This window comes from Macaca thibetana, chromosome 7, assembly GCF_024542745.1.
Source record: "Macaca thibetana thibetana isolate TM-01 chromosome 7, ASM2454274v1, whole genome shotgun sequence".
Classification (NCBI taxonomy): Eukaryota; Metazoa; Chordata; class Mammalia; order Primates; family Cercopithecidae; genus Macaca; species Macaca thibetana.
This window is the reverse complement of record NC_065584.1, coordinates 51,684,299-52,837,731: the sequence shown is the minus strand read 5'-3', so window position 1 is coordinate 52,837,731 and position 1,153,433 is coordinate 51,684,299. Positions and strand designations below refer to the sequence as shown.

At 40.9% G+C, this 1,153,433-nt stretch overlaps 14 protein-coding genes and 5 pseudogenes across 53 annotated transcripts; 8 read left to right on the top strand and 11 right to left on the bottom strand.

Moving 5' to 3' along the window:
* The first annotated feature begins 39,307 nt into the window (after nucleotides 1-39,307).
* Nucleotides 39,308-165,477, top strand: MAPK1IP1L (mitogen-activated protein kinase 1 interacting protein 1 like). The gene is made up of 5 exons (XM_050798272.1): nucleotides 39,308-39,311; nucleotides 150,701-150,804; nucleotides 160,952-160,973; nucleotides 161,887-162,594; nucleotides 163,893-165,477. Exons 3-5 carry the CDS (start codon nucleotides 160,956-160,958, stop codon nucleotides 163,902-163,904), a joined length of 738 nt encoding a protein of 245 aa, XP_050654229.1. The 5' UTR covers nucleotides 39,308-39,311; nucleotides 150,701-150,804; nucleotides 160,952-160,955; the 3' UTR covers nucleotides 163,905-165,477.
* On the bottom strand, nucleotides 39,414-126,016 carry WDHD1 (WD repeat and HMG-box DNA binding protein 1). 6 transcript variants are annotated; one of them, XM_050798232.1, is made up of 26 exons: nucleotides 125,937-126,016; nucleotides 125,618-125,710; nucleotides 110,799-110,910; nucleotides 107,070-107,221; nucleotides 105,099-105,210; nucleotides 104,810-104,860; nucleotides 103,789-103,884; nucleotides 98,037-98,129; nucleotides 96,332-96,438; nucleotides 95,953-96,094; nucleotides 91,063-91,270; nucleotides 86,167-86,354; nucleotides 83,654-83,838; nucleotides 81,790-82,031; nucleotides 79,375-79,512; nucleotides 76,166-76,322; nucleotides 60,278-60,392; nucleotides 59,479-59,610; nucleotides 55,950-56,170; nucleotides 55,736-55,851; nucleotides 55,496-55,549; nucleotides 50,827-50,870; nucleotides 50,272-50,442; nucleotides 48,646-48,776; nucleotides 44,436-44,574; nucleotides 39,414-42,093 (listed from the first exon to the last, which is right to left on the bottom strand). In XM_050798232.1, the coding sequence occupies exons 2-26, from the start codon at nucleotides 125,692-125,694 to the stop codon at nucleotides 41,893-41,895; spliced, it is 3,384 nt and encodes a 1,127-aa protein (XP_050654189.1). In that variant the 5' UTR covers nucleotides 125,695-125,710; nucleotides 125,937-126,016; the 3' UTR covers nucleotides 39,414-41,892. The 6 variants fall into 6 exon arrangements, with proteins under 6 accessions (XP_050654189.1, XP_050654190.1, XP_050654194.1 ...); XM_050798233.1 differs by having other exon boundaries at nucleotides 50,827-50,864; XM_050798237.1 differs by lacking the exon at nucleotides 125,937-126,016 and adding an exon at nucleotides 124,401-124,536 and having other exon boundaries at nucleotides 125,618-125,701.
* Nucleotides 96,474-97,133, bottom strand: LOC126959359 (60S ribosomal protein L31-like). The gene has a single exon (XM_050798285.1). The coding sequence runs from the start codon at nucleotides 97,064-97,066 to the stop codon at nucleotides 96,653-96,655; it is 414 nt and encodes a 137-aa protein (XP_050654242.1). The 5' UTR covers nucleotides 97,067-97,133; the 3' UTR covers nucleotides 96,474-96,652.
* On the top strand, nucleotides 126,040-148,500 carry SOCS4 (suppressor of cytokine signaling 4). Its single transcript, XM_050798258.1, has 3 exons — nucleotides 126,040-126,380; nucleotides 131,106-131,234; nucleotides 141,655-148,500. Exon 3 carries the CDS (start codon nucleotides 141,747-141,749, stop codon nucleotides 143,067-143,069), a length of 1,323 nt encoding a protein of 440 aa, XP_050654215.1. The 5' UTR covers nucleotides 126,040-126,380; nucleotides 131,106-131,234; nucleotides 141,655-141,746; the 3' UTR covers nucleotides 143,070-148,500.
* A 24,482-nt stretch (nucleotides 165,478-189,959) lies between the features above and the next one.
* LOC126960490 (uncharacterized) lies at nucleotides 189,960-190,053 on the bottom strand (annotated as a pseudogene).
* Nucleotides 190,054-214,891: 24,838 nt separating this feature from the next.
* LOC126959355 (interferon-induced transmembrane protein 3) lies at nucleotides 214,892-215,533 on the bottom strand. The gene has a single exon (XM_050798280.1). It carries the CDS (start codon nucleotides 215,453-215,455, stop codon nucleotides 215,057-215,059), a length of 399 nt encoding a protein of 132 aa, XP_050654237.1. The 5' UTR covers nucleotides 215,456-215,533; the 3' UTR covers nucleotides 214,892-215,056.
* A 17,573-nt stretch (nucleotides 215,534-233,106) lies between these two features.
* LGALS3 (galectin 3) lies at nucleotides 233,107-249,461 on the top strand. Its single transcript, XM_050798270.1, has 6 exons — nucleotides 233,107-233,282; nucleotides 241,532-241,553; nucleotides 242,207-242,524; nucleotides 244,418-244,506; nucleotides 246,721-246,886; nucleotides 249,170-249,461. The coding sequence occupies exons 2-6, from the start codon at nucleotides 241,536-241,538 to the stop codon at nucleotides 249,323-249,325; spliced, it is 747 nt and encodes a 248-aa protein (XP_050654227.1). The 5' UTR covers nucleotides 233,107-233,282; nucleotides 241,532-241,535; the 3' UTR covers nucleotides 249,326-249,461.
* Nucleotides 249,462-252,221: 2,760 nt separating this feature from the next.
* Nucleotides 252,222-294,241, bottom strand: DLGAP5 (DLG associated protein 5). Of its 5 annotated transcripts, none has more exons than XM_050798243.1 (20): nucleotides 294,089-294,241; nucleotides 291,571-291,809; nucleotides 286,127-286,320; nucleotides 284,940-285,002; nucleotides 283,482-283,566; nucleotides 282,930-283,052; nucleotides 281,902-281,975; nucleotides 279,324-279,598; nucleotides 278,161-278,288; nucleotides 277,598-277,724; nucleotides 273,812-273,897; nucleotides 272,525-272,685; nucleotides 266,495-266,599; nucleotides 262,593-262,812; nucleotides 259,028-259,217; nucleotides 256,630-256,690; nucleotides 255,741-255,987; nucleotides 254,825-254,871; nucleotides 252,681-252,771; nucleotides 252,222-252,559 (listed from the first exon to the last, which is right to left on the bottom strand). In XM_050798243.1, exons 2-20 carry the CDS (start codon nucleotides 291,806-291,808, stop codon nucleotides 252,540-252,542), a joined length of 2,535 nt encoding a protein of 844 aa, XP_050654200.1. In that variant the 5' UTR covers nucleotide 291,809; nucleotides 294,089-294,241; the 3' UTR covers nucleotides 252,222-252,539. The 5 variants fall into 5 exon arrangements, with proteins under 5 accessions (XP_050654200.1, XP_050654197.1, XP_050654198.1 ...); XM_050798240.1 differs by lacking the exon at nucleotides 294,089-294,241 and adding an exon at nucleotides 293,353-293,650; XM_050798241.1 differs by lacking the exon at nucleotides 252,681-252,771.
* Nucleotides 294,242-330,801: 36,560 nt separating this feature from the next.
* LOC126959356 (ATP synthase subunit f, mitochondrial-like) lies at nucleotides 330,802-343,798 on the bottom strand. 3 transcript variants are annotated; one of them, XM_050798282.1, is made up of 3 exons: nucleotides 343,699-343,798; nucleotides 334,436-334,488; nucleotides 330,802-331,272 (listed from the first exon to the last, which is right to left on the bottom strand). In XM_050798282.1, the coding sequence occupies exon 3, from the start codon at nucleotides 331,233-331,235 to the stop codon at nucleotides 330,969-330,971; it is 267 nt and encodes an 88-aa protein (XP_050654239.1). In that variant the 5' UTR covers nucleotides 331,236-331,272; nucleotides 334,436-334,488; nucleotides 343,699-343,798; the 3' UTR covers nucleotides 330,802-330,968. The 3 variants fall into 3 exon arrangements, with proteins under 3 accessions (XP_050654239.1, XP_050654240.1, XP_050654238.1); XM_050798283.1 differs by lacking the exon at nucleotides 334,436-334,488; XM_050798281.1 differs by lacking the exons at nucleotides 334,436-334,488; nucleotides 343,699-343,798 and adding an exon at nucleotides 343,403-343,684.
* Nucleotides 343,799-343,902: 104 nt separating this feature from the next.
* LOC126959142 (cytochrome c oxidase subunit 5A, mitochondrial-like) lies at nucleotides 343,903-353,413 on the bottom strand. Its single transcript, XM_050798080.1, is given in 2 exon segments — nucleotides 343,903-344,612; nucleotides 353,327-353,413. Coding segments are annotated over 2 exon segments (630 nt in total). The 3' UTR covers nucleotides 343,903-344,069.
* Nucleotides 353,414-367,030: 13,617 nt separating this feature from the next.
* Nucleotides 367,031-457,835, top strand: FBXO34 (F-box protein 34). Of its 5 annotated transcripts, none has more exons than XM_050798248.1 (2): nucleotides 367,031-367,086; nucleotides 454,619-457,835. In XM_050798248.1, exon 2 carries the CDS (start codon nucleotides 454,629-454,631, stop codon nucleotides 456,756-456,758), a length of 2,130 nt encoding a protein of 709 aa, XP_050654205.1. In that variant the 5' UTR covers nucleotides 367,031-367,086; nucleotides 454,619-454,628; the 3' UTR covers nucleotides 456,759-457,835. The 5 variants fall into 5 exon arrangements, with proteins under 5 accessions (XP_050654205.1, XP_050654206.1, XP_050654204.1 ...); XM_050798249.1 differs by lacking the exon at nucleotides 367,031-367,086 and adding an exon at nucleotides 376,830-376,999; XM_050798247.1 differs by lacking the exon at nucleotides 367,031-367,086 and adding an exon at nucleotides 377,370-377,451.
* On the top strand, nucleotides 406,129-407,212 carry LOC126958228 (charged multivesicular body protein 4b-like; annotated as a pseudogene).
* Nucleotides 457,836-470,858: 13,023 nt separating the features above from the next.
* On the bottom strand, nucleotides 470,859-928,563 carry ATG14 (autophagy related 14). Its single transcript, XM_050798257.1, has 11 exons — nucleotides 928,560-928,563; nucleotides 517,210-517,438; nucleotides 502,417-502,479; nucleotides 500,676-500,718; nucleotides 495,531-495,612; nucleotides 490,696-490,933; nucleotides 486,837-487,066; nucleotides 485,483-485,600; nucleotides 482,902-482,992; nucleotides 482,736-482,821; nucleotides 470,859-474,384 (listed from the first exon to the last, which is right to left on the bottom strand). Exons 2-11 carry the CDS (start codon nucleotides 517,428-517,430, stop codon nucleotides 474,078-474,080), a joined length of 1,479 nt encoding a protein of 492 aa, XP_050654214.1. The 5' UTR covers nucleotides 517,431-517,438; nucleotides 928,560-928,563; the 3' UTR covers nucleotides 470,859-474,077.
* Nucleotides 519,137-519,627, bottom strand: LOC126959141 (60S ribosomal protein L21-like; annotated as a pseudogene).
* On the bottom strand, nucleotides 519,782-545,251 carry TBPL2 (TATA-box binding protein like 2). The gene is made up of 7 exons (XM_050798266.1): nucleotides 545,031-545,251; nucleotides 541,399-541,859; nucleotides 540,328-540,415; nucleotides 538,372-538,463; nucleotides 533,563-533,730; nucleotides 529,789-529,883; nucleotides 519,782-520,026 (listed from the first exon to the last, which is right to left on the bottom strand). Exons 1-7 carry the CDS (start codon nucleotides 545,178-545,180, stop codon nucleotides 519,950-519,952), a joined length of 1,131 nt encoding a protein of 376 aa, XP_050654223.1. The 5' UTR covers nucleotides 545,181-545,251; the 3' UTR covers nucleotides 519,782-519,949.
* Nucleotides 648,347-649,814, top strand: LOC126959349 (abl interactor 1-like; annotated as a pseudogene).
* On the top strand, nucleotides 680,188-840,974 carry KTN1 (kinectin 1). Of its 25 annotated transcripts, none has more exons than XM_050798206.1 (45): nucleotides 680,188-680,359; nucleotides 712,084-712,636; nucleotides 716,626-716,763; nucleotides 718,082-718,252; nucleotides 719,298-719,428; nucleotides 728,321-728,437; nucleotides 730,349-730,489; nucleotides 733,589-733,695; nucleotides 735,197-735,329; nucleotides 737,149-737,236; nucleotides 737,898-738,064; nucleotides 738,470-738,538; nucleotides 739,875-739,912; nucleotides 740,602-740,692; nucleotides 741,063-741,131; nucleotides 741,577-741,614; nucleotides 741,773-741,854; nucleotides 742,339-742,407; nucleotides 747,481-747,515; nucleotides 748,221-748,311; nucleotides 748,991-749,059; nucleotides 749,986-750,023; nucleotides 750,544-750,634; nucleotides 750,783-750,851; nucleotides 752,102-752,139; nucleotides 753,137-753,227; nucleotides 753,304-753,372; nucleotides 753,843-753,880; nucleotides 756,324-756,414; nucleotides 758,802-758,870; nucleotides 759,918-759,955; nucleotides 761,747-761,837; nucleotides 764,183-764,269; nucleotides 767,499-767,588; nucleotides 770,969-771,049; nucleotides 771,808-771,897; nucleotides 772,028-772,120; nucleotides 772,890-772,961; nucleotides 773,189-773,272; nucleotides 773,432-773,515; nucleotides 776,059-776,142; nucleotides 778,582-778,674; nucleotides 779,781-779,901; nucleotides 826,570-826,648; nucleotides 840,887-840,974. In XM_050798206.1, exons 2-45 carry the CDS (start codon nucleotides 712,114-712,116, stop codon nucleotides 840,957-840,959), a joined length of 4,221 nt encoding a protein of 1,406 aa, XP_050654163.1. In that variant the 5' UTR covers nucleotides 680,188-680,359; nucleotides 712,084-712,113; the 3' UTR covers nucleotides 840,960-840,974. The 25 variants fall into 25 exon arrangements, with proteins under 25 accessions (XP_050654163.1, XP_050654168.1, XP_050654165.1 ...); XM_050798207.1 differs by lacking the exon at nucleotides 680,188-680,359 and adding an exon at nucleotides 701,193-701,317; XM_050798211.1 differs by lacking the exon at nucleotides 730,349-730,489.
* LOC126959347 (60S ribosomal protein L13a-like) lies at nucleotides 877,774-879,330 on the top strand (annotated as a pseudogene).
* Nucleotides 928,564-958,972: 30,409 nt separating the features above from the next.
* LOC126959357 (40S ribosomal protein S27-like) lies at nucleotides 958,973-959,327 on the bottom strand. The gene has a single exon (XM_050798284.1). It carries the CDS (start codon nucleotides 959,296-959,298, stop codon nucleotides 959,044-959,046), a length of 255 nt encoding a protein of 84 aa, XP_050654241.1. The 5' UTR covers nucleotides 959,299-959,327; the 3' UTR covers nucleotides 958,973-959,043.
* Nucleotides 959,328-1,153,433: the final 194,106 nt, after the last annotated feature.

The following is a 1,153,433-nucleotide window of genomic DNA, read 5'->3' as shown; positions in this document are numbered from 1 at the left end:
CTTTCACTTAAAATCCATTTCGGGTGGTGGCTCACGCCTGTAAACCCAGCGCTTCGGGAGACCGAGGCTGGAGGATCGCTTGAGGCCAGGAGTTCGAGTCCATCCTGGAAAACATAGCAAGACCTCATCTCTATAAAACCCATTGCATTTTCTAGAAACGCAGTTGTGCAGATTTAGTGCTCAGTTGTTTTACAGTTCCATGCAAAGCTTCTTTCCCTAGATGTTAGTACAAATTGTGAAATGCTATTCATCAACTGAACTCTTAACCAATGACATCTGCTGTAACTGTTTTCTTTGAGATTAAAAAATGGACCTTTTTCCTCACTTGAGGGATTATCTCATAATGCCAAAGATGAGCTTTAAAACATGTATCAAAATTTTTATATATATATATATATATATATTTTTTTTTTTTTTTAGGCTTACTTCAGCCTCCACCTCCTGGGTTCAGACGATTCTCCTGCCTCAGCCTCCTGAGTAGCTGGTATTACAGGCACATGCCACCACAACAGGCTGATTATTGTATTTTTAGTAGAGATGGGGTTTCACCATGTTGGCCAGGTTGGTCTTGAACTCTTGACCTCGGGTGATCCAACCGCCTCGGCCTCCCAAAGTGCTAGGATTACAGGCGTGAGCCACCTCACCCGGCCATTAATATTTTGTTTCAGAGTTTTTTGTTTTGTTTTTTTCTTTTTTTGAGATGGAATTTTGCTCTTGCTGCCCAGGCTGGAGTGCAATGGCGCGATCTCGGCTCACCGCAACCTCCGCCTCCCGGGTTCAAGCTTTTCTTCTGCCTCAGCCTCCCATATTACTGGGATTACAGGCGCCTGCTACCATGCCCGGCTAATTTTTTTGTATTTTTTGTAGAGACAGGGTTTTGCCATGTTGGTCAGGCTGGTCTGGAACTCCTGATCTCAGGAAATCCACCTGCCTCAGCCTCCCAAAATGCTGGGATTACAGGCGTGAGCCACCATGCCTGGCCTGTTTCAGAGTCTAATGTCGATTTTCTTTTTCTTTTTTTCTCTTTTTTTTTTCTTTTTTGAGACGGAGTTTCACTCTTGTTACCCAGGCTGGAGTGTAGTGGCACGATCTCGGCTCACTGCAACCTCTGCCTCCCGGGTTCAAGCGATTCTCCTGCCTTAGCCTCCTGAGTACGAGAGGTGGGGTTTTGCCATGTTGGCCAGGCTGGTCTCGAACTCCTGACCTCAGGTGATCTGCCTGCCTAGGCCTCCCAAAGTGCTGGGATTACAGGCGTCCGCCTGACCTAATGTAGATTTTCTGACATATAAGCGGGTATTAATAGGCTTAGGATCAGACAAACCAATAGGGAAGCCTGTGGAATTATTCTATACTAACAATGTAGCTTGGTCATTATAAGAAGTAATTAGTATTTATGATATGTCTGCTCCAGGCGCAGCCCCATTGGAAACATTCAGGAAAGAAATATGGACATTGCCTAACCTTGTAGGCACCTTTACTCTAAAATGGAAGAAATGTTCATATCAGTGGGGTTTTTTATTTATTTATTTTTAAATTTTAATATATGTATTTAACAGCAGGTTATGAGACTGGCTAATTTTTGTATTTTTGGTAGAGATAGTGTTTCACCATGGTGCCAAAGCTGGTCTTGAACTCCAGGGCTCAAGAGATCCACCCACCCTCGCCTCCCAAAATGCTGGGATCATAGGCCTGAGCCACCATACCCGGCCCAGTGGGATTTTTAAATAGAGAATGTGAATATCCTTTGGAAAACCTCTTTGTCATATTCCTCTTTATTGAAATTTTTGAATTTTTTATTGTAGGGTTTTTTTTGGGAATGGAGCCCTGCAACATTTTTTTCCTCTAACTGTACTGCCCACTGTCTGCTGATACCACCTGGTCAGAATTATCTGCTGGGTCTCAAACTATTTCAAGCATAGTTGAAGACGACATTCAAAGGATGACCTTGCATTTCACAAATGAAAACAAAGATAACATGTGAGGTACTTTAAAAATGGAGAGAGTAGAGAGAGATGCTTTCAGTAAGAATTTATTTTTACTGGCAATCTTTTGCCTTCCTTTAAAAACATGTGTAAACATTAACTAATATTGTATTCCCCAAAGACAGTTTCTAATAAAATTTTTACCCTAAAAATTAACATTTTCTTAGACATATTGCCACTGAGTCACTTGCACTTTTGTTGCAGAACAGGGCCTCTGGATACATGCTAACTTGTAAAATGGAGGCAGTGCCTTTTGACCAAATGACCAAAAATAATACAAGAAGACTTTGAAATCACCAACATTATATGAATAATTTAATAGTAAAATGTAGATAGTTGACAAGGATGGTTATAAGTAGCAACAGGAGAAAAAAGAGGAATAAACCAAAAGGGAAGAATGTCCAGAGAATGTATTAGCATAAAATGGTTCAACAGTAATACTACGAGCATTTACACCCAGGAACTGTAACCGCATCCATGTTTTTCACCCAGTAAGGGATTCATTTTCAGCTTGGACCCAGTCTGGGAGTTTCTTTCTACCAAAAAGCCAAGGAATTTTTTTTTAATTCTCTAATTTCTAGGACAGCAGCAGAACAAAGAGGCAGATGAGGGAGACACACCAAGTCAGAGAATGAACACTGCAGGGCTACAGAAATGTACAAAGAGTTGCTTGCCAAGTGTGATATGATGATACATGTATATGTAGGTTCTCAGCCATGGTACCTGGTTCATAACTCACAGTCTTTTGTTATAATGTTGGGGCACTTTAGGCCTCAGAAAACAAAATCAGTCTCTCTCTCTCTCACTCTCTCTCTCTCTCTCTCTCTCACTTACCTTCTGCTCTCCTTCCACTCATCAAAGGTATGACTCTAATCATCCCCCGCCTTTCTGATTACGGATCATTAACCCTCATTGCAAACAGGGTCCTGCCTCATACCCTGGAGGAAGAACAGCTGCACAGAGAAGTCAATCACACCTTGACACGGCTGTCCATGCTTCAATCATGCCTACACAATGAACATAAAAGGGCCAGATGACAGGGCTCAGGGAGCTTTTGGACAGCAGAATATGTGAAGATTCCTGGAGGGTGGTGTACCCAGGGAGGGCATGGAAACTCCATACCTCTTACCCCATACCTCACCCTATGCATCTTTTCATCTGTATCTTTTGCAATATTCTTCATAATAAACTGGTCCACATCAGTGTTTCCTGAGTTCTTTGAGTCACTCCAGCAAATTAATTGAACCCAAAGAGGGAGTTTTGGAAACCCCAACTTGAAGCCGATCAGTCAAAAGTTCCCGAGGCCCAGACTTGTGAGTGGTGGAAAGGAGGGGCCAGTGTTGGGGACTGAGCCTTCAACTTGTGGGATCTACAGCAATCTCCAGGTAGGCAGCATCAGAATTGAATTGAATAAGAGGGAGGACACCTAGCTGGCGTCCCCTGCTTGGTGTGTGGGAGAAAACCCCCACCCATTTGGTCACAGAGTCTTCTGTGTCGATTGTTGTTGTGGTGTCACAGCAGAAGAAAACCAGTTTCAATTTTTCCAAACACCAAGGGTAATAGACAAACTAATATTGGGTATTTGGCAACAGTGATTGGAAAAAAGCAAATGTAAGTGAACTTGGTGGAGGCTCTATACTTGAAATTCAAACTCTGGAGGAGATTTTGGATCAAGGTAGAAAGGTACAAAGACGGCCGGGCGCGGTGGCTCAAGCCTGTAATCCCAAGCACTTTGGGAGGCCGAGACGGGCGGATCACGAGGTCAGGAGATCGAGACCATCCTGGCTAACACGGTGAAACCCCGTCTCTACTAAAAAATACAAAAAACTAGCCGGGCGACGAGGCGGGCGCCTGTAGTCCCAGCTACTTGGGAGGCTGAGGCAGGAGAATGGCGTAAATCCTGGAGGCGGCGCTTGCAGTGAGCTGAGATCCGGCCACTGCACTCCAGCCTGGGCGGCAAAGCGAGACTCTGTCTCAAAAAAAAAAAAAAAGGTACAAAGACAAGGTGGCCAGGCGCAGTGGCTGAAGCCCGTAATCCCAGCACTTTGGGAGGCCAAGGCAGGTGAATCATTTGAGGTCAGTAGTTCGAGACTAGCCTGGCCAACGTGGTGAAACCCATCTCTACCAAAAAACACAAAAATTAGCCAGGCATGATGGTAGACACCTGTAGTCCCAGCTACTTAGCAGGCTGAGGCAGGAGAATCGCTTGAACCTGGGAAGCGGAGGTTGCAGGGAGCCAAGATCATGTCACTGCACTCCAGCCTGGGTGACACCTTAAGGCTCTGTCTCAAGAAAAAAAAAAGTATACTTATCCCACCCCAGCCTCCCAGAAGCAGGACTGTGGGAGAATCCTGAGATGTCTCACTAAATTCACCAGATATAGGCAGAAGCAAACTGAATGGGGGCTCTTACCTTTCTTCTCTTCTGCCTGAGGAGGAAAGGAACAACTTTTGGAGACAAAATGGAAGAATATGAACACTAAGCTGATTCTCTTAGATAAAAGAGAAGACTCGGCTGGGTGCGGTGGCTCACGCCTGTAATCCCAGCACTTTGGGAGGCCGAGATGGGTGGATCATGAGGTCAGGAGTTCAAGACCAGCCTGGCCACTATGGTGAAACCCTTTCTCTATTTAAAAAAAAAAAAAAAAATACAAAGATTAGCTGGGCATGGTGGCGCACGCTTGTACTGCCAGCTACTCAGGAGGCTGAGGCAGAAGAATCATTTGAATCCAGGAGGCGGAGGTTCCAGTGAGCCGAGATCACGCCACTGCACTCCAGCCTGGGTGACAGAGCGAGACTCTGTCTCAAAAAAAAAAAAAAAAAAAAAAAAAGAGCCTCATATTGAGTATAATAAGCCATCCAAAGCCTAAAGGTACCCATAAAGGATATCCTAACAGACATGTGTCCCTGGTAGACAATCTACAATAGCATCTCAGAAGAACAGGCAGATGCTAAGAGAGATGCTAATAGAGAGTGCACCTCAGCGCAGCTGAACTCTGTCCCTACCTCCACATTACCTCAGAAGAAGTGATGCAACACAGCTCCTCAAGCTTCAGACTGCAGCAGAGTAAGGAAAACAAATGGGCTTCTGTTATCATGGAAAACCTGAAGATGTCTCAACAATATCAGAGATACACAGTGTCAGGAAACAGCCACCCAAGCATGGGCAGGGGGCAGAGAAGCAGCATGGTAACCATGCAAACATACACCAGCCAAACAAAACAAAAGAAAACCAAGGGGGAACATCATAAGGCATGCAGGAGACATAAAGGCAAAGAATGCAACTAAGAAGAAAGCAAAGCTCATGGAACAGAAGAAAATTCCTCACGAATGTTTGATGCCAGAGACTCACTCAATAAAAGTATAAATTCAGGCTGGGTGCAGTGGCTCATGCCTGTAATCCCAGCACTTTGGGAGGCTGAGCAGGAAGATCACCTGAGGTCAGGAGTTTGAGACCAGCCTGGCAAACATGGTGAAAGACTGTCTCTATTAAAAATACAAAAATTAGCCAGTGTGGTGGTGGGCACCTGTAATCTCAGCTACTTGGGAGGCTGAGGCAGGAGAATGACTTGAATTCGGAAGGCAGAAGTTGCAGTGAGCTGAGATCACACCACTGCACTCCAGCCTGGGCAACAGAGCAAGACTCAGTCTAAAAAAACCAAACAAACAAAAATCATGGATTTAGGCCGGGCGCGGTGGATCAAGCCTGTAATCCCAGCACTTTGGGAGGCTGAGATGGGCGGATCACGAGGTCAGGAGATCGAGACCATCCTGGCGAACACGGTGAAACCCTGTCTCTACTAAAAGATACAAAAAAAGAGCCGGCGAGGTGGCGGGCACCTGTAGTCCCAGCTACTCGGGAGGCTGAGGCAGGAGAATGGCGTAAACCCGGGAGGCGGAGCTTGCAGTGAGCTGAGATCCGGCCACTGCACTCCAGCCTGGGTGACAGAGCGAGACTCCGTCTCAAAAAAAAAAAAAAAAAAAAAAATCATGGATTTAATAGGACAAAAGCCAAAATAATAGAATTGAAAGGGGAGCTATGGATCAAAATATATTGAGGACCATCATTATTATAGAATCAATTAGAAAGAACCATGTACAAAGTAGATACTGTTGAAACTGTAATTGCTGACATGAGGAAAGGCATGAGAGTGAACACAGAACAAAAGACAAACATGAAAGCTATTGGAGAACACAAAGATGATCCAGTGTAAGGATAATTAGGGTTCCTGAGGTAGAGAACTCAATGAATGTGAGGGAATGTAATCAAAGATATCATACAAGTGTATTTCTTTCCCAGAAATAAATCCTTACATTTACGTTTGATTGATTTTTGACAAGGATGCCAAGACAATTTAATGGAGAAAGAAGAATCTTTTCAACAATTGATACTAGGACGACTGGATATCTACATACAAGAGGAAGAAGTTGGGCCTCTATCTCACAATATATACAAAAATAAACTCATCAGGTAGGTGCAGTAACAGGCACCTGTAGTCCCAGCTATGCTGGAGGCTGAGGCTGGAGAAGTCTTAAGCCCAGGAGTTTGAGGCCAGCCTGGGCAACATAGCGAGATCTTATCTTAAAAAAACCAAAAGAAAATAAGAATACAAGAGGTAAAATTATTAAACTCTTGGAAGAAAATATAGGCATAAATCTTCAAGACCTTGAATTAGGCAATTGGATTTCTTAGAAATGAAACCAAAAGTAGAAGCAACAAAAGGAAAAATGTAGAAAAAAACAAACAGCCATGTGATACGGTGGTAAAGAAACAAGCTTCAGTTTCACTGTCTGGGTTCATGGCCTGGCTCCATCAATTATCTTTGTTGTCAATGGGCAAGTTTCTTCACTTCTTCAAGCCTGGTTCTTCCTCTGTAAAATGAGCATCATGGCCGGGTGCGGTGGCTCAAGCCTGTAATCCCAGCACTTTGGGAGGCCGAGACAGGTGGATCACGAGGTCAGGAGATCGAGACCATCCTGGTGAACACAGTGAAACCCCGTCTCTACTAAAACTACAAAAAACTAGCCGGGCGAGGTGGCGGGCGCCTGTAGTCCCAGCTACTCGGGAGGCTGAGGCAGGAGAATGGCGTGAACCCGGGAGGCGGAGCTTGCAGTGAGCTGCGATCCGGCCACTGCACTCCAGCCTGGGCGACAGAGCGAGACTCTGTCTCAAAAAAAAAAAAAAAAAAAAAAAAAAAGAGCATCATAATTATAGAGTCTTTGTCATAGGCTTATTGTGAGAGTTTGAGAGATCAACAGTATTAGACATATACAATTTGAAAAATAAGTGTTGGCCATTATTAATGGCAAAAAATGTCTTTATACAAAAGCAATATTTTAATTCTAGCAAGGCCCCCTAGATCCTATTGTTGCTACAATTAGTGAAGACAGAAAAAATTTAAAAAATTTTAAAAGGGCAGATCCCTTGGCGAAAAAAAAAATAAGTATTTGGTGCTGATTTACTTAAGAGTCTAAGTATAGACAGGAAACTTCAAGTGTTATTTCCTTTTTTTTTTTTTTTTGAGATGGAGTCTCGCAGTTGCCTAGGCTGGCCTTGAACTCCTGGGCTCAAGAAGTGATCCTCGGCCAGGGGTGGTGGCTCACGCCTGCAATCTCAGCACTTTGGGAGACTGAGGTGGGCAGATCACGTGAGGTCAGGAGTTCGAGACCAGCCTGGCCAACATGGTAAAACCCCTAAAAAGACAAAAATTAGCCGGGCGTAGTGGCACACACCTGTAATCCCAGTTACTGGGGAGGCTGAGGCAGGAGAACCCCTTGAGCCCAGGAGGCGGAAGCCTGGGAGACAAAGTAAGACTCTGTCTCAAAAAGAAAAAAAAAAAAAAAAAAAAGAAGTGATCTTTCCACCTCAGCCTGCTGAGTAGCTGGGATCACAGGCTGGTGCCACCACGCCCAGTTTAAAGAGCTGTTTCTTATCATTAACTGAAAATTAATCAAAAGTTGAAATAAAACATTTCTGTTCCTTGGTTAATGGAAATAGAAAAAAAAATTTTTGAAATTATAATGTGAGTCAATAGGATACAGTTTGTTTCAAAATTTTCAGCAATAGATTGTATTAACTGAGGTAAAACTGTATTGTAAATACTACAAGTTTGGTATTTATTTATTTATTTATTTTAAAGAAAGGGTCTTGCTCTTTTGCACAGGCTGGAGTGCCATGGCATGATCATGGCTCACTGCAGCCTTGAACTCCTGGGCTAAATAATCCTGCTAGCTCAGCCTCCCCAGTAGCTGGGACTACAGGAGTGAGCCACCATCTAATACTGTTGCTCTCTCAAACTCTCACGCCTAAACTCCACCACCCAGCTGGATTTGGTTTTTCTGTTGTTGTTTTTTTTAGAGATGGGGGTCTCACTTTGTTGCCCAGGCTGGTCTCAAACTCCAGGCCTCAAGAGATTGGATACCTTGGCCTCCCAAAATACTGGGATTACAGGAGTGAGCCACCGTGCTGGGCCAATATTTTTTTTAATGTACTTAGTGCAACACCTGACAATGGAATTATGAAATGATACCTCAAGAGATGCATTTCACTGAATACAATTTACTATTAAATGCCCATATGCTGAGTTCCCAACTAGGCATTGTGAAATGACACCATCCAAGAAGGCTTTCGAACTTATGTATTATGAGAACACTGGGGCAGGGCTTTATCACCTGAGGAAAGGACGACCTAGACATGGATCAATATCCATCTGTAGAGCGTTATCGCCAACACAACAGTGTCCGATGGCAGGGCTGTATGTCTCATCTGCACATTTCCACTGCTCCTGCTTCTCCTGAGCTCCTCTATTGGTAGTAGTTATTTTGGGAGGAGGCCTAATTTATCCAAAGCAGAGGATTTGTTTTCTAGTCAGCAGATGCTTTCAAGATGTAATTTAACTGTCAATGAAAAATAAATAAAAGGTGTTGCAAATTCTGTAAGATCTTAGCAATTCATAGAAGCTCTGTTGTTATTGAATGTATCTCCCTTTCAGTTGCCTGGGGAACTGCATTTTAATGTCACACATCAAGCAGCTCTTTCCAGAATGTAATTGTAGTTTTTCTGATGCCATGGTTAAAGCTGTTCAAATGTTTGGCTTCTGGCAAATATTTTCTAACATCATTCATGACACTGATGGATCTGAAGCAATTTTAATACATTTTTAAATCTCACTAACTTATTAAATAACCAGAGAAAGAATCCTATATAAATTGAAAATATCTTCATTACCAGAAGAAGTGTCTAGGAAGATACATGTGAGTCTGTAATGATATGAGGTTTTCATGACTATGATTGCTTCATTGCAGGATAGCCTATTAGAGGCCAGTCACGATGTCTCATCAGGGTATGCCATATACCAAGATGAAGCCCTATACCAGATGGACCGTTGGTTTCTAGAAGTCACTGCTAGATGCTTATCCCAATATCATTTCTCCCCTTCTTTTACTAAAGGATCTCCAACTTAGTTCAGAGAGGCCTGGACTTAGTTCAGTACACTTGGACTTGACTTTAAAAAAACACACACACATTTTCCAAGTTCCCTGCAGTTACAATGACCACATGACATAGTTCTGTCCAATCAGTTATCAGTAGAAATTGCTGGATGGCACTTCTGGGAAAGGCCCTTAAAAGGGGGCAGATTGTGCTCAGCTGATAGGTCCCCTTACGCCCTTCACATCCTTCTCTTGCCAGGAGCACAGAGGCCATGCTAGAAGTGGATTTGCCATCTCGAGGCGAGGAAGTCACAAGAACATGCTCAGGATGACTGAGCAGAAATATGGAAATATGCCGAGCCCCTGACGACACAGCAAAGCCTCCATCCAGCCCTGGGCCACCTCGGTCCAGACTTCTCATCACTCGAGAAAAATAAAGCAATTTGTTGTGCCAGTTTATTGAGTGTTTGAATCCCTGTCATTCGCAGCCAAACACAATCACTAACTGATACAAAATGAAATTAAACCAGATAACAATGGATATAATTAGCAAGTCAAATTTTTATTGATAACTCTACTGTATCAGTAGTCATACACCCACCACTAACGTGACAGTTTGAGTAAGAATTCCCTGATATAATACAAAATATAACAACATCATTCTAGATAATTGAAAAGTAAATTATCAGGCAACCTTTGGCCATATTCCACTCTAGCCCCACTTGGGTCCCGCCAGAGGCTGGGTCCCTCTCAAATCAATTCCCTCTTCTCAAGGTTAGCCCTATTTGTCTAAGTCCTTCCTACCAACGCAACGACCGTAATTCCTGTCCATTTGTTGTATAAATTAGTTCATCGGTCACTCTGGCCCCAGCCTACCTCAGCCCTGAAGGTCATGTACTTTCCACCCTCTAAAAGATATTTTGCTTATTACAGATAGTTCTCTCCTGCACCACTGCTGCAGAATTCTGTATTAATTCAGACTACCATTTTACCTCTACTGCATATGTTATCTCAAAATCTTGAAGCTTCCTCAACCAACTTTTGGCTATTTGTTGAAGTTCTATATCACCTAATATCTGTGAAAAAGCTTGATCCATCACAGAAACTATTGACTAAAAATGTACGGATCGAGTTTATTTAAAGTCCTAACAATTTCTCAATCCTCCATCTGTATAATATATGTTGCTTTTCTATGTCTAAGGAATACGATAATTAATACTGATATAATATCTATTTGTTTATACCCATCTCATCCCATGAGAAAATTCTGAGTTAATGTGCAGTTCTGCTCAGGTATTAGATTAACATTTTCATAAGGAATGCTAGTGACAAAAACAGTTGAATTTTAGGCTGGTAGGGAGGTATTTTTGAGCAGGAAAGCCTGAGCGACCCTCAGTTTCCAACATATTAAGAAGTCCTGGGCCAGGCATGGTGGCTCATGCCTGTAATCCCAGCACTTTGGAAGGCTGAGGTGGGCAGGCCACTTGAGCTCAGGAGTTTGAGACTAGCCTGGGCAACGTGGTGAAACCCAGTCTTTACAAAAAAAATACAAAAAAATTAGCTGGGCATGGTGGCGCATGCCTGTAGTCCCAGCTCCTGTTCAGTCATTGAATGGAGCTGACTTTGCCTTTCATGAACAATGAGGTGTGGGGAGGATGAGATTTGGAATGAGAGGATGAGATTTGGAGGATGAGATTTGTCTAATTTTATGGAATTAGACAAAGCGGCACATTCCAGCACAGCAGTAAGTCCTAGGCCTTGGGAAATAGCATCCTGTAGGTCTGCATATTTGCAAAGTTGTGGAGAATCTAAAAGGAAAATTGTGTAAACTGTCTTCTCCAAGGCTACCTCATTTTCTTTAACTCACTGGTTTATTTGACCTGTTTCATTCCTTTTGACTTCTTTCACACCTGTCCAAATCTGCTTGTCTCACTTTTATTATATATATAATATTATTATTTTAAAAAATAAAAAATACTTCCAAATTGGTGTGCTTTTATAAATATGCATATATAAATATGCAAAATGTTCTGATTGCTCTACATAGGCAGTTATAAATTTTATTTTATTTATTTATTTTTTGAGATGGAGTCTCGCTCTCTCCCCCAGGCTGGAGTACAGTGGTGTGATCTTGGCTCATTGCAACCTCTGCCTCCCGAGTTCAAGTGATTCTCCTGCCTCAGCCTCCTGAGTAGCTGGGATTACAGGTGCATGCCATCACGTCCAGCTAATTTTTTGTATTTTTAGTAGAGATTGGGTTTCACTATGTTAGCCAGGCTGGTCTGGAACTCCTGACCTCAAGTGATCTGCCTGCCTCAGCCTCTCAAAGTGCAGGAATTACAGGGGTGAGCTACCACACCCGGCTATAAATTTTAATAAATGGGTTTGGAAGATATAGTTTAATTAGAAGATTAATGAGACCTTCCAGAATGTTAACACAATAGGAGCGTGTGTTTGAACAGTATATGCCAAACTTCAGTCATTCAAGTACCATCTGGCTCTCTGATTGTGCCTATTTCTGAGGATATTTTAAAAGCTCCAGGATGTACAACATACAACCAAAACCTTGGAGGGAAGAACAGAAATGTTCCCAGCCTTGTATGTTGTAATCACCAACCTTAAATACACTCAAACTGTGAAAGAGAACAGGCCTTTTTGTGGCCAGGCTGGGGAATGGCATCCAACTGAACATAGATCAGATGGAAATCAAGAAATGATCAGAAAGCAAAGAAACTCAACCCTCACCCCATTGTCCCCTCATCACACTTCCTCAAGCCAAGTGAGAAAGACACAGTAAGCGCTGGGCTAATCCTGTCCTTAAATGGAAATCTGAGCAGTGGCAGACAGTGAAAAGAAAGGGGGCCTTTGTAAAGAGACTCTGAAAGTCACCCGTTCTGATTTTGGCAAAGGTGCAGAGAAGGAAAACAATTTGGCATTTATACAGGCCTGGGTGGAATCCTAGTTTAGTCACTTATTAGAAGCTATTTTACCATGGACAGATCCCTTAACTACTCTGTACATAATTTTCATCCTCTAGAAAATAAGAGCAATCTGCTGAGTGCAGTGACTCATGCCTGTAATCCCAGCACTTTGGGAGGCTGAGGGAGGAGGATCACATGAACTCAGGAGTTCAAAACCAGCCTGGGCAACATAGCGAGACCCCTGTCTCTAGTAAAAATAAAATAAAATAAAATAATATATAGCCAGGCATGGTGGCAGCTGCCTTGAGCTGTGATCACACCACTGCACTCCAGCCTGGGTGACAGAGTGAGACCCTGTCTCAAAAAGGAAGGAAGCAAGGAAGGAAGGAAGGGAGGGAGGGAAGGAGGGAGGCAGGCCACTGGGCGCTGTGGCTCATACCTGTAATCCCAGAGGTTTTGGGAGGCCAAAGCAGGTGGATCGCTTGAGGTCAGGAGTTCAAGACCAGCCTGGCCAATGTGGTGAAACCTCATCTCTACTCTCCACTAAAAATACAAAAATTAGCTGGGTGTGGTGGCATGCACCTGTTAATCCCAGCTACACAGGAGACTGAGGCAGGTGTGGTGGTACACGCCTGTTAATCCCAGCTACACAGGAGACTGAGGCAGGAGAATTGCTTGAACCTGGGAGGCAGAGGTTGCAGTGAGCCAAGATCACACCACTGCACTCCAGCCTGAGCGACACAGCGAGACTCCATCTCAAAACACAAAAAGAAAAAGAAAAATGGGACTAATAATACAATAATACCCTCCTTGCAAAGTTGTTAAATGCAAAGTTGTTAACGTGATTTCTAAAAATACAATGTATGTTATATGATTCCATTTATATAAATTTCACAAACACTTTGGGAAGCCAAGGCAAGAGGATTGCTTGAGTCCAGAAGTTCAAGACCAGCCTGGGCAACATAGTGAGACCCCATCTCTATAAAAATTTTAAAAATAAATAAATTGTCAAAAACAGGGATATTAGTCTGTGATGTTGCAAGTTAGGATAGTGCCTATGTCTGAGGGGAGAGGAGGGTCTTGCTTGGGAGAGGCACCTTGTGAACTTCTGAAGTATGGGCAGGGACTTGGAAGGAAGGGATACGGGGCTTCACTTTGTGATAGTTCACTGAGATTTACATTTATGTTGTGGACAATTTTCTGTATACAAATATGCTTGAATTTTGTTGATGTTGGAAGAAATAACACATATAATGGCTTAGCACTGTGCCCAACATATTCTAGGTGCTTGGTGAATGACACTTGTTATTTGTCATTCATTCTAGATGGCAAAGCCTGTTGAAAGATGTGTAATTGATAAATCAATAAGAACGAAATCCAATTTTAAAATTTCCAATAGTTTGTGCTTCTGTAACATGTCATTGACAGCCCACATGGAAATTTGAGAAGTATTGTTATGAGCATCAGAGAGGGGTGTAACTGGAAGCTGTGAAAATTCACATCTGAGGGCAGAGAGAAGAGGCTCCATTTTGCTATTATGTAGCCCTCCTAGTTCCTGTGTCCCATTGGAGTTGCTCTGAAACCTTCATCTCTAGTCTGTGATCCACCCACCATTTAGGTCTGCATGTGTCCATTTTAAATTAAATTTGAGTTCCCACTATGTAATTTTCCCATTGAGAAGCTGGGGCATGCAAAACCCTGTCTATCTCATCAAATCCTCATTAGTGGTCTGTTTCTTGCAAATCATGGAAGAAGGCATTTACAATGAAATTCTCATTTTCTTTTTTTTTTTTTTTTTTTTTTATTGTTCCAGCTTTTTTTTTTTTTTTTTTTTTTTTTTTTTTTTTTTGAGATGGAGGAGATGGAGTCGTGCTCTGTTGCTAAGGCTGGAGTGCAGTAGGGCATCTCAGCTCACTGCAACCTCCACCTCCCAGGTTCAAGCGATTCTCCTACCTCAGCCTCCCAAGCAGCTGGGACTACAGACATGAGCCACCACGCCCAGCTAGTTTTTGTATTTTTAGTAGAGACAGGGTTTCACCATACTGGCCAGGCTGGTCTCGAACTCCTGACCTAGTGATCCACCCGCCTCGGCCCCCCAAAGTGCTGGAATTACAGGCGTGAGCCACCACTCCTGGCCATTTGGATGATAGTAATTGGAGGATTCCACAAAATGGGGTAGAGAATACCCAGAAACATACTTACCTTTGACTCTTAACTGTCCTTACCCTCCCATCCAAGCTTCTCAGACTGACTCCTTCTAATGTGTCTAGACTAAACTGAAACTTTACCTGTTGAAAATAAAGTAGACAGTTATCAAGGAGCAAAAACACATGTTTAAACAAGTTTTGAAGATTATCTTAATGGGGCTTAGTTTATACCCCAGGGTAAAAGTGGATCTGATCTTTGTTATCAGCTGAAAGGAACAGATTGGTGTAAGTCGTCCAGCTTAATTTTTTTTTTTTTTTTTTTTTTTTTGAGATGAAGTTTTACTCTTGTTGCCCAGGCTGGAGTACAATGGCACGCTATCTTGGCTCACCGCAACCTCCGCCTCCTGGGTTTAAGTGATTCTCCTGCCTTGGCCTCTGGAGTAGCTGGGATTACAGGCACCCGCCACAACGCCCACTAATTTTTTGTATTTTTAGTAGAGATGGGGTTTCACCATGTTGGTCAGGCTAGTCTCGAACTCCTGACCTCAGGTGATCCACCCGCCTTGGCTTCCCAAAGTGCTGGGATTACAGGCGTGAGCCACCCACCGAGCCCGGCCCCAATTTAAATAAATAAAAATAAATAAATATGATTCGTGGGGAGAGGGACAAGACAAATTATCAGGAAACTAGTGGGAAATTGCATTTATAATCATGGCGTCTGGGAAATTTCCTAAACCCCTTGGGAGGTAAGGGTTGATATTTCCATTTTGAAGAGGAAGAAACTGGTTTTTACTTGGAAAGTATCAATAATTTGTTCAGTCAAAGGCTGCCCTCCAAAGCCCCAGCTGGACCAAGCCACCATTCTGGCCCCCAGGGGATAAAAGGAGGGTGAAATCAACAACAATATCTCTTTCCAGAGCTCCCTTCTGACCTCCGATTGGCTCTGGCAGATCCAGGATTGACAACCAGGAGCCCAGATGTTCACCTGGAGCTTTCTTTCACACAGTCGGCCTACTCCCTCTTGTCTTTTTCCAAGATCCCAGCATCAAGCCAAATTCTAGCGGGTGTCCACCCATTTCCATATATATCATCAATATCCACCTATACTTTTGTCCAGACAGATCGACTTGTGGCAAATCTCTTCCATCTCCCCTTTTACAATTGGCCTGCTCTGTCTTTACCAAAAGAAAGTCATCGGCTTCAGGCATCCCATATCTATCTATGATACACTGCCCCAGGCACCCTGCGAAAGTAGCAGTTCAGAATGTTGCTATCTGCTTGGGGAGTAACAATAACAACTGAGTAATGTATTCATTTGCAAGTTAAGCTGCTCTCAATTCTTTGCTTTCACCAAAACCAAAAGAGCATCTAATCATGTTGTCAGCTAATAGATCATGTAAGATAATTTTTAATATATTATGTAATTTTTACAGATATATACAATTTTTCATAGAAGCAAGGTAAATAATAACTCCTGCTGTTCCCATCTATTCAGTACTTTTGTCTTTAAATACAAAAATTGGAACAGAATTGATTATGAATATTTTCTCATTCTAGCAATAAACAATATTTATCCATGGCTTCATGAATGAAGTGGGAGGCAAGACCAGTTCTTTTTGTTAAGAAATGGGTTTCCAAAAGAATTGTACTGTTCAGTAAATATAAAAATTTGTGATATGTTTATTTTGTTTTGATGCAATATATACTACTAATAATGAAAAGATAATCCAGAATAACTTCAGTAACACTTTAGAGCCTTATGGTCACAGTAACTAGTTTAAATTTAAATTTATGCATAAATACTTTTTGCAGAGAGGGTCATCTGAGACAATAAGAGAAATTTAGATAAAGTTAGGTAGAGGAAAGAGAAATAGAAATACAAATTTAAGAAGAAAAATGAAAAAAAGCAAGAGCTTACTCAATGATTTGTATAACTGGATGATGGTAGGGAACAAAGTGCTATAGTATTTACATTCCATTGACTATTCTAAAAATGTGTTATAATTTTGCTTTAAAGTCAGTATTTAGAAGACACTGCAAATTATACCTTTAACAATTATTTAATCTTATAGAACTTTCAGTTATCAATCTAACAACGAGTGTGTGAGGCAGAGGAGGGTAGGCAGAGGACACATAGGTTTCTATAATAATTCTTTTTTTTTTTTTTTTGAGACAGAGTCTCCCTCAGTTGTCCAGGCTGGAGTGCAGTGGCCCAATCTCGGCTCACCGCAAGCTCTGCCTCCTGGGTTCACGCCATTCTCCTTCCTCAGCCTCCCGAGTAGCTGGGACTACAGGTGACCGCTACCATGCCCGGTTAATTTTTTGTACCTTTAGTAGAGATGGGTTTTCACCGTGTTAGCCAGGATGGTCTCGATCTCCTGACCTCGTAATCTGCCCACCTCAGCCTCCCAAAGTGCTGGGATTATAGGCGTGAGCCACTGCGCCCGGCCATGGTTTCTATAATTCTTTTGGAGGTACCTGAGCAAAAAAATGTTTGGCGATAGCCACTGTGGGATTTGGAGACTCAGGTGTCAGAATGTATCCTCACTTCCCTAGACTCGCATGCCGCAGTACTGTAGCCACTAGCCATGTGTGCCTGTTGAGTGCCTGGGAAATGGTTAGCCTGAATGAGATGTGCACAGTATGTATAAAACCTATCCCAGGTTTCAAAGACTTTGTATTAAGGAACAAAGAATGCAAAACATCTCAGATAATTTTTATACTGATTACATATTAAATGATAATATTTTGGATATATTGGGTTAAATAAAATGTATTATCAAAATTAATGTCACTTATTTCTTTTTTATGTGACTAACAGACAATTTTAAATTACATACCTATAGGTGGTTTCCATCTGTGGTTCATGTGATATTGCTTTCTTTTTTTTTTTGAGATGGAGACTTGCTGTGTCATCCAGGTTGGAGTGCAGAGGTGCAATCTTGGCTCACTGCAACCTCCGCCTCCTGGGTTCAAGCGATTCTCCTGCATCATCCTCTTGAGTAGCTGGGACTACTGGCGCCCGCCACCACGCCCAGCTAATTTTTTGTAATTTTAGTAGAGACAGAGTTTCACCATGTTGACCAGGCTGGTCTTGAACTCCCAACTTCAAGTGATCTGCCCGCCTTGGCCTCCCAAAGTGCTGGGATTACAGGCATGAGCCACCATGCCTGGCCTCATGTGATATTTCTGTTGCACAGTACTGTGTCTAGACAAATGTTTCTCAGACCTCAGAAATTACTGTAGCTCTTCAAGATTTTTGCAATATCTGCTTTACTGATGGTAATACTATGGAATTATGAAGTTATTATTTTTCACTTTACGTTGACTGTCATTTTAAATTAAAGTTATTTTAAAAGGAAGCTATAGATCATGGACTTAATATATTAGCTCAAGTTGTTAATACACATTAAATATATAACTCTTGAAGTTTTAAAAAAGTCTGTCTCTCAATGTATCTCTGAAACCATGACATGCTGCAGGAGTAACACGCCAACCGTACATTGGGAAACCTTGCCCTGGACAGAAGAAGAGGGATTTAGGGGGAATTTCCTTGGGTGGTGGAAGCTCTTGGCCTACTCCTAAGCAGTGCTATTCCTGGCCACCAGAGAACTGGCCACCCACAGCTATGACCTTGGCAGCAGCTGTGAGACAGAGCAGAATCTGAGCTTCAAAGGAGGGATGGAATTGCATGCCTTACAGAGACCCTAAGACAACTCTAAGAGACACTTAGACAACGAGCATTTCAGTGGCAATCAGATGGACTGAATAATAAAGATCTTTCTCTGTTTTCCATACATCCCAAAAGCAGCCCCCCAACTCCTCATTCTGGTGTTGTCCTCAAAGGAAAGATTGCCCTACCCTGACACATAGGGTTTGAAGTCAGGTTAAATTTGATTTAGAAAAATAATGTGAGTCTTACCCCCCAAGATTGTGGAATAAAATTCATATCTGCAACATGGGTGCCATGATCCCCATATATATATAAATGAAGCTCAGATGGCTTAAGTGACTTCCCAGCATCATTACAGTTAACAAGCGACAGCCTGCTGGCTCCAAATCTGGAAGCCTTGTTATACCCATTTGCTCCTGCTTTTTTACAATAGGCATCATGGACACAACAGAGACATGGCTCTGCCCTCCACACACTTGAAATCTAATTGGGACCCCAAATATTTTTCCCTATTATGTATTAGGAAAACACCAGAAAATGTTTTCACTGGCAAACATAAATCCAGTTCCCACAAATGGAATCTAAGGACATGTTCAGCATCCTTCCATTCCCCACAAATTCCTTGTTGTTATTTATTTTAATTTAATATTTAATAGAGACAGGGTCTCATCATGTGGCCCAGGCTGGTCTCAAACTCCTGGCCTCAAGGGATCCTCCCAACCCAGCCTCCCAAAGTGCTGGGACTACAGGCAAAAGTGACCATGCCCAGCCATTTATTTTATTTTAATATTTTCCTCTGACCACAAGGAAATGATCATTTGGCAGCTGTGGTAACAAAAGCCCAGGCCAAAGTCTGAGAGACCTGGCGTCCAAATCCCAGCTCTGCCCTTTACTGTGTGACTTTGGGGAAATCTTTAATCTCTCTGGGCTGCAATTTCCTCACTTGCAAGAAGAAAAAAGTTGTTTTAAAAAATTAGAAATAATGTATGCAGGCCAGGCACTGTGGCTACCCCTGTAATCCCAGCACTTTGGGAGGCCGAGGCGGGCAGATCACTCGAGGTCAGGAGTTTGAGACCAGCCTGGCCATCATGGCAAAATACTGTCTCTACTAAAATTACAAAAATTAGCCAGGCGTGGTGATGCACCCTTGTAGTCCCAGTTACTCAGGAGGCTGAGGCACAAGAATTACTTGAACCCAGGAAGCGGAGGCTGCAGTGAGCCAAGATGGTGCCACTGCACTCTAGCCTGGGTGACAGCGAGACTCTGTCTGAAAAGAAAAAAAAAGAAATAATGTATGCAAAAGGCCTTGGTAAATATACCTAAGTGATAATATGATGATCATAGCAAATAATCATCCCTTATTCTTTTTTCTCAAAATCTTCCATCAGCTTTAATACAAAACAGGAGCAAGCCTTTCATCTAAGGAAGAATAAAAAAGGCTAAATGGCGTGTGTCTGGCTGCACCTGTCTGTTCACTTACTTAGTGTCACCATTTTCCTAGAATCAATAAGACTATTTGCCCCTGGACATAGTTTCCCAGCAACACACATCTTGAACCAATTCAGGTGAATTTCCTCTGTCATTTATAGTCACCTGGCTTCTGCATCAAGTGGCTCTTTGCAGACCTCCATAAATATTAGTATTATGCCTGCTTAAGGGAAACGAGCAAATGTTAGGTTTATACACTGCCTTTCTCTTGGGATTTTATAATACTAAGCAAAGAGCCATCAGCTGAGGCTGCCACATTCTCTTTGAAGGCTGTTGGGTGGGTTTTTTTGTGCCTTGAAAACAGAGCAGAAGAACAGATTTATCTCCAGGGTTTTCTGATCCTATGGGAAAGGAGTAGTCCTTACTCAACAACCATTGTTAATAATCAGGAGAGAGACCTAGGAAATAATACGATTTTCCCACACAAGGGTCTAACCTGACATTTTCTTTCTTCCCACTGAGAGCAGGCCGGCAAGCACCTTTAAGGCAAAATGACAGTCAAGTTATTGCCAAACCTTTTAGCAAATAGTGTATGAATTTTTTGTTTTAAGTGTAAATATTATTTATTTTAAATTCTCTTTATCCTTCCAAGCCTGATTTTTAAAAAAATTTATGTTGTTTGAATCCCCACAGGCGGGACATTCACTTTGATATTCATTAAGTGGGTTTTTGTGATTGCTAAGCAAGCTTTTCATATGTTTAACAACAATAAAGTGTTTTTAATTAGAAAAATAATGACAATTATTTTAAATTGAATTAAAATGTTATAATCATTGTGCTGTATTTTTAAAAATCAGTTTTCTTTTGTACAGTTATATTTTATTTTACCTTTTTTTTTTTCTTTTTGAGACAGGGTCTCTTTTTGTCACCCAGGCTGCAGTGCAGTGGCACAATCACAGCTCACTGAAGCCTTGACCTCCCAGGCTCAAGCAATCCTCCCGCCTCAGCCTCTTGAGTAGCTAGGACCACAGGCACATGCCACCATGCCCAGCTAATTTTTTAACTTTTTTTAGAAATGGGATCTCATTATATTGCCCAGGCTTGTCTCAAACTCCTGGGCTGAAGCGATCCGCCCACCTCAGCTTCCCAAAGCGGTGGGATTACAGGCATGAGCCACCATGCCTGGCCTTATTTTACATCTTTACATTTCACTGGTAACCTCCTTTTTTCTTTTATTGTCATTATTAGCACTATATTAATTTTTCCATGTTACAACAAAATTTTCATAGTTTACAAAAAGAGCTTCTTATTAAAATCTCTTATTCACAAGAGAGGTCTTCATCGTTGGCTATCACTCAAGGACAATAAGATGACCTTTGTCAGGGTCTTAAATCTGTACCAGTTATAGATAAACAAATTCTGTTTTTAAGATACTTTTAAAGATACTATTCTTCTTAGATAAAAATCTGAAGTACAGAGATATCACAAGCATGTGACCTTCGGTAAATTATTTAGCCTCTCTTAACTCCTTTATCTGTAAAGCAGGGATAATAATGAAACCCAGTTCAAACAGACCTGAGATCAGGACCTCTCACATGCTGAGCAATCAATAAAGGAATATAGGAAATGTATTTTGTTGTTGTTGTTTTTGTTTTTTTGAGACAAAGTTTCACTCTTGTTGCCCAGGCTGGAATGCAATGGTGCGATCTTGGCTCACTGCAACCTCCACCTCCTGGGTTCAAGCGATTCTCCTGCCTCAGCCTCCCAAGTAGCTGGGATTACAGGCATGCACCACCACACCCGGCTAATTTTGTGTTTTTAGTAGAGACGGGGTTTCTCCATGTTGGTCAGGCTGGTCTCGAACTCCCGACCTCAGGTGATCCGCCTGCCTCAGCCTCCCAAATTGCTAGGATTACTGGCATGAGCCACTGCACCTGGCCAGGAAATATATGTTTTAAACAAGAACTATTTCCTGTCAAAACAAATGAAAAAGAAAGCGTTGGACTTTCACTGCCAGTTACCAAATTAGAGGCCATGTGTAGGGGGCAGCCTAAAGAAATATAAGTTGACTGGGTGCAGTGGCCCATGCCTATAATCCCAGCACTTTGGGTGGATCACTTGAGCTCTGGAGTTCAAGATCAGCCTGGGCAACATGTTGAAACCCTTTCTCTATAATAAAAAAAGAAGAAAAAAAAAAAAAAAGGAAAGAAATATAAGTCATGGTACAATCCATGGAAAATGTTATCTCTTGATTCAGCAGTGCCAAGCTTGCCTTTGTCAGGAACTGCCAGCCTCCCTCTCTGGCAGAGCCACGGTCAGACAACACAGCAGCTCTCTTCCCCCACCTCGGTCAGCTCAGTGCCTCCAGGCAAGCTTGGCTGGCCTGCACCTCTCAATCGCCAGCACATCTTAAAAACTCTGTAAGACAACACACAGCTGGTTTTCTACAAAGAGCAGGACATGTTATTTTCCTTTAGCCCTCAAATGTCTAAATATTATTCCAAACAAAATTTTGTAATGAATCCCACATTTCTAATTCACTGTAAGCTGCTTTTCAAACATGCTGAAATGCCTAATGCAAAAGGGAAGAAATACTACTAGATTTTCCAGGGTTTAAAAAAAATTTCCATTTTATAATTTCAGATTTAAAGAAAATTTTCAAAAAGTCAAAGAATTCCCATATGCCCTTCAACCAGACCCTCTAGATATTAATTCCTGCTTCATCATTTGCTCTCTCATTGCCTTGAGTCAACCAATACTGTGTACAAGTTCAACATGTTTTCTTTACAGCCACTTCTCCCTGTGAACTGGGGTGCTCTCTACTGTCCTTATTTCCTATAAATTATAACCTCACATAAGCTTTAAAATATATATGTATATAAATGTTTATAGATACACACTTTTTTTTTTTTTTTTTGAGACAGGGTCTTGCCCTATCACCCAGGTTGAAGTGCAGTGGCACAATCTCAGCTCACTGCAGCCTAGACCACCCAGGCTCAAGTGATCCTCTCTCCTCAGCCTCCTGAGGAGCTGGTGCTACAGGTACATACCACCAGATCCCGCTAATTTTTAAATTATTTGTAGAGATGGGGTCTCACTATGTTGCCCACTCTGGTTAATTATAAATGTGTCACATACTGCTCAAGTATCAACCAAAGTGATACACACATATAGTTTAGAAAATCAAATAGAAAAAGATGAGCTAGGCTGGGTGCAGTGGCTCACACCTGTAATCCCAGCACTCTGGGAGGCCAGGGCGGGCAAGCTGCTCAGGCGGGTGTTGTCAGGAGTTCAACACCAGCCTGGGCAACATGGCAAAACCCCATCTCTGCAAAAAAACAAAACAAAACAAAACGAAACAAAAAGCCAGGCATAGTGGCACATGCCTGTGGTCCCAGCTACTAGGGAGGCTGAGGTGGAAGGATCGCTTGAGCCCAGGAGGTCCAGGCTGCAGTGAGCTGTGATCACACCACTGCACTCCAGCCTGGGCAACAGAGCAAGGCCCTATCGGAGAAAAAAAAAAAACAAACTTATAATGGAAAGCCATAATTCCACCCTCAGCTCTGCTCCTGAAAGGCAATATCTTTTTTTTTTTTTTTTTGAGACAGAGTCTTGCTCAGTCGCCCAGGCTGGAGTGCAGTGGCGCGATCTCGGCTCACTGTAAGCTCCGCTTCCCGGGTTCACGCCATTCTCCTGCCTCAGCCTCCCGAGTAGCTGGGACTACAGGCGCCCGCCACTATGTCCGGCTAATTTTTTGTATTTTTTAGTAGAGACAGGGTTTCACTGCGTTAGCCAGGATGGTCTCGATCTCCTGACCTCGTAATCTGCCCACCTCGGCCTCCCAAAGTGCTGGGATTACAGGTGTGAGCCACCACTCCCAGCCGAGAGGCAATATCTTTTAACCAATGCTTTCTGCTTTGATTCTTCGAGTGGTGACCACCACAACATCCTTTTTTTTTTTTTGAGACAGAGCCTTGCTCTGTCACCCAGGCTGCAGTGCAGTGGCATGATTTTGGCTTACTGCAACCTCTGCCTCCTGCATTCAAGCGATTCTTCCTGCCTCAGCCTCCCCAGTGGCTGGAATTACAGGTGCGCACCACCACGCCTAGATAATTCTTGTATTTTTAGTAGTAGTAGAGACGGGGTTTCACCTTGTTGGCCAGGCTGGTCTCAAACTCCTGACCTCATGATCCACCCGCCTCAGCCTCCCAAAGTGCTGGGACTACAGGAGTGAGCCACTGCGCCTGGCACAACATCTTTAAATCATGTGTTTCAGCTGCTATTTTTTTTTTTCCAGGTGGAGTCTCCCTCTGTTGCCTAGGCTGGAGTGCAGTGGAGCAGTCTCGGTTCACTGCAATCTCCACCTTCCAGGTAGAAGTGATTCTTCCACCTCAGCCTCCCAAGTAGCTGGGACCACAGGCACGTGCCACCACACCCAGCTAATTTTTGTATTTTTTGGTAGAGACGGGGTTTCACCATGATGGCCAGGTTGGTCTCAACTCCTGAACTCGGGTGATCCACCTGCCTCAGCCTCCCAAAGTGCTGGGATTACAGGCATGAGCCACCATGCCCTCAACTGCTATTTCTTACTAGTCAGCTTTGGACATTTACTTTTAACTTACTGCTATGAAAGACAAGAATTTAGCTCTCCCCCATAGTGCCATCACTATTCTTAGTTCTTCTACTGGTCACCTCTGTATCTTCAACCAACATGCTCACATTTTGTCCCAGCCACCGTAGAAAGTCTCACATTTTGTCCCAGCCACCGTAGAAAGCGAATTGACTTCCCACTTTGTAAGCAGAGAACATTAGCACATTAATTCCTTACCTTGTCCCTTCTAAAGACTTCCCCTCATAGGCCGGGCACGATGCCTCACACCTGTAATCCCAGCACTTTGGGAGGCCGAAGCAGGCGGATCACGAGGTTTAGACATAGAGACCATCCTGGCTAACATGGTGAAACTCCGTCTCTACTAAAAATACAAAAATTAGCTGGTTGTGGTGGCGCGTGCCTGTAGTCCCAACCATTCGGGAGGCTGAGGCAGGAGAATTTCTTGAACCCAGGAGGTGAAGGTTGCAGTGAGCCGAGATTGTGCCACCGCACTCCAGCCTGGCTCCAGAGCGAGACTCTGTCAAAAAAACAAAAACAAAAAACAAAAAAACACAGACTGCCCCTCTTTCTTCACATTGTCAAAAATGTATAACATTTTCATTCTGTTCTGTAACCACCATTGAAATGTCCATAATCTGTTCACTCCACAAGGTGGAAAACTAATAGGGAGAATTTACCTTTCTGGGACTATGTGCCCCCAGGTCACTACAGAGCAAGTGGCATGTAAGGATTCCTTCTCCCCGGGGCCAGGAGCATGATCATGTGTCACTCAGGGAGAATGTTCCTGGAGTGAAATTGAAATGGGGATTCTACTTCCACTAGACCCCTTGGTCATCCCTCATGTTTTCTGAGTTCTTAGTACTACCTGGTCATTCATTATCCTGGCATCTGTGTTTCATCTTGGCTTGCACCCTCCTTGTTGGGCTTTGTAAGTGTGCAGGACCCTGAAATGCCAGAATATGCTGCTCTGGTTCTCCTTAGAAAATGTGCTCCTGTTCTTTAGCACAGAAGCTTTCCATTTTAATTAGTTGCCAACAATGAAACAAAATCGAGATATTTCACACAAATTCTAGATTTCTGTCTTTTTAAAAATTATGATTGGTGGCCAGGTGCAGTGGCTCATGCCTGTAATCCCAGCACTTTGGGAGGCTGAGGTGGGCGGATCACCTGAGGTGGGGAGTTCGAGACCAGCCTGACCAATATGGAGAAATCCCATCTCTACTAAAAATACAAAATTAGCTGGGCGTGGTGGCTCATGCCTGTAATCTCAGCTACTCGGGAGGCTGAGGCAGGAGAATCGCTTGAACCTGGGAGGCAGAGGTTGCAGTGAGCTGAGATTGCTCCACTGCACTCCAGCCTAGGCAACAGAGTGAGACTCTGTCTCAAAAAAAAAAAAAAAAAATTATGATTGGGTAACTATGGACTTGAATTCCGTGGCGATATGCTGAGGTACAATAGTACCAGCTCTCTTCCTTCTGCCTGTGTGGACTCTGTTGGTGCTGGGTCTGCAACCCCTGAAGTTAATCTTGGCTCCAGCCCCATATCTTACTCCTGCCCTCAGTCTACATCCCTTCTCAGGGGCCGCAGGGCACACCCTGCTTTTCCTGGACCATAGCCCCGCCCTATGTATTCTTCCTTGCTACTTCCTCAACATGTGGTTCATGGTCCAGAACAGACTCAGTGGCATCCCCCGAGAACTTGTTAGAAATGCAGAATTTCGGCCAGGCGCGGTGGCTCACGCCTGTAATCCCAGCACTTTGGGAGGCCAAGGCGGGAGGATCACCTGAGTTCACAAGTCTGGCCAACATGGTGAAATCCCGTCTCTACTGAAAGAAATACAAAATTAGCCGGGCATGGTGGCAGGCGCCTGTAATCATAGCTACTTGGGAGGCTGAGGCAGGAGAATCAATTGAACCCGGGAGGTGGAGGTTGCAGTGCACTGAGACCGCGCCATTGCACTGCAGCCTGGGCAACAAGAGTGAAACTCTGTCTCAAAAAAAGAAAAAAAAAAAGGCAGAATTTCATGCCCTTCCCTAGAACTGGTACTGAATTGTAATCTGCATTGTAACAAAATCCCAGGTGACTCATGTGCCCATTAACATTTTTCTTTTCTTCTTGTTTTTTGAGAAAGGGTCTGGCTTTGTTGCCCAGGCTGGAGTGCAGTGTGATGATCTCCGCTCCCTACAACCTCTGCCTGCAGGGCTCAAGCGATCCTCCCACCTCAACCTCCTGAGTAGCTGGAACTACAGGCACATGCCACCACACCCAGCTAATTCTTTAACTTTGTAGAGGCAGGGTCTCGTCATCTGCCCTTTCTTCCTCCCTCCGTCCCTCCCCTCCCTCCCTCCCTCCCTCCCTCCCTCCTTCCTTCCTTCCTTCCTTCCTTCCTTTCTCTCTCTCTCCCCCCTCCTTTCTCTTTCTTGTTTTCCTAAATTTGTTGAATTCTCTCATGCATGGATATCCCCATCCCTTTCACTTCATCACTGATCATTGATTTTGTGGATTTACTTCTTATTTTCATTTCATTTATATTATTTAATGGCATCTCTAGAAAGGCAAAGCAAAAATTTTGTGTGATCAGGATTCAGAAGTGATTTGCCAGTTTTCAGAGACAGGTCTTAAAACACTGGAGTAATAGAAGATTTTACCAAGCTCTGTTTTTGTTTTGTTTTGTTTTGTTTGCTTCCTTGTTTGTATTTTGCAGTTCGCCTCTCAATAAGAACACAAATGTGAGAGGGGATGACAGATGCTTATGATCTTAATGGAACAATTCCTCATGTGGATGCAGGAGTCTCCTAATGCTCTTTAGTTGATTATGTTACACCTGGAAAATTCAGAAATGCTGCTGCCTGTAAGACCAGATCAGGGGCCACCATTTTGCTAGAAATACTGGAAATTTCTAGCAAACCGAAAACATTAAAAAGCATTAAAAAACCAAACTGGAAATTACAGTAAAGACAAAGGGAATGGAAGAGCTCAGCAGAGAGGTGCAGAACCATGTTTCTTTGTTGTTCTAGCTATATTTTTATTTTTAGCACCACAACTGCTACTGTACATTTGTCCCAGCCAGTCATCCAAGTATTTGTAGAAATTAACTGCAATGTTATGAATGTTTCACAGATGGATGAGCTAAAGCTGATGAGAAAACAAAGGGGTTCTGATCTTGTCACCATTTGGGGGCTCTGAGTTTTATCTAGCTAAAAATAAATATGTTTTCAATCAGAAACTACTGTGGAGACATAAGATATATATATATCTTATGTGTTTTAAGACCTGTCTCTGAAAACTAGCAAATCACTTGCTGAATCCTGACCACACAAAATTTTTCCTTTGCCTTTCTAGAGATGTCATTAAATAATATAAATATATATATTTATATATATATATGTATTTTTTTTTCTGCTAGAAACATAATGCCCAACTAAAAGTGGCTTAAACCAATGGTTCTTAAAATTGACTGCATGTCAGAATCACCCAGAAGGCGTGGCTCCCACCTGGTGAGACCTGATTTCATTGGCATGGATATTGTCCTGGGAATTAAGAGTGATTCTCATGTGCAGCCAAGGCTGAGAACCACTGGCTTAAACACTACATTTACTGTTTCACTTCACCAGAAGTCTGGAGGCGGTATTATAGGCATGGACTCAAGCACTTTCTAACTTTCTCCTTAGTCATTCTCAGCCTGTTGTCAATGTCTCCACATTGGCACAGATGACTTCTAGAGCGCTGAACATAAAGGGTTCAAATACAGCAGGCAAAGTGAGGTCAAAAGCACTTCCTCTGCTGGGTGTGGTGGCTCACACCTTTAATCCCAGCACTTTGGGAGGCTGATGCTGGAGGATTACTTGAAGCCAGGAGTTTGAGACTGCAGTGAGCTAGGATCACACCACCACACTCCAGCAGCCTAGGCAACAGAGTGAGACCCTGACAAAAAAAAAAAAAAAAAAAAAAGAAAAAGAAAAAAAAAAAAAGAAAGAGAGAGAGAGAGAGACGGAAAAAACGGTACTTACTTTTCATACTTGTCTTTCTAGGTCAGCAAGCAAGAAAAACCTTCTTAAAAGCCCTGATTGCTCCTTATTTCATTGGCTAGAACACTGTCACCCATAGACCAATTACTGGCAAAAAGCAATGGGATTGCCATAATTGGCTTATATCAGTTACTTTGTTGCTGTTAGGAAACAAAAGGAGGGTTCCATTAAACTAAGAACAGAAAAATAACTATTAGGTGGACAACCAACAATGTATCTCTGTTACCTTGTTATCTGAAATAAATGAGCAAAAACTCATCATTAACCATCAGTCTCCACTGAAACCAATTTTAGTTTTTTATTTTCATTTTAGAGCATTTTTATTTGTTTTTTGTTTGTTTGTTTGTTTGAGATGGAATCTCGAGTGCAGTGGTCCCATCTTGGCTCACTTCAACCTTCACCTCCTGGGTTCAAGTGATTGTCCTGCCTCAGCCTCCCGAGTAGCTGGGATTACAGGCACCCACCACCATGCCTGGCTAATTTTTGTATTTTTAGTAGAGACAAGTTTTCACCATGTTGACCAGGCTGGTCTTGAACTCCTGACTTTAAGTGATCCACCCATCTTGGCCTCCCAAAGTGCTGGGATTACAGGCAGGAGCCACCACACCTAGCCTCTGTTTGTAAGAACTAGTTTTTTATGGCTCTAATTCTTTCTTGGAGTTCTTCCAAAGAACAAGAGAAATTTACTTAAACAGCTAGAAAAAAAATACTGTCTTGAGATTGCCTTATGGATTCATTGATGCTTTTATAAATCCAAGATACATTATGGGATCTTACTGATCTTGTTTTTCATATTTCATATTTTGCTATTTCATGATTTAAGGAATTATTTTATCATATGTTTTAATCTTTTCCATATATATCTGGAATATATATTATATATATTATATGTGTGTGTGTGTGTGTGTATGTGTGTGTGTGTGTGTGTGTGTATATATATATATATATATATTTTTTTTTTTTTAAACAGAGTCTCTCTCGTCAACCAGGCTGGAGTGCAATGGTGCACGATCTTGGCTCACTGCAACCTCTGCCTCCTGGGTTCAAGCGATTCTTCCTGCCTCAGCCTCCTGAGTAGCTGGGATTACAGGCACCCGCCACTGTGCCTGGCTAATTTTTGTATTTTTAGTAGAGGCGGGGTTTTGCCATGTTGGCCAGGTCCCAGTCATATTTTTAACGTGACTGAATTATAAGAAAATATAAAATAATGGAATCACCTAAAAGGGTGATATGATGGCAAAAAATAAAAATAAATTGCTATCCTTTTGTTTTCTTTTTTCATTGCCCAAGTATTACATCATTTTCCAAGAAAGTATAAAAGAAGACTAGAGAAACCATCTTTATAGTTTGCCTTACAATTTCATAGAAGTTGAGAATTCAGAATTTTTATTTTCCATCCACAGTGGCAAAGAGAACTGACTGAGGAAGACATTTTGATATTATTAGATAAATCAGAAGATGAGCGTAAAGAGACAGCAGCACTCTGGACTCAATGATGATGGTGATCTCAGATTACCAGAGACAGGAATGGTCTCAAACTCAAGAATAAATAAGTGACTTACATATTTCTAAGGACAAAAAGGAAATGTACTTTCAGCCAATTAGTTATTCAACAGAAAGCACTTCATCATGTAATGTTTTGAGACAAGATCCTGAAACATCCTGTTTTGCTAAAAGGATCTCCTTCCTTCCTTCCTTCCTTCCTTCCTTCCTTCCTTCCTTCCTTCCTTCCTTCCTTCCTTCCTTCCTTCCTTCCTTCCTTCCTTCCTTCCTTCCTTCCTTCCTTCCTCCCTCCCTCCCTCCCTCCCTCCCTCCTTCTCTCCCTCTCTCTTTCTTTCTTTCTTTCTTTCTTTTTGAGACAGGGTCTGGCTCTGTTGCCCAGGCTAGAGTGCAGTGGCAAGATCACAGCTCACTGCAACCTCTGCCTCCTGAGCTGAAGCGATTCTCCTGCCTCAGCCTCCCAAAGTGCTGGGATTACAGGCGTGTAATCTTTTAAAATGTTTGTGGACCAGCATTTACTTGAAACAAAGGTGTACTGTTTAAATTCTTGTTAACATTTCTATTACAGTTTTTTTTTTTAACTGTCCTTTTATTATTCCAAAAATTAAGCATAAAATGACTACAAAACAGTGATGACTATTTTCCTTGGTATACTGACAAAGATTACTCAGATTATCAGTTGTGGGCTCAGAATCCTTTATCAGTGTCCACAGGAGAAATATACTGATGACCTTGTTTAGGATATGTACTGTGGCAGGTTCTGAAGATACAAAAAAAATACATCTGTTCCTGAAGAGCTTTTGCCCATGCTGGGGAGTCAGGAATACAAATTATCTCCCAGTAGCTACAAATGCCACATTAGGGTTTTATTTATTTTATTTTAATTTTATGTTTTATTTTATTATATTTTATTTTATGAGTGTCTCTGTCTAAGGTAGGTGGATCACTTGAGGCCAGGAGTTCAAGACCAGCCTGGCCAACATGGTGAAACCTCATCTCTACTAAAAATACAAAAATTAGCCGGGTGTGGTGGCACACGCTTATAATCCCAGTTACTCAGGAGGCTGAGGTAGGAGAATTGCTTGAACCTGGGAGGTGGAGGTTGCAGGGAGCGGAGATCGTACCACTGCACTCCAGCCCAGGCAACAGGGCGAGACTCTATATGAAGAGAAAAAGAAAAAAAAAAATTTTTTTTTTTTAAATAGAGACACTCTGCTGTCCAAGCTGGAATGTGGTAGCACATTAGGGCTCACTGCAGCCTTAACTTCCAGAACTCAATCAGTCCTCTCACCTCAGCCTCCCAAGAAGCTGGGACTACAGATATATGCCACCACACCTGGCTAATTTTTCATTTTTGGTAGAGATAGGGTCTCATTATGTTGTCCAAGTTGTTCTCAAACTCCTGGGCTCACATCAGCCTCCCAAAGTGCTGGGATTACAGGTGTGAGCCACTATGCCTGGCCTTCATCTTTAACTTTGATAACTAGTAATCTGCTCTTTATCTCTATAATTATTTCATGAATGTTATGTGAATTAAATTCTGTAGTTTATATTCCTTTGAGATTGGCTTTTTTCACTCAGCATAATGTCTTTGAGGTTAATCCAAGTTGTGGAGTGTATCAACAGTTTATTTCTTTTTGTTACTGAACAGTATACCATGATATGAATGTACTATAGTTTGTTTAACCATTAACACATTGAGGGACATTTGAGTAGTTTTCAGTTTGGTACTATTACAAATAAAGCTGATATGAACAGTCATGTACAAGTCCCTGTGTAAAAATAAGTTTTCATTTCTCTGGGATAAATACCCAAGAGGGCAATTGCTGGGTTGTATGTTAAATGCATTCTAGTTTTGAAAGAAACTGCCAGACTATTTCCTAGAGAGGCTGTACAGTTTTACATTCCTGCCAGCCATATATAAGCGATCCCGTTTCTCTGCATCCTCACTTGTATCAACAGCATTTGGTATCACGATTTTTCATTTTGGCTTTTCTGAAAGGCCTATAGTAATATCTCCCTGTAGATTCAATTTGCATTTCTGTAATGGCTAGTGATATTGAACATCTTTTCACGTGTTTATTTGCCAGTTGTATAACCTTTTACTGAATGACTGTGCATGTCTTTTCCTTAGCTTCTAATTGGATTATGTTTTGGTTTTGTTTTTTAATGTTGAGTTTGAGAGTTCTTCATATACTTTAGATACACCCAGCTACTATTTTTAATCAGCTGCTATAACATTTCATATGTGGGGTAAATGATGTCATATAGAGGCTCTATCTCACCAAACCACATTACTACTCCTCCCTCTTTGGAAACACCGTCTATATCAATTCCAATCCAGTCTTCAGAGAAGAACACTCTTTTTGAGGGGCCAGTTCCAATCTTGGCCAAATGTTTCATTTGCCATTAATCTGCTCCAAGAATAGAATGCCAACTCTTCATCCTTCTTTCTCTAGGTTTTTTTGTTATCAGAGCCACAAAAGCAGCTGCGACAATATTGAGGTGATAATTTTTCAGTTTGTTTTTATTTTTTTTCCCCACTTTTCCAACTTTCACTGGATTGGTTTTCTCTGCCTTTATATGACCATGCAGTTTAGTTCTGCAGATGAATGAATTTGGCTTCTGTGTCCAAATTCCAGACAAATGGGAGAGATATTAGAACCCCCAATATTGTGGTCAATTGCACTTCTACTAGCACAGCTGTGGCCAGAGGAAGTGATGGCAAGAGATATGTAGGCTATCCTTCTGGAGATGTGGACTGTGCAGGTTGTCTGAGGAGGTCTGAGTAGGAAATTATTGTCCCTTTTATTACAAGGATCATAAATAATGGGAAGTCAGAGAGGTTAAGTGGTCCCCTGAGGCCACATATCCCCAGTGGTAGAGCCAAATATAAACCCTAAGCCTATCAAACTCCAAAGCTTGTACTGTATCGATTAAGCCAATCAACTCACCAGCATGGTTTTTTTTGCTCTCAAAAACCTGGGTCTCTTGGTGAGATAAGCAAGTATCCACAATTACAAAAGAGACACATAAATTCTGACAGAAATATGTAAGGAGAAAGCAGAAGATAGAGATCTATTAAATTAATTTGCAGGGCTGGAAATTTTTTTTTTTTTTTTTTTTTTTTTTGAGACGGAGTCTCACTCTGTCACTCAGGCTGGAGTGCAGTGGCGCAATCTCGGCTCACTGCAAGCTCTGCTTCCTGGGTTCACGCCATTCTCCTGCCTCAGCCTCCAGAGTAGCTGGGACTACAGGCGCCCACCACTATGCCCAACTAATTTTTTTTGTATTTTTAGTAGAGACAGGGTTTCACCGTGTTAGCCAGGATGGTCTCAATCTCCCGAACTCGTGATCCGCCCACCTTGGCCTCCCAAAGTGCTGGGATTACAGGCATGAGCCACCGCATCTGGTCTGGAAAATTTTTTTTAAAGGAAAAATAGAAGATAGAGATCTATTAAATTAATTATAGGACTGGACTTTTTTTAAAAGGAAAAATAATAAATAAATACAATTTACGGCCAGACGTGGTGGTTCACACCTGTAATCCCAACACTTTGGGAGGCCAAGGTGGGAGGATTGATCGAGCCCAGGAGTTCGAGACCAGCCTGGGCAAGACGGCGAGACTCTGTCCAAAAATTTTAAAAAATCAAGACATTAAAAAAAATCAGCTGTGGCTGGTTCACGCCTGTAATCCCAGCACTTTGTGAGGCCGAGACAGGTGGACCATGAGGTCAGGAGATCAAGACCGTCCTGGCTAACACGGTGAAACCCCGTCTATACTAAAAAATACAAAAAAAATTAGCCGGGTGTGGTGGCAGGCGCCTGTAGTCCCAGCTACTCTGGAGACTGAGGCAGGAGAATGGCGTGAACCCAGGAGACAGAGCTTGCAGTGAGCCGAGATCACGACACTGCACTCCAGCCTGGGTGACAGAGAGAAATTCTAAGAAACAAAAAAAAAAATCAGCTGGGCATGGTGGCAAATTCTTGTAGTCCCAGCTCCTCGGGAAGCTGAGGTGAGAGAATCCCTTGAGCCTAAGAATTTGAGGCTACAGTGAGCTATGATTGCACCACTGCACTCCAGCCTGGGTGACAGAGTGACACCCTATGTCTAAAATAAGCACAGATAAGTAAAATACAACTTACAAGTAAAGAAACAGCATTATTCCCTTTCTAACAAGTGTTGGAATATTTTAAATTTATGCTTATATTACTATCCTCTTTATCAAAATACTTCAGTGTGTTTATAAGCCCTTGGGACATATGGTCTAGTGCCATACAAAATTAATTCCATAGTGACATAAATAAACCAGATGGCACAAATCTCTTTGAACAAGATATATGTTTTTGTGAAAGAACACTTTAATTTTGTGCTTTAATTAGCATTAACTGACTTTCTAATGTTAAACCAATTTTGTGTCTTTAGGATTAAGCCAATTGGGTAGCTGAATAGTATTTTTTAATACATTGTTGGATCTGGCCTACTAAAACTTTCACTTAGGATTTTTCATCCCATGTTCATGAATGAGATTGGTTTATAATTTTTCTTTCTTGAACCTTGTCAAATTTTATATCAAGATTATGACTGTCATTATACTCCATAATTATATAAGACTGTAAATTTTACTTCATTATGTGATAGAATTTTAAATTCACCTAGCCTGGTGGTTTTCTTTTTGAAAAGAATTCTAAGTATAGACTGATTTTAAAAACTGGTTATAGACTATTCAGATTTTCTATTTTTTCTTGAGTTAGTTTTACTATAACAACTTTATTGAGCCATAATTCATATACCATACTTTCACTCATGTAAAGTATACAATTCATTTTTTTTGTTGTTATTATTTTTTTTTTTGAGATGGAGTGTTGCTCTGTCGCCCAGGCTGGAGTGCAATGGCGTGATCTCGGCTCACTGCAAGCTCCGCCTCCTGGGTTCACACCATTCTCCTGCTTCAGCCTCACAAGTAGCTGGGACTACAGGCACACACCACTACGCCCAGCTAATTTTTGTATTTTTAGTAGAGATGGGGTTTCACCATGTTGGCCAGGGTGGTATCGATCTGTTAACCTCGTGATCCGCCCGCCTCAGCCTCCCGAAGTGCTGGGATTACAGGTGTGAGTCACCGCACCAGGCTTTTAGTAAATTCATATAATTATGCAACAACTACCACTATCTAAAACCAGATTCCAGAAAATTTTCATCATTCCAAAAAGAAACCCTGTATTCATTATCAGTCACTCCCACTTTCCCCCTAACTCCCAGTCCTAGGCAACCACCAATCTACTTTGTCTCTATAGATTTGCCCATTCTGAATATTTCATAAAAGTGGAATCAAAATATGTGGTCCTCTGTTTGAAGGTATCCTCACTAGCCGTCCTGCCTCAAGATAGCCTGCCAGCCCACCCTGCTGATTTCACTCTACATCAACTCTGACCTTAATTTCCTGGTTTCTACCCTGCTTGTCAGCCCTATGAAAACTTTCAGGCTGCCAGCCCCCACAAGCTTAAATTGGTATTTCAAAAATCAGACTAGTATATTCTGGACTGAAGAGGGCAGGATCCTGGGCCTCAAGATGAACAAGCCCTGGTCTGCCCACGCCTGAGCAGGACAGGAAAGGCTTCGTGGATAAGGAGAGTCTTGTCTTTAAAGGGAATTATTTTGAGGCTCTTCCCCTGAACTAGTAGACTAACATCTATATAAGGCCGATTTGGGCTTGAGAGTATGGCCTGGAGTGCTTCTCCCTACTATAGGGACAATGACATATTCTCAATATATTCCTTTTTTTTTTTTTTTTTGAGACAGAGTCTTGCTCTGTCGCAGTGGCGCGATCTCCACTCACTGCAACCTCCACCTCCCAGGTTCAAGCAATTCTCATGCCTCAGCCTCCCGAGTAGATGGAACCACAGGTGCGTGCCACCATGCCCAGCTAACTTTTTATATTTTAGTAAAGAAGGGGTTTCACCATGTTGCCCAGGTGGTCTCGAACTCCTAAGCTCAGGCAATCCGCCCACCTCGGCCTCCCAAAGGGCTAGGATTACAGGCATGCGCCACCTCGCCCAGCTTCCCAACTCTTAAATAGCTTACCAGGTTGTTTTCATGTCCTGGTCTGGCACTCAGTATTTACTCAAGCTTTGAACATGAACACCCTATGTTGGAAAATTACTGTCAGTCCTAACCCCATGGGTTTCTGACAAGTTTCAGTACTCCCGTAAGTTATTGAAAAATCACTTCTCTGAACCAGAAGTTTATATTCCATTAGGAACACCACTCTATAAATTGCCCTAATTACTTGCTTACTAGTATTTTGTGTTTCTTTTTTCCTCCCCCCGTTATTAAAATATCCCTCTTAATAAGTTCATTTTTATTTTTAGAAAAATAGGGTAAAATATGTGGTTCTTTGTGAGGTTTCTTTCACTTATAGTGTTTTTATGGTTTATTCATGTTATAACATGTATCAGTACTTCACTTCTTTTTGTTATCAAGTAATATTTATCCACTCATCTGTTGATTGACATTTGGGTTGTTTCTACTTTTTAGCTATCAGGGAAAACGATGTATGAATATTCATCTATGTTTTCATGTGGATACACAGTTTCATTGATTTTGGGCTTATAGCTAGCTGTGGAATTGCCAGTTAACCTTTTGAGGAACTGGTAATGGCACCATTTTACATTCCTACCAGCAACTTATAAGGGTTCCTGTTTCTCCATATCCTCACTAACATTTGTTATTGTCCATCTTTCTGATTATGGCCTTATAGCCATCCTAGTGGTAGTAGGTGTGAAGTGTTATCTGTTTTTTTTTTTTTTTTTTTTCCTTAGACAGTCTCACTATGTTGCCCGGGCTAGAACACAACAACTGTTCACAGGTGCAATCATAGTACACTGAGGCCTTGAACTCCACACTTCCAGTAATCTTCCCACCTCAGTGGCCTGAGTAGCTGGGACTACAGGTATGTACCTGTGTGCCCAGCTTCTTTGTGGTTTTTGATTTGCATTTTCCTGATGACTAAACATACTGAGCATCTTTTCATGTGCTTATTGGCCACTGGAATGCAATGGTGCAATCATAGCTTACTGCCGCCTCGAATTCCTGGGCTTTAGGCATTCTCCTGCCTCAGTCTCCTGAGTAGCTGGGACTACAGGCATGCACCACCATGCCCAGATAATTTTTACAATTTTTTTGTGGAGACGAAGTCGAACTTCTGGGCTCACACAATCTCCTACCTCAGAGTTCTCAAAGTGCTGGGATTATGGGTGTGAGCCACTGTACTTGGCTATCACTTTCTTGATGGTGTTCCCTGAAACATCAAAATTTTTAATTTTGATGTTGACTTCATCTTTTCTCTTGTTGACTGTACTTCTGGTGTCATATTTAAAGTCACAAAGATTTACATCTGTTTTCTTCTAAGGGTCTTAATAGTTTCAGCTCTTACATTTAGGTCTTGATTCACTATATGGTGTGAGGTACGGCTCCAACTTCTTTGGGATGTGTCTAGATGTCCAACATCATTTGTGGAAAAGACTATCCTTTTTCCATTAAATTTTCCTGGCACTCTTGTTAAAAATCAATTAATTGTAAATGAGAGGGTCTATTTCTGGATTCTCCATTCTATTCCATTAATCTTTATGTCTATTCTATGCCAGTACCACACTGTCTTTATAGTAAGTTTTAAAAGTGGAAAGTGTGAATCCTCCAACTTACTCTACTTTTTCAAGAGTGTTTTGGCTATTCTGGGTCCCTTGAATTTCCTTATCAATTTTAGGACCAGCTTGTCAATTTCTGCAAAGAAGCCAGCTGTGGTTTTGATAGGGATTTCATTAAATCTATAAATAAGTTTAGGGAGTATTATCATGTTAACAGTATTAAGTCTTCTGGTCCATAACTGTGAGATGGCTTTCAATTTATTTAGTTCTTCTTTTATGTCTTTCAACAATGTTTTATAGTTTTCAAAGTGTAAGTTTTGCATTTATTTTGTTAAATTTATTCCTAAATGTTTTATTATCATAAATGTCTCAATTTTAATAAGCTTTGCTTTTGTAGGTACCTGTTCATTTCATTAAAGTTTTCCAATTTGTTGTCATAAAATTGTTTGTAATACCTTGAGTCAGTGTTCAACCAAAAAATAGAACTGGTAGGAAATATATGTAAGATTTCTTGCAATGAACTGGCTCACATAATTATGGGGGCTGGCACAGCAAGTCTAAAACCCTAAATCCACAGGCCAGATCTTCAGGATTGGCAGGCTAGAAGCCTTGGGCATGAGCTGAAGTTGCTACCTACAGGTATAATTTCCTCTTTTTTCTCAGGGGAGCCTCAGTTTTGCTCTTATGGCCTTTGAACTGATTAAATCAGGCCCATACAGATGATCTAGGATATTCTCTCTTCCTCAAATTCAACTGATCATGAACTTTAATATCCATAAAATAAGTCAGTATTTGATTGAATATTGGTGACTCTCGCTTAGCCAATTTGACACACAAAACTGACTACAAGCTTCTTTTTCATATCTGTATCATTTGTAGTTAATAAATCTCTTTTCATTCCTAAGATCATTTTTGTGCTTTTCTCTCACCATGATCAATGTAATATGAATATTAACAAGTGTAACTCTGTCCTCCTTACTTTATATAATAGATATCAAAGACTTATGATTGATTACTAACTTAAAATCATAAGGTACTTTAAACTGTGTCTTAAGTATAAAATGTTTTCACATAATTGTGATTTTAGGCCAAAGACCAGGTTCCAGATGTGGCTAGAATATAAGTAATATTTTGTCTGACAATCCTGACTTTTCAGATGAAGCAGACATAATTTTTCTAATTCATTAATCTATCAAAAGACCAACTTTTGGCTTTTTTTATTCCATTATGTTTATTTCCTATTCCATCAGTTTTTGTCCTTTATAATACAGTCCCAAAGTGGGTAGAAATTAGTGTCAATCCCAGAATACTACCTTCTACCCATTCTGGCACAGGCCATCCTTCAAATTTTAACCTTGGGGCTACGTGCGGTGGCTCACGCCTGTAATCCCAGCACTCTGGAAGGCTGAGGTGGGCAGACCATTTGAGGTCAGGAGTTTGAAACCAGCCTGGCCTACAGGGGGAAACCCTGTCTCTATGAAAAATACAAAAATTAGCTGGGCGTGGTGGCGCGCACCTGTAATCCAAGCTACTCAGGAAGTTGAGGCCAGAGAATCACTTGAACCCGAAAGGCAGAGGCTGCAGCGAACCAAGATCATGCCACTGTACTTCAGCCTGGGCAACAGAGAGACTGTCTCAAACAAACAAACACAGGAGTTTGAGACCAGCCTGGGCAACATGGTGAAACCCCATCTATTTAAAAAAATACAAAAACTAGCCAGGTGTGGTGGCATGCACCTACACTCCCAGCTACTTGGGGCTGAAGCAGGAGGATCACCTGAGCCCAGGGAGGTCAAGGCTACAATGAGTTGTGATTGTGTCACTGCACTTCAGCCTGGGTGACAGAGAGAGGCTCTGTCTGAAAAAAACAAAAACCAAAAAAACCCCGTACCTCTAATAATTAAAAACAATGCATGATTCTTGAATGGATCCTAAACTGGGGGTAAAAATGGCTAACAGCACTTTGAGGGAAATTTTATTATAAAATACAGGCTATGTAATAACATCATCTGTTAAATTTCTTTGGAGTAATTATGGTATTGTAATTATGCAGAAGAAAATCTTTGTTCTTAGGGTACGTGCTGAGTACTGAGGGATGAAGTATATGCATATTTCAAATGGTTCAGAAAAAATCCTGTCTATAAAACATACATGGTAAAAATGTCAACAATAAGACGAACTAGAGGAAGGATATACGGGTGTTTACTGTCAAATTTCAAATTTTCTGTAGGTTTGAGAGATTCAAGATGAAAACCTGGGGGAAAATTATATATTCTAATAATAAAACAGATGGGAAACAAAGAGGGCCCATAAGACCAACAGTCACTGATTAAGATGCTTTCTATATGAATGGGCCTCATCCTTTTGTCCAAAGGGACTACCTGGCATCTGTTCCATGTTAGTGACAGTGACTCACTCCAGGCTGCTAAACAGACATGGGAGGCTACAGATCATAGCACAGTCCCCAGAGTTGCACATAACCCCAGTGCCTATTCACTTGCTCTCCGAAATAAATCTGTAAAGTAACCTCCTCCAAGGAGTTTTTGCTTTTGGAGAATAAAATTAAGATTATGTCAATTTTCTATAGTATACAATAAGCTCAAGTAGGCAGTATTATTGATACGATGATTAATATATTAATTTATTTCCATTTTCACTTTCATACTATTCAGTCCCAATTCTCTGAAAAAAAAAAAAAAAAAAAACACTGGAAAAGAACAGGTTTACTATTATATAGCAGAGAAACAAGGATGTTTCTTGGTTTCAAAGTTCGATTTGTAAGTTAAACCGAGTCAACACAAAAACCTTCCTTCAGCCAAATAAAAGTAGGAAATTAAAAACCCTTTTGCAAATTCTTGGTATTATCAGGTTGCTATGAATCTGAAATACACACAGATTATAACCTTAAGCATTAGGCTGGCACAAAAGTAATCGCGGTTTTTGCCACTGAAATGGCAAAACTGCATTTACTTTTGTACCAACCTGGTATTATAAACTATATACAAAGCAAGTTGAGAAACCAAAAACAAAATAAATGTCTACAAACATGCTTTCCAATGTACTATAAACAAACCTTTACTTAAGATCTTGAAATCAAAATTAGTTTGTATAGTATTCAGACCTAATAACAAAGCAAGATGAAATAACAGCATCCTCATTATCAGAATAGTAACTTTTATATAAAAGATTACTATATGTCAGAAACTAAGTGCTTTCATTTCATTTAATTCTGGTAACAAGGAGGGAACAAAGGCTAGAAATTGGGTCACCAGCCCAACATGACCCAACTATTAGTAGTAGGTAGAGAAGTGAGTCTTTGAACCTAGGTAGTCTGGCTTTGGAATCTGTGCTCACAACCACTGTGCTATCATGTCTCTGATATCAGCTACTAATTAAAAAATCAAAAATGTGTGTCTTCCTAACCTTAATCATCATGGGATAAGGAATATTCTTGGCTCCTTTATGTCTAAATTTTCAACATACTTTTTCCCTTTCAACCTATTACTACCCTCAATTTTGAGTCAGCTGATTTTATGTGATTCTTTCCCTCCCACCCTCAGTACACTGCCTTTATGTGGCTGTATTTGTATTAGTCTCTGCTTAGAATAACCAAAAATGTATGAAATGATGAAACCTTGTTTGTTTGATATAAAAGAAGAGTTAAATACTTTCCGTAACTTTGGTCTCTTATCAAGCCTTCAAAGACTTGCTCAGGAAAGTACTGTTGATGTTGATAACCAGAGTATCCCACCAGGAGCACATGATGCCTTGGACTGCAATATTGTCACAGCAGTGTCTTCAGTTCTTCTCTACTATGTATAATGCAGAGCAAGATGAGGGTGGTGGCAGAAATTATGGTAGTAAATATAAGATATATTTTCTAGAAATATATACATTTCATGGAAAGAAAACATTAAGACCATATCAAGACAAATATACAAATGAGAAAGTTACATTTATCTCAAAAAAATCCAGGCTATACAAACAGACAACTGAAAGCCACACAGGAAGAAATTTCCGGGAAAAAAAGTCTCACCTACAAGATTATTTACATGTTTAGGGCCAATATTATTAAAAGACGTGGTCCCCTAGGTCTAGTAGAAACATATAGTCTATGCTAACACACTTGGGAAGAAGACTATTGTCCTTCCTTGTACACGACAAAAAACAAATGAACCAAACCCCTAGAAGGTATCAATGCACAGAGGTTTTAATACCTTGGCTTTAATGATTTTTCAAGGTAAGAAACAAATTCAAATTGGTTGTGGCTTCAACTCAGTAATTACAATCACAATGCATCTCTGAAAGGCCCTGCATTTGGAGGCAGAGTAATCTGCAAATATGATAGTTTTTACATATGCCCTGTTACCTACACCGATATAATTACTACATTATCTTATAAAGACAAACAGTTGCTTCAAACTCTTTAAAAAATATATAATGAGTTTTCCAAAGACTCAAGTCTATATTCAAACCAAGATGAGTAAAAAAAATCCATTACTTTCCTAGGGTCACTTTCTTCCTTTACTCCTGCTTAAATGCAAAAGCTGATAGTTTCTGATTTGTAGAAAAATCTAAAGGTTTCTGCTTTTTAGGCAAATTCAGATTCTCTTTTGTTTTTTCTTCCTGGTTTTCTGTTTCATCGCTTTCATCAACCACACGGTTTCGCTTCTTTGCTTCAGCTCCATCACTTGCCTTTTCTCCTTTGGCTTTGTTAGCCCATGCCTTTGTAAAATAGCAGGGGTGAAAAGAAAATATTTTTAGGAAATAACAAATAAGAAGTAAATGATTTATTTACTTTTCCAGGTAATATTTTTATATATAAAGCAGAATAATTAGCACTTGAATTAAGTGTTCTCATTGTTAACAAATCTTTTATTACTTAAATGCAGAGCACATTAAACATTTGTATTACTTTTATATCTCAATCTAAGCTTTGCTTATATTAATCATATAGTTGCAAAATACTATAATTACAGTACTATTTAAAAAGGAAACTTTTTATTCTAAGATAATTGCAGTTTCACATGCAGCTGTATGAAATAATACAGAAAGATCCTGTGTAGCCTTGACCCAGTTTTCCCCAGTGGTAACATTTTGCAAAACTATAGCCCAACAATCACAACTATAGGGAACTGACATTGAAACAATCCCATTTTACTTCTATCATTTGGGTGTATGTATGTATTTAATTTTATTGTAGGTTTATTTGTTTACCACCACAGTCAAAATACAGAACCGCTTCCCCAAGCCCCAACTCCGACTCCAACCCCGGGCAACCACTACTCTATTCTCCATCCTGATCACGTTATCATTTCAGGAATGTTATATAAAGGAGTATATATTCTTTGGGGTTTGGTTTTTATTCACTTAGCAAGAGCCAGATAAAGTCCACTCATTTCATCTGTCTCTTAAATCTCTTTTAATCTATAAGAGTTCCCCGCTCCTACTTTATTTCCCTGGCCATTTCAAGGGCTCTTCAAGCTGTAGAATTTCTCACATTAACAAACTGGATTTAAGTAAATGTTTATGGTTTACCTTAAGAACATTGATTACATTTTTAAGTATTCAAAAACACAATCACAGCCTTTGCCAAGTCTCTTCCTTTTTTGCGGTGTAAGGTCTTATTTATTTAGATGCCATTTTATCGAACAACAAATGAGAAACATAAAATTGTAAATGAGGTTCTAAATGATGCTAAAGGTGTTTAGACCAGTTTCTGGCTTCTTCATTACACAACACCATTTTCATAAAACCCAATTTACCAAAGCAAGTATCTATGTTACTAGGTGCCTGTGCTGTGCCCTGCCATTCCTGGGGAAGTGAAACCTGAGGATTTAACTGGTACACCACACACATTCCTTCCACATCTAACACAGAAATTGCTCCTTCCTTCCTTCACATGGCAGAAGTTCATGAGAAGCAAGCCAGACACCTGTCCTAATTTCCATGTCAAAGGCTGGAACAGAACACCAGTCTTTTTCCCAAAAGGAATAGTCTCATGGAGTATCCAATGTGTAAGTAGATAGAATTTCTAAAAATTCTGCTTGCAAGAACCCTAAAGTAGTATTCAAAAAATGTGAATTCATTTTTACTTATTAATTTTTTTCCCCCTTGAGACATGGTCTCACTCTGTCACCCATGCTGGAGTGCAGTGGCACAATCACGGCTCACTGCAGCCTTGACCTCCTGGGCTCAAGTAAGTGATCTTCCCACCTCAGCCTCCTGAGTAACTGGGACTACAGGTGTGTGCCACCATGCCAGGCTAATTTTTAAATTTGTTGTAGAGATGGGGTATCACTATGTTGTCTAGGCTGGTCTCAAACTCCTGGGCTCAACAGATCCTCCTGCCTTGGCCTCCCAAAGTGCTAGGATTATAGGCTTGAGCCAATGAACTCAGCTTGACACTTTTGATTTTTAACAAATGTATCTTTTCTTGGGGTAGCCTCCTAACTTAAAACATACAGGAACTTAAAGAAATTAAAACGGTAAACTGTCAAAAAATTAATCATCCAGGCTGGGCAACACAGTGAGAGCTTATCTCTACAGAAAAAAAAAAAAAAGAGGACAATTGCTTGAGCCCAGGAGGTCGAGGTAGTAGTGAGCCGTGATCACACCAAGACACTCCTGCCTGGATGAAAAAACAAGACCTGCCTCAAACAAAAACAAAACAAAAAACCCATCACCATTACATAATAATTACTACCTATCCATATTACGACATATATGACAAACTCTTTCAAAATAAGTTTGGTGGATGTATTCAATTTCCAAAAACAGAAAAAGGTTTTTCCTTTTTTTTTTTTAAAGTTATCATGATTGTTATTATCATCGTTGTTATTATTATTAGAGATTATTATTATTATTATTATTGTTAGAGATGAGGTCTCATTATGTTGCCCAGGCTGGTCACAAACTGCTGAGCTGAAGTGATCCTCCCGCCTTGGCCTCCCAATGTGCTAGGATTACAGGCGTAAGACACCACACCCGGCCAAAAGGCATTTCTATAATAATTTTTTAAATCTGGGAATTCACTAAGATCTCAACCTTGGCACAATTATCCTTACCTTTCTTTCTTCAGTTGACAATACTCTAAACCGAATCATTCCTTCTTTTATTATGTCTGCTTCATCTGAAAAGTCAGGATTGTCAGACAAAATGTTACTTCTATTTTCTTCTAGCCACATCTGGAACCCAGTCTTTGGCCTAAAATCACAATTATGTGAAAATATTTTATACTTAATACAGAGTTAAATCTTTGACATCTATTATGTAAAATAAGGAAGACACAGTTACACTTGTTAATATTCATATTACTTTTTTTTTTTGAGACGGAGTCTCACTCTGTCACCCAGGCTGGAGCGCAATGGTGCGATCTCAGCTCACTGCAACCTCTGCCTCCTGAGTTCAAGCGATTCTCCTGCCTCAGCCTCCCAAGTAGCTGGGATTACAGGCATGCGCCACCACATCCGGCAAATTTTTTGTATGGGGTTTCACCATGTTGGTCAGGCTGGTCTCAAACTCCTGACCTCAAGCGATCTGCCCACCTTGGCTTCCCAAAGTGCTGGGATCACAGGCATAAGCCACTGTGACTGGCCTCATATTACTTTAAACTGCCTAGAGACTGCAGGATCAATGAACTGGAAAATGCTTTGTAAGGTAAATTCAAAAGGATCACTCACATTTGTATTTTCCAAGTGTAGCAACCATGAACTCTGTACTTTCAACTTTTTAATGAATGTAGACAGGCTCAAGGTCTCTAACCTCACTTAGCCCTTGTGGCCTGGTAAAATTCTTCCACATGTCCTTGGTACGCTCTTTTTCTATTTCCCCAAACCAGCTATTTGAATTCCTCACTACTTTTCTCAAGTCCCTTTCCCATCGCCTCACCCTTGCTCTCAGAGCTGACCTGCATCAGCATTAGGTGAAGCATGGACACAGCACATTTGTACATTTCATTAGATTCCACTCATGACATAAATTGTCTTTAAGTTACACAAGTGAAGGTTTAATGCAAATATTTAACATTTACTGATCACTTACTATCTACTAGGCACTATTCTAAAAGCTTTATGCATAATACCTTATTTAAATGACAATAACACTATGAGATAGATACAATTATTATCTCCATTCCATAAGTGAGGAAAGGGAGGCTGAGAGAGGTGAAATAACTTATCCCAGGTTACACAAACAGTAAAACTCAGACCTGGGATTCAACTACCAGGCAATTTGACTCCAGAGTCTATGGTTTTGTTTTTTTACATAGACAGAGTCTCGCTCTTTCCCCCAGGCTGGAGTGCAGTGGCTCCATTTCAGCTCACTGCAACCTCCACCTTCTGGGTTCATGTGATTCTCCTGCCTCAGCCTCCCGAACAGCTGGGACTACAGGCACGCACCACCACACCTAGCTAATTTTTGTATTTTTAGTAGAAACAGGGTTTCACCATATTGGCCAGGCAGGTCTCGAACTCCTGACCTTGTGATCCGCCCGCCTCAGCCTCCCAAAGTGCTAGGATTACAGGTGTGAGCCGCTGTGCCCGGCCCAGAGTCTCTTATGTTTAACTCACCAGTTATACGCCCCTCACTAGGATGAACCTAAACGAATCCTAAATAACAAGTCTAAACGTTTTTTTAATTTTATTTATTTATTTATTTGAGACAGAGTCCCGCTCTCTTGCCCAGGCTGGAGTGCAGTGGCGTGATCTCGGCTTACTGCAAGCTCCACCTTCCGGGTTCACGCCATTCTCCTGCCTCAGCCTCCTGAGTAGTTGGGACTACAGGCTCCCGCCACCACTCCCAGCTAATTTTTTGTATTTTTAGTAGAGATGGGGTTTCACCGTGTTAGCCAGGATGGTCTCCATCTCCTGACCTCGTGATCCGCCCATCTCGGCCTCCCAAAGTGCTAGGATTACAGGCTTGAGCCATCGCACGTGGCCTAAACTTTTTAAGGTTAAAAAAATTTTATTAAAAAATTACTAGTATGACCATAACCACTTGCTCTAATTTCTGAAAATAAGCAAATTTTAAGTAATCTTAACGTAAACCGATTTCCAGAAAAATAACAGATCAAAACAAGTAAAAATCAAGGTATAACAAAGGTTCTTGAATTTCCAAAAATTAATGAAGACCCATTTTAATGAAACTTGGAGCAACGTCACAAATCTACCTAACAGCCTGCAATCTTCTGCTTCTAAACAGCTATTTTTAAAAACAAAACCAAACTTGAACATTTCTTTCTTTTTTTGTTTTTTAAAGAGATGTGAGTCTCACTATGTTGCCCAGGCTGGCTGCAAACTTCTGGGCTTAAGCAACCCTTCTGCCTCAACCTTCTAAGTAGCTGGGACTAAAAGAGTGCACAGCCACCTGGCTAAAATTGGACATTTCTGATTTAGTATATCAACATCTGTGAAAAATATTAGTTTTAATAGTCGTAATTCCTTAAAATTTCAAAAAGTAAGTTTTATGTATAACCGATAGTATGAAAAATTAAATTATCAATCTTCTTTGTTGTTGTTTCAAGAGACAGGGTCTTGCTTTGTCGCCCAGGCTGGAGTGCAGTGGTATAATCAGCTCACTGCCACCTCAAATTCCTGGGCTCAAGCAATCCTCCCACCTCAGACTCCCAAGTAGCTGGGACTACAGGCACGTGCCACCACACCTGGCTGATTTTAAAACTTTTGGTAGAGACGGGGTCTCCCTACATTGCCCAGGCTGGTTTCAATCTCCTGGGCTGAAGCTATCTGACCACATTGGCCTTCCAAAGTGTTAGGCTTGGCCAGGTATGGTGGCTCACACCTGTAATCCCAGCACTTTGGGAAGCTGAGGTGGGCAGATCACTTGAGGCCAAGAGTTTGAGACCAGCCTGGTCAATGTGGCAAAACTCCATCTCTGCCAAAAAATAACAAAATTAGCAGGCATGGTGGCACACACCTGTAATCCCAGCTACTCAGGAGGCTGAGGCATGATAATCGCTTGAACCCAGAAGATGGCGGTTGCAGTGAGCTGAGATTGCACCAGTGCACTCCAGCCCTGGTGACAGAGCAAGACTGTCTCAAAAAAAGCATTAGGCGGGTGGGGCATGGTGACTCACAACTGTAATTCCTGTGCTTTGGAAGGCCAAGGCGGGTGGATCCCCTGAGGTCAGGAGTTCAAGACCAGCCTGACCAACATGGAGAAACCACGTCTCTACTAAAAATACAAAATTAGAAGGGCGTAGAGGCACATGCCTGTAATCCCAGCTACTCAGGAGGCTGAGGCAAGAGAATCACTTGAACCCGGAGGCAGAGGTTGTGGTGAGCCGAGATGGTGCCACTGCACTGCAGTCTGGGCAACAAGAGCGAAAAAAAAAGTTAGGCTGAAAAAAAAGCATGAGCCACTACGCTCGGCCTATCAATTTTCTTAAATAAAATTTTCATTGTTTAAGACCTAAATTAAATTCAGAACAAAACAGGAAATGTGAAAACCACAGCCACTCCCTCAAATTAAACTGGTTCACATAAAGTTATTAGGAAAATAAGATATACTTTATTTTATTATTATTTTTCTCCCTGGACTGCTCAGCATGAGAAAAATAAGATATATTATGGCAAAAATGAAATTGTGACTATTCTTTTCTTCTTGTTTTTTCTGAGAAGGAGTCTCACTCTGTCGCGTAGACTGGAGTGCAGTGGCGCAATCTTGGCTCACTGCAGCCTCCATCTCCTGGGTTCAAGCAATTCTCCTGCCTCAGCCTCCTGAGTGCCCAGCCACTATAAAGAAGTTCTTTATGTAGTAATAGAAAATAAGCTGCAAAAGCTATTGTTAAGTGAAAAAAGTAAGGTACAGAATAATGTGTGAAACAAAAAATAGACAAATAGGTATTTGCACATAAACAGAATAATTTTGGAAAGTTCTACAAGAAACTTGTTGCAGTGGTTGTTTTTGGAGACAGAAACTAGTTGGATGAAACTACTTATTAATACACTTCTTTTTGTATCTTGTTGTTTCTTCCCATTAAACTATTTAAAAACAAACAAAAAAAATTATAAAATATATCCCAATAAAATATATCTACAATTTAAAAATATACAATTTACTAAAGCATATTTTAATAAATATTGTAAATAGACATTAATATCTGTGGCTTCCTTAAAGCCACAAGTGTCCAGAATGCCCACTACCAATGCCAATGTATTATTTGTATTAAGGAATAACAGCACTGCATAATTTTGTATTGCTGCTACTGTATACTTTTTATACTTGGTCACTGCATGCTAAATTTCTCTATGTACTGACCTTTGGTTTTCAGTGTTTTGAGGACATATAGCTGGGGTTTCAGATAATACATTTTTAGGATTTTCTTCTTTCACTTCCTCAGTTTTATTAGTTTGAGAATTTCTTTTCTGGAAATAGGATGCTGCAGATGCCTATAAAAACAAATGTGAACACTGCAATAACATCTAGTATAATTTTATATGTTTTATAAGCAAGTTCTGAAAAATGTGAAGAAACATCTATAATTACTGAGAATTCTTACATGAAATCTTGTCTTAGTTGTAAATAAATAGGCAAACACATGCAAAACCAAAAAAGTATACTTCAGATTCCATGTTTTCTTTTTTTCTTTTTTTTTTTTTTTTTGAGACGGAGTCTCACTCTGTTGCCCAGGCTGGAGTGCAGTGGCGCGAACTCGGCTCACTGCAACCTCCGCCCTGAGTTCAAGTGGTTCTCCTGCCTCAGCCTCCCGAGTAGCTGGAATTACAGGCGCCTGCCACCCGCCCGGCTAATTTTTTGTATTTGTAGTATAGACAAGAGTTTCACCATCTTGGCCAGGCTGGTCTTCAACTCCTGACCTCGTGTGATCCATCCGCCTCGGCCTCTCAAAGTGCTGGGATTACAGGCGTGAGCCACTACGCCTGGCCTAAATTCCATATTTTCTAAGTGAATACAATTATATGAAATAGAAAAGATAAACAATAGATCTATTTTACTGATGACAAATCCGGGATCAAATACTTATGAGAGTGGAAAAATCAGGATTCAGAACAAGGAAAAATTAGGGCCATGTACAGTATCAGTCACTATTAAATAATAGTAAATAATAGTAAATATTTATTATGAATAATAGTAAATAAGAATATACATCAGAACTATCTGGGTGATTTTAATAAAAATACAGATAAATGTCTGAGCTTCTGGGGTCTGAGTATATACATTTTTAAAAAGTGATTCTATAAAAGCAAGGAGCGGGGCAGGACAGGCTGGGTGTGGTGGCTCATGCCTGTAATCCCAGCACTTTGGGAGGCTGAGGTAGGTGGATCACTTGAGGCCAGGAGTTCGAGACCAGTCTGGCCATCATGCTGAAACCCCATCTCTACTAAAAATACCAAAATTAGCTGGGCGTGGTGGCAGGCCCCTGTAATCCCAGCTACTCAGGAGGCTGAGGCATGAGAATTGCTTGAACCCAGGAGCGAGCTGAGATCCTGACACTGCACTACAGCCAGCCTGGGTAACAGAGTGAGCCTCTGTCTCAAAAAAGACAGGGAGAGCAGGATAGTGGTCATGGAAGTCAGAATCTGCTACAAAGTGTGTAACAACTCATGAGGCAGAAGAGGGAGTGATTCTGAAGCAAAAACACAAGTTTTGGGGTTTGTTTTTTTCAGATGGGGTATCTCTTATAGTTTCCCAGACTGGACTCAAACTCCTGGGCTCAAGTGATCCTCCCACCTCAGCCTCCTGAGTAGCTGGGACTACAGGTGTGTGCCACTGTGCCCAGGTGCAAAAACAGAATTGAACCCACTTCCCTTACAAGACAATTGTAAACAGTCATAACCTCCTATCCTATATCTGAAACAGTGAACAAAATTGAAGACAAACAGATCCCATGCTGCTTACTGCAGAGGAGGGTAGCTGAAACAGTACCTGCTTAGGCTTCGGCTTTGGAATCAGAGGCTTTATAATGGGAGACTTTTCATTATTTGTAGTTCGATTAAGTGCAGTGGATTTCTTGGATGATTTGCCCATATTGTCTAAAATATTAGTTGAACGTGCTGAATTCATTGACATGGCTGGTTCTTTGGAACTGGCTGATACCTAAAGAGCAAACTAGTGTTAGCACTTTATGTTTAAAGAAGAAAAATATCCCAAGAGACTTATTTTTTCTTAAAATTTCTGTTAAGTTTGTATTGCCATCTCATCTTTAGAACTAAATACATTTGGTACAATCCAAATTAAGAAGGATACATATATTCCCAAATATCACATCCCCAAGAAAGACAGAGGTATCTTTCAAAACCATAGGTACTTAGAAGGTAGGTGGAAAAGACAACTCTCAGCCCAAGTGCTGCTTTCTTCTGTTTCCACACAGATCAGTCTTTCATGCCTCCAAGTCTGGGGAGAGTCATCTCATCACTTGGAAATACTTCTTTGTATAGAAATGTATTTAAATAATATAAAACATCACTTGGAAGACTTTACCTTAAAGGGATTTACTCGTCCTTGGCTGCTAAAGGTAACTGCACCTTTCACAAAAAAGAAACCCTTGCTTAATAATGGTAGAAAATAGATGACTTCTGACATCTATAATACTACACAGAATATTGTAATCCCCATTAAATGAAAACAAATGTATTTTGCAACTTTTAAAAACTATTAACAGACATCCTTTTTCCTGTTTCTAAGCCAAAATAAAAGCTATTAAATGTGAACTATCCCAATATGTACATACTGAAACATATTCAGTATGTACAGATCTTTTTCTCCTGTTACTGCGGAAGAGGCAGTGGCTAGTCTGAGCTAAGGTTAGTAATCCCTTTACATGTGTTCTGTATCCCATGCCCTCCTGCTTTGTCAGAAAACCTGACCTATCAAGTTTCTTGACAGCCTACATCTTTGACTTTTCCCTATTTATTGGCCCCTAAAGTTTCCCAACTTAAAAAGAAACAAAAACCAAACCTTCTCTACCCTACATTCCTTCCAGTCATCATTTTCTCTCGTCTCCTCCATCCAGCCATTTTTTTTTTTTTTTTTTTTTTTTTGAGACAGAGTCTCACTCTTGTTGCCCAAGCGATCTTGGCTCACTGCAACGTCCACCTCTCAGGTTCAGGCAATTCTACTGTCTCAGCATCCCGAGTAGCTGAGATTATAGGCGCCTGCTACCACACCTGGCTAATTTTTGTATTTTTAGTAAAGACAGGGTTTCACCATGTTGGCCAGGCTGGTCTTGAACTCCTGACCTCAGGTGATCCGTCTGCCTTGGCCTCCCACAGTGCTGGGATTACAAGCATGAGCCACTGTGCCCGGTCATCCAGCCAAATTTTTCCAAGAGCTGTTGACACTATTATCATTTCCTCACCACCCATACATTCCTCCATACAATATAGCACTTCCAGCCCTACTACCCTACAGAATCTCCTCTTGCTAAGGTCCTCAATGATCTCTACATGGTCAAATCTGGTGGATACCTGTCAGTCACCTTATTGGCTCTATCAATGGCATCCCACATAGCTGACTGTTCCTTTCTTCTTGATACTTTGTCCTCTCTTGACTTCTGAGATACTGCATTCCCTGACTTAGTTCCTTCCTCTCTGGACCTGTGGACTCATTGTCTTCCAATAGTTGGTTCCTCCTCTTCCTCTACCCGATGCTCAAATGTTGGAGATTCCCTAGTCCTAAGCTCATTTTTCTTCTTGCTTTACATTCTCCCCCAATGCTTGCTTCCCCATGCCCATGGTTTAAATTGCTATACTTATGCCAGTGATTTTCACTTTGTATCTCTTGACCAGAATACTTTCCTGAGCTCCTGATTCAAATATCTGTCTTCATGACATTCTACTTACCTTACAGTAATTCATCATCTTCCTCTCTAAATCTGCTTTTCCCTAGTGTTTCCTGACTTAGGAAATGGCACCATCATTCACTCAAGTACTCAAGCCAGTGTTAACAAACTAATCTCTAATTAAGAGCTTTCCTGGCATGGTGGCTCATGCCTGTAATCCCAGCACTTTGTGAGGCTGAGGAGGGAGGACTGCTTGAGCCCAGTTTAAGACCAGCCTGGGTAACATAGGGAGAGACCCTGTCTCTACAAAAACAAAAAACATAACGAAACAAAAAACCCAAACCAAAACAAAACTAGACAGACATGGTGACACACGCCTATGGTCCCAGCTACTTGGGAGGCTGAAGTGGAAAGATCGCTTGGGTCTGGGAGGTTGAGGCTACAGTGAGTCATAATCATGCTACTGCACTCTAACCTGGGTGACGAGTCAGACCCTGGGGGAAAAAAAAGAGGAGGGAAGGAGGGAAGAAGGGACAGATGGAGGGAGGGAGGAAAGGAGAGAGGGAGAGAGGGAGGGAGGGAGGGAGTGAAGGAGGAAAGGAGAGAGGGAGGGAGGGAGGGAGGAAGGAAGGAAGGAAGGAAGGAAAGGAGAGAGGGAGGGAGGGAGGGAGGAACTAACTAACTTTCCAGCTGAGCATGGCCACTTGTGCCTATAATCCCAGAACTTTGGGAGGCTAAGGCAGGAGAGTTGCTTAAGCCCAGGAGTTCCAGACCAGCCTCAGCAACAAAGCGAGCCCCTCTCTCTACAAAAAGTACACACCAAAAATTAACCAAGCATGGTGATGCACAACTGTAGTCATAGCTACTCAGTAGGGTGAGGCAGGAGGATCACTTGAGCACACAATTTCAAGGCTGTAGTGAGTTAGGACTGCATCAGTGCATTCCAACTCTACTCCAGTCTGAGTGACAAAGCAAGATACCCTGTATCCCCCCATCCCCACAAAACAACAACAACAAAAAAAACTTTCCATCTAGCCAATAAAAATTGTTTTATTTATCTTGTTTCTGAAAATACTTTATAGAAGTTTCCCCTTTTTTCTCTCCTGACAGAGTGCTAGCCCCTTGCGGTTTGGTGCCTCCCTGATTCATGAATCACGGAACGCTCAAATTAATCCTGTAAGATTTAAATGTGCTTAAGTTTTTCTTCTATTACAAGAAACTGAGTCATTCTTTATGCCCTGAACTCCTACATGCTCTTCATCATCTTCAGAAATAGCTCTCCAATTCTGCCCATTCTTTCTAACATCACCATCATCACCTTAGCTCAGGCCCTTATTCAGTCTCATTTGGACTGCCACTGTAGTCTATTTATTTTTTAATTTTTATTTACTTACTCTTCTTCTTATTTTTTTAGATGAAGTCTCACTCTGCCACCCAGGGTGGAGTGCAGTGGCATTATCTCCGCTTACTGCAACCCCCACCTCGTGGATTCAAGCAATTCTGCCTCAGCCTCCCAAGTAGCTGGGATTACAGGCATGATTTTTTTTTTTTAATTTTTTTTTTATTTTTAAGAGAGATATGGTTTCACCATTTTGGCCAGGCTGGTCTTGAACTCCTGACCTCAAGTGCTCCACCTGCCTTGGCCTCCCAAAGTGCTGAGATTACAGGCGTGAGCCCCCATGCCTGGCCTATTTACTTATTTTTTGATACAGGGTCTTGCTCTGTCACCCAGGCTGGAGTGCAGTGGTGCAACCATAGCCTACTGCACTCTCAAACTCCTAGGCTCAAGATATCCTCCTGCACCAGCCTCCCAAATACCTGGGACTACCGGCGTGCACTACCATGCCTGGCTAATATTTTTATTTTTTACTTTTTGTAGAGATAGGGTTTCGTTGTTCCCTAGGCTGGTCTCAAACGTCTGGCCTCAAGTGATCATTCAACCTTGGCCTCCCAAAATGCTGAGTTTACAGACGTGAGCCATCATGCCTGGGTATATCTATTCTTCTTCAGCACAGTGTGCCATGCTATATCTCTGCTTAAAACCTACAACAGTCTCTCAGTGACCTTAGAATAAAGAGCAAAATCCTGACTGGGTGTGGTGGCTCACACCTGTAGGTCCAACACTTTGGGATGTGGAGGTGAGCAAATTGCTTGAGTTTGAGACCAGCCTGGACAACAGAGTGACACCCCATATCTCTATTAAAAAAAAAAAAAAGACCAAAATCCTCAATATGGCCTATACAGATCTGCATGACTTGGCTCCTGCCCATCACTCTAAAACCCTTCAGCACCACTTTCTCTTTGCTCTCTGAGCTTTTCACACCATCCTTTTGCAGTCTTCACTTCACACATACTGTTCCTTAAGTCCAATGCTTCTCTTCGGCTCCTGTTCCCATACATCTTTGCCTCGCTGACTATTATTCATCCTTCAGGTCTCTGCTGTAAATACTCCATGAGGTCTGCCTTGGAGTCCCTACCCATTCTCCACCGACTAGATGACAGCTATGTGTTATACGCTCTTTTCATATTCTATATGTTTTTTAAGTTAATTTTTTAAATGAAAGTAACATATGTCCACAGTTTAAAAAGTCAAATGGTATTATAAGGTTTATGCTCCCCACTGACAAAAGGCCAGCAGGGCCCTACTCCAACCTTCTCTATCCCGCAGGCCCACTCCCTGAACGCAACTATTTTCAACTCCTTTTTTTTTTCTTTTCTTTTCTTTCTTTTTTTTTTTTTTTGAGATAGAGTCTTACTCCATTGCCTAGGCTGGAGTGCAATGGCACGATCTCAGCTCACTGCAGCCTCTGCCTCCTGAGTTCAAGTGATTCTCCTGCTTCAGCCTCCCGAGTAGCTGGGATTACAGGCACACACCACCACACCCAGCTAATTTTTGTATTTTTAGTAGAGATGGGGTTTCACCATGTTGGCCAGGCTAGTCTAGAACTCCTGGCCTCGTTATCCGCCCGCCTTGGCCTCCCAAAGTGCTGGGATTACAGGCGTGAGCCACTGCACCTGGCCTTCAATTCCTTTTAACTATTTCTCCAGTATCCTGCATGTTTCCTCAGTGATATCCAGATCTGTCTTCCCAGCTGGGCTAAAATAGCATTAAAACAGAGATCAACCATGCATGTCTGTTTGACTTCTGTATCCACCATTAAGTAAAATGCCTGACACACAATAGGCAGTTTATAAACATTTGTTAAATGACCATAGCTTCACAAACAACATCTGAGATTAAAAAACAAAAATATAAACACACACACACAAAAATGGCCTTAAGGGGTAAGGTGTATTTGCGTAGATGTGCCACTTTACAGACAACTTTCAAAATTTCCTTGATATTACAAATTTATAAATATTTCTCACCTGACTTAGCTGAAATATCGGAGGAATTTGTACTTTTGGAAAATGAGTTCTGTCCTACAGATTAAAATAAAGCAATATAATGTAAATAGGGAAAATAAAGTCATCCTCAATATAAAACAACCTGACAGCAAAGAGGTCTGAAAAAAAGTATGAGTATTCAATTTCCCTCAGTTAAGTAAAATGGGAAAAGCCACATCCATGATAGTTCTCATCATTTATGGGCTTGCAAATGTATCTCACCAGGCTTATGTATTTCTGGTTTTTCTTCATCATCAGCTTCTCCACTGTCCTCGGCATCTTCTTCAACTTGATTTCTGAACCTTGGTTGGCTCCACTCTGTAGCAGTATTGCTGTAACTAAGAGAAAATAAGATTATTCAATAAAGAGCTATGTAAAGACCAACTTAACAATCAAGACAGTAAAGGAAAATTCAAACAACTGAATTATTTCTTACCCAGCATTCAGCTTTTTTCTGAAATCTTCTTCTTCTTCTCCCTCTTCCACCTGGGTTGCTGTCAATTCAGCTGCCTTCTCTACAGCCAGTTCACTAAGTTTTTGAGCTAGTATTAATTTCCGAGAGCGAGAAGCATATTTAATGGCTAAATTCACAGCATTTTGAGTCATTAGATCAGCAAGTTCCACACAACGGAATTCCCGCTCCAGTTTACAAGAAAGCTAATCCAAAAAGGGGGGGGGGAAAAAAAGATCAAATCACATCAAGTAAAACTTTTTAAAGATACTGACACTATTAGTAAAACTGAGAAAATAGTTTTCTAGCTACTGTAACTCCCTGATTCTAAGATGCACATTTTTACAAGCTTTAACATCTTTGAAATTGGAATTACAATTAATTACAATTAATGGTGGGTCAGTTTGGCAGCATTTTTGTGTCTCCATGGCTTAAATGAATAAAGTAATGGTGCATTATGCCATAAATAGTGGCTTAGATTTGATGAAATATTACATAGCACTTTAAGCTACTAATTGCAAGAAAATTAAGAAATTCATTTAAAAAATTCAAGGGGGAGGCTGGGCATGGTGGCTCACACCTGTAATACCAGTGCCTTGGGAGGCCCAGGTGGGTGGATCATGAGGTCAGGAGTTCGAGATCAGCCTGGCCAACATGACAAAACCCCGTCTCTACTAAAAACACAAAAATTAGCCAGGCGTGCTGGCGTGCGCCTGTAATCCCAGCTATTCAGGAGGCTGAGGCAGAAGAATCGCTTGAACCCGGGAGGTGGAGGTTGCAGTGAGCCGAGATTACACCACTACACTCCAGCCTGGGCGACAAAGCAAGACTCTGTCTCAAAAAAAAACAAAAAACAAAAAAAGCCAAGGGGACCAGGCATGGTGGCTCACACCTGTAATCCCAGCACTTTGGAAGGCCAAAGCAGAGGGATCGCTAGAGGCCAGGAGTTTGAGACTAGCCTGGGCAACACGGTGAGACCCTGTAACTACAAAAAATAAATTTGCTGGGCGTGGTGGCATGCACTTGTAGTCTCAGCTACTCAGGAGCCTGAGACAGGAGGTTCACTTGAGCCCAGGAGTTTGAGGCTGCAGTGAGTCACAATCTTGCCACTGTACTCTAGCCTGGGTGACAGTGAGACTCTGTCTCTAAAAAATACAAAAAAGAAAACCAACAAACTGAGAAAAATTGGTACTTTGAAGATTACTAAGGGTCTCCTAATTCATAGCATATTAGAACTGTTTTCTTACTTATATATTCCATGTCTGATCCATCAGCACAGAAGCTTTAGATATTCACCTGGATGTCCTTTTCAAGATTTTTAGTATCATTTATCTATAATCAGTACTTCTTAATCGGGATGGTACACTGCCTCCACTGCCTCAGGGGGCATTTAGAAATAAAAAGGAGGCTGGGCGTGGTGGCTCATGCCTATAATCCCAGCACTCTGGGAGGCCGAGGCGGGTGAATCACAAGGTCAGGAGATCGAGACCATCCTGGCTAACATGGTGAAACCCGTCTCTAGTAAAAATACAAAAGATTAGCCGGGCGTGGTGGCAGGCGCCTGTGGTCCCAGCTACACAGGAGGCTAAGGCAGGAGAATGGCGTGAACCCGGGAGGCAGAGCTTACAGTGAACCGAGATCGCACCACTGCACTCCAGCCTGGGCAACAGAGCGAGACTCCATCTCAAAAAAAAAAGAAAAGAAAAAGGAATAGTTTGGTTTCCACAGTGACTATGCTGAACTAAAGGCATTTGCCCGGGGGCCAGGAATGCTAAAGAACTCACCAATCCCCTCGAAATCCTGGGCTCAAGATATCCTCCTGCCCTGGTATCTTTGATATGAGTCCCCTGGTATTTTTGATATGAGAAACACTGCCACAAGGAAAAGCTCCTCTAAGGCTAAATAGCAAATACATGAAACATATTTCCTTACATGTGTTGTACAAAGTAAAAAGGCTGCTAGTTCCTGGACCACAAGTAACACTTTATCAAAGGAATAAAGCTTATTCTACAATAAAGTTTTCTTACTACCAAAATGAGTTTTCTTAATACCAAACTTAAGGCCATGTTGCATAAAGGTGACAGTAGTGAGTACTACTTTTTAGAGACAAGAGTGGCAATTTGCTCTGTGGTCTCATATACCACTTTGCTCTAAGAACCTTGTTTCTTCAACTTTAAAATTAAAAGTCTGGACCATTCACTCTGTCAACAAATATTAAGGTCTACTATGTGTTAAGCCACCACATCATTGCCTGGCATACAGCAGTGAGCAGGTCTCTGCTCTCAGGGGCGTAAAGTCTGGTGTAAAACAAATAGAGAAGAAATAATACTATACTCCTCTCCATAAACCAACCACGAGTGGGGACACAAGCACAGGAACTTTAAGACACCCTGCTCCAGAGATAAATGTACTTAAATATTCTAGACATCAAACCTGGCCACTGGTCACAAATAAATTTTCATCACACACAGCTGCCTAATTCAAAGAGGATGACAAAAGGCAGGCATATCTAAAAGCCTGATCGAAGTTCTTAAGATTGCCCAGCCCTGGATATTAAAAAAAAGTATACACTCAAACTTTGTAAAACAGTAACAGAAACTAGAGCAGTAGTTCTCAGTTACTTTGAGGGCCTGTTAAAACACAGACTGATGGGCAAAAGCAAAAGGGCAGTAGCCCCAGAGATGTTTATTCCTGCACATGATCTTAGCTACAAGGTAATGTTGTATTCATTCTAGGCTGGGCACAGTGGCTCATGCCTGTGATCCCAGCACTTTCGGAGGCCGAGGCAGGTGAATTACCTGAGGTCAGGAGTTCAAGACCAGCCTGACCAACATGGTGAAACGCTGTTTCTACTAAAAATACAAAAATTAGCCAGGTGTGGTGGCACACGCCTGTAGTCCCAGCTACTCAGGAGGTTGAGGCAGGAGAATCACTTGAACCCGGGAGGTGGAAGTTGCAGCGAGCCAAGACTGCACGAATGCACTCCAGCTTGAGAAACAAGAGTGAAACTCTGTCTAAAAAAAAAAAAAAAATTTAACTGCAAGACCAACCAGAAAATAGAACTTTATAGGGGAAAATGCCATCAGATAAAACTTAAGAATGGCCAGGCACGGTGGCTCATGCCTGCAATCCCAGCACTTTGGGAGGCTGAGGCGGGCGGATCATGAGGTCAGGAATTCGAGACTAGTCTGGCCAACATAGTGAAACCCCGTTTCTACTAAAAACACACACAAAAAAATAGCTGGGCGTGGTGGTGGGCGCCTGTAATCCTAGCTACTCGGGAGGCCGAGGCAAGAGAATTGTGTGAATCCAGGAGGCAGAGGTTGCAGTGAGCTGAGATCACACCACTGCACTCCAGCCTGGGTGACAGAACGAGACTCCGTCGCAACAACAACAACAACAAACTTAAGAATCTTAGGTTGTGGGACTTAGTCCTAATGCACAGACCTTTAAGAAATTCAACCTATAGAAAAGCATTTAACTTTAACATCTTCAGTATATTTATTTTACTCACCGCAAGCATTTTCATTAAAAGTTCCTGTTGCTCTTTTGTTGCTTGCTTTTTAGTGCTCTCTTCGTATTCATAACCATTTTTAGCTAAATAATCAAGGTGGTTGTGAAATATAACTGAACGCCAAAACTGCTCCTACAAAAGTGAACAAAATTGCTTAATGACAACTATCACCTTAGTATGAGACAAGTGTTAAATATTTCTCTCAAGACACCAGTTTTTGAATAAAATATGTTCTGAAGCCCTCCTTTCTATAAGTTTATTTTACAATTCAAATTCTAGTGTGATACTACAGCTTAACTTTTTCCCCTATCCTTAAAAAAGGCAGTTGGGGAGGAATATAGCATTTAAAACAGTTTCCTAGCTATCATAATGAATGCTCAGAGAACTTGGTAAACAAACTTTTTAAAAGCTAATTTGTTTCTTATTTAGAGTAACTAATTGCAGATTTCAAATGACTTTTGATGACACAGGGCTAGGACTAGGGTCAGGTAAGCCAGGTGCCTACGGCACAAAATGATGGAGGCACTTCTTCTCAGGGACATGCCCTATCCTGAGAGTAAGTCTTTCCCCAGTGGGTCTCTGATAGTCACACCCGTTTACTTTGTAGACAAAGTCCCTGGAAGCAGTGATGGCAATCAGGTGGCCTGGTGATCCTAAGCAGTCCTCCTCCCTCCCTGCTACCCCTATTCATGTAATTATACAGTAATGAATATAGTGGCCATCACGACAATTTTAAAGTGTATGTATCACAGGTGCTGTATTATCAAATTCAAAGTGTCAAGGTAAGACTTCCACATACCTCCATTTGTCCTTTCTCTGTTGCAATCTGACAATAAGGAAGCTTAAAGGATAATATAGCAACGGCAGGGCGTGGAAGGGTTGGGGGAAACCGAGAACCTTTACAAGGAATGCACCTGTCAGTAAAGAAAAGTTCCACCATAAAAATTTGCTAACATGTCATAAAAACTGCAAAATTAAAAAAGTTTTCAAAAGTTAATAACTTAGAATAGTATTATTATAATAGCTGCCTTAATTATATGTAACAAATATCTCTTTTTTAAAAAGTGTTTTAGGCTTGACTAGGCATAAAGACTATCCCTACAAGCATTTCAAGAATAGAAAAATTTCTTCTCATATCTCACTTATTTTTTTTGAGACAGGGTCTCACTGTGTTGCCCAGGCTAAAGTACAGTGGTGTGATCACGGTTCACTGAAGCCCCAACCTCCCAAGTTCAAGCGATCCTCCCACCTCAGCCTCCCAAGTAGCTAGGACTACAGACATGTGCCACCATGCCTGGCTAACTTTTGTATTTTTAGTAGAGATGGGGTTTTGCCATGTTGCCCAGGATAGACTCGAACTCCTGGGCTAAAGTGTGCCTCCTGCCTTTGCCTCCCAAAGTGCTGAGATTACAGGCGTGAGCTACCCTGCCCAGCCTCACATATCACTTTATAAAATGACAACCACTAAAAGTCAAATCAGCCCTCTTCATATTTTCCTTAGCAAACTACCCACTTTTAAAACATAAAAACTATACTATTAACACCTGTCATAGAATCCATGTTATCACCAAGATAAATGCTGATGATGCTGCACGTGGAACATACTACTCTAAGGTCAACCACATGCTTGGCTGTAAAGCAAGTCTCAAAATTTTTTAATTGAAATCATACCATGCATATATTCTGAGACCACAGTAAAATGAAAATAGAAATCAATACTGAGGATCTCTCAGAACCACACAAATTACATGGGAAGTAAACAACATACTCCAGAATGACTTTTGAATAAACAATGAAATTAGCAGAAATCAAAACATTCTTTAAAATAAATGAAAACAGACACAACATATCAAAATATATGGGATGCAGCAAAAGCAATGTTAAGAGGAAAGTTTATAGCACCAAACACCTAAATCAAGTTAGAAAGATCTCAAATTAATAATCTAATATGGCATCTAGGGAAACTAGATAACTGAGAACAAACAAACCCGAAAGCTAGCAGAAAAAAAGAAATAACTAAAATCACAGCAGAACTAAACAAAATTGAGACTCAAAAATCCATACAAGGGATCAATAAAACAAAAAAATTGGTTTTTTGAAAGGATAAACAAGATTGATAAACTCCTAGCTAGATTAACAAAGAAAAGAAGAGAGAAGCTCCATATAGGCACAACTAGAAAATGGCAAAGGTGACATTACAACTGATTCCACAGAAATACAAAAGATCCTCACAGACTATTATGAACACTTCTACGTGCACAAACCAGAAAATCTAGAGGCAATGGGCTCACACCTGTAATACAAATACTTTTGGAGGCAAACATGGGAGAATCACTTGAGGTCAGAAGTTTGAGACCAGCCTGGGTAAAATTTTAAAGATTAGCCAGGTGTGATGGTGTGTATCTGTAGTTCTAGCTGCGCAGGAGACAGATAGGAGGATTAATTGAGCCTGGGAGGTTGCAGTGAGCCATGATCATGCCACTGCACTCCGGCCTGGGTGAGACCCTGTTTCAAGAAAAAAAAAAGAGAGAGAGAAAGAAAGAGAAAGTCCTCAAAAGCAATTGTAATAAAAACAAAAATTGACAAGTGGGACCTAATTAGACTAAAGAGCTTCTGCACAGCAAAGAAAATCTAGAGGAAACGGATAAATTCCCGGAAACATAACACTTCCCAAGACTGACTCAGAAAAAAAAGAAATTGTGAACAAGCCAATAATGAGTTCCAAAACTGAATCAGTAATAAATAAAAAACCTATCAACCAAAAAAAGCCCTGGACCAGAGAGATCACAGCTGAATTCTAGATGCACAAAGAACTGGCACCAGTCCTACTAAAATATTCCAAAAAGTCAACTCCTCTCCAAATCACTCTATAAGGCCAGCATTATCCTCATGCCAAAATCTGGCAAAGACACAACAAAAAAAGAAACTACAGGTCAATATCCTTGATGAACAGAGATACAAAAATCTTCAACAAAACACTAGCAAACCAGATCCAGCAGTACTTCAGGAAGTTAACACACCACAACCAGTAGGTTTTATTCCTGGGATGCAAGGTTGGTTCAACATATGCAAATCAATATACACAATTCACTACATCAACAGAATTAAAAACAAAAACCACATGATCATCTCAATAGATGCAGAAAAAGCTTTCAATAAAATTCAACATCCTTTCATAATAAAGACCTTCAACAAACTAGGCATGGAAGGAACATAACTCAAAATAATAAGAGCCATCTATGGCAAACCCACAGACAACATCATATGAATGGGCAAAAGCTGGAAGCATTGCCCTTAAGAACTGGAATAAGACAAGGATGACTGCTCTTTTCACTCATATTCAACAGAGTACCGAAAATCTTAGCCAGAACAATCAAGTAAGACAACAAAATAGGAAAAGAAGTCAAATTATCTCTCTGCTGACTATATGACTCTATAGAATTGCTAAAGGTAAGACTTTGGTAAAGTTTCAGGATACAAAATCAATATACAAAAATCAGTAGCATTTTTATACACCAATAATGTTCGAGCTGAGAGTAAAATCAAGTATGCAATCCCATTTACAATAGTCATACACATACATAAAATACCTAGGAATATATCTAACCAAGGAGGTGAAAGATCTCTACAAGAACTACAAAACACTGTTGAAAGAAATCACGGATAACACAAACAAATGGAAACACATTCCATGCTCATGGATTAGAAGAATCAATATCATTAAAATGACCATACCGTGTCTGCAGCAACCTTGGTTCGCATCGAAGTCCCAGCACCAAGAAAAGAAAAGAAAAGAAACTATACTCTCCAAAGCAATCTATAGATTCAACACTATTCCTATCAAATTATCAATGTCATTTTTCACAGAATTAGAAAAAACTATTCTAAAATTCATATGGAACCAAAAAAGAGCCCAAATAGCCAAAGCTATCTAAAACAAAAAGAACAAAACTGGAGGCATCACATTACCCAACATCAACATCAAACTGTACTTCAAGGCTGGAGAAAAGGAACATGGCACTTGTGCACAAACAGAAACACAGACCAATTGAACAGAATAGGGAACCCAGAAATAAAGCCACACACCTACAACCAACTGATTGATCTTTGAGAAAGCTGACAAAAATAAGCAACTGGGAAACGAATCCCTACTCAATAAATTGTGCTGAGGTAACTGGCTATCCACATGCAGAATGAAACTGGACCCTTACCTATCACCATATGCAAAAATTAACTCAAGATGGATTAAACACTTAAATGTAAGACCTAAGACTATAAAAATCCCAAAAGAAACCTTAGCAAATACCCTTCAGGATATTGGCCTTGGTAAATATTTCATGACTAAGTCCTCAAAAGCAATTGCAACAAAAACAAAAACTGACAAGTGGGACCTAATTAAACTACAGAGCTTCTGCACAGCAAACGAAACTACCAAGAGTAAACAGGTCGGGTGCACTGGCTCACATCTGTAATCCCGGCACCTTGGGAGGCCAAGGCAGGAGGATTACTTGAGCCCAGGAGTTTGAGACCAGCCTGGGCAACAAAGGGAGACCTGTCTCTACAAAAACATTTAAAAATTAGCCAGGTGTGGTGGCATGTGCCTGTAGTCCTGCACAATCCCATTTATAATAGCCATATGCACACACACAAAATACCTAGGATATATCCAACCAAGGAAGTGAAAGATCTCTACAAGAACTACAAAACACTGTTGAAAGAAATCATAGATGACACAACCAAACGGAAAGACATTTGCAGATCCTGAAGTGGGAGGATCACTGAGCCCAGAAAGTTGAGGCTACAGTGAGCCATGATCACACCACTGCACTGTAGCTTGGGTGACAGAGTGAGACTATGCCTCAAAAAAAAAAAAAAAAAAAAAAAAAAGAATGTTAAGAAAATATTCGCAAGCTATGCATCCAACAAAGATCTGATATCCAGAGTCTATAAGGAACTTAAAAAAAAAAAATCAACAGCAAAAAAACAAATATCCCCATTAAAAAGTGGGCAAAGGACATGAACAGACACTTCAAAAGAAGACATACAAGGCTGGGAATGGTGGGTCACACCCATAATCCCAGAACTTCGGGAGGCTGAGGCAGGTGGATCACTTGAACCCAGTAGTTTCAGAACAGCCTGGGCAACATGGCAAGACCCTATCTCTACAAAAAATACAAAAATTAGCCAGGCATGGTGACGCACACCTGTAGTCCCAGCTACTCAAGAGGCTGAGATGGAAGGATCCCTTGAGCCTGGGAGGCTGAGGCGGCAGTGAGCGGTAATTGTACCACTGTACTCCAGCTTAGGTGACAGAGTGAGACCCTGCCTCAAAAAACAAACAAAATAAAAAACCGCAATGAGTTACACCATCTCACACCAGTAAGAATGGTTACTAAAAAGTCGAGGCTGGGCATGGTGACTCAAGCCTATAATCCCAACACTTTGGGGAGCCTGAGGTGGGAGGACTGTAGGAGTTTGAGACCAGCCTGGGCAATATAGCAAGACGCTATCTCTATGGAAAAAATAATTAGCCAGACGTGGTGGCATGTGTCTGTAGTCCTACCTACTCAGGAGGCTGAGGTGGGAGGATCACTGAGCCCAAAAATTCAAGGTTACAGTGAGCTATGTTTGTGCTATTCCACTTCAGCCTGGGCAACAGAGCGAGACCCTGTCTCAAAAAAATGTGGGGAAAAAAAAAAGTCAGAAGAGGAAAAGCTTAAACATTGTGGTGGGGATGTAAATTAGTTCAGCCACTGTGGAAACCACTTTGGAGATTTCTGAAAGAACTAAAAATAGAATTACCATCTGATCCAGCAATCCCGTTATTGAATATATATCCAAAGGAAAATAAATCATTCTACCAAAAAGACACATGCACTCGTATGTTCACTGAAGCACTATTCACAATAGCAAAGACATGGAATCAACCTATGCGCCCATCAAGAGTAGGTTGGATAAAGAAAATGTGGTACACAACACACCATGGATGCCGCCACACAGGTTTTACTTAAAAAAGTAAGATTACGTACTTTGCAGCAACATGGATGCAGCTGGAGGCCATTATCCTAATCAAATTAATGCAGAAACAGAAAACTATATCCTGCATGTTCTCACTTACAAGTGGGAGCTAAACACTGGGTACACATGGACATAAAGACCAAAAAAACAGATACCATGGACTATAAGGAGGGGAGAGAGGGAGGGTGGCAAGGGATGAAAAACTACCTATTGGGTACTATACTCACTACCTGAATGACAGCTTCAATTGTACCCCAGACCTCAGCATCATGCAATATACCCTTGTCACAAACCTGCACATGCACCCCATGAATCTAAAATAAAAGTTAAAATTTTTAAAAAATGTTGGCCAGGCATGGTGGCTCACGCCTGTAATCCCAGTACTTTGGGAGGCTGAGGCGGGCGGATCACGAAGTCAGGAGATGGAGACCATTCTGGCTAACACAGTGAAACCCCATCTCTACTAAAAATATAACAAAAAAATTAGCCGGGCGTGGTGGTGGGCGCCTATAGTACCAGCTACTTGAGAAGCTGAGGCAGGAGAACGGCGTGAACCTGGGAGGCGGAGCTTGCATTGAGCCGAGATCGCGCCACTGCACTCCAGCCTGGGTGACAGAGAGAGACTCAGTCTCAAAAAAAAAAAAAAAAAAAAAGTTGGCCAGGTATGGTGGTGCATGTCTGTAATCCCAGCACTTTGGGGGGTAAGGCAGGCAGATCATTTGAGGCCAGGAGCTTGAGACCAGCCTGGCCAACATGGCAAAAATCCATCTCTACTAAAAATACAAAAATTAGCTGGGTGTGGTGGTGAACGCCTGTAATCCCAGCTACTCGGGAGGGTGAAGCACCAGAATCTCTTGAACCTGGGAAACTGCACTACTGCACTCCAACCTGGGCAACAGAGCAAGACTGTCACCAAAAAAAAAAAAAAAAAGACAATGAAGCATACTCACATTCATCAGTTGAGAATTCTTAGTACTGTTGGTATAAGTTGTCAAAAAAGAGAAAAAAGTCAGGCATGGTAGTGGGCACCTGTAATCCCAGCTATTCAGGAGGCTGAGACAGAAGGATATTGCTTAAGCCAGGAGACCAGCCTGGGCAACACAGCAAAACTCCATTCCAAAAAACAAAGAAAGATGGTGAAATGCCTAATACAGGTTAAGTGTTTATTAGACATTGGTCAGAGTGAAGCAGAACATCCACTATCATTAGAAAGACTATAATCTATATCTACTCTGATAAATGAAAGGTTGCCTTATATGGTAATAGGTCAATGGGTAAGGACTGTCTAAACCTGTTCTGAGTAGGCTATATAAGGCATTCAAACACACCCATCATGAGTAGTACTCTTGCAACTGATTAAAAAACTTTCATTAATCACAGAATGATTTACATATATAGAACTCTTTCAACTTATGTACTCCAATTTATTTATTAGAAAAGCACTGGAAAACCATGACTGCACACTATAAATACCACTGGCAAATTTTATATTTTCATAAAGTCATTTAAAAAGACGAAATCTCTTGTTGAATGCTTACTAATAGTCATCCACTTAATTTATAGTATAGCCTTTTAATCAGGACATTCTTGAAGGGAGATACTAAGTAGAAGCTAGACCCTTGGGCTTAAAAATTTTATAAATATCTTCCAGTATTATCAAATGCCCACTAGAGTAATTAGAAAACAAGTAAGTGACAATATCTAGTATTCTTTTTCAAACTACTCAGGCCCCTTTCTTGTGAGATTCAAATATCTTCCCTTCTTTTTTTTCTGACTATACAATAAAAATACAAATGTTTTTAGAGTTCCAATTTTTTTTGAACATACAATCTCATTTCTTTCTTCCTTCTCTCCTTTTATGATTTTATAAAAAATCTAGTTTTCACCACACAGTATGAGGTGGCAGTGCGTATACCTCAAATTTCAAATAATCTTGTGGCAATTCTGTCATAAATCTCTATTTACAAGAATCACTACTTTACTAGTCATGCAAAATGAAAAAGAGCACGTACGTTCACAAAAGATGAGTCCAAGTACATATATATGTACATTAACAAAATTAGAAGGAACACTGGGAGTAATGTTAATTGCCTAAACATTTTTTTCTAAAATATCATTTTACATGTTTAAATGTTTACATGTTTAAAAACATTTTACAGCTCACTTTATTGATTTACACATAGTAAGCAATTATCACAAAGAAAAAGGAAATATTGAGTAGGATTTTATTAACAGTTACTTTCTAAGCCACATTTACAACAAAGCAGAGCACCAGTCTGCATTTTTTTATCCTTTCCTTAGCTTTAAAGACTTGAACTATAAAAGATGTTTTCTCTGTTAAATATCCCCGCCATAGAAGAATTCAAGGGAAAAACAAATACACTTAAACTGCTAATTTGGTGGGTTTTGGAATTCGACCGGAGTTTCCTGGAAACTATGTGCATAAACCATCTGGAAGAGGAATGTTAAAAAAAAAACAAAACAAACAAACAAAAAAAAAACCTGGTTTACTAAGAAAAACCAACCTGGTTTACAAAAGTGGCTGGGCACAGTGGCTCATGCTTGTAATCCCAGTACATAGGGAGGCTGCGGTAGGCAGATTGCTTGAGCTCAGAAGCTCAAGACCAGCTTGGGCAACACAGTAAAACCTTGTCTCTACAGAAAATACAAAAAATTTGCTAGGCATGGCAGCATGCACCTGTAGCTTTAGTTACTCGGAAGGAAGGCTGAGGATGGAGGATCGCTTGAGCCCAGGAGGCAGAAGTTGCCCAGACTGGAGTGCAGTGGTGTGACTGTAGCCCCCTGCAACTTCTGTCTCAAAAAAAAAAAAAAAAATTACTTCAGTTTGTTTTCAAATTGACCACAAGACCCATATTTTAATTAAAGAAAGAGGTTAAAAATGCCAAAATAATCAGGTGTGGTGGCTCACACCTGTAATATCCCAGCACTTTGAGAGCCAAGGCCGGCAGATCACCTGAGCTCTGGAGATCGAGACTGGGCAACCTGGCAAAACGCTGTCTCTACTAAAAATACAAAAAATTAGCTGGGCATGGTGGCACACGCCTGTAATCCCAGCTACTTGGGAGGCTGAGGCACGAGAATCACTTGAACCCGGGAAGTGGAGGTTGCAGTGAGCTGAGATTGTACCACTGCACCCTAGCCTGGGCAACAGAATGAGACTCTGTCTGGAAAAAAGAAAAGAAAATTAAATTAAATTGAATTAAAAAATGCTAAACTGGAGAAAACTAGGTCCAGTGTCCAAATTAATCTTGCCCCAGCCAGCAAATTTTGTTTTTTCTTCTCTGTTGGACAGAACTCTCTTCTGCATTTGAGGGAACTTTGCTCACATCTCTTTTAAATCACTTATTTGGGAGTAGCATAATGACTTTACAAGCCTACCTCTTCCAGGCCACAGCCTCATTTATCTTTGTGTGGTATAGCACATCTAGTCGGTACTGTAATAAATGCTAATTCAGTGAACGCAACTAGGAAAAAAGTCTAGTTTTCAAGCACATTAAATAACTCTAAACATAAAAAGAAAAACTAAACATAAAAAGAAAGGTCTTTGTTGGTAGAGAGCAAATTAGACTGTAACACAGCAAAATTTATTAACTCTCAGTTATGTATTAACCAGTAGTGTCATGAAAAAACCTTTAGAAGAAACAATACTTGGTAAACTGAAGTTCAATTCAAAAGGGGGTAGGGATGGCACCAATACAGATCAGTAATTTCTCATATTCATAATTTTTTTTTTTTTTGAGACAGAGTTTCGCTCTGTTGCCCAGGCTGGAGTACAGTGACGCAAACTTGGCTCACTGCAACCTCCACCTCCTGAGTTGAAGCGATTCTCTTGCCTCAGCCTCCCAAGTAGCTGGGATTACAGGCATCTGCCACCATGCCTGGCTAATTTTTGTAATTTTAGTAGTGACAGGGTTTCACCATGTTGGCCAGGCTAGTCTCGAACTCCTGACCTCAGGTGATCTGTCTGCCTTGCCCTCCCAAGGTGCTGGGATTACAGGTGCGAGTCACCGCACCCAGGCTCATATTCATAATTAAAGGAAAATAGGAAAATTTTATATTGACAGACAGGGTTTTGCTGTTGCCCAGGCTGTCTGCAAACTTCTGGACTCAAGTGATCCTCCTGCCCGTGTCTTTTTTTTTTTTTTTTTTTTTTTTTTTTTTTTTTTTTTTTTTTTTGAGACGGAGTCTCACGCTGTTGCCCAGGCTGGAGTGCAGTGGCGCGATCTCGGCTCACTGCAAGCTCCGCCTCCCGGGTTCCCGCCATTCTCCTGCCTCAGCCTCCTGAGTAGCTGGGACTACAGGCGCCCGCCACCGCACCCGGCTAATTTTTTGTATTTTTAGTAGAGACGGGGTTTCACTGTGGTCTCGATCTCCTGACCTTGTGATCCGCCCGCCTCGGCCTCCCAAAGTGCTGGGATTACAGGCTTGAGCCACCGCGCCCGGCCGCCCGTGTCTTTTAAGTAGCTGGGATTCAGGTGTGCACCACTGAGGCAGGCTCTCAAATGAAATTTTAAAAATTATTTTTCACAAAATGTACTCTCTTTTAAAGGATCTCTGAACAAAAAGAAAGCATAAATACTACTGAGTTGGGTTAGAAAATGCATTTAAAGTTAAAAGAATAAAGAAAGAGGTATCACTAAGTCACTTGATCTTCACAGAAATTCTGTGAAATGAGTACACTCTGATTTTAGAGATGAGGAAACAGTGGCACAGAGGGTTTAAAGTGTAAATAATACACCAGGGCTACTGAGCGAGGATTTCAGCCAGGATACCACAAGCAGGCAGTGTGACTTGAAAGCTCGAGCTCTGGACCACTAGGCCACATTGCCTTTACAGAGAAGCATGTGATTCGCTATCTTTAAAACAAACAATGAGAGCAAACAGAAGCATTAAAAATGCAAATAAATACGAAGATGAATTTATTTCTTTTTTATTTTAGAGACCAGGTCTCCTTATGTCACACAGGTTGGGGTGCAGGGGCTGTATAACCTTGAACTCCTGGGTTCAAGTCATACCCTTACCTCAGCCTCCCGAGCAGCTGGGACTATAGGCATGTACCACCATGCCTGGCAGGGTCTCTCTATGTTGCCCAGGCTAGTCTCAAATTCCTGGCCTCAAGTGATCCCTCTGCTTTGGCCTCCCAGTGTGTTGGGATTACAGCTGTGAGCCACGAAGCCTGGCCAAAGATGAATTTCTTGCTAGCCAGAATAAGTAAGTTTCTTTAAACAACAGCAGGCTACTAAAAAGTGATTGCAGAATTTTATTCCCTGAACTTCCATGTACCAATATCCACAAAAAGGAAGTAAATCATCTCTAAATATGCCTACATATCAGCAAAACTGGTGTGAAAAGTACAGTAAGCCATACTGAGAAGTGTGGCTTCCAATCTTTGAAAAATATTTAAGGCTAAATACCAAAAAATAATAAATAAATAAATAAATGTTCTACCAAAAAAAGAAAGAAAAATATTCTTATTCAAGTTTATTATTCCAGAATAAAGCCAGGAAAATATAAAAACATTCTGCAGTTATCAATTTATCACATAATATACAAATAAATACATTTCTATCAACAGGACTTTTTAATCTTCTCAGTGCTTCAAATGCCTGTGTAAGATTCCCCTCAGTAATTCAATTATTCTACAAGTTGGTCTTTACAGGAGTATTTATTCTTTCAATCTACTTATCAACTAACTCCCTTTGTTCCTATATTTTAATACAAAAAAATAAGCTTTTTTTTTTTTTTTTTGCCAATAAATAGATGTGTACTCTCTACCAAATTACTTTAATCTTTTTGGACCATAGTTTTCTCATATGTAAAAACTGGAGAGAAGTGCTGAGGGTGAAGAGAGGCAGCAAATAGACCAAAAGAACTTGGTACTTCCCATTCTTTTATTCCTGTAGGGCTGCTGAGCTATTATAAAGGGTCTAGGAATGCACACAAACACCATGAATTGTCTGTAGACCAAATACAAAACTAGTTTCCACTTTACATACTAAAATATTCACATGTATGCAGATAATGTGATTTGTAAATACAATTTTATATTAAAATAAAATTTTTAGGTCTACAGAAGCTTACGTTATCATGCCTGTAATCCCAGCACTTTGGGAGGCCAAGGTGGGAGGATCACTCGAGGTTAGTTCAAGAAAAGCCTAGGGAACATAGCAAGACTGTCTCAATAAAGAAATATTATTTATTAGCTGATACTAAATGTAGAGTTACTAGAGCTACTATCATTTGCAGGCATGAATTGTTCAACATTTAAAAAGGACTCTTGTTCAAGTCCAGCCTGGATAACGTAGGGAGATCCTGTTTCTAAATAAATAAACAAAAGGGGCTCTTATATTTGAAAATGTCAGGAGCTACTAGTAGAGATGGGTTCTAAAATCCTTCTAAATCTAAAAGCTGTAATTTAGAGTCCATTATTTCTTTACCCATCATTGAATATAACAGTTTGTTACTAGCTGTAATTATCGTAGTTTTTAACAAGTTAAAATTCTTTACAAATCTTAAATAAAAAGCAGGTAAAAAATGTGTCCCAAAGGGTTGTGCGAAAAAAAAAAAAAAGCATATAAGAAAAAAAAGCCAGCTGGATAAATTACTAAGGATGTGAAAACTGCAACTGATGAAATATTTGTAATATTAAATTAAATGAAAAAGCAAAATTATTCATTGCAGATGACTAATTTCATATATTGCAAATAAATAATTTCATATACCTCCTTAAGATAATGACATTCACTAACAAAATGAATAATCTTACTTGAATAAGCATTAGGCAGAATAGTAAAAATCCTCATAGGTTCAAACCTTAACCTACTATTAAGACAGACTGTGAATTCTTTAATTCAAATTACTAAACTAATTAGATTCCTGAAAACGGACTTGCAAGAAATCCCTGAGAACAACCTACACTATAAGAACTATTAAAAATAGTGGATGTGGCTTGGCACAAGGCTTATACCTATAATCCCAGCACTTTGGAAGGCTGATGCAAGACGGTCAGTTGAGGCCAGGAATTTGAGATCAATCTGGGCAAGATGGTGAGACCTCATCTTTACAAAGTATTTTTAAAAATTAGCCAGGTGTGGTAGCCTGTGCCTGTAGCTCCACCTACTCAGGAGACTGAGGTGCGAGGATCACTTGAGCCCAGGAGTTCAAGGCTGCAGTGAGCTATGACTCAACCACTGCAATCGTAGAGCCAGTGACACCCTGGCTCTAAAATAAAAAGAAAAAAAGAAGTTAATGAATATACATCTTCTAATACTAAATATGTCAATTTTAGAATGTAATATTCAGTGATTACAACTATAAAGGCAAAACACACAGAAATAACCAGCAATTCCTCTGTAGTTCTCTACTAATTCAATTCTGCATTCTCTGAGACTATATGTCTTTTCTTCTCAAACATCCCACAATGCCAACCACTGTCTCTAGAAATAACTGAATTCTGCTTCTGCTCCATGATCTGCCAACAAAACAGAAGCCAAAAACAGAAGATAGGAATTTGTTACCTTTCAGCTACCAAATCTATCTGCATTTGTGCCTCTTTTTTTCCCTTCCACAACTGATAAAATGTCTATTTTCCTATTTTAGACAGCTCATCTAAAAACTACTACTTTTTTTTCTTTTTAAGATTTCATTCCTGGCCGGGCGCGGTGGCTCAAGCCTGTAATCCCAGCACTTTGGGAGGCCGAGGCGGGCGGATCACAAGGTCTGGAGATCGAGACCATCCTGGCTAACACGGTGAAACCCCGTCTCTACTAAAAAATACAAAAAACTAGCCGGGCGAGGTGGCGGGCGCCTGTAGTCCCAGCTACTCGGGAGGCTGAGGCAGGAGAATGGCGTGAACCCGGGAGGCGGAGGCTGCAGTGAGCTGAGATCCGGCCACTGCACTCCAGCCTGGGTGACAGAGCAACACTCCGTCTCAAAAAAAAAAAAAAAAAAAAAAAAAAAAAAGATTTCATTCCTTTCATTGGATCCTTCTTTTAAATTGCCAATCTTATCTTCTTTACTAAATTCATTGCCAAAAGATTACAAAAACGCTGTAGAGCCACCTAAGCTAAAAAATCTCTTCAAAGACTTTTTATCCTCCCTTAGGTGCCACCCCAAATCTTTGCTTCTCTTCACGCCAAAGTTCCTTTTTTTTTTTTGAGATAGGTTCTCTGTCGCCTAGGCAGGAGTGCAGAGGCGTGATCATGGCTCACTGTAACCTCAAACCTCCTGGGCTCAAGTGATCCTCCCCTCTCAGCCTCTCAAGTAACAGAGACTATAGGCGTGTGCCATCATGCCTGGGTAATTAAAAAAACATTTTTTGTAGAAACTGGGTCTCACTATGTTGCCCAGGCTAGTCTCGAACTCCTCCCGCCTTGGGCTCCCAAAGTGTTGGGATTACAGGCGTGAGCCACCTCGCCTGGCCCAATAGTCAAATTTCTTGATAAGAGTTATCCACATATTCTACTTTCATTTCTGTACCTCCCATGCCCACCCCAATCTGGAATTTAACATTTTATCACTTTGTATCAGAGTCACCGTTAACCTCCATGTAGCCAAATTAAGAAGTCTTTCTTGGGTGCAGCACGCCAACATGGCACATGTATACATATGTAACAAACCTGCACGTTGTGCACATGTACCCTAGAACTTAAAGCATAATAAAAAATAAATAAATTAATTAATTAATTAAAAAAAAAAACAAGTCTTCTTGAACTTCTGGCCTTATCTGATTTAGTTTATTGAATTGCTGCTTTGTTTAAAAATTCAATTTATTTAACTTTTGAACTAGTAATTCAAAGTTACATGCTCAATTTACATGCTTAAAAAGTATAAAAATGAATACAGAGAAAAGTCTCCTATACTATCCACTGAGTTTCTTTCTGTGAGGTAACTATCATTGTTAGTTTCCTTTTTATTCTTCTAGGAATTCTTTTGCATATGTAAAGCAAATACAATTACATATTCTTATTCTTTCCCCACTTTTACACAAATGGTATTTCTCTTAATACATCTTGTAGATTTTTCTGTATCATTACATAGTGTCCTCATCCTTTTTAACAGCTTTGTCAAGATATGATTCACATATTGAATTCACAGAGAATGTACCAGCCATATCATATGGTAAGTATACAATTCAGCCAGGCACGGTGGCTCATGCCTGTAATCCCAACACTTTGGGAGGCTGAGGCGGGAAGATCCCTTGAGCCCATGAATTTGAGAACAGCCTAGGCAACATGGTGAAACCCTGCCTCTACAAAAAGTAGCTGGGTGTAGTGGTGCGAGCCTGTAGTCCCAGCTACTTGGGAAGCTAAGGTGGGAGGATTGCTTGAGCCTAGGATGTCACTGCTGAAGTGAGCCTGAAGTGAGCCATAATCAGGCCACTGTGCTCTAGCCTGGGTGACAGAGTGAGACTCTGTCTCAAAAAAAAAAAAAAAAAAACCAGTATGTAATTCAGTGGTTTTTTGTATATTCACAGAATTGTGCATCTATCACCACTAATTTCTGAACATTTTCATCACCCCAAAAAGAAATCCCATGCCATGCCCAACCAATGTATTATTTCTTACATGTGCCAGCAGCAGTACTTCCCAAACTTTAATGTGCGCACGAATCAACATAAAATACTATTAGTCCAGGGCCAGGTGTGATGGCTCACGCCTGTAATCCCAACACTTTGGGTGGATCACTTGAGGTCAAGAGATCAAGACCAGCCTGGCCAACATGGTGAAATCCTGTCTCTACAAAAAATACAAAAATTAGCTGGGCATGGTGGCACATGCCTATGTAATCTCAGCTACTGGGGAGGCTGAGGTAGAAGAATCGCTTGAACTCAAGAAGTGGAGGTTGTAGTGAACTGAGATCACACCACTGCACTCCAGCCTAGGTGACAGAGACTCAAAAAAAAAAGAATTCGGCTGGGTGCGGTGGCTCATGCCTGTAATTCCAGCACTTTGGGAGACTGAGGTGGGCGGATCACGAGGTCAGGAGATTGAGACCATCCTGGCTAACACAGTGAAACCCCCTCTCTACTAAAAATACAAAAAAAATTAACCAGGCGTTGTGGTGCGTGCCTATAATCCCAGCTACTGGGGAGGCTGAGGCAGGAGAATGGCGTGATCCTGGGAGGTGGAGCTTGCAGTGAGCCGCGATCATGCCACTGCACTCCAGCCTGGGCAACAGGGCAAGACTCTGTCTCAAAAAAAAAAAAATTCTATTAGTCCTTCCTCCTATTATAATAATTAAGCAAAACATCTCAAAAAGCAGCTTCATTATATATTTCAACTCTCAATTGAATATATATTCAGTTTTATCAGTTTTATTTTCCATTTCTACTTTTATATTGATTATTTTATTAAAATAAAAGACAATAATAAAAGGTGAAATGCCATGTTTAACCAGAATTCCTCTCCCTGTGTGGCTGAAATGATGGTAAGGTCACCCTAATTATTTCTATTTCATTCAACATGTTTCAAGTAAAGCAAGTGACTAAAAACTTCAGAGTGAATATGAACAAATTCCTAATTTAGTGACTATAGAAAGCAAATAATTGGACTAAGATAAAAGACAAATACACTTAAAGAGCCTGACAAAAAGAAATTCAAAATACTTTTAAAAAAGAGTCAACTTCAGACTTCTTTTAATAGCCTACCTTAGTTGCTGGGGATTTTCATGGATACCAACCACCCAGTAGTGATCAGATTTTCCTTTGCAGTGCTCTCTTGTATTACATACAGGAGTCCATGTATTACCAAGTCCTCTGTTAAGCATTCGAACAATTCCTTCTGAATCCACGTAACAAGGGGTACCTAAACACCAACAGAAAAAGAAATCACTTGGAGACATAGCTACATGTTGTTAAAGAAACCCTATTTCAAATATATTATACATACCAAGGATTCAACTTTGCTTTCAAAAGCAAAACACAAAACAGAAGCAAATAATCTAAGATTATTTACTGTAAAATTTCATTAACCATATAGAGTAAGACCTAACAGAAAAAAGAAAAAAAATTGTATTTGATATGACTAAAATTTACACAAATAATGTGAAAAAACTGAGTTTCAGTGAAAACTATGCCACCTGCTGGAAGATAATAATAATTTTATTTATTTCTTTATTTATTTATTTATTATTATTTTTTTTCGAGATGGAGTCTCGCTCTGTTGCCCAGGCTGGAGTGCAGTGGCATGATCTCGGCTCACTGCAAGCTCCGCCTCCTGGGTTCATGCCATTCTCCTGCCTCAGCCTCCAGAGTAGCTGGAGTACAGGCACCCGCCACCACACCTGGCTAATTTTTTTTTGTATTTTTAGTAGAGACAGGGTTTCACCGTGTTAACCAAGTTGGTCTCGATTTCCTGACCTCGTGATCCGCCTGCCTCGGACTCCCGAAGTGCTGGGATTACAGGCGTGAGCCACTGTGCCTGACCGATAATAATTTTAAAGCCAATTTTAGCAAAATATTAAACATGAATGAGAAGGTTCCCGGTTGAGAAATATTTAGAAAAATGATCAAAACCTGATACAAGGTGATCTTTATGAAATTTATCTTTAGTACTCTTCTTCCTCTCTCTTCTTTTTGTTGGCCTTGTTACTATTCTGTCCCCAACTACTGGGTAAGCAATTCTTACCTAGTAAAACAGAAGCATTCTTGTTTTCCACCTATTCTGCTTCCAACTCAGGAAATCTGTGGCAAATTGCCTGATCCTCCCTTTTCTTATCTGTGGCTTCATACCCCCCTTACTCTGCAAACATCAGTTTCCTCAGGGTCTGGATCTAATTGGTACTTGGGAGAAAAAAATCTATACAAATGGAAGTTATCAATGGTTCATATTATTAAAGCCTGAGTGACTAACATCAAAACAGAAAACACATCTAGAAATGGTTGATATTTTAAACAGAAAGTGGAGTTTCCAGCAATGTAAATGAAGAATGAATATCTCCAAAAAGAGAAATACCTAAGTCCCCATGAGATAGAGTTGACTGGTGATTTAAAATAAGGTACTCCTGGGCCAGGTGCAGTGGCTCACTCCTGTAATCCCAGCACTTTGAGAGGCCAAGGCAGGTGGATCACCTCAGGCCAGGAGTTCGAAACCAGCCTAGCCAACATGTTGAAATCCCATCTCTACTAAAAATGCAAAATTAGCCAGGCGTGGTGGCACGTGCCTGTAGTCACAGCTACTTGGGAGGCTGAGGCATGAGAATCACTTGAACCCAGAAGACAGAGGTGGTAGTGATCTGAGATCGCATCACTGCAGTCCAGCCTGGGTGACAGAGTGAGACTCTGCATAGAAAAAAATGCAAACACAAAAACAAATAAAATAAGGTACTCCTCAGTGTGTTTCAGATCATCTGTCATAAGCCTCTAGAATTTGGTCTAAAATAGCACTTATCCAAAATAAATACCATGTGAGCCAAAAGTGTAATTTTTAATTTCCTAGTGCCACATTAAAAAAGAAAAATGGCTACATACCATGTATCTGAACAACAAAAAAATTAAATGAAAAAATTTAGGCTGGGGGTAGTGGCTCATGCCTGTAATCCCAGCACTTTAGGAAGTCAAGGCAGGTGGATCACCTGAGGTCAGGAGTTCAAGACCAGCCTGGCCAGCATGGTGAAACCCTGTCTCTATTAAAAATACAAAAATTAGCCGGGTGTGGTGATGCAAGCCTATAATCCCAGCTACTCAGAAGGCTGAGGCAGGAGAACTGCTTGAACCCAGGAGGCAGAGGTTGCAGTAAGCTGATATTGCATCATTGCACTCCAGCCTGGGCAACAGAGCAAGACTCCTAATTTATTCCTTAAAAAAAAAATATATATATATATATATATTTAAATAGAGATGGGATCTCAGTATATTGTCCAGTCTGGTCTTGAACTCCTGGGCTCAAGTGATCCTGCTGCCTCGGCCTCCCAGAGTGCTGGGATTGTAGGCATGAGCCATCATGCCCAGCCAAAAAAAAAATTTTTTTAAAGAAAAAAGGTGAAATTAATGTTAATAATACATTTTATTTCATTGAAGGTATCTCAAATATTATCATTTAACAGGTAATCAATGTTAAAAAATTGTTGATTTTTATATTTTTTTCATGGTAAGTCTTCAAAATCCAGAGAGTATTTTATACATACAAGCACATCTCAGCCATATTTCAAGTGCTCAATAGACATACATACTAGTTATTGTAATAAACAGTGAAGTTCTAGAAAATTCTGTTTTGTGTATGATCTGCTGGAAAAGACACAATTTATTATTGATTTGTATCACCTCCTTGCTATTTAATAAACTTTCAGAAAAATATATTTTCCTCTTTGTAAGTTTTCTAATGAGAATTATCATGAAGAGAGATCTTAGCCGGGTGCAGTTCCTCACGCCTGTAATCCCAGCACTTTAGGAGGCCAAGGTGGGCGGATCACTTGAGCCTAGGAGTTTGAGACCAGCCTGGACAACATGGCAAAACCCTATCTCTACAAAAAATACAAAAATTAGCTGGGCACGGTGGCATACACCTGAAGTCCCAGCTACTAAGGAGGCTGAGGTAGGAAGATGGCTTGAGCCCAGGAGGTGGAGGTTGCAGTGAGCTGAGATCATTCTACTGCACTCCAGCCTGGACAACAGAGCCAGACCCTCTCGCAAAAGAACATAAAAATAAAAGCAAGATCTAGTACATAAAATAATGGCTACCTTGCCTAAAGATTGCAGTTCCCAATTCTGCCAACATATTAAAATAGAAATTTAAAATATAAAATAGCGATAATTTATCCTTAAAGAAATTAGGAATAAAACAATGAAATAATTTTCTTCTTGAAGAATATCTTAACACTTTCTATTATACTTGTTTTTTTTAAACAAATTTATCTTGCCTTCAGCTGAAAACCCAATCCATGCAAGGTAGGATTTCCTTGTAAGAGGAAGAGAGTCACCATGCACAATTTGTTTTTTCTTTTTCCCCAGCTCTAGCAGTTGAACTCCAAGGCACTGATCCCCATCAAATCCTGTACCTAATGAGAAAATGTAAATATAAATCAGGCATTAAAGGTTATCCAACTATAATGCAGTCTACATTATTTTCTGTGAATTGATTTTGTGGTAAATTACTAGACTGACTAGCGCTACTTTTTATGAATAACCCATCTAACTGAGGCATCATTCAGGTATTAGAAACAGAGTAAGATGTTACACGGACTATTCAGACAAAGTCCTTATAAGTGGGCATTTATTCACTCAAGAAATATTTACAGAAAGCTTACTACATGCCAGCATTGGCCTAGATCCTAGAGCTACAGCAATAAACAAAGTCACTGCTCTCATTAAATTCAAATTTCAGGTAGAAGACAAATTAAAAAACACAAAATGAACAAAAAAAGTTATCAAAAAGTTAAAATAATGTGATACAGAATGTCAGAGTGGTTTGTTAGACTGGTTAGTCAGAAGTGGCCTCTCAGAAAGTAAAGTTTAAGTTAAGACATGAACTGCAAGCTGGAGCCTGCCATGCAAACATTAGGGAAGGAACATGAAAGTGGATGGAGGGAACAGCTAATGCAAAGTCCTAAGGCAGGAAGAATAGAGGGCTCAAAGAACACAAAGAGGCAGTATGGCCAGAACATGGTAATGAGAAACAATGGTAAGACATGAGGTTGAAGAGGCAGGCAAAGGTCAGATTATACGGGATCAGTAGATCACCTTGACAGCTATCAGAAGTTTGAGTTTGATTCTAAAAGTGAAGGAAAGTCCGACAGATTTGAGAAGAGGAGCATGATCTATGTTTTTAAAAGATTACCTAGGCTGCTGTGTGGAGAATGGACTGTGGAAGGCAAGAATTGAAGCTAAAAGACTAGTTAGGAGACTACTATGACAGTCTAAGAGATGACATCTAGGTTGCATTAGCGGAAGAAATGAAAAGAGACAAATTTAGAATGTGTTATTCCATAGAATTGACATGATGATATAATTTTACCGTTGGAGTTGATGCAGGGGAAATGGAAAGAGAAGAATCAAAGATAATTTTCAGATTTTTGGCTTCAGCCACTAGATTGCTAGTAGGCCATTTACTAAGATGGGGAAACTACGTAAGAAGCAAGTTTGGAAGGAAAAAAATCATTTTTTATTGTGAGTAAATTAAGTCTGAAATGTCTGTCCAAACTCTAAATAGATTTCAAGTGGGTAACTGGATGTGTAAGTCTGGAGACACAGGAGAGGGTAGGGTTGGTGCTATCAACTTAAAAGTCATAGACACTGAGATGTATTTAAAGCCATGGATTATGATAAAATCCCCCAGGGTGGTTTCTCAAACTGCATTTTTTTGACCTATGAGTCATGGAATCAAGTTTAAGTTGCAACTAGCATTTAAAAAAATGAAATAAAAAAATTTAAACTGAAATCAAAGAGTAAACATTGTCTATGAGACTTTTATTTCAGTTACATTTGCAGATATTTATAGAACAGTTATACAGAATATATTTCTTTTCTTCTTTTTTTTCTTTTTAAAATAGAAACAGTGGCTTGCTATTGTTATCCACGCTGGTCTTGAACTCCTGGGCTCAAGTAACCCTCCCGTCTCGGCCTCCCAAAGTGCTGAGATTACAGGTGTGAGCCACCACACCTGGTCCAGAATCTATGAATCTATGTCTTACTGTGGCAAAGCAGACAAAAAGACTGAAAGACCCCTGACCTAGAGAGTAGTAGAGAAAAAGGGGATACACTCCAGCTAAAAGGTAGAGACAACAAAAAAGTAAAGAGGGAGTTGCCAGTGAGGAAAAACATTGAAAGTATGATGTCACAGAAGTCATGAGAAGAAGGTATTTTCAATGGAATTATTTTTTTAAAAAGCACAGAGATTATCAGTTACCTTGATAAGACCGTCTTAGCATAATGATGGGGACTGAAGAAAGACATGAGGGGAGGAAAAGGAGGCAGCAGCTTTTAAAAAGTGTCACATTCAGAGTTTTTTGGCCCTTCCTACTAGGAGTTATTTTTATGGAATTTCAATGCTGAAAGTTCTCTGGTCGTGCTTGCCAAATGGTAAGATTTAGACATGGAAGTAATTAACCAAATTCCACCTTGGAATTCTCTCTATAATATAGTTCTATTAAGAAAACATTTTCATTTTTATTGATACTAGTAAACACAACAAAATTCTCTACATGTAAAGATCACACTGATTCAAAAGGAAGTATATAATCCAAGACAAAAAGAGTAACAAAAATGCAAAAAAGCTCAAGTGATTTCCATTTTACTTCAAGTCATAGTAAAATCATAAAAGACTGAAAAAAATCTACCTCTGTGATAAACAATGAAAAGCTGTTCTCCATGTCCTGCCATTGACACCACAGGTCCAGCAAGGCTGAATACCTCTTTCTGAACCCCTCCAATAGTAAACAATCGAAGAAGCAGGGCACTAGTTGCGGCAGCAGCCCATCCTTGACCGAGACATATGGCTTCGATATCCTCATTCTGAGGCAAGTCTATTATCCACTCTTTGCTTGAATCCCAAGAACTAAAGTGCAGGCAGTGAAGCTTGCTAAAAATTAAAACAAGACAAAAACAATCAAACTTTCATATGAGAGAGAGATATATATATAAAATAAGTAATCATGATATTCAACTACAAAACTAAATAGTTTACTTTCTATTACACACGGCATAAGAAGTTGCTTTAAAAAAGTAATTATGAAATACCCTTAAAATGAAATATATTATCTTTCCAGCCTTTTTTCTTTGCACATACATATATGTAAGTTATTATTATATGAAATGGAGTTTTGCTCTGTCACTCAGGCTGGAGTACAATGGCATGATTTCTGCTCACTGCAACCTCCAACTCCCGGGTTTAAGCAATTCTCCTGTCTCTTGCCTCAGCCTCCCAAATAGCTAGGACTACAGGTGGGTGCCACCACATCTGGTTAATTTTTGTATTTTTAGTAGAGACACAGTTTCACCATGTTAGTCAGGCTGGTCTCAAACTCTTGACTTCAGGTCATCTGTCTGCCTTGGCCTCCGAAAGTGCTGGGATTACAGGCATAAGACACCGTGCCCAGCCTGAAGGATACGAATTTCAAGTCACATAGAAGATAGAGTAAAATCCATGAAGTGTATCAGTACTATAATCAGCTGAAGAAGGGATCAAGAGAGGGCAATCTCTTCATTAACAAAAAGCTGAAAAAATATTTTCTTTTCTTTTAAAAAGAAAAACATTCTGCACCCATTGCTTTCCCATCATAATTTTTTTCTTGACATCTATCTACCTATTTATTTACCTACCTACTTATCAAAACATGTAAACATCCAAAACACATTAAGTAGAAAAAGCAAACGGGTGACTAGTACATTTTTTGGTTTGTTTTTCCGGTTTTTTTTTTTTTCCTTTCTCGAAGAGAGATTTTAAATCTAATCCATAGTGACAGAAATGTAGATTAACAGTTGGCCAAGGCTAGGGTTGAATTAAGTGCAAAGGGATATAAGAAAACAATTTCAGGTGATAAAGACACAATGACAAATATCTAGACTAATAGTTGGCCAAGGCTAGGGTTGAACTAACTGCAAAGGGATATAAGAAAACATTTTCAAGTGATAAAGAACATTCTATATTTGATTGTGGTAGGCGTTATGTGTATATACACCTTTGTGAACTCATCAAATGGGTGCATTTTATTGTAAATAAATTACATTTCAATAAAGTAAATTAAAATAAGGGAGGTTCAAATAGAAAGAAATCTGGAAGGATACATATCAAATTGTTAATAACAGTTATATCTGAGAGTAGAATTCTGAGAGGAGCTTTCATTTTCTGAAACTTCTATACTGTATACTGTTTTTTTTTCCTCTACAATGTATGTATATTACTCTTACAATAGCAAAAAAAAAAAAAGCACTTAACAATGTAAAAAAAATCCCATCTCTTGCATTACTAACCATGCCATGTCATTTTGCTATGTAGTTAGAGCGTGTAATGAGGGAACCATTAGGGCAAAAACAGACATATGTTCTGAGGTATTTTGGGTGTGCTGGTGTTTGTACCAAACTCTTCTGAAATTTCATACTACAAAAAATAAATTTTGTTTTATTAACTTTTTGTCTTTAATTTCAACAACTTTATCTAACAGTTTAACAGTGCCAAATTCTTCCTAAAAATCTTGAGTTTACCTTGCTAGTTCATCAGTGCTTTCACATGCCAACAAAATAGCTTCGTGAGAAAGATCTGCTATTGTATAATTCAAAGTGTTTGATAAGTGTGTTGCATGGTGTATGGAGGAATCATGGAACTCCACATCTATGGCATTGTCTTGCTCATCATTATAGCAGCGAATAATTCCAATAGAGTTCCACACCTACAAACAGGTAAGATTAAATATAAGTCTGAGAAAAACTAAAGCTCCTAGAATCAGTAAGCCACAGTAGTACAAATTAACAAATATTATAATTAAATCTGTATTAAGATTTAGGTTTTGGGAGCTACTACATCTCATCTATCTCTAAATAGTTTCTGATAGGAGTCATAATACCGGAGCTACAATTACTTATTATTTTCTTCATGAGAATAAGATACATATATACTTATTAATTAGCAAATGGAGTATTTAATAATATTTAAAAATAAATTACATGACTGTTCCTTTAAAAGTACATTAGAGTTGGTCTTTGAACAACCAAACCATTAAATTCCTCAAAAGAAACATTTCAAAAATTGAGTTTTCTTACAAATATGAATGCAAATAACAACAGACTTTTTTCCTATTCTAACTAGTTATTCTATGATAAAATAAATATATACATTTTAAGAAAACATAATTTTTTTTTTTTTGAGACAGAGTTTCGCTGTCACCCAAGCTGGAGTGCAGTGGCATGATCTCGACTCACTGCAACCTCTGCCTCCTGGATTCAAGCGATTCTCCTCCCTCAGCCTCCTGTGTAGCTGTAGTTACAAGTGCGTGCCACCACATCCAGCTAATTTCTGTATTTTTTTAAATAGAGATAGGGTGTTTCACCATGTTGGCCAGGCTGGTCTCCAACTCCTACCCTCAAGTGACTCGCCCACCTTGGCCTCCCAAAGTGCTGGGATTACAGGCGTGAGCCACCACGCCTGGCAGAGGCAACATAAATTGATACCACTTGGAAATCTTATCTTGCACTGATGTCCATTATAGGCTCATACTTGGCCCTAGAGTTTCTAATAAAATTAGTGCCAATATTTTATTTAATATAACTATAAATAAAATAAAATTTTATTTAATATAACTATAAATAAAATATTGACACTAATAAAAAAATTAAGACCTATCACTTGATGACTACTGATAACAATAAAAGGTTTTATTAATATTAATCACCACCCTCAATCTTTACATAAAAATTTATGCCAGGCCTATACTTTTAAAAAGGCAAAATCCTCAGAGTAGAAAACATCATATAACCAACACAGAAATACTAAACTTTTTTTTTTTTTTTTTTTGAGACGGAGTCTCGCTCTGTCGCCCAGGCTGGAGTGCAGTGGCCGGATCTCAGCTCACTGCAAACTCCGCCTCCCGGGTTCGGGCCATTCTCCTGTCTCGGCCTCCTGAGTAGCTGGGACTACAGGCGCCCACCACCTCGCCCGGCTAGTTTTTTGTATTTTTTAGTAGAGACGGGGTTTCACCGTGTTAGCCAGGATGGTCTCGATCTCCTGACCTAGTGATCCGCCCGTCTCGGCCTCCCAAAGTGCTGGGATTACAGGCGTGAGCCACCGCGCCCGGCCCAGAAATACTAAACTTTTTAAGAGCTCAGGCCAGGCGCGGTGGCTCATGCCTGTAATGCCAGCACTTTGGGAGGCCAAGGCGGGTGGATCACAAGGTCAGGAGATCGAGACCATCTGGCGAACAAGGTGAAACCTCATCTCTACTAAAAATACAAAAATTAGCCAGGCATGGTGGCGGGCACCTGTAGTCCCAGCTACTCGGGAGGCTGAGGCAGGAGAATGGTGTGAAACTGGGAGGCAGAGCTTGCAATGAGCCAAGATTGCACCACTGCACTCCAGCCTGGGCAACAGAGCGAGACTCCATCTCAAAAACAAAACAAAACAAAAAGAGCTCAAACCTAAGGCAAAAAGCCAATATATTCATTTTGTCTATTCATGAAATATATATTTAATGTGTACTGTAGCATACCTTGTTCCAAATCCTAAGAACATATCAGTACACAAAACAAAAATCTTTATCTTTGTGTAGCTTACATTCTAGTGGGTGGTGGGGTGAGGAAAAGGGGCAGATATTTTCCCCCATAGTACTTACCACCTTCTAATATACTATTAGTTGCCTTCTAAGAAAACACCTCCTTACTAGAGTTTTGGAGTCAGTATAATCTTCTATATAACAATGACTATGAAGAATAAGGTTTGAAAGTATTGCCAAGAAACAGTGCAAGATAGTAATATTTACTTATGTTCATTTAATGTCATTTTGGAAAGCAGAATTTTATTTAACGTCATTTTCAATAAGGTTGAAACAAGATTAAAACTGTGAACTAACCATAAAATAAACTAACCACAAAACTATAATCAACCAAAGTGCTCCAGGCTACTTAATCAAAGTTTTAAAAAATATGTTTTATCCAAAAAAATTACCTATAGTAAGAAAAAAGTGCTGAAAACCTTCTAATAAGTTAAGTGTAGATCCAAGGCTTACCATGAATCTGTGAGTGAGATGCAAGGGTGTAGAACCTGACTGAAATGGCTTTTGCCTGGGAGTTGGCATGGGTCCATCATAAAATGGCCTTTGGGATGTTACAAGTGGTAGATTGTGAATGCTGCTTTCCTGACCATCTTCCTCCTCCTCTTTGAGAAGACTAGAACCAGTTTTTAGCATTGAAATATCTACAACACAAAGGATCATAATTAAGGGAATCACGAATACCAATGATTTGTAAAAAGGAAAGCATATGGAATCTAGTAACTTTTTCATTCATATGCAATGACACTGACATGCTATTTGCCTCTTTCACTGTGTTAAAGAGATGCAGTGATGGTGCAAAAGCAATGGTGGGTAAAATTCCTAGTGCCCTGGCACCAATCAAGGCAGGGGCACCTAACTGTATTAGTCATTACCGCATTGTTAACCGCTACTCACTTGCAGTAAAAATATTAATTTTATTAAATCTTGACACTTACACAGTTTTTTTTTAAAGTTGTGTGCTAAAATGAGAAGTGTGATGGCTGTCTTAAAAAAGTACTTATGCAATTATTTGAGTTGTAAGCTGAACTAAGTAATTTTTTTTCACAGAACACTACTTTTACTTGAAAAACAAATGCCAAATAAACTATGGTTATGCAGAATTGGATCTTTGGCAAACATTTTCTCAGAAATGAATGAAGTGAGCCTGTCAATTAAGAAAAAATAACTGGCAGGATTTGTTGCCAATGACAACATTTGAGCTTTCAGGCCAGGCGCAGTGGCTCACACCTGTAATCCCAGCACTTTGGGAGGCCGAGGCGGGCAGATCACTTAAGGTCGGGAGTTTCATGTTGACCAGCCAGGCTGGTCAAATATAAAATTTTGTATTTTAGTCTCTACTAAAAATACAAAAATTGTATTTTACGCCTGTAATCCCAGCACTTTGGGAGGCCGAGGTGGGCGGATCACGAGGTCAGGAGATCGAGACCATCCTGGCTAACACGGTGAAACCCGTCTCTACTAGAAATACAAAAAATTAGCCGGGTGAGGCGGTGGGCGCCTGTACTCCCAGCTAGTCGGGAGGCTGAGGCAGGAGGATGGTGTGAACCTGGGAGGCGGAGCTTGCAGTGAGCGGAGATCGCGCCACTGCACTCCAGCCTGGGCGACTGAGCGAGACTCCGTCTAAAAAAAAAAAAAAAAAAAAAAAAGGCCGGGCGCGGTGGCTCAAGCCTGTAATCCCAGCACTTTGGGAGGCCGAGACGGGCGGATCACGAGGTCAGGAGTTCGAGACCATCCTGGCTAACACGGTGAAACCCCGTCTCTACTAAAAAATACAAAAAACTAGCCGGGCGAGGTGGCGGGCGCCTGTAGTCCCGGCTACTCGGGAAGCTGAGGCAGGAGAATGGCGTAAAAACCCGGGAGGCAGAGCTTGCAGCGAGCTGAGATCCGGCCACTGCACTCCAGCCTGGGCGACACAGCGAGACTCCGTCTCAAAAAAAAAAAAAAAAAAAAATATTAGCCAGGCATGGTGGCACATGCCTGTAATCCCAGCTACTCAGAAGGCTGAGACACGAGAATCGCTTAAACCCGGGAGACTCTGTCTCAAAAAAAAAAAAAAAAAAAAAAAAAAAGAGCTGGGCACAGTGGCTCATGCCTGTAATCCCAGCACTTTGGGAGGCCAAGGAGAGTGGATCATTTGAGGTCAGGAGTTTGAGACCAGATTGACCTACATAGTGAAACCCTGTCTTTACTAAAATACAAAAATTAGCCGGGCATGGTGGCGGGCACCTATAATCCCAGCTACTCAGGAGGTTGAGGCAGGAGAATCACTTGTACCCAGGGGACAGAGGTTGCAGTGAACTGAGATCACGCCACTGCCTTCTAGCCTGGGTGACAGAGCAAGACTCCCTCTCAAAAAATAAAAAAAAGAAATTTGAGCTTTCAATTAAAAATTAAGATATTGGAAAGCCTCTATTTGCCATTATGAGCTTCACAACTTTCTAATACTTAGAAACTGCTGATGAGATTGGTAACAACACTAGCAGATATAATTTATAGGCAGGTGCTATGACTCATGCTTGTAATTCCAGCACTTTCGGAGGCTGGGGAGGGAAGATCACCTGAGGCCAGAATTTCAAGACCAGCCTGGGCAACAAAGCAAGATTCCATCTCTATAAAAAATAAAAAATTAGATGGGCATGGTGGCATGCATCTGTAGTCCTAGCTACCCAGAAGGCTGAGTGGGAGAACTGCTTGAGCCCAGGAGTTCAAGGTTATACTGAGGTGCATACCACTGCACTCCAGTCTAGGTGACAGAGCAAGACGCTATCTCTAAAAACAAAAATTAATTAATTAAAAACAACATATAATAAAAAACAAAAACAAATACTTTATATTAGATAATAAAAAGTGTCAAAATAAAGATCTATAAACTTCAGTGAACCAATATTATCAATTCATATGTTACAAAATTAAACATGATTTTAAAAAATCCATTCAACATTCAAGTCAGATCAATGAATTTTTTAATTTTGTTTTATTTTTTTCTGAGACAGGGTCTTGCTCTGTTGTCCTGCCTGGAGCTCATTGTTGCAATCATGGCTCACTGCAGCCTTCACCTCTCAGCCTCGAGAGATCCTCCTACCTTAGCCTCCCAAGTAGGTGGGACTACAGGCACACACTACCACACCTGGCTAATTTTTAAAGTTTTTTCTAGAAAGAAGGTCTCACTATGTTGCCCTGGCTGGTCTTGAACTCCCGGCCTCAAGCAATCCTCCTGCCTGGGCCTCGCAAAGTCCTGGGATTACAGGTGTGAGCCACCATTCCCAGCCAGACCAATGAATTTTAACATAATAGAGCCGTAAGAGTTCACTGAAGTTTTCAGATTACCTTTGCAAGTAATCTTTAGGAAATGATCATCTTCTGAGTCTTGGTGCAACATCAAAGAATATCCACAATTAGTTGAATGTGCTATTAAAAGATTTCTTAAAATACTTCTCTCTTTTCATATTACATATTTATGTGAGGCCAAATTTTCTTCATACACTTGAAACAAAAATGTATGGCAATAGACTTAATCCAGAAGATGAGAGAATTCAGCTGTCCTCTATGACAGACATTACAAAGATTGCAATGCCACTCTTCTCACTAAATTTTTTTTGTTCTTAATAAAAAAGTATTCATGTTTACGTGAGTTTATTGTTATTTTTAAGTGAATAAATATTTTTAAATTTCTGAATTTTAATTTCTAATATGTAAATGACAATAGACATAACTCTATATAAATAAATGCTCTCTGAAGGGTCCTCAAAATTTTTTAGAGTATAAAGGCTACTGAGACCAAAACATTTGAGGACTGTTGTTCTATAAACTCTATATGACTATGACTTTAAACAGCACAACATAGCACTGCACATTGGCATTTTACTTGATAATGTTCAAGTGTTATTTTAGCATGTGAGTTGTTACAATAAGCACTCTATTCAAAGATTTTAAATTACCATCTCAATTTCTTTAACAATACAATACTATTCAGGTTATCTATTACTTCTTGAGTTAGCGAGGTAGTTTGTGTCTTTCAGAAAATTCGTCCATTTCATTTACGTTGTTAAATTTATGGGCATAGTTATTCATAATATTTCCATTATGCCTCTGATATTAATAGTAGCGCTGCCATACAGACAAATAATGTGAGTTACAGCTGTAATTTTAAATTTTCTAATAGCTATGTTTAAAAAGTAAAAAGAAAACAGCCATAATTTTAATAATATAGTGCATTTAAAATACATATTATCATTTCGACATGTACTATGTATACAAAATTTTCCAGGAGTTTTACATTCTTTTTTTCATATTGTCTTCAAAATCTGGCTGCACTCCATGGTAAAACCCCATCTCTACTAAAAATACAAAAATTAGCCAGGTATGTTGGCGTGTGCCTATAATCCCAGCTAGTCAGGAGGCTGAGGCATGAGAATCACTTGAATCCCGGAGGCAGAGGTTGCAGTGAGCCAAAATCACACCACTGCACTCCAGTCTGGGTGACAGAGAGAGATTCCGCCTCAAAAAAAAAAAAAAAGTCTGGTTGCACTCATAACATATCTCAATTTGAACTAACCACGTTTCAAGTGCTCAACAGCTACATGTGGCTAGTGGCTACTACATATTAGATAGCACAAATCTACAGATCTATAGTGATGGCCCACCCCTCTTTCATTCTCTATGTTAGTAATTTGTGTCTTCTCTTTACTGATCAACCACGATAGATATTTATTAATTTTATTGATCTTTTCTTTTGAGATGGAGTCTTGCTCTGTTGCCCAGGAGGGCATGCAGTGACATGATCTCAGCTCACTGCAACCTCCGCTTCCTGGGTTCAAGTGAGCCTCTTGCCTCAGTCTCCTGAGTAGCTGGGATTACAGGCATGCATCACCACACCCAGCTAATTTTTGTATTTTTGTAGAGACAGGGTTTTACCATGTTGGCCAGGCTGGTCTTGAACTCCTAACCTCAAGTGATCTGCCCATTTCAGCCTCCCAAAGTGCTGGGATTATAGGCATGAGCCACCATGCCCAGCCTTATTGATCTTCTCAAAGAACCAGCTTTTGGTCTCATTGACTTTCTCTATAGTTTGTTGTCTTTTTCTGTTGTCAATTTTGTTGAATTTTGCTCTGCATTATTTCCTTCCTTCTATTTGCTTGGGGTTTAGTTTTCTCTTTTTCTAGTCTGCCACAACAGAAGCTTGGATTATAGATTTGAAACCTTTTTAAACAAAGTCCTAATGCTATAAAGTTTCCTCTAAGCACCATTTTAGCTACATTCTACAAATTCAATAATGACTTTAACAGTGTTAATAAAAAATCCAAAATATTAATCAACAGGATAATCACATGCACAAAGTCAAATTCTTACCAACTGAGTTTTCATCATCTTCTAGGATGTGACTTCGTTGTCTAAGACGACCTGAAGCCATCATGAGGTCATCATCTTCATCATCATTTATAATCCCTTTTGAAAAAGAAGGGATCTCGACTGCATTGTCATTTAGAAAATCACCAGTATTACTCATATCATCACCATCAAAAAGATCATTGTAATCCTTTTCCACTCTGCTAGATACCTTGAACAAATTAACACAAATTATAAAAGTGAATGATTTAGAAAAACTCAATTACTAAAAAGGTAATCTTTTAATATGCACCTATAAATTCTACCAAGTAGCAAACTCACTGAACAGATAAGAATAATTAGTAAATGTATTTATAAGAATTGTATTTATATTTACACGATAAGACCCAGTTCTTATTTCAAATGTCTTATAGTCTGGGGATGGGATAGGAGTATAGGGACTGACATGTAAACAAATATGGTATATGCCAAAATATAAAATAAGATTTTATTCCTCAGAAGTCATTTCCCAGCAAAGTCACATTAATATGATAAAGTTCCTATAGTCTCTCATATTGTAAGACATGCTCTCATTTACTTTTATTTTGAACAAGATACTGCATAAGATACATTTTCTTTATATTATCTCAGTTAAAGTTACTGTTTTGATACTTATAAAAATAAAGTGATAGAACCAATAGAAAAACAAAGAAGGCAAAGAAATTCTACATAAAGCCCCGGCATGGTGATTCACACCTGTAATCTCAGAACTTTGGGAAGCCGAAGCACGTGGATGGCTTGAGCCCAGGAATCCAAGACCAGCCTGGACAACATGATGAAATCTCATCTCCACAAAAAATTAGCCAGGCATGGTGGCATGGGTCTACAGTCCCAGCTACCTGGGAGGCTGAGGTGGGAGGATCACCTGAGCCTGGAAGGTCGAGGCTACAGTGAGCCATGATCTCACCACTGCACTCCAGCATGAGTGACAGAGTGAGACCCTGTCTCAAAATAAACAAATTTTTAGATCACTTTAAAAAGTGAAATGGTAAGCAGATACACTGGAAAGATCTCAAGTTACTCCTATAGGATGAATAAAAACTGTACAAATGTTAAGCCAAAGGAAATTTATAGTTTGGTATAAAAGTCTAATAAGAACACCATTAACAGATTAAAAAATATTACATCATAAACCTTTTATTTTCATTTATTTATTTATTTATTTATTGACAGAGTGGAGCCTCGCTCTGTTGCCAGGCTGGAGTGTAGTGGTGCGATCTCGGCTCACTGCAACCTCTGCCTCCTGGGTTCAAGCTATTCTCCTGCTTCAGTTTCCCAAGTAGCTGGGACTACAGGCGCGCGCCACCACGTCCAGCTAATTTTTGTATTTTTAGTAGAGATGGGGTTTCACCATGTTGGCCAGGATGGTCTCGATCTCTTGTCCTTGTGATCCGCCCGTCTTGGCTTCCCAAAGTGCTGGGATTGCGGGCATGAGCCACTACGCCCGGCCTTTTTTTTCTTTTTTGACACAGAGTCTCACTTTGTCACCCAGGCTGGAGTGCAGTGGCATGATCTTGGCTAACTGCAAACTCCATCTCCCAGGTTCAGGTGATTCTCCTGCCTCCGCCTCCTGAGTATCTAGGATTACAGGCCTACACAACCACACCTGGCTAAGCTTTGTATTTTCTGTAGAGATAGGGTTTCACTATGTTCGCCAGGCTATTCTTGAACTCCTGACCTCAGGTGATAAATCCACCTCGGCCTCCAAAAGTGCTGGAATTATAGGCGTGATCCACCATACCCAGACCGTCATAAACCTTTTAAATGGAAGTAAACATAATTGTGCTCTGAAAACTGATGTTTAATAAAATGAGATGAAAAGTATTTCTAAATCCATAAATTGAAAAATACTTCATATGAGTAAATTAATAACTAAGTGCTATAAGAAGATATTTAACCAATCCATTTATAATCCTAAAAGTTTACGTACTCAAGTTGGTAAAAAACTGTTTTTAGATTTTCTTATTAAAAAAACGGGGAGGAGGCCGGGCGCGGTGGCTCAAGCCTGTAATCTCAGCACTTTGGGAGGCCGAGACGGGCGGATCACGAGGTCAGGAGATCGAGACCATCCTGGCTAACACGGTGAAACCCCGTCTCTACTAAAAAATACAAAAAACTAGCCGGGCGAGGTGGCGGGCGTCTGTGTTCCCAGCTACTCGGGAGGCTGAGGCAGGAGAATGGCGTAAACCCGGAAGGCGGAGCTTGCAGTGAGCTGAGATCCGGCCACTGTACTCCAGCCCGGGAGACAGAGCCAGACTCCTTCTCAAAAAAAAAAAAAAAAAAAAAAAAAAAAACGGGGAGGTCAGGCGTAGTGGCCCATGCCTGTAATCGTAGCACTTTGGGAGGCTGAGGTAAGTGGATCACCTGAGGTCAGGAATTTAAGAACAGCCTGGCCAACATGGTGAAACCCCATCTCTACTAAAAATACAAAAAATTAGCCGGGCGTGGTGGCAGGTGCCTGTTATCCTACCTACTTGGGAGGCTGAGGCAGGAGAATCGCTTGAACCCAGGAGGTGGAGGTTGCAGGGAGCCGCCATCGCACTCCAGCCTAGGCAACAGAGGAGACTCTGTCTCAAAGAAACAAAATTTTTTTAATGGGGGACTGTGCCTCATATTTATGATGAAGGCGATAAAATGTTCACAAGTGTGAAATTAGCCCAGCTAATTTTTGTATTTTTAGTAGAGTTGGGGTTTCGTCATGTTGGCCAGGCTGGTCTTGAACTCCTGACCTCAGATGATCCACCGGCCTCGGCCTCCCAAAGTGCTGGGATTGCAGCTATGAGCTACCGCGCCCAGCCAAGAATTTTTTTCTGAATTCACTTTTTGTGTTTACCAATGTTACACATACATATATATTAGTTGAAAAGTTTTACAAGGTGTGCCATGAAAATAGCCCTCTCCACAGCCCCAACTTACTTCTCTACAGAATAAATCTTTCCAGCTCTTTTAGTTGTTTCTTTGCTACTTCTTCCATACCTGTAAATCATATTCTAGCAGAATTTTTTTTTTCACTTTTAATCACTGTGTTTAATAGATCCTATTAACTTCTATCTATGGAAGATGAGGATTTGGTACCCTTTCATAACCACCCCAACTGCCATGCTTGCATGTACACTATTCTCCGACCCCAATTCTCCCAATATAGATAGATACATCCTCCTTGTGGTTCAATCAATATACAGTATTTAGGTTAGTAAGATCATGCAAATGTTATTCATAGCTGAATAAAAATAATAGCCAATACTTTTAAAGTACGTCAAACTTATGAAGTGTGCTAGACACTGTTCTAACTATATGTAATTCACTTAATCCTCCCAATAACCTCAAGTGGCTGGCATTATTCCTATCTTTTAACAGATATAGTATACTATGATCACTTGTCCTTTCTTTTACAACTTTTTGTTTTCCCTGGAGTTAAACTCTCTCTTTACATCTTTTCTCTTAGACAAATTTGCCAAAGATGATTTTCCCAATCTCCTGCCTGAAACGCATAACGCTGGCTGACAATGTTCTGAGAACCTAGTAGAACTGAGATGGTCATTTCAACACTCAAGTATCTAATCTTTCATTTAATCCTCTGTTTTCAGTACAGTATTTCCCCCTTACCCAAGACCATTCAACTGTAACCAGTGTCCCTAGACCAAGGACAGTCTATTTCATCTTTTCTAAAAAAACAAATCTCCAACATTCTGCCAGAATGCATGTGAAGACAGGGGAGGGCAGGTACTCAGCTTTGAACACATATGTTGAAACTAGAGGACTCTACTTGTTTATTAAATCACCTCTCCTGTTTTCGGCCCCACTTTTAGAAGTACCTAGTGTTACCAAATTCTGAATCTCTGGGGATTCAGTGAGGCAAACTGAGTAGCACCTCAGCTTCCAGAAACTAGTTTTAGAATTCAACTTTTTGAGAAGTTGAAGTGAGTTTCCAATCATCCTTCTATTCTCTAGCCTCCCTTTTTTAATTTTTATTTTTTAGATGGGGTCTCACTGCCATCCAGGCTGGAGTGCAGTGGCATAATCATAGCTTGCTGTAGCCTCAACCTCCTAAGCTCTAGTGATCCTCCCACCTCAGCCTCCTGAGTAGGAGCATAAGACTACAAGCACACACCACCATACTTGCCTAATTTTTATTTTTTGTAGAGATGGGGTCCCACCATGTTGCCCAGGCTGATCTCAAACTCCTGGGCTCAAGATATCCTCCCAAAGTGTTGAGATTACAGGTGTGAGCCACTGCAGCAGGGCTCAAAATTATTTTTATAATCATCCCTTCAACTGTCTTCTTAAACCTTATGGGATTATGCATTCAAAAAAATGCCTTTAGAATAGTCTTTGTGGGAGTTCCAGGAGGGACAGATATAAAGGCATGTATTAAGTCTGCAATCTGTAATCAGAAGTCTAAACTAAGACTTGAATATAAATAGATACATCTACTAGGCAGGGTGAATAATGAACAAAAGCAAGAAGGTATAAAACAAGGTGCCTGTTTAAAGTTGCTCAGTAAAGCTGTTTGGCTAAGCACAGGAGGTGTATGAGTAGTTCTAAGAGTTAAGGCTAATTCAGAGTAGATATAGTTTGCAGGCCAAACTGAGATCTGATACAAAATAGTATTTAATGAAAGGTATTCCTTGGAAAGGCATTATATACAGAGAAAAAAGTTTCTTAGTAAAATACACTTGGGAGACATCGGGTTGAACAAGTAAGAAGTTTTCTTACTATAGATTACTACTCAGAATCTACTATAGTAACATGAAAAGTAATTTTCCAAGAAAATAAGGCAGTTTGTGGTGTCTTCCAAATCCATATGATCACAGAAACATTTTGGAGAAACCGTTGTACCATACTTCTTTTTACCTTACTGCTTGATGTCTTTCCACTGGGGTCACAAACATTCTCTAGAAGCCCTAGATTTCCTTCTGCATCAGTATATGATATTCGACCACAAGTAGGATGCCATGCCAGACCACAAATTGCATAACCTTTCTCATGTTTCACCCTAAAAATTAAAAAGTAGTTTCTAAAAATACTGTCAAGAAAAATATAAACTGTACATTTCTTTAGGTAAATTTTAGTAAAGATTAAATGACTTTTGACAATAATTTATAAATAATATAAATTTAATTATATTTTCATTCTGACAATCTGATGGCAAATTTGAAATGTTTCGAAATAAAACAAATACAAAACTAATAAAGATGAGCAAAGAAGAGACAAAAGATATACTAAATCATACCTTTCCATGCAGTCTTTGGTTTCCACATTCCAAACTATAATTAGACCATTAATACTACCTGCAGCTAAATATTGCCCACAGGGAGACCAGGTTACTATATTGAGGGTCTGTAAAGAAAAACAGTCAATAAATAATGATTTTATAAAATTTCAAACTAAATACTCATTTTATTACCAAATTCAATTTTCTTTACATTTTTTTTTCAAGAATTTGGAGAGCAATCAACCAAATTCAAATGTTTATATCCCTGTTCTATATTATTTCTAATTATATTTGATACACAAATGACAAGACAAAGTTTGCTTTTTTTTTTTTTCAATTTTATAACTTTATTTGATGTATTTGACGATCAGCGATCAGTTTCTCACCCACACTGACTGTCTGTAGATTTTTGAAAGTGGTAACAGGTACATAGGTAACCAAAGTATAGAGCTTATTTGGTGAATCTTCATCTTCATTACGTTTTCTGGACAGCCGCACACGGATTCGGTATGGGACATTCCTTATTCCTCTGGCCCAGACAGCTTTGTTGAGCCTAGTATCAATGCGCACATCTGGAGTTCCCATCTCCTTCATGGCAAATTTCCGAATCTCTTTGAGTGCCCGAGGGGCACGCTTCTTGAAAACCACCCCATGGATGCGCTTGTGAATGTTGATGGTGTATTCTCGGGTCACCATCTCGTTGATGGCAGAACGGCCCTTTTCCTTCTTGCCACCCTTCCTTGCGGGAGCCATTCTGCTGGGTCCAAGTTGGAAAGGAAGAGCCGCGAGGTATTGTAGAGTTTGCTTATTTTCTAACCTTATTTTTCAATAATATTCAAGTATCACTATCAGCTATTACTTTATCATGAAAAAGTTATACTGGAACAATTTTATTTTATTTTTAGAGTCAGGATCTTGCTCTGTCACTGAGGCTGCAGTGCAGTGGCAGTGGCACCATCATTATTCACTGCAACTTCCAACTCTTGAAGCTCAAGTGATCCTCCTGCCTCGGCCTCCCAGGTAGCTAGGACTACAGGCACGCACCACTACACTTGGCTAATTTTTTAGTATTTTTTTGTAGAAATGGAGTCTTGTTTTGTTGCCCAGGTTGGTTTCGGATTCCTGGCCTCAAGCAATCCTCCTGCCTCAGTCTCTCAAAGTGCTGGGATTACAGGCCTGAGCCACTGTGTCCAGCCACTGGCACAAGTTTCAAAGCAAAACCTAAAACCTAAAAAATGTTATTATCCTAGAGAGACAATTCAAGACATTCTCTTAGCATTCACAACCAAGATGAAGAAAACTAGTAAGTGAACTTTAATAAGCCATTGATGACCTACTGGGCTTACATTTCCTTAACTGTAAATATCTGTGCATGTAAAAGAAAGAGAAAACAGACCAACAACCTTTCTTGCTCTAAAATTTCAGAGTCCATGATCACAAGTCTCAGTGAAACTTACTTAACAATAAAGGCTAACTACTGATAGCTTTAGAATAACTTGTGCAAATACGATGCAAGGGTTAAATTTGACTTCTTATAATAAAGACCTATTTCATATCCAGTTATGATTAAATGAAGAAAGGATGAGTTGTTAGAAGATGGACCACATACAACAGCCAGGAGTTGTTTTCCAATTCAATAATATTTAACTGCAACTGTATTCAGGCAAACTATGCATTAACTGCTCCTTATAGCCCACTGAAAGTGTCACTTTATAAAACCTACCTGAGAGATGAAATTATCTGAAAGATCAAATTGATGACTCCAAGTTTCTCTTCTATATAGCTTAACAGATTTTTCCACAGGAATTGCCAGTAACTATTAGAAAAGATAAACAACTTAAACAAAAGTTTACATTAAACTGAACTTGAAGACGGAAAAAGACACAAAATTCATTCAGATAAATTTACAAGACATAAAAGCAAATTAGTTTTTATTGTTTCTGTTTTTAAGAGACGGTGTCTCACTGTGTTGCCCAGGTTGGTCTTCAACTCCTGGGTTCAAGGGATCTTCCTGGCTCAGCCTTCTAAGTAGCTGGGACTACAGGCATACACCACTGTGCCAGGCACAAACCTGTATTTTAACTGGCAACTAATGAAACTCAGAATATTACTTAAAACTTCATTAAGCAAAAAATAGGTGATAATTTGTCATGGGAAGAGAAAAAAATAAAGGTGATCACTCTATTGCTTGCACCAAAAAATGGAGAACTTGTAATTACTAGTACTTTTAGTAAGATCACTTTTTCCCCCCACCAAAAAATGGAGAACTTGTAATTACTAGTACTTTTAATACAATTACTTTTTTCCCCCACCAAAAAATGGAGAACTTGTAATTACTAGTACTTTTAATAAGATAACTTTCTGCCCCCACCAAAAAATGGAGAACTTGTAATTACTAGTACTTTTAATACGATTACTTTTTTCCCCCACCAAAAAATGAAGAACTTGTAATTACTAGCACTTTTAATACGATTACTTTTTTCCCCTCCAAAAGATAGTCTTGCTCTGTCACCCACGCTGGAGTGCAGTGGTGTGATCATAATTCACTGAGCCTCAAACTCCTGGGGTCAAAGGATCTTCCTGCTTCAGCCTCCCAAATAGCTAGGACTACAGCCCAACTAATTTTTTTCCTGGTGTGTGTGTGTGTGTGTGTGTCTTTTTTTTTTTTTTTTTTTTTTTAGAGATGGGGTCTCGCTGTGTTGCTCAAGCTGGTACTGAACTCTGGCCTCAAGTGATCCTCCTGCCTCAGCCTCCCAAAGTGTTGAGATTACAGCGTGAGACACCGTGCCTGACCTTCAATACTACTTCTTAAGGAATCTAGGCCCTTCTAATTTAAAAATTCCTCCCATTTGTTGGCGGAAAATAAAGACAGAATCCTTCAAATATCTTGAAAAACAAGAAATGTATCTTCTTATGCATTCTTCTAAAGAAACTGATTAGTAGAAAAAACTGTGTATTCATTCCATGATTATCCAAAAAACAATTAGTAATATATAATAAAATCTTTATTTTAAATAATTTTCAATTAGATTTTTTTGTAAGCAAAGAAAAAAATACACACTACATTTCCTTGAGCTCAATTATCACTTTACTCTAGAATGTACATTGTTAAAAGTTCACATGGGCTAGGTGTGGTAGCTCAGGCCTATAATCTCAGCACTTTGGGAGGCTGAGACAGGCAGATCACTTGAGCTCAGGAGTTTGAGACCAGCCTGAGTAACATAATGAGACCCTGTCTCTACAAAAAATAAAAAAATTAGCCAGCCATTGTGGGCGCGTGCCTCTAGTCCCAGCTACTCGGGTGGGGGACTGAGGTGGGAGGATGTAACTGAGTCCAGGAGGCAGAGGTTTCAGTGAATCATGATCATGCCACCGCATTCCAGCCTGGGCAACAGAGTGAGACCATGTCTCAAAAAAAGGAAAGAAAAAATAATTTAAAAAGCCAATTGTGTGTGTGTGTATATATCTACAAAAGAAAGAAAAACAAACTGTATATTTATATATATATATATTGCCCAGGCTGGAGAGAAGTAGTGCCATCTCAGCTCACTGCAACCACTGTCTCCCAGGTTCAAGCAATTCTCCTGCCTCAGCCTCCTGAGTAGCTGGGACTACAGGTGCACACCACCACGCCTGGCTAATTTTTGTATTTTCAGTAGAGGCAGGGTTTTATCACGTTGGCCAGGCTGGTCTCGAACTCCTGACCTCAGTTGATGCACACACCTCAGTCTCTCAAAGTGCTGGGATTATAGGCGTGAGCCACTGTGCCCGGCCACCAACTGTATACTTTTTATGTACACTGTCTGCTCATGTCTTTGCTTATCTTTCTAATGGGTTTTTACCGATTTGTAAGAATACTTTGCGTACTATGGAAATTAGCTGTGTTTTATTGTTTCAAACTTTCTTCCCCAGTTTGTCATTTGTACTGTGACTATAATATTTTGTATCATGCAAAATTATTTACTTTTTGTATGATCTACTTTTATTTTCTGAAAAATTTCGAAAGAATAGAAAAGTTGAAATAATAGTAAATACCTATATACAAACTCATCATGTGGAAGAAAGCTTCCAAGATGGTCCTCAAAGATTCCCACTTCCTGGTATTCATATCCTTGTGCTAATACGTTTGCTAAATCTCCTTTTCTCTACCTTTATATACACTAACTTTCCATATACATTTGGGTCTATTTATCTCTTTAACAGGTATGTGTCTATTCATAACTCAATAGCAAACTTTTAACTCTCATAACTTTGTTTTATTATCTGATTGAATTAGATTATTTGCAACACTTCTTTTTCAAAATTTTTCATTTTCCACATGGATTTTCTCATTTTTTTAAGAAACCAATTGTTTATTTTCTTTTTTGAGATAGAGTCTTGCTCTGTCACCGGGGCTAGAGTGCAGTATTGTAATCTCGTCTCACTGCAACCTCCGCCTCCCGGGTTCAAGCAGTTCTTATGCCCGAGACTCCCAAGTAGCTGGGATTACAGGTGTGTGCCACCACGCCCAGCTAATTTCTGTATTTTTAGTAGAGACAGGGTTTCGCCATGTTGCCCAGGCTGGTCTTGAACTTGTGGCCTCAAGTGATCCACCTGCCTCAGCCTCCCAAAGTGCTGGGATTATAGGCATGAGCCATCAAACCCGACCCAATGTTTATTTTCCATCAACTTTATTTCCATGTCGCTTCAGAGCCTGTGCAAGAACAGCTTAAGATCACACAGTGGTTGTTCCTATGCATTCAGTGGTCTGAGCAGTGGGGAGCCACAAACCAGTCCTCCGTGGCAGGCTGAGCACACCAGTTTTCAGGAGGAAATTGCTAAATAGGCACAGAGGGCACCTGCACACCTTCAGACCAGTCTGCAACCTCAGGTTGAGGAGTACCGAACTCAGGAGTTGGAGCAGTCCATTCACCCTGAAATTCCTCCTGGGTCACAGCCTTTTTAGCAGCAGCCTGCCCTTCTTTTTCAATCTCTTCGGGAACTCTATAGAAGTAGAGATCAGGCATGACCTCCCACAGGAAATGGTGCCACGCATGTGAACTTCCTGGATCAGCATCCACCACATCAATCCCACTGAGTGAGCTCCCTTGCTGTTGCATGGGATGGTAGTGTCCACACAGCACAGAGGAAAATCTGTGCGACACAGAGCAATAGTAGGTAGGTTAACATAAGTTGCCTCTGTGAGAGGCTGGTATTCAGCCCTGGGATTAGTCATTATAAGAAGCTGTGGCGGGCCGGGCACGGTGGCTCAAGCCTGTAATCCCAGCACTTTGGGAGGCCGAGACGGGCGAATCATGAGTTCAGGAGATCGAGACCATCCTGGCTAACACGGTGAAACCCCGTCTCTACTAAAATACAAAAAAAAATTAGCCGGGCGAGGTGGCGGGCGCCTGTACTCCCAGCTACTCGGGAGGCCGAGGCAGGAGAATGGCGTGAACCCGGGAGGCGGGGCTTGCAGTGAGCTGAGATCCGGCCACTGCACTCCAGCCTGGGCAACAGAGCCAGACTCCGTCTCAAAAAAAAAAAAAAAAAGAAAAAAGAAAAAAGAAGCTGTGGCTCCTAAAAGACTGCCTGGATCTGGTTAGTGAAAGTTCCAGGAGTGAAGCAGCCAGCAATTGAAGTGACTCCAGTGGCAGCAGCAAACTTTAGCATGGCCCTCTGGCCAGTATTCCCGGATGATATGAGACTGACATCGGTAGGGTTTTCAACAGCAACAGTGGCACAAGCTCCCAGCAGAAGCTTCTCCCAGGTCCTCTTCAGATTAATGATGTAGATGCCGTCACTTTTTATTTTATAGATGTACTGTTCCATCTGGAAGACAAAGCTGGTGCTACCTAAGTGGGTTCCTGCTGCAAGGAACTTAAGGACATCCTCCTCCTTCATTTGCAGGACATCGAGGGTTCTAGACATTGTGAAAGTTTCCCTTTAAATTATGATGAGAATCCAGAATATCATATGGACCCTTCTCTGGGTAGCGTGGAAAGCCCACATGGGCTTTAGAATCAGCTCAATTTGGTCCTCCCAGACATCTTATTGGTACTTTTATTTTATTTTATTATGTTTTTTTTTTTTTTTCTAAGAGCCTTCAGATAAGATATTTTTATTTTTGAGGCAGGGTTTTGCTCCATTGCCCAGGCTGGAGTACAGTGACAAGATCATAGCCTACTGCAGCTTTAATCTTCTGGGCTTAAGTGATCCTCCTGCCTCAGTCTCCCAAGTAGATGGGACTACAGGAATATGCCACCACACCTGGCTAATCTTCATTTTTTTGTGTAGATAAGGTCTATGTTGCCCAGGCTGGTGTCAAACTCCCTCAGCTTCCCAACGTGCTGGGATTACAGGCATGAGCCACCACACACAGCCTGGTATTTTATATGTGAATGTTATCAAAACTATAGATTAATTTAGGGAAAAACTGACATCTTTATTTATATCAAAAATTCCTTTCTAAGAGTATATGTTTCTATTTATCCAAGTCTTCTTTTACTTCTCTTGGTAGCATGTTAAAATTTTCTTTATATAGATCTTTCACATTTCTTATACATTTAACCTGTTACTGTATCTTTTTCAGTGTAACAGTAAATGCATTATTTTTCCTACATACTTTCTAAATGGCTATTGTTTGTATACAGGATAATAATCCTGTATTTGTATAACAATCCTGTATGCAAACAATTTTGCTTCTAGTTATCTTACTAAATTTTCTTATTATTAGTAATGATTTTCTTCCCCAGTTGATTTTCTTGGGATTTACTCATATATAAACATTTCATTTGCAAATAATGAACATTCTCTTTCTTCCTTTCAAATTTCTCATATTTTTCTGTTGTCTAACTGTATCAGTTAGTACCTCCAAAATGTTAGGTACTAACAGTGAGAGTGGACATAATAAAACTGTCTCCAGAGTTGTTCCATTAAGTATGAATGTGAAGGAAAATATAAAATTCATTAATTCATGCAAAATTTATACTTTAAAATGAATCCTGATAAAGTTCAAATGTTTCTTAAAGCATTTCAATACTAATTATTTGGCTTGGTACTCTAAAATTTATAATCCAAATTTTTAAAGTTTTTTGACAATTAAAAAAACTATTTTTACATTCAAAGTTGAAAAGGACTGAATAAAACAAAGGTTAAAAAATAAGAATCATGCCGGGCACGGTGGCTCACGTCTGTAATCCTAGCACTTTGGGAGGCCAAGGCGAGTGAACTGCCTGAGCTCAGGAGATCGAGACCACCCCGGGCAACACGATGAAACCTCCTCTCTACTAAAAATACAAAAAATTAGCCGGGCATGGCAGTTTGCGCCTGTAATCCCAGCTACTCGGGAGGCTGAGGCAGGAGAACTGCTAGAACCTGGGAGGCAGAGGTTGCAGTGAACCAAGATCGCGCCACTGCACTCCAGCGTGGGCGACAGAGTAAGACTCTGTTTCTAATAAAAAATAAAAATAAAAATAAAAATAAGAATCTCTTACCTTCCCACTTTTTGGCTGCCAAGCAAGTCTGCAGATTGATTTTGCATTTATCACATCGTTGCATTTTTGTAGCAGTGGCCAACTAATAGCACATGTCTAATTGGTAAAAAAAGAAAATGTCTTTCCCTTTATGAAAATTCCTCCCCCAAAATATATGCAGAACTGAATATATTTAAATGCTTCAAATTAATATATATCTCAGAAAAATGCAACTTAATGTACCTTAATTATAATACTACCTGATAAACCTAAACTGCTTTAAGTCCTTCAAAGATATGAAAAGTACAAATCTTAAATAACTAGAGTATTTTCTGTGCAGAATAAACAAATGATATACTTACTGAATAATCATACACACATACACAAAACCCCAATATGTGAAATTCTTAGAATGACTACAAAAAAAAAAAAATTCAAAGGTCTACTATAAAATGTTAAAGTGTCAAAGTCGGTTCTTTTAAATAGCTCAAGAATGAAGGGAAGGAACTGTGGATATTAAGGCATTATTTGTGGAAGATATTTCTTTAGTCAATTACATTCATATTCTCCCTAGAAATGCCAAGCCATCTCTGACTGTCTTGGGAAGACTTAACTGTTCCCTCTGTCAATCTGGAGAACACCTCATTTCGTACCTCCTTTAAAACCTTTATTAGGCTGCATTGGAACAAATTGTATATGTGACTCTCCAAATCAAGTGTGACCCATAATTTTTTATCCCTAACTGTCTAACCCAAGGCCCAACGCATGGTCATTACATTACAAATATAAAATAACTGAATTTATTCCCTTCATTTACAAAACTTAGAAAGTTAAATATAAGATTATCATTCCCCTTGTGATTAGGTACAAATACAATTTACTTTGACACTAGATTACTGTGGACTTCGATCACAAAAAGTATTTAATGGTACCAAAGAAAACTCTAAAGAAAAGCAATTATTAATTTGGTCCAGTAATATGACATATAACAATTTATTACAGGAATGGGCAAAAAACTTTAAATTTAAATTGCTGAGTTTACCTGATCTGAAATTTGCCACACTCTGACAGATCCATCACAACTAGCTGATGCCTGCAGGAATAAACAACACATTTCTCTATAGTCATAGCCATAATACCACACGGAAAGTGGTTCAATTAATTAAATCAAAAAGCCCTTTTATCAACTGGGTGAAATTTCCTGCTAACTCTCTTCCTGAATAAAACAAAGCTTGAAAAGTTAGAGTTAGCAGAAAATTTTTTAGATAGTAGGAAATATATTTTTAAACATATTCAGGAAAAACACAAAAAGAGAAGGAAAAAAGAATTACCAGAAAGATGTCCTTAGGATCAAAGGAAAGACTTAAAACAGGGGCATCATGTCCTCGAAATGTTTTCTGTTGGCTGCTATCCATCACATCCACAATTTTGACTAGAAAATCACTAAGAACAAAAAGAGTAACGCAAATGAATAAATGCTAATACAAAGGCCTCTCCTAGGCCGGGCGCGGTGGCTCACGCCTGTAATCCCAGCACTTTGGGAGGCCGAGGTAGGCGGATCACGAGGTCAGGAGATGGAGACCATCCTGGCTAACACAGTGAAACCCCGTCTCTACTAAAAATACAAAAAATTAGCCAGGCGTGGTGGCAGGCGCCTGTAGTCCCAGCTACTCAGGAGGCTGAGACAGGAGAATTGCTTGAACCCAGGAGGCGGAGCTTGCAGTGAGCCGAGATCGCGCCACTGCACTCCAGCCTGAGAGCAAGACTCTGTCTCAAAAAACAAACAAACAAAAGAAAAAAAACACCTCTCCTAAAAGCTATGATCCAAATATTTCTTCCTCTTCTTTTTTTTTTGAGATGGAATCTTGCTCTATCACCCAGGCTGGAGTGCAGTGGTGCGATCTCAATTGCAACCTCCGCCTCCCGGGTTCAAGCGATTCTCCTGCCTCAGCCTCCCAAGTAGCTAGGGTTACAGGTGCACATTACCACGCCCAGCTAATTTTTGTATTTTAAATAGAGACGGGGTTTCACCATGTTGGTCAGGCTGGTCTTGAACTCCCTACCTCATGATCTGCCCACCTCAGCCTCCCAAAGTGCTAGGATTACAGGCATAAGCCTGTCCAAGTATTTCAAAATCACAAGAGTAAATGCTGTAATTTCTTTATAGCAGCTTATAAAATTTGGCACCCAAATTTAATGACTTACCTTTTAGTTTTGCTCTATAAATATGCTGAAAACACAAGTCAAGATTTCCCATTATGCTAAAATACAAACACTTCCTAAATGGCTTCTTTAGTTACATCTTAAACTTCTATTATTTGCTAACCTAATTATAGCTATAACCATTTTTAAAAGTACTATACCTTTCACTTCACCTCAGCAATGCAACCAATTATATTGTTTTCCTATGACAAAGAAGCATCAAGAGAAACTCCAAAATATTCTGACTATATAGTCCAAGTTCTAACTAAAATATTTTTTTTTTTTTTTGAGATGAAGTTTCACTCTTGTCGCCCAGGCTGGAGTGCAATGGCATGATCTCAGCTCACTGCAACCTCTGTCTCCCGGGTTCAAGCAATGCTCTTGCCTCAGTCTCCCGAGTAGCCAGGATTACAGGTGCCCGCTATCACGCCCAGTTCATTTTTGTCTTTTTAATAAAGAAGAGGTTTCACTGTGTTGGCCAGGCTGGTCTTGAACTCCTGAACTCAGGTGATCTGCCCGCCTTGGCCTCCCAAAGGGCTAAGATTACAGGCATGAGTCACCACGCAAGCCCTAAAATAATTTTTTAAAATTTTGCATCAAGCTATGCTTTCGGTATTATAAAATAGGCCATCTGCAGAGCAGTACATTTCTTTTCTTTTCTTTCTTTTTTTTTGGGCGGGGGACAGTGTCTTATTCTGTCACCTAGGCTGGAGTGCAGTGGCACCATCTTGGCCCACTGCAACCTCTGCCTCCTGGCCAGCTCTGCTGCCACACCCAGCTGATTTTTTGTATTAGTAGAGACAGGGTTTTGCCATGTTGGTCAGGCTGGTCTTGACCTCCTGAGCTCAGGTGATCCGCCCGCCTTGGCCTCCCAAAGTGCTGGGATTACAGGCGTGAGCCACCACACCTGGCCAAAGCAACATATTTCAATTCAAAAAGAAGCCCAAGTTTATCCTCAAAAACCTTTACTAGATAAAAAAATATATGAGGAAACAAAAAACAAAAAAGTAAGTCACAGTCCTGAAAACATTACCCTGAAACAAATAAACAAGGCCTTTTGTTCTAACATTATTTCCTTTTCTGATGTCAAAGAGCCTTACCTAGATCCAGCAGCAATTTTAGCACCATCCCCATTAAAGACCACATGGTTTGCATTTGTAGTGAAGCGAGTCAATATACCATCTGGAACGCCTTCAGGAAATGTGTGGACTTGAATAGTATTATTAGAAACTGCAGTGACCAATTTTCCATTCTAAAAGAAAAATTAAGGTAAGAAACATTAGCAAAACAAATCCAAATGACTGGGAGTCTCTCCATAGATAAAAATCTGGCAAAAAAAAAAACCCAAAAAACCTTAAAAATGTAGTTCATATCGGCCGGGCGCGGTGGCTCAAGCCTGTAATCCCAGCACTTTGGGAGGCCGAGACGGGCGGATCACGAGGTCAGGAGATCGAGACCATCCTGGCTAACACAATGAAACCCCGTCTCCACTAAAAATACAAAAAAAAATTAGCCGGGCGTGGTGGCGGCGCCTGTAGTCCCAGCTACTCGGGAGGCTGAGGCAGGAGAATGGCGGGAACCCGGGAGGCGGAGCTTGCAGTGAGCCGAGATCGCGCCACTGCACTCCAGCCTGGGCGACAGAGCGAGACTCCGCCTCAAAAAAAAAAAAAAAAAAAAAAAAAAAATGTAGTTCATATCAAGAGAAAAATTATCACTAAATATACAACTTTGCTGGAATGTGCATTAGCAAGAAAAATTTGCTAGCTTTAGAAAAATTAATTCTACCTTCAGCAACCAATCTTATAGCCTCTAATTTTTCTTTTATTCTGGTAAGAAAAATATTTGAATAGTACTTCTATGGATCCTAAGTGTTATAAAAATGAAGGAGACTCGAGAGAGCTTTTCAGAGAAAACACAGCTAGTCTCAAAATGAGAAGGCATCAGAAGGCATGGCCACAATAGTCATTGCCCTATGTTTCCACAACAAAATCATTACATGTCTTTTTAGAGTAAAGCCTAAATGCAGAATCCATGCCAGAGACTGGAGTGATATACCTATAAGGCAAGGAATGTTAAGAATTGCCACACCACCAGAACCCAGAAGACAGGAATGGAACATATCCTCCCCCAGAGCCTTGGGAAGAGCCAATCATGACGACACCTTAATTTCTGACTTCCTGCCTTCTGAACTGTGAGATAATTTTCTGTTGTTTTAAGCCACCAAATTTGTGGCAATTTGTTATAGCAGCCTTAGTAAACTAATATATGTTCACTGATCGGAAAAAAAATGACAATATCAAAGTATTGGAGCTGGGTGTGGTGGTTCACACCTGTAATCCCAGCACTTTGGGAGGCTGAGGCGGGTGGATCACGTGAGGTCAGGAGTTTGAGACCAGTCTAGCCAACATGGTGAAACACCGTCTCTACTAAAATTACAAAAAAATTAGCCAGGCATGGTGGTGGGCACCTAGCTGGGTGGGAGGCTGCGAACCCGGGAGGTGGCAGTTGCAGTGAGCTGACCCCGCACCATATTACGCCAGCCTAGGCAACAAGCATGAAACTCCGTCTCAAAAAAAAAAAAAAAAGGTCGGGTGCGGTGGCTCACGCCTGTAATCCTGAGGCCAAGGCAGGCGGATCATGAGGTCAGGGGATTGAGACCATCCTGGCGAACACGGTGAAACCCCGTCTCTACTAAAAATACAAAAAATTAGCCAGGCGTGGTGGCTGGCGCCTGTAGTCCCAGCTACTGGGGAGGCTGAGGCAGGAAAATGGCGTGAACCTGGGAGGCGGAACTTGCAGTGAGCCGAGATCTGCCACTGTACTTCAGCCTGGGTGACAGAGTAGAGACTCGTCTCAAAAAAAAAAAAAAGTATCCTGAGCAGAGGGTAAGTTCCTTATTTTATGAAGTAATCTCCATTAACATTTAGGGGTTAAGTCTTCTTAATTTTGTTATATTCGTGTGTGTTTGTGTGTGTGTGTATGTGTATATATATGTATTTATTTATTTTAACAAACGTAAGACTACACTATATTAACTGTTCTGAATCTCATTCTTTTTCGACTTATTGTAAACTTATTTTCAACTTATTATAAATATCTTTTCAGATGAAAATAAATAGAGATACCCTATTTTTATAGTGGCTGCATAGTATTCCATTATATGGCTCTACCAAAATTTATAAAATAACTTCTCAATTGAAAGACCCTTCAATTGTTTGTAACGTTTGCTATTATTATGAATTGCGCTTTTACTAATATCCTTTTCCACATAAACTTGAAAATAGCCAAAAATGACTGTGTCCATTCCAATTTTAATATATGGTATCAATTTGCTCTAAAAAAAAAAGTTTCTCACTTATATATCCAGACACTGTGTGTGATAATATTTACTTCTCAAAGCCCTCACTATTACTGGGATTAGCAATATTTTTCGTCCTTGCCAATTTTATGGGGAAAAAAATCCAATTTTAAAATTTGCACTTCTTTGCTTACTAGTAAGATTTAGCTTATATTTAATGTATGTTGGTCATTTATGTTTTTTCTTCTGGGAATGTATTTTCCAATTATATATGATCATTTTAAAAAGAATATCTAAACACCATCTAATCTACCTTAAATGCGCCTGGGTTTGGAAAAAATATGAATTCTGTGGAAAGATTTTTCTACCTAAACACAATACACTCAAATTAAAAGTCATCATGAATGAAAAGTTTAGGGGTTTATAGAAATTTAATTTCCAAAGTCCTTCTGAATAAGTCTTCATTCTCCAAGTAACCTACATCTCATTCCCATATTTGCCTTACACAAAACATCAGAAACATATATGAACATATATTGGGAAAGTTAATGAAACATTCCCTTTTCTAGAACAATTCCTTAAGTTATCTGAATCAGTAGGTGTTTTAGTCTGTTCTGTACTGCTATAAGAATACCACGGATTGGGTAATTTATAATGAACAGAAATTTATTGTCTCTTGATTCTGAAGGCTGGACACTACAAGACTGAGGGGTTGGCATCTGGCAAGGGTCTTCTTATTGCATCATCCCATCTTGGAAGAGTAAAAAGAGGGCAAGAGGGAGAGCAAGAGGATCAAACTCACCATTTTATGATGAACCCACTCCTGAGATAGTGGCATCAATCCAATCATGAGGCCAGAGCCCTCATAGTCTCAATACTTCTCAGTAGACCCCACCTCCCACCACTGTTATGTTGGGGATTAAGTTTCCAACACATGCTTTTGGGGTAACACATTCAAACCACAGCAGTGAGCTAAAACCACTACTGAGTTTTCCCTTAAAGGAAAAAAGGGAACATTTAAACTGTTCTTGAAAGTATTATTTTCCTGCATTTATTTTAATTGGTTCACCATTCATGTCCATTAATCTCTTCTAATAAACCACTCAGAGTTTACCTTTAAAATTTTGGGGTGGTTAGGTATGGTGGCATGCACCTACAGTCCTAGCTACCTGGGAGGCTCAACTGGGAGGACTGCTTGAGCCCAGGAGTTTGAGACCAGTCTGAGCAACATGGCAATATCCCATTTCAAAAAAAAAAAAAAATTGGTGTGGCAAGTTACGGCATTATCATGCATTTAAAAATATTATTTCATGAGATAAAAAAAGCAAAGGTATATCTATATTCAAAAATGTTTTTTCACATCCCTCAAAAAAAAATTGGTAGGGCAAGTTATGGCATTATCATGCATTTAAAAATATTATTTCATGAGATAAACAAGGTATATCTATATTCAAAAATATTTTTTTCACTCAAGCATAAGAATCACATGCCAGTATCATTTCATATCAATTGATATAACTGTTTTTACTACCTTCAAAGCACATGAATATGCCTTTTCTCCAACATTAATGAACTTAGGATCATCATCATCCAAGTCTTCCCAAATCCTCACATCACCATCACTTCCACAAGTCACAATAAAACTGTGAAGAAAAGACACAAATTAAAGTCATCGGGCATGGTGTCTCATGCCTATAACGCTAGCACTTTGGGAATACAAGGTGGGAGGAATGCTTGAGGCCAGGAGTTCGAGACTAGCCTCGAAAATACAGAGAGTCTCTATAAAATATTTAAAAATTAGCTAGGCATGGTTACGTGTACTTGTATTATCAGCTACTTGGGAGGCTGGGAAGATCACTTGAGCCTGGGAGGTCAAGGCTGCAGTGAACCATGATGGCACAACTGCACTCCAGCCTGGGCAACAGAGCAAGACTCTCTCTCAAGGGGGAAAAAAAAAAAAAAAAAACAAGTCACCTAGTTTCATACATATTAGTTTTTTGGAATGCTACCTCTATATTTACCACTTTTTCATAAAATGAAGACATTAGCCAGTATTTTTTCTCATTTTATACACATAAACCTTAAAAATAAAGTGCTAATTTTCTTCTATAAAATAAAATATGAGTTTAATACTCTAGTTCTTCTTTGGCATAAAATTTTAAAATTGTGAGGCAGAGTCTCATTCTGTTGCCTAGGAAGTAGCACGATTACAGCTCTCTACACCCTCCGCCTCCCAGGCTCAAGCGATCAACCCACCTCAGCTCCCCAAGTAGCTGGGACTACAGGCGCATGCCACCAGGCTGGTTAATTTGTTTATTTTTTGTAGGGACAGAGTCTCCCTACATTGCCCAGGCTGGTCTCGAGCTCCTGGGCTCAAGGGATCTGCCTGCCTTGACCTCTCCAAGTCAAGGGATTACCGACATGAGTCACCATGCTTGGCCAGCATAAAATCATTTATTTGTAAGAATGTAAGATAGATGGGCATATAATCTCTGCAACAATACGGACCGTATCTTCCTTGCCCACCATTGTATCCCTAGCACCAGTCAGTCTCTGACAGAAACCTTAATAAATATTGGTTGAATTAATAAATGAATAGATGTGTGAGCTCAACTATCCAAATATGTTTCAAATAGCCATCTGTATCTATCTTATTTTAAACTTCTCATCTTCCAAATGCTTTTACTCATTTAGTATGTGCCCTATCTATATATATACAAAAAAGTAAAAACAAAATATAACTTATGTAATAAAATAGAAAAATAACATATAATAAATAGAAAAAAAAAAAAACTATACAAAGAGTTGTGGATGTTCCAAAGAAAAAGATTAATTCTCACCTGGGAAAACCAAAAAGGTTCATAAGAAAGATGGTATTTACACTGGGAAGTCAAAGAACAAGTAGGACTAGATATGCTAAGACTGGTGACAAGGGCAGTTCCAGAGAAAATCACATGAACCAAAATAGAGTTAACACAGCACGGGGGAGTTTACCTGGAGCACACAAGCCAGGAAAGGAAAAAGAAAATGAAGTCTAGGTCACTTATTTAGAATAATCTTAATGCCAGAGTAAGGTGGTTAGGCTGCCTTCTATAGGGAGTAGACAGGAGGACCACAAGTCTCATTTTGCCTGGAATGCTCCTGGTTTATCTGTCCAATCGGCCTGGCATTTGTCCAGGAATTTTCACTTTAAAACATATTGCGTCTGGAATTAGTTGGTTCTTGGTCTCGCTGACTTGAAGAATGAAACCGCAGACCCTCACGGTGTTAGTTTTTATTTAAAGATGGTGTGTCCGGAGTTTGTTCCTTCAGACATGTCTGGAGCTTCTTCCTCCTGGTGGGTTCGTCATCTCGCTATCAGAAGTGAAACTGCAGATCTTCACGGTGAGTGTTACAGCTCTTAAAAGCAGCATGGATCCAAAGAGTGAAACAACAAAACTTCCACAACGTGGAAAGGAACCGAACCAGGTTGCCACTGCTGGCGCCAGCAACCTGCTTTTATTCCCTTATCTGACCCCACCCCCATCCTGCTGATTGGTCCATTTTACAGAGAGCTGATTGGTCTAGTTTACAGAGAGCTGATTGGTCTGTTTTGACAGAGTGCTGATTGGTGCATTTACAATCCTTGAGCTAGACGGAGTGCTAAAAGGAAAAGTTCTCCAAGTCCCCACTAGGTTAGCTATATAGAGAGTACCAATTGGTGTATTTACAAACCCTGAGCTAGACACAGAGTGCTGACTGGTGCGTTTACAATCCTTGAGCTAGACACAGAGTGCTAGACAGAAAAGTTCTCCAAGTCCCTACTAAGTTAGCTAGATACAGAGTACCAATTGGTGTATTTACAAACCTTAAGCTAGACAGAGTGCTGATTGGTGTATTTACAAACCCTGAGCTAGACACAAGGGTTCTCCAAGTCCCCACTAGACTCAGGAGCCCAGCTGGCTTCTCCTAGTGGATCCTGCACTTGGGCTGCAGGCGGAGCTGCTCACCAGTCCCAAGCCTCGCCTGCATTCCTCAGCCCTTGGGCGGTGGATGGGACCGGGTACCAAGCAGCACGGGGCAGCATCCGTCGGGGAGAGTCGGGCCGAGCTGGAGCCCTCCATGGATGGGGGGCTCGGACATGGCGGGCTGCAGGTCCCGAGCCCTGTCCCACGGGAAGGCGGCTGAGGCCCAGAGACAATTCTAGCGTGCTGCATGCAGGCCGGCAGTGCGGGGGGACCCCGCGCAACCTCCGCAACTGCTGGCCCGGGTGCTAAGCCCCTCACTGCCCTGGGCCGGCGGCCCCGGCCGGCCACTCCGTTTGTGAGACCCAGGCCGGGGCCACGCCCGCCAGAACTCGCACTGGCCCCTGAGCGCAGTGCACAGCCCTGGTTCCTGCCCACGCCTCTCCCTCCACACCTCCCCACAAGCAATCAGAAGGAGGCGGCTCCAGCCTCGGCCAGCCCATTGAGGGGCTCCCAGAGTGCCGTGGCGGGCTGAAGGGCTCCTCAAGCGCCACCAGAGTGGACACTGAGGCTGAGGAGGCACGGAGAGTGAGGGCTGCTAGCACACTGTCACCTCTCAATATTAGTATTAGTTGCATCAAAATTGGCTAGGGTGGAGCCTGACCAACATGGCGAAACCCCAACTCTACTAAAAATACTAACATCAGTCAGGCATGGTGGTGTGCACACCTGTAATGCCAGCTACTCCGGAGGCTGCGGCATGAGAACTGTTTGAACCCAGGAGGCACAGGATGCAGTGAGCCGAGATCGCACTACTGTAGCCTGGGAAACAGAGCGCAACAGTGTCTCAGAAAAAAAAAAAAAAAAAAAGGCTAGGGTGGGTTTGGCAGACCCCTTCTTTGTACTTCCAGCTTCTGCCATGGTCTCATTTAGTAATATAACACACATAACACATGGTTAAATCTGTAAAATGACTAGTGATAAACTATCTCCCCTTTCCCTACACTTTCCTGATGCAATGTAACTAACAAATCCTTTCAGTGCCAATATGTCAGTAAAAAACGGAATGAATTGAGACATAAGACCCTAGGGATAGCTACTTCTTTCAGTCCCAATGGTGATGAGAGAAGTATTTCACGTTTCTGTTCCGATGGACTTTTTTTTCTTTTTTGAGACAGAGTTTTACTCTGTCTCCCAGGCTGAAGTGCAGTGGTGCTATCAAAGCTCACTGTAACCTCCACCTCCTGGGTTCAAGTGATTCTCCTGCCTCAGCCTCCCAAGTAGCTGGGACTGCAGGCGTGCGCGACCACACCCAACTAATCTTTGTGTTTTTAGTAGAGACAGGGTTTCACCATCTTGGCCAGGCTGGTCTCAAACTCCTGACCTCAGGTGATCCACCCACCTCGGCCTCTCAAAGTGCTGGGATTATAGGCATGAGCCACCACACCCAGCCTCGATGGGCTTCTTGGTGTATCAGCAGGTGCACTGGAGGAGATGTACAAAGTTATAGGTGCCAGTTGGTGGGACCAATGGAAAATTATAGTGAAATATAGTGAAATTAATAAGAAATAAAGGCAGAAAATAGAGTTAAGCAGTCTTCTAAAGAGCTTTTAGAGTAGTCTGAATGTTTTTCTAAATGGTTTTGTCCTTTATTGTATCAAATAACTACATATTAATTTTATTGATTGCTATGCTTTTTAAATTTTGGGAAAAAAATAAAAACCAACACAACCCTTTCAGTGGCAACGAGCTAAAAAGTATATCAAGTACATATTTAATAAAAGATTAAATACTAAATTTCTGCTCAGGAAAGTTGATAATGAAAATATAACTTGAATAAAATGTTAGTTGACATTTACCATGGGGCTATAGTGACACTATAGTGATAATACCAACCACAGGAAAATTAGAAGAGAAAAAAGTCCCAAAGAAGAATCAGTATCTATTCAAGCTAGTAGTTATCTTAAGAAGGCTGCCTGAAAACTGTGATTCTACTCCTGCAGAAGGTGAGTTTATATCTTGTGAAGCATGATTCTTCCTAAGAACTTAGTGCTCCCCAAAACAACTTTCTGAGGTGATGAAAATGGTCTATACCTGGTTACTGAGCAATTGTGGCTAATGTGACAGAGGAACTGAATTTTTAATGAAGTTAACCTTAATTGATTTAAATCTACATAGCTGCATGTGTCTAGTAGCTACTGTATTGGACAATGCAGCATGAAAAGAAATGTCAGTTGTTCTAAAATAATTTTGTTCACTTTTCATTCCAAGTTTTCTGGTCCTAGCATAAAAAGCGAAGTGGGGAGGCTGAGGCGGGCGGATCACGAGGTCAGGAGATTGAGACCATCCTGGCTAACACGGTGAAACCCCATCTCTACTAAAAATACAAAATTAGCCGGGTGTTGTGGCGGCACCTGTAGTCCCAGCTACTGGGGAGGCTGAGGCAGGAGAATGGCGTGAACCCGTGAGGCAGAGTTTGCAGTGAGCCGAGAATGCGCCACTGCACTCCAGCCTGGGCAACAGAGCGAGACTCCATCTCAAAAAAAAGAAAAAGAAAAAAGAAAAAAAGCAAAGTGACTGTTAATGGGTTGTCTCCATTATCAAAAGAAATTTCGGATGAGATCAGGTGCATTCAGGGTGGTATGGCCATGGACAGCAAAAGAACTTTCAAACAGTTAAATGATAAAAGTATTATATCAATGTCATCAGGAGTTTTAAATAGAAAATCACCCATATTAATTCCAATAATAGTTTAGTTTACTCTTCAGTTCATGGAAACAAAGTAAACCTGGAAGTTCATTCTGCTGAAAGTGAAATATCTGACATCATTGGGGATTCTATGTAAATTTATTTGAAAAGTTTAACACCAGTGATAAAATTCTTAATTTTTACAGTAATACAAATACAAACTTTGGCAGGAAATAGAGTTAAGCAGTCCTGTGAAAGAAGTGCTTTCGCCGGGCGCGGTGGCTCAAGCCTGTAATCCCAGCACTTTGGGAGGCCGAAACAGGTGGATCACGAGGTCAGGAGATCGAGACCATCCTGGCGAACACGGTGAAACCCCGTCTCTACTAAAAAATACAAAAAACTAGCCAGGCGAGGTGGCGGGCGCCTGTAGTCCCAGCTACTTGGGAGGCTGAGGCAGGAGAATGGCGTGAACCCGGGAGGTGGAGCTTGCAGTGAGCTGAGATCCGGCCACTGCACTCCAGCCTGGGCCACAGAGCGAGACTCCGTCTCAAAAAAAAAAAAAAAAAAAAAAAAAAAAAAAAAAAAGAAGTGCTTTCAGAGTAGTCTAAATTTTCTTCTAAATGGTTTTATCCTTTATTGTATCAAATAACTACATACTAATTTTATTGTTTTCTACAATGCTGTAGGAAAAATCAATATTCCTTTTTTTTTCCTTTTTGAAACAGGATCTTGCTCTGTTGCCTAGGCTGGAGTGCAGTGGCACCATCTCGGGTCACTGCAATTCCACTTCCCAGGTTCAAGTGATTCTCCTGCCTCAGCCTCCCAAGTAGCTGGTATTACAGGCACGTGCCACCCACACCTGGCTAATTTTTGTATTTTCACTAGAGATGGGGTTTCACCATCTCTGGTCTCTGGCCAGGCTGGTCTTGAACTCCTGACCTCAAGTGATACGCCTACCTCAGCCTTCTGAAGTGCTGGAATTACAGACGTAAGCCACTGCACCCAGCCAGAAAAATCAATGTTTTTACTATATTAGGAAACCTGTGAAACACAAAAGTACTTGAATTTGGAATTACAATTCATGATTCTGTCCAAATTAGCTGCAAGATAACATATCAACAAAAAAGAAGCCATACTTGTCAAATTTTCAGATTTTATTTATATCTAGAATTGCAGAACAACAGAATTTTTGAAAAAAACATGTTTTGTTTCTGATTTTGTTGCTCAGGCTGGAGTGCAGTGGCCCTAACCACGGCTCACTGCAGCCTTGACCTCCTGGGCTCAAGCAATCCTCCCACCTCAGTTGCACACAAATCAATGTTAAATACACAAAAACTACTAGACCTCCTGGCCTCAAGCAATCCTCCCACCTCAGCAGCGCACAAACCAATGTTAATTAAATACACTAAAAATACTAGCATTGCAGGACATACTTTCTCCCTCTGCTTGGAATGATTAGGTTTTAAAATCTGTAAGCCTTTGAAGAGCGACCCTGTAAAACAACCTAAGGGTCCTACTGTAATAATGGTATTATTATTATCAGAAACAAGTCCTCTAAATCTTAGTTGCATTTAGTTGAAAACAGACATCTTTAATCAAAGCATTCAACTTAAGCTTTTGAAGCTTTTAGTGAAATGCAATTCATGAAAACAAAACTTATGCACAAGAAGACACTGAAATTTATCCCTACAAAAGCAAATAAGAATTGAACAAATTGCACATGAAAAGCTGGAATGGTGAATGATTTCATTTTAAAATTCTGGAACTGTACTTTGAAATATCTTGACTTGTGGGAAGAATCTTTTGATAGAACTCCTATTTTTAATTGTATAAATTTACGTTCTCTGCCAGAATGAAATAAAAGAATAGGCTTAAAATCTGTGAAACATCCAAAAGAATCATAGACAACTTGATGAATTTTGTCCTTAAAAATAGTGAAGACCCTATTATTGAAGAAGGGTACCATGAATGGAGATAAAGACAGAACCTATAAAAATACTGAGACTGAAGTATTTACTCATTTCAATTAAAACAAATTCTTAAAAATTATGACTCTCCCAGCTAGTAGAATTTGCTCTGAGCCTGCCAAGTACCTTAGAACCTAACATTTTTCTCTTTAAAAAATGTTATAGTCTAGGCCAGGCATGGTGGCTTATGCCTGTAATCCCAGCACTTTGGGAGGCTGAGGTGGGCGGATCACCTGAGGTTGGAGTTCGAGACCAGCCTGACCAACATGGAGAAACCCCATCTCTATTAAAAATACAAAATTAGCCGGGCATGGTGGCGCGTGCCTGTAATCCGAGCTACTTGGGAGGCTGAGGCAGGAGAACTGCTTGAACCCGGAGGCAGAGGTTGCAGTGGGCCGAGATGGTGCCACTGTACTCCAGCCTGGGCAACAAGAGTAAAACTCTGACTCAAAAAAAAAAAAAAAAAAAGAATTGAAGATCTAACTTCAAATTTATAAGGCATAAAATGCAACTCTAAACAAGACTAGAGCTAATTTTATGAGAAAAATTAAAATAACACTGTATTAAAAATATTTTTTTCAGAAAGATATCAGTAATACCATGGGACAGGCTAAAAAACTGATTAAAGCACATAAATATGTACCAGAAATGATTATCCTACATATATTAACATTGAGATCATATGTTTAATGTTTGGATAATCAATGTAAATAAATATTTTTAATTTTTCTTGGGTAAACTGGGTAAGTTGTTAATTTACATATTCCTAGAAAATTGTACCTTTGCTTCTAATTTTCAAAACTATTAGCATAAGGGTGTCAATGTATTCACATATTTTGAAGCCTTTATTGTACCTTTTTTATCTCTAATATTATTTTATTTGTGCCTTCTCTTTTTTGATTCATGACTCTTGCTAAAGCTTTGTTCTACCAGGTTCAACCCCCAAGAAACCAGATTTTAGTTATAAGATGTATGGGATTTACTTTAAAATAATAAAGAGTAAGGCTGGGTGTGGTGGTTCATGCCTGTAACCCCAGCACTTTGGGAGGCCAAGGCCGGCGGATGAATTGAGGTCAGGAATTCAAGACTAGCCTGGCCAACATGGCGAAACCTTGTCTCTACTAAAAATACAGAAATTAGCCAGCTGTTGTGGAGGGCATCTGTGATCCCAGCTACTTGGGAGGCTGAGCCAGGAGAATCGCTTGAACCCAGGAGGTGTAGGTTACAGTGAGTAGAGGTCGTGCCATTGCACGATCTGGAGTGCCAGACACTCCAGCCTGGGTGACAGAGCTAGACTCCGTCTCAAAAAAAGAAATCCACTATCAGTGTCTGGGCATGAAGATTAATTATATCAAGACTTCATCCACTGTATGACATAACCTCAAGGAGTCAATGATTACCAATGCATTTCTTACTACCTCGACTCTATCCTCAGAGAGCAACATTCCTTCCCTAATCTGACCACCTCTCCTTGACTCCTTCATTGAGTCTCATGAGGTTCATGGTGAGGCACCAGCAAAATCTCTATCTACTCAGCTTTCTTTCTGGTCATTCTTCTGGAGTCAGTGTTTCCTCTTCAGCCCTCTTAAGTAGTGACTGATTTCTTTCTATACCCCTCTGCTACTAGAGACAAAATCAAAACCACATAGTATCAACCTCACTAATTCAAATTCCTTCCCTTCTATTATCTTGAACCCACTTCAAGGTTTTCATTCTTACTGCTTTATAAAACTTGCCAATGGCCTCCACATTGCTAAATCTAATGGTGAATTCCCAGTCTTCAACCTGACCCACCAGGAGCATCTGACAGAGTTTATTATTTCCTGTTCCTCAAACACTTCATTTGGCTTCTAAACATCCTTCTTGTCTTTCAGTCCTCTACTTTTCTAGCTACTCTTTCTTAGTCTCCTTAGCTGGATCCTCTTTAACTTGATCTCTAAATATTTTGGAGTACCCTTGAACGTCTTTTCTTATCTATATTTACTCCTTCCCTAAGTGATTTCGTCCAAGTTCACAGTAATAAATACTATATATATAAGGACATTTCCCACATTTATATTATTAGCCAGGACCTCAATCCTGAACTCTGGAAATTATCAGCTAAAGGTGTAAAGGTAACCCTTGAACGACATGGGCGTTATGGGTTCTGACCCCGCAACAGTCAAAAATCCACATATAAGTTTTGATTCTCCCAAAACTTTACTAATAGCCTGCTGTTGATTAGAAGCCTTACTGATAACATAAACAGTCAATTAACACATATTTTGTGTATGTATTATATACTATATCTGTATAATATAGTAATATAGAGAAAAAATATATCAGGAAAATCATAAAGAGGAGAAAATATATTTACTATTCACTAAGCGGAAGTAGAGCATCATAAAGGTCTTCATCCTTATTATCTTCACATTGAGAAGGCTGATGGGGAACAGGAAGAGGAGTTGGTCTTGCTGTCTCAGAGGTGGAAGCAGGGAGGAAGTAGAGGAGGAGGCAGGAGAGGCAGGCATACTTGGTATGACTTTATAAAAACACATCATAATTTCCGTCTGACTCTTTTCCTTTTTAATTTCTCTAAAAATGTTTCCATACAGTACCAATCTTTCTTCCACCATTTCCTTCAGTTTCAGTGCTCATATCATAGAAGGGTCTATGTTATAAAATAAGTCAAAAGCAGTCTTGAATAATCGGAACCCTTCTGCCAGATTGCCTAAAGTCAATTTGTTTTCTGGCACTGCTTCTTCTACATCTTCTTCCTTATCACTTGGCACTAGTTTGGAAGCACTCATTTCTATCAAATTGTCTTCTGCTAACTCTTGGGTTTAGTGTCTATTAGCCTTTTTTTTTTTTGAGACAGAGTTTTGCTCTGTCGGCCAGCCTGGAATCGTGCAGCGGCACAATCTCAGCTCACTGTAACCTCCACCTCCCAAGAGAAGGTAGCATGTGGGATTACAGGTGCATGCCACCACACCCAGCCAATTTTTTTAAGTTTTTGGTAGAGATTGGGGGGGGGTCTCATCATGTTGGCCAGGTTGGTCTCGAACTCCTGACCTCAAGTGATCCATCTGCCTGGGCTTCCCAAAGTGTTGGGATTACAGGTGTGAGCCACCGCGTCCAGTCGTGTCTGCTAGCTCTTGAATGTCTCCAAGCACCGTATCTTGAAATTACTTCGCTCCCTATCTTTTTTGCCATACCCACAATCTCGTTCATGATTTCCTTGACTGGCTCTGCTGTCAATCTTAAGTCATGCACAACATCTGGACACAGTTTCCTCCAGCAGGAATTTATTGTTTTGGGCTTGATGGCCTTCAGAGCTTTTTCTATAACAATGATGGCATCTTCTATGATGTTCTCTCTACTGGGGTTCTCTTCCATAGCAATGACAATCCTTTCCATAGATTAGCTTATGTAATGAGCCTGTAAAGGTCTGTATGAACTCCTGATTTGGAGGCTGAATTCGAGGCATTGTGTTTGGGGGCAAGTATACCACTTGGACACCTTTAGTATTGAACTTACGGGGTTCTGGGTGGCCAGGGGCATTGCCCAACATTAAAAGAATTTTAAAGGCAGTCCCTTACTAGCAAGGTACTTTCTGACTTCAGGCACAAAGCATCAGTGAAACCAATCCAGAAAAAAAGGTTCTCATTGTCTAGGTCTTCTTGTTATACAATTAAGAGACTGGTAGCTGGTGTTTATCTTTTCCCTTCAAGGCCTGGGGGTTAGTAGCTTTATAAATAATGGCAGTTCTGATCATATATCTGACTGTATTTGCACCAAACATTAGAGTTAGCCTTCCTGCCTTAAATCTTGGTGCTCATTTCCCTTCCTTACTAATAAATGTCCTTTGTGGCATTTCAACCCGCCCCCCCGCCGCCCAAGAACAGGGCACTTTAATCTACATTAAAAACCTGTTCAGGCCGGGCGCGGTGGCTCACGCCTGTAATCCCAGCACTTTGGGAGGCCGAGATGGGCGGATCACGAGGTCAGGAGATCAAGACCATCCTGGCTAACACGGTGAAACCCCGTCTCTACTAAAAATACGAAAAATTAGCCAGGCGTGGTGGCGGGCGCCTGTAGTCCCAGCTACTTGGGAGGCTGAGGCGGGAGAATGGTGTGAACCCGGGAGGCGGAGCTTGCAGTGAGCCAAGATCGTGCCACTGCACTCCAGCCTGGGCAACAGAGCAAGACTGCCTCTCAAAAAAAAAAAAAAAAACCTGTTCAACAGCCTGGCCAACATGACAAAGCCCCGTCTCTACTAAAAATCTAAAAATTAGCTGGGTGTGGTGGCGCATGCCTATAATCCCAGCTACTTGGGAGGCTGAGGTAGGAGAATCACTTGAACCCAGGAGGTGGAGGCTGCAGTGAACCAAGGTTGCACCACTGCACTCCAGCCGGGGAGACAGAGCCCGACTCCATCTCAAAAAAACAAAACAAACAAACAAAAAACCTGTTCAGGCAGATGTTTCTCCTCAATGATTTTTTTTTTTTTTTTTTTTTTTTTTTTTTTTTTTTTTTTTTTTTTGAGACGGAGTCTCGCTCTGTCACCCAGGCTGGAGTGCAGTGGTGCAATCTCGGCTCACTGCAAGCTCCGTCTCCCGGGTTCACGCCATTCTCCTGCCTCAGCCTCCCGAGTAGCTGGGACTACAGGCGCCGCCACCTCGCCCGGCTAGTTTTTTGTATTTTTTAGTAGAGACGGGGTTTCACCGTGTTAACCAGGATGGTCTCGATCTCCCGACCTCGTGATCCGCCCGTCTCGGCCTCCCAAAGTGCTGGGATTACAGGCTTGAGCCACCGCGCCCGGCTCCTCAATGATTTTCTTAATGGTGTCTGGGAATCTGTCTGCTGCTGTCTCTTGGTCAGCAGAAGCTGACTCTACTGTCATCTTGCCTTTTCTTTTTTTTTTTTTTTTTTTGGAGATGGAGTTTCTCTCTTGTTCCCCAGGCTGGAGTGCAATGGCATAATCTTGGCTCACTGCAACCTCTACCTCCCAGGTTCAAGTGATTCTCCTGCCTCAGCCTCCTGAGTAGCTGGAATTACAGGTGCCCGCCACTGTCCCTGGCTAATTTTTTGCATTTTTAGTAGAGACAGGGTTTCACCATGTTGGGCATGCTCATCTCAAACTCCTGACCTCAGGTGATCCACCCACCTCGGCCTCCCAAAATGTTGGGATTACAGGCGTGAGCCATTGCGCCCAGCCATCTTGACATTTCCTAAGCCAAATCTCTTTCTGACGTTATCAAACCATCCTCTGTTGGTATTAAACTTTCCAGCTTTAGATCCTCCACCTTCCTTTTGCTTTGAGTTGTCAGATAATGACTTCACCTTTTCTGGAACCACATTAGAGTCTATAGCTATGCCTTTCTATTGCAATCCCATACCCACATAAAAGCTGCATTTTCAATACAAGATGAATTTATTTCACAAAAAGTGCAAGGTTTTCAAGCCTGATGGCATAGTTGCAGTAACAGTGTCTCAAATTTCCTTTTCACAGTGGTCCTTACACTGGATTCATTTATCTTGAAACAGTGAGCAACCGCAGCTGCAGACCTCAATCTACAGTACATATCAGGCAATTCAACTTTCTCTCTTAATGTCATGACTTTTGTCTGCTTCTTAGGATCCAGCATCACTAGTGGCACTTCATATGATTCTCATGGTGTTACTCAGGGTTATGGTGTTGCACTAAACATGATGAAAAATATGTGAGAACCACCAGAGATATCTTTTTACTGGGATAGGCAAGTTACTGGAGAGATAAACTGCTCATGAGCATCATACAGTGTTTTAAGCAGATACAACATCATAGAGTGTTTTAAGCAGATACAACACTTGAGCTTACCAAAATAGCAACAGGAGGTGGCCATGAAATTATTACAGTAATACGGTATATACTACCATTAATTTTATGTAGTTATGATTTAACACTGCATCTTTATGTTTGTTTACATTTCTCTTGACTGTGGATGGTCTGGAAATGTTTGTCTGTGTAAGTTTTAGTACATTTTAACTTTTTATAATAGATTTGTGTATATTTTATGGTAGTAAATGATAAAATACACTAGTATCTACATATATTTTATGCACTCATGACATACTTGTGTATTGAAAAAAATCCGTGTATAAGTAGACATACACAGTTCAAATTCACGTTGTTTAAGAGTCAATTGTATATTTCTACCTCTAGCTCACATTTTTCTCTGAGCTTGAGACCCACTTATCCAACTGTCTACTTTATCCCTCTAGTTGAGTATCTCTAAGAAATCCTACAATAATCATATCCAAATGCAAACTCAATCTCCACCCACAGCTCTACCTGTGAAATATGCCCTTCTTCAAGTGTCCCTATTATCTGCAAGTGGAAGCATCACTTTCTCAACTGTAACATCCAGAAATGTAGACGTTATCCCTGTTGCCTCTTTCTCCATCCTTAGTATCTGATCCATCCTGTTGACTTTATCTTTCTGAATATTTCCTGAATGTATCCTCTTTTCTAATACCCATGTTTACTCTAATCCAAGCTTCTATCACACTTACCCAAACTAATACAGGTATCTTCTAACAGTCTTTCTGCATCCATGAGTGCTCCTTTTCCAATTCATCCTCCATGCATTTTCTCAAAAACAAATCTGATCACATCTCTCTGCTTCAAGCCTTTAATACCTTCTCAGTGCTTTTAGGATAAAACAAGATTCCTTAATAAAGTCCAGAAGGTCTTGGATAGGACATCCATTGCCTAACTTCACAGATTAATCTCTCATCAAACTCTGCATCACTCTCCACATTTTAGCAAGGCTAGTTTTCTTTTAGGTCTTTGAGCATACCATGATCCCCGGCCCCGTTGGGCCTTTACACACAGTATTGCCTCCGCTTACTATGCCAACACCACCACCCCACCGCCACCACCACTCATCTCTTTATACTGCTCAATGCCTGCTCCGTCTTCAGACGGCGTCTCAAGAAACCTCTCAAAGAAGCCTTCCCTGACTCCTTTAACTAGATGAGCTTCTCCTCATACACATTTATGACTGCACATCTTACTTACTATTTCTAAATACACATTTATTTTTGTGATTAATTTGTGCTCAATGCCTGTCAATCCAAAACGACCTTAAGCTCAACGGAGGAAAAGACTGTGTCTGGTTCACTCTATTCTATCGCTGGTCCCCAGGAAAAGAGACACTCAAATATTTTTTCAACGAATCAATCAACATAGGAGCGACACTGGAAGCCGTCCAATCGAGCAGTAGTAGTGCATAAGAATGGGACTTGGAAAGCTAAAAGGGACCAGAATAACCCTAGGAAAATATTAACGTTTAGGAATCAAACAGAGGAAAATTTTTTTAAGCCGTCAAAAAGTTAAAAAAAAAAAAAAAAAAAAAAGCAAAAAAGGAAATAGCATCACTAGAGCCATGGAAGGATACCATTCCAAACAGAACAGGCCACCGAAGTTGACAAGTAGGTAGTATCTAGTGATCTGACAAAATTAATAATGTAAGACGCAGAGAAGGGGAAAATACATGGGGAGAAGCTCCATCTTTCCAGTGCCTCTGTAAGTACGATTATAACTTTGTTGATAAACTACCACGACGGCCCGAATCAAACAATAAATCTAAAGAAATATGTGTGCCATTTTAGATTTCAACATTATTCCTCTCTATCTGCAAGTCATTTTCAGCTGACGGCATATATAATGTTTAAGGATAAATGTTTTAACATTTGCACCTGAAACGTTGTTTCTCAAAGAACCTTACCTCCCAGAATCATCAAAACAGACCTCCGTGTGTCCCTCTGTATGTCCATATCTCATTGGCTTCCGTGTGGCCGGCATCTTTTCCTTTATCTACCTGAAAATGTTTTATAAAAGCCAGTCTTATTATTACAAATGAGAGAAAAGCAGCGAGGCTGGGGATAGGAAGAGAGGTTAGTCTCCTCCAGAGCACGTTCTCCGCAGCCCGGTTTCCCCCACCCGAGTGACAGCAGCAGGATAAGGCGCAGGGTCTGTCAGACAACAAGCAGGAGAGGGAACACGCATCTCCTTGGTGGGCGCGGGCAGCCAGAGTGGGGACTCACCCGGGTGACCGAGCCTCCGCGACTGAGGCTCCGCAAGAGCAGCTTCCCGCGCTTCGGCTCGCTCACCACACTGCGCCTGCGTCGACCCGCCCACGCCCAGCGCGGGTCCCGACAGAGGTCGCGGGGTGGTGGCGTCAGCGGCGGCGCCCTCCGCGTGGAAATTAGCCGGTTGCCCCGGCAAGTGAGGGAGGAAGGGAGGGAGCTGAACACGGAAGTGGTGGCGGCGCCCAGGGAACCGGCGGAGGCGTAGACCTTGACGGCTGGGATGGGACCGGAACGCCGAAGCGGGATTGGGGGTGGCAGAAAAGCATCTGCTTTGTAAGACCTACACGAGGTGCAGGAGTGGTTGGGCCTCCCTTCTCCACTTAAGCAAGCGCCCAGAGTGATGGCGAGGGTGATGGCAGCAGTTACTCGGGCAACCCCATTTAAGCTGTGCTGCGGAAGGTGAGTGGGGGAAGGGTGACCGCTGCCTGGCCTCGCAGGCGGGGGTCTTTTTCCTGCCCTCCAGGCTCTACTCTCAGGAAACAATATCCGGATCCCTAAAAGGATCCGATCTCTTCTTGGGGCCCAGTTAGCCGACAGATCTTTGAGCATCTTCTCTAGAAAAGAAGGCGAGATCTTTAAGAGCCTCTAATCTTGGCATCCTTCGTGCCCTCACCTTGTCGCTTCTGTAGAGATAAAGGAGGAATGATTTAATTTCTGTTCCGGTTGGTTCTCTTGGTCCCTGGAGGTATGGGGTATAAATTAATGCTTATTCTTTGCGACTCTATCTATACATCCCTTATGAAGAAAGTAACTTATATTCTCTATTCAGATCCCACCTAAAGTTTACTGAAGTGAATGTTTATAACCAAAAGAAGAGTTACAACTTAACAGCCTTGAGTACTTACATTTGATCCATGCAACATCTGCTAAAGTCTTGGCCACTAAGTTTAAGTTTATGCTTTTCTTGTATCTTCACATTCTTCAAATTGGTACACCAGCCTCTGATGAAAACCTTCAGAATGATATTCTTTCTTTTTTACTTATCTTTGAGAATTTTTCTGCGTTTTTGTGATACCTTCCAGTATCAATCACGTTTATTTTGTTACCTGAGACGTTTTTCTGTTGAAGAGGTTTCCCTATTGTTTTTTCAATCTAGTTCCATTGTGAAAAGTTGCAAGAACACAGGCAAACCGTCGTGTTCTTACCGTGGGTGGCATTGTGTGAGGCGTTGTTTTTAGTACTAGAGCTCCAGATAGCCTTGCTAGACGCTGAGGTTTGTATATGAATGGAGAGGAAGAATGATTGGCTTAAAAACAACTTGGGATTTGTGGAAAAATAACCCACTGTTGATCTCCCGAAAGAGAAGTGGTACCTGAGATGATGCTTTCTGAGTGACCTAATTTTTTTTGGAGATCATTTGTTTTTTCAATAGACTGACTGATAAATTTTTTTGTTCAAGTAACTTAATATCATTCGCTAGAGTACATAGAGTTCAAGATGAACTCTCATAATATTCGTCTCTATGTTGAATAAAGCGTGGTGAGATTTCTGGTTAATACTATTCAGAGCTCAGCATAAGAAGAATCTGCAAATTGGAACAAGTTATAGCTACAAAATGCCTTCACTATAATATCTATAATACCTATGTGACTTTAAGACTATGATTGGTGTCCACACATCTTTTTCTCTTATCAATCAAGTCGTTTGATTCATAGGTTAAAGAACAATTTTCATTGCAGATTTCGCATGTATGGTAAAAGCTTGAGCCTCCGACTTCAACAGTCCTGGGTTTTAATTCTAACTGACAGATTGTATGACCTTGAATATGTTCCTTTACTGAAAATCGAATTCCTCATCTCTAAAATGGAGATGACACCTACCTCCGTCGCATTGTTAGAGTATATTGGAGATACTCATGGATATATAAAAGTAATTGTTATTAATGTCTCATGTTATTAAAAGGGTACTTTGGGTGGATATTTAGTGGTTTTTGTTTAAAGTGGGATTTGTTTAAATAATTATCCAGTAAATTTTTCAAACATTAAAAAATGTATTCTTGTTTTTGCTTGTATCATGTTTTCACAATTCCATTTGTTTCAGTCAAATGGCTACAAATTGTAATACCTTCAGTGAGTTTATGGTCTTGCTGAGGGAAATAGACATTCAAACAATATGGTCAAGATGATAGTGCAGTAATGAAAGATGTATAACTTAAATATTAGCAAAATTGTCTAGTTAGTTAAAATAACATAGTTTTTTAAAAAAGAAATCAGTGTAACTGTGTCACAGATATGAGTATCAAAAATTTTCCAAATGTAGTTATTTATCATTAACAGTGCTTATCCATAGGTGTGGGTGGCTAAATGAACTGACTGAAAATGATGCCAAAGTCACAGATTCAATTGCAGTGACGGTTAGTTAGCTTTGCTGTGTTGTAACCACTCATACTACCCTTAAGCTCACAAATATTTTTGCTCCCAAGGGCAATTGAGCGAGAAAACATGGGTACACTGCCATTCTACAGATGATGGTATTACCTATATAAAATCATGTGATCTTACAGGGTTTATCTAAGAGGATTTATCAGTATTGGCTTATGGAAGGAGTTTAAAAAATGATTTTCTAGTAAAATATGTACTTGGTGTAAAAATGATTAATCTTGTGAAAGGTAAGGCTAGAAGAGTGTAAAATAGCCAAGGAGACCAAAGTACTGAAAAAAGAAACATTGAAGGCACTTTAGAAATGTGAAGATTTGTATATTTCCAAATGTGTCCTGAAATTTACTAGCCTATTTCATAATTTGGGGATAAATAGTACTTGTCTGTAGGTATACTTAGTATGATATAAAAGACAATACAGTAAAAGTCCCCCTCCTACTCATACTCCCAGCCACCCAATTCCCCTGACTAAACACAGCCAGTATTTGATTCTTGTATTACATTAACACTAGATCCTTACTACAGCAAGATGAGATAATCAGTGTTTTATAGATAGAAAAACTAAGAAAAGTTGTAATTTATCTGGTGTTTATCTAGTCACACACCTGCGAAATGTCGGAGCTAGAAATAGAACCCAGGTCTTTCACCTAGTCCAAGGTAGTCTACCACACTGATTCTCCAAATCATAGCAGTTGCCACAAAACTTAGAATTTAGTAAAACATAAAGTCTAGAGTCACCTTTTACTAATTTGTACATAAAACTTGTTACCCAACCTTAAATGTAACCATATGTAATTGTTATAAGGCAGTGAAGAAAATATAATACAATCTTATAAAATCTTTGCTTGTTTCTATTTAAATCTATTTACTAAGTTAGCCTCTAAAAAACTACAATTTTTGTTTTAAAGAATTTAAAACTTTTTAAAAATAATATATTTAACATCAGGAATAATATAAAGTGCTTTGTGATATTTCAGAAATGGAAAAGCCTCCTTGACTTCAGATTTCTGAGGCACGTTTTTGTGCAGATTTTCTAGCCTTAACATGTAGCCTTTGTTTCCCCTCTCCTTTTTCTGGATTTTGCCACTTTCCCACCTCTCATTCTTAGAAATGTACTTCTTCTAACATGAAAAGTTCTGAGTAATACTAGGAAGCAGTTAATACTTGTTTTCCTTAAGTTCAGTGTATGTTATTTTCATACATTTTACTCCTGGCAGTAAAAACATGAGGTAGCTGGCATTATCCAGATTTTACAGTGGGAGAACTTAAGCTAAATTAGATTTCTTTTTTTTTTTCTTTTTTTTTTGAGATGGAGTCTTGCTCTGTTGCCCAGGCTGGAGTGCAGTGGTGCCATCTCGGCTCACTGCAAGCTCTACCTCCCGGGTTCACGCCATTCTCCTGCCTCAGCCTCCCGAGTAGCTGGGACTATAGGTACCCGCCACCACGCCCGGCTAATTTTTTTATATTTTTTAGTAGAGACGGGGTTTCACCATGTTAGCCAGGATGGCGTGATCCGCCCGCCTTGGCCTTCCAAAGTGCTGGGATTACAGGCGTGAGCCACTGCGCCTGGCCAAAATTAGATTTTTTTAAACCAGGTAACATATGTAGTGAGTGGCAAAGTCTGAATTGTAGCCCACATTTGACAGTTTAGCAGCTCATGCTATTTCATCTTTACCATGTTTATTTTTAAATATGGTATAGAGAAAAACGGTATAGGTTGTTAATTTTTTACAGATCTTTAAAACTTTAAAATTTTCTTTATATGCTTAATTGGTCTCACAAGAAAAAAGAATTCAAGGAAATAGGCCAAAATGTCAAAATTGCTTGCTTTTAGGTAATGGAATTATAGCTTTTTTCCCCTCCTTTTTAAACTTTTCTGAATGGTCCATGTATTACACAATGAGCATATATTGTTTTTATCATAACAAATTACAGATTGGAAGAAAAAATAAATCTGTTCAATCTAATTTATTCCATAAAATGGTTCAGTATTATATCTTAAATATTATGTTTCTTAAATTCTCTTAATCTTCCTTCTGCTTTTAGAAGTTCAGGTACTGCCAGCTCGTAGTTTTCTGCTTTCTTCACTGTAGATTAGCCTCTTCAGTGATGGGTTCCTAGACCTCTCTCCTTTAGCTAATAACCTTAGGGAATGTACACTCACGTTAACAGATTAGCCCATTAATGTTTCCCCAAACTTTCTTCCACAAAAGGCTTTGTGGCAAAGTAAACACAGGAAGCTATGGCTTATGCTTTATTCTTTTTCTATTCTTTCTATTTCTATTCTTTATTCTATTGCTTATTTATTTCTTTACTGAAGGATCTCCTGGGAACGTTTGCTAAATATGCACTGTAATCTTTGAGAGGAGAAGCATTTCCCAAACTTACTTGACAAGAGAACCTTTTTTTCTCCAGAATATGTGTTAACATCTTTCAGAACTAGTATCCACAAGAGTATAGAGTGGGGAAAAGTGACATAAGGAAACTATAATTAGGAAAGCGTGGAAAAAGTGGGGAGAAAGGGTAAGGAGGGTGTAGTGCTACCAAATCAATGATTCTTTTTTTAAAAATTACCGTTAAGTCCCATGAGCCCTGGCTCAGTAGCATGAAAAAAGGAGCTACTTTAAAATATTTACTGGAAAATGAACCTGTATTGCTTCTGTAATGAGAAAAACATTTGTTTTTTAGGTCAGATATTTTCCATACAGACAAACCCGTTTTCACATCTTTTTCTTAACATTCCAAGGAGTTCATCTGTTGTCTGCTCTCCAGTGACTTCCGTTTGTGGAGCCTAAGTGTTTCTACAGAATCCAACTCGAGTATCGCGGACTATGATCAGAATGCTTTCAAGGAGTTTTTGGGCACATGATGGCAGGTAAACTTTGGAATCATGAATTTGGTAGGGAAAGTCCCCAGGCTTAATTACTACCAGAATAATAATATATTTGTGAATTATTAATGTAGTATACTGAATTATTCTTTATAGGATCAAATTTATTTCAATTTAATATTTACATTAATTGTGGTCTTAGATGTATGTAAGCATTGTAGACATAAGTAGCTCAATGAATAATTAATGTATACAATAATGCTGTTATCCTACATCATAGAGGAAACTAATGAATTTCCAGATGAATGAAGCTTATCCTTTTAATTATTAGATTTTAATTGTTTTCTGTAGAAATTTTGAATTAAATTCACCTTCTCAGTCTTATTCAGTATTACTAAATGTTATTTAAATAGTTTGTAGTGAAAATAGACATAATGGGCACTCATTCTGTTATTGTTGTCATTGTAATTTGTGGTAGAGCCTGGGACCAAATAGTGGCAGAATCTGGAAACTTGTTTTCTTGAGAAGGCTTTTATATAAACTTACTTTTTAAACATTTGCTTTTTGCTCATCAAGAAATATGACTTAAAAAAAAAAAAAAAAGATGTCATTCTGTACTCCCCAGGGCAATGTAACATAGCAGCCTTCATAAAAAATTAATTATTGAATCAAGAACCAAAGCAGCCTTTTCCCAAGTGATTCTTTCACCTTCTTTTTAAAAAGCTTCTTTGCAGCTACAGTCAAATATCTTTGATTTGTCAGCATCTTTCAAACTATCATCTTTGATTTCTGTGTCACATAAAATTGTTGGTAAAGCCACCTTATCATTTCCTCTGCTACCTCATTTATACAAAGTTTTTATAAAATTTTAAGAATTAATGATAGGCTATCTGGAATAACTTGCTCAGATTCAGAACCTACACTTTTTTTTACATTCAGATTTTACATGTATGGACAAGATACCAAAGCACATTTTTAAAAAAACTCATCTTTAGTCTTCATAACAATAAAAATAAGTTTTCTCTCACCAAAATTAAGTTATTTTTATTGAAAGCAAAATGATTTTTTTTTAATATTTTAGAATTTTGGTTCAAAGAAGCTTCTGGAAGAGATTAGAAAATTCTCTTTATATATGTCAGGATAAAGATATGATAGTTTGATATACTTCTCTCATTTTTTTATAACAGAATCAAATAATGGTGAAAGAAATTCTAAGTGTCTTTTTTCTAATAAGATTATCTCCATAGCACAGGGTTATTTTTTAAACAGTTACTTCCTCAGTAATTGTTAAGATGTTACCTATGCCAAAAAGTGAATGATTAAATGTATGTGTTTTAAAAAAATATATCTATCTGCTAAGTAGTTTCTGAGAGCCACTTGTTGTTTCAGTAATGGTTATGAAATTTAGAACACTTGTTATTTTGTAAAAGAAAAATGCGTAACTCCTCTTAAAAGTTCAACAACTTATTTAAGTACTTTGCCTTGAGATAATTAGCAAACCCTGCATGTTATAAAATTTCTATGGTCATGTCTCATTACAAAGTATTTTAAAGATTCTCTTATTTAAAATGATACAATCCACGAACTATTCTAGTAAGATATAAACAGTAAGGCCAGGCACGGTGGCTTGTGCCTGTAATCCCAACACTTTGGGAGGCCAAGGCAGGTGGATCACTTGAGGTCAAGGAGTTCGACACCAGCCTGGCCAACATGGTGAAACCCTGTCTCTACTAAAAATATAAAAATTAGCTGGGAGTGGTGGCACATGTCAGTAATCCCAGCTACTCGGGAGGCTGAGGCAGGAGAATCACTTGAACCTGGGAGGCAGAGGTTGCGGTGAGCCGGATCGCACCACTGCACTCCAGCCTGGGTGACAGTGAGACCCTGTCTCAAAAACAAGCAAACAAACAAAAAGATATAAACAGTACACCGAAAGTTAATAAAGAAATGGAGAGGGCTGGCTGCCATAACTTGTCAGCTTTTTGGAACTCCCATTCTTCTCTTAGGAATAGCACAGACAAATGACCATCTGACAATGCATGATGGTAACATTTATCAACCATATTTAGTACTAATATTAGTTTTTGTAATTTTTAGACAAATATAAGTTGAAAAATTTTCTTCCGACTTTGAAGACTAAAATATCTGATGACATTCTGTACCGTATATCGATGGGGCAAAAGATAACAGTTTATAAAAGTAGGGCTTCTTGAGCATGAACTTACAGTTCTCTAGCAAAAGAATAGCCATGCGAAATTTATGTGAAGCTCTAATTCTGAGAGAGATACAAAACAGTAACTAATCAGAAAATTTTCAGGCCGGGCACGGTGACTCATGCCTGTAATCCAGCCGAGGCAGGTGGATCACGAGGTCAGGAGTTCAAGGCCAGCCTGGCCAAGATGGCGAAACCCCGTCTCTACTGAAAAAAACTACAAAAATTAACCAGGCACGGTGGCAGTTGCCTGTAATCCCAGCTACTCGGGAGGCTGAGGCAGGAGAATCACTTGCACCCAGGCAGCAGAGGTTGTGCCACTGCACTCCAGCCTGGGCGACAGAGTGAGACTTCGTCTCAAAAAATAAAAAGTTTAAAAAAAAAAAAAAAAAATTTCATTGCATTAACTATTTTTTTTTCCTTGAGATGGAGTCTTGCTCTGTCGCCCAGGCTGGAGTGCAATGGCGCAATCTTGGCTCACTGCAACTGCCGCCCCCCAGACTCAAGCCATTCTCCTGCCTTAGCCTCCCATGTAGCTGGGACTACAGGCGCACACCACCATGCCAACTAATTTTTGTGTTTTTAGTAGAGACAGGGTTTTACCATGTTGGCCAGACTGGTCTCAAACTCCTGACCTCAAGTGATCCACCCATCTGGGTCTCCCAAAGTACTGGGATTACAGGCGTGAGCCACCGCGCGCGCCTGTCCTGCATTAGCTCTTTAAATACAAGTAAATGTGTGGAAAACTCGAGTAGGGCAGTGATATTTTTCACTTTATTTTATGGACATCTGCAGCATTAGCACACGTAAAAACAGTTAACCTAAAATCCAAACACACTTGATTGACTGGTACCTGTAACATACAAGTTGGTAAGCCTTGCCAAAGAAAACCAAACTAGCGTATAAAGTTGTTCTTTGGGGAAAGACATCAAATTGTTCTGTAATTTCATGGTCTATTGAGTTTCACCTGTATCTGACATATAGATCCTTTTTCACTTTGAAGCATTAGTTTTCCTCCTGAAAGTTATATTTGCTCATGAAAATCTCTTTTCTTTGTAGTAACACTGCACTAGAAACAGAGGTATTCTGTAATTTCTTCATTATGAAGAAAACTGTAAAGCCAATAAGACTGGCCACCATGCCTGGCCTAACAATCGTATTTTTAATTCCCAAAATTTGTGCTTTAACAAAACAACATATGTAATCTTTGTTTCTTTTTAAAACAAAAAGAAAAAAATGAACATATATGTTAACATATATTGAGTACTTAATACATTTAGGACCTGAACTGAGTACATGCATTATTTTATTTAATCCCCAACAGCCCAATGAAATAGATAGCATTAGTACCTCCATTTTACATGTAAATGAACTGATGTTTCAAGGTTATATGGCTAGCACAAAACAGAAACTGGACTCAAACCATGTTTCTTTTTTTTTTTTCCTTCCAGAAATATTTTAATAAAAATTGGCCATTTCCAAGAAACACCCACTGCATGCCCATCAATAAAAGAGAACCATAACAAAATAGAAAATTTACCATATGGCTATGATTTAAAGAAAAAAGACACAAACACATTAGCAAAATATTAAAGTCACATTCCTTCTTAGGGACTCAAACCGTGTTTCTAATGCCTGCCACCACTATGCTGTGGGAATGCATCCTTGCCATCCATATACATGTATAGAGATACTGAGAATGTTAAAGTGGTTACTGTTGGGTGGTGGGATTATGGATATGTTTACTTTTTTCCTTATAACTTTATGCCTGGTTTGGGTTTTCCATGGTGAGCATGAATTTTCCCTCTTAGAAAGACTTAGTATCTCCTCTTTATCGCTAGGCTTCTAAAATTCGAATAATGTACTTTGATGCTGAGTGGGCTCTTTCAATATAGAGGTGCCTGTCCTTTAGTCCTAGGAAATTTTCTAATCTTTTTTTGTTTGTTTTTGTTTTTGAGACGAAAACACTCTTGTCCCCCAGGCTGGAGTGCAATGGCGTGATCTTGGCTCACTGCAACCTCCGCCTCCGGGGTTCAAGTGATTCTCTGGCCTCAGCACCCTGAGTAGCTGGGATTACAGGCGCCTGCCACCACGCCCAGCTAATTTTTGTATTTTTAGTAGAAATGGGGTTTTACGATATTAGCCAGGCTGGTCTAGAACTGTAACCTCAGGTGATCCACCCGCCTGGGCCTCCCAAAGTGCTGGGATTATAGGCGTGAGTTATCACACCTGGCCATTCCTGGGAAATTTTCTAATATAGTTTCTTTAATAATTTCTCCCGTCCATTTTGTTGTTTTCTGTGAAATGCCTGTATTAATCTCTAATTTTCTTGTCTTTTCTGTCTAGTTAACCATTTTTTCCTATTTGCTGTATTAGTTCCTAAGCATACCCACCAACTTTTCTATTGCATATTTCATTTCAGGCTAGGTGCAGTGGCTCACACCTGAAATCCAAGCACTTTGGGAGCCAAGGTGGGCAGATCACTTGAGCCCTGGAGTTCGAGACCAGCCTAGGTAACATGGCAAGACCCCATCTCTATAAAAAAATACAAAAATTAGCTGAGCATGGTGGCATGCACCTGTAGTCCCAGCTACTTGGGACGCTGAGGCAGGAGGATCACTTGAACCCTGGGAGACAGAGGTTGCAGTGAGCTGAGGTCATGCCACTGTACTTCAGCCTGGATGACAAAGTAAGACCCTGTCTCAATTAAAAATATATATATATTTCAGCAATTTTTTTTTTTTTTTTTTTTTTTGAGATGGAGTCTCACTCTGTCGCCCAGGCTGGAGTGCAGTGGCATGATCTTGGCTCACCACAGCCTCCGCCACCTGGGTTCAAGTGATTCTCCTGACTCAGCCTCCCGAGTAGCTGGGACTACAGGTGCCTGCCAGTGTGCCCAGCTAATTTTTGTAGTTTTAGTAGAGATAGGGTTTCACCATCTTGGCCAGGCTGGTTGAACTCCTGACCTCATGGTCCACCTGCCTCCCAAAGTGCTGGGATCACAGGCGTGAGCCACCATGCCTGGTCTAACAGTCATATTTTTAATTTCCAAAAAAATTCTTACTCTAGTAGTCCCCAGCTCTTTTTTTTTAATTTATTTATTTTTTATTTTTTTTTTAGAAGGAGTTTCGCTTTTGTCACCCAGGCTGGAGTGCAATCTCAGCTCACTGCAACCTCCACCTCCCAGATTCAAGTGATTCTCCTGCCTCAGCATCCCCAGTAGCTGGGATTACAGGCGCCTGCCACCACACCCAGCTAATTTTTGTATTTTTAGTACAGACGGTTTCACCATGTTGACCAAGCTGGTCTTGAACTCCTGATCTCAAGTGATCCTCCCACCTCGGTCTCCCAGAGTGCTGGGATTACAGGCATGAGCCACTGTGCCTGGCCCCCACCTCCTTTTTTATAGCATCTTACTTATTCATAGTTGTAATATCTTTTCTTGAAATAAGTCAATTTTGGTTTCTACTCTTTCCATAGTTATTGCTTTCTCCAAATTCTGTATATTTTTTTATTTCATATATGTTAGAAGTTTTCCTCAAAAGTCTTATATTAGTCTGTTCTCATGCAGCTAATACAGACATACCCAAGACTGGGTAATTTACAAAGGAAAGAGATTTAATTGACTCACAGTTCCACATGGCTGGGGAGGCCTCACAATCATGGCAGAAGGTGAATGAGGAGCAAAGTCACATCTTACATAGTGGCAAGCAAGAGAGCTTATGCAGGGGAACTCCCATTTATAAAACCATCAGATCTCGAGAGACTTATTACCATGAGAACAGTATGGGGGAAACTGCCCTCATGATTCAATTATCTCCACCTGGCTGCACCATAGGAATTATTGCAATTCAAAGTGAGATTTGGGTGGGACACAGGCAAACCATATCAAGTCTGATGACCCAGGAGTGTTCTTTCATAGTTCAGAGTGTACAGCTATGCTGCCTGGAAACTGTGTGTGAGTAACCAGGGCCTGTGGATGTGTGTGCTTCACTGTATGCTAGGGTGGTGGTCTAGCTTTTTATTGGAGGATTCCCAGCTATCAGCTTCGACAGGTCTTTTCTCTTTGGCCATTCTCTTTCTCCAGGAAAGTATCTGCCACTCTTCTATTAGGAAGGTATAAAAATCTAGCTGCTGGAGTTCTGGGAGCTGGATGGCAGAAGAGAGCAAGGAACTTTTACTTTGTTACTGTTTTTTAGGCCCAGTCTTCCCCTCTACCCTCTGCTGTGTCTGGTATTTAAAGTCCTGAGCCCACCTGGTTCAGTTTCTCCAAATAATAAATGTCCCATCTCCTCTAAATGTGGGATAAGAAACTGAGAAATCTACCTGCTCTTAGGCAGAATTTCAACTCATCTCCTCATGTTCCACCCTGTTCTCCACCCATACTTTCTGTAGCACCCAGTGCTTGTGGGTCCTGAATTTTACCTGCTCTGTTGGCTTGCGTCTTATCTGTGTTACCTCTGTGCCTGATGTCTGTCACCTGCATCTCTGCTGCTGAGTCATTTATTGTTCATTCATTTTCTGTACTTCTACTTTATGACTCAGGTTATAGATATCTGTTCATTTCATTGAAGAAGAGGTTTGTGATTTTATTTCTCATATTTTCTTGTTGTTTGTACTGACTTCTGAGAGAAGGATGGGGCAAAAAGATTTTTACTCGGCCATTTTCTGACTGGAGTAATTTTTGTTTTATAATGAGAAAAAAACAAGCGGTTTTCATCTTTAGAGGAAATTAAGTTACACTACTCATTGAGAAATTTAGGGCCGGGCTTAGTGGCACATGCCTGTAATCCCAGCACTTTCACTTGAGCTCAGGAGTTCAAGACCAGCCTGGGCAACCTAGGGAGACTCTGTCTCTACAAAAAAGTTTTTAAAAATTAGTCTGGCATGGTGGTGTGTGCCTGTAGTCCCTGCTACTCCAGAGGCTGAGGCAGGAAAGTCACTTGAGCTTGGGAGGTCGAGGCTTCAGTGAGTCATGATCGCACCACTGCACTCCAGCCTGGGCGAAAGAGACCCTGTCTTAAAAAAATAAAATAAATTTAGTAGAAATGGAAACAGTTATGACTAAGAAAACATTATAATAATCACTGAAACATTTTATAAGCAGACTTAGTTGTTTTTGAAGGTAGCAAGGAGTTTGAGAGAGAAATTGAAGTAGGGCCCTGGTAAAGGTCAGAATGTCATCAAGAACACAGGTAGAGAGCTTAGCTCTCATATGGAAGTGAAGGAAGAAATGCCACAATTTAGAGGTAGCAAGGAGACAAGACTAGAGGTCACACTCAGAAGTGAAGTTCATTTAGTAAATAAAAGTGCCAAGCATTTCAAACCTTATTAATAACTTATTAAATGACTTTTCGGCCGGGCGCGGTGGCTCAAGCCTGTAATCTCAGCACTTTGGGAGGCCGAGACGGGCGGATCACGAGGTCAGGAGATCGAGACCATCCTGGCTAACACGGTGAAACCCCGTCTCTACTAAAAAATACAAAAAACTAGCCGGGCGAGGTGGCGGGCACCTGTAGTCCCAGCTACTCGGGAGGCTGAGGCAGGAGAATGGCGTAAAAACCCAGGAGGCGGAGCTTGCAATGAGCTGAGATCTGGCCACTGCACTCCAGCCTGGGCGACACAGCGAGACTCCGTCTCAAAAAAAAAAAAAAAAAAAAAAAAAAAATAAGTGACTTTTCATATTCTTCAGCCCACTTTGTTGCTTCTAATTTTTGTTCAGTGGAATTTAGTCAATGAACAGCCAAAGCATGCAGTTGAATACAATTCAATACAATTTGAAGTTTCTTTCAAAATTAGATAGTTTTCCCCAAAGATCTTAAATGGTTATAGATCATTGAGCACACTAAATCAAAATACAGTTGTCTCTGCATATCCATGGGACATTGGTTCTAGGACCTCTGCAGATACCAAAGTCAAAATGGAGTAATATTAGCACATAACCTACACATGTCCTCCCAAATACTTCTAATCATTTCTAGATTACTTGTAATAATACAATGTAAATGCTATATAAAGAGTTATTATACTGTGTTGCTTTTAATTTATTGGGGATTTTTTCCTCGAATATTTTTGATCCACAATTGGTTGAATCTGAGGATGGAGAACCCATGGATATGGAGGGCTGACCATAATAACTCTAATCACCAGATGGTTTTTGCTTTTTTTTTGGAACTGGGGTCTTACTCTGTCACTCAGACTGTAGTGCAGTGACAAGATCACGGCTCTCTGCAACCTCTGCCTCCCAGGCTCATGCGATCCTCCCACTTCAGGCTCCTGTGCTGAAAACACAGGCGTGCGCCACCACACCCAGCTAATTTTTTTGTATTTTTGTTAGAGACAGGGTTTCGCCATGTTGCCCAGGCTGGTCTCAGACTCCTCAGCACAGGTGATCCCTCACCTTAGCCTCCCAAAGGGCCGAGATTACAGGCATGAACCACTGCATCTGGCCTTAGAAATGGAATTCTTTATCTAGCAAGTCTTTATTATTAGTTCACACTTTTAAACACTTGCCAATCATATTTTCTAATATAGATACTTGTTTAAAATCCCACTACTTTGAAAATGGATTCAAGTGTCTGTAGACATTTACTTGACTGTTGGGATTTTTAAATTTTCCTCTGATATAGACAATCATATCAGACTGTTGAGTAGGACTGATTTTTTTTTTTAGTTACAAAATTTATTTATTTTTTTAGTTACAAAATTTATTTTTCATTTGTAAAATATTTGAGATTATAGGACCCCTTCCCCCAGTTCCTGGCCTAAATCTTTTTTTTTTTTTTTCCCCAAGACGGAGTCGTGCTTTGTCACCCAGGCTGGAGTGCAGTGGTGTGATCTCAGCCCACTGCAACCTCTGCCTCCTGGGTTCAAGCAATTCAAGCAATTCTCCTGCCTCAGCCTCCCAAGCAGCTGGGATTACAGGCATCCACCACCGTACCTGGCTAATTTTTGTATTTTTAGTAGAGACAGGGTTTCACCATGTTGGCCGGGCTGGTCTCGACCTCCTGATCTCATGATCCACCCGCCTCAGCCTCCCAAAGTGCTGGGATTACAGATGTGAGCCACTGTGCCCAGCCAACCCTAAATCTGTTTTGTTTGTTTTTTGAGACGAAGTCTCACTTCTGTCCCCCAGGCTGGAGTGCAGTGGCGCCATCTTGGTTCACCACAACCTCCGCCTTCTGGGTTCAAGCGATTCTCCTGCCTCAGCCTCCTGAGTAGCTGGGATTACAGTTGTGTGCCACTGCACCTGGCTAATTTTTTGTATTTTTAGTAGAGATGGGGTTTCACTGTGTTGGCCAGGCTGGTTTTGAACTCTTGACCTCAGGTAATCTGCCCGCCTCGGCCTCCCAAAGTGCTGGTATTTATAGGTGTGAGCCATTGCACCCGGCAACCCTAAATCTTATTCCACATAAGAATACTTAAGTAAATTCTATTTACAGGCAATCATTATCATAAGTCTTCATGAAACTCGATATTTTACATTGCAAATTCTAGTATGTTTTACCAACTTCAGAGGAAAGGCAGTGCCTTATAGAAATTAATCTGCTTGTTTTCAAATGATCAAGAATACAAAGGATTATGTGTTTAAAATGGCAAATTTTTATTCAATTTTATATTTTCTAAAAATTGCCTAGACTAATGGTAGAGTTGACCAATTATTGAAGTGAGTTTAAAACACTGTATTGGGAATGCTTACTGGGCATTTCTGCTGTTCAATGGTGATTGCTTATTTAATAAATTCTTACAGCTTTACAACTTAAAATTGTTCATATTTTAATCAGTAGGGAAGGAAATAGGGAGAAGAAGGTGAAGGAACTATGTAAGGTAGTAGTTCTCAAACACCAGCTTATAGATTTGTGTCTGTCTCCTACAAAGAATTCACTGGTCTGCTGTGAAATAACAAAACTATGGTATGGAGAGATGAGCTTAAGATATACTTCAAGACTAGAAACTATTCACATTTGAGCATATATTATGGTCGATAGAGGAGGCTTGGCTTTTTCTGATCCACACTGAAAATAAGCTATGAGAAAGGAACTCACTCTTCACTCTATGGCACTATTAAGTTATGTATATTATATAATATATAGCATTTTATTTAAGTGATAACAAAGTGTCTTGGGACTCCCTTCCAACATCTCTTTTTCATGTACTAACTGTGCTTTTTCCTCGTGTCTAATTGAAGCTTAATATGTGTAAACTAGACAAGGTAGATGACAAATGGTTAATGACTTTTTTTGTTTTCTTTAGATACATCCAGAAAGTGCCCAGAAGAAACTTTCTGCTGGAAAAATTGAAAAAGCAGTATTTATAACATTAGAATTTGTGGATAATTTGTTAAAATGGCAGAAAATAATGAAAATAATAGTAAAAATGTAGATGTAAGGCCCAAGACTAGTCGGAGCAGAAGTGCCGACAGAAAAGATGGTTATGTGTGGAGTGGAAAGAAGTTATCTTGGTCAAAAAAGAGTGAGAGTTATTCAGATGCTGAAACGGTGAATGGTATAGAGAAAACTGAAGTGTCTTTAAGGAACCGAGAAAGGAAGCACAGCTGTTCATCCATTGAGTTGGACTTAGATCATTCCTGTGGGCATAGATTTTTAGGCCGATCTCTTAAACAAAAACTGCAAGATGCCGTGGGGCAGTGTTTTCCAATAAAGAATTGTAGTAGTCGGCACTCTTCAGGGCTTCCATCTAAAAGGAAAATTCATATCAGTGAACTCATGTTAGATAAGTGTCCTTTCCCACCTCGATCAGATTTAGCCTTTAGGTGGCATTTTATTAAACGACACACTGCTCCTATAAATTCCAAATCAGATGAATGGGTAAGCACAGACTTGTCTCAGACTGAATTGAGGGATGGTCAGCTAAAACTAAGAAATATGGAAGAAAATATAAACTGTTTCTCACATACCAATGTTCAGCCCTGTGTCATAACCACCGACAATGCTTTGTGTAGAGAAGATCCTATGACTGGCTCTGTGATGAACCTGGTTTCAAATAACAGTATAGAAGATAGTGATATGGATTCCGATGATGAAATTCTAACACTTTGCACAAGTTCCAGAAAAAGAAACAAACCCAAATGGGAATTGGATGATGAAATCCTGCAGTTGGAAACACCTCCTAAATACCACACGCAGATTGATTATGTCCACTGTCTTGTACCAGACCTCCTTCAGATCAATAACAACCCATGTTACTGGGGAGTAATGGATAAATATGCAGCCGAAGCACTACTGGAAGGAAAACCAGAGGGTACCTTTTTACTTCGAGACTCAGCACAGGAAGACTATTTATTCTCTGTTAGCTTTAGACGCTATAGTCGTTCTCTTCATGCTAGAATTGAACAGTGGAATCACAACTTTAGCTTTGATGCACATGACCCCTGTGTCTTTCATTCTCCTGACATTACTGGGCTCCTAGAACATTATAAGGACCCAAGCGCCTGTATGTTCTTTGAACCACTGCTGTCCACTCCTTTAATTCGGACTTTCCCCTTTTCCCTGCAGCATATATGCAGAACAGTTATTTGTAACTGTACAACTTATGATGGCATCAATGCCCTTCCAATTCCTTCTTCTATGAAATTATATCTGAAGGAATATCATTATAAATCAAAAGTTAGAGTACTCAGGATTGATGCACCAGAACAGCAATGCTAGTAACAGGATAGGAGCATGGGAATGATATATATATTTTCTTTTAATATTTTGTTTTTCTTATTATGCCACTTTGAATTTTTCTGCGAAGGCAGTGGTATCCAAAATAAATCTCTGCCCTAAATTTTACTTACAAATCCATTTTTTTAATGATACACAAATTGTTTAAGGTTTTACACTAGAGCTTAAATAGATACTTTTAACCAGGTGTTTGGTTTTTGTTTTTACCTTGTAGGTTGTATACTTACATTTTTTCTTTCCTTAATTTACACATGATCCAGGCATATTTGAAATTTGGTAGGCATTGCAAACACATTTGAATATTTTATATTTCATACTTTTCTTTAAAAAGTAATCTTACATCCCTTCCTACATGTGAAATATTTTGTTAATCTATGCCATTAGTAGTAGTATATGTAAACTATAGTTACCCATCCCCCTTTTCATTGAGTTTGACATTCTTCAGTAAAGCTGAATGTTGTAATTCACCATTCATACTAATGTTATTGACTTTTGTAACTTACTAGTAGGGATGTTAAAGGTAACAAAACCAAGTCAAACTTGATGTGTTTTTATTTTAAATATTAACTCTAAAGCGGGATTACTAAATTTGATTAATCTGGTCAATGAGAATCAAATGAAAACATAATGTTCTGGAGGGGCACTTACTTTTCTACAATGTGGCCGGATCATTTGTCATTTCTGAATAGGTCTTTCTCTCAACCTGCAAGAGCTAAACCATCTTCAAAACATAAATCTTGTTCCTTTCTCATTGGAAGCTTTGAAAATAATGATAACACTATTAGTAGCTATTAGTTACTGAAGTGCTAAAGTAATTGTGGGGTTTTTCTGTATTAGCTTATGAACTGTTGCTTCTACTTAGCCCTTTTATAGAAACTCTGAGCTGTTACTTTGGGGAAATTCCGCAATGTATAAGCAGCCACAAATTTCCACTGGTAACCAAAGAGTACCTAAGTATTTTTTATTATTTTAAGTTGAACTTGAATAAAGATTCAAGAAATAAACATGGAGCTCAGTATTCAGGAAGCTTAATATTGTTTTTGATCTACAAGATCCAAATAATTATCTCTATCTTCAGAATTAACTTAGTCTTTAATGTGGCTTCAAAAAAAGGGAAGCCTTTTGACAGCGGCATGACTTATGGCATACAAAGCAGTACTGGACAAAAGGGGTGATATTTTAAATTTACTGTCCCAGAAACAGGGCAACGTTTTTAGAAACATCTTTATCCCAAGGTAACTAGTACAAATAAATGGAGTGGTATCCTATCTAACTTCTTTTTTTTAAAGAATCAATGAATAATAAATGTAGACCGACAATTTTTCTTTTTTTTTTTTTTTTTTTTGAGATGGAGTCTCGCTCAGTCGCCCAGGCTGGAGTGCAGTGGCCGGATCTCAGCTCACTGCAAGCTCCGCCTCCCGGGTTTACACCATTCTCCTGCCTCAGCCTCCCGAGTAGCTGGGACTACAGGCGCCCGCCACATCGCCCGGCTCGTTTTTTGTATTTTTTTAGTAGAGATGGGGTTTCACTGTGTTAGCCAGGATGGTCTCAATCTCCTGACCTTGTGATCCGCCCGTCTCGGCCTCCCAAAGTGCTGGGATTACAGGCTTGAGCCACCGCGCCCGGCCGACAGACAATTTTTCTTCTGGTGAGCTGTCTAACCCTTTGTACAGATTGACATTTTTAATGTCGTAATGGATTTCTTGATGCTAGTTTAGCTATATTAGGAAACGGCTTCTACCTGGATTGAAAGAAATTTGACTCAAACTTCCAAGTTAGAACAAATATTTCTTCATTATTGTTGCTTTTATGTGAGTAGCATTTCCCTATCTTGCAGTTCTGTTAAAATGAAAATGGCATTTTTCCATAATAGCTTTAAAACAATTTTTTAGTAATTATTACAAAATTAAATAAGGAAAATCTCTATTACTGTTATCTTTCAGCATTTTTTTTTCTCAGTGATCTCAAGATTGTCTTAGTCTCAATGAGATGTAGCTACAAAAATGGCACCTCTCAGCAGTGATGAGGCTCCGGATATCATAACACCAATGCCAGGATAAATATCTCTTCTAAAGACGGTATTTACCTTTTACAAGGTTAGAAAAGTCTCATACTACCTCATCTTTATTGTGGCGCTTTTGTAGATCACTGAGAAGCTTATCTTATTAACAAATATACCACTTCTTAAATATCCATCTTTGGTGAAATAAAATAGTGTGGTAAGACTACCCATGATTATAGTTTTTTATCAGAATTTGATAAGATTTTCTGTTTCTGTGAAACAATTATTTTAAATATTTTTCTTTTAAAAATAACTTTTTATCAGTACAGAAAAACCTAAGGGATGACTAGCTTACAAATATTCTGTTACGGGGTAGTTTTATAAAGAAAAATGATATATAATTATGTTGTCTTTTATAGTGTTAAAATTAGTATTTATATGAAAGTCAAGATCTAAGTACCTTTTCATATAATTCAAACTGATTGCTTGTGATATGTTTTCTCTGGCTTTTTTTATTTTTTCAACTTCAAGGTATTAACAGCTGTTAACACTTAAAAGTACTGCCACATATGTAGCCTTGAAGTAGATGATCTAATAAATGAGAGCAGGGAAGAGATTCATTGACTCTGAAATGATTTTTATTTTTCCTTTGGTATTTGCTACAGTGAAAAGAAGTTTGGAAAGTAGATATATAAAGACTTGAGAAGGGAATTGTTTAATGGAAAAGAAAAGAGTAAGAATTGTTTTTAAAATATTAACGAATTGGAATTCAGAAAGGTTACCCCCTTCCTCTGTGTCTTGTGAGGATACATTTGGAAGAACATACAGTATTCAGAAACTAACCTATATAAAATGTAAACAGTATATTGATTGCACTATATAAATGAGTAAATTTTAAGAGGAACAATGTGGGAATATATAAATTTGTCTAAAATTTTGTAACTCTGTTGAACAAAGGGAAGATTTGAAAAGTGTAAATTCCAGAGTTGAGAAAGTATTTAGCATGGTGGAAATGTGGAGAGCTTATTGGTGAGAGAGGATGGAGCTAAGAGAAATAAGATCAAATATTAAAATTAGGAATTTAGGCATTACCTCAGGGAAAAGCCTTGACAGTGAAAAGAAACTACTTAATCGCTAATAGCTAGTCTGGACCAGACACTTAACTGCGCTTTGGGAATCATCCTGGGCTAATCAGGAAATAAACTTGACTTTTCTATTTTTCTCTGAAGCTTTACAGGACATACTCCCACTCCCATTTTTTTCGAAGCCTACAGCATCTTGATTCATAGTATAATTCCTGAAGTATGCTGAATGGACTTTAAGGTTCCTTTAGCATTGCTGTATAGAGTTATATGTGATCTTTCTATAACCATGCCATTCACTTAAATAATTCATGAAGGGAATGGTTTAATTTAAAGGAAGACCTAATAGGAAGAAGATTAAAGGAAGCTTTTAGTCAGCCTGTGGCTAGATTTATTGATTTGGTGATCAAACCTGTGTTCTTTCCTGAATTTCAGCTAATGGCCAACTGTGGTCAAAGAATGGCTTTCAGTTAAAGTTTTGACTTCTTATTATAAATAATATAAAGAATGTCTTAGTAATTAGAAATCCCTTAATAAGTAGAACAAATGTGGCAAGTAGGACTCCTGTCAGTACACAAATTCCATTTCTTTTTATAAGAAAAACACATAAACCATTATCATTTATTCATGAGCCAAAGCCATTAAGAAGATAAATCCAGTTATCAGCTTCCTGTCTCTGAAGTTTGGATCATTTTATAGATCCACGCAATAGAGAGCTTCCTTCCTATGAAACAAAAACCTTGAGATCTCTCTTTTTTTTTTTTTTTTTTTTTTTTTTGAGACGGAGTCTCGCTGTTGTCGGCCCAGGCTGGAGTGCAATGGTGCAATCTTGGTTCACTGCAACCTCTGCCTTCCAGGTTCTAGCAATTCTCCTACCTCAGCTCCTGAGTAGCTGAGATGACAGGCGTGTGCCACCATGCCTGGCTAATTTTTGTATTTTTAGCAGAGACGGGGTTTCACCATGTTGGCCAGGCTGGTCTCGAACTCCTGACCTCAGGTGACCACCCGCCTCTGCCTCCCAAAGTGCTAGGATTACAGGCATGAGCCACCATGCCTGGCAGAGATCTAACTCTTATACTTAACTTTTCTTTAAAATATTTCTTGTCACTTTTACCTATAATCAAAATCCAATTAACAGCTTACACATTCATTTTGGTAAAGCAAATTTCACAGAAAAGTAGACAAAATTATAAGAGTTTCCTGGAGACAACACAAGGAAAACAATGTTTAAATGTAAAATAGCCTGTGTAATGTTAGGTGATGTAATGCCCAAGTGAATAAAAGATTTTTAGCCAAGCAAACTACTGTTTCTACTTTAGAGGAAAAAAAGTCAGTTTTCCATTTGTATTTTAAGGAAAGAACAGAAAGCACAAAGGTTTTTCTTTATTAGTGGCCTACTAGAAATGAGCAGTGCAAGAGTCTACCTGTACTATTCTAATACAGTAAGATACTGGACACAAAATGGAGGTAACTTTTTAAAATAGATTGGCTTGGAAGTTGAAATGTAGATTAATGGATATAACCCAATAGAAAGGGATTTTAAAATAAAGCCAAAGTCTATTTTTTAATTTACTTTCTAATTTTGAACAGGTTACTCAGTCTAAATCTTCTTTGCCTTTATTTCCTATAAAATGTAGGTGATACTTGTCACTCGACTTCCTGGAGGTTAATTCTTCAGCAAGAGGTGACCCTGAGAGCATACTTTAAAATAATTGCTGTACAGCCATTGAGTACTAACGTGATGATAGGTTTTCAAAATATCTCTGTAGTGGACCCTGCATAATTACATTCACTTCTCTTAGACTGTAAAATACTTTCTTGACTTGTTTTAACAGTAGAGATAGCAGTACAATTTGAATTTATGGTTTAGGCTCTGCAATTAGAGGAACAACTGCAGTTTCCTCCTACCCTTCAGAATATGGTCTGTGTAAAACTGATGTTTGCCTAACTTATTTTAAAAGTTGGGTACGTTTTCAGAAAATAAAGATAATCACTTTTGCCATGGTTATAATCAAATCTAAGCTTTCAGACTTGAGAGCCATGGTGTAAAACTCAAGGAGGTTTACTTAAATTATGCTGACTTTGCTAGAATTGGATAAATTCTATATAAGCCAAGTATGAGTTCACATGTACTCAAATATGCAGTTTTCACAAAGCTATTACTCTTGTTAATCAGGCTTGTATGATTTATTCCTTACCACGAAAGAAGTAGACAATTGCCACTTTTATTTCTAATCCTTAAGTTGAATGTTTCTTCTTGGATGTAAGTTCAAATAAACTGATCTGGATAAATTTTCATTTCTTCTTAATTAAAACTTCCTATGTAAAATCCAAAGGCTTTGTGTTTTATTTTAAAAACATATGTCTTCACACATTCAACTTAGAATCTGAAAAAGATAGAGAAATCCACATTCTTACACATTTTCTAATTTATAATACACTCCTTTTAGTTTTTTGTGTTTGGATCTTCCAGAAGCAGGTGCCAAGAGGTGCAAGAGATTTATTTGGAGTGAAATACCTAGAAAGATAAAGGAGAAGGGAGCAGAAGGTGGGGAATTCTTCATACCACTCTGAAAGTCTGACACCTGGAAGGAAGGATTGGGTAGGGGAGCTTTGGACTTCAGTGCACCTTCAAACTGCTAGATGAGGACTTAGTTCCCAAGCAAAGGTTCCCTGTAGACAAGTCCACAGGGACAGGAATGGCCTAGATCTAGACCCCTCCAATGTGCTCAGCTACTGGCTGATTGCAGGCAAGGAAAAGTTGGAGGCTATCCATTACTGGTACAGTGCCAGGACTAGGGTATGGTGAGGCACTTGGGCACAAATATTTGACTAATAGACTAAGGAAGACAATGTTTTGGTGCAATATTGTAAAATCAGAATTGATGCCAAAAAAAGCCTATGATGAGCAAGATACCAAATTTCAAATCAAACATGACTGGATTGCTGATTTCTTGTTGCTTCAGGCTTCACCATGGCTCCACAAAGCACTGCTTATTCACTGTCTCCAGTGAGGACAGGCTAGGTCCACACTAGTCGTGTAATTTTCCATAGGCCTGTGTGCCCTTATCCAAAAATAAGACTCTGGGCTTAGATATTTTAAGTTCCTCTGTTGCCCCTTTTTCAGTGTGAGAATTGTGTTTGCTGTGGAATACATCCAGGGATGTCTTCCTTTAAACAAGTTCACAGTTTTAAATGGCCACCCCCTGACTCACTAATGCCTTACACAAAGCAAGATGCAAGTGTACCACATGCTTTTAGGATATTTTTATACGTTAAAAAAATGTATATTGGCCGGGCGCAGTGGCTCACGTCTGTAATCCCAGCACTTTGGGAGGCCGAGGCAGGCGGATCACAAGGTCAAGAGATCGAGACCATCCTGGCCAACATGGTGAAACCTCGTCTCTAAATTAGCTGGGCAACGTAGAGCGCGCCTGTAGTCCCAGCTACTTGGGAGGCTGAGGCAGGAGAATCGTTTGAACCCGGGAAGCGGAGGTTGCAGTGAGCTGAGATAGCGCCGCGCCACTGCACTCCAGCCTGGCAACAGAGCGAGACTCCGTCTAAAAAAATACATATATTGCATATATGTGTCTATTTTGCACACCATATAATTGTCACGACATCTTTATTGCTAGTTAGTAGGTTCCTTGACTGGGGTCATGTCATCTGTGCCTGACACAGGAGGTAATGTTTATTCAGAAATGAAGATCGCGGCTGGGCGCGGTGGCTCACGCCTGTAATACCAGCACTTTGGGAGGCCGAAGAGGGCGGATCGCTTGAGGCTAGCAAGGTGAGACCCCATCTCTACTAAAAACACAAAAATCAGCGGGTGTGGTGACACACGCCTGTAGTCCCAGCTACTAGGAGGCTAAGATGGGAGGATAGCTTGGGACCACCAGGCAGAGGTTGCAGTGAGCCGAGATCGCGCCACTGCATTCCAGTCTGGGTGACAGATGCCTCGTCTCAAAAACCACAAAAAAGAACATAGGAGAAGAGGCATTGATGAGGAAAACTCAGCAAAGACAGCAAATATCAATTTGTTAAGCTATTTGCAAAGGTTTTCTCTTTCCTGTATTAATCTTTTCCCTCTCCCCACTTTTGGCCCGAGGATCTGAATCGTTCGGTCAGGCAGAAATCAGACCGCGTCCATACCCAGCCTCCTTCGAGGCCTAGCTGTAAAAACCGCTGAGCAAAGGGAATCCAGAATCAGCCCTCAAGCAACTCAAGACAAGTTAGCAATTTCCGCCGGTATGCCGTGAACACCGGCGACCACTGGCGTTTCCTCTGAGTCCTCGGAACTCCGGAAACTCTGGGAGCTTTCAGCCAGCCCATCAGGGGAAAGCGGCCCGGGGCCGGCGCCAGGTGGAGCCCATCCCCCTGCGTCTGGCGGGCCGCAGTACCGCCAGGGGCCTGCGGGAGGCGCACGCGGCGCGGCCTGAGGGGAGGGGGAGGGCGGGCGGAGGCGGTGCGCTCGGCGCTTCCTGTTCCGGCGCCAGGAGGAGCCGCGCGCTGCTGGTGCTGTTGCCGCCGCTGCTTTCCCTGCCGTCAGTCAGGCTGCGCCCGCTTCTTCAGGGCCCAGTCCCTCGGACCCATCGCCGCTTCTAGACCCTACTGCGGTCTCGGATATTGCCGGGTGAGGCTGCTTCGGTACTAGTGGGAGTCGTGAAGGGGAATCGGGGGGCTGGGGTTGCGGAGCCCGCGGGCGCGGCCAAGCGGGAAGCGGGCGCGGTAACTGAGGTGCATCGAGTCACGTCCAGTGCTCGGGCCGTGGTCGCCTGCCTGGGACCGGGGCTAAGCGTTTCTCTCGGTCGCCTTCCTCCACGCTGCGGGCTGCCTGGGGATCGCCCCCCAGGGAGAAGGTGTAGGAGGCCGCTGACGTCGCGCCCGACGGGTTTCTGGGCGCCTGACGTCAGGCCTGGCTGCGGGGCGGGGCGGGCGCGGGCCGGCCCCTCCCCCACCCTTTCCCGGCGGGCGCGACCCGCTCGGAGGCCGGTTCGCTCCGGTTGATCCCGGACTCCCTTTGTTCGTGCGTCCCTAAAAGGCTGCCGGCCTCGCGCCTTTTGGCCCCGATTTCCCCTCTACCCCCACCCCATTGCACCCATTCATTAATTTCTAATAAAAAGGGAAAAGCCTGAAAAGATTATTACAGGAATCTCGGGCGCTTGTTAATCCGCAGTGTGACAACGCTCTGGTTATGACTCACTAGAGGAATTGCCCACGGATACGTTAGATGAATACCCAGGGCAAACCACGAGAAGGGCAGAATTTAGGGATCTCCTTTTTAGGACTGAAGAGCGCATACCTACGATAGCTTATATATAGGGGGATCGTTTTCCTCTTTACCTTGAAAAGCAAGAGTACAGCTTTTAATAGGTAAAGATTGCAGTGTTAAAGCATGAAGCCGGACTCGCTCGACCGAAAAAATTTTTTTTAGTTTTACTGCTAGAGAAATACACACCTGGGGGTTGTAAAGGTCTGTTTTGAAAAGGAACCCTCATTACAGGCAAAGGTAGCCTTCAGAAACATTTTGTAAGTTCTTTGTTCACTGGTGTTCTTTGAGGGAAGAATAGAAATTTTTCATGCTGGCATCTCTGAGCCCACAATGCAAAGCGAGTTTGCTTCAGAAACTTGGAGTGAATTGCAAATATTGGAATGTTCTTTTCCTCTCTCCAGGAGGAATGGGTAATATCCATCCCCAGTCTCTTAGCTGAAACTTTTGAAGCTAGTGTGTTTTGAATTCAAAAATACTTGGATTTTATCTTCATCTTTTTAGAAAGACGACATGTTAGACGAGAGATAACACCCCCAGCAGAATGGGGCACCGCATCATCCAACATTAATATTTGCAGCAATAGATGTGAGCATTCATTCTAAGTGGGGGCGAATAGAAACTATAAATAGCTTCAGGTCACATTTTGCCACCATGTAAGATTTGTGCCAAACTTGGGAAAGTTTATTTTTTCGGAAGTCTCTGGATTGAGAAGGGCAGATAAAGATTTATGGACCTAAAAGTAGGCATCGTAAAAGCTAATATTTGTTGAGGTTTTGCTATATTCCAGGCAGTGACTAAGAGATTTGTTTATTATATAAGTCTTAGAGCAAATCTATGATGTGGATACGATTCTGATCTCCCTTTGCCTCGAGTTTGGAGAGTTGGACTTGTCAACTCTGGCCAGTCCAACCAGTGAAGAGCTGCAGTTGTAGCTGGATGGTCATACTTTAGCGTTTACTCTTTTACCTATAAGCTAGATGTCCACATACAAGGGAAAGAGAATTTGGTACCTGTTTTCCACCCAAGCACTATTTTAGGCACTTGATTGGACAGAGTCCAATTTAGTTCATCGCAGCATTACTGGTCTGGTTGTTTTTTGTTTTTTGTTTTTAACTGCGTGCTTTTTACAAACAGTATGGCCTGTTCTTTATAGTTCAGGTTCATTCAGATGAGCCGACTCTTACTGAAATAATTCAAACCCTCATCTAAGGTCTCTCTGCTAAGACTTTCCCCTTCCCTTGCTATATTCTAACCCATCTGAACTTCTTATACCTCCTCACAGATTCTCCCAATTTTTACACCAACTGCTCTTCTTTCCCTAGGACCCATGTCACCGCCCTCTACTCCCAGCTCTTTCCTTATCGTCCTTATGGACTGCAAAAGACAGCACATCTCAGGAATCTCCATGTAATACTAAAATTTCTCTAAAGCCCAACACATTGTTTGGCACATATGTTCCAATAAATATATAACTAAATGCCAAGAAATATTGCAGGTTGCATATCCCTTATCCCAAATGCTTGGAACCAGAAGTGTTTCAGATTTTGGATTTTTTTTTTTATATTACACCAGTTGAGCATCCGAAATCCAGAATGCTCTAATGAGCATTTTCTTTGAGCGGCATGTTGGCACTCAAAAAGTTTCAGATTTTTGAGCATTTCAAAACCCCCGTTTTTGAGTTGCCCAAATGTAAAAAATGGAACATAATCAGATAAATGAGCCAATGCTGAAAACTAGCATGTATTCTAATTTATAACTTTTTATTTTTGGAGACAGTCACTCACTGCAAGTTCCGCCTCCTGGGTTCAAGCGATTCTCCTGCCTCAGCCTACCGAAGTAGCTGGGATTACAGGTGTCTGCCACCGTGCCCAGCTAATTTTTTGTATTTTTGGTTGAGATGGGGTTTCACCATGTTGGCAAGGCTGGTCTTGAACTCCTGATCTCACGTGATCCACCCCCCTGGGCCTCCCAAAGTGCCGGGATTACAGGCTTGAGACACTGTGCCCAGCCATTAATTTATATTTTCAGTATGATACATATCATCCCCTGCATACTAAACAAATCAACCCCAAAATTTTGATTTTATTTAATTTCGCCTAATAAATATCTAACATGTATATAGCACTTTATAGATTAAGTGTGTTACTATTTTCTGTGCAGTGGGCAGGAGCTATAACTTCTACAGATGGAAAATGGTCTCTTATTGAGAAGTTTATTTTTGTCAAAAGATACCGTCAAAAAGGATTGATGTCTGGGTTTCATCACTGTGTAGTCCCATACTGTTTATTACTCCGTCACAATTTGAAGGCTCTGTGAAATATCCATGAACTCCACTAGTAATTCATGGAGTTCAACTCTCTTAACCACCCTCCTCCCTGACCCATGATTGAATTGTCATTTTTACCCTAACAGCCATGAGAGTTTCCAAAATGTTATGTTTTACTTTTCTAGTGTATGTCAAAAGAAATTTTGTACTGTTTTAAAATTACTATTCTTGCTGCTCAGAGAATAAAAATTATTATTTTTCAGACGATGGGTGGATCGGACGATGCTATAAAATGGTAACAAAGTTTTGGAAATAATCGCTTTAGATTATTCCAAAAAGGAAAAAGAAATGAAAGCCTTTCTTAAGTATACATTTTTTTTTATGAGTTCAAGGTTACATTGGCCTCATCTTAATAATCAGCAGTGAATCAGATATTTTGGAATAGCTTTATATTTTTATTTATTTTTCTTTTTGAGACAGAGTCTCACTATATTGCCCAGGCTGGTCTTTAACTACTGGCCTCAAGCGGTCTTCCCACCTCAGCCTCCTGAGAAGCTGGGATTACAGGTGCACACGACTAAGCACGGCTTAGAATAGCTTTTTAGAAAACCTAAACTTTTTACGTTCTGCAACTTTCCTCATATTGAAACGTTCATGTCCAACTCTGTTTTTCACCTTTTCTAATGAAAGTATTCTCCAAAGAGCAAATTGGAATGCTTCCAATTACAGTTGTTCCCCCTTATCCTAGGGGGACACATTGCAAGACTCCCCAATGAATCCCTGAAACTGAAGTCTATACACTGCGGAAGCCTAAGTGTACTGTGTTTTTTATATCTAATAACCAAGATGGGCTGATAGCATATACAGCATGGATACACTGGACAAAGGGATGATTCACGTCCTAGGCAGGAGGGTGCAAACTTTCATTTTGCTACTCGGAACATGCTCTTGCCCCATTTACTTAAGAACTGGCCAGGTGCAGTGGTTCATGCCTGTAATCCCAGCACTTTGGGAGACCGAGGCAGGCGGATTACTTGAAGCCAGGAGTTCAAGACCAGCTGGCCAACATGATGAAACCCCATCTCTACCAAAAATTAAAAATTAGCTGGGCGTGGTGTCATGTGCCTGTAATCCCAGCTACTCGGGAGACTCAGGTAGGAGAATCACTTAAACCTGGGAGACTGAGGTTGCAGTGAGTCGAGATCACATCACTGCACTTTAGCCTGGATGGCAGAACGAGACTCCATCCCAAAAACAAAACTTAATTGTTTATTTCTGGAATTTTCCATTTAATACGTTCGGACCTCAGGTAACTAAAACCATGGATGAGGGGGGATTACCCTAACATGAACGCTGATTATTCTAGTAATGGAGAACTGGTTACTTTACTAAGACAGTGCCATAGAACAGAACTTGTTATTAATTCCTATGCTTAGGGCTTTGTTTTTTAATCACGAGATTCTAGCACCTCCCCTATCTTCCAAACTTGGATTTTGAACTTTAAAATTTTGAAGTAGTATTGTGAATCAGTTGAATATTATTAACTTGTAGAATAATTTATGTAATTCTGTGACTAGGTAACTGTGTAATTCTGAAAACCTGAACAGTCAAGACCATTTGGTTCACTTTGATTCTCAACTCCAGAATTAATATGAACTTTGATACAGAATCATTTTCTATTTCAGAAAGGCTAATCCTGTTTAAAAAGCATGTTAGTCTTACAACTTACCATATATTTTCTACACTGTTAGTCGTAAAAATTTTATTGTGTGATATGATTGATGTTAAACCTTAACATGGAAATGGGTTGTATGTGTTTTTTGATATTCTGAATAAAAAGGATATAGCAGTTGGGATAGGCTTGGGTTCTTGTCCTTCATGTTCTTGTCCTTTCATTCCTCATGATAACCAAATCATAATTAGAAATAAGATGCTAAGGGGCCAGGCGCAGTGGCTCACACCTGTAATCCCAACACTTTGGGAGGCCGAGGCGGGCAGATCACCTGAGGTCAGGAGTTCAAGATCAGCTTGACCAACATGGGAAAACCCTGTCTCTACAAAAAATCAGCCGGGCGTGGTGGCGCATGCCTGTAATCCCAGCTACTCGGGAGGCTGAGGCAGGAGAATCACTTGGACCCAGGAGGCAGAAGTTGCGGGGAGCCAAGATCGCACCATTGCACTCCAGCCTGGGCAACAAGAACGAAACTCTGTCTAGAAAAAAAAATAGTAAGATGCTAGGAATATAAGAATACAAAGGTGACTCTATATTAATACTGTATTGATAGGTCAAAGGAGAAAAACCATGAGATCCATTCATTAGAGACTGAAAAGTCTTTTGAGGGAATTTAGTGTCTTCTTGCTTTCTTTATTAACTAACAAAATAGGAATAAATAAATAATAGCATAGGCATAAATTAAAAACTTAATGTAATTTTTTAAAATCTCAAACTAAAAATGGGAATCATACTTAAACATTAGAAGCAGTCCCAGGAGAGTTGGAACAAGACTGCTGTGCCCACTATCACTACTTAATATTTCATTATTTAAGTCCTAGCAGGTGCAAAAGAGAAAATATGCATAATTATTAGAGAAGGAAAATTATTTTTTGCAAATGGCATATTTTTTAAATCTGGAAATCCCAGAGAATCAAGTGAGAAACTTTGAAGAATAATTCAGTAATGTTGCTTCCTACCCTAGGTTAATTAATATAAAGAAGAGTTAAATTCCTATGGCATATTTCTGGTCATAAAAACATCACTAAACTTTTAAATAAAACCCAAAACACTTCTAGTGTTAAACATTTAAATGGACTGGGCACAGTGGCTCACACCTGTAATCCCAGCACTTTGGGAGGCCAAGGTGGGCGGATCACAAGGTCAAGAGATCGAGACCATTCTTGTCAACATGGTGAAACCCCGTCTCTACTAAAAGTACAAAAATTAGCTGGGCGTAGTGGCACGCACCTGTAGTTCCAGCTACTCAGGAGGCTGAGGCATGAGAATCGCCTGAACCGAGGAGGCAGAGGTTGCAGTGAGCCGAGATCACACCACTGCGCTCCAGCCTGGCGACAGAGCGAGACTCCATCTCAAAAAAAAAAAAAAGATTTCTGCTAAAAATTTTTAAAATTAGCTGGTTGTGGTGGTGCATGCCTGTGGTCCCAGCTATTCAAAGGCTAAGGTGGGAGGATCACTTGAGCGTGGGAGGTCGAGGTTGCAGTGAACTGTAATCACACCACTGCACTCCAGCTTGGGTGACAGAGCAAGACCCTGTCTCAAAAAAAAAATTGAAATGAATGTGAGCTGTGTATACATTTGAGAAAGATTAATAAAAAGATAATTATTTGCCTCCCTCTTCCAGTTCAGGGTCTCAATGGCTGGAGCCTTTCCTGGCAATTCAGAGCCCAAGATGGGAACCAGCCCTGAACTGGATGTCATCCCAGCGCAGGGTGCTCTCGCCCACACCCCCACCCATGGAGACTGGGCCGTGTAGACACATCCATTCATGTGCATCTTTGGGATATGGGAGGCAATTGGAGTACTTGGAGAAGACCCATAAAGATGGGAGAATGAGCTAGCTTCACACAGACAGTGACCTCAGCTGAGACTTTTTTTTTCTTCTCCTCATCAACATTATAACAAAACAAAGTTGAATGAAACGTCTTTTGAGGACCTGCTGTAGACTAAAATTTAAAAAGCTGTCCCATATTTGAACGATCAATTAGAAAGTACAGTGGAAGAAAAGAGCCTATTTGCAACCACAGGAAAAAGTTTAACAGAAATCCCTTAAAAGAAATGTATATACGAGATCTGATCAAGAATATGATCTACATGAAAAGGACGGGAACTAAACAGTCCTCTGTGTCTGCATTTGCGGGTAGAAAATATTCAAGGAGCCGGGTGAGGTGGTTCTCGCCTGTAATCCGAGCACTTTGGGAGGCCGAGGTGGGCGGATCACTTGAGGCCAGGAGTTGAAGAGTAACCTGGCCAACGTGGTGAAACGCTATCTCTTAAACATAAGAAAAATTAACCGGGTATGGTGGCGCTTGCCTATAATCTCAGTTACTCAGGAGGCTGAGGCAGGAGAATCTCTTGAACCAAGGAGATGGAGGTTGCAGTGAGCTGAGATCATGCTGTTGCACTCCAACTTGAGCAACAGAGTGAGACCCTGTCTCAAAAAAAAAAAAAATACTTGGGGGAAACATAATAAAAAATATAAGTTAATATAATATAGTACTCACACTTTTAAGTGTTATAAATAATATAGAGATGATTTATACAGGAGGATGTGCATGGGTTATATGCAAATACCACACCATTTTATATCAGGTACTTGAGCATCCTGGGATTTGAGTATCTGCGGGGGTCCTAGAACCAATCTCCCTCAGGTACTGAGGGACTACTATACCTTGTTCTTGAATGAGATGATTCGACATTTTAAGTAGATGTTCCCCAGATTCATCTGTAAATTTAATACATTTCCAACCAGAATGCTAACAGATTTTTTTTTAACGAAATGGAAAAAAAAGGTAGGAAAATCTGGGGGGGAAAAAAGACAGTAGGGTGACTCACATTAATGTTTATTTAAAATATAAAGCTTTTGTAATTAAAATGGGATGGTACAGTTGCAGACCAGTAGAAAAGAATAAAGTCAGCCTGGCGCAGTGGCTCACGCCTGTAATCCCAACACTTTGGGAGTCCAGGGCAGGCAGATCACTTGAGCTCTGGAGTTCAAGACCAGCCTGGCAACATGGTGAAACCCTGTCTCTACAAAACACTAGCTGGGCAGGATCGATTGAGCCCAGAAGGTAGAGTCTGCAATGAGCTTATGATGCTCTGGCCAGGGAACAAAGCAAGACTCTGTCTCAAAAAGAAAAGAAGAAAGTCCACAATATCAGTTGGAAATGAAGGAGGCTGTGTAGCCTGCTTGTTAAGGGCCTAAGCTCTGGAGTCATACTGGGTTTGAACTGCTTCTCTCCTTGTCATTAGCTCTGGGACCTTAAACAAGTTAACTTGCCAAGCTTCCTCTTCTCCAGCTGTTTGGGGGTGAAAATAAAATTTGTATCATAAGGTTCTGGAGCTACCAAGTGAGATGGTACACAGTGCACCACCATGTTCCATGGTAAATATTGGATAAATGCTAGTTATAAATGGCAGCAGTAGAGTGTAGTAAAGGTAGCTTGTCCAATTAGTTGAGAAAAGATAGATAGTTGATAATTATTGTTTGGAAGAATTCAAAGATTTTAAACAAGTTAAACCATGAAAATACTATATGAAAGCAAGGCAGAGTGGGAAAGGCCTTTGTAAATATATCATAAAATCCAGAAGCCACATATAGGAAGAGATTGATAGATTTGATGACATGAAATTTAAAACTTTTGTATTACCAGAATATGCCATTTAAGAGATCTACAGATAAAATGAATTTGGGAGAAAATTTTTTTTTTTTTTTGAAGACAGAAGTCTGGCTCTGTCTCCCAGGCTGGAGTGCAGTGGTGCAATCTTGGCTCACTGCAAGCTCCGCCTCCCGAGTTCATGCCGTTCTCCTGCCTCAGCCTCCCGAGTAGCTGGGACTACAGGCGCCTGCCACCATACCCAGCTAATTTTTTTTTGTATTTTTAGTAGAGGCGAGGTTTCACTGTGTTAGCCAGGATAGTCTCCATCTCCTGAGCTCGTGATCCACGCCTTGGCCTCCCAAAGTGCTGGGATTACAGGCATGAGCCACTGTACCCAGCCAAAAAATGTTAATCTCATATATGAGAGCTAGTCTCCTTAGTATCTTACAAAACAGTGAGAGGAAAAGATGTGCTACTGAGTAGTAAAATGATCAAAGGCAAAGAGTACATACAGTCTTTTATTTATATAAAGTCAAAGAACCAGCAAAATTAAGTCAAAAATTGACTGCCATGTGGCATGGCAGTTGATTGGAAAAGAGCATGAGTAAACTTTCTGGAGTGAGAAATGTTCTGTATCTTGGGGTGGTTACAGGGGCGTATACAATTATCAGAGCTTGTTAATCTGAACACGTAAGATCTCTGCATTTTGTTGAGTGCTAATTATACTTCAATTTAAAAATTGGTAAAAGTACTGCAGGACATGAACAAATTTAAATTTGGGGGTACACACAGTGGCTCATGCCTGTAATCCCAATACTTTGGGAGGCTGAGGCAGGAGGGTTCCTTGAGCCCAAGAGTTTGAGACCAGGTCTGGGCAACATAGTGAGACACCTGTCTCTACAAAAAAATATTTTTAATTTTAAGAAATTTGCGGCCGGGCGCGGTGGCTCAAGCCTGTAATCCCAGCACTTTGGGAGGCCGAGGCGGTTGGATCACGAGGTCAGGAGATCGAGACTATCCTGGCTAACATGGTGAAACCCCGTCTCTACTAAAAATACAAAAAACTAGCCGGGCGTGGTGGCGGGCGCCTGTAGTCTCAGCTACTTGGGAGGCTGAGGCAGGAGAATGGCGTGAACCCGGGAGGCGGAGCTTGCAGTGAGCCGAGATCACGCCACTGCACTCCAGCCTGGGAGACACAGCGAGACTCCGTCTCAAAAAAAAAAAAAAAAAAAAAAAAAATTTGCTGGGCATGATGGCACACACCTGTAGTACCAGCTGTTAGGGAGACTGAGGCAAAAAGATGACTTGAGCCCAGGAGGTCAAGGTTGCAGTGAGCTGTGATCTCGCCACTGCACTCCAGCGGGGGTGACAGAATGAGACCCTGTCTCCAAAAAAAAAGACAAGGAAGTGTAAGTTAAAATAAGATGCTACTTTTTAATACCTATTGTCATTATAAACAATAAATTTAGTAATATCCAATGGTAAAAGAGGAGTTAGAGAAATGAGTGACTAAATTGGCATGGACTTTTCAAATGGATTTTAGATAAATTTATTTGTTGACTCTAAATTCCATGTCCAGTGCTTTTTCCCAGTGATAGATTCTCACAAAGATGTGTTCAGAGGTGTTCACTGTGTCATACCTAAAACAACTTATACTGCTACAAAAAGAAGGTAAATTAAATTGCAAATCATTTTTGTATGATGTGCAGCCATTAAGAGGGATGAAGTTGATAGAGCTGTATGAACTATTATGGAAAACTTTCCTATGTAAAGAAAAACACATTACATAAATGATTAAGATTCTGTTTAAGTAATAATAATGTATGCATAGAAAGTTCCTTAAGGAATATTTAAGAAATGGTGAACACTGATTTTGAACTTTTTCTTCCTTCATTTCTTTTGTTCTTTTAGGAAAATGTCTGATGAATTTTCGGTAAGTTGATGAGTTTATCTGTGATAAGTTTTTCATCTCTTAAGAAAAACAACGTGGTCCTAACTGGCCTTCGTAAATCTTTTCACTTAAAAGAGATGCTTTAACCAGGCGCGATGGTGTGCACCTGTAGTCCTAGCTACTTGGGAGGATCCCTTGACCCCACGATTTCCAGGCTGCAGTGAGCCATGATCGTGCCATTGCACTACTGCCTGGGCGATAGAGTGAGACTCTGTTTATAAATAAATAAAAGAGATGCTTTTTGTGATTCTTGGCTTTGGGGGTAGGAGAGGGATTTTGATAGGTGATTTGCCTTGGTTTACTGAGATAATAGCATGTTTGGAAATGTTTCCTATATTTCTTTATGAATCCTTAAATGAAAATTTAAGATGTTACTTCTATTCTCTTTTACCCTGATAGTATTAGTAGCCAACATTTATTGGAAATTATTATATACCAGGCACTGTGTTAAGTGTACTACATGAACTATCATATTTAAGCCTCAAATTAACCCTAAAATAGTTTTTGAAACTGAAGAAGCTCTATCTCAGAGTATGTAGCTCCTTTGAGGTTAAGCCAGGATTCAAATCCATACCTTGACTGTTAGTTCTATCTTCTTAATTACTGTACTTTGTTATATTAATACAGCAGAGAAATGAAGCACAATATGATTAGTTGTATTTAGAAAACGAGCTTCTCTGAAGAACTTGCACTGTAAAGTTGATATTCAAAGTAACACCTCAAGTTTTATGTTAAATCGAGTATGTTTTAAATGACTAGCTTAGCTTTTGAAGATGTTCTTGAGGTTTATAATCCCTGGCCCTGTAGGTTACTGTTCTTTGTGGGTTTATAATGGTGTTTGGTATAACTTTTCTCTTGATAAGATAGATAAGATGTTATCTGTTTTGTGTTCCAGTTGGCAGATGCACTACCTGAACACTCCCCTGCCAAAACCTCTGCTGTGAGCAATACAAAACCTGGCCAACCTCCTCAAGGCTGGCCAGGCTCCAGCCCTTGGAATAATCCGAGTGCTCCACCTTCGGTGCCATCTGGACTCCCACCAAGTGCAACGCCCTCCACTGTGCCTTTTGGACCAGCACCAACAGGAATGTATCCCTCCGTGCCTCCCACCGGACCACCTCCAGGACCCCCAGCACCCTTTCCTCCTTCTGGACCATCATGCCCCCCACCCGGTGGTCCTTACCCAGCCCCAACAGTGCCAGGCCCTGGCCCCACAGGGCCATATCCTACACCAAATATGCCCTTTCCAGAGCTACCCAGACCATATGGTGCACCCACAGATCCAGCTGCAGCTGGTCCTTTAGGTCCATGGGGATCCATGTCTTCTGGACCTTGGGCGCCAGGAATGGGAGGGCAGTATCCTACCCCTAATATGCCATATCCATCTCCAGGGCCATATCCCGCTCCTCCTCCTCCCCAAGCCCCTGGGGCAGCACCACCTGTTCCATGGGGCACCGTTCCACCAGGAGCCTGGGGACCACCAGCACCATATCCTGCCCCTACAGGATCGTATCCCACACCAGGACTCTATCCTACTCCCAGTAATCCTTTCCAAGTGCCTTCAGGACCTTCTGGTGCTCCACCAATGCCTGGTGGCCCCCATGTGAGTGTTCAATTTGTTATTTAAAGTGTACTAATTGTACATAGCACAACTGAAAGATTGTTTCTCCCCAGTTTTGGATGGAAGATTAAGAAGGCTTTTAAGTTTTTAAAAGAGGGTGTGTGTATATTAAATGAGTAAATTTCAAACCTTCAGGTAAAGCATTTAAAAGGATGAAAGCAGTATTTTAAGTATCCCTTGTGCTAAAAAGAAAAATTTTCCAAAGATCCCCAAAGACTTTGTAATGTAGTAAGCAGTGTCCCTCAATAGCATCCTTTAGTTAAACTCTGAGATTCACTGGGCTTTTTGTTTTTTTATTATTATTTCTCAGTATCGTTTCATAGCATCACACCAAAGTATAGTTCAGTAAAAGCAGTCTCTACCTGTCTAGCTTGATAGAGGTAGATTTTTAGAGAATCCAAGCCAGTGAGTAGGTAATGTTGCCCATCTTTCAAGCAATTCTCGAGCTCGGGATTGTACCCCTATTCTTTATTGTCAGTTACATGTAATGCTTTATGCTTTACTGTCAGACAAGCCAGAGTGGGGTTAACATCTTAGTTGAGGAGCCTGCCTTGGTCATATAACCGAATGGAAAAGTACCCCATTTCCCCTGTGAGGTAAGCCAAGCGAGTATCCAAACGCAGAAGATTTTCCTTAGGAAAAAAAAGTCTGTTAACTGGTTTGTTTTTTTTTTTTGTTTTTTTTTTTTTTTTTTTTTTTTGAGACAGTCTTGCTCTGTCATCCAGGCAGCAGTGCAGTGGTGCGGTCTCTTGGTTCGCTGCAATATCTACCTCCCAGGTTCAAGCAGTTCTCTTGAGTAGCTGGGATTACAGGCGTGCGCCACCACACTGGCTCATTTTTTAATTTTTAGTAGAGATGGAGTTTCACCATGTTGGCCAGGCTGGTCTTGAACTCCTGAGCTCAAGTGATCCGCCCGCTTCAGCCTCCCAAAGTGCTGGGATTACTGAGCCCACCGTGCACGACCAGAAAAAAAAAAATCTGTTAACTCTTAATACACAAATAACTAGTCAGATCTCTGATTAGATTAGTCAAACATCCACTCCAGCTATAAAGGAAAAGAAATCTTTAAAGTACCCCCAAAACTTCCTCCTTGCATTAGTGTAATTTCTTGCTATATATATTATCTAAAAATATTTGTTTTGCAAAGTGTATGCCAGAGTAAGTGATGTGACTTGCTGTTTGGATTTATTAAGCAATAAATTTACTTTAAGCCACAGTAAGGAGTTAATAAACTCCATTTGCAAAATCTAGAAGTTGACTTTTTCTTTTTTCTATTGCAGTCTTACCATTAAGTTAACAATGGACGAAGAGATGACGCTTTGCTTTTTGAAGTACATATATATGCACATGAATGCATATATAAAAATTGCTGGTTTCACTATTAGAGGGCATTCATGAAAGAACAACTCTTGCACCTCTCAGAGAAGATAACTGCCTCTTGTACTTGGATGTGTAGTACATCATATGTATACAATCAGATAAAAGCATAGAAGTAAATCATTCAGATGTGATTTTTATTTGGTTTTCATGGAAAGTTAAAGTGATAAAGTATATTGAATAGCTCTTTGACAGAATTTGTTTAAATTATGAAACTACACACTTAAAAATCTAAGATGTGGATTATTGTTAGAATCTGCAACTTCATTGGTAAATTATTTCAAGTATTTTTCTATAATCACTTTCCCCTTCTAAATAAATAAACTTTGAGAATAACCCGTCATAATCCAAACAAATAATGCCTCAGCATTTTGAGCTACTCTGTCGGACAAATAAACCTGTTCCTCTTGAGGTTATATTTTGGATATACATTTTTAAACTGTCAGTAATTATTGTCAGATGTGGAGTTCAATAGCCAGCCAGTGTTCATTTTTATCCTTGAGCTTTCAGTAAAAACTTCCTGGTTTTATTTTTAGTCATTGGGTCATACAGCACTAAAGTCTGCTATTTATGGAAACTAACTTTTTTGTTTTTAATCCAGGATAACATGTATGTAAATTAAATTTTTAGATAATTGATTATCTCTTTGTACTACTTGAGATTTGATTATGAGATGTGCATATTGCTTTGTGAAGAGCTTGAGGAAGGAAATAATTCTCTCCTTTGTTTTGAACCTCAAACTAGATAAACCCTAGGCATTGCTTAATTGCAACAGGTAATTTTCATTCCCACAAAAACCTGAGGCAGCTCTTCTGCCCAGAGCTTTCCCTGTAGCCATCCCCCCACTTGCCCTTGGTTCTTTAGAAGGAGCACATCCCTTGATTCCTCCCTGATGTGGTAAACTGGCACACTCTAGGGGTCTAAAACATAAAACAGTTGTGTTTAGAGAACCTTAAGTCATGCAGACATGACTGTTCTCTTTGTACAAGTGTGAATCAAAATATGTATCTGTTTTTCAGAGTCTGGTTAAGCTATGTCATTGTCTACTGCATAGTTTCCTGAGTCTATTTGTAAAGTGCTTATGGCTAACAGTTCAGTTCTGTATTTGTTGACAGGTAAATAAGTGGAGTTGAGTGCCATCTTTGAAAAATTTACCCTCTAGCTCTAACACTGAAAATAATAATAAATTGTAGATCTCTGCAACTAAGTTTAAAGCAGTGTGACTGTGTTGCTTAAATATTACTGTTTATAACCACCAAAAAAGTCCTAGTAGTTTTTTGGCACCTTATGTTTAAACCAGATTCTTAGATTTAGGGTAGACCTGACCTTGTTATTTATTAGATAACATTTTGAATGTATCCATTGGATTTCTAAAATGTATTGTGAATTTCTCAGACAAACAGGATTTATGCTGGAGCTCTGTTTTGCTTAGAAATAAAATATTTAGTGGTTTATTTCTGCTCTAATTAAAATGTCAAGAATGCCAAATGCTGCCAGTTTTTTGGTTTGATAGCTACCTCCTTTTAAGAAAGCAAAATGGTTACCTTTCAGAGGAACATTCAGTGTTTAATTCTCCCTTATGTTAACTAGATGATAAATGAAAGCTTTTAGAAATGAGAAAGTAGAAACTAATTTGTTAAGATATTTTCGGACTGCGGAATGTTGTTAGCTTTTTGTTTCACTTCTCTGCAAGGACAGGTGTTAGCTATCTACAATACTATTGGACTCTGTTGTCAAAGTAGCCCCCAATCTACAAGGCAGGTAGCCTTGGCTTGAATTATCAATATCAAAATGTCAGTTAACCATGGAGGGATAAAGTAATGTGAAAAGTGAGATGACTGCAAAGATATCTCTCCTTACAGTTATTTTGGCTGTCCTACATTGGGATAAACTGACAAATTAGCAGTATTTAGTTTAACACTAGAGCAAATACAATTTGACTAGGAAGAAGAGATAGCAGGTTTGGGAATCTATAATTATGAAGTCCATTGATTTTGGGAGAAAATCCGTTGCTAAAGGATTCGAAGGGCCATGAACACAATTTGGGATTACTACTCCCAATAAATATAATAATTTTGCTAGTGACCGATACTGCCCAGTGTGCCCTAAATCATACTGCCATTGTACTCCCTTTGTTTTCAAGGACTTTACAAGTGGTATTTTGGGGAGTTTTTTTTTTTTAATATAAGAATGGAGATAAAAGGGATAATAGAATTTGCTTTTATATTTGTTACTTTTGTAAAGCATCTTTTCTTCGATTCTTGTTGGCATTCTGGGCCAAAAAGTATTTCAGGTTGGTTCAGTGTGGAGTTAAGAAAAGCAGGAGTTTTAGTGGAGAAATGGGGAGCAGCATCGAGAAAGGCTTTTCTCCTTTTTGCTTTTTTTTTTTTTTTTTTTTTTTTTTTTGAGAGAGTCTTGCCCTGTCACCCAGGCTGGAGTGCAATGGCATGATCTCGGCTCGCTGCAACCTCTGCCTCCCGGGTTCAAACGATTCTCCTGCCTCAGCCTCCCAGGTAGCTGGGATTACAGGCGCCTGCCACCATGCCCATTTTTGTATTTTTAGTAGAGATGGGGGTTTCACCATGTTGGCCAGGCTGGTCTCAAACTCCTGACCCTGTGATCCACCTGCCTCGGCCTCCCAAAGTGCTGAGATTACAGGCATGAGCCACCACGCGACCTTTTTTTCCTTTTTAAAATGGAATAATGTTGCTTTCAAAACAAGACATGTTAGGCTGAAATTGGTTTATGGAAAAGACTGCTTGTTAGCAAGTATATTTGGTCTTAGGCGAGGAATACAGATTATAGAATATGCTGACATTTGAGCTTTGGAGGAAGAATTTTCAAATAAATCTAATGGAAGTAGTTGAGATATGTTCAGGAATACTGTTTCTGGAGTTGGAATCTTAAGTTTTGAAATGTTGAAACCAAAAAGACAAAAATTAAAACATAGACCTTAGGTCCTCATTCACACCCAGTTCTCAAGAAGCAAGTGGAGCACTTCAAATACCTTGGCTTGTCTGTCCCATCCTGCCGCCTTCTCATCTTTTCATGCTTTTGAAGACACCATTTACAGCTCTGACTCAGCCCTATTTTGTATAAAGTAATATATTGATTATTCAGAAATAGACAGTACATTTTTTAATTACCCAAGGACTGACTGCTTTGTTCATTTTACTGTTGGTTATCTTCAGTAGAGAATAGTAATAGGGCAGAGAAGAAAAGTATGTATTTTGCCTTAGTCCCACCACCACAATGGACTATTGGGATATTTTCTAAAAAACCAATCAATTTGCCCATGATCTATTACCTCACAAATAATTAGTGCCACCTATGGTACTCAAATGCACAGCTTTTGAAACTTTGTGTAGATGACAAAAGCTCTACTCGAGTTTTTGTTAAGACTGCCTAGTTTGAGTATCAGTCAATTGCCTACACCTCTAAACAATAAGTGCCAATGTCTCAATTTTCTCACCCTGAATGATAGAACCCTTTATCAAATGCCAGGGTTAGAAAGCCTGGAAATAAAACTTAAGCACAGACCTTCAAGTTTTTGAAAAGCATAAGCCTAAATTCAGATAAATCACACTGATATATTGTACTGTGCGTAGAAAGTTGTAGGTGGCGTTCAGGGAAGACTTTGATTTTAATAAAGCAGTATTTAGTATTGAAGACAAACACTTTATTTTCAGAATTCTGCCAAGTAAAACAAAAACTGCCAGTAAAATAATATTTTGTAAATGCCAGGCAAGCTTCTGGCTATCGAAAACATCTGAGTCATTTATTCAGTAGACAATGTTATCCTTGATCCAGGTTTTTTGCCAGCTATAAGGGAATCCCTGTCCTTGAGAGGCTTATAGTCTATAAGTAACATTACAGAATTCGTTAGCACACCCATTCATTGTTAATTTTACCTAGATAAACGTTGATTGCTACTGGTGGAAACTGTAACCAGCCTTTGGGCATTTTAAAGGGCGACATGTGGCATACCTTTTTTTTTTTTTTTTAAGAATTTAATGTTTTTCAAGATTGTAGTGTTGATCAGCGCAACAATTCAAGTGTGCAAAGTAACAGGATAGTTTGCCTCTTCACTTTACCCCTGGATAAAGGCACTTGAACTGCCTGTCACTGATTAGCAGATACTGACTTGTTGCCATTAAGTAAACTTCTGTGTGCTCTATGAAAGTTTTTTGTAATTTTCTTGAAATTGTGATTTTTCACTGACAGTAATGACAACTTTAATGTATGTAATTGTCTATGCATTTTAAGTTAAACTGCCTAAAATGTGATTTGAGACATATACATTTGTTTGTATTATAAATTGTAAGCAATCAGTTTGAGATACTAGGTTTTATCACCTGCTGCTGTATTTGTAAACAAAGACAAATGTTGCTTTAAGAAGTAATTATAATTAGGAATAGGCTATGGATGTGATACTTGATATTTTTTAAGATAAACTTGTTTGCTTTTGTGTATTATACCTGGAAACTTTTTTTAAAAAATGTATTTTCATGGTTTCACAGATATTTCATGTTATTTTATTCTTTAGGCCCAATTCTGGGCTTCTCTGAGCAAGTCCAGAGCCTGATTAACTGCAAATTTGTTGTCAAAAAGGAAGAAAAAAGGGCCTGAGATACCTCTTTGCATGTGACCTGCATTCACTAAGGATGTCTGGAAACCACCCTTCCTCCGCAAACCCTCTCAGCAACATGGTGTCCGTTGTGATTTTCTCTTCTTTCAAGGCTAGGCTACTCTTTGTAACCAGATTATCTGTATATGCGATAATATGAAGTCAGGGAACTTTCTCTGCCCGTCCCTACTCCCCTCACTCCCCCACTTTCTGTTATGAAAGATAGTTGTACTTTTATCATTAACTGCTACGCATTTAGTGAGGGTCACATTATTAAACCTGGTGGAGTTCACCATTTTCCCACAGGAGGTTTTGCTGGCATTCCTTGGAACTCCCAATTTCAGTAGGGCAGTGAATGAATGAATACTTTGCAGTACTACTTTTGGAAGGAGTTTCTGCTTTTTGCCTTATAATCGGACAAAATGCAGCTGTAAAATTTTAAATTGTTTTTGATGTGTTATTCAATATCCCATGAAAGTATTCACCTAAAGTGGAGTTATGAAATGTATGGTGATATAATAAGACCATTCTGGAGCAGAGCCAGTTTCTTTTTTTCCTGTTGTGAGATGACATGGCTCTGACAAACATGTTATTGTGGGTTACCTGACCCAGGCAAGTCCTTTTTTTTTTTTTTTTTAATCACCGTATTAATACTCTTAGCAGCAATCCTTTTGCAACCGATCTCTAAAGCGAAATAGAATTCTAAATATTAGCTCACTTATTTTAAATAAGGCATGCAATAGAATACTAGTGCCAGAAGAGGATTTGGGTCATCTCATAGAGCTTATTCCTGTGGCTTTTGTTTTTGACAGTCTCACTCTTGTCAGCCAGGCTGGAGTGCAGTGGTACAATCTCAGCTCACTGCAACCTCTGCCTCCTGGGTTCAAGAGATTGTCCTGCCTCAGCCTCCTGAGTAGTTGGAATTAACAGGTGCACGCCACCAGTCCTAGCTAGTTTTTGTATTTTTACTGGGGGTGGGGTTTTGCCATGTAGGCCAGACTGGTCTCAAAACTCCTGACCTCAGGTGATCCGCCTGCCTCAGCCTCCCAAAGTGTTGGGATTACAGACTTGAGCCACCATCCCTGGCCCTCCTGTGGCACTTAAAGTTTTTTCTCTCATTTGGGAAAATTGATTTTCCCAGAGCTGAGGAGAGGATCAAGTAAGTAGAGCTTATAGCGCTTAGTCTCTCCTTGCTTTCCCTAGAGTAGTTCCACTCTGCACTTTATGTATTTTCCGTACTGATAAGTTGTTTCAGTACAGGGAGAGATTTGCTGCTTTTAAGTTTCAAAAAAACTGCCATTATAAATGACCATGTCTCTTACTTGAGGCTTATTTAGATCATAGTCAAAGGTTCCCAAGTATAATGGAATCAGGTCATCTGGGATTCTAAGCCATACTTAGTTTTACATAAGAAAAAAGGACATAGAACCTTTTAAGTTTTACTCTGATTATGTTTTATGTCAGAGCTTCTCATTTTATTTAATGGTCATTTAGTCTAGCTTTCCTTAAAGATACGTAGATTTAAAAGCCTCTCTAGAGATAAGGAAACCAAGTTTAAAAGAGAGATGCAGTGACTCATGCCTGTGTAAACCCAACACTTTGAAAGGCCAGGGCAGGAGGATCATTTGAAGCCAGAAGTTTGAGACCAGCCTGGACGACATAGCAAGACCCCATCTCCACAAGCCAAAATTGAAGGATTAGCCGGGTGCGGTGGCGTGTGCTTCTAGTCCCAGCTACTCAGGAGGCCAAGGCGGCAGGATCACTTGAGCCCCGGAGTTAGAGCTACACTGCACTCCAGCCTGGACGACAGAGCAAGACCCTGTCTCTTAAAAAAAAAAAAAAAGGTTAAGTTCCCAGAGTCATACCACATAAATAATGAACCAGCTCTTCTGTTATCAAGGCTTCGAGTTTATCCACTAGGTTGTATTTTTTTGTTCAGGCATCTAGTACTGCAGTTCTCCTTACAAAACTATATCTGGACAATCAAATATATCTAAATTGAATGTTATGTAGCAGAGCTCACACATGTAGTGAGTTTCATTGGATATTCAGTTAAAAAAAAGAAAAAAGCTAATGGTTATGTTTGAAATGCTTTGTTTTGTGAATAATCACAGTTCTTAAAATGCTAACCTAGAACTTGTGTTTTCATAAAGGCAAATGTTCAAAGGTGTAGCAGTTAAGACTGGGTTTAAAATGTGAATGTGAGAATTAAGGTAGTAGATGATCAAACCACATTGGAGACATGGGTATCCAGCTACCCTGCAGTGGTGCACACTAGGCCAAGGCTGTCAGAGCAGCTGAGACAGAAGAGGTCTCTGTTAGCAGTGGATGGGCAGCCAAGATGTACAGGAACTGCACAGAGTGTGGAAGAGTCAGAGTGAGGTTCTGCCAAGCACGGCGTGACAGTTCTTTTTTTAAACGTGCCAATGCAGGACATGCTAAGTTAAAATATCTTAACTGTTGCTTAGTTACTGCAACACACAAAAACCCCAAGTACTAAGCTTAATGAATCACCTGCATCCTTTCTTGAATGCTCAAATCTACAAAAAGACCAAACTGCATGACTAATGATTAGAATTCTTACTTGGGCTTTTTATAGAAGTGGGATGAAGAGGACTTGTGCTAACTAGGAAAAGCAGCTTCCCAACATAAGATTTCTCGTCTGAAAGGTGTTAGTAAGTCTCCACCTCCAATGCATCTGTGATCAGATTCTAAAGGGCAGCCCTTCATGGTTCAGCAAGCAACACAATTGCTGGGGATTCACAGGGCAGAGTTTGTATTTTTATTTGTTACTTTTCTTTTTAAATCAGTGTTGGGTTGTGAATTTATTTTTTAGAGTTTTTATTTTGAGCTTTGAGCTCAGCTCTGGTGTGTGATTTAGGGCAATTGATTAGCTTCCTGTGCTCACTTCCCTTAGCTATAAAAATAATAATGCTCAAAGTACCATGAGGGAAAAAACATTCTTCATTCCCTCTAGTCAGAGATCCACTGGGTATGTTAGCATACCCCAAACAATGCACATCTAATATAGTATCTCTATATGAATATTCCTTTTTTAAAAATCAGATTATCACCCAGGCGTGGTGGCTTATGCCTATAATCCCAGCTACTTGGGAGGCTGAGGCAGTAGGATCACATGAGCTCAAGAAGCAGAGGTAGCAATGAGCCATGATGGCACCACACCTGAGTGACAGAGTAAGACCCTGTCTCAAAAAAATAAAAATTAGATGATCACCTTTAAGGATTAAATGTTGCACAATGTGATTAGTGTTATGCGTGTCCGTGTGAAGAGACCACCAAACAATCTTTGTGTGAGCCATAGGCTGTTTATTTCACCTGGGTGCAGGCCGGCTGAGGAAAAGAGTGAAGGGAGACAGGGGTGGGGTCGTTTTACAGGGTTTGGGTAGGTAAAGGAAAATTACAGTAAAAGGGGGTTGTTCTTCGGCGGGCAGGGGTGGGGGGGGTCACAAGGTGCTCAGTGGGGGAGCTTTTGAGCCAGGATGAGCCAGGAAAAGGAATTTCACAAGGTAATGTCAACAGTTAAGGCAGAACAGGCCATTTTCACTTCTTTTGTGGTGGAATGTCATCAGTTAAGGCAGGAACCAACCATCTGAATGTGTACCTGCAGGTCGCAGGGAATATGATGGCTTAGCTTTGGCTCAGAGGCCTGACAATTAGCTCTTACTTCATATGGCAGGGGAAGCAGGGAGTACACGATGTGATCCTAATATTTATCAACCACCAACCTTGTGCTCTAAGCAAGTGGTTATACATCCCAGTTGGATATATGGCCTGGAATCATTCTTGTTTGTTTGCCAGGTATAATTTTTTTTATTTTTATTTATTTTTTTTTTTTTTGAGATGGAGTTTTGCTTTTGTCCCCCAGGCTGAAGTGCAGTAGTAGCGTGATCTCGGCTCACTGCGACCTCCACCTCCTGGGTTCAAGCAATTCTCCTGCCTGAGCCTCCCAAGCAGCTGGGTTGACAAGTGCCCGCCACCACACCCAGCTGATTTTTATATTTTTAGTAGAGACGGGGTTTCACCATGTTGGCCAGGCTGGTCTCAAACTCCTGACCTCAGGTGATCCACCTACCTTGGCCTCCCAAAGTGCTGGGATTACAGGTGTGAGCCACCACACCTGGCCTCCAGGTATAATTATTAAAGCACCTTCTTTGCATCCACAAAAGTGTCCTGATGTTTGTGATAAGTTACATGGTTGTCCTAAATACAACAACAACAACAAAAGAGTACCAGTGAAGATTTTGTTTATTTCCTCAGAGAAAAAACTTGTGCTAAAAAACGTGTTTTACCACAGAAGTTACCCCTTCATTCACATACAGTCAGCCGCTTGTATCTGTGGGTTCTGCATCTGGGGATTCAACCAACCTCAGGTGGAAAATATTCCAAAGAAAAACAACAAATAATACAAAATGAAAAATACAGTATAACAACTATGTGCTAGCATTTACATTGTATTAGGTATTCTAAGTAATCTAGATATGATTTAAAGTATAAGGGAGGATGTGCGTAGTTTACAGGCAAATACTACATCATTTAATATCAGCAACCTGAGCATCTGTGGATTTTGGTATCTGAGGAGGGTCCTGGAACCAATCCCCTGTGGATACTGAGAGATGACTATATTATTTAGGGTGTTGCTCATACTGCATCCTATAAAGGTGAAGAACCATATCCAAGTCACTGAATTGTAGCTACATTATCTTCAGTAAGTCCCAATGGCAAGAAGCAAGCACGTTTCAGTCCTGGAACAGGGAGTCATGTCTTCTAAGATACAGGAGCTAGATAAAGAAAGAGCGTTGGAACAGGGCTTTCTACTTTTCTGGGCATCTCTCCAAAGGTTTCTACCACATAGCCACAATTATGTCTTTTTCCTTCCCAAGTCAGAAAACAATTTCCCTTAAAGCCCCAAGTTTTTTCCCCAACTTAATCCCCTTAGAAACTGAGTAGTACCAAAAATTATGTCCATTTTATTTTATTTTAGAGATGGGTTCTTGCTATGTTTCCCAGGCTGGTCTTGAACTCCTGGGCTCAAGCAATCCTCCTGCCTCAGCCTCCCAACGTTCTGGGATTACAGGCATGAGCCACTGCGCCTGGCTTATGTCCAATTTTGGAGGATCTCGCTGCTGCATACAAGTATTACCAAATATGTAATAGAATTACATTTCATTTCCTCCAACCCGGGGGTGACATACACGTTTCGTTTCTAATTCACAGTAAAGAGGGACTAGGGAACAGTGAAATTATTATTTCATATGGTACTTGAATGGCAGGGAAATGGCGAAAACTTGTTAAATCATTTCAGAAATATCTAGTGGCTGATATTTTGTCAACAAGTGGTTGATATTTGTCAACTTTTTGGTGCTTGAGGTGCATTTTTGAATACTAGAACTTGTGGTTCTCCTGTAAGGATTAAATGCTTCAGGCGTTACCACGCTAGTATTCATCAGGGTGTTTGAGGAGAGCATCTGCTGCCATGGCCAAGTTCTCTCACATAGTTACACAGCAAAGTTCTTACGTGTTGCAGGAAACAATCTGTCTGTGGCCCTGGCTTCATGTCACAGTCACCTCTTCACTCCTGCCGTTTGCATCTGCTCTTCCCCATCTGCAGCACTGGTCATCTTAACATTCTGGCAGTCACTGCCACAGAAGTACATGTCCCCTATTTGTGGCAAAATTTTGCACATCAACACTTTAATGACACATCTGCTCTCAGCACACTATTAGGCTGCAGCACTGTGGTTGCAAAGTTAGAATAGAAAGCAGCTCACTGAGAGTATCAGTTCATATTGAAAATGAAACTTCAAAATACAAGTTTGAATATTCATTTGCTGCTAGCACCTTTTATAACATAAAGTACTTAGGAATTACATCTGATATACAGTAGTCATCAGAAAAATTATCGCTTTCAAACAACTAATACTTTATAATGAAAAGCATGTTAGCATTGCCGGGGGAGGAGTGGGAGAAGGACGTAGTGGGGAGAGGATAGATTCTGGATATATATACACATATATATATACACATACACATATACACATACACACACACACACATATATATACACACACATACACACACACACACACACATATATATATATACACACACACACACTTTTCTTTTTTTCTTTTTTTTTTTTGAGATAGAGTCTCGCCCTGTCACCCAGGTTGGAGTGCAGCGGCGCAATGACGGCTTACTGCAGGCTTGACCTCCCCTCAAGCAATCCTCCCACCTCAGCCTCTCTGGTAGCTAGGACTACAGGCATGCTCCACTAGGCCCAGCTAATTTTTTTGTAGAGACGGGTTTTCACCATGTGGTCCAGGCTGGTCTCGAACTCCTGGGCTCAAGCGATCCACCCAACTCGGCCTCCCAAAGTGCTGGGATATTGCAGGCGTGAGCCACCGTGCTTAGGCTGAGATTCTGGTAATATTCTATTGAGTTGAGTGGGGTAGTAGCTATACATGAGTATTCATTTGACTTATTTAACTCCAAAGGTATATCATTCTCTTGCATATATAATTTACATGTTTTTAAAAGTATATGGGACCTGAGCACCTAATATTGAAAGAAAACTCCAGTTTTACTTAGACTGCCTTTGAGAGAGGCAGACAGGCCTAACTTCAGTGGTGACTGATGTCTGAGGCATGTAACAGTAGCACGAGGCTGTGCCTAGCATCCATGGTTTCCTTTTATGCTGATAGCTGAAAATCTCAATTACTTTAGGAAACAGAGCTGTCATTTAGAACACAAGAGCATAAAAGGGTCTTCCCAGTAGTCCACTCAGTCTAGTGTCCTGTCTGACAATGGCATCCAGAAATGTTTTTGTGAAAGAGCATAATTTGGTCATAAACCCAGCATGCCAGACCCAGCTCTGCACCAATGGGGAGGTGATTGTCAAGCATTCGATTGTGTAAGGCATTGTGTTGAGTCAGTACAATGAGAACTGTAGAATAAAGATAGCCCCACAAATACAGAAGACAATAGGGATAGTATTTTTCATTGTGCTATTAGGGAGAAAAATGAGAAAAACGTAATTAGAGTGAGGACTGAGGCAGCATAGTACAGAGGTAGACAGCAGGCTGAGCATGGTGTCTCATGCCTGTAATTCCAGCATTTTGGGAGGCTGAAGCGGGTGGATCACTTGAAGTCAGGAGTTTGAGACCAGCCTGGCCAACATGGTGAAACCTCATCTCTACTAAAAATACAAAACTTAGCTGGGCGTGGTGGTGCGTGCCTGTAGTGCCAGCTACTTGGGAGGCTGAGACAGAAGAATCTCCTGAACCTGGGAGGCGGAGGTTGCAGTGAGCCAAGGTAGTGCTACTGCACTCCAGCATGGGCAACACAGTGAGACACTATCTCAAAAAAAAAAAAGAAAAAAAAAAGAAAAGAAAACAAACAAACAAAAACAGAGGTAAAGAGCACAGGTTTTGGAACCTGGCCAGCTGTGTTTAAATCCTGACTTCACTGCTTACTATATAGTTCACACTGGCTGAATTACTTAACCTTGCGGTGCCTTCGCTTATTCAGCTATAAAATGAGGGCCAAGCGTGGTGGCTCATGCCTGTAATCCCAGCACTTTGGGAGGCTGAGGCAGGCGGATCACCTGAGGTTAGGAGTTTGACACCAGTCTGGCCAACATGGTGAAACCCCGTCTCTGTTAAAAAATACAAAAGTTAGCCAGGCATGGTGGTGGGCGCCTGTAATCCCAGCTACTCGGGAGGGTGAGGCAGGAGAATTACTTGAACCTGGAAGTTGGAGGTTGCAGTGAGCCAAGATCGTGCCATTGCACTCCAGCTTGGGCAACAAGAATGAAACTCCACACACAAAAAATAAAAAATAAAATAAAATAAAATGAGGATTACACTCATGCCTAACTCCACAGGGTTACAAGAATTAAATGAAGTCATCCATGTGAAGCAGTTGGCACCTGACATCAGATAACGAGCTTATCATGGGAGCTGAAAGGCATTTTTCTAGGTATTGGGCCTACAAGAGTGTTACAGTTTAGCAGAAGAAACAGAAAAATGAGCAGGCCATTTTCATCTGGTGTGATGTTACTGATGCAGGAGGCACGGATTGCTCTGAGTACACCCGAGGAGCACCTAATAGTTAAACAGCTACCATTTGTTGAACACTAATGTTTCAGACAGTCACCCACGTGCTTTGTTTTCTGTTTTCTCCCTTAGCAATGCCGTATAAGCCCCGCCCCTTATCCAAGGCCTTTACTCACACTCACTGTGTCCTCACAACCACGTAAACAAGGGGTAAAAGTCACAGCCTGTGGAGTGCAGAGCCATGCTCTTTCCCCTTTATCATGCAGGGCACCATTAATATTTTAAGGCACTTCAGAAAAAGACCTGTCTCGGAGAAAGAGTCCAAAAGAACGTCTGTCTCCTCACCTCACACTACTTTGCGCCTGGCCATATTTCCAAATCAATTCCACACCGTTTGAAAGCAGCTCACCCTGGGGATGGATTAGGAAAATCATCGCAAGCCCAAGACCTGGGTATGTGAGTGAGTTTCGGCAAGCGATGAAGGGCAGGCAGGCGCCCTGTCTGGGGAGAAAGTCCAGTGTCACAATTGTACCTCTGAGTAGCCGTGTTCCCAACATTCCAGAGAACAGCTCCACCCTGGAACAGCTTTCATGAGTTATCCGCACTGACGTCAGCCACATACCTGTGAACACGACTTGCTTCTTGGCTGCCCACAGCTGCACTGTTCCTTCTTGCTGGGTTTTGGGAGTACACATGAGCTATTCATTACAGAGTTTCAGGCCCACTAGCAACTCTGAACACCTCATATTCTAAAAGAGCACGGCTTTTCCCAGCTCATTTGGGATTACACGAGAGATTAGCCTGTGTCCACAAAGGCCAAAAACTACTCTGACTGGGGAATTGGCAAGAGAAGCCTTCCTCGAATGAGTCTTGAGGGATTTGAGCTTTGGACAAAGGAGTTGATAAGATTTTCTCCTAGGGCAAAGGAAGATAGAATAGGCCTGAGATAAATGAGCAAAGATATTTTAGCACCTAGGTTTCAGTCATTCAACTTACTAGTATGTATGTATTTATTATTTATTTTTATTTATTTTTTTGAGATGGAGTCTCACTTTGTCACCCAGGATGGAGTGCAGTGGCACAATCTCAGCTCACTGCAACCTCTGCCTCCTGGATTCAAGCAGGTCTCCTGCCTCAGCATCCCAAGTAACTGGGATTACACAGGCGCCTGCCACCACACCTGGCTAATTTTTGTATTTTTAGTAGAGAGGGGGTTTCACCATGCTGGGCAGGCTGGTCTCAAACCCCTGACCTCAGGTGATCTGCCCGCCTTGGCCTCCCAAAGTGTTGGGATTACAGGTGTGAGTCACTGTGCCCAGCCTATTTATTTATTTTTTATTTATTTATTTTATTTTTTTAGATGGAGTCTTGCTCTGTCGCCAGGCTGGAGTACAGTGGCACAACCTCAGCTCACTGCAACCTCCGCCTCCCGGGTTCAAGCAATTTTCCTGCCTCAGCCTCCCGAGTAGCTGGGACTACAAGTGCATACCACCATGCCCAGCTAATTTCTGTAATTTTAGTAGAGATGGGGTTTCACCACCCAGCTGGTCTCAATCTCTTGACCTCGTAATCTGCCTGCCTCGGCCTCCCAAAGTGCTGGGATTACAGGTGTGAGCCACTGTGCCTGGCCTATTTATTTTATTATTATTTTTTTGGGGGTGGGGACAAGGTCTTGCCCTGTTACCCAGGCTGGAGTGCAGTGGCTGAATCATAGCTCACTGCAGCCTCAAACTCCCTGGCTCAAGTGATCCTCCCCCCAACCTCAGCCTCCTGAGTAGCTGGGGCTACTGGTGTGAGCCACTAACTGATATTTTTTGACTACTTACTCTGTGCCACGTGCTGGAAATTCAATACTGAATAAGTTAAATGGTTTCTGCCCTTGTGAAATTTACAGGCTAGTGGAAGAGACAATCACTAAATAATATAAATTACATTTGTAGTAAACAATGGGGAAATAAAGTATAACCCAGTATTCTGGAGTCAAGGAAAGCTCACCAGAAGAAATGACATTTGAGTTGCAATTTGAAGGCTGAGCAGGATTCAGGCTGGAGCTATGCTTAGGGAAGTGTGCAAGAAGAGACTGCAAAAAGACCGAGGGGGAGAGATAATCCTGTGTGCGGGACGGTACAGGTCAGGCGCAACGACACCTGCCTAAATGTAGATAGTGTTGGGGCCAGAGGACGTGAAATGGAGCATGACAGGGCGGGAGACCTATGATTGGCTCTGTTTCTGCCCCTATATTCTGTCTACCAGATTAAGTTACAGAGAGCTCCAGTAAACTCAGTTTTAAGTTTTAGGATCCCTTGGCTCTCCAGGCTAACCATACAAGGGAGAGGCTTCGCACAGATATTTGGGTTCCCTGGTGTTCTATTTTTCCAGCCAGGTGGAAGAGGAAGAGTCTTTCTTTCTTTTTTTTTTTTTTTTTTTTTTTTGAGACAGAGTTTCACTCTTGTCACCCAGGCTGGAGTGCAATGGCGTGATCTCGCCTCACTGCAACCTCTGGCTCCCGGGTCCAAGTGATTCTTCTGCCTCAGCCTCCTGAGTAGCTGGGATTACAGACATGTGCCACCACATCCGGCTTTTTTTTTTTTTTTTTTTTTTTTTTTTTTTTTTTTTTTTTTGAGACGGAGTCTCGCTCTGTCGCCCAGGCTGGAGTGCAGTGGCCGGATCTCAGCTCACTGCAAGCTCCGCCTCCCGGGTTTACGCCATTCTCCTGCCTCAGCCTCCCGAGTAGCTGGGACTACAGGCGCCCGCCACCTCGCCCGGCTAGTTTTTTGTATTTTTAGTAGAGACGGGGTTTCACCATGTTAGCCAGGATGGTCTCGATCTCCTGACCTTGTGATCCACCCGTCTCGGCCTCCCAAAGTGCTGGGATTACAGGCTTGAGCCACCGTGCCCGGCCTTCTTTTTTTTTTTTGAGACGGAGTCTTGCTCTTGTTGCCCAGGCTGGAGTGCGGTGGTGCATTCTCAGCTCACTGCAACCTTCACCTCCCGGGTTCAAGCGATTCTCCTGTGCCTCAGTCTCCTGAGTAGCTGGGATTACAAGCATGTGCCACCACAGCTGGCTACTTTTGTATTTTTACTAGAGACGGGGTTTCACCATGTTGGTCAGGCTGGTCTCAAACTTCTGACCTTAGGCAATCCACCCGCCTCAGCCTCCCAAAGTGCTGGAATTACAGGCGTGAGCCACTGCGCCCGGCCACATCCGGCTAATTTTTATATTTTTAATAGAGACAGGGTTTCACCATGTTGGCCAGGCTGGTCTCAAACTCCTGACCTCAGGTGATGCACCCACCTCAGCCTCCCAAAGTGGTGGGATTACAGGCGTGAGCCACCACGCCTCACCTGAAGTGTCCTTTTTATGAACATAATATCTTTCAACGTGCCTAATATTTGTCAAAGAATTACTCTCAGCACTGTGCTGTTTAGGAGGTAGGACATTATTCCCGTATTTACTCAAAAGGAGAAATAAGAAAAACCCTTGACTGCATAATTTAGTCAGCTCATACCCCAAGTCATTTCAGTTTCCCTGTCTTGCTTCTTGTTGCCGTTTTAAAAAACAGGCTGGGCGCGGTGGCTCATGCCTGTAATCCTAGCACTTTGGGAGGCCGAGGTGGGTGCATCACCTGAGGTCAGGAGTTCGAGAGCAGCCTGGGCAACATGGTGAAACCCCGTCTCTACTAAAATACAAAAAGTTAGTCAGGCATGGTGGTGTGTGCCTGTGGTCCCAGCTACTTGGGAGGCTGAGGCAGGAGAATTGCTTGAACCTGGGAGGTGGAGGTTGCAGTGAGCCAAGATCGTACCACTGCACTCCAGCCTGGATGACAGAGTGAGACTCCGTCTCAAAAAAAAGAAAAAAAAAAAAACACACACAAAAAAACAAAAAAACAGAAAACAAAAAAACAAAACCAGAAAAGTGGGATGTTTATACTTTATAAAAGGTACCCAGAGGAATTTCAGTTCAGCTCTTCAGTCTATGTCTGCTGTAGTAAACAGCTATACTTCCAAGGCCTCGCACAGAGCAATCCCCAAGGCAGCATTTCCCAAGGTGTGTTTTATACAACACCGATTTCTAGAGCTGCACCTTGAGTAAAGGATTCCATGGATCAGTAAGTTTGAGAACGCTGAATGTAAAATCCATTCATGAAGAAGTACCACCACATCAGTACATTAAGGGACTAGCAAGTCCTATAGTAAAAAAACAAAAACAAAAACAAAACAAAACAAAACAAACACAGTATTTCCCACGTACTTAATCACAGGAACCCTTTGTTTGAATAACTGCTTATTTCTATGGCAAGATTACCTGAGATTATTGCTCGTTTTTATTTTATTATTTTTTTGAGACAAGGTCTTACTCTGTCGCCTAGGCTGGAGTGCAGTGGCGCAATCTCGGCTCACTGCAACCTCTGCCTCCCGGGCTTGGGTGATCCTCCCACCTCAGCTTCCCAAGTGGCTGGGACCACAGATGTTTGCCACCATCTCCAGCTAATTTTTTTATTTTTAGTAGAGATGGGTTTTTGTCACATTGCCCAGGCTAGTCTCAAACTCTTGGGCTCAAGCAATCTTCCTGCCTCAGCCTCCCAAAGTGCTGGGATTACAGGTCCATCCCTGCTTATTTTTTATTTAACATTTATTCAGCATTGTATGCAAAGTAAGTGTGGTGTCATAGAGAAATGAATAACAGAAGGGAAGGGTTTAATATACATTTGATATATAGTTTCAAAATATTCAATTCTTTTGTAGAAGAAAAGAAATGGGATGAACTCATAAGATATCAAGTATAGGCCGGGCGCGGTGGCTCAAGCCTGTAATCCCAGCACTTTGGGAGGCCGAGATGGGCGGATCACGAGGTCAGGAGATCGAGACCATCCTGGCTAACACGGTGAAACCCCGTCTCTACTAAGAAATACAAAAAATAGCCGGGCGAGGTGGCAGCGCCTGTAGTCCCAGCTACTTGGGAGGCTGAGGCCGGAGAATGGCGTGAACCCGGGAGGCGGAGCTTGCAGTGAGCTGAGATCCGGCCACTGCACTCCAGCCTGGGCTACAGAGCGAGACTCGGTCTCAAAAAAAAAAAAAAAAAAAAGATATCAAGTATAAATCAGTAATTAGCATATAGAAAATGTGTGGGTTAAACATAGATGAAAAGAGCTTGGAGAACCAAGAGTACACGTGGTAATAAACATACATAAGGGGGACCTGGGCACTAAATAGTGATACATTAAATACCAATACTCACAAGTCTTTAATATAGTCACCCATTGGTGATACCTAGCCTGGCTTCATGTGTTCTCTGCCCAAGTAACAAAAATCCATGGCTGTTCAACAGACTAATGACAAGCTACAATTTTGGCCAATTGCTTCTCTCCAATAGAGCAAATATGTACCATTAACCCAGCACCTCCTTCTTCCCTTGCTTGAACCTCACCATTGGCCTGGAAGTCCCTCACAAGGTTAAACATAAAGTTACTGTATGACCAGCAATTCTACTCCTAAGGATATATACCCAAGAAAAATGAAAATATATGTCCACACAAACACCTGTGCACAAATATTGATAGCAGCATTGTCCATAACAGCCAAAAAGTAGAAACAACCTAAATGTCCATCAACTGATGGGTAAACAAAATGTGGTATTCCCATCAATGGAATATTATCTAGCCATAAATGGACATGAAATTCTGATACATGCCATAACTTGATGCACCTTGTAAACATTATGCTAAGTGAAAGAAACCAGTCACAAAAGGCTGCATATAGTGTGATTCTATGTATATAAAATGTTCAGAACAGTCAAATCTATAGAGGTGGGTTGGTGGCTGCCAGGGCATGGGGAGAGAGAAACAATGAGAAATGACTTCTAATGGGTACAGAGTTTCTTCCAGGGAAATGAAAATGTTATGGGATTTGATAGTGATGATATATGCACAACTCTGTGACTTGTATACAAACCACTGAATTATATACTTTAAAAGGGTGAACTTTACGCTACATGTGTTATATCTTAATAAAGTTGTTATTAAATCAATCTATACAGTTCACCATATTACAGACTAAAAAAGAAAACATGATGATCTCAACAGATGCAGGAAAACATTTGAAAAAAATCCAACATCAATTACTGATTTATAAAAAACCCAAAAACCAACCAACCAAAAAACCTCTTAGCAAACTAGAAACAGAAGGATATTTCTTCAACCAGTTATAGGATATCTAAAGCTAACATCATACTAAATGGTGAAAGTCAATGCTTTCCCTGTAGAATTAGGAACAAGGCAAGGATGTCTGCTTTCGTCACCTCTACTCAACAATGTGCTGGTTTGAGCCAGTGCAATAAGGCAAGAAAAAGAAACAACAGACAACCTGACTGGAATGGAAGGAGTAAAGCTATCTATTCATACAGATGACATGATTATTTAGAAAATCCCATGGCATCTACAAAAATAGCTACCAGAACCAAAAAGTGAGTTTAGCAAGGTTGCTGGATATAAGTTCAATATAAAAAAAACAGTTGTATTTCTTTTCTTTTCTTTTCTTTTTTTTTTTTTTGAAATGGAGTGTCACTCTGTCACCCACACTGGAGTGCAGTGGTACAATCTTGGTTCACTGAAACCTCTGCCTCCGGGGTTCAAAGGACGCTCATGCCTCAGTCTCAGGAGTAGCTGGGATTACCAGGGTGTGCCACAATGCCTGGCTAGTTTTTATATTTTTAGTGGGGACAGGCATTTCACCATGTTGGCCAGACTGGTCTCGAACTCCTGACCTCAGATGATCCGTCCACCTTGGCCTCCCAAAGTTCTGGAATTACAGGCGTGAGCCACTGCGCCTAGCAGTTGTATTTCTATATACTAGCAAACAATTGGAAATTGAAATTTAAAACAATGCCACTTACACTAATACCAAAAATGTCAAATGCATAGCAATAAAACTAACAAATGACATGCAAGTTCTGTACATTGAAAACTATAAAACATAGCTGTGAGAAATTTAAAAGATCTCATTAAATGAAGAGATAGTCCATATTCATGAATCAGAAGATTCAACATGGTTAAAATGTCATTTCTCCCCAAATTTGCATCTGGATTCAATGTTATGCTAATCAAAACCTCAGCAGATTTTTAGTGTAAAAATCAACAAGCTGATTTTAAAATTATTAATAATTTGGAAATGCAAAAGATCTGGAATAGCTAAACAACTTTGGAAAAGAAGAAAAGTTTTAAAATACATTTCCTGGCTTCAAAACTTATTATAAAGTTACAGTTATCAAGACATTATGGTATTGGTATGAAGATAGACAAATGAATCATTGGGGAAAAAAAGAGTGTAAAGGTAAATTGATTTTCAACAAAAGTGCAACAGTGATTTTATAAAGGATAGTCTTTTTTAACAAATACTAAAACACAGGCTATCCATAGGCAAAAATATTAACTTTGATCCATACCTCATACCATGTACAAAAACTAAAAATGTATTATAGACCTAAATGTAAAACCTAAAACTATAAAACTTCTAGAAGAAAATACAGGAGAAAATCTTTATGACCTTAGATTAGAACAACAAAAGCACAATCGATAAAAAAAAAAATGATAAATTGCACTTCACTGCAATTGAGAATTTTTGTTCTTTGAAAGACACTGTCGGCAGGGCGCGGTGGCTCACGCCTGTAATCCCAGCACTTTGGGAGGCCGAGGCAGGTGGATCACAAGGTCAGGAGATCGAGACCATCCTGGCGAACACGGTGAAACCCCATCTCTACTAAAAATACAAAAAATTAGCCGGGCGAGGTGGCGGGCGCTTGTAGTCCCAGCTACTTGGGAGGCTGAGGCAGGAGAACGGCGTAAACCCGGGAGGCGGAGCTTGCAGCGAGCTGAGATCCGGCCACTGCACTCCAGCCTGGGCAACAGAGGGAGACTCCGCCTCAAAACAAAACAAAACAAAACAAAACAAAGAAAGACACTGTCAAGAGAATGATAAAGTTACAGACTGGAGGGGAGTATTGGCAAACCACATATCTAATAAAGGACTTGTATAGAATATGGAATGAAGTCATAAAACAACAATAAGAAAAAAAATTTCCCCAATTAAAAAATGTGCAAATGATTAGGGCAGACATTACGTCAAAAAGGCACATTGGTGAATAAGCATATTAAAATCGCTCAGCATCATTAGTCATGAGAGAAATTCAAATTAAAAACACAAAGAGATACCACTACACACTTACTAGAATGTAAACAATTAAAAACAGGACTAGGCGTGGTAGTTCATGCCTGTAATCTCAGCACTTTGGGAGGCCAAGGTGGGAGGATCACTTGAGCCCAAAATTTCGAGACCAGCTGGGCAACATAGTGAGATCTTGTGTCTACAAAAAATAGAAAAACTTAGTCTGATGTAGTGGCATTTGCCTGTAGTTCCAGCTACGTGGGAGGCTGAGGTTGGAAGATCATTTGAGACCGGGAAGTTGAGGCTGCAGTGACCCATGATCACACCACTGCACTCCAGCCTGGGTGACAGAGCAAGACTCCTGTCTCAAAAAAATAAAAATAAATAAAAATAAATAAATAAATAAAAATAATTTAATTAAAAATGCTGACTGTACCAACTGTTGGTGAGGATGAATGGAATTCTCATACACTACTGGTGGGAATGTAAAATGGTACAACCAATTGGAAAACTAAAAAGTTGAACATATACCTACCTAATGACCCACTCATTCTACTCCCAGGAGAAATATAAGTAGAGATGGTCTTCGACTTACAGTGTGGTTACATCCCAATAAACCCATCATAAGTTGAAAATATCGTAAGTGGAAAATGCATTTAATACACCTAACCTACCAAACACCATAGCTTAGTCTTGCCTACCTTAAATGTGCTTAGAACACTTACATTAGCCTACAGTTGGGCAAAATCATCTAATAAAAAGCCTATTTCATAATAAAATGTTGAATATCTCATGTGAATTATTGAATACTGTACTGAAAGTAAAAACCAGAATGAATGTATGGGTACTTGAAGTACAGTTTCTACTGAATGCATATTGCTTTTACACCATTGTAAAGCTGAAAAATCATAAGTCGAATCAACGTTAAGTCAGAGATCATTTGTATATGTCCATACAAAGACTTATATATAAATGTTTATAGAAATTTTATATCTGATATCTCCAAACTGGAAACAGCCCAAAATGTCCATTAATAGGTAAATGGGCAAACAAATTTTGATATAGCCAAACAATGGAATACTACTTAGTAACTGATACCCTAAACAACATGAATGAATCTCACAACATAGCTGAATAAAGAAAGCCAAAAGAAAGGTATATACTATAGTATTCCAATTATACAAGTAAGATTCTAGGAAATGCAAGCTAATCTGTAGACAGATAATAGATAGTGTTACCTGAGGACAAAGAAGGAGATTATAAACAGGTGTAAGAAAACTTTGGCCAGGTGCAGTGGCTCACACCTGTAATCCCAGAACTTTCGGAGGTCGAGGTGGGTGGATCACCTGAGGTCAGGAGTTCAAGACCAGCCTGACCAACATAGCGAAACCCCATCTCTACTAAAAATACAAAATTAGGGCCAGGCGCAGTGGCTCACGCCTGTAATCCCAGCACTTTGGGAGACTGAGGCAGGCAGATCATGAGGTCAGGAGATCGAGACCATCTGGACTAACATGGTGAAACCCCGTCTCTACTAAAAATACAAAAAAATTAGCCAGGTGGTGGTGGCAGGCACCTGTAGTCCCAGCTACTTGGGAGGCTGAGGCAGGAGAATGGTATGAAACTGGGAGGCAGAGCTTGCAGTGAGCCAAGATCACGCCACTGCACTCCAGCCTGGGCGACAGAGCGAGACTCCATCTCAAAATTAAAAAAAAAAATTTGCCAGGCATGGTGGCAGGCACCTGTAATCCCAGCTACTTGGGAGGCTGAGGCAGGAGAATCACTTGAACCCGGGAGGTGGAAGTTGCAGTGTGCCAAGATCGTACCACTGCACTTCAACCTGGGCAACATAGTGAGACTCCATCTCAAAAAAAAAAAAAAGAAAAGAAAAGAAAAAGAAAAATTTTTAGGGGTTACGGATATGTTCATTAACTTGATTATAGTGATAGTTTCATGGGTGTATACACGTCAAAACATGATATTCTATACTTTAAATATGTTCAGTTTATACTACATGTCAATTACTTCAATAAAATGGTTTTAAAAATCAGAGAATAGAGTTTTCCAAAATAAATGGAGCATCTATTAAAAAATAATAGCTAATATTTATTGAACATTTACTATATGCCAAGCCCTATGCTAGTCGAGAGTTACTACATGAAAGACATTCCTTTCCTCTTCCCAGTAACCTTAGGAGGGAAGTACTACTATTTTTATTAAGTAACTTCCCCAAACATAAGCCAAATCATACAAGTAGATGCAAAAACAGAATTCAAACCCTGGACCATTTGACTTTACTACCTGCAGTCACAACCACCGTAAGACCTGGTCTGGGAGACCTAAAAGGAATTTGCATTGTAGTAGAGACATGGACAACTCCCTGCAACTTACAAGAGAGTAAATGAAGGTGAGAGAAAAGGAAAATTTAGTGAAGATGAACCTATCCTCTTGCTAGAATCCAAGCTGGAACACTGACCCAATAGCGTCGGCAATGCTCTAGACGTGGGATCCTGTCTGGCCACTGGGGCAGCGGGAGGAAGGGAAGTCACTATTCAGACTGAAGGAGGACAAACTATGTGTGCTCGGTCCAGGTGAGCTCATCATTCAGGGCTCCAGCTTTTTCTGCCCATGGTAAAGACATTCAGAAGCAACTGAGCAAACATTTCAGCAATTCCAAGAAAGGTTTTTAGTTGAAAACCCTAAGGTTTAGAACCTGGAGAGAGTCCTTTCACTGTTCAGAATTCCCATTTCCTCGTCTCGAAGATGGGGAAGTGGAACTAGATGTTGCTGTGGTTCCTCCTAGGTTTTACATGCTCTTTCATGCCTGTTTTTATGGTTTTCCTAAAGCATATAAACGCTCTAATGGGCATCTATGAAATGTCTAGTAGGGTGACTATACTCTTTTAGCAGCTCTGCTGACTACAGGAAAAAGTACTGAGCTTACAAAGCAGCATCATTAAATAACTAAAAAGAAAATCATTATGTTTGGATGCCTTTATGTTAATAGCTACTTTTCTGATTATAAAAGTAGTATATGTTAATTACAGACATTTTAGAAAATATAGACTGTGAGGAAAGAGTTAACATAGCAGGTCAGGTTGCATAACCTTGCCGGTTTCCAAGGGATCCATGATTAGCCCTTGGCCAATCACTGGGAATATAATCCTTAGAGAGTTCTTTGTATTATTGATTGGTGATTTTGTTATACACAGCTGGAGCAATGAACCATGCCATACTGGTTTGTCAGGTTGCTTTCCATAAACATCAAGATTGAGGTTTCATTGTTAGGGTCCTGAGTTTTGCTTGCCATGGCTAATTGCATAGCAGGATATACTTACATTACCAGCTCCTCATAAAAGCCTTAGACTCTGAGATTCAGACAGTCTTTCACAGGCAAAGACATTCCACACATGTCCCTGCCGTTAACTGCTCAAGACAGTGAGTATTCCTGTGAGGCCTCAGACAACAAAAGACATTGGAAACCTGTGTTGAACCTCTCTGGACCCTGCTGATGCATGTCTTTTTCCTACTGCTTTTGCTATGTATATGTTGCTATAATAAACCTTAGTAGTGAGTACATAACCTGCCATTTATTCTTTTTTTAAATTTATTTTTTTGAAATAGGGTCTTGCTCTGCTACTCGGGCTGGAGTACAGTGGCACGATCTTGGCTCACTGCAGCCTCAACCTCCCAGGTTCTCGTGAGCCTGTTACCTCAGCCTCCCGAGTAGCTGGGACCACAGGTGTGTGCCACCACGCCTAATTTTTTGTAGAGACAGGATTTTGCCATGTTGCTCAGCCTGGTCTCCAACTTCTGGGCTCAAGCAATCCACCCTGCTTGGCTTCCTGAAGTACTGGGATTTCAGGCATGAGTCACTCACCACGCCTAGCCAACCAGTGAGTCTCGTCAGTCCTTCTGGTGCATTGCTGAACTAAACTCAAAGAAAAAAGAAAACATAAATGAACCCAAATCCCTCCATCTAGAAATAACTATTTGGCTAAACGTAAAAATAGGTTTTGACCAGCCAAATTTTCTTAAAGTCCTTCAAAATTGTTAGGAAGCAAACAAACCTGCCAATTTAATTGATTATAAAAAGTTGCATTGTGGAGTATGGATTAAGTTTTATGGAAATCCCATTATTAAGACTTAAAAGCTGGGTGAGGTGGCTCACACCTGTAATCCCAGCACTTTGGGAAGCCGAGGCAGGTGGATTACAAGGTCAGGAGATCGAGACCATCCTGGCTTAACATGGTGAAACCCCCCTCTGTACTAAAAATACAAAAAATTAGCCGGGCATGGCGGCGGGCGCCTGTAGTCTCAGCTACTCCGGAGGCTGAGGCAAGAGAATGGCGTGAACCCAGTGTGTCCAAACTTGGTTCCTTCCCGTGGATTCTCGCTGCAGACCCTCACAGTAAGTGTTACAGTTCTTAAAGATGGTGTGTCCAGAGTTTATTCCTTCAGATGTTCAGATATGTCTGGAATTTCTTCTTTCTAGTAGGTTCGTGGTCTTGCTGACTTCACGAGTCAAGCCTCAGACCTTCCCAGTGAGTGTTACAGCTCACAACGGTAGTGCAGACCCAGAGTGAGCAGCAGCAAAATTTATTGTGAAAAGTGAAAAGAACAAGGCATGCATGGCATCAAAAACAACCCAACCAGGTTGCCATTGCTGGCGGTGGTGGCCAGTTTTTATTCCCTGATTTGGCCACGTCCACATCCTGATGATTGATCCATTTTACAGAGCGCTGACTGGTCCATTTACAGAGCGCTGATTGGTCCATTTTACAGAGTGCTGATTGGTCCATCTTACAATCCTTTAGCTAGACACAGAGCACTGATTGGTGCATTTACAATCCTTTAGCTAGACACAAAAGTTCTACAAGTCTCTACCTGACACAGAAGCTCAACTGGCTTCACCTCTCACCAGGAGGCAGAGCTTGCTGTGAGCCGAGATGGCGCCACTGCAGTCCAGCCTGGGTGACAGAGTGAGACTCCGTCTCAAAAAAAAAAAAAAAAAAAAGACTTAAAAAATAACTTTACTGTTTTAAATGACTACCAAGATGTACTGAAGTTGGCTTTGTGATGTAATAATGCTTTCACTGATGATTTTGTTCTCAATTTGGATTTGGAATCTTCTTGCTCTACACCTTCAGAGAAACTTCTCTAGTAACAAACTATAGAAATGATCCCTGAAAGTATAGTCTTGGAACCCAGCTTTTAAATTTGATTGATTCCTATAGGAAGAGATAGGGCATTTCAGAAGAAATGTATGATAATTTATAATATACGCCAGGAATAGGTTGTAGTGAAAGGTCTGTGCCTGAGAGATTTGGGAGAGAAATGTTGGGGAGGAAAGGGAACTAAACTAGCTAGCTTTCCTCACTTTGTAAATTACCATTCTGTGACAGCTTCCCACAATAATTTTAGTAACTACTAACTTTTATTGAGTACTTACTCTGAGTGAGATACTATCTCAAGTGCACATGTTTTCTTGTCTAATCTTTACAACAGCCTATTCAGCAAATACTACTATTTTTTAAGACAGGGTCTCACTTTGTCTCCCAGGCTGGAGTGCTGTAGCACAAAAAATGGCTCACTGCAGCCTCCACCTCCTGGTCTCAAGTGGTTCTCCCGCCTCAGTCTCCTGAGTAGCTGGGACTACAGGCATGTGCCACCATGCGTGGCTAATTTTTGTAGAAACGGGGTTTCACCATGTTGCCCAGGCAGGTCTGGAACTCCTGAGCTCAAGCGATCTGCCTGCCTCAGCCTCCCAAAGTGTTGGGATTACAGGTGTGAGCCACTGCGCTGGCCAAATACTACCATTTTCTCCCGTACGTAAATGAAGAAACCAAGACTAAGCATAATTAAATAAAAGCTCATGAAACTAGTAAGTGGGGTGGGACCGGGACTTAAACTGGAACCCAGAAGGTGAACTACTATACTTCAGGTCCCTTGATAGTTATTTAAATATGATGTCACTGCCACAAAATAGGTTTTGGAGTTGTGTTTTGTATCAGGGTTCTCCAGAGAAACTGAACACATAGGGATACACACACACACACACACACACACACTCAGATTTATTTTAAGGAATTGACTAACCCAGTTGTGGAAACTGGTAAGTCTGGAATCTGCAGAGCAGGCCAGCTTGCCAGAAATTCAGGTGTAGCAGGACAAGCTGCAGACAAAACTCCTCAGACACCGGATTAAAGAAGGAAGAGGTTTTTCATTCGGCTGGGAGCTTGGCTCTTAAGACTCGAGTCTGCTGAGGCTCCCGGCCGAATAAAAAACTTCTTCCTTCTTTAATCCGGTGTCTGAGGAGTTTTGTCTGTGGCTCATCCTGCTACACAGGGAAGAGTTAGTGTTGCCATCTTAAATTCAAAATCTGCCCTCTGGAAACTCAGGTAGGGTTTCTATATTACGGTCTTGAGGCAGAATGGATTTTTTTCCAGGAAACCTCAGTCTTTGTTCTTACGGCCTTCAACTGAGTGGATGAGGCCAACCCACGTTATGAAGGGTAATTTGCTTTACTCAGAGTCTACTGATTTAAATATTCATCACATCTAAAACAATATCTTCAGCCAGGTACGGTGGCTCATGCCTGTAATCCCAGCACTTCGCGAGGCCAAGGCAGGTGTATCACGAGGTCAAGAGATCCAGACCATCCTGGCCAACAGGGCTAACCTGGGTGAAACCCCGTCTCTACTAAGAATACAAAAATTATCTGGACGTGGTGGCGCACGCCTGTAGTCCCAGCTACTTGGGAGGCTGAGGCAGGAGAATCTCTTGAATCCAGGAGGCCGAGGTTGCAGTGAGCCAAGATCACGCTGTTGCGCTCCAGCCTGGTGACAGAACGAGACTCCATCTCAAAACAAACAAACGACAACAACAACAACAAAAAACAAATAGGCCGGGATTGGTAGCTCACGCCTGTAATCCCAGCACTTTGGGAGGCCAAGGTGGGCAGATCACGAGGTCAAGAGATTGAGACCATCCTGGCCAACATGGTGAAACCCCGTCTCTACTAAAAAAAAAAAAAAAAAAAAAAAAAAAGAAATTAGGCAGGTGTGATGGCACATCCTGTAGACCCAGCTACTCGGGAGGCTGAGGCAGGAGAATTGCTTGAACCAAGGAGGTGGAGGTTGCAGTGAGCCGAGATCGTGCCACTGCACCCCAACCTGGTGACAGAGCGAGACTCCGTCTCAAAAAAACAAACAAAAAACAGTCTTCCCAGCAACATCTAGACTACTGTTTGACCAAACGACTGGGTACCCTAGCCTAGCCACGTTGATGCATAAAATCAGTCATCATTTTCATTTTTTTCTTGGAAGAGAAAGGGGAGGATGAATCCTCAAATGTGATTCACTCAAGACTGATGATAACCCCAAGATGAGCCTGCCACAGGTGAAAAACCAGTCTCATGAGTTGGCAATCCTTTAGCCACAGCCATGCAAGTGTAGCATTGGCCAGAAGAGGGCACTTCCTCATACTCGTATTACTATGTACGTGGAAACCAATAGGATGGATGAGATTTGGACACTACTTTCAATTAATTACTTTTTTTTTTTCTTTTTTTGAGACGGAGTTTCGTTCTTGTCGCCCAGGCTGGAGTGCAATGATGCAATCTTGGCTCACTGCAACCTCTGCCTCCCGGGTTCAAGCAGTTCTCCTGCTTCAGCCTCCCTAGTAGCTGGAATTACAGGCATGCACCACCATGCCCAGCTAATTTTGTATTTTTAGTAGAGACGGGGTTTCTCCATGTTAGTTAGGCTGGTCTCAAACTCCTGACCTCAGTTGATCCGCCTGCCTCAGCCTAACTATTTTTTACAGCCTCTGATTTAGCTTAGCACAACCTTTGATAGAATAAACGCCTGTGAAATTTTAGTATCACTGTGGGACCAAAGCACCTCATTGGCAGTACTTAATGTTTATGTTCAATAATGCAAGAAGGGCAGGGTGCAGTGGCTCACACCTGTAATCCATGCACTTTGGGAGGCCAAGGTGGAAGGACTGCTTGAGCCTAGGAGTTCGAGACCAGCCTGAGCAACATAGTGAGACCCCATCTTTTAAAAAAAGTTAAACACAATAATAAGAAGACATGGGATGATTTTATCCTTTGGCTTTTCTAGTGTATTATAGCTGCCAAAAAGGCAGAGCCCAGTTTTTCCAGATCAGGCAAACACAGGCTGATGCTGGGGGAAGGAGGAAGTTGGGGTATTTAGAGATTGAGAGAAGAAACTGAGAGGAACCCTGGACCTCCAGATAGCTGAGGAATCTTGTAACAAAATAGAGAGGACAGGTTTGGAAGGTTGCACTTCATGTGGTTTGAGAGAATAAATCTGCAGGCCCCTCTGGCAATACAATGCTGCCTACCAGAGCAGTTCATCTAATCTGTGGATTCTTAATTGGAGGTGGAAATTCACATAAGTATAGTTATTCTTTAGTTCTCATTAATCATTAAAATTTCCTTCCTCCTCTGCTTCTGTTTTAATGACAGCCTACATTTGTGCAGTGCAAGTCTTTGCGGAAAGTTGTCCCATCCCACAAGGAACAGAGCAGGTACTAATTATTTCCAATTTACAGTTGAGGAGACACAGAGGGTAGTGGTTTGCTTTGGCTTCCCTGTAAGCCAACCTTGGGAGGGGACCAGAAGCCTGGGGCCTGATTTTAGCCTTGTGTTCTTTCTCCTATCAAAAACATGTTCCTAACTCTCATACACTGCGATTTCCAGTGTCCACCAACTGACTGTATGCCTACACTGTGACACAGATATTCTACTTTTAGGAATCTGGCTGACATAAATGCATGCACACGGGCACCAAAAGATAGGTGCAAGATAGTTCATAATTTGTAATAGCCAAACTGAAGAAAACCTCAAATTCCATCCACATAGAATGGATAAATACATGGTATATTTATATAATGGAATGCCATATAGTAATGAGAATAAATAACAAGATCTTTGTGCAATGTGAATAAATTCCACAAAATTAATATAAAGTTTTAGAATTTACACTTTTGGAGGCCGAGGTGGGTGGATCACCTGAGGTCAGGAGTTCAAGACCAGCCCGGCCAACATGGCGAAATCCCGTCTCTACTAACAATACAAAACTTAGCTGGATGTGGTGGCATGTGCCAATAGTCCCAGCTACTTGGGAGGCTGAGGCAGGAGAATCGCTTGAACCCAGGAGGCAGAGGTTGCAGTGAGCCGGGATTGTGCCACTGCACTCCAGTCTGGGCGACAGAGCAAGGCTTCGTCTTTTTAAGTGGGCAGGCCAGATGCAGCAAACATCTTACACAAATGGCAAAGCTCAGAACTCACTACAGTCTCAACCGCCTGCACTCTTGAATAGCTGGGACAACAGATGCATGCCACCACACCTGGCTAAGTCATACATTTTTTTGTAGACACAAGGTTGCACTATGTTGCCCAGGCTGGTCTTGAACTTCTGGGCTCAAGCAGTCCTTCCGTGTCGGCCGCCCAAAGTGTTGGATTACAGGTGTGAGCCACCTCGCCTGGCCCATATCCCACTTTTTTTTTTTTTTTTTTTTTGAGACGGAGTCTCGCTCTGTCGCCCAGGCTGAAGTGCAGTGGCCGGATCTCAGCTCACTGCAAGCTCCGCCTCCCGGGTTTACGCCATTCTCCTGCCTCAGCCTCCCGAGTAGCTGGGACTACAGGCGCCCGCCACCTCGCCCGGCTAGTTTCTTTGTATTTTTTAGTAGAGACGGGGTTTCACCGGGTTAGCCAGGATAGTCTCAATCTCCTGACCTCGTGATCCGCCCGTCTCGGCCTCCCAAAGTGCTAGGATTACAGGCTTGAGCCACGCGCCCGGCCCCCATATCCCACTTTTAACAGCCAATGACACTAGTACTATTTTCAGGAAAAGCAAGAAACCCAACTCCTGCATCCTAACGGTACAGATGGTACCTCCAAAGAAGAGAGAGATGAGAAATGGAGCAGCAAAGTAAAGCTGCTCAAAACTCCATGCCAGTGAAGTCGTAAATGGAACCAGATTTCCTGTTTCCCCAAGTACACCTGCTCCTCATTAGCTCTTATTGCTTCTTGCAAGACCAGCAGGCTTGAAAATATTAAAGGACAAAAGTACAACATGTTCCTTCAGGGGCTGGCTGTCTCTGTTCATGGCTACACACTACACACACACACACAAAAACACATACACACATATACACACACACGCACACACATACACACGTATACACACATGCACATGCGCACATGCACATATACGTAGACATTCACACACACGCACACTCATGCACACATACACACATAATACACACACATGCACATATACACAAAACATACACACGTTCACACACACACTCCCTTATTCCCTCTGCTGGCTTGGACTGCTACTGCCACTTGAGCTCCTCGTATCCTCCATCTCGCTGATTCTCTCCCATTCCACAAGCAGAAGAGTAAAAATCCTGAAAAACATTGCTAGAAATCCACTTGCACACTTTCTCCAGCTAGATTGCTTTCAGAGGAACTGACCCTCTTTCTTTCCTCCCAGTGGCCAGAGGGGCACGGGATATGTGTCTGTAATTCTTGCACCGCTCCATGATGGGGCGAGGGGCGGTTTTCAGAACTCTCTGCCAGGCTGTGCCACAGGTGCGTTTTCAACCACAAGTGCAGGTTCATAGTGTGGGAACTGAGGCAGGCTGCTGTTCTGCCAGAGTCTAAAGGAGTCCTGCGGGCAGCAGAGATACCTTGGGGTCTGCTTGCTTAATTGGGGCCCAACATCAGGAATTTTCTGGCGGTGGCAATACTCAAAGCCAGGTAGATGGCACAAAGACATATACAAAGGTGTTCATTATAGCATTGTCATCAAAGAGAAAAAGAGAAACAACGAAAACATCCAGCAACAGGAAGTGTTAAATTATACATAATGGGCTGGGCGTGGTGGCTCACGCCTGTAATCCCAGCACTTCAGGAGGCTGAGACAGGTGGATCACTTGAGGTCAGGAGTTCGAGACCAACCTGGCCAACATGGTGAAACCCTGTCTCTACTAAAATACAAAAATTAGCTGGGCACGGTGGCATGCACCTGTAGTCCCAACTACTCTGGAGGCTGAGGCAGGAGGAGAATCACTTGAACCTGGGAGGTGGAGGTTGCAGTGAGCCGAGATTGCACCACTGCACTCCAGCTTGGACAACAAAGTGAGACTCTGTCTCAAAAAAAAAAAAAAAAAATACACACACACACACACAAACATATATATATATACACACACACACACACATATATATATATAAAATCATATACCATGGATTATCACACAGCCATGAAAAGGAATGAGGCAGCTCTATATTAACCACCATGGAAAGAAGTTTATGCTATGTTGTTAATGATAAAAGCAAGTTGGAGAAAACTACATATAGCATGATCCCACGTATGGATTAAAACAATTTGTATGCACACACACATACACACTATTTCACATGTTAGACTTGATAAACTTATAGAAAAACGTCTAGGAAGAAGGAGGAGGAGGGGGAGAAAGGTCTTGAAGGATACACACTAAACTATTATCAGGTTATTTCTGGGCAAGGGAGTGGAAGTGGGGGTCAGTGAGGGGAACTTTCCAATTTTGCCATATTTATTTCTGTTATTTAGGATGCACCAATAGTGCTTCCCCATAAAAATTATGGGGATGGAGTATGGAGGAGGCATGGAAGCACATTTGATGGGGATGTTAGCACAGCCAGAGGCTTCTGGGAGTCAGGGCCAAGGGCTGGGAAACAGACTGCGAGCTGGGGTGGAGGATCTAAGCTCCTGACTATGCACCGCATGTCCTTTTCTTGTTTTGTTTTCCCTTTCCTGGGTCTCTTTCCAAACCCAGGCGGCTAGAGAAGAACCCCTTCCCAGTAAAACTCAGAGAGGATGGCTTGGCTTGACCCTAGGCCTTAAGAAGAAACCTCTTGGCCCGGCACGGTGGCTCACGCCTATAATCCCAGCACTTTGGGAGGCCGAGGCGGGTGGATCACGAGGTCAGGAGATCGAGACCATCCTGGCTAACAAGGTGAAACCCCGTCTCTACTAAAAACACAAAAATTAGCCAGGCATGGTGGCGGGCGCCTGTAGTCCCAGCTACTCAGGAGGCTGAGGCAGGAGAATGGCGTGAACCCAGGAGGCAGAGCTTGCAGTGAGTCGAGATCCTGCCACTGCACTCCAGCCTGGGTGACAGAGCGAGACTCCATCTCAAAAAAAAAAAAAAAAAAGAAACCTCATCTTTCCCTTAGTGCCCATTTCCTTGTTCTTGTTTTTGTTTTCTTTTTTCTTTCTTTCTTTTTTTTTTTTTTTTTTTTTGAGATACTCACAGACTGAGTACAGTGGTGCAATCACGGCCCACTGCCGCCTCCACCTCCTGGGCTCAACAGATCCTCCCACCTCAGTCTCCTGAGTAGCTGGCACTACGAGCACACAGTGAGACCCTATCTCTACAAAAAATAAAAAATTAGCCAGGTGAAGTGGTACGTGGTAACGTGTTGTGCTACTATATTACAATAGCTATGATATCACTAGGCAACATAGTGAGACCTCAGACTCCTGGATGCAAATGATCCTCCTTCCTCAGCCTCCCAAAATGTTGGGATTACAGGCATATGCCACCTTGCCCAGCCTTCCTTGTGGTTCTTTTCCTGGGCCTTTTGCTATCAGAGCAAAAGGTCTCCAGGAGCTGAGGAAAAGAGGGTACAATAATTTGGCTGACTTCCAGTGAAGACTACTGCTGTTTTCTACCGAGACTCCTCCTTAGAATTGCCTGGGGAGCTTTTAAAGAATACGTAAGCCTCACGTATAGTCATGCATCACTTATAAGAGACAGGGATGTGTTTTGAGAAATGCATTGTTAGATGATTTTGTCATTAGATGAACATCACAGAGTTTATTTACACAAACTTAGATGATATAGCCTACTACACAGCTAGGATATACTATAAAGCCTATTCTTGCTCCTAAGCTATAAACCTATATGGCATGTTACTGTACTGAACACTGTAGGCAATCCTAACACAATGGTATTTGTGTATCTAAACACATCTAAACATAGAAAAGGTAATGTGCTGTGCTACTACATTACAATAACTATGATGACACTAGGCAATAGGAATTTTTCAGCTCCATTATAATCTTATGAGACAACCATCATATATGCAGTTCATTGTTAACCGAGATGTCATTTATGCTGCTTAGTGTATAGACATATACGCTGAAGTATAGAATAAATGTTTTGTTATTTTAGCAAATAATATCCAATGCTAGATAAATAGAACATTTCTTTTATCCTGGAATGAGTGTAAATTGGTTAAGAACCCTTTGAAAAGCAATTTGACAATACCAAAGTCTAAAATGTTTTTTAATTTTTTTTTTTTTTTTTTGAGATAGGGTCTAGCTCTGTCACTTGGGCTGATCATGGCTCACTGCAGCCTCGACCTCCCAGGGTCAAGCGACCCTCCCAACTCAGCCTCCTGAGTATCTGGGACTGCAGTCACACGCCATGATGCCCTGCTAATTTTTTTTTTTTTTTGTAGGGATGAGGTTCACCACATTGGGCCAGGCTGGTCTTGGACTCCCGGCCTCAAGCGATCCTTCCACCTCAACCTCCCAAAGTGCTGGGATTATAGGCATGAGCCCCTTGCCCAGCCAAAAATATTTTCATACCATTTTGTTCAGCAATAAAACTTCAGAGAATTTTTCCTAAGGAAGTATTTTTTAAAGAAAATGTATGTGACAGTTGCTCTCATTATGATTTCTTTTATAATTGCTAAAAATTGGAGACAAACCTTCAACAAATGGCAGGTGCTTGCTACATTGGACATTTTGCAGCAATTAAAACTGTAATGGAAATTTGTAATCATATGTAAAACATACTGATAATGAACTTGTAACTTTTTTTTTTTTTTTGGACTTAAGTGCTTTTGTGCTTTTATGAAAGTTCATTTCAAAGGAAAGAATAGGCCAGGCGTGGTGGCTCACACCTGTAATCCCAGCACTTTGGGAGGCCAAGAGGGCAGATCACGAAGTCAGGAGTTTGAGACCAGCGAGGCCAACATAGTGAAATCCTGTCTCTACTAAAAATACAAAAATTAGCTGGGCATGGTGGCATGTGCCTGTAGTCCCAGCTACTCAGGAGGCAGAGGCAGGAGAATTGCTTGAAACCAGGAGGCAGAGGTTGCAGTGAGCCGAGATTGAGCCACTGCACTCCATCTTGGGCAACAGAGTGAGATTGTCTCAAAAAAAAAAAAAGAATAAGCATGCTTAGACCTCATCCCAGTCTAATCTAATTAAGTCAAAACTTGGGGAGTAGGGGCTGGTCATTGGTATTTATTATTTATTTATTTTTTTAAAAATTTTATTGTTTTGAGATGGAGTCTCACTCTGTCACCCAGGCTGGAGTGCAATGGCATGATCTCAGCTCACTGCAACCTCCGCCTCCTGGGTTCAAGTGATTCTCGTGCCTCAGCCTCCAGAGTAGCTGGGATTACAGGTGCCCACCACCATGTCATGCTAATTTGTTTTGTATTTTTAGTAGAGATGGAGTTTCACCATGTTGGCCAGCTGGTCTCGAACTCCTGACCTCAAGTAATCTGCCTGCCTCAGCCTCTCAAAGTGCTGGGATTACAGGCGTGAGCCACCACACCCAGCCTATTTATTTTGTTTTTTAAAAGATTTGTTTTAACACAGCAACATTTCATCATGAAACGTTGGTAGTTTTTAAATTTCCCCAGATGATTCTAATTGAAGCCAAGATTGCGAGACAACCATTAGCCTTGGATCCAAACAAGACCCCCCAACAAGTTCAGCTGTGGCCCAGTCTAGCTTGTTTGGATGAAGTTCTAAGTGGTCTGTTTCCGTAGACTTGTCACCTGCACATACCTCTCAAGGAGTAGTGGGCCAGTGGTGGCCCCAGTAGGAGGCTAATCGTAAATTTGGGTTCATGGCCGAATAGTTTTACATCTTACCACAGCCAGCAGCAGGTAGACTCATTAGGAAGTAGGTGTTAAAATAATCTAGGTAAGAGTCAGTGAGGGCTATACCAGGGTCAGGGCAGCAGAGGAAGGCAGGCAGAGGCAGAACTGGCACCACTGAGCACCTGAGCAAATCTAGGATCTACAGAGTTGGAACCAAATTCCAGAATGAATCTGGCCTGTGGTGGAGGGGACCCAGCCCTACAGAGGCCCTGGTTGCCTGTCTGCTAGTGTCTGCACAGTCTTGCTAGAGGGGATGAAAGCAGAACGCTTACAGGGTTTGCACTAGGTGATCCTGGCAAGAGATGCTGGAGTCTACAGGGCTCTTTAGAAGAAGGTGCTACAGCCAATTTGCTGTTGGACTAGAGGAAGTAAACTAAAATTGAATAGGAAAGAGAAGAGTCAGGAGAGCAAAGGAGATCCATCAGAAAACGATAATGATCCCTTTATGGCCCAACATTCTGACGACCTCAGGGAAGAGTGACACAGGGGATGTGGCATGACTGGTGAGGCAGCAAGGAGCCCCCTGCTCTTCAAAGTCCTTCTCCCCCCAGCTCCCTATTGCCTGTAATTCCACTTTGGGGTCAATTCTACTTGGATTACTAAGCATTGCCCATTCATTATTGTCATCTCCTAAAATACAGATTCCTGAAATGGCTAACAATTTGATTAGCCACCATTTAGTGGAATTGGTTTATGATGTATTCAGCCAGTGTGAGTGCCTACTCACTAGGAAGTCAGATACAATAGAAACAAGAACTTGTCAAGGTGACTAAGAAGACTCAATTCAATTCAGAAGTATCCACTAGACATTTCCTGGTCACCTGACAAGATAGGAAAACAGAAAAATGCATGACACTGTCACCTCCCTTGAGGAGCTTTTAGCCTTGTTGGGAGGAATTCAAGCACACCAAAGCCACAGACAGAACAAGCAACTGCTTATTAAACTGTTAACATAGTCAAGGGCCAACATGAGGAGCAGAGCTAAGTGCCTTCGTGTCAAAGAGCCTCTTCAGAAGCTCTCATGATTGAACCACACTGACTCTTTTCATTAGGGAGCCTGGAAAATAAGGTATTACAACCCCACTGTTATCTAAATATTAATCTGGGCCTAACTTCCTGGTTCTAAGGAACTTTAGTTTCTACCCTGCACCATAGAGGTCCTGCCTTTGCACTGCTGGGAGTCATTCGTAAGCATTTCAGGGTGCGTAGGAGCCCACCTACCTTCTCTCTGTCCTCCCAACTCTGGCCACGTGCCACATCTTCTGGGTGGGCTGAGTGGTTTCACATTTAGTAATCACCCACAAGACACATGGTTCCTGTCTATCTCAGTCATGCTCACAAGGAACCCTTGTGAGGTACCCTCACCAGCTGCTGTCTCAGGCTCCTGTCTCCTCTGTCACTGGAAGAGAAGACTAACAATCATGAAATTGGAAAAAAAGAAGCAAGATGTAGGCAGAGCATGGTGGCTACTGCCTGTCACCCCAGCACTTTGGGAAGCTGAGGCAGGAAGGATTGCTTGAGTTTAGAAGTTCGAGACCAGCCTGGGCAACATAGCATGAACCCATCTCTACAAAAAAAAAAAAAAAAAAAAAAGAAAGAAAAGGAAGAAGGAAGAAGCAACAGAAGAAGCAGAAAAAGAAAGAGAAGAAGAAGCAGACGCAGAAGAAAGGAAAGAAGTATGGGCCAGGTATGATGGCTCATGTCTGTAGTCCCAGTACTTTGGGAGGCCAAGGCAGGCATACTGCTTAAGCCTAGGAGTTTGAAACCAGTCTGGGCAACGTGGTGAAACCCCATCTTTACAAAAAATACAAAAACTAGCTGGGTGTGGTGGTGTGCTCCTGTAGTCCTCGCTACTCAGGAGGCTGAGGTGAGAGGATCACTTGAGCCTAGAAGGTGGTGACTGCAGTGAGCCACGGTCAACCACTACACTCCAGCCTGGGCACAGAATGAGACCTTGTCTCAAAAAAGAAAAAAAAAGTATAAGTCACAAGGGTGTATCTATTTATAAAACATTGTTGAATTGTATACTTAGGACTTGTGCATTTCTATATATATAATTTTACCTTTAAAAATGTGAGCAGGTGGCCGGGCACGGTGGCTCAAGCCTGTAATCCCAGCACTTTGGGAGGCCAAGACGGGCGGATCACGAGGTCAGGAGATCAAGACCATCCTGGTTAACACGGTGAAACCCCGTCTCTACTAAAAATTACAAAAAGCTAGCCGGGCGAGGTGGTGGGGGCCTGTAGTCCCAGCTACTCGGGAGGCTGAGGCAGGAGAATGGCGTAAACCCGGGAGGCGGAGCTTGCAGTGAGCTGAGATCCGGCCACTGCACTTCAGCCTGGGCGACAGAGCGAGACTCCGTCTCAAAAAAAAAAAAAAAAAAAAAGTGAGCAGGCCAGGCACGATGGCTCAGGCCTGTAGTCCCAGCACTTTGGGAGGCCAAGGCAGGCAGATCACCTGAGGTCAGGAGTTTGAGACCAGCCTAGCCAACATGGTGAAACCCCATCTGTACTAAAAATACAAAAAATTAGCCGGGCGTGGTGGCAGGCGCCTGTAATCCCAGCTACTCAGGAGGCTGAGGCAGGAGAATTGCTTGAACTCAGGAGGCAGAGGTTGCGGTGAACCGAGATCCCACCATTGCACTCCAGCCTGGGCGACAAGAGCGAGACTTCGTCTCAAAAAAAAAAAAAAAAGTTAGCAAATTGAATTCTGGTTAGGTTTACTTTTAGCAGAGCTATGGACTAGCAATTCTGAAACTACATTCTGTGTATTCTTAAGGCTTAGGTGAACCAGATTTTTCATTGTTGGGGAAAGAAGTTACCAATATGGAAAGTTTATTGCATTGGAACTGGAGTTAGTCAGTAGGAATTCATGTTTTCTAATATACATCTATGTCTCTGTAGCTATTTCTGTGTGTATATATGTGTGTGTATAATCTATTGCCTAATCCTGTCTGCTGCCAGGGCCTACAAGCAATGACACACCAATAGGAATGAGCGTGTTAAGCAGCCAGGTCTTGGTTTCTAAAATACCATGCTTCACTAAAGGAACCAGGGATCTTTGAGAAATGGTTTATTCCAAAGCTGGAGCAGGAAAAGCTGGAGAGGATTAGCCTGAAACATCTTGTGCCAAAATGTAAGGAAGTGCTCCAAGAAAAATGGGATGTTGTAAGGACTCAGAAGCCAGTTTGGAGAGGCTCCTACTAGCCAAATCGGAAACAATCGGTAATGGGATAAATATTATTTGTAATGGGCCTTATCCCATTGAAGAAAATAAGAATCCATATAGATATAAATAAATGAATGCATTTTTTAAAAATGGAAGTGAGGGGAAATCTCTCTTTTTTTCTTTTCTTTTTTTTTTTTTTTTTTTTTTTTGAGACGGAGTCTCGCTCTGTCGCCCAGGCTGGAGTGCAGTGGCGCAATCTCGGCTCACTGCAAGCTCCGCCTCCCGGGTTCACGCCATTCTCCTGCCTCAGCCTCCCGAGTAGCTGGGACTACAGGCGCCCGCCACTGCGCCCGGCTAATTTTTTCTATTTTTAGTAGAGACGGGGTTTCACCATGGTCTCGATCTCCTGACCTTGTGATCCGCCCGCCTCGGCCTCCCAAAGTGCTGGGATTACAGGCGTGAGCCACCGCGCCCGGCCTTTTTTTTTTTTTTTTTTTTTTTTTTTTTTGAGACAGGGTCTCATTCTGTTGCCCAGGTTGGAGTGCAGTGGCGCAACCATAGCTCACTGCAGCATTGGTCTCCTGGGTTCAAGCATTCCTCCCACTTTAGCCTCCTGAGTAGCTGGGACTACTGGCATGTACCACCATGCTTGGCTAATTTTTGTTTTAAATTATTTGTAGAGATAGGGTCTCACTATGTTGCCTAGGCTGGTCTCAACATCCTGAGCTCAAGTGATCCTCCTGCCTTGGCCTTTCAAGGTGCTAGAATTACAGGTGTGAGCCACTATGCCTGGCGGAAATCTCTTCATTACAGTAGAATGCCAACTAATAAATATAGAAGGAATGATGAAGAGAGAAAATCATCAATGAATGCTAAACTGGTGAGTACATGTTTGATAAGAAATAGGATAATTATACAGTTGCAAAGTATGCTGCCACAAATTACTGATTTGTTACAAAGGAAAAATAATAACTCCACAGTGGCAGACACCACTTTAATCAAGTCATCAAACCTTACATCACTATATTGGCATAAACCAATATCCAATATCCAATATCATGTGCCTTCCACTAAGATGCTTGGAGAAGGAAAATAAATAGACCTGGCAACAAAATGCTATTGTGTGATCTTGGACACAGGAAAAAAAAGTAAGAGCTTTGTTAGGGCAATGGATGAGACAGATAGTGGTACTGTATTAATGCTTAATTTCCTGATTGTGTTAACTGTACCATGTAAGAAAATGTAAGGGAATATAAGAGAGTGTCTTTATTCTTGGAAAATGCACACCGAAGGCCAAAGTGGGAGGATTGTTTAAGGCCAGGAGTTTGAGACCAGCTTGGGCAACATAATGAGACCCCATCTCTGGAAAAAAAATGTAAAACTTTACCAGGCACGGTGGTAAGTGCCTGTAGTTCCAGCTACTTGGGAGGCAGAGGCAGGAGGATCACTTGAGCCCAGGAGTTTGAGGTTACAGTGAGCTAGGACTGTGTTACTACACTCCAGCCTGGGCAACAGAGTGAGACCCTGTCCCAGCACCCCCTTCCCTTTTTTTTTTTTTTAGAGACAGGGTCTCTACAAAACAGTAGAAGGAATTCCTATAATCCTCTATCCAGAGTCACTGATGGTTTGCTTTTTTGTCTTTTTTGTCCCAGCATTTTGGGAGGCTGAGAAGGGCGGATCACGAGGTCAGGTGATCGAGACCATCCTGGCTAACACGGTGAAACCCTGTCTGTACTAAAAATACAAAAAATTAGCCGGGCATGGTGGCATGCGCCTGTAATCCCAGCTGCTCGGGAGGCTGAGGTGGGAGAGTCACTCGAACCCGGGAAGCAGAGGTTGCAGTGAGCCGAGATTGCACCACTGCACTCCCGCCTGGGCAACAGAGTGAGACTCCATCTCAGAAAAAAAAAAAAAGCACACTGAAATTTTCAAGTTACTCTTTCTTTTTTTTTTGAGACAGGTCTGGCTCCGTTGCCCAGGCTGGCGTACAGTGGCATGATCATGGCTCACTCTGCAATGCAACCTCAACCTCCTGGGCTTAAGTGATCCTCCCACCTCAGCCTCCTGAATAGCTGGGACCACAGGCACATGCCACCACATCCAGCTAACTTTTTTATTTTTGGTGGAGACGGGTCTCCCTATGTTGCCCAGGCTGGTCTCGAACTCATGACCTCAAGCAATCCTCCTGCCTTGACCTCCCAAAGTGCTGGAATTACAGCCATGAGCCACTGCGCCCAACCAACAATTTAGTCTTAAATGGTTCAGTGAGCGATATATATATATATATATATATGCATAAACATATATAATAAATATATATAAATATATAGTGTATATATACATACATATTTATGGATAGAGAATGATAAGACAAAAATGCAAACCATCAGTGACTGTGGATAAAGGATTGTAGGAATTCCTTCTATTGTTCTTGTAATTTTTCTGCAAGATTGAAATTATATCAAATTAAAAGGCCCTCCTCCAACAAAGCAAACAAACCTATGAGTGTGGCCAGGAATCAGGCAACACTTTGGCACGAGCAGCCAGGAGGCCTGTGCTTCCTGCTGGGGCCAGAGCCTGCCCAAAATATGTCCACTCCAGGGCCTGCAGGAGGGCATGAATAGCCACCCTGCAGGATAGGCCTGGTTGGCAACAGCACGTATTACGCAAATTCTGTCAGGAACTAGACCACAAGCTGGGTTGCAGTTCCTGGCAGAACTCATTATGTCCTTAGAGCAGAGAGGGCTTACAGCTGTTTCATGTTAGATGATTCACAGATAACATGCAGCAAACCGAAGTATCATTGGTGAATGTGTGACTTGCACTTGCATTTCATCTCTTTTCATAAAAGTAATCATTGTTTAAGTCTGCTTTTGTTACAGCTCACTAATAAATGGAATGTATTTGCATTATTGCATCACTAATAAATGGAATGTATTTGGAGGCCTGAACTTTTAACATCTAATCATCTTTACCAAAGAGCAAGAATCGGTTAAAGTTTTCCCATTTAGTAAGAGTAGTAATTAAGACATACACCTTCCCTAAGCAATTCCTTTTCAAAGAGGAGCACACGTTTAAAGATAATTCATTAATGTCTCTTCTGAGGCTGTTTATCCAGTTTGGTCATGGCTCTAGAGCACAGGAATCTCTTTTTCTCCTCCATCTCTTGTTTAGCCAGTCTCTGAGAATCTCTGCATTGCTAAGTACTATTTATTTCTTCCATTTTATCCCCAGGAGCTTAACAATTTTTTATTTTTTGGCTTTGTTTTTCGAGCAACTTGAATGTCCCACACATCAAAGGCCAATTAGCTAAAAGACAGGCTTCTTCACACAACCCCTAGTTGATATCAACTGTCTTTTTCTCAAAGCAACAGGAAGCCAGGTGGCCAGCTCTAAAACCAATCCCACCATGTACGTTTTTCCTAACCTCTGACTTATACCTCTGGGTTGTGCCTGGTTAACCTTCTTGTTTTCCTCCTGGGGTCAAGAGGGAGCTGCTGAGGAATGAAACAGACAAAGATCCACGTTCCTCTCTGGCCTCCTATGGGGAGCAGTTTCCAAACTCCCAACCTGGCTCACGCAGGGGCAGGGCAGTGCTGGCCTGGGGAGCACCTGGCTGACATGACTGAAGAGGCCCTGCCCCAGAAAGGCCTGAAAAACACTCATGAAAGCTAGGGCTGAGTCATCTGGGTGTGGAGGCTGTTGGGTCACATTCTTGAAACATAACAGGCCAACAGGACAGGCAGAGAACATCTAGAGTGTGGATTCTGTAAAACTTTTTCAAGGCCGGTTCACAAAAGCATTCCCTACTCTGTGAGCGTGAAATAAAAGGTGAATGCAGCCCCAGTGCCAGAACACAAGACCAGTCAGTGCTTTACATTTCAGCTTAGCCCTGGGCTGACCCTTAAGATCAGGAAAAGGTGATGGGGCGGTGACTTCTCAGCAAGTCTTTCTCAAGTTTCTGGTGTCTTCAAATTCCTAGTTGAACAGAATTTATCAAAGCAGAAGGTAGCCGTTCATACCCCGGTTTACCCAGGCAAAGAGGAATGCTTTGGAATTGAGATATTTTCAGGGCATGAGTGGTTTAGACCTCTGAAACTAGAAGACGAAAGTCCAGGTTATTAGAGATCAGCAGCACCTGAGAGGCAAGGCTTCCTGGCACCTGAAGACTCACAGACAAGTCTTGGTAGCCTGGCTTGTTTTCCTTGCAGCTCAAAACCATTTCTTTGAGGTCATGATCTGAAGGGGGACGCTGGGCCCTGAGACCTAAATTCTAGTCCCTATGAGTAAATGCTTCTGATAGATCAAGTTGGGGAGCTTCTGCTGAAGAACACTGAGACTAACACCCTGGTGTGACGGCCACACCTGTCTCCAAAGTGTACACATCACCCCGCCAGGACATCACCAACCTGACATGTAATTAGCAATGAGACACTTGTTTTCACTCTTGTGGTCAAAGTATGGGGAAATAGATGCTTTCTGTCTTCTTGCCTTTGGTTATTTTTCTCCTGCTTCCTGAACTGGGCTGAGAGCGACAGAAAAGAGAAGGAAGGAGAAACCCAGCAAGGCAAGAGCAGCTCCTTCCATTCTTTGACACATTTATGTTCCGCTCCTACAGTGGTGGAAACAGGAAGTAGGGTAACTGGCTTGCTCCACTCACACTCTGATCATTTTCTCTACAAGGCAAGGATGGCTGGCACCTCCAGTTGTGTGGAATGTTACTATCAGGGGCCTGTGTACGGTATCATTGACATCTGGAATGTCTCATTCAAGCAAGGAGGGCCAGGTGTGGTTGTGGATGGTGAGACGAAAATTCATCTCTGCCTCTGGAAAACAGTCAGAAGGCATGCCTTCCTGAAGGCAGGCATATCCTCTCTAAATCCAGCATATTGTATAGCATTATGGAATAGAGCAGAAAAGAAACCTAACATTTGGCTGGGGGCTGGCTAACTGTACTGGACATTTTAGCTATCTTCTCAATCCGCCTCCAACTCTGAGGCAGATGGCCTTGTACCCGTTTTACAGACAAGGCAACTGGGGCTGTGAATTTGACAAGGCGCTAGTTGCAGGACCTCAGGTAACTGGCAGACTTAGGATGTGAACCTAGCCTGGTACCTACTCTTCAAGCCTGTGTGCTCTGGGACCAGGCATGCTGTGCTTGACTTTTCCACTGGTTTGACATTCAGGCCATTTGTTCATCCCTGGTCACCTACCACTTCTTCAGTTTTCCATGATTTCTTGAAGACTGCCAGGAGTGATTGTGAGGTCACTAGTGATTTGAATTTCATCTTTTATATATATTTGATTTGAATTTTATATTTAAATATACTTGGATTTCATTTAAAAAAAATTTTTAACTATAATTAAAAACAACCTGGGTATGGTGGCCCATGCCTATAATCCCAATACTTTGGGAGGCTGAGGTGAGAGGATTACTTGAGCCCAGGAGTTCAGGACCAGCCTGAGCAATGTAGGGAGTCCTTATCTCTATTATTTTTATTATTTTATTATTTTTATTTTTTAAAACTAGAGATGGGGGTCTTACTATATTGGCCAGGCTGATCTCGAACTCTTGGACTCAACTGATCCTCCTGCCTCAGTCTCCCAAAGTGCTGGGATTATAGGAGTGAGGCACTGCACCCAGTCTCCATTAAAAAAAATTTTTTTTTCTTTACCTGGTGATTCATGCCTATAATCCCAGTACTTGGGGACGCCAAGGCGGGTGGATCACTTGAGGTCAGGAATTCGACACCAGCCTGCCAACATGGTGAAATCCCTCTCTACTAAAAACAAAATACAAAAATTAGCCAGGCATGGTGGCAGACACCTGTAATCCCAGCTACTTGGGAGGCTGAGGCAGGAGAATCACTTGAACCTGGGAGGCTTAAGAGACTCCGTCTCAAGAAAAAAACAAATAAAACAAAAATGAAAATAAAAAATGTAAAAACCTACAATTAAAAACACAATATGTAGCTGTGCTAGGTACTAAATAATAATAATGCTGGCACATAACTTTTGCTGGCAGTCTTTTGAGCAAATCTTGGATTGAAACTTTCTGGGCCCTTCCTTGTTTCCTCCCTGCCTCTCTCTCTGTCCCTCTCTCTTTCACTGACTCTTTCAGCTAATAGGACATTCAAGTATAATTAATCTACAGCAGAATGCACAATTCTTAAGTGTATAGCTCATGAATTTTCCCACATATATACTCCATATAATCACTACCCATATCAAGATACAGACAGTGTCCAACACTCTGGAAAGTTTCCTCGTGTCCCTTCCAAGTCACAAGCATCGCCTCTTGTTACCATTCTGACTTCTATCACCAAAAATTACCGAGCTGTGCCACTGATTAGGAAGGTTATGGGTCTGCCCTGGTCTTTTCTATCTGTTCCTGCAACAATGTTCCCAAGAAGACAACTGCTGCACAAGGCTCAGGATTTTTGGTTCATATTCTTGTCATGCCTCAGTTGTGCATTCACGAGCGATGCACCCGCCCTGAGGCTCTACCGCTTATGAAAAGTTTTGGGTATTTTGTGTCCAGCTTTTTATTTAGGACAGGAAATTCAATAGTCTTTTTTTTTTTTTTTTTTGAGACAAGGTCTTCCTTGGTCACCCAGGTTGGAATGCAGTGGCACGATCTAGGCTCACTGCAGCCTTGACCTCCCAGACTTAAGTGAGGTCAAGTACCTCACCCTCCCAAGTACCACATCCAGCTAATTTATAAACTTTTTGCACAGACAAAGTCTCACTACGTTGCCCAGGCTGATCTCAAACTTCTGGACTCAAGTGATTCACTTGCCTTGGCCTCCCAAAGTGTTGGGATTATAGGCATAAGCCATGGCATCCAGCTTCAATAGTCTTAATAATTCACTTTCAAAGTTAAAAAATGTTCTGGTATTCCTTTTCCAAATTGAATCAGTTTAAAGATGAGACAGATGATAAGGCAAGCTGTTTTTAAATATTTGTTTATGTTTTGCAACTAAAACAATAGATGGAAGTAAATTAAATGCTGAGCTTGATAAAAGATTGCAATGATTATGCCTATATTATTTCAAATTTTTGTGTTCATCAAAATGGAATTTTTTTCATAGACTGACTTTATGAGAAGTGAATGCTAAATGAATTTTAATTTAAATGTAGATTCATAAATTATTTCATGTTTTTATCTTTTATTGATTTTTGAGACAGAGTCTCACTCTGTTGCCTAGGCTGGAGTGCAGTGGCTTGATCTTGGCTCACTACAACCTCTGCCTCCTAATTCAAGTGATTCTCCTGTCTCAGCCTCCCCAGTAACTGGGATTACAAGCGCCCACTACTACAACCAGCTAATTCTTGTGTTTTTGTAGAGGTGGGGTCTTGCCATGTGGTCCAAGCTGGTCTTGAACTCCTCACCTCAAGCAATCTACCCGCCTCAGCCTCCCAAAGTGCTGGGATTACAGGTGTGAGCCACTGCGCCCAGCCTCTTTGGTATTTTTTCTTTTTTAGATGGAGTGCAGTGGCACGATCGGCTCATCGCAACCTCCGTCTTGCGGGTTCAAGCGATTCTCCTGCCTCAGCCTCCTGAGTAGCTGGGATTACAGACGTGCCTCACCATGCCCGGCTAAGTTTTGTATTTTTAGTAGAGACAGGGTTTCACCATGTTGGCCAGGCTGGTCTTGAACTCCCTACCTCAGGTCATCCACCCACCTCGGCCTCCCAAAGTGCTGGGATTACAGGCGTGAGCAACCGCGCCGGGCTGGCAATTTTTAATTAGAGTTCTTCTAAGATTTACATACTACTAAAATATTTGCAACCCACACCCAAGGACAATTTGTCTGGGCATAGAGACTTGATGGCGCTTAAAGTAGCTGGATGAGCTTTTCTTAACATGCGATTTCTCTCAGGTTTACATACTTCTTGACTGCCCTTGTTCCTTTCCTATCCTATTTGAAGCAAAATGGTTAACAGTCTTCCACTTTCACCAGGACAGCCCTATTTGCCCCTTCCTTGTCCTTGTTAGCCTGGTTTTATAAAGCCTCTTTTGGAGGGGTGGGGGCAGTTAATAGCATTGGGGATTGTCGCTTGTTCCCTGTAGGTGAAAAGTATTTTTCTGTTGTTTTTAAAAAAAAAATCGAGACCATTCTTGAAAGTCATTTCCTGAAATAAAGCGTGGGAGGAAGTCATGGGCATGAGGGTGAGTCATCAGGCAGCATCACGGGGCTGCAGGCGTGAGCCGGGGAGGCCTGGCTCAATCCTCCACAGGCTTGGATTCCTGAGTGGAGCAGGCCACTGGGGCTGAGAGAAGAGACCTACTGAGAGGCGGGGAGGGGGGGAGGGGGGAGGGGGGGTGGAGGGGGTGGGAGTGGTTGCTTCTGACCTATAGGGCGGTGGTCAGCGTGGGCGTGTGGACAGGCAAAGGCGGACAGGCCCTGGGTCCTAGGGCCACTCAGCTGCTGGAAAATGAGGTTCAGAGTTGTTTGGACTGTCTGAAGTAGGATAAAACCAGTCTTAGCCCTGGTTAGGTAACATATGCCAGAGGCACCTAAGCAGAGACGTGAGCTGGACCATGGGCTTCCTGGCAGGACTTCCACAGAGGAGGGCGAGGGGAGAGGAGCGAGGGAACAGAGGGCAGCTTGCCATCCACGCAGCCTCCTGAGGCCCCAGATGAGTCACCAGACAGCAGCCTGCCTTAATTAAAGCAACTGCTGAGGAGAAGAGTCCCTAACCACGTGAACACTGGGGAGGAGGTTCTGAAAGAGGCTGCTGGGTGCAAGGTCCACAACTAGGGTAATCCAATTTCACCCCAGACTAACATGAGAAATTACGACTCTAGCAGCCAATCTGTGCGCAATGAGAGAGTGGGAGAAGGATTTTCCAGATATAAGTCCCACTAGAGTTTTTTTTTTTTCTTTTTTGTTTTTTGAGACGGAGTCTCATTCTGTTACCCATGCTGGAGTGCAATGGCACCATCTTGGCTCACTGCAACCTCTACCTCCAGGGTTCAAGTGATTCTGTTGCCTCAGCCTCCTGAGCAGATGAGACTACAGGCGCGCGCCACCACGCCCAGCTAATTTTTGTATTTTTAGTAGAGACAGGGTTTCACTATGTTGGCCAGGCTGGCCTCGAATTCCTGACCTCATGATCTGCCCGCCGCGGCCTCCCAAAGTGTTGGGATTACAGGCATGAGCCACCGCTCCCGGCCGAGTCCCACTAGAGCTTCTAAGAAGAAATGAGGGAAGCGGGATTATGAGAGGCTGGGTCCCACTCGCAGTGTGCGACATCGCTGATGACTATGCTTGGTTATCTGCCTTGTTATGTGCTACCTTTGTTATTGTCTATTTCTTGGGAATTAGTAGTATACTATAGTGATTAGGAGTGATCAAGAAGATGCCTGGCTTCATATTCCAACTTTGTCATTTACTAACTGTGAACTTGGCCAAGTGTGTGTGTTTTGTTTGTTTGTTTCTTTCTTGTTTGTTTTGTTTTGAGACAGGATCTCACTCTGTCACCCAGGCTAGAGTGCAGTGGCGTGATCTCAGCTAACTGCAACCTCCACCTCCTGGAATCAAGGGATCCTCCCACCTTAGCCTCCCAAGTAGCTGAGATACATGTGTGCACCATCACACCTGGCTAATTTTTGTATTTTTTGTAGAGATGGTGTTTCACCATGTTGCCCAGGCTGGTCTTAAACCCCTGGACTCAAGCCATCGCCCACCTTGGCCTCCCAAAGTGCTGGGATTACAGGCATGAGCCACCTCCTGACCTCAGGTGATCCACCTGCCTCAGCCTCCCAAAGTGTTGGGATTACAGGCATGAGCCACTGTGCCCAGTCCAATTTCGATTTCTTTATTTGTAAAGTTGTAATAATGACAGGACCAGCTCTTCGCCAGAAGCAGTGGCTCTTGCCTGTAATCCCAGCACTTTGGGAGGTTGAGGTAGATGGATCACTTGAGGCCAAGAGTTTGAGATCAGCCTCAGCAACATGGCGAGACCCCCTTTCTCTACAAAAAATATAAAAAATTATCCAGGTGTGGTGGCACACACCTGTGGTCCTAGCTACTTAGGAGGCTGATATGGGAAGATCGCCTGAGCCCAGGAATTCAAGGCTGCAGTGAGCTATGATCACGCCACTGCACTCCAGCCTGGGTGAAAGAGCAAAAAAAAAAAAAAAAGATAGGACCAACTATATGGTAGACACATGGGAGACACGCCTGACAGCAATAACCTAACCATTCCCTGAGAGTCAGCCTGTATGGCAGATGCACCTGAATGTGTGTTTTCAGTGCCAAACACGCCAACTCAGAGATTAATTCCTTATCTATAAGGAACATCTGAACTCTTGTCCTGCCCACGGAAGGCTGTAGAGGGAATCAAGGCCCTTTGTGTTGGTTTAAGTGAAGGTTGCCAGGTGGTGGTTGTTAGGGGGAGGGTGTTAAGTGAAAATGCTATAAACTGCATGCATTTTTACAAGCAGTGGCAATTCTCCTGTCCAGTTCACCTCCATCAGACCACTCTGTATGTAAGCGCAATAAACTTGTGCAGTGGCTCCTGCTTATAATCCCAGCATGCTGGGAGGCTGAGGCAGGAGGATCCCTTGAGCCCAGGAGATTGAAAGTAGCCTGGGCAATATAGCGAGGCCCATCTCTAGTGAAAAGTAAAAAGAAAAAGAACAACAACAAAAAAAACCTATGTCTCATTCTCTGGGTCTCTTCTTTGACCTCTCAGACATGGTACTACCCCTACCAGAAGTTTTTTTTTTTTTTTTAATTTTTAAAATATTTTAAATTTTTGTCTAGGCACAGTGGCTCATGCCTATAATCCCAGCACTTTGGGAGGCTGAGGCAGTTGGATCACTTGAGGTCGAGAGTTCAAGACCAGCCTGACCAACATAGAGAAACCCCGTCTCTACTAGAAATACAAAAAATTAGCCGGACGTGGTGGCGGGCGCCTGTAATCCCAGCTGCTCGGGAGGCTGAGGCAGAAGAATTGCGTGAACCCAGGAAGCGGAGGTTGTAGTGAGCCGAGATTGCCACTGCACTCCAGCCTGGGTGACAGAGCGAGACTCCGTCTCCAAAAAAAAAAAAGGATTTTTAATTTTTAATTTTTTTCTAGTCCCAAAAGTAACATCCTGACCTACTGGAGTTAATGGGGTCCAGCATGATAGTTGGTGGACCCAGCAGGAGATGGGAGAAAAGCCCCAGATGAAGAGGTTAGGAAGGGCAGACCCGCGGGGAGAAGTCCCAGGTTGGCTGTCCGTGTCTATATGGGGCCCGAGAGCCGCTATGCTTGATGGATCGGGCCTGATGTGTGAGTACAGAGATGCCCTGAAAACGCTGAAAGGTCTGGAAGGGTAGTTGCAAGGGGTGGATCTGACTGAGCAAGGCTCAGATTCCTGAGCTGTGGCGGCTGTAGTTGGCTGGCCGCTTCTGACCATGCTCCAAGCAGCCCTAGAGGCTGAGCTCACAGCACAAGCAAGGGTCCAACTAGGCACAGATGGTGGCTTCTCTTCAGGACAAGACGGATTGTTGAGCCTACAAAGAGCCGCCCCTCTCCTCCACCAGGGGCCTGCTGTGGCACATCCAAGATGAGCTCCCAAGAGCTTGGGAGAACCTTCTATCGTATTCGTTGCTCTTTTTGTTGCAGTGGTTTGTGTTGCTGCTGCGCTGGTGCCAGTGCTCCTCTGTATACCTGGCCCCAGGGAATGTGATGAGACTGAGAGCCATTCAAGGGCGTGCCGGGGTGGGGTGTATGGTAGACGCACCTGTGCGTGGCAGATGCACCTGACAGTAATATCTTAAGCCTACCCTGAGAATGACCCTGTATGGCAGATGCACCTGAATGTGTGTTCAGAGTTCCCAGTGCAGCCAGCCCAAAGATTCTTTGTATCTTCTTTTTTTTTTAACCAGAAACATGTGCACTTTATTGAATGCCATTGTAGAAAAGTGTGTGAGGATAAAGGGCTGATACAGGACTCCTCTCCGGGGGCAGGGTGAGGAATGGAAGGTGGAGCACGTGGGATACAGGTTATGGGCAGAGCTCCTGGCCTGCATGATGTCTCCTGATCTGTCAGTAGGCTTGGAAGATCAATACTGGGATGACGATGAGCAGAATGGTCATGAGGATGCCGAAAATCAGGGCCCAGATATTCAGGCACTTGACGGTAGAGGCGTAGGCCTGGGCCCCAGTCAGGTCACCAACCATCTTCCTGTCCCTAGACTTCACGGAGTAGGCAAACACTATGAAGCCCAGGCAGCAGGGGTTCATGAAGAGGGTGTTGAATAGGGACCAGACGACATGGTCGGGCACAGAGGTCTCGCTGCGGATGTGGATCACGGTGGATGTCGGGGGAGCAGGGTTGTGGGGCGCCCCCAGCACAGCCACCTCATGCTCCTCCTTGAGCATCTCATAGTTGGGGGGCTGGCCGCTATTGACAGGAGAGAAGAAGGTTTGGACCGTGTGGTTCATGGTGTCCTGCGAAGGCCAGCGGTGGTCGGGTTAGTGGGATGGTTCTCAGTGTGCCCTCCCTTTCCCCAGTAGTTTTGATTTCTCCAAGATTCATTTTATCTTTTTTTTTTTTTGAGACAGAGTCTTACTCTGTCAGCCAGGCTGCAACTTCGGCCTCCTGGGTTCAAGCCATTCTCCTGCCTCAGCCTCCTCAGTAACTGGGGCTATAGGTGTGCACCACCACGTCTGGCTAATTTTTGTTTTTTTAGTAGAGACAGGGTTTTGCCATGTTGGCCAGGCTGGTCTCGAACTCCTGACCTCAAGTGATCTGCCTGCCTCGGCCTCCCAAAGTGCTGGGATTACAGGTGTGAGCCACTGCGCCTGGCATCATTATATTTTATTTATGAGGAACATCTGAGAGCCTGTGCCATCCTGTGGAATGGGCTGTGCAGGGGATCAAGGCCCTTTGTTTTAGGTTAAATGAAGGTTGCCAGGTGGAGGTTGTTAGGGGAAGGGTACTAAATGAAAACACTATAGAAACTGCCTACTTTCTGTAGGTGCTGGTGCTTCTCTGGCCCAGCCTGCTGCCACCCGGCCATCCTGTATAAGTTCCTCTCAATAAACCCCATGTTTCATCTGTCGGCTTTGGGTCTCTTCTTCAGCCTCTTGAACCTGATGCCATCCCTACTGGAGTTAATAGGGGTCTGGCATGACACCAACTCTTTTTTTTTTTTTTTTTTTTTTTGAGATGGAATCTCACTGTGTCACCCAGGTTGGAGTGCAGTGGCACCATCTTGGCTCACTGCAACCTCTGCCTCCCAGACAAGCGATTCTCCTGCCTCAGCCTCCGGAGTACCTGGGACCACAGGCATGCACCACAGCGCCTGGCTAACTTTTGTATTTTTGTAGAGACGGGGTTTCATCATGTTGGCCAGGCTGGTCTTGAACTCCTGACCTCAAGTGATCCACCTGCCTCGGCCTCCCAAAGTGCTGGGATTACAGGCATGAGCCACCACTCCCAGCCCAACACCAACTCTTGAGGTAAAAATGTTTAAATGAGAATGTGTATAAAGCCCTTGGCATGGGTAAGGGTGATGGTGAGGATAGAAATAATAGTAGCAAGAGAAACAGTGATGGTGACAAGCCAAATAGCAGTTGTGTACTGGTTTGGGGATGGGGGAGTGGACGGGAAGGGCTGTCCTGCAAGCTTGGGGCCCAAGGGAATCTGAGAGGAAGAGCTTCCTACTGTGGTTAACCTCTGAGGGCCTCATGATCCCAGGCTGGTTCCCTTCAACCTGCCTACAGCTCTGGAAATCCTCCCTTCACTCAGGACTCTTTTATTTTGTTTTGTTTTTTTAAAAATTTTTATTTATTTATTTATTTTTAGATGGAGTCTCGCTTTGTCGACCAGGCTGGAGTGTAGTGGCGTGATCTCAGCTCACTGCAACCTCTGCCTCCCGGGTTCAAGTGATTCTTCTCCTGCCTCAGCCTCCCAAGTAGCTGGGATTACAGGCACCCACCACCACACCCGGCTAATTTTTGTATTTTTAGTAGAGGTGGGGTTTCACCATATTGGCCAGACTGGTCTCGAACTCCTGACCTCAGGTGATGTGCCCACCTCAGCGTCCCAAAGTGCTGGGATTACAGGTGTGAGCCACCGTGCCCCGCCCACTTGGGACTCTTCATTGAAGCCATCTGAGTGGATTCTGTTGGGACCTCAACTGATCCAATACTTGACGATTGCTGTGTGTCCTTCTGTCGGTCTTTTGAGATGGTCCTCAAATCAGCGCCTTCTCTGAACTTCCCTTGGCTTCTTCCCTTGGCTGTAGACACTAACATTTCCTCAAGCACCCAGGTGTGACTTTTAGTCATGCCTGATTGATGCTTCCCTCTCCCTGAGCCCCCACATCCTGACACTCTTACCCCCGCCAATCCCTCATGCCCACTCCTTCCTTTCCCTTCGCCTGGCTTCTCCTTCCCATTCAGACCTTACTTCCTCCCGCTTGGGCTGTGACAGGAGTCTCCTTCTATACCCTCATTCAGATGAATCTCTCTAAAGCTGGGGCTTTCTTGTTTCTTTCTTTTTCTTTTTTGAGACTTTTTTAGACAAGGTCTCACTCTGTCACCTGGGCTGGGGTGCAGTGGCACGGCTCACTGCAGCCTCGACCTCCCAGGCTCAAGCCATTCTCCAGACTCAGCCTCCCAAGTAGCTGGGACTACAGGCACATACCACCATGCCCGGCTAATTTTTTGTAGAGACAGGATTTCGCCATGTTGCTCAGGGTGGTCCGGAACTCCTGAGCTCAAGTGATCTGCCCACCTTGGCCTCCCAAAGTGCTGAGACTTATAGGCATGGACCACCATGCCTGGCTAAAACTGGAGCTGTCAAGCTTTTTTGACCATGACTCATAATAAGAAATATATACATATACTTGAGACAGGGTCTCGCTCTGTTGCCTCGGATGGAGTGCAGTGGCATGATCATGGCTCACAATCACAGCTCACTGCAGCCTTGACCTCCCAGGCTCAAGTGATCCCCCCAGTTGCTGTGTACCACCACACCTGGCTAATTTTTTATTTTTATTTTTAGTAGAGATGAGGTCTTGCTATGTTGCCCAGGCTGGTCTCAAACTCTTGAACTCAAGCGATCCTCCCAAAGTGCCGGGATTACAGACATGAGCCACTGTTCCCAGCCAAGAAGTATGTTTTACCTTACAACCCAATACACACACACAAAACTCACAAAGCAATACTGCATTCTGTTTTATTCATGATCCACTAAATTGACTTTGTGGCTCAATAATGGGTCATATCCCACAGTCTGAAAACACTGCCCCAAAGCATAGCTCCGATTATGTCACTGCTCCAGGGAAAGCTTTCAATTATCTCTAGCACCCACTGAATTGAGTACAAGTTTAACCTGGCATTAAAGGTCTTGTATAGGATGACTCCAAGCTGTCTGTCTAAACATTTCTCTCCCTACCTCCAATTATGCCATTTAAACTGTCGGGGTCTTAGTGGTCTAATATATTGCATGGGAATAAAAATACTTCCCTAGGCTGGAAGCTAGGGGTAGACCAGATGGTCCGTTTACTTTCCTTTATCTATAAGAGCTATGACTCTGGGATTGTAAGGACCCAATATCAATGACCAAGCACATCTCCTCTCTGGTGTCTGTGCATTCTCATGTCTTTATCTGTGTTCATGTTGTTCCCTTTAGTCACTGTCCTCCATCTCCCTCTATCTTCCTGTGTTGAAATCCCAACAAAGTCCAACAAGAGCAAAGGACACAGGAAGGAAAGGTAGGAACTTACCTGAGGAATGAAATTAGCACTGAGGCTGGAGACACGAAGGCTGGCATGTTACCTGAGATGGGCTGGGCTACATCACACCAAACCAAGAGCCTCAGGCTGAGATTTTATCTTAAATTGAAGTCATAGGGAGTCAGGGCTAGCTTCTGGGCAGGTGTGACATGTTCAAAGGTGAGGTTGAGCCAGGGTCGGTGGCTCATGCCTGTAATCCCAGCACTTTGGGAGGCTGAGGAGGGTGAATCATTTGAAGTCAGGAGTTTGAGACCAGCCTGGCCAATGTGGTGAAACCCTGTCTCTACTAAAAATACAAAAATTAGCTGGGTGTGGCAGTGGGCGCCTGTAATCCCAGTTACTCGGGAGGCTGAGGCAGGAGAATTGCTTGAACCGGGGAGGCAGAGGTTGCCGTGAGCCAAGATCACGCCACTGCACTGCAGCCTGGGCGACAGAGTGAGACGCTGTCTCAAAACAAAAACAAAAACAAGAAAACATGGTGAGGTTGAAGGCTGATTTACGTGGAGCTGGGGACATAAGAGTTTACTTCAATAGTACAATGGACACAGCCGGGATATAATTAGTATCAGGCCAGACCACGGATGAATCCTAGAAATCTAGGCAAGCAGCATCTGGGAGCTTTGGCTACAGATGAGCGTGCTGGAAAGCAGGAGGGACACTGTGTCAAGGTAAAAGAGACAGGCCTGAGCAGTGAGTGCCTGGCTGGAACATAGTGCAGGGACACAGGCGGGGACTGGGACTTGGGAGCAGGAGGCCATCCCTGGGAGGGCTGATGAGAGCTGAGCTTCTGACAGCAAATAAAATGTGTTCCTGCTGTGACGGGATACCTAGAAAGCACTCTAAGGGGGGCGGGGGAGGGGGGAGGGATAGCATTAGGAGAAATACCTAATGCAAATGACGAATTAATGGGTGCAGCAAACCAACATGGCACATGTATAAATATATAACAAACCTGGATGTTGTGCACAGGTACCCTAGAACTTAAAGTATAATAAATTAAAAAAAAAAAAAAGAAGAAGAAAGTACTCTAGGGAACCCATTGCTTGTCAACCATCTGGCACCAAAACCTAAGCTCTGAATGATGCCAAATTACCACCAAAGTCTCTAAGGGACAGATGCAAATTCTCTCTCCTGGGACCTAGCACAGTGCTTGCACAGAGCAAGTCCTGACAGGTTTTTGTTGAGTAGAATTGCAAAGGGATTATCATCGTTATCATCCCATGGATAACACTGTTTGCTTCTTTGCCTTCATGGGTTGACTTTTTTTGTGTCCTGGGCCTGAATTGTCTTCTAAATACTAGAGCTCTGTGGCCGATTATGTTAACATTCTGATTTCATTAACCTAAATGCATTTCTAGATGAAAGCTTTGATATGCAGCTTCAACAACTGGTGCCGGTGTGAACTGGCAAGGCCCCAGCGTTACTGTGCTGTCGTCGTCTTTCATCCCAAAGCCCTTGAGGAGCAGTGAGAACTCAGCGCTGTGGTGAAACATTTCCTATGAATAGTCATGAGACTTGCTTCCTTCTGGTGCAGAAGAAACTGTTACCAAGCAAGGGCTGGAGAAGCCAATACTATGGCAATGGCTTCTGAGATAAGAAAAAACCTTATCACCAGTTGACTGGCAAAGACACAGGAGGCAACATTCAACTTGATTGCCAGGATCTGGGTGGTTGGGTCAAACTTTTGTGGCATTTCTAACTAGGCCCAGTCCCCCATGGCAGCCAGTCTGCTATGCTGGCAGTGCTAACAATGAGGAGGTTAAACTCATCCTATGGCACGTACCAGGGCAATTTTGTCTGTGTGACATAGTCAAAGGTGAGGCTGAACACCCTAACAGCTGTTCAGCTGAGGCTGTAACAACTTAGGCAATGGTTAATTGGTTTGAGCCGGTCCCATGGTTACAAAACCAGCACTATTATTTTTCTTTTCATATACTCTCTTCCAGATATGCCATAAACATTCCGGTCCCTCTCACCAACGTGTCAAGGGACTCAGTTGCTGAGTGCGTCCACTCAAGGAGCAGTGTCAGGAGGAAGCTGAGTCCTGGGCTGGAGCTGCTGCATCTGTGTGGCTCCCACTGTCATTTCGGCAGCCCCGACACAGGTGGGGGAAGCTGGCTGGGGTCTGTTTGGAGCAGCATACTCTTGGGGTGAACAGGGAACATTTGACTGCCAGGAAAAGGGTGTAAAACACTTTCCCTTGGTAATTTCTCCATGAGCACGGGTTAGTCAGAATCCATGAGTCCTGCTTATTCATTCACACTCGCTAGAAGCTCCTTTGCTAACACAGAAGCAGAGGGAAGGCTGGCCCATTCCACTTTTGAGGCAAATAGTATACTAAAAAAAGAAAAAGTACAAATGGGCCAGGCACGGTAGCTCATGCCTGTACTGCCAGCACTTTGGAAGGCTGGGGCGGGTGGATCACTTGAAGTCAGGAGTTCAAGACCAGCCTGGTCAACGTGGTGAAATGCCATCTCTACTAAAAATAAAAATTAAAAAAAATAGCCGGGCATGATGGCACATGCCTGCAATCCCCGCTACTCGGGAGGCTGAGGCAAGAGAATTGCTTGAACCTGGGAGGCGGAGGTTGCAGTGAGCCAAGATCACACCACTGTACTTCAGCCTGGGCCATCTCAAAAAAAGTTTTTTTAAAAAGTACAAATGACGAAACAACCTTTTTAAATTGTGGTACATTTTAACGTTTATTTTTAAAATTAAAACTGTATAATGAATATTGCCTTTCCCTCCTATAGGTATACCTCTGTGTCTGAGTTCATAACCTCACTTGCAGATAGCTCAAAAGCCCGTATTAGAGGCCCTTTATGAATCTGGTGACTGGATCTATCCCCACCCATGGCTGGTCCCTTGTTCCCATCCCCATCATGTCCCTGCCATGTCATGATGGTCAGAGGGCTGAACTGTGGCTTATTACATATATCTTAGACTAATGCCAGACTATCCACTTCCTGCGCAACCACAGAGGAGACTCCCTTTGACTTCAAATTGAGCCTGGAGCTTTGATCTGCCCTGAGAGGCTCACACTCAGCTGCAGGACTCTGTTCTGGTCTGAAGCAACTCTTCCGGGTTGGGAAAGTCTTTCCTACCCAGCCGACAGTAAACCACGCTATTTGGCTTGAGTTATATCTATGGTTTCCCCACATGCACTAGGATTGTGGGGAACACCCTCTATGTATATGCTTGGACATGCTCATCTGCAGCAATAGGGAAAGAAGAGATTCCCCAGGGAGCCTCTTTGGCTTGGACACGTGATAAACTCCTCTAAAGCCACAGAGTCAGGAGTAGGAGGTGCCGTGATGTCCAAACACAGAAGCACATGATTTGATTTTCATTGTGATAATATGAGGAACTGCCAGCGCCCTTTTTTTAAAACAACAGAGACCACAATACGAATACATTTACCAGATTTTGGTTTTAGAGAACAATGGACCTGAGGGACTCATTTCTTTGGAATCTGCTTCTTCTACAGCTTGGAGTTTTGGGGGGACCCAAACTGGGGCCTCCCATAAGGCCAACCGATGTCTGAGGCAAAACCTTGCTGGATTTCCTTTCTAAGACCTTTTCTCTAAGAATTTCAAATTTGTTTTGAGAGAGTTAAGGAGTTAGCACTTCCCTGACAACACTGAAGAAAAAAAGGGCTTCCATTTCTTCTGGAAGTGGAAGATCTGAGCCCTGTGGCCTGTTCTGCATCCTTGGTGGTGGACTGATTCCTACCCCAGCGTTAACAGACAGCTGAAAATGTGAAGCGATGCTGAGGAACAGGGAGTGACGCAGTTAGAGCTCGCTAAAGAACTCGGTAACCCAGAAATTCTTCATGTGTAAAAATGCCTACCCGTTCAGAAACAGCAGATGAGAAGGAGCAGGCAAAATAACATAGAGTCTCTAATATTGCTAAAGGAATAAAAATACTTTTTTCACATCAATTTCATCTTAATTACAAAGATGCATGAATGTGATGATGTAGCTGTTGCTATTGTGTTTTCTGGCACTCAGCTATGTTATTTTGTTTCCTCATGGGCTTGTAGCAAAGGAAAAAAATTTAAAAAAAATTTTAAGTCTAAAGGGGAAAAAAGACACAAGTGGAAGGAACATTTTTTTCTTCAGACCAGATCACACTTGCATTTGAAAAAGTAGCACATCTCTTAACATATTTATCTTAGGAAGCTTCCACCCCCCAGGAGAAATGCTAGAAATTATGGCGAGTTACTTTGTATTTATCTTGGGTGTTAGCTATTGAAAGAAGAGAAAATTATAATGGAAGTACCTGTCTGTTATTAATTACTGAGCTTCAGAAATCCTGTCACATGGCTTCTAGTGTCTCCTTCTAAAGGAAATAATGACCGTGGCCTCCCCTTCCTTACTTTGCCTTTAAGAATGAAAATTCTGGTATAGCTTTTATATTAATTCTGGGGAATTTGATCATGACTATAGCAGTTCCTTCACTGCTGTTCCCATCACCCTCTTTCTCACCAGCTAAGGTGATTTTCTCCATCTCCCACCATCAAGGACATTGGCAGACTGGGCAAAGTGGTGCACCCTGTAATCCCAGCACTTTGGGAGGCTGAGGCAGGAGGATCGCTTGAGCCCAGGAGTTTGAGGCTGCAGTGGGCTGTGATTGCACTCCAGCCTGGGCCACAGAGAAAGACCCTGTCTCTAAATAAATGGAACACTGGCCCTGGTGACTCCTTCATATCTAGGAAAAAGAGATGTTCTGGCATTTATTCACTTTATTTGGCATGTATAAATTCAGTGCCTGGTATTCTGCTAGGCACTGGGGATAAAAGAGTGACCAAAAAAGGACAGAGCCCTATTGTTAAGTGGTAAGAATCATACCAATAAATATGACATGAAACTCTGACAAATCCTATTCTTTCCAAGGAGAAATCCTCCTTATTCTTAACTCATCCCTTCCTAACCCCCTTGTCCCTCTGCAACTGCAGTCTTAACCTGTTCACCTTTTCCTTCCTCCCAGTCAGCAACATGCTCCAGTTTCCCCTTTTAACCCTGCGTCTGAATAGTCTTATCTTCCTCACCTTTTTAGCCAATAAACCGTTAAGTTGGTGCCCACTGACTTTCTCCAACCTACTGGAAATGGCCACAAAGGCCTCCGCGTTACTGAATCCTCACTGCAGCCTTCATTATTGCTCCCGATCTCTCCGCAGTGTCTGACGCCCTGACTACCTCCACCTGGAAACGTTCTTCCCCCATCACACAAGCCTCTCTTCTTTCTCCTTACACCACATGTGGACTGGTGTTCCCCCACGTTCTAGTCTTGACCCTCTTCTATCTTCTGTCCATTCTGGGAGATGGCACTGAGTTTCAAGCCTTCAATGACACTCTCTCCTACACCTCCAATTTGAGTTTCTCCTGAACTCAGACCCATGTTTTCATGTCAGCCTTTACACTTGAATGCCCTGTTGGGCTTCAGACCTGAAGACGTGCAAAACAAGCCTCATGGTTTTCCCTCCCAACCCACTATTTCTCTGTTCTCCATCACCATCCACAGCATGGCTTTCCATTGAGGGACCCACGGCAGAAACCTCCAAGGTATCTGTGACTACATTTTTTTTCACCTTATTGGGACATTCTATCTGCCATCGTGTCCACCGAAAATGTCTGTCACAATGAGAGATGACAAATAGGTTTCATCTAATGTACCAGCTGTGACTGATTGGCAGTGGCTGCCCGGAGCACTGTGTTGAGAAAGATTCTGAGGCAGCATCCGACCTCAGCAAGAAAAAGTAGTGTGATTTGTTATCGACATCTGTCTTGGGTGGTAGAAGGCATGCCAGGTATTTGCCATCTGGCTGCGAACTTAACCAGTAAGCAAATAGAGATAAGCTTCTGTAGGTCCCATCTCCGCTGCCCTGGGTTCTCTCTTAGAGTGTTGCTCCTTTCTTGGTCTCCTCCTTTCTGTCTCTCTTCCCCTCCACCCATCCAGCCCTTGCATTATTCCTCTAGAGCAAATTTATCATACTAGGTTAAAGTACATGGCATTAAAGGCCATTGTGAATCTGACTACAGCACCCCTCCCTTCCTCCATATGTCCCGTGTGCTCCCGGATCAGGTAGTAGAGCATCATGGTTCACATCATGGACTCGAGGCCTTCCTGCCTGGTTTCAAACCCCAAATCTTACACTTACCAGTTGTGTGACTCTGATTAAGTTATTTGACTCTCTGTGCTTCTGTTTTCTCAGCAGCAAAATGAAAATATCTACCTCATAGGGTTGTTGTGAGCATTAAATGAGTTAAAGTATAGACAACGCCCAGAATATCTGCGGGCATATGATAAACCCAGTGTCAATGTTCAGTCTTATTGCTACCACACCCGCACCCTAATCCTCATTGGCTTTGGTCAGGCTGTTTCCATGGGCCCTGCCCCACCTTTCCTCATGCCTAGGAAGAATGAAGTGTTCCTTGTGTTGTCCTTCTATAGCAGGGGTCATATTCCTCTACTCCAGCAGTTACTGCATTGCACTGGGGTTAGTTGTTCTTGTGTGTGTCTGATCCAACAGTTGGGGGATCCTCGAGGGCAGGGAACATGTCTTTCCTACTTTTGTGTCCTCTACTTCTTTTTTTTCTTTTTTGAGACGGAGTCTCACTCTGTTGCCAGGCTAGAGTGCAGTGGCACAGTCTTGGCTCACTGCAAACTCTGCCTCCCAGGTTCAAGGGATTCTCCTGCCTCAGTCTCCCTAGTAGCTGGGACTACAGGCACTTGTCACCACACCTGGCTTTTTTTTTTTTTTTTTTTTTTGTATTTTTAGTAGAGACGGGGTTTCACTATGTTGGCCAGGCTGGTCTCGAACACCTGACCTCGTGATCCGCCCGCCTCAGCCTCCCAAAATGCTGGGATTATAGGCGTAAGCCACCGCGCCCAGCCTGTGTCCTCTACTTCTACCAGAGTAGAAGTCTGGAGGACAGTAGATATGACAATGTGTGAATGATGACATGATAAGTAACTGAATGAATGAATGAATGAATTGGCAGCAGAGGCAGAACGAGCACTGGGTGCTAATAATGGTTATAGTGGAAACTTGTTTATCTCTTAAGTGAGATAATAAACAAAAGTTTACTTCCTGGAATACTATCTCCATGGTAGATAAATTCTTTCTTGAATACCAGTACATCTCCAGTAATCAGTTACCCAGCTCTGACTTTTCCTTTGCCCCTAGAAAGGGCTTTCGTTAACTAAAATGTAATCGTGCTCATTCTCATCTCTATAAACATAAATTGTGCTTTTTGTGGCCTAGTTCCTCCCCCACCTGTAATTCTATGCTAGGTATAGAACAAACAGGAACTTCTAACTTGATTGTAAGATCTCTGCCCTTTACTCTCAATGGCACCACGGGCCAGTAGTGCTGAGGATTTCATGATTGCTGCTAATGATAATGAGGCATTTGGAGAGCTCTGACTTGCAACCTGGATGAGAAAGAATTAGCTCTTTTCTGAAAACTACCTGCCACCGTTTGCTGCTCCATGCTCTTGATATGATTTAGATTGTGCATTTGTAGTCAATAGACTTCCACAGCTTATAGTAAACAGCCAGACTTAACTAAACATCTAACTTCTCTGTGAGGTTTGCAACCTTGGTTCTGCCCTTGGCAGAAGCACGTGGCACGCTCTTCAAAAGTGCAGAGAGGGGCAAATCCTCCTCCATGTTCCCTGATTTTCTGCACAAACCAGATCTCCCCAGCTCATTCCACAGAGATATTTATGGTTGCTGGCTAGCAGACATATTGAAAATATGCATGGCACGTTGCCAATGTGCAGATCTGGAAGAAACAGGAGCCTGTCAGTCCTGTTCCACCCCACCCTGCCACAGCCCTGGCAAGCCCCATGGGTCAGTTTGCGCTGTGAACCCTCCCACTCCATTGCAGGCGATGCTTATCAATAGCAACCGTGGCCTCCTCCCTCTGCTCTCTATAACATAACAGGCCGGCAGTGCCCAGAGGATTTTGACTATTCCAGTTTTAGTAAAAGTCTGGGGGAAACCCACGTAAGCAAGTCTATTGTTCTTGAGGAGAAAAAGAGTATGACTTTGGTGTAGAGAAAAGAGGAGGACAGAATCTGCAGAGGGGTAGGAGGCAGGATGACAGTCTTGGAGAATGGCACAGGTGGAGGCCAGAATATGGTGGATCCAGGCAAATCTGAACTGACAGTGGGCCAGGATGCGCTGCCTCGCAGGGAAGGTGCAGCCCAACCCCAGCTTCCCAGGAAAGACTTCCCCCTGAGTTGTAAGCCGGCAGTGTGGGATTCAGTGGGTGGACAGTGTGGGATTCAGTGGGGGAAATACTACAACATGAGTCAAACAGCAGTAACCATGGTGACAACACTGAAAGCCAGCTCTCTCTGGCTCATGTCTCCACCAGCACACACACAGGACCCAGCCCTCCACATTTAGGTGGCCTGCAGTGAGGCCCCATTCGGGTCTATATTCTGTATGAGGGCTCCTTGGTGGCAAGTGACAGAGATCAGCGTCAGCAAGCCTGAGCAGAAAAAGGATGCGAAAAAGGGAGGTGGGCCGGGCGCGGTGGCTCACACCTGTAGTCCCAGCACTTTGGGAGCTGAGGTGGATGGATTGCTTGAGCCCAGGAGTTCAAGACCAGCCTGGATAACATGGCGAAACCTCATCTCTACAAAAAATACAAAAATTAACCCGGCAGGGTGGTACGCACCTGTAGTTCCAGCTACTTGGGAGGCAGAGATGGGAGATTCACTTGAGCCCAGGAGGTCAAGGCTGCAGTGAGCCATGATCGTGACACTGCACTCTAGCCTGGGCAGCAGAGTGAGACCCTGTCTCCAAAAAAAAAAAAAAAAAAAGTGTTGGGGGAAGTTGGGGTTGGATTCCTTGGATTTAGAATCTGAGGAAAAAAGAGGAAGGGTGTGGGGGCAAGAGCAATACACAAAATCCAAATGCAGACGTGAGACCAGGCCTCAGGAATTTAAATACTACAGGACTCTCTTTGTCTTGTCCCTTCCGTCTGTACAGCTTCTCAACTTACCTCTGCAGACCGGCTTTCTCTACTCTTCCTTTCTCATGGCAGAATGTGCATGGCTCCCAGGCCGACACGCTGCAGATGCAGCCACACATACCAACTGACTCACAATCCATCAGGGGCCCAGACTCAAGCTTTCAGGCGAGAGAAACCAAATACTCAGCTGCGTTCGGAGTTCCTTTTTATTCTTGTTGCAGGTGAGCCGTGACTATCAGGGGCCAGTGGCGTGAGGGTAAAAGGAATTTATCAAGACAGTTGTAGGTAAAGAAAGGCAGATTTATTAGAGAAAGTATAAAAATATGTTGCAAGGAAGCAATGGGCAGGCTGGCAAAAGAGAAGCTGAATGAAAGGAGACAAAGGCTTGGTGGGGATTTTATAGGATAGAGCTCGTGCTGTGTGCTGAAGAGGGTTTCGTGCAGTACTGATGATGTCAAGGTTGCAGTGAGCTAACTTGCATTCTTTCTATCAGCCGAGGATCTGGAGATAGCTGGGAGCAGGAAGATTGTGTGTTATTTACGCAAGAGGGCTATGTGTCCTGGACCATGAAGAAAGGCAGACTTATAGCTTATCTGCTTTTTTTTTTTTTTTTTTCTTTTAGACAGAGTCTCACTCTGTTGCCCAGGCTGCAGTGCAGAAGCACGATCTTGGCTCACTGAAGCCTCTGCCTCCCTGGCACAAACGATTCTCCTGCCTCAGCCTCCCGAGTAGCTGGGACTACAGGCACCTGCCACCATGCCTGGTTAATTTTTGTATTTTTAGTAGTGATGAGGTTTCACCTTGTCATCCAGGCTGTTCTCGAACTCCTGACCTCAAGTGATCCACCCATCTCCACCTCCCAAAGTGCCGGGATTACAGGTGTGAGCCACCGCGCCTTGTCTGCTTTCTCTTTTTGCTTTCCCTTGATCCCACCAACCCAATTCTCCACTTCCCTCAGCCCCCAGTTAGGACTCCACAATTCTCCCAACTCCATTTAAGGTGAGAGGTCATGAAGTACTAGCTTGGCTGCTGGGCCACTTTATGAGGATGGCAGGGAGGGGATTCTGAGGAGGTGCCCCATGGGTGTCTATGCTGGCACAGGTCCCTGTTGCCACTCACAGTGTTATTCTTGCCATTCCCACTTTCTCAGATCTCTACAAGCCTGCCCCTACTCCTTATTTAGGTCTCAGCTCAAATACCACCTCCTTGGAGAAATCTCTGCTGACCACACTTGCTGAACTGACAATCGGCTCCTCCCCTGCCCTTTTCTGATATGGAATGAATTGTGTCCCTCTCTCTTTGCAAAAAAATTCATATTGGTACCATCCTAGCCCCGGGCACCCAAAATGTGACTGTATTTGGAGATAGGGCCTTTAAGGGGGCAATTAACTTAAAATGAGGTCTTAATCCAATACGAATGTGTCCTTCTAAGAAGAGGAGATTAGGACACAGACAGGCATGTAAGAAAGACCATGTGAAGATATAGAGAGACGTACAAGCCAAGGAGAGAGGCCTCAGAAGAAACCCACCCTCCCAACATCTGATCTTGGACTTCTGGCCTGCAGAATTGGGAGAAAATACATTTCTGTTATTTAAGTCACTCAGTTCCTGGTGCTTTGTTACAGCAGCCTTAGCAAGCTCGAACACTCTCTATCCCTTTCCCTGGTTTTATATTTCCTCAAGAGGCAGGTGTTTCAGATCAGGCAGCGTGGTTAAGATCATAGCCCTATAGCGTGGTTAAGAGCATAGCCCTGGGCGTGGCTGCAATAAGGGCAGTAGTAGTGGCAGCAGCCACTTCCTGTGTGTAGACAGGAGAAGTGACTGGTAGGAATGTGGGTGTGGTGGTGGCTAGTGCTGAAGACAGGCCTGGGTTAGGCTTGAGGGACAAACAAGGAAGGTTAGGCTGAGGTGGCCAGGGCTGAGCCTGGGCTGGAGAAGGGGCTTTGCACCTGCGGTGGCACCTGGGACACCTCTTCTCCCTGATGCTGTTGGCCTGCCCATCCAAGGCAGGAGGGGCTGACTCCCTTCTAAGCAGGTTCTGGCTCTCACTCTGTTCCCAAGGGGCTCTGGTTGCAACCTAGTTGGTAAGACCTCATAAACCATCATTGGGCACATTACTGCCACCAACCCTATTTCATTTGTTGACCAGGTTTTGGTGAGCCTGTTCATTCAGCGAGCTAGAAGGGGTGGATTTTGCAAAATAGTTGAGGCATATATTAGGCCCCCACTAAAGGCCTTGGATATGAGTAAGTACATGCAGATAACTGGGACTAGAAACAGCAGACAGCTACAGTCATTTCGTTCTAGAATTGGAAATTGCTTTGTCTTCAAGGCATAAATGGTTCCCCAGAACACTCAGCCTCTCTTTCAGTCCCTAAGTCTGCCAGCCACCCAGAATCCAGTTGTTGACACCAGAAAGACCAAATGCCCTGAGGCCTGACCCAACTCTTCACTTGTCACCCAGATGCATTAACACCATGTCGACACAGAATTGCCAAACTTGCCTGGGCTCCCCGGGGTCCAAATGTGAAAACTGGAAAGCTGCTGCTTTGCTCTTTTCTGGCTCTTCCTGTATTCTGCTGTCTACAAGACTTAATACCAACATTTCTGTTTACATTTCATAATGTAAACATTCATAATGTCTACATTGTGAGACATTCTTTCCCTATTTGGCCCACTGTAGTGCTAATTTCTGGGAAATTTCTCTCCTCTTTTCTGGCTTGTTTCAGGTTCACTCACTTTTTATATTTTCATAGTTCTTCTATTCTCCTCTTTCTTTCCTTTCTCTCTGGTTCTATTTTCCTATTTAAAAGGTGACTTTAAAAAATTGGCTCTGCTGCCGGGCATGGTGGCTCACGCCTGCAATCCCAGCACTTTGGGAGGCTGAGGTGGGTGGATCACCTGAGATCGGGAGTTGGAGACCAGCCTGACCAACATGGAGAAACCCCGTCTCTAATGAAAATACAAAATTGGCCGGGTGTGGTGGTGCATGCCTGTAATCCCAGCTACTCAGGAGGTTGAGGCAGGAGAATCGTTTGAACCCAGGAGGCGGAGGTAGAGGTGAGTTGAGATTGCGCCATTGCACTCCAGCCTGAGCAACAAGAGCGAAACTCCGTCTCAAAAAAAAAAAAAAAAAAAAAAAAAAAATATATATATATATATATATATATATAGGCTCTGTTTTCTCCTCCAATTACTGTCTTTCTTTCTCTTTTCTGCTCATCCTTAAAGACTTTCCCTTTTTGTTCTCATCTTCATCTCCTACTCTTCTGGCTCTAACTGAAGTTCTTACCCAGTTTCCCTCCTGACCTTCTGGACCGCCACCTGCTTTCCCAAGGTTCCTCCTTTCCCTCCTGTGGAGATGCCTCTCTTAGAACCCTTGCTTTTATCAGGGGCCTACAATCTCTGCATCAGTAGAAACCAGCCAGCCTATTTGTTTGAGGGCTAACACTGCCTTGTGCCTTATTTCAAATAACACAGTGATCTGTACATAGAAGTTACTCAATGATATTTTAATTGATTTTATTAGGTTCCTTTTTACGCTTATCTTAGAAGAGGTATATGACTTTGGATTGGGTAATAAAGAGCTGTTTATTGCATGTGTACAAATTATAAATTCCCAGGCACACCTTGATCATATCAGGATCCTTTTGTTAGCTTTATGGGGCATGAAGTTGGCACCAAAGTATTCATGGGGATGCACAAGTAAGGAAGTGAAGCCAAAAGGATGTCTGATCATACAATCAGGTGTAAGCAAGCCCCCTAAGTAGCCAGGGCATGAACTTCGTCTATCTCCGAAATGACCAGAAGAAAAGGCAAGAGTGTGTTTCTTCCTTTGCCTCCACAGCAATTCATTTGGCTATCTACTTTTTTTTTTTTTTTATTACCAATGGCTAACCCTCACGCCTGGCCATAAGGCCTCATGACTCAAAGTCTTAAGATTTATAGCATTTTCCTTGGAGACCAAGGGCATTCCTGTGGGTGACATCTTTTTATTACCCAGAGGTTAGTCATTTACTATGGTGATCTATTCAAATAAATTGGTTGCCAGGCCACGTCTTCAGGTAAGAGTTCACATTTTCATTAAATAATCCCCAGCCACACTGTGACTTCTATGTGCAAGCCTAGAGGGGACAATGTTGCAGGAACAGTGCCAGCCACTAAGACACTTTCAAATTTATCCTAGAGAATGCCAAGACAGCTTCTCAATTCCATCAAGTGAGTCCCTTACAGGAACATATCCCTAAGCTGAAAAACTGCAGGAAATAATTTATCTTTATGTTATTAATTGGTTACTATAAGGGCTACAGGAATTATTTAGGAACCAGATGATAACTGGTTTTCTCCATAGGTTACATAAGCCGGTTCCTGCAAAGATTCTTCCCTTACCCCCCTTAATTTTTTTTTTTTCCTCAGAGATCCTTGTTTTGACCTGCAAGGATTCTTTGACCTGGTGCTTTTCCAGATAAAGTTTAAGAGTCAGGATTTCTGGATTTTGTTCCTAGACATGAGTGAGCTTGGATAAGTAAATCATTTTCTCTTTTAGTCTGTTTGGGCTTCTGTAACAAAATATCATAAACTGGGTAGCTTATAGATAATATACATTTATTTCCCACAGTTCTGAAGGTCGGGAAATCCCCAGGCCAGCAGATTTGGTGTCTGGTGAGGGCCTGCTTTCTGGTTCACAGAGGGCGCCTTCCGGCTGTGTCTTCACATGGTGGAAGTGGCAAGGGGTCTCTCTCCGGCCTCTTTTATTAGGGCACCGATCTCATTCATAAGGACCCTGCCCGTATGACCCAATCACTTCGCAAGGCCTCCACCTCCTAACACATCACCATGAGGGTTAGGATTTCAACATATGAACTTTGGCGGGATATAAACATTCAGACTATAGCACCCTGAGAGTAAAACTGAGATAATAATACTTATCTCTTTCTTCCAACGAAAAGATAAGGTGAAGTTAAAAGGAGGATATATATATAATGTGAATTTCCTGTGCAAAATGTGTTAAAGAGTTGTCTAATTGCTTCATAAGGGAATTGCTTTGAGACTAGGCCTATTGATCTAGAATAAGTAGTCAATTTGTAGTCAGTTCCCTAGGCAATAGACATTGAAAAGGTTTTTGGTTTCGTATTCTACAAATAAAGCAACCTATTAATTGAATTCCCCTCAGTGAATTCTTCACTCAGGTGATTCTGGAGAGGGCGGGGGAGAGACGCGGCCGCAGCCCAGGCCCCCGGAGCGCCACGGAACCGAACGGTGGTGGCGGAGGGCGCGCCCCTCAGCCCGCGCCCCTCAGCCCGCGCTCTGCCCGTCGGGAGCTTCCTGGTCGCCCCTGCGGCGGCGGCGCGGGGTGTCAGGCGGACGCGGGGCTCGCCCAGCATGGTCCGGGGAGAGGCTGGGCTGGGCAGGGGAGCCGCCCCGCCTCGGGAGAGGCGGGCCGGGCGGCGCTGGGAGTATTTGAGGCTCGAAGCCACCGCCCCGCCGGCGCCCGCACCTCCTCGTTAGCAGCCGTCCGGAACCAGCGAATGAGCGGTGAGCGGCGCGGGGCGCTGGGGACGCGGCTCCGGCCGGGCAGGGGTGAGGGCGCCCGGGCGCTGCTTGGGGCGCGGCTCGGAGGGGTTCGGCTCCCCGGGACCAGGCCGGGACGCGCGCGGAGAGCCCCACAGCCTGTGCTCTGCCCTCCGGGTGCGGGGCGGCGGGCCCGGGGCGGTCGCCTTTGATTCTTGAGGGCGCTGGCGCTCGGGAAAGGTTGGCAGCGCCTTCCGAGACCCACACACGTCCCCGCGGCGGCACGGGCCACCTTCTGCGGAGCCTCGGGGGCTTCACCGCCGTCGCACCTCCGCCGGCTGCGCTCTGCGGCCCCGGAGTAAGCCCCATCCGGTGAAGAGCCGCGGTCTGGTCACCCCAGTCCTGCCAGGTCCCGCTGCGAGGGGAGGCGGAGGGACTCGCTCAGCAAACCGGACGGCCGCTCCAGTTTCTCTAACTGGGGTTGGGGCCGGGTAACCCTTCCCCAGAGCTCGGCCGCGGGGGAGCGAAGGGACTTCTGAGGACTGCATAGGGCGCCTCCCGGAACCCACAGCTTGGCTCGCCCGGCCCCTTTTGAGCATCAGCTGAGGCTGGACTCGGAGGAGATCTCTCTGTGGGGCGCGAATGAGTTCTTCCACGAGGACCAGCTGCGGCCGGGCTGCAGCCGCTCTCTGGTTGCTAATCCCACAGAAATGGTGCTTGCCCCATGGCCTGAGTGGGCATGACCCGGCTTAGCGAAGACTGCAAACTCTAAGCTTTTCCGAATCAAATGCCCCTCCCTGCCCAGACTGTCTGTGCCGAGGAAGTGTTGGGTGTGGCAGAATGTTGGTCCTAGTGTGCAGAGCCCTAGCGGGGGACTCCCAAAACATGTTTGAGAGTTTATTCTGAATTATTGGGTGCTCAAATAGAAACACTAAAACGATTGCCCTCTGAGAAGTAGGCGCTAAGGGCCAGGGAATCGGGGACGCATGGTGGAGGCTGGGACTTAGGCCTCAGTCTTACCCTTCAAGTTAGCCATGCCGATTCCAGAGACTGCGGAATGTTTGTAAAGTGACTCTGGGAGTTGGGTTGCTGCACAATGAGGACACCTGGACCTCAGTGACCCAGGCTGTTTCTAGGATTGTGGGAAAGGAATGGGAGAAGGCTCAGTTAATTCTGAAGAAAATGAGGCTGATACAATGAACCACTTGGGCACAGAGCTTGAGAAGAAAAAGCTGTCGTCAGCTTCCAAAGTTCTGATTTGTTTACTTCAAGGTTTTTGTTTTTTGTGTTTTTTGTTTGTTTTTTTGAGACGCAGTTTCACTCTTGTTGCCCAGGCAATGGCACGATCTCGGCTCACTGCAACCTCCGCCTACTGGATTCAAGCAATTCTCCTGCCTCAGCCTCCCGAGTAGCTGGGATTACAGGCATGCGCCACCATGCCCGGCTAATTTTGTATTTTTAGTGATGGTGGTGGTGGTGATGGGGGTGTCTCTCCATGTTGATCAGGCTGGTCTCGAACTCCTGACCTCAGGTGACCCACCCGCCTCGGCCTCCTAAAGTGCTGGGATTACAGGCCTGAGCCACTGCGCCTGGCCTACCTCAAGTTTATAAACATTTCATGCTAGGAAATTGTGTGTTTCCATGAAAGGTAAAGTTGAATAATGATCATTTTCTTTTCACCAACAATGGTCTCCCTTTTAGACATTGACTCTAAATCCTTAGGGTAGGGTCTCTCATTCTAGGGATGATCATACCACATCCTTGATCTTTGGGGGATTTAAGCAGCTTCCTAAATTCATATTTAGAGGTGACATTTAAAATCAGCACTTAGTCCAGATTCTGGGGAGAAGTTTGATGATGGTCCTTGAATATTTAGCACTTAGAAGTGCTAGGAGGATGCCTCAAAAGTTACGTAAGAAGCACAAGAGGACGAGTACCGCCTGATGGATTGACCCTGAAAACTAGTTGTGTCCAAGTAGAATAGGTGTCTTGCTCTGTTAAGAGGTCTTTAATCTATGATAGTTCGCTGTGCTACAAATATGCATAGGTGCTTTATAAAGACTTTTCACTTAGTGAGGTCAAGAGGCTAATGCTGGTCTCATGTATAATTTAGGTACCTTTTTACATAGAACTTTCATTAGCCAGACTATAAACCTTAACTGCAGCCGAGACCTATGTTCATGTAGTATGCCTTCAGAATCTCGTGTTGACCTTAAATGCCAAGTGACTTGTAAACTTATGTACTTGATACTTGCGGTAACTGATCTCAAACATAGCTCTTCTTTCCTGTCGTTTGGGACACAGGCTCCCACTCAAGGGTAGCTCCTTGTGTCTGGTGCCTGAACTGATCTTCTCATTAAATTCTGAGTGGGTAACTTGAGAGCCAGGCTAGGCAGTGCTTGCTGTATACTTCCAGTTCGCTATTGACTAAGTGTCATGTGTTCTCTTTTGACCCCTGTTCAGCTTTTCCATAGCGGGAAAAAATCAGTCACTGAGAAGCAGAAAGTAACTCTACCTTCCTTGATGCCAGGGAGCTATGATGAGAAAGAAATCCTAGGAAAGGACCAGTTCTCTTTATTCCAACTTAGCATCACTGAATTTGTCTTTGGAAAATGGGCTTTCCTCAAGTCCTGCTCTGTGTTTCAGCAAGGACAGAAAGTAGACTGCCTCTTGTGCTACTTGAGGAGCAGTGTGGGGCAGTGCCTAGGGGCTCAGGAAACAGTCTTCTTCCGTTACAGCTTGCGTACAGGTCAGGGACCTTTATGAGCAGAAATTTCAGAAGTGTTCCTGGGAACCCAGACAACCAGACTGATTGCTGGGTGGGCCTAGAATAGCATAGCGCAGCTACGCTTTGTTAAAGGGAAAAGCTACCAGTTAACTGATTAAAATGGTCTGTATTCTAACTCATGTTTAAATTCCTTAATCCAAAGCTACACTGAACTGCTTACTGTAGGTGTTTACAAATGTGGAGACCCAGCTAGTATTTCTCTACTTTTATTTTTCGAAGTGTTTTTTTTTTTTTTTCCCTCTGACTCTTCAAAATTCTCTGATCCTGGAAACACCAGGATGGGGTTCACATATCTATAGTGTCTGTAGAGTGGGAGGATTTCTGACATTTGATTGTATGTCTCTCTCTGTAAACTACTCATCTGAAAAGAAAAACGAAAAAAATTTTCAGGCAAGTAAGGATGATATTTATCTGAATAGATGTCTTTTTTGTTTTCCTGGAAGTTTTGAGGTTAATAATCTTGATTTCAAAAGAGCATCATTTATAATGCTTTTTTTTTTTTCCTTTTTTTCTTGAGATGGAGCCTTGCACTGTCTTCCAGGCTGGAGTGCAGTGGTGCCATCTTGGCTCACTGCAACCTCTGCCTCCCGGGTTCAAGCAATTCTCCTGCCTCAGCCTCCCTAGTAGCTGGGATTACAGGTGCCTGCCACCACAGCTGGCTAATTCTTTGTATTTTTAGTAGAGATGGGGTTTCACTATGTTGGCTAGGCTGGTCTCGAACTCCTGACCTCATGATCCTCCCGCCTTGGCCTCCCAAAGTGCTGGGATTACAGGTGTGAGCCACTGCGTCCGGCCTATAATGCTTTTCAAAAAAGAAATCTCATGGTTGGAAGTTGACATAATCAAAACCGTACATACCCAATTTTTGGAAAGTACACTTTATTGGTTAAAATATGGTTATAATTAGCAAAGTGACTACACAAAATGGCATTCTTGTATTAAATATTCAATATTATTTTGTGCTTGAATGAATCACCCAGTTAGTTTTCTGACCAAAACACAATCCTTTTTAAATTTTGTTTACAATTTCAGTGTGTTATGTAGTTACAGATGAGTTAGTCAGAGAATTAATTTCCCAGTGAAGTAATTAACACTTTCAAAGGACTGTACTTTAAAATTTTAAAGTGTGATATTTTCTATTGGTGTAGAATGAGCCTAAATAAGGAGTAAAAAGACACGAGCCCTACTCCTTGATCTGCCAATGACAGATGACTTTGGGCCACCATGTTATCTCTCTGAGCCTGTTTCCTTATGGTGAGAACACAGGAGTCTCCCCCTTATTTTCAGGGGATGCATTCCAAGACCCCCTGTGGATGCCTCAAACCATGGATAGTACCAAACCCTATATATACTGTTTTTTTGATCTGATAACCAAGCCTGCTACTAAGTAACTTGTGGGTGGGTAGCATCTGCAGTGTGGATAGGCTGGACAAAGGGATGATTCATGTCCCAGGCTGGACAGCGAGATGGCAGGACAGTACAAGATTTCACCACAAAGATTGTCATTATAACTAAAATAGATAAGGTATGTGAACATGCTTTATAAGCTGAAAAGCACCACACAAATGCCAGGTTTTGTTCTAGTGGCCTTGTCTAATATGTCGAGACAGAATCTATACTGCTCTCCAAGGTGGTGTTGAAACAGTGGAAATGCAGTGAGAGCTGCTTTGTTTCCCAAACTGGATTTGGTTAGATTGGAAAATAAACTAAACATGCTTGAGCGGAGGCTTTGAAAAGAATAAATATTAAATTATGGAAATGCCTTCTTTATTTGACTTTCTGGTTGGAATCAGCCTTTAAACACATCTTAATTTGAATAGAGTGATGTTAGGACCCTTTATAAAGCAAATTCAGGCTAGTTTGAACAATTGAAACTACCTTTTTGGTTTTGTGGAACCACGTGTGTACATTCATGTAGGGATACACTGCTAACTAGCTAGATTGGTGGTCCTCAACTAGCCATGATTTTGCTCGCAGGGGATATTGGCAATGTCTGAAGACATTTTTTTTTCCTTTTTTTGGTAGATACTGGGGTTTCGCTATATTGCCCAGGCTGGTCTTGAACTCCTGGGCTCAAGCAGTATTCCCGCCTCAGCCTCCCAAATGACTGGGATTACAGGTGTGAGCCACCACACCCGGCCTGAAGACACTTGGTTGTCACAAGTTGGAGTGTGGTGTGCTGGAGTTCTGGCAGCATATGTAATGAAGCCAGCAATGCTGCTGAACATCCTACAGCGCACAGGACAGTGCCCCACAGCAAAGCATCTGACCTGAAGTGTCAGTGGTCCTGAGGTTTACAATAAGCTCCTATGCAATGAGGACATTTAAAAGAAATCAAAATGTTGATAACATTATTGCTGGGTCTTTGATATGTTGCCTTAGGCTGGAAGAAGTATGTGTAATTAAAGGAACTAAGCTTTCTGCCCACCTTGAAGTTCAAGATTGTTTCCTACTGGCATCCAAAATGAGGGAGACTTTCTTTTCCTGAATTAAAAATTTTCATTTATTTTCCTTTTCTGTAACAACTCTTCTCTCAAGTTCCCCCTCCTCTAGCAACACAGTTTCTTATACAATAGTGTGGCAGCCTTTTGGGGAAGGAGGCACATGCAGAGGAGCTCACAAATTTTGCTTTAAAAAGCCAAGCACTACAGGATGTAAAAAGTAAATGAAAGATGCAGTAACCGCTGGAGTCACCGTGACTTCCCTGTCAAGCTGCCAGCAGTTCCCTAGGTTGGAAAATGGGCATGGTCATAACCTAACCACTTCTGAATAGGTTTCAGAATGACCATGTTCAAAAAGAGATGTGTGGCTGGATGTAGTGGCTCATGCCTGTAATCCCAGCACGGTGGGAGGCTGAGGTGGGAAGATCACTTGAACCCAGGAGTTTGAGACCAGCCTGGGCAACATAGTGAGACCCGGTGTCTACGAAAAAAATAACTCAGCTGGGTGTGGTGTTGTGTGCCTGTAGTCCCAGTTACTTGGGAGGCTGAGGTGGGAGGATCACATGAGCTTGGGAGGTGGAGGCTGCAGTGAGCCCTGAAATCATGTCACTGCACTCCAGCCTGTGCAACAGAACAAGACCCTGTCTCAAAAAAAAAAAAAAAAAAAAAAAAAGGTGCAAAAATATTTTAGTCAAAGGTAATGTCTGACTATAATATAAATAATAGCAGTATAGTACAGGATGAGCATCCCCAGAGCAGAAATCTGAAATGCTCCAAAATCCCAAACTTTTTGCATGTCTGCATGATGCTCAGAGGTAATGCTCTAAAGAAATGCTCACTGGAGGTCTTGGATTTTGGCTCTTCAGATTAGGGATGCCTAACTGGGTATATGGACATATTCCAAAATCTAAAAAAAAAAAAAAGGAAATCAGAAACACTTCTGGTCCTATTTCAAATAAGGGATACTCAACCTGTATAAAATATCCAGTGTGTATAAATGAAGCATGTTAAGCTCTAGGAGGAGCTCTGCCTGTTTGAGTTTTACCACAAAAATGTAATATTTTGTGCTTTTCTTTCTTTTTTTTTTTTTGAGACGGGGTCTCGCTTTGTCACCCAGGCTGGAGTGCAGTGGTGCAATCACAGCTCAGTGCAGCCTTGACCTCCTAGGCTGAAATGATCTTCTCACCTCAGCCCCTCAAGTAGCTGGGACCACAGGCTGCACCACCACACCTGGCTAATTTTTGTATTTTTCATAGAGACAGGGTTTTGCCATATTGTCCAGGCTAGTCTTGAACTCTTGGGCTCAAGCAATCCGCCCACCTTAGCCTCCCAACGTGCTGGGGATTACAGGCATGAGCCACGCCCAGCCAATATCTTGCATTTGAATCAAGTAGTGGACATTTATTGAATCCCTTGGGGCGATGTCATTTCTAAAAGTGATTGAGTAAATATCACAGGTAGGCAATCAAGGATATTCTGGTTGTTTCAAGGTCTACGTAATTCAGGCCATGGCACAGGTGATCCTGAGCTTAGGAAGAACTCACCCATGCCTCAGGGGCCCAGCTGCCCTCCTCCCCTCACAGCTGGAGCACCTGCAACAGCTGTGAAGCATCTTGTGCTTTAGGAGCCTTGACATGGGAAGGAACAGGAGAAAGCAGGATTGATGTCTCCAGACCACCCCTTGTGGCAGCTTTGGGCAAGGCAAACCCTCTTTGGTAGCATCTTACACCCAAATATTTTTTTCTTTCACGTTGCCTGAATTTTTTCACCTTAGTTTGCTGTACTGCCAAAGATTTTATTTGGAATAACAAGTACCTTTAAAAAAAGAAAGCACATACAAACTTCAGCTGCCCTTTGAGGCTTAGCTCCAACAGCACTTTTCCTTTCCTTCTTAGAAGTAAGCTTTCTGCGTTTGAATTCCTACAGCACACATTCTAACTCATAGCATTCGTGACTTGTTATTTCACATTTCCATGGATGCATCTCATCTGCCTTGCTGGACTGTGGGCCCTTTGGCTTTTTTTTAAAATTCTTAATCTTTATGGGTACATAGCAGGTATATATATTTATGGGCTACATAAAGATGTTTTGACACAGGTATGTAGTGCATGATAATCACATCATGGAAAATGGGGCATTCATATTCTCATTTATTTGTGTTACAAACAATCCAAGTATACTTTTAGTTATTTTCAAATGTACAATGAAATTATTGACTATATTCACCCTGTTGTGCTGTCAAATATCAGGCCTTATTCATTCATTATAACTATTTTTGTCACCCATTAACTATCCTCACCTCCCTCCCACTCACCCACCCCCACTACCTTTCCCAGCCTCTGGTAACCATCCTTCTACTCTATACCTCTGTGGGCTCAATCGTTTTGAGTTTTAGATCCCATGGCCCCTTTGACCATGCAGATCATGGCCTATTCATCTTCGCACCTAGACAGGAGCCTGCGCAGTGCCTGACCAAGAGCAGGCATAAGTGTGTGCAAATAGAGGAATAAATAACAGGGCAGCAACTATGTCTGGAGGTCATTGTCTTTCCTGTCTCAGTAGGAATCAATCACTGCTGATCTTCAAAAACCCAGAGGAGGGGATGGGGCAGTTAGTGGGGACAGAGGGCAGATGGGCAAGATGAACACACCAAACCCTTTATAAGGAGTAAGGAAGGAAGGTGAAGAAGAACCAAAGAGAAACCATGACTGTTTACATTTTTCACCTGGAAAAGGGACAGGACCTTTTCTTCCTCCCTGCCTCCTCCTCCCTCATGCATTGTATGGCCTCTTGGTCTCAGGATTCAGAGCACAGGCTAGTGTGATGGAAGTTTAAACTTGTGAGTTATATTTAACTCACAATCTAGCTGGAAAGCATCCCTGCCCCTTGAGGAGATGTTGTGTGGTCCCACACTACTGACTTAGGCATAATGCCTAGAGATTGACTAGAACTGCACAATGAACTAGTGGTGAGGTTCAATTTAATGGAAATCGGTGAAAGCTTTCAGGATCAAATGATAACCTTTGTCTCTTTCTTTCTCTCAGGAAAATGGCAGACAATTTTTCGGTAAGTGTTTTATGCCTGTTTCTTACCCTCGATCAACTCCACATGGTTGAGGGTTGGGGGTTTTGTTTTTACCATGACTTTCCCTTTTCACTCTCCCACTGTGTGGCTTCCCCTAGACTCATTTGTCCAACGAGGGCTTGTGAGCTGGAGCCTTGTTTTTCCAGCAGCAGATTGGGAAGAAAGCCAGGCAGAGCAAGGCCTGGGACTCACTCACAGTAACCCTTTCACCAAAAGGCCCAGGGCGGAAGGGAGTGGACTCTGCTGGCAGGAGCTGAGAAATCCTCTGAGTAGCGGGAAGCGCGGTACAGTCTGGGCATTCTGATGTTTGTGATTGTTTTTCTCACAGTGATTAAAAAATATGTGCTGTAAATAGAGAAGCGCTAGCTCCTGACTTGGGCTAATTATGAAAATGCAGCCCTCCCTGATTTGAGACCTTGGGAGGCAAGAACAAAGTGAAAAAGCATATGTAACCCCAACGTCTAATTTTAGTCTTAGACACTCAAAACTATTAACAAGTGGAAAAAGTATAATGATATGCATGTAATGCCTTTGCTATATTCCTCTCCTTCTTAGATCACATATTCCTATTTCACTGAAAATTCTGCTTTTGAGAATGCTTTCTGTCCTGTAATTGTTTATGTCTTTCTTTACAGCTCCATGATGCCTTATCTGGGTCTGGAAACCCAAACCCTCAAGGATGGCCTGGCCCATGGGGGAACCAGCCTGCTGGGGCAGGGGGCTACCCAGGGGCCTCCTATCCTGGGGCCTACCCCGGGCAGGCACCCCCAGGGGTTTATCCTGGACAGGCACCTCCAGGTGCCTACCCTGGAGCACCTGGAGCTTATTCCGGAGCATCTGGAGTCTACCCAGGGCCACCCAGTGGCGCTGGAGCCTACCCATCTCCTGGACAGCCAAGTGCTCCTGGAGCCTACCCTGCCACTGGCCCCTATGGCGCCCCTGCTGGGCCACTGGTGAGATGGCATTCCTCCTTTCATGTACTTGGCATGCAGAGGGCTTCAGGGAGACCCTGAGCTTTAAACCTGCTGTGACAGCCACTTCTCAAGGGCCAGCCATGGGCATATGTTCGTAGAATCGAAAAATTAAGTGTTCATGTTGAGCTTATTGTGTGTGGTTAGTATAAACAGAAGGTAATGAATATTTTGAAGGCACTGATAAAGCTGCTTATGAATATAAACCAAAATTGTAGTAATGGAGAACATTTTGGTTATTATTAACACTTACTGAGTACATGTCAATAATATGCATCTACCTGGATGATCTAATTTAACCCCATTACCACCCTATACGATACTGTTAATAACCCCATTTCACATGTGGGGAAATGGGGCAATACAGAAGTGATATAATTTGTCCAGGGTCATTGAGCAAACAGGTAGAGGAACCAGGGTAATCTGGTTTTGAAAAACCTTCTAAAGATAATTTTGTGATCTAAGGGTTGAATTTTCATGCAAATTAAAATATGTCGTAGCAAGTGAATTCTAAATGTAAAACATAACTCCGTGGGGGATCCAGATACATCTCAGCCACAGGATCCTTCCTTTCCAGATTTATAGTCTAGTTAGATGATAAAACATATAATAAATATGAGGAAAGAGCTAAGTACCAGTGTGGGATTAGACCATTTCAGAACTATGCAGAAGATGGCACAAGATAGCATTGTCTCCTTTTAGGTCGGTTCAGAGTAGAAAGACTTGGGGGAGTGGGTGGCATTGAGATGGGCCTATACCAGAGATGGTTAGTCAGTTGCAGAGAGAGGGGGACATGAAGGCTGTGGAAAGGAACAGGCAGATGTAAGAGAGATGACAGAGGAAGAACCCCCAGAACCTACTGATTATGTCTTAGAAGACATAGAAGACTGACTTTTCAAGGCTGAGCAATTAGAGCCATCAGCAAAGCTTTAGCCCAAACTGGGAATTCATGAAGGGGAACTGATGGGGGAGGGGGAGGGAAGACCATTCTAGTTCACACTTGTTGAATTTGAGGCACTAGCAGCAAATCCAGGTGGGAAGAAGTACAGGACTAATACACATCAGGACTAGAAAGAAAAGATTTGGATAGGCTGGCTGTGGTGGCTCATGCCTATAATCCCACCACTGTGGGAGGCTGAGGCAGGAGGATCACTTGAGTCCAAGAGGTCGGGGCTGCAGTGAGCTATGATCACACCACTGCACTCCATCCTCAACAACAGAGACCTGGATTTTTGAAACCTTGTCTCAAAAAATGAAAAGGCTGGGGTGATAGTTAAACCCAGAGGGAAGCCTTAAAAAGGGAAAGAAAAGAGGCCATAAATAAATAGAGCTTTGGGGATATTCACAGTACCTTGAATGTAGATGGTCAATAAACATTTGTGGAATGAACCTCAGTTTTAACAGTGTTCATTCTATAAATATTGAGTATCTGCCACGTGCAAAGCACTCTGCTGGAGCCATGTGAGTACAGACCATGTGAGAACCCACAAGCCCAGTATGTGATATGCTGCTTGCCCCCAGGAAGCAGAATAACCACAGTGAAGCAAGTGACATGACAGGGCCTTAAGAGTGATACAAAAATGTTAATGTTGATCACAAGATCTAGCTTAAGCCTTTCCAAAAAATAGCCAACATGAATGAGTAGATTGGGATGGCCATAGTAATGAGACTTACTGATGGCTTTCTTTTCAATTATTTGTACATGTAAGGAGCCTTATCTCTTTGGCCCCTGGGCAAAGTGGCCTGAGAGTCTGGACAGATGGCATATACTAGAGTTATGTGTTTTTCACACATATTAATAGTAATGGAACTTCAGCAACATCGTTTTCTTTCCCTAAAGAAACATGACTCCCATATGTACTTGTTCATTCCCAGTCTGTGCCTTATAACCTGCCTTTGCCTGGAGGAGTGGTGCCTCGCATGCTGATAACAATTCTGGGCACGGTGAAGCCTAATGCAAACAGGTAAGGAGAGCAAAATTAACAAGCCTACCCTATTTGTAGATTGGTTTTTGAATAAAGAATGGCCTATTTTGATTTTTTTTTTCTTGCCCTGTCTTACGGTGCTATTTTGAATTTTAATAAAATTTAAAAAAACTACATATTTAGAATCTTGGCTATACCATCATATAGGATTATCCCATAAATCCGTACATATTCTCATATAATTTTGCTAAGCATCGGGGCACTCATAGTAAATGGTAACACACCTTATTCTATACTTTGATAGGTATTATGTCAGCTAATCTCCATGGTTGAAGGCAGGATAAGGAATATTGCTTTCCCCTTTTTATAGACAAAACTGAGGCTCAGGTTCTACAGATGATCAGTGGTAGGCCTGGGAACCCGTCTTTTGAGTAGATACTATTTGCTTATGGGTTTGAAGAGATTCTTCAAGTTAAAAACTTCATCATAATAAATCAACCTTTGCTATTGGAAGTGGTTTGATTGATGAGGTAGGCTAGGATGGGGTGAGGCTTTATTTAGGAAAATACATGCTAATTATGGCTGTCCTGGGCCACTTGGCCCTGGTTGTCACCACTGGTTATGTAGTATTTACATATTATACAAAGAAGCTGGCCATGTCCTGAAACCATCCGGGATGCTTGCGCCTGAGGTTAGTGGAAGAATCTCTAGGTCTTATGAACAGTACCTAAATGGTACAGATTCAAGCCATGTACACAGGTTTATGCAAGAATCCATAAACAGTCTCAGTGTCTGTCACCTTGCTCCACATCCTGCCATCAAGAGATGGACTTCACTTCTGATCTGATAATTTCACATTGAAATGCTCATTCGCTCCACCTCAGCCAGCCTCCCCTGTTTCTGCAATGGTAGTCACTATCCTAAGCCAACCCATCTTTCCACACAGCCTAGACAATTTCTGTAAGCACAGAACTTCCCCATACAATAATGCCCGTCTCATAGCAAATTACAAAATATATATATCCTCTATGTCCTTATCCGTATTTCCTCCCAACATCACATAGAACCTAGCACACCTTATCCTGTGCACACAGCACTCATGATTTATTAAATATCTGCTCTCCTCCTCCCACAACCCCTAATGCACACTGAATACCCAGTGTGGTATCCTTGTCTTGTTAGAGTCATTTCACTGGAAAGTTTAGCTCTAATGCTAGAGATGTAGATTGAGACTGGCAGATCAAAACTAATTCTGGTTGAAATGGTTAATGGTAGTAAACTAAAAAAACTGTTGCTTAGTCCTACAAATTCTATATGACGAACTGCATAGAAAAAAAAAGTACTTAAGGTGACAGAGATGACAACATTGTATATTTAGTCAAATACAAATTCTATTGCTGTTTTTTCCTTACAAGTTTAATCACTGGAAGATCATTTGTGGTTGAATGTGACTTTTACTGGGTGAATCAAAATACAGAGAATCTTTGTTAGTTGGTCTCGAGTGCAGACCTGGCTTTAAAATAAGAATACCTACTGATGATTCTGGTGTTACTGCTCTATAGAGCACACTTTGAGAAACTCAGGGATGGGGTTAGTCAAAGAGGACTTGTGTTTGCATTAACATCCAGGGAGAAGGAACAGGGTCAAAAAGCTAAACTAGCAATTTCATTGGTTCCAGCTCACATCATAGAATGTTTACCACATTTACTATCATGACTTTACAACTTAGCAACAAGATACTGAATATTAACTACCTTATCTCATCCTTGCTGTTTTAGAGGAACTAGGGCTTCTGGTTAATTACGAGGAAGCCAGGCATTTGATGGCTGTTAACTATATAGCTGGCTTGCCTTTACCAGGTATTGAAAGCAAACTGGAAGAGCAGGAAACATTATCTATAGTAAGGGATAAAGTATCCTCAGAGTGGCTCTAAACCTCTGTAAGAAAACCTCGAAGGGTTTTCATGAGTCTGTAAAGGAGGCATTACAGATGAATGGAAATATGATCGAAGACAATGAGGCAAAAAAAATTCAACATATATTGTCTTGCTTACCTTTAGATTTTATGATAGTACATAGAATATCAGGTGTAGGATACTTTCCAGTTTGAACCCATTCTGATTTGCTTTCTGTTCAGAAAAATTTCCTAGGTACTGTATTATGAAATTATTTGCTTTTTAGAAAATTATATTCTTTACTTCGTGTAGATATACAGTTTTAATCATTTTAATAACTGGTCTTTGGTTTAAAACAGAATTGCTTTAGATTTCAAGAGAAGGAATGATGTTGCCTTCCACTTTAACCCACGCTTCAATGAGAACAACAGGAGAGTCATTGTTTGCAATACAAAGCTGGATAATAACTGGGGAAGGGAAGAAAGACAGTCAGTTTTCCCATTTGAAAGTGGGAAACCATTCAAAGTAAGTTATTGCTACTATTATATATTGATAATGTGCATTTCTCATGAGGAATCACTCTAAAACCACAAAGCACTTGAAATGAGTTTTTATCACCTGTCCTAAGGTGCCTAACCAGTGTATCTTCTCCCTGCCCAGGGGACCAGGCTCAGCAGGCTGAGAACATGGCCAGGAGTGGCACACTCCACACTTCTTTCAGGCACCTCACCAGCATCACTGCTGCCACCCTTCTGAGTTTAAGCCTTTCTAGAGATGAAAATAATATAATCTTTAACAAAAAAGGCAAAAGTCTTTATGGTACAGTTGTACTGCAACTTTGTTGCTTAAAACAACACAGTTGGGCTGGGCGCTGTGGCTCACGCCTATAATCCCAGCACTTTGGGAGGCTGAGGTGGGTGGATCACAAGGTCAGGAGATCGAGACCATCCTGGCTAACACGGTGACATCCCGTCTCTACTGAAAATACAAAAAATTAGCCGGGCGTGGTGGCGGGCACCTGTGGTCCCAGCTACTCAGGAGGCTGAGTCAGGAGAATGGTGCAAACCCAGGAGGCGGAGCTTACAGTGAGCCGAGATCAGATTGTGCCACTGCACTCCAGCCTGGGTGACAGAGCAAAAAAAAAAAAAAAAAGTTGGCATAGAGATCAAAACTACATGTTTTTTATTCTAAAATTAAAGTTTTATGAAAAGTTTATAAATTTTAAAATTAACAAGGTTTCCTTTCCTTTACTCCTTCCCCCATCCTCACAAAAGATTGCAATTTGATGAGTATCTTCCTAGTGTTTTCTGACATACAGCACGCTTTTTATTTGTAAGCACTGCTTCAACAAATATTAGGTCCACAGCATTGAGTTAGGGTTGACTATAGAGTGGTAAATAAAACAGCTGGACTGTAAACTCTTCAACAACAGGGACAAATAAGGACCATAGTCTACATTTGGTGGACATCTTTTCATATCAGAATATTGTTACTTAATAGCATTTTTTTTTTTTTTTTTGAGATGGAGTCTCGCTCTGTCGCCAGGCTAGAGTACAGTGGCATGATCTTAGCTCACTGCAACTTCTGCCTCTCGGGTTCAAGTGATTCTCCTGACTCAGCCTCCCGAGTAGTTGGGATTATAGGTGTGTGCTACCATGCCCAGCTAACTTTTGTATTTTTAGTAGCGATGGAGTTTCACCGTGTTGGCCAGGATGGTCTTGACCTCTTGACCTCGTGATCCACCCACCTCGGCTTCCCAAAGTGCTGGGATTACGGGCATGAGCCACCACGCCCGGCCAATAGTATTTCATTTTTAGATGTGATAATTTAACTAGTACCCTACTGATATAAATTTACAGAATAGAAACACTCCAACCTGGAAATGTTTTACTAAAATACTGTAATAACTATCCTTACAAATATTTTCTTCCTAGAAGCAAATCTTCTAGAAATCTTTGCTTTAAATATGTATGTTTACAATTTAGATATTATCATATTGCTGCTTCCAAAAAGATGTAGGAATGAACATCCACTAACTATTGGAAGAGTAGATTTCTCCTACCCTTGCCAAAACTGATTATCACCAATCTTTACAACATTTGCCAAAAGAATCCTACTTTTGTGTTTTTCTTTCAGGTGTTTTAGGCCATACCAGAACTTTTGGTTGTTTTGAGACAGTCTCACACTGCCACTCAGTCTGGAGTACAGTGGCAAGATCACAGCTCATTGCAGCCTGTCAACCTCCCAGGCTCAAACGATACTCCCACTTGAGCCTCCTTAGTAGCCGAGACCACAGATGTATGCCACCCACGCCTGGCTAATTTTTTTATTTTTATTTTTGTAGAGATGGGATTTCACCATGTTGCCTGGGCTGTTCTCAAACTCCTGGGCTCAAGAGATCTGCCTGTGTCTTTGCCTCTCAAAGTGTTGGGATTACAGGCGTGAGCCACCACACCCAGGCTCTTTTAAGTTTTTATGCAGGCAAATCCTTAGCCTTCACCTTTATGGCTTCACTTATATATCCTTGTAATAAATTTGTTGCTTTAAAAAAAAATCTGAATAACTTGGAATTTTTGCTGTAAAGTTACTTTCCCTGGATCTTAACTGGTCCCGCGAATGATAAGGATGAAATGTTGGACATCCTGAGTTCAGGCCAGACTGGTTTGAAATTAATGGACTTTTTTTTCCTTTCAGTTGACAAAAAATTGTTTCTATCATGTACATGAAACATGTATATATTGTGGAATGGCTAAATCCAGCTGACATATGCATTACCTCATGTAATAGTTTATGTATATGCCATTTCAGATACAAGTACTGGTTGAATCTGACCACTTCAAGGTTGCGGTGAATGATGCTCACTTGTTGCAGTACAATCATCGGGTTAAACAGCTCAATGAAATCAGCCAACTGGGAATTTCTGGTGACATAGACCTCACCAACGCTTCATACACCATGATATAATCTGAAAGGGGCAGACTAAAAAAAAAATCTAAACCTTACATGTGTAAAGGCTTTATGTTCACTGTGAGTGAAAATTTTTACATTCATCAATATCCTTCTTGTAACAAGTCATCTACTTAATAAATATTATAGTGAATTACCTGTCTCAATATGTCATTTAATTGGAGTGGTTTATTCTCGATAATGTGCAATGGAAAAAATATGCAGCAATATTAATACTGCATTGGGGCCTCAAGGTTTCCTATACTTGTTAAAATCTTTTTCTTAAGGAAAGAAAGTAAATACTACCTCAAGATTCTCTCTTCCAGAATTTCATTAAAATCAGGAGATGTTCCAAGGAAATTATTCTGTCATTTTCTTAAGGAAATATGTTCAGGAAATGAGAATAGCATTAAGAAAAAGTTTACCTATAGATGACCTATAGACAATTATTGTTAGGATTCTGGTATATTTCTTGACTGCTTTTTAATCTCATTTCTCCTTCTAAACTATAGTTTGCTGCTTTCAGATCAGTAATTTGATATCAATAAAGGAACATCTCCCTGGTTTTTATGAAATCTCTTACAGAGAAAAAAGGTATCTTATATAGTCAGCTTTCAAAATTTAATTGTTCCCATCGTCAAGATTCTTACCCATGCCTTTCTACCCTTATTAGCAGCAAGCCCAAAGATTAATAAAATTCCAAAACTAGGATGTGGCAAAACCACTTCATCTTATAGAAGACCAAATTTTTTTTTTTTTTTTTTTTTTGAGATTGAGTCTCGCTGTCACCCAGGCTGTAGTGGCGTGATCTCAGCTCACTGCAAACTCCGCCTCCTGAGTTCAAGCAATTCTCTGCCTCAGCCTCCTGAGTAGCTGGGATTACAGGTGCCCGCCACCATGCCCCGCTAAGTTTTGTATTTTTAGTAGAGACGGGGTTTCACCATTTTGGCCAGGCTGATCTTGAACTCCTGACATCATGATCCACCTGCCTTGGCCTCCCAAAGTGCTGGGATTACAGGCGTGAGCCACCACACCAGGCCCAAAATATTTTATACAATACTACCTTTTCACATCTGTTAAATTAGTAATTGTCACAGGTTGGGTTTCCCAGGAAGCAGAGAGATTAGATCTCAAGAGGCTTGTGAGGGAGTGTACTTGCAATCAGTACATGTGGGGATGGGAAAGACATGATTGGGTTGAGGGAGAAGTTGAGCAATAACTTAGCCTACCCTATGGGAGTTCTGAAGCTGGGATTCTTCAGAGCTGCAAGGGGGCCAGGCCTTTTTATACCCCCACTTTAATCAGTCACTGACTATAGGACAGCTGGGAAAGAATGTGACCTGAGATAACATGGCTCTCTTCAGCTGACACAGCACAGTCCTCACAAGGGATGTCAGCTGAGGGCTGCTGCCAGCAGCACTTCCTGCACCTCAAGGAGTAAGTCCTCTATTGCTAAAGAGGGATGTGGGCAGCATATCATAGCATATTTCAAAAAATTCCTTACCCCAACATTTGGGTCTTGACTTCTACTCTTATTAAATAAATGGAAGAACATAGCTTTGGAGAAAAGAGAGAACTTGGTTTACACAAAATTACTTAAATCCTCTGAGCCTTGGTTCCTTTGTCTATCAAATGCACAGGTCTTATAGAGTTACTGTAACATTAAGTAAAATATTGTTTGCAAAGGGACTGTCAAATAGTAGGTCCTCAATAAATAGCAATTCCCATTCTATTTTGGTAGAAAAGAACTTTTTTTTTCCTCTGACAATACACTGCATTAAGAACTCTTGCTCTGTCCGAAACAGTTTTCTTTCATTTTGTCTCTAAAAATTTTCCTAATACCTCATAATTCTAGACTCCAATAGCCAAGCACGTTATCTAGTAGGGGACACTGATGGTTGCCTACCCAATATCTATTCCTTGTTTCCTAAGAGCCAAGGTTTTATTCAGGTGTGATCCCAGATTCAACAGGGAATTCTGATTCATTTAAGTCAATCCCCTGCTGGCTTACTGATCTGCAGATGGGGATGTGGCATTAGTTGGTCTAATCAGGCCAAAGGGAAGAACATAACTCTAACTGCCAATAGCAGCCATCTTATGACCCCAAAAAGACCCAGCCGTAGAGGAGAAGCCGACATCAAGGATAACAGAATGAACTAGGAACAGAAAGTTGGACCTTGATGTGATCACTGAGCTATTGATTATAAAGTACCTGGAATCACTTTGATAACTTGTGAAATAATAAATTTCCTTACTGTTAAGCCAGTTCGAGTCCATTCCTTGTTTGAGTAATTCAAACAAGCCATGTAGGAAAAAGAAATATACATAAACTAGGGTTTTCTAATGGCCCAGGGCCATGAACAGCTAAAAGCTTTCTAAACAACTCAGTGATACATCTTATTAAAGATCACATTTACTGACATTGTCTTATTCTGATCTGCTTTATTTTTGAGAGCAAAATATTGTTGTGTCGCATATTGCTTTGTATTAACTGTAAATCTTGGGTTTCTTTGTACCAGTTTTTTAAATGTTCATGTGACTGATATATGATTGACATGATTTTTTTCAAAAGTAAAAAGCATCTCCTCAATGTCTCTTGGGCATGCCAATGGGAAAATGAAAACAAAAAGGCAAGGACTTAATGGGTACCTCTAATGATTGAACTGTTTGAAACCGCAGCATGTCAAACTGACTTCGGAATCCAGAAAGCTCATGTAAAGAAACTCAGAATACTATGGAAAACTGTAATACCCAAAGCTGTTCAATGTCAACAAATTTAGGATTTCAAACTAAGAATAAAGTGTAAAAAGATGCAAATACTTCTGTCACAGGTTAATATTTCAATTAAACTAAAGAATGTTTATAAGCGCTAAGTATACTTAGCCTTAAGCTTATTCCTTTCAAACAAGAGAGGCAAGGCACAGTATATTTTTTATTCTGTGTTGAAAATGTACAAAATATCCCCACTTCCCTTGAGAAAGAGTATATCTAAAATACACTTTGATAAACAGAGTATTAAAACATTATATGATACTATAGAAGTGAACACAAATACATTTTCTCCAAAATTTCAATAGTCTAAAGAATATATAAGCATTGATAATGTGAAGGAAAATGGATTTATTTTTAAATTCAAAATTCTCCTTGTAGAGGTGAAAAAGTAATCAAGTTACCACCAAAAGAAATGTGTCTGGCATGCTCCTGATGTCTCCTCTCCAGCTGAGTAAATGGATTACTGCACTGTAGACCTGGCTGGAGAACAAATCCAGAGAAGTCAGTAAAGTATCCATCACGAGTTTCACCAAGTAATTCTTCAACATTGCTATAGTAAATTAATAAATAACATAAATAAACCGGGTGCGGTGGTGCACACCTGTAGTCCCAGCTACTCGGGAGGCTGAGGTGGTAGGATCACTTGAACCCAGGACTTCAAGACCAGCCCGAGCAACATAGCAAGATCCCATCTCAAAAACAAACAAAAAGAAACATGTAAATATTTTCCCTATATAACAATAAAATTATAAACAACAATGATTATGCTACTTTCCAGCAGATCTTATTTCAAATGTATATTAGTTATTTTTAAATTGGAAAGGTATATTCAGAATATATGTATAAAAATGTGAATAATATGTAAATGGACTCAACCAGTGTATGCAGAATGAATAAAACTGAGGCCATATCTTAAGCCACTTACACAGATTCCATAAATCCTAAACCATATAATAGCACTTAATAGCCCTTTTACTACTGTGTGATCCTGCTGAGATCTTTTTACTCCCTCAAGCCCTGCTTCAAGTTCAAATTATGCTACTGGGGCAAGCAATAATTTGGGTCTAAAATAGACATCTAAATATTAATATTTACAGAAGTGAAAAAAATCAGACTAAATGATAAGGTACTAAGATCTGTCAATGAGAAAACATAATTGTGATGTACTTTTAATCACATTACTAATATATTAAAATATTATGATTTGGTAATCTCTGGATTTACTTATAACAACATATATTCTCAGAATCAATCATTCAGAGTTGATCTGGGAACAGGGTTAAATCAGGTTTACATAAGTTGGCCTTATTCTAAAAGCCCTGATCCTCTAGGTCTCAGTGTATGATTAAAGAAGGCTAAAACCAAGAAAGAATGGTATGCGGGTCACAGTAACACATTTTATTCTGCTCCTGAGACACAGGACAGCCCAGGGCCTGACCACAAAAAAGGCAGCTTTGAAAAATAATGAAAGCCAAGATACACAAGGGTCTTTAAGGAATTCATGGCTTATGGAAGCTAAGTATTTGCCAGGTTTCATGAAGTTAACAAAAACTGTGGTTGTTTGATCCTATATTTGCTTTATGAATGAATTTCTTACATTCTCAGATTAAAGAAGAATAAAACCAAGGCCATTTTCTGATCTACTGTAGTAGTTAGTCCTGGAAAATTCCAAGGTAAGGCTGTAAACCAGAGGTGTAAACCATAAGAATCATTGATGAAGAAAAAAATGACAAATCCCTACTCCAGATCTTTGAAATAAAAATATCGGCCAGGCACGGTGGCTCACCTGAGGTCAGGAGTTCAAGACAAGCCTGGCCAACATGGTGAAACCCCGCATCTCTACTAAAAAATACAAAAATTAGCCAGGCACGGTAGCAGGCACCTGTAATCCCAGCTACTCGGGAGGCTGAGGCAGGAGAACTGCTTGAACCCGGGAGGCAGAGGTTGCAGTGAGCCAAGATCACACCATTGCACTCCAGCCTGGGTGCAAGAGTGAAACTGTATGCAAACAACAAAACAAAAAAATGTCTGGGATGGGGCTGAAACCAATGCTATATATAAACAGCAGGAAAGAGAGCACTTTTAATTTGTGCCATATCAAAGGTATGAATCGGACAGCTCTACTTAATGTGGAATTTACAGTTAATAAGGAATTAGATTCCTGAAGTTATATTTTTGGAATGCATTCATATTATACCCTGAATAAGAGATGAAATGTAAACACTGTATGCCTATGTGCATCTGTAGCTATATATAAATTAACATGGGAGAGATAAGAGCTTTTACAGAATGCTTCACAAAAGGGCTGTCTGAACTAGATTTAGAGGCAAGAGGTCACCAGAAGTAAAAGCAGGGAAGTAGTCACTTAAAATAGCAGGACATAAATAACCAATGACGACTGAAGGTGGGATAGACATGATTTCCCCAGAAGGGCAGAAACTGCCTTATATTTTTCTTGAATCACCTAGAAATATATTCAGACATTCAAGTATCCAGTTTATCAGAGCAAATTTGATAGAAAAACCACATAGAGAAACATATCTTCAGGGTTTAATATTAAAACATATTATATTTTAAAGTATATAAACACCAAATTTTTTCTTCATTCTGTGAAAAATAGTGAGTGAGCAAAACAATGACAAGATATACATTTTAAGCCTTGTACACAAATAGAAAAGCAATATTCATTTTATAAAACAAATCTAGAGTATAAAGGGACTTGTCAAATTAAGTTGGAAAACTTACCGAATCAAGAAGGTGGCATTCAGTAGTGAGACTTTTATCAAATAGTACTGAAAAACAACAAAAAAAATTAACTTTTTAAAGAATATTCTCACGTTCGAGGGTCTTAGAAATGGACAAAACCTTGAAAAATATGAAAAGTTCCACATATCAAATGCTAAGACAAAAATATAGACCATCTTATGCTATACTTTTTGAAAGTAGTTAAATTTCTTGGTTAAATTCTTATCCTTAACTTTGGTATAAAAGGAGTCTTCTGTAAACAAATCTCATACTTGTAATATTAAAAGTACCCAGAAGATGCTGATGAAGAACAGCTGGAAGACATTAAATGTCTGGCCAAGGTTATAACCTTTTGTTTTACCATAGGCCCCAGTTAGATCAGCTACAGAGTAACTGATGAAGATAGCAGGTGGAACTGGCACACATTATAACAAAAATACAGGAGCCATTTCCTATTGCAGAACCATCACAACAATATAGGTAGAACTAGGCAGTAGGGAAGAAAAATAGGATATTTTGAAGAAAGACTTGGGGATATGTGTTGAAAAGAAGGAGAACTGAAAAAAAGCCCAGCCTGACCAATGTGGTGAAACTCTGTCTCTACTAAAAATACAAAAATTAGCCAGGTGCAGTGGCACGTGGGGAGGCTGAGGCAGGAGAATCGCTTCAACCTAGGAGGCGGAGGTTACAGTGAGCTGAGATCATGCGACTGCACTCCAGGTCTGGGCGACAAAGTGAGATTTTGTCTCAAAAAAAAAAGCTTGAGGGAATTTTTCTAATTCATGGTCTTCACTAACAGTGAAGGTTCCTAAATAGTTAGCTCTAATGTAAAATGGACCTTATAGGATAATTTATACCTTAATCCAAGTTCATTTCTTTAATAAAGGCTCATTTAAATTTATTTTAAATATCTCACCTGACTGAGAAATTTTAGTTTCCCCTTCTTCTAAGATGCTATTTTGTGAAGCTGTATTTTTTTCAGGGCTACTCATCAAAACATCCTGTGATGTAATCAAAGAATTCAGTTCCATGCCTTCCACAACATCTGAAATTCCTTCTTTTTTGTTAGTATTAATATCATCTGCTACTCCACCAGCAAGAAGAGGCAAACTCATTCCCTCACTGGGTAAACAATCCACCTTCAAGTTTGTCTTATTTACATCCTAGAAGTAAAAATGGCATTAAATTTAATTATCAATTACTTGGAACAAATTTTAAAAGTCTTGTTGCTATTAAATGTAAGAAAAACAGAAGGATGATATCCTGGACACAGGCTTAAGAACATTATAAATCCTACTATCCTGCTTCTTCAACAATTAGTTCAGATAAAATAGAAATAGTATGATTGAAGGCAAGTTTCTCAGCAAGTACCTATACTCTAGCTCAGGGACTGGCAAACATTTTCTGTAAAGGACCAAATAGTAAATATTTTAGGTTTGTGAGCCACAGGGTCTCTGTGATAAGTACTCAACTCTACCACTGTATTGCAAAAGCAGCCAGATAGAATACATAAACAAATATGTGGCTACGGCAATAAAATATGATTTGTAAAAATAGGGGCCAAAGTTTGCTGATTTCTGCTCCAGTTCACTGGTTCCATATTCATCCTGATATGAGTTGAAGAATACAAAATGACACTATGGTTTTAAACGACCCAAATGTCATTGAAACAAGAACCACCATTCTATATGACTGATCTAGATTTCCAATGGAAATTTTGGGGATGGTTTATGAAGTTACATTCTATAATGATATAAACATATGACATACTGGGGGCTATCTAATCACACTGGAATTGTACTTACATGGTTTTCTTCAATTAAATCTGGTAATCCAGGACACCGAGCATCTTCCACTATGCTGTTCCTAAAGAAGAAAAAAAAAACAGCATTACACTCATAATTAAACATATTGTTATTGTTTCACTTGTGTTTTGAGTCCATCCTTTATAATGGCAATTAATTTAGGGAATGGATCAAACATGGAGCCTGGCGCAAGATCAGGCCTGATCCAGATAGATTAGTTTTGGACTACAGCTACTGTGGGATGGCCTTATAAACTAAATGCATTCTTCTGCAGAAAGCTCACAAGTCTGTTACCATGGTGGTCAGTCAGGCTCAGGTGGCTCTATCAGCAATACTCTGAATCTCAGCCAAATCCAGAGCTATATACTAAAGAAAAGTCAAAAGGAAGGTGACTTCTGGAGAGAGAAGCAACAACTCAATTATTGTCTAGCTGGAGTTAGCTACATTTACTTGTTACTTGTTAATCCATGAGCTGGAGTAAAGGTACCTGCTAAGAAACTTGCCTTCAATCATACTATTTCTATAATTTTATCTGAACTAATTGTTCAAAAAGCAGAACAGGAGTTACAATGTTCTTAAGTCTGTTGCTTGTTAACAAGTAAATGTAGCTAACTCCAGCTAGGCAATAATTGAGTTAGAATACAAGGTATTCTAATCCTGAAGTTACTAGCTTGTATCTTATTAGAAAGACCTGTCTTGGCCAGGCGCCTTGGCTCATGCCTGTAATCCCAGCACTTTGGGAGGCCGCGGCAGGTGGATCATGAGGTCAGGAGATTGAGACCATCCTGGCTAACATGGTGAAACCCCGTCTCTACTAAAACTACAACAAAAAATTAGCTGAGCGTGGTGACACGTGCATGTAGTCCTAGCTACTTGGGAGGCTGAGGCAAGAGAATCACTTGAACCTGGGAGGTGGAGGTTGCAGTGAGCCGAGATCATGCCACTGCACTCCAGCCTCGGCAACAGAGTGACACTCTGTCTGCAAAAAAAAAAAAAAAAAAAAAAAAAAAAAAAAAATCTATCTCCGTTTCTTCCAAGTTACTTTTTAAAAAAGATATTCTCCATTTTTCTAGTGTCCAGCTTTACTTTGCCTTTATTGCACAAAGTTGCTTATTTGTATGATGCCCTTTGAGGGCGTTTTGGGGAATCCAAAACATTTTTAAAGAGTACTTATGGCCGGACACAGTGGCTCAAGCCTGTAATCCCAGCACTTTGGGAGGCCGAGACGGGCGGATCATGAGGTCAGGAGATCAAGACCATCCTGGCTAACATGGTGAAACCCCCGTCTCTACTAAAAAAAAAAATACAAAAAACTAGCCGGGCGAGGTGGCGGGCGCCTGTAGTCCCAGCTACTCTGGAGGCTGAGGCAGGAGAATGGCGTAAACCCGGGAGGCGGAGCTTGCAGTGAGCTGAGATCTGGCCACTGCACTCCAGCCTGGGCGACAGAGCGAGACTCCGTCTCAAAAAAACAAAAAAAAAAAAAAAAAAAAAGGGGGGGGGTACTTATAATATGACTCAAATGCAATTATGAAGCTTATTAGCAAACAATAGTAAACTACAAGATATACAAAGTAGGCCGGGCGCGGTGGCTCATGCCTGTAATTCCAGCACTTTGGGAGGCCAAGGCTGGCGGATCATGAGGTCAAGAGATCGACACCATCCTGGCTAACATGGTGAAACCCCGTCTCTACTAAAAATAGAAAAATTAGCTGGGCATGGTGGCACGTGCCTGTAGTCCTAGCTACTTGGGAGGCTGAGGCAGAAGAATCGCTTGAACCTGGGAGGCAGAGGTTGCAGTGAGCCGAGATCGTACCACTGCACTCCAGCCTAGGTAACAGAGTGACACGCAGCCTCCAAAAAACAAACAAAACCTAGAATCATATCTAGCCAATAATAATCGTTCAGTACACATTAACTCCCCTTTCAACATGCTCTGCCATCTGTCAAGACAACAATCTCAAGGTACTTTCTACAAAGGCAGGTAAAAAGTGCCTATCTCTCAACCACCTTGGGGAGGCATTAGCATTGCTGCTTTGTAGATGATGAAAGTGAAGCTAAAGAGAATTAATTATTCGCCCCAAAGTTGCATAGCTAGTAAGTCACAGAGCTCTTCTCAGCTCAGAACTGTTGAGCAGTACGTTTAGCACCAAAGGATACCATATTGTTTCTTTTCTTCTTAGTGCCACAGAATTTATCGATCTAAATGTAACCATTTAGTATCCTGAAATCTTAAGCTTTAGTTTTCTCATTTATAAAAAGGGAGTACTGCCTATATGTTGCAGAGTCATTATGAAACTTATTAACAATATATGTCTGGCACCTTTTACCATCTTAACAATCTGAAATGGCATTTAATATCAGCAACTGTTAAACTCTTATTAACATGTTAAAGAAATACCTGCTTTCAGGAATATTCAAAAACAAAGTCTTCTTCACATGTTCACTTTTAGTATTCTGAGGACCGGCACTTTCTGGTGACGTAGTTTGTTGTGGAAGGCCCATCTCATTTCTACTCTGAGATACAGCTTTGCTGACAGACTTAGGTGTTCTAAGTCTTTGAGAAGGGCCTTCAGAAGAGACAGAAATTCCTAGAAGATGAGAGAAATCGCCTCAATACCAAATAGTTCTTTTACTTTTCATAACTAGGAATACACTGAAAATCCTATCAGCCTCTTTCTCCTGTCAAATAATGTCTGTTGAAGACAAATGCCTGGGACTTTCTGTTTAAGACAGTATTGAAATGCATATCAGATGCTGCTTCCATTTGACATCCCACTACTTTTACATGAACAGAGATAATTTTTTTGTTGTTGTTGTTGAGACAGAGTCTCACTCTGTCACCCCGGCTGGACAGGCTAGAGTGCAGTGGTGTGATCTCTCGGCTCACTGCAACCTCTGCCTCCCAGCTTCAAGCGATTCTCCTGTCTCAGTCTCCCCAGTAGCTGGGACTACAGATGCATGCCAATATGACTGGCTAATTTTTGTATTTTTAGTAGAGATGAGGTTTCGCCATGTTGGCCAGGCTGATCTTGAACTCCTGACCTCAGGTGATCCACCTGCCTCGGACTCCCAAAGTGCTGGGATTATAGGTGTGACCCACTGCGCCGGGCCTGAACAGAGATAATTTTTTTTTTTTTGGAGATAGAGTTTCATTCTTGTCGCCCAGGCTGGAGTGCAATGGCACGATCTTGGCTCACTGCAACCTCCGCCTCCTGGGTTCAAGCAATTCTCCTGTCTCAGCCTCCCGAGTAGCTGGGATTACAGGCACCTGCCACCATGCCCAGCTAATTTTTTGTATTTTTAGTAGAGATGAGGTTTCATTCACCATGTTGGTCAGGCTCGTCTCGAACTCCTGACTTCAGGTGATCCATCCACCTCAGTCTCCCAAAGTACTGGGATTACAGGCGTGAGCCACCGTGCCTGGCCAGATAACCTTAAAAAGCAGAACTCTACAAGGACAAAGGAAACTAAAGAAGAGACAGCAACAATAACAACATTTTGGAAGCTATAATGTAGATTGTTGAGTGGGACTTAGACTCAAGAAAACAAATTCTAAGCCACCAATCAAGAAAAAAGAGAATCAATCCAATTTCTAGCACATAACCCCTCAAAATAACTGGTGGCTCTAAGTACCTTTGCAAGTGGAGATGAAAATGGAGCTAAACACAGAAGGAATGGCTCAAAGTCAGTTTAAACAAGGAGAGCTCAGATTCCTTTCCTCATTCTGCACAGCAAAGCAACTGTCATTACCCACCCCCATCACCAAAAACAGAAGGGTCTCTAGTTTAGAGGATACCAGATACAGTTGAGAGACAGGGTACTGCATGGAAAATAAGGGAAATAGGTGAATATTTACACATAAAATGTTGAGACACTTAGCTTTCTTCCCCCACATGGCTCCTGAAAGACTGGCAGCCAGAATGATACCTTCCAGGAAGCAGATGGAAAGCATCTTCTCTGGGGAATCTGAATAGACTATGAGAAAAGTCTTAAATGCAGTGACGTGTAGGTTCCCAGCATAATGGCCCCGCTAACAGTAGGGCCCCCACAGTAAAGGTCCTACCCATGTGCAGAGAGTTTCCAGTCAGCTTTTTAGTGCCCTATTCTTAACCATGTGCAGGCAGTGAGAGATCACCAGATTCCTGAGGAAAGCCTCTAATACAAGAGACAGAAACCAAAAACAACTAGACGAAAGTACCCTGAAACAAACACTGTCTATAGTGGATGAAGAAAACATAAAAGCTATCATTAATATCCTTGGAAAGATAAAACAATGCACTTACGAAACAAGTGCAGAATGCTATAAAATGAACATTTGGAGAGTAAGAAAGGGCTCTTGGGAATTAAAAACATGATAGCCAGCATGAAAATTGAGGAAATCTCCAGGAAATAGAAGAAAACAGTAAGTACATGAAAGAAAGATTAAAAAGTCTACCAGAAGAAAAATGTGTTTTCAAAAAAGATCAAACCTTGTCAAGAGAGATGGTGGTAAACAACAAAAGACTCCAGTAAGAATTGAAAGTAGTTGCTTCTAGGGGCTGGCAAATGGAATGAAAAGGGCTTCCTCAGGGACTACTGTTTTGTAATTAGCCTCATATAAACTATGTGTTCTGTAACAATTTTAAAAGACCAATTTTTGCCATAAACCTTAATCTCCCTATCTATAAGGACTGAGTTGAGTATGCGAAAGAACAGAATGATGAGCTCATGGCTGTAAAAACCACGAAGATCCTTGACAGGTAGTAGAATGGGGCCACGTTATTAGCAGCAGTGAGAGATTCCTGGGTATCCAGGGAGTATAGCTGCTTAAGGAAACAAACAAAAGTGCAACAGATTTGATACCTAAACCAACAAGAAAGTTATAATATACTTGAGGATCACTGTAAATATCAGATAGCAGGTATTAGAGAACAATTTAGGTTTATTTTGAAAAAACTTCCTGGTGGACATCTATGGCTTATAAATAATTTCAATTGAGATAAATTCAATTCAAGAAAAATAGTCTGTGAAAGAAAGCTATTGACAAATACAATTAGAAAGTCATAAAAAAATGATTTCCTGAAGTATTAAAAACTGCTTTTACTGGAATATTTTTAAATTAGAAAATTAGTACATTTATTGCCTCTCAAAAAGATTTGAGCAAAAGTTTTAATACAAATGCAAACAAAACCAAACCCACTTTGCATAAACTTCCTTCTGTTTTTAGAGATAGACTCTTGCTCTGTCACTGAGGCTAGAGTGCAGGGGCACAATCATAACTCGCTGTAACCTTGAACTCCTGGGCTCAAGTGATCCTCCTGCCCCCGCCTCCCGAGTATGTGGGACTACAGGCATGTACCGCCAGGCTCGGTTAATTTTTTATTTTTCTGTAGAGAGGGGCTCTCACTAAATTGCCCAGGCTGGTCTCAAACTCTTAGACCTGCCTTGGTCTCAAATGATCCTCCTGCCTTGGTCTCTCAAAGTACTGGGATTATAGGCATGAACCAACACACACAGCACATAAGCTTCATTTTAAAGCACAGCTAGAGAATTGTGATAGCTGGATGCTCAAGTTTCCTTTGCAGTTTAAACTCTAACCAAACTTCTAACTGACCTGAAGAAAATCACTTTACTTCTTCATGCTTCTGTCACTTCTCTTACCTCTTGGGATCCTGTGACCTTTCTCATAGACTGTAGGGTTACATGGTAATTACATTACAGATGTGAAATTACTTAGAAAGTAGAAAAGCAATCTTAGAAGACATATCGCACTTAAACTAATCTGATCATATCCATCAAAATGTGATTTACATGTGTTTGTGAGTGAGCGTAGTCTATTTTCTAAAAATCACAGAAAAACTTACGTCTCTTAATGTAAAAACTATTTTTCACCTTACACAAGCCCCCATCTATCCCAAATATTTCTCTTAAGTAGTCTCAGGAAAAAACAACAACAACAACAAAAACCAAAAACAACAACTAACCTGAGAATGATTTAATAGGACTTTCAACCCTGAAAAATCCAGCATCAAATACTATTTTATCAACTTCCTTTGGTATCACAGAGGCTGCTGTTTCAGCATGTTCTTCCTGCTTAATTCTCTCTCTCATTGCATTTTTTATGGCAGCTAGGCGATTTCTCGCTGCAATTCTTCCAGCATCATCCTGTTTTGGTTTACTCGCTATACCTGAGACAACTTTTTTCTGCAAAGAGAAACTGACATATAGTAAAGCTGCCCATTACCATCTTATAAGAAAAACACACAACAAAAACAAATTATCACTTAAAAATTTAATTTTTAAAAATAAAGTATACATAAAATATTTCACATTCATCATGTATTTATCAAGTTCCTAGTATGTGCTAAAAGGGTGAAAAGGTAAAGGACACAGTGGCTGCCCTCAAGGAGTTTGCAGCTTAGTGGAAGATCTGGGAAGTAAAGTAAGAAGGATAAATGTCCTGTTAGAAATAAATGTAGGGGCATCCTTCAGATTACAACCATGACACCCCCCCTCCAAAAAAAAAAAAGAAAAAACAAAAAAAAAAGTAAAGAAAGAAAAAAAGTAAAACATTAAAAGAAAATAAATAAGGATGACATCTAAACCAATCTTCAGACATCAGGAAAGGTTGTAGGAAGTAGCACCTATGCTGAAACCACATTTCATCAAACTAAAAGATGGGGTGAGGCAAGGGCTAGAGAGATGTTTCCAAAGCCAGAAATGAAAGAAAGCAAAGTGGAGTTAAACAATAGCTAGATTATAAAATCACCTGCATGTAAGTTTTAAGAAAATCACATTTACACAAAGGACAAAGGAATAGAGAGTTATTAGTGATTTTTAAGCAGAAGATTAACATTATCAAGCTGGTGTTTTAGAAAGATCACTCAGACTAAGGAGTAAGAGATGAAAAAAGTGGATAGATTCAACAGATATTTGAAAGGTAGAATTGAGAGGACTTACTCATCTATTGGATGTCTGTGGGGTGGAGATGGTGAAATAAAGAAAGCAAAGGACCAAAAGAGATACTGAGACTTCTATCTTGAACACCTGGTGGGATGGCAACAGCATTATGAGACAAGGCAACATTGGTGTGTGTGGAGATGCTGTCAGTTTGGGATATATTGATTTTTAAGGTATATTGAGTCATGATATATAGAATTAGAGCTTAGTAAGTATGGTCTGCAATACAGACTTGGGAATCATCACAGGTTGGGTAAGATTGCACAGAAAAATTATGGAAGGAAAGAAGAGAGTAGAGGTAGGAATTCTAAGTATCAAAAACATTTAAGGGATAAATGGAAAACGAATATGCAAACATGACTGAAGAATAGACAAAGAAGTAGAAAGGAAATATAATTTCAAAAACAAGGAAGTAGGTCAGGTGTGGTGACTCACGCCCGTAATCCCAGCACTTTGGGAGGCTGAGGCGGGTGGATCACTTGAGGACAGGAGTTCCAGACCAGCCTGGCCAACATAGAGAAACACCAGCTCCACTAAAAATACAAAAAATTAGCTGGGCATGGTGGCACATGCCTGTAGTCCCAGCTACTGAGGAGGCTGAGATGGGAGATCGCTTGAACCTGGGAGGCAGAGGTTGCAGTGAGTCGAGATGGCGCTACTGTACTCCAGCCTGGGCAACACAGCAAGACTATCTCAAAAAAGTAGACCATATTTAATACTGCAGAAAGGTTAGATTTATTTATTTACTTATTTATTTATTTTATTTTTGAGACAGAGTCTTGATCTGTCGCCCAGGCTGAAGTGCAGGGGCATGATCTCGGTTCACCATAACCTCTGCCTCCTGGGTTCAAGTGATTCTCCTACCTCAAACTCCTGAGTAGCTGGGATTATTGGCGCCCGCCACCATGCCTGGTTAATTTTTTATTTTTAGTAGAGATAGGGTTTCACCATGTTGGCCAGGCTAATCTCGAACTGACCTCAGGTGATCTGCCTCCCTCAGCCTCCCAAAGTGCTGCGATTACAGCCTTGAGCCACCACGCCTGGCCTAGAAAGGTTAGATTTTAAAATTAAGTACCTAATAACTTAAGCAACTAGTGGATTAATAATTTAGATAACTATTCTAAAGTTATAGAGGGGGTAAAACTGAATTGCAATGAGTTGGAGAAATAAAGGAACAAAAATAATTGAGTATAGACAACAGTCAGCTTGTCAGTGACTGGGAAGAAAGAAAAATGGGGGTATACAAGCAATTAAAGGGAGAAGCAGACACCACAGGTTTCTTTGTTTTAATGTAAACAATGATAAGACACTTAAACATGTTTAAAAACTGATGGAAAAAAGGGGGAAGGGAAAACAAGACTAACTGATGGAATTGATGGAATGAGGGATTAATAAATAAGAGGTAGTAGGGAGTGGTATCCAAGTATAGTATAAAAGATTAGCTTTACTTTGTTTGATTATCTTAACAGTAGCCTATAAAATAAAGTAGGAGAGAGACACCTGGTGATAACAGGCAGAATTACAAATCTCTCTAGGACACAGCCATGATCTGCATCACTGATGATATTAATATTTCCAGGACTAAATCCTTAATAAGAAATGCCCACAGTAGCTTTAATAATGAAGTAGCATCCTTCACTATTTATAGTTTTGAAATCCATTCAATCAATTTAGTTACTGTCCTCAGGGTCCTTGTCGTGAGACTTTATTAGTAAAAAAAATTTTTTTGAGACGGAGTTTTGCTCGTTGCCCAGGCTGGAGTGCAACGGTGTGATCTCAGCTCACCACAACCTCCGCCTCCCAGGGTCAAGCGATTCTCCTGCCTCAGCCTCCCGAGTTGCTGGGATTATAGGCATGAGCCACCATGCCCAGCTAATTTTTGTATTTTTGGTAGAGACAGGGTTTCTCTGTGATGGTCAAGCTGGTCTTGAACTCCAAACCTCAGGTGATCTGCCCACCTCAGCTGCCCAAAGTGCTGGGATTACAGATGTGAGCCACTGCGCCTGGCCTAGTAAAATATTTTTTAAGGCCGAGCACAGTGGCTTATGCCTGTAATCCCAGCACTTTGGAGGCTGAGGCAGGAGAATCACTTGAACTCAGGAGGTGGAGGTTGTGGTGAACCAAGGTCATGCCACTGCACTACAGCCTGTGCAACAAGAGCGAAACTGTCTCAAAAAAAAAAAAAAAGTTTAAACATAAGGTTTAAAAAAAAAACACTTTAATAAGTTAAACTCCTAAGATAGGATTCAAGAGAGTTTTTATTTGGATTACATAGTATAATAAAATACCAATCTAGACAAGCTGAATTTATAACTACAAGCATTTTTCTCATATCACAAAAAAAAACTGAATGCTTAGTTTGAAAAGTGTCCACCCAAACCAAAAACTTTGAATTCAAAAACATTACTAGAAAGATAATTACTAGAAACAAGAACAAAATCTATCATGTTAACAAAGCAACAAGGATAACAGCTTCCATTTCATATAACTGTTGTAAGGATTAAGTTAATATATATAAAGTACTTGGAATATTTGGCACATACTAAGCATTATATAAATTACCTACTACTACTATAACAAAATGTGTAAGTACAGTTTAAAGAATAAAACCAACACTCATATATCACTATGTGGTAACTTAGAAGCCCTCTGGGTACCCCAATTCAATCACAGCCCCTCCTTCTCTCTAGACATAACTATCCTAAATTTTATGTTGATCGATTTGCTTGCTCTTTCTTCAAAGGCAATCAATACACTGTAAGCAATATACAGACTTAACTTTGTAAAATGATGAGAAATCTGAAGTTAAATGTTTTTAAAACTTAAAAACAACAAATAGAAGAATCTATATTAGAAATCTGGATGTATGTAGAACAGTTCCTTAACTAGAAAAAAAAAAATTTGGATATAAAACCCACAAACTTACCCTAAAGACATTTTTGTTCATATTATTATTCATATTATTATTGACTTGCCACCCAGATTCCTCAAGTTTGATCAGATTGTTGAATTTGTGGATTACATCTTCTATCTGTTAATAGATAAAGCACAAATTTAACAGATTAATGATAGCCATATTAAAGTTATAAACTAATGAGTTGAAGACTAAAAAATAAAAATGGCGATTCAGAAATCGCCAGTTATTAAGTCCAGTTATTACAACTGGACTGAGTCATTCTCAATTTAGTGTTCAAATCAAGAATTTTTATGGTAAAGTTTTTCATTATCTTTCGTCTTACAAACCTCCAAAATCTACATAAAGAATATCATATATGAATAACTCTCCTAGATTATTTTTTACTAAAATGCTAAAATGGTAGAAAATACATCCTAAATGTTTTTGTTTCTTAATTACACAATGTGAACACAATCCAATTTCTTTTTATTTATCCATTCCTCCACTGAAGGACATCTTGGTTGCTTCCATGTTTTGGCAATTATGAATAAAGCTGCTATACTGCTAAAAACATCCGTGTGCAGGTTTTTATATGGACATAAGTTTTCAACTCATTTGGAGCGCAATTGCTGGATCGTATGGTAGGAGTATGTTTAGTTTTGCAAGTGACTGCCAAACTGTCTTCTAAAGTGGATATAACATTTTGCATTCCCATAGGCAATGAATGGAAAGTTCGTATTGCTCCATACCCTCCCCAGCATTTGCTGTTGGCAGTGTTTTAAATTTTCACTGTTCCCTAGTAGGTATGTGGTAGTATCTGTTGTTTTGATTTGTAGTTCCCTAATGACATATGATGTTGAGCATCTTTTCATATGCGTATTTGCCATCTGTATATCTTCTATGGTGAGTTAACAGTTCAGGTCTTTTGCCCATTTTTAATTGAGTTGTTCATTTCCTTATTCCTGGGTTTTAAGAGCTCTTTGTATCTTTTGAATAATAGTCTTATCAGATACATCTTTTGCAAATATTTTCTCCCAATCTGTGCCATTTCCCATTTTCTTGACATAATCTCATTTTAAAAGATACAAGTATATTTAATAGGATGGAAATATAATCTCCATCTTTCTGATACTTCCAGTCTCCTACAAAGAGTTAGTTACTGTCAACAGTTTGGTAACCATGCTTTGAGTTTCCACGTTATGCACTTATATACACACATCCTCTCAGCTTTGCTCTCCCTTAAAAATATGTAAATGTCTGTAGGCACTGTGGCACATGCCTATAATCCAAGCTACTTGGGAGGGTGAGGCAGGGGGATTGCTTGAACCCAGAAGGTCAAGACTAGCCTGGGCAACAAGTGAGACCCCATCTCAAAGGGGAAAAAAAAAAAAAAGTAAATGTCAAAATGACTCAGATTTACACTCATGACCAACTGATTTTCAACAAAGATGCCAATACAATTCAATGGGGAAAAGACAGTCTTTTCAACCAGCAGTGCTTGGAAAATTGGTTATCCACAAGCAAAAAGACGAATTTAGACTCACAATCTCGTACCATATACAAAAACTAACCAAATGGATCATAGAATGAACTGTAAGTACTAAAATCATAAGACTGTTAGAAAAAAACACAGGAGAAAATCTTTATGACTTGTGGTTAGGTAAGAGTTCTTAGACATGGTGTCAAAATCACAACATAAAAGAAAAAAAAAAATCTGGCCGGATGCAGTGGCACAACCCTGTAATCCCAGCACTTTGGGAGGCCAAGGCAGGTGGATCAGTTGAGGTCAAGGGTTCAAGACCAGCTCGGCCAACATGGTGAAATCCCATCTCTACTAAAAATATAAAAATTAGCCGGGCATGGTGGCATATGCCTGTAATCCCAGCTACCTGGGAGGCTGAGGCATGAGAATTGCTTGAACCTGGAAGGCAGAGGCTGCAGTGAGCCGAGATCACACCACTGCACTCCAGCCTGGGTAACAGAGTAAGACTCCATCTCAAAAAAAAAAAAAAAAAAAAAAAAAAGAAAAAAAAAGAAAAAATTTGAAAAATTTAACTTTAACCAAAAAAAAAAAAAATGGCACTTCAAAAGATACCATTAAGAGGATTAAAAGTCGAGCTATAAACTCAAAGAATATTTGCAAATAATATTTCTCATAAGGGACTTGTATCTAGAATATACAAAGAATACTTAAAACTCAATAATAAAGACAATCAAATTTAAAAATGGGTGCAAAAGATTTACACAGACATTTCAGTAGAAGATACATGAATGGTGAATAAGCTCACAAAAAGATACTTAATATCATTACTCATTAGAGAAATTCAAATCAAAACTACAATGAGGTCAGGCATGGTGACACCTGTAATCCGAGCACTTTGGGAGGCAGAGGAGGGTGGATTGCTTGAGCTCAAGAGTAAGACCTGGGCACCTGGGTAACATGGTGAGACCCTACCTCTACAAAAAAATATGCACTCCTGCCTAGGTGACAGAGTGAGACCGACTCAAAAAACAAACAAAAAACAAAAAACCCTACAATGAGATACCTCATACCCACTAGGATGGCTATGCAACAGTTCCCCCTTATCTTCAAGTAATCTGTTCCGAGGGGATGCCTGAAATGCAGATAGTACTGAACCCTATATATACTATGTTTTTTTCTATACATACATACCTATGATAAAGTTTCATTTCTAAATTAGGCATAGAGATTAGCAATGATAATCAACAATAAAATAGAACAATTATAACAATATTCTGTAATAAGTTATGTGAATGTGGTCTCTCCTCCCTGCCAAATATCTTATTGTACTATACCTCAGGTAACTAAAACCACAGAAAGCAAGACTGCTGATAAGAGGGGACTACTATAATAAAAAAGACTGACAATAACAAGTATTAATGAGGATATAGAAAAACAGAACACTCATACATTGTTGGTGGGACTGAAAATGGTATAATCACTTTGGAAAATAGTTTGGGCAGTTTCTTAAAAAGTTAAACATAAATTTACAATATGACCTAGCAATATCTAGGTATCTGCCCAAGAGAAATTTAAAAAGATATGTCTACACTAAGATTTGTGTGGAAATATTCACAGATTCTTAATAATCACCAAAAAGTGGAAGCAATCTAAATGTCCATCAACTGGTAAATAGTGATATATCCATACAATGGAATACTACTCAGCAATAAAAAGGCATGAAGAACACAGGGCAAGCTACAATATGGATAAAACTCAAAAACATGGTAAGTGAAAGAAGCCAGATGCAAAAGACCACATAATGTATGATTCTATTTATATGAAATATCCCAAAAAAGGCAAATCTACAGAGACAGTAAATAGATTAGTGGTTGCCTGGGTCTAGGAATAGAAATGGGGATTGACTGCAAACAGGCAGGAGGGATCTTTTTATACTGATGAAAATGTTCTGACTGGGTGTGGTGGCTCACATCTGTAATCCCAGCACTTTGGGAGGCCAAGGCAGGTGGATCACTTGAGGTCAGGAGTTCAAGACCAGCCTGACCAACATGGTGAAACCCCGTCTCTACTAAAAATACAAAATTAGCCAGGCGCAGTGGCACATTACTGTAATCCCAACTACTTGGGAGACTGAGGCAGGAGAATCGCTTGAACCTGGGAGGTGGAGGTTGCAGTAAACTGAGATCGCGCCATTGTGCTCCAGTCTGGGCAACAAGAGTGAAGCTCCATCTCAGAAAAAAAAAAAGTTCTACATTTGGATTGTGGTGATGGTTGCACAACTCTGTAAATTTACTAAAAATGATTGAACTGTACATTTCAAATGAATAAATTTTATATGTAAATTATACCTTAATATAGTTCCTTTGTGTTTAAAAAAAAAAAAAAAAAAAAGTGCCCCAACTTGAAGTGGCTCCCACTAAGCCAAAGCTGGGAAATGAGCATCGATCAAGATAATGACTATAGGCTGGTGTGGTGGCTCACACCTGTAATCCCAGCACTTTGGAGGCCGAGGCAGGCAGATCACTTGAGGTCAGGAGTTTGAGACAAGCCTGACCAACATGGTGAACCCCATCTCTACTAAAAATACAAAAATTAGCCCGGCGTGGTGGTGGGCACCTGTAATCCCAGTTACTCGGGAGGCTGAGGCAGGAGAACTGCTTGAATCTGGGAGGCAGAGGTTACAGTGAGCCAAGATCACGCCACCGCTCTCCAGCCCGGGTGACAAAGTGAGACTCTATCTCAAAAAAAAAAAGACTATAAACAATGAAAACACATCATACTTTTAAATCCACAACTAATAATGATACAAAAATCGCCACAGAATCATATAATCAGAATTGAAGGGTGCTAGTGAAACCAACTATTATGAAAACTGGTGAATATATAAAAACTGATCATAAAGTAATGCTTAATTATAACTACATAAACACTATTCATGTCTGAGCCATACAGTTGCTGAGATTCCATTTCTTTCCTCACAATGTTTTCTTTAGACTTAATAAATGTTTTGCCTTTTGTTTGCTCAGGGTTTTCATTTGGTTTTTTTGAGACAGGGTCTTGCCTCTTTCTAGGAATGGAGCCCACTCCTCTTTTCTTGGGTAACTCCCTCATCTTTGTGAGGGACATTCTCAGTTTCCTGAGAAAGGGTACATGGAAGGAGGTGAACTTTGAGATCTTGCGTGTCTGAAAAGTGCCTTTCCACCCTCATACTTGATTGGTTCAAATAGAACTCCAGGCTAGAAGTTAATTTCCCTCAGAATTTTCAGAGTATTGTTCTAGCTCATAATATTGCTGTTGAGAGATCAATGCTACTCTAACCCTTGATGCTTTGTATAAAATTTGTTTTCTTTCCCTGGATGCTTTAGCCTACCCTCTTTATCCCAAGAATTATATCACGGTATTTAATGATGTAAGTTGCTGTGGGTCTACTCTGATTCTCAGTGCTAAACACTCAACGGGCTCCTTCATTGTTCACTTCCTCCCCAGTTTTTTTTTTTTTCTGTTCTCTTTTTCTGGACTTTCTATAATTTGGCTATATTTCCTGGACTGGTCCCTGTAATTTTCTTATCTAAGCTCTTCTGTCTTACAGCTTGTACTACAGGCATGTGCAACCATACCTGGCTAAATTTATTTTCTGTAGAGACGGGCTCTCACTATGTTGCGCAGGTTGGTCGTGAACTCCTGGGCTCAAGTGATCCTCCCACCTCAGCCTCCCAAAGTACTAGGATTACAGGCTTGAGCCACTGTGCCTGGCTGAGATTTCCTTAACTTCATATTCTACCTATTGTATCTTACATTTCTGTTCTCATATTGCTTAACTTCAAAAAGCTATTTATTCTCTGAATGTTCTTTAACAGGTATTTTTACTTGACAGATGAAATGTCTGGTCTCTTTGAGAATATGAATACTTGCATTTAAAAGTCCATCCAAATAGCTTTCTTCCTAGATGTTTGCTTTGGCCTTTTTCTTTTAGCTTTGAAGCTTGGTTCGATGTCTATTGTTGACTGTTGGTTCTTGAAATGCTATTTTATATGCTTATTTCTAAAATAAGTTCAAAAAGCTAGAGTCATCTTCCCCCATACCTTTAAGGATCTTCCTAGTAATTTCTTTTATCACAGCAACTTTCTACATTAGAATTATATTTTGTATCTCAGTCACTAATCAAATTACAAACTCCTCTGGGATAGGGAATGAACTCTTTTATCAACTCCTAATACAATACTCCTAATACAATAACAGATTAATACAATATGGGCACACAACAGGAACTCAGTAACTGCTAGCTGAACTCAACTACCAAAGGCCAGTTGACTCATTTCTCACGGGTGGAATCATTACAGACTATTCAAGAATTGAAAATAACTTCAGTTTTCAACCTATATAGAAATTATCCTGAGAATATATGGGAGAAGAGTACATCAGTCATAAAATTTAGATGTTTTACAGTTTATAAAGGTGCTTTATAACATCTCATTTCATATTACAGGTACCTAAGCAGCGACTATTACCCCATTTCACTCCTGCTACTTAAAAAAAAAAGTCCAAAGTTAATATATTTAAAATATTGAACCACATACCTGAAAACTAATCATATCCCAAAATCCATCCAGATCTGTACAGGTAGTTTCCTTTACACCTCGTTTATATTCACAATCACCAACCAGTCCTTCAAACTGTTTGAACCTTTCCTTCATAAGGAGTCTTGTTTGACCAACTGCTGTGCGAATAAGATCTTTAGCTGAAGGAAATAAGAGGTTTTTCAAAATTAAAAGACAAAACAGAACATTCATTGCAAGTCAGCCCAGTGATAAGACTTCACTCCAAACATCCTAAGGCTTACAGGTTGTTAAAGCAAAACAAAAAATATCTACCACAAAACTTTGTCATACAAATAACTGAGTATTAACTATTTGCTTCAATTCCCGCTCAAAATTAACAATATATTATCATACCTATTGCTATATACTAAATAGCATTCTACTTTTTCTTGTACTTTATAAGAAGTCAATGTCAGCCGGGCACGATGGCTCACACCTGTGGGCACGGTGGCTCATGCCTATAATCCCAGCACTTTGGGAGGCCAAGGTGGGTGGCTCACCTGAGGTCAGGAGTTCGAGACCAGCCTGGCCAATGTGGTGAAACCCCATTCCTACTAAAAATACAAAAATTAGCTGGACGTGGTGGCAGGCACCTATAATCCCAGCCAACTGGGAGGCTGAGGCAGGAGAATCACTTGAATCCAGGAGGCAGAGATTGCAGGGAACCGAAATGGTGCCACTACACTCCAGCCTGGGCAACAAGAGCAACGCTCATTTTAAATTAATTAATTAAAAAAAAAAAAAAAAAAAAAGGTCAAACAACTCACTGCAAATAATTATCTAAGAAGGACTTCATACTGAGAGCACATAATTTTTTCTAAACAGCTTCCCCAAATAAATCAGATTAAGGAACTCTTCAGAAAATCTTTCCCATATTGATTTAGGTAATTTTCATTCGGAATATATTTTTGTGTAAACAGTATCAGATATTGATATCACCCATAAAGTCTTATTAAAAAAGCTAATAATATTCAGTGTTACTTGCTTGGTTAGAAAAATGTCTAAGTCAAAGGAATGATAGTCAATATTCTAATTTCTTAAATCTTTTAAGTTATATACCATTTCAGCACGGATGTTAGGGAACATATGTTGAGATATGAAAAACACTTGCTACTTTATTGTAGACATCAGGTTAAAGAAGAAAAATTCTTGCTACTTTGAATAATAATGAAACTATAAAGTTAGGCAATGCTATATTTTTATGCTTCAGATAAACGTAACCATAGTAAAAGAAAGCAAACACAAAAAATATAAATGTTGCCTCACCATCATCTGGAATGTCCAATTCAAGCTTCCTGTCCCACTCGAGGCAATGTGAAGTTAATTTCTCAGTTTCTGATTGGAGGATATTTCTAAAATGATGACATACATTTCAGTTCTACAAGTAGTTTTTACACTACTGTCTAAGTATTAGCATAACATCATGATACATCATATTAGGAAGTTATAAAAGGGAGCCATGATATTTTCCCATAGTTGATACTGAATATTTATAAACTGTGATATATTAAAATCCATAAATACAAGTTGATACCCTGTGTATGTACATCCTTTTACACCTAAAACTTATGTGGATGGATAATACCAAGAACCTACTTTTTAAGCTAACATTTCTAGTTTGTTCTGTTCTTTTTCAGAGGCTGATCAAAGTCAGACATTTCTAAATGTGCATCAGATTATCTGCATTGTCTATGAAACTAAAGCCAACTCAACTGTCAAGAGTAAATTAAAGCTAAAACTGTTAATTCCAGGACTACAGTGATACGGCCTCACAGATCCTAATTATTAGGCTTTGCTTGTTTAAAGGCAGTGGTTCTCAACTGGGTCAATTTTGCCCCACTCTAGGGAACATTTGGTGATGTTTGGAAATATTTTTGATTGTCATGACTGGAGGAGTGCTACTGGCCAGGGATGCTACAAAACAGCCTATGATGTATAGGATATATACCCACAACAAGTATACAATCTAAAATGTCAATAGGGCCAAGGTTGAGAAACCCAGGCCTAAAAGAAGTTTAATTTGTGTCTACATAAAAAGTATCCAAGTATGTAGAGGGAAACTGGAACCCTTGTAAGCTGTTGGTGGGAATGTAAAATGGCAAAGCCACTATAGAAAACAGTATGGCAGCTCCTCAAAAAATTAAAAATAGACTTACCATATGACCCAGCAATTCTGCTTCTGGATATACTCCCAAAAGAATTTAGAGCAGGGTCTCAAAGGGATATTTGTACACCCATGTTCATAGCTGTTCACAACAGTTAAAATATGGAAGCAACCCAAGTGTCCATTGACAGACAAATGGATAAGCAAAATGTGTTATATACATACAATGAAATATTATTCGGCCTTAAAAAGGAAAGTCTGACACATGCTACAATGGATGAACCTCAAGGATATTATGCTAAATGAAGTAAGCCAGTAACAAAAAGACAAATACTACATAATTCTACTCAAATAAGATACTTAGCTGAGTCAAAATCATAGAAACAGAAAGTAGAATGGTATTTACCAGGGGCTGGGAGGGAATGGCTGAGGAATGGGGAGTTACTTTTAGTAGGTACAGAGTTTCAGGCACCTACCACCGCTCCCAGCTAATTTTTGTATTTTTGGTAGAGATGGGGTTTCACCATGTTGGCCAAGCTGGTCTTGAACTCCTGACCTCAGGTGATCTGCCTGCCTCAGCCTCCCAAAGTGCTGAGTTATAGGCGGCAGCCACCGCACCTGGCAGGTTTTGTTTCTTTTTTTTTTTTTTTTTTTTTTTTTGAGACGGAGTCTCGATCTGCCGCCCAGGCTGGAGTGCAGTGGCCGGATCTCAGCTCACTGCAAGCTCCGCCTCCCGGGTTCCCGCCATTCTCCTGCCTCAGCCTCCCGAGTAGTTGGGACTACAGGCGCCCGCCACCGCGCCCGGCTAGTTTTTTGTATTTTTTAGTAGAGACCGGGTTTCACCGTGTTAGCCAGGATGGTCTCGATCTCCTGGCCTCGTGATCCGCCCGTCTCGGCCTCCCAAAGTGCTGGGATTACAGGCTTGAGCCACCGCGCCCGGCCTGGGTTTTGTTTCTTTTTAAAAAAAAAAAAAAAAAAAAAAAATTAGGGCCAGGCTCAGTGGCTCATGCCTGTAATTCCAGCCTGCACTTTGTGAGGCAGAGGCAGAGGCAGGCAGATCACTTGAGCCTAAGAGTTCCAGATCAGCCTGGGAAACATGGTGAAAACCAATCTCTACTTAAAAAAATTTAGCCAGGCATGGTGGTACTCTCCTGTTATTAAAAAAAAAAAAAATTTAAATTTAAAAGATAAATGAAAATCACCTAACATCAGTTTCCCTCCACTATATTAAGGTTATAAATATTTTAGTTTGGGTTTTAAATGTCTAGATATTAATACAAAATTCTTACGCTAGAAACAGACATAGTCCCAGCTCCTCAGGAGGCTGAGGTGGGAGGTCGGGAGGTCAAGGTTGCAGTGAGCTAAGATCGAGACACTGCACTCCAGATTGGGTGACAGAGTGAGACCCTGTCTCAAAAAAACCAAACCCAAAAAATTTGAGTTGTTTATATTCAATGACACACATGATGATTAATGAGGAAGCAGAGGGTCGGGCATGGTGGCTCTTGCCTGTAATCCCAGCACTTTGGGAGACTGAGGCAGGTGGATCACGAGGTCAGGAATTCGAGACCAGCCTGACCAACATGGTGAAATCCTGTCTCTACTAAAAATACAAACATCAGCCAGGTGTGGTGACACGCGCCTGTAATCCCGGCTACTCAGGAGGCTGAGGCAGGAGAACTGCTTGAACCCGGGAGGCAGAGGTTGCACACAGCCAAGATCAAGCCATTGCACTCCAGCCTGGGTGACAGAGCGAGACTCCGTCTCAAAAAACAAAAATCAAACAAAAAAAGAGACAGCAAAAATGATTTAGCCCTCACATTGTGTAGTTAGGTAGACTGCTTAATATTTCAATAACTCAGTGGAACGACAATGGATTAGCTACCTCTAAAATCCCTTATAATTCTAAAACCCAGTGCTCTGAAAAAGAAATCAAGCCAGACATAGTGGCTCATGCCTGTAATCCTAACAGTATGGGAGGCCGAGGCAAAAGGATCGCTTGAGCTTGCGAGTTCGAGACCAGCTTGGGCAGTATCGTAAGACCCTGTCCTACAAAAAAACAAAAAACAAAAAACCACCAAAATTAGCCAAAATTAGTAGGAGGATGGCTTGAGCTCAGGACAGAGAGGCTGCAATGAGCTGAGATCACGTCACTGTACTCCAGCCTGGGCAACAGAGTGCGACCATTTCAAAACAAAAAAAGAAATGAAGTCACTCAAAAAAAATATTCATAATAGAACAAATGAATAGTAAAACTATAGTGAGATACTTATCTATTTTGATTTGCAAACAGAATAGTGTATATTGTATGATATTGTCTAGATATATATATATTTTCTTTTTTTTGAGATGGAGTCTCACTCTGTTGCCAGGCTGGAGTGCAGTGTGCTATCTCGGCTCACTGCAACCCCCACCTCCCGGGTTCACGCCATTCTCCTGCCTCAGCCTCCCCAGTAGCTGCGACTACAGGCGTGTGCCATTATATTTTTAGTAGAGATGGGGTTTCACCATGTTGGCCAGGATGGTCTCAATATCTTGACCTTGTGATCCTCCCACCTCGGCCTCTCAAAGTGCTGGGATTACAGGTGTGAGCCACCGTGCCCAGCCTATTGTATTTTTTAAAAAAGAAAAAAATGTGTATGCCTATATTTGTCTACATAAGCATTAACTATCCATGGAAGTATTCACAAGAAATGAGTAACACTTGCCTTCATGAAACGTTCAGACTATGCGGTTGGGTCACAGTGCTGAGAAGACTTCTCACTTGTACCTTTTCCTACCCTTTGAATTAGGAACCACATGAATGTACAAAAGAAACTAAAATTTAAACGTGAAAATCACCTAATATCAGTTTCCCCCCACTATATTAAGGTTAAAACTTTTTAGTTTGGGTTTTAAATGTCTAGATATTAATACAACATTCTTACACTAGAAACACACAGACATACCTGAAATATGGCACATCATGGTGGGGCTGAGTTATTTGACCTTCATTTCTTTCAAGTGGTGGGACTTCTTTTATTGGAAGGCCATTTGAATTTTTAGTAGTAGCTTCGTTTTTATTTAAAACATGTTCTATAAATTAAAGAAAATCTTACATGTAAATTTCAAAGCCACAATTCCTAAAATGAAAGCCCCTAAAAAGACATTTTAAATATCCTTCAATTCTTTCCAATGTTTAAAATTTTATTTCTGCCTCAATCACTTAACTCACATTTCCTCTAAAGTAGCTCTCAATATTTTTTTTATTTAAATTTACATTTATTTCCCCTCTCCTGTCTGTATTCTTCATTCCAATGATCTCTTCAGGTATCTTTACCCATGCTTTCCTGTCTTTTCTGACCCTGAGTTCATATCCCCAAATGATATGGTGAAAAAGAGCTCCAAACAAATCTGACAAGTAATAATCCAGAAAAGTAAAAATTTAATTACTATACCTGAAAGCAAAATATTTTTTGTATTATTGATAAACATTATTCTAAAAAATGAATAAATTAATTAAATACTATACCTTCATGCCAAACTGTTAGAGGACCCAAAGGACATTGCAATTTATTTGAATCTTGCTGTATTGTCTTGGTAGAGTAAGTTTTACATTTTTGTGCCAATATTTCTTTTGTTGCTTCTTGAGACTCATCACTAAAAACAATAGCAAAAATATACTTCATGAAACATGAACTCCATATATCTAATATAAAGGGTTTCAAAATTGTGTCACTTTTTATAGATCTGGGCTAAAATAGAAATGTTTCTATTTTTAAAAAATGTGTATTCTGGAGGGGAGAAAATGTAAACACCTATGGTGTGAATGTCCATCTTTAGTAATTAATTGTAATGAGATTCAAAGATTTTGAAGATTTCTTAACAGAACATAAACACTTAATAGTCTTAGATGATGCTGAGTAGTTTTTAGTATATTTGCTGCCAGCCAGTCTTTGCAAAATGATCTTGCCTTTTCTTTTAAAGGTTCCAACTGATTTTTCCATTGTTTTGCAAATTAATCATGTTTGTCTTCAGAGGCAGTTTCTCTAAATACTAAGCCAGAAGAAAATAAGGAAAAAGTCGTATCTGAGTTAAATTAGTATAGCAATTTTCTTCTTTTGAAAAATGTATTTGTGTTATAATTAAGTCACTTATTAAAAACAAAAAAACCCAAATTGTATAGTGAAAATAACAATGCATAAGAAATATAAAAACTGTCAATTACATTACTGTACCTTCTGAAGAATTTTTTTTAAAGAAAAAATTTCATGATTCCTAATTAACATAGTTCACTAATAACTTTTTAAGAGCATAGACCAAATATAAGAAAGGCATTTATGGCCAGGCACGGTGGCTCATGTCTGTAATCCCAGCACTTTGGGAGGCCAAGGTGGGCGGATCACGAGATCCGGTGATCGAGATCATCCTGGCTAACACGGTGAAACCCCGTCTCTACTGAAAATACAAAAAATTAGCCAGGCGTGGTGGCAGGCGCCTGTAGTCCCAGCTACTCGGGAGGCTGAGGCAGGAGAACGGCATAAACCCGGGAGGTGGAGCTTGCAGTGAGCAGAGATCTCGCCACTGCACTCCAGCCTGGGCGACAGAGCAAGATTCCGTCTCAAAAAGAAAAAAACAGAAAGGCATTTATTACCCATTTTATCAAGGGACTTATCATTAAGATCATATTCTTACACTTCTGTTTTTAAAGGAGTCCAGGTGTAACTGGGTGTCAAAAAAGCATTAGCACTTCCGGGAGTCATAGGTGTTACTTGATAGGTCTTCAGACCATCCAGTGGCTGAAACATAAAATCTTTAGGTGCGAAGGAATTCTTCCCTTTTATTTTTGCAGTATTCATCTCAGGTAAGTTTTCCATTTTTGATAAGACTCCATCTGGATCCATTCCACTTGTTGCACTAGTTTGTGAATTCAAAGTATTTTCTTCACTATTGGCTTTACAAGAAATACCCTAGGATGTGAGTTAACAAAGTAGAGTAAGATTTCTCTCTTGTGAGGATATATTCAACCAATTTTTATAGGTCTGAAAATATGACAACAGAAATATATGTCCTATGTACATAATTTGAGAGATAAAAACAGATACAATTAAGTGTATACATGGAATCAGAAGACCAGTTATGCTAAACCCATTGCTATTCCCCGGGAATATAATCAATTATTTATTTATTTATTTATTTTTTTGAGAGGGAGTCTCCCCTCTGTCGCCCAGGCTAGAGTGCAGTGGCGCCATCTCGGCTCACTGCAAGCTCTGCCTCCTGGGTTCACACCATTCTCCTGCCTCAGCCTCCCAGAGTGGGTGGGACTACAGGTGCCTGCCACCATGCCCAGCTAAGTTTTTGTATTTTTAGTAGAGACAGGGTTTCACTGTGTTATCCAGGATGGTCTCGATCTCCTGACCTCATGATCCGCCCGCCTCAGCCTCCCAAAGTGCTGGGATTACAGGCGTGAGTCACTGCGCCCAGCCCAAATCAATTCTTATTAAAAGACTAATACCTTTCAGGTATTACAAGAAATTAAAAGATAATGGAAAATTAATATGGAAAAACTTATTCAACAAATATGTATCTTTTTACTTAAATTGATAATCATGGCCAGCACAGAGGCTCACGCCTGTAATCCCAGCACTGAGAGGCCAAGGCGGGTGGATCACGAGGTTAGGAGATCAAGACCATCCTGGCTAATACAGTGAAACCCCATCTCTACTAAAAATACAAAAAATTAGTGGCAGGAGCCTGTAGTCCCAGCTACTTGGGAGGCTGAGGAAGGAGAATGGTGTGAACCCAGGAGGTGGAGCTTGCAGTGAGCCAAGATCGTGCCACTGCACTCCAGCCTGGGTGACAGAGCAAGACTCTGTCTCGAAAAAAAAAAAAAAAAAAATTATGTTGATATTTACAATGGTTTAAAATCAGAAATCTAACATTATGGAATGACTATTAAGGACCAAATCCTTAAATAACCTTAGATTATAAATAGTCTTATCACAACAGCAATACTTTCAATGTGACACAGAAGATTAACCATATAAAATACAAAGCATATTTACTATTTCAAGTCAATGTGTTACTTGGTATTTAAATAATTTCTAGAGATTTCTAGGTTTCTGATTTTTAGTAAGATATGAACTCAAACTCAGGTATTTCAACCTGGACAAGAGTTTAAGTGGTAACACTGTTGAAGCCAGCATGGTAGTCAAAGCAAAAACTAGTGATAATCCTTAAGGGTTCATCTTAAGGGAGGACCTATAAGGTCCAGATGCTTTATCTGTGAAGATTCACTGTATATTTCCTTTCTCAATCTGTGTTTGATTTTTTACTAAGAATCTAGCCAGGTTACTTAATCTTTGATACTTTTTTTAAATTAAGAAATTATTCTGGCCAGGTGCAGTGGCTGCTCACGCCTGTAATCCCAGCACTTTGGGAGGCCGAGGCAGGTGGATCACCTGAGGTCAGGAGTTCAAGACCAGCCTGGCCAACATGGTGAAACCTCATCTCTACTAAAAGTACAAAAATCAGATGGGTGTGGTGGCGTGTGCCTATAATCCCAACTACTCAAGAGGCTGAGGCAGGAGGATCACTTGAACCTGGGAAGTGGAAGGTGCAGTGAGCCAAGATTGCGCCATTGCACTTGAGCCTGGGCGACAGAGTAAGACTGTCTCAAAAAAAAAAAAAAAAAAAAAAAAAAAAACCAGAAATAAATTATACCATAGATTATAAGCCAAGGGGTTGGGTCCTCAAATGGGGCATCTTTTTTGAAGACCTTATTAGAAACCATGCTAGACACAGGCAGAAATTTTAGTTTATTTAATTCTTACAACTACTCTATGTAGGTATTCCATGTTAGGAATAAGAAAACAACCTCATAAATTACATAACTTGCCCAGGGTTATGCAGCTAATTGGAAGCAGAGAGAGTATTCAAACCCAGGCCTAAATGAATCCAAAGTCAATGCATTTCACCCCACTTCACCCTATGTCTTGGCTAATTCCCACATACAGGTTTCTCTCAGCTGTGTTTTTATTATTTTTCTCCATCTTCTAACCAAATTATGCTCTCTCTACCTATAAAGCTCTGAAAATAAGATACCTGAAAAACAACAAGAGTAAATCCTCTTGATGCTTTCTTATGGTTCAGGAAGTTTTAACACACATGTAGGTTAACCTCTTGAAGCAGTTCTTTATGTTTAATTTCAACTTTATGAAAGCAGCAATGAGATTTTCAAAGCATCTAGAAGTAAAAAGATTTTATTCTCTACCTTGTCAGGTTTTGTTCCTACATTTTTGGCAGGTCTTCCTTTATTACTTGGCACCTTTCTTTCTGGTTCATTTTCTAAAACAATAAAATATTTATTTTACTAGATAGAAATGCTATATTAAAATACTAGGTAACTTGGGAAAGGAAAAGAAGCAACAGTGGGAATATATGTCTTGAAGGATTTTTATGATTAAAAGCCATATTATAAAAGGGGTTATGGAATTTCCTGCCAAATACAAACCATCTGTTTTCAAAACCAGAGTGTTTTATCTTTTTCCTCTGAATACCAAATACAGATTGAGTATCCCTTATCCAAAATGCTTGAGACCAGAGATATTTTAGATTCCAGATTTTGGAATATTTACATTATACTTACAGGTTCAGCATACCTGATACAAAAATCTGAAATGCTCCAGTGAGCATTTCCTTTCAGCATATGACCTTTGAATGTCATGTCATGTTGGTGCTCAGGATTTTGGATGTTTTGATTAGGGTTGCTCAGCCTGTACATATTTATTACAGACAATTAGAAAAATACAGAAAACTATAAACAACAACAATGACAAATCACCCAGGATTCCATTACTCAGTTGTCACTTCGGGGTATGGTTTTCCAGTCCTATGTCCACATATTCACAAACTGCTTTTTAGAATTGCGATCCTACTGTTCAGAGTTTGACATGCTCTTCTTTGCCCACATAATATATCATGAACCACATCACTGAGTGTTCTTTAATAATACTGTTCTTAATGGCTACATTATATTGCACCAAATAAATGAACTGTGATTTATTCGGAGCATTAATTTTTCACTTTGAAACACTGCTTATACTAATTAAGTTCTTCAATGTTTGGGCACCCATTGTGTGCCAACCAGAAGTCAGGGCACAGAATCTATTTTCAGGTATTAGAATTTCCCGTTTCCTTCTCTCCTACTCAAAGAAGTACTTGTTGATTTTTGAAATGGAACACAAAAACCTCAAGGACCAAACATTCTAGTTCAGTCACTGATCAAGGAATAGTTTTTACCATTAGCAGCTCTTGTGACTGGCTTTCTTGCTGTGGTAGATGAGACCATTCTGGGAACCTGCTTTGCCGCTTGAGTAGCTGATCGAGTCATTCTCAACGACATGGGCATTACAGGCTGCACGACTGTGGGGAAAAAAAAAATAACCAAATTGAATGTCCCTTGTAGTTATTAAATTACGGCTGTGAAGCCAGGCACGGTAGTGCATGCCTGTAGTCCCAGCTACTTGGGAGGCAGGAGGATCACTTCAGCCCAGCAGTTCGAAACCAGTCTGGGTAACATAGTGAAACCCCGTCTCTACAAAAAATATAAAAATCAGCTGGGCATGGTGGCAAACCTGTAGTTTCAGCTACTCAGGAAGCTGAGGTGGGAGGATCACTTGAGCCCAGGAGGTGGAGGCTCCAGTGAGCTATGATTGCGCCACTGCACTCCAACCTCGGCGACAAAGCAAGACTGTCGCAAACAAATAAATTCCAGTTGACCTTCTGGACACTTAAAAAAAATTATGGCCATGGTAGCCTCAGAGGATTTATAGTAATTGCTAATATTCCTACCTTTTTTCTCTTTGTTTGACACTTTCTTTTCAGAAGTTTGTCTTTGACCAGGTTGGATTGCTCGAACATCACTCTCATTATCAATCTATTTAAGAGATTAGGTGCTACATGATTTAATTGCATAATGAATCAAACCATCATATTTTTAATCTGTAAATTGATTCCTCATCTGAAATCTGATCACTGTAAATAACCCAACAACAAAAAACTACCCCAAATAAAATGAGAAAGAAAAGCTTAGGCCGGGCGCGGTGGCTCAAGCCTGTAATCCCAGCACTTTGGGAGGCCGAGACGGGCGGATCACGAGTTTAGGAGATCGAGACCATCCTGGCTAACACGGTGAAACCCCGTCTCTACTAAAATACAAAACAAATTAGCCGGGCGAGGTGGCGGGCGCCTGTACTCCCAGCTACTCGGGAGGCTGAGGCAGGAGAATAGCGTGAACCCGGGAGGCAGGGCTTGCAGTGAGCTGAGATCCGGCCACTGCACTCCAGCCTGGGCAACAGAGCCAGACTCCGTCTCAAAAAAAAAAAAAAAAAAAAAAAAAAAAGAAAAGCTTTCCATTAAGCTTCCAAAAAAGGTTACATCCTTTTTCAGAATCACAGAACTAAGAAAATGCGAATAACCCAAGCTTTTAAAAACAGCTAACTATAACTTGCCTTCTGAAGGTCCTTAAACACTCCTAGACATGTTTTCACTTCAAGACCTTCTAATTTTGCCTAGGAAATGCTTCTCCTGGATAAAAAGCTCTTTCCCATGGTCTCTCCTCCACTTCCATAATGACTTCACTCAAAAGGCTTTCATCTCAGGGAGGCCTTCCTTAACTGCCCAATCAAAATTCTACCCCACACCTACTTCTAGTACACCCCATCTCCCCATCTCTTCCATAATACTTATCATCTTCTGACATATTATGTATTTATTTTTTCTTAAAGCCTTACATGTAAGTTCCACAAAGGGAATTTAGTTTATTATATCCAAAAGCCTACAACACCAGGAACATCATAGCAATGCAAAATATATATGCATATATGGAACTTAGCTTCCTCACCTGATAAAGACGTATACTATTTCCCTTCTTGCCCACTTCACTTTGTTTTAGTAACCCTCCTAATATCTCTATTACAGTATTTTGAAGACCCATAAGTTTATAACACCTACCCTGTGTGCTTTCCTCCCCATCTGCATTTCATGCAGGTAACTTGGAATGCATAATAGGAGCCCAGTAAACAAGAGTGTGACACAAAGACAGTTTGCCATGGATCTTATAAGGAATGTCGGAGCAAATATTTTAAGTGAAATTGCTCTACGTCACCATACCAAGAACAGTGACTTTGGTACCTGTTAACTAGTAAATTAATCATTATGTTTGAATCTGATACTAGATTGAAAATGAATTTACTTACTAAAAAAGTACACTTTATCATTTTAGTAACAATTATCTGCTATCAACTATACCTTAGTCTGCTCCATTTGGTCTTTGGCCTTTGACCTTGTAATCCGTACAGAAGATGGAATAGCCTTAGAATAGTCAAAAGAAGATAAACTTAAAAAAAAAAATGAACTGGTAAAGGTTTACTTGCATAACTTATTACAAAATAAAGTTCCCATTTTAAAGTTAAATTTTATCCTTAATCTCTTATAGCAAAAAGATACTTAAATTCCTTTTTCTGGTTCTAGCTTGATTTAAATTAAGTTAGTAACTTCAAAAATTACTCATATTTCTCAGTGAGAAAGAAATTTCAAACCATATTTTCCAGGTATTGGAATCATCATTAATATGAGCTTCTATCCTCTCTTTTAGTTCTCCTGCCTCTCTGACCAGTCCTCAGCCTGGTATTGGACTTCTGCCTACCTAAAGGTGCTCCCTAGAGCCCACTTTTTCATAATTTTATATATCCTTATTGGAATGGTCTCATTTAGTCCTACAGCTTAAACACCCATCCATACTCCCAATATTATATCCTAAATCAACATCTTAGCACCGATTTCCATTCTGCTTTCCAAATGTTTGCTAATATCTAGGTGGCCCACACAAGTTTAAGATTTTTTAAAAGGTTATTAACATGCACCCACTTAAGCCTGTTCCTTTTCTTGTCTTATCTCTTCTCTCTGCTTTTTCAATTTCCTTTACCCCTCACCATCTACTTGGCCACCAGTCCTGTCAAATGCCTTTATTTAGATGTCTTACACCTATTTTTTCCTTTTAAAACCCACTGCCCCTTTCCATCTATTCTATTACAATAGTCTCACAATTGGTCTCCCTATCTATAAATGTTTCCCTTTCCAGACCAAAATCTTTAGGGCTATGGTATTTTCCTGAATTATTAATTTGACAATGGCACTACCCTCATTTATAAACTTCTCTTGATTCTGCATAACCTACAGGATAAACACCAAATCCTTTGCATAACATTGTTTTAGCCTGGTTCTACCCATTTTCCTAGTTTTATCCTATCTCAGCTTACCTACAGCTATCTTCAGGGACCTGATTTTCATTCTTGTGAGCTACTATTATGTCATTCCCACCTTCTACCAACCAGTTAATAACGAGACTAAGGGAAAGGGGTTATTTTAGTCACTTAATGTCTTGAAGAAAATTCCAAATAAAAAACTATTCCTTTATATTAAGACACTAAATTTACCTTTTTTGGCTCAGCTTTCACAGCATTCTGGTTTGATAAAAGAAAACAAGGCATATCAGGTCTATAACGACCCACTTTAAATATTCCTCGTTTAGCTTTCTCTCTCTGCTCTTTCAATTTTTGAAGCTGCTTTTCTTCTTTGTATTTTTGGAGCATCTGTTTTCGTTGATCACCTAGAATAGTTTTCATTGCCCCTAGGCAGAAAAAAACCAAAACCACACAGTATATAACACATTTCAGATGAAAAGTTATGCAAACGTATAAACAATTATTTTTGTGTCATTTCAACTGGTGCTAAAAAATGCTTTCAGGCCGGGCGCAGTGGCTCACGCCTGTAATCCCGGCACTTTGGGAGGCCAAGGAGGGCGGATCACCTGAGGTCAGGAGATCGAGACCAGCCTGGTCAACGTGGTGAAGCCCCATCTCTACTAAAAATGCAAAAATTAGCTGGGCGTGGTGGCAGGCACCTGGAATCCCAGCTACTTGGGAGGTTGAGGTAGGAGAATTGCTTGAACCCAGGAGATGGAGGTTGCAGTGAGCCAAGATCGCGCCTTTGCACTCTAACCTCGGCGACAGAGCAAGACTCCATCTCAAAAAAAAAAAAAATGTTTTCAATAAGCCAGGCACAGTGACACATCTGTAGTCCCATCTACTGGGGAGGCTGAGGCGGAAGGATCATTTGAGCCCAGGAGTTCAAGTTCAACTTCAGTAACACAGCAAGACCTCTCTGCACAAAGGAAATGCTTTTAATATTTCTTGTTAATTCTTTAGCACTCTAACCCCAAGTTTTTTCAACCCCTAGTCTTTTAAAATTTGTATTCATTTTGCCTTCATGTGTTCAAATATTAACTGCTTGCTATGCTTCACTTTTAAATTAACTAACTTGTATGATAGCCAGCAACCAAGCTGCCCTCTACTGATCCTCACTTCCTGGTAGTCTTGCCCTGTGTCATCCCCTCTCACACTGAATAGGGCTGACTTGTGTGACCAAGACAGTATCACAGGAATAATGGAATATGACTTCTAAAACCAGGTAGTGTTTGCCTTGCTCTCTCTTGAAGAGTCGCTTGCTCTGGGAGAAGCCAGGTGCCATGTGGGGCCTTAAGAAGACTCAAGTAGTCCTATGGAGGTGTCCACATGACAAAGAACTACGGCCTCCTGCCAAAAGCCAGCATCAACTTACTGCTCATGTGAGTCAGTCATCTTGGAGGCACATCCTCCAGTCTCAGTTAAGGCTTCAGATATATCTCTGGATGACATCTTGGCTGTTACCTTCAGAATCACCCAGCTCAGCCATACCCAAGTTCCTGACCCACAAAAATTGTATGAAATAATCAATGTTTATTGTTTTAAGCTGCTAAGTTTTGGGATAACTAATACAATTATAGGTGCTATTTATTATAATAGATGTACTCCCTTCCTTCTCACCTATTCAAGGACATTCTTCCAGCAATTTATCCTCTCACTCATCTATTTTTTCCTCTACTGAATTGTTGCCATTATGAAGTTACAAACATGCAATAATTTCTCCCAACCTACATCCTCATCTAGCACTTATTTCTCTAGTCCCATTTAAGGCAAAATTCTTCAAGAGAGTTACCTGTATCTCTACTATCAACACTTTTATTTATTTATTTGAGACAGAGTCTCGCACTGTTGCCTGGGCTGGAATGCAGCGGCATGATCTCAGCTCACTGCATCCTCGGCCTCCCAGGTTCAAGTGATTCTCCTGCCTCAGCCTCCCGAGTAGCTGGGATTACAGGCACCCACCACCATGCCCAGCTAATTTTTTGTATTTTGGGTAGAGACGGGGTTTCACCATTTTGGCCAGGCTGGTCTCGAACTCCTGACCTCGTGATTCACCCGCCTCAGCCTCCCAAAGTGCTGGGATTACAGGCATGAGCCACTGCGCCTGGCCTGTTTTGAGACAGAGTCTCACTCTGTTGTCCAGGCTGGAGTGCAGTGGTGCAATCTTGGCTCACTGCAACCTCCACCTCCTGGGTTCAAGCAATTCTCCTGCCTCAGCCTCCCTAGTAGCTAGGATTACAGGCATGTGCCACTGCGTCTGGCTAATTTTTGTATTTTGAGTAGAGATGGGGTTTCATCATGTTGGCCAGGCTGGTCTTGAACTCCTGACCTCAGGTGATTCACCTACCTTGGCCTCCCAAAGTGCTGGAATTACAGGTGTGAGCCACCACGCCCAGCCTATTTCCAACACTCTTTATATTCCCTCTCTTAATTTTTCAAAATTATGAAAAACCTCTAATATACACACAAACAGAATTCTGATGAACCCCATATACCTATTACCCAGATTCAATATTTATGAACATTTTGCTGCAGTTGTTTAAAACAAATTATGCTTAGAAGATTTCATCTCTAAATACTTTAGTATATACTTCTAAAAAATAAAGACATTTCCGGCTAGGCGTGGTAGCTCACGCCTGTAATCCTGGCACTTTGGGAGACCGAGGTGGGTGGATCACCTGAGGTCGGGAGTTCAACACCAGCCTGACCAACATGGAGAAACCCTGTCTCTACTAAAACTACAAAATTAGCCAAGCGTGATGGTGCATGCCTGTAATCCCAGCTACTCGGGAAGGCTGAGGCAGGAGAATCACTTGAAACCGGGAGGCAGAGGTTGCGGTGAGCTGAGATCACACCACTGCACTCCAGCCTGAGCAAGAAGAGCAAAACTCCGTCTCAAAAAATAAAACAAATAAAAAAATAAAATGAAGACATTTCCTTTCACAGCCACAATATCATCATCACACTTAACAAAATCAGCAGTAATTCCTTGTTATCTATTACAGGATCCAGATTTAAACTTCTCTGTTTGTTTCAAAGAGGTCTTTTAAACCATCTATTTATTTAAATCAAGAACCAAGATCAACGCATTTTATTTGGATGTCTTTTTAAATCTCTTCATCTAAAACAGATCTGTCTGACAAAACAGATTTTGTCTTACTGACAAAAGGTAGTCAGTTTTCCTACTGAATGCCCTTGCAAGCTATATTTGTTTATTTACTCATTCCTCTAGGCCCCATGTTTTCTATAGACTATAAATTATATCTAAAGGTTTGATTATACTCACCCATTCCAATCTGACTTTCACTCCCTGAATCTCACTCCACCAAAACTATTCAAGATCACCAGTGACCTCCACAGTGGTGAAGTCCAAATTCTCACCTCTATTATACTTGATCTAACAAGCAGTACTGACTAACATAGTTAATTGGTCTCTCCTTGATATGCACTTTTCTATTCGGTTTCTAGGATAGCATGTTCTTCTGGTTATCCTCTTACATTACTTTGCACTGTTCCTTGGTTCTTTACTAGTTTTCCCTTTTTCTTCTTTTTCGAGACAGAGTCTTGCTCCGTCACCAAGCTGGAGTGCAGTGGCATGATCTCGGCTCACTGCAACCTCCACCTCCTGGGTTCAGGTGATTCTCCTACCTTAGCCTCCCAAGTAGCTGAGACTACAGGTGCATACCACCATGCCCAGCTGATTTTTGTATTTTTAGTAGAGATGAGGTTTCACCAGGTTGGCTAGGATGGTGTTGATATCTTGACCTCATGATCCACGGGCCTCAGCCTCCCAAAGAACTGGGATTACAGGTATGAGCCACCACGACCAGCCCCTTGTCTTTTAATACTTAATATCAACTAAATTATTGCAATAGTCTACTTACTGCTCTCCCTGATGTCATACATACTACCCTACAATCTATTCTCAACACAGCAGCCAAAGTGATCCTTTTTTTTTTGAGATGGAGTCTCACTCTGTCACCCAGGCTGGAGTACAACAGTGTGATCTCAGTTCACTGCAACCTCCACCTCCCGGGTTCAAGCGATTCTCCTGCCTCAGCCTCCTGAGTAGCTAGGATTACAGGTGCATGTCACCACACCCAGCTAATTTTTGTATTTTTAGTAGAGACAGGGTTTCACCATGTTGGTCAGGCTGGTCTTGAACTCCTGACCTCATGATCCACCCGCCTCGGCCTCCCAAAGTGCTGGGATTACAGGCATGAGCCACCGCGCCCGATCTGATCCTTTTTTTTCTTATTTTTATTTTTTTAGGGGACAGGATCTCCATGTGTTGCCCAGGCCAGAGTGCAGTGGCCTTTCACAGGCACCATCGTAGCACACTAAGCTTCAAACTCCTGAGCTCCAGATTTCCTGCCTCAGCCTCTGGAGTAGCTAGGGCTACAGGCCTGACTCCAAAGTGATCCTTTTAAAATATAAATCAGATTACATAAACACTCATTAATGGCTTCTCATTTCAGAGTAAAAGTCAATGTCCTTATAATGATGGTCCTTAGGATTCTATGCAATCTATCACCCTTGCTCATTCTTTTATACCCAGTTACCTACTTGCATTCACTAAAACATATCAGGCACACTCCTATCTCTAAGCCTTTGCAAATGGGAAATAAAGGATATTTTAATAGCATACTGACATAGTTCATAGCATACTGACAGTAGTCATACTGACAAAAGTCATACTGACTGACTTTTATTTGAAATATTTTTGGTTAAGAAATGGAGCATTTGAGAGGACAAGAGTAAAGGCAAGAAGATGACTTAGGAGGTAACACTACCACCCTTTCTCAAATAAAAAATGTTTGGTTCTTTCTGCCATTCCCCATTTATCCTAGCGTTATTCAATGCCATCTAGCTCCTAATGCCTGCTATATGAACACAACAAATAGGAGTAGGGTGACTCCTGACTAAACACAAGTCATTTCTCAGTTCCCTTTCTCTTCTCTGTAGCATCCTTTGCCTTCTAAGATGCTCTATTTTCATCTTTTTCTGAGATTATTCCTTTCTTCTTTAGTTGGTTCCCTCCATCCTAATGGTCCCAATCCTTCTGGGCAAGCTGCAAGGATGGATTCTTTGCTCTTCTTAGTAATGTTTCCATTGACAAAGTACTCTCATTTCATGGATACTTTAATTATTCTATTTTTACATTGCTTATCAGTTTATCTTATTAACACTTACCCTACCCAAGCTCCATAAGAACTTTAGGATTTCTATAAGGCAATATAGATAAAGTGTTATAATACTCCATAGGTAAATGGCTTTGCCTTAAAGACAGTAGTTAGTTGTAGAAAACAGGTTAAGGGGCCAGGCGTGGTGGTTCATGCCTGTAATCCCTACGCTTTGGGAGGCTGAGGCAAGAGAATTCCTTGAGCCCAGGAATTTGAGGTTACAGTGAGTACGCCACTGCATTCCTGCCCAGGTGACAGTGAGACCCTGTCTCTTGTAATTAAAAAAAAAAAAAAAAGAAAGAAAGAAAAAAAGATAAAAGACCAAAAAAGAAAAGTTATTTATAGAATGATATTTCAAAATTCTTCTGGCCAGGGTTTTTTACTCACACAGGCATTAAACCAACTATTATTCACTCTTCAAAGTACTTAAAATTACAACAGACCTTTACTTACTTGGCTTAACGATGGCCTTTTCTGGAATAAGCTCTTGAGAAGTCTCATCTAATTCAACAAGAATTCTACCTTCCAAGGTTGGAATGTTTACATCTTTCAAACCAAAGTGTCTATTTCGTTCGTATTCCTTATGCCTGTTTTCTTTCTGAGACAGTGATTTCCTATGAGCAATTTTAGTTCTAATCATTTCAGTACTTAAATCCTTCCTGTGTCGACTGGCAAAATGTGATGAAGACATCCTGTCAAGGAAAAGGACAAAACCCAACTTACATGAATTTTCATTATTTAAAAAATTAAGATTATAGTTCATCTCCTGTCCCACTTCAGGGCCTTCTGAAATAAAAATATAAAATGTGCAATGAAAGAAATATGTAACACTGAAAAGTGGGAAGATGATTATCAGAGCATAAGAAGCTACCTATTTGGGGGGTTTTAAATAGGAACTTGCTTGACCGATGAAGAGAAAGCCAGGAAGCTATAGTCCAGAATAAAAGAGGCTCTGGGCTTAGAGAACACTGCAAAAAGAAAAGCGTGAACTAAAGGTGAAAATAGGTTAAGTGAAGGACCATGTACAGAATGGTTTCCTTACCCATGACGGTAGTCTAACATTTCCTCTAAAGCCAAAAAAAAGCAAAAAAAAACAAACAAAAACCCCACACCAGGTACCTATTAGTCATGTAGAGATAATCAATAGGCAGCCAGATACAGATAGAGTTGGATAGAGAGGCACAGGGCAAAGTATGTGGAAAGGAACAAGGAGCTTCCATGCTCTCTCAGGTAGCACCACCGTTTAGGAACCTTCATGTGTTCACCTAAGAAGCTCTCCAAACACAGGTGGTTTTTTTTTTTGTGGTTTTTATGGCAGCTTCATTACATAAGCATGAGTGATTAAATCATTGGCCACTGGTGATCCAGTCAACCTTCAGCTCCTCTCCCCTCCCCAGAGGTTGTGAGGTGGGGCTGAAAATCCCAACTCTGTAATCCTGCCTTGGTCTGTCTAGTGACCAGCCTCAATCCAGAAGCTACTGAGAGGCATCCAGCTATCAGTCAATCATTAGCATACAAAAAGATACCACTTAGAAGACTCCAAGGATTTTAGTAGTAGTTTACCAGAAAACAGAACAAGACCAAATACATAGTTCACAATAACCCTATCAGTTTGCTCCATTATTTTCATCCATACAAGAAATCATACAGTTTAGGCTGGCAGGGTGGCTTAGGCCTATAATCCTACCACTTTGGGAGGCCAAGGCAGGAGGATTGCTTGAGCCCAGGAGTTTGAGACCAGCCTGGGCAACATAACACGACTCCATCTCTATAAATTTTAAGAAAGAAAAGCCATACACACATACACACACACACATACACACGCACGAAATCATATAGTTTACTTGGCACATGCCTTTTTCTTGGAAAGATCTTTGAGAATGTATTCAAGCAAAACAAAAGAGGACAATAAAGACGATGCCAGTGGGTCCAACTGGGGAGAACAAAGAAAACTGGAAAGTTTGAGGGGGTCACCTGGGTAGCTGGTATAGAGAACTACCAAGCCAAACTGGAGAAAGGATACTGATTCTCAGAAGTCTTGGCAGTTAAAAAACAAAAAACAAAAAAAAGGTAAGGGGGGAGGCTCTGTGATAGGCACACTATGGTATACTCTTCAACAAGAATTAACTAAATCCACTAGAAAACTCCAGACAATAGGAAAATTGGCACAAGTAATGCAATAAATTGTTACATGATTCTTAGCAATCGACAAAATATAAAAAATGAGAATCTGACCTGCACGCTAATAACATTCTCCTCTAAGACCCAAGGAAAGTGACAATGGACTGTGCTTTTCATAAAGAACTCTTTTCCACTATTTATCTCCTGCAGTATTAATTCGCTGAAGATTGAAGAAAAATTAAGACTTATGTATTAAATACAGGACAGCACTATCCACAGCAAGAGAAAGAGCGAGGGAGGACAACATTAAAGGTATAATTATCAGAATAACCCTGAAAGATAGTTACTATTATCGCTCTCATACAGATGAGGTCAATTAACAGCTCACATCAGCATATCTAAAAGGTGGTGAAGCCGGGATCCCAAGCCAGGCACCCTGACTCTTCACACACACCTAAATTTTGTTTGGCTGAGTGGCGTTTCCTCCAGCTTGAAAGTCTAGAATGCGTTAATCTTGCTTGACTAGAGGTTCTCAACCGGGCGTTTTTAGTTGCCATGGGACCTGGGAAGAGCTACGGAAATTTAATGTCGGAGCTAGTGAAGAACAGTTTCACCCCAAAGGCCAATTACGCCCCGGTGGTGAAACACTGACTTCTACAGAGGTCACGACAAACATACGGACTCTTCTAAAGGTTCGCGTTATCAGCTTCAGGAAGAGCAGGTAACACCCTCCTAAAGGAGCCTGCCTCTGACTGGCTCCGACGCTCGCAGTCCCCGGTCCTCAGACCCTTCTAGACCTTCAACGGAAGCGGGCCAGCGTTCTCCGTCCAGCTCTTCAGCACCCACCTACCTGAGGCACCTTCTAGCGTGAAACCTCAACCAAACAAAAAGTAAAAAACACTCGTTCTGGACGACCACCGCCGACTCCGAAGCAGGAACCCTCACAACCCGAGCCTCCACGAAATTCAAACTTTCCGCACGGAGCCGCTGATTGGAGGGGCTTTAACCAACACTTCCGTGGAAGATCCCGCCCCTTCCACTCAACTAGGCTTGCGATTGGTTTGCTCCTTGCGATATTTGAATTGATTGAAAGGTGAAGGGACGGTTCAAAAGATGGGTGTGAGAGGGAAAATAGGCGGGACGGCGACGCGGGATGAGAAGGAGTGGAGCGGTGAGGGCGCTCACCTCAGGTGAAGGGCAGGAGTGGGCGGCGGAGCCCAGGGGGTGATGCTGGGCCCCTGGCGAAACTGGGCTGCGGGAAATCTCCCCCAGAACTCCTGCGGCTTTTTTTGGTTTTGTTTTTGTTTTTTGAGACAAGGTATCAGTCTCACTCAGGCTGGAGTGCAGTGGGCACCGACCACTGCTCACTGCTCACTGCTGCCTCGACCTACTGGGTTCAAACCATCCTCCCACCTCAGCCTCCCGAGTAGCTGGGACTATAGGCGCGCACCACCACGCCTGGCTAACTTTAAAAAAATTCTGTAGAGACAGGGCTTCACTACGTTGCCCAAACTGGATTCAGGGCTTTTTGATATCTTTGTTTAGTCACGGAACCCAGCAGACCTTCTTGAAATGTTTTCTTTACAATGTTGAGGTGAAGTTTTCGTACAGTGAAAATAATAGTTTTTTGCCGGGCGCAGTGGCTCACGCCTGCAATCCCAGCACTTTGAGAGGCCGAGGCTGGCAGATCACAAGGTCAGGAGATCGAGACCATCCTGGCTAACACGGTGAAACCCCGTCTCTACTAAAAATACAAAAAATTAGCCGGGCGTGGTGGCGGGCGCCTGTAGTCCCTGCTACTCGGGAGGCTGAGGCAGGAGAATGGCGTGACCCTGGGAGACAGAGCTTGCAGTGAAAGGAGATCGCACCATGGCACTCCAGCCTGGGCTACAGAGCGAGACTCTGTCTCAAAAAAAATAAATAAATAAAAAATAATAGTTTTTTCCCCCCAGTGGACAATTTGATGAGTTTTGGTAAATGTACACAGCTGTGTAACTACCACCCAATCAGGACGTAGAGCATTTCCATCACTCAGAAGAGTGGCCTGTTTCTTTCCAGTCCATCTCCCACCGCATCAGCAACCACTCCTCTTATTTCTGACACTATAAAAATGAAGGTGATAGGTACTCTGTTGGGTCTGCGTGAACCAGAAGTTAGTAGTGTTTGTTATTGAGAGGCATTCCATTGAATACTTTATGCATTCGCCAGTTGATTGATATGTATTGCTTTCAATTTTTGGCTATTATGAGCAAAGTTGCTATAACCATTCTTGAACAAGTCCTTGTGGGCATGTTTTATTTCCCTTGAGGAAATACAGGAGTGGAATTTCTGGGTCGTTCTGGGTATGTTTAACTTAATTTTTTTTTTTTTTTTTTTTTTTTTTAGAAGCAAGGTCTCTCTGTCCCCCAGGCTATACAGTGGCACAATCATAACTCACTGCAGCCTTGGCCTCTTGAATAGCTGGGACTATAAGCGGGTGCTGTCACCCTTGGCTATGGGTATGTCTAACTTTATAAGGAATTGCCAAGCAGTTTTCCAAAGTGGTTGTACCATTTTACAATTCCCACCGGTCACGTATAAGAGTTCCACTTGTTTCACATGCTTTCCAGCATGTGGGGTTGTCAGTCTTTAATGTTCACCCTTCTAGTCAGGCACTGTGGCTCACGCTTGTAATCCCAGCACTTTGGGAGGTTGAGGCGGGTGGATCACAAGGTCAAGAGATCAAGACCAGCCTGGCCACTATGGTGAAACCCCGTCTCTGCTAAAAATACAAAAATTAGCCGGGCGTGGTGGCACACACCTGTAGTCCCAGCTACTCAGGAGGCTGAGGCAGGAGAATCAGTTGAATCCAGGAGGTGGAGGTTGCAGTGAGCTGAGATCGCACCATTCCACTCTGGCCTGGCCTGGGTGACAGAGCAAGACTCAGTCTCAAAAAAAAAAAAAAAAAAAAAAAAAAAGAGGCTGAGAATGGTGGCTCATAATTTCAGCACTTTGGGAGACCAAGATGGGAGGAGAATCACTTGAGTCTAGGAGTTCAAGTCCAGCACTGGCAACATAGCAAGACCCTATCTCTACCAAATAATAATAAAATATTAGCTGGGCATGGTGGCACACATCTCTAGTCTCACTACTTGGGAGGCTGAAGTGGGAACATCACTGGAGCCCAGGAGTTTGAGGTTATCGTGAGCTATGATGGCACCACTGTACCCTAGCCTGGACAAAAAAGTGGGACCCTGTCTCAAACAACAACAACAACAAAACAGAAACAAAACTATTCTGCCATTAAGAAACTTGGATGCATTCTTCAGCATGTCAGTTATATATATATATATTTTTTTTTATTTTTATTATTATTTTTTTTTGAGACGGAGTCTGGCTCTGTCGCCCAGGCTGGAGTGCAGTGGCGCGATCTCGGCTCACTGCAAGCTCCGCCTCCCGGGTTCACGCCATTCTCCTGCCTCAGCCTCCCGAGTAGCTGGGACTACAGGCGCCCACAACTGCGCCCGGCTAATTTTTTTGTATTTTTAGTAGAGATGGGGTTTCACCGTGGTCTCGATCTCCTGACCTTGTGATCCGCCCGCCTCGGCCTCCCAAAGTGCTGGGATTACAGGCGTGAGCCACTGCGCCCGGCCTTCAGTTATATTTTTTGACCCTAGAATTTCTGCTGCTTTTAAATTATTTCAGCTTCTTTGTTAAATTTATCTGATAGAATTCTGAATTCCTTTTCTGTGTTATATTGAATTTCTTTGAGTTTCCTCAAAACAGCTGCTTTGAATTCTCTGCCTGAAAGTTCATATATCTATGAACTTCCATAGATATATGAAATAGGATAGAAAGTTCATATATCTATGTTTCTCCAGGGTTGGTCCCTGGTTCCTTATTTAGTTCATTTCGTGAGATCATGTTTCCTGGATGGTGTTAATGCTTGTAGATGTTCATTGGTAAAGCTTGTAGATGTTCATTGGTGTCTGAGCATTGAAAAATTAAGTATTTATTGTAGTCTTCACAATCTGGGCTTTCCAATCTCTTACTTCCTTTCCCCTCATTACTTATTTATTTAATCATTTGCCTATATCACGATGGAGTCTTAGAATATTTATTTTATACTTTGGGTTATACTCCCATACTACTTTATTTTATTGCTCAAATTGTTCCAGCTACAGCCATTGGCAGCTCTTTCCGTTTGTTCCTCTATCACTTTGACATATTCCCATCATTGTACAGGTTTTTTTGTCTCTGTTTATTTGATTTAGCACTTCCTTACTCTTTGATACCACAAGAGGCTCATAACTCATCTTTTATATGTTTTCCTGCCACAGTGCTAAAATCAGCATTTTTCCAAGTAGCATTAATTTGTATTTTATTTACTTGTATTTTTAAAATTAGAGAACCTGTGAAACTTAGATAAGTGGTTAAATCATTTAAATCATTCTATAGAGCTTAATTCAACATGCATTGAGCCCTACTACGTACCAAATGCTGTATTTAAGCACAATTGAAGAAGATACAGTTCCTGCCCTCACACAGTTCTAATGGTGAAGTTGTAAGCAATTTTTTTGTTTCAAGTCCACAGGAGCCATGATAACGCCATTCACTGTTAATCAACTCTGTTACCTGAGCAGTCACATGATCAGCCAACTAGCAATTGCTTATTGAATGCCTAATATTAATGACAAACATAAAATTAGTGACATTTTAATGAACACTGATAATCTCTGAACAATGTACAATTTTAAATCTTTCAAATCTTAGCAGTCTTTTATACTGTATACTAAACATTTTAAAAATGAGTACAGTTTCATTAGGATGCCAGTGAATTGTATGCTCCATAAAAATCCCCAAATAATTATTCCCAGAAGAGGATTCTGCTGCTGTCTGGAATGGTGGCAGTATTCACAAGTCCTTTATTTATTTATTTATATTTTTTTATTTATTGTTTGAGACACAGTCTTGCTCTGTCACCCAGGCTGCAGTGTAATGGCATGATCTCGGCTCACTGCAACCTCCCCCTCCTGGGTTCAAGTGATTCTCCTGCCTCGGCCTCCAGAGTAGCTGGGACTACAGGTGCACACCACCAAGCCTGGCAAGAAACTTGCCTTAAAGTAACCTACTCAAGATCACACAAGGAAAGTAGACAAATAAAAAATATTGGATTAATTCTTAGATCCAGAGAGTATAATTTTATCATTTATATTTTCCTCTTCTTATGATTACATATTTTCCTAGTTTTTCGATATGCACCTAATATATTTTGTAGTTATAGCATTGTTTAACAACACAACATCCAAGTTTTATGATCAGTAATATTGCCCAATAAAATAGGAGTAAATGGAGTGCTGTGTGCCAGCATATTTCAATACAAGCATACAGTTCTTTACTGTTGAGCATGCAAAGAGCATTTGTATTGACTATTTGATGACATTTTCTTGCAGCTTTGAATAGGGAAATGAAATGACTTAGGAGGCGCATTGGTAAAGTTAGAATGCTCCTTTTTGAGTGTGAAAATCCTTGGGCTTGCGTTTTTTTTCTCCCCGTGGGAATACATGCTATATAAAAAAAAGTAACTTTACACAAAAGTTCTACAGAATGAATCTAATATATACATATTAATCCAATCATAATCTAATGAAACAGGGCAATGCAGAGTCAGCAGTGCTGCTATAGTAACTGGTTTTTAACTGCAGCTCCCGCTTTAAACAGTGACCCTAGCTACATCTTGGTGTCTTGACTACTTGGCTCCTAATTTGAATCCACATCTCTCTGAAGAGAGATAACTCTTCAGTGTTTATGCTCTTTCTAGAACAACAAGCTCTCTTTTAAAATGATTATATCACTTTACTTCTCTTTGATTTTTTTATTCTTAAAAAAAAATTTTTTTTTTTGAGACAGAGTCTTGCTCTGTTGCCTAGGTTGGAGTGCAGTGGTGCAATCCTGCCTCACTGAAACTTCTGTCTCCCAGGCTCAAGCAATCCTCCCACCTCAGCCTCCCAAGTAGCTGGGACTATACGTCACCATGCTTGGCTGATTTTTTAAAACTTTTTTTTTTAGAGATGAGGTCCCACTACATTACCCAGGCTGGTCTCAAACTCTTGGGCTCAAGCAATCCTCCTGCCTTGGCCTCCCAAAGTGCTGGGATTATGGGTGTGAGCCACCATGCCTGGCCAGATTTCTTTTACTCTATAGATTAAAAATGCTCTCACAATACTGAAGCAAGTATCAGTGTACACCTTGGAAAACTTACTGATTTAAATTATTTACCCATTGATTCATAATTAGTTAATGGCAGAACTGAATCATGAATATGGGTACACTTTTCCCTTTATTAGATCATCATTGGGCACAAACATGTTTTGTCTCTGGAACTAGGCACACAGAACCCTATTTTAAAGTATTGATGCAGGCAGGAACATTGTCTGCAGTCTGCCAAAGTTCTTTACGATTAACTCGAGGAACCTCATTATTTTTATATCAAGAAACTTGTAATGTATCTTACTTGTCATGGCATCTGATTTCAGGGAAGAGCTCTGAAAAACTCTGTAATTCCTTTGTGCCATTATGTATGTACTTGGAAGTCACAGAACATTATATCCTTGTTTCACAATGATGATACAATCCCTTGACGGGGGAGTGGACAGGGCTGGACAGTAACGCTAAGCTTCAAACTGAAAAGAAAAAATGAAATATAATAAAATTGAGAATTCATGTAATGTGGCAGAGAATTTATGGCTACAAAAAAGGTAAGGTAGGAGAAAAATAACTAAAGATAGTATGGACATGCAAAGTCTGGTTTTCAGACATCAAGGGCAGTTGATGAGAAAACTTGTTCTCTAAAATCATAGACCTGAGTCATCCAACATGGTTGCCACCAGCCACACAGCTATTAAGCACCTGAATTGTGCCTAGAGTGACTGAGGAACTGAATTTTAAATTTTACTGTCAGTACAGTTTACCTTGAACAATACGAAGATGAGAGGCGTTTCAAGCAGTAGAAAATTCGAGTATAACTCATGACTTCCCTAAAACTTAACTACTAATTGCCTACTGTTGACCAGAAGCCTTACTGATAACATAAACAGTGAATTGACACATATTTCCTATGTTTTATTTCTTTACTTATTTATTTTAGAGACAGGGTCTTGCTCCATAGCCCAGCCTGCAATGCAGTGATGTGATCATAGCTTGCTGCAGCCTCAATCTCCTGGGCTTAACCGATCATGCTGCCTTAACCTCCCCTGTTACAAGTATTTTTTGCTGTATTCTTTCAGTTAAGTAAGCTAGAGAAAGAAAATGTTATTAAGAAAATATATTTAGTATTCATTAAGTGGAAGTGGATCATCGTAAAGATCTTCATCCTTTTCATCTTCGCATTGAGTAGGCTAAAAAGGAGGGGTTGGTCTTGCTGTTCAGGGGTGCCAAAGCAGAAGACAATCCATGTATAAGAGGATGGGGCAGTTCAAACCCATGTTATCTAAGGGTCAGCTGTTATTTAAATTTAAATATAAAACTGGTATGTGTTTTAAATTCAGTTATTGGAAAACTCTTGAGTATGCTGGAACAACTGGAGTATGTAAATCTACATTTCCAACTGTAAATTCACTTTTTCTTTTTTTCTTTCTTCTTTGAGACGGAGTCTCCCTCTGTCACCCAGGCTGGAATGCAGTGGTGCGATCTCAGCTCACTGTAAGCTCCGCCTCCCGGGTTCATGCTGTTCTCCTGCTTCAGCCTTCCGAGTAGCTGGGACTACAGGTGCCTGCCACCAAGCCCGGCTAATTTTTTTTTTTTTTTTTTGGTATTTTTAGTAGAGACAGGGTTTCACTGTGTTAGCCACGATGGTCTCGATCTCCTGACTTCATGATCCGCCCACCTCGGCCCCCCCAAGTGCTGGGACTACAGGCGTGAGCCACCGTGCCGGCCCTTGTAAATTCACTTTTTCAACTACAAATTTTCTAAATACAAAGCAAGTATTTCCAGTGAAACTCTAAAGCCCAAATTGATATCTACTATACTGGATTTATTTTTTTTCTTTTTCTTTCTTTTTTTCTGTTTTTAGAAACAAAGTCATGCTAACCAAAGTCAGCCCAGGCTGGTCTTGAACTCCTAGCCTCGATCCTCCTGCTTCAGCTTCCCAAAGTGCTGAGATTACAAGCATGAGCCACTGTGCCCAGCTGTATACTGGATATCTGAGACTTGGTACAAAAAAAAAAGAAAGTAATTTAATATTTTCATATTGATTTCAGGTTGAATATTGTGAATATATTGAGTTAAAATGTATTACTAAAATTAGTTTCACCTGTTTCTATTTACTTTTTAATGTGACTATTAGAAACATTTAAATTACGTGGATAGTTCACATTACATTTCTATTGGAAAACATCATAATTTATGAGAAACTTTCCTGTTTGAAATTATATCAATGAGAATGGAATGTCTCACTCCTACTTGAAAGATCTGAGCCGTGTGTGTCACTGAGGTAGCCATGTGTGACATAGGAGAGCTACCTCAGTTTCCAACCCAGAGCTTCAGATAAAAGATTTTTAAATTGTAGTTTCCAAGGAAACCGGTAATCAGACTAGCATGTTCCTAACAGAACCTTAAAAAGAAAATGTTTCTAATGAGAGGCGGCTAAGGCCATGTAAACAGTGTTTCTTCTTGTGCTATACAGCCCCTCCCCTTTCTTTTTCCTTTGAAAAAGAAAAAAATAATTAAAAAATAACTCATTCTGTATCTCTTAGCAAATGGGGGTAGTCGGTTATACTTTTGGCTCCAACTTCAAGATTTTAAGACAAGTACCAGTTTTAGTCCATTTCAGTATGTTTACAGATAGAATCCATCAGATGAACACCACCAGGAACACACTTGTAGTTAACGTTTGGTTTGTTTATTTGCTGTCCTGGGGTTTCTGGGCAAGAGAGACTTGGGAGAGGCTTATCACAGGGTTTGGGCTTGTGCCGAATGATTCTGAGGAGGGACCGGGAGAAGCAGGGATCAGCTCTGGAATAGTGCTGTCAGGAAGCAGGGGCAGTTTAGCAATTGAGAGTTCTCAATAATCTTTGTTTTGGAGCTGACAGGAACAAAGCAGAACTGGGGGTGTCACTGGTAAAAGATCCAAAGTACAATCCAAAGTATGCCTACTATGAAACTCTCTCCCACCTGGAGAGTTTCAGCCATTTTCACAACCTAGTTCTGCCCACAAAAGGCACCAGCTCCACTGCCCATAGATAAGGCACCAAATCAAGTTATGCAGGTTCCCATCTGCGTTTTCCTCTCTGCATGCCATTCATACCAAGTCCCCCTTTAAAAGTGCCTGCTTTCGGCTGGGCGCAGTGGCTCAAGCCTGTAATCCCAGCATTTTGGCAGGCCAAGGCAGGCGGATCACCTGAGGTCAGGAGTTCAAGACCAGCCTGACTAATATGGTGAAACCCCGTCTGTACTAAAAATACAATAATTTGCCGGGCGTGGTGGTGGGCGCCTGTAGTCCCAGCTACTCGGGAGGCGGAGACAGAAGAAGTGCTTGAACCCGGGTGGCAGAGGTTGCAGTGAGCCGAGATCGTCCATTGCACTCCAGCCTTGGCGACAAAAGCAAGACTCCATCTCAAAAAAAAAAAAAAAAAAAAGTGCCTGCTTTCTGCTCCACAAGCAAATTGGTACCCTTAAAAGCAAGAGCCTGTGCTTCTTCCACTAAGCTAGCTTTGGAACAAAAGTCACTTTCTTTACACCAGGCCTCACTTTTAATTGTACTCTGCAAGTGGTGAGTGACTGAATCTGTCTTTTGGTTACAAAAGGAGCAAAAGGAATCATTCGTTCATTCAAGAAATACTGATAACATAAAGGTTGAGAGTGGAGTTTAAGTTTGTCCACCCTGAGCTATAGTCGTGGAGCTGCTCAAATCCTGTTCTCAAACTTCATCTGTAAGGTGCAGATCATATCAACATCTACTTTGTCAGATTGTTGTGAAAATTAGTGTGGAGAGGGTGTGGGCTTGGGCCCCACAGACTGGTTCAAATATCAATCTTGCCACTTTTTAATCTATGTGGCCTTGGGCAGGTAACTTAATCTTTCCTGAGCCTTGGTTTCCTCATCTGGAAAATAAAGATTTTCAACAACAACAGTAACAACAATGTCCTTGAATTGTTACCAACAGAAACTCTGTGTTGTTTTGTGAGTTAACAGGAGAGTAGGAAAAAAAAAATAAAGACGAAAGAAATAAAGAAAAAGAAAAGAAACCATATGCGTTTTTAATTAAAATGTTGAAAAATAAAGAGAAGTTTTGCTGTCAACAATTAGTAAGAATGGCTGGGCATGGTGGTGCATCCCTGTAATCCCAGCACTTTGGGAGGCCAAGGCAGGAGGATCACTTGAGCTCAGGGGTTCAAGACCAGCCTGGGCAACATGGCAAAATGCCATCTACACACACACAGGCGCGCACACACACACACACACACTTAGTATGAATGAAAAATTTTAATGTTAGCTGATCACAACTATAAACTGGTGGAGTCTATCTAGAAAACAAAAGATGTTTCCCACCAGGCATGGCGGCTCATGCCTATAATCCCAGCACTTTGGGAGCTCAAGGCGGCTTGAGCCAAGAGTTCAAGACCAGTCTGGGCAACATGGCGAAACCTCGTCTCTACAAAAAAAATTGCAAAAAACTTAGTCAGTCTTGTCGGCGTGCATCTATAGTCCCAGCTACTCAGGAGGCTGAGGTGGGAGGATGGCTTGAGCCCAGGAGGTTGAGGGTGCAGAGAGCCATGATTACACCACTGCACCCCAGCCTGGGTGACAGAGCGAGATCCTGTCTCAAAAAAAAAAAAAAAAAAAAGATGTTTCCTGATCAGTACCACTTGTTTAAAACATGGATAAGATTTGACTTAATTCACAGCATTGTGAGAAATTGCTTTGGATCAGCTTTTCTCCCCTACATGTTCATTTTGAGATTTTAACGAAGTGGAACTCTTCCAAACTTTTCTTTATTCATCCACTTATTGCTGCTTTCTTCTACCAATCATCAAAGGCTGTTAATAATTCTTCCCTTAGGAACCATCTGAGAAAGCATAGCAGAAATGCAATAAATATACTGATTGATATTTTTATTATGTAGATGTTTTACATAAAGTGACATATTTTTATGATGCTGTAAACTCGTAATATGATTGAAAACACTTCTTAATTGAAAATCTCTAAAATTTAGGCACACACCTCCTAAAACACCTCTGAAAATATGTAAGCACAAAGTTGTTAAATGACAATTATTTAAAAGTTATGTGCATGTGTTGACAAAGCCTGGCACTTACCATGTGATGTGACAAGACTGTGTGAACCTTTCTTGCATTTTAATTTCTACTTTGTGTTTTAATAATGGTTTTTGTACAATAAATAATAGCTTTAAAATGACTGCAAATAGCTGAATCTAATTATAAGTCCCTGATGAACAAATTAAATAGTTATTTTTTCCAGTTATTAAAAAAATATATTTTTAAATTATTTTCTTTAACAACTGTCCAATTTGTTGTTTTAAACATATTATATATTACAAATCAATCTCTTTTTGTTGGCTATTTAAAATTTTCCTATTATAAATAAACCTCTAATTAACATATTTTAAAATGTTGATTTTTGTTCAGACTTCTTTTTTATATCTCTAAAATATTTCCTCATTTTAAAGTCTTTATAACAAGGGACAGAAGTAGTATAATTTTTTTATTTTTTATTTTTTTATTTTTTTTTGAGACGGAGTCTCGCTCTGTCACCCAGGCTGGAGTGCAGTGGCGCGATCTCGGCTCACTGCAAGCTCCGCCTCCCGGGTTCACGCCATTCTCCTGCCTCAGCCTCCCGAGTAGCTGGGACTACAGGCGCCCACAACCGCACCCGGCTAATTTTTTGTATTTTTAGTAGAGACGGGGTTTCACCGTGGTCTCGATCTCCTGACCTTGTGATCCGCCCGCCTCGGCCTCCCAAAGTGCTGGGATTACAGGCGTGTGAGCCACCGCGCCCGGCCATAATTTTTTTTAAAAACTATTTTTAGGTTGGGCATGGTGGCTTACCCCTATAATCCCAGCACTTTGGGAGGCCAAGGTGGGAAGATTGCTTGAGTCTTGGAGTTCGAGACTAGCCTGGGCAACATGGCAAAATCTTCTCTCTACAAAAAATACAAAAATTAGCGAGACATGGTGGCATGCACCTGTAGTCCCAGCTACTCAGGAAGCTGAGGTGGGAGGATCACTTGAGCCAGGAAGTTGAGGCTGCAGTGAGCTGTGATTAAGCCACTGCACTCCAGCCTGAGTGATGAGAGTAAGACCCTGTCTCAAAAAAAACCCAAAAAACAAAAAACAATTTTTTAAAACTGAAAGAAGCAAAAATACCTGTCAATGCAAAATGTATGCTTTAGAAAGTAAATCCCCACTTCCCACCTCACCACTACCATCTCCACCTAACTGTGATCCCTTTCAGGGTGTCCAAGTTTCTAATCATTTTTCAAGAGGGAATCCCAGATGGGCAATTATTGAGTAATAAGGAATCAGGTAATTTAGAAATTATAAAAACATTAAAGAAAATCATTGATGACAAAATAGAAAAAAATCAAACTGTATATATATTTATATAAAATAAGAAAAATGGCTGGGCATGGTGGCTCATGCCTGTAATCCCAGCACTTTGGGAGGCTGAGGTGGATCACTTGAGGTCAGGAGTTCGAGACCATCCTGGCCAACATGGTGAAAACCCATCTCTACAAAAAACACAAAAATTAGGTGTGTTGGCACACACCTGTAATCCCAGCTATTCTGGAGGCTGAGGCAGGAGAATCACTTGAACCCAGGAGGCAGAGATTGCAGTAAGCTGAGATCATGCCACTGCACTCCAGCCTGGGCAATGCAGTGAGACTCTGTCTCAAAAAAAAAAAAAAAAAAGAGGGAAACATTTGCAGAAAAGAAAGATAAAAAAGAACACCAACGGAGTGGGGAAATGAGAGAGCGCAGTTAATATTCCGGACGGAAGTTTGGTATCTAATAAAGATAACTGAGATACATTTCTTTGGAACATAACTAGTATTCAATGGATAAGTAAATATTTTACAACGGAGAAGAATGAGAGCTAGGGATGAAATGTATCCTGCCATGAGTCTGCTAGGCCTATGTGGTTAATGATTATAGTATCTTATATATTCTTTTATTCAAGATTTATGATTTATGCAAATTTGCTACATAAAGTTCAGATTACATGTAATATACATGGATAGAGATTACACATAGGAATCATGATTTCTTTTAGCAAAATGTTGGAATATATTATTATTGTTATTATTTTCAAGACAGGGTCTCACTCTGTCATCCGGGCTGAGTGCAGTGGTGCAATCATAGCTCACTGCAGCCTCAAACCTCTGGGCTCAAGTGATCCTCCCACCTCAGCCTACTGAGTAGTGGAGACTATAGGCAAGTGCCACCACTCCTGGCTAATTAAAAAAAAAAAAATCTATAGAGATGGGATCTCACTATGTTGCCCAGACTGGTCTGAAACTCCCGGGCTCAAGTGATCTTCCCACCTTAACATCCAAAAATGGTGGGATTATAGGTGTGAACCACTGTGCCCAGCCTGGAATATATTCCTAAAAATAGTTTTACTAGATCAAATGACATGATTATTTTTGTGATTCTGATAATGAAAGGTTTGAATAATTTCCTTTTCTGAAAAAATTCATGCTCGTTACTATTGCTTCTTCAGGATAAGTACAGTGGCTCATACTTGTAATCACAGAACCTTGGGAGGCTGAGGCAGGAGGATCACTTGAGCCCAGGAGTTCAAGACCAGCCTGGGCAATGTTGTGAGACCCCCATCTCTATGAAAATTAAAATTTAGCCAGGTGTGGTGGTGGGAGAATCACTTGAGCCCAGGAGATGGAGGCTGCAGTGATCCAGCACGAATGACAGAGTGAGACCTGTCTCAAAAAAAAAAAAAAAAAAAAGAAGTGACATAACAATATATATATTGCTTTGTCACTAGTTATTTTTTGTTACTGTTTCCTTCTAGTTATTTTGCAAGTGTTTCTTCTTGGGTAAATTACTTGTTCATCTGTATAAAGCTAAGGATTTGTTTAAAATGCGAACATTTTAGCAGATGCTTATAATATGGAAAGGAATTTAATAACAAATTTTAAAATTGTAAAATTAAGACAAGTCAGACCCTTAAAGAGTTAAAGTCAGTTTTATTCAGAAGTCTTACTGAGGATTACAACCCGGGAGAGTTTCCTAGAGAATGTCTGTCATACTACTACAATACAGCATTTCAGTTCAGTTTTTATACAAGCAGTGAAGATACAGTGTAAAAAAAAATTGCAGTAAAGCTTGAGTGCAAGAGTACCTTTGGTTCCAGTTTGCAGGCGCATAATCTTGCAACCTTGGCAGGCTTTGTCTTATGTGTCAGAAAAGGCAAGGACCAAGGTCATTTATCTTTGAAGGAGTGTAGTATCTCAGGCGAGAGACTGGGGAGCTATGTGCTCTATCCTGTTTATCATCTTTAAGGCATTCTTTGGAGAGCTGCAAAATTATGCTGGCAAGCAAACATGGCTTCTTATGTTTGCTACTCTGTTTCACAAAAGCCAAGATCTAGTGCCCACGGGCATATTTTAACATGAAATCTTTATTAACTATATCTTATAAATATTTATGAGGTAGTGTGTTGGAAAGGAGGTAGTGTTGTTTATTTTTAATTAAACTAATTTTTGTTAGAAAAGGATTACATTTGCATAATATAAAGATAAGGATAAAAAACTCGAAGTGAAAAATAAAATCTTCCTCCTCTGCTCAACCATGTCCTCCCCAATCCTGAATTCACTTCCCAGAAATCACCCCTGTTAAGTTTCTGCTTTTAGTTTAACCATACTTATCTACTTCAAGTTTTATCAAGTTTACACAAAATCTATTGATTTTCTACTATGAAAGATTAAGAATTTATCATGACCTACCTACCCCTCCACCTCTGGACTTATTTATAGTTTATATTTTTCTTCTTCTTCTTCTTTTTTTTTTTTTTCAGAGACAGGTCTAGCTTTGTCACCCAGGCTGAAGTACAGTGGCACAGTCATGGCTCACTGCAGCCTCAAACTCCTGGGCTCAAGTGATCCTTCCAACTCAGCCTCCTAAGTAGCTGGGACTACAGGTACGTACCACCACACCCAGCTAATTTGTAATTTTTTTGTTAAGACAGAGTCTTACTATGTTGCCTGGGCTGGTCTCGAACTCCTGGCCCCAGCAATCCTGCCTCAGCCTCCCGAAGCACTGAGATTACAGGTGTGAGCCACTGTGTGTGGCTTTATTCACTTTAAACAATGTGTTTAAATGTTGCTTTATTCACTTTAAACAATGTATTTAAATGTTTAATTCTTCATTTATCAAATTTAACATGGATTGAATAACCACAATGAAAGATAAGAATACTATCCTTTCTACTTCTCTTCTATCTGCTTCTCAATTTTTCTTAGTTATATTAATATGTGTCTGAATAATATTTATGATATTTGTATTTCTCCCTTTCCATTTCTCCACTGAAGCAAGTAACAGCCTCTGAATTTTATCATATCAGGGAGGTATGGGACACGGAGGAAAGCAGAATTAGTCTGTACAATTTTTCCTGGATTTTGTTTTCTGTAAAACTAAATTCACTGAGGAGTGCAGGATTGAAGGGAGGCAGTGTGGTGACTGGGAGATACAGGAGGTGGGGAGAAGCTTCTCCCCTAGAGATTCCATGAGAGTGGGTGGTGGTGAAAAGGTATGCAGGATTCAAACATTGCTCCATGGTGGAGCTCCAAGGAGGAGGCTCAGAAGGGTTAGATGTGTCAGATATCTGGGGAAGGAAGGACCCTAGCACAGGGTTCCCCAGCTTAGCTAAAACTCATGCCTCACATAGGGCCCCAAAAGTCCCAAAAGAGCAGAGACTTGCAGCATGGGAAACAATCATTCATCAAGGCTCTGTTACCTGGGTATAGAGATCACTCATGATGGGAGGGTCTCCCTTTTCTCTGATGCTTTTTTTTTTTTTTTTTTTTTTTTTTTTTTTTTGAGACGGAGTCTCACGCTGTTGCCCAGGCTGGAGTGCAGTGGCGCGATCTCGGCTCACTGCAAGCTCCGCCTCCTGGGTTCACGCCATTCTCCTGCCTCAGCCTCCTGAGTAGCTGGGACTACAGGCGCCCGCCACCGCGCCCGGCTAATTTTTTGTATTTTTAGTAGAGACGGGGTTTCACTGTGGTCTCGATCTCCTGACCTTGTGATCCGCCCGCCTCGGCCTCCCAAAGTGCTGGGATTACAGGCTTGAGCCACCGCGCCCGGCCTCTCTGATGCTTTTGTAACTGTGTGCCATTGACCAGACCAAGGGAGGGCAGAGTAACCCCAGAAATGTCTGTGATTACATTTCCCATCAAGCCGGACCTATGAGGGAGGTATGGGGAGAAAGAGGATATTTCCTAGATACAGAAATTAAGTTGAAGTGTAAAAAATAAGGTGATATTTCTTGCATACTTGAATTCGTTGAGATTTTTCATGTGATTCTTTAATATAATTATTAAATATACTGTGATTTGGGTATTGTTATACCTGAAATTGAAAAATCAATAGCTAACACTTATGATAATATGATTGCATAAGTATTATTCACTATAAACAAATATTGTGATTGGACTAAGCTAGAAGGAAACTTAATCTTACGACATTAAAACTTTGCTGCTGAAATCTTTCCTTCATTTGTTTCTGGTTCTACTTAGCTGCCACCATAATCGCATAACCTGATACCTTAGATTCCTTCTTTTGTGCTGAAGAACTTCCTCAAGTCATGCTTTTTCATATAGGGAGCTTGAATGGTAATTTTTTTTACTTCCCAAATGTCTTTGTTTTGTCCTCATGCTTAGTTAATAATAATGCTGACTTCCAAAAATTTTTTCCTTAGACCTTTGAAGATATTACTCTTTTTTTTTTTTCCTGTATTCTCACTTACTTTTTGTCCACTGCTGTAACATTGATTAAGGGGGGTTAATTGAAGTCTACCTCTAGAGTATTTCTAGTTCTCCTTGTAACTCCTACAGTTTTTGCTTTGAGTGTTGATGCTATGTTATTTCGTGTATAGATGCTACAACTTCATTATGACTATCTAGTTTAATGCTTTTTTCTTTTCTTTTCTTTTCTTTTCTTTCTTTCTTTTCTTTTTTTTTTTTTTTTTTTTCTGAGATAGAGTCTCCTTCTGTTGCCCAGGCTGGAGTGCAGTGGCGCAATCTCAGCTCACTGCAACCTCCGCCTCGCGGATTCAAGCGATTCTCGTGCCTCAGCCTCCTGAGTAGCTGGGACTACAGGCCCACACCACCACACCTGGCTAATTTCTTGTATTTTTAGTAGAGACAGGGTTTCACCATGTTGGCCGAGCTGGTCTTGAATTCCTGACCTCAAATGATCTGCCTGCCTTGGCCTCCCAAAGTGCTGGGATTACAGGTGTGAGCCACTGTGCCTGGCCTCTAGTTTAATTAGTTTAATTCTTTTTTTTTTTTTTTTTTGGCCCAGATTCTGTGATTATTCCAAGTCTGGCTTTCATTTTTCTCTCAGGCCCCAGTTCTCTCACCAGGAAGCATCTTTAGTGAACTACTCTGATGGTTGCTCCACAGCCCATTCCTCTCTTTGAATTTGCTAATGCTGAACCTGGAGCTTATCTGAGGCTTTCTTGGAAAGAACCTGGCTTGTCTTTGGTGTTCTGAGATGCAATTTTCTCTCTGTTGATTTTTCTGGAAATTCAAACCTATCTGTGTTTTACTTTCCACATAGTTATCAACATTTCTGATATATTGATGATACTCTAATTGTTTTCCACTGTTATGTGTCTGTGCTTTAAAAAAAAAAAAAACCTGTCTTGGTTACTTAATGTGATTTTTAACCCTTAAAAAAGTGGAGATGTATACATTTGTTAAAAATACCTTGAAAGCATTTTCTTTCTCCTGAGGAAAAGTGAATTTCTTGTCAGAATATCTGACTGATCCTGTAATTTAAATTAAAAGAAAATTTTGGAGAAACAGCAAAACAAACAAACAAACAAAAACTGTCTTGAAGTTGCTGTGGGAGGTATAGAATTAATCGTGTGCATATAGTCTATTGCAGCTTGACCTAGAACCTTTCCTATGAGAGATTCTTAATAATAAGCTCTGCATCCATAAGAATAAAACTTCATTTAGTGGCCCATCCATTTATTTCTTCCCTCTCTGGGTCTTCAACATGCATCATATGTGCACACTAAATCATTTAATCATTTTTACACTTTTCCTTAATATTCATTAAGCTGGCTGGGCGTAGTGGTGGGCGCCTGTAGTCCCAGCTACTCGGAGGCTGAGGCAGGAGAATCTCTTGAACTGGGGAGGCAGACGTTGCAGTGAGCCAAGATCGCGCCATTGCACTCCAGCCTATGTAAAATAGTGAGACTCCATCTCAAAAAAAAAAAAAAAAAAAAAAAAAAAAAAATATATATATATATATATATATATATATTCATTAAGCTATCAATGCTTGGGTTCTCTTTTTTCCCTATCCTGAAAATGTAAAATACTGGAAAGACCTATTTGAATAATGTGTCCCTAATAAGCATTAAAAAATTTCAGTGTACAATTTAAGATATACTGTTATTGTTATGTAGCTGTTATAGGTCACCATAATTCTAAAGGGAATTATAGTAATTTACGGTCGGGATAAGTTTAAAATAAAAATATATCAATAAGTGCGAAGATTTGAATAAACTAGTTGCATGTAATTTTCTTCCCCTCCCTCCCTCCCTCCCTCCCTCCCTCCCTTCCTTCCTTCCTTCCTTCCTTCCTTTTTTTGAGTTGGGGTTTCACCATGTTGTCCAGGCTGATCTTGAACTCCTGAGCTCAGGCAATCCACTCACCTTGGCCTCCCAAAGTGATGGGGCTACAGGCGTGAGCCAGCCCATCCGGCCTATTCTCATACTTTCTATACATTACCAGCCTCAAGACATTTTACAGCTAGTGGCTGATAATACTTGAAATATCTGCCAACCTAAAATGCAAGGAAAATTAACATAGGCTGTTGTATAGTAGACCATGATATATAAAGGGAGACGCAAACCCAGTGCTGAAGCTGTGTCTAAAACAGAATAATAAGATACTCGTGGATTTCTGAAGCTATTTAACTATCCCATTCTCTTCACAAAGCAAAAAGGAAAATAATACTGACAGATGGTAGCCAGTGCTACAAAAGACAACAATACTGTCTATTCTAAACACATAAAAAGTAGTGATTTTGCATTTTTAAAACACCAAGAACAGTTTTCTCCATTGCTTTTGACCAACTCCTTCTTAAGTCAAAGGATCCCCCTTGTCTGCCCTTCAGGATGATACCCAAATTCCAGCTCATGGAAGGGCGGTAGTAATCTGGACTCCATCTTCCTCTTAAGCTTTATTTCCTAGTAGTTACTCTCCTGTTGGCCACATTCTAACCACATTGAGCTGCTTTCTCTCTGCTTATGGACAAGTCAAGTTTCCATTCCCCATACCTTTGTCATTATGTTCCTTCTGCTTGAAGAGTCATTCCTCGCTCTTACTGCCTTATACGCACTTATTCTTTTTTCAAGACTGAATCCAAATAATATCTTTTTGGGGAAAGTCTTACACAAAGAATCAACATTGACCTTTCTAGTGTTTATGAAATATGTTGTGCTTTTATTACCATTGGATTGTACCATATTTCAGAGATTAAAGTTGGCCTGCTGAGCTTGAACACCTTGACTTTTACAAAAATCCAGTGTTTAAATAAAATTCATATTGATACAGGATTTTTTACTCCTTAGCTCAGCTAGATCCAAGTTATTGTCTCATGACCAGGAAAAATTAGGCATGGGAACATCAAAGAGTGAGTGGAATAGAATTTATTAAGCGAAAAGGAGAGCTCTCAGCAAAAAGAGGGGTCCTGAAAGCAGGTTGCTGGTTGTCTTCCTTCACAGTTAAGTATAGTTGCTTCTACATCCGCTGATGGGGCTGGGTTCCCTATTTGTATAGGGCACCAATTCCTGGTGGCTCCACCCCATCCTTCCAGTGTGCATGCTGGTCCTTAGTCTGAGCTGCTCCACATTGATTTATTTCCTTTCTACGGATGTGTTAACGGATGGAATTTTTCATCGCGGGCTGTGGGGAAAAGAAAGACCAGACTGTTACTGTGTCTATATAGAAAGAAGTAGACATGAGAGACTCCATTTTGTTCTGTATTTGAGATGCTGTTAATCTGTGACCCTACCCCCAACCTTGTCCTCGCAAGAGACATGTGCTGTGGTGACTCAAGATTTAAAGGATTTTGGGCTGTGCAGGGTGTGCTTTGTTAAAGAAGTGCCTGAAGGCAGCTTGCTGGTTAAAAGTCGTCACCATTCTCTTAATCTCAAGTACCCAGGGATGAGTACACTGCCAAAGGGGCAGGGACCTCTGCCTAGGAAAGCTAGGTATTGTCCAAGGTTTCTCCCCATGTGATAGTCTGAAATATGGCCTCGTGGGAAGGGAAAGACCTAACCGTCCCCCAGCCTGACACCCGTGAAGGGTCTGTGCTGAGGAGGACTAGTATTAGAGAAAAGAAGGCCTCTTGGCAGTTGAGATAGAGAAAAGCATCTGTCTCCTGCCCATCCCTGGGCAATGGAACATCTCGGTGTAAAACCCGATTGTATGTTCTGTTTACTGAGAAAGGAGAAAACCGCCATAGGGTGAAAGGTGGGACTTGCTAGCGCAGTGCTGCTCTTCATGCACTAAAAAGGTTTATGGAGATGTTTACATATGCATATCAAGGCACAGCACTTTTCCTTAAACTTATGTCACAGAGATCTTTATTCACATGTCTTACTGCTGACCTTCTCCCTATGATGATCCTATTATCCTGCCCCTTCCCTTTTTCTAAGATGGCAAAGATAATGATCAATAAATACTGAGGGAACTCAGAGACAGGTGCCGGCGTGGGTCCTCTGTATGCTAAGCACCAGTCCCCTGGGCCCACTTTTTTTCTCTATACTTTGTCTCTGTGTCTCATTTCTTTTCTCAAGTCTCTCGTTCCACCTAACGAGAAACGCCCACAGGTGTGGAGGGGCAGGCCACCCCTTCAGCGGGCATGTTTAAGCAGGCCCCCTGTGCACAATGACCTTGGCAGGTCGGGGGTTCTCCAGGGACCCTCCCCTATCTGCCTAGGAGAGTTCTCTGCCTCCTGCCTCTATCAGTATTCTCTTGTCAATGCCAGGCTGCAATCTTTTTTTCTTTATACGCTAAATATACAAGTAGAAAGTTATATGATCAATTTAACTGTGAACATGTAATGTCATTATGTACATGATCTTAAATTATCCTTTTGGAAGATAAGTCTTTTTCTTTTTTAGTGGAAATATTAGGTCCTCTGTTTTCATTGTTAACCACATCAGAATCTGTATTATTACTTTTTAGTTTGGAAATCTGTTGCAGTACAGCAGGCTTACCATATGGTGGCACCCAAAAGCCCAGAAACCAACATCCTGCGGCCCAGTATTAGACATGTGTTCAAAAATGGGGGCAGTCAGCTTTCTAGCAGGTAACAACAGGAAATAAAGAGTCGTAAGACAGTCATCTTAAAAGGGTGCTGGAAATATTCTACATTGCACAGGTGTATATGTAAAAATTCATAAAGCTATATTCTTAAGATTTGTTCATTTTATTCTTTGTATGTTGCACAACAATAAAAAATTTAGGCCAGGCGCAGTGGTTCACACCTGCAATCCCAGCACTTTGGGAGGCCAAGGTGGGCGGATCACTTGAGTCAGGAGTTTGAGACCAGCCTGGCCAACATGGTGAAACCCCGTCTCCACTAAAAATACAAAAATTAGCCAGGCGTGGTGGCACCTGCCTGTAATCCCAGCTAGTCGGTAGGCTGAGGCACTAGAATCGCTTCAACCCAGGAGGCAGAGGTTGCAGTGAGCCGAGATCCTGCCACTGCAGTCCAGCCTGGGCGACAGAGCAAGACTCTGTCTCAAAAAAAAAAAAAAAAAATTAAATGACTATAAATGAGAACCATTTTATATAAGCCATCTTAAATATTTCCCTATTATTGAAAACAACAACAAATTTTAGAGAGTACTAAATATTAGCAATTTTCCTGCATAGGTATGAAACTATTTTATGATAGTTATTTTATTTTATTTTTTCTTTTATTATTCCCATTTTACACATGATCTAGTTATTTGGGCTTATTTCTATACATTTAAAACATTTAAAAAAATTGTCAGTTTGAGTTAAAATTGTACCATCAGCAGCACAACAGTACAATGAATGAATAAATTATGGGCACAATCACATATTGGAACAATATACAAAAGAAGAATTAAAGAACCACAACTGCATGCATTGACATGGATAAACTCCCAGGCACGGTGGCCCATGCATGTAATCCCAACACTTTGGGTGGCTGAGATGGGAGGATTGCTTGAACCTGGGGGTTCAAGACCACCCTGGGCAACCTAGTGAGACCCTGTCTCTAAAAGAAAAAAAATTAGCCAGATGTGGTGGCATGTGCCTGTGGTTCCAGCTACTCTGTAGGCTGAGATGGTAGGATCACTTGAGCCTGGGAGGTTGAGGCTGCAGTAAATGGTAATCATACCACAGTACTCCAGCCTGGGCGACAGAGTGAAACCACATCTCAAAAAAAAAAAAAAAAAAAGGATACATTTTATAAACACAGTGAAAGAAACAAGTCATAAAGATCACTTACATAGAAACTTTTGTATAAAGTTCAAAAGCAGTCAAAATAAACTATATTGTTTATGGATACCTAAACCTAAGAAACACCAGACAGAATGATTATCATAAAAGTCAGGATAGTGGTTACCCATTGAGGGAAAGGAGAAGGATGCCACCCGAGGAGAGGAACACAGATAGCTTCTAAGGTACTGGCATAGTCCTACTATTACTATATTTCTGACTGGGTGCAGTGGCTTATGCCTGTAATCCCAGCACTTTGGGAGGCCAAGGCAGGTGGATCACGAGGTCAGGAGTTTGAGAACAGCCTGCCCAATATGGTGAAACCCCGTCTCTACTAAAAATACAAAAATTAGCTGGGCATGGCAGTGCGTGCCTGTACTCCCAACTACTCGGGAGGCGGAAGCAGAAGACTCACTTGAATCCAGGAGGTGGAGGTTGCAGTGAGCTGAGATCATGCCACTGCACTCCAGCCTGGGTGACAGAGCGAGACCCTGTCTCAAAAAAATAAATAAAAATAAAATAAAAGTGTATATATATTTCTTAACCTGAGTGGTGGTTACACAGGGTCTTACTTTATAAAAGAGGCAGATCTAAAAGTAAAATTCCAGCAATCAGGTATTTTGTAGTCCAGAAAGTCCATGGTTTTACCCTTTAGTAAACTAAAAATTGTCACTGTGAGAGGTGAAGCCAGCTGGGCTTCTGGGTTGGGTGGGGACTTGGAGAACTTTTCTGTCTAGCTAAAGGATTGTAAATGCACCAATCAGCGCTCTGTAAAAACGCACCAATCAGCACTCTGTGTCTAGCTAAAGAGTTGTAAACGCACCAATCAGCACTCTGTAAAAACGGACAAATCAGAACTCTGTAAAATGGACCAATCAGCAGGATGTGGGTGGGGCCAAATAAGGGAATAAAAGCTGGCCACCTGAGCCAGCAGCCACAACCCGCTGGAGTGCACTTCTATGCCGTGGAAGGTCTGTTCTTTTGCTGTCATAATAAATCTTGCTGCTGCTCACTTTTTGGGTCTGCACTACCTTTATGAGCCATAACACTCACTGCAAAGGTCTGCGGCTTCACTCCTGGAATCAGCAAGACCACGAACCTACCAGAAGGAAGAAACTCCAGACACATCTGAACATCTGAAGGAACAAACTCCGGACACACCATCTTTAAGAACTGTAATACTCACTGCGAGGGTCTGTGGCTTCATTCTTGAAGTCGGTGAGACTAAGAACCCACCGGAAGGAACCAATTCCGGACACAACAGGCCCTTAGAATTACGTGTAAGGTTGCCAGATTTAGCAAATAAAAATACAGAACTACAGCTAATAAATATTCAGGGCTGTGAGTTGAATGTTAACTTCAGATAAATAACAAGTTTCTAGTATAAGCATATCCCCATGCGATATCTGAGACATACTTATGATAAAAAACAAATTATTGTTTATCTGAAATTCACATGTAACTGGGTATTCTGTATTTTATCTGGCGACACTATTTGTATGGCCAGTTGCACAAGCAGAAGCAGTTCACAGTGGCCCAGGGTAAGGAGTACCCAGAGGAGGCTGAAGGAAAGGGAAGAGGAGGAAGAAGAAAAATCTTAAAGTAAGTTAGCCTGACCCTAAGTTCCTATTTGAATAATGGTGTAAATGAATTTGCTGACCAGACGTGGCGGCTCACGCCTGTAATCCCAGCACTTTGGGAGGCCCAGGCAGGTAGACCTGAGGTCGGGAGTTCGAGACCAGCCTGACCAACATGGAGAAACCCTGTCTCTACTAAAAATACAAAATTAGCGGGGTGTGATGGCGCATGCCTGTAATCCCAGCTACTTGGGAGGCTGAGGCAGGAGAATTGCTTGAACTCGGGGGGTGGAGGTTGCGGTAAGCTGAGATTGTGCCATTGCACTCCAGCCTGGGCAAAAGAGTGAAACTCTGTCTCAAAAAAAAAAAAAAAAAAAAAAAAAAAATTTACTGAGTTCAACCATTATTGCAATAGTTTATGGGAATGAATCTCCATAATGCATTGAATAATTTCTATCAACAAAAAGCAAATGTTTAAAAGAGCCATCATTGTTTCTCCTTAAAAAAATCTCTCTCTCTCTCACTGCATCAGCCTTTCTTCTATTTACTTTGGATGAAGATAGTATAGATGATAGTCTTGACGATACTCTTCTATAACTAATTTTTTTTCTAATTTGTAGCCAATGCTTAGAAGTGAAGTTTCAAGGTAGGTTGTTTTGTTTTTTTTCTACTAATACATGTATTCTCCTGACCATGTACCAGGATCTGACTTAGGCCCAAAGGACAGGACAATGTATGATACCGACACAGTCCCTTCCTATGGAGCTCAGATTCTAGGCCCTAGAAGACTGTAACGTGTGTGTGTGTGTGTATGTGTGGGTGTGGGTGTGATGCACTTGGTAAAGCATTATCTAGCAACAGTGAATATCTGTTGTTCGTTGCATAGCATCCCACCTTCTTTTGGGAAACCATCCAGACCCCATTCTGTTACTTGGTTTGGGTGAAATTGACCCCAAATCAGTCACTACCTTTGATGATAATTGATTCAAGAATGGTCATATAATCCAGTAAGATCTGATGAACACCTGGGAGCCAATAAATAGAGACTTCTGGAAAAGAGAGGCTTTCATTCTTGCCTTTCAGCTTTGCAAGGTGGTAAAGCTTGGTAACAGTCACCATATAGCTAACTTGAGTGGAGTCATCCAGATAACCAGGGCTGTCAGATACCCCCAGAGAGAACCATTCATATGTGCAAAGGACGAACTCAACACCCAGAAGAAGCATCCTAGTGACACACTGGGCAGCCCTGATTCAAGAGGAACCTGAAAGTACTCACAGATTTCATTTAAACTGAGCCAATAAATTAATTCATTTCTTAGGGCAGTTTCAGTTTTCTGTCATTTGAAGCCTAAAGATCTGGTGTAATAAAAGTCTAGGAGGAAATAAAAGATTTCTTTCCTATTCTCAACCTCCAGTATCATCTCCTAGAGATGATCACTGTTTCTTACAGACATACGTTTGCAAACATGTATCTAATGTATGTCTTTTAATGCAAATAGGATTGTATTAAATATATAGTTCCACCACTTGCGTTTTTAAAACTTACGTTGTATTATCGGCATCTTCCTTTGTCAACATATAGATCTACCACTTTTTCTTTATAGTTGCATAAAATTCTATAAATTAGATGTATCATCAATTTAATCTCTTCCATTGATAGAAATTTAGTTTTTCCTCAATTTTTTACTTTGACAAACATTACCTTTGTACATATATCTTTGTGCATTTGTGTAGCTATAAAAGGAAAAAAAATCCTAAAAGTGAAAGTGCTCAAAGAGAATGTGCACTTAAAATTTTTGGCCTCCAGAATTATTACAGCAATTTACACTCTTTTCAGAAACATGAAGCTATGTTTCCTCAGCACTGATAAAACTGATAAACTTTAGAAAAGTTTGCCAGTGCGATAATGAAAAGCAGTATTGTTTTCTTGATTTGCATTTGTTTAGTGAGTGCATATATATATATATATATATATACACACACACACGCAGACATACATGGAGAGACACATGCATATTTAGGCTATTTTATAACTTCATTAACTATTTTAATGTAAATTTTTTATTCATCTCCTTAGCTGATTTTTCTATTGGGTCATTTATCTTTTCCTTATTGATTTGTCTTTACATATTAAGAAAATAGATTCTTTTCTCCTACATGTTTTGAATACTCTTCAGTTTTGTTATTTGTCCTTTTGGTAATTTATTTCTGAATTTCTTTTTCTATTAAATGTTCTAAGTAGAGAGAAAACAGGAGAGGATTATATAATGAGCACTCATACAGCTACTACCTAGTTTTAACATGTTGTCATTTTGTAATATTTGCTTCAGTCTTCTTTTTTTAAAAGAAAAAATGTTACAGATACAACTGAAGTTCTTTCATACCCTCTCCAATTCCATTCCTTTCCACCCCTCACCAGAATAACTAGCATCCTGAAGGAAATGTGCCTGTGTTTTTGGAGACCCTTTATACCTCTCAAACCCCCATCACATGAAACAAATATTTAAATATTTTCCTTTGTCTTTCAGGAAAAAAAAAAAGAAAATGTTAAAAAGACAGAAATAACAATTGGGGCCAGGCGCAGTGGCTTACACCTGTAATCCCAGCACTTTGGGGGGCCAAGGTGGGAGGATCACCTAAGGTCAGGAGTTCAAGACCAGCCTGACCAACATGGCGAAACCCTATCTTTATTAAAAAATACAAAAATTAGCCAGGCGTGGTGGCGGGTACCTGTAATCCCAGCTACTCGGGAGACTAAGACAGAGAGAATGGCTTGAACCTAGGAGGTGGAGGTTGCAGTGAGCCAAGATTGTGCCACTGCACTCCAGTCTGGGTGACAGAGTGAGACCCCATTGCAAGAAAAAAAAAAAAGAAAAAGAAAGAAAGAACAAATGGATTGTTAACAGTTGTTCTTCAGTAAGTTACAACAGGATCTTCAAGCATCTTTCTAAGAGAGATTAATTTCACAGTATTGCAATAGTAACACTTGCATAGTTCCCATGAGAAGCTATTCTCAAAGTGTGCTAGCCTCTTGACAGATGTTGCTAATAAAGAACAGAGAAGGATCTGCCCATGAAACTTGGCTCAAATGAGGTCACTGAGTTATGATCAGATGGCATCATTATAATTTATTTCAACCTCAGGAGAGATTATTTTTTTAAGGTCATAAGATCTGTTTCTGTCCACTTTGAAGCACATATTAGTTGGCATCAAAGCCCTCCATGTCTGCTTCTGCAAAAGGTCATGGTTGAGAGAGTTGGGGGTGTTCAGGCTTGCTTGGACATATGAAAAATGAAGAAACTTCATAAGCACTGTAGTGCTTATGAAACCAATGTGGTCATGTCTGAACATTTTTGAAGAATGAATTTTAAAACAGCTTAAAAAAACCCACAAACCTTTTGAATGGTCTCCAGTTATTTGGTATACTGAAACTTCTACCTCATTGCTTTATTTTTCTATTAAAGTTTTGTTTGTTTGTTTATTTTTAGAACTAGGGTCTCACCCTGATGCCCAGGCTGATCTCAAACTCCTGGGCTCAAGCAATCCTCCTCCCAAAGTACTTGGATTACAGGCATGAGCCACCATGCCCGGCTGCGTTTTTTTTTTTTTTTTTTTTTTAAGGACCCAAATTAGGCCTAGCCTAAACAAGTGAGTCACCTCCAATTTTGACAAGTACCTTAAGCATTATAGCAAGGGCCTTCAAAAAGATTTTGGAAAGTGCCTTTTATGAAAAAAACTAAGAATGGATTTCAAAATTTTTTGGCACCAAAGGAAACTCGCATTATCTTTTCATAACATGTCTGAACAGAATCTAGTTTGAGACACTAAGAAGAATAAGACATCAGTTTGAAAAGAGCCCCTCTTGGAGCAACATAAATTCTGCTAAAATTGAAGCAAAAGCCAACATCATATTTATGGTGCAGCTTGAGTGGAAGAATGATTAAATCACTGATGCTTTATGAAAAGTTTATGGGGACAATGTGCCAAAGAAATCAGCAGTTTACAAATGGATAGTTCATTTTAAGAAAGGACAAGATGGTGTTGAATATGAAGCTTGCAGTGGCAGACCATCCACATCAATTTGCAAGGAAAACATTATACTTTAAGAGCACCAGTGATGAACAACAGAAACAAAAACCAACACCACAGACATCTCAATTGGTTCAGTATACACAATGCTGACTGAAAAATTAAAGTTGAGCAGTCTTTCCACTTGATGGGTGCTCATACAATTGCTCCCGGATCAGCTGCAGACAAGAACAGAGCTTTCAGTGGAGATTTTAAGTAAATGGGATCAAGATCCTGATGCCTTTCTTTGAAGAATTGTAACGGGAGATGAAACATGGCTTTAGCAGTATGATCCTGAAAACAAAGCACAATCAAAACAATGGATACCAAGAGGTGGAAGTAGGCCAGTCAAAGCAAAAGTGAACTGGTCAAGAGCAAAGGTCACAGTAACAGTTTGGGGGAATACTTAAAGGCATTTTGCTGGTTGAGTTTCTGCTGACCGTGAGAGTATTTTGAGAAAGTTAGCAATGCTTTAGCAGAAAAATGGCTGGGAAAGCTTCACCAGAGAGTCTTTCTCCGCCATGACAATGCTCCTGCTCATTCCTCTTTCAGACAAGGCAATCTTGTCACTGTTTCCATGGGAAACCATTAGACATCCACTTCACAGTCCTTACTTGGCTCTTTCTGACTTTTTTTGTTTCCTAATCTTAAAAAATATCTTTAATGGGCCGCCATTTTTCTTCAGTTAATAATGTAAAAAAGACTGCACACATTTCCAGAATGCTCAGTTCTTTAGGGATGGACTAAATGACTAGTATTATCTCTTACAGAAGTGTTTTGAACTTGATGGAACTTATGTTGAAAAATAAGCTTTATATTTTTTATTTTTATGTTTTAATTCCATTGTTTTCATGAACTATTTGAAATCCTCCAATACTTCTGTGGTTTTATGCTTCTTCCACAGAGCCATGTTTTTTAAATTTTGAATTATTTATTACTTGAGACAAGGTCTTGCTCTGTCCACCCAAGCTGGAGTGCAGTGGCACCATCATGACTCACTGCAGCCTCGACCTCCCAGGCTCAAGGGATCCTCCCACCTCAGCCTCCCAAGTAGCTGGGATGACAGATGCACACTACCACACCCAGCTAATTATTTTTATTTTTGTAGATATGGAGTCTCACCATGTTGCCCAGGCTGGTCTCAAATGTCTAGGCTCAAGTGATCCTCCTGCTTCGACTTCCCAAAGTGCTGGGGTTCCAGGTGTGAGTCATGATGGCTGACCCTAACATTTTTAAATAATATATTTTTGTAAAATGTTAACATTTATATAAATTGCATCTACTTTGCCTATCATTCTGGAATTCACCATTGTTATTCAACATGACCTCAAAACTTATTTATGATGAAACATGTAGATGGAGTTTATTTATTTTAAATAATGAATAGTATTACATTTTATGAATTTGTCTTTCTATTCTAAAATTAATAAACATTTAGATTATTTCTCCTTTTTTTCACTAGTAAAAACAATGCTGCTTTGAACATACCTCCTTATGCAAATGTCTGATTTCTCTAGGTTATCTATTTACAAATGAAACTGATGGGTTATAAGGTTTGCACACCTCTTTACTGGATATTGCCAAATCGCTCTTCAAAACAGTTACATCAGGCCTGGCACGGTGGCTCATGCCTGTAATCCCAGGACTTTGAAAGGTCAGGGTGGGCAGATCACTTGAGGTCAGGAGTTGGAGACCAGCCTGGCCAACGTGGTGAAAACCTGTCTCTACTAAAAATAAAAAAATTAGCCGGGCATGATGTTGTGCGCCTGTGATCCCAGCTCCTCAGGAGGCTGAGGCACGAGAGTTGCTTGAACCCGGGAGACAGAGGTTGCAGATCACAATAGCCTGGCTGACAGAAGGAAACTCAGTTTCAAAAAAAAAAAAGGCTACATCATATAATTCTTGCTCAGTCAGCAGTGAAGATCACTGTTTACTCACATCCTTTCTGCCTCTGGTATTTTTGTTTTGAGGTTGTGTTTTTGATAGTAGTTTAATTTATCAAACTTTGCTTTATGACTCCTAGCCTGTGTGTGTTGTAGTGGGGAGTGTGTGTGTGTGTGTGTGTGTGTGTGTGTGGTCATATTTAGAGATTATTTTTGTCTTGTTTAGTTTTGGTAGCATATTTACTAATGGCATTTGGTAGCCAGCTACTAATGGCTATTCCAGTTTAAGTTGCAAGTATAGTTTGTTTCACAATGATGAAATAAAAAGAGAATAGCGCTAATAGTCCAGAAATCTGGTAATCCTACAACAGGATTTTATTTATATTGTACTTTGCCTGCCAAGTATTAAGAGGGGCCAAAAGCTAAATCAAATTCAGAAAACTGTGTTTGGGAAACTGCACTAAATACTGTATGTAATAGCCAGACATTTTTCATTGACAGTTTTTGCTCATTGCACAGAACTGGGTTATCTAATGCAGCATTAATTATTGTATCAGGTCCAGGGTACACAGATAATCTGGTAGGTCCAAAACTGTTGTTTCTTTCCCCCATCTTCCTCCTCCTCCTTTTGAAATAGTATTGACTTTTTCTTCCTTATCAGGTCAGTCTTAAAGTCTCAGGAAAATCTTAGATGTAACATAGTTCAGGCTAAAAATGTTTGCAGTGTAAGCTTATCCAAGGCATTAAACTCTGTCATGCCATCCAGCTAAAAACAAACTAAAACTCCAATCTGTAGGATTCCCAGATGTGACGTCTGCTGAATCATCCTGTATTTAAAAAAAACAATAAATTACAGAGTGAGGAAGGAATGTAGCAGGTGTGGTAAATCAGGAATGGCTTCTTGACATAAACTGATGATGTGCTTACTTCTGAAACAAAGAGGTGTTTTATCTTACACATTCAACCCTTTTTGTAAAAGATATTTCATAACAGTATAAGATCTAACAGTAGTTTTCTATACTATTCCTGACTATGAGGGTAAGGATTACTTTACTTCATCATGTATATGTACCTAAATGGAGAATTTTTGCCTTGAGTATTTCCCCAATTTATGTGTGAATTTTTTTCTTCTTCTTTTTTCTTTTAGAAAAAAGAAGAAGAAAAAAAGAAGTTTGTCCTGCATAGGAATAGTGATTTTGTTTTTCAGTTTTCACAATTTTTAGAAGATAGGAAAATCTTTAAACCCTTTTCGCCAGACCTCAGTTTTTAAATAAAATGCATTTAAAGAAAACACATAAGTCTTCACTCAAGACACATGGAAAGACATTCCTAGTTGATGAAGCCTTCTCAGACCCTTATGATAAAGTATTCATATCCTGTTCTTTCCAAGGAAACTCCAGGGCACTCTTGGTTGCAACTTGTGCTGCAACATCTCTCATTTGTGTTTTGTTCTTTAATTATTGGCACTCAGTGTTCCAGAAATCGGTGTGTGCCATTTAGCCTCTACCTGACTCCCTGATCCCTGATTCCTGCCTTCCGCCAACTTCACCTCTCAGGCGAAATGGGTAAACTCAGGTGTGAAGCAGGAAATGACCACTGATCTTGATGATGGAGATGTTGGATTTAAAGCAGCTGCTTGGGAAGCAGACATTTGTGCTAGACAAGAAGGCTAAGGTTCTTCAAGGCCGTTACTATCTTGGCCTAGAAATAACATTCTACAGGACATTTGGTTTGTTTCAGGATTGACTTCACAAGCTTTTTTTCTTACTATTTATGTCTCGTCATTAATGGTCCATTGTTTTTTGTCTCTTTTATTATATTCTGACATAGAACTGGTTAAAGCTTTGCAAATCTTTTCAGAGGATATGAAGCTACATGTGGGCCGGGCGCGGTGGCTCAAGCCTGTAATCCCAGCACTTTGGGAGGCCGAGACGGGCGGATCACGAGGTCAGGAGATCGAGACCATCCTGGCTAACACGGTGAAACCCCGTCTCTACTAAAAAATACAAAAATCTAGCCGGGCGAGGTGGCGAGCGCCTGTAGTCCCAGCTACTCAGGAGGCTGAGGCAGGAGAATGGCGTGAACCCGGGAGGCGGAGGTTGCAGTGAGCTGAGATCCGGCCACTGCAGTCCAGCCTGGGTAACAGAGCGAGACTCCGTCTCAAAAAAAAAAAAAAAAAAAAGAAGCTACATGTAATTTTTCATTCAATTGCTGAGTTTGACTATTATAATGGTCTCGATCTCCTGACCTCGTGATCCGCCCGTCTCGGCCTCCCAAAGTGCTGGGATACAGGCTTGAGCCACCGCGCCCGGCCCACATGTAGCTTCATATCCTCTGAAAAGATTTGCAAAGCTTTAACCAGTTCTATGTCAGAATATAATAAAAGAGAGACAAAAAACAATGGACCATTAATGACGAGACATAAATAGTAAGAAAAAAAGCTTGTGAAGTCAATCCTGAAAGATACAAACCAAATGTCCTGTAAGTAGTGAGACCTAAGACCAAAGATCTAGATACAAAGAGTAATACTTAGTATTACTATTAATATACCTTGTTTGTATTTCCTACAAGATATTTAGTGGTAAATTTATTCGCTTAAGAAAAATACTTCATTGTATTATAATTGTCAAGGAGTGAAAATCTTTGCTAAAAGCATTGGCAAAGTTATACTTTGCAAAATCTTTTATGTATGAAATGTAAACATACATCATATCCCAATAGGCATAGGCCTTTTAGGAAATCATAAGTGATCTAAGGACAAAAAAATTTAATTAATTAATTAATTAATTAATGTATTTATTTATTTAGAGATGGGGTCTTGCTCTGTTGCCCAGGCTGGAGTGCAGTGGTACAATCACAGCTCACTGCAGCCTTGACCTCTCAGGTTCAAGCAATCCTCCCACCTCAGTATCCTAAGTAGCTGGGACTACAGGCACACACCAGCGCACCTGGCTAATTAAAAAAAAAAAAAAAGAATTGTAGATATAAGGTCTCACTATGTTGCCTAGGCTGGTCTCAAATTCCTGGGCTCAAGTAATTCTTCTGCCTTGGCCTTTTAAAGTGCTGGGATTCCAGGTGTGAGCCACTGCATCTGGCCAAAAGTCATTTAATTTTACAATAGATGTATTAACAAGATTCAAGTATTAGTTAATTATTCATCCCTGTTTCAGATGTTATCCTGGTAAAAAAAATTTTCTCAGCACCTATTGACTATATTTGGAAGGAAAAGGAAGATAATAAAAGCTTTTAGTCCTGCAAAGAGCAATTTCAGTCAATGAATTTAATAGCATAAATTATTTTTACTATCGTCTTTGATGGTATATGGAAAAAACTTAATAGATCCTCTCTTTTCACATCTGGAACTTATAAATCAATCCTCGTTAGTAGCATGCTTTCTCCATGCTTGATGATAACTCATAGCAGCTGGGGGTTGGTATTAATCTCTTCCTTATTAGAGAAGCACATGCCACAAATTCATCATTCTGCATGAGAGCAAAGGTGTTAAATCCATTCCTCTGATTCTTCTCACCTTATTCTCCATGAAGCAATCCATAATGACTCTAGTGTTCATCATACAAAGTACGGGTTGATAGAAGAATGAAAGTTTGAGGTGGAGAGCCTGGATTTGAATCCAGCCTCTAACTAGCTGTGTGATCCTAGCCATGTAACTTAATCTCTCTGAGCCTTAGATTATTAGTCTGCACATAGTCATTCTAGTTACCTCACAAGACAGTGGTGATGATTAAATGATGTAATGCATGGGAAAAGCATCACTCAAATGCCTTTTGAAAAAAACTTTTAATTATTGAAAATTTTAATTCTTAGGTCAAGAGAAAATTATTTTGTACCATCATGTGCCCATCACCCAGCCTCAACAATCATCCATTCATGGCCAATCCTGTTACATCTATACTCCACCCAGTTTCCCTTCCTTCCTCAAAAGGAATATAAAACAAATTCCAGACATCATGTCATTTCCCTGCTTAAATATTTTAGTATGTGTTTCTAAAAGGTAAAGTCTTTTTTTAGGCATAACTATGAAACCATTATCACACTTTAAAAAGTCAACAAATATCCACTAAGTATCTATTTCCCTAATAGTGTCATAAAAAAAGTTTTAATAATTATTTTACTTCCAGCCTGGGCAACATATGAGACCCAGTCTCCACAGATTTTTTTTTTTTTTTTTTTTTTAATTCGCCACAGGTGAGGCACTGTGGCTCATGCCTGTAGTCCCAGCAACTTGGGAGGCCAAGGCAGAAAGATCGCTTGAGCTCAGGAGTTTGAAACCAGCCTGGGTAATACAGCGAGACCTCATCTCTACTAATAAACAATTTTAAAAAATTAGCCAAGGGTGGTGGCATGCACCTGTAGTCCCAGCTACTCAGGCGACTGAGGTGGGAGAATTGCTTGAGCCCAGGAGGTTGAGGCTGCAGTGAGCTGTGATCACGCCACTGCACTGCAGCCTGGGTGAGACAGCAAGATCCTGTCTCAAAAAATAAATAAATAAATAAAAATTATCTGGGCATGGTGGTGTGTTCCTGTAGTCCCAGCTACTCTGGAGGCTGAGGCAGGAGGATCACTTGAGCCTAGGAGCTGAGGCTGCAGCGAGCTGTGATTACGCCACTGCATTCCAGCCTGGGCAACAGAGCCAGACCCTGCCTCAAAAAAAAAAAAAAAGAAAAAAAAAGAAAAGAAAAACATTATTTTGTGTGACTCAGGATTTAAATAAGGTCTACATGGAGCTTTTGGCTGATCTGTCTTTTTAGTTTAATCTGTAACTGCACTGTCCAACATTGTAGCCACTAGCCACCTATAACTATTTAAATTCAAACATTAATTAAAATTAAATCAAATTAAATATTCCATTTCTGCAGTAGCCATGTTTCCAGTGCCAAATAGCCACATGGATAGTACAGATACAGAACATCTCTATCATTGTAGAAAGCACTATAGGACAGTGCTAATCTACAAGTCTCTCCCTTCTTCTATTTTATTCCTTTCAATTCAATTGTTGAAAAAAGCCAAGTCATTTGTCTTATAGAATTTCCAACATTCTGGATTTTACTGATTGATTCCTGTGGTGTCATTAAACATGTTCTTCTGCCCCATGCATTTTCTATAAACTGGTGGTTAGAGTTAGAGACTAAAAAGCTTTACCCTTTTTGTGATCTCAAGTTCAACCATGTGATCTTGAGCGTGTAACTTGGATTATCAGTTCTCTCATATGTAAAATGGGAATAATAGTGTACCTATTTGTTGTAAAAACCAAATTATATAATTGATACAAGTGGTTAGCTTTGCACATAGATTCAGTATATATTAGTTATCATTTGCATCATTATAATTGTTATTAGGCAGTGATTCTTAAATCCCAGTTCAATTATATTTTCTGGATACATAAAAAAATTAAGTTTTCTGGAGACTCTAATTCAGTAGGTTTGTGGCCCCCCCAAAATCTACCTACCAGGTGAGGTAGCATGAGTTGTAGCTACTCAGGAGCCTGAGGTAGGAGGATGGCTTGAACCTAGGAGTTGAAAGCCAGCTTGGGTAACACAGAGAGAATCTCTTAAAAAAAATAATTCTCAGATGATTCTAATGCATTTGTGGGTTTGGAAATTGATGGCTTTGTGATGTATAAACTTGACTAGGCTGAACTACAGTCCCCAGAAGTCCCTTTCTAGTATATTTCCCGTTTGAGTGAATGGCAACAGATCTCTTGCAAAAGTTGGGAGATGAAAGGGAGGCAGCAGATGTTTTGTCCTATTATAGTATACACATACTTTCCTTCAGTTATTCAATCAAACATAATCTGAGTGCTATCATGAAGGGATTTTGCAGTTGTAGTTAAAGTCCCTAATTAGTTGACTTTAAGTTGATAAAAGGGAGATTATCCAGGGTGGTTAATTCAATCAGTTAGAAGGCCTTTAAAATAGGGCTCTTCCCAGGCCAGGGCTTGCTAGTGAATTCTGTCAAATACTTAAAGAAGAACCAATTCTTCACACATTCTTCCAAAATGTAAAAGAGGAGAAAACACTTCCCAAATTATTCTATAAGGCCCGATGCCAAAATGAAAGACAGCACAAGAAAAAAAACTAAACACCAATATCTGTTTTGAATATAGATGCAACAATTCTCAATAAAATATTAGCAAACTGGATCTAGCAGCATATAAAAAAGGATTATACACCATGACTAACTAAAATTTATCCCAGGAATGCAAGGCTGGTTTAACACCTGAAATCAATTAATGTAATAAACTATATAGTAGAATAAGGGACAAAAACCACATGATCATTTCAATAGGTGAAGAAAAAGTATTTGACAAAATTCAGCAACTCTTCATAATAAAATAAATCAACAAATAAGGAATAGAAGGAAACTTCCTCAACCTAATAAAAGGCATTTATGAAAAACCATGTTGGGTGCAGTGGCTCATGCCTATAATCCCAGCACTTTGGGAGGCTGAGGCGGGCAGATCACGAGGTCAAGAGATCGAGACCATCCTGGCCAACATGGTGAAACCCTGTCTCTACTAAAAAAAAATACAAAAATTAGCTGGATGTGGTGGTGCACACTTGAAGTCCCAGCTACTTGGGGGTCTGAGGCAGGAGCATTGCTTGAATCTGGGATGCGGAGGTTGCAAGTGAGCCAAGATCGTGCCACTGAACTCTAGCCTGGTGACAGAGTGAGACTCAGTCTAAAAAAAAAAAAAAAAGAAAGAAAGAAAGGAAAGAAAAACCAACAGCTAACATCATACTTAGTGGTCAAAGGTTGAATGTTTTCTTCCTAAGATTAGGAACAAGACAAAAATGTCTTGTCTCACCACTTCTAATCAACATTTTACTGGAGGTTATATCCAGGGCAACTGGACAAGAACATTAAATAAAAGACATCCAGATTGAGTAGAAACAAGTAAAAATTGGCCAGGTGTGGTGGCTCACGCCTGTAATCCCAGCACTTTGGGAGATTCAGGCAGGCAGATCACCTGAGGTCAGGAGTTCAAGACCAGCCTGGCCAACATGGTGAAACCCTATCTCTACTAAAACTACAAAAATTAGCTGGGCATGGTGGTGTGCACCTGTAATCCCAGCTACTTGGGAGGCTGAGGCAGGAGAATTGCTTGAGCCTGGGAGGCAGAGGTTGCAGTGAGCTGAGATCATGCTATTGCACTCCAGCCTGGGCGACAAGAGCGAGACTCTGTCTTAAAAAAAAAAAAAAAATTCTAGCTGCCTTTGTTACAGAAATTAACAAGCTAGTCCTAAAACTTACATGAAAATGCAAGGGACCCAGAACAATCAAAACAATCTTTTTTTTTTTTTTTTTTTTTTTTTTTACCAGTCATCTTTTATTTGGAGGTTAATTCCCATTAGGACATGAAAGGATTCAGCAACGATCGAGATTGTGTTCCTCACGGAGGGGCTCAGGCCAAGGTCGTGGGGTCAGGGGGTGGTGCATAGTGTGTCCTCTTCAGTGGTATTTGCGGAGCCGCTCGTGCTTGAGATGCTTGTAGGAAATGCTGTAGTCGAAGAGCACGTAGCATGTCAGCACCATGGTAATCCCTGAGATTCTCCCCTTCTTCACGTTAATGTACTTGTTGTAGTACCGGTAGTAACCTCTTCGAAATGCTCCGAGAATGCCACTAGGGCTGAAGTCCCGCATCAAGATCCAGTTTGGCAGCTCCCCCAGTTTGACTTCCAGAAGTTTCTTGTCCTTCACTGGTACGACTGACGCCATCTTGGAGTCCTGGTGTCCGCTGTGCCTCCAAAACAATCTTTAAAATGAACAAAGTTGGAGAACTTACACTTCCTGATTGCAATACTTACTACAAAGCTATAGTAATAAAGATATTGTGGTGCTGACAGAAGACAGAAATATACATCAATGGAACAGAATTGAGAGTCCAGAAATAAACCCTCTTACATTTATGGTCAACTGATTTTCAATAAGGGTGCCGAGATAATTAACGAGGGACAGAATACTCTTTCCAACACATGTGATTGAGACAACTGGATATTCACATATACAAGAATGAAGTTAAACCTTCAATCTCACATTGTACACAAAAATTATTTCTAAGGGGATTATGGATCTAAATATAAAAGCTAAACCTATAAAACACGTAGAAGAAAACATAGGAGTAAATCTTCTTGATCTAGGATTAGGGAATGATTTGTTAAATATGACACTAGCAACCAAAGTGACAAAAGAAAAATATATCTATATAAATTGGACTTCACCAAAATTTAAAATGTTTGTGCTTCAAAGAATATCATCCAGACAGTGAAAAGACAGCTTACTAAATGGGAGAAAATATTTGCAAATTATGTAGTTGATAAGGGACTTGTATTTAAAATATATAAATAACTCTTACAATTCAACAATAAAAAGACAACCCCATTTGCAAAATGAACACAGGATTTGAATAGACGTTTTCCAAAAAAGATATATGAATGGGCAGTTAGCACATGAAAAGGTGTTCAACATCATTAGTCATTAGGGAAATGCATATTAAAACCACAACGAGATACTGTTTCACATCCATTAGAATGGCTAAAAAAAGTTTTTAAAATATACAATAACAAGCCAGGCATGGTGGCTTATACCTGTAATCCTGGCACTTTGGGAGGCTGAGGCATGTGGATCACTTGAGGTCAAGAGTACGAGACCAACGTCGCCAACATGGTGAAACCCCATCTTTACTAAAAATATTTGAAAAATTAGCCAGGTGTGGTGGCAAGCACCTGTAATCTCAGTTACTCGAGAGGCTGAGGCAGGAGAATTGCTTGAACCCAAGAGGCGGAGGTTGCAGTGAGCCAAGATTGAGCCACTACACTCCCGCCTGGGCGACAGGGGGAGACTCTGTCTCAAAAATAAAATAAAAATAAAATAAACAGTAACAAGTGTTGATGAAGATGTGAAGAAATTGGAATCCTTATTAGTTGCTGGTGGGAATGTAAAATAGTGTTGCTATTTTGGAAAACACGTTGGCACTTCCTCAAAAATTAAACATAGAGTTACCATATGACCCAGCAATTCCACTCCTAGGTATACACCCAAGAGACATGAAAATATATGTCCACACAAAAACCTTTACACAAAAGTTCAGAGCAGCATTATTTATAGTAGTCCAGGAGTGAAAACAACTCAAATGATGAATAAATACTATTTTATTTTTTTTTTATTTTTTTATTTTTTTTGAGACGGAGTCTTGCTCTGTCACCCAGGCTGGAGTGCAGTGGCCGGATCTCAGCTCACTGCAAGCTCCTCCTCTCGGGTTCACGCCATTCTCCTGCCTCAGCCTCCCGAGTAGCTGGGACTACAGGCACCCGCCACTTCGCCCGGCTAGTTTTTTGTATTTTTTAGTAGAGACGGGGTTTCACCGTATTAGCCAGGATGGTCTCGATCTCCTGACCTCATGATCCACCCGTCTCGGCCTCCCAAAGTGCTGGGATTACAGGCTTGAGCCACCGCGCCCGGCCTAAATACTATTTTAAATGTGATATATTTACACAATAGAATATTCAACAATGAAAAAGAATGAAGCACTGATACATGCTACATCATAGATGAACTTTGAAAACATTTTGCTAAGTAAAAGAAGTCAGATGCAAACATATTCTATGAGTTCATTTATATGAGTTGTCCAGAACAGGCAAATCTACAGAGACAGAAAGTAGTTGTCTATGGCTGGTGGTGTGGGGGTTGGATGGATACAGGACTTTTTCCTGGGGTGATGAAAATGTTCTAAAATTGATTGTTATGATGGTTGCACAACTTTTGTAATATACTGTCATCAACTGAATACTTTAAATAGGTGCATTATATGGTATGTGAATTTTATTCCAATAAAGCCGTTATTTAAAAAGCAGGGAGGGAAGGGTTACATCTCCCCTGAACTCAGAGACTCCAAACAGCAGCTGGACTTGCAATTGCACTCCCTTCCTCCTGGATCTTCCTTCCTGACTGCCTGTGGACAACAGACTTTAGCCTGTTCCCATAGGGTTCCAGCCTGCTCATGATCTTCCCTTCCTGACTGCCCACTCTGTGGATTTCAGGCTTGCTTAGCCAGCCCCACAACTGTGTAAGCCAATTCCTTGTAACAAACTTGTTCTGCCTACTGGTTGAAACCTGTTATGGAAACCAGTGGTCAAGAGTTTCTCTAAATATGTATCTCAAGAACCTGGGGTAGTTATCTGGTTGAGGATTTAGGGGTCATGGATTCTGCCAAATATCAAATCACCATTCACTTTTAGAATGATTGTTGACAAGGCTTTGGTCAGAGGGAATAGCAGTAGTTGGGACTGGAAAAGCAGCCTCCAGTGAAATCATAGTGATTCTTTCTTTGTCCAAGGCGAAGAGCTCTCTCTTCTTGACCATGAGCTTAATTTTTAAGCTCAATGGGTAAAGCGAACAAAAAGCTGAGTATTTTGGGAGGCCAGAGAACATTTATTGCTTAACTTGATGTTTCCCCTGCTGTGGAGAATCACGCATTTTTTTTAACACTCTTGGTTCTATGCATGCTCTCACTCCTCTCACACACTGTAATTGATTAATGAGTTTGCAGAAGATAGTGGGCAGGCACAGCCTAGCTACATCCTCTTTCTTTCTCTGGGAACTGAGCTTTCTGCAGGGAGCCCACACTTCCCTTTGCTCTTCCATTCTATAAATTGTACTTATATAGTAAGTCCTCACATAACATTGTTGATAAGTTCTTGGAAACTGACTTTAAGCGAAATGATACATAATGAAACCAGTTTTACCATGGGCTAATTGATATAACAAGAGTTAAGTTTCTATGGCATATTGCTGTCACAAAACATCACCAAACTTCTAAATAAAGACCCAAAATACTACTAACATTAAACATTAAAATAAATGTGAAGTTACCATATATTAAAGAAAGATTAACAAAGATAAACAAGGTAATTATTTACCCAATTTTTGATGAATCAGTGAGCAATGGCAGTCATTGTGGTGGAGGTGAAATCTAGGAAGAAATGTTTACAAAGTGAAGACTTTAAGGAGCACCTACTACCACCACAAAGTTCAAAAACAGTACGCCAGGCATGATGGCTTATGACAGTAACCCCAGCACTTTGGGAGGCTGAGGCGAGTGGATCACCTGAGGCCAGGAGTTCAACACCAGCCTGGCCAACATGGAGAAACCTCATCCTACTAAAAATACAAAAATCAGCCAGGTGCGGTGGCACGCTCCTGTAATCCCAGCTACTCGAGTGGCTGAGGCATGAGAATCGCTTGAACCCAGAAGGCAGAGGTTGCAGTGAGCTGAGATCACTCCGCTGTACTCCAGCCTGCCTCGAAATAAATAAATAAATAACAGATATGGTGGGCTTGCCAAGTGCTTTTATGTGGCATTATTGTCAGGCATTTGTATGATTGCATGACAATCATACAAATTTGCAGACTTTATAGATTTTTACTTGACAATGATTTGTATTATTCATTCATTCCTTTTCCAACCGTCTTGTTCCAGTTCAGGGTAATGAGTGACTGGAACCTCTCCCAGTAGCTCAGGGCACCAGGCAGAAACCCACCCTGGCCAGCATGCCATCCAATCGCGGGGCACACTCACACCCACACTCACTGAGATTGGGACCATATAGCATGCCAATGAACTTCACTCACATCTTTGGGATGCAAGAGAAAATCCATGCAGATGTGGGGAGAACACACAAACTCCACACAGACAGCGGCCCCACTAGGAATTGATTTTTTTTCATAATCAACCTTATAACAAAATGATACTAAATGAAAGGACATTATTCAAGGACCTGCTGTACTTGACCCCATGAGAAGAGGGCTAGGTTAGGCCAGAAATATCTGAACCTACACATGCAAGACTGTCTTGTAAGTGTGAAGTTGTTTTAAGAAGTCAATCTGCCTACAGGTAAATGTCATATTATCTGTTCAAGTCTTTATTAATAATGAAGATGATATGTGGCCTCCACTCAATCCCTAATGTCTTAGACTTTATTTTTTTTTTTGCAGGGGATTGGCGGGGTGGGTGGCAGGACAGAGTCTTGCAGCTAGAGTGCAGTGGTGTGACCATAGCTAATGGCAACCTCAAACTCCTGGGCTCAAGTGATCCTCCTACCTCAGCCTCCCAAGTAGCTGGGACTACACGTGCACACCACCATGCCTGGCTAATTTTTAAATTAGTAATTTTTTGGTTGTGATGGGGTCTCACTAGGTTGCCCAGGATGCTCTTGAGCTCCTGGCCTCAAGTGATCCTTCCACCTCAGCCTCCCCAAGTTTTGAGATTGTAGGCATGAAACACTGCATCCAGGCTAGATTTTATCTCATACTTTATCATTTGATTCAGAATTTGAAAGGGATGGTAGTTATTGGCCCCCACAAAGACTTCAGCATGAGACAGTAGAAGAAGCAATTTACAAAAAAGTTTTGGATATGTGCAGTAGTAATGCCCAAAGTAATAATTAAATTCTTAGACTTTTTTAAGAGTCAGAAGGTGGCCGGGCGTGGTGGCTCAAGCCTGTAATCCCAGCACTTTGGGAGGCCGAGACGGGCGGATCACGAGGTCAGGAGATCGAGACCATCCTGGCTAACACGGTGAAACCCTGTCTCTACTAAAAAATACAAAAAACTAGCCGGGCGAGGTGGCGGGCGCCTGTAGTCCCAGCTACTTGGGAGGCTGAGGCAGGAGAATGGCGGGAACCTGGGAGGCGGAGCTTGCAGTGAGCTGAGATCCGGCCACTGCACTCCAGTCTGGGCGACAGAGCAAGACTCCGTCTCAAAAAAAAAAAAAAAAAAGAGTCAGAAGGTATCCTGGAGATAACCTAGCAGCTAGATTCCAACCCATAGAGGTTAAGTAATGTGTCCAAAGCTACCGAGCCTTCTAGTGACATATCAGAACTACAATCCAAATTTTCTTTTGGCCCACTGCACTTTCCACCATGCCCTGCTGCTTCCTTAATATGCTGAGATTTTAAAAATATCACATTATGCTATTTTGTTCTCATTTTATCTGTTTCCCTGAGTATCAGACTTTTGTCATTGTTATAAACAAAGGAATAAATGCGCTTCAGGTTAAATAATTTTCCCATGGCAATAGGGCTTATCAGAGGTAGCACTGGAAATGAAATATAGTACTCTAATTTTAGTCCAAGGTTGTACTCATGAGATTTATTTTTTCTGTCAAAATGCCAACCTGAAATAAATAGAAGAGTGGGACACCATGGAAGTGGAGTTGCTGTGGTGGAGGCTGTGGTTCATATATTAATTCAGCCAACGATCTCTGGTTCCTTTTCTGCCATGATGTCACAGTATGTTGTGGGATTAAAATTTCCTCCAAAAGAATAGAAGGAAATAAGTAGAATGGGGTGTCACTACCTAACTCCCAAAGCCTGTGATATTAATTAACTCTAACATTGACTGCCTCCCCAGATCTATAAGGTGCAAAGGTAAACTTTCAGACAGTACAATAAAAGTTTGAGCAAATTTCTAGAAGCAGTTTACTTATACATTATTCATCAGAGTAATATAATTTAGCACTTGTATATTATAGGTTTCTTTAAATAACCATCCCTGCAGTTTTATTGCTGGAAATGCAGTGAAGATACACATTAGGCTGCAATTAGGACAGCATGGAGAATTACTTAACAGACTGGCAATCTGTTAATGAAGCCATTACTCCGAGTTTCTACAAAATCTACAACTGAATTTCATTTGATTTCTGACCAAAGGTCTTTAATCTTACCTGCTTTCCAGGCTGAGAATTAAATCATTCATTCTTTCACAAAATAGTTTTAATCTACTGTGAATCAGGCACTTCAACAAAGTTTCTGACCTGATTGAACAGAATATGTTACAAAATAATAAGCATAATAGAACCCCTTATTTGCTGCTGTTACAGATAGGCATACATCTTGTTTAATAAAGATATTACACTTGTGTTCTTAAAAAAGGAAAAACTATGGTCAAATAAATTTGGGAAATAATGCAATTATAGTCCCTTTTTAATGCTTTAAAATACACATTAGCTTATTAAAGACTTTAAGATATTACACAATAAAGAAATCTGTTTGACTTATTTGACTACCTAAACTTCATTTTTCTCTTTTGGAATAGTCGTCTTCTTCTTCTTCTTCTTCTTCTTCTTCTTCTTCTTCTTCTTCTTCTTCTTCTTCTTCTTCCTCTTCCTCTTCCTCCTCTTCCTCTTCCTCTTCCTCTTCCTCTTCTTCTTCTGCGACAGAGTTTTGCTCTGTCACCCAGGCTGGAGTGCAATGGCGCGATCTCGGCTCACCGCAACCTCTGCCTCCCAGGTTCAAGCAATTCTCTGCCACAGCCTCCTGAGTAGCTGGGACTACAGACACTCGCCACCACGCCTGGCTAATTTTTGTATTTTTAGTAGAGACAGGTTTCACCATGTTGGCCAGGCTGTTCTTGAACTCCTGACCTTGTGATCCACCTGCCTCGGCCTCCCGAAGTGCTGGAATTACAGGCGTGAGCCACCATGCCCAGCCAGAATAGTGCTTCTTAACCTCCTGTGAATGCATGTTTCAAGAAGTCATTTTTAGAAATACTAAGCTGTAAGAACTCATTATTATACATGAGATAAGGAGTTAATATCCAAAATATACAAGGACCTGAGACTATTCAATAACAAGAAATCAAGTAACCCTATTAAAAATGGGCAAAGGACTTCAATAGCTATTTCTCAAAAGAAGACATACAAATGGCCAATAGCTATATGAAAAGATGTTTAACATCTCTAATTATCAGAGCAATGCAAATGAAAACCACAATGAGATGTCACCTCGCACCTGTTAGATTGTATATTATTGAAAAGATGAAAGATAGCAAGTGTTGGTGAGGATGTGCAGTAAAAGGAAACTTGTACACTGTTAGTGGGAATGTAAATTACTACAGCCATTTTGGAAAATAGTATAGAGGTTCCTCAAAAAACCAAAAATAGAATTACCATAAAATCCAGCAATCCCACTATGGGGCGTGTGGACAAAGGGAATGAAATGAGTATGCTGAAAGAATGTCTATACTCCCACGTCCATTGCAGCAGTATGCATGTTAGCTAAGATATAGAAACAATCTAAATGTTCATCAACAGATGAATGGGTTTTTAAAATTTGATGTATATACACATTGGAGTACTATTTAGCCTTTAAAAAAATAGGGAATTCTATCATTTGTGACAACAAGGATGAACCTAGCGGATATTATGTTAAGTGAAATAAGTCAGGCATGGAGAGACAAATACAGTATGATCCACTTATATGTGGAATCTAAAAAAGCCAGACTTCTAGAAGTAGAGAGTAAAATGGTGGTTACCAGAGCCTTAGGGACAGGGTGGGGGTGAACCAGAAAGGAGAGAGAATTTGTCAATGGGTGCGAACTTACAGCTAGATAGGAGGAGTAAGTCCTGGTGTTCTACTGCACGGCAAGGTGACTATAGCTAATAATGTATTGTATATTTCAAACGAGCTAAAAAGAGAGGGTTTTTAATGTTCTCACCACAAAGAAACAATAAATATTTGAGATGGTGGATATGCTAATTACTCTGATGTAATCATGCCACAATTTATACACGAATTGAAATATCACTTTGGGGCCAGGCACGGTGGCTCACGCCTGTAATCCCAGCACTATGGGAGGCCAAGGCAGGCGGATCATGAGGCCAGCCTGATCGACATGGTGAAACCCCATCTCTACTAAAAATGCGAAGATTAGCCTGGCGTGGTGGTGCATGCCTGTAATCCCAGCTACTCAGGAGGCTGAGGCAGTGAGCCAAGATCGGGCCACGGCACCATCTCAGCTCACTGCAACCTCTGCCTCCCAGGTTCAAGCGATTGCAGAGGTTGCAGTGAGCCAAGATCGGGCCACAGCACTCCAGCCTGGGCGACAGAGTGAACCTCCTGCTGAGGCATGAGAATCACTTGAACCCGGGAGATGGAGGCTGCAGTGAGCTGAGATGGTGCCACTGCACTCCAGCCTGGGTGACAAAGTGAGACTCAAAAAAAAAAAAAAAGAGAGAATATCACTTTGTGTTCCATAAATATGTACAATTATTATTTGTCAATTAAAAATAAAATAAATTAAAACCAATGACCAAAAACCAAACCCTGGAATTTTGGAATCAGCCATTTCTCCAAGAAACCCTGGTTTCTTCTAATGGGAAATGATACTTCAAGACCACAATGGAGTGACTGTTTCTAAGTCTTTTCAGTGGAAAGAACTACATATAGTAGGTATAATGTCTTATGAGTTGTGAACTTCAAAAATCTGAGACAGTTCACAGTTAATTTGGAAAGTGTATTTTGCCAAGGCTGAGGACCCGCACCTGTGACACAGCCTCAGGAGTCCTGACAACATAGCCCAAGGTGGTAGGGGCACAGCTTGCTTTTGTAATTTTTTTTTTTTTTTGAGACTCACTCTGTCATCCAGGCTGGAGTGCAGTGGCGCCATCTCAGCTTACTGAAACCTCCGCCTCCTGGGTTCAAATGATTCTCCTGTCTCAGCCTCCCAAGTAGCTGGGATTACAGGTGTGCACCACCACACCTGGCTAATTTTTGTACTTTATTAGTAGAGACAGGGTTTTGCCATGTTGGCCAGGCTGATCTTGAACTCTTGACCTCAAGTGATCCTTCTGCCTTGGCCTCCCAAAGTGCTGGGATTGCAGGCTTGAGCCACCGTGCCTGGCCTGGTTTTGTACGTTGTAGGGAGACATGAGACATCAACGTGTGTAAGATGTACATTGGTTCAGTCTGGAAAGGTGGGATGGACAACTTGAGGCAAAAGCAGGACAACTGGAAGCAGGGAGGAGCCTTCCAGGTCATAGGTAGATAAGATTTAAATGGCTGCATTCTTTTGAGCTTCAGATTAGCCTCTCCGAATGAGGCAATCAGATATGCATTTATCTCAGGGAGCAGAGGAGTGACTTTGAATAGAAGGGGAGGCAGATTTGCCCTAAGCAGTTCCCAGCTTGAGTGATTTTTGGGGCCCAAAGATTTATTTCCTTTCCAGAGTTTATGCTAACATTTCCATTTTAAATTATAACTACAAGGTTTTTAGTTAACTTCTGTATTACATCTGTATCTCCTTTCCTCCACGCCAAGAACCCTAGTTCTCAAGGTAACAGGGGATGATAGAATTGGAAAATTTCATGACTTTCATTTACTTTTTCCCACATAAAACCAGCAGTCATAGAATAATAGTAGTAGTTATTTTAGAATAACAACATGTTACTACTGGCAATTAATATTCATAATATAATCACCGCCAACTACTGAAAATGGTAAACAATTTTCCATGTTATCCCCATTCTTACCCCAGTTTTAAATTGTTGTATCATAGCTACCCTGTCAGATCATATAACCTTTATATTCTATCATCTGCCTCCCTTTTAAGTTTTATTTTGTCTTAGTTCTACAGGCAACTTCCTCCTTTCATCTACTACTTCTCTTAAGGCATTTTGTGTATGTATGTGAGTGTGTTTCCCTTTTTTCTTCTAGTTTATTTATGTATTTATTTATCTATTTTTTGAGACAGAGTCTCACTCTGTAGCCCAGGCTGGAGTGCAGTGGCACGATCTTGGCTCACGGCAAGCTCCACCTCCCGGGTTCAGGCTGTTCTCCTGCCTCAGCCTCCCGAGTAGCTGGGACTACAGATGCCCGCCACCATGCCCAGCTAATTTTTTTGTATTTTTAGTAGAGATGGGGTTTCACCATGTTAGCCAGGATGGTCTCAATCTCCTGATCTTGTGATCCACCCGCCTCGGCCTCCCAAAGTGCTGGGATTACAGGCGTGATCCACTGCGCCCTGCCTTTTGTTCTAGTTTAGTGTTAATTATTACTATAATTTTTTTTCTTTCTCCTTTTTTTAGAGATGGGGTTTCCCTATGTTGCCCAGGTTGGTCTCGAACTGCTGGGCTCAAGCAATCCTTCTGGTTCAGCCCCGCGAGAAAATGGAACCACAGGCGTGCACCACCACACCCAGCTAATTTTTTGTAGAGACAGGGTTTCGCCATGTTGCCCAGGCTGTCTGGAACTCCTGGGCTCAAATGATCCACCCGCTTTGGCCTCCCAAAGTGCTGGGGTTACAGGCATGAGCCATATGAGTCATTCCGTCTGGCCACGTTATAGTGGGTTTTATTTATTTGGGTTTTTTTTTTTTTCTTTTTCCACATTATAGTTTTGAACTGCTTCTTGAGTATGTCTTTATGCTGTACTTTTATTTTTTGTAGCAATGTTATTCTGCCCCTTATTTTCTCTTTTTTTCTTTTAGTAAATTTGGAATTTGACCTTAGTATTTTTCTATTGTTCGTTCTTAAGTAAAATTAGTTTTTCTGAACATTTTTTTTTTTTTTTTTTTGAGACGGAGTCTCGCTCTGTCGCCCAGGCTGGAGTGCAGTGGCGCGATCTCGGCTCACTGCAAGCTCCGCCTCCCGGGTTTACGCCATTCTCCTGCCTCAGCCTCCCGAGTAGCTGGGACTACAGACGCCCGCGACCTTGCCCGGGTAGTTTTTTGTATTTTTTAGTAGAGACGGGGTTTCACCGTGTTAGCCAGGATGGTCTCGATCTCCTGACCTCGTGATCCGCCCGTGTCGGCCTCCCAAAGTGCTGGGATTACAGGCTTGAGCCACTGCGCCCGGCCTTTCTGAACTTTTAAATCGTGGCTAGGTTCAGATAGATTTTGCTAACATCACTGAGGTACTTCTTTGCTTTTGTGTAAAGTTTTAAATATATAGCTGTCTGCACTTTTGAGATTTCCTGGCTCTGCTCTCCTTATTTACTTTTTATCTGGATCTCCTTTTTTTTGTTGTTGTTGAGATGGAGTTTCACTCTTGTTGCCCAGGCTGGAGTGCAATGGCATGATCTCGGCTCACTGCAACCTCTGCCTCCCGGGTTCAAGCAATTCTCTTGCTTCAGCCTCCCGAGTAGCTGGGATTACAGCCATGCACCACCATACCTGGCTAATTTTGTATTTTTAGTAGAGACAGGGTTTCTCCATATTGGTCAGGCTGGTCTCGAACTCCCGACCTCAGGTGATCCACCCGCCTCGGCCTCCCAAAGTGCTGGGATTACAGGTATGAGCCACTGCGCCCGGCCTGGATCTCCTTTTTATGTGTTGTCCCTATCTTGATCGATTTTGATCACACACCCAGCAGTTTCTTTCCGAGCTGTGTCCTGGAAGTGAGATTTGGACAGATAGTATTGGAAATTCAGAGGGGCTAGAATGTCTAGAATGTCCCCACCCCTTTAGGTCTTACTGGGTTTCCTTGTGCTCATCTGCAATTAAAATGGGCAAAACCCCTTCCAGTTTCAGTTGCCACTCACGGATCGATCCATTGTGCTTTCCAGTGAATGCCTGTTGCTCTTTGGAATCTCCTGTTCTCAGTCTATCAAATGTCCCATGGGCTCCCTTTCCTATCTCTTACATACACTGCGCCATCATGCAGGTCCTGTGCTTGATGGTGATGTGTCCCCATATGCTTGTATTCTGTGGTTTGGGGAAATGCCTTGCCATCTTCTTTTGCTGCAAATGTGACCCGTGAGTTTTAATTTTGTTGTCTAGTTTCTCTGTTTATATGTAGGGGTTTGAGAAGATCCAAAACCATGCTCTCACTGTCACGTTTCTAGAAGCCCTATAACTTTCAGGGAACTGAAATTTAATATATTTTATATGATACATTATGCTTTTAAAAAATAATTCTTCTAAAGTAATTTCAATCTTACAGAAAATTGCAAGAATAATTTGGAGACTTCTTTGTATCCTTTACTTAGGTTTCCTAATCAATTGTTAACATTTTACCACATTATCTTTTTCTCTCTCATTTTGTATATAAAACATATAAAAGTCCAGTAAAATCATTATAATCAGTAAATTAAAATTGATACAATACTAACATCGAAGCTGCAAACTGCATTCAAATTTCACTGATTGTCTCCATAATGTGCTTTATAATCACCCTTTCCTTTCTGACCCAGGAACCAATAGAAGATCATGTGTTGAATTTAATTGCTATGTCTCTTTAACCTCCTTCAACTTGGAGATTCCTCAGTTTTTCCATGTCTTTCATGTTGACAGTTTAAAAGAGAACAGGCAATTAATTTGTAGACTGTCCTTACACTTGAGTTTGCCTTAAGTTTCTCATGGTTAGATTCAGGTTATTTGTTGGTAGTGGGTTTTTGTGGAGACGTACCACAGAAGTGATGCTATGTTCTTCTCAATGCGGCATCAGAAGGCAACAATGTAATTTGTTCTGTTTCTATCAGTGTTGACTTTTATCACTTGGTTAAGATGGTGTCTGCCGAATTTCTTCACTGTAAAATTAATTAAGTATTTTGTACTTACTAGGTTAAAAGTTATGAATAAGTATTTTGTGGAGAGCTACTTTTTTTTTTTAAGTTCAAACTCATTTCCCTTTTATTAAAGTCCAAGTTACCATTACATGGCTTGGTACTTAATAAAGGAAAACTTTTTCAAATAAGGTAATATGTTATCATCAGTATTTCCAGGTAACTGTTTACACTCAAGTAGCAATATCAATAAATCCTTGGGAAGCCATGGAGTTTACATTTTGTCAAGGCCCAGTTCCTCCGGAGTGGAGATTCCGAGTTCATTTAAAGTTGATCTAAGTTCCTGGATGACATAGGGGTAGATTTCCTTATGAGGTCCTGCTTTGTCCTAAACGACCTCTAGGATGCGAACTGCACTAGCAAAATCGTTTAACCGTCTGCATGGCCACAAAGCAACATCAATGATTTTGGGCTCTGGAACCAGATCATAGCTAACAAGTGTGTTGTTCATCCCTTTATGCAATTCCCAGGCATCTATATCTGGCTTGTTGGTGTATGTTACCCAGCGAGCATCAAACTCCTCATTTGTCTCGTGTGACCCATGGGAATAGCAGTGAACTGACTGGATAGCCGCAGCGGGGCCGGGGGTTGGGGCAGAATGCAGGAGGCCTCGAGGGCCGGCCCGGGCGGTTGCGGTCACCGCGCAGCGGCGGAGAGCGGCGCCAGCATGACGGCGATGGTGGCGCGCAGGCTGAGGATGGAGAGAAACCGGTGTGAGTTCGCGGGTTGCTCCGCATTTGGTGGGGGCCGGCGAGAGCTACTTTTATGTTATATAAATATCGCGTTCTTCATCACATTCCCCAGTCCCCACTCCCCCACTGGCTTTAGCATCCATTATTGGTTTTTTCCTAAATCAATTATTACTATAATGGTTGACAAATGATGCTATTCTAATCCCATTATTCTTTCTACATTTATTAGTTGGCTTTCTATTATAAGGTAAAGTTTTCCTTGGCCTAGCACAGTGGCTCATGCCTGTAATTCCAGCACTTTGGGAGGCAAAGGCAGGTGCACTTGAGGCCAGGAGTTCGAAACTAACCTGGTCAACATAGTGAGACCTCATCTCTACAAAAGAAAAAAAAAAAATCAAAAGATTAGCCCGGCATGGTGGTGCATACCTGTAGCATCACCTACAGGGGAGGCTGAGGAATGAGAATCACTTGAGCTCAGGAGTTTGAGGTTGCAGTGAGCCATGCTTGTGCCACTGCACTCCAGCCTGGGTGACGGGGTGAGACTGTCTCTTAAAAAAAAAAAAAAAAAAAAAAAAAGCTTTTCCTTCTCCCTTATCTATTTTATTCAATGGATAATCTGTTGCTATCATTTATTTTGATATTCAAATTGTTCCAGATTTAGCTAATGGAAGCCCTTCAAACTAGGACTTCTTCTTCTAACATGTCCTCATCATTCTTTGACTGCTTTCCTACTTTCGTGATAAACAAGATGTTCCAGGAACATTTTGTACTGTCCTTGTTCCAGTCCTAAAATCAACCATTTCTTCAAGGATTTCTGGATTCTGTTAGTGGAGAATGGTATTCAGAAGCCTCCATCTGGGTGCTGGGTGTGATCATTGCTACTAGGAGATCACTGCTTCCAGGTTTAGTCTTCTCCCTTTCTGAACTGTTAATTCCCTTTTGTGACAGAGAAAAACCCAGCTCTCATCTCAATACGCTCACTTAATTAATCTACCTGTATGTAACCAATCTCCTGACCTTATGGCTGCCTTGCAGACCAAGATATTACTTTGCAGTGAGGCCATTGTGTAGTAGAAATGAGGCTAGCCCCTTTGCTCTTCCCACTATAACTTGTAAATGCACTACACAAAGCCAGTGAGATCCTTTTCTAAACTAATTCCTATTCTTTATGCAAAAGAGAGTACGTGTAAAATTTGGGACTCCATTTATTGAATTTATTATAATTTTGTGAAATTTATTTTGCTATAAAAATGAATGTATAAATATTATAATATTAGAATCAAAATTTATTTTTAATCTGAAGTTTCTGGCTTTGGGTTCATGAGTTTGTTATGATACAATGAGAATATTTGCTCAACTGCTTTTTGGATACACAATTTAACAAATGAGACCTGACCAGTAGGGGAAGAAATAGTGAGAATTAAAAAAAAAAATTAACTACAAGTTCAATATGTTTTTAAAAAGTGATTTTAAAAGATAACAAGTCTCATATCACTTTTAATCAATGTTTTCTAAAATATTTACTACATCATTGTAAGCTTTGTTATTACTAATAATAACTGTGATCTGTCTGAGCATTATTGCTTACAAAGCACCTAACAAATATTATCTCAATCTTTTCCCAGCTCTGTAGAGTAGATGATGTTATCTCCATTTTACAGACAGATCATATACTTATTGAGGCTATGCAACTTGTTAAAGATTGCCCAACTGTTAGATGGCAGAAACTGTATATAAACAGAGTTATTTTAACTTACCATTTATTCTTCCCTTTTCATTATTTCATTCCTCTGAATTGGGAATTGTCTTTTTTTCTTTTTCTTTTTCTTTTTTTTTTTGAGATGGAGTCTCGCTCTGCCAGGCTGGAGTGCAGTGGTGAGATCTTGGCTCACTGCAAGCTCCGCCTCCCGGGTTCATGCCGTTCTCCTGCCTCAGCCTCCCGAGTAGCTGGGACTACAGGTGTCTGCCACCATGCCCGGCTAATTTTTTTGTATTTTTTTTAGTAGAGACGGGGTTTCACTGTGTTAGCCAGGATGGTCTTTATCTCCTGACCTTGTGATCCGCCCGTCTCGGCCTCCCAAACTGCTGGGATTACAGGTATGAGCCACCGCGCCCGGCCTGAATTGGGAATTTTCTCTCATCTTGCCTGTCCTGTTTGACAGATTATAAATGAATAACTACTCTCCATGTAATTTACTAATTTTGTCACCTAGGCTTAGATCAATCAACTCTAATAGGTTCATTTATTCAAGTTCCCGAAAGTGCCTATTGTCCCCCAGTATTTATTTCCCCTGCGTTGCACAGTAATAGAATGTTTAGCCAGACAAATGGCCACCTCAGAAAAAAGTTCATTTCTGGCTGGGAGCAGTGGCTCACACCTGTAATCCCAGCACTTTGGGAGGCCGAGGTAGGCGAATCACTTGAAGTCAGGAGTTCAAGAACAGCCTCGCCAACATGGTGAAACCCTGTCTCTACTAAAAATACAAAAATTAGCCAGGTGGTAGTGGTGTACACCTGTAATCCCATCTACTTGGGAGGCTGAGGCAGGAGAATCACTTGAACCTAGGAGACAGAGGTTGCAGTAAGCTGAAATCGCGCCACCATACTCCAGCCTGGGCGACAGAATGAGACTCCGTCTCAAAAAAAAAAAAAAAAAAAAGAAAAGAAAAGAAAAAAGAAAAAAGTTCATTTCCTAGCCTACTTGTTAGGTGGGTATGGCCATGTGATAAGGGTAGTGATGCTAACAGCTCCTAGGAACCTTCCTTCAAATGTGCCCCTGTACTTCTTTTTTGTCACTTCTTCCATCCTGTTTCCTGGAGCAGAAATCCTGCCTTGTATAATGAGAATTAGGGCTCTACCCCAAGAATGTCATCAGGGTGGTGAGCTAGAAGGAGACCCCTGGGTCCAAATAACTTTATGGGGCAGAGCTACCATATCTATCGGGACTGCAAAATTCCAGACTTCAGAAAACTCAAAAGCCACTCGATGTTTTTGTTTAAGAGCATGTCGCTTTGTCACCCAGGCTGGAGAGCAGTGGCTATTCACAGGCACAATCTTAGAACTTTGCAGCCTCCACCTCCCAAGAGATCTCCCCTAAGCCTCCCGAGTAGCTGGAACCACAAGTGCAGGCCACCATGCCCAGCTAAGCCACTGATATTTTGACTTGGCCAATCACAACCTAATGTATACATTCAGTATCTATCTGCAGATCCTACCTAACCAGTCCCAAAGTTGAGTGAGACTGACCATTCACCCCACATCCAGAGGCAGGCCCTGATTGCTTTAGGGCCCCTCAGGGTGATTTCAATGTAGGGCATAGGGCCATAGTGGTTGGTTCAGTAATGAGTGCATAAGTCAGTCAGCTTACAGCCTTCCCCTGGCCCCAGTGGCTGGTTCCCTAAGACACGAATCATGGGAGGTTTGGGAGAGGTGCCCTCTCTTAGGGAAGGATGTAGCCCAGGTGTAAACATGGAGGCACATAGCTTTAGAGAAATCAGGCTGAGGATGTGACTGGCTGGTGGAGGAAGGTAGAAATGAAAGAATTGTGGATGTTTTCCTTCAGATTCGACCAACCCTAAAACCTGCCTGACTTGTGGTCTTTTCAGAGAATGAGCCAACAATCATCCAGTTATATTGTTTAAGCTAATTTGAATTGAGTTTTCTGTTCATTGTATTCAAGGTCATATAACTGATATACCTTCCAGTGTCTTCAGGATTACATCAATGTTTAATAATGTAGATTGACATTTTTAGGGTAGTGTTTCTTGATATTTTTTTTGACCAGTTTGAACACAACTGTAATGGATTCCTATTTTATTCAGTATGTGATCACCTTTTGCTATTGTATGTGTGTGTGTATGTGTGTGTGGTCTCACTCTGTCACCCAGGCTGGAGTGCAGTGGTGCAATCATGGCTCACTGCAATCTTGACCTCCTAGACTCAAGGGCCCATCTCAGCCTCCCAAGTAGCTGGGACTACAGGCATGTGCCACTATATCTGGCTAATTTTTTAAATAATTTTTTGTAGAGATGGGGTCTCACTGTGTGGTCTAGGCTGGTCTTGAACTCCTGGGCTCAAGTGATCCCCCTGCCTTGGCCTCCCAAAGTGCTGGAATTTACAGGTGTGAGCCACCACACCCAGTCTTATTTATTTTCATGTTCAAATTTTCCCAATTTAACACAACTTTTTTCACACAGTTTGTCCCGTTGCTTTATTCTCTGATTTTATTTTTCAAACCTTGAAAGATGGTTTTGTAAAGGCTGCAATGGATGTGTTAAAATTCGAATGTGAAGCTTACCCTTTCTGGAAAATCACTCCTTGGTTTTCTTATGCTGTCTCATTTCTCTACTGCCTCGTTTCTCTACCTCTTCCTTTGCTCATTTTTCAAATTGTTTCTGTACTGACTCCCTTCACAAATCTGTTTTCTTCTCCAGCTCCTGAAAAGTGCTAGTTTTTTGGTTTTGTTTTTTACATCTTACTTTTAAAATTCATTTTTAAAAATCTTTTATATTCTTCCAATGAAAAAATTATTTCTTTAATTGACAAATTAAAATTGTATATATTTATGGTGTACATTGTGATGTTTTGAAATATGTATACATTGTGGAATGGCTAAATTGGGCTAATTAATACATGCATTACCTCATGCACATCATTCTCTTGTGGTAAGAACTCTGAAAATCTACTTTCTTAGCAATATTCAATTATGGAATAGAGTATGATTAATTATAGTCACTGTGCTCTACAGTAGATTCCCCAAACGTTTTCACCTTGCAATTGAAAGTTTGTGTCCTCTGACCAACATCTCCCCATTTCCCTCCCCAGCTCTGGCAATCATCAGTCTACACTCTTGCTTCTCAGTGTTCCAATTTTTTAGAATCCACATATGAATGAGATCATGTGGTATTTCTTTTTGTGCCTGGCTTATTTCACTTAATATAATGTCCTCCAGGTAAATCCATGCTGTTGCAAATGACAAAGCTTAGTTCTTGACCCACAGATTTAATGTGAAATCTTTCTCAGAGGTGTCACTTACTCATAACTTCAGATAATCACCTTTGCAATTGTCTCCAATCCTCACTGTGTTTCAGGCCTCGATTTCCAACTCCACTAGGAGGCACAGTAGCCATCTAAAGGCAGTATACCTCAAACTGAAATCTTTCATCCTAAACTATTAATAGCTGTCTGCAAGTTTTTCTATTCTTACCAAGCATGCCTTTCTTTCAGTCTCTCAATTTTAAAACTTTGAGGTCATTCTTATCTTCTACTTTTCCTTTTCTACCACATTTAGTCCATAAGCAAAGTGTTGTTTCTTCTATAAAGTTTTCAAGGACCACTACTAGGGCATAGCCCTTCACAATCTCACATCTGAATAAGTGTGTTTATTTTTTAACTTGTCATTTTCTCTACCCTTACAACTCAATTTATATGTGAATTATGAAAAACTGCCCTGCTTTAAAGACTCCTCAAAACTCTTATCCTAGCACTTAAGGCCCCCAAATTGGTTCTTTACTTGGCTCTCCAAACCCATCTCCCCCTACTTGTTTACATCAACTGGACAAAGTGGTGTACCAATTTCTTCCCAAATGCTACATTTGCCTATCTTCTTCTTCTTTTTTTTTTTTTTTTTGAGACGGAGTCTTGCTCTGTCGCCTAGGCTGGGGTGCAGTGGCCGGATCTCAGCTCACTGCAAGATCCGCCTCCCAGGTTTAGGCCATTCTCCTGCCTCAGCCTCCCGAGTAGCTGGGACTACAGGCGCCCGCCACCTCACCTGGCTAGTTTTTTGTATTTTTTAGTAGAGACGGGGTTTCACCGTGTTAGCCAGGATGGTCTCGATCTCCTGACCTCGTGATCCGCCCGTCTCGGCCTCCCAAAGTGCTGGGATTACAGGCTTGAGCCACCGCACCTGGCCATTTGCCCATCTTCTTTGTTCCATCATTCTGAAATGCCCTCTGTCTTCTTACATGTTTAATCTTATCTCTTTTTCAGTTATTATTATTTTTTGAGACAAGGTCTCATGTCTTGCTCTGTCGCCCAGGCTGGGGTGCAGTGGTGTGATCTCAGCTCATTATAACCTCTGCCTCCCAGGCTCAAGCCGTCTTTCCACCTCAGCCTCTTGAGTAGGCTGGGACAACAGGACTGTGCCTTGCTAATTTTCATGCCTGGCTAATTTTTGTATTTTTTGTAGAAATGGAATTTCACCATGTTGCTCAGGCCGGTCTCAAACTCCTGAACTCAAGTGATCTGCCCATCCCAACCTCCCAAAGTGCTGGAATTACAGGTGTGAACCACCACACCCAGACTAATTTTATCTCTTTTTCAAAGCTCAAGTCAGTTTCTTTGTTTTCCCTTTGGCTTTTTGTTTTCTTTTTTGAGACAGAGTCTCACTGCCACGCCCAGGCTGGAGCACAGTGGCGTCATCTGGCTCACTGCAACATCTGCTTCCCGGGTTCAAGCGATTCTCCTGCCTCAGCCTCCCAAATAGCTGGGATTACAGGTACACACCACCATGCCCAGCTAATTTTTAAATTTTTAGTAGAGGCAGCGTTTCACCACATTGGCAAGGCTGATCTCAAACTCCTGACCTTGTGATCCGCCTGCCTCAGCCTCCCAAAGTGCTGGGATTATAGGCATGAGCCACTGCACCCAGCCTCAAAGAAATAGTTCCTAAGGTGGTAAGATGGAGGTCCGATCTCCACTTTTTCGCTTTCTCTTCCTAGAGTCAACCTAATCGAAGACACCCAGCCATCTAGCACACCTTCCAGCAAATGCAGAAAACACCTACAGGATGTTTAATCTTACCTGTTAAAACAGTCTGATTATTTCATAGACACCACAACCTGAGGGCAGACCACCAAGGCCTCTTTTTTCTCCTTCTACCTTGAGCTTCCAGTATTGGAAACCCCAACCCCATCTGGAAAAACCAGACTGGATCCAAAGACTGACAGTCAGCCCCAGGAGCAGTGGGTCCCTGGAGTCAAGAGAAAGAGAGATTAAAGAGAGAGAGAGAGGAGGGAGGGAGAGAGAGAGAGAGAGAGAGACAGAGAGAGGGAGAGAGAGAGACAGAGACTACAGGAGAGGAGGCTTCTCTGTGAAGGGGATGGGAGAAGGAGAGGCTGAGACTTGGCCCCAGTGAGAGAATCTGAGGGAGTAGAAACTGCTAGAAGAAACAGAGGAATCACTCCTGTATCTCCAGTGCTAGAAGCAAAAGGCTGTTTTGTACATTCTTTCAGACTGTGTGAACTTGCCCTCCTGGGTAAGGTCAGGTAGTAAGACTACTTGGGGACAAGTACAGAATTATTCCCTCCTTTTTGGAATATGAATGCAATGTACTAGTCAGGGTGCTGGCTAGAAATAGATGACACATTTACTGGGTTTCACTGAAGAATTTAATAAAGGGACTGTTTTCAGAGGGGTGGGCAGGATTGAGGGACCCATCAAAGGCTAGTAAAGCACCCAGGGATTAAATCTATTACCACCGCAGGCCTGAAGAGACAAGGGAAAGGCGCAGTATCACCATAGACTGGGCAGTCAGAACCGTGGAAAAGAGACAACCTGGCAGTAGCTGTGGCCACAGAGGGTGGTAGGAAACCAATTCCTCTTTCCCTCTTCTCATTACCAGGAGTAGTGCTTCTCTTTGGCCATTCCCAACAAGAAGCCACAGAATAAGGGAGGGCAGTGCATACAGTCCTTGGAAATCATCCTTGTAAGATACAGAGGAGGGCAGAGGAAAGGCAGATTATGGATCTGTGGTGAGAGGATAAACCCAGCATATATAATGCACCACAGTTATAACAGTGATTGTTCTCTACTCTGAATCCCGTAGCACTTATTGCTAAAACCCTCATTTCAATTTTCAACGACCATCTCCTGCGTGCTTCCCAAAAGTACTAGATGCTTGGGCATGATACACAAATTAACCACACATGGCCCCTTTAGGAGCTCAAATCTGGTGGGCCACCTTTGGACACAGAATTTGCTGCTTTATATTGTGTTTTGTCTTTTCTATGGGTGCGGTGGGTGGGTTGGATTTTTATAGATGAAAAGAGCAGAGATGTTTTCAAGTCTGATGTGATGGGAGTTCTACATCAGGCTCCACACAAAATTAGAATCTCAGTCCAGATACTGTGGCAAATGTACTGACACCATAACAGGTTTTGTAACTATCGCATCTGACTCAGATGACGGTGTCGCTCTGCTTCCTACTTTTGTCTGACTCCCATTCTTGTAACCTGACTTTCTCTGCCTGCTCACTGCTGACCCTCTTTGTATGTCTCACTTTCAGATTCCCTGAAAGAGGATGAAATTGGGCCAGTTTATCCTTCTCTGTTCTTACTGGGCAGAGTGCTTCTACAAGCCATTTTAAGTGGCAATGCTTTGCTTTATGTCCGGTCTATAGATGAGCAGCTTTGTCCTGAGTAGCCAGATCACGAGACAAATACGGCAACTGTCATGAACATCTGTCATTCGCAGCTGCCCGAAATCTTCCAAATAGTCTCTCCTTGTTATCACAGTTCCTCAGTAGAAATCCTGCCTTCTCAATGTGGAACCCCAAACTCCCTTTCTAAGATTTCCTTCTTGTCAGGGTGCATACGAGTGACGTAGATTCTGCTAACTAGATTCAAGCATTTGTTTCAAGATAGAGTTACATGGGGAAGGAGGGAGAGTACAGGGCCTGCATTTTGCAGGTGCAGATCCTGGCAAAGATGGTGTGGTTCTGGAGCTGGTGAAGTGAACCATAGAAACAAAAGAAGCAATGGAGATTCACATCTGCACTTACTCTATATCCCAGTTCTAGGTAACTTTTTGTTTCCCTGAGGATGAGGACTTCATGGAGAGAAAACGCTGTCAAAATAGTTGCTGACATCCTGCAGCCAGAGAAAATGTTTCAAAATACAGATTGGATCATTACCCTCCAAAGGTTTTCTTGTGCCTCTGCTATAGCTGAGGGAAGACAAGAGTGAGCTCTCCTGTTGTTCTAGGAAGAGGATGAGAGACAGGTAAGGCAGGTCCCAGTGCATAGTTAGGGGCAGCCTACATCAGCTGACTCCCAGCTGACCCAGAGATACATTGAGCTTGCCCTGCCCAGCCCACATCAGCTGACCCCCTGCTGACCCCAAAACACATGAGCAAGTCCAGCTGAGATTAGAAGAGCTGCCCAGTTTAGCCCAGATCAGCTGACCCCCAGGTAACCCTGGGACATATGAGCAAGGCCAGCTGAGGTCAGCAAACCTACTCATCCCTACCCAGTTAAAATCAACCAATCCCCAGCTGAGCCACAGTTTCATTGTTAAGATAGAGCTACTCATTGAACTGGACCAGTCCTGGCTCCAGGACTGGAGACTGTGGCACTTTTCAGGTGCTACATTGAAAAGATACTCAGGTGGCCCAATACTCTTGCCTTTGTGAGAGAGAGGAGATCCCTCCAGCACTCAATACCCCCTCAGATTATTATTTTGAATAGTAGCAGCCTGAAGGGCTTTTGTGCCATCAAACATTTCACTACCACATGCAGGAATCATGCAAGAATAATTATTTCCTTGATCACAGTTGGACTCCACATTCTAGAAACATGAAGACTTTGAAAGTACCACTTGCTTCCTCCTTGGCTTTTTTTTTTTTGAGATGGGATCTTGCTCTGTCGCCCAGGTTGGAGTGCAGTGGCGAGATCTTGGCTAACTGCAACCTCCGCCTCCTGGGTTCAAGCAATTCTCCGGCCCAGCCTCCCGAGTAGCTGTGATTACAGGCTTGCACCACCACGCCCAGCTAATTTTTTTTTGTATATTTAGTAGAGGTGGAGTCTCGCTCCGTCGCCCAGGTTGGAGTGCAGTGGCGAGATCTTGGCTAACTGCAACCTCCGCCTCCTGGGTTCAAGCAATTCTCCGGCCCAGCCTCCCGAGTAGCTGTGATTACAGGCTTGCACCACCACGCCCAGCTAATTTTTTTTTGTATTTTTAGTAGAGATGGGGTTTCACCATATTGGCCAGGCTGGTCTCAAACTCCTGACCTTGTGAGCCGCCCTCCTCGGCCTCCCAAAGTGCTGGGATTATAGGCATGAGCCACCGTGCCCGGCCTCGTCCTTAGCTTTTTAATGTTAAAAGTAGTGAAGTAAGTTGAAATCATTTGTATGACTCCTCCAGTAAATTGCCCCATTCACATTCAAAGGCTAGACAAAAATCAAGGAGGGAGCTGAGAATGGGGAGTTTTCTTTGACCTTTGTGCAGAATAAAGCCCTCATGGCCTTGGAATGAAATATGAACTCAGGGAAGGAGAAGCTTTTGGCCAGCATTTTATGGGCTTCCCTCCCCTGCTTCCACTGAGGTCTGTGCCTGTTGCCAGCTGCTGGTTTGGTTCTAGGTGCAATGCTCGCTGGTGCTCTCTGCATCTGATGTGGCTGGCAGTGTCCTGGCAACCTGAGGGATTCAGAGTGATAATGATGATGCTCTGTGTCACACCTGTCCTAGGGATACTGTGCCAGGTGGTGGCGGCATAACCAGGTGCCTCATCCCAGGCCCACGTCCTCATGGATTGCTGTGGAAAATGGTGGTATTCATAGTCATATTTCTAATTATTAAAAGTCTACTTTATGCAAGTAGAGACAAATGACTGGCCACTTTTGCCCTTCTGGAGAAAGACATTAAATATTTTACAATTTTAACCTCATTCAGAAGAATTTTAAAAAGGCTACTATGGCTGGGCGCGTTAGCTCCCAGGTGGCTCACACCTGTAATCCCAGCACATTGGGAGGCTGAGGTGGCGGGTCACCTGAGGTCAGGAGTTCGAGACCAGCCTGGCCAGCATGGTGAAACCTCATCTCTACTAAAAATACAAAAATTAGCCAGGCATGGTGGTGGGTGCCTGTAATTTCACCTACTTGGGAGACTGAGACAGGAGAATTGCTTGAACCCGGGAGGTGGACGTTGCAGTGAGCCAAGATTGTACCACTGCACTCCAGCCTGGGTGACAGAGACTGTCTAAAAAAAAAAAAAAAAAAAGGAAAGAAAAGGCTAAATACTGTATGATTTCAAGTATCTGACATTCTAGAAAATGCAAAATTATGGAGATGGTAAAAAGATGAGTGGTTACCAGGGACTGGGGGACGGGGTGTGAATAGTCAGTGCACAGAGGAATTTTAGGGCAGTGAGACTATTCTGTACAATACTGCAACAGTGGATACATTCCATTAAACATTTTTCAAAACCCAAAGAATATATAACACCAAGAGTGAGACCTAATGTAAACGATGGACCTTGGGTGATAATGATGTATCAATGTAGGTTCATCAGTTGTAACAAATGTATCGCTGTAGTGTGGGATCTTGATCGTGATCGAGGTTGTGCATATGTGGGAATGGGGATATATGGGAACTCTCTGTGCTTTCTGCTTAATTTTGCTGTGAACCTAAAAACTGCACTAAAAAATAAGGTCATTATTTTCTTTTAACCTGAAACTTACACTAAAGTTGCAAGTGCAGTACAGAACCTTTTTTTTTTTTAGACAGAGTCTCTCTCTGTTGCCCAGGCTGGAGTACAGTAGCCCGATCTCTGCTCACTGCAAGCTCCGCCTCCTGGGTTCAAGCGATTTTCCTGCCTCAGCCTCCTGAGTAGCTGGGACTACAGGCGCCTGCCGCCATACCCGGCTAATTTGTATTTTTAGTAGAGATGGAGTTTCACTGTGTTAGCCAGGATGGTCTTGATCTTCTGACCTTGTGATCCGCTTACCTCGGCCTCCCAAAGTGCTGGGATTACAGGCGTGAGCCACCGCGCCTGGCCAGAAACCTTTTTTAAAAAAATATTGGCTGGGTGCAGTGGCTCATGCCTGTAATCCCAGCACTTTGGGAGGCTGAGGCAGGCGGATCACAAGGTCAGAAGATCAAGACCATCCTGGCTAACACAGTGAAACTCCATCTCTACTAAAAATACAAAAATTAGCTGGGTATGGTGGCACACACCTGTAATCCCAGCTACTCGGGAGGCTGAGACAGGAGAATCCCTTGAGCCTGGGAGGCGGAAGTTTCAGTGAGCCGAGATTGCATCACTGCAGTCCAGCCTGGGTGACAGAGCAAGACTCTGTCTCAAAAACAAATCAAACAAAAAAAACAAAAAACATAATCTTAAACTGTTTGGGAGTAATCACTATTTGTGATGCCCTATCACCCACCCCCAGATATTTTCAGGAGTTTACGTAGAACACTCTCTTATTTAATCACACAAAAAAATCAGGGAATTAACATTGGTAATTAGTGGTATCTAATCCTGAAACCTCATTAAATTTCATCAGTGGTCCCAGTAATAAGGCAAAATAAAGAATCCACTTCAAGAAGAAGAAGAAGAAAAAAAAGGAATTGAGAGACCTTGAATAATTTTAACGGAAGTCACATTTGAGAACAAATGATCAAAAACAGAAAAACTGGAGACCATTAATAAAGAGCTGGAAATTTTCAACTCTTTTCTTGGGCTCAAAATAAAGAGTTTGAGAAAAGGACTGATAGAAGAGAAATCTGAACATTTAAAACAAGTTGAGGTATGATTGATTTAAAAGAAAGATTCAGTCTTTAGAAGATGCATCAAAACACATACAACTTTAAGTAGCTGCAACCAAAACAGCTTTCAAAATACATGACAAGAATGAAAACAAATTCGGAAGCACTAAAAGATGCTTTGGATGAAAATTCTGGTTTTCAAGAAAACATAAAGGGCTGGACGTGGTGGCGTCCATTGTTAACAGTGTAATCCCATAATCCCAGCACTTTGAGAGGCTGAGGCGGGAGGATCACTTCAGCCCAGCAGTTCGAGACCAACCTGGCCAACATAGCAAAACCCCATCTCTACTAAAAAAAAAAAAAAAAAAAATACAAAAAATTAGCCAAGCCTGGTGGCGCACGCCTGTAATCCCAGCTACTTGGGAGGCTGAGGCAGAAGAATGACTTAAACTTGGGAGGCGGAGGTTGCAGTGAGCCAAGATTGCACCACTGCACTCCAGCCTGGGCGACAGAGCTGGACTCTGTCTCAAACAAAACAAAAAAAAAGGAAACATAAAGCGAAAAGTGGAATGGGAGTATAAATTACCTCATCTAACAGAAAAAAAAGTTAGAAACTCTAAATTGCACATGGGACAAGGCTTTTTGTTTGTGTTTGAGACACGGTCTTGCTCTGTTGCACAGGCTCGAGTGCAATGGCGCAATCTTAGCTCACTGCAGCCTCGACTTCCCCAGTTCAAGTGATCCTCCCACTTAAGCCTCCCAAGTAGCTGGGACTACAGCTGTGTACCAACACGCCCGGCTCATTTTTTAATTTTTTGTAGAGACATGGTCTCCCTATGTTGCCCAGGCTGGTGTACGAACTCCTGGGCTCAAGTGATCCTCCTGCCTCAGCCTCCCAAAGTGCTGGGATTACAGGCATGAGCCACTGCTCCCAGCCACAAGGGACAAGCTCTAAATGATAAAAGCAAGCCTCTGGGTGAACATGTGCTAAAAGTGGGAGATTAGGCTGCCATTCTTGAAGAAGCGAGCCTAGATGATGGGAACTTACATTTGGATATAATGAAGATAAATCAGAAGGAGCTTGAATAAATGGATTGGTACTGATAAGTTAATTATTTAAAACCTCTTGAAAAAAAGAAACAAATGTCACTAACTGACAGAAGGTAAATTAATTAACACACTTAAAGATAATCTTGAAAGTCTCCAAATGAGTACAGGTCATTGCAGGAAACAAACAAACAAACAAAAACCAACAACAACAACAAAACAGGAAGGGAGAGGCCAAAGCTTTGGCAGAAACTTTAAGTTCTTTCAGAAATGCTTCAAGGAAAAAAATGAATTTTCACTGAAAAAACAATTCAGAGGAAGTTTGCGCTATAACTACAGAGAAGAATCTTTTGAAAGCAGATGTAAAGATCAGTCATGCATGTAAAGAGCTGAACACCTATAAAATAGAAACCAAATTCTTTCAGAAAAATTTGAAAAAAAAAGCTGGCTATTATCAAAGCTATCTTATTACCTATAAAAGAAAGGCTTATGATAATGAGCTGGGAGCTGTGTTGGTTGAGAGAAACCCTGATAATTTAAGAGGAGAAAATGCATGCATTCGGATGTCTGGAAAAGAATCCTTGTATTCCAAATGGAATATTTGGCAGAGGCCCAAGAGGATCACTAGGGAATCCTCTGGATGACCAGATCCCCAGGGAAAAAGGAACATTCAACTGTACTGTCATGGAGATCCAGGGCTCCGCGTCTTGTATGAATCATATGCTGCCTTCGTTGGGTCAGGATCCCAGAGAAAGGCTCCCTTCATCAGGAGGCCAACTCCATCTCAACGTGGATCTTCTACAGGAGCAAGAGAGACCTTGTCTTAGTGTCCTTCACACTAACAGATACTTGGGATCTTCTTTTGGCTCACCTTCCTACCTGACCCAGGAGTCACTGGTTCCAGTTGATTCTTCTCTTATCTTCCTGTCAGGGGTGAGATGTTATAGAGGGGACAGAAAAGCCCCAGGACACACTATGTTGCCTTTCCATCCCTTACCGTAACTTCATCATCAAAAGCTCTTAACTGTGGTGTGGTGGAGCTAGCACTCAGGTGCTAGTGAGAGCAGATTGTGCGCATCTCTTCCCAGCTTCACATTAGTAGCTTGAAACTGGCCACGATGGGAATATTTACACCATGAAATAGGCAAACGTGATAGAAATCAAGCTTCCCTGCATAGCCCACCCCCCTCCCCAAAACCAGCACTTTGGCCAGCAGTCCCTGTCCCTTTGGCAGTAATTCTTCATTATTCATCAAAATCATGCATGCCGGGGCTCCTCCTCCCAGAGATTCTAATTCAGTTGCTCTGGGGCTGTCACTATGCATTGTACTTTTCCAAAGCTCCCTAGGTGATTCTAAAGTGCAACTAAGATTGTAAACCACTGCCTGTAAATGCTTTCAATGAGCCTTTGATCTGTTTGTTGTAGAAGAGGCCTTTAGATGTTACCTTAACATTTCTTTAAGGAAAAATAAATCTACCTTGAGTTCTAAGTTGCCATCTACTCCCCTGAGGCAAGTAAAGACCAGCATGGGAAAAGGTTGTAGAATGCCTTGCACAGAACCCAGGGTGTTCTCAGCTAGCAAAAGCCCTCTGAGTGTACTTTGCTGCTACTAGCTCTCCTTCTCATCAGGTACCCAATATTATCCCAGAATGATTTCTTTATGTTGGGTGGAGCTTTTGACATAGGTCTCTGGCACTAGCTCCTTTAAAATAAGTGCTGCCTTTTCTTTTTTTTTAACAAGACTTTTATACTTTTTAGGCAAAAGTAAAAGGTTTTAATAATTATTCAGCTTTTTGTTTAGAGTCTGCTGAGGCTTCATTAGCCCTAACAATATATTTGCAATTTATTTTGCATGAAGCATATGGATCAAGAATTTGGGCATGTGATGCAGTGTGACCATAGACTTTGCCGTATCTCCATAAAGACAAGGCTGGGATCCTGTGCATTTCTCCTTATGTATTTCTTGGCTCCCTGGGCCCTCCACTGTGCTTGGTCATTGAATGGTACTGTTTTGTAACAGGTTAGCCACGAATCTCTTTGTTTTGTGTACACACTCTGAGAAGGATACGGGCAGGAGCCAGGGAAATAATGGGTAGAAGAGGGAAGTTCCCTGGCAAAGGCCCCACCCCCAAGCCTGGAAACCCATGGCCTTAAATGAAAACAGGCATTCCTCTTTTCGTGCCCAAATGTTGCCTTTTGGCCTGCCACGCCCCCCATCCTGTCCCCATATAAATCGCAAACCTCAGGCTCCATGGGCAGATGAACAGAAGAGCAGAGGAATAAAAGAGTGACATGGCACGGAAGAAAAGGAGAGAAGAGAAGAAGCGTTTAAACATCGAGAGAGTTTGGCTGGGGATGGTTGGATAGGAGATAAGCCGCAGGATGGCTGAACTCCAGGGGAAGATCATCTTCCCACTGCATCCTCTTTCCAGCTCTCCATTCGTTCTGCTGAGAGCCACTTCCATCTGGCAATAAAATCCCCCGCATTTACCATCCCTCGATTTGTCCATGCGACCTGATTATTCCTGGATGCCAGACAAGAACTCAGGTACCAAGAAGGCATTGAGCTGGTTAACACTTAAGCTATCTGTGGATGGCAGAGTTAAAAGAGCACTGTAACATGCCCACTGGGGCTTCAGGAGTTGCAGGCACCCATCCCTAGATGCTACCATGGGGCTGGAGCCCAAAAGTGCTCACCCCAGCTCCTGCACCTGCCTGTCTGCGTGCTCCCCCTCCCATAAGGACCCACACCCCTGTCGCACATCCCATGAGGGAGGTCACGGAACTCCTCTTTCAAGAGTATGGAACCAACTAGAAAAGAAACTGACAGAAGGATGATTTAGGGGTAAAAGGAGAACTTTGATATCTGTCTCATTGCCATTTCCATGTGTGCTCTTCCCAGCATTACAGAAGCATTTGCCTGCCCCTAGACTTCAAATTCCACGTGTCTTATAAATGCCTAGGATCTGTTATTGTCTTCTCAGTGGAAAAATAGAGCAGTTATGCCCATAAATAGTAGTAGAAACAATAGCTTCACTTTTTCCACTTAACAAAGAATTATGTTTTATATAGTAAGGCTTTTAAACATTTAGCTAATAGTGTCTATGTTTCTTTTTTTTTTTTTTTTTTTTTTTTTTTTTTTTTTTTTTTTTTTTTTTGAGACGGAGTCTCGCTCTGTAGCCCAGGCTAGAGTGCAGTGGCCAGATCTCAGCTCACTGCAAGCTCCACCTCCCGGGTTCACGCCATTCTCCGGCCTCAGCCTCCCGAGTAGCTGGGACTATAGGCGCCCGCCACCTCGCCCGGCTAGTTTTTTGTATTTCTTAGTAGAGACGGGGTTTCACCGTGTTAGCCATGATGGTCTCGATCTCCTGACCTCGTGATCCACCCGTCTCGGCCTCCCAAAGTGCTGGGATTACAGGCTTGAGCCACCGCACCCGGCCGTGTCTATGTTTCATAAATGTTTTGGGATAAGAACAGAAAATAAGAATGAATCTAAGGTTTTTTTTTGTTTCATTTCAATATTACCCAGAGGTAATTAATAAGTTTATTGGTTTTCTTCTCAAAGGTATTCATATCACAACTTCTAAATTTTTCAAGTGAAAAATCTGCACTTAATTGTTACTTTTTTTTTTTTTTTTTTTTTTTTTTTTTGAGACGGAGTCTCGCTCTGCCGCCCAGGCTGGAGTGCAGTGGCCGGATCTCAGCTCACTGCAAGCTCCGCCTCCCGGGTTCACGCCATTCTCCTGCCTCAGCCTCCCGAGTAGTTGGGACTACAGGCGCCCGCCACCGCGCCCGGCTAGTTTTTTGTATTTTTTTAGTAGAGACGGGGTTTCACCGTGTTAGCCAGGATGGTCTCGGTCTCGATCTCCTGACCTCGTGATACGCCCGTCTCGGCCTCCCAAAGTGCTGGGATTACAGGCTTGAGCCACCGCGCCCGGCCAATTGTTACTTTTATGAAATATATCTAAGATGCAAAAAAGGTCAGAGTAATTTTACAAACATCCACAGATTCACCATATTTTGTTCACATATTTTCTTTCTTAAATATGATGTTATGGATAAAATTGAAGCTCTTTTGTGCTCCATTCCAATTCTTTCCCCCTTCCTTTCTCCCCAGGGGTAACTATTATTCTGAAGTTGTTTTGGATATTTTTTACGCATGTCTTTAAGCTTTTATTGCAATTGTAGCTGTCCGTAAGCAATACCAAGTATTGTTGTGTGTGTGTGTGTGATTTGTATGTTTTTAAGATTTGTATAAATGGTAGCATACTGTGTATGTTATTTTGCAATTTGCTTTTATCACATGAACAAAATGTTTTCTGGCCCTTTCTCTATTTTTTACCCCAATGAATAGGGGAAAATAATATACAGGAAAGAAATAGTTTGCATTCTCTTAAGTATTTGAAAACAGCTTTTAAAAAAGAATTAGGTACTTCTGAGTCTGGCTCTGGATTTAGATTTTACTGACAGTTCCATAAGACTGACAGGGAATCAAATAAAAGGGTACTCGGACTGGACTAAAATGTTGTCAGCTTTTTACTTTGATCTCTATTGCTAAAAAAAAAAAAAAAATTGTCAGATTCAATTGTCACTTAGATGAATATTAAATTGTGTTTTTATTTATTTATTTATTTTGAAACAGGGTCTCACTCTGTCACCTAGGCTAAAGTGCAGTGGCATGAACATGGCTCACTGCAGCCTCAGCCTTCTGGGCTCAAGTGATCCTCCCACCTCAGCCTCCCAAGTGACTGGGAACACAGGTACATGACCTCATGCCTGGCTAATTTTTTTTTTTTTTTTAGACAGAATCTCGTTCTGTCACCCAGGCTGCATTGCAGCTCACTGCAGCCTTGGCCTCCCAGGCTCAAGTGACCCACCCACTTCAGCCTCCCTAGTAGCTGAGACTATAGGCACGTGCCACTATGCCTGGCTAAGTTTTGAATTTTTTGTAGAGATGGGATTTCGCTGTGTTGCCCAGGCTGGTCTGCAACTCCTGGGCTCAGGAAGTCCTCTCCCTCAGCCTTCCAAGTAGCTCAGGGTGTGCTAACATGCCCCACTACTTTAAAAAAGTTTTTGTAGGCCGGGTGCGGTGGCTCACGCCTGTAATCCCAGCACTTTGGGAGGCCGAGGTGGGCGGATCATGAGGTCAGGAGATCAAGACCATCCTGGCTAACATGGTGAAACCCTGTCTCTACTAAAAATATGGAACATTAGCTAGGCGTGGCGGTGGGTACCTGTAGTCTCAGCTACTCGGGAGGCTGAGTCAAGAGAATGGTGTGAACTTGGGAGGCAGAGCTTGCAGTGAGCCAAGATCGCACCACTGCACTCCAGCTTGGGCAACAGAGTGAGACTGTCTCAAAAAAAAAAAATTTTTTTTTTAGAGACAGGATCTTGCTATGTTGTCCAGACTGGTCTCAAACTCCTGGCCTACAGTGATCTTCCTGCCTTGGCCTTCTAAAGCATTGGGATTACAGGCATGAGCCACTGTGCCTGGACTCAGATTCATATAATTTATCTTTGACAACAATGTGCAAATTTTAGTCTCATCCATGATAATAAGGTTCAATCTGCCAACATTTGAAATCAAACTCCCTGAAAAGAACATGTAAGTCATCTTACTCTCGAAAAGGCACCAAGAAAAATGTCAGCCTTTGGAAAGGTCAGTAAGATTCATTCCAGCACATTCAGGTAATGAAGACTAGTTAACGATTCAGGAAAGGATCCCAAAGCTATGGCCTTTAGGGAGGGTCATACTCTTTAATTTTGTTCCATTTATGTAAAATCGACAAATGTGGCAATTTAAATATCACTGCACTTAATGAAGAAGTATTTTTATCTCTGAATAGTGTGATGTAGTAAATGAAATTGTTCTCATTGATTATTCATCCACTCACTGATTCAATAAATCAGTAGCGTATGCCCTTAAAGAGCTCACGGAGGGAAAGGGGTAGCTCTATGCATAAATTACATTAAAGTGTTTTAAATGAAATAGCAAACATGGAAACAAAGTATACCACACGATCATAGATCTTGGGAATAACTAATTTGTTTAGAGAGGTAGGGAAGAAGTCACGGGGAATGACATTGCAGTAAGTGGATAGGAACATGTTGATGTGGGTCACAGTGCTTGTGTCTTCTCTGGGCGGCTTGACAGCCACCCAGGAGAAGCACAAGGGTGGAATTAAAAGAGGCGATGAATACCAGCTTTACTCATTTTATACTTTGTATGGGCTCTTGAAAGAAGGATGGCTCAGCCGATAATTTTGGAGCTTGAAAAACTCCATGTTTCTTTTTTTTTCCTGTGATGTTCCAATTGGGCTTTTATTTATCAGAACACAATTTCCTCCTTAAAGCAGGAAATTAAGAATTAGATGTGCCGGCTGGCCGCAGTGGCTCATGCCTGTAATCCCAATACTTTGGGGGGCCGAGGCAGGCAGATCACAAGGTCAAGGGGTTTGAGACCAGCCTGGTCAACATAGTGAAAGCCCGTCTCTACTAAAAATACAAAAATTAGCCAGGCATGGCGGTGCATGCCTGTAGTCCCAGCTGCTCAGGAGGCTGAGGCAGAAGAATCGCTTGAACCCGGGGGGTGGAGGTTGTGGTGAGCCGAGATTATGCCACTGCACTCCAGCCTGGGCAACAGAGTGAGACTCTGTCTCAAAAACAAAAACAACAACAACAACAACAACAACAACCAGATTTCGATGTGCCAACACACAGAATCACGCAGATGTGAAAACATATTTAGGGTATTTTTTTAGAAGGATTTAATGAACTTCAAAATGGAGCTAGTGACCACACTGTTTTTTTTAGAAACAGGGTCTCAATCTGTCACCCAAGCTTGAGTGCAGTGGCACAATTGTAGCTCACTGCAGCTCCGAACTCCTGGGTACAAGCAATCCTCCAACCTCAGCCTCCCAAGTATCTGGGTCTATAGGCACATACCACCATGCCCAGCTAACTTTTTCTATTTTTTGTAGAGACGGGATCTCCTTATGTTGCCCAGGCTGGTCTTGAACTCCTGGGCTCAAGCAGTCCTTCCTGCTAGACCTCCCAAAGTGCTGGGATTACAGGCATAAGCGCCGGTGCTCAGCCATTACCACACATATTAGCATTTTTCAGAGTACAGAACTCTAGAGTTTTGCCAGTACTGAAAAATGTAAAAAAGAAAATGCATGCATCCATGCAAAAGCAGCCCCTGAGTAGCAAGGAATGGAGGAAAGAGTTGAGAAAGGGAGAGGATTCAGATCTACACTCCACACGCAGAGACTAGAGGGATATCATGCGCAGATCAACAGGAGTCTTCTTGGCTAGTGATGACTATAGATGTCAAGCCTATTGGAAAGAAAGTAAAAATATATAGGAGATATGGTAGGGACAGAGGCAGGAGAGAGAAAGAAATACAGAAAGCTAGAAAAGTGCAGCAATAGTAAAAGTAACAGATGGCAGAAACCACAGGAGCAATGGGGCATTAAGGAGCATAAAATCTGGGTGTGAAAATGTCAGCTCCAAGATAAGCAAACCAGAATAGATCTGAACCAGGAGGAGCAATGAGATGCTCACAACTTCAGTAATTTTCTAAGGTCGTCTTTATGCTACTTTGAAGGTACACTTTGGCTTTGCTGAGGGGAGGGACATCAAGAGAAAGGACAAAAAGACTCAACTGACTTTAGTGATACATGTAGGCATTACTGTTCAGAGTGAGTCTTGCTGAAGGCACACAAAAATACATATAGCTCAGCAGTCTTAAGAAGGGCCAAGGCATGAGTTGCTGTGAAAGGTCAGTGGGATTCTCTGTCAGTGACAGTGAACTGTAATACAGTGGCATGATCGAGCCTATATAATGGTACATTTTTAAAAAAGCCAAATTGACTGGGCACAGTGGCTCACGCCTGTAATCCCAGAAATTTTGTGAGGCAGAGGCGGGTGGATCATCAGGTCAGGAGTTCAAGACCAGCCTGGCCAAGATGGTGAAACCCCATCTTTATTAAAACTACAAAAATTAGCCAGGCGTGGTAGCAGGCATCTGTAATCCTAGCTACTTGGGAGGCTGAGGCAGGAGAATCGCTTGAACCCGGGCAGCAGAGGTTGCAGTGAGCCAAGATCATGCCGCTGCACTCCAACCTGGGTGACAGACAAAAAAAGAAAAAAAAAATGCCAACTCGCCATAAACTTTTCCAAGGAAAGTATCTGATGGCACCCCTATTCAGGTTCAATACTAATTAACAAAACAAATGCTTTTTTTTGGTAAGGAAATGTTGATATCCAAGCCCTGTGCTTTTTGAAAAGTTGTCTTTGGTATTTCAAAGTAAGACTTGGCAATAAAAGCATAGTTATGCCTGATAAGAAAATGTCAGCAAACCCTAAAACTGCAGAATAAGTTGCTGGGGTTTTTTTTGTTGTTGTTCAAATAACTCAATGCTGAGCAAAATCTATCCACAGGACCATTTTTAGCAGGCTGATGTAACTAGGTTATTTTAACCAGGCAGCTCCTCCTTTGCTGTAGCAGGTGCCTGTGAATTAGGTGTGCTAGAAGAATAAGGACAGGCTGGCTGGTCTTATGCTAATGCTGCAGGCTCCCTCAAATTAAATTTCAATGACTGGAAAATGTCATTTTCTTGAAGATTTCAAAATGTCACATGAGTGCCTACTCATTTACTTAAATAACACAGACTTATGTATTAATAGATAGACTGTTTCCCCCACTGATTTTATCAACTTCTGGTATCATTAGTTTAAGATCATTCTGGAAGCACAGCAAAGCAAAATTATTTTATCGCTGGACAACTGTAGAGCTTGTCTCCAAAGGAGGTTAGTGTCTTTCCTCCCACATTTTATTTTCTCTCCCACATATCAAATAAAAATATAAAATGTATATCAGGATATTTTCAGCTATAATATTTTTTAAAGCCCTGTACATGACTTAAATAGCAATGGAATTTATTATCTCATATAACAAGAAGTCTCAAGGATTGGTTAAAGCAGAGGTGCACTGATGTCCTCAGCCTCAGGTAACTTCCATCCTTCCTCTTTGCCATCCTCCTGTTTCTCCAGCTAACTCCTCTCATGGTTCCAGGATGACAGCCATAGTTCTAGACACCACATTGCAGACACAATGGCATCTAGCAGCAGATAAGAGACGGTTTATTGCATGTTTCTCTTTTTCTCATTGTGGGTAATTATGATTTTATTTAAGAAAGTAATGCATTTCAACAGAAAATGAATGTCTCTTTTTAGGAATGAGAGAGGATTTTTTTCAGAAGTATCTCAGCCAACTTCCCATTGCATTTTATTGGCTAGAATTACCTCACACTCCCATAAGACTATTATGTGAGTTGAATCAGTCACTGACAGGGAGATTAGGACCACACTGATTACCCTAGAGCAGGTTCTCTCAACCTTGGCACTGCTGACATTTTTGGTGGGATAACTCGTTGTCGTAGAAGCTGTTCTGTGCATTATAGGATATTGAGCAGTAGCAGCCCTGGTCTCTCCCTTCTAGATGCAGATCGTGCTTCCTCTCAAGTAGTGACAACTGGAAATGTCTCCAGACACATTGATGATGTCCTCTGGGAGGCAAAATCAATCACTCCATGAGAACCATTAGCTGAGGTCGATCATTATTCACACAATGGTTCTGGGCCCGCCTCCCCAGAAGCACAGATAGGGTAGCAGATCAGGATTCTGTTAACAAGCAAGAAAAGGGGAAATTGCTGTTCAGTCGGCAGCCAGAGGGCAGTGACTCCCACACCCCCACCATTTTCTTTCTTGCTATTTTCAACAAACAGACCAGGGGCTTATTAAAAATATAAAATATTTTAACATTAAGTTATTTGGCATTACCTAATGAATACTAGTCATTATCTAAATGCCAACTGGTTATGCAAATATCCGGTAATCAATGGGTGATCTTGGTAATTAAATCACAGATAATTTGTGTTGAAGCATCAAAATCATGACTGGCTGGTTGGCTAGGTTCTGTAGGGTTCAGAGGTTTCTACTTTTGGTCACATATTTGCAGCAATGACTTAGATTTTGCCTTTATTCAGGTCCTATTTTTAATGTACAAGTCTCTCTACTCATGTTACTTTTATTAGTCATCCACTGTAACATTTGTGGCCTGGATTAAATATTTTAGGAAAAGAAAGTATAAATATTTTTATTAATTCAACAGATATTCATTGGGTGCCTATTATGTGCCAGGTAGGAGGCACTGTAAAGGAAAACAAGGCTGAAATACTACACAGGATGGTCAGGGAAGGCTTTCCGAGGGGATGACATTTTAGCTGAGACAAGTTGGGAGAATAAAGAGAGTTGATAAAAGGAACATGTCTGATTATGCGGGGCCACAGTAAAGGGTTCTGATTTTATTCTAAGGGCGGGGAGAAGAATCAAAGGGCTTGAAGATTGTGTGTGTGTGTGTGTGTGTGTGTGTGTGTGTATGTGTGTGTGTGTGATGAGCTACTTCCCTTTGCCTGTTATATTTTTGTAGTTGAAGTGCAGCTGGGTTTAATTCCTTCTGTGCTATTATAATTAGTGGGATATGCAAACCTGCGTTCTCCTTTTGTGATTTTTTTTTGCCTTCTATTTCTTAAGGCAATGTTACTCTTTTGGCTTCTAGTCTCCTATGCACAGCTCTTCCATCTCCTGGTTCTTTAAAAGGTCCAAACCTCCAGGTTCAAGCTCCAGGGTCTATGGCTTTATCTGGATCATGTCTTTTTTAAAATTTTTATTTATTTATTTATTTTTTTGAGACAGGGTCTTGCTCTGTCACCCAGGCTGGAGTGCAATGGCGTGATCTTGGCTCACTGCAACCTCCACGTCCCAGGTTCAAGCGATTCTCCTGCCTCAGCCTCCCGAGTAGCTGGGATTATAGGCACCCACCACCACGCCGAGCTAATTTTTGTATTTTTAGTAGAGATGGGGGGGGGGTTTCACCATGTTGGCCAGGCTGATCTCGAACTACTGACCTCAAGTGATCCACCCGCCTTAACCTCCCAAAGTGCTGGGATTACAAAAGTGAGCCACCGTGCCCGGCCTGGATCATGTCTTTTAATCTGACTCCATTGGCTGTGGAGAGAACCCTGCCTGGGGAACATCCCACTTTCCTAAGGAGCAAGGTTCCCTCATTTTCTTCCCTCTCCCTTTCAAAAACTTCTTCCATCTTTCATAACTGCAAGGGTTAAATGATTCTAAATATAGATCACTGTTGTCCTTGCAGAAAATCGTTCTAGCATTTAAACATAAATTATTCTACCGTTGTAGAATCCCAAAAGCCAGATTCAAGTACCTGGTGTGCAGTCAGCCGAACACAGATACGTCAGCCTTAGGAGCAGAGAAAGCTTATTCAATTTGGCCAAAGTGTGAGGGTAGGAGAGGCAAACTGTCAAATCCAACCTGCCTTTGTGCATAACTGAGTGTTTTTATGAGAAAGGTAGCTATGTGGAAGGTGAGATCCTTAGGCCGATCAAACTTCTGAATGCCATCAAGGAGGTCTGAATGACCCGGGAACAATTTTTCTTTTAAAGAAAAACAAGTTCATTAATCTCGTGGGCAGCCCCTGAGGGTTAGGATATGAAGTTAATCAATTATTAGTGACCACCCTCTACTGAAATGACTATGTGCGAGCAATCACGCATGGGGGAAGAAAAGAACAAAGAAAAAAGGAAAACAAGTTTTAAATCAAGTTTAGTCTAAAGCTGCCTCCTTACGTATTTTAAGTTCAGCCTAAAAATTTATCCATGTGTAGTAAACTGAAACCTAACTGAATGTGCAAACAGACTAACCTACCTCTCAGTACTAAACCCCCTGGCTGGTACCAGCCTCCTGGGTTTTGGCCAGTAGGTGGCCAACTATTTCAAACTGTGCTCAAATAAGGCAAATGCTGAGCTGTATCCAATCTGGCTGTTTCTGTACCTCACTTCCGTTTCCTGTATGTCACTTTCCATTTTCTGTCCATAAATCTTATTCCACCACTTGGCTGTGCTGGAGTCTCTCTGAGCCTACTCTGACTCAGGAGGCTCCTTGAGTCGTGAATCTTTCTTTGGTCAGTTAAACTCTGTTAAATTTAACTTGTCTAAAGTTTTTCTTTTATGACAAGTAAGACAAACACCTTATGATGTGGTTGTTTTTTAAAAAAATAATATAGGCTTGGCCAGGCATGGTGGCTCACGCCTGTAATTCCAGAACTTTGGGAGGCCGATGGCGGTGAATCAGCTGAGGTCAGGAGTTTGAGACCAGCCTGGTCAACATGGTGAAACACTATCTGTACTAAAAACACAAAAATTTGCTGGGCGTGGTGGTGTATCCTTATAATCCCAGCTACTCGGAAGGTTGAGGCACGAGAATCACTTGAACCTGGAAGGCAGAGGTTGCAGCGAGCTGAGATTGTGCCACTGTACTCCAGCCTGGGCGACAAGAGCGAGACTCCATCTAAAATATATATATATATATATATATATATAAAAAATATATATATAGATTTTAAATGTAGGGACATCAGGAATGCAGATTGTTTCTTGTGCCTAGAATTCTAGTAAAAATTCAAACATTAAGGTGGGACTTGGAGACCATTGTGGCCTGTTATCTAATCTGCCCAAGTGTTAATTTTGATGAAAAGAATGTGAAGATTTCAGTCTAAGCCTTGCTTATAACTTTAGCAAGAGAAGGACTTTCTCCTTTTTTTTTCTTTTGAGACAGACTCTCACTCTGTTGCCAGGCGGGTATGTAGTGGCGTGATCTTGGCTCACTGCAACCTCCGACTCCCGGGTTCAAGCTATTCTCCCGCCTCAGCCTCCTGAGCAGCTGGGACTACAGGTGTGTGCCATCACATCTAGCTAATTTTTCTTATTTTTTTATTTTTAGTAGAGGTGGGGGGGGTCTCACCATGTTAGCCAGGATGGTCTTGATCTTTTGACCTTGTGATTCGCCTGCCTCAGCCTCCCAATTTGCTAGGATTACAGTTGTGAGCCACAGAGCCTGGCTAGAATTTGTCCTTTTTTTTTTTTTCTTTGAGATGCAGTCTCACTCTGTTGCCCAGGCTAGAATGCACTGGTGCAATCTTGGTTCACTGCAAGCTCCACCCCCCGGGTTCACGCCATTCTCCTGCCTCAGCCTCCCAAGTAGCTGGGACTACAGGCACCCACAACCACCCATGGCTCATTTTTTGTGTTTTTGGCAGAGACAGGGTTTCACCATGTTAGCCAGGATAGTCTCGATCTCCTGACTTCGTGGTCTGCCTGCCTCGGCCTCCCAAAGTGCTGTGATTACAGGCGTGAGCCACCGCGTCCGGCCGGAATTTCTCCTTTTATATGCTATCAGAAGTGAGATGTGGGCACAGTGACTCACACCTGTAATCCTGGCATGTTGGGAGACTGAGTTGGGAGGATCATGTAAGCCTGGGAGTTTGAGACCAGCCTGGGCAACACAGGGAGATCCCATCTCAACAACAACAAAAAATTAGCCAGGCACAGTGACGGGCATCTGTGGTCCAAGCTACTTATAAGGATGAGGTGGGAGGATCACTTGAACCCGGGAGGTCAAGGCTACAGTGAGCCAAGCTGGTGCCACTGCTAGCCTTAGTGACAGAGCAAAATCCTGTCTCAAAAAAAAAAAAAAAAAAGGTACCTATGGAAATTGTGTGGCTCACTGTATTGATAGTGTAGAAACCATCTTCTGAATGTTCTCAGGGCAATACCGTGGGGATAGGGGGATCTGGGACCTTGATTTGTTTCCCATCCATTTTACTAGAAGGGCTGTCCTTGCTCTACATGTCTCTTACACTCCCCATGGGAGTGCAGATCACTATAAGGCAAGTTGATCTAAGGGACTTTTTGAGACAATTAAAATTATCTTCGAAACTGTGTGTGTATATCAGGGTGTGCTTTTTTACTTCTGCCAAAAGTCTCCAAAGAGACTCTTGGTTTTTAGCTCTTATCAGATTTTCACAGGGGCACAAGATCCAAAAAGAAGGATTATAACTATGATTTCCTAGTTTTAATACTTATTCAACTTTATGTCACCATCCACATCTTAATTATAAGATATACCCATATCTGTTAGATAGTCTGCTGCCTTGGTCTTCTAATTTTTCCTGAGTTGTTCTATTCATTGTGGATAATATTTATATTCTCATGCCTGAGTAGCTCCTGCCCATCCCCCCATCATCACCAATGAGCTTCACACATGCATAAACCTGGGCATAAGCTCAGGGCTTGAAGCATGCTCCAACAGCCACATTCCAGGCATATTTTTAAGTGCAGGCTTTACCTTTGCAAAGTTGAAACTTTTAAAAGCACTTTTGCTTCTCTTTTCTTATTAGGTCTTTATAATAACACCGTCAAGTAGGTAGGGAAAGGCATTATCACGCCCAGTAGCCTAGGTTCTGCAGCAAAGATGGGTCTAGATGCAAAGTCTAATGGAGACTGCCTCTTGGTTTCCTTTCTCCAGCAGTGGGGGAAGTAAGTTTGATAAGGAGGGGCTGGGGGTGAGAGGGAGAAGATGAAATGGTGGGTGTCCTAGTCGGTTTTGTGCTACTATAACAGAACACTTGAGACTGGGTCATGTATAAAGAACAGAGATCTATTTCTTACAGTTCTGGAGGCTGGGAAGTCCAATGTCAAGGGGTTCATATCTCCTGAGGGGCTTCTTGCTACGTCATCCCACGGTATAAGGTGGAAGAGCAAGAGAACACCTGACAGAGCAAGAGATAGAGACGACCAAGCTTGCTTTTATAGTAACTCACTCTCTTGATAAGTAATCCACTCCCTTGATAATAGCATTAATCCATTCATGAGGCTGGAGCCCTCATGACCTAATTGCTTCTTAAAGGCCCCGCCTCTTAACACTGTTGCATTGAGGATTAAGTTTCTAACACATAAACTTTGGGGGACACGTTCAAACCATAGCAATGGGTGCTTTTCTTTGGAGGTTGGAGTAAGCTCATTGAGGAATAAACAGTAAGTTCCTAGTTTTTGTTTTTTGTTTTTTTCTGAGCAGAGAACAGAAATGAAACCAAGTCTATACAAGACAAGCCCCTTGTACTGAGTTTTAATTTAATATGATGTTTGCTGGCTTGAGACAACTAAGTTTTAATTACTAATGGAATAACCTAATTTATATACTATATACATTTAGAACTTTTCTGCTGCTGTGCCACCTCAGACTTGTCCTTCTTTTGGCTCTTACCAGTCCCATGGCCTCAGTGTGCCACCCCATGCTCACCTGGGGAGCACCTTCCTGAGGACCTACCACAGGGCCTGTGGGTTGATAAACTATACTGGCTCTTCTGACTTTGCTTCTAGGGGATCACTGCTATTATACAAATGGAGAAACAGAATCAAGGGAAGGTCTTGCCTAACATGGGTACACTCTCTCCTAGTTCTTTCTCCTAGACTGGGGCTATTCAAAGTGTGGTCCACTGGCCAATCTGAGACAAGAAGCGAAATTGAGATTAAGATTTTAGAAACTTTACTAGCAATTTGATGGAATAATTTTATGTCTGTGGACTTTAATAATCAATAATTCATAGACTAGGCATGGTGGCCCACTCCTGTAATCCTAGCTACTTGGGAGGTTGACAAAGGAGGATTGCTTGAGGCCATGAGTTTGAGACCACCCTGGGCAACATAGTGAGATCCCATCTCAAGAAAAAGATAAAAAAAAACCAATTAATAGTTTGGGCTTTCATTATGTTTTTTAAAATTAATTTCATTTTTATAGTGGTTTTCAGTTTTATGACATTTTACAAAACAATCAGTTCACAGTGTCCTAAATACTTAGAAACAAAGCAAAATGACAGCAAAACTAATCTAACTACAAATTGTTTGAGAAGCACTGCTCTAGAACACATGAACTCTGATGGAACTTTTGACAATGATGTGCTATTCATATGGAAACCACTGTCATTTCAGTTCAATGATATCTGCATTATGCTTTGTAGTTTCAATGTCTTTGACCCATTTGAAGCTCCTAATAACAATATAGTGACATGGTCAGGGCTCTGGAATCTTTGCTAAGTTTGACTCTATACCCTGGGCCAAACAGCTTAATGCTTTAAGCCCCACTCTCCTCTTCTGAAATAACAATAGTCCTTACCTCACAGAGGTGTTTTTCTGATTAAATGAAACAAAGTATGCAAAGTACTTAGAACAATGTCCGGATGATGCATCATAAATGTAATAACATCATAAATGTAATGTTGGATACTAACACACTGCAGTAAAGACATATATATATATATATGCATATATATGTGCATTATATATATATTTTGAGACAGGGTCTCCTTCTGTTGCCCAGGGTGGAGTGCAGTGGTGTGATCTCCGCTAACTGTAGCCTCAAGCCCCTGGGCCTGGCCAATACCATTATAAAACAGACATCATACTCATCTACTGTCATGAGAAAAGTGTACATCACTAATATGCTTGTAATTATTCATTAAACATTTAAGCAATGTTAAGTGCAATACTCTTTAGTGAATACTAGGATATAATCTTTCCCCTAGCAATTTAGAATCTAGCAGGGGCTATTAAATACACATATGGAAGATGTGTGTGGAGTAATATAGGGGCCATAAAGGAAGAGAAAAAATTAGAGGAATCAACTTTTTGATTCCTCTGATCAACAGGAATCAAGTTTGTTTGTTTGTTTTTTAGATGGAGTCTCACCCTTGTTGCCCAGGTGGGAGTGCAGTGGTGTGGTCTCAGCTCACTGCAACCTCCGCCTCCCAGGTTCAAGCAATTCTGCCTCAGCCTCCCAAGTAGCTGGGACTACAGGCGTGCACTACCACGCTGGGCTAACTTTTGTATTTTTAGTAGAGATAAGGTTTCACCATGTTGGCAAGGCTGGTCTTGATCTCCTCACCTCAAGTGATCTGCCTGCCTCGGCCTCCCAAAGTGCTGGGATTACAGGCGTGAGCCACCATGCCCAGACGGAATCAAGAGGTTTTAAGAAGGACAGTGTTTAAGATGAATCTGAAAGGATAGATTGAAGTTTTACAATTTTGAGCTAACTATGACATAAGGAACCTTCAAATGATAATGATATATTGAGCTAATATTGATCATATATTAAATCAGACATACAGTTTGATGCCAAGGTATACCATATAACACCCCTCCTTAATTTTTTTTTTCTTTTTGAGATGTGAGCCACCGTGCCTGGCCTTCCCCTCTCCAATTTTTATTAAAAATATGTGTATAGATAAAGGTCTAGATGGAGATATTAAGTGGTTATTTCTTGGTGGTGAGATTATGGGAAATATTTATATTTATTTTGCTTTTATGTTTTAATATTTAAGATTTTACACATATATTTTACAAGAGTAGTTTTATAATTGGACAAAAGCACTTTTGTTAAGGACTGGCTAAAATCAAAGTTGCTGGTTTAAGTGTAACTTGGTACAACTTTTAAAAAATAATTTGGCAGTTTGTATTAGTAACTGTGAAAGTGTTGATAGTCTTTTTCACCTAGTAATTTCACTTTTGGGTGTCTTTAAAAATCTACATTCATGAAGATGTTCTATGATTTCTTTATAATGGCAAAAAGTGAAGGAAACAATTTATGTCCAAAACTAGAGAATTAATGCAGTAAATTTTATGTCCACTTAATGTATTTTTATGCAGCTGTTAAACTGGTTATGAAGCTTATGTAGAAATATGAGAAATGCTTATAAAAGTGAAAAGAGGATGCAATATCGCATACAACTACTATTACACAGTGTAGTAAAATATATGTGATGGGGCAAAAGGTCTAAAAGAAAATACATTGTCCTCATGTTTTTCAATGTGGTTAATATTACTTTCACAATGAAAACAATAATAAGTTTAAAGGTTGGGGATCAAAAGTTCCTCACTGACCCTCTGATTTGAATGTAAAGTATTAAAAATTTATGTCCATCATTGGCCGGGCGCGGTGGCTCAAGCCTGTAATCCCAGCACTTTGGGAGGCCGAGACGGGTGGATCACGAGGTCAGCAGATCGAGACCATCCTGGCTAACACGGTGAAACCCCGTCTCTACTAAAAAATACAAAAAAAAAAAAAAAAAAAAACTAGCCAGGCGAAGTGGCGGGCGCCTGTAGTCCCAGCTACTCGGGAGGCTGAGACAGGAGAATGGCTAAACCCGGGAGGCGGAGCTTGCAGTAAGCTGAGATCCGGCCACTGCACTCCAGCCTGGGTGACAGAGCAAGACTCCGTCTCAAAAAAAAAAAAAAAAAAAAAAATTTATGTCCATCATTAACCAGTCCTTAAGCTTCTACAGACTTTAACAGTTTGGTGTCAACCTCAACGTTTATCTACTTTCTGACAGGTATCCCTGCCATGATTTGCATGGGAAAGAGAGTCAGAAGGGACCCTTCCAATTTCGTCATTTCACAAATTGAAACTTGAACCCCAGCCTTCCAAGCTAGCAGCAGAACCAAGATGGGGATCCAGGTCTACTAGGTTATCTAATAGTATCTGAGACCATTTATAGCTTCAGGTCTACCCACGAATATTCATAAACTTGACATGTCTGCTGACTGAACCCTGGCATCACTACCCTTCTGGCTGGCCTGGGGGGTTTGATTCCCCACAGTAGTGCTCAAACTTATTTTCTACCACTTGGGGGCCGCAGACGCGTCATCCAGGTCTCCCTTTTCACTTTCCCCCTTCCCGCCCCCAGTGGCCGGCAGGGGGCGCCGTGACACCCTGGTTCCGTGGCCCCTCCTCCGGCCAACCGTCGATTGGGCCGGCGCGTGACGTCACTCCGTTTTAGCCAAACAAATGGGTTTCGGGGCGAGCGTTGGGCGCCGCCGCGCCGTGCTGGGTGCTCGGTCCGCCTCAGCGGTGGGGAGCGAGCCAGGCCTCCCGCCACCGCTGCCGCCGCCGCCACTGCGTCGGGCTGGTACAGCCCCGGTCCAGGCCGTGGCCGGGGCAGGAGCGCAGGTGAGTCCGGGCCGGGGTGGGGCGTGGCGCAAGGGCCGCGCGGCTGGGGTTCGGCGGCGGCCACCGTGGCCGCTCCCCGCCCCCTCCCGCCGCCTGCCTGCGCTCCCGGGGCGCCGGGCGGGTGGGGGTGGGGGCGGGGGCGGGGGCGGGGGCGCCGCCCGCGGGTCCGGGGCAGGGACCCGGCTGCCTGCGCCTCCTCCGGGGCGGCCCTCCCCGCGCGCACGCACGGCCAGGGCGCTGAGCGCCCCCGCGGGCCACGGAGGGTCGGGCGGGTAGGGAGCCGGGTCCCGGGTCCCGGCTGAAGCCGAGGAGATCACAGATAGGCCGTGAGCGGGCACCGGACCGGCGCTCCCACCTACGGGACCCCGGGCGGTGAGGAAGTCAGCCTTTGGACTTGGGTCGCCTCGCCCCTGTCGCGCTCGGCCACTCTGCCCTTCCCTGCCCCAGCACAGGTGAGCTGGCGCTTGTCCTTAACCTTCCTCGGCGACGAGGCGGGACGGAGGCTCGGACGCCTCCCCAGCCTCTGGGCTGGCGCAAGCCGACTGCGATTCGTCCCCGGTCCGCGGTGAAGTCATAGAGCTGTGGGTCCGCATGTCTGTGACGTCAGTAGATGGGTCCTGGGATGTCACCGCAGGCCCGGGCGGGGACCTGGGCTCGCGGAAGGGCCGGGGGGACCCGCAGGGGAGAAAAAGGAAGTTGTGTTCCACGAACGCCTGGAATCGCAGTGAATTTGAATCGAAAGTTGTTCGATATCAGCATTTTGCAGTTTTAATGTAATAGTTGTCAATTTCTTTAACTTCTTGTCCAGCAAGCGTTTCGAGTACAGCTTAGTATAAGACATTTGATTTAGAAAAATTTAAGTCAAGGTAGGAGGTTTTTTGGAGGGTGTAATGTAAAAAGCCTTTTAGGAAGCTAAATTCATAGTTTGATGGTTTGTGATCAGAATTACTGAAAAAAAGAGAACCGCTTCTAGTGCTGATAAATCAGTTTGCTTTACTTTTGTTTTTTTTTTTTTAAACTGGACATCTATCTGCTTGTTAGCATTTTTTGTTAGCAAATGGCTAGGAGGAGGAAGAGTGGATCTTACATGATTTTTTTCTTTTTTTTCTGTTGTAAAGGGAGGGAGGAGTTTGAATTAATCCAACATTTGTCTTAAATAATAATTACCTGAGGAATTAATTTATCCAGGTTGTCCCTATCCTACCCTGTGCTACCATGCTACCACCCCTTGCTACCATGGTTTAGAAGTCAGCAACAAACCTTTTTCTTGCTTTCTTACTAAGACCCGGCTGTAACTTAATATAATAACATATTCCAGGACCGCTTGTCTAGATAGTTAACTAACATTTTGTCTTTAGTGCTTTTAAATATGAAATTACAGAATTAAAAAAAAATGATTTGTCAATGAATGCTGTTTTTCTTCCAAAGCTTTCAAAAGAGATCTAAACTGGAAGAGAAGCTAGTCACTTGTCGTAGTAACTGACCCTCTTCAGGTATTCCAGCATATCAGTACTTTTCATTTCCTCCTCTTTGTAGAATAATGTAAATGGAATCTAGTTCAAAAGGTAGATGGCTTAAAATTGAAGCATAGGTACAATTGGTGTCTTTAGCAGGAAGCTTGAGTAGAAGTCCTTAGTCCTTCCTCACTGACCTTGACTTGTAATGGTAGGGTTTTTTTTTTCTCTCTCTCTCTCTCAATACTTCCTGCTCCCCATTTGTCTTTTAAAGGTGATTGATAACATATTGTCTCTCTGGGTTTTACATCAACATGCAGGTGGAAGTTATGCCCATTTTCAGGCAGGAAATAAAAGCAAAAATTTACCCCTGTTAGGTACTATTGGATTTGACTGGAAGTTCACAAAACAAGGCTTTTCTGTACATCTTATTTTGATCCTCACCACAACCTTGGGAATTTGACAGCATTGTGTGCACTACTGAAAGTTGTTCTGTTTTTTTCTTCCTTCTTTTAAGAAATTAGGAATTTTATGCTGACAGTGTTGAGTGAAGTCTCTAAAGATACAATTCTGTGTACAAATTATTTTTTGTATATACAAACTTTGTATACAAAATTTTGTATAAAAGATACAAATTTGAGCCTTTGGATAACCAGAGACTTGAGAGGCACCTGAATTAATATGAAACTGCTGATATTGAGAGTTAGTCAACCTTCTCTTGAAGATGAAAGAGTCTTGGCAAGATACTATGTAATGCAACTGAAGGGGATCCAAAATGGAACTTGCATGTGTTTTTCCCAAGTGGTAGCCATTCTGGGGCCGGCTACATGGCTCTCTGTAAGTTAGGTGTACTCGTTTGTTTGTTTGTTTTTTTGAAACGGAGTCTCGCTCTGTCGCCCAGGCTGGAGTGCAGTGGCGCGATCTCGGCTCACTGCAACCTCTGCCTCCCGGGTTCAGGCGATTCTCCTGGCTCAGCCTCCCGAGTAGCTGGGACTATAGGCGCGTGCCACCATTTCCAGCTAATTTTTGTATTTAGTTTTACTGTGTTGGCCAGGCTGGTTGTGAACTCCTGACCTCGTGATCCGCACACCTCAGCCTCCCAAAGTGCTGGGATTACAGGTGTGAGCCACTGTTCCCGGCCAGGTGTACTAGTATTAATGGGAAAGGATGAAAGTCAGACTAAACCAGAAAGACCTACAGCTGATAAGGAGACACCTGCTCTTTGGCAGTGCTTTTTTCCCCTCTGTTTTGCTTAGCAATTGCGAAGTTTTACTTTTTCCTCATGGAAAATGAGTTAATAGGTGAAGAATACATGTCGTAGGGCATACTGATGTGACTGAGGAACAATGACAGATATTTAAAAAGTCAGCTAGTGAGTGTTGTTGTGCAGTTATCTAACAAGCCATAACTCGTGTGAAACATTTTTACAGTCTGTTTCTATTTTTGGCAGGATATTTTTCACCCGTGCTTTCCAGTTTTGGGTCTGGGAAGCAGCTTTTACTTCATATAGATGGTTTTATGGAAATTAATTTTGAGATTGGTTTATTATTTTAAGTCATCCACTTATGTAATTTGAAGGCACTAAATTAAACAGTCATTTGTTATGTGGCATCTTTCTGATGGATAAAAGCAAGTGTCAAGAATGAGAGTGCTGTATTGTAGAAATTCCTCAGGATATGTTTATTGGATCAATTATTTTATTAACATTTAGGATTTAAATTCTTACAAAATTTTTACTTTATTTTTTAAACTTAATTTATGTTCAGCTTAATTTGACAGTTTTTATATTCTAGTAAATTTTAATCTTGTTTTAGTATTTGTTTGGGAGAGAACGTACTTATCTTTAGAGACATCATTTAGTTTTATCTTCCAAAATTTGCAGCTGTTTAGAACCAGATACTTGAGGGAAGCTACTATGGTATGATGAATGCCTTCCTTGTTAGGTCATGTGTGACAAAGGCAAAATTCAGCAAGTGCATAATCTGCAGTCCTTTGGAAGCAACAAAAACAAAAAAGAGCAGATTAACTTGAAATGCATTTAGGTCATCTGGAAATTGAATTCCTGTCAGTTCTTATCTTTGCATAATTTATCTTCTCCCCTTTAGTTAATGCTTATGGTATTTTGAAGCTGATGACATACTGTATTTTCCAGGAGAGCATTAATACAGTGTAGTTGTTTCTTAGTGTTGGTTAAAAGAACTTATCAACCTTTCATTCCAACCTCCATCTTCTAGTTAATGCTCCACAGAAGAGGCTCTCATTAGTCCCTTTAAAAATATTCAGCTTCAGAAACCTAACATGTACATTTCCTACCCTCCATATAGTATAGTTGTAAATATGAAACTAAGTGCTATGTAAGTGTGGTTATTGCATTTTTAGGTATGGATTTCATTCATCCAGCAAACATTTTTTTGAGGATTTCTGTGCCGCATACTCAGGATCTGTGACACGGGGATGAATTGTCCTTGCTGCAAGGACCCTTAAAACAAATTAACATTGCCCTGGTGGGTCTTGGGTATGAGAGGCTAGAGTTGGGTCAAGAGGATGAACTATTGGCTGGGCGCGGTGGCTGACACCTGTAATCCCAGCACTTTGGGAGACTGAGGCGGGCGGATCACGAGGTCAGGAGATCGAGAGCATCCTGGCTAACATGGTGAAACCCCATCTCTACTAAAAAAAAAATACAAAAAATTAGTCAGGCGTGGTGGCGGGTGCCTGTAGTCCTAGCTACTTGGGAGGCTGAGGCAGGAGAATGGTGTGAACCCGGGAGTTGGAGCTTACAGTGAGCCGAGATCGCGCCACTGCATTCCAGCCTGGGTGACTGAGCGAGACTCTGTCTCAGGAAAAAAAAAAAAAAAAAAAGGATAAACTATTTATGTTATGCTAGATTGGCCAGAGGTGTTAGTTAAAGGTCAGTTTAAGGAGATATTAGAAACTCAGTTAAAAAGAATAGGGAATAGCTTATTATAGCCCAAGACAAAGGATCTAGATACCACAGATTGAGATTGTGCTAGAATGAATGGAACTTAGTGAGTTCGGGCTTCCTCAGAGGCAAGAACAAGTGCTCAAGGCCAGAACTAGTCTGTATAGGCAGTCTAAAATTAGAAGCAGAGACAACCCGAATACCTGTTCTCCTTTCGCATTTACCTTCTTTTCCTTTAAAGTCAATCCTTTTCTTTAATTGATGAACTTGGGAAATACGCAAGCCTCTCACAGCCTTCATTTCCAGTGTTTGCTTTCTTTCTGGAGGATTTTATAGTGAAACATTTCATTCATTACAGAAAAGTGGAAAGAATTGTTTGTACATTGCATACCTAAATACTCACCATCCCTATATCGTTAGTCATATTTTGCTATATTTGCTTTATTGCCTATCTATCGGTCTATCCATTCATCAATCCTTTTGTTTTTGTTGTATTTCAAAGTATACTTTACACCTAGACATTTCCCGATGCCTATTATTAAATTTGTTTACTTGTTTTTAGGCAAAACTTGTATATAGTAAAATGTACAAATCTTATAACATTCTGTTAGTTTGAACAAGTTCATACATCTGTGTAACCCATATATCCCTGTCAAAATATAGAACATTCTGTCACCACAAAAAGTTCCTTCCGGCACCTTGTAGGTTAATTTCATTAGCTGTTTAATCTCCTGCAGTCTTATTTCTACTACTTTCTTCTGAAACTACTTGTTCAAATGATCTGCTTTGTTAGAAGTACATTAGGGTAGCATTGTGATTGGTGTTCAGAGTATAAAGAAATGAAGAATATAGCCCTTGCTCTCTCTGTGATTCAATTTTTTGTTTTGTTTTGTTTTTTTGAGACAGTCTCGCTTTGTTGCCCAGGCTGAAGTACAGTGGTGCAGTTGTAGCTTACTGTAACATTGAGCTCCTGAGCTCAAGCCATCCTCCTTCCTCAGTCTCTTGAGTAGTTGGGTCTACAGGTATGTGCCACCATGCCTGGCTGCCTTTTTTTTTTTTTTTTTTTAAAGAGACTAGATATTGCCCAGTCTGGAGTGCAGTGGCTGTTCAGAGGCCTGATTATAGTGTACTGCAGCCTTGAACTTTTGGACTCAAGCGATCCTCAGCCTTCTGAGTAACTGGCATGTACCATGGGCTTAGTTTGGGTTTTAATTAGGTATCTGAAGAGAGGTAAGTAAATGTTACATGAATTCAGAGGAGGAAAGTTTCTTAGGAGTGGGTCTTGCTAAGGTCTGAGTGTTGGTGTCCCTCCAAAATTTAAATGTTGGAACTTAATCTCCAGTGTGATAGTGTTAAGAGCTGGGGCCTTTAGGAGGTGATTAAGTCATGAGTGGGATTAATGCCCTTGTAAAAGAGGCTTGAGGAGCTCTTTGTCCCTTCCATCCTGTAAGGTGCCATATCTGAGTAACAGGGCCTCACCAGACACTGAATCTGCCAGTGCACTCATCTTGGACTTCTCAGTCTCCAGAACTGTCAGCAGTAAATTTCTGTTGTATAAAAGTTACACAACGTAAGGTATTTTATAGCAGCCTGACTGAACAAGACAGGCCTTTATTTAAGGATCCAGAGAAGAATTTTTTATTTTTATTTTTTTAAAGACTGACTAGAAGCTTTTGCATAAAGGAACAGTAGCAGGCAAGGTGGTTGGGTCCAGGCTTTGGAAGGAGTTTGAGTATTATTTTGTACCCAGTGATAGTTTTTGAGGAAGGAAGTAATGTTTTTCACAGATCTTTCTGTTAAATCTTTATCCTGTTTGTCATCTTTGGTACTTAGTTGTATAGAAGACTTCGTGTTTTGAGTTCTCTCTTCTCTTAGTTCTTTGCTTATCTCTTAATTTCTCAGCTTTTCTGACGGTTCTTTCTCTTCCAGATCCAGACTCTCTAACGCTCTGTTCTTGAACCTTTATTCCTTCTTATAATCCAGCCCTTACCTTTTGGGTAATTATAACTTCTCAGTTATAATTCTATCCAAGTCATGCCTACATTTTTATTCATAAACTGTTAACTCTTGTTGGGTTTTTGACTACTAAGAAGATGCTTCTTTTGTATATCCCTTTTTACTTTGACTTATTCAGGATCATGTAGCAAGAGCATTTGCTTTAAGCAGTTATAGCAAACAGGATTTATTGAGAGAAAGAGATTGTAAACTTTGAGTGGGCTGCATGAACAGATTAGTCTGAACTTCTAGAAACAAACCCCTGAATGACACTGCAGAGCTTGCCTGCCAAGGGGGCTACTGCCACCACACGACTGAGAACCATGTTGTTGAATCAGAAAGCTGCCATCAGAACTTTAACTTCCTTGGGTAGGACTGTACTTTCTGTTCTCTGTGTCTTATGCGGTATGTCTGCTTGCCCATACTTAGGTCATATGTGAAACCTTAGCATTGCCTATATATAAAACAGGAAGTGCATGTGAGAGCTTGATTGGAGTGTTGAGTCTGAAGTACATTCAGTTTGTGAGGAACTGAACTCATTTTCCCCAGATTGCCTCATTGTGACAAAGTTAAGCCTTTTCTAAGTTTTCTTTTTCAGTCCAAAGGCATGGGTATTGTTCTAGTTTTTGGAGGTAGAAACTATTGAAAACTGTATCATTTAGATTTTTTAATGCTGATATAACAGAAAACCAACTCAAACTCACTGGCTCACAATATTAAAAGTTCCAAAGGTGAAGCTTGATTCGGTTACACTTATGTGATCAGACTTCATCTTTCTCTTCCTTTATTTAATGAGCTCAGCTTCCGTGGTTTTGTCCCTTTGTATTCACGTTTGTTGCAGCTCAAGCGCTACATCCTCATGCTGTCAAGTCCAGAGGAAAATATATAGGACTACTGTACAAAGAAAACTAGTTACATTAAAATATAGTTATAAAAGTATTTTTAAAAATTGTTGGTAATATCTGTTTCTTTTTTTTGAGACAGGTTCTTGATCTGTTGCCTAAGCTGGAGTACAGTGGTGCTAACACGGCTCACTGCAGCCTCAACCTTGTAGGCTCAAGTAATCTTCTCAGCCTTCTAAGTAGCTGGGACCACAGGTGCACACCACAACACCCAGCTAACTTTTAAGTTTTTTTGTAGAGATGAGGTCTCGCCATGTTGCCCAGGCTGGTCTCAAGTTCTTGGGCTCAAGCCATCCTCCTGCCTTGGCCTCCCAAAATGCCAGGATTATAGGCATGAGCCACCATGTTCACACTGTTTCTTTATAAAAAGATTCAGTGAAGGCCAGGCGTGGTGGCTCACGCCTGTAATCCCAGCACTTTAGGAGGCTGAGGCAGGTGGATCATGAGGTCAGGAGACCAGCGTGGCCAAGGTGGTGAAACCTCATCTACTAAAAATACAAAAATTAGCTGGGCATGGTGGTGAGTGCCTGTGATCCCAGCTACTTGGGAGGCTGAGGCAGAGAATTGCTTGAACCTGGGAGATGGAGGTTGCAGTGAGCCGAGGTTGTGCCATTGCACTCCAGCCTGGGTGACCGTCAAAAAAAAAAAAAAAAAAATATATATATATATATATATATGTGTGTATATATATATAAATACATATAAATATATGTATATTTGTATATACATATATATATAATATGTATATATTTAGTGGGGTCTAATAATTTCCAAGTGGTGATGAGTATTATCACTATTTGGAGGTATCTGCAACCAAAGATCATGTGATAGGAAAATAAATATCTGTGATTTCTACTGGTGACAAAATGAACAGATATTGCTAATATGATACTATTGTGATGTGTTGGCCGAATTCACAGTAAAAGGAAATGCTAAATTTCAGTTGGAGGTTAAAGATGTAACTTGTTTTTCTCATCTGAGTTTAAAGACACCCTGAATTCTGTATATAAACCCTTGGAGTGTCTGTGAGCCTCAGCTTAAGAACCACTGCTAGAAGAGAGTTTCTCTTTCTGGAAGCTCAAGAAATGTATTCTTGTGTCTCATTGACTTTGGGTTATGTTGTCATTTCTGAATCAATGATTAAAGCAAGAGAAATAGGATTTGCTAATTAGTTGAGCGAGCCTGGGCCTACCTCTGGAGCTGGGGGTCATTCCCTCCTAAGTAGCATCATGGGAGAGGAAGTGGATTTCCAAGGGAAAATTGAGAAGCAGCGGATGGCAGGATCTGGAAGATTTGCTAAGTGCCCCTCCCCTTCAAAAAAAAAAAAAGAGCCAGTAGATACTGAGTAGCAAATAGCATTATGTCCATCTTCTCCCTTTACTTCCATGGTCAACCAGTCATTAAGTTTTAGTGAAACTTTCATTTGCATTTGCCTTTTTTTGTTTAGTCTCTTTGATAGTATCTTAAACCTCCAGTGTGGTAGTGTGTGGATTAGTCCATTGGATTGTGGAAAGAAAAATATTGAAACTTCTGTTTGTTCTTCTCATTCTACTAGTATTTATGTGCATTTTATATGTATGTAAAATATGTTAGTACATGATATATATACATGTACTACTGTATATATATCATGTAAAAAGTGGTATGTAGATATATACACAGTGGTACATGTGTATATATCATGTGTATATATATATATCATGTACAGTGGTACATGTATATCATATTTCATATTTGTGGGTACATGTTAAAAATGTTTTAAAAAATGGAGATGGGAGAATCAGAAAAGTTGAGATAACTATGTAGAGCAGTGCTGTTGTGTAGAAATAGCCCTCTATCTGTGGGTTTAGCATCCATGGATACAACCAACCTCAGATGGAAAATACTTGAGGAAAAGAAATTACATCTGTATTGAACATGTACAGATATTTTTTCTTGTCATGGCAGTACAGTGTAACTCTTTACATAGCATTTACATTGTATTAGGTATTTTAAGTAATCTAGAGTTTATTTAAAGTATGCGGTAGAATGTGCATAGGTTATATGCAAATACTACACTATTTTATATCAGGAACTTGAGCATCCACGGAGTTTGGTGTCCATGGGAGGTCCTGGAACCAATCCCCCATGGATACTGAGGGATGACTATAATATGGACCTTGTATGTATGTAATTTAACATTTTCTAGTTAGCCACATTAAAAAAGAAAAAAAGAAACAGATGAAAAATATTTTAAAAATATGTTAACACAATATATGCAAAACATGATTTCACATTGTAATCAATATAAAAATTACTGAAATAGTTTAGTCTTTTTTTTCATATAACATCTTTGAAATCTGGTGTGCATTTTACACTTAAAGCATATCCCTCTGGGCATGATAGCCCATGCCTATAGTCCTAGCTGCTTGGGAGGCTGAGCCAGGAGAATCTCTTGAACACAGGAGTTTGAGGTTATGGTGAGCAATGATTGTGCCACTGAACTGCAGCCTGGATGACAGAACGAGACCCACCTCCTTAAAAAAAAAAAAAACACACACATCTCAGTTCAGACTACTAATATTTCAGCTGCCAAATGCAACATGTGGCTAGTGGCTGCTGTATTGGATAGCACAGATCTAGACTAATGATCATTGTGAATTTAGATTTCTGTAATTGTGTCTGTGATGGTTTTTTATAGTTCTATATTTGCCCCCTTCAGTCTTATACACAGTTGGCAGGTTAGTTGGACAAAAATTCCAGTGGGATGATGATATTACTCTCCAAATGAAAACCTGCCTAGGTTTAGATGTCATAAGATAGGCCCACCCTTCCTCTCCCTTTTCTGGGACTCCCTGCCATAAACCTGGTATTCAGGCAGTTTCCTCAGCCTTGCTTTCTCCTTTCATTTCTCCAAATATGACATCTGTTTTGGGAAGTCTGTTCCCATGAAACCTTGTTGGACTCACCAATCCTTCTGTAACATCCTTACCATTTCCCACATTCCTATGGTGTGTGTATTGAGTACTTAGCCACTCAGCACGTTGGCATTTCATTGTATGCTGTTGCTTGTTGCTCCTTGTTTAACACAAAATGAGCCTTATCTCCCCTAATAAATTCTAAGCTTCATATATTATCCCTGAATTATAGGCACATATTGAAGACTTGGCTTTTCCTTATCTTTAGAAAGGACATAGCTGGGCTATGTAAATTTGTAGCTTTATGTTTTTTTGAAATTAATTGTTTACTCCAAAAAGTTTCATTTTTAAATTTAGCTTTTTTTAAATTTAAATTTTTATTTTATTTTATTTATTTTAGTTTAGTTTAGTTTAGGTTTTTGAAACAGAGTCTTATTCTGTTACCAGGCCAGAGTGCAGTGGTTCGATCTCGGTTCACTGCAATCTCTGCCTCCTGGGTTCAAGAGATTCCACTGGCTCAGCCTCCCGAGTAGCTGGGACTACAGGCGTGTGCCACCATGCCTGGCTAATTTTTTGTATTTTAGTAGAGAGAGGGTTTCTCCATGTTGGCCAGGATGGTCTTGATCTCCTCGGCCTCCCAAAGTGCTGGGATTACAGGCGTGAGCCTCTGCACCCGGCCAAATTTAGCTTTTTGACTGTGTACTTTCAACAGTTTCACAATGATTTTCTGCTTCTTGATAAGGAAGACACCCTTGATCCTGTCATGGACTCATTTAGCACACATCGGACCACGATAGGCCCTGCTGACATGTTTTTTTCCTTGTAGACAACCTTATAAGAACTTTAAATCTCAGAGCACAAGCGCTTCGAAGTCTGGCTGGGCACATGCCACATGCCGATTTTGTGTCTTTCTCAACCTTCTTGGTGGGTAGACAGTTCTATTGCCAGGGCCTTGGGTCGCCCTATTTCTGTTGAAGGCTGTATTGTAGGAAAGCTGATGATTGTATGTCATACACTGGACCATGTCTCTAGACAATGAGTGACTCTAGACAATGTCTCTGGAAAAAAAAGCAGTTGCTGTGTTTTGTACTCTGCTTGTTTACTTAGACGCTTTTTAGCAGATTCATTTGTAGGAGTTGGTGTTCATTTGCTTTATGACAATTAAAAAGATTTTGTTTATAGAATAGTTTATTTGAAACTGTAGAATCATTCTTGGAACTACAGAATAGGGAATTATTGATTAGCTGGAGTTTCTGAAGATGAAATTTGAGTTTCATAAGGTAGTCTCAGAGGACACTTTTTCTTTATTGTCCAGAAACCAGGAGAGGCAAACTTGTTTCCAAAGTAGGGCAAGAGGTTTTATTTCAAGTTCAGTCATCAGGATTATTCTCTGGAGGTTGTCAGTACTTTTTACAAACTCCAGTCACTTTAACCCTAGGGAATAGGTTTCTCTTGTTCAGACTGTCTTCTTTCTTGGATGAAGAGCTCTACCATCATCACTATATTTTAGCTCATTTGTGGAACAAAGGACTATCGAAATATTTCCTGAAAAAAAGTCCAGAGAGGGCCGTAGAGCTTTATGCTTTAAGGAATCGTCTTTCATTTAACATTTTCTTTGCTGTATTTTGCTTAACATAGGCTATGATTAGATTGATGAAAAGCTAAAAAAATACACCAACATTTTTTTTTTAAATTTATTTATTATTATTATACTTTAAGTTGTAGGGTACATGTGCATAACATGCAGGTTTGTTACATATGTATACTTGTGCCATGTTGGTGTGCTGCACCCATCAACTCGTCATTTACATCAGGTATAACTCCCAATGCAATCCCTCCCCCCCTCCCCCCTCCCCATGATAGGCCCCGGTGTGTGATGTTCCCCTTCCCGAGTCCAAGTGATCTCATTGTTCAGTTCCCACCTATGAGTGAGAACATGCGGTGTTTGGTTTTCTGCACACCAACATTTTTAACTTGTGGAATTTCACAGCCGATTTATTACAGCATATTTTATATGCCAGGTATTAAGCGCATTAGTTAATTTCTGTCACTTTTTCTTTTAGCATAATTTTACAGATATATTATTTATATTCTTTGGCAAATAGCAGTCTTTAAGAATTTATTTATTTATTTATTTATTCATTCATTTATTTTTGAGACAGAGTCTCGCTCTGTCGCCTAGGCTGGAGTGCAGTGGTGCGATCTTGGCTCACTGTAACCTCCACCCCCTGGGTTCAAGCGATTCTCCTGCCTCGGTCTCCTGAGTAGCTGGGATTACAGGCGCCTGCCACTACGCCTGACTAATGTATTTTTAGTAGAGATGGGGTTTCACCATGTTGGTTAGGCTGGTCTTGAACTCCTAACCTCGTGATCTGCCTGCCTTGGCCTCCCAAAGTGCTGGGATTACAGGTGCATGAGCCACTGCGCCCGGCCAAGAATTTATTCTTTTTATTTAACACTTTGTGTTTTCCCCCCTTTAGGTAAATATAATAAAATTGGTTATTAAAGTCCAAAAAAATTAACTTTACTGGAGAGTTCACATTTTTGTTTTATTAGCTGGTAGGAAGTTACAACTTTTCCTAAAATTAAAATGTAACTTTACATTCTAAGTGTGTGTGGTTTTTTTTTTTAGAGATAGGGTCTCATTCTTTTGCCCAGACTGGAGTGCAGTGGCACAGTCATAGCTTACTGCAGCCTCAGACTCCTGGGCTCAAGCAGTCCTCTTGCTTTAGCCTCTCGAGTAGCTAGGACTTACAAGCGTGCACCACCATGCCTAGTGCTAATTGCATATATTTTTAAGACTGTAGGGTATACAATTTTTTTACACTTAAAAATTACAGTATATGGGTTGGGCGTGGTGGCTCACGCTTGCAATCCCAGCACTTTGGGAGGTCGACAGGGGTAGATCACCTGAGGTCAGGAGTTTGAGACCAGCCTGACCAACATGGTGAAACCCCGTCTCTACTAAAAATACAAAATTAGCCGGGTGTGGTGGTGCATGCCTGTAATCCCAGCTACTCGGGATGCTAAGGCAGGAGAATCTCTTGAACTCAGGGGTTGGAGGTTGCAGTGAGCTGAGATTGTGCCATTGCACTCCAGCCTGGGCAACAAGAGTGAAACTCCATCTCAAAAAAAAAAAAAAAAAGCAAATGATTTATTTTCTTCTCTTTTTATTTGATTCAGGGATGTAGCCTCTGGATTTCGAGTGTTTGTGGTTACCTAAAATGTTGTTTATGTTACTTTTTTTTTGTTTGAGACAGGTTCTCTGTCACCCAGGCTAGAGTGTAGTGGTGCATTCTCAGCTCACTGCACCTCAACCACCCAGGCTTAAGCAATCTTTCCACCTCATCCTCCTGAGTAGCTGGCACTACAGGCATGTGCCACCATGTCCAGCTAATTTTTGTATCTTTTGTAGAGATAGGGTTTCACGCCGTTGCTCAGGCTGGTCTTGAACTCCTGGGCTCAAGTGATCCTCCCGCCTCAGCCTCCCAAAGTGCTGAGATTACAGGCTTGAGCACCATATCTGGCCTCACCTTGGTTCTTATTGCAGTTGTCTTGTTTTATTTTGTGAATCTTTACCATGTTTATCTTGCTTTTAATGGTCCTATTTTAAAATGCAGAGAACATTCTTTCTGGCCAAATGAGGTTAAAAGAAAAAAAATTGCAAAGATGAGGGGTTGTAAAGCTTCTTTTAAGAATTGTTCCGGCTGGGTGCAGTGGCTCACACCTGTAATCCCAGCACTTTGGGAGGTCAAGGTGGGCGGATCATGTGAGTTTGGGAGTTTGAGACCAGCCTGACCAACATGGAGAAACCCCGACTCTAATAAAAATACAAAATTAGCCAGGCATGGTGGCGCGTGCCTGGAATCCCAGCTACTTGGGCTGATTCAGGAGAATTGCTTGAACCCAGGAGGCAGAGGTTGCGGTGAGCTGAGATTGTGCCATTGCACGCCACCCTGGGCAACAAGAGCGAAACTCCATCTCAAAAGAAAAAAAAAATTGTTCCTTCTCCCGGGAGTTTAGGAACAGCAGGTTACCTAAGGAGGGGTGAAGGGAGGTCTCCAGGTCGGAAACGGAGCAGGTCAAAACTCCCATGCTGATCAGTAGTGGGATTGTGCCTGTGAATAACCACTGCTGTCCAGCATTGGCAACATAGTGAGACCCTATCTCTTAAAAAAAAAAAAATTCCTTTATGAACATTTCATGGGATTTCTGCCATCCCCTTTTAAGGGACGTAACAAGAAGGAGAACATGCCTCTTTAAAAGATAACAGTTTTAGCAATTAAAATCTTCCTGCCAGCTCATTTGTTGGTCTACTTAAACATTCCAGTTTTATTTCATTAAAGGTCTTTTCAGGTGTTTCAAGTTTTCCTTTAAGTGAACACTTGTTGAACTGAACACTTGTTCATGTTTCTCATGTTTAATGGCTATGATTTAAATACATGTTGGTGTTACTGAAGTCATAATCCAGTGAGAATTCCTGTTAAAAGTGTTAAGATTTTGGACTCTTGCATAAGTTCAGTCTTGCATAAGTCAGATATTCAGTCAAAATTGGTTAGAATTGAATTTGAGTAACGCCTGTGCTTGTATTTATACTGCTTATTTAGTATTCATGGATAATACTGTATGAAAATTTGATTAGTTCATTTTTTTCCCTTCCAAATTGATAACTTAGAAGAGAAAATTAATCTCTACCTCTTTCCCTTCCCAATTTGTAAAAAATGAGTGTAATTTCCCATCTTTCTACTTTTAAAGGATGTTAGACTTCTTGGTTTGTTAAAGTAGCAGTGATACTCTTTTTTTTTTTTTTTTTTTTTTTTTGAGACGGAGTCTCGCTCTGCCGCCCAGGCTGGAGTGCAGTGGCCGGATCTCAGCTCACTGCAAGCTCCGCCTCCCGGGTTCACGCCATTCTCCTGCCTCAGCCTCCGAAGTGGCTGGGACTACAGGCGCCCGCCACCGCGCCCGGCTAGTTTTTTTGTATTTTTTAGTAGAGACGGGGTTTCACCGTGTTAGCCAGGATGGTCTCGATCTCCTGACCTCATGATCCGCCCGTCTCGGCCTCCCAAAGTGCTGGGATTACAGGCTTGAGCCACCGCGCCCGGCCAGCAGTGATATTCTTGAAGATTCAACGTGAATTCAATTTAGTGTTCTTGGCAGACACAAACTTAGTTTTTTTCCCTTTAGAAGAAAACCATATCAAGCCTTCATTAATGAACCTCGGTGTAATTTTTGGCCTTCTTCAAGACATTTGTCATTTGCATTGTACGGCTGTAGTGTAGATATCTTGAAATAATGCTTAATTTTATTTCCTTGTGCATTGTATTTGTTTTTAAACTCCTGTTCAGTTTACTTACCAAATATTAATAGTGTGCCTACTTTGAGTCTTCTACATTTGAATATTCCTTTAGTCTATGTTGCTGAAATTCTGCTTTATAGAATAATACACATAACTGTATTGGAAAGTGTAGTCTTTGCCGTCAGGAGCATTTACTCTGATAGGGTTAATGATTGTAAGCCCCTCACGAATTTTCCACACTAGTTACTAAGGATTTTTAAAGGATAAGTGATTTTGTTTGTTCCAACCCTGTTCAAAACAATTTGATGTTTGTACTACATGTTGAATATCTCTTATCTTACATGCTTGGGACCAGAAGTGGTTTGGATTTTGGATTTTTTTTGGAATTTGGAATATTCACATATACACAATGAGATATCTTGGAGATAGGACCCATGTTGAAACAATTCATTTATGTTTCATTTACCCTTTTTTTTTTTTTTCGAGACAGTGTCTCGCTCTGTCGCCCAGGCTGAAGTGCAGTGGCTTGATCTTGGCTCACTGCAACCTCCGCCTCCAGGGTTCAAGCGATTCTCCTGTCTCAGCCTCCCAAGTAGCTGAGATTACAGGTGTGCCATCACACCTGGCTAGTTTTTGTATTTTAGTAGAGATGGGGTTTCACCATGTTGGCCAGGCTGGTCTTGAACTCCTGACCTCAGGTGATCCACCTCTTTCCCAAAGTCCTGGGGTTACAGGCACGAGCCACTGTACCCAGCATCATTTACATCTTATACACATAGCCTGAAGGTAGTTTTATACAACATTTTAAATAATTTTGTTCAGGAAACAAAGTTTGTGTACACTGAACTGTTAGCAAAGGTGTCACAATCTTAGTCACTTACGTGCATAGTCTGTAGTTATTTGGCATCACCATCACACTCAACTGAATTTATATGCTACTGATAAGCGGTCATTTTCTTTTACTTATTCACACGTAAGTATAAGAAAAAAGTAAAAAATAACAGTAAAAAGAATGACATACCATTAATATAGTGGAATAATAATGTGTTCAGGGTAACTAAGCACAATAGCATCACCAGAATATCTGTAGCTGCTGTTAAGCAACAGCATCAGCAAATAAGGTTAGGCTTTCAGTCTCCACCTATGATGTTATTTTTTGATTAAAAGGTTTCTGGACATTTTTTGTTTGTTTGTTTGTTTTATTAAGGCCGGAAGAAACATCAGAATCAATTGAGGGACCAGGAAATGGGGCCTCTAGGGAAGACAAGGCATTCTGCTACATGGCTTTTAAAAATATTTCCTCCGGAGTCACTTGTCTCATTAACAACAGTTTTTGTCTTACAAGTCTCTCTTTGATTTTATAAACCAGCATGATTTGTTTTGTTATGAATGCATGCTGCTCTAGTTCTCTAATAAGCCCATCATGCTTTTGCATCATGTCGGCAATAAGCACTTTTTTTGCTGTGTTAACATTGTCATCTTCATTGTTGTGTGCCTGTGTTTTGACTGTGACCTGTCACATGAGGTTGGGTGTGGAATTTTCCACTTGTGGCATCATGTTGGAGCTCAAAAAGTTTGGATTTTGAACCAGTTTGGATTTCAGATTTTTGGATTAGGGATTCTCAACCTGTACTATCAGCCAGGAGGTATAAATGATGTTTCCTTTGTGGGTTTAAATATAATTTATTGCTTAAGAAGTTACTTGTAATTGGTATGGATCAATAATTTATGCTTCATGACTTCTACCTTATGATGTGGTTAGTCATCTTTTGGCATTGGTGTGAGAAACAAGGTTTTCCAAAAGGAAAATCAAAATTTTTTTTGTGGAAATTTCTAAAGTAAAGGATTTTTTTTTTTTATTTTGTGTATTTAAATTATAATCATTACATAGAAATAAGTACAAAAAAATGGAATATAAAATTACATACACTAATCATAGCTGGGAAAAAAATAGTCCAAGACTTGGGCTACTGCAAAATTAAATGGTTTAATTAAGAGTAGTTAGATTTTGAATAACTCTTGTCATGTTATTTATGCCATGAAAAAGGCACGAATTTATATTCACATATTTTAGAATAGTGTTGAAAAGAAAACCATGTACGGCCTGTTTGATACATTTTTCAGAAATCCTCATTTTATTTCAATCTGATTCATAGACTTTCAAATGATCCTACTTGTAACGGTTGAGAAACTGTATTCCTCTAGCAAGAAAGAACCTTTTGTAATGATTTCTTCAGTTAATCAGAGAAAAGGCTTGTTGGACGATTTGATTTAGCTAGCTGCTTTGTTTGTTTTACCCTAAGAGCAAATGATGAGAAATTAAAAAAAAAATATAGGGCTGGGCATGGTGGCTCACGCCTGTAATCCCAGCACTTTGGGAGGCTGAGGTGGGTGCATCACTTGAGGTCAGGAGTTTGAGACCAGCTTGGCCAACGTGGTGAAACTCCATCTCTACTAAAAATACAAAAATTAGCCAGGCATGGTGGCGCATGCCTGTAATCCCAGCTACTCGAGAGGCTGAGGCAGGAGAATCGCTTGAACCTGGGAGGTGAAGGTTGCAGTGAACTGAGATCGAGCCACTGCACTCCAGCCTGGGCGACAGAGCGAGACTCTGTCTCAAAAAACAAAACAGAAAAAGGATATATAATACATATTTCAAGCAGCAAAATGACCCCAAAGCTTCTCTTTTTGGTTAAAATGTTTTCTTGCCCTTTTCTCTCAAACGATTCAGAGTTCTTGCCCTCTCTTTTTTCCCCCCCTTCCAACATTTTTAAATTTTGTTATTTTTGTATCTAGTAGTTCTTGGGTAATTACTTTAGTGTGGAAGTATTTCAAAACCAAAATCTAATACAGACCTTCAAATCGTTGAAATCTCCATATATCAAAATTTCAAGAAAGTTTATATTTTAGTAGGATGGAAGAACATTTACTTTTTGAATAATATGTTCTTGTGATTCAAACACAAAAAGTGCCAAAAATGACGAGTTTTCTTCCTTCCCCTGTCTGTTGGGCACACTTTACCCCTCTCTGGAAGCAACCAATGTTACCAGTTTCTTATCTGTTCTTCCAGTATACGATTCTTTCTTTCGACATATGTACGTATGTATGTATATATGACAGAAAGAAAGAGGTCTCACTCTGTGCCCCAGGCTAGAGTGTAGTGGCATGATCACCGCTCAGTGTAGCCACAACATCCTGGGCTCAAGAAATCCTCCCACCTCAGCCTCTCAAGTAGTTGGGAATACAGGCATGCACCACTATGTCCAGCTAGTTTTTTTTTTTTTTTTTTTTTTTGTAGAGACAGAATTTCACTTTGTTGCCCAGGTTGGTCTCGAACTCCTGGACTCAAGGATTATTCTGCCTTGGACTCCCAAAGTGCTGGGATTACAGGAGTGAGTCCCCAGGCCCAGCCACTGTCTACCTTTTTAAAAGAAACAAGTTTGGTAGCATACTCTATATACTCTTAGCTTGGTTTTTTTTTACCTAACAGTAAAAAAAAATTCTTTACATATTGGTATATGAAGAGTGTATTTGTGATAGAAAACTTAACAGCGACTCAAACAACAACAAAATGTTTTTCTCTTGAAGGTTCAGGTAGGTGATTTAGGGCTCATCTGGCACTCATGGTGTGCTGTTTTTCTCTTACTCTGCTTTTTTTAAATTGAGGCATAATTTGGCCAGACACGGTGGCTCATGCCTGTAGTCCCAGCACTTTGGGAGGTGGAGACGGGCAGATCACCTGAGGTCAGGAGTTTGAGACCAGCCTGGCCAACATGGTGAAACCCCCTGTCTACTAAAAAATACAAAATTAACTGGGTGTGGTAGCAGGCACCTTAATCCCAGCTACTTGGGAGGCAGAGGCAGGAGAATCGTTTGAACCTGGGAGGCGGAGGTTGCAGTGAGCCGAGATTGAGCCATTGCACTCAAGCCTGGGGGACAAGAGTGAGACTTCTTTCAAAAAAAATAAAACAAAACAAAACAAAAAATAAATAAATAAATAAAATAAATGGAGGCATAATGGATACAGTAACATGCACAGATACTAAGTGCATGGTTCAGTGAGGTCATCACCCCCTACTATCACTTTTCTCATTGGCCTTTTTCTATACTAATACTGCTCTGTGTATGCTGCCTGTGTCCTCATTGACTTAGCAAGATCTCCAGCTATTGCAGCCCATTCTGAGCAGCAGGATGCATGAAAGGGCAGAGGTTCTATGTTACCCTTTTAAAGGAAGGTTTGTAGAAGTTGTCACTTCATAGCAGTTTGAATTATGTTTCATTAGTTAGAACGTAGTGTCATAGCCACATCTGAATGCAAAGGAGGTTGAGAAATGCAGTCTTTATTATCTTTTTTTCCCATTATAAACAATGCTGCAGTGAATAACCTTGTTCAGATTTATTTTTATTTATTTATTTATTTTGAGACAGAATCTCTGTTGCCCAGGCTGGAGTGCAGTGGCACTATCTCAGCTCACTGCAACCTCCACCTCCCGAGTTCATGATTCTCCTGCTTCTGCCTCCTGAGTAGCTGGGATTACAGGTACCTGCCACCACGCCCGGCTAGTTTTTTTTGTATTTTTAGTAGAGACAGGAGGTTTCACCATGTTGGCCATGCTGGTCTTGAACTCCTGACCTTAAGTGATCCTCCTCCCTTGGCCTCCCAAAGTGCTATGATTATAGGCATGAGCCACCATACCTGGCCTCAGATGGTGTTTTGTGGGATAAATTTTTAGAAGGGGAACTACTGGATCAAAGAGTATTTGCAGTTGGACAATACACTTATTTTCTCATATCCTTGCTGACACAATTTTTGTATTTGCTAATTTCACAGGTAAAAAAGTGACAGAGGGTAGCTCTAATTTGCCTGATAGGACATGTAGGTAGAGAAAATACTTCTACCCTTACATACTGATGATACCTAGAAAGCATGGATTGCACAGCTAGTTAATGTAATGCTAGTTGGGTGAAGCATATGCAGCATGTTTTCATTTTATGTAGGCCAATTGTAACAGAAGACTGATGGTTAAAGGTCGATGAGAAACCCTTCTACTCATAAACATGTCACAGTAAACTGACAGGAAAACGGGAATAATGTATTTTTTAGGAGTTTTTTAATTAAAAAGTAAATTAGGGCTGAGCATAGTGGCTCGTGCCTCCTCACTTCAGGAGGTGAGGTGGGGAGGATTGCTTGAGGCCAAGAATTGGATATCAGCCTGGACAACATAGCAAGAACCCATCTCTAATAAAAACCCCAACAAATTAGGTGTTGTGACATGCACCTGTAATCCCAGTGCTTTGGGAGGCCAAGGCAGGAGAATTGCTTGGGCCCAGAAGTTTGAGATCACCCTAGGCAACATAGGGAGACCCCATCTTTAGAAAAAATATTAGCTGGGCATAGTGGTGTGCACCTGTATTCCCAGCTGTATGGGGGTGGCTGAGATGGGAGGATTGCTTGAGCCCAGGAGTTGAAGGTTACAGTGTGCTGTCATTGCACCACCGCTCTCCAGCCTGCGTAACAAAGTAATACCTCATTTCTTTAAAAAAGAAAAAAAAAATCAATTCATGTATAAGGTTAATTTAGCATTAATTTTCTTTGGTCCTGTTTTCTATCACATACATTTCTTAACATTCAGAAACATATTTTTAACTGATCTTAAAGTACCCTTTAACCTAATGGGGAAAAAGAAAGTAATATATATTTTTGGTTCTTTTCATGTAATATTTTTTGTTGTATTTTCTTTTTATTCTCCGATTGCTAAATGGGTTCAGATACATTGCATAATATGTATTCTGCTTAAACTGTAATTTTTAAAACTAGAATGTTAGGTGTCCTTAATTATATTTTCAACTCTGTGAGCTTTTGGTTGGGACTTAAGGAAAAACTTCATAGTAATTTTCTATGCCACTGGGTAGTATTATAAGCTGTATTTACCTTTTTTTTTTTTTTTTTTTTTTTTTTTTGAGACAGCGTCTTGCTCTGTCATTCAGGCTGGAGTGTGGTGGTACCAACACGGCTCACTGCAGCCTCCATCTCCTAGGCTCAAGTGATCCTTACACCTCAGCCTCCAGAGTATCTGGGACTACAGGCGTACGCCACCATGCCTGGCTAATTTTTGTATTTTTCTTGGTAGAGATACGGGTTTGCCATTTTGCACAGGCTGGTCTTGAACTGTTGGGACTCAAGACCCTTCTGCCTCCCAAAGTGTTGGTGTTACAGGCGTGAGCCACTGTGCTTGGCCTGTACTTACTTTTAAAGTAGGAAATGGGAACATTAAAAGAAAGGATATATATGCATGTTTTCCCCATACCACCTGATGAAGTCTTAGATAGCAGAGACCTCTTAGTTAGCTACCATAGGTACTGTGGCATAGTAGATTGGACTCCCAATAGCAATGTTTTGGCTCTTCTGCTCTTCTGGGTGAGAGGGAGGGTAGATGTTAGTACTTTTAAAATGTCAGTTCTTTTTTTTTTTTTTTTTCTGAGACGGAGTCTCGCTGTGTCTCCCAGACTGGAGTGCAGTGGCGCGATCTCGGCTCACTGCAAGCTCCACCTCCCGGGTTTACGCCATTCTCCTGCCTCAGCCTCCCGAGTAGCTGGGACTACAGGCGCCCGCCACCACCCCCAGCTAATTTTTTGTATTTTTAGTAGAGACAGGGTTTCACCGTGTTAGCCAGGATGGTCTCGATCTCCTGACCTCGTGATCCACCCACCTCGGCCTCCCAAAGTGCTGGGATTACAGGCGTGAGCCACCATGCCGGGCTAAAATGTCAGTTCTTTAGGTAAAGAAACTTTTCTTTTTTTTTTTTGAAATGGAGTCTCACTCTGTCACCGAGGCTGAAGTGCAGTGGCACAATCTTACCTTACTGCAGCCTCTGTCTCCCAGGTTCAAGCAATTCTCCTGCCTCAGCCTCCCAAGTAGCTGGGATTACAGGCGTGTGCCACCACACCTGGCTAATTTTTGTATTGGTAGTAGAGATGGGGTTTCACCATGTTGGCCAGCCTGGTATTGAACTTCTGACTTCAGGTGATCCACCCCCCTTGACCTCCCAAAGTGCTGGGATTACAGATGTGAGCCACCCTGCACCAGCCCTTTTTTTTTTTTTTTTTTTTGAGACAGGGTCTCATTCTGCCACCCAGGCTGGGGTGCATTGGCATGATCTCAGCTCACTGAAACCTCTGCTCCTGGGTTCAGATGATTCTTGTGCCTGAGCCACTCTAGTAGTTGGGATTACAGGCGTGCGCCACCACACCCAGCTAATTTTTGTGTTTTTAGTAGAGATGGGGTTAACCCTTGCCATGTTGGCCAGGCTGGTCTTGAACTTTGACCTCAAGGGATCTTCCCACCTTGGACTTCCAAAGCACTGGGATTACAGGCGTGAGCCACTGTGCGTGGCACTAGGTAAAGAAACTTCATAAGGGCCCGATATCTATAATCTGAAGATAGAGACTTTGAGATACTTTGAGTACAGTATCATCTCACTTATCTGGAGATCAGATTTCTGTAAATCTCCGCCTTTTTTTTTTTTTTTTTAAATCAATGAAGGCTTAATAAGGAGTAAGAAAAAAGTATTCCTTAGTAAATGACCCTTTGCTAAGGTTCCTGTGACCGAATAGAAAGTATTGCCTGTCATGTTCTTTTCTGTATCCTTAGCACGGAAAGTGGGACCTAGCACGTGGGTGTTATTCAGTAAACATTTGTTGAATGAATGAATTTTTATGAATTGAGATATTTTTTGTTTGTTTGTTTTTTCCTAGCACAGGTTTGTGTGTGTATGGAGGGAGGGATATAGAAACTTAACAGCAATGACTGATATTTTTGCTTATTTGTTAGGTCTTGGTGGTGGTGGTAATCAGGTACGCATATGCTTTCCTTAGGATTTGCATTTGCTGTTCCCTGTGTCTAGAATGCTATTCCTGAGCTAAATCTTCATTCCTTACCTCCTTAAAATGTTTTCTCATCTATCACCTTCTTAAGGAAGTCTGTACTGATCACCCTACTTAAAATTATAACTGCCCCTCTTTGATTGCACTTCTAAGCTTCCTTATCCTAGTCTGTTTAGGATAGGATACCTATCCTTGAAAGGAGGTAACTGTAGAATTTACTTATTTCTACAGAGCTCTGTAGAATTTACTTATTATGACTGTTGTCTCTCTTACTATCAGAATGTTAGTTCCTTGAGGGCTTTGTCTATTAGTTCATTGTATTCCAGGTGCCTAATAGATGCTAAAAAAAATTATTATTTTTTGAGACAGGATCTGACTCTGTCTCCCAGGCTGGAGTGCAGTGGTGTGAACACTGCAGTCTTGACCTCCCAGGTTCAAGTGATCCTCTGACCTCAACCTCCCAAGTAGCTGGGAGTACACACACACACCACAGGGTTTTGCCACATTGCCCAGGCTGGTCTTGAACTCCTGGGCTCAAGTGAGCCACCTGCCTCGGCCTCCCAGAGTGTTGGGATTATGGACATGAGCCACCATGCCTGGCCTTAAAAAAACATTTGCTATATGTGTGAAGAGAGGAAAGGGTATAACGTAAGAAAGTTAGCTGTAAAATAGTTTACATTTTAAATACTTATATTTAAAAGTATTATTTCCATTATTTAAAAAGGAATTTTAAAATTTTGCTTTTGGAGACTAGTGTGTTCCATAATTATACCAGGGCAAACACAGCTGTGCTAAGTTTAAGGACTGTGTATTCTGTTGGTGGAAAAGGACTGAGTATTGGTTTGCTCAGTACATCACCTGCCTCAGTCTTCTAGTGGTTTTGTGGTAAAGTTGCTTTCAGTGGCGGTTTAGTTAATGCTCTTTGACTTATGTCCCGATAAATCAGTTGAAAACAAACGCATTTAATATATTTAACCTCCCAAATATCATAGCTTAGCCTAGCCTACCTTAAACATTCTTAGAATATGTACATTAGTCAACAGTTGGATAAAATCATCTAACACAGAGCCTACCTTGTAATAAAGTGCTGAATATCTCATTTACTTTATTGAATACTGAAAGTGAAAAACAGATCAAAATTTGAAGTGCAGTTTCTACTGAATGTATATCACTTTTGCACCATCATAAAGTCAAAAAGTCATAAGTTGAACCATCCTAAATTGGGAACCTTCTGTAATAGAAAAAACCTCTAGGTTTGAATGTGTTCCCTAGTGTCCAGATGGAACATCCCTTTCCTACTGGAGGTAGCTTTCTGCACAGTGAGGTATGACAATGTTAATATTAATAGTTAGCCTTATTTCTTAATGTGGACTAGGCCTTATGCTAAGCATTTTATGAATATTATCTATTCTATATAATAGATCTATGAGGTAAATATTCTTTTTTTTTTGAGACAGAGTCTCTTCTCTGTTGCCCAGGCTGGAGTGTAGTGGCCTGATCTTGATTCACTGCATCTTCTACCTTCTGGGCTCAAGCGATTCTCCACCCTCAGCCCCCCGAGTAGCTGGGATTACAGGCATGCGCCACCATGCCCAGCTAGTTTTTTGTAGTTTTAGTAGAGATGGGGTTTTGCAATGTTGGCCAGGCTGGTCTCGAATTCCTGGCCTCGAGTGATCTGCCTACCTCGGCCTCCCAAAGTGCCACTGCGCCCGGCTGAGGTAAATATTCTTGGCCATTTTTTCTTGCAGAAAATTGATTCTTCGTTAAACACCTTGTCTAGCTAGTAAGTGTTGAAACTGGAATTCAAATCCAGCCAGTCTTACAGAGGAACTTCACTGCACAAAACACTTTCCTATTATAGTAAAGAATATTTTGCTGAGGCAGGAGAATGGCGTGAACCCGGGAGGCGGAGCTTGCAGTGAGCTGAGATCCAGCCACTGCACTCCAGCCTGGGCGACAGAGCGAGACTCCGTCTCAAAAAAAAAAAAATTTTTTTTTTGAAGTAAAAAAGAAATTAGGAACAGCTTAGTGGAATACTAATGTCACAAAGAGACCATTATCTTTTATTTGCTCTACCTTCCAATGATTTACTAGATTGATTGAGACTGCTGTGACTGAAGCAGTGATGTTACATTAAAGTTAACTAATGCTGCCAGGCACAGTGGCTTGCACCTGTAATCCCAGCTACTTGTGAGGCTGAGGTGGGAGGATCTTTTAATGCCAGTAGTTTAAGATCAGCCTTAGCAAGTCCCCCCTCCTTTTTTTTTTTTTTTTTTAAAGTTAACCAATGCTAATTTTAATAAAGTAAGTATATTTTAAATAAAGCCATAGTTGGCTCCTAATTATCTCTTCTACTACTTAGACTTAGTTCAGGAAGAGTTTAGCTTCTTTTTGGAGCAGAATTTGTATGTTCTGCCTTTATCCCTAAAATTAGATTCAGCAAGGCAAAAGTTTTAACTGTATAGCTGGACAGGAAGTATAATTTAGTGAAGGAGTAGAGGGGTAGACAGTGGGTAGGTTTTGCTATTCTTTTTTTTTTTTGAGACGGAGTCTAGCTGTGTCGCCCAGGCTGGAGTACAGTGGCTCGATCTCGGTTTACTGCAACCTCTGCCTCCCAGGTTCAAGCAATTATCCTGCCTTAGCCTCCCGAGTAGCTGGAATTACAGGCGCCCGCTACCACACCTGGCTAATTTTTTTTTTTTTTTTTGTAGTTTTAGGGGAGATGGAGTTTCACCATATTGCCCAGGCTGATCTTGAACTCCTGACCTTTCTTGACCTTGTGATCTGCCTGCCTGGGGCTCCCAAAGTGCTGGGATTACAGGCATGAGCCACGGTGTCCAGCCACTGTTCTTGATTTTTAAAAGAAAAACTTGCCCATAATTTATACAAAATTATAGTAATGGAAACAGTCTTCCTCTGCCTACCATAGAAAACAATTTTTAATTTAAAATTTTGACTAGAATATTCTGATTCTTCAATGTGAATTACTTTTGAACCTTAATTAGCCATTTGTCTTCTACAAAATATGTATTTTATTCCCCACCATACATATATTTCTGTTCTGTTCTAAGGAGCTTCAGACTATACCTGGTTATCTCCAGTACATAAATCAGTTTTAATTTGTTTTAAAACAGTAGTTTAGGGGAGTAAATTAGAATCTACAGTTGTAGGGAGACCCACCCTAATCTTATTATGCAAATGTTCTTTCCCCTTGACCGGTGCCATTTTGGCTGCTCTTTACAGTACACGTGGCTGGCAGAGAGAAGGGAAGATGGAGCCGCCATTTTGAACCTGATTGGCACAACTGCCAGCTTCCATGTCTGCAGCTCTATTTTACAGGATGCTTTGTTAGGAAAATGATTTGGGGCTGCTTTTCATTAAAAGGAAAACCTTACCGAGGACTCGCGTACCCTATCTGCCTAAGTAATTTCTGTTTTTTTTTCTTTTTTCTTTTTCTTTTTTTTTTTTTTTTGAGACGGAGTCTTGCTCTGTCGCCCAGGCTGGGGTGCAGTGGCCGGATCTCAGCTCACTGCAAGCGCCACCTCCCGGGTTTACGCCATTCTCCTGCCTCAGCCTCCCAAGTAGCTGGGACTACAGGCGCCCGCCACCTCGCCCGGCTAGTTTTTTGTATTTTTTAGTACAGATGGGGTTTTGGCCGGGCGCGGTGGCTCACGCCTGTAATCCCAGCACTTTGGGAGGCCGAGACGGGCGGATCACGAGGTCAGGAGATCGAGACCAGCCTGGCTAACACGGTGAAACCCCGTCTCTACCAAAAAAATACAAAAAACTATCCGGGCGAGGTAGCGGGCGCCTGTAGTCCCAGCTACTCGGGAGGCTGAGGCAGGAGAATGGCGTGAACCCGGGAGGTGGAGCTTCCAGTGAGCTGAGATCCGGCCACTGCACTCCAGCCTGGGCGACACAGCGAGACTCCGTCTCAAAAAAAAAAAAAAAAAAAAAAAAAAGAGATGGGGTTTCACCGTGTTAGCCAGGATGGTCTCGATCTCTTGACCTTGTGATCCACCCGTCTCGGCCTCCCAAAGTGCTGGGATTACAGGCTTGAGCCACCGCGCCCGGCCCTGTTTTTTTTTTCTTTTGTTTTGTTTTTGTTTTTGAGATGGAGTCTCGCTCTGTCGCCCAGGCTGGAGTGCAGTGGCGCGATCTCGGCTCACTGTAAGCTCCGCCTCTCAGGTTCACGCCATTCTCCTGCCTCAGCCCCCTGAGTAGCTGGGCCTACAGGCGCCCACCACCACGCCCGGCTAATTTTTTGTATTTTTAGTAGAGACGGGGTTTCACCGTGTTAGCCAGGATGGTCTCATCTCTTGACCTCGTGATCTGCCTGCCTCGGCCTCCCAAAGTGCTGGGATTACAGGCATGAGCCACCGTGCCCGGCCAGTAATTTCTTTTTAACTCCTATGTCAATATTAACATAGAGTAGTTCAAATGTTGCAGTCAGACTGCTAGGGTTCAGTCCTGGTTCTGCTATTTACTGTTTGGTGCCCTAAGTTACTTAACACCTTACTAGCCTCTTGGTGCCCCAGTTTTCTCATCTGTAATATTTGGACAATAATAGTACCCACCTATTAGGGTTGTTAGGAAGATTTGGTTTAAAATACATATTAAATGCCTAACATATAGTAAGTGCTGAGAGCATGTTAATTTTCCTTTCTCTTTACTAGCAAAAACGATTATGTGATTTACATATGGTAGTGATAGCCTCTGTTGGAAATTTTGACAGGATTAGGTAATTTTAGATTGTTTTTCTTTTTAGAACCTCAAAGAACACTTGGTATCATTACATGAAATGCTAAAATGTATATGTGCAAATATTTTCATAAAAGTCTTTGAAAAACCCTCTACTTCTTCCCAAGAAAGGATCTCACTGAAGATTACTTGATTAAAAAAAAAAAAAAAAAAAAACACCTTGGAGCACAGCCAAAAAACCGGGAATGAAAAAATAACTGTTTTCACACCCAGAAACTGTGTATGTATAATCAGAATTGTACGTCTTAGGATGTTAGGGAAGCTTTCTTTGTTCCATAGAAAACAAACACTGGCCGTCCACTTCTTGGACTTGAGAAATGTTGAAAGTTTCTTTGTAAATAGATGTCTAGGGCAGGACTGGCAGGAGGAAATAATTCTTTTCCCAAAACATTTTTTTTGCTTCCAGTAAGTGAAGGAACATTGTTGAAACTTCCCTCACCACACCCTCTGCTGATTATTTGTGAAACTCAGGTGAGTTAAATGTGTAGTGCAAGCTTGTCCAACCCGCAGCTTGTGGTGGCTTTGAATGCGGCCCAACACAAATTTGTAAACTTTCTTAAAACACTATGAGTTTTTTTTTTTTTTTGAGATTTTTTTTTTAAGCTCACCAAATATCGTTAGTGTATTTTCCGTGTGGCCCAACACAGTTCTGCCATTGTGGCCCAGGGAAGCCAAAAGATTGGACACCCCTGGTGTAGTGGTTCCTCCCCCTTCTCCCATACTTGACCCTTATTTGAACTAGGATTATTTCTCTTTTTTTACCCTCCTGGATGAGTGGAGGAAGTCCTTGAAATCTATTTTACTGCTACTGTTATTACTACTTTTAAAAATGGAAACATACACAGTAGTAGAGTCAGTGAGCCCTTATGTTTGTAGCAGTTAGTTTTATCCCACCCCTACATTTGACCTACTTGTTCTTGTCCTCAGCTTTTAAAAAAAGCAAATTGGGAAGGGCAGAGGCGGAGGAGAGGCCTGCGGCAGCAGGGAGCGACGGGACTGGGAGCGAGCTGAGCTGGAGGGGGTGGCGAAGGCTGGCGCGGCGAGCAGCAACCGTGTAGGTGTTTCGGACACTGTTCGGGACTGGAGGCGGGTAAGGCCGGCAAGGGCGGCCCAATCCCCCAGGAGGCCATCCAGCGGCTGCAGGACACGGAGGAGATGTTAAGCAAGAAACAGGAGTTCCTGGAGAAGAAAATCGAGCAGGAGCTGACTGCCGCCAAGAAGCAGGGCACCAAAAACAAGCGCGCGGCCCTCCAGGCACTGAAGCGTAAGAAGAGGTATGAGAAGCGGCTGGCGCAGATCGACGGCACATTATCAGCCATCGAGTTCCAGCGGCAGGCCCTGGAGAATGCCAACACCAACAACGAGGTGCTCAAGAACGTGGGCTGTGCCGCCAAGGCCATGAAGGCGGCACATGACGACATGGACATCGATAAAGTTGATGAGTTAACGCAGGACATTGCTGACCAGCAAGAACTTGCGGAGGAGATTTCAACAGCAATTTGGAAACCTGTAGGGTTTGGAGAGAAGTTTGACGAGGATGAGCTCATGGTGGAATTAAGAACTAGAACAGGAGGAACTAGACAAAAATTTGCTGGAAATCAGTGGACCCGAAACAGTCCCTCTACCAAGTGTTCCCTCTATAGCCCTACCATCAAAACCCGCCAAGAAGAAAGAAGAGGAAGACAACGACATGAAGGATTTGGAGAAGTGGGCTGGGTCCAGCGCGGGCTGGGCCAGGTTTCTGGTGGCCTGCGCAGCGAGCTGGCGTGTGCATGTGCGCGGCAGGCAGGATGGATGTGGTGCAGGCAGGTTCCATCGCTCTCGACTCTCCAAAGCAGTGGGACCGCATTGCTGCTCACTCTCTGCATAGCATGATCTGCACCTGGTGGGACGGGCGGAGGCGGATGGAGGAGAGGGGCAGTGGGGGGAAGTGCCTGCTGTTTATAATGTTGAATTTCTGTAAAATAAACTGTTTGCAAATCCAAAAAAAGCAAATTCTAGAGATGTCATGTTGGCTCTAATTACGTTGGTATGTGTCTTTTGAAAAGATATTTTCCCCCCATAACCACAGTGCCATTATCCCCACCTAACAAAACCGATCTGTTGCCTTAGATTGATCTGAGTCTTAGTGTCGTCAGATTCCTTTTTGTTATCTAAAATATTAAAATATATTAGATAAATATTGAAAATATTAAAATAGATATATTAAATATTGAAAATATTAAAATATATTCAAGTTTGTGGTTATCACTTTTAAATGACCCATTTTTCATTTACGTATATTTTGTAAATGTTTGACTTTCTAACTTGCTAGGGAAATTTTCAAACAAAAGTAGGTGGAATCCATATAAGAAACCCTCATGTACTTATCACTCAGCTTCAACAGTTATCAACCACTCTACTCATGTAGGAGGGGAAATTATCAAATGCCCAAGTTTGTTTGATCTATTTCCCTCCAACTTCCTCCTCCTGAATTATTCTCAGGCAAATTCCAGAGTGGATATTATTTTATTGGCAGTCTAGTCTGTATCTTTGAAAGAGGGAAAGGATTATTTAAAATGAGTGTGTGTGTATATTTATATATGGATAAGGATTCTTTAACATGAGTTACATATACATATATAACATATATAACTGATGTTAAAGAATCCTTGTCTTTTAAAGATACAGACTATATCTGCATATGTATATATCCACAATACCATTATCACCCCTTCATTCTTTAATATCTTCAAGTATCTAGTATTCAAATATCCATTTGTCTCAGATGTCATAGTTATTTTGGTAATGGTTTGAATCAGGATCCATATAAAGTCTCTACCTTGCAGTTGGTTGATAATGACCTTTAAGTCTAACCTTTTAGTCTATAGTCCATTTTACTACCTCTCTTTGGTAATTTTTTTTTTTGTTCAAGAAACCATGTTGTGGCCGGGGGCGGTGGCTCGCGCCTGTAATCCCAGCACTTTGGGAGGCCGAGGTGGGTGGATCACGAGGTCAGGAATTTGAGACTAGCCTGGCCAATATGGTGAAACCCCATCTCTACTGAAAAAAAAAATACAAAAATTAGCGGGACCTTGGTGGCACGTGTCTGTAGTCCCAGCTGCTCAGGAGGCTGAGGCGGAAGAATCACTTGAATCTGGGAGGCAGAGGTTGCAGTGAGCTGAGATTGTGCCACTGCACTCCAGCCTGGGTGACAGAGCAAGACTCCATCTCAAAAAAGAAGAAACTATGTTGTTCTAGTGTTTCTCAGAGTCTGGATTTTAATGATTACATCTGTGGCTCAGTTCAACACTTTTTTTTGTATGTCCTGTATTTCCTGTAAATTGGTAATTGAATCTATAGGTATACTTAGTTTTAGAATATATAATATATGCACATAGTAAAATTTAAAACAGTTCAAAAGCCTTTGTAATGAAATGTCGGTCATTTTCCCACACAGTATTTTAGGTATCTTCCCCAGAAGGAATTATTTTGTCTAGGATGAATGATGTGTTTTTATTAAGCTTTATATCCCATTGAGCACACTAAATATTCTTGTAATTTTGAATATACTAAAGTTATTTTGTAAATTTTAGGATTTGATTTAAATGCTACAAAAGCACATGGTGCCAGTCACTAAGGTGTAGCCTTTTTATTTTTGGTAAAGGAGAATTTGTAAGGTGAAATGATAGTGAATTAGAAGTTGTAAACCAGATTCCTTGTTACTACACTGGACTGCTTTTCATATAATGAACAAGGAAAATCAGCTCTGTAGGGCAATGTTAAAAAGAGTCGTGTTGGCTGGGCATGGTGGCTCATGCCTGTACTTTGGGAGGCCGAGATGAGAGGATTGGTTGTCTCCAGAAGTTTGAGACCAGCCTGGGCAGTATAGTGAGACCCCCATCTCAACAGAAATTCAGAAATTAGCCAGATGTGGTGGCATGTGCCTGTAGTCCTAGCTACTCGGGAGGCTGAGGTGGGAGGATCACCTGAGCCCAGGAGGTGCAGGCTCCCATGAACTGTGATTGTGCCACTGCACTCTAGCCTAGGTGACAGAGTGAGACACTGTCTCAAAAAAAAAAAAAAACAAGAGAAACTTCTTTGTTAACATTATACAGTATCTAGTATTGTTAGTTTTACTTTCTTAAATGTGAAGATAGTGAAGTACCATAGTTTTCTCGTCTGTAAAATAAGGGCATTGCTGTGTTTACATCGGTGGCCTTTGGTAGGTCTTGAGTGAGAAAGTATCTAGGGAGGAGACTTGAATGTTAATTTCCTTTTCTGTAAGTATGGCCATAATTAATTGTGAAACTCTGCTATTTTCAGTAGGAAGTTTTAGGGACAAGGCCCATGGCCAGGAATGTCATGCCCAGTGTAATGGGTTAGGTTGGGATCAAGAACAAGTCTTTCAAAGTGAGCCAGGCAGTATTATCTGAGCCACTTGGTCAGGACAGGTTATGGAACAGTTAGAACAGGTGAGTCATGTCACGTGTACCATACCACAGTCTGCTTTTCCTTGGCTCCCCTCCCCATGCCTACTCTGGTCCCTGTCTGGCAAATAGTACAGTTCAGAAGATAGGCATTAGATCAGTTTTAAGCATATAGGAAGAATGATAATTGGATTACCAGCAAGGCAGAGCAGCAGATCAGAGGCCATAGGGAACTGGGACCAAATAAGGAGACTCTCCAAAAGATGCAGATACAGCCCTAGCAGCAAGGAAACACAAACTGGTTGCAAAATTACATGTGTAAAGTCGATTGAGAACAAAAATAAAGCAGCAGTCCTGGCTCCTTAAGTGATAGTTTCTTTTATGAGACCTCAAGACAGTTTACTGATAGGAGTATTCCAACTAAACTTCTAGGTTTGAATAGCAGGACATTACATGGAGGTAATTTTTTGGAATATATGTCTCTTCAGCTGTATAGAGATAAGCAGATAGGTAGATTTGGACCTGGGATAATTGTCATCTGTTAGTTTGCCTCGCCTGGTTGTGTAGAAAGTTTGTATGATGTTAGGCAGTTAACAGGATAGAAATTTTTAAATAGCTTTGCTCTCATCAAGTGACTGTGTAGTCTTTTTTTTTTTTTTTTTTTTTTTTTTTTTTTTTGAGGCAAGGTCTCACCATGTTGCCCAGGTTGGTCTGGAATGCCTGGCCTCAAGCAGTCCTCCTGCCTTGGTCTCCCAAAGTGCTAGGATTACTGGTGTGAGCCACTAAACTTGGCCTGTATTATCTTGTTTGGGGGCAGGGAAGTATGGAGATATAGGAGTCTTTTCAAGTCTTTTAAACTCCTTTAGTAGCTATTTTACTCATAGACTCTGTGGCTAGAGTAGGCTTTATAATTAGAAAGTAGTGCTAAGTGCTTCTTTACTAGATACAGAAACAAGTTTTATGATGTTTCCTGGGTTTAGAGAAGAATTGGTTAAAGACTAAGAAATTTTGTTTTCTTTGGAAAATCTTTTAAAATCTAATGTAAGTAGTTTTGGGGCAAATGCAGGAAAGAATTAGGGACTTGCTTTTGGTTTGCACTAGATGTGTTTCCTTTTTTTGGTGAATAGTGGAAGTAGTAAAGAGGCTAATAGTTGTCAGGGCTTGTCAGCCGATACGGGATTGAATACTGCTGAGGTGAGCAAGTCTTGCCACCAGTGTTTTGCGCCCTAAAGATCTTTAATTTAGGCAAAGATAGTTTCTCTTCTGGAATAAATTCTGAAAACAGAATAGTATGTTTTAATGTGCATTAATTTCTCTCTACAGGCTTTTTTTTTTAAGCATGGGCTATTTAAATTTTGAGTACTTCACTGTGTTAGCACCATTATAAGAACTGTCAGCTGTGAAAAAAGATGATGCAAGAGTGAGCATTAATTTTGATTTGCTTTGAACAAAGTACACAGGGTGAACCTGCGTAATTATAGTATCAGCTGGATACTGTGCTAAGTAATCTAACCCTCATCACAGCTCTATGAAATGTCAGACTCAGAAATAGTGACATGCCCAAGGCCATAGAACTAAGATGTAGCTTCTCTTAGGGCAGAATCCAGGCTTTATAGGAGGAATTAAGATGCTATTTTGCCTTAAAAATTTGGGGAGGAGAGAGAGTCTTATATGTGTAAATGGGCATATCTAAGGTCATGATATCATAATTTACTAAGTAGACCAGCTTTTATCGGGTATCACAAAGTAGAATTTGGTAGCTAGGACAACTCCCCCCCTCCCATTCTTATCTTTTTTTTTTTTTTTTTTTAAATAGTTGTAAAGTTTCTGGGAATTTATGGGAACATGCTTTTCTTTCTTTATATTCTTTCTTTAAAAAAACCCTTAATTTTCGTCCTCATTTTGCTTCCCACTCCCTCTTAATAAAAAGAATAACTTTTGTGAAAGGGAGAATGATGTTGTGAATTCAGTGGGTTCAGACAAGTGTTGTGAGTGTGGAGGCCAGGAAGCCATGTGTACCAGGACCATGTTACTGCCTAAGAAGAAATGAGAGAGTTCAGATGCAAGGGAGGTGAATAGAGAGTCAGTTTCAGTTCCCGTTGGTTACTGTGATTTATATGGATCTTCTGGGACTGATGTAAAGAAGAGTTGTTTCACCAGACTTACTGGGAAGCCCTCTGTTTTGTGTCCCTTGTGATAGTGATTTTAAATCAGAAATAAGCCATCTGATACGGGGAAAGAATAGCATTTGGATTTATTGCTTAGTTACAGTGACATGTATGCTGTTAAAGTGATGAAATTGTTTAGTGTGAGTTAGCATATATCTTAATTCTAGTGAAACTAGCTCTAAGTCTATGTTTATGCTTGTGATTTTAGCTTTTACTATGGTAACCTCATTTCTATCATTAAAAACAGTAAAAACTCTACCATGTATTGAGTGCTGTACTTTTTATGTTAGGAATAGCAGATTATTTTCAGTACTTGAAACACCAGCTCTTCAACTCATTAACATCATCGTGGTTATTCTCATCCTTGAAAATCTTTCTCTTTTACTTTTTTTTTTAATTTTTAAAATTTTTTGTAGAGACAGGATCTCACTGTGTGGCTCAGGCTGGTATCAAACTCCTGGCCTCAAACAGTCCTCTTCAGCCTCAGAATGCTGGGATTATAGGCATGAGCTAGCTGTAGCACCCAGCCAGTCCCCCACCCCGCTTTTCCTTTTTTGAGACAAGGTCTTGCTCTGTCACTCAGGCTGGAGTGCAGTGGCATGATCTTGGCTCATTGCAAGGTCAAACTCCGGGGCTCAGGTGATCCTCTGCCTCAGCCTCTGGAGTAACTGGGACCGCAAGTGCATACCACCGTGTCCTGCTAATTTTTACATTTTTAGTAGAGACGAGGTCTTGCTGTGTTTTCCAGGCTGGTCTTGAACTCCTGGCCTTAAGTGATCCTCCCACCTGTCTCCCAAAGTGTTGATTATAGGCTTGAGCCATTGTGCCCAACCCAACCTAGCCCATTTTTATTGTAATAATCTTTCTAGGTTTGGAGCTCTATAAGACAGGTTTGGTTTTTCAAAATCTTTTTAAAAAAGATTTATTTAAAATGTGTTTTTAACCTATTTTGTTTTTGTACTTTTTGGTGAAAATTATCATAGTCCGTTCCTATTCTTGAGTACATTAGGGCAGGAGTTGCCGAACTCCGCTTTCAATCAACTTCCCTTTCAGTTTAGTTTGAGCAATAGATTTCTCTCACACCAGCATTTAACCTCAAATAAACATCCTAATTAGTGCATTAGAATTGCAACTGAAAAAGACTATTTCAAAAACGAGTGTTGGCTGGGCCTTGTGGCTCATGCCTATAATCCCAACGCTTTGGGAGGTCAAGGGGGGGTGGATCACGAGGTCAGGAGATCGAGACCATCCTGGCCAACGTGGTGAAACCCTGTCTCTACTAAAATACAAAAAATTAACCTGGCATGGTGGTGCGCGCCTGTAGTCCCAGCTACTCAGGAGGCTGAGGCAGGGGGAAGTAATGGCTTGAACCCAGGAGGTGGAGGTTGTAGTGAGCCGAGATCGCCCCACTACACTCCAGCCTGATGACAGAGCAAGACTCCATCCCAAAAAAAAAAAAAAAAAAAAAAGAAGGAGTCTTAGTTCGGGCACAGTGAGTGGTGTGGCTGAGGTGAGTGGATCACTTGAGGTCAGGAGTTAGAGACCAGCTATATAGTGAAACTCCATTTCCACCAAAAAACACACCAATTAGCCAGGTGTGATAGTGCATGTCTGTAGTCCCCAGCTACTTAGGAGGCTGAGGCAGAATAGCTTGAACCCAGGAGGCAGAGGTTGTGAGCCAAGATAGTGCCACTGCATTCCTTAAAAAAAAAAAAAAAAAAAGCCTTAAAAGAAGCCTCTACAATAGGAGTCGTACAGGGGAGGGGGAAAGTCAGCAATAAAATTACATTACAAAAATTTTTACTGAATCAGCTTCAATAGCAGGATTTTTCCTGATCTGAATTTTATCCCCTATATTTATCCCCATTACTGCAAGTACTGTATCTATGTATAAGGCTACATTGATTTGGCTGTAAAGTCGTAATTTATCAATTTTGAGGCTGGTTTTTCATCTCCTTTCTGATTTTTGCCCTGAAGCCTGTCAGCAGAGCCACAATGACAAAGTATCACATTTTAAACCTGTGTGGTCTAGTAGTAAAGTAGTTAGTTCAATGTTTGATCAACTGAACTTTACATTCTAGCTTAAAGGGCTACTTAAGTATGTGTGCATGTATGTAATACATAGTCCTCCTCTTTTCCCAATCATTAAAAAAAAAAAACAACAATTTGAGTTTATGCTCAGCTCGTAGTAAGCCATGGAGTTGAGTTATGTGAACACTAAACTTCCAAAAAGTTGCTTAATTGCTTAATGTTTTGGACTTCATTATGATTAGGGAAAATGGAGTCAGGGAAACCATATGGGAGAATAATTTGTTTCCTAAGGAATAAAAGCAGTAGAAACCCACAACAAATCACACATTAGACTTTATGTTGTTACTTGTTGGCTTCATTCAGTTTGCACTTTGTGAAACAAGTGGTTTTCTTTAGAGTCACAATGATTACATGTTTTTAAAGGTTTCCACTAAAGTCATTTCTACACAGCATCATTTTGAAATTACATGATGTCAAATCCAGCATCCAGTGCATATATTTTAACAGATTATACAAGGAAATGGTACGTGGTCTTTCAAACCTTTGTTTAAAAACAGGCTGGCTGGGTGTGGTGGCTCACTCGTGTAATCCCAACACTTTGGGAGGCTGAGGGGGCAGATCACTTGAGGTCAGGAGATGAGACCAGCCTGGCCAACATGGTGAAACCCCGTCTCTACTAAAAATACAAAAATTAGCCAGACATGGTGGCACATGTCTGTAATCCCAGCTGCTTGGGAGGCTGAGGCAGGAGAATTAGTTGAACCTGGGAGGTGGAGGTTGCAGTGAGCTGAGATTGCACCACTGCAGTTCAGCCTGGGTGACAAAGTGAGACTCCATCTCAAAAACAAAAACAAAAACAGGCCATATTTAGGTCTTAGTAAATGGAAACCTTTCTCAAGTAGTGCTTTTCAAATAGTAAAAAATTTTATTGTGTAAAGGAGGAAGGGAACTTAGCATCTGCATTGGAATAATTTTTTCCTATATCCTATTAGTTAATTCTGAGATTGTTTAATATGGTATCCACCCATTTCATTTGGCTGCACCCTTTGCTCTCATGAAAGCAAGACTGATTGTTCTGAATTGCTGTGTATGTGTACTTTGGCACAGCATGAAGGTACCCTTCATCCATTGCCATTGTCTTTAAAACAGCTTGCAGTTATGGCTACAAATAAAAGGGTGTGACAGGAGGGCATGACAGATAATGGTTCTTTTTTCCGTCCCTCTGTTTAGCAGATCTGCTTTGTACTACTAGCCTTTTGTGTTATCTGGACTACCTACTATATTTTCTGTATGTTTTTTCTGGTCAACTAAAATGTGTTTGCATATTTGTCACTGTAACTTGCCTAGAGTGGACCTCTTTGAATTCTTTTCTTGGAGGCAGGCAAAACGATGTGTGGGAAGAAGGTGAGTGGCCTTGCTGCTGTTGGCATTTTTTCCCCCCACTTCTGTGATTAAACACATAAGCTGTTAAATTATTTTGTGTGACTCTTGTCCTCCAAATGTTTATTTACTTCTGTCTGGTTTAGAAATTTGGTTATTATCCCTTTCCTTCACTGCACATCTTTACTGTGTAATTTCTTTATAAACCAGGTAGAAAGAATGACCGGCGGTTTGAGTGTTTAAGTTGCTGAGAGATAACGTACTGACATGAGCAAAGGTTTTTTTGTGTCCTACTTTATTCTGATTTAAAATAACTTTATCAAGTGATGGAGGAAAAAGTAAATATAATGCAGAAATTAGAAAAGTTTCCTTGTTGCTTTAGGAGGTTACCTCTAAATTATATTATTTCTCATGGATACCTTTAAGAGAAGGGGACTGGCATTTAATGACCTTCATGGCAATCTCATATGACTGTTAGCATTTATTCCCATTTTACTGATTCAGAAATGGAGGATGAGATGGTTTGGCTGTGCCCCCACCCAAATCTCACCTTGAATTGTAATAATCCCCATGTGTCAAGGGTAGGGCCAGGTGGAGATAATTGAATCATGAGGGCAGGTTTCTCCCATACTGTTCTCCTCGTGGTAGTGAGTAAGTCTCACGAGATCTGATGGTTTTATAAATGGGATTCCCCTGCACAAGCTCTCTTGCCTGCTGCCATGTAAGATGTGACTTTGCACCTCATTCACCTTCTGCTATGATTGTGATTAGTAGTGCGAGAACAGGCTAATACAGAGGGTCAGAGAAAACAAGCATTTTGCTTAGAATAGCAGGCATATATCTTATTACAGGCACATATCTAACTCCAAAGCTAGTTTTTTGTTCTAAACATATTTTTCATTTGAAGAAGCTTATTACTAAAGTCAGTTTGTTTTTCAGGAGATCTACTAGATAGTTTTAAAGATATTTAATGTATGAAATAGTATTTGATGATACTTAAAGTACACTAAGGAAAAAGAATAACTTATCCAATTTCTCATGTAATTCATTGCCTCGCTGTAGTACTTAACATGGATTTTAAAATTTGGTTTTCATGTTAAGGTTCTTCCATAGTCAGTTATCTTTATTTTACAGATGATGAAACTGAGTTGCACATAGAAACTATAATAGATTTTCTTACCTTGAAGTATATTGTTCTTTACTCTCTATTGTAACTGCCAAGTATTGCTAGATTTGAGGTTCAGGTTTTCAGAAGAAAACACTGGTTTACTGTAAACAATACCCAGTGATTCCTGATTTGGAATCAAGATACTCTAGGCAAGCAATATCATCAAATTCCTCCTTAATTCCCTCATCTTTAAAATGAAGAGTTTGAACCAAGAGATCTCAGTACCTCTTTAAATGCTTGAGAATGATTATGGTTTAAAAGCTTCAGAGGTCTGTGAATTTGAGAAAAAAGTTACTTATTTTTGCTAGTCTCTGACTGAAATGTAGCATTTCTAACCACTGCAGTACTACCATACCTGTGATTTTGTCATCAACAGAAATCACAGCTATTTTCTTACTACATTGTAGTTCTTGCAGACATCATGAAAATACCATTTGTGTTGATTACCATTTGGAAATTATGGTAACTAGTAGACCTGTTATTAGAGCTTGTTATTTAATATGTTTAAAAAACAAACATGTATTTACTTAATATCATTAGTTTTTGAAACTATTTTAACTGTATTTTAATATAATTGGTATTCTGTGTGTGTGTGTGTGTGGGTATACACACTTTTTGCTTCAAAAAAGTATTATGAGAGTTTATAGTCTTTACACACTTCCAGAGGAGTTTATGGAACAAAGTTAAATATTCCTGTGAATACAAAATGGCCAAGGTTGATGTGAAAAAAACTTTCTGGACACTGCTGTTTTTTTTGCAGGAGTGTGGCGGTGTGTGGGTGGGGGAGATGCCTCTACAGCAGTATCATGGTTTCCAGAACGATGGACTATGATTGTGTCACATTCCTCTAGTACAGAGCAAGCTAGATAGAGCAAAATGATGATAAAAATAAATTTATGATTATTTGGATATCCTTTTTGCAAGAATTAAGCTTCTAAACAGTTGTTCCATTTGAGGGGTTAGGAAGAAGACCTCTTATTTAAACTTAGATCTGATTTTTTAAGCAGGAGGACTAGCTTGCCAAGAACAAAAGTTACCCACACAACACATGTACCGCATAAAATTATTTCTGAAACAGCAAATCAGTTGGAAGGCTGCATTACTTTAAAAATATTAGCACATTCACTGCTGAGTTTTTGTGTTTCTGTTTTTTATTTTTTTGTTTGCTTGGCTGTTAGTAATTTACATACTAACTGGTTATGAGGGAGGAAATGGTAACAAATTCTTCATATTTGTAATAATTAGAAATCCATACAAAACTCAGTAGCTTCATTGTGACACAAAGACTGCTGGAGTTCTGTCCTTTGTTGAGCCTGTTATTCCATTCGTAATGCATTTATCTTTAGATTGGGTAGGGTGAGATTTGCATTGAGTTGCAATGAGTTTTCTGATCCTTATCAGTCAGTATTAGGAGTGACTGTTTTTAATAGTGATAATGAGGCAGCTATTCCCGGGAGAAGACTTAGTCACTGGTAGAATTGTCAGAACCCTCAAATAGTTTGGGAAAACTCAGGATGGAAAAAGTAAGCTGTTTCAAAAACAGAACAAAAAACTTGAGTTGCTTTTTTGGGAAGGTTGAGATGGGGATGGATGGAGGTAGCAAGAAACCAGATGAACTTCCTTGAAGCCTGTGAGCTATCTGGAATGGACAAGAGATTAGTACTGTTTACCTAAAGTACTGGAGTGTGAACATAAAGGTTTGAATAAGACCAAGTTGGTAATAGCTATTAATGTGGAAGTATGTTTGTTCTCTGTATAAATTGGCAAAATCTAATTTGGCTTTGAGAAAAAGAGAAATGCTAGTAATAGGTTACTTTTGTTGCCAGTTGAGAGAAAAATTCAAGTAGCATTTCATGCCAATAGAGTATTTTACTGTTGTTAGAGTGGAAGTGGGGAGTGCTCATGGACCTGCAGGTCACACCACCAAACCAGGGTTTACGATTAATAATGGAGACAGGATAATTTTTGGCCTCATTAGGAAGAATGAAGATAAGAAATGTAGACTATGCCTTCAGGTATGTCTATCCTACCTCAATTTTAAGTGTAAAAGGAATCTTTTAGATTAGGGTTTCTTCATGGCTGCCTGCCTGCCAACATAACAAGCTGTAAAACCTTGTTTAGTTTTCTTTAAATCCAGAAATGATTTTATACCAAATCCATACAAACCAAATCACTCTTAAGGGAATAAGTGAAAACATGTTTATCTGCCTTGGCTGGACTATATCTATCTGCAGATTGCTTCTATTCTCTTTGCTAAGCAAATTTCTTAAACATCCTGTGATAACCATCATCAAGTTTGGAGGTAAATACAAGAGGTGTTAGTGTTTTCTTATCTGAACTGTTTTATAAACTCTGACTACACTAACTTTTCTAGCTAGATAAGAGTCAACCTATCACTGCAAGAAAAAAAAAAAAATCCAACCTGACATATATAAAGACAAAATAAGAACAAATGCAGTTTGATTGCATTAAAACAATATACTGCATGTTGCAATTTACATATTGTATTAGTCCATTCTCACACTGCTGTAAAAAACTGCCCGAGACTGTAATTTATAAAGGAAAGAGGTTTAATTGACTCACAGTTCCACATGACTTGGAAGGACTCAGAAAACTTAATGATGGAGGGTGAAGCAGTACCTTCTTCACAATGTGGCAGGAGGGAGAGGGAACACAGGAGGAACTAGCAGACACTTGCAAAACCATCAGATCTTGTGAGAATTCATTCACTATCACGAGAACAGCATGGGGGAAACTGCCCCATGTTTGTTACCTGCACCTGCTCTCTCCCTTGACATGTGGGGATTATGCAGATTATAATTCAAGATGAGAGTTGGGTGGGAACACAAAGCCCAGCCATATCATTGTGTTCTGGCCCCTCCTAATCTCATGTCCCTTTCACATTTCAAAGCCAATCATGCCTTCCCAGCAGCCCCCCCAAAATCTTAATTCATTCCAGCATTAACTCTGAAGTCCAACTCCAAAGTGTCATGTGAGACGAAGCAAGTCCCTTCTGCCTAGCAGCCTGTAAAATCAAAAGCAAGTTAGTTACTTCCAAGATACAGTGGATCAGATACAGGCATTGGGTAAATGTTCCTGTTCCAAATGAGAGAAATTAGCCAAAACAAAGGGCCTGCAGGTCCCATGTAAGTCCAAAATTTGGCTGGGCAGTCATTAGATCTTTTTTTTATTTTGTTGTTTGTTTTTTTTTAGAGGGATTTTTGGTCTTATTGTCCAGGCTGGAGTGCAGTGGCGTAATCTCAGCTCACTGCAACCTCCGCCTCCTGAGTTCAAGTGATTCTCCTGCCTTAGCCTCCCAAGTAGCTGAGATTACAGGTGCCCACCACCACACCCAGCTAATTGTTCATTAAATCTTAAAGTTTTGGCCAGGTATGGTGGCTAACGCCTGTAATCCCAGCACTTTGGGAGGCTGAGGCAGGCAGATCACGAGGTCAGGAGTTCGAGACCAGCCTGACCAACATGGTGAAACTCCGTCTCTACTAAAAATACAAAAATTAGCTGGGCGTGGTGGCATGTGCTTGTAATCCCAGCTACTCGGGAGACTGAGTCAGGAGAATCACTTGAACCTGGGAGGCAGAGGTTGCAGTGAGCTGAGATCACATCTCTGCACTCCAGCCTGGGAGATAGAGTGAGACTCTTGACTTTTGTCTCAAAAAAAGAAAAAAAAAAAAAAAAAACTTCCAAAATGATCTCCATGTCTCACCTCTATGTCACACTGTTGCAAGATTTAGGCTCCCATGGCCTTGGGCAGCTCCACCCCTGTGGCTCTGCAGGGTACAGCCCCCTTTCCAGAGGCTTTCACGGGCTGGCATTGAGTATCTGTGGCTTTCCTAGAAGCACGCTGCAAGCTGTCAGTGGCCCTACCATTCTGGGGTCTGGAGGATGGTGGCCCTCTTCTCACAACTCCACTAGGCAGTACTCCAGTGGGGACTCTGTGTGGGGGCTTTGACCCCACATTTCCCTTCCACACTGCCCTAGCAGAGGTTCTCCATGAGGGCTCCACCCTGCAGCAGACTTCTGCATGATCTTCCAGATGTTTCCATACATCCTCTGAAATCTAGACAGAGGTTCTCAAACCTCAGTTTTTGACTTGTATGCACCCACAGGCCCAATACCATGTGTAAGCTGCCAAGGCTTGGGGCTTGCACCCTCTGAAGCAATGGCCTGAGCTGTACGTTGCCCCATTTTCACCCCAGTGGGGATGCAGGGCACCAAGTCTTGAGACTGCACAAAGCAACAAGGCTGTGGGCCTGGCCCAGGAAACCATTTTTTCTCCTGGGCCTCCAGGCCTGTGATGGGATGGGGCTGCTGTGAAGACCTCTGGCATGCCCTGGAAACATTTTCCCCATCATCTTGGCAATTAACATTTGGCTTCTTGTTACTTATGCAAATTTTTGTAGCTGGCTTGAATTTCTCCTCAGAAAATGGATTTTTCTTTTCTGTCACATCACCAGGCTGCAAATTTTCCAAACTTTTATGCTCTACTTCCTTTTTAACCATAAGTTCCAATTCCAAACCATCTCTTTGTGAATGCATAGAACTGAATGCTTTTAAGAGCATCCAAGTCACCTCTTAAGCTTTGCTGCTTAAACATTTTTTCCACGAGATACCCTAAATCATCTGTCTCAAGTTCAGAGTTCCACAGATCTCTAAGGTAGGGGCAAAATGTTACCAATTTCTTTGCTAAAATATAGCAAGAGTCACCTTTATTCCAGTTCCTAATAAGTCCTCCTCTTCATCTGAGACCACCTCATCCTGGACTTCATTGTCCATATCACTATCAGCATTTTGGTCAGAGCAAGTTTCTAGGAAGTTCCAAACTTTCCCACATCTTCCTGTCTTCTTCTGAGTCCTCCAAACTGTTCTAACCTTTGCCTATTACCCAGTTCCAAAGTTGCTTCCACTTTGTCAGGTATTTTTGTAGCGGTGCCCCACTCTTGATATCAATGTACTATATTAGTCTGTTCTTACACTGCTATAAAAAAACTCCGTGAGACTGGGTAATTTATAAAGGAAAGAGGTTTAGTTGACTCACAGTTCCACTTGGCTGGGAGACCACAGGAAACTTACAGTCATGGCACAAGGTGAAGAAGCAGACACCTTCTTCACAATGTGGCAGGAGGGAGAATGAATGCAGGAGGAACTACCAAACACTTGTAAAACCATCAGATCTCATGAGAACTGACCTCACTGTCTTGAGAACAGCATGGGGGAAACCACCCCCATCATGATTCATTTACCTCCATCTGCTCTCTCCCTTGACATGCAGGGATTATGGGGGTTATAATTCAAGATGAGATTTGGGTGGGGACACAAAGCCTAACCATATCACATATACTGGAAACTGTGTGTGTATGAGACAGGGTCTTGCTCTGCCACGCAGGCTGGAGTGCAATGGCATGATCACAACTTACTGCAGGCTTGACCTTCCAGGCTCAAAGTGATCCTCCCAACTCAGCCTCACAGGCAGCTAAGACCACAGGCATGCCACCATCCCTGGCAATTTTTTTTATTTTAATTTTTTATTGAGAGCTGAGGTCTCCCTTTTTTGCTCAGGCTGGTCTGGAACTTCTAGGCTCAAGTGATCCTTCCAGTTAGGCCTCCCAAAGTGTTGGGATTACAGTCATGAGCCACCATGCCCAGCCCTGAAAACCTGTAATTTAGTGTTGGGAATAATAAAGATATGAAAAAAAAAAAAAAAAAAAAAAGGATTTTGTTGCCACCTTAGGGCACATTCTAGAGTTTATCGTGTTTATCAGTTTCTCACAACTTAAGTGGAAACAGATGATCTTACAGTGCTTTGACAGACTGTAGCCTTGTGGAGGGAAACCTAATGTGAAATAAAGAGTTACCTAAGTACACACCTTGGTATAAACTACCGAGCTACCTCCTGGAAGGGAAGCTGCTATCTTCCTGAGGTGTGCCAGATTGGGTATCACATAAATGTTTGTCTTCCCTTGAGTCTATTCCCTGGGAATGGATTGGGTATCATATGACATAGGAACAGCTGAAAATGGAGTTACAGATGATTGCGAATATCAGACAGTAGTAACAGGTATGTATAAAATGATAGTAAGATGATAATAAGTTTTGATTATATAAGCGTTAAATTTTTGTTGTAGAAAAATTGGAGAATACAACAAATGAAAGAAAACCTTGTTGGAAAAATTTAATCTGAAAAAAAAAAAGAACTAAAACGTTTTGAACTTTTATCACTATTCTTATGCTTTTACATTGTGTTTTTGATTGAAATATTAAATGTAAATAGTTTAGTTGATAGCTGTTTAAGACTTGTTTTGAAAAGCATCAGTCTTTCTCCCACTTCATCCCCCGCACTTCTTCCTCCTGGAGGCTTTCTTTTAGCTTACTATTTTTGCATTTACCTCCATGTTCTTAACAGCATTCTTGTATTCTGATTTCTTGATTTCTCAGCTTCAGATATTGTCTTTTGATTTTCCATTGTGGCACATGAGGATTTAGTTCTTTTTTCTCAGCCCCAGGAATATTTTTGTCCACCCATTTCCCTGATATATAGGTATTTATAACATTGCTTAGACTAGTATTCAGTGTTGACACATTAAGACTGAAAGTGCTATTCACAGGTAGGCCATATAGTAATCATGACTACTTTTACTTTATTACTTTTGGTTTTCCATGAAATTTGTATTTTTCTTTATTGTTTACTTTTCTGTTAACTTCTCACTAATTTATTTTAAATTGTAACTTGGCCTTATTTACTTTCAGGAAGGTCAGACACTTCAAGTATTCTATTAGCTTCATATTCCTGAAGATGTGTTCCCATCTGGACTGGTTGCCTACTGGGTTTATGCATACCTGTTATCCTGGGACTTCCTTTTACCAGCACCTTAGAGATACTCATTACCTCTTTGCATTGCATTACCTGTTTTTTAGATGTCATGTCTTCTTTCTTGGTTTAGTCTTTCGTCTTGGTAGAACAGGTTCTCCAAGTAGCTGCCTGTGAAAGGGTTTATGTAAGTTAAACTTTGAGATCCTAATAGGCTGAAAATGTCTTACTCTGTTCTTACTCTTAATCAATTGTATGGCTGGGCATAGAATTTTAGCTTGAAATTTTTCCTTTGGAATATTAAAGGGAAGCTCCATTGTTTTCTAGTTTCTTCTATGCTTTCTGCATTGCTCCTGAAGACCTAAGCCATTCTGATTCCTGATTTTTCATGTTATCAGTTCTTTTCTTTGTCCGTCAGCATTAGAAATTTCACAATAATGTGCCTTAATGCTTGTACTTAATGCTGTACTTGATGCTGAGTACTTAATGAATCCTTTCCATCATTGTGAGTAATTATGAACCCTTGCAGTCTGGGAACTACTTTTGCATTATTTTGTTGATGACTTTCTCTCCTCCTTTTTCTTCCTTAGTTTTCTCTTGAACCTTGTTACTCAGATATTGAACATTTTGGACTGGTTTTCCAATGTTTTCCTCCTTTTCTATTGAGTTTTTCATTTCTACTGAGAAAGCATGCTTGTGCTTGCCCTGTATCTTCTTTTAGTCTTCTTCTTTTTTTTTTTTTTTTTTTTGGTAGCATACTGCTCTTCTTATTTGAATATTTTCTCTTATATTTCTGAAAATAATGATTTGTTTTTCTCCAGAAGTTTCTTCTGGCTGCATGGTCTCTATCAGGAATTGACTACATAATTTGCAGGGCTGAGTACAGGATGAAAATGTGGAGTCCCTTGTTCAGCATTTATCAAACAATTCCACTACAGGCTGGGTACAATGGCTCACGCCTGTAATCCCAGCACTTTGGGAGGCCAAGGCGGGTCGATTGCTTGAGCTTAGGAGTTCGAAACCAGACTGGGCAAAATGGTGAAACCCCGTCTCTACAAAAATAAAAAAAAAAGTTAGCTAGGGCAGTGATTCACACCTGTAATCCCAGCACTTTGGGAGGTAGAGGTGGGTGAATCCCTTGAGCTCAGAAGTTCGAGACCAGCCTGGGCAACATGGCAAAACCCTGTTTCTACAAAAAAAAAAACAACAAAAAAAAAAGCCGAGCACAGTGGCACATGCCTATAGTCCTAGCTACTCAGGTGGCTGAGGTGGGAGGATCACTTGAACCTGGGTGGTTGAGGCGCATTGAGCTGAGATCATGCCACTGCCCTACAGCCTGGGCAACAGAGCAGGACCATCTCCAAAAAAAAAATCGTAGAAGAATTTCAAGACGGCAACAGCAGAGCATTAAACCAATTATCAGACTCAAAGTCCATGGCTCTGCACGACTGCCCAAGTCACACGCCTATAAAGTTGATCCTGCTCTCTCTTTTTTCCAACTTTTTTTTCTTGTTTTTATCTCTTTTATGCTAGAGATGTCTAGCTGTTTGCTCATATTCAATAGTGAGATTCTTAAAAAATTGATTAGAAGCTCTGAATATGCAAGTATGGCTTATCAACGAAGCTTCACTGGGGGATGATCTGGCTGGCAAATTTAGACTGTGGAATTTTTCAGTATCTGTGTGTTTCTCCTTTTAGAATAATGGCTGATCAGATTTCCCACAGAAGTCTCTTCCAGTTTCCCCTCCCTGGAAATCAAGGCCTTACTGTGTCAGCCTTTTGGAAAGGGGTAGAGGGGGCTCTGGTCAGTGGTGTGTTAGAGCTGGTTCATACTAGCTTATCAGAGCCAATTGTTAAATTTTCAGAAATTTTGCAAGCCAGTTGCTAAATATAACAATTATTTAAAATTATACAAATTTGTAGTTAAGTAAGTTATATAAAAAACCAAGGCAAATATAAAAAATTAGCTGGGTGAGGTCGTGCATGCCTGTAGTCCCAGCTACTTGAGAGGCTGAGGTGGGAGAAGCCCTTGAGCCTGGGAAGGCAGAGGTTGCAGTGACCCGAGATTGTGCCACCGCACTCCAGCCCGGGTGACAGAGTGAGACCCTGTCTCAAAAAAGCAAGGTAATAAATACTAAAAACTCATCACTTTCTAATTGTTTTTATTACATTTTGTTATTATGGATGCTCTCCTATTCTGTTTATATGGTGAAATACCGTATAGTAATATATACTGTGCATCTCTTCTGAACTGTGTTCAGTGACATCATTTAGTAGCTTGAAGCTGCCATGGTAAGATATTTATACCCCAGAATCAGCAAATACTACAAACAACTGCCCTCATTCTCCCCATTCCCCCTTCCTTTAGCCAGCTGATAAACATTTACCCACCCACCATAGAGTGGGATCTGCCTTGCACATGTTCACTTAAGCTGGCCCATCTTACATGGTGATCCCTAGTCCAGATAATCCTCTGTTTTAACCCTCTGCAAAGATCATCTTCAGCCTTTTGCAGGGGTGGGCATTTGCCCTCCTGCCTAAGAGTAAGAAAGGGGATATGGGAATTGGATTGCATTTCAGAAAAATTTTCTGTTAATCCTTCCTGTTTTATCTTCTACTTCTAATTTCGGAACCTTTTGTAGGAGAATGTTCCCTGATGCTTACCTTAGGGTTTGGTTTTATTGGAGGTTATCTGAGTCCTTTAACTCTTACTCATTTATTTTTTAGCTTTTAAAGTTTGTGGCTATAGTCTCCAGTTCCCTTTGACCTGTGAGTTTATGTCTTTAAATTTCCCTATGTCTTTGGGGAAGAATCAACAAAGAGCTGTGTGTTTAGTCTACCATCCTTAACCATAAGTCTGGGACATAATTCTTTATGAAAATAGGTAAATAACTTAAACAGTTTAAGTTCTAAATAGGCATAGCCAATCCCCCATTGGTTTGCTAGTCATATATATATATATATGCAGTCAGTAAGTTTTTTTTTTTGTTTTTTTTGTTTTTTTTTTACTGATTCCGGGGTATTTTTCATTTCCTTAAAGAAGTAACCATCTATATGTAGTTGTTCAACCACATGACTTGTATTTGTTTTTTTGTTTTTATTTTTAGAGACAGGGTCTTGCTATGTTACCCAGGGCTGGTCTCAAACTCCTGGCCTCAAGTGATCCTCTTGCCTTGTCCTCACAAAGTTTTGGGATTATAAGGGTGAACTACTGTACTGGGCTTTATCAGTTTTTTATATGGATGTATGAGGAGATAAGAAAACACACAAAATAGTTTCAGGTCATATTGTTTGGTCTTGAGAATTGGAACAATTGGTATTCTATTGTCTCTAATTCTTCAGCAATTCCAGTTACCCATCAGTAGCTGGATATGGTGACCTGGTCATCTCACTTGCTCTTAAGTAGGCATTTATTGCTCTGTTATCCAAGACTGGAAGATTGAGTCTTCCAGTCTTGTGACTGTCTCCGTGGGATTTGATGTTATTGAGTTGGTTAGACTCTCATTGTGCTTACTTTCACACTAGGTCATCTCATAGTCCACTAAGTTCTCCTTTGTCTATTTGTTGATGATTTTGTTGTTGTTGATGGCCAGTGTAGAAGGGTCGTAGGATATGAAAGTGGCAATTTAAGTAGAAAAATTTCCCTATTATTCCTAGGGATTAAGAAGGGGGAATGTAGGTCTGTTAGGCACTTAAGAAACTCCTGGATTCCTTTATTGAGGGATGCACATATTTACACTTCTTTTAAAAAAAGATTTTTGTGGTTCAGGACAATGACAGCTATATCTAAAAGAAATAAATACCTGGTCAAGTTTCTTTTGACACTGTACCTGTGATACAGTGTACATGTGATCGATTTTTAGGTGAACCTTCTCTTTCAAAGTTGTGAAGGTGGTAATTATTTTTAAAAATCCAGTATACAGAAATATCCAGTTGCCAAATTTTATTAAGCATTTATATAGAAAGGACTTCTAGCAACAACTTTTTGTTGTTGTTCTTTCCATTCTCTTCTTCTTCTCTCACTATGATTTGTGTTCGAGTTGTTTTCAGTTTATACGATTACTCTGTATGGGTTAATGGCTGTTTTGTTTTTAATCCTTTGTAATTTTTGGTGATAACCCTGGGAAGAAATGCTTTTCTTTTCCTGGATGGGTGGCAGGAGAATTCGTCCAGGTTTTTTCATGTGATTATATGCACAGGACCAACATTCATTTTAGTGTGTGAAAGGATTTATTTTTCCTGAACTTTCTTTTTTTAGATGGAGTCTGGCTCTGTTGCCAGGCTGGAGTGCAGTAGCGCAATCTTGGCTCACTGCAAGCTCCGCCTCCCGGGTTTATGCCATTCTCCTGCTGCAGCCTCCCAAGTAGCTGGGACTACAGGCGCCCACCACCACCCCCAGCTAATTTTTTGTATTTTTAGTAGAGACAGGGTTTCACCATGTTAGCCAGGATGGTCTCTATCTCCTGACTTGTGATCCACCCACCTCAGCCTCCCAAAGTGTGTGTGAGCCACTGTGCCCGGCCAATTTTTCCTGAACTTTCATAGGAAACTATTTTAAGAGTACAACTGTTATATCACCTTGAAAGGCATATTTAACAAATCACTTTAAGTGAAAAAAAAATGTATGCAATTGGACCGTCTCCAGTTATCTAGGTCCTTTAACTGCCATGCTTGCCACAATCTTTGCTCAAAACAGACCTGCACCTACCTTGGCATTGCCTGAAGCATGCATTTGAAAGAGGAAATCTACCAAGGAGGGACCTCGTTGGCGTGGTTTGGGGAGAATTATGACAGGTTTACGATAAACTTGCTCAGGCAGTTGTCTTTGTCAAGGTGGTGATGATTGTGTGCTTGACCAGCAGCCTCAGACAAGCTCCTTTTCTCAGCCTAGATGGGATAGTGGTTAGCTGCCCAAAGCTAAATGGTGGGGTGAATTTTTTGCCAAACTTATCAGCAGATTCTTTTTTCTTGTCTCTTTGCTAATACTGGGTGCTTTTAAAAAAATAAGTTTTAAGGTGAGAAAGTTGAATACTTTTAATGTATAGTCAGTCTTTGTTAAAACTTTTGTTAAATCTGGGATACTGTTGAGATAGCAGATGGCTGTTATAAAATGGGAACATGTCAGCTGTAAAAGGAAACCAGTGTGGATTAAATCATAATTTAAAATATCTCTGATTCACTAAAATATTTTTCCTTTGGGTTAAATATTAATGTTGTTATAGTTTTCTTTTTATTCATCTTTTGAGAAAACCAAAAAATAAACAGTGGACACAAAGAAAATGACCAAGGGTAGCTTTGAAATTCCTTCATTTGGAGATTTTTTAGGACATGGACTTTCCAAAGTCAAAGAATCTTAAAAATAAGAGAGTTACTTGTAAAAGCAAGGCTGATATGGGCTCTTTTTTGTATTCAGTGAGTTATCAAAAAATAGATTATGTTATCAGGAATACTTGGCCATCTTGTAATATAAGGAATATCAGAAGGATATTGTCCACAAATGCCTTAAAATGGCAAGTGCTTTACACATTCCACACCCGCTACCTGCAAAGAACACATGCCTTCTATTCCCTGGCTTCCTTGCATGGTTGCCCAAAGTAGTTACATATGACCTTTTACTGAGACAACTTGCAGTGTGTGTTTTTTTGTTTGTTTGTTTGTTTTTTTGAGGCAGGGTCTCACTCTGTTGCTTAGGCTGGAGTGATTTCAGCTCACTGCAACCTCTACCTCCTGGGTTCCAGTGATCCTCCCACCTCAGCCTCCTGAGTAGTTGGGATTACAGGTGAATGCCACCACCCCGGCTAAGTTTTGTATTTTTTGTATAGAGGGGATTTCACCATGTTGGCCAGACTGGTTTCAAACTGCTGACATCAAATGATCTGCCCGCCTCAGCCTCCCGAAGTGTTGGGATTACAGGCGTGAGCCACTGCACCCAGCCAGCTTGCAGTGTCTCTGACTGGTCCCAGTGCTTAGCTCAGTACCAAGGCACAGTAGGTTTTCATCATCTGTTGAATGGAGAAAGCGAATCAATACCTATATGCCTCTTATGTCCATTATCTGTAAAGCTGCTGGAGGGATCTGTCAAAAATACTCATCTTTAGTGGCCGTCAGATGCCTACAGTTTTGCCTTTCAGACTTTTTGCATCCAAAATTGTTTTTGAAATTATGTAATTTAACATGTATTTGTGATCAGAAATTCAAACCACGTTGAAATAGATGCAAAAAAATCTCTAACTTGCCTCCCCAAATATTCAGTTTGCCAGTTATTATATAAGACATCTCTCTGTGTTATTTACAAACTATATACAGTCTTTTCAGTTTTTACACCGATAGTATTATGCTAAAATATTGTCTCTGTCCTCCCCCACCATTGGCTTCAGTAAATGATTTAATGTGGTGGACAATTTAAGAAACAATTTATATATTTTTAATGAGTTGGGGTCTCGCTCTGTTCCCTAGGCTAGTCTGGAATTCCTGGGCTCAAGTGATCCTCTCACCTGGGCCTCCCATAGTGCTGGGACTATAGGCATGAGCCACCATGCCTGGCCAGTGTCATGGAAATTAATCTTTTGTGCATATTGCAAATATTATTGTCCCATTCTTTTGCTTGTGTTTTAACTTTATGGTGTCTTTTTTCCAAATAAAAGTTTAACGTTTAGATTTAGATATGTCAGTAATTTATGTCTTTAGAAGGAGGAAGTTACCCAACTAAGATTATAAAGCATTCTCCCATATATGACAGTATTGGATTTTACATTTTACTCAATCTTCCATTAAAATTTTTTTTATTAAAATTATTTTTTTGGCTGAGCACGATAGCTCACGCCTGTAATGCCAGCACTTTGGGAGGCCGAGGCGGGCGGATCACGAGGTCAGGAGATCGAGACCATCCCAGCTAAAAATACAAAAAAAAAAAAAAACAAAAAAAAATTAACCAGGCATAGTGGTGGGCGCCTGTAGTCCCAGCTACTCGGGAGGCTGAGGCAGGAGAATGGCGTGAACCCAGGAGGCAGAGCTTGCAGTGAGCCGAGATTGCGCCACTGCATGCCAGCCTGGGTGACAGAGCGAGACTCCATCTTAAAAAAAAAAATTATTTTGTTTTAGATACAGGGTCTCACTTACGTTGCACAAGCTAGTCTCAAGCTCCTGGCCTCAATTGATCTTCCCTTTTTGGCCTCCCAAAGTACTGGGATTACAGGCATAAGCCACCCCTCAACCTGGGCCATTTTAAAATTTTTTATTTTTTATTTTTTATTTTTTTGAGATGGAATATCGCTCTTTCGCCACGCTTGAGTGCTATAGCGTGATCTTGGCTCGCTGCAGTCTTTGACTCTCTGGTTCAAGTGATTCTCCTGCTTCAGTCTCCCGAGTAGCTGGGATTACAGGCATGTGCCACCACGCCCAGCTAATTTTTGCATTTTTAGTAGAGACACAGTTTCACCATGTTGGCCAGGATGGTCTCGATCTCTTGACCTCATGATCCACCTGCCTCAGCCTCCCAAAGTGCTGGGATTAAATGCGTGAGCCACTGCGCCTGGCCAAAAATTTTTGTTTATGTTGTAGGCCTGTATCTTTTCACTCAGAGATCCAGTTTTCTCAATTTATTCAGACGTCTTGCATTTCCCATTTACTTGATGTCTTCTTAATCATTTGGGGTGCAGTTTATTGAACCACTTATTTCTGTACTGCTGCCATACTGTCTTGATTACTATAGCCATTTTGGGAGTTGTTACATTTTTCCCACTGCTGATCTTATTGACTTATTTAAAAATTTAGGTATTAATCGCATACCACAAAATTCACCCTTTGAAAGTGTACAGTTCACTGGTGTTTGGTGTATTCACAAAGTTGTGCAGTTATCACCACTGTTCAATCATAGAACATTTTTGTCACCCCCAGAAAAACTCCATACCCATTAGCAGTTACCCTCCATTCTCTCCTCTCCCCAGTGGTTGCCCTAGACTACCCCTGGTCTTTCTGTCTATAGAATTGCTTCTTCGGGACATTTCATACAAATAGAATCGTATAGTATATGCCTTTTGTGTCTGGCTTCTTTCACTTAGCATGATTTCTTCAAGGTTTATCCATGTTGTAGTGGATATCAGTACTTAATTCCTTTTGATGGCTAAATTAATATTCCATTGTATGCTTGTACCACAGTTTGTTTACCCATTTATCTCTTGGTAGACAGAAGGGTTATTACCACCTTTTAGCTATTCTGAGTAGTGCTGCTATAAATATTTGTGTATAATTATTGGTTTGAGATCTTTGGGGTATATACCTAGCAGTGGAATTGCCGGGTCATGTGGTAATTCTTTAAGTTTTTTTTTTTAATGTTGATCTTTTATTTGTTAAGTGTATTGAGGTTACTATTAGACTAGTCTAAATAATTTTTAATTTGTTGGTTTAACTTGAAAGCCCTACATAACATGTAGTTTGCAAGTAATGATAGTTTTTTTTCTCAGTAATATGATAGCTGGCATAATATTTTTTCTCAGTAATATTATTTCTGGCTCTATATGGGACTGTTTTTTTAAATATTTTGCCATTGTGTATATGCTATTTTCTGTAAGTTTCTGATGAGTGCCTTTTATTAAAGGAAAAGAAGTTTTCCTCTATCCCTAGTTTGCTAAGAATTTTTATCAGGAATAAGTGCTTGTCTTAGTCTGTTTAGGCTGCTATTATAGAACACCATACACTGGGTGGCTTATATACAACAGAAATTTATTAGAACAGTTCTGGAGGCTGAGAAGTCTCAGATCAAGGCAGCAGCAGATTCGGAGTCTGGTGAGGGCCTGTATCCTGGCACTTAGATGATCATCTCAGAAAGGACAAGTGAACTCTTTGGGTCTCATAAGGGCACTAATGCTATTCACAAAGACTCCATCCTTATGACCCAGTCGTCTCCCACAGGCCCCACCTCCAAATACCTTCACATTGCGAATTAAGTTTTAACATGTGAATTTTGGCCAGGGTGTCGGGGAATGAACATTCAGTCTATTAATAGTGCTGAATATTATTATTTCCCTATAAGAATTTGTTGAGATATGGCTTCTTTAATCTGTTATATTTTAGCAGCATTGGGCTTGCACAGTACTATTTGCCTTAGTTGGTTCTTACTTTAGTGGATTTTTCTTCCCAACCAGACTGTTGCGTAGGAACGTTCTAGACTTATGAATATTTTAATGTGTTTCGTGTATTTATGGGCAATCTGAAAACCTCTGTTCTGAAAGATCTGCAGTGCTGAGTTGTGATAGTGTAGAGCTGTACATGTTAGAATACAGTCTAACATGTTTATTTTCTTTGGTCTTCTTTCTTCTTTTTTCTCGTAAACTAAATTATTATTTTTTTGAGATGGAGTTTCACTCTTGTTGCCCAGGCTGGAGTGCAATGGCGTGATCTCAGTTCATTGCAACCTCCGCCTCCCGGCTTCAAGCGTTTCTCTTGCCTCAGCCTCCTGAGTAGCTGGGATTACAGGCATGCGCCACCACGCCCAGCTAATTTTACAGTTTTAGTAGAGATGGGTTTTCTCCATGTTGGTCAGGCTGGTCTCGAACTCCCAGCCTAAGGTGATCCACCCACCTCGGCCTCCTAGAGTGCTGGGATTACAGGCATGAGCCCCCATGCCCAGCCGTAAACTAAACAATTTAAAATCTTGTTATTCAGAATCAAGAAACACACTCCTTTACATGTTACTTAAATATACTCTATAATTGGTTCTGCTGCTCCTCCCACATCATTTCTGATGTTACAAAACCAAAACTGTAGAATGCTTGAATTTTCAGCAAAGTGGCAAATTATCCCCATTCATGGGGCGCTTATTACCATGGTAACAAGGAGTCAACTCATTCTTGAAGTGGGGCAGGATTCTGGTCCATTGGTTTCAGGATCTGAAACAATCCAAATACCTTTTTTTGTACACTTGACAGCATGGCCTATTCAAGGTGTTTCTAAACATTCTTAGCATACACAAAGCACAGCTGAGACAGTTTGTAGAGGAAGTAAAATCCCCCGAGTTGAGGTTCTCGGTCATATTACAAAGCTCTAAAACAAATCCAGTCTTTATTTCTGAAGATAATCACACAGCTTCCTGTTAAGGTCCATTCCTCTCCCTCTGTCTCCTCCCCCTTCTCCACATTCACATTGAAGACAACTAGTAGGGAAGATCTGGGGGACTAGATAATTAAATGAGGCAGAAGTAAAATGTGATTTTTTTAGACTTGGGCCAGGTTGCCTAGGTGAGGGCTACAGGTAATCTTTTGTCTAAATATGTTGTGTTAGATTTTCAAGTGCCTTTTCTTAGGTCTTGCTGTGGGACAACGTTGTTTGGGCCTACATCTTAGAGATTTTCCTTAGCAGTTGTGTTTGAAGCTAAAATCTGGAGGAGCAGGTTTGGTGAGGAGAAAAAAATAATAGATCAAGATGTGAGACTTTCTGTCCAAAAATGATTTTTAGAGAGTGTAAGAAATAAAAGTAAATTTCCCAGTAGCTCGTAATAGAGGACAATCTAGTTTCTTAGCTTATGAATAGAATTTAAGAGTCCAGGAAAAGCAAAGTATAATTCGTTTTGGATTAGTCAGATCTCTTGTTTATGGATATGATGATGAAAAAGAGCATTTTATTTTATTTTTAGGAGAAGGAGAGAATTTCAAATGCAGGATAGAAAACTCCCAATAATATGAACTTTTAGGGATGTTTTGATGTTAATGCAGACAAAACAGTTAGTATAATTTTACCTCCTAAAACAGCTGGCATAATTTTTATTCTGCATTTGAGTGTCTATAACGTTATTATTTTGGGCCCGTTAAATATGGCAGTGAACAAAACTAAGTCTGTCCTCTTAGAACAGATGATCTAGTGGAGAGAGATGTACCATGGACACATGTTGGAAAGGGGAAAAAAGTGCTGCAGACAATGTATAGCAAGAGAAAAGGGGAATAGGGAGTGTGGGGAATAGTACTATATGAGGACAGAATAGGGAGTGCCTCTCTAAGATGACATTGAGCAAAAACCTGCAGGATGCAAAAGAGTGACATGGGTAAATATCTGGGGGAAGGAGCAGAGGGAACGACAACACGTAAAGGCTCTGAGGTGGGATTGTGCTTTGTGTTCCAGAAGCAGCAAGATATCTCATTGGAGCAGAGTAAGCAAAGTGGAGAGATTTGAGTTGAACATGAAAAAGAGAGGGGGCATCTTAGAAACCATTGAAGGGTGTGGTACAGAAAATGAGATGATGGAACTTCCCCTTTTATAAGATCACTCTGGCTGCTGAGTTTGACAGTAGAAGCAAAATGCAGGTGAGAAATGGTAGTGGCTTAGAACAGGGTAGTAGTAGTGGAGGTGGTGAGTAGTAGTTGTATTCTGAATATATTTTGAAGGTAGAGCCAACAGGATTTGCATATGTGGTTTGTGAGAGAAAAATGGAGTCATTTGCCAATAGCATTAGCTATTGGGAAAAAAATGTTGCTGTTTACTAAAATAGGGAAGATTTTGGAGAGTAGTGGCGGAAAGTGCACAGGGAATCCCAGGGTTTTTACTTTGGACGTGTTGAGTTTAAGGTGCTTGACATCCAAGTGGAGATTTTGAATAGACAACAGTCCCTCTTATCCTTGGAGGATATGTTCCATGGCCTCCCATGGATAGTACCAAACCCTATATATATTATGCACGAATTCTTTTTTTATTCACAATTTTATGGACAGAAGATTCATCCTTACCACAAATCTTAGCGACCTCATCATATGATTTTCTTTGTTGTTGTTGGTTTTTTTTTTTTTGAGACAGAGTCCCACTCCATCACCCAGGCTGGAGTGTGGTGGTGGTCTCAGCTTACTGGAGCCTCCACTTCCCGGGTTCAAGCAATTCTCCTGCCTCTGCCTCCTGAGTTTCACATCCTGCCTCAGCCTCCTGAGTAGAGTAGCTGGGATTATAGGTATGTCCCACCATGCTTGGCTAATTTTTTTGTATTTTTAGTAGAGACGGGGTTTTGCCATGTTGGCCAGGCTGGTCTCGAACTCCTGACCTCAAGTGATCCACCTGCCTTGGCCTTCCAGAGTGCTGGGATTAAGGCATGCGCCACCAAACCTTGCCGATGTTATGTTGTTTATTAAGTCGAGAACTTTCATCTTTTCACTTGAAGGAAACACTATAAGGCTTCTCTTTGGCATGTGTGAATTGGCCAGCATCGCTACTCTTGCACTTTAGGGCCATTATTAAGTAAAACAAGGGTTACCTGAACACAAGGGTTACCTGAACACAAGCACGGAAACAATAGAGCTGGTCCGTAGAGGTGGCTACTGAGTGACTAATACATTGGGAAGCCTAGACAGGTGGATGCCCTGGACAAAGGGATGATTCTCATCCTGCATGGGATGGAGCAGAGATTTCATCACACTTCTACAAATGGGGTGTAATTTAGAACGTAATTGTTTCTGGAATTTTCCATTTACTATTTTTGGACCACGGTTGACCTTGGGTAACCAAAACCACGGATAAGGAGAGACTACTGTATACAAACTTGTAGCCCTGGAGAGAAGTTTGGGTTAGCCACTTGGAGAAACACGTAGGTAACACTTAGAGCTGTGAGATTCAGTTGGTGTATTCATTCCCAAACTGTTTGAGGTGCCCTGGAGCATTGCAGTGAACTCACAGGATATTTTAAAATTTCCAGGAAAACAGTATGATAGGATGTGTATTTGATGCCTGTGTTTTCAAAATGATGTTTAGGATGTAAGCATGTGTGCATTTTGTATTCCCATGGGGTTGGGTCCAGTTGTATGCCTTTGTGTGTGTACACCTAGTAGTCTTCTTCACTGAAGGTATAGTACATTAGCAAATAGTTCCCATTTTACTCAAATTGTTCCCCCAATGTATCAATCCTGTTATAGCAGAACTGATTGTAGAGAATGGAGTAGCCTAGAGGCCCAGGAAAGGGCTGAGGGAGATTTGTGAAAAATGTCTTTAAAATGTGGTTTATTTCTAAAATTGATGCAGCTGAGTTCTTTTCTCCTGTATTGTCCCAATCTTAAAATTGTTTCAATTTAATTTTATAGAATGTTTGTTGCAGGAATGAACGTGTCGGTAGACTCCTCTTCTTAAGACATGTACTAGTTAACTTTGAGATGACTCTTAGAAAAGTAGGGAGAATTAGGTGGTAAAGGATGAGATCAGATATCTTTAGAAGGAACATAATGCAGTAAATCAGCATCTAGAAAGCTTTAGAACAGTCAAGGAAACTAGTTCAGACTTAGAATATGAACACTTACGAAGTTAAAAATCCATTCAATTGTTTCACCTGAAGAAAGTGTATAATAAACCGATTTGGTGATCTTAAAGGATGTTTCACCAGGTTTTATGTTTCTTGACACTTGAATCACTCCTTTTCTAAAGGTTTAACTTTCTATTCAATAGTATTTTTGAAGAGTCACTTGAGTTTTCTTTGTTTCTGAGATTTGCAGGAATTGGGTAGAAATGGTGGAATAGGATTAAAATATCTGTGGACCTGTTTTTTAAAAATGTCATTTTGGCTTGAAGTCCTTTTTTTAAGACCAGAAAGAAAATTTCACAGTAATTTGATTTATCTGATTAAATTTGACTAGCATATTGAGTATTTTCTCTTAGCCTCTTTAAGCCTTACTATTCCTCTTTTCCTAATTCCATGCCAAGAAAACTATCAGCTTTCAGTGGTGTTTTCTTTTCCTGCTGGCTAGCATTTTTACAATAAGATAGATTTTTTTTTTTTTTAACTGCTTGACTGGCCTGTTTTTTGTTTCTCTGCTACTGGTGTTCCTGTTCCTCCTTTTCTGTCTTCCCACATGAGGACCTGTGGAGGGCATTTATCTGTAGTTTTAGATTTGTGCGTTTCTGTAATTGTGCAAGGAATTTAGAGTTCAGTGGCATCAGATAGCCATGATGTCACTTTTCTCTTCCATCCAAATTTAGTTTTAGTATTGTAAACTTGGGAAATACTACACTTACTTGCTAACAAAGAGTGACTTTAAAATCTGACATTTTAACCTGATTGGTGGGTGTTCTTTCCACACATTCTTTCCCTTTTAAGTTTTTTTGCCTCCATAAATGTTCTTCTAAAATTTGTTTCAAATCTGTTTTAGGAATGGTTTGAGCACACACCAGGATCAGATTCAGTTTCAAAAAGACCTTGCTTTTAGTGCCATTTTGTTTCGGTTACCCTGATGTTCTCATCCCATTCTGGATTTGTCATATAAGTGGGCACTCATACTATATTCTTTTTGTGGGTTTTATTTTTCAAAACTTTTGTTCTGTGATCTGCATGACTGTAAAACAGCTTTCCAAAATCTTGTGACTAAATAAGTTATTTGTGGTGGCTCACACCTGTAATCCCAGCACTCTAGGAGGCCAAGGTGGGAGGATTGAGACCAGGAGTTCAAGACCAGCCTGGGTAACGTAGCGAGACCTTGTCTCTACAAAAAATTAAAGTTAAAAAAAAATTAGTTGGGAATGGTGGTGTATGCTTGTGGTCCCAGCTACTTGGGAGGCTGCGGTGGGAGGATGGCTTGAGGCTGGGAGTTTGAGGCTGCAGTGAGCAGTGATCACGCCACTGCACTCTGGCCTGGACAACAGAGTGAGAGAGACCCTGGTTCAATCAGTCAATAATTTGTGTATGGCACACACATACCTTGCTGCCTTTTTTCTCCATAGCCTTTTGTATACTGTGTACCTTATTAATCTGTCTCTCAGCTAGAACATAACTTTGTTGAGGATGGAGATTTTGTGCTTTATTCACTTCTGTATCCCCAGTCTCTGAAAGAGTGCTTGGTACATAGCAGATGCTCAGTATATATTGAGTGAATAAAAGATCTTTTTGATAATTTAGCTCCCAAACTGTGGGATTTGAATAGGAGAAATGATTTGCTTGAACACTGAAATTAGAGACAGGAAATTTTTTTAGACTTGTTACGTGAAACAGAAGAAAATTCACCAAGGTTACAGTTTGGGCTTCTATTATAATAACCCTGATCTCTTTAGGCCCCACTAGGTAGTTTCAATTTGAGCACAATTCCAGTGTTGTGTATCTGGAGGAGACTGGCTAGAAATTTCTCCCTCTTTGTGGTTTTCATTAAATTTTTCTGGTAAAAATATATTAATGGCTTTTCCTATGCTGCTCTCATTCTCTCCTGCACTGAATAGTTTCTGTTCTAGAGTAGTAGTTTGTAAATTTGAGTATGAATTCTATACAAAAGAAGACATGTATTGAGGTTCTTAAATGTAGATGTAATTTTCTAATTTCTGTGTTACAAATATATATGCAGCTATAAAGAGCAGATAAATACATAACACCTCAATATTATTTTGATATTAATTTGGTTAGAGTTTGGAAAACTAAATTGATGCATTGCGTATATATATATATACACACACAGACACACACACACAGACACACACACACACACACACACACACCCCAACACCCACTTTGCTGATTCTTTTGTGTTTGTCATTTTTTAAAGATACTGTAGTAACTCATTCTCACTACTTTTCTCCACTTGAACTGCTGCTGGAACCTTTGATCACACATTGGTTTTCATTTTCATTCATTAAATCAGGGTTTCTAGCACATTGGAGCATATCTGTAGGTGTTAAATTGTTAGTAAATTCACAAGCTCTAAAGTACATCTTTTTTGATTATCCTTGGTCATTTTTCCCACCTATACATTCCATACGTAGTAGCAATAATTATGGCAAATGTTACTCTCCTTAAAAGTGTTGTTATGTAAAAATCAACTGATTTTTAAAAGGTCTGCCTAAGTGTGAACCGAGGTCTCGTGCTATCACCTCTTCATAAGATCCCAGGTAATGCAGATTAACTTCTGTTTTCCATCTGGGTAATGTTTAGTTATTTGTTGATTATTGTAGAAGTCTTTTTGGATAAAAAGCTCTTTCTCAGATTGTGTTTTACTTTGCTTCTAAAACTAGGAGGGAAGTATAATACATGATGGAACTGAGTGTTAGTATGGACATACTGTCAAATGTTTTCATAGGGAGAACTTGGTGTACCTCATTATCTAGATTTTTAAAATATAACTTTAAATGTGGTATGTTTTGAGCTTTTAGTGTATCAGAAAATGTTGACTTTTGATGTAATGGCTACTTCTGTAGCTACTGTGATCTTCAGCGAGTTTGACTTTCTGAACTTTTTATCTTTTCTGTGCAGTGGTTGCAGGTTGTGAGGTATGGAGATACTGAGGGGTATGAGGCACTGTTTGTGGTGACATGAGAGCCACTAGTGGACAGAGACTGGGGAGAAGGATTGATCAGCTGGCGCATTAGCTGCAAGATGCATATGAGTTTGGGAACAGAAAGAGGGCCAGATGAGATGTTTGTGAAAATAGTTTGTAGATTTAAAACATTCCTTCCAGCTCAGGTGCTGTTGTGTTTAAGGCAGATGTGCGTGTTTTCTCTTTTCTAGTGTGCTGTTAGCTACAAGGTGACCTTGCCTAGGGCGTAGGATCCTGCTTTGAGGGAAAAGGAAAAAGTTGGATCCATAAGACACAAATCCCAGCAGTTTGTGGTTACTGCTGGAATGATTACTGTTTTTATTTGTACTAATAGTCGTTGTCTTTAAGATTGGTAACAGGAGAGTGAAAATAAGTTTACTCTCAGAAATCGTTGTTGAGGGAGTTTTGTATAATTTCTGACTCTTACCACATTGCCCTTGACTTCATCCCTCTTGGTTTTGCTGTTTGCTGTGCTCTAGTTTTACCATCTAACAACCCAGCATTAAAATCTGATCTTGGGGCCGGGCGCGGTGGCTCAAGCCTGTAATCCCAGCACTTTGGGAGGCCGAGACGGGCGGATCATGAGGTCAGGAGATCGAGACCATCCTGGCTAACACGGTGAAACCCCGTCTCTACTAAAAAATACAAAAAACTAGCCGGGCGAGGCGGTGGAGCTACTCGGGAGGCTGAGGCAGGAGAATGGCGTAAACCCGAGAGGCGGAGCTTGCAGTGAGTTGAGATCCGGCCACTGCACTCCAGCCTGGGCGACAGAGCAAGACTCCGTCTCCAAAAAAAAATAAAATCTGATCTTGGGTATCAGATTCTCCTTTGTGGTTTGGTTTGTTAATAATTCAAATACCTAATGGTTCTGGGTGTGAACTGTGCATACTTTACAATTAATCTAGAACCAGGGAAGTGAGTTTCCTATTGAAGTAATAATAAAACCTTGTGGCTCTTAAAAATATATAAAAACTGTTATACAGAAATAACCAAAATGTAACAGGATATAGTTTAATTAATTATGTTTTTATAACATAAACCTTAAAGATAGAAGTATTTTTAAGCTTGTTGGTGTCCTGTTCCTTTCTAGTTTGGGTGTGTAGGAGTCTGTTTATCAGGAATTTTTGTTAGTGCTAATGCTGGGGTGGCTGTTTTTTTTTTTTTTTTTAAATCTACGTAAACATGACCCTGTTAGACAGCTGTGTTTAATGTAGTGAAGAATCATGGGGAGACTTTACAGTGTTTCTTGTTGGGACTTAGTGTCTGTATATTTTAGTATTTAAAGGATGTGGTTTGGTGCTTTGAAAATGAGAGGGAGGTCACCTGACTCATAGCTGAATGCCTGCATGTCTAGATTGTTCCATCCTGGAGGTTATTAACAACATGAAAGTTGTTTTTATTCTAGTTAAACTGATAGTATTAAGTTAAATAACTTTATTGTGGAAGTGTTTGTTTACACATGGCTGCTGAGTAGAATTTTCCTTAAAATCTGATTACATAGGAATGTTTTAGTAACTAGAGCGCTGGAAAAAAGCTGCTACACTAGCCAAAGCCTGTTGTGCTTTGCAGAACAGTAACCAAGATGAAGTGTCCTCTTTTTCTCCACCTTCTCCGCCGCTCATCTTAGAGAAAGCAGGGCACTGATCAGGTGGAGTTGCTTAATTGCATTAAGTTCGTGGGCTGCTCAAGGATTGATTAGTCAGACTCTCACAAACTTACACTTAACGAGATTCTTGCTGACTGGCTGGTTTAAGTCCTTAAGTTTGATGCATATTCACTCTAATTAGTACTTACCATGTACAGGGGACTGTCCTGTGTGCCCTATGATGGACACAGAAAAGAATAAGATTACTTCTATCTTGAAGACAGGGTGGAACCTGGGAAGTGTCCCAGGGAAGGCACAGTTCTGGGAATTCAACAAGGCATATAGTTAGTAGCCATTGGGTAATATTGATGGGGTTGGGGTGGGGCAGTAGATGTGATCTGGGCAACGAGTGGCTAGTTGGAGAAGTGGTTTCAGTAGTTGCCATGGGTAAAATGTGATAAAGATGCTCACAAAGCAGAGAGGAAAGGTAAAATTGACAGGATCAGGCCACTGTGAACATGGAGGGCAAAGTTAGAGGAACTCAGGCAGGAGCTCTTAATCAGGAGCCCTGAGTTTTTCCCCAAATCCTACCAAAATCACTTATGTGTGTGCTTTGATGTTTTTGGGCAGCAGAGAACTTAGACCTTTTCTCAGATGTTAGGAAGGGTCCAGCATCCAAAAAAGATTGACACTGCTGCACTGAGTTTTCATCCATTGGTGACAAGATGGTGAGACTTGTGGGGAAATAAGGTAGTTTTGTGGTAGAACACACTCTTCCTTGTGGGAGGTATAGTGGGATTTGGGGAATAGGGTTTATGAAATGGTCCCCAGAGGGGGATAGCTTGCCTTTTCAAACGGAGTTTCCCCACCCGGCAAGTTAGGTTGACCCATTGCAGTGGATTGAGTGGAGGGCAGGTGACGGGCTTGTGTTTTCAAGTCAAAGGAGTTCAGGTGAAGGGCAGGTGCTTTTAGTCAAAGGAGTTCCTCCTTTATTTGGAGATCAGATTGAAGACGTAGGGGATTAGAATGCAGTTGTAGTTTCTGGTGTTTACTTTGTATGGAAAAGTGCCTCGTATGTGAAAAGTGTTCTGTGCTTGATCCTAGGGGTGTAGGGGGTTATAAAAATGTCACACTTGGGATCCTGCCCTTGAGGAGTTGATGGTAGATAACACTTTCCTTTGGCTTTTTGTTCATCTTGGGTCTGTGTATGTTCAGTTATCTTCAGCCATTTCCTGGGCAATGGGAAACATTTCTGTTAAAACAAACTTCTGACTTTGATCTGTGACTTATATTTCCTTTTAGATAATGAAGAACTGGGATTAGAGGGTGTATAAAATACAATAATAAATATACTGTATGTAGGAACTTCTGTACAACCAATTTGGTGACTTTTAGGCAACTAATTTGACTATTTGACTGTTAGATGTGTGTGCATATAGCTTTGTTTAAAATACCATAAAGCATGTTTTAAAAAATGACCCAGTACTTAGTATTCTACGATGAACTGCCATTTGTATAATTGATCATTTGAAAATGCTTATTACAATTTTTTTTTTTTTTTTTTTTTTGGAGACAGAGTCTCGCTCTGTCGCCCAGGCTAGAGTGCAGTGGTGTGATCGCAGCTTACTGCAAGCTCCGCCTCCCGGATTCATGCCATTCTCCTGCCTCAGCCTCCTGAGTAGCTGGGACTACAGGTGCCCACCACCACACCCAGCTAATTTTTTTGTATTTTTAGTAGAAACGGGGTTTCACCGTGGATGAATGGATCTCCTAACCTTGTGATCCGCCCGCCTCGGCCTCCCAAAGTGCTGGGATTACAGGCGTGAGCCACCGCGCCTGGCCTAAAATTCTTATTACACTTTTAATCAATCAGTTTCTGTGTTTATGAAATGGGAATAATAGTTATATCTAGCTCATAGAGTTGTCTTGAAGATGAAATTTGAAGCTCTTTAGAGCAGTGTATAACTACATGCCAACTGTTCAAAAAATATTAATGGCTACATCATTAATATTTTAAAATTAGTACTGTCATTTTCCCTTCCTACATGACTGAATGTGGGAGGTGACTATTTTTGTTACAAAAGGATTTAGAATGAGATACCTTGGAATGGTAAAATTTCCTATGCGTTTATTTAAATGTTCATATATGTATGTCTTTAACGTGTGAAAGTTAAGTGCACTTATACAAGGCAGATTCAGGTACTAATTAAACTGCTCATTTAGATTACAGAATGAGGAACTGAAAATTATATGTATTTAATTAGGAATTGGATTGATTGGTCTTGACTGCTCTTGTCTTTCAGTTCTTTTTTATTGTTAGACTTCCCATGTGTTTGTCTCCTTTTCTTTTTATCTTTTAAAAATTGCTTTCTGATTTATTTCCTGTTCGGTTTTCAGTAATGGGTGTGGAGTAGGGCAAGAACTTGTGTTGGTGCCCGTTGTTTGAACCAGGAAGGAGCGACTGCATCAGACAGCCTGGAGATCAGTTGGGAGGGACTTCAGATCAGACCCGGCAGAGCTGCCTGGCTTAGGGAACCACTGAATTCCAGTTTCCTAACTCCAAATCGGACAGTTTGTGGCTCTACACTGTATGTGCATAATGAACATTTTAAGGCTCATTCATACAGTGTTTTCCAAATGCTCCCATTTGTTTAGTTCTCCTTTTTAAAAACAACAATTATGGAAAAATTTAGCTATGTACAGAAATAGTAGTGAGAAACCCCCCCACTTAGCCATCATGCAGCTTCAGCAGTTGATCATCTCATAGCCAGTCTTGTTTGCTCAGGACTCCCATCCATTTCTTTTCTCCCATATTATTTTGCAGGAAATCCCAGATACTGTATCATTTAATCCAAAAATATTTCAGGATGTTATCTGTAAGAGATGAGGACTTAAAAATGCATACACACATTTTGAGAACTTTCCAGAAATGTGTAAAAAAAAAATGCATCCACACATACAGAATACGTACACGCACACGCGCGCACACACACACATACTATTTTATGGTCTCACTCAGAATCCTGTATGGTGTGTTTGGTTGATAGGTCTCTTCAGTCTTTTTTTGAGACAGTCTCACTCTGTCGCCCAGGCTAGAGTGCAATGACACGATCTTGGCTCACTGCAACCTCTACCTCCTGGACTCGAGATCCTCTTGCCTTAGCCTCCTGAGTAGCTGGGACCACAGATGTCTACCACCATGCCTGGCTAATTTTTGTGTTTTTAGTAGAGATGGGGTCTCACCATGTTGCCCAGGCTGGTCTCTTAACTCCTGAACTCAATGGATTCACTCACCTTAGCCTCCCAAAGTGCTGGGATTGCAGGCATGAGCCACTGTACCCGGCTCATGCCTGTGGTTATATTTTAATGTCATTTTCTTCTGTTCTTTAGCATTTCTCATTCTATGGAACAATGTTTTGTAAGTAAATCCATTATAAATTGACACCACAACAGTATATCTGTGCAGATTCTCTTCCAGGTGTTCTGTATAGTTGTACCAGCCTTACTCTTTGATGATGTCATCTGTCCCTAGGCCTCTGTTCAAGACTATCATATTCAATTTTTGAGGTCTCTTTTTGCCAAAAATAAAACTTGAATGTTTCTAATGATGGTTGCTTTTATTCCTAAGTTGATTTCAATACATTAGAAAATTACAGATTTGGAAATGAATGAAAGGCTAAGGAATTAATGCATCTCTCTCAAATGTGCCTTGAGGGCAGAAATTCCTCAGTTTTGTTCATGCTGAAGCCGCAGGCTAGCACAATGTCTGACGCTTAGAGGGAAGTTAAATATTTGATAAATGAATTAATTTTAAGTAAGGTATCAAACTTGAGGCATCCAGAATTGAACCTGAAGCCCCAGTTCTGCTTCCTTTCACAGTCACACATCTTATACTCCACTTTCCACTTGAGAATAAGCTTGCTGAGGAGTACCCCGCCATGGGCCCTTCAGAATTTCCTTTCCTCATTGCATAGTGTAGTAGTAAGAGCATAGGTTTTGGCTCCTGACTGCACACATATCCAACTCCATGATATGCTTGCTGTGTGATCTTAGCAAGTTTCTTAACTTGCCTCTGATTCAGTTTGTTCATCTACAATTGAAGATAAGAGTATGTACTTTTTTTTTGAGATGGAGTCTCTCTCTGTCGTCCAGGCTGGAGTGCAGTGGCACATTCTGGGCTCACTGCAACCTCCACCTCCCGGATTCAAGCGATTCTCCTGCCTCAGTTTCCCAGATAGCTGGGACTACAGGCATGTGCCACCACACCTGGCTAATTTTTTGTATTTTCAGTAGAGATGAGGTTTCACTGTGTTAGCCAGGATGATCTCCATCTCCTGACCTCATGATCTGCCCGTCTCGGCCTTCCAAAGTGTTAAGATTACAGGCGTGAGCCACTGCGGCCAGTGAGTATGTACTTCTTTAATGGGTATTGTGACCTTGATCTTTGTAAGTTCCTTAACCCATCTCTGATTCAGTTTCTTCATCTACAGTTGTAGATAAGAGTATGTACTTCTTGGGATTTTATGGATATTTTGAGCTTAAAACAGTACCTGGCACATAGTAAACATTGTAGAGGTATTAGAACTATTACTATTCTAGAATAAAAACAAGTTATTCTCGTCTCATTTGTACCTTTTATCTCTAGCTCTACCTTGATTTCTTTTCTTAGGCCTAAAAACAATTCTCTAAGATACAAAACCCTTGTCATAAAACTTGCACGCTTGTCTTGCTGGTAGCAGTGAAAATTAGCATTATCCCTTTGGAGAGTGGTTGGGCAAGATATAGCCAGTTGTGAAAATACACTCTGACTCAAGAATTTCACTTTTGGAAATATTTCCTAAGGACATACCCTTAAATGCATAAGAGACTGTACTCATGAAAATGTTATAATGTCCAGGTTTAGAGAGAATGGTTAAATATACTCTGGTACTTACACATTTACAATATTGGTTTTGAAGACCATGTAATAACATGGAAAATATCTCCTTGTGATAAAAAAGTACATTGTATGTACAATATGATCATAACCATATTAAGTAATATATACTGACATTCAGGAATTTGTAGGACTTGTAACTGCTCCTTTAATCACCTGTCCCCTCTCCCCCAGTCCTGGATCTATGCTAACCTGGTTCCAAAGGCCCAAATTTTACCTTGAAACTAGGTGCTCTGTATCCTTTGTATAAGCCATTATCCTCGATGTAAGGCTTTAGGAATTCCAAGTATTGTCGGATTCTGCAGAATAATATAAAAAGATGAAGATTCCCTCTGTGTACTTAAGGAATAGTTTTGTTTGAAGGATAAGACAAATACACCAGATAACATTACAATTTGGGCTCTTGTTGCCCAATGATCTATAGTATAGATTTATTTCTCACAGTACCCCTTGGAATGCTGATTTTTAACCCCAATAGTTAAATTTGCCTTGGTAAGCTACAAAAACAGGCACCAAAGCTCATTTTTTGTAGTTTTCTGTTGAACATAAATCTCATTTCTTTACAAGTAGTAATTCTAAACAGAGTATGCCTTAACCAGCCAGTGCACAAATTGCTACTTCAGTCTTGGTTCAGCAGATCCTAGAGGCATGTGGTAGAAGGAAGAACAGTTACTCAGCAGGTAGGCAGGCAGGACAGTGACTTTGGCTTTCTTTGGTAAACAGCATGGGGCCTATTTCTGAAGTAATTCCCCACCCCCTTCACTCCCACTCAGTATTGCTGACAGAAGTCTTAACTTGCCAACTCTTTTGTCTACATTGATGCTATAAACAAACTATTATTTTTAGAGACCGGGTCTTGCTGTGTTACTCAGGCTGGACACAAACAACTGGGCTGTAGTTATCCTTCCACCTCAGCCTCCCGGGTTGCTGGGAGTACAGGGGTGTGCCACTGTGCCTGGCTTGCAAGCAAACTCTTTTGCTTGGTGCACTAATACTTATTACCCTGAATTTTTACCAACGTTTGCTTGTTTTTGAGACCAAGTCCCTCTATTTAGCCCTGGCTGGAATGTAGTGGCATGATCGTAGCTCACTGCAAACTCTTAACTCCTGGGCTCAAGCAATCCCATGGTCACCTCCCAAATATGACTACAAATACATTCCACCATGCTCAGCTTTTTTTTTTTTGGCGGGGTCGGGGTGGGGGAGGTGGTAAATAGGGAACTTCCCTATATTGCTCAGTCTGGTCTTGAACTTTTGTGCTCAAGTGATCCTCCTGCCTTGGTATCCCAAAGTGCTGGGATTACACATGTGAGCTACCATGCCTGGCTGGCTCTGAACTTTTATTTTAGCCTATTTTTTTTCTTTCCCCGGGGTTAAGCCATTTTAAAATTCAGTTACATATAACTGTGTTAATGGGCCAGCCTGTGCCCAGGTGGCATGTGTTAGGTACTTGGCCTAAGATCATTGTCCAGCCAGGGATTTGTGTGTATGGTGGCAGACATGTGCAGTGTCAGGTTGCATTTATACTCTAGAATTAGTAGCTGTACTCTTATTTTTCATATCAAATGTTATTTGACACATAATGGATTTTTGAACTGGATTCCAGGTTAGCCTTGGAATCTTGAATATTATCCCTTAAGAGAGAGAGCCTTTTGTTTGAGTTACATTTTGGTCAAATAGGGCATATGTTAAAGCTCTCATCAACTCTTTGAAAGTACTGCGTATGCAAGTGATGTCAGAAATTGCTATTGCCTTAAAAATATTTTTTAAAAATTTATGTTTACATAAAAATGTATGTTAAAGAAAAAACTAATGATACTTGTTAAAGGTGGGCAAAGAAGACTATTCAGGACCGTGGCGATAAGTATATAGGGACCACTGCAACGGGATCTTGCAGCAAAGGAAAGAGTTTGGGCTCAACTCCAAATACATCATGGGCAAGGAACAGGGTAGGGGTCAGTCGAAGGTAAACTACTAAGAGGAAGCATTTGGAGTAAGGGGGATTCTGGCTAAACCCATCTAACAGGATTCTTGCTGAAGACAAGCCAGGGTGATCAGACATCACCTGGGAGATGGTGGAAAATGAAGAACTTGATCAGATATTGAAGATGGGAGGGGGTCTTTTGCTAAAACTGGATTTTGTAAGGAACTGCACAGATGGGCCTAGAAGAAAGTTCGGAATCCTTACTAAAGTTGGCCAAGCAAAGTATCTTTGTCATATGGAAGAATGATTGGTTTCAAAGTAAAAGCAAGCGTCAGCCCACTCAAGGAAGTAGTGGTTTGCTATGCAAAGGGATAGGAGTTTTATTTTCCTTCATTTTCTGTAAAAAAAAAATTAGAATAGGTAAAATATGCAAGAGAGTTGTTAACAGGAACTCTGAATATCTGAAAAATCCTTGGAAATTAAATTTTCCTGGTAATGCTCAATGTACTTTTCAAAATGTATTAATTTTTTGGACTTTAATTTTTTATTAGGTTTCATCTGCATTTTGGTGTTCATTCTAGTGGCATTTACCAGTGGTAGGCTTTGCATTTGCCTGTGTAGCAGTAAATGTGATATGCTGGAGTTTTGTGGGTGTTTGGCATTATGTCACAGGAGCAATAGGAAATGACTACAGATTAACTTAGACATGGTTAAGTTTAACAAAATGAATACTTCATTTTGTCTCTATCCTGAACTGTTATTTAATAATTCACAACAGCCTAAGCAGAAGTTCTTTTCCTCCAGGCCCTTCTCTTCCCTCCCTGCTCCAACAAAAGCAGGCTGGGGACCTGTGTTAATTTGCATAATATTACTAATTCACTATTTTGTAATACTGTCCAACAGTATTAGGTGTTGCATTGATTGTGAACACAATAGAAAAGCAAAGGATAGTGGCTGTTGTTCCCAACTTGTCAATATTCCTTTTTAATATGTTTTGGATACTTGGTTGTCCCATTAAGCTTATCTACTCTACTTTCTGGAAGTTAGCTTCATTTGGTCAATATTATAGATAACTTTGAAGCAGGTAGGTGCTGTATTTAAATACCATTGTGAATTCTAAGATGGAAACCGTGAGCGATGAGCTTTTGAAAACCATACATGTGTTTCCAAAGGCCATTCTCTTTATTACTTAGTATCCATTAACAGACAATAAAGGATTTTTCTGTCGTGCACCACTAACCCTAACCACCCAATCCTCGTAAGGCAAATTTAGAAGTTCCTTGAGTTGGTTTTAGAGAATATTCCCTAAAAAGAAAAGGAGTGGATTGCCTCCCCAAAAAAGCCATCCCCCAATATTTTGAAAGTTAATTTGAGAAATACTGCATTTTCTGACTTACAGGGTTTTTTTCCCCCTTTTTTTCTTTTTTAAAACAGGCATGCTGTGGGAGTTGGATGCATTCTTTCTGTCAGTGCTTAGAGACATATGGAGGGGGACGTCTTTTCTTGTGCCTCTGCCTATATTCACACGCTCCTGCTCTTGGCATTTTTTCCAATTTAATAGCCATCAAAACAGCCTTTGTATGCTTTTATATTAGTATGGTTTATGTGATCTGTCTGCCTTAATGCATCACAGCTCTGTGTAGTAGTTTTATGTGGCACTTATGAAAAACTGACCTAATTTGAAAGATAAAAGTTCTTGGAATAGATGCTGTCAGAATTATTTAATTTTATTTGTGTCATAATTTATCATAGGTTTTTGATGTATCGTCCTTCATAGTGGGGAAAATATAGATCCAGGAGACTGTATTTCCTATCTAATTCTAATCTTAATTTTACCACTGCCTAGCTGTGGGGCTTCAGAAGTCACTTTATTTGTGCTTCCTCATTTTTGAAAACAAGGATTTCATTATATATATCTGCAGCACTTTGCCGAGTTGCTAATCATTTGTACAATGGTCCAGTGAAGAAGGCTGTCATAAGATGGTCTCTGGAAGCTTCTACAGTTTTTAAGAAACAAATGATGAATTTCCTTACTGTATACTTTTTTCCTCTCTAAAGGTATTATATAATGAGAAGGGGCCTTTGTATACTACTCTATTTTTATTACTCCAATTTTTTTTTTTTTTTTTTTTTTTGGTCCCACGAGACGGAATCTTGCTCTGTCACCCAGAGCCAGTGTACAGTGATGTGGTCTCAGCTCACTGCAACCTCCGCCTCCCGCATTCAGGCAATTCTCCTGCCTTAGCCTCCTGAGTAGCTGGAATTACAGGCGCCCACCACCACACCCGGCTAATTTTTGTATTTTTAGTAGAGATGGGGTTTCATCATGTTGGCCAGGCTGGTCTCGAACTTCTGACCTCGTGATCCGCCCGCCTCCACCTCCCAAAGTGCTGGTATTACTAGCATGAGCCACTGCCCCCAGCCATTATTCCTCCGATTTTTATAAATAAAGAGTGGCTGTTATGCTAATAAGTGACTCCTTTTTGGAATTAGCATTCCTGTGCCTTTACTGAAGCAGAAAGACACATGAACTGCCTTATCTTCTAACTTGTTTTGATAAGCAAGGCTGAAGACTAACAAGTTAGAAAACCGGCATCTGCCTTTGATATTATGGCTTCCTATTAGCAGTAAGAGAAATCTTGTCCTTTCCCCTATTCTGACCACATATTGTCATTTGATTTGTCATCAGGTTTACCCCTCTGTGGACAAGAGTTAGTATGACTCTTGAAGTGTTGGGATTTATCCAACTACATTTTTTTAAAAGGAAAGTTTAGTTGTCTTTTATGGCTTCATTTTGGGGAGTGTATACTCTATTTAGGTGAGAGTTTTCTTTTTTAAGCTGAACTTAGAGTCTAAAAGGAATAGTGGAATTATTGAATACAGGATTTGGGCCTTTACTGGAATAAAGTTGCTCAAATTATACCTGGTTCACTGTTATATCTCCCTGTAGACCTGGAAAGGATTTAAGGTGACAGGTATGTTGAGACTGTCCTTCATAACCAAGCTTAGTGAGAGAGTCGCTGTCGTTGGTGCTCACCCTCTCAGCTTCTAGTCACCCCTCCACCATGAACTTTTGACTTCTTGTGGTTTTTTTTTTTTCTTTCTTTTTTTTTTTTTTAACTTAAAGTTCTGGGTTACCTGTGCAGAATGTGCAGGTTTGTTACATAGGTATACATGTGCCGTGGTGGTTTGCTGCATCTGTCAACCTGTCATTTAGGTTTTAAGCCCCGCATGCATTAGGTATTTGTCCTAATGCTCTCCCTCCCCTTGTTTTTACCCAGCCCTTCGATAAGATGCTTCAGTATGGACTGTCTGCTTGATTTTTTGTTGGGCAGTTCCACCTTAACCCCTGTTAGTAGCCCAGCACCCAAGTTCACATCTAGAATCCCACTTTTACATTAGATCTAACACGTGACCTCTAAAGTCCCTTTCAATTTCAACCTAACATTAAAAACAGATTCTGGGCCCAGTCTGAGAAATTGTGATTCAATGGGCCTAGGGGATCTTAATTTCTTTTAAGGGCCTTTCTGAGAATCTAGGGAACATTGATGTGTAGGTGCTATAAACCTGCATTTTATTTTATTGCAAGAGAGCAGCACTTTATTATAGCAATAGTTTAAAATACAATTGTGATGAAGAGGTAGGCAACCATGGAAACGTAGCTGGAGCTTTACCCCACCCATGCCTGTCTTTGTGTGTGGGGGTGACTTGGGGGTGGGAAAGTGCCACCATCTGTTGTAATGTGTTAGAGATTTAAAGTTTTTGCTTTATGGATTTTTGCAGCAGATGCCCTTTGCTTCCTGCATTATATCCTCTCAGGCCATCACTGGTTTCAAACAAAACTTAGATTTTTGTAGTTTCTCTACATCTTGCCAACAGCTTTCTATTTTCTGCCTCAGGGCTTTTAAACCCAGCACATAAGGGGGAAAGGCTAACCTCAGGCAACCTTCAACCAGTGAGGGATTGGAGCTGGTGCCTAAATGTCCTGCTTCTTTCAGGGGTTTCACAGGATCACCGCACTTTCCAGCAGTCACCTTGTGTGTCCTTATTGGCTATTTTCCTTCCCTCACATCTGTTCCCTGGGATCATCTCCTATTTTAATCTCGCTGAAATCTTGTACACATAGTGTTAGTTGAGCTGACTTTAAAGCTCGAATGCAAATAAAAGCCTTCTGTAATTACATTAGTTTCTTTTTAATGTCCCTGTCTGTCAATAATAGCACCTAAAATAATACATGGGGGAAGAAGTCGAAGAGAACATATTGTGCAATGCAAAATGGCACACATACTGCTAAAGTTTAAATTAAATTTGTTCATAGATACTGTGTAATGAGATCATTATGTGAGAATTTATTGGGTTTTTTGACACTTCCATTTCATTTCATTTAGGAATGGGGTTGAACGGATATGAAAACCCAGAAAATAGTTGGCACAGAGAGATAGCACTAGGTGTGCCGCTTTTATTCATTTATATGTCATCTGTTCTTGAATTCTGGGTGGCTGTATTTGTAAGACTATACAGTATAATAATAGAAAGCTATTAAAAATGTCACAGTGCAGAAAGGGGGAAGATCTCTACAGATGATTAGACTATAAATTGCCAAAGATCAGAAAGACCTTGATAATATCTATTTCAAAGGTTTTGTTTGGTTGTTTAGTTGGGTTTGTTTTTTTGTTGTTTTTGGAGACAGGGTCTTGCTGTATTGCCCAGGCTAGAGTATAGTGGCGTGATCATAGCTTACTGTAACCTTAAACTCCTGGGCTCAAGCGATCCTTCTGCCTCAGCCACCCTATTCGCTAAGACTACAGGCACGTGCCATCACACCTGGCTAATTAAAAACATTTTTTTCTTTAGATATGAGGTCTTGCCATGTTGTCCAGGCTTTCCTAGTTGAAGCGTACATCTTGGACAGCTCAGTATATTCATCCTCGTTTGCTCCGCATTTACTGAGTGCCTGCCATATGGCTGCCTCTATGGTAACTGTTTTCACATATCAGTTTTAATCACCAGGAATAAACTTGGTCCCAAACTCCTGGCCTCAAAGGGTCCTCCTACCTATGCCTCCCAAAGCACTGGGACTATAGGTGTGAGCCACCATGCCTGGCTCCTGTTTCAGGAGTATCTTTTAAAAAACACTTTTGTATGCTTTAAATGCAAAATTTCTCTTTATCTGGCTAGAAGATAACAGTATCCATAATTATTCTTTTATCTGAGACTAGAACGTAGGATTTAAAAGTTGAAGTGAAAGGTAAACTTGTTCTAGACGATCACTTTCATTCTTGGTGATTAAAACTGATAACCTGAAATCAGTTACCACAGAGGCTGCCATATGGCTGGCACCCGGTAAATGTGGAGCAGAGGATGAATAAACTGAGCTCTCTGAGATGTATGTGTTCAGCTGCTGTCCCAGTGAGCAAGAGCAGGTGAAACTTCACGTGCTTAGACCTGTAGGTGCTGTTGCCTCACTCCCACCAAACTGGGACTGCAGATCTTTATTTTAGTTTCTAAGTTTATTTTGCAGGAGTCCAGGCATCCCTAGAAAATACTCTTTCTTCCGTCCAGGGTGTTTTGTGTATCTGTGTGCTATTTTATGTAAATCGTACATTTGACCAGTTCATTAGGTTATCTAGTATTTCAACCCCTCAGTTAACGTTTCAACTGAGGCCGAGAGAGGAAGTGACTTGCCCAAGGTAAAATCACCCTGGCTAGATAATCAGTGATGTGGCAGGGACTAGAACACTAGTCTCTGCAGTAATCATCTTTTTGTCTCATTTCTGAAATAGCTCCCATCTCTAGCCCTGGCCAAGGACCAAAATAAGGCACCATCTTTCTGAACTAGTTCAAAATGGTTTTAGAATTAATAAGTACTGTAGGGTCTATATTTAAGATGGTTACAGGAAATTTGACAGTTAAATGTTTCTACACATAGATTATTTAGAAAATCAAGACTAATAGATGGGCAAAGTACACAAGGAAACAAGTGAAAAATTATAAACATCTAAATATTCAGTATTCAGTGGTATGGGAATAGTTTAGGAAGCAATAATTTTCTTTTCTTTTTTTTTTTTTTTTTTGAGACAAAGTCTCACTCTGTTGCCCAGGTTGGAGTGCAGTGGTGCGTGTGATCTTGGCTGCAGCCCCCGCCCCTGGGTTAAAGCAGTTCTTGTGCCTCAGCTTCTCGAGTATTTGGGATTACAAGCGCCCCACCACGCCCGGCTAATTTTTGTACTTCTAGTAAAGACAGGGTTTTACCATGTTGGCCAGGCTGGTCTTGAACTCCTGGACCCAGGTGATACGCCTGCTTGTCCTCCCAGAGTGCTGGGATTACAGGCGTGAGCCACCATGCCTGGCCAGGAAGCAATAATTTTGATGGGCTATTTGCAACTAATAAAATGCTAATTGTGATGATCTAGAAAGAGTGTTTAAAAACCTAACAGGGATCATGGAGGAGTTCTTTTTATACTTTCCTTTCTTCTATGCCTAAAACTTAGGTGTCTTCAGGAAGTTCAGATTTTTTTTTTAATTTAAAAGGTTAAGTTTACCAAATGTTAACTGATGTCAGTTTCTGAAGTTCTTCAGTCAAAACCGATTTATTTTCGGTAAAAAAAAAAAAAAGTACTACACACCATATAAACTGGTTATATTTTGCTTTTTGTGATTCTTGATACGTGCAGTAAAAACTAGCTATCATGAGAGTTGGTAAAGATTTAGTGAACTGGTAGAAAATGTTCTTCTTAGTTGCTAGAACCATCTGAGCTTAAATTTAAAAACATTTTTTCTAAAAACAAAATTGGTTTCTGAATCAAATGTGTATTTCTTTCCTATAGGGGCTTTGTTATGCACCTAAAGCCATATTGGAAGCTCCAGAAGAAAGAGCACCCCCCGGAAGTCAGCAGGGAAACGCAGAGAACTCCTATGAACCACCAAAAGGCTGTAAATGATGAAACATGCAAAGCTAGCCACGTAACACCAAGTGTCTTTCCTTCAGCCTCTCTTGGTAAAGCATCATCTCGAAAGCCATTTGGGATCCTTTCTCCAAATGTTCTGTGCAGTATGAGTGGGAAGAGTCCTGTAGAGAGCAGCTTGAATGTTAAAACCAAAAAGAATGCACCATCTGCAACGATCCACCAGGGCGAAGAAGAAGGACCACTTGATATCTGGGCTGTTGTGAAACCTGGAAATACCAAGGAAAAAATTGCATTCTTTGCAGCCCACCAGTGTAGTAACAGGATAGGATCTATGAAAATAAAAAGTTCCTGGGATATTGATGGGAGAGCTACTAAGAGAAGGAAAAAATCAGGGGATCTTAGAAAAGCCAAGGTACAGGTTGAAAGGATGAAGGAAGTTAACAGCAGGTGCTACCAACCTGAGCCTTTTGCATGTGGCATTGAGCACTGTTCTGTGCATTATGTGAGTGACAGTGGGGATGGAGTCTATGCCGGGAGGCCTCTGTCAGTTATACAGATGGTTGCCTTCTTGGAGCAAAGAGCCAGTGCTCTGCTAGCTAGCTGTTCAAAAAACTGTACAAACTCACCTGCCATTGTGAGGTTTTCTGGCCAATCCAGAGGTGTGCCCGCAGCCACCGAGTCCTGTTCTGCCCCAGGAGCTTGTGAAGAAAGGGGAAATCTTGAGGTTGGTGAACCACAGAGCGAACCAGTCCGTGTCCTCGACATGGTAGCCAAGTTGGAGTCTGAGTGCCTGAAGCGGCAGGGCCAGCGTGAGCCTGGGAGCCTCTCAAGGAATAACAGCTTTCGTCGAAATGTGGGCAGAGTTTTGCTTGCAAATAGCACTCAGGCTGATGAAGGCAAAACAAAGAAAGGCGCCTTGGAGGCACCCGACACTCAGGTGAATCCTGTGGGGTCTGTATCTGTGGATTGTGGCCCCTCAAGAGCTGATCATTGTTCTCCTAAAGAGGACCAGGCCTGGGACAGTGCTTCTCAGGACTGCCCCCCATTGCCAGCAGGAGTGAGTTTCCACATAGACAGTGCAGAGTTAGAGCTGGGTTCACAAACTGCCATGAAAAACAGCAACAGGTATGATGTGGAAATGACAGATGAACTCGTTGGGTTACCTTTTTCTTCTCATACCTATTCCCAAGCCTCTGAATTGCCCACAGATGCTGTTGATTGTATGAGCAGAGAGCTTGTGTCGCTTACTAGCCACAATCCTGATCAAAGAAGAAAAGAATCTTTGTGCATTAGTATCACTGTGTCCAAGGTAGAGAAAGACCAGCCTTCCAGTTTAAACTCCTGTGAAGACCCACTTCCAGGGATGTTGTTTTTTTTGCCACCTGGTCAGCACTTGTCAGACTGTTCCCAGTTGAATGAAAGCACAACAAGAGAGGCTTCAGAGGCCAGCCAGCTTGAAGATGCTGCTGGGGGCGACAGTGCATCTGAGGAAAAAAGTGGGTCTGCTGAGCCATTTGTGCCGCCAGCCTCTTCTGTGGAAAGTACATTACCAGTGCTTGAGGCATCCAGTTGGAAGAAGCAGGTGTCGCATGACTTCCTGGAGACCAGGTTTAAAATCCAGCAGCTTTTGGAGCCTCAGCAGTACATGGCTTTTCTGCCCCACCACATTATGGTAAAAATCTTCAGGTTACTTCCCACCAAGAGTTTAGTGGCCCTTAAATGTACCTGCTGCTATTTCAAGTTTATCATTGAGTACTACAATATCAGGCCAGCAGATTCTCGCTGGGTTCGAGATCCACGCTACAGAGAAGATCCTTGCAAACAGTGCAAGAAAAAGTATGTGAAAGGGGATGTGTCCCTGTGCCGATGGCACCCCAAGCCCTATTGCCAGGCATTGCCCTATGGGCCAGGGTATTGGATGTGCTGCCACCGGTCTCAGAAAGGATTCCCTGGCTGTAAGCTGGGGCTTCATGACAATCACTGGGTTCCTGCCTGCCACAGCTTTAATCGGGCAATCCATAAGAAGGCAAAAGGGACTGAAGCTGAAGAGGAATACTAAAGTCCATGTGAGAGGCAACGAAAGGACCGATTTTTAAAACTGCAAAACACCTAGATACACCATTCAAATGAGTGTAGCCCCCTGAGTCATCACTTTAGAAGAATCTGTACTTCATCAGGACCGCATTGCTCAGGCATAAACTCTAAATTTACGAGCCGTACAAAAAAATTGGTCTTGTTGTTTATAGTGGCATCTCACATTTGAACCTGGTGGTATCCCACAGTTTGTTTCAGTTGCCTGTGAATAACTCTGCCTGTTTTCCTAAATCAAACCCATCCTCCAAGGATGAAGACTCACCACCATCCAGGACATTCAGAAGAGTTCACTGCAGACACTCTCAGGTAGTCTTCAAAAAGGGGTTTGAGAAATGTTTTGAGCACTGGCACCATCTTTGAAATAAGTGAATAGTGTCCTGTGAAAAGAATAGCAGGACTTTTAGATGAAAAGTATTCTTAAAAAGAAAAGTCAGGCACCCCACCTTAGACCTCGTATGCTTGATCCTGTGAGATTGATGTTTGTGGCTAGAGATGGATTTCATGCCCTGTGGTGTTTACAGTGTATATAATGGTTGTGTTTTCATAGGGCTATGAAAGTGCACATTAAACCTGAGCGCCTTTACCTTTAGATGAGTGCTTTGGCCCCTCTGTAAATAGCACGATTAAAATCCAGTTGTATATAATGGACAGCTAACTGAACAACATAATCACAATGCAGCTAGGATAGTGTTGCGGCTATAATTGTGTGTGTTTTTTTTTAATTGTCTAGTCTTCAATTTGTACATCCTGTATAAAATATGAATGTTTCCCAAATAAACTATGAATGTTTCCTGTATAATATATGAATGTTTCTGAGAAGAAACTCTAAATAGTTGAAAGGCTAACCTGCTCAAAGGATACCAAATAATGGTTTAACTGGACAACCTGAAAATTAGCATAGAAAACAATCCTTCATTATATTTTAGTGATCACAACATTGAGAGAATATTATATAGTTAGCTCATAACATTCTTGTCTACTTTATCCTGTCTGGTTACAAAATTTTTTAAAACTTCAATAAAAACATGCATCTTAAATGGAACCCAAGCTTTGCGAAGATTTTTTCTGTTTTGATGCAGTGTTGAAGAAGGTTCTTGTAAATTGAATCATAAGAATTCTTTTTAATTATTTTGAATTGTTGGAGATAAGGTGTTTTTTTCTGTCAGAGAAGAGGCCATCTTCACTTAACATTGAAGTTTAAATTTTTGCAACCCTTCAGTTCTTCCGTTGTTGTCTGTTCACAACCACTGTATTTCCTGTTCGGGTGACGTATTATCTAGGAGATTCTTCCAGCTTATCTAGGCGTTGTCATTTGGGAGTCACTAAGGATCTATTCAGGCCTGTAGCTTTGTAGTGCCTGGTGGGGTTGGGAGGTGTTGGGCCCCAGAAAGCTGCTGTGGGTGGAAGATCTAAAAACTAGGCTGGCTTGAAATCGAGTACCCGCCAAAAAGCCTTGTGACCGGTGTCGGCTGCAGGCTGTGGAGAAGGATGGTATGTGGCTGTAGGGTAGGCTCTGTGCTGGGCTGATGTGCTTGGTGACATGGTAGGCTGCAGCCTTCAGGCTCATCAGATTTGTCTGTGACATGGGATCAAGAGGAGGCTGAGAATAGCTTTTCCTTCAAGAGTGTTTTTCCTCGTGACTCACCCAGGTGAGGCATATTGGAAAATGCTTTTAAATCCTAGTTGTCGCCTTGACTGAGGTTTCCAGTGTTTGTCCTGCTGCCCTTATATTTGCTCTAAACTGGCCATCTCAGTAGCGCCTTCTTAATTGGTTTGTTATGATTCGTAATTAGGATTAAAGGAGATGAACATAAAGGACCTAGAATACAACTTGCCTGTAAGTGTCAGCTATGGCTGACATTGACTATGGCTCTACATTGGCCCAACGTGGACACTGGATAAACAACTCTCTTGGTTGGTTTTCACAAGTCGGTCACTCTTGATCTGGTTTTCTTGTGGGATACAAAGCTGTGACTGCGTGAGGGGTTAAAGTGATCAAGAGCAGAGGGCACAGTAAGTATGTCCCAGCCCCAGTTGGCATGCAGTACTTGGGTCCCTCAGAAATCGCCAATCATCTGTTTTGAACTGTATGGCAGGACCTGGTTCCCAGTGCTGTCTGCATGAAAGGTGGAGGATTAGCAGGTGGCATCAGAGGATACCCCCTCCCAGGGCTTCATTTCTAGACAAGTGTAGCTTTCTCCTTAGGTGAAAGACGCTGTTCTTCAGGGCCCTCTAGTGCCAAGCTGGTGAAAACAGCCCACTTTTAAAATGTCTCTGGCAGTGCCGCACTACCTGCTTTCCTGCATTGCTGTAGGATCACAGAATTCAAGAAAGGAAAAGACGTGTCAGTGTGGGCACCAGCACCTTAGCCTGTCCCCACTGCACCCTGACCCCACCAAAAAAGGGAAAACCTCCCCCCTCAGCTTTTCTTCAGGGACTCAATACACCTGGCTTAGTTTTTTTCTCTCCTACTTCATACTTGAAGCCCTCACTTGATCATTTGAAGCAAAAACCAGAACCATGGAAACTAGAGGAGTCAGGGAGCTGCTCCCTCTTGTCCCTGGAGTGGTTCACCTCTCCCCTGCCCAGTGGATGGTCCAGACCCAAAGAAGGAGTAAATTGAAAGCTAAGGAAGGGCCAAGGTAAGATTAACATTTGCTTTTTTAGGCTCTCTCAAATGACTCCAGGTTAAAACAGCCATACGAGAGGACTGTTCAAACCCTAAAGCACATTGGTGGCTCTGTGCTTGGGAGATACCTCTTGGAACCCAACCCTATGCCCCTGCTTGGCTGGGTGCCTTTCAGCGCCCTCTGCACATCTGCCGCCATATGCCCTTCTTTTCTGTCACTGTATCTTTGGCCCTCCCCATCTGTAGGTTCTGCATCGCAGGTTCAACCAACCTCAGATTTAAAATGCTCAGAAAAAAATATTGTGTCTGTAGTGAACATACACTTTTTCTTGTCATTATTCCCTAAACAATACAAGCATAACAACTGTTTGCATTAGGTATTATAAGCAATCTAGAGGTGATTTAAAGTAAATGGGAAGCTATGCGTGGGTTATATGCAAATACTAAGCAATTTTCCATGAGGGACTAGCATCTGCAGATATACCGAGGGACCACTGTGGAGCTTGCCCACCCACTGCACTCAGAGGGCCTTGCCCACAGTGCCTCACACAACACACCCTGTAAAATGCATGCATTCCTCTCAAGTGACCATTTTAATATGAGGGGTGCTTCCAGGACCTGACTGCTCTGGGCCATACCATAATTTTCTGTTTAGTATGAGAAACCTCACAGGTAGGTAAAAGGAGTCTTGGAGGACCTTGTCCTCTGGCCACAGCTGGTCTCATGGGAGCTTCCTTGGCGGAAACTCCCACTACAGCTATGTGGGGTTTGCTCAGTACTTCTCATTGTGCATCTGGTGTAACCTCAGCTCTTAGCACCAGTAGCTCCCGTAGCAGCAGGCTCTGAGCCGGTGGTTATGTTATGACCTAGAGGTTCCCTTCCTGGGCTTTGTCCAGTCACCGCTTCTATCTTGGACTCGTCAGTACCTCCGTGCCGACCTTTTTGGACCAGCTTGGGACACTATTTTTATGTGAGTGTTCCCAGGTGTTTTCCATAGCTCCATTCTTTCTTCACTCAGCAGACTGGCTGTTTGTCCTCCTCTGTCTACAGCCTGATTCAAAAACATGACATTAGCCTGCACTGCGAGCCCTTCTTTTCTGTACACCACCGACTAAACCAATGAGAGCTGATGTTATCTAGCTGTATGTCAGGTATGCTTCGTTTAAATGCATTCTCTACTGTGCAGTGTCTGGCACTTGGGGAATCTGATTGTTTGTGGGGTTGGTTTGTTTTGAGATGGAGTCTTGCTCTGTCTCACAGACTGGAGTGTGGTGGCATGATCTCAGCTTGCTGCAACTTCAGCCTCCCGGGTTCAAGCGATTCTTCTGCCTCAGCCTCCTGAGTAGCTGGGACTACAGGCATGCGCCACCACGCGCAGCTAAATTTTTTTTGTATTTTTAGTAGAGATGGGGTTTCACCATATTGGCCAGGCTGGTCTTGAACTCCTGACCTTGTGATCCACCCACCTCGGCCACTTTGCCTCCCAAAGTGCTGGGATTACAGGCATGAGCCACTGCGCCCAGCTGTTTCTGGTTTTTTGAGACAGGGTTTGTCTCGCTCAGACTGGAGTGCAGTGGCATGATCTCGACTCATTGCAGCCTCTACCGCTTGGCCTCAAGTGATCTTCCTGCCTCAGTCTTCCAAGCAGCTGCAACTACAGCTGCATGTCACTATGCCTGGCTAATTTTCGTTTTTTTTTTTGTTTTTTGTTTTTTGTTTTTTGTTTTTTGTGGAGACGGAGTTTTGCCATGTTGCCCAGGCTGGGAATCAGATGGCTTTTTTTTTTTCTCATTTTTCCTCAAATAAGCTAGTATTTTAATCTTTGTGAGCTGATCAAGGTACCTGTGTGGGAGATGTGCAGTCTCAACTGACATACATGTCATTCCTGCCTATCATTTGTGGCCATAGCTGATGTTTGCACAACCTCATGGGAAGAGCAAACTTTGGTGGTTATAAACCCTTGGGTAACATCCAGTGCATTTATACCAAACTGATGTAAGGAAAAGCACAGTAAGTAGCTTCACCATTCTAGGTGGTTGCTTTGACCTTACAGTTTTAGGGGAGCAGAGCCAGTGTCGGGGAAGAACTGCAATGGAAGCAGAGATGGCAGTCCCTATGCGGCAGCAGCCCATGTAAGAGGTGATGTTCCTCTATCTGAAAAGCAGAACAAAACATTTCACCCTTTCTCCCAGAGGCCCCGTCATCCAAGTGTCCTTCAGTGAGCAGAGAACAGGCCTCAGAACAAACTCCTTTTGGGACCCCCCTCTCGTTCTTTTTGAATTAAGGTGGACTTTTCCTTCACATACTGGTACTGAAGTCACAGGTCTGTTTATTAAGAAGTATGAAGGGCTCGGCATGGTGGCTCATGCCTGTAATCCCAGCACTTTGGGAGGCTGAGGTGGAAAAATAAGCTCAGACCAGGCTGGGTAGCAAAGTGAGACCCTGTCGTTGTACAAAAAATAAATTAGCAGGGCGTGGTGGGTGGCACACACCTGTAGCCCTTGCTATTCAGGAGGCTGACACAGGAGGACAGCTTGAGCCTAGGAAGTCGAGGCTGCAGTGAGCCATGATTGCATCAGTGCATTGCAGCTTGGGTGACCCTGTCTCAAAAAATATGAAGATGTTGATAAAGTTCTTAAAAAACTAAAAATCAATTAGTTAAATAAAAAATAAATTAATTGCTAAACATGAGTAAAATGGAAAGCAAGGTTGTATTTAATTGTATCTGTTCCCTCTCCATTGTGAGGTTAATCTGTTTGCATAACTTGAGTGTTTGCAGTCTGGTTCAAGGGTAGGGTTGGAGCCAGGCCTGGCCCACCCAGCCTTCCCTGTTCTGGGACCAAACTGTTGGCCTTCACTCTGCCCTTCCTCACCAATCCTCCCCTATACAGACAACCCAGCATGATTCTGCTGCAGGGTGTGTGGCCTGTCTTGAGCAATTCCCTTTCTATACCAGCCCTTATTTTCTCTCCTAAGCAGAGATGACTTGGCTGCCCCAGTGCCTAAGCTGGGACCTCTCATGTGAACTTTTGCTTTTCCATGGCCAGTAGTCTTGGCTTTAGGCCCCTCAGATTTCTAAGTCTGCTCTGTGCAGGGTCTTGAAAGGAAACTGCTGCACACTTGAAATAAGTAAATTCAAGGATTTATTATAAGGGTGTAGATACAGGGACAAGCCCTCCCCAGTATTTGCAGGGCCCATGGCAAGAACACAGAGAGCCCTCCTGCAGCACATCCCCTCCAGCATCCTCCCACCCTCTTACTGAGCCACGCCTCAGTCACTTCTCAGGCTGAAGGGATCTGTCTGGAGGACAAAGCTGTGGAAGGGCTGGAGGTCCTGAGGTTCTGGGAGCCTAGGTAATGGTTTATAAGGGGAACAAAGGTTCTGGGACAGTGTCTGCCCCCTTGATCCTTCAAACTCCTTCCCCATGAAGAGGCGCAGGGCAGGAATGCCAAAGGATTGGCCCTCCTAATGTGCAGGAGCCAGTGCAGAGGCCCCAGCTGCCTGGTTGGGGATCGTATTGGGCAGGGTAGTGGCTGCACATTAGAATCAACTGTGGGGCTTTTAAAATTCTCAATGCTTAGGGCACACCCTAGACCTATTAAATCAACCAATGGGGGTGGGAGCTCCCGGGTGATTCCAGGTGCAGGTGGGGTTGAGAACTACTGATACGTGTAATAGAACCACAGGGTGAGTGTGGTTGGGATGATGGTTCCCAGGTCTGGTGGAAGGAGGAGGGTGGTTGCTGGGATGGGAAGGAGGGAAGAAGGAAAACAGACATGGCAGGGAAGGAGCCAGGGAATGAACACCTTGAGCCTCAAAGGGCCTGGAGCCTGCCGATGCAGCACTCCCAGCACAGTCTGTCTGGCAGTGAGCAGAATGAAGGGGAGGGAATGGACCTGGAGGGGCAAGTGAACCAGAAACAGCCTTCTGTGGAACATCTCAAGCAGGGAGAGAGTCACTGTTTTATGTCAGAACAAGCCTCCCCCCAGCTCTTCTTCAGCTCCCCAAAGGCCAGTGCAAAATTTCCTTCTCCGTGCCTGTGGAAGAAGGAAATCTATTTCCTAAAACTTGATGATCCCTAGGAGGCCCTAGATGCACACCTGGGAAGCTGTTCACCAGGCTCTAGATAAAATTCCTTCCATCCAACAGTTCTAGACCACTGCAATAAAGCAAGTCATGAATTTTTTGTGCATATACAAGTTGTGTTTATGTGATACTGTACTAAGTGTGCAATAGCATTATGTCTAAAACACAATGTACATGCTTTAAGGAATGCTTTATTGCTTAAAGCATGCCAACTATCAGCTCTGAGTCATAATCTTTTTGCTAGTGGATGGTTTGCTTCAACATCGATAGCTGACAGCTGATCAGGGTTGGTGGCTGCAGAAGGTTGGGGTAGCTATGGCAATTTCTTAAGACAACAATGAAGTTGCTGTATCGATTGACTCTTCCTTTCACGAAAGAGTTCTCTGTAGCATGTGATGCTGTTTGACAGTATTTTATCCGCAGTATAACTTACTTCAAAATCTCAAACCTCTCTGTTATTTCAACAATGTAGCATCTTTATCTGGAGTAGATTTCATCTGTTTCTGCCAGTAATCCCAGCACTTTGGGAGGCCAAGGCTGGAGGGCTGCTTGAGCCCAGGAGTCCAAGACCAGGCTGGGCAACATAGGGAGACCTTGGCCCTACAAAAAAAAAAAAAAAAAAAAGCATGGTAGTGTATGCCAATAGTCCCAGCTACTTGAGGTGCTGAGGTGAGAGGATCACTTGAGCCCAGGACGTCGAGGCTGCAGTGAGCCGTGATCATGCTGCTGTGATCCAGCTGCTGTGATCCAGCCTGGATGAGAGTGAGGAAAACAATTTTTTTTTTTTTTTTTTTGAGACGGAGTCTTGCTCTGTCACCCAGGCTGGAATGCAGTGGTGCGATCTTGGCTCACTGTAACCTCTACCTCCAGGTTCAAGAGATTCTCTTACCTCAGCCTCCCAAGTAGCTGGGACTACAGGTGCACACCACCACACCTGACTAATGTTTGTATTTTTAGTAGAGACGGGGTTTCACCATGTTGGCCAGGGTAGTCTCAAACTCCTGACCTCAGGTGATCCGCCTGCCTTGGCCTCCCAAAGTGCTGGGATTACAGGCGTGAGCCACCATGCCTGGCCAAAAGAAATACTTTCTTTTGCTCATCCATAAGAAGCAACTCCTTATCCATTCAAGTTTTATTATGAGATTGCAGCATTTCAGTCACATCTTCAGGCTCCACTTTTTAGTTCTTTTGCTAGTTTTCACGACATCTCCAGCTACTTCCTCCATGGGTCTCGAACCCCTCAAAGTCATCCATGAGGATTGGAATCAACTTAAAAACCCTGGGTTGTTTTTTTTTTTTTCACTCTATTTTTTGTCTTTTCTTTTTTTTTTTTTTTTTTTTTTGGAGACAGAATCTTGCTCTGTCACCCAGGCTGGAGTGCAGTGGTGCAATCTCAGCTCACTGTAAGCTCCACCTCCCAGGCTCACGCCATTCTCCTACCTCAGCCTCCCGAGTAGCTGGGACTACAGGTGCCCGCCACCACGCCCGGCTAATTTTTTTGTATTTTTAGTAGAGACGAGGTTTCACTGTGTTAGCCAGGATGGTCTCAATCTCCTGACCTCATGATCCGCCTGCCTTGGCCTCCCAAAGTGCTGGGATTACAGGCCTGAGCCACCGCGCCTGGCCTATTTCACACAAGATGTTTATTTTAAACAACCAGAGGCTAGACTTGAAGGTGAAAGTAGAAATTAGACTTAAAGGTGAAAGTAGAAAGGATTCTAAGCCAAACTCCTGTTAATGTTCATATTTTGGCTGGGCGTGGCGGCTCACATCTGTAATCCCAGCACTTTGGGAGGCCTAGGTGGGTGGATCACCTGAGGTCAGGAGTTTGAGACCAGCCTGGCCAACATGGTGAAATTCTGTCTCTAATAAAAATACAAAAATTAGTTGGGCATGGTGGTGTGTGCCTGTAATCCCAGCTATTTGGGAGGCTGAGGCAGGAGAATTGCTTGAACCCGTGAGGTGGAGGTTGCAGTGAGCCGAGATCATGCCACTGTACTCCAGCCTGGGTGACAGAATGAGATCCCGTATCAAAAAGAAAAAAAAATATATTGATATTCTTCCCATGAATCACAAGTGTTTTTAATGGCATCTAGAATAGTGAATCCATCCCAGTTTTCAGTTGACTTGGCCCAAATCCATCAGAGGAATCACTATCCATAGCAGCCTTACAAAATGTATTTCTTAAATAAGACTTGAAAGTCAAAATTACTCCTTGAGCTATTGGCTGCAGAATGGATGTTGTGTTACTGTGCATGAAAACGTTAATCTCCTTGTATATCTCCATCAGAGCTTTTGGATGACCAGGTACAATGTCAATGGGCAGTAATAATTTGAAAGCAATCTGTTTTTCTGCGCAGTAGGTCTCAATAGTGGGCTTAAAACAATCTGTAAACCATGCTGTAAACAGATGTGGTGCTGTGCAGGCTTTGTTGTTCATTTACAGAGCACAGGAAGAGTAGATTTAGCATAATTCTTAAGAGGCCTAGGATTTTTGGAATGGTAAATTAACACTGGCTTCAACTGAAAGTCCCCAGCTGCATTAGCCCCTAATGAGAGAGTCAGCCTGTCCTTCCCAAGCTTTGAAGCCAGGCACTGGCTTCTCTCTAGTTGTGAAAATCCTAGATGGCATCTTCTTCCAACAGGATTCTGTTTCATCTCTATTGGAAATCTGTTGTTTAGTGTAGCCATCTTCACAGATTACCTTAGCTAGATCTTCTGGATAACTTGTTGCTTTCTCTACACTTTTATGTTACAGAGACAGCTTTTTACACCTCATGAGCCAACCTCTGCTAGCTTTCAACTTTCCTTCTGCAGCTTCCTCACTTCTCTCAACCATCATAGAATTAAAGAGATAAGAGCCTTGTTCTGGGTAAGGCTTTGACTTAAGGTAATGTGGCTGGTTTCATCTATCTAGACTACTAAAGCTTTCTCCATATCAGCAATAAGGCTGTTGTGCTTTTTAAATCATTTATGTGTTCACTGGAGTAGCATTTTTCATTATTTTAAAGAACTTTTCCTTTGCATTCACAACGTAGCTGTTTGGCACAAGAGATCTAGCTTTCAGCCTGTCTTGGCTTTTGACATGCCTTCCTTACTAAGCTTAATCATTTCTAGCTTCTGATTTAAAGTGAGAGACATGGGACTCTTTCATTTGAACACTTAGAGGCCTCTGTAGGGCTATTAATTAGGCCCAATTTCAATATTGTTGTGTCTCAGGGAATAAGGAGGCCTGAAAAAAGGGAAATGAGGGAACAGGAGGTTGGTGAAGCAGTCAGAATACACACGTTTATTAAGTTTGCTCTCTTATACAGACAGACCATGGACCCCCAAAATAATTACAACAGTAGCATCAAAGATCACTGATCACCGTAACAGATACAATGAAGAGATTTGAAATATTGTGAGAATTACTGAAATGTCAGACATGATGAAGTGGGCACATGCCGTTGGAAAAATGGCGCTGATGACTTGCTCAACGCAGAGTTATCACAATTTGTGAAAAACCCACTGAGAGGTCCGACAAAGCAAACCGCAATAAAACAAGGTATGCCTGGATTAAGGCAAAAAGAATGTAAAATGTCTCAAAGGAGTAGCAGAACTCCTTTAAGCCACTACCAATGGCCCCTGAACCAGAAAACAGCTATTTCCTCCTGTGGATACTAGACTTAGTCCTCTTTATTTTGAATGCAACTGTGAAACTGCTGACCACAAAAGTTACTCTCTGCTCCTATCATTCTTTCATCAGCCTTGGGTTGGGAGGTCTCTCTATTCCATCTACCATCAAACCACTTGGCACTTTCATTCCAAATTGAGAGCAACATACTTACGCTCCAGAAATGCTGTCTTGACAATTTTTTTTTTTTTAAATTAGGGAAGTAAGCTGCTGGAAAGCGTAGGAAAGTTCTTTCCTCAAAATCCAGGTGCCTTCTGAAGCCATATAGTAAATGCTAAAATGTCACACCCAAAGGGAGGGCGAGGTCAGGAACAATCTGATATGGATCTGGAGGTATCAAAGCCACAGGACCCTTTCTTTTCTCTTTTTACTTATTTATTTATTTATTTATTTATTTATTTTGAGACAGTTTCGCTCTTGTTGCCCAGGCTGGAGTGTAATGGCACAATCTCAGCTCACTGCAACCTCCGCCTCCTTGTTTCAAGTGATTCTCCCGCCTCAGACTCCTGAGTAGCTGGGATTACAGGAACACACCACCACTCCTGGCTAATTTTTTTTTTTTTTTTTTGTATTTCTAGTTGAGACGGGGTTTCATGATGTTGGCCAGACTGGTCTTGAACTCCTGAGCTCAGGTGATCCACCCACCTTGGCCTCCCAAAGTGCTGGGATTACAGGCATGAGCCACCAAGCCTGGCCTTTTCTTTTTTTGAGATAGAGTCTGCTCTTTCATCCAGGCTAGAGTGCAGTGGCATGATCTTGGCTCACTCCAACCTCAGCCTCGCGGGTTTACATGATCTTCGCATCTCAGCTTCCTGAGTAGCTGGGATAACAGGTGCCCACCACCACACCCAGCTAATTTTTGTATTTTTAGTAAAGATGCGGTTTCACCATGTTGGTCAGGCTGGTCTCAAACTCCTGACCTCAGGTGATCCACCCACCTTCATCTCCCCAGCCCACAAGACTCTTTAATGCAAGCTTGTCCAACTCGTGGCCCATGAGCTGCATGCGGCCCAGGATGGCTTTGAATATGGCCCAACACAAATTTGTAAACTTCCTTAGAACATCATGAGATTTTTTGCAGTTTTTTAAAATAGCTCATCAGCTATTATTAGTGTATTTTATGTGTGACCCAAGACAATTCTTCCAATGTGGCCCACAGAAGCCAAAAGATTGGACACTCCTTAATGCCTCTGAGTTTTTTTTTTTTTTACTCAACTGGCTCTAGCCCATTTTCAACACTTAACTAGTGTCATCAAATACCTTCTGCAATTTTTTTTTTTTTTTTGAGACAGAGTTTCACTCTTGTTGCACAGGCTGGAGTGCAATGATGTGATCTTGATCTCGGCACACTGCAACCTCTGCCTCCCGGGTTCAAGCGATTCTCCTGCCGTAGCCTCCTGAGTAGCTGAGATTACAGGCATGCGCCATCACTCCCGGCTAATTTTGTATTTTTAGTAGAGACCAGGTTTCTCCATGTTGGTCAGACTGGTCTCGAACTCCTGACCTCAGGTGATCTGCCTGCCTCAGCCTCCCAAAGTGCTGGGATTACAGGTGTGAGCCACCACACCCAGCTAATTTTCTCACTTTTTAAAGGGGAGCATTCATTCAAAGGCTCTTTTAGATCCCTCCCATCACCAGAGTATCTCTCACTCCTCCCTACAAAAGGCACAACAAAGAAGTCATTGATGTAACTCTTGTTAGTTTACTATCCTCTTTCTTGGAGGAAAGATTATCCCACTGGTGGTTTCTGGGGGGTTTTGTTGTTGTTGTTGTTTTGAGATGGAGTCTTGCTCTGTTGCCCAGGCTGGCATGCAGTGGCACGATCTCAGCTCACTGCAACCTCCGCCTCCTAGTTTCATGCGATTCTGCCACCTCAGCCTCTTGAGTAGTTGAGATTACAGGCATGCACCACCACACCTGGCAATTTTCTTTTGTATTTTTAGTAGAGATGGGGTTTTGCCATGTTGGCCAGGCTGGTTTCGAACTCCTGACCTCAGGTGATCTGCCCGTCTCCGCTTCCCAAAGTGCTGGGATTACAGGTGTGAACCACTGCACCTGGTTTCTTTCTTTTTTTTTTTTTTTTGAGACAAGGTCTCACTCTGTCACCCAGTGAGTGTACAATCACAGCTCACTGCAGCCTCAACATCCCAGACTCATCCCAGCTCAACCTCCTGAGTAGCTGGGACCACTGATGCACATCACCACGCCTGGCTAATTTTTAAATTTTTGTAGAAATGGGGTCTCACCAGCTGGGCGCGGTGGCTCATGCCTGTAATCCCAGCACTTCGGGAGGCCGAGGCAGGCAGATCAGGAGGTCGGGAGATCGAGACCATCCTGGCTAACACGGTGAAACCCCCACCTCTACTAAAAAAAAAAAAAAAAAAAAAGCCAGGCGTGGTGGCGGACGCCTGCAGTCCCAGCTACTTGGAAGGCTGAGACAGAATGGCATGAACCCAGGAGGCAGAGCTTGCAGTGAGCGACAGAGCAAGACTCCATCTCAAAAAGAAAAAAAAAAAAAAGAAATGGGGGTCCCACTATGGTGCGCAGGTTGGCCTTGAACTCCTGAGCTCAACCAATCCTGCCTTTGGCCTCCTAAAGTCCTGGGATTACAGGCATGAACCACTGTGCCCAGCCCTAAAAAAAATTCACTTCAACTATCTAAGCAGACTGTGAACTCGTTCCAGTGTATTTTCTCACCAGGTCGGCTGGTGGTGGTTTTCCTCATTGAGAGTTTCAAGGCTGAGGTGTGGATGGCTTGCCCAAGAGTCCAGTTTCAAGTTTTCTGGTACATTTTATTGATGCAACTTTTAAATAATCTCCCCACTACCAATGACAAAGTTATCCTTAATTCCTCCCAATCTGTTTCAATCTGATTCCTGCATCAATCATGATGTTAACTCGGGATGGAGAGATCTCCTTTTAAACACCAGATGGGAGCATGCTTTAAACCGCTGCCTGGAAAGACTGAAGGACAGTGCCACCGAAGCACACACGCTGTTCGAGAACCCTTCCGTTTCCTTGCCTATTTCCTCCTGTTGCCTGCCAGCCTTCTGTTCCAGATAAAGGGGCAGTGTGACCATGGCAATAGCTCCTGGGGGTATCCCGGCTGGCCTGGCTCTTCCACAGCAGTCACTCTTGGTGTCTCTCCACCACCTGCAGGTGGTCCTTCTCTCCAATCATCTAAGCTGAAGGGCACCACCGACTACCCACCTGGGAGAAATTAGTTATAAAAGAGAAGGGGTGTTGGGTCGGGGAGGGATCCTCCAAAGCTACTCAGGCCTCTGAGTGGTTCCCTCTAACATTTCCCTTTTCCTCTTGTCCTGAAGAAAGTCTGGGCAGGTTCCATGTGGGCATCCTAGAGGCCCCCTCTCCCCTCTCCCGGGGGTCTGTTGCACAAAACCAGGTCATTGTAGGTCACATGCAACAAATGATGGCGACCAAAGAAAAACACGTCTTTAGGGAAAGTATGCAACCAGCTTCTCAGCTTGGGAGAGATCATTATTAATACCACCATGATCCATAATTTTAAAAAACATATTAACGTTTTTTCTTACCTGGCAAAAAAATTCTACAAACTTCTTCTATAATTGGTTAACGGTTCAATCTCATTCTTGCTACCCTTAATGTAGCAGTGGAAATGAAGAGTTTGAAAAAGACATACACATTAGCAAAGTACAGTTAAAAGATTTATTGCAGTAATACAATAAAAGTTTAGAAAACATTTGTATGACTCAAACTGGTTTAGAAGTTGCAGAGCAATGGGGAATTCCTGCAGTATGATACTGTGAGATCCTCGGACACCAGTCCTCTAACAGCAGGCCACTGAATACTCTTCCCCAAATGATGTGAGTCCTTACATGAGTCCCATCCACTCTACCCAATGGTGATACACTGTTTTCCCCCCTTACAGATGTGCAAAACTTTTCTTAGTTATATTCCATTATCAAAAAATGTCTTTAACAGACCATTTTAAGCAGCCTGTTTGGTGCCTGTGGGTTTTTATTAGTATTATCTTGTTTCAATAAATCATTTTAAAATGGAAAACATGACCCAGTTCTATGGCTTTTTGTTTAAAAAAAATACCAGCTTCAATTTTTAAAAAAGCTGTTTACATATGGTTCTGGCACCTACATGAAAGATTTTAATGAGCAGCAAAAAGAGTAGAAAAAACAGTGGTTGAAATGTATACTTAAGAGTATTTACAGGGTGGATCCAGTGCAAAATAATGAAACCCAAAATATTTCAGCAGGTGTAAGCCAGTATGTTGGTGTTCAAAACCACAAAAGGGTTTGATCACTTAACCCTACATAAAGTGCCTCTAGTTGATATTAACAACAACAAAATATATCCTATCCCTAAAGTTCCCACATTTGTAAATTTTGTTGAAGTACTCTAGATGAGTTTGTGATCTCTGGATTCTATTCTTTAGCTTCATCTCACATTCATGGTTTCATAAGAGGCTTAAGAAAACCACTACGATTGCGTATCTCTCAACTGAAGTCAATCACCACCAAGCTCCAAATCCCACTCTTACAACTGGTGAGACTAAGCTCTTCTGAGGGTTTTAGGTAGCTAGACAACTCTTACAAGATCGTGTTTATTTGGTATCTGTTCAAATCCACCATCTTCACTCTCTATGAACTCCAGAACTGGATGGGAAAATGGAAGCCCAGCAATCATGAAGCTGAGCACTTAAAACAGAGATCCCAGCAGTGTCGAAGAACCCACAAGGGCCCGGGCATGGTGGCTCACGTCTGTAATCCTAGCACTTTGGGAGGCCGAGGCAAGCGGATCACCTGAAGTCAGGAGTTCAAGACCAGCCTGGCCAACATGGTGAAACCCCGTCTCTACTAAAATACAAAAATTAGCCGGGCATAATGGCGGGTGCCTATAATCCCAGTGACTCGGGAGGTTGAGATGGGAGAATTGCTTGAACCCAGGAAATGGTGGTTGTAGTGAGCCGAGATGGCACCACTCACTCCAGCCCGGGCAGCTGAGCGAGACTCTGTCTCCAAAACAAACAAACAAACAAAAACACCCACAACAAGAAAAGCCTACTTCTTCCTTTCACGGAAAATTCATAGCGCCAAGGAATTTGTGACTACCAGATAGAAATAAACTCCCTTTTGCAACTCTACCCAAAACTATACCAAACACCAAATATACCATTAGCAAAAGCTACATAGCACCTCGGACTTGGAGGCAAAGTATCAACTATAATTGTGATGATGAGAAAAGAAGCTGGGGCATGGCAAGCCTCTGAATGATTTATGAGGTGCTATCATGCCAATCACATATGACATGGTACTAATGCCTGTTAGGAATCTTCCATAGGATTTCTTTGGGTAGTTGTTACACAGGATTTTTTTTTTTTGCAGTTATTAAAAATAAAAAACTACTTACGTATTTGTACATAATGCCTCTCTCATTATAGTTTTCCTATAAGATTGTCACTAAAAGAATGACAAGACACATGACCTGAAAATGATCTCCTGGTGAGGGAAATCCTTTTGAGACGGAGTTTCGCTCTCGTTGCCCAAGCTGGAGTGCAGTGGCACCATCTCGGCTCACTGCAACCTCTGCCTTCCGGTTCAAGCGATTCTGCCGCAGCCTCCCAAGTAGCTGAGATTACAGGCGTGCGCCACCACGCCCGGTAATTTTTTGTATTTTTAGTAGAAACGGGGTTTCACCATGTTGGCCAGGCTGGTCTCGAACTCCTGACCTCAGGTGATCTGCCCACCTCGGCCTCTCAAAGTGCTGGGATTACAGGCGTGAGCCACCGTGCCCAGCTGAGAAATTCTTTATATTGTGCTTTCCCCAGAACAGAGCAGAGCAGCATCAAGCCGTAAGGATCTGCACTACATTTCTGAGCAAAGCTGTGTTCTCAGAGCAACAAAGGGTTCAGGGAAACAAGCAGGATGGTTTCCCCTGAAAACACCTGCCACCTACTCAATCCCACAGAAAGAAACTGGACACCACAAAAATGACCAGAGGCCACTGAACTAAGTGGCTTTTCCCCTGTGCCCAGGCAGGCACTGAGCTTACATAAGGGAATGACCTTCATGACTTATTTTCACCCGGAGAGGATAAGTTCAATTTCAAAATGCTCATAGTGTAGATGGCAGGACTTCAATCAACTAGGTAAGAATAGGCTTAATTCCCCTCAGAATACAAGAAAATAGTTAAAAACTCTCTAGGACATTATTGCAGCCAGGATTTCTTCCATTTATGGATGTGGGTCCTAAAGAAAAAGACTTTAATTTTCTTTGGTGTGTGGGGCAAAGAAAAACAGAAATGTCTGACAAACTACGACAGAGCAGCATGAATGCAATACGTGTAACTCACCCCTCCCAAACAAAATTAAAGGACCAAATTATAAAGAAATCATTTCACATTGCCTGCTGCTTCTCCGTACAAAAAAATCAATGGCAGAAAAACTCTTTATTAAAGAGCTTTTATCTTTCATGTCCTAATAATCAAGAATCACCTCTTGTGATTCAACCAACCCCTAAAACTTAGTGTCAGGAACAGTCTCAGCACCGCAAGGACCAGCGCACTGACCCAGGTCTGTGGGCCTGGTGGCCTGGGCCCAGAGGAAACCCAAATCAATTGCTTCCTTGGCAGAACTGGCCACACGCACAGGTCCTCCTTCCACCAACACTGGTCTGGGCAGAAAGACCTTCAACCCCTGTTCTATTAAGTATCATAAGCATATTGGTCACCATCACAGGCTACTTGACAAATAGAAATGTTTGTCTCCCTGCTTAAAAAAAAAGAAACACTTTAACCTTTGTTCCAGGCACTATCTTAACTTAAACAGATAATGTTTACTAGAGTGTAGTGGGAGAAGAACTTTCTTGATGCAGATTTGGCATGTTTTGGTCCATGCTCATTAACGGTGTCCAGTGTAAGCTTTAAACCAGGAGGTCACCGAGGCTGCTGCAGAGGAGATCATCCCACCTGCACTGCTGCTCGCGATGGGTGGGGATGCCTGGGTGCTCTGACTCTGGGAGACTTCCACGGACTGGGACGGGATATCACAAAACCGGGGACTAGGCAGGTTCTCCCAGTCTGTGCCCAGGTCGGTTTCTTCATCGCTGACGCGCTCGTCTCCGCTCTCATCTGATTCTCCAGCAACTCCGGGATCCACAAATTCCATGGACTCCTCAAGGTCTGCTCGTACTTCAAAGGGCCCTGACCTGTGTGCAGACAATGAGGGTCTCTTTAGGATAACTGCCATTCTCAACACCAGAAAACATGCCGTCTTCCCGAAGGCCCACCTGAGGGGATGAGGCGTGCCGCATGCTGCATTCATTCCTCAAGTCTGTGCAGCGCTCCGTGTGGACATATGATTGCGTTTTCCTTTACCCAAATAATCTCCATCCATGTTTTAAATAAAATCATGATACCACAATTTCCCACAAGTCTACCTACTTAATTGGTGATGACCCTGCATAGGAAAAAAACCTCTTCACTGAGATGGCCCATGTTGGTCCTAAGTCTGACTTCCTGTTGTAAAGAACTGCACTGTCTATGAAGTAAATACAGGGCACTCCAATGAGACAATTCTAACAAAAAGCCACTTGATGTATACTCTGGATATTATTTAGTGTAGTAAGTAATAAATGGTATACAAAGACGACTCAGTGGCCTCCTGTACATGTTTAAAAATATCACCACAATTTTCTAGGACACATTTGTAGCACAGAATGAGGCACAACTGTTTAGAATACATTCAGAGGCAATGTTGTATATTTCTGCACCATATTTCAGGAGAAAACAATTTCTATTTCTCAAAGGTCCCTAATGACACCCTCACTGCCAAGTCCTATTACCCTTTCTTAGGCCTCATCCTCTTTGCTGGCACCTCAGCACAGGGAACTGAGTCAGCAAACCTCAGAAGTCTTTCTGCATTTCTTTTTTTACTGAGACAGAGTCTTGTTCTGTTGCCCAGGCTGGAGTGTAGTGGCACAGTCTCGACTCACTGCAGCCTCCACCTCCCAGGTTTAAGCGATTCTCCTGCCTCAACCTCCTGAGTAGCTGGGATTACAGGTGTAAGCCACCACGCCCATCTAATTTTTGTAGTTTTAGTAGAGACAGGGTTTCACCATGTTGGCCAGGCTGGTCTTGAACTCCTGATCTCAAGTGATCCACCCACCTCCACCTCCCAAAGTGCTGGGATTAAAACAGGCGTGAGCCACCATGCCCGGCCACCTTTCTGCTTCTTTTTCCCTCCCTTTCAAATGCCCCTCAGCTCCGGCTCCAGGGCAACCAGGCTGCATGTCCTCCCTGTAGGCAGCCACCCTCACCCACTGCCTTCCAGGGAACTGCCCTGCAACCAGCTACAGGGTGGGACCAAGGTGCCACTATCTCCCTGCTGCTGCCCCCAAGATAAGCCTTGGTTCATTTAAGGATTTCACTGATAACAACTTTGGGGAACAAAAGGAGAGGTCAAAATAAATAGCAGGCAGAAATGAGAGTCTAGAGTTGTACAGCCTGACATTTCAGCCTATGGTCCCAAATTCTTCACAGCCTTCACAATGATGAACGGCTAGTACTGGCCTCCAACACACCTCACCAGGTCTGCACCTTTGACTCACTTTTTACAGAAGCAAGCAGCCCTCATTCCTCCCAGACACCTGTGCTTCCCAGCTGGGTAAAGTAGTAATAATAGCTATCATTTATGCTCCAGGGACTGTTTTTAGGGCTTTAGTGATTACATTGGAAGATATGCCATGGGGTTTCCCACTTGGTATCCAGTGAGCGATTTACATGTTCAAAGAGTCCATCAGGCCAGGCGCGGCGGCTCATGGGTGTGGTGGCTCACGCCTGTAATCCCAGCACTTTGGGAGGCTGAGGCGGGTGGATCACAGGGTCAGGAGGTCGAGACCATCCTGGCTAACATGGTGAAACCCCGTCTCTACTAAAAAATACAAAAAGTTAGCCGGGCGTGGTGGCAGGCGCCTGTAGTCCCAGCTACTTGGGAGGCTGAGGCAGGAGAACAGCGTGAACCCCAGAGGCGGAGCTTGCAGTGAGCTGAGGTTGCGCCACTGCACTCCAGCCTGGGCGACAGAGAGGGACTCTGTCTCAAACAAACAAACAAACAAAACAAAAAGCCCCTCAGACTAGGGGGCTTCCAAGTTTACTAGGCCCCACCCTGCCCAGAAGTCAGTATTTTGCAAGGGTGAAGGGAGTAGAACCTCCTACTGCCCCTTGAATTTCTCTGCCAGCAAACTAATGGCCACTGCACAGTTTTTAGCTCCGAGCACTCTTTTCTGTATCCTCACATTTCTCCTTGCACTTCATTTCTTTTCTCCCCTTTTTCTTTTCCTTGGCAAACAGTTCTACTCTAAAGCCATCTTTTCAGATTCCTCTCCTAGCGCCACTCCCAAATATCGTCTGGTTACTAAACCCTCAGGTTCATCCCAGATATCTGAACCAGTCTCAAAATTTTAGCTGGCTGAGATTCCTCCTCTCCCCCATCCTGCTCTGTGTCTGAGGTCACCAGGGCTACCTGTTATTAAATAAGCCCCCTTTCCATTCTCAATTTGTCACTCTGGCCCAGGTCCTCACCTTATCACCACCACTTCCCACCTGCCTCCTCTTGCTGGAGAGCTGCCTCTCTCTCCTTCTGGCACGCACCCACTAAAAATGTTCACCATTTAAATTCTTTGCCTGGGCTCCCTCCTGTACTAAACCCAAGACGCTCTGATTCTATTCTGTTCAGCTGTGCAGTCCAGGGGGCCTCCAAACTGACTGCCAGGCTAAGTCTCTTGGTTTCCCCAGGATCCCCCAAAGGCCCCAGTCAGCTTTTTACCACAGCTTGCTCCTCCCTTCCTCCCTCTCTCCCTCCCTTCTTTCCCTCCTTTCTCCCTCCCTTCTTTCCCTCCTTTCTCCCTCCCTCCCTTCCTCATTCCCCTCCTTTCTTCCTCTCTCCCTCCCTTTCTTCCCCAGTCAGCTTTATCCATAGCTCGCTCCTTCCTCCCTCCCTCCCTTCCTTCCTTCCTTTTTACCACAGCTCCTTCCTTCCCTCTTCCCTCCAAGGCTCAGCCTGTTTTCTTCTTTGATGCTGCCTTCTCTAATCCTGGGGTCTTAGTTTTCCCAGGAGGCAGGCGGAAGGGACAGAGAGGAGGAAATGGCATTTCCTTCAGGCAGAGTTCCTGGTGGACTCCAGTTCTCTGCGTGGAGAAACTCACCTGGCATGGAGCAGGTGCTCAGCTTAGTACAATGAAAAGCGACTGAACGGAAGACTCCTCAAGGAGCCCGTATGGAACAATTTTGGTTCCAACGATCAACCTACATCTCTGAGAAGCCACAGAGCAGGAGGAGGGTCGTGGCAGAGGCCCCTGCGATGTTTCTCCACCCAATGCCTCTCTCCCACCACTTCTAGATTAGAGACACAGCACCTGCCCGCCAGACCCCAAGCTAGAGACACAGCCCACATAACCAGTGAGCAAAATAATTCGTCCTATTTTGCTTAATGTCTTTAAGGAATAAAGATTATAAAATAGTTTCCTAATTTTTAGTTTAGCTGAATAATGGATATCTTTTTTTCAAGGCCCTGAACCAGGAATACTCATTTTCTCATGGTGCTGCAGGGAGGTATTCTACCAATTAAGGCAACAAAAGGATCTTTCTGGCTTTGTAAAAGTCACTTTTACAATATATCCTATTTCAAATATGTGGGAGTATGTGCATTTATGGATACAGAGACTGCACAAAGGATAAGCAATGGGCAAAATATTAATAGAATCTGGGTAAGGGTATATGTGTCTGTACTATTTTTATTTTTATTAATTTTTTTTTAATTTTGAGACGGAGTCTCACTCTGTTTCCCAGGCCAGAGTGTAGTGGCATGATCTCAGCTCACTGCAACCTCCGCCTCCTGGGTTCAAGCGATTTTCCTGCCTCAGCCTCCCAAGTAACTGGAATGACAGGCACCCGCCACCACGCCCGGATAATTTTAGTACTTTTAGTAGAGATGCAGTTTCCCATGTTGGCCAGGCTGGTCTCAAACTCCTGACCTCAAGTGATCCACCCACCTCAGCCTCCCAAAGTGCTGGGATTACAGGCATGAGCCACCATGCCTGGCCCTATTTTTATTTTTTTGTAATTTTTCTGTAAGTTTAAATTTGTTTCCAAAAAAAAAAAAAAATTTATCTTTTCAGAATAGAATCCTCGGTTCTGCCAGTCTGAGTAGAAACAGGAAATCCCACCCAGGTTCCATGAACAATCTTCTTTACACTTTGATTCTGATGAAGCAGGTGGGAAAAGGGGACTTTTGAAGTTCTACTTCCTGTCCTCTGGCCATAAACTTAGATGTGACTCACAGCCTAATTGTGTGTGCAATTCTAAATGGAAAACCTGACTCAAGAGTAGGCCTACAGAAAACCTCAGATCCGCTTCAAAAATTCACCTCCAGTATGCGTGCCTTTTCCCCCCCAACGACCAGCAACACTGGATTCACTGCTCCTTCCTATTTTTGTCAAACTGATGGTTGCAAATGGAAACTTGTTTTGAATTGCATTTAAAATTTTTTATTAATTTTTTTTAAGAGATGGGGGTCTCACTGTGTTGCCCAGGCTGAAGTACAGTGGCTGTTCACAAAAGTGATCACAGTTCACTGTAGCCTCCAACTCCTGAGCTCAAGTGATCCTCCTGCCTTAGCCTCCCAAGTAGCTGGGACTATAGGCACGTATCACTGTGCCTGGCTGCATTTTTTTTTTTTGTTCTTCTTGATTGAGCCTAAAGATTTTTTTCCTTTGAATACTGACTACCTTCATCTTTTGTGTGAGCTGCATGTTTTAATCTTTTGTCTATTTCTCTAATAGGTTGTTGGTCTTTCCTGTGCTGATTTGAAAGACTTAAGTTGTTTAGATTTTAATCTGTTGTCTGTTATAGAGGTTGCGAAACCAATCTATGACGTCTTTTAACTTTGTTTATGGCAGCTTTCACTAGACACACTCAGAGTTTTGACACAGGAAGATGTCTAACTCCTTTCCTTTATGGTTTTTGGGTTTTGTGGCTTACTTGGGAATTCTCTCACCATCCTATCATTATAAAACACGGTCCTTTGGCTTATTTTATAGATTTTTTTAAAAATAAGGTTGTTTATATCATCTGGATTTTATTTTTATATATAGAATGTGGTATGAACTCAACTTTCCCCCCATATGAATACCCAACTGGCCCAACACTATTGAAACATTATCTGATTCAACGCCTCCTCTATCATAAGATTATATTTCCACATATATGAGAGTCTGTTTCGGGACTATTCTCTTCCTCTAATCACTCCACCTATTTGCATGCTAACAGCATTCTGTTTTAATTACCTTTATGCTACGTTTTAAATGGACCAACTCCATTCCTCATTAGTTTTCAAAACTTCCTTGCAGACTATACTTCTAGTTGAACTTTAGAATCAGCTTGTCAAAGCTCCATGAAATACGATCAGTCTTCCTTTTGAGAAGTAGCCCTTTTGCAACACTGAGCCTTCTCATCCTGGAAAATCGTAAGGATTTTCCCTGCCTGTGGCTTTCTTTCAGCTCCACTCCTCATATAGTGTGTAGCAGCCACTCAAAAAATACATGTGGAATAAAAATAAGCTTCATAATTTTTATAATCATTTTACATATATTTTATTAAGATCACTGCTATAGAATTTACAGTTTTTGCTGCTACAATAAAAGGGATACTTTTTCCATTAAATTTCCAAACTGGTTGCTGTTGGCACACAAGAAAGCAACTGTTTTTTGTATGTTTATCTTTTTCTTTTTGAAGAGACAGGGTTTCATTCTGTCATCCAGGTTGGAGTGCAGTGGTACAAGCCTGGAACTCCTCAACTCAGGTGATCCTCCCACCTCAGCCTCCAGAGTAGCTGGGACTACAGGCATGCATTACTGTGCCTGGCTAAATTTTTTTTTTTTACTTTCTGTAGAGATGGAGTCTCACTATGTTGCCCAGGCTGGTCTTGAACTCCTGGGCTCAAGTGATCCTCCCATTTCAGCCTCCCAAGTAGCTGGGATTATAGGTGTGAGCCACCCCGCCTGGTTTGAACTATCACTTCAAATAGTTTCTTAGTTCTCTTGGGAATCCAGTTCAATAATTATACCATCTACAATAATCCCAACTTAGTTTCTTTCTTTCCAATATAAATACACCTCACTTCTTTTTAAAAATGCTTTGCCTTGGCAAGGCCTCCAGAGCTGTTAACACAGCACTGACAGTAGGCATCCTTGATTTTTTCCTATGTAATCTATTACATAAATTACATCAATATCTATGTAAGTAACATGCCATTAAGTATAACTTTCCTTGTAGGTTTGTGATAGATATCCACTAGTAATAATCTACTTTTAACTTGCTAGTAATTTTTCCCCCTAATTATTAATGGGAGCTGCATTTTATTTAATTCTCTTCAGCATCTATCAGCTCGATTTTATGGTTTTTCTTCTTTAATCTGTCAATGTGATGAAATAATAAACACTGGTTAACTGCATGAGTATCTGTGACTGTGGAGGCAGCCAGGTGTGTGCTGAGACCCCGGCTCCACCACTTGCACTGGCTCTGTGGCCATGGCCATGAGTTACTTGACCATACTAAGCTTCAGTTTCTCCTGTCTATAAAGTAGGAATAATATCCAAGGCAAGTAAAGAGGTTGGCCCTGTGTCAGTAAAGAGTGGACCAATAAATATTAGCTCTTATTAATAAGGATAAATTTCCTAATTTGAGCCCGTTACAGGTAAGGTACAGAGAGGATGGTGAGTAAACTCACAGAAACCAACCATCAAAACTGGGATGGATTTCTAATGTTCACATTTCCATGGCTCATGAACCAATGAGGGATCAGGGGTGAGAGGTGTGAACTCCCTGTAAAATGGCACAACATTCTAAGTATATGTGCAGTTTCCTGGCGAGTTCACGGCTTTTTACAAAGGAGTCTATGTCCCAGAAATGTTAACTGTCTGAGGTGGGGAGGGGAAGGAAGCATAAGACAATGGTTAAAGGCAGATTATCACCGAAAGTTAACTGCTGCGTGGGGGAAGCCAGGCACACGCGTCAGAGGACAAGGCCTCCCCTAATGCCTTGGGTTTCAGTAGATGGATGATGCAGAAGGGAATCCCAAAAGAACTTTCCCGCCATTTGTCTTGAGTTCTCTTTCAAAAGTGTAAATATATAACCATATCCCATCTCTGCAGAAATGTACGGACAGACTGCTAACAGCAAGGAAAAAAGGGCAAACACCCAGCACGAGGGTGCCTGGATGGAACGAAAGCTAAGCCTCGTATGGTTCGTGCTTTCGTGGGCTGAGAGAATAAAAAGATGTCACAGACCAGCCCTGGCTGGTATTTTTTGTTTAACTGTTTTTAAGCTAATTGATTTCAAACCAGTTCATCCCCTACACCTCTAGTACCTTTTGTCGCCAACAAATGGTGATCAGATTGACTCAGTGATAAGAAGAAAACTGTGCAGCTGGGCACGGCGGCTCAAGCCTGTAATCCCAGCACTTTGGGAGGCCGAAGCGGGTGGATCACCCAAGGTCAGGAGTTTGAGACCAGCCTGGCCAACATGGTGAAACCCTGTCTCTACTAAAAATACAAAAATTAATCAGGCATGGTGGTGCGCACTTGTAATCCCAGCTACTCGGGAGGCTGAGGCAGAAGAATCGCTTGAACCTGGGAGGTGGAGGTTGCAGTGAGCTGAGATTGCACCACTGCACTCTAGCCTGGGTGACAGGATGAAACCCCGTCTCAAAAAAAAAGAAAACTGTGAATTGTTACGATGGACAAGGAGTGAGCAGGAGCAAAAGAAAATGTGCGGGAAACAGGGCAGACACTAGGTAGGGCTAGGGAGTTCCCAGCTTTTTTATAAAGGGGTCTATGCCCAGGAAGGGCTGGAGAAGAAATAGATGCAGATCCGGCCGGGCGGGGTGGCTCAAGCCTGTAATCCCAGCACTTTGGGAGGCCGAGACGGGCGGATCACGAGGTCAGGAGATCGAGACCATCCTGGCTAACCCGGTGAAACCCCGTCTCTACTAAAAAATACAAAAAACTAGCCGGGTGAGGTGGCGGGCGCCTGTAGTCCCAGCTACTCCGGAGGCTGAGGCAGGAGAATGGCGTAAACCCGGGAGGCGGAGCTTGCAGTGAGCTGAGATCTGGCCACTGCACTCCAGCCTGGGCTACAGAGCGAGACTCCGTCTCAAAAAAAAAAAAAAAAAAAAAAAAAAAATAGATGCAGATCCAAAGACATGGCCTTTGGACTTCAGGGAGAGCACAAAAAGGCACCACTCCAGCAACACTTGGGTTCTTCGACTGTGCTTCAGGTATTAAAAATGATTGATATTAATTTTTTCTAAGACATGTTTACAGAAAAAAACTCATAAAAGTTCAAATATAATTACCTTTGTTTCTTTCTGTATGGGACTCCGCAATTTTTGTCCAGTTTGAGGAGTTTGGGATTAGGGAACACGACTCTACTATGCCAATATACCACTCCTCTAACAGGGGTCACAAAAACACTTAGAGAAAAGCAACAAATACCTTCTTACCTGCCTAGGTGTTCAGAGCTCGGGCTGACCAGGTACATTAGATTCCTGAGGGTATGCAGTGGTTGTAACTGATCTAAATTTACATGCTAAAAAAAAAAAAAAGAATTGGTTAATATTTTCAATTATTTAACGAAGTAAAAATTAGTTCACAACCTATTTTTCATACCTGAGAAAAACAAAGGTAAAGAATATTTGCATTCAGTTTCTTCACTGCTCGAGTAAATTTCTGCTTGCTTAGATTTTCGCCACAAAATTCACTGTAAAACAAATATACAATTTATAAAGTTGTATTTTTTTGAGAAAATTGTTAAGATTTCCATTTACAGTACAATTAGGTATAGCACATACTCTGTGCCCTTTGACTCCTTAGTAAACTGCACTTAAGGACTTTTTAAGAAAACACCATTCCCCTCAGAGAACAATTACACTGCACCTATACACATTACGAAGGCACATACCCTTTGACCAAGCAATTCCACTTCAGGACATTTATTCTACACAAATATCTGCACACTAATGAAATGAAAAATGTACAAGATTATTTCTTGAAGCATCAACAGCAGACTGGTAAGATCTTGACACCTGTACAGAAAGGTAAACTATACAACTGTCATCTGCTTTATGCAGAATGGCAGTCAGAGGCTTACAACAGCCCTATGAGGCCCACAAGATTTGCACCCCATCTTCTTCTCTGCCCTCGTTATTCTATCCAGGACTTTGCAGCTGCCATTCTTTTTGCCCACAGCCTCTTTCCTTAGGGGTCCACACAGCCTGCTTACTCCCTCCCTCCCTCAGTTCCCCTATGACCACACAGCTGCCCACTCAAACGCAGCAAGCCCCTCTCACCACATTCTCTTTCTCTTACCTTTTTTGTTTTTTAGGCAGGGTCTCACTCTGTCACCCAGGCTGGGGTGCACTGGCGTGATCACAGCTCACTACACCCTGTAGCCTCAATCTCCTGGGCTCAAGTGATCCTCCCACCTCAGCCTCCCGAGTAGCTGGGACTACAGGTGTGTGTCACCACACCCAGCTAATTTTTTTTTTATTTTTAGTAGCAACAAGGTCTCACTATGTTTCCCAGGCTGGTCTCAAACTCCCGAGCTTAAGTGATCCTCCTGCCTCAGCTTCCCAAAGTGCTGGGATTACAGGCAGGCATGAGCCACCATACCTGGCCCTCTCATCCTGTTTTAATGTTCTCCACAGCACTTACTGCCATGTGACGTGCTGTTCATTTGTTTACTATTTATGCTGGGCCCTCCATGAAAATGTGAGCTCCAAGAGGGCAGGGATTATTTTTTTGGTCACCAATGTATCCTCCAGTGCTGGCACACAGTAGGTACTTCATAAATGTTACATACCTAAAAATTTTTAAAGCACAGTGTATAACACCACAGTATAGCATACTACCATCTGTGTTTATTTAAAGGGGAAAGATGATGGCCGGGTGCAGTGGCTCACGCCTGTAATTCCAGCACTGTGGGAGGCAGAGGAGGGCAGATCACTTGAGCCCAGGAGTTCAAGACCAGCCTGGGTAACATAGGGAGACCCTGTCTCATACAAAAAAATACAAAACAAATTAGCCAGGTGTGGTAGCGTGCGCTGTAGTCCCAGCTACTCGGGAGGCTGAGGTGCGAGGATCGCTTGGGCCTGGGGCGGGATGGAAGTTGCAGTGAGCTGAGAGAGCGCCACTGCACTCCAGCCTGGGCGACAGAGTGAGACCCTGTCTCAAGAAAAAAGAAGAAAGCAAACTTTTAGTTTTTAAAAAAAATTAAAAAGAATTTTTTTTAAGTGGGAGAAGACAGTAATAATATGTTTATATATGCTTGAAATGCAATGATAGCTGGAGGGTAGTAGGAAGGTTGTAGTGCAAACTGGGTAGACTGTATATCTTTAAATTTTTTGAATTTTATTTATTTACTTTTGAGACGGAGTCTCACTCTGACACCCAGGCTGGAGTGCAGTGGTGTGATCTTGGCTCACTGCAACCTCCAGCTCCCAGGTTCAAGGGAGTCTCCTGCCTCAGCCTCCAAATTGCTGGGATTACAGGCACAGGCCACCACGCCCAGCTAGTTTTTGTATAAATGTTTTGAATTTTAAACCATGGGAGTTTTTCATTAAGAAAAAAACAACAACAAACAAAAAGAATTCAGGGCAGGGCACAGTGGCTCACCTGTAATCCCAGCACTTTGGGAGACCAAGGCAGGCGGATCACTTGAGGTCAGGAGTTCAAGAGCAGCCTGGCCAACATGGCAAAACACCCCTCACTCCTAAAAATACAAACATTAGCCAGGCGTGGTGGTGGGTGCCTGTAACCCAGCTACGCAACAGGCTGAGGTGGGAGGATTGCCTGAAACTGTGAGGGGGAGGTTGCAGTGAGCAGAGATTGTGCCACTGCACTCTGGCCTGGGCGACAGAGCGAGACTGTCTCAAAACAACAACAACAACAACAAACCAAAGAATTCAACAGCTACAATTTAACACATGAGGATCTGCAGCAAACCCTCTGAACATCCTGGTACTCCCCTTTATATTCTCTGTGATCTTCTCGAAGGCTTCATGTACAATTGTAAGATAATGAAACTAATCTGCACATAAGGCTTTTGAAATTAATCTCAATATTTCAATCTGACCTTCTTTGTCTTGATAATACTTACATTCTTATTTTTGGTTTACTGGAATAAATATGGACAAGATAGAAACCCGAAAGAGCCATGATAAAGATGACATTACCACCTTCAATTACTTGCCTGTTGCACAGCTTTTTGGGAAGATTTACATCAAGTATATGAGACAGAATGTTGACCAGCTGAGTTGCATAGCACAGCGCAGCACTGATGGTGTAGGCAGGGTTACTCTGCTCCATGTCTGCAGTAGGAAAACAACCACCATGTACAAAACCTTAATTCCAGCAAAACTACTAATGAGCCAAGAGTTTATCATTTATGATTTTATCACGATAGCACTGTTACGTTTTAGTGCTTACTCAATAGATGCTCCATGACCAGACATAAATAGTCCCTTATTTGTATTTTTTTTTTTTTTTTGCTGAGAGCAATGTAACAGGGCAAATGGGCCTAAATAGACCCAGCATAAATGAAATTAACGTCTGACCTGCGTGAACCTGATAATGTAATGTCAAAACAATAAAGGCCCAACTCGAATGGCACCTCCCCAGAAAGGCCTCTCCTGACAACCCTACGGAAGAGTCATCCCTTCCTCTGTACCCCACCCCACCCAAGGATGCTCCCCTAGTTCCTTCCACGGCACCCACTCAATGGACAGCACCTTGATCATTTACTTGCTTCCTACCTTTCTCCCCTGAGAAGGGCAAAGGGCCACATCTGTCTCGGTCACCTTTTTATCTCCAGCACCCGGCAATGTGCGTAACACAAAGCATGAGCTCACTAAATATTTACTGAGTGACTAAATGAACAATCTTTCTCCACCAAAGAGAAACTGCAGGGGTCTTAAAGGGTTTTTCCATCGGGGCCTTTCAATCTCCATTTAGGACTACTAAAACACGTTACAAAGTTATACTCTAAAAATACGGGTCTCAACAGGTGAAATATACTTTTTTAAATAATGTCTTCTTGCATAAACAAGGCAATATTAACCCCCAAAAGATGAGACATCTAAAAAATGTTTTCAGTCCATCAAGTGATGAATAAACAACATGTGGCTTATCCACACAATGGAATATTATTCAACCATGAAAAGGAATGAAACACTATACATATCATGCGGATGAACCTTGAAAACATTATGCTAAGTGAAAGAAGTCTGACACAAAAAGCTATATATTCTGTGATTCCATTTATATAAGTTGCCCAGAACAGGCAAATCTACAGACACAGAAAGCGATGTGTGGCTGCCAGGAGCTGAGGGGAAGGGAGAGTGGGGGAATGTGACACTTTCATGCCATGGGGTTTCTGTCTGGGATGATCAAAATGTTTTGAAACAACACAGAGGTGATGGGAGCACAGTGCTGTGAATGTACTAAATGCCCCTGAATTGTTCACTTGAAAGTTATTCATTTTGTTATGTCAATTTTACCTATAACTATCTCTCTCTATACATTTCAAAGGATATGCTGCTTCTCACCAGGCCCCTGGGTTGTTTTCTTCTCCTCCACCCAGCTGTAGTAGGCAGAGTAGTCCCCATTGTTAGGGAGGCTAATCCAAGGCCCTGTAATGCTGATGCTGGTGTCTCCGTTGTGGTCGTCACAGACCCATCGTCCTGAGAGGTAAGTTGTCCTCCGGGCTTCGGCGAGCTTGCTCACAGTGCTGGAGGTCATGGCACTGTCACTCTCTGAAGACACATCTGCGGGGTCTCTACAAGTAGGAAGACACATACGGATTTCGAGAGAGGGTTTTAAGGGCATGCAACAGACCTGCGAGACATGCTAGAACATCGAAAAGCTGCCTATGAGCACGGGAATTTTACATTACATTTTTATTTTTTATGTTTAGAGATGGGTGTCACTCTGTTACCCAACAGGGAGCGCAGTGACAGAGGCAATCATAGCTCACTGCAGCCTTGACTCCTGGACTCCAGAGATCCTCCTGCCTCAGCCTCCTAAGGAGCTGGGACTACAGGTACCTACCACATCTGGCTAACTTAAAAAAATTTTTTTTGTAGAGATGGGGTCTCACTTTGTTGCCCAGGCTGGTTGTGAACTCCTGGCCTCAAGCAATCCTCTGAAAGTGCTGAGACTATAATCATGAGCTACCGTGACCAGCCAAAGTGCAAATATTTCAGTTGTGAGCCACCATGCCTGGCCAGGAATTTAACTGGAATATATGTAGAAAAGAGCTCGCCATCAGAGAGGAAGATCAAACCAGCTGTATGTGAGGAAGACGGAACCATGAGGTAGGGCTGAACATATTAGGTTCTCAAACTACTTGGTCTCAACACCTCTCTACATGCTTAAAACACTTTGGAATCCCAAAGAACTTTTGTTTATATGGGTTAGATTACTGATACTTACTGAAGTAGAAATACTGAGAAAAACATAAATAATTCATTCAAAAATACCAATAAACCTATTATACATTTTTATGAAAAAAATCTTTTTCAAAACAAAAAATTAGTAAAGAGTGAAACTGTTCTACATTTTTAAAACTCCCTTTAATACTCAAGTCTTTCTGTTGTTCTTTCAAGTAAAAATAGCATCCCACAAAAACAGCAGCTAGTTCAGCATGCAGCTCAGTCTCTCAAGTGCTTTTCCTCGAGCCAGCAATGGTACTTCAGTGTGCAGCACAAGGGCCTTACACATGCTTCCCATGCCACAGCCAGCCCCGTATTCACAGGTTCCATGTCTCGAACTAACCAAGGGCCGAAAATATTCAGGGGGGGAAAAAAGAAAATAAACAATAGGGCTAGGTGCGGTGAGACTCACATCTGTAATCCCAGCACTTTGGGAGGCTGAGGTGGGCAGATCACTTGAGGTCAGGAATTCGAGACCAGCCTGGCCAACAGAGTGAAACGCCATTGCTACTAAAAATACAAAAATTAGCTAGGTGTGGTGGTGGGCGCCTGTAATCCCAGCTACTCGGGAGGCTAAGGCGGGAGAATTGCTTGAACCTGGGAGGCAGAGGTTGCAGTGAGCCAAGATCATGCCACTACACTCCAGCCTGGGTGACAGAGCGAGACTCCATCTCAAAATAAAAAACAAAAACAAAAACCAAGAACAACAAAAAATAACAACAAGCCACTATGATGGCTCATGCCTGTAATTCCAGCACTTTCGAAGGTCAAGGCAGGTGGACTGCCTGAGCCCAGGAATTCAAGGTTATAATGAGCTATGATCACACCACTGTGCTCCAGCCTGGGCAACAGAATGAGACTCCCTCTCAAAACTCCCTCTCAAATAAAAAAGCAAAAAAACCAAACCCACCATAAGAAGTCACAGCAGGTACAAACGCACTGAGGGGGAAGAACATAGTGTGCCTGGGGAACAGAGATGTTCAGTGTGGCTGGTGTGTGGGATGCACAAGGGAAGTGCCAGGAGACGGTACTGGGAAAGCAGGTAGGAAGCAGGCAGACTGGGAAGGGCCTTCTGTGCTGCACCAAATTTAGATTCTGTCCTCTCGGCCAGGGGTTCTTCATATCTTTCCTTCTGCCACAACATACGTGTAAGATAACTGCTACCGCCTGTCGCAGATAAGACTGTGGCCAGTTATGAGCTGTACTGCTATGTCTCCCTTCTCCCACAAGAAGTTGAGAGAAATGAAAACAAGAAACCTTATTAGAAGGATAACTTTAAAACCACCAATTTCTTTTAAAAAAAAATTAATGGCATATAATAATATACACTAAATAAAATATTAAAACAGCACAGAAATAGTTTTTTTTTCACGTTTTCTCTTCGTGTATTTTCTTTTTGAAAAAATGTCAGCCTTACAGAAAAGTTGCAAGAATTTTAAAGTTTCCCTGTATACACTTTGCTCAACTTCCCCAAAGTATCAATTCAGGAAAATATTACACAATAATCACAACCAGATAATTAGCACTGCTACAACACTATTAACTAATTTATAGACCTTATTCAATTCTCTCCAACTGTCCTGCTAATATCTCTTTTGGGGTTCAGGATCCAAGATCACACATTGCACTCAGCTGTTAGTCTCCTAAAAACTTTCTATTCTGCTCTATTTTGAATCTACCTTTTTATTTTTCTATTTGCCAACTCTTACTAATGACAAAATATTTAGAGCCAGAGAGCCGCTTCTCAAGCTGGAAGCAGCCGTCAGTCTTTTTGGTTTTTAGGAAGCCAACTCTGGTAACAGACTAAAGGACGGACTGGAGAGAATAATTATGAAACTAGCAACAGTCCAGTGAGTGTCAGTTTCCAGGAAAAGGTGCTGGAGAGTGAGAGCAGTCAGAAGAGACAGGAAAATCCTCAATAGAGCAGTCTGGTGGCTTGTGGTTGAATAAAATGGAAGCCTTCGGTGGTAGTTTCCAAATCTGCTGACCAGCAGCAGCATCAGGGAAGTGTAAAGATACAGAAGTATTACAAGATGGACTGGGAGGGTGGAGGGGTGCCCTCTGGAACCTCTATTTCTCAGATGAACAGCCAGATGGGGGAATCACTGTCCTGTCCATCCCACCAGAGGTTATCCATGCACTACCGCCTAAGACTAAAGTCACAGTATTCAGTGCTCGATAACAGTTAACACAATCAGCAGCAGTCACCAGGAAAAGTCTAAGTCAACATGTAGTGCCCACCATATCGGAGACCCCAAGCTCCAGATGTTTTCTTATATATTTGGTCATGATTTCTCTGTGAAAAAGGCATTTTTAAATCTCCATTTATCAGACAAGGTAATCAAGATTTTGAGGTCCAAGAACATGCCCCACAACACACAACGAATAAATGGCCCAATATCGCCCATCAGATGGTTCTTTGTTTATTTGAGACAGAGTCTCGCTCTGTCACCCAGGCTGGAGTGCAGTGGCACAATCTTAGCTCACTGCGACCTCGGCCTCCGGGTTCAGGTGATTCTCCTGCCTCAGCCTCCCAACTGGTTGGGACTACAGGCATGCGCCACCACGCCTGGCTAATTTTTGTATTTTTAGTAGAGGCAGGGTTTCACCATGTTGGCCAGGTTGGTCTCAAACTCCTGACTTGAGGTGATCCGCCTGCCTCGGCCTCCCAAAGTGCTGGGATTATAGGCATGAGCCACCACTACCAGCCATTAGATGGTTCTTAATCAAGAGTGAGTCAGCACCTCATCTAGAAGCTCCAGGAGAGTACACAAGCCTGGGCCCCACCCCTCGCCTGGCTGCCTCCCCAGCTCTGTGCAGTGCGTACTGTTTGTTGAAGCAGATAAGACTTATGTTCCATCACCAGGAAAACCAATGACCCTAGAATAAGGCCCAATAAATGAGGTAATGACATACTTTAAAAAGTATTTGGAACTTGATCTATTCCTGGAGTCAAAAGACTTGCTTAATGTACCTCACACCAGTCTTTACTTCCTCGATTGGAAAAATGACAGAGGTGAGCTCTAATATATGGGATCGTCGAAGATTTGCCAGACGCTCATAATGACTTCTTAAGTCAATGGTCTTTTTTTCTACCAGGTCACCAAGTTTGCGATTATGCCTCTGAATCTTCTCCTTTTTCTCTTGGTGCCGTTGTGCTCGACTGTAAAGCTTCTGATTCTTTTCCTTGGTTTTGAGAAGGCCTTCAGAATCTAAAATAAATAAATCACACCCAACAATTATCTTTGCAAACAGTTCCTGTGTACTGCAGAGCTCCGCCCTGCAAGCACACGTGTTTTCCCTTGCAATCTAAACTGAAAGAAAAACCTCCATAAAATCAACTAATGTTCACTAAGTGGAAATTCGGAGAGTTTAGTTCAAGTAGATATTACACATAAAGCAAAGAGAATCATGATTAAAATGACTCGGGATCTCTATTTGTAATCACCATTAGTAAAAGGAGTCACTCAACTACTATTGAGTTTAAGTTTAGCACAGGAAGGACCTAATTTTCCTACAGTGCGCACCAAAGAATAGTCGTGTTGGGCAGAAAAGAGATCTAATTCAAGTTTGAAAAACTTACTGGCTATCTGATTTCCTTACAAACTTCTTAGGTGTGCCTTGGGCTATCATCAGAGAACCCAGGTATAATCTCACAGCAGGTGGTCATCCAGTAGAGGAGAAGGGCAACAGAAACAGCCCAAGAGCTCTGCAAAGTCACAGTGGAGTGTGGCAGCCACCAGCAGGGTGGGTGGGAACATATCTGGTGAGGTATCCAGAACACACATGCCCAGCATTTTAAGCGCTGGTCACACAACCATGAGGAGACATACACTCGTCCTGTCAGACGTAGGTTCTTTCTGTGGAGTTCCTTCGGGTTCTGGATCTTACACCTGCTAGGGCTGCTGGGCTGTAGCTAAACTTCACTTGAATGACAAAAACAAGCTGTCAACTTTCAGACAGATACCTAGGAGCTGCTTAGGCAACTTAAACCCAAGTTCAAAATCAAGTTCATTATTTTTCCAGGAACATCTTTTCCAGTTTCCCTACTTCAAGATTATGTTTGACTTGTCCACTGCCTAATCAACCCCTTGATGGTCAATTCCATTCCCAGTCCAAGTCTTTCTATCGAGGCCTTTCTTTTCATTCCTACTATCACAATCCTAGTTAATGCTCACCAACACTCTGCCTATCTCCAGCATGGCTCAACTCCAAGCCTTCATGCCCTTTCACTTGCTCAATCTTTACAAATTATAGTCAATGCTCAGTGTTTCTCCACTGCCTGTCTAACACAGAGCAAACCCCTCAGCCTCAAGGCCTCCTCCAAATTGGTACATATCCCACAGTTCCCCTCTGCATACCCTTCGCTCTAGCTGTACTCAACTGCAACATATTTCAAATCCTTTCTGTAAGATGGAACCACCTGAATGCATGGATGGATGAATGCTGAACCAGTCATCACTCCCTAACTCTCAGGCTATCTATTTGCTCCTGTTTTCTAAATGTTCGAATTTTACTCATTCAGGGAGGCCCCCCTCCATAAACATTCCCTAGACCTTTTGCTCCTTGGCACCCTACGGTAATGTGTTAGGACTCTTCTGATGGCACATAGCTCTTGGTTCCTCACATGAGGTCCCACCGAAGCCTTGCTGTCTCCTAACTAGGGTATAAAAGGCACCTGATAAATGTCTGTGGGTCCCAATCACCCTCCCACCCTCTTTCACTGAGCACCACTGAACTTAGGTATTTGGTTGCATGTATGAGATTTCTGACAGTTTTTTATTTGAGATGGAGTTTCGCTCTTGTTGCCCAGGCTAGAGTGCAGTGGCACAATCTCGGCTTACTGCAACCTCCACCTCCCGGGTTCAAGTGATTCTCCTGACCCAGCATCCCGAGTAGCTAGGATTACAGGCACAGGCCACCACACCCAGCTGATTTCTGTATTTTTAGTAGAGATGGAGTTTGACCATGGCTGATCTCGAACTCCTGACCTCAATGTGATCTGCCCGCGTTGGCCTCCCAAAGTGCTGGGATTATAGGCGTGAGCCACTGCACCTGGCCGATTTCTTATAGTTTTGAAACAACTATCAGCCAGGTGTGGTGATGGGTGCTTGTAATCCCAGCTACTTGGGAGGCTGAGGCAAGAGAATTGCTTGAACCTGAGAGGTGAAGATTGCAGTGAGCCGAGATCGTGCCACTGCACTCCAGCCTGGGCGACAGAGCGAGACTCCATCTCAAAACAACAACATCTCTTTGCCATCCTGCTCAATGTGAATGTCCTAAAGGTTCAGTCTCTTGGTTCCATCACGTGCTAACTCATTTTCATTATCTTTACCGAGCTCTTTACAAGTGCTGAAATGAATCTATCCAGCCATGATCCTGAGTCATACAGTGGTCAAAATTTTTGGGGAGGATCCATTTCAAATTTATTATCATGACCACTCGCAGGTGGCAGGAAATCATCAGTCACCGCATTTGCACTCAGTGCAGACTCAGCACCCAGTCATCCTCTCTCCCCACCATCTCCCCATAAACATCAAAATGTTTGGTGCTGTATAATCTACTCTTGCTTCTTTAGATAAGTAACTCTGACTACAGCACAGATCAACTCAACACTGCAATTGCATATAACCTAACTTCCCTATCTATGCCCTATCTGTATTATACCATATATCATGAAATCTTAAGTCAAAAGATTCTAGAGAAATAATTCATCAGTCTCTACAATTTATAATGTGTGCCCTTTCGTGAATACATGGCGTAATTCAACAACAAGGCTCTTAAGCATGAGTCCAAGCATAGTTTCTGGAATCCATTAACACCTTTAAAATTGTTTGCAAATTTTGTAAGTCTGGTCTAGAGGGTGGGAAGGAGACTACATGTACATTCTAAAAGAGCAACAGTTCCCAACCCTGGCAGGTCATCAGAACCACGTGGAGTAGTACTACTCAAAGTGTGGCTTCTAGACCTGGGCCCATCTGTAAACTGTTACCGGTCATGAGGAGAGGAGGACAGAAATACAGAGTAAGCACATGGAAGCTATTTTCTTCAACATGGCGATCTGACATTGCCATAACATTCAAGCATGTGATCATTTTCCTAAGTCCAGGATAGATCCTAGGGTTCTCTCTCTAGATTTTAAAAGGGTCACCAGGTAACTGATGATTTGCTAGGGATGGAAACCACTGTTATAGGGTCCACTCCTTTAGATCTATGTCTAATTCTTTGTGGTGGTTGTTTTTGTTTTTGGGAGTTAGGAATGTGTTACAAAGAGCTGATCAGGGCTTTTAACTTGCTCATCAGAGAAACACACATGCTCAGTAAATTCAGCAATTTCAGGAGGTTCACAGATGCCCGGTGACAAAGCCCTGAATATCACGGGAAGATGAGAAGAGGGTGAACTAATGTTAAGGAATGGGTTTTTATGTTGCTACTGAACCAGAGCCTTTGGAGAATGCATACAAGACTGGGTGGAAAGTAGGTTCTATATAGTTCTGTGCACTGTTCACTGAGCTGCCCTAATTGTCTAGTTTAGTAATCCCGTGAAACTCCACGTGAGCACTTTATTAGGACAAATGTTTTCAGCAGAGGCTTTACACCATTACATGTCACTATAAAAGACTTGCTTCTGGAAGCAATGAGTAGACAAGAAACAGAATTCACGAGGTCTGATGGTGACTCATTCTAAACTTTAAACAGTGATCTTCAGAAATTCATGGACTGCAGCTTGCTGCTGGCGCTCATTTAATGTTACATAAACACGCTCTTTGAGTCTGAAGTAAATCTGATTTTCAATGTGAAAATAAAATATAAAAACTGTTTTTGCCCGGGAGGCAGAGCTTGCAGTGAGCTGAGATTGCGCCACTGCACTCCGGCCTGGGTAACAGAGCGAAAATAAAAAACAAAAAAAACCTGTTCTTGGAGTTACTTCTAAACAGAACTTGTCTCTAACCCTAATGTAACAGAAATGCATATGATGTTACATTAGGATTAGAAACAAGAGTATTCCTGGGGCAAGTGGGAAATGGGTTAAGGATGTAGGATTTCTAAGAGAATTCATTTTGACAGCGACCTATGATAAAGTATAAAGTGTACAAATATGAGGTAAAATTAATACAGATTACAATGTGGAGACTCACTAAGGGAAAAACAACAAAAACAACAAAAACAACATTCTGTGCTTCTGGCATGAGCCAATAGTTATTACAAGTGAGTACCAAGTTAGACTCTGAGCTTCCTGGTAGCCAAGGCAAATAGGAACATATATTCCTTAACTTTTTTTTTTTTTTGAGACTGAGTTTCGCTCTTGTTGCCCAGGCTGGAGTGCAATGGCATGATCTCGGCTTACCACAACCTCTGCCTCCCGGGTTCAAGCGATTCTCCTGCCTGAGCCTCCCAAGTGACTGGGATTACAGGCGCCTGCCACCACGCCTGGCTAAGTTTTGTATTTTTGGTAGAGACAGGGTTTTGCCATGTTGGCCAGGCTGGTCTCGAACTCCTGACCTCAGGTGATCCACCCACTTCAGCCTCCCAAAGTGCTGGGATTACAGGCATAAGCTACCATGCCTGGCTAACTTTTTTAATTGAGAAAAGAATCTGGTTATTTAAGGCCTCTATAATTGTGTATTTAATTTTTAAAAATTCATTATACAAATGTTTTACAAGGACAGATGAAGGCGAGTAGCAAAATTCTCCAAGTTGCCACTGCCCCACCCCTCCCTCTCTTTCTGTGTCCCTCTAGTTTATTAATCCCATGAAATTCCACATAGGCACTTTCTAGGGCTGGAAGGAAGGACGCGATATACTTACTTTTCTCCATTTCTTCGTTTCCTTTACATATTGTTTGTTTTAACTGTTCAATCCTCATCTTGCAGGACATTATTTTCCATCTCTGAAAAAAGCATGTAATAAATATCACAAACGTTGGTCTCCTATGATTAATATGATTATCTACCTGGGATCACTGCTTGTTTTCAGATATGTCAGAAAACATAATGAAGAAAAAGACCAATATAATTATGTTTGTTATAGCTTTTGTAACTATGGAACATTACGAAAAACAGAACAATGTTTTTCTAGTTCAATGAAGAGAAAAGAGAAATTAGGCCGGGTGTGGTGGCTCATGCCTGTAATCCCAACACTTTGGGAGGCTGAGGCGGGCAGATCACGAGGTCAGGAGATGAAGATCATCCTGGCCAACATGGTGAAACCCTGTCTCTACTAAAAAAAATACAAAAATTAGCTGGGCATGGTGGCACATGCCTGTAATCCCAGCTACTCGGGAGGCTGAGGCAGGACAATCGCTTGAACCAGGGAGGCGGAGGTTGCAGTGAGCCAAGATCGCGCCATTGTACTCCAGCCTGGCAAGAGTGAGACTCCGTCAAAAAAAAAAAAAAATAAAAAGGAAAGGGAAATTACACGAAAAAAATTCACATAGCTCTTTTGTATGTATCAGTAAGCAAAGAGAAAAAAGTTGAAGGACATTGTCTAAACCCGCTCTACTATACAGCTACTAGCCACATGTGGTTACTTAAAACTCAATTTAAATCAAAAATCAAAAATCAAAAATTCAGTTCCTTACTCACACTGCCCTCATGTCAAATGTCTGACATCACACATGGCTAGTGGCTACTGGACCAAACAGTGCAGATACAGAAGTCAAGCATCATCACATAGGGTCCTACTGACACACGGCTCCAAACCTCTAGTTCTAGTTACTGAGGAGACGGTTAACATAACCGAGTCATCTCACCCAATAAGCAAACAGTACTTGCAAGTTAATAAAAATGGCAAAAAACATTATTTTTTCAGTGCATAACTCAAGTAAGATTTCCTTAAAAAGCCTCAGAAAATTACATGAAACATGAAATTGCCTCTTTATATTACCAGAAGTTAGGTTCAGCATCCCCTAAAGCAGCAGTCCCCAACCTTTCTGGCACCAGGGACAATTGTGGAAGACCATTTTTCCACAGACAGGGTGGGGGATGGTTTACAGGGATGAAACTGTCCCACCTCAGATCATCAGGCTTTAGATTCTCATAAGGAGTGCACAAGCTAGATCCCTCCCATATGCAGTTCATAATGGAGTTTGCATTCCTATGGGAAACTAATGCCACCACTGATCCGACAGGAGGTGGAGCTCAGGCGGTAATGCTCACTCGCCCTACTCACCTCCTGCTCTGTGGCCTGGTTCCTAACAGGCCACAAACCAGTAGCTTGTTGCCTGGGGGTTGGGGACCCCTGCCTTAAAGTGAACAAAGGATCAATAAAAATAGGATCTATGGCCCGGTGCAGTGACTCACACCTGTCATCCTAGACTTTGGGAAGCTGAGGCAGGCACATCACTTGAGCTCAGGAGTTTGAGGCCAGCCTGAACAACATGGTGAAACCCTATCTCTACCAAAAATAAAAAAAATTAGCCAGGTGTGGTGACATGCACCTATAGTACCAGCTACTAGGGAGGCTGAGGTGGGGGAATCGCTTGAGCCCAGGAGGCAGAGGTTGCAGTGAGCCGAGATTGTGCCACGGCACTCCAGCCTGGGTGACAGAGCAAGACTCTATCTCAAAAAAAAAAAAAAAAAAAGAGGGGATCTACTAGTTAGTTAAGAGGGGATCTACTAGTTAGTTAAAAAGAATGAATATTCTCTAATGCCTCTGTAAACGTGGAAAATTAAAAGCTTAAAACAATGCTCAAATGTTTATGGTGTTACACTTATCTAAGTAGTCTGATGGTAAGAGATACAGAACAGATTACAGGGATGTTGTGGTGAGCGAAACTCTAACCTCTAGAATAGAGTCAGACATTCAAAAACAGATCCACAGGGACTGAGGGGTTCAGAAATATATCAGATATGACCAATGCTCAATTTTAAAAGGTAGTAAGAGTCTTTAGAAATGAATATTGAGGTCTTAGATAGAAAAACTAGAAACATGACAGAACTCAGAAAAATCTTCCACAGAACATATTTTGTTTACTAAAACATTCAGAGTTAAAATAAGCAAAATTCACTTCTATCACAAATTTTAAGTATAATGAAATGTATGAATAATGTTTACTGTTGTGAAAAAAAATTACACATTACAGAAGAAAAACAGAAAATGTGACTGTTAGCCTGACTCCTTCCCATTTCTCAGGGGTAATCTTTAAAATTAAAGTTTAATGCGTATCTTTTCAGGGTTTTTTTTTTTTTTTTTTTTTTTTGAGTCGGGGTCTCACTCTGTTGCCCAGGATAGAGTACAGTGGCATGATTACAGCTCACTTCAGTCTTGACCTCCCTGGCTCAAGTGATTCTCCCACCTCAACTTCCTGAGTAGCTGGGACTCCATGCCTGGCTAATTTTTGGTTTTTGTTTGTTTGTTTGTTTTTGTAGATGTGGGGTTTTGCCATGTTTCCAAGGGTGGTTTTGAATTCCTGGGCTCGAGCAGTCCATCTCGGCCTCCCAAAGTGTTGGGATTACAGGCATGCGCCACAACACCCAGCCCAGATTTTATGAGTCTATTTATATTTAAAATACATACTCACATAAATGGACTCATACTTCATCCTAGTTTACTTTTTTTTTCATTAATAAATACAACTTACAACTTGGACATCATTCCACAGCATGTAGACTGACCACATTCTTTTTACCAACTACACAGTATCATTTTTTTTTTTTGAAATGTCTTGCTCTGTCGCCCAGGCTGGAGTACAGTGGCACAATCTCGGCTCACTGTGACCTCCGCCTCCCAGGTCCAAGTGATCCTCCTGCCACGGCCTCCTGAGTAGCTGGGATTACAGGCGTGCGCCACCATGCCCGGCTAATTTTTGTATTTTTAGTAGAAACAGCGTTTCACCATGTTGGTCAGGCTGGTCTCGAACTCCTGGCCTTGTGATCCGCCTGCCTCAGCCTCCCAAAGTGCTGGGATTATAGGCGTGAGCCACCACGCCCAGCTCAGTATAATTTTTTATCTCATCCAGATTGATGAACATTTATTTATATATTTAGCTTCACCATTATGCTATAATCAGCTTTTTTTACCCATAAATCTCTATTCATGAGTATTTCCTCTTTTTTTTGAGAGTCTCACTCTGTCACCCAGGCTGGAGTGCTGTGGCACCATCTCGCCTCACTACAACCTGCCTCTCAGGTTCAAGCGATTCTCCTGCCTCAGCCTCCCGAGCAGCTGGGCTTACAGGCGCCTGCCACCATGCCCGGCTAATTTTTGTATTTTTAGTAGAGACGGGGTTTCACTATATTGGTCAGGCTGGTCTCGAACTCCTGACCTCGTGATCTGCCTGCCTCCGCCTCCCAAAGTGCTGGGGTTACAGGAGTGAGCCACCGCGCCTGGCCCTTTTTTTCTTTTGTAATTGAGATTTCATTGGTTGTGCCGAAGATCAGTACACAGACATTGCAATTTGTACCCAATTCTTAATATACGTACCAAAAATCTAAAAGCCATGTATTTTAATTCTTTTTTAAAGTTATTCCAGTGACTTTCCAGCTTAAAATCTGGAAGCAAATTTTCCTTATGAGGTCATCAAGTACCAGTATCTTCACACGTTGATAAGCTGTTACGTATGTCCCACCAATTCACAACCGAATAGCATGTACACTACATATTCAAATTTTTAATCTTTCATAGCACAGTATCAAAGTTATTAGGAAAACAGGACTACCACGACCAAAGAGCTCACAGAGTGCACGAAATTCTGACAGGGAGAGCCATCATCAAGGAGCGGTTTTCTTTAGGAAACAGTTCTACTAAAAAACAACATGGGAACAGATGTTCAATACATTAAATGCAGGACTGTGACTCCATAGTGCCATTTAGTATGCTTGGCATTACAGGATATAAAAACTAACCCCCCAACTATGGAATGTTAAGCTGACCCCCAAGACAGTCAAAGCCTCCCATAACTCAATATCCCACACTATCTTCTGGTTGTACCAAAAAGTAAACAATCAGAGAATGATTCCACCTTTTAAAAAAAAGCACCGACACTTAAAAGGGGCTCTCCTCAGTTTTAGTTTCTCGTTTTCTGCAGGTAAATCTTCAGTTTCTTGGTTAGCCACTTCTGACTTTTCCCCCTTTGCTCCCCTTTTCCCTTTTGTTTGCACTTTTTTGTCTGAAGATTTATCCTTTCCTGCGGCTTTCTCAGCTTCATTTCCACTTCTGCAGGAGCGAGTTCAGCTGATAACCGTGCAGATCTCCTCTTGGGCTCTTCCTTTGTGGCCCCTTCAGTGGAATTGACCTTCCTCTTGGGCATGCTGGCTGCAGGGAAGGCAGGTGCCGAGTGCCTGCGAGGCACAGCGCCTCTAGAGCCTTAGCAAAGCTGGGCTGCCTGGCTGCTGCCACGCCTTCCCCAAACTCTTTAATTGTTATTTTTTTTTTTTTTTTTTTTTTTGAGGAAGTCTCACTTTGTTGCCCAGTCCGGAGTGCTGTGAGGCAATCTTGGCTCACTGCAGCCTCTGCCTCCCAGGTTCAAGTGATTCTCCTGCCTCAGCCTCCCAAGTAGCTGGGATTACAGGCATGAGCCCTTGCACCTGGCCAGAAGTTTTAAACTGTTATGTAATCTGTCAAAATGCTTTCCTCTATGGTTTATAAAGGTTCTCCCCACTCTAAGATTATGTAAATACCCACCCATATTTTCTTTGACACATTTAATCATTAATCCATTTGGAGTGTGTATGATAAATAATTTTTGCAAAAAGGATAATAGCCCGCTGTTTTTGTTTTTCTATGTCGACACCTCAGATTTCAAAATTATCCTTTATGATGGCTCCATAATTAATTGCCGATACCCCATTTTTGGTAACTAGACAAAATATTTGAGAAGGCCACGCTACAAGTGGATTAAGTAGAGGACTGCCAAATTTGATTTTTAAAAAATTTTAATTAAAAATGATTTTATAAGCTCTACCAATTTAAAAACATGTAGCCCCAAGAAAAAGAACATGTATTACAACTTACCAACTGATCTGTTATCCATTTTCCTTCCATAGCTTTTAACACTCTGTAAGGAAAAGAGACAGAAAATAAGTTCCTGAAAATAATAAAATTCTAAGTTCAAAAATGTAAAATCAAACACTTTTAAAATTAAGTTCTCAGAAATGGCTAGAAATGTTAAAATGGGACTTAGCATTTAAAGTGTTTTCCAAATTCCCTGTTCTCTGCAATTTTTTTCATCTCCTTCCTTTCGTAGTTCTGAACACTGCTAAGAGCCTTTCTACAAACGTCCACAATAAATCTGCCTAACAGTCTTAGCCTTTGTCCTCAGTCATCATCAGTAACTGCCATCCGTCATAATTCACAGTAATAGTTACAAGAGAATTAATGATCTAATAGTTCCCAACGAAATGATACATGCCAGTATCTCCAAATATTGGTTCTATGGAATAAAATGTTCTATGGGAAAAATAAACTTTTTGTGTTTGAGGAAGTTAGGGAAATTACAGAGTTAAATAAATTCAAGCAGGTTTCTCTAATACAGAATATCCTGTTAGATTTAAACTGCTCATGAATGTGTTTATCAGACCACTGCAGACTCTAGAGAAGCTCGGGTCACACTTTGGGAATCACTGGCCTGAGCATTAACTGTTTTCATCGGGGGTGTGAGACATCCATGTTGGCATGGTTTGGGGAGGTGCCACAAAAGAGACGACCCTTTAAGAACCTTGAGTTGGGCAGGGCGCGCTCAGAGAAGAGGAAAAACACTGAGGTAGAGAGAAACTGAGTGAAGGCACAGAGATGCAAACATCTGGGGTGCATCTAGGGAGCAGGTTCTATACCAGAAGGTTCTATAGGACAATTCTCAATCCTAGGGGGTGAGATATTCATCAGGTGTACCTGTTAATAACTCAGATTCCCCAGCCCCACCCCCCCCCAAAAAAAACAAACGTCAGATTCCTAGGCCTCACCCCATATCTACTGAATCAGAATCTCTGAGGATAGGATTCCAAGAATCTGAATTTTTAACCATTATCTCAGCTAATGAATTCTGATATAGATAATGTGCAGACCATATGCTGTAATATACTGATATGGACAAAAGAAGAAAGGTAAATGGAAGCAGTAATGCCCCATGGGAGCCACCAGCACTAATTTAAGTCTACTAATCATGCCAACTGTCCTGGACTCACACATCAATTACCAGTGCCAGGGATTTGATTCATTGAGTATCTACTTTGTACCACGTACGGGGTCTGAGGCCAGTATTTTCTAGAAACTTGGTGGCTTCTCCCACTTTACCTCTCCCAGATGTACTCCTTTCCTACACTTTAAGAGGTTGTGGCCGGGCACGGTGGCTCAAGCCTGTAATCCCAGCACTTTGGGAGGCCGAGACGGGCGGATCACGAGGTCAGGCGATCGAGACCATCCTGGCTAACACGGTGAAACTCCGTCTCTACTAAAAAAATACAAAAAAACTAGCCGGGCGAGGTGGCGGGCGCCTGTAGTCCCAGCTACTCGGGAGGCTGAGGCGGGAGAATGGCATGAACCCAGGAGGCGGAGCTTGCAGTGAGCCGAGATCCAGTCACTGCACTCCAGCCTGGGTGACAGAGCAAGACTCCGTCTCAAAAAAAAAAAAAAAAAAGAGGTTGTATCCTAGATTCAGTAAGTCAGCAATCCACATATCTGCATACCACAGCAATGAATTAAACCAAATGGTGACTAGATCACCTCCACAAATTAAAAGGCAAAACAAAACACTCACTCTTTTTGAAATTCTTCTTGCTTGCTCTTAAGTCGGCTTAACCTTTCCTTCTTGTCAATAAACCTGTAAGAAAAAATTCAATGTCTTATTTAAATGTTCATTTTTTTCATTTCAATGAGACTATGCAAATTCCCAAGAACCAATCATTCTGCAGAGTCATGTGAAAATGTCATTGTCCTGACAGTAAATACACATCTTTTCAATGGGGTGCACACCACTGCTAACCATTTGGTTCTTTTAAAACTAAGCTCAAATCCTCAACTTTAAAATTCTTTCCTGTGTTTATAAAATGTCTATAGATATCTTCCCCTCAGGTTAAATTATTTGTCAAAACAGGAACATCAGAACACTAAAGTGAATTTGAATTCAAGGAAATAGATGCTTTCACTAGAAAACAAATTTTAATTACTAATCTGCACTCAATCCTGCTCTCTCCTATAAATTGATTCCTTACAATAAATTTTAAAAAATTGTACGTACACTTTTTCCACTAATTTTATTGCTAGTTACTACAGGCTAACAAATTACTTAGTAAAAGTTATCAAAAAGAAGGGGTATCACATTGCAGTTATTATTTTCTTTTTTCTTTTTTTTCTCACTCTGTCGCCCAGGCTGGGGTGCAGTGGTGCAATCTCGGCTCACTGCAAGCTCCGCCTCCTGGGTTCACGCCATTCTCCCGCCTCAGCCTCCCGAGCAGCTGGGACTACAGGCGCCCGCCACCAAGTCTGGCTAATTTTGTTTTTGTATTTTTAATAGAGATGGGATTTCACTGTGTTAGCCAGGATGGTTTCAATCTCCTGACCTGGTGATCTGCCTGCCTCGGCCTCCCAAAGTGCTGGGCTTATAGGCGAGAGCCACTGTGCCCGGCCGCAGTTGCTATTTTCTATTTGCCAGTTTTCTATCCTTATTTTCTTCTTGCTAACTTACTTGGGGGTCTTTTTTTTTTTTTTTTTTTTTTTAAATTTTGCAGTTTAAGGTGATAACTCAGGTCAATTTTAAACTTCTATTCCTTTTAAATATAATCACATGAAGTTTTAAATTTCCTTCTATGCACTGTTCTAGCTATATCCTAAGATTTTGATATTGTGTATTTTCATTATCATTTAGTTTGAAACTTTTAATCTTCCATAAGAATCCTTCTGACCCATCCGTTATTTAGAAGTATATTGTTTAATTTTCAGATATACAGGCTTTTCTAGGTAGCTTACTGTTACTGTTTCTAATTTAATTCATTTTGATATAGCTACAAAATACATTGTGTGATTTCAATCTTGTGACTTGAGACCATCTTATGGCTTTACATATGGTATGCCGTGGAGAAAGTTCCAATGTGTACTTGAAATAATGTGTATTCTATAGCTGTTGGGCAGTGTTCTATAAATGTCTGCTAGATCTGTGCTGTTCAATGTGGTAGCCACCAGCCACATATGGCTACTGAGTGCCTAAAATGTGGCTTGCTGCTTAATAAGGGCATGGACACACACACAAAAAAATTGTATGACTAACATCATACAACTGACTATGGAGTGAACGTGACCCACTGACCATTTTCAAGGGAACAGGGATAATGACTCATGCTGCAGTAACATGATGTGGTGTTCAAGAATAGGCTTTTGGCTATCTCCCAGCATAAAGGAAAACAATTCAATAGGCCATAAGAGACCTAAAAATAATCTGGACAAAGAAAGATGTCTTTCTAAAATACTACTTCCGTAACCCCATGTTTGAAACCTACCCCAAGATATCTAAGAGGAAGAAATATAATGGTCTAATCATGACTCTAACAAATTTAATAATCACTGAAAATGCACAATATTCATTAAACAGAAAAAGCAAATAGGCAATATTATATGTGACAGAACTATATACTTATAATATGACTATTTACATTTAAATTAATTACAATTATATTAAAAGTTCAGTTTCTCAGTTGTACTACCATCCACGTTTCAACAGCTACATATGATTTACTGGATGGCGTGCATAACAAGAACATTCCCATCATTGCAGAAAGTTCTACTGGATAGCACTGCAGTGTCCAGTAAGGTGGCAACGGCGTGAAACAGTATTAGAAAACTCAGAAACCAATGTGGAATGTGGATGAACCCACAGATTCATCAATCAGTCTATCAGGCATTTACTATGTACCTGCAACACAGAACAAGGCATCCTCCAGAATACTAAGAAGTCTAATTATAAATTCTCCTGCAGTTGACTTGAATTCTTGGACCTATCACTTGTTATATGCTTCCATTTCCTTGTATCAAAAATGAGAGACTAATATGGTATTTACTTTTACATCACTGAGACAACATGGTGATTTATGTTCTGATAATGTAGAAAATAACAAACTCACAAGTTAGCAATCTCAAACCATGCAAAGGACTGACACGGGAAAATAAAATCTTGACTTTAGAGGCCATAAAAGTTCTCCTTTGAGGTCTGTTGTAAAAATGCCACTTTGCTGTAAAACAAATTGGGAAGACAGACAACTGTGTCCAGCTTAATATGAGCTGGTTGATTTTCTCAGACTTTGTTAAAAACACAAAAGAAACAAACTCTTACAAACAAATATACAGATGGCAGCAGGAATAATGAACAAAAGATAAGTACTAGTGCATCAAATATTGAAAGGAACAGCAAAGACAGCAATTACTTTTGCACCAACCTAATACTTCATGAGTCACGTCCTCCTTCATGAAAGAAATCAAAAATAGGTGGTATCAGCAAAGCTAAAGAGCAGATGCTACCAGGCCACATGGGTGGGTCAGGGCTGCAACTGCTCACTCGGTCACTCATCCAGGCTCTGCAGTCTCCATCCCACCACTCACAGAAGGAGAAAAAATTCATTCCACAAGTCTGTGCTTTCTCAATACAGCTTCCAAGAGGTGAAAAATAAGAGTATCACTATAGTCAAACCAAATTTAATGATACATATTATATATATAGTTTTTAAAAGTGTGTGTAGGGGGATCCATATTTCACATATTGTTTTCCAAATTGCAGCTGTCACATAAAATATCTTGGTCTCTTTTACCATGCCAGAACATATTGATCTAATTCACTAACAGGTGCACAGCATTTCGCTGGATGGATGCCATGTAATTTATTTATATAAACCTCTACAGGTGAACACTAGTCTTCCTTCCAAATTTTCACTATGATCAGTAACGATACAAATGAATAGCCTAGTGCACCTTTACAGGCTTTTAAGTTTCTCTCTGAAAAATTCCTATAAATAAAATAAACCGGGCTGGGCACAGTGGCTCATGCCTGTAATCCCAGCACTTTGGGAGGCCGAGGTGAGTGGATCACCTGAGGTCAGGAGTTTGAGACCGGCCTGGCCTACATGGTGAAACTCTGTCTCTACTAAAAATACAAAACATGAGCCGGGTGTGGTGGCAGGTGCCTGTAATCCCAGCTGCTTGGGAGGCTGCGCCAGGAGAATTGCTTGAACCCGGGAGGCGGAGGTTGCAGTGAGCCGAGATCACACCATTGCACTCCAACCTGTGTGACAGAGTGAAACTGTCCCTAAATAAATAAATAAATAAAATAAAATAAACTGCTTAGTCAAAGATATTTACAAGCAAAATTGTGGGTAATCCTCAAAATTTCCTCCAAAACACTTCATACAATTTACAACCCCACCAACAGAACCTGTTTTCTCACACTCTCCCCAGACATTGGACATTTCTTTTTATTCTTTGCTAATCTGATTGGCTTCCCATCCCTCCCTCTGAGAGATGGTTCATAATTCGTTTATTTGCATTTATTTCATTATTAGAAAGTTTGAACAACTTTTCATATTTTATTGGCTACTGATTTTTCTTGTTATTTCCCGATGTCCTTCACCCAATTTTTTAATAGGTTTTTTTTTTCCTTGGAGGATTATTTAGCAGGGAAATTGGCCATTTTTCTTTCACACAAAATATTTTTTCTATTCTCTTGTTACTTATGTTTTTGCTCTACAGAATTTTCTGAACTTTTATGTAGGCACACATCATTTTTCTGTTGTTTAATGGCACTAGTTTTTGTGCTGTTTTCTGAAAGAAATCTGCCGGTGAATCTGTTCCATGCCTGGCTCTTACAACACTATTTCCTGTATTTTCTCTCCCAGTTAAAAAAGTCTTCTATGTTATTTACTAAATTATTCCACACTTAAATGACTTGGGTTGTTCCCCCCTAAAAAAGTATTCTCTCAAATAAACTTTGTTGTTTCATAAATTCTTCCATACTTTTATGACTTATTATTTTTTTCTATTAAAAAAAGGTACTCCCTTAAACTGACTTTCCAGCAATCCCTCTGTGATACAGACTGATGGGAACAAGGAGAAGGCTGCTCATACACAGCCCCAGTGGCACCACAGAAAGCACACAACCCAGCTGGGGCTTCAGAGGGAGCCACCCGGGAGCACTGCCTGTCCAAGCTGAGACCTGAGGGTGAGCCAGAGTTGATCCTGTTAAGGGAAGGAAGGGCATGGAGGCAGAGAAAATTCTATGTAAACGCACCAAAGCATTTCAACATGCCAAGTGGGAAAACAATGATGGGAGTATGCTACTAATGCGGTAGTGGTTATGAATGCGAGTCTCACTTCCACTCTGTACCCCGACTACAATTATGGGCAACTGAGTGGACCTAACCACAGGTCAGACTATTCACATAAGTCTGCCCTTTATTACCAGAAAAACACCACCAGAGCATGCACTCTATTAGGGATGCAGACTATTAATACTGTGCTAGGAATAACTAGCCTCACTATAACGCCCACAATTTACTGAGCACTTACTATGTCCCAAGCACAGCACCTTTCATAAAGTAACTCTCACCCCTCTACCTGTCTGTCCAGTCCTTTCCCTCATCCCAGGGTTACACATTTACTTACTAAGGTTATGGCAATGAAAAGTCTCAGAAACACTACTAATGTATTTTAAGAAAGGCAAAAAATAGATTTCAAATAAGCAATTGAGGGCCTAAAAAAAAATATCCAACCCTTTGGTTCGGTTATTGCATTTCAAAGAATCTATCCTAAGAAAATAACAGAGATGACGAAAGATTCATGTTTGAAGGCACCAATGACAAAATCAGGCCTAACTGCAAGGAAATGGAAACTAGTGTTCAATGGGAGAAAGACTAAATGATAGTATATTGCCACAAAAGACATTAAAATATTTTTATAGGCAAAGATATGAGTATGCTTTTATTCTTTAATCATACAAGAGTATGATTTTCATAGGCAAATAAGATTTAAAAACCGGGTCCTTATCACGATTTTTTAACCTTATGTTAGAATATTTAGGATATGAGAAAGCATAGCATAAATATATTCCACTGTCAGGAGTAACGGTTAAAAATCATTTACGGAAATTAGAAACAGGCCAGGTGTGGTGGCTCACACCTGTAATCTCAACACTTTAGGAGTGTGAGGCAGGAAGATTATGTGAGTCAAGGAGTTCAAGACCAGCCTGGCAACATAGTAAGACTCCATCTCTATATAAAAAAAATACATATATATTAAAAAATAGCTGGGTATGGTGGTACATGGCTGTAGACCTAACTTCTCTGGAGGCTGAGGTAGGAGGATCCTTTGAGCCATGAATTAGAGGCTGCAGTAAGCTATGATCCTACACTATACTTTGGCCTGGGTGGCAGAGTTAGAACCCGTGTCTCAAAAAATAAAATAAAATAAAATAGAAACAAAGTGTTGTTTAGTTTCCTCATTTGTAAAATGGGAATAATGCTTACATACTCCTTGGTAAAGGAATAAGATAAATGTGAAAGCAGTGGGTACAGATGCTTAGCACACACATATGCCAGCTTTCCGCTTCTTCACTGCAATGAGTGATTCTGCACTTAATCTTACCATGCATTAAACTCAACTATAGAATACAGTTCTATAGAAGAGACTGAGGGATTACGAAACCAGGATAAGGCAGTCCTAACTACACTCGCTTCTTCTGCACACAGAGCAAATGTATACTACAGTTCCCTCATTCAACTTACTCTAAACTGAGGCATCCTTTAGAAACAAAAATAGAAAAGTTCATTTTTGTTTGTAAAATAGTAAATAAACAGAAAAATAAAAGGGATAGTCATATATAATCTTTTTTTTCATGAAGTGACTGAATGATTCTAACTTTGGGTTTTAAAAAGATAAAAATTTACAGCTGTAAAAGGAATAATATTGTGTACTGGCATGAAAAGATGTTTAGGTATGTTAAATGACCAAAAAAACCCAAAAAAACAAAACAAAAAAAACTCAGCAAAATAGTTGTGTTGCGTGATCCCACTCTGGCAGAGAATATGCACAGAATATTCAGGACTGTGCCTCATCCATAATAGAGGCACCTTTATGTGGTGGGATTGTGAGAGAATTTTCCTATTTCTACAATGTTTGAGCTAAACATTTCAAAATTTCAAATGTCATATTTACAATATTTAGCTCTCTTTAAAAACATGCATTTTGATTTAAAATGTAAACTTAAAATTCAAAATACTCAAATTCAACTACATCTTGTTTGAAGAAAATATCCAAAATAAAAATGGTTTTTAAATTTGATGGGCTGGAAATGGTCACTGCGAGTTATTCTTTACCAAGTAGAAGACCCAAGGAACTGACCTTTTGGGAGCCTGGATTACATCAATTACTTGAGGTAGGTCAGCTCAAGAGGATTTCACAAATATCTATCCCAAATGGACTCTGATTATTAAGGGAGCTAAGTTTTCCATTTTAAGACATGACTACAAATTCATCTGAAAAATATTTTAAAGGATTAAACTAGGGCTGGAGACTTTCACTTGGCTCTGGCTGAAAGTAGTTCAACTTTACTTAAAAAACACTCACTGAAACCTCACAATGACACCTTAACTACAACCCTGATCCCTAAAGTGCCCTGCTCCTTTCTGGCAGTTTCTAAAAGAAAACACATGCTCTCTCTGAATCCTTACACAACCCTCTGAGATGTGCCATCACTGCTCTGCCATGCGCAAGTAAGCACTCAATTTCCATCATCACATCAATTCAGTACCTTCCCTAGCAACAGGAGGTGGCAAATCTCAGGATTATTTTTACATAATCACATTTTATTTTCCATAAAGTCTGTCTTTTGGTGTTCAAAAGAGACTTGAGACTATGAAAACTCTTTTGCATTATGACAGGCCTTGAAAATATCTAGAGGTGAGAGAAACTGGGCATTTCAGGAATCTTCACACAGTGGCAGGGTGTACACGTGAGGGGTGCTGCCTCTCCAGGGTTAATCCCAGCCCTTGGTTCACTAGAGCACATACGACCTTCCAAGATATAGCACAATCTGTATAACAAAATGGAATGTTTTTCTTTTCTGATACTGTTACACACACACATGCACACAGTATAAAAATATAGTTCAGATCCAAATATGAACTTAAGAATTAGCAGAACCCGGGAGTAAGTCAGTCACAACAATCCTGAGACCCAGTTTTTTCTGCTTTAAATACATTAATAACTCATGGGGTGAGGGTAGAGAAGAATTGAGATAGTAAATGCAAAAACCTTTTACAAGTTCTAGAAGGTATAATCGTAAGAGTAGCCAGTGATTCTGGCTGAAAACAAGTTATATTTTCCTAGCAGATCCCCATTTTCTGGTGGAAACACCATAAACAAACTCCATGGGACAGGAACTGAGACCCTCTGAAGGACACAGTGAAATAGTTGTAAGGCTGGTGAACTCCTGTCTACCTGTAGAGCTTTTGTTCTGCTGAGTTCAGTATACAGAATTGAATTCTCAAGACAATAGATTTATATGGGCCACAGTGGCTGACAACTCAAAATATACTGGAGGCAGAACAGAAGTATCTAAAGGATATTTTTTGGATATTGGTTGTGCCTTCCCCTTGAAATCTGCAGTAATATTTAAATTTCTTCTTCATCCTTTATCCCATTTCTCAATTTGTTTAGGGCATGCATTTCTGTTTCCTGGCAAAAGTATAATCATATATTCTAAAACTTGTCAGTGAGGGCCGGGCACAGTGGCTCAAGCCTGTAATCCCAGCACTTTGGGAGGCCGAGACGGGCAGATCACGAGGTCAGGAGATCGAGACCATCCGGCTAACATGGTGAAACCCCGTCTCTACTAAAAAAATACAAAAAACTAGCCGGGCGAGGTGGCGGGCGCCTGTAGTCCCAGCTACTCGGGAGGCTGAGGCAGGAGAATGGCGTGAACCCAGGAGGCGGAGCTTGCAGTGAGCTGAGATCCGGCCACTGCACTCCAGCCTGGGCAACAGAGTGAGACTCCGTCTCAAAAAAAAAAAAAAAAAAAAAAAAAAAACTTGTCAGTGAAGATAATGTGACATCATTCCTGAAAACATAATTACAAAGTAGTACCTAGATGTTCATACAATTTGTCTTTCTTTTTAATCCACATGTGAAAATCAAGGGCTCCTAAACCAGCAGGTACATTTCCCCAGGTATCCTTAGATTAATTCTCAGTCCCATTCCCCCATCTAACAAGAACTGGTAACCAATTTCTTTCCTGTTGTGAGTGGAAAGATTACTTCAACCTATCAGGTGTCTACTGGGTAGCAGTGCTATTTCTGGTGTCAGACAAATACATAATCCATACAGTTCTGTTCCTGTAATTTTAATATGTCCAGCAGTACAGATTCAAAGAAGATTGTGTTGGAGGTACTGCCTAATATCATTCCTCTTCTTCATCCCTTAAGGAAGCATACAGTTTAAAGGGCAGGTGATAGGGAACGCACCTTCAGTTTACACTGAAGGCTGGGTCTCCCCTGGGGGCGGGAGTGGGGGGAGAAAAGGCAGATGAGAAAGTAGGGGAGGTACTGTTCAGGACTGGGGGCAAGGTGGGAGACGAGGAAAGGATGATGTGGGTGAGGACACCAAAGTTGTAGGGAAGTCTTCCCATTGAACAACAACAAAAGAATAATAAGTTTAGGTATTTCTCAACTAATCTGTCTGCCAAACTCATATTGTCCCCAAAAGTATATAAAGACACATGGTTCCCTCCTTAAGAGTCAAAGGAACTAATTAATGTGAGATCGAGTTATTTCTTTAATACTTAATTTTCCTTGAGCTGCCAAACCACTAAAACCTAGATACTCCGCTAGTCTGTTAATGGAACCTTAAAAAAATACATTTACCTTTGCAAGAACTTTGATACGCATGATCACATTCAAGATCCATGTACGCACAGCCGGTTTGGCTAATTTACTGAAAATCAGAGGTTAAACGAGGGTTTTAAAACTGTGCTGTAAGGTTCCATATTTTATTAACAAGTGGTTTTCTACAGTGAGGGGCTTTTCATGAAGTTAAAAGGAAAAAGAGTCTAAAGGTAATCACAGAATACAAAATTTTCAAAAATAATGAAGATAGAATATCTCACAATCAACCTGTGGCCCACAAAATTCAAGGCCTATTGACAGTCAGTAAAAATCCTTGAGAGCAGAGACCCGTCTTTCTCCTCTGTATTGCCAGACCATTTTGTGCACATAACAGTGCACAATGAGAGCTCATTAAAAAATATTTGGCTATTAGAACAATGGTCCTGGGTCTCAAGAGATTCTTTCACCCTACTAGATATTGGGCACAATTCTAGAAACAAAGAAAAACTAACAAGCCATTCTTCTTAAAACACATAGTTTGGAAAAGAGAAAGATGGAGAGTTAGGTGAAGCGGACCTAAGCAGACCACTGTGACAGTTCTGTTATCCCTGAACCCTAAAATTTCTTTTTTATTCTAAATTCTGAATGGTTCTGGTTATTTGCTTTATATTTTTCTGCTTGGTCAGGAAAGGAAATCCACTATAACGTATCTCTCTTCTGAAAATCTAATGCTCACATTTAGCCAAGAATTTTGGGGATTTTCTTTCTTCTTCTTTTTTTTTTGAGATGGAGTCTTGCTCTGTCGCCCAGGCTGAAGTACAGTGGCGTGATCTCGGCTCACTGCAGCCTCTGCCTCCCAGGTTCAAGCGCTTCTCAGGCCTCAGCCTCCCGAGTAGCTGGGATTACAGGCCTGCACCACAACACCCAGCTAATTTTGGTTTTTGTTTTTGTTTTTTTGAGATGGAGTCTTACTCTGTCACCAGGCTGGAGTGCAGTGGCACGATTTTGGCTCACTGCAACCTCCACCTCCTGGGTTCAGGCGATTCTCCTGCCTCAGCCTCCTGAGTAGCTGAGACCACAGGCACACGTGCCACCACGCCCAGCTTATTTTTGTATTTTTAGTAGAGACAAAGTTTCACCATGTTGGCCAGGATGGTCTCAATCTCTTGACCTCATGATCTGCCCGCCTCGGCCTCCCAAAGTGCTGGGATTACAGACATGAGCAATCGCACTCGGTCTAATTTTTGTATTTTTAGTAAAGATAGGGTTTCACCATGTTGGCCAGGCTATTCTCGCTCTCCTGGTCTCAAGTGATCCGCCTGCCTTGACTTCCCAAAGTGCTGGGATTACAGGCATGAGCCACTGAGCCCTACCCCTATGTTGAGTTTCAAAAGTTGTATTGCTTTTGACATTCCTTCAACAACACGCCTAAGTTCTGCTACCTGCTGCTGCTGGGCTGGTGATTTGAAAGAACAAGACCAGAATTCATGCCTTCATGAAACTACATTCTGGATGTGGCCATCTTCCTCAAATAAATAGTATTACACATCATGTGTGGTACCATGAAAGAAATAGGGTATTTTGACAGCAAATAATGAATGGGGGAAAAGATGGAGGTGGGAACCTATCTTACTGAGGGAGGTCATGAAAGGCCTCACCGAAGAAGTGGACTTTAAGTTGAATGGTGAAAGACAAGGTATCAAACAGGAGGAAAAGTGTTCCAGGCAGAAGAAACGGCAAGGAAAAAGCCCCATTGGTGGAAGTTTCATGTGACTGAGGATTTGAGAGAAGGCCTATAACTGTGGAGCAGTGAAAAAGAGGGAGCACAGGGATGAACTTATTTGAGTGCTTAATACATTCTAGGCATCATGGTAAACACTTTAAATGCATGCTCTTAGGTAATCACTACCAGAAACCTATGGAGTTAGGTACCCTGCCAATTTCAAAATGAAATAAACATGAAGTTAAGAAACTTGCTCAGGGCCAGGCATGGTGGCTCATGCCTGTAATCCCAGCACATGGGGAGGCCGGGGCTGGCGGATGGCTTGAGCTCTGGAGTCCAAGATCGGCCTGGGCAACATGGCAAAACCCTGTCTCCACAAAAAATACAAAAAAACTAGTTAGGCGTGTTGATGCACGCCTGTAGTCCCAGACACCAGGGAGGTTGAGACAGGAGAATCCCTTGAGCCCAGGGAAGTCAAAGCTGCAGTGAGCTGTGATCTTGCCACTGCACTGCCTGGGTGACAGGGTGAGACCCTGCCCCCTCCCTCGTCAAAAAAACTTCCTCAAACTCACATAGCAGCCGGGCTCATATCTATAATCCTAACACTTTGGGAGGCTGAGACAGGAGGATGGCTCAGCCCACAAGTTCGAAATCGACCTGGACAACACAGGGAGACCTTGTCTCTACAAAAAATTTAAAAATTAGCCAGGTGTGGTGGTGCATGCCTGTAGTCCCACCTACTCAAAAGGTTAAGATGGGAGGACTGCTTGAGCCCAGGAGTTTGAGGCTGCAGTATGCCATGATTGTGCCAGTGCACTCCAGCCTGGGTGACAGAGCAAGACCCTGTCTCAAAAAAAAGAAAGAAAGAAATCACATAGCAAGTGGTGGAGCTTGGACTCAATTCAAGGGAGCATGAGTCCAAAGCCCACATTTTAAACTCAACCTCAGAGTCTAAGTTACAGAGGCAAACAGTAGCCAAATCACAGGAGGCTTCATATGCCATAATAAGGAGCTTGGATTTTATTTTAAATGCAATGGGAGCCAATGAGAGGTTTAAGCAAAATAGTGACATCTTATTTACATTTCTATTGTGGCTTATTTACATTTCTATTGTGTTTGGAGACCAGAGGCAAGGTAGGGAAGAGTTGTCTGAGTAAAAGAAGGGAGATCACTAAGTAGTCAGGAGAGAAAAGATGGTGGTCTGAACTAAAAGTTAGATAGATTCAAGACATATTTTGACATCAAAATGAATTAAACTTGCTGATTATTTGGATGCAGAGAGTAAGAGAAAAAGAAAAGTCTAGGATAACTCCCAGGTTTCTGGCTTTAGTAACAAATAGATCATGATGAATAATACTGAAATGGTCTAGAAACTGAGTTTGGGAAAGAGCGCCAGAGTCAGTTCAATCATTCCATAAATCTTTATTGAGCTTCTACTATGTGAGAATACAACAGTGTATAAAAGAGAAAAACTCTTACCCTCATAGAGTTTATATCACTGGGTGGGGGGCAGTTAGACAAATTAACATGCACAACCATCAGATGATGATAAGTGTTATAGAAAAGAAAAGATAATAAAGCTGGTTAAATAGGCAAGAGGTTAGCATTTTAATAGAAGGATCAGAAAGATACTCTCTAAGGTATGAGCAAGCACCAAAAAAAAAAAAAAAAAAAAAAAAAAAGGAGGCAGCCCTGAGGATTTCTGATAGAGAAAGAGTTCCTGGCTGTCTAAATACCATTGCAAAGGTCCTGAGGAAGGAGTGTTCTTGGTATGTCTGAGGACAGATAAGAAGGCCACAGTGGCACAGCAGATTAGTTAAGAGAGAAAATACGGCGGGGCGTGGTGGCTCAAGCCTGTAATCCCAGCACTTTCGGAGGCCGAGGTGGGTGGATCACGAGGTCAGGAGATCGAGACTATCCTGGCTAACATGGTGAAACCCCGTCTCTACTAAAATATACAAAAAACTAGCCGGGCGTGGTGGTGGGCGCCTGTAGTCTCAGCTACTTGGGAGGCTGAGGCGGGAGAATGGCGTGAACCCGGGAGGCGGAGCTTGCAGTGAGCCGAGATCACGCCACTGCACTCCAGCCTGGGAGACACAGTGAGACTCTGTCTCAAAAAAAAAAAAAAAAAAAAAAAGAGAGAGAGAAAATAATAGGAGATTAAATCAGAGGAACAGATAATATAGAACTTTGGTTAAAGACTCCAGTTTTTACTTTGGGTAAAGCGAAAAACCACTGGAAGATCTGAACAGAAATGGAGGAGTAGCATAACACTGGCTGCAACATGGAAATTGCATAAAGGGGGAGCAAGGATGGAAACAGAGACATAACAGGAAATAACCTTTTGTCTCTGGTAGATCGTACCAGGTGATGGTGTAAGGGTCAGATTTAAGATAAGTTGTGAAGAGTAGATGGGATTTGTTGATGGGACTAAATAGAGTCGGGTTAAGAGAGAAGTCAAGGAGAACTGAAAGGTTTTTTGGCCTGAACCAAATGAACAATGAGATTGACATTTACTGGGTTGGGATGAGCATGGGAAAAGAGATTTATGATGGAAAATGAGTTCAGTTTGCCATATTAAAATGAAGATATCTATTACAAATCTAAATATTGATGTTGACTAGGCAGCTGTTTTCTGGACTTCAGAGAAGTCTAGGTTGCAGATGCAAGTCTGGCAGTCTTAAGCACATAGATGATATTTAAATTATGTGAACAGATATGGTAAAACGTGTAGACAGACAAGAAGGTCCAGAACTAAATCCTCAATTAAATCCATCAGTTAGACATTTCCATCTCATATCCAGTATTTTTATAACTGGTTTAATTTTTAAAGCTATCACTTACTACATTAAGCAGTTTCTAAAGTCATCCAGAGCACCAATGAGACACAGCAACAAACTAAAAAAGAGTTTGTCATTCAAATCTCCTCAAAAGAGAACTCCATCCACGATCACAGAAATACTAAGAACTCAAAACATTCCCAAATATAGAGGATATAGTATCTAGTGGTTAAATGCGGGTACACAGGTCCAAGCTGTCTGAATTTTAATTCTTGTTCCTACACTCATTTGTGTGACCTAGGGCAAAGCACTTACTATGCAGCTTCCTAGTAAGTTGGGGATAAGTTATTGGGTTGCTGCTAATGAATTAATACCTGAATTTTTGTGCTCAGAATGCTAGCTATCTTACTATCATTGACACTAAGTTGTTGAAACAGAAGTTGAGAGTGGGAGACCCTGCAGCTAATCACGTTAATTTTTCAATTTTCTTAACCAAGAACTTGTAGCTCTCTGTTTAGATTTCCAAATGGAACCAAAACATGTTCCTAAAAGCAATTCTCTTAGCTAAAAGCATGCAGCTTTCAATCTGAATTTTAAAACAAGGCCAAAACACTTTCACAAATTCCTAAGAATCCAAAATAATCTTTAGAGGCAGGGAGGGGAAAGGGGAGTTAACAGCAAGCCCCAATTCACACATTAGAGTAAGTATGTCTGATAACAAAGTCCATCTGTGACAGACTACCAGGCCCAAATACCTCTAAAGCAGTTATTTGATTCTCTTCTACTCTCTTCTCTAGAGAATGAGTATAAATGTGCTTTAAAAAATAGAAAGCTAAGCTTTTGAATGGGAGCACATACAGCAAAGAGCTGGGATTCCAAGTCAATGGCAGCTACAGGGGAAAACTTCTCCAGAGAGTCACCACTTACTCCTTTTTTCCCCAGTGGCCAAGAGCACCGTGGGGTCAAACTCCTCTTGGGTGGGTGATGGGTAAACTGCGACCTTCCCTCATCTGGCCCCTACGCTGTCCTCCGGTAGCAAAGCTCCGGTGCAGAGCAGTTAGCTACACTCCCTCTCTCTCCCTCCTCTCGCCGGGATCTCGTGCCCGGACGGGGAGCCCCAGGTTCCAGCCTTTGGCCGCCTGGCTGGAGGAGACACAGCAGAAGAAACAATAGGGCCGTGGCGGCCGCCGTACCTCTCCCTGTCGCGGCCGTCGAAGTAGACGAAATCGCCGCTCTGAACGCATTTGGCGCAGGTCAGCCGCCGGCGGGTAGTGTTGCACAGCGGACAGCGCTCCACAGCCACGTACAGCCCCTCCGCGTCGTCCACAGAGTCCACCAGGTCCCGGGCGAGCGGCCGGGGCCCGCACCCAGGAGCCTCCGGCGCCCGGGGTCCCTTCCCACTGGGAGACGCCATGATGGCCTGAGAGGAGAGCCAGTCACGTGGGATTTTGTTTTCAACCGGGTGCATTCTGGGCCAGGAGGAGGGGCCTGGGGGAGGCGGGCTGGGATCCCGGCGACCCCCCGGACCCCTCTCCCCGCGCGGGTCCTTGTCCCAGGCGCTGTTGTTTTTCCGGTCTGCTGAGGGGCAACAGGTCCCGAAGCAAGGGGAGAGTTATATTAGAGGGGCTAGTCTGCCAAACAAAATGTCATCATCTGCTGGCTCAGGCCAAGACTATGAGTTACAGCCTCAAACTTGTGCAGAAAATTGTAATACCATACCCTAAGGATTCTGGGTAAACGGAATGGGAGCGGAATAAGGGAATTTAACTTGCTGTGGATGCTTTAAAATCTGGCTAAAACTACAGCAAACAAAGTAGGGTGAAGGGGCTGGGTCTTGGAACTAGGTTGAATTTTGGCTCACTTACCTACTTAATAGCTGTGTGACTTGGGGCAAGTTCCTTAATCTTTGCGCCTGTTTTCTCGTGTTAAATGGAATTATAGTACCTATCTAATGCAGAGGATTAATATGGTTAATAGTGTTATACTTTACCAATAGTGAAAACAACCAAAGTGAACGTGCAAAATCAGAATTGTATCTTTCTGAAAAGTTAATCACGTGGCTAACGTACCTTCCCTATCCTGGGGCATGCTTTAAGAGAATTTGAACTAGGTAGGTGGTTAGGACTTCCCTTCAAGTTTCTTTTGGGGGATAGGGGATATATAAGATGATGTGTTGGGAGGATCATATCAGAGTAATTAGTGTTTGAATATGCCTCTAAACTACAGAGAAGAGTGGGTTTATAGGTCAGATTAAATAGACCAGTGATTTTCAAGGATTTTACTAGGCTATCCACTGATAAACTGCCCTGAATTCTCTCTCTAGCCAGGATTCCTTTCTCAAGTTCCATACCCAAAGATCCAGAACTGCTTACTAGGTATCAAGTGACATTCCAGAACACCACAAACTCAGATTGTTGGAAACTGACCTCTACCTCCTTACAAACCTGTTTTCTTACTTTGGTGAAGGACGTAATCACTGATGATTTACAGCTAAGAGCCATGATTCATATCAGCCCGTCCCTCCCTGTTAATCTCCACATCACCGTCAAATGCTGGGGATTCTACAAGCTAATTCGGTCTTGAATCTGAGCCCTTTGCCCCTCCGTCTTCTTAATCTTACCCAGTCTTTTTAAATACAAATCACGTAGGATTACAAAATCAAGCAAAAGCAAAAATTCTCTAATTTTCAGAATGGAGTTTACACTAAACTTGAATGGTTCCTGAAAACTTAAGATTTATTTTTAAGTGAGAAGTCTTTCTCTCTGATCATTTCAAACGAAAGGATTATTTTTAAGGTCTCAGGCTTATGTTTAATTTGTATTCAGACAGGATCCTTCACAGTGCTTAGTACCTAATGATCAGGATCAACTGTTCAATATTTTAAAAGGCAAAAAATACACATTAATTCCTATCCTGGTAGATGATATCACAGTATTTAGCTTATGCAGTTATTTGAAACTCCTATATATGGCTATGTATTTTCAGAGAACGCGTATTAATGTATTACTTAACAGCGGAGTACTGAGGTTTTTGGATACAAAATGTAGTTTAAATATTTCAAGGGAGAGGGGCGCCACACTTCTCAATGAAGAGAAACATTTGTACAGTTCAGAATTTTTTTTGACACCTATTACGCCATGAACTCATAGGGAATAGGTTCCAGCAGCCCAGGCTCCTCTCCATTGGTTCTCACAAAGTTCTTCTCTGGGTGGAGCAGGCTGGCACTTCAGTTGAACTCAGACACCTCTCCCCACACCTCTCCCTTTGACGTCTTTTTCCGATCATTTACCTTCACGCATTTCAGGAAACTTACTTGGCTCTTAGAGTGCTTCGTATGCTCAGTAGACACATTCATTCTCTTGGCAAAAATCTTGCCCTTGTTTACAACAATGCCAACAGCATGCTGGGTAACACTGTAGACTCTTCCAGCTTTGCTGTGGTAACATTTGCGAGGCACTCCTTTCTTGGAAAGCACCCATTCCCTTGATGTCTACATTATCACCTTTTTCGTAGATTCGCGTGTATGTGGCCAAAGGAACAATTTCATATTTTCTAAAAGGCCTAGAGAACATGTATCAGGTGCCTCACCTCTTTCCCTTTGTGTTCGTTATTTATGGCAAATTACTGGAAGATGGCCCTTCCGGCTAAAAGGAAACGCGTTGAGTCTTAATGATGCTACAATATCATTCTAGTGAGACCCTAAATCTCTCAAATTTTGAAATGTTTACTTGCTCAGTTTTTAAAATAACACAGGAGTCATTTTGAATACAAATTTTTCTTCGTTTCTTAGACAGGTTTACTTACACAGAATCACCCTTTAATAAGTAATGTACTTGGAACATCTACAATTAAAGGTAGAATAATCCAGCTGTTTCTGTGCTGGGCTTATGGACATATTCAGACCAGAATAATGTGAGATGTTGAATGATATGCTCAGGCTTTTTTAAAACCTTTTAGAATAGGATAGATGTTTTCAAATGCTTCATAGATCTCAGAACGTTCTTTGGCACCTATAAAGAAATCCAGGTTTACATAATTTTTAATATAAAAAATACCAAAATTTAAACACTAAAATTTCATTGTATTGTCTCCAATTACTTTTAATATGACATCTCTTTAGCTGTACCTGAGAAATGGCATTTATTTCAGGTAAATAATTTGGCAACTACAGCCATATTTCCACAAGACACAAACCTTAGAGCAGAGTTTTCTAGAACTTCTCTGTGGCTGTCATCTTTGCTCACACAGTGCTCAGTGTGAAATGTGGAATGTTATCTCTACGTGTGCCATGAATATGGCCTCAGAGTAATTTCATCAGCACCTGCGGGCACTTAGCTACCAGCAAAAGGGACTTCCTTTGACCCACCTCCTCTCTAGTTAACATCTTGATTCCCTAATATTGACTAACAGATTGAGACAAATGAGCTTTAAATTTGTTTTACATTTTAGTTTTAAATTTAAAAAAGTTTTAAATTTTAAGTTTAAAAGGGTTTTAAATTTTAAGTTTAAAAGGGTTTTAAATTTTAGTGCATGGGAAGGATTAGAGGGGAAAATTGTACTACTGTCACTTGTAAAGTCTTGGGTTTCAAGAAATTGTAAATCATAACTGCTCTAGGAATTACAGGGATAAAAACATGAATCAGACAGTCTCCACTCTTGAGAAATATTAGTCAGTCCCTACTCATCTCTCACCACCACCAACTAACCACCACCACTACCTCCACCTTCCAAATTATGCAGGCACGTTGTGCTAAGGGTCGTGGACTGATACTACTTATGTTTATATGGAGCTTCAGCTAATCAGGACACTAATCAGCTAATCTGATATTTTGTGGGCTGGAGGCAAGGAAGGAAGAAAGGAGGATAATGAAAGGACTAACAACTGTTAGCATGAAGAGAAAGGGAAAATAGCTTTAGTTGATAAAGACTCTTAAGAACTATAAAGTACATTGCTGATAGGAGCATGAAATGGATCAGCTACTGTGGAAAATAGTTCAGTGATTCTTTAAGTCAAATAATTACTACATGACCCAACAATTTCATGCCTTGGTAAATACTCCCCAAATTGAAAACAGGTACTCAAAAAAATATGCACTTTCATTGCAGCACCATTCACAATTGTCAAAAGGTGGAAACAGCTTAAATGCCCATCAATGGATGGATAACAATTTATAGTGTAGGTGGGGCGTGGTGGCGCACACCTGTAATCCCATATCTTTGGGAGGCCCAGGCAGGTGGATCACCTGAGGTCAGGAGTTCAAGACCAGCCTGACCAAGATGGCGAAACCCTGTCTCTACTAAAAATACAAAAGAAAATTAGGCGTGGTGGCAGGCGTCTGTAATCCTAGCTATTTGGGAGGCTGAGGCAGGAGAATTGCTTGAACTTGGGAGGCAGGGGTTGCAGTGAGCAGAGCTCATGCCATTACACTCCAGCCTGGGTGACAAAGCCAGACTCTGTCTCAAAATGAAACAAAAATGTATAGTGTATATATACAATAGAATATTACTCAGCCATAAAAAGAAATGAAGTACACATGCTACAACATACAGAATGTTTCTTAGGCTCATCTAAGTGAAAAGCCAGACACAAAAAGACACATAAGATTCTATGTATAAGAAATATCCAGGGAGAGGGGAACGAGGGGAATGGTTTAATGATATCAGGTTTTATTTTGGAGCAATGGAAATGTTTTAGAACTAGGTAGAGCTGGTCATATATTCACAATACACAACCAGCTACTAAATGCCACTGAACTGTTTGCTTTAAAATGGTTAGATTTGTTATGTGCATTCACCTTAAAGATTAAATAATCAGGGATGAAGTCCTTATAAGCTTAATTTTTTTAGAAGTAAGGGCAGGCAGGCCGGGCGCGGTGGCTCACGCCTGTAATCCCAGCACTTTGGAAGGCCGAGACAGGCGGATCACGAGGTCAGGAGATCGAGACCATCCTGGCTAACACGGTGAAACTCCGTCTCTACTAAAAAATACAAAAAAACTAGCTGGGCGAGGTGGCGGGCCGCCTGTAGTCCCAGCTACTCGGGAGGCTGAGGCAGGAGAATGGCATAAACCCGGGAGGCGGAGCTTGCAGTGAGCCGAGATCCGGCCACTGCTGGGCAATAGAGCGAGACTCCCGTCTCAAAAAAAAAAAAAAAAAAAAAAAAAGTAAGGGCAGGCATGGTGGCTTACACCTGTAATCCCAGCACTTTGGGAGGCCAAAGTGGGAGGATCCCTTGAGCCCAGGAGTTTGAGACCAGCCCGGGTAACATAGGGAGACCCTGTCTCTATAAAAATAAAAAAGGAAAAAATAAAAAGAGAAAAAATAAAGAGAAGAAAAGGTAAGTTATTTATTCATTGCCAAAAAGTTTACTATCTGTAGGTCTTCACCTTCAAAGATTTCGGGTGGGGAAGAGAGTGAGTTACCGACACACATAAGAGCAACTGGACCTTTGGGGTAGAAAAAGTCACAAGTTTCAGCAGATTTTTAGTTCCAGCACTAAAATTTTGGTTTCTACAAAACCAGTCTCTTTAGAAACTAAACAGTGAGTTGGTGAAGAAGCAAGAACCTCTGCCTCTGGTTTGATGGACTTCTTGGGCTTCTAGCTACATTCATCTTGAACAACCTTGTTAGCAGACAGTGAAGCATAATAGGTACCGCAAACACACACATGCCCCTCTCCCAGAATCCCCAAAACCAAGGTTCTTCTTTCACATTTAATTGAGGAACAGTGTCCAGGTCCAGTATTTTGGGATAGCCATGAACTTCACTTTTTTTCCATAACACTTTTATACTAAAAAATCATAACTAGGAGGTGGTATAGCTCAGGGGTAGAGCATCAGACTGCAGACCAAAAATCATAACTAAGAGTATTGCCTTCAAGCACAAGGAGTATACCATCTGGAGGCCCCTCGGGAGCACCCTTTCCCAAGAGGAAATGGACATTTGAGGGATCATCATAGAGAAATGATTTTAGACATAAGAGGACTTTAGGGAAATTAGTACAATTTCTTCATTTCATAGAGGCATAAGAAACAGATGTCACCTGAACCATACAGCAGCAGCTGTGGGAAAAGAGCTCGCGTATCCAGTGTTCCTTCCTTTACACCAAAAGTCAACAAATCAACATTGCCAGTATTTGTAACCAGTTGTTACAATGAGGGAATTTGGTCAATTTAATCAAACATTTCCTCACTAAAATATTGTCATCAAAAGTTTAAGGGAACCTAAATTGCCTCCATAGTCCTATTAATAATCAATCAATAATTGAAACCCCCAATTTGTAGTACCAGGCTCCAATTAGATGACCCTTGCCTTTAAAAAAAAAAAAAAAAAAAAAGAGTCTCACTGGGTCACCCCAGCTGGAGTGCTGTGGCGCCATCTCAGCTCACTGCAACCTCTGCCTCCTGGGTTTGGGTTCAAGTGATTCTCCTGCCTCAGCCTCCCAAGTAGCTGGGATTACAGGCACGCACCACCATGCCTGGCTAATTTTTTGTATTTTTAGTAGAGACAGGGTCTCGCTATGTTGCCCAGGTTGGTCTCAAACTCTTGGACTCAAGTGATCTGCCTACCTTGGCCTCCCAAAGTGCTGGGATATGACCCTTGCTTTTTAAGCAAAACGTACCATTCCTTTTCTTTGGGCTGTAATGACTGGGGAATAAATACCATTCCTAACCTTGGTGAGTAAGGTGAAAATTGTGTGGCCTGGTGCACTAGAGAAAGGATTGGCTTTGAGATCAAACAATATGGGCTTAAGTGCCAGCTCTACCACTAACTAGCTTTAAAATAACAGGAAAATAAAGTACTTAAACACTTTCAGTTTTCTTGTAAAATAAGGACAATAAACCTTCTTATAGAGTTGTGATAAAGAGTGTGTGAGCTAAGGTTTGTAGAAAGGGGCATTTTATAAAATCTAAGCCATTTTATTGCCCTAGAGGAATATACTTCTGGATTAGGGACTGGCAAGGCTAGTCCAAGTACACATGGCTTATCATTTCATTCTGATAAGCCAGCAACATGTAGTTTCTTTATGTCTGTCTCCTTCAGAAGGGCTGGATTCCTGCCAGATGGGGAGTATGTTAGATTCACCTTTGTCCTCAGCCCCCAGCACATTACAAGTACTTGGTAGGCACCCAAAATTTATTAAATATCTGTAATTTGTCGATAAGGTTTGTAAGTTCATCCCTACCCCTTAGTCAGCTCCAAATGTCAACCTCCAATACTATGTGGATTTTCCAGTTCTGTTCTTACATCAAGTCATAACTGCACATCTTATTTTCCCAAGTTATGCCACATCCGTGTGTATATAAGTCAAAGTCTTACAGGTTTGTAAAAATAGCATTGCACTGCTCAAGTTATTCATTTTATGACATATACCAACTTGCTATTAGTTGGGGGTTACTGTTAACAATTGGCAGGGACATCCTGTCGTGTCTCTGGCCCACTCACTAATAAGTCTTGGCATTTTTCTGCTGCCCTCTGATCTACTCATTTCCGAGAAGCACGGATGTTGAGCTGATTGAGGGTGACCCTCAGCAACAATGGCCCAACTTAGTTCTTTTTGCTAGAGGAAAATAAGTAAATAAGCATTTTCCTGAAGCCTCTTTGTCTTCATATTCCTATCATCAGGGCAAGGCATCACAGCAAAATTCCAGTCTTTGTCAATGATAGAGAAAAAACCAGGAGAGTGGGTTTTCACTAAGATGATAGCTCGACAGTGCCAGGCACTGGTTTTCTGCTTCCTTACAATGCTTAGGAGATAGATTCTGTGGTCACCTGCATTTTGCATGTATGGAAACCAAGTTGGAGAACTTAAACTCACCAAGGCCATACAGTCAATAAATGGCAGATCATGATTAAAACTGGACAACTCTCCAGGCCATCCTTTTAGCCACCACACCTGCTGACCCTCGCTGCTAAGAGAATCTTAATCATTCTTTCAGCTGACAAGGAGAATTAAGAAGTTGCCCAAGAGACCACACAGGTGTTATTGTAGACTTGTAAATTGCTGTGGGACAGGGTGAGCCCAGTGGGCTCTGGAGCCAGGCTGCTCATATGCCTGTTGCCCTGTGGCACACACAGCTGCTTGACACTGTTAAGTGTACTAGGCCTTTCCATTTTACAGGTGAGGAAACTGAGGTATAAAGTACAACTCACAGTTAACTAGACCCCACGTGAAAGTCCTTATGTAGCAGTGTCTGTCATATGAGTGCCCAATATGTTAGCTCTGATGATTATGCCTGATCTTAGAAGTGGAAGTTGACATATTTGCTGTTTGTTGTACATTATTCCAGCAGAACCTAGCTATGCTATTAATTTTACTGTGGTTTGAGAAAAAAACATGGGTCCTAAATGTCACACCAGCCACAGAAAACGAACACAGATCCAGGAGAACAGTGTAAGCTGGGCCCAGGTCCTGTTGCTTTCTGTTCAGGACCATGACAGTAGGACAGCAGGGCCTCTTTGTTTTCAGCTTACTTGACGATAATTAGGACTTTCAGAAGTAACCTTGAACATGGTGGCTGTAGCTTTGGCAACTCAGGGGAATAAGACCATTTTATACGGATAAATTATTTTCAAAGGCCTGCAAATGGCATGATACAAGGGTTTCAAATTGCCACCCATCTGTACTATGGGCATTGGCATTCTACAGTTCCTAGCTAGGCAAGAGCTGGAATTATTTTCTACAGTCAGACTCAAAGTTCATTTGTAATTGCAACACATTACCATTTTCTAGGCAAGTTATTTACCATTACTGAGCTACTGCTTTCAGAACACCTCTATAGAGTACCCAGTTGTGCCATGCTGCACTAGGCCACACATGAGCCTCCTCAAACTTCAGTTTAGGGAGAAGTCTGAAAGGAGACCACTTTGGTCCCTTTCCTGAGGTGTTTCTCTGAGATTAGGCCCTTAAGGTGTTAAGATTTTTTTTTTTTTTTTGGAGACAAACTCTTGCTCTGTCACCCAGGCTAGAGTGCAACCTCCACCTCCCAGGGTCAAACGATTCTCCTGCCTCAGCCTCCTGAGTAGCTGGAATTACAGGCATGCGCCACAATGCCTGGCTAATTTTTGTATTTTTATTAGAGACAGAGTCTCGCCATGTTGGCCAGGCTGGTCTCGAACTCAGCCTCCCAAAGTGCTGGGATTACAGGCGTGAGCATGGCGCCTAGCCAGGCCCTTAAGTTTTTAATCCATTTGCAGGTGAAAAGAGTCTAGAGACACAGGATTAAGGAATAAGGAACATTTGTCTCTAAGGTTGAGGCAAAAATCACCTAAACCATGCAGCTTTGGCAAAATAGTTTAAGATGGTATAGCATAAACAGGTAAAACACCAACAGATAATTATTTATCATTTCAGTAGTAAATCATGAATTAACTTTTACTTCACAATATAAGCAGAATTTGGATTTCAGTTAATATATTTAATCCCCTCCTCCAGAAGAGTCATGATCCACATCTTGCAAGAATGAAGAAATTTAAATTTTCCTATTCTGTATACTTAGAAATTTTAAGGGAAGTGTACTGTATAGTCTTTTTTTTTTTTTTTTTTTTTTTTTTTGAGACGGAGTCTCGCTCTGTTGCCCAGGCTGGAGTGCAGTGGCGCAATCTCGGCTCACTGCAAGCTCCGCCTCCTGGGTTTACGCCATTCTCCTGCCTCAGCCTCCTGAGTAGCTGGGACTACAGGCGCCCGCCACCGCGCCCGGCTAATTTTTTGTATTTTTAGTAGAGACGGGGTTTCACCGTGGTCTCGATCTCCTGACCTTGTGATCCGCCCGCCTCGGCCTCCCAAAGTGCTGGGATTACAGGCGTGAGCCACCGCGCCCGGCCAATAGTCTTTAGTATTTAGTAACAATCCTTTACTTCTGTGATTGGAAACTTCTGGCAAATGTGTCCATGAAAGCTTTTTAAAAGAGATTTGGGGTAAGTGGGAAATCTGATGTGAATTAAGAGCATTTAAAGAAATCTATAATAGGAACTTTGCCTGTACTTGGCAATTTTCACTTTTAATAAGATTTATTTGTAATGATACATGGCATTTATGAAAGTTTCCTTCCAAAGGACTTGAAAGTGTGTTTCCTTAAGTGGGGTATGTATTTGCCTCTGATATCTATACTATTCAATTTTATTGGCAGGCTTTTCTCACTTCCTCTAGGACATATAGAGGTAAACTTTATGTCAGTCACTAGAGGGTCTTAATTACGCCAGACTCTAAATTAGTGGCATCTGAGGAATTGTAGTTTTGCTGCATTCAAAAGGCTCTTGGATTCCAAACAAGCTTTCCCCACTTTATTTTTAATTTTTAATTAATTAATTTTTTTTTTTTTTTTTTTTTTTTTTTTTTTTTTTTTTTTTTTTTTTTTTTAGATGAAGTCTTGCTCTGTCACCCAGGCTGGAGTGCAGTGGTGCGATCTTGGCTTACTGCAACCTCTGCCTCCCGGGTTCAAGTGATTCTCCTGCCTCAGCCTCCCAAGTAGCTGGGGTCACAGGTGCCTGCCGCCATGCCCAGCTAATTTTTGTATTTTTAGTAGAGATGGGGTTTCATGATGTTGGCGAGGCTGGCGTGAATTCCTGGCCTCATGTGATCTGCTTGCCTCAACTTCCCAAAGTGCTGGGATTACAGGCATGAGCCACTATACCCAGCAACTTTCCCCTCTTTGAAGACACATTAATTATTTCTTAGAGAAAAGCAACTACAAAACTCAGAGTTACACTTAAAATAGACATGTCATTCTGCTGGATGCTGAGTTATGACTTAATCAACTTTTCTGAATTCAGGTAATATAAAAGTCTCAATTTTTTTAGATGAGGCAAGATTTTATAAAATTCTAATTTGGAGGAATATATATTTAAGAGAAGCTAAGAAATAAAAAAATTAAAGTAATGAGGGGAAATTGGCCCTATTAGACATACCATGAGTATTAAAGCTACAATAAGATCAAGGCAATGGGATTATAATGGGATAATCCTAGAGCAAAGGCAGAGCCGAAGAACAACCGCATATGTAAAATAAAGGTCAAAAGGAGTCATCCAAAATTAATGAGAAGAATATGTAGTGTTAAGTTGGTTGGCTAGCTATTTGGGACTGGGGCATGGAGATCAGTTTGGCTCAGGCCACATAAACTTGACATTCATTATGGTAGAGGAGAGTAAAATGTATAAAAAGACAAAACTAGACAAACTAGCAACTTTCTGTGGGCTGGGTGCAGTGGCTTATACCTGTAGTCCCAGCACTTTGGGAGGCCGAGGCAGGCAGATCACTTGGGGCCAACAGTTCGAGACCAGCTTGGCCAACATGGCAAAATCCCATCTCTACTAAAAATACAAAACATTAGCCGGGCATGGTGGCACAGGCCTGTAGTCTCAGCTACTCGGGAGGCTAAGGCAGGAGAATCGCTTGAACCCAGGAGGTGGAGGTTGCAGTGAGTCAAGATCACGCCACTGTAGTCCAGCCTAGGCAACAGAGTGAGACTCTGTCTCAAAAATGAAAACATATATATAGGTTGCTATATATATATATAGCATTCTGTAGAATGACATAGAAAGGAGTCTCAACCATTCCCTCAAGTAGTTTTAAAAAGTGCTGTTTATGTAAAAATTATTAAAAATAAGCCAACTGGAAAAGTAACAAATATAGCAAAGAGTAATTTATCTTTAATAGTATTATAGTAAACTCATAAATCCTGAGAATATGAATACAAACTAAGTAGACCAAAGGATAAGTTATGTACATATTATTTACAAGAGAAAAAATGCTATTTATTGGATATGTTGAAAAGTGGTCGATTTCTGTCTCTGATTACCAGTGGGGTTAAAGCAGTGAGATAATCTTGACGTATACAGTTAAAGTTTTCTTTGGTACCATTTTGTTTGGAATGCTGCTGAGTATTTGGTAAAAGATATTTAGATACATTGCATGTAAGACCATGTGATACAGAACTATGTCGTATATCCCTTTAAAACAATTGGGCGATTTGTTCTAAGAACAAAATGGACATAGCCTTAAATGAAAGTCCCATTTCTGAGTGTCCACACTAATAACATAATTGTCTACAGGTAAAAACAGCCAAATATCTGCCCTTCATAAGTACCAAACAAAGAAGGAACATTTACCTAGCTAACAATGGGACAGTACATTTGATTCAACAACATGTTAGAACGGGTTCAGGAAAGGTAGGTCTGCTGGCTACAGCCATCCTGCTGCCTGATTTTGTTAGCCTATGAGCTACGAATGGTTTATTATCTTTTTCAGCAGTTGGGGGAAAAAATGTTGCATGACACACACAAATTAAGTGATATGAAATTCACAATTCAGAGCCCATTCCTTTATATAATGTAACATTCAGAGCTGCTTTCACACTACAATGGCAGTGCTCAGTAATTGTGACAGACCCTGTGGCCTACAAAGCCTAAAATATTTAGTATTTGGCCCATTCCAGAAAAGAGTTTGTTGACCCCTGTGTTAGGACCTTGTGTGGCCATTAAAAGCCTTTATGAAGAGTTTGTAACAGTAAGCTTAAGCCATATATGTTATCACGGATAATTTTTTTTTTAAACTCAGGATGTAAAGATGAAATACTTATAAAATGACATAAAAACATGAAAAAATTATTGTTTTCTGTATTGGGACCTATGTTATTCCTTTCTTATTTTTCATTCCAGGTATTCTGTATTAACAAGAATTACTTTGCCATGGTGAACAAAGGTATTTAAAAGAATAAGCAAAGCACATGCATAGCAATTACATTTTATGAGTCAGAAAATAATCTTGGTACTTACCTGTCAACACAACTTTTCCAGATACAAAGATAAGCAACACAATTCGTGGTTTTACCATTCTATAAATAAGACCAGGAAACAGTTCAGGCTCGTAACTGTTAAGATGTAAAAGGAAAATGTTAAAAATAGCACGATTCAGCTCCTTTTCCATAACATGTGAGGCCCAGTATATTAAAGTGCATATTAAAGCAGTTGTAAATAAGTTAACTATTTTATCAAAAACCTTTTAACTATCTTGATGAAAAGAGTCTTGAGTGTCCTAGGTAATATCTTATGGAAGTTAGGAACATAATTAATTTTTGGTCATAACACTTTTTTCAAGTGCAAGCCATCCTGGATGGTTATTAAAAATCAAGGTAACTTAGGGCATCTGAATTAGTGTATTTAAGATCTTGTTGGTTAAACATCCTCTATCTTTTCAAAAAAGTCCGTTGATAAGAATGCATAATCATGTTTTTCTGGATTTCCAAATTCTCCAGTCATAAACACATTTTGTATGCTTTTATAAACTGCTGAAGTTAACATTTCAGCAGATAGAACCTAAAAATATTTCTAGGCTACTGCTCTTTGTATTTGAAGAGGTGCTATATAAATAAAGAAAATCCAATTATCCCAAGTTTTTAAAATTCAGGATTTGTTGCCATAAATAGTAACTCATATTTACTAGTAAATGTAAGCTGGCTTCTCCGTGGAGCAAAGGATGATAGCACTTAAGAGCTGCTTCTCCACACTCCAGCCTGGAGAGGAGGGCAGATTCCTAGAAAAGCTCGAGGAACCTACCAAAAATAAGTCAGGAGGGTGAGAGGAGGTGAATAAAACTATTCTCAAAGCAGTGGCCAATGAACAAGAAATATAAGAACAAAAGACATCCAAGCAATGGAACACTAGCATCTTTGCACTTAAAGGGTGAATCCAGACTGCATGGAAAAGCTCCATTCAGTTCAGCAATGAACAAACCCCAAAACAACAGCAGATGTGGAATCTCTTACTGGCTCCAGAAAGGCCATCTTGAAGTGAGGCTTGCCCATCTCAAGTATAGGAGGTCACTGTGGGTGGAACTGTCTTCCTGGAACATCACTCTGTCTTACTGCAGGGAGCCCGTCAAGACTTTCTCCCACTAACCACTTCCCGACATGGGGGAGACCGTGATACTAGAGGGAGCCCTGAAAACCCCTCCAGGACTATGAGATCCAGGCCAAGAAAATGAAGGCTGCAGACACAAAAGGAAGATTTCCATTTGCTCTTCCAGCTGAATTTTAAGACTTAGAAAAAACAAAAATTTTGCTATGTAAATGATATTGAACTGCGTTTGGCTTTTAGAACCATGGTTTTAAGATTACTAGTATAATGAGCTCCCAATTAGGAACATACTTCATTTTATTTATTCTCTGCCTCATTCCAAAAGAAGGCTGAGGCAGAGAAAGAGAGTGGTTTTAGTTAGGGATGAAGAACATTTCACAAAGATTCAGAATATTGAACACCTGCCAATTTCTTGGCCAACCCAACTTTGACCCATCCTTCAAGTCTCACTTTAAATGTTACTTCCCCAAGAAGGCCTTCCTTGATCTCTACCCACCCCCGATTACATTAAAGACCCTGCTTTATAGTCTCATAGTCCCCAAAGGGCCTTACTTTCACAGTCATCATGTTTCATTACTGTCATTGACTTGTCCATCTTTTCTTTTAGACAGTGATCTCTATGTGGGCAAGGGACTATAGCTATATCGCTTGCCATTATCACCCTAGCATCTGCTACTTGGTAGTCACCTACATCTTATTCATCATTTACTTGTCCATCTTTTCTTTTCTTTTAGACAGTGATCTCTATGTGGGCAAGGGACTATAGCTATATTGCTTGCCATTATCATCCTAGCATCTGCTACATGGTAGTCACCTAGATCTTATTCATATAGCAAGTATTTATCATCAGGATACCTTTGAAATGAAAATTAAAGAGGGGGCTGGGTGCGGTGCTCACGCCTGTAATCTTAGCACTTTGGGAAGTCAAGGTGGGTGGATTGCCTGAGGTCAGGAGTTCGCGACCAGCCTGGCCAACATGATAAAACCTCATCTCTACTAAAAATACAAAAATTAGCCGAATGTGGTGGTGGGCACCTATAATACCAGCTACTCCGGAGGCTGAGGTAGGAGAATCATTTGAACCCCGGTGGGGTGGAGGTTGCAGTGTGCTGAAATCATGCCACTTCACTCCAGCCTGGGCAAAAGAGCGAAACTCCATCTCAAAAAAAAAAAAAAAAAAGGAAAAATTCTCATTGACAACTGTGGAAATGATTATGACATAGAAAGACTGCCAGAGAAAGTGCCCGGTAACAAAAGGAGATACTTGTATTATTAAATATTGACATACAAATTTGCAGAACCTGTGGAACTGAATGACCTTAGGGGTTTAACACATGGCAAATTTGGCCTGATAATTACAACTGATTATGTGCCATGGTTCCCCACAGAGCTACAGACAATTAGGGAGGCCTCATGTTAAAAATTCAAACCTGCTAAGAGGTGTTTTTTTGTTCTTTTTTTTGAGACGGAGTCTCACTCTGTCGCCCAGGCTGGAGTGCAGTGGCGCGATCTCGGCTCACTGCAAGCTCCGCCTCCCGGGTTTACGCCATTCTCCTGCCTCAGCCTCCCGAGTAGCTGGGACTACAGGCGCCGGCCACCGCGCCCGGCTCGTTTTTTGTCTTTTTTTAGTAGAGACGGGGTTTCACCATGTTAGTCAGGATGGTCTCGATCTTCTGACCTCGTGATCCGCCTGTCTCGGCCTCCCCAAGTGCTGGGATTACAGGCTTGAGCCACTGCGCCCGGCCCCTATCTACTCTGCTAACAGGATAGTCACATTCGATGGCCGAGAGGGTAAGATGTTGGAATGAAAGAAGTTCAGTTCCAGCTTGGCCAAGAGAATTTAAGAGCATCTGTGATTCTAACCGAGGTCAAGTGCCCTAGCCCAGGTGTATATCTTGGTCAGTCGAGGGATTTGGTGTCGATGAGTTACCCTCCGTCCTTGCTCTCTGAGGGCCTGGGCTGGATGGGAGAGCCACCAAAACAGCTGGGGGCAGGGGAGGAGCACTAGCTGTTGAGACGGGAAGTTTGAAGTCAGGAAGGCTAGAGATATTCTCTAGGGAGAGGAATATACTACAGACAATGTTGTGATGGGGGCTGCAGCTACACACACACACTCAAATAGGGGAAAGCTAGTTAGGATTGCTTTCATAGACTGTGCTACCGCCATTCTTTTTTCATCTTCTCTCCAATCCATTCTCCCCTCACCAGCTGTCAGCCCCTTCCTACTGCCCTAGTCCTTTTCACATGCCTTATCTTGCCAGTGCCATTGCCAAGCTACATGTGTGCTTATTTTCTACGTGTGTGCTTATAATCTGTAGATCAGTGGATCACAACATGTGGGCCTCTGACCAGCAGCACTGGCATCACCTTTGAGCTTTTTAGAAGCACAAATTCTAGCAAAATCTCTTATGAAGAAGCCCAGTCAGAGATGTGTGCTTTAATAAGCTAAGTGATTGCTAAGCAATTTAAACTTAAATTTAAGTTTAAGAACCATGATTTCAAAAGACTAGGCACATGTGGTAACCTATGAGGACTCAGGCATACATAGCATCTTAATCTTTTCACTATTGTGCCCCCCGCCTTTTTTTTTTTTTTTTAATCACAGTTTCTCTAAAAGATACATTATATAAGCAGCCCATAATGTAACTTAAATATCTTGGTAAATTCAAAGTTCAAGCTATATAACCATCATACCTACTGAACTGCTGATGGGTTAACACCAAACCTTCCAGCCTGATGGGAAATCTCACATCACAGCTTCCAACCATGTTCTGAATTTTAAAATCGAGGAATCTGGCAGGGAACCCAAGCTTCTGCACCACACGAGCATATTTTCTCGCTGCAAGTCGAGACTGCTCTTCACTGGGGAGGGGCAAATATGTTTAAAGATGTCTTAATCACTACATCCTCTAAACTACTGGTGTTGTATTGGGTTGTTACCGTTTGTACCATGTTCATCTTTCAACGTATACTATGAAGCTGTAGGCTTTGTGAGGAGGACTTACTTCCCATACTTTGGTCCCTAGCACCTTATAAAAGATCTTGTACAGTTGTACAGCTATTGAACACAATCAAATTTTTGTCTTCAATTTGTCACCTTTCATATATGAGGTACTTTTACTTTTACTTGGGTGCTATTTGCTAAAACTATTCCAAGGATTCGCAAAGTGTGTCCCCAGACCAGCAGCTTCACCAACGTGTTAGAAATGCAAAGTCTCAGGTCCCACCTCAGACATGCAGAAACTCTGGGGGTGGGGCCCAGCAATCCGTCTTTTAACAAGCCCTCTAGGTAACTGTGCTGCTCACTACAGTTTGGGAACCATTTATCCAGCCTCAAAGTGTGTCCCATTTAGAAGAGAACAATGGCTGGGCGCAGTGGCTCACGCCTGTAATCTCAATACTTTGGGAGGCCGAGGTGGGCGGATCACCTGAGGTCAGGAGTTTGAGACCAGCCTGGCCAACATGATGAAACCCTGTCTCTACTAAAAATACAAAAAAATTAGCTGGACGTGGTGGCAGGCACCTGTAATCCCAGCTACTCAGGAGGCTGAGGCAGGAGAATCACGTGAACTTGTGAGGCAGAGGTTGTAGTGAGCTGAGATCGCACCATTGCACTCCTGCCTGGGCAACAAGAGTGAAACTCCCTCTCAAACAAAAAAAAAAAAAAAAAAAAAAGGGAACAACAAGAAAAATAAGGACACGTGCATACCAAAGAAAAAAAAATCCCATATAAGGAGGTAAGATATGTGCTGATTGAGTGGCACAGACAAGATATCAGTTCTTGAGTCTTTACTGGACACATTGTCCAAAACAACCACATGAAAATACCTCAAAACCCGCCTTGTTTTGCTTGGCTTTCTCGCCCAATCTTCAATTCAATTCATACTCAACACAAGAAAGACAGGAATTTGTCCTACTCTGTGGCTGTGTCCTTTAAATGTCTGTCCTGCTGCACCCCTAAATTCATAGCAGAGCCTGTGGGGTCCTCAGAGGTGAGGCTTCATTTCTCCTTAGGTATTTTTCAACTGTTACAAAACAAAACTAGGTAGCAACACCTGGTGGGTGAATCAGGTGAATTCCACCCCCATGGGTTTGGCCCTATTTTTAGGCCGTAAATCAGAAACACCTGAAAGAAAAGCCAGTTTGAACTTGTTTGCCTGGACCAAAGCAAGCGTTTGATTCTCTTATCCAGATCCTTCACCAACACTGCCCCCTCTTGGGTATTCATCACTTCATATATGTGTCACCTCATTTAATGTTGATAATGTTGATTCTCCTCACCCACCTTTTTTTTTTTTTTTTTTTTTTTTTTTTTTTTTTTTTTTTTAAAGAGACTGGGTTTTTGCTCTGTTACCCAGGCTGCAGTGCAGTGGCACGATCATAGCTCACTGCAGTCTTGAACTTCTGGGCTCAAGTGATCCTCCTGCCTCAGCCTCGTAAGTAGCCTGCAGGGGCATGCACCACCACACCTGCCTAACTTTTTATAGAGACAGGGTCTTGCTGTCTTGCTCAGGCTGGGCTCAAACTCCAGGGCTCAAGTGACCCTTCCCACCTCAGCCTCCCAAAGTACTGAGGTTACAGGTGTGAGCCACTGCACATGGCCCTCTGTTGATCTGGTATCTAGTCACTAGATTGACTACTGCTGCACAGCACTGCCCTTGGCTCTCTTCGTCCACTTCTCACTCCTGAAATGTCCTTAGCAAGGCCATGTCCCCAGGTTAGCAGTGAAATAAACTGTTTCCATTTTGAACTACATTTTGCCTAACTGATCTATTACATTTCCCATAATGTAAATAAGTTCAAATTTCAAGTTTGCATTGTCCTGTAGTTTCTTGGGATATCAGCTGTGATATTCTAAGGACACAGAAGTTTCTATTGAAACCACTAATAGTTGAAAGTCTGCATACATGTTCATTGTACAAACATTAGAAAGTAGTTTAAAAATCTTAAAATCTCACCCATAGCAGTGTTAACTACCTAAATTTGATCTTCTGTACTTTTCCTATGCAAACACAGGTATCTCTCCTACTCTTGCTATTACAACTAAAGAGAATAGGTTTGGATAAAATGTGGAGATAATACTGGCACCTCTTATTAACCAAATTCTCACAACTCACTATCCAAAACTTGAAAATCAAATGTATTTGGATAACAAGTATCTCTTATTATCTGAACTCATTATCCAAACTTTCACAATCAGATTTTAGGAACCAAATAAATTCAGATGAGAAAAGACACCCATGAATGTGTGTAATATGTGTAACATGAGCATATTTTACAATGAAAGTTGGATAACAAACACCATTTAGTTTCTTACTTCTCCCTCTGCAATCCAACTTAATACAATGTGACCATCCTTTCAGCTCAGTATGTGTGCGTATATGGCTAATATAATTTTACTTCATGACTTCAAATTGAAAGCCTATTATTAATTAGGTTTTCCCTGTTTTAATGCTGAAATGAACATTGTTACAGACATCTTGCACAACTGTCCAATAATCACTTTAAAATGGGGATTCCTGGGATCAACATAAGAGAAAGTCCAGAAATGTACTCAGACACATGTGAAGAACTTAATATGTAAAAACAGGTAGGGGGAAATGTGGCAACAATGGATTCTTCAGTAAATGTATCTGAGTACCGAATGATCATTTGGGAAAAATAGTTATCTTACGTTGAAATAAAATTCTAGATCTGCTCTGTCCAATTAATATAAATTAAATTCAGTCCCTCAGTTATATTAGCTGTATTTCAAGCACTCAATAGCCACACATGACTAGTGGCTACATCACTGCATTAAACAGTGCAGATATAGAACATTTCCATCTAGAGAAAGCTCTAGGTGAATCAAAATACCAGCTATCCTTTTCCTATCACAAAGCAGGACCTGAAAAAGACCAGAAAGATATATGAAAGTCAATATTTGTATAATATTGTACACAAATGCCTTAAGGGCAAAGCCAAATGTAGAAAACAAAGAAAAAAATGGGATAAAATGAGTATACCCTTCAAAATTTGTGTGTTTTTTTTTTAAAAAAAACCCACCATAGGCCAGATGTAGTAGCTCATGTCGCCTATAATCCCAGCACTTTGGGATACTTGAGCCCAGGAATTCGAGACCAGCCTGGGCAATATGGTGAAACCTCCATCTCTAAAAATAAATTAGCCAGGCCTGGTGGTGCATGCCTGTGGTCCCAGCTTCTGGAGAGGCCAAGCTGGAAGGATGGCTTCAACCTGGGTGGTGGAGGTTGCAGTGAGCCCAGATCATGCCACTGCACTCCATCCTGGACAACAGATTGAGACCCTGTCTCAGAAAAACAAACAAACAAGCAAACAAACAAAAAAACCCACCATAAAACACCATAAACAGTAATCTAAGAAAAAATATTTGCAGTATAAAGTGGTGAAAATAGTTAAACACAAAAACAAAAGATAAATCTCTCCATAGATAATTGAGCAAACAGCAATTTCTGTGCTTCTAAAAAGTTATTTAATCTCACTAGTAAATCAAAGAAATGTAAAACAACATAACTTTTTGCCAATCAATTTAGCAAATATGAAAAGAATATCGACACCCAGTGTTCATAGGATAAAATGAACACTTAGTACATTTCTAGAGCTAGAAATTGGCACAACCTTTCAGGAGGACAGTTTGTTTCTCATCTTTTAACACCTACAGGGGAGAACAGGCTCTCCCACTACAGAGTCATGGTGAAAGAATACCCATCAACGCAGAGCTTCCTCTGGGTGAGATCCAGGAGAGATGAGATTTTTAAGGGATGCCTCCTGAGCTAATGCAAGCTAATGGTCAAGGAATGTCTAATTTAGCTCCTTTACAAAGTTCTATCCATTTATCTGCAGTGAGGAAAATCCACAGTAACTACTTGCCTAGGCTTATAACACACTTTATCATTACTGTAACTTTAAAAAAATTACCTTAGAAACAAGTGGTAACAGTTAAGTCCCCTCGGTTTAATAGGGGAAACTGTAAAATGGGGCTATATCAGTATTTTATTATTATTATTTTTAATAGAGACAGGGTCTTGCTCTGTAACTCAGACTGGAGTGCAGTGATATGATTATAGCTCATTGCGGCCTCAAACTCCTGGGTTCAAGTGATCCTCCCACCTCAGCTTCCCAAGAAGCTAGGACTCCAGGCATGTACCACCACATCCAGCTATTTTTTAGCTTTCTTTCTTTTCTTAAACAGAGATGGAGTCTCACTATGTTGCCTAGGCTGGTCTCAAACTCCTGGGCTCAAGCAATCCTCCTGCTTAGGCCTCCCAAAGTGCTGGGATTACAGATGTGAGCCACCATGCCTGGCCCAAGTCAGTATTATAAGACTGTTTTTAACCCAAAATGAGGTATTTCATTGAATAAAGTCTTCAGCAAAGAAGGGCATTTTGCTCCTACTATGTGCTTTAGCACATTAATTCTATGCTTCCTTGTTTCACATACTAAAAACTGTTTCTCTGGAAAGGGTGGAGGGATGATTCCTCTTACCTTTTGGCTCCCGTGCAAACCATCTTCCCAGAGCTAAATATAAGGGCTGTTGTCCTGGGCTCTCGGATCCTCATTATGACAGCAGCAAACCTCTATACCCAGAAACCAAAAGAGAATTAGCCTCTGCTAGGAGATAACATTATCCCAATTGAAAAGCTGAGCTGCATACGAAAATCTCAAAGAAACAGATTGGATGGGAAAACTAAATGTCTGGGTCTTTTCTCCCTACATTAAGGTTAACAAAAATAATGATGATTCTAAAATGTACTTATTAACAGGTAAAAATAATATCAGTAACTGTTAAATTTGAATGCCTGTTATGCTTCAGTTCCTGTTTATCCTCATGATAGGATGAACCTGTGTTCATTATCACTCTCATTTAGTGCTCAGGGAAAACAAGGAGCTATTTAACCTCCGATGTTACACAGGAAATGGTAAAGTTAAGATTCAAAACCCAAACCGATCAGATTCCCTACTTTTTACTTTGATACACTTCTTTTCTTTTGAAGAATCTTTGGGAAAAAAATAAGAAGTATGTTAAAGGCTCACCAAGACTTTACAATGTACAGAAAAGCAACCCAAATGCAGAAGAGTCTATATGACAGCCATGCTAAAGATGAATGACAGAAAGTTGATGTCAAGTTCTTGCCTCTTATAGTTCTCAAAGTGTCATCCAAGACCAGTAGCATCAGCAAGCCCTGGAGGTGAGGCTGACACACATTAAGATAGGGAACCTCTGGCCTGCCACATTGACATGTCATCAAATGGCCTGCTCCTACACAGTCTCTTCACCCCAACTCCTCTCCCCAATTAAGCTAGGAAGGGAAGTGGGGTGGGTACTAGCTTAAGGGCCAAGTCAGAATTTCTTTGGGTGTCCAGCACAAGTTCAGAGAGATCCTATACACTTCATCCCCAGTCCCGCCTATTCCTACCCCTACCACTCATCCAAAATGAGGGGTGTGCTGAGGATGGTGGAAAATAAAAGTTGCCTAAAATGCTGATTGCTCAATAATGTGATCACAGCTGCAGCTGTGAGGATCTTAGCTCATCTTTGTGTCTGTCCTCACCATTGTCAGCTGTATGAAATATCAAAAGGAAAGCTTGATCGTGTTCGGGTAATGTGCAGGTAACATTTAAATTCATATGTCAGCAACAATACTACCACAACAGCGAAAACAAATAATACATAAATAGTTGATGCCTGCAAGGTCTCTGGGTTCCTACGAATGTGACCTTTTTTTTCATCTAATTTCGTAAATCCTCCACCACCTAAGCCAGTAAACTTTTTGCCAGTAGGAAGCAGGTCTTACTTGTCTTTGTATTCCTAAGTACAGAGCCTGGCAAATCGTTAAAAGTTGACAGGATGGACAAATCCAATTACCCTAGGTAAACAAGCCATTGAAAACAGGATGCCTGGCCTTTGCAGGATACAAGAAAGAACAGATTTTATTAAACTTTGAGGAGGGGGGAAAAAAAAATCCCTGAATCTTACATTAGTAAATAGGAGCTTGAACTTTATACATAGACTATCTTTGCTACTCTGGTTATATCTCTAATAAGTTGCCACTCTCTAAGTCCAATTTTGCAATAGGGGCAAGAATCCATTTAGCCTGCTCAAATAAGAGGAATTGTAAATGGAAAGATAAATAAGTGTCAGGTAGCTGAGACAACATTTAGCAAAAATTATTTCCAGAAATATGATGGAATATAAGAAAGTTAGCATCCCAATAGTCAGGTGGAAAATTACTGCTCAATTACTGCTTTATTCAGCATAAAGAATGAGACTATTTTTTATAACTCAAAACAGAGTGAGATATTAACCTTGAGTTGCCAAAAGCTTTTTCAGTAACAATTTTTTTAAGAAAAAACAGAGGAATTAGTCAATATCATGATCATATTAAGAAAAGTAAATCTAAAGAGAAGCTAATTATTGAAAGGAATACTGAGAAATCTTACCTTTGGGTTATATTCTGCATTTTTTGCGTGCAAAGCTATTTTCTTCAGATCCAACTTACAGGCCAGGTTTACAGTGGAAACTATATTCCTGAAGAAATAAGTTAGTTTAGAAAATTATATCAGATATAAAGAGTAAAAAAAAAAAAAAATGCAAAACAACTTATTTTCTCATTTCTTAGGTTATACCTTAGCAATTTCCTAGGGGGAGAATTATTCCAAATGTGAAATACATGACAACACGATTCCTAGTAAAGTGTAAAATCCCAAAGTGAAGTGCTAAAAGAGCCTTTCCTAAAATTTCATGACTAGCTGCTAAAATTAAGTTTTAGATCTTTTTTCAAAACAATGCCTCAAAATAGAAATTTTAATTCTGAATCAATTTGCAAATCAAACTAAATTTTACGTCTTTATATCCTTGGTGTTTATCCAACCCTACCCACAATTATCAGCAACTTCAGTGCTTTAGTATAAACAATACAATCCTTCAAGAATGAGTCTATTGGCCGGGCGCGGTGGCTCAAGCCTGTAATCCCAGCACTTTGGGAGGCCGAGACGGGTGGATCACGAGGTCAGGAGATCGAGACCATCCTGGCTAACACAGTGAAACCCCGTCTCTACTAAAAAATACAAAAAAACTAGCCGGGCGAGGTGGCGGGCGCCTGTAGTCCCAGCTACTCGGGAGGCTGAGGCAGGAGAATGGCCTGAACCCGGGAGGCGGAGCTTGCAGTGAGCTGAGATCCGGCCACTGCACTCCAGCAAGGGGGACAGAGTGAGACTCCGTCTCAAAAAAAAAAAAAAAAAAAAAAAAAAAAAAAAAAAAAAAAAAAAAAAGAATGAGTCTATTAATCTTTAAGTCCCCTCCACCCACCATAGAAGATCAAGAATTAGTGCTTCGCCTTAAAGATAATCAAACTGTCTAAAGCAACAATCCATTTAGAACTGATAAAACAAAGAATTATGAAATCTGAAATTCTCTTCCCTACATTATTATCCTGAAATTAGTTGTCATCACATTCAGGAATATAAAATGTGTACCCAATCTGCTCAATTAAAACAAAAATAAAAACTTACTGTAGTTGAGGTACAATTCCACAACATTCTGAAACAGGGGTCATTGGTGTCATGGGAGTTATGGGTGCCAGAGACAAGGAGTCGGAGTTTGGTTTCTCAGGAGAGGGCTGGACTGAGTCAGTATCACCAGGGTGCAGCTGTGAATGGGAATTTGACAAACTACTGCTGTTTAAGCCCAGCCCAATGTCCTGTTCGCTTGGTGATGGCAACCTACTTTGTGGACTTTGGCTTTCAGAATTTTCTTCAGTTTCATGTCTGCTGCTAATGACAGGTTGGTCTTTATTTTCTTGGGTAACTTCATCTGGTAGGAAGCTAAGATCCACAGATGAGAAATCACCTGATGTTTCTTTGACTTCAGGGTTCGAATTAAACGCAGTATCCGGATTGGATGCATTCAATATGTACATACCGTAAGGTACAACTGGGTTGAACAGGGGAGACCTGGGTGGGGCAAGGTCATCCTAGGCAGTTCCCAAAACAGACAGACAAAAACACAACAGACAGAACAGCATGTTACACAAAAGGGATGTCACTTTGGCAGGCAGGCAATGTATTCAGTGTTAGAGGCAGTTCAAGATTGCTTGTATTCGTGTACTGCTTCTTTCTAGAAAATGCCGTTAAGATTCTATTACAGGCCAGGTGTGGTAGCTCATGCCTATAATCCCTGCACTTTGGAAGGCCGAGGCAGGAGGATGGCTGGAGGCTAGGAGTTTTGAGACTAGACTGGCCCACGTCTCTACTAAAAATGCAAAAATTAGCAGAGCGTGGTAGTGTACACCTGTAATCCCAGCTACTGGGGAGGCTGAGGCATGAGAATCTCTTGAACCCGGGAGGCAGAGGTTGCAGTAAGTCGAGATCATGCCCCTGCACTCCAGTCTGGATAACAGCAAGACTCCAACTAAAAAAAGATTCTATTACGGTTACAGCACACTTAATGGAAACAGGAAAGAATATTTTAAAATGCAGAAAAAGCATTCTTCATAGACTATCTTTGCTACTCTGGTTAGATCTCTAATAAGTTGCCATTCTCTAAGTCCAATTTTGCAATAGAGGCAGTTTAGCAACCATGCTCTAAATTGTTTTTTTTTTTTTTTTTTTTTTTTTTTTTGAGACGGAGTCTCGCTCTGTCACCCAGGCTGGAGTGCGGTGGCCGGATCTCAGCTCACTGCAAGCTCCGCCTCCCGGGTTCACGCCATTCTCCTGCCTCAGCCTCCCGAGTAGCTGGGACTACAGGCGCCCGCCACCTCGCCCGGCTAGTTTTTTGTATTTTTTAGTAGAGACGGGGTTTCACTGTGTTAGCCAGGATGGTCTCGATCTCCTGACCTCGTGATCCGCCCGTCTCGGCCTCCCAAAGTGCTGGGATTACAGGCGTGAGCCACCGCGCCCGGCTCTAAATTGTTGTATACTTTGAGGAGAACAGATATACTGTACTATTTAAGTTAATTATAAACTTTAGTTGACTTAACTTTGAAATAATTTTGAGTTTTGAATTTAAATAAATGAAGTTTAAGATATAGTTGAATGCTAATCAAGATTCACTAAAGACCCATGGTTATTCCTTCTGAGGCAAAGGTGTAATAAGAATTCTTGTAATGTTCTAGTTACAAGAATTTACACTAGGAAAAAAGTTATTGAAACTTAAATGGTAAGAATAGTGTAAATCAATGTATTTTCAGTCCAGGGAAGGCTGCTCAACTACCATTATCCGGCAACGGAGAGAATGACGTGTGCACCTGAGGAAAACAACTAATGTAAAATTCATGGACTTTATTACGGGAAAAATATCGATTACCTTTATAAATGCATACCACCTGCTTCACCCAAGTTAAAGGCCTGAAGTCCAGATTTTGAGCACTGCTTGCAAGAGAAACTCAAAAAGATCTTATTTCTTTTCTGACCACTAAAGGGTCAGGAACGCACTGTGTTGCATCTTCTCCGTTTCAATGCTACCTCCGCTAATGTACATCTGACTAGAGCCTATTGGAGTGTTCTGTTACAAGTCCAGCAGGTGGCAGGGGTGACTAATTGTTTGAAGAAAGCCCTTAGAAGAAAAAAAATCAAGCTAGTCTCTTGAAATAAGACTTTTTTACCTCTGTTTCATTTTGAATACATGATAGGCTCTCATCTTTCCCCACCCTTAACCCACAGAGTGGCCTTAAGTGAGGTGGGGACAATGGGCCCCGATTCCACTGCAGGGTTTCCTTGGCCTCACCTGTCCCGGATGGAAAGGGTCTCCTAGGGCAATTTACGCTAAAGCACCAAAGCTGCAACAGTGTCTCCCTTCCCCTTCCCCATCAAGGCATCTTATTAGGGAACAAAGCTAAATGTACACAAGAATGTAAGGCAATGGCGGGGAGTTGAAGGGGGATGTTTTACAGTAATGGACACTTGACGGGCTCCCTGTAGGGTCTGCCTGTAGGGACACGCCTCAGAACATGTCTGTGTAGCATGTTCACTGCATCCTTGGCCTCAGGATCTTTAGTCATTTTTTGTTAAACTGTATCCACTTATCTTTCTCAGAACCTTTCCTGCCTGGGCTCTTTGCTGTGTTAAATTCTAGGGAAAGTCAGCATTTCTACCTCAGTGCTGACCACTGTCTTTACAAAAAATTCTCCCAGCAAAGAAAAAAAAATTGCTCTCTTGCTTTTTGGTTTTTTTTTTTTTTTGAGACGGAGTCTCACTGTCACCTAGGCTGGAGTGCAGTGGCGCCATCTCGGCTCACTGCAACCTCTGCCTCCTGGATGCAAGCAATTCTCCTGCCTCAGCCTCCCGAGTAGCTGGGACTACAGGCTCCTGCCACCACGCCCAGCTAATTTTTGTATTTTTAGTAGAGGCGAGGTTTCGCCACGTTGGCCAGGCTGGTCTTGAACTCCTGACCTCAAATTATCCACGTGCCTCAGCCTCCCAAAGTGCTGGGATTACAGGCGTGAGCCACCTCACCCTGCCCGATGCTAAAGATTTTTAAAAGTCTTAAGAGTAATTAAAAGAAGCCACAGGTGTTTCTAGTTGATATTTGGCAAACCCTGCTACCACCAACTCCACCAGAGACTTGAATTCTCGAGGGAGGCCTAGTACTGGCATCCGTGCTGCAGGGTACAAGGGATCTCTGTTTCCCCTGTCAAAGCAGAAACCCTTGGGAACCTGCAGTCGCTACAACTAGCACGACGCGCTCTCTGTGCGTGTCCTTTAGAACCGGGCGTGGGGCCAGGAGCGGTGGCTCACCCCTGAAATCCCAGCACTTCGGGAGGCCAAGGTGGGAGGATGACTTGAGGTCAAGAGTTCAAGCCAGTCTGGGGAGCTGAGATAGCGCCACTGCACTCCAGCCTGGGCGAGACTCCATCTCAGAAAAAATCAATCAATCAATCAATCAAAAACCAAAACAACCCGGGATAGCCCGTGTAATCTGGTGAACGGTTCTGGATTCGCGCTAGATGAAGTTCGAGCTCTGTTTGGCAACCTTGGTCAAATTATTTCACTTTTCGAAGCTTCTAACCTTCCACGGAAAGACGTGGGAAACCAAGCCCGCCTCTTAGGGTCGCTATGAGTTTTTAGAGGAACGAAGGAAAGCCCTTGGCACACAGGACCGGGCGGGACTTGGGTCCTGACTCTGGCACAGTGGCCGGCAGCCTTACCTGAGCGGCGCACTGGTCCAGGTAGAGCTCCAGGTAGGTTTCCTGCTGCTCCATGGACAGTAATCCCACTGTTGGGGGTGGGGGCGGGTAAGGGGGTAAGCACCCAGCGAGCAGCCTCAGATCCCGCTCGGGCCGGGGCGCAGAGGCCATTTATGAGCCTGGGGGCAGCGAGGCGGGGCGGCCCTCGGCCCAGGCTCCTGCAGAGGGCGCGAGAGAAACGTTGGGCGATGGTTCCTGGAGCGGGATGCGGAACTTAGCTACCGGCCCATGGGCGCTGGGAAGCGGAGATGGGCTAGGGGTGGGCCGGAGAGGGGCGCCTCACCTGAGAGCAGTCACCCTACTCCGCCTGCAGCTGGGAAGCGCCTGGGTCTGCAGATTTGATTTCCTTCGATACCTGCAATGTGGTCTTTTCTTCCAGGAGAGAAATTCTCCGTGCAAGTGCATGGAAAGTTAGTGAGGAAAAAAGGGATTTTTTTTTTTTTTGAGATGGAATCCGACTCTTTTGCCAGTGCCATTTTGGCTTACTGCAACCTCCGCCTCCCGGGTTCAAGCTATTCTGCCTCAGCCTCCCAAGTAGCTGTGATTACAGGAGTGCACCACCCGCCCCCCGGCTAATTTTTGTATTTTTAGTAGAGACGGGGTTTCACCTTGTTGGTCAGGCTGGTCTCGAACTCCTGACCTCAGGTGATCCACCCGCCTCGGCCTCCCAAAGTGCTGGGATTACAAGCGTGAGCCACTGCACCCAGCCATTTTTTTAAAAATTTAAATACTGGGTTTCCACTCTGTTGCCAAGGCTGGAGTGCAGTGACAGGTGACCATAGCTCACTGCAGCCTTGACCTCCTGGACTCAAGCTCCCACCTTAGCCTCCCTAGCAGTTGGAATTACAGGCAAGCGCCACCACGCCTGGCTAATTTTATTTTTATAATTTTTATTTTTAGTAGCAACAAGGTGTCGGTATGTTACCTAGGCTGGTCCTGAACTCTTGGTCTCAAGCCATCCTCCTGCCTCAGACTCCCAAAATGCTGGGATTACAGGCATGAGCCACCACATTCCACCAGGGATCTTTTTTTTCTCTTGAGCAGAGTGAGTGGAATGTGAGTCGCCTTACCTAGTCATATGTAGTATTTTTACATTATCAGTACTTCTCACCATCAAATCCCACGTGATTTTTCTCCAGTCACTGAGCGTTCTGTCTAAAGCCACATACAAAACAGTGTGTTGCTGCACAGTTAGGGTTGAGGAAATCTCACAAAAATAACGCAAAACATTCAGAGAGGGTTTCTTTCCTGAAATCATTGTTTTAATTTTCAGTGCCTGAGTTTTCATAAGAGCTTAACTGTGTACTATGTAGACGATTTTATAAACATAATTGATACCTTTTTTCTTTTCTTTTCTTTTCTTTTTTTGAGACAGAGTCTGCTCTGTCACTCAGGCTGGAGTACAGCGGTGAGATCTTGGCTCACTGCAACCTCCGCCTCCCAGGTTCCAGTGATTCTCGTGCCTCAGTTTCCCGAGTAGCTGGGATTACAGGTGCCTGCCACCATGCCCAGCTAATTTTTGTGTCTTTAGTAGAGACGAGTTTCCACCTTGTTGGCCAGGGTGGTCTTGATCTCCTGGCCTCAGGTGATCCACCTGCCTTGGCCTCCCAAAGTGCTGGAATGACAGGCGTGAGCCACCATGCCTGGCCTATAATTGACATTTTTAATGTAAGATGTGTAATAATGTACAGATGGGCAGGTGTGGTGGTTCACATATGTAATCCCACCACTTTGGGAGGCTGAGGCAGGTGGATCACCTGAGGTCAGGAGTTCAAGACCAGCCTGGCCAACATGGTGAAACCCCACCTATACCTAAAATACAAAAATTAGCTGGGCATAGTAGCATGTGCCTGTAATCCCAGCTACTCAGGAGTCTGAGGCAGGAGAATCACTGGAACCTGGGAGGTTGTGAGCCCAGATCGTGTCACTGTACTCCACCCTGGGCAACAGAGTGAGACTTTGTCTCAAAAAAAAAAAAAAAAAAAAGAATGTACAGAGGCAGACATAAAATACATCTTTTTTTACTAGATTTTGCTCTCTGAGAGCAAGAATTTTGATAACTAATTTTAATATCTCTGTACCAAGCTTATCTGCTCAGTAAAACTGGATAGGTGAAGGAAACTGACCTTAGCATAGGGAGGAAACTGAACGTAGCATAGGAAGCACATTATAGTAGAGACAGCTCACTCTAAGAATCAAATCACAACAGAAGTCTTACAGAATTTCTAATTAAGAATAAAGGAAACATTTTGATGAGATTGGAATTTCATATAATTGCTTACGATGGCATTTAATTTAACCTAGAGGTTTGTGTTGAGATAACCTACAAATTTGTTTTAGCACAGTACCTGCCTAGTAGCTCAAATATTAGCTCTTAATTTTGTTATTAGACTGTTATAGACTGAATTGTGTCCCCTCCAAATTTATATGTTGAAGCCCTGATTCGATCTGACTGTTGTCCTCACAAGAAGACGAAATTTGGACATGCAAAGACACCACGGATGTTCACATAGAGAAAAAGGCCAGGTGAGGATGCAGTGAGAAGGCGGCCATCTGCAAATGAAGGAGAGTGGCCTCAAGAGAAACCAGCCCTGCTGACACCTTCATCTTGGACTTCCAGCCTCCAGAACTGTGAGAAAATAAATTCTGTTGTTTAAGCCACCACAGGCTATAGTATTTTGTTTGTAGTATTTTATTGTGGCAGCCCTACCAGACTTACACATAGACTTATAAAGTCTCTCATCATATGTGGTAGGCAGAATGCTGAGATGCCCCCTAAATTCCTATCCGTGGTATATACACACCTTCTCCCAGTTATTTAAATACCCATCTAAGTGCTGCTATGCACATACTTTACAGATGTAATTAAGGTCCCAAATCATTTGACTTTGAGAAAGAGTATCCAGGCTTTTCTTGGGTAAGCCTGACCTAATCAGGTAAGCCTTTAGAAGGAACTGGCTCTTCTTTGGGAGAGCGAGTCAAAAATCTGAGAAGGATTTGCCATGAGGGAGATTTTTCACTGCTGGCTTTGAAGATAAATGGGGCCATATTGGAAAGAATGTGGGCACAGCATGGTGGCTCACTCCTGTAATCCCAGCACTTTGGGAGGCCAAGGCAGTAGGATTGCTTGAGTCCAGGAGTTTGAGACCAGCATGGGCAACATAGTGAGACCTCATCTCTACAAAAAATTTTAAAAATATTTGCCAGGTGTGGTGGCATGCACTTGTAGTCCTAGCTACTTGGGAGGCTGAGGCGGGAGGATCACTCAAGCCCAGGAGGTTAAGGCTGCAGTGAACCACGATAGCGCCACTGCACTCCAGCCTGGGCAACAGAGTGAGACTTTGTCTCAAAAGATGATAATAATTGAAGTAATAATTTTTAAAAAATCATATTGGAAGGAATGTGGGTGCCTCAAGGAGCTTAGAGTGGCCCACATTTGAGAGCCAGCAAGAAAATGGGGACCTCAGTCCTATGACTGCCATCAATCATGAATCGACTTGAAAGTGGATTCTTCCCAGAGCTTCCAGAAAGGAGTTTAGTGTGGCCCAATATGTTGGTTTTAGCTTTGTAAAGACCCTTAGCAAAGAAGCTGGCTATGCTATACTCAGACATCTATAGAACAGCGAACTTATAAGTTGGCATTTAATTGCTAAATTTGTGGTAATTTCTTACTTTACAAGAGAAAACAAATACATCAAAATTATAATAAGTAGGGACACAAATTTGCAGTGATGTGTCATGCAAATGATAGAGGAATAAAAGGCTAATAAGCTCACTTGGGTAAAAGGTGTACCAATGTTCCTTACATTATTTTTATTCCTGTAACTTTTTGTAAGTTTGAGATTGTTTCCAAGTGAAACATTTCAAAATATAATATTAGTGATTGTTTTGTGAGTGTTTTAGTTGTTTGAGATTTATACAAGATCTTATTTATGTTTTTAAATTATTTTTTAAAATAATTATGTCACTCAGGCTGGGAGTGCTGTGTTGTGATATCGGCTCACTGCAGTCTCTGCCTACCGAGTTCAAGTAATTTTCCCCCCTTAGCCTCCCAAGTAGATGGAATTACAGGCACACACTACCTCGCCCAGCTAACTTTTGCATTTTATTTTTTTTTTTGAGACGGAGTCTCGCTCTGTCGCCCAGGCTGGAGTGCAGTGGCCGGATCTCAGCTCGCTGCAAGCTCTGCCTCCCGGGTTTATGCCATTCTCCTGCCTCAGCCTCCCGAGTAGCTGGGACTACAGGCGCCCGCCACCTCGCCTAGCTAGTTTTTTGTATTTTTTAGTAGAGACGGGGTTTCACCGTGTTAGCCAGGATGGTCTCGATCTCCTGACCTCGTGATCCGCCCGACTCGGCCTCCCAAAGTGCTGGGATTACAGGCTTGAGCCACCGCGCCCGGCCAACTTTTGCATTTAAAAAAAAAATTTTTTTTTAAGTATAGATGGGGTTTCACCATGTTGGCCAGGCTGGTCTCAAACTCCTGACCTCAGGTGATCCGCCTACCTCGGACTCCCAAAGTGTTGGGATTATAGGCGTGAACCACCGCGCCTGGCCAAAAATCTTAAGTTATTCTATTTCTGGGAATCAAAGATTGCTATGGTTTGATTGACAGTTAATTGCTAGCATTTATTCAGCTCTTACTATGTACCACACGCTATTCTAAATGTTTCACATATATGAACTCATTTAAATGTCTTAACAACCTGGTGTGATAAATACTCTTTTTGTCCCCATGTTACAGTTGAGGATACTGAGGCACAGAGAGGTTGAGTAACTCATCCTGGAGTGTCTGACTATGGAGTCATTTGCTATGTATTGTCCCTTACCAAAGGCTTACATAGACCATTTCAAATTAGTAGTATGTTTTCTTTTGAACTGTGGTTGTTATCTGTTTTGATCCTGAGTTTTTTGTGTTTTTTTTGGCTTTAGAATTTATAATATTTTATACTTTGGCAAAAAAAGAAGAAAACCAAGAAACTACTTTATCCAATTCATTCTTTTCTTTCTCAATTTACTGTTGTAAGGATTAAATGATTTAAATAGGAGTATATATATATATATATTTTTTTTTTTTGATATAAGGTCTCACTCTGTTGCTCATGCTGGAGTGCAGTGGCACAGTAACAGTTCACTGCAGCTTCGACATCCCAGGCTCAGGTGATCCCCCCGGCTCAGCCTCCCAAGTAGCTGGGCCTCTAGGCTTACGCCACCACACCCAGCTAATTTTTTGTATTTTTTGTAGAGATGGGGGTTTTGCCTTGGGGTTGCTCAGGCTGGTCTTGAATTTCTGGGCTCAAGCAGTCCACCTGCCTTGGCCTCCCAAAGTGCTGGGATTATAGACGTGAGTCACTGTGCCTGGCCATACATAAACTTTTACTAAGCACTTTGCAAGTATGAAGTATTATTATTAGAATCTTTAAGAGAATAATGTTAAGACAGGAGTGCATATTCGTGATCATGAAGAGTCTTGAACAGAGGTCAACTCTATGGAAAATATGCCTTTAACTCTTATTTTAAGAGGACCTGTCTCTCCTCACAGAAAAAAAAAATGTGTGTATATATACATACACACACACACACATACACACACACACATACATATATACATATAATATATATTTGAGACACTCCAGGCTGGAGTGCAGTGGTGTGATCATGGCTCACTGCAGCCTCAACTTCCCAGGCTCGAGTAATCCTCCCACCTCAGCCTCCTAAGTATTAGTTATGACTGCAGGTGTGTACCACACACCTGTCTACAGATGAAAACCCCCATCTCTACACAAAATTTTTAAGAATTCGCTGGAAATTAAAACAAAAATTTTTGTAGAGCTGAGGGTCTTGCTAAGTTGCCCTGGCTAGTCTTGAGCTTCTGGGCTCAAGCAATCCCCCCACAACCTTGGCCTCCCAAAGTGCTGGGATTATAGGCGTGAGCCACCATGCCTGGCCTCCTCATAGACAATATTAAAATGAACCTACATTGTACATTAAATATAATTTTTATGTAACAATTTAAGAGTTGAATTGCTTATGATTAGTTGATATTTTATAGACATTTAATCAAATTCACTAATTTCAGTTTTGGAATTTAAAAAAATATTTGGAGTCAATAGATTTTCTTAGCTCTTGAACAATTTTATTGTCCCTTGAAAAGCTGCTAAGCCCTAGGCACTGAACCTCAACCTCTCAAATGCAGTCACATCACCACTGGGGCCTGAGATTCTCTGGCAAAAATAATGAAGATGGAAATTCAGTGTTGGAGGGATGTTGAGAAACATTGTTCACTAGGGGGCGCACTTTCATCTCCATGAAGGGACTACCTTCTGGTTTGGGGAGCAAACAAACAGCTTTGAGGGGAAAGAGGAAAAAAAAAAAAAGAGGAGCATGTACTCCCTAAATGTTAAGGAAAAAAAGGGTGGCTACTTCTCCATGGCAGAAGACCAGAGGGTACTTCCAAAAATAAATAAGATTAGTTACTGTATCAGTCAATGTGAATGTATGTCCACATTTTATACAAGGAGGTCCTGTTTATAGGAGCTAAACTGAAAGTGCTTGTAGAGTAATCCACATTCACACTATCTTGATGGTTGTTAAATGTGAGGGGCAATTTTGCTGCCCAGGAAAAAATGGAAAAGAATTTGCATAAATGAGATTAGGTTTCTAGAAGCCACGTTGGGAGAGAACATTTTTTTAATGGTGGCAATATTTGCTAAATGCAGCCTTCTCTTTCTTTTAGAAGCCGCGGACATTGGGTGTGATTAATCTCTACATGGAGCTGTCAGTTTCCAGACAGTGATTTTTTATACAGGAATAGGGAGGTGGATTTGAGCACTGCACAGAGGCCTTTTCTAGATCAAAATTCAATGAATTCTTGTCCTTTCAGTAATCGTTTGAAATAAAAACCCACAGTAATTCTTCCTCCCCCTTTTTGGTGGAGGTGGAGCATGAACGTCAGCATCTGGGAAGGAGCTGTGTAATGGCTTAGTGAGGAGGTGCTGAAGCACAACACAGATAACCTTTTTTTTTTTTTTTTTTTTGAGACAGTCTCACGCTGTTGCCCAGGCTGGAGTGCAGTGGCGCGATCTCGGCTCACTGCAAGCTCCGCCTCCTGGGTTCACGCCATTCTCCTGGCTCAGCCTCCTGAGTAGCTGGGACTACAGGCGCCCGCCACCGCGCCCGGCTAATTTTTTGTATTTTTAGTAGAGACGGGGTTTCACTGTGGTCTCGATCTCCTGACCTTGTGATCCGCCCGCCTCGGCCTCCCAAAGTGCTGGGATTACAGGCTTGAGCCACCGCGCCCGGCCAACACAGATAACCTTGATCTCCATAGTCTTGGCTCACCAACCCCAGTCCACTGAAAACCTTGAATCATAATGGTGCAGCTTTCTTTCTCAGGCGGTGCTGTACACTGGCCATAAAGAAGACTCGCTGTGTTTAAAGTTTCTCAGGAAAATGGCTTAATTTCATGTAATATTAAAGACAAGAATGAAAATTTCACAAGTTCCTTGTTCTCCCTCGACTGATCCCTATTATTTTCTTTCTGTGTGAACATATTCCATGAGAGCGTTTCTCCAATAAATAATGCATTGTTTTAGAAAGCATATTATAACTGGGAAGTGTTATTTATAAGCATCGTTTTGGCAGTTGTTTCATGGAAACAGAACCAATCAATCAGCACTGATTCTGGGCAGGAGAGAGTTGCTTTACCATTTTCCACGCTGAGCACATCAGGGATGTCTGATCCCAGACAGTAGCTACCTGCCTCCTGCCACGCACAGCAAAACAGGGAGATTAGGTTTTACAGTATTTGCTTGGGAAAGTATGGATGAAGATTTCAGCTTCTATCTGTTCTGAACTCCACTTTTTTTTTTTTTTTTTTTTTGAGACAAGGCCTCACTCTGTCACCCAGGTTGGAGTGGAGTGGTGCAATCTTGGCTCACTGCAACCTTTGCTCCCGGGTTCAAGCAATTCTGCTGCCTCAGCCTCCTGAGTAGCTGGGATTATAGGTGCACACCACCACACCCAGCTAATTTGTTTGTATTTTTAGTAGAGACAGAGTTTCACCACTTTGGTCAGGCTGGTCTTGAATGCCTGAACTCAGGTGATCCACCTGCCTCGGCCTCCCAAAATGCTGCGATTACAGGTGTGAGCCACCGTCCTGGCCTGAACTCCACTTTGTATGCACCTCACTAGGAATGGATTTTTGTATGTGTTTGTACTTGTACTAACAATGAAAATCTTCTATATGCATCTACTAGGTACCCACAAAAATTAAAAATCTTCTAGAAGACTTCGGTCTGAACCGTGTCTCTAGAGCACTGGCCCTCTAGAAGGCAGCTTTACGAAATAGCTTGTGGGATTATGTAGCAGAAGATTATGGTGTGTGTAGAGAATTAGCAGTGCCACCACTAAAGGCTTCCACAACTCCTGTGAGGTCCTGGAGAAGCAGCAACCTTTGGGAGGAGGCCGGAGGCAGAAGTGAGTCAGCACTCCTACCCAGTTCCTGAGAAGAGGCTCCCTAGGGCCACTGAGTCACTCTTCCCTTAAGCCTGGGAATCAGCCCCTCCCCATCCCCTTTTTTCACTTCTATTTCAGAACCACATCAGTGCTAAGAGGTACAGTGGGAATAATAAAATATAATTACCATGATGACAAATCAGCAAATGATGCTCTTTATGAAAGGAATTCTCCTTTGGATATGCTGTACTTGGAAACACCAGAGTGGCAACTCTCCAAGTTGTGCTGCTTGTAAATCAAAGGGAAAACTGTTGGCAGGGAGTTTTGACCAAGACTTTCCACTTCAGGGAAGACCTGAATACTTTTCTGCTGGTTGAGTGTTGGATAGAGGAGTCACTCTTCACGACATTTCCGAACATGTCCCTGTATTGACTATCTCAAGATGAATTAGCTGTCATTCCCTTCTTCCCCCTGATATGCTCACTCATCCATGATTCTGTGCAAGATACTCTTTAGAATCTATGAAGGCTGCAAAGATGACTATCTTTAAGGAACTTACAATATAGTAGAAGGCCGGGCGCGGTGGCTCAAGCCTGTAATCCCAGCACTTTGGGAGGCTGAGACGGGCGGATCACGAGGTTAGGAGATGGAGACCATCCTGGCAACACGGTGAAACCCCGTCTCTACTAAAAATACAAAAAATTAGCCGGGCGTGGTGGCGGCGCCTGTAGTCCCAGCTACTAGGGAGGCTGAGGCAGGAGAATGGCGTGAACCCGGGAGGCGGAGCTTGCAGTGAGCCGAGATCGGGCCACTGCACTCCAGCCTGGGCGACAGAGTGAGCCTCCATCTCAAAAGAAACAAAAACAAACAAACAAAAAAAAACAATATAGTAAGGACGATATATGATAAAGATAAGGATAGTAATAGCACATATGGATGATTTGCTATGTCTGGCCACTGTTCTAAGTCCCTTAAAACTTTGTTTTATCAAAATAATGCTATAGGCTGAGCACAGTGGCTCACGCCTGTAATCCCAGCATATTGAGAGACTGAGGTGGGCAGATCACCTGAGGTCAGGAGTTCAAGACCAGCTTGGCCAACATTGTGAAGCCCTGTGTCTACTAAAAATACAAAAATTAGCCAGGCATGGTGGTGCATGCCTGTAATCCCAGCTACTCGGGAGGCTGAGGCAGGAGAATTGCTCTAACTTAGGAGGCAGAGGTACACCACTGCATTCCCAGCCTAGGCAACAGAGAGAGACCCCATCTCAAAAAACCAAAACCAAAATAATGCTAAAAATAAATGTAATCATCATCTCTGTTTCAAAGATGAGGAAATTGAGGCCTACAGAAGTTAGGCAACTCACTCAAAGATAAGCTGTTCATACAAACCCAATATCACAAAGTCAAATTCAGTTGAGTTTCTTGGCAGTTCTTAGGAGGGAGAGATTCCTTCCTGGGGCTAGACATCAAGGCATATTTTTTTTTTTTTTTTTTTTTTTTTTTTTTTTTTTTGAGACGGAGTCTTGCTCTGTCACCCAGGCTGGAGTGCAGTGGCCGGATCTCAGCTCACTGCAAGCTCCGCCTCCTGGGTTTACGCCATTCTCCCGCCTCAGCCTCCGAGTAGCTGGGACTACAGGCGCCCGCCACCGCGCCCGGCTAGTTTTTTTGTATTTTTAGTAGAGACGGGGTTTCACCGTGTTAGCCAGGATGGTCTCGATCTCCTGACCTCGTGATCCGCCCGCCTCGGCCTCCCAAAGTGCTGGGATTACAGGCTTGAGCCACCGCGCCCGGCCACAAGGCATATTTTATAAAGGAGGCAGCAAGAGACCAAGGTCTTAAAGGGTATACGGGTTAAATGGTAGCCTCCCAAAAGACATATCCACTCAGAACCTGTGGATGTGACCTTATTTGGAGAAAGGGACTTTGGAGATGTAATTAAGGCTCTCAAGATGAAAGCTCCCAGGATTTAGGATGGGCCCTAAATCCAATGACAGGTGTCCTTATATGACAAAGGCAGAGGGAGATTTGAGACTCGGAGACACAGAGAGAAGAAGGCCACGCATGCGAAGACAGGCAGAGATTGGCAGTCCCAAGCCAAGGAATGACAAGGGCTGCCAGCAGCCTGCAGCAGCTAAGAGAGAGGTATGGAGTGGATTGCCCCTCAGAGCTGCCAGACAGAACCAGGCCCACTGACATCTTGATCGTGGACTTGTAAGAATACGTTTCTGTTGTTTTAAGCCACCCGGGGTGTGGTAATTTGTTACGGCAGCCCTAGGTAACTAACACAAAGAATACGTGAGAATGGCTGTGAAACAACAGCTCAAGCAAAGACACTGAGGTGGAAAAACACAAAGGCTTAGGTTTATTGCCTTTGGTTTGTCTGAAGCATAAGGATCCTGAAATGGAATGTGTTGTTTAAGACACGGATCATATTATGGAGAGCTTTGAGTGCCAGGTTAGGAAATGTAGATACTATTTGATGATCAATGATGAATTTGTTGAGTTGTGTGTTCAGAAAATGAAGGTGTCTCTGAGCCAACAGGAGGTAATATGGGCCTGGATTAGGGCAGGGACAGTGGAATGAAGAGAAGTGTTAAAAGAAAAACTTCAGCTGAATTGAATTTAAAGGAGTTTCATTGAACAATGAACCGTTCATGAATTGGGCAGCCCCCAGAATCAGCAGACTCAGAGAGACTCGAGGGATGCCTGGTGGTCAGAACAAATTTATAGACACAAAAAAGGGAAGTGAAGTACAGAAATCGGAAGTGAGGTACAGAAACAGCTGGATTGGTTACAGGTTGGCATTTGCCTTCTTTGAAGAGTTTGAACACTCACCAGTCTGAGTGACTGAAGCATGGCTGCCGGGATTGGCCAAGAGTCAGCTATGTTACAGACACATACTCCTAAATTTGGTTCTCAATTTCGTCTACCTATTAAGCTAGGTTACAGTTCATCCACAGGGACTCAAATATAGAAGTATGGGGTCCTTCTCGGGTCATATTTAGTTTGCTTTAACAGAAGGGACAGAGAGGAATCGTCTTGCAGGAATCAAAGAGACTTGGCAATCAATAGATTCTTGATCTAACTTGCTAAGTAGCTTGATTCATGTTTTACCTGCTGTTGTTTACATGTGTTTGTCTTCTGGGCTGCATAACACCCACACTCTAAATGAGCTACCCCAAGTCATTTGGCTGCCTGTCAACTAGGATTATTGGCTTTTTCTGGCTTCCTGGTAATTAATCTGTGTTCTAGGTTGAGGACTTTTCTTTCTCTGCCTCTATTCCTCTTATGTAAGCTAAACCTTTGGAAATTGTTTCAATACCCTATGTCTCCTTCCTTTGGTACCTGAGCTGGGGGCAGGAGGCAGGGTTTCAGGGCAGCTATGCTGGCCTCACTCCAGCATCCTATTACAGATCCTGTCTCAACACTTTATGTTGAGTGTGGTATAGAGGAGGCCTTGATTAAGCTGTGACATCTCGGACAGATGTGAACCTTAGGGCCATGTAAAGAAGTTGGACATTACCAATGTGCTGGAGACCTTGAATGTGCTCTGAGGCTTCAAGCCTTATTAGCATCATATTCTGTTTTTCAGTTTCCCCAAATCACACTGACTCCTTTGATCTGGCTTTCTAATATTAGACTAGTGGGAAGAAGAAGAACCAGTGTTTACCCAGGGCTTACTCAGTGGCCAGATATGGTGTGAGGTGCTTTATATATATTACTTCATTTAATCTTTATATCAGAAGTATGAGGCAGGTGCTATTATCCTCATTTTACAGATGAGGAAATTGAAGTTCAAAGCAATTAAGTCACTGCACAAGGTCACACAAGGAGTAGAGCTGCCAAGATACAACCTTGGGATTTTCTCAGATATCACACCACCTCTTATCCAGAGTATACACATTTTTTTTTTTTTTTTTTTTTTTTTTGCAGTGTTACTAAGGTGGCAGAATTCAGTTTTTGGCATATAGGCAGGATTTGGCTGGTGCATGCTGGGTTTTGACTTTGTGCCATGATTTTGTACAATCATTTTCCCTGTGGTCCCTCCTATAGCACATGCCCTGACCTAGCACTTCCTGGACATCAGCTTCGAGAATGTTTGAGAACTTTCCAGGCTGATGAACTTGTGCTGTTTTCTGAAGGAACAAGAGCATGTTTTAGCCTCATGTGGAAGTTTTCTGGTTGCATGTCTAGGTTTGGTTGAATTGGAAAGAGTGAATAAAATGAATCCTCATATATAACCTGATCTCTACATTGGTCTTGGAAAAGAAATGACTTTGGTACAGTAACTGTGGGTAGTACTGCCTGCAAAACCTGTGATGTTAGGGCCTCTGTTCATACCCTCTAATCTCTAAACCCAGGCCAAATCCTTAGGAACCAAGCCAACTGTTCTTGGTTCATGCTGTTTTTGTCCCATCTTCCACCTGCTCAACCCCAGAGTGCATTTCTCCCTTCTTTCTGCAATCCTGAGTCTAAACTTTGTTCATGGCTCTGCTCCAGCTCATTTCCTCCATTAAGCCTCTCCCAACCAGCTTTCCTTTTCTGAATTCCTGCAGTCAGTTTGCTCATATGATGCTCTTCCTAGCTCTCTGATTCTGGGTCTGTGTATTATCTCTTTAACTGACTGTAGCCTCTTAGAGTGAGGAGTGCAGTCTTCCTTCTGACCCCAAGGTGCCTGGCATAGTGCTGGGCATGCCATGGGGGCATCAATTATTGATTGAGGTCTACTTTTCCAATTCCTGCTCTCAGAAAAGATAGTAGAATGGAAGGGCTGTCAGTCTGTAAATGATAACAGCCTATAAACTCCTGTATATTCTGTGAATACCAATATTCACAGGGGATATTTCTGGGTACCGAGCTTATTGGTGGGTTTCATTTCTTCTTTGAACTTTTGGCATTGTCCAAATTTTCTACAGTGAACATTTATATTTTACTTCTTACAAAAAAGTTATTTTATAAAAGTGCATATTACTTTTAAGAGAAAGGATAGTGCCTGTTTTCCATCCCCATTTCTATCTCCTTGATGCCTATGGAGATATGATTTTTCAATTTAACCATGTGCTTCAAGATCAGGAATCTAGATTTCTCATTAGCCCTGCTATTGACTTTTTAATTTTTAATTTTTTAATTTTTTGTAGAGATAGGGTCTCTTTTTGCTGCCCAGGCTGGTTTCAAACTCTGGGCTCAATGATCTCCCACCTCAGCCTCCCAAAGTGCTGAGATTACTGACTTTCTGAGCGCCTCTTAAAACTCTCATTGCTTTGGTGTCTCCATCTGTAAACCTGACCAAGTGATAAAGGAATTCTCATATCTGCCCTTTTCCAGAACTGTAAGGCATTCGATGAGGAAATGTTCCAAAATCACTTTAAAATAATCTGGTAAATGTTTATAGACCCAGTTATTTGACTGTGCATGCTCCAGATTTCTATGCACCCCATTCTCTGTGCAACTCAGTTTTCTAAAGCACTTTTTGTTGGAAACTCAGCTCTTTGTTTAGAATTTTTTAGCCTCAAAAGTACTGTCTTAAAGAATATTGGAAGATATATGGGATTTCTGCTGAAAAGTACCATACTAGGACTGTATACTGGGAGGTAGAATAACGCTGTGGCTAAAAGTATAGGCTTTGGACTCAGTGTCCCTTGTCCTGAGAATGTCTGAGAACTTTTTGGGTTGATGAACTTGTGCTGTTTTCTGAAGGAGCAAGAACATGTTTTAGCATCACGTGGCAGTTTTCTGGTTGTATCCCTAGGTTTGCTTCTATTGGAAGGAGCGAATAAAATGGGGCCAGGTGCAGTGGCTCATGCCTGTAATCCCAGCACTTTGGGAGGCTGAGGTGGGAGAATCACCTCAGGTCAGGAGTTCGAGATTAGCCTGGCCAACATGGTGAAACTCTGTCCCTACTAAAAATACAAAATTAGCTGGGTGTGGTGGTGGGCACCTGTAATCCCAGCTACTCAGGAGGCTGAGTCAGGAGAATCACTTGAACCCAGGAGGTGGAGGTTGCAGTGAGCCGAGATTGCACCACTGCATTCCAGCCTGGATGACGGAGCGGGACTCTGTCTCAAGAAAAAAAAAAGGGTCCTATTATATAGCCTTAATCTTTACACTGGTCTTGGGAAAAGAAATTTCAGATACATTTCTAGAACCCAGATCACCTTGCTAAAATGTAAAGTTTACCTCACTCCGTGCTTCCGCAAATCTGCATTGTTTACCACATTGAGTTTAGAATAAAATACAAATTCCTGAGCCTGGGCGAACAAACAGAAACCTTCCTGTCTTCAGTTCCCAAATGACACTTCCAGGCTCTAAAAAGCTCTGAGTATCATTGTTCCTGCAGTTCCCTCAGCTGAGAATGTTATTTTTCAATTCTCTGTCTTTGGAAATCCTTCCTAGCCTTCAGATGCCACCTTCTGTGTGGAGCCCTCCTTGATCTCCCAAGGCACAACTAAGACACAGGGTTTCTTCTGAATGCCCATACCAGTGTGGCCTGTGTTTCATTTAACCTTGTCCTACATTTCATTGTTTACACTCCCTTCTGGATTGCATACTCCTTGAGGAGTGGAAGGTTGTTGATTCACTTTTGCATCCAGATAATGCCTAACAAAAGATAGGCAGCCTTTCATAAATGCTGGGCGTGCTTAGTATAATTCCTTCCTGATAGGAATCAGCAGCAGCTCCAATGCTTTTTAGTGGCAGCATATTTGTAGAGCAGCTAAAGGGGAGGGTTGAGGAAGGACTGTGCCTACTCTGTCCTTCTTTCTACCCCCCATCCCTAGCAGCAGAGATAGGGTTCCTAGGTCTCCAGCTCTGCATGCTTGACTAGCCTCCCGTCGCAGCGTATTTGCTGGAGAGGAAATGGAAATTGTTCCTGATTTAAGTGCATGCATCACATCAGAGGCAGGCCAGGGCCCCTTCGTCTCATGAGTCAGCAGACATTAAGCCAAGCTCATCTCTTCCCCTTACCTAAAAGCCCACAAAGCAATAAACTCATTATCACTGCACAGAGAATCATGAATAGGCCAAGGACAGGTCAGTCTGGATTGTTGCAAGGGCTGCTTTTGTAAGGAAACAGGCAGTGAGCCATTTTGCTTTCAATCGCTCAGTACTTCCACTACTCACTGCCTGAACCAGAGACACCCACTTGACATTATGCAGTAGGTACCCCAGATACTGTTAGCAAACAACTGGGTCTACTCGCCTGGCACAAAAAAGCCAAACACTGACATCCGGGATTGCAGCGAGAGAAAGTGAGGCATTTATTGCCAGGCACCAACAAGGAGAATCAGGCAGCTCAGGCTGAAGACCCGAACCCCCAAGAGCTTACAGGTAAGGATTTTTAAAGGCAGGGAGGCAGAGGTTACAGGCAAAATCATAAACCAATACATGAAGGCTGGCCAGACACAATGGCTCACGCCTGTAATCCCAGCACTTTGGGAGGCCGAGACGGGTGGATCACTTGAGGCCAGGAATTCGAGACCAGCCTGGCCAACGTGGTGAAACCCCATCTGTACTAAAAATACAAAATTAGCCAGGCATGGTGGCATGCATCTGTAATCCCAGCTATTTGGGAGGCTGAGGCAGGAGAATTGCTTGAACCCGGGAGGCGGAGGTTGCAGTGAGCCAAGATCGTGACACTGTACTCCAGCCTGGGTGACAGAGTGAGACTCCATCTCAAAAAAAATAAAATAAAAAAAAATACATGCAGGCTATACATTGGTTTTACCTGTAGAAAAGGTGAGACAGCTTGAAGCAGGCACCCACAGGTCATAGGTGGAGTCAAAGATTTGCTGATTTGTGATTGGTTAAGGAGGTGGAGCTTTGTCTAAACATTTGGGATCAGCAGAAAATAATGTTAGTTTTGGCTCATGGGTGTGATCTCCAGGCCCCTCAGAAAGAAATTTAGAAAAAGAAACAGTGGTCGGAGTTCAGTCCTCAGTTCCCCTTTATCTAAGGTCTCTGTACCAATGTACCCATTTGGTGGAGGTCCAAATTCTGAAAAACAACTCAAGAATATATGCTAAGATGTTATCTTTACTTTCTATGGGAAGCAAATATTCGTGTGACTCTAACGTCCTTGGCTATTGTTTTAAGCTACTGTTACCATCTTGCTTATCAGGTTGCTCATTTACTTGTCAAGGCTAGCTAGATGCCTGGAAATTTCCTTGAAGGAACTCAAGATTTTCTTTTATTTCCATGCTTGGGGTTGGGGGTGGAGGAGGGTGCTGCAAGCCCTTAAAGGGGTCCCTGCTCTATCTCAATACTTTCCCAATAGCTCTGAGAATTCTTGCTGGGGGGGCATGTGGAAGGAGCCACCTTGTGACTCCCTCTGCCATGAGTCTCTGCTTCCACTGCCTTTCTGGCATCTACTCTGGGCCCTGCCTCTGCGTGTCTCATTCCTTTTGCGTAGCCTGTATACTTACTCAGCTCGCATACAAACCCCTCAGTCCCCGGACTGCCACTGGTCACGGCTGTGTGTGTGGTGCAGGCTTTAATGAAGATTTGGGCAACAGTGTGTGTATGTGCATGTATGTGTGTGCATGGGTGTGTGTGCATGAGCGTGTGTACATGCATGGTGTGTATGTGCATATGTGTTAATTTCCTGGGGCTGCCATAAAAAGTAACACAAACTGAAAGGCTTAAACAATAGAAATTTCCTGTCTCATTGTCTCACATTTCTGGAAGCTAGATATCTGAGATGAAGGTGTCTGCAGGGCTGTGCTGTCCCTAACAGGTGCTAGGGAAGGAGCTGTTCCAGGTCTCCCCTCCAGCTTCTGGTAGTTCCTTGGCTTGTGGGAGCATCACTCCCATCTTCATGTGGCTGTCCCCGTATGAGTGTCTGTGTTCAGATTTCCTCCTTGTATAACCACAGTCACATTGGATTAGGGGTCTACCCTACTTCACTATGACCTCATCTTAATTAACTATCTGCAATGACCCTATTTCCAAATAAGGCCATATTCTGAGGCACGGGGGGTTAGGACTTTAGCATATGAATTTTCAGGGGACACAATTCAACCCATAATTGTGTGTGTGTGTGTGTGTGCGCGCGCACGCATGTGTGGTTATGGTTAGGGATGTTAGATTACAGGATGGAAGGGTAACACACTTTTAACTGCATACTCAATCATCCCAGTTCTCAAAAATCCTCAGCTTTTCTGTCCCCTGAGGGCGCGTCCTGTGTCACACCTTCCCCACAGCCTCCTGCCATGCGACGGGACACCTTCTGGCCCTCTTCTTGGGCTTTGCCCTGCTTCCTCATGGCTCGTTTCAGCTCCAACTTCAAAAATCACTGTGCATTTCTGATATAAAACAGTTTCACTATTTTCCTCCCCAGGCCAATTATCCAGGCCTGGTCTAGAGGGCCATCTTAGTAACTAAAAAGTCCACTAGAGATGTTTCTTTTTTTCTTTTTTTTTTTTTTTTGAGACAGAGTTTCGCTCTTTTTGCCCAGGCTGGAGTGCAATGGCGCGATCTCGGCTCACTGCAACCTCCGCCTCCCGGGTTCAAGCGATTCTCCTGCCTCAGCCTCCCGAGTAGCTGGGATTACAGGCATGTGCCACCACCCCGGCTAATTTTGTATTTTTAGTAGAGACAGGGTTTCTCCATGTTGGTCAGGCTGGTCTTGAACCCTCGACCTCAGGTGATCCACCTGCCTCGGCCTCCCAAAGTGCTGGGATTACAAGCGTGAGCCACCGCACCCGGCCACTAGAGATGTTTCTAACAAAGACGGTTCTCTCGCTGAGGAGAAATTCTGTAGTCAGCTCTGATAGTAACACTTTTTTTTCCCTTCCTTTCATCAGTTAAATAAAATAAAATTATTTATTAACCTAAATGTTTTATGCACTAGTTTCTGTTATTTCTGGGTGCATTTAAAAAACAATGCCTCCTGTACAAAATCAGAAAAAACCCAGAAAGGATAGTGAGGACAGGTTGTGCCTCATGGGCCAGGGATGGACAGCTTATTACCCCTCCTTCTACTGGAAACATACTAATAAATCGGTAACTCTTTCCTGCCAGGCAACGTCATGGTTTCAGAACTCTTCTCTACAGAGTTGACACAGGCCATCATTATGAGTTCATCAGAGCTGATACGAGAGATTAAGGCAATTTGCCACCCCTGTTCTAGACGTTCTGTGGAGGGAATTTTATGCTTCTGGTGACGACTTCTATTTGTGTTCATTAATAGTTGCCAGTGTTTGGAAATGAATATAGGGTGGACAATGTGATTTCTGTATTAGTCAGAATAGGCTGAGTCATGCAATGGTAACAAATGACACCCAGATCTTGGTAGCCAGCATGAATAAAGGTTGATTTCTTGCTCATAACACCTGTCCTTTCAGGATTACCTGAAGCTCTGCTCCGCATCCCCTTCATTCAGGGACTCAGGCTGACGGAGCAGCCTCCACCTGGAATATTGCTGCTCTTGTAGCAGAGGGAGAGAGGACATGGGCGAACATTAAGCTGGCTCTTTAAAGCTTCTGCTTTTAAGTGAGCCAAGTCAATTCCACTCACATTTCATTGGCTAAGCCAAATGTCAATGAGGAGAGGAAGTATTAATTCTCCCTCAGAGAGGGGCAGCAACAGCATTAAAACAGTTTACGTCAGGTACCTCATTTTTGTTATCGATCTTAAATGTCTGAGAAATGAAGTGAAAGAAAATGGAGACCTTTTATATTTATTAATTTTAATGACTCTTCTTTACTTTTCTTACTATATGTGGTAGAATTCTTATGAGGCTTAAATAATTGAAATACATATTTGATGGGATTGACATCAGAACCTTTATTATTTAATGCTTTTTCTGTAGCAGGAATGTAACTAGTTTTGAGAGAAGGTTACTTAATGGTCAAAATAGGTGTATTAATGAAGGACTAAAATAATCATGGTTAAATCGCAACTCTAATGATCTAACACAACACTTTTATTATTTATCTTCATAGCAAAGTATGGGAAACCTAACATTATTATCCTAAGGAAGCATATGTTGTACTTTATTACATGCTTTTGCTAGGCAAATAATATTTTCATATCGAAATACATTAAGGCAGATATTAAAGGGTGGGTGCGGTGGCTCATGCCTGCAATCCCAGCACTCCGGGAGGCCTAGGCGGGCAGATCACTTGATGTCAGGAGTTTGAGACCAGCCTGGCCAACATGGTGAAACCCCATCTCTACTAAAAATACAAAAAAATTAGCTGGGTGTGTTAGCACATGCCTGTAATCCCAGTTACTGGGCTGATACAGGAGAATCGCTTGAACTCAGGAGGTGGAGGTTGCAGTGGACCAAGATTGCGCTACTGCACTCCAGGCTGGATGAAAGAGCAAGACTCTGTCTCAAACAAAACAAAAACAAAGCCCCCGCCCAAAAAAAAACCATATTAAAAAATGATCACTTGCTGTGATAATTATTCACTTCATTCCATTAATGTTAGAGTTTCAGCAGGTTACATGCAAAGCGGAAAGTTGCTAAAGTATGTTTGGAAGAAATTAGTTTAGAAGACTGCTGATAAATATTGAACTAAAACAATTTAGTAATTCAAAGGTGCAGGGAATATTTGGTTAAACACAGTAAACAGGACTGATTCAAGACAGAACTTTAATAATGTGTCATTAGTGCATAATCCCTTTGTCAAGCAATGTTCTATAGAAAACACTTTGGGAAATGCTGGCTCAGCTTTTAATCTGTGTGTGGTGGCGATCTCCATCTCACTTCATTTTTAATTTCTTTTTATTTTAGTTTTTTCTTTCTGTTTTTTTTTTTTGAGATGGGATCTGGGTCTGTTTCCCAGGCTTGGATGCAGTGGTGCAATCATAGCTTACTGCAGCCTCGACCTCCTGGGCTCAAGCTATCCTCCCACTTTGGTCTCCCAAGCAGCTAGGACAACAGGCATGTAGCACTACACCTGGCTAACATTTTATTTTTTAGTGGAGACAGGGCCTCGTTATGTTGCCGAGGCTGGTCTGGAACTTTTTGGACTCAAATGAGCCTCCTGCCTCATCTTCCCAAAGTGCTTGGATTACAGGCAGGAACCTCCATGCCCAGCCTCCATTTCACTTGAGCCTTCCAAACCCATGGCCATTTTGGGCTCTACCATCACCCAACATGCCCGGAATCACCAGTTCAAGCTTTCCGTTTCTGGCCACAGCATCTTTTCCTGCTAGCCTGCTTTCAACCAGTCCCAGTACAACCACTTATCAACCTCACTGGAACTCCAATCCTTGCGGATTTCGTTTACTTGTAATCATTCTGTCTCCTGCTCTCTCGATTTCCTGCTTATCACCTTAGACTGCATGATACATCATTTTAGTAACATACTTGGCCAATGATCTAAAGCCCCTTTCTATCCTATCTCTTAGTTGTACCCTTTCTATCTTATCTCTTAGTTGTACCCTTTCTATCTTATCTCTTAGTTGTACCCTTTCTATCCTATCTCTTAGTTGGGTTTCGCAAAACCCAACTGTGGGTGAATACAACATTTTGCTTCTCTTAGCCTTGCTGGAAAAAGCCACACAATCACTAAAATGGGCCCGTAATAGCTGATGATCCTTCTGTATTTCCCTGTTCAGCTTACTTTTTACTCTCCCACTCACTGTAATGACTATTCCAAGGCTTTTCTGCTTCCTGGATTCCACAACCACCTCCCTCCACTCCCTCTGCAGGCCCTATCTCCTTCAGAGCCTGGTGTTCCTAATTCCAAAAACTCGCTATAGTGACCCCCATTCTAGTTTCCTTCTCCCCTGTTGGGACAGTAAAAATGTTTCTCCCCATCTAAGAACAATACCTTTCTGGGGACTTTGACTCTCATACCCTCCCAACTTTCCAAAGACCTTGTAGTTTGATTATACTTTCTCTGTCTCTCTTTTTTTTTTTTTGAGATGGAATCTTTCTCTGTTGCCCAGGCTGGAGTGCAGTGGCACGATCTTGGCTCACTGCAACCTCCTCTTCATGGGTTCAAGTGATTCTCCTGACTCAGCCTCCCAAATAGCTGGGATTACAGGCATGTACCACCACGCCTGGCCAATTTTTGTATTCTTAGTAGAGATCGGGTTTCACTATGTTAGCCAGGCTGGTCTTGAACTCTTGACCTTGTGATCCACCCACCCTAGACTCCCAAAGTGCTGGGATTATAGGCATGAACCACTGTGCCCAGCCCACCTTCTCTTTCTTGTATAGACTCAATCTTACTTTTCAACTGCTCTTTCTCATCAGCCATCAGCTTTGAGATATGCTTAAGTCCTATTTTAAAAAGGAAGAAGGAAGAAAGGGAGAAAAGGAAGGAAAGAAAAACCTTCCCTTGACATTACATTCTCTCTAGCTAGTCCTGCCTTTTCATAGACAAAATTCTCATTGTCTCCACTTCTTCTTCTACGCACTCCTCAATCTGCTCCTATCTAGTTAAAAAAAAAATTATTAGGATGTTATATACAGTAAAGTGTGCTAATCTTAAATGTACAACTCAGTGAAGTTTTACATATTTATATACCTCATGTAGCTACCACCCAGATCAAGATATACAGCATTTCCAGGAACAAAAGGTAGAATATCTCAGTGTTTGAGAACTTGTTATCTTCACTTAACAATACATCTTGAAGATCATTCCATAGCAGTATATAGATGCTTTTCTCACTTCTTTTCAACTGTGCAGTGCTTCATTACATAGCTGTGCCATCATTTATCAATATTCTGACGTACATTTAGATTGATTCCAGTCTTTTGTTATTACAACTAATGCTTCAATGAACAGTTTTGTGCAAATGTCATTTTGTATTTCTGCCCATGTATGTTTAGTACAGATTCTTAGAATTACTGGGCCAAAGATTAAACACATTTGTAATTTGGCTAGATATTGTCAAATTTCTCCCCTAGAGGCTGTAACATTTTACATTCCCACCAGCATTGTATGAGAGTACCTGTTTCCCCATAGACTTGCAAATAACATAAGTTAATAAACTATTGAATTTTCTTTCTTTCTTTCTTTCTTTTTTTTTTTTTTTGAGACAGAGTCTTGCTCTGTTGCCAGGCTGGAGTGCAGTGGTGCGATCTCGGCTCACTGCAACCTCCGACTCCCTGGTTCAGGTGACTCTCTTGCCTTAGCCTCCTTTGTAGCTGGGATTACAGGCATGTGCCACCATGCCCAGCTAATTTTTGTATTTTTAGTAGAGACGGGGTTTCATCATGTTGACCAGAATGGTCTCGATCTCCTGACCTTGTGATCTGCCCACCTCAGCCTCCCAAAGTGCTGGGATTATAGGCATGAGCCACCACGCCCAGTCCAACTTTTGAGTTTTATATGGATACTGTTTTATTTATCTTTTCCTGCAGCTTAATTGAGATATGATTCACATACAATATACTGTCACAATTTGATAAGTTTTGTTATATGTATATAACCAAGGAACCATCACTACAATCAAGATAATGACTACATCCATCTCACCTGGAAGTGTCCTTATACTCCTTCGCCATCTATCCATCCTTCCCTCATCCCATCTCTAAATGTAAGACTTCCCTCAAATTTAGGATTTCCCATACCCTTTCTCAGGGTATCAGGGGGTATGCCTCCCAACATGAGAGTGTAAATTAAAGAGGAAGAAAACAGCATAGTGAACCCAGGAGGGAGGAAAGGTAATCCTCAGCATTAAAGTGAAGGGAAAGCACAGTCTGATGACCTGCTGCAATCGAGGCTGATGGCGCCAGCCTGGAGGACAAGAATGACATCAACACAAGGCTTGATGTGTCAAGAGTTTTGAGTGGAAATTCAGAAACTTCAAATAATTTGTGCCCGAAAACCAAGCAAATGAAAATAAAAGATAATTTAAAAAGTAAGAAAGGAGGAAATAATCATATGCCGGGTGACTCACATTGTCACTGTCATGTAAATATTGAAGTTGATTTAACCAAGATTGTGATATGATTCAGAAGAGTGGCTGAACGGGAGGGCTGGTGCATGTGGCAGAAGCAAGAGGAGGCCAAAGCCTTATCTCCCCACAGGAGAAGCTGAAGGACAGCACTTACAACTGAAAGACACAAAAGAAACAATAGGCCGGGTGCGGTGACTCACGCCTGTAATCCCAGTACTTTGGGAGGCCGAGGCAGGTGGATCACTTGAGGCGAGGAGTTCAAGACTAGCCTGGCCATCATGGTGAAACCCTATCTCTACTAACAGTATAAAAATTAGCCAGGTATGGTGGCAGGCGCCTGTAATCCCAGCTGCTCTGGAGGCTGAGGCATGAGAATTGCTTGAACCCAGGAGGTGGAGGTTGCAATGAGCTGAAATCACACCACTGCATTCCTGTCTGGGTGACAGAGTTTAAAAAAAAAAAAAAAAGCAATAGAAGCACATTCTCAGCTACTTCCTACATAGCCTTATACCTTGGCTTGAATGGCATGTCCTTGTGTCATTTTCCCTGAATGCTCATAACAGAGCATAGTGGCCTTCTTTCTGGCAATCTTGTGCATACCCCTATAAGGGAACCACTATAATTTTGTTTTTTTTTTTAATAGAGTCTCGCTCTGTCGCTAGGTTGGAGTGCAGTGGTGTGATCTCGGCTCACTGCAACCTCTGCCCACCCCATTCAAGTGATTCTCCTGCCTAAGCCTCCCGAGTAACTGGGATTACAGGCATGCACCACCACGGCCACCTAATTTTTGTATTTTTAGTAGAGACGGAGTTTCATCACGTTGGCCAGGATGGTCTCAATTTCTTGACCTCGTAATCCACCCACCTCGGCCTCCCAAAGTGCTGGGATTACAGGCGTGAGCCACCGCGCCTGGCTGGGAACCACTATAATTTTTAAATTGACTTTTCTGTATGCCCATCAGAGCGTAAGCTCCTTTGGAGAAGGACAATGTTTTATAACCCCTTGGTCTGACACAGAAAGTACTCAGTTTTTATTTGCTGAATTAATGAAGAGTACTACAGAACACTGCACAAGCAAAACTTGCAAAGTCTAGGTAAAATTAGGAGGCAAATAAAAAGTCTATTAAGAAGCATAGTATATTACAATGAAACTCAGAATAACTTAAGAACATTTTACAGACATTAATCCTAGAAGCCTTGAAACATTGCATCTTCCATGGTACTGAACTGCAGTCACACATGTATCTCCACTTAACTCTTTAGGCTGTGAATGTTTCTTAATGAGAATAAGTGCTTGGAACCCTGTCATGGGGACATTTATTTAACTTTTTTCATTCCTTAATGGAAAGATTTTCATATTCATATTTCTGTTACCTCCTGCTGGGATAATTTCATAAACCCTAGTTATATCATTAAGAGTAAGAAACCACTATTTCCAGGAAGTATTATGTGATATTAAATTGTGATTAAGAGTACGAATGTGTTCTACTTGAAAAGCTCAAACAGGTTAATTGATAAAATATATTAATTTTGCTGGAGGTAGAGAGTAGGCTGGGAAAAGGAAGTGGGAGGGTGAAAAAGTGACTACTTGATTAAAAAAAATAAATTTCTTCTTGCCCAACAACTTCCTTTACATTATGAGCTCCCCAAATGCATTTAAAATACAGTTCAATTTGCCATGGTTTGACTTACATACAGATTTTTTTTTTTTCTAGGAGTACATCTATGAAATAAACATGTCAGTATTTGTTTTCCTAAAAGTACAGTGTTTGAGCTGTTTGCTCCAGATTTAATAAACATGGTAGACAAGGCAGTGGCACTTCTGACTGCTATACACAATGACCCACTTGCAAAATTTTCTTTGCCCATTTTCAAGATTTTGAAGCTTTGTTTGATGCCCATGGGAGGAATGATTGCTTTCACTGGTGGATACAACTATGTTTCCACCAAATTGGAAGCTGAGGTTTCCATATGCCATTGGTTGAACAACAGCAACAAAAAAAACCCAGGGGATTTACAAAGTTGATGAGGTGATTGTGCCTGGATCCTAAAGGGGAAATGGGATTGCTGCCTATAGGAAATATGATGAAACACCTCGATACCTTTCGGGCAAGAATTTGCCACCCAGCTACGGGCAGTGCAGTCAGCAGGCGGCTTCCAGCTCTCTTCTCCTTCAGGGCCTGCTGCTTCACCAGGTCACACGCTTCCTAGTATGACAGCCACACGAGGAGCGGGTATTTCCATTTGGTGCAGGACGTGGTGATGGCCACACTGGCCCCGGAGCTCCCACCAGGTTGGCCAAGGCTTTGTTGGGCTTGCATGACAGTTTAACATCTCTCTCAGCCGCATTCCTCTCTCTTAACTTCCCATTGGCAATCCCAACAATCACCTTGCACCCCAAGCCCCATGGCAGCATCCCTTTCCAGAGAACCCAATCTGCAATATGGATCACATGAGGGAAGAAGGGATACACACATGACTCAAGCCACCGGTGCCTGTCCACTGCCACTGCCAACAATCAAAGTAGGCAGGACACTGCAGTAACTCAGTGGAAACTGGACCATGATAGGCTCAGATCCCTCATGAGTGAGGTATGGTTCACTTCATCAGGTAGAATCCCAACAAGCTGAGATGCTGGTGGAAGGCAAGGGAGCATGGAGTAGATGGTGGAAGAATAAGTCATGAATACCAGTTATGGTATTTGTATGACATGGCTGATACAAGAATGATTTCAGCAACATGTTTTCTACTCTGCTTTTCATGGATATGCTTATTTACCCTAACTTCCCTCTTCTTTCCTCTCCCTTTCCTCCTGCAGTTATATACAGGGCATACGGATGATGGTTAACCTTACAGTTTAGTCTACATGTTACAGGCTACCAGTAAGGGCTGAGTAGAGCAAAAGAGAAATGACATCTCCCAGAGCCTGGACTTGAAGCTGGATGTATAAACTCTTAGGGCTTTGAGACTTTAAAGAAGGGGTGAGTATATTTTTGTTTGCATAAGGACACTTTAATTTGGTTAGATGAGAGCACTTTGGGGATTATAATTACATGCAGAAAAGTTGATACTGGGCAGTGAAGGAGTGGAATATAAGAATAATGGTAATAATTACTTTCATATCTACTAGTATTTACTGAGCACTTACTCTGTGCTTTACATGAATTAGCTCATTTGAACCTCAAGAGAGCACTATGAGAGTGGTACCATTATCTCCATTTTCCAATGAAACTAAAGCTTCTATGGCCATAGTTACAGAGAATTTCCCCAGAGGCAATGAGTGTATAGGGCCCATGCTCTTAATCTCTCTGAGCTATATTGCCTTCTTTTACTGTAGAAGAGATAAGTTATTCTTTTAGGTGGCCTAACATCTAAATCTTCTTGTTTGAAAACTTCTCCTCCACATGATTGGGTAGGAGACCTCCACCTGCTACTATAAAAGCTGAAAGTGAAGATACTCACTTCCCAGGTTGCTTTGCACCTTGGGTGTGGGCCTGTAATTTAGGCCCACCAATCAGGTACACTCTCTGCCGGTCACTGCAGCAAGATCAAGCTTCAGGAGTACCGGTTGCAACAGTGCCCATGGTGGGTTCCAGCATCCAGTGCTGGGAGTGTTGGGGTTATAGCTGCAGCTTCTGGCAATTGGCCGTGGCACTAGGCCTGAGCTCACTAGACCAGTCTTGTAGCATTGTTTTGGGTGTTCTTGGCTTTGTAGCCTTTAAGGTTGTCTACCTACCCTTCCCAGCTATTCTACGAGGTACTCAAATATTCTGATTTGTAGCAAAAGCTCTCATCATTGTTTAGCTTTCTTTTTTTTAAACAGCTCTTTATTGAGGTACAATTGATATACAGATAACTGCACAACTTAATGTGTGTAATCTGAGTTTGCACTTATGAAAATGTCACAGGATCCTTCAGGTGTCATTTCACCAGCTGGAAACCTCTGTGGCCAGCGGTGCCTCTGCTTGAGTTTTGCTTGTGCCTGCTGGGCTCGTTCTGCCCACTCAGCCTGGCAGGCTGCACTCAGCTCGCACAACTGGCCCGGATCCCATGCCTGCCAAGGGTGAGTCAGGCGTGGCGCAGTGAGGGGTACGTGACCAAGTGAGCATGGGGTCCGACCACTGTGCACAGCCAGGCACACCAGCTGCTGTGGTGGGGTGGGTAGCTCCAGGTGCCAGCACAGGCGCCAGCTCCATGCAAGGCTGCAGCTGGATCAGGCGTACCATGCGTGGCTTCCACTGAGGGCACCAGCATCTGGACAAAGGGAATGCAGTGGCACCTGAAAGTTTGGAGACTCCAGGAACCACAGAGCCCAAAGAGGGTGTTACAGTGTGTCACAGCCCTGGCTCGGGCAGCCCTGAGGCCTGGGCTTCTAGAAGGGCAGCAGCTCTTTTCTCCTTCTTATTGCCCACAGCCTGGTGAGTGGGAGGTATGTTTTGTGGGGGTATGTTTCAGTCGTTTGTGTTACAACTTTGTCAGTCCTGCTGGCCTGCAGTTCCTGGGCTGGCTCAGCCCTGCTGCTGCTTCCCATTATGTGGAGTGGCCACCTGGCACTCCAGAGGGCAGAAGGGCTAGAGTGTTACAGCTCTGGCTTGGGGAATCCCTAGGTCTGGGTCCCCAGAAGGGTCACCACTCTTCACTGCCACAGTCTGGGAGCTTGTCACCACCCACAGCTCAGCGAGCCAGCTAGGAACATGTTACAGCCCCTTTAGCTCCCACCCACACCTGGTGAGCCAGCCAGGAAAGTGTTATAGCTCCTTTCACTCCCGTCATTTGGTGGATGCTGAGTTCTTGTCCCATGTCCAGGAAGAATGAGGATACACAGAAAACTGGAGGGTGGGCAAGGTGGAGAAGAGCTTTATTGGGCTACTGAACAGCTCTCAGCAGAGAGGATACCTGAAGTGGGTAGCTCCTACCCACCAGCAGGTAGTCCTCATGAGTGTCTGAGTCTGGCAGAGTCTGGGGGTTTTTATGGGCTCAGAATGGAGGACGTGTGTGTTGATTGGTCTAGGCCGGACCTGTAAAAAGCACCACTTGATTGGCTGAAAAGCATCAAGGAAGTTCTCACTCCAGGTCAGGGACTTCACTTGGAACTGGCAGCCTGGCCCCCAGGCTTTAGGTTGTCCCTGGCTTGAAGGTGGGGTTTCACCAAGGACCCAACCCTTCCCACCTGGGAACCTGTCTGCCTCCTGCCACCATCACAAACACCCATAAAACTATCACCACAATAAGGGTAATAGATATATCTGCCACCAACATTTCCCTGCATCTCCTTTTTTGTATGTGTGTGGTAAGAACATTTAACATGAGACCTACACTCTTAACAAATTTTGGAGTGCATGATACCATATTATTAATGTTTAGACTGATTTCTAAAATAAAATATTAGCTTACCCACATATAGCTCATAGCTCTTTTTCTGTGCCAGTCACTGTTCTACGCATGTTATGTATATGAGCCAAATTAAGTCTTAGAAAACCTTAAGATTTAAATTATACTATGGTCCCCATTTTACAATGAGGAAACTTAGGTATAAAGAGCTCAGGTCCCAAGGTCGCACAGAGACATGGCTCAAGCCCACGTAGTCTGTCTCCAGTCTTCATACTCGCTGTGGTGATTTTTACCAGGGCACCTTAACTTCTAAATCCTTTACTGGAGTCCACTCTCCCTTGCACAGCTAGATTTTATCATCAAAGAGGATTTGTGCTGTTTTTGATTTTTCAAGGAGTGCTCAGAGGTGCGGTTTTGTTTGAGTTTCCCCATGCTAGAGAGTCTTTCTTTTGCCTTTATACATGAAGAACAAATTTGTTGTACATAAATCCTTAGATTATACTTTCCTGTAGAACTTTCTGTGCTCTGCTTTATTGTCTCCAGAATAGGTGATTTTCCTGGTGAAGTCTGAGGGCCACTGGATTTTTCTCTCTTGTATGTAAATTTTTCTTTTTTGCTTTGTGTGTAACTTTTGCTTTTCTCTGTCTGGGTTGGTTCTTTTTCCTTCCTTAGGATACCTCTTGGTTTTGTTTTTTCTTCCTCACTTTTTCCTGGGACGTTGTGTTCTTTTGTCCTGAAAATTGAAGTCTTTGTTTTGGAATAGTTTTCTTCTATCATATTTTGGAAAGAATTTCTTAAAAATTCACTTGTTTGATTCTAGTCTTCTCTGGTATTCTACAAAGGAATGGCAACTATGTGTACATTGGATTTCTCTTTACTTTCCATCTGTCATCTTCACTATTTTTTTTATCTCATTGCTCCTTTCCATCTCTTTTGGGGGCTCTAAAAAAGCCTGTCCTTTATGTTCTTTATGATGCTTTTAATTGTATTTTTCCATTTTTATTTATCGTGTAGTGTTTTGGGGTAATATTTTATATTTCTGTTCTATTTCTCCCCTGAGCTCTGCTGGTTTTCCTTTTATTCCCTATTGTGTTTGGAATTCTTGTTCTGATTCCTTGGATAATTCCTTTGTTTGCATATATTCTTTATCTATATTTTGAATTATATTCCTTTACTCTTTTTCTTTTCTTTCTTCCTCTGGTGCATAGTGCCTGGGCTGGTGTATTTCTGTTGTCAATAGCGGGAGGGTACTAGCGGGGAGGAGGTGAAGAGTGAAGTTGAGCAGTCTTCAGCTTCCCAGAACTGTGACTTCCTCTTTCCTAAGTTTCATATAATCATCATATTTAGCATTCGGGAGGTAAGCGTGGTGTCCAGTGAAATCCCTTAAACTACCTTTCTCAACTATGAGACCAGGTCATAAACAGACTATTGCTATCGCGATCTCTATTTCAATACCTTTCCCCTGCCACTGTCCGATGCAGAATCAGTGTCTCCTTAGGTGCCTGTATTGCTTCTCCCATCATCTCCCATGTCGCTGGATCTTGGAGCTTTAATCAAAGACTCTTTGGAACTGTCACCTGTTCTCAGAAATGTATATTCCCTGCTTGAGGGTCAAGGCTTTCAGTGTTCACCATCATTTCTGTTCAAATTTGGAAGTATTTCACTAGCATTTCTCATGGTTGATGTTTAGAATTGTAGCATTTCCTTGTTCACTGAAGATAGGATTAGAAATCCAGGAGTGACTTACCTGGGTGGTTTTAAATCAGGGTCTCTCATGAAGTTGCATCCTCAAGGATTGAGTGGGCTTAGAGAATCCTCTAAGTGTGTCAATCTCACACTCTTGTTTGTTAACAGGTCTCCGTCCCTTGCTGGCTGTTGACCAGAGACTTCAGTTCCACACTACCTGGCCCTCTCCATAGGGCTGCTCACACATGGCAACTTGCCCCCCAAAATGTGTGTGTGTGCGTGTGTGAGAGAGAGAGAGAGAAAGAGAACAAGAGAGCACCCAAAATGGAAACCACATTCTTTCATAGCCTGATTTGGATATGACAACATTATCACTTTTGGTGTATTCTGTTGGACACACAGACCAACCTTGGTACAACGTCAGCAGGGACTACTCAAGAGTGTGAATTCCAGCAGGTAGGGCTCATAGGGGGCCATGTTGAAGGCTGACTACCACAGGGTTATATGTATGTATGTGCATGTGTATGTATATGTGTGGATATATATGTGTGTGTGTGTAATATATATTGCACAATACACAACTATTTGTGTTTATAATGTTACAACATTATAATGTTTATAAAAATTCTAAATTGGAATATGCTCAGTAAGATAGCTATTTTTTATTGTTTTAAAGGCAGGGCCTCACTCTCCTGCCCAGGCTGGAGTGCAGTGGTGCAATCACAGCTCACTGCAGTCTCGACCTCCTGGGCTCAGATGCTCCCCACATCTCGGGCTTCTGAGTAGCTAGGACTACAGGTGCAGGCCTGCATGCCCATCTAATTTTTATATTTTTTGTAGAAACAGGGTTTCACCATATTGCTCAAGCTGGTCTCAAACTGTTGAACTCAAGTGATCCACTTGCCTCGGCCTGTCAAAGTGCTGGGACTACAGGCGGGAGCCACAGCGCCCAGCCAATTAATTTATTTTAATTGAGAAGCAAATATTGTATATATTTATTGTGTACAACATTATGTTTTGAAATATGTATACATTGTGAAATAGCTAAATCAAGGTAATTAATATATGTATTACCTCATATACATATCTTTTTATGTGATAAGAACACAAAATCTACTCTGAGCAATTTTAAAGATATTATACATTGTTATTAACTATAGCCACATGTATACAATAGGAAAAAATCTTATATGGCCTGGTGTGGTGGCTCACACCTATACTCCCAGTGCTTTGGGAGGCTGAGACGAGCGGATCACTTGAGGTCAGGAGGTTGAAACCCACCTGGCTAACATGGTGAAATCCCATCTCTGCTGAAAATACAAAATTTAGCTGGCATGTTGGTTTGTGCCTGTAATCCCAGCTACTCAAGAGGCTGAAGCAGGAGAATCGGCTGAACCCAGGAGATGGTAGCAATGATCCAAGATCATTCCACTGCACTGCAGCCTGGGCAATAGAGCAAGACTCTGTCTCAAAAACAAAATAAAAAAAGAAAAAGAGAAAGAAAAAAGCTTATAGTCCTGCATGGGTCATTAAGAAAAGCTGAAAGGCTGAAAATTTTACTTTTTTTTAAGACAGGGTCTCACTGTCACCCAGGCTGGAGATAATCAGCTAGTTAAAACATTTATAAATGTAGCAACAGAATATACCTAGCAGTATAAGAAATATGAAAATAATAAAGAATAGAGTAGAAGTGAACAAAATAGAAGACAAAGGTAAAAAAAATTTCAGTAGAGCAGAAAAATGGTTTTTGGAAATCACTAATAAAATTAACTTACCTCTGGTAGATTGGTTAAAAGAAGAGAGAAAGGGCACAAAAACACTGTATTAGGAAACAAGCAAACAAAAACAAAAATACTGTATCAGGAATGATGACTGGAACATAACCTAAGGAATGATGACTGGAACATAACCTAAGGAATGATGACTGGAACATAACCTAAGGAGCAGCAGAGACTGGAAAGAAATTAAGAGGAAAATTTTATGACAATAAATTTTAAAACAAATAAAAATGAGCAAATGCCTAGGAAAAAAGTTACCAAAATTAACTAAAGAAACCCCAGCCCCCTGAGTATTCACTTAAAGGCACAGACTTGATTCTTTCAAATGGAATTCTCATAAAGAAAATAACAGTTCCAGATAATTGTGAAGACAAATTCTAATAAACATTGAATGCAAACTCTTCTAGAGAACTGAATAAATAAGAACATTTATTTATTCTATGGATTTATTAAATTAATGATGTCAGAAGCGTGTAGTAACTATTAGAATTAATCAGCAAAATATTTGGTGATTTCATTGGTTAAATATTTAGCCACCACCTAATGTAGATGACGGGCTGATGGGTGCAGCAAACCACCACGGCACGTGTATACCTATGTAACAAACCTGCATGTTCTGCACATGTACCCCAGAACTTAAAGTATAATAATAACAATAACAATAAAATATTTAGCTACTTTAAGGTAATTTGGGGAGGCTGGGCCTAGTGGCTCATGCCTGTAATCTCAGTACTTTGGGAGGCCAAGGCAGGTAGATCACTTACATCTGGGAGTTCTAGGCCAGCCTGGGCAACATGAAAAAAACCTGTCTCTACAAAAAATACAAAAAGTAGCTGTGCATGGTGGTGTGCACCTGTAGTCCCAGGTACTCAGGAGGCTGAGGCGGGAGGATTGCGTGAGCCTGGGAGGCTGACGCTGTAGTGAGCCATGATCATGTCACTGCAGTCCAGCATGGGTGACAGAGCAAGACCCTGTCTCCAGGGAAAAAAAAAAAGGAATTTGGGTTTTATTATATGCTCTATGATTTAGTTGACATAAGTGAACTTACATCAGGTGATAAAAGTGCAACAGAATCCTGTTTCAAATTCTCTTATTCATCTAGAGTACCAATACAACATAGCTCTTGTGCTAGGTTTTGAACTTTCTAGCAATCTGTGAGAGTATGGTGTTGCAGACATCCATAAGCAGAGTTCAGTGTTAGCAGAGACCATAAACTCTTCCCTAGGAATTACGGATAGGGAGGGCTGCTTCTCATATTACCCACATCCGTTCAAATTTGCTCAAATTTTTCTACTTGAATAATCTTATACAAATAACTGAGCTGGTACAATCCCTTTTCTCCCAGCATTCCAAAGAGAATCTGAATCTGGAAATACAGTCTTTACCACGGAGTTTAAGAGCAATATCTTTAATTAACATGAAATGTAAGTTCAGCCCTTTTCTGTCCCTGCTCTGCATCCTGCCAAAGTTTGGGTCTTGTTAAAATCTTCCCATTAGTTGCTGATGCCTGAAAAATCCTCTCATCAGTTCTCCCTGTGTCCTGCTCATGCTCTCGCTGGGATCCCTGGGGTTCTCCTTTTCTTTTGTGATCAAAGAAATTATTTCTGCCCTAGATGTTTATGAATCACAGTTGCAGACTTCTTGTTGGTTTGCCTATTTTCTCCCTTCTCCAAATTTATCTTTTTACTTCCAGTGGAAGCATCGCTTCCAGCCCCTTCCAGAGGCCCTTTGTTTCCAACACTCTGCTCTGTCTTTCCTGCATGACTTTATGCTCAAGGTATGGCTCTGGGGTTAGGCGTACTCGTTTTGGGCCTACAGAACTCTTGTGTATCCTGGGCAATTTATTCAACTTTTTTTTTCTACTTGGTTTTCCCATCTCTTAACTGGGAACAAGGATTCCTATCTTGCAGGGCAGTAATAAAGTTAGAATGAAATTAAGAGCTCAGCATGATGCTGGGAACACAGCACTCAGTGCATGTTGACCACCATTAGTATCATAATCCCGATCCCCAAGGCCCATTTTCTTTGTATTATAGGGATAAGTAAATCTTTAAATATTTTTATTATGTCAATTATCTATTGATCTTATCCATTTGAAGGAAGGGCACATTTTTTTGTTTTCTTTTTTCAGTTTTTTAAATATGTACATTTTTAGAGGCAGGGTTTCACTATGTTGCCCAGGCTGGCCTTCAGCTCCTGGGCTCAAGCGATCCACTCTCCCTGGCCTCCCAAAGTGCTGGGATTACAGACATGGGCCCCTGCACCTGGCCTCATTTTTAAGTTTTGATATATAAAGATCTTTTTGAGACCTCGAGGAACATAAATTGCGAATACAATGGTGATGGCTTGTTTCTTTTTTCCTTTTCTTGTGAGATGCAGTTTCGCTCTTGTTGCCCAGGCTGGAGTGCAATGGTGCAATCTCAGTTCACTGCAACCTCCGCCTCCCAAGTTCAAGTTATTCTCCTGCCTCAGCCTCCCAAGTAGCTGGGATTACAGGTGCCTGCCACCATGGCAGCTAATTTTTTGTATTTTTAGTAGTGATGGGGTTTCATCATGTTGGTTAGGCTGGACTCGAACTCCTAACCTCAGGTGATCTATCTGCCTTGGCCTCCCAAAGTGCTGGGATTACAGGCGTGAGCCACCATGCCCGGCCGTGATGGGTTGTTTCTCTGATTGTCTTCAAAGTGTACATAACCTCCTTCTGAGCTGACATCAAGTCCTCGTTAAATATCTTAACTATAGTATAGCAATGCCTCTTGCTTCAAGAACCCTTAAAAATGAGTTGATATTGGCCGGGCATGGTGGCTTACGCCTGTAATCCCAGCACTTTGGGAGGCTGAGGCGGGCAGATCACAAGATCAAGAGATCGAAACCATCCTGGCCAACATGGTGAAACCCCGTCTCTACTAAAAATACAAAAAAATTAGCTGGGTGTGGTAGGTGCACGCCTGTAGTCTCAGCTACTCAGGAGGCTGAGGCAGGAGAATTGCTTGAACCTGGGAGGTGGAGGTTGCAGTGAGCCGAGATCGCGCCACTGCACTCCAGCCTAGCTACAGAGCGAGACTCTGTCTCAAAAGAAAAAAAATGAGTTGATATTTAAATATTGTAATGCCAGATGAGAACATTTTCTCTGTGATTATTTCACAGACGTGCACAAGACAGTCTTTCTCATGCTTTAGGCCTTATTGGACCTCTTATCAGTGTTTTGCACACCTGTGGGCCAAAAATTTTAGTCAACAATTTCTAAAAGATTGCTTGCTAGTGAAAAATAATAACGAAAAATTATGATAATCACTTCACATTTATAAGAGGGAAGACAATTATATGCAATTTTTGTCAAGGCAGCAATGACAATGGATAACTTCAGCTGTGGGTCACATTAGTTTCTTATTTCTTGTTGCTCCTTAATTAGAAAACCCAAACTCACCATCAGAGGTTGCTGAGAATAGCAGTAGGTGTTGGTTTTTCTGTCATATAATTCTAGTTATTATTTGGATTGACATGGACCCCATATTCTCAAACAATATCCCCCAACCCACAGCCATTTGCAGTGAGCCTTTGCTACTCCTCTCTTCAAAAGGCAAAGTCCTTTCCATGTTCTATCACTTGTGTATGGGTTTTCTATTACCACAGAAATTTGCACCAACCATAACTTTAAACAAATTTATTATCTCACAGTTTCCATGCATCAACAGGCCAGCACATTTTATCTGGGTCTTCCACTCAGGGTCTCACAAGGTTGAAATTAAAGTGCCGTCCAGCACCCTCATCTAGAGGTTCTTCTAGGGAAAGCTGCATTTCCAAGCTCCTTTATGTTATTGGCAGAATTCATTTCTTTCTGGTTGTAGGGCTGAGGTCCCCATTGCTTTGCTAGCTGTTGGCCATGGAACGCTCTTAGCTGCCAGACGCCGTTCTCAGATCCTTGCCATGTGCCCCCTCCCCATCTCAGTGATGGGGAATCCCTGTCTCTGAATCCCTGTCACACTTCGCATCTCTCTGACTTGCCCTTCTGTTACCAGCCGGAGAAAACTATGCTTTTAAAGGATTCATGGAATTAAGTCAAGCCCACCCACTGTGTCTTCAGGTCGTTGATTAGTGGTCTTAAGATCTCTTTTGCCGTGTCACATAATCACAGGAGTAATACCAGGTGCCAGAGATCATGGGAGGCATCTGAGAATTCTGCTACTACACTAAATCTGGGCTGGCCTCTGTCTTCCTTTGTAAGTCATATGAAAGTGGCCGTAGGCCTTAAGAAGTCTTGCAGCCTCTTGTTTTGCTGTTTTGAAATGCTCCTTCTTGGAACTCAGATGCTATGTTCTGAGAAAGTTCAAGCTGTTCATGTGGAAGAGACCCAAGGTTCCCGTGGACAGCCCCAGCTGTGCTCCCAGCCAACAGCCAGAATCAACTGCCAGTCATGTGAATAAGGCCACTCTCCCATAGTCCAGCCCCAGTTAAACCATCCTGATCAACACGAAGAGACAAGCTGTTTCAGCTGAGCCCTGTCCAAATTGCAGAATTGCAAGCAAACAAATAATTGTTGTTGTTTTAAGCCACTAAGTTTTGAGGTTGTTATGCAGAAATATAAAAATAAATAGTTTTAGGGCTCTATCAGGTGCTAAGACTGTAACAGATCACACTTAAACATTGGGGTTTGAATGTGCTGGGTTAGGAGTATGGGTAAATGGATTATTATTTCCTTCTTTATTCACAGTGGACTCTGGAAATGACTGATTCACTGTTGGAGCTTTTGAATGTGATTTAAAATATGCCAAGACCAGACACGGTGGCTCACACCTGTAATCCCAGCACTTTGGGAGGCCGAGGCTGGCAGGTTGCCTGAGCTCAGGAGTTTGAGACCAGCCTGGGCAACAAAATACAAAAAATCTCCAAAAGATACAAAAATTAGCCAGGTGTGGTGGCACGTGCCTGTTGTCCCAGCTACCTGGGAGGGTAAGGCTGGAGAATGACTTGAGCCCAGGAAGCAGAAGTTGCAGTGAGCCATGATTGCGTCATTGCACTCCAGCCTGCAGCCTGGGTGACAGAATGAGACCTTGTCTCCAAAAATAAAATAAATAGAATATACCAAATAATATATTATTGATTTATATCCTAGGTGTCTGAAGAATCACCAAGAGTTAGTGAAAATTTAAGGTCTTAGTGATTGAGCCAATTGTACACATTTCAGTCTTCTGAAGAAACCCTTATTTATTGATTGATTTTTTTGAGACAGAGTCTCATTCTGTTGCCAGGCTGGAGTGCAGTGGCGCGATCTCGGCTCACTGCAACCTCCACCTTCTGGGTTCAAGCAATTCTCATGCCTCAGCCTCCCGAGTAGCTGGGACTACAGGTGCCCACCACCATGTCCGGCTAATTTTTTGTATTTTTAGTAGAGACGGGGTTTCACCATGTTGGCCAGGGTGGTCTCGATCTCCTGACCTCGTGATCTGCCTGCCTCGGCCTCCCAAAGTGCTGGGATTACAGGCATGAGCCACTGCGCCTGGCCAGAAATCCTGATATTTTATGCTCAACATTAAAAATCTAGATAGTTGGTGCCCAAAGTTAGCTTCAGTTAGGCTTCAGACATACTTGTGTTCCTCCCGAGATTTCCTTGGTTGCCACTCTGAACCCTCAGCCACTTATTCTACCTTAGTCACAACAAGGTCATGCAATGCCATTGTGGCCACATGGTTCTGCTACCTGGGGTCTAACTGGCCTCTCACTGGGAGTGCTGGGTCACTCCCCTTGCTGCTATCCAGCATCCAGACCAACTACCCATGTGCCTGGGAGTTCTGGCTCCTCCTGTCACTTCCTAACCTAGACAAATGCCATATATACCACAGGGTATGGGATCTGCCTTCCCAAGGGGTCAACTAAGATGCTGGTATTAGGGTTCTCCAGAGAAACAGAACCAGCAGGAGATATCTGTATCTCTATCTATCTATCTATCTATCTATCTATCTATCTATCTATCCATCCATCTGAGAGGGATTTATTTTAAGAAACTGGCTCATGCAATTATGGAGGCTTGTTGAGTCAAAATCTGGTGGGGTAAGCTGGTAGGCTGAAGACTCAGGGAAAAGTTACAGTTTGAATCTAAAGGCCTGGACAAAATTCTTTCTTTCTTAGGAGGCCAGTCATTTGTTCTATTCAGGCCTTCAACTGATTGAATGAGAACTGATCACATTATGAAGGGCAATCTGCTTTACTCAAAGTCCAGCTATTTAAATGTTAATCTCATCCAAAAAATGAGAATCCTCATAGAATTATGTTTGGCCAAACTCTGGGCACGGTGGTCCAGCCAAGTTGACACATAAAACTAACCATCACAGGGCTTAATAATGCAGCCTGTGAGTGCAGGAGACATAACTAGTTATAGGACACACTTTGGCCAGTGGAAAATAGGAAACTAGAGAGAGGGACCAGAGAAGGTCCTTCTCCCCTCCCCTCCCATAGACTATCCCCAGAGGTCTGTCTGGAGACACCCCAAAAACCTGAGTGTAAGCACTTGAGGAGTGACTTGCTGGATTTTTTATGGCTCATTATGAAGCAGTGGCCAGCACAGCCATGCATCTCCTTGCTCTGACCCTGTTCTTCCCTGATTCCTTTGCCAGAGATGTTCAGTTCTCAAAAAGCATTAGCTTTTTATCTTAAGAAAAATACTTGTCTTTGGCTGTTTTGTAGGGAATCTGGGCTAAGAGACGGGCTTTCAATATTCTTAAAAAATACCATCAAGACACACTATTTGAGCAAAACATTTTCAATCTTTTTTTTTTTTTTTTTTTTTTTCAGACAGAGTTTCGCTCTGTCACCCAAGCTGGAGTGCAGTGGCCAGATCTCAGTTCACTGCAACCTCTGCCTCTGGGTTCAAGGGATTCTCCTGCTTCAGCCTCCTGAGTAGCTGGGATTACAGGTGCCCACCACCATGCCTGGCTAACTTTGTATTTTTAGTAGAGATGGAGTTTCACCATGTTGGCCAGGCTGGTCTCGAACTCCTAACCTCAAGTAATCTGCCCACCTCGGCCTCCCAAAGTGCTGAGATTAGAGGCATGATCCACTACGCTGGGCCAACACTTCCAATCTTAAAATTGGTCTTTATTGGCATTACCAGTATAATTTTAAAAAATTATGTAAGTTATTCTGTATACTAGAAATAGTTGAAAAAAATATATATATACACACATATATATATATATATATTTATTTATTTGAGACGGAGCCTCACTCTGTTGCCCAGGCTGCAGTGCAGTGGCCCAATCTCAGCTCACTGCAAGCTCCGCTTCCTGAGTTCACGCCATTCTCCTGCCTCAGCCTCCAGAGTAGCTGGGTGCCCACCACCACGCCTGGCGAATTTTTTTTTTTTTGTATTTTTAGTAGAGACTGGATTTCACCGTGTTACCCAGGATGGTCTCAATCTCCTGACCTCGTGATCCACCTGCCTCGGCCTCCCAAAGTGCTGGGATTACAGGCGTGAGCCACTGCACCTGGCCTATATATATGTTTTGAAACAGAGTCTTAGTCTGTTGCCAGGCTGGAGTGCAGTGCCATGATCTCGGCTCACTGCAACCTCCGCCTCCCGGGTTCAAGCAATTCTCCTACCTCAGCCTCCTGAGTAGCTGGGACTACAGGCACACACCACCACATCCAGCTACTTTTTGTATTTTTAGTAGAGGTGAGGTTTCACTATGTTGGCCAGGCTGGTCTTGAACTCCTGACCTCAAATGATCCACTCACCTCGGCCTCCCAAAGTGCTGGGATTACAGGCGTGAGCCACCATGCATGACCTAGTTGAAATATTAAAACCCCGTGTGAACATTTTTGCCTTCAACAACTCATGTACTTCAGTATGGAAAAGTGGAGTTAGAGTTACTATACATTTCTTTACACAACATGCTAAAAATTATATGGCTATGAAACAAGTAATTAAATTGATGGCAACAGTGGGAGACAGATTTTTCACTGTTGGAGTGGGTGTTTATAGATAAGCAAAGGAAATAAGCTAGAATAATTTATAGAGTAACAGATTACAGCTGGAGACAAACCTGTGAATTTATATTTAGCTTAATATATGTATATAGATCATTACATATAGAAATATAGATGCATATAAATACACAGGTTGGTATACACACATATATTTCCTTACTCTGACAGTCGAGTAGGCCTAGAAGCAATGAAAGCCCAGTAGTAATGAGCACATCTAGCACCCAGATCTTGGTTTCTAATATCATTCTCCAATAAAGGGAATCAGGGCTCTTTGGAGAAATGACTGATTCTAGTAGTGTAAGAAAGTACAGTACAACAGTGCTAAACATACATACACACATAATGATGTGGGTATGTCAAAATCATATGGGAGTCAACTGAAAGAGCTCCTAATGGCCAAAGATGGAACAATTTTCTCAACAAAATAAAGAAGCACTGCATTTTAACTCAAAGGATAAAATAAATATCATGAGTCTGCACTGGTTCATCAACAGTGGTAAGTTGTGATGGTAGTATGTACCCTGATATGGATATGACAAAAATGGCACTTCACCTCTGTGGTCTTCCTCTCCAGAACCAGAATCCCAGTCTAATAATGAGAAAAACATCACACAAATCCCAATTAAGAGGTAACCTATGCAATATCCTACCCGTCTACTTCAAAACTATCAAGACTACCAAAAACAAAGGTCTGTGAAATTGTCACAGCCAAGACAAGCCTAAGGAGACATGACTATTAAATAGTTATTAATTAGTCATTCCAAGATGGGATCCTGGAATAGAAAAAGGACATTAGATAAAAACTAAGGAAATCTGAATAAAGTATGGACTTTATTAATAATAATGTATCAATATTAGTTCATCAGTTGTAACAGATGTACCACACTAATATAAGATCTTAATAACAGGGGAAATGAGAACTCTGCCAGGAAATATGAGAACTCTCTGTACTACTTGTCACAATTTTTCTGTAAATTGAATCTGTTCTAAAAGTAGTTTAATATAAAAAATGTATAGTGAAACTTGATCATAGTCATAATTTCCACAATTTCCTTTAACATGGAACTGTGGACTGCCTACTGTTCTCTTTGACTATATAGTAGAGCATGCATTGACATTCAGTTGGAGCCTCTTTTATTTGAATACCATTCTTGTAACATACCTATTTGGTGCTTTGTCAGTGCTGATCTCAGCATATTTTTTCCTATTACTGTTATGACTTACAGAACTTTGGGCAACCAAGCAAATGATTAGCATGGATTTTCAGGCATAAGGAGAACAAAGTCATCCAGCACTTCTCATTCACAAATTGTATCACAATCTACTAAGAACTGTTTTATGCCTTTGTACTTCTCAGTGATTTCCTCCTGCAGTAAAGTACTAGTGTGCATAATGGATAATAACTGCTCTTCCACCTTGTATGCTGTTATTATTATCTTCTATGACAAAATCATCGATTAAAAGATTTTACCAATAGCTTTTCCTGTCTTGTCTCTGAATATTATTTCCTTTGCAACTATTGTTCAGCAATACTATGACATATACCTACTTTTAATAAGACTCATGAATAAGCAGTAGTCATTATTTCAGACTAGCAAATGTTATTTCTTTCACATTGGAGAATATTAGTTTTTGTTTGTTTTGGAATAGAACAGATACTTGGTTCATGCCAGTGGTCGCTCTGCAGTATTTAAATATTACACAAAGGATTCAGAGGCACCATACTACTATTTGACAACATTTGAAGCAGACAGCACACTAGAAACTAGAGAATAGATTCATAAATGAGTAACATTCAATTTCAAAGATTAATTGTATTTCTTCTTCACTCTTTTCATCTTTGGTTGCTTGTGGGAAATCAGAATACCCACAGATTTACTTGTCCCAACATGAATAGACTCACATTCTATATTTGTTTTAGATTCTTGTTCACTTTTATGTTTGTGTTGTTCTCAATTATAGTGTGTCTATTAGTACTTTCATTACTACATTTACGCTTCATTGAACAACTTTTAAGCTACCCTTTCACTTTTGTGATTTGGACATAAAATAGACAAAGAGTAGTTTCAAAATATGCGTAGTCAATACATATACATACCATTTAAATGGTATGAAAACACACTCTCTGAGATAAAACATACTCTCTGATATATCACATTAACCAAATGTAAGCTAAAGCAAATGGATTGAAGTAGTCCTGGTAACATATTTACAACTTCAAGGAGGTAATGATTATTATGCATGGAATGGAATTCATAGGGACATCATATTTAATTGCATGAATACCAGTCACATTTTAAAATGTTTAACAGATAATTAGGTTTTGCTTGAAGCTTTAAAGTATGATAAGTTTCAGATGCCAAAAGTTCTGAGACTATCATGTAGAAAGTTTAAAGTAGGTGTTCAAGAATCAATAGAACTTTCTGCAGTGCTGTGAATGTTTTTTTCTACACTGTTCAATACAGTAGACAGTAGTCACATGTGGCGATTGAGCTCTTGAAATGTGGCCAGTGTGAGTGAAGTTTTAATTTTATTTACTGTTGATTAATGTAAATTTAAATGGCAGAGGACAGCACAGGGTCGGATAGGTCTGAAGCCCTTCACCCACACCAAGAATGTAGACAGATTGTAAAAGGAAGAAATGGAGAGAGCTGTAACATGGATTCCCCAACTCTTTGGATTCCCTTCAAAGGGTAGAGCTGGTGCATGGATGCACCTCATTCAGGCCTGGTGAAATGAGCTGTGTTCAGAAATGTAAAGGATGAGAGAGGGGCTGGCTAGCTGCTGACATGCAAACCAAAGTTTACTGAGACCAAGGCAGCCTGAATGTTTCCCAAGGCCTCGGTGGGTGTGTGTGTGTGTGGTGTGATGTGTGAGAGAGAGAAGGAGAGGGAGGTGTGAGTACCTATCCCAGATACTGTATAATAGGGCTTCCTGGACTGGTGATCAGGACCTAGCCGAGCAACTCTAAAGCTATCAGCAGGTTTCCAGGAAGGCCATAGAAGGAATAAGGGACCAGACAAATTTGAGGTATGATTACTCAGGTCAAGGAAGCTGCAAGCAAAAGATCTCTGATTGGGAAGTCTCTGAAGAAACCATGAAAGTTATCCACAAATGAGGGTCAGCTTTAAACATTTGCCAAGACCAAAGTTTTCAAGGCCATCTTAGGTCAATCCGGGGGACGTTCCCTGTCTTCCTTGTGTCTTCCTCCCACCCACTCCCCTCCTTGCCTAAGGGGTCAGATATGGTTAGCAAGTAGGACAACAGGGAGTGTCTGGGCCCAGACATTCTACTTCTGACTAAAGGCTGTTTGGGTATTTCAAGTCAAAGTATGGATTTTTAGTTCCTAAAAGCAATCAGAAAAGTCGTAAGACTGCCTGGGTTTCATTTAGAGGCAGAAGAACTTGCCCCATCTAATGAATTCGAAGGGGTACTGAAAGGCAAAATTAAATTGCTTCATGATTATGGTACATGAGTCCAGCTTGTTCAGTATTCTAGGTATATACGTGAACAAAAGTTTCATCACTTTTTCCTCTGAAATAGACCACCAGAAAGCCACTCTGGTGATGCACCTGTGACCCTGAACTGGAATACTTGGGTAAATAATGATCTTACTTGTTTTTATTAATTTTTCTTAAATGTATGTATAGCTCACATTTATTCCAATGTCCAACATTAGAAGTGTTTTGGGTCTTTATTTGAAGTTTGGTGATTTTCTTTTTTTTCTTTTTTTTTTTTTTTGAGACAGAGTCTTGCTCTGTCACCCAGGTTAGAGTTCAGTGGCACAATCTTGGCTCACTGCAACTCTGCCTCCTGGGTTCAAGCGATTCTTGTGCCTCACCCTCCCGAGTAGCTGGGATTACAGGTGCACGCCACCATGCCTGGTTAATTTTTGTATTTTTAGTAGAGATGGGGTTTCACCTTGTTGGCCAGGCTGGTCTCAAACTCCTGACCTCAGCAGATCTGCCTGCTTCAGTCTCCCAAAGTTGGGATTACAGACATGAGCCACCACACCCGGCCTGTGGTGATGTTTTTGTTCCAGAAATATCAGTTAGCCTAGGAAAAATTGGTTTCGTTATACATAATTCTGCTTCAAGTCCATTTCCAAGAATTTATCAATGACATTAAGTGAGGGCTTCCTGTACAATTTTGAAGCAACACCCCCGGCCCTTTTTTTTTTTTTTTTTTTTGAGACGGAGTCTTGCTCTGTCTGAGTGCAGTGGCGTGATCTCGGCTCACTGCAACTTCTGCCTCCTGAGTTCAAGTGATTCTCCTGCCTCAGCCTCCCAAGCAGCTGGGATTACAGGCAGCTGCCACCACGCCCAGCTAATTTTTGTATTTTTAGTAGAGATGGGGTTTCGCCATGTTGGCCAGGCTAATCTCGAACTCCTGACCTCAGGTGATCTGCCTGCCTCGGCCTCCCAAAGTGCTGGGCTTACGGGCGTGAGCCACTGCACCTAGCACTTAAGGGCCCTTTTTAAGAAAAATTGTTTGAAATGGTCCTGCTTTTTCACAGTTTACAAAAATATACGACCAGATGAGTGTATCGATAGGATCCCCTGTTCTTCCCCAGGCTAGGGTCTTGGAAGGAGCCTGTGTAAGTGAAGGGTTCTAAAGCTTAAACTTCTTTAGTTTCATGGTAAACTGGTCTCTGGCAGCCTTTCTGGTTTTGGGTATTGTTGTATTCATGTGACAACTGGAACTGTGGCAGCCATCTTGGGACCATGAGGAAAGTCAAGTTAAGAGGACAAGCCAAGACGCTGAGTGTTGCACAGGGCAAAGAGGAAAAGAAACTTGTTAGAAACACCGAGCACCTAAATTTCTCAACCTTTGAAGCCATCTAAGTGCAGACTTCTTGGTGAAATGATAAATATATTAATGTTTAAGCCTCTCCCCAATAACTTGTAGGCAAAGGCATCCAAATAAAAACTACCACCATGCACTCTCTCCATTGTTTCATACACATTCACACATACACACAAATAACCCTAAATGTGTGGAAAGGAGATAATCTCAGAATATAGGATGATCCTTTACATCAAATTATTTTGCTTTGTGAAAAACTCAATTCATTGTCCTACCTTTTCTCTTTGGTTGTATACCCAAGGAAAACTTTACCATGGCATTTGGGAATCACTGGTCTAGACCAGATACTCAACAGTGTGGTTCGTGAGCTAGGGTCGGTCCCAACTGTTCCTTACCAGTCTATCATGCGACAAGCAAAGAAATGGAGAGGAAGAATTTAGAATTTTTTTGTAGCATTTGGAGATGTAACAGAGTAATTTTACATCTATTGAATATAATTATTAAAATTTGGGGGGCTTGTACTTTGTATATATTTTTTTCCTAATTTTATTTTAGTTTATTTTATTCTATTTATTTATTTTGAGATGGAGTTTTGCTCTGTCACCCAGGCTGGAGTGCAATGGTGCGATCTCAGCTCTCTGCAACCTCTGCCTCCTGGGTTCAAGTGCTTCTCCTGCCTCAGCCTCCTGAGTTGCTGGGATTGCAGGCGCTCACCACCACACCCGGCTATTTTTTATATTTTTAGTAGAGGTGGGGTTTCGCCATGTTGGTCAGGCTTGTCTTGAACTCCTGACTTCAGGCGATCTGCCTGTCTCGGCCTCCCAAAGTGCTGGGATTATAGGTGTGAGCCACCGCACCTGGCCTGCTTTGTTTTTTAATTTGATTTTTCTAGTATAGTAATCTATTTTTCATTGTGTCTACTAAAAGTGTCAGTCTGCAACGGATTAGGAAAAAATAAAACAAAACTCATTCCTTCTCACAGATAGTTTGAGAAGCACTGTTTAAACCACTATTGTTCCAGCCTTAGTATTTCATATTCTCAATTTCTCCCAGTGAAATCATTGGTTTATTCTGAATACAATCCTGTCTTAGTTAAAGTATTAGGCATAGGGCTTCTAAATTTGAATGTTTAAGAAAAGGTAAATTACCTTTTTAAAAGAGTCTCTTTTTTGGCTCCCTATAGTGTGGCAGTAAATCCTTGACGTCTTACAAAGCATTCGAAAGAGCACACAAATAAACTCCCAGCTATGAAGGAAATAGAAAAATATATTGTTTATAAGTCAACATCTTTATCCAAGGGGCTTTAATAAATTTAAGCCACAAGTTCTAGAAATATGGAAACCAGAGCATAGCCACAGTGACCATTTACTACATTCTGATTTGTGTTGCCTAGTTGCCACGTGTTTTTGTTTTTCTTTCTTTCTCTCTTAGTTCCACTATAGCAAGTACTTTGAACGTTGAGAGTCAAACTTCTCTTATTATTTCATATTCCTCAGTAGGTCATCACTATCATCTTCCTCTTTTAAAAACATGTCTTCCCTGATGTACTCATTTCGATTATATAAGGAGTCCCCGAAACCTTCCTTCTTTTAGGATTCTCTCTTTGATCCTTGTATTCAGAAACCTTGCTATAATGAGCCTGCTTTGCGCTTTGATGATAAAAGCTTCACATGGTATGTGTTTCCTCTCTGGAACTTGATTCTTCCAGTTGCAAGGTTAGTGTTAAATAGTGTATACAAACCATTGTATGCCACTTCCTTTGGTTTATTTTTGTAATTCATGAAAGTATAGCCATTTTATTCTTTGTTGACTGTCATAGCCTTTAATTTTTGGTTTCCACTTCCTTTTTACTTTAGAAGCTTTTGACTTAATTTTGGAAAGTGAGTTCTAATTTCTTGCCTCACTTATTATGATAGACACAGCCATGAGCTTGATTTCATTTTTGTTGGTCATCCAAAAATGATGACCAACTATCAGGTAGCTGTGAGGGCTTTCCAACAATAGTTTGCCTTAAGGCTTTTAAATGTCATATTTATTTATTTATTTTTTTGAGACAGAGTCTTGCTCTGTTGCTCAGGCTGGAGTATAGTGGAGCAATCACTGCAACCTCTGCCCCCTGGATTCAAGTGATTCTTCTGCCTCAGCGTCCCAAGTAGGTGGGATTACAGGCATGTGCCACCATGCTCCGCTAATTTTTATACTTTTAGTAGAGATGGGGGGTTTCACCATGATGGCCAGGCTGGTCTCGAACTCCTGACCTCAAATAATCTGCCTGCCTCCGCCTCCCAAACTGCTGGGATTACAGGTGTGAGCCACTGCGCCCAGCCCTTAAATCTCCTTTTTGAATTGTAATAAGACTGTCCTCGACCTCCCCTTGATCTCTAGATAATAGTTGCCAACACAGAAGAATGACAAAAAGTGCACATAAGACTGTCTTGTCGGCCGGGCGCGGTGGCTCAAGCCTGTAATCCCAGCACTTTGGGAGGCCGAGACGGGCGGATCACGAGGTCAGGAGATCGAGACCATCCTGGCTAACACGGTGAAACCCCATCTCTACTAAAAAATACAAAAAACTAGCCGGGCGAGGTGGCAGGCGCCTGTAGTCCCAGCTACTCGGGAGGCTGAGGCAGGAGAATGGCGGGAACCCGGGAGGCGGAGCTTGCAGTGAGCTGAGATCCGGCCACAGCACTCCAGCCTGGGCGACAGAGCCAGACTCCGTCTCAAAAAAAAAAAAAAAAAAAAAAAAAAAAAAAAAGACTGTCTTGTCGTTAATTCAGTGATGTTCATGTGCAACATATGTCTACCTCTGCATTGTTGTGTTTGCTCAAAAGGTACCCGCTCCTGTTTATTGATGGAAATGCAATTTTATATATATATATATATTTTTTTTTTTGAGACTCCTCTGTCTCAAATATATATATAAATATAAAGCTATATATATGGTTTTTTGGTTTTTATGTTTGTTTGTTTGAGACGGAGTCTTGCTCTGTTGCCCAGGCTGGAGTGCAGCGGTGCGATCTCGGCTCACTGCAACCTCTGCCTCCCGGGTTCAAGCAGTTCTCCTGCCTTAGCCTCCCAAATAGCTGGGATTACATGTGCCTGCCACCATGCCCTGCTAATTTTTGTATTTTTAGTAGCGATAGTGTTTCACCATGTTGCCCAGGCTAGTCTTGAACTCCTTACTTCAAGTGATCCACCTGCCTTGGCCTCCCAAAATGCTGGGATTACAGGTGTGAGCCACGGTGCCTGGCCATCTCAGGTATATTTTTAATGTCCTGTCAGAGATTTTTTTTTTCTGAATATGTTACCTTAGAATCATTTTATTTCCTTGCTGGCTTTAGTCTGTCATGATCAATTTCTTTATTTCTTTCTCTATTTCATTTTAAACACCTCAAGGAAAGACAACTCATATATTATCTTGCTGTAGGCCTAACCAAACGTGATTTGTTCTTGTTGTTGTTAACAGATGAGTTCTCACTCTGTCACCTAGGCTGGAGTGCAGTGGTGTGGTGATGGTTCACTGAAGCCTCAAACTTCTGGGCTCCAGCAGTCTTCCCACCTCAGCCACCCAAGTAGCTTTATCCAAGGACTACAGGTGCATGACACCATGCCCAGCTAATTTTTTAATTTCTTGTAGAGATGGGGGGGGGGTCTCACTATGTTGCCCAGGCTGGTCTTGAACTCCTGTCCCCAATCCTCCCATCTCAGCCTCCCAAAGCACTGGGATTACAGGCGTGAGCCACCATGCCTAGCTGCCAAATGTGATTTTGCCACAGGGTCGTTTGCTTGTTTATTTGCTCATTCACTTATTCATTCACAAATTCAACAAATGCTTAATGATAACCTACTATGGGGCAATAGCCGGTGCTAGGTATTAAAGAAACAATAGTGAAGACAGACAGGATCCTTGAGCTTAAGAAACTTTGGGTTTAATGGGAAAGAGACACCTTAAATACATATACACAAACATAATTACAAATGAAATTGTGACCCATGCTGTAAGGAATTAGTACAACTACAATTACTTTAATTTTGGGATCAGGGATTGGGGAGAGACAAAGGCTTCCTTAGGACATGATGTTTATTTATTATTATTTTATTTATTTATTTAGAGACATGGTCTTGTACAGGGTGGAGTGCAGTAGCATGATTATGCCTCACTGCAACCTCAACCTCTCAGGCTCAAGCGAACCTCCCATCTCAGCTTCCTTAGTAGCTGAGACTACAGGTGCGCACTGCCGCACCTGGCAAATTTTTGTATTTTTTTTGTAGAGGTGGGATTTTGTCACGTTGTTCAGGCTAGTCTTGAACTCCTGAGCTTAAGCCATCTGTCTGCCTTGCCCTCCCGAAGTGCTAGGATTTCAGGCGTGAGCCACAGCACCGGGCCAGGACATTGCTTTTATTTATTTGTTTATGTATTTTGAGATGGAGTCTCGCTCTGTCACCCAGGCTACAGTGCAGTGGCGTGATCCAGGCTCACTGGAACCTCCACCTCCTGAGTTTAAAGGATTCTCGTGCCTCAGCCTCCCAAGTAGCTGGGATTACAGGCGCCCGCCACCGCGCTCAGCTAATTTATGTATTTTTAGTAAAGACAGGGTTTCTCCATGTTGGCCAGGCTGGTCTCGAATTCCTGACCCCAGGTGATCCACCTGCCTTGGCCTCTCAAAGTACTGGAATAACAGGCATGAGCCACCACCCCTGGCCTGGACATGGCTTTTGTACTGAGACTTGAAGGAGAAGGAGAGTTGACTGGGGCAGGTGGAGAGAAGTGCTTTCTAGAATGAACCCATATGCTGCGTGGATTTGGCTCTGTTTGATTTTCTCTTTAGCCTGGAAGAATTTACTTATTCAAATAATCTTGAGAATCTACTACGTGCAAGGCAGAGATAAAACCTTGTATGTGGAAATAATTTTGTATTAAATACTTTTTTATTTTTTCGAGACAGGGTCTCACTGTGTCACCCAGGCTGGAGTGCAGTGATGTCATGATGGCTCATGGCAGCCTGGACCTCCTAGGCTCAAGCAATCCTCCTGCCTCAGCCTGTTAGGTAGCTAGGACTACAGGCACAAGCCACCATGCCTGGCTAATATTAATTTTTTTTTTTTTGTAGAGATGGAGTCTCCTTTGTTGCCCAGGCTGATCTTGAACCCTTAGCCTCAAGGGATCCTACTGCTGTGGCCTCCCAAAGTGCTGGGATTACAGGCATGAATAATCACAGCTGGCCTGTACTAAATACTCTTTAATGATATAGGGAAGTGTTTTTTTTTTTTTAATTATACTTTAAGTTCTAGGGTACATGTGCACAATATGCAGGTTTGTTACGTAGGTATACATGTGCCATGTTGATTTGCTGCACCCATCAACCCATCATTTACATCAGGTATTTCTCCTAATGCTATCCCTCCCCCAGTCCCCCACCCCCTAACAGGCCCCAGTGTGTGATGTTCCCTGCTCTGTGCCCATGTATTCTCATTGTTCAGCTCCCACCTATGAGTGAGCACATGTGGTGTTTGGTTTTCTGTCCTTGTGATAGTTTGCTTAGAATGATGGTTTCCAGCTTCATCCATGTCCCTGCAAAGGACATGAACTCGTCCTTTTTTATGACTGCATAGTATTCCATGGTGTATATGTGCCACATTTTCTTAATCCAGTCTATCATTGATGGACATTTGGGTTGGTTCCAAGTCTTTGCTATTGTGAATAGTGCCGCAATAAACATACGTGTGCATGTGTCTTTATAGTACCATGATTTATAATCCTCTGGGTGTATACCCAGTAATGGGATCACTGGATCAAATGATATTTCTAGTTCTAGATCCTTGAGGAATCGCCACACTGTCTTCCACAGTGGTTGAACTAATTTACACTCCCACCAACACTGTAAAAGTGTTCCTATTTCTCCACATCCTCTCCAACATCTGTTGTTTCATGACTTTTTAATGATCGCCATTCTAACTGGTGTGAGATGGTATCTCATTGTGCTTTTGATTTGCATTTCTCTGATGACCAGTGACGATGAGCATTTTTTCATGTGTCTGTTGGCTGCATAAATGTCTTCTTTTGAGAAGTGTCTTTCATATCCCTCACCCACTTTTTGATGGGGTTGTTTTTTTCTTGTAAATTTGTTTAATTTCTTTGTAGATTCTGGATATTAGCCCTTTGTCAGATGGGTAGATTGCAAAAATTTTCTCCCATTCTGTAGGTTGCCTCTTCACTCTGATGATAGTTTTGCTATGCAGAAGCTCTTTAGTTTAATTAGATCCCGTTTGTCTATTTTGGCTTTTGTTGCCGTTGCTTTTGGTGTTTTAGTCATGAAGTCTTTCCCCATGCTTATATCCTGAATTGTATTGCCTAGGTTTTCTTCTAGGGTTTTTATGGTGTTAGGTCTTACATTTAAGTCTTTAATCCATCTTGAGTTAATTTTTGTATATGGTGTAAGGCAGGGATCCAGTTTCAGCTTTCCACATATGGCTAGCCAGTTTTCCCAGCACCATTTATTAAATAGGGAATCCTTTCCCCATTGCTTGTTTTTATCAGGTTTGTCAAAGATCAGATGGTTGTAGATGTGTGGTGTTATTTCTGAGGCCTCTGTTCAGTTCATGGGTCTATATATCTGTTTTGGTACCAGTACTATGCTGTTTTGGTTACTGCAGACTTGTAGAATAGTTTGAAGTCAGGTAGCATGATGCCTCCAGCTTTGTTCTTTTGGCTTAGGATTATCTTTTTTATGTGGGCTCTTTTTTGAGTCCATATGAACTTTAAAATAGTTTTTTCCAATTCTGTGAAGAAAGTCAGTGGTTGCTTGATGGGGATAGCATTGAATCTGTAAATTACCTTGGGCAGTATAGCCATTTTCACGATATTGATTCTTCCTATCCATGAGCATAGAATGTTCTTCCATTTGTTTGTGTCCTTTTTTATTTCGTTGAGCAGTTGTTTGTATTTCTCCTTGAAGAGGTCCTTCACATCCCTTGTAAGTTGGATTCCTAGGTTTATTATTCTCTTTGTAGTAATTGTGAATGGGAGTTCACTCATGATTTGGCTGTCTGTCTTTTGTTGGTGTATAGGAATGCTTGTGATTTTTGCACATTGATTTTGTATCCTGAGACTTTGCTGAAGTTGCTTATCAGCTTAAGGAGATTTTGGGCTGAGATGATGGGGTTTTCTAAATATGCAATCATGTCATCTGCAAATATAGACAATTTGACTTCCTCTTTTCCTAATTGAATACCCTTTATTTCTTTCTCTTGCCTGATTGCCCTAGCCAGAACTTCCAACGCTATGTTGAATAGGGGTGGTGAGAGAGGGCATCCTTGTTCTGTGCCAGTTTTCAAAGGGAATGCTTCCAGTTTTTGCCCATTCAATATGATATTAGATGTGAGTTTGTCATAAATAGCTCTTATTATTTTGAGATATGTTCCATCAATACCTAGTTTATTGAGAGTTTTTAGCATGAAGGCTGTTGAATTTTGTCGAAGGCCTTTTCTGCATCTATTGAGATAATCATGTGGTTTTTGTCATTGGTTCTGTTTATGTGGTGGATTATGTTTATTGATTTGCATATGTTGAACCAGCCTTGCATCCCAGGGCTGAAGCCATCTTGATCGTGGTGGATAAGCTTTTTGATCTGCTGCTGGATTCGGTTTGCCGGTATTTTATTGAGGATTTTCACATCGATGTTCATCGGTGATATTGGCCTAAAATTCTCTTTTTTTGTTATGTCCATGCCAGGCTTTGGTATCAGGATGATGCTGCCTCATAAAATGAGTTGGGGAGGGTTCCCTCTTTTTCTATTGCTTGGAATACTTTCAGAAGGAATGGTACCAGCTCCTCTTTGTACCTCTGGTAGAATTTGGCTGTGAATCCGTCTGGTCCTGGACTTTTTTTGGTTGGTAGGCTATTAATTATTGCCTCAATTTCAGAATCTGTTATTGGTCTATTCAGAGATTCACCTTCTTCCTGGTTTAGTCTTGGGAGCGAGTGTGTGTCCCAGAATTTATCCATTTCTTCTAGATTTTCTAGTTTATTTGCATAGAGGTGTTTGTAGTATTCTCTGATGGTAGTTTGTATTTCTGTGGGATTGGTGATGATATCCCCCTTATCACTTTTTATTGCATCTATTTGATTCTTCTCTCTTTTCTTCTTTATTAGTCTTGCTAGCAGTCTATCAATTTTGTTAATCTTTTCAAAAAACCAGCTCCTGGATTCATTGATTTTTTGAAGAGATTTTTTGTGTCTCTATCTCCTTCAGTTCTGCTCTGATCTTAGTTATTTCTTGCCTTCTGCTAGCTTTTGAATGTGTTTGCTCTTGCTTCTCTAGTTCTTTCAATTGTGATGTTAGGGTGCCGATTTTAGATCTTTCCTTCTTTCTCTTGTGGGCATTCAGTGCTATAATAGGGAAATGGTTTTATTTATGATTCTGAGATTATTTCTGCCTCTAGAGTTCATTTCTCCTCGTTATTTCGGTAATTGAGTAAGAAAATAAATAAAAGGACTAAAGATAGAGGGATCAGTTATAAAAGTTGGCAAAAAAAATAATGATGATTTTAGACTTGTTAAAAGAAAACTTCAGTTGAATTAAATTTAAAGAAGTTTGATTGAGCAACAAACAATTTGCAAATCGGGCAGCCCCCCGGAATCACAGCAGATCTAGAGAGACTCCAGGGATGCCTCATGGTCAGAACAAATTTATAGATAAAAAAAGGAAACTGACAAAAATCGGAAGTGAGGTACAGAAACAGCTGGATTGTTTACAGGTTGGCGTTTGCCTTATTTGAACACAGTTTGAACACTCAGCAGGGTATGAGTGGTTGAAGTACGGCTGGGATTGGCCAAGACTCAGGTATTGTTACAAGCGTATACTGCTAAGTTGGGTTTTCAATCTTGTCTGCCTATTAAGCTAGGTTACTGTTTGTCTACAAGGACTCAAATATAAAAGTATGGAGTTCTTCTCAGGCCATGTTTAGTTGGCTTTAACAGACTTATTAATCATTTTTCCTGGGTTTCAGTTTCTTTGTCATTAATATAAGATGGACTAGATACTGTGGAAGGTTTCACCCAGCTTCAAGTTTTTGTCAATACTAAGTTCAGTATTTGCCTATGAGATATAATTCTGGCAGCATTATTACTTGAAATGTTCTGCATGAAATATACAAAAAAATTACTCCTGGGAATATATTTGAATTATATGAAGCCATTTGCAAAATCTTTTTTTAATTTAGCTATCAGTAAATTTCATATCATTATTTATTCCTTTTTCCATTCACCAAATGTATTATTATTTGGAAACTTATACTTGAAGAACACTAGACTAATCAAGTGTATACTCTGGCAAGTGTAATCAGTTATACAGTTAATGATGTATATAAATTTCTTTTTTAATCTCTTGCTGTTTAAACCCTGAGATTTAAAACTGTTATTTGGAACTGGAAAGCAAAATGTAGTGCCAAGCATTAGATTTTCCCCCGTCCTGTTCAGTTGCAGAAAATTATAAAGTACTAAAATCTCAGCCAAGTAATACAGTTATAAAATGTTATTTTAAAAATAGAATCCTCTGTGTGTGTGTGTATGTGTATATATATTTTTTGTTTGTTTGTTTGTTTTTTAGACTGAGTCTCCCTCTGTTATCCAGGCTGCAGTGTGGTGGCAGGATGTCGGCTCACTGCAACCTCCATCAGCGATTCTCCTGTCTCAACCTCCTGAGTAGCTAGGATTACAGGCGCGCGCCACCACACCCAGCTAATTTTTGTATTTTTGGTAGAGATGGGGTTTCACCATGTTGGCCAGGCTGGTCTCGAACTCCTGACCTCAGGTAATCTGCCCACCTTGGCCTCCCAAACTGCTGGGATTACAGGTGTGAGCCACTGCACCCAGCTTGCATGTATATTTTTCAAAGGGATATGCAAATACTGTTAATTGCGTTACAATTTTGGCCAGAAATGAAGCCCCTGGGGTCAGTCCAAGAATGCTGCAGCGTTTTGCCAATTTTAAACCTGTTTTCATTCCTTTTTTGATTTCTGGATGAAGTATGAACCACTTTTATCATTCTGCATAGATGGTATCAGCCCGGCTGTTCCCTCATCAAATTAATTAATAAAGATTCCAAATGAGTCATAATTTCATCCAGAGTAATTTTGGCAAGAGGATGACTTGGCTGAAGTTTCTCACTTGTCTTTCTCCAAAGAGAACATTAGTCTTAGAGTCTTGGCCACATTCTGTACTGCATCCCTGTGGACCATCACCTGCCATTGGATGGAGTGGGGTTTCCTTACTCTAAAGATGACAACACAGAGAATAAAATCTCTACTATACTCACATGTTTCAAGGGAAAAATAAACCTAATAACTATTTAGGTGGGAAATGGCTTTGGAGTCTGATAAGTCAGGATTGAAATACAGTTTTCATCAGTTATTTGCTATGTAACTTTAGTTTCCTGTCTAAAAATGGAGTAATAATTTTGTAACCCACATGCAAGTAGACCTTGTTAAATTACCATATGCTTATATAAGATTGAGCTCAGCCTATTGACATTTTGGGGAGGGGGAAGCCAAAATCTGCATTGAGAAGTACTGAAGACTTATGACTGGAGGTTACTCAGGAAAAAATAAGAATATTGCATTATATATCACACAAGCGAGGTTCTCTAAAACTCCTCTTTAAACATTTTTACTTCCACCCACCGCACCCCTCCACCACCACTTCAGTACCTACATCCATTTTCATATGCATTAGTTAGGGTAATGCCAAGCTAGTATAACAGAGTCCCAAAATCCAAAATGCAGTGGTTTAAAGGAAAAATATGCCCTCGCTCTGTCTCTGTCTCTGTCTCTCTCTCTCTCTCTCTCTCTCTCTCTCCCTCCCCACCCCCTTCACAACAGCTAATATACAAATAATCCTGGCCAGCAGGGCAGCTTTGTTCTCTTGTTATTCAACAACCCAGGTTATTTCTGAAGTGTAGCTCTGCATTGACATTATCTACATAATATGATAAAGGTATATGGATTCTAGACAGAGGGAAGGGAAAAGAGAGTGTGAAGGAGGCACAGCTCTGTGTCTGAAGATCCTGGCTCATAAGTGCACATTTCACTTCTGCTTGTTACCAGAAAGGGGTCCCAATCCAGACCCCAAGAGAGGGCTCTTGGATCTTGCCCAAGAAAGAATTCAGGGCGAGTCTGTAAAGTGAAAGCAAGTTTATTAAGAAAGTAAAAGAATAAAAAAAAAATGGCTATTCCATAGGCAGAGCAGCCCTAAGGGCTGCTGGTTGCCCATTTTTATGGTTATTTCTTGATGATATGCTAAACAAGGGGTCGATTATTCATGCCTCCCCTTTTTAGACCATATAGGGTAGCTTCCTGACATTGCTGTGGCATTTGTAAACTGTTGTGGTGATGGTCAGAGTGTAGCAGTGACAACATCCAAAGGTCACTGTCTTCACCATCTTGGTTTTGGTGGATTTTGGCCAGCTTCTTTACTGCACCCGTTTTATGAGCAAGGTCTTTATTACGCGTATCTTGTGCCAACCTCCTATTTCCTCCTGTGACTTAGAATGCCTAACTGTCTGGGAATACAGCCCTGTAGGTATCAGCCTTATTTTACCCAGCCCCTATTCAAGATGGAGTTGCTCTGGTTTAAACACCTATAACATGCTGACGTTTCGATACAGGAGCTAAAAAGAAATTACTTAGGCAGTTAGTGAGGATAAGAGAGTCCTCAGTAAGGCTTCCCTTTTTAACAAAAAGCAGCCTCCAAATCATTTCTTTTCTAGCAAAGAGCAGCCTGTAAAATCAAGCTGCAGACATAGATAAGCAAGCTGGAAACTTGCATGGGTGAATGCCGGCAGCTGCGCTAATAGGAAAATGCTACCTGGGGGCCAGGCATGTTCAATACGGAGGCTCCATTTTCCCTTTAGTCAACCATGTGTCCAGTAAAGGAACAGGCAACATGGCCAAGCCAGGTAGAGAACCCACCTGCATCATAAAAGATTAGGGTGGGGTGGCCAGCTTCTTCCTGTGCTATGTAAATGACACACCTGGTCCAACCAATCTTTGGGCCCTATGTAAATCAGACACCGCCTCCTCAAGCTCATTTATAAAACCCCATGCATTTCACCATGAAAGCGGAAGACCCACTTGGGAGCCTCTCTCTCTCCACAGGGGAGAGAGCCCTTTTCTTTCTCTCACATATCAAACCTCCGCTCTTAAATTCATTCCTTGTGTGTCTTGTGTCCTTGATTTCGTTGGCGTGAGGCAACAAACCTTGGGTATTACCCCAGACGAATGACGCCGCTTCAATCTCACTGTTGACAACTTAATCACATGACTGCCCATAAAGTGGTAATTTGCAAATTAGCCACAATCCTTCACTTTACCCTGTATCCAAGCTGTTTTCAATGTGATTTTGCAGCTTCTCTTACTAAGGAGGTCGAGTCTATTTCTTCTCCTTTAGAATCTGGCAAATGTTTGTTTTTTGTAAGTAGAGTGTGGCAGAAGTGATGTGGCAGTTCAGAGCCTAGACTTTAAGAGTCGTTCCACTTTCTCTTTTGGAATTCTCTTCAGGGGTCATGTGAACAAGAAAACAAGTCCAACTAGCCTGCTGGAGGATGAGGCACCATGTGGGGCAGAGATCAGCCATCCCAGCTGAGCCCAGCCCAAACTGACGACCCATAGACTTGTGAACTAAATAAGTGGTTATCTGTTGCAAATTGGGTTACCTGGGAGGTATTATAGATGCTGAGATGGAGTTAGGAATGCAAAATACCTGTGAAAGGGAACAGGAAGGAAGCAAGGCTTGGCTAGGGGAGCCATCATGTTTCTGACAAGTGTCTGTCAGTCTAACAAAAGTTCCAAAATAAAAATTGTCCATTAGAGGATGTAGGGGAGAAAAGTAATCTCTCTCTTTTCCATTGCTAGGTTCATGACCGAGACACCTGTGAAAGGAAAATAAATCTTGGGACCACAAAATCACTAAGCCAAAGGGAAAAGCCAAGCTGGGAACTGCTTAGGGCAAACCTGCCTCCCATTCTATTTTTTAAAAAAGATAGCTACTAAGATTTAAAAGCTACATACCTCCCTCATAAAGAATTTCCTTGTGGGAAAGGACAGACAGAACTCAGAGTCATTCCTCTACAGAGATAAATGCCTATCGACTCTGTCCTTTGGAAAGACTATTCAGAAACTCAAAATAATGCAACCATTTGTTTCTTATCCACCTATGACCTGGAAGCCCCATCCCTACTTCAAGTAGTTCTGCCTTTCCAGGCCGAACCACTGTACATCTTACATATATTGATTGATGTCTCATGTCTCCCTAAAATGTATAAAACCAAGCTGTGCCCCGATCACCTTGGGCACACGTCATCAGGGCCTCCTGAAGCTGTGTCGTGGGCATGTCCTTAACCTTGGCAAAATAAACTTCCTAAATTGATTAAGACTTGTCTCAGATACTCTTTGGTTTACAAACCTATAACAAAAGACAGATTAAAAACAGAAAAGCATATAAATTTATTTAATGAGTTTTATGTGACACTCAAGCTTTTGAAAATTAAGACCTAAAGAAATAGGGAAATGTATGTATCTCAATGCTGAGTTTGATGAAGTGCAGAGTTGTGGAGAAGTGTGGTTAGACAAAGGGTGTACGATGTAAAGGTAATAAACTGGGGGTAACTTAGCAAGAACTGTTTGTTCAGATTCTTCTGTGTTCCTGCGTCTTCAGAGATAATGGTATTCCTTTCCTCTAGTTATAGGGAGTGTGTCTCTGTGACTTTCTTTTTTTTTTTTTTTTTTTTTTTTTTTGAGACAGAGTCTCATTCTGTCGCCCAGGCTGGAGTGCAGTGGTACAATCTCAGCTCACCACAGCCTCTGCCTCCTGAGTTCAAGCAATTCTCCTGCCTCAGACTTGCGAGTAGCTGGGACCACGGGAGCGTGCCACCATGCCTGGCTAATTTTTGTATTTTTAGTAGAGATGGGGTTTTGCCATGTTGGCCAGGCTGGTCTCGAACTCCTGCCCTCCAGTAATCTGCCTGCCTTGGCCTTCCGAAGTGCTGGGATTACAGGCATGAGCCATGACACTCAGCCTGGGAGAGTGCCTCTAGGATGAGGGTCTTATGACCTGTATCAGAGGAAGGTCAGATAATTCTTTTAAGGCCTGCTTCAGGGAAGAAGGGTGGGAGAAGATCAGAGAGCCCTTTCTGCTTCCACGATTTTCTCAAATGTCAAGGTGCCCTACTTTGTGACAGTGTGTTCTGAACTCCATCAATGAGTCCTGCATTGGACAGAAATGGCTAGGCCTTTGCACCACTGCCTTGCTCAGTCATAGGCTAGGGGTTACCCAGAGATGAGAATGACTTCAGTTTGAAAGCTGTCAGCTAATTATACTTCTCACTGTCCAGCAGTGAGTCCTCTCTCGAAGAAGGATCTGAGTGGGGCATCTTCATGTATGCCACATTATTGCTTTAGACCACCAAGTCTTCGGGTTATTTGTTATGTTGCAAAAGCTAACTGATTCACATAACTGCAAGGAAGGTTGGGAATTAAGCTAGGCACCCTTTAAAAAAAAGAGAGAGAAAGAAAGTGCGTGGGTATAGGTGTATGTGCAGGTGATTCCAAGCCTCTCTTGCAGTCAGGGCAGAGGCACAATGCCTGTCAATCAAAGCACATGCCCTCGATTTTGAAATGAAAATACTGATGCAAAGAAGGAACCCAGCAGAATCCTGTCTGGTAGCTGTTTGGAGGCACAGGAGCAGTGTCTTCAGCAGCAATGTCCAAAGTCCAGTGTCACTGGGTGGGGAGGCAAGCTGGCTGTGGCCCAATGACAGCACCAGTGGCATCTTCCTTGCACAAATTTTAAATTAGTTCCTGTGGTTCATGGCTTTCCAAAAATTCCATCAGATGCCCAATATATTTTCAATAGATTTCCTCTCCTGCTTAAATCAGTCTGAGTAGTTTTCTGCTGCTTGTGACTGAGAGCCTGACTGAAATAGAATACATGACTTTTTAATTTCAGCCCACACAAGTGGGGAGCAGGAAACATTCCCTTCCACTTTGGGCAAATTTTTACATCTGGAGATGCTGCGGAGAGAAGAATGAACTTACATGGGAATCTGATGAAAAGCATTTTCCTCCTTCAAGTCAAATTACTTGAATTTGATGTCTTTTGCTATTCACTTGCTATATGACCTTGAGCAATTCTCAGTTTCTGAAAGTCTCTAAAATATCACTTATAATACATGCACCTGGGAGTTGCTGTGAGGCGTAAATGTGATAGGACATGTGAAAGTAATCTTTAAATTGTTACATACTTAGCAAGTGTAAGTTATTTTTAAATAGAAAAAAATCCTACCAAGCTCTTGCTCCAAACCTGATACACTAATTCCCCCCTTGGGACAGTTTGGATAGTAATTAAAGTCAGTTTATGAGCTTGTACACATTCTTCACATAATTTGAGCTTGTTCCAACTTGTTTGTATAATTAATTGGTAGCATTTTCTGTGCCAAATGTACCTTTGTAATCTTCTTCTTGCTGTATAAGTAGCAGGAGTCACCCATCTCAATAACTCATAAGCATTTTTTAAAAATTTGTGAAAAAATAAATTTTGTCCTTTGGGGTCTAAAATAAAAGTAAATAAATGTAATGTGGGTGAAAAGTACAGCTTTTGTGCTCATTTATGCAGTCCGCAGATTGGTCTTTGCATTTTTCCATTCTTAGTTTGGAGTTTCAGAACTTGGTTAGAGAACTTGGATAGGGAGTGGGGAAGCAGTTCAGGAGACAGTAGGCCTAAGAGTATATCTGTAATTCTTCTTGAAATTCTTTGCAAAACATTGTTTGGCCTGTATATGATATATGTTTATTACAGAGAAATTAGAGAATATAAATAAAATTTTTTTGAATCCTATTATTACTGCATTGGTATTTAGTTATCTGTTGTTTAGTTGTTCATTTTGTGTATAATTACTCATTGTGTGATATGGCTTGGATCTGTGTCCCTGCCCAAATCTCATGTCAAATTGTAATCACCAGTGTTGGAGGTGGGGCCTGGTAGAAAGTGTTTGGATTATGGGGGCGGATTTTTCCTTTAGTACTGTGTCGCCATAGTGAGTGAGTTCTCGTGAGATCTGGTTGTTTAAAAGTGTGTGGTACCTCTCTCCTCCTCTCTCTCTTCCTCCTGCTCTGGGCATGTAAGACAAGCTTGCTTCCCCTTTGTTTTCAGCTATGATCGTAGGTTTCCTGAGGCCTTCCCAGAAGCAGAAGCTGGCTATGCTTCCTGTACAGCCTGCAGAATTGTGAGCCAAGTAAACCTCTTTTCTTTATAAATAACCCAGTCTCAGGTATTTTTCTTTTCTTTGTTTTTTTTTTTTTTTTTTTTTTTTTTTGCTTTTTTTTGAGACGGAGTCTTGCTCTGTCGCCCAGGCTCGAGTGCAGTGGCACAATCTCGGCTCACTGCAAGCTCCGCTTCCTGGGTTCAAGCAATTCTCATGCCTCGGCCTCCCGAGTAGCCGGGACTACAAGCGTGTGCCACCACGCACAGCTAATTTTTGTATTTTTTGTGGAGACAGGGCTTCACCATGTTGGCCAGGCTGGTCTGGAACTCCTGACCTCAAGTGATCCGCCTGCCTCAGTCTCAGGTATTTCTTTATAGCAGTGTGAGAATTGACCAATACACTGTGTAACATACCACCACATACTTAGTGGTATAAAACATTTTGTGATGTGTGCAGATTCTGTGGGTCAGGAATTCAGATACAGAGTTGTGAAATGGTCTGTCTCTGCTTCAAGATATTGGGGGCCTCAGTTGGGAAAAGACTTGCTGGTGACTCACTAGCTGGGGACTGGGGTCATCTGGTAGCATCCTCACTCAAATGTCTGCTAACCAGGCTGGGATGACCTGAAGGCTGGTCTCAGCTGGGTTGGTTGACTGGAATCTGGACCATCTACGTTTAGCCTCTCTTTGTGATTTGAACTTCTCACAGTATGGTGGCTAGGTTCTGAGAATTGTCCCAAGAGGAAACTTCTAGAGAGTGAGTCTTCCGAGAGAATCAGGCAGAAGCTGCATGATTTTTTTATGAATTAACTTCGGGATCTGCATAGTGTTACCGGTGTTTTACTCTATTGGTCAAAGTGGTTACAAGCTTGCCCAGATGCAAGGGGAAGGGGACAGACACAGGTCTTACCATTCAAACGGAGAAATATCAAAGAATTTGGGGACCAACTTTAAAACACATATCTTGCAAGACTCTTCTGTATGGCCTACAAAATATACCCACACACACATACATATGCATTTAAGTGCATTTTAAAAACAAAAATATCATGCATTCTGTGTTAAGCACAACCTTATGTAACAAGGAAAGAAAAGTTTTATTGAGATGACTGTTGACTTTCAAGAATATTTAAATTCCAAGAAGTTCTATACAATGATCTTAAGGTGATCATCCTTCAAAGCACATTTTAGAGTTTCTTAAAGATTAATTCAGTCAAAAAATAAAATTTTGGAAAGACAGTATCCATTGAGAGTTGCAGAATACAGATCTAAACAGTGATAACTTTTCTAATTTCTAACTTACTGAGTTCAACATTTTATTTCAAGACTCTAAATGGAGCCCTAATTTAAAAAAAAAAAAAGAAAAAAAGCCGAAAATAAGGTGTTATTTTGTCTCAAATACTTCTTAAGATAATGTGAATTCCACATACCAAAAACATAGTTTGAGTTTTTTTGTGGTCACAGGCAGGCTGTAGAGAGGGTCCTTCAGACACGGTCATGCATGAAATCACCTGGGCCTGTTCGCATGCAGCCTCGGCTTGGCCCCAGGCTCTGCAGTTCTAACAAGCTCCCAGGTGAAGCTGCTACCTCCTCAGCAGAACATTTTTCGAGCAGCAAAGGTTGGAACAGACAGGGAAACAGCCTGCATAGGCCTTATGTTTCGTTTCAACTTGTTTTAAATTATAAAAGAAACACATGTTCATGATATAAAATTTATGTATTACAAAAATACGTAACTCCCTTAATGATTACTATCACAGAATGAAAAATTATACATATACATACATATATATATTTTTAGAGACAGAGTCTCAATCTGTCTCCCAGGCTGGAGTGCAGCGGCACAATCATGGCTCACTGCAGCCTCCACCTCCCCTGGACTCAAGCAATCCTCCTGCCTTAGCCTCCCAAAGTGCTGGGACCACAGGCCAGCTATTTTGCTTTGTTTTGCTTTGTTTTATTCTTTGTAGAGATGGGGTCTCATGATGTTGCCCAGGCTTGTCTCAAACTCCTTGCCTAAGTGAATCTCCAGCCTTGGCCTCTCAACGTGTTAGGATTACAGGCATGAGCCACTGCACCCGGCTGAAAAATAATATTAACAAACGTTTGTATATGTTTGTATTGAGCATTAAGTGATTTATATGCATTATCTGACTTAACCCACAGACAATCTCAGACAATGGGGAACATATTTATTTATTTATTTTTTGAGTCAGAGTTTCGCTCTGTCACCCAGGCTGGAGTACAGTGGCGCTATCTCGGCTCACTGCAAGCTCTGCCTCCCAGGTTCACGCCATTCTCCTGCCCCAGCCTCCCCAGTAGCTGGGACTACAGGCACCCACCACCACGCCTGGCTAATTTTTAAAACAATATTTTTATTAGAGACAGGGTTTCACCGTGTTAACCAGGATGGTCTCGATCTCCTGACCTCGTGATCTGCCCACCTCGGCCTCCCAAAATGCTGGGATTACAGGCGTGAGCCACTGCGCCCGGCCACAATGGGGAAAATATTATTATTCGTCCCATTTTACAGAAAAAGGAATGAAAGCTTGAAGGGATTAACTTGCCAAGTGCAGTTGGAAGACGGCAGAGCTAAGATGCCAACAGGCCTTCAGACTCTGACTTCAGAGCTTTTATTCTGAACCACAGGGTGAGACGGCCTCGTCCATTAATTATTTCCTCTATATGCACTATCATTAATTAGAATCATAATTTTAAAACATAGAATTAAACCATGCAAACACTTTTATTTTTTTAATTTTATTTTCATTCTGGTTTTCTTTGGTGCGAGTCGTTTATTTGGGGAAAATTTTCGGGAAACCGGAGTGGGGAAACTGCAATGAGTGACATAGGAATGGAAGCAAAACCAGCTGTCACTCTGGGCGACTGGGGCTCAATCCCACTGGAGACTCTCTAAGGAATCATGTAGAAAATGCTTCAGAAATGTCCACTTGAGACAGGGATTATCTACTGGCTCCCATTACTTGTTGGTCAAAGCAATGCTATCTCCTTCCCATTTCCAATATTGTGCCTATTCCTGCCTGCCTGAGAGGACTCCTACAAGCAGCCGATAGAGTATGCACCAGAGAGGACTGAGGACATCAGCTCAGAGATGCTCAGGGTGGTCAAGAGGAGGCACCATCAGGCTGTACCTGCACACAACTGTTGTGCACAGTAATGCATATACATAATTAAACATTTAAATAGAAATGAGTCTGTGGATTGAGAAGTCTCTCTCTGACCACCGACCTCTAGTCCTCCAGTCCTCCCCGGCAGAGGGAATTTTTGTTTCTACTTTCTCTTTTTTGTATTTTTAGTAGAGATGGGGTTTCACCGTGTTAGCCAGGATGGTCTCGATCTCCTGACCTCGTGATCCACCCGCCTCGGCCTCCCAAAGTGCTGGGATTATAGGCGTGAGCCACCGCACCTGGTCTCTACTTTCATGTATATCTTTTCTGAGATACCACACTGTATTAGTCAGGGTTCTCTAGAGGGACAGAACTAATTATATATATATATATATATATATAAAGTATTAACTCACACAATCACAAGGTCCCTCAACAGGCCATCTACAGGTCGAGGAGTGAGAAGAGCCAGTCCAAATTCCAAAACTGAAGAACCTGGAGTCCAGTGTTCGAGGGCAGGAAGCATCCAGCCCGGGAGAAAGATGAAGGCTGGGAGGCTAGGCCAGGCTTTTCACATTTTTCTGCCTGCTTATATCCCCGCTGCTCTGGCAGCTGATTAGATGGTGCCCACCTAGATTAAGGGTGGGCCTGCCTTTCCCAGCCCACTGACTTGAATATTAATCTCCTTTGACAACACCCTCATAGACACACCCAGGATCAATACTTTGTGTCCGTCAATCCAATCAAGTTGACACCCATATCACGTGTGTGTGTGTGTGTGTGTGTGTATTTTTTTTAAATTTTTTTGAGATAGAGTCTCTCTCTGTTCCTCAGGCTGGAGTGCAGTTGTGCAATCTCGGCTCACTGCAACCTCTGCCTCCTGGGTTCAAGCGATTCTTGTGCCTCAGCCTCCCAAATAACTGGGATTACAAGCACCTGCCACCACGCCTGGCTAATTTTTGTATTTTTAGTAGAGATGGGGTTTCACAATGTTGGCCAGCTTGGCCAGGCTGGTGTCAAACTCCTGACCTCAAGAGATCTGCCTGCCTCGGTCTCCCAAAGTGCTGGGATTACAGGCGTGAGCCACCGCACCCGGCACACATGTACATTCTTAGTATTAAGAATGTACCCTTTCTTTAAACTGTTAGTGACATACTACACTGGCTACTGCACCAGGCTTTAAACATCTTCTAACTATGAATCTTGATGATAATAACATGTATATGTTTAGAAATTCCTCTTCTTGGAAATGACTAGTATTTCATTTGTGGCTGTAATTGAATTTATTGTTTTTGTTTTCTGAGACAGAGTTTCAATCTGTCACCCAGACCGGAGTGCAATGGCGTAATCCCGGTTCGCTGCAACTTCTACCTCCTGGGTTCAAGTGATTCTCCTGCCTCAGCCTCCTGAGTAGCTGGGGTTACAGGCATCCACCACCACGCCTGGCTAATTTTTGTATTTTTAGTACAGACGGGGTTTCGCCATGTTGCCCAGGCTAGTCTTGAACTCCTGACCCCAGGTGATCCACCTGCCTCAGGCTCCCAAAGTACTGGGATTACAGGTGTGAGCCACCATGCCCGGCCTGTATTCGAATTTATTTAACCAGTCATCTTATTGATGACGTTGGTATTTCCAGTATTTTTTTAAAGCCAAGTTTATTGAGGTATACAGGTAGTAAGATTCACCCTTCTAAGTGAACAACAGCTCCATGAATTTCGGTACACATGTATAGTCATGTAACCACAGTCAAGATGCAGAACATTTCCATCCCTCCAGAAATCTCTCTAATGCACCTGTGTAGACAGACCCCTTCGCTCATCCCTAGCCCCTGGCAAACAACATGGATCGCGCTTCCTCCCCTCTGCCCTGAGCATCCCACGTGTCAGCTTTCTGTCCCTGTAATTTGCCTTTTTCAAAAGGTCATATCAATACCATCATACAGGGTGTAGCCTTTTGAGTCCGGGTTCTTTCACTGAGCGCAATGCAGCTGAGATTTAGCCATGTTGTTGTGTGTACCAGTGTTTGGCTGTTTCTTATTACTCTATTACTGCCCAGATTCCATTGCACCACAGTGTATTTATCCATTTGCCAATTGTAAGACATTAGGTTGTTTCCAGTTACGAAGGAAATAAATAAATCTGTTACTATTGGGCACTGGCTTTTGGGTGGACATAAGTTTCATTTCTCTTGGGTAAACAAAGTTTTTATTTCTCAGAGTGGGATTGCTGGGTAGTGTGGTAAGTGTATGTTCAGTTTAATAAGCAATTCCCAAACTGTTTTCCAAAGTGGCTATACCACTTTGTTTCTCTACCAGCAATATATGCATGCTTGCCAGCATTTGGTATTATCAGTTGGTTTTATTTTAGCAATTCTGATTAAGTTTGTAGAGTTTTTGTCTACTATAATCAGTGCTACAATGAATATCTTTATACACAAATCCTTTGTAATTAGGTGTTAATATATCCATAAGATACTTAGAGCTAGGGCCGGGTGCGGTGTCTCACACCTGTAATCCCAGCACTTTGGGAGGCCGAGGCAGGTCAGTCACGAGGTCAAGAGATCGAGGCCATCCTGGCCAACTTGGTGAAACCCCATCTCTACTAAAAATACAAAATTAGCCAGGTGTGGTGGTGGGCACCTGTAATGCCAGCTACTTGGGAGGCTGAGGCATGAGAATCGCTTGAACTTGGGAGGTGGAGGTTGCAGTGAGCCAAGATCGCGCCATTGCACTCCAGCCTGGCAACAAAGCGAGACTCCATCTCAACAACAACAAAAAAAGGATACTTAGAGCTAGAATTGATGGGTCAAAGGGTATGAAAAGTTCATTAGATATTGCCAAACAGCCTTCTGAGAAGGTAGTACAAATTTACCCACTTACCCAGTAGGTATGGTACTGCTGGTTTTCCCACATCCTCACCAAGGCAGTGAGTTTCTTTTTTTTGTTTTGTTTGAGACAGAGTCTTGCTCTTTCACCCAGGCTGGAGTGCAGTGGCACAATCTCAGCTCACTGCAACCTCCGCCTCCCAGGTTCAAGCAATTCTCCTGTCTCAGCCTCGTGAGTAGCTGGGATTACAGGCATGCACCACCATATCCGGCTAATTTTGTATTTTTAGTTGAGATGGGGGTTTCTCCATGTTGGTCAGGCTGGTCTCAAACTCCTGACCTCAGGTGATCTGCCCACCTCGGCCTCCCAAAGTGTTGGGATTACAGGTGTGAGCCACTGCACCCAGCCTGCAGTGTGTTTCTTAATTTCAGCACACGTTTTAAAGTGAAGCTTTACTTTAGAGGATTGCTGTGTAAGTCTCTGGCTCTTCAGGTTGTTGGTGAGGACTCAGGGCAAAGCGTTTAGGGCAGTGCCTGCTGCACAGCAAGTGGCGACGGATGTGGGTTATTGCGTGATAACCACTAACAGCTCCACTACATGGTTACTTGCCTCTCTCTCTGAGTTCCTCATCAGTATATCCAGGACCGATTTTCTCTGAAGGGCTCAAATGTTCTACCTGTGGAATTTAGTTAATCCCCATAATCTCTTTAAATGCTGGCCAGGAATTCAGGCACTGTGGCTTTATTTTGCTTTTGTTTTTTAATTAATACACTTTATTTATTTATTTTTTTAGATCAGATTTATGCTCACAGCAAAGCTGTGCAAAAGTACACGGAATTCCTAGGTACCGCCATCTCCCACCACACACACACACACACACACACACACACACACATGCGCACTCCTCTACTATCAATCCCATCACCAGAGTGGTACATTTTTTGCAATTGATGAACTTACATCCACACATCATTACAACCCAGAGTCCATAATTTACCTTAAGGTTCACTCCTGGTGTTGCACATTCCTTGGGTTTTGAAAAATGTATAATGACGGGTATCTACTGTTATAGTATCATGCAGAATAGTTTCACTGCCCTAAAAATCCTTTGCGCTCTGCCTATTTATTCCTTCCTCCTAACCCCTGAAAACCACTAATGTCTTCACTGTCTCCATAGTTTTGCCTTTTCCAGAAGGTCATGTAGTTGAAATCATACAGTATATTGCCTTTTCAAACTGGCTTTTTTCACTTAGTAGTATGCGTTTATGTTCCTCTATGCTTTTCATGGCTCGATAGCTTATTTCTTTCTAGTGCTAGATAATATTCCATTGTCTGGATGTATCACTGTTTATTTATCCACCCACTTACTGAAAAACATATTGGTTGGGTCCAAGTTTTGGCAATTATGAGTAAAGTTGCTATGAATATCCTTGTGCATGTTTTTGTGTGGACATAAGTTTTCAATTTATTTGGGTTAATACTGAGGAGTGTATGGCAAGAGTATGTTTACTTTTGTAAGAAACTGCCAAACTGCTTTGCAAAGTGACTGTACTAGTTTGTATTTTCATCAGCAATGAATGGGAGTTCCTGTTGCTTCACAACCTTGTCAGCACTTCTTGGTGTCAGTGTTTTGGATTTTGGCCACTCTAATAGGTATACAGTGGTATCTCATTGTTTTAATTTGCAATTCCCTAATGACACAGGATCTTGAGCATCTCTTCATATGTTTACTTGGCATCTATATACCTTCTTTGGTGGGGTATCTGTTCAGGGTTTTTTGCTCATTTTTAAATCAGATTTTTTTGTTTTCTTATTGTTGAGTTTTAAGAGTTCTCTATATATTTTGGGTAACAGTCCTTTACCAGGTGTACACTTTGCAAACACTTTCTCCCAGTCTGTGGCTTGTCTTCTTGTTCTGTTGGCTTTTTTTGTTTGTTTGTTTTGTTTTTTCCTTCAACCTCTTCCTTTTCCACATAACGATGCCTCTTCTATTTCATTGTTTTTCACACCAGGTTCCATTCTGGAAGGGCTGCTTGCTTGGTGCGTACAGTCCGGGCATAGGCTGGTGCTCTCAGGTTCAGATAAATACTTTCAATAATCCTTGTAGACATTGCTTTTTGTTTGTTTGTTTTTTCTGTTTGTTTGTTTGCTTGCTTGCTTTTTTTTTTGAGACAGAGTCTTGCTCTGTTGCCCAGGTTGGAGTGCAGCAGTATGATCTTGGCTTAGTACAGCCTCAGCCTCCCAGATTCAAGTGATTCTTATGCCTCAGCCTTCCGAATAGCTGGATTACAGGTGTGTGCCACCACGCCTAGATAATTTTTTGTATTTTTGTAGAGCTGGGGTTTCACCACGTTGGCCAGGCTGGTCTCGAACTTCTGACCTCAGGTGATCTGCCCTCCTTGGCCTCCCAAAGTGCTGGGATTACAGGCATGAGCCACTGCACCTGGCCCTTGTAGACATTCTTAACTTAGGGCTTTGAAAGACAAGAGGAAGGTTAGTTAAAATGACTGACTCTATACTATGGAATGAATTGGGTACAGGTATAGCTTAGGTATAACTATATACTGTGTATGGAGTTACAATAATTTTCAGGCATAATTAATTGTGACTCATTTCTCTTTTCTTTTTGAAAAGAATTTATTCTTATTTATTTATTTTTGTGGAGATGGGGTCTGACCATGTGGCCCAGGCTGGTCTTGAAGTCCTGGGCTCAAGAGATCCATCCTCCCACCTTGGCCTCTCGAAGTGCTGGGATTATAGGCATGAGCCACCAGCTGAAATAATATGTTTTTGATCATTTATTTTCTACTGACTCCAATAAAATATAAGTGCTAGGATAATAGGGACTTTGTTTTGTTCACCAGTGTGAGCCCAAAATAGTTTCTGGCACATAGTAGGCTGTGTATTCATATATGATGAATAACTTGAATGCATTTATGAATAAATTACTCTGGTATCCTGTATCCTTCATATAGTGGTGAGACCCTAAGGCAGTTATGGCTACAGGAAGTATCTATCTGCCTTGGTTCTGGGCCATTCTCTTCTCTGCTTGTCTTCAAACTTGCCTATGTATCCTGTGCCAAGTGATGACTGCATTATCTGCTGTTGAAAATGGGAACCCTAATTGCAAGGAATCCTTGGTTCCTGTGTCTAAAATTGCTCAGAGTGCAGATTTGAAGTACAGAGTATCCAAGAACTGTACTTTTATGGCTCTGGTTATAAAACATGCCACTCTAATTCTGCAAAATCCTCGCCACAGCTGCCAGGAAATGCCCCGGAAAGCTGCCATCAAGTGCCTTCTGCAAGCACTGCGGCTGCTGGAAGAGTTTCGGGAGGAAGAGAACCACTTCAAATTTTGGGCTATCTGGAAGATTCTCCATCCTACTCCCTCTACTTGGGAGACTTCTCCATTGTCGCCTTGGCTACAATAACTAGCTGAGTAAAAAATAGAAGACATTGCCCTGCTGGGGTTGCTATGTATCCAGGCCAGGTGTATACAGGGGGTATTAGGTGGTCGCATAGTAGAAGCCAGTACATTCTAATAGATTGATTAAGTCTCATTAATATTATTTCAGGTTAACAATTAGGAAATGTGTATCTAAAAATTACATTATACCAAAGAAGATATGCAAGTGGTCAATAAGCACATGAAAAGATGCTCACCATCACTAATTGTTAGGGAAATGCAAATCAAAACCACAATGAGATATCACTTCACACCCATTAGAATGCTGTTATTAAAAAAAAAAAAAAGCATAAAAAACAGTGTTTCCAAGAATGTGGAGAAATTGGAACCCTTGTGTGTCACTGGTAGGAATGTAAAACAGTACAGTCACTGTGGAAACCAGTATGGCAGTTCCTAAGAAAATTAAACATAGAATTGTCATATGATCTAGGAATTCCATGTCTGGGTATATATCAAAAAAAGTTGAAAGCAGAGATGCAAACAGATATTTGTTTGTTTGTTTGTTTTTTAACTTTTATTTTATTTTATTTGTGTATTTTGAGACAAGGTCTCACTCTGTCACCCAGGCTAGAGTGTAGTGGCGAAATCACAACTCACTGCAGGCTTGACCTCATGGCCTCAAGTGACCCTCCCACCTCAGCACCACCGCCACCCACCCCGCCAATGAGTAGTTGGGACTACAGGTGCATGCCTCTACGCACAGCTAATTTTTGTATTTTGTGTAGAGATAGGATTTTGCCAGGTTGCCCAGGTTGGTCTTGAACTCCTGGACTCAAGTGATCCATCCGCCTTGGCCTCCAAAAGTGCTGGGATTACAGGCATGAGCTACTGCGCCCAACTTAACTTTTATCTTAGGTTCAGGGAGTTACATGTGCAGATTTGTTATATGGGTAAATTGCCTATCCCTGAGGTTTGGTGTATGAATGATTCTGTCACCCAAGTAGTGTGCATAATAGCCAATAGGTAGTTTTTCAATCCCCCACCGTGCCCTCCCTGTCAAGTAGTCCCCAGTGTCTGTTGTTCCATCCTTGTGTTCATGTGTGCTCAATATTTAGCTCTCACTTATAAGTGAGAACCTGTGGTATTTGGTTTTCTGTTCCTGCATGAGTTCACTTAGGATAATGGCTTCTAGCTGCAGCCATGTTGCTGCAAAGGACATGACTTCATTCTTTTTTATGGCTGCATAGTGTTCCATGGTATATATGCACCACATTTTCCTCATCTGGTCCACGACAAACAGATATTTGTGTACCAATGTTCATAGCGGCATTATTCACAGTAGCAAAAATGTGTAATCAACCCTAATGTCCATGGAAAGATGAATGAATAAATGAAACGGAGATAAACATACAAAGGAATATTATTCAGCCTTAAGGAATGAAATTGTGAAATATGCTACAACATGGGTAAACCTTAAAGGTATTATGCTAAGTGAAATAAGCCAGTTACAAAGGACAAATACTGTATGATTCCACTTATATAAGGTGCCTAGAATAATCAGATGTCTTTCTTCATAGGGACAGAAAGTAGAACAGTGGTTACCAGGTGCTGGGGGCAGGGGGCAATGAGAAGGAATACAGGTGCACAGAGTTTCAGTTTGGGATAATGAAAAAGTTTTGGAGATGGATAGTGGTGGTGGCTGTACAATGGTATGAATGCACTTAATGCCACTTGAATAGTAGGCTTAAAATGTTAAATTTTATGTATATTTCACCACAATAAAAGACCTCTAAAATTACATTATATACATTTAGATCTGACTAATCTATCTCCTTTTAACAATGTACATGAAAAGAAGTAACAATAGTAGTAAATGCTTAGACTTAATGTTTCCTAAGTGCTTTGTATACATTCATGTATTCTTCCAACACCAATAATGAGTCAGCTTCTGTTACGTTCTCCAATTTACAGCTAAGGAAATGGAAACAGAGAAAGGTCAGGTGACTTGCCAAGGGTCACAGAGCTAGTAAGTGGTGAAGCCAAATCAAACCCAGGCCAGGTAGCGAGACTGTGCCTGCACCCACTGTGGCATGCTGCCTCTCTGATTCTGTAATGCACAAATATGAGTGCAAGCGGGGCAGCTCACCGAATGTGATCTGCTGTTCTGCCACGCTGTAGCTCTTTCATGTCCTGAGTTGACAAGCTCCGACTTGGAGAAGGCCTGCAGCCTCTGAGCAGTGAGGAGTGGAGTATTCTGAACTGTCTTCGGGATTGGGCTCGCAGATGGTTAAACACCCATGTGCGCTTTGCATGGGGCTCCTCTGGGATATGCGTAATTCAAATGACGACAGGAGCATTTCATTTTGTATTGGCTGGTACACAGTCAATGGAGCAAGTGGGAGCCGGCTGATTTCCAGAGAGACAGAAAGCTCGAAAACTGCAGCTGAGAGTCATTTATTCCTTCCACTCCACAGGGTTCTCTCACTGAAGTACAGAAATCAGACTGACATGCGATGGCCAGCTCTTCCATCTGTGGAGGATGCAGCACTCCAGAAAGGCAAGCAGGGATAAGGAGGAGGGGCCCGGATCTGCCCTGGAAATTAGCCACGAAGAATGATGGTCCCTGCAGTGCTTTGCTATGATTTCAGGATCCCTCATCCCAATCAATTAAGAGGAGGGGGACGGAGTCCAATCATCACATGCAGTTACCTCACCCTATCAAGCCATTATCTGTGAAACTTTTCGTTATTTTTGTTGTTGTGATAATACTAAGAGCTGACATCGAGAGCTGACAACATGCCAGGCACTGTACTAAACACTTTATGCATCTCATATCATTTCCACTCCACCACAACCATCTGAGGGAGGTGTTGTTCTTACCTGCATTTTACAGGCTGAGAGGCCCAGAAAGGTTAAGAAACTGTCCAAGTTCACACACAGAGACAGAGCCAGGATTCAAATCCTGGTCTTGTTGAACCTGTTGCCTATACTCCTAACTGCTAAGCTATGCTTTTGTTATAAAAGAAGAATGTGTTTACATTAATTCTCCGATAGATGGAGAAAAAAAGGGTAGGATTCTGTTAGGTTGAAAAGGCTGTTTTGTAGGTCAAAACAGTAAACCATTGCCAATTAAAGATTTTGTAGCTGAGCAACTGATGAATTTTCTCTTTCATACCCTGGTCATGGTAATGGGACTAATATATGTAAAGTTATGAATTGCTGTTAGGTTTTGTCATCATCCTGAAAACGAAAGTGTCCCTTGATAGCTGGGTTGGAACCCTGGGGTCACCCTTCTCTGTATAGTTTTGATAGGAAAGGAAGTCCTCAGGGTAGGACAGGGCTGCTGAGGAGACCTCTGCCCACTGTCTAGCATATATGGACAAAGATAGCATGCTCTTTATACTGCTTTTTTGGGGAGGTGATGGGACCAGTGTATCCTGGAATTCTTCAAGTTTTTTAGTGTCTCTCCTCTCCAAACAGTAAGTCTTTGCATTATTTGATGTCTGAAAAGTTGCCTCTGAATCTCTTTGCTTCATTATCCTATAGTGTCAATTATATTGTTAATACACACATTCTATGGTGTATGCATGTGTGTACATATATAGTCATGTACCACATAATGACATCTTGGTCACTGACAGACATATAATGGTGGTCCCATAAGATTATAATATCATATTTCTACTGTATCTTTTCTATGTTTAGATACACAAATACTTACCATTGTGTTTCAATTGCCTACAGTATTCAGTACAGTAACAAGCTGTACAGGTTTGTAGCCTTGGCCATAGCAATAGGCCATACCACATAGCTTAGGTGTAGTAGGTTATACCCTCTAGGTTTGTGTAAGTACACCCTAATGTTTCCACAATGAAGAAATCATTAGCCAGGCATGGTGGCATGTAATCCCAACCACTCAAGAGGCTGAGGTGGAGGACTGCTTGAACCTGTGAGGTTGAGTTGGCAGTGAGGTTGCACCACTGCACTCCAGCCTGGGTGACACAGCGAGACCTCACTCAAAAACAAAAAGAAGAAATCACCTAATGACACATTTCTCAGAACATATCCCTATTGTTAAGTAATGCATGTATATAGTTACTGTTAACTAAGAAAAACTCTCTTGCTTTCAGAGCAGAGCATTTCTATCTTCCTTCTCATTTTTACAAAAACAGGGTAAAGTAAGTTTTTATAATAACACATTGAAAGATTAAAGTTTTTTCCATAGGTGGAATGGAAGGTAAAAATTTTTTAAAAGATTAAAATTTTTAAAGAGGAAGGAAAAATGTTTTATACCAATCCACCAAATGGAAAAAGGAAGGAAATCCTGACACATGCTACAACATGGGTAAAGCTTGAGGACATTGTGCTAAGTGAAATAAGCTAATCACAGAAGGACAAACACTGTATTATTTCCCTTATATGAGTAGTCAAACCTACAGAAAGTAGAGTAGTGATTGTCAGGGCATAGGGGTCGTAAAAAGAGTGGGAAATGAAGGATTACAGGCTCATGCCTGTAATCCCAGCACTTTGGGAGACTGAGGCAGCAGGATGACTTGAGCCCAGAGGTCCGAGAGCAGCCCGGGCAACATAGTGAGAATCTGTCTTTAAAATAAATGAATAGGAAAAAAATATGAAAAAGAGTTCTTGTTCAGAGAGTATAGAGTTTCAGTTTTGCAAGATTCCAGTTTGCAAGATGAAAAGGTTCTGGAGATTGGTTGTACAACAATATAAATATACTTAACACTACCAAGCAGTATCCTTAAAAGTGTTGAAGATGGTAAATTTTATGTTATGTGTATTTTACCATAATTTTTAAAACTTTAAATGAAAAACAAATCCAGTTTTCCCAAGATTTCTTTTTTTTTTTTCCCTAAGATGGAGTCTTGTTCTGTTGCCCAGGCTAGAGTGCAGTGGCATGATCTCAGCTCACTGCAACCTCCGCCTCCCAGGTTCAAGTGATTCTCCTGCCTCAGCCTCCCGAGTAGCTGGGATTACAGGCGTGTGCCACCACACCCGGCCAATTTTTGTATTTTTATTAGAGGCAGGGTTTCACCATGTTGGCCAGGCTGGTCTTGAACTCCTGACTTCAGGTGATCCCTCCGCCTTGGCCTCCCAAAGTGCTAGAATTACAGGTGTGAGCCACCATGCTCAACCCAAGATTTTTTATTATATGGGAAGATATACAGATGGTCCATGAAAATGATTTTAGAATTCAAAAACAAAAGTGAAGACCTAGTAAGATAGAGACTTATTCCTCTTTTTAAACAGCTAGTCCTTGAGAATTAAGGGGCTCTTTAAATAGAAAAAGCTAATTGACACTTTTTCTTTCTTGTGATGTCAGAAATATGACATTTTACGCATAAACATTTATAGGATTTTAATGCCTTAGTTGTAAGCTCCTTCCAGAACAAACAAACATGTAGCTTTAAAAATATAACTGACAGCAATTCCTAGGCAAGTCCTAGTTCTGGGTTGGGCTTAGAGCCAGTGGACTAGGGCAGCATGTGACCTATGGAGACACCAGCTGGGGTGGCTAAGGAAGTGCTTATGCCACTCTCCCTTAACCCCAGGCAGCACAGCTTACAACAAAGAAAGTGACTCTTTCCTTTTGCTTGAGGAGAGGAGAGCAAAGAATGAAGAGAACTTTGTCTTGCCTCTTGGATATTAGCTCAGCCTCAATAGAATAGGGCACTGGGCAGAGTTGTGAGACCCCCATTCTAGGCCTTAGCTCCCAGATAAATCTCTGTACATACCCAGGGCCAGAAGGGAACTCGCTGCCTTGAAGGGAAAGACCCAGTCCTGGCAGCATTCTGTACCTACTGACCAAAGAGCCCCTGGGCACTGAATAACCAACAGAAATACCCAGGAAATACTGCATGGGTTTTGGGTGAGCCTCTGAGATGTACTGGCTTCAGGTGAGACTCAGCACATTCCCAGCTGTCGTAGCTATGATGAAAGACTCCTTCTGCTTGAGAAAAGCAGAGGGAAAAGTAAAGGGGACTTTGTCTCACACCTTAGGTATCAGCTTGTCCAAAGGCGGGTAGAGCAACAAAGGGGTTCTTGGGGTCCTGGCCTCGGCTCTTGGATGGCATTTCTGGACCTGCCCTGGGCCAGAGGGGAGCCCATTGCTCTGCAGGAGGAGTCCCTTTCCTGGCAGCATTCACCACAAGCTGACTGAAGAGTCCTCGGACTTTTAAGTGAACATTGGTGGCGGCTTGGCAGAACTCCCCAAGGGCCAGTGGTGATGGTGGCCCTTGGGAGAGGCTTCTTTGCCTGTGGAAAGGGGAGGGAAAAGCAGGAAGAATTTGTCTTGCAGTTTGAGGGCCAATTTAGCCACAGTAGAATGGAACACCAGGTAGATTTCTAAGGTTTTTGACTCTAATCCATAATAACGTCTCTGGACCTGCCTGGATCCAGGAGGAGGTCCTGCCCTAAAGGGAAGGACACAAACCTGACTGACTTCTCCACCTGCTGATTATAGATCCCTAGGGCCTTAAGTGAACATAGGCAATAGCCAGGTAGTGGTTACAGTGAACCTTGGGTGAGATCCAGTGCTATGCTGGCTTCAGGTCTAACCCAGTGCAGTCCCAGTGGTGGTAGCCACAGTGGTACTTGTGTCACCCCACTCTGAGCTCCAGGCAGCTCAGCACAGAAAAAGAGACTCCATTTGTTTGGGAGAAAGTAAGGGAAGAGAACAAAAACCTCTGCCTAATAATCCAGAGAATTCTTCCAGGTCTTATCCAAGACCATCAACATAGTACCTTTACGAATCTGCAAGAACCACAGCATTATTGGGCTTGGGGCTTAAGTCCTTTGAATACCTGGAAAGCCTTTCCAAGAAAGACAGGCACAAACAAGCCCAGACTGTGGAGACTACAATAAATACCTAACTCTTCAATGCCCAGACACCAAAGAACATCCACAAGCATCAAGACCATCCAGGAAAACATGACCTCACCAAACAAACTAAGAAAGACACCAGGACCAATCTTGGAGAAATAGAGATATGAGACCTTTCAGACAGAGAGTTCAAAATAGCTGTTTTGAGGAAATTCAAAGAAATTCAAGATAACACAGAGAAGGAATTCAAAATTCTATCAGATAAATTTAACAAAGAGATTAAAATAATAATAAAGAATCAAGAAGAAATTCTAGAGTTGGAAACTGCAACTGACACATTGAAGAATGCATCACTCTCTTAATAGCAGAACTGATCAAGCAGAAGAATGAATTATGTCAGGTGTGGTGGCTCACACCTGTAATCCTGGCACTTTGGGAGACTGAGGCAAGAGGATCGCTTGAGCCCAGGAGTTTGAGATCAGCCTGGGCAACATAGCAAGACTATACACTCTCTCTCTCGGTGTGTGTGTATATGAAATATATATATATATATATGTATGAAATCTTGTAGGCATGCTTCATTATTTTTATTCTTTTTTTCTTTTGTCTCTTCTGACTGCATTTTCAAATAGCCTAGCTTCAAGCTCACTAATTCTACAGGCCAATATCACTGATTAATACGGGTGCAAAAGTCCTCGACAAAATACTAGCAAACCAACTTCGACAACACATTAAAAAGATCATTCATCATGGCCAAGCTTTATCCCAGGGACGTAAGGATGTTTCAGCATATGCAAATCAATCAATGTGATACATCACATCCGCAAAATGAAGGACACAAACCATATGATCATTTCAATTGATGCTGAAAAAGCATATGATAAAATTCAGCATCCATTCATGATAAAAATCCTCCACAAACTAGGTATACAAGGAACATACCTCAACATAATAAAAGCCAACTGCAACAGACCCACAGCTGTTATCATAATGAATGGGGAAAATGGAAAGTCTTTCCTCCAAGATCTGGAACATGACAAAGATGCTCACTTTCAGCACCATTATTCAGCAAAGTACTAGAAGTCCTAGCTAGAGCAATCAGACCAGAGAAAGAAGTAAAGGGCATCCAAATTGGAAAGGAAGAAACCAAATTATCCTGGTTTTCAGATGATATGATCTTATATTTTGAAAATTTAGATTCCACCAAAAAAAACTATCAGAACTGACAAACTTAGTAAAATTGCAGGATACAAAATCGACATACAAAATTCAGTAGCACTTTTTTTTTTTTTTTGAGATGGAGTCTCGCTCTGTCACCCAGGCTGGAGTGCAGTGGTGTAATCTTGGCTAACTGCGACCTCTGCCTCCTGGGGTCAAGCAATTCTCCCGCCTCAGCCTCCTGAGTAACTGGAATTACAGGTGTGCATGACCATGCCCAGTTAGTTTTTGTATTTTTAGTAGAGATGGGATTTCACCATGTTGGCCAGGCTGGTCTCGAACTCCTGACCTCAGGTGATCCACCCACCTTGGCCTCCCAATGTGCTGGGATTACAGGCGTGAGCCACTGCCCCTGGCCAAAATTCAGTAGCATTTCTATATGCCAACACTGAACAATCTGAAAAACAAATTTTTTTAAAAATCCCATTTACAATAGCCACAAATAAAATTAAATATATGGGAATTAACTTATCCAAAGAAGTGAAGGATCTCTACAATGAAAATGATAAAACTATAAAATACTGATGAAAAAATTGAAGAGGGCATTAAAAAAATGGAAAGATACTCCATGTTCATTGATTGGAAGAATCAAAATTGTTAAAATGTCCATACTACCCAAAGCAAATCTAAAGACTCAATGCAATCCCTATCAAAACATCAATGATGTTTTTCACAGAAATAGAAAAAAAATCCTAAAATTTAAATGGAACCACAAAAGACCCAGAATAGCCAAAGCTATCCTAAGCAAAAAGAACAAAACTGGAGGAATCACATTACCTGACTTCAAATTATGCTACAGAGCTACAGTAACCAAAAATGCACGATACTTGCATAAAAGCAGACACGTAGGCCAATGGAGCAGAACAGAGAACCCAGAAACAAACCTGTGCATGTACAGTGAACTAATTTTTGACAAATGTGCCAAGAACATACATCGGGGAAAGGACAGTCTCTTCAATAAATAGTGCTGGGAAAATTGGATATCAATATGCAGAAGAATGAAACTAGACCCCTATCTCTTGCCACGTACAAACATCAAATCAAAGTGGGTTAAAGACTCAAATGTAAGAACTCAAACTATGAAACTATTACAAAAAATATTGGGGAGATTCTCCAGGACATTGATCTAGGCAAAAATTTTCTTGAGTAATACTCTATAAGTACAGGCAACCAAAGCAAAAATGGACAAGTGGGATTACATCAAGTTATAAAGGTTCTGCATAGCAAAGGAAACAACCAAGTGAAGAGTCAATCCACCGAATGGGGGAAAATATTTGCAAACTACCCATCTGACAAGGGATTAATGACCAAAATATATAAGGAGCTCAAACAACTCTGTAGGAAAAAATATCTGAGTAGACAGTTCTCAAAAGAAGACATGCAAATGGCAAACAGGCATATGAAAAGGTGCTCAACATCACTGATCATCAGAGAAATACAAATCAAAACTACAATGAGATATCATCTAACCCCAGTTAAAATGGCATTTATGTTGCTGAGGATGTGAAGAAAAGGAAACCCTTGTACACTCTTGGTGGGAATGTAAGTTAGTAGAACCCTATAGAAAACAGTATGGAGGTTCCTCAAAAAACTAAACATAGAGCTACCATATGATCCAGCAATCCCACTGCTGGGTATATACCCAAAAGAAAGAAAATCAGTATATTGAGGAAACACCTGCACTCCATGTTTGTTGCAGCATTGTTCATAATAGCCAAGATTTGGAAGCAACCTAAGTGTCCATTAACAGATGAATAGGCCAGGCACAGTGGCTCACACCTGTAATCCCAGCACTTTGGGAGGTCCAGGTGGGTGGATCACCCGAGGTCAGGAGTACAAGACCAGCCTGGCCATCATGGTGAAACCTGTCTCTACTAAAAGACAAAAATTAGCCAGGCATGGTGGCAGGCATCTGTAATCCCAGCTACTTGGGAGGCTGAGGCAGGAGAATCAGTTGAACCCGGGAGGTGGGGGTTGCAGTGAGCCCAGATTGCGCCAGTGTACTCCAACCTGGGCGACAGAGGGAGACTCCGTCTCAAAAAACAAAACAAAACAAAACAAACAAAAAAACCCAGATGAATGGATAAAGAAAATACAGTACATATAGACAATAAAGCACTACTCAGTTGTTAAAAAAGAATGAGATCCTATCATTTGCAACAACATGGACAGAACTGGAGATCATTATCTAAGTGACATAAACCAGGCACAGAAAGACAAACGTCACATGTTCTCATTTATTTGTGGGAGCTAAAAATTAAAACAATTGAACGGATGGATAGTGAATAGAAGGATGGTTACCAGAGGGTGGGAAGGATAATAGGATAGCGAGGTGGAAGTAGGAATAGTTAATGGGTACAAAAAGTACTCAGTGTCTACCAGGCTGGTGTCGAACTCCTGACCTCAAGTGATTCACTTGTCTTGGCTTCCCAAAGTGCTGGAAATACAGGCATGAGCCACTGTGCCTGGACTTTCTTTTCTTTTCTTTTTTTAATATGACATGAGGTCTCACTCTATCACCCAGGCCCTAGTTAGAAAGAATAAGTAAGACTTACTATTTGATAGCACAACAGGGTAACTATAATCAATAATAACTTAATTGTACATTTAAAAATAAAAGAGGCTGGGTGCGGTGGCTCATGCCTGTAATCCCAGCACTTTGGGAGACCAAGATGGGTGGATCACTTGAGGTCAGGAGTTTGCGACCAGTCTGGCCAACATGGCGAAACACCGTCTTCATTAAAAAATACAAAAATTAACTGGGTGTGGTGGTGTGTGTCTGTAATCCCAGCTATTCAGGAGGCTGAAGCAGGAGAATTGCCTGAGCCCGGGAGGCAGAGGTTGCAGGGAGCTGGGATCGGGCCATTGAACTCCAGCCTGGACAATAGAGCATGACTCCATCTCAAAAACCTAAAAACTAAAAGAGGCTAGGTGTGGTCGCTTAGGCCTGTAATCTCAGCACTTTGGGAGATCGAGGCAGGAGGATCACTTGAGCCCAGGAGTTTGAGACCAGCCTGGCAATATAGTTAGACCTTGTTTCTACAAAAAAAAATTTTTTTTTTAATTAGCCAAGAGTGATGGTGTATGCCTGTAGTCTCAGCAACTCAGAAGGCTGAGGTGGGGGGATTGCTTGAGTATAGTTGGATTGTTTGTAATACAAAGGATAAATGATTCAGGGGATGGATGCCCCCCTCGCCCCGCCCTTTTTCTTTTTGAGATGGAGTTTCACTCTGTTGCCAGGCTGGAGTGCAATGGCGCGATCTCGAGTCACTGGAATCTCTCCCTCCTAGATTCAAGCAATTCTGCTGCCTCAGCCTCCCAAGTAGCTGGGATTACAGGTGCCACCACACCCGGCTAATTTTTGTATTTTTAGTAGAGATGTGGTTTTGCCAGGTTGGCCAGGCTGGTCTCAAACTCCTGACCTCAAGTGATCAACCTACCTCGGCCTCCCAAAGTGTTGGGATTACAGGCGTGAGCCACTGTGAGCAGCCTTTTGTTTTGTTTTGTTTTAAATTTGAGACAAGGTCTCACTCTGTCACCCAGGCCCCAATCTTGTATGCAGTGGCATGATCTCGGCTTCCTGCAGCCTTCACCTCCTGGGCTCAAGTGATCCTCCCACCTCAGCCTCTGAAGTAGCTGGGACCACAGGTGCCCATCACCACACTTGGCTAATTTTTTGTATTTTTCATAGAGACGGGGTCTTGCTATGTTGCCCAGGCTGGTCTTGAACTCCTGAGCTCAAGGGATCTGCTAGCCTCGGCCTCCCAAAGTGCTGGGACTATAGTCATGAGCCACCATGCCCGGCCATAATGCAGAATTTCATACTGTTAGACATATTTTAAAACATGTCTACTCTGAATGCAAGCTTTTTGTCCTTCTCTCCATGCCCAAATACCCTCACAGGTAGTTTTCACAAAAAGCAGAATCATATTTATATCTTATATTAACTTCAATACTGCTAACTTAAAGTGCCTGAAAGAGTTGCTTTTTTATATCTGTTATTGAGATGGCATTTATATCTGTTGTTATTATACCTTTGTTCCTAAAATGGAAAAGGATCAAAAATATTTTCTATAGCTGTTTGGGGTAACAATCAAACATCACTGCTCATACTGTATGAGTAGAGGCTTCATGAACACAGGTACAGGTGTAAAGGGTATGAGATTAATACAGTCACGGATATTTTATGAGAACAAGGTAATTATGATGTGTCAGAAATGAGTAGGTCAGAAACTCTAATGTAATGAATACAAGCAAATACTATCTGTAATTAAGAAACTTTAAGATCAAGGAACCTAAACAAAGTCTTCAAAGCCTTTAAGACGAGATTAACTCCTTAGGTGGGACTATATGATACACACTTTGTTCTCAGTTATTCTGTATTTAATACCATATATTGAATACAAGTACTGAATATTTACTGGTGACACCCCTCTAGAGGTAGGTAGACTATCAGTGCAGGTCATAAGCCAAATTTCTCAAGTTATCTTTTGTGGATTTGAAAAATTTGTTTCCTATTTCTCTTTCTCTGGACTGTATTTCACATTGCTATGACCTTGTCATTTTATGACTTCATTTTATTGCTAGTCAATAACCTTGAGTAACTAAAACTATCTTTTCTTTTCTTTTTTTTTTTTTGAGATGGAGTCTCACTCTGTAGCCCAGGCTGGAATGTAGTGGTGCAATCTCAGCTCACTGCAACCTCTGCCTCCTAGGTTCAAGCGATTCTGCTGCCTCAGCCTCCCGAGTAGCTGGGACTACAAGTGCCGCCACCACACTTGGTTAATTTTTGTATTTTAGTAGAGATGAGGTTTCACCCTGTTGGCCAGGCTGGTCTCTAACTCCTGACCTCAAGTGATCCTCCTGCCTCGGCCTTCCAAAGTGCTGCAATTACAGGTGTGAGCCAGCGCCCGGCCTAAAACTATCTTTTCAATTGATCTGTTCTGAATAATGCCTCACCAATGACTACTCATGGTTGAGTTAGATCACAAATCATTTGAGGTTGTGACCAGCTGCCAGTAACATTATTAGAGCTGATTTTTGTTTGGTTAACTTTGCTGAACAACTCAATCTGTGCTCACACATATAGAAGTATAGGCTGTAGTAACTGCTCTTGCAGTAAAATAATGTTGGGTATATTTTAGAATTTAGCATTTATTGTCTTTACTTATTCTAAATAAATTACTTGCTATGTCATTAGCTAGGATATGACACATGAGGTGTTTTAGCAATTCTTAGCTATATTTTACCCAACTATTAGAGATAAAATTAATGATTTCATTGTTCACTAGGTCTGAGTTTGATTTTCTAAGAATATTAGATTTTAGCAGTGCTCATAAAAAATGGGCAACTTTCAAAAAGAAATGGACATTTTATTTAAATCTTTTTTTTTTTACCATACATGTATTACTTTTGTGATTAAAGATTTACGTTTGTTTTTATGTTAGAGCAATTGTGTAGATAATGCTGCAAATAATCATATAGTATCTCTTAGTCCAAATAATTTTTATCTCTTACCTTAGATTAGACTCAGAACTAGGGCAAAATATAGGGTGTCCAGTTGAGCCTGAACTTTGGCTAAATAACAAATAATTTTTTAGTATGTCTGAAATATTAAATGGGACTTATCCTAAAAAATTCATTATTTCTCTGAAATTCAATTTTATCTAGGTATCTTATATTTTTATTTACTAAATCTGGCAACCCTACACTGAACACATTAGATTCTGACAAATAAAATAACTACTTGCAATATATAATAAAACATTTTTAAAGTGGGAAAAATAAGTAAGAAATGAGGACTTCTATTCTGACAGCATGGTTGATTAGATAGCCTGAACAACACTCATATGAGAACAACCACAAATGCTAGATAAAATATGAAACAGTTTTCAATGCATTGCTGAGCTGGCAAGACTGTAAGGAATTTCTGAAGCCAAAAACAAAGGGAAAGTGAGAATCAGAGAGGCAGTTCTCATCTCAAGGACAACTGCTGAATCCTGGTGACGATAAGCTTCAGATTTGACAACCACACAGGCATGAGACAGGAGATGAAACCCAGGGTCCAATAAAAGTAGGGCATCTAATGGGAGTTGCTTGCAAAAATGTTGGGCAAAAAAACCCCACAAAACTATATTTTTAGTTTAAGGGTGAACTATACATACCTGCCTCACAAAAGGGGACAATAAAAAAATTTGTCTGTCTCCAGTATGAAAGGAGAATCAATCTTGGGGCCCCCAAATCACTAAGCTAAAGGGAAAATCAAACTGGGAACTGCTTAGGGCCAACCTGCCTCCCATCCTACTGAAAGTCACCCCTCTGCTCACTGAGATAAATGCATATCTGATTGCCTCCTTTGGAGAGGCTAATCAGAAACTCAAAAGAATGCAACCATTTGTCCCTTATTTACCTATGACCTGGAAGCCCCCTCCCAGCTTTGAGTCTTCCTGCCCTTGCTTCAAGTTGCCGCGCCTTTCTAGACCAATCCAACGTTCATCTTGCATACGTTGATGGATGTCTCATGTCTCCCCAGAGTGTATACAACCAAACTGTGCTCAGATCATCTTGGGCACATGTCTGAGCCTGTGTCATGGGCATGTGTCCTCAACCTTGGCAAAATAAACTTTCTAAATTAACTGAGACCAATCTCAGATTTTGGGGGTTCACACCAGCTTGATGCTAGATGGAAGGGGAAAAAATTTCTCCCTGAGAATTCACATTCACAAGCCAATCTTCATGTGATTTTTCAGCCTAAATGATTTTTATTTTTATTTTTTTTTGAGATGCAGTCTTACTCTGTCGCCTAGGCTGGAGTGCAGTGGCATGATCTTGGGTCACTGCAATCTCTGTCTCCCAAGTGCAAGCGATTTTCCTGCCTCAGCCTCCGGAGTAGCTGGGATTACAGGCGTGTGCTACCACATCTGGCTAATTTCTTATATTTTTGGTAGAGACGGGGTTTCACCATGTTGGCCAGGCTGGTCTCGAACTCCTGACCTCAAGTGATCTGCCCACCTCGGCCTCCGAAAGTGCTGGGATTACAGGCATGAACCACTGCGCCTGGCCTTTTCAGCCTAAATTAATACCACCTACATGTCCTGAAAACCTCAAGTCAATTTTTTAAAGTGATCCTGGCTGCTAAGTGAATGAAGTACCTGGAAGAAGCAAATATAAATATTCTTTCAAGAAACCTACTTTTCCCGTCTCTACTAAAAATACAAAAAATTAGCCGGGCGCGGTGGCGGGCGCCTGTAGTCCCAGCTACTCAGGAGGCTGAGGCAGGAGAATGGCGGGAACCCGGGAGGCGGAGCTTGCAGTGAGCCGAGATCGCGCCACTGCACTCCAGCCTGGGCAACAGCGTGAGACTCCGTCTCAAAAAAAAAAAAAAAAAAAAAAAAAAAAAAAAAAAAAAAAAAAAAAGAAACCTACTTTTAACCCAAATCTGAAAGAATTTCCACTGAAGAGATTCCAAGCAGTATAAATGTATTGTAAAACAAACAAAATTACAACAAAACAAAACACAGGAAGCAAAGCACCATGATCAAGAGCCAGCAGAAACAACAGACTATAGCACCAAACCTATAAATATTTCACATATTGGTATTATCAGCTATGGATCCTATTCTAGCCTGCTCTATTCTATTATATCCTTACTTAAAACACAAAGAAGTTAAAACTTCTAGAAATAAAAAAAAATGAAATTAAAAATTCAACTTCATACTGCAGAAGAGAAACTGAAAGCTGGAGCTGAAAAAATTAAGCAGGGGGCAGCAATGAAAGACAGGAATATGGAAAATATGAAAGAGATGGTAAGAAACGTAAAGTGAAAAGATCTAACATATGCCTAATGGGATTTCCAAAAGGAAAGAAGAGAGGAAATAAAGCTGAGCCAATATTTGAAAAGTTAATGGCTGAGAATTTTCCAGAAGTGATGAAAAACACCAATCCTCAAATTCAGGATGTCTGATATATCCCAAGTAGCATCAATAAAAAGAAATCCACATCATAGGGTGTGACTTTCAACCAGTGAAATTGAAGAGCAATAATAACAGAGAGGAGATATGAAAAGCACCCAGAACAAAGGACAGATTACTTACAAAGGATGATTGATGGCTAAATTCTCAGCAGAAAAAATAACTGTCGATCTAAAATTGTATATCTTGTGAAACGATTTTTCAAGAATGAAGGAAAAAATACATTTTAATATAAACAGAAACTATATGAGCTTACTACCAAAAGTCCTGTACCAAAGGGAATTCTAAAGGATATCATTGGCACAAATGAAATATAGCTCCAGATCAGAGGTCTGAGATATAAGAAGGAATCATAAGCAAAGAAATAGAAATGTATGTGGGTCAATTCGAACAATATTAACTATAAAACTGAGATATTATTTGTGGAGCTAAAAAAGAACTAATTTATAAGCTATCTAAGGTATTTGTATTGTTTTGATGGGTTTCTATTTAAAACAGATATATCTATATCTATATATCTATGTATCTGTTCCTTATTCCTTTGGAGTAAGGAAATGGAGGCAGAAACAGAGGGAACTCAGTCAGTTCAAAAAAAAAGGCAAGAAAGGAGAAAACAGAAAAAGTGTGACAGATAAGAAGTGACAATGGTGGGAATTGAACGGTATCCAGGCTTGAAAGTGCTGAGATTTGGCTGCCTGGGGCCAGTGGGGAGGGGAAGCTGAGCTTCAGCGTGGTCCTGAAAACTAGGAGTAGTCCCCTACTGGGACACCACTCTTGCCTCAGGGGCTGGCTTGGCAAGAGTATAGTGATCCAGGGTGCAATGCCCGAGCAGCCAGCACGCTCAAGCATGTTTGGGTATCATTAGTCCCAGAAGACCCAGTGCAGAGTGGCATCTGCTTCAGGACAGCTCTCGTTGTTAGGCAGGACTGTGCTGGAGGTGGGAGTGGGGGATGCAGAGAGCTTGAAGAGGGAAGCTAGCTGTAGTAGTTTCAGGGTTCAGAGAAGGCCACTGTGCTGCAGGGAGCCACTGTGCTGCAGGGAGACAGGGCAGGGTACCTGGGCAGGAGCCAAAGGGAGAATCCAGTCTGGTTGATGGTGCAGAATGTTTGAGGAGCCCTGCAAGACCCAGTCTGGGGGTTTGGTCCCTGGTTTCCAGGTACTGAGGAAGATTGAGACAAAGGCGGAAGGCTAAAAGAATGTCATCTTTCTAGCCTCATCTCTCCTTTCCAATTACTCTCCCTCTAGGTCAGAAGCATTTCTTTTTTTTTTTTTTTTTTTTTTTTTTTTCTTGAGATGGAGTCTCGCTCTGTCGCCCAAGCTGGAGTGCAGTGGCCGGATCTCAGCTCACTGCAAGCTCCGCCTCCCGGGTTTACGCCATTCTCCTGCTTCAGCCTCCCGAGTAGCTGGGACTACAGGCGCCCGCCACCACGCCCGGCTAGTTTTTTGTATATTTTAGTAGAGACGGGGTTTCACCATGTTAGCCAGGATGGTCTCCATCTCCTGACCTCGTGATCCTCCCGTCTCGGCCTCCCAAAGTGCTGGGATTACAGGCTTGAGCCACCGCGCCCGCCGGTCAGAAGCATTTCTATTTGCTTTTTCTACTGGTAAATCTACATTAACAGACCTTCAGTTTTCAGAAATTGCCCCTGCCTTTTCATTACAGTTCTAGGTATGAATTTATACCTCAATAAGGGTGTAAGTAGGCAACAAAACCATATCAGCTGTAAAGCTTTATTTTATTTATTTATTTTTTTATTTATTTATTTTTAAGAGGGAGTCTTGCTGTGTCACCCAGGCTGGAGTGCAGTGGTACTATTTTGGCTCACTGTAACCTTCGCCTCCCAGATTCAAACGATTCTCCTGCCTCAGCCTCCTGAGTAACTGGGATTACAGGTGCGCGGCACTCGGCTAATTTTTTGTATTTTAGTAGAGACAGGATATCACTGTGTTGCCCAGGCTGGTCTCGCACTGCTGAGCTCAGGCACTCTGCCCGCCTTGGCCTCCCAAAGTGCTGGGATTACAGTGTGAACTACCGCGCTAGGCCTTTTTGTTTTTAAGTTTATCTTTTCTGTAGGCAACAACCAAGTGGCAAAGTAAATACTTTTAACACTATTTACTAATAGGCTTACAGAAATCATTATCAACCTAAAGAAATAAAACCACTGTAAGAAAGCTTTGCTGGTAAAAGGGAAACAAAAATCATGTCACTAGAAGTTGCATTTTTCTGTGGAAATATGATACCATCTATAAGAAAAGATTAAATCCTTTAAAAAAGAAAACAAACTAGCAGTTCAGCCCAGGCACGGTGGCTCACGCCTGTTCTCCCAGGACTTTGGGAGGCCCAGGCAGGTGGATCGCCTGGGGTCAGGAGTTTGAGACCAGTCTGGTCAACATGGCAAAACCCTGTCTCTACTAAAAAGACAAAAATTAGCTGGGTGTGGTGGTGCACATCTGTAATCCCAGCTACTCAGGAGACTGAGTCAGGAGAATAACTTGAACCCGGGAGGCGGAGGTTGCAGTGAGCCGAGATCGCACCACTGCACTCCAGCCCGGGCGACAGAGCGAGACTCCGTCTGAAAAATAAATAAATTTTAAAAAATAATAAACTAGCAGTTCTGAGAGCCCAGGAACCATTCATTTATTCACTCAACATTTACTATGTGCCTTTTCTTTGCCAGAGACTGTGGTGTTAATAAAGTGAATTAAACATGGTTCTAGACTTTGAAAGACCTACTGCTAGTAGAGGGAGGGAAATAAAAAGAAGTAGCTAACAACAACAAAACAACGTAATTTTAATAAAATGCTTTCATGGATGAATAGACAAGAGCTAACATTTATTGTCAGGCACTATATAAAGGGTGCCTGTATCAACAATCAAATTCAATAATCAAAGTCAGTGTTGATCATCAGATTTAACCCATATAATAGGGACATGTGGTAAGTGCTATTATTTTCCTTATTTTATAGATGAAGAAACTGAGCTCAGAGAAATTTACAGATGTGCCTGAGTTAGTAAGTAGTAGAGCTGGGTTCAAACCAGTGACCTCTAGCAGTTGAGGAAAAGTCCGTGAAAACATGACTCTCAGAAAACAATTAGTGCTTGAGTCCAGGAGTTGGAGGCCAGTCTGGGCAACATAGGAGACCCTGTCTCTACAAATAATTTAAAAAATTAGCCAGGTGTCATGGCCCACAACCATGGTTCCAGCTACTTAGGAGGCTGAGGTGGGAGGATCACCTGAGTCTGGGAGGTCGAGGCTGCAATGAGCTGTAATTGCGCCATTGCACTCCGGCCTGGGCAACAGAGCAAGACCCTACCCTGTAAATTAGGTATTTCCTGGTATGAAGGCTGGAGGTGATGAGTGAGGGTAGGGCAGTCCCGGAAAGAGAGAAGACGGTGCAAGGGTTTGGGAGACAGGACCCCTGCGGCCTGTTAGGGACGCAGGGAGCAGTTGGTGGAGCACTGGGTGAGGGGTGGGGTGGAGAGGGAAGAGAAGACTGGAGAAGCAGCAGGGCCCAGAGCACAGGACCCGTGTGTCCTATTGAGGAATGGAATGGCAGGTTTGTTCCATGAAAAGCACTTAAGCAGGAGAGTGACAGGATCAGATGGGCATTTCAGAAAAATTGTTCTGGCAGCAGTGCGGATTAGAGAAAAGGAGGCAGGAAACTATTTGTCTCTCTGTCTCGGGAGACCAGGAAAGTAATCCTGCTCCTGAGAATTTAGCCTGGAGAAACTCTCAACCATCTGTTCAAAAACAGCAATGCTCCACTGTTTGTATTAGCAAAACACCCTAAATGTTCTTCCACAGAGAATAAATAAATAAATTGTAGTATAGAGCCATAATAGAATACCATATGGTAGTTAACATGAATGAATTAGGGCAACATGTGGCAAAAAGAAGAAAAAACAAAATTGAGTGAAGGAAGCAGGCTGCAGAGCATACATGCAGTATGATGTTGTTTTAGTAAAGTTTAAAAACCTACAAAGCAGCACTTTGAATTGTTTATGAACATATAAATATCTAGAGAAAATATTAACATATGTGAGATTGATAATAGCAAATTCATGAGACTGCCTTGGGAAAGGGGGACTCAGGAACTAGGGGACGAGCTAGTCAAGGTGGGTTTCAATACCTATATTTATATATAATATGTATTAATACATATGTAGTAAGTAGTGGAGCTGGATTCAAACCAGTGACCTCTGGTAGTTGAAATATACATTAAATACATAAATTTATATATATTTCTTTAAATAAATTGGCAAACATAACGTAGAGATGTTGATAAAACTAGAACACAATTGTTTATTATTCTCTATACTCAACTATATATTTGAAACAGATTGTGTCATTTTTAAAAAGTGAAGCTTAGACCCAAAAGCGAAAGAACAGAGAGAAAGAAAGAAAAGAAAGCAAGCACTCTGGAAGCAGTGCAGCCCAAGATAGGGAGCTGGGAGATAGACCCCGCGTTGTCTTCCAAGAAGTGGCGTGATCTGGGGCAGTGGCAGCAGGAAGGGGAGGTCGTGGGAAGCAGGTGGGCTGTCAGGTCATGGGAAGTGGGGGAGGCAGTGGAATCCAAATGACTCCCAGCATTTTGGCTGGTGTGGCTGAGTGGGTGGACAAGCCAATCATCAAGAAAGGGAATGCACGAGAAGTAACAGGTTTGGCTGGGCTGTGATGCACAAAGACCGGTTTCAGACTTGTTCAGTTTGACATTCTTCCAGGAAGAAACATCCAATATGCAATATGATTTTTAGGCTGGGGGTTCAAGGTCTGGGACAGAAATAGAAATTTGTCATCACCAGCATTTGGGGAAAACCATGATAATTATGAGATTATAAGTCTTAATTTAACAAAAATGCACATATATACTATGCACAACAATTAAAATGTTTTGTTTTGCTTGTTTTTGTTTTTTAAAGAGACAGGGTCTCGCTCTGTTGTCCAGGCTGGAGTGCAGTGGTGCTGTCATAGCTTGCTGCAGCTTTGGACTCCTGGGCTCAAGTGATCCTCTCACCTCAGCCCCCTGAGTGGCTGGGACTACAGGCACAAACTACCATGCCTGGCTGATTTTTAAATTTTTTGTAGAGATGGAGTCTTGCTATGTTGTCCAGGCTGGTTGAACTTCCGGCCTCAAGTGACCTTCCTGCCTTGGCCTCCCAAGTGCTGGAATTATGGGGGTGAACCACAGCACCTGGCTAAAATACGTTTTAATGGAAGATGAGCTCAGGTCCGAGAAGTATCATATGTAAGTAAAATACTAATCCTGACTTTTACACATTGTATTAGAAATTTTTAAAGTAGTAACCTGCCCCATTGCCTATGATGTGGAGTATTATGTGGTCTGAAGGAACTTAATGATCCACCAGCAAAAAAACATTGCCAACTCACCAATGGGAAACCAACCTGATATTGGCAACCCAGCTAATGCTCAGAATCACCTGGGAAATCTACAAAAGCAATGCAGAATTCAGGCTGACTGAACCAGCATCCTGGGGGCAGGGCCTAGGAATCAGAATTTTGAAAATCTCCATGATCAGTCTGGTCATTGGTGGGGTGTAGGAGATGCAGCAACAGTTCCTGGACAGCAGTTGCCATCTGCCTTGGTGGGGCCTGTCTGCCTCTGTGTGATGCTCCACTGGGACCTTGGAAAAGTCATTTCAACTCTTTGTTTCTTGGCTTCTTCATCCATAAATGGAAATAAAAATAGTACCTACTGTTGGGTTAGTTGTAAGGTTTAAATGACTTAATTTATGTCAACTACTTATATTAGGGTTGGCACAATAGTATAAACATGCCATAAAAGATAGTTACTATTTTTGATTAACATATATGCCACAAGTGTACTGGCACACCATTTCTACTACTATTTTTTGTTAATAAAAATATTCTAATAATATTTTTTAAAAGAATAATATTCTATACTTGAGCCTTTTGTGCTAAGATTGTCACTTCTCCTATCTTGTAAGCCTCCAGAGGTTTTTGCCTTGCCTGTTCTATTTCTCTGGCACAGGACATTTATCCTGGAGCTATTGGAAACATAGAGGCATATTTTATGCACCAACTAGCCTGAGAGAGTTTTGGCATTCAACAGTAGGTGGATTCTTATTCAAATGGTTTATTACTCTCCAAGTGCCTCAGTAGACCTGATGATATTCAGAGTTTCTGGCAGCTTCAGAGGCAGTATTTCATTGGTTAAGAAAATTGCTTCTAAGCAAATCTGGTTTGTTGAACTTCAGGCCCATGCATGCCCTAAAGATCTAGTTATATGGACTTAAACTGAGTTAGAAATATTGTATTCCATCCAGATTTTTGAAGGGAAGATTCCCCATATTATTTTGGTACACATAGAGTATTAATCCAAAAAGATGCATAAAGATGAAAAATAACACATGTACATTATAGACATACTCTTAACCAATCTTACTAATCACCTCACGGTAACCATGCATCTTGTATATATTTTGTGAATACCATGATGACTCATCTTGACAGAATTCCTTCCTTTGAGCTGGAGGTGCAAGGTTAAAAAAAAAATTTTCCTCTACAGTGAAAGTTACTCAGTAGTTTTAACTTCATGAGAAGCTAATAATTATAAGATTTTTACCTATTAAGTGGCTAATTAATTCTGAACAATTACTAAAGCACATTTGGAGAGCTAAGAGAAAATATAGTCAAGTGAGAGAGGGAATGAAATGATGCAACATTAAAATTTCAACACAGAATAAAAATGCTCAACCTTAGTAGTCATTAGGGGAATGCAAAGTAAAACCAAACCACAGGGAAATACCACTACATCCTTACTAGAATGACTACAGTCAGAAAAACTGGCAGTCAACTGTTGACAAGGTTGTGGAGGAACTGGACCTCTCAAATACTGCTGGTGAAAATGCAAAACGGTACAATCACTTTGGAAATCAGTCTGACAGTTTCTTATAAAGTTGAACTATGCTACTATTTATCCCAGCAGTCTCACTCTCAGGTATTTACCCAAGAGAGATGAAAACTTAAAACAAAAACCTTTATGCAAATACTTGTAGCAGCTTTATTCATAAATTATCCCAACCCGGAAACAACCCAAATGTCCTTCAATGGGTGAATGAATAAATAATCTCTGGCATATTCACGTGGAAGGCTGAATAATGACCCCTCAGATAATATCATATCCTGATACCTGGAACCTGTGAATGTAACCTTATATGGCAAAGAAAAAGAAAAAAAAGGACTGCAAATGTGATTAAGATAAGGATCCTGGCATGGGGAGATTTCATGTATCTTTATAAATGGAAGTTAAGGGGACATTTGACTCTAGACAGACGGAAGAGGAGGCACTATGACCAGAGAGGCAAAGATTGGAGTGATGTGGCCACAAGCCAAGGAATGCTGGCAGCCATCAGTAGCTGGCCAGGAACAGATTACCCCTTAAAATTTCCAGAGGCCCTGCCAACACCTTGATTTTAGTCCAATAATACTGATTTTGGACTTCTGTCCTCCAGAACTGTGAGAGAATAAATTTCTGTTGCTTTAAGCTATCAATGTGGTAATTTCTTATAGCAGCCATAAGAAACTAATGCCCCACACAATGGAATACTATTCAGTGATAAAAAAGGAACCAATTCTTGATATATGCAACAACATGAATGAATCTCTGATGCATTATGCTTAGTGAAAGAAACACACTCAAAAGGCTATACACTGTATGATTTCATTTCTATAACATCCTTGTAAAGGCAAAACTACAGGAATCAAGAACAGATCCGTGGTTACTGGAGTTAAGGTTGATTATGAAGGAGCAGTCTAAAGAAGATTTTTAGGATGACAGAACTGTTTTTGTTTTGTTTTGTTTTTTTAAGACAGAGTCTCGCTCTGTCACCTAGGCTGGAGTGCTGTGGCACAGTCTCGGCTCACTGCAAACTCTACTTCCTGGATTCAAGTGATTCTTCTGCCTCAGCCTCCCAAGTAGCTGGGATTACAGGTGCCCGCCACCATACCTGGATATTTTTTGTATTTTTAGTACAGAGAGTGTTTCTCCATGTTGGCCAGGCTGGTCTCAAACTTCTGACCTCTGGTGATCCACCTGCCTTCAGGTGCGCCACCGCGCTTGGCCAACAGAACTGTTTTGAATGTTGATTGTGATGGTGGTTTATACACTCTATGTACTTGTCAAAACTCATAAAACTGTACAGCAGAGAGAGTAAATATTACTGTATGTATACTTTAAAATAAAATTTAAAAAACAGCTCAAGCTTTAGCAGCCAGGAAAAATGTTAAAGTGTTAAACTTCAAAGATCATGTAACACAGGTTCCTGCCCTAAGAGGCACTGGTTTTCAGCTCAGACCTCAATCAGAACATTTCTCTTTCTACCAAAGGAGAAATTAACCCTTTCTTTGGTGGCTGACAAATAGATGCAACACAAAAGAGTGGAACTGAGAGCATCTCTTTATAGACCACTGGAGAGAGAATACAAAGAGTTCATATGAGAGAGAGGAGAAAGCTCCTGGGCCATGAGAAGAGAGAGAAGCCTCATTTCCAGGGCACTTGGTAACAGGAGTCTGCATTTGTAGGGTGTACTGAAAGGAGCAAACTTCTTTAAGAACTGTCCTTAAGGTGAATTTTATTTATTTATTTTTGAGATGGAGTCTCGCTCTGTCGCCAGGCTGGAGTGCAGTGGCGCGTTCTCGGCTCACTGTACCTCTGCTTCCCGGGTTCAAGCAATTCTCCTGCCTCAGGCACCTGAGTAGCTGGGACTACAGGCACGTGCCACCATGCCCAGCTAATTTTTGTATTTTTAGTAGAGATGGGGTTTCACCATGTTGGCCAGGATGGTCTCGATCTCTTGACTTTGTGATCTGCCTGCCTCAGCCTCCCAAAGTGCTGAGATTACAGGTGTGAGTCATTGCACCCGGCAAGGTGAATTTTAAACAACCAAAGACTGATAATTTCTGCTAAAGGTCAAGGATGCAAGAAAGTGACATCCTATTGCATGCAGACCTGAGAGGAAAGGCATAGCAGAGTTTGGACAGTACAAAATGTAATGCGGACCAGAGTAGAGCCTATTCTCAGTCACATCAACCTCACTAAAGGTTTTTTCACTGAGAGGGGAATTAGTGTTTCTGGCAGAACTCCTCCTTGCAACATTGGTCATCTATAGTATTCATTATGCTTGAATGTAGTGTTCTCATTCCATGTACTAGTTCTGTTATTGTCAACAGTTCTTTTGATGCTTTCACAAAATTCAATGTTGAAGTAACCCTTTTAGGCATTGTTGCCATGCAGGCTTGTTAATGAGAAGCAAGTTAAATGTTGGAGGATGATTACCAAAAATAATCGTTTGAGTTTTGAAATACTGTAAATACCATCTCTGAAACTTGTGTGGTCCAAAAACTTAAGCAGTACAAAATGCAGTCTTGTTATTTTGGGGTTAATAAAACTATTTAGGGTACAACGTTACAACAAGGTAGAGTTGTTCCTTGATTGCCCTGGATAATTTTAGGAGTTTGACTCTGCTATCCAATCTATCCTGGTCCCTGCTAGAGTTTGATATCATATGGCAGCAGTTTATTGACATAAATATTTCTGGGGACAACTCTGGGTCCTGTGGCTGGCTGAGTCTTCTGGGACAGCAACAATGATTCCAGGAATCTATGGGTTAGTTGGCTTTCATCTTGATGGCTTAATCCAGAGAAACTGGGCCAAGAATACACTGTGGACTCAGCGACTCACTTCACACTCTGCACTTCTTGAGATTGGAATTGTATGCGTTTTCCCTCCCTGGCCTAGGCCTCATTTTCATATTCCTCTGCAGAAAATAATAATTTTAGCTGACCTTTGTTTGAGAATCAGGGGTGGGCAGATAATGGAAGCCAATTGACAACTGCCTTGTATTTGAATTAATATAATTGCAGGGTATGTTACCACTGTGGGTTTTGTTTGTTTGTTTTTATAGTAATTGGGATTAATTCATTATCTTTGACAAGTTGAAATCGGACCAATTATCTGTTAGGCCAGTCCAAGTTTGAGAAGAAAAAACATGGTGTCATCTTAGAATGTAGTGATTCTGAGCCTGCTTGTCCTCAGATCTATTCCTCACTCTTCTCCTGCTCTGCAGGCCTGTTTCTCAGCCCCTTGTACCAGCTGAAATCGAGCTGGGTTTGACTAATGGGAGGCTGTTATAGCCAGCATAATGGTTCCTCAAAGATGTCCATACATTGCCTGGCAAAAGGGACTTTGTAGATGTGATTAAGGTTATGAGATGGGAAGACTATTGTGAATTAGCCGTGCGGACTCACTCTAATCACATGAGCCCTTAAAAGAGGAGTTCTCTGGCCGGGAGCAGGAGAGATAAGGCAGAGGGGACGTCTGGGAAATTGGAAGCATGAGAAAGACTTGATCTGCCATTGCTGGCTCTGAAGATGAAGGGAGGCATGAACCAAGGAATGTGGGCAGCCTCTAGAGGTTGAAAGTCACTCCTATTTGGCACCACACAAAGGAAACTGGGACCACAGTCTTACATTATCATGGAGCTGAATTTGCCAACAACCGGAACGGGCTTGGAAGCAGATTTATACCTAGAGCCTTCAGAAAGGAATGCAGCCCTGCCAACATCTTGATTTTGACCTTGTGAGACTCTAAATAGGGGACCCAGGTAAACCACACTGTACTGGGACTTCTGCTGTACATTTGTGACCCCCTGGGGTTGTGGTAATACTGGTTTTTCCTGTTGTCCCTCCAACCCAAGGGTCCTAAGAGCTTCTTGCTGTTGTTCTGCCCATCTGGGGTACCATCCATTCTCAGGTAGTCTTCTCAGGTAGTCTCAGATGCTGAGATCCAGTCTCAGCATGTTTTATCTCCTGTGTTATCAATTCAGTGAGGTAAATTCCCTCTGCTTTAACTATTCTGAGTAGTTTTGATGTCCTAATTTGACCCTGTGTGGCAATTATAGGATAATAGATATCTTGAAGTTTTTGGTGGTGTTGGAAGGGGGATGCAATCATTCATTCATTCAATAAACATTTATTGACAGTCTATACTACATATCAGCAGTGAACAGGGAAGATGATCCTTGACGTCAATGAACTTTAGTTTTTAGTCAGGTAGGCAGAACTCTAATCAGGAATTGAAATAAAGCATTAGTATTGTGGTAAGGGAAGAACAGAGGCCTATGAGAACATAAAGCAGGGAGTTCTTAAACTGATTTATGGTCTAGGGAAGGACTCAATAAAGAGGAAATATTTAATGAGACTTGAAGATTGAGTAGGCTTATCCAGATCTTCCAAAAGTATAATTAATAAGGTGGGAAAGTGGGGTTGATAGAGATTAAAACAATCGTGTTTTCTCCTGCTAGAACTTTAAATTGTTTTATTAAAAATAGTTTTGCTTAGTCCTGACTCAGTTGATAATATCAAGGTATTGGTTTTGAATAAACACTATGAGTCAGCAGGGTTACATTAAACTCACAAGCTTAGTGAATGTCTGATTCTTGTCTGTGCAGAAGGAATGATCAATAATGCGAAGGAAAGGTTAATACCATTTTCAAATATTCTAAAGTTACGTTGGATTGTCTAACCCAGCAGTCATTCTCAATACCTTTCTTGCCTGCCCACCACATTTCCATTCAGAGCCTTCTTTCCCTAGCCTCTTGTAGCTAGGAGCATCCCTGAAACATAGGTCTGGTCAACCAGACTGAAGCAAGATTTGTTAAGGATTTTCTGTCTTCCTAGTGAAAAGGACAGACAGGGCTTATGCTGCTTTTCCTCTCTTCTTACCTTGAATTGAGATATAATATCTGAAATCACAACAGCCATTTTGTGGTCATGAGGCAACAAATGCAAATTTAAAAGCCATTATGATAAAGCATGGTCTATAGTAGAATAGTATTTCCCAAATCCTGTTTGCTCCTTATATGGAATCTAGCCTCAGAAGCCTTAGACTTGAGCTTTACTGAAGAAGAAACTGCATATGTTAAGCAGGAAAAACAAAAGCAAAAACGAACCTTTTTCTTTACTATATAAGTAATACATGTCAATTTTAGATAATTACATACAATGCGTGAATTTTTAAAAAACCTAGATAGGACTTCTGGTTTCCCACCTGGCATGTAAGAAGCTCAGAAGTTACCACTCTGGCCTTACAATAAGTAAAAAGCTGAACAAACTGAAAAATCGAGCGCTCTTCTTAGATCTGTCAGAGACTGAGATCACAGGGCAAACTGCTGCCTCAAAGACTGGAGAGACAGACAGGCAAGAGCAGAATCACAACTTACTGGAGCAGAAACCTCTGCGGAACCAGCGGCAGGATAACTGAACTGTAATTGATGAATTAATAGAGGCTCAGTGTGGGCAGCTCTGAGAGTTAAAAATTCCAGGGAGACCCAGTCGAGTTGGGGCACATTTTTGTGAGTTTTATTTCTGGGAAGTCTACCAGGTCCTCACAATAAATATTGGATAATATTATGGGATAATAAAGAAACAGAAACAATATTTGAAGCAATAATGACTGAGAATTTCCCCCAAATTAATACCAAACCACAGATCCAGGAAGCTCAAAATCAAGCAAGATGAATGCCAAAAACATTGCAACTAGACATATCATATTAGATCATAAATATTGTGCTTCTGGCAGCGGGAGGGGAAAAAGGAACCATTTTGAAACACACCAGAGCGTTTGCTTCTTCCTAACAAGGCCTTCCTCAGGAGAAACTATTTTACCAGAGCCCTACTTGCCGGTGCTTTATCATGCCCTCACCTACCTGGGGGAAGTGAAAGACCCAACTCCAGCCTCCTCTATCCTGGCTCACCTAAGAGGAAAAACACCTGAAAAGCACGCGTGAAGTTCACAGTGCAGAGGCACTGGTTCAACAAAAGACTGAGACTAGGCTGGGTGCAGTGGCTCACACTGTAATCCTAGCACTTTGGGAGGCTCAGCGGGCAGATCATCAGAGGTCAGGAGTTTGAGACTAGCCTGGCCGACATGGTGAAACCCTGTCTCTACTAAAAATACAAAAATTAGCCAGGCATGGTGGTGCATGCCTACAATCCCAGCCACTCGGGAAGTTGAGGCAGGAGAATTGCTTGAACCAGGGAGGCAGAGGTTGCAGTGAGCTGAGATTGTGCCACTGTACTCCAGTCTGGGCGACAGAGCAAGACTCTGTCTCAAAAAAAAGAGAAAGAAAGAAAGAAAGAAAGAAAGAAAGAAAGAAAGAAAGAAAGAAAGAAAGAAAGAAAGAAAGAAAGAAAGAGAGAGAAAGAAAACAATAAAAACTGAGACCTAACTGCAGGGCTATAGAACACTTCCTCTCCCCTGACACCTTACCACTGCATTACTAAAATGCTATTTATTTTACTTTTTTTTTTTTTGACCCAGTACACCATGTTCACCTTTAACAAAAGCTTAAAAGGCAAAAAACGCTGTTTGAAGAGACTGGATGAGCATCAGAACCAGACTCAGATATGGCAGGAATGTTGGAATTATCTGATTTGGAATTTAAAAAACTGTAATTGCTCTCTCCTCCTGCCACCCAAGATGCTGAAAAGAAGGCCAAGGGCAAAAAGGTGGCTCTGGCCCCCTCTGTCATAAAGAAGCAGGAGGCCAAGAAAGTGGTGAATCCCCTGTTTGAGAAAAAGCCTAAGAATTTTGGCATTGGTCAGGACATCCAGCCTGAAAGGGACCTCACCCGTTTTGTGAAATGGCCCCGCTATATGAGGGCAGAGAGCCATTCCCTATAAGTGGCTGAAAGTGCCTCTTGCGATTAACCAGTTCATCCAGGCCCTGGAACGCCAAACAGCTACTCAGCTGTTTAAGTTGGCCCAGAGACAAAGCAACAGAAGCAGCAGAGGCTGTTGGCCCTGGCTGAGAAGAAAGCTCCGGGCAAACTGGGCATCCTCACTAAGAGACCACCTGTCCTTTGAGCAGGAATTAACATCGTCACCACCTTGGTGGAGAACAAGAAGGCTCAGCCCATGGTGATTGCACGGGATGTGGAGCCCATCAAGCTGCTTGTCTTCCTGCCTGCCCTGTGTCATAAAATGGAGGCCCCTTACTGCATTATCCAAAGGAAGGCAAGGCTGGGATGTCTAGTCCACAGGAAGACCTACACCAATGTTGCTTTCACACAGGTTAACTCGGAAAACAAAGGGGCTTTGGCTAAGCTGGTGGAAGCTATCAGGACCAATTACAATGACAGATCTGGTGAGATCCACCATCAATGGGGAGGCAAGGCCCTGGGTCCCAAGTCTGTGGCTCACATTGCCCATATGGAAAAGGCAAAGGCTAAAGAACTTGCCACCAAAGTGAGTTAAATGTACACTGTTGAGTTTTCTGTACATAAAAATAATTAAAATAATACAAATTCCCCCAAGAAAACCTATAATTGATAAGCTAAGGGTTTCAATGATAAAAGCAGACAACATGGAATAGACAACATAAACAGAGAGATGGATATTCTAAAAAAAGAATGCTAGAGATACGAAAAGACTGTCACAGAAATGAAGTATGCCTTTGATGGGCTCATTAGAGATTGGATATGACTAAGGAAAGAATCTCTGAGCTTGAGGATATTGCAATAGAAACTTGTAAAACTGAAAAGCAGAGAGAAAAAAGACTGAAAAATCAGAACACAATATTCAAAACCGTGGGACTACTACAAAAAGCAGAGCATATACATAATGGGAATATCAGAAGGATAAGAAAGGAACAGAAGCAATATTTGAAGCAATGAAGACTGAGAATTTCCCCAAATTAATGTCAGACACCAAAGCACAGATCCAGGAAGCTCAGAGAACATCAAGCAGGATAAATGCCAAAGAAAAAATTACAACTAGACATATTATATTCAAATTTCAGATGAAGACAAAGAAAAATTTGAAAAGAGCTGGAGAAACAATAATCTGCCTTTCGAGGAACAATGATAAGGATTACATATGACCTCTCCACAGTAACCATGCAAACTAAAAGAGAATGGAGTGAAATATTTAAAAGTACTAAGAGGAAAAAAAAAATTCACCAACCGGCTGGGCGTGGTGGCTCATGCCTATAATCCCAGTACTTTGGGAGGCTGAGGCTGGTGGATAACCTGAGGTCAGGAGTGCGAGACCAGCCTGGCCAACATGGTGAAACCCTGTCTCTACTAAAAATTAAAAAATTAGCTGGGCATGGTGGTGCATGCCTGTAATCCCAGCTACTCGGGAGGCTGAGGCAGGAGAATCGCTTGAACCTGGGAGGCAGAGGTTGCAGTGAGAGATCATGCCACTGCACTCCAGCCTGGCCCACAGAGCAAGACTTTGTCTCAAAGAAAAGAAAAGAACCAACTTACGTAATGATAAAAGGGTCAGTATTCCAAGAAGACATAATAATCCTTAATATGTATGCACCTAACAATAGGACATCAAAATACATAAAGTGAAAACTGATAGAATTGCAAGGAGAAATAGATGAACCCACCATTATAGTTGGAGATTTTAACACCCCTGTATCAGAAATGGACAAATACAGCAGACAGAAAATCAGTAAGTACATAGTTGAACTCAACAGCACCATTCATCAACTGGATATAGTTGGTATCTGTAGATTACTTCATCCAATAACAGGAGATTATAGATTCTTCTCAAGCTTCCATGGAACATTCACCAAGACAGACCCATTTAATTTTTAACAAACTAAAAACAATAAAAATCATACAATATCTCCTCTCAGACCACAAGGAAATTAAACTTAGAAATCAATAACAGAAAGATAGCTGGAAAAATCCCCAAATACTTGGAGATTTAACAATTCTAAATAACACACAAGTCAAAAAAGGAATCTCAGGAAAAATTAAAAAATCTTTTGAACTAAATAAAAGGAAAATACAACTTATCAAAATTTGTGGGATGCAGTGAAAGTAGTGCTTAGAAGGAAACTTATAGCATTAAATAAATACATTAGAAAAGAAGAAAAATCTACAGTCAATCATCTAAACTTCCACCTAAAGAAACTAGAAAAAGAAGAACAAATTAAATTCAAAGTAAACAGAAGAAAAGAAATAATAAACATTTGAGCAGTCATCAATGAAATTGAAAACAGGAAGTCAAGAGAGAAAGTCAATAAAATCAAAAGCTAGTTTTTTGTAAAGGTCAACAAAAGTAATAAGCCTCTAGCCAGGCTAAGAAAAATAGAGAGAGAACACAAATGACTAATATCAGAAATGAAAGAGTACATGACTGAAAGTCCCATATATACTATTAATACATGGATGATAAAGGAATATTATGAACAGTTCTAAATCCAGAAATTTGATAACCTAGATAAAAAGGGACCAATTTCTTGAAAGACACTATCTGCCAAAACTCACGCAAGAAGAAATAGATGATCTGAATAGGCTTGTGTCTTCTATATAAATTGAATCAATAATTAATAACCTTCCAAAACAGAGAGCCCAGATGGGTTCACTGGTAACTTTACCAAACATTTAAGGAAGAAATTACATTAATTATTTACAATCTCTTCTAGAAATAGAAGCAGAAGTAGTACTTCTTTACTCGTTCTGTGAGGCCATACTTATCTTACTACCAAAATCAGACAAAGGCATTACAAGAAAACTACAGATATATCTCTCATGAACATAGATACGAAAATCCTCAACAAAATATTAACAAATTGACAACACCAGGTGGCAAGGTGGTTTGGATCCAGGCTATGAGGTGCTGGGAGCCTCAGTAGAACTTGCTGCCTCTGTTTCTTTAGTGAAAGAGGAACCAATACAGAAGGGTGGAAAATGGCAGAGCTGCAGATGTCACTAGAGGAGGAGATCCTGTCTCACAAGAGGGCACTGATAGAGTTACCAGAACCTGACCCAGGTGGCAAACTACTATGAAGACAAGAGAAAAGCTTTAGAAGAGACCAAAGCCTACATAACAAGATCTCTAGTTAGTGTCACTTATCAAAAAACTGCAGTGTCTAACAATGTACTCCAGTTGCTGAACATCCAAGCCTTTCAACTTTGAAGAATGGAGTCTTTCATCAATCATATCTCACAGACTGTGGATATTAATAAAGAGAAAGTGGCTCAAAGAGAGATTGGTATTGGGACAACACATAAAATTACATCAAGAATTCACAAAGTAATAGCGCCTGCAAATATGGAGCGTCTTATAAGGTATGTTCGGATACACATTGCCTACGCAGTTCTGAATGATGTGAGCCATGGTGTCAAGCATGTCAATAACCAGCCTGCAAGAATTGGCACACTGCTGGCCAGGCACGGTGGCTCACGCCTGTAATCCCAGCACTTTAGGAGGCCGAGGCGGGTGGATCACCTGAGGTCAGGAGTTTGCGACCAGCCTAGCCAACATGGTGAAACCCTGTCTCTACTAAAAATACAAAAAATTAGCTGGGTGTGGTGGCGGGTGCCTATAATACCAGCTACACAGGGGGCTGAGGCAGGAGAACTGCTTGAACCCGTGAGGTGAAGGTTATAGTGAACTGAGATCGTGCCACTGCACTCCAGCCTGGGTGACAGAGCAAGACTCTGTCAAAAAAAAAAAAAAAAAAAAAAAAAAGAATTGGCACACTGCCAAGAACAAATCCTTCTATCCAAAACCACCAAGTCTTCCCATATGAGGCCAGGAATTACTGGGACAGAATACTGCTTATAAAACCCTGGAACCCATTAAACCCCCAACTGTTTCTAATGACTATATATATGATGCATCCTGCTAGGTTTGGAAGTCATCATAATCCAGGCAGGTCAGCTTCATTAAATCAGAAATCAAGGCACACAATGGAAGTAGTGGAGGAAGGCAAGTCAAGAAAACAGAGGAAGCAGTAGTGTTAGTATTCACATTGCTATACCTACACCTTCACTCCCTATTATTGGATAGTTCAACTCCTCCACCACCGACACCACCAGATAATGTTCTCATGTTTGATGACTTTCCACCTCCACCACCACCCACTCCAGTGGATTATGAAGATGAGGAGGCTGCAGTAGTTCAGTATAATGTTTCATATGCAGATAAGGATATTGCTTGGTCCTCCAATAATTATATTGAGAACATCATTGCAGTGTATGATTATACAAAAGACAAGGGTGATAGCTGTCATTTATGGAGGGTGCAGTCATTTATGTTATAAAGAATGGTGATGGCTTATATGAAGGAGTCTTCAATCAGGTGACTGGTCTGTTCCCTAGGAGCTATGTTGAATCAATCATTCACTATGCTGATTAATTTTTTTTTTTTTTTTTCTTTTAAAGTAGATTCTTATTATTACTCAGTCATGTTGTGGGACGGTTGTGGTTAACAGAATCATCTTAGTAGGTTTTAAAATGTGCCCATATTTTCAGGACGTGCTGTTTTATTGATATAATTGAATGTCTACCCATAAGCATAAATCTTTGAAGCAGTTTGTGTATTGCTAAACAGCAATTTATACAAGAGGCTGTCCATAACTCATGATGCTTATGTACTTACTTACACATTTTTAACTTTATGACCAGCCTAAATGTTCTGGGGAAGTAGGGTGTAATGTTTAACAAATCATGATTTGGATTGTACATGTTTAGGGCAGCTTGGTTACTAATGAATGCTATGTCAGACTACTTAAATGCTAAAGTCGGAAAACTTAGATGCTAGTGCTCATCATTCTTTTTGTTTAGATTCTCTGATTTTAAAAAATACTGTTTGTTTAAAGCATGCATAAAAATATATATTTTGGAATATACTTAAAAGTTCCAAGATGCTTCCAGTTTGTGTAATATTTCCCTGGAGAACTCATACTTAGGTCTCTTAAAATGAATTGAATCACCAAGGTCTCCATGTGAAACAAAAGAAGTAAATGGAGGGTTATCTGTAGTGCTGTAATTTGTACCTAAGTTTTTTAAGGAGTGGGATTTACATTATAATTTTTTTTCCACTCATGAGTACATAAGTGAACCAAAGGTTTTTGTTTTTCTTTCACTGATTTTCTTTAAAAAAATAAAAGATAGTGACTTATTGTAGAAATACAGTTCTGTTTTCTCAATATATTGACTTGGAAAAAATTGTAGCCTTATCTCAATTTGTCCCAACAACAATGTGATGAATTTTTATAGATTCAAAATCTGAGATGACTATTTACAAGTTCATCCACTGAATTCCTTTTCTAAACAAATTTTTTTTTTTTTTTTTTTTTTTGAGGTGGAGTCTCACTCTGTCACCAGGCTGGAGTGCAGTGGCAAGATCTCAGCTCACTGCAACCTCTGCCTCCTGGGTTCAAGTGTTTCTCCTGCTCCAGCCTCCTGAGTAGCTGGGACTACAGGCGTGCGCCACCACGCCCAGCTAATTTTTGTATTTTTAGTAGAGACAGGGTTTCACCATGTTGGCCAGGAGGGTCTTGATCTCCTGACCTCGTGAGCTGCCCACCTCAGCCTCCCAAAGTGCTGGGATTACAGGTGCAAGCCACCACACTTGGCCTTAAATAAACTTTTAGGGCTTAGAAAATGTGCCACAGTGTGCACATTCACTTTGTAGGTAAAATTCTTGAAGATTGCCGTATCATTCCTTCAGTTTTACGGTGGACTATGGTATACCAATTCAACGAAAGGCAATTATAAGGATCTTTTACATATTGTAAAACTGGATGCAAATGATTTGTGAATAGGCACTATTTATTCCATTTCCTGATGCTAACAACGTTAAGGTTTTAAAATAAAATAATTGGGAAAGAAGGTGGATCAGGTATTATTCAGTGAACAGAGATATACCTAACCAACAGATTTGTATTGTCTTTTGACATAATTGAAAGGTAACACAGGTATTTGTGTGTCTCCTCTTAATTTAAGGCAGGGCTAAAGAAGTGTTTTCTCTTGTTATCGTGTATGTAATTCTATATTGCTTAGGATATTAAAGGAGAACATTCAAGTGTGAGTTTCCATGTATTGAGGATTTGTTTGGATTTCAAATTACGGTTGGATACTGGATGTTACAGACTTATAACAGCGTAATGAATGGTAAGACTAGTAAAAAACATTTATTTTTGAAAATTAAAGCCCATTATTGCTACCAAATCAATATGATTATTTTATTGGCGTTTTGCCTTTTCACTTTTAAACAAAGTATCATTAGTGATCAGCTAGCTATCTTCTGCTTTTCATTTTTCAAGTGGATTGCATAGCACTTCACTTGGCGTATATACCTTAAATTGTTTATATTTCCTTCCAGTTTGGGAGACTTAGATTATTTCCAATGTTATGTTATTTTAAACAGTGCCTCAATGAACATCTTTATGCCAGATCTCTCTTGTTCATTCCTCCATATCCACTTTCTACCCTTTTCCATTTTTCTCTCGGCTCTACTCTTCTTCAGGGCTTACATTAACTAGTTCCTTTGCCCTCTGGCTTCCAGTCAGCTTCAGACAACATCTCTCCCCAGCAGGAGATTGGAGGGACGAGGGTGAGATCAGAGTGTCAGTCCCCTGGTTCCTTTGTTGTGAGGGCTCCTAGAACTGGCTGTACTTCTCGACCGAAGAGCGCTCTTCTCAAGGTGGCTAACTCTATACAACACTCCTTCCCAGTTCTCAGAACCCGTCCCTTTCTTTTGGGCCTAAGGGTGGTGATAGCTTTGCTGCTGCTGCTAGTCCTGGGCACCTGCACCATACCTTGCAGTTTTTCTACAACTCCTCCACATCTTTATGAATTAACACCACTCTAATTATCTTGGTTTGAATGTGCCAGTTATTTTCTGACTGATACAACCATTGCAACTAAATGTTTATGTATGTCTTTAATTATCTTCTTCAAGTAAATTTCTAGGTGGAGAATTTGCTTGGACATTGGGTACACTTGTTTTTAAGATGTGTAACACATGCATTGGCATTCATTTTAGATGAACTGTCTACAATCCTGGTGATACAGAGAGTCATCCTTAAAAAATGTGCCTGGACCGGGCACGGTAGCTCATGCCTGTAATCCCAGGACTTTGGGAGGCTGAAGCGGAGGGATCACGAGGTCAGGATATCGAGACCATCCTGGCTAACACGGTGAAACCCTCTCTACTAAAAATACAAAAACAAAATTAGCTGGGCGTGGTGGTGGGCACCTGTAGTCCCAGCTACTCGGGAGGCTGAGGCAAGAGAATGGTGTGAACCCAGGAGGGGGAGCTTGCAGTGAGCCGAGATAGCGCCACTGCACTCCAGCCTGGGTGACAGATCGAGACTCTGTTTCAAAAAAAAAAAAAGTGCCTGTTCTCTGTAGCCAACCAGATGAGAATATACCTAAACATTTAGTGAGTATGAAGAAATTGGCAGGAATACAGCCTACCATTTACTTTGATCTTGAAAATTTCTGGAGATCTCTAATATTGCTGAGCTTTTTAACAAACCTATTTTGTGAAGGGGTATTACTAGGATTCAGTTAGAAAATGGACTAAAGAAAGGAAATCCAATCAGTTGATGTTGGTTTATAGAGTGAATAAATAAGACTTCCACATATCAGTTGTTATCTAGGCTTCTGAGCTATCATTCATCAAATTTCTAACACAGGTAACCATGTTCCCAAATTTGTCTTTACTTTTCAATTTAAGGAGAGAAAGTCCTGATGAAGATTTCTTATATCTGAGCTTTTCTAAGACAGTGAAAAATCTAAAGCAGGTGTGGCAACTATGAATGTTTTCTATGAACTCAGGAGGTACATGAAATATTGCACCTTTTATAGGCTGAACAACATCAATTTGATGTTTTTGCATGTCAAAAATTGTCAGATATCAGCAATTTTACATGCTTTACCCTAGTGATTTTCTCTAAATCAATTTAATTCCATTTTCAACTTTTATCTTTCCATATTGGCATAAAGTTAAGCTTAGTCATTTGCAAGATTTCTTCATACCTCTACCTTCATCTATCCCTATTCTCCCTCCAACCTCCCCCTTGCCTGGAAATACCTCAAAGTTCTAGAGAGAAGAGGATGAGGGGAAGGGGCGAACATCTGCTTGAATTGACACTGTGTCTTTCACTGACCGCTGTCTGCCTCTGTTCTTTCTGTGCTGTTCTGGGAGCATGGCAGCCTCAAGAGAGGCTGCCTAAGGATCTGCATGCCTAGGTGCACTGGTCAGCGGTTTCTTCTCTGGGGTCTTACTGCCTCCATAATAAGTACAACCAAGAGTGCAAAAGGATTTCCAGATGACCATACCAAGGCTTACCGTACAGCAAAAGAATCACTGTACATAATGCCCAGAATATCATAGGCACTCAGTAAATATTGATGAAAGGAATAAATAAATGATCTGAAGTGGTCAATCTAAGCACAATAAGCACAGTGAGTTAAAAAAATAGCAATAGCAAACACTCCTAGGGCTTTTAATGTGACAGGCATTGTTCTACATGCTTTACATACATTAACTCATGCAGTCCTCAAAACGGCCCTTGGAGGTATGAAATGGAGCAGAGCTAAAGTAACTTCTCAGATTGCTGGAAGGCCCCTGTAAGTCTGACTCAAGAGCCTGTATTATATTTAAGCACTAGTTCATATGGCAGCCCAGACATAGACTCAAGGATGATTTCTAACTTCGTAGACAAAAAGCTGGGCCTTAGATGTCCTTAGATATTGCAGTTGGCTTCACACAGGTTTCACCAGTGGCATTTATCCATGGTGCTTAAGAGCACTAACAAATTCCAGGCAACATCCTGGCATGTAGCCAGCCCACTGGCATTCCTGTCTGGCACACTTTGCAGGACTGGTCATGTGAGAAAGACAGCTAACAGCAACAATCACTGGGTGATGAATAGCCAGAAGGAGGGCAGCTCGAAGCATGACGGGGACAAGGAATGCAATCAGGAAAGGCTGACCTGGAACTTGGAGCAGGGTAAGTTAGGCTGTGATGGATGGAAGGCAGCAGCTGCACGTACAACATGCTGGCAGGCACAGTCTGAGAAACACTGCTTAATTTGAATCGAATGGGCAGCTTGAGAGGCAGGGAGGCAAGCAGTGACCAAAGCCACAAACCGAAACACAAACCTTTCATTAATCTTTCCAACCACACTCACACTCTTGGCAACACAACTTCTCAATGAGTTGAACATAACTCATTGTTGTTCAGCATCATTTTTAATTAATTAATTAATTTTATTTATTTATTTTTGAGGCAGAGTCTTGCTTTGTCACCCAGGCTAGAGTGTAGTGGCATGATCTTGGCTCACTGCAATCTCTGCCTCCAGGTTCAAGCAATCCTTCTGCCTCAGCCTTCTGAGTAGCTGGGACTATAGGCATTCGCCACCATGCCTGGCTAATTTTTGTATTTTTTTTAGTAGAGATGGTGTTTCACCATGTTGGCCAGGCTGGTCTCAAACTCCTGACCTCAAATGATCCACCCGCCTCAGGGCTGTGGGTCCAGGACCATGCATTATGAGACTTACTATAAAAACAGGGAAGAACTGCCAGAAGAGGCTTCAAGCTAAGATCTAATGAGAACATCTGAGCCAGTCTCTGGACAAAGGTTCCTGTATAGCTTTCTGAAATGAAAGTTCTGGAGTATACTGAGGCGCTCATGAGTAGGCACAGAGTATTGTTGCTTCTCCTTTATTTCACTTCTCGAAGTCATGGGATCCTTCTCTTATTTTTCTCTCTCCCCATTGTGCTTGTGGCTTCTGCATCTCAGCCTGGGTGAGAGCTCTGGGATTCTGGTGGCCAGGAGACTCAACCCAGCAGAAACAGATCCTGAACAGTCAGTGTGATGCTGGGTTTTATTTTGTTGTGAATCCATTTGCCCAACTTGCAAGAGGAAGACACTTCATGGGTCAGTGACTTTTGATTCCAGGCCTCAAAGGAGATGTAAAAGTAATGATTAAAGGTAAGAAGAAGAATCTTATTTAACTTTAAAACTTCTTAAGGATCTTCATAAAGTCAGCCTCTGAAACAGAAGTATAATTCAAGTCATAGTAGCTTCACATTTACAAAAGCAATTCCAGATTCAAGTGTAAAAGATTTGTAATTTCCTTTCTAAATAAGGTCATATGAGCTCTTAGATGGTTTACTATGTGCTTAGTAATTTATATAATCATACCACTGTAGACCTGGAAGAAATCTCAGAGATGATCTAGTAAAATCCTTTGGTTTAGAAAAGATGGTAATGGATAGAGGGATTACTGGACTCATCCAATGTCATGCATCTGAGGAGTGGAAAAAATCAGTGACGCGGGAACATCTTTTCCCAATTCCTAGTTGCAGCTGACCATACTCCTGGACCCTTTCTGTCCCTGGGGTGTCAAAGTGACCCCCTGGCTGGCTTACTTCAGCTTTATCTCCTTCCTCTTCCCCTTCAGGGACTCTGCCTCTAAGGATGACGTCTGCCTTGGCCTGCCATGCATGGAATTCCAATTCATCTTTACTGGTTCTAAAGGTGATACATTGACCTCCGTGTGCTTCACATTTGCTTTTTATTTCTCAAATTGTTCAGAATCCAGGCTGGGAAGAGGAATGCTATAATGAGGTTTCCTTAGAGACTTCAATACCTCGTGGAGTCTTTACTTCCAAACATCCTTTCATTACAATTCGCTGCTCTCTGCAAAACTTCAGAAGGAAAATAGCAGAGGTCGTCCTATCAGAGTATAAGCAGAATTTGTCTTCTTTCTTCTTCATATTCCCTTCAGCATCACATGAAGCTAAGTGCATAGTTGTAACTCAATCTACTTATTGAATGGAACAAGCCCAGTTCTGGAAAATTTCCTTTAAAAGCAAGTTTTTTGGCTAAGTGCAGTGGCTCACACCTTGGGAGTGATCCCAGCACTTTGGGAGGCTGAGGCTGGCGGATTACTTGAGGTCAGGAGTTTAAGACCAGCCTGGCCAACATGGTGAAACTCCGTCTCTACTAAAATTACAAAAATTAGCTGGGTGTGGTGGCACGCACCTGTAATCCCAGCTACTCGGGAGGCTGAGGCACGATAATTGCTTGAACCCAGAAGGCGGAGGTTGCGGTGAGCTGAGATCACACCACAGCACTCCAACCTGGCGACAGAGTGAGACTCTTTCTAAAAAAAAAAAAAAAAAAGCAAGTTTTAAAGGTAAAGAACAATGAAGAGAAGATGTTTTGTGAGCATTAACCACAAGATTATCCTAGATGCATTCTCTCAGAAATCTATTTCACTTACTCTTCACAATAGCCCTGAGTGGTAACTTTCATTGCCCGCCTTTTTACATATGAGGAACTTGAATTCCAGAAATGTCAGGAAAGTGACCCAAGGCTGTACAACAATTGGGCTCGGAGCTTGGTTTTGAGCCCTGGTAGGTCAGATTCCTGTGCATTTATACAGCACCAGGCTGATTCCAATAAAGGAGGATCCAGCCTCTGTTATGAAGGTGAGATGCATTTCACTCAGCTGCTTGCTACAGTGCTCGTCTATAGTTCATGGTGGCCTGGTGTCTGTTACCTCTTTCTTTGGTAACATTACTCCAGTTTTCCTTTGGAAAATCACCTCTTTCCCACTTTTACTCCATATGACATGGAAGGGAGCTGGCTTCAGGAGTAGGTATGTAATTGGAGCCTCAAAAACGGACGTAGTCCTTCCTCCTAAAACCACAGTGGTTTTTCAGAGGTCAGCATGTGACCATATTCAAATCAAACCCAGACTTTTGCTAGAACTATTGGGAAAGAGATCTCCTCCTTTCCCTAGGGTTACGAATCTCATAGGGTGAAAGCCTAAATCTATTGGTGGAAACTCCCAAAGAGAGCCTTCCAGAGAATGATGCTGACAGAGGAAAGCAGAGCCATGGGTGGGAGCAAGAGTGAGGGATTCCTGAGTCTTTGGATCTTGCTATACCTGAAGCCAAACTCTCCTTGGACTTTTCTGTGACATCAAGCAATAAATTAGTCCCTTCTGTGTTCAAGGAATTTGAGCTTGGTTTCTGTCATCACTGAGACAATTCTTCCTTGGTTCTACTGTAAGTAGACATTTGACTAATATTAAGTGGCCATAGTTATTCACTCTAAGCTTTACTTTTGTTTATTCTATTAGTCAAGAGTACACTACCTAAGGTCTCCTTTTTAATTACACAATATGGGTTGAGAATTTGTTTGGTCTGGGGGAGTAAATTCTAGTCAATTAAACTATTTACAGAACACTCACTGTGCTCAAGAAACTACTAAGTCATGGAGAGAATAAAAGATGAACATGACTATTTTAGAGCACAGGTAGGTCATTGAGCCCAATCGGATAAGCATGATTTAATACTGCAGCACCTGGTTCCAATTAAGCAGGAAACCCCCCCACCCCCACTCCCCAAGCTCTGTTCTGAAGGTGAGATGCAGTTTATTTAGTTGCATGCTGTGGTACTCATCTGTTGTTTTGGGAAGGCTTGCAGCCATTTCCTCTTCTTTTGGTGATGGTGCCCCAGGCATAAATCGATTTGTCTCTATAGGCAAATCAATAGAGACAGAAAGTAGATTAGTCATTTCCAAGTAAGGAGACTGGGGTAAAATGGAGATTGACTGCTAATCGGTATGGGATTTCTTTTTGGGATGATAAAAATATTTATATAATTGTGGTGATGGTTGCACAACTCTTAATATACTAAAATCATTGGATTGTACACTTTAAAGGGGTGAATTGTATGGTTTATAAATTATATCTGAAATAAGCCCACATGTATGTAGTAGTATCTCATTGTCTGTGGAAAATACAGTTCAAGACTCCCAGTGGACACCTGAAACTACAAATAGTATTAAACCCTATATATACAGTTGACCCTTCAACCATGTGAAGGGGAGGGGTGCCCATCCACCTGCACAGTCAAAAATCCACATATGGTCGGCATGGTGGCTCACGCCTGTAATCCTAGCACTTTGGGAGGCCAAGGCAGGTGGATCACCTGACGTCAGGAATTCGAGACCAGCCTGACCAACAAGATGAAACCCCATTTCTACTAAAAATACAAAAATTAGCTGGGCGTGGTGGTGGGTGCCTACTGTAATCCTAGCTACTTGGGAGGCTGAGGCAGGAGAATCGCTTGAACCTAGGAGGCAGAGGTTGTAGTGAGCCGAGATCACACCACTGCACTCCAGCCTGGGTGACAGAGTGAGACTCCGTCTCAAAAAAAAAAAAAAAAAAAATATATATATATATATATATATACACACACACACATATATATATAAAAAACTTTCGACTCCTCTAAAATTTAACTTAACGATAACATGAACTGTTGATTAACATGTATTTTTTAGGTTATATATATATTATATACTGTATTCTTAGTAAGTTAGAGAAAAAAATGTTATTAAGAAAATCACAAAAACTGGAAAATATATTTACTATTCATTAAGCGGAAATGGATCATAATAGAAGTCTTCACCCTCACCTTCTTCATGTTGAATAGGCTAAGGAGGAAGGGGAGGAGGATGAGAAGGGGTTGATCTTGCTGTCTGAGGGGTGTCAGAGGCAGAAGAAAATCCATGTATAAGTGGACCCATACATTTCAAACCCATGTTGTTCAAGGGTCAACTAACTATGTTTTTTCAATCCATTAACCACGATAGCTACTAAGTGACTAATAGGTGCAGAGTGTATGTGGTGTGAATATGCTGGACAAAGAGATGATTCACATCTTGGGTGAGATGAAGCTGGATGGCTTGAGAATGGCATGCAATTTAAAACTTATGAATTGTTCATTTCTGGAATTTTCCATTAATATTTCCCAACTGCACATAACTGAAAATGTGGAAAGTGAAACCATGGATAAGGAGGAACTACTGTATATGGAATTATCAGTAGAGGAATAATAATAATATGTTAATCTTTAAAAACTTTGTTTTATCCTAAAACATACCAATGTGATTTATTCTCCAAAGGTATGATGTAGGGCCAAGATTTCTTTGGGCATAGGTTTGCTGATTGCAGTTCTACATTTGTCTTTCTGGCATAAACCACGCTCATAAAGCATTATCTATGACTTTCTTTATATTTTCTTTTTTGCTTCCCATACCCCACAGACCCAATGTTATTCCTTACATTCTCCTAAGAGAGGAACGAGAAATTAAAGATATTTGCAAAGTCATTGCAAAGGTCTTCTGGATTTTTTGAAAGTTTTTGCAATCTTTTGTAGTTATCTCACCCACAACTAATTTTTTATAACAGCTTTATTAAGATAAAATTCACATACCATAAAATCTACTCCTTTAAACTATACAATTGAGTGATTTTCATATACTCAGAGTTATATACACACCTAATTTGACATTAAAGTTTCTAGCTATTTGCTTTTACCAACTCTTTCCAAAGCAATTCACATAGTTTTAACAAACAGTTCTTTTTTTTGTACTCAGTATTTGACTAAATTATGAAAATACAGTAACAGATATCTGACATGAACAGGTTTATGAGGAATACCACAGATCTTTGAGAAGCCCACCCAATTGTAGGCATAGAAGTGCCTGGGGGTACTAGGGTAGCCTATACTTAAAAGTGTTTTGTGTTCCATATACAAAGTCAGTATGGAGCAGAGAGGAGACAGCCATTTCATTTGGAGAATTAGTTAAATGGAGGCTGGTTAAGAGAGTTTCTCCTGATGAAGTAAAATGCTTTGCAAGTTCAAAAGAAGAAGAGAGAAAATCTTTTAGCTTTATTGAAAAAATGGCTTTGAAATGGGCCTATTAGAATGGATAAAAGGGTTTTAAAAAATGGAAATAATTTTTAAATGAGAAAATACAATGAACCTCCATATACCTGTCATTCAACTTCAACATTTATCAACACATGACCAACCTAGTTTCACTTATACCCTTATCTACTTTCCCCACTCTGCCCCTTGGAAAGATGGGTACAATTTTGTTTTTATTTATTACTTTATTTCCAAATTGAAGTATGACTTTGGTATAGCAAAGCACACAAACCTTAGCCATACAGCTCAATAAAGTTTTACATATGTATATTCCAGTATACAGTACCACCTAGATCAATATATGGAACATTCCCAGCTTATGAGAGGGCTCCTTCATGTCCCCTTCTAGTCAATGCTGCCCCACTTCCCTTTTTTTTTTTTTTTTTTTTTGAGACAGAGTCTCGCTGTGTCGCCCAGGCTGGAGTGCAGCGGCGCGATCTCCGCTCACTGCAAGCTCCGCCTCCCGGGTTAACGCCATTCTCCTGCCTCAGCCTCCCTAGAAGCTGGGACTACAGACGCCCGCCACCACGCCCGGCTAGTTTTTTTGTATTTTCAGTAGAGACGGGGTTTCACCGTGTTCGCCAGGATGGTCTCGATCTCCTGACCTTGTGATCCGCCCGCCTCAGCCTCCCAAAGTGCTGGGATTATAGGCGTGAGCCACCGTGCCCGGCCAATGCTGCCCCCACTTCTAAAGGTAACTACTATTCTGAACCTCTATCACCATCAATTAGTTTCATCTGTTCTTGAACTTCATATAAATGGAATGATACAGTATGTGTCCAACTTCTTTTGCTTAATCTCATGTCTATGAGATTCATCCATGCTGTTTCATGTAACAGTAGTTTGGTTTTTTTATTGCTGTACAGTATTTCATTATATGAATACAAAATATCATTTTTTCATCCATTTTACTGTTGATGAACATACAAGTTGCTTTTAGTTTTTTGCTATGAACCTTCTTGTACATGCCTTTTGGCATTTCTGCTGGGTGTAAATACTGAAGTAGAATTTCTGGTTCACAGAGTACATATGTATTAGCTTTAAGTTACTGCAGGTTTCCTCAATTGTTTTTTGTTTGTTTGTTTGTTTGTTTGTTTTTTGAGACGGAGTCTCGCTCTGTCGCCCAGGCTGGTGTGCAGTGGCACGATCTCGGCTCACTGCAACCTTCGCCTCCCAGCATCAAGCAATTCTCTGCCTCAGGCTCCTGAGTAGCTAGGGTTACAGGCACCCGCCACCATGCCTGGCTTATATTTGTAATTTTAGTAGAGACGGGGCGGTGGGGGGGGGCAGTTTCACCATCAGGCTGGTCTTGAATTCCTGACCTGCGGATCCACCCGCCTCAGTCTTCCAAAGTGTTGAGATTACAGGCGTTAGCCACTGCGCCCGGCCCCTCAATTGTTTATACCACTGTACACTCCTACCAGTAATGGAAGGCCGTTCTTTTAGTTGCTGTACATCCTTACCAACATTTAGTGTTGCCAGTCTTTTAGCCACTCTCATGGAGATAAAGTGGTAATCACTACTCTTTTTGTTTTTCATTTTTATTTATTTTAATCAGACACGTATTTATTATGTAAGTTCATGATGTCATGAGCAGAGACCTAATTTTTTAAAGTGAAAGTTTTTGAGGTGTGTGATGGTTAGTTTTATGTGTCAGCATGGCTTGGCTATAGTACTGTTATTTAATTAAATACTAACCTGGGTGTTGTGGAAGTATTTTGTAGACGTGGTTAACATTATCATTCAGCTGACTATAAGTAAAGGAGATTGCCCTTAACAATGTGAGTAAGCGTCATCCAGTCAGGTGAAAGGCCTTAGACCAAAACTGGTTTCTCAGAGAGGAGAAAATTCTGCCTCAAGGCTGTAGCATCAACTCCTGCCTGAGTTTCTAGTCTGCTTCTCTGCCCCACAAGTTTTGGACTTGCCAGCTCCCGCAACTGCATGAGAAACTTTCTTAAAATAAATATCATTTATATATGTATTTAAAAATATATTTCTATGTGCGAGATATATATATATGTATATAATTTTTTCTGGAAAATCCTAATACAAGGTATGCTTTATATACAGTAAAATTTATCTTTTTTTACAGCTTGATGAATTTTGACAAATATATACAATGTTATATATTATAATTATATATAAAATTATAATCACCACTAAATAAAAATATAGACCCTTTTTCTCATACTCTTTTGTAATCAATCCCCTCCCCCATCTTGAGCCCCTGGCAGCCATTGATCTGATTTCTATCCCTACAGTTTTGCCTTTTCCACAATGTCATATAAATGGAATCCTAAAGTATTTAGCCTTTTGTGTCTGGCTTCTTGTACTTAGCATACTGGTTTTTATTAAAAACTTTTTATTGTGGTAAAATATAAACAACATAACATTTACCATTATAACCATTTTAAAGTATACAGTTCATGGTATAAAGTACATTCACAATGTTGTCTGTCTAGTTCCAGAACTTTCACCCCAAATGGAAACCCTATACCTAGTAAGTAGTCACTCTCCATTCCCTCTTCCTCCAGTCCCTGACAACCACTAATCTGCTTTTGTCTTTCTGGGATTTGCCTATTCTGAATATTTTATGTAAGTGGTGTCATATAAAACATAACCTTTTGTGTCTTGCTTCTTTCACTTGGCATAATACTTTCAAGACTCATCAATGTTGTAACATGATTCAGTTCTTCATTCCTGTTTATGGCTGAATAACATTCCATTTTATGGATCTACCACATTTTGCTTATTTATCAGTCAATGGACATGGTTGTTTCCATCTTTTGGCAATTATAAATAATGCTATAACAAGCATTGGTGTACAAATATTTTGTTTGAGTCCCTGCTTTCAATTCTTTTTGTCATTTTAAAATTTATTATTTTTTAATTTTTAATTTGTGTGGGTACATAGTAGGTGTATATACTTATGGGTACATGAGATGTTGTGATACAGGCATACCATGTGAAATAAGTGCTTTCAATTCTTTGTAGTACATACCCAGAAGTGGAATTGCTAGGTTATACGGTAATTCTATGTTTAACTTTTTGAGGAAGCACCATACTGTTTTCCGCAGCAGCTGCATCATTTTACATTCCTACCAGCAATGTACAAGGGCTTCAATTTCTCCACATCCTTGCCAACATTTTGCTTTTTGTTTGTTTGTTTTTTAGATAATAGCCATCCTAATGGGTGTGAAGCTGTATCTTATTATAGTTTTGATTTGTATTTCCCTTATGACTAACGACATTGAGCATTTTTGCATGTGCTTGGTGATCTGTGTATTATCTTTGATGAAATATCTATTTAAGCCCATTTTAAAATTGGGTTTTTGTCCTTTGTTGTTGAGTTGCAAGAGTTTTTTATTTATCTGGACACTGGACTCTTACCAACTATATGATCTGCAAATTTTTTTTCTCATTCAGTGGATTGTCTTTTCACCATCTTAATAGTGTACTTTGATGCATATGAGTTTTTAATTTTGATGGAGTCCAACTAATTTAGTTTTTCTTTTGTTGCTTGTGTTTTGGGTTCATATCTAAGAAACCATTGCCAAATTCAAAGTCATGAAGATTTACCTTTATGTTTTCTTCTAAGAGTTTTCTAGTCTTAGCTCTTATATTTAGGTCTTTGATCCATTTTTGGTTACATTTTGTATATGGTTGCTATGGTTTGAAGTTATGTGGCCTCTTCAAAATTCATGTTGAAACTTAATCCCAAATGTGATAGTATAAGAGGTGGGGTCTTTACAAAGCTATTGGGTCATGAGGGTTCCTCCCTCATGAATGGGATTAGAGCTTTTATAAAAGATATAAAAGAGGCTTCACACAGTGTTTGGCCATTTTGCCCTTCTTTCTTCTGCCATGTGAAAATACAGTGTTAGTCCTCTCTGAAGGGGACAGCAACAAGACACCATTTTGGAAGTAGAGACACCCAGGCCCTCATCAGAAACCAAACCTGCCAGTGTCTTGATCCTGGACTACCAGGTTCCAGGACAATGAGAAATAAATTCCTACTCTTTATAAATTACCCAAACTCAGGTATTTTGTTATAGTAGTATGGTTGAACTAAGACAATGGTGAAGAGTCCAATGTCATTCTTTTATGTGTGGATATCTAGTCATTACAGCAGTATTTGTTGAAGAGACTGTTCTTTCCCCCATTTGATTGTCTTGGCACTCTTGTTGAAAATCAGTTTCCTATAGATGCATGATTTTTATTCCAGGCTCTCAGTTCTATTCCATTGATCTAGATGTCTGTCCTTATACCAGTACCACACTGTTTTGACTACTAAAGCTTTGTAGTATGTTTCAAAATAGAAACATGTGAGTCCTCTGACTTGGTTCTTTTTTAAGATTGTTTTGACCATTAGGTTCCCTTAAAATTCCCATATGAACTTTAAGATTGGCTTTTCTTGGGGTCCTTGGGGTTTTGATAGGGATTGAATTGAACCTGTAAATCCCTCTGGGGAGAGTTGCCATCTTAATGATATTAAATTTTCCAATATGTGAACACAGGATGTGTTTCCATTTATTTAGGTCTTTACTTTCTTTTAGCAATTTTTACAGTTTTCAGTGTACAAGTCTGATATGGTTTGTCTGTGCTCCCACACAAATGTCATCTCAAATTGTAGCTCCCATAATTCCCACATGTTGTAGGAGGGACCCTGTGAGAGATAATTGAATCATGGGGGTGGTTTCCCCCATACTATTCTCGTGGTAGTGAATAAGTCACACGAGTTCTGATGGTTTTATAAGGGGAAACTCCTTTCACTTGGCGCTCATTCTGTCTTGTCTGCTGCTGTGTAAGACATGCCTTTTGTCTTCTGCCATGATTGTGAACCCTCCCGGCCATGTGGAACTATAAGTCCATTAAACCTTTTTTATTTTATAAATTACCCAGTTTCGGGTATCTCTTTACTAGCAGTGTGTGAACAGACTAATACAAAGTCTTTCATCAACTTTGATAAATTTATTCCTAAGTATTTTATTCTTTTGATGCCATCATAAATAAATTTTCTTTTTGGATTGTTCATTGCTAGTGTGTAGAAATACATCTGATTTTTGTACGTTGATTTTGCATCCTGCAAATTTACTGAATTCATTTATTATTTCTAACAATTTTTTATAGATCCCATAGGACTTTCTATATATAAGTTCATGTTACTTGTGAATTGAGATAGTTTTGCTTCCTCCTTTCCAATTTGGACTGCTGTCTTCAAGACCGCTGTTAAGCTGCAGAGGGGTAGAGAGAAAGGGTAAGAAAAATGCCACCAAGCTCTTCTAACATGTTTCTGTGGCCCTTCTCCTATCTGAGCATTCCCCTTGGACTATCTTCCAGTGTTCTGATTAAAATTGATTTTGGAAGCTCTTTTGGTGTTTCTGTGGAGGGACAGGTTCTCAGAGTTTTCTACTTTTCCATTCTTGCTGAGACCATGCCAGCACAATGTCCTTGGGATTCATCATGTTGTTTCAGAAATTCATTCTTTTTTATTGCTGACTGGTATTCTACTGTATTGATGCACTACAATGTATCTGATTGACAGTTACAGGTGTTCATTGTTTCCAAATTTTGACTATTATGAATAAAGAAGCCCTAAACATTCACCTATAGGTCTCTGTGTGGATATATCCTAGCAGTGATATATCTTTCATTTGCCTAGCAGTGAGATTATTGGTTTTATGGTTTTATGAATTGTGTTTCCTTCAAATTCCTAGATTGAAGCCTAACCCCCAGTACCCCAAAATGTGGCTATATTTGGAGATAAGGCCTTTAAAGAGGTACTTAAGTTCAAGTGGAGTTGTTATGATGGACCCTAATTCAATATATCTGGTGTAGTTATGGGAAAAGATGAGAATCCACAGAGAGACACCAGGGGTGTGCATGCACAGAGGAAAGACCATGAGCACACAGCAAGAAGAGGGCTCTCTGAAAACCACGGAAGAAACCAAACCTGTCGGTACCTTGAGATAGCCTCCAGAACTGTGAATTTTTTTTTTTTTTTTGAGACAGGCTAGGGTGCAGTGGTGCAATCTCAGCTCACTGTAACCCCCTCCTCCCAGGTTCAAGCGATTCTCTTGCCTCAGCCTCCTGAGTAGCCGGTACTACAGGCACACACCACCATGCCTGGCTAATTTTTGTATTTTTAGTAGAGACAGGGTTTTACCATATTGGCCAGCCTGGTCTTGAACTCTTGATTTCTCGTGCTCTGCCTGCCTGGGCCTCCCAAAGTGCTAGGATTACAGGGGTGAGCCACCATACCCAGCTATGTTAAAGGTATTTTTTAATGACAGCCCTAGCAAACTACAGGTTGAGTATCCTTTATCTAAAATACTTGGGACCAGAAGTGTTTTGGATTTTGAATTTTTTAAGAGTTTGGAGTATTTGCACTATACTTACCAGCTGAGCATCCCCTATCAGAAAATCTGAAATCTGAGCATCATGTCAGCACTCTAAAAGTTCCCAATTTTGAAACATTTCAGATTTTTAATTTTCAGATTAGGGCTGCTCAACCTGTTTTATATATATGCGTGTGTATGTGTGTAAACATATATGTGTGTGTGTATATACGTATATATATAGTGTGTGTGTGTATTTAATTTTATAAGAAATTGTCAAGCTATTTTCTAAAGTGGCTGTGACATTTTACAGTCTCACCAGTAATACATGAGAGTTCCAGTTGCTCTGCATCCTTGTCAGCACTTGGTACTGTCGTAATTTTTAATTTTAGTCATTCCATTACGTACAGTCATTATTCAGTGTTCACAGGGAATTGACTTCAAGACCCCCTGCAGATACCAAAATTTGCAGATGTTCAAGTCCCTTATATAAAATGATGTAGTATTTGTGTAAAACTACACACATCCTTATACTTTAAATCATCTTTAGATTACATATAGTACCTAATACAATGTAAATGCTAGTAAATAGTTGTTATAATATATTGTTTTTAAATTTGTATTATTTTTATTGTCTTGTTATTTTATTTATTTTTCAAATATTTTCAATCCAAGGTTGGTTGAATCCACAGATATAGAGAGCTGATTATATGCCGTAGGATTTAATTATGTTTTAAATTTGTGTTTCCCTAATGCCTTAATAACATTGAGCATCTTGTATTCTTATTTGCCACCCAATATGGTTTTAATTTGCAATTTTCTGATGATTAGCAATACTGGACACATACTTATTGGCCATTTGTAAGGTGCCTGTTCAAGTCTTTCACCCATTTAAAAAATAAGATGTCAGTCTTTTTCTTTTGGAGTTGTAGCTGTTCTTTACATGTTCTGGATACATGTACTTTTTACAAGTACTTTGTTGTATATCTGTATTGCAAATGTCTGCTCCCAGGATTTAGCTTGCATGTCACTCTCTTAATGGTGTCTTTTGATAAAAAGAATTTTAATGAAGTATTATTTTCCATGTATAGTGTTATGCTTATTTTTTAATCTTTGTATGACAAATTTTTGTCTATATCAAGATTTTAAAGGTATTCTCCTATGTTTTCTTCTAAAACCATTATTTTATTCTTCATACTTAGGTCTATGTCCATTTCAAATTAATTTTTTGTGCATGTGTATATGAGATAGGCATCATATTCCCTTGTCCAATTGATTCACCACTATTTACTAAAAAAATGCACAAAATTTAACTATGGATAATATTTGCAGAATGGAAGGTGGTGGTATTCCAACATGAGAAAATGGAAGGCATTACCAGTGAAATTATATATTTAGGTCTGTTTAAGGTGGATGTCAATTTATCTTTTTTTTTTTGTGAGACAGGGTCTTGCTCCATTGCTTAGACAGGAGTGCAATGATGCAATCATAGCTCACTGTAGCTTTGAACTCCTGTGCTCAAGCGATCTTTCTGCCTCAGCCTCTTGAGTCACTGGGACTACAAAGGTTTGCAACCATGCCCAGCTAGGATGTCAAATTTTAATATCCATACATATTATCTATTATAAATGTTGACTCCTGGATATGCCTCCATTCTTTTCTCTCCCTCCCTACCCCTGCAACATTCAGACCAAGAAGTCTGGTGTGGATCACAATTTGTCAGTTACCCTTTGAAAAATGCTGGTAAAATCAGGGTAGGTGCTGTACTGTCTTTCTTTCTCAGATCAAGCTAATATAATTACCTTAAAAACTTTGTGGACTTTTATAATCAGTTTATAATCCACCCATCATATAAAAGCCAAGCCCACAAACCTCTTGATATAAGTATTTATCTTCCTTAGACTCTCTGAAGCTGTTGTGGGACAATGACCTTATATTCCTGGAGGCCCTGCTGTTTAAACAGAGAAAGTCTGCAAGATAAACTCTTAAAATCCCAAGAAGACCTTCTTCTGTCTGTCTGCAAGGGCCTAGGAGATGCCACCTTAAATTTCCCTGACTTCTTAATAAAAGATCTCACAGCTCTATGCTAGATTTGGTTTCGCTCTGAAGCTATTTGATAATAGTTTCCTGCCTAACGTAGACTCCTACCACTGATGGGACAAGAGTAACTAAAAGATTTGTGAAAAGACACTGGGAAAAAAAACGTTTAGAAATCATTCAACCTGAAGACTTGTGTAATGCTCTGGCTGTTAATTTGCACTCCTCCTTCTAATAAAAACTTTCTTTGCAAGACACCTGTTATTTTCTTTTCTCAATAATAAATGACTTTTGACAAAACTATTTATAGAACTTAGTGGAGCATTGATGCTTGAGTCTGGTCCTTTTAGCACTCTGAACATTATATCCTCTATTGTCAGGCTAGAAGCTGAAAGGAGTTTGTTGTTGCTAATCTTGGTGCTTCTGTAATGCCGATTTCTTTTCAAACTCCTGAACCAGTGGGAATTGAGATCTCCCATAACAGTCCAAATACACTCAATCAAAGAAAATTAAGTTATAAAATAATAACTTTTAAACCCAAAGAAGGAAAAACGTGGTAAAAAATATTTTTCTTTAGAAATCCCCTTCTTTGCTGGCAATTTTACAGGAGGTAGACTCTGACAAACTGGAGTGAGACTCTAAGCATAATGAATATCTTTTGGTTACAATTTAAATGGTGTCACAAATTCTGTTCTTCTTTATTGCTAACCTCAAAAAATTAGAGGACTGATTCATGAGAGCAAAATGCAAGACCAGTAGTCTATTTACCCCATTATTTGACTGAGATTAGCACCAGTGGAAGATTTGTGGGATGGCATTGTTTTATCTCAGTTGTTTCTCATATGAAATGAAATAAATCTTAATCTTGGTTTTGAGTTCTACTCTGTGGTTGGTGCTGTAAGCCGGGTCCATATGGAAGCAGATTTTTCGACAATCACGGATGTTATTACCAAGACACAATAGAAAATGGGACTTAGCAGACCAACGTCCTCATCAACAAGCTCTCATTGAGTAGTGATTTTTGATGAGATGCTAGAGAACACTGAGGTTTTGAAAGTCTGAGTTTACCATCATTATACAAGCAAAAGTAAATTACTCACTACATCAAATGTGCAAGTGTAATTTTTGGTCAGTTGAAGAAATGAATGCCTGGAGAACATGGCAAATCATAAGCCAAAACAAAAATAACGAAGTTTTAAATAATAGGGCAGTTGCAGATGAACATGAAATATTTGGGTTTGGGTTAGATGATTTCTTGATCCCTTCTTGAACATAGATTTTCCATGGTGCTGGAAAAATCAGATTAATGAGAGAATTCATTTAAAAAACTAAAGATCGGGCCGGGTGCGGTGGCTCAAGCCTGTAATCCCAGCACTTTGGGAGGCCGAGACGGGCGGATCACAAGGTCAGGAGATCGAGACCATCCTGGCTAACATGGTGAAACCCCGTCTCTACTAAAAAATACAAAAAAAAAAAAACAAAACTAGCCGGGCGAGGTGGCGGGCACCTGTAGTCCCTGCTACTCGGGAGGCTGAGGCAGGAGAATGGCGTAAACCCGGGAGGCGGAGCTTGCAGTGAGCTGAGATCCGGCCACAGCACTCCAGCCTGGGCGACAGAACGAGACTCCGTCTTAAAAAAAAACAAACAAACAAACAAAAAAACACTAAAGATCAAGTAGTACATCATTCTGGGAGAATATGAGTAAAGAACAAAAATCAGCTCAAGTATATGACATGTAGGGTTTTCCCTTCAGCTTGCCAGGGAAGCACTACTCCATCCTCAAAGGCATACGAGCCACTGAGGATGATGTCTGTGGATAGAAGTAAGCCAGTGAAGGAGCAAGCCAATGCTATCTGCAAACATTTCTCCCTGGGATGCAAAATAAGTTTGCATGTCATCAAGGATCTACTTTGGGAGGATTGGGATGGATTCTGCTTGAGTGTCTTCAATGTCCTAGTGAAGCTAGTTGGGCAACCAATTGTCCCAAGTTGCCTAGGAGTAAGGGATTTTCCAGCATGTGAGATTTTGAGTGATAAAACTGAAAAAGTCTTAGACGAACTGCTATGAGATGGTTAACGTAGTTATGAGAAAACTAAGCAGGGTCAGATCCCCTTGGTAGTATGGATCCATGATTCCAGTAAGAAGAGTATGTCCCTTCTCTATCTGTTTGGTGGCTGGAGAAACACATAAACGACCACCTGGAAGCCTCGACTTTCAGATCAAATAGGACATATTTATCTCCTGATAGAAGTCTTCCTCCCCTGGCAACCAAGACCTCTAAATATGCAGAGATCATTAGGTATAATAATAAGAGCTGGCGGGGTGCAGGGTGCAGTGGCTTATACCTGTAATCCCAGCACTTTGGGAGGGCGAGGTGGGCAGATCACCTGAGGTCAGGAGTTCAAAACCAACTTGGCAAACATGGCGAAACCCTGTCTCTGCTAAAAATACAAAAATTACCCAGCGTGCCGGCATGCACCTATAATCCCAGCTACTCGAGAGGCTGAGTCAGGAGAATCACTTGAACCCGGGAGGCAGAGGTTGCAGTGAGTGGAGATTGCACCACTGCACTCCAGCCTGGGAGACAGAGTAAGACTCTGCCTCAAAAAAAAGGGGGAAAAAAATTAAGAGCCATTCTCACTTCTTCCTTTTGGTTTCTGCATCTATATATTTTGTCTACAGATTTTTTAAAAAGTCATACAGATTTTTAAAAAAGTCATACAGTTTTGTAGCTGATTTGAAGCACATATTGCATCTGGTAGAACAGCACTCTAATGCCATGGTCTCTGTCTCTCATTTGTCACCAAAGCTGTTTTTTTTGATAGCCATTCCAACCATTCTGTAATGTTAGCTGCTTCTTGTGAATTCTTTGCCCATTGCCTCACTCTGCTGTGAAATCAGTTTGTCAGAAGCAATGTTGTATGGTGTGTCAGAAGAGCCATGTGGATGAGGTTTCCACTGAAGTCAAGGAAAGAGAAGCATTTCAAGAAGTGATCAGTGGCATCCTATGTAACAGAGAGGTTCTACCAGATGGATGAAGACTGAGATACTTCCCTAGAGTTAGCAGCAGGAATGTCATTGATGACTTTGGTGAAAAGTGTTTCAGAATCTAGTTGTGGGTACAGAAGCAGACTACCATAATATGAGGAGTGAATGTGAGTGAAAATACTGTCAAGTAAGTGACTCCTTTTTTTTTTTTTTTTTTTAAGAAGAGGTCTCACTCTATCACGAGGCTGGAGTGCAGTGGTGCAATCTCAGGTTACTGCAACCTCCACCTCTCTGGCTCAAGCAATCCTCCCACCTCAACCTCTGGAATAGCTGGGACTACAGGCACACACCACCATGCCCAGCTAATTTTTGTATTTTTTTTGGTAGAGATTGGGTTTTACCATGTTTCCCAGGCTGGTCTCAAACTCCTGAGCTCAAGCGATCCACTCACCTCGGCTTCCTAAAGTGCCGGGATCACAGATGTGAGCCATCACACCCATCCTAAGTAAGTGACTCTTAACTAACCAATCAGCTAGCCAACCAACCAACCAACCAACCAACCAACCAACCAACCAACCAACCAAAAACCTGGCTTTGCAAGAAATGAGGTAGATGGGGTGATTTGGAGTTGGAAGTAACTTTTTTTTTCCCATTTAAGTGGAGAGAGCTCTCAATGCACTAACGACTGACAGAGAGGGAGAGGTTGGAAATACAGACAGAATGGGCATTGCTAATGGAATGAGGTCCCTGAGGGGGCTGAAAAGGCTGACATCCCGAGTTCTGTGTCATGAGACTTGGCATCTAGAGAAAGTATTCTACAGCCTTCATGGAATAATGATTTGTAATGGAGCTTGGAATCTATTTACCTTTTCTCATAAATAGAAAATTTCCAAAACAATATACAGAAGTACCAAAAGGTGCCTTTAAAAAAATTGTTGACTCAGATCAAAGAAATTGGTAAGTTGGAGATGTGGTCAAAAATAAATGGAACAAAGCCTGTGAAGGTTAATCACAGAGCTGTCATACTACAGCGGGGGGAAAACACTGGGTAAGGGCTGGCTGGGATACAAGCATTACCACAAAGGAGCTGAATAGGAGTCAGTAAACAGGAGCGAGGTTTAAAATGTGAGCACCACTTTGGAGCACAAAAATTTTTGAACGCGTGTTTTACATTCAGACACCTAACAGGATGCTATGCATGTTATAAATATTTGCTGACTTGATTTGATTTGTTGCTACTGATCTGCCCTTGCCTGGTCATATTAAGAGTTATTTGGACAGCAGTGGTGATGGTTTATGCTGACATATCCACATTCTCTTGCCTGATTCCTCAGGCCAGGTCCCTGCAACATAGCTGGTCAGGATGAAGGTTGTGCAGGCAGTGGAAGAGAACTTTTTTGTTTTTTGTTTCTCTCTTATATGACACGTATATGGCAGCCTGCTGCCCGTATGTTGACCAAATTTCTTATTTAGGCCTTGTTGAAGAGCTAATACTGATCAACTAAAACTGATCTAACCTTCCAAACAAATAAGACGTGTCAAGTGAGGACTAAAGAACTACAAAGTAACCTTCCATTACTGGGAGCGTTCTTTAGGGATCTTACTAGCAAAAATGTAGCATTCACTATTAAAGAGAGCCATGGAAAACCTTCCAGACTTCCCCAGCTGCACCCCAACGCCCCAAAGGCTAGGAGAGCACTGGCAGCATAAGATGCATGGGTAATTGGATTAGAGGATGAAGGCTGCAAGGTTGATTTTTAATAAACACGTTAAAGTATTTACAGAAAAAGTAACCACCACAGAAGACACAAGAAAAGGTTGCAAACCACTGGGTTTTGCTCTTACATTTTTTTTCTGCAACTTTTCTACAATAGCCATAGTTTTGTTTTCTTCTTCTTCATCTTCTTTTTTTTTTTTTTTGAGATGGAGTCTCGCTCTGTCGCCCAGGCTGGAGTGCAGTGGCTCGATCTCAGCTCACTGCAAGCTCCGCCTCCCGGGTTCACGCCATTCTCCTGCCTCAGCCTCCCGAATAGCTGGGACTACAGGCGCACGCCACAACGCCCGGCTAATTTTTTGTATTTTTAGTAGAGACGGGTTTCACCGTGTTAGTCAGGATGGTCTCGATCTCCTGATCTCGTCGTCCGCCCGTCTCGGCCTCCCAAAGTGCTGGGATTACAGGCGTGAGCCACCGCACCCGACCTCAATAGCCATAGTTTCCTTTTGGATTTTTCCCTCAGTATTTTATTGTGAAAATTGGGAAGCATGCAGAAATGTTGAAAAACAGTGCAATGTACACCTGCACGCCTACCGCTTAGATCCAACAACTGTTGACATTTTTCCATGTTATCTTTATCTATCTATATATATATATTTACTCAATTATTTGAAATGAAAGTAAGTTACAGACATCATTTACTCCTAAGTACTTAAATGGGTGTTTCTGAAACACAAGGATATTGTACATAATTCTGTAGTATAAGCACACATATAATTCCCAAGAAAATTAACAAGTCCTCTAATATTATTCAATATTCAGTCCATATTCAAACACCTCCCATTTGGACCAAAAACATTTTTCATAACTTTGTTTTTTGTATGGGGATCCAATCAAGGGTAACTTACCATGTTTCTTTATTCCATCTGTTTTAATATATATTAAGATATATAAACAGTCTTCCCAAATTTATTTGTTAATTTTAAAGTCAGAAAGAAATAGATGTTAAAAAAACCCCATGATATTATTTAAAAGTTTGGTGTGTATTACTTCATTTAGTATTTACTATCACAATTACAATAAAAGTATGCAGATATTTAAAAAGAAAGAAATAAAAATGTTACTCAGGGTCATCTCTAGATATAAAACTATAGGTGATTTTTCAAAACTTCTTTTTAATTTTTAATTTTTATTTTTTTTCACAATGAACATGAAATTTAAAATGTTTATAAGATTGAAGCCGGGTGCGGTGGCTCAAGCCTGTAATCCCAGCAGTTTGAGAAACCGAGGGGGGTGGTTCACTTGAGGTCAGGAGTTGGAGACCAGCCTGGCCAGCATGGTAAAACCCCGTCTGTAATAAAAATACAAAAAATTAACCAGGCACACTAGCAGGCATCTGTAATCCCAGCTACTTGGGAGGCTGAGGCAGGAGGATCGTTTGAATACGGGAGGCAGAGGTTGCAGTGAGCCGAGGTTGCGCTGTTGCATTCCAGCCTGGGTAACGAGAGCGAAAATCCGTCTCAAAAAAAAAAAAAGTTTCTGAGATTGAGTTCAGAGTGATAGAAGAATTACATAACTGTGAAGGACATTAAACCTTTAAACACTGGGTAAGTAGCTGTTGAGAAAGAGTGTTGAATTATATGTAAAATTTTTTAAAAATAAGGGCTGGGCTGGGCATGGTGGCTCACGCCTGTAATCCCAGCCCTTTGGGAGGTTGAGGCGAATGGATAGCTTGAGCCCAGAAGCTGGAGACCATCCTGGGCAAAATGGCGAAACCCTGTCTCTACAAAAAATAAAAAAATTAACCTAGTGTGGTGGCATGTGCCTGTAGTCCCAGCTATTTGGGGGGCTGAGGTAGGCAGATTGCTTGAGCCGCAGAGGTTGAGGCTGCAGTGAGCTGAGATTGCGCCACTGCACTCCAGCCTGGGCATCGGGAGTGAGACCTTGTCTCTCTCCCCTGCCTCCCCGCCACCCCTCTAAAAAAGGATTCCCCCCTATGTGGTGAGGCTAAGAGAGGTTTGGGCTAAAAGTGAGAAGAAAGAGATCAAATCTCCCTTTTTTTCCTGCTGTTCAAGCAGGTTGTAAACTAGCCTGTTAGCATGTAGGGAATAGTTTGGTAGAAAGGAAGGAGCTTGAACTTTGGAGTTCCAGTCCCAGCTCTGCCACTTAGTAGCCATTTGCCCTTACGCAGGTTATTTCATTCATTCTTTCTATTTTTTCCTCCTTTTGCACACTTCTCTGTTGTGAATTATTTCCTTTCCTAAGCCTGAGCGTAATTACATCCCATGAGGTTGTTACAATTTGTAATTATATGTAGTATATGAAAAGTAGCTACTAGGGTGGTTATTATTATCAGATACATTATAGGTTAAATAATGCCTATTTATATTTAGACCCTATAATAAGGTGGACTCTGTTATATAGTTACATGCTATTTTGTAGCTTAAAAATATTTTAAAATACATTATCTCATTTATTAATAATTCTCACACTAACTCTTGGAACTAACTCTTGGCCTCCATTAATTAGTGAGGAAACTAAAGCTCTGGGAAATGAAGTAACTTGTCCAAAGTCTCATTACTAGAAAGGGGCAGAACCGGGAGGAAAATCAGGTTTTGTAGTTGCAAATTCAATACCTAAAAAGAAAAAACAAATTATTATAAGGAAGTGTATAAAAAATCACAGAATCAAGCATCCAAGTGGCTTGGATTTTTCCTTCCAATTGCTAGGTGTACTTGGACAAAAATGTACACATTTCAATGCTACATTCTGTTAGAAAAATTTACATGAAACTGGTTGATAGTCAATATAATATTGCTGATTTAAAGTTACATATCTTATTATTTATGCAAGTGACAAAAAAGATATCATAAGCAAAAATTATGTATAAATGAAACTTCACATTTTAGTTGTTTGTGTACCTAAAGATTTACACCTTGGGAGTGAACATAGTATTGGGGCATGTACATGGGAATTGGAGTCAAACAGCTCTAGGTTCAAGTACCAGTTTGTGAGCCTTGTGTCTTTGCACTAGTTAGTTACCCGTGTGAGCCTGTTACTACAATATGGGGTTGTTTCGAGGACCACATGAGCTAAGATATGTTAAACACCTGGCACAGTGCATATGCACAACAAATACTAGTTTCTCTGTCATCATTTAATACATTAGCTTCCATTTCACTGGCAGCCTTTGAGGATGGGAGACATTAAGGTGGTTTTAATCATGTTAAGTAATGTTACATAATAGCTTTACCTCTCCACCTACTTCTGCCTAAATTTCCCTTGAAAGACTACAGGGATGTCTTGAGACTGCATGAACAAAGTAGAAATTTCCTTCTGCTTGAATAAGATTTCTTGCAGCTATTATTTTAAAAAGTGGAAGAAGGCTGTTCCATTTATCTATTACATGACAAATTATAAAAAAAATTGCAAAAATTATTTTATTTGTATGGGGTCAGAATTCGGAGGGTTCAGAAACTCAGGCAGTGCTTGGTTAGGTGATATTTTTGCTCCATGTGGTATTAACTGGGGTCGCTTGGTGGCATTGAACTTGTAGCATGGATGGTCTGGAGTTCAAGAAGGCTTCATTTATATTTCTGCCATCTTGGTGGGAACAGTTGGAAGATGGTCCAGCTGAACCCCTCTCCCACCCAGTGTAGTCTCAGGGCCTCTCTACACGGTTTTTCCAGCAAGATGTATGAACTTTTTACATGGATCTAAGAGGCAGTGAGTGGAACTACCTGTCTTATATAGCCTGGACCCAGAAGTTGGCAAAGCATCACTTCTGCCATATTCATTGGTCACAGCAGTCACGGAATCCTTCTAGATTCAAGAGGGAGGTCTATAGATCCCACCTGTCATGCAATGAGTGGCAGATAATTTTCAGTCACCTTTAATCTGTTATGAAAGCACATGCTTGAAGATACAGGTCAAAGGAGCACAGTGCAGACCTTTATGAAGCACCTTTCTGTGACAGATACTTTGCTAGAATAGCTGATGACCTCTAGATCTGCAGCCGAAGAAGTTTCGAGGAACTTTCCCTCTCCATTACTTGGGTGAAAGTGGACCTGGAATCCTCCAGTTGCTTCCATCATACTTTCATTTCTGCCATCCCTGATCTTGTGGAGTCAAGAGATATAATCTGTTACTCATGCATTACTCAAATCTCTACACAAGTCACCACTTATGGGAAAACTACCCTAGTCAAAACAGGAATAGCCAGCTTGTCCTCCATCTGCAGGACAGGAATGTATTATTTGTCTTTAAAACTTTCCCCAAACTCAGAAGAAAGCGTTGTTACATGCAAAAAATTCAGAAGACAGTCTTCAGTAAATTGCAATTTTGTTAAATTAAGAAAAAAAAGGATGTGAGCTCTTTAGGTAACAGTATTTAGACTTTATAGTTTTCAATAAAATTTAATTTATTAGTTGTTGCAACTAGAGGTACCTCAGATGCTGGGTGTGTTGCTAATCCTTTTTAACAAGTTAGTTGTTGGTTTCAGTGGCATTGGAGGGTAGTAAATAGCAGGCAAAGTTAATTATATCTTAGGTTAATTATATGTGTTAACTATAGCTAATTACATTATATTATACTACACTTCAAAACCTGGAGGGTTGGTGTTAATTCATAATAGGGCGTGCCTATTATGCATAACACTAGAGATGCATAGTATTTCTAGTGAATTTTTTTTTTTTTTTTTTTATAAGACAGTCTTGCTCTGTTGGCCAGGCTGGAGTGTGGTGGTGCCATCTCTGTTTACTGCAACCTCCGCCTCCCAGGTTCAAGAGATTCTCCTGCCTCAGTCTCCCTAGTCGCTGGGATTACAGGCGTGCACCACCATGCCCGGCTAAGTTTTGTATTTTAGTAGAGTTGGGGTTTCGCCATGTTGGCCAGGGTGGTCTCGAACTCCTGACGTCGGGTGATATGCCCAGCTCGGCCTCCCAAAGTGCTGGGATTACAGATGTGAGCCACTGCGCTCAGCCTCTAGTAAATCTTTTTGTTTTTATGTGAATAAATAGAAAGCTTATAAAAAATAAAGCATTCAACCACTTCCCTTTCAATAGTCAAAGTTTAAACGCCAGAAAAGCTGAAATAGGTGATACAAAGTCATCCTTTAATATAGGCAGCAGTATATTTTGAGAAAATCCTAAACTCCACTTACTGTCTGTCTGTCTTACAAGTGCACCAAAATATTATTGCCTGTAACTGACATTGCGGTTTTACTGGTCAGGAAAATATGATTTTTTAATTCTAATCTAAAACCTGCTTTAGTACTAACCTGAGGAAATTACATGGTTGTCTGTAAGCTAATCAAGAGCCCTTAAACTCCATTACATAAATGATACACTTCCCCTTTGTATTAAGGGACTAATGGCTTCGCTTTTCAACAAAGCTGGATCTTCTGGCACACGCTCAGAAGATAGCCAGTACTTCAGAGATAGATTGCTTTGAGGGCTCTGGAGCCGCTGAGGGGCACAGTAATCCTAATGAGAAAGGAAAAAGAGGACGCCTCTGGAGTTAAAATAAGACAGAATGCATCTGTGGAGAACGGTGACTGAAGACTGGCAGAATTCTCAATATCTCAGGCCACTTATACAGCGCGCAGTTTTCATTTGTATTTTGGAGGTGCTCTAGAAAACTTAGAAATGATTAGAATAAAAAGTATAGATACTTTTAACCAGCCCATGTGCAGGAAATTCTGTTGGTGTAGAAACGGTTCTGCTGTTCATTTCTTAATTGCTTCTGTTCCGACTTTGTCAGATGTAGGGCGAGGTGGTGGTGGTGGTGAGTCCTAATTTTTTGTATCTCTATGCAGTCTGGAAGCGTTTGGATTATTTTAAACCTTCATAACATTTGCGGAGAGCTTGGAGTGTTTTGTACATGTAGTGGGGCAGTGCCTGGCCTCCTGTGAGAGATTGATCATCTATAAACAATCCACACAAAACTCACTTGCCAGTGGACCGGGAGGATCGCTGCCATCCTTTCAGCAAAGAGCTAAACGAATAAGCAGAGATCCGGGCCCATCCATCCTCGCGCAGCAGTTTCTAAATTTTTACCTCGGCTTTATGAATGGCTACCAGCTGGCAGACACAACACTTTCATAATATTTGCACACAATTTATTTGGGTCGCTGTCTTTTCTTTCCTTTTTTTTTTGAGAGAAACGGAGAGTCGCACTCTCTCGCCCAGGCTGGAGCCCAGAAGTGAGATCTCGGCTCACTGCAACCTCCGCCTCCTGGATTCATGCGATTCTCCTGCCTCAGCTTCCCAAGTAGCTGGGGCTACAGGCGTGCGCCACTATGCCCAGCTAATTTTTTGTATATATGTATTTTTTTGTAGAGACGGAGTTTCACTACATGTTGGCCAGGCTGGTCTCGAACTCCTGACCTCAGGTGATTCGCCTGCCTCGGCCTCCCAAAGTACTGGGATTACAGGCGTGAACCACCGTGCCCGACCATTATGTGGGTCGCTTTCTAATTTCTTTCTCCGTTTGTAGCTAGCGTTGCCCGAAGGAGATTTCAGAGATCCCCTGGAGAAAGGGACGGGGGATGTCGTTTTCCAGTAATTTCAGGGGGTAAATCTAGTGCCGTTTGCTTAAGTTAAAAGAAAGGCGTGGGGAGCCAGGTGGTGCCCTGGAAGGAGCGTCGCGCAAGACGAGACCAATCTCCGGGACAGGGGAGAGCGGGGCTACTGAACGCAGGAGATTCCGCGGAGCCTCCAGCTCCTGAACGTCCACCTTCGGCCCAGTTTTGGGACGCGGTCTCGGGAGGAAAGCCCGGAATCCCGAGCCGGCCAGCCGCGAGCTGCGGGTACCGGAGCGTGTGGGCAGGCGCGCGAAGGCAGAGGCGGGCGGGCGTCTGTCCCTTTAAGGGGCCGGTCTCCCGGCGCCGCCGGCCCAGACGCCGGGACGTGCCGGGGCCGCCCCGCCCCGAAGCCGCCCGTTTCCTGCCGAGCGGCGCGACGGCACCTGAGCGACTGCGGCGGCGGCGGCGGCTGCGGCGCCTCGGAGCGGGCGGCCCGGGCTGTAGTGCCGGCGCCGCCGCGTCTTCCCGGTCTCCTTCCCCGGCCGCACAGGGTGAGGGAGAGCAGGCCGCACCGGGCCGGGCACCGGCTGCAGGGAGCGCGGGGGGAGGCGGCGCCGGCCGCGGGGTCCTGGGGCAGGCGGGAGGGCCGCGCCGGGCGGGGGGGCGCGGCCGCGGGGTCCGGACGCCGCCCGCTGGGTAGGCCTCGGGCATCCGGTCGCCGCCGCCGGGCTCCTGCTGGGGCCGGGACGCCGCAGGGGGCGGGCTCGGAGGGACCTCCTCGTCCTCGCGGGGCCGCCCCGGGTCCGACCCCGGCTCTGTCGCGGCGCCCGGGGCGCGGCCGAGGGATACCCCCCTTCTCCCCAAGGACGACTCTCCCGAAGGCGAGGTCGACCCAAGAGGGCCCTGGGGTGACCGAGGCACCTATTTTTAGCCAGGCCTGAGGGCCCCAGGAGGGAAGGCGGATTACCGCCTCCTCGGTCGGTGGACGGAGGCAGCGCGTCTCCGGCGGCGTCCCCGGGCCGGAGCTGGGCCACGCTTACGCCATGCTGGAATTCCAGTCTTCGCCGCTGCCTCCGGCGGCCTGGGCGCTCGCCCCCTTCCCCGGCGCCCCTCCCTCTGCCCTTTGCGAGTCCCTAGGTCAGGGCGGGAGGCGGTTGGGCACGGAAAGCAGCGTTGCGGGGACTTTGGAAAAATCCGTGGACCACCCTCGACACCGGCGAAGTTATCCCTTCCTCTCCCCGAGGGGTGTGTCTTCTTAGCGATTCGGCCTGACCCCTTCAGTTTCCAACAGTGAGACTTTTGGCCTTGGGGACCTCGCCGGAAAACTACACGGGAAGTCTAGAGAAGTCGTCTGGCTCTCAGCCATACGCCTGGTGTGGGATGTGCAGCCCCGCACGCTGGCGGTGAAGGCGCTGGGTGCACTAGAAGTGGGCAGCCCCGGACGCGGGCAGCGGCGTCCCAGCCTGGCCCAGCTGCACCTTGACTAGGTTAGGTTAAAAGTAAGCTGTTCGATGTTGGCCCTTCTTTCTTCTGGGAGGAAGGGGGAATCTAAATTCAGAACTGTGTTGTCAGACGAATTCCTTAGCAGCTATTTAAGTTAGTAGTGCTTAAAGAGCTACAATTGAAGTTAACTGTTAAGTTGTGTGTGTGTGTGTGTGTGTGTGTGTGTGTGTGTTTTGAGATGACTTTGTGGAAAGCCTTGATAAATGTAGTCACCCATAGCCAGCCTAGCCGAAGATAAGCATCTTCCGGTGAACTAAACGTTCTGAATTGTATAGGAGTTAACTTAAAGTTAGAAGTTTTGCTAAATGAGGTTGCATTTGTTTTCCTTAGCTTACTTACCTAGCAGGCTAATGGCAACAGTGTCTCCAGTTTGGTCCAGAGCAATTGCTGGTGAGACTGGGGATAATGTTCCCAGGAATAACACTAAATTACTCTTTGAGTATTTTGTGTAGACATGCCTTGCAGTAGACTTTCATATTTGATGTGTTGCCTGTTAAAAAAGGCTCTTTTTTTTTCTCCCCCTTTTTCCTTTTGTCTTTATTTTAGGGATCTAACCTGAAATAGCTGGGTCTGTTGATGAGTTCCCCTTCCACCTCAACATTGAGTTTCAAATGTCTCTTCTAATTTTTTAGCCTTCAGCAGACATAACAATACCTTGGCTAGTGAGCTTAGAGAATAAGGTGTTCTACTTAATTTACTTGAGGCTGATAATGAATTTGAAAATATAACGAGATATATTGAAAAATTTTCTTAATACTTGAAAATTATAAAGAATATCAAGTATTTAACTCTTAATGATTCAGGGTCAGCATTATGAAGAGACATTTACAATTTTGTTTCCAATTTAGATCTTTATATGTTCTTTTAATACCAGTAGTCTCTTCTGTTTGATACTGTGTTTTTCCCTAAAAATGCCTCACTTCAGGCTCCCTTCTAGTTTATAGACGTTAATCTGCTTTTGGTAGGGAGATCGTTTTAATAATTATATTTTTAATATCAGTCAATATGGCTTTTTAAAAGAGCCTAAAAAGTGAAAACCTTTTTGAGGCTTAACTTCTAAAGAACCCATATTAAGATTGTCGCTGTTGTTAAGTTCTTAACTTGAATTTTAGGTTATGGTTAAAAGTTCTTAATCAGCCTGTAATGGTTAAGATGACACGTAGAATACTGAATCATAATTTTTTAAATAAAAGTTGAATGTGTCTTATACATTTAATATGTGTAAGTTAAGTTCTTAACTTGAATGGAAGATGTATTTTTAATTGTGTGCTTATAATTTTTATAGCAAATGAAGTTTTAACCTAAAAGATCTCCAATGCTGTGTTAAAATATAAAATGGTTGATGAACTTAAATGGTTCTAGGAAGGTTTTGGTTCTCTTGGGAATCTGACCTGCTATGTAATAAGGAAATGAGAAAAATCATGCTTTGCAAGATCATTCATATATTTGAGAATACACCTTATGACTTGCTTGTTCTCTGTACTGTTTTTAGTGACTTTGAAGGTAAATCCAGAGTATACTTAGAGGATAGAAGCAAGTAACTATTTCTCTAGAAGTGACATTGATGATCACTCATGCCCAAAGAGAATTGCATTTCATTGCTTCCTCTTTCAGTTCCTGTGAACATGACTTTGAGTGTCCCAATCAAAAAATGTAATTCATTTTCAAATCACCGGGAAAACATTGGTCTAGATGAGATTATAAACCTTTTCCCCACCTCTGTAAATAGAAAATTAATCAGTAAGGGGAAGAACGTTATGTGCTGTGAACTAAGGAGTTTAATATAACCTGTGTCTGAGGTCTAGAGAAAGAGAAATAATGACAGTTTACAACTGTGCCAGGCTGTTGTGCTTGAATGTGTTTTTGGTCTTTGACAGAGGTAGCAGTGAAAACTAGGCTATTTTTCTTTTTTAAAAAATGGTACAAGCTTTTAATTGGTTTTATGTTAAAATAGGCAAGATATACTTTTAATTCTAACAATAGTTTTGTCGATACTCTGATAGGAAAAATAATATTCCTAGGAAATGTATAAGACATAACCTAAAAAAAGTTGTGATTTAGTATTTTACGAGTCATCCTAACTACTACAGGATGATTAAAACTGTTCCATAACTTAAATATGGTTTCAGCAAAGTGATTTATACACTAAATTTAATTTGTTTGTGCTCTTCTTCCAGGACATTCTGCTTTTTGGGCTGTCTCATTACTAATTGCTTTGTTAGTTCTGTCTTACGTCTTCTACTCTTAAAGTTGACTTGCTCAGTCCTTGTTTCACTTTTCTTTTTATATTCCTCTGACAGTCTTATCCAGTGTCATGGTTTTAAATACCTATATGCTGATGGCTCCCATATTTATATTTCCAACCCAGACTTTCCACATATCCTGTTAGGCCTATCCACTTGGATGTGCAGTGGTCAGCTCCAACTAAACTTCCATATTTTTCCTCAAACATGTTTGATGTTTCCATCAAACATTCAGGTAAAAAAACGTTGGAGTCATCCCTGACTTACTTCTTTCACACTTGGCATTCTGTGCTCTGTCTTATCTTGAAAATATAACCAGAATCCAGTCAGTACTTATTGCCTCCACTGCTCACCAGCCTGGTCCAAGCCATTCTTATCTCTTACCTTGATTTCTGTAATTAACCTCCTAACTGATCTCGCTGCCTCTGTACTCTCTACAGTCTTTCCAACACAACAACCGGATCATATCACTTATTTTCTCAGAATGCTACAGTGACTTTCTCTATGCAGAGTGAAAGCTGAAGTTCTTATGTCCTTAAGGCCATACAGAATCTGGACACTTCCACTCTCCCCATTCCCCCTTACCTCTAAAATTAGCTACTATCTTCCCTCTGCTTATTTCCTCTGGCCCCATTGGCTTTCCTAGGGGCAGCTACATGTCAGACACTGCGCTAAACACTTAGGCTCCATCAATAAACAAAACAGACGAAAAGCGCTGCCCTGATAGAAGTTATGTAATAGTGTGTGTTTGAGGGCAAGGGGAAGAGATAATAAACACAATCAATGAGGAAATTATATACTGTTGACTTCTCCTGGCAAGAAGGTGACAAGTGCCATGGAGGAAACAGAGCTGTGTTTTATACTGGCTGCTGCCCCTCCTTAGATCAGTGTTTTTTCTGAAGATACATGCATGACTTGTTGTCTCCGTCCAGTCTTTGCTTTTTAAATGTCACTTTCTTAAAAAGATCTGCCTATTTTATTTAAAACTGCACTCCCCTAACGTCTGATTCTTGTACTTTGCTCTGTTTTCTTTATAGCATTTGTCACCTTCTGTTGTACTGTATAATTTCCTGGTTGTGTTTATTGTCTCTTCCCCATAACCCCCAAACAACAGTATTACATAGCTTCTATGAGGGTAGGCTTTTTCTCTGTTTTGTTTATTGATGACTCTTTAAGAGTTCAGAGCAGTGTCTAGCATGTAGCAGGTCCTCAATAAGGATTTGTTGAACGCAGTAATTAAATCCTGGCTGGGTGTGATGACTCACATCTGTAATGCCAGCACTTTGGGAGGCCAAGGTGTGTGGATTGCTTGAGCCCAGCAGTTTGGGACCAGCCTGGGCAACGTGGCAAAACCCCATCTCTCAAAAAAAATATAAAAATAGCCTGGCATGGTGGCGTGTGCCTGTGATCCTAGCTTTTTGGGAGGCTGAGGTGGGAGGATTGCTTGAGCCAGGAAGGTAGAGGTTGCAGTGAGCTGAGATCATGCGGACTGCACTCTAGCCTGGGTGACAGAGTGAGACTTCGTCTCAAAAAAACCAAAAAATCTCGCATTCCTTCCTTTGATGGATACCTCATTATTGGATACATGTGGTTTTCAGTTTGCTCCTTTACTCTTTCAGGGATGGTCAGAGCGGAAGAAAGTGGCATGGAGCCTTTGAGAATGATGTTAGAGTGTGGTGGAGACCGTCTTACATACCCCACATAATTAGGACCATTCGTTAGTTAATTCAAAAAATTGGTTAAAGCAAGGACTCAAAATATATGTGCACCTTAAATGTTTTCACTGAAAATATTTGATTTTACTTTTATTTACCTTTTTATTTGTACTGATTTCTTAAAATAAAGATTATCCTGATTTTCCTTTCATAGATTGTACTCTAAAAGCATTATCTATGATATCTAGTATTGGCTTCTTTAAAGTGCAATGAAAAGGTAGGAACTGGGAAACTCTCCAAGTACAAAATCTTTATAGATTTTTGCAGTTATTCGTCAAGGCCTTCCAAAGGATTTAATGCTGTTTTAATAGAAATAACACCTTTTGACTCTATTTTCTTTTTTTTTTTTTTTTTTTTTTTTTTTTTTTGAGACGGAGTCTCGCTCTGTCACCCAGGCTGGAGTGCAGTGGCCGGATCTCAGCTCACTGCAAGCTCCGCCTCCCAGGTTTACGCCATTCTCCGGCCTCAGCCTCCCGAGTAGCTGGGACTACAGGCGCCCGCCACCTCGCCCGGCTAGTTTTTTTTTTGTATTTCTTAATAGAGACGGGGTTTCACCGTGTTAGCCAGGATGGTCTCGATCTCCTGACCTCGTGATCCGCCCGTCTCGGCCTCCCAAAGTGCTGGGATTACAGGCTTGAGCCACCGCGCCCGGCCAGACTCTATTTTCATATTTGATAGATATATAGAAATAAGTAAGTAGGAGAGTAACCGCTAGCCAGAAACAGCTTTCTGAAGACACCAGCCTATGTATTTTTACAAAGGAGTAGAATGTCAGTTAATCCAGTGAGAGATCCTTTAAGACAGCTTCCACTTTGAATAGGTTTCATAGGGGCCGTAGGGTCATACCAGCCTGTGATTACTAGAGGAGAATGTTATTTACTTGTACTTCTTTATTTTGACTCTGAGTAACATCTACAATTAGTTATCAGAACTTACGTGAATTCAAGTAAGTGTCCATTGTCTATCAGGAGACATGATGTTACACTGCATTTTCACTGGAAAATGTGGGACAATTATTATTCTTACACATGAGTCATTGAGTTGTCAAGGAAACAGTCTGGTCTGGTATAATGAGCTGAAAGTCAGTAGTTAGGAGACCTATAGGTCTTAGACCTTATTAATTCTAAGGTTTTTTGCAAGTTCTTTATTGTCCAGTTCTTTAATTACATAATGTTCTGTGGGGTAGTAGAAACAGTGTGGGCACTAGGGAGTCTCAAGACCTTGGGCTTGAATTTAGTTTTGCTAATCAGTACCGCTTACTGCATGTGTGATCTTAACATATATTAACCTGCCTAAGGCTCATTAAGGAATTATCTTCAGTAGTTGCCTCATAAATGATAGCTAACATTGGAGTACATATTTGCTGTCAGACTCTAAATGCTTTATGTGCATTATCATATTTAATCCTCTCAACAACCTTATGAGGTAGGTACTATGTGGTGAAAACTAGGGAGACAAATAATTTGTTCAAAGACACAACAAATGTCTTTAGGAGGAGCCTTAATTTTAACTGAGGCATTCTGACTTAGAGCCCATTCTTACCCATTGAGCTGTTTTATAAGAATGCTTTCTGAAAAATAAAATGCCGTCCATGTGCAGCTGTCTACTGTTAGGCGTTACAAAGCTAAATTAAGGTTACTGTCTACTGTTAGGCGTTACAAAGCTAAATTAAGGTTACTGTCTACTGTTAGGCATTACAAAGCTAAATTAAGGTTATAAGGATTCCGCACCCCCCCCGCCCCCCCCAAAGGAATTAGAAGATTAATTCTTAAAACTAGTAATTTAAATTTAAAGACTTGAAGTTTTTCAAGTGGAGAAAATAGTAAAAGCTACCTAAAACACGTGCTATAAAATGTTTTAGTTATATGAAAAGCAGTAGATAGAATGTCATCCTTTTAGTTTCCAAGAAATTTTTCTGTTTCATTTCCTACATATGTTCATTATGAGTTACTCTTGTGTGATCTTACAGGCATTCCTCAATGACTACCTCAAAAAAGCCAACTCTGACCCTACCTAAAAATGCATACCCTCCCTATTCTTTGTCACAGCCTTATTTTTCTTCATTGCACCATCAGTCACAACCTGATGTTATAATATGCTTATTTCTTTCTTGGTATCTGCCTCACCTACAAGAATGTAAGTGAGGCAGGGACTGTTTTGTTCATCACTGTGAACTATGTGTTTGACACTTAGGTAGTGCTCAATTTGAATGAATGGATGGTCTGATGCTCGAAAATGATTGGGACTCATTGAGTCTTTTGCTTTACTTGCCATCCTTTATTAGCATGCCTAGCTGAGTAGTATTTGGTATGCCATATAAAGTGAAACTCTAAGAATAAGGGTTTCAGGTTTACTCTTGGGAGAGTGGAATGGAAAACAGTTTGAAACACAAATTTCAGCAAAATGCTTGTGCTTAGTCTCAGTTAATCTTGTTCATCAGTAATGTAAGTGTTCTGAGTGGAATCTCTACATAAATAATTCAGTGAATGCCTGTGTTTAGATCTAATTATCTTTTGAAATAAATTTGGACAAGCTAAGCTGTGCGCTGAAAACTCCCTAGTGTTCTGAACGCTGTGTTGCAGAACATTGAAGATGTTGCCTTAAATCTGTAATATCCACACAGGTTGAATTCACTTACGTGCTGCCAACCTTTACTTGCCCACTTTGTTAGGAAGTCATGTTCATTTGAAACGTTTCTGTAATTACTTTACGTAGTTTTCGTAATCTGGATCTCTTCAGGTTGGCTAAATGTCATGATTTCTGTGAAGGGAATGCCTCAAGCTTGTATTTAGTGCTCTTATTTCTGGGTACAGTTTCAGGTACTGTGCTGTATAATCTTTGTGCTTGGTACTCTATTGCTGGGGAGTCATTTCTTAAATAACTTCCAGTTTGACCTAGATGTTTGCTGTAATTTTAAGTTTAAATTGAATCCTTTTGTAAAAGTGGCTTGGTTCTTTTGCTCTTTTTTTTTTCTTTTAGTCTAAATAATTAGATTTAGTTTTAACTTGAAGTATTTCTGAGCTTGAAAATTTTTTCAAGTGAAAAATACAGCTGACCTTTGGACAATGTGGGAATTCGGGGCGCTAGCACCCTGTGCAGTCAAAAATTTTTGTATAACTTTTGACTCTTCAGAAACTTAACTACTAGTACCCTACTGTTGACTGGAAACCTTACCAATTACATAAATAGTCAATTAACATGTATATTGTATGTTATATGTATTATATACTGTATTCTTATAAAGCTAAAGAAAAGAAAATGCTAAGAAAATCAGGAGAGACTGTATTTACAATACTGTACTGTTTATTGATACAGTAAGTTTATATCATCTGTAAGATGAATCATCTGTCTGAAACAGTGAGCAACTGTAACTGCAGACCTCAGTCTATAGTACATATCAAGTAATTCAACTTTTCCTTGTCATGACTTTTCTCTGCTTCTTGGGAGCACTTCCAGCATTACTAGTGGCACTTGGCATGGGTCCCATGGTGTTATTCAGGGTTTATGGTGTTGTGCTAAAAATGATGAAAAATGTGCGAGAACTAAGATCACTTTTTACTGTGTTACTGTTACTGGAAGGACAGAATGCTCATGTGGAGATAATTAGAGTCATGGATAGGAGTCATGGATACTTCAGACACTTGAGCTCACAGTAATAGCAACAGGAGGTGGCTACAAAATTATTACAGTGATACAATATGTACTGCAGTTAATTTTATGCAGTTGTGATTTAGTAGTATATCTTTATATTTGTTTACATTTCCTTCTATTGCAAATGGCACCATGTACAGTCACCATATAGGGTCTGGTTTGTGTTTGTGTAAGTTTTGATAAATTTTAACTTTATAATTTGTGTATATTTTATGGTAGTAAATTATAAAATAGACTGGTATCTACATATATTTTATGCATTCATGACATGCCTTTTTCTTAATTTTTTCAATATTTGTAGGCTATGGTTTCTCTGCGAGTTTTTTTCAAATTATTGCATTCTCCAAAAAATTTTCCAATGTAGTTACTGAAAAAATCTACATGAAGTGGACCCATATGGTTTAAACCCATAATGTTCAAAGGTCAGTTATATATTCAAGATTAGCCTTGGAATTATATGTAAAATACAGCCCAGGCATTTACCTTGTCTGAGGTTTTGGGGAGAAAAGAAGTAATTCATAAATATAAGTTAGTTGTAAAGTGATGAAAGCCGAATTTTTGTCTGCTCGTCTAAGATTAATTACCTGGCATAAATTGGTAGTTATATTTCATATTCTTTCAGTGTTATGTAACCTTTATTTAAGCAGAAAGTCCTGACAGCATTCAAAATAACATACTACTTTTGGTATAAAGAGATTCTTTTTTTTTGAAACGGCGTCTCGCTCTGTCACCCAGGCTGGAGTGCAGTGGTGCAATCCTGGCTCACTGCAACCTCTGACTCATTGGAACCTCTGATTCACTGCAACCTCCACCTCCTGGGCTCAAGCGATTCTACTGCCTCCCAAGTAGCTGGGATTACAGGCACCTTCCACCAAACCTGGCTAATATTTGTATTTTAGTAGAGATGGGGTTTTGTCTTGTTGGCCAGGCTGGTCTCGAACTCCTGACCTCAAGTGATCCGCCCGCCTTAGCCTCCCAAAGTGCTGAGATTACAGGCATGAGCCACCATGCTGGGCCAGAGATTCCTTAATTGTTATTCTTGGTTACTATATTTATCTGATTTCTTTTCTTTTTTTTTTTTTTTTTGAGATGGAGTCTTGCTCTGTCGCCCAGGCTGGAGTGCAGTGGCACGATCTCGGCTCACTGCAACCTCTGCCTGCAAGCGTTTCTCCTGCCTCAGTCTCTGAGTAGCTGGGATTACAGGCATGCACCGCCACGTCCAGCTAATTTTTATATTTTTAGTAGAGACAGGGTTTCACCATGTTGGCAAGGCTGATCTTGATCTCCTGACCTTGTGATCCACCTGCCTTGGCCCGGGATATTCTTTCATCATGTTGTATGTAGCTCTAACTGATTTGGCTACTTCATGTATGAATATTTTACAACCTGTTTCCTGTTGTTGGACATTTGGGTTTCTAGGTATTTTTGTTGTTAGTATACACAGTGCTACTAGGAACACCTTGAATAGCATAGGTCTCTTTATTGCACTTGTGTCTCTAGGATACTGTTTTTTTTCAAACTTTTTGTTACCACTCACAGTAAGAAACACATTTTAAATTATTACTCATTATATTATCAGGTATACTATTCCATGCTATTCTGTTTCATTAAAACTAAAAACACTAGTCAAGACCTAAGTTTTATGCTAATCGCTAATGATACTAGAGTGTAGATAGTTTTAGGGCTTATAACTAGCTAGAAATAGAATTGCTGGATTGTAGGAGACATATATTTTCAACCTTACTAGTTAGTGCTAAATTGTTTTCTTTCCAATATAAATGTTCCAGTTTATTCCTGTCACCAGTGTATATGTGTGATGGCTCCACATTCTTCCCTATACATGATAATGGCAGAAACCAGTTAGCCTATTGTGTGTGAATTGATACATTATATGTCTTTGCATTTCTTTCTTTCTTTTTTTTTGAGACGAAATTTTGCTCTTGTCGTCCAGGCTGGAGTGCAGTGGTGCGATCTTGGCTCATCGCAGCCTCTGCCTCCCGAGTTCAAGCGATTCTCCTCCCTCAGCTGGGATTACAGGCATGCGCCACCACGCCTGGCTAATTTTGTATTTTTAGTAGAGATGGGGTTTCTCCATATTGGTCAGGCTGGTCTCCCGACCTCAGGTGATCTGCCTGCCTTGGCCACCCAAAGTGCTGTGATTTACAGGCGTGAGCCACTGCGCCTGGCCTTACGTTTCTGATTAATGAGACAAAACATATTTTCAGTGTTTGCTGGGCACTAGTTTCCTTTTCTCTGAAATGACTGTTCATTTTTCTGTTGGGTTTATTTTTTTTTTTGGGTGGCAAGATTTCTTCATATGTTCTGAATACTAATTCTTTGCCACTTATGTGTTATAAATGTCTTCCTACTTTGTGGCTTGTCTTCTGACTTTCCTATGGTGTCTCTATTAAAAGGTAAAAATTTTAATGTATAATTAAATTTTCCTTTTATAATTTGTACTTTGTGTCTAGTTTAAGAAATTCTTCTCTGCCTCACGGTTATGAAGATGTTCTCACATGTTGTCTTCTAAAGTTTTATGTTGTCTCACAGTTCTTTCCTTTGAATTGATTTTTGTTTCTTCCCCTTTGTGCTGTTTTCTTTTCTCCAAGGTTTCCACTGCTTACTGTTTCAGTTTTTAAGGGCTAAAATGTGTTTATTTATAGATGCTTTGAAATAATACTTTGACTATGAGGTTGTTTTGAGGATTGCATCTACAACTTACTTTTAGAGTCACAAGAAAATAATTGCAAGTGGCCCTTGAACAACATAGGTTTGAACTGCATGGGTCCATTTATGCGTGGCGCAGGATGGTGAAACCTGAGTAGATGGGCTATTTGACTTGACTATGGGCAGATTTTGGTATATCTGTGTGTGTCCTGTAACCAATTTTTGATGCATACTGAGGGATGACTGTATGTTTTTAGAAAGAAACTTTGGATAGTTATTCAGTAAACTTTGAAGTCCCTCCTCCAGTCCCTAGTTGACATCCTAAGTGTTTTGTAAATATTTGACAGTGATGCCAGTGTTTGCATGTGGTTTTCTTAAATTGTTTTGCACATATATTGTGAAGTAGATCTTTGTGCTTGGTATTTTGAATAAATATGGACAAACTTCTGTGTATCCAGCTGGTACTCAGAGTGTACTTACAGTATGAGGAATCAAATCCTTAATTTTGAAAAATTCTTACCTCTTTAAATATTGCTTCTTTTATTTTCACTTTTCTCACTTGTTAGACCTGTCTTGGAGTCTTAGTTTATCCCGTGTCTTTGATTGTTCTATCATTTTTTTCTCTTCTCTGTGCTTCATGCTAGGTGAATTCATTACTGTCTAGCAATTTACCATTTTATTTTTCTATTTTGTCTAGAGTGTGTTGTATCTGTTGAGTCTATATGCCAGTATCTATAATTTTCATATTTTAGATTTGGAATTGCTTTTTCATAATCACCGGTTTCAATTCTCTTTTTGTTTGACAACCCTTTTGCTACTTAGAAAATCTCTATCTCTTCCTTTAACATGTTCAAATTAAAAAATCTTTGTCAGACCATTTCATAAAACATCTGACGTGAATTCATGTTTTTATATGATTGTTTTTTCTCATTAAATTTCTTGCTATGTTTTGGATTAAAAAAAAACCTGGTTTTAACATTGGACAGACTCATTATTTTGATGACTTTTGTGTTCAAATCAAAACCCTGATATTTAATCTTGTTTTTGAGGTTACGAATTGATCAGAAATAGACACCCCCCCCCAAAAAAAAAAAACTTGTTAAACACTGTGAGGGTACTATTAACAAAATTCACACTGGGAAACTCTCTAGGACTAGCTGCCTGGTTTTTGTTTTTTTTTTTCCCTCCCCAACTAAAAGTTCTAAGAATTGTAAGAAACTGAAAATGAAGAGATAGGTATAGTAGGTGAAAGGAGACAAGAAATATACCAGTCAAGGAATAACAAAATACTTACAAAGCAATTGGGGAATGTGAACGAATGCTAGCTTTGTATTAAGGAATTATTAATTTTTAATTTGCTATGACATTGGATGTTTTGTTATCTTTTTTTTTTTCTCCAGGCTTGGAGCTTCTATAAAGTTATAGCTCTGGATTTGCAGTGTCATTGTTTTTCTCCCCTCTCTTGCCCTCTCCTTTTTTACCTTTTTATTTTTTTAAAACCTCTTTTTACAAGCTGTGCAAATCCTGACCCCTTGGCATCAGGCAGTGAACCTGGTTCTGTTTTATTGCTGTTACTTTTAGGAGCTGAACTATCCAGCCATCTTCCTGGTTCCTTCTTCCCTCTACTCCACTTAAGATATGGGTTGCTACTTTGAATTTTTATTGCATTTCATCCCACTATGATGTTTATCTTAGTTTTGAGTTTAGCCGTATCTTTTAAATCATTTCCTTTTATATTCTTGCAAAAGGTTGGTGCAAAAGTAGTATTTCACACCATTATTAAGTTATTTGGAGTAGGAGGATCCTTATTGGAAGTCTTTATCTTCATTTCTATCTTAGTCTTACTTGTTTTTTGAATCCCAGCTTGTGTATCCTGAGTAGTATTCATAGTGTATCCTGAGCGCTCTAGTTCAGTGATCTTTTCCCTTCCTTTGCACAAATCTGTCTTTTAATCTTGTTGAATATTATTCAGCTCTACAGAACACATCTGATATTAGCATCACACTGATTTATGATGATATAATAATTAGTTAGAATCCTTAAGTCTTGAAATGCGATTCTTGCTTTTGCTGCTTGATCTTACTCATCTTGTGTTTCTTCATTCTGTTTTGGAGTTGCTATTCCCACTCAAGCAGAGTAGATTTTTTTTTTTTTTTTTTTTTTCCGTTTTTTGAGTTTGGACTGGGATCCGTTGTTGTCTGAAATATTTTTGCTTGTTGTCTCCAACTTGAAAGTCACATATTCAATGTTTTGAATTTATTTTCTTGAAAACCCTGCTGGTAATTTAAAAGCTATTAAATGAAAGCATATTTCCATTAATTTTAGTAGGGAATTATGATGCAATATTTCATCCCAAACAGTTCTCACATGTAGGTAAATATTAATCTAACAATGAAGACAAGTTTGTGTAGGTATAAACAAGTTGAAAGTAAATACACTTTATACATAAAATATAATGTATATTGAAGGCTAATTGTATTTGCCAAAGGAGAAAGAAAATTTGATGGTGGATGGTAGTCTGGTTGGTAGGGTGTCACTTTTTGGAAAGTCTGTTTCTTCTATATTGTGTTTTTTCACCAATTCATGTGTTCTGGAGTTCAGAGTTGTCTTGCATTCAGTCTGCACTTAAGTTGTCTGCGCAGAAAAGCACCACTAGGGCAATAACAGATAAACACAAGTTGTTTAAAACACGGGAAATGGAACGCAAGCAGAAAAGACAGAGTTGTAGGAGCTAGAAGCTCATTGACTTTCTTGCTCTGCGTATATACACAAAGCATATCTAGGTTCATCCAGTATACTGTATGTGCAGTATAGATCTGTTGCATATGATATACGCTGACGGGAAATAATTATGTTGAATAAAACATTGATTGTGTCTTTGCCTGAAATCATAAATGTTGAAATTTCACTCTATAGAATATTTATTTTGTGTGTGCTTAGGTAAACAGTCACTAATACCAAAAAAGGTCATTGCTTGAAAAGTGGTAATTTTCAAGAGCCATTTTGATGAAAACCAGTTAAATGAACAGCTGATTATGTGGGGTAAGTTTGTAGACTTAATAACTGATATTCCAGCTTATCTGAACTAGTTGTCAGAATTTCTGCTATTCTAACCAGGTAGCTCAAAGAGTAACACAGGATAATACAAATCTTATTTTCTGAAACCTTTCATTGGTTTGCCCTTTGTTCTCATCCACATTTGTGAACTGGCAAGATTATCTTTAAGTAATCGATTAAAATGTTAGTAAGGTTAGGCTAAGAACCGAGTTTTTTTTGTACATTGTTAAGGTACTTTCTAAACATTAATTGGCAACTTTGGGATATTATTGTTTAACCTTTTAAATATTCTCCAATTTATGCCACTATTCAGCCATGTTCAGGATTTATCAATCTTGTCACCAAGGATAGCTTGTTTATTGACTGTTCTGACAAAATCAGACATTCCATAATGTGTATTGGATTTTCCTGATTTAGTAATCCTTTTATTTAAAAAGGTACTGGAGTGATTTTTTTTTTTTTAATAGTGACTGGTTTGGCGGCCGGGCGTGGTGACTCACGGCTGTAATCCCAACACTTTAGGAGGCCGAGGTGGGCGGATCATGAGGTCAGGAGATTGAGACCATCCTGGCTAACATGGTGAAACCCCGTCTCTACTAAAAATACAAAAAAATTAGCCGGGTGTGGTGGTGGGCGCCTGTAGTCCCAGCTACTCGGAAGGCTGAGGCAGGAGAATGGCATGAACCCAGGAGGCTGAGCTTTCAGTGAGCTGAGATTGCGCCACTGCACTCCAGCCTGGGCAACAGAGCAAGACTCCGTCTCAAAAAACAAAAAAAATGGTTTATAGTGGATAGCTTTTGATGTGCCTGTATTTTTTAGTAACAATTGTCTGGATTTACCTAAAATAAATTCATCAATTTTAATTTGACTACTTTCTATATTTAGTACATGATATTTAATAGCTTTTACTTTTTTTCCCCTGACTCTTCAGGCATCTTCTTTTTTTTTTTTTTTTTTTTTTTTTGAGACGGAGTCTGGCTCTGTCGCCTGGGCTGGAGTGCAGTGGCCGGATCTCAGCTCACTGCAAGCTCCGCCCCCCGGGTTCCCGCCATTCGCCTGCCTCAGCCTCCCGAGTAGCTGGGACTACAGGCGCCGCCACCACGCCCGGCTAGTTTTCTTCAGGCATCTTCTAATAGTGGGGAAAGCAGAAGCCTTTCATGGAACTTGAAATGTAGGATCATGGCAGCTGTGTCTGCTGAAGGCAACATCTATGTTTGCATGGCTGTTGAGGTGGGTGTGTTGTAAACATGGATTCTAAGGATGACTATAGGATAGGAGCCTCTACTTGTGGCTGTAATTTAGGTTCTGATAACTGATCACCTTTCAACCTCTTACTTCATATTTCTGTTGTCTGGAAGGCAGTCTTTGCGATCACAAATTTTGAAGGTTCATGGTATGCTGTGTTTTAATTATGCTAATTACGTAATTTACGTACTTAAACCAACTTTCAGTTGGTGAAATCACAAGGACTATTTCTTGGAGTTAGCTTCCTATGGTTGTTCTTAGTAAGATCTGTTCTCTCACTAATTTTTTGCCTAGGTTTCTTATTATTGTGAGTGATGTTAAAAGAGTAGAACCTTTTTTTCTTTTTTTGACAAACTTTTTTTTTTTTTTTGCCACTGTAGACTTAAACTTTGTTAATATATGAGAGCTACACTTATTTCCAATTCAAGGTAATTATGTCTGTACTTTCTGATGTTTTTTCTGTCATAGACTCTTGGCAGCTTCAAGAATAGAGCATTATAATGAAGACCATATCATGATAAAACATCCTCGATTTTGTGTTTCAGAGTACCAGTGAACACAAATAGAATTAGTATATACTGTATATATGAAGGATTATTTTGAAAAAAATCCAAAGGGAAGAACTCACAAGGACCACCTATATAAAGTTATTAAATATTTGACAACACTGCGTTGGACTCTGTGTTGGGCTCCCAGATAGATGGGAGAACATATATTTGAAAAGGAGAGTTACTCATTTGACTTATACTTTTTGAGTAGTATAAACTAAACTTTGTATAAGAAGTGAGTAAAAATCTTCAGTGAATGTTTTCTTAAGCCATAGTTCTTAAGGTACAATTTCAGAGAATGATAAATACATAAGATTGTGAATGTATTAAAGCAAATGCCTCTTTATTTCAGTGAATCAGAATCAGAACATTTCTTAATTTTATCAGATTCTTCGTTTGTACTTGTTTTTAGATTGTAAGATTTTGCTGTTTATTGACGATTTTGCTGTTTGTGTAGATGTTGAATCTCTTTGCTTTTTCTTAAATAGCAATGATAGGAATTTCCCTGTGGAATATGAACATTAAAATTGAAATGTAGAAGGGCCGGCATGGTGGCTCATGCCTGTAATCCCAGCACTTTGGGAGGCCGAGGTGGGCGGATCACTTGAGGGTCAGGAGATTGAGAACAGCCTGGCCAACATGGTGAAACCCTATCTCTACTAAAAATAAAAAAATTAGCCAGGCATGGTAGCGGGCACCTGTAATCCCAGCTACTTGGGAGGCTGAGGCCAGAGAATCACTTGAGCCCCGGAGGTGGAGGTTGCAGTGAGCCAAGATCATGCCCCTGCACTCCAGTCTAGGTGACAGAGTCAGATCCTATCTCAAAAAAAAAAAAAAAAAAAAAAAAAAAAAAAAAAAAAAAAAAAGGAGAAATGTAGGTTGTAGAAGTGTAGAAATTAAAATGTAGACTACAGAATAGATTGTAAGGTTTAGAAAAAAATTCAGGCTTTCATCATTTAACTGGTGTACTTGACTATCTGTGAAGATTTGTCCTAATTTTATATGGCTTTGTACATGGAAGCTTGGAATCGAGGGGCCAGAGAGGGAAAACTCTTTGCTAGCACTCTTCTTTGTGCATTCCTGAAGAGTTTATTAGAGAAAAGCAAAGGTCAGCTGTAATCCCTAATGAAAGAATAAGAATATTGGTTTCTCAGTCAGGCATACTCTGGTTGGAAAGAGGTACTATTCATTAAAATTACATTCTGGATTAGTAAATTTCATATAAAGTCTGAATTTTTACTATTTACTAATGTTAATCAGTTTTGTTTGTTGCATAGCTGACAGACTTATTGCTTCTGAAAACTAATAATATTCCAGTGTTCAGCAGGGTCTAGAATTCTGTGGTAATTAATGGTCATTGTTTCTATAGAGATTTTATTACATTATCCTTTGGCTTCTATTGCTAAGTACTATGTAAGTCTAAATTTCTTCTTCAGTACTCTTTTCTGTGTTGCTTTCAAGACTTGTTTGAGTTACACGGTGTTACTGCAAATATGTTTAAATATCTTTTATTCTGTTCAAATTTTGTTGCCTTTCCTGAATTGGAAGATTCATAGCTTTCAGCAGTTTTTGAAAATTCTCAGCCACTTTGTTTCTTTGTTCTTTCCTCTCCTTGAATTCCCATTTGATTCATTGGACATTCTCATTGTATCCTTTATGTCTGTTAATTTTTCTTTCATATTTTCCCTTATGTATAATTTTTTGTGGTACATTGTCAGTTTTTTAATCAAGTCTGTCTTGTTTGATAATTCAGCTTTATATAGTTATCAGGCCATTTGGCTTTTAATTTCTGGGGGTGTTTGTATGTCTGTGCATATGTATGCATACACATAATTTATAAAGTTCAAGTTCTAATTTTTCTTTTTTTTAATGAGTGTTTTCTGTGTTTCTGATTTCTTTTATAACTCTAATGGCTGACATTTTTGTTTTAATAGTCTTTCACATTCTGTTATCAGTTTTTTGGGATCTACTCTCTGTATGTGCTACTCTTGTTCATTTTGACTGGAAGTTCACCTTTGACAGGAGAATATCTGCAAATACTATACTGTACAGACTAGATTGGATAGAGGTAGTTTTTTTCCAGAGAGATTTTTCCTTCCCAAGAGTTTTTCCTGAGTCACAGGGCTTTTGTGGCCGTTGATCCATTTTTTTTTTCTTTTTATTGAGACGGAGTCTAGCTCTGTCACCCAGGGCGGAGTGCAGTGGTGCAATCTTGGCTCACTGCCAACCTCTGCTGCACAGGTTCAAAGCGATTCTCATGCCTCAGCCTCCGGAGTAGCTGGGATTAACAGGCTCCCGCCACCATGCCCGGCTGATTTTTTGTATTTTTAGTAGAGATGGGGTTTCACCATGTTGGCGAGGCTGTTCTCAAACTGCTGACCTCAGGTGATCTGTGAGCCATTTTTATGTTAGTATTTGTGGTAGGAAGCGGCAGTAGGGGAGTGTTCTGGATTGGCAGAGACTGTAGATAATAATTTATGATTGTAAAATCTTAATGGAGACTTTTGGGTTTTGGAAAAGCAAACAAGCTTTCTCTTGTGTCTTTTTCGCATTTGTGCCAACACTACTTATTAAATCTATTTTTTTTCAACTTACTGATTTGAAATGGCACTGTGATAATATACTGAACTTTTTGTTTGTATTTGGGCTATTTTGCCTTTAATTGGGTGTTCTTGGACAAGGTTTAAAAATTCTTGTTTTCTTTTTTTTTTTTTTTTTTTTTTTTGAGACGGAGTCTCGCGCTGTCACCCAGGCTGGAGTGCAGTGGCCGGATCTCAGCTCACTGCAAGCTCCGCCTCCCGGGTTCACGCCATTCTCCTGCCTCCACCTCCCGAGTAGCTGGGACTACAGGCGTCCGCCACCTCGGCCGGCTAGTTTTTTGTATTTTTTAGTAGAGACGGGGTTTCACCGTGTTAACCAGGATGGTCTCGATCTCCTGACCTCATGATCCGCCCGTCTCGGCCTCCCAAAGTGCTGGGATTACAGGCTTGAGCCACCGCGCCCGGCCAAAAAATTCTTGTTTTCATAAGCAAAACTTTTTTGGTAGAGTCATTTTTGACAGTATTTGATATTCTCATTTACATTTCATGTTTAGTTTGTGAGATGTTTTAGGTATTATGTCTTTTCTGGGGATAAGCAAGAATAAATGTTTTAGGTATTATGTCTTTTCTGGGGATAAGCAAGAATAAATTATTCTTGAATTCACATTTGATTTATTGGACATTCATCATTGTATCCTTTATGAATAAATTATTCTTGCTTATCCCCAAAAAAGACATAATACCTAAAACATCTGGTCATTTTTGTACTTCCATTGTTGAGTGACCTAAGGTGATCCACCTTAAATTTAATTTTGTTAAGTTTAAGCATCAGTTATTAAGACTACCTGGTGGTAGTGGGATTGGACAGATTTGTTAAGGTTAGGGTAGAGATAGGACCACTGGGAGAAGTTACAGGGTGATGCGATTTTGGATCAAAACTAAAAAGAACTTGTCTTTCTAAAGAAATAAAGGGGGTTTATGGGAGGTGTTCATCCCTGCTTTTCAAGCATGGGCTGGCTGCCTGTTTCAGCTGGGTCTAATCTCTGAGTGACTAGTTGGATTAGATGGCCCTTTCTTACTCAGGAATCTTATGAAAGGAAAAGTAGGTCAAGATGGTAGATTTTAAGGGGAGGAAAGCTTCTGTACATGGTGTAGCTGTTTTACGGTTACATTATTGGTATGAATTTCGTGTTGTAGTGTTAATTTTTGAACAGTTTTGATGACTTATGTTCTTTTGTCTTTGAAAACTGATTTTATGTGTTGATTTGAAAGACGATTTTAAAAAGTTATTAATTTTTTTGGTATTAAAGCTTTCAGTTTATCTAATTATAAATTAGATTTTTTTTACAGAATAAACTTTTAACCAGATTATTTCCTATGGAATTGTTTTAAAATGAGCAGTGCCTTTTCCTGAGAAAATGGGCTGGTTTGGGCATGATGAGTAAGCAAAAGTCTGAAAGATACTTTCAGCAGCTATCATCTATGCAATTCCTTTTCAGTTTCTTGAGAAAGCTGTTCAAATGGATTGATCTATTCTCATTAAAGGGGAAAAAGTTTGATTAAAAAATAGAAGTCTCATTTGTTGTGACATGATACCTAATGGAGAAATTAAATTTCGTTACTCATTTCTGGCATTAGTTGTATTCATTTCAGATTGGGGTAGCAGTACTTTAGAATGGATATTGCTGAAGTAAGGGCTGTGTTAATAAGATGTGAGTCATAGAAATAACTGCCTTGCAGTTTAAAAGGAGAAATTGTACCACAGCTTTGAAATTTTAGTGTGGTCTATAGAGTTAATCTTAGAAAAGATACTGTAAATGGGATTCCCATGCTGAGGAATTCAGTGTTTGGATTTCCTGGATTGTTGTGTCTTTTGCTTACTTTGAATGTTTTTCCTCTTATTTTAAAAGATAATTGTTTAATTGTGTTGTGCACTCCGGGGCCATTATACTTTTGGTGTAGTGACTGACTAGGACAATAGGAATTTAAATGAGTTTTTGCATTTTGATGGCCATTTCAGGAAATGGTTAATGCTTTGTCTATTTTTCTCATTGAGTTTTTTGTTTTTTTAAATCGATTGGTAGAATCATTTATTTTTAAAAATTCTTACTGCAAATGGAATATGCTTACAAAAATTTAAACATATAGAACTATGTAAAATGAGCCTATCTATTTTCTTGTGTTTTCAAGTACTTTATATTTTTTCTTTTTTTCAGATAGATTTTTGCTCTGTCACGCAGGCTGGAGTGCAGTGGTGTGACCTTGGCTTACTGCAACCCTTTGCCTCCTGGATTCGAGTGACTGTCATTGCCTCAGCCTCCTGAGTAGCTGGGATTGTAGGTGTGTACCACCACACTCAGCTAAGTTTTGTATGTTTGGTAGAGACAGGGTTTTATCATGTTGGCCAGGCTGGTCTTAAACTCCTGCCTCAAGTGATCCACCTGCTGTGGCCTCTGAAGGTGCTGGGATTATAGGTGTGAGCCACCACGCCCAGCCCTCAAGTGCTTTATATTTTTTCTTATGTTTGAAACTTTATTTGGATGTTTTTAGTTGATTTGAATGATACAGCCTTCTACTGATTGGAAATAACTTAGAGTAAACTGAATTTTTGTATGTATTTGGGTTCGTTTTAGATTTTGAATTCAATTATTATTTTCTTATCTTTATCATACTGCAGTATGTTGCTGCCTTGCTATATTAGTTGAAACCGTTTACTGTCTCATAGAATTCTGTGCATGTGTATGTAAATAGAGAATAAGTGCTCTGGAATTTTAGGAGGAGAACTAGCTGTGGACATGGTACTTGAGCTGGAAGAGTAGAATCACATGGAGGCTCAAGTTAGGCTTTTTGCTCTGGTTAGTTTTGTAGATACTATATACTTCCTTTCTCAGTGAGATTATAAATTCATTTAAAGTCAGCAAATTTATTTGTGAACACTGTTAAATACCCTGCATTTAAAAACCTAAGTGGAAAATTAAAACGAGTGCAACTTACAAAGAATGAAAACTACAACAATAATTGTAATGTGTTTTATAAGACCTTCAATACTTTTTTTTTTTTTTTTTTTTGTATTTTTGTTTTTTGAGACAGGGTCTCCCTCTGTCACCCAGGCTAGAGCGCAGAGGTGAAATCATGACTTACTGTAGCCTTGAGCTCCTGTGCTCAAGTGATCTTTCTGCGTTGTTCTCTCGAGCAGCTGGGACTACAGGTGCATGCCACTACGTCTAGCTAATTTTTTATTGTTTGTAGAGACAGAGTTCTGCTATGTTGCCCAGGATGGTCTTGAACTCTGGGCTCAAGCAATCCTTTCTCCTTGGCCTCCCAGCGTGCTAGAATTACAGGCGTGAGCCACCGTGCCTGGCCACCATCTTTTTTACACTTATTCTCTGCTTATGACTTTGCTTCTCATTTCATAAAGAGAATCGTAGCATTAGGAACAGAATTTTCACAAACGTCTATACCATCTACCTCCTTTCCTGTCTTGGGTCTGTGCTTTTGTATTCTTCCTTCTCTGTGTTCCTACAGATGAACTGTCTGTGGTACTATTTAAGGCCAATCACTCTTATCTACTTGTCCAAATTCTGTCCTTTCTTGCTATTTGAAAACATTGTCTCTCCCTCCTGCATCATTAGTCTTTCCCTTTTTAGTGAATCGTTTTTTTGTCAGCATATTATCATGCTGTAGTTTCTCCCATCTTTAAAAACCAAACTCTTAACCTCATATTCTCCTCCAAGTTCCATCTTATTTCTCTGCATCCTTTCACAGGAAGGCTGCTTCAAAGAGTTGTCCACACTTGCTAGAGTTCTTTTAACTTTTAAATTCGTTTCAATCAGGTTTTGATCACCACTACTCTACTGCTTTGGTCAAAGTCACCAGTAACGTCTATGTTGCTAAATTCAGAAGTCAATTACTAGTTTTCGTTGTGTTTTACTTACCAACCCCATTTGACAAAATTGATCCATCTCTCCTCCTTAATAGACTGTATTCATCTGGTGTCCAGGACAGCACACTCCTGGTTTTCTTTCTACCTCTCCTCTCTCCCTTGAGAGTTCTTCATCTTCCTGTTGTTGAATTTCAGTGCTTCAGTCTTGAGACCTGGTCTCTATTTATACCCATTTGTTTGGGATTTTATCCAAGTTTATGGCATTAAGTATAGTCCATTTGCTGAATACTTCCAAATTTATATCCCTAGCCTTCACTTCTCACGTGACAACTCTTATTATTTAGCTGTCTACTGGACATCTCCACTTACCTAAAACCTAACTCCTTATCTTCAACCTTAACCATGTCCCTGCCACATTTCCCCTATCTCAGTAAAGGGCAGCTCCTTTGTTTTTGGCCTAGTCTAAAAGCTTTGGAATTGCCTTTGGCTTTGTTTATTCTCTCATACCCTATATCCAGTCCATCAGCAAATCATCTTGGCTCTACCTTTATAAAGTATCTAAATTTTGACCACCTCACCTGCTACCATCATCTCTAAATTATTTCAGTTGTCACCTAACAGTTTTCCCTGATTTCACTTTCTCCCTACACCCTTCCCTAGTCACACCCCTCCAGTAGTTTTCCCATATTACTGAGAGCGTTAGCCACAATCCTTTTCCTGTAAGAAACAACATGAATTGTTAACCACATCCCCTCTCCCTTTCAAATTCTCTTTGACCTCATCAGTTTATCCTTCTGTTCATTCTGCCTCAACCATGTTGTCCTTACTGCTCTTGCTCATATATAGCAGGTATGTTACTGTCTCATGGTCTTTGTGCTTGCTCTTCTCTCATTCACCGTATTTTGCTCTTCACTTAGATACAGATAGCAACATGGCTCTATCTTTCACTTATTTCAGGTCTTTATTGAGATGTCATTTTTTAAAAATGAAATCATCTCTGACCATTCTACTCTAAATTTTAACCATTGGGAGTTTCAGACCAGCCTGGGCAACATGGCAAAACCCTGTCTCTAAATAATTAAAAAAAAAAATAAATAAAATTTAACCGCTGTCCACATCTTCCTGTTCTCCCTATTTCTCTTCCCTGCTTATCACTATTCTTGCTACTTATTGCCCTTTCATATACTGCATACTAATTGTTGGTCCGTCTTACCACTTAGTAGAATGTTAGCTCTGTAAGTGCAGGGTTTGTGGCCCTTTTACTGCTGTCTACTCAGAATGTCCTAGAGCAGTCCTGACATATGGTCAGTGCTAAATAACAAATGAATAATAAAGACTATTGTGGAAGAGAGTTGAAATTACATATTCATAGGTTTGATTTAAGCTGGGTTTTGAAGGTTAGGTGGAGATTTCATACAAAGGACAAGGCAAAGATTTTTAGATTTGATTGCAGGGATGAGGTGAGGTGCTTTAAATGGAACTTTAGAAAGTGGTTCCTCTGATTGCCTGATTTAGAATCCATAGTAGCCTCCTCCTGCTGATTTTTCCCACTTGGTTGACTGCTGATCTTTTCTAGCTGGTGGTCCCATATTTTCTTCAAAATCTGATCTACAACTCCCAGATAGGAACGTATTCCTGTATTCTTAATCTTGGCAAGGGGTTTTTCTCTTTTATGGAACCTTCCAAGCATGACATGTGGGAATTGTCTTACTAGAGTCCTCACTCACTTTCAAATAGTTGAGTTTTCTTGTTAGTTGTTCCACCCAAGTATTTCTGTGTTGAAATTGATTTACTGTCATCAGATCTACTTAAACTATTGAAAGTCATTTTAATTGATCTCTTTGCAACTATTTTTAACCTATCCATTTGGTTTTATTTATGTGTTTATTTTATTTATTTATTTGAGATGGAGTATTGCTCTGTCTCCCAGGCTGGAGTGCAGTTGGGGATCTAATTCTTTAGCTTGTTTCTTCTGCCTCTTGTTCATGATGGCTTGTCACATGTTCTGTTATTTTTTTGTGGGCTCATATCTGGATAATAATTTTTAAAAACCTTAAGGAGTCTGACTTGGGGAAGGATTCCACGGAAGAGGTTATGCATTTGCTTCTACCATGGGTACTCTGGGCACCACCAACTGGGGGCCACTTGGATCTTGGCATATCCAAGATCATGCAAGTAGTTTGGACCCTAAAGCCATGTGAGAAGAAACTCATGGTTAAAATTTTTAAGTAAGACTGAGTGAAGGCCGAATTGGAACTAAAAGTCAAGACTCTTGCCTTCCATTTTACTGCTTCATTATATTGCTATTCACTAATCTTAAAATAATTTACTTTTGCTCAGGATGTATCTGCAATATAACACGCATACTATATTCGAAGGTTATCAACTACATGATGCCTAATATTTAATTGTAGCAGGAGGAGTTCATTGTAGCTAAACCTTTTGCGGAATGGAAATTTAATTAAATGATACTTGGCTACCAATAGTAAACTTTTTATCACTGTAGAGAACTTAACCATAAATCATTTTTCTTAAAAAAAGATTAACGTGTCTGTTTAAAAAAACATGAGATAGTATTGTGGGTTTAAAGAAAGGTAAACATGGTATGAAGAGTGGCACGTTTGGAATGCCAAGTATTTAGATTCAGTGTGATCAGATTACAGATAGCTTTTTTTGTTGTTGTTTTTTTTTTAACCTATGAACATTATTTTTACAGATAACCTATAATAATAGCTTTCAGCTTAGGCCTCTCAGCTACTTCTGTCATATTTTAACTGTATTCAAATAACGAAATCAAGCTCTTATAGGCTGCTCTGGGAGCCTGTATATCTTAAGGGTGTATTCGTTTAGTTGTCCATTGATTTATACCGGAACTTTTATGGAATTTTGCATTCCTATGTTGAAAATTACCTTTCCCTCAACTTACTGCTTTTGTTTTTTTCAAATGTGTCTGCTTGCTTTGTATGTTTTTTGGTGGAAAAATACTTTCACTGTGTTCAGATTTCAGTCTTGAATTTTGATTTGTTAAGTTTTTGCTAATGGTTTTTTTGAGTCACCCTAACTGATAAAATTGTGTCAATTGAAGGACAGAAATATTGATAAAATTTTTTTTGTGTCATTTGCTTTCAATGTTTTTAATGTGAAGAAAAGGATAGCAGAAGCAAGAGCAACTGAAACCCTATAGTAAGAAAATAAAATTCAAAATTGTTGTATTACTTGAAATTTAATAGTATACTTATCAAACTGCCTCAGTTTTTTCTCATAATATGAATAATTCTTATTTTTATGTATTTAAGCTGTTGAAGTTTAGTACTGTGCATTTAGATTGGTTACTTATTGTTTTAATGTGAAATTTTAAAAGTTGAACAATTAAAACAGTAAAATGTTTGTAATAATCTCCCTTCAAAAAAATGTAATGATTCTCATTTTTTAGGTATCATCTATGAGTATATATAATACTCAACACAAAAATTTTAATCTTTCTTCTATGTAATGTATTTTGCTGCATTACAGTCTTAATTATTTTAAATGGTCGTATGATGTTTCTTCACATGTCCCACACTGAAACAGTTTCATGGTTTTATTATATAAACAGTGTGGTCTGTCTTGTATATACATAAATATATTATCCTTTTTGGTTAAGCAGTTCTATTGAAATTCTAATAATTGCCACCAGATTTTTGTATCACTTAAAATTTTAGGGCGCGGTGGCTCAAGCCTGTAATCCCAGCACTTTGGGAGGCCGAGAGGGGCGGATCACGAGGTCAGGAGATCGAGACCATCCTGGCTAACAAGGTGAAACCCCGTCTCTACTAAAAAAAATACAAAAAACTAGCCGGGCGAGGTGGCGGGCGCCTGTAGTCCCAGCTACTCGGGAGGCTGAGGCAGGAGAATGGCGTAAACCTGGGAGGCAGAGCTTGCAGTGAGCTGAGATCCGGCCACTGCACTCCAGCCTGGGCGACAGAGCGAGACTCCGTCTCAAAAAAAAAAAAAAAAATTTTAGGTTTCACCTCTTTGTTATATTAATATAAACGGGTCATTGTACCTTCTGAGAAGTTTATAGAATTTAACTCAGTGATGTGTCTCAGTTTTTATATGAACAAATGTAAGTTATAGGAGGGCGAGTAAATAGAATTTTAAAACTATTTGATTAGTATTTGTAATACGTACTCTGATGAAACACAACTTACATATCATGCATGTTAACTTATAATTATTTTTGTAGTTCTTTTAAGATAGGGCAGGAATGAAAACTCTCATTGTAGAGCAGGATTTTAAACTTGGGGCCCGGGCATATTCTTCAGGGAATCCAGAAACCTTCTGGAGATTATATGTAAAACTTAGTGAGTGTGGATACTTTTTTTCTTTGAGAAAGAGGGTCAGTATCTTTATCAGTTTCTTGAAAGATTTATGTCCAAGTAAAAGATAAAAGACAATGGTGTGGAATGTGGTTTTAAAATAGTTTGGACTTACTTTCCTATCATTCCATGGATATTTCTCTCCTGGTTCTCTTGACAGAGAAATCCTATTTACCACCACTGGCTGTTTATTGCATTCAGATTGGAATCTATTATGACTTACGTGTGATGAGGTTAAAGATGTAACTAATACTACAAAGGGTTAGCCAGGCTAGGTGGTACATGCCTGTAGTGTAGTTGCAACCACTTGGGAGGCTGAAGTGGGAAGACCTCTATAGTTTGATGCTGCAATGCACTATCATAGGGATTGTGAATAGCCAATGTGGTCCAGCCTGAGCAGTGTATATATAGAGACCCCATTTCTTTAAAAAAAAGTGTAAAAATATTATTATTTTTTTGTAGTAACTCAGGTTGTGAGTTAGCAAAAATCAACAGTGTTAATGATTTCTTCCATGTGTGAAAGAACAGCATAAGTGTCTACATGTCTCCATTTTTCAACTCAACAAACATGTATTGAATCGCATACTGTGGACTTAAAAAATTTTAATGACCTGGTTCTTATCACCCAGAGCTAAATTAACGTTTTCTCAGCCTCTTTCCTTTTATTTTTCAATTTTGCCTCCCTGCTTTTAAATCTTTCTGTGTTTGTTCTTCCCTGAATTTTCCTGTTTCATTTTCAGTTCCTATTTGTCTCTTGTTTTTTCCTCCTTGTGTAATTCTGATGCTCGTGGGTATAATGTGAATCTGAGGTATATTAATTGGTATGGTAGTATTTATTCAATAGACACTCATGTTTTGCCTTTTTAAAATAATATTTTAAGAGTTTCTCATAAACAAAGTTTAAAACTAGAGTATTAAGGCAAATGAGACTGTACCCATGATTTTGGCACAACTCCTTAGTTACTGAACTTGCACATATAAAATGTTTCGATCATATAAATACATATGATTTTGACTTTTTAGCAGCATTGAATTGAAGTTTTAGGTTCATGGTTTAATACCTATACTTTGAGTTGATATTTGCTGGTTGAAAACATTCTGATGTTGAACGTTTTCTTTTTTCAGTTTTTATGTAATGTTGCCGTGAACCTTTTTTAAATTTTTTTGGAGACAGAGTCTTGCCCTGTCGCCCAGGCTGGAGTGCAGTGGCGCGATCTTGGCTCACTGTCACTGCAACCTCTCCCTCCTGGGTTCAGGTGATTCTTTTGCGTCAGCCTCCTGAGTAGCTGGGATTACAGGCGCGTACCACCACGCCCGGCTGATTTTTATACTTTTAGTAGGATGGGGTTTCACCATGTTGATCAGGCTAGTCTCAAACTCCTGACCTCAAGTAATCCGCCCGCATTGGCCTCCCAAAGTGCTGGGATTACAGGTGTGAGCCACCGCACCTGGCCTGTGAACATCTTTCTTTTTTTTTTTTTTTTTTTTTTTTTGAGACGGAGTCTCGCTCTGTCGCCCAGGCTGGAGTGCAGTGGCCGGATCTCAGCTCACTGCAAGCTCCGTCTCCCGGGTTCACGCCATTCTCCTGCCTCAGCCTCCCGAGTAGCTGGGACTACAGGCGCCCGCCACCTCGCCCGGCTAGTTTTTTGTATTTTTTAGTAGAGACGGGGTTTCACCATGTTAGCCAGGATGGTCTCGATCTCCTGACCTCGTGATCCGCCCGCCTCGGCCTCCCAAAGTGCTGGGATTACAGGCTTGAGCCACCGCGCCCGGCCGTGAACATCTTTCTATATGTTTTTTTTCTTGCAAATAAATTCCTAAGGATAAAGAATTGGGATTATTGGGTTAAAGGAATGCAAACATTTTCTTCTTTTTTATTCTTCTAAAAAAAAAAAAAGCAGGATATATGTGGAGAACGTGCATGTTTATTACGTAGGTATATGTATGTCATGGTGGTTTGCTGCACCTATGACCCATCCTCTAAGTTCCCTCCCCTCAACCCCCACCCCCCAACAGGCCCTGGTGTGTGTTGTTCCCCTCTCTGGGTCCATATGTTCTCAGTGTTCAACTCCCACTTATGAGTGTGAACATGCATTGTTTGGTGTTCTGTTCCTGTGTTAGTCTGCTGAGGATGATGGCTTCCAGCTTCTTCCATGTCCCTGCAAAAGACATGATCTCATTCCTTTTTATGGCTGTAGCAAACATTTTCTTGATTCTTAATCTCTTTGTGTCTATGTAGGTTCCTCTAAATGCATAGTGAGTCTCACGTGAGCTCAAGTGAAGGTGAATTGAATTGCGTGAAGAGGGACTCCCATGAAAATTCAGAGATAGAAAGCTTGATTCCTTCAGGCCTATATATGGGACCTGGAAAAGGAAACTAGAAAATCATTAAAACGTTTGAAGAATCGGTGTTTCAGAATTCTTGTGGTCTTGTAGCCTCTCTTCTCCTTGAACATTTGCTACTTTTTCTTTCTATACAGGTGAATTTGCTGTGCTTGATCATAATTTCTGCTTTCCTAAGACCTAGGTTTGTACAGGGCTGCAGCTTATTCATTAGGCCTTTTTGACTTTTGCCCCTTTTTTCAGCTTCTGTTATTGCTGCTAAGTGCCTCAGCGCCTCTTCCTCACCAAAACAAAAATTTGAAGCATTCCAACTCATTGTTTTGTGCTTTTTCTCCCTTGGCTTCCCAGCTTATGTTGAATAGGCTGTGTATTCTGTGGATGTTATGTTTGAAAAGAAAATTCTGGGCTCTTTAAAAGCATTCCTGGGTGACGAATCACACTTAACGCAGGCACAATAAAATATGTCTAATTTTAAAACCTGGACAGTTCATGTTAATTTGAATTATCAGGGAAACAATTCTGTATGGAGTTTCTTTTAGTATTTTGTTAGCACATGATTCCTTTTCCCCCTTAACGTGTTAAAACTTTGTCTTAGTAAATCTAGGGTTTAACTAATCCTATTTAAAAATTGGTTATGGAAGTATGAAATGTTACTTCAGTCATATAGATTAATAACATGTCTGTGGAACAAACGACAGTCATTCCTTGGCATATGCGGGAGATTGGCTTCAGGACCCCTGCATATATCTAAATCTAAGCATGCTCGAAGTCTTGGAATAGTCCCTGTGGAACCCAGGTATACAAAGTTGGCCCTCCATATACTTAGATTTCATGTCCAGTGAATACCGTATTTTCAGTAACAATTGGTTAAAAAAAAAAATCCATGCGTAAGTGGACCAGTGCAGTTCAAACCCGTGTTGTTATAGTTCTGGCAAAGTCTTATATTCAGTAAACTCACATTTGTCCAATTTAAAATCAGATGTTTTCTTAGGTGTAAAATAATTCTTAGAGTAAGTCCCCTGTTTAGGTAGAATTAATTTCTTTATCTAATCATTATGTATCAAGATTCTCCAAATCAATAATTTGAAAATTTTAAACATTCTTAGGTTTATTTTTACATTAAAAGTGCAGAAATTAACTTTAATTTGCTTTATCCTAAACATGTCCTGATGTTTAATTATATCTGTATTATATACCTTGTCTTTTTCTACAACACACTTGAGATGACATAAGAATACAAGTCACTTTTATGTGGCTTATGCATGTTCATAAGGAGCATCAGTATGTAGAATCTCAACATCAGAATCATTTTTACTTTGAGATTTACTTTTAGGGGAAACTACCGTTCACGTAAGTGATATAATATCTGTATTCAAGGCAGATGTTGATAGTCAAGTTACATCTTTCCTCCCTGCCGCCGTACTTACTGAGTCAATCTAAAAGTAGGGCCTATGTCCTATTGATGAGGCAAAGCCTTTTATTTAGCAATTTAGGTAGGATGTTGATGGCAGCCTCGCTTTTGCTGTATAACTTGTTTTGTGCAGTATGGGGTGCCTTTAAAAAATTGAGATAAGTTCCTAACTTGTAATTTATTTCACTACTTTATTTTTTTGGGACAGGGCCTTGCTCTGTTGCCCAGGCGGGAGTGCAGTGGCAGAGTCACAGCTCACTGAAGCCTTGACTTCCAAGGCTCAAGTGATCCTCCCACCTCAGCCTCCAAGTAGCTGGGACTACAGGCTCGTTTTAACTATGCCCAGCTAATTTTCTTGGTGTGTTTTTTTTTTTGTTTTTTGTTTTTTGTAGAGACAGGGTTTCACCATGTTGCCCAGGGTGGACTGGAACTCCTTAGGCTCGAGTGATCCATCCGCCTCAGCCTCCCAAAGTGGTGGGATTCAGGCGTGAGCCACTGCGCCTGGTCTGTAATTTATTTTAATGCCAAATGCCACATCCTAACATTTGGATTTTGATTATATTAGATTTTTATATCCTTGATAGATCCCACCGCATCATGAGGCTGATAGTCACTGGTGTAAAGATGCAAGCAGTTTGTGACTGGTCTTAATCTGTAAATAAACCACCTCTTTTTGTGTGTGTGTGCATTTCAGAATATGACACTTTTAATGAATGTCCATTGAGTTGGTAATAGTGCCTCTTTATTTTCACATGTAGTTATCAACACTGTACAATAAACAAAAAAAATTAACTACTAATAAAATACCAAAAGTGGATATTTGGGGAAAAGAAAGTAATGAATATTTAAAATTTTTCTCTTCAATTAGGATATTTTCACATGATTTAGAAATGGAAGGATGTGTTCTACTCTTTCTAGTTACCACTAGTCTTATTTTTCATAGTATGTATGAATTATTGGCAAATCAAGAATGTGATTTAAAGAACTAACCTGTTTAGATTTATAGGTCAGGTTAGATTTGAAATGCCACTTGAAAGAGCAGCAGTTTTGACTTTAATTTTTATGAGACTGACAGGTTCTTTTTTTTGTCCCTACCTTCTTCCCTATTTAGGTTTTATAGGATCACATTGACAAAAGTACCATGGAGTTTTATGAGTCAGCATATTTTATTGTTCTTATTCCTTCAATAGTTATTACAGTAATTTTCCTCTTCTTCTGGCTTTTCATGAAAGAAACATTATATGATGAAGTTCTTGCAAAACAGAAAAGAGAACAAAAGCTTATTCCTACCAAAACAGATAAAAAGAAAGCAGAAAAGAAAAAGAATAAAAAGAAAGAAATCCAGAATGGAAACCTCCATGAATCTGATTCTGAGAGTGTACCTCGAGACTTTAAATTATCAGATGCTTTGGCAGTAGAAGATGATCAAGTTGTACCTGTTCCATTGAATGTGGTTGAAACTTCAAGTAGTGTTAGGGAAAGAAAAAAGAAGGAAAAGAAACAAAAGCCTGTACTTGAAGAGCAGGTCATCAAAGAAAGTGATGCATCAAAGATTCCTGGCAAAAAAGTAGAACCTGTCCCAGTTACTAAACAGCCCACCCCTCCCTCTGAAGCAGCTGCCTCAAAGAAGAAACCAGGGCAGAAGAAGTCTAAAAATGGAAGCGGTATTGTAATCTATTTAATCTATTTAATTTTATTGTATGATTTGGAGCTTGGAATTGAGATATTCTGTTAGGTACATACACAGAAGTTTAATACTGAATTTGAAACCGAGATTATTCTTTTCATTATGTGTTTGCTTCATTAACATTAATTGCTGGTAGAAGTTAGTATTGATCATAAAATAGCACTTTAAACTTCAGAGCCCGATGCAGTGGCTCATGCCTGTAATCCTAGCACATTGGGAGGCTGAAGTGGGAGGACCCCTTGAGGCCAGGTGTTTTAGACCAGCCTGGGCAACAAAGAGAGACCTCATCTCTACAAGAAATTAAAAGAAAAAAACCCAACAAACCCATACATCTTATAAATATCCAACTTTGACTATTTTACTAAAACCACTTAGGACCTGTAAATATCAGCAGTTATGAACTTCACTTTCTAAATGATGTGGTAAGAATTAAAGGTGGAAAACTAAAATCAGATATCATTTCTCACCTTTGATTGCTTCATTTTGCTAACATTTATCATATATCTGTTATGCTAGGCATTATGCTAGGTAGTAGGGCTACGGAGATGAATAGTGCATTTTCAAGGTAGTCGTGTGTTAGCTGTAGACACAAATAGGTCATTATAAAAGATTTAGTGTAGTGGTCTAGATATGTCTAAACCAGTGTAGGAATTCTAAGGTAGACCACTTAAAGCATGTAATGCCAGAAATTTTTAAAGTTTGGGTAAGTACTAGTTAGGTTTTTTGGGTGGGTGGCGGGGGAGGGAGATTCCAGGGAAAGGGAGTTGATAGGTACAGTGGAAAAGCCTTGAGAAATGGCGTGGTGATGTGTGCAACTGTAAACAGTTTGTTTTATTTGAAAGGACTCGTATGTACCATTAAGTAGTTTGTGTGTCTTAACTTGTAGGAGGTTATATTGGATTTTTTTTTTTTTTTTTTTTTGAGACAGAGTCTCACGGTCTCGCCCAGGCTGGAGTGCAGTGGTGCGATCTTGGCTCAGTGTGTCCTCTGCTGCCCAAGTTCAAGTGATTCTCCTGCCTCAGCCTCCCGAGTAGCTGGAATTACAGGCGTGTGCTACCACACCCAGCTAATTTTTGCATTTTTAGTAGAGATGGGGTTTCACAAAATTGGCCAGACTGGTCTCGAACTCCTGACCTCAAATGATCCACCCGCCTTGGCCTCACAAAGTGCTGAAATTACAGGCATGAGCCACCACGCTCGGCCTGGTTATATTGGATTTTAAATATTTGCATGTCAGCTAGGATCAAGACATAGTAAGGGTAAACACTACATGTTTTAGTTGGGAAAAAGGACATGTAAGCCAGTAAAAAAAAAAAGTGATTTATGTAGGAGATAGAGAAAGTATAGAGGAAATATAGAAGCTAAAGCAACTACTGCTTATGCTGGAGGAAAGGCTTTACAGAGGAGGCAGTGCCTGAGCATTGAATCGCTTCATCAAGCAGATAATGGAGTCTCATTCCTCATTGGCAGGATATCATGTAAAGGCACAGAGCTGCAAGAGTACAGTGTATTGTTGAACCATACAATGTGAGGTGTAGAGAGTGGTAGGGAACAGAGCTGAAAAGATGGCAGTGGCTAGATCATGATGGGTTTTGGATACCGTGCCAGGGAGCTAGGACTTCTTAGGTTAGCCATTGTTGAAGATTTTCAAGCAGTTTAGTTACATGGTCATATTTCTGTTGTAGAAAGATTTTTTGGCAGAGCTAGCAAGAACAGATTTCATGGGGCGGTATTTGATGCCAACAGACTAGTTAAGAGGTTATTGTAGTTTTCTAAAATGAAGATGTAGGCCTGAACTATGGTAGTGACAGAAGAAACAAAGTTGAGAAGTATGCAAAGTAAGAATGACACGAATAACCTCACTATATAGAAGTGCGGCAGATAAAGGAGGAGACAGGATTAAAGCTGATCTCCCAAGTTCTAAGTTAGGTTGGGGTTGGCAGACTGCAACCTGTGAGCCACATGTAGCTCACTTCCTTTTCTTATGCCCATGAACCAAGAATAGTTTTTACATTTTAAATGGTTGGGAAATAGAATAATATTTTGAGAAATGTAAAAATGTAAAAAAAGTCAAGTCTCAGTATTTATAAAGTGTTTTTACATGCAGCTACATTCATTAACTCATTCATAATATGTTTATGACTGGCTTTCATGCTGCAGTAGCAGACTTGAATAGTTGTACCAGAGTCCATATGGCCTATAAGGCCTAAAGTTTTTACGACCTGGCCCTTCGCAGAAAAAGTTTGCCAACTTGTGCTTGGCAGATGGTTGGTAGCACTAAAATGGGTAATACTGGAGAGAGACTAGATGTGAATGGAGAAGAGAACACCCCCAGTTTGTGTTTCCAGTACCTGTGGGGCCATCTACTAGAGCAACTCAGGATGCAGTAGGGTATGTAAGTGTAGAAAAGTAGATTCAGAAGCCTTAAGCAGGAAGGTAGTAGAAGGCATGGGGGTAGATAGCTTATCCAAGGAAAGTATTTCAATTGAAGCCCCAACCCTGAAAACTAGCAGCATTCAGTAGAAGCAGTTCCCAAAGGATACTGCAAAGGAATATTTCAAGTGTAAGAAGAGAATTATCATGGGAGCTGATAGGAGATAATTTATTTTATTTTTATTGTGGCAAATTACATATAGCATGAAATTTACCATTTTAACAACTTTTAAGTGTATAGTCGTGTGGTGGTAAGTACATTCACATTCTCATATAATCATCACCACTAGCCAAGTCCAGAACTCTTCATCTTCTCTAAATGAAACTCTGTACGCATTATACACTAATTCCCCATTCTACCTGCCTCCCTGTTTTCCCCTGTCCCTCCACCTTCCTGCATATCTCGACAATTACCCTTCTGCTTTCTGTCTTTATGAATTTGACTACTCTGGGAATGTCATATAAGTGAAATTATACAATATTTGTCTTTTTGTCACTGCCATATTTTACTGAACAAAATAGAGAGGAGAGAATTTTAAGAAAGGGGTAGAGACCAGAAGTATAAAATGCCAGAGTAGTCAAATAAGGATTAATGGGTATTTGTAGAATATGGCATTTGGGACACTGGGGGATCTGAGTTAATCCTTTCATGGAATGAAAGAGATAAAAATCAGGTTGCAATTAGTTGAGGAATGATTGGTAGAAAAGGAACTAAGAGTACTTTGTCAATATGTAAGGAAATGTATGTGGGATGCTGGGAATTATGGTGATGGGGAAGGATTTTCTCTTCCTTCCTTCCCTTCTTTTCCTTCCCTTTTCTTTTTCTTTTTCCTCTTTCTTTCCTTTCTCTTTCTGTCTCTCTCTTTCTCTCTCTTTCTTTCTTTTTCTTTTCTTTTCTTTTCTTTTCTTTTCTTTTCTTTTCTTTTCTTTTCTTTTCTTTTCTTTTCTTTTCTTTTCTTTCTTTTCTTTTGACAGGGTCTTGCTCTGTTGCTTAGGCTTGAGTGAATAGTGCGATCTTGGCTTACTGCAGCTTCAACCTCCGGGGCTTAAGCTGTCTTCCCACCTCAGCCCCAGAGTAGCCAGAACTACAGGTGTGTGCCACCACACCTGGCTAATTTTTTTATTTTTTTCGTAGAGATGGGGTTTTATAGAGATTGGGTTTCACCACGTTGCCCAGGCTTGTCTGGAACTACTGGGTTCAGATGATCTGCCTGCCTCAGCCTCCCAAAGTGCTGGGATTACAGGTGTGAGCAACTGTACCTTGCTGTTTCTTTTTTTAGATGATAGAGACTTGATCATGCCTATTGGCTCAGTAGGGTTGAAAATAGCTGAGGAATGGGAAAGGAGGAGTAAGTACATTGAAGAGCTGGTGTAGTGGAGTAAGAAAGCTAGAATAAGTTATTAGTAAGAGTGTTATATGTCACACTTTAAATTTTTAGTGGTAAAGCATTCTGGGAATTACTCAATGATTGCATCTTTTCTGTTATGTTCATTGTTTGCTGCAATTATTTTTTTCATTTGTGTTTAATAAAGATGACCAGGATAAAAAGGTGGAAACTCTCATAGTACCATCAAAAAGGCAAGAAGCATTACCCCTCCACCAAGAGACTAAACAAGAAAGTGGATCAGGGAAGAAGAAAGCTTCATCAAAGAAACAAAAGACAGAAAATGGTGAGATGTTTAGATATGTATTTTTGTAATGCTAATTCTAAAGAAGTACACCAGCACAAGGACCCTGGAAATCTCACACACTCTTTAGCTCCCAGTTTAATGTGTGCTAATGACAACTATAATACTAATGCAGGTCTAAAATTATCTTTAGCCTTATGACTTTGTAGTGCTTTGACAGATGGGCAGAGTGTACATGTGAGGTGAAAAAGTTTATATACCATTTACAAAGGGCAAAGCATTTATAAATATTCTTAACTCAGTTTTGAAAAAAATAAATAGCATACAGACCATAAAAGAAAAACATTCTTGAAATATTTGTACTTTTTAATATCATTTAAAGATTATGCTTAAGGACATTAGCTAGATCTGGCATTAGCATACATTTCTAATTAATTCCTAAACAGAACTCGCATGTGTATATAGCAGCCATCAAATGATAAGAGATGGAGCAATCTTATTTGTTCACAGTTTTCCAGGGAAAGCTTGGCTGTGAAATTTGTGAAGACTAAACAACTTAAAATTATTACATATCAATTAGGTATGAGAGAAATATTACCTGAATATATTTGTTAAAATTAAATGTTAAACAATTTTAATTTTAAATAAAAGAAGAGACATATATAAGTACAAAAGTTCTTTTTAAAAGGTAGGAATGAAAAGAAAAGAGATTTTCATCTGGGTGTGGAAGTTTGTATCTCTAACCAGCAGACGTTAGACTTTATGTTCAAACTCTTTAAATTCTTCCCATTACAATTAGGAACAAAATAAAGAGGCTTCCTTCTTTCACTTTTAATGTTATTTTGGAAGTTTTAGCAAGTGTACATGTGCCTAGAAATTAGAGGCATAACTATTGAGAAACGAGAAGCTGTCTGCTAGGAACAGTGTGATTTTTGCACTTAGCAAGTACAAAGAACTTGATTAAAAATTATCAACTACAATAAGTTGGTACAGTACCAACATAAATAAAAACTAATAGTTTTCCTTGAGCACTAATTAAGTGGAAATAATTCTTATATTAAAACAAAAATTAAATGAGACCTAAGGATGCGTAAAAAGTTTTTAGATACCATTAGAGGAGATACGCTATACATTTTTAGAGAACTTAAATGATTTACTATAAAATAAGGCTATTGAGCTGGTACTGCTTCATTAGAATGAGTGTTTTGACTTGTTAAATGATGAAATAGGAATTTAAAACCAATTTGAACTACTATTAGAGGTTTCAAAATAACTGCATTTATCATTAAAGTATGCTTGCATGTCATTTACTCTGTTTTGTAAATATTCTAATTACGATTTTGTTGAACTTAAATTGCAGTCTTCGTAGATGAACCCCTTATTCATGCAACTGCATATATTCCTTTGATGGATAATGCTGACTCAAGTCCTGTGGTGGATAAGAGAGAGGTTATTGATTTGCTTAAACCTGACCAAGTAGAAGGGATTCAGAAATCTGGGACTAAAAAACTGAAGACTGAAACTGACAAAGGTAATAATGTATGGGATTTATAGTCTTCGTTGTACTATAAAAACACATTTCTGAGTTCTGATGGAGTCATATATTTCATTTTCTCATAGAAACAATGCATTGCAAAAGAATCAAATCCTCATAATAGAAGATTTATTGGTAGTCTTTTAGTCCAGCCTCCTCAGTTTTTTAGATCTGGAACTTGAATTTGACTTATTAAAGGTCCTACAGCTATTTTGCTATCTGATGATTATTTTCCAGCTACTACTGTCTCCTGTGAGGTTTCTTGGCTAATTCATAGCTGTTTTTTTTTTTTTTAAATAGACTTTTAAGAGTAGTAGTAGGTTCACAGCAAAATTCATTGCAAAGTTCAGAGTTCCCACATATCTCCTGTTTCCACATATGTACACAACTACCTTTTAAAACTTATAATTTAGCTGAAGTATTAAAAACCCTAGGCTCCTTTGAGTCTGATGGGTGGCAGTTTCTTTTTAAGAAGAGGTTGTTAATGCCTAATACGAGAACCTTGGGAAAATAAGGGTGGATGGGTCAGGAGGTGCTTGATGCATGGATTTTTAAAATGTCAGGATGGTTTGCCTATATTTGATCTTCATAGAATCAGGTTTCCTTTTTATAATTATCTTAGAACTTATTTTCTCATGTGTGGAATTTGGCTTATATATCTCAGGATTATTTTGTTTTTCACAGTTGGTTGTCAGTGTGCAAGGATTATTAAAGTTCATTGAGATTATTGTTAATATAATAGTGCAGATATTAGCACATACTGGACACCTAAATTATTTTTTTTAAAGTGAGGGTATATTGGCATTTTAGTATTTTGCAATTTGAGCAAACTTTTAGCTAATGTAATTATTCCGTATTATAGATGATAAACCCTTTTTTTTTCCTATTGACTGGAGTATTTGTTTTATTTGACCTGAAGTATATATCTGTTTTCTTTTGGTTATTGACTTTCTGGGCCATGAATTCTTCATGCTTACCTTTGCTGAAGTTACTACTTGTGTTTTTTTAATGCCAACTCTTTTTTTTTTTTTTTCAAATTAAGAAAATGCTGAAGTGAAGTTTAAAGATTTTCTTCTGTCCTTGAAGACTATGATGTTTTCTGAAGATGAGGCTCTTTGTGTTGTAGATCTGCTAAAGGAGAAGTCTGGTGTGATACAAGATGCTTTAAAGAAGGTAAGCATGTTTTTTGATTGTGGGCATATTTGTGACCGGTCATTAGAAGTTCACCAAAGAAGACTTTAGCCAGAGCAATTAATATCTACTCCCATCCTTAACATCTCAGAACATATAGTCTGGAATGCCTTCAGAAATTACTTCATATATTGTATTAGTCCATTTTCATGCCGCTGATAAAGAGATACCTGAGACTGGGTAATTTATAAAGAAAAAGTTTAAATGACTCACAGTTCTGCGTGGCTGGGGAGGCCTCAACAATCATAGTGGAAGGTGAAAGGCACGTCTTACGTGGTGGCAGGGAAGAGAGAATGAGAACCAAGCGAAAGGGGTTTCCTCTTATAAAACCATCAGACCTTGTAAGGCTTATTTACTACCATGAGAACAATATGGGGGAAATCGCCCCCATGATTCAGTTATCTCCCACCAGGTCCCTCCCACAACACATGGGAATTATGGGAGCTACCATTCAGGATGAGATTTGGGTGGGGTCACAGCCAAACCATAACATTCCTCTCTGGACCCTCCCAAATCTCATGTCACATTTCAAAACCAATCATGCTCTCCTACTGGTCCCCCAAAGTGTTAATTCATTTCAGCATTAATTCAGAAGTCCACAGTCCAAAGTCTTATCCGAGACAAGGCAAGTCCCTTCCGCCTATGAGCCTGTAATATCAGAAGCAACTTAGTTACCTCTTAGATACAATGGGGTACAGGCATTGGGAAAATACAGTCACCCAAATGGGAGAAATTGGCCAAAATAAAAGGGCGACAGGCCCCATGCGAATCTGAAATCCAGTGGGGTAGTCAAATCTTGAAGCTCGAAAATGATCTCCTTTGACTCCATGTCTCACATCCAGGTCACACTGATTCAAAAGGTGGGTTCCCATAGTCTTGGGCAACTCCGCCCCTGTTGCTTTGCAGGGTACAGCCTCCCTTCAGGTTGCTTTCATGGGCTGGCATTGAGAGTCTGTGGCTTTTCTAGGCTCACGGTACAAGCTGTCAGTGGATCTACCATTCTGGGATCTGGAGGATGGTGGCCGTCTTCTCACATCTCCACTAGGCAGTGCTTCAGTGGGGACTTCGTGTGGAGGTTTCAACCTCACATTTCCCTTCATCACTACCCTAGCAGAGGTTCTCCATGAGGGCCCCGCCCCTGTGGCAAACTTCTGCCTGGACATCCAGGTGTTTCCATACATCCTCTGAAGTCTAGGCAGAGATTTCCCAAAACTCAAATTTTGACTTCTGTGCACCCTCAGGCTCAACACTATGTGGAAGCTGCTAAGGCTTGGGGCTTGCACCCTCTGAAACCACGGCCCATGCTGTACTTTGGTCTCTTTTATCCATGCCTAGAGTGGCTGGGATGCAGGACACTAAGTCCCTAGGCTACATACAGCAGGGGGGCCCTGGGCCCTGCCCAGGAAACCATTTTTAATTCCTAGGTCTCCAGCCCATGATAGGAGGGCCCTGCTGCAAAGGTCTTTGACATGCCCTGGAGACATTTTCTCCATTGTTTTGATGATTTACATTTGGTTCCTCATTACTTCTGCCGCTGGCACAAATTTCTGTGCTGGCTTGAATTTCTCCTCAGAAAGTGGGTTTTTCTTTCCTATTGCATCATCAGGCTGCAAATTTTCCAAACTTTTATTCTCTTTTTCCCTCTTAAAACTGAATGCTATTAATAGCACCCAAGTCACCTCTTGAATGGTTTGCTTCTTAGAAATTTCTTCCACCAGAGACCCGAAATCATCTCCCTCAGGTCTCCCTCAGATCTCTAGGACAGGTGCATAATGCCACCAGTCTTTTTGCTAAAACATATCAAGAGTCACGTTTACTCCAGTTCCCAACATGTTCCTCATCTCCATCTGAAATGACCTCATCCTGGATTTCATTGCCTGTGTCATTATCAGCAAAGCTACTGAGCAAGTCTCTAGGAAGTTCAAAACTCCCACATCTTCCCGTCTTCTTCTGAGCCCTCCAAACTGTTCTAACTTCTGCCTGTTACCCAGTTCCAAAGTCACGTCCACGTTTTTGGGTATCTTTACAGCAGTTCCTCACTCCTGGTACCAATTTACTGTATTAGTCTATTTTCACGTTGCTGATAAAGACATACCTGAGACTGGTAATTTATAAAGAAAAAGAGGTTTAATGGACTCACAGTTTCATGTGGCTGGCCTCACAATCATGGCAGAAGGTGAAAGGCATGTCTTACATGGCAGCAGGGAAGAGGGAATGAGAACCAAATGAAAGGGATTTCCCCTTTTAAAACCCTCAGATCTTGTGAGACTTATTCACTACCAGGAGAACAGTATGGGGGAAACTGCCCTCATGATTCAATTATCTCCCACCAAGTCTCTCCCATAACATGTGGGAATTATGGGAGCTACAATACAAGATGAGATTTGGGTGGGTACACAGCCAAACCATATCATATATTCACACTAATCAATTCACTTATTTAAAATGTCATCTGATGTCATCTGATCCTTTGACAGAGCCAATTGCTTAAAATAAGATGATTTATATTACTTTCTTTTTTTTTTTTTTTGAGACAGTCTTTCTCTGTCTCCCAGGCTGGAGTGCAGTGGTGTGATCTTGGCTCACTGCAGCCTCCGCCTCCTGGGTTCAAGCAATTCTCATGCCTCAGCCTCCAGAGTAGCTGGCATTACAGGCATGCACCACCATGCCTGGCTAATTTTTGTATTTTTAGTAGAGATGGGGTTTCACCGTGTTAGCCAGGATGGTCGTGATCTCCTGACCTCGTGATCCACCCGCCTCGGCCTCCCAAAGTGCTGGGATTACAAGCGTGAGCCACCGCGCCTGGCCAGATTTATATTACTTTTAAAGTCATTTGGCCCTTGGCTAAACTGGACTGTGCTTTGCTCTGACCAGAAGTGCTAAAGTCAAAGTCAGGTGATTTCTGGATAGCATATATGAACTGTTTTTGTGACTGAAGATCACACCGTTCAAAGAACTTCAGGGCTGTTGTTGTGGGGGTGTGTGTATGTTGTGTTTACTTTTCTAAAAGAAATAATTTGAAAGGCATAGTCACTGCTATGGCTGATTTTAAAAAAAATTGTAAAATAAAAACCCCATGCAGTTAACATCTATATTATGGGTCATATTCACTATAATATCATATGTACTATGTCGTACTGGGAAAGGTGAAGTTTTCAAGGGTTACCTATGTAAAATAAAGTGATGTGGTGTCTGCTATTCAATATTAGCATTTAACTGTCATTTAAATGCTATGGTGCATTTAACTGTCTTTATTCTAAAAACACACACATGCACACCTCTTTTCCCATAACCTTTCAACTACTTTCAAACCTTCAGTGGTTTGATTTTTTCTTAGACTAGTCTAGACCATTACCTCTCACCTGATTACCTGCAGTAGTCTCCAAATTGATGTTTCTGCTTTTCTTCTTAGTCCTCTAATTTTGTTTTTTTCCCCCACATAACTGTAAAGTGACCTGTAAGAGATAAATTAGGTTATATTACTGCTTTAAAAACCCTTTGGTGTTTTTCTGTTTTGCAGTTAAAGCATAAATCCAGATTCCTTAACAGGTCTATGTCCTGCCTGTCTCTGCAGCCTCATCTAATGACATTTTTTCTTATTTCTTCACTAAATTTCACCCATATGGAGTCTTCTCTGATTCTTCTCTCATATCAGATTTTTTTCTTCTGTCTGTCCTGTCTCCCCTTTCCTCCCAAACCCTCCCCTCCAATTTCTTTCTATGCCCAATTCCTCCTTCAAGTCTCCACTTAAATGTCATTTTCTCATATAAGGCTAACCTGAATTCACAGTCTAAATTGTTTGTCCTTCTATTCTTTCTTACAACCGTCTGGATGTTTTTGCCATAGCATTTATTGTAGCATTATAAGTCTGTCATACTTCTATTGACAGTGCATTTTACAAATCTGTGGCAATTTTACGATGTAGCATGCTTATTAGATAGTCTCCATGTGATGCCAGCAATGGCCCAGAATAAAAAGGTAATCAGTAAATACGATAAATGTGACTTTAAATACGAAGACAGGTGTTTTGTTGCAAGGAACTTTCTTGATTATTTTTATTTTTATTTTTTTGAGATGAGGTCTGGCCCTGTCATCCAGGCTGGAGTGCAGTGGTGCGATCTCTGCTCACCGCAACCTTCACCTCTTGGGCTCAAGCGATCCTCCCGTCTCAGTCTCCTGAGTAGCTGGGACCACAAGCAATGCCTGGCTAGTTTTTGTATTTCTTGTAGAGATGGAGTTTCACCGTGTTGCCCATGCTGGTTTCAAGCTCCTGAGCTCAATCAGTCCTCCTGCGTTGGCCTCCCAAAGTGCTAGGATTACAGGTGTGAGCCATGGTGCTTAGCCTTGATATTGATTAAAGAATTTGTCCTTTGGTTTATTTTATTGTAATTGGGTGACTACTTTTCCCATAACCTTTCAACTACTTTCAAACCTTCAATGGTTTAATTTTTTCTTTAAAAAGTTGTTAGTTATATGTGGGGATTGAGAACAGCTCCTAGCAGGGAAGAACCTTGCTGAAGTTACTGTGTTACTATATTGCTGTTTAGAGTTAATGCTTTTTAAGATTAAAAATAATTGCTTTAAGTGTCTCTCTTCTAATTAAAGATGTTCCTGGTAGCTTATGGGGGCAAGAGTAATCATTTTATTGTCTGAGACAGCTTTGAACTCTAGAGTCTGGGTGGTAAATCAGACTACCCTTTGTCTATTTTAGGCAGGCCTTGGAAGAAGTTGGAAACTGTTAAAGATAGCATGGAGCAAGTGTTTTGAAACTGTTGATGTTTTTCCCCTTTTCCTTGGAGCCATTTGGTTTTAAATTAAAATCTTTTTGTTTTTGGTTTCTCATGGGGCGGTTCTGTTCTCTACTGAAGGAACTCTGCCTTTGTAGGTCTCTTGTATCTGAGTAAGACTAGGTAAGTTTAATTTCTCCCTTTTCCTGCCTTAGAACTGAGTTGGTCAGACCTTTTCACAGATTGTTCAAAGTCTCAGAGGTAATTGAATCCTTGTGCCGAATAAAGACCACTTTAGAGCAAGGGAAAGATAAATACAGGGCACTGGCATAGGATAGAAGAGTTAAGGGATTTGCTGAGCAGTTGTATGTAGTGGCTAAAGAAGAGTCCATGGTGACTGCTTGTTTTCTCTCTTGAGTAACTGGATAGATTGTGGTGAGTGTGGTTTTTGTGAACACTTTGTAGAGAGTAGAGGATTGAGAAATTTCAGAAAGCTGTTTTAGGTGTCCCTTGTGCCATTTAAGTGGATATAGTCATTTTACAATTAAAAACATATTTCTCTGGAGTAGAAGAAAGGCTACAATGGGAGTGATAGAGGAAGATAATCCACTATCATCAGTACATATGGTAGATGTATATTAGATCAGGGAGGATGTGAGAGGTGATAGAAGGCTCAAGAATGAACCCCAGGAAACACCAACAAGTAAAGGGCAAGGAAAATCACCACAAAAGATACTGAAGAGACGTGAAGTGGGAGGAACACCAGGAGATAGTGGAATCACAGAAACTTTGAGTTTGAATGATCAACAGTAACATGCTTTAGAGATGAGTTTGATATCCTTAGTAAAAGCAGTTTCATTGCAATACAAGATTATAAATAAGTACCAAATGAATGGGAAAAGTGACAGCGAGTGTCCGCTATGAATAAGCTTAGGTGGGAAGGGGAAAACAGAGCAGAAGCTAGAAGGGTTGGAGCAGAGATGTTATGTTGTGTGAGTGCACACGTGCCCTTGTATTCGAGTTATGAGGCACTTGAGAGTGTACTTAAGATCCTGAGCTCTGGAGTCAGACTTCCTGAATTCAAATCTGGACTCTGCCAATTGCAGCTTTGTGGCCTTAGGTAAGTTTCTTAGCTTTAATGCCTCAGTTTTCCTGTGTCTAAAATGGGAGTGATCAAGTTTTGAGAATTAAATGATAGTGCATGTTAGGTGCTTAGAGTCCCTAGCATATAATAAATGCTGAAAAATATAAACTATTAATATAATTATTAGTAAAATGTTTAATTATTAATTTTTTATTATTGACGTTTAAATATACTTGCTTCAGTTATATTTTAAACTTTAAATTATTAACAATTTGGGCCTCATGCTGCGTAGCAGGAGGAACTACTGTTATACCACTTAAATTTTTTTCCCCTAGCTGCTTTCTTCTACCCCTCTCAACTTTTGTTAATAATAGTTTTTCTGTTTGTCAGATACTTGTAATATTTAACATCTCTTCTGTTTTCATGTTTTAGTTTTAATTTTATAGTTTAATGGTAGGTCCAGATCTCAATATTAGTATTTTTGTCATAGCTTCTTTATTCATCTCTTGGTTAGCTGAAGTTGCTTTTCCTGGGATTTCTTCAAGAAATTTTCCAAATTTTGGCAAGTTAACATGCTTTTGTTGTATTTATACTTAAATAATAGTTTGGTAGGGTATAACATTCCAGAGTTTCATTTTCTTTCCTTGAAACATTTTATGCATTTGTTGTTTCACTGTTCTCTTTATTCATATTGCTGGGTAGAGGTCTGAAGCCAGCCTGCATTTTGCACCCTTTTCGTATATTTTTGTTAAACTGCACTCTCACAATAAAACATTCTTTGAATAATCAATCACATTTTTATTATTTACTGGATTTTTTTCAGTGTCTGACTGACTCTACACACATCAAGGGATTCAGTTTCTTTGGCATTCAGTAATTGTACTATAATATGGCTTGATGTTGACTGCTCTGTTAAACTTACCTTGGATACAGTATGTCTTTTTAATCATTAGATTCAAGTCAGCTTTTATTACTGGGAAGTTATATATAATGTTCTTGAAATAAGTAAAATAATGGAGATCAGTTAAATACATGTGGGCTCTCCTCTGGCTACCTTCATTATCTTTCATATCTTTAACAACAAAAAAAACCTAACACATTACCAAAGAAAACTTTATTTCTCCTTTTTATTTACTTCTCTCTACCATGTACTCTATGGCCCTTACTGTGTTTACGGCGGCATGTGCTTTTCTGTTTGCTGTTTCTAACTATAGTATATTTCTGGGATGGTGTTGCTTTTGCTTCCACTTTAGTTTTGCCAGCTCACATTTCATCTCATTTTGTGTTATCTTTTCTCTGAGCTCTTTTATTTTCCAGAGATGATTCCTATATTAGATTTTTAATCACAATTTTTATCTGCTGTTTGATAACCTTTTTCTGGTGATTTTTCTTCACTTGTTATTTGTGTTTTTCTTATTTTCATTTTTTTGATATCTAGTATAGATCCTGTTTTGTTTTATTCTATTTTATTTACTACTGTTCTTCCAATGAGGGGTGTTTTTCTTGGATCATCTTTGTGCTAAGGCTTGGTATTACTAAAGGGTCAAGGCTGACTGGTGTTCTCCTTGGGGACTGTGTATGTAAAATGAGTTTTTTTAGCCTTCGCTGCTTTTCAGATAAGAGACTTAGGGCCTCCCTCTAGAGAATCTTTTGACTGCCTCACTGGCTAGTTGCTCCCTTTGAGTGATTTTTTTCCTGCTTGAGATGTGTGATTTTATCTGTGACTTTTTTTTTTCCTTCTTGAGACCTTCTGAGAAAGTTTCAATCTTTGCACTTGTTTGTTGTTTCCCATGTCAAATTGGGGATTGCTGGTTTTACCTTTCAGGATGTGCCTGTTAATTTCAGAGAACTACACATTTATGGCACCTCTATAGCCATGGGTGTATTCTGATGGGGTCGTGGAGCATCTGATTTTGATTTTTACTGTATTTGGTGATCTTTCCTCAGATGCTTTGAGATTATAGGTTACTGTTTCATTCATAGCAGCTTACATTTTGGTTTCACATTGTCTCTTTCGATCTGGTAGGAGAAGGAGGAAATTACTGTCTTGACTCTGAGTTTAAAACTAGAATTCCCATAATTCTTTGTAAAAATCTGTTTTTTGATTGATATGTATCTAGTTAGAAATTTCAGAATATACAACTTTAAAGAGATTTTTCTGAATATTTCACTGATCAGTATTTGGCAGTTATTTTACTTTTTATGTAATACAGAACTCTGCATTGACCCAGGAACACTTAATGTTAGATACTTTATTTTCATAATTTCTTAAATCTTAGCACCTTTTATTTTTTATTTTATTTTTCTTATACTTTAAGTTCTGGGATACATGTGCAGAACGTGCAGGTTTGTTACCTAGGTATACACATGCCATGGTGGTTTGCTGCACCCCTCAGCCCGTCATCTACATTAGGTGTTTCTCCTAATGCTATCCCTCCCCTATCCTCCCACCCGCTGACAGGCATGTTCCCCTTCCTGTGTCCATGTTCCCCTTTCTGTGTCCATGTGTTCCCATTGTTCAACTCCCACTTATGAGTGAGAACATGCAGTGTTTGGTTTTCTGTTCTGGTGTTCATTTGCTGAGTGATGGTTTCGAGCTTCATCCATGTCCCTGCAAAGGACATGAACTTACCCTTTTATATGGCTGCATAGTATTCCATGGTGTATAGGTGCCACATTTCATTTTCATACTTTTTTTTTTCTTTTTGAGACGGAGTCTCGCTCTGTTGCCCAGGCTGGAGTGCAGTGGCACGATCTCGGCTCACTGCAAGCTCCGCCCCCCGGGTTCACGCCATTCTCCTGCCTCAGCTTCCTGAGTAGCTGGGACTATAGGCGCCTGCCACCATGCCCGGCTCATTTTTTTTTTTTTTGTATTTTTAGTAGAGACGGGGTTTCACTGTGTTAGCCAGGATGGTCTCGATTTCCTGACCTTGTGATCCGCACGCCTCGGCCTCCCAAGGTGCTGGGATTATAGGCGTGAGCCACGGCGCCCAGCCCCATTTTCGTACTTTTTATTAGCCCTTGGTAACTATTACTAATTCTGCGTTGCTTTCTCAATTGCAGTCAAGTAAGGGAGAATTGACTACGCTCGTACATCAGCTTCAAGAAAAGGACAAGTTACTTGCTGCTGTGAAGGAAGATGCTGCTGCTACAAAGGATCGGTGTAAGCAGTTAACCCAGGTGAAGACATTCTTATGTATGAGGGATATACTTCGCAAATCAGAAAGATTTTAGAAATTATCTATTGTCAGTAGTTTAATTATTTATAATTTATATCCAACTAAAGTAACTTTCTTTTAGAGTTTTGGGAGAGTAGATAGAGCCGTCTCTCTCTTTCGTGATATTATAACCTATAGTTGAATTATTTAAAATAAGAGTACTTGCAGATATCCTAACTTCAGAATAACAAAAGCATTCTGTACAGAAGCATGGGAATTTGTTTTAATTGGATCTGACCTAGATCTGTTCTTTATAGAAACACAAAATTTGGTGTGATCTTGTTTAAGTCTGATTAATGGAATAAATGTGAAACTCTTAACATAAGTAATTTATTTATGGAGCTTCTTGTGATAAGTATAATTTTTTGTCTAGTTCTTCAAATCTCAGAAATATTACTCTCAGAGTTTAATAGTAAAAAATACTGGAAAAGCCAATCTTTAAAACATCATGAAACTGAGAGAACGGAATTGAAACTATAGAAAATATGGTTTCATTATTCCTGAAGTGCTTGTTTCTCTTTCTAGGGATTAAATGCAGTAGAGTACATGATGTTTATTTACTAGTCGTTCACCTAGCCACTTGATGACATTGTAAGAATGAATGACCTTGTTTGAATATAAATCCTTTATGTGAATTTGAAGTAAATAAAAAAAGTCAATGGAAAAAGTTGGCAAGATTAAAGTTGTTAATAAAATTAGAAACTTACAGTTTTATGTGACTATATGACTATATTTAAAAAAATTAGGATAACTAATTTGATAATTCATTGAGCTGTGTACTTACGATGTATATACTTCTAAGTATGTCATACAGGAGTATAACAATTTGTGAAGATGAATGAACAAACTCAGGCAAACATAAATTATGTAATATCTCAAATTTTGTCGAAAAGTTGCTTTAGAGCAGGGACATGATTAGTCCTAATCATACCTGCAGCTGATTTTAAAATTGCTTGGCTTTCATGTACTTCGATAATTAATATTTGTTCTAGGAGCTCATAGTACCAGCAAAACAAAATGAAATCCCTCATTTAAGATTTGACTTAGGGGCCAGTTGCGGTGGCTCACGCCTGTAATCCCAACACTTTAGGAGGCTGAGGCGGGCAGATCACGAGGTCAGGAGATCAAGACCATCCTGGCTAACACGGTGAAACCCCGTCTCTACTAAAAATACAAAAAAAATTAGCCGGGCATGGCGGCGGGCGCCTGTAGTCTCAGCTACTTGGGAGGCTGAGGCAGGAGAATGGTTTGAACCTGGGAGCGGGAGCTTGTAGTGAGCTGAGATTGCGCCACTGCACTCCAGCCTGGGCAATGGAGCCGGACTCCGTCTCAGAAAAAAAAAAAAAAAAAAAAAAAAAAAAGATTTGACTTAGGAAGATGATAAAACTGCTTTCTGATTTTTACTTTCCCTTGTTTGAAACTTTGACTCTACTGTAGACATCTTATCCCTATTTCTTCCCTTAGGAAAGAGACTTTTATTTCCTTCTAGGCCTTTTTTCCCTGAAAGAGAATGTACCTGGGAATGATAGAGAAGGAACTATTGTGCTTTAAAATGTTCTTTCGTGTAATCAAGTTAGAATGTAGGATTTATTTTAGGTTCATAGTCTTTAACTTATAATAAACTAGAAAATGCATTTGAATTAGTAGTAAAACAGTGGCAAAGTGATTATGAAGGGAATTGGTGTGAAGAGCAGATGAGATGCAGAAGACTGTTTTTGAAATCTTTTGACCTAGCTTTTTTAAAGCAAGTACTTAATGTTTTATCATTCGTGATTATTTTACTGATGTTACATAACATCATTGTTTATCATTGTTGCAGGCTTATGATACTTATTAAATAACAAGTTTTTAAATTTCTGGGATATTCTTTTAGGAAATGATGTCAGAGAAAGAAAGAAGCAATGTGGTTATAGCAAGGATGAAAGATCGGATTGGAACATTAGAAAAGGAACATAATGTATTTCAAAACAAAATACATGTCAGTTATCAAGAGACTCAACAGATGCAGATGAAGGTATATTTTCATTCTTTGAAAACAAGATGAAATGTTTGCATTCATTTAATTAGCAAACTTTTAAGTGACTAGTATGTGCAAGGCCCTTTGCTGGGCTATCAACATACAGTGGCTAGTGAAATTCACTCTCTGTCCTAAGTAAAACAACTTTTCTAGGTGGGGATGAGGTAGGGAGGCTGGATGCAGATCAATATGATGATAAAGATAAGTATTGGCTACTTTAGAGCAATGGTGATGGGAGGTAGGGAAGAGAAGGATTTGATAGGGAAGACTTTTTAGAAGTGATAAGACTGTGTTCAATCTTTTAAAACAATTAGGCATTATCAAGTAAGAGAGTAAAGAAATGGGCACTGAGGATAAGAGTTACTTGGTGTGATTTCTTAGTCCATCTCTGGAGATGATAGTTCAGTGGGTATATTCTGGGACCCAGGATTGAGCTTTTTAATTAGTGCAATCCACGTGCTACCAGTACAGATTGTCTGGAGTAACTGCTCTGTGAGAAATACAGTAAGAGTTGTGGTATTTGGGAATCAGAGCTGGAATGAAGAAGGGATATTGAGAAGTAGATAGAGGCCCCATCTTAAAAGGGCCTTGTATACCTGAAGACTGGGGAGCCAGGGAAGGAGTTTAAGCAACACAGCAGTCGCTGGAATTACACTGCTATTTTAAATTTTTACCTTGGTAGCAGTGGGGAGAGTGGAGCAAAGGATGGTTGGAAGACTTTGCTAGAATTCAAGTCAAAGAACAAGGGCCTGAAATTAGATGTTGACAATGAGAGAATGAGTTTGAGTATACAAAGAGTGAGTTAGATAGGGCTTGGTGTTAGTGTGGAGGGGAGAGGTGATAGTGAAGAATGACTTCTAAGGTTTTGGCCTGAGTGATTTTGTCTGTTGTTACTTCCTACCGTTTCACTCATCTTCTGTCAGAAGGCTCAGTTTTTACAGTCTGTCTCTTGTATATATTTTCCATTTTCATGATCCTAGTTAGGACTAGACCAGTGCATTTTTTTTTCTTATTTTTAAAAAGATTGAAATATCTTTATTACTGCTAAAGAGGCTATTGAAGAATATGGCTTGGGTCTGCTTGCTTAGGGGTCATGTAATACTTTCCTTAATTTAACTTTCTTGACCAGTGACTTTTTGAAATTGTTACTTCCATCTGCTGGCTGATCCTTCAATTTGGAAGGTCTGTCATTACCTCAGATTTAATATGTGTCTAAAACTCTCACCTATTGATCAGTTTGATTTTTTTTTTTCCCCCCCAGGCCAATCATGGTTTTTATATTTTGAGGCATTGTTATCTTTATGCTTGAATCCTGTGACTTCTCTCTGTCTCGCTTAGTCTACAATTTGCTCTGAAATCTTAAAGACATTTTATTTCTGTGGCCAGGTGCCGTGGCTCATGTCTCTAATCCCAGCTGAGGTAGAGGATCACTTGAACCCAGGAATTTGAGAATAGCCTGGGCAAAATAGTGGGACCCCATTCTACAAAAAAATTAAAAAGTTAGCCAGGCATGGTGGCATGCTCATGGTCCCAATTACTCAGGAGGCTGAGGTGGGAGGCTTGAGCCTGGGAGGTTGAGGTTGCAGTGAGCCGTGATCACACATTTGCACTCCAGCCTGGGTGACAGGGTGAGACCCTGTCTCAAAAAACAAAAAACTCCAAACCACTTTATTTCTAGTTACTCTTGCATTCAATTCTTAGACGTGTCTTTAGTTTATTATTACATACTAGAATAATTACAGCTCATATTAATAGGTTTGTCATTTTCATTCTGTCTTGCATTTGGTACCAAAATTTTTTTTTTTGTAAAATATTGCTTTGATAATATCGCTAGTCTGCTAAAAATTTAAAAATATTCTTCGCTGCTTTCAGAGTCCCACTATTTTCCTCTGAAATGCCACTAATAGCAAAAAAGAAGTGAATGATGCTGTTTTTGTGTTTTTGCCTTATCCACTGCTTTTAGCATTTGTTTAACCCATTCCTTCATCTTCTCATCCCCCAGCAATTTGAGTTATTGAAGAACTAATTTTTCTAGCCTCAAGTGATCTTTTCTTCTTAGTTCCTAATTCCTGTTAATTTGAAAATTAGTCAAATACTTGTAGCAGCATCTTTTGTTGAAGGTGAAAGGTATTTAAGTGATTCATCCTGTTTTACTTGATTACTTACAGAGGTCAGGATACAGATTCCATATGATAACTTCTGTGAAAAATAGAAACATATACCTTAATTTCTCTTAATAAGCAACAATTTCTTTTGAAAGAATTATTAATAAGATTATTTCATATAAAAACATGTTCTTATGAGAATGTAAGAGTCAGTGTGCTTTGTCTTTAGATTCTTTAATCCAAAATTTTAAAATTAGAAGAAGAAAGTTAAGAGTGGTGGTCGCCAGGGGTTTCAGGGAAAGAAATGGGAGTTATTTCTTAAAAGGTGCAGAGTTTTGTTTTACACAATGAAGAGAGTTATGGAGATGAATGGTGGTCATGATTACACAGCATTATGGATATATTTAATACCAGTGAACTGTATACTTGAAAATGGTTAGAATGGTATGTTTTATGTTATATGTATTTTATAATGTAAAAACTTGGAAAAACAATTAGAGGTCAGAATATTTTAGCAAGCAGGTTTTTGTGTTATCTATATGATTATGGCTCAATTTGTAACTTAATATGAAGTATACCAAACATATTTTCAGTTTTTAAACTTTGGCTTACTAAAGACTTTAAGAATATTGCTAACATACAATTGACATAGGATCAGGACAAGCTTAATTCTGTATGAATCTATTTGATAGGAAAGAAGTCCTAAATCATACTTAGTTCTGAAACATCATCTCTAAGCATGTTTATCTTGTATGTCAAATATGATAGCAGCTAGCATCTACTTGTATTCTTGAATGTGGTGAGAGTTTGTATTTAATTTGCAGTCATCACTAACAGTATATTTCTTTTAAATTTGTTCATGTTTATTTGAGAAGAAGGGTTCAAACTTCATTCTATTGATGCTTTTTACATTCTCATTTTAATAAAGTTTATTTTGAAAGTTAGCTTTGACAGTCTTTGTTTTCTAAGTTTTATATATGTAAAATTTTAGTTTCAGCAAGTTCGTGAGCAGATGGAGGCAGAGATAGCTCACTTGAAGCAGGAAAATGGCATACTGAGAGATGCTGTCAGCAACACTACAAATCAACTGGAAAGCAAGTATGTTTCCAAATACCTTATTTTTAATTGAATGGCAGAGTATTTTCTTGAATCATCAAAATATTTATAGTGTTTGATAGTAATTGGTTAGACTTTTTTTTTTTTACATTTGTTTCTAAAATGAGTTACTTTTTTTTTTTTTTTTTTGAGACGGAGTTTCGCTCTTGATGCCCAGGCTGGAGTACAATGGCGCGATCTCTGGCTCACCGCAACCTCCACCTCCTGGGTTCAAGCAATTCTCCTGCCTCAGCCTCCCGAGCAGCTGGGATTACAGGCATGTGCCACCACACCCGGCTGATTTTTTTGTATTTTTAGTAGAGACGGGATTTCTCCGTGCTGGTCAGGGTGGTCTTGAACTCTCAACCTCAGGTGATCTGCCTGTCTCAGCCTCCCAAAGTGCTGGGATTACAGGCGTGAACCACCACACCTGGCTTAAAATGAGTTACTTTTAAAAACAATTCTCTTTTGCTTTGTGAAGAACTTCTTCAGTTACATATATGTAAACTATATATGTTATATTAATGTCATACTATTATATACTTATACAAACACATTAATATATATCATATATTACATATTTATATAAACATGTATGTGTATATTATATATAAACTATGTAATAAATACTAGTACCACCAGTGGAATGGTCTATGAAATTTATAAGTTTTAATCCATCTGTCGCCTTTCACAGTAGCTCCTAAACTTCAGTATTCTGAAGAGCACCTGGCATTCTAGTTAAAAAGTGTATTCTTGAGTCCTACCCTTAAAAGATTATGATTCACTGACTCTGAGGTAGAGCCCAGCAATCTATATATTAAGACACTTTCAGGCTGAATGTGATGGCTCACGCCTTTAATCCTAGCACTTTGGGAGGCCGAGGTGGGCAGATCACCTGAAGTCAGGAGTTCAAGACCAGCCTGGCCAACATGGTGAAACCCTGTCTCTACTAAAAATACAAAAATTAGCTGGGCGTGGTGGCATATGCCTGTAATCTCAGCTACTCGGGACACTTAGGAGAATTACTTGAGCCTGGGAGGTGGAGGTTGCAGTGAGCCCAGATTGCGCCACTGCACTCCAGCCTGGGCAACAGAACCACACTCTGTCTCAAAAAAAAAGACACTTTCCTTGTGATAGTGATTGACTCTGAGGCCATACTTTGAGAAATAGTACCTTAGAGAGATTAGTAATATGAGTACACAGTACCCTGACTGGTTGATTTTTAATACATTTTCAGAAGACCAGTTTGAAGGTGACACTGTCTATTTATGGTCATCTATTTTTCTTGATATTTTACAGTGATTTTAGAATTTGTATAACTCGTTAGAATTATATAGGAATTACCCACCTAAACTTTATTGTTAGTAATTGCTTGTGTTCTGTTTCAGTTGGGCTGTAAATAGAACTACTAGCTCAGCTCAGCGAAACTACCAAAGTATGTTTTGTTTATTTCTTATATCTATTTGTAATAATGGAAGGCTCCTAATCCAGTTACTGTTTTCAGGCAGTCTGCAGAACTAAATAAACTACGCCAGGATTATGCTAGGTTGGTGAATGAGCTGACTGAGAAAACAGGAAAGCTACAGCAAGAGGAAGTCCAAAAGAAGAATGCTGAGCAAGCAGTTACTCAGTTGAAGGTGATATATTCCCACCTTTGTCATTTCATGAATAATATAGGTGTATTCGTTCGTTTTCATAGTGGTATGAAGAACTGCCTGAGACTGGGTAAATTTTTAAGGAAAGAGGTTTAATTGACTCACAGTTCAACATGGCTGGGGAAGCCTCAGGAAACTCACAATCATGGCAGAAGGTGAAGAGGAAGCAAAGCATCTTCTTCATGAAGCAGCAGGAAGGAGAAATGCCGAGCGATGGGGAAGAGCCCCTTATAAAACCATCAGATCTTGTGAGAACTCACTCATTATCACAAGAACAGCATGGGGGTAACCATGCCTTTGATTCAATTACCTCCACGTGGTCTCTCCCTTGACACATAGAGATTATGGGGATTACAATTCAAGATGAGATTTGGGTGGGGACACAAAGCCTAACCATATCAGTAGGTATTTAATTTGATGACTTAAATGTGTATATAGCTTTGAAAAATATAGTTTGACTCTTAGTGGGACCTGTAGTCTAAATGCTATGCCCTGATGAAAGAAAAAGAAGCATGTGCCCTGTTGAAAGAATTGAATATAGCCTTGAATTTGAAGTTAAAGACTGTTTGAAGATATGGTAAATGATGTTAGCTGATTGACAGGTATAAACTGTAGAAGTTTGTCTTATATATGGGGGTTAGGGTCTACATATATAGGGCAGAAATCATGTAGTTAAAAATTACCCTTAATACCACTTTATCACCCATAGCTGGGATTTTTCAGTAGGTCCAGTAGAACCTAGTTTTCTTTCAGCACTGGAATAGGTAGTTTTTCCTTTGTTTAAGCACAAGACTAAGTGGTGTTCCAGTGGCTTGCACTCGACCCATGATGTACAAAAAAATCACATATTATGTTTTTAGACACCAGTGTGTCACTTGGTCCAATGAGATACTTATACTGTGAAGAGATGCATGGCTTTGCTCAGGCTGACTGAGGGAGGAGCAGATTCATTTATCTCATTTTATATGCATTCTGGAGCATATGTACATTGAATAGAATGATGAGTATAATTCTCTATTTCTCCTTTTATTGAAGAGGAGATTTGTTGAAAGTATAGTTCAATTTGTGTAAGTTAAATGCTACCTCATTATAATAGATTCCTACCTAGGTCATTGATACAGTTGTACTTTGATACCAGTTCCAGAGTAGGAGTTAAAAAGGCTTCAAGGGTAATTGAATATGGAAAATAGTGTGAGTAACCTTTGTTTTTCTTAAGTTTTCTTGGGTCTTGTTGGGAGATTAATATAAGTATCCTTTCTTTTATTTAATACTGATCTTGCTGATGGATTTACTACTGGCATAGATATGGAAGTCTGTTTTCTGTGGATATGGATAAATAAATGACATTAAAGATTATAGTCATGATTGGAGTGTTGTGTTATAGAAATACCTCAAAATAAGAATTTTTAGCTACTTAGATTTAGCAATAAAGATACTATCCTGTCCTTCGGAAGCTTATCAGCTGAAGGAGGGTTAGTGGGAAACAGGTTATTGCTAAGTGGATCAGATATGTATATAGTAGTAGCTATCTTGATCTAAACTCAGCACAAATATTGAGTCTCTGAAATAATCTCTAAACTGTAAACCCTGTAATGTTGGAGGATAGGATGGCTATGACTGATAAATAAATAGCTTTTAGACTGTGTTTATCTGCCTGTCTTATTGAAATGTAGGAGACTAGTTGTAATAAGCAGTTTTATGATACAACAGTAAAGGTAGAGGATGCTTTTTTTCCCTCTTTTTCAAAGTAGAAATTCTGTGTTTGTGCTAATTTATCCTTTCTCCCTTTTAAAATACCAAGGTTCAACTACAAGAAGCTGAAAGAAGGTGGGAAGAAGTTCAGAGCTACATCAGGAAGAGAACAGCGGAACATGAGGCAGCACAGCAAGGTAAGGGGAAGAGGTATTCATGTAAACTTTGTATGTAATTTTGGGTAAAATTTCCTTTCTCTTCCATCTGTGAAGAAAGTATAATTTGGTATTTTGGTTATAGCTTAGTAAAAATAGCTTTTATACTTTCAGAATATCTTTCTTTCTTTGACATTTGTTAGGGTTTTAAAATAAGTTACCTACTAGTTTTGCCTGAAGCATTAAAGTTGCAGGCAAAATTGTAGTACATGATAGGGTAATGGGGTCCTGGCTGTGTGTTTCTTTTCTGTAGTTATTCTCTTTGGTTCTTTGGTTAATTCTTCATTTTATTTTTTGTTCCCAAGAAAATAGTTCTTATTTTGAAGAGAAAAACAGAGCATTACCATCCCAAGTAATTTACTTAAAACTGCCCATTTAATACATGCTAACTTTTACTCATTTACTCTTAATTTGATGAATCCATCTGGGAGATAATGGAGTACGTGTTATGTGTGTTGTTTATTTCTCTACTACTGCCTTTCTGCCATGAAAAACAAGTATAGGCTGCTACAGGAGCATGCAAGAGTAGAAGCAGGAGAGATTCAAAGGAGGTTTTCTAGAGAAGAGAATGCCTACACTAAAGATGTGTATGAGAAACTAGGCAAAGAAAGAGACCTCTGTAAAATGTAATGTTTTATTACAGATTTACAGAGTAAATTTGTGGCCAAAGAAAATGAAGTACAGAGTCTGCATAGTAAGCTTACAGATACCTTGGTATCAAAACAACAGTTGGAGCAAAGACTGATGCAGTTAATGGAATCAGAGCAGAAAAGGGTGAACAAAGAAGAGTCTCTGCAAATGCAGGTTCAGGTATTTTTTCTTCTTTTTTATTAAAAAAATACAGGTGGTCAGTTATTAGATCTGTGTGTCTAGAAGAGAGAGTAATGTCTACCTTATCCTAATTCTGAAATGATGATGAATAATAATAACTTTGAGCACTTGTCACAATATGGTATGTTTGAAGATGTGCTCATCGACAGTCTTAGGCTCTTTGTATTAGATTAGGAATAGCACAGACATATCTTTAACTTCTGTCTTATAAGCTAACTCAGAATGTCTAATCATTGTTTAAAATAATGCCTTTTGGAATCTAAGAATGCCTTAAAAAAGAAAAAAAGATAAAGATAAACAGATGTACCTATAATACATTGTGTTCATATACATGGGGTTATTTATTAGCATGCTTTTTTTCTTTTTGATTGCTATTTATGAAAGGATATTTTGGAGCAGAATGAGGCTTTGAAAGCTCAGATTCAGCAGTTCCATTCCCAGATAGCAGCCCAGGTAATGACGCTTTCTTATTGCTTATGATTCAGCCATTTAAACACTCATCTGAATGCCCGTTGAGTGCCAATTACTGGATTATTAGCTGGGAGACTAGTCATTGAATCAACAAATGATGATCCTGAGTGCTAAACACTTGCTAATTATGTACGGTGCTGAGGGAAAACACTCAGAAAGAAATCCATACCAACTAATCGGATGAGGGGAAGGTTAGAGAGCTTTTATTATACAAAAATATCCCCAGTCCTGTCACAAAACAAGGAGAGAGAATTGGCCGAATGCTGTCTAGAATAGTGGCTTATGTATTACAGATGTTCATTAAATATCAACTAGCTCTGGAAAATCCTAATATATTAGCAGGGGGAACAATATGGTAACCATAGATCACAGATTATATTTGCAAAAGAATCAATTGAAAATTTGTACCTCAGTTTAGTGACTCAACCTTCCAAAGTTTTCAAGTGATAGTGTAAGACCTGTTATTCTTTGACGTGACGTACACGTCTTTATAAATAATATAAAGAAAATCAAGTAAAAAGCAAGTTAAGTATTGCGAATTTTGAGCTTCAGTTTTTCAACTTGAAAATTCTGAGAGTTATTTGTAGCAAAAAGTATTGGCTTAGAAGTCTGACATTTCTGTATAAAAAGTGGTTTTTACATTAAAATTTTGTTTTTAAGGTTCAGAGAAGTTCAAACTCCCAAAGCTTTGACCCTATAAACATATTTTTCCCTATTGCTTTGTCTGTAGAAATTGTAGTCTAAAATAATTGGGGAAGAATTAACGCAGGAAAGGGTGCTGGTATGGATGTGTATGTATATGTGGATTGCAAACTCAAATTGAATTGTGATCTTGGGTTATCAGCTGAGAAGTAGCTCTAAAAAATTTATCAGGAGTTAAATACGTAGAGAGTGCTTGTAAGAATCTTTTAAATAGTAAACATGAACATGGGTATTTCCAAACTATATTAGTCATGGAATGGATAATTTTATTATTAAAAGTTGTTAATAAGGAGAAGAAACACAGGATGACAAATGGCCTTTCTGGCTGTTTTTCCTATTCATTTGTTGCTTGTCAATTATTTAGTTTCCAGACCTGTCAACTTGTTTTATTCTAAATGGCTTGTGATATGTAATTCCTGACTACTGGCTGTTGGTGATCAGACTTCCTTTCAGAATAGTAGTTACTTTTTATTGAACACTCACCATGGGCCAGATACTTTCTTAACAATTTATATACATTAACTTCTCTTAGAATTTAAAGCTCTGTTATGATTATTGTATAGCTTTAAAGCTTTCTCTTAAATACTTTTATGTTGACACTATTTTTCTTTCTTAGACCTCCGCTTCAGTTTTAGCAGAAGAATTACATAAAGTGTAAGCCTATCTTTTCACACTCTTATAATTGTGTAGTCACCACTAACTGATACTTGTTAGATGCGACACTTAAGATTAACTTTATACCTCTGACCTGTTCAGAAAATACTCTGAACTAGATTTGAGCAACTTTTGCTTTTTTTTTTTTTTTTTTTTTTTTTCCTTTTTCCCATTAGTGATTTGGGTCCCTAAACATTATATATTCTGCTTTTATTTATGTTTTTATTTTAAAAAGAGTTGGGGAGACTTTCATTTGGGTGTTAGCAATTATGTGGAAGAGGTAATTGTTTAGAAAGTAGTGGAAGTAAATTAGTTTTTGTGTCTAATAAGTAGTTGTAGTTCTTCTGTGTCCGACTCTGTGGTTGTATAACCAAAACAAAGTTATGTGCTTTTTTTGTGCCGTGTAATTTTGCATGGACATTGATCACTTGAGTTCGGAAGATCTGAAATCTGGTTTTGACATTGCTAGCTTTAACAAATTAACCTCTTTTATTTCGAGTTTTAAAATAGGGTTATGTATTTTAAGGAGTTATAGTAATGTGTATGACAGTTGTTAGTAAACTGAAAGGGGCTATAGAAATGGAAGGTATATGAGAACTACTGAAGTAAGGATGATGCTTTCTAAGGCTTTAAATCCTTTTGATTTGTGACTTCTGAATGTTTATTGAATGTACAAATATCTTCTAAAGGATTGCAGAAAAGGATAAGCAGATAAAACAGACTGAAGATTCTTTAGCAAATGAACGTGATCATTTAACAAGTAAAGAAGAGGAACTTAAGGTATAGTAATTTGTATAAATGGCTGCAATATTTTACAGGACTGAAATTTAAATTACTTTTATCCACATAATCAGTAAGTGTATATGAAGAATGGAAAATAGTCTAGAGTTCATTTGAAATAACTATTTTTCTAAACTACAAAATCCTCTAGCTCTCTATGAGGAAAAATTCAAAGGGCTTCTCTTGTGATATAATTTACAATAATTTACAATAGTTCGATAGGACTATGCTAAATAACAGAAATTGGTGATTTTATTTAGGAAATTTTATAAGTTGAGACGTTTGCTTAACTCTTTTGTAGAAAAGATGCTTTACAAACTTTAAAATCAATTGTATTAAATATTTTAAATGCTATTTTTCCTTGTTCTAGGATATACAGAATATGAATTTCTTATTAAAAGCTGAAGTGCAGAAATTACAGGCCCTGGCAAATGAGCAGGTAGATCTTTATTGCTTTAGAGCATTGACCTCAGAATTTCAGTTTGCGTATTTTTATTTTCACTGGTATTGTGAGCTCCAATTTGATTGTGTAAGTAAAAAATATGATGGTTTCTTATCTTTGGCTGCATGATTTGATGTTACTATTTTTATGTTGAAATAAATGTTTGATCCAATGAATTGATCACTTCAAGAGGCAGTTAAAATGATCTTACTATGCTGATTTGAGTCTTTGAGCCATTTAATTCAAAAAAGATATACCTTTTACTAGGATAAAAGTGAGAAGTAAAAAATATCAAACAGCAAAACATGTTACAGAAATGTATGGTATTGCTGTAACTTCAAATATATGGAACTATAACTTTTTAATATGTAAAAATTAGTGAAAAAATAGTTTTGAGCACTTACTGAGAAGTGATACCATTTTCTTCTCATTCCATACACAGGCTGCTGCTGCACATGAATTGGAGAAGATGCAACAAAGGTGACTAAAGTATTGTACATCTAGTCATTCATACATTTATGTTTAAGTATAATCGTTGCAGAAAATGTTGCTACTTATAATTGATAGTTGTGCCCATAATTCCTGTAGATTTTCTGAATGTATGAGGTATTTTAATTTACTTTTTTTCACCCTTATAGTGTTTATGTTAAAGATGATAAAATAAGATTGCTGGAAGAACAACTACAACATGAAATTTCAAACAAAATGGAAGAATTTAAGGTGTGTGATTAAGCTTGTAAACTCAGGTTTCTTAGAACAACCTTGCATACTTTTCAGTTGAGTGATTCCAGAAATACTACATTTTATGTGAAGTCACTCTGAAACAGTGTTTCTGTAGTTCATTAGGGGACTTATGCAAACCATGAATTTTATCATTTTTCCTCTAGATTATCTGTTCTTTTAGTAGAGCTTAGAGATTTATTTTGCTCCCCCCCACCAACCTTTTCTCAGCTGATAGTTTCTATTTCGGACTGTCTTACTTGTCTCCACTATTGCTGTAGTTCTGGTTTCTGGTCATGGCCAACCAAGTGCTAGGGTGCATCTCTGTGTCCAGTGAAATTTGAATTATGTCAGTGTATAATTGACCTGTCACTTTGAGTACTGAAAGCTGAGATAAAGGTTTGATTGTTCAAAAACCCATTCAAATGATTGCTTTATTACCTTTTTTCTTAATAAAACAGTAAATTGAGATTCTTTCTTCCAGATTCTAAATGACCAAAACAAAGCATTAAAATTAGAAGTTCAGAAGCTACAGACTCTTGTTTCTGAACAGGTAAGGTTTTTCCTAAATTACAAAGTAGAAACACTTGATATATAACAATATCTGGTTCTTCTTATTTAGGTACCAAAAGACTAATTGAGAAATTTTGCTTAAGCTTGGATATGTCTGTTATTGCCTTTCTATTCATCCTGTATCTAAATTAAGGACATTTTTTCTTCCTGAGATGAAGCTTATGCCAGTCTGCTCAAAAGCACATTCCAGAAAAACAAAAAAGTGTAATAGGATATGCATAAAAAGAATTTAAGCCGTTTTGATACATTTGACTCTCAGAATAAATGTCCTGCCTTAGACTTGGAACCTCAGCTTTTTCTTTTAGGGAGCATGGTATCTTTAAAGGTTGAAACTTATTATTAGCACTTAAAAGCAGTGTGATGTTGATCAAATAGCTTAACCTTTGTGACACCTCTCATTCCAGGCCTTTCACGTGGAGATTATATTTACACTATGAGGTTGTTAGATTTGAAAGGAGAAGCTTATGTATCATGCTTAGTCTAGTGCTTTGTTTATGGCAGGTATCTAAACCTTAATTCTTTTCTCTTAGAGTATTTATTTTATCCATCTCATCTCCATCCGCTGCCACCATCACTATTCATTTCATATTTATAGCAAGGCATCTAAACTATAGCAGCTTTGAATAAGCATGGTTCCATAAATTAGAGCCCAGTGGTATCTGTTCTCTGCCTATTCCTAAGTGGTGCCTTCATACTCTTCTCCTACGCAGCTCTTACAATTACAGTTTATTAATAAAACACGAACTCTTGGTGACACATTAGAAGGTTTGCATTTGTTCCTAATACTAAGTTTTTGAATTGTACTTTTATTGGAAGCTGAAATGTAAAGCTGTTGCAAATGATAGCACTTCTTTTAGCGAATCCTTGCATTCTTTCATTTATTTTAAAATTTACGTTTATGCAGATATTAAGCTGGTGTAAGTAACTGTGCCTCTGTAAGTATTAACTTGTCAAGAAATAATCTATTTTACCTCCGCATATGATATTAAGTGCATTATTACATAGTCTTACTATGTACTTTGTATTTGCTTTATCCTTGTAAACTAAAAGTAATAGAGGAGAAAATGCTGAAGGGATGATATTTAGTTTAAATGGCATTTAAGGCTTATTCTTTTTTTTTTCTTGAGACAGTCTTCCTCTGTTGCCAAGGCTGGAGTTCAGTAGCACCATCTTGGCCCACTTTATCCTCCGCCTCCCAGGTTCAAGCCATTCTTATCCCTCAGTCTCCTGAGTAGCTGGGACTACAGGCACGTGCCACCATGCTTGGCTAATTTTTGTATTTTTAGCAGAGACGGGGTTTCGCAATATTAACCAGGCTGGTCTTGAACTCCTGGCCTTAAGTGATCTGCCTGCCTTGGCCTCCCAAAGTGCTGGGATTACAGATGTGAACCACTGTGCCCAGCTAAGGCTGATTCTTGTCTTATTTCCTTTTCTGGTATAGCTTACAAAAGATATGATATCAATTATAAGGTTTCTCCCCCCCCATTTCTGAAATACGAATGTATCTTGTAGTCTCTGGTTACAGTTTAGTTGTTTAATTGGCAGCATTTTAAATTTTTACTGTTAAATAGCAGTGGTGAGATATAACATTGGTGACTTGGATTAGATGTAATAGATTTTTTTGTGTGTGTGTTCTTACTTGGAACAGCAGAGTATATAGTTTCTGTGTGTTAGTTACCAGAGATTTTTGAAATGCTGATATCAGTGTATGAAGTTTTAACCTTTCTAAAATTAACTTCATGGAGGTAAAACAGATGCTTAGAAACTTCTGAATCTGTCCTAGAATTCTTGTATTCTAGTAGTATCCAGGTGTTGGTGACTCTTATTTAAACAGAAAACTTTTGTTCTTTACTAACAATGGTATTTTCCATCATTAGATAAAAGTAAAACCACCAGCCTTAAATTTTTCTTTTCCTTTAAAGTCATACAATACCTTGAGAAATGCCATTGTAATAACCTTATGTAAAATTCCCAATCATTCATGAAAGTTAATATTATTGCTATCTTATTAAGTCAGCCTTTTATTATAAGATTTCTGCGTACTTTTAGATGTTCTGTTAAAGTGACAACTTTTAGTATGAGATGTGCTTTTGATAGGAAGAATAATTAACAATTCACAGGATAAAATTTTATAGCCACATTTTTTGATTTATTTAAAAGAATTAGTTGATAAGGGGGAAACTTATTTTGTGACACCAGTTTAAGATCTGCTACCGGGTAATTCTTAAGAGTTGTTCTGACTCTGAAAGCTTTTTATTAATAGTGTAGAAAGCATATGACTGAGGTTTTGGTTATAGTTGTGACTTCTTTCATTTTGGCAAAGAATCATCTTTGTGGCTTTTCCTCTAGTCGTTTTCATTGTTGCTAGTGAAAGAAGAGAAAAGATGGGTATAATCTTAATTTCTGTCGTTTCCACTTTTCTTTAACCCCTTTCTATCCCTCAGTCAGAATTCCAAGTGACAGTTGAGAGATTGAACAGTTTAGTTATGTAAAAATTTCAGTCCTTTTACCCCATGGATTTTTATTCTGGAGGAAAAGATTGAGCTTATGAAAGCAGAAACCAATAATGGTGCCAAGTTGTTGTTTCTTCAGGTGTAGGAAGCAGAAAGACAGCAGGTACCAAGTAAGGTAACCTGTTGATACCCTAAAGGAGAGAAGGCTGTATTTGGATTTAGGCTTGCAGATGGTCAGATAATGCAAATAAATCATTTACTAATATTTCATGAACTCAGAATAAGACTTTTTTTACTTTTTTTTTTTTTTTTTTTTTGCTGGACGGGAGCACATCCTGACCTTTAGTGAAAGAGCAGCATGACTTATTTATTCTTACTCCAGTAGATTTTTAAGATTCAGTGGTCAAGATTATTAAGTAAAAACTGTAGGAAGTTTCTTCTTTTTGCTCTGCTGCCTTGTTAAATTGTATTGCAGAAGAATTTATTGTATATGGTGTAGTTTTGGAAATCATCTAGGGTGGAAACAGTAGGATTGGATTAAACCAATAAAGTATGAAGTGAAGTAAAAATGTTGGAGGAGATGCAAACTAAGCTGGGTCAGTTTTATGCAATAGAGTATTTGATGAGCTGAAGACCAAGAATTTCTAAACTGTAACTTCATTAAAAAAAATTCAATTCATCAAATACTTATTTACTAGTTGAGTATATTACTAGGTACTTATCTACATGCTGAGCCTACAGAGATGAATGAGACTTGATTCCTGCCTTCCTAATATGGAGATAGATGTGTTAAACAGAAAATTATGGTGAAAGAAATTTTGGAACTCTGTGTACAGGTTTAGAGGAAGAGATAATGCATTCTCTTAATATTTGAAGGAGGTAGGGAGGTAACACAGGGAACAGCTAAACCTGATTTTGAAAAATGACCATGAATTTGCCAAAGAGCTAAGAGACAATCCAGGCTGAGGGAATACAATGTTCAAAGACATGACAGTGTGGCCAGATTGGCATATTCAGAGTGTTGGTGTATTGCAGAAGTACAAAATACAGGAAGGATGTAAGGAGTAGAGAAAGATTTGCTAAGACCTAATTATGAAGGGCTTTGTATGCTGTGTGAGGACCATGAACCTGATGTAGCATGTGGGTAAGCCACTAAAGGGTGTTGGAAGGATAAATGAGCATTTAGCCTAACATTTTAGAAAGAAGACTCTGGTAGGTAGGACTGACTAAAGGTACAATACAGTAAATGGTTAAGGTGCAGTTAACTTAGACTTAATAGTGTTATGTCTTTTTCTGAGGTGGCGTTCATTGAAAATAAATATGGACAAAAACTATCTTCATGAATGATTTAAAGGCTTAATGTATGATTTGTTTTTCATAGTATAAACCTGATTTAATGTACTTTTGACAATTCCTATTTCCCTTCTGATATTTGGATTATTTTTTCCCATTGGGAACTTTTTTCCTGTGCCTTCTACAAAACAATTCTTACGAACTAGAAGCAGGGAGAAGAATTAGGGTATTATGGTATTTGAGATGAGTAAGCTGAGGGCCTAAACTTAGGCATTAAAGAGAAGGGTTTAATTTCATAAGTATGTACAGAGTGGAATTTTAGGACTTGGATAGGGCAATGGAAAAATTAATACTATTTGTGAAAAATGATTGTAATAAGATTGGGAAAAACAAAAAAAAGATTGAGGAAAAAAAGAAACTAGCAAGATTGGGAAAGGGGCGCACAGAAGAGAATGTTCTAGGAGAAAGACCGTAAATCTTTTTGGTCAGGCTGCTTGGCTGTCTGAAGATATGGGAATACTGAGGGAGAAATCCTGCTTTGGATATAAGATAAATTTTAGCACTGGGGACTTCTGTGTGTACCGGGGGATGCCAGGAGAAGTTTCAAGGGGGACTCACCTTACATGTCATGTTCTAATGCTTTATAAAGAATGTATTCCTGTTGCTTTTGCAGTTTACAATCAGTTTTAAAACATTTTATATCTTGATCTGGTTGGTAGTTACATAATATCTATCTAACAAAATTCACTGAGCTGTAAACAGGATTTGTGCACTTGTCTATGTAAATGTTACACCTTAGTATAGAAAAAAAAAAATCAAATCAATTAAAAGAGCCCGTTTGCCTGCCTTTCTCTTTTTCTTTTTTTCTTTCTTTTCCATTCTTTTTCTTTTTCTTTTCCTTTTCTTTTTCTTTCTTTGTTTTTCTTTTTTCTTTCTTTTCTCTCTTTCTCTTTTCTTTCTTTTTTTTTGGATTTGCAAGGTCTTAGAGTCTGTATTCTTTGAAGAATTGAATTAATGTAAAGGAAGTGAGAAGGTTATCTTTTCTAGTGATTAAGATTTTCTTCATAAGATACTAATTCATTTTGCCAGCCCATTTTATACTGCTGCTTTTTCTGTGTCTCTTGTGTAGATGTATCTCTTTGTTTTGTTTTCTGAATTCTTTAATTATCAAGTCTTCAGATAAGTTATTGTCCTAAATTTTGTATCTATTTAATAACCCTAAACAGTTTTCACAAAATTAATTTCTCATCTGGTTTTTCTTTATGCAAATTTGGTAAAGTTAAACTTTTTGGTGATTTTTATTTTAGCCTAATAAAGATGTTGTGGAACAAATGGAAAAATGGTAAGAGTTTAGTTTTCTTTTTATATTTTGATGAGTTACTTCTACCAAATTAACTACATTAATCATATTTTAAAAATTCTCTTTAAACTTTGTAATGGAAGAAAATGTGGTATACTGTTGATTTGGGATTACATTACCGTTTGTGGGTTTCATGTGTGGCAGTAATTTTACTTGTTGAGGCTAGCATGTAAGCATGAATTACTTGAGTACATTTTACTTGTAAAGAGGAAGTATCCTGAGACCATGATAAACCATCACTAGAAACCTAGAAACTTTTCTAGAATTAAGTTTATAAGAAATGATGGACAGAGGTTGATCCACTTAAAATGATTAGAAATAATACCATTAACTGGCCGGGCGCAGTGGCTCACACTTGTAATCCCAGCACTTTGGGAGGCTGAGGCGGGTGGATCACCTGAAGTCAGGGGTTCGAAACCAACCTGGCCAACATGGCAAACCCTGTCTTTACCAAATATACAAAATTAGCCAGGCATGGTGGCGCATGCCTGTAATCCCAGCTACTTGGGAGGCTGAGGCAGGAGAATCGCTTGAACCTGGGAGGCAGAGGTTGCAGTGAGCCAAAATCGCGCCATTGTACTCCAGCCTTGGCAGCAAGAGCGAAACTCTGTCTCAAAAAAAGAGAAGAAATAATATCATTAACCTTGAAAAATAGTTAATACATGTGTTATAAACTTATAATTTCAGCATTCAAGAAAAAGATGAGAAGTTAAAGACTGTAGAAGAATTACTTGAAACTGGACTTATTCAGGTGGCAACTAAAGAAGAGGAGCTGAATGTAAAGCATTTTGTAGTTTTGTTTTCCTTGTGTTTATTCAGTGACATAAAAGGATTTCACTGTAATTTGTGTAAGGTTTTCCCCATAGATCTTAAACTTAATAGTACCTCTCACATTTTATAAATTTATATAATGCTTTTTTATTAAAGATTTTTTTAGAAGTTAATGCATAATTGTAACATTGACTGCCTTAATGAGGTAAATACTATTGTTATAGTTTGTCAGTTTCCCCACTTGCACCCTTGTCCAAATTATAACCAAATGATAACTAGCAGACTTAATTCATGAAATGGTATTGGAGGCCAGAGAAGAGATTGCCATTCTATTTTATGATTGTCATTAGCTTTAACTAACTTGATTGGGAAAAGGTTGCTGGAAGAAGTAAGTTAAAAGATGTATTTGAATTTAGGGAGAGGAGTAACTTAACTAACAAGTGGTATACTATGTATTTTTGAGGTTGTTCAGATATAAGTAGAAATATATGTGGGTGTAATTGAATTAAAAATTCATTTGGGTAGCTATTGAAGTTACAGAATTATAGACATGGAAAAAAGTGAGAGTTTTGGGCTTTCTAGAGTGGAAAAGAAGCAGCTAAAGAAATGAGAAGCTAATGTATTTTGAAGCTAGCTGTATTTTTCAGAAAATAAAAGCATGTTTTGCTTATGTGTCTTTGAAAAAGGCAATAAGAACAGAAAATTCATCTCTGACAAAAGAAGTTCAAGACTTAAAAGCTAAGCAAAATGATCAGGTAATGTAGTACATTTTTACAACTGTTCTTTGTCTCTGTGTTTTTTGTTTGTTTGTTTTTTTGTTTGTTTATTTAAATTAAAAGAAACGGGGTCTTGCTATTTTGCCCAGGCTGGAGTGCAGTGGTACAGTCATAACTCACCATAACTTTGAACTCCTGGGCTCAAGTGATAACTCCTTGCTCAGTCTTCTAAGTAGCTAGGACTATAGGCTCATGCCACAATGCTCAGCTAACTTTTATTTTATTTTTTGTAGAGATGGGGTCTGGACATGTTGTCCAGACTGGTCACAAATTCCTGGCCTCAAGCGGTCCTCCCACATTAGCCTCCTAAAGTGTTGGGATTATAGGCATGAGGCACTGTGCCCAGCCCATTCTCTTTTAAACAGGGGGCAAACTGTTGCATAGAAACAAGTCTGTTGTTTCTCTTCCTCCAGGTTGGAATTTGTCAATTATAGTTTTAATTTATGAATGATAATCAGTAATAGAGGCTGCAATTTATATAATACTGATTGTATGCCAGGTACTATGACGAATACTCCAGATAGGGTGCCATTGCCTCTTACTAGAGTGATAAAAAGTTCTAAGTATACAAATACAAAGTAAGACTCTAGTAAAAGAGGCTGCCTGAAATTAGGCAGTTTCTTAGTTGCATTTTCTCTATGGTTGGAATTATTGATTAAATAATTTTAACATTTATCTAATGATTTTTTTCTTTTGACATATTTATAAGTGGCCTTAAAGCTACCTCTTTTCAAAATGCTATTTATTGTCATTATTATGACATTAAAAAAGTCTCGAAAGAATGCCTGGGCTTTTCCTATTTGGATTTTGATTGTAGTGGAAAATCTAAGGATAATGTGCATTTCTATTTCTGACCCATTTCTATTTTGAATAAATTACTAAGTAGGATACTTTCCTATTTCCAGGTTTCTTTTGCATCTTTAGTTGAAGAACTTAAGAAAGTGTAAGTGATAACATTATTATAAACTGGTTTTTCTTCTTTGGTCCATTTTTTGTGTGTGTGTGCTCAGAAATCTAGTTTTATTGTGCAATTGGGACAGCTGATGTATGTTTAACTTTCACTCTAGAATTTTTCTTAATGGGGTAAGAGAACTTAGCTGTGATTTCCCAAATTCAGTATTATAATAATAATTAACACAAAACAAAACAAAACCTGTTTCCAGAGGATGGGAGTCAGTATAGTTGAATGGAACTTGATTCTCCCCTGTGTTCCTCAGGGTACAAATCTTATATTTCTGATGTACTTTTGAAGCACTTAACTGACTTCTTGTGTGCATAGGCTTCAGCTGTCTGTTAGGAGGAGCTTTATATTTGCCCTGGCCCTTCTACAAAGACATGTTGCTATTTTATTTAAAATGGGAAAGGGTTGATTTGGAGAGCCATTTCATTATTTGCTGCTATTTTTATATCTTTGATGGGTCTGGTGATTTCTAATCAAATTATACTGCATTTCTTTATTGAAGGATCCACGAGAAAGATGGAAAGATCAAGTCTGTAGAAGAGCTTCTGGAGGCAGAACTTCTCAAAGTTGCTAACAAGGAGAAAACTGTTCAGGTATTGGGAGACATAGAACTGTGTTTTATGTTTTTGTTTATCAACTTTAGTTAATATCATTTAATTTCATGTGTTTGTCTGTGCATTGCATTTTATGTCAATTTCTGTGTTTCCATTGTCCAATCTTGTCTGTTTTGTCATTGTCAAGGATTTGAAACAGGAAATAAAGGCTCTAAAAGAAGAAATAGGAAATGTCCAGCTTGAAAAGGCTCAACAGGTAAAAATCCCAGAGCCATAGCATGACAGATTTATTAGTTATGTGTTATTTACGAGCTATTTGATTTTTTTTCTTGTTACTCAGAAAACACTTTTAGTAGTATGCTGTAAGTATATTGGGTTATGTGCTTTTAATTTTATTTTTTGCCTGATTTGAGAAAGTGTTCTTGATATTTTAATCTATATATCTTAAAAATTTTAACCGTTCATAGTTATTTTCTAGAACATTTTTTGTGTTAATGTTTCATTTTAGTTTTCCAATTAAAAATGAAACATGAAACACTTAGGCAATTTTTTAAATCCTCCCCACCCCTTTTAAAAGAAAACTGCATGGACCAAAATGTTATTTGAATATACATTGCTTGACCTCTGCCTTAGAACAAAGTACAAGTTTCATTGGGATTTCAGACGTAGATGTGATTACTGGAAATTGATGAATTTTGCTGATTTTAATCTGATAAGGCTTCCTTGAAAAAATGGTGAGATTTCATTGAAGAGATGATTCATTCATCTCATAGATGCATTCAGCAGTATTTATTGTCAAAGCAGTTCTCATCAAAGCACTGTACTCATGATTGGTGGATCACTAGTGATTGGAGATAATGTGTTGAGCGCAATAGGTAGGATGAAAAGATCATACTTTTCTAATATAGATTGAGAGTTCAGGAAAGTCTCCTCCCAAGGAACTGACATCTAAGCCAAGAATCTGAAGGGCCTGTGAGAAGAGAGTGGAGGATAAAAGGTATTATCAGACTGTGTATGACTAAGAAAAAATTAAAAAAGACATCATAGAGTACTGTTGAGTAATTGGCCTTGAAAACTGGGATGGAGAACATCTCTGATAATGGTAGGGAGGTGTGTGGAGAGTTAATATTTTAATTTTTCACAACTGTAGAAGTATGGCTGATCTGAGTGCAGTGGTATTTACAACTGATTGATCACAACCAGTTAGAGATTTCTTTATTCCTTCTCCATCCCACTGCTTCACTTGACTAGCCTAAAGAAAAAAAGCATCACATTAATTAGACTTATTATTCATGACTATTTTCCTTGTCCCTCCCCCTTATTTTTAGTTTATTAATTTTTGTGTTACTGGAGTCAGGAGGTAAACTCAAAACACATCTCATTTTGTCATGAAAAATATAGCTAGTTTCTTTGTAATTTGAAATGTACACATTATAAAGACTTATAAAGCTTAATAAGTTAAATCGAAAGGATTATTAATAGATTTTTCTGTCCTTTGTATTTCAGTTATCTATCACTTCCCAAGTTCAGGAGCTTCAGAACTTGTAAGTACCATTTATCTCATTTCCTTTTACTATTTCTTTTTCATGAGTTAAATAGAAGTATAATGAAAATTATAGCTTCTTGATTTCAAGTGGTGTTTTAGAAAATACAAAAATACTAATTATCTCAAAACTCCTAAGGGCCCTAAGTTTCTTATTTGGCTTTAACCTGTAAGTTATTTTGTGGGAAGGAGGTAGGAAGTCTTTTCATGATTTATAATCTGAATATAACCTCAAATTGAGATGTTGCTCTTTGCCTATTTTAATAGCCATGTGAAATTGGTATCTTTCACATCCAGAACAATCTTGTTTGTATAGACTTAAACAAGGTGATACAGGGTTGAGGTAGAGCTAAAATAACTTACTCATATCTGGATATTCAGTGATAGAATGATTTTCCTTAATCATCCTGTACTTCCTGATTTGATTGTCTCCAAAATCTTATATGCCTTTTTTTTTTTTTTTGAGATGGAGTCTCGCTCTGTTGCCCAGGCTGGAGTGCAGTGGTGCGATCTTGGCTCACTGCAAGCTTCACCTCCCGGGTTCAAGTGATTGTCTTGCCTCAGCCTCCTGAGTAGCTAGGACTACAGGCATGCATCTCCACGCCCGGCTAATTTTTTGTATTTTTGGTAGAGACAGGGTTTCACCGTGTTAGCCAGGATGGTCTTGATCTCCTGACCTCATGGTCCACCCGCTTCGGCCTTCCATGGTGTTGGGATTACAGGTGTGAGCCACCACTCCCAGCCTTGTATACCTTTATACTTGTTAAGTTTTAGTTTATTTTAATCAGCTGGACTGTGAGTACTACCCAAAATATACTTTTTTCAGTGTCTTAAGATTTTTGCTTTTTATGGTCATGTAACATTTTCATTTAGAGTTCTAATTAATTTATTATCAGATTAAAAGGAAAAGACACTATACTTTTTTCAGTGTCTTAAGATTTTTGCTTTTTATGGTCATGTAACATTTTCATTTAGAGTTCTAATTAATTTATTATCAGATTAAAAGGAAAAGAGGAACAGATGAATACCATGAAGGCTGTTTTAGAAGAGAAAGAGAAAGACCTAGCCAATACAGGGAAGTGGTTACAGGTGAGAAGTTAAAAACAATAAAAAATAGCCTTTTTATACTTGACTGTCAATTTAATTTATACCTATTCTTTTTAAGGATCTTCAAGAAGAAAATGAATCTTTAAAAGCACATGTTCAGGAAGTAGCACAACATAACTTGAAAGAGGTATAGTATAAACAAATTACCAGCATGTTACATAAGGAATGAGAAATCTTTGTTTAAGGTATTAGAAAGTCAAGATGTTAATATGTTCTGAGTTTCTTTGCCAGAAAAATTATGTTGTACCATGGTTCTGTTGTTGTTTAAATAAGTTAACTTTTATTTCTGGCGAATCATACTTAACTGCTTAATCTGTCAACCTGAGCCTACAAGCATTTCCTTATCTCTGCCTTTTCAAATAGACTCTTAGCTCATTCTTAACTATCTGTTTAAAGTATTAGTCTTTAATCTTTTAAGAAATAAGTATTAAAAATTGTTTAATAAAACTCATTCTGTCCTTGCTTTATAAATGGCCCAATCTTAAATTTACTGCATGTAATTATGTTTTTTTTTTAATTGGTGGGTGATTCTATATATGTGTCGTAGCACCTTTTTTTTTTTAACGTTAGCATTAAAAATGTGATTCTGTTTGTCAGGTCTCTTCTGCATCACAGTTAGAAGAACTTGAGATTGTGTAAGTATGCTCTAAGACAGCATTTTGAAGAGAAGCAAACGTCTCATTATTTTCCAGAGTGTGTTCGAATATAATGATGGGTTTCCTGTACATGATTAACTTTATTGTTAAGTGGAAATTATAATCCAGAGGCAAATAGGCTAAGTCTCTGTTGGGTAAAATAAAGGTTATAAATGCTTTCAGATACCTGGATTCTTTATCCTTTCCAAATCCATCAAACTCATTTTTTCAATTATTCTTTCTGCAAATACAGACTGGTTTTAAGTTATTTTTTAAAACAAAGTATGCAATTATTATAGAGATTAAACTTATTTCAAATGAAAATTAGTATTTGAAAGTGTTAGTAACATCTCTGAATTAACCAGAAGATAATTTTAGCCATAATCTTGATAATGAATTTTAAACCTTTCTATAATTTTAATTTATTTATAGGGAAAATGGAACTTGTCATCCTGTGCTGAATAGGAAAAATACTGAATCTAGTCAGCATAAGAGGCGTCAGTTTTTGTAGATATTAATCTTAGAAAATGTTTTATTCTAGAGAGTCTGTTGTCTTAAGCTACAGCAGGTTACAGTGGTGAGAAGGGGTATCTGGACCTGATCCTTTTGGCCCCCTTTAAAATTGCTCTTAACAAATTTTTCTTGGTGATACCATTACTCTTTATTGATATTTGTTTTAAAGAAGTGTCCCCTTTTAAACTGCCAAGATATTGAGTATATTTATTAGGTTATTATCTTTTTAAAAACAAGGGAGATTACTCTGTTTTTGGAAGATTGCTCGTTTGTACAATGATTGTTTGTCTTTTGGCTATTGTGTAACTGTCAAGGTGCTTATCTCTTTATTTGCTTGGAAAGCTTAGGGCAGCATTTCTGGCCTATTTATAGTAGGGATATGTAGACCATTAAAGTAGGTAATTTTAGGTATATTTCTGCCTTACATTTTTTTTTTTGCCATTTTCTTTTTTAAATTAATAGATTTTATTTTTTGTGGTGGAGCAGTTTTTATATTTATAGGAAAAAATGAGAGAAATACAGTTTCCATATACTCTTCCCAATTCTCCCTACTGTTAACATCTTGCATTAGCGTGGTACATTTGTTACAACTGATGAGCCAGTAGCAGTATATTGTTATCGTTGTTATTAACTGAAGTTCATAGTTTCCATTAGGATCACTCTCTGTGGGTTTTAACCAACGTATAATGGCATGTATCCATCATTACAGTATCATACAAAACAGTTTTACTGCCTTAAAAATCTCCTGTGTTTTACCTGTGCATCCCTCCCTCCCTTCCTCCATACCTCTGCAGCACCCCCCCAACCAATGACCTTACTGTCTTCAGAGTTTTACCTTTTCCAGAATATCATAGTTGAAATCATACAGTATATGGCTTTTCTGGATTGGCTCTTTTCTTTTCTCTTTTCTTGGAACAGAGTCTTTCTCTGTGGCCCAGGCTGGAGTGTGATCATGGCTCACTGCAGCCAGGACATCCTGGGCTCAAGTGATCCTCCCACCTCAGCCTTTTGAGTAGCTGGGACTACAGGCACATGCCACCATGCCTGGCTAATTTTTTAGAGACAGGATGTCCCTGTGTTGCCCAGGCTGGTCTTGATATCCTGGACTTGAGTGATCCTCCCACCTTGGCCTCCCAAAATGCTGGGATTACAGGTGTGAGCCACCATGCTCAGCCTTGGATTGGCTTCTTTTACTTAGCAATATGTATTTAAGTTTTTCCCTTCTTATATATTTATCTCACTCTTGATATATGCTGTTTTGTCATTTTTTCATATAGATTTATAAGCATCTTGAAATTCTAGATCAAGGTGCGGTAAAAATAACTGTTCAGCTCAACGAATACTTGAGACTCTATTATGTGCTTTCTGGCATTGGGGATACTGAAATGGATAAGATTTCCTATCCTGAGGAAACTGTTAAACAGATCATTTTGATGGTGGTGTTATGCTATAGGTCTATTGCTTAGGATGACCAGGGCAATTGAGATTCACTTGGGCTAGATAAAGATTTACATCTGCATTGGGTAAGGGAAAAACAGATTAAATTATCCATAGCATCTCTTCAGTACAAAGGTTATACATATTTCATAATTTCCAGGGTCAACAAATTATGACTGAGATTCTTAGGGCAAAATTCCTTGCTTTTTAAGTGGTAATTTTTGCAACAATTAGATAAAATATAGTTTTGTTCTTAGTTTTTGTTTTAGAGTTTCTTCCTAGATAAAGCCACATTTGCTTAAGAAATGTTAAGTATGACTGAGTAAATGATCCTAGAAATATCTTTTAAAACAAACTTCTAAGTTGATATAATATGGGGGAAAAAAGCTGGTTTGTATTGTTTCTGCCATCTTTTTTATTAGGGGTGATATTGGAGTCTGGTTTTCTTTTTTTATGTACTTTAGTAAATGTAGATATTTGTAAAAAATTCTAGGTTGAAAGAAAAGGAAAATGAATTGAAGAGGGTAGAAGCCATGCTAAAAGAGAGGGAGAGTGATCTTTCTAGCAAAACAAAGCTGTTACAGGTGAATATGGTGACTTAAAATTAATTATTTTGTAAATGATTGTCTTTGCATGCTTTAAAATAATTTTTAACTGCTGCCAAAAAATAGAGTACGGAATGAATCTCCCTCCCACCCAGATACTAGGTCTCATTATTGGCATATTTTTTGAGTAAGTACCCATGCATAAAATGTGTGTATGTGTGTATACTTGCTTATAAAATACTCTGTTGAACTATACTAACTTGTGTATTTTGCTTCCTTCACAATTAACAGTGTTTTCAAGATCTTTCCATATAAAGCACATTTCTGCCCTAACTTTTAATAGTTTTATGATATTGGATGATTATATCATCATCTTCTATTTTTATTTTTGAGACAGAGTCTCGCTGTGTTGCTCAGGCTGGAGTACAGTGGCGTGATCTTGGCTCACTGCAACCTCTGCCTCCTGTATTCAAGCAATTCTCCTGCCTCAGCCTCCAGAGTAGCTGGGACTATAGGCGTGCACCACTATGCCCAGCTACTTTTTGTATCTTTTGGTAGAGATGGGGTTTCAGCATGTTGGCCAGGCTGGTCTCGAACTCCTGACCTCAGGTGATCTGCCCGCCTCGGCCTCCCAAAGTGCTGGGATTATAGGCGTGAGCCACTGTACCCAGCATATATCACTTATATAACCAATCCCGGCTGATGGATACCTAGATTATTTAGGGCTGTTTTTTTCTGCACAAACAATGCAGCAGTGAATATCCTTGCACACGTTTTGAATAGTGTATCTGTATCCTAGAAGTGAAATTCTGGATCAAGGCTTATGTCGGTTTTTTGTTTGTTGAAAGAGATAGTTAAATAGAAAATCAGTATCTTCTCACCTTCATGCAGTTAGTATTCAAATTAGTTACAGAACATTGATTTGAAGTAGTAGCAAATTTGTAGATGCCTACATTGTCTTGGATTAATCTTGCTCACATTACATGCTTCAAAGTTTGAGTCTCTCACATTCCTTCTCCCTCTCATGTAGGTTCATTTTAAATTTTGTTAGACAGTGCTAAATAGACCTCCAAAAGTGTTTTTACTAATTGACACTCTCACCAACTAAGGGCCATTTCCCCTTCTTCCGTTCCAACATTGACAAGGGTAAAAATATTTGATATTATACTTGAAAGATGGTAAGATTATTTTTAATTTGCATTTGATTGTGAGAGAAGTTAAGCGTTTTTCATATGTTCAAGCCATTTTTATATGAATTGTCCTTTAATTTTTCCCACATTTTTTCCACTGGGTTGACTCTTTTACTAATTTGTAAGGTCTTTTTTATGTAATAAAGGAAATTAAATAACCTTTTGTTATACGAGGTGATTTATTTTCCCCATTTTTTCTTCTGACTTCATTTGTGACGGGGAAAAACCTTTTTGGGAAATTTGAAACTTTTATGTACTCAAATACAAGTAATTTCCAGAGTTTTAAGTCTTGGGAAGAAAGATGTCTCTCTACGATCATAAAAATACATTCATCAGGGTGTGGTACGTTCACACTAGTAATCCCACCCAGCACCTTGGGAGGCCATGGCAGGTGGATCTCTTGAGGTCAGGGGTTCGAGACCAAACATGGCCAATATGATGAAACCCCGACTCTACTAAAATAATATAAAAATTAGCCAGGCATGGTGGCAGGTGCCTGTAGTCCCAGCTACTCGGGAAGCTGAGACAGGAGACTCACTTGAACCCGGGAGACAGAGGCTGCAGTGAGCCATGATTACAACACTGCACTCCAGCCTGGGTGACACAGCGAGACTCCATCAAAAAAAAAAAAAAAAACATTTTCTTCTAATATGTTTATAATTCTTTTTGTTTGTTTAGGTTATTTCATGTAACTTAGTAAGCTGTAACAATAACATTGTAACCATTAAAAAGAGAAGGCTAGCCACATTGCTAAATAATCCATCATAACAATAGTGATTCTGTTCCCCAGGGGACATTTGCCAATATCTGAAGACATTTTTGGGTGTTACAGCTGGGGCAGCGGGGCTGGGGCATCTAGTAGATGGGTGCCATGGATGCTTCTAAATGTCTGGCAGTGCATAGGATAAACCCCCGACAGCAAAGAAAAATATCAAGCCCAAAATGTTACTGGAGTTGAGGTTGATTTGAAATGTCACTTCATACTAAATTCTTAGAGCTATTTGGGTATATTTCTGGATTCTATTTTGTTCCATTGAGACATGCAAACTCTGCTGCTAGTACTAATATAAATACTCTAATTTCATCATATGTTTTAATATAGAGCTTATTACACACTTTAAAATTATTGCTATTTTGGAATTTTTCTAGCTTGTATGATCTGTTTCTAGCTTGTATGATCTAAGTTTATGTGGAAAAAAATGTTTAGATACTGATGTTTAATTTTTATTTAATTAGGATGTACAAGATGAAAACAAATTGTTTAAGTCCCAAATTGAACAGCTTAAACAACAAAACTACCAACAGGTAGGTACTATTAGATGTCTTGCCTTTCACTTAGGTGGCAAAAAAATTATATAACCAGTGACATATAAGTATTTTTGCCATTTCTGCATTTTTATTGAGAATAAAGTATGTTTTATTTATGTTTATCAAATTTTATATAAAAAAGCAACTTGCTATGTCATATCCAAAGTAAAACAAATCTATAATTTATAATGTATACACAAATAATATTATTGCCTGTACTCCAGCTCTGTTTTGTATCTGTGTGTTTTCTGATCCTAGAATTCTTAGCAAGTCAGTTTAAATACTGTAGCGGTTGGCTTAAAGATGTGTGTACACACTCTGTCTTCCCAAATGAAACATTGGTAACTGGAGAGAAACTAACAAGTGTATCATAAGCGATAGTGTACTAGTATTTAAAAGAGGTTTTCAAGTTATAATTCTGCTTGGTAAAAACCAAAATGTGTTTTTATAAAAGATGCTACCCAAAATAGCCTTTAAATTAATTTATGAATGTATATGGATAGACTTGATAGTATTTTGAGAAACAAATAAATTGGAGTCCTTGCAAACAAGAAGCTTGAGAGATTATTGTCACCAAGGAATAAATACCATATATGAAGGGCTGTGTACCTTTGCATGTTGATGTATAATTTTTGTTAAACGTGAGGAAACATAACTTATCTTAGTTTTTCTTTTGATTTCATTTCTGTTTTTTTTTTTTTTTAAACTTGGAAGCTTAACATTTTTATGTAGTCAAATATGAATTGTGCAGTTTGAAAATTTAAGATATGCTTCCATACACATAGTGGGAAATTGATAAATACTTACTAAATGAAGAGTTTAAGTATGCTGCAACAGTGAAGATTGGATTTAGCATTCAATACATTTTACAGATTTGTACATGTTTTTATTAAAATTATTTGATTAAAGTCAGGGTGACTTTTATATGAAATATATGCTATTTTTACTTTTGTTGTTTTCTTAATTTATATCTGAGAAAAGCTTCAATATTTTTAAGTCTCCTGAAAAGTTTCGTTTTGAAATAACATTTAACTCTTTTGATAGGCATCTTCTTTTCCCCCTCATGAAGAATTATTAAAAGTGTAAGTAATAAGTTTGATTCACAGTATATAAAGTAGTGACTATTTTTATGTGATAAACCGTTCTCAAATAAGCAGTTTAGTGTAACTGCAAATGGCACCTGATTTTTACAGTTCTATTTGGATATCTTGAATTACAGTTTAGAGTTGAGCGGTACCTTTGGCTAAGATGCTTTTTTTATAGTACTTGGATTTGAATATTTTGTTGAGGGAGATGTTTGTTTTTGTTTTTTTAGGCATTCAGATCAAGTTAAACTATGCTTTGCAGGGTTTTCTAAATCACCTTCTATTATCTCATTTATCTTACTGGGTCTTCTTCTAGGTGTGATTGTGTAATTGAATGATGCAAATTTTGGCTTAGCTTCATTTTTTAAAGAAATTTTAGGTTAGATGTGGTAGCTCACACCTGTAATCCCAACACTTGGGGAGACTGAAGCGGGAGGATTGCTGAGCCCAGGGATTTGAGATCAGCGTGGGCAACATAGTCAGACCTTGTCTCTACAAAAAGTTTAGAAATTCCGGGTGTGGTGGCATGCACCTGTGGTTCCAACTACTCCAGAGGCTGAAGTGGGAGGGTCTTTTGAGCCCAGGAAGTTCACACCGTTGCACTCCAGCCTGGCACCAAGAAAAAAAAATATATATGTAGTCTTTATGATTGTGTTTCTTAAGGAGATTTTTTTTTTAACTGATACATTTTTCTTGTTAGCCTGTAATTTTCTCTGTGAGGCTACATTTAAGGTCATTTCACATAAGTTAGTGTGTTTCAACATGTTAAAATGTCAACCACATTAAGTATATTAATAGATGATGTAAGTGATCTATCATCGGGAAAATTGTTAATTTTTTTTTTTTTTTTTTTAATAATCTAAATGTTTTTCCATCTTGGTTTACAGAGTTGCTTGTTTACTAGGTTAGAATTATTGACTGTTAAATCGAATCTTGAGTTTGACTATATAGAGCAAAGGTTGGCAAACATTTTCTGTAAAGGCCTTGATAGCATGTTAGGCCTGTGGGACACATAGGTCTGTTTTATACATGTGTATATATATGTGTATATGTGTGTACATGTATATATAAAACAACACTTTTAAAATGTAGAAACAGCTCTTAGTTCGAGGACCTACAGAAACAGACTGTGGAGTGGGCCCATAGCCTTAGTTTGCCAGCTTCTTATATAGACACTGATTCTAAGCGAAGAGCTATTTGTTATTTAACTTTCTACTCCAGCCACTCTCAACTATAACAGAATCAAATTATGAATCTTTGCCATTGCATTCTGCGTTTCTGGGAAACAGTAGCAGAAAAAAACATGAATGCTGAGATTGGTATGAAAATGGCAAGAAAACACTGAGCTCACTTTAATATTATACTTTTGTTGTGGGTTAGCCATTTAAAGTTATAACTGATTTCATTGCCCTCTGGGAAGAAAAATATTTAAGGGACTGCTTCTACATCCGTTTTAACTCCTCTGAAAATAGCTACTGTGTACTGACCCAAGTAAAAATATAAATAGCTACAACAGTTAATATATTCATAAACTGTTTCTTAGGGAATGAGATTTCTCTTTAGCACAAGCCTAAGCGTACCATATTAGGTATAAAAACTTAGAAATCATTTCTGAAATTCATAGGATGGGCTTTCTATGTTAAACAGTAGGTAGACTCTTTAATGTACTTTTCAAGGTACCATTTCTTGATATTCTTATTTTGTAGTAACAAATGTTGATAGGTAGGGATCTGAGTTGTATTACTGTTTACCTAAAATCTTGCTACACGTATTCATGTTCTGGTTTAGAATTTCAGAAAGAGAGAAAGAGATAAGTGGTCTCTGGAATGAGTTAGATTCTTTGAAGGATGCAGTTGAACACCAAAGGAAGAAAAACAATGTAAGTAAATCTTAATCAGAATGAAGCTTTTCTTTTTATTACTTTAACACTGAAATATGGTCCAGGAATTTTTTTTAATCTACTTTTACTTTAGATTTCTTAATCTTTGTGAGAAAGTACTATTTTCCGTGTGTAGTTTTTCGGGGGGTGGGGCATTATTGGAGAACAGTTTTTTTAAAATAAGTGAAAAGACAAATTCTTATTCTTATAAATATTTAAATGTTAAGTTATAATTATTACACCTTTAGTTATTTTTAAAAACTAAAAGTGCAGTTGACTTTTTGTGGAACTTTTATTTGGAAAACATGTTTTTCAGCTTGGTATTTTAAAATCAAAGATATTTCCTCTTAGATTGGGCTGGCCTTTTTGTAAACCAAAAGTAATACCAGTATTCAAACCCAGTATACTCAGTAATGAGGTCTTTTGAAAGCCTTCTGGTTTTTTTTTTTTTTTTTTAAAGACAGGGTCTTCCTCTGTCGCCCAGGCTGGAAGTAGCATGAACTCGGCTCACTGCAACCTCTGCCTGCTGGGTTCAGGTGATTCTCCTGCCTTACCCTCCCGAGTAGCTGGAATTACAGGTGTGCACCACCATACCCAGCTAATTTTTTTTGTATTTTTAGTAGAGATAGGATTTTACCATGTTGGCCAGGCTGGTCTCGAACTCCTGACCTCAAGTGATCCACCTGCCTCGGCCTACCAAAGTGCTGGGATTATAGGTGTGAGCCATGGCACCTGGCCAGAACCTCTCATTTTTAACTGAGAGGTGGTTCAAATTTTGGTAATTAAGTGTGTTAGAGGCCATAGAACCTAACTATGTTTATACTAGAAAGGGGAGGGATAGTGCTTTCAGAAATATGAATCTTAATAACTTACTGAGTAGACAAATAATGAATTTAGTAGAATTTCTTAAATTTTCTCATACCAGAGGACAACACCTATAAAGTAGAGTCTAAGCATTCTTGCTAGAGAAGAAATTTTTGTACACTGTACTGTGATTGCTAACACTTGAGCAAGGGTAAACTGTTACTGAAATCTAAGGGAGTATTGCTAGTAAATGGATGTGTGTTTTCTATTTTTCAAAGTTTGCATTAAATTCTTAATTTAACAAGTTGACATTTTCTTGTACCCCTGAGTTTGTCAAAATTAGGTACATGAATTGCCGCTTGTGTGTTGGTATAACAGTACTAACAGCATTGCTTAGCCACAAAACTTGAGGTGAACTTGCCGATATACTGCTAACATCTTAACTGTGTTTTATTATTGGGATTCTGAGATAAGGAGGGCATGGTAATGCAGCAGCAGCAGCATCAGCAGCAGCAGCGCTGGAGACACTGAACCCGTGTGAAAAGAGCCAGGACACTGGAGGCCAGCAGATAGCAGTGTCAGTCTTTCCTTTTAGTTCCGCCACTTCATTTTCTGTGTGTACTTGGCTCAGTTTCCTAACTTACTTGAGCTGTGGTTTCCCTATCTATAGAATGAGAATAAATACCTCATGCGGTTGTTGTAACGATGAGAATTTGTGAACTGCCAAGTACAGTGGTTGGCATATATTAAGTAATAAATGGTGATTATTGGCTTTTTATTTTTTGTTGTTGGTTTTTATCTGTTTAGATTTCTCATTCTGGAAAAAAGACTGAAATATAGAAGATTATATTTATATTTGTGAATGAAATGTTGTTAAAATCCAGATCTCTCAATTTTTAATAACCTCTGTCTCCTCCAAGAGAATCTATTTTATAGCCTTCCAGCCTTCCCCTTTGCTTTGATCAACTAGCTATACAATTCATGTAAGGTTGTTTTGTGGCATGAATGTTAGGCCATGCCAAGAAAGACATAGAACACAGTGGGTTACTATGGGATTCCTAGGTAGATTTGAAACATGTTAATTGTATTAAAACATAGAGAAAAAAATGTTACACTGCAGTGGAAAGTCCTATGAGTGTTATTGGGCCTTGTTTAAACATCAGATGAAAAGCTTTTTGTAATACTTCTATATTTGCTCTGTCTTTAATCTTCTAATGTTCAATGTACCTGAAATTATGTATGTATTCTTGGTTTGTGTCTTTACTTTTGAATGCTTTCTTCTTTGTCACATGTGCATAGTAGTTATTTTAAAAGCTGGCCTATTTGGTATATATACTAAAACATGGAAAGTGGGCGTCTTTATTTTCTCATTCAAACTTCTGAACATTGCTTTTTATTTTTTTGCTAATATGCATATTTTCCCATTGAAATAATTTTGCAGTAACCAGCATTTAAATGCAGTGCAAAATACTGATGAAGTAAAAAAGCAAAAATCTTTCAATAATGGATAAACTGAAATCATTCTTTCTAAAAATGATTAGGACCTTCGGGAGAAAAACTGGGAAGCAATGGAAGCATTGGCATCAACTGAAAAAATGCTGCAGGACAAAGTGAACAAGACTTCCAAGGTTGTAATGCTAACTCCTAGAAACAATCCACTGAACAGAGAAAATCTGCAGCTTGTCTTAAAATCAGACTAAACTTTAGCATTTACTTTTACTGCAATTTAAATATAAAATCTCCTTGTCCACATTTATCATCTCTATCATCTCTGCTTTTTTCATCTACTCCTTGAAGCTTTAATTTTGGGCATGCTGATTTGTTGTGATTACCTGATTGTTTGGGCTTTGTTGAGCACAACTTTAAGCTGAAGAGTCTCAGAAGACTGATGTTAACCTCTTGTCAGACAATATGCGCCTTTTGGGTTGGTTAAGATAACTTTCATGAAAACTTTGAACCAAAGAAATCTAGGTGAATTAACAAACACATTTGAATATGTAGGATGTGCCATAAACTAGGTGTTTTGGAGGGCACACCAAGATGTCACAGATAAGGTAGAAAAATGTTAAAAGTCTTAAATACAGGAAAGGCATCAACTTTCGGTATGTTGCTGGGAATGATTCCTTAGAGGTGGTGGACTGAAACTTCATATATTACTGGATAGCAGTGACATATATGGCATGTTTAGATGAAATATTACTGTCAAGGGATAATTCTCTTGACCAGAGTATGTGAAGTACTCTTGAAATATATAGCCCCCTTTGTCTTCAGAACAATGGAGGACATTCTCCTTGAGCTCAAGTTGTACCATTGAGTGTGAAGATTTCTAATGAATTGTCATAGAGAGGTTGTTTTTAAAGACTGAAAAAATTGAATCTGCCAGTCCAGTCAAGTATTTTGAAAATTCCTGCCAAAAATAAATGTGAAACAGGGGTATTGAATTTTGCAGATAGGTAAATGAAGGAACCTACATGATTCATTTTAGCACTGTGAAAATATTTTGTGTGCCACGGTACTCTATTGAATCTTTAATGTAAGTCTTAGTGACACCTGAAGGAATTTTTAAGTATAAAATAGTTCTGTAATTTTTTTTTTTTAAGCAAGTATACGTTTATAGTTATATTTCCTATAGCTTAGTGGATTTGTGTTTAACTACATCCCTATTCATCTAGCCATAATTTTCAGTAAAGCTTAAATTCGAGATAGCTGGGGAGGTATATTGGGACCACAGAGTAGGAAAATCTAGGTCAGATAGGACGTTTCATTGGGACATTTCATTATTTCATTGGGAGTGGTTGCAATTGTACAGTCATTTCTGTCAGGGTTTTAGTGTGGTTTCTGGTTGTTTCTATTACTTTGTTTTTGACGGTTAAGAGCCACCTTTTTGGTTTTATTTTGTTAGTGAGACTGGGTATCTGGGTGCTTATCATGCCATTCCTACAAGAAGTTACATGCTACTTGCCATAGGCATTTTTGCATTTTATGATTCTAAAAGAAAGCTAGAATTCTTGTGCATGATGCCTTCTTGCATAGCTAAAGATCTGCAGAGAATAGAATAGAAAGTCTTCTGTATTTCAATGGAATTTAGACAGTCCTTAGATAGCATAGGTGAGAGAGATGTTGATTGACCCAGTGCTGTAAATTGTGTTGTGATGAGAAGGAACTATGTGAAACACTTTCAGTATTTTAACTAGAAATAAGTTATGGTCAGCTTACCTAAAATGTAAAGAGGATGATATATGCTGTCTTTACAGGATTATTTTTAAAGGCTAAATACTCTTGAGGAGCTACTGAAAAAGACTTGTATACATTTCATTTAAAGATGGTATGCAAATTATAGTTCAGTTTCAATATTAGATCTTTCCCAGATGTTAAAGTGGAATGGAAATTGCTATCTATAACCAAACTACTATGTCAGATGAAAACTTCTTAGATAAAATTGTTGATACCAAATAAAAGTAACTTCCCATGTTTGTGGCTCTTGGTTATGTTAGACACTTTGTTCTTTTAGTCTGTTTTTTTCCTTGGAAAGTTTTCAAAAAGCTGTTCCTCAGTGTTTCTTTTGCTAACCGGTTTTCTTTAAAGATCACTGCTTTGGTCAAATGATAAGAATTACCTCTTAATATCCTTGAAGTAGCATTAATTATTTTCCTTATTTTATGTAGTTAGGTATATTCCTGAAAATTAGTGGACTTCATTGAATTATTGAAAATACCCTATTAAAACACCTATTGTAAAAATCTGCTGATCTTTAATTAACAGCTTTTTGTGTGTATGGAAAATGGCAAAATCTGCAGCTGTTTATTGTGTAAATTTTCATATGATTAGATTTTCTAAAATTGAAGTGTGTAGACCTTAAATCAGTGATAGATTTCAAATTTCACATCTAAATGTTGGGGGAAAGATATGGTTGAGAAGTTTCTAGCTTGCTTGCCTTCCTGTCACCTGTTGAACTTTGTGACTGTTGTTTTTAGATGATTTTCTTGGCTTGGTTTAGATGTGCATTTTTATAAGGGTCTTTTTTTTTTTTTTTTTTTTTTTTAAATCTCGTGGAGGTAGTTTGAATGTTAGATTTTTTTTTTTTTTTTTTTTTTTTGGTGTGTGATAAGTCATTACCCTAATTTTGACAAACCATGGTTTTGAGTTATAATTGATATGCATTAGACTTGGATTTAATATCAGCAAATTTAGACTTACACATTTGTAATACTTGTAAATTTATAGCAGAGTCCATATACAAGTGTCAGAACTAGTTTTTATGATGTGTGGCATTAGTGAAGTAATATGCCATCAGTTGCTCCTTGTTCTTTTTCCCATTTATATCATCCATCAGATTTTGATGGTCCTCCTTGTTTAGCATAAATACTTCACATGGCCTTGAAGTTGGAAATAAGGAAGTTACCATTTTAATGCCATGAGATTATATGGTCCATAAGTGATGCATTTTTTTTAATAGAGATATACCAGCCAATAAACCTCAGTTACGTTCCTCCAATGTGTATTTTCTGCTATCGGTAGTTTATGAAGTTTTGGCTATAAGAAGTGTTTTTTGTGTGTCTATTTTTGAAGTGTTCTGGACAGGCAAATCACTTGATTTCTAAATGCCAAGGAAAATGTCCATATTGTCAGATATTGCTAAGGCATTATTTGGTATTTAGGATGCTTTAGAGATTTTGCAGATTTTTTCTTATGGGAGCATTTTAATATCTTAAAGTGGGAAATTTTAACATTTGTCAGTATTAAATTTTTTTTTAACTTTTTCTTCCTGTAGAATTTAAGACACCATAGTTTTTTATTTTCTGTTTTTAAAAAATTCTGTGATCTTGTGAGTTTGATTTGGTTCATCTTCTGCTTTAGGAAAGACAACAACAGGTGGAAGCTGTTGAGTTGGAGGCTAAAGAAGTTCTCAAAAAATTATTTCCAAAGGTGTCTGTCCCTTCTAATTTGGTAAGACTAATTTATTATTTTTTTAACATGATGACATTATTCAGGAAAGGTATGAATAAGCAACATCATTTGCACTCCTCTTGGTTTCAGTAGAGTGCTGATTCCTTGATCTTTCCCATTGTTAAGCTGGTGCTTTTCAGTAAAGATTAATAACTTGATTTGAAACTGATTTTTATTTACCTGATACTTTTGTTTCTATAACATTTTATGAGACGTTATTTAGGGGATTAAAAACATCATTTGGGAAAGAAGTGTTTTTTAATGCTAATAAAACCAATATGGTAACATTCTTAATGGCTTTATTTAAAACTTAATTTTAAGTGATTGCTTCTTAGTTTTAGCAACACTTCCTTAATGTACTTGATACTATGAACCAGGCTCTTTGCGTTTTAAAACTCAAGATTTTTGGTCATCTATTACCTTCTTCAAGCAGAAATCTTACAGATAATATAGAACAACTTGGTTTATTTGAGGTAGTACATGTTCTTGTTTGTTCAGAGAATTAACAATAATTATTTGAGGACAGAGAAAGTCAGTGAATGTGCATGTGAGTTTCCTAAAATAGAGTGTAGGGTCTTTTTTTTTTTTTTTTTTTAATGGAAAACTGTTCAACAGTAGAGAGACAAGCATAATGAGGCCCGATGTACCCAACATCTCTCCATGGCACTTATCAGTGCATGGCATGCATATAAGCAATCATGTTTTACCTCCTACCCTGTACTCCCTAGATTATTTTGAAGGAACTCAAACATCAGAGCGTTTCATCCGTAAATATTTCAGTACACATTTCTAAAACATAAGTATTTGTCTTTAAAAAGTATCATATTACACTTCAAAACACATTCTTAATTTTGTATAGTATGCGTTTCTCCAGTTGTCATATAAATTGTCTATTTTATTAATAATAACTTACTGTAGTTTGTTTTAATCAGGATCCAAATAAGGTCAGTATATAACTGGTTAGAGACATCTCTTAGATATTTTTTAATCCACGGGTTCTCCCACTCTTTCTCAGCAACACCCCACCTCCTTTAAAAAAAAAAAAAAACAAAAGACTTAGTGGTTTCCTATGAAGTTTCCCACAGTTTGGATTTAGTTGACTGCATCCCTGTGGTGGTAGCATGTTCCTCTTTTCTTTATATATCTTTTATGTGTCAAATCTGTAATCAGGAATCTGATACCTGGTCAGATTAAGGCTCAGTATTTTGGGGGTAGGGTAGAGTAGGGGCAAGACCACTTCATAGGCAGTGGTGTGCACTTTCATCAGGAGATTCGTAATGTCTGCTTGTCTTCCTTTGGCCCATTGGAACTTATTTAGGTTGGTTACCAAGTCGTTTTGACACAATGCTGCTAAACTTTGATAGCTTCTATGCTTTGTGGTATGATAAGGTGCTCCTGATTTATCATATACATTTCCTGCCCCAAACATAGAATCAACTATTTCTCCAAGGAGCTCTGTGGGTGCTAGGGGTGGGGTAAGTAAACTTAATGGCTTGTTCTATTTGTAGTCTGAGTTAAGTATAGCCTACATTTATTTCAAGTAAGGAGATAAAACTCCTTTGTTTCACATTGTAACTATCGAGGATATGTTCAGATTTGATCAGTTTCGGAGATCTCTACCGCTTTTGAGTTGAACTGATGAGATATCTAGCACCGAGTAAATGTATAGATACGCTATCAGTTCTAGTGCTGTTGTTAAATCAAACCTAAGAGAAAGGGTTATTATTAATATATTTAATTTTTTTTCTTTGTGGCATAACCCGTTTTTGTTTCTACTTTATATTTTATTTATAGAAATAATATTGGGGGATGTATTTTTTGGCAGTAGTTTATGAACCAAGAGAACTAATGATTGATAATTTCTGTCCTTCAAAGATTGTATAAGATCACCAACAGTAAAAATTTTCTTTTTTAACAGCAATACTATCCACTGTCAGTAACCAAATCTTTTTGACACTATAAATATTTATAAGTCATCATAAGATATGGATGATATTGTTTGGCTTTTGTTCATATACTTGTTAAAAGTTGAATATTTCTGCATATAGTCTACAGGAAATGTACTAAACTTTCTGTGTGCTAACATTAGACTCTGGCATTTTAGATTTGTAAAGATATGAAGAACAATAAACTATTTACCTTATAAAATAATAAAGCAATAGGCTTCATTAACATTAGGATAAGTCAAGATAATCAGTAGATATAAAAATATATAAATTTTTTTACTGTTTTCTTTTATTGTTTTGCTGAGCAGTCAGCATAGGAGAGATCTAAATTATATGACCTAGAGGGAGATTTACAAACTTTAAGCAACGAAACTAGTTTTTTAACTTATTTTAATTTATGTTGGGTACCAATAGTTGAAACTGTTAAGTAGGATTCTGATAGTGTACATTTAGTCTTGGTTCAGATTTATATTGTAAGAAAGTTAAATAGTGTTTTAAAACTAATTTGATATTATTAAAGGTATTGTACTATGGAGTGACTCAGCATCTACTTGTTTTTTGTTATTTGATAGTTTGCAGAGAATCCTGATTCAGCTGCATATGTAACAGTTTATATTATAGCAGTTAATAAAAATTTCATGAGTTTTTTTATCTTAAATTTAATCCAAAGACTTAAGGAATAAGAGGAAATTTGATTTAAAGTATCTGACACACAGATACTCTTTATCAAAGTGTAAAATTCAGATAAGCATCAATAATTTAGAGTAATTTATTCTAAAATTTAGAGTAAATGCCAAAATTGTAATAGATGCATATTTACATCAGCTAACCTGTCAGCACAAATTGAGTTATTGTTGGATTTAAATAAGTAAATGTGTGTGCATATCACTTCTCATTAGGATTTTAAAATACTTAATATTTCCTAATTTGAAATATTTTTAGAGTCCTTGGAGCATTTTCATAGAATTTGAAGTCCTCCAAATGGAACATCTTCAGTTGAACTTTCACTTTATGAACTCAAAATACTTCATTTTTGAGAACTGTTTTATCTGGAAACAGTTTTGAAAAATCATTCTGGGTTTTTTGTGTTTTAAAGATTATTTGTCCTGGTGCTAGTAAGTGGTAGAGGCCAGATTTGAACCCAGGTTTTTCTACCTGCAACTGCAGAATTCAGTTGAAAATATTCTTGGTTAGGTATATAATATTTTATTTTGATGGTAGGTACGTAGGTCTGTTTTTAGTGCTTGTTTTTAAAAGTGGGTTATGTCCAACTTACATAGTAGTTACATTCCTCTTTGAAATTTGTAGCAGTGTCCTGTTTGTCTGTGTAGGTTTCTTTTATAATTATCTAATTTGATTATTTTAAATGTTTGACCTGTTTTATTTAGATTTTTGTTTTTGAAAATTAATGATTTTAACTTTTCTCATCCACAGAGTTATAGTGAATGGTTGCATGGATTTGAAAAGAAGGCAAAAGAATGTATGGCTGGAACTTCAGGGTCAGAGGAGGTTAAGGTTAGTTCAAGAAATGAACTGTTTGTAATTTAAACATAGAAAAAAGAAGCAAATAAGATTTTATCTTCTTGAGCTTGGAAAAGATAAAAGATAATCAAATAAGGCTCTTTTGAGAGAGTGTAAGAAGGTGATTTCATTTTGTTTAAATTTTAGTTGAAATACAGTAGGTCGTCTTTGCATTTGGTTTGTTTACAAAGCTAGTGTTTGCCATTCCTTTCATTCTGTATTTTAATTGTTTCTAAAATTGAATATTTATCTCTTACTATCTTTTTAGCCTAGATTTAAAAAGTAAAGATCAGTCGAGATAGGTAGAATCTCACTGGTTTGCTGAAGCATCCCCAAATACATCATTAGAGGTATTTAGAAACTGGATTGGTTTTTATCCTTGGCTACTGAAATTGGGGAGATTTATTATTATTGTTTTCTTATATCTCAAGTGGCATGAATAAAACCCTGTTTCCCATGTGTGTAGTAGCATAGGCATTGTGACTGTACTTCACATGTGGGTCTGCTTTGATCTTACCACCTGACTAAAGACTTTAGTACCAAGACTTTTTATTATAGCATTGTTTAATAAAAATGACCAAAGGGGTCATTGAATGAACTTTATTGCTACTTAGAAAGGTCGAAATGTAGTGTGTCATTGTGAAATACTTTGAAACCATTTATCATAATACAGTATTAAGTACTAAAACAAACTTGAAGCACAAAACTTTCTGGTAGGATTATGGGAGTTTTCTTTATTTCATTCTTTGCAGGTTCTAGAGCACAAGTTGAAAGAAGCTGATGAAATGCACACATTGTTACAGCTAGAGTGTGAAAAATACAAATCCGTCCTTGCAGAAACAGTAGGAAATGATTTTTAATCTACATTTTGATTTTACTTTAAATCATTACCTTCTTCCTTCATGGCTTAAATAGTTTTTATCTTGGCATTAGAACATGAATTTTTCAAAACAACTATACTTTTGTCTGTAGGAAGGAATTTTACAGAAGCTACAGAGAAGTGTTGAGCAAGAAGAAAATAAATGGAAAGTTAAGGTCGATGAATCACACAAGACTATTAAACAGGTATTTACAAAAGAAAAGCTTAAAGCAGTGGTTCTCAATGTGTGGGGCTTGCCCCAGCAGCATCAGCATCACCACGTACATTCTTGGACCCCAACCCAGCTACCAAATCCAAAACATGTATGTGGGGTGGCAGCAGTCTGTGTCTTCATGAGCCCTCCAGAACAGTCTAATGCCCACCCAAGTTTGAAAATCACTGGTTTTAAAGTATGACTAAAGGGTAATCATATAGAATGTAGAGTGCTAGTTATAGAACTATTGTGTGATAAGGTAAAGAATAGTGGGTTCAAAATCAGTTTTAAAGTATTTAACCCATAATACAGAATTCAAGAAAAAGTTAGTCATTCTTCTATTTGTGGGACCTGAATGTTATTGTGCAACCTTAATTTTTCTCCCATTTACTTCAGCGTGATAAAGAGTACCATCTGTTACTCACTTATTTTTTGGGACCAACGTGCAGAATTTACAGTTGCTGATAGTACTCTACTTTAATGCACTTGCAGAATAAATACAGCTGAATATCAGTTAATATTAATCAAAAATTAATCACTTTTAGCTGAGCTTAATATACAACTGGAGTAGGTTTTGACCACAATTTAAATTGAGTTCAATGTGACTCTCATGTTTAAGGTCTTTTAAAATTCAGTAAGACTTTCAATGAGATGCATTTCAAAACCTTGGAAGTGTCTTTTAATTTATTCAGAATTCTACAGGATAGAAACCGCTATATCCTTGGTGGTTTACTTGGCCATATAATTGTTTCACATTTCAGATGCAGTCATCATTTACATCTTCAGAACAAGAGCTAGAGCGATTAAGAAGAGAAAATAAGGATATTGAAAATGTATGTTATTTGATTGTTTTACTTATAACCTATAGATTTGTTTTTAGCATTAATGGTTGTCTGAAGATGTATGGTTTAAGATTAGTTTATAGTTATGCTCTTAATATCTTGGGTAGTGTTTGAGTTGATATAGTTTTATATTAATAAGTGTCATAACTTTGCCTTGTGGGGAAATATTATGAAAAGAAATTTTAAGTGTGTTAACTTTTCCTTTGTTGAATTGCTAGCTGAGAAGAGAACGAGAACATTTGGAAATGGAACTAGAGAAGGCAGAGATGGAACGATCTACCTATGTTACAGAAGTCAGAGAGGTACTTACAACAGAATCTTTTCAAACTTGCTTCACAATTCAGATTAAGTTTATAACAGTGATATTTCAGTATAAGTTGTTTGTGGCAGAGCTTCCGAGTAGAATACAAAACATGGGCTATCATAAGGAGATCAATCTTAAACTCTAAACTTCATTGCAGCTGAAAGATCTGTTGACTGAATTGCAGAAAAAACTTGATGATTCATATTCTGAAGCAGTAAGACAGAATGAAGAGCTAAATTTGGTAAGATGCTTGTCCTCCACTGGGTATCAAGTAGGCACTGAAAACACTTTGTTGACATGTGGAGAAACCATCAAAGCTTTTTTTCTTTGCTAACATCTTTAGCTTGGCCTTTTTGTAAGTCTAAGATAATCTTCATATTCCGATGATTCCTAAGATTATCTTTCATTTCTTGACTCCTAAAATGATCCTTCTTTTCTTAGCTCTTAACAATGGCATGTTTGGCTTCCAGCTCTTTTTCAAAATTTTCCATGTTTTATAAATCCTGTTTTCTCAAACAGCAGTCTTTTCTGTGAATAAAGAAATGAAATAAAGGTTGGCTGAGTTACAAAGATTTTCTTCTCGGACTATCATAATTAATGGGGCCTTTTATTTTCTAATCTGGGAGAAGATTATATTGAAAGCCAAAGACACATATTCTTCATTCAAGGACAGTAATCCAGTTTCTAATTTTAACCTAGTCTCTCTATATATTACAAATATTAAAAAACATATTAAAGTCTTTATTATCAACATATTTCGAGCATGGTGATCCTAAAAGCATAGACTTTGAGATAAAGTTAGTTAAATGTCTTAAAACATATAGTACCCTGTATTCCTATTCTTAAGTTTTCTAAAAACTGTACTGATTGTGAGAGACTTAGCTATTAGACAAATATAGCTGTCTTGCTCTCTGTTTCAAACAATTGTTATGTCTTCCTTGTGAGTTAAAAATTGTTACAGCACAGGGATTAGTTTTTTTTTTTTTTTTTAAGTACCTTAATAAACTCTCAGAAGATTACAGTAAGTTTTCTCCTTACCCAGAGTTCACCCTGCCCAGTTTGGAATTTTCTTTTTAGCATTACTCTATGTACCAAGAAAACTTTAACTCATTCTTTTGTGGTTGGTATCCTGTTATGGCAAAAATTTATGGGAATCAATTTTTAGAGCTGTATGAAATACAGGTTGTGTATCCTTTATCTGGAATGCTTGGAACCAGCAATTTTTGGGGGGAGTTTGGATTATTTGTATTATATGCTTGCTCTGTATGTGTCCCTTATCTGAAAATCCGACATCTGAAATGCTCCAATGAACATTTCCTTTGAGTGTCATGTCAGTGCTTAAAAAGTTCAGGATTTTGGAGCATTTCAGAGTTTTTCAGATTAGGGATGTTCATACACACACAGCCCTATACACGCAGAGCCCTACACCTCTAATTTTTAAATCTTTGTTTTATTTACCAATGTTTTGCTTTAATTGAACTCATTCACACTGCATTGTGAGACTAGTTCTGTGCTATACATTGCACAGATTAAGACTGTGATATGTCATGACTATAAGTCCTCACCCTATAATATGTTTTTAAAAAATCATTTCTAACTAGTTGTTGGAGATTTTACTTATTAACTTTGTGCTTAGTGGCTGACTCAACAGTTACATGGTTCCATCTCCACTCAGCTTAATACTTTATTTTGATTTTTTGTCACTCTAGTTCTGTCAGGAGATTATTTTGAGTGGTTGATACTTACTTTTTTCCCCTAGTCTTGAGTTTGGAATCTTTATTTTGATGTTTGTTTGCTCAGGATAACTGCTGCTACTTTTTGTGATAAAATAGCTTTGTTTACCTGTATGTACTTTATGTATTCTTCCACCAAAAGGTTCATTTGTCTGATGGAGAATATTAAAACTCAAAGTTATATAAAGGAGCAAAATTTATTTAGGTACTTACAGAGTCCCTCAGATAAAATTTCCAAGTGGAATTTCCCTCTGCCCCACTGCTGCCCCTTTTTAATTCTCCCTCCAATTTTAAATGTCACTGCCTTGTATTTCCACCTTTGGGCCTCCAGAACTGTTTCAAAAGTGCCCATGGGTGGGAAGCAAAAACAATTACCTTATGAGAATAAGTAGAAAGTTTTTTGGGAGCAATATAGTTCATTTTCCTTGCTCATATTTAATTGGAAAATCAGAGAAGTGGCATTATATATTTGCATTGGAGTTACAGAACTTTCTGTTTTGACAGATTGGTTATTCATAGGTGTATCGTAAGGCATTTCTTGATGGTATAATTTAGGCCAGTGTGGTCTTGTACTACCCCTTAGTGAAGCCTTAAATGATGGTCAGTATTTTGGGAGTTTTAATTTGATTGGATTTGTAGTCTTCTGTTCAATGTCTTTAAAAATATTATATAATTGACTCTTAACTGTATAGATAAAACCTTTAGAAACTAATGGGTAAAGTATCTGTTTGGTTTTTAATTTGGAATAATTTCAGTGACTGTAAATACCGATACCTTTAAAAGGCACTTTACTGGAATTTGATGGTTTTGTTTTTGCATTTGTGGTTTTCTACTCTAAACTAGTTCATTTCTGTGGCTTTTCTTAATGTTTAGCTTTACAGATGGAAACCTCTACTGCTTAGCCTTTCTATACATCTGGTGCAGCATATTGGCTAATCCACTGTGCATAATAACTGTTAGCAATCCCATTCATTCTTCAGTCCTATAGGTATCAGCATAATCAAAGAATGATGCAAATTAAGTTAATTGTGATGTTCCTTTATTTTTACAGTTGAAGGCACAGTTAAATGAAACACTCACAAAACTTAGAACTGAACAAAATGAAAGACAGAAGGTAGCTGGTGATTTGCATAAGGTAGGCACTGTTTGTCCTAGAGATGTAGTATCATGAGCCTATGTTGTGTGTTGAATCTTAAGCAAAGTTATGCTGCTAATTCTGGGTTTGTTGTTTTGCATCATTATATTAACCTTTTATAAATTTAAGCTGCTTGTTATTAGTTACTATTTTGGAACGAAACTTTTTGGCTTGTTTTTCCAGGATTCTTAATTCACCTCATTATTTCATCACATTTCTATATTTAATTGCTTTATAAAGTACAGAGTAAAATTTAGTTGGAGTTATTAAAATTTGGCTGCATCCATATATTTTTTAAAATTGGGATTTGGCTATGTATTCATTTACAAAGTATTTTTCTCTTGGTCTTTTGGATAAAACAAAGTTATAAATTTCTGTTTTTTTTTAAGAAGTTTTTCCTTCATTTATTTCTTCATACAAATATATTTTTCCTAATCTCAATGCAAATGAATGATTTTTAGGACTGCATTTCTTTGCATTGGCTTGACAGGTTATTTATAATTCTATTTTGAGATATTTTTAATGGTAGAATTCACATATGCTTATATCAAAGCTGTTTTAGAGCTATGATAGTGTTTATGGGATATATCATCATTAGCAAAACAAATGTTACTCTTTGGAATTGCAAGAACAAGAGGTGCGCACATCTTAAATTTTGATAGTATAAAATGGAATCCCAGAAACACAACAGTAATACTTTATACTGCTCCCAACATGGTATGAAGACATGTATTTCCCTATACCCTCACTAGTATTGGATATTGTCTAATGTTTAAATATTTGATATTCTAATAGATTTTAAAAGTTATCTCATTTTTAAAAATAATACTCCTTTTAAAGAGTTGAATTTTTTTTTTGATTCTATATGCTTATAGTTTATAATTGTTATGTAAAAGTCTAGAAATCCACTAGTGTTTCAGATTATTTTAGTGTAGACAGAATGTGAATTTGGGGCTGTTTTAGAGGACAAATTTTCATGCTTACTGCACTGTCATGGTTGAGCAGTCAGTTTACTTTGATACATGATTTTAATTTTTGACCTCTGGATCAAAATAAAAAACATGCAATTTAGCCTAGCAATGTAGTTTCCTAGAAAGTACTTTAAAAATACTAAACAAGTGCTTAAAGTTACAGATATACCATCTTATTTACTTACATACCATCTTATGGCAATGATAGGTGACAATTAACTGTCCCATACCTATACAGTAGAAATATTGTGCAACATTTGATTGGAAATACACATAAATATTTGACTAAAAAAAGTTAATAATGGCTGGGTGTGGTGGCTCACACCTGTAATCCCAGCACTTTGGGAGGCCGAGGTGGGCGTATCACCTGAGGTCAGGAGTTCAAGACCAGCCTGGCCAACAGGGTGAAACCGCTCCATCTCTACTAAAAATACAAAAATTAGCCAGGAGTGGTGGTGCACACCTGCAGTCTCAGCTACTCAGGAGGCTGAGGCAGGAGAATCTCTTGAACCCAGGAGGCAGAGGTTGCAGCGAGCCGAGATTGCACCACTGCACTCTAGCCTAGGCGACAGAGCAAGACTCTGTCTTTAAAAAAAAAAAAAAAAAAAAAAAAAAAAAAAGGTTAATAACATACTTTTTAAAACAGGTAAGTATAAAGCAGTATGTATGTTAAAGCTCATTTATGTAATATTTTCTATAAGCACATAATATGTAGAGAGGGATCTAAACTAGGGGTGGACAAATCCCAAAGCTTTTTTAGGGTTTGTGGGTCACACGTGATCTCTTTAGAATATTTTTGTCTCTTTTTTAACATAACCCTTTATTTTATTTTTTTTGAGATGGAGTTTCGCTCTTGTTGCCCAGCTTGGAGTGCAATGGCACTATCTTGGCTCACTGCCACCTCCGCCTCCCAGGTTCAATCGGTTCTCCTGCCTCAGCCTCCCTAGTAACTGGGATTACAGGCATGTTCCACCACACCCAGCTAATTTTGTATTTTTAGTAGAGATGGGATTTCTCCATGTTGGTCAGGCTGGTCTGGAACTCCCAACCTCAGGTGATCCACTCGCCTCGGCCTCCCAAAGTGCTAGGATTACAGGCGTGAGCCACCGCGCCCCACAGCATAACCCTTTAAAAAGTAAAAAACGTTCTTAGCCTGTGTTCTGTACAAAAACAGGCTTTGGGCCAGATTTGGCTAACCTTTAATCTAGATTAATACTAACCTAAATATCAACTATGGTTATTTCTGTTTTTAAATTTCTTTACATAGTTTCTATATTACTTAAGCTTTTAAAAGCAGTGAACATATATTCTTATAATCTGGTGGGGGGTGAAGCTATTTTCATTTTGGAGGGAAAAACCTTATCGTTTGAGAGGAGCTTTTATCTTCTACAAAGTGAATAAAATTATTCATTTTTTATGTATTTATCAACTGTATTATTTAGTACCTACCATATTGCTTTCCTTATAGGCTCAACAGTCACTGGAGCTTATCCAGTCAAAAATAGTAAAAGCTGCTGGAGACATTACTGTTATTGAAAATAGTGATGTTTCCCCAGAAACGGTATGTATTTTCTTCATCCCCAGATCTCTGAGCTAGTTACCTTGTGACCTGTGTGAAGACCAAAAATGTATAAGGTCCGTCTCCTAAAGTCATCTTTCTTGAAAATATCCTGTCCCTAAAATGTAGTGATGTTTGATCTCATTTTTGCTTAGTGAGGTATGTTAATTTTAAGGTTTGTGTTGAGAGGTATGGAGCAGGGGTCCCCAATCCCTGGACTGTGGACAGGTAACAGTCAGTGGCTTGTTAGGAACCAGGCCACACAGCAGGAGATGAGTGGTGGGCGAATGAGCATTACTGCCTGAGCTCTGCCTCCTGTCAGATCAGCGGCAGCATTAGGTTCTCATAGGAGTGCAAACCCTATTGTGAACTGCATGCTCCTTATGAGAATCTAATGCCTGATGATGTGAGGTAGAACAGTTTCATCCCGAAACCATCCTCCCTCACCCATCTGTGGAAAAATTGTCTTTCACAAAACTGGTCCCTGGTGCCAAAAAGGTTGGGTGTCACTGGCTTAAAGTATATACTCTGGAGCTAGACTGCCTACGTTTGAATCCTGGCTCTGCCACTTAGTAGCTATGTGAATTTGGGCAAATCTTTAGCCACTCTGTGCTTTAGTTGCCCCATCTGTAAAAGGCAATGATAATAGTACCTATCCTGTAGGGTTTTTGAAAGAAGTAAATGAGTTAATACATAAAAACACTTAAAATAGTTAGTACTTACAACAGTGCCTGGCACTTACTTAGTAAGAGCTCAGTATATATTAACTTTTTTTACTGTTTGGAGTGTGCTTTCTTTTGTGGGGCAAATTTTTTCTCTGAAAGAAAAAATGGATATGTTTCTGATAGTCATAGATTCTAGATTTTTTTTTTCTTTTGTGGCCAAGTGACAACATTTGTAACGCAGTTTTCTTTGGTGCCAACTAGTTTGCACCACTAGTTAGCGAACAGTATTTCTCTGTGTGTTTTTTGCTGTTGTTGATTTTCGTGTCATTGTTCAGATTTTTATGTGTTTGTATTTAAATCAGCAATATAACATTTTCTGTTGTTTGGTTGTACATTTCTTTTCCTTGTGTATGGAGTTTATCATCACTTCCATCTTATTTTCAGGAGTCTTCTGAGAAGGAGACAATGTCTGTAAGTCTAAATCAGACTGTAACACAGTTACAGCAATTGCTTCAGGCAGTAAACCAACAGCTCACAAAGGAGAAAGAGCACTACCAGGTGTTAGGTAAGGACAACTGAAATAGTGTTGTCTATGGGTAATTGACATTAGGTGTATATGTAATGTATATTTACATAAATAAAGGAAACTCACTTCACTAGAGGAAATATTTCTTCTTTATCTGTCTCAGAACTTCCAGATGATAGCCTTTAGCTTTCTTGGAGCTTTAGTTCTATTTTGTGCATATTTTGAAGGTCTTGTAGCTTGGAGGGGTTATCTTTGCCTCCGTTGACCTTTGTATCAAACAGATTCTCTTGTAACTTGGCTGCCTGGGTTTGTGTTTGTTGCCTTAATACCTGCAACTGCTTCGGTAGTTGATTCTGTGACCTTTTCTCCCCTCTCCCTTCCTTCTTCCTTTTCTCCCTCCCAAAATAAAATGACCATAACATTTTAACTGAGGTAAGATTGCTGAACTGAAAGTAAAGTCACCACATTTTCTTAAAATTGAAAGCTGATTTTTATTTAAGTTTGCTTTTGTTAGGTAATCTAAGAAATTCATTCATTAGCTCCTGAAGTGAGATTTTTACTTGAGGATAAGTAAACCCGTAATTAACCAAGTCATGTTATGAGCTTTTATTGTCTATATTACCTTGGAAGGGTCAGGTTTGGTAGCATTTTAAAATGACTTGTATTCTAGCTGGTGAGTGCAGTTTTTGTTTTTCTGGTTGTAGGTTTTTTTTTTTTTCCCCCCCCCTAGTTGCTACCTGGATTTTACCTGTTTTATGAATAACTGAAGTCACACTGCCTAGAGCGTAATTAGAGTATTCAGATATGCACTGAATAGTTCAGATATTCTTCTTTTGAAGCTATTTTCTCTAAAATAATCCTGATATCCTGGAGACCCTGAGGGGCAACTCATCACTAAATTATCCCTTTCAGAACCTCTGATAATACTGTGTTGGGCTAGACAAGGCCTCAGGGAGAGCTTAGGTGTCCTGGAAAAGTTGGGATGGACTTCCATTTTGATGTTACAGGAGCATTTTGTCTCACTTTAGAGTGATCATCCTCTGGCCTACCTTGACACATGCTCTCCTTCAAAATGCTAATTCAGGTCAGTTATTTCAAACATGACTTTCCATATAATAAGCCCAACATATCAGCAAAAGTAATTAAGCTTCATCCCAAATCTTTTATCCTTGGTAAGCTGACTTCTCCAGCTTCCCAGTGTAAAAATTCTGCCACATTTCCTCACTTTTCCAAATTAGGAAATAACCTTGCTTCCTAGGGAAACTGTTCCATCTCTCCTTCCCAGGACTTCAGCCTTATTCTTTCCACTGGCTCCCTCTGTTCAGTCTTGAAAACATGCCCAGATGGCTTATTTTAACCTTGTACTTCCTTCAGATTACCACCCTTATTTTTGACTTTTTTACTATTTAGTATTCTTAAGAAAATACTCTCTTAGTATCTACTTATTTATTGTTATTGATTACTTTATCTGCTCTAGAATGGCTTTTCTTCCTGCTATTCCAATGAAATCATTTTTGCAAAAATCATTAGTGATCACTAATTGCTAGATCCAATATAGGCCCTTCTTTTGCATATGATAAGATACTGAAAGTACTTATGAAATATGTCAAAAATGCTGACGTTAGACCTTTGTGTTATAAGGGAAGGGTTTCATTTCTAGAGAGCTTAAACAATGAAAAGATTGCCTATTATCCTTGCTTTTAGACCTAAGCAATATTCTCTCTTTAGCATCTCATAGGTGTTCTTTAATGTTTTCCTTTTCTTCCTAAATACATAGTCTACTCATTTTAAGTCTTAGGAACTATTTTTGGCTTGTCTGTTGCCACATTTGTTTTAATTGTATTACATTTGAGACTTATATGAGTCATTGATATTAACACTTTTTCTTCTTGATTTAGAAAATTGTAGTAATTTATTAAAATATATCTGTATACCCTCACAACACAGTTGGCAGGCAGCTCTCCTAAGTGATAGCGCAACATTCTTTTGTCAGCTGATAAACATAAGTCCAGGTTTGGCAAGTGGGTGGTTGACAGTATTATATCATGAATGATAGGCTGGATTGTTATGAAAATAGAGGCCCACCAGGCACTCTTTTTTTTTTTTTTTTTTTTTTTTGAGACGGAGTCTCACTCTGTAGCCCAGGCTGGAGTGCAGTGGCCGGATCTCAGCTCACTGCAAGCTCCACCTCCCGGGTCCACGCCATTCTCTTGCCTCAGCCTACTGAGTAGCTGGGACTACAGGCGCCTGCCACCTCGCCCGGCTAGTTTTTTTTGTATTTTTTAGTACAGACCGGGTTTCACCGTGTTAGCCAGGATGGTCTTGATCTCCTGACCTCGTGATCCGCCCGTCTCAGCCTCCCAAACTGCTGGGATTACAGGCTTGAGCCACCGCGCCCGGCTGACACCAGGCACTCTTGAACTTCATTCCTTAGGCTCTACCTGGCATTGACGTTGATAATTCTTACTTATGTACTTATGTTTTGGTTCCCATAGCTCTTCTTTATGCCCTTTAAATGTTTGTGTTACCCTCAGGTTTTTATCCTTAGCTATCATTTTTGCTACATATATTCTCCCTCCTGTGTACTCTATTTAAACTGACACGAGATAATTAAATTGAAAATACACATTTCTTAATCATTGGAATGTAGGTAGTAGGTTAATATATCTGATGTCAAGAAACCTTTAAAAATATACACAAGTACATATGAATTGTTTATGATAATGCTGCACATATTTCAATAAAGGGAGAGTTGTTTTTAAAAACAAATATGTAAGAGATAATATGCAGTAATATGGTTTTTCTAAATCCTGATACATAATACTTAGCGTTTCTTAGAGCTGTAGGGGTAGGTGTATTTAACTGATACCTTTAATTTGTGAAAACTTTTCTTTTGGAAATTTTTTTTCCCATTGCCTATTTTTCCTCCCCACCCCCCCCCCAATCAAAAAAAGAAAAGGCTACCATCCTCCTCTTTCCATTTGGGGGGAGTGGGAGATTGATTAAGATACCTTTTATATGAATTGACAGTATTGGCATTTTATAATATACTTTTTTGTTCCCAGATATCTACTCTTTTTGTTTCACATTTGCCTGGTTTCTAAGTATTCTAGGTGTGTTTCTAACCAAATGAGAAAACTTTATTATCCCAGGTTACCTTATCTTGGAACCAGTTTGTAGAATCCTGTTGAGGGAGGATGATAATTTAAATAGCTGATACTTCATGAGTATGTCTGTAAGCATAAGCATGCTTCCAACATGTAGCAACTCGTTTAACTTCACAACCACCCTGTGTGTTAGGTAGGTAGGTATTATTATTCCCATGTTACAACAGACCCAAAGAGATTCTATAACTTGTCCATGGTCATACAGCTAATAAATGGATAAGCTGGGGTTTAAATCAAGGTAGTTTGGGCACAGGGCTTGTGTTCTTAATCAGTGCTTTTCTTCTCCCTAATTCAGGCACTGTGTTCCCTGATCCCTTTTGTCACTGTTTTCTTTTCTCCTCATTTTGTCTTTTTTTTTTGGCCAGCCTCTTACAAGTTTTGTCAGTCGATTCTGACTTTTTCCTAAAGTTGATATTTGATTTATCAGTAGTGTATTGGAGAGGCTTACAGTATTATCCAGAAGAAATGGAGGTGAAGCTCTGTGTGTGCTCTCTGTACTCCCTGTAGCAAGTAGATTCTTATGTGATTCAGTCATCTGTTGTTTCTGAAAGAAAAAGTCCTTTCATAGTGCTCCTGAAATACAAGAGTTAATGCTGTGGAGAAAAACTTAGCTTATTTCTACACTGAACCTTGGCTATCATACGGATCAGGTTTTCATTTTCAGTAATATGTTTACATAGCACTTTAGAGTTTAATGTCCTAGTGATCTTTTTAGACTTTCTGATCAACTGTTAATAGCCAGGGATAACTTTGCTTTTTAATTTTCCAATTGCTTCTTTCCTCTAAACTTTTTATTTTGAAAAATTTCACACATAAAGTTGAAAGAATAGTACAGCACCCGTAAATCCTCCAGCTGCTTCATCTCTTTCTATACGTCTACATATTTTGTTGTTGTTAAACTAATTGAAAGTAAGTTTTAGTCATTATGACATTTTATCTCTAAGTACTTTAGCACGCATCTCCGAAAACAAGACATTGTTTTACCAATCAGTGGTACCATTATTACATCCAAAAAGAGGAAACAGTAGTTACGTACTATCCAATATTAAACTTTTATTCACATTTTGTCAGTTGTACCCAATATAGCTTTTTAACTATTTTCTCCGAACTAGAATCCAAGGCAAAATTTAACATGTTGTGTTTGGTTAAGTCCTCTTAGTCTCTCTGATGGCTTTTGAAGTTTAATTTCTGTAGTCATCTGACTTAGAAAACTTCGTATGACTTAAAAAAAAAAAAAAAAAAAAAAGGTATGTCTGCTCTTTTAAATTATTTATTCACTGGGGTAAGATTGTATTCAACCTCTTTTCAGTGCTACTCAATCACTTTAGCTTTACATTCTCTTAGTAGGACTAATAAAAATGGATTACCAGTGTTGTTCTCTTAAATGTTTTCTAACATAATTTGGCTCACATTTAAAAATACCTACCTAAAAGCTTGTTTCCTTTGAATCCTGAGAGTTTTCTCATTTTGATTACCATTAGTGTGAATTGCTTTGAGCCTAGTTCAAAGGGCCATGCTAGATCAAATGGAATAATGTACTTTTGGTGTTTGACAGATGTCTTCTGATTGCCTTCTGTTGCTTTGTTTTAAAGTGAAATTCATTCTTTCTGATCTTTTACAGAGTGAAGTAATTGGGAAACTGTTCATTTGAGGATAAAAAAGGCATTGTATTATATTTTGCCAAATTAAAGCCTTATTTATGTTTTCACCCTTTCTACTTTGTCAGAAACACTGAACAGAGTTTTGTCTTTTCTAATCCTTGTTAGACTACTGATTTAAAGAAAGAAAAAAAAAAAAGCCAACTCTGTAGACACCTTCAGAGTTTAGTTTTATAATAAAAACTGTTTGAATAATTAGACCTTTACATTCCTGAAGATAAACATGTAATCTTTTATCTTATTTTGCTCAATGAAATTGTTCAGAAGATCAAAGTGGTAAAGACAATGTAAAATTTAACATTTTAATACTGATGTTGTACACTGTTTTACTTAACATTTTGGGAAGTAACTGCCTCTGACTTCAACTCAAGAAAACACTTTTTTTGTTGCTAATGTAATCGGTTTTTGTAATGGCGTCAGCAAATAAAAGGATGCTTATTATTCAAACTTGACTGGTTCTAATTTTTATTGAGCTTTAACAATTTCATTAGTAGTACAGAACATTATAATTTAGAATACAGCTATTAATTGCAACTATTCAACAAGGTAGGTTTATGTAGCTTCTATAACCTTTCTAACTGGTGCTCTGGGTCCTCTTCAGTTTGGTCCAATGTAAAGTGCCCAGGAGTGCTGGGATTTCAGAAAGGACAGAGCAAGCATTTAGGATTTCAGACTTACCACCCACATTTCAGGTAGAGGAGCTCTATTTTTACCATTTCTATAATTTTTTTGAAGTAATAATAATTAACTTTTAGTTTTCTTTTTCAGGCACTGTTACACTGTTTAGATGTGTTATCTTTTTTGTTGAAAGTTTTGTCGTCGTCATTGTTTTTTGATAGAGTCTCACTCTGTTGTCTAGGCAGGAGTGCGGTGGCGTGATCTGGACTAACTGCAACCTCCACCTCCCAGATTCAAGAGATTCTCATGTAGCTGGGATTACAGGTGTGCGCCACCATGCCTGGCTAATTTTTGTAGTTTTAGTAGAGAGGGGGTTTCACCATGTTGGCCAGGCTGGTCTTGAACTGCTGACCTCAGGTGATCCACCCATCTTGGCTTCCCAAAGGGCTGGGATTACAGGTGTGAGCCACTGTGTCTGGCCGATGAAAGTTTTTTTAATAATTGGTTAAAAACACTTCAGATGCTAAATAACTACTGAGAAATACTTTGTGCCATTCAGTACTAAAGTACCCATTAGGCTGCACTGTGGTCATCTGGTTATTTTTGTGCATGTAACAGTCATGCTTCTGTCATGGGGCCTTTGCATTTACTGTTCTCTGGGCTTGGAACTCTCCTCTGGTATGTCAGCTTTGGCTTGCTCCTTCACTATGTTGAAATCTGCTTAAATGTCACCGTTCTCATTAAGTCTTTCCTGACTATCTACTATCCTTCCTGCCCTCCCTATTCTACCTTATTGTCTGTCATACTTGATATCTACTCCCCTTGCTCCCATCAGTAAGGAAGCTCCACAAGGGCAGGAAATATCTCTTTGGTTCATTGCTGTATCTGTAGCCTGAGACAGTGCCGGATACTTCATTGTGCTCAACTATTTAAATGAATGAATGGATAAAATTCATTTTTGGAGATTGAAGATTATCTAAAGTGGTGTTTCCTAACACTGCACATACAGTATTTCTAAGGCATATAGAAATCAACTGAAGTGACTTCTTAGGGCCAGTGAGGACTGGTGTGGGGATTCACATTACCTTTTGCTACCTTTGCTGCTTTCAGCAAATCATTAGGAAATTGATCTGAAGGTCAGATATCATATCAGCCTCTTAACTTTGTCGTTTGCCATTGCCTAAAGGTGCTCATGTTGCTGCCACCTGTAACAAATTCTGCCTTCCAAGTTATGGTGTCTTCTTACTACTCTTTCTCTCTTCAGAGCTAAGTTCCTCAGAAGAATTGTATAATTCTATTTTTTTTCAACCTCTCTGTATGTTTTAATTTAAAAAAATAAATGTCAAAGGACTCTGGGGACACAGTCCAGTCTCCTGTCAGTTTGTATCCCTTCCCTCAACATCTCAACCTTACAGTCATTCATCTTTTGCCTCTGATGTAGCAGGAAGTTCACAACATTGCCTTTTCTAACTTGACAGCTCTAATTGTTAATGGTTCTTGTATGACATTAAAAGTTGTGTCCCTGATACTTGCATCAATCTGTCCTTTCTTACTACAGAATCACATAGGAAAAAGCTTATCACACTCTCAGTGATTGTTCAGATATGCAAAGATAATTCTGTGCTCTACGTTCATTTCCCTTACAGTTAAATATTCCCAGCTCCTTAGTCGCACTGAGTGCTTAAAGGCCAAACTAGCCTCCTTGCCTCATTAATCCCCGACCGTTCACCTTCTCCCAGTATATTACAAACCTGTCTCCAGGAGAGGAAGGGAGCATCAAAAGAAAAGGAATCCTGTACCATCAAACTTGAATGGCTCTCCTTGCCACTATCACAGTCTACTGAGGCAGAAAGCCCTAAGAAAATTACACATTGAAGAAAGCTTACAGGAAGAGAATAACGAATAGTTAGGGGCAGACTTCTTGATCCCTAAAAAGAGAAGAGAGAGATGTGGAAGGGAGGAGTGGGGATGCCTGTGAAACTGGCCGTACCCTTGGGTTTGGTGTAGGAAAACTAATTCATTTCCTGGAGGTAGTGATATTGTGTAAAGCATCCAGGCTTGAGCTGTCTTGCATGTGTTTCACTCTAGCTGCAAGAGGCTATGTGGTGTATAGCTGTGGGCAATAGCTGTATTGCTTACAGAGTTACAGCTAGATTTTTCATGTGTCTTGCATCCCAGGACAGAGACTGCATATGGGAACCTGCCACTTGTGGAATCTGCCCAGGATGAGATGTAGGGAGAAGCAGTTACCACCAGAAGGAGGCCGCAGTTACACCTTCGGTTAAGACATGTTTGTCCCTTGACCTCATTTGGGTCCCTGGAAAAGGGAGGGCAAAGGAGGAATGAAAGAAAAGATGATTCCTTGTTGACATTATTAAAGCCAGGGGGCAGATGGGAGATGGGTTATTACACTGGATTGGACTGGACTTGTATTAACCAAAGTTACAGAACAGCTGTCGGGTCTGCTTAGGATGTCCAGAAGAGGGAGACTCCGCAAAGCATGGTTGAAGACCATGGTTGGGAAAGGACACTAAGTTCTTAGGCTGTTCTGCAACCTGAGTGGTAGATTTTTTTTCTTGACAAAATTTTTGTTTTATTTTCCTAAAAAATCTGGCCATTTTATATTTGTTGGCAGAGTTCTACCAGGCAACCAACGTACTACTTGTACAACCTATCACATGCCAGACTTTTTTTAAGCAGTTACGCTAGTTCATTTAATCTTTCCTAGAGTTTAACTGGCCAGGGAATTGTGCTTTCATCATCTTCATTTTATAGATAAGGAAACTAAGGCACAGGGAGGATAATTAAATTATCCAAAGTCTCACAGCTACTAAGTAGAGGAACCAGGTTTCCAACCTCCAACCTAAGCTGTCTGGCTTGATTGCCTTATTTATACTCATTAAAAAAAAATATTTTGTATATATGTATGTATGCATTTATAAATGTGAGTGTAACTATGTATATAACTTACTAGAGTAATTTTTAAAATTAGACTATACCTAGTCTTATAATTTTAAAATTTACTCATTTGTTCCTGATGTTAAGGTACCTTTCATTTTGTCTTGATTCTACTTTGCAAGGGATTGCCTACCTTTGTGGTTGTCAAAAGTATGGTTTGCAGACCCCTGGGAATCTCCAAGACCCTTTCTAGGAGTTTGCAAGGGCAAACTTAATTTTCATAATAAGACATTATTTGCCTTTTTCACCATACTGACATCTGTGCTGAATGGTGCCTCAGCAAGTGTTAAAGCAGTGGCTCCCAACTGTGGTGTTAGTTACTGTATTTACACCACTACTCACCCCAGTAAAAGTCCTGCTACAATACCAAAGTCACCTGAGAATGTCGTCTGATGAGATCAGCAGTGATGGTAATGAATGTGGTTTTGTGATATGTGTAATGAAATGTGTCAACATTTGGAAGATCTGTATAACTCAGTGAACCAGTATTTTCCAAATGATCAATGCACAGTGTTACAAAGTCATGCGTGTGTGAAAGATCCCTTCAAAAAGCAAGACAGGGCTGGGCATGGTGGCAGGCACCTATAATCCCAGCTACTCGGGAGGCTGAGGTGGGAGAATCACTTGAACCTGGGGGGCGGAGGGTGCAGTGAGCCGAGATTGTGCCACCGCACTCCAGCCTGGGTGACAAGAGTGAAGCTCCATCTCAAAAAAAAAAAAAAAAAAAAAAAAAAAAAGGCAAGACAAACCAATGGATTTTAATGTAACAGTGCAAAAAGTTCATTGATATCGTTATTGTGATTAATCTTTAATAAATTACCGCTTGAGTTTGACTGTAGCATTAAAGAATATCCACAGTTGTCTGAATGGCTGCTTTTTTTCCAAGGATATATGTCTGTGTGAGGCCAGATTTTTTTCATACACTTCAACCAAAACAACATATCACAACAGATTGAATTCAGAAGCAGTTGCCTTCTATTAGGCCAGGAATTAAAGAGATTTACAAGGCCAGGTGCAGTGGCTCATGACTGTCATTACAGCACTATGGAAGCCCGGAGTGGGAGGATACCTTGAGGAGGCCAGGAGTTCAAGAGCAGCCTAGGCAACATAGGGAGACCCCTTCTCTACAAAAAAGATTTGCAAATATGTAAAGCCATGTCACTTTTCTCATTTTATCTTTTGAGTTTTGGAAAATGAAGTTATAGTTCATGAAAACATGTTCATTATATTGTTATTTTAAATTAGTAAACTTCTAATTTTCTTGGTTTTAATTTCTAGTACATTGAATATTGATAGAAACAACAAAAGTTTTTAAGTCTAAAGCAGTTCTGAGATCAAAAACTTGAGTCACTGATCTGGCATGTTGGTTTATTTTTCCAACAGTTTTAAATTATACTGGACAACCTAGCACTATTTTTTATGTATTTTGTTTTATATTAAATTCATTTATGTTTTTATACTTTTTATTCTTTTTATTTTCTTTGCCAACTTACCTGTAAATTTTAATTCATTTATTTTCAGTTCCTGTTTTCTAATAATTTAGGCTATACATTTTCCTCTGGACTTCTTTACCTGCATCTCAGATTTTGATACATAGGTATTGTGTTGTATTCCAGTGTTGAAATACTGGAATTCATTGAAATACTCACAAATTTTTTTAATTTGTGAGTATTTCAAACATGTAGAAAAGCATAGAAAATAAGAGAAAAAGCCGTGTTCCTCCACCTTCTGTTTGCTTGAATTTTTTAAATAAAAGAAAACATTAGCTACAGTTGAAACATCTTGTAAAACCCCCATCCCATTTCCCTCCATTTTCGGAGGTAGCCACTGCACTGAGGCTGAGATTTATCATTTAATTTCATGTTGTTATCAATTAATACCATAGCTAGGTATCCATAACTAACATAATACTATTTAGCATGTTTTCAAAATTTATATAAATCGTTCTGCCATTTGCTTTATTCATTCAATATTGACTTGAAAATTTCTTCATTTTAAACTATGAATATGCCACAATTTATACATTCCTCTGCTAAGGGACATGTAAGTTGTCATCAGTTTATGCAAATTTTATGTAACTTTCAGTTGGGCTTTAAGCTTTTTTTTTTTTTTTTTTTTTTTGGAGTGTGTTATATATTTTTCACATGCATAGATTTTTAAAGGATCTTTTTCTAATACTGCATTTGTGTCAGTGAATATGACCTATATGACACCAATTTCCTGAATTTGTGGAGACTTCAAAAAGAAATTATAAACCAAAAAAAAATTATTTAGTCTTGATTTAGAATGTGTCAAGAAGAATGTGAAGCTTTGGCAGGAAATGATCTCATTATCTGAAAGTTTGAGTTTTCAAGTTACTATACCAGGCTGGTTATTGCCTTCTTCAGTTAAAAAATAAGAGGGAGTTGGGGAATATTTATTTTCCAGTGATCTCAGAACACAGGAAACAGAGTAAGATAGGTGGGGAAAGGTCTTATTTACATTTGCATTTCTGCGTTGTCTCTTGCTTTTGCTATGAAGAATCTAGCAGTTACGAGTTTATGAGTCAATAGCAGGTTCTTCCTGAGCTATTCAATACAGAGTTCTTGGGATTTCATCCAGTGCCAAATACAAAGTTCCTGTTTATCTAGTGAATGCAGTATTCATTTCAAAATACATAAAATATGTCATTGTTGAGTTAATCCACAGACTGTAGTTATAGGAAATGGAAATTTGCTTACTTATGTTGATGAATTGTGTTGGTAAGTTCCATTGCCACCTAAATTATGCAGGCTTATCAAACCTCTGCATCTAGTTTTTCTCCTTGCTAGCTATGTAAATAAAATAAAAACGTGACCGTGTTAGTCACTTTTTTTTTTTTTTTTTTAAATACTTTAAGTTCTAGAGTACATGTGCATAACGTGCAGGTTTGTTACATATGTATACTTGTGCCATGTTGGTGTGCTGCACCCATCAACTCATCAGCACCCATCAACTTGTCATTTACATCAGGTATAACTCCCAATGCAATCCCTCCCCCCGGCCCCGCTCCCCGTGATAGGCCCCGGTGTGTGATGTTCCCCTTCCCGAGTCCAAGTGATCTCATTGTTCAGTTCCCACCTATGAGTGAGAACCTGCAGTGTTTGGTTTTCTGTTCTTGTGATAGTTTGCTGAGAATGATGGTTTCCAGCTGCATCCATGTCCCTACAAAGGACACAAACTCATCCTTTTTTATGGCTGCATAGTATTCCATGGTGTATATGTGCCACATTTTCTTAATCCAGTCTGTCACTGATGGACATTTGGGTTGATTCCAAGTCTTTGCTATTGTGAATAGTGCCACAATAAACATACGTGTGCATGTGTCTTTATAGCAGCATGATTTGTAATCCTTTGGGTATATACCCAGTAATGGGATGGCTGGTTCATATGGTGCTTCTAGTTCTAGATCCTTGAGGAATCGCCATACTGTTTTCCATAATGGTTGAACTAGTTTACAATCCCACCAACAGTGTAAAAGTGTTCCTATTTCTCCACATCCTCTCCAGCACCTGTTGTTTCCTGACTTTTTAATGATTGCCATTCTAACTGGTGTGAGATGGTATCTCATTGTGCTTTTGATTTGCATTTCTCTGATGGCCAGTGATGATGAGCATTTTTTCATGTGTCTGTTGGCTGTATGAATGTCCTCTTTTGAGAAATGTCTGTTCATATCCTTTGCCCACTTTTTGATGGGGTTGTTTGTTTTTTTCTTGTAAATTTGTTTGAGTTCTTTGTAGGTTCTGGATATTAGCCCTTTGTCAGATGAGTAGATTGCAAAAATTTTCTCCCATTCTGTAGGTTGCCTGTTCACTCTGATGGTAGTTTCTTTTGCTGTGCAGACGCTCTTTAGTTTAATTAGATCCCATTTGTCAATTTTGGCTTTTGTTGCCGTTGCTTTTGGTGTTTTAGACATGAAGTCCTTGCCCATGCCTATGTCCTGAATGGTATTATCTAGGTTTTCTTCTAGGGTTTTTATGGTATTAGGTCTAACATTTAAGTGTCTAATCCATCTTGAATTAATTTTCGTATAAGGAGTAAGGAAAGGATCCAGTTTCAGCTTTCTACTTATGGCTAGCCAATTATCCCAGCACCGTTTATTAAATAGGGAATCCTTTCCCTATTTCTTGTTTTTGTCAGGTTTGTCAAAGATCAGATGGCTGTAGATGTGTGGTATTATTTCCGAGGGCTCTGTTCTGTTCCATTGGTCTATATCTCTGTTTTGGTACCAGTACCATGCTGTTTTGGTTAGTGTAGCCTTGTAGTATAGTTTGAAGTCAGGTAGCGTGATGCCTCCAGCTTTGTTCTTTTGACTTAGGATTGTCTTGGCAATGTGGGGTCTTTTTTGGTTCCATATGAACTTTAAAGCAGTTTTCTCCAATTCTGTGAAGAAACTCATTGGTAGCTTGATGGGGATGGCATTGAATCTATAAATGACCTTGAGCAGTATAGTATTCTCTGATGGTAGTTTGTATGTCTGTGGGGTCGGTGGTGATATCCCCTTTATCATTTTTTATTGCGTCTATTTGATTCTTCTCTCTTTTCTTCTTTATTAGTCTTGCTAGCAGTCTATCAATTTTGTTGATCTTTTCAGAAAACCAACTCCTGGATTCATTGATTTTTTGGAGGGTTTTTTGTGTCTCTATCTCCTTCAGTTCTGCTCTGATCTTAGCTATTTCTTGCCTTCTGCTAGCTTTTGAATGTGTTTGCTCTTGCTTCTCTAGTTCTTTTAATTGTGCTGTTAGAGTCTCAATTTTAGATCTTTCCAGCTTTCTCTTGTGGGCATTTAGTTCTATAAATTTCCCTCTACACACTGCTTTAAATGTGTCCCAGAGATTCTGGTATGTTGTATCTTTGTTCTTACTGGTTTCAAAGAACATCTTTATTTCTGCCTTCATTTCGTTGTGTACCCAGTAGTCATTCAGGAGCAGGTTGTTCAGTTTCCATGTAGTTGAGTGATTTTGATTGAGTTTCTTAGTCCTGAGTTCTAGTTTGATTGCACTGTAGTCTGAGAGACACTTTGTTATAATTTCTGTTCTTGTACATTTGCTGAGGAGTGCTTTACTTCCAATTATGTGGTCAATTTTGGAATAAGTGTGATGGGGTGCTGAGAAGAATGTATATTCTGTTGATTTGGGGTGGAGAGTTCTGTAGATGTCTGTTAGGTCTGCTTGCTGCAGAGATGAGTTCAATTCCTGGATATCCTTGTTAACTTTCTGTCTTGTTGATCTGTCTAATAATGTTGACAATGGGGTGTTGAAGTCTCCCATTATTATTGTATGGGAGTCTAAGTCTCTTTGTAAGTCTCTAAGGACTTGCTTTATGAATCTGGGTGCTCCTGTATTGGGTGCATATATATTTAGGATAGTTAGCTCTTCCTGTTGAATTGATCCCTTTACCATTATGTAATGGCCTTTGTCTCTTTTGATCTTTGATGGGTTAAAGTCTGTTTTATCAGAGACTAGTATTGCAACCCCTGCTTTTTTTTGTTTTCCATTTGCTTGGTAGATCTTCCTCCATCCCTTTATTTTGAGCCTATGTATGTCTCTGCATGTGAGATGGGTCTCCTGAATACAGCAGACTGATGGGTCTTGACTCTTTATCCAGTTTGCCAGTCTGTGTCTTTTAATTGGAGCATTTAGTCCATTTACATTTAAGGTTAATATTGTTATGTGTGAACTTGATCCTGCCATTATGATATTAACTGGTTATTTTGCTCGTTAGTTGATGCAGTTTCTTCCTAGCCTTGATGGTCTTTACATTTTGGCATGTTTTTGCAATGGCTGGTACCGGTTGTTCCTTTCCATGTTTAGTGCTTCCTTCAGGGTCTCTTGTAAGGCAGGCCTGGTGGTGACAAAATCTCTCAGCATTTGCTTATCTGTAAAGGATTTTATTTCTCCTTCACTTATGAAACTTAGTTTGGCTGGATATGAAATTCTGGGTTGAAAATTCTTTTCTTTAAGAATGTTGAATATTGGCCCCCACTCTCTTCTGGCTTATAGAGTTTCTGCCGAGAGATCTGCTGTTAGTCTGATGGGCTTCCCTTTGTGGGTAACCCGGCCTTTCTCTCTGGCTGCCCTTAAGATTTTTTCCTTCATTTCAACTTTGGTGAATCTGACAATTATGTGTCTTGGAGTTGCTCTTCTTGAGGAGTATCTTTGTGGCATTCTCTGTATTTCCTGAATTTGAATGTTGGCCTGCCCTACTAGGTTGGGGAAGTTCTCCTGGATGATATCCTGAAGAGTGTTTTCCAACTTGGTTCCATTTTCCCCCTCACTTTCAGGCACCCCAATCAGATGTAGATTCGGTCTTTTTACATAATCCCATACTTCTTGAATGCTTTGTTCATTTCTTTTTCTTCTTTTTTCTTTAGATTTCTCTTCTCGCTTCATTTCATTCATTTGATCCTCAATCGCTGATACTCTTTCTTCCAGTTGATCAAGTCGGTTACTGAAGCTTGTGCATTTGTCACGTATTTCTCGTGTCATGGTTTTCATCTCTGTCCGTTCGTTTATGGCCTTCTCTGCATTAATTATTCTGGTTATCAGTTCTTCCACTCTTTTTTCAAGATTTTTAGTTTCTTTGCGCTGGGTACATAATTCCTCCTTTAGCTCTGAGAAGTTTGATGGACTGAAGCCTTCTTCTCTCATCTCGTCAAAGTCATTCTCCGTCCAGCTTTGATCCGTTGCTGGTGATGAGCTGTGTTCCTCAGTTGATAATGCAGAAATCACCTGTCTTCTGTGTCGCTCGCGCTGGGAGCTGGAGACTGGAGCTGTTCCTATTCGGCCATCTTGCTCCGCCCCCCCGTGTTAGTCACTTCTTGCATTGCTGTAAATAAATACCCATGGCAGGGTAATGTATAAGGAAAAGCTTAATTGGCTCACGGTTCTGCAGGCTGTATAGAAAGCAGGGTACTGGCATCTGCTTCTGATGAGACTTCAGGAAGCCTATAATCATGGCAGAAAGTAAAGAGGGAGCCAGAGTATTGCACGGCAAGCAGGAGCAGGAGAGAAGGGGAAGGGGCCACGCACTTTTAAGCAACCAGTTCTCGCCTCAACTAACTGAGCAAGAACTCACTCATCATGCTAACTAAGCAAATCATGAGGAGTCTGCCCCCGTGATCCGAATGCTTCCTGCTAGGCCGCACCTCCACTGAGGATTACAGTTCAACATGGATTTGGAGGGGACAAACATCCAAACTGTTATCAGGGACTAGCAAATTCTAACCCAAATGCAATAATACAAGTTTTGTTTAACAATGCCTTTGTTGCCGAGTATATAGTCAATATCTGTAAATGTTCCAAACTATTGAAAGTATGTTTTATATTTGTTAAATTCAAATTTGTTAATTGATACATTCCCAGTTCCCAAACTGTGTTTCTGGTTCAGTGGGTGTGGGTTAGGGTTCAAGAATTTGCATTTCAAACAAATTCCCAGCAGCTAATGCTGCTGGTTTGGGGAACACACTGAAAGTTATGCATATGGTTTTCAATTTGCCTTTCTTCTTTTGCAATTTCTTCACAGTTTCTTATTAAATGAGTGTTCTTGTTTTCAAGGTTTTAAAATATTTACTAAGTATTTTTATACCATGTCTATAAATTCTACAGATTTGGAGAGGAACGGAGATTGCAACATGTGCTTGGCTCCGGTTGGTGGTTCTCTAGGTGTTTCTTGATATTTTCTCATCATGTCACACGGGGAATATTTTTTTCAGAAATAAGTCAAATTTAAGCTTTTTTCCTCTTCAGTGAATTTCTTTATTATCCACCCCCACAAAGTCTGAATATGCATGGATGCTGTTCTCCTCCAATTGACCAATATTATAATTTTTATCCCCTTGAAGAAGGAATTGCTTGGAATAAAGTAAGATGAGAAAAATGTAAGTTTTTCCCATTTTTGGGAGCAAGTACAGGGTGGTTTATTCACCTAATACTATGAGGACAAATAGGAACCCAGGAACAAAAGTTTTTATGGAATCTTAGCCCTAATGTTCTGTTAGGTAACAGTCTCTATAGACTTAGTCTTCTGTTAGAATAAACATGTCCAGTCAGATGAAACAGGTTTTTTCCCTGACAACTAATCCTGGTAACTTTCTGCCTGTATCTTGACACCTATTTTGAATAAACTAGCTTGCATTTCCTACCCACATTTGCATGGAGAATAGAGGACTTTTGCACATGTGCTGAGCACCTGGTTTTAATATCATGAGTAGCCTTAACACATAATTGCCCCAGTTTCTATTCACTCTTACAATGGCCTAGGAGTTAACTTTACAATTTTTAACTGGATTGTGACTGATGCTTCTATAAAGCGATTAACAAGTATTATTAGTAATAATTACAACAACAAAATAATGGCAGTTATAATAATTGCAAACATTTATTGAGTGCTGTTTTCCAGGTGCCATGCTTAGTGTTTTAAATGCATGTTTCATTTTGCTACTGGTATGTTGGAAGGTTATCTAGAAAGTTGTATTGCTTTAGGAGTTTATTCTTTGGAGTCTTTATAGAGCTTTCCAGTGCTTAAGTTGAATATTCGGTAATAATTGTTTCTTAAAATTACTTTTGTTTAATATTGATTTGATTGAGAATGACAGTTACAAAATACATGTGAGGTATAAATAAGAGTGCAATGAGCACTTGGTTGCCTGCTATCCTATTTAAAAGAGAGAATGTTACCATTACTTTGAATTTCCTTGGATATCCTTTTCCAATCCCATCCAACTCCAACCACTCACAGACATAATCACAATTCCAAATTTGTGTATGCTATTCCTTTATTGTAAGTAGTGTTTTTGTATAGGTTTACACATCCAGTAGTACATTATTTAGTTTTATATGCTTTTGACCTTTACTAAGATGGATGATTAATGTGATGTGCCTTTTTTGTTCAACATTATTCTATGAGAGTCATAAATATGGTTGCATATAGTTTGAGTTCCTTCTTCTTTTCCCTTTCTCTTTCCCCTCTCTTTTTCCTCTTCCCCCTTCATCCTCCTATATAATGTTTTATTGAGGGAATACACCAAAATTTCCTTATCCATCTGTTCTAAATGGACAGTGACAGGGTTCATTTTTTAGAATATGAGCTATTGTGAATAATGGTGCTATGTATATTCTGGTACATATGTTCTTGGGTATGAGGATATGAACTTTTCTAGGGTATATACCTAGGGATGGAACTTTGGCTTATAGAATATGCATATGTTCCATTTTAATAGGAACCACTAGACTGTTTTCTATAGTGATTGTTTTAATTTACATTTCCATAAAAAGTATGTGGGAGTTTCTATTGCTCTATAACTTCACAACACTTGGTATTATTGTACAAATCATTTTTCTTTTGCCAATATAGTGGGAGTTAACTGAGATCTCATGGTTTGTTTTTAAACCGTTTTATTAAAATATAATGAATGTAGAATAAATCGCACATATGTGTACAGTTGGATAAATTTTGCAATATGAACCACAATCAAGATAATGAACATAAACATTACCCACAAAAGATTTCTTGTGTATCTTTGTAACTTGTCTTCTCCCCAACTTTGCTGTCCCCAAGCAACTCCTGATATGCTTTCTGTCTCTCTATGGTAATATGCAGTTTTGAGAATCATATAGTAGGTGCTTATTTTTTGTCTGGCATCTTTCACCCAACATAATAAAAATCAATAGTCCCTTTTATTTCTGAGTACATGGCATTGTATGTACATACTACAGTTGATTTATCTGTTCATTTATAGATGAATGTTTGTATTTTTCCAGTTTTTGCCTACTATAAATAAACCTGCTATCAACATGTATATACAAGACTTGTACTTAAGTGTTCTTAAAAACATAAACCAAAATACCAAGCTATAATTGAACATTAAGAGACGTCCACCAGGATAATCTGTATCAGTCTTTTGCACAGATCATTATTTTAGTAAACAGGGCTTCTCCAGCCATCAAATCATGGAAAAGGAAGATTATGAGGGAGTGATAATTTGGGATATGGTGGGCAGGAGGGAGTCAGGGGACAGCATCGCTGCATTGCCCATCAGTCTCTCCCCTTCAGAAGTCACTCTTTGACTTCATTTTCATAGCTCCCTCCTGCCAAGCCACTGTGTCTGGAGCTGATCCACCTTCCTATTGATATTCTTTGTGATCTTTGTTTTTTTTTTTGCTACAGCGGTAATAACAATAGTTAACATATGTCGAACTTTCCATGTGCTACCTCCTTTCTCCCTAATGGTTTATCCTCACCTCATTTTACCCTCACAGCAACTCCAGGAAGTCAATAATGTTTCTCATTCTCCCTGCCACATAGGGCTGCTATAAGGGTGAGGTAAGAGAATGCTCATAAAGCACTCAGGCTAGTGTCTGGAACATAAACTTAATGTATGTTAGCTGTTACTATTGTTTTTAAAATGGTTGCCTGGATACTAAACCTCTCTCTGTAACCATTATCTTTATAAGAAATGTACCCTTTATCTGGCCCCTGGCCTCTGAGGGCTTTGGGCACCAGTTCGCGTTTTCCAAAAAATCTTTTCCAGGATTGCAAAGGGCTGGGAGAGGCCAGGAGTGAAACAGAGAATCCCTCACGGTCAGGCTTCCAACTTTGCATTAAAGAAAGCATATTGAATAAAATTTTCTCTTCTCCCTCCTAAGATCTCACTAAAATGATAATAGAAGAATTATAAAGAGGTATAAACCTGAGACATTTTCAGATAAATGAAAACTAAGAGAATTTATCACCCACACACCAGCACTATAAGAAGCGCTAAACGCAGTTCCCTGTAGCTGGAGGTAAAGGTGAATGACACCAGATGAAAACTTGAATGCACAGGAAGAAATGAAGAGTTCCCAAAAGGCAAAATATGTGAAAATATAAAGACTATCCTTTTATTTTTAAAAAACTTATTTAAGGGGTAACTAAAGTTTAAAGTAAAACTGTATAGATGTAAAATACATGACAGAAAGAGCACAAAAGACTTGGGACAAATGGAATTATGTTACTGTAATGTTCTTGCATACATGGGGCAGTACCACATTAATTTCAAATAGACTGATAAGGAGGCGTAATGTAATCTCTAGAGCAACAAGTAAAAATAATTATACAAAGGGGCACAGCTGAAAAGAAAGAATAAAACATAATACTAAAAAGAAGACTGGAAAAAAAAGCAACAGTAGAAAATAATGATGACAAAAACAACCAGTAACTAAAAAGCTGAACAAAATACAGAATCCACCATTTTTAGACATTGGACAACAGACAACAGGACCATGGTGACTGAGAAAAAGGGGACAAATGAGATGAGCTTTCACTCCCCAGAGTCTCTGCCTGGGAGCCACGTCCAAAATATGGTGTGAGGAAGGGGATGTTAAAAGAGTTATGCAGCCTCACGGAGTTGAAGAGATAGAAGTCAGAATTTGAGATAGCCAAACCAACTATAATTTATGGAGAAGAATACCCAAGAGGAGGGAGCTATAGAGTTTCAGAAATCCAACAGGGATTCCCTTGAGTCTTTGGCTGAATACAAATCTGTTCGTGCTTAGGGCAAAGCCCCACAAAGCTAAGCCAGGATAACTTTCAGAGAGAGAATAATTACTGCTCATTAACAATTCAAGTGTTTATGAAATAATTGGCTTATTAAACATAATTTGGGAAGTTGTGGATTGGTTCTTTGATGCTTGTTCAACCTCACAGCAAAAGATTTAAAAATCTTCATTCTGTTCCAGAAAAAGAAAAAGCACAAGATTCTGAACCAGTAAAGACCCTATCAGAGTACATGCCACTGTCCTGAATGTCTTGCTCCCTCTACTCCCCACCCTGCATGTCTTTATTTCTATTATAATAGCAGAATTCCAAACACCAAGTTCCTTCCATGTCAGATAACAGACTTTACTAGACTTACCATCAGCCTTTTGTGGGTGAGGTAACCAAGACAAAGCAAGTTTGTATCTTGTTATAGATGACATACAGAAAGTCAGCTGGAAGTAGGACTTACTGCACCAAGGTTTCCGTCTAACTTACTCATAGGCTTAAGAGGGAAAATGTTTGCTCATGCAATTTATCCCAAGAGAAAGTTTAGAAGCAGGGGTAATTGCAGAGAAAAATTCCACAAACTGTGGCATTTTTACGATTGGCAAAATAAGCCACCCAACTCGATTTAAATGATTAGAATCAGCACAACTGAGGCTTCAATGTGGGACCATTTGTCTTCCTGCCAGAAAATGAACAAATGGCAGATTCTGTTACTACCATTTTAATGACAGCCATATTGTTTCCTTTTATTTGAAGTGTTTGAATGTTTAGAGTCCCAAACTTAAATTACCCTAATCATGATAGAGCAAACAAGCACATTTTAGTGATATTGACACTTCCCACAACCATAGCCCTCAGCAACATCAATAGCCAGATCTGAAGAGAAGATCTGAAGTTTGAGAGCCGCACTTTAAAAGCTTCATTAACTACAGAGCAGAATCAAGTTGAAATTCATTAAGTGTTAAGGCTTGATATCTTTACTTCCTTGAGAGATCATGTGATGATTTCACCTGGCTTCTTGGTGTGTCTGATGAGATCGTATTTTACATGCCTTTATGGAAGTGGCTGAGGGATTCGAGGTTACAAATTCCAAATGAAATCTGCAAGGGAGTTCACCAGCTGCTGAATTATAAGGTGAGTGATAGGACTTGGGATTGAGGCTACTTTCTATGCCATAACTTAAATAAAAGAAAAAAAACTCTTTTCCCAAAGCGGTTGTAGATTGAGGGTGGCCTAATTAGGCCTGGGAGGGACGGAGCTGAATGAGATGACGTGTAATTTGATGTCTTAGACATTATAAATGTTGAAATATTTTGCAGTTTGCAAAAAATTTTTAGGTGTTATTCATAGTCCTGGCCTTTGGCTCCCCCCAGGGCCCGTTCTACACAGGTCTTAGGGTCTACGGGCTCAGCTGCTCTACACTGGCCTTCGCATCTACAAGTGTGGCTGGCCACCAGCTGGCCACCTTCTAATCCTCAGTTCTTTAGTAACTGTACACCAGGGTTTTTCTGGAAATTAAGACCAGTAAGCTCACCAGCCTCGTATTACTGCCATCCTTGGTTACCACCCCCAATTTAAAGGCCCCCTGAGCCAGTTATAAATTTATTGCTTCTCAGCTGCAAACCTACTTTTCATTGTTTGTCCTAAAATGGAGCTGGGTCCTTTAAACATTTCTCCTTTGGAGCAGATGCACTTATGTTAAGCTTTGTCAGTAGAAGTTGTTGGAGGGACATGGAAGGAAAAGGACCTTCTCTTCCTGGTTCTGGTGTTTTCTATCTGCTTACTGCTCCTATGGTATGGCTGCCAAGAACATGTGTGTGTGTGTGTGTATGTATATGTGTGTGTGTGTATATATATATATGGACTTACAGGGTTATTCACCTGTAGTGAGTTTTACCAACCACCACAGGAAGAATCTTGTAGATACCGTAGTGGCTGGCTTCCCCCACTAGGCCTGCCAGCCTAGGGAGAGTTTTCTAGTGTGATAGGCAGAGTAATGGCCCCAGATATGTTCATGTCCTGATCTCTAGAAGATATGATTAGGTTTTGTTACATGGCAAAGAGTTTGTTACATGGCAAAGGTTACAGATGGAATTCAAGTTGCTCGTCAACTGACCTAAAGATGAGGGATGATTTTGGATATTTGGCTGGGCCCTATGTAATCACAAGGGTCCTTTAAATGTGGAAGATGGAGACAGAACATTCAGTCAGGTAATGAGAAGTGACCATGGAAGCGACTTTGGAGTGCTGCAGTGTGAGGACTCATCCTGCCACTGCTGATTTTGAAGATGAACGGGGGCCATGAGGCAAGGACTAGGCTTTCTGGAAGCTGAAAAGGACAAGGAAGAGGGTTCTTCCCTAGAGTCTCCAAAAGGAACCCAGCCCTGACAGCTGGGTTGGGACTTGTGTTCAACTTCTGACTTCCAGGATTGTAAGAGAATAAATCTGTGTTGGTTTAGATTTGTGGTCATTTGTTATAGCACCCACAAGAAACTGATAGCACCACTTTTGGCTGTGGCTTCCTGCCCGTCTGCACCCTGGGTGGGAGTTTTGTACTTGTCCAACAGTGGAACAGCTCTCACCCAGGGCAACTCAGCTAGCTTCTCTGCCACTCCTGGGCTGCAGCCATGCCTTCTCCATGAGGTTTGAGCCTCCCCTTCCAAGTTTGTCTTTTCCTGCAAACTCTTCCTCAGCCCCAGAGTATTTTTTTTTTTTTTTTTTTTTTTTTTTTGAGACAGAGTCTCGCTTTGTTGCCCAGGCTGGAGTGCAATGGCGTGATCTTAGCTCACTGCAATCTCTGCCTCCCGGGTTCAAGTGATTCTCATGCCTCAGCCTCCCAAGTAGCTGAGATTACAGGCACCTGCCTTCACGCCCAGCTAATTTTTGTATATTTAGTAGGGACAGAGTTTCACCATGTTGGCCAGGCTGGTCTTGAACTCCTGACCTCAAATGATCTGCCTGCCTTGGCCTCCCAAAGTGCTGGCATTACAGGCATGAGCCACCGCACCCGGCCCAGGGTATTCTTTAGTGCTGTTTTTACCCATATGTAGGTCATCTCCTGTGGCAATGAATAACTATATTAAACTTTTTCTGTTCGAGTTTTGTGGGGTTTGTCTCCATATTGGACCTTGACTGATGCACTCTTCAATCAAATATCCTCCCCCAGCTTCTCATCCCCACACTGCCTCATGCTTCCTCACTTCTGACCCAACATCTTGTTTTCTTTTCACCTGGGCCATCCACTCCTCCTTTTGATAACCCTTTCCTTTGGAAAACTGATACCCCTCCCCTATTCTTTAAAATAAAATTCTGCTCCCCTGAGCCTCACGCTATCTAGAAACATTGCTCTCCCCTTTGCTGTCACCCATTCACCCCTTGGTCACTTCTCCCCATGTGTTAGAAACTGGCATCTGCCTTCCAGCTTCCTCTCCAGTGCAAATTCCACAGTCGTTGCAGGTGATTTGACTGACTGTGGATCTAACCCAGCGCTCTAGGCTCACAATTCTTAGACCTTGACTCATGTATAGTTTCTCACAACTGATGAAGCGAATTACCACTAGTGGCTTAAAGCAACACAAATTTTTTCTTTTACAGTTCTGGAAGCCAAAGTCCAAAGTAAGTCGCATGGGCTAAAGTCAAGATGTCATCAGGATTGGTTCCTCTGGCAGCTCCAGCGGGGAGTCTCTTCCCTGACATTCTCTAGCTTCTGGAGGCCCCCTGCATTCCTGGGTTTGTTGGCCCTTCCTCACAACACTCCAGCCTCTTGCTTTGTCATCACGTTCCCCTTGACCTTTGTATTGGTCTGGATTCTCCAGAGAAACAGAAGCAATAGGAAAGACATCTATGTATAAAGGGATTTAATATAAGGAATAGACTCACAAGCTTATGAAGGGTGAGAAGCCGCATGGTCTGTGTTTGGCAAGCTGGAGACCCAGGGCAGCCGACAGTAGTTTCAGTCTGAGTTCGAAGGCCTGAGAACCAGGAGAGCTTATGGTATAATTTTCAGCCAGAATATGAGCATGAAGACAGGAGAAAGTTGATGTCCCAGCTTGAAGACAGGCAGAGAGTGAATTCTCTCTTACTGAGACTTTTGTTCTATTCAGGCCTTCAATGAATTGGGTGAGGCCAGCTCACACCGGGGAGGGCAATCTGCTTTACTCAGTCTACAGATCCTTATGTTAATTTCATATAGAAACAGCCTCACAGACACACCCAGAATAATGTTTAACCAAATGGGTTAACTGGGTACTCCATAGCCCAGTCAGGTTGACTCATAAACATGATCTTGACCTATTGCATTAAACATAAAAGGCTTCTTGCCTCCCTCATATGAGGACCCTTGTGATTATATTTAGGGCCTATCGGGTAATCCAGGCTAATTGTCCCTTCTCAAAGTCCTTAATCACATTTCCTCTTGCCTGGCAACATAACACATTCACAGGTTCTGGGGATTAGGATGTGGCTATCTCTTGGGGGACCATTATTCAGACTATTGCAACTCGAAAGACCTTCATCTTTTTCATGCTTAAGACCACAGCTTGAACCTTGCTATTGTTCTCCAGTATTCTACCCTCTGATACAACCTCTCACCATTCCAGATTTCTTAGCTGCTAAATTCCATTGTTCCTGTCGTTTGCCCTCATGGAGGTGTTAGCCCCTTGACAGCTTTAAAAATTGTTTTAAATAATATATATTTATTTATCTGTAATTCATTATAGACATGTCTTTTGTCAATATATTACATTCTTTTACCCTCTTGTCCCTCACACATGCTTTGCAAAGAGCTCCAAATCTGTGTATTAATATATCAAAGTGGACGCTCACATGTATAGAGACGAAATTGCAAAGTGGGGTGTGATTCCGAAACATGCAGGACTCTGAAAATGGAAGATGGAGAAATGATGTTGCTACTCCTAATTCCTGTATCCATGATCATATAAATGGGAGTTAGAAATTAGGAGAGAAGGGAATTTTTCAGAGATTGCTGTTATTGTACTGTGAGTCCCACTGCCGTCAAGAGTCAGGAATGGGGGAACCCTTCATCTAAAGAGGGAGGACCTTCCACGAGACCAACCTGGCAGTTTGTTATGCATCCTCTGCATTTGGAAAACAGAGTAGACTGGGGTCTGACTCCGTCCCAGAAAATACAAAGGTCAAGACATGGCTACTTTGATGGCAAAATAAGGGAGTGGTGGCTATGCTGGATGGCCTGCATTTCCCAAATTTTTCAGAACAAAGGGTGTGTAGATGTCTGCCATGGACCAGACATGAGTCATGTTAGAGAGAAAGCCAGTGGGATTGTCTTGGCATCTATCCAGTAGGGCCATCTGGAGGAAGAAGAGACCTCATCAGACAAAAGGCAAAGAAGCCACTAGACACCTATGAACTGAGGAAGAAGTCAGCGACTAGTTGGAATAGCATGTTCTTGCTCTCAAGGGAGTTGCAGGTGCGAGATCATTAAGCGTGGAAATGAAGGACCTGAAGTTGACAGAATCACACCAGGACACCAGGGAGCTCAGGTCCCAGAGTCACTGCCTGGAGGAAAGCTGAGCAGGGCAGTGCCCACAGCACAATTTGCATGGGTGAGAAATGATCTTCTATTCTGTTTACCCACTAGGGCTTATTAGTTAACACTGCATTTTATAGCCTTGTTGCATGTTCCCACAAACAGCATACCCATTGTACCTCAGAGGGTTGTGAGAAAAATGGGATGGCCTGTGGAGGGCCTGGTGCGTGTTGGGCCCTCAGCAAGTGTTCGTCTCCCTCCTTCCCTGTGAGCACACGCCAAGGGCCAGCCTGTGTTCCGAGGCGTGTCTGTAGCAGGGAGCTGGCCCTTGTTGCCAGAAAGCCAGTTTAGGTCCTTTGAGCACCGTCTCCTGATTGTTGGTTTGTCTTTCTTATTCTTTCTAATTTGGGTTCCAATATTAGGATTATGTATAGATGTCAATAGAAAGTAGCACCTTGGTTGATATTGAGCCCTATCTGGATTAAGCCAGTTCCTTCTCGGCTTCACTTCTAGGGTGGTTTTTGTTTGTTTGCGTTCTTGCTTGCTTTTTGGCTAGGAAGAAAGGCACCTGCCTAAAAATATGGGGATGCTACAGTATATCTACGGAGGATTTGTGATTTTTGTTCATTCAACAAGTTTTTATTGTACATCTTCTAGGAACCAAGCAGAAGTTCTGGGGCTAGAACCACAGCAAAGAACAATAGAGACATACTGGTGCTTCCATAAAGCTCGGGACAGCTGTGGGGATGACAAAGACAGAAAACCAAGCAGGAAGGGCACTGAGCCTAGGCTAGGGAGGGCTCCTAGAAGGACACAATGTCTAAGCTAAGGCCTGAAGCAGTACAGGGAAAGAAGAGAATGGAGGGTGCTGGAGAGCAGAGAGGGAGCAGGGGATGGAGCAGGAAGTACAGGAGAGGACAATGGAATAACGTTGCATGTGTTTCCATCTTTGTCCAAATAGTTCTGCCTTCCTGTTGTTGAACAGGTGCATGGTAATGATAATATGAAAATTCTATACATAGAATTCACTCTCAAAGCATTTCTGAATGAGAACTAGCACATTGATAATGGCATTCATTTATGGGTTATGATATGGTTTGGTTGTGTCCCCACCAAATCTCAACTTGAATTGTATCTCCCAGAATTCCCACGTGTTGTGGGAGGGATCCAGGGGGAGGTAATTCAATCATGGGGGTCGGTCTTTCCTGTGCTGTTCTCTTGATAGTGAATAAGCCTCACAAGATCTGATGGGTTTATCAGGGGTTTCCGCTTTGGCTTCTTGCTCATTTTCTCTTTCCGCCGCCATGTTAGGAGTGCCTTTCACTTCCTGCCATGATTCTGAGGCCTCCCCAGCTATGTGGAAGTGTAAGTCCAATTAAACCTTTTTTGTTCCCAGTTTCAGATATGTCTTTATCAGCAGTGTGAACATGAACTAATACAGGTTATGAATTAGAAATCAAGATTTGGCTTAAGCATCACATCTGCTTTGAAACTTTCCTGCCCATGTGTGGTCTGGCTATCTAAATGTCACATCACACCTCCTTCTCCCTTACTGCCTGTCTACCAGAGGGGCTGAAAACCAAATATTCACTTTTCCAACTTCCCTTGCAGCTAAAAGTGGCCATGTAAACTAGATCTGGGCTGTGACCACTAAGTAAAAGTCTGCAAGGGAGGCTTCTGGAAAAGCAAAAGTTCTCTTGGAGTTTTTTTTTTTTTTTTTTTTTTTTAAGAACATATGAGCTGATCCAGCCCTTTTTCCTTTTCTCCTTTTCTTGCCTTGAACATAGACATGATGGCTGGTGATGCAGCAGCCATCTTGTGACCAAGAAGAAAGGCCAAAAGAATTGCAGGAGAATTGGCCCTAAAATCAATGAAACTCTCACCCACCCCTTTAACCTCTTGTCTGCAGACTTCTAGGTATGTAAAAACAAAACAAAACAACAACAAAAAAACAAAATAAAAACCTAAGACTAAGTACCATTGATTTTATTTAAATCACTCTAGTGAACTGTAGGCAAAATAAGTCCTATTACATCAAACTGGGCAGAATCTGGTAGTCCTTCCTCTGAGTTCCCATCTCACATGTTGCATAGGTCTACATTCAATTACCATTGAGTGTTTGTTATTTTTGTTATTTGTTAACTTTCATCCTCTTTCATCTGACTTTCCCAATACTGTAAGTTCCTTGGAGTCACGGACTGACTTTGGTGACCCCAAATCTACTACTATGCCTGGCAATGTTAGCTGCTTACTGATGCTTTGTGATACTTAGTAATGCTTAGTGAACAAGTGAATGGCTGACCGAATGTGGTTATGTGGAGGGTGATGTGGGGGAGGAGTCGTCATTAGTGGCAGTGAGATCAATGAAGAGATTTTAGCAGTGAGAATCCAGGGAAGAGGTGATGAGAGCCCAAGCTGTAAAAAAGCAGGCCCATCTCAGGACAGAGAAAGGGATGGGTTCGGGAGTTATTTAGGAGACAGAAGAGAGAGGACCTGGTAGCGCTGAGGGTAAGAGTGAAAGAGAAGAGGGGCTCAAGGATGGCTGGAAGATCCTTAATGTGTGGTGGATTTGGGCATGCACCAGTCCTGGGATCTTGGACAAGCTCTTCAAACATGTTGCTGCCTTTGTCACCTCATCTGGAAAACAAGGATAACAGTAATGTGCACTGTGGGAAATAAATGACTTAGTGTGTGTAAATTGCTCATATCGGTGCCTGGCACAGAGTAAGTGTTCAGGCTGTGTTTTCAGTTACCATCATCATCATCACCGATATGGGGGCAGGATAGCAGGAAAGTGGGGAGACTGTTGAGAAAGAAGGGTGAGAGTGAGCAGGAAGGGGCACTCGGGAGGAATGGAGAGGAAGAGGTAGGTTGGTAGCAGTGACTTTAGGATGCTAAACACTTCCTCTCTCTCCCTTGGAAAGAAAGATTTCATTTAAAGTGGGACTGCAAGTTGTTTAATGAGCTCAAAAGGAATGGGATTAGGGACAGCCTGCTTTTATTCAAGGCGTGTGTCAACGGGTTATGCTGCTTTGATTATTGTTTTAAACATGTCCCAGGAGGCTTGGGGTGAGAAAAGAAGGGTTGAGGATGCTCATTTTTAATGTGAAGAGTTGTAAGCTATTCTGGGCACAGTAGGAGTCTCAAGAGGGTTGTACCTAACAGATTTCTGCAACAATTAATGAAGCCCAACAGCAAGAATATCATAAGAGGCACAGTATGAGGGCCATTAGCCTCGAGGCAGTGGAGGATCCTGCATGATTAGGCAGGAGGAAATGGTAGGGCAGAAACCACACTCAAAATACTGCAGCCGGGAGCCATGTACGAGCTTCCATGGGAACAGTGAGCTCCCACTTATGACGTGCCTAACAGGGTCCAGTATTTTACACGTTACTTTCATCCTCTTGATTTCCCTGCAAGAGTGGGCTAATATTATGCCCATTTTAAGAATGAGGAAACCAAGGATTGAAGAGATTAAGCAACATTTCCATGATCCACAAACCCAGAAGAGGTAGGACTAGGATTCAAGTCAGACCTGGCTACCAAAATGTGGCTATTTCCTTCTCACTGTGTTGTGCCGCAGGACACCATATGCAGGAGATTTTATTTGGTGAATTTTTGTCTCTGTATTACAGGAGGTGTTTTTCAGCTCATACTCAGTCTGAAGTTTACTTGCCACTGGCAAGGGCAGAGTATAAACACTAAATCACAGGCTGAGAATGGAGGGCCCAGCGGGAGACATGGCTGCAATGCAGGGAGGAAAACCTCACACTGCATGTAATGGTTACTTTTTTTTTTTTTTTTTTTTTTTTTGAGACAGAGTCTTGCTGCTCCATCGCCCAGGCTGGAGTGCAGTGGAGCTATCTCCACTCACTGTAAGCTCCGCCTCCCAGGTTCAGGCCATTCTCCTGCCTCAGCCTCCCGAGTAGCTGGGACTACAGGCGCCCACCACCACGCCCGGCTAATTTTTTGTATTTTTAGTAGAGACGGGGTTTCACCGTGTTGGCCAGGATGGTCTCGATCTCCTGACCTCGTGATCCACTCGCCTTGGCCTCCCAAAGTGCTGGGATTACAGGCGTGAGCCACTGCGCCTGGCCGTTATGGTTAATTTCATGTGTCAACCTGGTGCCCAGCTATTTGGTCAGACATTATTCTGGGTGTTTCTGCGAGAGTACTTTGGGATGAGATTAACATTGAAATCTGTAGACTGAGTAAAGCAGATTGCCTTCCCTAGTGTAGATGGGCCTCATTCAATCAGCTGAAGGCCTGAGTAGAACAAATACTCTGACCCTCCCCTGAGTCTTTCTGAAGGAAGTCAGACCCTCCTGCCTGATTTCCTTCAAACCAGGATAGTTTTTTTTCCTGCCTGCACGACTTGAACAGAAGCATTGGCTCTTCCTGGGCCTCCAGCTTGCCAACTCTCCCTGCAGACCTTGGGACTTACTAGCTTCCGTAATTGCATAAGCCAATTCCTTATAATAAATCACTTATAATAGAACCTGTCTACCCTCTTGGTTCTATTTCTCTGGGGAACCCTGATGATACACTGCAGTACCTTATGTGTATATGCCAACAAGTTGTGGTAAAACAAGAAAGTGCCTTTCCCTTCAAAATGGAAACTTTTTATAGAAATATGTGGACTTGGAGCAGATATTAGTTATCCATTGCATTTAGTGTTATGGACCCTGGTTCAAGGAAAGGAACAAGTCAGGGGGCAAGGCGTTGATGAACAGGGCAGTTGACAGCTCTTTTCCTTAGGCCCTAGAACTACTACCACCAGACTTCCATCACAGCCCCTGTGAATGCTCTGTTGACCACGCTGGTGTCTGATGACCAGTCTGGAAGCTCTGCCTTGCTCCTCGTCCTGGCATGAAGATAGATGGGGAGAGGGCACATGTTGCTTGGAACAGAATCTGCAGAAAATGCAAAACCAAAGAAAAGAAAGACATTTCCTTTAACCATATCTGGCTAAAGCTGTTCAATTCCAACAAGGAGAATTTGGAAATTAATATGAGTCTATCCCAGTATGGATTATTTATCTTTTATTGTATATAATTATGATTGATAACTGTAATGATAGTAACATAGTAATAACAGTGGTGAGCATGAATTGAATAATTGCAATGTTTTAGCTGCTATGCTAAGCACTTTCAGGATATCATCTCATTAAACCTTCCACTAAATGAAGTAGATTCCATTATTATCCCATTGTACAGATGAGAAAACTGAGACCCAAAGGGATTCATTGACTTGCCCAAGATCGTACAGCTCCTAAGTGGCTTAATCAAGGCGTCACCCAGGTAATGTGACACTGGAACCTCTGTGCTCTCAACCTCATTCCCTAGAGTGAATGTGGTCATTCTTACCTGGTTCTTTGTGCTGGCTTCATAAAGTTAAAGAACGCTCTTCAGTTCTTGAATAAGGTAGCCCTCAACTGACAACTGCAGTCAAGATTTGGGTGTCCAGACTGGACTGAGGAGGTGCACAGCTTGCCTATTAAATGCTGCCTTAGCCAAGCTTGTCCCAGCCAGGTGAGCCATCTTTTCAGGTGACAGTTCCCACTCACAGTAACATTTGCTGCTTCTTAGGATGTCAGCATTGTAATCAAACCACCTTTAAGTAGATAGCCTTTTGTTCCAAATTCTTTTTCTGGTCCTCAAGCTGTGTAGTCATCAGTAACGGACCTAAACTTTTACAGCCCCAATCTTTGTATCTGTCCAGCAAGGATTCTAACACCTTCTCATAGATCATTGTGAGGACTAGTGGATAAACGTGGGTCAAGCATCTTACACTGCCTGGCATGTAGACGGTACTCAATGAATGTTCATCTCCCAGAGCAACAGCTATATTTTCTTGGTCTTATACCCCTCACCCACCAACACCTAAGACTTGGAGACATCTTAGGGTTTTTTTCAATGTGCATGAATAGAATCCTTCAATCAGACATTGTTAAACACAAATATGGTGGTGCAAATATGATGCTAAGCACCGTGAATTAGGCCTCTGGTTCCCAATTGTCCCGGTTTCCTGAGGTGGGGTCAGCATGGCAAGTCCCTGGTTTGTTACAGTTTGTCCACCCTTGGTGTGGGCTCACAGGGAAGGGTGGAAGCTTTGAAGAAACTGAGACTTGGATGGAGTCTGCTGTGTGCACTTTAGGGACTGGAGTATGAGTTCTCCAAGCTCATTGCGGAGAGGCATGCACGGGCTTGATTGTGTGGGCTGGTAGCTCACATCCCAGGGCATAACTTTTGAGAAAGACCTTCCTAGTATGCAGGAAAAAGAATGATAGATTTCTGTCACTTGGAGGGGGCAAGGATGGTGTTTTCTTCAGCAGTAGGAAGGAAGCATCAGGATAAAGAAGTTTCTGTAGTTCCTGGATGTCATTTTACTTTCTCTCCTGCTTGTTATTTCACAAGGCCTCACGGGACGTGGCAGACTCTTGACTCCTCCATGAAGTGGAGACAGGCCAGCACCTGCGATGAGGGCTGCCTCGATGACTTGTGGTTGTGTCAAAGGTGTTTGCTCAAGAATAAGCTGTTTGCTCTTCATACTGACATCTGCTAAGCCCAGGTGCTGGAGCTATTTTTGGTAGCTGACTTCAGGAATTACTTTTCGCTATCCCCAAGCAGATCTCATAAACCCATAATCGCTGAACCTCTGTGTGTGTGCGCGCGCGCTCGGGTGCATGTGTGCTTCATAAGCTTGCTCACTGATAATAAACCAGATTTAGAGTCTTAAAAAGCTCCCTATCTGATTTTCCACACTTTCTTATGACCACTAGTTCCTCTTTAACCACCAGGGGATAGTCTTTGAGGAAGAGAATTGTTCTGAGCAATGCCTGGTCTAATGTGCTCTTCTGGTTGCACTTGGCTCTCAGGGTTCCTAGGGTGGACAGGCAGACTTTACAGGATCTGAAGGAGCATCCAGAAAGGACATCCTGCAGTTTTGCACTTCTTGTCATGCCAAGGTTCTTCTGCTTCAGAAATGAACCCTAAGACAGGTCATAAGCCAGGCCAAGGAGGGAAAAATAACTGGAAAATGAGGAGAATTGAGAAAGAGAAAGTAGATTTTTTTTTTTTTTTTTTTTTTTTTAATTCTGAGACAGGATCTTGCTCTGTCACCCAGGCTGGAGTGCAGCGGTGTGATCATGGTTCACTGCAGACTTGAACTCCTGGCCTTAAGCAATCCTCCTGCCTCAGCCTCCCAAAGCACTGGGATTATAGGCACAAGCTCCTGCATCTGGCTGAAAGTAGATTTAAGTAGTTAAAGTACATGTTTTTCAGTTAGATACAAGGAAGAATTGTCTCCCAGCAGGCTGAGAAATCATAAAAGTGATCCTAAGGAAGTGAAAGGACACTTCTAACGGACGCCATTTAAAGCAGCAGCAGCAGCAGCAACAACAACAACCATGATCTTTTAAAAGGTCTTACCTCACACCAGGCACCGCGCTCAAGCCAGTACTGAATGATTCATTTAGTGGTTATTGTGTCTCTATGATATATGCCGTCTCAACCCCATTTTACGCATATGGAAATGGAGGCTCGTGGTTAAGCCAGTGGCTCGAAATCACAAAGGGGTGCGTGGTGGCACCAGGCTTCAAATGTAGGTCTAACTCCAAATCCCTAGGTTGTTTTCTTTCTCCGATTTTGATTAATAGGCTCCAAAGCAATGTCAGTGTGAGATGATGTGGAGGTGGAATCCATATTGCCTATTTTACAGAGTAGTTATCCAGATACATGAGATTGCCTGTGTGAAAGCATTTTGAGGAGCGTGCAATACTGTTCAAGTGTAAAGAGGCATCATCATCATCATTGTCATCATTGTCATCACCATCATCAGGGTCACTTAATTCCTCCAACTCTGCCAATGGATTCTTATGGCATTTCACATATCCAAGCACTAGGGGGAGGCAATAGACAATGCATATAAGCAAACTTAGTTTTGGAAGGAAAGTGTATTTTTCTTGTAAGTGATGCTCAGAGATTTAAAATAAATAAGCACAGGTTTGTATTAGGGACTGGCAGCCATTCCCATCAAAGTCTGATTTTGTTGAAGTGTTTCCCTGAAGGCACCTTCATCTATCACAAATACTTACGAATAGGGGGTATTGCCCAACAAAGTCCTGACATCGACTTTTGTTTCATTGTTCTTGCTTCTTGCCTTCTTTCCCCACTGTGATTCTGCCTGTGATCACTTCTGCTCTCGTTGAGGTGCAGTTTTTCCTTTATTCTCCCCATTCCATTTTACTATGGACCGTGTTTGTTGGTCACCTGAGGCAGAGCCAGTAAAGCATGTTCTCGATCTCTCCTGTCCCTTCATGGTGCTGCCCTGGGGTACCTTTGGCTGCCACAGAATCTCTTCCTCAGTCTGGGGGTTCCTGAGGTGACCTTCTTGGCTGTTGTATGAAGACCATTCTGACTCTTTGTGCATCGTTCTCATCCACACTTTTCTTACTATGGTGATGTTGACTTCTCTTTCCATCCTTCTAGAATTCCACATCTGCCTTCATTTCCTTCCTGCTAGGTGGAGAGGATGTTGGACTAGGAGTTCAGGTCCTGTGAATACTACTTACTAGCTAGTTGGCCTTGAGACACAGGAGGACCCCACTGAGCCTTTGTTTCAGGGATAATTATAACTTCCATGTCTACTTCCCAGGTAAAGGACTATTTATTTTGTAGCCTAAATTAATCGGCCTAGGCTCTTCACGTAGAGTTATCTAAATAGTCCACCTTCTTTTCCATTTCGAATATTTCTGTGGGTCAGTCCCAAGGCTCTCATAAAGAAGCCCTCTCTGGGAGTGTCTGCACTGTTCCACCAGGTGCAAGTGATCTGCCAGCCAAGGTAGATTCTGCTGTGGCTTCCCTGGAAACCAAAGCTATTAGGGGTTGTGTCTGAGCTCATTAGGGCGGCTATGACTGATTATCATAGACTAGATATGGTTTATAAACAACAGAAGTGTATTTCTCACAGCTCGGGGGTCTAGAAGTCTGAGGTCAGAGTGCAGCATGGCCAGGTTCTGGCAAGGCCAGGCCCTCTCCTGGGTTGCAGGCTGCTCACTTCTCTTTGGATCTTCCCACGGGAGGAAGAGAGCAAGAGTGAGAGTGAGAACGAGAGGGATAACTCTCTGGATCCCTTTTATAAAGGCGTTAATCCCATTCAATCCACCCACATGACCTATTAACCACCCAAAGGCCCCACCTCCTAATACCATCACATAGGGGATTAGGATTTCAGTGTATGAATTTTAGGGACACAAACATTCATTCCATAACAAGCTCTGTTGCCAAAGGGAAGTGCAGCTCTCTCCCCTGTGTGTTGCCTTCTGCAAGAAGGGTCCCAAAGCGGTGTTGCTTGAACCTCCATAAGCTAGAGTTCCTATTCCTCTCAGTTACCTCTCTCTCACCTACAGGCCTGGCTGGAGGTGGATTCCTGTAGTACTGCCCATACTTTCATTTTAAATAACGTCTATTCTCCTTTAACAACCGAGGACAAATACATTGTGCTCAACTCCCTCTTTCCTTAGGATGAGTCCTACCTTCCTTCCGCCCTCTGAAAATAGACTATTTGCTAGGCATGCCTTAATATTTTAAAGCCCATCAGGTGAAGAATCTTGAGTTCTTCCCAGACTTTCCATGCATGTTTCCTGTTGTCAGGCCTGTCCCTGTGGCTCCTGAATATATTGAAGTCCCAGTGGTGGACAACAGAGAGCTCTGACTGAAGACAAGAGCTCTGTTTTAGTTAAAAAAAGTTTCATTGTCATCAGAACTATCCCTCTCTTGTCTTGTCCTTCATGGCTCTTCTTCCTTCTTCAGCATTTCAACCTTGATTTCTTTCTTTCATCTTAAATATCACCATAAGGTGTTTAAAACTGAAGGTGTGTCAAAATGACAAAGGATTTGCTTCAAGGGGCTCCCCTGGACAAATTTCGGACAACCTGAGAATCAAAATTAGTAATAACAGTTATGAGTAATAACTCATTGCTATAAATAGCTCATTGCTATAAATATCCATCTATATTTATACTAAATAAAAGGGGAGGGTAGAAGGGAAAGCCTTTCTTTATAGAAGAATGCCAATTAATAAAAATGAATGATAGAATTACAAAAGCACCATTTTCAACCACCATGGTGATTGAAATAATTTTCATTGTAATATTATTACAATTATTTTTATTAATTTTTATATTATTTTAATTATTACATAGTAATTCAGGCAAGAATTATTAGTGGTTTCTAAAACCATTGGCTGAGCCGTTGTTGGGGAAGAGGATGTTCACAGTCTCAAAGTATCGTCACATAGATTACTTACTAATTACAAAGGGAAAAGGGAACTTTTATGGTGGAGAAATTTGGCAGACACCGCTATAACTAAGTGATCAAACTTAACATCAATAATAGACAAATCATCATTATGGCCTTTGGTGTGACATATGAGGACACAACACCACCTGCATAGAATTCCTGCCAAAAATGTTGAATTTGAATCTAATCAAGAAGAAACAACCAAATAAACCCAAATTGAAGGACATTCTGCAAAACAACTGGCCTGGATTCTTCAAATAGTCAGTGTCATAAAAGACAAAAAGTCTGGGAACTATTCCAGATTAAAAGAAACTAACAAGACATTCAACTAACTGCAATGTGTAATCGATGATTGGATTTTGGATACTGGAGGAAAATTGGACTCTAAAGAATATTATTAGCACAAGTAAGAAAATTTAAATGTAGACTACAATAGTATTACATCAATGTTGTAAATGTAATCTGGTTAATAAAGAAACAGTTAAAATTAAATTTAATATTCATTATTTATGCACATGTGTCTCAAATAATCTCTGTGTTGTTTTAAAAAATCTCTATATCTTATGGGCTGGTCCTTACTCACTCCTTCTCTAATCTTCTCTCTCAATTTTCTTTCCTTTACTTTTCTGTTAGAGGGAACTAACACAAAAATAAGGGAACGTAACCAAGAAATGGCCGTTTGAAGGGTACCATTATTAACTGGTGTTTCCCTTTGGGACAATTGTGGTATAGACAAAGCCTTTCATGGCCAGAGCCACTTCTGTTTTTGTTGAACAAGGGCTTGCATGATACTGGCTTGAGCTATTTTTACTTCCTTTGGACCCTGATGGTTGACTTATTTGAAAAGCATAGAATTTCCTTTCTTTGCTCTTTCCAGCTCTGTATCCAGGGCAGGAGCCTGGAACCAGGGAGGCTCCATAAAAGGGTCATCTGGATTCTGTAGCTCCTTGAACTAGACCATGGGCAGTGAAGCTGGCAGTTCCTTGCCAAGAAGAGAAAAGCTATTGTTTCAAAAAAATTATTACTTTTATTTATTATTATCTGAGTTCCAGCAGTCAAAATGCCTGAAGGAGGATAAGGTTGATTTCATAAACAATAGAATTAAAAAGAATGAATAATTATGTAAGGACAGACTTTCTTGCCAAATACAAATCTTTTTCATGGCTTTGGAGGCATTTCCTTGGTTTTGCTTTTTGAGTTCGGGGAGGAGATAAATGGAACTTGATGTCAGGAGTGTTTTAAAGAAAGGATCACACTGTCAGAGCCAAGCCCCTGGTTGGGGGGATGATGAGAGAGATCCAGACAGGTCTGGGTGATCCTTGAGCATAGTAACCTGCACTTTCCTGCCCATGGTACAGCCCAAGGAGACCACATACTTCTTAGAGCTCTTCACAGGCAGCCTGGCCCCGCAGAGGTGGAGAAGTCACACATGACTGGGCAACAGCCAGAGGGCTCTGAAGTTAGCCTCATAGAATCCTGATACCCCATTTAATGCAAAGAGAGTACCCAAAGGTCCTTATTGCCTCCTGAAAGGGCAGGATGGAGCTAGGAGAGGACCACAGTGGGGATGAAGAAGACACAGTGTGCATGGACTTTTATTTAAACTTGGCAAGATGAAATTCACTACCATCAGCAAAATGGGGACTCACATTCAGAAATTAAAATTAATTTCTGATTTATATACAGTTAAATACTTTTATTTAAATATTTTTTATGTAACTAAATTTGCTATTATTTAAAATTAAATAATAATAACATTTCTGATTTATATAAAATTAATATTCTACTTTGACAGTCAGAGGCTGTGAAATTTGAATGGCTATGCTTATTCAAGCATAGGTTTAGCTGGAGCCTAAATGAACGAGAAGGCACTATTCTGGTGTTACCCATGGCAGACAGTGTCTGAGTTTTCTTGGCTTATTTTGGTTTGGATTACACGATTTCTCAGGACTGTAAGACTGACTATTTGAGCCCAGTTCTCCTGGTTCACCTGGGATTCCTGAGAGATAAAGAGGGCTACTGGAGGCTTGTGATGGCTCCTCCCCCTTTTCAGGCCTCGTTACTCATCCTCAGTCTGCACCCAGTGGCCTGAGCTGTGAGAAGATGGGTGCTGTGGTCTGAATGTGTCCCCCAGAGTTCATGTGTTGGCAACTTAATCCCCAACACAACAGTGTTGACAGGTGCTACCTTTAATGGATGAATGTTGTTATTGTGGGAGTCGGTTTGCTATAAAAGCAGGTGTGGCCCTCTCTTTTGTCTCTCTTGCCATATGATATCTTCCTCCATGTTGTGACCCAGCAAGAAGGCCTCACTAGATGCCATCCCTTTGGTCTTGGACTTTCCAGCCTCTAGAACCATGAGCCAAATAAATTTCTGTTCATTATAATTTGCCCAGTCTGTAGTATTCTGTTATAGTAGCAAAAGATGAACCAAGATGATGGGAATGGCTGTAAAGGCCCTGGGGGCACAGGAACGTGAGGGTGCCCGCAGGAGAAGCTTATCCTCAGCGCCTAAGAAGTAGGAGGCTCTCTTCTACCCTAGATGGCAGGGGTACCTGCTGCACATTTTCTTTCAGCCATGCAAAGCCTACCTTACTTTTCTGGCAGGCAGGGATGCAGAGCTGCGATGAGCATGGAGCATGGTAAGAGGCATCATTTGCAGATGCGAGCTCCCCTCCTCTTCCCTATCCCCTCTCACTGGCAGTTATACAGTCTCTCTTTACAGTACGCAAGGCTGCACTGGGTGGCTGCCAGCTGTGGGCGCCGTTTGGTAGTTGTAAGGGAATCACACAGGCAAGTATGACCTTTGGAAATACAAGGCGGTTACTCGGGAGTCTGTAGCTTTAGGAGCCTTGGGGAGACTGCAATTCAATCTGTATCCTGTGGCTTTGAGTTTTAAATCTCAACTAATAAACTGTCCATTACATGAAAGACTCACAGATCCAGGAACCAGAATGCACCGTTTTGGGGAGGAGAGAGTAGGGCAGGGTGCCTCCTTCATCTCCAGAACAGTGTTGTCTGTTACTAAATGGCTTAGGACAGCAATGAGGTGGGGAGCTGGCCTTTGGCAGTTTTGGCTGTCTGATGAGTGGTTTATCTGTTGTTAAAGACTCTTATTCCCTCTCCTCCTCCTCAGTCCTCCGCTGATCCCAGCGCTGCAGGCAGTGACAGCTGGATCCTGCCTGGCCGTGCTTGCCTTTTAATGGAGGTGCAGCCCTCTTTAGACACACACAAAGCAAGGGTCAGCTCCCAGCCCTCCAGGAATCTGGCCCTGTGGTGGGGGGCCTGCTCATCAGGCACCTACCCTACAAGGAGTGTGGGTTCAGGGCACAGATTAGCAGCCAATTCCTTTATCCAGAAAAATGGGAATGACATGGGGCTGGAGGAAAGCATGATGGGAAACAAGATAAAAGGAAACACACGATAATGCAAATACAACTGTACAGGAAATCAGGAGAATAAATGAATTTGTGAACGATGAGGGCAAATGCAACTGCGCTTTACCTCCCAACTGTTTGGCAGCTAGGACAAAGATTGAAGTATAATAATGGGAAAGAGAATTTCTATTAATAATGATAGCTAAGATTTTCTGCCTTCTAGGTAGCAGGCACTGTTTAGGCACTTTACCGGGATTGTCTCATTTTATTCTCACAAGAGCTCTGTGAGGAGGTACTAGTTTAATGCCTATTTTACATATGAAGAAACAGAGAGGAAGGTTACATAACTGGTAAGTGGTGGACCGAGTTACAACATTACTCTGTCTGACTCCAAAGCCCAACCTCAAACTCTCAATCTGTGCTATATATACTGCCTCAGCATATGGAAAAGGGATGCATAGCTCTTTCTGTCTTCGTCATCAAACCAAAATCTAGATTGGGGTGCCCCACTGGCCCAATGGGCCAACCCTGATTTTACCCAGTCACTACTGTGTCTGTAGTCGGAGAACAGAAAGCTTGTCTCAGGGAGCAGGTGCAACGAGGCAATGGGAGTTGCCATTCCAGAAGGTCACTTAGAGGCAGAGGGGCAGGGAGACCTTGCTTCTTTTCAGGCTTTTGCCTATTCCAGTGATGAATTCAGAAGTGAGGACAGCTATGTTGAAAACTAGGCATGAGGATAAATTTTTTTTTTTTTTTTTTTTTTTGAGACAGAGTCTCACTCTGTCACCCAGACTACAGTGCAGTGGCACGATCTCAGCTCACTGCAACCTCTGCCTCCCAGGTTCAAGCGATTATCCTGCCTCAACCTCCTGAGTAGCTGGGATTACAAGCGTGCACCACCACACCCAGCTAATTTTTGTATTTTTAGTAGAGATGGGGCTTCTCCATGTTGGCCAGGCTGGTCTCAAACTCCTGGCCTCAAGTGATTGGCCCACCTTAGCCTCCCAAAGTGCTGGGATTACAGGCGTCAGCCACTGTGCCCAGCCGAAACCATTTCCTTTAATTAAGTATCATGTCATTTCATCTGACCCATCTCAGGTGCCCTCATTCTCTTGGCCTCACCTGCGTTCCAGACTCAGGGCTTGCTCCACCTCAGCTGCTGCAGTGACACTGGCTCTGGCAAGGCTCTGATGTGGGGCTGAGGCCCAGAGTCTTTCTGCCTCCTCCCTGCGGCACTGCTGGATGTGAATGAGCATCATGCCACAAGGTGTGCCATCTGGCTCCCCGGGGGCAATAGGTCTTTTGATATAACTCCGAAATTCAAAGTGTGACTGTGGGTCACATTCTACCAATGAGAATGAAGTTAGGTGAATAAATTCCCTGTCCATTCTTCTCTTTGATGGACATGTTTTCTCTATATAGCTTGGCCAGTGATGTCCTGTGTGGCCAAGAAGATACACACGTTGGGAATTGAATGCATCTCTTGAAACTTGTTGAGGAGCAGTGGGCAGCATTTACGCTCCATCCTTCCCTGACTTGCTTTCCTTTTTCCTCAGGTGCACTGCCCTGGCACTGTACTTCCTAAAGCATTAGCCCTTAATCCTCGTCTCAGGACATGCTTTCAAGGAATTCAGGCTGAGAGTGCTCTAACATGGGCTTTAGAGTAAAAAGCGAAATTTCTTCTGAAGTTTTCCTCTAGATTACTGTCCTGTCCCATTTAGTTTTAAGGAAAGATGACTTTGGTTCATGGATTAGGCTGTCCAAGAAGCAGAGCCCTGTGGCTCTGATGTGAGAGGTATATACTTTGCTTAGGGGTCTGATCTCTCAACCTCAAATGCTTGACGTTACGCGATTATATTTTAAGCACCAGTTTGTTGTTTACCAGAGGAACATGAGAACAGCACAGACCCACTCCCTCCAGATGTCCAAGTGGCCGTGTATGTTTCAGGGACAACCAAGATGAAAATAGACTGATGCATTTGAAGCCAAAGACTGCTCAATGGGTTCTTTTGGGACAGAGGTACATTCAGTCTCTCTATGGTAAGTTTGATTGGGATGAACTGTTCATTTCCTTGCTGCTGACCTGGTCCTGCCTTGATGGCCCCATCTCTTCTCTTTTGTCTCTGCCCTGGTAGGTGTGCCCTCTGCCTTCACACACGACTGTACTGAGATGATCCAAATTCCTCTGGCTGAGCCTTGTATCTTTCCTTCCTAAAAAGTTAAGTGGTGGTTCAGCCACAGAGGACTGAAAATCTGTTATGAATTGCTGGTATGAGAAAGCTGTGGCCACAACTTTCCATTTTAATCACTTAGAATGAGTTCCCTTGCTCTGACATCACTGCCAAATTCCTGTGGGACTCTTCACAGATGAATTCCAGATAGCTGAGCATCTTGTCGACAAACAGAAAAATAAGAACTGGAACATTTTTCCCCACTGAATTAAAAAAATGCTGCAAGTGAGATGTCCTGGTTTCCTATGACAACGCCCCCTCCTTTTGCCAGTCACTTTAGCTAGTCACATCTGTTGCTCCCTGGCTATAGAGAAGTCACTGCGAGGAACTGAGGAACCATGTGGTTGCTGGAGGCTTGTTTTCCATACCCGTTTCTATGGGTTCTCACACAACAGTGACACAACCTGAGATTTCATGAGCTAATGGATCTCTGAAAACCCAATTTAAATTTCTAGGGTTTGTGAAATGTTCCTAAGTGGTTCTGTAGCTATTACAGTAAAAATACTAGAGAAAAGCCTCCCCATAGCAAAGCGGTTGAACCTCCATTCCAAGCCAAATTATGAGAGGCTGCTTTGGTAATATCAATATGAAAGAAATGGCTTTATGTGTGGGAGAAAAAGGATCAGTCCATGACTTCAGAGTGCCCTAGGCTGGGCCAGATGGGAGGTAAGATGGAAAAAGGTCTTTGAGGATCAGAGAAAGCAACCTGGCAGAACCTACATCACTCCGTGCAAAACCCATACTGCTCTGTCCTTTTCCACTTCACAATCTTCAGGCAGACCGCAGTGAGGCGCAGAGGCACATCGTGGAAACGATGCCCCACAAACTGAAAATGGAGCTTCCCCTGGAGTCCCTGTTTAGAGGAAAAGTCACTGAAATTTATTCTCCGGGGGTCTTCAAAGAAGTCCCATTTGGGTGTATGGTATTTTGGGACTATGGCCTCAGAAGCAGTGGCTCTCCAGGCCCCACTGTGAAAGGAGCACGGTGGTACAAAAGGTTTAGGTGTGATGAAAGGTGGAAGACTTGGGTAAAGGCAGGCAGGAGGCACTTCCGGGTATGTGAAGTTGAAGCATTAGTTTTCACATGGAAGGGCTGCTCTGGTCCAGGAGCTGGAAGCAGACAGAGAGTTCTGAGCCCCCGTTGCCCAAGCCTGGGATTTCTTTCTCCACTCACCATCAACTCCAATCCCATTCCCCATTCTGGCTTGTGAGACTCCCTACCTTGTCTGGTTCCCAGGAGCAGAATAGATTTGGGGGCCCCATGGACAGAAGGATCCTCACACAGGGTCTGCTTCTAGGATCAACATGACCCCCTTAGTTCCTGGAGTCTGAATTCTTCTAGGAAGAGCGTCCTGCTTCCCCATTTTAAGTGCCAATTTGTTGTTTACTGGATGAACATCAGAATAGCACAGGCCCATTTCCTTTCAGATGTCCAAGCGGCCACATATGTAGCAGGGACCATCAGGAAGGAAACAGACTGATGCATTTGGAGTCCAAAACCTTTTACTAAATGAGTTCTTTTGGGATCACAGACGGATAAACAGAAATATGTTCTCAGCATTTTCTTGTTCATATCTTTGGTGCCAGGGTGTCTGAGTGCTCTTTTGTTGAGAGCTGCATATAGAATTCACTTTAGACTACTCAGCCCGGGGTCTAGTTTCTCTCTCTCTCGGTAGATTCAGCAGGACGGTGAGTTGACAGGTCACCATAGCCCTTCCAAAAGCAGACATGGCCTCTACTCAGCTAATTTTGTCTCCCAACTTTTCTTTGGTCTGTGTGAACCTTTTAATAGCTGGGCCAGACCATTCCTACGGAGACAGTTGAGTAAATTCCTGTGGAGCAAGGTAACAGGATAGCATTTCCTTGGTGGTGTATTTCTACCATTTTTTCTACTTCTTGTTTTGCTCATCTCTCTTCTCCTTCCCCTAATGACTTTGTTTTTTTTTTTTTGGTTAACAGAGTACGGGCCCTGTCAGGCTGTTGAGGCACCCAGAGTTGCTGGTTCTTCCTGGAGTGTTGAATTAATATTCAGTGTCGAGTAAGAAAAATACCTTACTCTGGAAACTCAGGACATTTCTTTCTTTCTCTCTTTCTTTCTTCTCTCTTTCTCTTCTTTCTTTTTCTTTCTTTCGACAGAGTCTTGCTCTGTCACCCAGGCTGGAGTGCAGTGGAGCAAGTCAGCTTGCTACAACCTCTGCCTCCTGGGTTCAAGCTATTCTCCTGTCTCAGCCTCCCCGAGGGGTAGCTGGAACTACAGGCACATGCCACCCTGCCTGGCTAATTTTTGTATTTTCAGTAGAGATGGGGTTTCACCATGTTGGTCAGGCTGGTCTCAAACTCTTGACCTCAGGTGATCCACCCGCCTCGGCCTCCCAAAGTGCTGGGATTACAGATGTGAGCCACCGTGCCCGGCCAGGACATTTCTATAGACAAAGTTGCTTCTCTGTGCTGAGGCACACTAAATTCAAATCTTACTTTTCTAACAATCTGGAGACCTCCTAGAACAATGATTTCCAAATATTTTAAAGAATGAAACTCCTCCTCAAATGATGTATTAGACAGATTGCGCAGCAGTCCTGGCTGTGGAGTGGGATAGATGCCCCACCCTTTTGGGCTTCTTTCCATCTCCCTCCCTTGGCAGCCATCCATGCGCCGCTCTGTGAGCTGTGACTCTGTAGAACAGGGAGAAACTATGCTGGTGGAAAGTGTGAGCTGATATGTCTTGGTATTTCTTGACAAGATCATGATACTGCTAAAGACTATATATGTTGCTGGTTTGACAAAAGCATGCTTGTATGTCTATGGCACAGGTGAGCTATGGCCTCTATGCAGAGCCATTTGACAGTTAAATATAGTTCCTGCCTAGAGGGAAGGAACAACTTAGGTCCTGGAACAGGCACACAGATATGTGTATGGTGGTGGGTGCTGGGTGTCTACATTTCCAGGTCGTTTCCACCATGACCTAGCCCAGAAAAACGTGAAGATGTGAGGAAGGCTTTTTGGGAGCCACAAGTCTGCTTAGGGGCCAAACAGGAGAGATTCTTCCATCATTTTTGAATCAAGGTTTCTTGACAGTCAAAAAGCCAAAGCGTTCCCCTCTGGGTTTCCTTGATCGTATGTTGGTTCAGTGAAGCTCATCTATTCCAGTTGACTTGAAGGTCATTGATAACAAGTTGATGATTTGGTGACTGTTACATAACTGTTCGATTATGAGTTTCGATTGACCTCTGCCTCCCCCACAGGTTCTTAGCACCCATGTTTCCTATCCTCATTGTGGGCAGGTACCGTGAACCATTCACTACTTGTGCTTGGGCTGAGTCTTTCTCAACAAGCACAGCTTAAGAAGCAAGAACAGCTGGTGGAGGTGTGTGCTCTGAAGGCTGTTGACTGACAAGGCCCTGTATGTGATATTAACCTACCCCGGCCAGCTGCTGTTACCTCTGCAGCCTGCAATCAGCAATAGTGATCATTCTCTGTGATCACAGACATTGTTTGTTGCAGTCCACTCTGTCATGTGAAAGAAGAAATGGGCTTCATCTCATAAATTACATCCCATTAAATTCTAAGTATTTCTGAGAACTCAGGAAGAGGAACAGAGTAAGTTCTGTTTGTTCATGACTGAATAATTGCTAATTGGTTATTCATTTTAAAACACACAGAGACTTACATTTAATGCTGTTGTCTTTATCTGGAGAGAGATTTGTTTTGTTTGACAGAGCATAAGCTGTGACATCTTGGAGAGGTGCAAATGACTTGGTCCTACCTGAAATTCACAGGTTTGAAATTTTAAAATTTCCTTTAGGTGAGAATTAAAATAATAGGTACTAAATTACCTTTCTAATTTATTGGTTCCATAACATTGCAAAAGTACCTCTCAGGCCTGATGGAGCCCTCCTACTCCATCCATGGGGACTTTTTCTCTCCCTGGAGATGGGCAGGAATTCCTTCTCTTTCCCCACCCTATGACACTTCCTTAAAACACTCTGTTCCATAAACCATCTTTCTTGGTTTATTTAAAAAAAAAAAAAAAAAAAAGCAGTGGTACAATGAGGTTCAATATGCAGAATATGCCATGCATAGCTTGTGTCAAAGGGCTGACAGAGTTGAAATAATGAATTTCATTTATAAAAGGAATGCAGTTGACTACTAATGGTTTGAGTTTTCTTCAATTAGTGATGATGAATTTCCCATTCACCCATTCAGTAAATATCAGTTGATCATATTCTCTACATTCCAATCTTACCCTATCCTTCTGCTCTTTCTTTACCTGCTCAGAACTTTCCTGCTGTTTAATTATCTGGTGCTAGGGAGGTGGTGAGTGTAATCGTGGATGAGAATACAACAATATGAATGAACCTCTGGTTCTTAGCACAGTCCTTTAACCTATAGAGCAATTGTATTAGCCGTCATTTCCTTTTTCTGGTAAGTGAGATTTCAAAATAATTACTGTACATTAGAGCCATCCTGAGGAGTCTAAGAACATGGGCTCCAACATACAATTCAAGCCTGAGCTTGAATTCTAACTCTGCCACTTACTGTACAGGACACCTTGGGCAAGACACTTCACCTCAGGGTGTCTCAGTTCTCTCACCTGTGAAATGGGATAATAATGTTACCCACCTCTTAGGGTTAGTGTGAGGATTAAATGAGATAATCCTAAAAAGTTCATAAAATAAGAAGTGGCACAGGGTAAATTCTCAGTAAATATTAGCCATGATTATAATTGTAATCATTTTTTGATCGCTTTAATTTTTCTTAGTTATCATGGAAAATACAGTTGTGAAGAGTGATCATTACATATAAATAATGACAATAACCTTTGAACTTACCTGATTCTTGTCTAAAAGCTTGCTATGAAAGATGCTGTCCTGGGGCATGGTATACTGTTCTTCCTTCTATCCTACATGCACGAAAGGAAGGGCATAGCAATGAGATGGTAGATTACCGTGGAAGTCAGGAGACACAAAGTTGGGTGTTATACCTTCTTGATTATGGAACAACTCTGTGTGAATTCTTCAGTCACTTTCAGGTCACCTTTTCCCATGTAAACAATCAAACTATCAGAAACCACAGTTTGTGGCAGTGAGAGCCTTGAGACGTGTATGTATTGTGGTTTATTATATACTTTCAACAATTTTGTGTATAATGTGGTGCAAGTGAGCAAAAGCACACATCCTTGTGAGCCTACTGGGTTCCATGGAAGTCTTTTCTTTTAACATGGTAAAAAAAAAAAAAAAAAAATCCCAAATGCTGTCATTTATTGAGCCTCTAGTATGTGGTTCTATATATTTACTATCTCATGTATTCTTTAGGGCAATTTGAGGACTAACTTGTATTATTCTCATTTTTCAGATAAGGAATCTGAGCCTCCAAGAGTTGCAGTGACATGTTCAAGCCACATGGCTAGTGAGAAGCAGAGAAAGGACCTAAGGTCAGAGCAATCTTAAGCAGGTCCTCTGTGGTCATTGTTAGTGTGGTTTACTTCCAGGCCAGACCATTTCCTTGCTGATGCAAGATTCTCCAGAACTCTCCTTTTCCCCCTGGGAAGTGGTGATTGGCTGCTCCACCAGCCTGCGTCCTTAAGTGACTGTGCTGGGCAGAATGCCCTGCCAGCTTGAGAGGGACCTGTGGTGTGGAACATGAAATAAACCTTTGTGGTTTTCATTTATTGAGATTTGGGGGTTCTTAGTTACTGCAGCATAACCTGGCTGATCTCAAACACAAAATCTTAATGATCTGTACACAGATTGAATACTTGGTGCCTATTTCAAATATTTTTTTGGAATAGGAAGGAAAACCCAGAATCCAGGAAAGCAAAGTCTTGAATTCTAAATTCTCATGTTTTTATTGACAATTTGGTAAAACAAGCAAGCAAACAAAAACACACATAAAAAAACAAAAACAAAAACAAAAATTAGTCTTAAGAAGTTGTTTTTCAACCATGCAAATAATCACAAGAATCGTTGTTTTAGTTTTCACATCTTATCAGAGGCCTCTTCACCTTCATTTCTCTTGGTACTGTATCTATGTGGCCTGAGGAGGAATCATGGCTATGACATGGTTTGTGCCTGTGCAAGCAGATTGAATTTATTTCTGTCTGAGCCCATCCCTATCTGTCATCCAATTATCATCAATAAATATTTAAATGTCAGGCCAGCAGCCCCAGAAGGGAGCCCTGGGTATTAGGCCTTTGCGAGTCCCAGCTGATCGTTATTAATTCAATGAATGTAGTTGTAAATTGGCTAAGAATACACAATGGAAGCGATTACAAGTGCTCTTGTCAGTGTGGTTCATTCCATTGAAAGATGGTTCAGATTTGCTTTTGCCTCATTCTAAGGAAATATGAGATGCAATTTGCTTCAAACTAAATGCTCCCTTAGTTTCTTGCCCAAATATTGAACAAGAATAAGGCAGGTTGGAAGGGCCGTCTCTGGAATGTATTGTTCTGAATGACTTAGAGGTTTGCAGGGTCACTTTTTGAACTAATGTGAATTGGCAGGAAAACACTTTCCACTGAGATGAATTATGTGCTTAGGGTTACCTGATTTTTTATCTGAGTTAGAGAAGTCAGAGTAGATAAAAATGAAATGACCCATTATTAAATAATCAATGAAAAAGCTACACTCCTGCAATGTTTCTGGATCAATATACAAGTTACCTTTCAGATAGATGGATTATTCTTGTGTTGTTCAGAGCAGAACAAAGCCCACTTCCAGCCAGTCTCCCCAGATGCACTCTGTGTGAAAACAGAGAAAGAAAGCATTAAACCATTAGGGACGAAAAAGTGGGGTGTTGTCCACATAGCAGCCCTTCTCAAACGGTGCTCAATGAGACTATTCTTGGGAATGTGTTTGGTAAACACAGATCCAGGGCACAGCTGTTGAAGGTTAAGGGCGAGGTGTAGAAGAGGTTCTGGGGACACGGCATGTTCATTCCCCAAGGGCAGGAGCATCAATCAGCAAGAACTGCCTGAAAGACATATTTCATATGATCTATCAAAATTTAAATTGCTCTACACTTTGTCCTAGCAATCCAATTTTAAGAATTCGTCCTGCAAATGTAGCTACACATGTATGCAAAGATCTTTGTGTGAGGAAGTTTCTTGTTTGTGATGGTAAAAACATAATCACAAGTTGAAAATGTCCATCAAAATGGGAATGATTAGGTAAACTGTAATATATCAATACTGTCAAGTACTATCAGCTGTTAGAATGAATGAGGTAGATATGTATATGCTAACATGTGATCTTGGGAACTTATTTAATCTCTCATGAATAACTCATGACTCCTACCACCTTCTTCCATTCTAAGACCATGCCATGTCTTATTCAGCCCTGAATATTCAATGTCTAACATAGGGCCTGACTCCATAATGCTAATTACATTTGATTAAATGTTTGCTTAAAAAATTGAGGATGCTGACAGAGATCCCCCTTGCCTTATGTTTTACTTATCCAATTTGTAAAATGGGATAATAATAGTATTTAATAAGTGTTAGCCGAGTGACAGACAAAATGAAAGGGGTTGTGTGTGTGTGCATGTATGTATATATAAAATGTTTTATTTTTGGAGAGAATAAACTCTAGAAAAGTAAGGGAAAGACTCATAGACGGAGCTAAGTGTAGACTCCCAAGATCCTCACCTGGGAGTGTGAGATGGGAAGATGAAAGAGGAGGAAAAGTAGCCTGTCCTGCACGTGCAGACCACTGTGTGCAGAGCTGTCTGCTATATGCTTTTCACAGTTGTCTCATTTAAAACTCACCATCATTTGAAGTATTATCATTCCCATTTTACAGATGAGAAAAATAAAGCTGAGAGAAACTTACCCAAGATCATGCAGTTGGAGTAGCAGAACTAGGCTTCCAATCTAGCATTAAAGCCCATGGCTCCCACCACTTCCTTCCATTCTGAGACCACATCTTACTCATCCCTGAGTATTCAATGTCTAGCATAGGGCCTGACTCCATAATACTTCTTACATTTGATTGAAAATTTGCTAAAAAAATTGAGGACACTGAGCAAGATCCCCTTTATTTCTGTTCCTTAACACGTGTGCCTGTGCTCCCTTCCCCAAACAACCTAGATTTTCTTTAATGTTTAAGGTATTTGTTTTTGTATGTATCTTACCCACCTGTATCAGTCAGCATAGCCTAAGTTACACTGCAGTGGCAAACAACTCCAAGCATGTCAGTGAATGACTCCTTTGTTACACGTACTTCATGGACTGACTGCCAGTCTGCTCCATGCTTCCTTCATTTTGGGACCCAGGCGGAAGAATCAGCTCCTTCCTGAGACATGGTGGGGTTCGCTGGAGAGAAGAGGGATGCAGGAATCATATAATGTTCCTTAGAACTTCTGCACAGAAGTAGCACACGTCACTTCCACTCACATTTCATTGGCCACAGTGAGTCTGATGGCAGACATGAACACTATGAAACGGGAATAGTGTGATCTTCTTGTAGGGGGTACATCTGCAGACAGAGCCTAGTAAGAAGAAACTGGGAAGAAAGGCAGCAAATAGTTTGAACAGTAATGCAATATACATCACCACATTACTGCAAAATAAATTATAAGCTTCTTAAAGTAGACACTGTTTTCTACATCTGTTTAGCTTCATATCTCCAATGGAACTTTAACTTTTCTAACGCTAGTGCCTTCTTCTCTACATAGTAAACGTTACTTTTGATGGGAGTCAGTCTTATTCAAAATCAGCAGTTCTCAAAATGTGTTGGGGGAACCCCAGTATTTCTGAAACTTTCTCCGTGTCTTTTTGAGGTCAAAACTATCTTAATAACAATTCTACAAAGATGTTATTGCCTTTTTCACTTGCATCCTCCCATGAGTGGACAGTGGGATTTTCCAGATGCTCTATGACATGTGATATCAGAACAGGTTGAATATAGAAGCAGATATGAGAGTCTAGCTATCTTCAAAGAAGCCAGGGGTGAAAGAGATGTGTGAAAATATAAAGCAGTGCCAATCTCTTACTAATGTTTTTGTTTTGGAAAATACAGTTGTATTCTGTGAAAATATTGATATGTAGTAGGTTAATTTTTTTAAGATTAAAAAATTCATATTTAAAATTCTTTTCAGTTTTAATTTCTAATGGCAAAAATCAATACTTACAATACATTTACACTAAAGCTCTTTCAGGTCCTTAATCATCTTTCAAGAGTATAAAGGGTTTCTGAGAGCAAAATGTTTGAGAACTTCTGTCTTAAAATGATTGTGGCAGGCGCTGCCTGTTTCAATGACAATGTTAACTGGAAAGATCATTAAACACAGTTAAAGTTTCCTTAGCTATATGGAAGACAGCATTGAGCCCAGTGGGTTCTTATAAATACTGTTATTTTTCATAATCATCACCAGTGTTCCATATCTGGTACTTCCTAAAGGGGGAGAGATGATTAGTTTGTTAAAGAAGATTGGTTGCATGAATTATTTCCAGCCTTGCAGAAGTTCACAGCTTGATATTGCATCAGTAATGAATAAGAAAAATGGTGGTGCATAACCCTGAAAAGAAAAATGCTGCCTTCTAATAAGAGGCAGTAGTAATTTAACGTTGTCTTGGAGCTTTATGATCATGTCTCACTAGCTTCAACACAGAAGAACTGAAAACAAACCATGCTTTTACACCGGTGGATAATAATGATGATGACTTTGTATGGAGCCTTGATTCAGGCGCTATTTTTCCATGTACAAATCAATTAAGTCTCCATTCACATTTGTGACCAACCTTCACTAGTTTATTTTTTTAAATCTCTCTCCTGCTTTTGTCTTTGCATTGTGCCAGTACTCTCTTCCCCAAACAAAAGGTATCACCCAACAAAAGGGCTCAAATTTATGGGCAGAGTTCTTTTTTCTCTGTTGCAGAATTTTTTATCAAATAACTTTGCATGGGATGCAGTGTGGAAAGGGAGTGAGCATGAACAGTCTTCATTTCATGATCATACTGATGATAAGACTATGACAAGGCTGGACAGAGGGTAGGGGACTGGAGGAAGCCTGGTCATTTAAGAGTTTAGTTGGCATTGTGCTGGTTCCACAGAGGGATCTACCAGAGAAATCGCTGGTGCTGGTAGAGAGCTTAGTAGCTGCTAAAAATTGTATTTGTTCTTTTGTCTAATTGAATTAGCCACCAGAATATTGCTGGACAAAAGCAGAGATGGTGGAGTTCTGAAGGAGCTAGCTGGACTGTGTGTGTGTGTGTGTGTGTGTGTGTGTGTGTGTGTGTGTGTATAATGTAATGCCAGGAAGAACTTCTGAGAAGTTAACAGTGCTCTTCACCCAGCAGTGAGAGCTATGCAATGTGCTGCATTTTGTTTTCTGCCTTGGCTTCCAGGAAGCTCTGTACTCACATTATATTTTGGTGATTTTTATTCTTGTTTATTCCAAGTTATTTCCATTTTGGATGCACACACGAGATGTAATATTAATAAGTGAACAACAACCGAAACCCCAGCCAGATGCGGGACAGCCTTTAAACAGGCAGTGGTGGTAGTGACAGCATTTGAGAGGGCCCAGCTAGGTCAGAAATTCCTTCTAGAATGCACCATGTACAAAAGTACATGGACGAAAGTAGAGATGGTGGAGTGCTGAAGGAGCTAGCTGGACCCGTGTGTGTGTGTGTGTGTGTGTGTGTGTGTGTGTGTGTGTATGGTACTGGTAGAGAGCTTAGTAGCTGCTAAAAATTGTATTTGTTCTTTTGTCTAATTGCGTTAACCACCAGGATACTGCCCGACAAAAGTAGAGATGGTGGACAACTTTCCTTCTTGATTTTAACAGGATTATTCCCATGGTAATTCACAATATAAATGTTAAGCTAGCTCTTTTAAGATCTATATTTTTATCTATTTATTCTCCCTTCTCTAAATATATTTATTATGTTATAGATATCATGACATATTCCTTTATCCATATCATCTTACCTCATTAAGGGTTTTTCTGGGGAATGAGTATTACATTTTATTACATTCTGTTTTAGGCATGTATTTATATGGCCACATGAGTTTTCTCCTTTAACCTATCAATGTGGGCACTCTCATGAATAGATTTCTTAATATTAAATTACTTTTGTATTTTTGGAATAAAACTTGCCTAACATATTACCCTTTTTTTTATTATTATACTTTAAGTTCTAGGGTACATGTGCACAATATGCAGGTTTGTTACATATGTATACATGTGCCATGTTGGTGTGCTGCACCCATTAACTCGTCATTTACATTAGGTATTTCTCCTAATGCTATCCCTCCCCTAGCCCCTGACTCTACAGCAGGCCCCGGTGTGTGATGTTCCCTGCCCTGTGTCCAAGTGTTCTCATTGTTCAGTTCCCACCTATGAGTGAGAACATGCAGTGTTTGGTTTTCTGTGCTTGTGATAATTTGCTTAGAATGATGGTTTCCAGCTTCATCCACGTATCTGCAAAGGACACGAACTCATTGCTTTTATGGCTGCATAGTATTCCATGGTGTATATGTGCCACATTTTCTTAATCCAGTCTATGAATGATGGACATTTGGGTTGGTTCCAAGTCTTTGCTATTGTGAATAGTGCTGCAGTAAACATACGTGTGCATGTGTCTTTATAGTAGCATGATTTATAATCCTTTGGGTATATACCCAGTAATGGGATCACTGGGTCAAATGATATTCTAATTCTAGATCCTTAAGGAATCGCCACAGTGTCTTCCACAATGGTTGAACTAGTTTACACTCCCACCAACAGTATAAAAGCATTCCTATTTCTCCACATCCTCTCCAGCATCTATTGTTTCCTGACTTTTTAATGCTCGCCATTCTAACTGGTGTGAGATGGTATCTCATCATGGTTTTGATTTGCATTTCTCTGATGACTAGTGATGATGAGCATTTTTTCATGTGTCTTTTGGCTGCATACATGTCTTCTTTTGAGAAGTGTCTGTTCATATCCTTTGCTCACTTTTTGATGTTTTTTTTTTTTTTCTTGTAAATTTGTTTAAGTTCTTTATAGATTCTGGATATTAGCCCTTTGTCAGATGGGTAGATTGCAAAAATTTTCTCCCATTCTGTAGGTTGCCTGTTCACTCTGATGGTAGTTACTTTTGCTGTGCAGAAGCTCTTTAGTTTAATTAGATCCCATTTGTCTATTTTGGCTTTTGTTGCCATTGCTTTTGGTGTTTTAGTCATGAGTCCTTGCCCATGCCTATGTCCTGAATGGTATTGCCTAGGTTTTCTTCTAGAGTTTTTATGGTTTTAGGTCTTTAATCCATATTGAATTAATTTTTGTATAAGGTGTAAGGAAGGGATCCAGTTTCAGCTTTCTACTTATGGCTAACCAGTTTTCCCAGCACCATTTATTAAATAGGGAATCCTTTCCCCATTTCTTGTTTTTGTCAGATTTGTCAAAGATCAGATGGTTGTAGATGTGTGGTATTATTTCTGAGGCCTCTGTTCTGTTCCATTGCTCTATATTTCTGTTTTGGTACCAGTACCATGCTGTTTTGGTTGCTGTAGCCTTGTAGTGTAGTCTGAAATCAGGTAGTGTGATGCTTCCAGCTTTGTTCTTTTGGCTTAGGATTGTCTTGGCAATGCAGGCTCTTTTTTGGTTCCATATGAACTTTAAACGTATTACCCTTTTAATATATTGCTGGATTCTCTTTGTTAAGGTTTTGCTGGGTTTTAAGTCATTGGTATTTAGGTTTTCTGAAAAAAACTGGAAAGCTTTACTTCTTTCTCTATGTTCTGAAACAGGTAGTGTTGGAATGATCAGTTCCTTGAAAATTTAGAAGGATTCATCCATGGATACACCTATGTTAGGTGTTTTTTTTGTTTGTTTGTTTTTTCAGGGGCAACTATTTGCAACTTTTACAATTGCTGTCAAAGTTATTGATCATTCTTTTCCTATATTACTTCTTTGAATTTTGATAAATATTTCCCTAGAAAATTTTTATCTAGGCTTTCAGCCGGGCGCAGTGGCTCAAGCCTGTAATCCCAGCACTTTGGGAGGCTGAGACGGGCGGATCACAAGGTCAGGAGATCGAGACCATCCTGGCTAACACGGTGAAACCCCGTCTCTACTAAAAAATACAAAAAGCTAGCCGGGCGAGGTGGCGGGCGCCTGTAGTCCCAGCTACTCAGGAGGCTGAGGCAGGAGAATGGCGTGAACCCGGGAGGCGGAGCTTGCAGTGAGCTGAGATCCGGCCACTGCACTCCAGCCCGGGTGACAGAGCGAGACTCCGTCTCAAAAAAAAAAAAAAAAAAAATTTTTATCTAGGCTTTCAAATTTATTAACATAGAGCTGTATACCACATTCTTTTATTATGGTTTTATACAACTTTATTTTAAATTTCTGCATAATATTCCATATGTGGATGTGCCATAATTCATAAATGTAAAAACAGTTTTACATTTTACTAGTAATTTTAAGTAGTGATTGGCTGGTAAATGAAGGCAGTTTTTCCTTCTTGAGTTCTACTGGCAACCCTGTCCTTTGTGATCTTGTTGAGAGGAGGATAACAAAAGGATATGGCCTTTGGGTTCAAATCTTGGCTCTGCCACTTGGTAGATTGGGACCTTGGGGGAAATAAATTAATCTCTCTATAGTTTAGTTTTCTCTTCTGGAGAAAGGATAATGATAGTAATTTCTGTCTCAGGAAGGGTTTAGTATAAGAAACGAAAATCCTTCTAGGTGTTTTAGCAGAAAGGGATTTAATACAGGAAACCATATACTTACACAATTGTTGAAAGGGCTGGAGGAGCAATGATTCCCTATCACAGAACTGACGTACGAGGGGAGCTGCACCTCTGAAGCCAGCACAATGGGAACTGGTGAGTTTAAAAACACACATCTGAAATGTTGTATTGCTACTGGTTCTGCTTCAAATACCCAGGAAGCTGGAGAAGGACTGCAGTCCTGCTGTAGAAAAAGTTCACATCTCCACACCCTTGCTTGCCAGAATGAAATTTCCAAAAGGGGCAAGACGTGGCCTCTGCCTCATTTTCACCTTCCCAAACTCATGCAAATACTTATAACTGATGAAACCTAATCTACATGCAAAGCCCAAGCTCCAGAGGAATTTGGGAAATAGTTTTCAGCTTTCTAGTCCGGAGGCTGAGCAAGCCAATCCACAATATCGACTATAATGCCTTCCATGAGATTGTTGTAAAGATGAAATAAAATAATTCATGTGAGTGCCTGGTAAAGAGTGTGATGCAGTAAATGCTATTTATTATCATTTATAGAGAGTGAGGCATGTGCCAGGGACTCAGCTTATTTACTAGGGATGGAAAAATTAATAATGTTTCTTCGCTGTCCTCAAAATATTTCCAGTATAAAGAAGGTAGGAATTAAATAATTATATCACAACCAAAAAAAAGTGCTATGGGAAGGTGGGGGACAGGGTAACTTGGTTGGCAGTGTGTTAATTCACTTACTTTTTCATGAAAAAGCATATTTGCTGGCATAACTCAGTGTACTGACCAGGCCTATCGCTTGGTGCTGGGGTGCAGAACTGAACTGGACACATGTCTCTGCCCTGCGATGCCTGGGTGTGCTCAGTGTGGGGAGTGATGACTGGGGGGAAGTCAGAAGGAAAGGCTTCACAGAGGAGGAAACGTACGGGCTGGCTCTTCAAGGATGAAGAAAATTTTAGGCAAAGAAGGGAAAGAAGGCAAGTACAGACTTACAAAGAATTTTAGTTCTTGGCTTAGGGCAGCATTTCCCAAAGTGTGTTCCATAGAACGCTAGTCCCCAGAGTGGCTCCTTGAAGGGTAGTTCTGCAGTAAGTCACCATCGAGGAGTCATGATGATGATTAGCCAATTAAAATGTTAAGAAGACTTATAGTAAAATGCTATTAACTTTTTAACTCAATGTTTATTATATTTTTTGTCACAAAAATCTTCTTTGATGGAATATCTATTAGCACAGAATACACTCTGCAAAACATAGACCCAAGGTGATCAACCACTTCATTCTATGGATGGCAAAATGGGGCACAGACAGGCTAAGGGCCACACCATTACATTATAAGCTGCAAGAAGTCAGGGACCATGTTTCTCTCCAGCACCTTTTTTTTTTTTTTTTTTTTTTTTTTTAAATTAAGGAATTAACCTAGTACATGGCACTAGACTATTAGAGATGAAGAACTGATGAATTAATGAACAACTAATGTAGAAGAGAACTCTGATATCTCAACTTTCAGGCCTATGTTTTTATTAATATATACCTCTTAGCCAATGGGAAAAGACATTCTCACCCCAAGGGTTATGTAGAGCCTTTTCCCTTTGAAGTAGTGTTGCCTGGTAAAATGTACGATGCATGCAATATTTGGACATATTTATGCCCCCAAATTATTCGCTGTCTATCTGCTGTTCAAATTTAACTGGCATTCCATATTTTTGTTTGCTAAATTTGGCAACCCTACTCTTGGGGAAACAATATGGAAATCTTTCTACCTGCTAATGTTACTTGTTAATCACCTTAAAAAGCCATTTATAAACAGACTTGTATTTTGCTTTCCAGTATATCACAGGGTCAATCCTTTTAAGTGGGTCTAAGAAGATAAACTGATTGTGTTCACCTTAGTTTCTTTCAAGTTCCTGCTGAGAGAAAAAGCTTTTGTGTAAACAGGGAACTGACAAAGCATTTGTTTCATCAGCCTGCACCCCAGCACATGTGAGAGGGTGCCCAGTGGATTCTTCCAGCCTGGGAAGCCCTTTATAATCCACAGGAGAAACTCAGACCGAGATAGCAAGAGATATGTGAGGGAACAGGGAAGACAGTTTCCTAAGTAATGAGGCTATTTAGACCTTGCAGAGGAAGGACACTTGCTATTATGTACCCTAAGCCAGGTCTGTGTTTCCAAAATGTGATACTCTTAGCCACACAATTTCTTGAGTTTGGACCAGATGATTCCTTCATTTTGTGCAGTGCAGACCTGGATATAGATAACAAATTGTAATGCCCTTAAAAGCTCTCTTGTTCCCCATCCATCTTTGTCCTGCTTCACAAAGATGCACTGAGACCTCTCACAAACCATCCATTGCGACTTTGCCAGGGGATCCTGATCTTAAGACAATTAAACAATTAAAAAAGGTCAGTAAAAAAAAAAAAACTCTCCTTCTCTGCTCCTTCTGCTGTTGGTTGCTTAGGCTGTTTGCTTTCATCCTCAGCTCTTGTGTGAATTATACGTGTTTTTGTAAACTCAAACTTAAAATCCAGTATGTCTTTAGATAGCTTTTTGCACCGCACCCTTTTATGTGGGTTATTTTTCACATGCACTAGAGTGATTTTGCTTTTGCATAGAAGGGCGATGACTTGCTTCAGGTATTGGTTAATTGCACTTACATTCATTGGTTTGTGCCTGTTACAAACAGAAAAGAAAAAAGAAGAAAAAAAGAAAAAAACCAAACAAACCCAAAAAAACCACAAAACATATTATGTACCAGGAACTGTGTGAAAGGCCCAGTTGAAACAGAGATACATAAAGCACAGTCCTTAAGGAACGGAAACGTTAAACAAATATTTGCAGTTCAGTGTGATAAGTCAATAGAGGTGACATTAGTACAGAGGTGCTGCGCAGAGGGGCAGAAGGAATAACTCCACCTGTGGGAGGTGGAGGGGGAAGAAATAGCTGCACAGAGATTTATGAGCTGAATCCTGAGGCAGAAATAGGCATTTTCTCACTGCACAGATTGCAGATGGGAACTCATGCAAAGACAAGGAAATATGAAGCTGTGTAATTTGTGTTCGGTGAGAGACCTCCACAGGCTAAAGATGGCCCATTGGGACCCAGAAAGAAAACAGCATAACTTAATTTTTATGTAAAAAATCTTTACTAATATTTAATATACGATTTACAGTTGGGCATATATAATTTATCAGTTAAGTATAGCTGTGTGGTGGGTTGCATGCTCAAAAATGCTTTACCAAAAGGGGGCGCTCATGATCAAACTAATTTGGCTACTACTGCTGGAGTGGCAGAATTGGGGGTCCAATTCAGGCCTGCAACAGTGCCAAAGGAGTCTAGATAATTATGTTTCTTGTAGTCCAGGGTATCTCAAAGTATGGTCCACATATATATACCTAGAATGCGTGCTAAAGAAAAGTGAATTCCCAGGCCTATCCCACATCAATAAAATCAGTCTTTCTCAGGAGAGGGTCTGGGAATTTGTGTGTTTAACAAATTCACCAGGTGATGCTTGTGGTCTTAGTCTGCTCAGGCTGCCATAACAAAATACCATAGACTGGGTGGCATAAACAACAGACATCTGTTTTTTCAGTTCTGGAAACTGAAAGTCCAAGATCAAGATTCCTGCAGGGCTCAGTTCCTGGTGGGGGCTCTCCTCTGGCTGGCAGATGGCCACCTTCTTGTTGTGGCCTCATATACTGGGGAGAGAAGCTCTGCCCATACTGGAGTTTAGTGGTGCAATCTCAGCTCACTGCAACCTCCGCTTCCCAGGTTCAGGTGATTCTCATGCCTCAGCCTCTTGAGTAGCTGGGATTACAGGCACATGCCACCACACCCAGCTAACTGTTGTATTTTTTGTGGAGACACAGTTTCACCATGTTGACCAGGCAGCCTCAAGTGATCTGCCTTCCTTGACCTCCCAAAGAGTTGGGATCATAGACCTGAGCCACAGCTCCTGGCCTCTTCCTCTTCTTATAAGGACACCAGTTCTCTTGGATCAGGGCCCCACCCTTATGATTTGTTTAACCTTAATCCCCTCCTTAAAGGCCTTATCTCTGAAACAGTCACATGGGGGAATTTAGAGCTTCAATATGTGAATTCGAGGGGGGCGGGGCAGGACACAATTCAGTCCATAGCACTTATGTTCACTGAAGTTTGAGGACCACTGCTCTAGTCTAACCAACAAAGAAACAATAAAGCCCGTGATAGCTTCTGATGGTAGACTCCTTTGTTTCTGAGTCTGCACCAAGAGGATGAGCTACAGAAACATGCGATTTCCAGCTGCCTGCCTTGCCTTTCAGACTAGCATTGTCCACTAGAAACATAATGGTAGCCACAAATGTGAGCCACATATGTAATTTAAAGTTTTCTATCAGCCATGATGGAAAAATGTTTAGTGAGACTGTGACTTCAGTAAGAAACAGGTGAAGTTACTTTTAATAAGTAGTTAATTTAATATATCCCAAATATTATCATTTCAACATAAAATCAACGTAAAAGATTATGAGTAAGACATTTTACATTTGTTTTTGTATGAAATCTCTGAAATTCTGTGTCATATTTTACACTGTTATTTTAGCGCAGCTCAATGTAAACTAGCGAGATCTCAAACACTTCGTGGCCACATGTGGCTAGTGGCTACTGTGTTGGACAGGCAGTGCTAGACTATCCCAAGCTAGACTATTGTGCTTTGAAGAAGCAAAACAGACCAGGTGTGTTGTGTAACATGCGGTACAAGTACCATTGTTTCTAAGAAAGGCTTCATGATTATGATTAGTCCTGAAATGTTTTTGTTAACATGACTCTCCTCTAACCAGAAGCTTAAGATGTCAAGTTTAAGCAGAGAACAGAAGCTGACGGCTCGTTCTAGCAGTTGAAGAAATTGTCACCGTTCAAAGTTCTGTTTACCATTTACATAAGAAATCACAAGCTGCCAGCCAGGGCTGGCTGATGCCTGAGCCATGCTGACTTGATGATGCTTTTCCCTTAAATTAAAACTGAGCTGCATTTGATTTATCACCCAGAGCTGTCACTTCTCACCTCCAGTGAACCTTTCCTAAGACCATAATAAATGTCACTTCAAAAGTTCAGAACTGGATTTCAGCGGTGATGAGCATATTCATCCTAAAACAGACTCCTTGAAACAAAACAGGGTTTGCCATCAGTGTTGGGAATGGGGAGAGGATATGGAGACACTCCCCTGAATGTTGTATAATGAAGAAAGCATTTGGCTAATTACGAACTTTACCCATATCCCACAAGATCAAGTTTGGGATCCTCAAAGGCAAAGGGTGTGGTATTGGTGCTGAGCTCTGTCTTGGGAGCCACTAGAGCCCGAGAGCTTCTAGTTACTTTTGAGACAAGAAATTATTGTTTAGTTGGAGGAACTTGGGGGCATTTGGTTAGAGAAGAGAAAGTTTGGTGAAGAGGGCATGACACATCACCCTCATGTATTTTGAGGGCTTCTTGGAAGAGGAATTAGACCCATTCTACACAGCCAACGGGGCAGAATTAGAACATATCTTTAGTTCAAGATAAAGAAGACATTTTTAATGAGATTGTGATATCAGTAATAAGACACAGATATCAGATTGTGCTTCTGTATGGAAACATTTGTTGAGTACCTACTTTGGGTCAAGCACTGTTATTTATATTAATGAAATTTCATAACATTTCTGTAAGGTAGGCATTATTACCTCATTTTCATAGATGATGAAGTTGAGGCTCAAGGATGTTGAGCACCTTCCAGAATAGGTGCTCTGAGTTGGAGGGAGGTCTCCCAGTCACTGAGCCTGTTGAAGCAGAGGGTGCAACACCATCTGTATGAGCTAGGAGGTGTCAGTCATCTTGATAAGCTAATAACTGCTACTCTTTAATTGTGCTTGTTTTGTGATAGAAGATATTACAAATTTTGATTTATGTATAAAAATGATGTGGCCAAAGAGATTGAGTAATAGTTTTCAAACTATTAAGAAGAGAAATTTTTTTCCTTCCCACAGATGGAAGCTTCAGCAGCAGGAGCCAGGCTCTACACTCTCTTGCTCCCGGTTGGTCTGTGGTGGGATATGGTGAGGCTCAGCTGTTTTCTGGTCGCTTCCCCTGGTGACCAGTTAGTACCCCAGAGGAACTGCAGATAATAGAGTGATGTGAAATGAACTTAAAAATAAATCTGTAAAACACTCAGAGGAATAAAGGGAAAATAGAATCCATAAAGCAAAACAAGATCTTATAAAAAAGAACAGGCAGATTTAAATAAGAAATAGAAATTTAGAAAACAAAAAATAGTAATTAAAATAAAAATCTGTCTTAATATGTTTGTGCTGCTATTAATAAAATACCTGAGACTGAATTTATAAGGAACAGAAATTTATTTCTCACAGTTCTGAAGGCTGGGAGTTCAAGATCAAGGTGTATGGCAAGGACCTGGTGTTTGTTTCCAAGATGGCTCCTTGTGGCTTCATCCTTGGGAGGGGAGAAACACTGTGCCCTCGCATGGTGAAGGATGGAAGGGCAAGAAGGTGAACTCTCTTTGCAGCCTCTTTCATAAGGACACTAATCCATTCATGAGGCCAGAGCCCTCTTAACTTCATCACTTTCCCAGAGGCCCCACCTTTTAATACCACCGTGATAGGGATTAAATTTCCACAATTAATTTTGAAGGGGACACACATTCAAACCATAGCAGTGGTCTAGTCCAGGGATCAACAAACTCTAGCCTGTGGGCCAGCTGCCTGATTTTGTAAATAAAGTTTTATTAGATCACAGCCATGCCCATTCTTTAGCATATTGTCTTAGGCTGCTGTTGAGCTACAAATAGCAGAGTTGAATAGTTGAATAGAGACCATGTGGCCACACACTCTAAAGTATTTACTACCAGGCCCTTTAAGAAAACATTTGACAAAGGTTGATCTGGAGTGAATGTGGGAGAGAATTAGTGATTCGGAAGACAGAGATAAAGAAATCACCCAGGATACAGCACCAAAAGATAGACAAATGGAATATGGGATAGTAGGTTGAGACATGGAGCACACAATAAGCACAACACATTCATGTCACCAATATCTGAGTTCCTCCTCTTCTACCACGTGCACTTCTAGACCACACAGCTTAGCTGGTTGTGGTCAGGTGGACCTTGTGATTGAGTTATGGCCAATGAGACATGAGCAGGAAGGAGGAGCAGCACTTTCCTCTTGCCTGGACGATCTCTCTTACAATCTCCCACATACTCTCTTCCTTCATGAGAAGATGGAAGTTCTTCTGGCTTCCTGAGTGACCGAATCTCCCTTTCCTCTGCTGAGCTGCCTCAGTCTGAATATGAATTAGAAAGAAACCACTACTAAGCCACTGACATCTTGAGGTTGTTTCTTATGGCAGTTAGCCACTGATAGGGTTTGGCTGTGTTCTCACCTAAATCTCATCTTGAATTGTAGTTCCCATAATCCCCACATGCCATGGGCGGGACCCAGTGGGAGGTAATTTAATCATGGAGCAGTTACCCTCATGCCGTTCTTGTGATAATGAGTAAGTTCTCACGAGATCTGATGGTTTTATAAGGGGCTTCCCCCCTCACTTGGCTCTCATTCTTCTCTCTCCTGCTACCATGTGAAGAAGGACGTGTTTACTTCCCCTTCTTCCATGATTGTTAGTTTCCTGAGGCCTCCCCAGTCATGCTGAACTGTGAGTCTATTAAACCTCTTTCCTTTATAAATTACCCAGTCTCAGGTATATCTTATTAGCAGTGTGAGAAAAGACTAATACAGCCACCCTGACTCATATACATTTAATAGAAGTTCCAGAAGGAAAGAATATCAACTAGTGCTTTTCACATTTTAATGTGCATATGGTTCACCTAAGTCTCATTGAGCTGTTGGTTCTGATTCCATAGGTCTTGAAAGTTGCCAGCTATTTTGCATTTCTTTTTTTTTTTTTTTTTTTTTTTTTTCATTTCTTTTTTTTTTTTTTTTATTTATTTATTATTATTATACTTTAAGTTGTAGGGTACATGTGCATAACGTGCAGGTTTGTTACATATGTATACTTGTGCCTTGTTGGTGTGCTGCACCCATCAACTCGTCATTTACATCAGGTATAACTCCCAATGCAATCCCTCCCCCCTCCCCCCTCCCCATGATAGGCCCCGGTGTGCGATGTTCCCCTTCCCGAGTCCGAGTGATCTCATTGTTCAGTTCCCACCTATGAGTGAGAACATGCGGTGTTTGGTTTTCTGTTCTTGTGATAGTTTGCTAAGAATGATGGTTTCCATCTGCATCCATGTCCCTACAAAGGACACAAACTCATCCTTTTTGATGGCTGCATAGTATTCCATGGTGTATATGTGCCACATTTTCTTAATCCAATCTGTCACTGATGGACATTTGGGTTGATTCCAAGTCTTTGCTATTGTGAATAGTGCCGCAATAAACATACGTGTGCATGTGTCTTTATAGCAGCATAATTTATAATCCTTTGGGTATATACCCAGTAATGGGATGGCTGGGTCATATGGTACATCTAGTTCTAGATCCTTGAGGAATCGCCATACTGTTTTCCATAATGGTTGAACTAGTTTACAATCCCACCAACAGTGTAAAAGTGTTCCTATTTCTCCACATCCTCTCCAGCACCTGTTGTTTCCTGACTTTTTAATGATCGCCATTCTAACTGGTGTGAGATGGTATCTCATTGTGGTTTTGATTTGCATTTCTCTGATGGCCAGTGATGATGAGCATTTTTTCATGTGTCTGTTGGCTGTATGAATGTCTTCTTTTGAGAAATGTCTGTTCATATCCTTTGCCCACTTTTTGATGGGGTTGTTTGTTTTTTTTCTTGTAAATTTGTTTGAGTTCTTTGTAGGTTCTGGATATTAGCCCTTTGTCAGATGAGTAGATTGCAAAAATTTTCTCCCATTCTGTAGGTTGCCTGTTCACTCTGATGGTAGTTTCTTTTGCTGTGCAGAAGCTCTTTAGTTTAATGAGATCCCATTTGTCAATTTTGGCTTTTGCTGCCGTTGCTTTTGGTGTTTTAGACATGAAGTCTTTGCCCATGCCTATGTCCTGAATGGTACTACCTAGGTTTTCCTCTAGGATTTTTATGGTATTAGGTCTAACATTTAAGTCTCTAATCCATCTTGAATTAATTTTCGTATAAGGAGTAAGGAAAGGATCCAGTTTCAGCTTTCTACTTACGGCTAGCCAATTTTCCCAGCACCATTTATTAAATAGGGAATCCTTTCCCCATTTCTTGTTTCTCTCAGGTTTGTCAAAGATCAGATGGCTGTAGATGTGTGGTATTATTTCTGAGGACTCTGTTCTGTTCCATTGGTCTATATCTCTGTTTTGGTACCAGTACCATGCTGTTTTGGTTACTGTAGCTTTGTAGTATAGTTTGAAGTCAGGTAGCGTGATGCCTCCAGCTTTGTTCTTTTGACTTAGGATTGTCTTGGAGATGCGGGCTCTTTTTTGGTTCCATATGAACTTTAAAGCAGTTTTTTTCCAATTCTGTGAAGAAACTCATTGGTAGCTTGATGGGGATGGCATTGAATCTATAAATTACCTTGGGCAGTATGGCCATTTTCACGATATTGATTCTTCCTATCCATGAGCATGGTATGTTCTTCCATTTGTTTGTGTCCTCTTTTATTTCACTGAGCAGTGGTTTGTAGTTCTCCTTGAAGAGGTCCTTTACATCCCTTGTAAGTTGGATTCCTAGGTATTTTATTCTCTTTGAAGCAATTGTGAATGGAAGTTCATTCCTGATTTGGCTCTCTGTTTGTCTGTTACTGGTGTATAAGAATGCTTGTGATTTTTGCACATTAATTTTGTATCCTGAGACTTTGCTGAAATTGCTTATCAGCTTAAGGAGATTTTGGGCTGAGACAATGGGGTTTTCTAAATATACAATCATGTCATCTGCAAAGAGGGACAATTTGACTTCTTCTTTTCCTAACTGAATACCCTTGATTTCTTTCTCTTGCCTGATTGCCCTAGCCAGAACTTCCAACACTATGTTGAATAGGAGTGGTGAGAGAGGGCATCCCTGTCTTGTGCCAGTTTTCAAAGGGAATTTTTCCAGTTTTTGCCCATTCAGTATGATATTGGCTGTGGGTTTGTCATAGATAGCTCTTATTATTTTGAGGTACGTTCCATCAATACCGAATTTATTGAGCGTTTTTAGCATGAAGGGCTGTTGAATTTTGTCAAAAGCCTTTTCGGCATCTATTGAGATAATCATGTGGTTCTTGTCTTTGGTTCTGTTTATATGCTGGATTATGTTTATTGATTTGCGAATGTTGAACCAGCCTTGCATCCCAGGGATGAAGCCCACTTGATCATGGTGGATAAGCTTTTTGATGTGTTGCTGAATCCGGTTTGCCAGTATTTTATTGAGGATTTTTGCATCGATGTTCATCAGGGATATTGGTCTAAAATTCTCTTTTTTTGTTGTGTCTCTGCCAGGCTTTGGTATCAGAATGATGTTGGCCTCATAAAATGAGTTAGGGAGGATTCCCTCTTTTTCTATTGATTGGAATAGTTTCAGAAGGAATGGTACCAACTCCTCCTTGTACCTCTGGTAGAATTCAGCTGTGAATCCATCTGGTCCTGGACTTTTTTTGGTTGGTAGGCTATTAATTATTGCCTCAATTTCAGAGCCTACTATTGGTCTATTCAGGGATTCAACTTCTTCCTGGTTTAGTCTTGGAAGAGTGTAAGTGTCCAGGAAATTATCCATTTCTTCTAGATTTTCCAGTTTATTTGCGTAGAGGTGTTTATAGTATTCTCTGATGGTAGTTTGTATTTCTGTGGGGTCGGTGGTGATATCCCCTTTATCATTTTTAATTGCGTAGATTTGATTCTTCTCTCTTTTCTTCTTTATTAGTCTGGCTAGTGGTCTGTCAATTTTGTTGATCTTTTCAAAAAACCAACTCCTAGATTCATTGATTTTTTGGAGAGTTTTTTGTGTCTCTATCTCCTTCAGTTCTGCTCTGATCTTAGTTATTTCTTGCCTTCTGCTAGCTTTCGAATGTGTTTGCTCTTGCTTCTCTAGCTCTTTTAATTGTGATGTTAGAGTGTCAATTTTAGATCTTTCCTGCTTTCTCTTGTGGGCATTTAGTGCTATAAATTTCCCTCTACACACTGCTTTAAATGTGTCCCAGAGATTCTGGTATGTTGTATCTTTGTTCTCATTGGTTTCAAAGAACATCTTTATTTCTGCCTTCATTTCGTTATGTACCCAGTAGTCATTCAGGAGCAGGTTGTTCAGTTTCCATGTAGTTGAGCGGTTTTGATTGAGTTTCTTAGTCCTGAGTTCTAGTTTGATTGCACTGTGGTCTGAGAGACAGTTTGTTATAATTTCTGTTCTTGTACATTTGCTAAGGAGTGCTTTACTTCCAATTACGTGGTCAATTTTGGAGTAAGTACGATGTGGTGCTGAGAAGAATGTATATTCTGTTGATTTGGGGTGGAGAGTTCTGTAGATGTCTATTAGGTCTGCTTGCTGCAGAGATGAGTTCAATTCCTGGATATCCTTGTTAACTTTCTGTCTCGTTGATCTGTCTAATGTTGACAGTGGAGTGTTGAAGTCTCCCATTATTATTGTATGGGAGTCTAAGTCTCTTTGTAAGTCTCTAAGGACTTGCTTTATGAATCTGGGTGCTCCTGTATTGGGTGCGTATATATTTAGGATAGTTAGCTCTTCCTGTTGAATTGATCCCTTTACCATTATGTAATGGCCTTCTTTGTCTCTTTTGATCTTTGATGGTTTAAAGTCTGTTTTATCAGAGACTAGTATAGCAACCCCCGCTTTTTTTTGTTCTCCATTTGCTTGGTAAATCTTCCTCCATCCCTTTATTTTGAGCCTATGTATGTCTCTGCGTGTGAGACGGGTTTCCTGAATACAGCAGACTGATGGGTCTTGACTCTTTATCCAGTTTGCCAGTCTGTGTCTTTTAATTGGAGCATTTAGTCCATTTACATTTAAGGTTAAGATTGTTATGTGTGAACTTGATCCTGCCATTATGATATTAACTGGTTATTTTGGTCGTTAGTTGATGCAGTTTCTTCCTAGCCTCGATGGTCTTTACATTTTGGCATGTTTTTGCAATGGCTGGTACCGGTTGTTCCTTTCCATGTTTAGTGCTTCCTTCAGGATCTCTTGTAAGGCAGGCCTAGTGGTGACAAAATCTCTAAGCATTTGCTTATCTGTAAAGGATTTTATTTCTCCTTCACTTATGAAACTTAGTTTGGCTGGATATGAAATTCTGGGTTTAAAATTCTTTTCTTTAAGAACGTTGAATATTGGCCCCCACTCTCTTCTGGCTTGGAGAGTTTCTGCCGAGAGATCTGCTGTTAGTCTGATGGGCTTCCCTTTGTGGGTAACCCGACCTTTCTCTCTGGCTGCTCTTAAGATTTTTTCCTTCATTTCAACTTTGGTGAATCTGGCAATTATGTGTCTTGGAGTTGCTCTTCTCGAGGAGTATCTTTGTGGCGTTCTCTGTATTTCCTGGATTTGAATGTTGGCCTGCCCTACTAGGTTGGGGAAGTTCTCCTGGATGATATCCTGAAGAGTGTTTTCCAACTTGGTTCCATTTTCCCCCCTCACTTTCAGGCACCCCAATCAGACGTAGATTTGGTCTTTTTACATAATCCCATACTTCTTGCAGGCTTTGTTCATTTCTTTTTCTTCTTTTTTCTTTTGGTTTCTCTTCTCGCTTCATTTCATTCATTTGATCCTCAATCGCTGATACTCTTTCTTCCAGTTGATCGAGTCGGTTACTGAAGCTTGTGCATTTGTCACGTATTTCTCGTGTCATGGTTTTCATCTCTTTCATTTCGTTTAGGACCTTCTCTGCATTAATTATTCTAGCCATCAATTCTTCCACTTTTTTTTCAAGATTTTTAGTTTCTTTGCGCTGGGTACGTAATTCCTCCTTTAGCTCTGAGAAATTTGATGGACTGAAGCCTTCTTCTCTCATCTCGTCAAAGTCATTCTCTGTCCAGCTTTGATCCTTTGCTGGCGATGAGCTGCGCTCCTTTGCCGGGGGAGATGCGCTCTTATTTTTTGAATTTCCAGCTTTTCTGCCCTGCTTTTTCCCCATCTTTGTGGTTTTATCTGCCTCTGGTCTTTGATGATGGTGATGTACTGATGGGGTTTTGGTGTAGGTGTCCTTCCTGTTTGATAGTTTTCCTTCTAACTGTCAGGACCCTCAGCTGTAGGTCTGTTGGAGATTGCTTGAGGTCCACTCCAGACCCTGTTTGCCTGGGTATCAGCAGCAGACGCTGCAGAAGATAGAATATTTCTGAACAGCGAGTGTACCTGTCTGATTCTTGCTTTGGAAGCTTCCTCTCAGGAGTGTACTCCACCCTGTGAGGTGTGGGGTATCAGACTGCCCCTAGTGGGGGATGTCTCCCAGTTAGGCTGCTCAGGGGTCAGGGACCCACTTGAGCAGGAAGTCTGTCCCTTCTCAGATCTCAACCTCCGTGTTGGGAGATCCACTGCTCTCTTCAAAGCTGTCAGACAGAGTCGTTTGCGTCTGCAGAGTTTTCTGCTGCTTTTGTTGTTGTATAGTTGTGCCCTGTCCCCAGAGGTGGAGTCTACAGAGACAGGCAGGTTTCCTTGAGCTGCTGTGAGCTCCACCCAGTTCGAGCTTCCCAGCGGCTATGTTTACCTACTTAAGCCTCGGCAATGGCGGGCGCCCCTCCCCCAGCCTCGCTGCTGCCTCGCCGGTAGATCACAGACTGCTGTGCTAGCAATGAGGGAGGCTCCGTGGGTGTGGGACCCTCCTGGCCAGGCGTGGGATATGATCTCCTGGTGTGCCTGTTTGCTTAAAGCGCAGTATTGGGGTGGGAGTTACCCGATTTTCCAGGTGTTTTGTGTCTCAGTTCCCCTGGCTAGGAAAAGGGATTCCCTTCCCCCTTGCGCTTCCCAGGTGAGGCAATGCCTCGCCCTGCTTCAGCTCTCGCTGGTCGGGCTGCAGCAGCTGACCAGCACCGATCGTCCGGCACTCCCCAGTGAGATGAACCCAGTACCTCAGTTGAAAACGCAGAAATCACCGGTCTTCTGTGTCGCTCGCGCTGGGAGTTGGAGACTGGAGCTGTTCCTATTCGGCCATCTTGCTCCGCCCCCCGCTATTTTGCATTTCTAACAAGCTTCCAGGTGGTGAAGCCGCACCTGGTCCTAGATCACATTTTGAGTAGAAAGATAGAATGGGGAAGAGGCAATATTCAAAGAGAGAATGGCAGAGAAGCTCCCAGAGTTCAATATGCCAGAGTTTACTCTTTGTCTATTTTCTTCTGTGTTCTTGTTTCCTAAGTACATAGACACTTACCTTCAAAGAGATGAGTATGTTTCAACAGATTGGGGGCTTTGGCTCAATTTCACGTCCCTGTGAGTCACTTTGGCCATCTCAGTGACTCACTCGCATTTATGCACACATGCACACACACAGAAGTGATTGTGGAAGCCCAGTGCACAATGATTTTGTTGGCTCTTTTCCATAGTTTACGATCTTCTTTGCAAAGATGCCTGTTCAAGTGCAACACACCATTTCATCTCCATGCCTACTCCTTTGTGGTCACAGATTTAGTGATTCTGGACCTCACTGGACTCTGTGATCCCTGGACAAAAGAACACCTAGAAAGCTTGGGTGCAGGGCTGACCCTGAGGCTCTTAGTCTAGACCACATGGAGTTAGAATGGGATTGGGACTACCCCAGCCTGGTGGGAATCCCCTGGGACTGAGAAGGCGAAGCGCTGCCCAAGTCATCAATGCTGTGCCCCTCCAGGCTCTTCTCCAAAGGCGGTGTTCCTCTGCCCTAGGACCATGGTGACAGCTAACAGGGGTAAGAAAGGTGTCAGCCCTGGGGCTGGAACCTATGGAGTTCTCAGCTTTCCCAAGCAGATTTTATCCCTTAGGAAGTCCAATGTAAATGTCATTTGCTTTACATGCTGGATTGGAAAATAGACAACTTGTGTGTCTTATACAGTGGAACTTGAATTTCACAGGTGAAAGAGATGCATAAAAAACTTTACAAAGTTGTAAAAGGTTTTCATTTAAACCAGTACTTCCCATTCCCACAAATGACAATGTATACTATGGCAGAGTCTAAATGTTCTTCTTTAGGTGCACCTAACAATTTTTCCTAGCCTATACAATTTGTATCTCCATAATTATCTATCACCTATCTCTCTCTCTATTTTATTTTTTATAAATACAGACAGGGTTTCACCATATTGCCCAGGCTGGTCTCAAACTCCCGGGCTCAAGTGATCCATTGCCTTTGCCTCCCAAAGGGCTGGGATTATAAGCATGAGCCATTGTACCTGGTCCAATCTGTTTTTGCTAAAATATATCTTGCAGTGTCTATGAAAGAATATGTTCAGAATTCATCTCTAAAATGGATACTGGTTTTACGTTCATCCTACCAACAGAACGTATTGTGACTACAGCTACCTCCCATCTCTCGGGGCATGAAGTGAAGCCTAATATCTTTATGAGATATAAACATATAATTAAACATTAATGGTTAATATTATTGAGTAGTTACCGTGTGGCAGGCATTGTTGTAAGGGCTTTACGGTTTTTTGTGTTTTTTTTTTCTTTTTTTTGAGATGGAGTCTCCCTCTGTCACCCAGACTGGAGTGCTGTGGTGTGATCTCGGCTCACTGCAAGCTCTGCCTCCCCAGTTCACGCCATTCTCCTGCCTCAGCCTCCCGAGTAGCTGGGACTACAGGTGCACACCACCACCCCTGGCTAATTTTCTTTTTGTATTTTTAGTAGAGACGGGGTTACACCGTTTTAGCCAGGATGGTCTCGATCTCCTGACCTTGTGATCCGCCCGTCCTTGGCCTCCCAAAGTGCTGGGGTTACAGGCATGAGCCACCGCACCAGGCCTTTATGGGTCTTAACTCATTTGCTCCAATACAGTCTCCCATAACATAGCTACAGTTGTTACTCCCATTTTCTGGAAGAGGAACCTGAGGCACAGGGTGGTTAGGTAATTTTCCCAGGGCACAAGGAGTAAGTAGTAGAGTCAGGATTTGAAACAGGCAGTCTAACTCAATAGACCATAAGCATAATGGCTATACTGGGTGTTGGCATAGCATAGCATAGCATAGCATAGCATAATTTTTCTCCTACCTTACCAGAAAATGAGCACACTGGGAAGCCTCTGTTGAAGCCTGGACTTTGGCTGTCCAATGTGGTGGCCCCATGTGGCTACTGAGCATTTGAAATGTGCCTAGTACAAATTGGGATGTGCGGTAGGAGTAAAATACACACTGGATTTTGAAGACAGTATGAGAGAAAGAATGCAAAAGACCACTTTTAAAATTATTTCATATTAAGTGCTAAAATGATAATATTTTAGATATGCTGAGATGAAAAAAATATATTCTTATAATTAATTTCACTCTTTTTTACTTTTTAAAATGTAGCTTCTAAAAAATTTAAAATTCCATATATGGCTTGCCTTTGTGGTCAGCATTTCTACTGAACAGCGCTGGCCTTGACAGTTTGCTCATCCATTTGTTCACTCATTCATTCAGCATGTGTTGGCATCCAATAGGTGCCAACGGAAGCTAGACTCTGAGGATACAGCAGTTAACAAGGCCGATTTGATTCTTGTTGTCAAGTAGCTCAATATTCCAGAAAGGCGGGTGGGAAAAGGAGGCCTTAAAGACCCTAAGAAATAATTATGTAAGTAGTTAGTTAATTAACATCATTATTAAGTGTTCAAAGGGGGAAGGGGGTAGCTAGGAGAGATCGCACTAAGGGCATCTAACCCCTGGGGGTCATTCAGTAAATGTTATCCATTCGATAAATATTTGTTGAGGGAATAATTGAATATGGGGGATCAGAGGAGCTTTCCTGAGGAAATAACTTTCAGATAGAATTCTACAGACACGGGAGAGAGTCAGGTGAAATATTGGCAGCTTCTCCTGTGATCACAGGTGCTGCTGTGCAGGGTGGCTTTGGCTACTCCCCCTTTATATCAGAGATAGTTGTCTCTGGTTGGGTTTGGGTCTGCGCATTTTGATGGGGTGGGTAGAGGCATGGGGAGCTGTGTTCCTTGGTATGAAGAAGGGTGGTCTCAGCCATTGTGGGCATCCCAGGGAGATGGGCAGGAGGGAAGGCACCTTCCCATCCCTTCTCCAGCATCGTGTACTGTCCAGCCCCTGGGGCCTCGGTTTCTCCCACGAGGAGGCTGTGCGTTGCCTCCTCTCCCTTTCCTTCTGCCCCTACTAGGTTTGCCTCTGCAGCATTTTCCTTTATTCCACAATCCATTTGACACGTTTTTATTTTGTTGTTGTTTCCGCCCAGTGTAAATGAGATCTCCAGTAGGGAGAATGACTTTTAAATCTTTTGTGACCCTGGAGTACAAAACGTTCCCAATTCCTTCCCCTGAGCAATTTTTATTTCTGTGGCAAGTCACAATAGCGTGCTTACTTTTGTCAATAACAGTTGGGCAGCAGGAGAGGTGAGAGAGGCTGGCCCCATGAAGCTGGGTGGCTGGAGCTTGCTGCCGGTTAACTAGCCTGAAATGGGAGGGAGCTGGGAGCTGGAGCTGGGCTGGGGACAGAGGGCAGCTGTGGGCAGCTAGGGAGGAATGTGGGCACCCGCCCTTGGGCCCCTGTGCAGACCCCGGAGAGCTGATCTTGGATCAGCCTCCTCTGGATTTTTGCAGACACGATCCCAGGTTGCCAAGTTACCCAATGAGCCAGAAAACAATAAAACCACCGTAACCCAGCTGGGGGTGGATTTTGCTTGGTTCGGAGCCTATCTCGCCTGGATCTTATATTGGACTTACACAAAGGGATTTATTCCGGGATGGGTAACTATTTTGGCAGGAAAATCAGGCACTGTGCCCTAAACATACTGGGCGCCTAACAAATATTTTTTAAGTCAGTGAATACAAATTTGCGGTAAGGAATACCATTTTCAGTTAATTTGCCACACAAGTACTACCCGGTGGGAAAGCAAGCCAGCAAAACATTGAAACCTATAAGGTGTTTCAGTGAAACCTGTAATGTAGCTTTGTTCTAAGATGGCCCTAAAAACCCTCAGGGCAGTTGGGCTGCCCTGAATGAGGTCTCAGCTGGGCTAGTTGTCTCAGCAGTCTTTTCCTGCTCTGAGATTCTGTAGTTCTCTGAAATATGCCTGGTCATAATTGCAGGTGGTTTCTGCTGGGATATATATCATATGGCGTGGAGGGTGTGTGGATTTATCTTCCCAAGCACTATATTTAGCACACATGAAAACTGTCTGCTCTTAGTGCCCACTGGGTGGGTGGGAGGCCTGGGGCGGGGGAGGAGGGCTCCTGCAGCACAGCGAGGCTCTGGAGGTGGCTAACTGCACACGGACAACGCCCGGCACACTGCATCGTCCTCGGTCCACATTGCCCTCCTCTATTCCTTGGGGAGGGCAGCAGTTCTAGACCCTGAATATCCACTAAAATCACCTTGGAGGCTTTTCAGGACTTCTGTTTAATTGGTAGCAGCTAGCACCTGAGCATTTTCTCTCTTGCTTTCTTTCTCTTCTTTTTCTGTCTCTTTCCTTTTTCTTTCTTTCTCTTTCTTTCTTTCTTTTTCTTTTTCTTTTCTTTTCTTTCTTCTTTCTCTTTCTTCTTTCTCTCTTTCCTTCTTTCTCTCTCTCTCTTTTTTTTATTGACTGAGTCTCACTCTATTGCCCAGGCTGGATTTCATCTCGGCTCACTGCAACCTCCGCTTCCTGGGTTTAAATGATTGTCCTGCCTCAGCCTCCTGAGTAGCTGAGACTACAGGTGTGCACTACCATGCCCCGCTAATTTTTGTATTTTTAGTAGAGACAGGGTTTCACCACGTTGGCCAGGCTGGTCTCGAACTCTTGACCTCAAGTGATCCACCTGCCTTGGCCTCCCAAAGTCCTTGGATTACAGGCATGAGCCATCGCACCCAACCGCATCTGTATTTTTCTGAAGCCACTCAGGTGACCTATCTGCGCAGCTGTCGCTGAGAGCCCCTGGTGTGGCAAAGAGCCTGGGCTCTGCAGTCGGGCACCCCTGGTTCTAGTCCCAGCTGGCCAAACTTCTTTGAGGTTACTTGTTGATGAAACTGGGAATAATAATTGCCCCCTCCCAAGCTGTAGTGACAGGTAAAGGAGGTAATGTTTCAAGGAAGCTCTTATTGTGAGGTGCCTAATAAGTGCTTAGTAATGCCCCTCTCCTTTCAGGCCGTCCTTCCCCTAGCTACATCCTTCCCTCCCGGTCTCATTCCCTCTGGCTCCAAGCTGGGTCTCCGGGCACTCTTTTGGAATCTCCATGTGACTGATGTGGGTTGTCTCAAGTCTTGACTCCCTGTGGAGCCTCTTCTGTTTTCTGCACCTGGAAAGAACCAGTTTCTGCACACTGTTGAGGCCCTAAGCCATAGCAGGGCTCAGAGGGATTTCCCAGGTACTTCTAGCAAAACTGACCTGAGGGGCCAGCAGTGACTGCCAGGGCAACACAGGAAACACATTCCTGGCTAGGAGTATGTCTCCATTTGGTCTTCTATTTGTGTGTGTGTGTGTGTGTATGTGTGTGTGTGTGTGAATAGGGAGTGGGTAGGTGGGGCAAAGTAAGTCTGGGTCACACTTAGTAAGCCTGGGTCACAGGGGTCAGCTGAAGGTGACACAAAGAGGAGAGGTTCCATTCATTCTGTTGCTCACTTATCCTTTTATTTTTTTTTAAAATGGCCCCCTGCAGATGCAGGTCCCTGGAATTAGAACAATGCCTCGGTTATGTTCAGTTAGGGAGTGATAAATATCCTAGAGAAGAATGCTCTTGTGTAGGCCTGTTGGTCTCCATGGGGGCTACTGACCCAACACAGTGTTTAACCAGGGCCAGCGGGTTCCTGTGGACATCTGGCCTGAGCCCGCAGTTAAACCTACCCCTCACCACTGTATCAAGCAGAAATTCTTAGTCCTGGGTGTATTTGCATGGAGTTGAAGTACCCTGTAAATTAGCATAAATGTTAAAACCTCACCCAATTATTTCCCTAGTTCATTCTCTTCCCTTGGATTGCAGTGCTTGTCAAATAGAAGAAATGAATGTTCTTCCATGGTTTACCAGAAAAAGGTCATCCTGGCAGCAATTTTTTTAAACTGGATACTCTGGGTAGATTCTTTGACTTTGCCTAATACTAATAAGAAACCTAATATGAACATTTTATTTGACCACTCTTCTGAACCAGAGGTGATTTTTGCCTTTCAGAGGACATTTGGCAATGCCCGGAGACATTTTTGGTTGTCACAACTAGGGGAGGATGCTACTGGTATCTTAGAGAGTAGAGGCCAGGGATGCTGCTAAACACCACACAATGCATAGGACAGCACCCCACAATAAAAAATTAGCCCAAAATGTCAATAGTGTTGAGGTTGAAAAATCCTGTTAGAGAAGCAAGTGTCCAGTGTTGGCACTGGGATGTGAATTCCAGTGGTTCTGTCTAACTCAACCCCAGCTCGCACCTGCTGGAACAGCTCCCTTGGCTTGGTGATGGTAATGGTTGGATCTGGGCACACTTGGCCAAATGATGATGATAACTATGTTCATGATTGTATTTCATTAGTACCTACTGTGTGCTGAGTCCAGAGCTGGGCCCCTTACAGATATTATCTTGTTGAATATGCCAGCATCACAGCCCTGAATGATGTAGATGAGGGAGCAGCACCTCAGACAAGTGAAATTGCCTGGCTGCAGCCACACAGCCAGTAAGCTAAGGAATCCAGGTTTGTACCCACGCCCCTTCCCTGCAGAGCATGGGTTGCCTGTTACCCACATAACCAAGGGAAAAGGCAGTGGCTAAGCAGCTGCATTATTTATTAATTTTTTCATTTTTTATTTTTTTTTTGAGACCAAGTCTTGCCCTGTCACCCAGGCTGGAGTGCAGTGGCACAGTCATGGCTTGCTGCAGCCTCAAACTCCTGGGCTCAAGCAATCTTCCCATCTCAGCCTCTTGAGTAGCTGGGACTATGGGCGTGCACCACCACATCTGGCTCACTGCAACGTCCATCTCCTGGGTTAAAGGGATTCTCATGCCTCAGCCTCCCAAGTAGCTGGGATCACAGGCATGCACTATCACGCCCAGCTAATTTTTGTATTTTTAGTAGAGACAGGGTTTCACCATGCTGGCCAGGCTGGTCTCAAACTCTTGACCTCAAGTGATCTGCCTGCCCCAGCCTCCTAAAGTGCTGGGATTACAGGCGTGAGCCACCACGCCCAACCTTGTAGCTGAGTTCTTTCATTCAGCTTTAGGACAGATGTTTTTCAGGAGTTGGTTGTTCCCTCCTTTAGGTAATCTGCTGTTGGATCCAGTCTTCACCTCTGTCACTTTTTTTAGACGCAGGGTCTCACTCTGTTGCCCAGGCTGGAATGCAGTGGTGTGATTGTAGTTCACTGCAGCCTTAAACTCCTGAGCTGAAGCGATCCTCCCACCTCAGCGTCCTGAGTAACTGGGACTACAGGAATGTGCCACCACACCTGGTGAAGTTTTTAAAAAACATTTTTTTTTAAGAGATAAGGCTCTCACTCTGTTGCCCAGGTGAATCTTGAACTCTTGGCCTCAAGTGATCTGCTTCGGCCTCCCAAAGTGCTGGGATTACAGGCATGAGCCATCCCACCCAGCCATCTTTGTAACTTATAACCCTACCTTGATGCGTTTTTTATGAATAGTGATTTTGGCCAGTACCCTTTCAGAAGTAACGGTAATATTTCACATCACAGGCAGGGTAACTTGCTTGAGTCTGTCAAATTGCCGGCTGGCTAAGGAAAGTGGGTGGCAGCCCCTGGCTTTCTCTGTTTACCTCCAAGTGTTCCCCACCAGCCAGAATGCTACTGCTCCCATTCACAGAGGCCGTGGGGAGACGGAAGTTTGGGGACCTTCCAGGCTGCCCATGTGTGGTGTCTGGGAAGACTCCTGTCACTTCCACGCTGTCACCCACCAGCTGTGACTCAGAGGCTCCCTCTGGACAGCTATGGAGAGGTCCCAGGGCACACTGGGTAGCTAGGCCAGAGACTTGATTCTAACACAAGTTCTCACCAAAGGCTTGTCGCATGGCTTCTTTGGGCCTCAGATTCTGCATCTGAAAATTAGAAGATGTGCCAATTTACAACTCTTTTCCCTTTTTTGTGTCTATCATTCTGTGGACTCAAGACAGAGAAACATTTGAGTTCCAGTCTAAGGAATACAAGGGGAAAGGGAAAGCTCAGAGAGATTCTCATCGGCCAAGTCAGAAGGGAGGCTCATTCTTCAGACTTTCAGAAGCTTCTGTGGCCTTTTCAATGTCCTCCCTTTGTTATTTTGTTTTCTTGTGATTAGCAGTAAAACCCTGAATGTGGGGTGTGAATGAGGAGGAAGGAGGCAAACTGATTCTGGGTCCTTCAGAAACACTATCCTTGGCTAGGCACAGTGGCTCACACCTATAATCCCAGCACCCTGGTAGGCCAAGGTGGGTGGATCACCCGAGGTCAGGAGTTCAAGACCAGACTGGCCAACATGGGGAAACCTTGTCTCTACTAAAAATACACAAGTTATTTTTAGTGTGGTGGTGTGTGTGTGTGAATAGGGAGTGGGTGGGTGAGGCAAAGTAAGCCTGGGTCATACTTCGTAAGCCTGGGTCACAGGGGTCAGCTGAAGGTGACACGAAGAGGAGAGGTGCATGCCTGTAATCCCAGCTTCTCAGGAGGCTTAGGCAGGAAAATTACTTGAACCTGGGAGGTGGGGGTTGCAGTGAGCTGAGATCGCACCACTGCACTCCAGCCTGGATGACAGAGTGAGACTCTGTCTCAACAACAACAACAACAACAACAACAACAAAAACACAAAACACTATCCCTTAGATCTCACTCCATGTTCAGTACTCCCAGAGCATCTCTGTCTTAGAGAGGGCCAGGGGACTATCTCTCCACTTCTGGCAAAATACTCCTGAGTAAATTCTCAATCTCTCTCTTTTCCCCTCTCCCAGATATACTCTGAGCTGGCTTGCCCTCTCCCCACCTACAGGGTGAGACTCTGCTGTGCTCACAGGCCCTGTCATGTAGGCAAACACATGACCTCCCACTGCCTGAACTCCACTATTCTACACCTAAGGGGGGTCCTTATTTGCCGACTGGCCAGAGGGCAAGCTCCATCAGATTCCCTCTCTGGGGAATGTTCCAGTTAGAAGTCCCAGGAAGTTGCTTGTAAGTGGAAAACACTAAGGCCAAAAGACCCTGATGAGACGGGCATCAGGTGAAGCTGAGGAGAAAGCTGTGGACACGGGGCTCTGAGGACAAGTGGTCTCGAGGCCCGGGAGAGAAGGAGGGGTTTTTCTGTAGTGCCCAGCAGCTTTCCTGTCCCAGATGGCACATGATGTGCTGTCGTGGAGTCCCAGGGTCCTCCAGGGTCCTTGCAGTGAAGCCACCGTGCATCCAGGCTGAAGTATGGGTTCCTGTGACCGGAGGGACCTGAAGTAGAGGACTCTGTGCTTCCCCTGTGATCTGAGGAGCAAAAGAGATGCCACTTTATCAACTAAGAGGGACCCTAGGGTTAAGGAAACAAAAGGTACCTGTGGGTGGAGGGTTCAGTGCTTGACTGGCATGCCAGTTTCCTAAATTCCTATGGCTATAGGAAAACCCACACTCTTGGAAAACTCCCTAACAGGAAGAACTATCAGGTAAATTGTCAGACCCCTCCTAACTGTGGTCTACATCCCAGACCACTACGACGCTGACTGGACAGAGGACCAGTCTTGCAGACACTCTTTTCTAAGCCACTGCAGACCTTAAACCAGTTTCAGCCAGCTTACAGACGCTGCGCACAAGCTGACTCTATGTCCTATAGTTCATCTTTCAACATAAACAGCCAAAGTCCACTTTGTGTTAAGGACAAATCCCCACTCCAAAGTGAACATGGGATGTATGCTATGTATATGTTTACCCATTATGCATCTGTTTGGCTCCCCTCATAAATATGTGAAGCTTTCCCTCCAAGCCTGCTGAATATGTATGATACAGACCCTGTGAGGAATAAAACCCAACCTGTTCTTCCCCTCTTTGAAGAGAGAGGACCTTTGCTCTGCACGGGAGACTTTCTCTTCCTGGTTTGCAAACTGTATTGCCAATCAAGCTCTCCGTTCTACCATGTAGCCATCCTGGGGTCTTTTGGATGGCACTCTCTAGCCGAGAGCTCCAAGAGCAGTATTCTTCTTCCTCATCTGACTCTTCCTTGAAGAAGGAGGTATTTCTCACTTGGCGGCACTAGGAAACCAACGTCACAGTCCATTTTCCAGGTGAGGAACTTGAAAGGTGAAAGATACTCATTGAGGGTCAAGATTTGCATTTGTGATGGAACCTGGACAAGTCCGGATTGGCCATTTCCTGCCCTGAGCATCTGCTGCACTCAGGATTGGCCGCTTCAGGGCAGACAAAAGTTAGACAAGGCCTCTGCCCTCTGTAATGTGCACCAAGAGACACAGCAATTAGAAGAGACTCTAACAGGATTTGTTTTCTGACTTGCCCTTTGCTTAAAAGTCTCTTAGTACAAGTGGGAATTTGGATTTCATGAGGAATAGTGCAAGTATAAAATCTATTCTTTAAAGCCCAGCTTGGAGCAGGCCCTAGGCAAAATTGCGATCTCTGTGAAGCTGGCTTCTAGCTCCACAAGGCCCTTGTTTCTGCCTGCCTTGCCTTCTTTCTTTATTCTTCCATCTATTCCCGCAGCTCCACAGCCACCTTTCCCCTTTACAAAACTTCCCTCTCTAGTAAAGTAAAAAAATGACTGTTAAGACAGTGTTACTTATACTCCTGGAGAATTTTACTTTTTGAGGACAAGCAGCCTTAAACCAAAGCACAGTTGCATTTGTACAGTAGAAAGAAAAGCCCACTGCAATAAAAATAGCATTTCTTCAGCACCTTCTGAGCACCTGGCAACTGTGGTCGACATTGTTGCTTCTCTATCTAGCAGCTGTTCCATGCCAACCTTCCTTCTCCCTGGTTTTGTGTTTCAGGAAGGTGACTGTATCCCAGAGTTAGGAGGAGCACGTTGTCTTGGTCTAATTCAGCCATGCTCCCTGGATTCCTGTGGCTGGGAACTGGAGATGTGATGTAAACTTGCCAATGACACGTAAGGCAGCTTGTGGGCAAGTCTTTCCTCCTCGGTATAAGCAGCGTCTCGGGACAATCTGCCTTCCTGCTCTCCTGCTGGTTGTTGCTCCATGGGGTTGTGCTGCTTGGAGCATCTTCCGCCATCTTGTATCCATTCGGAAGCTGCGCTGAAGATGGCACAGCAGAATGATGCTGAGTGTCTGAGTCCTTAATGACATTAAAAGACACAGCTCAACAGCTTTGGAACGTCTCGTTCTGGGAGATAATACATTCCTTATAGATATTTTTCATGATACTTTTAGTTGGGTCTTCTGTTATTTAGAGCTGAAAGCATCCTAATTAATGCCCTGCTGAATGTTTTATGTAGATCATCTCACTCGATCCTCACAACTTTATGTTGATGAGAAAGTGAGGGCATGGACAACTTAAATGACTTTTCCAAAATCATGCAAGGAGCAAGTGGTGCCTCAAACACATATACCTGCCTTCGAAGTGCTTTGCCATCAACCGTTATGGCCCCAAATCTGGCTCTTGCCTCTACCTCATTCTGTGACCTTCAATAAGTCCCTTAACCTTGTTGGGCTTCAGTTTCATCCATGAAGAAAGGGACTGTGCTGGGTGACCTCAAATGTCCTTTTCACTCTAAAACTATAAGAATAAAATTTCAACTCTAAAATTCCCCACAGGGGACCAAGTCCAGGTACCATTGTGCAAGAGAGGAGGTCTTGATTTTGTTGACTCCTTGGATGCAGATAAGATAATCCAACTCTGGGTAATATAAGTAGAAACAAACGTGTTGTAACATATCAGGTGGATTACAGTCAGAGTAATGCCTAGGAATGACCCGGTGGGGGCTCATACCCCATAGCTGCCCACTGAATTCTGCAGCTGACGTCAGTGCTACCACCACACTGGGCACTGGAGGCCCTTGCTGGCGGCCTCAGAATGAATTCTAGACCGTTTTTAAATTCTTCACCTGCTCCAGGGTGAAAGTCTCAGACTGAAGCATTTAGGTCCTATGGACTTAAGCTGTAGGCCCTGGTTGCCAGGATCTGGGAGATCAAGTATCTTAGGCTGGGTTTCCCCTGGAGCAACCCTGAAACAAGGAATTGAGTGCCAGTGGCTTATTTGGGAGGTAATTCAAGGAAACACTGGTAGGGGAGTGGGGAAGTCAGATAGGGAAGGGAGTGAAACAATAAAGGGTTTGTTATCAAGCAAGTTCCCCTGCGAGCAACTCCAGCTTAATCTGGCCTGGGAATTCTGAAAGACAGTGCAGGCCATGTGCTCAGGGTTATCCCACTGAGAGGCATGGTGGGGGGTCTAGGCTGTTTACCCATCAGCTCTTGGCAATCATTGGCTGAGGGTCTGCTGGGTAGGGAGGTGAAGTGTACATCTCTGGCATTCTCTGCTTGTCCTGCAAAGTGGGCTCTGCAGGCCAGAGCAAGCCCTCAGGCATTGAGTTAGAGGAGTTGGCAACTGGAGTCTGACATTGCACAAGCACCTGGTGTTTACTGCTTCTCACCAGCATTCTTACAAAGATGGGAAGAAAGTAAAGATGCCAGGCAGCCCCAAATGATCAATACCCATCACAGGTGCCTTGTGAAATCTTGTCAAGCAGACAGCAACACTGTGGGGGAGGCTGCAGCCCACACAGACCTGGGTCCTGGGGTGCCTGCCGCAACTGGCTCGCTTTTAGGAAATGCAGCCGTGCAGGCCCCATGGTGTCTCTTGGCTTCCTATGTAACCTCTCATCTCTTATGGGACCATAAGCTTCTCAAAGGCAGAAAGAACCTTCAACATTTTAAATTCCCTTACCTCTTACCAATTGCACTCTTTACGATGCTCGGCACATAGCAGTCACTAATACCTTAAAAGATTAAATTCAGTGTTTTCATAAATACCATCATTTTTACTTTATATAGGTTGATGAAAAATTCGAATTGTTCATATTTAGAAGGACCCTGTAAGTCACGCAGAGCACACCGTGTCCACGCCAAATCCCCTTCGATAGCACCCTTGTTGTGACAGGTGGTCACAGGTATTGTCCAAGGACTTCCAGGGGGCAGTGTGGTGTCATGGTGAAGAGTGGGGCTCTGTGGGTGGCCTGCCTGCTTTTGAATCCTGGCTGAGCAATTTATGCATAGTCTCGGGCAAGATGTGCAATGTTCCTTAGCCTTAGTATTTTTCTCCACAAAATGGGGATAATTATGGTATCTGCTTACATAAGGCCATAAGGGTTAAATAGAAAAAACAGATATAAACATAAGTCCGTATACAAATAATATATATACATATATATTTATATATCTATATCTGCATCTATATAAATACAGATATTTAGCACAGAGCAAATAACAAACATTCCATTCCCAAGGTGGCTATTATTATTCCAGAGACAAGTTATTCCATCCTCCTGAGGTGGACTTTCTCACTGGGGAATAGCTGCTATTGTTAGCAGTGCGTCAACATATCAAGTGCAGATCTTTCAATATATCAAGCCCAGATCTCTTGTCCATGCAAGGGTTCAATCTTCAAGCTACATTTTAAATTTAGCTCTCCCAAAGAAATAATTTTTTAGCTTTATTTCATTTTTAATTGACAAATAATATTGTATATATTTATGAGTATAAAGTATTATTTCCATACATGAATACATTGTGGAATGATCAAATCAGAGTAATTAGCATATCCATTACCTCAAATATTTACCATTTCTTTGTGTTGAGAACATTTAAAATCCTCTCTTCTAGCTATTTTGAAATATCCAACACATTAACTGTAGTCACCCTGACATGCAATAGATCACCAGTACTTATTCCGCCTGTCTGAAACTTTGTACCCATTGACTGATGTCTCCCCTTTCCCTGTTCAGCCCCCTCCCACCCCAGCCTCTGGCAACCACTATTCGATTCTCTACTTCTATGAGTCTGACTTCTTACGATTCCACGTACAAGTGAGGTAATGCAAGATTTGTCTCTCTGTGTCTGGCTTATTTCACTTAACATAATGTCCTCTAGTTTCATCCACATTGTTGCAAATGACAGAATTCCTCTTTTTTATTTTTTTTAAGCTAAATAGTATTGTATTGTGTGTATCTACCACACTGAATAATCCATTCATCTGTGGACGGGCTCTTCGGTTTGTTTCCACATCTTGGCTGTTGAGGATAGTGCTGCAGTGAACATGGGCGGGCAGATGGCCCTTTGGCATATTGATTTGTTTCCCAAAGGAATTATTTTTAAACATGTGTTGATCTTGTTTGGCCTTCTGGAACTACAGAGGATAATTCTTTTTCATTTGCATGATTTGCCTTTTTGTTTTGTTTTGGTTTTGTTTTTGAGACAGTGTCTGGCTGCAATGTGATGCCCAGGCAGGAGTGCAATGGCGTGATCTTGGCTCAACGCAACCTCTGCTTCCCGGGTTCAAGCGATTCTCCTGCTTCAGCCTCCTAAGTAGCTGGGATTACAGGCACTTGCCACCATGCCCGACAAATTTTTGTATTTTTAGTAGAGACAGGGTTTCACCATATTGGCCAGGCTGATCTCAAACTCCTGACCTCAAGTGATCCCCCTGCCTTGGCCTCCCAAAGTGCTGAGATTACAGGCATGAGTCATTGTGCCCAGCTGTGATTTGCATTCTAATAAGAAAAGTGTGTTATCACTCTTAAGTGTGTTTCCCAAAGTGTCTTCTGAAAATGCTACACTCCAGAGGACAAAAGTCACAACGCCCATTTGTACCTTAAGGGCTCTGAGGAGTCCTGGAATAAATTGTTCCTGAAACTAACTTGAAGAATGTGACATCTTTTAATATCCCTGCAGTTCCTTGGCATAGATTTTGATTTGTTTGCTCTCTTTTAACCAAGTTTCTTGGTGTTGGCCACAAATACTACAGACATTGAAAATAAGTGTTTTTCTTTTTCACAAAAATATAATTTAATAATCTTTTTTTGGAAAGAAGTTAAAAAACTTCTTTTTCCGCATCTTCCTCTTGCTCTTTTCAGAAGCGCATTTTCTACTGTGTGCACAATTGGAAAGAAACAAGAAGGGGACACAGAAAAAGCCTGCTCTCTCTGCACTTTCTCCTGCCCCTCCCGGGGAAACCTCGCAGCTAGAGATCAAGGAGAAATTCCACATAGTACTAAGCTTGCTGCTCTTTCCCCCTTACTGCTGCCCTTGGAGAGTGGCTTTCCCACATTGTGAGCATAAAAAATTAAAACTCAAAAAGGCGGGCATGTTTTCACCAGAACCTTCTCCTCTGCAACCTCTTCTCAGTGCTCCTAAAACATCAGCGCTGGAGAGGAGTATCTGCTCCGTTCATAAAAGGAGCGACTGGGCTCCTCACCCAAGCCAGTGGTTTCATAAATACCATAAATTCAGGGTTTTCATAAATACCATAATTTTTACTTTATATAGGTTGATGAAAAGCTAGAATCGTTCATATTTAGAGGGACTCCATAAGTCAAGCAGGGCACACACCTTGTCCATGCCAAACCCCCTTCGATAGCATTCTTGTTGTGACCGGTGGTCACAGCTATTGTCCAAGGACTTCCAGGGGGCAGTGTGGTGTCTGATGTTTTCACAGCAGAGCGTGGCATCTGGGTTCCAAGAGGGAATGTTCTAAGCACAGGTTGAGAAAAAGGTCAGTTCCGGGATTTGAATGACAATGGCTCCTCCTCATTGTTTCTGCCCTGATCAAGGCGCTCCTTTTACAGGCAACCCGTGTAATTAGGTTTGAGGGACAGTGCCTTGGGAAAGCACAGAGCCACGGGAGCTCAGTGCTGGAAAGGAGACCTGGAGATGATCAAGCCCAGACTTTCCCTTTTACGAATGAAACAGCTGCAGCCCAGAGAGGTGAAGTGCTTTGGCCCAAGCTACACAGCAGAGATGGCTTCTTCCTCTTGCTCCCAAGATCTCTTCTTTCCCTTCCTTTCCGCTGTCCTGTGGTTGGGGGTTATGGGGAGAAGGGAAGGGCGTATGCTTTCACAAGTCTGATTTTTGCCTTTCCACCACTTGCAGCCAAGAAATGGATTGCTGTGCTTAAGATCTCTTTCATTCATTCAATAAATATTTATTAAGTGCGTACTGGGTGTCAGGCATTGTGCCAGGGCATTCTTTCACTGCGTCTGTTAAACACACATGATTTATTTCTCTCTGAAGCTGGTAGAATGAGGCCTCGGGCTAGTTGCTATATGCACAAAAGCACAGCAGTTTGTATGTTCTGCTTCCTGGCACCAGACACTTTGGCACCAGTCACCAAAGAACCCCACTGGTGTTTCTAGCACCTTGGTATTTCTTGAACCCAGTCCATGTCTGAGGCCTCTGACTTAAAGCTTTACAGAGATGACCCACACAACCTTCGTGTACCTGTCTCTTTGCAGGGGATAAGAGGTGACCTCTTCCTTGAACACCCTGGTGGTAGTATAGCCCAAGGATGGCACACTCGTGCCAGCCCCCACCTCCACAGTGCACGAGGCTTAGCTAAGCTCACGGGGGCTGTCTCCCAAATTCTTAAATTTGGCTTAAATTTGGTTGGGCACGGCTCACACCTGTAATCCCAGCACTTTGGGAGGCTGAGGTGGGTGAATTACTTGAACCCAGGAGTTTGAGACCAGCCTGGGCAACATGGCAAACCCCATCTCTACAAAAAACACAAAAACTAGCCAGGTGTAGTGGTGTGTGCCTGTGGTCCCAGCTACTAGGGAGGCTGAAGTGGGAGAATGGTTTCAGCCTGGGAGGCAGAGGTTGCAGTGAGCTGAGAGTTTGCCATCACACTCCAGCCTGGGTGATAAATAAATAAATAAATAATATTTAAATTCAATAATTATTCACTGAGCACCTTCTATATGCCAGTCACAGGTCTAGGTACTTGTAGGTATCATTGAACAGAACAGGCCAAGATCTCTGCCCTTGTGGAATGCACCTAAGAACTGGCTGGCACCTCCCTATGGATTCACTGGTAACTGAATCCAGAGAACAAATGGCGCATAGGACAGGCCCCAGAGGCTGCTCACCAGGATGGAGTAAGGAAATGATAATGAGGGCTTCCAGAGGAATGAACTTTTTCCACCCCCCCAGGTTTTCTGGGCTCTGACTTTGCTGTGCTCTCAAGCAGCTATTGCCCATGTCTTTCCTTATAATTGAGAGCTCTGATCTCTGGACACTCCCATAACTGTGGGCAGTGGAGGCTGTGGGAGGACCAGCCTTACCTCCATCATTCAACCTGCAGAAGGGGGCTCTGTCGTAACTGGGGACAAGGTGTCCAACTTATTTCTGCCACTGACCTGGTGGACAGAGTCTAGAAGGATGCTCCACTAACACTGTGGAACTCAGAAGTATTAAAATCCAGTATTTCCCTTTCCCATCAAGTCAGAAGACTGAAGAAGCAGCTGTTCCATTAGAGCCAAGGTTTTCAAAGTGTGGTCCTTGGACCAGCAGCCTCAGCATCGACTGGTGTGTGTTACATATTGTTGCTTAACGAGTTACTCTAAAACTTAGTGACTTAAACAAGAAACATTTGTTATCTCACAGTTGCTGTGGCTCAGGAATCTGGGCATGGCTTCGCTGGGAGCCTCAGGCTCAAGATGTCTCATGAGGTTGCTGTCAAGCTATCAGCAGGGGTGGAGGTCTCATCTGAAGGCTTGACTCAGTCTGGGAGGGGGATCCACTTCCAAGTTCATCACTTCCAAGTTCATGCATGTGGTTGTTGTTGGGCCTCAGTTTCTCACAGCATGAGCCTCCACATATGTCTGTCTCATAGCATAACTTCCCACAGGGCAAGCGTTCAGAGAGGGTGAGAAAGCACCTGAGATGGAAGCTACAGTCTTAGGAGAACATACGCTTGGAACTGACATTCCATTACTTCTGCCATATTCTATGCGTTAGAAGTAAGTTTAGTCTACATCAGGGGAGGCTATTACAGAAGGGTGTGAATACCAGGAGTAGGGATGATTGCGTGCCTTATGCAAGAGGCTTATCTTAGAGGCTGCCCACCGTACCTGGGAACTTATTAGAAATATGAATCGTTGGACTCCATTCCAGACCTACTGAATCAGAAACTCTGAGAGTGGGGCCCGGGAATGTGTGTTCTACACTCCTTCTGGGTGATTCTGAGGCATGCTTAAGTTTGATAGCCATTGGCTTAGAGTAGGGGGTTGGTGAACTTCATTTTAGGCACCAGGGGCCCCTGCTATCTCTGCCTCAGCTACTCAGCTCTGCCACGTAGAGGAAACGTAGTTATGGACCATATGTAAATATTGGATATGGCTGTGCTCTAACACAACTTTATGAAAAGAGGCAGTGGATGGGATTTGGGCCCCCAGGCTATAGTTTGTCCACCCATGCTTGAGAATAGCAGGGGCATTTTATGTGATCAGCATTAGATGGTATTACCTCCATATTTCTTTTTCTTTTTAAATCAGGCAAAGCTGTTTTCTCTGTTTCCTTCCAGAATAGTTTGAGATAATTCTGACTCCCCAGCTCCTGAGAGATTACCAAGACTCAGAATAAAGGATTGTGTATATGCTTGAGTTTTCTGATGTATTTTTTTTTGTTTTTGTGGCTGCCAGTAAATCGCAAGCTCCTTAAGATAGTATACAATGGAGGCTATAAATGTGGGCTTTGGAGATAGATAGATGTGAGCTTGAAATCTGGTTCTACCAGCACTGTGAACATGGTGACTTAGCCTCTTTGTGCCTCAGTCTTGTCATTTGTAAAACGGAGATGATACTAGCATGCACCACACACAGTTATAAGCAGTTGTTCTAATAACCTACTGTCACGTGACCAATCACCAAATTTAGTGACTTAAAGCAACAACGGTTCGGCAGGTCTTCTGCTCCAGTGGTGTCATCGGTGGCTGCAGTCATCTGCAGGCTGGGTGGCGGGACATCCAAAGCAGTGTCCTCTGTCACTCACGTGGCTGCCAGTTGGTGCTGGCTGTCAGGAGCACCTTGTTGTCTTCCACACGGCCTTTCTCTGTGGCTTGATGGTTACACAGCAGAACATGTGAACCTCTTGGGTTCCAAGATGTTCTAAGCACGGACAAGTCTTGGGAGCTGCACAGGATCACTTCTGCAGCCAGTGTCAGGAGTAGCTCAGATCCCAGAAGAAAAAAAAAAAAATGCAGCCATCTTTAAGCCACTCCAGGAGTAAATGAAAGTAATCACAAGAAGTGCTTGTCGCATGCCTGGGCTACGACAGAAAACAAATACTAAGTACTTACATTAGGAAGCAGGAACTCTCTTGCCTGATTCTTTGTATCCTGTCCACGAGGGCTTATTGCTATTCAGTCAACAAGTGTTTCTTCAGGGCCTGCTGGATATTTCTGGAAGGTCACTAGTAGGATCCCTCTCCTCTCTACACTCTTTAATGATGTGGTCAGTTTCCTACACTCTTTAATGATGTGGTCAGTTATCACGACACTTTGGTTTCCTGAGAGCCCTGTAGGCCTTGCACTCTCCATTCAGAAGCTACCTGCCCTTCAGCAAGCCCAGGGAGAAAAGAGGTGGGTTGGACCAGAAGGATGCTCTGAGATGATTTGATTGGAACAAGGTTCTTGTCCCCTCTCAGCTGCTGAGATAAGGATTCTCAGCCACAGAAAAAGGCAGTCTGTGGGTAGACAGAGGGTCAAAGAGGACTGTCAAAGAGAGGAAATGCCCTCTTATGCTAATTCTCCATAATAGAGACTTCTGTGAAATCTGCCCCTTTGGAGCCCGTGCGGAGGGGAAGTGCCGACTACTTAATTCCCACTAGGACACATCTTTGGGACAATAAGCAGCCCCCAAAATTTCACAGCATAAGAAAATGAGGCTTGTATTTGGAAAGTTTATTTTAACTGGGTGTGAAGGCTTATCTCAAGCTAGAATAAAGTAATAGTTGCCAAAAAAAAAAAAAAAAAAAAAAAAAAAAAAAAAAAAAAAAGAGACCAGGCAGGTAACATGAGTTAAGGGGCTGGGTGTCCCACAGTAGGGACTGGTTCGGACTAAGGGAAAATGGAGAGTGAGGCCCCATTACAGGGGCAGTTGCTGTCTATTTCCACTTGTGGCTCTATGGGCTATTGTGGCTGGATCATCACATTTTTAAAGAAAAGCCTGAAATCTAGACTTTTAATTGGAATTTTCCACTTACAAAATGTTGGCAAATAATATAAAAATGTAAAACAACCATGTTGGCCCTTTACACACACACACACACACACACACACACACACACAGACACACACACACACAGACACACACACATCAGTGATCAAAATACTCCGGGCAGATGTCCTGCAAGTTGACCTGCAAGAGATACAGGCAGGAGATTGGACCCTTTTCCTGAGCAACATTGCTCCTTATTGTTTTAGCTTGAGAGTCATATCACAGAAAAAATAGAAGAAGAGCAGGGAGACATTGGGTATTTATGGAATGTTTTGGGGGTAAAATAGTTCTGAAAAAATAATACAACCTTTTATCCTTACTTATTTAGTCACCAAAATGATGTCACCTTGCATGAGTGCTGATCTCTAGAGTATTAGCAAATGATTAAGTTTTGATAAGCTTCACATAAAAGAGCAAAGAAATGTCCATGTCTACCCCACTGACTGTTCGAAGGCTTGTGGTGTCTTCCTATTTTAAAGAGGAGGAAATAGAGATTCACTGAGGTTCTTTTAGGAACTGACTAGAAATCTCAAGGAAATCCTATTCTTGAACTGAAATACTAAGAGTATCTATGCTTGTATCCAGGTAAAACTACATGTGTTGAAGAGAAGTAATTACGACTAATATTAACTTGTGAAGATGGGAAGGCAGGAGAGATTTAGGTTAAATATAGGAAGTATTTAGAGACTGGAAGGGCTAAACAATGGAAAAAAGTGGAAAGGTTTTTTTTTTTTTCTTTTTCTTTTAACATGGAGTTTCTAAAAGAAAGAATGAACAGCTTTCTTCCTGATGTACCCTGCAAGCAATTCTGCTCCGAAGGGGGTGGGTGAAGCAGGCACCCTATGGATACTTTCCCACCCTGTGAGTTTTTTCTTGGGCCTAGCAAACAAAGGCCCCCCCAATTTACTAACTTACCAAAATGATTTACCAGCTGTCTCTTCCCCCAGGAGGTAAACAGGCAATAAAATAAATGAAATTCCTATTCTTCATTACTTGACCCCCATAAATCATCACCCACCCAGGGTGAGTATTTATCTCTAAGGTGTCACAAAATATTTTAAATGCTATTTCCTTTATTTTTGAATGAATAAACAAAGAATCCAATGATGGTAAGTGTAAGATAATTCTGCAAGCAGTAACTGATGAATTTCAGAAAATGGAGACTGTGTGTGTGTGTGTGCGTGTGTGTATGTGTGTGTGTGTGTTGCGGGGAGTAAAGATTCTTGGGGGCTTCTCAGTTTCTTTTATTCTGTGCCAAACCTTTCCTAGGATTAAATCACTTTCGGAACTTCAGGTCCTCACAGAGCAGTTGATAGATAAGATCATGTGGGATATTACTTTCCACATTTGGTTACTTATGCAGTTTATCTTGAACTAAAAGCTATTGTGCCCAAATAGGGGGCTTTTGTGTGGTGCTGGTGAACAGGGGGTTACTATCCTGTCACCATGACAACAAGCATTTGCATTAAGAGCAGGCTCCTCAGGCCACATTACAGTCACGTGGTCTAGAGGGACCCCTTTGAAGCCCCTGTAATCTTTTCCGAGCTGATTGTTAACATCTTCTAAACATAATCATTAACCATGTTCTGTAACAGATAATTACCTCCTAGAGTTAGCATATTCTATCCCTGGTCTGTGACATTCATATAGGGTAAGACCTATTTCAGTGTTACTTTACCTAACAAAGCAAAATAAAGCAATTTGACTTCTTAAAATCTGAGTAAGTTTCCCTTTTACAGAAAAATATTGTGTTGACCCTGGCATCATGTGTATCTGTCATCCTGTGCCCCAGGGCTGTTCTTTGCCCCTGTATTTGAATACCTACCACAGGGAGCTTCCGAAATGCCATGGGCTCCTTTCTTCCTTCTGTATCTTCTCATTTTCCCATGATGTCTGCATACTTATTGAACTTCTAGTGCCAGTTTGTTTGTTTCAGATTTATTGCATTCACTTACAATAAATATTAGGGGCATATAAAGATACTTTTCTTTTTTTTAAATAAGTTTTCCCTGTGGATTTCTCCTTATCGCCTAACATCATTCCCTAAGACTCCCCAGGCTTGCGCCATGACCCAGGAAATTCATGTTTCTCTCTTGGCTCTTGTACAAGGGAAAGTCTCCCGTTTCAAATTCCCTAACCTCAGCTTATCTTTGAGGGGTACATTTAAAATTTCAGGAGAGCTAGATGAAAAGGATGATAAAAAGAGTGCATGAGAGAAAAAAGGAAAGAAAAAAGACAACTCCAAATCCGAAGCCATACTGGAGATTGATCTTCCTAACATCTAAGGATATGATTAAAGCACTGAACTATAATATCTTATTGTCAGACAAATAGGATGCAGAATCATTACGATGATAACGAGTGCTTAGGTGTTTTAAATGTCACCTGGCTGGGGTACCCAGATTCTGGAGGTCAAGCATTTGATTGTGACACCCCGAGATACCTCTTGAGGGGTTGGCGTGGGACCAGGAGGAAGGAGATTGTGAATCATACATGTCTACTCCCCACCCTGCTCATCTTTCTTTGCCAGTAAAATTTGACCAAAATGAACACCAGAGCTATACAAGTGCCATATTTTCTGAAATCCAAATTAAGACCCATGGTAAAGCCATCATGCTTGTGTTGGTGATAGAATCAATGTCTCCAAACTCCTACTGCTGAAGGAAGTAGTCAGACCTCTACTGTGAAAGAGAAAATGGCCCAGGAGAAGAGGCAAAAAGTCTACCTGCTGGATGAGGGGTGTGGGGTTCCCTTGGGGAGGAGCTGCTCTGTGCTGAATACATACATATATATATATATATATATATATATATATATATATAATGTCTATATGTCTAATATATGTATATATGTGTGTATATTATGTGTATATATAATTTTTAAACGAGCCAGTCTGGTCTTTAAAACAGCAGCTGGCTGGGCCACCTCTATCTACTCGATTTGCTTCTGGCTCCAGATGACTGATTCCTACAGCGTTACAGCTCCTCTTCCTCCACCTCCTCCTCAAAAAGCCCAGAAAATGGGGCCAGCTCCCTATTTGTGCTGTACTCCAGGCAAAACTTCTATCATAATGAGCTCCCTTGTGATGCAGAAACCAATAAACTTGTGCTATGAATGCCCAGTAGTGAACCAAATGATACATTTCTTTTTCCCAATTGAGCATTGTTTTATTTAATATGCTCATACCTTTCTAATGGTAGGTTTAAAATCGTCATGTGTCTGGGAAAAACAAATTGAGCTCTGATAGTTTGTGTATGCACATGTGTGGAAACTTCTTTAACACTAGCACGAGTGAGTCCTTCTGTGGTGAGGTGTTAAGACGGGAGGCACAGAGAGCCCATACGGCCATGTTTCTGAAGGCCTAAAGCAGAGGAAATTCTTGAGGTACAGAATATAATTATCCCAAAATGGAAGGCAGCTGAGGTTCTGGAGTTAAGATTTCCTGCTCTTACACAGAGTCAGGTATTTCAAGAACCTTGTCATAACCGATTGGACACACTTTTTAGGGATGAATGGCAATGTGCTGAGGCAGGGAGGCAGCAGCTGGCTGTTTGGCCAGTCCATTGTTGTGCATTAATTTCACTTTATTTATTTATTTATTTTGGTCAGAGCCCCAGTGGTGATGAGCTCATTTTGAATCTCTCTGCCTGCCACATGTCAGTTCCAGAAATATTCCAACACGATGTGGCATTTGTTATGTGTTGTGGGATCCAGGCTGATCAACTGGATCCAATCAATGTAGATGAGCTTTATTCACTAACAAAATTAATAAACATACGTTGTGACTTGAGCCAGTCAGAAGACAGCTTATTCATAACATAATAGTTTAGTGCCTCTGGGATGAACTGATCCAGTTCTTGATTCATCTCAGGCAGGCAACAGTTCTGTTATGAACACAAATCAGTATGTGGGGGTCCGCAGAGGCACTGTCAGAGAGCTGCACTGATATCCATCAGACAAACCGATTAAATCTGCACTCATCAGAGCGCCCAGTGCAAGTGCCGTCAGTGCCCTTGAATATTGCCAGGAGTATTAATTGCATTGGTTTGGAAAAATAAATGTGTTTCTATCATTGATGGAAGCTATTATCTGGTGACAATGTTCTAGTATCTTGGTAATGTCTTTTAATTAAAACTGAGGAATAAATTCTGACCATGACCACATGTGTATGCTATTCAGGGAGCAGGCAGAAAGAGAGATTGAATTTTTCTATTTCTTACATGGAATAACACACAAACTCCATTCAATGGCTTACAAGAGTCGGCATTACTGTCCCTCTCTCTTCGTGCGCTATTCTCCCCAGATGCTGGCTGTGTTCCTGCCTTAGGACTCTGTGCTTGATAGCCTCTGCCTCGAATGGTTTGTCTCTCAGATGTTTGCATGACTGGCTCTCTCTTGTCACTTACATCTCAGCTCAAATGCCACCTCCCCGTGGAGACCTTCCCCCATTACCACATAGTAAGGCCCCATTCCCTCACTCCCTATTATATCATCCTGGTTTATTTCCTTTCTAGCACTTAGTGCCCCCTGAAAGTCTCCGAATAGGTTATTTGTCTATAGCATAACTCTCCTGAGTTCTCCACTGTGTCCCCAGCTGCTGGCACTGAGTCTGGCATGCAGTGGTGCTTAATCAACCTTGCTGAATGACTGAATTTCTCTGGCTCCTATACCTGCTTTTGGACAAGTCAGTGGATGTAGGGTTTAGAGGGCAGAACATTTCACCAAAGGGGTTAGATGCTGCTAGTATGGATGCTACCTCTAACTTATGGGGTGGCCTTGGATAAGTCACTCAACCTTTTTGGGCTAATTGACCACCTCCTCAGCTCTAACACAATGTTTCCAAATGCTGGCTTTGGTTGAGATGGGAGCAAGCTGGGTAATAGGTATTTTCTGTTTTAATCATCTGAGTTTTAATCTTGAAGGGGATGGGAATGGGCTATGGAATTTTATCCCGGATGAGATGGGAGAGAGGTACCTACGAAGGGGCCAGTATGCAAATCACTGAATAGCTTCCACACTATTTAAAAATATCCAGTCGGCATACCATCTGGGAGAATGGTTTTCTTTCGTGACCTATAGCCAATGAATATTTACAGGTCAGTAAAAAGTTAGATTATTAGTAAATGAAAAAACTAACACTCACCTTAGAATAGTTTCTGCCTAGATCCCCAAGATCCAGTTCCTCTCACACCGCTTGTGAAGAAAGCTTAGGCAAAGCTCCAAAGAGAAGCTGAGCTGTGAGTAGTAGGAAAAAGGTCCCTGTGCTCCCCTCCCCATGGGGCCCCAGGCTGCTCTTTTATCCTGTGCTGAGGACAACCCCATCTTTCATTCTTACCCAACACATTCAGGTTCAGGAAGCCTGAAAAGCAGATTCATGAGGGGGTGGCTATATCCTTCCCAGCTTTAAAAGGCACTGCACCATAATGTGTTTTTAAAAGACCACAGCAGGTTGAAAAATGGCGAAACACAAATGACAGAGTGCTTGTGTGAAAGTGGAGATACTACTCCCAAGGGCGGGGACTGAATACTGTCTTCTGAGAAAAACAGAAAATGATGCCGTTAACTAAAAACAAGAACAGGACAATCAACTACACATATATTCTTCAAAGAAAATGACGCGCTTTTCACTAGAAGTTTTGGAGCAGTAGTTTTGTTTCAATAGATATGAGTGGAACTGACGTAATTTTCTGATATTATTACTTGTTTCTTGCATAGCAACCATCCAACCTGCCCCACTACATTCATACACTAAGTGGAATACTTTTTATTTTCCTCCTGAAAACCAAAACAGGAAAAAAGGAAACTTTTCAGAGGAGCTTTCTATTGAAAGAAAACTCTCTGCAGCCAGTGAAGAATTTTCCTGTGCTCTACACAAAACATACAGTTATTTTATATCCAATCAGCTTACGTTCACCCAGAAGTTATTATTATTATTATTATTATTATTATTTGAGATGGAGTCTTGCTCTTGTCGCCCAGGCTGAAGTGCAATGGTGCAATCTTGGCTCACTGCAACCTCTGCTTCCCAGGTTCAAGTGATTCTCCTGCCTCAGCCTCCCGAATAGCTGGGATTACAGGTGCCCGCCACCATGCCTGGCTAATTTTTGTATTTTTAGTAGAGATGGGGTTTCACCATGTTGTCCAGGCTGGTCTCCCATTCCTGACCTCAAGTGATCGCCCGCCTCAGTCTCCCAAAGTGCTGGGATTACAGGCATGAGCCACTGCACCCGGCTGCCTAAGTTATTTTATTGGAGGGAGAACATGATACTTTTTATTAAAAACTATTTTGTTTTTTAAAAATTGACTATTTCATACACATTTATCAGGTTTCTGGCTATGATAATTCTATCGCTTATAGCAGACCATTGGCTCTGCCAGGAGCACCTAGAAAATCTGGGTAAGGTACAAAATAAATGTAGGTTTAAAAGCATCAGAAAGATACCACGCCTGCTAGAACTTGAAGGGCGAGATTCTGGATAAAAGAAAGGCTCATTGAAATAAGGCATTTTTAAAACATGCTACTTTCTCCTTGGCACATTTTGTGAGTTTAGGCCTGGGACAAGAAGCTGAGAATTCGGGCAGAGGATTGACTTCCAAGATCCAGGGCAGACATCTGAGTTTTAAACAATCTCATGAAACTGAAGAGACAAAATCTAGAGTCCATATTTGCAGGGCAACCAGGAGTAAGGGTCCAAGATTCTAGAGAGAAGTGGAACAGAAGCACTGGTTTTCCCTTCAAGGCATTTACTGATTAGTATCTGATAATCTGATTAATACTGAGGCAAAAATGCAACCAGAAAACTGATGAAACAGAATGGAATCAAAGGCAGTTTTGAAGAGACAAAATTTCAGTTCAGAGCCCATCAAGAAGGAATAGCCACAGGAATCATACTAGATTCTATGTTGGGACCCATGGATCTTGATTGGGCTGAGGATATGAGCCTCTATGAAATGCTTGGCAGAGATAGGGTGTATCTCTGAAGGGCTATTACATAATGTAGAGCTTCTACGACTTTTCATGTACAATATTCAGCAGTCAATTAAAAATTATGAAGTATACCAAGAGAAAAAAGTAAACTGGAAAAACAGACCAAGAAATGACCCAGACACAGGAAAGATCAGACATTGGTTTTAGAATAACTGGGATTAATTATTCAAGAGAATAGATGACAAAATGAAGAATTTAACTGAGAATAAGAATTTATATTTAAAAAGAACCAAATTGAAATTCTGGAAATAAAAAACACTACAACTGAAATTTAGAACTGAGTAGATGAGTTTAACAGCAAATAAGACACAGGTAAAAAGAGTATTAGTGAGTTGTACAATAGGTGACTAGAAATTTTCATAGTGAATCACGGAGAAAAAAGATGGAAAATACATGAACGAGTATGAGACATGCAGAACATGGTGAATATGTCTAATATTTGAATTTGAATTTAACAAGGGAAGAGATAATGGGGTAGAAGAATATTTGCAGAGATAGTCAAGAATTTTCCAAAACTGATCAAGGACATCAAGCCATAGATACAAAAATTCACTGTGAACCCAATGCAGAATAAATATAATGAAAACCATGCCTAGGCACATTATAATAAAACTAATGAAAACCAAAAACAAAAAATCTTAAGGAAAGTCAGAGGAAATAAAAAGATATGTTACTTTTAAAGGAACAATAACAAGACAGAAAGCTAATTTCACAACAGAAACAATAAGATCCAGAAGGCAATGACATGATATCTATAAAGTGCTGAAAGAAAATAATCATAGTTAGGTGTGGAGGTGCATGCCTATAGTTCCAGCTACTTGGGAGGCTGAGGTGGGAGGATTGCTTGAGCCTGGGAGGTGGAGGTTGCAGTGAGCTGAGATTGCACCACTGCACTCTAGCCTGGGTAACAGAGCCAGACCCTGCCTCAAAAATAAAATAAAATAAAATAAAAAAGAAAATCATCATCAAGCTAGAATTTTACATTAAAAAATTGTTCAAAAGTTTAACCTAGAAACAGACATTCCAGACAAATAAAGAACTATATTTCAATGGCAGAAAGATAAATAAAAGTTTTAAAGAATGGGCAAAAGGCATAAACAAGTATTTCCTAAAAGAAATACAAATGGTAGATTAACATAAAAAAAGGAAAAGAGAGTAAAGAATCAAAATAGAACTGTTGTAAGTTCCAAAGCATATTTTCGTAATTCATTAGATCTTTTGGCTGGATAAAATAATAATAGACACTACCCCAGCCTTGAATAATGAAGCCAGAAAGATAGAGCTTTATCTTTTCATTTTACAGAACTCATTTTATGTCATCTGCTTTACAGGGAGGAAACACAGAGGCAAAGAGGTCAAGATACTTACCCAAATTTATGAAGGAAGAGGTAGTAGTGGGACTCATATTTTACTGTCCCTGTAGTCTTAGATCTTCTTAGACCCTTCAACTGTTACTGGAAAAAGGCAGTTCAACACTGGTCCCTGTCCTCTTGGGACTTACATTCTAATGGCAGGAGACAGACATCAAACAAATGATAAGGACTTTGAGGAAGAATGAAGCAGGTAAGAGGATATGAGGCATAAAATTACCTTTTCGGATAAACAGATCGGAGGCGTTCTGTCAGAGGAGGTAGTGTTTGAGCAGTTATCTAAATAAAGTGAAGGAGCCTTTCCCAGGCGGCTGCAGAAGATGGCAGAGGTGCAGGTCCTGGTGCTCGATGGTCAAGGCCATCTTCTGGGCCGCCTGGCGGCCATCGTGGCTAAGCAGGTACTGCTGGGCCGGAAGGTGGTAGTCGTACACCGCGAGGGCATCAACATTTCTGGCAATTTCTAGAGAAACAAGTTGAAGTATCTGGCTTTCCTTTGCAAGCGGATGAACACTAACCCTTCCGAGGTCCTACCACTTCCGGGCCCCCAGCCGCATCTTCCGGCCGACGGTGCCAGTCATGCTGCCCCACGAGACCAAGCGAGGCCAGGCCTCCCTCGACTGCCCCAGGGTGTTTGATGGCATCCCACCACCCTAAGACAAGAAAAAGCGGATGGTGGTTCCTGCTGCCCTCAAGGTCGTGCGTCTGAAGCCTACAAGAAAGTGTGCCCTTCTGGGGCGACTAGCTCACGAGGTTGGGTGGAAGTACCAGGCAGTGACAGCCACCCTGGAGGAGAAGAGGAAGGAGAAGGCCAAGATCCACTACCGGAGGAAGAAACAGCCCATGAGGCTATGGAAACAGGCCGAGAAGAACCTGGAGAAGAAAACTGACAAATACACAGAGGTCCTCAAGACCCATGGACTCCTGGTCTAAGCCCAATAAAGACTCTTAATTCCTCATGCTTGGCCTGGCCGGCCCTTCCTCCATCATCTCCCTGGAATGTGCGGGACCCAGGGGCAGCAGCAGTCCAGGTGCCACAGGCTGCCTGGGACATAGGAAGCTGGGAGCAAGGAAGGGGTCTTAGTTACTGCCTTCTGATGTTACTTGAAAGCACTCGGAGAATTGTGCAGGTGTAATTTATCTATGACCAATAGGAAGAGCAACCAGTTACTATTAGCACAAGGGAGCCGGAAGACTAATTGGAGGGACCCTACCTTGTGAGTGGAGCGTCTGTTTAACTTTCCACCTGGTCATATACTATACTCTGCAGCTGTTAGAATGTGCAAGCGCTTGGGGACAGCATGAACTTCCTGTTGTACAAAGGGTATTTATAGCAGCATAGACTGGGAAGATGGGCAACCAAGGGAATACAGGCATTGCCTGTGCTCCTCACCTGTATTTTGTAATCAGAATCAAATAAATTACTTTTAAAGAAAAAAAAAAGTGAAGGAGCAACTCAGGAGAAGAGCATTCTAGGCTTCAAGCAAAAAGACCAGTATGACTAGAGCAGAAAGAGTAAAGGGGAGAGTGAAGTTGGGACAAATAGCTGTATGAAGCTATGGTGAAGAGTTCAAGTTTTACTTTCAGTGTTGGGCAGTCATTGGAAGACTTTGAGCAGAGAAATAACAGGATCTGACCTAAATTTTGCAACAATGACCCTGACTGCTATGTGGAGAATAAAGGGCACTGAGGATGGATTCAGAGTTTTATATTAATCCAGGGGGTATTATATTAGCCCAGGCAAGAACTGATAGAGGCCTGGACTAGGATGATAGTGGTGAATTAATGATAAATAGTTGTATTTGGAATATATATTCTAAATAAAGCCAACAAAGTGGGAAAGTAAATTAGTACAGCCATTATGGAAAATTGTATGAAGGTTTTTCAAAAAACTAAAAAATAGAGTGACCATATAATCCGGCAATCCCATTTCTGCATCGATATGGTTAGGCATTGTGTCCCCACCTACATCTCATCTTGAATTGTAATCTCCATAATCCCCATGTGTCAAGGGAGAGACCAGGTGAAGGTAATTGAATTATGGAGGTAGTTTTCCCCATTCTGTTCTCATGATAGTGAGTGAGTTCTCACGAGATCTGATGGTTTTATAAGGGGCTCTTCCCCCTTCGCTAGGCATTTCTCCTTCCTGCTACCTTGTGAAGAAGGTGCCTTGCTTCCCCTTCACCTTCTGCCGTGAGTGGAAGTTTCCTGAAGCCTTCCCAGCCATGCTGAACTGTGAGTCAATTAAACCTCTTTCCTTTGTGAATTACCCAGTCTCGGGCAGTTGTTTATAGCAATATGAAGATGGACTAATACATAGGTGTATGTCCAAAGAATTTGAAAACAGTATGTCACAGATATATCTGCACTCCCATGTTTATTGTGGCATTATTCACAACAGCCAAAATAGGGAATCAACCTATGTTTCCATTGACAGATGAATAAAGAAAATGTAGCATATATACACAATGGAATACTATTCAGCCTTAAAAAAGAAGGAAATTCTGTCATGTGGGACAGCATGGACATTATGCTAAATGAAATAAGCCAAGCACAGAAGGACAAATACCACGTGATCTCATTTATATGTAGACTCTGAAACAATTGAACGAAGAGAAGAATGGTGGTTATCAGAGACTTAGGGGTAGGAGAAATAGGGAGATGTTGGTCAAAGGGTATAAAGTTTCAGTTAGACAGGAGAAATACGTTTTTTTTGGAATTTATTGCACAGCATGGTGACTGTGATGAAGAATAATATGTTGCTATGGGAGGATTGCTTGAACCAGGAGTTGGAGACCAGCCTGGTCAACATAGTGAGACTCCATCTCTATTAAAAAATAATGAAGAAAAGAAAAAAAAGCCGGTGCCGTGGCTCACGCCTGCAATTCCAGCACTTCTGGAGGCCAAGGTAGTTGGGTCATTTGAGGTCAGGAGTTTGAGACCAGCCTGGTCAACATGATAAAACCCAGTTTCCACTAAAAATACAAACATTAGCTGGGTATGGTGGCAGGTGTCTGTAATCCTGGCTACTCAGGAGGCTGAGGCAGGAGAATTGCTTGAACCTGGGAGGTGGAAGTTGCAGTGAGCCAAGATTGTGCCACTGCACTCCAGCCTGGGTGACAGAGTGAGACTCCATCTCAAAATAATAATAATAATGTATTACATATTTCAAACTTACTAAGAGATGGAATTTCAAATGTTCTTACCACAAAAGTACTTAAGGTGATGGATATGACTATTAGCTTGATTTACAATTCAACATGTAAACATATAGCATCACTTTGTACCCCATAAATGTGTACAATTATAATTTGTCATTTTGCAATAAACACAACAGAAAATAAAATAAAGCCCACAAGATTTACTAAAGGATTATTTTTGTGGGATGAGGAAAAGAAAGGAGCCAAAGATGATCCCAAAGTCCTTAGGAACTAAGGGAATAGAGGAAACATTTTGCATTTGCCATACACCAGGACAAATACCGCTAGAAGTAAGAATAATGGGTGTATCAGCCAAGGCACCTAACATGAGCATGAGATGGAGTGTGGCCTTTAGGCGTTATAAGGAAATGATAATGCGTGCGTCTAAGTCAGAGTTAGTCCTACCAAGGAACAGAAGCTTCGAAAAAATAATGCTCGTGTGGACCCTTTTTCAGTCATCTTAGAAACCAGCCATTCCTCTCTCAGATTGAAGGCAGTACTAGCCCTGCTTCTGGTTTAGAGAAGAGTTCAGACATGGAAGATGGGCTGGTGTCACCAAATGCTGCATCACAGGTCATGCTATGCTGGAGCTGAAAGGGATCTCAGAGGCTATTCAGTCCAATTCTTCAATTAGATGAGGAGAGGAAAAGCTTAGAGTTCTAGACACAAAATTACATATATATTTGAAGACTTATTTAACCTCCATGCATACTATATGGCCTTTTGTGCTCATAATTAGCTATTTCTGCTGGGTTCATATCTGAAGGAAGGGAAAGTAGACTCTTATGGCATATACCCTTTGTCTGTTCCTGTTAGTCATTCGTTGATTAGAAAAATGCTCGCTGAGTATCTTTCACATATCTGAAACTGTTTTCAGCTGAGAATACAGCAGTGAACTGGACAAACAGATCTTGCCATCAGGGTCTAGAGGGAAGAAACAGAAAACGGTCAAATAGGTTGGGTGTAGCTGCTCATGCCTGTAATCTCAGTGTTTTGGGAGGCCAAAGTGGGTGGATCACCTGAGGTCAGGAGTTCAAGACCAGTCTGGCCAACATGGTGAAACTCCATCTCTACTAAAAATACAAAAATTAGCTGGGTGTGGTGGTGCGTGCCGGTAATCCCAGCTGCTGGGGAAGCTAAGGTGGGAGAATCACTTGAACCTGGGAGGCGGAGGTTGCAGTGAGCCGAGATCACACCATTGCACTCCAGCTGAGGTGACAGAGTGAGACTGTCTCAAAGAAAAAAAAAAAAAATCAAATAGATTATTTAGAAATTGTGGTATTATAAAGGAAATAAAACAAGGGTTGTGTAAACTAGTGAAAAACAAGGGAGAGCTACTTTAGATAAGGTGGTCAAGGCAGAATATTCAGAAGAATAGAGTAATTAGAAGTTAACTAAAGAAAATCTGAGAAAATTTCAACAGGCCTTGTTCAGCTCCAGACCCCAAGGACAACTCAGGTTTGGACATTTGAGGTGACCCTTGAGCTACTCTTCCTGTCTGACATCCCTCAGGTTAAGATGCCCTAAGTTGCTGGGAGCTTCACCAACTTGGCATGGTCCAATTCATGGAGACCATAGCCAAGAATGGCCTGAGAACCAGTGAAACTCCACACTGGTGGTCTGGAGAGAGAGAGCATCAGGACATTCAAGTTTTGGAACTTTAGCCCTGTATGTTTCCAAACAGAATCAGCAATGCAGAACTTGGAATGCAGAAGTCTTGAGGGCCTCTTAATTAGTTCTTTGTTCCAGGAAAGAAGTCTGGAAACTCCATGCTGTTGAGAAAACTTCCAAAACAATGAACAACTTGGAGTGCTCACAGATCATCAGAGCCACTCTCCTTCTTCCAACCTGGTGATAATATGTATTTATTCACATGCCCTTTGCCCACCTCCCCCTCTTCTCCCACTCTAAGCTCCCTGGAAGAGAATCTTAGATTCATTTCTGCCTCCCGGAGCTCCTGGAACAGCACTGCCTTACAGATAGCAGGTGCTCTATGACTGTTTCTTCTACCCATGTATCTGGCAATTTGCAGAGCTTATGTATCGTGAGTCTGAGCTTTTTCAGCTGGGGCCTCCCAGAAAGGCTTGGCTCCTGGTCCTCCAGCAGAATAATTCCATCCCTCGGAGTTGAGAACCATCTGGAGTGGAGGCTCCCAGTGGGGAAGATGGAAAATCCAGCGTCGAAATCAGGCTGGGCTAAAGACAGAATGCCCTCAGAGTTCACATTCCAGTGAGGTCCTGAAGGTCTCTGCCTGAGCTGGGGTTGTGGACCAGAATGGGGGCTTCCTGAGACTCCTCTTTGTACTCAGGGCAGAGGGCTGAGCATCTCATGTGCTTTACCATCCAGAATGCCAGGAATCTATCCTAGAATTTGTATTCAGATGGAAACCCTACTTTCCACTGCTTTTCATTTTTGGCCTTGAATCAAAAGGAAAGTCATTCTAAATGAAGAATGTACTTAATGACCTTTCCCAAATGGAAGGCAAGATGCCCATAGCCCACAATGTTAGTCTAAATCAATTCCTTTCCTAGCATGAAAAACAACAATAACTTCCCAGAAAGGGGAATACCAGAGGGGAACCTGAAGGGCTCTGGGGGTACTTTAGACACTCAGTAGTTGATTGTTTCCAAAGGTAAACGGTACTTTTACCTTGTTGGCTTCTGAGCAATTTGTGGCGTTATGTGTACCAGGCTTCAACAAAACACCATTGTGAGGCTGAGCACCGAGTGCCTTGTGTGAAGGGCAGATCTGTGTTGGTGTGTGATGTGCAACCATGTATGGGCAGATGCCTGCTGTTTGGAAGGAATTGCAGGGCAATTAAAAGACTTTTTGAGAGTTGGCAATATTGTTAATTCCTTTGCCATTTTATATGAGCAGGAGGATTAATTAGTGTTGGCTTTATGGAGTTATATCTAAATGCATATGTTTTGGGTTAGATATTTCTTTTTACTAGATTAGTCAGACTTGTTCCCAACTGTGCAGGCCACCCCATGGGATTCATTTGTGCTTGCCTGAATGCTTCTTGTTTGCTGGAGTGTGTTATCCAGGACTGACACCAGCACCATTTACAGCGAGGCTGATTCTGTCCTCACAATATTACTTTTGAGGAAGAAATCAGAAGAAAAAATGGGTAGGGATTTAGAATACAAGGGCAGACTCGGTCACAGAATTTCTTTTTTGTCAATTTCTGCAAATGACTTTTTAAAACAGTCTTATTTTCCCAACTGTATTTCTTTGATATTTCTTTGTTTTCTTACTATTATAGAAGACAAAAAGAGACAGAACTCTTTGCAGTAGGGGCATCTTTTTAATGAAGCTCAGAATAGCCCTCCAGAACCATTTACCCAGACTTCTTCAGTGTTCAAACATGAGCCTGTGAGGCTCCCAGTTCCTCCTTCTCTCAATTAAGCCATAATTAGCAGAATAGTTCTTACTTTGGTGACCTTGGAAATACAAGATATTCCAGAAATAGAGGTATTCATGATTCTCTTATTGCACATGGTAATGGGGGGTGGTTTGTCTTATTCATTTCCCAGCACTGGTTCTAGCACATGGGGGTGTATAGTCAATGAATAAATATTTGGCCCAGTGCTTGGGCCATCATCTGGGGCAGGGGTTCTCCATGTAGCTTGTATGAGGTTTACCGAGATGGATTGTCAGCAGAGTCATTCTAGGCTCCAGCATCCTGAGTTAGGAGTCAGTAGAGTCAGTAGATCAGAGGGAGGGTCCAGGAATCTGTATTGTTAACAGATGCCCTGATGCGTATGGATACACTTGCCCTTTGGACCTCACACCCTGTGGGGAAAACTGCTCTGGGGAAGATAGCATTTTAGAACTTTAGAGGAAAAGTTTCTCCCACCCAGCTTAGGCTCCTTCCCATTTTGGTTCATGCCCAGGTTCTTCTCTGAGGATCCCTCTTGATGACTCCCTCTTTCTTGCGTTGTTGCTTGGGCAATGTCTCCAGGTGCCACTCCCTACCTGCCTTCTGCTTTCAGACCACTGTGGACTCTACTTTGCTCCAGATCAGATTCCTGCTGTTCCTCTGGAGCCAGCTGAGACTAGCATGACTGGATGAGACCCTCTGGTTTTGCTATAGAGTTGCACACGGTTACTGAGTGATCAGGGTGCCTGGTTTAGGTGAGCTTTCCGGGCAGCTGTGCTGTGTGTTTGACACAAGACACTGAGTGAGGTTCATTATGTGAGCTTAGGTGTGTGAGTGAGATGATATATCTAAACTTGGCACAGTGCAGGATTCAGAACATAGGCTCCCTCAGGGGATGGAAACCCCTTGAAGGCTAGAACTAGGACTGATTTCGAAGAGCCCCTGAACTAAACTAGACCTGGGATAGTTAATTTTACCTGTCATCTTGACACATAACATTGGTTCACTGGGTGCCCAGATGTTTGGTGAAACATCATCCTGGGTGTGTCTGTGAGGGTATTTCCAGAAGGGAATAGAATGTATGATAGGAGAGCTTGCTCTCCCCAGTGTGAGTGGCCCTTATATAATCCGTTGAGGGCCTAAATAGAACAAAAAGGTAGAGGAAGGGAGACTTCACCTCTGTCTGCTTAAGGTGGGACATCTGTCTTCTCTTGTCCTCATTCCAAGATTTAGATCATTGACTCTGTGGCTCTCAGGCCTTTGAACTTGGACCAGAGTTACCTCATTGGCTTTACTAGGTCTCCAGCTTAAAGATGGCCGATAGTGGGACTTCTTCACCTCTATCATTACATGAACCAATACCTTATAATAATTCTCTTTATATCCCACTGGTTGTGTTTCTCTGGAGAACCTTGACTAATATAAGGTCTCCTGAGAACTGGAGCTAGAGTTGGCATTCACCTGAACATTAGATACCAGTCTAGTATACTCACACAATAAACTAAATAGCAGATAAAATAACTAAATAGCAAAACCCCAGGGATGTATCAGGTGGGCAGTTTTTAGCAACAGCTAAACACTGAAGGGGGCATTGACAAAGTGATATAGGAGGTAACTATGCACAAGGGCCTTCCGAGCAGACCTGGTCAGTAGCACATGGCAGGAAAAGGTCTTCACATTCAGAAACTGGGAATACTTAACACCACCCCTCCTCATCCTCTCCTCACTGCTGAAGGAGCAGAGAAAACATTCTGGAGCAGGCGGATTTTGTTGTCTGCATTAAATAAGAGTTGTACTTCTACAATAGCATAAATGTGTGCAGTAGCTAACAAAGAAGAGAGGAACTGTCTGGTAAGAAGCTGTATTAGTTGAGGGCTGCTGTAACAGTACCACAAGCTGGGTGGGTCACGCAATAGGAACTTGCTGTCTTGCAGTGCTGGAGGGTGGAAATTTGAATCGAGGTGTCAACACGGTTGGTTCCTTCTGAGGGTTGTGAGAGTCTGTTCCAGCTGGGCATGGTGGCTTACGCCCGTAACCCCAGCACTTTGGGAGGCCAAGATGGGTGGATCACCTGAGATCAGGAGTTCGAGACCAGCTTGGCCAACATGGTGAAACCCTGTCTTTACTAAAATGTAAAAAAATGACGGGGTGTGGTGGGGCACGCCTGAAATCCCAGCTACTCACTTGAACCCAAGAGTCGGAGGTTGCAGTGAGCCAAGATCACGCCACTGCACTCCAGCCTGGCCAACAGAGTGAGACTCTGTCTCAAAAAAAATGTCTGTTCCATGCCCGCCCCCATGTTCGGTGGTTTGCTGGCAGTCTTTGGCTTATAGGAATGTTGCCTTTTGTCACTTAGTCTTCTCCCTGTGTGCATATCTGTGCCCAAATTTCCCCCTATTATAAGGATACCAGTCACAGTGGATTAGAGGCCCTCCCTATTCCTGTATGACCTCATCATAAATAATTACATCTGCCATGACCTTATTCCCAAATAAGGGCACATTTTGAGGAGCTGAGGGCTAGGACTTTAACATATGAGTTTGCTTGCTTGTTTGTTTATTTAGAGATGGGATCTTGCTAAGTTGACCAGACGGGTCTCGAACTCCTGGTCTCAAGAGATCCTCCCATCTCAGTCTCCCAACGTGGTGGGATTACAGGTGTGAGCCACTGCATCTGGCCAAACTTCAACATAAGAGTTTTTGAGGGACACGATTCAACCCATAACAGTGTCAACCCATAACAGCGGTCAACAGTGTCTGCCACATGAGGTAAAGCAACACGGTTAACTTTATGATGACAATCTCAGCTGTTCTACTTTCTTATTTGCATGTATTGTTTAATTCAGTCTAAAGATAACTTGTGCTCTTTAAATGTTAGATGATGATAATAATAAAATCAATTGGAAAAGGATAAGGTCTAGGCACTTCAGAGAACATAAAAAATTAAAAATATCATTACTGTCATTATCATCATCAATCCATCCATTTTTGTATCTACCTACTTCCTTGCTATAATAGCCGTAAAAAAGAAACCCACAGCCACTCGACTGGCAAATAATATTAAAGCCCTCAGATAGAAATCTAAGAAGCAATAACACTGTGTAGTTACTAAACTCCACACTCATGAGAATTGTTAAGTAACTCTAATCATTTATGAAGTTTAGTCTACTGGAGTCATAAAATTGATTTTTCAAACATTTATATTCATTATTTAAACACTTGTTCCCAGACTCCGTCATAGAGAACACATAGAAAAGTCAGTTTATTCAGTTCAGACATTTTGGGACTATGTATATATCAAAATTTATAAATATTTTAAATACCTTTTTAGAGCTATAAAGTTATTATGTAACATTCTCTTAAAGTAGCTGAATCTATTTACTCCAACTTTTTATTTCAATGGAAAGCATACTTCCAAGAAAATAAGAGCATGACACTTTCTACTTAAAATCTTTTTTGAAAAAGCTCATTGAGGCATCAAATAAAGACAATAAAGAACCTTTAAATAGAATTATTTTTAACTTTTAAACATAATTTTATGTTTAAATTGCTGCTGTTCCCTGGATCTTTCTGATGAATGCTCATCAGTGGGGCAGACAGGTGCCAATCTGTGTTGGCAGTTTGTGGGAAGGAGGCACCTGACTCGTGGACCATGTCTGACCCAGTAAGAGAAGATGCAGGCCAGGCATGGTGACTCATGCACTCAATCCCAGCACTCTGGGAGGCTAAGGTGGGCAAATTGCTTGAGTCCAGGAGTTTGAGGCCATCCTGGATGACATGGTAAAACCTTGTCTCTATAAAAAACCCAAAAATTAGCCAGGTGTGGTGGCACACACCTGTTGTCCCTGCTACTTGGGAGGCTGAGGCAGGAGGATGGCTTGAGCTTGGGAGGTGGAGGCTGCAGTGAGCTGGAGTGCCACTGCACTCCAGAGCGAGACCCTGTCTCAAAAAAAAAAAAAAAAAAAAAAAAAAAAAAAAATGTGTGGTGTGGGCTTGGAGGAGGCTGGCTTCACTGAGTCATGTGCTATGTGTATGGGAGAAGACTCGACACAGAAATGGCTGTGGCCCCCACAAGAATTTGGAAGGGGCTGAGATTCATCTGAAGCTGCTCCATCTTGTGCATGGCCTTTGCTTTCCTTTTTCTTTCCCCTTTCCTTTTCCTTTTCCTTTTCCCTTCCCCTTTCCTTTGAGATTCATCTGAAGCTGCTCTATCCTGTGTATGGCCTGCCTTTCTTTTATCCTTCTTTCTTTTCATTCTCTTTCTCTCTTCTCTTTCAAGTTTCACTCTTGTCACGCAGGCTGGAGTGCAATGCCACGATCTCGGCTCACTGCAACCTTCGCCTCCTGGGTTCAAGCAATTCTCCTGCCTTAGCCTCCCAAGTAGCTGAGATTACAGGCATGTGCTACCATGCCTGGCTAATTTTGTATTTTTAGTAGAATGCAGTTTCACCATGTTGGCCAGGCTGGTCTTGAACTCTTGACCTCAGGTGATCCAGCCACCTCAGCCTCACAAAGTGCTGGGATTACAAGCGTGAGCAGCCATGCCTGGTCCTGCATGGTCTTTCTCTTTCTCCCGTGATGTTATGCAAAAAAGGTCTCTGTCTGGTGAAGATGTCCCAGGTGACTGCCATGCCAGGGCCACCACTTCTTTGGGCCATAGAAGTATCTATGCCAAGAAAGGGTCTAGGCCTTGGAAAAGATGTTTTCCTCGTGCCCTCACGCAGCAAGGGCAGACCAGCAGGACTCTTTTCATGGGATATACCCGGGGACCTCTTCTGAACTGCAGAGCCTGGAAAATTTGTACCAAGCTTGTTCCTTCCCAGCAGCCCTGCCCTTTGGTAAACTTCAATGTCACCAGCTGCTTCATTTGCTCCTGCTTTATTTACGCCTCTCTCATCTGCTCTACCAGCTACACAAACATGGGGCACCCACTAGAGTGTTGCTATGTCTTTTTTAAGTGAAATTCACATAACATACCATTAACCATTTTTAAGTTTACAGTTCAGAGGCATTTACACATTCACAATTTATGTGAATATACGTCACCTTTACCTACTTGCAAAACATTTTCCTCACCCCAAACTTGAACTCCACACCCATTAAACAGTCCCTCCCGCTTTGCCTCCGCCTGCCCTAGCTCCTGGCAACCAGTGGTGCAGTTTCTGTCTCTAGGGTTTTACCTCTTCTGGATATTTCATATAAATGGAGTCATACAATTTGTGGCTTTTAATGTTTGGTTTCTTACAGTTACCAGGATTTTTTTCAAGGTTCATCTATGTTGTAGCATGTGTCAGGACTTCATTCATTTTCATGGAAGAATAATATTCCATTGGATGGATGTACCATTTTTTGTTTATCCATTCATTGATGAACATTTTGGTGTATTGCTATTGCTATGCCCTCTGTTTCCTTTGTTTACTTCCTTTTTTGGGCAGAGAACCCTAGGCTAAAATCGTTGACCATGGACTCATGGGCCTCTTGAAAAGGTGACAGTGTGTAGACTCTGGGGGACTGAGCTTTACTATTCCAGAAGGTGTTCGTCCCTCTCTTTCTGAAAGGGCTTTTTCTGACTTGATGAGCCACCAGCTTAGGACTAACAGCCCTTCCTTCAAGGGTGTTCTTCCTGAAATGGGTAGCACTTGCGCTTTCCATGGAAAGAGCTGATTTCATCTTCCTTTCCTGGGAACTCAGCATCACTCTTGCAGGTTGTCTTTCCTGTCTCACAAGCTGGCCTTTTGCTTATTTCTATTGCTCTCACATTTCTCCAAAGACTCATAACTTCTCATACTCCAAGCATAGAACTAGGGCTTGGAGGTTGTGATATAAACCCAGCAAGTGGCTAGCTCTTTTCAGTGTTCATGTTTTCCCCACTTGAAAGTGGGGCCTGTGGAAATGTTAAGTTGCCTTGCAGTTTCAGAAATGCCAAGTGCTAAAACCATGTGCTTAATGGAAGGCCTAGGTGAGTGTGATTTTAAGAAACCTCAGCTATCGGGCTCCTCGTGGCTAATGGCAATACCAGGTTACCAGGGTGCCCATTGGTATTATAGCCCATGGGTGCCCAAGAATTCTCCTCTGTCAGTTGTATCAAGTATGCCCCTATAAGCCCTACCATGTACCTCCAGTCCTAGGGCTAGAGCTGGTTTTGGCTTACTTTCCTCATTGAGACAGTTTAGGTTCACCCAGAGGTGACTCAACATTTGTAAAATCCCCAGTCTGTTGGCATGATTAAGTGATAGCTCATATATATAGATATATATGGTCTTATGTTTATGTATTTATATATATACATATGTATATGTATATGTATACGTATATGTATATGTATATGGAGTCTTACTCTGTCACCTAGGCTGGAGTGCAGCGGCATGATATCTTGGCTTACTGGAACCTCCACCTCCCAGGTTCAAGCGATTCTGCTGCCTCAGACTCCAGAGTAGCTGGGATTACAGGTGTGCCCACACGTGGCTAATTTTTTTTTTTTTTTTTTTTTTTGTATTTTTGGTAGAGAAGGGGTTTTCCATGTTGGCCAGGCTGGTCTCAAACTCCTGACCTCAAGTGATATGCCCGCCTCGACCTCCCAAAATTCTGGGATTGTAGGAGTAAGTCGCCGTGCCTGGCTGACAGCTCTTTAAATGTGCAGAGTGTTCTCTACCATGAAGCCCAGGTGGGCCCTTATGACATAGGGGGAAACCACTTCTAGCTGCACTTGAGCTTGGGGGGTGGAGGCTGCATCTTGGGGGGCCTTGCTGGGCCCTTGTAGCCCACACCACTGATGCCTCCTTTAGTTTGTACTTTTAAATTACAAGAGTGAGAGGATCACATCACAAAGCCAAAGATTTCAGTTCTATTCTGGATGAAAGAAAAATTTATCCTAGCCCTCCCCACGAATGCGTGCCTAATGAGTTAGAAACAAAAACCCATCAAGTTTTCCTGTCACTGTGAGGCTTGATTCACCTGTTTATTCAGGCTTTTCCTGGAGCTGGGGTGACTGGCAGGTTGCGTGTGATGGAAGGGCCTCCTGGAGACCCATGAATGACATCTGGGCCACTGTGTTTTAGGACAATGTTCATTAGGTCAGAGCTGTGGACAGGGAGGAATGTTTTCATTACAAGGCTTGGTGCAGCTTTGCGAGAAAAGGAATCTAGGGAAGGCTTCCAACACCCAAATTACGCTGCAGGCACAGGACCAATGGTGGCACTCTGTCTTCTCCACTCCGTCCTGCCTGACCCTCCCCTGTCAGCACTGTCTCAATTTACTTATAATCAAGACCAAGCAGAAGTTCTCCCCTACCACCTCCCTCCACGTCATTATCTTTTCTTCCAGAAAGAACACAAGGGCCAACTCTGAGAATTCCAGGGTAATCCGCTTCGTGACCTGCCTTGTGACCTGCAGTGGAAGGAATTTGGGCCTTGTGCCAACAGGCTGATGCCACGAAGGTTAACTAGTATTAAAAACAGGGTGGAGAACCCCATCAATAAATAAGAGGAAGTAAGATTTGGGACTTCTTCTGCAGCCTGATTAAATAGGGAGTTTTATCAGGGGAAATTCTGCACCCATATGGGGGCTCACCCTGGGTCCTCAGTACTCACACTGCCGTCTCCTCCTACTCTCTCCTGCCATGTACCTGTCTCCTGGGAACAGTCAGCCCAGTATTGTCCAACGAGCTCACACCTCCATGGTCTATTCTGTATAAATGCAATCAGTGAGGAATGTTTCTCTGTGAAATGGGACCTGAGGCTTGAGGTCCTTAGGTTTGGCCTGAAAGGAGACGGGGGAGGTGGGAGACCCCGGGAGTCTCTCCCTGACTGCTGCAGGCCTTTGGCTGGGTACATCATACAGGCTGACTTGATGTATCCTCCCTGTGATCCTGTAAAGTACAAATGACTATATTCCAGATGAAGAAACATGGTCTCAGAGAAGTTAAGTTTATTTATTTTCCTCCTTGCTGTTCTTGAAAGATCTGAGGTATTTAACAAAAATGCTTAAAGGAAAATATTCAAAAGGAAAACATTACAAGCTTGATGGGAGAGGAAAGATGAAGGCAATGCTTGGAAGGGAGCAATAAGTCACCCAGAAATGTACACCATGCTGGGCTGGTTGAGTGGTCAGAGGTGGCCACACATTTGGCTCGGAGTTTCCTAGAAGCCAAAACAGAAGGAACACAGTTTATATTTAGAAAAGTGAAGCAGCTGACACAGGAAGTAGAGTAGCCAGGATTTGAACCCAGGTTTATCCGATGCCGGAACTCATTCATTCCCTCATTTGTAAGGTGGGACTTGTGTTGTGGTCTTCAATGGAGGCTGAGGTCCAAGTCACAAGAAGTCCAAGGCACAAGAAGCTCAACTGCAAGTCCTGCCACACAGTGACGACAGCCACCAATGTGCTGTCAAGATTTGGATCAAACACTCCATGCCAGGCTCATCAAGAAGCAGCTAGATGGGGCCTGCCTGCCACACATTCTCCTCCCAGTTGTCCCTCCCTAGCCCGTATGGATCCTCCTAGCACCCAGGCCATGTGTGTGGTGAGGGGCTGACATCTCATCAGGGGAGAGGGGATGATTTCCCTTCTTGGATGCCACATGTAAAGACTGGGGAACCATATGAAGGGAAACTACTTGGCTGGAGGTTTGCTGAGTTGTAGAACCCACAGGCTCACCCTATGCTGTCACCAAAATTCAGCATGATGAGAGAGCTCTTGGACAGGTCAACCTGGGCCCCTGGAGGGCGAGAGAACATGGATGTAAAGACTGGTGCCCACACAGGCCTATAGAGTTCTGAAGGCAGAGGCCCACTGGAGTTGTTGGTACCAGTCAGACTTGATGGGATTGTGGGGCAGTGTCTCTGGGAAGAAGAGAGGGCAGCTCCAACCCTATCACATTCTCCACAGCCCTTGGAGGGCAGGAAAAGTATCTCAGAAGGTTGTTGTCTTCTTGGCTCATTCTTAGAAGAGTTACCTGGGCAGGTAAAAACAAAAACCAGAACCCCAAAATCCTTCAAGGTAGAGACTTTGGACAAATTGTTGAAATCTATTAAGTCCTCCGTTTGTTCATCTATGAAATGGGCATAGGACCCTCTCCTCCATCCCGCTAAATTTTGTGAGGCTTCAGTGAAACTGGTATAGTGTGTGTCTCATGGGCCTGACTCACATAGGTCACTTGAAACATGGTTGTGGAATCTGGTTTCATGTAATCTTTGTTTTCTTCTTCTTCTTCTTCTTCTTTTTTTTTTTTTTTTTGAGTCTGTTCTGTCCTGAGGAATCCCCAGGATATACCGTTCTTGTGAATTGTAGTCATGTCTTCTTACTTGTATTGCATTAAAATCTGGATAATTTAAAAAACAGATTCCAGAGCCCACTCAAGTTGTTTCTGTCTCCATCTCCCAGAGGGGAACACTAGAATCAGAAGGTTAAACGTTCCCCAGGTGATTCTGTAGTGAAGCATGAGTACTTCTGCCTCCGGCTATGCTTGGAAATCCTGAGTAGAGTGTAGGTGTTATCTACCCCTTGTTCAGATAGCACTCCTCTGCTTCTATAAAATGTGTGAAATTCCCATAAGGCTCTCACCTTGGCCTGAAAAGCAAAGTTATTTCAAAAGAGTGCAGAGAACCATCGTTAACTGTGAATATTCCAGCTCTGATGGCTTATTGGATCAGCTCATCAACTTTAGATGTCCCTGAAGGAGCAGGGCTTCTAGATAGATGCCCTTTGATGAACGAGTAGGTAAGAATGATTCCAAGCCATAAAATCTTGCTTGGGCAGCCAGTGAGAGGTGGTATGTTGAAGAAGGAAGAAAGGGGAATAGAAAAGGAAGCCAGTCTCTCTCATTTAGTTAGCCTTTGTATCATGAATATTTTTTTCACTTTTTATTTAGAAATAATTTTGTTCTGTAAAGTAAATAGATTTAAAAAATTCTGGCACATAAAAAAGTTTTAAAAATAGTACAAGGACTTCCTTATATATGTTGCTCAGCTTCTTCAAATATTAACCTCTCAGAAACCAATTCTGTGATCAAAACCAGAAAACTAACATTGACAGGAAAGAACTTTACAATGAGAATTACAAACTATTGCTCAAGGAAATCAGAGATGATTCAAACAAATGGAAAAACATCCCATGCTCATGGATAGGAAGAGTCCAGTATCATTAAAGTGGCCATACTTCCCAAAGCAATTTACAGATTCAATGCTGTTCCTCTCAAACTACTAATGACATTCTTCACAGAACTAGAAAGAAAACTATTTTAAAATTCATATGGAACCAAAAAACTCGAATAGCCAAGGCAATCCTAAGTTAAAAAAAAAAAAAAAAAAAAAACAAAAAAAAAAAAAACAAAACAAAGCTGGAGACATCACATTACCCTACTTCAAACTATACTACAGGGCTACAGTAACTGAAACAGCATGATACTGGTACCAAAACAGTTACGTAGACCGATGGAACAGAACAGAACCCAGAAATAATGCCACACATCTATGACCATCTGATCTTTGACAAAACTGACAAAAACAAGCAATGGGGAAAAGGCTGTCTATTCAATAAATGGTGGAAGGATAACCGGCTGGCCATATGTGGAAGATCAAAACTGGATCCCTTCCTTATACCATATACAAAAATCTATTCAAGATGAGTTAAAGACTTAAATGTAAAACCGCAAACTATAAAAATTCTGGAAGTCAACCTAAGCAATACCATCCTAGATAAAGGAATGGACAAAGATTTCATGACATCAAAAGCAAAAATTGACAAATGGGATGTAATTAAACTTAACAGCTTCTGCACAGCAAAGGAAACTATCAACAGAGTAAACAGCCTACAGAATGGGAGAAAATGTTTGCAAACTACCTATCTGACAAAAGTCTAATATCCAGAAACTATAAGGAACTTAAAAACAAATTTACAAGAGATAAACAACCCCATTAAAAAGTGGGCAAAGGACAGGAACAGATACTTTTCAAAAGAAGACACATATGCTGTCAACAAGCATATGAAAAAAGCTCAATATCACTGATCATTAGAAAAATGCAAATCACAAAGAGATACCATCTCACACCAATCAGAATGGCTATTATTAAAAAGTCAAAAAAATAACATGCTGGCAAAGTTGCAGAGAAAAAGGAACACTTAGACATGTGGTAGGAGTGTGAATTAGTTCAACCATTGTGGAAAGCAGTATGATGATTCCTCAAAGAGCTAAAAACAGAACTACCATTTGACCCAGCAATCCCATTACTGGGTATATACCCAGAGAAATATAAATCCTTCCACCATAAATACATGTGCACACATATGTTCACTGCAGCACTATTCATGATAGCAAAGACATGGAATCAACATAAATGCCCATCAATGACAGATTGGGTAAATATGGTACATATACACCATGTAATACTACACAACCAGAAAAAATGAGGTCATGTCTTTTGCAGGAACATGGATGGAGCTGGAGGCCATTGTCCTTAGCAAACTAACACAGGAGCAGTAAGCCAGATACCATGTGTTCTCACTTGTAAGTGGGAGCTAAATGATGAGAACTTAGGAACACAAAGAAGGGAACAACAGATACTGGGCTCTACTTAAGGTTGGAGAGGAGCAGAAAAAAATAACTATTGAGTACTAGGCTTAGTACCAAGGTGATGAAATAATCGTACAACAAATGCCTGTGACATGAGTTTACCTGTATAACAAACCTGCACATGTACCCCCAAACCTAAAATAAAAGTAGAAAACCCAGCTCAGTGATCACAACCAGAAAATTAACATTAATATGAAATAAATTACAGATTAATTCTGTGGAATTCAATTTGATTTCAAATTAAATCATTCAAATTTCTTCAGTTATTCCACAGATATCTTTTTGCTGGTCCAGGATCCCATCCAGGATCCCATATTACATTTAGTTGCCATATTTTTTTCCCAGCATCCTTTAACCTGGAACAGTCCCTGTGTGTGTGTGTGTGTGTGTGTGTGTGTGTGTGTGTGTGTGTGTGTGTTTTATGACTGATGTTTTTGAAGAGTACTAGCTGGCTGTTTTGTAGGATGAATGCCAGTTTGGGTTTGTCTGATGTCTCCTCCTGATTCAATTCAGGTTATTCATTTTTGGCAGGAATATCACAAGAGATGATGATGTTCCCTACTAAGGGCATTACAGGAGGTGGCACAAGATTAAACATTTGCATTTTTAGAAGAACACCTTAGAAGGGCATATACTTACTTTTACAATGAATACACAGTTTTTAGCAATAATGAAGAACCTGCTCTATAAGCCCTCCTTCTCTTCCCTCTTGCACCACGTCTTAACCTTACTGCTCAGCCTTTCCTTCCACATGCTTCCTTCGCTAAGCGTGTCTGCCTAGAATGTAAGGACTCCTCGTACAGGGGCGAAGTACTTTGGGAAAGATTTGTACAATCGCTCATGAAAAGAAGCCCAAAGAGTAATAAAAATGTAGTGATTGCCTCTAGTTAAGCACAATTTTTTTTTTTTTTTGGAAAGAAAATTGGATGTAATAAAAGTTGAATGTGGTTGAAGAAACAAAGACATTTATGCATCTGTGTGTGTGCAAGATTTGCCAATAAGGGAAAAACTTAAAGTGCAGAAAATATAGTTGTTAGTACAAAATTAGCTCATGTTTCAAGTGGGTAGGAGTGAAATACTTCAAAATAGTATAGAAAGAGAGGAGCTGAATGGAACTGCGAATAAGAAAGTAAGAGCCACGAGATTTTTGCCTGCCTGCATAGTTAGAGGTCACATAATTTTAGGATAAACTTTGCCAGAGTGACAGCATCCAGAATGTGCTTGTGTTGCATGGATGGGTTGTTTGCCTCACTTGGGTCCTTTAGGAATAGATTAAAAGCTTTATCATAGGAAAAGTATTAAGGGCACCAAAGATGAACTTCAATTTTATAGTTGTTCATCCATTTGATGATGTTGGCTGAGGTCAAGAAAAAAATAACCAGAGAATAAGAGGGCTTTATTCTTAGAGTTTAATGCCAATGACCTTATTTTTGGAGAAAATCATATTGTACTCAATTTGAAAGAGGAAAACAAAAGAGAAAAGGACAAAATACACAGAAAAAAGAAAATACATAGAAAAACATTTCCTGGATCAAACACTTAAACATTTTGGCATCCTTTAACATCTCTTTTTATCCATATACCCACAGAGAGAGACTTGCCATCTTATAATGAGACTGCACATGCTGGTTTCTATCCTGCTCTCGTTTTAGTCCTTTTTTTCTGCTTAAAAGTAACAACTGCTTATTGTAAAGAAAAAAAAATCAAACATTTTAGATCATATGTTTCATCCAAACATATGATGCAGAATATGAAAATTTCCCCTAGTGATAAACATTTAACTAGTATGATATATTTTATTTGATTTTCTGTATACTGTCTTGGAGCTTAGTCTTTTCCATGTAATATATCTTAGGCCTAATACCTTTCTAATGGATGTAGAGTGGGTCACTTGACCTTTTTGGCATTGGAAGTTTCTTTTCTTTGGAATGTGGTGTTTCTTTGGAATGTGCATTGATCACCTGCCTCTTAAGAGTTTATCTCATTTCTTATTCTATATTTTTGGGACATCTGTCTCCATTGGCTACCTCATCTCTGTTGACTCTGATGCCTGGAGAGGCCAGAGAACAAATGTAAACGATGAAAAGGGGGTGTGACACAGTAGGGAAGTTACATGGACTCTGGTGGGCTGAGAAGCTGGCCTCCTCTGAAAGTATTAAAATCTAATTCCACCTCCTCCTCCTCCTCCAGAACACTGCTGGGACTCTCAGCAGTCTTCCTGTGTGCAACCCAGGTTCCATTCCTTGTTGTCTCCAGCCTGGGTTAAAGCGAGAATTTCTTTCTCTTTTTTTTTTGGGATGGAGTCTCGCTCTGTCACCCAGGCTGGAGTGCAATGGTGTGATCTCGGCTCACTGCAACCTCCGTCTCCCTGGTTCAAGCGATTCTCCTGCCTCAGCCTCCTGAGTAGCTGGGACTACAGTCGCATGCTGCCATGCCTGGCTAATTTTTTGTATTCGTTTTTAGTAGAGATGGGGTTTCACTGTGTTAGTCAGGATGGTCTCAATCTCCTGACCTCATGATTCACCTGCCTAGGCCTCCCAAAGTGCTGAGATTATAGGCATGAGCCACCACGCCCGGCCTAAAGTGATTATTTCTTAAATGTATTACCCATGGTAGCCCCAGTCCATCCATGACAGACTTTCCTGAAATACAGATTGGAAGCTGCTATTTTCTCTATCAAATTGTACCAGGGCTTTCCATTCTCTATGCTGATGACTGGCTTCCAGTATGCAGACACACACATTAGGCAGTGTGCAAGAGGTGGACAGGAGGGAAATTTTGGAACTATGTATATTCCGATGTTAAAAAAGCTGGAGGCTGGGTGCAGTGACTCACACCTGCAGTCCCAGCACTTTGGGAGGCTGAGGGAGAAGGGTTGTTTGAGCTCAGGAGTTCCAGACCAGCCTGGGCAACATAGCTATACCTCATCTCTACTAAAGATAAAAGAAATCAGCTGAGGATGGCGGCCTATGCCCGTATATCCAGCTACTTTGCAGGCTGAGGTGAGAGGATTGCTTGAGCCCAGAAGGTCAGACCTGCAGTGAGCTGTTGCACTCCAGCTTAGGTGACACAGCACAGCCTGCAGAGGAGCCAATGCTCCACCGAAGTGCAAAGAAGGTGCCAGTGGAATTCATCCTAATGCCGCAATGGACATGAGCCCAGGGACGAGCTTTTGGTATCTAGTTTTAACTAAACTCTAGTAAAATGGACAAGGGGCTTAAAAATTGCTTCAAGGGCTGCAGAAGATACTAGTGTTGAAGTGCAAACAAACAAGAAGCTAAGTCTGGTTCAAGCGCTTGGTCAGCTGCTTTATGAGGTGACAGCAATGACAATCTATGGAGCCGTGCCAAGCAGTTGGCTAAACAAATTCAAAGTTATCAAGAAGACTGTTTGAAATGCAAATGTTAAATAGAAGTTTTGCTAGGTAAATGTACATTGTGCTTTGAGGATGTGCCTCTGCCAGTATGAGGCCATCACAATCAGCAAGGCATTTAAAGATTATAAGCTCCTCCTTTTAAGTTTATATGTATTTTTATCTCTCATAAGATAGTATGACACATTAATGTAGTGAATCAGATATATAATTTCTAAGTAAATAAACACAAATACCTATGTTAGGGTTATGTGCTTAGAGATTTTTTTAAATGAATAGAGTGTGTGACCACAAGTTTGGAAAACAGTGGTCTGCAGAGCCAGGTTCATGCTCCTTAGCACTGCATGTCAGGCCGGTAGTCACAGTGCCTAACCTTTTTAACCTCGCCTCCACTCTCTCTCTCTCCGTGGGCGAAATCTACGGCTTATGCGTCCTATTATGGCTTGACTGTACCCCCCAAAAAGTGCATGTTGGAAATTTAACTGCCAATGCAGCAGTGTTGGGTGGTGGGGCCTAATGAGATGTGATTCGGCCATGAAGGCAGGGTGAATAGGTGAATGCCATTGTCACAGGAGTGGATTCGTTACTGTGGGAGTGGGTTTGTAATAAAGCAAGGAGTTTGGCTCCTTTTCCTACCATGTTTTGAGCCAGAAAGGCCCCTGCCAGAGGGCAGCCTCTTGTTCTTGGACTTCCCAGCCTCTAGCATTGTGAGAAATAAATATCTGTTCGTTATAAATTACCCAGTCTGGGCTGGGCACGGTGGCTCACACCTGTAATCCCAGCACGTTGGGAGACCGAGGCAGGTGGATCAGGAGGTCAGGAGATCAAGACCATCCTGGCTAAGATGGTGAAACCCCATCTCTCCTAAAAATACAAAAAAAGTAGCCAGTTGTGGTGGCGTGTACCTGTAGTCCCAGCTACTCGGGAGGCTGAGGCATGAGAATGGCGTGAACCCAGGAGGTGGAGCTTGCAGTGCGCTGAGATCACACCACTGCACTCAAACCTGGGTGACAGAGCAAGACTCCGTCTCAAAAAAATTAAAAAAAAATAAATAAAAATAACCCAGTCTGTGGTAGTCTGCCATAACAGCACAAAACAGACTAAAGCCAATTTACACACTTGGTTCCTTGGCTTCAGTTGTTTTCTCTGCCTGTCAAAGCTCATTCTCCTTGCCCAGTCTCCTCCTTTTGTAGCCTTTCTCTCCTCTTCAAGGTGGGATCAAACACCACCTCCCCTGAGTCTGTCCTTATTCTCAGTCACTCTTTCATTCCTGTCTGCTCTTGCTGACATGGTTTCTCACACCTCTGTTCAGCTTCTACACTTGGGCAGGTGTTGCTGGCTTGTGTGTGTGTGTGCGTGCGTGTGTGTGTGCGTGTGCATGTGTGCTGACCCTGTGCTAGATGACTGGAAGCTCCCTGAGGGGGAGCCTGTGACTATTGCTCATTCTTCGTCACCCCTCCTCTTCCCTTCTCTACTCCAACAAGGCACTTATCCATTCAATGCATTTTTTACAGAATTGACTTTTTAAAAAATGTTCTCATATTAATGACCTTTTATACTAGAGCACAGTCTACATTTCCTGTACAAAGAATGAGGATCATGAGTAATTGAGGAAATGATGAAATCCAGCCGTTGTGACACTGTTCCTTATCTAGGATCTCTCACTTTCTCCCCAAAGCCGCTTATTAGGGAATTTTTTACAGTGATTGAACATGGCGAAAGAGCAGAGGACAAATCTCAGAAGGACAATGAGATAAAAATGGAAGATTTTCCTTCTGGTTCTTTTGTTACAAAAGCCTTGTTTTAAAAACAAATTTCTCTACCTGCCAATAGCAGAAGTCACTTCCTTGGCTAGAAAAGCATTTTCTTTTCCTTTTTCAGTTCTCTAAAACTCATGTTGTATCCATTTTTAGGCAAACAAAACCTTTTTTTTAAACCTAGGTATAAATAAGTTATAAATATTAAATGCAAAAGAAGGGAGCTTTTATAGTCAGTATTACCTATGTTGGTACTAATCTCAGAAAGGGCTACTGAAGGGAGCCATATATGGCAAGATGCTGCCAGTTCTGTGGCTTTCTTGTTTGCCCGCTGCATTACTTTGGAGAGGTGCCTCGAATGACCTTTATTGTTTATGGTTGAGCTGCACATGTAACAGTGAAGAGAAATCTGAAATAGTTGACTCCATCTTGCTTCTAACCTCACAAGCTAACTGCCTTTTCTCATTTCTGCATGCAGGCCAAGTTAACTATGGTAGAAATTTAGTTTATAGTTTAATTTAAAGCAAAGGTGATAACAGTCCCTTCCCAAAACTAACCCCTGAGGAGATAAGGAGGGTATACACACAAATAACCATGTTATGTTAAAAATGTACAGGAGCCTTGTGACCTGACCAAGGACAAGATGTTTTGCATCCCTTTGGATTCCTGCTGATACTCAGATGTCTGTGGTCACTGTGGTCACTTGTGGCCTGACCTCAACCCCTAACCTCCTCCTTGTTTCCCTTTCCCCAATATAAAAACAAGCTTGAGATTCATGCCTTTATTTTTATTTTTATTTTTTCAAGACTGAGTCTTGCTCTGTTGACCAGGCTGGAGTGCAGTGGCAAGATCTCAGCTCACTACAACCTCCACCTCCCAGGTTTAAGTGATCCTCCTGCCTCAGCCTCCTGAGTAGCTGGGATTATAGGCGCGAGCCACCATGCCTAGCTAATTTTTGTATTTTTAGTAGAGACAGGGTTTCAACATGTTGGCCAGGCTGGTCTTGAACTCCTGACCTCATGATCCACCTGCTTTGGGCTCCCAAAGTGCTGGGATTAGAGGTGTGAGCCACTGTGCCTGGCCGAGATTCATGCCTTTAAAGATGGTTCTTTACAACACTAGTCTGCCATCTTCTTGGTTTGCTGGCCATTGAAATAGTCGTTTTCCTTGCCCCAACAACTTGTCTCTTGACTTACTAGTTATTGTGCAGTGAGTGGTATGAGTTTTGGACTTGACAACACACATACAAACCAAACAAAAAAGTAATTTTCAATTATAAATCTCTTATAGTGTGTTTAAGCAAGTATAAGAACATGCATGTGTTGTAAGAATGACAAAAAGATAATATCTAGTTTTGGCTACGTGGTGGGGCAAAGCACCTTCTTGTCTCCTGTTGGCAAGAGTTTGAATTGGTATAATTTTTCTGCAAGAAAATTTGGAAAAATTCTTTAAGCACTAAAAAGGTGCATATTTTTTGATGTAACAATGCCATTTCTAGCCATGTATTCTAAAGATATAATTACAGTTTTGAACAGAGATTTAGCTATATGGATGTTCATTGTAGCATTGTTTATAATAACAATGAAAATTAGAAATGACTTACATGTCCAATAATAGAATCTTGGTAAAATAAATTATAGTTTTTCCATACAACAGAATAATTAGCAGCCAGTACAAACTGAGTTGTAGCAGAATTTTTAATGATACAATATATTAAGTCAATTAAGCAGGCCATAAATAGTACATTCAGTCTGACTGTAATTTGTTACAAAAAACAAGTGTGTGCAACTTTGATTTTCCAGCTTCCTCTAGCAACAAGAGGCTACACTTGTGGCTCTATTCCCCATCTAGTTTGATTGCACGACATTCTTTCTTCTAGAAAATTCCCCTTCCCTGTATCTCATTACCTTAGCCTGGAGCTTCATTTCTTTGCAGGACACCTCTCGTTCCCTTAATATCTCTCTTTATGAGGCTTTGCAGAAACATGGACAATGGGTTAGTTCTCCAAATGCAGGTTAGACTGAGCTGTGATGTGTAATGCAACTTTGCTAAGTGCTTGGGTATAATATATGGAAATTGCAAACAAAGAAGAAAAACTTAAAATTGATTATGAGATACATTTGCTCCTAGAAAACTTAAGCTTGTGTCAGTTCACCCATTGTGTCCTGTGGCTGGCTGTTTCTTTCCTTTTCATCCAGCCCATGGCCATTTTGCAAGGGCTAACTTATTACCTCTTGCCAGAGTGTCCTTCAGCTTATCTCTTCCCAGGAGTCCTTGCCACCAATCTCTCTGAGACCTTGAAGAGGGAAAAACAGCTCGCCTAAAAGGAAACATCATTTGTAGAAATTAATTCCACCCATATGAAGGATAGTTGCATTTACATTAATTGTGCTGAGTGATTTAACTTAGTGTGTGAAACCTCCCCATTTCAGAATGGGGGTTCAGAAAAGGCCATGAAAGAGATCTCTCCACACCTCTTACTCCCCCAAACAAAAGGACAACCTGACTCAAAAAGAAATACCAGCTATCATTCTAGAATGCAAAACTTCTTGTGATAATAAAGGAAAATACTGTACCTTTCCCCTATACTTTTGCTTTTTACCAATAGTGTTAATAACAACATAAAAGAAATTCAGTGTCAACTAGAACACTTATTCTACCTATATATGGATATAGAAAACCCTTGAGATGTGCCCTAACATATAAGCAACAATGACCTCTAGGTGAAGAGTTTATTAGTTATCTATTCCTGTGTAAGAAATTATCCTGGAATTTAGCAGCTTAACACAACACTTTATTATGTCACAGTTTCTGTGGGGCAGGAATGTGAGTGTGGCTTAGTTGTCTTGGGGCCTGTCACAAGGCTGCAGTCAAGGTGGTGGCTGAGTCTTCACTCAAGGCTCAACTGGGGAAGGCTGTGCTTCTATACTTACTCAGTGGCTCAGGGTACTGGCTGTTGGCTATGGGCAAGAGATGTTAGTTCCTTGCCATGTGAGCCTCCCAATAAGGCTACTTCCAACATGGCAGCAAGTTCTGTGTGTGTATATGAGAGAGAAAGCAGTGGGTAGAGAGAGAGGGAAAGGTCACAGGCTTTTTAGTAGTCTAATGTGTTGGGGGTCCACAACACCCATCCCTTAGCTTTGATGATTCAGGAGGAGGACTCAGAGGGCTCAGCACATAGTCATACTCATGGCTGTTATTTATTACTGAGAAAAGATAAAGCAAAATCAGCAAAGGAAAAAGGTGCATGAGGTAAAGACCAGAGGGAACCAGGCACAAGTTTCCAAGTCCTCTGACAGTGCAGTCACATAGGACAGACTTCACTCCCCTAGCAGTGAGCTGAAACACGTGTGAGATGTTTGTCACTAGACAACCTCATGGAAGCCCAATTCCCAGGGTTTTTTATTGTGGGTTAGTCACATTGACAACTGATGTCTAGCACATACCCATATTCTAGATTTGCAGAAGGAAGGCTGATGTTCAGCATAACTATTGTTGGCACAAATAGCTTAGGCAGAAACTGAGTCCTTCTTATCAGGGTATCAGGGGAACCCTTTCTCATGAAATGCAAAGGCCAGTCTTGTAAGCAGGACTATCTAAGGAGAACAGTCTCAGGCCTGCTATGTTAACTCTTTTCTGCATACCTAATCTTAGAAATGACACCCACTGCTTTTTCTGTATGTGTTCACTAGAAGTGAGTCACTAGGTCCAGCCCCAGACAAGGGGAGGAGCTTACAGAAGGACATAAATGCTAGGAAAGAAATGTCACTGGGGGCTGTCTTAGTGACTACCCACTACATGGGGTGATTTTACTTTGTCTCATTTGTATTTTCTGTCTTTCTCTCTAATGATATGTAGTACTTTTATAGTAAGAAAAAGCCATAAAAACATAATTATGTATACAACTTTGGTGGAAGAAAATTGGGCTTCCTGTTGGTACCGTCTACACGCATAGGTGTGGATTTTTATGGTGTAATAATTCTCGATGGTATTAGAGATGCTGAAGTTACTTATGTGGAAACATTGGAATGTTGCTAGTTATAAGGATAAGTGCTGGATTTTAAAAAATTTTGGTATTTTTAATAACAGCAGCAGTGGTAGGGGAGCTGAACTTGACAATAATTTGTGAAATGGCAGGATATGGAGGCTAAGGGAAACCCATCAGGCTCCAGGAAGCTTCAGACCAAGGCAAATATTGTGCCTTGAGATGTTTGTCAAGAAACCCTGCAGGTCATCGTTTAATGTATGTCAGTGTGGGGACAGCTGCGGGGACAGAATGAGGAGGTGTGTGGAGGGTGGAGGATGGAGCAGGGCACTTCTATCCTGAGCTGTGGGTGGGGGCACGTGGCAGGGTAGCAATTTCACTGCTGCTCTGAAGGGAAAAGATGAGATCTGGGAGAGAGAAGGAGAATGTACCTCTTCCCTCTCTGCTTTTCAGCTCAGGATTTCAGAGAGGAAGGGACTCTGGCCTGGGAGAGGAAGATGAACCTATCATAGAATGACTGAGAGCTGTTGCCTGCTGGTCTAGTGTCCATGGTAGCAAAGATGCCCACTAAACTTCAGAGGTAGGCAATGGCACAGGGACTCAGGAGTACCGCTGCTGTTAGGTATCAGAATCATGGACGTTTTATGAGAGAGAGGCAGAGGGCAGGAGAGGAGAGGCGCAAAGCATTCAGAAGGTCTCCTCTAGTATCCACAACACCCCACACTTGCTTCATCTTTTTCCCCCACAGTCATTAAAACCTTCTAATGCACGATTATTATTTTATTATGTTTGTTTTTTGTCTTTTCTCTCCACCTTAATATAAGTTTTATGAGGACAGGAATTTTGTCTGTTTTGTGTCTGTTGTATAAACAGGCACTCAACAAACATTGTAAAATTGAAATAAAAAACACATATGCTAGTACTTCATATTCATTGCCTTGCTCTGTTGCTTATTGGTATTTAGATAAAACTGCATGTGTTTGCCTTTTAACTTTGTGAATTCATCTGTAGAGCTCTATGAACTTTAAAACAGATTTTTCAATATTATAAGTGAAGGAAACTAGACACAAAAGGCCATATATTGTATGATTCCATTTATATGAGATGTCCAGAATACACCAATTCATAGAGATGGAAAGTAGATTAGTGGTTGCCAGGGGCTGCAGGGCAGAGGGAGTAGAGAGTGACTGCTAATGGGTATGGGTTTCTTTTCTGGGATAATAAAAATGTTCTAGAATTAGATAGTAATAATGGTTGTGTAGCAGGACAAGCTGCAGACCAAACTCCTCAGACACTGAGTTAAAGAAGGAAGGGGTTTATTCGGCCAGGGGCATCAGCAAGACTCCTGTCTCAAGAGCCGAGCTCCCTGAGTGAGCAATTCCTGTCCCTTTTAAGGGCTCACACCTCTAAGGGGGTGTGTGTGAGAGGGTCATGATCGGTTGAGCAAGCAGGGGGTACGTGACTGGGGGCTGCATGCACCAGTAATTAGATTGGAACAAAACAGCATAGGGATTTTCACAGTGCTGTTCTATACAATGTCTGTAATCTATAGATAACATAACTGATTAGGGGTCAATCTTTAACTACCAGGCCCAGGGTATGGCGCCAGGCTGTCTGCTTGTGGATTTCATTTCTGCCTTTTAGTTTTTACTTTTTCTTTCTTTGGAACCAGAAATTGGGCATAAGACAATATGAGGGGTGGTCTCCTCCCTTAGTTGCACCACTCTGTAACTATACTAAAACCCACTGTAGGAGAGAAAAGTAATATACTTTCTTCATCTATTGCAAGGTTCATGACTGACACTCCTATAACAAAAGACAGATTAACAAGAGAAAAGGGTAATACATTTATATAGTCCATTCTCATGCTGCTAATAAAGCTGGATCTAGTGACTCACTTCTAATGAACACAATACGGCAAAAGCAGTGGGTGTCATTTCTAAGATTAGGTGTGCAGAAAAGAGTTAACATAGCAGGCCTGAGACTTTTCTCCTTAGATAGTCCTGCTTACAAGACTAGCCTTTACATTTCATGAGAAAAGGGTTCCTCCCATACCCTGCTAAAAATAATAAATATACCCAAGACTGGGTAATTTATAAAGAAAAAGAGGTTTAATGGACTCACAGTTCCACATGGCTGTGGAGGCCTCATAATCATGGCAGAAGGTGAAGGAGGAGCACAGTCATGTCTTACATGGCAGCAGGCAAGAGAGCTTGTTGGGGGGGGAGCTGCCCTTTATAAAACCATCAGATCTCATGAGACTTATTTACTATCACGAGAACAGCATGGGAAAAACCCACCCCATGATTCAGTTATTTCCCACTGGGTCCCTCCCATGACACTTAGAGATTATGGAAGCTACAATTCAAGATGAGATTTGGGTGGGAAAACAGCCAAACCATATCAGCATTTATTCAACCAAAGTTTTATAGGACATGAAAGACTTCAGAAATGAAGAACCCAAGACTCAGGGAAAAGTGTCTATTTTTGTGCTTAGGTTTGATGAAGAATGGATAGTCATGTAGAAGTATAATTGGTCAAAAAGAAGGTGTGGCCTAATGGCAATAAACTGAGGGGAACATAGCAAGGCCTGTTTGTTCAGATTCTTAATGGCATCTCTACATCTCCATTCTTTTCCTCTGGACATAAAGCAGGACACCCGTTACATGAGGGTCTTATGACCTATTTTCAGGGAAAGCAGGACAAAGAATTCTCTTATGGCCAGCTGTCACACAGAAAAGCAGAAGGTCTGAAAATGGCCTTATTTCTGTGGTTTTCCCAATTTCCGAGGTGTCATATTTTGCAGTAACATGTCCTGAATCCTGATGCCACTGAATTGTGTACTTTAAAAGGATGAATTTTGTGTTATGTGAATTATATCTCAATAAGATTGTTACTAATGACCCACAGATTTGTCATTAATTTCCCATGAGGTAAAGGTGGTTGTTTCTTTCCACAGATAAAATCTAATAATATCTTTCTGCAGATGTATCGGGGGCTTGTTGGCCACCTGATTTTTGACTCCTTACCATTTGGTGACATTAGGCAAGTTACTGACTTGACTCCTGGGGCCTTATTGCTCTCCTTTGAACAATTAGCACACTAATACCTACAACTAAGTGCCATGTGGGAGGTCAAACGCATTGGCCCATGTGCAAAGCCTACCACTGAGCTTAACAGATGGACACAGAGCTCAGTCCCAGTCCTGTCCTCCTCCTACCTTAGAAGACCTGTAGAGCACCTGGGCCAGTGGCAATGCAAGCTATTAGAATCTGATCACTGAGGTAGGATCCATTTCCTGGCATCAGAAATAATGCATCACCTCTTGAAACCTGTTTTTCTGCAACAGTTCAGCATGCTTATGTTCACTAGTTGTCACAGAAAGTCCCTGTCACTTGCTCTTCGTTCTCATAAAATCCAGAGCACAGGCTCTACGACTATTACTGAGTGCAGACAGACTCCTCCACTACTTCCTGTTGGCCCGGTGGCTCTGCAGCCTTTCCCTCGCACACAGCAGTGCACTGGCAGATGCTTCACAGTCAGTTCTCTGGGATATATATATATATATTCCTGATTTGTAGCATGTGCCAATTTTCATGGTGTAAATACTCCCACCATGGCTAATTTCAAGCTACCGATGTGATATTACTGAACACAGAGTTGGGAGGAGATGGGCACAGCCAGCTCTCTCAAGATGTGCAAATGTGCCCCAGCATACCGCTGACTTTGTGGGATAATTAAACCATCACTGCTTAGCAGAGCTTGTAGGCCGCTACTAGACACAACTGCTTAGAAAGAAAGGGGTTTCCTCACATGAATTTTCACAGCATGACACCTCTGCTGGGGCTTCTGACTTCTGAGAGCTCAGCATGTAACACACAAAATTATGAGCTTGAAGCTAGTGTTGAAAATCTGCACAGGGATTTAGAGAGGAGGTGAAGAGGTGGTTAAGATCCCACAGTAAGCCTGTTTTGGAGCTATATGTATGTATTTTTACCATATGTACCCTAGTATTGGAGACAGCACATTCAGGTCATTCAGATAGCATCAGACACTATGACTCGCAGCCTGGAAGAACTGAGTTTATGCATATTTGACAAGGTCAGAATCACATAACTAAGGTCTAAGGATTACAGGATGCATGATAAAGAGGAAGGCAAAGGTGTTTGGTAAGTTGGCAGCCTCATACACAGAAGCTATGTAAACCCAAACTAAGGAAGTCCTCAGTCCTCTGGTGGGCTGGCTCGTCCCCTTCGGGGTGGCAGGTTAAAGATGGAATGAGTTTCTGAGAGCAAAAACAAATATTGATTGAGGTGATTATGGAAATGATTTTGAATGCTGAGGCTGTTTAGAGACTGTAGGATGGAACGTGGAGGTGGACCTGTGCTGTTGTTTGCTGTGAGAATAATCTTCTGGTTAAGGACAATGGGTTGGTTAGAGCAACCTACCTTGTATAACAAACAAACCCCAGTGATTTCATACAAACACTGTCTTTCTCACATACCTGTCAAATGTAGGAGTTTCTTGTTTGGCTGGAAGTGAGGCAGCTCTACTTCAGGTAATCATTCAGAGATCCAGGTTGACAGAGTACTGTCTTCAACATGTGACTTTCAATATTCCCCTGTCAACAATACCAGCCAGCAAATAGGGGAGCAGCAAGTAAGGAGAGAAGGCATATCTACTTTTAAAAATTATTATTTATTTATTTATTTTTAGAGACAGGGTCTCGCTTTGTTGCCCTGGCTGGAGTGCAATGGTACAATCATGGCTCACTACAGTCTTGAATTCCTGGGCTCAAGCGATCCTTTTGCCTTAGCCTTCTGAGTAGCCAGGGCAACAGCGTGTACCACCTAGCTTGGCTCATTTTTTATTTTATGTTTTGTAGATACTGGGTCTCCCTGTGTTGCCGAGGCTGGTTTCAAACTCCTGGCTTCAAGCAATCCTCCTACCTCAGCCTCCCATAGCACTGGGTGTCACCACGCCTGGCCTCGTATCTACGTTTTAACCACATCTGTTCCATTCACATTTCTCTATGGACTCCTTTTGCAACAGAGCAATTCTTGAACTGAGTGAGCATTAATTGAAGACCCTCTGCTTTTATGACAAGTTCTGTGACTCTTCAATCACTGAGTAGACTCTGGCTACCCAGCCACTTCCCAAGAATAGATCTGCATTACAGAGGGGAACAAAATCTTTGCTGGGCAGTAAGCTCTGTCTGCCACAGATAGGAGCAAAATGTGCTCAAAACGGTGCTAACCAAGAGTTTTCTTTTGTTAAGACTATCTGCACTGAAATAAGCTGGACAAGTTAGCATTTTATCTCATATGTTTCCTTTCAGAGGAAACGTTACGTTAGTCAAGACAGTGTGGTTCTATGTTAAGCTGATAGGGCATGGGGAATTGCACTGGGTCTCTCCCCAGCAGGGCAGTTCTTGAGGGTGTGGCCTCTCAGCACTGGGGGAGTTATTAACTGAAGGCCCCTGCCCTTTCTTCCATAACAACTCCTCTGATTCTTAGTTCCTAAGGCTCTTGTTAAATCTACTAATTTACTAACTCACTGCCCTTGGGATTTTAATTGAAACCAGCATGAGTAACATGCTTTGGCAATTATTGGGGCAAATAGAGTACCCTTTACCCCCAACTAAAGTCACTTGCTAAGAATTCAAACCTATTCCATTTCTTTTCATGCCCAGAGATTTCTAGATTTATTTCCTCAGATTCAAGCCTGGAAGACAATGAACAGTAGATGAACATGTTGAAAACTGATGTTTTGGCCAGAGAAAATAAATATCTGTTCCTCAGTGTTTTGCACATGTGGGGGCACAGTGATCCACTTCGTTTGTTCTCCTCAAACAGAAAAGCAGGCAGTTAATTGAGCTTATGGCAATTAGTGTAGCTGTCAGGTGTGTGACCAGGCAAGGCCGTGGTGCTGATGGCAACAACAATGGGAGGGAAGAGCCCTGGCCATGGCTTTGAAACTGCCTTTGCAAAATTTTGACAGTGAGAGAAATCTGACATGGCTCACTCTGTCTTGTTTCTAGCCTTAGAGGTTGGTTGTCTTTGCTCATTCCTGGGTGTAGGCCAAGCTGACTTTGGGAGAAATTTATAGTTTAAATGATAATAGCCCTTCCCCAAAACTAAACTGTTCTTGTAAAACTAATGAAAGGGCCACCAAGTTAGGGGGATGAGAAGGGCTAGAATTACCAGCCATTATTCTGCAGCTCATAAGATTTGCAACTTCCCCAATTACTCTTGCAGATAACATCACTATTGTAGAACCTAAGACTGGCCTTTGGAGATGTCTTATCAGGTTTTTGCATTTCTAACGATGGGATGGCCCCACCTGGACCTGCCAACCAGTCCTGTGGCCCCCACCCAGGAACTGACTCAGCACAAAAGGACGGCTTCAGTTCTCTATAATTTCATCTCTAACTCAGCCAATCAACATGCCCCCTACCCTAGCCCCTTGCACACCAAGCTATCTTTGAAAAAACCCTAACCTATGAGCATTTGGGGAGATTGATGTGAGTAATAACTGTCTCCTCACGTCAATTGAACTCTTTCTTTACTGCAGTACCATGGTCTTGGTAAGTTGATTTTGTTTATGCAGCAAGCAGGAAGAACCCATTGGGTGGTTACAGCTTGCATAGTTGAGCACCGTGCAGAGGAGCATGAGTCACCAGCTATCCCCAAGATATTCACAGCTCTGTTCAAACGTGAAGATTGGCAACTTTATACTTTTCTTTTGATGATATTCCAAAAGTCATTTGGTGGGCTTTAATATTTATGCCCAAGACAGTCACTCAGGTGAAACCTCCTTTCCAAAGATTATAACAGAAAAATAAGACCGTGAAAGAGATCTGACCTGAGTCTATCTTGCCTTTAAACTCCAAGCTGCCTTTGTTTATTCCTGGGGCAGGCCAAGCTAACTTTGGAAGGAATTTAGTTTATAGTTTAACTTTGAAACAAAGATGATTACAGCCTCTCCCCAAACAAACTCCCTCCTTGCTTGGTGTATTAGTCCATTTTCACAATGCTTTGAAGATACTACCTGAGACTGGGTAAGTTATAAACGAAAGCAGTTTAATTGACTCACAGTTCTGCATGGCTGGAGAGGCCTCAGGAAACTTACAATCATGGCAGAAGGGGAAAGCAGGCACATCATACATGGTGGCAGGTGACAGAGTGAAAGACCCAGGGGAAACTGCCATTTATAAAACCACAAGATCTTGTGAGAACTCCCTATCATGAGAACAGCATAGAGGAAACCACACCCATGATCCAATTACCTCCCACCAGTTCTCTCCCTCAACACCTGGGGATTACAATTGAAGATGAGATTTGGGTGGGGACTGAAAGCCTAACCATATCACTTGGGGACCAGGTTGCCTTTGTGAAACCAATTAGTGAAAAGATTAGAGATTATGGTTTAGGAGTCATGTAGCTACAGGCCACAAAATCACTAATCACCCCAGTTGCTCCTATAGATAACATCACTATCGTAAAGATTGGTGTTTGAGATATTTTGCAGACTCTGTATTCTGATGGATCAGCTGGTGCCAACCAGACCAGTAAACTGGCTCCTTTTATCTCATGGTCCCCACCTGGGAACCAACTCAGTGCAAGAGGACAGCTTTAACTCCTTGTGATTCCATTGCAGACCTGACTAATCAGTATTCCCCATTCCCTAGGCCCCTGCCTGCCAAACTATCTTTAAAAAATCCTAGCTTCTAAATTTTCGGGGAGCCTGAGTTGAGTAATAATAAAACTGCAATCTTCTGTTCAGCCAGCTCTGTATGAATTAAACTCTTTCTCTATAGCAATTCCCCATCTTGATAAATTCACTCTATCTAATTAGAGAGCAAGATGAACCCATCAAGCTGTTACACAGGCTTCCGCAAAAGACAATGGATTAATGCTACCAACTATTTCCAGGCAGCTCAGCCCGTGAGGGCTAAAAATGTTGAAGATTTCTGTATTGAAAATCCCCTCTTCCTATCTCACTCTCTATTGCCTCTCTGTGGCTTCTTTTTCCTTTTATTGTCCTTGATATTTCACCAGTGTGAACTTGGTGGGGACTATGGCCCTCAGATGATGAACCAGATCCCAGACATTACACCCTTCTAGAGTTAACACTGACCAAAGATGTCTAATTGCCAGGATGGGGATATGCCTTGGAGCTGGTTTTCTTCTACATGATTGGGGTGAGAAATTGAATGGCTCCCACAGGGCTCTAGGAATGTGGGTTTGGCTGCAAGAACTCCAAGTAGCCTGATATTATGGCGTCTTCACTGAACAAATGCATTTCCTGCACTAGTCAGGATGAAGAAATATCGATTCTTATGCAAACAAGATCAAAATATTCAATTATGTTTTATTTTCTCTGAGTGACAATCCATCTATCTTTTAGTATTTCCCTTACCAGGAAAGTTGAATGTGGAAAAATCCTAGAGCTTATTCAGGAATGGCAAATAGATATCATTTCACATGTGATCTCTAATAGATTGGTTGTGCCTGTCTGGAGAGTTATGCTGAGCAGAATTCTGACACTGCATCTACTTTTTGTATGAACAACAATCACAAATTGATTAGTAATGTCTGCCCTGGGTATAGGAGTCAGCAGTAGACATGTTTACCACATTCACTCATTCATTCAATCACCAAATATTGTAGGCAAGGCACTCTTCTAGGGACTATGGCACAGTTGTAATTGCTGAAGTTCTGTTCTAGGTACGGGGCAGTGTTCTAAGAACTGACTGTATTTATTCCTAACTGACCCATCAATTTATAGGTCTTGATAGGTCAAATGATTCATCCAAGGCCACAAAATTAGTAAGAGAGTCAACAAGAATACAGGACAGGACCCTGACTTCCTTGTGGTCTACCTTGTGACCCTTTCACCATCACCTGGGTGAACTGTTTATGAGCAATTTTTAATCTAAAGCTGTAGTTGCAGAAAACCTCTTGACCTACTCCCATATTTTTAGTCAATGGTGGACCTTCAATGTGGGTTGTAGCCCAGGAATAAGGAGACTTTTCTTCCTTCCTGGAACTTTCCATGCAGAATCACCTGCCATTTTCAAGAATGTAACAGAGGCAGCAAAGCATGTGGAAAATTCCTCTTTGTTGGCAAAGACCAATGTGACATTTAGTTGAATGAGGATATTATCCGAAGGCCCTATAGGGGTTAACAGTGCCTGAGGGGAGTGGGAGCTCCATGGATCAAGGTATCACATGGTAGTTGGGTGAGGTTTTTCCATGTCTGAATTCCAGGAAATTTTCCCTGATATGGTTCTGTTGTTCAAAGTAAGCCTGTTCTGCCCACGGCTTTTGAAAGTAGGCACGTCTAGATGGGTGGTGGAGGGGCACCTGGGGGGAGAGATCATATTTTCTCAGTAGAATTCAGTTTATTCCACCAGTTCCTGAACTCGCCACCTCACACCCATACTTTGTGGAAGGGTGTGTGTGCCTCCCTGCTGGGCTTTTCATCTGAACTTCAAAGCACTGTAAAACAGACTACTCTCTTTTCCTGCTTGGTCTCCATGGAGAAATGGTGAGATCTGACCTCCTCCCAGTGTCCAAACTTCCTTCTCAGAGCTTTAGAGTCCTGGATTAAGATTCCAGGAAGGGCAAAACCCAAGCCACAAGTGGGGAAGGCTTTGTTTCATGCATATGAATCATTCTTTCAAAGAAATCATAAAGAGGCTCATTTATGTAACTGTGTCTATTTAAGGACTTTTTGAGAGGGTTTCTTGGAAGTTAAGAAAAATCCAAGATATTCTAAAACACCTCTACCCGTGGGACACTATTCTAACAAGCTCATTATCTGTCATCAGATGTAGCAGGAGTTGTTGGGGCCTGGCCCAAGTCCCCTTAGTCTATCGTGGACATCATTCACAGATAGCTCCTGTACAGGCACAATGGCTTCCTCGGCTCCCTGGACGAGAATGTTCTCTGGCTGTGCTTCCTGGGAACAGACTTGAAGTGCTGGGAAATCAATACTCCGGGAGCCTTGCTCAGCCAAATAAGGGACACAGTGATCAATTCTGAGGTATCTTCTGCACAGTCCCTAAGAGGGTCCCAGTAGGACTGAGCCCTGGCTATCTGCAATTGTAAATTTCTGATTTATGCCCCTTAATTGGCTGACCTTCTTTCCCTATCTCAATTTCCAGCTCAGTCGTTGTGCATTCTGGTCACCTCCATAGAAACACTCGCACCTAAATCCTGGTCTCAGGGTTGGTTTATGGAAGAACCTAAACTAAGAGCTGTCAAGCCTCTGTGTCTTCTGCAGGGCCGAGCTGCCAAGAACTTCTTGAGGTCTGCAGCCTCCCCCTCTCTGTTGTTAGGTAGACAGATGTTTGCCCAGCCGGGATTTATCTTTTCCAGGGCAGGAGACATCACAATGTGGACAAAGTAAGATTCACAACTTGATGGAGATACCAGACTGACCCAAAGAGACTGCATCATTACTAAGCCCCGCACCTGCCTGGGTGGTAATAAAGAGGGAGAGCTCAGTGTCAGTGGCCATGAGATGACCCAACCTGGTCATTGACACACCAGGTGGTGTCTGTGGATCAGTGTTTGAGAACATCCACATTATCTTGATGGGGGGCTAAAAGCAATGGGCTGGTTTGGGAAGACGAGGAGCTGGCCGTGCCTACTCCGTTGGGGTGGGCTGCGGGCAGAGGGAAGCTATGATCAAGAGATAGTCTCTGCTCCAGAAGAGTGCAGGGTCTCTTTTCCTTGTGAAAATCAGTCTCTTTATTCCCTTTGGGTAGCTGCATAAACCATCTCCTGGTAAATGCCAAATCCTCAGGCAAAATGGCCTTGTGTGCCTGGTGCAGAACATATGAACCATGTCATGAGTTTGAGCCCATATTGGACCATGGTTACAACTGAAGCCAGCTGACCTTCCTCCTCTTCCTGTCGTAGCTGAGGTTGAATCATGTGACTTATCAGACATCTTTGCCCTACTTTTAAGTGACACAACTAGGAAGTACAGTCACTCGTCCCCCAGCCCAGCTGGAGGGCTGAGCCACGTGTCTATAGAGTGTCACTGACCTCTGGCCCCTGCTGCTTTTAACAAGTGTAGGGCCAGGTTCAGTTGTGTGGCATTGGCAGGGACTGGGGGAGAAGGAAAAGGCAGAAAGAAAGAACCCTTTCGAAAGGAGTAGTCCTTATCTGAGAAATAGGAGGCATTCCTTTCTGGTGCATTTCTTTCTTCCGCATTTCCCTGCAGTGCCTTCAAAGGCCTGGCCTTCCCCGTGTTCTGTTTTCCTCTCCACTCCTTCAGGACCAGCTAAGCTGGAAACTAGTGAGCACTGGGAGGTGACCAAGTGCGAATGGGTTAACATGTTGCTAATGATAATAGCTAATACTTGTTGAGCGGCTCACTTTGTGCAGGCACTCTGCTAAGGATGGCACAAGAATTACTTTGTCCAATTATCTCAACAATCCCAGGAATTAGGCACTATAATTAGTTCTATTTTTAAGATAAGAAGCTGAGACACAAATGTTAAGTAACTTTCCCAAGATCACACTAGTAAGGAGTAGGGCCAGTGTGTTTTTAACAAATGTTAATTCAGCACTTATGTGGTGTGAACCCCAAATATCAGAGAGAGGTCTTGGCCGGGCGCGGTGGCTCAAGCCTGTAATCCCAGCACTTTGGGAGGCCAAGACGGGCGGATCACGAGGTCAGGAGATCGAGACCATCCTGGCTGACACGGTGAAACCCCGTCTCTACTAAAAATACAAAAAACTAGCCGGGCGAGGTGGCGGGCGCCTGTAGTCCCAGCTACTCCGGAGGCTGAGGCAGGAGAACGGCATAAACCCGGGAGGCGGAGCTTGCAGTGAGCCGAGATCCGGCCACTGCACTCCAGCCTGGGCGGCAGAGAGAGATTCTGTCTCAAAAACAAAAACAAACAAGAGAGAGGTCTCAGTCAATTTAGGAAGTTTATTTTGCCAAAGTTAAGGACGCATGCCCATGGCACAGCCTCAGGAGGTCCTAATGACATGTGCCCAAGGTGGTTGGGGCACAGCTTGGTTTTATACATTTTAGGGAGACATAAGACATCAATCAATATGTGTAGGAAGTACATTGGTTCTGTCCAGAAAGGTGAGACAACTCAAATCGGGGAGGGGGCTTCCAGGTCATAGGTAGGTAAGAGACACATGGTTGCATTCTTTTGAGGTTCTGATTATCCTCTCCAAAGGAGGCAGTCAGATATGCATTTATCTCGGTGAGAAGAGGGATGCCTTTGAGTTCTGTCTGTCCTTTGTCCACAAGGAAATTCCTTGTGAGGAAGGTATGTAGCTTTTTTATTTTATTTTTTTAAATTTAGTAGCTATCTTTTTAGGAATAGAATGTGAGGTAGGTTTGCCCTAAGCAGTTCCCAGCTTGACTTTTCCCTTTGGCTTAGTGAGTTTGGGGTCCCAAGATTTATTTTCCTTTCACAGTGCAAGGCATTTATTCTAGGTGAACAAGACAGGCTCCCTGTCTAGCAGGTAAGGTCAGGTAAAAATCCAAGAGGCAAACCTAGGAGCACACTCTAAGAGAGTGATTAGTGCCATGTAGATAATTAAAGGACTGAAGTGCTTGAGCTGCTCAGTGGCCCTTTTCACCTGGGGGGTCAGAGAAGGAAGCCTTCTTAGGAAAGTTGACATTGACACTGCAGTCTTAGGCCAAGGAGCCAGCCTCTAAAGATGCCGGGGAAGAGAATTTCTGCAAACAGTTGCTGCAGACGACATAGCTGAGGCAAGGACAGAAAGGAGAGGGAGAGACTCCATGAGAAAAGGAATGGGAGATGGGGCCCTTCCAGAGACTCTCGAGTCATGTTCTTCATTTCATCAGGGCCTTTCAAAACTGAAAGGGGCCCTGTGGCTATCCTATATAAATTGGGAGGACAGGCAGGTAGGGCTCATGGTTAACAATGTGACTAGGACCAGGATCCCAGGGTGGGACCTGGTGCACACCCAGCCTGCTCCTGGGCTTGGCACTCTGACCTCATCCGGGAGGCCAGGCTGTGCTTCAGGGTAGGAGCTACCCAGAGGTGTGGTCAGAGGGCTTTGTATCAGGCCCATGTTATCTCCACTCCTGGCAGGACAAGGCCTGGGCAGCCATCTCTGGGCTTGGTGCCAGCACCTCTCATTGAAAAACAGTGGGACTGATTATAATGATGTTTTGCAAAGGAAACAAGGGAGAGAACGTGACGTGGGCTGAGATTACAGCTCACCACATTTCAGGCCCAGGCGAGTTCCAGTAGCAAAGGTTCGAACTCCTCCCTGAGAGTGTTTCCAGGAAACCCCAGGGTGTGAAACTATAGTGCCAGATGTTCTAGTAAAACAAAAACTTCCCAGAACAAATAATAACAATAACAGAAGGGTGAATTAATCTCATAGATATGAGAGAGTGAGCTCCAACACTGTAACTAGCAGGCATCTGAGTGGTTCTGGACAAATTCCATATGCCACATGCCTTGTTTCTTTCTATCCTCTAACCCTTCTCCTCTCTGTGATTTATGGGACCAGCTCATCTGAACCACTGAGATACCGATCTCAAAGAGCCAAGCAACTGGCAAAAGGGGATGTACAGCCACCCACAAACAACACAGTTCACACATTAAAAAAGGTACTTCTGACAGAATGTTAGACCACATGGCCAAGGCTAAAGGTTGCCATCTAGGTCCTGAGCCATAATTCTGTGCTGTGGAGAGGGGAGTATGTGGCACGCTCCGCCAGCATATCCCAAGGTGCTTGAGTGGCACAGCTCTCCCAAAGAGACAGAGAGGTGTGTGAGTTGCTCTGAAAAACAAATGCCTGAGAAAAGGGGGGCACATGTGAGGGCTGAGGGCCGGGAAGAGCTGTTAAGCAAACATCATCTATGTTAGGTGCTTTAAAAGCAGGTCAGGAAATTTTCATGTTCATACCAGTTCCTGTGTAAGCCTGGATTTTCCTTTATGCCTAAGTCTTAAGATGTTCTGATAAAATCATTGCAATCTGGACAGAGGTGAGGGTTTCACTGTGATGGGCTCTCCTAGTCTCCTTGTGTTTGGTGATGGGAAGAACAATGAATGTGTCACAGATTTGCATGGGATCAAGTAGGGCCTCCGTGCACAATGGTGTGTGTTGTTCCCTGCACAAGGATGTTTGGCCAAGGGGATGAAAGTGGGGCTGAAACCCCTAGCCAGCATCCTTGGCAAAGTTATTTGCTCTGGTATGGGTCTGTCAGTGCAAGGAAGGGACATGTTTTAAAAATTGATTCTTCTAGTAGGACACAGTTTCTAATTCCCACAAAGATGGTATTATATGAATTCTTTTCATGAAGAAAAATACTTTTCGTACCATTTTTTATGACATGAATATCTTCCTTCACTCTCTTTCTTCCTTCAGTTTTTTAAAAAACACTTCCAAAAATGTCTTCTGGGATGTTAATAAGTGATATGCAAAACAAGGATTCAGTGGTAAAATACACTTTAGATATGCTGGGTTAACCACAAAAAGATTTTTTTTTAATTGCAGGATTTCTCAGAGCATTTATTATATGACCTACATTATAAACTTCCCAGAGGTGGTTGCAGTGAGTAGAATTTCCCAAACATATATAACTGTGGTGATATAAAGGGTGGTTCCCCTCCAAAATTCAAGCTGAAACTTAATTCCCAATACAACAGTGTTAAGAAGTATGGCCTTTCTCAGTTGATGAAGTCATGAAGGCTCTGCCCTCATGAGCGGGATTAGAACCCTCACAAAAGGGTTTGAGGTTGAAGGAAGTGTCCTTTTTGCCTTTCTGTCATGTGAGGACACAGCATTTGTCCCCTCCTTAGGATGCAGCAACAGAGTGCCATCTTGGAAGCAAGAGAGCAGACCTCACTAGACAGCAAACCTACCATTACCTTGAGCATGGACTTCCCAGCCTTCAGAACTGTGAGAAATAAATTTATATTATTTATAAATTACCCAGTCTGTGGTATTTTGTTATAGAAGCACAAACAAAATGATACAATGACTGGGGAAGCATCTTAGGGGACTTGTGTTCTGCAAATACTTATAACACTGTTTTAAATTATCGATGCTTCATTTCTTGGAAATCCAACTGGGGGAGGATTGCCCTGGGAACAAGTTATTGTTTCTTTTATCAAATGAGAGTGAGTCAGCACAAATTTCAACCAAGTGCCTTGACTTCCTAGTAGAGTCACAGCCTCCTTCGTGGAACAGATATCATGCCTTTACAAAAGCACTAAAGGAATATTAGAGGGTTCACAAAGCCTTAAGGACATGGGAGGGCTTCTCTTTGGATGGATGCTGTGGTTTAACAGCCACTGGACAGGATCTCCATCATAGGATCTTCCAAGCATCAACGACCAATATGATTCCTTGGAAATGAAGAGATTTGGACGATATCTAAGAAAGGGAATAGGAAGAGGTAGTAGAATTAAGAAAACAAAAAACAAAAAACATTTTAAGCTTGCTGGCAATAAAGAACCATCCAGAAAATGTCTGATGACTTCTCTGACATGAATCTTTCAAATATGAAAAACCATCTGTGACATCACCACCCCCTTCCCCAACAAAAAACAAACAAGAAACCAGAAAGGTCAGGATGTTCTACGCCCTTCTACTTCTTTCCCATGTACTTCACTAGAGTCACCGTAGGATTGAGGAAAGTTTATGAAGGGCTAGAGTTTCTAACCAGATCCATGGACCACAGCTCTCCTTATAGCCCTGAAGACATACAACCCAGAAGGATAGAAAAGGCCTGACTGCCAGGTGGGTACACAAGCTGTCTGCTCCACTGACCACAGGTAGTGAGGGGGCCAGCCTGAACTCCAGCACAGAGTGGAATTTGAGAACATGCTCTGTAGCTAGTTACTGCTCCTGGAAAGCCAAATAACAACTTCTCAAGACCTCTCAGGGTTGGGAAGCTGAGAAAAGTCCTCAATGCATCCACGTGTTGAGGTTCTATTGGATTATTCTTCCTAAATTCAGATGGAATTGCTTATTATTTTATTTTGCTCATTCAGCTCTGTGATTCATGTAAACTGGAAGTATTCTGACCCAGAAAACCACCAAAATTATAGCAGCTACCACTATTTTTTACTGAAATATTCATTTCAGTTTGTTCTCTTATGGGTCTAGAACTAGTAAAAAAAGAAAAAATTAAAGGACATCACTGTATCATAATAATCAAGTCCCACCAGAGAGAGGTATTTCTGCTTTTGTGCTTAGAAAAAGGAAGATTTCTTACACTGATTGGAAAAGCAGATGAATTCAAATGCAAATTATCTTGCCTGCCTGTGGGGTTAGAGGAGGTATATATTATAATGATTCGAATACCCATTTAAATGTGGCTGTATTTGTCTTCCCATATTTTTACTGACACCTATTCTCTGTGTGTTTGTAAGCCACGTAGTAAAGAATTTGGTGAGTTTTAAAAGCAATTTCCCTTTTTGTACACGGAGCTATTTCCATGAAAGAAGTTCTACAGATGTTTGAGAAGAATGACCGTATGTTTTGGTTTGCGCAGACAGTCCTGGTTAATGCTTGCTGATTGACTAGCGATTGTTAATTATTTTTAGCTCCTCATTTCACTCCCCTAAGTGTCCTGCTTGGGTGATGAATTATATGATCTCCCTACTTACAAATGGGAGAAGTGAATAGGTGGAAGAAATGCGATCATTGCCAAATTTGTAACTATAAATGGATGTTTCTCAAAGGAATGACAGGCTATCAGCTGTATCTACATCAGCTATTGTAAGAGTGTAATTAAGGACATAATGAAGATCCATTTGCAGACAACCCAAAGGGAATGATAGGAATTTTAGGACAAATGAAGGAAAACACACTCTATGTGACGTGAGCAGATTGCAGAGAGAGAATTGGAGTTGGCTGTGATGACTGTGCAGCTATGGCTGCGCCAGAGGCTGCAGCATGGCAAAGCTCATGATCAAGTGTCTTGTAATTCTTGTATTTTGTTGCCCATCAAATTATAAACGTAGAAGTAGTACCAAGAAATGTCCAGGAGGGAGGAAGCAGTGGGCTGTCTATGCCACCCTGCCATTGTAGGGAATGTGTTCTCTGTTGCTCCTGATTTGAAGTTCAAAATACTCTTTCAGATTCCCTCATCACCCTCACAGGCAAGCACCTTCTCTGGGAGCTGAGCAGGGCTATTTGCAGGTGACCGTACTCTGATCACCGTTCCGTCTCTTCCAGTCTGACTTGCCTCTGCCATGAAAGCCACGTTAATTATGAATATACAGGCCCTACAGTCCCAAATTCACCCTGCAACTTTCAGTGTCTACCATATGTGCTCTGGATGGACTTCCTGTACTCATTTCTTTACAGTGAGTACTGTTAGGCTTTCTTATTAGAGGACACTAGAGGGACATTGTAGAAGAAAGACTCTCCTGGCCACTTTCTGCTGCTGCACAGTTGATGATGGGGTTGGTGTGATGACATTTGCTGGTGCTTTGTCTCAGACGTTAGCCCAGAACCCGTGGCCCTTTGGCAACCTTGTGACCTGGCCTACCTTGGGGATCACCTTCCCACAACCCTCCCAACACAGCCATTGTGCACTCCAGGCCTCCTACCCACAGTGGTTCCCCCAGCTCCCTCTGTGAGCCCTCCACCAGCTGGCCTTACTTGCTTTCTAAAAGGACTGTTTCCTGTCTGCCTGGTGACTGTGGACCAGCTCCGGTCCAGGCAACCCAGCAAACTATTCTGCCATTTACTGGTCTGCAGTTGTACCTTCTCCATTGTGGTCTGAGCCTTAGCCTCTTCCAGGATTACTCTTTCTTGGTACTCTCCCTTAGCCCTAGTATATCTTTTAAAGTTCTTGTTATATCTTACAGTTCTCCTATCATGGCTTAATTCTTCATGGTAAACATTTCACCTTTTAAAAGAGATTTATTAAGAATTTGTTTGAACCAAAAGCTTTATTAAAAACCTAAAAAAGTGCAATATATACTCATGCTGAAAAATGCAAATAATATAGAAGGGTATACATTGAAAATTGAAGGTCTTATTCTTCTCCACTCTCCCCACTTCTGTTTTATAATCATTGCTACTTCCCAACTATAAAAATCATTTATAACTTTTAATATACTCTTCTACAAACTTTCTGTGCATCAGTAAACATATGCATAGATGTTAACTTTCCTGTTATGCTTTTAACACACTTTTGAACCCTACTTTTTTCTTTAGTTAATATATATTGGGCAGCTTTCCATATCAACACATTTTATTTTTAAAATATTTGTTTATTTGTTCATTTAGTTATTTATCTTTATTTTTCAAGAAATACAAGTACATACTTATATAAAATATCGAAGAGGTATAAAAAGAAAAGTAGGCCAGGCATGGTGGCTCATGCCTGTAATCCCAGTACTTTGGGAGGCTGAGGTGGGTGGATCACGAGGTCAGGAGTTCGAGACCAACCTGGCCAACATGGTGAAACCCTGTCTCTACTAAAAATACAAAAATTAGCCGGGTACGGTGGTGCGCACATGTAATCCCAGCCACTCGGGAGGCTGAGGCAGGAGAATCGCTTGAACCCAGGAGGCAGAAGTTGCAGTGAGCTGAGATTGTGCCACTGCACTCCAGCCTGGGCGACAGAGCAAGACTCTGTCTCAGGAAAAAAAAAAAAAAAAGAAAAGTAAAAATTTCCTGAATTACCACTCTCTTTTAATCATTTTGGCTACCACCATAGTTTTAAAAATACACACACATTTATATACAGGGATACATTTATTTCTTGGGTCATCAACTTTAGACAGTATTTATTAATTTTCCCATTTAGAAAAAAGAAGTGCAGCTCGCTACCAGCACTCATTTAATAAATACACGCTCTTCAAGCTGAAGCAAATCTGACTGATTTTCAATGTGAAAATAAAATATCGACACTGTTCTTTGAGTTATTTCTAAATACAACCAACATCAGAATTTTCTTAATAATCAGAATCATCTATAGCAGAAAAGTCGGAGTCATCAAATGAATCTTCAAGGGCCAACAACTGTTTGAGAATTCTAGCATTTGACATTTTCAGCGATCGAGAATTACTATATTTTGTTGATATTAACGGAAATACTACCACTAAAAACAGAATACTATAAATAGAGTGATGTCTTTTGTTTCCAAAGTCAATATACTAGACCAATATGAAAATAATAATAAAATAAGATATTGTGTGGCAAAGTTATCTTGGGGTAAACGCGTGGCTGCAATTCCCACTGCCGAGTATTCTCAGGGCAAATGGGAAAAGGGTTAATTCCCTCATGCGTAAAATAAGAAACGTAGGATGTCCTGACTTTCCTCCACTTCCATCACCCTTGTTCCCTCCGAGCTTTGGTCAGTCATTATATTTTTTCATATCCTCAAGGTTTACATTTGTTAGTTCCATGTACATTTGCACAGTTGCAGTCAGACTTTCTACTTTGTACATAGATTATAAAGGTTGAATTTGTGGCTCATTTCTGTAATCCCAGCACTTTGGAAGGCTGAGGCGAGAGGATTGCTTGAGCCCAGGAGTTTGAGATCAGCCTGGGCAACAGAGTAAGACCCTGTCTCTACAAAAACTACAAAAATTATCTGGGTGTGGTAGCACATGCCTGTGGTCCCAGCTACTGGAGAGGCTGAGGTGGGAGGATTGCTTGAGTGTGGGAGGTCGAGTCTGCCGTAAGCTATGATCTCGCCATTGCCCTTCACCCCAGGCAATGGAGTGAGACCCTGTCTCAAAAAAAAAAAAAAAGTTGAAATGCAATAAATTTCATTTATAATATAATTACGTAACTATTAATCCCAGTAAAACCAACTAGCAGGAATGAAGATTTAGAGAAGGAAATGGCATTCTATGCCAAACAAAAGAATGTCTCAAGTCAAATGTATTATTTTTTCTTCACATTGTTATTAACAACCATGGGTTCTTGGGGTCTCAATGTAATAGAAATTGACATGAAACCAAAAGACTTTTCCTAGACAAGGCTTCATGGGAGCTTATTCTCAGACATAAGGGAGACCGCTCAAAAGAGAGAGAATTCCCTGACTGACTCTCCAGAAAGACATGCTATGGCTTTTTTGATTAGGCAAAGCTCCAGAATTGACATGGGGGTGGAATATGCAGGCTGAGCCGGGCAAAGCACATGAGGGGTAGGGTATGCAGGTCAGCATTATCTGGTTGCAGATGGTTATTTTGAGTAATGGGTCTCATGGGCCACCCGGTGGTCTGCCCTTTCCCAAAAAAAAAGCTGTGAATAAATTGCTCAGTCTGCCTTCCTGAGGTGGGACACTGCAACCTTTGTTGTCTCCTAAGGGAGTAGCAGGCAGGTTCCTATTACTACTATAATTCCTATTATAAGAGTTTTAAATCCTCCTATCTCTGGGAATCATTTTCCAAACATGGCTCCAGGATCAAATCCGTGCCACACTTGCATGGGCACATGCGCAAGCTTTGTTATGTCTCTAACTATGTCTTCGACTACTTGCCCTTGATCATCTATGTGTAGGCAGCAATTAGTAAGGTTAAATTTTCCACAGACTCCTCCTTCCACTGCTAGCAAGTAGTCAAGAGCCAGTCTAGTTCAATAGATAGCATTTCTCATCTGAGGTTCTTGTCAGGCCAGTAAAGTCAAGGCTTGGCCGGTTTTATTAGTGATGATTTCTAAGACAACTTGCAAATGTATGATTGGTTTGAGCATGTAAATGGGGGTCCAGTATCCCCACAAGGCATCTTGTCCCCAAGTAGCAGGCCCATAGTGTTGTATAATTCTTTCAGGGGGCCATTCATCATCTTTCCAATTACCTATGGCTATGCTTCTCCTTTTGCAGGAAGTGTAGACAGGGAAGCCTAGAAGTTCACCTGTTTTTATGGGCAGTAGGAAGAAAGATGGTTTAATAGTGCCAATAACACAACTACCTGTCCATTGGTCGGGTAGCTTAGCATAGGCTCTATGCCCACATATCCAGTATAATCCAGTGGGAGCCATCCAGTCCCGATGGGACTCCAGGTGGGTCCACATGGTCAGCAACTTGGGAAATTTGTTAAATGGATTCTTTTCAGTGTAGTTTGAACTCCACCAAATGGCTGTTTTAGTAGCACTATTAAACAGTTTCTGTCCACGACAACTGAGCCGTCCTACAGGGTGGGTAAATTCTTTTTCTTCTCTAACTATGCAATACTGCCCAATAATTGAGGCTTTTTAGGACCCAGAAGTTATCAGGGTGATTCTTTTGGGCCAGGAATTCATTGGGAACTGGGTCTGTAGGCACTAATTCTCAGGCTTCCCATGGCCACTGATCTCCCATTACAGTTCCTCCACAAACAAAACATGAAGTGACATTAAGAGACTGAGCTACATGCTTGGGTATTTGCAAAAACAAGTTTCTAGTTTTTCCTGGAGTTTCTGGTACCGGCACATTTAGTTCATCATAGAAAGTTTGAAACACTCACTGGGGAGAGCATTTTTGGACTTCTTCTCATATCAAGATACAGACTCTGGGATCAAGACTGGTACCATCGATTCCTAGGGTTACATATTCCCCTGGAAAGTGGGGATCTAGTGGGTTAGCAATTATTAGTTCTAATGGGTTGCAATTTCCACTAGTGCAAGAAGAGTTACTTTTTCCTCTCTGGAGACTGACGGGGTCTTTGTCAACTTTTTTCCAAGTAGCCCAAATGACGCAAGACCAGTTGAAGCAACCTCCACAATTTCCTAGTTCATGACATATATACTTATTTTCTATGGTCAAATAATTATTGGAAATTATTGAATAATTTTCTGCATTGTTAGATTTCTGAAAATGCCTTTATTTTGCTCTCATACAAGATTCATATTTATCTGGACCCCTAAAGTCTAGTGTGTCAGTCTGGTCCAATCAGGAGACAGAAATTACAGAGTAATTTGAAGAGGAAAAGTAATATAAAGAATTATAAACTTTAACAGAGAATTGGAGTAATGAGGAATTGTCAAATAAAAAGGAAAGAGAACTCTAAAAAATATAGGAATGACAGATACAAGGATCCATTCTACCCCTGGGCTGAGACAGAGCAGCCAGAAAGAGCTCTTCTCTTCCCCTCCTCCTTTTCCCAGAGCTGAGATCCAGGTCTTGTTGGAGAGGACATAGCCATGGCTCACTGCATAGCAGGGGAGTCATTGTAGTACCATGCCAGTTGGAAATTGACCTTCTAAGGTGCTATGGAAAGCTGGTCATGGGGAGGTGTCTTACCAGATGCACTGCACTACAAAACTGCTCAGAGGACGATTACAGGGGAACAGACTTCCAGTCTGTTGCTGCCAGCCTTATACTACAGGACTTGGCTACTGGAGAAGCTTTGTAACTGCCCAACCAGTTCACTTTGCCCACTGCCTAAACAGAGCCAATTTATCAAGGCAGGGGAATTGCAACAGAGAAAGAGTTTAATTCACACAGATCATGCTGTTTGGGAGAACAGAGATCGGGGGTTTTTAAGGATAATTTGGTGGGTAGGGGACCAGTGAGTCAGGAGTGTTGATTTGTTGTGTCAGAGATGAAATCACAGGGAGTCGAAGCTGTCCTCTTGTGCTGAGTCAGTTCTTGAGTTGGGGCCATAAGACCAGATGAACCAGTTTATATATCTAGGGTGGTGCCAGCAGATCGATTAGGGTCTGTAAAATATCTGAAGCAGTCATCTTAGGTTTTATAATAGTGTTGGTATCCCCAGGAGCAGAATCTTGCAGCCTCTAGCTGCATAACTCCTAAGCCATAATTTCTAATCTCGCAACTAATTTGTTAGTCCTGCAAAGACAGTCTAGTCCCCAGGCAGAAAGGGAGTTTGTTTTGGGAAAGGACTGTTAACATCTTTGTTTCAAACTATAAAATAAGTTTTTCATAAAGTTAGTTCAGCCTATGCCCAGGAATGAACAAGGGTAGCTTGGAGGTTAGAAACAAGATGGAGTTGGCTAGGTCAGATCTCTCTCACTGTTCTAATTTTCTCTGTTATAATTTTTGCAAAGGCAGTTTCAGCTTGGTGCTGAAGAAGCTGCCTGTGCTATAGGAGCCCACCAAGGGAGCATTCCGGAATCAGCATGCAAATAAATCTCTCTTCCCCAGAGATGTCTCTTCAGGGCTCTCTACTGGCAGTGTTTCAGTGAAACCAGGCAAGGGAAAATACAGGATCCAGATCCATTTTCACAGAGTAACAAAAAGGGAGAATTTGGAGTCAAGAGGCCATAAATCAATAACTGGCATGGGTAGGTACAGAATGACTCATGTCATTACAATGTTAAAGAATTTGCTCGATTGTCTTCTGACAGCTTGTAATGCAGATGAGAAGTCTGATGCCATCTTAGTACTTCTTCATGGATGACTTGTTTTTCCCTCTCTGAGAAGTGTTGGAATTTTTATCTTTGGAGTTCTGAAGTCTCATCAGAATGTGTGTAAATGTCACTTTTCCCGCAGTTCACCCGGTTGGGAGCCTGTAGACCTATCTCAATCTAACTTGAGTCTTTAGCTCAGAAAATTCTTATGTTTGTTTATCCTATTATTATTTCCTCATGCAAATTTCTCTTCTCTCTCTTTTGAACCAGGTATAATCTCATTGTCTCTCTTTTTTTTTTTTTTTTTTTTTTTTGAGATGGAGTTTCACTCTGTCGCCCAGGCTGGAGTGCAGTGACCGGATCTCCGCTCACTGCAAGCTCCGCCTCTCGGGTTTATGCCATTCTCCTGCCTCAGCCTCCCGAGTAGCTGGGACTACAGGTGTCCACCACCTCACCGGCCAATTTTTTTTGTATTTTTTAGTAGAGATGGGGTTTCATCGTGTTAGCCAGGATGGTCTCGATCTCCTGACCTCGTGATCCCCCTCGTGATCCGCCCATGATCCAGCCTCTCAAAGTGGTGGCATTAGGGGCTTGAGCCACCATGCCCGGCCATTGTCTCTCTTTTGAACTCCTACTAAGCAGATGTTGGACCGCCTGGATTGGTCTTCTTTGTCTTTTTCGACTTTCTTTTCAAACTGTAACCAAGTATTCTCATTTTTCTAAGAGGCAGTTTAATTAATTTTTCCCTCTCTCTCTTCTTTTATTTCTTTTCTTCTTCCCCCACCCTCCTTCCCACCTCTTAGCCCTTTAGAAATGCAAATATAGCCTTCACCTCCCCCTCACCAGACATTCCCTACGGGGCAAGTTCATCTGTGTGCCCCAAGATAGACCTCTCCTTGAGAGTTGACAGTTGATTTGCAGACCAACGCATGCTCCCACAGAACTCTCACCTCCAGGGGCTTGCCTCAGGAAGGCATGTTGAAAGCATGCCCGCTTGGCCACTTTACAACCTGGAAAGCACCAACTCAACTGCCCAGTAGATAAGGGGCCCCTACCCTTGCTCATTTTCTCCTCTACCTTATAAAAGTGTCTACTTTCTGCTCTAAAAGTGGGGCACTAAGGCAGGACATCTGTGCCTCTTCCCCAAGCTAGCTTCAGAATAAATATACTTGCTTCATATCAGACCTTGCTCTTTTTAATTGGACTCTGCATGCAGTGAGCAACTAACCCACATTTCAATTACAAAACTTTATCTTTGTCACTTGGTTTGAAATTCTTTGAGATTTCTTTGGCTTTGTTTTGCAGATCACCAATTCAGCCTTGGCCATGTCTATGTTAATATTCCACCTCTCTGTTGAATAATTTCATTTTGGCAATTATGTTTTAAATATCCATGTACTCTTCCTTTTTCCTGATGCTTTCTTTTCATAGGAGCATTCATATTTTGTGAAAGCAAAATCCTCTTGAATCTTTCTGAGGATACTGATTTAGAATTTTTAAGTTTTCTTCTATTCCTTGAATTTTCTGGTTCCTGGGAAGGTTCAGTTGTTTTATTTGGTCTTTCCCTTTCATATTTCTGGTTCCCTTCAAAAATCTAACTTCTTTGAGATTCCTTTTATTTATGAATGAAGGACTTAGGCTGACTGGTACAGAGATCTGAAGTAGGTTTCCTCTGTAGTTTTGTAGGAAGGTTTTCCAACAGATTCTTGAATGGCATGGCTAATTTTTGGTGTTGGGTAAGTAGGTGAGTTGTGCCAGAAACCAGTCCACTTTGACCCCCAGCTGCAGGGTATACAAATTGCATCCTCTGATGTAAAGGGCAAGTGGTGTCCACCTCAAACCTTAATAGGACATGAACCTCAGCATATCAAAGGCTATTTTCTGAAACACTTTGAGATTTTCAATTTTATATCCCTTTTATAGTCTCAGTGTGCATGAAGGATTTATGAATTGATTAATTTGTTATCAGTTACCTATCTTGAAAATTGTTATCTCTTGTTTAGTATCTTATTTTGGAAGGCAATGTCTTCTTGAATCTTGTTTTCTCTGCCCAACTTTTCATTTTAATTTTATGAGATATTTATGAAATTTTTGAGATGTTTATGAAATATACACATAGGAAAAACTCGTAGAAGTGTGTGAAAGTGTGTTCAGTCTTAACTTTGAGAATCGCTGGGTTAGCTGATGGAAGTGGTTATGGCTGACTCAATCATTAGCCATCTCAGGGTTTTTCAAACAATTGATGTCATTGCCTTTTCCCCACCTACACCTCCTCAAGTCATGGCGCAGAAGCAACCAGATGACAGGGAGAAAACCCTGTGGGTAAGATGGGTCTTGTGCCACCATCAGCTTCACCCCTGATTTACTATGTGACTCCTCTAGGTAATAACCATAACTGCTCCTATTGGCTGAGGGCTTCCTATAGGTCAGGCACTGTCCCAAATCTTCTACATGCGTATTTCCAATCATTTCTCACAGCAATTTCACGAGAACAACCCCAGAATCACCCCAGGCCTACTGAGGCTCAGAGGGAATACTATGATGGTTACACAACTCTGTGAATATATGAAAACCCACTGTATTATATACTTTAAATGGGGGAATTTTATGGTATATGAATTGTATGTCAATAAAGCAGTTATTAAGTGGTATATTTTTTCCAATCTGAAGTGGAAGTGATTAAAATTATGAATAAGATTAAGCATCTTTTCTTATGTTTAATGGTCATTTTTTCTTTACATGTCTTCTATTCCCTCAAAAAACTTGGGTTGTTGGCCTTTTACTTACTAATTCATAAGAGCTCAAGATTGGTCTACCGCATATGTTACAAATGTTTTCCTATGTTGTAATTTTTTTTTTTTTTTTTTTGCTTTATTCATGTTCTTTTTGCCCAGGAGAAAATACCAATTTTTATCGAGGTAAATCCATCAAATTTTTATTTATGTATTTAGGGGTTTGCATCATGGTTATTAAGGTCTTCTTAACCCCAGCATCAGTCTCAGGGTGATTTTTAAAAATCCATGCTTTTTTCTAGTACATTTATGGTTTCTTTTGAAAATGTTTAATGCTTTATGCATCTAGAATGGGAGTAATGTGTAGAAATCTAGCCTATTTTTTTTCCAGATGGCTGGCCAGCTGTCCCAACATAATTTAATAATTAATATATCTTAGCTTCATCCATCAGAAATGTCATGTCTACCATGTATTAAACTCCCATATGTGTTTGGTTCTACGTTTATACCCTTTATTCTATTTCATTGATGTTTCTGTCAATTCCTCCATCAGTACCAAACTGTTTTATTGCTGCAGGTTTATAACCAATTTAAAACATGGTGAAGTTAGTTCTTGCTCCTTTTGCTTCTGTCTGGGAATTTTCATGGCTTATCTCTTATGCCTATTTTTTTTGAAAAAGGATGACTTTAGTTTAAATGATCAAGTTCCAATAAAAGTTTTGTTGGAGTTTTTATTTGATAGTATAGAATGTACACATTTAATTAGAGACTATTCCCTACCTGGTTAAAGATACTCTCCTTCCTGGTTTCCTCCAACCTTTTGATTTCCCAGCCCTGTCTCTTTCAATCTTTGATGGTTCCCAGAGTTATGTCATTGATAAGAGGACAGTATAATTTATGGTCAAACCTGGGACACCTGAGATTAAACAGGTTGCTATTAATAATGATGCTGGGACAACAGGTGTAAACCAGGACCACCCCGGGCAAACCTGGATGTATGCTCCCACCAGTCACTGGCCCCGTTCCAATGTACAATTCTTTTCCTTTGTGATCTTAACCATTGCCAAGGCATCAGTGACAACCCACGTGCTGATTATTCTAAAGTTTGCATCTGACTTTTCTCTTCAGTTCCTGATCCATATTTCCAACATTATGCCAAGTATCTTACCCACATGCCCCTCAGCCACCTCAAACTCAAGTTGGATTCAGCATCTCTTCAAAGTGGGCTCCCTTCCTGTCTCTCAGTGAAGTCAGCCATCCTGTCTTTAGAGCTAGATACCTTGCCAGGACCTGGAACTCATCCATCTTCCTCGTTTCCCCTGCCAGTCTCCAAATCCTTTCAATTCTGTCTCTGAAATAGCTTCTGAATCCACCCCACTTCTTATCATCGTCCTTGTCTTACTAGGGTCTCATTATTTCCTTTCTGGATCATTACAATAGCTTCCTTTCTGGTCTTCTTGCTCGAGGCTTCTCTCACTTGAGTTCAGTCTCCTATCAGAGTGAAAATGTAAACGTGATTGAGTCACTCACCTGCTTAAAGATTTGTGCTGACTCCACCTTGCCAAATTCCTTGTTATGGTGTGTAAGATCATCACAGTCTGGTTCTGGCCTCCAATTTCAGTTCTCACATCTCCTGACCCGAATGTACTCTGTTGACACTGAAAGTCACCCCATTGCCCAAATACGCCCTATCCCTTCCACAATTCTGTTTCTGCACATAAAAATGCCCTCCCTGTTCTTCTCTACCAAAACAAACCTCCTCAAAAAGATAAAACCTTGCCTTCTTTGTGAAGCTTTCCCCAATTCTCCCAGGCAGTGATCTCTCTTTCTAACACTCCTGAAACTCCTATTCCTACCTTCCACCCACCCGTTACACTGTGACCCCACTGTCTGTTAGATGTCTCCCTCATGTACCAAACTGGCTGCACATTGAGGGCATAGACATATTTCCCCAGAACATGGTACTTGAGTGCTTGATAGATTTTTGTTAAATAAACCTATCAATGATCATGTGAATGGTTTGTGACTACCTATGTGAATTCCATCAGGTCGTCAGAAACCATTCACATTATCAAGAGCAATATCCAAAGGCAACCTTACTTATTATAATAATTCAAATTATTAATAGTAGGAGTTATATAGGAGGATCTACTTTAGGTCTTATTTTAGGCCCTTCAGAGATATTGTCTCTTTTAGTCTTCAAAATAGCCTGACAAGATAGGGTTATTTATTTTTTTTCTTACCCGTTTTACTGTTAAGGAGTAAACAATACAGGTTGAAGGAGATTGAGTAACATTTTTAAAGGAGCAATAGCTAGTAAGTGGGGTTGGAACCAGTTCTATTTGACCCCAGAATCCAGTCTTTTCTCCCTTTCTGTTCACTTGGAGACAACTTTTCTCTCTCAACATTGTCAAACCTGGGACACCTGATATTAAACAGGTTGCTATTAATAATGATTTTTTTGGATCACATCTGCTTTTCACCATCCTTGACATCTCTTTTTCTCTTCCCTCCTTATTTCTTTACCCAGAAGCTGGTTCAAGGGCCTACGTTCTCTGGCTCATGACCCCTAGGTTGTTCCCAGCACTCTCAGGACATTGGGGGGTCACTTATTACTGCCGTCCAAGTCGAGAATGAACTGATATGAGAAGCAAATCTGCTTCTGTGTACCAATGTGGAGGGCCAGACGAAGCTCGCGGGTCTCCTGCTTTCCTCAAGAAAGCACATAATCCTTTAGCGGGGGCCTCCTGGAGACACTGCCTTGTTTGTTGTTCAACACAGAGTGGGTGAGATGAACGGTGGGAAATAAGGCTGAGAAGGAAAGACCTCGTGGGAGCTGCTGCTCAGGGAGATGTTTCAGGATGGAGGCTCAGGCCACAGCATTAGAGGCTGCCTGCCTGGCCTATGGGCAGAGCAGTTTCAGTTCATAATCTTATTTAAATATTATTACAATGAACAATACATGCTTATTGTAGCAAACTTAGATAATTCAACAACCACAAGGAAAAAAATCACTCATAATCTGGTTATAACTATAAACTTTAAAACATTTTTTTCTATCCTTCCTTTTCCTCAAGGAGTGTTCTTACTATGAATACATTTGGATATATGCGTTTCATGCTATTGAATAGTCTTCCTCCATACCATTTTGCATGCGTTCATGGCAGTCAGGTAGACACTCTTCAGCCACTGTCTTGGTGTGGCCTCCTGTGGTTTAGGAATGAGGGAGCTGGGACAATTGAGGAGGCAAATGGTGGCATCAAAGTCAAATGACTGACCCAAGGCCACCTCAGAATGCTATAACATTTGGCTTAGACCCTATAAGTTAGGACAAGAAGGAGCTTTGGAAATGACCTTGCTGGTCATCTCTTTATGTTTGAAGACACTGAACTGAGAGGAGGCGGCTCTTGCCGTAGGCCCCTGAGGCCATCACTGGCAAGTCGGACCTGGAACCCAGGAATCCTGATTCTTTGTCCAGAGTTTTTTCTGCTCTTTCACAAAACACCATCTTGCCTCTTAAAAGAGTGTGAAGAGTTTGGAGAGATTTTACTTACCATGGTGACACAGAGGTTTAGAAGGTAAGCACTGTGAGGTAAGAAAAAAGCAGAAATTATCTGGAAAAGAGACAAAGTATGAATGATCATGATCTTTATTAAAGTTTGAAGTAAGTGTAATTAAAATGGGGATGGACTGTTAGGGATTCTGATAGATTATAAAGAAGAATTGGAGAGAAAGATGTATTTTTTGATTGTCAGTAAAGCGGGTTATATAGGGTCACAGCTGACCTTTACAATAGGTGACCATGGTGTCAGGAAGGTGGCTTAAAGGAGAGCTTCAAGGAAAGTGATAGTATACCCTTTGAAAGTAACTTGCTCAAGGTCACAGAGCTATAATTGGCCACTCCGAGCCAGATAGAGCCTGCGTGCTGTATCTCACAGGACCATCTGAAATACCTCTCAGAGCTGTCTGTCTGAGGAAAGAGAAAAAGGGAACATTTATCTGTTGGTTTATTTCCCCTATGGTCAAGTGTTGCTCTGCAAAGTGTTAATTCCCCTGCGTTTCTAGGTCGCTCTTATCTGAATCCATCCTTCTTGGCTAGTCCCAGGGTGGGACATGAAAAGTTTGTAGAGGAGAGGTGCTATCAGGTCATGCCTGCTTGAGCTGGTCAAAACCTAGACAGAACTGTCACTGAGGATGGATAAGAGGTGAGGCAGGGAAGATTAGGAGTCGTGTGCAAGAAATATTCTATATATTTGAACTAGAATGCAAATCTGGCTGGTTCCAGACAGGACATCCTGTGCAGCTGAGACTTCTTTTATTTCTAAAGACCTTTCAATGTATATTTCCTCCAAAGCTTATATTATTTACCCCACAGGGTAGGTGGCCATGATTGTTCCTGTTTGAGTCACATGATACCTCTAGAACAATCACTGTGGCCAGGGAGGCATGTTCTATAAATTGACAGCTGCTCTCTTTAAAATCATGTTTGGAACTTAGCGAAAGGTACATTCCTCAGAAGACAAAACAGTGGATGTCTCTTGTGATAGCAAATAATAATAATAGTAGTTATCAAAACCTCTGATTCAAAGGCTCATGGTGCTTTCAGTTTTCCTTAAAGCTCAGTTTTCATAGGAACTCAGTGAGATAGGTAGAAAATGTTTCATATGGGAGATAAAGAAGATTGGTGCCCCTTTGGAAAAAAGCCTCTAAAATATTTGTGGGATCTCCCTGGTCTCTCCCCTCTACTAAGTGCACAGAGAAAGAACACCTTGAGTATTGCATCCAGAAGACTAGGCAGAGTTGGTATTATTGGAAATAAATTGGAAAGGAATTTCAGAGACAAAGACTTTAAAATAGTTTTAATGGCTTTATTCCACAACAGCCTTCGAACATAGATTCAATTCAGTGTTGCCCAGTGGATTATAAATTTGAATGAAACTCAAAGAAATCATTCCACTAAATGGATTGAGACAGTCTAGCCAAAGGATGTGGGCTTCTTCCAGAGTCCCCTTGCCATGGGTGGAATGGCAGAGCATGCCATTTCTGAGCTTTCTCTACCTGGCACCTTTGTTCATCACACTTCGAACTTCTTTGGGTGGTGAGATGTGGACACTCAAAATCCTCTGGCCTGTTTTAATTGGACCTTTAATTTCATTCTTTTCCTGGTTAATTTTGCTAAATAAACCAAAGTAAGCAGGTGGCTTCATGTAGTTACTATTGTTACTATTAAAAGCTATGATTAAGACAGCTCTACACACCTAGTTTTCAACTCAGGCCTAACTATCCTACTTTCCTAACTCCATCCCAAATCCTTTGTAAGAATTTTTTGTTTGTTTGTTTTTTTGTTTTTTTTGTAAAACAAACTTAGGATAGACAGCTGCACTCAAATTTGTATTTTGATAGATTCACATCATTTCCTCAAGTAAAAAGCACATTGCTTTCAGTGCATTTTCTTTTTTTTTTTTCTCCTTTTTTCCCCTGATGCTGGAGTTCATAGAATTCTAATTCAGATAAGTTTTAATATTTCACCCAGCTGGACTGTGTGTTAGGGGTTAGGTTTTCCTTTCCCCTTATCTCAACATTTGTCTTTTGACTCCTCCATTTGCATCTCTGTCTCTCTGGATTTTTCTTTCTCTATTCAGGCCTTTGTCCATACATTTTCCTGTAGAACATAAAGGAAAAGATAAATTCCTGATTTGACTTTTGGTGCTGGGGTATTGTCAGAGACATTTGAACCAGAGTGACTCCATCCTGAATAGGGGTAAAATGAGTCTGAGACCTACTGGGCTGCATTCCCAGGGAGCTGGGCATTCTGTCACAGGATGAGATAGGATGTTGGCACAAGGTACAGGTCACAAAGACCTTGCTGATAAAACAGCGTGGGGTAAAGAAGTTGGCCAAAATCCACCAAAACCAAGATGGTGATGAAAGTGACCTCTGGTCATCCTCATTGATCATTATATGCTAATTATAATGCCTTAGCATACTAGAAGACACTCCCACCAGTGCCATGACAGTGTACGAATGCCATGGCAACATTAGGAATTTACCTTATATGGTCTAAAAAGGGGAGTAACCCTCCGTTCTGGGATTTGCCCACCCTTCTCCCAGAAAACTCATGAATAATCCACTCCTTGTTTGACATATAATCAAAGAAAAACCATTAGCCAATTAGCAGCCCTCAGGGCTGCTCTGCCTATTGAGTAGCCATTCTTTTGTTCCTTTACTTTCCTAATAAACTTACTTTCACTTTACTGTATGGATTCAACCTGAATTCTTTCTTTCATGAGATTCAAGAACCCTCTCTTGGGGTCTGGATTGGGACCTCTTTCCTGAAACAGTATGAAGGTGGGGGAAAGAAGGCCCCATCTCAGAATAAAGAAATAATAAATAAGGGATGGATGGTAAGGAATTCTGGGGGTAGTTATTGGAAATTTTTTCCCTAGAAGAGGGTAAGGATCAGCATGTTGAAGCCAGCTCCAACTCCAAGTTCAGTGATGTCATTTTGATAGCTTGAAATAGGCCATGGTGAAAGTATTTGCACCACCCAAATTGACACACATTACAGGTCTCCCTGGAATGCTGATTGTTAAACATTTACTAGTGAATCATAGGCATTTCCATAGAATGTGTTTGCTTTATTACAGCTAGGAGGCCTGGGTTATGTTTTCCTAGTATACTTTATGTAAAAAGCCCATTTGTTCCATTGCCCCTCCCCATATCAGGTTCATTGGGTGAGGTGCCAAAGGCTTTGTGCAGGTGTCTGGAAGGTAGGGTTCCAATCCAAGCTGCTCTTCTGCCTGGAACTCTCTTCCTCAGGTAACAGCTTGGCTCACATTGCTTCCTCCTTCTCTTCCAGTCTTTATCAAAAGCTACCATCTCAGTGAGGTCTTTCCTGACCACCCATTTGTCCCTGCAGCATGCTCATCACTGCACATCCTGTACCACTTTCTCTGGGCTTTTCCATGTCCTCTATCATCTTCTGACTATATACTTCATACTATATACTGTATTATGTTTATTTTGCATCTCTCCTTCTGGAATTAAGCTCCTCAGCCTCAGAAATCATTGCTTGTTTGCCCACTGGTATATCTCAAGCACCTAGAACAGTGTCCAGCACACAGTACATTCTGAATAAATATGTGTTGAATGAATCAAATAAATAATCCTATCTCTAAACAAATTGGTATTATAATTCAGCGAAAGGTATAGAATGGCAACTCTAGTCTTCTAATCTGCAAAATAATGATACATTTTGTTTTATTTAATGGGTTTTTTTTTTTCTAGAATCAAGTGGGGTAATATACAGGAAAGCAGTACTTTAAAGTACAAAGAACTTTGTCCAAGTAAAAGGCATTTGTACTGAATGTAATTGGTTCCTCATGAAAAACAGTCACATTATCTGAACTCTAATTTGATATTCCTTCAGAGGGTATTACCTCCAGAAGGAAGAAAGAGAGGAAGAAAGGAAGGAAGTGGGAAAGAAGGGAAAATTAAAGAATAGCAAGAAACAGAATAGGCTGGCCCAGACTGAGCCTTCTCTTGTTAATGTACTACTATTAAGGCGATACTATTTTTAAAATGAGGGTTGAAACTGTCCCTCATGCTTGGCTAATGACATGGTTACATCATAAAAAAGCCATTGTTCTCTGGCAATAAAATGCTACTATTTTAAAATCAAGGGATTCCTACAGAATAAGAAAAAAATTGCTTGCTTACTGATACCTGCAAAATTAAATTCATTTCACATGGGAGGAAACTTTGCCTTCCAAAGAGCTATTTCTGCACTAGAAGAAAGATTGAGTGATAGTGGAGTTCTATGTATTTATGAGATAACTGTGGCACAAAAACACCCAGTTGTAGTGTGGTTTTATAGAGAAATTATGAAGTAAGTTGCCAAGGAGAACCAACATCCATCCATCCATCCATCCATCCATCCATCCATCCATCCATCCATCATGGCTAATATCATGGACTCTAATTCAGAATTCTGGATGTGAATTTTACCTCCACTACTTAATAGCTGTATGATCTTGGGCATGTCTCTTAAATTCTTCATGTAATTCCCTCATCCATAAAATTGGAATAATATTAGTTCCCAACTCATAGGGTTGGTCTGTGGATTAAATGAGCTAATATACATAAAGCTCTTAAAATAGAGCCTGGTATATAATAAGGACTATGTAGGTATTAGCTATGACTCATTTAGCCAATATTTATAGAAACCTCACTAGGTACTTGTAAGAGATAGGAAAAACCAAAATATTCGTCCTACTCTCACACACCACTCAATACAATACTTTTGATACGATATGTGTGAGATTTTTCTTCACACACCAACCGATTCAGCAGACACCAGCTGGGTGTCATCTAATTCAGTTCAAATCTGGCAATATCTATCTATCTGGAGTGGCAGGTTGAGGGATCCACCCCACAAGACTGCCCTGCACTTCAAATGCCACTCATAAGTAATAGCTTTGTTACAGGAAAGGAGTCCTGATTCAGACTCCAAGAGGGTGTTCTTGGATCTTGTGCAAGAAAGAATTCAGGGAAAGTCCACAAAGTAAAGTGAAAGCAAGTTTATTGAGAAAGTAGAAGAATAAAATAATGGCTACTCTATAGACAAGCCCTGAGGACTGATGTTTGCCCATTTTTATGGTTATTTCTTGAGTATATGCTAAAGAAAACATGGATTATTCATGCCTCCACTTTTTAGAACATATAGGGTAACTTCCTGACATTGCTATGGCATTTGTAAACTGCCATGGTGCTGGTGGGAGTGTAGTCATGAGGACAACCAGAGGTCAGTCTTGTTATCTTGGTTTGGTTGGGTTTTGGCTGGCTTCTTTACAGCAACCTATTTTATCAGCAAGGTCTTTATGACCTGTATCTTGTGCTGACATCCTATCTCACCCTGTGACTTAGAATGCCTCAACCATCCGAGAATGTAGCCCAGTAGGTCTCAGTCTCATTTTACCAAGTGCCTATTCAAGATGGAGTTGCTCTAGTTCAAATACCTTTGACGTTTCCCCACTCCCTTTTATAAGAGAACCCTTAATCCTAAGGGTTGCAGAGGGATATGAATATCTATCTTCTGTAACTTCTTCAGGCTGAATAGGTGTGATGATTTTCCTGCCTAACTATGAGGTTCTGTTATATTCAGGGTAGAGAGGAGCTCAGTCAGAAAATGTCGGTATGGCAAGGGTCATTCATAACCCTTGAGTTCTGACAAAAGGTGATATCTGGAAGATTAATAAGTATTCAGTTTAAGAAAACATTCAGTAAGCTTATCCTGCATTCTTACACAAAAAGGAATATATTCCACAACAGTTAAGTACAATAAATAAAATTATCCCAACTAAATTAGGCTTTTCATAAACTGGGGACCTGTTGGAAGCAAGCTGATAATGGGGTTGCTAGGTGATTGCAATATGTGCTCAGATTTAGAATACTGATTCAGATTTTTACATTGCCTATCTGTCTTGTTTCTCTGCGTAGAAGCCAGAGATCACTTGTTAGTTCACAAGAATAAGTAGGGTTAGCCTAAATTGCAGAAACAAACATAAAAACAACTTATGAGACTAAACAAGTGTACCATAGTTCTTGAAACAGTTTCTCTCTCCAGTTTCCCATTTTTATTAAAGACAAATCATGGTAGAACTGCTTTGCTTTATTATACTTGGCCTAATTTTTGTATACAGTGCAGCAAGAATAATTATTTTTTTACATAGGCTTTTCAGCTGGCTTTGATGGAACTCTCTCCCATAGAAGGAATCTCAGATAAGACATTTTAGAGCTGAGCTCTGCCAGAGGTTTGTGCCCTCAAATACCTATGAATTGAGTAAATTCCTCTCCTCTTGAGATTCCAGGATAACTTGGCAGTTCTAGGCCTGTCATAAAGTGACATTCTTTACTTACCACCAGTCACAAACCTTGTACAGGGACTGTTGTAGGCAAGGTATGAGGCCAGTTCCCTAAAAGGCTTTTTTTGGCTCTACAAGTTAAACTTGATTCCTTAAAGGAAAGCATGCCATTCCAGCCAAAGTCTTGGTAAAATAACCAGTTTCTCCAATTGTGTCCTGTTGCAAAAGAAAACAGATTCTTATTGTACTTATACAAATAACTGAATTGTCATAAATTAAGAATACTTACAAATACTTTCCAAATTCTGGAGAAATCAGGTAGAGGGAAATATGCACCAACTTTTATTAAGAGGAGTATATATTCATGAACATTTCAGCTCTCCATGAGAGTGCTGAAAGTTTTTTTCCTCTATTCTGATGTCATAATCTCCAAAGTTATTGGAAACCTGCATTTAGGGACATCTGTTAGAGTTCTATAGCTGATTATAAACCACCTTCTAAAGAGCACCAAAACAAGACAACAATTGTTTGTGGATGACCAAACATCTTAGGACTGCCACAGTCAAAAACATGACTGACAAATTTAGTTACCTCTGTAGCATACAATGATTTTATGTAACAATTATGATTATTAACACGTACTAACCCATATCAGAATTATAGGATTTTTAAAATAATTTTGAAACATACCAATAACACATTTACACAAATATATCCCAAAGAAAGCCAAACACCATTTCATATTTGAAAATGCTTCCTGGATGATTTTTGTACCAAATAAGCCAAATTTCACCTTCATATTAGTGTACTATTAATGTTAAACCCAGTTCTTTTTTTTTTTTTTCCAAGACGGAGTCTCACTCTGTCGCCCAAGCTGGAATGCAGTGGTGTGATCTCGGCTCACTGCAAGCTCCGCCTCCCGGGTTCACGCCATTCTCCTGCCTCAGGCTCCCTAGTAGCTGGGACTACAGGTGCCTGCCACCATGCCTGGCTTTTTGTACTTTTAGTAGAGACGGGGTTTCACCATGTTAGTCAGGATGGTCTCAATCTCCTGACCTCATGATCCACCTGCCTCGGCCTCCCAAAGTGCTGGGATTACAGGCGTGAGCCACCGCGGCCCGGCCAAACCCAATTCTTAATAAAACCTTATAGACAAATGTATTTAATCTCAACTAGTTTGACCATAAGGTAAGAGTCTCAAAAATCTTTTATAACCTTTTACAATTTTTGTTAAAGAGTAGATTACAAGGATTTTGCTCTAAGAAAAAACTGCTGTGCTTTTTAAATTTTTTTTATACTTTAAGTTCTAGGGTACGTGTGCACAACATGCAGGTTTGTTACATATGTATACATGTGCCATGTTGGTGTGCTGTACCCATTAACTCATCATTTACATTAGGTATATCTTCTAATGCTATCCTTCCCCCCTCCCCCCTCCCCACAATAGGACCCAGTGTGTGATGTTCCCCTTCCTGTGTCCAAGTGATCTCATTGTTCAATTCCAACCTATGAGTGAGAACATGTGGTATTTGATTTTCTGTTCTTGTGATAGTTTGCTGAGAATGATGGTTTCCAGCTGCATCCATGTCCCTACAAAGGACATGAACTCATCCTTTTTTATGGCTGCTTGTTTTCCATGGTGTGTATGTGCCACATTTTCTTAATCCAGTGTGCCACTGGATTGGACATTTGGGTTGATTCCAAGTCTTTGCTATTGTGAATAGTGCTGCAATAAACATATGTGTGCATGTGTCTTTATAGCAGCATGACTTATAATCCTTTGGGTATATCCCCAGTAATGGGATGGCTGGGTCAAATGGTATTTCTAGTTCTAGATCCTTGAGGAATTGCCATACTGTTTTCCATAATGGTTGAACTAGTTTACAATCCCACCAACAGTGTAAAAGTGTTCCTATTTCTCCACATCCTCTCCAGCACCTGTTGTTTCCTGACTTTTTAATGATCACCATTCTAACTGGTGTGAGATGGTATCTCATTGTGGTTTTGATTTGCATTTCTCTGATGGCAAGTGATGATGAGCATTTTTTTATGTGTCTGTTGGCTGTATGAATGTCTTCTTTTGAGAAGTGTCTGTTCATATCCTTTGCCCACTTTTTGATGGGGTTGTTTGTTATTTTCTTGTAAATTTGATTGAGTTCTTTATAGGTTCTGGATATTAGCCCTTTGTCAGATGAGTAGATTGCAAAAATTTTCTCCCATTCTGTAGGTTGCCTGTTCACTCTGATGGTAGTTTCTTTTGCTGTGCAGATGCTCTTTAGTTTAATTAGATCCTATTTGTCAATTTTGGCTTTTGTTGCCATTGCTTTTGGTGTTTTAGACATGAAGTCCTTGCCCATGCCTATGTCCTGAATGGTATTACCTAGGTTTTCTTCTAGGGTTTTTATGGTATTAGGTCTAACATTTAAGTGTCTAATCCATCTTGAATTAATTTTCCTATAAGGAGTAAGGAAAGGATCCAGTTTCAGCTTTCTACTTATGGCTAGCCAATTATCCCAGCACCATTTATTAAATAGGGAATCCTTTCCCCATTTCTTGTTTTTGTCAGGTTTGTCAAAGATCAGATGGCTGTAGATGTGTGGTATTATTTCCGAGGGCTCTGTTCTGTTCCATTGGTCTATATCTCTGTTTTGGTACCAGTACCATGCTGTTTTGGTTAGTGTAGCCTTGTAGTATAGTTTGAAGTCAGGTAGCGTGATGCCTCCAGCTTTGTTCTTTTGGCTTAGGATTGTCTTGGCAATGTGGGGTCTTTTTTGGTTCCATATGAACTTTAAAGCAGTTTTTTCCAATTCTATAAAGAAAGTCATTGGTAGCTTAATGGGGATGGCATTGAATCTATAAATAACCTTGGGCAGTATGGCCATTTTCATGATATTGATTCTTCCTATCCATGAGCATGGTATGTTCTTCCATTTGTTTGTGTCCTCTTTTATTTCACTGAGCAGTGGTTTGTAGTTCTCCTTGAAGAGGTCCTTTACATCCCTTGTAAGTTGGATTTTTAGGTATTTTATTCTCTTTGAAGCTGTTGTGAATGGGAGTTCATTCATGATTTAGCTCTCTCTTTGTCTGTTACTGGTGTATAAGAATGCTTGCTATTTTTGCACATTGACTTGCCTGCTGTGCTTTTATTACAATGTTTAATTTACAGAAAAACTTAATACCCCTTTAACTTTAGCCAATATGTTCACACACAGAATTTTTTAATGAGATTAATTTTTTAGGCCAGGCACAGTGGCTCACACCTGTAATCACAGCACTTTGGGAGGCCCAGATGGGCAGATCACTTGAGGTCAAGAGTTTGAGACCAGCCTGGCCAACATGGTGAAACTGCCTCTCTACTGAAAATACAAAAATTAGCTGGGCATGGTGGCACAAGCCTGTAATCCCAGCTACTCAGGAGGCTGAGGCAGGAGAATAACAAGACTCTGTCTCAAGAAAACAAAAAACAAAAAACCCCAATTTTTACAACCCTTCTACAACTTGCTTAAACCTTCAGCTTTATCCTATCTAACTTAAAACAATCCTTTAAACTTTTAATCTGGCAAAATATTCACATTTCCATGACTTCTAATAATCTTTTACCAAAAATGCATTTCACTTTCTTTACATACCTTACATGTTAAACTGTTTCTTCAGTAGTCTCAATTACATGTTACAATGTTAACTCTTAGTGACTTTTACTTTGGTGAAAACCTTGGTAAGTTCAGGATTTTAATTATTTATAGATGTGGAACCTAGGACCTAGACAGAAATGCAGATAAGGTTTGACTCTTTCTAGCATCTAACTCCACGTGTCCCAGGACTTACCTAGCTGTAAAGCAGGCAAGTTGTACAGTTAAGAGTGATAGTGGCATTTTATGAAGCATTAAGTTATGTTGTATAATTTAAAGGGAGTTGATCCCTTTCCTAAGAGGGAAAGGGGAAACTTGAGAGCTGATGGAACTGCTGGAAAAGATGTCCCATGTCCCATGATCCTGTACATGCCCAATCTTGTCACCCATAGCTGTCAGCAAAAAGTGAAAGGCAGATTAATCCAAAGAGAACAGTAGTTAACATCCCATAGTGCCAAATCTGCTCTTAGCTGAAAGGGACTTAACCAAGAAGGGCCTTGAACCCCTACATCTTAGAAGAGACTCTAACCCTCCTAAGCGGGGCCTCTAACCCAAGGTCAGTGAAGCATCCTTGCCTTTTATTAAGAGGGGCCTCTAACACACTCTGTCTTAGGAGAGACTCAAACTCCGCTAAATTGGGCCTCTAACTCGATCCCATTCTTTACCTGGGTATATGCACCCCACTTACCCAAAGTTGGCCAATCAGTGCTGCAGTCTATTTCCTTCAGGTCTGGAGTTTTCTTCAGTATTGTCCCTTCTGTGATTCACCAGAAAGATGTTATCAGACCCCACCACTTACCCAAAGTTAGCCTTTGGGTTGGGCATTTCCACACTATAGTCCCTTTATAGTCTCCAGAAAGATGTTACAGGAAAGTGGTCCCAATCCAGACCCAAAGAGAGGGTTCTTGGATCTCACGCAAGAAAGAACTCAGTGTGAGTCCACAATGCAAAGCAAAAGCAAGTTTATTACGAAAATAGAGGAATAAAAGAATGGCTACTCCATAGAGCAGTCCTGAGGGTTGCTGGTTGCCCATTTTTATGGCTTTCCTTGATTATATGAAAAAAAATGAGGTGGATTATTCATGCATCCCCTTTTTAGAAAATACGGGATAACTTCCTGATGTTGCCATGGCATTTGTAAACTGTCACGGCACTGGTGGGAGTGTAGCAGTGAGAACGACCAGAGGTCACTCTCGTCGCCATGTTGGTTTTGGTGGGTTTTGGCCAGCTTCTTTGCTGCAGGCTGTTTTATCAGCAAGGTCTCTATGACCTGTATCTTGTGCTGACCTCCTATCTTATCCTGTGACTTAGAATGCCTTAACCATCTGAGAATGCAGCCCAGTAGGTCTCAGCCTCATTTTACCCAGCTCCTATTCAAGATGGACTTGCTCTGATTCAAACACCTCTGACTGCTTGTCATCTACTCTTTTGACCTACCGGTTATACATCAGGGTTTCCACAACTGCCTCCTTGGTTTCAATTAATTAGAGCAGCTCACAGAAATCAGGGAAACACTTACATTTACCCATTTATTACAAAAGATATTTTAAAGGATACAGATGAACAGCCAGATGGAAGAGATGCATAGGGCAAAGCATGTGGGATGGGATTCAGAGCTTCCATGTCCTCTGTGGCAGGCTACCCTCAAGGAACTTCCATGTGTTCGGTTATCTAGAAGTCCCCAACCTGGTCTTTTTGGGTTTTTATGAAGGCTTCATTATATAGGCATGATTGATTACATCACTGGACATTGGTGATCAACTTAACCTTCAACCCCTCTCCCTTTCCTTGAGGTTGGTGGGGTGGAGATGGAAGTCCCAACCCTCCAATCCCGTCTTGGTCTTTCCTATGACCAACTCCCATCCTGAAGCTATCTAGGGGCTGCCAGGTGCCAGTCATCTCATTAGCATACAAAAGATACTCTTATTACACTGAAGAGTCCAAGGGTTTTAGAAGCTGTGTGCCAGTATATATATGTATGTGTATATATATAAAATCTTACTATAAATCACAGTGTCACAGTACTAGGCACACCTTTCCCTATCATTAAATATTAATCTGTGAGAACAATTTTAATAATTGCATAAGTATTGTACAAAATATGTGTGGATATACCTTAGTGCAGTGCTTCTCAAATTACCATCTGCATTAGAATCACTTGGAAGCTTGTTAAAGCAGATTGCTGGAAGTTTCTGATTGAGTAAACTTGAGACACTTCCTAAGGATTTGCTTTTTTTTTTTTTTTGAGATGGAGTCTCACTCTGTTGCCCAGGCTGGAGTGCAGCGGCGTGATCTTGGCTCATTACAACCTCCACCTCCTAGGTTCAAGTGATTCTCCTTTCTCAGCCTCCCGAGTAGAGGGGATTACAGTGCACACCACCATACATGGCTAATTTTTGTATTTTTTAGTGTAGAGATGGGGTTTCTTCATGTTGACTAGGCTGGTCTCAAATTCCTGGCCTCAAGTAATCCACCCGCCTTGGCCTCCCAATGTGCTGGAATTATAGGTGTGAGCCACCTCACCTGTTCAGAATTTGCATTTCTAACAAGTTACTGAATGCTGCTGCTGTTTTCCCTTGGGCGCCACATTTTGAAAACAACAGCTTAGTCTATTTAACCAATTTAGTGTATTTAACTATTTTTTGAATAGTTTGTTTACAAGGTGTAACTCTGCCTAGGAAACCTCTGGGCAATCAGAATTCTTATCAGTCACTGACAGGTAAGTGTGAGTGAGTTTATTAGATTAATGAGGACAATAAATCAATCTCCAAAACTCCTATATCAGATACATCTCAGGCAGCACTGTAGATCCTTGTAGCCTCACCCGTACCTTATTTTGGCCCCTGTCCTGGGGACTAGTAGAGATCAGGGAAAGGTCAGAAGAGCTTCATGCAGGTGCAAGGAGCCCAGTTACAACTCACCTCAGGTCCTCACTCCTACGTCTCTGAACACCCACCCCAGAGCTTCTTTGTTGATGCCTCAGCGTGGGATTCCTTGGGTGTCCACTAGGCTTTCAGGTTGTACCATTCAGGGCAGTTAATGCCCCACCCCTCATGTTGGCAGACTCCACAGTGCAACCCTCCTTGTTTCATCCTCCCTCTGTCCATCTCCCTAGAAACACACTTCCCAATAAAGTGTTCTCTTTTAAGTCTTGGTCTCAGGCTCTGCTTTCTAGGGCACTGGGTTGGTTGGTTAACCCCTTTCAGTGCAAAGTGTACATGCTATGCCACTTCCTTCCATGTTTGCTTAGTGAGGGAAAGGCAGAAAGCAAGAGTTCTTAAATTGGGATAGGTGAATCAGGCTTCAGGAGGTCTGTGAACTCTCTAAAATCATACATGAAATTGTGTGTTTGCATGCATTTTTTTCTAGGAGAGTCCACTGCATTCAACAGTTCATCAAAGTAAATAACTAAGAAGAGATAGAAAAGGGAGAACAAACAAAAGGAAAAATTTAAGATCTAAGGCAATGTTTGAGAAGGCAGATGGAAATGGGATACCACATGTAATCTGCTGAGTAGCTGGGGGTGATGGCACCAGGCAGGTGATGGTGCCAGGAAGTGATGGCACCAGGGAGGTGATGTTACCAGGAGGGTAATGGGGTAACAGCAGGGAAAGGAAAAGTGTAGAAAAAAGTAGAAAAGTATAGAAAAAAAGTAGGGGTGGAAAGTCATGATACCCTTTTCCCACCCATCATAAGGGTCATGGCCAACACTCCAACCAAATGCAGGTTGACAGGAGAAAAGCATAACAAATTTATTTAATTAGGATCTATGTGACACAGGAGGCTTCAGAAATGAAGACCCAAAGGCCCGGGGAAAACTGTCTATTTTTATGCTTAGGTTCAATGAAGAATGGACAGCTATGTAGAAATGTGATTGGACAAAAAGGGGATGATCTAATGGGAATAGACTAAGGAGGAAATCCATTAAGGCCTTTCTGTTCAGATCCTTCTTGGACTCTCTGTGTAGCATTCCTTCCTCTTTGGTATGTGACAGGATCCCTCTGAATGGGAGTCTTCAAGGGAGAAGGGGAGAGTGATCTTTCTAGGTTTTATGGTTTGCTTTGTGAGAGAGGAGTTTTAGTTTCTATGGCCTGCCCTGGAGGAGAGCAATTTTGGTTTCTATGATTTGCTTTCAGAGAGAAAGAAGGGCAGGAGATGGGAGGATGGGAGGTCAGAAAGATCCAGTTTCGGAGGTTCTTCCAAACTCCTTTAGTTCAAAGTACTGCACATGCCAAGGTGGTATACTTTGGGGTATTAGGTTCTGAGCTCCAACAAATAGATGAAAAACATGTTTCTCTGATGTTCAGTTGGACCTAGGTCAGCAGCTGGCATTCTAGGAATGCTCAGATAGCCCATGGTGAACATCCACATTGGAACTTTCCTCTCTCTGCAACGGAAGCCTCTGTTTCCTGATTTGTCAAGGAAGGTGGTTGGTATTAGTCATTTCTAAAGAACTTTCAGCAAGAAAATGGTGGCATCTTCTGGTTCGTATCCCTGTGGTTTGATTTTTGGTAGTTGCTCCCTTGGGAACACCTAGCATTCCCTGGTTCTGCCAAGAGTAGAATGAAGTGGCAGCTTTCCTGAGAGCCCAGCCCCATCCTCAGCTTGGTCTCTATCAAGCTCTCACCATCTGAAGTGTCACTCTAGAATGAAAATTACATTAATTGAATTTTGGGGGGTAGTGCTTTGGAGCAGGCAACCCAAGAGTCAAAATCTAATTTACATACTGATAAGAGTTGAAAAATGAAGCCTTCTAATGAACAAAATGCCTGCAACTGGTCTGGCTTGATATTAGCATAAAAGTGTTAATCACTTTGGCATACAGTTAGAAGGTAAATTTGCCTGCAAAAATCCATTGAAATGAAGGCTTCTCTCCATTGCAGTTTATAAGTAATACTGACAGGCCTGAGGGCAGAAATCAGAGTCTGATGAAAGACCAATGTTTTGACTCTGTTCTATTCATTGGTTAAATTTCATTTGGTTGGTGAGAATCCTGAAGAGTGAGGTGGTGAAATCCCCAACATCTGGGAGATGTCAGCCCATGATGGCAGCCCATGATGGCCTTGGCTGGAAGCTCCCAGTTGAGTCTCTCTCCTCCCTTCCCTTTGAAAGGCGAGAGGTCAATAGCTCAAGGCTGGCCAGACTTCTACAAGCTTCACAGGACCTTTCAATTCAAACTATTTTCGTGATACCACCTAGCTGCTTTGATTGACTTCTGCTTGCCACTAGAATTGTCAGATTGTTTTAGGCTCAGGTCTTTTTGGCCTTCTTGAGTTTTTATTGGTCCTCTATTAAGGAAGTAAGGTCATGATCAGCTGTGTGTGTGTGTGTGTGTGTGTGTGTGTGTGTGTGTGTGTGTGTATGAAGATAACTCTGACTTTGTATATGAACATTCATGGCTGCATTATGCCTAATAGCCAAAAGTGGAAATAAACATCCATCAACAGATGAAAAGATAAATAGTGGTATACCCATCCAATGGAATGTTACTCATTATTCAAAGGAATGAGGTAATGTTACAGTGTGGATGAACCTCAAAAACAGCACACTAAATAAAAGAAGCCAGGCCCAAAGATCACATATCTCATGTTTCATTTACGTGAAACATCCAGAATAAGTAAATCAGATTGGTGGTTGCTATGGGTTGGGGGGGGGATGGGAGTGCTTGCCTAATGAATTTTCTTTTGGGGTGATTCAAAGATTTTGGAAGTTGGCATAGGCATACACAACATTGTGAATGTACTAAATACCAATGTATTGTAAATTTTGAAATGCTTAATTTTATGTTATGTGAATTTTACCTCAAAAAGAAAACTTGATTTTTCTGAATGCAATGTGGAGAATGGATTAGAAGGGGCAGGTTGCAAGTTTATTGCAATGACCCAAGTGTGAAATTATAATAGTTTGAACTAGGGTGGTGGCTATGGAGGTAGAGAGGAGTCGAAGATCTGAGAGACATTTGGTGGTAATTGTTAAGGATGTACACCTGCAAAAGTAAACCCTTATATCACATGGGCTCCAATGTGGTATCAAGATGAAGGGGAAAAGGGAAATGGGGGAAATTCCTTCCTGGGGGTGTTCCCAGATGAATTCTTTGTTTTATGTGCCTAGAACTCCTTGATTTTGTATGTGCACATATGGTAAAATGTGTTATATTTGCAGCCATTGTGCAGCTATGCCATTGTGGAGAATCTTAGGCTTCCTGTGGGAGAAAGTATCTGGGACCTTGTGTATTGGCCACATTTCTATCATCACATCATATCTGATTTGCCTCCCTGGAAGTGAGGACAGCTGTATCAGAAATACTGATCCAGCCCTGGGTGGGTATAACACACACACACACACACACACCCCCGCATACCCGCTAGGAGGCTGACAGCATACACTTTGATGTGCACTGGCACAGATGAGTCAATACGCTTGTTGAAACCAGAGAGAAAAATCTATGTCATGTTTTTCCCAAATAGTCTTAAAGTACAAATAAAAAGAAAAACATTCAAACTGACCACATGTAATTAGACTAGGTGAATACCCTGCCTTCCTCATTCCCTCACTGAACCTCCCTAAGATTTGCTTTTGGAATACATATATGTATTTTTTTTCCACAACAGGAGAAACTTGTCTTGAATATCTTCTGCTTTTATTAGAAAAATAGTTGGATTAATGAGGCACTGACTGGCAGTGGAACAGTCTGGCGAACTCATTAATCTGAGTGCATCACATCTGATATCATTGTTCAAAATGATATCATTTTCCCTCTTCCCTCTTTCCTTCTTCCCTCTCCCTCTCTTATCATCTTTCTCCAAAATAAAGAATATTATTATTTTTTAAATTTCAAAAGCAAGGAAGGCCCCAATGAGTGTATTTTATCATGAGTTAATCTCCTTCCTGGGAGATTGAAGGCCCTGTGGGTGGGCCTTGCTGCTAATATCATCCTGAGTGTGCAATTATCTTCTAATAAGCATGGTCTCTATCATTATTGCTTAATAGCTTTATTAGATTACCTAGGACGAAGGCTGTCCCAGGCCTAGTCAAAGACAGTTTAGACAGTTCCGTTGGAAGGGCTGGCGGCCTGGAGCAGGATGACACCCCTGGGGCTGGAGTGTTGAATGGAGGATGTGTCTCAACCCCCCGGGCCTACTCTTGCCTGAAAGCACTTAGCAGTTGGCCCAAGGGCTGGCACTCCTCAGGGCCCTGGCCCCTGCCTTTGGTGTGCTAAAATGTGAGTAGGTGTTAAAGTGCTCTTGATTTCAGTCTGCGTATGTATTTTTTAAAATGGTGTGAGGTGTGGTAGGGGTCACGCAATGAAGCAAATCAGAAACCAGCAGTGAAATCCAAATATATTTACGAAACGAAAAAAAAGATAGAAGAGGGATTTCTGAAATACAATTTTGGAAAATTTTAGAGAAAAAAGTGTGTGTATGTGTATATATATACACACACACACACACATACACACACACACACACACACACACATATATATATTTTTTTATTTTTATTTTTGAGAGAGCATCTTGCTCTATCACCCAGGCTGAAGTGCAGTGGCATGAACATAACTTACTGCAGCCTTGACCTTCTGGGGTCAAGCAATACTCCTGCCTCAGCCTCCCCAATAGCTGGGACCACAGGTATGCCACCACACCTGGCAATTTTTTTTTTTTTTTTTTAGAGATGGGGTCTCACTATGTTGCTCAGGCTGGTTTTGAATGCCTGGGCTCAAGTGATGCTCCCACCTTGGCACCCCGAAGTGCTGGGATTACAGGCATGAACCACCATGCCTGGTCTATTTTTTATTTTTTAATACCTAAGTTATACATGAATAAATCATAGTTATAAAAATTTTAGATGGAGCTAATTATTTGCATCCACTACCACATAGAGATTATTCTCTACTTCCTTCCCCCCCCTTTCTCATGACACCTCAAAAACTTCACTTAGAATAAAATTCTTGAGCAAAAATGAAATTGTATATTACACATGTATTGAAGAAATTTGGGCCTGGTTTGAACTGATCACAATCTGAATATTTCTTTAGAAACCAATGTTTTCCACTTTGAATAACCCCTGGCTTAAATGCTGGCATAGAATTTTATAAGACCCTGAAGCTTTTGAAAGAACAATAATGTTATGAAAAATCCAATGACATGGTTAGATCATAGAAGTGATTAAAGTTTAAGTGGAGAAAGCAATTCAGTTCTTGGATCAAAAAACAATAATAGCATCCTAGCTATGAGGACTGGAGCAAACCTTTGGTGTCATTTGGTCTTGAACCCTCATTTTATAGATGAGGGAACTGAGGTCTTTCCAAGAAGAAGGTTTTCTTGAAATTGACACTCTTGCTGTACATGTATTGTCCCTGGTATTTAAAGTGGTGCCTTTTGCCAATCAGATAGAATATTCATTTACCTTTTGATTGACTCAGCTTGGTCATCCCATTGTCCCCAATATACTCTGCTGGTTCATTCAACAAATATACCCTGAGTACCCATCATAGCCAGCCCTGTGGGGACCAAGGTGGCAAGCCCAGGTCTTTTGAAGCAAGGAGCCCACCAAATACACTAGTGATTATATTATGTTGAGCCCTGTAATAAAGGCAGAAATACATTCTTGTTTTTATGCCTTTGTGGGTTTTTCTGCCTCTAATTCTCTTCTTACTCCTTTATATCCCTTGTATTATCTTTTATGACCTAACTATGCCTTCAGACTACTGTAGCCCACAATGATTTCTCCCCTATCCCCTTTTTATGCTCATAGTTAAGGTGACAATATTTGAGAAGTTGATTGTTATCTCAGTCGCAACAGGTTAGGTTACACTGGGGAAACAAACAACCTCTAAATTTCTGTGGTTTTACATAACAAGATGTATTTCTCATTTATACTACATCTGCCATGTAGGTCAACAGGTGGCTTCTGTTTCTTGTAGTCATTTAGCAGGGTCCTGGCTGACAGAGGCTCTGTCTTGACATGTGTTTCCATGATCACTGCCACTAGGAAAGGAGGTTGGAGTTGGGTTTAACTAAGTGGTTAAATATTTTACCTGAAAAATGACAACCATCACTTCTTATTTTCTTGTCCAAAACAAGTCCCATGACCATATCTTACTTCCGGGTGGGTGAAGTACAATTTTTTCTTATATGTGGATAGAAGAGAATCTGAGTATGAACATATGAATGATTACCACAACTGTATAGATCTTATTAGTCTGCTAGTATTTCAGGTATGTTTATCTAATTTTAACAAATTGTAAGAATCTTAAAGGTAAGGGACCGTGTCCTCCTTTTTTTATTTTGTAAAACCATGTCCAGCAGAGGGCACAAAACCAGATCCTTAATGCATTTTTATTTGATGTTTTGATTTGAGATTTTGTAAAATCTTGTTTAATTAAACCTAGTTTATGTTTTCTTCAGGATCTGAACTTAACTTGTAAATCAAGGAACTTCAGAGACATCTAAAGCTGTGTACTGTTTGGTGTTCCTTGCTGGCAGAGCCAAAGGAGGACTTTCCAGGCAGGAAGCCTGAACTCACTGAGGCCTTTTCTAATTCTAACACCTGTCTAAATGTCTTCAGCGATCCTCAGTCATTTAACACCACTCCCAAACTGTCATTTGTTCAGTTTATAACAAACCGGGCAGGTTGACAACTCAATGATCAAGTATCAAGAGTACACAGACAGCTGACCTGTAGAATCCTTCTGAGATTCTTTAAAGTTTCTTTCAAGGAAGATGGTGACAAAATAAAGCCTGTCCCTGTAAGTTTGCCAACATCCTCCTGAGACTCAGGGCCTGTAAATAGCTGAGTACTCATCTTTATGAAGCTTCCATATCTTAAGCTCTTGAGTCCCATCCATCCAGACCTGTTCACAAGCACTCAGTTCCTGAGCTCTTACTTCACCTCTTGTCTGTGATGCCTCCCAAAACTGTGAGTGCTTAAGACAGACTAAAAATTAAAATTCAGTGTTCTTTCAAACCAATTATTTACATTTTTGTTCATTTATTTTAAGAAGAGGCTGCTTGAGGAAGAATTGTGATGCTTGATTACTGGTGGTAGCACAAAAGCTCTCCTCTCTTGCCCTAAAAAAGTCAGCTCTGACTCTATATCCAGTTACCAATATAATGTGTAACAAACCAACCCAATATTGTGGTTTAAAACAATAGCCATGTAAGGGCTGGGTGTGGTAGCTCACACCTGTAATCCCAGCACTTTGGGAGGCCGAGGTGGGCAGATCACGAGGTCAGGAGATCGAGACCATTCTGGCTAATGCAGTGAAACCCTGTCTGTAGTAAAAATACAAAAAATTAGCCGGGTATGGTGGTGGGCACCTGTAGTCCCAGCTACTCTGGAGGCTGAGGCAGGAGAATGTTCAGGAGGTGGAGCTTGCAGTGAGCCGAGATCATGCCACTGCACTCCAGCTTGGGTGACAGAGCGAGACTCTGTCTCAAAACAAAACAAAACAACAACAACAAAAACCGAAACAGTAGCCATGTATGATTTCCCATGGGTCCATGGGTTCACCAGCCAGCTCTACACATCTGACCAGTCTTGGCATGTCCCAGCTGGGCTCATTTATGCATCTGTTCAGCTCGTGGGTCAGATGAAGGTGAGACAGGTATTTCCCTTGACCCCTTTGCAGGACTTGTGAAGGGGTGATTTGTTCACTCAGCCTGCAGCTCTGAACCCCTCATGACAGGGGGCGGGACACACAGGTGAGTAGGTGCAGGAGCTGGGGCAAATGAATGCTGGAACTGGCTGGTCGCTCCTCTCGGGTGGAAGCAGGCTCTGTGTGGGTCCTGTGGCAGCATCAAAGTGTGTTACAATGCTCTTTTAGCTCTGCTGTCTGGGAGGGGGGTGTCTGTGACCTCTGGAGCTTCAGAGGGCATGTGTTACAATCAGTGTTGTTTTAGCATTTGCTATCCACAAATGGCTAAGTGTTAACCAACTGAGTGGAGGGTCAGGGTGCCCGCCTTTTACACCCTGCCCTCTTGGTACCTGAGTTCTTGTCCAGTGTCCAGGAAGAATCAGGTCACACGAATGAATTGAAGGGTGGTGTATGCAGAGGATTTTATTGAGCAGTGGAAGTGGCTCTCAGTGGGAAGGGGAGCTGGAAGGGAGATGGCGTGGGAAGATAATCTTCCCCTGGAGTTCTGCTGTCCTTGGCTGAACTCTTTCCCAAAATCCCACTGTCAAGCCATTCCTCTGAAGTCAAGCTGCTTTTATCTGACATCCAGCTGCTGCTTTTCTTCTCTCCTTCTCTGCTGCCCTGCTCTGCTCTCCTGCTAGTGGAACTTGGGGTTTTTGTGAGTACAGGGTGGTTTTGGAAAAGCAACATTCTGATGGGAAAACAGTTCTCATTTAGGGCTGAGGATCCAGGTTTTCCAGGGACCCCACCCTTTTCTACCTAGTATTTCCCTGCCTTATGCCCATATCAAAGGCTGCCTCATTGAGGGCCATAGCTAGGATTGCTTTGATCTCCTCCATGGACCTGCCACATGCCCATGTCTCATGCCCACACATCCCTCTGGCAGACTAGCTTGCCTGGGTTCTCGTGACAGTCACAGAGAAACAATGGAGGAAATAGGAAGACTCACACATTTTGAAGAGCTTTTTATGTGTCAGATTTGCTAGTGTCGCATTGGCCAAAGGAAGTCACAAGGCCCAGCCCAGAGTCAGAGTGGGTGGGGCCTGCATAGTTACGGGATGAAAAGCCTGAATTTAGGGAGGCCATTAATTAGGGCTGTTCATACACTAAATTTGCCAGAGGCCGCAAACATGAACATCCCACACTGACAACCAAAGCTTCCAGTAATTAGGACCCACTATCTCAGAGGCATTTCTTTTGGGAGGAAATCTGTGTTCCATTGCTGCACATTTGGGAAATTACTAAGCTTTTACTGTGGATGATTGGACACCAGCTGGGAGAGGTAGGAGTCGGATCACTGGACCCTTCTTTCATGTGGGTTTGAGACTCTGGCTGCTCTGAATTGCTAGAGCAATCTTGTTGAGCAATGAGGACTTGGTCATTGTCATTATCATGGTATTGGTCATGCATTTGCAGATAGATGGTAAAACTGATGTTTTTCCTCTTAGTAGGATTTAAATTTATAAGGGAAGGGCAAGGGGTACAAGGTTTTCCATATAATGGCTTTACTCCCTAAGGAGATGTGGTCAGTCTTGGAGAGACAATAATGTCCTCAATCACAATTCAAGAGCCACTAAAATGATGTAATGCAAACAGATTTTTTATCAAAGGCCACAGAAACTAATTTATATGCTGTGCTTTTCTGACCCTCTTTATCTTCCTAACTACAGGACATAAATGATAAATATTACTAAAATATTGCACAATTCCGGAGGGATCCCAGAACTTCTTCAACACTGCATTTGTATTATGTTGTAAAACTTCTCTTTAATTTGGCAGAAAGTGTGTTTTTTTAAAAAATAGTTTCTGGAGTCTGTAAAGAAATGCCTTGTTTGAAGTGAGTTCCTTATCTCATTCAAACTGGGACCTGCCTGTTAGCTAGGCATGCCACATTAACTGCAGCTCACATGTAGTGCCAGTGGCAACCAGGCTGTTGCTTAACAAGGATGCATAATAACTAATTGCATTTTAGGCCATTGGTTTGTCACTGTGACAGTGCCAAGTAACGGTTTCACAAGTGAAGCAATGAGTCCAATTCTGTCTCACTTATGAGCCTGAAAATCATAAAACAGTCTGCTCCCCAGGAATATGATGTTCTCAAGGATTTTGGCGTGTACTGTAGCATGTCCTGTCCACTGCCAGACTTGATTGAAATCTGTGTCTCTATTATGGATCCTTGATGTCAATCATCAATTGTCATAATCCTCAAAAGTACTTACTTAGTCTTTTCCCACGTTCTGCATCAATAGCCTGTAGAGACAAAGGCTTCAAACTAGGAAGGCAGTGTTTAACCTTCCTAATTAATGGCTTTGGATGAAAGAACATCTCCAAGGTGCTCAGAAGAAAGAGATTCTATGGGGATTTTATGCATTGCTCTTTTGAGATGCTTTGCATGCTGGTGTATAATTTGCAAGTACATAAGGAAGTGAATGCTCAGAATATAATATTCAGAGCCCATCTATTTATGTTTGTTTAATAAGTTCTTTGTAAATCTCAATTTAGCAGATGTCTTCTGACTCTAAATAAAGCTCTTCATGAGGGAGTCAGTGTGGCTGTATGACAAAAGTCACATTATCATTTGAGTACAAATATTTGCAAAATAGAACAAACTGGAAAATTGAGGGAAAAATACCCACTGGAATTTGTGACTCATTAAATTCTCATGTGCATGACATATTGGGAAAAACTGTGCAGTGCTTAGTTCAAAGGATGCTTTCCCTCTTCCTTTCTTGGCTTTTGGCACTAATAAAAACTTTATGGAATGTGTGTATCCTCTCATGCCCCACTTTTTGTATGAGAGCATATTCCTAGATGCCATTATAATGTGAGTGCGTGTTGTATTTTTTGTTGCAAAGTCCAAAAGGTACATGAAATGGTCACTGGTCCATTGGCAGGCTTATTTCTAAGGGATGTACAATGGCTTTGTGCCTGTAACAGCCTGCTCCTCACCCATGCTCAAGTCTTTGCCCCCAAGATGACGTCGCTCCAGTCTCTATCTCCTTCCTCTCTTCTGAATTTGCTCGTTCTGACTTTTTGCCACTAAATGTCATTCTATGACTGCATCCGTGGTGTTCAGGTTATCTTGGTTCTGGTTTTAGTCCCAGATGTTGACATTCAGGTCTCTATCAGCTCCATCTTCTGTAATCTCTAAGCAGTCTTGTTTCACTTCTACATTGATCTGCGGTTTGAGGGGTCCTGGATTCTTTGCGAAGTGAATTTAAACAGAAGGGACACCAAGATGGCATTTACAAATCTCTCCAGAGCTTCAGCCTTACAAAATTAGTTATATTCCCCCAAAATAAAACTCCCTTGCTAATCTGCTAGGGTGCCTCCACCAAAGGTGGATAATAATTCTCAACCTGATTTATGTTTTTGGCCTCTGTTACTTCTAGAACTAAGAATTCCATAAGTTTATTACACACTATGTAAAGTAACATTTTTACTTTCTCTAAGACATCATCCTTCAAGCCTTGATTCTGGAATGTGGGGGCTCTCGACCCCGATGACTTCATCTTGCTTTTCTTGATTTATAAGTATCCCAGCGTGGTGAACATAGTGAAATCCTACTCCTACAGAAAATACAAAAAGTAGCCAGACATAGTGGTGCGTACCTGTAGTCCCAGCTACTTGGGGGGCTGAGGTGGGAGGATCGGTGGAACCTGGGAGGCTGAGTTTGCAGTGAGCCAAGATCATGCCACTGCACTCTAGCCTGGGTGACAGAGCAAGACCCTGTCTCAAAAAAAAGTGTATGTGAGTTTCCTTCAGACTTGAGTTTCCAGATTGAGAATTTTATTTATTATCATTAGATGACAATGTTTCTATTCATGGGTGCAGACATAACTGAGAAGACAGATGCCTAGCCAGTAATTCCTTCTGCAGGCTATTCAGAAAAGAACTGCTCGGATTTGTAGTTTCTATCAGCAGGAAATACCCCTGTTTGAGGTTGTTCTCATCATTCACTATCTTCTTATAGTAAGTCTACCACATCTTATGATCAAGTTTCCTATCCCATTAGGATTTTTTTTCCCTTTGCCCTGAATGTTTCCACTTTCTGATATTGTATTTAAGTATCCGATGGAAGCATTATTTTATTTTATTTTTTTTTTATCCAAAATGTGTTTATTGAGATGGTTTCCCACTCATCTTGATTCAGAGTGCCTTTAGTGCTGCTTCCTCCTAAAGGAACATCCTTCTGTAAGCCTTGCTTTTCCTCCTGTAGGCTGACAGAGGACAGTGGAGCAGCCAATACACAAAACTACTGTTTGTTCATGGCTAAAGACCGTGGTGATTTTATAGCATCCTGGGCATTTCACACCCATAAAGTAGGAATTGGGGCTCTGCACCAGGAGTTTCTTCTTGTGTTTCCTCTTCTTCTCTTCTGGGGAGGGATGAAGGAGATCCTTTGCGAGAGGCATGTTCTCGTGTGGGTAGGTCGTCGCCGCCGGAAAGCAGAAGCATTATTTTCTATACTGCCAATTGGTATCTCCCATTGGCATTCTGATAGGGGGATTCCCATCTATGAATCATCCAAGCAGAGATGGAAAGTAAGGTAGTTGGATACTAAGTTCTGGAGCTCAAAGGAGAGATCATAGGTAAAAATATAAAGTTGAGGTCATAAGCATTGGATGATATTGAAGCCATGAGAATGGATGAGGTCTCTCAAGGAGATAATGTTGAGGAATGAGAGGAGAATGTTGTTATGACTCAACTCACAATGATACCTCAATTCTACCCAGTTGATATTCTGCTCATTACCTGATTACAGTTATTTGTTTATGTCTTCACTCATACAGTACTGTATCTTATGGCACAAAATTTCTTAGCCTCTTTCAAAGATTTGATTTTTAAGCGTTGTTAGTTTCTTTTTTGGTAATTATAACTCATTGAAGATGTTGTTCAGAAAATCTTTTCCTTTTATCCCTGGGAGTCAGGGAAATGGTGCCTCTCCAAGAGTGACAGTCCATCTCTCTCACTCTCTCAGTCTTGCCTTCTCTCCTACCACCACCTCCTTCCTCACCTAGTTGAGATGTCCCAAAGAGAGTTGTATGAAAGTCACCAATACCTCAGGATTAGGAGAAGCATCTAGGCCCCAGTAGGCAAATATTTCTCAGGACCATGGTCAGCATAGCACACCTGTCCTGATTTCCACTCCACCCTCTGAGCTTTTTTCTTTTCCTTTTAAAACAGGGTCTTGCTATGTTGCCCAGGCTGGAGTACAGTGGCTATTCACAGGTGTGATCATAAGTACACTGTAGCTTCGAACTCCTGGGCTCAAGTGATTATCTTGCCTTAGCCCCTTCAGTAGCTGGGACTACTGTGCCTGGTTTCTCCTTAGGTTTTAGTCATTGCTATGTCGGTGAGTCTCCATCTTCAGCTCCTAGTCTCAGTCTTTGTTTCTGTCTTCTTATGGTCAATAAACAGTATCTATGTAAATGAACTATGTCTCTCAAAGTTTTCTCTGCTACTCATTTCCCACTGTCACATCTTTCAGCTGCATCAAAAGTCCAGGGAAAGTTGGACAAGTTACCCCTCACACGCTAAAATGATGAATGAAATTGGGAAAACTCTATTTAAGGGCACAAATATGACCTATGTGATAAGCTTATGATATGGCCATGAGAAGACAGTTTCTCTATGTCTCCCAGTAGAGTGTCAGTTTGTGTGAGAGAGAAATGGACAAATACGCTTGGAGAGGAGTAACCATCGAGAGATTGCCAGGGAGCGGAAAAAAGTTTTTGGGACGTCATTTTCAAATACATGCAGTTATCAAGAAAGAACCATAAGTCAACCAACCTCAAATGCAATATGAGAAATAACTCTACTGGGAATTGAGAGTTGGGAGCTCCTTCTTCAAGAAGGAACATGTGAGATCTGCATGTTCCAGTCTAGCAGCTTCTGCAAACTGGAAGAGTTGTTCTTCGCCCCACTCAGTTAGGGATGGAGCTTGATGTCACGCTGAGATCCCTAAGAACGTGCAGAACTTCCTGAGCATGAGCAGTGTGGTACCTTGGAGTACACACTCTGATAGCTTTGAAGCCAGTGGAGGATATCCAGCTGTTTTTAGGGTTGTCCTGATGTGGGATGTGTTTAATCTTGGGTTGCATGTTTATGTTCATAACTGTGCAGACTGCTTGTGACTCCTAATTGTGTGCATGCCATCACGGGCGTGCCTTTGGAGGCATTCTCATAAGATTAGGGAAATGTCTTGATGACTCTAAGAGATTTGACAGGGTTTGTGAATCAAAAGATTTGATTGTATGATGGATTCTTGCTCTATTCCTTTACCCTAAGTTAGAGTATATTCTGGTCTATTTCTAGGATGTTGCCAGTATGTGTGTGTGTGTGTGTGCATGCATGTGTGTGTGTATTTTTTATGATAAAATAAGAATGCTTACTTTCGATTTGGTAGAAAAATCCACCCAGCTCTCCAAATAAAGTAACTCCAAATCCACTTAGTAAAAACATATTATTATTAGAGCTTAACTGCAAGCTGGAGGGCGAGGGACAAAAAGAAATCTCTGGAGTCAGCAGGATTGCCCAGGAAGCTTGCATTCATTGCCAGTATCCACTCTCCCTGATTTCTGTAGCCCTGTGTCCTGGCGCTGTGTATTTAGCCTCTGTCAGTTCCTTCCTGCTGTGCCCCTCCTCAGCTATGGATACTGAAGCCTTCATCCTGCAGGGTTGGAACTGTCCAGTGATTGAGCATAGCTGTGCCTTCTATCAATGTGAATGTCCACTGTAGGTGATGCCTGGATTTAATCTGCAACCTGAAAGGATAATCCTTTGGTTATCTAAAGGACACCAGATACACAGAAAGCTGTAGCCCTTTTCCCCCCTCATCATCACCATGTGGACCCTGTCTGCATGAGGAAATTTCTGTCCCAGTTTTGAGTTTGTCCACCATAGTGGTCTCAGCACTCCTCAAAGCCAAGCCAGCCCACACCACCAACATATTTAAAATAGTATGTTCTTACTCTCATCAGTCTTGTATTGCTGTCGCTTTTATTAGTTGAGTATGCTACAGGCTAAACTATGGTCTCCTCTAAGGTTCCACGAACAATTTGAAGTCAAGAGGAAATAACTGTGACAGTATTATGTTATTAATAACATAAAATCAATTCACTCATTAATTGCATGAAACCAAATACACAGTGGGGCAGCAATGATTACAGATTTTCTTCGACGTGGTTCCGCTCCTCAACCAGTTCCCTTTGGAGGCATGCTGGGCTTGTTGGCCCACTGCCCTCATGACAGCATGATGGCAAGGGAGTAATAGGACAGATATAGCTGAGTGTCTCTGGGCTGGATCTTCACACAGTCTTTAATCTGGTGAGTCATGTTGTAGGCATGGTAACCTAGTTAATTTCCTGGACAGAATTAACTACACATGTATCTTCACCTTCTCTACCTGCTGTCAAAGATCACATCTTTCTCCAGGGCCTTGATGCTACTTTTATATCCATTCTCTCCTACATCACCAGTTTCCCCTTCTGAGCTGGTGATTTCCAACAGCATACAAATACGCTCTAAGATCTCCCATGTTAAAAAACTTTCTCTTGACTCCACTTCTCAGCTCCCCTAAATAGAGAAACTTTTGGAATGCATTATCTATACTCACTGCCTCCATTTCTTTATCTCTCATTCATACTTTAACTTCAGTCAAGTTTCTACCCAGCACTCCCACTTAAATGGTTTTCCTGTCCACTGAAACCATTCTCCGTAACGGTAGGTACCAATGGCTTCCATGCTGTCCATCTAAACAGCTGTTATCTGGCCTCATTAGATTTGACCTTTAAGCAGCATCAGCCACTCCAGTTGTTGGCTGGTTGACCTTTTCCTCCATTTACTATCACTTTCATCTCTTGGCTTCCAAAAAACACTGAACTCTGCTGGTTTTCCACTGATATCATCAATGGATATGGTTTGGTTCTGTCTCCATCCAAAATCTCATCTTGAATTGTAGTCCCCATAATCCCTATGTATCAAGGGCAGGACCAAGGGTGAAGGTAATTGGATCATGGGTACAGTTCCCCTCATGCTGTTCTTGTGACAGTGAGTGAGTCTCACAAGATCCAATGGTTTTATAAGCATCTGGCATTTCCCCTGCTTGCACTTCTCCTTCCTGCTGTCCTGTGAAGAAGGTACCTTTCTTCCCCTTCCACCATTATTGTAAGTTTCCCAAGGCCTTCCCAGTCATGTGGAACTGTGAGTCAATTAAACCTCTTTCTTTTATAAATTACCCAGTCTCAGGTATTTCCTTATAGCAATGTGAGAACAAATTAATATAGCAACTGCTCCTTTTCAGCCTCTCTTGCTGGTTTTTCCTTCTCTACCTAATTTCCAAATGTTGTCATATCTTGGAATTCAATCTTGAGCTCTTTTCCTTTTCCATACACTCTCTCCCCCCAAGGTTTTAGTGTAAAATCTGGTTAAGTCTAACTTGGACCTACCCCACTTAGCTTCTTACCTATCCAGTCTGCTATCAATATTTCTCATTTGAATGTCCACATGACTTCTGAAATTTAATGTGTTACAAATGGAGGGGTTTCTTTCTCTCACAAACTTAGTCTTCCTGAGTATTAACCTTTCCAAATAAATGGCATTACCAAACTCTCAGTTGCTCAGGCCAAAATTCTAAACATTATACTTGACTTTTCCCATTCCTTCAACCCCTCCCACATTCATTCCATCAGAATTCTTGTTGGTTCTACCTCAAAAATAGATTTAAAATCTGTCTAGTTCTCCCCATCTTCAACACTGCCACGTAGGTGCAACTGGCATTATTGTGTTTAGTCTTGCTCCCTTTCAACCCATGCTCTGTTTAACAAAATTAGTTTAGTTTTATTTTTTTCTTTTTCGTTTGACGCAGAGTCTTGCTCTGTTGCCCAGGCTGAAGTGCAGTGGCAGGATAATGGCTCATTGCAGGCTCCACCTCCTAGGCTCAAGCAAACCTTCCACCTCAGCCTCTCAAGTTGTCAAGACTACAGACGCGTGCCACCATACCCAGAATATTTTTTATTTTTTGTAGAGATGGGTTCTTGCCATGTTGCCCAGGCTGTTCTCAAACTCCTGGGCTCAAGTGATCCTCCTCCCTCAGACTCCCAAAGTACTGGGATTACATGTGGTTTTTTCAAATAACAAACTAGATATGTCGCTCTCCTGCTTAAAAGTCTTTAATAACTCCCTATTTCTCTTACAATAAATTTTGAACTCAACCTTGACCTATAAGTTATGTCTGATTTGTCTGCTGCACTTCTCAGACATATTTTATATCATGCTTCCCTCTCATTCACTGCTTCCTAACCACACTGGCCTTTCTGTTACTCAAATGCACCGTTGCCTTAAGGCATTCTCATTCACCGTGTCCATATCCAATTCATTCATTTTCACACAGCCATCTTATTCTCATCCGTCAGGGCTCAGCCCAAATATTACGTTTGTTGAGGACCTCTTCTGACCATTCCTTCTAAAGTGGTTCCCCCATTTTACCCTTTATTGCCCCACCTGGTTGTTTCTTCCTAATGCCTATTATAATATGTAAATATCTTATTTGTTTAGCTAGTTGCTTATTATTTGTCCTTCTCCTTTATTGGATTACAAGCTTTATGAGCAGGGGTCTTATCTGTCTTGTACAACTATGCCTGCCACGTAGTTGGTACTCTGCAAATATTTGTTGAATAGATGAATGAAGGAGTAAATGAATAAGTGAATGTCTCTGGAAATGGTATTATTCTAGAGCCTCTTCAACATCATTTTACTTTTACTTTGCTTGAGGATTCTTCTCCCATGTCTGTTACTGATTTCCCAAACAAGAAAAAGTAAAGTTTTAAGTGCCCAAGTATTCCACTTTGTATAAAGTTTGTAAGCACTATATTTAGAAGAGGTTGGCAAACATAAGCTCTTAAGTTCAATTAAATTCTGGCATGGTAAAAGTACTAATGGAGACAGTGAGCTCTAGTTGATATCCGGACAGGGAGTTTCTGACCATTTGTATCACAGATGTCTATCAAACAGGCAGTTCTTGGAGAATAAGACATGCAAATACAGTTTAGTACATTGAGGGAGACTGACTCTTTTAGCCGAGCTGGCTTAGTCTCTTTATTATGAAGAATATTGATCATCAGATCCAATTTGATTTGGCCAGTCATGTTATCAAGGAGTAGCCTTGCAAAAGTCTCTAGACTGGTAATCTTACTTATGATAAATTAGATCTCTGCCAAGAAATTCTCTAAGGTATACAAGTACTGCACCAACTAAAGATTGTGATCTGCATCTTAGCCCGAGGCCTATAAATATAACTCATTCAAATTCATGTCCACATTTTCATGATGCATTCAAATCTGCATTTTGATTCAGATGCTAATAGCATATCTTTTTAATACAATTCTCAGACTCAAAGAATTTGGTCAAAATGATCCTACCAATTTAATGTTCTTCTGTTTTTTGAAAATTATTTCTTAAGTTAATATACCAAAAAATGGACTTTGTTGTATGTATAGTTTTCTATAAATTTTAGTACATGTAAAAATTTATGAAACTACCTCTGCAATTAGGGTACAGAACAGTTGCACCACCAAAAGACACTGTTGTGCTACTCCCTTTTAGTCACACCCTACACCACACCACTCCAACCCCAGCAACCACTGATCCATCATTATAATTTTTTTTCTTTTTGAGGTTATTACATAAATGTAATGATACAGAAGAGAGCCTTTTGATACTGGCCTCTTTCACTTAGCATAAATGCCATTAAGATTCACCCAATTTGCTGCATGCCTCAGTAGACTGTTCCTTCTTATTGTGAAGTAGTATTTCATTGTATAACTGCATCACAGTTTGTTTATCCCTTTACCCAATGAGGGACAGTTAGATTGTTTCCAGTTTTAGGTGGTTAAGACTAGAGTTGATATTTACATTTGTATATAGGTTTTTGTGTGAATGTATATTTCATTTCACTATGGTAAACATCTAGGAGTGGGATTGCTGGATCATATGGTAAGTGTATGTTTAACTTTATAAGAAACTGCCAAAATGCTTTTCATAAAAGCTGTACTGTTTGGCATTCTCACAGCAATGTATGAGAGCTTTAGCTGACCCACATGCTTGCAGCACTTACTAAATCAGACTTTGTCAACTTCTTAACTTTTGCTCTGTGACAGACACTTTTAAGACACTGAAAAGACTAGCTGCAGACTTGGAAAAAATATTTGTAAGTCATGTATCTGACAAAAGACCCTTGAATATATAAAGAACTCTCAAAACTCTTAAAAAATTCAGAACACAGTTTAAAAATTGGCAAAAGACTTAAACAGATATTCACTAACAATGATATACAGGCCAGGCACAGTGGATAATGCCTGTCACCCCAGCACTTTGGGAGGGATTATATTTATATTTACCTTTATAAATATGGTCACTATTTTCAATTTTATTCATCCTAATATGCATGTAGTGATATCTAATTGTGGTTTTAATTAGCATTTCTGTGATGGCTAATGATACTGAACATCTTTTCGTTGATATCTATGTATCATTGGGTTTGGGTTATTTTGTTTTTTTTTTTTTCGAATCTCACTGTGTTGCCCAGGCTGGAGTACAGAGGTGTGATCTCAGCTCACTGCAACCTTTGCCTCTGGAGTTCAAGTAATTTTTATGCTTCAGCCTCCTGAGTAGCTGGGATTACAGTGCGTGCCACCACACCTGGCTAATTTTTGTATTTTTAGTAGAGATGAGGTTTCACCATGTTGACCAGGCTGGTCTTGAACTCCTGGACTCAAGAGATCTGCCCATGTCAGCCTCCCAAAGTGCTGGGATTACAGGCGTTATCCACTGTGAATATCCGTTTAAGTCTTTTGCCAATTTTTAAATTGGGTTCTTCATTTTTTGAGTTTTGAGAGTTCTTTATATATTCAGGAGTCTTTTGTCAGATATGTGACTTACCAGTATTTTTTCCAAGTCTGTAGCTAGTCTTTTCAGTATCCTAAAAGTGTCTGTCACAGAGCAAAAGGTAATAATTTGATAAAGTCTGATTTATTAATTTTTCTATGGATTGTGTGTTTGGTTCATGTCTAGGAACTCATTGTCTAACTCCAGGTCACAAAAGTTTTCTCCTAAAAGTTTTAGATTTCTATTTTCACCTTTTAACCTATGATACATTTTGAGTTAATTTTTGTGTAAGTCGTGAGGCCTAGGTTGAGGTTTCATATTTTTGCATAAGGATGTTCCAACACCACTTGTCAAAAAGACTATCCTTTCTCCATTGAATTACTTTTACCTTTGTTAAAAATTGGCTATACTTTATGGCTTATGTATGGATCCTCCATTTTGTTCCATTGATCTATATATCTATTTTTGACCAACATCATTTTTTTTTTATTACTGTAGATTTTAGTAATCTTAAATTTAGGGAGTGTAGTTCTTTATTCTTATTTTTAAAAATTGTTTTGGCTATTCTAGTTGCTTGTCTTTCTGTATAAATTTGAGAACTGGCTTTTATATGCAAAAATCCTGCTGAGATTTTGATAGAAATGGTATTAAATCTCTAGATTAATTTGGATAGAATTATCATTTTTTACTTTGTTGACTCTTTTAATTCACAAACATGGTATATTTGTCTGCTTGGGCTGCTGTTACAAAATACCAATGACCGAGTGGTTTAACAGCAGGAATTTATTTTCTTACAGTTCTGGAGACTAGGTGTCCACGATCAAGGTGCCAGTAGGGTTGGTGTCTGGTGAGGGGTCTCCCCTTGGGTTGTAGATGGCCACTTTCTCATTGGGTCCTTATATAATCTCTTTTTTGTGTATGTGTGGAGAGAGAGAGAGAGAGAGAGTGGGCTTGCTGGTGTCTCTTCTTATAAATCCACTAATCCTATTGGATCAAGGCCCCACTCTTATGACCTTATTTAACTTTGTTTCCTTAGAGCCCCTCATCTCCACAAATAGAATCCCTTAAGGGGTTAGGGATTCAACATATAATTTGTGGTGGGTGTGTACAGAAACATTCAGTTCTTAACACCCTATATGTTTCTTTGTTTATTTAGATTTTCTTTAATTTCTTTCATTAGTGCTTTGCTTTCATCATACTTTATATATACTTTGCTAGATTTATAGCTAAATATTTTCTCTTTGGAACTATTGCAAATGACACTGTATTTTTAAAATTTTAGTTTTTTAAATTTTTCTTTAACTTTTGTTTTCTTTAACTTTTATTTTAGGCTTAGGGGTACATGTGCAGGTTTGTTATATAGGTAAATTTGTGTCACAGTGGTTTGGTGTATAAATTATTTTGTCACCCATATACTAAACATAGTACTCAGGATATGGTTTGGTGTGTCCCCACCCAAATCTCATCTTGAATGGTAGCTTCCACAATTCCCATGTTTTCTGGGAGGGGCCCAGTGGGAGATAATTGAGTCATGGGGGTGGTCTTTCCTGTGCTGTTCTCATGATAGTGAATAAGTCTCACAAGATCTGATGGTTTTATAAAGGGGAGTTTCCCTGCACAAGTTCTGTTGTTCTCTCTTGTCTGCCACCATGTAAGACATGCCTTTTGCCTTCTGCCATGATTGCAAGGTCTCCCCAGCCATGTGGAACTTGAGTCCATTAAGCCTTGTTTTCTTTATAATTACACAGTCTTGGTTATGTTTTTATCAGCAGTGTGAAAATGGACTAATACAACTTAGTAGTTATTTCTTATGCTCTTCTTCATCCTCCCACCCTCTAACTTCAAGTAGGCCACAGTGTCTATTGTTTCTTTCTTTGTGTCCATGTGTTCTCGTTATTTAGCTCCCACTTACAAGTGAGAATGCATGATATTTGGTTTTCTGTTCCTGCATTAGTTTGCTAAGGATAATGGCCTCCAGCTCCATTGATGTTCCTTTAAAGGATATGATCTCATTCCTTTTTATGACTGCATAGTGTTCCATGGTGTATATGTATGACATTTTCTTTATCCAGTCTGTCATTGATGAGCATTTATATTGATTCCATGTCTTTGCTATTGTGAATAGTGCTGCAAATTTGAATGCAAACGTTTGAGTGCACATGTCTTTATGGCAGAATGATTTATATTCCTTTCAGTATATACTCAATAATGGGATTGCTGGACTAAATGGTGATTCCATTTCAAGTTCTTTGAGGAATCACCATACTGCTTTCCACAATGATCTAATTTACACTCCTGCCAACAGTGGATAAATGTTCCCTTTTCTCCACAACCTCACTAACATCTGTTATTTTTTGGCTTTTTAATGATAGCCATTCTGCTTGGAGAGAGATGACATCTCATTGTGGTTTTGATTTGCATTTCTCTAATGATTACTGAAATTAAGCATTTTTTTCATATGCTTGTTGGCTGTGTGTATGTTGTCTTTTGAAAAGTGTCTGTTAAAGTCCTTTGTCCACTTTTTAGTAGGGTTGTTTTTTGCTTGTAAATTTTATTAAGTTCCTTATAGATGCTGGATATTAGGGCTTTGTCATATGTATAGTCAGGCGCACAGATATATAGGGAAATATTTTTTCCCATTCTGTAGATTGTCTGTTTACTCGACCGTTTTTAATTTTTTTTAATTAAAATTTTTTTTTGCTATGCAAATGCTATTTAGTTTGATTAGATCCCATTTATCAATTTTTGCTTTTATTGTAATTGGTTTTGGTGTGTTTGTCATAAAATCTTTGCCTGTTCTTCTGTCCAGAATGGTACTTCCTAGGTTATCTTCCAGGGTTTTTATAGTTTTACCTTTAAGTTTTTAATTCATGTTGAGTTGATTTTTGTGTATGGTATATGGTATAAGGAAGGGGTCCAGCTTCACTATTCTCTACATGGCTAGCCAGTTATCTCAGAACTATTTATTGAATAGAGAGTCCTTTTCCTATTGCTTGTTTTTGTTAGCTTTGCTGAGGATCAGATGGTTGTAGGTGTGCAGCATTATTTCTGGGCTCCCTATTCTGTTCCATTGGTCTATGTATCTGTTCTTCTACCAGTACCATACTGTTTTGATTGGTTACTATAGCCCTGTAGTATAGTTTGAAGTTGGGTAGAAAGATGCCTCCAGCTTTGTTCTTTTGGCTCAGGATTGCCTTGGCTATTTGGGCTTTTTGTTTCCATCTAAATTTTAAAATAAATTTTTCTAGTTCTGTGACGAAAGTCATTGGTAGTTTGATAGGAATAGCAATGAATCTGTAAATTGCTCTGGGCAATATGGACATTTTAATGATATTGATTCTTCCTATCCATGAGCATGGAATATTTTTCCATTTGTTTATGTCATCTCTGATTTCTTTGAGCAGTGATTTGTAATTCTCATTGTAGAGATCTTTCACCCCCAGTAGCTATATTCCCAGGCATTTTATTCTTTTTGTGGCAATTGTGAACCTGGGATTGTGTTCTGGATTCACATTTTGGCTTGGATGTTGTTGGCATATAGGAATGTTACTCATTTTTGTAAGTTGATTTTGCATCCTTAAACTTTGCTGAAGTTGTTTATCAGCTTAAGTAGCTCTTGGGCAGAAGCAATGGGATTTTTCTAGATATAGAATCATATCATCTACAAACAGGGATAGTTTGACTTCCTGTCTTCCCATTTGGATGACTTTTATTTCTTTCTCTTGCCTTATTGCTTTGGCCAGGACTTCCAATACTATGTTGAATAGGAGTGGTGAGACAGGGTATCCTTGTCTTGTGCCATTTTCCAAGGCGGAATGTTTCCAACTTTTGCCCATTCAGTATGATGTTGGCTGTGGGTTTTTCATAGATGGCTCTTATTATTTCAAAGTATGTTCCTTCAATGCCTAGTTTACTGAGGATTTTAAACTTTAAGGGACGTTGAATTTTACCAAAAGACTTTTCCGTATCTATTGAGATAATCATGTGGTTTTAGTCTTTAGCTCCATTCATGTGATGAATCACATTTATTGATTTGCATATGTTGAACTAACCTTGCATCCCAGGACTAAAGGTTACTTGATTGTGGTGGATTAGCTTTTTGATGTGCCACTGGATCCATATTGCTAGTATTTTGTTGAGGATTTTTCATCTATGTTCATCAAGGATATTCACCTGAAGTTTTCTTTATTTTGTTGTCTCTCTGCCAGATTTTGGTGTTAGGAACATGCTAGCCTCACATTTTTTTGGAATAGTTTCAGTAGGAATGGTAACAGCTCTTCTTAATACATCTCCTTCCTAGAATTTGGCTGTGAATCCATCTGGTCTTGGGCTGTTTTTTTTTTGGTTGGCAGGCTCTTTATTACTGATTCAGTTTCAGAGCTCATTATTGGTATGTTCAGGGATTCAGTTTCTTCCTGGTTTAGTCTTGGTAGGATGTATGTGTCCAGAAATTTTTCCTTTTCTTCTAGATTTTCTAATTTTGTGCATACATAGAGGTATTCACAGGGTCTTTGATATTTTTTGTATTTCTGTGAGGTCAGTGGTAATGTCCCCTTTGTCATTTGTAATTGTGTTTATTTGGATTTTCTCTTTTTTTCTTTATTAGTCTAGCAGTCTATTTTATTATTTTTTTCAAAGAACCAACTCCTGGATTCATTTATCTTTCATATGGTTTTTCATATCTCAATTTCCTTCAATTCAGCTCTGGTTTCGGTTATTTCTTGTCTTCTGCTAGCTTTGGTATTGGTTTGCTCTTGCTTCTCTAGTTCTTCTAGCTGTGACTTTAGGTTGTTAATTTGAGATCTTGCTAACTTTTTGATGTGGGTGTTTAGTGCTATAACTTTTCCTCTTAACACTGCCTTAGCTGTGTACCAGAGATTCTGGTATATTGTATCTTAGATCTCACTAGTTTTGAAGAACTTCTTTATTTCTTCTCTAATTTTATTATTTACCCAAAAGTCATTCAGGAGAAAGTTGTTTAATTTCCATGTAATTATATGGCTGTGAGCAATTTTCTAAGTATTGTTTTCTACTTTTTATTGCATTCTGCTCTGAGAGTGTAGTTGGTATGATTTTTTTTTAATTGCTAAGAACTATTTTATGTCTGATTGTGTGGTCAATTTTAGAGTATACGCCATGTGGCAATGAGAAGAATGTATATTCTCTTGTTTCTAGGTGGAGAGTTCTGTAGATATCTACTAGGTCCATTTAGTTAAGTGTTGAGTTCAGGTTCTGAATATCTTTGTTAATTTTCTGCCTTGAGGATCTGTCTAATCCTGTCAGTGGGGTGTTGAAGTCTCCCACCATTATTGTGTGGGAATCTAAGTCTCTTCATAGGTCTCTAAGAACTTGCTTTATGAATCTGGGTGCTCCTGTGTTGGGTACATATATACTTAGGATAGTAGTTTTTCTTGTTGAATTGAACCCTTTACCATTATGTAATTTCCTTCTTTGTCTTTTTTGATCATTGTTGGCTTAAATTCTATTTTGTTTGAAATTAGGATTGCAACCCTTGCTATTTTCTGTTTTCCATTTGCTTGGTAGGTTTTTCTCCATCTCTTTATTTTGAGCCAATGGGTGTCACTGCATGTGAGATGGGTGTCTTGAAGACAGCATGCCACTGGATCTTGCTTCTTTAATCAGCTTGCCACTCTGTGCCTTTTATTTGGGGGCATTTAGCTCATTTACATTCAAAGTTAGTATTGATGTGTATGGATTTGATCCTGCCATCATGTTGTTAATTGGTTATTATGCAGACTTGGTTGTGTGGTTTCTTTATAGTGTCACTGGTCTGTGTACTTAAATGTGTTTTGTGGTAGGTGGTAATGGTCTTTCCTTTCTATATTTAGTGCTCCTTTTAGGAGCTCTTGTAAGACAGGTCTGGTGGTAACAAATTCCCTTAGCATTTGCTTGCCTGAAAAGGATCGTATTTCTCCTTAACTTATAAAGCTTAGTTTGACTGGATTTGAAATTTTTGGTTAGACATTTTTTTCTTTGAGAATGTTGATGAGGTTTCATTTGTAGCTGACCTGCCCTTTCTCTCTAGCTGTTTTTAACATTTTTTCCATCATTTCAACCTTGGAGAATCTGATGATTATGTGTCTGGAAGTGGTTTAATTGGCTTATGATTCTGCAGGCTATATAGGCTTCTGCTTCTGGGGAGGCCTCAGGAAACTTACAATCATAGTGGAAGGTGAAGGGGAAGTTGGCACATCTTATATGGCTGGAACAGAGGAAGAGAACAAAGGGAGAGATGCTACACACTTTTGAACAACCGGATCTTGTGATAACTCACTCACTATCTGGAGAACAGAAAAGGGAAAATCCACCCCCATGATCCAATCACCTCCCACCAGTCCCCTCCTCCAACACTGGGGATTACAATTTGATGTGAGATTTGGGCAGGGACATGAATCCATATCGGATGATATCCTGAAATATGTTTTTCAAGTTGCTTGCTTTATCCCGTGTCTGTTTCAGGGATACAATGAGTTGTAGATTTGATCTGTTTACATAATCCCATATTTCTTAGAGGTTTTGTTTATTCCTTTTCATTATTTTTTCTTTATTTTTGTCTGATGGTCTTATTTCAGAGAGCCAGTCTTCAATCTCTGAGATTCTTTCCTCAGCTTGGTCTATTCTGCTGTTGCTACTGCAATTGCATTATGAAATTATTGTTGTGTGTTTTTTAGCTCTATCAGATCAGTTAGGTTCTTTTTTACACTGTTTTGTCTGTCAGCTCTTGTATTGTATTATTGTGATTTTTAGATTCCTTTGATTGGGTTTTGATGTTCCCCTTAATCTTAATCTTCACTCCTATCCATATTCTGAATTGTATTTCTGTCATTTCAGCCATCTCAGCCCAGTTAAAAACCCTTGCTGGAGAACTAGTGAGGTTGTTTGGAGGAATGAAGACACTTCGGTCTTTTGAATTGCCTGGTTCTTTCTCATCTCTGCATGTGGGTGTTCCTTTAGCTGTGGTGTAGATTGAGTACACTCAATAGGCTTCTTTTCTGGAAGTTTTCAGAGGGTGAGGCTTTGTGCAGGCACTTTGTGGCTGAATTCTTGTTCGTTTCACAGCGGGTTATGTTAGCCAAGTATTTTTGGTGTTGAAGTTTGGGGTGTGAGCCACTAGGTGGCAGTTAAGCACAATTGTCAGTGGGTTCTTTCTCAGCCGTGTGGTTCCTCTGTATTTCCTCACAGCTGCCTCCCTTGCTTCCTCTCTATGCCCTGAAAAGTGTGGGCTCCTCTCCCACTTGAGTGCTGGCTGTAGATCACAGCTTTGCACTCCCAGGCTGCCCACCCCAGCTCTGGGGCAAGCTCAGGCTTTATGTTTCCTCCCCAGCTTGGAGGCAGCAAAGGAAGTTCCACCTAAGCAGTGTTTGTGGCTGAGGGTCTTTCACTTGTCTCCTGGGACTCCACCCCAGAGGGGTGCCAAGCTGCAATCAGTGTGATCAGCCTGGGATGGGGCAGCTGCACTGTGGGCCCAAGCTGGGGAGCTGCCTGGTGACAAGCAGTTAAGGTTAGATGAGGCCCGTGGGAGACATAGTGGCTTCCTCTCCTAGGGGCAACTGCAGCTTGCTACAGTTGTGGATAAAGCACCGAGGGTCTTTGGTCCTTCCCCAGTCTGAGGACAGCAAGAGCAGTTTCCCTGCAGAGACAGTGGCAGAGGGGCTTTTGGTTGTGCCTGGGAGTTCCACCTCTGAGAAACGCGGAGCTGCTGCTTCTAGGGGCGTTCAACCAGCTGGTGGGGCGGCTGCATTGCTAGCCTGAGCTGGGGGCCCCGCTTGTTGGGGAGCGGATGTCTAGGGCTCACTGGGAGGAGAGACCACGCTCCTTTCTCTGTGGTCACGGTGGCATTCTGGAAGCTCGGGGGTAGCGCCCAGGCTCTTTGTTTCTTCCCCAGACCAAGGACAGCAGGGGCAGAACCGCTGCTGTGGCTGCGACAGAGGGGCTGTCTGTTGCCTGTGGGAGCCTCTCCCTAGGGACACCCAGAGCCACTGCCAGTGGGTGCGCTCAGCCAGGGTGGCTGTTCTGCGATCCTGAGCTGGCGGCCCTGCCTGGTGGAGAGGGCGGGGTAGGGGCTCCCCGGGAAGAGGGGCTAGACTCCTTTCTGTGTGGTGGCTGCTGTGTGCTACAGGTGCCAGTCTAGACACTAGGCCCTTTGTTCCTAGGTTGACTCCGGGATTTCCTCCTGAGAGAAACGCTGGGCTGCCTCTGATTGAAGTGTTTAGGTGGGGACAGGGTGGCTGTGCTGGAGTCCCAGGTTAGGCGGACACAGCCCATGAGAAGTGAGGGTGGGACCTGCATGGGAGGGGAACAGTCCAGTCGCTTTTCCGTGAGGCAGCTGCTCTGTGCTAGGGGTCCATACCATCCCCTGTCCCAACAGACTTTCCAGGCCTGCCCTCCCGCTGGGAGCTCTGCCCCAGGGAGGTGAGGAGCTGCTACTGGCCCGATTGCCCGGGTGGGGGTCGGGGGGACTGCTGGGGTTGGTGAGTGGAGTCCCAGGTTGAGAGGTCTTGCCCAGTGAGGAGAAATGGGGTGGGGGACCCATGTAAAAAACAGTCTGAATGCTTTTTTGTAGGGCAACTGCACTGTGCTGGGGGGCCAGTCAGTCCCTCATCAGATTGGGCTCTCCAGTGCCTGAAGGCAGCAACAGCAAAGGCTGCAAAACAGCAAAGATGATGGCCCACCCCTCCCTCAGGGAGCTCCCTCTCAGGGAGGTGGGGAGCTGCTGCCTTTACATGTGGCTGGAGTCCCAGGCTAGTGGGTCTTACCAGCTAGGTGCGGTGGAAGTGAGGCCTGCTGACCGTTTCTGTTCAGCCCCTTGGATTCAGCCCCTTTCCCTTAAGGGAGCCTAACCTATCCCTTTGTGGGAGTTGTGGGTGCTAATGCTGGGATGCCCGGGGACCCAAGGCTCCCAGGACCCTGATCAGTGGCTCTGCCCAGACTCCACCTAGTTCTGTATGTCATAGTGAACTCTGGTGAGAGGGTTCATGAGGGGACCTCCTGATCCCAGTGTTGCAAAGATCTGTGGAAGAAGCGTGGGTCCCTGGGGTCTCTCACTCACTCACTGTTTCTGTGGAAGGGGAGCCTCCTCTGGCTCCTTGCAGCTACCAAGTGGGCAGTTGTCCTTCCTGGCTCCTCTCTATTCTCTGTGGATCCAGTTATTTCCTTGATAATTCCCAGTGTGCACACCTGGATGTTTCTGGCACATGCTAGCTAGCTACTTCTAGTTGGCTATCTTTGATCAGTCTTTAAAATTTTAATTTTCAATGTTTGTTTTGGTATATAGAAGTAAGATTGAATTTTGTGAGGTGACCTTGTATCCTGAGGCCTTGTTAAAGTCACATATTAATTAATTATTTTTTTCTATGTGGACAATCATATTATTTAGGAATAGGCGCGGTGGCTCAAGCCTGTAATCCCAGCACTTTGGGAGGCCGAGACGGGTGGATCACGAGGTCAGGAGATCCAGACCATCCTGGCGAACACGGTGAAACCCCGTCTCTACTAAAAAAATACAAAAAAACTAGCCGGGCGAGGTGGTGGGCGCCTGTAGTCCCAGCTACTCGGGAGGCTGAGGCAGGAGAATGGCGTAAACCCGGGAGGCGGAGCTTGCAGTGAGCTGAGATTGCACCACTGCACTCCAGCCTGGGCGACAGAGCGAGACTCCGTCTCAAAAAAAAAAAAAAAAAAAAAAAAAGGAATAGGGACAGTTTTATTTCCTCCTTTCTATTCTGTATGTCTTATTTCGTTTTCTTGTCAGTTACTCTGGCTAAGACTTCCTGATAGGAAGGTAAAAGTGAATATTCTTGCTTTGTTTCCAGTTTTAGCTTGAAAACATTCAGCTGACCTTAAGTATGATGTTAACTGTAGGTTTTCTATAGATGCCTTTTAGGAGATTGAGGATGATCTCTTCTGTTCCTGGTTTGTGAGAATTTTTGTCATAATAAATTTGGATTTTTTTTTCAAATGCTTTTTCTGCATCAATCTATAATCATGTGACGTTCCCTCTCTAGAGCTTTAATATGATGAGTTACATGAATGAGTTTCAGACATGAACTAGCCTTGCATTCCAGGGCTATACCCTGCTTGATTGTGGTGTGTTATTCTTTTTATACACTGCTGGATTCAATTTGCTGATACTTTGTTGAAGATTTATTCATCCATGTTTATTAGAGAATTTGGTGTTTAATTTTCTTTTCCTTGTACTCTTATTGTGCGTTTTGATATCAAGGTAATGGCCTCTGACTTCACAAAATGACCTAGGAAGTATTCTCTGCTCTTCTGTTTTCTGAAAAAGATTAACATAATTTGCATGTTGCTTTTTAAAATGTTTGGTAGAATTCACCAGTGAAGGTATGTGGGCCACCCAAATTTTCATTCAGAAGGTGTTATTAATTTGATTTCATTGATAGTCATAGAACTATTCAGGTTACCTATTTCATCTGGGTGAATTTTTTAGTTTGTGTTTTTTGAGCAGTTTGTTCATTTCACCTCAGTTGTCAAATTTATGTGCATAGAGTTGTTTGGAGTATGCCCTTATTGTTATTTTGGTATCTGTGTGGTCTATAATGATAGTCCCTCTTTCATTCTTGATATTGGCAATTAGTGTATTTTATCTTTTTCTCTTTGTTAGTCTTGCTAGAGGTTTATCAATTTCACTGATCTTTTCAAAGAAGGAACTATTTGTTTTACTAATTTCCTCTTTTTTGCTTTCAATTTCACGGATTACGGCTGTTTCTTTCTTCTTGCTTTGGGTTTATTTTACTATTCTTTTCCTAGTAAAAGAGGAAAAGACTGTCAAATCTTAGACTATTTGAAGCATTTATTTTCTTTTACTATAAACATTTAATGTTGATTTCACCCAGCACTGCCTCAGAGGCATATCACAAATTTTGATGTGTTTTATTTTTATTTTCTGTTAGTTAAAATTAAAAAAAATTTCCTTGAGACTTCCCTTTTGAATCACGGATTATTTTGAAGTAAAGTGTTTGGGGATTTTTCTGTTATCTTTGTTACCTATTCCTAATTTAATTCTATGTTGGTTAGAGGTCATACTTTCTATGATTTCCATTATTTTCATTTTGCTAAGGTTTGTTTTATGACTCAGGAGATGGTGACTGTCCCATGCATACTTGAAAAGAATGTGTATTTCACTATTGTTGTGGGGAATGTTTACTGTATGTTAATTAGAGCAAGTGGATTAGTGGTGGTGTTCAGTGCTTCTATGTCTTTGCTAATTTTTTTTCCATCTACTAATTGTATCTATTACCTAGAGAGTAGTGTTGAAGTCTCCAAACATAAATGTGGCTTTTTCTATTTCTTGTTCAGTTCTGTCAGCTTTTCTTCAAGTATTTTGAGACTGTGTTGTTAATTGTATATGCATTAAGGAATGTATGTTTTCTTGGTGAATTGATCCTTTTATCGTTATATAATGTCCCTCTTTATCTCTGAAAATTTTCTTTGTTATAAAGATACTTTGTGTGATACTAATACAACCATGCCACTTAACTTTTTTTTTTTGCTCCTCAGGGTGATACAATCCTGGCTCACTGCAGCCTCGACCTCCCAGGCTCAAGCAATCTTCCTGCCTCAGCCTTCAGAGTAGCTGGGACTATAGGCGCCTGCCACCATGTCTGACTAATTTTTAATTTTTTTGTAGAGATGGGGTTTCACCATGTTGCTCAGGGTAGTCTTGAACTCCTGGACTCAAGTGATCCACTCCCTTCAGCCTCCCCAAGTGCTGGGATTACAGGTATGAGCCACTGTGCCTGGCCCATCCTTTTACTTTTAACCTATGTATATCATGTTCGAGGTGAGTTTCCTATGCATAGAATATACTTGAGTAGTTTTGTTTTTCCCCTCTAACAATCTCATTCTTTTAATTGGCTTGTTTAGACCATTCACAATTAATGTTAGTGTTGATATGTTTGAACTTAGGTTTACCATTTTATAATTTGTTTTAAATTTGTTCTCCATGTCTTTTGTTCCTTTTTCTCACCTTTCCTTCTTCTTTTGGGTTATTCAAATATCTTTAGTAATCCATTTTAATTGTGACTTTTGTTTTTGAAGATAATGGTGTTGGTTTTTTTGAAATCTTGTCATAGGAAGTATTGTTGGTTGATGTTTAAAGAGTTTCCACTCCTTGTTATTGATTTAGTGATAATAAGAACAACAGCAGCAGCTATGGTATAATGGGCACCTGATTTCATCTTCTGTCAATTGAATTTTTTATTATTATCTTTAATGGTTGCAGAATATTCCATGATTTGGATATGATATTTTATCTAACCTCTCCTTTGATATTGGACATAAATTTCATTTTAGGGTTCCGCTCTAATCATGTTGCAATGAACATCTTTGCGTTTGGGGTTTTTCCTCAGAATATTCTTAGGCTTGGAATAAGTGCCCTTTTCATACCTAATCTATAATCTTTATAACAATGCTGCTAGGTTAAGATTTTTTAAAATTTTATAGCTAAATCAAACTGAGATTTAAAGGGCTTAAATATCTTGCTCGAGGTCACCTTAATGATAATGGGAGGAGTCAGAGGCCAACACTCATCTGGCACCAAAGCCTGTGCTCTTTCCATAGTACCTTTCACAAATTTGGCACATATGACTTCAGTGCACAGAACTTCACTAATGGTCATAGCTCAGTCTGTGAAATTACCTGACTGTTAGAATGATCAATGTAAAACACATTTTGTATCATGGCAGATAATCCATTTTTCCTGAGCCTCATGACTCATGTGAGAAAGGCCTTTTGTTCCCTGTGACCAGGAAACCCACAGGTCACAACATGTGAGCTAAGATTCCCTGATGATCTGTCTCTAGCCTTAGGGCATACCACACTACTAGTTTGGATCTACTACAGATAGTTTAGTTATCTTTATTTGATAATGCTTCTTTTCTTTTGCTTCAGATGGTGTATCCCAGTGTTTCTTGTGCTTCATTGTTAAATTGGGATTGTATATTGATACAGTGGTCTATTGTTTCAGTTTTTATTGGATCATAAAGCTCCATAAAGAATAGATGGTGTCTATTTGCTTCTGATGCTGTTAAGTCCTTGGACTCTGCCAGTGGATGTTTTTATAGTGTCTGCTGTATTTATTATGTGTGTGATTCTTGTGTTACCACAAGAACCCTGTGTTACCATTTATTGTAAATCAGATTCTTGCTGTTAGTGCTGGGTGTTCAGGCTCCAAGAGGGATCACTGAGATGCTCCAACTACACACCCTGTAAATTCTGCATTCTCCAGGACCTTTGAGTTATGTAGTAGAGATGGTCTATTAAACCACTTAGATACCAGTCATCAATTTTATTTTGCTAAAGATAATCAAAAGATGGTTCATTTATCATGAGGCATATATTTGGATGTGATCATCTGAATGTGTTCTGCCCTATTAAAGCAATGTTTTAAATGTTTACAAGGAAAAAGGAAACTAGCGTTTATTGAGTGTGTACTGATAGAATTACTTTACATGTCTATCTTCCGTAATCCTCTCCATAAGTTTGAAAGGCAGGTACTTTTAACATATTATGTCACAGATTTTGAAATTCATACCCAAAGACATTAATTCATGCAAGCCCATATAGGTACTGATATGCAGTTTAAACTATATGTCTCCAAATCCTATAAGCACTTCAAGCAGAATATCTGCCCCACCATTTCTTCCCCATGTTGGCTGTCATCGATCATCTATTTCCGGTGAACTTCTGCCTTTTCCAGTCATTTTAGTGACTGACTATAGTTTTGATTCTATTCCACAATGATAATAATTAACAAAGAGAAAATAGCGTAATGATGAATAGCACAGACTTTGGAATCAGACTATCTGTGTTCAAACTCCAGCTCTGTGATTTATTGGCTCTGCAACTTTGGGCAAATCATTTAACTTCTTCTATGTGTCTCAGTTTCCTCATTTGATTTGTGGGGGATAACAGTACTTAGAGGGTTGCTATGAGGACTACATGAATTACTATTTGTAAAGATCTTAGAATAGTGCTTGCTACATTGAGAGTCCGATACATAAATGTTTGTCAAATAAGTAACATTTATTTCTAATTTATTGTGTATCAGATGCTTCACTAAGCACTGTAGGATGATGCAAATATAAGGGTACTTCTATTCTTCCATTTGATGAATGAGGACACAAAGGCTTAGGAAGGATAACAACTAGTCCAAGATCATACTGGTGGAAAGCTCACTGTGTAAAACTTAGAAAACCGAAGTGAATATGAGATAGCAGAATAAAAGCTCACTCACAGTTCTACTACACAGAGATGATTATTGCTAACATTTGGATTATTTCCCTCATTTTATGCACATTATTGTAGATTACTGAAATCATACTGAAGGTATCATTGTCTATCTTCACTTTCTTCCATAACATTATTTTTAAAATTTTTATCTTATCATGTCATTGAATTTTTTGTTATTAACTTTAATGGTTGCAGAATATTCCATCATTGGAATTTGATGTTTTATCTAACCCCTTCTTTGATATTGGACATAAATTCCATTTCAGGGCTATGCACTAATAAATCATGTTACAATGGACATCTTTGTCTCCATTTTGAGTTTTTCCTCAGAATATTTTTAGGCTTGGAATTGCTGTGCCAAATAATCAACATGTTTAAGTCTATAATAAACAAATAGGCTAACTTTTTCAAAGAAGCCTAACAAAAAATTATAAGGAAAAACTGTAAAAAGAAACCGATCAGGTTCCCAAGATGTAGGGTTTTTTAAAACTTAGATTTTTCATTTTAAGATAATTGTAGATTTACAGGTATTGGTAAGAAATAATACAGAGATCCTGTATACCCTTTGTTCCATTTTGCTCCATAGTGACATCTTGGAAAATTGTAGCACATTATGACAATCAGCATAGCTCATTGATACAGTCAAGATACAGAGCATTTCTTCTTCTTCTTCTTCTTTTTTTTTTTTTTTTTTTTTGAGTCTTGTTCTGTCATCCAAGCTGGAGTGCAGTGGCGTGATCTCGGCTCACTGCAACCCCCACCTCCCCGGTTCAAGCAATTCTGTGCCTCAGCCACCTGAGTAGCTGGGATTATAGGCACCCGCTGCCATGCCCAGCTCACTTGTATTTTCAGTAGAGATGGAGTTTCACCACGTTGGCCAGGCTGGTTGTGAAGTTCTTGACCTCAGGTGATCTGCCCGCCTCGGCCTCCTAAAGTGCTGGAATTACAGATGTGAGCCACTGAGCCCAGCCAAGATACAGAGCATTACTGTCACCTCAAGGGTCCTTCATGTTGCCCTTTTATAGCCACGCATACCTCCCTCTAACCCCCATCCCTGACCCTTGGCAATCACAAATACGTTCTCCATTTCTATAGTTTTGTCATTTCAAGAATGTGATATACATGAAATAATATGCAATTATTCAGAATTGTCTTTTTTCACTCAACACCATTCCTGGAGATTCTTCCAAGTCTTGTGTGTATCGGTAGTCTGTCTTTGCTGTGTTGCCTTCCACAGTGGGGATGTACCACCATTTGTCTAACCACTCACCCATTGAAGGACATTTGGGTTTTTCCTGGCTTCTGGCTATTAAGAATAAAGTTGCTATAAACATTTGTGTGCTGGTTTTGCATCACCATTTCCTTGGCTCTCCTTTTTGCACAGACCTATAAGCCTTGGGTTGGCAACGTCTCAGTTCAGTCCACAGCACCCGTTTCTCTGGAGCTCTATGGAATACACTAACTTTCAGCCCCTCCATGCTCTAGATCCTGTAGACATTGCTCACCCCTTTCTCAGGGCCTGCCCTGCACGCACTGCACACATTGTCTTGGAGGCAAACAGCAGCCAGCCAACCTGCCTGCAAATGGCTCGCTCATGGCTCTCCACCTCTGCCTGCCACCCCATCTTCTCCAGCTGCTCCCACATGGCAGGCTGTCATCACAGGCAGCCTGTGCTCAGCTCTCAAGTTGCACACCCCTAACACCTGGCTGGTTTCTCAGGCAGGAGGAGAGCTGTTTCCTGCCACCAGCATCCACCACCTTGTTCTCTTTCAGCATCCTCTGTAGGTCTTTTCTCTCCAGCCAGTCCAGACTCACTTCTTTTTGGCACCTCTTTCAACTCAGCGACTTGGGTTTTCTCTACACACAGCGGGGAGCATTCTGCACGTATATGGGATTGCAGTGCTACACCCAGATCTTGTCAGGTTCATCTCCTTCCCACTAGCCGGCAACTCGTTAAGGCTAAAATTCATTAATCTTCATACCCTACAAAGAACCAGTAAAGTGCCTTTACATAGCATACCAATATTGAATTAAATGAACGATTTAATAAATGATGAATTTCTTGAAAGCATTGAGGAAATGTCCTGATAACAGATTCCAGCTACATCCCAGGGTTCCACCCTTCTGCTGGAAACTTGGCCCATAAGCCTTGCAGTCCTCCTTGGCTGCTAATTTTCCAACTGTGGCTTTACACCTGTTTCATTTTACAATATTTATTGGGAAAGCATTTTAGCTGCTTATTATAGTCAGATATCATCCATGACAAGCCATTTTCCTTGAATTAGCCCAGTGAGAAATATTTCTAAAGGCGTTAAATGAAATCATCCAGACGCTTCCCATGGCCAGCTGGATGCAGCAGCCACGTTCAGTTCCCCGGGCTTGAATACAGAGTGGTTTATGTTTTCAGTCGGCTCCAAGCCGCAAAGCTGCTGCTAATTCTCCCACTAATAAATGGGACTTTAACAAATTCTACCAAGTAAAAGTAACAGGAGCATTTACAACTGTGTTTTCAGTAAATTAGATGAGATAATGTGCCTGGTGTGTAGTAAGCACCCAGTAAATGGTAACTATTGTGATGCTGGACACTACACCAATAATGGTTGTGGAAAAATAACACCAAAGATGAAGGCTCTAGGGAAAATACTTTTAAAGAAGTTGGTAGAAAATAAGGTCATATAAATAATTGCTTGAAGGGTTAGAAATAAGGAAAATAGGCCAGGATTACAGGTGGCTCACACCTGTAATCCCAGCACTTTGGGAGGCCGAGGTGGATGGATCGCTTGAGCTCAGGAGTTTGAGACCAACCTGGGCAACATGGTAAAACCCCATCTCTACAAAACAAACAAAAATTAGCTGGCTGTGGTGGCATACACTTGAAATCCCAGCTACATGGGAGGCTGAGGCACGAGAATTGCTTGAACCTGGGAGGCGGAAGTTGCAACGAGCTGAGATCGTCCCACTGCACTCCAGCCTGGGCTACAGAGCGAATCTGTCTAAAAAAAAAAAAAAAAAAAAAAAAAACACAAAAGGAATAAGGAAAATAATGCTGAAGAAAGAAAATCATTTTAATTAAAAATTAAAAGGATGAAAATAGAGGAGTTAGGAGAATCGATAGAAAGTGAAATAGGCAATGTACATTTCATAATGTGTTTAAAAATCTAACTTACATGCTTCTGCATTTGTCCTGGAAGATCTCACGCACTTAATCAAATCACATTGTCTCACACTGGATTTCCAAAAACTGACGTACACCCCAGCAACACTTCTGACAACATGGTAAGTAGAAAATTGTGATTATTTCCTTACATAATTTTTTCAGAGGTTTTTGAGTAAATACAGACATTCCCACTGAAACTTGAAGTTATAAAACATATACTACACAGCTCTGAGATTCTATCTCAGCTGTGAAATACCACCTGTGACATTATCAAGATGCCTAAACTGGTAGGATGTGTAGAGAAACTGTTATTAATTCCAAGATCAGGACCCTTTTCCCCAAATATCTTTTCTTAGCTTCTCGATGCCACTATTTCTTTGCTTTTTAAATTAAATATGAAAACATTTATCTTGGCCAGCCTTAAACTAAATGATCAGCCTTGGTTTTAGTAATGCCGACGCAAAGTACTGCTATATTAATATTAGTTTTGGATGTGCCAGTCTTTTGTCACTTAAGTTGATAAATCTGGAAATAGAATTTTACAGCACGATGGCTCTTGACGATTATCTTTTGTTCCAGGGTGAATAGAACACTGATTCTTATACAGCCTGTGAGCAAGAACAGGGTGATTTTGGTAGAAATAAAATGCAACATGAGTTTTCCCAGTCAGCCATGCAAGGTCCTCAGCTGAGGGACAGCAAGATTGAAGTACAATCAAAATGAAAGAGAAGGTTAACCACACCACAGATTTTCCAATGGGGACTGCGTTAGAGGTGGTAGCCATGAGACAGGGCCAGCTGACACCCGTGGGGATGCACTGTAGCAGCTGGATGAATGAGGGCTATGGGCGACAATGAGTTTGGAGCCGATTTTGCCACAGGTCAGAGAGAACAGCTGGCAGGATGTCATCTCCCCGTTGCCAATCAGCAAATAGGTGTCAGTCTTTTACTCTAGCAAAGAGCTAGAAACAAATATTTTTGCATTAGTACCAAACCAAGGAGGTAGTTTAAGGGATTTTTCAATAAATAGATCTTGAGGGAGGCAGTTGTAATAAAGCAGGATAATTAGCAAACTTTCCTAGGTAATGTATTCATAGGACAAGGAAAATCCTAATTTCCCCCTTGAATTTATTGGCTGGCTAGAGCCAATTATATTTACATTTTAAACTCACTGAAAAATATCAGTGACTACTTAAAAAAAAAAAAAAACAAACTAGGGATACAAATAAATAATGACAGCAAAAATCCATTTTTTTAGAAGTTGGCAAAAAAGTATTTTATGAAAATAAAAGACATTTATAGTTTATCCCAGTGGTTTGAAATTAACACAAACATCTTTTAGGCACTTATCCTATCATAGCAACGTATAATTTAAAACAACTTCCTTCCTTCAGATTTAGAAGCAGTGCTTAAACAGAACTGCTAATTGACACTTAGTGAAAAACAATTTATGGTGTATTTCATTTTTCATTGCTATAAAACTGGTTTAAAATAATGAGGCTCATGAAGGATATGACCCAGACCATAAAATGTACTTATTAGAGTTGTTTGATAAATCACGAAGGGGAGATTCTCACCTCTTAATAAGTGTAAGGCACTGCGATGTGAGAGCCAGACACAGAGGGTGCAGCAGGTGTTCTGGTAGCATGTGGGCCCTGTCTCTCTCCAGGTGTGGGAGAACAGTGTGTCTCTGAATGCCCAGCCAGCCTTACTTCCCCTGATCTTTAGTGTGCGATCTGGTGTCCAGACACAGTGATGCTGGATGTCAGGGTAGGAAAACAACCTAACCAGGGATCCTATCTGGGTTGTGTCAGACCCTGAAGATAGGACCAGCATCCTCAGGCTTACAGCTTCCTGTAATCCAGCTAGAAATGCTCCTCCCGGGGCCATCCCCATGCAGGAGCCTCATTTACACATTCATATGCTCATTCGTCTTTTTGCTTGATCATTCCCCAAATGTGCCTTGAGTATCTACGCAAAAGAACACAGCAGACGTGGTCTCCACCACTCTGGAGCTTGTGAGAGCGGGGAAGGTGTTAAATGCATTGAGGGGGACTGCAGAGCACACGGGAACTCTATACAGTGGGAACATGGCAGAGAGGAAGACTCCAATGATGAGAGATTCTGCAATCCACAAAGGATGGGGAGGCAGGGGATGGGGCACCTGAATCCCCTAAGGGAGATGTAAACCCAACTAGAGTGTTTTACTGACCACAGGCGCTGCTATTAACAGGGTTATGAGCCAAGAAAGTACCAGCTATTGCAACCTCACAGAGCTATGGATGTGCTGAGAGCCCAGTAAATGAGCAGGGACTCAGGAACAGGTCAAAGAGGCTGCAGAGGTGGGACCTTTGAGACCAGAGTCAACTGATGAAGAATAGAGTAGGCCCGTCTCTTGCATGGGGTAACTGGGCGGCCACCCTAGGCTTTTAAAATTTCTGTCTTTAACAATATCCCAAGGGTGCAATAGAAGATGTCAGTGGTATGGCCTCCTTTCAAGTGTGTTTCCCAGGGCAGCCCTAACATCGGCTGAGTTGCCTGGGAGCCCCACGCCTTTCTGTCAGTGGCCCTGACTATAGTGCTATACAGTGGGCGCTATCGTGGATGGGTTTTGCTCAGTTCCTGAACAAAAACAAGATAACTAGTTCAGGGAGCATTTAAGACCTGATACACAATGCTGGAAGTTCCAGCAAATGTCCAGAGAAGCAAGTAAGGGAGATGTATCTGAGGACCCCCTCCCTTGTCATTATCATATTACATAAGCCATGCCCTTTTCTGTCATAGAGACCCCTTCCTAGAAACTATGGAAGACAGATGAACATGAGAGATTAGGCATTTTGCCTGAAAAGGAATATCATCCTTAGAGGATGGTATTAAGGGATTGTACTGAGATTATGGAATGGAGTAAACTTTCTTTTCCTCCACTAGCCGGTGAATTGGTTGCCTCATAATCCACTAGAAATCCATGTTTCTTTGGAGGTAGTTAAGTAATTTATGACCCCACAATTTGCATAATGGAAAATTATATATCTATTTAAAATAATGACTCAGGTCTATATTTAATAACTTAGAAAGCTGCCTATGATACATGAGAGTGAAAAAGCAAGTCGCGACAGAACTTTAAGTATACTTCAATTCTGTTTATGTAAAACTGTGTGTGTGTACTCAAGCATAAAACGGAGTCTGAAAAGGTGTTCACCAAAATATCAATATGGATTGTCTCTGGATGGTGATATCAGATGACTTCTTTTTCACATTCTCCTTCATACTTTTCTGGATTGCCTTAGTATGTTTCTACAGTGAGAACGCTTTGTTTTTATAGGAGCTATGTTAATTAAAAAAACTTGTTAGTAACTTTTGAAAGTGGAGTTCTTATTTACTGAATTCCTTGCAGATTATTCTTTTTCTTGGATGGGAAGCCAAAATACTCGTCAGAGATGCATTGCCTACTTGAGCAACTTCACCATAGCAGTTTCTGTCTCTTGCTGAGAGGCTACCTGGTAACTTCTTACAGCCAGCCATCCTATGTGAACTGTAACTTCCCCATAAGGAAAAGCTATTTTTCTTTGACATTACTGTGGCAGACTCTCCAGAGAGTCTGAAGACACTGGCTCTTCCTATATCCTTGTAACTGAATTTCTAGGGAAAAAGTAATTCATGAAAATTGTTAATATTTTATTTTTTTAAAGTACAAAATAAAGGCTAAGTCATCAAAAGAAGAGGTGACAATTTGAAGAATACTGCTCTTTGGGTAAGGAATGACACTAGGTTGGGTTGAATTTGCTTCCTAGCCCATTCACGTTTATTATCAGGAATTTGGAGGTCAGTATCAGAGTGTAACCTTTCCAATGAATATTGCATACCAAGCTGTCAGCAGCTGGCATTTCAGACAGCCTTCCAGGAGCTGGTGGTGAAGCACAATGACCCAATCCAAATCAGAGCAGAATGAAGTCTTAAAAGCACCATCCTTCCCTCTCTTGGCTTGGGTAGCAGAAAGCACATTTACTCAGTGACAAGGAAACATTGTGTGCCATGTCCACCGTGCCATGGATATCCTGGTCTAAAGTGATAGGATATTGGAAGGAAATTGTTTTTTAATCTAAAATGTGTTTAGAGTTTCTAAACTTAGTTTAGCATTTTATGACTGGATTTTCTAGAAGAGACACAGGTAGATTAGAGTCCTGACAATATGCTGGGCATGTGGAGAGCTATCTAGAATAAATGCCTGCTCCGGCAGTTCAGACACAGGTACTGGCTCACTCTCCAGCCCCAAACCCTTCCGCTCTCCTCTTTGCTGGCTTGTCTTTGGCTGCACCAGGCTTTAGCCACAACAGCCTTTTTGCTGTTTCTCAAACACACCAAGCATGATCTGACTCCAGGCATTTGCTCTTTCCTTTCCTCTGCCTGGATCTTCTCAGCTCAAACATCACCTAGCAGGGTTGCCTTCTCTATAAAGAGAGCACCCTACTCTCTGTGCAGTCACTCCTGCATGAGCATGCCCCTGCTTTATTTTATATATAGCACTTATTCCTCCCTCATCTATTGTGTATTTGCTTATTTGTCTACCCCCACCAGAATGCCAGCTTCATGAAAAGAACTATTGTATGTTTTGTTCGCTACAGCGTCCCTAGAACCTAGAGCGGTGCCTGACACATGGTAGATACCAGCAGGGTTTTGTTAAAATGAATGAATAAATGAATGATTGAATTCACTTTACCCAATGGACATGTTCCCAAGTAATTGTATAGAAGTTAATTATGAGTGGAAACATTTTAAATGCACTAGGAAAAATATTGTTCAAATGAATCCTATCTTTAACCAATTCTATAAAAGGAATTATAATTCCCAGCTTGCCTTTTGCTTTGATCTGAGTTTTGGAGTTAGATTTTCCTAACAGCCAGATCCACCTGTACGTGGCTATGTGCGTGATGGAGAACATTCCAAGAGTCATCTAGACTCGTCTGGGCTTTCTGTATAAATGGTATTGTGATTAGAGTGCTCGCTACTTCTGGATCTATCTATTGGCCCCTCATGAAGACCAGTAGAACTGAAGGACATGATGGAAAGGAGGAATGATATGAAAATATTAACAGCCAGTATAACCCCCATCTCCTGCTGTGGCAGGGCTTAACCCTTTAGTTGGTGGATCTTGGGTAGGTCTAGGGGCTTCAAGGCAGCTGGGGCAGCAGCGTGACACGTGCTGTTGCCTTGAGGCTGACCATCAGCTCCAGGGAGCGGAGCTTGCAGATCACTCAGGCCATATGCAGGTGGATTTCCTTGGTAAGTGCCAAAGTCATGGATCTACCAGTCAGCTGTGAGGCTCTCCTGGCATGGGCTGGGAGCACCTGGCACAGTGCCTATACTTGGTGGGTGCTTAATTAATGTTTGATCATTGTATTCATCATCTGAGAGAACTTGGTGAGAAAATCTAGCTTGAAAGTGCTTTTTCATCTGCAGAGATGCTTTTATCACTGGCAAAGTGAGGGTTTTCTCATAATAGCAGCATTATGCTATTATGCTAGGTCCAGGGCTTTATTTAAGTCACCAGGAGAGGGTATTAATAAAGTCTGCATGGGCCAGATCCAGGTTTCGTGGAGCCTGAACTGCTTACAATTTGGGTTGTCCTCTTTGAGAGAATGAATACAAAATTAGGCAGAGGGTCTAGAAAGTGGCCTGGGTACCTAAGCAACCTGGAAGCTTGAGCTTCAGTGGTTTGACAGTGAATCTGCTTCCAGGTCTGGGTGTGCCGACAGCCTTGGGATATGACTTTATCAGGCAACTTCTGGGGTGGGCTTGCTGAGGGCCTGTTTGCTGGAGGAGGCGGTACTTCCTGAAAACCACCTTGTCCTAAGGAATGGTTGAGTCTACTAATAACGATGCCTCAGTCATCATAGGATCAAGTCTGAGAAGAACGTGAAGTCTTCTCAGAGTTGCTTTCTCTCAAGCTCTGTAAGATACAGCAGCCCAGAGACAAAGGCATAGAAGACATGAGAGTCATCCTCCTGCCTCTATTTGAAGTGGGCTGCAATGCCAGAGCATGCTGGTGTCACACAAAGGTGGGGACAGCTTGATGCTGGCTGCAGAGACCACCATCTGGGTATCTTCCTGCCACCTCCCAGGCAGCAGTGAAGGTTGGGAGACTTTAGTATAAAAGCCAAAATTGGCAAGTGGGATCTAATTAAACTAAAGAACTTCTGCACAGCAAAAGAAACTACCATCAAAGCGAACAGACAACCTACAGAGTGGGAGAAAATTTTTGCAGTCTATCCATCTAATGCAGGTCTAATATCCAGAATCTATAAGGAACTTAAACAAATATACAAAAATAAAACAACCCCATTAAAAATTAAGCAATGGACATAAACAGACACTTCTCAAAAGAAGAAATTCATGCAGCCAACAAACATGAAAAAATTACTGGTCATTAGAGAAATGCAAATCAAAACCACAATGAGATACCATCTCATACCAGTTAGAATGGTGCTTATTAAAAAGTTGAGAAACAACAGATGCTGGTGAAGTTGCAGAGGAATAGGAATGCTTTTACACTATTGGTGGGAATGTAAACCATTGTGGAAGACAGTGTGATGATTCCTCAAGGATCTAGAACCAGAAATATCATTTGACCTGGCAATCCCATTACTGGGTATATACCCAAAGGAATATAAATCATTCCATTATAAAGATACATGCACACGTGTGTTCACTGAAGTACTATTCACAATAACAAAGACATGGAGTCAACCCAAATGCCCATCAATGATAGACTGGGTAAAGAAAATGTGGTATACATATACCATGGAATACTATGCAGCCATAATCAGGAATGGGATAATATCCTTTGCAGAGACATGGATGGAGCTGGAAGTCATTATCCTCAGCAAACTAACGCAGGAATGGAAAATCAAACACCATATGTTCTCACTTATAGGTGGGAGCTGAACAATGAGAACACATGGACAAAGGAGGGGAACAACACATACTGGGGCCTGTGGGGTGGAGGCTGCGGGGAGGGAGAGCATCAGAAAAAATAGTGAATGCATGCAGGGCTTAGTACCTAGGTGACGGGTTGATAGGTGCAGCAAACCACCATAGCACACATTTACCCATCTAACTACCTGCACATCCTGCACATGTACCACAGAACTTTAAAATAAAGAGTAATAGTTGTCCTTTGAGGGGCACATATGTGCTGGGGAACTTTATGTGCATTCTCTCTAATTCTTACAGGAACCCTGCGAGGTAAATACCATTAACCCCATTTCCAGGTGTAAAAGAATGGCAAATTTGCTCACAAAACATGCAGACATGCAAAGACAATGTAGACTCCATTTTCTCTAGCTGACTTGAACCTTCTTATGAGTCCACACCCTGCTGGGTAGCACAAAGCTGACTCTTGCCAATTAACAACGTCTCAATCTCTTCTGGTTTATAGCCTCTTTCCTGTTTATATAGTCAAGGTTTCCTAAGTTAAATTCCCTATCCGGGCTGTTTTCATTAGTCTTTTAATTAGTCTTTTTTGGATGACTCATTCTCCCTTGATGATCCCATTCTCTTGCAGCATTTCTTACTCCCTGCTTCTTGCCCACAGATGGTCCTGAGTGCTTGTAGGACTCACTGGGATTCCACAGGGTCAGGGATGGGATTTCTGGACTCTCACTGCTCTCTACAAGGGGAGGCTGGTCTGGTGTACACCAGGTCTGGGTGGCCAGGGGAGGAAAATGGACCCATTGGTCTTCGAGGGTAACAGGTGCCTGGAACTGCCAGGTTCTGGTCGGCTGTCCTGTAGTGAAATCTGCATGAGGCAATGACTCAGCACCTTCCTGTCTCTGTGCTGGGGCACATGGAAACTTGTGGATCCTCGTATGTCATGTACCGGCCATGGGGATCCCCATGCCTTGGGCGGTGGGGGATCACACTGGTTTGCCACTCTCCCAGTCCCCCTCTTACCATGATCCCTGGGGCTGGAAGGGGCCATGCTTCCACCACCTCCACGTCCCCTGCAGGTTCTCTCCTCCCTGGCATGCACTACAACTTTGTGATACAGCTCTGTGAAAAGCTGTGATACTTTTTTTTTCTGTCTGTGCCTTCAAAACCTCCTAGAAAGCTACAATCTCCTTTAAAGAGACTTTTATCTAAATTAGATGCTTTTTATCTAAATTAAATAGTTGCAAAGGATGTAATTATTGGCATCTTGCAAATATTGATATTTTAGGGTACAACTGTTATATCACTCTTTTAAACTTATCCAATAGAATCTAAATACCATAGTGATTTAATACCCACGTTCAAAAAACACATGAACAAGCTCTTTTTTAACAGTTGGAAGTTACATAATGTTTCTCTTTTCCCTTGTAATTGTATTTCCATTTCATTTCTGCACAACTTTATCCTGCCATGATATATTTTTATGCTTGAAAGTCTTTTATGAATTACCCTATCATTCTTCTCCTCAACAAAAATTTGTATATAAGCGGAACATTTTCAATTGTTATTTTTTTGTCACCACAGCACTCCCTTAGAAAATTTATTATGGATTAAGTTCTAGTTAAAATTATTTTTGATACATAGTTGATCAAAGTTATACATGTATAGGTACACACACATACACACTATGCATTTTATGGTTAATTATTTAAACATAGGTTTTGCACCCTAGGACAATGCTTCTTGGCAAGATTGGAGGTGAGTGCCTTTCTCTGTAGAGTCAGGGAAGGGCACTTGTGTAGGGGGAGATAGGAAAGGGTCACAGACACACACTGCAGATGGAAGAGGACACTGATTTCCTTATAATCATCTGGACCCAGAGGTGCCTTGGTAAGAGGGAAGTTTCTGGAAGTCTGAAGACCGCTGTGCCCCAACCCCCGCTCCCCAGGTATTACAAGGGGAGTGGCCACACTAGTTCCACCCTTTCTTTCTCTGGGACAATAAACCTCATGTAAATGCACAGGCTTAGACAACAGCAAGAAAATACAAATAAGGATCAGTGCTTTATAAATGTCAATATATTACCTGTACCACAGAGGTGAGGAAATTAGGATGTGGAGATGTTAAAAGAGCTTGTCTACATATTAAGCCAGTTGGTGGCAAAGCAGAGATTTGAAATCAGATTAGAATCCTTCCTCTCTACAGGACTGTGGTTTCAAAGTGAGCCCATGGATAGCTGCATCAGCATCATCGAGTCTCTTTTCAAAATGATTTAAAATTCCTGGGCGCCACTTTCAAAATCCCACACGCCTCCAGTGTGTCTGGAGGTGGGGCCTGAACATTTATTTCTTTAAGAGCTCCCCTAAATGATTCTGAAGCTGGGCTAGGGTTGAGACACGAGAACCTACATTTGTTCATGAGCACAGAGAACACCCTGCTCCCAGATGCAGCATTCAAGCTCCAAGTGGGAAGAACTTGGCAGGAGATAGAAGTTGGAGGTCTCCCAAGTGAGTGGATGAGAAGCTAGAGGGGCGCCTTCTTGGTTTGCTGGTTTTTTGTTTTGTTTTTTTGAGATGGAGTCTCGCTCTGTCACCCAGGCTGGAGGACAGTGGGGCAATCTCTGCCTCCCAGGTTCAAGCTATTCTTGTGCCTCAGCCTCTTGAGTAGCTGGGATTACAGGTGTACACCACCAAGCCAAGCTAATTTTTTGTAATTTTAGTAGAGACGGGGTTTCGCCATGTTGGCCAGGCAGGTCTCGAACTCCTGACCTCAGGTGATCTGCCCGCCTTGGCCTCCCAAAGTGCTGGGATTACAGGTGTGAGCCACCATGTCTGGGCTGTTAGTTAGTTTTGTTGTGACCATTTAGATGGCCTTGCTTTGAATCCCAGGCTCCAAGACCTGGGAATCTTAGGTGCAGGGGTATCAGGAGGGAGGAGGAAGCACACCTTCCTCTGACAGCTTCTGCTCAGGGCTGCTTTTAAGGTGCCTGTTGCGGATTCTGGTGCTTTGCTTCTGATCTCTATGCTCCTGAAAAATCAGCCTGGAGCAAACTCAGGGTCTTGGTAGACTGGTTGCCATCTTTCTCCAATATCGTGGGGGAACAGCCTATCGTGAACTGATTTCTTTGATAAACTCAGCTTAAGGACATCCTTAGTGCTTTGTTGGCAAGGCAGCCCTTTCCCGGGGCCCTCTCTGCGTCCCTTCCATGTTGGATTTCCTCCACAGCTATTATGACTGACAGTCTTGGGACTAATTCCCTACCTTGCAGGGCAGCTAAAAGGGAGGGAACACTCATTGCAGTCTGACAATCTGAGCTCGCTTCTGGGGCAGAAAGATCTTAAGGAAAGTCGATGTCATCAACAATCACCAAATCCCAAACCCAGCTCTCTGCCTATACTCTGCTGAGAGCTGGGTTTGGGAGAACCGGGTTAATGCACACCTCTTTCTAGCAAGGTGCTACTGAAAACATTTTTCCTATCCAGGAGGGCCAGAGGGTGAGTATTGCAGTGGAGGGAAAGATGGTAGACCTATTTATCACTGTGTTGTCACTTGAAGAGAAAACAAGCTTTATTCCCACCTGCCATGGGGCCCAGGTGGATGCCAATTGAGTTACTAAATTTCTATCTGAAAAATGGTGCCCAATACTAGAGCCTTCAGGGGACATCCTTAATGGGAAGCATTGGCAGAGCAATAAATATCGGGCTGCAGTTCTTGCCTGGGCATGCTGACTCCAACGCTGATGCTGCACACTTGTTTACTCATCTTTTTCTGGAGACAGTCCCCGGACTTGGGGATCTGAGGGATTGTCCCAACAATACTTTAAGCCTTCCATTAGGCCTGTGTGCCAAGCACTAATGAGCCCCCAGTCCTGCAGCAAAACTCCAGCCCCTCCTTCCTCATCAACTCGGTTTTACTCTCTCTGCCAGCTCCGGCAATTGACTCATGAGAAATCCTGTTACAGGATTTTTTTTTTCCTCTTTAAAACACACTCACTCCATACCTCATAAAGGTTACAGAAAGGTGCAGTAATGGTCTGGCAGACATGTACCTAGTGAGATAAATTTTCCATTGTGAAAGCATCTACTCCTCAATTTGGTTCTGATGTAGAAGGCATAGAATCCCTTACCTGACTTCCTGAAAGTTGCCAAGATGTGACATAGAAAGTGTATGAGGAGCCCAGGGGATTTGGTACTGGTATCTCATTAGAGGCACTGCGATTTATGGTATATCAAAATTTTAGTGGGAGGTTTAAGGAAGATTCAAGATTTGGACAGTTAATGCTATGATTTCCTTAAAAGCTTGAGGCACTGTGTAGTAATGGACATTTTTGATCATCCCCAAAAAATCCCCTTCTCTATGGAAACTTAAAACTTTAAGAAATAGCTTAATTTCAGCTCTTCTGTCTACAGGCAAGAGAGTAACCTCTGGTTGCAGAGAATAATCCCTGTCACTAACATCACGGAGAACTGAAGACACAACTGCTAACACCTTCTACCTCTCCAGGAGAATGGCTGTTACCAAAGTCTTCCAGAATGCCTAATCAAAAGAACTTTCCTGATTTCTTTGTACCATTAGGTAGTTCTACATTTATTCAATCATTTGATCATTCATTCATTTAACAAGCTACCACTGTGTTGAATGAACAAAACAGGCAGGTTCTCTGGATTACAGCTGAGCAAGGGGGAATTAGGGATGAGTGGGGAGGTGAAGATTGCATAGTCCAGGGGCTTGAACCAGGACCCAGATGCTGCCAGTAGTGTAAAGAGAGGCACACAGAGTTGTGATCTGTTTTGAAAATGTAATGATAGAACTCACTGAAGAACAGGAAACGAAAGGATGGACACCTGGTTTCCAACAGAAACAACCTGGTGGATGCAGGTGCATGAGATGAAGAAGAGCAGAACAGGCACACATTTTTTTCCTCCTGCAGTTCTAACCATTCTTTCTCTTTTCTTTGTGAGTTTCTTTTACTTTGTAAGTCCTTTAAATGTCGATGTTCTCAGGCAATTTATCCTCAGCCTCCTTCTCTCCCCTGTGAGTTATTTCTTCCACATCCCTGGCTTCATTTACAGAGCAGATGACTCTCAAAGCCATGCAGACGGTTCAGGCCCGTCCACTGAGCTCCATATCCATGTTGCCCACCAAACACTGGATCTTTTCATGGGGATGTTTCTTAGGTATTTGAATTCGAACATGTTAAAAATGGAACTCTTCTTCTCCCCCAGCCATCTTCCACTACTCACTATCTGTCTCTGCTAACTTGTCCCACTCCTGTATTTCCTGGCTTTGGTCATTGGCCTGCCAGCCTGCAGGTCACCCAAATCAGCATCCTGGGAGGCACTTGAGATTCTCCTTTGCCCTCTCACAACATTCCTCTTCTCATTCTATGTTATTGACTCTCTAGCTTGTACATTTCTTAGCTCTGCCTTCTGCTCTTCATCCCCCTCCAGCTGCACAGTTTCTGCCCTTGTCATTTCTCATCTAGGTACCACAAGGTCTTCCAACTGTTCCCTCTGTCTCAGCCTTGATTCCTTTCAATCCATCCTCCATGCTGCTCCCAGAATGATCTTATTTTCCCCTCCAAACCTGGTAGGTGGCTTATCACCTTCTTAAGAATGAAGCCCTTTGCACAGTATTTTAAAACTTCCAAAGCCCAACTCTTGCTAACAACCACAGTGTCACCTCATTTTACGCTTGATAGAAGTCATCCTTGCACCTTCCTTAATGCCTGCCTCATGACCTTTCCTGTGCAATGTGCCCTGGGGTTCTCCTCATCCCCTTATTCACTTGATTTGCACCCACCTTCAAATTCATTGAAATCCTCCCTTCTCTTAGAAACCTTTCCGGAGTCCTCTGACTGACGTGGACACCCTCTCTCTGTGTGTTCTTACCCCTTCATTAGGCATTCTGTACCCCAGGCTGTCACTGTTAATTGATGGCCTCCTCCAGTAGGAGGCAAGTTCTGGAGAACAGAGATTCTTTCTTATGTTCTTCTGTATACTTAGCACCAGCACTGGTAACCATCAATACCTTTAGCTCAATGAGGGAACAAACTGGTTTTTATGCATTTTGCAGGGAAGCTCTATGAGAAATATAGATCTGGCCAGGCGCAGTGGCTCACACCTGTAATCCTAGCACTTTGGGAGGCCGAGATGGGTGGATCACCTGAGGTTGGAAGTTTGAGACCAGCCTGACCAACATGGAGAAACCCCATCTCTACTAAAAATACAAAATTAGCCAGGCATGGTGGTGCATGCCTGTAATCCCAGCCACTCAGGAAGCTGAGGCAGGAGAATTGCTTGAACATGGGAGGTGGAGGTTGCATTGAGCCGAGATTGTGCCATTGCACTCCAGCCTGAGCAACAAGAGCGAAACTCTGTCTCAAATATATAGATATATATCCATATATACAAACTATGGCTTCATCTTTTTTTGTATTGAAAAATTTTATTAATATCCCTTAGACTGATTACAATAAAAATACAGAAAGCCTTGACCGACTGAGTCTCAGCTGTGAAGAGTAAGATGATAAAATTCACACATACTCGTTAACTAGTATCCTTTCTTAATCTTGGAATTGCATCCTATTAGACAAATGATTTATGTTTACTCTAGGAGTGTAAACAGCACTCTAATTCATGAATATTAAGCAGCATCTGTATGTCATTTAAATAAGGGAATTACTATCCTGGGAAAGTTAGAAATGGGAAAAGCAAAAACAAAAATGAAAACAAGAAAAAAATCTGGAAGAGCTCAAAAGGTTTGTCTTACCATTGACATAAATTATAACTCTCATGGGGCAGGAGCGCTGTCTGGTTCACTCGGCATTCCCAATGCCAAATGCATTGCTTAGCCCAGAATATGTGAAGAAGGAAGGAAAGAGAGAAAACAGGAATAAAAGATGATGAAGACTGGATGACATGGGGGCAACAATGGGCACGTTTTAAAAATGCACGTACAGTTTGCTCTTACACGAGACATGTACAGAATTTTCAATAGAAGGCTGGTCGCTCAGCTTCATGCTTAACCTTTTTTACCCTGGGATAGGAAGAGCCTGTAAACTATGCCCCGCAGACTTCTTAGCCAGCTGGCTTACCAGATCCTGCCAGTGGGAGGTAGCGATGGGAGACGACCAGCTCCAGGCAGCAGTAGCAGCAATGGAAGCAGCATCAGTGGGCAGCAAGCGCCTCTCCTGGGTTCCTCCTCAGCAGTCAGGTTCCCACTGTGGCAGCCAGGAGAGTGCGGTTGACATGAGCCAGGACATCATGTCCCCCTTGCTCTTCTAAGCCCTTTCCACAGTTACTTATATTTGAGCAATTTTGCAGTTTGGCTTTTTGTGCCCCCCAATCCCTCCAACACCCAAGAACCATTTACCTATATGAAATGCCCTCTGAAATATCTGGAATATTTTCCATTTTCTTGATTAGACACTGGCTGCTCCACAGACATCAACCACCAGACATTGACAAATGCGTAAATTAACATATCCATGTTTGGTTAAAGGTATACAAAGCCTCTTTCAATGGTAAAATGCATTTGAAACCAAATAATACATGAAATAAAGAAGCCAGTTGCTAGCAATGGGTATATTAAGTGTAATCTCTCCTTGATAGCCGGAGATTCTTTGATTTTAAATCAGAAAAGGTAAACAGATGTAGTAGCTTCAGAGGCCTCTAGACCAGGTCATCTATGAGCCAGTTGTCTGCCTTTGGCAACCACCTCAACTCTTTCTGCCTTAGTTTCACTCTCTGTAAAATGAAAAGGGCCCAATTACAGCTCTCAGTAAGATTCTAAGACTGAAGTGTCGAGGATTTATACTTTTGAGTAAAGTCTTCCTTGGACAGCTGGGAGGAAAATCCTGCAGATATAAGGAGACTCTGGGCTTGGCTAGAGCTCCCAGGTTAACCTGAACCTGATATGCATGTCTGTGGGCACCCTGTTAACACACCGGAACGCCATTCCTTGCCAGAGGTTTGTCTTCACTGTCCGCCTAGGAGTCATTTCAAAAGCTGTGGATGCCAAGTCACTGCCGTGGCAGTGACCTCCCATGACCCTTCCCATTATACTCACAAATGCAATAAAGCAAGTTCATGCATGGTGCGTATGATGAAATTAATAGCCCTATAACAAATAGGAGGATTGTGCCAGGAATCTGTCATGTTATTAAATACAAAAGAACGTTTGTAGACATTGCAAGCCTGCTTTCTGCTGGTAAGTTTGCTCTGCTATATTATCTTTGATTTATGTCCCTTAATGTGTTCCCCAATCACCATATATATTTTGTTAATATTAATGTATTTATGCATCTTGAAATTGCCTAATTAATCCCTTGCTTTCCCAATGAGTTATGTAAGTTGGTGGATTTATATGATAAATATAATGAAGAAAACACAACAATGGAGCATAAAATACTAACTTAATTTACCATACCCATGGCAAAGAAGTTTAGACTATGATTTCCCCTCTGAAATTAACTAATATTTCTTATTGCTTTTCCTAATTAAAACTTATCTCTTTCCTATATCCTAAGGGTGCCATTTTTATTCCTGAAAATATGTAGGAGCTACTATGTATCAAGTCACTATGTTGGGGTTTTGGAGAATATTAAACTAAACAATAAACACACTCCCTTCCCTAGGTACTTAATTTTACTTAGTTTTTAAATCTAGGACAGTGTCTGTCCATTTCAGCACTATTGATATTTGGCATTTGGAGCCAGATAATTTTTTTTTTTTCTTGAGATGGGGTCTCGCTCTGTCACCCAGGCTGGAGTGCAGTAGCATGATCATGACTCACTGAAGCCTTGACCTCCTGGGCTCAAGCAATCCCCTCCTGAGTAGCTGGGACTACAGGGGTACACCACCATGACTGGCTAATTTAAAAAAAAATTTGTAGAGATGGGGTGTTACTATGTTGTCCAGGTTGGCCAGATAATTCTTTGTTATGGGTGCAGGTTCTATGAATTGAAGGATGCTTAGTAATACCCCGGCCTCTACCCGCTATATAGCAATGCACCCCTTTCCAGTTGTGACAACCAAAAATGTCTCCAGACATTGCTAGATGTCCCATAGGGGGACAAAATGACCACTACCACCTGCCGTTAAGAACCACTGCCCTGGTAGGAGATTCAGGCCTGCGTTCGGGCCTCCAGATGGTTGGAGCTCTATGAGGACAGGCTCCAGACTGCTTTGGTCACCTCTGTCTACTCAGCACTTAGCACAGCACCTGGCACATCGTGGATCCTAAATAATACTTGTTGAATATTGGATGAATAAATAAATACACATATCACAATGCAGAATAGGCCAATAGAGAGGTATAAATAGAACACTAGAAGAGTCCAGAAAAGGAATACACTGATACTGGAGGGATAGGGGCCCAGGAAGAAGAATTCCTGGAGGAGAGATTGTGGAAAAATGAGGTTGAGGAAGGCTTCTTAAGCAGAAATGCTCTGAGAGTGGATGAGGATGAGCTGGGAGATCAGTCGACCTGGAGTAGAGGGTGGGCAGAAGGTCGGGTTGAAGATAGGGCAAAAAGAACTTGAACTCAGTTCACGGAGGGTCTGGACACGCAAATTAAACCCACAGTGAAATGTCACCTCACTCCAGTAAGAATAGTTTATCAAAAAACAAGAGATAACAAGCATTGTCAAGGATGTGGAGTAAAGGGTACCCTTACACACTGTTGGTAGGAATATAAATTAGCACAACCATTATAGAAAATAACATAGAGTTCCTCAAAAAGTAAAAAATTGAACTACCATATGGTCCAGCAGTACTACTACTGGGTGTGTATTCAAAGGAAATGAAGCCAGTATGTCAAAGTGATATCTGCACCCCTGTATTTATCGCAGCACTATTCACGATAGCCGAGATATGGAATCAACCTAAATGTCTACATGTGAACACACATGTGAGATGATGAATGTGTAAGTTATTAATTGTGCTATAGTTTATAAGAGAAGAAGGTTGGAACAAACATAAATGTCCACCCTATGGAATTGGTTAGATACACAACTGTAGCAAAGAATAAAGCAGCTGTTGATATAAATATGGAATGACCATCAAGAGCTATTGTTGAATGAAAGAAGCAAAGTGGCAAACAGTGGCAAAACGTGCTACCATTTTCATATCATTATAATTAAAAAAAGATGAAATTTCAAAAAGTGTATTTATAGATGCCTAAAATATTTCTGGAATATGCACAAACTATTGATAAAATTGGTTGCTATCAGGAAAGGAATTCAGTTGCTGGAGGTCTAGGGCAAAAGGAGAATTCTTATTATATATATGCTTTTGAATTCTTTGAATTTAGAACTTGCAAATGTACTACCTATGCAAAGAAACTAAATTTAAAATATTAAAAGTGATTGTCCAACAAATGATTCCAGTTCAGTTTCTGATGTGTTTATAGGTTTAACAACAAGAACCAACAACCTCAAGCAAACCTGTTATTTATAACCCAAGCTGCCTTCTAAGGGAAGTCATTGCCCGTGGAGAGTGAGTCTGCTTGTTCTGCTGAGCATAGCAATTGTTTCTACATGTGAATTTGGGGGTAGGTGCAGAATTTCTCTGCATAAGAAAGAGGTTCTTTTCAGGAGGTGGAGGTTGCCATGAGCCAAGATTGCGCCATTGTACTCTAGCCTGGGCGACAAGAGCAAAATTCCATCTCAAAAAAAAAAAAAAAAAAAAAAAAAAAACAAAAAAAAAAAAAAACCAAGAAAGAAAAGAAAGAGGTTCTTAGGTTAATTTAAGAGAGAATAAGTGAGAAGGAAATTTGGGATGGGAGAGAGGAGAAGGAGATGTGATGAGAGTGAAAGGCTGGGTTTGCTACATGGGACAGAGACAGCCTATAAAAAACTGAAGACCAGGGCAATCAGAATGAACTAGACAGAATTGTGTATTGTTTTTCTTGGGTGCATAATGTGATGTTGCTTCCCTGTGATCCTCCTCAAATCTTAATTATGCTACAGGCAACAGTTCTGAACATCTTTCAAAGGGTTGCTGGGCAAACCAAATGCATCATTACACATAGGTGCTTTGAATAATGCTTGATATATAGTAAGTACTCAATATGTCTTAGTTATTAATAATAATTATTACTATTTGAACTTGTTTTGAAGGTGAGGATTTAGGAGAGTGGATACCAAGTTTGGATCAATTCCAGAGTAGAGATCAATGGACAAGATGCAGAGTGAAAAACAAAATTACAGGAGAAGCTGGGAATTGGAGGTCAAAGATGGTATAAGAGTATAAATATTTGAGGATCTGAGGAATTTTGAGGAGAGAGTTTAGGGCTTTGGGTTTTGATAAGAGGGCATGAATTCATCTTATCTAGATCTTGAGTGGCTATTAAATCCCAGCTAACATCTGAGTTACAGAGCAAACAAGCACCCCAAGTTCATATGGCTGTGATTACAAATGGACAGCAAAAATGCTCCCATATGCCATGACTGAAACTCAGCACCTGCATGACCCTGAAGTGGATGTTGAGGAGGCTGTCAGGGAAGAATCTGATATTGAAGGTCCTTGCTGCCCATCTAACATTTTATAACTAGTTTTGTAATATGGTCTATCATAATGAAAACCAATAGCACACTTACAGACTGCAATTATCAAATTGTATAGAAATTGCTACTATGGTTTTGTAGGTTACAACAGTGAATGTAGCTCCTGGAGGAGCCCACCCAGACATATCCTGCACTTCTGGGTGTCTGTTGGATATAGAAAGTAGGGGTCTGGTTAGCCTCAAGGTCATTGCTGAGGACCAGAGTTCGCTGGGATTTGATGCAGTTATTTATAATATTGTCTTCTAGGAGGCAGTGCCTCTAGGGAATTACATAACGCCACCAGCAGCTGTTGTATAGATTTAAACAGAAATTGGGTTATAAGAAAATGGCTTTGGGAGTCAAAAAACTTGGTGTTTCTGCCTGTCTCAATTATCTGATTGTTGTCATTATAGCCCCCAACTTATTTAACTTAACTTTGTTCCTACAGCAGGTTTTGTGTCGTGGGAGGAATTTTTTAAAGCAAGAGTAACTGATTATTCACATTCATTTCCCTAGGATATAATGTTACACATGAGGGCAGCCTGAAATGATGATTTGGAATCAGAAAGTCTATGTTTGAGGGCTGGCTCTACCACTTAGCTGGCAAATTTGGGCTGTCCCACGAATCCCCACACAGAGGATTTTCCTTCTTAAAGGTTTGCATTCTCTTTGTAAATGCTCATACCTCTGGGAACGTGCCATGCCTTAACCCTCCCCACTTCTCTATCTATCTTGTATCTATCCATCTATGTTTATGTATCTACGTATCTATGTACCTACCTACCTACCTATCATCTATCTCTAGCTAAGCAATCTATCCTTTACTGTTTATTAAATCCTTTTGTAAAAGCAGTATCTGAGTAAGGAGGGCAACCAGAAATGGTTGAGGCTGAACAAAACATTTCGGAGTCTTTCTGCCCTTGCCCTGGCTGGTGCTGAACTCCTGGCTTTCATACATGGGCTCTGGCCCTCCTTTCTAAACAAGGCATATCCTGGCAGCAGGAGAGCATGGTAAGGAGAGCTCAGCGGCATTGGCTGCTTACTTTAGAACCGAGCCCATGCGTTACAGCCTGGGCAAGCTCATCTTGGATGGATCCCCGATCCATCCTGGAACACATCCACTATGGCAGCCTCATTCCAGTTCAGGTTCCAGGCATTTGTCAGAATGAACTCATAGGCTCCAAGATGGATCAGTGCCTCTGCTGGAGCCGTGAAATCTGACAGTTGGCAGCCTCCTTGCAAAGTGGGTCTCAGCAAGTCTGCTTAAACTGGGTGATTAAGCTCTCGGTTGTTCCCTGCTTTAGGCTAGCTTGTGTGCACTGGGTGGCCTGCCTAGCAGATTCATGCATTTGTGAATTCCACATGTATTAAGCACCCTCTGTGAGCCAGGCAGTCTGAGCCACTGAATACAGAAAGGTGCCCAAGACCTCCTTGATCATTCTCACTCAGATGCAGTAGCTCTGCACTCATCTACAGGTGGGCCTGAAACCTTCGCAAGTTTTCAGGGCTAACCCAGCACTGATTTGGTGGAAGCCAGCTTGCAGAGGACTCTCAGAGACTGAACTGTTGCTGGCCAAAGAGTTGTACTTCCCTCTTCAGGCTGGAGCCCCAGGGCTTGCAGGACTGTATTCTCCTGCTTCCTAACTGAAGGACCATGAGGAATTGAAGGAGGAAATGAATTTCTACCTTGTTAGGACAGTTTGCCCTGAACCCCGGCAGAGGACTTTGTGGGTCTGATCTCAGCAGGCTAAGCAGAGATTTCAGTGGACAGTGAAAGTCAGGACCTGGGAGTTTGCAGGGAGGGGGAATGAATGTGGTCAGAGACGTGCATTCAAGGCTGGAGAGCTGATCACAGGCCAGAATGTAATAGAAGCAAAGGAATGGGTGGGATAAGGACCAGTAGAAGGGCAGAAAGTATGGGTGCAGGGCCCAGGACAAGGGGGAGTAAGTTTGACACGCCTGGTATAAGGGACTAGACCTTTCCCGTGTATTCCCTGTACTCAGCACAGCACTTAATACAACATTAGTTAATTTAAAGTCCATGGAGAATTTCTTAAAATCCACTGTCTTTATATCATACTGTGTGTTAAATTCAGCTAAGGCTGACAAACCAGCACCAGCCACGAGGTGAGGATGGGGCAGAGACAGTCATTGTGCCCTGCCTTTTGCCATGTGGGGGCCAAATCCTTTACATTGATGATCTCACTGGAACCTTTATAGAAACCCCACCAAGCAGACAAAGTAACCCCCATGTAGATGAGAACATTGAGTCTCAACAGTTATTTGCCTAAGCTCCTGTGGCTCTGTGTAGCGAGGATGAGGCTATGATATGTGGAAATCTGGGACGGTCTGATTTTCAAAGCCCGAATTCGCTCCTCAGGCTGCTTTCAGGAGCTTCTTGGAAGCAGAGCTGTGTCCTCTGTGTGCCCCTGGCACTGGGCTGAATGAATGAATGAGTGAATGGTGAACCACTGATGGATGGGTTGCATCTTTGTTCACAATTTTTTTTTTTTTTTTTTTTTTTGAGATGGAGTCTCGCTCTGTTGCACAGGCTGGAGTGCAGTGGCACAATCTCGGCTCACTGCAACCTCCATCTCCCAGGTTCAAGTGATTACTCCCACCTCAGCCTCCTGAGTAGCTGGGATTACAGGCACGCACAACCAGGCCTGGCGAAGCTTTGTATTTTTAGTAGAGAGGGGATTTCACCAAGTTGGCCGGGATGGTCTTGATCTCTTGATCTCAAGTGATTTGCCTGCCTTGGCCTCCCAGAGTGCAGGGATTATAGGCGTGAGCCACTGTGCCCGGCCCACAAATATGTGTTTGATGAGTTCTTGACCCTGATATCTGCACGAACGGGATGGACAGAGACTCAGTTTTTGGGGTCATATCAATCAAAAGCAGGGATCACATTTTCTATTTCTTTGATGTTCTATATTCTGTTGGTGCCATGTCAATACCCGTTAATACTCCTGCTGCCTGAACTCTTACCACTGTTAGAAACAGCTCAGGTCTCCGAAAGATCACACCACATTGGGTGAAACCCAGTGGAGGTTTTGAGCATTTGCTCAACTAGTGGAGGAATACTTCAGACCCTTTCTTCCTTTATCTGTGTCATCTTTCCTGTCTGACAGAATTGAGAGATTACAAGGTCATTTCTAACTGTTTCTGGGACTTACTGCTGCTTCCTTCTCCACAGCAATTTGAAATCTGTCTGTTCACACACACACACACCTTTTCTACAAACAAAAGTTTGTTTGCTATATATAGAAAAATGCCACCAGAGGGCTCATTTGGCAGCTTTGTTGATTACCTGTTGTAATGAGCCTTATTACATAATTAAAAGAATTTTTTTCTTAAGTGCATTTCACTACTAATTAACATTTTACACATTCTGCAGTGGACACTTTAAGTTGAATCAGAGACATAATTATGTTATTTCTATGCAAAGAGCAGCTTATGAATTTTTTTTAATATTAAATCTGTTGATTAAAGGCTAATTCATAAGTAAACATATTACAGCTCACAACGGATAGATCTCTAGAAGCTTGCCTTTGTAATTTCTGTGGTCCCTTGTCCCTTGCTAAGTGTCAAGGACTAAAGAAAAGCTGGCCACACAGATTCCAGGGAACAAAAGTAATCCACGTCGAGCTCTGTCTGAATTTTTAACTACCAGTGGGCTTTCTGTGTTCCAGTTGCTTTTAAAGTTGGAAGCACTTGGAGAGAGGGTTCAAGCAGGCGATGGAAAGCAAGTTGGCCTCACTTGTGCCTTATTTTCTTAAGCACCAAACTGGAGAATTGTACCCTTATGATGCACAAGCAGCTTTGCTTCCTGTGGCCACACCAGCCTGGGTGCACTGAGGAATGGAGGTTCATATCGTGTCTGGGGCAGCCTCTCTTAGGAAAATCACTGGAACCTCAGCCAGCCCTCGGATGGGGAGGAGTAAGGTCCGAGTTGCTCCTGAAGGAAAGCTGTCTTCTCAGCTACTCATATGGTTTGGCTCTGTGTCTTCCCCTGACGCGTATCTTGAATTGTATCTCTCATAATTCCCACATGTTGTGGGAGGGACCCACTGGGAGATAATTGAATCACGGGGGCAGTGTCCCCCATATTGTTCTCGTGGTAGTGAATAAGTCTCACAAGATCTGATGGTTTTCTACGGGGTTTCCCCTTTCACTTGGCTCTCATTGTCTCTCCTGCCACCCTGTGAAGAGGTGGCTTCCGCCATGATTGTGAGGCCTCCTCACCTACGTGGAACTGTGAGTCCGTGAAACCCCTTTTTCTTTATAACTTACCCAGTCTTGGGTATGTCTTTATCAGCAGTGTGAAAATGGACTAATACAGCTACTTTGGGGGGCATTTCCGCTGCCCTCTCCTTTTGGGTCCACCTCATGCTGGGGGTTTCTGGCTGTCGATGCCCTGGCCCTGGTCCTGGCTGCACCCACACAGGCTATAAATGTTGCACGTCTTACACCCTGGATGGTACAGAAATGGCCATCCTTCTCCTCAACAGTCAGCTGACAAAACTTATGAGGTACTCCTTCCTTAATCGCACCTTACTGGAAGCCGCAGAACTATTGTTTCCTAATCCTGGTTTCTATTACGCTTCTGCCGGGCTGTCTGCCTTGGAGTTGGCATCCTTGTTTTAAGGCACTTGCTATTGCTTGTAGAGTGCTCCTCATTTCTGCTTCCTAACGTTGACTTCAAGTAGCAAGTTTTTATTAGTTATTTCTGTGGAAGGCATAACAAAATCTTCAATGTAAATTCTATAAATTTCTCCCTGACCCTTTTACTCATTTACTATGGATTAGCTTTGATCTGTGCATTGGCCTGGCAGTTCTTTCTCTATCCTGAGTTCCCTGTCCTATATCCATAGACTCACAGACTGTGTAATAGCGTGTGTGTGTGTGTGTGTGTGTGTATGTGTGTGTTTTGCTTTCCTTGGTGGAAGGAGTCACTTCTGCTACTTGGAGGGTCCATGCTGAGAATGATTGCGTGGGACTGTGTTGCTTTCTACATCTCTGTTGAACAAAATCATCCTTCTCACACAATCTCATTGTTGACAACATTAGCACACAATATTATGTCATGTATTTGTATGTATTTAGTAAAGTTGTCCACATCTATCACCTCATTTAATCCTCATAATTCCCATGTAAGGGTCGAAAGTATTGCTATTCTGGTTTTATCCAAAGGTAACTATGTCACAGAAAGGAGAGTTGACTTGCCCATTGTCCTATAGCCGGTTACTTGTGAAGGCAGGAACAGACCCTTGGCCTTAACTGTTACTTCCTTGTTGCTCTCAATCATATTATCCCAGAAACCCCCACCCTCAACCCCTCCGTACCCATATTCCAATATGGTGCAAGGGAAATATGGAAAAGCTTAGCCATAAGATTTACGCTCTTGATCTCCCAATACTTCTCTAACTTAGTTGATCAATTTTTGGGATAAAGGCTTCTTATGACTGGTTGAAGTGCAAACGTCTCAGAACTAATACCATGCCATACCATACCATACCATGCCATGCCATACCATACTATACCATACCATACCATACCATACATACCATACCATACCATACCATACCATACCATACCATACCATACCATATTCATATCAGCAAAGTCATTTACCCAGAGTGATTGAGTTTAGTGTTTTCTTTCCCAAAAGCATATTTTTCTAGATGTGAAAAGATCACATTGGCCTGAGTCCTACAGATTTGAGGATCCAGGATGGCTCTTCATGGTGGAGACAGCTTCTAACTCACTGGGGGCCATGAGGTTCTAGCCTGGCATAAGCTGGTTACAGAGCTGATGACTTGATCTTGAAGGGACGTTGCTGGCAAGGAAGGCTCTGCTTGAGACCCAGTGACAGGTGTGGGGGGCCAGACATTCTTTTATGCTGCCCTAGTCATGTGCTATGATTCTTCTTCATTCCTTTCCTTAACTTTCAGACAAAATGTATCTCTAGATCCTGAGTCTAAGGGCCAAAGCTTTGTCATTAAAACTAGAATCCCAGCTTTGGCCTAAGGAAATCGGGCCACTCTGGCCTTATGTCTGGGAAATGATGCTGTCCCTCAGCCCTCTCTGAATTTTGTGATGCTGATCAAGTTACTGCAGTAAGAGGTCTCTTCATTCAAAAACAATTCTTAACTCTCTGGTCTGCAGTCCTGCCAGCTGCCACATTAGAAGCTGCTATGCTGATCCTCACGCCTGGACATCCTGGTTTGAGGATGTGACTTCCCCATAGATCGTGACTATTTACCTATGCTACTTCCTTCTCCCCCCTCATTTCCTTTCAAGCCATGGACTACCCAAGATGAGGACCTCAAAGTGGCTCAATCCAAACATTTGTATAAAATTCTAACAATTTCAACAGGGAAAGACCTTGTGAAAGTTCTTTCTTTCAACAGATACGGAGATCAGATGTGGCCATATACCCTGCTATTAATTTCCATTGACTTTACAAAAAAATTTGGGTACACTGCTTTTTTAGACTCTTTCATAGCATCAAAGTTCTACAGGCATAGTGCCTGAAAATCACTATATGTTATACAAGTGCTTATGCAGTGAACGAATGAATGAACCAGAAGTCTACAAATTTCAGCTCCTCAGGGCCCTAGTGACCTACCCTACCCTCCCTTACTCTTTCCTCTGTACTGGTGCACTTGATGCTTCTCCAGTACACCCAATCTCTATCAGCCCAAGATCTTCTTATACACACTTAATCCCCTGGAAAAGAGCGTAATTCAGAGGTCCAGGATGGAGTTTCTTCAGCCATCTGAACTTAACCTGATCAGAGCTGACCTTGGCAATGGGGACAGAGTTTAGGCCTTGGCAAAAAGCCCAGCTATCAGGACTCCAGCCCCAGCTTAGGCCCAGAAAGAACAGAGGAGAGTTGTTGCAGGGACTCAGAAGACTCTTCAACCCAACCCTGTACTTTCTCTGAAAGATAGCATGGATAAGGAAGTAACCCGGAAATCTACAGAAAGAAGAGTCTTAAAGGTTTACCAGGTAAGATTGGAAGAAAAATCTAAGCTCTTCTAGAATAGAGCCCAGTGTTCCTCATAGACTTAGGATAGAACTAAACCTAGTGAGAATGATCCCTGGTGTTATTTTAATCCACTCTCTTACCTTCTGCCTCACTAGTCTCCGGCGCTGACTTCACATTAATTCTTCTAAAATATTTTCCTCCTTGTCCATGATTCAACCTGCATTTATATTCAGGATCAATTGCAAAGTTCAGCCAAGCCCACCTTTCTTCTCACCTTTCACTGGATTCCCTGGTCTTACCCGAGGCAATTCTGCAGCTCTGGTTCATATCCCGGTGTGGGTCTGACCACTCAGACAGCTGCAGCTAATCAGGTCACTGGTGATCCAGTAGAGGAGCAAATTAGTTAGGGAGGGCTGAGCTGCTGTAACAAGATCTAGCAGAAATGTGTGGGTTCAGGAACATAGAAATTTATTTATCTTTCACATCCAGGGAAATATTCCAAGTCCGTAGTTGACTCTCCTCAATTTAGTCATGTGCTGCTCAACGCTGGGGAAACATTCTGAGAAACGCCTCCTTAGGTGATTTCTTTGTTGTGAGAACATCATAGAGTGTACTTATGAAAACCTAGATGGTATGGCATACTACATACCTGGGTTTCCAGTCTAGCACGTTGCTTCTAGGCTACAAACCTGTACAGCATGTTACCATCCTGGATATTGCAGGCAACTGTAACACAGTGGTAAGAACTTATGGATCTAAGCACATCTAAACATAGGAAAGGTACAGTAAAGACACTGTATTAAAAGATAAAAAATGGCACACCTGGAGAGGGCACTTACCATGAATGGAGCTTGCAGGACTGGAAGTTGCTCTGAGTGAACCAGGGAGTGCATGATGAGTGACTCCGCAGGCCTAGGACATTACCGAACACTACTGTGGACGATAAACACTGTACACTTGGGCTACATTAAATTTATAAAAGTATATCTTTAATATATTAATTTACTGTAACTTTTTAACTTTATCATATTTTTAATTTTCAAAACCTTCTTGGCCCTTTGTAACACTTAGCTTAAAACAGACACATTGTACAACTGTATAATATTTTCATTCTTTGTATCTTTATCCTATAAGTTCTATTTTAAAAATTTTGTTTCTGCTTTTTACTTTGTAAATTTTTTAAGTAAAAAAACAAAGAAACACACACACACATTAACCTAGGCCTATAGGAGGCTAGGATCATCAATATCACTGTCTTCCACCTCTGCGTCTTGTCCAGTGGAGGGTCTTCAGGGCAATAATACATAGAACTGTCATTCCCTGTGACAACAATGCCTTCTTCTGCAACACTTCCTGAAGGGCCTGCCTGAGGCTGTTTTACAGTTAACTTATTTTGTTTTTAATAAGTAGGAGTACACTCTAATGATAAAATGTATAGTAAACACATAAGCCAGCAACATGGTCATTTATTATCATTATCAAGTATTAGGGACTATATGCAACTGCTTGTGTTATATTTGACTGGCTGTGCAGTAGGTTTGTGTACACCAGTATCACCACAAACAAGTGAGTAAGGCACTGCACTATGACTTTACAATGACTACAACATCACCAGGCAATAGGAATTTTTTTTAGCTCCATTATGTTCGTATGTGACTACTGTTTCATATGTGGTCTCTTGTTGATCAACATGTCATTATGCAGCATATGACTGCAGTTAAGGTCCCAGGCTGATGGCACCTCTGCCATCATCAACACCTGACTTCCAAGGTCACTTTGCTCTTTGCCTTTCCCACCAGGAGGGACACAAAAAAGAAAACATGGGGGAGGTATAGCCTGATATTGAGCCTCCACAGCTTGGAAGTGACCCACATCACTTCCACTTGCATTTTGTGGTCCATTAGTCACACCTCTAAAACTGCAAAGCAGGTTGGGAAATGCAGTCCAGTTACTCGCCCAGTCACATACAATGAGAGAATTGGGTTTGGTAAACAGCTAGCCATCTCTGCCAAAAGGAAGGAGAACACACACACATATAGGAGACTGCAGATCACATGTCTGCAACATGAACCAAGGGAAGAACAATTCTCAGTCGTGGCAAGCTGTGAAGGAGATCAATTTCCAAAGACTCTAGGTATATGTTTCTCTTTTATTGTGGTATTGAGGGATAGAGTTAACAGAAGAGATTTGAGGTTTGGGCACATGCATGCATGCCGGTGTGCATCTACCCATCCATCCATCCATCCATCCATCCATCCATCCATCCATCCATCCATGTATCCATTGCTACATTCAATTAATTCTTTTGGAATAACATTAATGGAAACAGGCCAACAGTGTGTTGGAGCTAAAGTGCAAATGAGCTTGGCTGGAATGCAGGGCCCACGTTAGAGGCGTAAGGTGGAAAAGATACTTTCGAGGCTGATGGCACAGGGAGAAGAGACAAGATCAGGACCACTATAGAAATCAGTTTCCATGACAGACAAGAGGAAAATTCTGTCTCACTGAGCTAGCCACTTAGTGTAGAATAATAGCAGGGAGAGATCAGAGAAATAGTAGAAAGAAATCAGAGGACAAGATGGAAGGCAACTGCCAAAAAAATTAGAGATAAGGTAATGAGTCCTGGATTAAGAATGGGACTATAGACATAAAAAGGAAAGAAAATGAGCTGGACATGGTAATCAATCTGACATGAAACATGAGAAAAATGAATTTCTGTGCCTGTCATACCTGGTACCATTGCCAGATGAAGAAACTGGGAGAGAGGGTGGTGAAAAAGTGCTAACTTTTCATATCCAAGTAGAGATAGCCCATGGACAACCGGAATATAAAACTCAACAGAGAATGAGAAGTTATGGCTAGGCTTGGGAGACATATTCACATGAGCAATGTTGACATTTGTAGTGGGTAAATTAGGAATTGGTATAAAGACAGAAAAGAATAATTTGTTTTAGGATAGAATCCGCTATGATATACAAAATCAGGGATATTTTTGTTTCTGTGGAGATATTACTACAGTGGTTTTGCTCAGGGTATCCTGACCCCTGGAAAGCAGCAAGAAGCACACACGGTGACATGTTCCATTTTTATTGTCTCTTTTACACGTGGACACAAATGTCTTCTTAATTGAATGTCCTCATTTGTCTAAATTCTGGGAGAAAGGTTCGAGGGAGATAAAACCCAGGGAGGTGAAGTCATTTGCTTTTAGTTGCACGAGTTAATGGCTGTAGTAGTAATATAACTCGAGACCACATCCATTAGGACAGTATTCCCTGAGTCTGAGAATCGATAATCTATAGTTTCATTAAAGCAAAACCATGCTGCTTCGAGAGAAAAGCATGTCACTGTATTTCCTGGCATCATAAAAGTTATTTTAATATTGAAATTTTATCCCTATTGTTCAGAGAATCATGCTTTGTATGTACTACTGAGTGTTTGAATCCTGAAAGCTGGCCCCAAGGAAACTTTGATGCGGCTGGATTTGGCTATTTCAGTCTCTGGTCAGGCTTCCATTCATTTCATCTCTGAAATCTAATGATCTCATCTAATAAAATTATAAAAGAGTCTAAACTGCTCAGCACTTAATCAGCTTAGTCCAAGAGAATTAAATCAAAGCCGTAGGTGTGTACACTTCATCGCTCAGATGAAATCTCACCCTGGGAGACAATCTTATTATTTGGTTACTTATTATTTGGGAGGCTGAAAGATTGGGAGGAAAATGCAAGAATTTAAAAAGATATGCCATTAACCTAACAGAATGGAGGCAGCTTTGCGGCTTTACTAGTGAAGCATAGTATAGAGGGTAGGGGTTTGGGCTGTAGACAGATCTCTCAGATCCATTTCACATGCCGCCACTTATTAGTGATGTGACATTGGGAATTACTGAGCCTCAGATTCACCGTCAATTGAATTGAATTGAATTGAATTGAGATAATAGAACTAACATTGTAAAGTTATTGTAAGGATTGATGGAGATTATACATATAAACACATGTATATATATTCCAGCAGTATGTTTTTAAAATATATATATATATATATATATATCAGACAGTGTGTATGTGTATTCTAGCTGTGTTTGTCCTAAAAATATAGGTTGTCATTGTTGTTATAATCACTAATTATTATACATATTAAATATTGTATAACCACTTGTGATTACATATATTAGAATATTGGATGTATTATAATCACTAATTATTACATATATTAACATACTCTTTTTCATTAGTACACCATTAAGCATGTAATTATTACTTTAAAAAAACAGCAGTAGGCCCAAAGAATGGGGAAAGGTTACAGGACACAGTGAGGAGATACATTTGTTCAGCCTGCATCACGACAGACTTCAGGAAGCGAGAGAGATAAATGTAGGGTTCACCCATTGCCTTCTTTGAAGAGGCTTAGTATAAAGAACACAGCTATGGTGATGGTTTCTGAAGAGTAAGCTTCACTGAGTGTAGCCCTGAGAAAGCTTTTGAGGACAGTCCACGTCATGCCTTATTCCAAGTGTAGAATAGAACACATCTCTTTGGACTGAAGTAGGGTGAACTCAATATCGTGAAATCCCAGAGATTATTTTGCTCAGTGTGGTGTGGGGAAAGCTTGGTGGCATCAGCCTTAGGACCGGCAAGTTACTCTGATTCCTTTTTAACAAAAGCAAACTTCTCAGTGGAATTTTCTACGACTATCGGATCTGTGAACCATCAGAGAGACCTCCTCAAGAAGATATAAATTCATTCATTCATTTGAGCCCGGATGTTCCGCTTTTTGCCAGGCACTGGAAAGACAGAGAGGAGAAGGATAGTCCTTCCAGGCTCTCAGGGCCTGACACTGTGGGGAGCTACAGGACACACAAGGAATGCTGGAAGAGAGGGAGCCTCAGCTGTAACGAAGGCTCGCAAATGCACAGCTCAGCGATCTGGAAGGCTGGGGATAATGATGACTGGCATGCTGTTGCTTCCTAGAAGAATTCCCCTAAAATTCTAGATTCACCGGTCACAGCATAGCTTTGATGCCTCAGAATCCTACTGCAGGCTTTTGGCCCAGGAGCTATTTTAAACTTTTAACAGTGGGTCCTGTTGTGACTAAGCACTGCCAAAGCAACAACTGGTATTATGAGGATATTTATAAAAGTGCTTTGTCCTTTCCAAAGGGAGAACTGTTTAGCATTGAAAAAAGAGGTGGTAGCGCTACTAAGGACCACTCTCTGTGTATCTGCGAATCAAAGAAAGTTTTGATGATGTCTACATGTACTCCTAAAATGTACAACTTCTGCAATTTAACTCTTCATTCCCAGTGCTGTCTTAGTCCCAGTGCATGATAATGGCTCTGCAGTTCGGGACTGCTGTCTACGTGAATGAAACCCTCAAGAGTTGTGCAGGGCACAACTAATCATGGCAGCTTCCCTTTGAGCAGCTTTGGATGACAAAGAAGAGAATTCTCTTTCCTCCCCATTATGGATTAGCATAGATTATAAATATTGCTGAAATTAGAAGGCATTTGTGTCTCTTTCCAGTTACATGGACCTTCTTACTTTCTCTTGTCTCTTCATCTATGATCTGTATATGAAGAGCCAGGCCTCCTGGATTTGCATCTATGTTCTATATCTGGGACCTTGGACAAATTTTTCCACCATTTTTTGAGCTTTATCTGCAACAACTGTTACCATATGTCAGGCAATGTTCCAAATGGTTAATATGTAGTATCTAATTTAATGCAAACTCCTCAATAAAGTGGTGTGCTTATCAATTTGTCTTCAGGAGAGATAACCAAGGCTTAAAACTTAGGGTCAAGGTGTAGCCAAGGTCATCCAGTAATTAATTGCAAAGGCTGGGATTTGAACCCGGGTCTGTTTGGCTCAGATGCCTGTGAATTTAACTAAGTCACCTGGATTGATGTATTATAGTCCCCATACAAAATTGATTTCTCATCTAAATTAACAAATTGTTATTCTAGTTTATCATTGTTTTAAGGTAGTCATGTTGATGCTCAGATCTGCCTTGAGGGGTCTGATTCAGTGAACAGGTAGCAACACCTCCTCCTAGAACTACCTTTGACTTAACATTCTACAGAATTAAATAATTCTAATAGAAATTTTACTTTATTTAGTGTATTAGGCCATTCTTGCATTGCTATAAAGAAATAACTGAGATGGGGTGATTTATAAAGGTAAGAGGTTTAATTGGCTCCTGGCTCTGCAGGCTGTACAGGAAGCATGGTGCTGACATCTAGTCAGCTTGTAAGGGGGCCTCAGGAAGCTGACAATCGTGATGGAAGGCAAAGGGTGAGCAGGCACATCACATGGCAAAAGCAGGAGCAAGCAAGAGAGAGAGAGAGAGACAAAGACAGAGACAGAGAAAGAGAAAGAGAGTTGGTGGGGGAAGTGCCACACACTGTTAAAAGACTAGATCTATTAACAGGGCATGGTGGCGCCTGCCTGTAATCCCAGCTACTCTGGAGACTGAAAGAGGAGAATCACTTGAACCTGGGAGGTGGAGGTTGCAGTGAGCTGAGATTGTGCCACTGCACTCCAGCCTGGGCAACAGAGGGAGACTCTGTCTCAAAAAATAAATAAATACATAAAAATAAAAGACCAGATCTCCTGAGAACTCACTATTACAAAGATAACACCAAGCCATGAGGGATCCGCCCCCAAGATCCAGACACCTCCCCCAAGGCCCCTCCTCCAGCATTGAGGATTACAATTCAACATGAGATTTGGGTGGGGACAGATATGCAAACTATATCCATTAGATATTACACATTTATATTAATTGTAATAAATATCCTCCATTTTTCAAATGAGGTTTCAGTCTACTGAATATTTTTTCTCTCCTGCTGAGCATAGTCAGCAATGAATTTCATGCACTTAAAATGTTGTACCTCTGCCTGAGTTATTAATATATTCTAGCAACAGCAATTACGGAACCTTTTTGCTACCCACTTTGAATTGCTCCCTCAGTTGGACAGAACACCAGTTGTATTAATAGCAACTTGGGTATTTTTTTTTTTTTTAATGAGAGATTAAAAATAATCGAATCAATTGTCTGGGCTGCTTTCCCATGAAGAACAGGTGTTTTAAAGTCATTCAGTCCCTATCTTTCTCCCTGGAATAAAAGAGATGCAAGTGAGCTTGGGTCCCATCCACACATGCAAAGAACTCCTTGTGGGATGCTGGATGCCCCAAGACTGAACTCAGGGTCCACAGCTCCAAGTTCAAGGCCTTTTCCTGAGTTGATTCCAGCACAGTGTGCTGACTGAGTCCTATTAGGTTTTGTTTCTTACCTTTACTTTTTTACTTAATTTTTCAAGTAACTTTTTCTGATTACGAAAGTAATACATATTTGTTATTCAAACTTTTGAAAAATAAAAGCACAAAGAAGAAAAAGACGCTTAGAAAGTCAACCCTTAAAGATGACCGCTATTAACATTTTGGTGCATTTTCTAGTACATATATATGTGTATACTAGAAATATGTACTAATATGTAGTAACATGTTGTATATACTTTTAAAATAGTATAATGGATGCATAACTTGTAAGATGTTTCATAACTCTATTATTTTCTTATTGCTGCTGCCGTAATAAATTGCCACAAACTTAGTGGTGTACAACCACACACATTTTTAAAAATCCCTATAAGTTTGGAGGTATAAGTCTTGAAGGGCTAAAATCAAGGTGTTGGCAAGGCATTGCTTTTTGGAAGCTCTAGGGGAGAATTCATTTTTTTGTTCACTTGGGTTGTCGGTAGAATCTAGTTTTCCCAGCAGTTGTAGAACCAAGGATCTCATTTCCTGCTAGAAGAACATGGAAGGCCATCCCCAGCTCCTAGGGATGCCCATATCCTTTGGATCATGGCCACTCTTCCCATCTTTCAAAGCCAGCAACAGTGGATATCGTCCCTCTCACATTGTATCTCTCTCACTGCAGCTAAGAATGTTTCCCAATTTTAAGGATTTAAATTAAATTGAATTAGGTCGGGCCCACCTGGATAATCCAGGCTATGCTCCCCATTTAACCATAATCTTAATCACATCTGCAAAGTCCGTTGTGTCATGCAAGGAAACATAGTTACAGGTTCCAGAATAAGGACATGGATGTTAGTTGGGGGGCCATCGTTCTAGCTACCAAAAATACATCCATCTATGGAAATGGTTCTCAAACTTCAGTGTGTATAAGATTTGTCTGACGAGCTGTAGATTTGGGATAGGATCCAGGTATCTTCATTTCAGCAAGCTCCTCCTATGATCCTGCGGCAGGTGCTCCATGAATCACACTTAGGAAAGATTGGTCATGACATCCACTGTCCTAGAACGTGCGTTTTAATCAATGCATAGTGTGCATATTGTATTTCTCTTTTATAAGTCTTTCATAATTTTCTTGCTAATTCTGTATTTGTACCATCTATGACTATCTCCTTACCATATTGTCCTGTTAGAGCAAAAACCTTGCACATTTATGAGCAATTCTATGCTTTGGTGTTTAGTGTTTTGTTTTTGTTTTTGTTCATTTACTGGAATGTTGAGGAGCTCCAGGCCTCTATCCTTTAACCCTTAAGAAAAGGCTGACAACATTACTGCTCATCTGTCTGTCACAGGGACTGGCCATGTTCACCTCCAGCAGCATGTTTGACCATTGTATTTCTATTGCTGGAAGCTAGACTGATCACTGGGGATGGCAGAGGATGCATTTTGCCAAGTTCGTAACTCACCCAAACCCCCTGGGTTCGGCATTTCCACTGGAACAGGAAACTTTCAATGTTTAATTTACTCTTAAAAGAAAAATATTCTGTGCCTAAGGAAAGGGCTTAGAAAAGCCTTACAAATTGCTTCCAAACATATCAAAGGCTTTATGGTTCACAACATTGAATGACTGAAGTAGAAAGGAGTAGTGGCACAAACATCTTCCTTCAATTACTCAGTTTTAAAATTGAAAAAGCATTTGGCAAAAAAGTTTGCACTTTCTTATAGCCGGGGTTTGGAAAAGAATGGTAAGTTATTCAAAGAATATCATCTGACCATCCAAACACGTTCGGGAACCTCAAAGTCTGCCAGACTCTATTACTCGCCTGTCTTAAGAAATCATTTACATAACTTTAAGAAAGATCTTGGCATTTCCATCATAAAGATTTATTTGGTTGTATTTTTTTCAGTCCCAGAAAAAAGCTGGTTATGTTGGAATCTTGGAAAATTAAAGTACATGAATTTTTTTAAGTCAAGATCTTTATGATTTTATAATGAAATACCTTGTGTGTTTTCTTCGTTCCGCTGCAGATTGAGATTTTAGTTTCTAAGACAGTAATTGATAACATGAAAGGAAACATAGTCAAGACATCTTACTTTTTATGAAGCATTTAATCTGTTTACAGGTACAATCAGCAGCCAGCTACTGTGAAATTAGTGACTGGCATAAGCTATAGAGGCCAAAGCGGGCTAACGAGAGACTGCAGGCAAGTCTAGAGCGACAGACACCAGAGAAGATTTCACTCTCTGAGCAGAGGCTAAAGAGAATGACCTGGAAATGGACTGTTTAGTATCTAAAGGAAGTTGAGCTTTTTTTCCCCTTTGTTTGCTACAAATAAACTATTCCAGGGCCCAGTTTGCCCAGAGAAAGAGATCATACATGTATATCTTTGCATGTGCGGGTTGTGGTGAAGTAAACAAGAGAAAATCTGTTTACTTCTCTCTGACAGACGAGCCCTGACAGTCCTTTCAGCACTTTCAAAATGTATTTAAAACAAGTTCTGCAACGTAATGATAAACACCGTCACCTTCTGCCCTTTGCAGACGCTAAATGGAAGACAGAAGTTCTGGAAAACAGAGGCAGAGAGGGAGAGAAGAAGAAATTCTAGAAAGGTCCAAGTAAAATAGAGCAATGACAACTCATTAAAAAGCAGTCACAACTATGCCAAGTGCTAGAGAATAGATGGGGCTGCAAGAGCTCTAATTGTGAGTGAGAATGTAAAATGGCACAGCCACTTTGGAAAATAGCCTGGCAGCATCTTATAAAGTTGAACATACACTTATATGACCCAGCGATACCACTTTTGGGTATTTTCCCAAGAAAAATGAAAATATGTCAAAAGACTTGTACATGAATATTCACAGTGGCTTTATTCATAATAGTTAAAAATTGGAAACAACCCAAAGAGTTCATCAATAGGTGAACAGACTTTTTAAAAATGTGGTATATTCATACAATGGAATACTGCTTAGCAATACGAAGAAAATGTACTATTGATAATACATGCAACTAAATGAATGAATCTCAAACACGTTCTGTTGAGCAAAAGAGGCCAGACATAAAAGACTAAATATGGCATGTTTCCATTTAAATAAAACTCTAGAAAAGACTCATCCCATCTACAACAGATGTGCTAGTGGTTATCTGGGGCTGCAGGTGGAGGTGGGGGTTGACTACGAAAGGGCACAAAGGGGCCCAGTTGCATGATGGAAAGTTTTTACATCATGATTTAGGTAGTAGTTACCTGAGTATAGACATTTATCAAAACTCACCAAACTGTACACCAGAGTGCGTCTATTTTATTATATGTAAATTGTGCCTCAGTAAAGTTGATGTAAAAATGTAGTTACAGAAAAGATGATAGTATGCTTCAGAACCACTTTACTACATTGCACATAATTATGGCAAAAAGTGAAAATACTTCAGAGTGGTTTTAAGAAGTGCTAATACAAGGCTAATTGCTCTATCATCAGTGAGTGAGTTGTTAGACACTTAAATCCCTATAAGGGAATTCCCTCATTTGTCAAGGGACACACACACACACACACACACACACACACACACACACACAATCTCAGATGTTCAAAAGAGATTATGAAAGTGATAATCACTTTGTCCTTATTTCTACATCTATTGGCTCTTCCAGGTACAGGGTATTCTAGGATGAAAATGTGGTCCTGTCCTGTCAAGGGCATGCAGTCTAGCAGAAACTTCAGCGATCTTAACAAGGACTCACAGCAACATGGGATTATTTAACTGTAATGGTGACAATAACAGCAACCATTTATTGGGAGCTTACCTTGTGTCGGGCACTGAGCTGTGATTGACATTCTACCTCATTTAATCTTCACAATAGTTTTACAACCTGGAAACTCTTAGATGTTTATTTTGTAGAAGGAAACTGAGGCTCAGAGGTTTTAAGTAAACTACCCAAGACTACACAGTGAATGATTAGTGAATGGCAGAGTTGAAGTCTGCTCATCACCATCATGCAGCCCACAATAGCCCCATATTTAGTCTTTTATGTAGTATTGATGATGGTGTGGTTGACTTGAGGGTTAAAGAAAATGTTACCATTTGTCCAACCTGCTCAGAACCCCACTCAAATTCCAGAGAAGTGCAGGTTTCTTCCCAAACAAGTAGAAGTGCTATTGTTACCTTTGTCCAGATTCTCCTATTTTTCTGGACAATATGCTAAGCTCTTTGCAATTCCTTACCCTGACATTCTTTCACCCAGGGAGGCTGCAGAGCTGAATAATATTCTTGGATTTGTGTCTCTCATCTTGTCACTGATTAGCCCTAACTCTTCCTGGCAAGGCTCCTGCCAGGCTATTTCAGGAAACAAAAATTCATTACACACATCCTTATTGATTTTCCCTCTCCTTTGCTTATTATTGAAATGCCTTTCCTTCCATCTCTTAAAGAAACTGTGTTGCAATTACTGGAAGCTTTGCTCACCCCAGCAGCCCACCCCTGGGCTGGAGGGTCTTGCTGAGGCTCCTGGGAGCTGGGGCAGAGACAGCATCTCTCTGGTTGGTCCTGGTGGAGTGAGGTGGTTTATTGTCTCTTTCTAAAGTGGCTCCTGGGGGTGTAACTTAGTAATATCCCATTAGATAATTTCTAGTGATCAGCAGTGCCTCCTGGTTTCTTCAATCTCCTTTCTCAGGAGTTTGGGGTATAAATGCTGCAATGAATATTCAACCACCCCGCTTTGATGGCTAGCTCAGGAATATTTGACTTCTCAGAGCCAAGAGAAGAAAAGAAACTAATTTTTATTGGATGAATAAGCGTTTTACAGAAAATATTGTTCTTGAGTACCTACTATGTGCTAGGTTCTAGAATGTATGTGAGCAAGGCAGCTATGGTCTGTGCTCTCGTTGATTTTATAGTGTGGTGAGGGATATAAACAGTAACAACAATAACAGTAAATGAAGTAAAAATGCAAACTAATAAAATAATTACAATTGCAATAGGTGCAGTGTCAACGGTAGGTTTCTGAGATAGAGAAAAATAGTCGGGTATTATGCGATATCACGTGTCACATGCAATATCATGAATCTGCCAAAACGCTCATGAAGTGGATACTCGCCCTAACTTAGAGACATTCAGTAGCCTGTTCCAGGTGACAGAGAGCCGGGTGCAAGTCTGGTCTGTCTGATTCCAAGGCTAGTTCTCTTTCTGCTGTGTTCTAAGGCACATGGAGACTCCCCACCTCCAAGGTAACTGGGGAGTGTGGTTGAGGTTCCAGGTTGTGGTCAGCTCTCAGTGTGGTGTAGTTCCCCCATCCTGTCTGGAAGCTTTCTGTCTGCCAGAAGAAAAAAGAAATCTCAGTTTTCACAATAAATCAATGATGGGCTTGGTATAATGTGCTCCCTAGGGAAGGCCTCATACTATTTGTTAGTTACACAAGGCTGGGTCTTGGTTTCGCGTGGGTGAGTTCTACGTGGCAGTACGTTTTGGCAGGAGATGGTCTCTCTGCTCTGGGGGATGTTGTTCTGGATCACAGGCATGTGCCCTGTAGGCTTCGGTGCAGCCCATCCCTCCCTCTGCTAGGCCTGCCTCTTACATGTTCATAGTTACTCACATTTCTGCTCAGGCCTCTGCCTGACGTTGGTGCCTGTAGCCCCTTCCCTTGGATGGCAGCACGAGCAGAAGCCGCCCCTGCCGGGCAGATAGCAGTCAGGGTTGTAGGCTCACCCAGGGGGTGTCTCAGAGGGCATGGTGGGGAGGGGGCTGCAGGGAGGCAATACTCCAGAAGCCTGATTCTCAGAGCCGCATCCTGGAGAGGAAGAAGAAAAGTTGGGAGCAGGCTGGGAAATGTACCAGAGGGCAGGTGAAGCCCCTCTCATGAGTGTGCACACTCCTGGAGGGCAGGGGCGAGGACCAGGCCAGAGTGAGGACTCAGTGGGGTGAGAGTAGGAGCCCGGACATGGGCGTGGGGAGTGTCACCACCAGTCTCTCAAGAGAGTGATGTAGCTGTGCCTGCCTCCCTACCTGTGCCTCATAACAACAAACAGGTGACTCATTCCACTGTTCTCTTTTTGCACAGGGCACACATCACATACCCACACAGAAATGCTTCACAGGTTACAATACAGGTGTGCAGAGCAGACAAAACAAAACCCTTGATCTCCTGTGGCAAAAAGAACTCCCATCTGAAGCCCGTGGCCGAAAACTGCACCTAGCTATATCTTTAGGCTTGATTGCTGCAGTGTTTTTCAGTATTTTCAGGTTTAATCTCAGTCAATTCAGGATAACTGCCCCCACCCCTTTTTTACCTTCGGGGGACCTAAGCTCTCTGGCCTCACATGCTATCTGGGCATCAGGGGTATAGTGGAGGTGGAAGGTAGATGGTTTGGTTCTTGGTTGGCATCTACCTGAGTGCAAATCCTCTTGTCTGGTCATTGGTGACTGGCTTATGTCCCATCAGCATCTCCAGAGATGCTCACAGCTCTCATTTGGTCTTAGTCAGCAGGTTCTCCCAGACCACTTGACTATTATAATTATTATGGTGTTGGAGCTATGCCAGAGAAATTCGCAGATCCATTCCCTGTCTACTCCCTGCTGTTGGAACTGTCTTTCCCCATTTTTGCCTGGCTATCTCCTGTACATTCCTCATGCTTCTACCCCTCAATCTAAATTAAATGGCTACCTATCTGAGAGCTAGGTACTTTCCTTTCATAGTATTTATCAAAGTTCATAAACATCTATGAATATGTGCCATGTGTATTTAAGGTCTCTTCCCACATCCCCACGTCCCTCCATCATAAGCCCCGTAATGGCAAGGATTTTTGATCTATTTGTTTACTCTTGAATTCTCAGCACCTTGGAAAATGCCTAGTACACAGAGGTCACAAAAATAAAGATGACTGGATACAACTCGAGGCTCCGTAAGTCCAAGTGACTTGTCCAAGATCTCATGGCCAATCAACAGAACAGCAGCACTCGAACCCGAGCCTCAGGTGGCCAATAACAGGGCTGTTTCCAAACACTGTGCTGAGTGAGGTTGTCTTTGACAAGGTGTTAAAAATCGGGCTAATTCTTCTCAGATTCTAAAGCCCTGTTTTTCATTAAGAAACGACAGGAGTGTTAGTTTGTAATGTGAAAAAGGAGGCATCCAATCAAAAGTGGCTTTATCCTGGACTCCTGGGAATGATGCTCCTGCCGTCACAGCACTCACAAGGAATCCTGAAGAATTCCTTGATGTGGGACAGGCTGTGCTCATGTCAGGGAGCCAAAAGAAACACAAGGGAAAGGCAAAGCCTCTCTCCACTGACCTTGTGGGGAAACTGTGTCCTGTCTGCATTCCTAGACGGCTCTCAGAGGCAAGTAGGCAAAGCTGACTCCAGGAGTCTCCTGAGTCTCTGATGGTGGAAGTTGCCCTCCAGATCCCTGTTTGACCCTATGGGATATTAAGTGGCAGTGGTGAAGGGGGAGGAAGTACCACTGGCAAAATTTGATCTCTGACCTCTTGTCAGTCTGTCATCCTGGTGATAGGGATGGTTCTTGTGCTGGGGTTTGGTGGAGATGGGCATGGCTATCTAGATGGGTTGAGAAGGGCAGAAAGTAACTTGTTTTTCTCACTAAATGAGACTTCTTCCCTCTTTCACAGTTGATCTCAGCTGTGAATGGATTTGTCACCAGCTTCCAAGTAAGATTAGTTATGGTAAGGATGGTTTGCTCCCTGCTAACTTGGGTCACGTAGCTCACAGTCTGACCCAGTCCAATGCAGGTTGAGGAGTCAGTGTCCTAGTGCTGAAATTGGCTAAAAGAGAAGTCATTCAATAACAAGACCAAGAAGAGCATTAGCTACCAGGGCCTTTGAACTCGATCAGGCCATGCAATACCCCTCAACCCAATTTTCATTCCTTGTCCCACTGATGCCACTGCCTCACATCCAGTAGGGTCACAATAACCTTGAGTATGGAAAGGACTGATTTGTCACCCTCACAAAATGGCTGTCAGTCTCTCTGAAGCTTAAGCTGCTGCTATTACAATTAATTCTTCATTAGTTATCAGTAAGGATTAGGTTTTGTTGTAACAGAGATCTGAATATAGTAACTCAAATACACAGTGGCTTAAATCCTTTCACTTAAGGAAATCTGGACAAAAGTGGCCCAGAGCTTGTATGGCAGCTCTATGAAGTCATTAGAGACCCAGACTCCTCTATCTTCAGCATAGTTCTCAATCCCCCAAGTCTTCTTAGAAGAAGGCTGCTGAAGCTCTAGCCATCATGTCTACATCCCAGGCAGCAGGAAGGAGGAAGGAGGACAACAGCCTCTTTTCCCAGCATGTCAGGCATCCTTAAATCTCTTTAAACACTCTTCTCGGAAGTCCCATATGATACATCTCACAGACCAGAACTCAGTCACATGGCTACTGCTAACCACAAAGCAGGCTGACGAACACCTTTCAGCTGTGTGCACTGCTGGACCAAATACAATCAAGGTTCTGTTGTTAAGAAAAAGAGGAGCAGGAGGTTGCTCAGAGTTTCTGCCACATTCTATTTAAATATCTTGGGGCTTTTTTTCTGTCTTCCTGATATTGGGATTCTTCAAAAAGAAAAGCAAATAGAAAAAAGCAACAACAAAATTCAAACTAATCCAAACTAATCCATTTTGTTACTTACTATCAGATCTGATTTTTAAAAAAATTCTAGAAAAGAGATTAGAATCTCCATCTCTATCTTCATTAGAGTAAAATACCTTCCTGATATGTACTTTCTTTCCCACCCACAGGTCTGGAGACGCTAGATGCCAAGTGTGGCTGTGGACATCCAGAGGATGTCCAGGTAGACAGAGAGCTCTAAATCTACGGAAGAAGCAAGGGCTGAACCCACAGACCTAGGGGTCCCCAGGGTTAGATGGGGGTGGAAGCCCTAGAAGGTAATGGGCAAATGTGAAAAACAAGGGGAAGAGGCCCCCAGAAGGACTCAGGGGTACCCTAGTTTATGTTCTTCCCTATTGTTTACCTCCCACTTGGACAATGTCTCTGGCTATGCATCCCTGTTGCAGAGTTTCTATGACAACCATGGAGTAACTGTCCACTATGTGCTTTGAACTCCTCAGAAATCAGGCACTTAGCCAGCACAAAGGGTTGGTATGAACTTCTGGCCAACCTTCAAGAGGTTCTCAGAGAGAACATGTTGTTTTCCTTGAAGTGCTTGTTCCTTCCGTAATTTCATATCTAATCTCCCAGCTTCACGCATAACAGATTTGCTTGACAATGTCCTGAAGGATGGGGACAGTCTTTACTTTCAAATGAAAAGAGCTAATTAGAACAACTGACTTTATTTTGGGAGAAACCAAGTTTCCAGCATGCATCTAGTGATAAATTATGACAGTTTTTCTTAGGACTCCTGCCCTGTGATCCTTCCCTCACTTCATTAAGCCTGCTGCATCTTGCATGGATAGAGGTCACTGATGGCAGAGCAGCTTCTTGGACAAACTGCAGCGTCTCCCAATTCTCCCAGCAGCATCCGCTGTGCTCCCACTCCTGTGCTCATCTCTCCTCCTGAACTACAAGCACTATCTTGTCGTTTGTCTGTTTCAATGTCTGTTTCTCCAACTGGACAGTAAACCCTTGGAAAAGAAGAACCAATCTTATTTAAATTTGGTATCCTCAGCAACCAGGCCAGTGCCTGGCACTTTTCAGGTCCTCGTTGAATGGATGGATGAATCAATAAAAGAAAAACTCCAAATGAAACAGTTGTGGAAACTAAACAGACTTCTTTCTTTTTTTTAACTTTTATTTTAGGTTCAGGTCTACATGTGCAAGTTTGCTATATAGGTAAACTTGTGTCACGGAGTTTGTTGTACAGATTACTTCATCACCCAGGTATTAAGCCTAGTAACCATTCATTATTTTTTTCTGTTCCTCTCTCTCCTCCCACCCTTCTCCCTCAAGTATGCCACAGTGTTTGTTGTTCCCTTCTTTGCGTCCATGAGTTCTCATCATTTAGCTCCCACTTTATAAGTGAGAACATACGGTATTTGGTTTTCTGTTCCTGCGTTTGTTTGCTAAAGATAATGGCCTCTAGCTCCATTCATGTTCCTGTAAAAGACATGATCTTGTTCTTTTTTATGGCTGCATAGTATTCCCTGATGTATATGTATCACATTTTCTTTATTGATCTGTCATTGATGGGCATTTAGGTTGATTCTATGTCTTTGCTGTCCTGAATAGTGCTGCAACGCACATTTGCATGCATGTGTCTTTATGGTAGAATGCTTTATACTCCTCTGGGAATATACCCAGTAATGGGATTGCTGGGTCAAATTGTAGTTCTGTTTTTAGCTCTTTGAGGAATTGCCACACTGCTTTCCACAATGGTTGAACTAATTTACACTCCCACCAACAATGTGTAAGATTTCTCTTTCCTCTACAACCTCGCCAGCATCTGTTATTTTTTGGCTTTTTAATATTAGCCATTAGAAACTGAATGCACTTCTATGATCAGGCTGGGATTGGCTGGCAAGTCCATTTTCATAAATAGACTGGGTTGAGTTGACATGGCATTGTATTTTATGGCTTTGACTTTTGACACACCAGTATTGTGTCAAATGCCAGGTATGGGTCATGAAACATGGACACACACACATCAGAGAAAGAGGTGGGGGAGAAAGGAGGAGGAGGAGAAGGAGGCTGGGGGAAGAGAAGGAGAAGGAAAAGCACACAGCTTCTGAAATTCTGCATGTGTGCAAACAGTGATGCACTCATCTGTTGTTGTATCTTACAGGGGCATAGTGTTACCAAAAAGAAAAAACTGAAAGGAATGAAACGAACAATAAAGTGGTTTGGGGGGGAAAGGCTATATAAAATAATTTCTTGGAGGAAAAAGGAGAATCCATGTGTCAGTGGCTTACCAGTATGATCTTTAAGGTGGTAAGAAGAGGTAGTGAGTTGCTGAACCTGACCCCAGCTCCACAACTCCTGGCAAACCTTCATCCCCTTCTCATGGGTTCACCTCTTGTGAAGCTCTCCTTTTCAGATCTTTGTGAAAGGATCCTTGCCAAGCTGACTAACCTTGTCAGCACCGTACTTCATTTTCTTCAGATATCATCTAGGCCATCTCGGCTCTCTCTGAAGTGATACTCAGGCCATCTCTCTGGAATTCTTCCATAACTTTCCCTTCAGAGGTCTCTTTCCTCAGGTCATTAATACAGGTCCCTGCTTCAGACATCAGTGGCATTTGCTTTACCTCATCTCATGTCTTCCTCCTTAATACGATTAACAACTGTGTCTTTAAAAGACTGAGGATGGAGAATGTGAGAAAGGTCTTCACCCCTAGTCTCTGACTCCCTGATCTTCCCACACCAGTGAGCTCGCTGGCCTGAGAGAATACACAACTTGGAAAGCAGTACCTTAGCCTTCTCTCCATTTTTGATTTAACCATTTGATTGTAGGAGACTGGTGAGCCCTTAGCCCTTTTTCAAAAGAAAGATGCAGATCCTTGTGATCAAAAAAGGGGTATACCTGGGTTAGCCAGTGCCCTAAACCAGGGGTCCCCAGCCCCTGGGGGCTGTGGAACAGTACTGGTCTGTAGCCTGTTAGAAAGCAAGCTGTACAGCAGGAGGTGAGTGGCAGGTAAGGGAGCTCATTACCGCCCGAGCTCTACCTCCTGTCAGATCAGCGGCGAAATTAGATTCTCACAGGAATGTGAACCCTATTGTGAACTGTGCACGTGAGGAATCTAGGTTGCATGTTCCTTATGAGAATCTAATGCCTGATTATCTGAGTTTCATCCTGAAATCATCCCTCCTCCTCAACCCCAGTCCGTGGAAAAACTGTCTCCCACAAAACCAGTCCCTGGTGCCCTAAAGGTTGGGGACAACTGCCCTAAACCCTAGGATAGTATTTCTCAAGGTGTAGTTTGAAGAACACTGGCATCAGCTTAACCAGGCATAATTATTAAAGATGCAGTCCCATTTAATAAATGATATTGGGAAAACTGGCTAGTCATATGCAGAAAACTGAAACTGGACCCCTTCCTCCCACCTTATACAAAAATTAACTCAAAATGGATTAAAGACTTAAACATAAAACCTAAAACCATAAAAACCCTAGAAGAAAACTTAGGCAGTACCATTTAGGACATAGGCATAGGCAAAGATTTCATGACTAAAACACCAAAAGCAATGGCAACAAAAGCCAAAATTGACAAATAGGATCTAATTAAACTAAAGAGCTTCTGTACAGCAAAAGAAACTATCATCAGAGTGAACAGGTAACCTACAGAATGGGAGAAAATTTTTGCAATCTACCCCTCTGACAAAGAGTTAACATCCAGAATCTACAAGGAACTTAAACAAATTTACAAGAAAAAAACAACCCCATCAAAAAGTGAGTGAAAGAGATAAACAGGCACTTCTCAAAGGAAGACATTTACATGGCCAACAAACATATGAAAAAAAGCTCATCATCACTGGCCATTAGAGAAATGCAAATCAAAACCACAATGAGATACTAGCTCATGCCAGTTAGACTGGTGATCATTAAAAAGTCAGGAAACAACAGATGCTGGAGAGGATGTGGAGAAATAGGAACACTTTTACACTGTTGTTGGGAGTGTAAATTACTTCAACCATTGTGGAAGACAGTGTGGGGATTCCTCAAGGATCTAGAACTAGAAATACCTTCTGACCCAGCAATCCCATTACTGGGTATATACCCAAAGGATTATAAATCATTCTACTATAAAGACACAAACACACGTATGTTTATTGCAGCACTGTTCACAATAGCAAAGACTTGGAACCAACCCAAATGTCCATCAATGATAGACTGGATAAAGAAAATGGAATTTCTTTATGAAATACAATTCCATAGTAGTTCATGGAATTGAGGGCAGAGCAATCAGGCTGGAGTTGCAAGGATCCAGGGGATCACCTAATGCCATGGAATACTATGTAGCCATAAAAAAAGATGAGTTCATGTCCTTTGCAGGGACATGGATTAAGCTGGAAACCATCATTCTCAGCAAACTAACACGGGAACAGAAAACCAAACACCACATGTTCTCACTCATATGTGGGAGTTGAACAATGAGAACACATGGACACAGGGAGGGGAACATCACACACTGGGGCCTGTTGGTGGGTGGGGGTCTATGGGAGGGATAGCATTAGGAGAAATACCTAATGTAGATGATGGGTTGATGGGCGCAGCAAACCACCATGGCACCTGTATACCTACGTAACAAACCTGCATGTTCTACACATATATTCCAGAACTTAAAAGTGTAAAAATAATAAAAAACATGCAGTCTCCTAGACTACACCTCAAACCTAACCAGAACCCCTGGAGCAGGCAAGTATAGAATTTTCATACAGGAGAAACTTAGGATCAGCAACATTTTTGGTTTATAAAAAGGCTAGATGTTGTGTCTTGGAATTGTTTAAGTAGTAAATTCACTGTTTTGACTTACTGTGTATGTAACTGAATAAAAGCCAAAAACTGAAAACAACCAAGTGTCCAACAACAGCGAATGAATAAACAAATTGTGGAATAGCCTTACAATGGACAACTCAGCAATAAAAAAAAATAAACTAGTGATAAACACAACCACATGTATAAATTCCACAGACACTCTGCTAGGTAGAAAGATGCCAGACATAAAAGGCTACCTAGTCCTTGATTATTTTCCTAAAGCCACCTAATCTACAGGGACAGAAATGAGATCCTCAGTCACCTATGTCTGGGAGGTGGGGTAGATATTGACTCTGGCATTTAGAGAGAGGGCATAGAAGGGAATTTTAGGGGTGATAGAAGTATTTATGTTTGTAAATGGTGTGGTTGCAGTTACACAGTCATATAAAATTGTCAAAACTTCTCAAAATGTGCACTTAAAATGAGTACATTTTGTTGCACACAAGTTATATCTCAATAAAGCTGATTTTTCCAAAGAGCAAAGCTTTCTAAAGATCCACAATTGACAGAAGAATGATAAAATTTCAGTTGTCCAAATCCTATTAAAGTGCATTACTTTGATAAAATTCGGGGTGGCTTATGGCGCTCATGGAGATTATGGGGTATAATCTAAAACCCTCCTCCCCAAAAATCTTCTTGTTAGCCCCACTCTTACCAAGGTTTCTAGGATTCTGGACTTGAACATGCCCCCAGGTGATTCTGCAGTTTGATTGAACCCTTCTGCTAAAGTAACCCAGGCTCCTGAGGCTTTTTGAATCGTTTGAGTGTCTGCTAAGCGGCTGATGTTGTCCAGATTCAACAAGGCGGGCGACTGAAACCCCGTCTCTACTAAAAATACAAAAAAATTAGCCGGGCGTGGTGGCGGAGCCTGTAGTCCCACCTACTCAGGAGGCCGAGGCAGGAGAATGGCGGGAACCCGGGAGGCGGAGCTTGCAGTGAGCCGAGATCACGCTACTGCACTCCAGCCTGGGCAACAGAGCGAGACTCCGTCTCAAAAAACAACAACAACAACAACAACAAAAACCCACTGTTGCAGCTTTATTGAGTTCATGAACGTCATTATTAGTTACAAGGCCTCATTTGAAAATAGCTACAAAATTTTTTTTTTGGTGATTTGTATTCAGTAATTTTACCTTGCTAACGAGGGGGTGTTGATTGCTAAGTGCATCCTACAGACTCCTGAAGGCTTGAACAACAAAGTGTCATCTAGCCAACTAGCCTTGTGGGAACTAGTGCTGTGTAACTTGCCACCTTTTCCAGCTTCCTTAGAGTGTCCCTTTGGGGATCTTTGGTTGGTGGCATCTAAATAGCATCCGCTAATACCAAGCACACACTGACTGTGTGCCAAGCTGAGCACCTGGTGGTCATCATCTCATTTACTCCTCATACAATCCAAATGAATAGCCAACGTGGAGGAATCTGAGGTTTAGGAAGATTATGTGACTTGCGTGTCCACAGCTACTTCCGTACCATGGCTAGCTGGACTCCAACCCAGATGCACCTCGAAAGCCACGGACCTCAGCTGTGCTTTCACCTTGGAATCACCTGGGGAAATATTAAAACTCCTGATGCCTCAGCTGTACCCTAAAACAATGCGGTCATAATCTCTGGGGGGTGTGACCCAGGTATTATTAGTTTTTAAAGCTTCCTGGTGACTCTAACGTGCAGCCAAGGCTGAGAACCATGTTCTGGGTTCTTACTCTTGATGCTATAAGGAAGGATGGCAAGTGCCAGACACCAGGCTTACCCTGGAATGAACTCAGCAATTTGCTTCTTTTCAGGTACAGGTGCTGACAATAAGTCTGCTCCCTTTAGTTCTGTGATTTTTTAAAAGTTTGTATTTTTTATTATTATTTTTTGAGACAGAGTGTTGCTCTGTTGCCCAGGCTGGAGTGCAATGGAGTGATCTTGGCTCACTGAAACCTCAGTCTCCCGAGTTCAAGTGATCCTGACCTTAGTCAGTCTCCTGAGTAGCTCAGACTGCAGGTACACACCACCACGCCTGACTAATTTTTGTGGTTTTTGCCGAGATGTGGTTTTGCCATTATTTCTTAGGCTGGTCTTGAACTCCTAGGCTCAAGCAATCCACCTGCCTCAGCTTCTCAAACTGTTGGGATTACAGGCGTGAGCAATGGTGCCTGGCCCATTCTCTGATTTAACATTGTTTTCTGGGTATAGACTTTCAGGGAGACTTTGTCCTGTTAGAGAATATAGTGTCCCTGAGTGGAATGGGGGTATTCACGGAATCTTTCCTTCACTCCTTCCACGAATGTTTACCGAGTACCTACTATGCATAAGATCCTGGTCATACAGAGGTGAACACACTCGGCTATGCTCCCAGAAAGTTCACTTTCTTGTGGGGCAGACAGACCTATGAGTGAACAATTAACTGATACGTGCCTATAGGAAAAAGGAGTCTGGAGGTGACAAAGAACACACGGAGGCATCAGCAAAGGCTCCCTAGAGCAAACGAGTGAATTGATGAGTAGGAATAGCAAGGTGACCAGAGGAGCATTCCAGGCCAGAGGCCCACATGAGCAAAACCAGTAGAAGTATGGAGAGTGGGGCTATTGGTACTTCTGGGTGGCGGAAAAAAAATATGATGCAAAGAATGGAAGCTGAGGCCAGAGGAGGAAGATGGAAGACCTTGAAAGCAAGTCAAGGAAATTGGACTTTGCCCTGTAGGAGACACTAAATTGAAACTGAAATGTCTTAAACAGGAGAGTGATGCGATCAAGAACCAAGATTTAAGATGGTGATGGAGGAAGAGAAATCCAAGGAGAAAAATGGAAGACAGAAAAGGCAGAAAATATGTTTTACAACTTTCTGTTCTGTATTCTGTTGGAATCTAAATATCCCAATGAGTGTGGTGGATTGAATGGGGCTTTTAGCCTGACCAGTTTATTGAAGAGACAAATAAAGATTGACTTGATAGTAGCTGGTAATGACAAGCACTATTCCTTCTTGCCCAAGCGATCTTCTTATAATTGGAGAAAGAAATGCTTGTCAGCCTAGCAAAGGGTTTTCATACATGGCTCCAGGGATCCATGAACCCTCTGAAATTGTGTATAAAATTCTGCACATTTTTCTGGGAAAGGGTCTGTAGCTTTCATCATATTTTCAAAGGCAATCAGGGTACACAAAGTGGGAAGTTAAAGATTAAAATTCAAATATTCTAGATAAAGATGGCCTATTTTTTGGGCTGACCTGATCCTAAATAGGAGAAAGACCCAAATGAATGTTCATATGTATTTTAATGGAGAAATTTTGGGTACTAGACTCTTCACAATGAAGTACACACAGAAATTTGCTGTCCTCATCTCTAATGTAAATGCATTTATGGGACATTTTTCTAGGTCAGGTGCATAAGCCTGACCCTCAACCCTACAGCTTTAGAAACGGAAAAGACAAGGGTGACCTGAGCAAAGAGATGAATGCTGCTCAGAGGGAAGTGCTGCAGTTGGAACAGCAGACTGGTTTTGCATGTGCAGGGACCGAGGGCTGAGATCTCTGAGGCCCAGGTGGTCTGTTGAGAAGAGGCCAAGGTACCCACCTCCTCTAGGCTTTTGTTGTTGTGACTGCATCTACATACCAGCAAACATGTACTCCCTCCCTGGCCTTGATTTACGGTGAAGTTACTTGGTACAGCAGGTGGGTAGGAATGGTTCTCTCAGCAGGAAAAGTCTGCCTCTGCTGCTTCATGACCTGCTATTCTGTAATAATGAGCTTCACCCTGTACCATTGCTAAGGCAGCTGTCCCCTTCAGAAGTAGCTACATTAGAAAGGTTAATGCATTCATGGTGAGCTTAGAAGGAGCAGGGAGTAGTGTCCCAAATATGTATATGTGTATGCGTATGTGTGTTTACATTCAGAGTCTGGCAGATAACTATGAAAAGGTGATGGGGAGGATACTCATTAATCTAATTTATGTTGACCTCTCCAATACTTACACATTTTTTTTTTTTTTTTTTTGCCAATGGTTTGGAATTCATCTGGGCTCTAGTTTCTTCGTTTGCAAAAGAAAGATGTTGCACTGACTTGATAATGTCACTCCTGCTTAATACCTTCATTAAACACCCACTGCCCCTATTCCTTAGAGCCACAGAATCCTGGGGTTTACATCCAGCATTTACAAGAAAGGTTTTAGGTACTCCTTTCCTTCTGTATTAGTCAGGGTTCTCCAGAGAAACAGAACCAAGAAGATATATGTAGAGATAAGAAAGAGATTTATTATGAGGTTGATGATGGAGTCTGAGAAGTCCCATGATCTACCATCTGCAAGCTGCAGGCCCAGGAAACATAGGTGTAGTTCCAGTCTAAACCCCAAAGCCTGAGAATCAGGAGTGCCAATGGTGTAAGTCCCAGTTAGTATCTGAAGGCCTGCAAATTGAGGGGCCAATTATTCCAAGTCCTGGTTGGAGTCTGAAGGCTTAAGAACCAGGAGGGCTGACGTCTGTGGGCAGGAGTAAATGAATGTCCCAGCTCAAGCAAAGAGGAAATTTGTTCCTCCTCTACCTTTGTTTTTCCTAGTCACATCCTCAGCAGATTAGATAATGCCCACCTGCATGCATGAGGACAAAATCTTCTTTCCTCATTCTACTAATTCAAATGTTCATCTCTTCAGGAAACACCTGCACAAACACATCCAGAAATAATGTTTCACCAGCTATCTGGGCATCCCTTAGCCCAATCAAATTGACACATAAAATTAACGATCACACTTCCAGTCAGGAAGCTCAGCCTTTATTTGTTTTCTACAAGATTTCGTTGAGTACAAGAATCCACTAAAAACATTAAAGATTCCAAAAAGTTAAAGTATAAAATCTTTAATCAAGAAATAAAATATAATAAAGAGTGGGTTAACTCAAGAGCTAACTGGGAAGTCCACTTTTGATTTACTAAAATGGTGCCAGAAAACTCAGGTTTCCATACTCAAGTCCTTACATGGCTGGAAAATAGAAAGTTGATTCAATTCCCATTGCAATGGGTGGTAGCCCACAGTGGAAAACTCAAAAACAATTCTCCCTAGCTGCATTTCTCTGATAAGTGTTGTTGCTCTGTGCATGTGAGGTTACAGTCAGTGGAAAGTTGGCAGGCAGCTGAAATTTAGAAAGCAAATATGCATGTCAAGGTACTGTTTACCAGGTAAGAGTGATTTATTTTATCCTTTAAAATTTAAAACCTTAATGTGATTCCCAAGATGTCTGATTTAGAGAAGGCCAGAAGAAAACTGAAGAGAAAAAGAACTATAGAAAAGTGAGAACCATGTAACTCTTTCCAGAATTGAAACTCTGCTTTGGCTGGTAAAAATGGATTAGTATAAGTAGCTCTTCTGCTTGTTGGCTGTGTTTGCTTGTTCTATACAGTTTTTATTAGTGTATTTTCAGTTCCACCCCAATCTCACTAAGTAACCGGAATGCTGGAAAAATATTCAAAGACTGCTGGTTTGAAGGGACAAACAAGTTTTAGTCTGTCCAAGGAGTCCATATGTCTAGGCCTGAGTCTGCCTAGGAAATAAGAACTTAATAATCATTAGTCTCCTTTATCAGGCCTTTCACAATTGGGCTTCAAATCCCACTTTAAGCAATTCCCATCATTATTTCTCCCATGAATAGCTATGGATTACAACCTGTTACCTAGACCCATTATATTCACTTGACCCTACCCTTCCCATATTCCATTCACTTTACCAGGAATACACTTTTTTCCTTCTTATCTATCTGGGAATCTCCAAATCACTCTGCAAAACCCAGCTCAACTATCACCTCTCCCATGAAGCCTTCCGTAGCACTGTGTCATTCACCACTTCTTAAGTCTTCATCGAACTGCAACATGAATCTTTTATTTTCTAAACTACGAACTCCTTTAGGTTAGAGGATGTGTTTTATTTATTCTTATTTCTTCAGTGTGTATCACCTGGCTAAACCTAGAGAAGGTGCTTAACAAACATTTTTGGATGACTTTAAAGCCTCTGAAAGCTCTAAAGTTCTATTTTCTATGACTTAGCAATGGAGTCAAAAATTTCAGAGTTCTAAAAGACCATCCAAGAGCCTATTCTGAAGACTATTATTTGGAAACCAAAATAAAAGTATCATGATTGGTCACTGGTTGCCTGGAGCTAGTTTACTGGTATTTAGCATCGCCCAAGCAACTCTCATCAATTTCCCTTTTTAGAATCTATCTACATCCCATGAGATCAGAAACTTTCAGACCTGTCACCATTGAACACAGAATGGGAAAAAACAGTCTGTGATCATCAGCTACCTTTAATTTTTGAAAGCACATTGAGGTTTACTGGCATTCAACAAATAAATCCCAATATAGTGATTTCAGCTTGCAACAAATTGGTTAAAGAGGAAAGGGAGTAAATGGATATTTCTGTGCTGTTGTTACCATGCAATCCAGCTGATATTTTCATTTTCTTCTCTATAAGAAAATATCTTATATATTTTCTATAAGAAAATATCTCCTTTCTTTCCTCAACCTTTCTTTTCTTGGTGCTTTTACATTCGGCCTTAAAAATAATGTGTTTATTCATCAATATTTTTATGAATGGGAAAACAATAGTTGGTTTTGCTAAGAGCTCTTCTGGATTATAGAAGCTAATTGGAGGTGCTATTGTAATGGAGAACAGCAGACATTTACATTCAGTTCCCAAGGTGTTAGATTCTAGCAAATCCTTTAGGAATACAAACTGCCAGGGTTTCGTTCTCATAAGTGTGTTTTTTCAAAGCAGAAAAACTGATAACATAGGTTGTGCAGATTCTAATTATCTTGGTAGCCTTCTAGTGGATTATAGCAGCTATAACATAGACCCAAAACTATGGTGGCTTAGAGGAGACAGGAACTTGTCTCTCATCTGACAGTTCAGGTGTAAGCAGTCTGGGGCTAGCTTGGTAGTTCCTCTGTATCAGGGACCCAGGTTTCTTCAGTCTTGCTACTTTGTCGTTCCTAGGGCATCCTGCTTCCACATCATCCAATCTGTCTCACCCTCACGTTTGCATTTCAGCCAGCGGAAACCGGAAAGGGCAAAATAGGCTACCTGTCCCTTCCCTTTATCAGCAATGCCTGGCTGTTGCACACATCACTCCTGATCATTTCAGGTTGACTACAACTTAACCATGGGGCTCTGTGCTGGTTAACAACTAGGGGTTTTATTCCTACAGAAGAAGGGAGCATGGGTCTTAGGAGACAATTGCCAGTTTATGCCATGTTGTCAATTCACGAAGTTTCCTCATATTTGGTGGTAATGACAGTTAGTTAAATCTGTTTTATACAAACCTCTGTTTTTTTTTTTTTTTTTTTTTTTTTAAGGGGAAGCTTGTATGTTGGCCTCTGTGGACATATATGGACTCCTCAGTTGCTGAAAGTTGCCTTGATTGATTTTCGTCATGAGTATGTAAAAAAAATCATTAGAATATTCAAATCCAAGAGCCTAAAAGTCCACTGGAATTTTAGGAACAAACCTAAAAAGAGCAAAAGACCCTAAGCAACACTGCCGTCATATACAAAATTTTACTTTGAAAGCAGGGTGGGGAAATTTTCCCCTCAAGTGCTAAGGGTCCCTGGAGGAATGTTCACTGATCATGGACCACTGTATTGTTTTCATTTTTAAATGGGGTTGCAAGCTGCAATTCTCACAGCGGGCTCACCACAACTCCCTCCCTTACCCTTTCCTTACATTTTAAAATTTCTTAACACTTTTAGAAGTTCCTTCATATCATTTCATGTTTATTTCCCCACCTTCACCCCTTTATTCTTTCTGGTTGTGAGCTTAAGCTTTCTTTGACTCTTTCCTGGAAAAAATATGCTGTCCAATGCACAACAAAGTGCCAGGCTGGCTCCACTCTGCCCGTCTGTAAACTCTCCCTCACTGGTTCACAACGGTGCCTGTTATTTCCACCACTGGAAGGGCTCCTTCGGATAGGATCATTTTTCTGCTGTTTATCCCTAAGGAGAATAACATCTGAGCAGCCATTAACGCCCCAGGGTGGATTGCATTTCAGATGAGCCACACAGAGCAGAATTAAAGGAGAGGGCAGAGGCGTGTTTCCATGAGGGACTGGGAGGTACAGTTCCTAGAAAACAAAGGCTGTGAGCAGAGAGCGAGTCCCTGGCACAGAGGTGACCTTGAGCATACACCACATGACCTCTGTCTCTGCTCCTGCCCACAGCACCCCGTTCTTCAATACGGTCAACTGTCATTTTCCCAAGAGAGCACTGTGTCACTACGGCTTCAAGCCTGAGCCCATTTCCTGGAGCGTGTAAGCCCCTCCTGTGTGGAAATTCAGGAGCTGGCCCTGGTCAGCGGCACCCACCGGTGAAAGGCGGGTATGAAAAGGGAGAGTAAACAGAAAGCCAGAGCGCCTGGGGGTAAACTTGTCTCCCTGCATGATCTACCTACTGTAGGCTCTGATGGTATGTCAACTATGAAGCAAAGAACATGGTGCTTCTGTGGTTTACAAGTATTCTTTTCTGATGGCAGAAATGTACTGTCTGAGTCAGAATAGTAATGATAATAATAATAATAATAGTAATAATATCCAACCTATTCTGAGAGCTTCCTTCATGCCAGGCACTGTGCTTCTATATACCCCGTCTGGATTAATCCGCACGCAAATCTTCCACGCATATATTATTAATTCTGTGTTACAGATAGGAAAGCTGAGGCCCTTCAAGGTGAAGTTAATGTTTCCAAGGTCAGAAAGCTACAGACTAACAGCAGGAATTCAAAGTCATATCCGTCTGCTGAGCCCATATACTTAGCAGAAGGGGTCGTAAACTCTAGGTGATGAACTCTTTGCGCATGCGATGGAAGCTATAGATCTTCTCTCCCAGCATTCCAGCTTTAGGGAGTTTTAAATGTGTATCCACAGACAGTGGGATCATCTTGTCACTCTACCTCCCACCATCCCCACAAGGTTAAAGAGCGCCTGCTTTGTTCTAGGAGCGTTCCACACTGTAGGGCTACTGCTCCCTACCTTTCTGGATAGTGAGTCCCAATTTCCCTATGCCCTTCTTCATAAGAAATGAGAAAAGCCCTGATTCCAAAGTACTTGTCCATTTGAAAAAAAAGTCCAAGGTGGGAGAGAAAGGCTGTCCGGTACTCAGATCATTCGCAGCCTGTCTGAGTTCTGCCTCAAGAGGATGCAAATGAGAATAAGATCAGTTCACAGCCGGGGGAGTGAAGGGCCTGGGCATGTGCCCCGGACCAAAGGCAGCCTTTCATTGGGAAGTCTGGCCTCTGACCTGCAAATGCAAAACAGACAGAGGGCAAAGGGCACTCTGGAGCCAGCAGCTGCTTTCCTGGAAAGACTGAAAATCTGCTACCATGGGTACCAATTAACCCTGCCTGGGCTAACCGGGGGCCATTTCAAGAGGCCCAGTGGTGCCTTTTATGAGTAAATAGGGCCCTTTGGGAGTATGTATCCCTCTTCATCACCCCTACTATTTATTTAATACTAATTTACATATTTTATAAACATGCTGTGGCTTTTTCAAACTTTGTGGTGATTTCCTCCTGATCCTCTCCACCTTTTCTTTTTTTTTGGCAAAATCTTAAAATTTTTGGTATTTCAAGGAATATGCAAAGTCCAAGATGTCTTACCTTAATAACAGGAGTCCATGCACAGCTGTAATAATTGGTCCTCTAGGTATAAGCGCTCCCTGACATGAGTCACAGACTTATTCTCAGTGACAGCATTGGAGTGAAGAGTCCTGTGTGGAAGTCATCGAAGCTCATCAAGAGGGGCTGCTAGCCAGCTGCCCCTGGAATATGGGTCACCTTTGAGAGGAAAGAGGGGCTAAGATGGGAGGGAGACGGGAGCAGGTGGCCGTGAAGCCTCAGTGTGGCTATCTGGAGAGGTTTGCATTGCCACCCAGAGTATGCCAGTGTCTCAGAAGATGGGACACAGAGCACGGCCAGCAGGAATGATTTTGAGCACAGGTTTTGCTATGCTAGGAATTGGTGATTTACACATAAAGTTTTGTAGATCATTACTTCTGGATCCTTAGATGAAGAAACCTCTAGTTTCTTATGGTAATACTGTATTGTTGGGAATAGAAAAATAAAAGTGTAGATCTTTTAAAGAAATGAAATTTGACCTTTAAAACAAAGGCTATGCCTCAGAATGCCTTGTGAGGGGTGATTCCCTACACGAAAAAACTTAAAGCCTTTAAAAGGAACTGGATTCAGGAAGAGGATAAAAAAGTGTAACATGGAAGCAGCTCAGGGGAGCTAATATAGGCAGTTTAATTAGCATCTCCTGAGCAGGTAAGGATGGGCAGAGACAAGGTTGAGCACAAATCATTAGCTTTTGTGACTCTTTACTCTTTCTAGCTAAAGATTAATGGAAGAAGGTGATCTTTGTTATAACTACAGAACAACTGGTTGCAAAAGTTGCACTCAAGGAATTAATTACTCATGGTATTTATCCTGCAATTAGAGTATGCTGCCATTAATTCTCTTCTTTGCCTGCTCCGAATGACAAGGCTTATCAATGAACCACTTCCTAATAATATTTTCTCCAGTTTAATTTTATGTAACAAGCACTTACGCAATCTGTTAAACATTAAACAATAGATAAGCCATAATGGTTATAGGCTTTTAAAGATATAAATGTCTAGGGAAAATCTGGTAGTTTTCTTTCTAACCAGTTTTTGAAGCACCCTTTTTATTATGAAATATGTTATATATACAATAGAGAATATATCATATATATGCAATTTAAGAGCTGATAATAAAGACTGATAACCAGTGTAATCACCCAGAATAAAACATTGCCAGTGCATCTGAAGCCCTCTATGCATCCCTCCCCGACTGTATCTCTCTTGTCTCCCAGGAAGAGGTATCCACTCTGTTGAATGTGGAATTTATTCTCTTGCGTTTCCTTATAGTTTTTTCTTATAACACTTGTATGCATCCCTTAAAATACAGTATTTAGGTTTTCTTTTATATAGCTAGAATCATATTTATTCCTTTGTGTTCTGTTTGCTTTTTTCTACACTACGTTGACAAGTATAGCTGTTTTTCATACATTTTTACAATGGAATAGTTTTCCATTGTATAGATTTTCCAAATCTATTTATTCCTTTCCCTGTCGATGGACATTTGGGGTGTTATCAGTTTTGCTCTATCACAAATTGTCCTGCTATGAACATTCTTGTTTTTATCTCTTTGCACACATGTACCATCCCGGCTGTATTCCCGCCAGGAGAAAGGAGAAAAGGGAAGGGGAAGAGCTTGCCCCCTCCCTTCCATGCAGAGATCACTTCACATGAATCCAATTGGCCAAAATGTAGTTGGGTGGCCACATTTAGCTTCAAAGGAGGCTGGGAAATGTAGTTCGTACCCAGGTGAAAACTCGGAAGAGGGATTGAGAGTCAACTGCCTGTTTCTACCACAGGGTTTCATGCGTGCTAGAAAAAAAAAATGTGTGAACAGAATGTAATTATTGCTTACCATGTTCTGTTTAGGTCCATTAGATCAAGGTTTTAATGGTTTACTTTAAATCTTCAAGGTTTTGGTCTATACATTATTGAGAAAGAGCTGATAACATTTTTCACTATGATAGTAAATTGCATATTTCTCTTTATAGTTCTATGGATTTTTGATTTACGTATTTTGAGGTTATCTGATTAGGAATACACAAGTTTAGAACTGTTATCTTTTCCCGGTAAATTAAACATTTATTTGTGTATATTGACTCTATCTCTAGTAATGATTTTTGCCTTAAAGTCTATTTTTGCCTGCTATAAAATAGCTATAACACATTGTGTTACTACTTACTTAAGTATATAATTTTTAAGTTTTAAACTTTACTGTGTTTTAATTTTGTGTGTTTTTACATAGCTCAATTTTACCCCCCATCTGACCATCTTTTAAATTTAAACTTAGGGAAGTTAGCCCATTTAGATTGATTGATTTACTGATGTATTTGAATTCTTTTCTACTATCTTATTTTATGCATTTTTTTCTTTTCTCCCCTTATTGCCTTATAGTAGTCCCCCCTTATCCGTGGGGAATATGTTCCAACATCTCCAGTGGATGCCTGAAACCATGGATAGTAACAAATCCCACACATACTATATATTTTTGATTTGATAACCAAGATGGCTACTAAGTGAATAAGAGACAGGTAGTATATACAGCATGGATACACTGGACCAAGGGATGATTCACATCCTTGATGAGATGGAGCAGGACACCTCAAGATTTCATCATGCTACTCAGAGGAGTAATGAGTTGTTTATTTCTGGGATTTTTTGTTTAGTATATTTGAACAATGGTGAACCATGATTGACCATAGACAACTGAAACTATGGAAAGAGAAATCATGAATACGGGGGGAACTATTGTATTTTAGATTATCTAAGGCTATCGTCCATATTAAAACTTTTTCATTTTAATTATAGTCTCTGTTTCTATTTTTTTCAATGTTCACCTTAGACTTCTTCTTCTTCTTCTTCTTCTTCTTCTTATTATTATTATTATTATTTGAAACAGAGTCTTGCTCTGTTGCCTAGGCTGGAATGCAATGATACAATCTCAGCTCACTGCACTCTCTGCCTCCCAGGCTCAAGCCATCCTCCCACCTCAGCCTTCCAGTAGCTGGGACTACAGGCACGCACCACCATGCCTGGCTAATTCTCATATTTTTTGTAGAGATGGGTTCTTGCCATGTTGCCTAGGCTGGTCTTGAACTCCTGGGCTCAAGCAATCCACCTGCCACAACCTCCCAAAGTGCTGGGATTACAGATGTGAGCTACTGTGTCCAGTCACAAATTTTAATATTAATATTAATTCAATGAAATCTAAAGTTAATGTTTTTCTCTTTGCCCAGAAAAATGTGAGAAATTTAACTCCTATCACACTCTGAAACATGTACTATTTCCCAGTGTGTTTGTTCTTTTCCGTAAGTTCCCAAAGTTAGACATTATTATTGTTTTAAATAATAGAAATCTGACAGTTATTTGTTCTCAACCCTTTCAGTATATTATTCTATCCTCTTCTGTTATTATTGGTTCTACTGAGAAGTCAGGTGTTAAGTCAGTCTGTTGTTCTTTTATAAGTAATTTTCCTTTTCTCTTTAGCAGATTAAAATATTTCACAGTATAAGATCTTCTGTTTGACTTTGGTGTTCTGAAATTTAACAGTAATTCTAGGGATTTTTATTTGTTTGTTTATCCTTTTTTAATTTACCCTGCTTTAGATTCACTTCTTGGGCTTCTTGAATATGAAGATTTATATCTTTTATCAGTTCTGGAAAATTCTCATCTGTCATCTTGATATAGGAGTTAAAAAGAAAGTATTTAGGCAGATAGTGAGGGTAAGGAAGTCCTCGATAAAGTTTTTGTTTCAATGAAACTGGAAGCCATTATCCTTAGCAAACTAACACAGGAACAGAAAACCAAACACTGCATGTTCTCACTCATGAGTGGGAGTTGAACACTGATAACACACCGACATAGAGAAGGGAACAACACACACCAGGGCATTTTGGTGGGGAGCGAGCGGAGGGAACTTAGAGGATAGGTCAATAGGTGCAGCAAACCATCATGGCACACGTACACCTATGTAACAAACCTGCACATTCTGCACATGTATCCCCCTCCTTTGTTTCAAGAGGAAATGAAGAAAAAAATTATTATAAGAAAGTAAAAAAAAGTTTTTCTTTTAATGAAAAGCAGCCCCCAAATCATTTACTTTTCTAACAAAGAGCAACCTGTAAAATTGAGCTGCAGACATAGGCAAGCAAGCTGGAAGCTTGCATGGGTGAATGACGGCAGCTGTGCCAATAGGAAAAGGCTACCTGGGACTAGGTGTGATCAAAAGGGCGGCTCCATCTTCCCTTCTCTTTGCCAGTCGTGTGTACAGTAAGGCGCAGACAAGATGGCATTGGCCAAGTGGAAAGCCCATTTGCATAATAAGATTAAGATGGGGCAACCAGCTTTCCCCGCACTATGTAAACATCAGACCTGGTCAAAACCAATCTGTGGGCCCTAAATAAATCAGGCGCTGCCTCCTCAAGCCTGCCTGTAAAATCTGCTGTGGTCTGTCGCAGTCTGCCTTTTCTCTTTTGGATGCCATCTCTCGCAAGAGGGAGAGAGCTGCTCTCCTTTCTCTTCCTTTTGCCTATTATACCTTTGCTCCTAAACTCACTCCTCGAGTGTGTCAGCGTCCTTAATCTTCTTGGCACAAGACGATAGACCCCGGGTATTTACCCCAGACCCAATGCCCCTTCAATCTCTTTGAATATTGCCTCTTCCCTATTCTCTCTGTTATCTCCTGGAACTCTGGTTAGACCTTCTCGCTGTGTCCTTCATTTCTCTTAGTCTTTCTTCCAGGTTTTTCATTTTTTTGTTTCACTGGGCTAATTTCTGTGTAATTTTTTTTTCAGATCTATTTTTCAATTCCTGAATTCTCACTTTAGCTATGTCCAATCTGCTATTTAAATTACTCACCAAATTTCTAGTATTAGTTATGGTCTTTGTGTTCCTTGCAGCTGTATTTTCAAAAATGTTGCCCAATCAAATGTAATAATCTTTTGTTCCTTAGTATCTTTAATTCTTCTTTTTCATTGTTAAACATTTTAAATATATTTGTTTCATATTTCATATCTTATAATTTCTGTATCATGCCTTTGCATGTCTACTTTTTAGTGATTAGATTTGTTTTTCAGTTTGTTTCTTCAGACGATAGCTCACACTGGCTCGTTTCCTCATGTGTTTTGCGATTTTGTTGCTGTGATTGTGGTTGTTGTACATTCATTAATTCTGTGGGAATTCATTGAAGCGTGGATTTAACATGCATCCCTTCTAAGAGGATTTGATCTGTTTCTACCAAAGGCCTTGGGAAGCTATATTCGAAGACAATTTTAATCTAAATTTTCACTGTGAGATTTTTTTGGAAGTGCTAGTGCAAAATCTTACCCTAAAATCTTCATAACAGATATTTACGGTTGTTAGGTATTCTCAGAGGAGATTTTTGTCCTTATTTTCTTCTCTGCTAATAGTCAAGGCAAAAACAATTTATATCATCTTCCAATGAAAGATGAATGTTTTCCCCTAGTTTACCTCCAAGGGTCTGTCCTTTTTTATGTTCTGGCTTTTTTTGGGTGGAGGGCAGTGGGCTTCATTCCAACCTCACGTAGTGCTGGAGACCCAGGCTCTTCTCCGACCATGCCCTACCCCACCACATCTTCGGTCCTTTAAACCTAAGTTTCAGGACATTGGAAATTAACAGATGCCCCCAGACAAGTGCTTCAGTGCTCTCTTGCCTCTTATATTTGTGTATTCTTATTTAGATTTCTGAGGATTTATCTTTTTTTTTTTCCCCCCACAGGCTTAACCATGACCTTAAAAGGCGTTTTCTTGTATTTTTATCCTATATTTTTAGATGTTCCATACTGGACAACTTGTCTGCCATATTTCTGAATATGGGAGTCTTTCCTAATATTTTTTGGTGCATATCCTTAGAATTTGATTAGAGTGATACTTCGTAACAAAGCAAAAATCCTTAGCATCATATTCTTCTGAGACTGACTTAACATGGCCTTCAAATGCTTTTAAGCTGTCTCATTCAGCTATTGAAAGCTTTCTACCACAGGCACTCTGCCTATCTAAGCCAAGAAAGGCAAAAATGTGTCATTTCCCCTGCTAACTCTGAAATACCAGTGTGGCTAACCAAGTCTAAGGTAACGTTCATCATCCCCACTTCCTGGTATTCACACCCTTGTGTAATCTCCTTCCTTTGAATGTGGGCAGGATATATGACTTGCTTCTAACCAACAGAGTACAGCAAAGGTGATGGGATGCCCCTGATTACACAACATTGTAATGTCTGTCTTGCTAAAAGACTGTTTTCCTTGCTGGCTTTGAAAAACTAAGCTGCCTTTTCTGAGCTGCCTATGGGGAGAGCCATGTGAGGAGCTGAAGGGAGCTTCCAGCCAACAACCAGCTAGAAACCAAGATCCTCAGTGTGGCAGCCTGTGAGGAACTGGATTCTGCCAACAACCACCTCAGCTTGGAAGTGAGTCCTTCCCTAGTCGGTCCTCAAATGAGACCTCAGTCCTATAATATGTCTGGATTGCAGCTTTGTGACAGATCTTAGAGCACAGACTGCTGACCCACAGAAACTGTATGATATGATTTGGCTCTGTCCCCACCCAAAATCTCAACTTGACTTGTAATCCCCACATGTCAAGGGTGAGACCAGATGGAGGTAATTGAATCGTGGAGGTGGTTTCCCCATGCTGTTCTCATGATAGTGAGTGAGTTCTCATGAGATCTGATGGTTTTATAAGTATCCGGTAGTTCCTCCTGCATTCATTCTCCTTCCTGCCACTCAGTGAAGAAGGTACCTTGCTTCTCCTTTGCCTTCCACCATGATTGTAAGCTTCCTGAGGCCTCCCTAGCCATGTGGAACTGTGTCAATTAAACCTTTATAAATTATCCAGTCTCAGGCAGTTCTTTATAGCAGTATATAAAGGGACTAACACACTGTGAGACAGTACATGTGTGTTTTTTTAAGCCACCAAGTCTGTGGTGTCAATAGATAACTAATTGGATATCAATTAGTTGATACCATTGTGATGGCTTTTGAAAACTGTTATGAATTTGAGTTTAGGCTCAGCAGGAGAGAGCATGATGATCAACTGGTCATGCGTACTGGGGTAAAGAATCCAGCAGGCAACACTAGTGCCCACTGCTTGTCAACCCAGGCCTAACCTATCAGAAATGTTTACAGGATGGTCTTAGTTTCCCTTTGAGCTGCTCAGATCCCCAGTAATCTGGGAGTCCAACATGTGGCTCACAAGCCATGATTCATTAACCAGAATATTCTTAAACTTCTTTATCTAATACAAAAGAACCAGTGGGGACCTCACGTGGCTACCACCATTTGTAACTGATTCCCACCCGATATCATGTTAACAGATTTGGATTAATTAGGAACTGTAATTTAAGCTGAATATAATTAATTATGTACTTCCAAACCATTTGATTTTAATTCAGCTACATTGGGGCATCATAAAGAATGATAGGCAAAAAATAAGGCAATTTGAAATAAAGACTCACCATGGGCTTAATTAATATTTGAACTACATTCCGTACTCACACCAAGTGAGGAACCTCTTGACTCACCATTATCAGTAAAAAAGTCATGAAAATGGATTTCTAAGCATGATGTACATTAATTTTAAAAAGGTTGGTACACCTGACCTAAAGATATGGGCAGTATCTCTAACATTTTTACAACTTTCCTTTCTTGCAACAAGTTCAAAATGAAAGAGAAATTATACAAGTATCCCTTTGTTAAGAAGATAAATTTTTCAAGATCATATCCCCTTGACTCAGAAGGCAGTGGTTCCCCAGTTACTTTAGTCAGTTAGAGTGAACTCTTGCTCATTAGTGGTGATCAAGCTGAGAGATTTTTGCATGCTGACTTTTTTTGGTGTCTTCTTATCAATGATTATAGCTAAGAAAGATAGAGGGAAAAAGTGTTTTTCCTATTCGTACACACTACTCACCTGGCACCAGATGTGTGATTTCTTCTTCTTCTTCTTTTTCTTTTTCTTTGTTTCCTACACACTAAGCAATTCTCCAGCAGATACCAGCTGGCTGTCTTATAAATCAATTCAATCTTGAAACCACCTGCAGAGCGAGTCAGATCCCACAGGTTAAGGGCTCAATCCCACATGACTGCTCCCATTTCAGATGCTAACATAAAATCCCAGGTTGTGATTTATCCTTCTGACAGACTACCCAGGGTTCCCTTCATCCCTTTCTCAGGTTGGATTAACTTGCTAAAGTGGCTCACAGAACTCAGGGAAACACTTTACTTACATTTACCCATTTATTGTAAAGGATATTACAAAGGAGACAGATGAACAGCCAGATGGAAGAGACACCTAGGTGAGGCATGTGGGAAGGGGCATGGCACTTCTGTGCTCTCCAGGTGAGCCATCCTCCAGCCATCTCTGTTCGTTCTGCTATCTGGAGGCTTTCTGAACCCAGTTCTTTAATTTGATTTAATTTAATTTTCTTTTTTTTGAGACGGAGTCTCACTCTGTTGCCCAGGCTGGAGTGCAGTGGTGTGATCTCGGCTCACTGCAAGCTCTGCCTCTCGGGTTCACGCCATTCTCCTGCCTCAGCCTCCTGACTAGCTGGGATTACAGGTGTATGCCACCATGCCCAGCTATTTTTTTTTTTTTTTTGTATTTTTAGTAGAGATAGGGTTTCACTGTGTTAGCCAGGATGGTCTCGATCTCCTGACCTCGTGATCTGCCCGCCTCAGCCTCCCAAAGTGCTGGGATTACAGGAGTGAGCCACCATGCCTAGCCCAGTTCTTTAATTTTCTTATGGAACTTTGTTATGTAGGTATGACTGATTACATCATTGGCCATTGGTGATCAACTCAACCATCGACTCTTCTTCCCTCCCCAGAGGTTGGAGAATGGGGCCAAAAGTTCCAGCCCTCTAATCCTGCCTGGGTCTTTCCAGTGACCAGTCCCCAGTTATCTAGGGGACCCTAGCCAGCAGTCATTTCATTAGCATACAAAATACATTCTTATCACTCCAGAGATTCCAAGGGTTTTAGGAGCTACGTGCCAGGAAATGGGAGGAACACTAAATGTATATTTCACAATATCATAATAGCTTACCTGCAGCTTGTATAAAATGCCTCTGCTACTTCCAAAAACTTTTTCAAAGTGAATGTTTCTCATTTTAGAACATTTTAAGATAAAACTTAAACATAATTTCCTCTGCTTAGCATGTAACAACTGCCTAAAAACTATTACTGAGTGAATACATAAAATAACAGTTTTGTACTAGCAATGTAGTACTTGCAGTGTTTTGGGTACTATGAGAAGATAAAAACACGCATACACATGCACACATTTTTGTTTCCTTTCCTGTTTACATTATTCCTGCAAGTGATTTACTTTCCTTCTTTTTACAAATGAGTAAACAAGGTCAAGTAACTTGTCATTAGTTGCACAGCTAGAAACTGGTGGAGCAGAGATAGGAATACTTGTTGATTTGACTGTAAAGCCTGAGATATTTCCATTCTGTCACATTGTCTCCAGAAATTAACCCAAAAACCTACTGTCATAACTCAAATGCTTTCACTTATCTGTGTCCTTGCTGACCCATTAGCACAGCTAGTGGGTGATTTCCTAGCACTGCCCAGCTTTGATGTTGAATCACACCAGGACAGAAACACATCCTCTCTTCCATCTTGCACCTGCTTCTTTAGTACTGTTCCCACCTTGGCTGACCTGGAGGGTCTGATTTGGAACGTCAATTTCAAGGAGCCCAGTTCTCAACAGCAGGCCTGCTCTGTGCTCTCTGCTCCCTGCTTTTGCATAACAGCACCAAATTGCCTAAAATATCCACAGGGGAGATTTGTCCTAAGAAGTGAGGACTGGTCAGCTGTATGACTGTCTGGCTAGGTTGGTGTTTAAATTGTGATAATCATGGAAAGACACTTTGTCCCAAGTCTACAGCACTAAGAGGATGCAGCATATTCACTTACTTATTGATTGATTTTATTATTTAATGATTGCCTATTGAGTACTTAATGCAGAGAACTTTGTTAGGTGCTCAGGAGCATAGAGATGTGCAAAAGCTGAGTGAGTGAGAATGGTGGTCCGGGGTAGAGGAGAAACTGTCATGGAAGTCAGTTGTCTTAAGTGAAGAACCAGTTGAACTGTGTGAAGAAGATTAGGCAAGAAAGGTGTCAGAGGCCCTGTGTGACTGAGCCATACTTATGCAGGCAGGCCCTGCCACTCGGGAAAAGGTTAAGAGAAGATGCTGAACATCCAAGAGACAAGGAGGTGAAGGGGAAGGAGCTGTATCCTGGTTTGCCTCCATCTTGCAATGCAACATTGGATACGTCCCCTCACTCATCTGATTTTCGGTTTTTCATTCCCAGTGATAATCTGCAGCCCTCTTCCCTTCTGTCTGGTAGAGAGCACAGATCTGGGGCCCACTTCTAGATCTGCTGGCGACTGGCCCAGCCTTTGTGTCTACTTCCCCAGGCAGGCCTGTGCTGAACACATGGGCATGGCTGAATGTTTGCTGTCATGCAAAGCAGCTGATGGTGAGCAATATACCACGGCTCACTCATTCCCTTCCAAGTCATGTTCAGTGAAAAAGCACGTGTGCAGAAAAGTTCAGAGTAGTTTTGTGGCATACCCAGGAGTGCTTGGGAATGGCTGAAAGAGCTAGGGACTGCTTACCATGTCTGGCTGCCAGCTGCCAGCTGCTGGCTGCCAAGCCTAGGGTTTCACATCTGAGCTGGGTTTCCTAAGCTCGGCAGTAAGCCCGTGGACAGAAGACTGTCTTCGTGCCTAAGAGGAGCTGTATACAAACAATGAATCAGTGTCACGACAGTTGGCTGGAGAAAGCATGGCCAGCGTCCAAGACAAGTGCCAACAAGCTGGCACAAGTGGGCCTGACCCGTCAGCAAGAAAAGCTTTGAAAATCTGAGGGTTCAGGGATTAGGGAAGAGAACCTTGAATTCTGTCCCAGGTGCAACTTCCATTCAATTTGAGAAACTATTTTTGAGCCCCTGCTACATGTCAGACCTCTTACAGGTGCATGGGATATATCAGTAAAGAAAACAGACCAAGATTCTTGCCCTTTTGAAGTTTACATTCTATAGGAAGAATAAATGATAAACAATAAGCATAATGAATCAAGGCATTTTACCGTATATCAGAAGACAAGTGCTTTGGAAACCAAGAAAGAGCTAGGTAAGAGGGCACTAGAGTGGGGAGAAGGCAGTAGGTTGCAGTACTATCCTTTATTTACTTTTAAATAAGTTTAAGCACGTAGGTAAGAGAAGGAATTTGGGATGGGATGGGTACAATGGACAGAGCTATGCAGGGAAATGAGAAATACCGATGGACCAGACCACAGAAGAGGGTTGTCTCCAGAAATCTTGCAAAGCCCTTTTCTCAGGCTTGGTCCACCACTGCCTCCAAAGTGTGACCCTTATCCACTGTACCACACTCACCTCCCAGAACCTGGGGCAGAGTAAATGTGTCTGTCTGTCTGTCTGTGTCGGGGGAGGAGGGCAGGTAAGCACAATTACCATGTCAATCAAGGCTGTTTTGGAGACATACTTTCAAATTTTCTTCACTCTCCTAGTCTTTCTGAGTTAGAGTAACCATCTGCAAAGAGTTGTCTATCTTGTGGATTACAAGGACCCAAACATGGGGCCATCTATTTGATTTTCTTTACATGACAGAGATGAAGGTTTTTCAATTGACAGTTACTGAGGCTGGAATTAAGTACTGAATGTTTGTTTGCCACCAACATTCTTACATTGAAGTCTTAACCCCCTATGTGATAGTGTTTGGAGGTGAGGCCTTTGGGAGGTGATTAGGTTTAGATGACGTTGTGATGGTGAGGCCCATGATGGGATTACTGTTCTTATAAGAAGAGGAAGAGACTGAAGCTCACTCTCTCCTCCATGTGAGGACACAGCAAGAAGGTGGTCCCTGCGAGCCAGAAGAAGGCCTTCACCAGAAGCCAAAACTATTGGTCTTGATCTTGAACTTCCCAGCCTCCAGAACCACAAGAAACAAATGTCTGTTGTTTAAGCCACTCAGTCTATGGTATTTTGTTATAGCAGCCCAAGCTGACTACAATAGCTAGTATTGCAAACACTTATTTGAAGAGGTAGACATAAACTCTAAATTCCAAAAGGGGCCCCAGATTCTAACAGAAAGTATACACTCCAAAATTTAGATGTGTTCTCTCAGGACTTCCCACAGAATCTTACTGAAGGTTAGAAGACAAAGACTTTAAATAAATGGTTATGGGTTTTATGGGAGTAGGATGGTGAGGGGAGGCATTGGGCAGGTTTTTACTGAACAGGAGGCCAGTGTTCTGAAGGCCCCAGCCCAGTGTGTCCCCACATGCTGAGTGCCCTGGGGTGATTCTGCCTCCTCCATTGCTGAATGCAGGTGAATGCAGGTGGCAACGCTACCACTGCCTTGTGGATTCTGAGGAAGATCAGGCTCTCCCAGAAAAAAAAGTGATGGAGATGATTAGGATGGAGAAATAGGAGGGTACAAAAGTCCCACAATAGCGGGTACAGTTAAGAATCAGATAAATAAATGTTATCACTGATATCTGAGGAAAACATTGGTGATCAGAGGTGTGAAGTGTGAAAAGAGGGAGATTAAGAACAGATATTTTCCAAACATAAAGAAAGAGTAAAACAACACTCTAAGGTAGGAAAGTCTCCTTGTATTGACCAGCAACAGGCGCAAGAGGATGTTACAGCCTGGAGCAGCAGGGCTCATGTGTGGACACCTGACCAGCACTAGTAAAAGAGTCTGCTTTGAGAGGATGAAAAAGCAGATCAGGAAACCTTTCTGCCATGGCTCTGCTCCCTTTGGAAGGGAAGTTTGGCGGGAAATAATTGGAGGGCAAGTCTCAGAAATTCATGCCCCAGGCGCTCAGGAGAAGCTGAGACAGTTTCTAAGGCTTCTAACCTGAACCAGACCCAGTGTCACCCTTGGAGGGTGTCCACACCCTCCTGTAAAGTCCCCAGACCCCCTCCTTAACCTAATTACAGCCATGAGACAAGGGATTTAAATGCTAGGAAGGGTAGCATAGTCAACCGGGCCGTGGAGCTTGTCTGATCAAGAGGTTTCTTCTGAACACCTACTCTGCTCTGACGTTTGCTTCACCTGTGCTTATGCTTAGCTTGCTAATAGGAGACTTTCTTTTTGATTAATAAAACAAGGACGAATTCCTGGTCACCAGTGTCCAGGGCCTCAAATAGCTTTTCCCATTCTCTATCTCAGGCAAATTTTAAGACTCTTAAATGGCAAGTCACCGTTCTGAGAAGTAAAGCAATGAACAAAATTTTGGCTGCAGACTGTGCCAGCAGGAGTGGAACCTGCTGAAAAGGTTCCACTTAGAGTGCTAGGCAATTCATATTATAGACGGTGGTATGTTTTTGCTTGTGACACAGAGCAGGGAATATGGATGGTGGAGTTAGTCCAACCTGGCCACAAACCTTGACACTGTCATTTCCTCATGTTTCCCATACCCGTCTTATTGTTTTCTTGTTGAAAAATTTCAAATAACACTGAACACAATAAACTTAAAATGAAGATTCCTTGAGTTATTCCTGCAATCTTGTTCCCAAGGGGGAAAACACTGTTAAAATTATTGGCTGTTTATCAATTTTTTCTATGGCATTGCCTAACCATGACTCCAGCTGTCAATATGGATTATATAAATGCATATAGTCTTGAGCTTTTTATGCACAAGTGGAATTATACATACTGCCTGAAACTCTCTTTTGCTTACTATATTGATCATTAATTCCACATTCATATATATGGATATATTCCATTTTAAAAGCTATGTTGGGTTCCATCCTGAGTATTGCTCATAATATATTTGACAAGCTCTCTACTAATGGTTATTTTAATACTTCCACTTTTTCTTTTTGCTATTAAGAATGATGCTGCAAAAAATCTCATCTATCTATATGTGTGTATACTTGTTGAATACTTCTACAAGATATGTTCTGAGAAGTGGAATTGCAGTGCTGATGAGTATCTATGCTTAAAATGATGACTATATTGCCAGATTTCTCAAGGAAAGCTGGACCAATTTGTATTCCCACCAATAAAGAATGAGTGGCTTTTCCCTGAGCCTTCATCTGTGTTTTTATTGCCATTATTTACAGTATGTGGCAGATACTCAGCCCCGCACTTAGTGTGCTTGCTGGACACAAGCACCGAGTGTGTTCTCTTTACTGTTGTCACAGAAATTTCCTGTAACACCAGCTCACTGTAGGACAGCTTCGGATCCACAGCCCTGAACTTTCTGCCTCAGTGGTAACCATTATGTGCAGTCAAAGCCCAAGGTCACCCTTGTTCACATGACGGCTGTCATTGCACAATTCTACACCATAAATTTATGCCAGGGAATATATGGGGAATATATTTTTCCTCCTTATCTTCTTTAAAGCCTGCTAGCTACCAGGGATTTTTTTTTTGGTTTGGCTCCAGGTGTGGCCAACATTGCCAGGATCTTTAATAAGATTTAGCTTTCCCATTTGCTTTTTTTCTTGGCCAGGATTGAAGGCAAATAACCAGAGGCAAGAGTTTGCTAACAGATCTTTCTCTCATCAGTCAGGGATGGGGTAAGGATTGAAGAAAAGGCTCAATGTCTCCACTCCCGACCTCTGCACCCCCTGACTCCATCCACAGTGATTAAGAGGAGTAGAAAGGGACCCCTCCCATCTCCAGTAGACAAAGTGGAGCCCAATCTCCCCGCATCTCTGTAACTAGAGCAGCATTTCTTGCCTTGATCTGTTATGTATTGAGTTTATATTTAAGATTTAATTTTTCTGCAAATGTTCCAATGCTTTACACTTTTTTTTGCAAATGATTGGTGGAAAACAGAAAGGAAGCCTGTCCCCAGCTTTGCTCCCTGATTCAGCTCTAGGGCTATTATAATAGTAATAACCATCAACTTGCCCTCCAGCCTTCCAGCCCTGCTCTCAGATACTCACCTGGGGGCCCGGTTGGCCTGGTCTGGGGTGTCTAGGGAGCCCTCCTTTCCTGCTCAGCACTCCAGTCCTTTGTCCAGTCTTGCCCTTGGCTCCCAGCATGTCATTGGGTAGCATAGTTAAATCCCCTCTTGGCAGTCGATGGTAGCACTAATTCTTATGCCTTCTGGTCCTAATGTTTGTCTCCCTCAGTTTTGTGGGTCTGCTGCCCCTACCCCTACCTCACCTCTCTAACCTGACTGATGATTGAAGACTTCCATCCCACTTCATTCATATATGACAAGGTTATCATTTTTACTAAGAGAGGGAGGGAACCACAGACGTAGGGAAATGAATGAATTTTCAAAATACACATTTCAGATCCTGACTTTAATCCAGTCAAAGATTTGGCTGGCATCGATTGAATGGTATTTATAGCCAGTCTCTAGATTCTTTTCCTCACCTAAATCTTCACTCAAATATAAGAAGCACGGATTCAGGGAGGGCCTAATAGTATGTACATGTCAAGAAATCTGGGGTGCTATGGTGGGTCACCATTAGTTGCATTAGGAGTCCTGAGTCCTTAAATTCAAAATGAAGTAGTTTTTGTTTGTTTGCTTTTATCATTGGAGACTGCTTTGTGGAAAAGACTATTTAATTTGTTAAATTTGCAAAGCCAAAAACTGTTCTTTTTTCCCCTTAGGTCTTTGAATTCAGCCTATGGTGATGGAAAGAGAGATGTCAATAATTCCACATTTTCTGGCCTGCATTGTTTGATAAAAGGCGTCCCCATTCCCTGAGTTAGGGAATGCTGAAAGAAGACCAGGCTTGAGGAGGAAGTATCATGCATTTGCTTTTGGACCTGTAGAGTTCGAGGTAATTGTAAGATATCCCAGTCGGCATGTCAGGTAAGCAATTGGATGAACACTCTGGAGCTCAGAGAAGGGATCTAGATTGGTAGTATAGTAAGTATAATGAAACAGGTATATTTAGGGGCTATGGGAAGAAATCTTAGATGTCACACATGCTTAGTGTACAAAAAGGAGATTTTCATCTTTTGTAGTAACATTACCCTGTAATGATATAGTGCTTTCCAGTTTGTCAAGCCTTTTCAGATCTGTTATGTAATTTGACCACCATGACACCTCACTGAGAATTACTGTTTACATTTTACAGTTGAGAAACTGAGGCTCAGGCCCTCAAGTTTTAGAGAACATGGTGGAGTACACTTGACTCTCCACCTCACCAACTCATTCTTTCCTCTAATTTCTCTGCCATACCCAAAGGGGGATAAAAATAGAAACCCTATATTAATAAATATGTTACAATACTGTTTAAGAAAATCCTATCCAAAGAATGCCAGGGTTATAAAAGAGTGTGTTTGCCTTTATGTGTGGAAGTGATGAGTCCTCTGAATATTGGAATGGCTACTCTGTTCTATGAAGACCTTCCCCCCAGGGATAGCATTGTACCACATAGAGACAGCGCAGGGCAGGCACTGCTCAGGTTCATTTCTCCCCAGTTTTTCCAATAGTTTTCATTGATTTTTCTACTGTCTGAGTTTTAAAATCTCTGAAATTTTTGGTTCTCATCTTGTGTTGTATTTTCTAGTCCAAACCAAATCCAGGAAATGTCATATGATCATATAAAATCTTTTTATGAGTATAAAGATGTGGGATGGGGGTGTGTGTCTTTATTTTGTCAGAAAGTCTTTGCCAATACTTAAGAAACTGATAAGTCTCAAGTGATACAGACTCCAAAAAAGTTTGTGTGTGAGCTTCTTAAGAAAGTTTCTATTTATAATGTCTCATGAGGAAGAAAAAAAAAGGTTTAGAAACCAATAGGAAGCAAGCCTCTTCTTGTCTAGAGGAAAGGAATCATGACCACAGTTGATGTGCTACATCCTCTCATGGATGATTTCCCCTATAATGTCCTTATTTTAAAACTCAGGATGTTGCTGCTCAGAGGAGTAAACTGACTCCTGTGGTCACAGAAGCAGTTAATTAGAACAGGGTTTCATGGCTCATGACTCAGCCCACCTTGCCACTAGACCCCCTAGATTGAAGCAGAATTTCATGTGGCAACCTGGAGGATTGTTTTGCCATTGTATCCCTGCCTTCAGAAGGCCACATTTACATTGTCCTTATGTGCTAGAATTTATATTGTTTTGTTACTGTTTCTATTAAGACAGCTAGAGGAGATTACATGACATTCCCCCAGCAACTCATGTTTACATTTAACTTTCCTTGTATCCAGGAAAGGCCTTAGAGCCAGTGAATTGGCAATATTCCTTTCCTCTTTTCCAGGTAAGAAAAGTAGTCTTTTGGAATTTAACCTAAGAACTGGTGGAGTATCTATTAATGTAAAATATCTGTATTAATTAGGGTTCTCTAAGGAAGCAGAACCGAAAGATAGATAGATAGATAGATAGATAGATAGATAGACAGACAGACAGACAGACAGATAGATAGGTAGATACATAGATACATAGACACATAGATACATAGATATGTGGATAGAGGGGGCTTTCTTAGGGGAATTAGTTCATGTGATTATAGAGGCTAAAAAGTCCCACAGTAGACCATCTGTAAGCTGTAAACAGGAAAGTCAGGAGTGTGGCTCAGTCCAAGTCTGAAGGCCTTAAAACCGGGGAAGTCAATGGTGTCACTCTCAGTCCAAGGCTTGGGACCTGAAAACCTGGGGGCAGTGCTGGTGCAAGTCCCAGAGTCCAAAGGCCAGAGAACCTGGGATTCTAGTGTCCAAGGGCAGGAGAAGAAAGGTGTCTCAGTTCCAAGAGAGGAGAGAATTAGTCTCTCTGCCTTTTTGTTCTATCCAGGTCCCCGGCTGATTGGGTGGAGCCCATCCAGACTGTGGATGATTCTTTCTTGCTCAGTCCATCAATTCTAACACCAATCTCCTTTAGAAATGCCCTCACAAACACATCTAGAAATAATGCTTTATCAGCTATCTGGGTATCCTTTAATCCAGTGAAATTGTACCTAAAATTAAAACTATCACAGTATCTAACTTGTATTTCCCCATGGAATTGTTATCTTCGTAACCATTCATGATCTAGTCAGTTTTTTCAAAGTTGACTAGAAAATAAGCTGTACATTTTTCCAATACGTCTATATCTACATCGACATCTGGGTCTGTATCCTTATTTATCTCTACATCTGTCTACAGTTATATGCAGTGTTCTCTAGAAGGGAATATACCAACATGCTAACAGCTAGTGTTGCTTACAGGTAGAATTATGGGTAATTTTTATTGTTTTCTATATTTCATAATTTTTCCACAACACAATAGAATTAGCTATATAATAAAAAAGATTTTTCATAATCTTTTTTTTTTCAGGCTACCTATCTGGGATATCACAAAAATTTCAGGTCCACCTAAGTGATTGTGGGAGTGAAGGCAGTCATGTGCTCAATAATCTTGTTTAACCAAGGAAGTGATATAAAAACAAGTGTGGAATAATGCAGCACTGACCTGCTGATCTATGTTCTGTAGCAATAAGAGGAAATTGCTGGGGAGGCTTCTGGAAGGGGAGCAATTTTCAGCTGTGAGTTGACATGTATGCTTGACATCATGGTAAAAGAAGAAGAAAGAGGCTGTAAGGATGACCAAGTACTTGGTCAGCTGTGAGAGCCACCACAGTGTGGACACAGCACAGCAAGCTGATTGGCTTTGTAGCATAGCAGCTGAGTTGAAACTATGGCACTGAACATGTGTACATATGTTTACTCCTTGGAGGGGCATCCACATAAATATTTGGTCATAATACAAGAATTACATATTAGTGTCTATGATTCCTTTAGTTGCAGATGGTTAACTAAAGCAGTCGTTATTTTGGAGTCCTAATGGGGTGAGTATTGCTTGCCTGAAAAAGGTATATTTACTCTTTTTTCTCTTTATGGGAAACTCACTGGCAGATATGGACTTTAGGTCTGAAGTTAGGCATCACTGCCCTCCTGGGAGGTGCTGCAAGACTCATTTGTAGCAGGTGCACCAAGTGGTGGCCAACGTGTGAGAGTGAGGAAACTAGGGATATGGCCAAAGTTCTCATGTTCATATCAGAACAGAGGATACCGCTGATATCACCAATGTTCTTATGGGGTTTGATCAAGAAGAAACTGGAGTCTTCCACCTTTACCAGGCACCAAAATTCTATTGATCTTCCCCAAACATGACAAAGTTCCTCCTCCTTTTGGGAATTTATGGAGAAGTCTATTAGTGAGCACTGGTTCCAGACTTCCCGCTGCTTCCCACTGGAATCTGCAGATCCTCGTGGAACTTACTAACACCGCTTAGTATAGGAATACTTTTTTTTTTTTTGAGATGGAGTCTTGCTCTGTTGCCCAGGCTGAAGTGCAGTGCTGCAATCTTGGCTCACTGCAACCTCCACCTCCCAGGTTCAAGTGATTCTCCTGCCTCAGCCTCCCGAGTAGCTGGGATTACAGGTATGCATCACCAAACCTGGCTAATTTTTGCATTTTTAGTAGAGACAGGGTTTTACCATGTTGGTCAGGCTGGTCTCGAGCTCCTGACCTCAGTGATCCACCTACCTCAGCCTCCCAAAGTGCTGGGATTACAGGTGTGAGCTTGAACCTGGGAGGCAGAGGTTGCAGTGAGCCGAGATTGTGCCACTGCACTCCAGTCACCATGCCCGGCCCAGTACAGGAATTCTAAACAAAACAAACCAAACAACAAAGAGCAATAACAACAAAACCTAGGTACTATACCAACAATGTTATGTGGTATTTTATGATATAGGTGCAAATATTTACGGGAGTCAACATAAACCAATTTAATCAGAGTCTGCTTGTGTGGAGAAAAAAACCCAAATATTACTGGAAATCCACATGAGAATATTTGTCAAATAGATCTGATGATGAGAGAGACTGGTTATATGTCAATATTTTCACAGCAAAAATATATTTGAAATATATAAATATATGTATTTAAATATTAATATGTCATACATATTTAACAGAGAGACATAATATTTCAGTGGGTTTAACCAGAACAAAAAGAAAAAAAAAGAGTTACAAAAACTGTGTATGTTCTTAGAAGTGTGTGTAGGCAATTAATAGAGAAGAAAATGCTATTATACTTGCAACATTTTGCACTTCCACAGTCATCATTAACAAAAAGTTGTGAGTAAGTAGTGATTCCCTAAACTAAAATATTCCTTTCCTCACTTTGGACAAATATCACGTGTATTTTTATGAACTTCCTATTGCACATAACAAGCACATATTCTGAAAGAGTTCTGTTTCCAGTATGGTGAAGTAAGTCTTTTATCTAATAGCCTGACCCTCTGACAGGTAACAACAATGAAGGCCATACCAAAAATCCCCCCCAAAAAACAACTATTCTTTGAGGGCTCTGGAGAGTGTAGAAGAGCAGAAAAGAAAGGAAGTCAAATTCGGACTGCTGAGTTTTACCCTCAGGGCAATCATAATGTTGGCACAAAGTTAAAACTTCAATACAAAGTCTGTGCCTCTCTGGTGAGAGGATTTAAGGAAAGGTTTTCCTTAAATCCTTTCCTTTCCTTAAAGGTGGAGCCTTTCCTTAAATCCTCTGTGTGGCTCAGCAGTCAACCAAAGCCTTGGACATAGTTTATACTCAGAATCTGGCATTCCCTTGTCTGGTTTTCTCCTTTCTGGGTGATATGGTTAGGCTTTGTGTCCCCACCTAAATCTCATCTTGAATTGTAATCTGCATAATCTCCACATGTCAAGGAAGAGATCAGGTGGAGTTAATTGGATCATGGGGGCAGTTTCCCCCATGCTGTTCTCATGATAGTGAGTGAGTTCTCACGAGATCTGACGGTTTAATAAGGGACCCCTTCCCCTTCACTTGGCACTTCTTCCTGCTACCTTGTGAAGAAAGTGCCTTACTTCCCCTTCACCTTCCACCATGATTGTAAGCTTCCTGAGGCCTCCCCAACCATGCTGACCTGTGAGTCAATTAAACCTTCATAAATTACGCAGTCTTGGGCAGTTCTTTACAGCAGTATGAAAAGGGACTAGTACGCTGGGGTTCCCCATTACTCTCCAGTGATTCCAGTTGCCCTAGATTCTTTCCCCTAAATCCTCCCACACCCTGGGCAGACAGAGTGTGCATTTTGAGTCTAACCAAGTCGATTGCTTTCTAAAGAAAAAAAACACTCTTTGAAAAAGTATAAAAGAATTAAGAGTCTGTGCAACATAGTATTGATGTGTTAAAGACATAGTCCAAAAGTTCTTAAGAACCAGGAATATGTGACCCATTCCTAAGGGATAGGACAATCAACAGATGTTAACTTCAAAATAATGTAGACATTAGAATTGTTAGAAAAGAGCAATGTAGACATTGGTAGAAAAGCAGCTGCTATAACCATGCTCGAATATGCTTTATCTCATAATTTTTTTTTTTTTTTTTTTGGTAAAAGGGCCTAAAATCTATTCTCTTAGTAATTTTTCACTAAATAGTACAATATTATTAACCATAGTCCTCATGCTGTACATGAGATTTCTAGACTTATTTATCCTACATAATTGAGACTTTGTACCCTTTGACCTCTGTCTCCCCATTCTCTCTCTTATAACCTTCCCCCCAACCCTGCCCCTGGTAACCACCCTTCTATTCTCTGTTTCTATGAATTCAAGGGATTTTTGTTGTTGTTGTTTTGTTTAGATTCCACACATAAGTGAGATTATCCAGCATTTTTCTTTCTGTTCTGGTTTAGTTCACTTAGCAGAAATGGAAAAAAATCCTAAAATTCATATAGAATCACAAAAAAAATCCAAGTAGCTGAAACAATCCTGAGAAAGAAAAACAAAGTTGGAAGTATCACACTTCCTAATTTCAAATTATATTACAAACAATAGTAATCAAAACAGTATGCTATTGGTATAAAAATAAATGTATAGACCAATGGAACAGAGAGCCCAGAAACAAAGCCCCTCAAATATGGCCAACAGATCTTCAACAAGGTCACCAAAAAGATACAATGGGAAAAGAATATTTTTTTCTACAAAAGGTCCTAGAAAAATTGGATATTCACATGATAAAGGGTCAAAGGGTACAAAGATCAAAGGGTATGAAGTTTCATATGATAAAGAATGAAATTGAATCCTTATCTTACACCATATACAAAAATCAACTCAAAATGAATTAAAGATTTAAACATAAGATCCGAAACCATAAAACTCTTAAAAGAAAACACAGGGGAAAAATCTCCTTTATTGGTGTTGGCAAGAATTCTTTTGGATATTGCACCAAAAGTACTGGCAGCAAAAGCAAAAATAAACAAGTGGGAGTATATCAAACTAAAATATACTTTTAATGGATGAAAAAATACACAATCACAGCAGAGAAATAGAAAATTTTAATATACTTTTATAAAAGCAAAAGAAAGGGGGAAAGTTACAACAAATGTGCAAAATGTGCATAACCCAGGGTGTGTCATTGTGGTGTGTCAGGCACGTGACTGCCATCTGTCACAGATGCCTGAGTGAGAAGGTGGTGGGAACTGCTATGTTACACAGCAGGGAACTGCTGACTCTTCTTTTCATTGATTGGCTGTTTTCTTTCATTGTTAGGAGAAGATTGTTATATTCAACACTGTGACTTAAAAACAACTATTAAGGCTGGGCGAAGTGGCTCACACCTGTAATCCCAGCACTTTGGGAAGCCAGGGTGGGCGGATCACAAGGTCAGGAGATAGAGACCATTCTGGCCAACATGGTGAAACCCCATCTCTACCAAAAACACAAAAATTAGCTGGGCCTGGTGGTGTATGCCTGTAATCCCAGCTACTCAGGAGACTGAGGCAGGAGAATCGCTTGAACCCAGGAGGTGGAGGTTGCAGTGAGCCGAGATCATGCCACTGCACTCCAGCCAGGTGTCAGTGAGACTCCGTCTAAAAAAAAAAAAAATTATTAAAAGATGTATAGGCAATAGAAAATTGTATTATTATATAAAGTACCATAAAATTGACAAGAAATATGGCAAAATATCAAAGGGCAAATGGGCAAAAGACATGGACACACAATTCCTAAAAGAAGAATTATAATAGGTAAATAAATGTATGCAAATGGCCAGCCTCACTACTCAAGGAAATACAAACTGAAGTATTAATATCACTTCTTGCTAATTAAATTGGAAAAACTTTGGTGATAATATTCAGTTCTAATTGAAGGGATAGGAAAATTGTTTATTCATATGATATATACAAATCTCTTTTATAAAACAGTTTAAATGTCTTGGACAGTAGTTGGCAGTATGCATCAAGAGCTATAAAAGTATTCATATTATTAAATCTAGTAACACCAATTTTGGACATTTAGGAGGTAACCTCAGACATTAAAAAGCTACATAAATGAGGTTGTTCATCACCAAGTAACAGCAAAAAATAATTTTAAAAGGTAAAATTAAAGAAAAACTGGTCCCAAGCCCCAACTTTGTCACTCAGACAAGTCCAGTAGTGGGTCATATTGGCAGTTTCTAATGGACCATGCTTCCCCTCTGCTTGAACCTGGCGTAGGCCAATGATTTGCTTTAAGCGAAAGAATGCAGTGGGAGTGACATTGTGCTCGTTCTGGACTTAAGTTCCAAGAAGACTTTTGCTCTTTGAGTAACTCTAAGTCACCATGCGAGAAATCCAATTACCCTCCTGGAGAGCCCATAAAGAGGGAGAGGCCCTGAGACCCCATGGAGAGAGAGACCCAGCCATCCCAGCTGAGCCCAGCCTTTTAGCTCTCCCCAGCCAGGTGCCAGACATGGGAGTGAGCCATCTAAGACATTCCAGCCCAGCCACCATCTGATGCAGCATCATGAGAAATCCCAAGTGAGGCCAGCAAAAGAACTGTCCAGCTGATCCCCAGTCCACCCACAGAATCATTTGAAATAATACATTGGTTGTTGCAAACCACTAAATTTGGAATGTTTTTAAATGTAGCACTTGATAACTGAAGGAACCTACTCTACCCTCATATTCCTCACCTTCAAAACTGAGTAATAATTATAGTGTCCTGAAAATAGATTTGTCATGAAGGTCAAATAAGATAATGTGGTGAAAGTTTCGGAGACTTTTCCGCCAAAGTCTGGTGTCAGAACCCGGTGAATAACACTCGTGAGTAGTCTGGAGGGTGTGGCTTAAAGCATCCTGCTAAAAATATGCTATTTCTTAGAAGGCTTGTGTTAAATGTCATAGCTAGTTTTGAATTCTCTGTAAAGGGTCCCTATCATTATTTTTAAATGTGTCTTCTCCACTTTATACACACTCTGGTTATCTTGTATCTTCACATCCTCCTGCAGCATCATAGGGAAGCCTCATGGGTATTAATACTTCATTTGAAAGACGTAGGTTCCTATAATCTATAAATGTGCAACAAAGGAGAATCACTGGTAAGAGGAGACAAACAAGGAGTAGTCAAGAGAGGCAGAGGAGTCCAAGAAATTACCAGGTTTTGGAAACTGAGGGAGATTTAACAGTCAGGTGTTGCAAAAAGACCATTGGGTTGGGTGCCTGGTAAGCCACTTGATGTTCAAGGGAATGATTTCTTTGGTGAGGAGGCAAGAGCCATGGATAGAATAAATGTGGACAGAGAAGGCTTTTTGAGGATGTAGGGAGGGCAACTGATAAGAGGAAATAACTTCAGGAAGAAGCGGGGACATAGAGAAGGATTTTGTTCTGTTACGTTTCAGAAGAGAATAATGCTGCATGTGTTTTTAATAATGGAGAGAAAAGCAATAAAGAGCAGAGAACTTGGATACAAGAGAGGGGCTGATAGAACAAGAAACAAAATCCAAGAAGAGTTGAGAGGCTTAGGATGGTTAATATAAGTAAAGGAGGATCATAGAGGGAAATGAAAGAACTATCTCTGTAATTGGAAGGAGGGAGGAAAGGGTGAGGGAAGATGCGGAGACATTTAGAAATGGAGGGAAGAGGAGGGAAAATTCATGTTCTGCAGCACCAGTTGATTAGGACTCTAGGTCACCGGCAGAGAAGGGGCAGCTGGAGGCTTGAAGAGAGTGGGAAGATTTCCTAAACTGGAGGAGTGATGGGGAATCAGATGGAGGTGGGTAAAAATCCGAGTAGCAGTGAGAGGCTCGTTTAGGGTGGAAAATGTACATTCATTATGGCATCAGTTCTTGACCTCATTCAATGAATTTCTAGGATATTACAATAGACAGAGACAGACAGACAGATACAGACAGACAGAAACAATGGTGGAAATGGGTGAACTGATGTTTCCCAGCAGTGGGAATTGAAAAGACAGGTTAAGTCAGGAGAAATGTCAGAGTGTCAGAGAGGGGACATTCATGTTACTAGAGCATCATTGACCAAACCAGGTAGAGTGTGACTTGGGCTGAAAGTGTGCTGGTGGACTAGGTGCATGTGATAGGGTCCAGGGCTGGGACATGATGGATGTTGAGAATACTCTCAGTAGGAATGAGGGAGTTAAAAAATGTTAAAAACAGTCAGAGACACTTCACATTAACAGCTCTTAAAATGTGGATGTTGCCCATAATGCTGTGTTTCAAAATGCAGTTATAATTCTGAATGCCCGAAGAGTATGGTAGCTTGAGGAAAGAAAGACTAGTGAGTTTAAAGTCTTGTCTTGTGGATGGTATGAAGGTCAGTTTTATGTGTCAGCTTCACTTGATTACAGCCCCAGTTAACCACTAATATAGGTGTTGTCATGAAGGTATTTTGCAGCTGTGATTAAAGTCCATAATCAGTTGACATGAAGTAAGGGAGAGTATCCTTGATAATCTAGTGGGTCTGGTTCAATCAGTTGAAAGGCGTTGGAAGCAGAGCTGAGGTTTCCTGGAAGAGGAAGACATTTCTACCTGTGGACTGAAGCTTCAGCCAGTGCCTGAGAATTCCAGCCTACCCTTCCTGATGGGCTGCTGTATAGATTTTGGGCCTGCCTAGCCAGCCCCACTGTCACAAAAGCAGTCCTTTCCAATAAATCTCTTATTATCGCCTAGTGTTTCTGTTTCTCTGGTTGAATCCTGACTGATGGAGAAGAGACGGGCTAGGGAGAAAGTTTGTAAGCTTCTACCCTCTCCTGCTCATGTTGTAACTGTGGCACAAAAAAAAAAAAAAAAAAAAAAACAGGTGAAAAATGGATGTAATTCAGGTCTGGAAAGAATATTATTTTATGTAATAAAAGAATATGTAATTCTATTCTGGAAAGAATAGAAAATAGATGAATGGATGGATGGGGAAGTGAAAGAGTGAGTAAGTGTGTGAGTAAATGGTTCCATACACTAAATAGGAATAAATTCTCTCTAAAATAGGAAGAAAAAGACTGTTATCTACAAGTCTTTTGTGGGTGAGATAAATGCTAAGGAGTACTCTGAAACCTAAAGTTCTTGGTAAATATAAAATATGTGTTTACTATTTTAAGCATCAACTTAAAATATGAAACTATGAGAAACATTTTCAGCTGGTGTTGCCTAGAGCTGTTCTGTGCATTCAGCTTTCCAACAGTAAGCAAGATGTGAGGACCTGCTCTGGTGGAAATGTTGGCCTTTTGTTTAGTAGATACAAGAATGGTGGATTTGGTTCAGGACTTGAGTTGAACAGGAATCCTTTCCACTTCTGTCTCTCATTCCTTTTGCTATTCCCTGGAGGTGGAGGAGAGAAGTGGAGTAGAACTCAGTTTTGCTCAGCAAATGTTTCCAGAGTGGCTCTTGTGAGCAGGTGAACCTGATAGGCAGTAGAAGGACTTCAGATACCACACAGAAAAGGTGGAAATTGCTCCTTGCTATTCCACCAACCAAACCTTGACTTAATTCATTTCATTAGGAAAGTTCAAGAAGGTTTTAAATTTCAGATTCAAAAGTCTGCACCATCTCTCTAGAAACAGTGAAGTATTGCCTCCATCAGAGACCCCTCTGATAGTTTACAGGTGTGTCAGATCAGATGAAGCAAATACATATGAGAGAAGATCCCATATTGTATGTTGACTCCCTGCCCCAGGGTCTCATGCCACCATGGGGCCCCCTCTGTGAGGATGTGGGAGAATTTTCCTATACAAAGATAAGCAGAAGCCCTGCTTTTGTCTGATACCTGCCCACTGCTGGTGCTATGATGTGTCTGGACCATAGGATGACATGGCGCAAGTTTCTGTGAACAAGCTAAGGAAACCCCTTGGAGAGAAAGTATCCTAAAGGAAGAAGGAGGCTGGGCCTAGTGGCTCACGCCTGTAATCCCAGCACTTTGGGAGGGCAAGGTGGGCAGATTGCTTGAGCCCAGTAGTTTGAGACCAGCCTGGCAACCTGGTGAAATCCTGTCTCTACAAAAAATACGAAAATTAGCTGAGTGTGGTGGTGCATGCCGGTAGTCCCAGCTACTTGGGAGGCTGAGGCAGGAGGATCGCTTGAGCCTTAGGAGGCAGAGATTGCAGTGAGCCGAGATCATGCCATTGCACTCCAGTCTGGATGACAGAGTGAGACACTGTCTCAAAAAACAAAAACAAAGAAGGAGCTGGATATGCTGAATTGGCTGAGTCACAGCCTTAATCATCAGAGGAGTGCAGTGGCTCTAAAGACAGTATATGGTCAATTGCTGGATTTGGATACTCTGCAGAACCTAAGCAGAGAGAGAATTAGTGGTAGGAACTGCAAGTGCTGTCCTACTGAAAACTGTAAATATCAGAAAGCATGGCTTTAGCAAGAATTACTGAAATGGGAGGGGAGAATTCAACCTCAATTTGCCATAAACCAGCTATAGCATTGTGGAAAGCCAGGGTGCTGGTGGCGATACAGCAGGGTCCCAGCTCTGGGCGAAGCATGTGCTGTGCCCCATAGGAGGGGGCTTGTTCATCAGCATACAGTAGACATGGCCCGGGACTTCCAGAAGTGCTGAGGACCTCACAGATGAGACATTACTGTTACCGTGACCCCAGCTCTACCCATAGGTGGATCTAAAGAAGGTAGGGTCACAGGAGGACTCAGAGGACTCGCTGCGTCCATCTGGTGATGAATTCTTCTGCCAAATAAAGCCTAGAGTACCACGAAGGGTCAGAAGTATTACATTGTTCATTACAATTATTTTGCTCAAACATTTTGTTAATTCTGTTATCCTATTTGTTTGTAGGCATAGTTCAATTAAGTGCCAGACTGCCCTGTATATAATTCTTGGTGTACGCTTGTCTTTTTGATCAAGAAAATTGACCTACAGTCACTTTCACTTTCTTCTGCTGCTGGTTGACTACATTCTGAAGACCTTAAATGTCCCTCCAAGGGACATTTAATGAAGGTCTCATTGCCCACTGGCCTATGGGCATCAGGAAACTGGGCTGAGTTACAGTTAGGGATGGTGTATGGCTCTGTCTGCTCTTAACAGCCATTGGCCAAATTGTACAGCCCCTTTATTAGAAGTTCTTGAAACCCTATGTGCACAGCAAGCTTTTCCCCCTCTCTGGTGGACCCTAAACTTCTTTATTTTTAACAATGAATGTGACTGTGTGCCTCTTGGGGACTTCTCCTGATGCACAGCCAAAATGTAATGTTTTGTTCACTCCTTCCTCTGAGGAGAGGACTGGACCAGCCTATGAATACTAGAAAACATGCATTTGATTTCTGCTTTCAATCATTTTTTGAGATTTATTGTTCCTGGTTGTCTACCATTAGACAGAAGTGATGGAATCGATAAAACTTGGAATTGTCTAACAAGAAAGGTCCAGTTTCTTGCTTATTATATTTGTAATAACAGAGTCCATTGGGTAGGACTCTGGTCTGTGAAAGTCAGTGAATCAATAATGCTCTTATGGTCTGGATAATAATATACCTTGGCATGGCGTGAGTGATGCCAACAGGTGGGTGGGGAGGCAGGGAAGGAAAGGTCTCATGCCTTTCAGGTTGACACCTAAGAAAGAGGCATCCATTCCTTTCCCTGTTCTATCATGTTCTCCTCATGTGTGTAAGAAATTATTCAACGACAGCAACAAATTTCCCTCCTGACCTTTACAGCTGCTGATTTGGAATGATTTTTGGCTGCTTGCTGGAAAAAAAAAATTATTGCAGAGATGAATTGTCAGGACATCCGCTCCTCTTCCCATCAGCTTTAGAAACATTTTTTTACTAGAGGTAGTGAGTGTGTGCAGGAGAAACGCGATGGAATGTGCCGTAGAAACAAGTGTTGTTTGTTGGCTACCAAAGCTCAAGGCCCCTCAGATTCTGAGATGTCTCCGTACGAGGGTAGTACCAGGGATGAGTTTTCTCTGAGACTGTCTTTTCACGATACAGTGTAAAATGTTTCCCGTGAAAGGGCAGAGCTGAAGAAGCAGTACAAGTCCATTTGAAGACCTCTGGAAGGAAACCCCCAGTGGCTCTTTTTTCTCTGAACAAACATTGTGGGAATCTGGGGCTCGGCTGTGTAATTTGTCCTCTTCTCATTCATTCAGGGACTAGGAGAGCAGGGCGGAAAGGTACTATTTCAAGGGAAAGGCTTTGAGGTTATTGCAAATGGTGGGGGACTGAGGTAGAGTGGGATACAGGTACAGTGACCAGAAGATGCTGAATTCCAAACTGTTTCCTAAAGCCTTTCTTCTGGACTCGACAGGTTTCAAATCTAAAGAACATATTGCGTTGTTTGCAAAGGAAATATTGTAAAGACTTCTTAGTTCATCCAGGAAAAGAGTCTGTCACTAATGGGCATTTTGTAAAATGAAATCCTTCTAGGGAGAAGGATAACTGGTCAGGTTTGAAGGTTGAAAAAAAAGGTCTTGACACTGATCTCAGTTTGCAGAGAAACAAGAAATTCTGTCTGACTTCTTTTCAATGGGAGCTAAAATTTTAACCACCCCTATTGCACTCATTTACATGAAAACGTTAATGTTGAACAAATAGGCAGGGATTTCTTTTATTATTATTTATGGAGGATAATTTTGCCATCAGGAAACATGTTGGCTAATCTGCTTTGGCCAAATTCTCCTTAGAGACAGTGATTAATAGAAGGAATGGGTGGAAGATTAGTATACACACCAAGCTATTCAGAAATGGGGGTAAGATGTTAATGCGGTGACCTTTAAATCTTCATGTTTCTTTATTTCCCTGAATGCTAATTAAAGGACATTCAGCACCAGGAGGAATTTGCATCCAAGTCCGTCTCCCTGCTAAGTGGTATTTTGAGAATTCCGAAGCTTAGTCTCAGAGAAGAGCTGACCTGAACTTGCTGAGGCTCCCGTTGTTTCTGCCACTGCATTGTGGCCTTTCTCTGGAGAACAAAAACTGCCATCGTCCAGCAGCTCATTAGCATGACTTGCAGTTAGCAAGGTAATTAGTTTCAGAGGTAAGTGGAGATGGGGGGAAGTACGAAGCACAGCATGTTTATCGAGTGCTGTCCCCTGGACAACAGAGCCACTGCCTGCTTGTTAAAGAGACCTGAATTACTGCCTGCCCAGAGCTCCCAGACCCTTGGAAGAAGCAATGTGGTAATTGGGGCCTTCCTGGAAGCAAAGGGCAAAGGTAAATTTGTAATTCAGGCAGTAACCTTTAGAGTGATGCCAAGGGATGCTGTCTAGAAAACATTGCCTTCATGCAGGGAGGGCAATAGACTGAAGTGCATGCTGAGTTTGGGTTGGGAATTCCTATTATCTGGGAGGAAGAAGAAACAGCTCAGATTGAATTACAATGAATTAGAGTTGTTAGGGAGGAAAAACTTTGGGGACTAATTTTTATAAGGGGAGCTTTATATCAGGCATATCCTTTTCATAATGAAACTGCAAGGCAGTAACATTAAGCAAAAGTTGGATAGACATTTAAGCCTCTGTCTTCAGTTGTCCTCTTCTGTAAAATGGGCATATTCTACTACCTACCTTCCAAGGTTATTCTGAGGTTTAAAGAAATTAATGTTATAAAGTACATAGTAAACTATACATAAGTGTTTTGTATTCTTATCATTATTACTTATCCCTAAGCAATGTACTAGACTATAGGATCTAGTACATTGGATTTGGGTAGGATATTGAACTAAATGACCTCAAGACCCCCCTTAGCTCTTGGGTCCTATGACTCAGTGGATTCGTGGTAGAAGTATTTCGTGCCCACAGATCCCTTGGGAGAGTTTTTATTTAAGGAGCACCTATTTTTTTTGAGTCCCAATAGATATCTGTGGAGTAGTGGTTATGTCTCTACTTTTCTTGACCCACTTACAGAAATAGGTATTTATTTATTATTTATTTATACACTATTTTGTTCCTAAAATATTTTAGGCAACACATTTAAAGTAACTTTGAATATACTTTGGAACATGTACTAAATTAAACTCTGTAGACTTGCCTCTTGTTGAAGCAAAGCTTTAAAAAAGGATTTAAAGCTGTCACTACCTGTATTGGTAGATTGTGGTGACTAAAGCTACTATTCCTCTTTCTTTCCTTTCTTTCCTTCCTTCCTTCCTTCCTTCCTTCCTTCCTTCCTTCCTTCCTTCCTTCCTTCCTTCCTTCCTTCCTTCCTTCCTTCCTTTCTTTCTTTCCTTTCTTTTCTTTCTTTTCTTTTGTTTTGACAAGATCTCACTCCTGTCACCCAGGCTAGAGTACAATGGCACTATAACAGCTCACTGCAGCCTCGACCTCCCTAAGCTTAGGTAATTCTTCAATCTCAGCCACCCAAGTAGTTGGGACTACAGGTGTGTAATTTTAAAAACTTTTTGTAGAGACATGTTTTGCCATGTTGCTCAGGCTGGTCTTGAACTCCTGGAGTCAAGCAATCACCCACCTCAGCCTCAGCCTCAGCCTCCCAAAGCACTGGGATTACCCGTGTGAGCTACTATTTCCAAAAGCTATTTCTAGTACTGAAGACCTACTCCCTCAATAAGCCAGCCCTCTTCTCTGCTGACTGCCTCCCTCTGTATGTCCCATTCTTCCACTTCATGGAGTCATCAGGACATCCCACCAGCACTAGCGGCACTAAAGGCTGGCCCAGAAAGGGGATCGCAGGGTAAGAGCTTTGTGCTAGCTCTCTCCTATTCAGGTATAGAAGGAGGGAAGGAAGCAATACCTTAAACCACCTCATTTTACCACGCAGAGTCATTGGCCAGTATCTCTGCCATCTCCTATCAGAGATGATGCTGTAGATTCCTTATAGACCCTACTTTGCTTTATGTTTTATTCTGGTCCCTTCTTGATGCTTGAACTGTTTTTTGTTTTTGTTTTTGTTTTTTGTTTTTTTTTTCTTGTAGAAGAGGTTATAAAATTAAAGAAAAAATTCCATTCAAAATAGCATAAAAATGGTAATAATAAATTTAACAAAAATCCAAAGCCTCCACAACATACATTTACAATGTGCAAAATCCAAGCTAAAATTATTTGACATACAAAGTGTGACCCAGTCCCCCAAAAAAGGCACTCAATGGAAACCTACTCCAAGATAACCTGGATTGGAATGTCAAACAAGGAACTATCATAGCTATGCCCAATGAGATAATGGAATATGTACTTGTAATAAATGGGATTTAAAATTCATAGCAAAGAAATAGAAAATATTTTTAAAAAATCAAATGAAAATTCTAGAATGGAAGATTACAATATCCAAAATAAGCAAAAAAACTACTAGATAGACTTGATAGCAGAATAGAGATGATAGAAAGGAGTCAATAAACTTGATGATAGAAAAAGAGAGAGAAAAGATTGAAAATATAAACAGAGCTTCAAGGATGTGGGGATAATGGCAAAAAAAATCCAACAGATATGTGCTTGGAGTCCCAGGAGAAAAAGAGAGAGAAAAATGGGACAGTAGGAATGTTTGAAGAAATTCAAACATTTCTTCAATTGCAAAAATTTCTCAAAATTGGTGAAAGACATAAATTTACAAATTCAAGAAACTCTATGATTCCCAAACAGGACATAGATGAAGAAAATCATGCTTAAATACCTCTTAGTCAAACAGTTGAAATAAATTCAAATATAAACAGAAAATATTGAAAGCAGCCAGGGAAAACTGATACATTACCTAAAGGGGAAGAATGATTTAAATGACAGGAAGGTGTCTCCTTAGAAAGTCCAGAGGTCAGAAGACAGCAAAACAACATGTTTTGCACACTTAGAAAAATAAACCCTATAAATTCTGAAGTTTACATTCAGCAAAAATATTCAAAATGAATATAAACTAAATATATTTTTGGATAAGGACAACTAAGAGAACTTATCATCAGGAGTTTCTGCACTACAAGAAATGTTAAATAAATCTCTCCAAGATAAATGGAAATGATACTGGAGAGAAACTTGAATCTTAAGGAAGGAATAAAGATTACTTAAGATAATAGAGCAATAGGTAAATATATTTACCTCCCTCTTTGTTTCTTTAAAATAAAGAGAACTATTTAAGAAAAAATAATGTTTCATGAAGGGCTATAATATATGAGGATGAAATTCATATGACAACAAGGGAATAAAGAAATTAAATATAGGATAAAAGAAAAGGGATTGGAGCATATTTTATGTAAAATGGTACAATAATAACTTTAAGTGGTCTGCAAAGTTAAGGATATATCTTGTAATCACTGTAGCAAATATTAACAGTAATAAATACTGTAATGCAAGGCATATAAAAGTAATGCAAGGAGGTATAGCTAAAGTGCCAATAAAGTAATTAAAAGAAAAAATCTAAAACATGTTAAAATAAATCCAAAGAAGTCAGGAAAGAGAGAACAGAAGAACAAAAAATAATCAGGCAAACAGGAAATAGATAACAAAATGGTAAATCTAAATCTAAACATATGAATAAATGTGTTCAATATTAGTGAGTTAAACGCTTCAGTTCAGAGGGAGAGGTTGTCAACATGGATTTTACAAAGCCCTACCCAACTATATGCTGTCTACAAGAGTTGCACTTTAAAATAAAAACAATGTAGGTTGAGGGTAATGGCTGGAAAATGGATATACTACACAAATTGAGAATATAAGAGAGTGGAGTAGCTATATTAAAATCAGAAAAAAACAGATATAAAGGAACATTTCCAAATGATAAAAAGAGTTTGTTCATCAGGAATACATAATAAGCATAAATGTGTATATGCTGAATAACAGAGCTTCCAGATACATGAAGTAAAAACGGATAGAATCAACTGGATACATGTCACTATTATGGCACCTTGTAATTATGGGTTTAGGCCCTATGATTCCAGTTTAGGCTAGAAGATGTTTCTTAACGCTTTCTGTATGTTGGCTTTAGTTGATACAAAATAATATGACAAGATCCATATCTTCAATGAGCTACAATCCTACTGGGACATGAGACTGTGCTTATAATACGATGAAAGAATAAGAAAATTTTAAAGGTAAGAAAAGAAGGCTTTGTCTTCCTTAGTATTGATCGATGGGACTAAATAGCCACTTTTCATGACAATAACAGCTATAACAAGCAGAGCACAAGAAGGAAGAGTGCAAATCCAGGACTGGGACACCTAACCAATAATAATACAAATAATGAGTATTGTTAGTTGATTTTCCAGGCTCCTCTTCTCACTTGTAATGGAATTACAAATTATTTTGTTGGTCATTAACACTAACCTCAGATTCAGAATGAGATTTGATTAGACTAGTGTGAATATAATCTCATTGCTATTTCCATAGCAATTGGTTTGGGGTGAATACTGTTGGTTGATAGCAGAGGGAGATTATTTCATTTCCTGTAATCTGTATTCAAGGAATTGTGTAGTTTTAATTGCTGCTAGTAGCACTTTACTTTAGGATGAAACCTGGTAAATACATGTAAAGCACTTTCAACAGTAGCTGGTACAAAGTAAATGCTTAACACCTGTTCTTTATTGCTGTGGTTTGAATGTATGTGCCCCTCCAAAATTCATTTGTTGGAACTTAAACCCCAAGGTGATGATATTAAGAGATGGAGCCTTTGGAAGGTGATTGAGCCATAAGCACTCTGCCCTTATTGATGGGATTAGTGCCCTCATGAAAGAGCTTGAGGAGCTAGTTTTCCCTTTTGGTCCTTTTGCCCTTCCTCTCTTTCTACCAGATGAAAACACAGCAGCAACAGGTGCCATTTTGGAAGCAAGAAGCAGAGAATAAGCTCTCACCGGGCATTAAATCTGCCAGCATCTTGATCTTGAACTTCTCAACCTCCAGAACTCTGAGAAATAAATTTCTGTTATTTACAAATTACCCAGTCTAAGGTGTTTTGTTATAGCAGCACAAACAAATTAAGACATCTGTTTATTGCTTTTAGTGTGTGTTGGTGTTTTAATTTTCTTAGAAGGTAGAGCAGAGAGACAAAAATCACCACATTTTGGTGACATGATTGAAGCTCTGGGTCAAACCAATCTTGAAGTCCAGCCTCTGAACCTTACATTAAAGTCCTTTGTAGTTTAAATTGGTTAGGATTAGGTCTCTTGGTGGTTTTTTTTTTCCCCCCACCTTGAGGTTTCCTAACTGGTATGGGGAGTCAGTGTGATTTAACTCTGAGTGAAGTAAAACAGTTTTAAAGGGATGATCCTGCACATCTGCATGGTGATTGAATTATGTCTCCTATAATTGTATATACAAAATGAAATTTTGGATTCTACAGGACAGGAGACTTTCCCCAACTTCTACCATCCTTTATCTTTTGCTAATTAGTATTGCAATAGGCACCTAACCAAACTCTCTGGCTCTGGGCCTGTCCTGTGCCTTCTAATCTATTCTTCACACAGCTGCCAGGATTATCTTTAAAGTACAAATCTTATTATTTTACACACACAACAGACACACACATCTCCATGCAGCATCTGCTGAAAATGTTTCTATGGTTCCTGATTGCTGACTGGATTTCACTCAAACTTTTTAGCATGGTCCACATAGAGCTACCTCAGCCTCCTTAGAGCTACCTGTGCCCCATCTTTTCAGTTTCAACTCTTAGGACCCCCTCCTACAAACGTTGGGGTTCACTGTATCCTGAACATGTGATAGTCTTGAGTGTCTCCAAGCCTTTGCATCTGCTATTCCCCATGCATGCAAAGTCTTACTCTTACTCTCTGTACAGGAGAACTCCTTTTCATCTTTGAAAACCCTCAGCTCAAATATCAATTGGTTAAAAAACATTTCTTGATGTCCCCTGACAGAACCATTAGGATATATATGACTTATTGTAGGAATTTGACATTTCACAATTGTGGGCGCTAGTTACTTGGTAAACAGCCTTTGGGAGGTTGTTGTGTTTCTCTTGAAGGCAGGAAGTTGAAAATGGAAGATGGGAAAGAAGGACAAATTGGGACCTGAGTGGTGCCTATGAGGATGAACTGGGTAGGTCTGGAACGTTGGTTGGAAATCCAAGCCTTCAACTTTAATGATGCAGATGTTCTACAAGAGAAGCTGGTGCACTTTTTCATGCTTGATATGCACCTGGTCCAGGAGTCAGAGAAACTGAAAAAGGATCCAGCAGGAGCTGGAGTCCATGTGGGCCTTGTTGCACCACCCTCCGCCTCCAGGCAAGCCGACTGGTAAGCAGCTGCATATGTGGGATCCCGGAGCACCCCTGCCCCTGCCTCAACCCTCCAGTGTAAAAGAAATGTGGTGATTTCACTTCTACTTTCAAGTTGCCTGTAAAAGAGCTCCTGTGGCCTATGGCAACCTAGAACTGTGCAGGGAAGGGGATTCTGAGAAACACAGATCCAGCTTAGCTGATCAACCCAGTACAATCCCCCGTATCTTCCCTTTATAAGAGAAATAGTTCTTTGCAGGCATGTTTCCACTATTTGGGTGTCAGTTCTTTTGATCAGAGCACTGGTCTCACTTATATTTGCATCTGAAGCACTTAGGATTAGTAGGTACTTACTCAATATTCAGTAAAACAACAGATTTTAAAAACCCATGTTCTTACAAATAGCAGCTTAACACTGAGTATCATGCATGTTTCATTAATATGATTTCTTATATATATTTTGTAATGGTTGAAAAGCTAGTGTTTGGCACATGTTTGTACAACCAGCTGAATTGCATTCTGGAAAATAGATTTCCTACCATAAATGCTGGGATTGAATTTCAGAGGAGAATAAATCTATTTCATTGGTGAATTTTGGTGGGATACAACCTGTAAGGTTGACAGAATAAAGCCTCTTTTTTTGGAATGTATTGCAAAGCTTTCCAAAGAGGAGGCAAAGGTTAATTATTTTAAGCATTTAGAACTTGGCAACAAGTAGGGTGGAACAAACATACTGACTAGACATATGCTATAGAATATTCCATAAAGATCTCTGTCTACAGTGGTTTAACAGAAAGCTGAACACATGGCAGGCTTTGTTTGTTTTTTTCCTCTGGAATCGTCTGTCAGGACATGAGCTACCGCCTAATTATATACTCACATTCCACTCCACATTTTCCATTTTTGATCTGATTTTTCAAAGTCTTCAACCACTCATTTTAAAGACATTAAAAAGATTAATTTTATCTCACCTGCAAGAGAATTGTGGATGTTTCTGGGAGATGCTTTTAAAGAGCAAGGAATATGGACTTCATATCCTGGCTCTCAGACTCTGCATTATACCAAGCAAACGTATGTTTTCTTAGAATGGTGATGATTTATCATCCTACTAAAGAGAAAGGAGCTAGGAGAGAATGGTGGGAACTATTAGGATCAAAATTTTATGCTTTGTTGAGCACCTACTATGTGTGAGGCATATCTCAACAGAACAATGTTTCTCTAAGTGTAGCCCGCTGGTAGCTTTTAAGGGTGAGGTGAAAACCAGTTCAAAAGAACATGTCTTTTCTTGGGATCAGTTATGCAAATGAATGCGTAATTTTACAGATTTTTGTTTTTACTTACAAGTAATGTCTAGTAACTTACAAACTGAATTATTAAAGCTTACTGAAATTTGATATTCATAAATTAACACATTAGGAGAGCCAACTAAGGCATAATAGCTATGCTATTAAAATGACTTATTTGGAAAAATTCCTACTGGGCATAGAACCCTTTTATAGATCACTGGAATTCTTGAAACTTGTGAGAAAGAATTGCATCCTTAACAGTACAGAATATGAGTTTTGCTTTGGATGGCTGTGGCTTTTCATTGCTGTTCTAGCATTAATCAACTTCTGTTTGTAGCTCTTACTTCTGTTCAAAGCTTGTTTTGTGTGTGTGTAATGCTGCACAGTCTTTTTTGGGGTTTCTATTTAGTTTCTCTTCAATTCTTGTGATCATCCAGTTCTTTCTCCACTGAAAATTGGGAATAGGTGATGTTAGTGGCTCACCCAGTTTTTTGCCTTGTTTAAGGGGGCCTCACTCAAATAAGTTAGCGTTCACTGGCACAGAGACTACAACATTCTAGAATAATCAGAGGACACAGAGCCAGGCACGTGGCACTGTCAGGGGGTCAGTTTATTTTTATGGTAATCATCTGTGTTGATGCTTTTCCATCTAGTAATTATTTTTAAGACCAATGTTGGTAATAAATTAGCTTTCCCAATGAGGTAGCATTCAGCATCTGCACTCAAGCTCCGGGGGAGGCAGGCAACAGACTGGCCTTCAGCATCTTGTCTCACACCAGGAGTGAGAACTGAATGAATGGCCCAGGGTAATAAATGCGCTGTCACGCTTTGCTGCTTAAATATTTTATAACTTTTAAGCTCTATTAAAGGAAGTGATGTCAAGAGTATTTAGTGGAGATAGCTTCCAGCAATGGCTTTTTATTAAGAAAGATGACACCAATCATATAACTGATGATGGAGTGAAGGAAGATATTACCTTGCTGAAGATGGGCTTATTATCTCAGCCCCTGGAATGGTTGGCTGTTGTTAGAAATGATTGGGCAAAAGAGGGCAGGAGAATTTACAGGCGTGACTCAACCAAAATGTTTGCATCTGGGTTTCCTTAGTGGAGAGACACTGATGGAGGAAATGATCTGTGACTAGCACAGTTTTTATTTTAGTAAATGTCAGTCTTTACCATTTCTGAAGGAAGCAGATCCACTCCTCATGAAAAAAAGTCCATCCTTTCTCTCCATCGTTCTTAGGTGCTGGCTGATGGGAAAGATCTTTACATTTCTCAGTCTCCTTTCCAGGAAGGGATTCTGTGACTTGCATTTAGTGAGTGCAGGACTGACTTATCCATTAACGTAGGAGGCATACTGCCCAGGGCCCACAAGACTTTTAGGGGTCCACGAAGATGTTTTAATTTATTTTAAAATCAGAAGAAAACAATTAACTTTTAGGTTAAACAAAATGTTTTTACATATAATATGCATATGTCCAGCTTTATCCCAGCTCAGTTGTTAAATGGAATTTTTAAATCTTTTTTTTTTGTTTTTAATGGAGGAAGAGGTCCACAAAGACAGAAGTGCCTAGGGCTCCACATATGTCACAATGCAGACCTAAAGGCTTATTGATTGCTGGGAAAATAATGTTTGGGTGCTTCAGTGTATTTCTGTGAGGACTCAGTGAAGCTCATGCCACTGTACACTGCAAGAAATGTCAAGCAGCAGGCAAAGGACACTGCACAGCGAGCTAGGAGGCCTGCGCTCACATCTTACCTCTGTCGTATCTGCTTTTGGAACACTGAAAAATTCACCTAGGCTCCTGGGCTTTATTTCCTCACCCCTAAAAAGAAGGTTTTGAATTCAATTTCCAGGATCTTTCTAGTTCGGAAATTCTAGTATTCTAATCCAGGACAGGGAGCAAGGGGCCGAAGTATCTTGTAAAAAATTTTAGCCAGATGGTAAAAGTAACATTTATTTGTTACTTCCTAAGCTCATAGTAGGTGCTCAATAAACCATTCTTGAATAAAGAACTTGGGTGGTCCTGGGTGCCTACGAAATATTCTGCTTTCTGAATCTCTAGCACAGGGTAGGAACATAACCCTTTAGGAGATGCAGAAGGCAGACAATTGGCTGTGCATTCTCGTGGCCCTTTCCAAACCCATGATTCCCTCTTGTTGAGAAAACTTGAGCTCCTATTTCCCAGTCAGGTTTAAAGACATTTGTAAGCTGATAGTCTGTTGATGGATTTTAAACTAAGTTGGCAATGGAATTGGCTATCCCCAAGCTACATGAGTCCAGCTTGCCCTCCCCAAATGACAATATCCATGGTGGGGTTCCCCCACTACTCAGCTCAGGCTTCTTCTGTCCACCGACTGCTTGTGTGTCTGAGCTCTGGCAGTCTTCTGCTACTGGGAGTTGTGACCTGGGTGGGGCTGAAGGTTAGCTGACCCCCGACTTTTTTTCCCCAGAACCCTAAAAGAAAGACAGATATAGTGACAAGAAGAGCGGTCTCTGACTGCAACAGCCCGCTATACCCCCTTTGCCACCCACTGAGGCCATAAAAGTTGAGTGGTTGCCAGGAGAAGCTCCGAAGCCCTCCCTTCCAGATTCCTGAAAACTAATCTCCAAGAACTCTAAAAGCAGATGTGAGATTTTAAATTATCTTTATTAAAATGCCATCGATAATTGCGCAGTAGGTAAAATGGACATAGGTCTTGTTCTCTAAGACCATACAAATCCCAAAGGAAAACATCAATGAAGAAAGAAAGCCGATGAGAATGAGTTCATTAAAATATGACTGTAATGTTGCCTTAGAAGAAAGTAACAGCATTGAAACTCTTCAGGAAAAATACTGCAAAAAGACGTGACCCATGTGGCCTCAACTATAAGGCATGCTGGGATCTCAAAGAGAAGCTGATAGGGCAAGGAGAGGGTCCAAAATTGGGGTGACCTTGGGCTAAGGACAGATTTTAGGGCTTTTCTTCTCAGATAGGATTGCCTGGTTGTTTCAGCAGAATTAGAATTATACTCTCTCCATCTCTGAAAGCTATGATTAGTGTGAGAGAAACTCTGAGCCATGCATTCACTTGGGTAACACGCACACATAGACAAGAAACTACATTACCTCCATTTTACACATGAGGGTGAAGCTGAGGGTCAAAGCTCAGTGCATAGAATTCCATTTCACTCACCTGGAATGGTGCCCAGGATCTTGCCTTCTGGTTTGGTATTGCATCTGTTTTGACAAGGGCAGTTACAGATGAAGGTTGGTCTACTGGGGAGGGAGCTGCCTCGTTCTAAATTCTATACCTTGATTGATTACCCAGAGAAGATTCAGAAATTGCTGGCAGTAACTTTCTTCTCAATCTCAAGCATGTTTTGCATGGAAAATGAAGCATCTTGCCTTTTTAGTGCAAACACAGGGGAACCTCATAAATGATGTGTCTGCCCTTCTTTCAGGGCCGTAATTCCTGTTTTTATTTTGAACTTTTAAAAAATACTTCTTAATATGGTGTACTATAAACAAATGATTTTATGCTATCATTTGCCAGATATATATTTAATTATGTGATTGATCCTGAAAAATATAAAGCCAATTTGGATATTAATGAGAAGACACTGATCCCTTTTATCCCCCAATGCAGACATTTTCAAATTAGTCCTCATCTCTGAGCCTTTGCATCTCTCAAGTTCAATTTTACACATTTTGCTGTTTCTTTTAAGTCCTGATTAGATAGGGTGGCATTCTGACTTCTGTGGTTGCCTTCAGTCAATATTTGGTTCTGTTTTCTACTTCATCATCTCCCATCCTCATAAGATTCTTTAAACAATAGGCAGGTCAGCTTTCTATCAGTGATTTCTGTTAGACTCTGATCAAAGCAATGGCCCTTGTTTATCATTTCTGAATATTATGAACATTTGCAGAAATGACAAAGTAAGAGGAAGCAAGGCATATAACGTAATGGAAATGAAAACAGACCATGGAATGAAGTATTGTGGCCTTAATAACAGCAGCAGACATACCGGAAATTTGTACTATAAGTGAGCATACTAAATAAATATATCTGAAGACATCTGAAATTTATCAATATTGTCTTCTTCTTGCTAGTGTTTGGCTCTCCGTTCCTCCTTGATCTTCAGTGAATGCTAACAGCGGGACTGTGAAGAAGCCAGAATTTAGTGTTGAAGGGCCAGATACTGTCCTGGACAATTTACTTACTGTAGTCCATCTATTTCCATGGTTACCTCCAGAGTCAGGTAATTCTATTACCATTTTCCAGATAAAGAAATTGAGGGTCAGACATATCAGGTAACTTATTTGAAGTCACACTATTAGGAAATGAAAGAACTATTTACTGAAGTCAGTTTTACTGAGAAACCGATACTCTTTTCCCCACCACTCTCTACTACTTTCAGGAGAAAAATGGTCTGGCAAAATACACGTATTCATTCAGTAATAGCTGTATTGGCTCCCTGAATTATTACATTAATATGATTATATTTTATTATAATATACTATACACTATAAATGGTATATTGCAATATATTATATTATTATATACATAACAGTTCTTATTATTATATAAATATTATTATTTATTACCAAAGGCCAATGTGAGGGTCAGGGGTCAATCAGGCATGGGTTCTATCGTTAATGAAATGTCCATAGCTATAGGAGCAACATGACAGAGCTACAAATAACTACAATGCAAGGTCAAGCGTATGCTCTGGGAGGTCAGCGTATGGAAAATTTCTGACTGGGAAAGTTGGGGAAGTGCTAGAAGGTGACTTTTGAGGTGGGCTCTGCAATATGGGTTATATTCACACTGATGGAAATGAGAAAGAGGGCATTCAAGGCAAGGGAAATGGCTTGAGAAACAGAAAAGAAAACTAGACTTTGGTGGGTATCCCCCAGGTGCCAGAGTTTTGCACGTGTTATGTCACTCAATTCTTATAAGAACCCCGTGGAGTGGTATTGTTGTTTGTCCCATAACCACCTCAAACTCCAAATGTCCGAGCTGAACTCATCACTTCTTTCTGTCTCCTCTCGCTCCAGCTCCCTTGTGTCCTGTGTGTCTGTCGCAGTTAATAACATCACTATCCATTCTGTTGCCCAAGCTTGAGTCTTCCTTGTGATTTTTGCCTCTTCCCACTCTGCCCCTCAGCATCATCCAGCCCTGTTGATCCCAACCTCTAAACATCCCTGGAGTCCACCCACTCTCCTGGTGCCTGGCTGCCTTGGCCCTGGTCCAGGCCACACGATCTTTCACACACTATTGGAACCACCTTCGGCTAGCTGGCCTCGCTGCTCCTGGTCTTACCCTCCCACCCATTCTCATCCAATCCATTCCCCACACAGCAGCCAGAGAGATCCCTGAGGGATACAAACTGGGTCACATTCTTCTTCTTAAGACCCTGCGACTGCTCTTCATTTCCCTTCAAATCAAGTCCAAATTCTTGAACAAAGCTTAAAAAGCCTTCATAATGCGACCTCTGCTTCCTTCTCCAGCCTCATTTGGGACCATTCTCCATTGTACTTCCAGCCTCCAGTTACCCGAAGTCTTTCAGTTCTCTCCTCTGTACCTCCCTCTGATTGCCCACCACTCACTGGACCAGCGCTGAGGTTGAGCAACTCCCCCATCCCTCCACTCCACCCCAGAGGGTGAGCTGCAGAGCTGCAAGAACTAGGTCTCTTTGTTCACCAAGGAGTATATTTTAAATGAATGCATTGATTTTAAAAACTGGGGCTCAGAGAGCTTTAGTTACTTTTCTGAGGTAAAATAGCTAGTTAAGGGCAGAGCTGGGGATCTGAACAAATCTGTCTGTATCCAAATCTAATGCTTTTCTCATAGCATTATGATGTCTGTCATACATGGGTAAGTGTGAGGCACTCAGGAATTCACTTTGCCTAGATCACAGCATGCATATAAGAGAGGACTAGGAGACAAAATGGGAAATCATATTGCAGGCTTAATCTTATTGCATACGGCCTTGTGCCCTATGGTAAGGAATTAGGACTTTATTCCACAGACACTGGGGAATCGTGGATGATTTGGGGCACAGAAGTGACAAGAGCAGAGTAATTAGGTTTCCTTATGCCTTCCAAAAGTGAAAGAGAGGACAGAGGAACATAAGAAGAATTTGGGGCCTTTTGCCATGACCTTCACTTATAAAATAACACCACTTACCTTGTATGACTTTTGTGAAAATGAAAGTAAATATGCAGGTAAAAATGCTGTGTAGCCATCTCCCTCTTAATACGTGTCACTGTGGTTTTCTTTCTCTTAATGTTTGTTAAAGGGGCCACAGACCTTTGTAGCTGCTTCTCGAAGACACTGAGTGGACCCTTTGGGAAGCCACTCTCTGGAGGTGGTGCTGAGAATGTAAATGAAGCTTTCCAGCTCCTGGGAGGTTATGGACTTGTTCATGGAGGCAAGAGAAGCCACAGACTGGAGCAGCTGGAAATTTCGTAAGTGATGGACTGGGGCAAGGGACAAGCAAGGTGGAAGGTGGAAGGTGCAGCTGTGATGAGAGATGCCCCAGGAGGAAGAGTTGCCAGAAGACACTGCCGGCAACCCTGTGAGTGGGGGCAGCTGGAAACCAGCATTGGGAGCAGCAGGGAATAGCATGAAGAGGGGTCTCTGGCTTGGCCTGGCCCCAGCCTGATTTTCTCTGTGGGGAGAGAAGGGCTGTGTTAATTATCTGCTCAGTATCAACAGGGCACCTGGAAAGAAGTATTTTGTTGTAAATAATAATAACTATTTTCATTATTATTCCATTGACTGAAGAGAGGAAAAGACAAATCCAAAGCCTAGAAAGTCTGTCTGTGAAAGTGCACCTGAAAAAGGTGGTAGATATAATTCCCGTCCAGTTAAGGAACAAATTAGCCTGTAAGAACAGCTCCTTCAGCCCAGGGAGTTTTGCAGGTGGTCATGAAAGTGAACTTGGGGCTTAGGTCATCTGAGGAAGGCCTGCTGAAAGGATGATTTTTATGTACTTTTCTTTGGACTCACTGTCTGGAAAAGGGCATTGTGGTATAGCAGGACAAGAGGCAGACAAAACCCCTCAGGCACCAAGTTGAAGGAAGGGCTTTATTTGGCCAGGAGCTTCGGCAACACTCACGTCTCCAACAACCGAGCTTCCCGAGTGAGCAATTCCTGTCCCTCTTAAGGGCTCACAACTCTAAGGGGGTCCACGTGAGAGGGTCGTGATCGATTGAGCAAGCTGGGGGTACGTGACTGGGGGCTGCATGCAGCGGTAATCAGAACACAACAGAACAGGACAGGGATTTTCACAGTGCTTTTCCATACAATGTCTGTAATCTACAGATAACATAACCAATTAGGTCAGGGGTCGATCTTTAACTACCAGGCCCAGGGTGTGGCCCCGGGCTGTCTGCCTGTGGATTTCATTTCTGCCTTTTAGTTTTTACTTCTTCTTTCTTTGGAGGCAGAAATTGGGCAGAAGACAATAGGAGGGGTGGTCTCCTCCTTAGTGGAATGTATAGGATGGAAGTTATTGTAGAAGTCCCAGTGGCCTGGGTCAAGGCCTGGACTTGAGGGAAATACTTGCAGGTTTTCTGCCCCCTTTAAGAGGTTACATTTCCAACTGGCATTAAGAGCTGCATACAAACTTAGAAACCAACCTTCAGGAATGGGAGATTAATTTTCTCTTCTTGCCTTCCCTAGCACAATAATGCATTTTGCAAATACCTGGTGGGTTAATTGACTGGAACCCTCTAAACTGCGTTTCCTATGGCTCAGCTCTGGGCTACAGGTCTTCCTGGCAGATTATTAAGCAGGTGAGGTGGAAATGTACGGAAGTAGAGGTCAAACGTTCTGAGTTCTTTTCTCAGCTCTTCTAAGAATAAACTGATGTAAATGATGTCTACAACCGACCAGTTTTCCAGATGGCACTCAAGGGTTTTTTTCTCACATCTTGGCAATGAATATGACTCATCTTCCAGTGTAACAGGTCCTCATAAGTAAAAGCTGAACATATAAATTTGACCAAAACTTATGTAATTTTTCAAAGAATTAAGTTTAGTTATGTTGGAACCGAACTGTCGATTCCTTCCTGGGCAGGGGTCGCCGCGAAGGATCACCGACACGAGATTCACAGCAGAGAGTTATTTATTACTAGCGCGCTAGGGTCCCAAGCTCTAAGCTGGCCCTGGGACCCTGACTGCTTGTTACAGGCTGTTTATATAGGCAAACACAAGTTCAAACACAGCTTAGGGCGCGAAATTCAAACAAAGCTTTAGGCGCGTGGTAATTGGGTCTGTCTATGGCCTGAGCAAGGTGTCTTGTTCTAATTGGTTAGAGCAGGACCTTATGAGGTTTTTTCCTGGAGTTGTTGATTCCGGGAACTTCGAGGCAGGGTGGGACCCCCGGAATTGGCAGGGTGGGACCCCATGAGGTTGTTTCCCGGAATTGGCAGGGTGGGACCCTATCAGGGTGGGACCCTATTGAGGCAGGGTGGGACCCTATCCAGAGCCACCTGGTGTTAATTTTTTTTAAGTTCTTTTTTTTATGAGGCCTAGTTTCTAAGTTTTATGCGGCCTAGTTTCAGTTCATCAACAGGGAGAAAATGTTGTATGTGGGTGCCACAGGCTAGATTTTCTTAAGTTACCTATGAAAAGATGATATAAATGGAGCTGATTCAAAATTACCTATATTAGAGAACATCCCAAACAAACATTGGTTTAAAATGATTCTTTCAGTGGAATTGGACTCTTTTGCAAGTACAACTGAGAGAACTGCTCTTTAATTTGGATCTAGTTTAAATTATTTAATGAATCCCCTTTCTCACTTAATTGGACATTAGGTTTAAGAATGAATAAAAGTGCTTCATGTGCCACATAATAGCTAAACAGTGTCTGTGGCAAGCAGCAAAACCAGCTGACATTCCTGAAGAGATGGATCAGTGGTCTGGTCTCAACCTCAGGCCTGGGAAAGTCATTAACTAAACAACTTAAGTTTCATTTTTAATTTAATACACTGTGTTTAATGCAAAATGTATGGGTATCTCGCAACGCAGTGTGCTCAATTGTGGGGAATGGCTGTCATCCCATTGGGTTTATCTTGTAGGCTTGTGGGGCTGCTGTTGTTTCCTGGTGGGTGCCTAAGGGAGGAGGCAGGAGAATGCAGAGAATGTGGGGAAATGAAGACTTATAAAGCAGTCCTTTGATTAGATTCGAAAAGGCTTCTTTATCCTGTGTGCATTAGGCTCTGGTGTGCCCTGAAGGAGACTATGAGTGGGGCTGTGGGTGAAATGCCACACCGGTCCTTGCTGGTTTTGAGACTGCTGGGTCACTGCAAGAATCCAGGAAATAGGATTCAAAAGACTGCTGTGAGGCACTGATAAAGTTATAGAAATGCCACCCTGAGCGAGGGAGAAAGCAGGAGTTCAGAAGGAAATCCACTCTGGACGCTCATAGGACCACTTTCCAGAGTCTCCGCCCTCACCCAGCAAACCCTTCATGGGTGCCTACTGTGTGCCAAGCACCAGGCTAAGGTCCTTGGCCTGGAAAATCTTGGCTTTGGTAGATATAATTTTCATCTAGTTAATTAAGGCCACATTAAAATTTGTAAGACTTAAGATACACAGAACATTCAGTGGACACATGAGGAAGAGTGTGACTAAATACTGGGGACATCAACTTAACTCATTGTAGCAAACATGTGTCACATACCTGTAACATGTCAAACTCTGTGCAAGGTGCCAATAATAGGCAAAACAAGAGCAGACCTTACCTGCATGGGCCAGAAAGGGCTTGGAGGAAGTTTACATGTTTAGGTTAGAGACATAACTTGAGACCCGTTATGGAGGAAGACCCAGAGACTTGGGAAAAGGTAGGGTGCTGAGATAATCACAGGAAATTCTGCGAGAGAGAGGGAGAAAGAGATAAGTAGGGAGAGATTAGGTATACAGATGGCAGTAAGGACGTTTCAGGCAACAAGGCAGGAATAGAAGGATGTTTGAGGCCATCTTTGTAGCTTTCTTTGTAGCGCTATGCCATTGAGTTCTGTTTTTTGTCTTGTAGGAGCTGGAAGCCAATGTAAGGTTCAAACAGGGAGATAACTTGAGCACATCCACATTCTGAAACAATGACTCTGGCAATCAGAGAGGAGAAAGAGTGTATCATAGGTTACTGGAGCCGGTGGAGGGGAGCATTCAGAAAGGCAGCATTTAACCATTGGAATTGTCCCAGAAAGGTCAAGAAGGGCAATGACTGAAAATAGGACACTGGATTTGGCAAAGAGGTCAGTGGGGCCTTGTCCAGAATGGTGCTGTGGTGGCAACTGGATGACCCTGGCTTAAAGAGTCGTTTTCAGGGAAGCAAAGCAGAGGACCTAATTGTTCAGAATATAGTAGCTTTCTTGTGGTTGTTCTCCAGTCCAGTGAATGTGGTTTGCTTTGTAAGGAAGAAAACCCAAGGAGCGCAGGAGTCCTGGTGGCTTATTCATACCATCAGTGACTATGATGGCCCATGACAGCTGGATTGTGATGTGGGTTGTGTTGCCGCATGGTTTGTCCCTTAACCATGAGGACACAAGCAGCCTCTGGGGCAGCCTTTATTTAGCTCAGGGTCTTTTTCTCCAACTTGGGCTGCCAGCTTTCCTGAGTTTGTTGAGATTATCCTGATTTTAGAGTTTTCAGGATGCAATTTAAAAATAGGAAGCATTATGATCATTTCTGTGTCCCCAGTTACATTTGTCATCTTCTGAAGATGAGCCTGGGAACACCCTCTCTGAGTTTTTTTTTTTTTTTTTTTTTTTTTTTTTGAGACAGTTTTGCTCTTGTTGCCCAGGCTGGAGTGCAGTGGTGCGATCTCAGCTCAGTGCAACATCCACCTCCCAGATTCAAGCGATTCTCCTGCCTCAGCCCCACAGGTAGCTGGGATTACAGGCGCCTGCCACCAGGCCCAGCTAATTTTTGTGTTTTTAGAAGAGACGGGGTTTCACCATGTTAGCCATGCTGGTCCTGACCTCAGGTGATTCATCCCCCTTGGCCTCCCAAAGTTCTGGGATTACAGGTGTGAGCCACCACCCTGGCCTCCTCCTTGAGTTTGAATGGGGAAGGGAGGAGCTCTAAGCGCTGTCACAAATCCCTGATAACCCATTGGAAAGTCTATAAAGGTGGAGTCACACCCCAGGGACCCTATCCAGTGGTTGCCAGTTCTGTTTCTCCACCCAGTGATAGAGCCAGACTGTTTTTATGACATTGCGATCCAGCCAGCTCTTTGCTATAATCAATGTTTCCATTCTTTTCCAAAATAAACATGTGGACGGTCATTTGCAAACAGGGAAATGAAAGTTTTCCATCCCTAGGTACAGTGCATATATTTTTTGCAAACAAAGAATTTAGAAAAGGAATGTAATCTAATCTCCGGTGACTTTGTAATTTGTCTGGAGCATTAGATCTTGGAAGGTAATTTTTTTCTTTCATTTGGATTCAGGTAAATTCCCCCACCCCACCCCAACCCCCAACCTCCTTTCTGGCTTTGTACAGAATTATCAAGCAGAATGGCATAAAGACAATAGGACCTTATTGTATCACATTTCGGGAATGAGCAATGAGGAAACAGGAGCCAAGCCTGGAAATGAACATGTCCTTGTAAATGACCAGGAGAAGATAGGAGTTAAAATATGTAGCCATTATGGTGCCAGAAAATTGCCTGCCCTCTTTGAACGAACCGGTGAGTGCTATTTTGCATTTATGTCAGGCTTTAAAAATAATAAATGCAATTCTTCCTGCTAAAATGATACATAATTTCATAACTACTTTGAAGACAGCCGTACCTTTTTGTATTAAAGGAAATGAGCAGTTTAATGCCAGTGAAAATCCCAGATATCAAACCTGTTTAATGTAAACAGATTTTGTTTAGTCTGAGTGATTGCTAATTTTATTTCAGAAAGAAATGACTGATTAAGAGTTGTGCAGGTGTCACGATCAAAGCTTACTTCTTGTTCACTGGGGGTGTCAGAGGCAGCCATGCTGTTTATGTATCCACTGAGCTAAATTAGCATCATTATCACTTCAGTAAAGCTCAGATATTACTGTGTTCTCTGCTAAAGAAACCAATTACAGTATCTGCTGGATGGTATACTAAATGACACCATTTAATTAAAACCTAATCTCTCTCCGAATGAACAATATTTAAAATTATTGTACATGATTTCATTCAATTACTGCAAAGCTCTGTCCATTTTTAAGTATGGAAAAAAACTCATTCGGCACCCTGACAGCCAGGAAGAAGAATTGCCGTTTTGTGTTGTGTTTGGTGCTGAGAGCCCAGTAACAGTCAATCCAGGACACGCATCAGTTCATGAGCTCTTTTAGTTTTAAAATATTTCAGATTTGTTTCTCAGGCCTCTTGGCAGCCAAAGGCCCTATTCTACAATTGCCAGGGCTCCCTCCAAGGACTGGGGTATAATGGAGACCTCTAAAAAGAATATGTTTAGATGAATAAAGCCATTAAAGAAATACAATTCCCATGCCAGGAGCTGAGCTACGTAACTGACAGAATAGCAATTCATTTAGAATGAATATCTCATAAGGGAATGCAAGAATTAAAATGGACATAACAGTGAACTCAAAAGATAACCTGCAATCGAAAGGAAAATTCACTTGTTCGAGGGAGAAATGAGTTAAAAAGGTGTAACTACTCAGAAAAAGAGATGGGGGGAGCCAAACGTGAATGGGCTCTCATTCCCTCTAGTCATTTAATTTAGCCATGGAGAAATGCTGGCGCACATTTAGGTGGCAGAGCACAGCAGCCTCTAGCCAAGTAACAGTATGTTGCTTCTTTAGCTTTATAATATCAAAGAATATGGTGCATGGATTGAGCGTGTTTATGAGTCTATTGGCTCATTAATAAGATCCAAAGAAAGAGAAATATTAATAGTAACGATACATCCCAGACAGTGGAAATGGACTCCAGAACCCAGACTGTGAATGAGAAGGTTGGAACTCAACCCTAGGCTCTAGCACCATGACTTGCTCACAGGAAGTCCTCTGCCAATGTCTTTCAGTTCCCCGAAGACATAATCTTGATGTGTGAATTTAATGGCCCAAGGCAAAACTGATCTATTTCTTTTGGCCAGTCCTTGGTAGGTGTGGCCTGTTGGAGTCTACGTTCAGACCTAGGGAATGGTGGTGGTCAATGATGGCTATAAAGATGACCAGTGTGTAGGGTAGGGAACCTCCACACGTAGGTCCCCTCAGTCTACTTGTGCAGCTTCCTGGATTTTATTCCCTTGGTGTTACATTTCGAAGACAACTGTTAATTTTATGTAATTTTAATCACCTACTGTTAGGGAACATATGTAATGTCCAAGGCTTGTTATTATGGCTATAAATTAATCCCATATAACATAGAGATTAAAGGTATAGGTTTTACAGTCCCTTACTCATTCACTCATTTAGCAAATATTTACAGATTCCTAAAGAGGCCCTACCCAGAAAAAAACCTCAAATTCAAATTCCCAGCCCACCCTTCCTAACAAAATAGGGTTGAACATATTACTTAACTTTCCTCACCTATAGTGTGAGGTTAATAATACACATTTCCTGGGATTACTGTGAAATTTAAGAGAGCCATTTCAGTGTCTCCCATATAACAAATACTCAGCAAATAGTAAATACACTATGATGATTGCTTTACATAAGTAGATGTCAGTTATCTTCCAAAGATGTATAGTTTGGCTGAAAGGCTGTACACAGAAAGTAATAATGATTTATTAAAAGCAATAGGTAAAGAACCAGCAAAAGTGACTGCCAACTTGTGTGGGACTGTACATCTTAACATCTACATATATGCATATACATACACACAGAATTTTTTAAATGAAATTATGCTTGCTGTGAAGAATGTTTCACACTGGAAATGGTGGCAGGATTGCTCTCTGTACTGGCAGAGTCCCCAGGATCAGGCCTGAAATTATTAGATGTAATCATCAGGTTGAGTTACTTATACAAAGCCAGTTATTCGCCATCTGCCATTTGGAGATGTGCCCTTGGGCCCCGCTTGGACACCAGCCCATTGCTATGCAGCAGGGGGAAATGTTTCTGTCCAAATAACTTATCTCTCAGTTTCGAATTCTAATGACAGAAAGAACTGCAAATAGATGCTCTGTCTTAATGATAAAGTGAACAATGGGCATTCATTGTCCTGCTCACGGGTAGAAACAATGGATAGGACAAGCATTTGGAGGATTCTGAGATAGAGCTGAAGAATAAAATATCTAGAGAACTCAAACTTGGTTCAAAAGATAAATTCTGTAGAAATTTGGCTAGGTAGGAGAAGAAAGTCCTATGTGTGTACCCTGAGGCAGAGATTAAGGCAATGTGGAATATGTGAGGATTGAAAATTATAAAGCATGTTAAGATGATGTGTGAAGCACGTTAGGCACAAGTCATATTTACTGTGGTCTGGCTGAAATAAAAATAGGCATCAATAGGAGAGGCTTTGCCCTACCCCATGGAGAGTCTGAGAAACATGTGGGACCAGATAGTTAATGACACAAAATCATTTCCATGTAGTGATGGAACCCAGAATGATTGATGAGAGAACTGCATCTTGTTATTGGGTGTGTAAGAGAGCCCACTATGCAGACTCTATACTTACAATCAATGTGGCTTTTATTGTTTTAAATGCCAAAAAAGTGATGAGGAGACAAAGCTTACTAAACTGACCTCCACCTTCCCATGTTTCCGTGCTGTGACTCACCCATACTTATTGCTGAATAATTCTTCCTAAAGTACTGTTTTGACCATATCACTTCCCTGGTTAAAAGTCTTCAATGGCTGCTCAGTGCCCTGGACCAAAGTATAGGCATACCTCATTTTATTGCACTTTGCTTTATTGTGCTTTGCAGATATTGTGTGTGGTTTTTTGTTTGTTTGTTTGTTTTTTTACAAATTGATTTGTGGCAACCCTGCATCAGGTAAATCTGTCAGCATCAGTTTTTCAAACATCGGGTTCCCATTTTTGTGTCTTTGTGTCACATTTTGGTAATTCTTGCAATATTTCAAACTTTTAAAAATTATTATTTTATCTGTTATGGTGATCTGTGATCAGTGTGATTTTCGATGTCACTACTGTAATTGTTTTGGGGCACCACAAACTGTGTCCATATAAGATGGTGAACCTAATCGATAAATGTGTGTGTTCTGACTGCTTCAATGGTCATCTGTCTCTCTCCCTCTCCATGGGCCTCCCCATTCCCTGAGAGACAACAATACTAAAATAAGGCCAATTAAGAACCCTACAATGGCCTCTAAGTGTTCACATGAAAGGAGGAGTCCCTGTCTTTCACTTTAAATCAAAAGCTAGAAAAGATTAAGCTTAGTGAGGAAGACATATCAAAACCCAAGACAGGCCAAAAGCTAGGCCTCTTGCATCAATCAGCCAAGTTGTGAAAACAAAGGAAAAGTTCTTGAAGGAAATGGAAAGTGCTACCCCAGTGAACACATGAATAATAAGAAAACAAAAAAGGCTTCATTGTTGATAAAGGCTGACAGAGGTGAAGAAGCTGCAGAAGAAAAGTTGGAAGCTAACAGAGGTTGGCTCATGAGGTTTAAGGAAATAAGCTGTCTCCATAACATAAAAGTTCAAGGTAAAGTAACAAGTGCTAATTTAGAAGCTGCAGCGAGTTATCCAGCTCTAGCTAAGGTAATTGATAAAGGTGGCTACACTGAACAATAGATTCTCAATGTAGAGGAAGCAGCCTTCCATTGGAAGAAGATGCCATCTAGGACCTTCCTAGCTAGAGAGGAGAAGTCAATGCCTGGCTTCAACGCTTCAAAGGACAGGCTGACTCTCTGGTAAGAAGCTAGTGGAGCTGGTGACTATATATTGTAGCCAATGCTCATTTTCCATTCTGAAAATCCAAGGGCCCTTAAGAATTTTGCTCACGCTACTTTACCTATACTCTATACATAGAACCAAGTCTGGATGACAGCATACCTATTTATAGCACAGCTTACTGAATACTTTAATCCTAGTGTTGAGACCTACTGCTCATTTAATATTCACTTCAAAATATAACTGATCATTGACAATGCATTTAGTCACTCAAGAGCACTGGTGGAGATGTACAAGGTAATTAGTATTATTTTCATGCCTACTTACATGGCATCCATCCTGCAGCCTATGCATCAAGAAGCAGTTTCAACTTTCAAGTCTTATTATTTAAGAAATATATTTTGTAAGTCTTTAGCAGCCATTGATAGTGATTCTTCTGATGCATCTGGGCAAAGTCAATTGAGAGCCTTCTGGAAAGGATTCGCCATTCTAGATGCCATGAAGTACATTCATAATTAATGGGAGGAGGTCAAAAAATCAACATTAATAGGAGTTTGGAAGAAGTTGATTCCAACCCTCATGGATGTCTTTGGGGGCTTCAGGGCTTCGTGTGGAGAAATTAACTGCAGATGTGGTAGAAATAGCAAGAAAACTAGAGTTAAAAGTAGAGCCTGAAGATGTAACTGAACTGCTACAATCTCTGATAAAACTTTAAAGAATGAGGAGTTGCTTATTATGGATGAGCAGACAGTGGTTTCTTAAGATGGAATCTACGTCTGGTGAAGATGCTGTGAACATTGTTGAAATGACAACAAAGGACTCAGAATGTTCCATAAACTTAGTTGATAAAGCAGTGGCAGGGTTTGAGAGGACTGACCTCCATTTCAAAAAATGTTCTACAGTGGGTTAAATGCTCTCAAAAAGTATTTCATGCTACAGAGAAAACTTTTGTGAAAGGAAGAGTCTATCAATATGTCAAAGTTCATTTCTGTCTTATTTTAAGAAATTTCCACAGCTATCCCAACCTTCAGTAACCATTACCCTGATCAGTCAGCAGCTATCAACACTGAAGCAAGACTCTCTCCCAGTAAAAATATTATGATTCACTGAAGGCTCAGATGACTGTTAGCATTTTTTAGCAATAAAGTAATTTAAAATTAAGCTGTATATGTTGCTTTTTAGACATGTGCTTTTGCTCACTTAATAGACTACAATATAGTATAAACATCACTTTTATGTGCATTAGGAAACCAAAAACTTCTTATAAATACAAAACAAAGCTCATAACAATTGCCAGTATTTTATTGAGTGTGCTGGTACTGTGCTAAGGGCTTTACATGTATTGTCATATTTTAGTCTCCTCAAAAACCATATGAAGTGGGTACTGTTACCATCTTCATCTTGAAGGATTTGAGATCCAGAGAGGTTAAAGTCAGCATATGATAACATACCTAGTAAGAGCCAGAGGTATGATTCTTTCATAAGGCAACTTTGTCAAGGACTTTCAAAGCATATTTGAGAGGAGAGAGGTGGGAGTAAGAGAAAGGTAGTTGCCTGCCTCATATTCCCTGGCCCAACTGAGTCCACCTGCAGCTGCAGGGGAAAACAGTTTTCAACACACCAACAGCTTCCCTCCTGAAGCACCTGCCACTCACTTCTCTGCCTGAGTGGTCCCTCCTGCACTCTCCCTATGCCCCCATGAATTCTTGGGGATAAGTTGGAAGTGCAGGGGAGCTCATGCCCCTGAGGCAACCCTCCACCAATGGGAGATGGCAAAGGTGGATAAGACCCAGCTCTGTGTCCTCCAGTGTGGTGATTCTGAGGTGTGCTCTCCAGGGGACTTGAGCCTCAACTACCCCTAGTAGTAACCCTCCCATTAACACACTCATTATTGGCTTTCTCCCCTCCCTATCTTATGTTCCCACTCCCTCAATTCTATGCCCAGGAATCACCACCCAAATAAACTACTGTCACTCAAGTCTTCATCTGGGAACCTCTTTGGAGAGGTTCCGAAACTAAGACAGTAGTTTAGAGGGGATGTATTTAAATTATCTACAGCTCATGAGCATTCCATTCAGAAGAGAGCCCTATAAGGATTCTATCTTGACTCTTACCAGAAGGGAGAGGACAAAAATTTGAAAAAGGATGTTTAGGAAGATGAGTTGTTTTACCAATGGTAAGGGCAGCAAATGAAGTTATAAAAGAAGTCTTTAAAATGCCACTTGCAGTACCTTGAGAGCAGCACCTTGCAGAAACTAGGCCTGTTTCCAGAGGGTTGGTGGTAGATGGCATCCCCCAAGCCTCTGGGTGATGGGGAGACAGCCTGGGAAAATGCAGGAGAATTCTCTCTTTGTTCTGGGTTGTGAGTCCATCCTTTCCTCATTCTGTGCGTTCACCTCAGACAGAGATAAGCTGATGTTTCTTGTTTCACAATATTTCAAAAAGCTTTGACAATGGAAAGTAACACAAGCACCTCTTTGTATTCTGAAGGAGCTGACTTTTTGAAGCCTAATCGCTAGGCATTGGTTCTAATACTTTTCTCCAAGGAATTGGTTTAATCCATTTTTATCCTCACAGGTCAGACACAAGATTCTGGTGATTTCCTACATGCTTTAAAAGCATAATCCCCACCATTTTTGGGACATCCACATCCCATCTTATTTAGGTTGATTTTATCTAATGCCTTTTCTAACTAAAAGTGAAGGATAGCATACATTTGTTTCTCAAAAACAATAAATAAATAAAAGCATTGAGGTTAATTTGCTTAGACATTTTTGAAGAAAATGTTCTATGTCTCTTGAGATAATTTTATACATCTCTCTGTGTGTTCCAATTAGGATTGAGGATGGATGCTCTAGAATTCAGAGAAAGACCCCTATCTAACTCATTTGCAATTCCAGGGCAGGAGTATTCTCAAGGCTAATCAAACTGTGGATGCTCTGCCGGCCGGGTTATATATAAGCAGCATCAGATTCAGAAACAGTCGAGTGGTTTGCCCAGTACACTGCACGTAGATGATTTCCAACAGACATTTACTTAATTTTACTCAAACCAGAAAAGAAAGACATACTATATCAGAAAAAAAGTTTGCGATTAATACTAAGAGCAATTCAAAGATTATGAGTAAAATAGCACAGGAAGCACTGCACCTCCAACTTGAGTTTGCTTCCTGAGGTCACGTGTGTGAGTGTGTGGTAGTCTACATGCATGTTCATGATTCAGGACTGAGCGAATATGTGAATTTCATGTCAACTTACTAGACTCCTACAGGCTTAAAACAATGCGATTACTGAGTTTCTGAAATCAGAAATCTGAAATTCAGTCAACACTAGACTTTTGAGTTTGCTAGTATTCAGTTTGAATATTTGTTCTGCCTTGGTGGATATGTTATCTGTGGCAAGTCACTTTACTTCCCGGAAACCCAGTTTTTTAAGATGTAAGGTTGAGATGATACTTTGCCTAGACCTCTAGGAAGCAGAGCCAAGGCAAGGACTAAAGCACTGAAGCTTTCTTTGACAAGTGCAAACCCAGAGCCATGCATGTAAAGGGAAGTAGGGAAACAAGGCAAGGAAAGATGAGGAAAAATGTGATGCCATGTGCCACTGGGCTGGCCACCGCTTTACAGGAAGTTGTTCAGCAGGGTATTCTTTAGAAAGCTTATAGAAACCGTATCTCAGAGCTATTCATACAGGGGAGAAAGGAGAGGGACTTATTGATTCAATCCCTTACTATCTCTTGTCTCCCATTGGTACAGATTGACCTCATTGGCAACTACCTCTTCCCCAGCTTCAAGGCTGCATCTTCTAGCCCTTTGGTGACTGCTCAGGAATCCCACTCCAGTGGTCTGCAGTGTGGCATTTGATCCCAGTGTGGAAGCAGAAGGGGATTCAGAGATGATGAGGCTCAACAGGTGCGGCGTGAAAGCTGGGCAGACCCAGGGATTCACGTGGATGCTGATCAGCCAGGGGTGCTGGGCAGGGGCACAATAAAGGTGCCCACAGTGATGCAGCCTGAGAGAAGCCTTTGGAATGAAGCAGGTGACCAAGAGAATTGAGAAACCACACAAAGCTTATGCCCAATCCATGCTGGTACCTACCACATAGAACTCTAGTCAAAATTGAACTCATGAAAAGTATAGAGCGCAATACCTGGTGTCACAGTGACCATGTGGACTCTGAACCAGATGACTTGAGTTGACTTTAGCTTTGCCACTTGAAACCATGTAAATGTAGGTAAGTCACTTGCTTTAAACCTTGGGAATCTCACTGTAAAAGCAACGATAATAATTGTATCTCTTTTGTGGAGTTTGGGGGAGGAATAAATGAGATAATAAAGTACCTAGCACAATGCCTCATGTGGGGTAAGTGGTCGGTAAATGTTAGCCTTGATGATGATGATAAAGATGATAATGAACCAACAGTGTTTTTATGTAAAGCAAAAATTTTGTTCCCTAGATTCCTGGGTTCCTGAGGCAATTCTTCTTTAATGTCAATTATGTATAATTGTCTGAGGAAATAATTTGTATCTGGCATTTTCTATTTTTTGGTTGCATTCTTGTTGTAGTTGAATTATATTAAATTTGATTTCAGTTTCTCTCAAAACCTTGGTTGCTGGAAATTTACCCAGTGGCTGAACATGATAGCAGCAACTGCTGTGAGAAAATCACTATGCAGACTATCGGACAGCAAGATCTCTTAATAAATCTTGAGCCTGGTCTGAAGTTTAATAACTTTGAAGGCAGCCGTAGTTGGCCAGTCAACCAAAGACACATCAACTTTATTAATATGATGTTATGGAGTCCTTATCAATGTATGCATCAGTGGGCACCCTAGCAACAGAGCCCATCCCAGTGCTGTCTATGAACACTTTTGGTTTCTGGTTTCTGCAATACTTTCTGAGTATGGATGGATCTATGTCTTCCACTAGAGGCAAACTAAGTGATTTTCATCATTCAAGGCTGAAATGTCGTTCCTCATTAAAAAAAGAACTAATTATATATACTTAACTTTAGACACTTTTGTGTTTTCTTGAAATAAACCAGGAAACAAGTAGTTAAAAAAATGGAATATGTTGCCTAAATTCACCATAGATGTAGGACAAATCCCAGCAACTCAGATCAGATGTCTATGTGGTCTGCATACCTTTGAAAGCTAAGTCTGATTTGGAACAGGGTGTGTGGAGAAGGTGCAGGAGCCAGGGTACTTCCAAGGAGGATTTACATAATGCAGTTTCCTTAGCCCGTCACTGTCTCTCCCCTCCTCTACATACACTTCAGCCTGTGAGCCCCTCTCATCTAGCTCATGTACCCTAACTCAACAATAGATAAATATAGACCTCCGAGAGTTGCCTGAATAAGAAAAAAAACCTCAGTTACTGACCCGGACCAAGGGCAGTAGTTCTGTATTGAAGGAAATCATTTTCTCAGCAGGCTTACTCAGCTACATTTTCTCAGCAGGTTTACACAGGTACTAGAAATTGGTTACAACGATGGATTTAGACTCACTCAGATATTAGTTCGAATCCTGTTCTATCATTTACTATTTATGACTCTAGGCAGGCTACTGAGTCTCTGCTCCTCAGTTTTCCTATTTCTAAAATAGGGTTGATGACGAAAAAAAAGATGATGATGTTAATTACTCTTTAAGAAGCCCCCTAAATGCCCCCTAAACTATACTATGTGCTTCATCTACATTCTTTCACTCATCTTCACAATAACTCTTTGATGATTGTACTGTCACAACAGACAGCACTCTTTAAGGAGTAGTTACTATCCGGCTCACTACAAATGTCCACCACTGTTACTCCAGGAACTCTTTCATTCCTAACTCCAGATACTGCTGTGAGGATGTGACAAATATTCTCATCTGTTTTCTTGAGGCATCAAAGCCTTTCCCTTTTTGTCCCAGTGCTAGATATATCCAAGACGTACTGATGGCAAGGATATTTTGTTCCATCATTCTTCCAAGAGCTGCATAGTACATGTAGTTTTGTCTTATATTATTTAAGGATATTGATCTGTTCTACTCCAAACTGACTTAATGAAGAGTCCAAATGAGGAATTGTTCTACAGAATCAGGCTTCCTTAAAACTGAACAAAATTTTAAAAGATAAAAATAAAAGCAATAATAAAAATAATCTTCCCAATAATTCTATAAAATATCTTTTAGACTTAGGTATTGAATTTTCTTTGGCATTGTCAGGAGATTTTGTAATTCAAACTGTTCTTTATGCAGCAGTTACTTTGTGACATTAGCTCCATTTTATAGATCTGTTCTATTGATGCTGGTGCCTACAGAGCAGCAGCCCTGATCAAGACAGGTAGTCAGCCTCCAGGAAGGTGAAATCTCTACTGCCAGAGACGTTATAATATTCATTTCTACCCTTGGCTGTGATTTATTAGTAGTGTTTGGATGGTAATTTAACTTAACCCATAATGCATTGCTTATGGGTTATCAGCAGTTTATCATAGGCAGTGCCCTGCATTGCATTACACTCTAAACTCCTGAACCCATCCTGAGAACAATCACAGACACAGAATTACTTGTGCTTTTCCAAAACGGCATATTTATTTTAGTTAAAAATTGTAACTTCCTGTAACCTAACTATTAGTTGACACATTTTTTAAAAAATCAAGCACAGTTGCCTGTAAGAATGTGCAGAACTGTAAGAAACTTAACTGCAGAAGCTCTGCACTGCTTATGGAATACACACTAGGCTGCAGGATCCATTGGCTCACTTGGGAGCGTTGGGAAGGGCAGGGGCTCCTACACTCACTTCCAGGAGGTCTAGGATTGGGCTTCCCTTGGAAGGTGTCCCCCGCTGAGGACTCTGAGCATAAAGCCCACTCTGGGCTCATTTCAAGGACACTCTGGAATCCTCTTCTGTATGCAGTGAGACTAAGCAGAACCCAAGGAGCAGGTTTATGTCTGGGGTTGCCCAGAGGCAGAGGATTGGCCAGTGTGACTTTACAAGGCTTCTTCCAGTTTAATGAAGTCTCTTCTGAGAGACTGTGACACTGCCACTCCTCTTTAAAAGCCAAGGTTGATGAAGAGAGATCTGAAGGAAGAAGCATGGCTGTGGTATTTTAAGCAGCTCAGCAAAATGGTAATGAGGTGATTCACAAACAGGACCAACTGAATGGCCTTGTAGGGCCTGTTGAACACACAGGTCAGGTCCCAGTCTACAGAGCTTTTGATTCAACTTTTTCATAGGGCCTGGATCTTTTTTTTTTTTTTTTTTTTTTTTTTTTTTGTCAACTTTATTGAGATACAATTTGCATAACCTTTTGTTAGGGCCATACCCATGTGGACTCATTTTAAGTATAAAGTTTAATCAGCTTTGATGATAGTATATGCCCCTGTAACCATCACCACAATCAAGATACAGAACATTTCTATCACCCAAGAAAGTTTCCTGATTTTTGTACTCAATCCCTGTGTATCCCTGGACCCAGCCATCCATTGATCTGCTATTCGTCCCTATAATTGGTGCCTTTTCTAGAATTTTATAAAAATGGTGTTATATAGCATATTTTCATATGTCTAGCTTATTTCTCTCAGCATAATGTTTTGAGATTCATTCATTTGTTTGCATTTCTGATTGATTCATTTCTTTTAATTGGTAAGTAGCAGTCCATTTTTTGGCTATATTGCAATTCGTTTATCTGTTCACTTTCTGATGGACATTTGGGCTGTTCCAGATTTTGGCTATTAAAAATAAAACTGCCATAAGCAACCATGTAAAAGGTCACTGTGGAATTGCTGGGTCATAAGTGTTTGTTTTATGTTATGAGAAACTGCCAGGTTGTTTTCCAAGGTGGTTGAATTAATTTTGGATTCTAACCAGCATTGTTCAAAAGTTTGTTACTCCATATCCTCACCAACACTTGGTATCATCAATCTTTTTAATTTTAGTCATTCTAGTTGGATATATATATATATATATAATTACTATAAGTTCTGTGATACATGTGCAGAACGTGCAGGTTTGTTACATAGGTATACATGTGCCATGGTGATTTGCTGCACCCATCAACCCATCATCTACATTAGGTATTTCTCCTAATGATATCACTCCCATAGCCCACCAGCCCCCAATAGGCCCCAGTGTGTGATGTTCCCCTCCCTGTGTCTATGTACTCTCATTGTTCAACTCCCACATATGAGTGAGAACATGCAGTGTTTGGTTTTTTGTTCCTGTGTTAGTTTGCTGAAAATGATGGTTTCCAGCTTCATTCATGTCCCTGCAAAGAACATGAACTCATCCTTTTTTGTGGCTGCATAGTATTCCATGGTGTATATGTGCCACTGATGGGCATTTGGGTTGGTTCCAAGTCTTTCCTATTGTGAATAGTGCTGCAATAAATATACATGTCCATGTGTCTTTATAGTAGAATGATTTATAATCCTTTGGGTATATACCCAGTAATGGGATTGCTGGGTCAAATGGTATTTCTAGTTCTAGATCCTTGAGGAATTGCCTCACTGTCTTCCGTAATGGTTGAACTAATTTACATTCCCACCAACAGTGTAAAAGTGTTCCTATTTCTCCACATCCTCTCCAGCATCTGTCGTTTCCTGACTTTTTAATGATTGCCATTCTAACTGGCTTGAGATGGTATCTCATTGTGGTTTTGATTTGCATTTCTCTAATGACCAGTGATGATGAGCTTTTCTTCATGTGTTTGTTGACTGCATAATGTCTTCTTTTGAGAAGTGTCTGTTCATATCCTTTGCCCACTTTTTGATGGGGTTGTTTTTATCTTGTAAATTTGTTTAAGTTCCTCATAGATTCTGGATATTAGCCCTTTGTCAGATGGATAGATTGCAAACATTTTCTCCCTTTCTGTAGGTTGCCTGTTCACTCTAATGATAGTTTCTTTTGCTGTGCAGAAGCTCTTTAGTTTAATTAGATCCCATTTGTCTGTTTTGGTTTTTGATGCCATTGCTTTTGGTGTTTTAGTCATGAAGTCTTTGCCAATGCCTATGTCCTGAATGGTATTGCCTAGGTTTTCTTCTAGGTTTTTTTATGGTTTTAGGTCTTACATTTAAGTCCTTAATCCATCTTGAGTTAATTTTTGTATGAGGTGTAAGGAAGGGCTCCAGTTTCAGTTTTCTGCATATGTCTAGCTAGTTTTCCCAATACCATTTTTAAAAATAGGGAATCCTTTCCCCATTGCTTGTTTTTGTCAGGTTTGTCAAAGATGAGATGGTTGGAGATGTGTGGTGTTATTTCTGAGGCCTCTGTTCTGTTCCATTGGTCTATATATCTGTTTTGGTACCAGTATCATGCTGTTCTGGTCACTGTAGCCTTTTAGTATAGTTTGAAGTCAGGTAGCAGGATGCCTCCAGCTTTGTTCTTTTTGCTGAGGATTGTCTTGGCTATACGGGCTCTTTTTGATTCCATATGAAGTTTAAGGTAGTTTTTTCTAATTCTGTGAAGAAAGTCAATGGTAGCTTGATGGGAATAGCATTGAATCTATAAATTACTTTGGGCAGTGTAGCCATTTTCATGATATTGATTCTTCCTATCCATGAGCATGGAATGTTCTTCCATTTGTTTGTGTCCTCTCTTATTTCCTTGAGCAGTGGTTTGTAGTTCTTTTTGAAGAGGTCCTTCACATCGCTTGTAAGTTGGATTCCTAGGTATTTTATTCTCTTAGTAGCAATTGTGAATGGGAGTTCATTCATGATATGGCTCTCTGTCTATTATTGGTATATAGGAATGCTTGTGATTTTTGCACATTGATTTTGTATCCTGAGACTTTGCTGAAGTTGCTTATCAGCTTAAGGAGATTTTGGGCTGAGACATTGGGGTTTTCTAAATATACAATCATGTCATCTGCAAACAGAGACAATATGACTTCCTGTCTTCCTATTTTATATTCCCTATAAAAATACGCTTTATTTCTTTCTCTTGCATGATTTCCCTGGCCAGAACTTCCAATATTATTTTGAATAGGAGTGGTGAGAGAGGACATCCTCGTCTTGTTCCATTTTTCAAAGGGAATGCTTCCAGCTTTTGCCCATTTAGTATGATATTGTCTGTGGGTTTGCCATAAATAGCTCTTATTATTTTGAGATACAGTCTGTCAATATCTAATTTATTGAGAGTTTTTAGCATGAAGTGGTGTTGAATTTTATCAAAGACCTTTTCTGCATCTGTTGAGATAATAATGTGATTTTTGTCATTGGTTCTGTTTATGTGATGGATTATGTTTACTGATTTGCTTATGTTGAACCAGCCTTGTATCCCAGGGATGAAGCCAACTTGATCATGATGGATAAGCTTTTTGATGTGCTGCTGGATTCTTTTTGCCAGTATTTTATTGAGGATTTTCACATCGATGTTCATCAGGGATATTAGCCTGAAATTTTCTTTTTTTGTTGTGTGTCTGCCAGGTTTTGGTATCAGGACAATGCTGGTCTCATAAAATGAGTTAGGGAGGATTCCCTCTTTTTCTATTGTTTGGAATAGTTTCAGAAGGAATGGTACCAGCTCCTCTTTGTACCTCTGTTAGAATTTGGCTGTAAATCCATCTGGTCCTGGGCTTTTTTTGGTTGGTAGGCTATTAATTACTGCCTGAATTTCAGAACTTATTATTGGTCTATTGAGGGATTCAACTTCTTCCTGATTTAGTCTTGGGAGGGGTCTGTGTCCAGGAATTTATCAATTTCTTCTAGATTTTCTAGTTAATTTGCATAGAGGTGTTTACAGTATTCTCTGACGGTAGTTTATATATCTGTGGGATCAGTGATGATATCCCCTTTATCATTTTTTATTGTGTCCATTTGATTCTTCTCTCTTTTCTTCTTTATTAATCTGGCTTAGCAGTCTATTTTGTTAATCTTTTCAAAAAACCAGGTCCTGGATTCATTGATTTTTTGAAGGGTTTTTCATATCTTGATCTCCTTCATTTCTGCTGTGATCTTAGTTATTTCTTGTCTTCTGCTACTTTTTGAATTTGTTTGCTCTTGTTTCTCTAGTTTTTTTCATTGTGATGTTAGGGTGTTGATTTTAGATCTTTTCTACTTTCTCCTGTGGGCATTTGGTGCTATAAATTTTCTTCTAAATACTGCTTTAGCTGTGTCCCAGAGATTCTGGTACACTGTCTTTGTTCTCATTGGTTTCAAATAACTTATTTATTTCTGCCTTAATTTTGTTATTTACCCAGTGGTCATTCAGGAGCAGGTTGTTCAGTTTCCATGTAGTTGTGTGGTTTGAGTGAATTTCTTAATCCTGAGTTCTAATTTGATTGCACTGTGGTCTGAGAGACTGTTTGTTATGATTTTCATTCTTTTGTATTTGCTGAGGAGTGTTTTACTTCCAATTATGTGGTCAATTTTATGATAAGTGTGATATGGTGCTGAGAAGAATGTATATTCTGATGATTTGGGATTGAGAGTTCTTTAGATGTCTATTAGGTCTGCTTGGTCCAGAGCTGAGTTCAAGTCTTGAATATCCTTGTTAATCTTCTGTCTTATTGATCTGTCTAATATTGACAGTGGGGTGTTAATGTCTCCCATCATTATTGTGTGAAAGTCTAAGTCTCTTTGTAGGTCTCTAAGTAGGTCTTTAAAAACTTGCTTTATGAATCTGGGTGCTTTAGGATAGTTAGGATAGTTAGCTCTTCTTGTTGCATGGATCCCTTTACCATTATGTAATGGCCTTCTTTGTCTCTTTTGATCTTTGTTGGTTTAAAGTCTGTTTTATGAAAGCCTAGGATTGCAACCCCTGCTGCTGCTGATGATGATGATGATAATTATTATTTGCTTTCCATTTTCTTGGTAAATATTCCTCCATCCCTTTATTTTGAGCCTATATGTGTCTTTGCACATGAGATGGGTCTCCTGAATATAGCACACCAATGGGTCTTGACTCTTTATCCAATTTACCAGTGTGTGTCTTTTAATTGGAGCATTTAGTCCATTTACATTTAAGGTTAATATTGTTATGTACGAATTTGATCCTGTCATTATGATGCTAGCTGATTATTTTGCCCATTGGTTGATGGAGTTTCTTCATAGTGTTGATGGTCTTTATAATTTGGTATGTTTTTGCAGTGGTTGATACCGGTTTTTCCTTTCCATACGTAGTACTTCCTTCAGGAACTCTTGTAAGGCAGGCCTGGTGGTTACAAAATCTCTCAGCATTTGCCTGTCTGTAAAGGATTTTGTTTCTGCTTTGCTTATGAAGCTTAGTTTGGCTGGATATGAAATTCTGGGTTGAAAATTCTTTTCCTTAAGAATGTTGAATATTGGCCCCCACTCTTTTCTGGCTTGTAGGGTTTCTGCAGAGAGATCTGCTGTTAGTCTGATGGGCTTCCCTTTGTGGGTAACCAGACCTTTCTCTCTGGCTGCCCTTAACATTTTTTCTTTCATTTCAACCTTGGTGAATCTGATGATTATGTGTCTCAGTGTTGCTCTTCTCGAGGAGTATCTTTGTGGTGTTCTTTGTATTTCCTGAATTTGAATGTTGGCCTTCTTGCTAGGTTGGGGAAGTTTTCCTGGATAATATCCTGAAGAGTGTTTTCCAGCTTGTTTCCATTCTCCCCATCACTTTCAGGTACACCATTCAGACATAGGTTTGGTCTTTTCACATAGTCCCATATTTCCTGGAGGCTTTTTTCGTTCCTTTTCATTCTTTTTTCTCTAATCTTGTCTTCACGCCCTATTTCATTAAGTTCCTCTTAAATCTCTGATATCTTTTCTTCTGCTTGATTGATTTGGCTATTAATACTTGTGTATGCTTTGCGAAGTTCTCGTGCTGTGTTTTTCAGCTCCATCAGGTAATTTGTGTTTTGCTCTAAACTGGTTGTTCTAGTTAGCAATTCCTCTAACCTTTTTTCAAGGTTCTTAGCTTCCTTGCATTGCATTAGAACATACTCCTTTAGCTCAGAGGAGTTCGTTATTACCCATCTTCTGAAGCCTACTTCTGTCAGTTCATCAAACTCATTCTCCATCCAGTTTTGTTCCCTTGCTGGTGAGGAGTTGTGATCCTTTGGAGGAGAAGAGACTCTCTGGTTTTTGGAATTTCCAGCTTTTTTGTGCTGGTTTTTCCTCATCTTCTTGGATTTATCTACCTTTGGTCTTTGATGTTAGTGACCTTTGAATGGGGTTTCTGAGTGGACATCCTTTTTGTTGATGTTGATGCTATTCCTTTCTGTTTGTTAGTTTTCCTTCTAACAGGCTTCTCTGCTGCAGGTCTGCTGGAGTTTGCTGGAGGTCCACTCCAGGCCCTTTTTGCCTGGGTATCACCAGTGGAGGCTGTAGAACAGCAAAGATTGCTTCCTGTTCCTTCCTCTGGAAGCTTCATCCCAAAGGGACACCTGCCAGATGCCAGTTGGAGCTCTCCTGTATGAGGTGTCTGTCGACCCCTGCTGGGAGGTATCTCTTAGTCAGAAGGCATGGGGGTCAGGGACCCACTTGAGGAGGCAGTCTCTCCCTTAGCAGAGCTTCAGCACTGTGCTGGGAGATCCTCTGGTCTCTTCAGAGCCAGCAGGCAGAAGGTTTAAGTCTGCTGAAGCTGTACCCACAGCCGCCTCTTCCCCTAGGAGCTCTGTCCCAGGGAGATGGGAGTTTTATCTATAATACCCTGCCTGGGGCTGCTGCCTTTCTTTCAGATATGTCCTGCCCAGAGAGGATGAATCTAGAGAGGCAGTCTGGCTACAGCAGCTTTGCCGAACTGTGGTGGGCTCCACCCAGTTTGAACTTCCCAGCAGCCTTATTTACACTGTGAAGGGAAAACTGCCTACTCAAGCCTCATTAATGGTGGATGCCCCTCCACCCACCAAGCTCGAGCATCCCAGGTCGACTTCAGACTGCTGTGCTGGCAGTGAGAATTTCAAGCCAGTGGATTTTATCTCGCTGGGTTCCATGGGGGTGGGATCCACTGAGAAAGACCACTCAGCTCCCTGGCTTCAGCTCCCTGTCCAGGGGAATGAATGGTTCTGTCTCACTGGTGTTCCAGGTAGGGTATGAAAAAAAAAAAAACTCTTGCAGCCAGCTCAGTGTCTGCCCAAACGGCCACCCAGTTGTGTGCTTGAAACCCAGGGCCCTGGTGTAGGCATCCCAGGGAATCTCCTGGTCTGTGGGTTGCAAGGACTGTGGGAAAAGCGTAGTATCTGGGCCAGAGTGCACCATTCCTCATGGCACAGTCCCTCACAGCTTCCCTTGGCTGGCAGAGGGAGTTCCCCGACCCCTTGCACTTCCCTGGTGCAATGCCCCACCCTGCTTTGGCTCACCCTCCGTGGGCTGCAACCCCTGTCTATCCAGTCCCAACGAGATGAGCTGGGTACCTCAGTTGGAAATGCAGAAATCACCTGCCTTCTGTGTTGGTGTCGCTGGGAGCTGCAGACCAGAGCTGTTCCTATTGAGCCATCTTGCCAGCCACCCTCCAGATACTTATATATTTAATAATCTCCTGGATGATTCTAAGGAACACCAAAGTGTAAGAACTCCAGCTTTTAAAAATCAGTGGCTTCTGACCGGGCATGGTGGCTCATGCCTGTAATCCCAGCACTTTGGGAGGCCGAGGTGGGCAGATCACGAGGTCAGGAGATTGAGACCGTCCTGGCTAACACGGTGAAACCCCGTCTCTACTAAAAATACAAAAACAAAATTAGCCAGGTGTGGTGGCAGGTGCCTGTATTCCCAGCTACTCAGGAGGCTGAGGCAGGAGAATGGTGTGAACCTGGGAGGCGGAGTTTGCAGTGAGCCGAGATCATGCCACTGTACTCCAGCCTGGGTGACAGAGCGAGATTCTGTCTCAAAAAAAAAAAAAAAGAAAAAGAAAACAATCAATAGCTTCTGATAGCCTGAAAGCAACCCTGTTCCTGAGTCTCAACCTCAGCTCTAAGGCTACCCCTGCTCTTTCACCCCTGGGCTCATCGCTAATAAACAGGGTCTTGAGGACTCAATCTTTCTGGTGTCTGAGCATCCAGGCTTGCCTTCTCTGTGCCACTCTTACCCACTAACTCTGTAAAGACCATCTCCATGTGCTGTCCTCATACCTGCCAACTCCATTACTAGTCCCTTGGAGCTGAATTATATTGGGTGAGTAGGTGTTGGAAGTGTAGGAGGTCACCTTCCTGACAGAGGGACAAGCAAGAACAAAGGTTCATAGTCATAAAATAGCCTAGCCCATTTGGGAAACCAAAAGTAGCTAAATGACCTGGAGCATAGGTCAGAAAGGAGAACCAGCCCACACAGGGCCTGTCTGCCATGGTCCAGGGTTTGAACTTTCTTCTTGGAAAGGCTGAAATGTGTGTTTCAGAAACTCTTCTGTGTTTCTGAAAAATGACCCTAGTATCTGGGAGGAAAATGAATTGGAGGGGAGGAACAAGAGAATAGAAAATTAGAAGTGTCGTGTTGTATTCCAGATGTATCCCTGGGACTTAGCCCAGTTCTGACTTCTTGTAGATCCCTCGTAATTATTTTTAAATTAAAGAGTGAAAAAAGGTGAATGAATCTTTTTGTGTTACTCACTTGGGCTTTTCTGTGTCTACCCCCACTCTCCACCCCACCAAAAGTAGTAGAACATATTAGGTGCAGAGCAGGAGGCACTGGGCCCTTCTCAGTTCTAAAGATCATCCTGCCAAGGTAAAGTACTTTGCCAATCTGTGGAGCTGCCTTGTCATCGTCATAGTTTTGGTACCTTTCCCACCTGGTCCTCACTCATTCCTTCATTCAGCAGTCTTTGAATATTTATTAGGAGCCAGGCGTAAGCTGGGCATATGAAGATGAGAAAGCATTATCTCTGCTCTCAAGAAATTTGTATTATTTCCTCTCATCTGTAAGTCTTAAGCCAGGGCCTGTCAACTTTTTCAATTGAGGGCCAGGTAGTATTTTTGGCTTTGCAAGTCACTTGATCCATTGCAGCTATTCAACTCTGCCATGGTAGTAGCTAACGCAGTCACAGACAATCCTCAACTCAGAGGCCTGGCTGGGCTCCGGTTAAACTTTATGGGCACAGAAACTTGAATTTCATGTCATTCTCATGTGCCATGAATTTTAGTCTTCTTTTGGGTTTTTTTATTTTTTTTGAGACGGAGTCTCGCTCTGTCGCCCAGGCTGGAGTGCAGTGGCCGGATCTTAGCTCACTGCAAGCTCCGCCTCCCGGGTTTACGCCATTCTCCTGCCTCAGCCTCCCGAGTAGCTGGGACTACAGGCGCCCACCACCTCGCCCGGCTAGTTTTTTGTATTTTTTAGTAGAGACGGGGTTTCACCGTGTTAGCCAGGATGGTCTCGATATCCTGACCTCGTGATCCGCCCGTCTCGGCCTCCCAAAGTGCTGGGATTACAGGCTTGAGGCACCGCGCCCGGCCTTCTTTTGGGTTTTTTAAAAAAATCTTTAAAAAACAATCAGGGGTTGTCCAAAACCAGGTCGGGGCAGGGCAGAATTCGGCCCAGGGGCCTCAGTGTGCTTACCCCCTGCCTTAGGTGCTTTTCTTATAATATATGGACAGAAATCTCTTTATTTTAACCCCAATATGGTCACCATTACCAGGAAACTCTTTCATGCTTGCATCTTTGTTCACCCTCCAACCCCCCATCCTGCCCACTCTAATCTGTAATCTGTGCTATCAGAATAATCTTCTTCAACATAAACATGATCCATTATTCAACACCCGCCCTCCAGGTGCCCCCAGAGCTGTGCTGTGGGTGAAGCCTAGCCCCCTAGGCCCTTCTGTGTCTGCTCCTCATGGTTCCTCTCTGTTCTCCTTTCCAGCTTCTTTCTTGCCCCTTCCCATCCCAACACTCTGTACCCCGGCTGTTCTAAGCCCTTTGCAGCAGCTCTCTCCAGCCTGTGTTCCTGGGCCCATTGTATTTTCTCTGCCTTGGATCATTAACCTTTCTATGTGGTGAACTCCTACTTGCTTTGAAGGCTCAGCCCACATTTTACCTTTAGGTAGTCTTCCTTGACCTCTCAGCCCAGGCAGAATTAGACATGCCTCCTCTGGGTTCCCAGTACTCCATGATGCCTACTAAACTTGTAGCACCTTGAGGGTTGTGTCTTGTCCTTTCCTGAGTCCCCATTTCAGTGTAGACCATATAGAAGATGCTCTGTAGATATTTTCATGAATTCTCAAACATCAAGACCTATTTTTATATAATATATATAAAAACAAGTATTCTACATACTCTCCTTTATTATTTTTCTCTTCCTGGTTTGATATATTACTGCCACTATTAAAATTTAAGCTTTTAAGTGTAGCCATAGAGTCCATTTTTCAGTATAGATCCTCCCCTTCCTTTGGAATCCATAAAATAACACTTTAGAGCTCATGGACTCTCCAGTGGGGCCTCTGGGTGATCATGGTGACCTTCATTAAAATAACTTTAACCACCTTCCCTATGAGGAAGCACAGAATGTCACCGAGGTCCTGTTGGTCTTTTCCTTTGACAGATGAGGAAACTGCAGCCTCAGAACAATGAAGCAGCTTGCTCAAGGACACACGGTTGGTAAATGACAGAAAGAAAACAGGGGCTGGGAGTCAGGCCTTGGCATTACTAGCATTCTAAGTTTTCAGGCAGCTTGCCAGCGAAAGCACTGTGCTCTGAAAGTAGATTTGTAATTTATGAGCATGGAGGTGTGGGGTGGGCGGGGGGCTTGGGGGTGTACCCAGGAGGCTGGGCCATGGTAACCTTTCGTTCTTCACATTCTCTGAATAGGATGCCTTGTTTGCTTTTCTTGCTGCTTTTGTGTATCAGTCATTCCCTTAAAACAGCCACACTCATTATAGCTGGCAAACAAACGGTCGGGAACTAGGCAACTCCAATTATTTAACTCAGCATGTGAAACCATTCAATCAGAGCTCACAGGACTGAGGGGCAGTATTAAAAAAAGAAATAGGCGCCCTGTCTGGCCCCCAGAACGAACTCGTTTCAGGAGAGAAGAGAGCTTATATTATTTATTGTGGCAGGAATAAGATGTACTGTAGTATGTAAATGAGAAAAGGACTAGATGACAAGAGCATGGAAACCAGGGTTCCATCTGAACTCCCTTGCTGAGTTCTAGTTCTTTCTTCTTCCTTGTTTCTAGTTTAAATTTTGGAACAATTATTTAATTATGGTGTAACTTCATTTCCTCACCATAAAATAGAATCACTGTTATTTTGTATCTTTGAAGCTGTCTTATGATACTGCTATGAAACCTGGCATGCTGCTGCCGTCATCATCTTGCACTCATTCAAATGGTTATAGTTATTGAAGTACCAAAAAGACCACATTAAACAGTGGTTTCAGCCGCAAGAGGTATAATTTGGTGGCAGTTCCGCCATGCACACAGATACATTTTTAAATGTTTAGAAATCATAAGCACACATTTAATTTTTCATTTAATTTTGTGTTCACCATCTTTTGATTTTTTAAAAAAAAATAGTATAGGCAGCCTTTTGTTAAGTATAAGATCGTAGGGGATGGGGCATTGTCTGGGAAATGTAATAATTGAAAAGCACATTGAAGGCTGATTTGGAAGGAGATGCCACAGATGGCAAGAGTCCTTCTTCTTTATCATTTCTGGTTTCAGAAAAGAGCCTTGCAGGGCTAAGTGTACAAGGGAGCAGGAGGCTGCCGAGGGACAGGAGACTTCCTCACCAACCAGCCGTCACTCAGAGCAGCGCGCAGGGCTCTGCATGCTCCCTTTCTGTCTCTCCTGAGGTGTTGTTAATTTGTAGAACATTATTTGAAAAATACTTGCTCTGTTTGTCGTCAAGGATATCATGCATCTTTTCTCAGAAAAACAAGTTAATGCTCTCATCTTTTTTTTTTTTAATTAATTTATTATTATTATACTTTAAGTTGTAGGGTACATGTGCATAACGTGCAGGTTTGTTACATATGTATACTTGTGCCATGTTGGTGTGCTGCACCCATCAACTCGTCATTTACATCAGGTATAACTCCCAATGCAATCCCTCCCCACTCCCCCCTCCCCATGATAGGCCCCGGTGTGTGATGTTCCCCTTCCTGAGTCCAAGTGATCTCATTGTTCAGTTCCCACCTATGAGTGAGAACATGCGGTGTTTGGTTTTCTGTTCTTGTGATAGTTTGCTAAGAATGATGGTTTCCAGCTGCATCCATGTCCCTACAAAGGACACAAACTCATCCTTTTTGATGGCTGCATAGTATTCCATGGTGTATATGTGCCACATTTTCTTAATCCAATCTGTCACTGATGGACATTTGGGTTGATTCCAAGTCTTTGCTATTGTGAATAGTGCTGCAATAAACATACGTGTGCATGTGTCTTTATAGCAGCATAATTTATAATCCTTTGGGTATATACCCAGTAATGGGATGGCTGGGTCATATGGTACATCTAGTTCTAGATCCTTGAGGAATCGCCATACTGTTTCCATAATGGTTGAACTAGTTTACAATCCCAGTGTAAAAGTTTTCCTATTTCTCCACATCCTCTCCAGCACCTGTTGTTTCCTGACTTTTTAATGATCGCCATTCTAACTGGTGTGAGATGGTATCTCATTGTGGTTTTGATTTGCATTTCTCTGATGGCCAGTGATGATGAGCATTTTTTCATGTGTCTGTTGGCTGTATGAATGTCTTCTTTTGAGAAATGTCTGTTCATATCCTTTGCCCACTTTTTGATGGGGTTGTTTGTTTTTTTCTTGTAAATTTGTTTGAGTTCTTTGTAGGTTCTGGATATTAGCCCTTTGTCAGATGACTAGATTGCAAACATTTTCTCCCATTCTGTAGGTTGTCTGTTCACTCTGATGGTAGTTTCTTTTGCTGTGCAGAAGCTCTTTAGTTTAATGAGATCCCATTTGTCAATTTTGGCTTTTGCTGCCGTTGCTTTTGGTGTTTTAGACATGAAGTCTTTGCCCATGCCTATGTCCTGAATGGTACTACCTAGGTTTTCCTCTAGGATTTTTATGGTATTAGGTCTAACATTTAAGTCTCTAATCCATCTTGAATTAATTTTCGTATAAGGAGTAACGAAAGGATCCAGTTTCAGCTTTCTACTTATGGCTAGCCAATTTTCCCAGCACCATTTATTAAATAGGGAATCCTTTCCCCATTTCTTGTTTCTCTCAGGTTTGTCAAAGATCAGATGGCTGTAGATGTGTGGTATTATTTCTGAGGACTCTGTTCTGTTCCATTGGTCTATATCTCTGTTTTGGTACCAGTACCATGCTGTTTTGGTTACTGTAGCCTTGTAGTATAGTTTGAAGTCAGGTAGCGTGATGCCTCCAGCTTTGTTCTTTTGACTTAGGATTGTCTTGGAGATGCGGGCTCTTTTTTGGTTCCATATGAACTTTAAAGCAGTTTTTTCCAATTCTGTGAAGAAACTCATTGGTGGCTTGATGGGGATGGCAATGAATCTATAAATTACCTTGGGCAGTATGGCCATTTTCACGATATTGATTCTTCCTATCCATGAGCATGGTATGTTCTTCCATTTGTTTGTGTCCTCTTTTATTTCACTGAGCAGTGGTTTGTAGTTCTCCTTGAAGAGGTCCTTTACATCCCTTGTAAGTTGGATTCCTAGGTATTTTATTCTCTTTGAAGCAATTGTGAATGGAAGTTCATTCCTGATTTGGCTCTCTGTTTGTCTGTTACTGGTGTATAAGAATGCTTGTGATTTGTGCACATTAATTTTGTATCCTGAGACTTTGCTGAAGTTGCTTATCAGCTTAAGGAGATTTTGGGCTGAGACAATGGGGTTTTCTAAATATACAATCATGTCATCTGCAAACAGGGACAATTTGACTTCTTCTTTTCCTAACTGAATACCCTTGATTTCTTTCTCTTGCCTAATTGCCCTAGCCAGGACTTCCGACACTATGTTGAATAGGAGTGGTGAGAGAGGGCATCCCTGTCTTGTGCCAGTTTTCAAAGGGAATTTTTCCAGTTTTTGCCCATTCAGTATGATATTGGCTGTGGGTTTGTCATAAATAGCTCTTATTATTTCGAGGTACGTTCCATCAATACCGAATTTATTGAGCATTTTTAGCATGAAGGGCTGTTGAATTTTGTCAAAAGCCTTTTCTGCATCTGTTGAGATAATCATGTGGTTCTTGTCTTTGGTTCTGTTTATATGCTGGATTATATTTATTGATTTGCGAATGTTGAACCAGCCTTGCATCCCAGGGATGAAGCCCACTTGATCATGGTGGATAAGCTTTTTGATGTGTTGCTGAATCCGGTTTGCCAGTATTTTATTGAGGATTTTTGCATCGATGTTCATCAGGGATATTGGTCTAAAATTCTCTTTTTTTGTTGTGTCTCTGCCAGGCTTTGGTATCAGGATGATGTTGGCCTCATAAAATGAGTTAGGGAGGATTCCCTCTTTTTCTATTGATTGGAATAGTTTCAGAAGGAATGGTACCAACTCCTCCTTGTACCTCTGGTAGAATTCAGCTGTGAATCCATCTGGTCCTGGACTTTTTTTGGTTGGTAGGCTATTAATTATTGCCTCAATTTCAGAGCCTGCTATTGGTCTATTCAGGGATTCAACTTCTTCCTGGTTTAGTCTTGGAAGAGTGTAAGTGTCCAGGAAATTATCCATTTCTTCTAGATTTTCCAGTTTATTTGCGTAGAGGTGTTTATAGTATTCTCTGATGGTAGTTTGTATTTCTGTGGGGTCGGTGGTGATATCCCCTTTATCATTTTTAATTGCGTCGATTTGATTCCTCTCTCTTTTCTTCTTTATTAGTCTTGCTAGTGGTCTGTCAATTTTGTTGATCTTTTCAAAAAACCAACTCCTGGATTCATTGATTTTTTGGAGAGTTTTTTGTGTCTCTATCTCCTTCAGTTCTGCTCTGATCTTAGTTATTTCTTGCCTTCTGCTAGCTTTCGAATGTGTTTGCTCTTGCTTCTCTAGTTCTTTTAATTGCGATGTTAGAGTGTCAATTTTAGATCTTTCCTGCTTTCTCTTGTGGGCATTTAGTGCTATAAATTTCCCTCTACACACTGCTTTAAATGTGTCCCAGAGATTCTGGTATGTTGTATCTTTGTTCTCATTGGTTTCAAAGAACATCTTTATTTCTGCCTTCATTTCGTTATGTACCCAGTAGTCATTCAGGAGCAGGTTGTTCAGTTTCCATGTAGTTGAGCGGTTTTGATTGAGTTTCTTAGTCCTGAGTTCTAGTTTGATTGCACTGTGGTCTGAGAGATGGTTTGTTATAATTTCTGTTCTTGTACATTTGCTGAGGAGTGCTTTACTTCCAATTACGTGGTCGATTTTGGAGTAAGTACGATGTGGTGCTGAGAAGAATGTATATTCTGTTGATTTGGGGTGGAGAGTTCTATAGATGTCTATTAGGTCTGCTTGCTGCAGAGATGAGTTCAATTCCTGGATATCCTTGTTAACTTTCTGTCTCGTTGATCTGTCTAATGTTGACAGTGGAGTGTTGAAGTCTCCCATTATTATTGTATGGGAGTCTAAGTCTCTTTGTAAGTCTCTAAGGACTTGCTTTATGAATCTGGGTGCTCCTGTAATGGGTGCATATATATTTAGGATAGTTAGCTCTTCCTGTTGAATTGATCCCTTTACCATTATGTAATGGCCTTCTTTGTGTTTTTTGATCTTTGATGGTTTAAAGTCTGTTTTATCAGAGACTAGTATTGCAACCCCTGCTTTTTTTTGTTCTCCATTTGCTTGGTAAATCTTCCTCCATCCCTTTATTTTGAGCCTATGTATGTCTCTGTGTGTGAGATGGGTCTCCTGAATACAGCAGACTGATGGGTCTTGACTCTTTATCCAGTTTGCCAGTCTGTGTCTTTTAATTGGAGCATTTAGTCCATTTATATTTAAGGTTAAGATTGTTATGTGTGAACTTGATCCTGCCATTATGATATTAACTGGTTATTTTGCTTGTTAGTTGATGCAGTTTCTTCCTAGCCTCAATGGTCTTTACATTTTGGCATGTTTTTGCAATGGCTGGTACCGGTTGTTCCTTTCCATGTTTAGTGCTTCCTTCAGGGTCTCTTGTAAGGCAGGCCTAGTGGTGACAAAATCTCTAAGCATTTGCTTATCTGTAAAGGATTTTATTTCTCCTTCACTTATGAAACTTAGTTTGGCTGGATATGAAATTCTGGGTTGAAAATTCTTCTCTTTAAGAATGTTGAATATTGGCCCCCACTCTCTTCTGGCTTGGAGAGTTTCTGCCGAGAGATCTGCTGTTAGTCTGATGGGCTTCCCTTTGTGGGTAACCCGGCCTTTCTCTCTGGCTGCCCTTAAGATTTTTTCCTTCATTTCAAGTTTGGTGAATCTGGCAATTATGTGTCTTGGAGTTGCTCTTCTTGAGGAGTATCTTTGTGGCGTTCTCTGTATTTCCTGAATTTGAATGTTGGCCTGCCCTACTAGGTTGGGGAAGTTCTCCTGGATGATATCCTGAAGAGTGTTTTCCAACTTGGTTCCATTTTCCCCCTCACTTTCAGGCACCCCAATCAGATGTAGATTTGGTCTTTTTACATAATCCCATACTTCTTGCAGGCTTTGTTCATTTCTTTTTCTTCTTTTTTCTTTTGGTTTCTCTTCTCGCTTCATTTCATTCATTTGATCCTCAATCGCAGATACTCTTTCTTCCAGTTGATTGAGTCGGTTACTGAAGCTTGTGCATTTGTCACGTATTTCTCGTGTCATGGTTTTCATCTCTTTCATTTCGTTTATGACCTTCTCTGCATTAATTACTCTAGCCATCAATTCTTCCACTTTTTTCTCAAGATTTTTAGTTTCTTTGCGCTGGGTATGTAATTCCTCCTTTAGCTCTGAGAAATTTGATGGACTGAAGCCTTCTTCTCTCATCTCGTCAAAGTCATTCTCCGTCCAGCTTTGATCCGTTGCTGGCGATGAGCTGTGCTCCTTTGCCGGGGGAGATGCACTCTTATTTTTTGAATTTCCAGCTTTTCTGCCCTGTTTTTTCCCCATCTTTGTGGTTTTATCTGCCTCTGGTCTTTGATGATGGTGATGTACTGATGGGGTTTTGGTGTAGGTGTCCTTCCTGTTTGATAGTTTTCCTTCTAACAGTCAGGACCCTCAGCTGTAGGTCTGTTGGAGATTGCTTGAGGTCCACTCCAGACCCTGTTTGCCTGGGTATCAGCAGCAGAGGCTGCAGAAGATAGAATATTGCTGAACAGCGAGTGTACCTGTCTGATTCTTGCTTTGGAAGCTTCCTCTCAGGGGTGTACTCTACCCTGTGAGGTGTGGGGTGTCAGACTACCCCTAGTGGGGGATGTCTCCCAGTTAGGCTACTTAGGGGTCAGGGACCCACTTGAGCAGGGAGTCTGTCCCTTCTCAGATCTCAACCTCCATGTTGGGAGATCCACTGCTCTCTTCAAAGCTGTCAGACAGAGTCGTTTGTGTCTGCAGAGGTTTCGGCTGCATTTGTTATTGCCCTGTCCCCAGAGGTGGAGTCTACAGAGACAGGCAGGTTTCCTTGAGCTGCTGTGAGCTCCACCCAGTTCGAGCTTCCCAGCAGCTTTGTTTACCTACTTAAGCCTCAGCAATGGCGGGCGCCCCTCCCCCAGCCTCGCTGCTGCCTTGCTGGTAGATTACAGACTGCTGTGCTAGCAATGAGGGAGGCTTCGTGGGTGTGGGACCCTCCCGGCCAGGTGTGGGATATGATCTCCTGGTGTGCCTGTTTGCTTAAAGCGCAGTATTGGGGTGGGAGTTACCCGATTTTCCAGGTGTTGTGTGTCTCAGTTCCCCTGGCTAGGAAAAGGGATTCCCTTCCCCCTTGCGCTTCCCAGGTGAGGCAATGCCTCGCCCTGCTTCAGCTCTCGCTGGTCGGGCTGCAGCAGCTGACCAGCACCGATCGTCTGGCACTCCCCAGTAAGATGAACCCAGTACCTCAGTTGAAAATGCAGAAATCACCGGTCTTCTGTGTCGCTCGCGCTGGGAGTTGGAGACTGGAGCTGTTCCTATTTGGCCATCTTGCTCCGCCTCCAATGCTCTCATATTGATGAAGTTTAAATAAATAAATGTACAGTCATGAGAAATAGGATAGGATGCAACTTCTTTTTTCTTTTCTTTTTTTAGAGTTGGGGTCTCACTCTGTTGCCCAGGCTGGAGTGCACTGGCAGGATCATAGCTCTCTGCAGCCTCCGACTCCTGGGCTCAGCCTCCCAAGTAGCTGGGACTACAGGCATGCACCCTCACACCTGGTTAATTTTTTAAACCCTTTTTGTGGAGATGGGGGTTTCACTTTGTTTCTCAGGTTGGTCTTAAAATCCTGGCTTCAAGTGATCCTCCTGCATCCTTGGCCTCCCAAAGCACCAGGCATGATCCACCACACCCGGCCTAGGATGCGACTTCTAAATAACTACATGGAAATATGCTTTTCTCAAAACATACAACGGCATGCGCTAACCTCTAATACCTCCATTCAGTAAAATTAATTTTGTGTAAATGCTACCCAGAAAGCCCCTTTGGTTTTGAGGGCGGTGTGTGTGTGTGTGTTTTCTGTTTTGGAATTTTTCTCTTTCAGTTCTCATTGTCCCTCAGAGCTGTTTTTCTCTCTCATATGGCTTTGGGAGGCCACTGCTAGCCAAATGCTACACAGATAGTCAAAGTCAGTAGTGTGCAGTGTGGGCAGTGCAGGAATTACTGGGGATTCAACCCATGTATAAGGTTCATGCAGCCTTTGTGAAGTCTGGACCCTGTAATGGGTCTTCTAAGTGGGCATGACGAGGATTTTAATATGCACTGTCTCTCCCATTTCGTTTGAATTGAGCTCTGGGGTCCAATGTCAGTGGAGGAAACTGGAGTCATGTGCCCTGAGCAAAATGTCATATTCTTTCACTGCACAGACAGTAAGACCTGGAAGTAAAGAGGACCTAGCAGGAGAAACAGGGTAAGTGGTGGCCAGGCCCATGCTAATTATTGTAATTTGATTGGTCAAACAGAATCTTGGAACCATTAGGTCACTCTTTGGATTGTTTTGCATTTCTGCCTACCTGTCTCTTTTGCTTTAAAATCTCTATGTTTTAAAATTCATCCCCCCGCAAAACAAACAAACAAGAAAACCAAAACATATATATGTGTGTGTGTGTGTGTGTGCGCGCGTACATATATGACAGATTCTAACAACTCTGATCAAGAAAAGCCATTCCCAGTAGGCATCATCCTGAACCACAACTCAACTGTGGGCCTGAGGCAGCCAAGAAATAATCTTTTTAAATATTCCGATCAGGGACTTGGAAAACAGAAAATTTAAAACTTCAGCTCACAAGTGTATGATTAACTCTGAGCGGATGTGGTGGTTCTAGCCACGTAATTTTAGGCGTTCTAATTGGCGGTTTAAAAATAGCAGAGTCGCAGGCTGCTCCTCTGTGCGGCTTCTCGCTTTGTTTCGCCCATGAGTATGCACTGTATTTAAGGAGTCTTAAGGTTGCTGGTGACAGGCTGGGAACCATGACTCTTATCCGCCGTCTCCCAGGTCTGCTGGATTCTGTCCTGACACACCACAGCGTCATAAAAACTTGTGTTTTCTTAGGATTACTCCTAGCCTCCGGCTCACAGACATATTCCCCTTCCTTCTCTAATAACTAGGTGCTTAAAAGTAGTGCTTCGATGATAATATTCAAGTAAATCAATTTCTGGGTACCTGAAACTTCCAGGTGAGCTGCGTCATTTGCTTGCCAGGTAATAAGTACTTCAGGATGTCATCAAGAAAAGGAAAACACTGATTTTAAATAACCAATTATTTACAAAATTCTTTTCCATATCTGTGTGAGGCAATGTCCATAAGATAAAACAAATGTTTGTTTCTCTTTGCTGCTGTTTCCATGGGCAGCAAGATGACACATCAGCATAGACACCCACGAGGGAGCTGCGTTTTCCCCTTTCGCATTTCCAAGGAATCCCAGGAGTCCCATCTGGTCTGGCATAAAGTCACGTATCTTTACCTAATTCTGGCCTCTGAGTTTTCCTTCTGGGAGACACTTACTGCTTCACTGTGGAGGAGTCTAGGGGTAGAAAGCCAGCTGGATCTGTGGAGCTGCTTGTAACACCCCAGGAACTGTTGTTCTGCCCCAAGCAGGGGGTTTGTTGGGGCCCATACAGGGGGAGTCTCAATGGGCAACCCCCCGTTCCCCATGGGATGTGGTTTATTATTCCTGCTTTGAGTTTCATTAACATGGAATCTTGCACTTTCCCAACCAATGATGCCACAAAAGAATAAACTATATTAAGTCTGTAAATCTCAGACTGCCAAGTCCCTGGAATACCAATTGATGAAACTGTCCGCTTTCTAACCTGAGGTGAGTAATAAGTTTCCCTCTCCATTTGCATCATGGGCCTCAGGGTGGAGACAGCACTGCTATTCTCAAGGCACCGTTTTCTCTCTGCTCTCTTCCCTGCAGGGTCTTGTAACCACTGCTCTCATGCATCTTAAACCCTCTTGTAGGCCGGCATGGCGGCTCAGGCCTGTAATCCCAGTACCTTGTGACGCCACAGTGAGAGGATCACTTGAGACCAGGAGTTAGAGGCTGCCATGAGCTGTGATTGCACCACTGCATTCTAGCCTGGGTGACAGAGCCAGACCTTATCTCTAAAAAGAAAAACCCAACAACAACAACAAACATCCTCAACAACAACAAAAATCCTCTGATAATGCACTGTTTTTGAAAACAGGAAATGAACAAAGCCGTTTTTGCCTAGCTGGCTGGGAACAGAAGGTGAAGCCTGCTGATAGGATTCTCGTCTTCATCCCAAGCTCTTGGATACACTTTAGGAATATTAACCAAGGCGTGTGTTCCTCTTCTCCCTCCTCAGTGTCTCCTTCAAGCCTCTTCCTCTGGAGCCAGAAAGAAGAGGATTCACAGGAAAAGAGAGGCCATTCCCTCTCTTCCCAAAGAGTCACGGTGAGAAAGGAGGCCTGAGGGTGGAGAGAGCCTTCACTCTCCTTTCACCAGCCACCCCTTCAGCATTGAAGTCACTCAGTCATCAAAGGGACCTGTAAGAAGATCCGCCTGTTCTCCTATGAACAGTGGTTAAGAACGCATTCAAGTGGTTTCCAGGGGGATGAAGCTGGGTGTGGTGGAGAGGGCTTGGGATCATTGTTTAAATCACTTGGCAGGAGCACTTGTCCATTTTCCTTTGTGACATGCCAAGGGAAAGGGTCTGGGACACCAGAGGTTCCTCATTCCTGATGATCAAGTGTGGCCATGCCCTCTTTTCTGTGGAAACATGGGATTGAGCCATAGTTCCCTGGTTCTTCATTTCATTACATATTGTGGGCTTCCTTTTATGCTTTGAAAAGTGGCTTCATTACTGTTCTCATCTGATTTCTTTTTTACATCTTGCTAACAAGGCCTTCTGCATATTTGCAGGTGTTGGATTGTGAGTCTGTCTTTTCTTTGTATTTGCATTACTTTTTAAAAATTAATAGATTATATTTTTGGAGCAGTCTTAGGTTAACAGAAAAGTGAGCAGAAAGTGCAGTGCTCCCATGTGGTCCTTACTGCCCTCAGTTTCCCTTATTATTAACACCTTTTGCTTTTTATTAACATTATGAACAGCAGTGCCAGGTAAGAATTTTTGTGATGATAAAGGACTTTCGCTTCCATTATCTCATTTAACAGCAGACTGCACAGGAAACAAGAGTGTTACATGATGGTAGACATCATCATAGTTAGTGATGGGTTGGGGACAGCTAGAAAGCTCATGGAGTCTCACCCCATCCCAGTTCTCAGGAACCTAACCATGGTGAAGATAGATTCATAAAAGGTTGAGGCGAGTTCCCCAGTGCCCAGAAGGGAAAAATGGGACTATTTCCTATTGTTGCTACAACAAATTACATTAATGCATCAGCTATTTATCCTGATGCTAAATAAATAAATAGCTAAATGCATTAGCTAAATAGCTAAATGCATTTAGCTATTTATCCTAATGCTCTCTCTTCTCCCTCCCTCCCAACAGGCCCCAGTGCGTGATGTTTCCCTCCCCGTGTCCACGTGTTCTTATTGTTCAGCTCCCACTTATAAGTGTTTATTGTGTTTGGTTTTCTGTTACTGTGTTAGTTTGCTGAGGATAATGGCTTCTAGCTCCATCCACGTCCCTTCAAAGAACATGATCTCGTTCCTTTTCATGGCTGCATAGTATTCCATGGTGTATATGTACCACATTTTCTTTATCTAGTATATCATTGATGGGCATTTGGGTTGATTCCATGTCTTTGCTATTGTGAATAGTGCTGCAATGAGCATATGCGTGCATGTATCTTTACGATAGAATGATTTATATTCCTTCGGATATATACCCACTAATGGGGTTGCTGGGTCAAATAGTATTTCTGGTTCTAGGTCTTTGAGAAATGGCTACACTGTATTCCACAATGGTTGAACTACTGTACATTCCCACCAACAGTGTAAACGTGTTCCTATTTTGCCACAGCCTTGCCAGCAACTGTTGTTTCTTGACTTTTTAATAATTGCCATTGTGGTTGGAGTGAGATGGTATCTCATTGTGGTTTTGATTTGCATTTATCTAATGATCAGTGATGTTCAGCTTTTTTCTTATGTTTTTTGGCTACATGACTGTCTTCTTTTGAGAAGTGTCTGTTCATGTCCTTTGCCCACTTTTTATTAGGGTAGTTTTTTGAAGAATCTGTTTTCTTGCCTTTTCCAACTTCTAGAGGCTGCCTTCATTCCCTGGCTAATGGCCCTTTCCTCCACCTGCAAAGCCAGCAATGGCAAGTTGAGTTTTTCTCATATCACATCTCTCTGACATTGACTATTCTTCTGCCTCCTCCTGTCACATATAAGGACTTTTGTAATTAAGTTATGCCCATGTGCACAAAACAGGAGAATCTCCCCATCTCGAGGTCAGCTGATTAGAGGTCTTCATTCCATCTACAATCTTAACTTCTCCTTGCTGGGTGAGGTAGCATATTCACAGGTTCTGGGAAATAGGACATAGACATCTCTGAGGAACATTTTTCTGCCAACCATAAGAAGCACTGTCCTGGAGAAGTGGAGCCTAGAGTCAAAGTCACCAGTGAATTGCAATCTCATCCTCCTCAGGTGTAAATGGAAACTGAATGACTTCTTCATTCAGTTCATGTGTCATTCCCTCTGGGAAGCCTTCTGTATTGTCTGGCCTGGCCAATACAGAAAACAATAGACATATGTGGCTATTGATTACTTGAAATGTAACTAGTCTAAGTGTAAAATGTACATTAGATTTCAAATACTTAACACAAAAAAGAATAAAATACTTTACTAATGGTTTTGTTTGTTTTATCAAAGACAGGGTCTCATCCTGTTGCTAGGCTGGAGTGCAATGGTGTGATCATGGTTCATTGCAGCCTTGACCTCTCAGGCTCAGGCAATCCTCCCACCTCAGCCTCCTGAGATGCTGGGACTATAGGCACATGCCACCACACCTGGCTAATTTTTATATTTTTTTGTAGAGGTGAGATCTCACCCTGTTGCTCAGGCTGGTCTTGAACTCCTGGACTCAAGCAATCCAGCCACCTCAGCCCCCCAGTGTGTTGGGATTACAGGTATAAGCCGCGATGCCCAGACTTACTAATGATTTTTAAAATATTGACTCTATGCTGAAATTTTAACATTTTGATATATTGGATTAAATAAAATTGTGAAATTACCAAATTAATTTCACTTACTTTGTTTTGTTTTTTGCTTCTTTAATGTGGCTGCTAGAAACTTTAAAGTTGCATATTTGGCTTGTACTACATGAGGGGTCTTTAAAAGTTTATGGAAAGTGCATATTATGAAACCATGCATGGATTTCAATTTTTTTTTTTTGCACCAAAATAAACTTTTAATAACTTGTTACAACATGTCTGAATAGGATCTAGATTGAGGTACTAAGAAGGATTAGCCATCAGTTTGAAAAGAGCTTCCATCAAAGCAACATGAATTCTGCTAAAATTGAAGCAAAAACAAACATCATAATTATGATAAAGCTTAGGTGGAAGAATCGTGAGATCACTGATGCTTTATGAAAAGCTTATGAAGACAATGCCCCAAATAAATCAGCAGTTTACAAATGTATAACTCATTTTAAGAGGTGGCTAGACAATGTTGAATCTGAAGTCTGCAACAGCAGATCATTCACATTAATTTTCAACAAAAAGTCATCTTGTTTTTGAAGAGGACAATTAGCAGAAAAAATAGCTGACACCATAGACATCTCAATTGGTTCAGATTATACAATTCTGACTAAAAAATTAAAAGTTGAGCAGATTTTCCACTTGATTGATGCCAAAGCCTTTGCACCCAAATAAGTTGCAGACAAAAGCAGAACTTTCCATGGAAATTTCAAACAAGTGTCATCAAAATTCTAAAGCGTTTTTTCAAAGAATTGTAATAGGAGATGAAACATGGCTTCACCAGTATGATCCTAAAGACAAAGCACAACCAAAGCAATGGCTACTAAGAGGTCGAAGTGGTCCAGTCAAAGCAAAAGAAGACCAGTCAAGAGCGAAGTTCAGGGCAAACGGTTTTTAGGATGCACAAAGCATTTTGCTTGCTGACCTGGAGTGCCAGAGAATGATAACACCTGCTCATTACGAGAGTGTTTTGAGAAAGTTAGCAAAGCTTTAGCAGAGAAACACCCAGGAAAGCTTCACCGGAGAGTCCTTCACTACAACAATACTCCTGCTCATTTCTCACTTCAACAAGGACAATTCTGTGAGAGTTTCCATGGGAAATCATTGGCCATCCACCTTATAGTCCTGATTTGTCTCCTTCTGACTTCTTTTGTTGTTTCCTAATCTTAAAATACCTGCAAAGGGCACCCATTTTTCTTCAGGATATAATGTACAAAAACTGCATTGACATGGTTAAATGCCCACGAGCCTCAGGTCTTTAGGGATGGACTAAATGGCTGGTGTGACCACTTATGAAAGTGTCTTGAACTTGATGGAGTTTATATTGAGAAACAAAGTTTATATTTTTAATTTTTATCTTTTCATTCTACTTTCCACAAACCTTTTGAAGTTTGTTTGTATTTTTATTGGCCAGGTCTGCTCTGGGCTGAGCCAAGTGCTTCTTCCATGTGCTCCTGTTGTCCTTTTTTTCTGCCTCTAACACTTACCTTCCAGCATAATTATCAACTTGCATGTCTACTTTCCCCACATGGTGAGTTCTTAAAGGGCAGGGGCTATGTCTTGTAAATCATTGTATCCCTTGTTCTAGTATGATGCTCAGAATGTTATAATACTAATCTCTGTCATAATCATAATTAACATCTATATAGTGCTTACTATGTGCCAGGCTGTGTTCCAAGCACTTTGCCTAATAACTCATTTAATCCTTACAACTCTTTCTAGCTATGTGGGTTTAGGAAGTTATTTTAACATTTTGTATCTCAGTTTCCTCAATCATAATATGGAGATAGTAGTACCTACCTCGTAGCTACTTATAATATGAGGGTGGCTTAACTAGTTATTTTATATATACATACATATTCACATACACATGTATGGATACACATGCATCCATGTACATACAGTAGTACTCCCATCTGCAGCTTCACTTTCCATAGTTTCAGTGATCTGCAGTACAATAGATATTGAGAGAGAGAGAGAGAGACCACATTCACATAACTTTTATTATAGTATATTGTTACAGTTGTTCTCTTTTATTATTAGTTATTGTTGTTAATCTCTTAGTGTGTCTAATTTATAAACTAAACTTTTTCATAGTTCAAATAACAGGTATCATAGGTATTTCAAGGTATACATTTTGCCTATATGTATAATATAGGAAAGATATAATGTATATATAGGATCCTGCACTGTCTGTGGTTTCAGGCATCCGCTGGGGGTCTTGGAAAGTATCTCCCACAGATAAGGGGAGACTACAGTACATACCTTTATATACATAACATATATACATATTCTCTCTATATATAATATGTGAGTATGTATGAATGTATATAATACTTATAAAAAGTTTAGAAGAGGGCCTGTACATCCTCAGTGTGATGAAAATGTTTTTTAAATAAGCAACTCTTTGAGAAAGGCACTACTCTTATCTCCATTTTAAAGATGCCAAAACTGGCACAGAGAGGTTAAGCAACTTGCCCAAGTTTGCACAGCTTGATAGTTTTAGAGACAGGACTGTAAGCCAGGCTGTCTACACCTTTTAAATACTATGTTGTACTGCTGGTTAATATTTGAATGCATGAATGACAATATAAGTGAATTAAAGAAAGCTCTACAATAAAGTGATTTACTCAACACTGCACTGCTTATTGGAAGAAAAGTTGGGGCTAAAAGTCAAATTCGTAAAATTGAAGATGATTTAAGAGGATGACAGTGGTTGATGAGGAGCCTATACATTATTCACACCTTAATGAGAATCAATTTAATAAGACCCTTGTCTCTCTAACATTTCCTGAGGTTAGTTGTACTGAGGGAGAGAATGGGAATAGCAATGGAGAAGAGCAGAGAAGAATCTGGGGTTGTGAGTGTGAGGTTAAGAAAGACCAAGACTGGGTAACATAGACAGTGAATGTTTTGCCAGCAGAGAGACCCAGGGACAGGTTTGACTTTAGAAGAAACTTCAAAGTTGCAGAAGTTTTCTTTCACTCTAGTCAGGCCTGCTCAAAGAATAGACTAGGATTGGCTATGACTTGGAGATTACAAGCCCTGCCCGTAAAAAGTACAGGGTGCAGAAGAAGGGATTGCTGCTCCCATTTCCAGGCCACACGCATTCCATCTGCTTAGGTAGAAGCATTCTAGCCCAACTTTGTCTCTCTCATCTGATGAACTGACTGTAGAGAAGAAGCAGGGATAGATGGAAGACTCACATACTTGCCTAGAGTCATCTGCTGTGACCCACTGTTGGGTGGTTTGAATGTGTCCCCCAAAGTTCATGTGATAAAAACTTAATCTTCAATGCAACCGTGTTGGGAGATGGAAGCTAATGGGAGGAGTTTAGGTTATGAGGGCTCCACCCTCAAGAATGGATTGATGCCAATCATAAAAGTGCTTGTTCCTGTGAGTTTGATCTCTTGCTGTCTCTGGCATATATGATCTCCTGCCCTTCTGCCTTCTACCATGAGATGACACAGCAAGAAATTTCTCATCAGATACAGACTCTTGACCTTGGACTTCCCAGCCTCCACAACTGTGAGAAATAAACCGCTATTCTTTATAAAGTACCCAGTCTCAAGTATTCTGTTATAGCAACACAAAACCAACTAAGACACCCACCAAGGGGATGTATAGGAACTTAGTGGTGAGATGGATTTTACTAATCATGTCTTACTAAACATAGTGGTTTTACACTTCAAAATTATTCAGTTCCTGTAGCTCAGGCATAGGTAATCAGGCCAAAGTACATAACTTGAAAATAATGATTTAACAAAGAAAAATTTATCTTTGTCCATGACGCCAAAGCAAGGAGTCAATATCGTTAACTCAAGGAGTTCATTGGAGCCACCAATAAATTGTTCACTTCTTGATGTATGGTGTTAGGGTCTTCTCTAGATGTGGTTTGGGTATGTCCCAGAGACCTGCCAACCTTGGCACATCTACACTGGCAATCTCTTTGGTTCCATCTCAGGCTATCGGAAAATTGAGGTCATTCTGCAAGGCATGGACTGTAAATTTCCAACCCCAAGTCTAAATGTGCACGAAGTGGTATGTGTATGTCTCCAGCCAGATTTCACTGCCACAGAAGGTGAGGGAATCAAAGGCAGGGGCTGGTCTTTAAAAGGCCTGGAGAAATTTATGACTTAATTTAAAACCACTTGTAGTTTATCAAAGCAAAGGAAATGGAATCGCAAGCTTCAGGGCAGGAGCAGATTTTCTTTAAGAATGAAAGAGGAGCTTGTCCTTCTATCTAGTCTTTCATGACAGCAGAATCTTTCCCCAAATCTCACAGATTTAGCAACAAATCAATGATTAAGTAAAATTTATTAATGTCAAGACTGCCTTTTTTGTCTTTGATGAATTGGATGGTCCAAGAGCCTCCTGGGATGGCTCAACGACAACAGAACAGTAGAAATACACAGCATAGCCATACCCAAAGCTTTGAGTTTTGTCTCAAACTTGACCATGTACCTATATAAACTTCTCCAAGCAACTAACTATTCTTTTTTTTTTTTAATTATATTTTAAGTTCTAGGGTACATGTGTACAACGTGCAGGTTTGTTACATATGTATACTTGTGCCATGTTGCTGTGCTGCACCCATCAACTCGTCAGCAACCATCAACTCGTCATTTACATCAGGTATAACTCCCAATGCAATCCCTCCCTCCTCCCCGCTCCCCATAATAAGCCCCGGTGTGTGATGTTCCCCTTCCCAAGTCAAAGTGATCTCATTGTTCAGTTCCCACCTATGAGTGAGAACCTGCGGTGTTTGGTTTTCAGTTCTTGCGATAGTTTGCTGAGAATGATGGTTTCCAGCTGCATCCATGTCCCTACAGAGGACACAGACTCATCCTTTTTTATGGCTGCATAGTATTCCATGATGTATATATACCACATTTTCTTAATCCAGTCTGTCACTGATGGACAACTGGGTTGATTCCAAGTCTTTGCTATTGTGAATAGGGCTGCAATGAACATACTTGTGCATGTGTCTTTATAGCAGCATGATTTATAATCCTTTGGGTATATACCCAGTAAAGGGATGGCTGGGTCATATGGTACTTCTAGTGCTAGATCCTTAAGGAATTGCCATGCTGTTTTCCATAATGGTTGAAATAGTTTACAATCCCACCAACAGTGTTAAAGTGTTCCTATTTTTCCACATCCTCTCCAGCACCTGTTGTTTCCTGACTCTTTAATGATTGCCGTTCTAACTGGTATAAGATAGTATCTCATTGTGGTTTTGATTTGCATTTCTCTGATGGCCGGTGATGACAAACATTTTTTCATGTGTCTGTTGGCTGTATGCATGTCTTCTTTTGAGAACTGTCTGTTCATATCCTTTGCCCACTTTTTGATGGGGTTGTTTGTTTTTTTCTCGTAAATTTGTTTGAGTTCTTTGTAGGTTCTGGATATTAGCCCTTTGTCAGATGAGTAGATTGCAAACATTTTCTCCCATTCTGTAGGTTGCCTGTTCACTCTGATGGTAGTTTCTTTTGCTGTGCAGAAGCTCTTTAGTTGAATTAGATCCCATTTGTCAATTTTGGCTTTTGTTGCCATTGCTTTTGGTGTTTTAGACATGAAGTCCTTGTCCATGCCTATGTCCTGAATGGTATTACCTAGGTTTTCTTCTAGGGTTTTTATGGTATTAGGTCTAACATTTAAGTCTCTAATCCATCTTGAATTAATTTTCATATAAGGAGTAAGGAAAGATCCAGTTTCAGCTTTCTACTTATGGCTAGCTAATTTTCCTAGCACCATTTATTAAATAGGGAATCCTTTCCCCATTTCTTGTTTTTGTCAGGTTTGTCAAAGATCAGATGGCTGTAGATGTGTGGTATTATTTCTGAGGACTCTGTTCTGTTCCATTGGTCTATATCTCTGATTTGGTACCACTACCATGCTGTTTTGGTTACTATAGCCTTGTAGTATAGTTTGAAGTCAGGTAGCGTGATGCCTCCAGCTTTGCTCTTTTGACTTAGGATTGTCTTGGCAATGTGGGCTCTTTTTGGGTTCCATATGAACTTTAAAGCAGTTTTTTCCAATTCTGTGAAGAAACTCATTGGTGGCTTGATGGGGATGGCATTGAATCTATAAATTACCTTGGGCAGTATGGCCATTTTCATGATATTGATTCTTCCTATCCATGAGCATAGTATGTTCTTCCATTTGTTTGTGTCCTCTTTTATTTCACTGAGCAGTGGTTTGTAGTTCTCCTTGAAGAGGTCCTTTACATCCCTTGTAAGTTGGATTCCTAGGTATTTTATTCTCTTTGAAGCAATTGTGAATGGAAGTTCATTCCTGATTTGGTTCTCTGTTTGTCTGTTACTGGTGTATAAGAATGCTTGTGATTTGTGCACATTAATTTTGTATCCTGAGACTTTGCTGAAGTTGCTTATCAGCTTAAGGAGATTTTGGGCTGAGATGATGGGGTTTTCTAAATATACAATCATGTCATCAGCAAACAGGGACAATTTGACTTCTTCTTTTCCTAACTGAATACCCTTGATTTCTTTCTCCTGCCTGATTGCCCTAGCCAGGACTTCCGACACTATGTTGAATAGGAGTGGTGAGAGAGGGCATCCCTGTCTTGTGCCAGTTTTCAAAGGGAATTTTTCCAGTTTTTGCCCATTCAGTATGATATTGGCTGTGGGTTTGTCATAAATAGCTCTTATTATTTTGAGATACGTTCCATCAATACCAAATTTATTGAGTGTTTTTAGCATGAAGGGCTGTTGAATTTTGTCAAAGGCCTTTTCTGCATCTATTGAGATAATCATGTGGTTTTTGTCTTTGGTTCTGTTTATATGCTGGATTACGCTTATTGATTTGCGTGTGTTGAACCAGCCTTGCATCCCAGCGATGAAGCCCACTTGATCATGGTGGATAAGCTTTTTGATGTGCTGCTGGATCCGGTTTGCCAGTATTTTATTGAGGATTTTTGCATCGATGTTCATCAGGGATATTGGTCTAAAATTTCCTTTTTTGGTGTGTCTCTGCCAGGCTTTGGTATCAGGATGATGTTGGCCTCATAAAATGAGTTAGGGAGGATTCCCTCTTTTTCTATTGATTGGAATAGTTTCAGAAGGAATGGTACCAACTCCTCCTTGTACCTCTGGTAGAATTCAGCTGTGAATCCATCTGGTCCTGGACTTTTTTGGTTGGTAGTCTATTAATTATTGCCTCAATTTCAGAACTTGTTATTGGTCTATTCAGGGATTCAGCTTCTTCCTGGTTTAGTCTTGGGAGAGTGTAAGTGTCCAGGAAATTATCCATTTCTTCTAGGTTTTCTAGTTTATTTGCCCAGAGGTGTTTATAGTATTCTCTGATGGTAGTTTGTATTTCTGTGGGGTCGGTGGTGATATCCCCCTTATCATTTTTTATTGCATCTATTTGATTCTTCTCTTTTCTTCTTTATTAGTCTTGCTAGCGGTCTATCAATTTTGTTGATCTTTTCAAAAAACCAACTCCTGGATTCATTGATATTTTGGAGGGTTTTTTGTGTCTCTATCTCCTTCAGTTCTGCTCTGATCTTAGTTATTTCTTGCCTTCTGCTAGCTTTTGAATGTGTTTGCTCTTGCTTCTCTAGTTCTTTTAGTTGTGATGTTAGGGTGTCAATTTTAGATCTTTCCTGCTTTGTCATGTGGGCATTTAGTCCTATAAATTTCCCTCTACATACTGCTTTAAATGTGTCCCAGAGATTCTGGTACGTTGTATCTTTGCTCTCTTTGGTTTCAAAGAACATCTTTATTTTTACCTTCATTCATTATGTACCCAGTAGTCATTCAGGAGCAGGTTGTTCAGTTTCCATGTAGTTGAGCAGTTTTGATTGAGTTTCTTAGTCCTGAGTTCTAGTTTGATTGCACTGTGGTCTGAGAGACAGTTTGTTATAATTTCTGTTCTTTTGCATTTACTGAGGAGTGCTTTACTTCCAATTATGTGGTCAATTTTGGAATAAGTGCGATGAGGTGCTGAGAAGAATGTATATTCTGTTGATTTGGGGTGGAGAGTTCTGTAGATGTCTATTAGTTCTGCTTGGTGCAGAGTTGAGTTCAATTCCTGGATATCATTGTTAACTTTCTGTCTTGTTGATCTGTCTAATGTTGACAGTGGGGTGCTGAAGTCTCCCATTATTATTGCATGGGAATATAAGTCTCTTTGTAAGTCTCTAAGGACTTGCTTTGTAAATCTGGGTGCTCCTGTATTGGGTGCATATGTATTTAGGATAGTTAGCTCTTCCTGATGAATTGATCCCTTTACCATTATGTAATGGCCTTCTTTGTCTCTTTTGATCTTTGAAGGTTTAAAGTCTGTTTTATCAGAGACTAGGATTGCAATCCCTGCTTTTTTTTTGTTTTCCATTTGCTTGGTAGATCTTCCTCCATCCCTTTATTTTGAGCCTATGTGTGTCTCTGCATGTGAAATGGGTCTCCTGAATACAGCAAACTGATGGGTCTTGACTCTTTATCCAATTTGCCATTCTGTGTCTTTTAATTGGACCACTTAGTCCATTTACATTTAAGGCTGATATTGTTATGTGTGAACTTGATCCTGTCATTATGATATTAACTGGTTATTGTGCTCATTAGTTCATGCAGTTTCTTCCTAGCCTCGATGGTCTTTACAATTTGGCATGTTTTTGCAATGGCTGGTACCGGTTGTTCCTTTCCATGTTTAGTGCTTCCTTCAGGGTCTCTTGTAGGGCAGGCCTGGTGATGACAAAATCTCTAAGCATTTGCTTGTCTGTAAAGGATATTATTTCTCCTTCACTTATGAAGCTTAGTTTGGCTGGATATGAAATTCTGGGTTTAAAATTCTTTTCTTTAAGAATGTTGAATATTGGCCCCCACTCTCTTCTGGCTTGTAGTGTTTCTGCCAAGAGATCTGCTGTTAGTCTGATGGGCTTCCCTTTGTGAGTAACCCGACCTTTCTCCCTGGCTGCCCTTAACAGTTTTTCCTTCATTTCAACTTTGGTGAATCTGACAATTATGTGTCTTGGAGTTGCTCTTCTCGCGGAGTATCTTTGTGGCGTTCTCTGTATTTCCTGAATTTGAATGTTGGCCTGCCTTACTAGGTTGGGGAAATTCTCCTGGATGATATCCTGAAGAGTGTTTTCCAACTTGGTTCCATTTTCTCCCTCACTTTCAAGCACCTCAATCAGTCGTAGATTTGGTCTTTTCACATAATCCCATACTTCTTGAATGCTTTGTTCATTTCTTTTTCCTCTTTTTTCTTTAGACTTCTCTTCTCACTTCATTTCATTCATTTGATCCTCAGTCGCTGATACTCTTTCTTCCAGTTGATCGAGTCGGTTACTGAAGCTTGTGCATTTGTCACGTATTTCTCATATCATGGTTTTTATCTCTGTCAGTTCGTTTATGGCCTTCTCTGCATTGATTATTCTAGTTATCCATTATTCCATTCTTTTTTCAGGATTTTTAGTTTCTTTGCGCTGGGTACGTAATTCCTCCTTTAGCTCTGAGAAGTTTGATGGACTGAAGCCTTCTTTTCTCATCTCGTCAAAGTCATTCTCCGTCCAGCTTTGATCCGTTGCTGGCAATGAGCTGTGTTCCTTTGGAGGGGGAGATGAGCTCTTATGTTTTGAATTTCCAGCTTTTCTGCCCTGCTTTTTCCCCATCTTTGTGGTTTTATTTGTCTTTGGTCTTTGATGATGTGATGCACTGATGGGGTTTTGCTGTGGGTGTCCTTCCTGTTTGTTAGTTTTCCTTCTAACAGTCAGGACCCTCAGCTGTAGGTCTGTTGGAGATTGCTTGAGGTCCACTCCAGACCCTGTTTGCCTGGGTATCAGCAGCAGAGGCTGCAGAAGATAGAATATTGCTGAACAGTGAGTTTACATGTCTGATTCTTGTTTTGGAAGCTTCATCTCAGGGGTGTACCCTGATGTGTGAGGTGTGGGGTGTCGGTCTGCACCTAGTGGGGGATGTCTCCCAGTTAGGCTACTCAGGGGTTGGAGACCCACTTGAGCAGGCAGTCTGTCTTTTCTCAGATCTCAACCTCCGTGTTCGGAGATCCACTGCTCTCTTCAAAGCTGTCAGACAGGGTCGTTTGCATCTGCAGAGGTTTCTGCTGCTTTTTGTTTAGCTGTGCCCTGTCCCCAGAGGTGGAGTCTACAGAGACAGGCAGGCCTTCTTGAGCTGCTGTGGGCTCCACCCAGTTCGAGTGTCCCAGCGGCTTTGTTTACCTACTTAAGCCTCAGCAATGGCGAGCACCCCTCCCCTGCCTCACTGCTGCCTTGCAGTTAGATCGCAGACTGCTGTGCTAGCAATGAGGGAGGTTCCATGGGTGTGGGACCCTCCCGGCCAGGTGTGGGATATAATCTCCTGGTGTGCCCATTTGCTAAGACCCTTGGTAAAGCGCAGTATTGGGGTGGGAGTTACCCGATTTTCCAGGTGTTGTGGAAATGCCTCACCCTGCTTCAGCTCTGGCTGGTTGGGCTGTAGCAGCTGACCAGCACCGATTGTCTGGCACTCCCTAGTGAGATGAACCCAGTACCTCAGTTGAAAATGCAGAAATCACCCGTCTTCTGTGTCAGTCGCGCTGGAAGCTGGAGGCTGGAGCTGTTCCTATTTGGCCATCTTGCTCCGCCCTCCAAGAAAAATCTTTCACAACTAACTATTCTTTATGTAACAGATTGAGGGGAATGAAATAGAAGATCCCTCATCAAATGTTCATTAGTTTTTTTATGGTGTACAGTAGTCCAGTCTGCAAGCCATATGAACAAGTACATTGAAGCACACTGGTAGATTTCTGTATGTATGACCTAGGCTCTGGGAGATAGATGTACCTGACCAGAATGGGTGCATTTAAGTGGTGTTTATGGTTGCTAGGAACAGAGACCTGACCAAAGTGGCTTAAACACACAGGATTTATTTCTTTCACATATTGTGAAGTCTGGAGGTAGAGACTGACCATGGCTCAACAGCACAAAGACATCACAACTGAGGTGTTTGTGATTTATTTGGACATTCCTTCATTGTTTCAAGATGGCTGCTGGAGCTCCAACAGTTGCAATCTGAACTTCAGGCAACAGAAAGGGCAGCAGGGATAAAAAGGGCCTTATTGGAAGCCTCAATCAATGACTTGCTTCCATCACATCTGCCACCCTTAAATGTAAAGGAGGTTGGAAAATGTAAGGTTTTTCCCCTATGAGGCATATTTTTGACTCCAATAATGTAGAGAGAAGGGGAAGGTGGATATTGGGTAGGAAACTAGCAGTTTCTTTCTCAATACACAACCAACAATTTAGTAGTGTGGGAAAATACGAAGTCGTGAGGTTCATGTAAACCGAACTTGTGTGTGATTTGATCAAACTTTTCTATGTCCATATGTGCTCATGACTTACTCTTCTTCTCTCTCCTTAGATTACTTATCTAAAAAGCCTTTTGCTCTCCTCAAGGTCGGGGGCCTTATTTGCTCACTGATTAGTAATGTACTTTGCCCATAGTAGGTCCAAAAAAGACTCATTGAATTGTTTGATGCATGGGAACTGAATTGAACGCTTGGCAATAGAAATATTTATACAAATACTTACTATATGAAACAATCACTGATATTCTCAATTATTTTAGACTGAGAAAAAAATTACGAGGGAGATGTGTCTTCTTAACACTTCTTCAAGATGTATCATTCTGTGGGACACTGCTTGAATGAGGGAATAAAACTGAAGTTTCCTGCTTATCCTTCCACACCCATCTTAAGTGTCATGGATTCTATAAAACTTCCTTCTTTTTTATGTAAAAAGAGAAGATTGTTCTCCCAGTCAAACATGACACCTACCATGCACCACGCAAGTCAAAGAGAAGAATCTATTGGTGATTTCTGATCCTGACTGCAAATCAGAATTACTGGGAGAATTGTTGTAAAATACAGATTCCCAGGGCTCTGCCCCAGCGATTCAGATCTGCAGTCTGTAATTTCATAAAGCACTCCAGATAATTAGGCTGTTCAGCCACACGTAGACATCTCTGGGGCAGAGTCCTCCCTTCTTTGTACCACTGCCATGGCTTCCCTTTGTAGCATTGATCACATGCTAGGTTAGCTTGCTCTCCTGTCTGTAACTCCAACAGACCCTGAAGGTGGGGCCATCTTCTCTCTTGGCATTCTCATCTGCAGCCCAGTGTCTGAGGGCCTGATGCATAGTAAGTGATCTGTAATTATTTAAGATAATTCTGGTATTTAAGCAAATTGAAGGTACAATTATCCACCTCTACAGACTCCCAGGTGATGCTGAGAACACTAGCACAAAGAAGCTTGTCTTATCTACCAAGCAACTTGTCTTAACTTTGAACTCAGGGACAGAATGTTCTATGGATGTGACCAAAAAGGAGTTTCTAACACACTGGGTAGTGAGTCAGCTTGCGAAGCCTGAGTATCTTGAACAGTACTTAATTGTCACCAAATAACACCTCTACAGATGGTTGTGATGCTGGTTACCTGTGGTGGTTATAAGGTTTATGAAATAATACATGTAAAGTGCTTAGCATGGTACCAGGAGCAAAACGATTACTCAATAAATGTTAGTTGGTAGTGGTGATAATTACAACTATAATTATAAGAGAAAACTCTGCTTACTAAAAGAAACTTAGGACATATAGAAAAGCATAATGAAGCAACCAAAAATGTACCTTTAATTGTGCCAGGAAAATCAATAGCCTTTTATTAGTATAATTTTTTCCAGTTTTTTTCCAAGCATCTATACTAACACATATTTTAAAAAATATACATAGGATATATTAAAGGTTAATATTATTTCTAAATATTTTAATATGTTATTTTACTTTAAATGTATTATTTATATTACATATAAGTTACATATATAATATTTTAAATGTAAACAATATGGTATCTTATACTACAACATAATATAAATAATGTCTATAACTAGGAATAAGTATACCCAGTTTTGTATCAAGCAGCTGCGTCCCTGCAGATGACTCTTTATGTCTTTCCCTGTTTCACTAGCTTCATTGTTCTGGGCTCCTTTAGCCACTGCCCTCTCTTCCACTGTCTAGAGAACCCTGTCCCGTGCTCCACATAGGCCAGCCTGGGGTAGCAAGGCTGGACTGTTCTAATAGTGACAATAATGAGTGTGACCAAGAGGCCTGAACAGCCTGGTCCTGCTTGTGGGGTCTGCTGAGCTCTGGTCACTTCATGTTGCCAATGAGGGGACTCTTTTACCTTCAAGCTGTGCTCATGTTCATTCACGGGCCTCCCTTCTGTGCCAATCAGAAAGATGACATGTGGTTGTCTCTCTTGGTTGCCACACGTTAAGCCTCAGCTCACAATGGGTACTTGGTCTGGAACTGTCCTGGGCATTTGAAAGTGACATTGCTATTTCCTACAATCTAACACTTGTGAATCTTTTCTAGCCAAAGGTAAAAATTTACATTTCAATGACCAGCAAGTTTTAGCACATTTAAGAAATTGGCCAGAGCCATCCAGCCCTTATACACAGGTTTTGTTAATGAATTTGGCAGAGAGTAGTTGCATTCCTAGGCTAAGTATTAGAACAAAAAGGACCTGTTTTCCTACGTAATGAATTGCTGAGAAATTATTCAAAATTTGACTTAAAAAGCCTCTTGCCAGTGAGCTCAACTCTCTGAGCCATGAATTAGATAAAGGGCTTTTAGAAACCCACAGAGGGAAACCCTCTGAGGATTTATGTGGGTGAGGAGAGAATGTCTGTCCAGTGCTACCACCTCCTCCCAAGTGCTTGTGCATGATGCAGAGGCTCAGGGATCCTGCATACAAATGCCAAGGCTGATTGCAGCCGCAGCAAGGGTGGGCTCAGCAATGTTCACACTGCACCCTGGCCCCAGACTCCCAGCTGCAGCTTCCACCGAAGTGTAGCAGCATACTGCCTCTCCCCTGCCCCGAGTCAGAGGCCACAGGTGAAAGAATGGTCAAGAGGACAGGGAAGGCCTCCTCCCCAGTCCCTAAAGACATTGTCCTTCCTAAAGGACAATATCTTCCTTAAAAACCTCTTCCTAAATACTTTCCTAAAGATGTTGTCCTGGCCAGGCATGGTAGCTCACACCTGTAATCAGAGCACTCTGGAAGGCGGAGGCAGGAGGATTGCTTGAGCCCAGGAGTGCAAGACCAGCCTGGCCAACATGGTGAAACCCAGTCTCTACTAAAAATACAAAATAAATAAATAAATAAATAAAAAATAACCAGGTGCTGTGGCACATGCCTGTAATTCCAGCTACTTGGGAGGCTGAGGTGGGAGGATCACTTGAAGCCAGGAAACAGAGGTTGCAGTCAGCCAAGATCTCACTACTGCACTCCAGCCTAGGTGACAGAGGAAGACCCTGTATCCAAAAAAAAAAAAAGTCCCTGTCTCCATCCTCAACACTAGTTCAGATAAGATCTGAAGATCTGAACTTCTCATGACATTGAGGCTTATAGCTCCTGAGTGTATATGGAAGAGTGTTTAAAGATGATTCCAGGCCGGGCGCGGTGGCTCATGCCTGTAATCCCAGCACTTTGGCAGGCCAAGGCGGGCAGATCATAAGGTCAGGAGATCGAGACCACCCTGGCCAACATGGTGAAATCCCGTCTGTACTAAAAATACAAAAATTAGCTGGCCGTGGTGGCGCACACCTATAGTCCCACCTACTCAGGAAGCTGAGGCAGGAGAATCACTTGAATCTGGGAGGCAGAGGTTGCAGTGAGCCAAGATCACACCACTGTACTCCAGCCTGGGCGACAGAGCGAGACTCCGTCTCAAAAAAAAAAAAAAAAAAAAGATGATTCCATATAAATGAGGTACCACACACTAGGAACAGAATGAAGGTTGTAGTGACCAACCAAGAAGGTATCAGACTGCGATGGGATTTCATGATGTCCTTTAACCAAGCTTTCCCTAAAAACAAGGGCACTCACAGGCACACAGAGCTGTTCAGTGCATTGACATTTTATCCCTGCCTACATTTTCCCAGATATGAGATAAAAAGTCTATTTCTTGCCCTGTTTAACTTTGATTACCTATCAGCCTACCTGCCTTCCCTGACCCAGGTGTATCTCCGATTCGACTACGCCTCATGCCCGCTGCCCACTCCAACCATGTGTGCCCTTGGACTGCCAGCTTGGAGCTCTGGCCTGGCTCCCATTAACTACTTGGGCATGAGGACAACCTGGATATGACATCTGTCAGTCCAATGATGGCCAAGATAGTCTGGCAACACCTACTTTGTTTGATTTCCAAGAGGTTCCAAAAACTAGCAATCCCATGGAAGCAATGAGTGATTTTCTCTCTAACCAGGGTTTACATGCTCTTAAAGAAGGAAATAAGTAAGGGACAAGAGGGTTTTTTAAAATATTGGAGCCAGAAAGATATAATGGGTGAGCATGTCCAAAAGTATTGCGCCAGACTTCCCCAGTATAAAAACTATAAAAGCACAAAATTCCCTTCACGGATAGTCACTGGGCCTGGAGATGTCATCATTCTAGGGGTGAAAAATCCCATGTTTCTACTTCCAATAGCTGTCTTCTCAAAGTTCAAGAAAGCATAGACCCAAGAGCCCACATTGTTTCCCAGGAGCTAGAAGGCAGATTGATATTAATAAGAGTTTTGGTAGATCCTTAAAGGGTGGCCTGAAAGCTGGTTGGCTCAGTTGGTTAGAACCCTGCAGCAAGCGGATTAAGTTTGCATCAGCAGATGGCCCAGCCAGCATTCTTCCCATTTGTGGATGGGAGGAATTACCCCCAGTTTCTGTATGGTCACACTGGAACAGATGAATGAGTATTTATGTCGTTCTTCCTTTAATCCAGTACATCTGTACTGAGTACAATCACCAGCACTGGAGTCGGTGCTTCAAAATATAAAAATAAGTGTAAGTGTATAAAGTAGTTGAAGATTGCTTCAAATTCATTATTTTGTTTTTCCTCTTCATTCTAGGGCTCTTGAAGCTGAAATCTTAAACTGGAAATCTCAGCCCTAAGTTTTCCAGACATTGTGCTCCACGTCAGCAAGGTATTAACAGTTATTTACTCTCCAGTTGTTGGAATCTGGGATTTGTCTGGCAACTGCATGCCCTCAATCAAAGCCATGACCGACTGCCGTGTCATCGTTGTGCTATTATTGACTTTGTTTCTTGACTTGTACTTAAAGATGCCTCCTGGGTGTGAAGTTTTTCTTTAAATACTAAACTACATTTGTGAGGTTTGGAGAGTTCGCCTAGCTTTTGCCAGTACCTATTCTTGAGGAATGAACACTGATCTGTCTGTAACCAGCACTACTGGGTGAAGTCCTAGACCACACTTGGGCCACCCCTTGACTTACATGCTGTCTTCTGCCTATGCCACTTCCACATCAGGAACACCTGGTTATTGATGTCGTTTGGTCAAGGCTGAGCATAACATTTGCCATTTGGATGACTGGTGAACAATCCCTCATGATCCACCTTTGGTCTTACCATGTCCTGGCTTCCTCTCTCTAACTGACTCACACTGAGGTTTCTGCAAAAATTGGAGCTGAAACTCTTAGGACATAAAAACTTATGCTAAGTGAATTCTACCATCCATTTTATGCTAGTTGTCAGTATTATTCCTTTCCCATATGGATAGAACCAAGTATTGTAATCTCTCAAAGCATTTCCTAAATCAGAGCTATTTCACTCTCTACGTCAGTATTCCTCAAAGCTTCCAAACTCAACTGTCTCATCTGTTTAAAGCAAAGAATTTTAAATCCCTCCATTTCTACATCGCTTTGGTCTTACCAAACATGAACCTCTAGGTTGAAAAGTCAGAACTTTAGAAGTTAGAAGAATGAGAAACTTATATAAATAATAGGTACTTAATAATAAGTACTAGCTGTACTACAAATTAATTAGCAGTAAAATGTAATTAGCTGTAAAATACAGTAAGATGAAAAGAGTGTGACCTAGAAAGCATCAAAGATGTTGACTATAACACATTATTTGTCCTTCTGTTTTTTAAAGGTCTTGAATTGCCCACGAAAGATGCCTGTTGTCTTTTCTTTCTAAGTATGCTCTCTTTTAGTGATGAAATCACTCTTCTTTTTTTCTCATGCTCTGCTAATGTAGTACCCCTGACTACAAGGGTGACATGTGGACCAGGCCTTGCTAATCAGAACATTCCATTCCCCAGGATTAGTTCAAGGATGAACATGTGACTTAAGCCAGACAAATCAGGGGCAGCCTATTTTTTGGGTATTAATGTTAACATTAAGGACTATGGGAACTTTTGTTTGTTAGGAGACATTTTGCTCATCATACATAGAAACCCTGCTACCATGGAGGACAGCAAGGTCATAGGATGCAACAAAACATTTTTCTGATGATGCCACCTGACCTAGCCAAGCTTGAAGCTCCGTCTCATGAACTATTCAGTGGCATGAACACTTTGTGCTTTCCTTACATTATCTTGAGTTAAATGTCTCCTCACATTTTAAATCAAAACATTCCTGACAACTATGGGTCTTCTCTTTAGGAATGATGAGGATTTAGCCAGGGACACAATGAAATTATGGGGAAGAAAGTAGTGGGTGTTCCTGTACATACAAGGCAAGTAATGTACAAGTCAAGCTCACAGCAATTAACAGGGTTTAGCTTTTAAAAGTATTTCTTCTCTTTCAGAGGGAGATTGACATTTGAAAACAAAAGATGTATTTTACTCTAGAGGCCCAGATAGTTATGACATGAAAACCACAGTTTTCAAATATTGCTGGCTGAAGTCATTGGAAATTGCTGCATGATCAAACAAACCTGAGGGTAATCCAATTTTTTTAAAGCATTTAGAACTAAAGTACAATGAATCACATGACAAACCTCTCTGCCCTTCCACTTTGTCATGAAAATGCTAAGTGCTGAGCCTTATCATCACATGAATGCATCATGATACATAATTTATTTTAGGACCAGGGTAATTTGCAGGCACTATCAATTGGCAGCATAGAACAGAAAAAATGAAAGTAATAGTGGCTTGAACAGGACAGGAGCTGCTCTGGCAGCTCTACTAAGTCATCAGAGACCCAGGTCCCTCCCAGCTCTCCCCTCTGCCCTCCCTGGGGCTCTGAGATGTCTTGTTGAACTTCAGCCTCATATTTTTGCTCTAGGCAGCTAGACAGATGTAGGGACCAAGAGCATGACCCTTCCTTTTTGGAAACTTCCAGAAGTCACGTGGAACTCTATGGCCAAACTTAGTCACATGGTCACTGCCAACTACTTTATGGCTTGGTGAAGGTAGTCTTTCAATTGGGTGGCAATGTGCCCAAGTAAAGAGCAGGGCTAATATTACATAGAAAAAGGACAGAATGGATGCTTAGGGGTAACTAGTAGTCTGTGTGTGTTGGGAGGGGTATGTAACAGGGTGGAAGCAAGAATTCAGGGATCCTGAATCTTTTGAGGCTAACAGATATCGGTGCTTCCTAAACTTTTTGAGGGGGAGCTATCGAATTGTTCATGATGGGGAATACTTGGTCTCTTACTTCTTTGAAAAACCTTGTGTTCCAGCTTTCTCTGCCTTGTCTTTCATAAAAATCAAGTTCCAAAAATGCACACAGTAGACATTTCCATTACCCACGGCTTTTTATTCATTGTATCAGCTAGGCTATTCATATGTTTGCTGATAATGGCTCTAAGTCAAGATTTTAATAATAAAAGTGAAATATGAATATGTTATTTTCTCTCTTACTATGCATATTTTCTAGTTCTTCCCTCTGAAAAATGAAAGCAAAACAATCTTAGCTCTTAGAGTCAATAAAAATTCATTTGGTTTAAACCTTTAGATGATGACAGAAAGAAGAATACTACAGTTTGGAGGAGGTAGACTGAAAGTTCTTTCTCAAACATTCATTGTTTATCAACTCCCACTGCCTCCTCCCTACCTCTCTGCAGCCTTCCAAAATTTAAAAGGCCCTTTATGGGGCAGGTTAGGGAGTTTCTGCTTGGAACTGTGCATGGATTCTAGTCTGTGTCTGTTTGGTTGGCTGATTGGTGAGTAGGTGGGTTGATTGGTGAAATAAAGAAGGATTAAAGAGTATATAGAGACCTCCAGTCAAAATGTCACAATATGTTCATACTTTGATGTACTCATGCAAAACACATGGCAAAAATGGGTTTATTAATGTGAACTGTATAAAGTTGCTGATATTTGATCATTTTACCAACAAACTGGCAATTTCATATGGTCCAGTCTAGTAATGTAAAGAGAGACAGAAAAGCAAAATGACATAGGATCAAAAATAAGACTAACATAACTTAAGATTTGGGAAAGAATCACTAAGTGATGAAAGGGGCTGAAACCACTGGCATATATGGCATCTTGAACTCAGAGAATGGTATATAGGAGCTTGGTTCTTGTGGGGTAATGAAGACTCAACATGCTCTATGTGAGATTTCTGAAGCTCGCTGCTTGAATTTGTGGAGCCACCCTGATCCTAAAAGCAGTCTGAAAAAAGCTACTTCAAACTGTTGTCTGGGCAAGGCTCTTGATATGCTACAGGTCTAGGAAAATAGGAAGAACCAGATATAATCTCGCAACGTGGAGCCAAACTAAGCCACTGGCTGGCTAGATGAATCTGCATGTCACCAATATCACATCAAGGCAGGAAAACTGAACTTCTGTTATGTTACCAGATCTGGAAGCTAAATAATGACATGCATAAAACCACTGCACAAGGATAATTGCACATAGGAGGAGAAAGAGAATGAAAAACACTGAAAATTGACCGGCAAACTCAAAATGCAAAACATGCAAAGAAATTTAATGTTAACAAAGATGACAACTTTGGATCTTTAACATGAATTTATTTTAGAGGAAATGAACCTTTTAATAAAAGTTTTATATTAAACCATAAAACAAAACTAAAGATAAATTAAGAATGAGAAAATAATTAGAAATTTTCAAAATTAAAAAATAGTCATTGAAATAAAAATTTAATAGATGCCATTTACTTTAGATTGGAATGAATGAAGAGACAATAAATGAATAGGTATTTGTACAGGACATAACACAGAGAGACAAAGAGTTTAAAATTATGGCTGAACTGTTAAAAGATACAGGATAAATGAAAAACCTCCAACATATATCTACTAGAAATGCTAGAAAAAGAGATGGGAAAGAATAATAAAGAGTAATTATGTGAAGAGACAATAACTTTAACTTCTAGTTAAGAAAGCATTTATTACTGCTTCTTACCAAGATTTTACTAACGTGACAGTAAAAAGATAACAAATAAATAAATCTATTAAGTTATAGCTAGGAGAAATGAAAACAGATCCAAAACTTAAGCTTGAAAATAAATGAATAAATTAGAGCAGATTTGGTGAATGAGAGCTTAAGCCAAATCCACAAAGGGAGAAGTCAACAGTAACCAACATGATTTATACCTCAAAAAGCAAGAATGGTTCAGAAATTGGAGACTTGGATATATCTAATAGGAAAATTGGTTGAAAGTCTTTATTGAAGAAGCAGTGAACTACCCAGATCTCCTTTTTCACCAGGTCCAGCCAAGTCAAGTCACCACCCCTCCTCACTCTCTAGGAGAAGACTGGAATTTTGTTTGTTTAAGAAGTTATACTGAGGGACTCTGGAATCAGGGAAACAGGCACAGATGAAATGGCTTAATTCCATTCAGTACAATTACAAGTACTGAAGAAAATGTGTTTCTAGGTTGCCAGGGCCCACCAAATTCTCCCCCAAAAGAAAAAGACCCACACCAATGTATGTTATTTTGAAATTCCCAGTACCTGTAGATTAAGAAGAGACTCCTGAGGTCAGGAGTTCAAGACCAGCCTGACCAACATAATGAAATCCCCATCTCTACTAAAAATACAAAAATTAGGCAGGTGTGGTGGCAAGTGCCTGTAATTCCAGCTACTTGGGAGGCTGAGGCAGGAGAATCTCTTAAACCCAGGAGGCAGAGGTTGCAGTGAGCCGAAATCGTGCCACTGCACTCCAGCCTGGGTGACAAGAGCAAAACTCCATCTCAAAAGAAAAAGAGGAGAGAATCTAGTATATTTTAAATAGTATTTATAAAACTTCAAGCACAAAATATCAAGAATAAGAAATTTAAACTGCTCAACAGCAAATTCTGAGAAAATTTTTTAGTCTAGAATCCTCTTTCTCTCTCTGTCTCTTTCTCTTTTTCTTTCTTTTGTTTTTTGTTTTTGTTTTTGAGATGGGTCTCACTCTGTCACCCATACTGGAGTGCAGTGGTGTGATCTCAGCTCCCTGCAGCCTCTACCTCCTGGGCTCAAGTGATCCTCCCAACTCAGCCTCCTGAGTAGCTGGGACATGAGCACCACCATGCCCAACTAATTTTTTTTTTTTGCAGAGATGGTGTTTTGCCATATTGCCAGACTGGTCTCCAACTCCTGGGCTCAAGTGATCCACTGCCTCAGCCTCCCAAAGTGCTAGTAGTCTAGAATTTTATACTAGGCTACTTTATTCATTCTAAAGAATAAATAAAGATCTTGTTTTTCAGGTATGCAAGATCTCAAAAAATTTACTTTCTGTGCACCCTTCCTCAGAAAGCTGTTTGAAAATATACTCCATCAACATCAAAACACAACCCAAAAAAAGACAAAAGCATAACATCTAGGGAACAGTGAATTCAATTAGAAAAGAAGAAAAAAGAATCGAGATGCTTAAGGAAGATTCCTGGATTACAACTGTGCAACCAACGTAGGAAGCAACCCGTTCAGATTGGAAAAGGAGATTGAAGGACTCCATGGGCAATTATTTGTATAGGGGAAATAAAATTTTTCAATAAAAAAGTGTGATCACAGCATGGTTTGGTTATAAATAATATTTTAATAGTTATAATAGTGCAAATGTTCAGTCAGTTTAAAATTATAACTGTATCGGAAGGATGGAGACTGCAAAATGTGTGTTTGAGGAGGGTGAGGATTAAAAGGGATATATTCGTATCCTTCATGTTAGAAAGTCAATAGATAAATCTAAAACTAAAAAAAAAAAGTATACAAATGTTATTTTTAATAATAGAAGTAAACTCTAGAAGAAACAGCTAAACTATGTAAAAGTAGAAAGTGGCTGCTTCAAAGGAGCAAAAAAAAACAAAAAACAAAAAAATCAGGACTGGAGAAAGGTGAGGCAGAAATTTGCTGTTTTTCATTCTGTCTTGCAGAAATATTTTCCTATTAAAATTATGTGCACATATTTTTATTTAGATAAAAATTGAATTAAAAAGCCAAAGACAATAGCTAAGAATATTTTATGACTCCTCAGATGACATACATTCCAAGTACCCAACAGAATAAATAAAAATAAATCTATTCCTAGATATGTTATAGTAAAATAGAAGAATGCAAAGGACAAAAAGAAAGCTACCAAAGCAGAGGAATGAAAGACTGGCAGAGCCTTCTTTTTGGAAGAAGGAACTTTTAGACTCTTCCGAAACAATAGGCACTATGGAGACATAATTTCAAAGTGTTGAGGGTAGACAAGCGCTGTCAACATACACATTTATACCGATATAAACTGTCATTCAGGAATAAGACATTTTAAAAGAAAGACTAATGTAATATATCTGATATGGTTTGGCTGCTTCCCCACCCAAATCTTTGTAATCCTCACAATCCCCACGCGTCTAGGGAGAGACCTGGTGCGAGGAGACTGGATCATGAGGGTGGTTCCTCCAAGCTGTTCTCCTGATAGTGACTGAGTTCTCACGAGACCTGGTGGTTTTATAAAGGGCTCTTTCTCCTTCGCGCCTTACTCTTCTCTCTCCTGCCGCCATGTAAAGAAGATTCTTGCTTCCCCTTCGTTTTCTGCAATGATTATAAATTTCCAGAGGCCTCCCCAGCCATGTAAAACTGTGAGTCAATTAAACCTCTTTCCTTTATAAATTTTCTTTACAGTTATGTGAAAATGTACTAACACAATATCACTCATAGAACAATAAGAGGATGTACATCCTCTAAAAGAACGATTAGAGAATGTACTTCAATACAAATAAAAGTGAATTTAGGGGAACTGAATAGAAAAATTGATAATGGCAAATTTCATCAACAACCAGCTATTTATTTACAAAATTACTAAATTTTTGTGCTTTTAAAATAAAGTAGAACTAAAATTCTAGGAAACAACAACATGAGGAAGGAAGTGTTAATGGGTAGCTAAAACCTGTTCAGGTCCTTATGACAGAAAAAAAGAGAACCCAGGTATACATTTTGAAAATTCAAGGGTATCCACCAACAGAATAGAAGGAGTAATGCTCTTATCCAGTTGGAGTGTAAGCTTGTATAACTTTAAAAAGTAAGTTTGCAATACCTAATAAAGTTAAAACTGTACAAACTCTAAAACCTAGGAATTCCATTTCTAGATGTAGATGCCAGAGAAACTCTCAAAACTTGCACAAGAGATGTGCATGAGAATGTTCATTGCCACATTGTTTGTGATGCAAAACGTTAGGTGCAACCTAAATGTCAATCAAAGAAGAATGGTTAAAAAAATTGTTAATGGTTAAACAAATTTATTCATACAATGAAATATTATATAGCAAAAAATTGATGGATTTAACTAGAGTAACATATACAAACTACATCAATCTAAAAACATTGAGGACAAAAAACAAGATATAGTATGTGTACAAAATAATATAATTGCATAGTTTGAAAACACACAAAGCAATACAACTCTATGTTGTTTATCTGTAGTAAAAGTATACAAATTGCTTGGGAATTAGAAACACAATACAGGATAGAGTTTACCTCTGAGAAGAGAGGAGAGCATATGGAATTAGGGAGAGGTAGTTAGACGACTTCAACTGTGTATGTGACATTTTCTTGTTTTATTTTGTTGTTGAATATGAAACAGTTGAGCAAAATGTTAAGATTTGTCCAAATTGGGTGCTGAGAACACAAGTGTTTATTTTCCTGTTCCTTATGCTTCTCTGTATGTTTGAAATATTTCATAGTTTTAATATATATATATTTTTTTGCTCAGGGGCACCAGGCCCCAACTAAAAATAATACTTGAAAAAGAAAGTGATCCAGAAGCCCAAGAGAAGGAATAATAAGAAAAAACTACATAGGACTTAGCATCACTCTATTTCATAAAATCAGGAATGCAGCTGTCTTATTCACTGTCGTGTTGATACCATGTCTAACATGTAGTTCATGCTTAACAAATATTAATTGAATGAATAAATTAGGATGTGTTAGGAGTAAGAGAAATAAAATACGCAAGGAGTGGATGAGAGATGCCCATAATGAGAGCAGTGGCCTTTGAACATTTTTGTTCACATAACACTTATTTTTCAAAATAATTTTGAAAAATGATGTAGCCCTTGCAGATTTTAGATTGACACCCCCCAAAAAATCATCATTAGTTCAATAGTTATGAAGGGTGTAATTTCCAGCATAGGGTAACTATTGACATTTAAAAATAAAACCTTTACATTGCCCTTTAAAACATATCCAGCTGGGCGTGGGGGCTCACGCCTGTAATCCCAGCACTTTGGGAGGCCAAGGCGGGCGGATCATGAAGTCAGGATATCGAGACCATCCTCGCTAACATGGTGAAACCCTGTCTACACTAAAAATACAAAAGATTAGCCAGGTGTGGTGGCGGGCACCTGTAGTCCCAGCTACTCGGGAGGCTGAGGCAGAACCTGAGAGGCGGAGCTTTCAGTGAGCCAAGATCATGCCACTGCGCTCCAGCCTGGGTGACAGAGCGAGACTCTGTCTCAAGAAAAAAAAAAATCCAAAGGACTCTAACTATCATAGTAATTTCATACACATTATCCACTTAAAAAATGGATGTGTTATATATAAGAAAAAAATTCTATTATCTCAAAAGATATATAAAGATAAATGCCAAAAATGAGGAAAATATATTTTTAAAATGGGAAATTTTACATTATTCCTTTTTGTACTTCAAGTTTCACCCAAAGAAATTTATCTTAAGTAATAATTTTACTTACAAATCTTACTTTTTTTACTCCATTATACTTTGCAACAAAAATGGGTGTGTGTGTGTGTGTGTGTGTGTGTGTGTGTGGAATTTAATGTTTCAATTCCTTATGACTAGTCTTTAAATGATAAAATTTCTCCTGGATTGGTTATCAATATAAGTATTAGAAATATTAACTTAATGAAAAATAGCAAAAATATGTTAGAAAGTTTGATAATGATTAAATACAAAAGTAAGATTTTATTGAAAATTTATTTCTTAATATGAATAGCACATGTAAAATTTTCACCTTAATCATTTGTTAGTAGATGGAGATACTGCTAAAATAAGGTAGAGTTCTACAACAATTTTATTCCTATTTTGTTTTCATTGATATAAACTGATAAACCGTATTTAGCCAAGTGCAGCCTGTGTCCAAAAAAACTTTGGAGTCAGTCTGCCTGAGTTCAAATCCCAGCTCTGTCATTTCCTACCTCTCTGACCTTGGACAAACAGTTAACCTTTCTGTGCTTTCTTTTTCATCTGTAAAAAAGGGATGATAATAAAACTTACCTTATGGGGTTCTTGTGAGTATTAAATGAGTTAATGCTTGTAAAGGGCTTAAACCTGTTCCTGGCACATACTAACTATCTCCAGGTATTTAAGCAAAGTGCTAAATAAGTAGATAGAATAGAAAGAGGTTTGCTATAATAGAGTTGCCAATTGTGTTCATCCCTCTGAGTTATTTGCAAAACAAAAAAACACATGATAATCTATTGTCCAAAATTATTTTTAACAATATATGAGGTGACAACTAGATTAGGTCTTCCTAAGTTTCCTTTAAAAGCTAAGAATTGAAAAACCACCTGACATGAGAAAGAAATTGCTACCCAGTCATCAGGATCATTTCCTTTCTCAGTGCCTACACTGATGTCCCTAACTTTGCTTGGTGACTCAGAGGTTTTTACACCCCTGGATCATCAGTAAAGTTATCAATGAGAAAGCAAGAAGGCTTTTCTTGCCTTTTTTGATCAAGCGACAAAGGCAGATTGTAAAATGGATTATTTGTCTGAAGGCAAGGTAACAAGATCGGTTATAGGTAGGGGCACATCTGGAAGTCTGAAATCTTCACATTGACCCCCATAGAACTTTGGTTGATGGTGAACCTTGGACATTTTTGTGACTCCCAGCAGCTATTGCTTCCCTGTTGGAGGTCTACCAATGAGATTCTGGCTCTGGGGGTGGCAGCAGCTATGTGGGATCCACTTCAGTCTGCATCAAAGGAAGAAGCTGGAATAACTTAGTTCCAGGAGGGACGGATAGCCATTCCTTAGCTCACAGGACAGAGCATCTCTGGCAGTCGGCAAGCTTGGAGCTGGAGAGCAGCTGAGCTTGTGAGCTGATTTGTGTTTCAGGTGTCACCTTCCAGCATTGCATAAAGCCCAGAGGGCAAAATTCTCTCTACAGCCAAGGACTCATCAGCCTGACCCAAATGCTGGGTTTGAATCACAGATGTGGCTTTGCTTTTAATCACAGATTGATATCAGATTCTCCTATACAAGAACTTCCTCTTTGTATTGGTTGAAAATGGGACTTTTAGCTCTATCCCTACACACACACTTTAAACCTACAAGTGAATTCAAATAGCCAGTTATTTTTAAAATTACCAACTATTTTTCAAAATTCCAGATCACAGCTGGTTAGGAAATGCTTTTTTTGGTTTTCATCAGATGCATGTGAGTGTGGTGGCACACACACACACACATACATACACACACACAGCCTTTGCCAAGAGGTGCCCATTGGGGCTCTTATTACCCCAGAGACACATGTAACCTGCTTCTGGACTCAGGCACTAACACATTTCAAATACCAATGAAATATCACCTGATTGGGACTGCTCTCAGGTTATCAGTTATTTTGGGGGGACTGGGAGAGGTAAGATGGTCACAGAGAATCAATAAATTTGTTGAAATTATGTGTATTTGTGAGAGCATTTGCCATGCCTCAAATGCTTTATGTAATTTTATAAAGGCATCTTGTAATCAAAAGCCAGGATTTAGAGAATAGGCCATTTCCCGTAAGAGAAAGAGAGAATGAAAAGGGTTAAAGAAAGGATAAAAAGCTATACTTCAAAAGGTCCTACAAGATTATTTATAGAAACAGCATCAGACATTGAGAACTGACAAAATTATTTTCCAGTGTTACATGGTCTGGTATCATCAAGGGAACCTTGCATCTGATTAAAAATAATTATTGCTGGCATTAAATCCAGTTGGAATCACCCCGCGCGATTTATCTTCTATTTCATGCTGCTACCATATGCCTGACATTGTGGTACAGAAACATTCTCTTTCATTCTGATAAATAGTACTTTGTAAATATTTAGAGACGGGAGCTCTGGATTGCTGAACAATTCTGACAGGGAACATGTGCAAACGAGCCCGTTATTCATGTTCCTGACAGAGACTTTCTTTGAGGTGTGGGACCCAGAAGCATTTGTGAAGCTGAGAATTCCTTTCCCAAAAGTCTTGTTCAGAATTAACGGCAATTGGAGGAGCATGGTTGGGCACTCTAGCATGAGCCATGCTGCCCCAGGTGCGCACATACATCAGGGAGACATTTTGCTGTCTGGCATGTGCTGGATAAGTTGATAAACTGCTACATTTATTCAGCTGGCTTTTCCTGGAACATTTGATTCAAGAAACCATACCTAACATGACCTTATTTGGAGACAGGGTCTTTACAGAGGTAATCGAGTTAAAATGAGGTCCTTAGTACAGATCCTAATCCAATATGAGTGGTGTCCTTACAAAAAAAAAGAAAGAAAAGAAAAGAAATGAAGGAGGGAGGGAAGGAAGGAAGGAAGGAAGGAAGGAAGGAAGGAAGGAAGAAAGGAAAGAAGGAAGGAAGGAAGGAAATTTGAACACAGAGAAAGAGAGAGGATAATGTGAAAAGATGAAGATGACCATTGACGAGAGAGAAGATGGCTGTCTTCAAGCCAAGGAGAGAGGTCTGGACAGATCCTTCCTTATGGCCCTGAGAAGAGCCCAACCCTGCCAAGACCTTCATTTCAGACATTCGGCCTCCAGCGCTGTGAGACAATACATTCCTGTTGTTTAAGCCACTCAGTTTGTGATATACTGTTACAAAAGCCTTAGCAAATTGATACGGAAAGACACCATACATAACACTCTTTGTACACTTCTATTTGGAGAATTAGAGTCTCTTAAGAGAGAAAACTTTTACTTCCCTCTTCAGGAGGCAGCTGCCTAGGTGAATCCTTGTGCCTCTTTACCTTCATGTGAGGAGTGAATCATGGGACACACTGGTGCATCATGGGTCACTGACTGTGTGTGGCCCAGTCTTTCTCTCTTTTGAGACTCTCAGCCCTCAGACTCTGGTTCCCCTCTTCGCCACTCCTGCTTCCATGTGGCAAACTGTCCACACCAGGCTGCTCACTCCCTGCACGGGGGCAACCATCTTTCCTCTAGTGCTGGACTTGGGCTCCATTCAGGGAGAGCGGTAAGAAGTCCCAGGGCAGGCTCATGCTTAGCTGGCTTTCTAGCTAGCATCTACAGTGACAAAGTTTGTAATTTGATATCTGTTGTCTCAATTCCTTGTGAGAATAATCTGTTAGCTGGGACTCTGGTACCCTGAATCAACCCCTTCGAGTTTATTTGACTTAAATACTAGATTGTGTGGGTCCCTGACTCTTCTGGGGATTTGAATTGGGCTATGGTGCTCATCCTTCTTGTTTATGTGTGGGAGTACTATCCCCCCAGTTAGAATTTTTTCAGGAACATTTTAAAAACGTAATTGCAACGTTGGGTTATAATTGGATTCAAGTTGGAACTTTCTGCTCTTATCATTTATGGATATCTGACATCTCCCCTCAAATGAGGAAACTTGCCAAATTGACATTTCCTCTGTGATAGTTGATGTTTCAAAAAGCCTACAGAAAATCGTTCTCTGAAACTTCCAGATCATTTCCAAGGGTTTTTTTTTTAAAGGAACATCCCATCTTTCCCAAGGAGATTCTACCCCTGTTCTGTAGAATGCAACTTTAAACTTAGCAGCTGTCAGGAGCAAGGCTGGACATCTTAGGACACTGTACGAGGAAAAACAAATCAAACTGTTTTTTCTCTGCTTTCCGACCACAACAACAATCAACACAGAATGATTCTGTGACCAAATGTGTGTGGGGCGTTTCCCCCACCAACACTCAAGCACTCAGTTCTGCCGTGGACATCAGCTGGGGATCCTTTCATTCAATTCCAACACTATCCACCTGGAGATAGTGTTAGATTCCCACAGGTTGAAGGCTCAGTCTCCAAGACTGTCCTCCCCACCTCTGATGCCTGTCAGGCCCAGGCAATGTTGCCTGTGTTTCTGACCAACAAGCTATATATCAGAGTTCCCACGACCCCCTCCTCAGGTTTGAATAATTTGCTAGAGTGGCTCGTAAAACTCAGGCAAACATTCTCTTACATGTATCAGTTTTTTGCAGAAGATACTTTAAAAGACACAAACAGTCAGGTCAAGAGATACATTGGGTGAAGTCTGGAAGGGTCTCGAGCATAGGAGCTTCTGTCCCTGTGGAGTTGCGGTGCACCACCCTTTCA

Excerpts from the sequence above, each read along its gene's own strand:
- DLGAP5 (XM_050798239.1), bottom strand. Across the intron at positions 283,053-283,481 it reads GTCAAACAAAGAGAAAAAAG|TCGTGCAGCCTGTAATGCCC; the intron begins GTAGGAATATTA and ends TTTTCCCCACAG. Across the intron at positions 279,599-281,901 it reads TAGGAACAAAACCTGACAAG|GGTATTTCTTGTAAAGCCAA; the intron begins GTAGAGAATAAA and ends CTCACATCCTAG.
- TBPL2 (XM_050798266.1), bottom strand. The coding sequence starts at position 545,180 with ATGGCCTCTGCGCCCCGGCCCGAGCGGGATCTGAGGCTGCTCGCTGGG. Across the intron at positions 540,416-541,398 it reads GGAATTGTACCTCAACTACA|GAATATAGTTTCCACTGTAA; the intron begins GTAAGTTTTTAT and ends TTATTTCTTCAG. Across the intron at positions 520,027-529,788 it reads TGGAAAAGTTGTGTTGACAG|GTGCCAAAGAACGTTCTGAG; the intron begins GTAAGTACCAAG and ends ATTTCTTTATAG.
- LOC126959355 (XM_050798280.1), bottom strand. The coding sequence starts at position 215,455 with ATGAACCACACGGTCCAAACCTTCTTCTCTCCTGTCAATAGCGGCCAG.
- LOC126959359 (XM_050798285.1), bottom strand. The coding sequence starts at position 97,066 with ATGGCTCCCGCAAGGAAGGGTGGCAAGAAGGAAAAGGGCCGTTCTGCC.
- WDHD1 (XM_050798232.1), bottom strand. The coding sequence starts at position 125,694 with ATGCCGGCCACACGGAAGCCAATGAGATATGGACATACAGAGGGACAC. Across the intron at positions 76,323-79,374 it reads GATTGGGTTTTCAGCTGAAG|GTACCCCTTGTTACGTGGAT; the intron begins GCAAGATAAATT and ends GTTGGTGTTTAG. Across the intron at positions 60,393-76,165 it reads GAAAATCCCCAGCAACTAAG|GTGCATTCCTTGTAAAGGTT; the intron begins GTAGGCTATTAA and ends CTTTACTGACAG.
- SOCS4 (XM_050798258.1), top strand. The coding sequence starts at position 141,747 with ATGGCAGAAAATAATGAAAATAATAGTAAAAATGTAGATGTAAGGCCC.
- FBXO34 (XM_050798245.1), top strand. The coding sequence starts at position 377,591 with ATGTCTGTGACGTCAGTAGATGGGTCCTGGGATGTCACCGCAGGCCCG. Across the intron at positions 377,773-454,618 it reads CAGCATTTTGCAGTTTTAAT|GGGCTTTGTTATGCACCTAA; the intron begins GTAATAGTTGTC and ends TCTTTCCTATAG.
- ATG14 (XM_050798257.1), bottom strand. The coding sequence starts at position 517,430 with ATGGCGTCTCCCAGTGGGAAGGGACCCCGGGCGCCGGAGGCTCCTGGG. Across the intron at positions 495,613-500,675 it reads AATGGATAACAGATCAGTTG|AGATGGAAAATAATGTCCTG; the intron begins GTAAGTTGTAAT and ends TGCTTTTTTCAG. Across the intron at positions 485,601-486,836 it reads GAAAACAACCCAGGGGCCTG|ACATGGAGCAGAGTAACCCT; the intron begins GTGAGAAGCAGC and ends TTCCTACTGCAG.
- LOC126959356 (XM_050798281.1), bottom strand. The coding sequence starts at position 343,422 with ATGCAGTTTGCAGCTTCGAT. Across the intron at positions 331,273-343,402 it reads ATGCAGTTTGCAGCTTCGAT|ATTGTTTTGGAGGCACAGCG; the intron begins GTTAGTATTGTA and ends TTCATTTTAAAG.
- LOC126959357 (XM_050798284.1), bottom strand. The coding sequence starts at position 959,298 with ATGCCTCTCGCAAAGGATCTCCTTCATCCCTCCCCAGAAGAGAAGAAG.
- KTN1 (XM_050798206.1), top strand. The coding sequence starts at position 712,114 with ATGGAGTTTTATGAGTCAGCATATTTTATTGTTCTTATTCCTTCAATA. Across the intron at positions 749,060-749,985 it reads AAGCTAAGCAAAATGATCAG|GTTTCTTTTGCATCTTTAGT; the intron begins GTAATGTAGTAC and ends TCCTATTTCCAG. Across the intron at positions 776,143-778,581 it reads TAGCTGGTGATTTGCATAAG|GCTCAACAGTCACTGGAGCT; the intron begins GTAGGCACTGTT and ends CTTTCCTTATAG.
- LGALS3 (XM_050798270.1), top strand. Across the intron at positions 242,525-244,417 it reads GCGCCCCTGCTGGGCCACTG|TCTGTGCCTTATAACCTGCC; the intron begins GTGAGATGGCAT and ends GTTCATTCCCAG. Across the intron at positions 244,507-246,720 it reads GTGAAGCCTAATGCAAACAG|AATTGCTTTAGATTTCAAGA; the intron begins GTAAGGAGAGCA and ends GGTTTAAAACAG.